Genomic DNA, 1,153,433 nt, shown 5'->3' with positions numbered 1-1,153,433 from the left:
TATTAAGCCAAATGTTTTCATATAAAGTATTTAATTCCAATCAAAAGACCTTAATCAATAATAGTTCTGATTATAAAAATACTGTTCTTGCTTATATTTCCTTGTTTCTTCTTAATGTTTATATTTAATGTATCTTGGTAATTTGTATAATTGATTATGTCTTTCATTAAAATGTATTTATTTTCTCATCTAAATTATTCAGCTTTGATTCCAGATCATTGACTTTCTTCACATTTTCTGTTTTAGTGAGCTGGAAATAATTTTAATAATCCCAGTCCTTTCACCTTCTGAAGGATAAAAACTTCCAGTTGAATCATACCAGTTCTCACTCTTCCTTTTGATATACTATACTTCCTTTTGATATACTAAACAAAGTGAACTCTTCCATTCTTTAAAAGAAAGCCATACAGACCTTTCATCACTTCTAGTCTTGTGCAATTTTTCAACATCCTTCTGAAAACGTGGATAACCACAGCATAAAGTACACCCATACTGTAGGAACAAAGCCCTTTATAGAGGTGAAGCCATGCTTCTACTCAGTAATTCCATTTTCATGGCACTAAGGATAACACTGACTTTCTGTTACACCATAACATTGTAATTTTATCCTCAGTTACTTATCTTTTTAGAAAATACATTTTGCCATGAAAGAATCATGGTGGTAACTTCTGTATCTGCAGTTGGTATTGCTTATGCATCTTTTTCTTTGGATGGCTGCTATTTAACAAAACTTGTAAGTATGACTGTCTAGCTATCATTATTTACCACTCAGAATCAGCTTTGTGTAATCTGTACATTGTTTTTTCTTTTCTGTTTTGTTGCTGTATCTGGTTCTTGATTACTGATGAAAATACTGTGTTGTACTATGCTAAAAAGTGCTCCTTGAAAATCCTCAGTGGAAATTCCAGCACTACAAACTCCATTTGCTTATTTCTTATTAATGACAGGGTTTGAGAACTGCTTGTCAGCACTCATCTAATTATCACAAACATAAGTGTCACTTTTCAATCTGAAGGTCATAAATACAATTGTAACTGATTACCTAAGGCTTTATGTTTTACAATTTTTTCCTTTATCAGACAAAATTATTATCTCAAGTTAAGAAGATGATATATATCATATATATATATATATATACTCTGTTTTGTTTGTTTGTTTGTTTTGTTTGTTTTTTCCAACTTCTTTGTTTGTTTTGTGTGTGTTTGTTGGTTGTGTTTTCTTTGTTCCCCCACCACTACCACCCTACTGGAAGCTACAATGGCTGCCATTGATAATATTCTCTCCCATTAAGTCTTTATGGATTGAATCTAGGCCAAATTTTTCTCTTATTATCCGCAGGCAGACCATGACTCTCCAAATAAAATATCTGGTCTGCAGGAGGTGTAAAATAGTATTTGATGCTGGTGTCATGACAGCCTGTCTATAGGAAAAAAACAGGATTGTTAGTTAGAAATGTAATATAAGCAATAATAGCCAACATGGGAGATTTTCTTTCCAATTCATTGAACCTCCAGAAGTTAGGAAAGTTATCACCTGCACTCTGCAAAAAGTCTTGTATTTAACAACACACCCTTCTAGTTGTTACGTCTGCTGTAAAGTAGACATAAATCCCAGGGATTTCGAATGTATTTATCTGTGACGCTTATCCCTGAATTTTTGTGAAGTCTGAATCCAAACCTTGACGTAGCATCACATTTTTTGCTTGCAAACTTTGAACACTAGTGATTTTGGTCTTTAATTTTGTCTCAACCCTACTGGTCAATTACAGCTTTTGAAACAACAAGAATGTCTATGCTTACTTATGTTGCTATGACTTCCTTTGTTATGCTGAGCAAAACCCCATGAAAAGAATTTACCTTTTGCAAAGAGAAATCGGTCTTTTGCTTTTGCTTATCAGGAGATTATTCTTTGTGATATTTCGGTCTCTTGCTGAGAACATTGTCTTAAAATCACAGAGGATTATGGCATTACATGAGAGGACAATAACAAAGAAAAAAAAATAAAAGGTTGTTCTTCAAACAAGTACAATTCTTTATAAAAGTGTTGTAGTGAAATGTAATAAATATATCACCAAATTAACAAAATCAAGAAGAATCAAACAAAGCACAGCATACTATTTAACAGTTTATAAAGGTGTATTAAAAGCTTAAATATAGTTTTCTCTCCACCATGTTTTAACTTCTACAGAAACAAGAAGGAAAGAACTAAGCCATTAGAGTAGGTGTGATGTAATACATAAACTTTCCAATTGTTTTTGTTTCCACATTTCACTATTTGAAAAAAATCACCCAGATGTCAAGGAAAAACCTTAAAATATTTCAGGTTCTCACCTGAGATTGACCATTTCAAAGCTTCAAAATACAAAAATAGGCTATTGCTGCTATGCAATATTTTGTAGACCAACATTTTACATCAACATCTGATATACTTAACATTAATAAGATCAGATATAACTAAAGTGTTTAATTTGTGGACTAAAGAATAGCATTTGTGAAATGTCTACATGTCTACATCTCATGAACTGACCAAATTTATGATCAAACAACAATAAAAATAACAAAACAACAATAAAAAACAACAAAACAAAACAACAACAAGAAACAGAACAATGTTGCAATTGCAAAAAAAAATGTGGTGCTTGTTACTCTGTTGAAATTACTGGGGTATGATTTTGCTATAGAGAAGCTCTTCAACCTAGAATTAAAAGGCTGCAACCCAGAAATCTAAATTATGTTCATTCCAGGATCCAGGTGAGGATGCCAAGTCATCTACATGTATATATGTATATATGTAGACATATAAGTAGTATGTGTAGACAGAGAGATGGCCTCAACAAATGATGAGCAGATGTGGAACTGGAGCTCATAGGAGACTGGATTTTCTGTGCATACTGCCACACGTACTGGGATGCTGTTGCTGGCACAACTTAAGGCATTTTACAAACACAGATTAACAACAAATGTCATCTTGATAAGCTAATAATTTTGGTAGTGCAAACGATGCAAAAGGCACTAAAACTATGTCCTTGAGCTGCATCAAGGTTGAGCTTCACATTGCTCATTCCAGGTAATCAATGGGCATCCTTCTAGTTATCTGCAGTAATGATTGTATAGTTCTATTTTCACTTCAAGTTGTTGGTGGTGGTGGTGGTTTGTTTGTGTTTGTTTGTTTGTTACAACAAATAAGAACTTAGTCATAAAAAGGAAATAACTAACTGTGTATATATTTTGAATAGAAGGACAGCTTCTCCTTTTTATATCATCTACAGCAGGAGGCAGCAACAGACGTCCAGGTATACAGAAATGGAAGGGAAATAATTGAATGATACTCTAAGGAGTTTCATTCACTTTTTGATGCTTAATACTTGCAAATTAATGCTCCTGCACTCTAGCAAGTATTAGGTTCAGTTTGTAATAAGTTACTTTTGGTGAAATAATTGCTCATGTTGAAAACCATATTGTAGAGAAAATGTTACTGCTGCATTAGCTGAGAATATTGACCCCACAAATTAATCACATTTTTACAACCACATATTTCAAGCCACACCCACCTATTCCATTCACACATTAATATCTCAAACATGCTAGCACTTATTGTAGTTGCACCTAAAAATGGTCAGAATAACAGTATGAGGAAGAAAACACAAGGTAACCATTTTCTTCTGCTTTTCAAAGCATAAAGGAGCATTTTGAGTCCCGTGCCTTAACAAAAAATGAACTTTTGAGTGACTGGGTCCCACTTCCGCTGCCCTTGTCTTCCCTCTGCCTTTCTCCTTTGGAGATTGGGAAGCAAGGACCGGCTGATCACGGTAAAATGCAAGCACTGCTCCTGATTTTAATAGGTCCTAATGCTAGTATGTGGAGTTGCAACCTTTATCTAGAGGTGAGATAAATGTTGTTTCTAATAGACAGTCATGCAAAAGAAGTTAGACAGGATGAAGGTAGAAGGTATCTCCAGAAAAGGAAACGCTGTATTATTGACTGGCATTTTGATTGTTAAGTAGAAAAGCAAAAAATCTAAATGTAATTTGGGAGGTATTAGTGCATTCCAAAATGTTTAAAATCATTCTTTATAGTGTCTTCCTAGTAGCTTATGAAGTTTCTAATTATTCCATGCTATCAGAAAGAGATGCTGTCTTCAGAGTCATAACAAGAAAAGCTGATAACTAAATTGTCCATGTGAGTTATTGAAATTAATTTCCAGTGCTAGACTTAGACTCATAACACCTGCAAGCCCCACAGTATTAGAAAACATTGCTAGAGCATTTGTGCCTAAGACTAGTTCCCTTGTCAGAAAGCAAATCAGAGAGCACTTGTTCATGAGCTGAACTTTGCATGATCATCAATAAGAGCCAACATCCACCTGAGCTTCATGTACAAAAGTATTCTTCTTTAAAAGCTCAGTCAAATGCTTGATCACAACCAGCAATTATTCATGTAGATAAGTCAAGATTTTATCATTGTTGTAGAGAGTAATGAAACAGCAGTGATTAGTGTAATTAAGTGTAATCCAGAATTCAGACTTGTAGTCTGATTTGGCATTCACAGTTTAATTTTGTAAGAAGAATCTCCACTTACTCAGTTCCTCAAACTCCACACAAACGTGTTCAGAAAAAAAGATTAAAAGGTATTTTGCTGCTGGAGATACCGCCTCCTATGGGGATTATAATAATAATAATAATAATAACAATAATAATTTCTTTATTGAGACAAACACAAATGCTGAGTCTATTGGAGTGAGGAAAGCTAGAGATGAGACTATTTTCTTTGGCATCCCTGTCATATTTCAACATAAGTATCTCTGGAAGTCACAGGTTTTATGATCAGAGCAGAAAGAGCACCCACATGATTTGTTTTGTCTTTGTATTTAACATAATCATATGAGTAAAGCTTTCCTAAAAAAAAAACAAACAAACAAACAAAAAAAAAAAGTACTAAATAACAAGAGAAGATAAGACATATCCTTTAAAATCATGGTTAAAACTTTACATCTTTCCTGTTACTGTGTGTTGTGGTTTTACTTGGGTGGGCAGCCAAGCTGCTCTCTCATTCCCCCTCCTCAGAAGGGAAGGGAGAGAAAATACAACGAAAAGAACTCGAGGTTAAACACAAGCAAAGGCTGCACAACAGAAGCAAAGAGAAATAAAATTACTCTACTTCCAATCAACAAGCAATGTTCAGCCATGTCCTGGGAAGCAGGGCCTCAATACATGTAGTGGTTGTTTGGGAGGACAAACATAACGAGATGGGATCTCATAACGAGATCCCAACCTTCTCTTTCCCCTTTTCCACATTTTATTGCTGAGTGTGACATAATATGGTATGGAATATCCCTTTAGTCGGTTTAGGTCAGCTGCCCTGGTGATGTCCCCTCCCCATCTCTTGCTCACACTCAGCCTGCTGGCTCTTGGCAGGGTTGGAGGGAGTCATGATGTGGTGTCAATATTGTGCAGCAGCAGACACAACAGTGGTGTGATACCAGTGCTGTTCTAGGTACAAGTGCGGAGCACAGCACTATATGGGCTGCTACAGGGAAAGTTAACTCCATCCCAGCCAGACCCAGCACACTGGGAGGGAATACTCATGTTACTTAAATATAATCTAATCTCTTGAATAAGAGTACAGGGACCTTCATTTTTCACCATGCATCATGTGGTAGATGCATAGATATGTATCCATCATGGAAACCAGGCTGGCCTGAGTCACACCACAGCATGCTTCCCTCTGCAGTTACTGTTTTGGATCCTCACAAATGCTTTTTAGCTCTAACATGAGATGCCAAATGCATGTTAAGTCCATGCTGACTTCCATTTCACTGTCTGAGAAACAGAAAATAATGATTAATTCAGATAATCTCTCATGCCTTAATATTCTTTTCTTCCATACATGCAGTTCCTTGGAATTCCATTTTCATGTATTCATGATGCAAAAAGCTATCAGCAGATTTGTACAAGGAAATACAAAGTTGTAGGAGCTGTGAGGATATCTGCAACTACAGTGAAAGAAACCCTTAAGAATGGAAGGGCATTTAATAGGATAGTCCTTTTTCAGCAGTGTTTCCAGTTTAATTTTTTTCTTTCTTTCTTAAGGTACATCTCCTCTGAGAAGGCTATGTGAGGCTGTGGGATGGGGTGACATTGTAGAAATGCTTAATGGCACTTAGACTGCGTCCTAATCCTTGGCTACTCATAAAAGGGACTTCTAGGAAAACAACATGAAAACCACTTTTGGATCTTCCAGCATGAAAACTAAGCTAAATCATGATAAGATTTTTTGTTTTGTTTTGTTTTAATTTCCTCTAAATCATCTGCTTTTTTCAATTAAATTCAAGAATATAGAAGAGGAATGTAAGCTGATGTTTTAATGAATATAATTCAGAAAGCTAACAATATCTTCCTAAGGAGTGATAAATAAATCAATGGGTTTTACAGTGACACTTCTTTGATTTATTTCTTTATTCAGAGACAAAAGAATGGGAGACTAATCTGACAAAGGTCATGTGATTCAGTGCTTGAGATAGAACAGAAACAAGTTTTTCTATTTACTTTAGAGACTAAAATAAGTTACTGTCCTATTCATGCAAGGAAGCAATAGGCTAAATATCAAAAGAAAAGTTCAATAATGGCAGTGTATCAACCATCAGGTCAATGGTGCTTATTGGCAAAGCAGATCATATAATCATAGTGAGTGGATTCATCCTTTTATTTCAAGCTAGACTTCGTATCTCCTTATCAGAGATAAAATATCAGTGGTTAAACTTGCTGCTAGAGATAATAGACTAAGAAGTCCTTTAAAGTTCATTTTAATTTTTGTTATTTCAGATTTCTTCTATATGTCTCTCTTTTCACTCTAAGACATAAACAGTATTATTTCAGCCTCTGCATTAGAGATTTCCTGACTACACAAATCATTCAGGAAGTTAAAAGGTTCATTAAATATATTTAAGCAAATCATTCTTGCTCATGATTTACCCTTATGACCAAATTCTCATAAGATGATATAGCTCAATTGTTTCTGAAGTAGCTACGATGATTACCTCCAGCCAAAGAACAGAGAAAAGAGATAAAATGGATTTTTAAAATCAATTTTATTTTCATTCCCTTAGGATGATTCTCTAATTCATTCTCTTCCCTTTTTCTGGTAATTCTTCCCCTTTCCTTCATCTTTTTCTATTCATTATTTGCTACAATAACTGTAGTGATTAACAGAAACTCATGCTCTCTCAAAAAAAAACGTGGTATCCATGTGGTTAATAATGTAATTAAGAAAATGATTGCTGCAGCCATTTTAGGGACTGTATAGAATAAAATAATATTCATTGTAGAGGACATTGTGCTGTATTAACAATACATATAAATGACTAGACAGTGCAGAAATGTTGTTAAATAAATATCTGAGAGAGAGAGAGAGAAAAAAATAAATAAATAAATAAAAGCAGGGAAGGGGATTAGAGCAAATTTATTGTGCCTGTGATTAGGATTGGCTTTCTTCCCAGTCAAAGAAATCAAATCCCTTTAATATTATTATGAACAAATATTGTGCTGAAAAGGCAATACATTTTGTTAACTCATCAAAGCAGATCTACATATTCAGATCTAAATGAAAGATATTTCATTTATAATCATCTCCTCTTTTCTCTAATTGTATATCCATTAATTTATTTTTTTCTTATCACATTACTGAAAATGAGTTTTCCCATCTTTCTGTCATCATTTGCAAGCAATCTGGTGAGGAATGAACACCTAAGTTCTCATTTGAGTTAGTAGTTCCTTGAGCCTTGCTTTCATCAGGAGAAAAAGGCATTTTCACAGTTTTCACAGCTGAAACATGACTAATCCTTGTGAAGGAAAAGTGGTTTTGTAGCTGTCATATGAATCAGCAGGCTGTAGTAAAGAATGATAGGATACCAAGCATATACCTTGTGCAGATATGCTGACAGGAGCTTGTTACTCCTATGTAACTAAGTATGTTACTACTTGCTTCATGGGTTGTTGTCAGAATATGCCATGTATTTTAGTAAAAATTACATGACTTTCTTTAACATTTAGAGGTTTTGTCCTTGGCCCCAACTCAGTGTCCACAACAGAAAATAAATAAATAAATAAATTAGCTAGAGTGAAATAGAGCAAGGAAATGTATTTTCTGTTATTAGGAGATGAAGTTTGTCTTCCATGAAGGCAGAAAGACTTCCCTGCAAAATCATTAATTCATTTCTAAGTAAATAATTGGCCTGATTTAGTTCTGTCAAACAACTACCTATCTTCATTTCCAGTCATTTCTCTAAGGTTTGATAACATGACTTTTTTTTTCATTAGAACCTCTGTCTGAGGTGTTAAAATGTCAAAACTGGAATAATGAAGACTGAAATATCAGCATCGATGCACGGAATTAAAATAACTTGTTAGATAATTTTTATCCACTTATTATTTTATGAGTCTCATGGTCACAGATGACAGCACCAGCTTTGGAGTGAATGAATTCAACACAGCAGATACACAGAAAATAATTTTTAAACAGAACTCCCAAACGCTCATTTCAAATGAATTGTTCTATTAAATAATTGAGCCAGTCCACTGATGACACCATATCCTTTGTTTTGCATGCTTTTTTCTGTTAAAAGCTCACTTTTCTCTGTTCAACGATGTTTATATTTTTTTCACACTGACATTAGATTGATAACTAGAAAATTTCATTGCCACAGTATTAATACCATATTTATCATAGCCTGGTATTTAATTAGTCAAATGAATTTTGCTGAACCTTAAAAATCATTTATATAAGCTGGTATTTAATTAGTGTGCTGATTTTTGCTGAACCTTAGAAATAATTCTGTGTTTATAATACTCTTTTCTTAAGTAAAAGGAAACAACTGTTGCTGGGTTGTTGCCAGAATATACTACGTATTATTTTAGTAAAAATAATCTCCTGACACTTATGCTTAGCAGAATTTTTTCCTCTTTCACAGAGAAGTGTTTACTCAGGGATTGATGACTAGAAGCTATAAGATGTCATTTATGGTTCCTGGCTGCTGTGAGCTGATGTCAGTTGGCCTTAAGGCTGTATCAGGTAGGAACTCATAGGGCACAACATACTTGTCTCCTGTGCTGGAACCTTCTTTCAATGCAGTGGCAGAGATGTTACATAGACTGGGTTTAAACTAATTTTCATTTGAAGCTTCTTTCTTCTAATTTGTACTGCTTCAACAAATGAGCTGAAATGGAAAAGAGATCCTGCAAAACATCCAAAGATTATGAGCTAGCTATTAGCTAGATGCCTGGCAGGTCTTTTTTAGACAGATGAGTACAAGGCCAACCAATTTATGCTATTTAAATGACTTTGCAACTTGCCAGTACAGGAACAAAAGGCAATGTGAAACTTCAACGTTAAGTCCTAGACGGGACATGGGAACCCAAATTTGCCACTTAAATTACCTACAGTTTTGGTCCCAGGATCACAAAGTTCAGATCACCATTCAACTCCAAAGTATCTACACTTCTTCTGTGAAGTGTGTCTGGGACCTTCCAACAGTAAATGCCTTGGCAACAATAAAATGATCAGGATCTAAACATCTGAAAGATTTTCCAGTTGGCTATTTTTGTTCTTCTCAATGGAGCCTCATCCAAGAGACTTTCTCTGAACACATCCTTCCTCTTGCAGCGGAAATGAGTAGGAGGCACTAATAGTGAGAAGTTGCCAGTGAGTCAGGATTTAAAGCATACACCAAAGACAAGATTTCTGCCCAATTTGTTATTTGAACCTTCTTCTCTGACGGGTATTGTCTGACACACTTTCCTCTGTCTCCACCATGGAAGCAGCTGTGGAAAATACCTGGATGCTACCTGGAGCATGGATCCCGGAGGGTTTGGACTTGCTGATTAATGTATATATATAACATAAATATATATTTTTATATATTTCTATATTAGTGTTTCCCGCTTATACTTAAGTTTTATTAGAGCAGGAAACATTAGCGCTGCAAAAAAAATACTTCATACAGAGAAAATCTCAGATCAAAGGTCAGGTGAAGCAAATTAAAACTAATTGCGTGAAAGCAAACGTCCTCTGTTCCCATTGTTTCTTTAAAGGACAGGATATTTTCATCAGAAGCTGCCATTATTTCACTCTGTTCCCTTGAATTTCCTTCTCTCTGTCACTTATATGTCTGCTCTCTGCTGTAAGAGCTCCTCTCACTCCTCTGAATTATTTTCTAGCTGCAGTCTGCTTTTCTGACCCACACAGATTTTCTTTCCTGGCATTGCACAGTTTCTTTCAAGAGAGAAAACCACCATAGAGTGGTGTAGGAGTCAGACAGCATCACCTAGAAATAAGCAACCTTCCTCCTTGTTTCCCAGCTAGACCTTTTTCACAGAACGCAATATACAGTAAATTGAAAACAAATCAAGCTGTTACAGCAGCTGCCAGAAGTCCCACAGGTGCTACACAGTTTAGCACTGAGCCATGATCTCTTAGTACAGCTGTCTTTCTTGAAGAGAGCTTCTGCATGGCCAAAAGACATGAGACCACAGCCTACTGACAAACATACTGAGTAGCTTCAGCATTCCTTAGCCTGTTTCCCAACTCACTGCTGCCTCTTCCCTCTGAGGTACCTTATTTCCAAGCCAACAGATGATAAGTCACTGCTTGGTTTGTCTGTCCAGCCCAGGGTTTCCTGTGTGCTTTTTCCTCATTACTGTATGACAGACTCCTGGCATCTCCTCAATCTCTGCAGTTTTCCTGTCTTCTAAACCCTTCTCTACTCAATTTTAGGTAGCTGCTGGCAAGCAGATTAATCAATTGCTCACTCTCCTTCTCATCCCATTTGCTCTTGTCATTTTCTCAAAGGTCAAGATGATCATGAACACACTGTTGGCTTTATTCTAGCAGATATGTCTTGTTTCCAATTTTAGATACACTGTTTAGTACATTGCATGGAAACTGCTGGTGGTCCACACTCTGCTTGGATTACTGACTTCTCTGGCAGACTTTGTGAAACACACACTTTTAAAAAGCTAAATTAAATTCAGCAGATGGAAGATAAGATGGGAGCATATGCTATGCACATTAAGCAGGAATATAACAGCAGAATTACCATACTTAAATTCATTGTGAATCCCAGAGAAAGTGGTGGGTTGGTAGGGTATATCAGTGAGTAATATTTAGATGTTGAAACTCAGCTCATAGGTTTCAACTTCTTGTCTACTTACCTAACTGATACTTGTTCTTATGTTTTCCTGATTTTCAAAACGCCAAATATGTCATTCAGAGAATACTTTCTTTCAAGTGAGACAGTCCTTTTGCGTGTGGCTTGCAGAATTGCAGCCACCTCATTTCACGAGTGCTGCATTGAGCCATTGCTACTTTAAGTCAATCACATTGTTGTAGACATACCTAAAAAGCACACATTTATCCAAGAAGGAGAATTTTTCTCTTTTAGCAAGGGTTATCATTCAACCATTCAACTTCACTTTTTTTTTTTTTTTTCTCCCAATAAGCTTAAGCCTTCTCTGTGTTTATATTAAAGTGACATCATTTGCATAACAAGATAGCTGGTCTTAGACAAACAGCTAGAGGAAGAACTACTTGCGAGAGAAATATATATTTGGATACCTATTTGGTCAGTTTCTAGTGTAAGAATCCTTTGGACATCCTGTACCTGAGGAGATTCTGCAGAACCAGAATATCTGCTAAGAACCAGTTCAAAGTAACAACTCTGCCTAAAAGTACTTCTATGTTGAAAATACCCAGAAAAAGTGAGGTTTGAAATTGTGTATCATGAAATATTATTCTAGGGAAGTTAACTGGCAAAAGTTTGAGAGGCCAGTCATTAGGGAATTTAAAGTAACCTCACATTCTGTTCAGCTGTGTCACCAAAGAGCCCAATCCATTATGGTTTGCAACCAAAATATAAAATTCAAAATCTTGGCAAGAAAAGCCTTCATTAGAACAGCTACTACAGTATGTACTACTTAATCCTCTTCTTGGCAGTCATTACAGATAAGTCAACAGCTGAATGAACATGAAGTCTGAGAACCAGGCAGCTGCTAACAATTTGGGGATATGCATATTGTAAAGTACACCAGAGACAAATGCTTTACTATATGTATTAGGTATTGAATATTGTCATTAGGGGAGAAGCATAGTATTCGCCTGAGGCTAATATAACAAAACTAGTGATTAGGCTTCAGATTTATCCCCTTCTTTTTCCCATAATAATCATCTTTGTACACACTGTTCTTACCCTTTTTTAACAGATATATTAAATGGTTTTAGAGAGAATTGGGGAATCAAGCACCACATATTGTGTCAGCTTTATCAAAAATATTTTCAAAAGATAGCTAAGCTGCATAGTTTGGCCAACAATATTCCTTCCAATTAAGATTGTATTTATCATGATAAGGTAGGGGAAAAAAAATGAAATGTCCCAGAAAAGCAATGTAAACCAATGTCTATACAAGTTAATGATACATCTACTTGTCTGTTTAGTACAGGAGACAGTAAGTCTGAGTTTATTAAATGTTCTTTCAGAAATAAACCGCAAGACGAGTAAAATTCAGCCTCTCAATCCTCAATGTTATTGGCCCAAATGGGGCCACTGTGTCACAGACGAGAAACACAGTTCTCTCAGAAGAGAGAAACAGCCACATGGTTTATTTATTTGAAGTATTGATTTAGTAAAGCTTACATGAGTTCACAAAGATTCAATGATGGGAAGGTGCACATGTGATAATTTACTGCATAGAGGATAGGGATAGATAAGATTGTTAGGGAAGCCCTCCCATTAAGCCACAAAGTTCAGAATGTATGTGTGTGTTCTTCGTCCCCCCACCCTATCCTCCTCCCCTCCTCCCATTGGCCCTTGATTCCTAAACTCCTTGAGACAAGGAGGTAAGGAACATAAGTGTGGCTGAATCCAATCTTAGTCCCAGACTTGGTCAACAGTTTATGTCTAAAGGATTCTATATGTGCAGTCCTCTATGTTGCTTAGCTAAGATCTCCCTATAAAGCATGCACAGCAAATTACTCTCTGTATGAGCAAGGCCTCGAGCATAACTAGTACTCTATCTACTAGCCACTATCTGCTTGAGCAAGGCTGGTGTTTGTGCAAAGCAATGGCCAGATCAATGTCAGGGAGGAGCACATCATCACACATCAAGGGTCACAGAGTACACAAAAAGCAGCCGTTTTATACATCAGCATTTGCAGATATGAAAAGAGTTGTGAAGAGGTATTTTAAGTAGGATGTAACAAAAACATTCCTCTAGCATTATACCCAGAGTTCAGAAATAGATAACACAGCATTATTTTTATTAACAGAGGTTTCATAGTGCTACTTAAAATGCCAACAAAGAGTGGGCACCTTCAAAAATACCGTTTATACACACATATTTGTAGGATAAATATGAAAGCCAATGAAAGAAGAGGAAATGAAATGGAGGACCACTTATCTTAAAACACGTCATGGCCAGGAAGAAACTGCACTGCTGTGATTGTCATGTCCATGTTCGTGCTGGAACACGGACATGGGGGGGGGGGGGAGCCTGAGGATCTTTAATTTTTTGTGGTACCTCCTGTCAGTTTTCAGATGTAAAGACTGGGGAAAAAAAAAAAAAAAAAAAAGAGAGAAAGAAAGAGAGAGAGAGATAAAAGAAATAGATTTTTTTTCTCAGCAATAGTTTCAGAGTTATTCCAGACATGCAATCTGCCCTTGAAATTTTCTTTATCTGCTCAGGCTGAGATTGCTTTGTCTTATTTCAGCAAGGTTTTAAAACAAATATAAGATCTCTTCTGTTGATATAAGATGCTAGGATTTACTTTAAAAAATAAATAAGAGTATTTTATGATTCTTTTACCATGACTCTATTTTATGATTCCTTTCAGCTACTTTTCTCTCTTTCTGTCATACTTACAATAAAGTTCTCATCCAAACTAAGTAAGGGTCCTACCACAAATACCTACCATTCCTTTCTAACATGATCACAAAACAAGAGAATTTCCCTATATATATATATATATATATATATATATATATATATATATATATATACATATACATATATATATAAGTCTTAGTGTTTTAGAGACCAGCCTCAATGGTATTGTATTATTTCTTCCTGAAATAATAAATACCAAAATACCAGTGCTGTAAGAGTATGTTTGTATTACCTGACACATTCCAGCTTCCAGGTCAGGGTGAATGCCCTACCCTTATCCCAACTTTATAACAGCACAAGACCCTGGCATATATTACACTCTCCGGTCGCCACATAGGGCATATCACAGAGGGTTGTAAGCACAGATGTATGTAAGCACCAGCTTAAGTTGCCTTCCTAAGCACCATAAACTTTCTGTAGGTAAAGTTAGTACTGCATAGCCTGTGAAGTCTCATATATTACTTCTTAAGACTTGAGGCTGGTCTCAAAAGTCTCCTTTCCCCATCCCAGAAAACTATAATCTTATGAGGACCATTGATTTTTCAAGTTAATGTTCTATGTTCAGCTCACAACATGGAGAAAGTGGTTTTATCTTGTTATTTGTACCATGGAGTTTTTCCAGAAGGAACAACACTAGCACTGCCACAGTAATGGGGAAGAGAAGAAAAGCAAAATGTTATTTATCACCATACCCTGGGGCTGTAACAACAGACTGAGAAAATCATATTCCTCATTTTTTCTTTTAAGGCATTTCTATCACACTACTATATGAAAGATTAATTTCTGGTGGTTTTTTTTTTGTTTTTTTTCCTTCTTTCTTGGAACTGAAAAACTCACTGAATTTAAATAGGAAAAAAAAAAAATCTCTCAACTGCTATAGAACATACTGCAGTATACAAAATTGTCTAGATATTTCTTACGGTATGGAATATCAGAATATCCAATAAAATGAAAAAATCCATCTGTGGACCATGACATTGAAGTGATCACTGAAAGAGCACTTCAATACACCTACCAGGAAGATGTATGCCTACCTTCATGGCATTAACCTTTTATAGTCCACCATACCCCAAAAAATACACTGAAGTACACTGAGGTCCTTGATGAGGTACATGACAACTTCCTTCTGAACTGTAACTTCAAGGATGAAACCAAGTCAGGTTTCCAGAGTATTATTTACTGTTTTGGGAATCCTTAGGAGTTTATTCTCTGATACCTTCCCACTGTCTTCTCCTAGATTATTTCCCCAACCCATGTCAGAGAAAATTCTCTTTCTGGAAAATGAATTAGTCATCATGGTCATGTTACAGTATTCTCTGAGAAATCCCACCACTTCTAATTTCAGCACTGGTCTTATAGAGGCTGCACCTTCCTCCACTAAAAAAGAAAAAAAAAAAAACAAAAAAAAACCCAAAAAAACAAAAAAAACCACCACTATTATTTGTAGGTCAGGTCATGGAATTCCTCTGTTATTGGGTTTTGATGAGCAAAAAGGGTTTATTTTATTTTATTTTATTTTATTTTATTTTATTTTATTTTATTTTATTTTATATTTCATTTTTTACAATAGAGAGTTATGTTTATGATGATGACAAAGGAGCACTGAGTACAGAAACCAGTGTTCACTTGTGACTGCCCAGCAAGTACCTACTTTCTAGTTGTAGTACTATATAACCAACCAGATATTCAGGCTCTGCATTATTCTAATGAGGGCAAAAACATCTACAGTGGAACACATTCCATAGAAGGTGAATTAAACATCTGTGCTAGGAGGGGAGGTTAGGATTTAAAAGGAGCACCAGTGCAGGAAGATGTGTCTAGCCTATATTTGAATGAATACTTACAGCCAGATTAAGAATTCTGATATTTCTATCAACATAATTAACATATATTGGATATTAACTTAATTTTATTATAAATGTTAATTTACTACATCATCTGAAGACTGATATTTGTCTGATTTCATGGGGTTTTGTCAAGTCCATGCCCAGGTGGCCAAGAAGGCCAGCAGCATCCTGGCCTGTTTCAGGAATAGTGTAGCCAGCAGGACCAGGGAGGTGATCGTCCCCCTCTACCCCTAAGGATTCTCTCTTGAGGCTGCATCTCGAGTACTGTGTTCAGCTTTGGGCCCCTCACTACAAGAAGGACATTGAGGCCCTGGAACAAGCCCAGAGAAGGGCTACAAAGCTGGTGAAGTGTCTGGAACACAAGTCCTGTGAGGAGTGGCTGAGGGAACTGGGGTTGTTTAGTCTGGAAAAGAGGAGGCTCAGGGGAGACATTATTGCTCTCTACAACTACCTGAAAGGAAGTTGTGGGGATCTGGGGTCGGCCTCTTCTCACAGATAACTAGCAATAAGACTAGAAGGAATGGTTTCAAGTTGCTCCATGGGAGGTTTAGGTTGAAAATTAGGAGACATTTATTCTCAGAAAGAGCAGTCAGGCATTGGAACAGGTTGCCTAGGAAGGTGGTGGAGTCACCATCCCTAGGGCTGTTTAAGGAAAGGTTGGACCTGGTGCTTAGAGACATGTTTTAGTGGGCAATATTGGTGGTAGGGGAATGGTTGGACCAGATGATCATGGAAGTCTTTTCCAACCTTAATGATTCTATGATTTTGACAAATCTTGTGTTGTTAGCTGTTCCCACTTCTGAGCAGTCCCCTAAGATAACACACTTTTTGAAGAATATTGAAGACCTCAGCAGGACTATGTGTGTGTCTACTCAGCAGTATCAGCTACATAACTTATTCTGGTCTTCTATGTGTTTACAAATCATGAGGGTTTTTTATCCCTCTAGACATGTTTGCCACTAAGCAAAGTATATAATAGATACACTACAAAATCAGCATTGTCCCATTGTTCACACCACCTACAATATTTTCTATGTTCTTTATGAGCAATCTGCACAGTCATTGAACCAACAAAATTTCATTAAAGACGATTTACAAAACAGGAAAACTTTCAATATATTTAATAGGAATGGAAGGGTCTCTATCTGTTGTGTAAATTTTTGTCACAGCAAGAAGGGAAAATGTTTTTTTTATTTAAAACTTTCTTTTTGTTCTGCCATTATACAAGCTCTGGGAACAAGATTAAGTGTTATGGTCTACCCTGTCTTCAGCTGAGCAATGTCTGATACAAGAATTTGTCAGAAAATATCTTTATTTTCACCTTACACACTGATGGAATAAACATTTTAACTTTCTGCACTTTTCATCAAATTGCTATATTGTGCTTGTTCATATCAATATCTTTCACATGAAAGAAAAGACATGTAATTTTCTTAAATATCAAGGGGATTCTCTAGTAAAAATTCTCTATAGACAGGACAGACCCTTTAAAATTAGATTTTTTATTTAGCTTGCTGCACATCAGTGCTGCATGGGAACTGTCAGTCACTTCCTTAGATTTAAAACCAACACCAGAGAGTATGAATTGGGCATTTTGTTCTTTTCCTCAAAAATAAAGACTCTCTGAAGTTAAATCTCATTTTTCTCTGCTTCTTGGTTAGATTCAAAACAAGTTTGTCATTTACTTTAATGGATTTTCTATTACCTTATATCACACAAAATTGTGACATTTTCAAGAAAAAATGTTTTGTTTTGTTTTTGTATGATTTGTTTTCTTGGGAAGGATTTTAATTTATTTTTTTTTTTCCAGACAATCCTAGTGAAAATCATAGCTCAGGACACCTGGGTTTGGTTTTTAGATGTTCTTCATTGTTTGTTTTTTTTTACTTCCATGGGAATTATAGAGGCCAAGTGAGATAAATAAACGGATTTTTAACAGGCTTATTACAGTGAACACTTGCCAACATGCTCTCAGCTTGAAAAATAAAGCTCTTAAGATTTAATTTTTAGCAGCCTTTCTCCAAAAGTAAAATTTAATTAGAACCCAATTATACTGAAATTGAGGTAACTGCTGAGGTAGTGCAACAAATACTCAATCCCATATGGACTGATTTACAGTCCACTGGCATTTGAAGAACCACTTTATTGTCCTTTTTGTATTCACATGCACTTCCTATTAATATCAATGATAAATGTACAGAACAACTTTGCATTTATTTGAAAGATTTTTAAATAAAGTCATGTAAGAATCTCAACTTTCTTAAATATTTATCATTGCTTTACACTGCCAAAAATAAGCTTGCGTAAGTTTATGTTAAATTTCCAAACCTTATAAACCATGTGAGAAAGGTAAAGACAGTAAGTGTATATTTGATCAACAGTATCACCTTTATTCTTTAGTACAGTAAAGTCTTCCTAAAAAATGCAGCGTAAAGTTTCCTATTTTGTACCCATGTACACTAATGTAAGACCAAAATAATGTTTCCAAACTCATCATTTCCAGTTATTCCAAAGCTATAATGGTGTCTAACATCTCTAAAGCTATATGGCTAACAATATGATCCTTACAGTACCAAAGCAAAAGTCTATAAAAGTAGTATCTCCTGCAGTGGTCAAAAGAGGATGCCAAGGGAATAGTATAAGAAGAGGGTACATCCAAGTTGTAACTTCCATGAGCACCTTCTGTACTGGGTCTGGCTGGGATGTTAACTTTCCTTGCAGCAGCACGTGATCCTGGCTATGTGTGTTGAGGCCCTGCTTCAATGACGTGGTCAAGCATCGCTCATTTGTGGGAAGTAGAGAGTAATTTCTTTCCTCTGCACTTCCACATAGCCTTTTTTTTTCCCTTCCTTTTCCCCCTTTCCTTTTTTTTTTTCCTTTAGTTAAATTGTTTAGTTAATAATAATCTTTCCTTCATAATTATTATTGTTTTTCCCTTTTATTAAATTATCCTTATCTCAGCCCATGGGTTGTTCTTTACTTTACTTATTCCCCTCCTCATCTAAGGAGGGGGAGTGAGAGAGCAGTTGTGGTGTTTAGCTGCCTAGCATGGTAAAACCACCACACCTTCTAAGCATCTGGCCTTTTGCAGCTCTGAGACTCCATGGTTTTGCAACTAGCAATGCCAGTAAGATACAGACATATGAGGATCTAGGACTGATCAAGGTAACTCTGAGGATCAGAACTTGCAGAGGTTCATGTAATTTATAAGAACAGCCATAAAGCATCAAACCATCTGCCCAGGTTCCCTGTCTCCTTCTGGGCCAGTAACAAACACCCAGAGGTATTTTGCCAGACAACTTTCTCACCCTCTTTCATGTTTATCTCACAGAATTCCCAACACTTTTAAAGGACTTGTATCTGAGACTATTAGTTAATTTCATAACCAAAACATAGAGCAGAAAGCTGTCTTAGTACTCACTCTACATCAGGGACAATAAGAGGTACGAGGCAATGGAAAATGAGCAAGGTTAAAAATGGTAAAGTTGGTCTGGAGAAATTACCTTTTTTGAGTCATGCTCGAAATGACTTTCAGCAAAAGTTCAGAAGTAGCAATTGCTAATTTTTTTTAAGTCTAACAGGAAATGGTAATAGTCAAATGGTAATTAGTTACAGCTTAACATTTCCAGTGAGATAACTCTGAAGTGGACTTAGGCTATCTAGTTACATTCAAACTATTTCTCCAGATGACGTTTTGTATTTTCAAAATTTCTGTAAGATAACAACCTACATCTAAAAAAAAAAATAATTAAAAAAAAAAAAATCTGATTTTGCAGGCTACCTAAATGGCAGTAATATACCACATCAGTCTACTAAATAACTCTAAATAACAGTTTTGTAAAGATAAGACCTAAAAAAAAAAATATAATAATAATTTCACTGGATGTTGACAGGGCACACCAGCTTGTAACTTCTTAGATCACACCTGTATATACAACCCAAACACTGCCAGAAAAAGGTAACAGGGAATACTAAGAGGAGGTGGATTCTATGATCTCCCATGCAAACAACCGTTACTCTACAGCATTCAATATTTGATTATACTCTATTGAAAAGCAGAAAACACTACAGCAGTGTATTCTTCTTATTAGCCCAGTTCAGGCTGAATTGCCCTTATAAAACCATCATAAAACACCTTTACAGTCAGTTCAGAATTGAAAAGGAGTTGTGAAATTGGTTAATTGCAGAGCACATATTTGCCCATTCAGGAATCTTGCAGTGTGTGATCATTGGCATGCTAGCCTTCTTGTATCTGTGGTGCAAAAGTACCATTTTTGTCCTCTGCATGTATTCTCTCCTCTCTATTTCACTTGTGGGTAAAAGAGCCACACTAAATTTGCTTCTGCTCAGGTTCTAATAATATTATTTGGACATGCATCTTTATCAGTAGCTTTTATGGTCAGGCACTTCTGAATACTGCCTAGGTACAGGCTGGCTTGAAGCTTTGATGTTTAATTGAGTTATGTTTTTGAGCTTGTTAGTATTGGCCATTGTGCTGGAAAATGCAGCCTGACTTCTTATAATACAAGCTGTTAGAGTGATTGGGACACTTCATTTCAATAAAGGATAAACCCCCACACACAGAGACAAACATACTGTTCCCCTGTAAACATCACACAGAACATTCCAGAAAATCATAGTAAAAGGTCATTAGCAAAGTCAAGCACTCTAAAATTAGGAAATGTTGAATGTAGAATGATCCTTGCTATCTTCAGGACCTGTGTTGTGCAATCAATAAAGAGAAATCCCATTGGAATGAAGAATCTCTGGTCCTAGAAGTAACAACTACCTGAATGAAATCTCACACACACAAAAAAAAAAAAAAAAAAAAAAAAAAAAAAAAAAAAAGAAGAAAGAGGCATTGGTGATTTTAGCTTTCCCTTCTTTGTCAGTGCTCAGCCATAATCTGAGCCAGAGTATTAGAGCATCCATAGATAGATATAATGTCAAATTGAAGCACGGGAACCTACACAAATCCTAAGGGCAAAAAGGTGGTTTAAAACAGACTTGTTCCTTCACTGAGTGAAATGCTGCTACGAAAACCATGTGTTTTCTTTGCTGAATCTGTAGGAAAGTGATAACAATAAAACATGGTGAATACATCTGTCTTTGTCTAGAGGAAATGAAAGCACACAGTGTCTAGACATGGAAGAAGCATTTAACTGCAGCAGGTGCCCAGCAGAATTTATAATGTTTGCCACTGCTGGCATTCTCTCTTACAGATATTTCCTCGCTACAAGATCAACTCAGAGAAGTTGCTGTAGACTCATAAGCCCAAAGATGTGCTGAGCTCTGCTGAAATGGCTGCTCTGTTACAGAAATCAGGTAACAGCTCTCAGACTGGCAAAGCTGAAGGAGGCTTGGCAGTATGTAGTTTCAGGCATTAGGATGCTTGAAGATAAGGATATTTTGTCATTTTGTAACTGGCAGTGCTTTCTATCTTATTGATTTTATTTTGTTGTCTTCAGCTCATCTACCCTGAGTATAGCTCGACTCTCACAAATCTAAAAATATATACAGTCAAAAGCTATGCGTAATTGAACACTGGAATGCAATTTGCAGATCCACCTGGGCAGTGGGCCGTGTACAGCTGTGGGCAGTGCTGCAGCGATGCCAAAAGACAGTACCATCACTGGGAATAGCAGGACCCCAAAAGCAACAGCCCTGACACTCAGGCAAGGACTAGTTTTCCCTGCCAGCTTTTGCAAAGATTTTCAACACCATTAGACGAATCTTTGGATAAGCTTATAGGTTTCATATCAGTCTGGGGTTTGCAGTGTGGGGAGTGACAGTCACAATGCATGGAGAGAGGACACAAGCAACTCTCACACATTCACCCTTTATGTCTATTATATACATACAAGAATTTCTTTAGTAGTTCAGATGTTACAGAGTTAGTGACATCAAGCATCTTTCCAAAGATGTTCACCCTTGTTGGAACTTGTTTTCCTTTATGCGTATAGGAAGTGGACAAACATGTATAAGATACAGCTGAAGCACTGCTCTCTCATCCTTTCTCTGCTCTCTCCTTCAAGTCCCCAGCTACTGTGAGAAGCTGGCTGCTGCATGCCTTGGCCATGAAATGGGAGGATGGTGAGAGGACTGTAATGGGAGGGATGTTATGTGACCGGCAGATAAGTATTACATGGCACAAATGCTAGAGGGGCTGCCTGCTATAGAGCCAGGGCTTGCAAAATTGCTAATGTCCACCAGGATATCTTGTCTCTGATGTTATGTGGAAATAATTGTTCTACTCTATAGCAGTCTGCAGTTTTTGACACAGATGGGGCCCTCCAGCTTTACGAGAACTAGGGCAGAATGTTGTGGCCTATCTCTCTGCACAGCGATTCTGCTGGAGGTGGATGGCTGGAGATGCATGGCACTGGCAGTCTGTAGGCATGGGACAGTAGCAATACAGACAGCCCTCCACACTGGTTCATACGGCAGCTCAGAAGTGGGAAGTGTTGAAAACTGTTATGCTATGCTCTCATGGGAGTGAGGCATTTTCAAGACCTTTTTGTGTTCACTCCAAAACATTTTTTTTTCTGAATAAAATACCATTATGAGGTAACTTTGTAGTTCATCGACCCAGTAATGACATAGAGCTTCTGACTTACACATGATTCCCCTTGTTTAAAGAATGAAGTAATAAAATCCCTCTCCTGACTGATAGATTAAAAACAGTTCAACATATTAGTTGAGTAAGGGCATAGATTTTACCTTTTTTATTCAAAACCAATGCTACGGAAATTTACCAAGTGTATCAGCATAATATAAAACCCGAACTTCTCTAATTTACTTTCTTCAGTGACAATCCCTCAACTATACATCCTAAAAGACAAAAAGAAGGGTAAAAAACAAACAAACAAACAAAAAAAAACATTTTCAGCTCCAGTATATTTTTATTTTTTATGACTTAGGTCATAAAGGTCATTAATGGGTGTTTGTTTAAAAGCAAAAACAATTCTTTTGCATTACTGCTATTTGCCAAGATAGAAGTAGTACTTGGAGACAGAAATAAGTCAGAAACAACCAGAAATTAAGGTAACCTGTCCAAAATTAATTAGACAGTTGTCTAAATTAAAAATATCTGACTAAACCATGTTTTTGGTGTCATGCTGCCAGTTTAGCAGCTACAAAACACACTGTTATGTATAGTATGGACTCAAGTTATTTGCTCAGACTTTTCCCTTCACAGATTTGACTTATTGCTGTGACGTCGGTTTGCTTTTGAAAGATCCCCTCTCCACTGGACCAAGACCAGCTGTAGAAGTGTCTGAATGAACTAGTGAATTGTAGTTAGTTCTACCTTCATTGTGTATTTCCATAACTTGAAATATAAAACTTTCATTCTCTTTTGGAAAGCTACATCTCTTGAGCTATAGCAGCCACATTTTTAGATGTCTTTCTTCCTGTTCATAATTCCTAGATCCCAAGGGTCCCCTAACTATTAAAAGTTTCTATGCTTTCAAACTGTGTTTGCCAAGATATGGTCATGCTGGCAATCTTGGAAACAGTAAAGGCCACTTGAAGGCTTATTTTTGGTCTATCCTTGTTCTCATTATTTCCTCTTCCCATACTGTCTTTTGGCCTGGCAGATAGGGTCCCTTTAGTCTTTCTCAGGGAGGAGAATGTGAAGACTCATCATGGTACCAGAAAGAGGGAAGAAAGCAGTAGCAGGTAATACTGAGCATCAGTGTAGAGCCCTGTGTTTGTTGCAAGTACTAAAAGCATTCAGGTGAATTTTTAAATTATTGTTTTAGGCTCCAACTGCAACATCTTTGAAAGGCTGACTAATATGTGCCAGACTCTTATTTTAGAAATAAGTGACAAAACAAATGGTACTGGAAATCAACACTGCAAGTCTTCAACTCAATATGAGTCTATTTAGCTTATGAGAAAATATTTTTTCTTTCCTACTCCCAAATTTACTCTTTTTGTGCCTATGTTTCTGTTAATCTGTTTTCAATGAGAAAAAAAAAAAAAAATATATATATATATATATAAATGTGTCAGGTGTCTTATGAAACAGAAATACATTGTTCTGTATTATAACTAAAGTGGTTCTGTTGAAGATAGTTTCACTTCACAACATACCTGAGGTCTGTCAGGTCTCAGGTCTATTGAGAATTTAACCATACTGCCATCCTCAGAATTCAGCATTGTAGTGTTTCTATTACAAGTTGGTGGGGTGAAAACATGCTGTCAGACTTACCTTGAACTAATTCTAGTCTGGGAAAAAAAAAAAAAAAAAAAAAAAAAAAATCTTACACAGAGGAAAGAGTAATTACTTCTTATTTTGTCTTATTTTTCAGAGACTGTGTGGTAGTTTTGTCAAAAATTGAAAACAATATTAGTGAAAGATACTAGCAAAACTCAGGAGAGAGCCAAAAAGAGAAATGGTGTTTCTGAAATAAGTAAAAATATCACAATAGAAGAAGAATAAGATGGCCTTTTAACCACTATTTTGGCATAGATCTCAATGTAACACCTGAAAAATTGCCATTAACTGATTGACAGATTTCCTTTGTTTGACTTCAAAATTAGAAGAAAATATTCCTTTTAGTACTCTATTCTACAACCATCTCTTTCATTGTTAGGAAGCAGTGTTTTCTGGAAATATAATAGCAACATACATACAGCTGTATTTGTACTCAATGTGTATGAAAGCACAGTAACAGTAACTTCCAAAATGTTCAAGTTGTATTAGCAATATGCCTAGCAAAGCTCCAGACAGATTAAATAATTCTCTCACATTGTGCTACAGGAATTTGAGAAGAGACATATACAATTTAGATTACTTAATCAAAACCAGCTTTGAATATTAGCCTTAGGAAATAATGAAGCAAAATTATGTTCTGATTTCCTGACAAGAAGGAGTTACAGTCTACCTGGGAGTACCTTTCCCACACAATTAAAAAGAACAGGTTGCACCTTGCAGTTCTGCCAGAAGGCACAGTCACACTGTCCATAACACACATAACAATTTAAGGTGCTGAGTGAAAGGAATATCAATCAAACATAAACATCAAATCTACTGTAAATTAGATTTTTTTTTTTTTTTGGTAGGGTATCTATCTGTATCATCTGGGAATGTCTATATCAGATAAATGCCTCTAGGAAATTAATTAAATAAATAAATAAATAAATAAAGCCACAGTGGATTTAAAAGTCCTATGAAATGTTATATTGTGCAGAGATTGCCAAATAAAATGACAGGCAGAGAACCAGAAAAATAAAATTCAGAAATAAAAGGGAAACTTAATCACTGTCAATGGCAACCATTGAAAATTGATAAAGGAAGGCTTCAAGCTTTTGTGTTTTGTGGGTGCAAAATATCTGGAGCTAAAAATGTATTCAAGACTGACCAGAATAGGGGAACTGAAAACTCTGGCTGACATCCAGGAATTAATGCAGTAAAGACAAGTCCTGAGAACATGTTAGCTCATGCAGAGTTAAGGCATAGAGGGAGAGAAGAGGAGAAATGGAGATATCGGGAGGATGAAACAACATCACACAGTTATGGATGGCAGTTTCCTTAACTATTCCAGATAGAGTTACAAGATTTTGTCAATCTGCATCTTCGTGTAAAGTCTCGCATGGATCCACTGTAGTTATTGAGATACTGCAGTCAGGTAGGGCAAGCAGTATGGAGCTTGTCTACAATAGGCACAATTTTGGCTACAGCTGTTACATACTACAGGTTTTGCCAGCTCAAACCATGTGTAGGTTATAACAATATACTTCTTGTTGTTTTAAAAATAGCAGTTGGATGATGACTATCCTTAAAGTTATGGGATCTAGTGAAGAAATTTTGAACTTCAGCTCATTCCACGGATTTACAGATGGAAGTAACAGCAAGTGCACTATTAAGGACAAAAGGAAATGTAAGCTACTACACTTCAGCTTTTGAATTTATAAGGTTTTTGAAACCAAGTTTTGAAACCAATCAAAACTTCTGGTGTCATTTCTACTATTCAATTTAAAGTTGCTGCAGAAGTGCAGGTTAAAACGTTGCAACAGAAGATCTGTGATGGAGCAGTTCTGTCCAATTTGAAAGGAAGAGCTAAAATCACCTTTGCCTCATGAACTAGCCACAAAAAAAAAAAAAACAAACAAACAAACAAAAAAAAAAACTTCCAGAAAGTGCCTTTGTCTGCCACTACAGACTCCTCTTGTAAGAAGAACATTTTAAGTGTCTCCTTAACCTTTCATGTGGGATGGAGAATGATAGTACACAGCTGTGTAAGGGGAGAATCAACTCCTACCCCATCATCTATTTGAACAAGATTTCGTGTAGTCATGTTACAGTTTAGAAACGTTCATATAGATGCCCTTACCTGACTTGTGGCAGCAACAAACTTCAGTCATTGTGTCTATTTTACTACTTGTCATGACCTGTGAGGTGATTTTCGGAATACTAACAAAGAACAGCTTTCCCTAACCACAAAATGGTATGCATTGTTCATGGCACTGGGAAATGATTCTCCAAAATAATAATGATAATATTGATGATGATGATGATGATGATGATGATGATGATGATGATGATAATAATAATAATAATAATAATAATAATAATAATAATAATAATAATAATAATAATAATGTAAATCTTTATTATAGGCAACCCAGCTAGAATTTTCAGAAGTGCATTGGTTATTTATACACAAGGGTCTTCAGGAAAATAAATGCCTTTTAAAGGTGAGATTTATAACTGTATTTACATTTTGTTTAGACTGGTAAACACCTTGTGCAAGAGGACTGAGCATCAAATGCTGGCTGTTTATGTTTCATTTGGGCATTATTTCATATTAGAGCTTGTCTGGTCCCATGGGCTGGATGATCATTAACGGTCAGAGAATGTAGGTGTGTATCTGCAGGCCATCCTTTAATTTGGTTTTGCCTGGATGTGATCTGGTTTCTACATAATGAGACCACTCTGAGATGTAAACTGAAAACCAGAAATAAATGATGACCGGGAAATTTGCTTTAAAGGAGTTTCTCTTGTTTCAGCTCAAACACAGACATGCATGTGAGTACCTAACTTCCTGGTTATAACTGTCCTAAATTAGACTTGGTCCTCAGGCCAATTAATTTCAGAACAATCTTATTATTGCTTTTTAATTTTAATATTGGTTTAAGTTTATAGTAGTTGTAGGAAGCCTTGCCACAGACCCTTTGAAAAAGCCACTCTGAACTTTACGTTTCTGAATGTTCCATTCCATTTAGTGTCCTTCTTAGCTGTGTGGTGATATCAGAATGATCTGTAGCTCGTAGCAAATATAAAGCACGTAATTACTCTAAGCCAAGGTTGTTGTAGAATTGACAAATTAGAGAAATGAGGATTCAGACAATGAGTTCTGCATGTCACACACAACATTTTTCTTCTGAGTTGTTATTCTTGACAAGAATGAAATTTTAGCAGATAAACTTATGACCACTACGGAAAACGGTAAACAAATACCCCAAAAAGTAAATTCTCATCTTTATATCTGCCAAAATGAATAAACAAGGCAGATTTAAATGAAGCACAGACCTGGCACTTGATGCTTTAATATTTTTTATCTGAAACTAGAATCTATGCCTTCAAATGGCTCCTTAATTCGCCCAAAAATGCCTAAAAGTCTTCAATGAGAAATGCTTGTATAAACAGCACAGCTAAAATCATGCAACACTCTATTAGGGTAAGACATAAGCCTGGATGAATATTTGCTTAAAAATACATATTTTTAAGATCATAAAATCTATACTTTTCCAAGCATTTAATAAGCTATACTAATATTCACACCATTATTTTTTTTTTCTTATATGTTAATTCTATACTGTCATCTCCTTTAACATACAAAATGGAGCCAGTCAGCTTTGTCTTCTCTTCACATCTGTCTAAAAGTAAAACAAAATGTGAAACAACCTTGTATTGGACAGACTTCAGTAGATCCTCTGTTTAGACCATCTAAGCATATGCAAGCCAAAATTGAGCTACTAGCCACAAACAAAAAGTTCAGATTTGTTCCACAGTCAAAGATCACACCTATTAAATCATAATGACATTTCTTGTTTCAAGTTGTGCCCATTCAGTTGTGTCACACTAGTCACTGTGTTCCTGGTATTACTTTTCAGGGAAGTCATCTGAACAGCAGAAGAGTTGTGCGAGTAACTGGCAGATCTCTCTTGCTGAGATTTCTTCCTGCAGCGAAGCTGGTTGTTGAAATGTCTTCTAAAACTCTCACTGAGAAAATACAGTGCAAATGGGTTGACACAAGAGTTGCAGAAGCTTAGTACTCGGGCGACTAAGGTAACAACCATATGACCTATTGATGAATCAATCTCATTGTAATTAAAAGACCGGTACATGTATAACACATGGTTAGGAAACCAACAGATAGCAAAGAAGCCAACAAAAACTAGAACTATTTTTGCCAGACGTTTCCGAGTTTCCATCTAAAAAGATGAAGAGAACCCAAATGAACAACAAGGAATAGAACTACTATTGCATATAACAGACAATTAAAACATGTAGCATTTTGCTTTATATTAACTTTAACAATTATCATAAGTAAAAATACTTCCTTCCAGGGCTCAGTTATTTTTCTATATTATTTACTTTCCTTCCCCATTTTCAGTTTATTTACAGAGAAATATCCTAGATGTCTGCAGTTACAGAAGTTTGGTTTTACTATGTGATATACTCAACAAGAGCAATTCATGACCCCAGTATGCATTGGTGTATAGCCTGAAAGCACGCACCGAAGGGTGCCATAAAATATAACATTTTCTGATGAGATGTCAGTACTTGGCTTGAAACTTAGCTTTAATTAGAAAGCTATTTAGAAACTGTTGGTTTTGAAATGTAGAGACATTGCAAGTCTGACACCTAGGGTTTTAGCTATAAGGTGCATCCCACTATTTTGCTTGAAATGACTCAGCTTGCACCTGTCTCCTAGGGAAATGAGTAAAATTTTGCATCATACACACTGAAGCATCTTAATTCCAGGGTAAGTTGAAAAGCTTGACCAATCTTCAATAATGACTTGAAAGAAATGTACCTTAATTGCAATGCTAAAGTGTAATTGGATTACAATGTAAATAGAGCGGTTGAAGAGCTGAAAGGAAATGAGATACACAGTGGTTCCAAAACTAAAAGAGAGAAATGGGCCAGGTAGAAGGTACAAAAGGGAAGCAGGACCTTTCTATATATTCCTCTAAAATATTTACTATGTATGTCAGGTACCAAACTTTCCCAGAAAGGAAATTTTTCTGACTTTCCTCAATTTTCTGTCAAATGTGACCTGAACAATATCAAGTGATTTTTTTAATAGGTTTTCAAAATCTGTGAAATAAATCTGTAAGTACAGTTTTCTCTGCTCCACATTAAAAAAAAAAAAAAAAAAAAAAAAAAGTAAAGAGTTCTCAAAGGATGGAAAAACGCTAACATTTCAATTCTGTAGGATTTGCACTGTATATCAGATGGCAACAGCAGACTAAAAGCTATAGAGGTATTTTGTGAATATTAAACTTTTGTGCTATTGCCTAAAGAAACTTGAGTTGAAAACGATAGTCTGAATTTACGTTTTCTTGCTGAGAGATGTGGAAGTACACTGGAATTTTCTACTCTCCTGAGTCTCATAGATTAAATAAATACATAAATAAATAAACCTAAGTTGAATGATAAAAAAAAATTGAAAATACGTTTCAGAATGTGAGTTCAGAAAGGTGATATAAATTAAATATTTTTTCTAACCTGAGGGTTCAGCCAAAATTCTCTCTATATCTCACAGGAAAATAAAATAGTACATGAAGTGCTAATATGCTTGCATTTTGACAAGAAGCAGGCTAGAGTAGAAATGAACTGTTGAACAAAAAGGGCATGAGGGAATGCAGTTTTTCTTTTTCAAGGAATGTGTATGTTCTATATATGCAAAGAAGTCTCAGTGAGTAAAAAGGTGTTTTCTACAATATTGTCAGAGAAAACTCTTCCAAATTGTTTTAATGGACATAAGTATTTTTCTCTTTCAATACCAATGTGTTTGTAAACTGTTTGAGGTACTTTACTGCAAAAGCTGTGCTTCATATACAAATGTTCCTGTTAATGAACAGCCTGTTGAGATCTTACTGCCTGATACTCATTACAGGGAAGCTGGCTGTTAAAATGCTCTGTCTCAAAGGTGTACAGAATCTATACTGAAAGTTCTGTAGCAAATATAATAGAAAGGCTATTAAGAAAAGTTCAGTTGTTAGCTCAGGATTGTATCTAGGAAAAATCTACTCAGAAAGATAAAAAATAATCATTTCATGCTCTGTGTTGATATTTTCAGCACTCCTTGGTCTGGGAAGAACCTCAGAGACCCTAAGAAAATATTTACCTTCCTATGTCATTTTTTTTAAATTTCCAAGTACAAATAAAAGATGAATTCAGTAAGAACACAAGCAACAGTTACACTAGCAGCGCAAGCAGCACATACATATACATACACCAATCCTATTTCTTTTTAGGAATATGCTTTGATGGCATTGATTTTATGTTTTTCTTCATATTCATTTACATACTGGTCCTAATATTAATTAATTGTGAAAACAAGGAGATTTCTCAGATAATCCTGAGCTTAGCTCATACATGTGGAGACTGAATTAATCCTCTGCAAAAACCAACAATTTGGATGTTTAAGTTTTTGTGCTTTTTATAAGTGTACACAACAGATAAATCTTTCATTGGAAAGTAAATAGCAAACTGCTTACCTGTCTTTTGGAATGCTCGCTGTATTCTCCAGGGATGTTGTGGGCACTTTTTATTAAACTCTTTGCAATATGACAATAGTAGATACTAATAATGGTCAGAGGGATAAGAAAATAAACTAGGAAAATCAGCACAGAATGGATCTTCGGGTGCATGTCATCCTTCATGGGGTATGGTATGCATGCTTTGAAAGTGGCATTATCTGTGTTATTGATATGGGCCAGCTCAGAGAACACTGCTTCAGGAACTGCCAGGAGCATGGAGATTATCCAGATAGTAATGGCTTTAACACAGGTCCATAGCACTGCACTGGAGGTCTGGATGTCCATGGGATTTACAATTGCTTTGTACCTGAAAGTGATCAAAATGCAGATGCAAATTAATAGGTATATTTTTGTATGATGCATAAGGCCACTTCATACCTTTGGTTAAAAAAAAGGTCATTTTTTGTTCCTCTTTGAAACATCAAGGGGTGTGTAATCTTTAACAAATTTACATTTTCTAAATCTCTAAGCTTCCAGTTCATATATACCCATTAGAAGTGCCAAATGAAGCCTTGGTTGCAATCTGTGGCTGTAGGAGCCCATTCTGTGCCAGCCTTGTGAAAACACAAAAGCAGGCACCACTCCATTTTTCCTTTCCTGTGACTGTCCCAGTAAATCCCCAAATGCACAGCCTACCTCCATACTTACATCTGAGTCTCCTACCAGCACATTCGTGACAGGGTTTGTTTTCTTCATCAGCTCCTCCAGCCCAGGACTCCTGCCCTCCTCATTTCCACTCACAATATCAGTGCCACTCCACTAGCCCCCTCTTTGTTTTTTCACCTCAGGACCTTTGTATACGTGGATATACTGTCCTGACTGCAACACTCAGAATATAAGCCTCTTCAGGCAGGAATGACTCCCAGAAGCCTGGGCAGAAGTATTAAACTCTTAAATAAAGTAAACATTTTCACATAAACAGTTGGAAACTGCTGCCTCCACATTTTGGGAAACTGTCCCATAATATATGATTACACATAAACTTTGGGAGTATTGATAATTTCATGACCATTACAATGAAAACAGGAAACATTGCAGAGGAAGGAAATATCACACTACAGTAAAGCAAAATAATAGAAGTAGATACATGTTAGGAATTCTTCTATAAAAAAAAAAAAAAAAATGTTGCAGAAGTTGACACAGAGGGATACTTTCCACAAGAAAAGGTCTGTTTTAAAAGGCTAGATGTATTTTGAGAGAAATGTTTCAAAACTAACTTAATGTTTTGCTTATTTTTTTTAATTCTGATTTTGAAAATTATTTATTTTCAAAAAGTAAATTAATGTTTTTGCTTCTATTAAAAACTGAACATTTAATAAAACATTTCATTTTAATTGAAAAGTTGTGGAAAATTAGAAGTTTAGAAAATTAGAAAAAAAAATTAAAAATGGAAAATTAAACTCAGGAAATGGTTTCTGTTAATGCCGTAAATGCTGTTTAGCATTTCTTCTAATACACAGTGAGAAACTCCCTGGACACAAAGGTGTAAAGAAATCCTTTATACTGTCATAGCAAGGATAGAAACTTCTGCACAAAGCACAGTCTCCCCAGCATAAACTGTGACCTTGTTAGTCAATAATTTGCTTCCTATTGCTGTCTGCCTTGATTTCATTACATGAAGACAGACCTTCTATTTCATTTCATTCAACTTAGGTGACGTCAAGTCCTGCTCATTTCTTTTAAACTTTATATTGATGGAGAAGAGCTGGTTTGGGAATTTAGAGGGGAAGGGCATTGGATTAAATATATATATACGTGTATACTGTTTTGTACTAGAATATTTTTCTCTCTTTTTGCAATGCAGTGATTCATAGAATCAGAGAATCATTGAATATCCTGAGTTGGAAAGGACCTACAAGGATCATCAAGTCTAGCTCCACACACAACTGCCCAAAAATCAGACATATCTGAGAGCATTGTCCAACACTTCTTGAACTCTAGTTCAGGCTCGGTACAATGACCACTTCCCTGGGGATCCCGTTCCAGTGCTCAACCACCCTCTCAGTGAAGAACCTTTTCCTAACACCCAGTCCGTCCCTCCCCTGTCACAGCTCCATGCCATTCCCTTGAGTCCTGTCACTGTCACCAGAGAGCAGAGATCACTGTCTGCCTCTCCATTCTCCTCATACAGAAACTGTAGGCCACCGTGAGGCCTCCCCTCAGCCTCCTCTTCTCTCAGCTGCACAAACCAAGTGACCAGCCATTTCATGCTATTTTGACCACTTTGTGCTCTTTTGTCCTATCACTCAAGATAGTGACCTTGTCACAATTTATTGTTTAAGCAATATTTTGTCTGGTTAGTATCTAAATGGGAGACTTTTCAGAAGCCTTTATAATACCAAAAAAGGTGGCATATGTCTGTGCTTTCATAGATACTGCTGTTTCAGCAAATATAAAAAAAAAAAAAAAAAAGTAAAATAAATAAATAAAAACAGTTCAGTCCAAAAAATTTCAAACTTGTACTTTAGCTGACTAGCCAACTGCAAGACAGCACTCTTCTTCTAAGGTCTTGGTAGTCTGTGTCAATGGGAATAAAAAGACACTAAGCACTTTACAAAATCTACCATGTTGTTTATATCTCTGAAAAGATGTAGAGTAGAGACAGGCAACAGATGAAATCAAATATAAACTGGGTGAACTTAGAAGTGTTCCCAGAATGAATACCAAGCCTCTTTCTTTGTATAAAAACAACATAAGGCTAAAGCTTATCACCTACTGTTGAAATTAGAAAGTGTGTATTTTCTATAACTGATAAAACCAAGCAAGCCAGAGTAAGGACCAAATTATTTAGTCAGGTTAGTAAGCAAAATCCATCTTTTCCTTTACTTTACTGATGAAAAAATAAAATTATAGGTTGTCATGAGGATCAGGAAATAATTATAAGTATGCATTTGGTTTTAATTAAATGCTTTCATGTAAATTCTGTCTTTCTACATCCTCTGTTATTATTGCTGCTGACAAAGGCATCCCAATTCAGGAAACATTTTTATAGTGAGTTTCCTTTCTTTGGAGCTATGGTTTCTGCCAATGGACACCAGCAAAAATTTGCCCATTCTGCAAATACTATTTTTATTTGTATAGTGTTTTTTCACTCCAAAGCAATCTCTTCCCATACACACCCAAAAAAAAAAAAAAAAAATTATGAATCATGAAAGAAAGAATATCTTCTTCCTACAGAGTTATAACTTGTTGCTACCTTATAAACTGTAAGTATAGGTTATCTATTCCTCTCTATCTGTATATTCAAAGACCTTCATAAATGTATGTCTCAGTTCCCAGTTAGCATGTAAAGCTAACTGGGAAAAGCACTTGTCTGTACTGAGTCCATAATGCTATTCCCCTCTCATAAGAAGTTGCTTCATGGTTCATCCTAAGCCATCTCTCCATTACACTGTGACCTCTTTCTGTAGAGTGCTTTGCTCTGATGCCCTTCAAAAACACATTAATAATAATAATTAATTAATAAATTAATAACAGACAATACTTAAGAAGCCACTGGACTATAATTACAACTTACCATAATAACCTGGGTTATTTCTTTGTCCTCCCGTTTATGTATCTTTTTTTCTCTTACTTAAAAAAAAAATAAAAATAAAAAATAAAAAAACTTTTTGGTCAGCGACTTTCTTCTTCTTGTTCATAAAACCATGAGAACAAATGTAGAAGGTAATATATTATCAATCAGATAATATAAGTAAATCTGAATACAAAACAACATCTATTTCTCTTCCTCCTAATTGTTTTCAACTCTTTACCAAGCAACAGTTTCTAACTGGCTGAAGATAAAGTAGAAAGGGAATATATTCCTTCAAAAACTGCCATTTTCAAATGTTTGGTTCAACGATTGCAGCCACCTTCTACGTAAGGGTCTGTCTCCTCTCCTAGCGGTGCACTCATGCCTTGCTTGTGCCCTAGGCTGCTCTGAGTACTCTCATATACAAAGATATATAGTAGATCTTGTTATGGAGCTGGTTTACATGCTTCACTTCCATTTCTTAACTGCTGGATTAGATTGTTTATTCATAAAGCCCTCAAGCATACTAACCTCAAGCTTTCCAATGTTCTTCAGTCATCTGGAGTATCCTGTTTCAACACAGAAAAACAAACTGAAAATATCACTCTCTCTGTCTGTGATGTTTCTTTTCATTCTTGTTTCCCAGCTATGTCTGCTTCATGTAGCACCAGCCTAAGGAAATATTTGTCACAAAAATGCAATGCCAAAATTTTCCTAGTATTTCTGTCATTGACACAATTGGCATGTGTAGGTCTTGAATTCATACCACTAAAGACTGAGGGAGTAACTGAATACACAAGTAGAACCTTAAAACCATCTTATCTAATTGTACAAGAAAACAATTGCAATACTCACCAAGAACAGTGATTTTCATATTAATCTCTAAGAAATGTCTTTTTAAGTTTCACATTCTGCAGAGTCCATCAGTCTGACAGAATGAAAACCCCCAGTTCTTCAGTTTTCCATAAACCTCAGCCTTCAAGTTATGTCCAGTAGTTGTCCACTCCACTAAAGTAGAATGAAGTTTTGCATGGGGTCAAATCCCTTTCCCTAGTATTGGCAGTTCTGTTGACAAAATAGTTGATCTTTAAAGAGCAGAACAATATAACTAGTTGAGAAAAAGATGGAACCATTTGGTGTCCAGTGTTGTGGGAACATCTTTGATAACATACAAGAAGTCTGAGATTATCGAGTATTCTGTTTTATTCTTTTTACATTTTTGCAATTTAAAGTACATATATATGTATATATAATTAGTGCTAACATTTTTGTTCTTTGTTTATCTCTTAAGTGCAGAGAATTGCATTCACCAGGAATAAGGTCTGATAGCTTAGTATAATAAACAGTGCTTGAAGTGAAGACTAGCAGACCATATATAAACACAATTCAAATGAATCTCAATGGCATGTGCTCTGTATCTCTCAGGGGTAAATTCCTAAGATTTTTTGAAGGGGAAAGATTTTTCCACTCTATAGAAATGCACTCTTTTGAAACAAAAACTGTCAGTAATACTTCAACAAAAAGTCTTATTTAGCCTTTTGAATGATGATTTAGAAAATAATGAAAACAGAAGATTCTCAGGATGTTGGAGGGTTTTTTGTTTGTTTCTGTTTTTGTTTTTCCACATGAAATATGACTTGCCCTGTCAAATCAGCATTTCAGATGAGAGTGTTGATTTTTGTCTGTTTTATCTTTATTTTTAATTTTCCCATCTCTTGCTATTTCTTTCTCTTGCTACTCCCCTCACATTAGGTAGCTATATTTATTATGACCTAGTACAAATCCTGCAATGATAGCTCATTGCCTGCAATCTGGCTTTTTACTTCTACTTGTGTAAGTCCATTTACTTGTAACTGCACTAGTTAAAAGCACCATCATTCATTTGTTCAGTTGTCCTCCTGAGGAGAGTAATAGTAAAGTACTTCATTGACTATTATTCAGAAGAGATAGTATATATTAGTATTTCTGATAGATTAATATTTAACTTTGATAATGCCCAGAAAGAGTCACTGATGAAAATATTTTTACACATTTTTAAGATAGACGAATGAAAGGAAGAGGAGAGGATTGAAGGGAAAAAGAAGAGGAGATGGGGGGGGGGGGCAGGGAGGGATGGAAAGAGGCGGGGAGGGGAGGGGAGGGGAGGGGAGGGGAGGGGAGGGGAGGGGAGCCCACACTGTGGGCTGCTCTAACAGTTTGACAAGGTAGTTGACTTCCAGCACTCAGGTTTATGTTTTGGCACTGCTGAATATGTCTGTATGTGTATATATGCCTATATGCATATATGAGCACATGTACATACATGCACAACAAAAAATATATATTTTCCAGTGCTGGATCCCAAGAAAACCACCCAAAAAAAATCACTCAATGGCTGGTCTACCCTCTTCCACTCTGTCCCTCCTTTCTTGAATTTTAAATTATGCAAGTAGCTGTTATTTCCCCTGCTGTGCATGCACAGAGCTCCCCTGACTCTGATCTACTTAGTTTGCATCTAAACTTTATTGGGATCCTGAAACTAAGCCCAGCGAAGCTGAGGAACCTGAGCTCAAAGTAGGGTTTAAATAATGCCTGGAGCCCACAAAAGGCATCAGATTTCATAAAACAGCTGTGACTGTGACAGAGGCAACTCTGGTACCTGCCTCTCCAAGAAGAAAATGGAGCACTCATTCAGCCAGCATATCCAAGATTAATTGTCCAGGCCTGCCAGACAGTGGTATAAAAGTAACATTTCATCAATGACAAGAGAACCTTATTCTTACTAGGCTGTGGCATACAAATCCTAGATTTTGCATTTCCCCCTGGGAAGTATGAAACAGCTCAGTATGTATTTTCTCTTGATTTTTGGTGCCTATCTGGAGCCCTTACCTCAGTGTAACACTAATTGGAATTTTGGATTTTGGATTCTGCTTGGGAGGGTTAGGCAGGAGGAGAGGAAGATCAACACCTAATTTAGAGGATAGGCATTGCCAAGTTTAGCCTAGACAAGCTCACATACTGTATGGGTTTGTCCCTTAGTGCTGTTTGGATTTGTCTCCCAGTGCTTTGTTCTCCATTTAGATATTTCTTCTACCTTTCTCTAATTCCATTTCTTAAAAAAAAAAAAAAAAAAAGTCATAGAAAATCACACCTAACTTTCTCTTGTTCTTTCTGAGTTTATATTCTGGACCTTGAAAGATCAAAGGATTTTCAGGAAAGAAACATCTCCTAAATGAGGCTCAGTCCAAATCCTGTTGATATTTGTGCCTTTAGATTGATGAGACAGAGTTGTGCACTTATCTGCATATCAACTATGTTTATTGCATGTCTTGCAGCAATGATATCCATAGATACTTGAATGAAAAAGATCATTTCCTATCTCATAAAAGCATGAGTCCTATCTCATAGAATCATTCATGCTGGAGCAGAAGATCAATAAGAAATGTTCTGCCCAGAAGCAGAAATCCCACATGTAAAATATGCTCAGTGCTAGTTTGCCCTTATAAAATTGTTGTTGTTACAAAACCTATTTCCTTGATTAATTCAGTAATATCTCATGACTATGGCAGATAACAGTTGAGGAGAACATTATATTGTCAGGTGATTTTTAGAAATGATACAAGCCAGGAAGAATTAAATAACTAAATCTATTAATGGATCTGGAACAGATTTAGAGTTTACCATTTGAAAATCTAGACCCAAAATCTCTGATTTCTAAATTCAAAAAACTACAATTTTATAGATTTGTTCGAGTATTATGATCTAGGAGGCTCCAGTCCAGCACTTTAAAGCTTGTTTCCATTTCCATATAATTTGTAACTTCTGTTGTAAACTGGCATTGAAATCAATGTAGATGGCATTAAATATTAAAAATCATGGGGGAAAAAAAGTTAAAATAGAAATCTCTAAATTACAGTCATACAAACTTTGAGCCAAAGTATCAACATAACACTAAGTTAAAAAAATACTGTGAAAAATAGTTGGGGGAAAAAAAAAATGGGTTAGACATGTAAAGGACAGAAGAGAATCATACAAGATAGAATGATAACATATTAGAATAATGATATTAGAATACGATATGATAACATATTAGAATAATCCACTTCTTTCATATTCATACACACACCATAATACTATTTGTGAGTATGCTTGTGCAAAGCTGGAAATATTTGATTAATACTACACACAGCAAAATTAATTGCACCAAGGTGCATACAGGTTATTTGTCTCTGTTACTTTCTCTAACATCTGACAACTTCTATCAACATAATTACAAAACAAACTTCTCTTTAAGGGACAGAAATTTGCTTCTTGCCTTCCACAACTTTTTGTGAACTTGTAAGAACTTTCTATTTGTGATCATGTTGTCAAGCTGGGCTCAGTCTTGTCATGGACTACTAAATGTTAATAGTGGAGACACTTAATCAGGCTTAGGAATTGTGGTTGCACATGTTGTTTTTTATTAGTACATACTAAAACACACGCAAAATTTAGCACTAGGAATATATAGTCTGGAAGAATGGGCCTACAGCAATAACCTATGTAAGAAATACACCAGGTCTTCTATAATTAAACTATTTAAAACAAGGATTCAATGAAATTGTCCCTTTTGGATAGGACATTCGAGTGATCCATCACTCTGCACATCTATAATAGACAATTATATTTATTACTCATTCTCTAACAAATTTATCTTCACAGAAAACAAGTGAAAGCTTTTCCCTCAGGGTAGAATTGGTAAAGCATATCTGATCTTCCACATTATTTCTCAGCACCTGATAAATGTAGACTTGAGGATTCCAACAGTCCAATTGAGATAAACACATTGCAACAAAGTATATAAGGGAATCATGTTCAGCATGTTGTTGGGAAAGGCAAACAAACAAAATAAATGTATGGAGATCTATGTTCAGCCTTGCTTAGTAAGAATTCAGTTAGATCTGCTTTTCAGTAGCTATTTTACCCATCAGAGGCATAGGCTCTTACTGAACTGATCAAAGAAACAGGAAACGGACAAAATGGTTTTGTAACAGTTCTCCAGGTTTTAGGCTGCAACCTACAAAAGGCTATCGGACACCGGCATTTACATTAATCAAAGCTAGGTTGGCTGCTGTCAGCACAATAAAGGCATTGCACTGATCACAGACTAGGATAAACAACACAGCCATTTCTCACTTTGCCATGTTGAGGACTAATCTGTTTTTGTATGAGTTGAAGAGCACACACAAGACACACACACAGTGAAAATAGTTTAACAGATGCTTCTGTCTGAGAAATTTGAGAATAGGAAAAACATAGTTTGCCTAATGTGGGTAGAAAATGGTATTTTTGAGATACCACTTTCAGCTGTGCAAAGATGAACTTCTCTAACAGCTGATCTGAATTGCCTGGCTTAGACTAACTTATCCTAGAATAGGTAATTCCTGAATCTACTTCAAACATAAAATTTCTCCTGCATTTTTTCCCATCCTCTTTTTCTTTCTGAAATATTTTCCATTGTATTCATTTTATCTGTATGGAATGGTTACAAACAAATTAGAACATTTTGGGGTGGGAAAAGGTAAGAACAGGTTTCACTGTTAACTCGAAAAAAGTGATTGCTCCTGTTTCTGGGTGAAGTTCAACCTAAGGACATCTTATATGCAAGAAGGCAGAGAAGAGCAAATAGACCAATACGTGTAAAAACTGAACTTCCTTTTACAACTGACCATCTATAAAAACTTCTCTTGAACTGTAATGCAGGCAAGTGTGAGACTAATATGATAATTGTCCTGCTAAGGGCAAATATCCCACGCCCCTGCTTGCCTTGTGCAACCACAAAGCTGGGCAATTAGTAACACACTATGTTACTTGGACCACCACTTTCAACATGCTGGCTACTCATCTTCACAAATATTTGTCCTATATGTGAGGTAATGGCAAGGAGAGAAGCTTTCAAAGAGGGTAGGCCCAGCTCTGCCCAATAGGAACCCTCCGGGTTTGTAAACACACAAAGGACATAAAGGTGGTCATAGAGGCAGAGCTCCAGTAATGATAACCACCTTGTTCTGATTGGGACAACACTGTCCCATCACTCATCATCTTCATTCTAAGCAGCCGAGCTGGAAGGTAGAGGGTTTTCTCCTGTACACATCCTTTATCCTGTGTGATGGCATTTAGCTATGGATTAAATACAAGAAAAATTTCTTTCAAAACATAAGGAAAATAAATGTTTACTGTTAGGGTGATCAAAAAGGTATTCCCAGAGAGGTTGTGAAGCCTCCATCCTTGGAGAGATTCAAAACTCAGATGGCCATTGTCCTGAGCACCCTGTACTAGATGACTCTGCTCTGAGAAGGGGTTTGGACTAGGTAATTTCCAGAGGATCCTTCCCACATCACTGGTGCTATGATTTGATACTTTTATATCATGCCATTGTCCATTGGATGCTTGAATTTTATGCAAGGAATTGTTTTACATGACTGCTGCTGCTACATGAGCTTCACACTACCTTCTCCTAATTCATATAGCCTCCCAAGACAGAAGCCACATGAACAGATGGAGTTTCTTTGTATGAAAAGCTGAGAAAAAGTCCAGTCCCAACCCCACGTCTCTCATAAATAAAAGGTTGATAAGGATTGAGGCTGTTCTGATACATTTTGATGCCTACAAAATAAACCAGAGTTTCATGTCTGGAAAGTTTTATTTTGTGAGTCACGTTTGCACATATAAACTAAAAGGTGAGCTGAAAAAAAAGTAAAAGCTTACCCATTCTTTCTTCAACTTATTTTGCCTTGCCTGTTATCACATAATTATAACCATACTGCTACAGTCTACAGTGAAAAACATCTGGACCATCAATTTTGTTTAATATAAGTCATTCATTCAATATTTTAATTTCAAATGTTAGGGTTTCCAGGATTTACACGTACAGATTTCATAGTTCTCCTAGCTCCACATAATTTTGTTTTGTATCTATTATATATAGGTATTTTTTTTTCTCTCTTATACAGATAGACTCTTATAGACTCTTATTCTACTTCTGGATATTTTTTTATTTCTTCTTCTTTAATTATTTAAAGTTGTTTCCAGGATGTCATTTAATGCTACTTTCCTCGTCAAGGTGCTTTAGTCATTGGAGGTTGGCTATTAGAACTCAAAAGGAAATCATATCCACTTTTCTGCTTCACCTATTCCACAACTTGTAATAAGAAATGAGGATTTTAGAGGTCTCCAATCACTATGTTTCAGCTTTAATCAGCACCTGACAAAAGAAGAAACTTTAAATAAGTTCTGAAGAAAAGTAACAAGAAGACAAGGTGTGCAAATTGAGCCAGACCATTTTTTTGTCATCTGTTGCAGTCAGAAGTCAGCACATCGATATTAAACTTGAACAGAATGTTTTTGAATCTCTGTACACTTTTAAAAATGCCAATTGCAATCTTCCAAAATTAAATCAAATAAATAATAATCATCATCATCAAAGAATCAAATACTTCAGCTATTCACATTTATAGCATTTATTTGTAAGCATTTAATTCAGGCACCCTAGTTATATAAGTATGAATTTAAATATTTAAAATACTTTCTTATTAAAATATAGGAAAGGTGTCATACAACTCATAAAATAATTCTGTTACCTGGTTACTCAAGTAAATGTCTCATCAGAGGCCATATTTTTGGGGAAGAATATTAAGATGTTATTTGAATTGCACTAGGGCCTGTTGCTTCACTGTTCAGCTTCACTGTCTTCATTAGAGTGCAGCAGGACTGTATTTGAGTTAACACATTTTAAACCTTCATTAGAAAGAAAATTAAATCTAGAAAAAGTAGCAGAGTTAAATTTAATCCTAGTTCTATAGTTCACATAAAGAATGAGGCATAAATGACAGCAAAAGAGAAAGGGACAATTCTAAAGCTGTTGTAAGGGGCTGCCATTTATTCCTTCAAAATTTGTGCACCCTTAGCTCTGAGAGGCATTTTGGAAACACTTATCTGGTGTTTCACTCCCTTACCCTTGAGTACTTCCCAGGCACAACATTGCAAGATTGTCTTACCCTGAGAAGAGGGTAAGAGCCCCATGAGAAGAGCCCCACAGCCCCAATTTACATTCTGAGCTAACTTTGTGTCCTACCATGGATGTGTTTTGGAAAAACACAGTGAACAAGTTCATGCCATAGATCAAGTCAGGCACAGCTCAGGTCAGGTGAGCTATGACTTCTGTCCTTTTTCAAGCAAGGAGTTGCTGGCACAACTTTTCTTCATGTATGCCATGCTGCAGTCCCTCTGGCTACAATTCTGTCAGCACTTATCCTTAACACACTCATCCAAGACCACACTGAGTCCTAGGACTTCCTCATCAACACTCATAGGCCCAGTCAAAGATTGGTCCATGGCCCATGGAGAAGAAGCATTGGCAAGGGTCCCGTTTTCATTTCCTCAGACCACCACTCCTCTAGTAAGTGCATCCCTGGCCATCATGCACAAGATCTGTAAGTATCTTCAGGGTGTGCTGAGTGCTATTGGGGTTGTTTTGCCCCTTGGTTCTCTTGTGTTGTTGTTTTTCTTTCACATTATTTTTTATTTATTTATTTTGTACTTCAGTCTCCTTCCTTTTTTAATTTTTCATCCACTCTACTTATTATTTTTTCTCTTTCTGTAATCCACCTTTGTTTTTTTGTTGTTGGTTTGGTTGGTTGGTTGTGTTTGTTGTTGTTGTTGTTTTAAATAGGGAATTGTTAAGTTACCTAGAGCTGGTTTGGTTTCTCTGTGATAGAGAAAAATCAATAGGAGCAATGGCCATGAGAGGAAGGGGTGCTGTCCCTGTACATTTCATCTGTGTCAGTGAGAGGGCTCAGCAATACTGCTCCTGCATCACATTCTGCAGCTCCAGGCCTCTGCCAGAGGTGGAGATTGTGCCCACCTCTTATGCCAACACACTGCACCAACAGTTCCAACACTGTACTGTCTCTGCTGCCACCCTCCCGTGCCCCAAAGTGTGGGGCCACAGCAGGGCACTACTGCTCACCACAGCATACAGACATGGAGAGACAGCTTGCACAAACCCAAGGCTGACAAAATGTCTCTTTGGAACCCACAGCTAGTCTTTGGATGGGGACAGACAAACTTGAGCACATTTGTTGTGTGCTATTGACTGTAACCTGAAAGCATGCTTTACGGAAGACTAGGAAGTACTGTTACAAATTTCATATAATGTATGTACACCAAAATAAGTAAATAAGCAGACAAATAAACAAATCTCAGTATCAGGTAATGAAGCTTAAAAACAGAAGGTGTCAAACTAAAAGCACTAGTGATGTGCTATTGACTAGAGGCTTCTGTGGCAAAAAGCCATATGAAATTCAGAAAGTTTAGAAAAGAGACGTACTTAATGTATGCTATTTCTTCTTCCTTGTGGCTTCAGTTTGTAGTAAGTGATATATTAAAGTTTATTTCTAATATAGCTCTAACTGCTAAACATATCACATAGATGTAATTTGCTATGCCAAATTTCCACATAAACAGTAAATGCTAAATTCACTGTGGAAACCAAGATATCCTTTGTTATCCTAATACATGCAGGCAAATTATAAAGAACTGTAAATATTTTTAAATCTCTTCCTTTGTGCAATCACTGCCTGCAGTTCTATATATTTCTGTGGTAATACTGAGTAAAAAGTAGGAAACAATCATATATAGAAACCTGCTTGGAATATTAACTGTGAAAGAAACCACTGTGAAGACAATATAGTCTGCTGGATCAAACTTGTACCAGATTATAACAGAGCCTTTTTAGCCATATCACAGCTACCAAATTGCTAAAATCCTATTTTGCCTATCTGGAGACAATATTGTCCCCACCAGGCCTTGCCTCCTCATCAGCTCTTAGCTGCAGAATGCTTCCAGTGTTTCCCATGTGCCAACATAATTGCCTGTACATAATTTCTCCATAACTCAATCTTGTAGAGATGATGCAGCTTAGGATCTGGGCAAATATTAGCATAACAAAAGCCCCTCCACACCAATGCCTAATCTTTTAATACAAGTTTCTGCTGTACTAAAAAAGTAGCACTGAGTCCAATTCAAATTCCATTAAGAGTCAATCCCAGCTTCACTGAGAGATGACCTGGGCCCCCAGGATAAAAGACTGTTTTGTGAAGTCAGTGGCTTCTCTTCCTGACTGAAAAATAAGTGATGATTTTTTGTTTTGTTCTGTTTTTTGTTTTGCTTTCTCAAAAACTGAAAATTTAACTACAAGGGTTAAAGAAACAGTTGCTGAATTCTTTGTATAACCATTTCTGATACTTGCATACAATGTGCACTTCAAATTGCTGGAGGAATGCATTTATTATGAGCTTATATGGTCACTTCACACCATCTATAGCTGTTTGGTAGGATGTGTAATTCTAAATGCATTCAGTGCAAACAGATTAAGCGTTATTACCTCTTGAATTTATTCTGATGATAAAAGAATAACATAAAATTATATGGGGAAAAAATGTTCCAAAACTATAAAAAGTAAATGAATGAATCCTTAACATTAAACCACCAACATTCCTTCTCATTATATTTCACTAGAGATATCTCTTCTGCAAATAAATTCTTTCCATTTCAAGTAATATGCCACATTCATTCTTTTTAAACAGTGAAAATAGAGCAGAAAGGATAATGAAAGGTCTGCTTGTCTCTCTGAGGACAGTTTTTTGACATATTCCTTAACTGAGCTAATCAGGGAGTTACAGGTGTTCACCTTAAAGTATGTTTTGCATGCTCTTGTTCAAGAACAAGAACATTCCTGAACAAGAACAAGAACATTTTCATAAGTTATAAAGTCTTTATACAGAAGCATTTCAGGTCCTAATTCAAATACCAGTGAAATTGATGGCCACTGAAGAGTATTGTTAAGTGGAATCAAATGATTTACTGAACTGTCTGGGAAAAATAAATAAATTACAGTTACAATGAGAAGAAGAGAAGAGAAGAGAAGAGAAGAGAAGAGAAGAGAAGAGAAGAGAAGAGAAGAGAAGAGAAGAGAAGAGAAGAGAAGAGAAGAGAAGAGAAGAGAAGAGAAGAGAAGAGAAGAGAAGAGAAGAGAAGAGAAGAGAAGAGAAGAGAAGAGAAGAGAAGAGAAGAGAAGAGAAGAGAAGAGAAGAGAAGAGAAGAGAAGAGAAGAGAAGAGAAGAGAAGAGAAGAGAAGAGAAGAGAAGAGAAGAGAAGAGAAGAGAAGAGAAGAGAAGAGAAGAGAAGAGAAGAGAAGAGAAGAGAAGAGAAGAGAAGAGAAGAGAAGAGAAGAGAAGAGAAGAGAAGAGAAGAGAAGAGAAGAGAAGAGAAGAGAAGAGAAGAGAAGAGAAGAGAAGAGAAGAGAAGAGAAGAGAAGAGAAGAGAAGAGAAGAGAAGAGAAGAGAAGAGAAGAGAAGAGAAGAGAAGAGAAGAGAAGAGAAGAGAAGAGAAGAGAAGAGAAGAGAAGAGAAGAGAAGAGAAGAGAAGAGAAGAGAAGAGAAGAGAAGAGAAGAGAAGAGAAGAGAAGAGAAGAGAAGAGAAGAGAAGAGAAGAGAAGAGAAGAGAGAAGAGAAGAGAAGAGAAGAGAAGAGAAGAGAAAAGAGAAGAGAAGAGAAGAGAAGAGAAGAGAAGAGAAGAGAAGAGAAGAGAAGAGAAGAGAAGAGAAGAGAAGAGAAGAGAAGAGAAGAGAAGAGAAGAGAAGAGAAGAGAAGAGAAGAGAAGAGAGAAGAGAAGAGAAGAGAAGAGAAGAGAAGAGAAGAGGAAGAGAAGAGAAGAGAAGAGAAGACTAAAAGTTTTGAGGAAACTTTACTATAAGTTTGCAGATATGTCAGTTTACTTCATGCACTAATGTAACACAGATGTTTGGCTTAAAATCCCAAAAAAAAAAAAAAATGGTACTTCCTATGAATAAGGAATTTAACATTTTCATTTCTGTCTGAATAAAAGTGTTTAGATGGGGGGGTAGGATAATTTAATTCAGTTTAAGGTTGCCAATTATGCTGCCAGCTTAGGTCTTTCAGAGCCTGAAGCACAGTTCAACAGCTACCCAGTTTCTATAAATCACTTAAAAATCTGTTTAAATTAATTGTGAGGAAAAGTTTTGGGTCCAGGTCTTTGTTTCTTCCTAAACTGATAATTACTATATATGGATTTGTTCCTTTCTAGTTTTGTTGCCCTCCACCCCTTTTTCTTAAGTTCCAAAGAAGACAAAATGGATCATCTGAATAAAAAGTTTAAGACTGACTATTCCGATAGAACAGTTTGGTGCCTCCAAGTTCCCAGAGGGCTGCACAATTTCTGGCAGTCACCTCAGGTAACCTGGTGTTCTCTTAAGGCTCAAGCACACAAAGACACACACATACTCTCACACACACTTTCCCAGCAAGAAGAAATAAATCTATTGAAAATCACCCTGTGCTTTCCTTGATTTAAGCTGCTGGCTGACCATTGACATACCCCTGTGGCTTGGCATTTAGGACCTAAATCTTTCCTCTAATACACAGGCTGTATTTCAATACACAGGTTCTGGAATGGCTTTGGGTTATCTCAGAGGTACAGACGACAGGACTAAATTCCAGTTCCTGCTTCCAGCATCCTGGAAGTTGGAGCCACAGGCATACCCATGTCCAGAAACACTTTAACTTCAGTTAGTACAAGACATGCCTTCAGTCAGTGAGGGAAGGAGACCCATGGGTGAAACACAGGTTGGATTGGGGGGATTGAAAACCAGGGATAGCTCATCAGAGGGGTGTCTTACCTTTCGTGCCAGCACTGGCTAGCTTTAGCCCAAGACACAGAGGACTGGGAAGGGCAGCCCAGCTTTCCTACCTGTCAGCACTGAGGGCTGTGAGTGTGAAGACAGAGACACCGACAGAGGTGAGCTGGATGGCAGGGATGATCTTGCAGCCCACCTCCCCAAAGAGCCACTCCTCGGAGAAGTAGCGGGAGGCATCCACTGGCACACAGGTCACCAGCAGCAGCAGGTCACCAGCAGCAAGGCTGGATATGAAGATGTTGGGCACGCTCCTCATGGCACTGTTGGAGATGAATATCTTCATGAGGGTGACATTTCCCAGCAAGCCCACAGTGATGATGAGCAGGTAAAGTGAAGGGATCACGCAGCGGACGGTGAACATGGCTGTGCCCTGCCCCGGGGGCAGCAGGACTGCATCTGGCACCAGCTGGGCACTCCCATTCCCCTCAAGGAACATAGCCGTGAGCTCGGACAGCAGCTCTGCCTCCAGCCTTCACCTCCCGGCAGAGTGGAGGTCTCCCGTGTAAATTGCAGTGGGAGTCACTGAGAATCTTCACCTCTCTGCAAGTCAACTAACTTTATTCCCTTTCCCTTCTGCCTTTCTTCCTCCCCGTTTTTCTCTGTCGGCGTTTGTCTGCTCAGAAATGTGAAGGGCACACCATTTGCCAGCAGAGTAGGGAGGGAAGGAAAGGAGAAAAAAAAAAAAAAAAAGAGAGAGAGAAAAAAAAAATGAAAAAAAAAAAAAGGGGGGGGGGGAATAGGGAAAAAATGAAAAGAAAAAAAAAAAAAAAGAGAGAGAGAGAACTACGCCTCTGCCTTTCAGCTCTGTGGACGAGCCCTTCCCCGGGGATGCAGGAGGGCGAGATCTTGAGCCTGGGGGTCAGCAGGAGGCATCACGACAGCAGCCTGCCCTCGCCCCTCCGGACTCCCCGGCCCCCCTGCGAGGTGCTGCCGCCCCCTGAGGCCGCGGCGGAGCCTCCGGAGCTGTCCAGTGGCGCTGGTGCTGCTGTCCCCGCGGTGGCGGCGGGCGGCGGGCGGCTGGCTCCCTAGCCGGGGGCGAGGCGCAGAGCAAGCCCCGCTCCCTATTCCGCCGCCCCGATTTATACCCGGTGCTGGGAGGAGCCTCCCCGCCCTCCCGCCAGCGCTTGTGCCCTCGCCCCAGCCCCGAGACGCCGAGGAGGGCCCTGCGTGGAGGGGAGCCGCGGGGGTCCCCGTCATCGAGCGATGGGGATGTCCCCAGAGGGGCCGAAGGGGACGGTGCTCCCCGCCGCTGACATCCCGGAGAGGCGCCGCATGGGGAAGCCGGAAAGCTGGCCACGGCGTCTGGTGGGAGGTGGGTTCGCCTTCGGGAAACCCGTCTTCCAAGCACGGATCTTCCCAGTTCACGCAGCTGAAACCACAGCACTGTGAAACGCAGGGTACCGAGGAGCAAGGGACTTGGAGATGAAGGGGATTTCTTCCTGTCACCCATATGTGGGTTCTGAACAGCTCCTACTGAAAGACATTAGCTACCTTTAAAGTTTTGGGGTTTACTCTACAAAGCTGTAACACGTATTAGTCTCAGATAGGGACATGGGGAGAGCTGATGAGATAATCTATCACTTTTTATGCAAATTGTATATCTGAATGGAGAATAACATTTTCTTCTATGAAGTGTCTCTTGCTTTTCATTGAGGTAGAATATTTTATTTCCTAGTGCATGTACATATATTGACTTTACAAACAGTTCCATCTATTTCCAGCAGAAGCCATGAATTCAGGTAGCAGTGCAACTATACTGCAAGACAAACAGTTCTACTGCACTCAAGTTTTCAAGATAAAGAGTTAACACAGAGGAATAACAGCATTTGCCAGTTACATTATCCATGGACTGATTTTGCCCTTCCTCTTCTCAGGAAGGAGGATGTATAAGTTTGCAGTGACCTTGCTTGCTCATATTATTGAAATAGTTCTCATGAAGCCCTAGAGGTTTATGACTGGTATATGGAAAAATAAAATGAATGCATGGATGGCTTGCTGAAGTGGGAGAATGAGTTTGAACACTAAAATACCAGAAGTGGTGTACCACATATGTGCAGTTACACATGGCCTGCCTATGATTTATCTTCTGGAAAGTCAGTGCTAGTGCTTGGAAATAATCAGGCTAGAGACTTCACGTTTACTAGGCAGGTAATAGGAATTGTCATGGATCTCCCTCATAAGTGATTCCTGGCACTGACAGTGCTTTCCTCCACACTGTATTTAATTCATTTACACTCCCTCTGAGGCAGCCTTCCAATTTGCTTGGAAATTATCACAATTGCTAGCATCCTCTACTTTGTTGAGTGCACATAGACTTTGCTAGGGACATCAATATTCATGCTTCTGCAAGCAATCTGAACCATTCTTTTTGATTTCCATTGGTTGGATCCAATATTTGTCTTTAACCCTGTAAGCTCAGAACATGAGCTGTTGTCCTTCCACTTAATTATTTGAAAATGGGCTTGTATGTGAACAATCAGTGTAACTCCCATATCCCATAGTTCAAAGTCAACATGTATCCGATATCAATTTACCAAAACACCAGAAGGTGAGTCTTTTTACATGAATATCAACAGAAGAACAATTTAAAGGTTCTGTTGGCATAAACTTCACTTGCAGCTTGAATGGAGAAAAGTGAGACCCCTTGGGTTTTGTTGCACTGAAACTACACTCCCACTCCTGTCCTCCAGGAGAATTTCTTCTACCCAAGTAAGTTATACCTATCATCCAGACTGAAGTATGGAATTCCTTAGAATTAGGTAGAATTAGGAACATTTTCAGCAGGAATATACCTTACTGATTTTCACCAGCACTTGATTTTATCTACTCTGTGTTTTCAGAACTCTAAACAGCAAGGAAATAACATTTGGAGACTATGAGTGTCTCCAGCTCAAAGGAAACAGAAAGTTAGATTATGTTTCTAATGTCATTCAGCGGATGTCTGTGTAAAGGCAAGAGAATATACTGAAACAGCATGAATATAATTTCCTGCAGAGGCAAAAAGAAGAGGGAAAAGCTCCACAGACCCTGACATAAAACAGCCGGAATTTAGATCCTCACAGGCAAACTGTTCGTCATTCTCTTTTCAAACAAAAAAATCTATCCATCTCTTTGGATTTTGTTTCAGATTATAGTCTAGAGACAACTTCATCTTGCAGCTATGACACAAATTTTAGCACAAGAGCAAAGGAGAGAATGAGCAGTGCAGGTGTGTCTCCCTAGTGGGAAAGAATCTACGCACAAACTGAAATCAGGCAGCGCAGAGGGAGCATATCTGGGAGTGCAATATCACAGGGCAGGGACTGTGACAACTGGGAAACGTGGGAAGCAAATCTGCCTCATCAGTAATTCCCAAATGTAGGGATGCCAAAAGTCTGTGTAGGAATGAAGAACTCCACGCATCTCACAAACGCCCTCTACTGAGACGTGCTAACAGCAGGGAAAAGGGTTCCCTTCCCATGTATTCAGGCAGTTTGAGGCACTTTATACTCCAAGGGCTAATTGCGGATTTGCACATCAGAACAAACTTTGCATAGTCCCACAAAGATCCAAGTATATCTGCCACTAAAACTATCTACAGTAAGTAGCCTGTAATTAAGTATGCAGGCTTGCAAACTGAGTGAGAGAACTGTGTAGCTGCATTTAAATACAGCCTTGAAAGTGATCATGTTTAAAGCCTGATCATCAGTCACATGAAGAAGCAACAAGACAAAAAAAAACAAGCAACAACTATTATTTGACTTTAAAACACTGAGCATTAAGGACCAAACCTTTGGGAAAAGTTTCTAGCACCAGACATTAGACCAACAGTTGGGAAAAGTGCATTGTAGCGCAGTGAATTCTCCCAGACAGCTGGATATATAATAACCTTAAGTAAGTCATGTCTTCTTTCTTGTTACTTGAGTATAGCCTTTCTTTCTTTTTTGGGAGATTGTTTTGGCAGAGACTTCCATTACCTTCCAGCTTCTTGAGTCAGAGGATCTATTTAAGGAGTAAGAGGACATGATTTAAAGGGTAGAAATAGATCACTTTCTCTCTCCCCAGGTCTCAGAACAGATAACAGGCTTTTCCACTGCTTCTATATGGGTAGCAGGAACTCAAGGAGCTCAAGCTGGACTTTGAGAGAGGATGCAGACAAAGATCTCCATGGATATGTAATACTCTATACTGGGGAACCTTAAAGAAGGACAATGTTCAGCTTCTAAGGCTACATCTCTTAGCATAGAATCCAAACTCTAAGGTTAGACATCTAAACATCAAACTCCTATGATTCTTTTACTAGTAAAACAGCACTGAAAGTTAATCATCTCATAGGCAATGCCAACGGGTTCCCTAGGAGAAATGGATGTGGGAAGAACTACGCTAAAAAGAATTGTTGTGGTTTTGTGTAGGGAATGTCACAAACAGCGTGAGCTAGCAAACTGTTTATGTTCAAAAGAGAAATGCCAAATACAACTATGGCTGCCCAGGGACAAGCTCTAACCAGCAAGCTAATTAATAGAAATGATGTCAGATATATGCCATGCAGCCCTTTCTTCTCCTGAGACTCCAGATAATGGAAGAAGTAGCTACACTTTGTGTGAGCCAAGCTGTGTCTGCCAGTGGTATAGGCCTGGCAAAGCTGCAACAAACACCAATATGAAATCCCCTCTTTGTTGAGACTGGATTACTGGACAGGAGGACTGTAGAAAAGATAACAAGAGAGTGATTCTTTGTGCCTAAATCTTAACTTTTTAAAATATGCTTTTTCGGTTACAAATTTTGTATTCATTAAAAATAAAAAAAAAATAAAAAATAATAAAAAAAAAAAGCTGTGATGAAGAAACTTAACATATGACATGCACCTTCCCACCTTCCCAGACTGAGTGCCATGGTTAAGGCCATACCCTTCTGTAATAAACCCAGGCTCTCTTTTGTCCATCCTTCTCAGCTCTCAGCCTTTGCACCCTGACACATCCTGTAAGACGCATGTGCTCTTACCCAATGCTCTTCATGCTAAATATAAAACAGTCAGGAGGAAATGAGGAAGTAACTGATACCACGAGCCTCCTGGCCTAGCTGAAGGTGATCCAGCCTCCATCTCAGGTCAGATTTGCAGTGGAGGCACTAATCTGTACCTAGCAGAGGCCTCCACTGGCCCTAAGCCTTGATGCACAGGGAACTCTGCAAACCAAAGCTGAGAGAAGAGGCTATTTTACAAGATTTAGCCATGAGAGCTCTCTTTTGGCAGACAAAATCTTATCTTACTAGTTTATTTTCAACAAGTCTTCTTTCATTGTAATTATTATTTCATAATGATAATATGTGTCATTACATTTAAACACACTAATAAAGCAATGAACTGGTTGCTTACTGTTAAAGTATTAGTTCATCCTTATCAAACTTCAAGCAAATGTGCATCTTTATGCGTGTATTTTTTTTATTTGTTTAACTGTGATTGTTCAGTAGAACTTAAACTCATTAAAAGGTTAAAGAGCACACTGCTGAGTTGCAACCTCAAGCTACAAGACAGGGTAAAGACACACTTAGAAACAAGGATACCAACATCTTCTGTCTTATCTGTGCGAAATAGACAACCAACAGGCAGCCTCTCCTGCAAATTCAAAACAACAACAACAAAAGATTTTCTGTCAAGAAAGTCCCAAAGAACTATTTGAGTTGCCTTAGCAGACAGTATTCAGAAGGCACAATGCCAGTTTACTCTACTCCCATCTCAAGTCATCCTCTTAATGCAGTGTTATGAAACACATTATTGAACACACAAGACAAAAGAAAAATCACTGTTTTCCGTTCCTCCTAGTGGGAAGATAATGGGCTTCCTGTACTTTAGCTCATACGACACGTGTTTGAACCACTTCTAAGAATCTGACAGATTTATTATGGACCCATTCATCACAGTCAGTGGGGTTCGAGCACAGACACCCATGGGGTTTGTATCAGGCTTATTTGACAGCCTCTCCAAAATTCATTTTTAATTTCAGTTCAGCTGTAGTCATTATGTGCTACCAGAACTAGAGCAGAGCATTGCCAGCTAACTCTTAGCATCTTTATCACAAGACAGATATCCAAGTTTCCGTATTTTTACTGCAGTCATACAAAGAATGATTTTATTGTCTTAGATTAGGTGACTCAGTCAGATAAGTAGTAATTTTATCTCCAACTAACAACAAAAAGCTATAGAGTAACATTTGTATAGTGCAGTTTTTTACCCAGAAAGTGTGCTTAAATATTGCTTCTATCTATAATGAAATCAAAATCATCCTAACCAAATGTAGTGTTTACTGAAGATTCATGTTCATGGATTAACATGAAAATAATGGCTACTATATATAAAGCATAATAAAAAGCATTGCAAGATCTATCTCAGCTTAGAAACTAGTAGATTTCTCCATTACTGCTTTTTTAAACATTGCTTAAAGAGGCAAAAAAAAATACCACTACATATATTCTTAAAGTACATTCAACCATAGATTTTCAATGGCAACTGACATTTTAAAATAATTAAATGATTAAAATATTACCGATATTAAAAATATGTCCAGCATGCTGAGCTAATTTAGTGATTTTATAGTATTGCAGGAACAATAGAAATTGCTTTGGATGCTAATTAAGCTCCACATGTATTATGAGCAGAAGAAAAAGAATGCACAGCAATTGTAATTACTGCATTTTTTAAAATGTAAAGGTTCATCACATATCCTGAGAAGCACAATATTTTATTGCTGATCACATACCACTGTGAGATATTGTTTGTAGCTGATTTAATATACACAAGCGTTAGCATTTTCTATATGCAGCAGAGCACTTTTAAAAAATTTAAAAACCCAGTCTCACTACTAACACAACACCTTTTACAGTCCTCCAAGAGATAAATAGACATTAACTAACTGCTTGACAAGGGGCATGTAGTAAATAACACAGTCACAGAAGCATTTTTCACCGTCTTCATAACTGAGCACTCAGCTAATCTTGGACCAACAACTTCCAAGTTTGTCTACATCCCTCTTTTTTACGGGACTTTAAATATAAAATACTTTTAACTTAATAACCCCAGATGCTGCAAACTGAACCTGTCAGCATCCCAGCTGGGGTAGGAAAGTGGTGGTGCCGGGGGACTCCCACAGCTGAGGTGTGACCATCGGTACCTGGCAACTAGGGCTCTGGTTCCCCCCAGCCAGGGGAGAAAGACTTGAGTGGGCTGGGTAGTAAAACTGACAGATTAGTTGATAAAGGTTAGATAAATGAGTGTTTATGGAAAACGCACAGCAAAAATAACTTGTTCTAAGCCATTATTTTTTTAGAGAGCTACCACTGCCTTCACAGGCAAACTCTTTCCTTTTAAAACAGGGAGGATAAAATAAATATTTTGGATAGTGATACAGAGCAAGTAGGCCTCCAACAATATTTATTGTGCTCATTTTTGTTTTCATGTTGAATAACTCTGTGATGTGCAACTCAGGCCACCAAGGGTAATTGGCTAGTTCCACACCCTTTGCTTTGGCTCAGTCCGTATGTTTCTCCTTGGTGTTTTGGGCTTTGCTGTTTATGGAAATGAGGCCTTGCATTTCAGCTGTGACCCAGATGACAGGGAGGTTAATCTTTTCTGTTACAACCAGTTCAGCCCTAAAATTCCTCAGGTAATTCTCTCTCTCTCTCTCTCTTTTTTTTTTTTTTTTTAATTGTAGAGATCCAATACTAAGACAATAAACTCCTAAAAATTAAACATAATGTTTCCATATAAGAAGCACTAACTGATTGGTCGAATTATCACTTAGCTTTTTAATGGATACTTTCCTTTCAATGACCTTGCATTTGTGACTAAATATGGAGTTGTACTTTCTGTCCTTCATAACAACAATCCAGACCTTTCAGAAAGCAAGTGAGCTTTTCCAGTTGAAACATAACAGTGATTTCTACTTTTACTGTGTCACCTATGTTCTTATACATTTGATTTTTTTAAAAAACAGGCTTGCAGATTATTCCAGCATGTGCCAACTTTAGCTATCCTAATGCAGTTTTAAATGACCTAACAATGTTTCTGCTACAGATTAGGTATTCTGGGCATTACAGCTGGTGATTGTAATGGCACCCAGAGCGTTTTTTCACCTTTATGCCACATGTAAGAGCATCAAACAGGAAAACATCCTCCAGAAGATGTTTTACACTATCTTTTATATCTTCTCTGTTTAGTTAAGGATTATTCTTGAAGTTGTGGCTTTTAGGCTTCAGATTCAACTTTTTGGTTTTGAAGTGAATGCAATATATATGTGTAATGTGGCAGCACTTGATAAAACATTTAACATTACTTCATGCATGGTGCCAGAGGGCATTGAAAATACAATTTTCCTTCCTGCTATATACACATTCACTGTGATTACATTGGTCTTGTGTGTTGCTGAATTTTTTGAGATCACATTTAGAATGCTATGTTTCATAAAAAGTCAGTGATGTCAATCATTTTTAGTCATTTATTACCCTGTCCACCTGCATATTTATAAAGGTCTAAAGCTATAACAAAAAAAAAATCTCCTGTCTTCTATGCAGCATTGCAGAAGAGAATCACACTCATGATTACTGCCAAAGAGAAGTCATCTAACACTTAATTCCAATCTAAAAGACACCTCATTATGTGAATAATTTTTGTTTCTATGTATAGGACAAAGGTAATAATAACATTCACACAAGTAATATGTTTATGACCTGCTGCCTGCAGTAATTCGTCTTCCAGAGGAATGTCTTTGTGATGAGGTTGTCAGCCTGACAGGAAAAGCTATTCCAAATTCCTTCCATGTTCATATGATTTGAGAATTAATCAGTAATATGGGATACTCTCTAAGTATCAGAAATTGTTCAAACATTTTTCCCAAGCAGCACCACTGTTGCAATCCACTGTGGTGACAACACATTCATTGGTATCAGCCTAGGGTGCAGCATTCCAGCTGTAGTCATCCGCTAGCTGTGAATATCCTTTTAGAAGTGAGAGACTGGCATGGTACTCTTCATGCTGATTTGAATGTCTTGCCTTCATTATCATTTGAATTTAAAATAAATTTTAGGGTTCCTTTGTTGTTTTTTGTTCGCTTTGTTCTGTTTTTTTTTTTGTTTGTTTGTTTGTTTTGTTTTTGTTTTTTTTTCTATGTGTGTGTGTAACTTGCTGGAACATATACTTATGGTTTAAGATGCAGTATTAAAGGGAAAAATGGAGCACTTTCACAAAGCATTTACCAATTTTGTACAATTACAATTTGAAGGAGTAAAGGGGTTTTATGATTTCATTTTGCACAAGAAGCTTAAAAGTGTGAAAAGAAAAAAAAAAAAAGTCTTTTTTTGGTGCAGTCATGATTTCAGTGAGAGGTTTGCCTGTGTATGACTGCAGAATTAGACCCATCAAATTTTCTGCAATGTCATATCTGACTAGCTATTGTTTTGACTAAGTTGCTAGTGTAACAATTAAAAAGAAGTCTGCATACAGAAATCATTCAATGAAATATGTGTATTTTTCTAGGTTTGGACAAGAACAAGATGTTTTCTTGTGCTACAGTTTCATTTTAAGGACTAATAGGACCTCAGCTTAGAAGTAATTTCATTCCTTGTGCTGAAGTGAGGTCATGGAAAAAATCAGATTTGAGAAATGGAAAGGAGGAGATAGCTTCCTGCATAAAATATGGACAAATTACAGTCATAACAATCGGCTATTTTTCATTTGTTTTTCAAATACCCGCAATTTCCAAGAGAAAAAAAAAAAAAAAAAAAAAAAAAAAAAAAAAAAAAAAAACAGAAAATCTCCTCTTCTTTGCTAATAATTTTCTGCAACTGAACAATTTTGTTCTGAATCTCAATATGCCAAGAGACTCAGACATAGAATCACAGAATGGCTGGTTTTGATGGGACCTTTGGAGGCCATCTGTTCCAATCCTCTGCTCAAGATGAGATACTCAGACCAGGCTGCCCATTGTACTAGTGTTCATCCAACTGCACAGTAACGTGCTTCCTGATGTTCATACAGAACCTCCAGTTTGTGCTCATTGCCTCTTTTCCTGTCACTGGACAACACTGAGGATCCATCTTCCTTGCATCCTCCCTTCAAGTATTTATACACATTGATAAGATCCCCCCTGAGCCTCCTCTTCTCCAGGCTGAAAAGACCCAGCTCCCTCAGCTTCTCCTCATACGAGAGGGGCTCCAGCCCCCTGATCATCTTGGTGAGTCTGTGTTGAACCCTTTCCAGTACATTCAGGTCTCTCTTGTACTGCATGGGGGGCAGAACTGGATACAGTACTCCAGGTGCGGCCTCAACTATGCTGAGAAGAAAGGAAGGATCACCTCCTTTGACCTGCTGACAATACTTTGCCTAATACAGCCAAGAATACTGTTAGCCTTCTTAGCAGCAAGGGCACTCAAGTTCAACTTGATATTTGCCAGGACTCCAAGGTCCTTTTTTGCAGAGCTGCTGTCCAGCTGAGTGGTCCCCAATGTGTACTGGTGCCTGGGATTGTTCCTCACCCAAGGGCATTCCTCCCCCAGATGCACTGAGCAGTGACTCTTTGTCACTACTTAACAAAGATTTGGGAACTGTTATAAATTAGACCACACAATTTTCTGGTCTATTGAAATTATTTTATTAATCAAGTAAGCAGACACAAGCAGAACAGCGCTGGGCGGCTGGGGAGTCTCCACTCCACAACTGCACGCAACTTCCCTTTCCAGGGTTGCTGTTTTATAGCAGTCGAGTTCTGGCTTGTCGGGCCTTGTTGAACTGGCTGAGGCTGCGCAGTCTATTGTTGAGAGGGGGGTCGACAGGATGTCTTGTGGTAAGGGATTTCACAGAGTCTTGTTTCACTCAAGGATGTTTACCCAACACCCCCTCCTGCTATCTGCTTGCTTAATCCATCCCCTTATCAAGGCCGTTAAATTGTGCAACCTTATCCCCTCAGCAGATTCTCCAAATTCCTCAAAAACAATGAACAAACCCCCACTAATTTATCACAGGAACCAGCAAAGTCAAACAGAATCCATTAGTGTCTTTCAGCACAGTCTGAGGCCTGTAACACTGAAGGAAATAAGAACAGCATTACTTCCTGAATTAAGTGTAGCTTTGGGAAGGGAGGGGGAGGGAAAGGAAAGGGAAAGAAAAGGAAAAGGGAATGGAAAGGGAAAGGTAAAAGGGAAAAGGAAACTAAAATGTGAAATGGAAACGGAAAGAAGCATTTAAGATGCTTTCATCCAGTAGAAAAGCAGATGAAGTTGAGATCCTGCTGAGAGGAAGGGTCCTTTTAGGAATATTTGAAAAATTCTAGAAAATTTACAAGAAAACCTTTTAGCACCAGCTGTTAGTTAAGCAGTCTCAAACAAGGCTGGGTTATAAGTGCTTTGTAATCCTCACCCACAAAAGTAGTCCTCCTTATGTAAATGGAATTGCATGATTTAGATTTCTAGGAATTGATTGCTTCTGTGCCATGGACATTGAAATAGCTCACAACTAGCTCTGTCTTTTTTTAATATGTTTGTCAAGAACAAGATACCTTTCAGTACTTTCACTGTATTAGAGCATTAATGTTGTGACATTTTTCCCTGTGGAAATAAGTTATATGTTGTCTTAAATATATGTGCAGACAACACTATCAAATCTTTGCAATGATAAACTAGTTATTTGTATTTGATATTTATAAGTATTGCAAGTGGAATAACAATCACTGTGCTAACTTCTTATTTGCATAATATGTCATGTGCTTTGGTCAATACATTTAATTTTTTGTTGTATACATTGGTATCCATCTGGAGTTACTTTTTGCAATTTAAACTTTTAATTTCAGTTAAAAAAAAAAAAAAACTTTATACTTATAAATAAAACACCATGTATACATATAACATATGTATACATATACATATATAACACCATCTACTAAAAAGAATAATTACTTCTATGTTTTAAGTACAGTGGCAAAATATTGTACTCAAATCACACTTAATCAGACTTTCATTCAATAAGAAAGTAGCTTTATCACCACCCCATCATTATTTTTCCTAGTACTTCATATTTCCATTGCTTGTTGTTCTTCTGCAGATTTCAAAATATTTCAGAAAGGTTAGAAGAGTGTCAAAGTCCCCAGCCCCTCCGGGAACTTTCCTGTTACTTCCAGGAGCATTGCAGAGCCAGGACTGGCACAGGACTGCCTGAGGTCCCTTTGGGTGTGTCTAGCAACTGGACTACCCATCACCATGCCCTTTCCTTTAGTGGTCAAAGTCTGGAAATTTTCAAAATCTGTTCTTGTTCAAAATCAGACCAGATGTAGATTTTTTCTACATTTCCAGTAAAATGAAAATTCCTCAGTTTTTCACTGGCAAACAAAATGTGCATTGTTGCCTTTTAGTGCAAACGTTTTTCTGTTACTGATTCCATCATTAGTTTCTTGAACAAATAGATTGTGATTTTACATCCATGTAAAGAAACCTTTTCCCCACGGCTGTCAAAACTTCTCTTTCCTATATTTGTCATCTGTTTTCCTAACATTTAACATATCCTTAAGTGCCTCTCAACTTTTCTTTCTTCCGTTCTTCCCAATTCCCATCACTTTTGTCATCATTTATGTTGCTTTCTATCAGCTTCCCTCCACCTTCACACCCTCTGAGATTTATAGCATGCCTGTGCTTATTTCTCAATGTTGTGCTGATTTTACTTCAAATGCTTAGCAGTTGTTTGAGATGATCTTGGAGGCTTTTATTCTCATTATGAAAGGAATTACATAATAAACTTGGGGATTCTTTGGTTCAGTTCTACTTTTTTACAGAATTAACATACAGTCCTGCCTCCCGGAACGCAATACAAAGTATTTTTGTGGCTTACATCAAGCACACATTTTAAGTGCTTCTTTGACTTTTTCATTGCTTTCCACCCTACTCTAGCTGCCTCGTTTTCTCAGACAGCGCTCAAAGCAATCCCCAGCTCATGCGTTTGCAAGTCAGATTTGTCTCTAGCCAGACATCACACCCATTTCAGCTCTCTCTTAACAAACAGCCGTAATTGTTCCCTCCATGATCTTCAGCGAAACAAGCTCAATACACCCATCAAGTGACGTGGCTGCCTTTACATAAAGGCATAGCTGCTTTGGGCCAGCTGGCTTCTACACCACCACAACATCCCAGTCCTATAACCACTCGCTGTTCTCTTGGTTTCTTTGTCTTCCTTTCTTCTGCCCAGCCATCGTTTCCCTTCCAGTCTCCCCTCGGCACTCTCCCAGGACAGCCATGAGACAACGCCGCCATCTCTCCTGCCCCGTGGCTCCCTCCAACACGCAGCTTTCTTTACGCTCTGGAGCATTGACATCCTCCTGCCTCGCAGACAGCCATTTGGAGCCCAGGGGAAGCTCGGCACCAGAGCTATTTAAAACAAATAATAAAAAAAAAAAACATTTCACCACACCGCCAGAAGACAGCAGGTGCGACAGTATCACAACGTGGAGGAGCACCATTTTGAACGACTTTCCTCCAACAGCTCCCTTTTGTTTCGCTGCTCTCACCCCCTCTCGGAAAAAAAAATAACAATAATAATAAAAACGAAAAGCCCCGGGGGTTTCTCTGAGCAAGGAGCTACGGGGGCAGCGTGTGGGCGCGGGGGACGGAGCCACCCGGGCCCCGGTTGACTCAGGGGTCCCGCGGGCGGCCTCCCGCCGGCAGGGGCCGCTCTCCCCGGGCCTAGCGCCGCCGGGAGCGCCCCGCGTCCCGCAGCGGGCCGGAAGCGCAAGGCTCCGGCTGCGGCTCCGGCGCCGGTGTCGGGGATCGGGGGATCGGCAGCCGCCCGCTCGGCGTTGCTGCGAGATGGCCGCCGCCGCCGCGCTCCCCCCGCTGCCGCCGCAGTTCAAGAGCATCCAGCACCACCTGCGGACCGCGCAGGAGCTGGACAAGCGAGAGCCGGTGGTGGCGTACTACTGTGAGTGCGGCGGGGGCAGCGCCGCCCATACCCTCCCCTCCCCTGTCCTCCCCTCCCATCCCGTCCCCTCCCGGCCGGGCCGGGCCCGCCCCGCCGCCGCCCCCGTTCCCCCGGCCCGGCCTCAGCCCGTCCCCTGCTCTGCCCATTGCGGGGCTACGCCTCGGGGCAGGCAGCCGTAGCGGGCCTGCTGGCGGGCTCGTGGTGTGCGTGGGGTGTTGGGGTGCTGCCCACGGGTGTCGCTCGGAGCTGTCATCCGAGAGGCTCTGCAGGGTTGTGCTGCCACTGAGAAGCCCTCCTCTCCGTCCTGTGTCGGATGAAGCAGTTTGGGTTTGGCAGTCTGTATAACAACGTCCGCTTTATTTGCTAGCGAGCTCGTGTTGCGGCTTCTTCAGGCTGCTTTGATTCTTCTTGTTTGTTTCATTTGTTTGTGTTTCCTTGAAATGCACGAAGCAATGTGTCTTTCAGACAAACCCGTCTACTCCCCTGGTTCTGATCTGTCACCCTTTCTAAAAGCTTCCTGCTGCCAGTTAGGAAATGGCAGCCTGTTAGTCAGCCTCAATTAGCATCACGGTTGATCACCACCACTCCTGGACCATCCCTAAAACAAACAGATTATGAAGAGTTACAAAGTGCACTGACTAGAAATGTGTCTTTATGTTGTTTGCCTTTTTTTTTTTTTTTTTTCCTATTTTTGAGTTGGGACATCATCTGGGGGGCTTACTTGGCAATAGCCTGGGTTCAAGACATTAAAAAAAAAAAATACAGGTGGAACTGATTGCTTGATTTGTAATAAACAGTCTTAGTTTTAAAAGGATGAACTCACAGAGTTCAGGCTTTAGAAAGCTCTGAAAAATGTGTCAGAAGACTGATTTAATTTTCATGTTATACAGGAACAGCTAATTTACACAGCTAATTAATTAATTAATTGCACAACTAACGCAGAAAAGTACCACTAGAGAAGCCAGATAGCCACATATGAGAACCCTGGATGTTCTCAGTAGTATTTGCCATGTTTTTACTGGAAGAACATAGGACAAATTGTTCTTTGTGTGACAGGAAACAGCAGCTAGGTCAAGATGCATTGCAGTTTTGTTTTTATTTGTTCTTTTTTTTTTTATCAGAGTGTCTGGCTATTAAAAAAAGGCAACACATGTTCATTTTTATTTTAAACTGTTATTTTTATTTTAAACTGTTCTTGTGGCTGGTCTCTGCCACATTATTTTAATTCTGGCTTTGAACCTGAAGTAAGTTTATGAACCATTAATTTTAAACATTGTGGCTTTGGAACAATTGTATGGGGTCCCAAAGCGTTAATTATTAAATATGGCTGTTGTCAAAAAAAAAAGTAAAGTTCCAAATGTCTATTTCTACCACATTATAAATAAGAAAGGTTTTCCTAAAAAGGTAGAACTGGATATACAAAGAATGTTCAAGATGTTTTTCAGGTAATGTTTTGAAAGGAACACATACTATTTAGTGTTCAGAGAAAGCAATATTTCTTAATAGATGCTTTACTGAAAAGAAAAAGAAAAAAAAAAACAACACTTAAAAGCATCTCATTGTTGAGGCTTTGAAATACGCTTCAGAGGAACTCTGTGCATTTCCAATAACATACTTTGCGAAATGGATTGTGTGAGAAAAGCTTGCTATGTGCTGAAACACATTGGCACACCTCCACTGCCCTTGTCTGTACAGGTATGCCTGCAAACACGCCTGTCATGGGACCAGGCTGGTGGTGTGGTGCAGCAGTCAGCCAGGGGGGGCCTGTGGTCACGAGATGGGACAGTGCTGTCTGTTCTGTCACAGGGCTGCTTGCACACCTCTGTGTGAGGGGGAATATCTGCCATTTGGTAATATGATGGGAATAGCTGTCAGTGCAGAGATGCCAGGAAGGTGTTTATAGCTTTGGTGTATTGCCAGAAGTGGTTCATCCACAGCCAAAAGTTTTCATCCTAATAGTAACATCTTCATGGCACTGTTGCTTTGAACATGGACGTATATTGGCTAGGATTTTGATTTATGTGCATTTTAATTTAATTCCACTTATATATTTCCGATAGTAAGAGCTGTTACACATTCTAATTTGAATACCAGAAACAGACGGATTCTGGTAAGATGTGTTTGCAGCCTAAAATATTACATCCTGTGCCTTAGCAATAAAATTGTCGGAGGGAACCACTTACTCGTTAATATTTTGTCTCTTCAACATCTACTGGTGGCACGGGTGTGTTCTTAAAGTCTGGAATTTCAATGGTAGTTGCACATTTCATTTGCATATCCCATTTTAAATTTTCTTCTCTTACTTTTTTTGGATGTAGTTCATCTGAAGCCTGAAGCTAGTGTAAACCAGTACTGCCACCTCAAGAAGATATTGTAGTTTGTCTCTGGTCTCACATTCCCACACCAAAAATACTTCAGAAGCAAACCTTGGTGTAATTGTATGGTGAACAGGAACAGCAGGCATTTTCAGCCAGGCCAGTTTGCTACCACTTAAACAGCTGTGCTCATGCACAGAGGCAAGGAATAAATAGCAGTAACATGGGGAGAAAGCAGGACTTATTTTGATGTTGCTGGTTTATGTTAATTTAAAGAAAATGCAATTTGATGGATGTTAAGCTCTGTTTTACACAATACAGATAGCTGCAGCAGGGATGGTTTGTGTTTTTCAAGAAGCACGTACTTTTCCACATGAAAAATCAAATGTTACAGAACAGCATTGGTGCTCTTGTGCAGCATGACAAGTGGTATTTGTTGTGGTGCTTGCTAGAAAATCCACAGAAATTGAGATCTGATTTTATTTCTTGTGGTTCTGTACATTCCTTACAAGCCCTTCACTCAGTTTTTAGTGTTCAGATTGGTACATGATCAAATCGGCTTTATACGTTGTATGAAAATAATGACTTTCTTTAGTCATAGCTACTGTTATTAGCTGAACAGAACTTTCAACTATTGGTAGAAACAATAAAAATATATTTGGTTTATGACAGCATGTACTGTAAATTTACTTGGCTGTAAAAATTGTTCTTCTTAGAACATAGACTGTAGAGAAATAATTATACCATGCTTATTTTTAAATTCATACAAGACTATCTTCCGACACTATTCTCCTTTTAAAGAGATTAGGAGATGCTTTATAGTTAATAAAATGTTCAGGCCTGTTATACTCTACTACCTCCCTTTAAAATCTGTATTGTTCCATATTACTCCACATTTCATATAATTTTGTTATAGTCTTACTGTAGTTACTTTGTGTTCAGTAAAGGGCAGTTGTTTCAATAGGTATAAGAGAATACCAGTAAAGAATGCTACATAGGTTGCCCAGCAAAGGAAAGGAAGTGATTGGCGGTCAATAAAGTAACTTTCTTGTGTTTAAAAAAAAAAAAAAAACAACAAAAAAAACCACTTAAATGAACTTGACTCTTTGGCTACTTTGAAATGTTGTATTGCAAACACAAGGAGGCAGGCTTTGATAAGAAATCTTTGGCCTGCTTAGTAGTTGAAGAAATCTAAATTGTGCCATAGGCACAGTAACTTATTATAGTAATACAGTAACGTATAGTAACTTATAGGCATAGTAACTTATTGCGAAGTTACTTTTTGATAAATTGCATTGTTTGCGAGGTAGGTCTGTCTTCTAAAGAATTTTGTTTTAATGTTTAAAAGCAGTTTTTTTCCTTAATAGTTGTTGTTTCAAGCTTTCGGTAGTGTTGCAGTAGTACATCTTTTTAAAGATGGTTGGTAGTGCTATTAATTTTATTCTTTTGTACCTGTTACTCCTTGATGTTTTAATTCAAATGTTTTGAGAGAGTGCTAGTGAGTTGCCAGAAAAATATGTATTCAAAGTGACATCCTAAAACCCACGTGGTGTTTGGATATCTAGTAAATGCAGCATGAAATCATATGATTCTAGTAGCTGCTGAAAGTCTTTGATAGTCAGCTAAGCATCAGAAAGCATTAAAGTGAAATCAGTAGACTGGATCTGTTTAAGAAGATGTGAAGATCTCCCATAATTCTTAAATTCTTCAAATAGAAAAGTGCAAGATAATTATTTCAGAAGGATCTTACTTTTGTGTTGTCATTTGTGTTTTTGTGGGATACAGCAGGAGAGAAAAGAGGTGATTTTTTCTCCCACAACTAGTTGACAGTCCCTTGAATCAGAAGTCATTCAGCTCATAGTGGAAATACCCATCTGCTAAATTTGTCAGTCTTTTTACTTTCAAGTTTAATCAGACATCAGTGAAGCAAGGTTCTCAGTACAAACCAATTATAATTTTATTATAAATTATAATTTTATAATTTATGTTGTGGGGGAGAAGGACAAAGTAGAACTTATGTCCTGAATCAGAACTTTAGGAATATAAAATTACCTTTTAATTTTACAACTTAAACACTATTTTGTCTAATGATTTTTCCTCAAAGCAGAGAACCCTAATAATCAATATTGAACTTCTATTTTATTCAACTTCTTACTCGTCTTGATGCATTTTGACCTAATTTGGAATGATTATTTAGGAAGATGCATGTAATTCATAAGTATTAAATGGAAATGAAATTGACTAATGTTTGCTATATTTCACTGGAGAGGCTCTGCGTATACTCACTGACTTGGTTTAACTGTGACATTCTGTAGCTTTCTGGTTTAAATACTTCTGTACTAGTTTTATATAATCCATTTGTAAGAGTACATTTACCATAATCTTATGTTGCCATAAAGCAGTTTTGCTTGCTACTAATAGTACAAAGTACTTAAAACCTATTATTAGAGATCAGGTACTGAAGAATAGATTTACTCAGTTCTTTACCCATTAGAAGTTAATTGATCAAGTCAGATATTTAAGAAGTAGATCTCCATAGTGTACTGGAGAATTTTTCTGATTGTGCTATGAGTATAAACTTAAAGTATTTCTCTTTTTTTTCCATTGCTTTCTTTTTTTTTTTTTTTTTTTTTTGTCTTCAATCTTAGTTTATTTGCTCTGATTTGTTTCAGAGATTTGTAAGTAGGAAAAATATACTCAGAAAACTGTTTTGTGACAGTAGGAAAAGTGTACTCAGAACACTGTGCACTGTTTTTCTGTAGAAACAGAAGAACAGGCAGAACTGATGGGAATAACAAAGATAAATACATGAAACCCACAGACCTCAGAACAAGCTGTATGTAGAACTAAATAGTAAAGATGTTAACTACTATATAGTGTTTCTGGCATGTGCTCTGATTACAGAGGTAATATTTTAAAAGCAACTACTCTGACAGAGAGAGGAATGAAAATATAAAAGTGCATTTCAGAGATTAAAACTTAATTTCTGAGGTGTGTGTATTTATCTTAAAATCCTAAAGTTCAGTTGTACGGTGTGAATATACTAACATGCATTTTTCCACCAAATATTTCACATTCCTTTGGTGGATCTGTTCAACTTGAACCTCTGAAAGTAGAATGAAGAACTGCCTGAGATTTGCTGCACTTCTGAAGTGCATCAATGTCAACGTTTCAATTTGCAGAATAGCAGAATCGTTGAGGTTGAAGAGAATTGTGGACATCCTTTAGTGTAATCTCCTGGTCACTAGTTAGGTTAGTCAGGACTGTGTCCAGGCAGGTTTTGAATGTCTCTGAGGATGGAGACTCTACAACTTCTGGGAGCAACCTGTTCCATTGTTTGACCACCCTTGCAGTAGATGTTTTTTTCTTATATTTAAGTGAAATTTCTAATATTTCATTTTGCACCTGTTGCCCTGTTGTCCTGTCATTGGGAACAACTGAGATGGGTCTGGATTTGTCTTCGTTCCCTTCGTGGCACGAAGTATAGAATACTGAGTCATATCTTAGCATAGATAACAGATACTGTTAGCTTACTTGGGTTGTCTCATCGTTCTGATGCACTATCGTGCATCAACACCAAACAGTCACAGCTCAAACAGTCTCTTCTGGTATGATAGATTCTCTTAGTCCTTCGTCATTTTTGTGGTCCTTCCCATGTCTCCTCTACTGGGGAGCGCAGAACTGGATGCAGCACTCCAGGTGTGTCTCACTGGACCTGAGTAGGAAAGAGCGATAATTTCCCACAACCTGCTGGCATTCTCCTAATGCAGTGCAGGATGCTGTTAGCAGTTAAGGTTAGGAAACATCTGAGTCGTGCTCACCTAGAGTGCTTTGGTTCACCTCATAGAGTAGTTGAGAGCGCAAAATGGGTTTCTTCCACTTGAAACTTAACTAGAAGGCGTTCCACACGAATGCTCTCTAATAGCTACAAGCTGTTTTATCCATATGAACTTGTCCGTAAGTGAAGAGTATCTGCCTTCTTTTTTGCCTTCTTGAGAGCTCAATTACTACATCCTACAGTTCAGGTAGTTCTATTTCAATTTTGTTATCTGTATTAGAATATTAGAATAGGCTTTAGAATATTAGATAGGCTTTAAAAATACAGATTGTTTAAATATTGTGCAAAAGTTTAGAAATGTGTTGATTCCACATACAGATCACTTATTCAAATTTTTGAGAGCAAAGGTGGTCTTTAAACTGTGGTGAAGAATGGCACGAAGTATAGAATACTGAGTCATATCTTAGCATAGATAACAGATAACTGTTAGCTTACTTGGGTTGTCTCATCTGACCTTAACAATTAACACACTTGTTTGAAATTGCAGTTTTTTTCATTATTTACCTTGTTTACAAGTTGCTGTTCTTGGAATAATGGTGAATTTTAATGTAACTCACTGCATACTTTCAGTAGTTTCTTTCTTAAAACATTTTGCTTGAGATTATTTTGACCTGACAAGGTTTGTCTCGTATGTAACATAACCTTGAAATTCTGTTATATAGGATTTAGAATATTATAAAAGAATCTGAACTGAAGAGGGTGTCAAGCCTTTTATTGTTTTGGGTTTCTTAGTGAAATTTGTGTTGTCTTCATCCCAGACCAGACCTTTCTCCTCAGAAATAATTTTTTTTTTTTTCTGTTGCATTTCTCCTTAAACTAATTTTACTTGAAAGTATTTATAAATAATTTGTATTCTCTGGAAAATTTCAGCTCTTGAGCTACTAGCCTAATATGTTTCTTGTCTTGTGCCAATTTCCTTCAGCATCATATAATGGAGAAGTGGTATAGGACACTCCAACATTTCATGTAGAAATAGCATATATTCATGATATGCATGCAAAAATTATGTGATTAGTATGATAAGTTAATGTTCATGGAAGAAAGAATAATTTGTTTCCTGTGCAGATTTCTTTAGGAAAATACTTATACAGTAATTTTAGTACAATCTAATTTTCATGTTTTTGTGTCCCCGTACTCCCCGCATTTGTATTCCAGCTATTGTTTTCCTGTTACAAGCAGTTAACAAACATTTTTCTGCCAGTGGGTTGATTGACAGTGGGAAGAAGGAGGTGTAGAATATCAGTGAATAATAAATTACAGAGTGAAAAAGCTTTCAGTTCTTAATCAGAATCAAAATATGACTGAAGGTTATGGAAATGTTTTTGTTACCTTTGTTACCATTTAATGTTAATTGTGGAACATGTGAATGAAAAGTATTAAAAGTATTCCAGTTCTTATTAATTTATTTTTCTGTACTGGAAGAGAATTAAATACGTGTTAGGGGAAAAGAACTGTAATCTTTTGATCCTGGTAGACCAGGAAAAATCAAGATAGATAAGTAGGACAGAATTGAGAAGACAGAATCGGTGTATTGTGCATACTTGCTGGCTAGAACCTTGGTTATCCAGTATTTTTACTTGGCACAGAGTTAGTTTAAAATGGGAGCAGGGGGAGTTTCAGTTGTTATCCAAACATAAATCTGGAATAACTTACTGTGTATTAGGAATGAATGCCTGGCACATACTGAAGACGAAATACTCGCTCTGAAATTGTGCTGTGTATTAGCAAAGGAAAAATAACGTGGTATTACGTGACATAAATAAAAGCAGAGAAGTTTCTGTAAAGCTCACTGTATAATTCCTTCCAGCACACCCACACTTAGTATTTACTGAACAAAGATTAAGGGCAACAAATCAAGACATAAATTTTGTCGTTGTCTTGGCAAAACATTTTTCTGAGAATGATTGCTTGCCAAGTCTTTATGACTTTGAAGATAAATGTCCTGTCTGCAAACTGAGAGCAAACCCTCTTTTAGTTAATAATTGGCTAAACAGTCCTGTCTTTGTGCGTAAAAGATTACAAGTGACTTTAGCCCTACTTAAAATATTAATAATATTTAGACATAAGCACGATGTAGTCTTTACCTCTTTTGTGCTTCACTTTCTGCATATACTCCCGTTGTTAGTCACATTAAAAATCTTTCCTTCTGCTTGGTTTGGGTAAAGGAGACAAAAACTTAGATTGTAAATATAGATTAAAGAGACCAAGTAATTTCATTCATTGATGTGTTTGCGGGTATTCCAGATCTTCATCACAGTATTGAATAGAGATGACAATTATAGGTCAGTTATTTCCAAGAGTGGCTGCGTTCTCCAAATACTTTGTTTAGGCTTTAAAGTCTTGGAAATTTTTCCAGCTACGATGTATAGTTTTCATTGTCTTTTTATATCAACATTTTTAGCGGCTTGGCTTCTCACAGAAGAAACCTAATATCAAATATTACCAAGCATATGGTAATATAAGTCAAGTTGTTTAGTTTTATGAAATATTACTATGGTCATTAAGGACATTTTAAACATTTACAACTCAGGTTCTTGAAGAAAAGTGCTCCAAAATCATTTTGATGTAAAATGAAATGTCAAGTCATTTAAAAATTCACGTGCTGTATTTTTAAAATGTGAAAAAAATTGTGATTTAGCAATCACAGTAATAATGCACTCTGTTGCTTTTACAGTATTATAGAAACCAAGATAGCTGTATTTAAAGGAATGTAAATAATTTCTCTGTTTTCTTTCAGACACAGAGAAAAAAAATCTTAACTTGTGTTTGGCCTTCACAGCAAACGTTTTGGAGGTGATAAATAGTTGGCTTCTTGCTCAGGAGTTCTTTGCTACTGAGATTACTTGTCAACATAAACATAAAGGACAGTTCTTTGAACGTTAATTACTAGTTTAAAATTTCACTGAGGATACTATCATAGAAAAAATGTTTTGTTTACTCCTGCTGAAAATTCAGTAATGAAGTGAATTTACCTATTTGCTGTAAGTCAGATAGGATAAGGACAGTAAATGGATTTCCTATACTAGATCAAAGCATATCTTTAGTTACTATTGTTTATGCTTACCAAAAGTAATGTTTGTGTGATAAACTACATATAAAAGTGAAAGGTACTTAAGACTTCTGTCACTTTAATTGGCAAAAGTAGTAGTTTTGAAAACAATGTAGTCTTGTAGGAAATGTAAAAAGTAGAACAACTGAGCACTTTGTCACTGTCTACAAGGTAAGGTATTTAGGTCAAAATGCAGTAAGTACAACTTCAGTGATTAGTGTCTTCGTATTTACTTGTCCATTGCTCTTTATACACTTAATTTTAAAAGCAAAAATTCAAAATATTAAAAAATATTATTTTTATTTCAGTACTGTCAGTAGGGGCAAAAAGAATATTATTTCCTCTGTATCCTATTCAGCTTTTGTCAGAAATTCTGTATTCTTTCAGTTTTTCAACTATTTCATTTTATTTCTGCATAATGAATCGAAAGATCGATAATAGTTTTTCAACCTCCAAACAGAATTTTGACTAGAGCACCAAAATGTACTTAGCAGCATTTTAATAGAATTATATGATGAAGGTTTGGGTTGGAAGGGACCTTAAAGATCATCAAATTCCAACCCTCCTGCCGTTGGCAGGGACATCTTCTACTAGACCAGGTTGCTGAAAGCTCCATCCAGCCTGTCCTTGAACACTTCCAAGAATGGAAAGCGTCAACAATAGTTTACATACGTGTCATAATCTTGGTCACCACTTTCTTGAGAAAGGAGGAAAAGCTTTTGCCCTTACCTCAGTGATTGTGTCATCAGAGGTGTGTCTCTTGATATGCAGTATTCCTTTTGAACTTATTACTGTGTGTGAAGAGGTGAACATGTAAAAATTCTGAACTGTGAAAGTTCTTAAAGATTGCCACAAACTCTTTTAATTTGCTAAGTTAACTTAAGTGTGCTTTGACCTTTTGCCAGCTAATAAGATGCAGGAGTTCTCCCTTGTGATGCTGGTAAATGTGAGACGGTTTGATGGCTAGGTGTGGTAAATGTCTCTATGTATTTGGTTGTGCAATACAGAAATGTCATTGCTGTGACAGGTGGAGCACAGTTAACCTTAGCTCAGATGACATAAGTAATCTGTAGAATGTCTGTGTTCATATAGGTAGAGCATGTATTATATTCTATGATTTTATGCCATGAAACGTGTTCCAGGAAGCTTGCAATCAAATACATACTTAAAGATCAGTTTAGTTGAAGGCTAAGTATGAACGTAAGATCTAGATCTAGTAAGAACGTAAGATGAGACTTTAATCTGCAGTAAACTCAAATTAATTTGAGTTCCTGAAATAAAGATCTCTTTATCTTTCTGTTTGGATTTATTTCCAATATAATTTCAAATTTACATGTGGTAGTTTCTGAATTTAAATGTTAACATGACAGGATCATATAGATAAATAAGTTTAAGCGTATGTATCAGTAATTAGTTTAATTTTAGTGTTGTCACATAACTACATAACAAATACAATTTTTGTTAATATGTCTGCATCAGTTATTTAAGTTGTTCATAGCATTTACTCATTCCTGAATTTTGACTCAGAGTAGACTTTTATATGGTTGTTCATAGTATCATGGAATGGTTTGGGAAGGCCATCCAACTTGGCCTTCCAAAAATGAGGCATCCACAGTTTAGGTAACTGCACTCTGGACAACCAATTTCAGTGCCTCTCTGCCCTCATAGTAAAGAATTTCTTCCTTATATCTAATGTAAATTTGCCCTCCTTTAGTTTAAAGCTAATACCTTTTATCCTATCACTGTACCGATACAGAGTCCCTCTCCATCTTTCTTGTAGGCCCCCTTTAGACACTGGAAGACCATTAGAAGGTCTGCCAGGAGCCCTCTCTTCTCCAGGCTGAACAACCCCAACTACCACAGTCTGTCTTCATAGGAGAGGTGCTCTAGCCACTTGATCATCTTTGTGGCCCTCATAGAAGGCTGCCAACTTTGTCAGGCACAATCTGCCCTTAGTGAAGTCATGCTGGCTGTCACCAGTAACCCCCTTATTTTCCATGTGCCTTAGCATAGTTTCCAAGAGTATCTGTTCCATGGTCCTGCAGGGCACAGAGGTGACACTAACTGGCCTGTAGTTCCCCAGGTCTTCATTTTTTCTATTTTTGAAAAATGGGGGTTAGGTTTCCACTCTTCCAGTCAGTGGAAACTTCACCAGACTACCACAGCTTCTCAAATATGATGGACAGTGGCTTAGAAACCTCATCTGCCAGTTCCATCAGGATCTTTGTATGTACATGTATTTCATTATGTCCAATGGACTTGTGCACCTTCAGGTTCTTTAGCTGGTCTTGAACCTGATCCTTTCCTGTAGTGGGTGGTTTTTCATTCTAATCCCTGTCTTTGCATTCTGTGCCTTGGCTGGCTAGCACACTTGCTGGTGAAGACTGAGGCAAAAAAGCCATTGAGTACCTCAGCCTCCTCCATATCCCAGGTAACCAAGCAGGTCGTCTGTTTCCCTCTGGAGAGGGCGAACATTTTCCCTAGGCTTCCTTTTATCACTGACATTCTTACAAAAGCTTTTTTTGTTGCCCTTGATGTCGCTGGCCAGATCTTAATTCTGTCATGGCTTTAGCTCTCCTAATGTGATTCCTGGCTGCTTGGACAGTGTCTCTGTGTTCCTCCCAGGCTACCTGTCCTTGCTTTCATTCTGTGTTTGAGTTTGTCTGGGAAGTGCTTATTCATCCATGCAGGCCTTCTGGCATTTTTGCCTGACTTCCTCTTTGTTGGGATGCATTGCTCCTGGACTTTGAGGAAGTGACTCTTAAATACTCATCCATCCCCAGGCAGAGCTCCATGCACTCCAGCTGCTCACTGACATAAAGGGCAGCACCCTCTCCTCATCTCCCCATTCTTCACTCTCTCTCATCCTTCATTGGAAACTTAAATAGAAAGTTGCTAGGTTGTTCTATCAGATATGTACGCAAGAGCAGAGAGACATGAGAGGACACAGAGAAAACATACTTCGGTGTATGTTTTTGTTTTGTTTTGGTCTTTAAATGGTTGGGCAGTCCAACAGCTTTAACATTCAAAAATGTGTCAGTTTTGCAGTCCTAAATAAGGTGTGTGTGTGTGTGTGTGTGTGTATAAATATATATATATATATATATATATATATATGCTCTGTCTGGTTTGAATAATCAGTTGTACACGAAATAGGAAATACTATTGTTAAAACCTAGATAAACTAGTTAAATTTAAATAGCACTGCTGTAATGTTCATGATAATGTTCAGGAGAGTTAAAAAATGTATCGATCTTTCACTCTGCATTTGAAGGTGTTTTGCAGGACACCTTTGATGGTCAGAAATGAGAGTTAATAGAGTGTTTTTGTGGAAAAATGTTACTGTCTCCATTGGGTTACTGAATGTTTCTGTCCGTTATCCTTTCTGTGTGTAGTAATTCTGTTAAATACTAGTTGTTTGGTTACATCCACAGTTTCCTAAAGCATATGAAGTTTTGCCATGTGTATACATGAAATTCATAGGTTTTGATAATTCTGTTCATTGTTTTCAACCAGAGGGTAGTAATCATAAGCTTTTCAAGATCACACAAAAGAACTGTAAACTTTACTTGTAGGGAAAGTTTAATAAAGTCTGTTTTGTCTGATTTGAAGATCAGATTTGTGTCTTGTCTGCCTTTTGATGATGTGTATGCATTTATGTGGGTACAACAGGTTGTTAATTCGATTTATTAAAATAATGGTTTTGAAGTTTACCAGTTCCTGCTACAGGAAACTTCATCTTTTTTTAGGTATATCCATACACTATGTACTTATATATGAGTTGTGTGAAAACAATTCGTGGACACTTAGGGAAAAAATCAACTTGAAGCTTGTATTAGAGAGTTGCATTGTAGCGTGTTGATTATTTAGAAAAGCACTTACAGTGATAAAACCATCAATTTGAAATGAGCAGAGATACTCATTGTGAAAAATAAAGCATAAATCTTAGAAAAAAATATTTCCTAGTATTTATCCAAGATTGAGTAGATCTCAAATTACCTGTCAGTGCTCAGTAGCACGATAGTATTGGATTTATGAGCTTGTCTTTCAGATACATTAGGGGGGTGAATTGCTTTGTCTATTTATGGGTTTTGCCTTAGATACTTAATTTTTTTTTCTCGTTTTGTTTCCTTTAAGGTCGTTTGTATGCAATGCAAACAGGCATGAAGATCGATAGTAAAACCCCAGAATGCCGTAAATTTTTATCTAAGCTTATGGATCAGTTGGAAGCTGTAAGTATAATTTATTGCTGTCCTTTAAAATTATTCATGATGTTATTTTAATTTCTATTTAAGCTTCTGCAAATACTGTCTTTTCTCTATCATCATTCTTTGAAGCAGCTGTTCTGTATGCAGGCTTAATGTAAGAATTTAAGTGGTCTGTCATAAATCAGTAGAAGGGTTGGAAGGAGATAAAGCTGTGTGTGTGTATTTGTGTGTGTATATATATATATATATATGCATGCATAATCATAACTGTAGCTTCATGCAGTGGACATTTGCCATAAGATTTTGATTAGACAATGTGAATTATGATACTTTATATTCTCATGAGAAATCATAATTAATTATGAAATATATGCTGGAGACCTTTTTATTGATTTGCCTTTCCTTGAAGTCTGTAAGAGTTATTTGTAATGCTGTAGGAGTGATTAGCTTAGTCCTTACTGCTTTTCAAATCTTTGACCTAAGTTGTATCCTGGGAGTTTCTTTAAATGTTCTCTAAAAGATAAAGGTACTTTTGATGTTATCCTCTGTTAGAGATTAGGGCTCTTGTACTATAATTTTTTTTAAGCATAGTCTTACTTGTTGTGGTTAAGAGGTAGTTATGCCTTGCTCTTTTGAGCAGACCTGTTAGTATTAAAAAGCAAACAGTCTTAAAAAGAACAGAGTTAAGGTAAGAAAGGTAGTCATTGTACAGATGGTTTAAATTCCAGGAGCTGTTTGTGTTCCTGTTCTGTAGAGTAGTTTTCAGTAGCCTGGGAGGAAGTAGAGCATGGATTTTAAGGTTTAAGTGCTCATTTGGAAGCAGAAAGTAACACTGAAAAATGAAGTGGCACTTCTTTTTGTGTTCAGTGTTAATGATTCCATCCACAAACTAACCATAGAAATACCCGAAGAATTGGTGTGAAAATAATGTAACAGCCTTCATTTCTTCAAGGGAAAAAATAAGACTTGAACCATTTGCCTTGTATTCATACCTTGTTGTTCATGTTATGTTTCATTACTGATTTTTTTTAGCAATGGAAAATCTTGTGTACAGTGACTTGGTGTGTTATTGCATCAATTTTTGACATCGTTAGTGGGTCCGGTTCTCATGCTGAAAAGGGAAGAGGTAGCATGGGATAAGATTTAAATTCTATGATAAATATAAAATAAGATAAAATTCTATGATCTCTGAAAGGTGTTCACCTTCATTCCGTAAGGATTCTTGAAGGTGTATTGGATCCCTTGTGGTACTGCAGTAATCTGTCTGTAGTGTGCAGTTACCCCTTTTGTTTCAAATTTGGAAAAAATAGGAAACCAGCAAAACCCACAGGTTAATCTGTCAGTTTAAGATTCTCTCTGTGACAACTGATGCTAGGGTATCAAAATTCCTTTTATGTAGCCAGGTGGTGGAAGACTGGAGAGAGTGCTAAGCAGGTGTAATACAGTATTTGAGGGCTAGGAAGCTTGAGTGTATTGGTCAGTTGGTGTGTGAATACCTCTGCAGTAATTTAATAGCAAACATTGTCAGTCTACCCGTACCACCAGGGGGCACAAAGGAGTGTTACAGGTCTGTGCTATATGGTTCACACAGCTTTCTGTGGTTCGCCGCAATTATTTTAGAGGTTAAGACAGAAATTTACACGTGATCCTGAATTTTTTATTAGCAAAGAACAAATCAATATAGGTTTATCTCGAAATTACCAAATGTGTTAATTTGCAGGCAATTTCATACTATTTCAAGTATGTGTAATTAATTAAATACAGTGATTTTAGATATAATATGCTTGTTTCAGTCAGAAATATTTTTATATATGATTGTGTTGTTTTGTTGTTTCAATAAGTAGCTATTTTGCTTGATTTTGGGGTCAAATTATGAATCACAGTTTTAAAAAATGGCACTACTGTACTGAATCACAAATTCAGATGTTTGAAGGATAATTTCAGAAGTAAATAACTTGGTTAACTTGAATTTTTGAGGAGCTTATGTATCTGAGTGCCGTTTGTGCATTTGAAATTATCTCTATTGAACACTAGATTAAGTATGGCAATAAATTATTTTCCAAGTGTAAGGTATGCATATAGGCTGGTAAAATACATATTAGCAATTTGATTTCTCTGTGAACTTCAGTATTTCATTTCAGATGTATATCTTGCAGTTTACAAAGTATAACTTTGTTTTTCATGTGTGTCATAACTTGTAAAATGAATACTTTTTGAAAAATATGTAGGAGTTTGACAAGTCTGCAGATTTGAAGTACTATTTAGAAAGTTTATTTTTCACTACTGAAATCATTTTTAAAAAAATATTCTGTGTATTAAAAAGTTGGCAGCAAAGTAAAAAATATTATGGAAATGTAGCTTGCGTGATTAAATTTTCCTCACACATTCAAAGTGAAAAATAACAGCCATTCAGATGCTGGTTTGAAATCTTTTGGCAAAATAAAGGCTGCAGGTTAGTATCATGCCGTGTTCCTGTTTTTGTTCTCTAAGGATAACCTGAGATTTCCTTATGTGCAAACAGTAAGCCTATTCAGAAGCTGTAAGTCCACCTGTTGTAACTGTTAGTGGATTATTTGCTTTACTGATTTTTATTAGGAAACCCGAGGATTCTTGTACTCCAGCATCTTTGAAAAGAGGTCTTTCAATTGCAGTACACTGCTTAGACTGAAAACTCCAGTAAATCCATAGGTCACTAGACCAGTTAAGGTGGGGCTCAAACTTGGTGAAAGATGTAATGCATTGCAGTGAAATACATTATAAGAAAGAAGATGCTTAATCACTCTGATCTACAGTACCTTAATAATGTATGCAATACTTTATCAATTGAGCTGTGTTGAATTGCAGTGCATGCTTCAGAGTGCTTTGTCTTTTGGATAAAAAGGGGAAAATATCTGCAGATATTCCTTCAGAATATTACAGTTGTATGTTTTTGTGTTTGTTTTTAAGGTGATTTTTCTTTAAAAAGTATTTTCTACTAGAAGAAATTATTAAGATCTACTTATTCTTAACAATTCTCTCTCAAAAAGAGTGTATCTTCTCTCTGGCATGCTGCTTTTAGTGTTTGTTATGTTAGAAGGTAGAGATTTGAAAAAATAATCAAAGTGCATATGGTTTCTTTTTTAAATTGTACTCAGGTTTGTCTAAATCAGCAGCTGCTTCTTGTGTTTGAATTAGATTGAAGTTCTAGGGTCTAATAAGGTAATGAATATATTTTTTTCAACTTTTTTTTTCAGATGAAAAAGCAATTTGGTGATAATGAAGCAATTACTCAGGATATTGTTGGTTCTGCTCATGTGGAGAATTATGCTTTGAAGATGTTTTTGTATGCAGACAATGAAGACAGAGCTGGGCAGTTTCATAAGTAGGTGAAAGTCTTTGCTTTGTCGTCTGAATTAAGATACTGGTCAGAAAATTTGAATTTTAAACTCTTTTCAGTTTGACTATAAGCAGGAATTGTGCTTTAATGCATTCATCTTCCAGAAAACTCCAAGTGTTACTATTTCTGTGTCTAACTTCACTGGTATATTCCATCTTGTGCTCTCTAAGTGGTTGCTCACCTTCTGTCAAGCCTTCTAATTAGCCTGCTCAGACTAATACTGAACTTGCCGTCATGCATATTATATTTTTTACTGTCCAGTGATATCAAAATTGTTGTGATGATGCATGATGTTGCTTGATTTACAGAGACTGCTACAGCACGATAATGATTTGGCTGGGCCCTTTAAAGATAGTACAGGATGTCCGGTGTCCTGTATTGAACATTCCAAACTAGAAACTAAGTGTAGAACACATGTTCTGCTTGAAAAAATATTGAAGACTTTCTGCATAGTATGCATGGTATTAGTCAATACGTACCTGAATTTTAACATTGTGAAGTTCTGTAGCATCAGATTAAAAGAAGAAATGAGGGGAGATTTGTTTGAAACAAGACAGTGTAATCTAAATCGTTAAAACACGATCCTAGGAGGATGACATTGCCAAGTTAGCAAAGTGTTTTCTTTTCTTTTTTTTAATAGAAACATGATAAAGTCCTTTTATACTGCAAGCCTCCTGATAGACGTTCTGACAGTATTTGGGGAGCTCTCTGAAGAGGTAAGTGGTAAGGATGTATGATTGCTTTTTGTAGCAGAGTTGCAAGTTACTGTTCCAGTTCTGCAATTTTTTTTTAATATAGCTTTGAATACAAGCTTCAAATAACATAGGTTCTAATTGTGTAGTCAAATACACGTCACTAAATTGTAAGGAATTGTGATAGCCATTTCAAATTTTATGTAAAATATTAGATAAACATTAGCAATAGAAATAATGTGAAATACTAGATATCTGCTATAAGATGACTTAGCAAATAGGCAAGACTTAACAAGTATTCAGTTAGAATTTCAAAGTCAGATTTTTACTGAGGAACAGCAGTGTTATATCAAGCAAATGAGAATGATGCAAGGCTCTTGGCTTTTTCCATCTTCCTATTTCTCACCCTGCAAGAACTTCAGTGCTAACATTTGAGTTGGAATTATATACACCTTTAGTTACGATGGATATCTTTGTTGTCACAACAAATCTCACCTTTACAAGGTGATATATTAAGTTGAAAGGATATGAATTTACTTTAAAAAAAAAAAAAGGCTTGCTGTATGACCATTTGGAAATGAATATTTTATTTTTAAAAACTGTCTACCAAAGTAACTAACACAGACACATTGTAGCATTCTTTATGGCAGATTATGTGCAATCAACCAAGTTTTCCAGAACTGGCTGAACAAAATCATGATTTTATTAAGGTATACCAAAACAAGCTTTTGGTCTTTTTTAAAGAAAACTTTTAAATTAGGTGTATAGTCAGCTATCTGTTATTCATGCCACACAGGAGAGTTACTCTCCAGTATGGTGGAGAAGATACTTTACTCTTAATGTATTTCTTGTTCTGGGAAGCACTTCTTGTTTAGGAATGAACACTTCAGTTTTAATTGAATGATAAACTCACTTTGGAAATGTAATGGTATAGTTGATAACTTCTGACAAAGAAAAAAATATAGAAAAATGATACTGACTGGTGAAGGCAAGTTTCAAAGGCTGTTAAAGGAAGATTGAAATGCCTTAAATAAGAAACGGCAGTGATACTAAATTTGTGACAAAATCAGCAAGGACTGATCATGTAAATCTGTGGTTATATTGGTCCCAAACTACTCCATGCCATATTAGGAATACACAAACTAGACATTCTGTATGTAGATTTCAGGTCTGATAAACATTTTTCATCTGCAGGCATATTTGTTACGTTTAAAATGCAGTAACTGTGGCTACTTTCATTTGTAAACATTGGAAGGAAAGTAAAAGAATAGTTTTGGTGGTGGTGTGCTTCACGTTCATATTAATCATAGAGTTGTTGCGCAAGAAGGGGGACACTTACATAAATGTTCTTTCACGATTCTACACCTTCTACATCTTCTATAACCCGAGAATATACTAATCTAAATTTTTCATCTATCAAGTGCAACAAGTACGAGTGTTGTTTCATGTGTTCTGTTTAAACTGGCTGCTCTGCACACTCACGTCCTTTATGGTATGAAATAATAACAGTCCCTAGAGCCAGAGAGTGAGTAATATAATGGACCGAAAAGACACTCACCTTTGACTGTAGGAATCCAGTGCATTACCAATACTCAGCAAGCTTCCAGAAGTCCTGAAAAAATCCTTCGTGTATATAGGAAAAAACAATAACATGTTAATGAAATGGAATGCTAGGAGTGATATGTTTACTTCTGAATGCTGTTTTTTTCATTGATGTTGAAAGTACAGAAGTGCTTTGTAATTAGAAAGAAGAATTATCTCATTTTGATTGTTTAATTAGTGAAGACATTAAAAGAGTGTGTACAAGAAATATAGTAAAAGGCTTGCACTTCTGGTTAGCATCATTAAGTTTCACCATTTTCCTTATCCAGTGTCACATGAAGGAATGGTGGAACAAGTGTGATGTGACTGTCTTAGATTTTTTCAAAAGCCTCTTTTAGCCTGAAGGAAGTCTTGGTCTGACTGCTGGTTATATAGCAAGATATCTAACTTTTCTACCCTTTCTTACTATTCAGACCGTCCATGTTTCTTTTCAGTAGGTAATTGCCTTCACATGTATGGAAAGTTGACTATTAAAATGCTTTTAAATCAACAGCAAAAGGCATAGAAAGCAGATACTTGACACCTAAAATCAGAAATTCAGTATTCTAAATAATGTGTATGTTTCTAACTGTCAAGTGGTTGATTATAGGTTAGTAGGAATGGATTATATTAAAGGAAACACTGGATATTCCGTATCTCAGCATTAGAGCTAGACAAAAGGGTTCTCTAGAAGACATGTTTTACACAGCTCATATGGGATCGGTAAGAAGTTGTGTGGTAATAGAGTTATTTTCCTTTACCTCAGTAAAGCTGTTCAGAGGGCAGCCTGAAAAGAAACAGACATTCACATTGAAAATAGACTAAAAGCAACATCTGGGTTCAGGCGTTATAGTTACGCATTTAGGTGCATAATAATGTGTCAAACAGGGTTCACTTACTTGCCTATAAATTTTGTGATCTTTTATAGATTCTTCAAATTGCCTTGCTATCACTGCCAGAAAAAAAAAAAAAAGCCTTTAAATAAAAAAAAAATCCAGATTATGCTTTTTTTTAATGTTTCTTTAACTGAAATGTTCATTACCAAAATACTAATTTTAGTCAGTGATTGTGGGCTGTCCAAAATGTCCCTAGCTGTTCTTTCCATTAATTAGGTATTTTCTTCTATTCATTTTGGAGAAAGCTTATGGAAATAACTTTGACTAATTTAAATCTCAGATAAATTATTAGTGGGCATGTCAGTGTTTCGTGTGCTCCTGAAAAGCATCCACTGAAAACTAATTAGTTGACTGTATTTAAAACATTCACAGACTGTATTTAAATAAAGCATTCACAGTTTCTGAGAAACGCAATTTTTACTTTTTCAGGGAAGTTTTCTGTAAACTTCAGGTTGTTTCAAAGGAGTGTTAAAAAATTGTAATGGGGTTTGGAAGAGTTTTTGCTAGCCCATAACTGTGAATCTTGAAGAATTCTGTCTTACTGCATCAGTATGGCAGAACACTCCAGTTAAATTTCTTTAGGTAAATTATCTTTAGAACGTCCTTTTGGTATTTAATACAGATTACTGAACTTTGTCAAATATTTTGTAGTGTAACATTACAACTCTTTATTAAAAATGTAAAGTTAATTTTCAAGAAATGCTGCTGAAAATGTTGTATTCAATATTGAAAAAGTAGGATAGAATTCCAATATAGTTTAGCTTTTCAACTGTTTTTTCAAAACCTCTGTATCGATCATTTTGTGCAGTGTTGCTCAATAACTTCTTTAAGATCATCAACAAGTATACTGTTGCAGTTGAATTTTATGGTTACTTAATGGCCATTAAATAAAAGAACAGAAAATAGATAATCTGGTTTCAGACCTATACAAAGGAAAGCAGATTCCAGGGAAGAAAATGGTATCTAATTCCTGAGATCCTAAAGTATAATCTAATCCCTTGTCTGGTATGCTTTGCAGTGTTTTATATTGGTCTTTGGAGTGTTTTGATTGTTTTGGTTTTTTTTGTATTCCTATTTCAGTCTATTAATAACTTTTCATATATAATTTTAAAGGTAAAACATAAGTGAAAACTACATCTGTACAGCTGTGGTGTTCTTAACCTTAGTTAACAGTGTAACTCCAACTCAACCACTTGCTCAATGCCTCTTCTTCACAGTAGTGATGGAGAAAATAGGGTGAGAAAGCTTGTGGGTTGAGATGAAACAGGGAGATAGCTTACCATGAGAGAAACAGGCTAGACTTGAAGAAAACTAATTTAATTTATTGCCAGATGAAATAAATTCAGGTAGTGAGAAACATTAAAACAATCCCTTTCATCCCTACTTTCCCAGGCTTTAATGTATGTTTTCACTCTACTCCTCTTCTGCTCTGCCCTGAATACTGCAGAGGTGGATAAGGCAGGTTATGGTCAGTATGTGCTGATTCCTCTCTGCTTTTCCTTCCCTCTCACATTTCCCTTGTTCCATGGGCTTTTCCCCTGTCCTCCATAGGCTGCAGTGTGAATCTCTACTCTGACACCGTCCTCTCTACAGGCAGCAGAGGATACCTGCTATAGTGCTTGGAGCAACACCTTCTCTTCCTCCTTCTCTGACCTAGGTGTTCCCCCTGCTGTTTCTCACTCTGATTGTTCCCTCTTCTTTGGGTTTAGCTTTGGGCTTTTTTGCCCTTCATTAAATACATTGTCCTAAAGGTGCTGTGCCTGTGGCTTGTAGGCTCAGCTGTTCTGAATTGGTCTGGCATGAGGCAGCCCATGGCCTCTTCTCAAAGATGATCCCCCAGCTGCCAAAACCTTAACACGGGCACCAAGTACAACAGCATTTCCACACCCCTATAATAATGTTTATAGAACACGTTATCAAGAAATAATTTCAGTGTATTGAAAACAGAAGAGAGATGTACAGGCCGTTAAGAATTGCACAATGTTCTGGATACATAATTCTGCATTTGGTGGCTTCCTGAGTATTTGTGAATGATGAAAGAATTTAATCTGCGACACTACCTGGCCAGGAAAGATGATTCAAAGGAAGTATATAACAGAAAGTCATACTTTCTAGTTGTGCTTTTCCTTTCTGAGGTATAGTGAACGCATTTTTAAAGATTTGCCATCAGGGTATGCTATTTTGGAGATCATTTCATCTGCAAAAACAAAAGGGCATATCTTTCTACTAAGCTGCATAAGCGTTCTGGTGGATAACAAGGGAGCTTGCTGGAGTTATCCAGTATGCTATAGCTCTCTCTCCCTTCATAGGTAATAGTGCAGTAGACTTTGTAAAGTAAAATCTGTCATTTCAGTTTACTAATTTTCTTACTTCGGATGTAATTTCAGTCAGGACTTTTAAAGAGAAATTAATGTGTCTGCGTGTTTCCAAATGACTCTACCTGTGATTGTTACTGTGGAAATTTGAGTTCAATAGTGCCTTGCAGATGTTACTGTTGGTATGAGGCACACTATCAACCTGCATTGTTCATATGGCTAAATTATTCCATTCATCCTTCCACACTTCTCACCTCTGTTTACATTCAGTTATATCCCATAAAATATATTAGCCTGTAATTGTCAGAACCTGTGACTGGTTGCTACTGTTACAACTTTTGACAGAGTAGTTGATTTGAATAATCAGTTTAAGATTTCTCATAATCCAGAAAGAGTTCTCAATTGTTAAAAAAATCTAGCATAGCAACCCCAGGAAATATGAAATGGCCAATCCTCTTGTCGTGTTTTGACATGTTAAAAAAGTAAAGTATATTTTTGAAAATGAAATGGAAAACCTCAAACTAGGTGAGATTCTGACATTTATTTGTCACTCGTGTTCCACCCCATTAAGAGAATAATCTCTGAAAACCCAAGTGAAATGCTTCTCCTCATTGTTTTGTTTTGTTTTTTTTTCCAGAAACTGAAAATAGTGAAAAATATTTGTTTTCTTGAAAATACTGTAAACTATTTGTTTTCTTTAAAATAATTTAAAATACTAAAATCTGGCTACTACCAGATTTTTTAATGTTCAAACCATGGAGGTAGAATCAGAAAGGCAAGTAGCAGATTGGCTTCTCACTTTTATTATTTCATAAATATACTGCTTCACAAGATAAGAATTGGCAAAAGTGAAATTGAGTACCAATATAGTAATTTTTTTTTGAGAAATACTCATGTTACAAATAACTGAACTATTGACCTTGCAATATTGTTTTATTTAAAGTCATTATTATGATAAGCCGTCTCTTTGCAGTTAGTTTATATATTGCTAAAGTGCTTTATCTAATTTTAAGCAATGTTGTAAAGATACAAAATTACAACATTTTGTCTAGAATATCTCACGCATTAATCCACAACTACACCACCCTTTCTCTATTCATGCTTTTAAATACCTATTTGTAATTTAAAATAATGTAATGAAAAAAAATATAATATTCTTGATCAGAAAGAGTAGCATTGTTTCAGATTTTTTAATCTGAAGTAAATAATCATCTAAGGAAGTTTTCTTTATTATTTCACATCAGTAATTACATGGTGGTCTGTCTTTCACAGTAGATAGTCTTTGTATAACTGTTTCCTTTTCCTTTTCCTGACATGCTGCACTAATTGAAGATCTCTCCATTTTCATTTCATGCTGAGATCCTGTTAGAGTTCTTTTTATATTTTTTTATTCACTGATTAAATTCACATGCCTTATCTTTAAATGAATGTCAAACAATAGCAGCTTAGAAATCTCTTGTCAGGGTGGAAAACCTACTTATGTTTCTTTCTTGAATGCATTAATTCACAGAAGTGAGTGGTTAAAATAGCTGGCCTTTTACCTTCCTCAGAATGTTCAGCACAGAAAGTATGCCAGGTGGAAGGCAGCATACATTCATAACTGCTTAAAGAATGGAGAGACTCCTCAGCCTGGACCTATTGGAATGGAAGGAGAGAGCTTTGGTATGTATTGCATTTTTCTATGAGCATCCACAGGAAGCATAGCTTCCCTGTGCAGAGTTGCATTCATGATGAACCCTTTTCTACATTCTCTTGTCATCTTCTCTTTTAATTGGACTTTCAGTATTTGGTTGATTTATCCAGTGTTGTGTTTTTTTTTTCTTTCTGCCAGAGTGGAGATAAACATGAAATGGGACTTAGTGAACTGGTAAATAAAGTTTTGATTGGTACAGATGATCTATATGTCATGTGTACACACACACTTAAATATTTATTTGTTATTCATTCACGTCTGGGCTCTGTACCTGGATCTTTGGTAGATTTTGAAATCTGAACCTGTAACTCCAAATATGTTCTAAATAGACTTGTAATCATCTTTACATTGGTTTTGTTTTATACACGTCAAAACATTAGAAAACTGGCGTTTCTTCCAGTTCTCAAATTTTTGTCATGCAATCCACACTTTGAAGCTTCTTTCCTATTTGTCTGTGAGTAAAGAGGATGAGCATGACCTACTCTTTACAGACTGGTTGTCCCTTCCAAGAAGGTATAGCATCGTATTCCAATTGGCAGCCACTAGCTGATTCTTTATCAGAATTTAAATATACAGGAGAAGATAAAAACGACAAAGCAGCTTGAATGAAAACAGTGACTTATTTAGCTTACCACCTTTATCTGACAGTGAGCAAAATAGAAAAAAGATAGGCAGTCTACTCCCTCCAAGCTCACCGTTGCTAGAATGTAGTGTGTCACTTGAGGTAGGAGGTTTCTTTCTATTGTCTTTCAAATGTGAACTGGAGAATATGACATACAAGGAGTTAAGCAGGTTTCTTCAGTCTTTAGAAGAGAAGTCTAAACAGAGTTCTTAATGCTGTTTTAAACTACCTCATGGGAAAGTGTAGAGAAAGTCAAGACAGGTTGCAATAAGGAAAATGCTGATTAATTATTAGGGGAAAAAATAATGTTCATCATGAATCTGATCAAATGCTGGTAGAAGATCAAAGAGACTGTAGCATCTCTGTCCTTGAAAATTTTCAAAATCTGGCTGGACGCAATCCTGGGCAGCCTCCTCTAAATGACCCTGTTGGAACAGGGGGTTGGAATCGATAATCTCAAGATGTTCTTTCCAACCTCAGCCATTCAGTTGAAGTTCAAGTAGTTGTGAGCAAGTAATGTGTATGTTAGTGTGATTTCCAAGCTACTGTTTCATTCTTCTTGATTTGCTTACCAAAAGATGCCCTACATCATTAGAACAGCTATCTTACCCACTGTAATATGCCTGAGTCTTAGAACAGCTGTATTTCAATTAAAGCATTTTCAAACTTTTTTTTTTCAACATATGATCTTTTTCAAGGCAGTTTTTTAACTACTGGTACAGCTGCAATGAGAGAATTATGTTGCAACTCCAGCTGCAAGTGTTGCCACATCTTTAAGTCAAATTACACCAGTTTGATAGGAATTCAATGAAGAAGATGTGAGGAAAAAAATCTTTGAGTGAATGTTATGAATTATGTCATTAATTATGGCCCAATTAAATGTTTATAGCTTTAGATTAATATTCTTTAGTGATTGGGCGCATAGCTATAGGAATATTTACAAAGTTCTCCTGATACAAAATGAATTCTAAACAAAGGCAAAAAAAAATTGGAAATTATATTTTACTGGAAGATACAGTTTAATAAAGAAGTGTCAGTTCTTCTTTGTGCATCATAAGAAGAAAAGAAACATTGTTTGAATGTACAACTGGACCTTCCCCATTCCTTTCTGCTTGCTCATTCTCTTCCTTCCCTTGCAAGTGGAAAATGTCTGTTTAAACAGAGTGAAACTAGGTCTCTGTAGCTTGACAAATTACCATTTTTTTCCAAAGTGTTATTTTCCTTGAAAACTATACTGTAACTCTTAGAGATGTTTTTACAGTAACATAGACATGCTTTATGCGGTTCTGCTGTTGGATTTATGGATGCTTTTGTCAAGTTGCCACTATGGAAACTTTAAAGTGACATGCATTATTTATTAATGCATTTGGAATACAAGTTGTAGAGTACACATAAAGGTCACTTAGTAGTAGCCCCAGGTCATCCAACAAGTTTTAATACTAATGGAAAAATTAAAAGTATAATTTCAGATGGGAAAAAGTTCTTGAATAATCACAGTGTAGCTACAGTAAAATGTATTGTCACTACTTTCATTGCAATATATAACAAATATTCTACATTTATATTGCAGAGTTCCAAGAAACATTTATAGTCCCAACTAGCTGAAAGATCAGTATGTGAGCTGTCAGTGGATTTTTTTTTATAGTTTATTTCTCAATGCTGGGGTGGAAAAAATATATAATATATATGTATACATAAATATATATATATAAAATAAGCAGTGTTCCAATAGAACCTTGCCTTCTCTCTAGCAACTCAAGGTAGGAAAGACTTTAATTTTTTTCTTACATTAAAATTATAAGATGATGACCAAAATACTATCTTTTTAAATCTCTGGACTCCTTAAAAATTATGCTAATTTTCAATCTAGTCTTCTGGGCTGTTGAATTTCAGTTATGTTTGCCACTTCCTTACGCTAGACAGTACATTTCCATACACTGTTTCTTGTTTTTCCTTGACATCTTAATGCATAATACTTTGTAATGTTAAAAAGACATTGTGATCAAGTTAATATTGGGAAAACATTTGTATGCAGTATTCTGATATAAAGCATGCACCCATTTGTAGTGATAATGTAGGTTGTTACATACCTTACCCAGTCAACCCATAGACTCTAGAAGGAAGTCACTTTACAGATTTTTGGAACTTATGAATTCATGGATTTTGCTGTCCATGTGGTTTCAAAACTTCCTATAGCAATTTTTAAAAAGCGACTATTAATGTTAATGGTGTTTTACTAAGGCTAATTTTAGATCTGTAAGTGTCTTGATCAAAGTTACTTGTTGCACGTGCATGTTGCCAGATAATAAAAATATGATTTAGTTTAGATGATAGTTGTAAAGTGATGCAGAATGCATTGCTTTCACCAAAGATTTCCTGAGAATGTTAAACATTGTTTGCTGCAACTTCTGGCACAATTCATATCAATTCATAAAAGTCAACTTCCTGAGGTTTGTTACAGTTCTACATGTCAAGCATCTGCTCATTTCTGTGTGTTAGGGTTTATCTCAAAATCACTAACATCCTGTTTTACCAGAAACTTAGTAGATGTAATCTAGGTGGTTAACAAGGAGTACTGTTAAGCCTTGAGAATCCTTTATTTATATAAAAGTATCTTTTGGACACATGGTTTTAGCACCAATGCTTGGTATCAGCCTTATTCCAGAAAGTCTTACCTTCAATAAAAAAAAATAAGCAAAGAGCAAAATAGATAGCTGGTGATAGCCATACTACTGCAGCTTCTGAGGAAAATCTAAAGAGCCGATTTGATCCATTCAACAAGATTATAGCACAAAGGCTTAGGAGGCTCCAAGACAAGAAACTCGGCTGGAGATAAAAATGAATGTTAATATTACTCTTTTTACAGGCTTCTTTTTACAGTATTTCAGTAAACTTAAAGGTCTTTCAAATTTCTGGAGTAATTACTGCTTTATGAGAAATGAAGTCTTTAATTTTTTAGCATTCATTCCCTGAAAAGTATGTATTTCTCAATAATCTTATGGATATTTTAATCACAGAACTATAAAACAGTTTGTTGAATTAAACTTTTCCAGCAGCCTGAAATCCTTTTATTTACCACTACTATTAAAACTCTTCAGGAATACTGCAAGCACATATCTCAACGTAGTCTTAATATTTAATCTTTGATTTAATAAAATTTTAAATATTTACTTTGCAGTAAGAATACTTAGTATGCTTTGTTGACACTTGGCTACTGTAAACACCTAATAAGCGTTAATTTAAACAAAGCTACTTTTATGTTTAATACAGTTTAACATTTGCCAATCGCATAACGAGCAAACAGTTGAGCTTGATCTCTTTGTGCCTGCATAAAAGTATATTGCCCTCCTGTGAATTTGCCTCTTACACGGACTGCTGTTAAGGGTGGCCAACACTCTTCTTCTGGCTTCTTTCTAACATTGCTGGACTTTTAACCATTTGAGTTCCTATTTTCTATGGCCATAGCTCTTTATAGTTGATGGGTTTTTTTGTTTGTTTTAGTTTTTTTCATTTTATTAATTTTAGTCAGAATTGTTTCTGAAAAGAGATCAGAGAGAAAGAGATGGACAGCAAGGGCTTGAAACTTGGAGTAGGGAGTTGGCAGAAGATTAGTTGATGTTTTTTCTTTCCCTAGTTCCCAGGGATGGGCTTTTCCTGTCTCTAAGAAAATCTGACTGTTTGGCCCAAGTTTTGTACCTTTGAGAAATTGCAGTTTGCAAATTCTTGAGCTTGCTAGAATTTTACAGCTGAATTCCCTAAAGGTTTCATGTAATGGAGAATCCTAAGGCTGAGGGGAGTTTCCTGCTTCTACAGTTGTATCTCAGAGCTGCTGTGGGTGGGAAACTGGCAATTAAGAGCAGGAAGCTTCATGTATTCTCCATACTGGCTTGGCACAGAAAAAAACTTCCAGATTCAAAGGCAGAGTCCAAACTGAGGGAGAGGTATGGCAGGGAGAGGGTAAGTTGGGACAGAGAACCAGGAGGGATAGGGAGAAAAGGACTACCATTGCAATTAGGTGTTCCTGGACAAGGAAATTAGGAAGTGATGGGAATGAACAATTGTTGCGTAGCATTACACTTCTACGGGAGTGCCTAGAAACCATTAATTAGTCACTCCTGTAAAGAAGCTCATCTGGTGCTCACCAATGTGGATAAACTCATGAAACAGATTAAGTTTGGAGGCAGTGACCACGTCCTGGTTGAGTTTGTGATGTCAAGGAATATGGGCCTCACAAAGAGCAAAGTCAATATCCTGAACAGAAGACCAAAATTCCAGCTGTTTAAAAACCTAGTGGATAAGATCCTCCAGGATGCTCTATGTAGGGACAGAGGAACAGATCAGAGCTGGCAGCTCTTCAAGGACACTTTTCTCAGGGTGCAAGAGCTCTCCATCCTTATGGGCAAGAAATCAAGCAGGGAAGGCAGGAAACTGTCATGGCTGAGAAAGGACCAACTGAGGTGCAGTTGCCCCTTTCAACTTTTTTGACCTCCAGAAAGGTCAAACTGAGGTGCAAGAAGGAAATGCACAGGCAGTGGAGGTAAGGACATGTGGTCAGGGAGAGTGCGGGGATACTATCTGGATGTGTAAAGATGAAATCAAGAAAGCCAAGGCATGGATGGAATTTAACATGGCGAATGCTAAGGTACTCAACAAGTTCTTTGCCTTTGATGTCACTGGCAGTGAAGCTTGTCATGACTCTCATTTCCCTGAACCTTCAGGCAGGGGCGGGGGGAGCGAAGTCCTTTCCACTATAAGCAAAGAGCAGGTTTGAGACCACCTAATGAAATTGAAAAGCCTATGGGGCCCAGTGCCATGCATCCCAGGTCCTGAGGTCCTGAGTGAGCTGATTGATGTAGTTACCAAGCCTCTCTCCATCGTATATGATGGCAGTCAGGCAAAGTCCCCAGTGACTGGAAAAAGGGAAACATCAGTCCCATTTTTAAAAAGGGTAGAAAGGAAGACCTGGGGAATTACAGACCAGAGAGCATCACCTCTCTGCTTGGGAAGATCACGAAACAGATCCTCCTGGAGGCAATGTTAAGGCACATGAAGAGGTGATTGGAGACAGCACAGCTTCACCAAGGGCAACTCATGCCTCACCAATCCGGTGGCCTCCTATGATGGAGTAACTGCATCAGTTGACAAGGAAGTATAAAAGTAGTACATGGAAGATTGATTCCAACCGGTACTGAAATGATTCATTAATTTAAACAGAAGAAATCTTTGAGAGTGTGAGAGTTTCTAGATCTTTATCCTGTGTTATGTTGCTTTTTTAACTTCGTTAAAATCAGCAGTAAGTGGTTTTGTTTAAATGCTCTGTATCACAATATGGTGGTAGCACTTTTTCTACAAAGAAAAGTTGATAAGAGATTTTAAAAGAAACACTTAACTTTTCAAGTGTGTTTTACAAAAGAGTAATTCCTATTTTGTGTTGTATTAACAGATCTTGAAAGAGAAGAAGCAGGGTCGTCATCTCTCCATAGTGGAACAACTCAACCAACATCATCATCTACATATGAAGCGAATAACACACCAACTACTAATTTCACTGGCATACATATACCACCAGGTGCCCATGCGCCAGCCAATACTCCAGCTGAAGTACCTCATAACACAGGTATATCACAATCACATGCAAAAAAACATACCTTTATTAAGGAGCAAATTCTATGATTAGCTAGGATAGGCCTCCATTTAAATGTAAAGAAAAATCATTTAGATGTGTTATGTATTTAAGCTGTAATAATACCATAGGAAAAATACTGCTAAATATATTGGCTCCTACATCCTTCTTATTCTCTGTAATTTTTGGATCAAAACTAAGTTCTTAAAAATGTGAAGTACTTCCCAATAGCTGCATTAAAAAGAAAAAAGAAAAAAAAAGTAGTATTTTTGGATTATTTGTGAACTCACAACTTTTCCACTTCCTTTTGCCTTTTTTATAGTTTTATATAAGGCTACCAAGTGAGAAGCTTGTCTTCAATCCTGATGATCATTTGATTGTTCAGATGTATTTTTATATTAGGCAACATATGAGATGTTTTTCTCACACATCCCCTCCCCTTCTTTTACTTTCTTATTTTAAGAATGTTTCTCTGAAACAATCTGTGAAAATTCAGGATGCTCTTTTTTCAGCTTTATCAAGGGGAAATCCTTCAGATAGTTGGGGTGGTGAGGCAGGGGTGCTTGTGTTATTTTTTTATATTCAGACTAGGTAAATGTTTAGCTCTATGTTTTTGCTAGAACTGAAAATTATAGAATACGTAGCTTGTTGGAGTACATGAATTGTGTGTATTACTTAGTTTTAACCCCACTGTGCTGTTTCTTCTACCATCAGCGTTTCCCTTTCAAATCTATCTTATTTATTCTCACCAACTGTTTTCAAAGGAATTAGGAAGGGCACAGCTTGCAAGTGTTAGATGGCAGACGTGGGGCTTTAAAAATAGAGACTCTAATGTGAGGAGGCAAAGTATAAGCTTCCATGTAAAAAGTTTACTCATACTCTTCCTTAGCAGATTTTCCTCGATACAATAGGGTAGACGGTGTCTTTTGGACTAGTATTTTCTGAATTCGTTTAATGCTTGAAATTTAAAATTCTGTGAAGTACTGTAGTGATAAAATGAGACTGTAAATTCTTCAGTATTATTTAATAAAACATTCCTAATCTGAGGTGGAAGTCTATAAACAAAAATAACCCAATTCCAATTGTTTGCATTGATTCGCAGGAGTGACAAGTAATACCATTCAACCTGCTCCTCAGAATATTCCTTTAGTAGATCCTGCCCTTTACAGTGCTCAGTCTGCAGGTAAGGTGGTGGCATTTTTATTGTCCACATATGGATGTGCTGTCCTGTGTGTTTCTCCCTGTCCCCTGCAGCTTCCTCATAGCTTAATTTGCAGCACTTAAGGAAGAAGTTTGAGAAGTAATCATTACCATTAGAAGAATACTGTAATAATTATAACTATTATCAGAACGCTATAAATTCACAGACTTTAAAAAGAATGGACATCATCAACATCGTGTTGCTGCAAGTTTAATAGTTACTGAAATCTTTCCTATAGTGTATGCTTAGTGTTGTCTAGGTTTTTTAATGTGTGATTTTTATTTTTAATTATTGTTATTATTTTTAGCCAGCGAGCTAGCTTTGTATTAAAGCTTTTCCATAGCTGTTTCTCAGATGAGGTTCTGGTATACTCAGCAAAGTCTGTATTCCTGATAGCCTTTCTAAATTCTGTTTTCGGTAATTAACACACATTCCCTTTCCCTAAAATTTCTTCTTTGGGCTTAGTCTGTAAGTTACTTATTCATTTCAAGAAATAATCAAGAAACACATTCCAGTGATGTTTTCTGTTGCAGCATAGTTGTGTTCCATGCCAGCAGTGTTTGTTGATTGTAAGTAGTGCCTGTATTAAATGAAATAATAATAAGGAACCACTGCTAGTGATGTTATTTTGATTTACCATTTAGTCAAGGCTTTTATCTTCTAAAATGTCACCGGTCCTACTTCTGTTTTAAAATAAGTTTTACTGAAAAAGCATTTTTAATCAGTGGAATACTATAATAGAAATTCAGTGTTTAGCTTGATTCTAGTCTATTGTAATAAGAATCCTGAAGAATGTGTCCATCGTAATATATTAAGAAGCCAATTTTGTCAATGATGTCTTAAAAAGAAAAATCATAAAAATCATCTTTGATAGTTACAAATCTATTTCTAGTGTTCCCTTGAAGAACAAAAGGTGCATCCTAATTTTTCTGTCTGGCATATTAATAAAACATCTCTTATTACAGTTATCTCTTACTGGGAAAAAAAAGTCCAACCTGTCACTGAACCATTTAATCTGAGTGATGGTTTTGCAGTTTGGCGGCTATTATAAGTTTCGGTAGCTACAACTGAAAACTTAGCTGAAAACTTAGAAAATAAGCTGTCATGCAGGAGCTTGAGAGGATGTATAGGACATGTCAGTCAGTAGAAGTACAGTAACATTTTCTTTGTATGCATATGAGAAGTCAAAAGCATTGGTCCTTATCTTATCATCATCCTGCCATACATGCGTGATCATTACCCAAAACATTCTCCCTTCAGCTAGTCAGAATAACATTTTCATTCTCCCTAGACTGCTGAGGATTCCTTTTTATACCTCCAGTACTGTGCTGTGGAATAGCCTTGTCCTGTAGGTAAATTAGGAAATGGCTGTATTTCACAACATACATACTAAGCTGTGGGACCCAGGAGCCCTCCCCAGTTTCTGAGTCACAAAATATATTCAGGCTATATATTCTGACTGCATATTGAGGTTAAGTCTTGGTATGCTCTGTTCCTATGGAACTGAAGTTTCCTGTGGGAGGGAAAAGAGGGATTGGTATAGCTTTCCAGCAGATTCATACAGCTAGCTTAGTGTGGAGTACACTTACTCCATGATTTAGACACAATGTCTGTGTCTATACGAGTAAATATGCCTGTAAATATTTGTTTGACACTGAGAACAGCTGGCACAGAACTGCTCACATCCATACTATTAAACTTTTAAACCTTTTAAACAAGTTAGTTCATTATGGCTGCCAATGGTCTTTAGCTTGCTCTAACCACGAATCGTGCCCAGGAATTGTTTGGGAAAATGGTAGTTGTCATGGGCTAAAACCATACTGCAATCTGTTCCAGTAGTTTTGACAGTGTAGACAGTCAAGTTTAAGTGTTGAGACACATTCCCTGGCACTGTTTAATGTACTAGTAGAGACATAGCCAAACAGGATATTCCACATATTCCTGCAAGACTCTTTGTGGTAGTAAGATCAAATGTATATTTTTAAAATAAATTATATATTTTCTTTGCTTCCCATTACATGGGAGAAGCAATTTGATTAATGCTATGATGGGAAATAAACTTTTGGTGGAGAAGACTGGAATATTCATCAAAAGAAAATTTAGTTAAAATAAGAGTAGTCCTTTGATTTTAGTGAGCACGAGACCTTCAGTAATTGTCCTGTCCTATGGGAACAGGTTTCAGAGTTGAACATTGGCTTTTGAAAGTGTCAAAGTATATGCAATTAAGCGTTGCTTAATGTCTACTAGCAGAATGTAGAGCTATATAGCAACTTTGTATAGTGAGTTCATGTACTTCTCTGATGGTAGGGTGTTTAAAAATTTTATTACCTCTAGATTTTGCTAACACTAAATTCATTCATAGCTATATTACACTGAGTTTTTATAAAATGTTCTTACATTACCATATGTTCCCCTCCACAGGTGGCATAGTATAGAGAAACCATTTGTTCATTCTAGTTCATTCATAATAATGTTTGTTTTTCCACACAGAAAATAAAAATAATAATTTCACATTTCATATGTTTTTACGATCTTAAGAAAAAAATCTTAAAGGAATTGTATCCTGAATGTCATAACTGCTTTAATGGGGGGGAGGGGAAGGAGGGGAACCATCTGGCTTAAAAAGCATTTTTATTCTTTGCCATTTCCATTTTTATATACCAATTTGCACTGGTTTTATTATACTGTTCTTAAATCATCTGCCTTGTATTTGGGCAATTTCATAAAAAAGGAAGAACATCTGACAAATATAAAAGGATATCAAGGAGAGGCATATATACATATATATATATGCATATGTAAAATACACATTTTATTCTAAAACTGTTTTCTTAACATGATATTTGGCATCACCAGTCTAATCATCTTTTGTTTTTTTTTTTTATTTTATCATTCTCTTAAAAGAATGATGCTTTTTGACATTAGTTGTGGATTCCATGTCTGCCACATTTCAGTAATAAATATAACTACTAATAATTTCAGATGAACGTAGGAGTGGTGTGTTTCAGTATACTTTTTCCCATCTCAATATTGTTAGTAATTTTAGAGCTCAGAATCACGGACTGGTTGAGGTTGGAAGTGACCTCTGGAGTTCATCTGGTCCCACCCCCCCACTCAAGGAGAGACACCTAGAGCCAGTTGCTCAGGACCATGTCCAGACGGCTTTTGAATATCTCAAGGGAGGGAGATTCCACAACTGCTCTGGGCAACGTGTTCCAGTGCTCAGTCACCTTCACAGTCAAAAAAGCATTTCCTGATTTCCATATGGAACCTCCCATGTTTCAGTTTGTGCCTCTTGTCTAGTCACTGGACATCACCAAAAGAGCATGTGGCTCCACCTTCCTTCCCGATTTCCTTCAGAGATCTTCAAGAACTTTCTGTGGGCTGAAGAGTTGCATCTCTTTCAGCCTTTCCTCATATGAGAGATGCTCCAGTCCCATAATCATCTTCATGACCCTTCTCTGGACTTTGCACTAGCTCTTTTTGTTCTGGTGAGCCCAGTAACTGGACACAGTACTCCATGTGTAGCCTCACCAGTGCTGAGTAGAGGCAAAGGATCACCTGCTGCCAGTGTTTCTTCTAAGGCAGCTCAAGATACCATTCGCTCTCTTTCCTGCAAGGCCACGTTGTCATCTCACAATCATCTTGGTGTCCACCAAGACCTGCAGGTCCTTCCTTTTCTGCAAAGTTGCTTAATTAAACCTTAGAAAGTATAAATTGAAGTTAGTTACCAACTTTTGAGGTGACACTCTTGATGTGAGTACATTTTATATGTATGTATAATATATATATATATATATATACACACATATGTATCACACACACACATATATATACACAGACATTATAGCTAAATTTCACATTATTTTGAAAACTTTACAACACAGCTGCTCTGTTTCTATTCTGCTTGTCCATTGTGAATTGCTGACTTCAATAGGAGTTGAGCCCACTGAACACATCAAAAGAGCAACACCCTTACTGTGTAAACTTTGGTTTATAAATTTAAAATTGTTATTTTTTTCCCCTCAAGTTATGTCATAATAGCATCTAAAGTAGATTTCATAATAAATAAGGCTTTATGCCAGCAAAACATTAATAGGGCTCATACTGTAAAAATAAGATTAGACTGGTGAATTTAGGCTTCCTTCCAGTAAGTTAGCTGAATAGTGGACTGATGCCTTGGCCAGGTTTTAAAGAATCATTTTGTAGTTTCTTTTGGCATCATAGCATAAAGCCACTTTGAGGAGAACTTGGTCTTTCAAATTTCTTAAAGATGTTCAGTAATGTGGTCACAGATTTACCCCATCTGCTTTTAGTCTGTGACTTTATTTAGGTTGCAAAATAACTTAAGCATATGCTTATGTTTATGCACTCCCTCACACATATTTACTCATGTTTGTGTATTTTAAGAGATTTTAATGTGGTTTCACTTATTCAACAGTAAACTAATATACATTGCAGTGTAAACAAGGCCAGCAAATTGTCACGCGCCTCAGTACTGAAAAGTTATTTTGTGGTTAGATTTATTTATTGAAGGGAAAATAAAGTTCTAGAGTGTATTTTGAAAATGGATAAAATTAATCTTAAAAGCAATTACCCTCATGCTTTTTATTCAGGTAAGGTTGTTTTGAAAACCAGAAAATCAGTCTAGTTTTTATATTCCCAGGTTTTCCACTTTATTTGTTCAAGAACTGTTCTTAATAATAAGATTGGGGAAAGGAAAAGCAAATATAGTAGACATTTTTTGATAAGAACTGAGATTCTTTAGTAAACATTCTCACAGTATTGTCAACAGTAGAGCTTTATTTTGAAAGAAATTGATCCAGCTAACTCAAATTGTACCCTGTAAAATGCATTTAAGTATATTTGCTTTTAAAAATTCATTTGTTCACAGTCTATGAAATCTCTTTATTGCTTATAAAATGCAGTGTAGGAAACCTACTAAATAAATGTCTGTTAGTTTCTACTATTTCATATAATTACTTATCTGTGTTCATAAAAATTGTCTTTTACAAATTAAGTCGTTCTGAAGTACTTGAGTAAAGACTATAATTTATCCAGAAATTATTGGAGTGGCATGGAATTAGCCTTTAAACTCCCAGTGAATTCATGGGTGGAAGGTGGGATACTAACATAACTGTGCTTTATGTTATGCACACATCAGTGATTACATACTAAATGTTTTCTAGTTAAGGCTTAAGTCTCCACTATACTTTATAGAATGTTGAATGCATGTGTGTGAGCATTAGACGTCATTATGTTGGACCTTATGTCAAGGAAATACACTGATTAATAAGTGACAATTGTTTTATACTTTATTATGAGAATATTTTTGCTAGAGTTCTCCAATATGAAAAAAATGGGGTAATTTAATGAAACTATCATTTGCGGTCACCTTACATAAAATTTGAAATATAAACATTACTTAGAAAAACAGAAATATGTGCAGAAACATCCCAATTAGAAATACTTCTAAATCTTAAACAGTTAGTCCAGTTGAGAGTGAACAGTTTCTAACTGATTTTATTATTCCTGAAGAAGAGAGCAAAGTAATTATACTGTAAGCACAAAAAACATTCCTTTTCTCTTGCAGGTTGTGATATGATTACAGCTAGCTTATTGTTAAAATGCTCTCTTTTGCTGCCTTAGATGAAGAGCAGATCTTTCTCAAAGGTATTGACTTACCCGTGAAAGGCACTGGGTCATATAAAAAACAGTGTTTTGAAAGGTTCTTTTATACTTTTTCAAATGCCAGCAGCAAAGAAGTTAAGCTTTCTATGAATGGAAAGAAGAGTGAACAGAAGACCATGGTCTCATCTTTGTAATATTACCACGGATATCAGCCTGATCTTTGTAATATTACTGCAAATATAAGTAAAACATAGAAATCAAGTAGAGGGGAGTGTCATTCAGATATCCCTTTTTGTAACTTGTTAATAATTATATTTTTGCAGGGGAAGTCCACTTGACACCAGAGGACTTTGCCAGAGCTCAGAAATACTGCAAATATGCTGGCAGTGCTTTGCAATATGAAGATGTGAGCACTGCTGTGCAGAATCTACAGAAGGCCCTCAAGTTATTGATTACGGGCAGAGAATGAAGCCTTTATTCAACAGATTAATGTCATTTGCCTAAAGAACTAACAGCTTATTACTGTACCTATTAGGGGAGTGGAAATATAAAGAAGTTCTCAATTCCATCACCTGTGACAATGAAATCACTGTTTCGGTGTCAGATTAGCAGTTAAGAGTACAGTAGGAATCTCTGTTTTCATTTTACAAATTGTGGAGCTAGAAACATATGAATGCGGTGGTTTGTTGTAAGCAAAATACAGAAGTACTGTGGACACTGCTCAAGAGTAAGAATTCATGTTTCAATATTTAGATTATCAAAATGGAAAAATGCTGAATCTGTTAAAAGCTTAAACATAAGAATGCTCTGTTAAAATTCTGGCTGATTTTATTATTTCAAACAATTATTTGATAACTTTAATAGCTTTAAAATGGTAACTAAATTCAGGGCTTCCTCCTGAAATGAGAGCATGTGAGAAGACTGACAAACATTGGGAAGGACTTTTTTCTATATCTAAGTTATTTGGGTATTATCTGAAACATAAAGTTAAGAGAGTCTTGAGGATGTTTGTATTTAATTTTAAAACGTGCAGGAAAAGCATCTATTCATACATCAGAGCAAATAATTTTGATAGTGTTCCAAACAAACTCCTTACAACTGCATGGGCTGCTATATGTAGTCTTGATCATTGGTTCTTGCTCCTTTTACATGAACACTTAACAATTTTCTTTATGTATGGATAATTAGAGAAAGTACTAATAGTTATCAGAGATGAGGCTGAAACCAGAGGCAGAGATTCTAAACAATGTGACCTTTTAGGGAGATTTACTTCCTGGTTGTTCCATCTCTTTAATAGGCTGAATCAAAGACCAGTTCTTCAACCATTAAAGCAGTTCAGGTTCATCTCTGGTACTAATGCTATAGAACTTTGTATTTCTAGCTAATATTCTTCCTGTCTGCTTTGTTGTGGAGACTATTTGGACTTGGGAATTAATTAAAATATCTTGGAAATGGAATTTTGAGTCTTTATAAAGTGTACCCTTGCAATTCTAGAGCTCTTGATTGTTAAAAATTCATCCATGCTCTTTGAAAGAAAGAATAAGTAGTCTTTTAACCAGTGTGACATAGTAATTGAGTACACCACAAAGCACGTGCGATTTATGTAATAACTTTTAACATCTTTCTTTCCAGCCTGCCAGATCAAATATACATATTCTTTGTAACTACACTGTTTTTTCAGTGTCTGAAATAAGTCTGATACTCAAAGCAAAAAGGTGGGGGAAAAAAAAAAACACACATAAGCATGCATTGAAATGTCACTGGTGGTATCATTTTGAGTGCAGACCTATTTGACAACAAGTTTGAAAAGGGTAGTATGAAACTTAGTAATGTATCATTAAGCAAGATTTAATGGCTAGAATCATTTATTTTTTAATGTAGGAGTTTTACAACAGTTCACCAAACTTTGTTTGAAGCCACATATTTAAGCTGCTAATGTTTGGTATTTATTGTCCAAACTGATGCCTAAAGTAAATTATAGCAAAACATGTCAATTCCATTAAGTACAGCCTCTGGCACAGCTTTAAATGTGACAAATAGACCTAAAGTTCAAACTAGTGTTGCAGAACAGTTTGAAAAGTGTAATTATTTGAAAATGTCAGGAGAACATGGGTAGATAGACTAATTATTCCAAATTGGAATTCGTGGTAGGCACTGGAATTTATGGCCCCATTGTTAAATATTGTGTGAGCTTGTCTGTGTGTTGACTGATTCATTTTACAACTGCTCTAAATGATAAAGCACCAACCCATAATTCCTCTTAAGCCACTTCCCGACACATACAATTACAATAGTAACTAAAAGAGTGTGTTGTTTCTGTTGTTTGCTACCTACCACCAACACATCTCTCTTCTTCACTGATGATTACAACCCATGTTTGCTCACCTTTCTCCTTTGGATTGTGAGCTCTCAATCTTAACCTTGTTTAGCAAAGAAGAAAAATAGTTTTCAGATGTTCCGTGTTCAGTTGTGCTGTTTATGTAAACTAGAATTTCAGCAAATCTGTTCAATATTTGTTACTTAACAGGCTTTTTGGTGTTGCTTAATGCTTTTACAGTTCTTCGTGCTTTTACATGTCTTCAGGGAAAGTCCCCATATTATACTTCAGGATTCCTTCTGGAAAAGTGTCTTGCAGATCAGGTTGCTGTTCATGAAATGTGTACTCTGAGTTTTGTAACACTGAAGGTGTACTTTCCAAATTGTTGCACTCATACCAGGCGAAATATTTAAAGGATATCCATTGTAAATGGAGTTTCTGAAGCACAGACTTAGTATAATTAAAATCATGATCATACTTATTTGGTGTATTATGATACTTACCTACCAGAAATCAACAACAGAGAAACTTACCCTCTGAAGTGAGGGGAGGGGGGTAGGAAGGGGTGGCAACATGCATGTGTATGAGCATCTGTAATGTGCATGTAAATTCAATGGTGAACTATAAGAATGCCTTCAGAAAAAGGGATTCTTGTATCTTGTTTATAAGTATTGGAAAAATGTCAGATATGAATATATAGATACTTCTGACAAGTGTTTTTAATGAACTTTAAATATACTACTATAGTGCCAAAAGTTAGCTTTTAATTGTGCAGTGTTCCAAATGAGTGGTCTTTGATTTTCTTCTTCTGAACTTACAAGAGGTCAAAGATAATTCTGTTATTTCAAAGTTTTTGTGGTAATGTTCTGATTGAGATTACAAGGTTCCCTGACTTATAAAGTATTATTCTTGCTTCCTTTTATAATGCCCTTTGTTGTGCAGTTTATGGAATTAGAGCCTGGATATGTGGATTTGGGAAACCTAAAGTTCAGTGCTAAGCTTCTAAACCGTTGGTGCTTCCCGATAGTGATCGCAATTTTCTTCAGTCATTAATTTTAAGTTGGAATTTTTACCCAGTTTAGTAGGTGATGCAATTATGTTTTTTTCTTACTGCATTGCAGCTTTCCAGTGCACAGGTGTAGTTACAGGAGAATTGAAGAAAACTTGAATTTATATTAAATATTTCACTATCAGCAAGAAATAAAAGAATCTGAAGTTGCCAGTGGAGCTCTTTTGGGGTTGCAAGCCTATTGGAACAGTCTGGTGATAAAGATGTTTCTGAATAAAATGCTTGCAATGATCTCAGAATAGGAACTTTATAAATGGGAGCATTGAAAACCAACTTGAAAGAGAGTAGAGGTATCTCTTACAGTGGGGGGAATGTCACATTCCACAAAATTGGAGAGGGCACAGAAATGATTGGAGAAGAGAGTGGAAGAAATATTTAGAATCCCACAGTGTCTGCAGTAAGATTTCTTCAGGGCCTTGGAAGAGATGGGATAGAAGCTGGACATAAAGGCAAAGGATTACAGGAAGATAGGTAGATATGTAAGTGTAAGCACTAGAATGAATGACAGTGGGGGGGGGGGAGGGAAGCTATGAGCAACAAGGTGGAAAAGGTAAGTTACAGCACTAGTTAACCTATCTGAGGAAATCACAGCAGAGACAATCTAGCTCTAAAAGGAAAGAAAAATGGGGGAAAAAAGTCGTTAGTATTCTGAAAATGGAGAGGAGCAGAACTTTTCATCCTTTGGCCCAATGTGCTCATTAAAGGACATCATATTTAGTAAATTATTAAAATTGGGTTGGGGTGTCCCCTTTGGAAAACGTAAGACATCTCATAAATAACAACATAGTATCTGCAGAGACCTGCAAAGATGCGTGTTTGTCCTTAAAATGTTTCCTGATTTTGTGCTGTCCTTCACATAACGATTTTTCTCTATTTTTTTCTGCTGTTTCTATTCTGTAGTTTTCCCATAGGTACAGGGGAGTTTGTTTTGCTTTATTACAGTTCTAAGTGTCAGTGATAGCCTACATATTCAGACATTCACAGGTAATTTGGGAAGGTTAACAGGTCTGGGTTTTTACCTGGTGTGAGCTATAAAGAAAAAGTGGGGATTGTACTTCCACCAACCCTGAGCTTCAGAGAATCTTTGGCAGCAATATGACTATAATATTTGCAGAAGGCTGTGTGGAAATTAACTCTTCAATCAAAGCTCAACAAATGGATTTCTTGAAGTTTTGAGACCTCCAGCTAAGAGGTTGGTGAAATTGTCAATTTTACTTACCTCAATTAACCCATCTGTAAAATGGGCTTCTTTAGATTTAACAATTGTTACATAATCATGTTTTTTCCTTGCATTTTGATTTTGAGTAGACACATAGGATGATTTTTCAGTCCAGAGAGTAAACTGTTATTTAAAATACTTGGTTTGATTCTGATCATTGTTGACAGAAGTTACTAAATGCCAAGAAATAAAAAGAAGGGATACTGAGATGATAAAGAAAAATTGAAATTCTTAAGTAGATGATAAAGAAAAAATGGAATACTTAAGTATTGAAAATAGAATGAGTCTAGTTATGGAATGGTTTTTGTAAGGCATTATGGACAAAGGATTACTTTATTTTAAGACATCTTATTAAATTTATAGATGGGATTGCGTTATAAGTTTGAAGTTATTCTGGGGTTAAAATTTCAATTTGTCACTGAGTTTTGGAGGTCTTCCTGGCTTCTGGACCATGGTCCATCGCCAAAAATACCTGGAAATGTTACCCATGAAAAACATGTTTTGCAGAATCTGAGATACTGTGATGACCTGATCTCAGTACCTTCCAGCCATGCATCATTTTGTCTTGATTAGATCTAATGTTTGTTATGGTGCATTGGAAGCATTTTGTGATTTATAGTGAATACAGGACAGAATGAAGGTATCTTTATGCATTGTATGAATTCAATACCTATTGTGTGTTTGCTTGTGATAGTGAGTAAATATCCCTGTGATGCAAAGTATTTTATTTGAGCATGTGTCTGAGTGCAGAAATATGAGAAGTTATATGAGAAGCTTATCAAAGATTCAGATGTATAGCATATTGCCATGATACAGTGCTGCTTAAAATAGAGGCCATACCTGTTATGTGAATACAGCTTTGCAGGACCTACTCCTTATAAAATTCCTGTAAACTGCTTTTTTCTGTGTTGTTTTGTTTAAACCAAAAAAAAAAAAACAACTTTTTGCTGAAGGTAGTCAGATATATCAGCACAGTATTGAGAAATACACCTTACTCGGTGCACATATTAAATCTCTGTGCAACAAGTGTGCAAGTGCTCATGATCACTGTACTTCAGCTCAGCAACCCTTTGATAATAGAAGTTTTACACACATCTGGCCTTTATCCTACACTTATTTGTGTGAGTGACTTCACCCATTTGAATGTTCCTATTGAGGCAATAAGAGTACTCGTGTGTGTAAGTGTTTGCTGTATTACGATAGAAAGCTTTGGCAAGAGGCATATTGCCTGTTGTTCAGTAAAGTATAGCTAGAACAATAGCAGCAGCTTTAATGGAGCTAAATCTGGCATACCTCTAGTTCTACCAGTGTGGGGGTCCCAATCTCATAATCTTTATGCTGACATATTTTTGAGACAGAAGTCCAACTTTTTTTCTATTTATGTTGGGAAATGGTGAGATTTTATTTGGACTTAAATAAAACAATAATGACAACTCTTTTTGAACGTAATTGCTCTAGACTTGCTGAAAAGCCCACTGTTGAGGGCTCTGTCTGTTTTATGTCCAAGTATATCTAAACACAGCTTCTATTAGCAAGAATTTTTTATTCTCAACATCTGCAGGAACATGCACATGCAATAACAGACTTGCTATGTATACAGGAGGTGGTCATGAAAGACAGTAACTTCTGTTCTTGTTCACTCTCGATCACCTACCTAAATTAGAACATTAATCTCTTTTTCGTTATTGAAACGTTCTTCCCTATACCACATAGCTTTACATGATTTCTCCTGCAGGCTCTGGGATACTAAGTAGTCAGTCATCCCTTGCTGCAGCTTAAGTGAGATACAGCATAAAATGTGAAGTTTCTTTCTTTAGCCCACTTTTCATAGTAACTGATGCTTGATACTGCTTAGTTAACTTTCTGGGAAGCAATGTTTGTAAATGATTACCCTGGTATATGCCAAATTTACTGATCATGCATATTTATTTAAATGTCTAAGCTCTTAGAACTTAAGAACATTGAAATATGCTAAGCATCCTGCTACTGCACGGCTAGCACCTGCACATTTCTTTAGTATGTGACAATGGAAATATCTACCAAGACTACTGAAATCCAAGTCACTGTTCTGCAGCTTCTTCTGTCACAGTTCAGTTTTCAGAGGTCATCTTGCTTATTCTGACAGCTTTGAGTCTTTCTAGTCAATGTAGAGACAGATGTTGCACTATGCAAATCTTCAGGACAAGCCTCAAAACAGCTGCTTTTTTTTACTTTGTTCACACAGCTCCAGTCTTAGATTGCATAATAAGTGACTTTATGCAAGCATTCACTCTCAATAACTACTGCTGTTAGTCTTCTGTCTAGAAATTTCTTGATCTTCAGTCAACATTGTCTTTTAAGTCCTCAGCTATGCAAAGTGTGGGGTCTCTAGAGCAACAAAGAAAAAAACATCTGTCTATGACTTCCGATTTAAAAGCTATTTCATGTTCAAGCCTTTATAAAGGAAAAACACAAAACAGGGTGGGAACCTTGAGTTTTCCAAACGTGAAATTTTTGGAGACTGAAAATGCTTTCTTCTTGAAAGATATTTGTAGGGAACTCTACAGAACTCTAGAGAAGACGTGAGAGTATCAGCCATTTTTCCTGAAATTCTTCATCTTTGTCTGTTAAAGTCTGTTAAACTATAGCAGTTTTCTGAGTTTTTGGCAAGCAACTGGCATAAGTACTGCTCCTGGAATATGTGTTGAATCAATCTACATCTTGCTAGGTTCTTTCATCATCACTCCAAAATAAATGTATTACTGACTGCCACTCACTCACTGTTCAAAATATTTGGCATAATGCTTGAATCTAGAAACATTGAAAAAAAAGTACTGTTTTCTGAAGAAGCTTGTTCTGTTCTTATGACCAAACTCAGTAGCCGTCATGTCTACTACAGCCTTCAAAGAGAGTGATCAAACAAAAACTTGAGCATCTTTGTTTTATAATAGAAGACGGACAACTGCTTGACAAATTTACAATATTTGCAAGACTTGCTAAATAATTTCTTCCAGCTTTCTGGTATGTTATTAGCACAAAGCTATTGTCACACGACTCTGGGTGTCCCAGGAGAATAACAGATATCATACATGTCCACTGTGTCTCTTTATTCCTGAAGAAAATTTAACTTGCAAAGATGAGTAATGCATTGAAGGAAACCATGTTTAGCACCTGTACAGTGAGGTTGTCATTTTGATGAGGATAGTTACCTGATACTTTTTGTCTCTAGCAGACCTCTCTTCACTTTCAAAAATAATCTGTTGTGTATGCTGTGTTCCCTTACCCTCAGTTTGCTAAAATCCCACATGTGCAAGTTCTTGTAAACGCCATGGAGGAGCCTCCGCAGACATACCAATATGATTGCTGAAGTTACATGTTCTAGCTGCAGAGGAAGTGTTTTGAAATCTTTTTGTAGAATGGAATCCAAATTTTTTATCCTTTGTACTATGACTTGCTTTATTGACTTAATCTCATTTTAGTTGCGAGTCATCTCCAGTGTTTAACAGCTGGTAACCTCAGACATGCTTAAAATTATGAAACATTTTTTTCTTCACCACATTTGAACTCCTGTTCTTTTTGTTCTTTTGTTTCTCTTCTAGAACTCCTCCCATTAGACTTCCATTATCTCATTAGATTTCTAATAGAATCATGTTCAGAATGTGCCTCAGAGAAAGGGAATTTAAAATTATTTCTTGACGTCAAAAATAAGTATATCATAGGCCAGTCTTAACCCCTAAAAACATGAATATATCTTTCAGTAATCAGTCATCTTCAGTAATTCCAGTTTCTCGGTCTGTAAGTACTGATAAGGACAATTCCTGATTAGTGTCCTATTCATAGTCCCAGAGATCCTCTTCACTTTGCTTGGAGCCAGCTGATCATGTGCCTCAAGCATTGAACACAGAAGCTGAGGTGCTTGTAGCTGCAGGTTTCAGCATATTTTCTCCTACTATGTTTGAAGCATTGTGTGATGGTTCTTCCATTTATTGAAAACCAGAAACCTCACTGCGACTTAATATTGGTTTTGTGTTTTTGATTTACCATTGTGCTGACAAAGGGCTATTCCACCTTCTTTCAAAAAAATGCTTTTTCTACTAGCTATCCATCCAATCAGGAGAATAAGAAAGAGGCAGGTCCACAAACCTGATGTTCTACCATCAGGAGGTAGGTTATGGGCTAGAGAAGAGAAATGACTCCAAGGATTCACTTGTTTTATTTTTCTGTGAACATGGGTATCAGAGGTTAATTTGAAACCATTGGTCATGCAGACATCTTTATAAGATAAACATGATTAATTCGTGTGAGCATAAACGGTTATCATTTATTAATTTTTCAAACTAATCTTTAACATACTTTAATGTAATTAATATTTCTATCTGATTAGATATAACTGAAACCAGAGGTTTTATGTAATTCAAATCTCAAAACAGCAAACTGTAAAAGAGGATAGAAGTGGGAGAGGAAACTTCTACAGCAAAATTCTCCTCCATGTATCTTTCTTAGTGCATTACACCATCGGTTCATTTGATTTCCTGGAGAGAGATTTGCATAGACTTGTATCCACTAAGTTAAAGTGCTCAGCTAAATAATGTACATAAAGCTGCATTTTACACCACATAGAAACAAAAATTTTAGGAATATTAGGTGCAAATATTTTTTTCACACCATAGACATTTAAATGTATTCCACGCTCGAGAAATGTGGCTTTAAAAGTTAGCACATCCATTTTTATCTGATACTTTTAAATGCTAAACTTGCCACCAAATTACAGATTGTAACTTGCATTTTGGCATTTGCAAACAAGCCATCATGCTTCATGATCACACTAAATCCTGGAATCTGTTGCAGGTTTTCAGCTGTTGAATGTAAACAGTGATTTCTTTGATGTTTCGCTTCCCTGGCACCACAAATTTTGATTTGTATTGTCAAAATAGGCAGAGAGAGAGGAAAGTGACCTAGACAGATTATTCATAAAAAGAAAGCTAATACAATTCAGCATATGAATACTGGCCTCTAGTTTACTAATGTCTGGATGATCATATCTAATTTAGTGTGTAGATGTAGTGTGTAGGTGTCTGCTTATGGGAGGAGGAATCTAGGGCTGTAGATATCTTTGACTAAAATGGTGAAATTAGCACTTTCCAGGGGACAAAATTAGAACTTTAAGCAAGTTATGTGGAATCTTGTGTAGAGGAAGTTATGCAATAAGAATATTTATGTACAGGAAAAGTTATTCTTTTTATTCTGTTTACCTCTCTCTCTGACTGCTCTCAATAAATGTTTTATGCACATAGCTAGCTTGTTGTTTGCTGAAGTTGCCATGAATCATGAACAAATCACATAAACAGTATAAAAGAAACCCAGTCACTGCCCTGCAATGTGGCAACAGTAATGGTAGGTACTTTAGGCTCTTCAATAGCTTTTTTGAGTATTTATTGACATTCCATTGTAAAAACTAGGAGTAGCTGGTGAATGACTTGCTTTGTTCTCCTAAGATGAAGCATGTTTATACATATGTATGCTATTTTATGCATAGCTGCAAGCACAATTTCTGTGAGTCCTTGTAATTGCTACAGGAATCAATAGGTCTTTGGAGACATCGTATTCTTTGGTGACATATGATTGCAGTGAAAGTAAAGGAGAAATGGGGAAAGCCTCAAGGGGTAGAGAGAGGAAATAGTTTGAGGATGCAGGACAACTCACATTGAGATTCCTCAGAAGAAGAAGAAAAGATAATGAAAACATCAAAATACTCCTTAGAATCAGCTCTGAGTTGGAGCTTATTTGGTTCTGAAGATTTGTAGCTGCTAAACTGCCCCTTAAGTTTCTTAATGCGGGTTCAAAATTTATACAAAATTAATTTCATCAATGTGTGTCATGATTTTGTCCATTTGCTTTGCAATGCTAGGGTCTAGTATCTGTGGAACATATGGTACAAAGTGAACTATGTATATATAATGAAGACTTTTTTTTATATCACGTTTATCAGGTATTTTCCTTCCTACCTTTATGGTATTTGCAGCTTTCAAGATTTACTTAGAAGCAGATGTCCTAACGATCAGCTGGCCTATCCCACTCTGTCTACTACCGAAAACTACAGTTTTTGGCTTGTAGCATGAACTCATTGACATGCTGTAGAATCTCTTTTTGTTTTCTTCTGGGATACAGTTCTCTATCACAGATTTCCACAACTTCTCACATTTTGTTCTAGATATGCATTCTTGTTCAAAGCAGCCTAGTCTTGGATGGAGGGATTCACTTACCTTGCTAACTCTCCTGAAAGTCAGCAAACTAGTCAAGGATATTTTTTTCTTCTTACAAATATTCCTGAATATATTTTTCTTGAGCATCTTATACAAGACAAGCAAGTTGTGAACTGGAAAGAGAAAATTGCCTTACAGGTATTATTGCTGTGAGTTTCTGGATATAGAAACTCATATAGTGTTTGCCTTATTCCACACTGGCAAAATCCACAATTAATCCACACTGGCAAATGCTGGATGTTTGTGGCTGTTTTTGTTTTTCAGTGTTTTCCATAGTAGTTTTGAGTGTATTATTTCTTAACAGGATACATCTCGGTGTATTTTCTCTAATTACAGTTTTGGATGTGAAACTTGTCTAGACTTGCCAAAATGACAATCCACTACACCAAGACCCCTAATTTAGGTGAAAGTAAGGCATAAGTCAGAATTTTGCATTGCAAACTCCTGACAGGTAGCCAAGAGCAGTACTTCTGACCACAGTACAATGCATAACAAACAGAATAAGATGCAAGTATGTCAGCTTTACAAAGCTCCCTTCTCCTTTTAAAATCAGCAGTGTATTAATATCTAGCAGCAGTTCGACTGCAAAGGAATAACCATCTCTTTGCAGACTAATTAGACTTCCTACTCCTGCCTGTTTGGAGGCAACAGATGTTGTGTACTGCTTCCTTGGCAAAAATAGGAGCCATGCAGAGAAGAGGATCAGACAGAGCTTTGACTTTCCTACCATTCTAATAGATCAGAACTTCTGAAGGGTGTATGTTTTTATATTTGTTTGCTTACTTACTAACATAGGACTGGCACCAAAACAAATAAATCTTGCTTTTACTATGATTCAGTGATGAATTTTTGTTATAAAGCTGATTTTTTTTATTTATTTTACTAGTAAATTCATGAATCTCATTCAATTAGTGGACATTCTATTGGGTATTTCTATTTTCTATAGTACAAGCTCAATAAAACCAATAATTTGTAAGAAAAATTATTTTTATGGGTAGAAAAAATCAAAAAAGGCTCAAGAATCAAGTGCTTCTTGTTTCACCTAAGATTTATTAATCACAAAATTTGTTGATTATAAAGTTCTAATATATCTTACTTTCTTCCCAAAGGAACTTGTCATTGGTGTACAAATTATTAAATGATTCTGTCTCCAGAAAAGAGACAGACATCTATGGAGATGTTCACCAACAAGAAATGTAAAGTGTGAGAGGTTCTGTCTTCACTGACCTCTGCTTTCCTGCAAAAGAGGCTGGCAGTAAAAATAGGCTGTTAATAACTTTTAAACAACAATCCTGAAATGCATAATGCAAATGTGCTCTTACAAATGGTATTTTCAGCACAAATTCTGTTCCTCAGAGCTAAGCAACTTCCCCAGAGCAGTAACAGTGCCCATACTCCTTGCCTCCTTGGAGTTGGAATCCAGTGCTCTGACAGATTACTCCAGCAAATGATCTAATCTGCATTCTCTGTTTTAATCTCATTTTCCAGTATTTGTCTGCTTTTTTTTCCTCCTGTAGTTCTGCCAAACTTGAATAAATATTTAGGTTCTAGTAAGTATTTTGTATAAACACAGGACCTTTGATCATGAAGCATGCTAATACAATAATTTAGATATAAATTACACTTGTGTTGAAGAAGGGAAACAAAGGGGGAAGCAATGCATTCTATCCAAGTTGGGGGACACATTAGGCAAAGATCTTTGGCTAAATTCTGCTTTCCATAACCTGTCACAAATTTCAAATCTTACAGAAGAAGATCTAAGAACTCAGCATCATTATGGTACTACACAGAAGACCCATGGATGTTTCTTTGTGGCAGTCAAATTATCCAAATGCTAGAAAGAAAAAAATAAATCACACCTGGAATTCAGTGAGTACCTAGTTTTAGAAAGGCTAAACCAGTCCTTTCATACTTCCAGATTTCATACTTCCAGTTTTGAACACCAGTTCTGCTTTTGTTTGAATTTAAGCTGTGCTTTTGGCTTGGTGATCACAGCTCCTAGATTGAGAACAACTGAACAAGGTGTTACACATTAAGACTGTGTACTAACATACACTCTGGAAATTATCACAATGAAGAACAGAGATGGTTTGTAAGCTAAATCAGTGTAATAGGGATGATTGTATTGTTCTAGTGAAATGAGGAAATTCCAAACATTTAACTCTTTTGAGCATGTCACTATTAAAATTGTATCTTTTTAACACAAAAAATCTGTATAGAAACACAGAAATAATCTGACAGTGATCACAAGTAGTTTAACAGTCATTTTCAAACACAACACAAAAGCAGAAGCTTCAGTTGCCTTTCAGCTTCTCTTTCATGACTAAAGACTTCACTCAGGAGAAGTCCAGCTCTTCTTATATCCAGGTGGGTGGGGTTAATAGTTCCATGTATGATGGTAAAACATGGTATAGAGCAAACATATCTCATTGTATAATGCCCAAAGATGTGAAGAACATCTGTATTTCATCGATACGTACTATTTAAAACTACTTTTTCAACACACCAGACAGATGCCAGTTCCATTTAAATTACCTATTTGCCAAGGTTGAGAGTTGTTCCAGGTAGGAACCTCCACACCACAGGACAAGAGAATGGTTGAGGTTGGAAGGGACTCTGGATGTTGTCTGGTCCAACTCCTCCAGCCCCTCTGCTTGAGCAGAGCCTTCCAGAGCTGCATATCCAGGATATATTTCTGCGTTTCTCAGAGCAAGGTGAAGGAAGCTTCAGGTACGAGTGTTCTATGAGATCTATAGTTGTATGTGTAGGAAATTTGAGGAAAGAAGACATACTCTTCATTGTTACTAATGTTCAGCCTCCTGGTTTTATATTAATATTCCTCAACTCAGTGATAGTTCTGATGACACTGACAGCTTTCTGTAGATAAATTCTTTGCATAGCTGAAAATCAAATGATGTCCTGTGATGTTTCTCTCCAGTTGTTATCTCACCAGAACTGTTGATGTTGTAGGCTTATTATCATAATTTTGCATAAATTGGGGGGGGGGGGGGGGGGAATTAATGGGGTAAATCAGAAACTTACTTCTCTGTAGAAGACTTGAAGTAGGTGAATGGCTGCTTGTACACATGAACATGTTTTCTTTACTAAATATTTATAGTAGCACCATCATTTATTAAAAATGATTAGCTGAGTACCTGTTATGAATTTAAGTGTGGTTTCCTTGAGGCTTATCAGAAGCCTAGAGGTGGTAGGCTGTTTCTGGTGTTTTGTCCTGAGAGAAGACAGAAGTGCTATAGCCACAGCAAATGTAAACCTGGCAGACGTTGGAGACAAGGGGGAAGGAAGTACATTAAGTGCTTAAAGTTGGGTAGTGTAAATATCCTTTTCCTTCTCCCCATGCAGTCGAAATCCCAAATACTCAGACTAATGGATAAAGCCAAGAGGGAGCTCTTTGTTTCTTTATGCAAAGCAAGGACATGTTTTTGGAAGGCTGTTAAACTCCAAGTGAGGAGTATTAGTATAGCAAAAGCAGCCATATCTAAATTTTATTATATACTGCTAACAGCAATATTTTAGCAACTTGGATTTTGGTGTTGTTGGTTAACCTCACTGCCCTGTGGTTCTGAGTGCTGGTGCTGCAACTGAAACCTGTGTCAGGGTGCTTCACTGCCAGCAATGCTGTGGGTGGCTACAGTAGCCATCGACGGGGTTACAGGGCTTTCCTGACATGAGTTCATTTAAATATTAACCTCTGTACATTACTGTTTAAGTAGCCAGGTTATGCTTAAAGTGTTAAATTAAACGGGTTCTTCTGAACAGTGAACAATGTTGTCAGTTACTCCTTTGTCTGTCAAATTAAGCATTTTGATTATGCCCTTTAGAGGGGAAGAGCTGACTTTAAGAATACTATTCCTAATGCATTAAACCTGCATTTTCTACTGGTGCAGAAACTTCAGCCACTGATGTATTTTTTTTTTTTTCAGACCAAAATGCCATCAAAGACTTTTATTTTGCTGCTATACAATAGTTATTCTATTTTGAAACGGATGCAGAATGAAACATCTTTGGAGCCATACCAAATCCCATTTAATTTGCACAAATGTTTTCTGTTTTCCAAAGAGTGCATGTGAAAATCCTACTAATAAATGAAATGTAGAGAAGTATTTGGCATCAGCTATACTTCAGCAATATATCCCCTTAGCAGAAATGGAAAAATGTTTCCTTTTTATATTTAAATTCTTTTAGAGTTTTCACATGGATTGCCTATACTTCAGACAAAGTACTTCCAAGCAAAAAATCATCTTGGTGGAAGAAGAGTCTTTATAAGCTTTCATACTGCAATGTCAATGCAGAACAGTGCTAAAGAAGTGGTTATAATAAATGCAGTTTCATTATCATATAGATATGCTACAGTTAAATGCAAAGTGCAAATATTAACACAGCCAAAATTCCACTCAAATTCACTGAAGCCAAGTGAACCACTGTAGTGAAGTTTGTGCAGCATATTTCTGTGACAAGCTACACGGTTTTCCTCATTGACATCTACTTTATATGCCTATATTCAGGTGGAAAAGGCTATCCACCAAAATTAACTTTATCCGAGGAAACTGAAGTTTCCTAAAGTGTGTTTCTAATCTTCAGTTCCAGGTAATGATGTTCTCCATCACCAGGTAAGTTTGATTCTGGAAACTTTGCTAAAGCTGTATCCTATTTGCAGGAGGTACTTGAATACCTGTTAAATATGGAATACAGATGATTCTAGTGCACAAGATTTTCTCTGAAGTGAGGAAAGATGAATTATAAGTTGAGTGTAACACGAAAAGCAAGGAAGATAGAGGGCTTTACCACCAAAAATCTAAGGATTTTGCCTATTTCTCTGTCAGGTGTTATAGCTCTCAGTTGTACTTAGCTCACCTTCTGTTAAGTCTGTGTAAGCACTTTAAGTGGAGCCTGCATTTCTCATTAGTGCAGCGTTAGCATTGTTAGCTTTTATCTGCTGTCCCTTAAGCTAAATTTGAATTTAACTGACTTTGTCTGGACTGCAGCCTGCTTTTTATGATTACTATGTCAGTATTACAAAAATTAGTTCTAGAGAAGATTAAAAAAATAAATAAATTTTTGAGGGACTTGTAAAAATGGTTTAATAACCAGCAGCAGTCTGAAATGAAAGAACTGTAAACAATAACTGGAAATAGTAGATTACACACACACACACATATATATATACAAACAAGAAAAACAGTCTTAAAATTGACTCTATGCTACTCCTTAGGTCTATTACCCTTTAGAGACTGCTTATATGAATCGGTTTAATTAAATATCAATGTAGAGGGCCATAACAATTGTATGTTAACAATAGACAATAGCAAAGCTTTCTTTTTCAGTATCCACACTTAATATAGAGTTTCTCAAACTTTATTATTGGGAGCAATGGTGTATCTCTGTTGACTGTGTGTGACTCTAGTTTTTATTGAATAACTGATAAATCAAACCTGTTAATTCTGTAGTTGATTTGAAAAAATAATGTAATATTTAGTTCAGCGCCACCTTAGGGCTGAATTTATATGATTTGTGTTTTGGTAGAACTCTACAGGGAGTCAGATCAATACAATTCCTTTTGGGAACATAAATTTAGCTCTTTTACTGCGTAGTTTAGTCTTCCCTCCAGGTAGATGTAAATTATTTCAGAATTACCAAGTCCATGCTTAGCGTATGATTGCATCATTTGTCTCAGATGTTCAAGTGCAACAATCTCTGTGCAAAGAAAACCTGTCTACAATTTTTAAAATAACTAAATAAATGGAAAACTTCAACTTTTAGGTTTACCTCTCTTTACCTCTGGAATTATCCTTATGTTTTGTCTTTGTATCTTTTTTAATCAAATTCTAATAAGTCCTGGGTAGCATTTTGAATTTGAAATTGCCAAAATTATGAATAGGAATAGATTGATTGTTGCATCTAGCCAAAATATGTTGCATCTAGCCAAAATAAATATATTTCACCACAGAGCACAGAAGTAAATGCAAAAAAAGATGTGTACAGGTATCTCATCTGTACAGTGAAGTGTTATATAATCATAAAATCATCATGAAAACAAAATAATTAAAGCATTGTGCTGTCCTTTCTAAAAGAATTTTCTAATGGAAGCCAGGTAATACATTTTCATACGAAATAAAATGCACCAGGCATTCTCAATAGTACAAAAAACTGCAAATCACTTACAAATTGGCAAGCAGTTTCAGTAAACAGAAAAGGTCTGAAATAGCATAGTCAACTAGTGTGCACTGCAGCCACCTGCAAACTCTTCCAAAGGAAATTCCAATTCTTAAAAAGAGTTCCAGCGAAAGGCAGGAGGGCATGATTCAAGTGTAATTAGTGAAAAGGAGCACTGTGCGTACTCTCCCATCCATTTCCACCTACAGTCAAAAACATGGTTATTTTTATATATTAATGCTTAAGTTCCATTCTTGTATTGTAAATCGTGCTCCACAAACTACTAAACCAGATACAAAAATATTTCAGATCAGAAAGCCTCAGCTGTGAAATTCTCTTGTATGATAGGGCAAGGAACAGAGGCACAAAACATCGCTTATTGGCTCGGCTCTGGTCAGCAGTGGGGCCCTTACCAAACATGGGGCAGCTTCTAGATCTTTCTCACAGAAACCACCCCTATGGCCCCCTGCTACCAAAACCTTGCCATGTAAACCCACTACACTTTCCTTCAAAAGTCATTTCTCTAATGTCTTAAACCATCTGGTAGAAAATTATATGCACATGGCTATCATCACATCACCCTATTACCTCTGAGAAGACACACAGAGTAAGGAAAATGTCCCATTAACATTCTCAGATCTTAAAAAGAAAAATCTTTCTAAACTGTTGGATCCTATAGATGTTCATAAGAAAGGCTTACCTTGTGTTGTCAAGGCTATCTCATCCTGGGAAACTCTGTAAAAGAAGTTGAAGATTGCACCACTTCTGTAAAGCAAGCAAGTTTAGCATGGGATAAGATCACAAAGCAAATGTGAAAGAGAGAACAAATGGAATATTAGGAGCATTATGAGGAATGAGACAAAGTTAATAGTAAAAGGAAAGTAGTTTTCATAGACCCCCAGGGGAAACAGTGCAGTGCTCTTTGCTGTGCAGAAAGCTTCTGGAAATAGACTAGAAATCAGAACTTAAATAAAGGTCTTGCTATTCAAAAACATGAGTAGGCAACAGATAAAATGTCTTCTCAAACCCTTTGATTTTTTGTTTGATTTGTCTAAAGATCTTTGATCTAAAGATCTCTCTTTTGAGTTACCTGGTTTTAGCCTGTGTTCTGACTATGTTAGTACATGTGAAAGTTCTTGCTGTGGTTTTCAGTACAGTCCCTTCTAAAAAGAAGTACAGGCACACCCACCTCAAAACGTTCACTGTTTTGACATCCCACCATACTATCCAACAGACAAAATCTTGAAGGCTTTATGCAGCTTTCAGTAAATGTGACAGGATTACCACATGGGCAGAAAGTTAAAAATCTATAATCAACATTCGTGGTAGAGGTAATGATTAAGGTATATTTGTTCCAGCTGAAGGAGAAATCTGGATTCAATACCAGGAGAGAAAAGTTGAACACTTAAGACGAGGCATAGCCCTAGTTAGATGGCATTGCAGTAGCAGTGGTCAGCCAGGGAGGTGGATGAAATCCCATGGAGGACGTTTCTCTCACTTGGCATCTAGAGAGCTGGTGTAGTGCCGAGACTAAAACATGTGGGTATGATCATAAGAGGACAAATCAGGAAAAAAATCAGATTCCCAGGAACAGTGTGGAGAAAGGAGTTGTAACAAGCCTGGTCTGGACCATGTATCACTCACTTTAGGGAATAACCTGCCTGAAGCCTGGGTCGTCATCCACCATAAGCAATAAGTGTTGGGAGGGGAAGGGAGATTGGACCAGGTGAAGAGAGCATTTGTGCCTTGAATTCTGACACTGTGTAAAGGGAAAGTGAGACCTAAGGATGACTGCCAAAGCAACTGTGGAGATGGATATGTTATTGATTGTCTCTGTAAACATACCATTGGCTTATGGTTATACTTTCCAAAACTGAAAGCCAGATTCCTTCTCATCTTCAATTTGTCTCTGTTTAGATGCCAGTATCATTCTTAAGAGAGAAAGGAAATACAACTATTGAGTGGGGTCTGTTTCCATCTTTCATTTGCTGTGATTGAATTAAGTTGTTGCCTATTCTCTTTCTTACTAATTCTGTAAAGGAAAGATTAGAAGTGGATGACAAACTAACAAATATAAATGGCCATAAAACCTTCAGCTGCCAAAAAAACATCTAAAGGAATACTGGCAATTACTATCAAGTACGCTGTCGTGCGAAATAAGTAAGCATTTTAGAGTAATTTCTTCTGGAGTAAAAGGAACTCTGTGACTCTAAGGACAATCTCTGTTGGAGCTTACCTCAATCTCCCTTTGTATATCTGTAACATTGTACTCCAAGTTTTTCATAGGTATGGTTGTATGTATATCATAATAAGGGTGTACACATAAAACCTGTGAATCATTGGTATACAGGGATCCTGATTAGAATAATCCTAAAGTAAATGTTGGCACTGTGAAATTGCAGTTTCCTGTCTTTAAGTTTATAACAGGATATGTCAGGAGTTGCAGATCAAGTGTTTTGGTACTGAATTTCATTATTTACATCTCACCGTCTTACATTTAAAGTTTAATACCATTTAAAATGTTTCTCATTATGTTGAGAAGCAGTTTTATTGAGCCAATAAAGATGACATTTCCTGTTGCATAACAGGAATTTTATATGCATATATATATATGCATATATATATACATGTAAAACAGACTTTTCTTAAAAATCAGCATCAGTTGTCAGGACAAAGACTTTGCCTGTAATCTCACTATGTGAAACTCCATAAGTTTATCAATGATATTTACATAGTTAACAAAATCTACAGTGAATTATCCTCACCTGGAACTATTGTTTAATAATGTTAGCTAAGGACATAATTTTACCTGAAATGTTTTGGAAAAACTTAGGCTTATCTTGAAATAGGGAAAAGCATTCTTTCATGTGAAAAGTAGTTTCAGCTTGCCTTGACTCAATAATGATAAAGGCACAGCCAGGCTAAGAGGGAAGAAATTGCTCACCAGAGCTTATAAATACCAGAAGGGTTTTCAAAAGTATTTTGGACAAAACAATGTCTATTTTTAATTATTATTTCCAAATTAACAAAAACTTCTAATTATTGATTAAAATAATAATAATAATAATAATAAATAAACACATAGAGAAACATTTTTCCTCTTTCCTTCTCAGACTCAGCCTCAGTCAAATATCTCTCTTCCCCTCTTCCTCATTTTAATTCCCTTTGTTTGCATTACCTGATACACTTAGAGTGTCCCAATGCATTTATAACAAAGTAGTGTGCGTGACTGGGGTTGGTGCATAATGGTTACTTTCTGCCAGCCCTTGCTTACTCCTTTTTCTCCCTGCTCTTCACTTTTTACCCATCCTCTGCCCTAGTGTTGGTCATTCATGGGCTACAGTCTAACCATGCTGTCCCTGCCCTGGCGTAGGTCACCCATAACTAAAGTCGCTTAGAGACGTAACTGCTCTATTGGGAAATACCTCTTGCCAGGATAGTGTCTCCAGATGTGTCCCCAGCAATGTCCCCTTCTGCTTCCCTCCTTTGTACCTCATTCCCCTAGCACCTACTGCTCTTTCTTACGTATCCAAAGAGAAGTGCTCTGTCAGGCTGTAGTGGTGTGAAACAGGTTACCCACACAGGTCTCAGAGCCAACTGAACCCAGCTGTAACCAGCAAGAGCAGCTCTTGGCCTCCTCCTACACAAGTTTTCCCTGCAGCCTCCTGTCCCCACATCCTGCCAGTTATAGCCAGTTCATTAGTCATGATGATTTTAAATATGCTTGACTTCCGAGCAGGATCCTGCACCAGGAAGCAATAACCCCAAGCACCAGTACAGGCTGGGGGCTGACCTGCTAGAAAGCAGCTCTGCAGAGAGAGATCTGAGAGTCCTGGTGGACAGCAGGTTGACCATGGGCCAGCAATGTGCCCTTGTGGCCAGGAAAGCCAATGGTATCCTGGGCTGCACTCAGAACTGTGATGCCAGCAGGCCGAGGGAAGTGATCCTCCCCTTCTACTCAGCTGTGGTGAGGCCATACCTGGAGTATTCTGTCCAGTTCTGGGCTCCCAGTACAACAGGGACATGGAACTACTAGAATGAGTCCAGAGGAGGGCTACAAAGATGATTAGAGGACTGGAGCACCTGTCATACGAGGACAGGCTGAGAGAGCTGGGCCTGTTTAACCTGGAAAAGAGAAGACTGAGGGGACACCTCACCAATGTGTATAAATATCTGAGGAAAGGGTGTCAAGAGGATGGAGCCAGTCTATTTTCAGTTGTGCCCAGCAAGGGGACAAGAGGCAACAGACACAAACTGAAGCACAGGTGATTCTATCTGAATATGAGAGGGCACTTCTTTATTGTGAGGGTGACAGAGCACCAGAACAGGTTGCCCAGCAAGGCTGTGGAGTCGTCTTCTCTGGAGATATTCAAAACCAGCCTGGATGCCACCCTGCACAATGTGCTGTAGGTTATCCTGCTCAGCAGAGCGTTGGACCAGATGATCTTCAGAGGTTCCTTTCAACCTTGGCCATTCTGTCATTCTGTAATAGGTCTGTAAGTTACAGGAGAGTGTATGATAGATGTCTAGATAAGTCCAAAGAGTTGATGAGATAAGAGGAAAAGGGAAAGGAAAAAATTATGGTTTTGTGGAGTGAATATGGGATTCATGTCATGTGACATTGGTCAGGTTCAAGTTAGGCATCCACAGTAAGCTGATGGTCTTCACTCCTGTGGTCACTGCATCTTTCAGCAAGCAAGTTCTCCCAGCTCATTATAGATATCCAAAAAACATGGAACAGCTTTTCTAAAGCTATACCTCTCTCCCCTAACAAAGGAAGTAGCATAGATACCTGTGCTAATCTATACGCCTATCCTTTATATAACTTAACTTTTATCTATTCAGGGAATTCTACTTTATATTTTCAGTTATTAGGTATAAAATTAATTATAAAATCCATGCTGCTTCTACAGTGGACCAAGCATCCAATAGCATTGTGAGAAAATGTATAATTCAGTGACACAAAACTTTTATTTTGGTACTTGCTTATTTGTTTTTCCACTGTGTTTGGAACCAGCCATAGAGCCACTCAAAGTACAGGGATAGTTCCATAATGGCTCAGACATCTTTCCCACTTCCACTTCCCACAGCCTTCTTTAAAAGCAGCCCACAGGTTACTTAAATTCTGCCAGTTGCCTTTATTTTGTCTGACTTGTGCTGGCTTGTCTCTCTCATTTAACAACCCTACTTTCTGAGTCTGAGGATTCAGAGAGGCGGGCTGGGACAGAGGGAGCATGAAGAAAAAGGGACATAGATAAAAGGCCGTGGTTCTAAGAAAGACAGTACAGGAAATTATTTGTTTTATAAGAACAACAGGGAAGAAAGCCAGAGGCCCTGGCAGAGTGGGAGCCAGGCTGGCATCCTTTTACATTCCCCTGAGCACTACATACAACAGTGCTGAGGTTTGTTTGATGGAAGCTGCAAGGCTGGAGGCTCCACCACATGGGGAGAATCAAGAGAAGAAGGAGTTTTTGTGAAGAGGTGGGCAGTGAGAAGGGTTGGAGAGAAGGCCATATTCTAGATACAAAAATTGTCCCAATTAGCTGCTTTCTATTGTTAGGGTATCAACACCACAGGGACACAATTCAGTATCCATCAAACAGAAGGCAATTTTGAAATGTTAGTGCATCATGGTTTAGAGAGAAATGACTAAAAGGTTGATTTTGACAGTTTAATCTTCTTTAAATACAAGTAGAAATAAATGGATAAAACATTACATGAGGAAACAAACACTTTTGGTTAAACAGCATTACCCTTACTTGGATTATGGACCTTAACTCTTGTCTGGGTGATTTTACTCACTGGGCTGTGCAAGACCTGGCTTTATTACATTGGTAATTTAAATGAGTAATTCTAATATAATCTAGAGCTATAATCTATAACATAATATATTTATATTTATGTAGCCACAAGTGGGTTCTTAGCTCCTTTATTAGCACAATATTTTACTTGAGTAATACACATATCAGCAAGCTGCTTGTTTTTCTGTGTTATTTTCTGAATACAGCATCCTCTTAGCATGCATCTATGGCTTCTTAGGGTTCTTTGATCCTCATGCAGGCAATAAATTAATCAGTTCTCAGTCAACTATATGTAACTGTATGTATATAAGATATATAAAAATGTTGTGATAGTGACATATAACATTTTCTCTGAAGAGCGAGTCTTTTGTACTATATATTCATCCTGCCCTGCTATTTCTTATAGAAATCAAGTAGAAAAAGCCTTGTGAGTTGTCAAGGAGCTATTACGCCAGGGGAAAATAAAATCCAACCTCAGACACTTGGATCTATTATGCATTTAAAGTTAATAAATACTATTCCATCCTTAAAAAGAACCAAGTCAGATGACCTGTAATCCCAACAAGACTCGTATACCTATTGCCTCAACTAACAAAAGTAGAACATGAAATATTGCTTGATATTATGAATATTATTATTACAGGCAATAGGTGAATTACAGGCAATAGGTGAATATTACAGGCAATAGGTGAATATCATTATTAATATTCATATTAATATTATTAATATGAAATAATAAGCTTGCCTGTAACAACTTTTGTCTTGATAATTAAAACTGCATTTTTTTTATTTACTGTGCTATAGTAATCTAATTGCTAGGATGATTTTTTATAGTTATGCCATGACAAAGAACCCCTACTGTATCACTGTATTATTTTCCTGCTAAATTTGAGTTTGGGGGTGAATGGGTTACAGTCAAGATATTTTAGTTGTGTTTCCCAACTCATTTTACATGATTAAAAAATAAAAATAAATAAATAAATAAAAGCTGGAAGCTTAACTTCTTTAACTTTCTATTTGCAAAAGAAGAAAGCCTCAAGTGCCACATTTTTTCAGCTTAGACAATTATGTGTAAATTCCATATATTTGTACTGCTGACCCATGGTAAAGATGAATGTGCTTTCTGGCTCAGAAAATGCTTTCCTCTATACTAAAAGTTCATAGTCTTTATGAACTTGCTTCCCTATGACACTCTTTGTTCAAATATGGCTGACCAGTAAAAATTATCTATTATATCTTAAAAAATCAGTTTACCACAATAAAATTAATATAGTGTTTACATATATATAGCATTAACATTTGCTGATTTTGCCTGTGTCTATTTCAGTTGAAAGTGCTTAAAAAGAGAAATAAAGGCTAATCTATTGATGAACTAAAGAATACAATGTTTAAGCACTTGCAATGCCCAATTTGATGACTGTGTTACATGTCCAGCATACATGTATGTCATGAAAATAAATCAAGATGTTTAAATCTGGTCTAGTATATACATTACTGATTTTCAAGTCTTCCTCCTTGTAATAGTTTTTAAATCTAGTGTAATTCCAAAGGAATTAACACAACTAATTTACAAACATGAAAACAATGGAAAATTCAGAGCAATTTTAGCTATGTCCCCACAGAAAATCAGCTTTTACATGGATGTCTTACTACAAGCTCAATTAAACCAGAATTCAATAAAAGGACCATTTATTGGCATATTATCTATTTTATCAAAGATGATATCCCAATATTAATTTTCAAACTATTTCCAAACAAGCACACAACAGATGATGGCTGGCAATGGAATTCTATAGTATGCAGTCTAATCTAAAAACATGCTTAGAAGAATTGCCCATGGCTCTGAAACCACTAACCATTCTCCTAGATCATATCTTCTTGTATTTTGGCTGTCATCACTGTTAGTGAAGCATATTCAAAACAGATTGCTTTTTCATGAATGTTCTCACATTCTGTGGAAGAAGTGAAAACAAAAGAAAAATTCCGTGTTTTTCTCTGTTTCTTTCCTCCTGGCCTTTTTTGGATGAGGACTAATTACAGTTAAAAAAAAAAAAAAAAAAAAAAAAAAAAAAAAAAAGAAGGATAGAAAGTCTCATCTCTTCCAGGAATTAAGCATTCTTAAATTCCCTGTTTCTCTTTCTGTGTTTACCTGGCAAAGCCCCAGATTCTGTCACCATCATTTACCCTGTGCAGCTCCTTACTCACAACTTAATCCAAAGCCAGTTGAAGTCAGTGGGAACCTTCTTCTTTCCCCTGACCTCAGGGGGAAATCTGCTCTGCTTGTGTAGGCAGAGCAGTTTCAAATTATTTCCACTGCTGATTTCAGTGGAAGTACTGGCTGAAATCAGTAACCTGTCCTGAGACTACACTACAGCTAAGTTTATGGTGTATTGAGTTACTATTATACTCTTTTAGCTGTACTTTAATAATCTTAATTATTAACAGCTGCCAAAGAAACAACAGATAAATGACTTTTTTTTTCTCTACTGAGAGTAAATAAATTGAGAACAACTTGTAAAGCTTCTAAAGACTGTTTCATTAATAACCATCACTGGAGACATCATAATGATTCTTCTTGTCCTTTGAAATGTTTATGTCAATAATTCAAGGTAACTTTGTAATTATAACTCCAAAAATTAAAGGTTTTGTTTGGGGATTGTTTTTAACAGTAGAGGAATTTCCTCTGATATAAAATAAAGGGACAAAATTAGTAGAGCAGCTTAAGAGATACTGTTCTTCCTGACTTCATTAGGAATTTGGGGTGTTTAGATCTTCCTGAATTTTGTTATTTATGCTGTTATTGCTGGTTATTTATGGAAGCTCTACAAAAGTCAGATTTAAATCTGTCTGACTATAGAACCAAGAAGCATTGGAAGCCATTTCAGACACTAGAGCACATTCAGCTCCATTTTCCTCATTAGCTCAATGAATACCTGCATCCAAATTCATAAAGAAAATGATGGGAAATGGAGGAAAAATGTAATGACTGTAAATTCATGGCTTTTGATGATTTAGATTATTCATCCTTCCAATATTTAGAATAGAGGGAATTACTCCTACACACATGCTTATACATAGTATGTATGATATGTAAATACAGAGCTCTGAAAAGTACATTTCCCATATAGCAAAGTTATATTCCTAACAATTAGTTGTTAGTTATAACAAAGTTCTATTCTTAAAATGGTTATAGAAATACTTGTTTGCAATGTCTGAATTCCAAGTTTAAGTTTTTACATCATTTTCTCTACACCCTATTCCTTTTGATCTAATAATTATAATTTTAGTAAATGTAATGTTTCTTTCATATTTTTCAAATTTTCCACTTCAATTAGTTTTCCTTCTGTACCTCCTGTCTTTTTCTGTTCTTTCTCTTTCTTACTACTATGACTTTTCTTGCCATTTTTCAGTCTGTAGCAGTCTCACATTTTTCTTTTCATTACATGGTCCTGTCTTTTCTCTTTGGCATAATTTTGGTTTATCCATCCAGCCTTCTTCCACCAATCCACCTTCAAAACTTCTAACATTTTCTCAGTATCTTTCTTCTGAACTTCACACCTCAGATTTCTTGTATTTTCTTAATCACCCCCACAGACATCTTTATTCTGCCACCTTATACTTATTCACCCTTCTTCCTCCATAACCTTTAGCTTTACTCTCCTTTGTCTACTTGCTTCTTATTTGCTAAGATGATGTGTGAAATTCCAGTGATGGGTGGATCCAGTTGCCTATTGTTGAGCAAGGAGAAGGTGGAGGGGGAGTGCTGCATGCCTGGGGGACAGAAAGATGACTAGGGAGCCATTGTTGTGGTCTGTGGACACTGCTGTTTCCCTCTTCATCGTACTTCAAAAAAGCATTAGGCAATAGTGGCAGACATGGGAGGGGGAAGACTGTTTCGCAAGAAGAGAGGAAGAACAGCACCCTTAGGAACACCCACTCTGAATATCTAAATGTAGCCTTGTGTAATAATATTTAAAGATAGACAAAATAACACTACGAGCATTTTAATATTTCTAACATACTATTTAGGTGCTCTAAGGCTGCTATTTGTAAGTGGGGTCCTAGTGCTGCAGATTTCCTTTTTACAGGAGGAGTTCGAGGCAGATATTGTTGCCTTCCCAAGCCATTCAGTTAATATGTCTTGTCTGTAACTTGAAAGATATATGCTTAGGATAAAGGAGAAGTCAGTCTTCAACATAGGTACATTCAACTTGCCACTGAGACTTTATTTAAAGGTCCTAAGACAGATGTTTAGAGTCATGATGGCTGATGGTAAAAGCAAGTCACTGAGAACTGGATTCTAATAACAGGACATAAAAGAACCTGTTTATTAGATCATTGCTTTAGGGACATATTTGAGCTGCTGAGTCATTACCTCTAACAGGTCCGCCAAATACCTCCAGTTTGATAAATTACTGACAATATTAATGTTGTTAAATTAATAGGCAGTACTAACATTCAACTGTCTGAATTTCCTCTTCTATTTGAAAAAATAAATATGTTCAGCATAGATTAGACAAAGGTTAGCTGCAGGAAGATGTTTTAACATCATAATGAAAATGGTGAACTTCAGAAGAATTACTGTATTTTTTTTAATTAATCTTTGTGGATTATCAGAAAGACCATTCAACTAAATTCAGATGTTTTCTTGCATGGCACTTACTTTAGGTTTATTCCTTAACCTTCTGTATTTTCATGACTGCTCATTTCTAATGAAAATAATTTAAAACAGAAAAATAAGAAAATAATGAAAATAAGAAATTATATTCAAACATCTTTAATCTTTGGAAATCTTGAATATTTTAGCTCTTATCTATTTACATTATTTGCAGTGGATTGTCACCATTTCTTGTAATAGATTTCAGAGACTAAGAGTGTTTCTAAGTAAAAAGTAATTCATATTATTAATACTAAGAGCAGAGGTTTTTTTCCTTTTCCTTAGAAGAACAATAATCCTAATGTATGCTATACTATAAAATTTAGAGCATGTAAGTAGCAGCTGCTCTCATGATTACCTCTTACACCATAAGGCTGAGATGTGAAGCGAGCTGCAGGAGCACAGGAACAGCTGCAATTCCTGTGCTGTGGGATCTGTCATTCCCTTGCACGTCTTGGTCCACGGGAAAGGTTTGCTCCTCGTTTCAGAAAGAAATGAGTGCTTTCTTCCCATCAGCTGGAATCTGCCATGGGTAAGTGACAGGCTCTTGCTGCCGCTGTGAGTAGTTTCATCTCTCCAGTGTCTTTTTAACCACAGCCCTGGGGAGACAGCTGTGGTATGTGGGGGATTATGCTACCGGCTGCTTCTGCACTTACCTTCCCCAAACACTCCTAGTTCTGACAGGATGACTTCGTATGAATATATATAATTTATCAACGTATGAAGTAATGCTTAAGGAAGTTAAACAAAGGTCCAACAAAACAGTATGGGAGATGGCTCTATGGAGGGTAGGACTGGTCTGTATTTCACAAGCAGAAATGCAAAACAGTGCTTAAAATTATGACAAAGTTAGAGGTGGGTCTCTATTTCTTTTTTCTTTCTTTCTTTCTTTCTTTCTTTCTTTCTCTCTCTCTCTCTCTCTCTTTCTTTCTCTCTCTCTTTCTTTCATTAAGGAAGAGGTTTTGACAGACTTTGTAGTACAGTTTGTTCTTTTTGTTATGCTTTCAAAAATTTAATACAATTCAGGGAAATGACTGAACATATCTAGGTAATAAAAGCTTGTTTTATTTTTTTTTAATAAATAAAAAATAACCTATTTCAAAATACTCTGAATATATTGATTTTTGAATACTTTACAATCATGTCAGAATTTTTCACTTAAGTAGGTCTTCATGTAGAGTTAAGCTGAATAACATTGAATTTAGAATGTCTAATTTAAAAAATTGTACCATCATATGCTTGTCAGGGAGGAAGGTGTGGGGTGAAGGGACAAGGAAGGGAGGGGGAAGCAGGGCAGGAAGGAAAGAAATTATAACAGTAAGAATAAAACATGAAAGTTTCACACAGGATTAAATGACAAATATTTTCTTTCCTCCTTGCATATTTTTTGTCAAGCTTTGATTTCACAGTAGGGAAGCAGACGTTCTCCTTCCCACCAGATTTTTCCATGTCATATTTATTCATCATAAAGAAATATAACCCCAACTGTTTTTCTTACACTCTCTCTTAAATTAAAGACAAAGGCGTAAGTATAACCAACCAAGACATGAGCACAGAAGTAACAGTAAAATAAATAAGTGAATCCAATTCACTTTGGCTATCACAGGTTATAAGCACATTCTACAAACATACTCTTTGTAATTATAAATTTATACAGAAAGCACATCTGTATTATTATTTATAATTTAGTCTTCACTAAATGGTAAATTCATGGGACATTCATTGCACATTTGTGTTGCAATATGTGTAGATGCATTCTTGCTTCGATGATGAGAGTCACAGCAGTGTTTAAAAATAAAAATAAATAAATTGAAAACGTATGCATCTAGCTCACCTTTCACAACAAATTAAGCATATTCAGATGGAGGACTGTGTCTTCCATTACAACTCTGAATTAAAGCAGTCTAAAAGTTTTGGTGTGTTTTTCTCCATTACTGAATTTCTTTCCTTGTTCTATCACTGTTCTGTGCAAAGTCACCACTGGTATTTCTCCTCATCCTCCACACTCACAAAAAGATATTCCTATTATAGCAATCATTCTCATAACATGGATATAGCTTTGATTTTTCTTCTATTTTCTTTTTCTTTGCATATTTTCTGATTTTTTGCATATGTTCTGACTGTGAAAGGAAAAGAAGATACAAAGAAGTAGTAAGCAGTACTGCAGAAGTGTAGATTCCTAAATCATCTTCTGGAAACCTCCAAATTTGGGTAAGACAGATATACATAATCTGGTAATTCTGGATTCTGCATTCTGCTCATTTAGCAGCATTCCTTCAAATAAATAAATAGTACCCTCTTTCAATGAGCTTTTTTTTTTCTCACAGATTTTTCTTTTTTAGTTGTAGGTCCTAACAAGGATATTGTAACAGTTTCAGTTGAAGTTGGAGTAAAATATGGCAGCTTAAGTGGAAATTCTGGAGTTGGATGATCCTGTTTCAAAGAGAGGTGAGTATAGGACTTATTCTTGGAAAGAAGCTCAGAGAGATGGACATGGTAGAAAGTAACCACATAATGACATATATTTAGATACAACCTTTCATTACTTACTGCACCCTCCTCAAGGTCCCAACTTTATTTAAAAAAACATGATTAACTGCTGTATTTCCTCTTCCCTGTTAGCTTTTACTATGAGGGCAGATGATTACTTACAGCTACACGTGAGGAATATGCATTCAAAATATAGAAGTGTTTTAAATAGAGCATGAAAATCACAATGGAAAATTATAGCCTAAGTATTTCAGGCTGGACATTTAACATGTGAGCTGTTTTCTGTAATTTTTCCCTTAATACCTCTGTGTGGCAGTACCCTATTCGGAAAATAAGGAAAAGGCCGTATCTCCTCTCAAGGGTGCTGTGTATTCAGATATTATGGTGGGGGCAATTTAAAATGTGCTTTGAAATTAAGTGCAGTTTTTGGATTTTTTTCTCTGAGATCATACTCTTAATGGCAAATACTTTTTTTAATTTTAAGTAACAGTTCTTGTACTGGCTGTGCCCTGGCAGTCTGAAGTATGAATCATTGCTCTGAACTCACACCAAAGTCTGTCCTATCTAGTTCAGCTTTTAAAGCATGCTTAATCATTCAATTTGGGGAGCTGAAAGCTGCCAGACCAGATGTTACCTGTATAACTCCATTAAGTACTTCAGGCTCAAGTAACAGACGTATTTCTTTCTTGTTCCGTGGAACAGATACAATATGCTCATGTAATTTATAATAAAGCATATGCACAAGAAATTGAATTTGAGTTATAAAGGGAGGTCAGTTTTTCACCTAGTTTTGAATGAATGCTGTTCTCTTTTTGGTATAACTTATTGAAAAGTAGGACTGCAAGAATGTTTTATTCATACATATAAAAGCATACTATACAGTAGTGGCTTAAAATACTGCTATGTAACTACTGCAGTTTGAGCTTGAACACAGTGAAAAATTCTAGAAGAAGAGTTGATAGCTACTTAATCTCAAACTCTGAACTGTCTCATTTTTTTCCTTTATTCTCTTAAAAGTCATGAAGGGTTTATACATCTGTACAAATGCATTGTTTTTGCACTACAACTGCAACTTTCAGCTCTTTGAAAAATTTTGGATATAACGTTGCACTCCTGTTTAGCAGATAATTCCTATTTTGCATAAAAGAAGTATCATTTTTTGACATGGGAAAAAGCTTTTTGATTGATTATGATTAATGTGCAGTTAGTTCTGTTTCTATGTGATCCTGCTATTTAGTTACCACTTGTGTGGCTTTTAAAAAGAATGATGAATGAACTTCATAATGTTCACTTTAGTTTCACTTCTGATAAACATCCAAATATTTTGATGCTTATTCAAAGCTTATCCAAAGTTTCCTAAGCTCTTGAGTCTGTAAAACTAGTCTGAACACTTAGACAGTGAAGGGCTTTCCTCATGAGGTTTCCAGTTGTTCCACTGGTGGAACCTGATGGAAATACCATGAGGTCAGCTTTTCTTCCAGTTGTTCCAAATTTTTAACATCTGGACAGAAACCGGAAGTGAGAAATCTTGCCCAGAATTTGTTTTATAGGAAAAGTTGGGTTCTAAAAATAGGTGAAGAATGACTTGTTTTATTAACTCTTCCAAACTGGTTCACCCATGACTGAAAAAATTGAGAATACAGAATTAGAGATGAATCAGGTTAATTGGTACCAGAAACTAGCCTAATCAGCTAAAACCCTTGCTCCTTGAAATCTGGTCATTTAATAAGTTACATATTCAAAGCAAAATTCATTTTTTTTTGACATTTCAGAAGCTTTCAGGGATGGGTGTTCATTTTCATTCCAGCCAAATATTTGGTTATACCTGCTAGGGTAGAACACAGAACTGTGTTATCTCAATTTGTACAAAAAATACTTGTTTCCTCCTCATATTAATATTCTGGGGGAGACACCAGCAACCGGTGTTACCTTCTTTAAATAGCTCTAACTTCTGGGTTAGTCTGCGTAGAAGGTTAAGGAGTTCATCTGGTGTTTAATTTAACTGATGGCATTGAAATGACTTACAGGTACACAGACACTTTTTTAGATAAAAGAATTGGGTAGCTTATTGTGATCTACTCTCTTATCTGATAACTAATAATTTCAAAGTATACTTAGTAGAAATGAATGAGCTCTTCGATGAAGCCCTGATTTTCAATTCTTTCATGATCTTGTGTTTCCTGTGTTGCTTCTCCTTGTGCTCTGTATCACACCACAAATGACTAGCTTTGCCTGCATATCCTCTGATTCTATAAGCTCTTGCTAACCATATTTATCTTCCTGTTGAGATACCAGAGACCAGTTCAGATCAGGTCCCTAATAAATGTTCATGGCTGATGCCAACATCATCATCCTACAGGTTCTTCATAACAATAAAGTGTCTCACCTTGTAATGTCAGCATTTCTCCTATGTTCATTGATCTGAAGCTGGGAAAAGTTCAGAGTCTCCTCTTACCCTTGAGACAAAATGAAAGTCTAGTAAACCTTTATAAGTGGGTGAGCCTGGAGACCCAGCATCCTCCCCAATCAGAAATGTGTGTAAGGACAGCACTGACAGCGTGCTCCATGCATTTAGGGCCTCTGGAATGCTTGATCATGGGTAAGGAGATGAAATGGGCTGAAAAGAATGACACTGATTAAAAACGGGAAATGTTTTGTGAAAACTCCCCAAATTATCTCTGCCCAGACTGTCTCTTGCTTTGCTTGAGGTCACAGGCTTTGCAGATTTTTTTGGAGTGCAATGTGTTCAGACACTCTATATGCCATGCTCTCAGCACTTCATCAGAGACATTTCATCTGGCACAAAGCACAGCATTTTAGCCATTGGTAACCTCAGTACAGGAAGTATTTTATAACCTAAGTTTCGTACGCATATAAAAAGCACACAGAGGAAGTACCACTAAGGCAAACATATGAGTGTATGTTAGCTCCTGAGCTTCTGCACATGCATTGTAAAATTACAGTAGGGTCACTGTTCACTTCATGATTGTCTTCAGGAGACAAAAGAAATTAAATTCAGTGCAACCATTTATAGACAGTACCACCAATTATGAACTTTAGCGAACATGGTCCTTCTAGTTCCCTACCCGCCAGGTCCCTGGAAGCCCATACTTACATGGTACTGGGTCACACATAGTAGCTGAATGCCATTTCACCCTGCCTTCTGGATCAGCAGTCCACAAGAAACATTCACTCACTCAGCATTAAGGCACCCCTGCACTGCACACAGACAAAACCATCTCATTAAGGACCATAGTGAAAACTGACTTGCCACCTCTTTGGTTCCTTAGTAGTGGGAACTGGCCCTATCTGGACAGCATCTTTAGGCTGAGGGGAAAAGAGCTCTCCAGAAACAAGAACTGAAGACAGAAACCTGTCTCTTCCTTTGATTACCTCATCTACTCCTGAAGCAGAAAGGGAAGGCTCTTTGTGGTCTCTCAAATGCAGGAAAAGAAGGAAAGAGGCTATGTTTAGAGACCTTCTGGCAGACACAGTAGAAAAGCCAGGAAGTTCAGGCAGATTCTCTGGACTGTGAAAGGTGGCTTCCACTGTGACCCACTAGGGGCAAAGAAGGTTGACCTGGGCTGGGAAGTCTGGGTGAGATAGAAGACCCTCAAGAAGGAAGAGCTGCAGGACTGTAAAGATTATTTTATTTCAAAGCATAATGAAACAGGGTCCTAGTCTGCTGTATCTCAACACTCTGAAATAATTCTTGAATTATAAGTATTGGGAGCAGCAGTTCAAATCAGCCCTGTACCTTCACCTTTTAGATCAAAGTCCAGACTTTGATCCTCAAAACCAGCTTCTGGGAGCTCACCTTTGAACTTATAAACTCAGCTGGAAGTATCTACCATGTTTTCTCCAAGATAGGAGAATGGCCAGGCAGAAAGCCAGGAATGGTTGTAGGGTATAAAGCCAAATTTTTTTTCCCTTAGACTTTTTGAGAATGCATATGATCTTGAAATTTTGTGATAAGTTTATAGCATTGCACTATTTATTTTAAGCTTCCTTTTTATTGTTGTGTGTTCAAGTGTTTTCTCTTTTGCACTGTTACAGGCACCACAGTTTCAGTATTCACACTTCTTTGAAAAATAAACACAGCTTTTCCTAAAAGTGATTGATATAGTAAGGAGGAAAGTTTCAAAAGAAAAGTTCCAAGAAAATTACTGTTTCTAAGACCTTAAAGTGAAGTATCAATATATAAAGTGTGACTTTTCATACTATTATTTCATGGAACATGCTTTAATATTCTTACAAAATATTTTAGAAAGGCCCATGCAATGTTGTACAAAATGTAAGGACATAATCCTAACCGTAAGTTAAAAATAAAAAATAAATAAAAAATAAATAAAAAATGAGAGAGAGAAAGATAGAACAAAGTCATAAAAATCAGGGCCTGTAAAATTCATACAAGTATTTTTCACTATTAATATTTCATGCCACAGTCTGGAATATTCATAGATATGCTATCCCTGTACCTAACAGTATTCAGCAACCACAGTTTGTAGTTTAATAAAAATAAAGCGTCATTGCCACTACAGACACAGTAAGAAAAGAATGAAAAGATCTTCTTGCCTTTCTGTTGGTATCCCCCAGTATATATCCATATAAAGAGTTTTTCACTGGTTGATCACAGCATTGTTTCCCAGACTTTGATGATTTTTTTCCTCTTACGCATATTGTGCAGAACAGAGCATGCCATGTTAACTTGAGACAGGTCTTGCAAGGTAGCCTGCAGTCACTCACTCTGAGACAGAGACCTTAAAATCACTTTAATCCATGCACACAAATTCTATTGCTAAGCAGCAGCATGACACACATCAGATATCAGGCTTCCGCAGCTATGGCAGCAGTAGATTAATTACCTCAAAATTACAAAGGGAACATTAACTTCATTCTTTTCCATATTGGTCTTGAAAGTAAATATTCGTTCTTTTCATTTTTTCACTACATGCAAATGGTGAATTTCCAGTGTCTTGAACCCTTTTGTAACATCTTGTGTTAATACAGTTTAGCAACATGATGATTAGCCACACTGTGGAAGTTAGCAGGAAATATCTGTAGCTGTTAAAAAGATGTCTGTTATACTTACAAAGAATTTGTTTCAACAGTGATATTAGGCTTCACAATTGATTTAAAAGCATTGTCTTCAGAGAAGTAATCTCTCTCCAAGTACCCACCCTACACCAAGTAGTTTTGCTATTGATTAAAGGCAGATGTGGCACAGTGAGCTGCTACCAGATAAAGATGCCCATTTTCTCAAGAGCAGTTGGCCTGCAGTTTGCTGCTCTGCAACTCTGAGACAGTCTCCAGAAGAAAAGTCCTACTTTGTCATCCAGAAAGTCTAACTGCTTGTTATCCCCACAGCACAACACTGTCATTTCTAACCAGGTAGTGTTTGGTTTTGTGATCCTGAAGTAGCAAGGATATTGCTGTGAAAGAGAAAGTTCCTTCAGGAAACACTTTCTACAGTTCTTGTTCTCTCTTGCAGCATGGGGGAGCTCTGCCTTGGTATAAAATCTCCCCAGTTGCATTGCTTTTGACTGACAAAATTTAAGCCACTTGGTGGGGTACCATCATATATTTCCCCAGAAACGTGTGTACATATGTATATATATATATATATATATGAGTTGTTATATACGTGCTTACATAAATACATATATGACTAGTTTTCCTAATATAAAGCAGCTTCTGCTGGTTTGGATATCAAGAGCAAACTGAGAACAGAGAATTAACAAAAAGCAACAGCTCAATGAAAGCATGACAAGAGAAAAATCCCATGTTTTTTTTTTTTTTTTTTTTTTTTTTTTTTTTTTTGCTCCACTCCCAGGTTCTGGAATTGCAGGCACTGCTGTTACCTTCCAAGTAGGGAAGAAAGATTAAGTTTCCAACATAGCCGGAAGATACACACTGCACACGAACAGCAGACTGACATCTTCCAGATGCTATTGCCTTACTGTGTACATCACGTACACAGTGAGTCCAATATGCCCAGGAGATATTGAGCGTAATTGTCAATTGATCTGCACCTGCACAGCAAGTCCAATGCATTTTAGATGCACAAACTTCATTGCACCTGTGATGTAAATGCATGAGTACAATAAATCCAGGTGACAAGAACTTGCAGGTTTATTGCCCAAGCACAAACTGACTGTACATAATAGAGTAAGTCTTACATGCATCAATACATTGGACTCATTGCAAATGCAACATAAAGTTGTTCTACACAACCTTTAGACATCCTGAAATAGAGCAGATGATTGCTACAGAAAACAGCAGGGCACCTGACTGCAAGTCTGGGAGGAGAGCTGGCACGTACCTCTCCCAGTGCCGCCAAGTGCCCTGGGGGGATCCATCCTGTGCACCAGACCCAGAGGCAGGGTGGAAAGCAGAGCAATACCTGCTCAGAGCACAGAGTCCTGGATGTAGAGGAAAGGCCTAGCGTGCACAATACTGTTCATACTGCACACCTGTGAGCTGCAGCTGGCCATGGTGATGTGGCTAACCCAGACCCAGCAGATCCTGTGCCCATGGTCAGTGCCAGGAAGTTACAGTGAAAGGAAGGCTACAGCTGTCTGTTTATAAAGACAGATGATAAAAATTGACCAGAATGAGTGAATATTAATGTTCAGTACAAAGTTCATGAAAAGTTGGGATTTTTTTTTTAATAGGAACTTGTTTTTAAGTACTATTGCGTGCTAACTGCATTAAATGATTCACTATGTCAAGTCTTCTCTTTCTCCATCCTTCCTAACCCTGCCAGTGCAGATCCAAGGAGTATTGTGAAAATTTGGGATTTCTTTCGTGACCTTGTGCTTTGCTGTTTCCCTTGCTATCATTTGAATGCTTTGATCCTCAGCTCCGGTGCAGTACCATGTTCTTCAGATTTCAGTGGAACAACGCAACTGCAGATCACCAGCAAATAGTGCAAACTACCATCTTCCCAAAGCGGTGCCCAGGACTGAGGTGTGGGCCAGCACAGCCTGTGTGAGCAGCATACAGAAATGTATGTTTGCATGCTTCAGAAAGAAGATGGATCAGAGATGCATGGACTTTACCCACCTATCTTCTATCCCAAGAGCAGAGAAAAACGGCACACTTTAACTGTCTTGGGTTCTGCACTGGCAACCCTGGGACACAGCACGGAGGTTTGTTTCCCACAGTCACGCAGGCAGGCCTGCCTGTGCTTACCCCATCCACCTACAGATGTGCACTGTGCGTTTGACCCCAGAGATGCTGCGAGGAGGCTGCGAGCACCGCGGCTGCTGTCCCTAGCACGGCACCTCCCCAGCGCTGCCCTGCGTCCCCTGGGGGTGCCACCGGGGCTGCGCGCACCCCCTGCGAGGTGAGCTTGCTTGAGGTCTGCGCACCCCAAAAACCGGCGAGGCGGGGGCAGCCCCTGCTCCTGTCCCTGCCCCTGTCCCTGTCCCTGTCCCAGCGGGGAAGCTCCGCGCTGCCCCGAAGTTTCCCCGAGTTGTGCCGAGAGAGGCAGCTCCCTGGAGGGGGGGATCACGGCGGAGGAGGAGGAGGAGGAGGAGGACTCGGGAGGAGGAGGAGGAGCGGATCGGCGCGGTCCCGGCCGCCGCGGGCGGCGTGTGCGGGGGCGGGTGTGGAAGAGAGGTGGGCAAACAGCGATGACCTTTGTGAGGAGCCCGTGAGGGAGCGGGGCCAGAGGCAGAGCGAGCGGCAGCGGGGGAGGATGGTGGCTGCGAGCCGGAGGAGAGCCGCCCCGTAATGTCACCATGTAAGTCCCTTCTTCGGACTCGGGCGGGGGCTGCCGCTTGCCGCCCGCGGCGCTCGGGGAGCGCGGAAAACCCCGCGGGCTCCGTCGTCGGGCGAGAAAACCCGGGCCGTATCGGCTGGGCTCCCCGCTCCCCTCCGCGCAGTAGGTGATGAGTAATGTCAGGTCTGAGCCGCGCGGATAGGTAGGGCTGAAGGAATGGGGAAACGAGAGTTTCACCTCGGCGGCGGGGAGGGCAGGACAGCCCCGGCTCTGCCCCGGGCGGGCTGCGGCTGCTGCCGGTGTGCCCCGCGGGGTCCCGGGCGGCTGCTGCCTCTCCTCGAGCCCCGTAATCCGGCTCCCAAGACGTCTCCCGTCAGTCTCTCTCTGCTTGGAGGCAAGTAGCGAAACCCTCGGCCCCGCTGCCTGCCGTGCCCGCCGGTGCCCGAAGCACCCAGCCCGGCCGCAGCCCCGCGGCCGCTCACGTCGAGGAGCCCCGGGCACGGCAGGCGCCGGTGCCAGCCCCCCAGGTGCGCCGACAACACGAGCAAGGAAAGAGGGCGAGGGCGAGGGCGGGCCGGGCAGGCTCCACAAAAACTTCCCAGCCCCGCCGCTCCTCCCTGCAGCGCTCGGCGGGCTGCGGAGGCAGCGAGGGGCTCCGCTGCTCTACCGTCCGTCTGTCCGGCCGGCCGGCCGCCTGGCCCTGGGCAGGCCTTGCAGTGGCCTCTGGGTGCCTTCCCCAAAATGTTTTGCCTTTGCTGACACGCTCCCGCCGAAGGTACTGGCAGCTCTGGGCTTAGGCGTGTCGGCGGTGCGCTCACGGCCAGGTGGGAGAGGACCTGTGGCTGGACGTGAAGGGGAGCGGGGCAAGGGGGCAGAGGCAGGGCTTTGGGCGGTGTGCGGGGAAATTGAGGCATAACTGAGAAATGGTTCCTGAAGAACTGGCGCTGCGGTGCTGCCCAGCTACATATACTCAACAAATGGGTTGCCTGCAACTCGGAAAAGTTCCTTTTGGAAGGCAAGCCAAGGTGCTGAGATGGGGCTTAGTACAGCTGGCATTGTTTAAATTACACGGCAATGTCATTTTCTTCATTTCAGTCGATGAGCGTGAGGGTGTTTTCTAGGTTGACTGTAAGAACAATTAGAAACATGTCAGGCTTAACAGAATGAAAGTTTCAAATGGCATTGTGTAATTAATCTTTCAAAAATCTTTTAAAGTGAGGGTTTCAAAATTAAAATCGACTCCTAGGCTAATCTGCAGGAACTGAAATGTGAGTTGTAATCGCCTTCACTTGTAGTTCTACGTAAGAGTGATTAAGCTTAAGATCTTTTTGTTTACAACCTATATAAAAATTGTGAAATTGATGTTATCTGTCTTTTTAATTTTAAACTGTCAGCAACATTTTTTCTTACCAGCTTTAGACATGTCAAAGACCAAAGAAAGTCATGTCACTCTGCCTGCGGCAGTATTCACATCCCACTGTGGGGAACTTTGCGAAGCTTTGAACAAGGAAGATGGTGTATTCAAATATCTGTTCCATGATTTGAGACCATGCAGTATACAAATGATATGCTCCAGGATTATTCACATTTTGTGTATATTTTCTTGCAGAGCTGTGTACTCCCTAAAAGATGATGAAGTTGCACTAGCTGACAAGTGGCACGTAGAGTTTTGTAGTTAGATGAAGCAATGCTCCCACTAATTTAATCTTTAACTGAGTTGTTACCATCCATATATGGTTTAGATAAATTACATGTCTATTTCGCTCTTCTGGAATGAATTGTGAATAAGCCCATTGTCTCCCTATGTTATAGGAAATGAAAGTAGCTGTGGACTGGACTATTGGATTGGTAGCTAGAGCGCATAGCTGGCCTTGTCTCAGTGTCAGCAAGGCAATAATGCCAGTTCATAGAAAACTTAGTAGTTCTTCTGTAAGACTCCATGGAAGGACACTTCCTAATTATTATTATTATTTTTTTGGGGGGGGAGGAGGAGGCAGTATTACATAGATTGCCGTCATGAAGCTACATCAAACTATAATGGATGTACCTCTACCATAGGTGTTTTAATAGTCCCCAAATATACTCAGTAATATGTTGTTCTGCTTCTTTTTTTGACAACATGTGATGATATGTTCAGAGCTGCTAGCTTGTTACCAGTGGGGGACTGAACAGGGCTTTTTCAGTTACATTGAAATAAAATAGGGGGGAAACAAAAACAAAAACAAAACAAAACAAAAAAAAAAAACATTGTGGCCTATGTTAATCAATTTTAATGTATCCAGGGTTAAAGATGGAAAAAATCTGCAAGTGTTCTGAAACTGGGTCATCATCTTTATTATGGATTCCTTTTCTTACTTAACTTTTTGGTGTGTTTTAGTATGTTGCATTTCTCATGTCCTGTCTCTGTCTTCTCTCATATTAAAAGACAGAATACTTCATTTTAATACTGTTTAAGAGAAGAACACAAAACTGAAGGGGTCTCTTGTGTCATCAAGTCAGTGCTGTTGCACTGGTCAGATGTTATCAAATCATCCCTTGATAAGCTATAAACTAGTCCACAACTGTTTGCTAATTTTTCTGTTAAATTATTCGTATGGTGTTTGGGTTCCACTCTAGACATTAACACTAATAATCAAGAAAATGAGGTTTATAATAAACATAAGCTTAGTGGGTATAAACAAGTGAATAACATTTCCATTTTCTTTTTTCTTTTAAAATTCCTGGCAAGTATTTACTAGTTGCTTTGACTCCTTTTCATAATTACATAACTATCAGAGAAGGATTTGGGTATGGAAAAAGCCTTTTTCTTGACAGAGTGTTACCTGACTTCCATCCATGACAAATTTTTGTATGAACAAAGGTGCACACCACAGTGTAAGACTATGAGCAGCCAGGTTTCTGAATTTTGTGTTTTTGTCTATGCAAGATCTCAAAAATGTGCACATAAGTGACCTTCTTGCTCACATATAGCACTCTGCTCCAGGTTATGCTTTGTACCATGGATAACCAAAAGTCTTCTCCAAAAGAAACAGATCTGACTCATAGTGCCTGCATTAGTCAACTGCTTTGGTAGCAAGTTTATTCTGTGGTCTTTCTTGTTTGAGTTTGATAAGCTTTTATTTTAGCCATCTGAAATAATGTCATAAATAAAATTGTTTTGTCCTCTAACAATACTGAATGTAGGTGAAGGAGATGGCTTTGCTACTTTTTACATATTTATTTGTTCATTTCGGTGGAGAAATGTATATTTTTGTAGCGATTGTGTAAATATCTTTTTTAAGCCTTTTTAAGCCTTTTCCTCTGGGGAAAAATCTTTATAGTAATTCCTTTCTGCTTTTCTCCACTTATTTATGCTCTGTTCTGTTGTTGATTATCCATGTTCTTGAAATCTTTCTTGACTTGTGCTTTTTACAAAAGTGAGGATGAGGAAACATATTGTAAACTAACATGGAGTACTGGCTTATGAGTGTTACCACAATGCAAGTAAACATTAGCAAACACAAATTGGCCAATTTAAATAATAGTTTGGTCAGACTAACACAGAATCTCAGATTCTTTAAGAAGGGCACTAAAGGCAATGTGACTGGGTAGATGCACTCGAAACCTAGGCAGTAGAAACTCACCAGATTATTTTTTTTCTTGTGTACATCAAAAGTTGTGCATTGGATTCTCCAGCTATTAAATGAGAAACAAATGCATCTGGGAGCATATGTATGCATGCTGTATATGTTCCGATGTGTATATAACTGTTTGTGACTTAAAAGGACTTCTGTTCAAAGTAAGTTTTCTAAATTAATATTAAGGGCATTGTGGATTTATGAATTATATACATTGAACAGTAAATGTTCCCAAAGCTCAGCATTCTGTTGTCTGAGATTTTAACAGAGATTTATAGGTCATTAAGTTGAAGAACAATACTTCCATTGTTGGATAATCTGGTTATTTTTTGTGTCTGGCTTCATCAAAGAGATTCTTGTATTTCAGAGCCCAGTGTGTTCAGTGCTTGTCTTCAACACTTGTTAAGTTTGACTTTACAATATCTTAGAGAAATAAATCAGCTTCAAATTCCAAATTTGATACAAGTACCCATAAAGAACTGGACTTCTTTTGTAATCAGATGCTTTTGCCATGTAACACTGCACTGAAGTGAGAGCTGACTGACTGCAGCAGTCAGTTGAAGTGTCATTTACCTGGGCCCATTGGCATCTAGCCCATAGGAGCTGTTTAATGAACTACCACTTTTAAAACTGAAACATAAGTTGTTCCTTTACAATGGTTTATCTTTCTGCATTAAGTTTGGCTTGTCTACTTTACAGAACTTCACTTTGGGAAGCAACAGTAGCCGATACTGGGAAAAGATTTACATTTGCCCTCAGGTTTCACTAGCAGGTTCACAGCAGCCTCTGTGGAGCAGAAGACTGTTTTCACAAGTTTAGAAAAAATAAGTATTCTTGCCACTGAGTGTGAACTCCTCTGTACTTTCTTTTACTTACCTCTTTCATGTTTCCAGCCTGACAGATAATACCAGTGGCACTTGCAAACAACTTTCTCCTTTCTATATTGAATACGCACTATCCTGGAAGACATCTGTGTTAACCAATGTTTCTTCATGACTACTTATTTGTGGTTCTTCATCATGTACTGTTGCTGGCCACAGACTTGTGAAATATTTGCGGGATTCTGCTAAAGATTTTCTTCCAGTATTACTAGGTAATATCTCACTGTACTAAAGTCAGTTACTGGTTGTCATTGCCAAATAGGAGTTGGAAGGAGTTGGTCAAAATAATTTGTGTTGTTTCACAATTCGTTCCTTGCTTGTTGAATAAAATGAGACAGGAGTATAATAAAGCACTATTAATTTTGGATTTGACCAGATTCATTACAAGTCTCCTTTCTTGTTTCCCCTTTTGCACACTATGAAGGAATCATTTTTGTTTAGCGATTTAAGGTCGTATACACTACAAATCAAAGAAAACTTTAACTTCAAGTTATAAATAATAATGATTTTTATATAACTGCATTAGTTTTGCTAAATAATAAACATGTCCTTGACTTCACTGGCAACACAGATGAGCCCCTAGATTTAGGCAAAGAAAGTTTCAGGATTTTCATTAAAGCTGTCGAGTTAAAATATTCTAGCTATCAAAATACTATCAGTGAAAAATATTGAAAGACTGATCAAGAGCAGAGGCAAAATCTCACACAGTATCTTTGTATAGTTAATAACAAATACACATTTTGTATATACAGCATAAACATATTTGTATATGTAAATTATGCAAATTATATACATTTGCAAAAGTTTTATTTTACTGTTTATCCAATTTACATAATTTACAATCTCAAAAAAAAAAAAAAACCAACACCTCACCTTCTTTGATTCTTTTACTGAAATATCACCACGTCTGTCTGCTTAGAAGCCTGGTGATAACCAGTCTTCCACCTTGTTGTCTGTTAAGGACCAGACAACATTTCTGACCCCTTGTAGCAAGAGTGGAAACTTACACATGTGGTCAAGCAATACTAGGGCCATCCAACATGTTCAGGTGCTACTGTATTTGCTGCTAGTTACTAGTTTAACTAATAACAGTATTTTCACATTTTCTTGGTTTCTTGTAAAGCTTCCTGAATTGTTGCTTGATTTTTTTTTAATTATTTTTTTCCAACAGGATGTCTCATATAAGTGAGATGTGGTGTTATCACTGGAAATGGAAGCTGCAGCACTGTGTCTACTTGTTTACCGTGTATATTATATGCATGCAGCAAACAGGTAAGTTAGCAAATTATTTTCCTGTTTACATAAATGGACTAGGTGCCTGTCTGCTGACTAAAGATTATGCTAATGTATGACTGAAATATGTACAGTGTAACATTTTGATGAAAATTATGTATTATATTTTTTGTATTATATATTTGCTGTTTTGATTGGTTGTGCCATCTTTATTGCTACTGTTCAATTTTCTTGTTTTTTTATCATTTGGTTGTTATTCTTTGTTATTTTTTCTTTGACTTTGTACTCTTAATTCATTCATCTTCCTTTTCTTCTGCTTTTATCTTGTCAATACCCACATCTCTCTTGAATTTCTCATGGTTGCTGAAATATTGCAAGTAATTGTGTAATTCATCCATTTTCCACAGTAAAGTCTGTGCCTGTAGATTATGTATTCAGTAATCCTTCACTCCAGTTACTGTTGAAAACTGTAAAATAACTGTAATGTGCTTATTATTTTTAAACTCTTTTAAAAAGAATTAGCCTGCACCCCAGAGGGAAAAGGCAGGGCTTGGGAGAATGATGAACTGCCCACTGTAGGAGATCAGTTTCAGGACCAGCTAAGGTGCTAAAGGTGCAAAAGTCAATTGGACCTGATGAGATAAATGCATGAACTCCTCAGGGGTCCTGAGGGAACTGGTGGATGAGATTGCTAAGCCACTGTCCTTCATATTTGAGAAGTCATAGCAGTCCGGTGAAGTTCCACTGACTGGAAGTGGGAAAACATAACCCCCATTTTCATGCCAGTCAGTCTCATCTCAGCCTTGCAAGACCATAAGGCAGATTCTCCTGGAAACTATACTATGACACATGGAAAATAAAGAGGTGACTGGTGACACCCAATATGGCTGCACTAAAGGCAGATCATGCCTAACAAATCTGGTGACGTTCTATGATGGGGTTGCAGCATTGGTGGATAGGGAAAGAGCAACTGACATCATCTGCCTGGACTTGTGCAAGGCATCTGACATTGTCTCCCATGGTATCCTTGTCTCTAAGTTGGAGAGACAGGGATTTCATGGATGGAATACTAGGTAAGTAATGAATAGGCTGTCTGGTTGAACTCCAAGAGTCATGGTCAATGCCCAAGTGGAGATAAGTAATGAGTGGTGTTCCTCAGGGGTCAATATTGGAATCATTGCTATTTAACATCTTTGTCAGTGACACAGACAGAGGGATTGAGTGCGCCCTCAGTAAGTTTGCTGATGACACCAAGCTGTGTGGTAGTTGGCATTCTGGAGAGAAGGGATGCCATCCAGAGGGACCTGGACAGGGTTGAGAGGTGGGCCAGTGTGGACCTCATGAGGTTCAACAAGGCCAAGTCCAAGGTCCTGCACCTGGGTCAGGGCAATCCCACAAATGCAGGCTAGGCAGAGAATGGATAGAAGGCAGCCCTGAGGAGAAGAATCTGGGGGTGATGGTGGATGAGAAACTTAACGTGAGCCAACAGTATTCTCTTGCAGCCCAGGAAGCCAGCTGTATCCTAGGCTGCATCAAAAGAAGAGTGGCTAGTAGGCTGAAGGAGGTGATTCTCCCTGTCTACTTTGCTCTTGTGAGACCCCACCTGGAGTGCTGTGTTCCGCTCTAGGGCCACAGCACAAGAAGTACATGGATGTATTAGAATGAGTCCAGAGGAGGGCTTTGAGAATGGTCAAAGGGATGGAGCTCCTCTCATGTGAAGATAGCATGAGGAAGTTGGGTTTGTTTCAGCCTGGAGAAAAGAAGGCTCCAGGAGACCTTATAGTGGCCTTCCAGTACCTAAAAGGGACCTACAGGAAAGCTGGGAGGACTCTTTTTCAGGGAGTGTAGTGATAGGACTGAGTAATGGTTTCAAACTAAAAGAGGGTAGGTTTAGATTAGATATTTGAAGAAATGCTTTACTCAAGGAGTAGTGAGGCACTGGAACAGGTTGCACAGAGAAGCTGTGGATGCCTCATCCCTGGAAGTGTCCAAGACCATGTTGGATGGGGTTTTGAGCAACCTGGGCTAGTGGGTGGTATCCCTACCCATGGTAGGGGTGTGGGAATTAGATGCTTTTTAAGGTCACTTCCAACCCAGGCCATTCTATGATTCCATGATTTACATGATAGGAATTTTCCTCAGCAAGTTATATGTACACAAGATAAACACACACTGTACAGGGCAGTCAGTTTAAAATTGCCATCATCTTGGTCTGTAGTGACACTTGGGCAGAGAGTAATGCAACACATTGTGACTGTTTTCTTTAAACATATGAACAAGGTATTTCATTTACTAAATGTCTTTTCCTAACCACTAGAGTGCAAAATATTTTAGGAGCTCCAGCTGTTTTACTGGAAAAAAAAACTCTAGAGTTTATTCTGGGGCAGAAGAAAGTTTTGGAGCAGCCTGTACTACTCAGCTAATTCCATATCAGATGGGTAGTTTTGCTATTACAAACTTGCTATTGGAAAAAGGATGTTATATATAGAGTTTGTAGCTTCTTTGATAGATTTTTTTTTTCCCCTCTAAATAAAAAGTACAGGGTTTTTCTGACATTTGAATGCAGTGGCTGTGCAGTGGCAGTTTCCAGCTTCATGTCCCTCCAATATGTGTTTTCCATCTTCCTTGTGTAGCCAGGAATGTACACTTAGGACCTGACTCATCAGCTGGCTGATGGCCTTTACATCCCTGTGATCCTGCAGCTGCCATCCTCAGCATACAATAAGTCAGCAAAAACTGCTGTAATCTACAGCTGCTGTGAGCTGATGCCAGGTGACTGGAACATTAAGGCCCAAAGAAAGACCTTTAGTCTTTGCTAATTCCTCATGATAAGAATATAGTTATAAAAAGTGCAGGTGGTATAGTAAGAGTTAATTCTGCGGGCAAGAAAGCCCTAGCAAGTATGCTGGAAACATTAGAAACAACCATGTTCAACAGACAAAATGTGTTTGCTGTTTAATAAGTGAAAGAGATCATAGATAGCTTGCTGTTAATTCTTGACTGAAATGAAAACGAGACATTCACCTCTCCAGCAACCTGCCATTTGGCAGTACTTGCTTGCAGACCCTTAGGTTTCATGTTTCTCTCCCTCTCTTTCTCTCTCTTTTTTGTGGGTGTGTGTATATGAAAGCATAGGTTAAAAACCAGAGCCACAAAACGTAGCCTTTTTATCTGTTCTTTTTAGTACAGTAAGACAGACAAGGTGGGAAACAATACTGCTCCTGTACATTTTATTTTGTGTCCTTAAAAGGTACCGGTCAATTTGGCTGTGGATTCATAAGGTATCCCTAATCTCCCTGGCATCTTAAGCTTTACTGAAGTTACAGAGGAAATATTGTAAAACCTGATATTCATCCAGCTTAGCTAGTGAGTTTTAAGCTTAGAAAGCTACTGGGGTTTATTAAGCTTTGCCTAGAGGGGGTTATATACAAGTTGGGGATTAAGATGATCAGATATGGGATTTATGGAGTATTTATGGGGCTATTATAGGGAAAAAAATATCAGTCATCCTGTGAAAAAATGCAAAAGTAACAATTGTATAGTTTGACTTTTTAAGAACTGCAGGACTTAGCTTGCTTTCAGAAGCAAAACTCAGGTGAGGAATGGTGGAATTAGGTGGAATGGTGTCAATTGGTGGAACATGGTCTATGGAAGAAATATTCAGCCACAAACTGATCGGAAAGGTATGGACAAGCAGGTGTTGCAATAAAGTATAATCCCAAAATATAGGTCTGATACCTCAGAAGAATTGATGGATAGTCTCAGACACTTAAAACAGAAAGAAATAAAAATGAAAAGTAAATGATAAAAATATAATAAATGTCTTTAAAAGTTAAGGATGCTGAAATTTTAATTGTGGCATACTGGCTTCAGGTCATGTGTTGTGATGTGGGGTGAAGGTACAGATCAGCTCAGCAGGCAACTTAACAAGTTCTTATTCCTGTCTGTGGTAGATATGCCTGATGGCTGTGAGCGAGTCACTTAGCTCTGCCTGTTTCCCTGCCTATAAGATTAAGTATAAGTAAGACACGTACTTGAGAACAAGTATGTGTCATCCTTCCCTTGTAAAAACTTTGCTTGTCTTCCAATGACAGCACTGTATGGAAGCTGAGATGTTAGAACGATGGTGTTTTAAACAGAACTAATTAAATCCCCTTTTATATCAGATTCAGACATTCCTGACCTTTTTGTTCACATGTATATTTTGATGGTTTCAGAGAACTCAGAAGAGAGAAAAAAATGAAGTTCTACAAAATGTAACTTCTGAGGACAGACAGAAGGAACTAAGAGTTTTTGGTTTAGAGTAGGTAGAAAGGGGAATGCATAATTTAAAGTGTTTAAAAGAGGTGACTGCAATGGGAAGAAATAGGCTGATCTTTCTGGGCAGCTGAAAGGACAAAAAGAACAGGTTTAAATTACAGCAAGATAAATGAGGTGAGGAAATTTATCAAAATGTAGACAGCACTGGAACTGATTGCAAAGGTAGACTGTGAAATCTCAGTCCTCAAAAATGTATTCTAATGTCTGCCAGACGTGGTTTAGTCTAAATGTTTCTTGCTTTGTGGGTTGAGAAACAGATCAGATGATTTCTGAACTTCCTTAATTTCTGTACTGCTTCCTGAGTCATTGCTCTATAGAATTATACTTTGGTTCAAAATTTGGGAAACAAGGAGATTCAGTGGAGATTCCACATCTCAGAATATGACAGTGGTTTTGCTGTGTCTTCAGAATTGTATTGGTGTTTTCCCTTGTGCCATAACCTCATTTTTATCCAAAATAAGGAAGTACCAGCTCACTACAGAAAGTAAAAAACAGTTGGCTCAAGTATGTGTAACTTCACAAGTGTTCAGTTTAGTCAGTGCTTGCTTCTTTTTTTTTTTTTCCTCTCATAACAAAATGTCTGATGTTGCAGTATAGTTTTGACTATGTTCTGTATTGTAACCTAAGAGCAGAAGTGGAGTTTTTTAGGTGATCTTAAAAGCAGATTCCAGTTTACATAGTTGCTTTCCAGACTAGTCCAGTTTTAAAGTGTCTTGTCTGTACTGGACTTCTAGGTTTTTGAATACATGTGCTTTTTGAGGAGATAGCAACAACCTCCTAAAAGTTTTTACCTTCTTAATGTAATCAGTAGATCCGTAAATACTTATAAGTCAGCAGTCATTTTAAATTGTGACTGCTATGCAAATGTTTATTTTTATTCAGGATGTGGAAAATATTTCTTCTATCAAGCCATAAATACACCTACAATTTTTATTACACTCTTTCTGTGTAATGTCCCTTGCTGTTGTTATCACAGAAATACTATGACCACAGCTTATGTCAGGGTGAGAACCTGTCCTGTTGTTCATCCATCAGAGTAGTGACATTGGTGTCAGTAGTCATGATTCCATGTCCTTAGGGTGGTTTTAATCAATACCCAGAAGCTAACTGAAGGGTAAGTTTTAATTCTACCATAGTCACTGAAATATTCATGTCAACTTTATTGATGGTTTGAAGAAAAAAAAAAGTATTATTTTTAGTTTATCAATAAAAGAGGGATGAGAGAATAGAGAATAATTGAAATCAGGTCCTTCACCCACGTGGCTGATAATGGTCTCCAGTAAGGGATCAACCCTCCTTAACTGGAACTGTATAGAGAAAGATGAGATTAAAGTTCTCCCTTGTTCATGGGAGGGTTTCTGAGTGAACCTGTGGGCTCAGGAGCCAAGTGGGAGATGGGGAGGGAGTATGTTGGGAAGCATTGTTAATGCCACCAATGCTAGCAGCAGGAGTTGGTCACATCACCATCTGTGAAAATGGATTAAATTTTATCTGGAACTGCCCAGGTCAGGAAGTGAGTTTTTTCACCACGGAGCTGAAACTGCCTCCCCCAGACAAGGGCCAAAGATTCTATCACTGAACAAATGATGAAATAATTGTCAGCATATTCGCTTATCTCTCTTTGTCTTACCAAGACTTTAGCCCTGTCAGCCAACATAATCCTGGCATATGGTGAGGAGGCAGGGAATGGTCAGATAATGTTATCGCTGATACTTATTTCTCTCGTGGCACTTCTGGGGTGGGAACGGGTGTGTATATATTGCTGTAGAGGGCAAATGAGACAAAGAACGTTGTCAATGACTCAGGAGTGGAAATTTGCAATTCTGAATATTAAGGAAAACTCAGAAAACCTGAAATTTTTTGAAGAACTATTCAGTCCAGCAATTTCTTTCCTTGCATAGGCATCTATACCTCACATGTAACTGAGAAGTTAGTCTGGAGGAATCTGGGTATTTAATGAAGAACTGCAAAGTATTTATATTCTGTCCCCTTTACCTGTCAGTCTTCTTTTGTATTTTAATCTAGCTTAAGCAAAACAAATCAAAAGCAATCCTTTATGTCCTGCTTAATATTTACATTTCTGCTGGCTTGAGGCATGTGCTTAGAATTTCTGTTCATATAAATCTTGCAGAGAAAAATGACTAGTTGGCTTTCCTTTATTTCCCTCAGTTGACAGGTTGTTAATGCAAAAGTAAATCACTGTTGGAATGAATTTAACAGGAAGCTGCCTCTCATTACTTCTGTTTACTTTTTTGGATCTGATTTTTTTTTTTTTTTTTTTTTTTTTGATGGTGCTGGTAATTCTTTTCCCTGAAGTGTTTGGTTCTCCATGAATTAACCAACCTTAAAAGCACGGTGATTTTCCTCAATTCTGTTATGCACTTGTAAGGCCAAAAAATATCACAAAATATCACAAAAATTCAAAGATGACTAGGATCTCACCTTACAGAGTCCTTGCATTCATTTATTAGGTACATTCGTTAGCCTATACTCTTTCACTGAAGAACACAGCTTTAAAGAAAAAACTATACCTTTCACTGAAGGTAAAACTATATCTTTCACATATTTATGACACATAGACTTTAGAACCTGTTTGTTATATATCTTTGCCTCTTTTTTTTTTTACTGTTAAAAGTTAAAAACATAGACTTTTTTTTTCTTTGAGAATGCCACTTTTTTTCTCTTGTCGATTTGTCGATAAGTCTTAGTTAAGAATAGAAGTTTTCCAGATAAAAGTTTCTTACATATAAAACTAGCAATCACATGACATGCATTTTGGTATGTATTACTGTTAATACAGGGTTGCTTTTTTATATCAGCAGACCTTTCAGACATGAAGGATTACCATGGTAAAGTCAACATTTGCCAATTAATAAGAAGTGCTGATCTTGAAGGATTTGCATGCGTATTTTTGTGTCTGTGATTGTTTTGCTAGAATCTTGGATTTGCTTACTTAATGGGCTTGCTTAAGTGATTTGCATAATGTGTAACATGTAAATGTTTACTAGATCAAGGCTTTACATGTCACTGTCTGATAACTGAAATTTTAACATCTGCCTTTTGCTTACAACCCTAGCACAGAGATGTCTGAGATATATTGGGGCAAGTAAATCTATGCAGGCAATATTAAAATGAAGGAAAACACATGACTTATTTTACAAGAATTTGAAGAAAAAAAATAAAAGAAAAGATAGAATTTTAGCTACAATTTGGTGAATTAATAAGAAAAATCCACCTAGAAAATATATTCCCTGTTGAGGTTGCACATAGAAATGTCTGATAAAATAATTCACACATACTGTTTCTGAACCTTTTCTACTCTCCATGGAAGATAAAAATCTCTCTCATGAGAAAAATAAATAAGTAAATAAAAAAGTACTTCAGGTATAAGCTGTAAGTTTTCTACAAATTGAACTAATGAAGTTATATATACAAAATATTGTGATACATTTAAGCAAAAGTACTTTTCCTGCCCTAAATATTGTAATAGAAGCACCTGCTTTAAGGGAAAGCATGGCTTCCAAAAACTCCTCTTGTTTTGTCTGGATTCAGTTCTCATTTGTCTATGTAGTTTCTGTAAATGGCAGGCTAAGCTCTAAACCTTGCAGCAGTACAGGAAGATTAAGTGTATAATTCATAGTTTTAGTTCCGCTTATGTAGTCAGACCCCTAGTAGTCATTTACATTGACTAATTTTATTGGTCTTCTGTTGAAGAATCAAGCCACTTTCCACTCTAAAAATAACTGCAGTCATACATTTGGACACCACTGTAAACTTTTTATTCTTGTGCCTTTTTTCTCATCTTTCATTTTGTAGTTTTCACCCTACTGTCTGTCATAATGGGACAACATCAACCTGAACAGTATGCTGGCTGTTTTTAATTTGCTATTTGGAAACAATTTTGTTAATTGTACTCAAGACTTCACTCCTCCCCACCCCCCCCACCCCCCCATGCTTACCAATTCCCATCTTGTGAATTTCTCCTTCTGTAACTTCTGAACATCATTTAAGTATTTAGTGGTTTGTCCAAATTCCAGTGTAGCAAATAGCCACTTTTGACAAGAGAGGCTACCACTGTGCTGACTCAAATTGCTTAATACCACAAAACTACAGCTATATCAATTAAGATGTAATTTACTTAATATTCTACAGAAGTGTCAGCATGATTTATTTTTAAAGAACATATTTGTTGCAAGTTCTGGTAGACTGAAAAAAAGTGTTTATTGGAAAATATGTTGGTCAATTAAAGTGTGACAGATAGTTATCATTCTTAAAAACACTTTCCTTCTTAATATTCCCGAAGTAGTCCAGCTGTCTTCCAGTACATGGTAAAATGATAGCTTTTTAATGCTAAAAAATCTTCAGGAGTTAGCTCTAGCAGAACTTAGTGTAGAAACATGAAGACTGTCAACCAGCTAACCTAATTTTTGAAAGGATACAATGCAATCAGAGTTTTTCCAGTTCCAGCTTTGTCTCTTATAAATATGCTTCTTAATGGGTATCAGACAGAAAAGTGCAACTCCCTGTTGTGAACAGAGTTTGTTTTGTTCAGATGAATGCTCTGGTTTCTTGCAGTTCTTCTAATTAAGAACTGTGCAGTGACAAATCCATACTATGAAGCTGATGTCATTTTTTATCAGAATTTGCTTTTTACGTGGAAAAAAGGACTTCATGGTTGAAGTTGTCACAGAGGCATTTGTACAAGTGATGCAGTTCTCAGTGATTTTTTTTTTTTTTTTGTGGTGTGAGGAGTAAGGGAAAGTATGTTTGTTTCTCCTCATCTTGAATTTACAGGAAATGCTTAGAAGCAGGTTTAAATTTTAAATATTTTACTATTTCTCCTTCTAATTCTGTCTAAATATTCACCAGTTCCAATGTTAGTGATGTATGATATTGCTCTTTACAGAAACAGGAAGCATGCAAGGAATCCTGAAATCGTCTTCCTAGCTGAGTCATTAAACATATGCAAAGGAAAACCAATAACGTGTCTTTCATACTGAAAGCTAAAATAACATAGAGGTTTTGTGCAGGGTGTGTATATTTATCCAATGTCTCGAACAACAAATCCCCCAAATTGTATTCAATTTGTCTTGGATTTTAACATTGGTTTAGAGAATTGTATTTTATCTGTAATATACGGACAAAACCAAAAAGAAGTAATGCTGGTGTTGAACAAAGGCATCATTTGTATAAGTTAAGAATTTGTGGTTTTAAAATAATAGTTTAATAATGTTTAGAAGCAGTATAACTATAAAATCAATGAAATTTCACCTCTTCCATATATAAGCCTGGTATATCAGATTTGCTGTGTCCACCAACTACTCTAGTTACAGTTTATTGTGTAACTAGTTTATGAAATATAGGCTTTTTTCTTTGAGCTGTCAGATTTGAGCCATTTAGTCTTTCCATGTTGTTCAGTATTTTGACTTTATTTTGGATTGGATATGTTTCTGCTAAAATCTGGTCACTTGAACTGACAAAGGCATTGTATAGCAACAACATCACTAGCCAGGTCTTCTATTTGTCTGTCTCTGTATGTGGAGAATTACTATTATGTTAAGCTGATCATTTCACTAAGCTACAAATTGCATTTAACCCTTCTCTGTTCTTAATTTCAGTGAAAGTCAAAATGGTAGAAGTAGCATTAATACAATAATAAATTTCAATCTTCAGTGGCACATCAAAATCAGAAGATAGTGCTGAGGATTAAAAATGCAAACATCTGTTTATATATATGCTCCCTCTAATAGAAACTGTGTGCATATTTTTCACATGGGTAATACCAAATGAGTGGCTTCTAAATCTCTTGCCACACATTAGTAACTTAAAAGTTACTTACAAATAATATATGCCTGGCTTAGTCAGTTGTCTTTAGTCTTCAGAAGTTTCTTTCCACCTCCCCACCCCACCCTGTTGTTGGCAGTGTTGATGATGTACACGATAGCAAGTATTCTCTTTTAGCCAACTCCTATAGTTACTGACTCCTTTGACTGCCACCATCCTAGGGGAGGACCTGAAGGTCCTAGGGGAAAAAAGAAATCATATTTCCTTGTGATTGGCTTCACAAATCTTTTCTAAATAGTATACCATACCAATGAAATGTATCAGATGTTAGAAATGGAACTGAGAAAATGCCAGTTTTTAAAGTTGTTGATTTAAAAATATTTATCTTTCCTTATCATCTTAATAAGTTTTCTGGTGTAATAAATATCCTGAATTTAAAGGAAGAAACTGACATTTTAAACTTTAAAATCTCCTTGTGTTTTGTTTTTTTTTTTAATTTATTTTTTTATTTTCTAGTATGTATATATATTTCTTAGACAAAAGCGTTTTCAAGAAGGTAATGAAAAATATTTTTCTTACTAATAACATGATTGAAAAAAAAATCATAAAATAAATTCATAGTAAGCATGTAATTTGCTTTTTCATATGCCTGGGAATGCTGAAATTGAGGCAGACATGCTTTAACCTTGAAGTAATTTTGCACTTATTTTGTAATAAAATATAAGGAAAATCTTCAATAAATGTTCATCTGTATATGGTCTAAAGGTTCCTCCATTTTAACTGGACTGCCTAGCACTGGGTTTTATTTCATTCCACTGAAGTCAGTGCAAGTTTATTGCCCCCTTCAGTATTAGCCAAGATACCTCGCTGTTGAGCTCTTTTGAATATCCCTCGCTAAATTTCCAAATAGAATTTTTTTGGAAGTTGATGTCTTGGCAAAACTGTGCTGTTAAGTCACAGAAAGCCAAAGTTCTGCACCATGCCTTTAGAAGATTTAACTTGCCTAGTGCTGCAGTATTGCTATTCAGTGTAGAAAAGGAAAAAGGCTTGAAGAATGAAAGAAGAGTTGCTGTGTACACTTGGCAGCAATTATATGTTGTAACTTGTGGTTTTTGTCTGCACATTACTGTGATCTCACCCAGTAATGCTTGAAAGGGAAGAGAGTCTTGTATTGTGCTTTTTGTCTGTGTAATCCCCATGTCATATGAATCCTGACTTGGTACTTAAGAGCACCCCCCCTTTGCTTTATCACCCTCTCTTTAGCTAGGTTTACTGCATCATATTTGTGATAAGTAACTGGCAGAACCAGTTAAAAAATCATAAGAGCACAGACATCCATTCTTGTTTCTATCGATCTATCCATAATGTCTGATGTTTAATCCTAACACATAGAAGAAAGCATTCTTTTTCCTCCTCAAATGGATTACTTTTGATCATAGTGGCATGAAAGATATTTTAAGGTTGCATAATATTTTTGTTATATTGTGTGTGTGTTTCCAGTGAGAAAACAGTCCAACCTGACCAGAGTTTTAATCTTTAGGGTGGGGTTTGTGATTTTGTATTATCTTAATCAGCTACTGTGTTTATTCACTTGAGATATGTGAAAATCTGATGAAACATCTGTTAGTAAGGATCAAGCCAAGCTACCATAAAAAATTAATATCTGGTCTTTTAGCAATTCATGCTATTTCACATTAGATTTGTATTAGCTTTCATTGTAAGGAATGATACAAAAAGACAGCATAAAAGAAAACAAACTTGAGTATTTTAAAGGCAAGAAAAGTCTTAAACTAGAATCCGATAGTCAAAACAGGAACTTTGTGAGTCACAAACATAAATTACTTATTAGCAATTGGTGAAAATTAAAGGAAACATTGTTTTTTCTTTCTAACAAGTTTGTCTGTTGTACTTGCAATTTGTTCTTCATAGTTTGTTGTAATTTAGTTGTCTTCATGTTTGTAGTTCAGTTGTTTGTCTGGTCCTCATTATAGTTCTCATAAATAGTCCTTATTAGACCTTTTATATCATTGCTCATAAACGTACGTCATTGGACCTTAAACTTACAAGTACGTATACAAATATTGACAGTAACTAATATAATGAAAATCAAATGCTATGCAAATAGACTTTACATCACAAAGGTGATTCTATACATTCTATACATTCAAGAACCAGTTACCTGAAAGCAAGGAGATATTCTACACCATTAGATACCATTGTTGGACTATACTTAGCAATTTGTCAACAATTATTAAACACACTGAAGTCCAATATGTCCAGTCAAAATGTTGATTTAGTACATATGCTTCCATATGGAGTTTTCTTGGGGTTATAGTGTATATTTACACACAGAGGCTTCAATATGATTAATAATTTTATTTCTATGTTTCTGAAGTTATAATGAAACTCCATTAAGTTTGTCCCCTTGAAGTTATAATATAAATGTTAAATGGTAATACTAATGGTATTTTAATATTTTCCTCATGCAGTGTGATCTTCCATAAATAAATTAGTTGAAGTCAGCATCATCAGAGGCTCCTCAAGATACATTGTTTGGATGTAGAATTGGACATTACCTTTTGCTTCTTGTGTTCTGCCATAAATAATAATGCTTGACTTGTTCATGGCACTACTTAGAAATACAATAAATATTAATTTATTATTACATTAATATATTAATAATTAATATTAATTTGTGGGTAATGAAAACATTTCCATAACCAGTACTGATAAAAAGTGCCTGTAAAATATAATACGTTTATCATTCATCCTAGACTTTAATACAGTAAACTTTTGAGCTAAGCATGTGGAACTGCTTAAGGACAAATATCCATATGGAAACACATTAATGTGTATATTTGGATTGTGCAGGTGGATCTCCTATACTGTCTGTGAGTGCTGACATGTTTATAAGTCTATCCCAAAAGCACAGAGCCTTTGTCCACACTTGAAGTAAATTATGTTCTTGAGTATGGGCTGCTTTTGTGATGGAAAAAATATATCTGTATGAAACACAAATGAATAATATTTTTTATTGTGAACACCTTTTTATCAGCAACAATATGAGAGGTTTGACAGAATAACCAGGTTCCCAATTCCATGTGGAAATTTAGACCGTTTCAGTTGCTCATTTTCCTTGATATTGCTATTTCTTTGTAATTTACCTTTTCTAATTATAACATACACAGTAGCTTTATTTCTGAAATTTCACATGCCATTATTATATTATTATTCTACTTGTCCATTGCTGCTTTAGAGTAATACAATGCTTCATTCCTACCAATTTTGACAGAGTAAGACATTTTTTTAGCTTTATAATCATTTCCTGTTGTATGTGGAGGTGAGGAAAAGATTGGGATTCAGTCAGTGAAACAAAACAAAGAATAATAATATAAAATCAGCACTTGTTACTACATCTGTTGAAATGTCAGATATCTGTGTGGTGGAAATAAAAGTATAAACCAGTGATGTAGTTTTGACTGTCACACAATGGATTTTTTCAAAGTTTTACTTATTTTAAATAAGAGAAGAAAGTCAAATAGTATTAAAGTCTTAAGAAAACACTAAGGTTGGAAAACCGGCAACTCAATGATCTACAAATAACAGAATTGAAGAATTTTATTTGTCTATGCAATTTTCCATTTTCATGTCTGCCATGATGGTGCAAATTTTAACTACAGTCACCTGCTTTTTGTCATTGGCCGTCCTTAGCTTAATGTGTGCCCAGAACTGGAATATGTACACTAAATGAGGCATTGGATTGCAAGATCTAATAGCTGGTATTGTTAAATGATGTCGTAGAAACTAAATGCTGTCTCTGAGTCTTGCCTGCTAGGGGGTAGCTGAGCAAATTATTTCAACGACTTTCTTTCATGTGTCTCATTTTTTGTGCCTAATCTGAAACTATGTAAAGAGTGACTTTCATTCATAAGTGCAGTTGAAGTGAATAGGAACTGTGTTGATTATATTAACATCTACATAATGCCACAAATCATGACTAAATTAAATCTTGTGTGTCTGAAATTAGACACCTAACATCAGAGAATACTTCTGATCTTGATATTCCCCAACTCTGTTTCTATAAAAACAAATCAAGAATACTTCTTCTCTCATAGTCAGAATGTAAGCTTTTAATTAAGGACTCTGAGAAACATTCAAATGTAATACTAAAGAACACCAAAGAAGAGCTTGTGAGGAAATCAGTGATTCTGTTTCAAGAAAGGATTTGAATTGCTGCAAAGCTGGGGGTTATACGCTGAAGCATGGAGGTAAATCAGGATTCTGGAAAGTTGCTTATTGCATGGAATTTGTCCTTCCTGTGCACTGAATGAGGTCCTGCAAAAACAGTAGTGTGTGATTATGTAATTGAAGATTTTTTTTCAATTATCTGTGCACAAAGGCCAAACAAAGGTTAACTCTGGCATTTCCTAACTTCAGAGTCCTTGATTTTGCAATCCTAATTGTGTCTGCATGTTCCTGGGAGTGGTTTCTAATGTTGGTATGTGTGTATATATACATGCAGATATAAATGCAACTATTGTTAGAGATGCTTATTTAGAATTTTAATGTAACTCAAATGCAGAGCTGAAAGTCTGGTTAACTAAATATTTACTAAATATTTTTATTTCATTGATTTTTGTTACTTAATTAGAAAGTTTTCCACCATATTTTTGAGACACTTTGAGGAAGTTGAGATTGATAGTGATTGGAGTAATTAAGCCACTTCACTGTGAATCAATTTGCTTAGCAGTAGGAAAACTTTTCTTTCAATTTCATTATTTGTTGCAGCCTTTGAATGACCCAGTAGTTAGAACAATAGCAGCCTAGTTCTGTGTGACCTATGTTGTACCAGAACATATTATTTTAATAATAGAAAAAGGAAAAGAAAGGAATACATATATATAGAGAGAGATAGGTAGATAGAGAGAGAGAGAGAGAGAGAGAGAGGGGTATTTGGTGTAATACTTTTGACAAGTAAGTATCCCATACATTTTTTTTTCATTTATTTATTTATTTATTTTTTATTCCACATCCATCCATCCTTCAAGGTGATTTCTTGTTACAAATTTGACATATACCCTTTCCCTGTCTTCCCCAGTATTCTTTCCAGGGAAATATTGTGGAAAGGGAAACAAACAAACAAAAAAAAAAAAAAAAAAAAAAACAGACAACAACAGTGACAAAAATACGCTCACAAATGCCTCAGCATTTGGAGCAGAAGATTCAATGTTGCACTTAGCAAAAGGGAGACAAGAAAATATCAACCTAGAGGTGAAATGTTAAGGCTTCTATTTCTCCAGTGCTAGTAGAGAAATTGGATACCTAGTATCATTGGATGCTAGCACTAGCACTTGAGGAGTGTTGGAGTCTGGATGAGTAGGTCCTGTGTGGAATGAGGTTTGAATAACAGTGTCATTTTGCTAGGATGTAGGGCATAAATGTAAATGCATAAAAAACTTTCTATCTATTTGAAATAATGACAGGGTGCTAAGAACTTCGTAGAAAGATGCCTACTTCTTTAGCTTAAAATAAATAAATAATATTTTTTTATTTTCCCTACAAAGGGTAGGATAACTTTGATGTGAAGATATTCTGCTAGATGAAAGACTGCAACTGGCATGGAGTGCCAAGTGTCCCCCTGCTTCCTTAGTGTGTTTGGTGACAACATCCTCAAAAAGAACAAGGATTATAAAACCCATAAAGCATCAGATTTGCAGATTCAAAAAAGGATTTCCTTTAGAGCTAAGTTTGTTTTTTTCTTTTTTTTTTCTTTTTTTTTTCCTCCTCCAGATGTAGCTGGTGGTAGGACAAATGAGGCTTCCAGAAATTAAGAAATGTTTAATAACTGTTGCAGTTTTTGGATTACAAGTCATCAAATATTTTAATTGTTCTGTGGACAACATCCTGACCCCCATTTGCCCTTGGAACAGAGGTAGACCTGCTACTGGTTTAGCTCAGGGGTCAAAGTTGGTCCTTCAAGAGTACCTGGACTATAAGAGTTAAAAGAAGGCTTATGTACATGATGATTCTTCCCCAAAACTCTCCTCACCTTTAACTGTTTCCATTTCAGGAATGAAAATCTCACTGAAACTCCTGTGATTTTCTTGTTTATTAGCCTGAAATGGATTACTGCCAACTAGTAGCCCAGTCTCCCTTTGAACCCTCATATCCACATCTGTCTTGAGGCAGGGAGTGCCATGTGATCATTTCCTGCTGCACAAAGAACCGACTTCTGCTTATTTTGAACCTGGCTTCACTGGGTGGCCTCTTATTATAGAAGACAATAATCCCTCTCCCTTTTCTCTGTAACCCACAGATTTTTGTAGACTTCTGCCAGATCTCCACCATCTCTTTCCAAGTTTGAAAAGCACTTGACTATTCCCTCACTTGCCCTTTCTGTCCACCTGTGACCCCCCCACCCAGACACCTTTTGTCTGTGGCTTGAGGGCTTGATTTATGTAAGGCTGGAGTATCCACACGTGCCCTGGGCAGATAGTTGGAGCAGTAGGAGCAAGGTGGGATATGAGATGGAGAGGATCTTGAAGTTGGGGTGACCCGGAATAGGCAGGGCCCTCACTGACCAGGTACAGTCCTGCAGGGGACTGTCTGAGTAGGGTGAAAAGACAGGATGAAGCAATGACCCAGGGAGTCATCAGTCTGAAAATAGGGCCAGAGACAGGACCAGAGAGAGATACACCTACATTAAAATATCCAGCAACTGAAAGCCAGTTAAGGACTTTTAGTGAACACAGGACTCTGTCTACACATACCTACATTCAATTTTATTTATTATTTTATTGCCTAGTCACTCTGTCTTATAAGTGACTCAACTTTGCAGTTCTTTACAGTTTGCCGTCAAGGTATCTACTACCTTGAGTAGCTTTATATCTTCAACAAACTGTACTGCTTTACTGCTTTCCTGTGTACCTTCTGGATATGTTAACTAATGTGGCTCACAGCAAAGACCCCTGTAGAACTTTGCCTGTGACTTTCTCACCTTCTTACAGATTCATGTTTGTTCCTAAGCTCTACCTTGTAACCAGTTATTTATCTATGCCAGAACCTTACAAATTATGTAATGGCTACTTATGATCCTTTAAAGCCTTTGGCAAAAGTTTTTGCCAAAAGCTTTCTAGATATCCAAGTGAACTGTGTCATCTGGGTTACATTTACCCATGTAGCATGACTGAACTCTGCAGAGAACTCCAAGAGGTTTGTAAGACAAAATGTCACATTACAGAAGTCATATTGACTCTCCCAAATAGATTTTATTTATCCACATGTCCACTAATAGTAGTATTTCTTATACCACAGATCCCTTGTGGTGGTTGAGGTGCTAGTCTGCTCAATGAGAAAAATAATATTGGAGTAAACCAGCTCTACTTGACTGCAAATTACTGGCAATATTTACAGGTGTTAACATTAGCAGATTTTCTGGAAGAATAACTGGTAATGATGTTGCCATTCCAGTGCTTTGCATCTGGTAGAAGTGGTATTGAAAATAATAGGATGTGTTTATTCACATTGACATCCAGTGGAAAGGACTGAGTGGTACTTTATTACTAGTACTTTATTAAACTGTAATGAAAGGTGTGAGCAGCTCGCTTGAGTGGTAGTTCCTCATTATAATTTTGTCCTAGAGACACTTGCAACTCACACCTGCGAACATTAGCAGAATCTTGTCAGTTACAGTGACAGACTAGACCACACTGTTTATCTCGAGGAAGGAATCAAATGGTTTTTTTGTTTGTTTGTTTGTTTTATGAAACTCCCTCAGACTGTGATGGGGAGAAAAGAGCACAACCATCATTGCAAAAAGAATACATGGATTTCTGCGTTCTTCTGAAATGCAGAAGAGACAGGAATGAACAGAAATGCAGAAGGAATCAAAATAGTCTGCAATTCACCACATTGTTATACACAGTCTCACGCAAATGTGGAGAAAAGTCTGTTACTTCTGTACAGTGCAGATCTGGTGATCATGGGACTAACATTCCTACCTCTCTCCAAACGGATGTAGCATTTCTGAATAACCTCATGTGCACATGGATATGGTCAGATAAATAGGAAAAGTTATTTCTTATTGATGGACAGTTCAGGGATTGGCTAGTTCAAGAGGTTTTTATACTTTATATTTGAATGAGCACGTAGAAGTCAGTTCTAAGTGACAGATAACACTGTTATGCTAGTTTTGTTTTTGTAGTAAACCCAAATGCCAAGAAACTTCTGATACTATTACTTCCTGGAAAGTGATTGTTTTCTCAGAACAGGAAGGCTTGTAACTTTTAGATGAAATAGCAAGGATTGCATTTGCATGGAATAACAAAACTGTTTTAAAGACTATTTCGGTATTAAACAATATAGTGTGAATAAGAATACACAAATTGTTTAATATATTTAAGCTATTAGGCTTTTAAATTCTTTTGAGTTATCAGCATTACAAGTAGAGCAGTAGCTTTTCATGCATGCCAGATTGCAAAATAACAGATATATATAAAGATAGTGGGCGTGATTCACAGCTAGAATTCTTCTTCATAGAGTTCTTTTCAAATTAATGACATTACGGGTGTGCAAAGGTAGCCTCCTGGGCAAGAAGTTAGTAGAAGTACACATCTTTATACTTCACAAATATCATTTCTATGATTCTTTTGTCTCATTTCTATTCTAAAATTATTATATTTTATTAATTTAAGTGCCAATAAGGAGGAAGATCATGTACTTCTGATTGTTGTAATACATTTCTAATATACCTGTTTCCAATAGTTTTTTGTTTCTCGACAATGTTTATCATCACCTTGACTTCTCAAGGTTAAAAAAATTCTACACTGGAACAACTATTTTCTTATTGTCATTGTCATTTGCTATGAAATAATACATATTCTATATTGCATCTGTGCTGAGAGCCATAGAGTAGAACCAGAACGATGTGATTTCCTGTAACAGTTCCTGCTCTGGATTTTGAAACTGAGCTTTTCATTGATCTTGACAATACAGTCCTGGGAGAAGGACCAACTTCAGGCAGAGAAGACAAGTTGCTTTGAGCAGAGATCTGCTTTAGGCAACTGGGCAGCCATAGCCCTGCTACATATGGTCCAAGCTGACCTCACAGCCATTAAGAAAGGGATGTGAATGTGTGGCTCTTGCTGGAGGAGGAGGTGGGACCTCCTTTTAAATATATTAATATGTATATTTAAATATATTGAAATATGAATCAATCAACATTTATCACATAATCTTCACAAACTTCACTCACAACCAAAAAAATTCCCCACACCAAAATCAACATAATAACATCATCACACTAACAAAGGTGGACAATTTACACACAGTCCACCCCTCATCCCTTCACCACATTATAAAAACACCAATTTGTCATAATTATTACACTCTCTAACAATGTCAAGCAGCAGCGGTTTTATCAATATGAGTGAGCTGTTTTAATGTTGGGTCTCTCCAGGCACCTTTCCACCACACCTGCATCGCTTAACCCTTTTTCTTTGATGGAGCAAAGAAAACAATCCCTTCGCAGACACACAAAATAAAATTATTTTTATTCTACCTAGAAGATTTGAACATAAGCATGATATGATTTGTTTTTTGTTTTCCTGGTTTTTGTTTGTTTTTGTTTGTTTGTTTTGTTTGTTTGTATTTTGTTGTCTTTTTTTTTTTTTTTTTTTGATTTGTCCCATTTGGATAGTTAGTATGATCAATTGTTTTAAGATACATATTCACATTTTGTCTGTGTTATCATTTTGTGTTTGTTTTGTCCATAGACTCAGCCCTAGAGATAAAACTCGTGAACAACCAAGAAGTTTGGAGAAAAAAAAATAAATGCAACTGTCTTTCTAGTCATAAATAAATGTTTACACTTCTGCCAAAAGCTTGCAATTCGTATCTAGTGATGAACCCTTTGGTTGTCAGATTACTTACAAGTATTCCTCTGTTATTTCCATAAATAAAATCTGCTTAAAATTGCTGATAGAAATTGATTTTCTTTAAGTTCAGGCTGGAACAGATTTACCAGATGAGCTAAAAGAATATTTAGCATGGCACTATTACTGCCGTGCAGCGCAGCATGATCAAAGGACCATTTAGACCAAGACTACATCAACCTTTTGCTTATATGATGTAGCATGGATATGAGTGGGTACATGAATAGGTCTGTTCAGCATTGTAGGCTTCCTTTATCTGGAAGAAAAGCATTTGACCCATCAGCCAGTGTTTTGCCATTTTCATAACCAATCCAGACCCTACTGAAGAAAATATGTAAGCATTTAGCATGTAAGCCATTATAAGGATTTTCCTTCTTGTAGTTGTTCAGCCTGAACATGATGACTCAATTATCACATGCTATAAAATGCTATAATTGCTGTTAGTACTGTATATTGTCAAAACCTGTTTTGGCTGTTCTGGCTAAGTAGTCTTGAAACTGAATACAGGAAGGGATGAGAACTGCCTGGACGGAGAAACCTCTGCAGCAATGAAAGTCACAGCTGTCTAGAGCACCTGAATGCTGTTCAGGCTACAGGTTTCTCTACAGAGTTTACTGCACAATAACACCTAAAAAAAAAAAAAAAGAAAAGAAAGAGAGAGAGAGAGAAAAAAAAAAAAAATCACCATTCCTGGAAAGCTGATTGGATGGGAAATGGAGCTTTTATTAAAACAGACTTTTTTTTTATGTATTTTTGTTGTTGTTGAAACTGAAATGTATATTAATTATGAAGAAATGCAACAGGATAAAAAATCTAGCTTTAATCACAAAATCACAGAATAACAGAATACTTGAGGCTGGAAGGCATCTCTGTAGATCATCTTGTCCAACCCGCTGTTCAAGCAGAGACACCTAGAGCAGGTTGGAGCAGGTTGCCCAGGACCATGTCCAGACAGCTTTTGAAGATCTCCAAGGAAGGAGAGTCCTCAATGTTTTGATAATGGAGAAAAATACTGCCTTGAAAATTCAAAGCAAAATTTTCAGTCTTCACTTTGAATTGACTTCAATATTTGGAAAAAAAAAAAAAAAAAAAAAAAAAAAAAAGCCTTAATGTTTTAAAGTCATGTGTTGATTCACTTGAGGTGACTTTGAGGTGACTTTTTCCTGTCTAGTTTTTCTTATGCTACTTACCAGGAGATCTGATTAGCAGTTGTCACTTTTTTATCTTTCAGTTATTTTCTTTGCTACACCACATTAACATGGCTGGATCAGTTGAGCAGATAATAGGTTCACGTTAGGTTTAATACCTACAGATATTAAAAGGTTTCTGCACTTTTCTGTGCATACTGAGTGCGAGCTATCCTGTGTTATCCTGAATTATACCAAAGACTTCCCTGTTGGTTTGCCCACTCTATTTAACTTTCACTGAAAAATTTGCAATGATTGGTGCTAATGACAGCCATACAGTTGCTAAAATAGCTTAAATAGAATTAATTTTATCAGAGCTAGTAGATCTGGAGTAGCCCATCTCTTTTAAGAAAGTAGGTAAAATAATTCTTGGGCAAGAGCAGATGTTGGCATTAGGGTCAACTGGAGTAATTAGAATAAGTAGGAATAGCTTCCATAACTAAGGAGCTTATTATATTAACTGTGTCTTAGCTGAGGTACAGTCATTGATAGGAAAATCCAGAAGAAAGAAAAAATAAAGTTGCTAAGTTTTTTTGACTGAACTCTTGACCAAAGACCTAATCGTAACAAAATATGTCTGTCAAAAATAAAATTCAGATGATCTGCCTTAAAATTCTGCCGTTCCTGCCATAGGAGTCTACCATAGTCCAAAGCTTACTCACTGACTACTGTTGAAGAAATAATGCTGTCACAGGACTGTAGCAAGGTGGATTTAGGTAGACACAGCAGAATACAGAATACAATGGCTTCTTGGTTGTGCACATAAGTAGTTTAAAAGGAATTGTTTAATTTTTCTTATCCATGACAATTGGACACTGTGGTCAGGGTGAAATGCAAGACTTCCTTTATTTCCTGTTTACATAGACTCTATCCTCTTTGTTCTGTGTTTCTTAATGATGGTTTTGGACTCTTTCTCCTTGTTCCTCAGTGCTCTAGCAGCCTGTCCAGCTTAGTTCTCCCACAGACATGATGTTGGACTAAGTTGTGCAGAGCTGTTATGTAATTGTTCACGACTCATTCGTCTCTTGCTTGTGTAAGTGAAATAGACCCACTAAAAAAGAATCTCACCATGGCGTGGCAAGGTATATTTACCAGCTTGCTAAGTACCCTAAGCTATGGTTTAGCAGATCTTCATGACAGGGTCCTGTCTATATACTGCAGCATTAATATGCTTTTTCCTAATTTCCGTCAGTAAGGGCCTGTGAATGTTCTGTAAATCCTTGCTTTCAGGATGCTGAATGTCATAGTGAGGAGATATTGTTAGGAGAAAGGGAGACTCAAATCTAGGCCTCAATGTTTTTTGACAAGCTTTGTCTGCGTTCTTCAGTTTCACCCTTGTGTGAGTACAATGCTATGTTCATTTAGCAAACAAATTGGTGTCATGGTGTACTTTAGCACATCTTCTGTGTAGCTTTCCTATCATGACTTTTGTTACAGCTAGGACTCACAAAAGAGTAGTTCTGTGGTTTTAGGCCATTTTTTTGCCTTTCCTGATCCAACCTCTTTTAAGCTAATATATTGCCTAGATTGGGCCTTCCATTTATGCTTTTCTTTCCCTTTGGAAATGTTCTGGGCTCTATTTCCTTATACTATTTTTTATTACTTTCTGTGTTCAGATAGAGGGACGTAAGGTAACATTCTCAGAATTATTTGTCAGATTCCTTATACCTTTTGTTTGCGCAGATTTTTTTCTTCATTCTATATGCTTCAAACAGTGACTCAAAACTAACACCAAAGATTAATGAAGTAATATCAAGAACTTCCTGCACTCATTTGCCTAATATTTCCTGTTCAGATATATACATACATAGGTAGTATGCTCTCCATATCAAAAATTGTTATAGTTTTATTTCTTTGTGTTAGGATTCTAAAGTAGGTAATTCATTTCTACTTCAGAAACTGTATATGGCCATGTCAAGTCACCCAGTGAGGTTCCTTTACAGTCAGCTACACTTTTTCATGATTGAGTCTGTAGGGTTTAATCTAAATCCCACTGCGAACAGTGAGAACATTGCTTCAAGTTAAGAGTTTTGGATGAAGCTTAAAACTAAATGGTCTGGCCAAGGACCATGAAAGAAGAAAAGCTTCTAGTCAACATAGAATCTCAAACTCAAATAAAGAGAATAAGATATATTTTACATAATACGTTATATTTATAGTATAATATCTAAACTGTATACATATATATGTTTAAACATTTTCTTTTTTAAAAGTTGAAATTTATTACTCTAAATTCCTGTTTTTAAAAGTTTATCAGGACTTCTGATAAAATATCTAGAGCATCTGGGTAGGCAACAATGAATAGGGTTCACCCTAGCTTTGTGCTTGACAGGATGATAGGACACGGGTGTGGGAGACAGACACTATTCACACCAGCCTCCTCAGACTGCTTTTGAACACTTTACTGATATGGTTCATTAGTCCCTGAAGTAAATTTTCAATGCAGGGAAATGATCATTGAGATAAGTCATAAAAGAGCTGAGATAAAAGTCATTAATGGGTTCATTTGCGAACCCAGGTTTATGGTTTTCAGCTTAACAGTTTAGACTATACAGCATAGATGAAGAAATTAGAAAGAGAAAAGAGAGCCACAAGAATGAGGGTGGTGAGGCACTGAAACAGATTGCCCAGAGAAGGTGTGGATAGTTGTGGATACCCCATCCCTGGAGTTGTTCAAGACCAGGTTAGACAAGGCCCTGTGTAACCTGATCTAATGGGTGGCATCCCTGACCATGGCAGGAGGATTGGAACTAGATGGTCTTTAAGATCCCTTCCAACCCAAGCCATTCAGTGATTCTATGCTGCGATTCTATGCTGCTTAGTAGCATGCTATTTACTGTATGAAGCAAGTTTAAATACCTTGCTACTCTACTTAGCACATAGTGAAATGTCATGAAGGTAATGCAATATTATGTAATGTAAAGTAAACACAGTAGTCTGTGCCATAGTAGTTGACAGACATTTTATATTCCACAGTTTTTTATTAATTGCTACCCATGGCAAATTACTTTGATGTTATTCTATGCAAGAACACTGAGATAGTCCTGTTGTCTTCTTCCTCCAAACTCTGCAGTTAACTCTGCATAATAACAGCCCTGTATTTATAAGTGAAAGCATACTGCTGTTTAACTATTTACTTCTAACTTTTGTTATTGACTGTTACTGCAAAGTAAATCTATGTTCAAGAGGCACAATACTCCTCCCTCTTTTTGAGAAGCATGCCTATACTCTCCACGCTGGTATATTTGCATCTTTGAACTTGCACCATTGCTTGTTGAAATGCTAACTCAACGGTTACTGTATCACCAACTTTAAGATTTTGAGTATTTGCAGGAACAGAGTAATTGTGATTAAAAACTATAATCAAAGGTAAGTAATGTGAAAGCAGTGGGAACTGTAAGCACTCATGGCACTTCAGAGTCAGGTGTTCAGTATTAGAACTTGATTAAGGTTTCTTCTGTGTTTGCTCTCTTTTAAGCCTGTTTTAGTTTAGATGTCACTATGACTCCAACACTGGAAGACACAGGACATACTCTCTTGAAGCCTTCAGTCTCTGAGGTTTTGAAAGATTAAATGATAGTAAAACTGTGATCAAACTATGGTTTCATTCTCAGAGGGGTCCAGATATTCTACGTAGAGATTAAGTGCTGATAGCAGATCTTAAACGTATACTTTTATATTATTACTAGTTTGGATTTCAAATGCAAAGGCAGAGAAAACCTGTAAATGGACTCCAACTCTAACCAATAAGATACATTTTTAACTGTGGCCTTGAAATAAGCTTTCCTTGGGAATGGTGAAACTGTAATAACAAACTGTGCTTGTAACTGTTGAGGAGAGCACTGCTGTCACTGGCATCTTCTGAGGGTGAAGAAACAAAAGTGAGGATGTTAAGTTTTGACATGATGACACTTGTTGGCTTTCTTGAACTTCAGAGCTTTGTTGAATATGAAACCACTTCTGAGTTTAATATTTCTGAAAAAATAAAATAAAATAAAATAATCTCAGGCAAAAGGAATATGGAAGCAAACTAGGGCTTGGCTGTCATTATTTGAATAATTACGACAATTAGTGCAGTACAATGCGTTAGAGGTCAAGTAAAGGTACAGTACTTGGTTGTAAATGTTAGCATATAGTCATTATTGAGAGAGAACAGTTTGTCCGTTTAGTTTTATAGGAGGATGATGCCATAAAGTTCTGTCTCATACTCTCTTCCTGTCTCATTTCAAGGAACACTGTGCACCTGTCATTATACTTCCTAATCTTTTAAAACCTTCTTAAATTGTGTCTCCAGAGCTAACAAAATACCTTTTTCCTGTCTGCTTTACATGTAAATAACAGATTCATGAAAGAGGTTTCCTCTGGTTGATTGGCTTGGTTTGGTTTCAGAAATTACAGAGCCAGTCAATTGTAAAACTCCACAGTTTCCATTAAGTGGCAAGTGTTTCAGATGTTGTTTCCAAATAATGCTGATGACTGCAGAACCAGTGCAGAAAATAAAGTAAGTTCCTTCTAAGAAGCAAGTTCTGTTTATGACTAAGAAAGTCTTGTTTGTATAATATTTTCAAGCTGAAAAACTTGCTGATTTTGTTTCGGGGAAGCAAGAAGTTGTAAGTCTATTTTCAGAATTTCTCTTTCAATGGAGAGTTGAATTCTCTTGGTATTTGACTGTTGAAGCTGTCCAGTATTGCATAATTAAATGTGATAGATATTTTGAACACAGAGACCTGTTTAGTTTTGTAGCAGAAGTGTTAAAAATATCACATCAATAACTGGAGACCTGCTCATTAAGACATAGACAAATAATAATAATAATAACAATAATAAAGACATAAAGCATTTTAACATAAAGCAATTTAACAGAGATGTTTTCAAGTGAAACTTAGTCAAGCCTATCATAGATTCTTTGCTAAAGATAATATTTTCTGGTTTTTATGTGGTGAGCAGTCATAGTTGGTGAGAAAGACACAATCAGACAAGTTATTTATTTCTGATTTGGAAATTTAAAATTTGTTTTCTTGCTTTCAGTAAACAAGCAAGACACAAAAAGAGAAGTGGGACACACACTGTACATCCTCAAGGAGTTAAATGCATATAATTTGATCAGAATCAAGTTCCTAACTTTAAAATCCATTCATCCATGGAATATTCTTCTCTGGGGAAAGGGTAGAAAAAGCTGATAGAGTTGGAAAAAGCACTGGAATGTGTAGGGAGACTTCTTGATTGATTGCAGTGGGAGTTCAGTGGTTAGAGCTGCTGGAGAACTGGGTAGAGGTTAGAAAAATAAATCACATAGAGCAGACTGGCAAAAATAAAAGGTTCAGATACAGCCATACAAAAATCAGTCATTGTAACTTTAATGGAATAAGTAAGGAAACACTAGATGGTTTAATATAAAACTTTGCTGTCTGCATTCGTAATCTTTTCCTTTCTGCTCTTATGAAAAGAAGAAGTACACTGACAAAACAGGGGTGGAAATAAGTAATACAACAGTGAAAGAATTAGTGTTTTGAGGGAGATAAACCATTCCCTTCCATCTTTACCTCTGACAGAAACACTATCTGCTCTGGGCATAACTGATTAAATGCTGAATATATTAACATCTTTGGAAAGTGAAAACATGACTGATTTTTGTGTGGTAGTGAAGAAGAGAATATTTCCTTGTGTATGTGTAACAGAAAAAACTCTTTTATTATTCTGTGGTGTTTCATAAATCAAAACATCACTAATATTTTGACTTAGATTGCTCCTTCTTGCAGATTAGATGAGGCAGATAAAGTACTGACGGCATCTGGTTTTTATAGCTTCCTGAAAGAACCCAGAAAATGCTAATGTACTGTGGCTCAAATCATATTGAAATAGATACTTTGAAGACTATTAGAAATGACAGATCATAAAACCCTAAAAAAAGAATCAAAGACACTCTTGGAAATGTCTTTTGAATCAGTATTTTCCAGTATGTCTAGAATGCTGTAATAGTGAATTCCAGTGCAAAGTAATTGTGCATAATGTCTGTAACTTATTAAACACCAGCTAATGAAATCTAAGTAGTTTCAACCTCTACTGTAGGAGATCCAAGTCTTCTTCTAGTAGCAGATTTTCTAGGATAGATTTAAAGAAAGTCTTAAAAAAGTATAGACCAAATATTGGACCCACAATCATATAAAACTTAAGGAATAGCCTTAACTACATACTCTGAGAAGAGTATACATGCTCTATACTCTCAGAGTACTGAGAGTAGCAGCCAGAAAAGGCTTTCCAACTTTGCAGTCTTGGGAAGAAAACTCTGCAACTGAACTGTAGTCTTACAAGCAATAAAAGACACTGAATGTATCTGAGGTCAAATAGAATATGGATATTATTCAACACATTGGATATGTGTTGGATTTGTTTTATAATGCAATGAAGAGGCAGGATTGTCTACTTGCACTGAACAAAATATTCCGTTATCCAGAATTTTTATTATAACAATATCCTTAGTCTGTGTCCAATATATATATATAGAAGTTTATTTCTTGTATGCATGTGTATGACTGAGTTTTACCAAGAACATGACCTGTGTCCAGGTATAGCTTTATTGTACCCCGTGTCAGTGCAATTTGGTGGGATCTCAAATTCTTACAAACCACCCTTTATTAAAAGATTGTCAGCTGTTTTTCCACTCATTTTTCAACATTTTGCCTGGCAAACATGACACTTAAATGATACCCAAGAATGTATTTAGTCACACATCTCCTTAGCATGTACGGGCTGGTATAGTTGTGTTGAACCTACCTGAGCTCATGTATTTACTTCAGTTGTGGTTATGACCCTTTTAGTAACAATGCAAGAACTGAAGACCTAAGAGCCAGTAGCCAGACCTTCTTGTTGGGTTAGACAAAAAAACAACATTCCTGATGACCATTCCTGTGAATTTCAGCCTGATTTGTAATGCCGTGTGATATGTGGTTTGAAACCATCATGTTACACGCAGCAATGTCAAAAAAAAATAAAAATAAAAATAAAAAATCACCTTTCCCACCCAATCCCTTCCCTAAACCAATTTTTTCTTTATTTATGTGTATGTTAGCCTGTATATTTATTTTACTAGCCCATATATTATAAATTATATGGTTTATATATATAATACATTTAATATATATTAATTTATAATATATATATTATATCTATATATATATATAGCTCATATACATCAAAGTTAATACTTTTCAAACCACTACATCGAAAACAAACTGTCAAATATTTTTAATGCTACTCTTTGTCCAAAACTTCTGTTACTTTGTGGAAAAAAGTCCAACTCAGGCCAAGACTAGCGAGTCAATTCTGTTATTTTTATAAGATTATCACAGGAATGCCAATGAAAATATTCTTAAGTTACAATGGGTGTAACACAGGATTTTCACATTACCCCCTCCCTCTGGGGGAAATCCATAACTTTGTCTACAATGTGAACTCCACTCATATGGGTCAGGGCAGATTTACCCAGTCAGTGTGTTTGTTTCCACTTCCATTTTCATTGGCACAAAACCAAACAACTAAGGGGAAACAGGCAGTGCAGGGCCCCCACCCTGGCTCTGAATATATTTTCTTCTATTGTAGCTGGTTCCCTCAATTTCCCAGATCAATCAAAATCTGCTGGAGTTACTGCTGTGATAAAGTCAGTTGCTGTCAGGAGGTAGGATATCATGTGCTAGAGTGATCAAAAGGGGTCAGAGCTTTCAGTGGCAATGATAACACAAGATAAATAAATACCTATGGAATTCCAGAGCAAACTGAGGCATAATGGCAATATGGAAACACAATGAATTTCTAATGGTCTCTGTACTGTGCTAACATCCCACTCTGAGAGAATGAAGAACACCAGCTCTGACCTCCCCAGGGCTATGATAACATTTTGGAGATCTGTCATGTAACAAATGCTGATAATGTCAATACCTGGATGACTCCACTTAAGAGCCATTTGTGATGCTAGTCTGGGGAAACCAAGAGATCAGTTCCCTACAGTGATTCAACAGCCTGTGAAAGAACTGGTTTTCTAGACCCTAAATCAGAGTCATGTTCAACTCCACCTCTGTCCTGTTGAAAATCACACTACTATTCACTACTATTTATCTATTTATTTATGAAAACAAATAATAAAAACTCTCTAAATGTAGGGTCATGTTACACAGTTTTTTCATGAAGAAGAGTAGATCAACTTGTGCTGTCTTAGTTTAGTGAAAAGTATGCTGCTGATTTTAGTCGTAGCTGGTTTCTGCCTGTGTTTTGTGGTTAATGCTTCATGAGTGAATAATTTACTATTCTCACTTCTGCTTTCCTAAACGTAACCTCAGATTTCAAAATTAAGCTTTGCTCTTTCTGATTTTTTTTGGTACATTACTATAGTTACTAACCTTGAGTGTATCCTGAAAGATAATTTTGATTATTGTGTTGGAAATTGTAAACTTGTTCTTTTTTGACTTATGTGCTGTGTTGAAACCACCAAAGCTAGCAAGAACTGCTGGATTGGCTCCTACATAAGACATTAACAAGGCCAAGTGCCGGGTCCTGCACCTGGGGCGCAATAACCCCAAGCAGAACTACAGGCTGGGAGAGGAATGGTTGGAGAGCTGCCAGGCAGAGAAGGACCTGGGAGTGATGGTGGACAGTCGGCTGAATATGAGCCAGCAGTGTGCTCAGGTGGCCAAGAAGGCCAACGGCATCCTGGCTTGTATCAGAAACAGTGTGACCAGCAGGGCTAGGGAGGTGATCGTCCCCCTGTACTCGGCTCTGGTGAGGCCGCACCTCGAGTACTGTGTTCAGTTTTGGGCCCCTCGCTACAAGAAGGACATCGAGGTGCTTGAGCGGGTCCAAAGAAGGGCGACGAAGCTGGTGAGGGGCCTGGAGAGCAAGTCCTATGAGGAGCGGCTGAAGGAGCTGGGCTTGTTCAGCCTAGAGAAGAGGAGGCTCAGGGGTGACCTTATTGCTCTGTATAAGTACATTAAAGGAGGCTGTAGCGAGGTGGGGGTTGGCCTGTTCTCCCATGTGCCTGGTGACAGGACGAGGGGGAATGGGCTAAAGTTACGCCAGGGGAGTTTTAGGTTGGATATTAGGAAGAATTTCTTTACTGAAAGGGTTGTTAGGCACTGGAACGGGCTGCCCAGGGAGGTGGTGGAGTCACCATCCCTGGAAGTCTTCAAAAGACGTTTAGATGTAGAGCTTAGGGATATGGTTTAGTGGGGACTGTTAGTGTTAGCTTAGAGGTTGGACTCGATGATCTTGAGGTCTCTTCCAACCTAGAAATTCTGTGATTCTGTGATTCTGTGATAAAAGATAGGGCCTAGTGCTCTGCCTCTTATAGTTACTTTCCCACACACACATTGGCCACTTCTATTCTAGAAAATCATCAGTGCCCACAACTGTTCTCTGCCACTCAAGCCAACCCATTCAGTGTCCCAGATTCATACTATTACAAAAACTGGGGTGTCTGTATTTGGGTTGTAGGTTGGGAACAATACCTGGCCTGCGCTGGCTGGTGAGCCATGCCCAGGAACAGTTTGGACATGAGCTGTCTGTCCTGGCCAAGCAGTGCTGGGAGTTAGGCCAGTACTTCGGTTGTACTGGCACTCACATCCCAGTGCTCCATGGCTCCTCACTATAGCTATCGAGATGAAGATATCGATACTTTCCCTGATCAGCTATTTGAGATTAGTTTCAAGTATAGGCCATGAGGTTTACAATTCCTATAGTTACATTTCTTATTTATATTTAAATTATTCATATTTATCATATGGCTGCAGGGATTCTGATGTATTCTAAATACTTAGAGAAATGTCTGTTAGCTTTCTGAATTTTATATTCTGAGCTTTAATACTTTTCAGGTCAGAGTCCCACAGGCTAACACTATAATGTATGAGAAAATACTGTCTTTTATCAGTTTTCCATTTGGCACATGTAATTTCATGAAGTGCCCTGTTCTTTTCTTACAAAACAAACCAAAACAAACAAAAAAGCTGTTCTGATTTCATGTGGGTAAAAATGTAACTTCTTAATAATCTGGTAAGAAGGAGGGGTAAGAGCAATAGGAAGCAGGAATAATAATAAGTGATTTCATAGACAGCATTTACATGTTCATATATGCCTATAAATTACCCTGTGAGGATATTTTGTTCTAGCATTTTATTATTCTAAGGTGCACCAACCGGTTCAACCATTTAGAGCATGCTGCAAGACATACTGCATCAGCAAAAGAAGATGCAAAGCAAGTTGATATCACTGGTCAGGACATAGTACTCTCTTTGTCTCCTGGCTTCCGTAGCCAAAACCCAATTGTTGAATTATTTTGTGAGAACACAATCTTTTCTTTCATTGAATTATAAAAGGCTCTGCCAGGGTTATGTGCTATTTCCAGTCAGGAATATGGAGGCTTAGAATTCTTGCTGGGTACAAGGAGTACTGTGCAGATGATGCAATGGGAATGGTGCAAAATTAGAGTCTGGGCTGTGGTTTTAATAGTGCTGAAAGTAGCATTTACTACAAATTCACAGAAAAATCACACTTGCAAACTAAGGGTAATATAGAGATGAAAAATTCTTCTTAATTATGTGTCTGTTATATTCACGCTGTGCAAAGTGCATTTCATTATATGTGTGGCAGCTGAAGTAGGATAATGTAAAGTTGTACTTGTAAAGTTCATAAAATTTTTATTTTTTGAATTTTTCTGGATATATCGTTAATGAGTCTATGCAGGTGGCTCCACACAAAAACTGGTAATGTTAATCCTGTTGGGGATTCTAGATATTTTACACCTATTAATATAAGTGCTTCAGAAAAGTTTTAGAGAATGATGTAAATTACACTAGTTTTCATTTTTTATAATTTACACTGCACATTTATACTACATTGCCAGGTGCTTTGGTAACCAGCATTTTAATTGTTCAATGACAGAAGAAATTAAAAATAAATAAATAAAATAAAAATAAATTGATATCTCCATACAGAAACTGTCCAGTGTTAAAGCCTGCTACTGATGCCTTTGTAAAGCTGGAAGTTAATGTAATATTATACTAGTAAAGGGTGATGGGGTGGGGTTGAATGCTATCCAGAGAAATAATGCATTTATTTTTATGTGGGAAAGACAGGGGATAAGGGACTTTGGCTTGATGGCATTCTTAGAAAGTTCTTCATTATAATTAAACTTTGCCTTTCCTGAACTTTAGGAAGAAAATAGTTCTGGGAAAAATAAATAAATAAATAAATAAAAATAACAGACTGGAAGGATCTATTTTGTGGCAGTTTGGAAAAAAAAAAAAAAAAAAGACCTTTTACCCCAAATTAATTCAGTCAGTCAGTCAGTCAGCAAGTTGGGAATGTAGAATATGCCCTGCGGAAGGACAGGAACAAGGAGTATGGATAGCTGTATCGACATTAGGGCAGGTGTAAAAATGGTTCAGGTTGATTATTTAACCACGTGGTTACCAGATTTTCATATGCAACATGTGTCTGAGATTGGATCTCTCTCCCTGAACGGGCATTGGCATACATGTATGCTAGTTCAGTAATTACTCCTTTCCTTAGAAGGAAAAGAAAAGGGTCAGAACAAGAATGAATAGGACAGTCTTCTTCACTGCTTGTGTCCGTGCAATGCCTCCCTTGTTGTTTTCATATGACAGCAGTTACTGAGTCATGATCTCCCCATTCAGATGTCTTTGAGGGGGGTACAAGGCTGAAGGCATAACTATAAAGCCTCAAATACAGGATTCAAAGGCATAATTGTTTAGGAATGGACTTTAAATATTTGCTGAATTTTAAGTCCATGCTTAAATCCAAATGATATGAGTGAGATTTTAAGATTAGCTCAAGATTTTTATGAATTTAAGGCTGTGCACACTGTAGAAATGTTGATGTAGAAATAGTTTAGTATTATTACAAATCAGAGGACGAATACATTCCCACAGAAGCACAATCATATGCTCAATCAGTAGACCTCAGCCCTATGACATGGTATGTGCAGGCACAAACTTTTATACATGTCAGGATAATCTTATTTTCCTTCAGTTTATTGCACAGATAATCCTTCTATACTGTTTTTGTCCATTGAATAAGCCCCCCCCCCAAAAAAAAAAAAAAAAAAAAAAGTGACTAAGATGAATTTGGCTTAATAGTTAGGATTATTATTATATTTGAAGATTCTGACATTAAATGCTGACATTAAATTGGCATGCTGACATTAAATTATCTGTTGCGTTTAGTAATTTTTTATCAGGGCCAGTGTAATGTAGCAAGACAAGGATGTTTTGTGGGAGATCAAACAGTTTCTACACTTTGGAAAGTAAATAAAGAAACAGAAGTAATCCTCTCACATCTTCTCATTTTTACTTCCTCAGAAAGAACTCAAATTGTGGGTTAAGCACAGAGCAGACATCATGGTTTGGCGTATACATGTAGGCTTCAGAAAAGTACAGAAGAGTGCTCGCTGTTTTGCACAAAATTTTGTATAGATCTAATGTTATAGATGACAGTGAGTATGAAGAGAATTATTTCTTTTATATCCAAAGTGAATGACTAGACACCTATCTGCAATAAATGTATCCAAATTTTTCATATAGATACATGTATTTATGTGCATCTACAGATTCCCTTTACATCTGAAATAATTTTTTAAAGGGAAGATGGGTGGACTACTGTTGAAGCTTTTGCTATGTGATTGCTGCTCTGGGTTTAGTGTTTGTGTCTCATATTGAAATAACATGGGTTTGTTTTTTCTGTAGCCATTCCAGCCCACCCACATCTTGGTGGTTTGGCCCTTCCTCTTACTTGTCTGCAGGTGTGTCCACTACTGACCTCATTCGCCCATCTATTTGGAGTCATAAATATGTTTAACCTAATGTTTGGCCATATCTCATCTCTCTAGATCTGCTCTATTATGGCACCCTTGAAATAGGAGGTGGGAAATAATTGCTTATTATAGAGCAAGACTTTTTATTGCCTAATGCTCAACAAAACAATGCTGTCACTGTGAATGATTGTAAGGTTTCACTTCTATTTTGGGCTTTACCACACAAGTGTAAGTGACTGCATCATGGCACCTTCCTGAGCTTTTCTCTTACTTTGTCGAAAGTGACAGTACTTGTAAGTGCTAACTTTTCAAATATATGCAAAGTGCTTAAAGGTTCTCAGATGCCTGCATAAAAGCAAATCATAATTACCTCTGTACTGCTTTTTATACATAAAGTGCTAGGTACCATAGCTAAGATTTTCTGTGGTTTAGGGTTAGTCTAATTCTGTCAGCAGGGGAGATTTTATCATTCACTTGAATAAGACAGAAGTTAACATAAACTGTTTTGTTTTGTTTTCTGAAAATTTTATCCGGTAGTTACATTGATTTATTTCAGGATATTTTCATATGACAGACTTTTTTCTACAGGGAGAAGTAGAGTTAAACTTCATGTCAAAATAGAACCCAGTGTTAAAAATAAATAAATAAATAAATAAATAAATAAAAATAAATTACTTTTACGAGGGAGTCTTTCAATGGATTAAAAAAAAAAAAAAAAAAAGAAAAAGTGTTAATTCAACCCACACAGTCTATCATTGGTATCCTGTGCCACTGCCTACGCTCTATGTAGTCATTTACGCTTCTGTCAGGTGGAAAATGCTGTGCAGAAGGCCAGTTCCATGCTACAGCCAATGGACAGAAAAAGAAAAATCCCATTGCAAGGTGTAACTTAGTTGGAAAATAAACTGCATAACACATGAGTTATAAGAGCAGATATTTTTCCCTATAGACAATATTTTCTTTTGATCCTAACCTTCACAAACTTTTCAGCCTTTAGGGCTGAATTGGGCAGTGTCCCAAACCGTATTGCTTTTCCTTTTTTAAAAAAAAATTATAGGCCAAACAAAATTTGCTGCCTAGCAATTCTCTATGGTTGGATAGGAGTAGAAGGGAGAACAGATCGAGAAGAAATTGGAACTCTTGTCTGAGGGATAAGTGCGGAGTATAACGGGTCAAAAGATGAGGTTTAAGGGGAAAATGATGGCAACAGAGAGAAACAGAGAAATATTAACTGCTAAGGAAAATATGACTATTAACACAGGTTTTGGAATTGCTGAATATGTTGGATATGAAAGAAGAAGTGGAAAAAGAGCAATGTGAATGTATGGGAAACGGTTATATAAAATGTTTCCTTCCCTAATCTGGGGGTCAACGCTGTAGCTGTAGTCTGACTGTGGCTTCAGCTGTCCACAACTGGTTTGTGAAAGTCACTTTCAGATTGTTTATCTCAGAGCACACAGGTGTCCTCATTAGTTCAGGTGGAAGTCTGTGCTGGAGCTCCTAAGAGACAAGGGGTCTCTTGCTGATGGAACAAAATAGATTATTAGTTTTGTTCCATGGGGTATGGATTTTGTGTGTGCTCATCTATGTTAGTCACACTAGTCTCTTCAGTTGGTCACATACTGTTTCCCTTAGCCCTTTAGTATTAGTACAAATGATTCAGCATGGTAAAGGAAATGTATAGTATATCCTTTTCTTTGAAGAAATTAAAAGGCATATATGTGAAATAGGCAGGAAACTCACAGAAGACAGGAAGTGGTCTTATCGTTATGAAAATTGGCCACCATATGAACAGAATTCTCTCCCTGCTTTTACTGATAAGTTCCTATTAAAGATGGCCAAATTGTCATGACCAAAGTTTTCCATTGGTCCCTAACTACTTATTTTTAGATTTTCTACAGTGGGCCAGATTGGCAGTCTGCTCTCCCAGCTGCAGTTTAAAGTCAGTGGTAGTGTGCTTTGGACATATAAATTGCTGTACAAATACTAAGTAGTTAAGGAAAATCAGTACTCTTGTTTCATAGATTGGGAACCCAAAACCCATGGAAACTTTTGCCATTTTTGCACATTATCTCTGTGTCTAACTGTATCCTTATAAAATGGGCATGATAGGATGGAAAAAGCTGATTCTCCAACAGCTTCTGAAATCAATTAACATTTGTGAAAGCTCTAAAACACTCTGGAGGAATTTATTAATTTTCCTTTTTAGTATACTGTTGGAGCATCATACTAAATTCTTAACTATTCATTTATAAAATGAAGCATAAGTCCTGTAGAAAAAAAAAAAAATGTGACAATGAAATGAAAGCTGTATTCCTCCACAGTGTTCTCATGAAGGAAACAAATGGGTTGCCATGTGAAATATTCAATGTAGAAAATGTGGGAATCAAATGCTTGATTTCACTTTATCGGGATGGTGTTTATTTTTTTTTTTTAGCATATTCAGAGAGGAAGAAAAGTTGATATTATACCTAAATTTGTTCCCATTATCAATAAAATATATCATATTGATACAGAAATGCTTGTTGTATGTATTGCAGTAGGTATTCAGTATCCACAGTTAAGAATTGCTCTGGGCCAATGGGATTGCAAAATATCTGTCGGCTTTGGCTGACAGCCTAGGGTTGCCACAGCAATTTTTCTCTTTAATGAGTAAAATAGGTGGTGTTTATAGAAAAATAACTGTCTCATGTGAAGCTGTGCAAAAAGTTCCACTCAAAACCATTCTGTTTATATATAGTTTTGTTGTTTGTTTTCTTTCCCTTTCACTTACTATTGCGGACATTTGCATGAAAACAGGATATTTCTCCTTCAAATTGCAGTCATGGACAGAATAGCCACTATGCCAAAACACAGCCAACCCACTTCAAAGAAGCAAACTATTTTGCTCACCAAATCTGTTTCTCTGATGTATGTAAATAGGAGATGTATGTAAATACTGTAAAGTTTACAGTATTTATTTTCCTAACTAAATTTAGGGCCTTTTTTTTTTGGCCTTTTTTTTTTATTAGTTCTGTAAAACCAACAAAACAATACAGATATAATAATAATAATAACAAGAATATGTTAGCAAATGTGTTAGAAGATGAAAGGAAAAAACAACAAAAAAACAAACAAACAAAAAAAAAACAAACAAAAAAAAAACAGTAAAATAAATAACTTTTATGTTTCAGTATTTATAATGAAAGCAGAAATAAAAGTATTTTTGCTAAATGTACTAACATTTTTTAACACAACTTAAATAATCAGGAGAAAGAAAAATAGAACAGCTGAGTTCTGTTTAGGCTGATGGTGATCAAGAAAATAAGTAAATGCAGGATTCTAGGAATGTCTGTGTTCTTTCTGATGGACAAATTTTACTTTTCCAGTCTCAGGCTGAATGTAATATCCTACCAGTTTGAGGTGCACACTTGACATTGCTTTTATGGACAAGCAGCATATTTCTTCTGGCCAGCATTGTTTTATAATGCCATTAAGATAACCTTTAGGGGTCCAATGCTGAATGAGTGTGCAACATGCATTTGCATAACCTCCTGGTACTGAACCTTTGGATCCAGGTCGCTCTGGGTGCAGCTGATTCACAGGGAAAACTCTCAACTGCCCAGATAGCTCTGTGTCACTTATTTCTCTATCAGGAATTGGTAGGAGGGTGGGTACAGCATTGCTGCCAGCCCCTGTAGCCCTCATCCTAGAAATAATGAAGGCAGAAGTATGAATCACCAAGCCTTCCAGCTGGAGGCCGCCGCAGCCTGATCTGTCCCCTGCCTTGTAGGGGCTCACTTGCCCTGGACTGGGAGCCAGGATTTATATTCACCATACTAATAAGTACATATTCTCTCTCAGGTTAAGAAATGGAAGAGTAAGATTTCAGGGCAAGTGAACATAATCCTTCGGCTGTTCAGATTTGCAGAGAAATTAAATTACACGGGTTCCAGCTTGTACTACACAGATCATGTTTTCCAGTGTCACAAGTACCACATCTTCCCAAAGGTACTTGTAAATCATTAAGACAAAATTATTTTTCCCAATAAACATTCCATAGTTCTTATGTAGCCAGTCTGCATTTGGCTCTGGAAGACCAGCTAATTACTAATCTCCGCCTCTTATGGGCCATGTGAATACATGATTTGCAAATAAAAATATAAGAACTCTGCAAAATGTACCTAAGAATTCTCTTTACATATGTAAGCTGCATTTTTTTTTTTTTTTTTTTTTTTTTTTTTGCCATGTCAGTTCCCAGAGTCAGGTTCTATTTGCTGAGGCTGAACACTATGAATGTGACTAAACAGTATCAGTAACAAAGCAGTGGAAAAAAACATAAAGGGTGCTTTGGAGAAGTGTGTCATATTTATTTCTCTCTTAGGATTGTTCCCTAAATACTTGAACAACAACTTGCTTTGCTGCTTTCGGCATAGACAACTAATAATACATATTCGTATTCTATTTTTTTCAAGCTTATATTACTTGGTGCACGTTTGTCCTAATGAAATATTTGGAATATGATTCAGCATAGATGTGCTGGTTAGTGTCGTTGGTTATCTATTGGTAATATTCTGCTCCCACCTAGCTTGTTCAGTACTGCTTTGGCGAATGGTTGCAGATTTTAACAGTGGGCAATTCACAGTAATACAAACAAACAACACACTAAGTAAATATATGACAGAAGAACAAATTTAAAAAGAGTAAGAAATGCATCGCAGTGGACTAACAGGGTCTGAAATTGTCGTGGATAAGAACAGCAGGTGAGCGAAGGCGCATCAGGAAAAGATAAGAATTTTTTAAAGCTTGGCTGCCACAAACATCAATGGAGCTGACTCAGCATGGGAAGAGTACAGTAATTTGCTGTTGATTCAAAAGCCAGTAGTAGCTCACTGCTACCCTTCTGGGTGATGTGGAGAGCACTTGCCGGAAGTGCTGATGACTAACCTTGGACTCTGTGGAATGCTGCTGCTGTGGCTCCTCAGCCCATCTCTTGTGCTGTTGCATTCCAGGGACATTCCACTGGGAACAAGGGCAGGGCATGGAGCTGCTGGAATAGCAGCAGTCAGCATCAGTCCAGCAGCCAAAAGATATAAATGATACCAGTCATCTTCTTAGAAGTTTCAGTTTAACAATTCAGTTGGCTTTGATAATTCAAAAATGTTGCTTTCACTTCACCATTGCTTGCACCATGGGTCAAAATGCATGGCAGATATATACTTGATGCACAAACAAATATTTAACAGTATAATTTGTATTTGCAAGATTTCTTATGTAAAATATTATTTTGCCACGTTATTCCTCTAGCATTTTGCTTGCTAGAAGCAACGCCTTTTTCTGCCTGTCTTCCTCCCATCTTCGTTTGGTTTTCTGTACAGAAATATATTTAGACAGTGTTGATGATTAATTTGCTGTTAAATTATCACTCTTCCTGACCTTTCTCTGTTTACATTGCCAGCTCATGGATGCTACAACTGTAGGACTGTATTAACTGACCCGTCTGGAGTTTTCACTTCTCCATGCTTCCCCAGTGATTATCCCAACAGCCAAGCATGCAAATGGATCATCCGAGCACCTCATGGATTCATCATACAGCTAACATTTATTGATTTTGACATTGAAGAAGCTCCAGGCTGCATTTATGATTCACTGACATTGGACAATGGAGAGATCCCAATGAACCTCTGTGGAATCACCGCCAAGGGATTATCATATAATTCTACTGGAAATGAAATGATTGTGTCCTTTAAAAGTGACTTTAGTATCCAAAAAAAAGGTTTTAATGCCAGCTATGTACGAAGTAAGTAAACCCAAAGCATTTCATACCTCTAATAGCTAAAATGTCCTGCTAGAAGGAAATTTCTTATAGCTTATTAGAATGACATTTTCTGACAGAGCCAAGTGCTCCATGAGAAGGAAAGGGGTGAATGGAGATGCAGGGTGAAACTATAGAATTTTCTGGTATGTTTTTTAATTAATTTATTTTTCTGTTGATAAATATACATATATTTTTTTCCAGGACATGACATCCTTAAGTGCATTAGAAAACTTTTCACATGCAAAAATTTGAGGCCCAAGTTTTTTTTTTTTTCTGAAGATTTATGTGGGGAGATTTAGAAGTGGGACACATCCTTCATTTCAGTGTAACTGCAGAACATAGTAACGTAAAGGCCAGCATGAGCTTAGCCAACAGCTGCAAGGCCAGACAAAACCTTTGGCCCAGTAAAACACCCTATAGTTTGCACCCTACTAGTGCAAAAGCAGAACTTCCTTACAGTTTTTCTCCAGTCTCCAGCATAAATTCCGAGGGATGAACTGTCACTGCAAAACTGCTGCCTTTCATTCCAGTTCCTCGACCTTTCTTTCTCTTTGTAAATATGTAGCAATGCTTAGATTTTAAAAAGCCTAATAATTGGGGAGGGGGGGGGGGGGGGGGGGGAGGAGAGACACCCATGCTTTTCACCCTAGGAGAAGATAAGAGGACAAATAATATGTGATTGATATTTGTTTTGTTTTTTAAGGCATTACTAGAAGTTGTTCTTGGTAAAGGGCTGCAACATAAATGAAGGCATTAGGATTGCCTTGCCTCTCTTCTATTCAGGACACCAGAACTCCAGAAGGACTCCAGGTCCTCTATTCTGCTCATGGGAGCAGAGTAGAGGAGGGAATCACTTCCCTTAACCTGCTGACCACACTTCTGAATCAAAATGCAGCCCAGGATACAAATGGCTTTGTGGGCTGCAGGCATACAATGCCAGCTCATGCCAAGCTTTACATTCACTGGTATCCCTTACTCCTTCACTGCAGGCCTGCTCTTGATCAATTCATTACCTGGTCTGTCCTGACACTGGGGACTGCTGAAATGTAGCCCATTACACTTAAGTTGTATTGGCTGGTTGTGTAGAAACACAGAGTAAGGAGGTTTTCAGTACTCAGTCACAAATATACCTTTTTCATGGGGGAAAAAGAATAAAAATCAAAATACCTATTACACATACAATATATTAAAATAAGAAACATAACAACCTCCATAATTGTAAGACAAAAATAGTCCTGATTATGCCAGGAAAATTAATTTGCAGTTCTGAATAGAAAAAAGGTAAAGTCATATCAGAGGAAATAAATATTTCTTATGCTGAGATCCTTTCATGCTGACAGAGAGAGTATAGTAATAACTCAAGGAGCACCTGTTCTCTTCTGTAAGTGGAAGCAAATTTTCTGAAAGGTTTCTGTTTGAAAGTAGTGGCTCTTCCTGTACAGCAAGTTGTTAAATCAAGTAGATCATATAAAATGGTATGCAATCGGATTATGTAATATGATTTATTGCATTATTCCTCTTTGCTATTTTAATATTTAAGAATAAGACATAAGATAACTTTCAGCAGGAATTGAAAGATGCAATATTATCCTCAGATGTATTCAATGAAGAGAAAAAGAAAGGGCGACACATATAGTTAGAAAATTGTCTCTATTATACATACATATAGGTAATGTATTTCAAAAATATTACCTCTGTGCCAAATTGAACAGTACCTTACCTTCACAAATAGCACACTTGCAGTTAAAAAGTCTTAGAAGACACACTTTTATTTTGAATAAGAAGGCTACTCAACACTGTGGGTAAAGGTGTCAGTGATCTTCACTAGCAACATATTTCAATCTTACATGTTAGTTCAGGCACTCTGTGTTAAGGCCTGCTCTTAAGCTATCTCATCTAAGGTTCCTGAATTTTTGTGTCTTTAAATCTATAACTCTCAGTTAAATTCTTGGTTTTGACTGTGGATGTTATAGCGGACCGGTGGCTGTGTGCACCCAGGGCAACTTACAACTTATAGGCCACATTCTGCATGGCAACCTTTAACCAGGCAATTGATACAGACAGAGTTTCGTTAAAGGGTGGTAACATAGTCCTTTCCTGTTCTTGCAGAGAATTCCTAAAGGCAGTGCTACACACACTCATTTCAGGTCATTGTGGAACTTCAAAGCTCCATTTTCAAACTGGCACCATTCATACCATCATAAACATGATACCGAGGCTATATCATGAATTTCTCCCAGAGAGAGGGGTATGGTGTTATTGTACTCTACTCATGTTTTCTGTCATTTCTCAGCAATGATCATATGTAAATAATAAAATTAAGTGGTTTGTTCTATTTTGACTTTATGTGCAATGCAAAGGGCCATTCAAAGACATACAGCAGTTTGCTATCTAGAAATTGCACTTATAAAGGTACTAATAGTACACCTTAATACAAAATGTACACAAGGCAAAATATATGTGAGGAAAAACAAATAAGAGCAAATGAATTTGGGTAGGGAACTGGCTGAGAATAGAACAGCGTTTGTGTGACTGCTCAGTTTTGTGTAACAGTGGTTTCAAACCGAGTTTCACAGAGCACATCCTGTTATATATAACAAGCTGGCTGCCCACAGAAACGCTGGCCTCCTGCAGCACAGCAAAAGCAGAAGATAGGCCGTATCCTCAGCTGCAGTAAATGAATATAGCTTTGCTACTCCTAGGGGAATTATGTCAGCTTACAGCGGCTGAAGAGCTGGCATGTTAAATAATTTTCTAGTAATACTTAACTGTGTAAGTAATAACTCCATTGATGAGTTGAACTCACTCAGATACCCAAAGGAGAGGAGGAAGACCTCTGATAACGCAGAAATGCTTGAGACAATGTAACATAAATCAGCACAAAGTTGAGTAGTACTGCTGTAGCCCAGATTAAAGGATGAGTCAGTGCAGCATTCACTGCAACAAAACTTCTCAAAAAGGTATGTAGTGTGTTGACACTGGTGCATTTCTTCCAGCATTAGTGGAGAGACAGCTGAAAGCAGTGAAGCTAGGAACAGCGGAAACCACTACACAAGGCACCAAACCACTCCGAAAAGCCCATCAACTGGCAGGAAAGCAGTTTTCCCCACAAGTGATTGTAAAATAGTCAAGAGACTCCTTGGTTGCTTGTGTGTAAAGGGGTGTAAGAGATGTAAGATAGCTGAAACAAAGACAAGTAAGGAAGGGACCCTAAAAAGAAGCAGAGGCAGACTTCTTGTCATTGCAGCACTCCCATAAAAGCAGATGTGGATTTTAGAACAGTGAGCTGCCTGTTGCTGATCGCTTCTGCCGCATCCCAGCTGCCAAGACTTTTGTACATTTTTCATAAGTAAATAACAATGCGTCCAAAGTAAACGCTGTTCATTATAATCCAGTTATCTTCCTAACAGAAACAGTTTAACATCACCCTGCATGTAGTCTAAACACTTGCATGAACAGACCAAGAATATATGTATATTCTCCCTCAGAGACTAATCAGCTTCTCCAGTACTAACATCTGAAATTCATCAGTACAATGACTGGCTGTGCAACAGCAACTGGGAGAGAGCTCTTAATGTTGATGGCAGGATTGTGTTTTCTCCACATGTATAAGATACTTGTCAGTTTTGTCCTTTCACTCAGGGAGAAGGTGCCAATGGTAAAATCTGTCAGAAGAGTACAGTAATTTTGAGTAGATTTGTTCAGTACCAGAGCAGTGGGGTTCTCCCTGTTTATTTCTCTTCTCACACTGTTTAAATGTGACCAGGTGGTCTGTAGCTCTCCTGACCACTCTAACACAGGCTGGGTGGTGCTCACATGAGTGAGCTTTCTTCTTTTTCAAGTTCTGAATCTTTATACTTCTTCTGGAACACTTTCCATGTTACATAAAGAACTGTACTGTATAATTATCTCATAAAAAAATGCCCTTGTTTTCAATGGAAAGTTGAACACATTTTCTATCTATAAAATTGTTCCAACATACTTCTGTGTTTGGGAAACAAACAAACAAAAAAATCTATGAAGTAAATCCAGTATCTATAAAAGCCCAGAATTTCTCTCTTCCATCCCATTCTCCAGTTGCTGGGTTGGCAGATAACGTATAATGTTTTAGGTTATTTTACTATAGTATGTATAGGTCAAATTGTGTCCTTTCATATATCCAAATATGGTAGCTGGAGCTCAGTCTGCAAGCTGCTGATAAAAAGAAAGTGTAATACCATAGAATATACAGGATCTTTATAGTCCATATGTCTTTCTCTTCCTGAATGGGGCATGACAGTCACCCTTCCCTCACATATCTCACCCTCTCATAACGAAAAGTTTTATTTCACTCTGAAAAGGGAGCAAGTATAATAATTAGCACGTGACATACCATCATTTAAAAATCCCAAAGGAGACCGTGCTTTTAATGTGACAATTATTCTTCAAGCCTAGCAAAACCTGGTTTCAGTTCCAGCATATGCACTGTCAAAGCCTGTCAGAGAGCTGGAAGAAATTTGTTGGCAGTGTGATCTGCCACAGAACTGTGGGGCCAGAAGTAAAGCCAAGAACGGCTGCAACAAGTCTTATTGACTTTGATACTTTTTCATTACTGATTACCTGAAACTTCTCTATGTGGAGAAATTTACTAGAAGAAAATTTCTGCCATAAATGTACCAATAAAATTGAGAATAGTGACACTTTATTTTGAAAAATAATGTTCTCCAAAGTAGACTCAGCAGCATTGTCATTAATACACTCGTGGAGAAAAAGTATATGTAATTAGATACTGTTTTTCACATTTGGTGACTGCCATTTTGCCAGTGCAAATGAGAATACTTAATAAAAATCAGAGACAAAGTAATTCTGCTCATGCCTAAATACTCCTACTGCAGTGCATTTTTTGCAAGAGGACTAGTCATTTCTAGATACTTGTCCCTAATCTTAAACTGCTGACACAAATATTTGCAAAGAGTGAACAGCTTGGATAAAAATATTCACAAACACATGATTGCCGTGTTCAACCAGAAGGCTGCCGGGAACAAAACGGGAAGATGCCTAGTGCATTGCAGAAACATGTTACCAGAATTCAGAAACAAAAGTCTTCAGTTTGTCAAGGAATGTAATGGAGGTTTTATTCTACTGCGATATTAATATTTAAAAGTGAGGCCTGAACTTTATTGGTGTAATGCAGTCATGCAGACAAGTAATTAAAATAATGCATCTTTAAAAAGTTATACTGTGTTTTTAAAATAGCTGCTTTACTCTATTGCATAATGCAACCTTCCTAGATGAATGTGTAGTAATTTTTATAAAGTGAGTGGAAGCTAGTAGGTAATATTTCCTAATATTGCTCTTAATGCAACTTCTGGAGTAGTTAGCTGTGGGTAGAGCAGCATTCTCCATCCTGCTGAAAAGGAATGTTTTTGGTTGAGTGCACTCCCAAGCCAAATTCCCCTCAGTGTGTGCTTTTGATATATTACACTGATTAAAAAACACTGTTAAACTGCTGCCAGTCTGCCTTTATTTTTATATGAGAATATTTTCCAGTTAATTTATTTATCTGCTCTATGTTCTAGTCGCCGTGTCTCTGAGGAATCAGAAGGTCATCATTCCCCAGGATCCCGATGTTGATGCCGTGTCCATGGCAGAGACAGTCTTGGTTCCAGAGCTTAGCCAGTTTACACTGTGCTTTGAAGCAACCAAGAGCAGCAGTGATGACAATGACGACTGGAAGATCTTCTCCTACACTGATTTGTCATCAAAAGAGTTCTTCGGCTTTGGAAAGACCACAAAAGGCCATTTTCTGTCTATCTCAGGGACCCAGTGCTTTCTTGATAATGCATTGCCTCGAAATGCAGAGTTTTTCACAGGAACCTTTGAACAGCTCTGTGTAGTAGGGGATAGCTTCTCGGGTGCAATAGGTGTATATGCCAAGAGTACCTATCATAATGTATACTGTCCGGCTATGTTTGGCAAAGTTATCCCTGGAAACGGTAGGCTGGTGCTGGGCTCTAACAGCAATGAAGTGAGCTCTCTAAATGGAGACATTTACAACTTCCGCCTCTGGAATTTCACCATGAATGCTCAAACACTGGCCAACCTCAGCTGCGATGTGAAAGGAAACATTGTAGACTGGGAAAATGAATTCTGGAGTATTCCAACTTCAGCACTGAAAGCAGAAAACAATTTGAGTTGTGGTGAGTATGCCTTGCCAATTCCTTTTTGCTTATTTTCCCCCCACACTTCTGTATTATGCTGAAAATATCTTACCCCAGCAAGAAAAAAAAAAAAAAAAAAAATTATTGTGAAAGAAAAACAGGTAGATCTTGCCTTTCTTTGAGTTTAGCTCGATTCTTACCATACACAGAGTCTTTGAAATGGCATAAATTGATTCTATAAGGGAAAAGAAAAAATCCCCTAAGTATTTTGAGTTGCTGCTTGAAATAATCTACAGATCAGAGTTCTTTCCCAGTAGTTTGTTTCCTGAAATTCTACTAACATGAAGCAGGAAAGTACCTGCTACCCTCAAGTTAGACTACCATGGTTTCCAGAGAGAAAAAAATATGTGTTAACTAACCACTTAGTAAATGTTTTTTTGTACCTGCACTTTGGAGCTTTCGTTAGCTAGAAGGAGCACCTGTTAGCATTTTTCTGCATGTGCAGATAACCAGTAAAAGCAGAGGCAAACTGGTAATGCATACAAGATAGAAAAGTACAAGAAAAGATAAATTAAAGGAGACAGATGGAAAGGAAGATATTTATATCAAAATCATTGTTTCTTATCATCCTGATAACATCTTGTCAACCTTTCTTTCAATTGGTAGTTTAAAACAGAATCTGGCATCATTAAGACATTCTGGTTTCTCTATCTAGTAGCTCATGAGGGATAAAGGTGGCTAACATCACATCTTACTTAGTTTACTGAAACCAAAATGCGAGGTAGACTTAGTGGCACAGCTCTCAGCATACTTTTAGGTGCCTACCAGCACAACAAAGACACTAACATAAACAATGATCATGACTGATAAAGTTCCAAATGCAAAAGTTGTTTTTCCATCCATACAAATAGAAAAATATGAGAGAAAGCAATTTCCCAGAAAATCTTACTCTTCTTAAACCACTATACCAAGATGACCACAATACTTACTACTTACCAAGATGCCTGTAAACATTGCAGTCTTACCTGATTTTGCCTGGAGTATGGATCTTGTTCATCTTTCTATTAAACACTGTACAGTCCTGTGATATTAGTGTAACATCATAGCTGTACTCACAGAAGTAATACAGTTATTTGCATTCCACATCACAACTTTATCCTTTGGGATGTCATTTTTTTCAGTGGTTTCCTTACAGCAGATTATTTTAGAAAACACTTGTCAGCATTCTAACATTAGCAAGAACATAGGCCCAGGTTTCTATACATGCTGCTTCAAGTGTATCTCTATATAAGCATTGTTACTTCCTGTAACTAAGCATGTGAGAAAACCAACTAACCACTTTCTTTTTTTCAAATATATTAAATTACCCAATATGATACAGGCTTCCCTAGACCAGCATATGTCCTAAAAAAAAACATGTCGGGTGCAATGCAGATTCAGAAATTGTTGCTAATCCCAGAGATGGTGTTGTTAGATTTTTTTTTTTCCTTCATCTTCTTGAATAAAAGCCTTCATTGTAAAACCAGCCTTTAACATGAGAGTGATGAGTCAGACTATCAACCATGAATAAACCACTGACAGTAGTGAGATTAACTGATTAGACTTCATTTAGCTGCAGTGGAAGGATTTATGCAAAAAAAAAAAAGAGGTTTTCACTCAGCTCCAATAATGCTTTCCCAGGAAGCCACTTGTAACAAAACAAAACAAAACAAAACAAAAACAAAAACAAACAAACAAACAAAAAACACCTCTCAAAGTATTTGTGCCTGAACATTGTTAAATTTTTCAAAGGATATTATTTTCATGATTTTTCAGACAAGTAGGTTTATTGAGGATAAAAACACCAACAAATTGTTCCAGATAATCTTTTCATGATTTTACCTTCTCCTAGTTTATTCCTTAGACTAATGTTTTCACAGCTGTGCAATCATACTGGGGTGTTTCTGGAAGACTTGACGGAATTCTTTTTTCATTGCTGTACCTTCGCAGGGCTTGCATTTAAAGGTATATATACACAGCCTAATCCAGACTAACTTTAAAAGAAGTAGTTTAAGTAGTGAGAACAGTGTAATAGAATCAGTGCAGAGCTTAGTGCAGGCAAACCAAGGAGTATTTAGTCAAATACAAGTACTGTACTGATTTTGGAGCCTGCAATGGTTGCACATATAGCAGAATATAACCCACTCAATTTAAGGCTGTCTTTGCTGAATGTGTGCTTGTGCCTGCAATTACTGTATCATGTACTTCATTTGGATCCTTCCTTCCCAAATCAAAATTCTTAATTTTGCTGTCAAATTTAGCTTGGGGTAGGATCTGTCTGCTTAGGCAGCTGAAAGATAGTTGTTTAAGGCTGAGCTAATTGCACTCAGTGCTGTTTATGAATAATGGAGTGAAAACGGCTGTTCCGGTTGTCAGTTCATTTCACATTAGAGTAGATGTCTCAGTTAAGTCAGAAGTTTTATGCTGTAGGAGTGCCTGTTTCTCTCCACTGACTATAAGGAAAATCCAACATGATAAGGAGTTACGGATGTCTGAGTTTTAGACATTTAAAGTGGGTGAGAAACATCACACAGAGTGTCCATAATGCAGGGCCATGTCTGCTGTTCCTATTACTGACCATGCCATTGAGCTTAATAAGGGAGCTTGTGCCAAGTATCTGTTCATAGCCGGATCATTGTACTTCACTGAGAGAACATCTAATCTGGCTAGAATTCAACCTGATTAAAAAATTAAAAAGGTCATTTAACATATTCACTGAAAATATTCCTTGTTAAACGATACAGTATTCTGCCTTAGATGTCTTCTAAAGTCTGCAGATTTTCTGTCATCTTTCAGGTGATCTTTCCATGATATAGCATTGGGAGGAGGTTATTCACAGCAGGTTTAGATGTATGTTGGCTGTTTAATAGAGGTAAATATATTTTGGAAAAAAGTCTCATGCAGAAGGTAGGGAACTTAGAACATGCTTCCTGAAGTTGATAGGAAGTCTACAAAGGAAGTCAATTTGCCTGTATCTCTTAATCCGTTTTAAACAAACAAGCAAACAAAAGCTAAACAAAACAAACAAAACCCCCACAAAATTACTGAACTTTTGTATTTGTAGAGAATCACATTTTAACTTCTGTCTTGTATTTTGTTGGCAATACATGTAAGACATCCACTTCTGTATTGAAGCCCCATGCTTCATCTGTTATTCCATCATGGGAAATATTTTCATAGCTATCTTTACAAGCTGGTGGGTGATGGCTCTGTAATTTTATGGAAGGATATGGTGTTTCATGAGAGAACCTCACTGAGTCAATATGATTCTGAAGTGGTAAAATAAAAGTCAAACAGACAACACTCCCTGTAGGTTCAGATTATGCCCTGCTGTATGGCCCTATTATTTTCAACATAATGTGCAAAAGCAGCTGCAGCTGCAGCTGATCTGCTGGGATACACAAAGTGTAATTAATGTAGTTTAACCAGTTCATTTTCTGTACTCATTCTTACATTCCCCATTTTTGTCTCTAGATGATCAAAGTATGTGCATGTAGTTGTGAATAATTCAGCAGAGATACAGATTTACAACATTATCTGCTTATAAATCATGCATACCAGAATATTAATCACACCCACGCCCTGGGCACAAGAGCAAGTTTAATCACCTTTTATCTGCCTGGTGTCTGCCACAGGCAGATTACTCAGAACTGTATGGTGGGGAACCTGTGCTGCAACAGCACACTGTGGTTGCTTCTCCAAGGTGCATGTTGTTGCTCGTGAAGATGCCATAAATTCTACAGCCATACCAACCACCCGCACAGAGCCATTTCAGAGTACACACAAGCTGCATTCATTTAATGGGCTGTTATTTAGCTACAGCTGGGGAGAGTATAAGAAAACCGGGGCAGGATATGTAAGTGACTGTAACTTCTGTAACTTGTAAGGCAGGGTTTGTTTTTGTGGATCCCTCAGCAGCAACAGAAAATGAAAATACATAAGAAGGCAAATGGTATTATTAGTTTTATCATTGAGAGAAAATAGGAAGACTGTGTCACTGCAAGATATATTTTGAGACATGTTGGTTTTATGCCCAGTAGACAAACCTGTCTAATTAATTGACTTTCTTTTTTCTAAAGGCTCATACCTAATTCCTTCTTCTACAATTGAACCAACAAGTTGTGCAAACCTAGGAAGCCTTTGTCAAGGTAAGAAACTCAGGTCATTTTCACAGTCTCATCTTTGTTAAATCTTTATTTTTCTTGATATTTTATTTTATTCCACTTCTTTCTTATTTCCTATTTTCTGCTTTTTATATTTTTGGTTTTTTTTTGATGAAAGTCTGAATTGCAATAAGAAATAGTAAGGAAAGAAACACCTTAGACTCATCAAAAGTGTGGGTGTCATGTATATACAATATGTAGAAAAAATGTGATCGTTCCCTTGATAATATATTTTCCAAATAATCTCTGTTATATCAAAACTGCATTAATTTTAGTTGTCTCTTCACATCTTTTCATCCTGCACATTTTGACAGTAAATTATTAACCAGGATAAGAAATAGGTACATCTGTAAACAAGAAATAAACATATGTAAATAAAGCAACTTTTAGGCTATTTTGAGGCTAGATACTTTGAGATTAGCAGGAGACAAGTTAACATTGGACTGCAAAATCCAGCAGCTAACAGTTAATAAAAGACTTTGTTGCAGCAACTAGTGATGGTTAAATAGTGTCAAAACCACCACATTCATTAGGTCTTTCAAAAGGTCAGCTCAGTGGAATGCAAGGAGGAGCTGAACCCTAAAGATTTCCATGCCTTGTGAATCATTGCACATACAAGGATAGTTAATTCTTTCCACTCTGCTTAGTGGCTGAAGTTCTATAAAAATGAACAGGAACAACATCAGCCCATTTCCACAATACACTCATGAACACAGACCTGCTCGTGAGGTGACATGTTAAACGTTAATCACAGCAGCAGCTGCATCAAAAATATGTCATGCTCTGTAACCCATTTCAAGCTGTGTGATAGAAGATAGAGGCAGCAGAGAATAAAATATAAAAGGGAGAGGAAGTCTTGGAACTCCTTCTAACCCAACATTTGCAAGTAAGTCAGATTTAGTTTAAAGATAAAAAGAGAAATGCACTCTGCTTGAGAAGCCAGTAAGAGATCTGTGATAGTCTCCAGTCTACTTCTCCCAGTTGTTCCCATGATTTGGTTTAGGGTCTTGGAGGTCTCCATAGAGAAAGTGAAATGCCAGTTCTGTTTATAATTAGATTTCAAACAGCAATATTCAGTGATCAGACTCACAAACTGTGAGTTATGCAAACTCACAATATGTTCTAAATATCGATACCCAAATACCTTACCAAAAAATTATTCAGTATTACTCTTTTTCTATGGGAAGAGGTAATACAGCCATTGTATACAGATATTTGTCTATTCTCTTGGAAGAACTCAGAGAGATTTCATATATCAAAATGGCATGGTGTGAAAGGAGAGAGAATATCACCTAATAGGGTTGTAGAAATAGACAAACACTTTCAGACAAACAAATTTGAAGAACATATAGTTTCTAATAAAAGATGTTCTCTTTCAAGCTTGCCTTCCTTAAATTCTAAGATCATCACATTTTCAACAAACCTTTTGAGTACTTTTCAACAGGGTAACTGTCTCCTTCTCCAAAGAGTGTTTCGTCAAGTGTCCCTGGCTTTGTGTTAGTTACTTTGAAAGTGGTGCATCAGATTTATGTTGTTCATCACCATCTTCATCTTCATCATCATCATCACCATAATGTAAATCATAAAAAGATGTCTGTATTGATTTCAGCACTGCAGACTTATTTTAAGCTGAGAGTCCACTGTGGATTCCTTTTTAGTTAGTTTGTTTGTTGTATGTTGTGCAACAGCACCAGTAACAATGTTTGTGCTTGCCATCATTATGTCAGCTGTTTTCTTCATTGTGTCTAGCAAATATTTTCATTCATTGGAAGATACCTTCTTTAACAGTGTTGGCTGGAACACACAATCAGCAAGAAGCCTTAAAACTTGTTTCTCAGAAAATATAGCCCTGAAGTTACTTGTAAGAACACCTTTTTTATATAACAGCGTGTGACTTTCTGTTCTCCCTTTCCCAGTTAGAACCCCTGTGTACCAACTCTTCTCTTTTCTCAATTTTCTTATTTCACTGAAATTTGAACGTAAACCCATTCCCTAAGCTGAGGCCTGAGTTTATGAATTTTAGACTCAAAATGTTAAATGCAGTAACCTAACAAAAAATCAAAAGTTCAATTTCTTAGTTAAAATACGATTGCTTAACCTTTCCAGGTTGATTCTTGGTCAAAATCTACAAAAGATGTATTACACTGTGAGGTTATATTTCACAAATCTTCACATTTAAAAAGAGTTTTCAGGAAAAGAAGAAAGCTGTCAGTGACAGGATTTACATTCCTGGGACTTTCTAGATAAATTATTTTCCAAACTATTTGAAAATTCAGTGGTGTGATTTTGAAGTGCTTTGTTCCTCTAGAGTGTGTACCCTCCCTGTCTTCAGTGAGGGGAATTTGAAGTTTTGGCTTCTCACTCTGAATATGAGAAACATTCTAGCTAGTTCTCCTGGGAAACATTTTCCAGTGTTGTGTGGGATGACTCCTGTTAGTGTCACTGGGAAGAGTACAACTAAGATCCTACATGAAGCTTTCAAAATATGTATTCCACTCCAGTTATTCCAAGTCTGATTTCAATTCTTTTCATTATATAGAGTTCACATGAGGTAATGAGAACCTTAAATGGGTGTTTCAGTTTCACATTTCTTTGTCATCCTCATTCCCTGAGTAGGGACAATTATTCTTTCTAAGTGCATGCATCTTTGAACTTGTAAGATCTGTTTTCTGGTCTTTACACAGCTGTTTGGATCTGAAGCTCTCATAAGAGGATTTTGAATTTATGAAATCCGTACAGGACTGATCTTGCAATCCTTCCACTGGCAAACCTCCCACTGAAGTCAGTGAAAGTAAAGATTGCAGGACTGGAACTTCAGTTCATGTCCATTTGTCACTTTGAACAGAAAACAATGTTTAACATGTATGTCACTGTGTGTAGATGGTTTCATTTTACATTGTCATGAGTTGTTCCCATTTTGTCTTACCTCATTAACATTCATATTTCATTCAAATTCACCTCTTTCTCATCTTTATTACCAGCTACTGTAAATGCTACTACTCCTACACCACCCACTGTCACCACTAACATGCCTGATACTAATAGAACCGATAAGCCAAACAATGGTAAGAAATCCTGTGTTACATTATTCCTTGTACTGTCTCTAGAGCAAATTTATTGTTTTTTAAGATGTGTTTTTCATAGTATAATGTAAAGGGTCATGCCTCAGTTCTGATCTCATTTACAATGAAATCAATCACGAGTAACTTCACTGGACTTGCCCTTGCAAGAACGGTGTAAATAAGAACAGAACCAAACTCAGTGTTTATTTGTATCATGTTTACCTGGTTCCCATATGAAAGGGTCTAACTTTGTGTCACCCATTGTACTTACCCATGCAAAGAACAGGGGAAGGCAAAGGTGTTTTTAAAAAGGGACTGAAAAGAAGCATGCTTTTGAAATGTTTTAACACTGCAGATTATCAGGCGTTGTGTAGCTACCGCTCCTGCTGCAAGGGTGCTGGTATGCTGAGATTGTCTGTTCCTCACTGGTAACACAGGGAAGCCAAGTGGAATCATTCCTATGGAGCAAAGCCACTTCCACTGAGTCAACAGGAATCTTTCCACTGACTTCAATAAGAGCTGGATCAGACTCTACTAGGGAAAATGTTGACAGTATCAGATATCATTTACTTTTCTTTAGAAAGATTAAGGGAAAAAATAAGGTAGTAAATGAGCCTATTATTAGCACAGAAAAAAAAAGGGGGGGTGGAGGGGATTTCCTTGATTTCTTTTAAGGTTGTCCCAAATCTGATATCACTGTCTCCTGGAGACTGAGTATCACTTTGTGAGGAACTACTAAAATATTTATTATTATTTTTAAAGATAGTTTTTAAACATTAATAACGTTACAGAAATAGTTTTCTGCAATTTTCATATGAGGCTAAAAGATCTTTTTACCAAAGATTTTGTGTTCTCCCAAGAAGGAAATTAGTAGTTGTTGGGTTGGTTGGTTGGTTGGTTGGTTGTTCTTTTGGGGTGGTGTTGGTGTTTTTGGTTTTGTTTTCCAAGTGCATCGGTTGTTACTGTAGGATTTTACATTCCTGGAGTGCTTTTTTCTCTTGGCAAATCACCTCTTGTATATTTGGCAGTCAGGCAGTATAGCAGACAATGTGAAAGAATTTATCTGAATTCATCCTATTTGGATCTAAGCAGAAGAAAGAAGAAAATCTTGAAACTTATTTCCAAATTGTGCCTTTTCTTTTTGTGGAGCTGTTCACTCCATGTTCACTATGAACAGTTAACTTTGATTTTTGGAGATACAGTAGGACTGAACATCCTGTTAATGTTAGTGCAAATGAAAAATGGACAACTAAGTTCTTTCTTTACTTTGAAATTGCCAAGAGAAAGCAGGAAGACTAAGAAAAGTAGGCCAAATTCATTTATAGTAGAAGCAAGAAAAACTTCCAGCTAAGTGGCATAATCTTCCACTGATGGTAAGTCATTTTTTAGACCCAGAGAAGACAGCCAAGAACAGACAGTTAGGTTGCATGTATTTTCCTTAATCTGTTAACTATATGGCTTACTACACACAGACCTGCAGGAATTCAGACTTCCTGCTACAGTTATCTTCAGAATGAAGAGAAATTCACCCGATTCCTCCCATTCACGACCACAAAGGCAGCAAGAGTCTAAGATAGAAGGGATAAAAACCATAGGAATTATCTCTACCCCTATTATTTGGCCAGTAAAACAAAGACCTCTCCATTTCAGTAAAAACTCAGCAGATGAAAATCCGGAGAGAAAAAACATGTACGGTGTATTTCATCCAACTGTGTCAACATCAGCTGCCTATGAGGAGACCAGCAATGGTACCTTGGCTGTTTTTTCAGAAAAAATCAAGCTAGATAACACTGTGATGCATCAGTTACAACATGAAAATATTCTGAATGATTCTAGAATTTCATTTCATGGCACTTATGATACAGCAGGTGCTGTTACAGATCCTTCTGTGAATGCAGCAGTTCCTTTTCTTCAAAACAGAAGTCTTACTGCAGAGGCAACATGGACTCTGGCAAATGGGCTAGGTTATGCTGACTCAGAGTCACCATTCCACTCTGCTGTTAGCAGAAGCACTGCTTATGAACACAGAAAAGAAGCCCTGTGGATTCCATCTTCCAGCAATAGCAAGTCCAATTTCATACATCTAAATCATGTCTTGGAGCCTGAGAGTTGGTGGAGTGAGACTGTTTTTCACCATCATATCACCTCTGACTTTCAAGAAGAGAGATTTAATTCTCTTGCTAGCTTATCTGTATCACCTTTAAGGGAGAAACTGTCATTCCAAAAAAGTAGAATAGACTTGCTAGATTTTTCACCTCTCAATATTTACCCAGAAATGACAGAAGGCAACACTAATAGGAAACCTGTTTCTGTGTTAGCAGCAAGCAGTGAATTTCAGTTTAGAAATTCTATGTACACTAAGGAACCTTACTCAGGAGGTATTACAAATTTAAACTCTGTGGAGGTTCCACATGCAAACCCAACAGCATTTTTTCACAACATGAAAAAAACATATACAGCAATTATGCCCAACATACAACTGACAAATTCAATCACAGGATCCAGTAGAAAACAACTAGTGTCAGCACTTCTGGTAGGAATAAGCAGGACAAACTCAGCATTTAATCATGTTGAAACAACACTGCCTCTTTATCAACAATCTGGTATGTATTCAGACAGTGACAGCATATTTATGTCTAATAGTGATTACTGGTCTCATTATTTAAAATATTCAGTGTATTTTCAAAAGGAAATGATAAGTGAGACCCTCAGAAATGCAGCACTGGAGAGCAATTTAGATGCATTACATAATAATAATCAAAATGAAGATTCAGATTTTTCCATATTAGAGACAGACAATATCAACAGAGTTGGCAACTCGTGGGAACCAGGTTACTTGGATTTTCTGACAAAATATGTAGACATATCCCCTTCTTTAACAGCCAGTTTCTGGACTGTTTCCTATCACTTGAAAGAAGCGTCTCAAGCATTTTCTGGGGAGCCATCAGAAAATCAGTGGCTCTCATTTAATAAACTGCTTTCTTCCCCAACAGAGAAATTGCCATCCATTAGTTCACCTACTAAGCCTGACAGTATCTCTGAGGAAACTTTTACAATTAGATTATTAGATCATGGAGCCAAAGAAATTAACTTCTCTAGCCATGCATCAACTTTGGAAAGACAGATATTTAGTTTATTTGTTCTGGGCCTTTCAAAGAGAATTTCAGAAAGTAATGAGAAGACAATATCACAGATGCAGTCAAAAACAAACTTTGCAAACCTAACCATATCTTCCAATGATGCCTTTTACTTTGCTTTTCCTTTCTCTTCCCTCAAATCACCTTTGAGTCAACACTCTGTACAGATAAGTCCCTTTGACAAGGCACTTGCAAACTCTACAAAAAAAATAGTGGTCTTTGATAGTTTAAACATGCAAGTTGGCACTGACATAGAAAGTGTTAGAACTAACGTGACCATCCTAAATAATAGACAGCAACTTGTTTCTGTCCTTCCAACACATCCAGGAACCCACCCTTCATGTTCAAGGGATAGCCAGACTGCTTTCTTGGTAAATACACCAGTTAATAGTTTCATAAACAGTACAAGAACACATGAATCATTGCAGTCTCAAAACATTTTGAAGAGTGATGAAGTATCAAATACTATTGATAATGCAAGAAGTGAAGTTCAAATGGATGCAGCTATTTTTTTAAAAAGCAATGATTCAGCAAGTTCTGACTTCCTTACAACAACACTGTCTTTGGAATTGAGGCACACTTTTCATTCAGAATCAAAATTCAAACTCAGTGTACCTCTTAACAGCTACTCCACACCTCCGCTCCCACAAAGTTTTCAGAACCACCTTGATACAATTTCTCCAAGCCTGATCCCTGGACAGGATGTAGCAGAGTTAAGCTTACCAACAACACCAGTAACACCAAGTCAACTAACTTTCTTAGGACAAAACTTCCTTGAAAATCAAGGGGATGGTATTGGATACTCTCTGAGGGGAGTAGAACAAGAAATCACTGGTGATAATAAAGAAAAAAGGAATTCTGCTGTTCAGACATCAACTAACAAATCAAGGCTTTCAGATCAGGATTTAGAAAGAGAAGTATATGGATCCTTCAGCACGTACAGAGGAAGAATGTCTTCTCTGAATATTGGTAGTACTCATGTCTTGGATTTTGAAAATGTTAATTATGGACACTTTGCAAACTTCTCTTCTCTTCTGGCACTATCAAGAACTGCAGTGATGAATGATACAATGCTTTTGTCCTCTTCATATAGTGGAATTATTATTCAGCAAAAAGAGACCATCCTGAAGCATATTCTAATGACACCTGGAGCAGTAATCCATCATTCTTACATACATTCTCAAATGCCAGTTTCTCCTGTAATGTACCATCAATCATCGGGTTTGGCACACATTTATTCCTTGGCCAACTTTTCAACCGGGAAAAGCCAAAATACCACCTCTTACCCACCACCGAATCAACTTACTGGCAATCCCACAGTCTTATTATCTTGTTTAAACTCCACTGAACTGGGCTGTCTATGTCGACCTGAGGTCAACTACAGTATGTTAAGTTAGATGTAGAAAAAAAGAAAAAATAGCTCATCTTATCTATTAGTTTTTCTGCTGATAGACTAAACATAGAAATAGCTAAATTTTATTCTTTAGATATAGATCCATTTAGAATATGAAGATGTTTTAGAATAGTAATTTAATTACAGTAGAAGGGAATTTGTAACATCTTAGTGATAACACGTCATTAACAAGTAATTTCTCCTGTCCTCTAAAACTCTCATGAGACTGTGACAATAGTAGATTGAGTTGCTATGTATTTTATGCATTTTTAAGACATTTCATTATTATAATTTTATGGATGTTTTTCACTTATGGTATTCATATATTTCTGAGGACTTATTTTTCAAAATGAAAGATTTTACAAAACAAGCTCTTGTATAATTTGGCTAACAGAAATTAAAAGAATAATCATGATATTTCATTGATCATTATATTTTTATATTTGGGTGTGGGGAGAATTGTTCTTCCAGCCTCTTTTTTCCTCTTTTTTTCAAATTATCTTTGGCTACTTTTAATCAATTTTCTGCCCATAAAAAATATTTATTTTTCATTTAGCATTTTGAGATGGGATTTCCACTGTTTAACTGTAGCGAGAAATAATTCTTAGTTTTCACTATCTGTGACTGCAGTCTCCTGAGAGTGTTTCAAAATGTAGATTAGTTCTTTGTTCTTGTTCTTTTTTTTTCCTCATTAAAACATGCTTTGGGTCACCATCTGGTGGAGATCTTAAAGCTATTGACTATTCTTTGTAGATTCTAAGTTTGATTTTAAATGTATTTTGCATATTTCTACACTAAGGTGATTTTTTCCATATATATAATTACATAAACGAAACTATAATTATATATATGAGCATATATGAATTTATGAGAATATATATAATGCACAATTTCTACATATGTGTATCTATGCAGCACATATAAGAGTACATTATACATATAAAATTGAATATATGTATATAAGGAATATATACATATAAATCTCCATCTTAATTGTTTTCAATTTGCCCAAAGTCCTTTTCTCTACTTCAAAAGTCAAGACTTAATTTTTATGCTTTAAAAAAAATATATATATATTAAGAAAAAAAAATAATTGAAACTATAATAGCAATAATAAAAAACAAATGGCATTTTTATATTAAACTGCACAACAAATATGCGTGTTTGCTGTTTTAAGGGAGGGGAAAAAGACGATCAATCAAAAATCAAATTCATACTACTCATATTTAAAATTTAATCCCAGCTTACTGAAGAAGGTAACGGGTAAAGCATCTTCCTGCAAGAAACTAATTATTTACTACTTTATTGAAAAATATTTTTAATACTTATCTCAGTGAGACTATTATTAGTTCCATAATGAAGAGAAAAAATACCCAAGCCAGCTCGTGAATAGGATAGTAACCAATATGCTCAATTAAATCAGAAAATACTAAGATTCCTCAGATAATTTTATTTTAAGCTCTTGTAAAATACTTATCTACAAAGTTGTAAAATGATTAAATTTGCTCCACATGTATAAAACTAGAATAAAAGGTTTGGATTTTTGTTTTGTTTTGTTTTGATCTAAACTTAGAAAGAGCAATTTCTTTCCAGTCAAGAGACAAAAAGAGATTTCTGTATAATTGTTTTAATGTCTTGTTCTGTTCAATGTAGTGTCTCTGTAATAGTTACATAAGGTTTATGTAAACGCATGTGTTCTGTGGTCAAGATCCACAACTACATTCGGTCACAGCACTGAAACAAATGATACCACATGTGTGCATACATGTGACCGAATTGATGCAGAAGTTCTTACACCCCCACATGCATCTTGGAATATTTTCTCCATCAAAAGTGGACAGAATTTTTAGTAATGTAATGAAAAAATTTTACCCTATGAAAGGTGAAAGTGGTTAACAGAGAGCATAACTATGAGATTTGGTATTTATTAGATGTGAAATCTTGTGACAAAAATGTTGTCTACCAGCTCATGAGCTTAAAGAGAATTTATATTTGCCTAGTCCTATTTCAAAACAATTTTACTTAATACAAAATTTCTCCATGCCAAGTGTTACACATTTTGAGATTGAAAGATGGTTTGTTCAGCTGCCAGTTTTATAAAGCTAACAGTTTATTTTTTATTTATTTTTTACTATCCCAGACCTGAGAGCAAAGGATAGGCTGTGAAAACATAAACTGGATAGGGCTTCTCCCTCATAATTCTGTTCTCAGTGATCTTGTGACTTTTAATTTATGAGCTTTATCTGTTCTCACAAAGTTTTAAGTCAAATCTACAATGGTTGTTTCTGGATTATATCAATATGACTGTGCCTGTGATTTATCCGTGTTACAGACTTCAGTAATTTTGATTGTTTTAAATTCATGACACTTTCATGATCTTGTTTTTATGTACTCCACTAAAGGTATATGCAGAATACTACTTAAATGTCTTATCTCTGAATTTCCATGTCACATTTCAAGTGTCCCTAAAAATATGGAGAGGGAGGGAATTCTTGTTGATAGGACTAGTGAGAATGGATCCAAGCCTGCAGGGCTTGTTCACTCCAGACTCACATAATATCAAGAACTTGAGGTGTCTGTGCATCTAGGGTTCAGCCCAGTCTTTAGATTCATCATGGAATTAAAGTCTCACATTATTAAAAATGTAATTTTTCTCAGCTTTCTAAAATGATTATGCTGTTTTTAATGGACAGGTGGATTATTCTACAGGATATCTATAACTGTCTTTTGTTTGAACTCCAACTCGGAATCAAAAGTGCATGATATGGTTGCAACATGGGTAAGTTAAGTTTTCTTTCTTACATTGTGGAGTTATTAATTAGGGTCTAATTTGGGCATTTAGTCACTACGTTTTTTTGAAAATTTTGAGGTTTGAAATGTCTCTACTATACCAGCCAGGCATCTTAAGAATTGTAGATACTAGCTGAGATTTTGGAAAGTAGGGGGAAATTGGAATTGTCCACTGAATGACATATATGCCTAAGTTCCTACATTACTACACAGAGCAAAAAATTCATCCCCAAATACTAATGTGGTTTTGAAGTTATACTGTGATAGATATAACAATAAACAGGCCATGTTCATTTGCGTGAGGCAATACACTTTTCTAATTTAGCTCAATATCTTCTGCTTTAGAAATCTTCTCCTATAGGTCAGTCGTTGCAGTTTCTAGTAGCCATAGTTTTTCAGTCCATTTTAGTAGATGTAAGCTCCTTCCTTGGCCCTCTAGAGGACTGTTGAAGTGCCTGCCTCTGAGAATTTCTTCCATATGAATAGAGATATTCTCTGTTCTGTTTTGACAATTCACATAATGGCACTCACAAGTCTGCAAGTTGTCTTTCTACCAACTACTCACATGAAAATGTGATGTCAAAAACATATGGCATTTATTCATTATTCGTCTATAATAAACCTACAGCCTTCCAGCTAAGGAAGAGAAGCCATCCATAAGTTTCCTACGAACCAGAAAGGCAGTCATTTACAACAGCTCTTAGCAGCAGTATCCAGGTGAAGTATGTAGATGCCAGAGCCAAAGATTCTCAAAAGGTGTCATTTGGCCCTGGCAGAGCATGCCACAGTTTCTCCAGAGGGGAAGTCTGAGCAGTCATTGCCAACTCCAAATAAGAAGAAAAGTCTGAAATAAAGGTCATCAAAGGATGTAGACTTTTAGGTGAAAACTGACCCTGAATTCTTGTCAGGATTTGTTTTCTAATCTATTTTTTTAATGACAATTTAAGATGTAGAGGAAGAAAAGGAAAAGTTCCACATCCTGTGCACTCACCTATTCACTGTAATGACCTTGCAGAGATTTAGAGATATCCTTGTCTCAAAAAAACAAAACAAACAAACAAACAAAAAAAAAAAAAAAAAAAAAAAAAACCTAATAAATCAACACACCTAATAAATCTTTCACTACCAATTGTACATCCAATATAACAATCACCTCACTGTCATGGGAGCATGTTCACTTTGCTTTGAAAAATCGAAGGGAATTTCTCAAGGGAAAGAGAGGTGAAATTCTAACTGTTTTAAACAACAAAGAGCCCCTATTAACATCATACCACTCCTGTGATCAATGTTTTCCTGTTTTTCAGCTAAACCAAACTTTCCAGAACTGGAATTACACTGTGTATGTGGTCAATATCAGGTAAATGAAGGAGAAGGATGTTTATACCACATTTCTTTCTGCAAATTAACCGACCCTAATTAATGTTTATGTCCTTGATAGCATCCAACCTGGCTCCGTAAAAGAGGGAGTAAGAGAAAAAAGAAGCATCGGTAACAAAAGGTAACATCTTTAAAGAATTTTTATTGATAGAGTCAACAGCTGGTATTACAAGTGGTATAGTTTTATTGCCTATTATTATATGTTGCTAGTCTAAGTATATGACTGATGGGAAGTTGAGTGCTCTGGGTGTGCTCACAAGCCTCATACTGGTTATCATGTTTGTTTTGGTTTAAACCTACTGAGCTTCTTTGAACCTTAACAGATCATTTTTCAGAGCTCAGGTTTCATCTGCCACAAAACTGAATATACTTATGTGTGTTATGTCACATTCAGCTTTCTTCAGCAGCAGGTTCTGGTACACTGGCACTGCATTTATTCTCTTGAACCAGAGCCTTTTGAGCTAATAGACATCTTACTAGATGCAAAACACTGAAAAATCATGCTAGAATTGAAAGCCAAACTAGTGTGAGTTAAACTATTTACCATATGCTCTCATTTCCTGACTTCTGCTGGGCTTGGAGGCACCAGCATTGGGACAGTCTCAAAGGCAGCCAGAGAAAGATGGGTCACACCCCCTGAAAATTGAGCCTCAGGGGATTTCTTTGAAAGCAGCAGGCTACTCAGGGACAGATGGGCAGGGAGTGACTCTTAGCACCAAATTAAAGAGAGGAAACCAAAACATAATTAGTCTTGTGAGGGAGGGGGAACAAGTGGGTATAGGACATATCTGTTTGCAGTGTAGGCAAAAGTCCTGCAGGCAAGGACTTCAACTGCTCACTCTTGAGATTTGCCAGTTGAGCTTTTTAATTTCATAGATAGACTAGGATTCCCAGTTTACCATGAGGAAGTAACCAATTCTTCCAGTTTTCTACAGAGTTTACCTAAACATTAAAGGATTTGTGAATGGTACTGTCTCCTTCCCACATACTGAAACCAGAAAGACAGCTTTTATTGGCGAAAAAACATTTAGCTGGTATAGTGTAAACCCAGTCTCTAAAAGGGCTATTTTGCTGCTTGAGCTACATTTACAGTAGGGTGTAGTAATGTGGCTGTGATATTTTTTTTTCATATTACCAAATGATACAGTTACGCCAGCAAAACCTTTGAAGTTCATACCATGCTTTAGGTCTTACTAACAATCCAAGGCTGCTGGGGAATGGAAATTTTTTCCCATTCTTATTTCTGAGTCTTTTACAAGACTAGCAGCCCAGCTTGTCAGCATCTGATCTCCCCCAGACTGCACATGTGCTCTCCTCTTATGTCACACTTCTGTCACTCCATCCTGTGCATTTTGTTTCTTCTTCCTGGTGTATTAAAAAAGGTGGTGAAGAGAGAAATATGTAGCACATTAAAACACACAAAGTATGTCAGTTCCATATCTGACCATGTCTGTTGTATATATGTAACATAACAATAATCGCATTCTACTATATCGTTCACCATATGTAGTTTCAGAGGCAAAGGAGTTATGTGTTCTTAACAGGTCATAATTTTTTTTCAGAGAAGGCCTGGGCTAGTGAGAAAGTCAAATACTAGTCTTCTCATGGGCTCTATTGCAATTTGTGTCAAGGCCAGATAGTGCTCTGTCATCATTCTGAATAATTTAGTATAAATACTAATCATGCCACATAAGATAGTACTGTTCTACAAATAATCATGGTCATTGTGCTGTGCATATCTTATTGGAAAATAAAATAAAAATAAAAAATAAAAAAGAGAGAGAGAGAGAGAGCAAGAGAAAGAAAAGTAGAAAAGTTAAGATTCTGCCCAAACTAGTAATTCAGTTCAAGTGAACTCTTTTCTTCTACTTCCACCAGATCATTGCTTTCATGATGCTTTGTTAAGTTTTCCACTTTCTTGGGTTTGTCCTGGGTAAGATCCTAAGGAAATCCTACAACATGACAAAGCAACATTTTGGGGAATAAAAAGTTAGCCGACTGCAAGTTGGAAGTTTTTAATACCTAATGGACATAATGTTTCTTTCTTACTAGTCAGATGATCCACTGAAATGCGATGGCTGAGTTCTTTCATATAACTTGCTTACAGTGTGGTTTCAAACAGTTTTTATTAAATATTCCTATAAATTATTTCCATGAATAGTTGTGCAATGTTTTTCTTATTTCTCTGTTATGGATAGTCAAGAATAAATCTCACAGTTTTAGACACTCCACTATTTCCGTTCATTTTTCCCTTCATATCTTAGACCATTTTTCATCATATTCATCTGAACAGAATTTCACTCCACAGTCAAAACTTCAAACATAACCCCTAAGCATCATAGCCTTAACTTATTTTTTATAATTTACAGCAGTAATCATATTAGATTAACTCACTAAACCTTCTCTCTCATCTTCTCTGAATTTTGCACAAGATCGTAGTCTTCATCTTTCTAGGGTAGTAGCACAATTCTTTAAATAGCTCTTAGAGAAATTTTCCCTCTCTTTACATTAATTCAAATTCTTGTTGTTCAGATCTCATCTTTTTACCTTACCTTTTGGATTAGCATTCAATACAACAGTTTAAGAAAACAACTCAACAAAATTTTTCCCAAGTTTTCTTTCAATTTTACTCAACTTCAACCCTTATTTGCTACACTGCTGTCTTGCCAAGGAAATTCTGTTATCAGTAACCACACCTAGTGAAAGAGGAAGTCATTAGAGAGAATGATTCAGAGGAGAAATAGAAGCTGAAAGTGGGAGGTAGGAAGCTTTTTTTTTTTTTTTCATGGTAAAAATAGGTTTTTTCCAAATGAAATTTTAAATTGTACTGCATTCTAGAGAAGACCAAAACAAAATAATAATATGGAAACAGATTGTTATTCTTTCATTGCTGAGTTATGCACTGCAGAAATCCAAAGTACCGTGTGCTTAGTATGCGTTAATGTACCTGGTGATGAGAGACAGAGTGCCAAGTCCAAAAGTGCACACTATTATCATCATCTTTAACACCATAAGATCTCTGTGTGACATCAGTGTCTCAAGTTAATATTTTGGGAGATCATTAACTATATTAATAGACAGAATTTTGTCACAACTATACTTTAATTTGTGTTTGTGTTTATTTTCTTCCTCTGGTCATGCTGTTTCTGTCTCTTAATGAGAGAGCACCTCTTCAATATAAAGTAGAAAGTAGATCTGAGTAGGATATGTGCATTCCTGTTTGTTTGTCCCCCATGATTTAGCACAAACCTTTGAAAGTGACACCAATTCGTGATTTTTATGTAGATAAATTATAAATGTGTTTGTTTATTTCATTAATTGACACTTTTATGACACTGCAGTGCTGTCTGTCATATCCTTCTGCGACTGCTGCTGCTTTTCTCAGAAGGGTCCTACTGATCCTGGGTGTTGTCAGATGACTAATAATTGGGCTGCCTCAGTAGAAGAATTGGTCTTTATTAAGCAGCTCAGCTCCCCTGCTTCTCCTTCTTTTATTTTGCAAACAGTTTTGAGAATTCAAGTCCCATTTCATTTATAATCTTTACTCCTCTTAATATACAAATAAGTTTATGTTTTCAGTAGCTTCCACTATTCAATTGTCATATTTTTGGCCATAATTTCCCATGTTTAGCTGTTTCCTTTATGTGAAAAACACTAATGTTACTATTGTAAAACAATTCATCCAAATTAAAAATCACAGTGTTAGCAATCAGTTTAAAGACCACTCACTAAACTTAAAAAGAAATCTATTCTCTTAGAAATGAAAATAAAGAGGAAAGCAGGAAATCTGAGGTACACATAGTCCTCCTTTTTGAAGTCCGTGGGAGTTTTGAAAAAAGGGTCAGTAAAGCAGATTCAGGCTCCTGCATGCTGTGTTCTCAGCTGCCATGTTGCTTAATGGAAAGTTCAATGCACTTGGATAAAACTTAAGCTAATTAGATTGTGTAAGAGTTTTAGACAAGAGTTAGCAACATCAGAGCAACATTTGCTGTTCTGGTCTGAAGTCTTTTTATTGAGTAAAGTTAAATGGACAAAGTGTTAGGCTTTAGCATTTTTTGTAACCACTTCATATTATTCATTATGACAGAATAATGCTACTGTTATTATAAATGAAAACATCTGTGATTCCTATTCCTATTTTTAAAAGTCCTCTTGGTTTCTACTGGTGAGGTTTTAGGAACAACTTGGAACTGGCCCACCTCTTCTACCCCTGACTTTAACTTCAGTGTTACCAACTGAACGGGCAGCTTTCTCCACAGCTCCCTGCTGGCATCTTGTATCAGTGACATGTAAAGAAAGCCTTTGTCATAGACAGAAGAGTTCTGGAATTCAACCTGAGTGACTGAAGAATGATTTCTCCTTAGAATTCTGCTGAAGCTGCCTTGTCTTGATTCAGTTTCCACTGACTTTAACTGGGTTTAGTATTGGACTGACATTGTCAGATGCCATTTTTAAGAAAGTAATGGATTGACTTTTTCTGGGGGGGAAAGGGATTTCCTTTGTTATTTTGGAACATAACCAAAAAATTTCTTCTGCCATGACCAGCTGTTGAACCATGAGGGGTTCTATTCTAGCCTTCTCTTTGCCTTCCTGCTACATTCCCTTATAAAGAACAGTCTTCATATCAAATCTTGACATATTTTAAATGCCTTCTGTTGAAAAGCTGTGGCTGTTAGTATTCCTGTACCAGTTCTTCAAGGAGAAGCGTGGCCGAGTCTCAGGGACAGGAGCAGAGACTCCTGCGATCATGTTGCTTGCAGCGGTGTTCTGCTGTTAAAAGGAAAACTTAAGATACCTTTATTCTTAATAGTCCCCAAAATAGCTGTAATTTTTTGTTTTCTGTCCTAAGGTCTCAGATTGTGTATCTTTTCTATAGCATCAGCTTCTTCTGAGAAACAAACATCTTCATCCTTGGCATTGTTTTGAAAGTGTCTCTTATGCCCAGTATTTTTTTTCACTCTCTATTCTGAAAATGGTATCATGTCAAAAAATTATCCACAATATAGATGCTTTTGCAGAATGCTTTTAACTTCTCTATATTTGTGCTGTAGGTTATTTTGTTGCCAGAAATGAGCCCAATATTCCTGACAGGAATGCTTTTCCAGATTCCATTATGGATTTCAGTAGCAGACTTTTCATATTTCTTTCTGTGTCATTCTGCATATTATCTAACATCTCTGCTGCTTGTTTTACATCCTCACTGAGTAACTTATGCAAGAGTCAGCTGTTTTTCTGGCTGTCCAGTTAATGTTCAGAAGTCAGCAGTGTTTACAAGTAACCAGCTGTGTAGGCCTACCTGTGCTGATGATCTTGAATTATACCCACCTATCCCTGGAGGTCTTTAAAAGACGTTAAGATGTAGAGCTTAGGGATATGGTTTAGTGGGGACTGTTAGTGTTAGGTCAGAGGTTGGACTCGATGATCTTGAGGTCTCTTCCAACCTAGAAATTCTGTGATTCTGTGATCTCTTCTTATCTTCAAAGCCAAAATAACAGCAAGATTTGTAAAGAATATAATACCGACTTTTTTTTTTTTTAATATATCTGTGTCATTAGGCAAATTTCCACTTTAATTCAGAGTCCCTGAGAATTTAGGTGCTTTAAAAATTATTTTTTGTACTTTAAATCAAATAACATTAACAATGAAACAAATTAGTAGTGATTTGCTTGAACAATTTGACCACCACAATTAGTTCAGCTCATCTAGCACAACCAAAATAAGAGCAGAAACATGCACTGCTAATTATCAGCCAGGTATCTGCAGGTATGAGTCTGTGCTGTGCAGCTCGCCTGGTTCATTGCTAATCCTTTCTCCAAGCTCCTTGCACTGTGTAGCAGCAAGAGCACAACCCATGTGTAGGCACACTGTCCTGGAATAGCTCTGAGTCACACTGCCCGAGAAGAAAGCTGCCTTTGTGGCAGGCGCCACGGCAGTGCAGGCATCCCCACCATCCCCCGTGCCCCCGGTCTGGGTTCAGCAACAGCAGCCTCCTCTCTCCAAGCCAGCGTAGCTCAGTGGGCCAAGGCAAAGCGAGACAGACACTGGTCTTCCTGGCTTTCCTTGCTCTAGCTGTCACCATTTCACTAAAAGAGAAGAGAGGCATAAATGAGTAGCCCATTTTGTTTACCCACACAGCAGGCCTTTTTTTTTTTTTTTTTTTTTTTTTTTTTGTATTGACAGCAGCAATACTGGCAGTACAAGTTACTGTGGGTGATGTAATTTGTAATTGATTGCTGCTGTGAGAATCCATCTGCTTTCATATGGCACATAACATGGGATGTATGGTTGGCTATATAAAATCCCATGGAAGAAGCACAGCATGCCACTATTGCCTATATTACCATTTATTTAAGCGTGGGCTTGTTTCACAAATTGAGGATTTTGTTCTTCACCATTAAAATGTTTTCTTTTGGGGATCTGAGTGTGACAAAAGTGGAAGGAAGTGCTCAGCTCCATATTGCATCAGCTGTCAAGTTAAAAGGTATTTATTTACTTTGGGAAGCTAGCATGAGTCATTCTGAAAAGTTTATAGAAATTGTTTTCGTCATAAGATGGAACAGGTTTTTATTACATGGTATACTTGACTTGTGCTCTACAAGTTTCTCAAAAAAAAAAAAAAAAAAACAACAACAAAAAATAACAGAATGGTTTAACAGATTATTTTTATGAGTTCTTCATAATCAATGCTTTTCCCCACAACTGTTCGAGATAACTGTAACCAGTCCTATCTCATCTATCATTATCCCTATAATTGTTCAAGATAAAGGTAACCAGTCCTACCACATCTATCATTATCCCTTCTGTTTTGTTGCCTTTCTCCCTCTGAGCAGTTACGGGTACTAAATATCATTTTAGTTTGCTGTGAGTACTGCAATAAGCAGCATCGTAGTAGCAGTGACTGCTCACTTATGACTTCTGCTTTGCAGCCAAAGTGCTGAGGTAGGGAGTGGCATCAGTATATTAAGTTTTCCTCTTCTGAAGTAAAGGGAATACATGATTGAAGCCAGAATCTTTTAGGAAAGATGATTAAGTGCCAGGAGACTCTGGGGCTAAAGTACTGGAGGGCTGAAAGTGCTGGCAAATCTCTAGGCAATTTCCATACTTCTGCTAAAAATAAATGTTATAATAAACTGGAGCCTCGTAATATATCTGAGGTATACAGCAAGAGCCTGCTAATGCACATCCACCCTGCTGTTGTTATTGCTGTGTGTTAACTACTCCACTGAGACCAAAGGAATGTTAGAAGGAACTTCATGTATCTGAGAGCAGGTCAGGAGCAACCTGGCCAGGGATAGCTGGAATTTCCCTGCTAAAATACATCTCTAGGTAAAAAAGCCAAGACAGCAGGTAACTCATAGTCACATTTTTATCTTCTCCTTCAGCAACAAGTTAAAAATCAAACAGATATGACAAGAAAGAAGGAAAGGGTACTGATGCTCAAAAGAAAACAAAACTGCCAAACAATGACATGTACATTTCTTTACTTAGGGGTCACATCTGCAACAGTGAAATGTGTGGAGTATTTAGTTCACATTCATGATTTATGAAGGCTTTATGAAGCTTGTTTTTTTGTTGTTGCTTTTGTTTTTCCCTAGACTGGGAGCTTGTTTTCTAATATCAGTTCTTTTAATGCTGTTTCACTAGTAAGAATACTTCAGAATTACTGGTTGGAGGTATGTACTTTTCAACACTGTCTCTGACAGCAAGAGGGTTTAATCCATCATCTAACAGCAACATCTGTATGAAAAGCTGTAGTTTTATACTGCACCACACTAGGCACCTCCAGAAAATGCAAATGTTGGGGGTGGCTCTCTGGAAGATTTTCAGAAATGAAGCACCAGTCTCTATAGGAGGGGGTTCCTGAAATCCCTACCAGTCCATGCCCATACAGCACCCTGAAGATTTTGTTTCCTATCCTTCTTCAAGCAGGCCACCAGACCCTTTTGCTCACTGCTGCTTCCTTGCAATGGGGGGTCCCCACTGAAAGCAGCTTTGTTTGGTGTGTGCCCTGCTCACTGCATGTGTGCTGGCAGTACTGACACTTCCCAAGCTGCCAGGAACTGCTCGTACACCAGGAAGGTCTGTCTTCATTCAGGCTGCTGGGCATCCACAGGCTAAGATGAAGACAGCCTAAAGAAGGCTTACTTTTTCCTTTTTTCCACATTTTTGCTCCCGTGGAGATCCAATGTTCCATGCTTCAGTGGCGTCACCTCCTACTAGACAGAGCCAAGCAATCCTCTTGGGTACCAACATATTCTGTTCTCCAACATGTGTTTTCTGTGTCCCCAGAGGAAATTTTTCAGCCTTCCACTCTCAGCTTCTTTCCTGTGTCCTGTTAGAACTGCTTTTCTTGTTCATTATTTCCCTTCCAGAGAAACTATGTTTTTGGACAAGGGTGGAGACTGTTTTATTTCTCTCACAGGAAAGAGACTTGGGCACTTTGAACTACTTCTTATGCCCAAGAAAGTAGCAGTGGGCTACAGTACAAAACAACTATTACTGCTCAACCTTGAATTAGTCATCTGAGTAACTAGACTTTTCTAATTAGAACTAAAAGTTTCAGAAGTGTGTTAGGGTGTTTCTCATGCCATCAAAATTTGGGCATCTAAATATTAAGCATCTGTTCTTTATTAGTCTTCTAGCCTTCTTCTGTAGACATTAGAGAGATAGTCCCTCCAGAGGATGACTTGTCCCATCCTGACAAGTTTTCTGAACTGGGAAGAATCAGCTTTTAAGTTCCTAAGCAACCTAAATTGTTTTAATTTAATTTGGAGCCATTTATAACTGGGCATTGGACACTCACAATTAAGAATATGTTTTGCTTTCATCTTTTAATAAATTTTACAGTAATCTAAATCTTCTGAAAATATTTCTTAGCTCTTTTGATGAGCTGCTTCTTTAATGGTAACTGGAGGATTGCATTTCCCAGCCATAAATTCTGTTTGTGTCCCTGAACATACAAAAATAATGATTTACAGATAATGAACAACATTGTCTTGGTGATAGTTACATACTGAGAAAACCAGAGTCTGTCAGATATTTTTAATTCCCCACCTTTGGGCTCTTCTGTTCTGACTCAAACATTTGGACAATTTTCCCTGCAGTTTTGAGGTTTTGGCTCTTCTGGTTTATAATTCTACCAACAACATTAACTTAGAAGAAGAAGAGATCCGACAGAAGCTCATAAGTAATAATAATTCCATACCAGGGGAATATAAACTTCAGACCGTGGAAGTTGATCCAGTGGGTAAGTAGTTTTCAGCTTTGTTACACAACAGATTTCATTTGCTTGTCCAAAAATAAGTATATTCTGTGTCAAAATAATAACGTATTTCCAAATGGTATGGCTATATCAGATTTGGAATTGTCCCTTTAAGCCTCATTGAACCACTCATCTCAGAGAACCATCCTCAAGATATCTCATTTTGAAACAAATATAGATTTACTATTTGTCCAGATTGCTTCAGTCAGTGTTTTGCCATCTGGTTGGGACAATTTCTGCCAGTTGCTTTGGTAGTTTGGTGATAAAGAAGTGTGATATACAGCCAGAGATATTCTGGACCTCCAAGGCCCCTCATGCCCACTCCTCAACCCTTTTTGTTTGTGCTTCTGCCAACTGCTGTCCTTAATGAAAATTTATAAATTTCCTTCTAGCTCTTGCGTATCACCCATCTTTTCCCATTCATTTTCCAGTCAGAGATTGCCCTTCCTTTGGAAGGGAGGAGGGTGAGGCTGGCGGAATGAAAGTGGATGCAGCGTGCTCATTCTGGGCTTTTCCTTCAGCAACAGCAGTATATTTTGTCCCCAGTTGTGAACCCTTCCCTTACCACCACTTTATAGATAACATCAAAGCATTTCATTTGAAGACGTGTGTGCTGCAGAACAGCTGAGAACAAGAAATGGAAGATGTCATATGAGGAAATTTGTAATTAACCCAGATATATTTTTATTTTACAGAAAAATGTTTAGCTGAAGAAAACCCTCCAAACTATTTTTGGCCAGATACTAGACCAACTGTGACTAACTTTACATTTTGCCATGGGAGCTCAGTTCAGATTGCATCAAGAACCTGGTAGGTGGTCAAACACCACAGAAACTAAGAGCTTCAGCTGCAGCTTCCTGGTTATGTTAAACTACATTCTCTGTAATGGATGCCACTAACTGATATCATATTTCAGGAGAAGGATTTTCATGTTGTGAGGGATCATGTGTGTACAGTAAGGACATGTACGTCATTAGTGGAAAAAAAAATAAAAAATAAAAGTCATCTACCACTTCTGTAGGGTATATTGAGAGTCATGATTAATATATGATCAAAGTGACTATAAAAGTAGTAATTTCTTGCAGAGCTGCCTTCTTCAAGTCATGATGTTTATGTTGCCAAAATCAAACATCTGCTACCACTCCACTACTACTGTCTAACTTGTATAAGAAATTTTCAACAAAACTCTATGTAGATGAGGCATGCATTTAGTTTAAACAAGAACTTCTCTTCCAGATACAAGAAAGAAAAAGAAATCCTTTGACACAAGAATTTTATTAGTAGTTGGTCATAACTGAAGGTGGTGTTAGTCTAACACTTAAAGATTTGGACTTGTGTTTTTAAGGTTTAAAGTTTAGGATAATTTTCTCCTAATGTAAGCTTTCATTGTGAACATCTACAAACGATTGGTTTGTACATGTTTAGGCTTAGGATAAAACATCTTTAGGTTTAGGTTTAGGATAATTTTCTCCTAATGTAAGCTTTCTTTGTGAGCATCTACAAATGATTTAAATGCTGTATCTCCACTTCCCATTTGTAAAATGGGAATATTATTACTTCCTTTGATATATTACTAAAACAATACAACTTTGATCTCCTTTGAGTGCCTTGAACATGGCAATGATGCAATATTAATTAATCTCTTCAGTATTTAGGATGATCACAATTAAATGCAACACAGTAGTCTCATCCACCCACATTACATCTGGAACATGTTCTGAGAAGACCAGAATTTTTACTTTTTGCAAACAATATGGCAACATGGATATGAATCGGCTTTGAGGTTTTGTGCCAAACAGGAAAGCAACTAGCAATTACATTTAACTAACTCACTTCCTCAGTTTCTTAATCTTACACAAGAACTGCTAGATCCTGATTGACCAAAGTTTGCTGTAAAGTAAGTAGTGTAGGGGTCAAACTGTTTTTATGTCAGAGCCTCAGAAACATTAAAAATTAAGGCTTCTGGCCTTTGCTGCCCCAGTGTTGCTTATCTTTATTGTTCATTTGTGGTATAAACAATACCATTGATAGTTTGTGTGCAGCACTTTTTTAAAAAGAAAACTACTGTGCTCTGCACTGTGATATGCTTTCCATGCCTCTGCCTCCACTAGCTTTTGCCAATATGGAGCACAAGTATGGTGTGTTTTTTTCTGAGAAAAAAAAAAGAAAAAAGAAAAAAAGGAAGCTGTACCAATGGTGTCTTCTAGCCCTGTGCTTCCCTGAGAAGATAGTATGCTATTACAATAAAGGTGATCAACCAAGGAATATCTTTATTCTCTTATGTGTTACCAAGGATAACTTTTTTCCTTTCTCCATCCTACCTTTGCCATAGGCATAGGTGGCGTGATTGTCCAAAAAGAAAACCTAGGGAAAAATGATTAATTTTGGAGCCATATCTGGGTATTTTTCTACGGTAAAGTTTTATAGAAAAAGCATTCTGAAAAAAATATGTTGTCTCTTTATGTCTGCCACTCACTTTGGACCTGAACCTGGTGATGACCTTCTCTGGTTTTCACAGGTAGCATAAGTTTCTATCTGCTCATAGCTCCTGTTCATGTTCTTCTGAGAGCTATTACCACTTGCTGTTGACCTGATCAAAGCTATTTATATCAAAGAAAAAATATAGAAATAACATCTGATTAGGCCACAATAGGGACATAATAGTTTGTTTCAACACTTGGGTCTTTTCTGAAATAGAAGACCAGAATGATGCAGTCAGTTTACCAAGTCAGCATAGGCAGCATAGGAATCAGATGGGAATCTGTCCAAAAGAACTGTTACATGTGTATGTTTTTTTTTTTTCTTCTCAGCACTGTCACTTAACAAGTCACATATTTCCACTGTCTAGCATACATATTTCATTTCAGCTGGGGCTGTGTTGCTAGGAAATTTGTGAATAGAGAGTATTGTACCACAATGACACCTACAAAACAATTACAAAACATTTACATAATGTTGCTATTGTCATTTTTCTTCTTTAGCTATTTGGGTCTGCAGAATTATACATCATACTGGGGCCAACCAGATCTTAGAAATTGCACAGGTAAGTGTACGCATATTAATCTTTGGCTAAAATACTAGTTTTGTGTTCTTTGTTTTCTAGCTAGCATAAGGAAGTTACACTAAGGACTATCTTCCCCATCTATGCTAAATCTTTTTAAAAAATCAGTGCAAAGTGTTTAAGCTCTAGGGAAGTGCACCAAATTGATTCCAGCCCATCAATGCAAAGCTCTGGATATCAATTAATGAAATAAATCAAACTCTTCAGGTAATTTAAGCAAGAATGGATGGTTGCCCTGATTTGATATTTAGATTCAGAAATTCTTTTAAAAAATTCCAGTGCCCATATGGAATGACATTCCAATGGAACGTCTTTTTCATAGACTCATTCTTTTCTGTGAACTTATGATCAGACATTTTCAAATTTATTCTCCATTTGAAAAATACCCTTTGATGTCATTCTGGCACTTAAAGGAATAATAAAATAAACAGAGAACCCTATTGACCTATGGCCCCCTATTTTAGTGCCAGAGTTAGAGAGGAGAGAGATACTCTCAAAGGTAATTCAAAGCTCAAATAAGCTGCTGTTCTGCATTGCTTTCTTGGAGAAGACTCTTTTTCCTTCTCCACTGGTAGAGATTTGTGGGGAGCCTGGCTACCTAGTTTAGTTGATTGTGATGAGTACTTACAGTCAGGCTATATGAAAATATTTTTTACTGTAGAATGAACATTCTACGGTAAATGTAGCTAAAGCCACATTATAAAATACAACATTAAAAGCAACAACAACAAAAACACAGAGGCTGATGGTCTTTCCAAATCTTATTTGTGATTATCGCATAAATATTTTGAAGTTGCACAATATTACTATTTACATTATTTTTCTAGTGTCACCAAACATAGTTTAAAAAGCGGTTTACACTAATGATTTGCCACAGGACACAATTTCAAACTTTCCTGAACAGGAAGGTTCTTCTGCTTAAATTTGCTTGTGTATTGTGCTTGCCAGCTCTCTGATTAAGAGTTCAGACATATGAAGGAACCAGTAACATTCATAATGGGGTCAGACTTTCTCCCCTAAGTTTAAAAGAGTGAATATTTTGTAAGTAATAGTGACTTTGGGATACATTTGTTCCTCTTCAATAGGGGAACAGAAGTTGTTTTTCTCATTAAGAAAAAAAAAAAAAAAAAAAAAAAAGGATAGAGGATAAGGAGAGAAATTTTTATATATATATATATTCCTTGCTTTCCTTTTTTTCTCATTTTGATTCATGTTATGTGTACACTTACAGAAAATGCAGCTGATATTGCCAATCAGCTTCTGAATCTCACTGGTGAAGGGCAGCAATTAACCTCAGACAAAGTAAATGATGTTGTCCAGAAGCTCAAAAAAATTGTGAATGATGAAGAAATTGATGAATCTCTGGGTTCTACTGTGGTGACAATTTTTTCCAATATTCTAAATAGTTCAGACAGTGTATTGGCAGCATCATCATCAGAGTAAGTATTTCTGTGTTTCAGAGAAGTTTTCAAGAGCAACTTCTTTATATATATATAGAATTGCAGTAAAGAAAACTTTTTTTATTTCTATGAAAAAAAAAAAGAAATCCAAATGATAAAAACAGATATTTCTTCTTGTGCTAAAATTAACGTGCATAACAAAAATATGGAAAAGAAGTCTGCTGATGAATGACACAGCACAGATTTACATATTGCTGGAAGATTATTTCAGGACCAGTGATATGTAGTTGGATACTTTCTGTCAATCAAAACCTTTTGTGTTCAACAGACATAAATTTACAACCCAACAGTCTCCTTGCAAATATAAAGGTGGGTGACAGATACACAGAGGACAGCCTTAAGGTGGAGAGCATACATAAAGAGCACACATGACCATTGTTTTATTATCATTTTTTATTCAATTTTATTCAATTTTAAAAATAATTTTATTTCTGTTTTTAGAGCTCTAAAAACTATTGATGCCTTAGCTTTAAAAATTCAGTTCACCGGACCATCCATGAGTATTTCAACACGAAACCTCGCACTTGGAGTGTCTGCTATAAACTCATCTTCATTCAAAGGTTCTACTTTCAGTGTCAGTTCACAGAATAATGCATCTGATTTCCAGGTATGGTATGAGCAGTTTGAATATGAAATGTGCCAAGGATGTTTACAGTGATTAATATAAATACAATCATCCAAGCAGATTAATGCAGTACATCTTTGAGTGGCTGGAAACACAGGTGAACGTACACAATCCATAGAGATGAAAAATAATTTGCTTGCAAATCCAGAATAGATTTTATCTTTTCCAATTAAAAGGGAAAATAATCTTTAACAGTCTAATGTATTACCCATTGTACAGTGAAAACACCATTAATGAGTTTCATGTTTAGAATAATACAGATATCTACATGTAGCTTCCTGCAGGTATAACACGTGTTCAACAGTATAGTGTAAACACCTACTTCAAAGGCCTAAAGACAATCATTCATCCACATGTAGGTTCATAGACTTGTGCCATTTGGGAAGTCCAAGGGTGTTCAAGACACTCACATGGAGCTTGACCAATCAGCTCCAAAAATCAAAGGACAGGTCTTCAGTGCTACTTTATCTAGACATTAAGTTAGATATTTGCCATGACCTCAAGATATTTTTTCATCTTTATTCACAAATGAAAATGCACAAACATCTAACAGCTATGAAATAACATTCAAGATATACATGAGCATCTGCCGGGATTTTTCTAAAGGTTCTGTGGAAATCTGTAGTAATGAGCTGCCTGGACTTTTTAAAACAATTTCAGGACATGCCTGTTTGCATCTAAAGAACATAAGTACTTTAAAAAATTTAGTCCAATGTATTTTTCATAGTTATATAAGTCTATGATAGGGGTAATGTAATCACAAACTCCCTTTCTGTGAAAAATACAGAAAATACTAAATGGGGAAAAAACAAACAAACAAACAAAAACACCTATAATTAGGGCCAGAGGGCCCAAATCTGAATTGAGAGAAAACATGGCATTATGATATTGGTAAAAGAATAATCACTAGAGTATAAGTATCTAATAGACCAAATTTATTCCTGTAGCAAATTGGCAAAACAACAATCCTATCCTAATTTTATAAAGTACGTTTTACTATAAAAATAAATAAATTAATTAATTAATAAAGACATTGTTTAATAGTAGTAGTACTACTATAGGCTATCAGTCTTTTATTTGCTATGTAGATTTGGAATTAAAGTCAATCGCTGGTTTAAATAGATGCAAATGGATTTAATTTACATGTATGAGTTTTCTCATATTTATATTCATAGAAGTTTAGGCTAAACTTTCTTTGAATCAATTTTATTTGAATTGCTTGCTGATTTTAAATCTACTTTTGTTTAGTTCTCATATTAATGAAGCTCAATAAGTGATTGTTCTTTGATTGTTATCAAAGGAACAATTCTCCTCTAGATTTCATTCTGTATTTATGGAAAGAGGGAAGGAAAAATTCTGAAATGAGGTTTGGGATGTTCGCACATATAATAAGAATTACCATCTGTGTCTTGAGGACATCCAGGAATTTTCTTGCCCTGGAATCATTTATTACAACACTGTCTAAAATAATCATAAAATCCAAATTCCATCAAATTATTTATAATGTTCCTATTGGAATATGAATTTGTTCTCAGACTTTTACATTTCCAGCAACTGATTGAGAACTCTTAGCATCTTAGATGACTTTTCTACTAGTAAAGTCAGCAGCAGCTGTGGTCACAAATTGTATTTTCCATGCATATCAGGAAAGACACTTGCTATCCTTGCTGTAGGGAGATTCCTTTGTGAAAGCCCAGTCTTTTCACCAGTGATGTGATGACCAGGCTCATCAGGGATCATTAAACTCTTCAAACTGTATGTCAGAGTGTTTCCAGATTTTCTTTCATAGATATCAAGCAAATGTATCCATGGCAATTTGGAAAGATTCTATTTTAGTCCCTTGTGTCTTTATGTTTCTTGCCAAAACTTTGGCTGAGTTAGCTTTTAGTGATTCATATTATTAAATCGTTCCTGTAATACATCCACACTTCTTCATAGAAGCCTCTTCCACTTCATTTGCAGACAGTACCTATTGGGACATCTTTATCACATGCGCACTTTCTGTTTAATGTGGCAGAATTATACCTTGAAAACCTTTTATTCAAGTGCTTTTAGCTTTGTTAGGAGATACTTATGAACTACTAGTTATTAATTTCCAGTGGTGCCTGTTCATCACAGTAAGTCGGTGAAAAATTTAAATTTAGAATTTAAATAAATCAGTAGCCTATAACTTGTAACTTTCTCTTAGCTAATGTGAGAGGCATAAATAACAGTTGCCTCAGAAGTAAGGAGTGTGAATTTCCTATCTTGCAGTAAAATTATTGAACACTTTTATAATATATTAGGTGGCTTACTCTTCTACCTTTGATGAATAGGGTGGCACACCTTGAGTTTGCCATGGTGTAAGTGTATGCAGTCAGAGAATTGCTTTGTGAAAGCTAATGAAATATGAGTTTGCATAGATGTAGAGAGGTGACACTACTTACTTAAAAGTCTCCCTCTTTTAACAGAGAAACTAGACAAGTTAATAAGAAAATTAATTCAGATGTTCAAATCAAGACAAAAAAAAAGTACAACTCAAGAAAGAAGGATTCAGAGCATATTTTCCTTTTCTCAACATTGTTTGGTATAAGGGAATGTATTCTGACAGTTACTGAAAATTATTTATGTCTGCCATTATTGCCATATCAGTATTTCCAAATCATCTTTATAGCAGTGGAGGAGGGTTTTTTTTTATTTGTTTTATTTACTAATTTTGTGCAGCAGAATATTAATCTCATACTGCGAGAGTAGAAAAAAAAAATCCTAAGCCTTTTTTTTTTTTTGGTTGAATTATTTCTTGCATAAGTACGGGTAAAATTAATGTTAACAGTTCTAGTCCAATGGTTTAGATATTGTCAAGAAGGGTTTGAACCCAGCTGTTCACAGTAGATGGCTTACTTTTTGTTTGAATATGTTCTTTTCTTGTGCTGTTTTTATTTAACAGATAGACTTTGACAAGGACCAGACAAATGCCTTTGCTTCTGTTGTTCTGCCACCAAGTTTATTGAAGAATTTAAGTCAAGATGACTTTGAAATTATATCGAGGGCTCAATTTACTTTCTTCAATAAGAATGGCCTTTTTCAGGTAAACTTTAATGAGTTTGAAGTAGCTTCAGCTACGATGAGTCAAAGGCAGCTGCCAAATGTTTCCTGTAATGTAATTTCACAGCATTTCATGAGTTACAGGAATGAGCTGGTGATAGCAAATGTAGGCATTAGGGCATTAGGGATATCATAGTGACAAAATAGCCATAGCATCCACATTGAATTAGAGTGAGCAATTTGAGTGCACATTCTAGTCACATGTGAGATAAACTTTTTTAAAAGTAATCAACAGCAAGCTATATCCAAGCTGATTATAATCAGTGTAAAGTAGCAAAACCTTTTAAAGGGCACATCTTCCATAGCAATGCATTGATATAGGTGCTTGATGTTCAGTGGAGTTGGGTTCTTTTATATCAGCTGGGAATTTGGTGTGTAATACAGCTAAATATTCTTTCTTTCTCTTTTCATTGAAAGAGTTTATTGACAGTCATGTCCAATGGCCTACTTATATCCAGTTTGAAACTCTGGGCTGCTGGTCACTGTCCAGAGAACATTTGTTTTCTATACATACTGTTCTTTTCATGTGTTCTCATAAGCACACCATTTTTTAATGTTACCCAAATGTATTTAAAGACAACCTGGTTATCCTGGTTATGGAATAAGGACAGCAGTATTTGTGTCTGAAAACAGAAGGGATACAGGTGGATTTGCTATTTTTCTCCTTTGGGTCCCATCACCTGGTAATTATAAATACTTCCTGCATGGTTAATATCAAAAAAAAAAAAAAAAAAAAAAAAAAAAGAGGAAGAGTTTCACAGCTTGAAAAAAAAAAAAAGTTCATTTATAGGGAAACACTGTTTCATAGTGAACTGTAGGCTAAGCCTCAGAAGGCTTCAGTTTGTTTTCCCATTAGTATTTTAAATGACCTTTGGCTCTTGTACATCCGGAGAACTCTGTAGTATTGTATTGTCCCTATATTATCATTTCTATTGGCAGTGTATCCAGATTCTTAAGATAATCTAGGTAAGAAAATACTCATGGCCCTCAGTTGCCTTCTAAAATACACCCTAAAGTATCTTTAACTATTTAAAATAGTATTCTTTTTAAGGCCACTTTTAAGAAAAACAGGATGAATATATTTAATAAAGAAACCGGGACAATATAGATACATGATTGTCATAATCGCATAAAATCATACAAAGTCAAAATGTGTCCAGGAAGGAAGGAAGAAAGGAAGGAAGATTACAACTAAAATTCCCTGCAGTATTTTGTGTGGTTTTTAAATTGTTCATGTGTGATGTTCAATAAGATTAATTAAAATGTGTGAAAATCACATTTTAGGAAGTGTAAAAATAAAGTCAAAAAAAAAGACTAATGACAGTCTCAAAAAAAAAAAAAATATTGTCATGCTGTCTCAAACCCCATGACTTTATGCATTAGTATAAAATTATTCCACGAATATATTTATTCCAATTTCAATAGCATTCTACTGTTATTAGCGGTATTTTCTATAAACATTCACTGTAAAAATGAAACATCATACTTTACAGCACTGGAGTTTTTTTGTGTGTGTGTTTTGTTTGTTTTTTTTTAGTTGCAACTGATAAAATGCTCTCAAGCTTTATCCTGTCATTCATTGAAATCTGATGGTTAAGCTATTCAGGGTGAGACTCATTTCACATATGGTAGGTGTGTTCAGAGTAGATACTTACACCTAAACTGTTGTCCATAAGCTGCCCTCAGTGCCAGTCAATGGAAAGGAATGGACAACGACAAGGTGTGACACAGCTCATCCTAGTGCGGGAGTAGGCACTGGTTCCCCAAACAAAAGAGAACAGTGCCATTTGCATCACCCCAAGTACTGCCTGACAGATGCGGCAATGAACCTATAACAGACTTACTGGACACGAGGGAGGATACCTTAAAGCCTCTAAAGTGAACACATACTTTTAGGCAACTGCAGCAGGTAGTGTACTAGAAGTCCTAACTTCCTTGTTTCCCATAAGGTCAACCAGGCTTCTAGCTATTCAGACTTTAATGGAAATTCTTCAAAGGAAAATTCTACTTGCAAAACACTTCCATTTTAATAAATCATCAGATTCCAATGAAAAGATCTCTTTTGGAAAATTCTCCACTTGATACTTTTTCACTGCAGGTTATAAATGGTATTGATATCATCAGTCTCCTGATGATAAAATAAGATCTTACAGTGTCTATCTAGCATTGCTTTGGGTTTGTTTACTACTTCTTGGTCTTTCATTTTAAGATGGAGGATGACTTAGCAACTATATACAGAAAAGAGGTTATTCTCCTAAAACTTTACACCTAGTAAAAAGGATAGCAACAACAATAAGATAAGAAAGCTATTTCATTTTTTTAAGGGAAATACATGTATGTTAATCATTTCTGCCACATTGTTTGAGTTAGTGTCATCACACAAAAAGATTAAAAGGGGAAAGTATACCTTTTAACCTTTCTTTATAATAATGTCCAAATATATTTATGACTGTAACGAAAATAGGAAAACTTCCATGAGGCAAATCCAGAATTTAGTTTTATAAACAAAATGTCCTTATATTACATGATTGAAATTGTAGAAATGCTGACAGTTTATTTATTCTGGCATGCTGCAAAAATAAAACTGTACTCTGGCTTTTATGTTATGTGCCTTGTAAGCATTTTTTATATTTTTCTGAATCTTTTAAAGGATGCAGAAACTCCTGCCAACTTGACCAGTTTTGTTGTGGCATGCAGTATTGGAAACATAACTATTCGGGATCTTCAGGATTATGTGAAGATTACGATTAAGCATACCAAAACTCAAGTAAGAAACTGATTATTCAGAGGAACAGGAGCGTAGATTATATATAGTAAAGGCTGTGCATACAGCTTCATTGCTTTGGGTGGATTTTGAGTATATATATTGAATGTAAACCCAAATGGAAATAAAATCTCTGACAAAAAGATAAGTAAGAAAAAAAGAAAAGTAAAAATAAATCACTTCTACATCCTCACACATTCCCAATCCATTAATGTTTAGTATTTATCTGAAAGACTATTGATTCTGCTATTCACAAGCAATTTATGCAAATAATTCTAGGTAAAACCATTTTTCACAACCAGTTTGTGACCATGTTCATGACCAGGGACACTACATTTTACACTGGAACTTTAAAAAGACTTAAATTCTTTGACCATAATGAAATTGTTTTTTTTAATAGTTCCCCAAGATTTTGTTGTTATACGGTTTCCTGCAAATGAAGAATGGGCAGAACCACATTTTAAAAAGATGACTAGAATTAATTTACATAAATAAGGTCAAAATACAACCTTTTGGTTCGTGATGTTTTAAACAGTTCTCAGTAGCTACTGCAAAAGAGACAATAGCACTAGAGAAATTAAGAAAGAAGAAGTTGGTATGCAATACCTAAGAAGGTTGTTCATGTAATGAGAACCTGGTTCATAATTTTCACATAATTTCACCTTACATTTCATTATAATGATTATTTTAAGGTGAGGCACAACAACCTCCACTTAGATTCAGCAGGCTTTTGCAGAGTTACGAGGCCATTTACATTAAGGATTCACTGAGAACTCATGAGGAAGTAAACAGTTAAAAATATTTAAGGTCTGTAAAGACATCATACTCATGGATAACTTTAGTGAGACAATAAAACTTCTCATTCTGAGGATGTGGAAAAGGAAGAGTGAAGATGAGCAGTGCTCTGTGATTTATAATTACGGCAAATGCCTTCCTAAGGAGAATAAGGTCTGGTTTAACACTAGACAAAATTTCAACACTCCAAAATAATATTTTTTCTACTGCTCATCAAATGAAAAGATATGTAGTAAAACATCTGCTGAAAATGCATACATGTTGATGAGATTTATATCTGAAGAGGTATAAAAGGTTTACTTTTGCATGTGTTCTTAGGAAGATCCTAAACCTACCTGTGTCTTCTGGGATATGAATAAAAATGGTAAGTTTAAATATACTGTCATTTCTTTTACATTGGGAAAAAAGGTGTCAAAGTTGTATAACCAGTCTCAGTCTTGACCCTTTTTGATTCTCTATTAGTCTTTGCAGAGTTAGATAAATCTTCAAACTGTATAATTTCTTCTGTTTAGTAAGGTCACTAGTAACAGAAGATGTTAAATATTCTTACTAAAATATTTTAATGTAAATTTGGTTAATATTTTAAATCTGTATTTATTAATTAATGCATGCAATTATATAAAAATATATATACATTATAAATGTGATATGAATACTAATATTTAATATATTATATATTAATATATACATAATATATATTATATGTATTTATATATTATATATAGTATTTATTTATATATTAATAAATGTAATTTAAAAAACTGTATATAAAGATTTTCATAAAGATGGAGGTAAAGATAAAGATAAAGATTCTCTCTATCCATGCTGACTTGCATTACATATTGCAGAGAGCAACAACCCTCTGTTCCTAGGCCTCTGCTTTCTTGCGCCTGGGGATATGTGAATAGGAGGGCAGTATGTGCAGACATCACTTCATGGTGTTAAAAGGGAGTAAAACCATGGTATTATTGGGTAAAACTAAGGTGTGTCTTAATGCATGATACACATAGGCCTTATTCATCCACCAATAACTAAAAATCTCCCTACCTTTATTATAAATCTCCAACTATTGCTTCTGCTCAGTAGGCCATTATTGAGACACGTCTGGTGAAATTCTCTAAAAAACTATGAAATCTAACAGTTTCTTCTTTACTGACTTCTTAATATTCAGTGATATTATATATTTATTATATATGCATTTCTGCATTTGCACAAGATGAAGCAAGGAATCCAATGAAAGAAGAATACAAGTTTGTTGGAAAGCATGGTTTCTCTTGTTTCCTTTCCATAGGTGGCAATGGTGGCTGGAACCCTACGGGTTGCAAAGTGGAAGCAGAATCCAATGAAAATGAGACAGTTTGCTTGTGTAACCACCTCACACACTTTGGGGTCCTAATGGTAAGCAAACTCTCATTGTTCACTAAGTTATCTTTCCTAGGAACTGCAATGTAGTATTTCTCTTGGGCCAAGACAACTTTCTTGATTCATGTTTTATATGTTATTCCTTTTGCAAATGATTTTAACCTTAAAACATTTTCTCTGTTATTGATCATTATTATCATATAGTTTTTGTTGTTGTTGTTGTTGTTGTTTTATAACAAAGTACCTAATGATAAGTATTCAAGGATAAGGTAATCAATAAAGAAAATGAAAGAAGTGGACAACTATTATAAAATTAAAAAAAAAAAAAAAAAAAAAAGCGCCCATAAAAAGAGTTGGCTCAGACTTCAGAGTGATACCAAAATGCAAATAATATATTAAAAAATCCAACTTCAAAGCCAGGACATAGGTGAAAACCAAAGCCAGAATAAGGGATGGTAACACCAAGGCCCATTACTAACCCCTTCACTAGAGAAATTAAAAAGTCGGTGAATATTTACGGGGGAGAGGGGAAGTAAGAGAAAAGAATTTTTTAGATAACAAGTTTAGACATTGTTTCAGAACAAAAAGTAGAGCATTGTATTTTCAGGAAATATCCTGCAGTCAGCAAAATTTTTAATGACAATGAAAAGACAAGAGCACAGTAATTCCCCTTCATCCCCTTCATTCAAGGGGCTAAATTGCACCTTGGAAATTTTGCTTGCAAATCCAACAAGATTTATATCATTTTGATGTCAAAAAATAAAAAGTAATAACTTCTTTTGCAATCTGTAAAACCGTATTTGCTATTCACTTTTAAATGGCTGGTAGAGCTTAGCATATCAAGATGGACAAAGGTACCTTCAGCCTCAGCAGTATGACTCCTCTAGTATTCAGGTATCTCCAGCAATTTTCCTGCGTGATGTGTTTTTGAAAGAAAAAAATCTCAACATGAAAAAGATGGATTATTGCAATCTGACCTTAAAATTTGGTGATTTTTTAAACTTCAAAAGTAGGCTGAAATTTCTTTTGGTGAGAAATTGATATTCTTTGCCCTGTAAATAAAGCCTGCAGGAAAGATGTTGGCTTCTTATCAGAGTTATACCCCTAATGATTTTTATTATTTTTTTGATTTACCTTTTTGCAGTAGCACATAGGAATTAACTGCACAAGGAAGCTACAGACATTGATTTTTCAGCTTTGGCCTTCCAGAGCTTTCCTAACAGAATTGCTCTCTTCACATCATGTTCAGATGTCAATGTGAAATAGTCATAAGCTTTTTGTCTTTTTGCAAGCTAAATTGCAGTCTTGTTTCACTTTTCATCCTTGAATGGGGGAGAAAAAAAAAAAAAAGGCTTTCTTTAGGATATACTCAATGAGTCCCTTCTCTTCCCTGAATGCTTTTGTGGCTTTAGGAAATAAGGCAGAAGTTCTTTGAATTTGGGCTGTGTTCCAATAGATTTTGTACACATTTTTGACTGTTTTAATTGCTTTTCCATTTCAATAATCTTTTCTGACTTTCACTTAGATATTAAATTGCTTTCAGATAACACTCTCTTTATATATATAAGGTTGGGACAGGGTGTAAAAAACTGCATACAGCTCCTTTATTTTTCTATGAAGAATAGCATGTTTTGTAGTCTTTTGTTGGTATCTTTTTGCTAGATGATTTTGCTTGGGATAATAGTTACACTGACTGTAGAATAGACACCATTATATGCTAGTATTTGCTCACATTTACTCCACGGTGATATAGATCCAAACATTCTCATTATTTCTTTTCCTTAAAGAAGGAAATAACACTGGCATTTATTCTCAGACAATACTAAATTACATTTGGACAGAAAACTGGAAAAAAAATCCTCCAGATGTTCCTGCTTCATTTCCAGTTTGTTTGTTTGTTTTTTTTGGCTGTTTTTTGTTGTTGTTGTTTTGAAATGTTGTCTTTGTCACTACTTTTCTGACCAACATTTATAATTGTAGTTTGCATGTCAAAACAGACTATAAAACTGAAGAGCAATATCTTGCCCTTGCTTTCACCCATAGATGATTAGCTGCATTAACTAATGAAATTTTAATTGCAAGAAGTGATGTCAGAAACTCCCCGGAATTCTGTATATTTCATTATGAATATTTTTAAATTACATTTTTAATACACATTCAACATAAATATCTTCTTTAAAATAGGTGTCTATAAGCAACTGAACTAAAAAGTTTGAAGAGGGAATTTTTTTCCACAGGAGTTCATTTGAATTCCTAGTACTGAATTATAAGGATCAGCATCAGGCTCTGTCTGTCTGCTTAACCCAGCAGTTATAATACTCACAGCACAATGTTTTCAAGAGCTATGGGAAGGAAGTAAGAGGTGTAACAACTATAAACTTGATAAACATGAACCCTAATGTCAGGGTTATAGTGTTATTGCCAGTGTTTTTGAGTTTTATTTGTCTAATAACCAACCAAAAATGTTGTGCTCATGAAAAAAAGGAGTTTGCTGTAACTGTTACATCTTCCTCCTGTCTCACATAGGACCTTCAGCGAACCACTACAGAAACAGACCCACGGAATAACAAGATCCTCACTTTCATCACTTACATAGGCTGTGGGATATCTGCTATATTTTCAGCTGCAACTCTTCTGACATATATTGCGTTTGAGTAAGTATTGATTCTGTCAGAAAAAGTCACAAAGGAAGTACCTCTCTGTGATGAACAACATGGTTGGTGTGTTTTATTTGCCTTGGAAGGGAAATATATGTTTTAAAAAAAATACACTACATAATCCTGGGCATAATGGTATAAGTAGAAACTTTTTTTTCAAGGGACATTTAGACTCTCTCCTCCTGTTTCTAATATGTTGTGCTGCTGAGACCAGGCAACAAGGCTAATATATCCCAAAATTTTCTCTTTGGTGTGTACGACATCCTACAGTATCAGATATGTGTTATAAAATCCACAGCCAGGTTTTTTGTAAGAACAAAACCAAACCAAACCTGCTTGTGCAAGCATAGTAGGTCTGAATAAAAAAGAAAAATTTATGATTTGAAAAATTACATTCTGAAGCCCTTCAGAAGGAAATGGAGAAGAGAAAGAAAATGAAGCTAATTTGTGAAGTTTTACAACAATTTCAGCAAGGGACTCAAAGGAATTAAAAAGTTTTGGAATGATACGGTTCTGTGAACAGAGAAAAGAATCACATCAACACAGAGGAACAATTCTATCTGGAGTAGGACAAAACAGAGTAGCTGCTAAGGAAGGATATTTTCCCGGGGGGGTAGAAAAGGGAGGCTTCTGAGATCTTCAAAAATAGTTCTAGGTATCTCTAATTATTGCATTCCTGTTGCATTACCTATGGTATAATATTTTGGTCCAAGATGGCAGAAGTTGCCCCTCAGTTCATAGATTTCAATGTGTATCAATTAAAAAATAAAATTAAGTTGATCTTCAGTCTTCCTGAGAGAGAGAGAGAGAGAGAGAGAGAGAGAGAGAGAGAGGAAGGAAGGAAGGAAGGAAGGAAGGAAGGAAGGAAGGAAGGAAGGACGGACGGACGGACGGACGGACGGACAGACTGAACAATATCTTCTGAAAACTAACCAAAGATTAGTATGTAAATTGATCAAACATAATCTTCTGGACAGTTATATTTCTAAAAAAGAAAGATCTTTTTTAAGTCTCTTAAGTTCTTGTTTAAGGTACAAACTGCATTGTATTATATTTAATTTGAAAGTTTAATAATAATAAATAATAAATCAATTGCTAAAATATTGTGGCAGTAAAGTAGTTCATTAAGAAGCCAAACAAGCGATGGCTTTCCCTTAGAACATACAGCAGAAGGCTTCAGCAATATCACAGAGAAGGACATGTCTCTATGCCTTATTACCACAATAGCTTATGGCTAAGAGGAGATAACTATACTTTTATTTATTTTGTAAACTGATAAACCTAACTGCTGTAAGCAACTTGGGTAACTGAAACCAATTAATCATAAACATCTGTATTTCTCTCACTAGGAAGCTGCGAAGAGATTATCCCTCCAAAATTCTGATGAATTTGAGCACAGCTCTGCTCTTTCTCAACTTGATCTTCTTGCTTGATGGTTGGATTGCATCGTTCGACATAGATGGCCTCTGCATAGCTGTTGCTGTACTTTTGCACTTTTTTCTTCTGGCCACCTTTACATGGATGGGACTAGAAGCGGTTCATATGTACATTGCTCTAGTTAAAGTGTTTAACACCTATATACGGCGTTATATACTGAAGTTTTGCATCATTGGCTGGGGTGAGTTCAGTACACACAGTTTTTACATAGTGTGTTATTTGAAATGACGGTATATAAAAGACCATTATCACAGATGCAAAGCAGAATCAAAATCAGCATAGTTTCATCCCCTGCCTCTCCCTCCCCACCAAGGTGCTGGCATAGAGGCAGTGCTCTGTGTCACTAAGACCAGAGTTCCTGTGCAAACACACCAGAACTACCAATCTCTGCCTGAGAAGGAGCAGCAGACTGGATACGCTGTTTTTTCCAGAGAGGCCAACATGTTGCAGACATATAAGAGATGGAGAACCATGGCACACAATGAATTGAGAAACCCTTGCAGTTACTACAAAGCCCATGGGGATCTTTGCATTGACTTTCTAAAAGCTCTAATCTGATGCTGAAATTCCTTGCTGAAAAATACAAACCCTATGGTGGAATCAGAAATTTCCTGTGCTTCAGCAGTGTTTAAACCACAGAGAGATCCTGCCTGCCCTGTATAGTGTACAATATAGGACTGAATTGGAAAATGTAATGCTGAAAAACAACTGTGAGGTTCAAGCAGCACGGCTTTTATTCTTCCTTTTTTTTTTTTTTTTTTTTTAATATCAGGAATCTGTGCCTTCTTCCTGAATGCACATATTGTGTTTGAAATAATACAATACAATACAAAACCATTAACCTCATGCCTAGAGCACTGACCTCAGTCCAGCTGATAATTGATGTCTTTCCATTGGTAACTAGCATCCTTTTTGGCAACCTCAGAAGCAGACAAGGACTGAGTGGTAGGAAAAGCAAATTAACCTCTTCCCCTTTGAAACTGTTTTGTCATTGCAGGGATAAGGCATGTAAAATAAGGCATGTCAGGAAATGTGCATTTGTTGTGAGCTGAACCTCTCTGCACATAGTCCTCATCCACATAGTTGTCTGTTAGTTTCACTAAATATTCCCTATACTATATTAATAAAAAATGTACAGTTTACTTCATTTTTTGGACACATTTAAGTAAAGGGTATATATTGTTTTAGAAAAAAAAAGAAGACATTTACAGCTGAAAGAAGCAGAGGAGAAATGAAGATCATTTTTCTTGGTTTCCCAGTCTAATTAAATGACATCAGCATCTCTGGAAAAAAATCCCTCCAAAAACAAACCCCAATTCCATCCCTTCACTATATCTCATTTTTAGTAGTTTGTTAGTCTTTTTCTCCCTTTATTATGAGAACTTTATTATTGTTCAAGTGCTTTGAGAGAATTATCACATACTTATCACATACTAAAATAACATTTCCTAACTTAAAGAACATTATGAGGCTAATTCATTAATGGTTATTAAGTACTTTGAAAGCTTTAATCATGGGTACAGTTTGAAAAAAAATGATTTATTTTCCTCTATTTCTCTGTGCAGTTTTATGACCTAGAACTACATCAGTATACTCTATACTATAGCAATAGTGATGGAAACATCCATAATTCTGCTTTGCATGGTGATTTTGAAAGTTTAAAGGATTTGAAAGCTAACTACAATTATCTCATGTTACAGGTTTGCCAGCTCTAGTGATAGCAATTATTTTATCAAGCACAAATACTAATGCAAGTCAGATTTATGGCAAACAATTGTATGGCAAAGATGCTAGCGGGCAACTAGGAGACAACTTGTGAGTACTTTTAATCTCTTAAAATTTAGCATTTACAATCTAAAAAAAAAAAACAACCACCACCAACAGCAACAAAAAAGCATTGGTCAGATTACTTTGGAAAGTCATAGGTGGATAAAACAAGGAAAGTGGACAAAATTGTCTTCTAAATTATTTGAATCTGAAGGAAAAGAAGAACATAAGAAAAATTGGAGAGAAATCTACATTACATTACAGTGAGGTGCAAAAACACTTCTGACAAAAGAGTAATTATAAATTTTGTTTCACAAAAATTAAAATACCTGTTTTGGTTTATTTAAAATGAAAGCTGCATATTCTAGTCATGAGCAAGAAAGAAGTAAAATAAAAATAGTCTCCTTTGTAAATAAAGTAGGCCTTTGTCAATGTAGGTCATTAGCTTCCTACGTTTTTTTCTCAATGTCCCAAAATAAACTCCAAATACCAACATTTTTATATGACTGTTACCACATTTTATGTTCCTTGACTGGCAAAGCTTTGTCATGATAAATAAAATATCATTCTGGGTTTTTATTAAGGTATAATGGTAATCATTGTAGCTATTTGATGACAGAGGTATAAGCTAGATCTCTCAAAAGACTGACTATCAAATGGCCATCTCAAAGGACTACCCATACTGCTTCTTCTTTAGAGCCATGAGTTCTCCTTTTGCTGAAGTGACAGAAACTTTTGTCACTGAAGATCCAAGCTTGAGTATTCTGTTATTAAAGCATGCTATGCTTCACACTGATAAGGGTGGTGAAGCTACTTGCACTGAGTTGCATGATGAGATTGCAATTCCCATTGCTTGTATCTGTGATCAGATTTTCTTTTTAATTAGTTTTACCTAAAATGAAGTGCAACACTCAGATTTCTGACAAGATGCTAGTATGTGCTATAGTGTATTAAGATGCCACTGAACGTCATCCTATTTAAAAACAGAAAATGGACAAAGGCTTCACTTGAAATTTTACCACAGGCTACTTTTCCTTGCAGTCACATAAATAATTGGAGCATATTTTGCATTACCTAAAATGGTCATAGTTTCCTTTTTTTTTTTTTTTTTTATCAGCTGCTGGATCAAGAATGAAGTTGTCTTTTATGTGACTTGTGCTGGATACTTTGGAATCATGTTTCTCTTAAATGTTGCCATGTTTGTGGTGGTGATGGTGCAAATCTGTGGGAGGAATGGGAAAAGAACTAATAGGACTCTAAAGGAAGAGATCCTGAGGAACCTCCGTAGCGTGGTCAGCCTGACTTTCCTCTTGGGCATGACATGGGGCTTTGCTTTTTTTGCCTGGGGTCCCTTAACTTTGCCCTTCCAGTACCTCTTCTCAATTTTCAACTCATTGCAAGGTAAGTTGAATTTCTTTTCTGTGAACAAAAAATATCTGAGTTGTTACTCTTCTGGGAGATCTTAGGTCTGACTAGAGAACTGTGATCCAAGTTCTCTGGATCTTTCCCTGATACTAAAACATCATTAGTTTTACATTCTGTGGAATAAATTTACATGGGTTGAAGGTCTTTGTTAAATCAATTAACATTTCAAGGCCTTTTTAATAAAATGCACTGTATTATAAATAGTGCTGTTCCTAGCTAACAGTCTGCAGTGATCCCTGCTGATAGATGCTGTATGACCTTCAACATTTCCTTTTACTGATTATAACAAATATAGGAAGCCTCTTTCTTTAATTTATTCCTGTAGGGAATTTGTAAAGCTCAGAATTATTTTATTAAGAAATTGAATGTTCATAAAAAAAAATCCAGTCCTGTTTCCAGGTGGAAAGAGAGCTCAGAGATAAGTGATATTCTTTGATTCTTTAATTAAAATAGAGTAACTATTGTAGGTAGCTTCCTTTTGTTTTCTTTTCTGAAAGTTTGAATATTTTACTTTTTCTACACAGTTTGTCCTTCTGAAAAATGCTATAAATTGTAATCTAATCATTATAAATTACAGAATTATATAGATGTCGTTTAAAAGAATTTTGGCTTGGAGCTGATTTGCATATGTACCAAATGACATAAGGATCTCCACCCCTGTGTGTATCACCAATAAAGAACAACTAAAAATAAGAAAAAAATAATGAGAAGGTCATTGGAGGAGTATGTATTATACCACATACATGCTGAGATTAAAATAATAATAATAATGCACAGAAACAAACAAAAAACAACATACCAGAACTAAACACAAGGATGTCATTGGGGGAGTGTGTGTTTTTCCACACAAATATTGAGATAAAATAATAAATAAATTCCTAGGGTCAGCAAAATATCTGCCCCTAATGGAAAAATTACTTAATATAAAACTGTGTGGATTTTATCTGTTACAGTTGAGACATATTTACTGAGCTAAAAGATTTATTGAGCTTTCGTGGAAAGAGAATAATGTTGTGGTTTTTGGCTTGGTTCAGTTTCAACCTGAAATGTTAGTCAAAATGGCAAAATAATGTTTGTATGTGGTGTTCTTACTAAAGGCTTTTTTTCCAATGAGCAGACTCTGATTCTCCCTTAGGAGCAAAATGAAGTATTTGCTGTAATGTGTCCGTGTTAGAAATTTAGAAGGGCCTAGAGAGATTAAATTATGGGAAGAACATGAAAATATTCACATTCTGAAAAGCATGCCAAGGATCAAATTCACCAAGTTTTCTTTAAGCAGAATTTCCAGCACAATCAAATAAGCTTGTTTGTGCAGAGTGCACACAAGGTTGACCACCACTGCTTAATTCTCTGTGGGGTGATAGAACTGTTCAATGGAAAATGAGTATTTGGAAGACAGTTAAGTCAGAAGATGAAACCAAAAACTCTGAGGAGTAAATGCAGGAAGAAGATGAATGATGATATTCTCATGGGTTGTGGTAGCAAAGATGGCATGATAGTATATGTTCAGGTAGGTCATATCAAGCACAGGAAGATAACAATCCTGGAAAAATGCATATTGCTGTGTCAGAAAGAGCTGGGCAAAGCTAAAGGAACAAGGAAAAGGACATTTTAAATCACCTATATCTGGTGTAGCACGGACCTGGCAGTAACAAGATGAAATAGTGCAAGGGAAAAAGAAGAGTTTGCTTCAGGTAGCATTTTCTATCAGCAGAAAGGTATTAGCACTGGTATTACCATGAGTTTAGTTACTGACCTCTCCATAAACTTGTCTGTTTTCTCTCTTGAGTTTGTGAAAGCTGCACTGTTGTTTTAAGCTACACCAGCAGCCTCTGTAAACCTATTTTTCTACACACTGGCAATGAAAAAAGTAAATTGAAGCAACTACTGGTATTACTATACTTTGCTATTGCATCTACAAAGGAAATGATTTTTTCTCTTTGACACTCAGAGTAAAAAATCTGGGAACATTTCTTTTTTGGCTGTTCATTTCATATATATGCCTGGGCAAGCCAAATACTTTCAAGTCAGAGCCAAGCTAGAGCCAAGCCTAGGGTCTGATTTGGATATGGGAAACAAAACCAAAGTTGTATTACTAAAGCACATTGTGAACTTAATGAATAATGAAATACAGAGGGGAAAAAAAAAAAAAAAAGAAAGAAACCAAGCCCAGACAGGGCAAAGACAAAGTATTTAATGCTATGCATTCATTTTGTAATACATTAGACATAGACATTTTCTTTTTTAACCATTCAAAACGTTCCAAACATTCACCTCAATTTAATTAAGTATCAATTTAGTAAGTTTGTAGAAGCACAGAAGTCCTAGGAGGTACTTAGAGCACAAACAATTGCATACCTCTCAGTAAGTAAAAGCCGCTAGTGATTGCACTGGAATTACTCCGTGTTAAAAGTGAAGCACAAACTGAACTACTTTACTAAGTGCAAACACAGTAACCAGAATTGAACAGAGCTTGCATATGGTATGCATTAAGGTATGTTTGCCTTCCTTAAATTGTGCTTCTTTTTCTCTTTTTTTTGTTCCCATCAGCTGTTGGAAAAAAAAAAAAAAAAAAAAAAAAAAAAAAAGTGTTTCATTACACAACCTTTACACAACCTTCTAAAGTTAATGAAGTTAACTGTTTTGTTTCTCTGACCTCACTGAGACTACTGATAGTCTCAGCCTGGATTGAGGGCCACTGGATTGAGGGCCATAAGCAAATACAAGTCCCATTCATGGGACATGACTTGCATAATGTAAAATTGTACCTCAGCGCTTTGGAGAAGAGAGGATAATTTTATGCTCTAAATCAATTTTTCCAAGCTATACCCTGCCATTGCATTCTACCAGTTGAAACATAGTAGGCATTGGCGTATGGAACTATTCATGATCATCTTGTACAATCTTAGAGGACGTCACTTAACCACATTTGCCCACATTATGTAATATTTATTCATGTTTAAGATATAATCATGAGGGATTTGGTGGTAACATTTGCCATCAGGTGTTCAGCCTTGGGTTGGCTGTCTCCCAGGGAATAAGAGTAGAACAAGAATAGGCCAGGCCCGGGAAGGACGGAAGATTCCACAGCTGGTGCCTGCCTGGGAAGTGCCAAGAACACATGAAATGTCCAGCTGCTATATTTATCTCCAAAGTATCTCTGTAGGATGATGAAATTGTACCGTACACCCCACCAAAGCCTTTGTTATCAGATATTAGATGCCCATCTTCTGTTCTGAAAATAGGGATTATACGATTGCATAAAGAAAGTGAAATCTACAAAAACATTCTTAAACGTTTTATTGTAATTACATGCACAAACAAGGCGATTTTCTTTGAAGAAAAGAAGTATTTGGACACCTAGTTAGTACTTATGGGCATATTTTTACCATTTTCAAGTATACCATAATCATTTCAAGTTCGTGCATGTGATGATCATAAATCCAAGTGTTTTTTGTTTGTTTGTTTGTTTGGCATCCTTTAGTGTCAATTTCAAATCTTCAGGTTTTGAAAGAACATAGCCTATAAATCTGTGGGTATAGGACAGGAGATAAAATATCTTCCAGCTAACAAAATATTGTCTGTGCTTACCCTGCAGTCTAGCTGCAATGTCCTATTGGGTCCATTTGGTTCAAAATCAAAACCTTTTAATGATTTCCATCTAAGCTAAAAAAGTAGAATAACCACTGGAGGTGAAGCAGCAATGTCAATAAAAGGGCTCTCTTCTCTCTCTTCTGATATCCCAGACATATGTACAGCAGATACAGGATGGGAAAACTATAATTAATTTTCTTATCTTTTAAATGAGGCATATGGATAGATGACAAGAGGAAAACTTAGACATGATTTTTCGTTGCTTGTACTTCATAGTCTTTTGTTACCAGACTTTAGTCAATCTGTTTATATATTTAAAATACATGTTTTATTTGCTTTTGTCATAGGTTTATTTATATTTGTATTCCATTGTGCCATGAAAGAAAATGTGCAGAAACAATGGAGGAGACATCTCTGTTGTGGCAGATTTCGACTGGCAGACAATTCAGGTAAAAACAAGTCACAGCTCCCCTCCTTATTTACCACAATAGGCTTGAAAGTCCAGGTGATCAGCCTGCTACACTATTTTTAATGTAATAAAATATAAGCAAGAGATGTGGAAAAATTGATTAATCATAGGCTATCACTTCACTTTAGCAATAGCAATTGCCAAGGGAATTTTCAGATATCACTTCATAAAAAGTCTCAGATCTTCTCTCAGTTTTCTCTTGAAGGCAGCTGGTAAATTTTGTAGTGGTTTGGTGACACACATGGTTTTGGAAGGCCATTTGGAGCCTTAAAAATAAATAAATAAATAGATAAATATCTGTCATTCAAAAGCCAATCTTATGCTCTTTCTTCTGCTGACTAAATTATGTTGACTAAATTCTTCACTATTAGGTTAATGTAGGATTGATTCTTAAAAAGCAGGAATACCCTGAGGTCTTTTGCCTTAGTCTTCCTTTAGCAGAAGCCTGATTAGGTTCCAGAAGTGATGTTCATCTTTATCTGTATGGCTGTAGAGTACTTCTACAATTGGTTTGGACACCTCAGAGTGGGTCACTGTATATAGTCTCCTCTACCTTTGGCCATCTCAGATGGCATTAGACTCCTGTGTTTAAGCAACTTGATTGTGCTTTGCTATATATATATTGGTTCTGGATCATGTAATTCTTGTTTGTATGATTCCTGCACAATGGCTGGGGTTCATCTCCACAGATGATGTAAAGTGGCATAAGCTCGTTGCTTACTGAGGTAAAACAGCCTATCCTGGATTATAGCTGTGCTCCAAATGCTTTTGTGTCCTTTCTGTCTTGGCATCCAGGGATTGCTTCAAGGTTGTAAGCAACTGCTTTGCAATCAAGAACTTTGCTTTGTCTTGTTCTGTTTTGCTTAGGGGATTTATTCTCATTGTAAGCTATGAAATATTTATGCTTTCACTTTACAGTAAGAAAATCTGACTCATGATTTCAGAGTTAAAACAAATTAGGAAAAACATATTCATCCTGAATGGGCATCCAAATTATTTCATACGTTCAGTTTCCATGTGGCTCATGCTCTAACTCCTGAACTGGAAAACACAGATGAATCAAATTATTTCCATAATTTATGTTGCTGTTGGGCAGCCTGTGGGAATGACAGAAACAAAAACTTAAAGGATTCAAATGTGTCGGTGATATATTTAATGTGGTGTCATTACAGCAAGTGTTAACCAACCCCTCACCTGGTTTTATTCTCTGTGAACCTGACACAGTCTGCAGGCAGAACAGTGAAGTATAAGCCAAATGTAATATTGCATATTTATCTGATTGAAGTGAACTTTAGGGCATGTTATGATCAAGCAAAGCAAGAAACAAACCAAAGCCTTGCAATGCTGTCATATCTAGATCAGAACAACAGTAATCTATAGCAATGATTTAGGGTAAAATCTTTGTCTTGATTTAAGACAAGGCTAAAGCAGCATATCTTTGGTTGGGATGTCTCATCCATTTTGTGTTTTTCACTGTAATACAGTGAATTTGAATGGTAACAGCAGTAAGACCACTGTGTGAAACTAACTGTGCCTACCCACAAGTATATGATACAATAGTTAAATAGATTTATTCTGCACGATACTGGTATTGGTAAACATGTGATGAGATTTTCAATGTCAGTTTTCCTCAGTAAGTTTATTGGTCTTAATTATTTAATTTAGTTTTAGAAGTTATTCCAATATAAAAGCCTATTGTATTAATGGTTCTGACAAAATTATTCAAATATGAACTACTGAATAACCTTTATCATTCATTGTTATTAATAGTGCAACAAAATGCTAAACAACAAGTGAAAATCTGCCTGTATGTGTTGTCTACATCAGTAGATCAAATCCTCAAATGAACAGATTTTGTAAATGCTTCTGTTCCTAATTTTTCCTATTGGAAATCCCTTTGGATTTCTTTGTTCAGGTGATGAACCTTTGGCATCCTTATGCTGCTACATATCTTCACTGCTCTTATGCTTCCTGGAAATATGAGTCTTACTTACAGTTCTGCCATCCAACAAAATGCTTGTTGGAATGTTAAAAGCAGGGCTGCCAATTTTAACTACTGATCATAGATAGTAACTGGAGTAAACAGCCAAGTTAATCAGGTTGTAATATTTAGTTTATTTCTTAAGAACCAAAGAAGTTGACAGAAAAAGGATAGGCCGTTTGTGGTAAGCAGCATCAAGGAACACATCTGATACTTGAAATGTTCATAACTGAATAAATTAGGTCCTTAGTACAATTGCCAATAGTAATTTTTTATGTGATTTTTTTTCAATCTTTTTTAGATTGGAGCAAGACAGCAACCAATATTATAAAGAAGAGTTCTGATAATCTTGGGAAATCCCTATCCTCTAGTTCCATTGGCTCCAATTCAACCTACTTAACATCCAAATCAAAATCTACAACAAACACTTATTGCAAACGAAGCAGCCATACAGGTGAGTTCTTGTACTGTAACCCAGTACATCTGTGAATATGTACTTTTGTGTTAAGGTACACTATACACTTCTACCCAAAGGCTAAGTGGGGAAAAAAATAAAATCAAAAAAAAAAAAAAATATAGGTACAGGGTTTTTAATATATATGTCACTGTTTAATAATCTTAACCTAATATCCAATGTATAGTTCTGATCTGGGTATGTTCCCATACAAAACAACTAGGTGTGATGAAAGTTTTTTCAATAGCACTTTCACCTTTTCAAATAAAAGAAGGTAAGTTTTATTTTCCCTTTGTAAACAGATAGTGACCAAAGCACGGAGCGATGATATTTGTTGCCCAAGGTAACGTGCAAGCTAGCAGCAGAGTTGGAAATAGGAATCATAGGAATTGGTCTTCCAAATCTAAGTCCTCACAGTTGATTCACTCAGCAAAACTGCTTCCATTTCACTCTAACACATTTATGGGTAGAGAGACAAACAGGAATTGCTTGGAAATTGATACTGTGGTCCCAGTGTATGTATTGGTTTTTTCCTTCTACAAATAGTATTCTGTATTTACTGTGTATCTATTTAGATCTTAGTGGTGTATGTAATAAAAGACATCATCAGTATTCCACTCATGCTGTAAAAATGTGCTTATTTTAAGAACAGTTTAAACAAATTCGAAAAGAGAGGAGATGGAACATTTTGCAAAACTCTTTGCTTATGTATCAGTTAATATTTCAGAAAGCCACTTAAATAGCTTATGAAGTATTGTTCAGATTTTTTTGTTAGTGAGTTTTTGTTAACTCATGTTTTCATATCGTATAAAGTCTCATAACATTATCACAGAATCTTCTAAATTATAGCAGGAATAAAATCTACATACATATTTAACCCAAAGAGATGGTTTTCCTTGTTTTAAAATACTTGTTGGAAGCTCTCCTTTGAATATGAATTTTATGAATTTACTGGAAGGCCCCAAAGTCTCATTTCTCATGTTGCAGTCCTGTTTCTTCTTGTGTAGGATACTTTCCAGGAAATACCTTCCTACTTTTATTGATGGTCATTTCCTGTTCCAGTTAGGCAAACAACATTTTTTCTCTAGAATTCCCTACTATTAATTTAGTAGCAGCAGGTCACATTCCTTACCTTTGCCATTCCTGTAGATCTGTCTGGTATTACAGTGGAGGTGAGCATCATGCTCTTGCCACTGTAGAGCATTCACAGTTCTACCAACAGAGTTCTTTCCCATTGGTATTCATGGCAGGTCAATCTGGCCTTTGGCATTATGGCTAAAGATAAAAATATGCTTAAATGTTTTTATTGGACTCAGATGTTTTAATCAGTCTGATGACTGAAGCAACTTCATGCTGGAGCTTTTGCAAAGCAGTTTTGAAGCAAAACAAGGAAGCAGTTCCAGATAAGAAGAATTAAGTTAAAAGAAGCTTACAGTTAGGAACATGTTCATTTGCTTTCTTCAAAAGTGGTGAGCTTAATCTCATGCACAAATTATTTCCTAAAGGGGATTATAGTTGGTAATATAATCATGGTTTGTAATATGATCGTTTAGTGGACATTAAGGGAATACCAGCTTTCTCGCTTTCTCAATATTTGTTTAATTTTATTACATTCTACTCTGAACTCTTCAAATAATCATTTTATTGTGATACTCCAAAGGAATTTTTACTATAGGTAGGCTTTTAAATACTGACATATCTTCTCACAGTTTTGCAGTAATAGAAAAAAAAAGGTACATGGTTCTCATTTTTAATACAGCTAAACCTCTGAGTTTGATGTCTTAGCTAATATACAGGTAAAGAGTATAATAGCTACATGTCTTGGCAGCTCTTGTTAATATGGTTACAATGTGCTCCCTGGAATTGACACAGGCATTCATGTGTTTGTTAGATAATGTCTTCTAAGGCCCCTTCCTCATCAGTGGTGGAGCATTACAGGTAAAGTGAGAATTGCTTTTGTCAAATGCATGGTTCGAACAGGGTGGAGGGATACCATTTGCATGATGTCCTAATTGGCACAAAGGACTTTGCTAATCAGAAATGCTGCTTGTTTCTCACTATTGCATCTTGCGTCATTGATGCTGAATCAAAGGGTAAGCGTGCTTCAAACTCTGGGTGTCTGCACTCTGCATGGGGCATGAAGCGTTTGGAAAATGCCATTTTAGAAAACAGACCATGTCCTAACATTAATGCCTGTGTACTGTAGTCAGGGAAAGGTGGCTAAGCACTGAAGAATCGTATATAAATCATATGTTAAACAATATAGCATAGTCCTAGAAAAAAAATAATAAAAAGAATAATTAAACAAGCTATTGGAGGAATTATAGACTAAAATATTTCTGGTCTATGGCCATTATAGAATTCAGAATGACTAGAAGCCATTGTTTTTTCATATCCAGTCACCCAAAATGAATGTAAATGACAAACTATAGGTGTCTGAAAGCTGTGCTGCAAACAGATATTTGAATTTGGAAAGCACCTGTTAGGAAACTTGTGGTGAACAAAAGAAACCACTTCAGCATCTTGTTGCACTGCTGTCTATGTAACTTATGCAAACTTGTTGTAGATAGTACTTAAATACCATATATAATATTTCAATGGATTAGAAGTTTTGATTAGTTCTGCACAAAATTTGGTGATACAACTCCTGTGTACTTCAGTGAGACAGGACTTTAACCCTGTACTTTGATTTGAAGCCCATTCAGATTAAAAAAAAAAAAAAAAAAAAAAATGGTTTCAAAATGGTTTCAAAGTATTTACATAATTCCCATGCAAGCAAATTTCATGAGGATGTAGCAAGTGTTTAACAATGTAGTGATGTCTTGTGGGAAAAAAAAAAAAAATGCTTATTTGCAAGGAATTTTCCCTTACATTTCCCTAAAGACTAGGAAATAACTTTGCATCTTTTTAATAAGATATTCAATATGTAGAAACACTTCAAAATATAATACTATTGGCTAGTAAATACATGCATTTGAAAGGCATACAGAACCCAGAATTTTGCTATGGGACATGGAGTTATTTATTTCCTGCAATTCATGGACATTCTTGCGTGCTTTGAAAAAATCATTCTGATATGCCTGAACATGCCTGATTCTTTTTTCACAAGTGAAAATGTTTTGATTTCTTTCTCTGCAATCCATTTCTCCTTCATGCAACACATTTTATTGTAAGTCTCTTTTATGGCTTTATATCATGACTTCTGCAAGGGTGGGTCACTTTTCTGATTATTATTTATTAATAATTTATTTCTACAAGAAACAAGTTTTGTATGAGATCATATTTTAAATCATATGTTATTTTTAAACAATCTTTTACAAAGGAATTTTTGAGGGTGATTTTACTAAGCTGTAGTAAACAGCCATCAAAAATGACACGTTGCTGCACAGGATCCTCCATCTTACTATCAGCTTGTGATGATCCAAGCCTTGCCTGGGTCAAGAGTTAACTCCAGCTGTACTCACTACAGTGGAAGAGATAAGAAAGCTCATTAAGACAATGTTCTTGACAAAATAAGATATAGGCTCTCTGTTTCTCATTGCTCACTACATGAGCTCTACCTACTGACCGTTCTCTGAACAGCAATTCTGTTAGCCTCTGAAGCAGACTTTTCCAGATGTACTGGGAAATGCCTTACTCCTTTCTCTTAAATCCAGCCTTGGCACACAGCACATGAATTATAAAAGAATGCTTTTGTGCTTTTTTTTTTCTGCATCTTTTTATCCAACAATCAGAGTTGTTCAGTCTGTACTCTCCTCTCTTATGGTAAAGACAAAATTATGCTATGCAGGTGCAAAGTTTAGGCCAATTTGGGTTCTGGTTATCTGATTTAAAATGCAGGTCATATGTTACATTCCATGACTATTCCTGTGCTTATAACTTCTGAAATGATTAAATCCATTCACTGTCATTTTCCACTACTTTATTATGTGATGCTATTTATCAGGTGTTATGGAGGTCATTTCCTTTACAGTTTTTTGTCAGATTCAAAGCATCAATACTAAATTAATATATTAAAGAACAGAAGTCAACAGCACTTTAGGCAAAGCAACACTGGGGTAATTTTGAGAGAGAACTGAGAGGCCTGCCCACAAAACCAGGTATTGGAAAAGAATTTAGACAAAGCAATGCCAAACAAACAAAACTAAAACAAACCAAAACAAAACAAAAAAGTTGCTTGCTGACTTTCAGGGCAGTAATTTCATTCAGGAGTAGTGACAGTTGAAGGCATACCTATGTGGGAGTGACACACTTCTTAAACTATGAGTTTGTCTAAGAAGCCCTAACTTCATCTTGTTGCTTTTTCCTCTTCCTAGAGAATATTTTTATTGACAAACCATCTTCAAAATTTGCCCAAGAGGATGGAGAACAGACATCCATCATCCCAGTCCATCAAGTTATCGACAAGGTCAAGGGATACTGCAATCCTCACTCTGACAACTTCTATAAAAATATCATCATGTCTGACACATTTAGTCATAGCACAAAGTTTTAGCTGGACTTCTGAATTTTTTGAACTAAATGAAGCCAAAAATCTGTCTGGAATTGAGAATACTGGATGTTTTACAATGTGACCTGCCTAGTATTTTTTCTCAGTTTATAATGTTATCCCATTAACAGCTTCCATTTGTGGAACAATTTTTCTACCTTTTTACTGTTGTAGAAAAAGACAATTTTCCACCAATATACAGAGCTGTTTTAAAATATATGCCAGCCAACATGATACCTGGACAGCTAATTGTAATCCTGTGTAAATATTTTTTTAAGGCAGAAGAAGAGCCACAAGTATAACTCTAAATTATATAGTCTGAACAGAAGCAAGTCTTGACTCCTGGAGAAAATAGCAAACGTCATGCAGCACAGATAAGGCCTTACCAAACAGTCTACTGGTGTTCTATTTCTTTTGAAGAATATGGATTTTCCCTATAATACCTGTTAGATTCTTGCTTCTTGACTGTCCAATGCCGCCTGGTTTTTGTTGTTGGTGGTGGTGGTGGTGGTTTGTTTTTGTAAATGAATAAAGCCCTAACACCAGTGTTAAATGGTTTTTTTAAACCATTTTTGACTGAATAGACCTAATCATGCAAATCTTGCTTACCAAAACTGTATGTGCTGTAAATTTAGGCTATTTTGTAACAAAGTACATAGAAACGTTTTTATTACCTAGACTTAGAAGGACCTGCAGGTTGCTAGTAACTCTTTTGCAAATTTTAAGCCTGTTGATATGTATGGAAACATACAGTGTTGGGTATCATTTGCACTGGTGCAGAACAAGTACATAGGTAAATCCAAAGTTTACACAAAGTTACGTTTCAAAGTTTATTGAACAGTATGTATGAAAAGAGGCATCTCCCATTGCAACACTTGTTTTAGAATGTCTGCACCAGTGCGTGCAGTCATGTTTAATGTTATTTTTTGCTAAACAAACAAAAGACATTCAACTATATATAGATATATAGATATATACCTAGATCTCTCTCCACACATACTTTTATAATAATGCACACAATCAATATTACAGAGGAAATACCGTCTACTACAGACAATCTAAGAACGATGAATGGTGCTAAAACTCAAATACAAGATTAATATTTTGTAAGCCCACATATTCATTCATCAGTTTCTGTATTTCAGATATGGTGTATGTATAGACACCTCCAACGTTAGCATAACCCGGACTACGTTTACCAATAATAAATAAATAACATCTTTCTGGGCACATAACATTATCAGTATCAGTTTCCTTCTGCCCCCCATTGGTTGACTTGACTGAGGTTGTTGGAGGCACATAGTTTAAACAGTGTTCAGGCAACATGAAGGAATTTCACATAGCTATACTGTGTGCATCCCTACACTGAGTTCTGTGTGTACATACAACAGACAAGAGCATACAATGCTTACTTGTTTTAAGCTCTATAAATCTGTGATATGTTAGCTTGTGACCATGTCTGCCAAAAGTACGTGAAGATCCTTGCCAGCGCTTATAAAAACTTTTACTGCACATGTCTATGAAAGCATGGGCCAAAACATCAATGCTGTTATCAAATAATGTTTTCAGAGGAGAATGTCTCCTAAAGGATTTTTTTTTTTTTTGAAAGAAAAAGACTTTTTTTTTACCAAGTACTTTTAGCCAAATACTTAATTAGCTATATTCAGAAGGTGATCAGAAAGTTATGCTGTGAGATTTTCAGTTGCCAAGCAGGTGGATGCTCAATGATTAGGGATGTGGATTTGTGCCTCTCTCTGCTCTTTGCACACACTTTTGTGTGCAGAGATCATTTAATGCTGTGACCGCACAAATGGAGTATATTCCCTGGCTGCAAACACCTCGCAGGAGGAGTATTTCCTAACTGTATTCTGTCCAGAAACACTGTTGTTTTTACATGTACCTTAATGAAACCTCACTCTCCTAACTGCAAGTACTTACATGGTGGTATGAATGAAAGTCAACCTTTTTCACTTAAAATGTAATTATTAATAGTGATGAATGTTGTCTGATATCTTTACAGAGGGAAATAATGTAGGGAGAGATTATGTACAAGCATTTATTGGATTTATATATCATTCCACTTGCTTAACTACTGTAGATAATAGTGTTGACATAGCAGCTTACTGTGAGATTTCTACCTGATTAAGGTGTTCAGAAGTGAAGAGAAGGAAAACCAAACATTCCTGAAAAAATGAGGAATAATAAAACATAATAGATTAGTAAAATATAAATAAATAAGTAAATAAATAAAAACACAGTATCCTGACTGAAGCAGAGCTGTAACCTGTCAGTTTAATGTACAGATACCTATATTGTTGCTGAATTAAGATTTTTCTCTTTTTTTTTTACTACCATGTAGTAATCTTAAACTGTCTGTGTCAGTTAAATGCTCTTGAATACTCTCAGTTCTACAATGTAAAGCTTCTACTTTGTAGTTGACATGCTGTAACCTCTCTTGTATATACTTATTTATTTATGAGGTTAAATATGTCAAATATATTTAGCTCTATAATGATTGTTCTTGTTGCTTTAAAGGTAAGCTTCTGTTTCATCATAAAAGAAGAGGGAATTCTTTTTTTTTTCTTTTTCCAAACACCTTGTGAAACAATTTACTGTAGTTCTGTATGAGCAAACATGTCAACTTAATTTGTAATACTAGTCAGTGGAATATAGTGTAACTGTTTTGAAGAGGGACTAAAATGGAAAGAAACATTTTCAAGTAAACTTTCTTGATGTTAGTGTTCCAAACAATTAAAGTCTTTTAATAGTGAATCGTTGTTTTTTCTTTTTCTTTTTCTTTTTTAGTGTTTAATGGCAAAAATTACTCTGTGGAATTCTGGAAAATAATCTTCTGTTTGTTAAGTATGTGAGGCAGGTACATGCCTAGCCAAAATGTTGGAAATAAATGTGCAAGACTAACTTCATTTTATCAGAGGAATTAATTTTGCAGAATATACTTTTCCTTTTTGTGATTAAATTGATGCGAGAGCCAGTGAATAATCAGAAAGTTATGCAAGTTAATTTATTTATGGTGAAAGTTATGTCATAGCAAGAAAGGAAAATCAAGGCAACAGACAATATGCTGGGTTAATATTTTAGAAGTAATACAAATTAATAATTGAAAACTCAGGAGTTATTTCTATTCATATGTTTCTTTCCAGCTGAATTTAGTCCTTCATTACCAATAACTGATTTAACTTGTAATCATACTTTGACTGATCACTGTTATAATATTGTAGTCAGCCAATCAATTAAATATTCACACCAATATATAAACATTAAATGTAACACACTAATGGCCTACTTTTGAATGTTTACCCTTGAAGAACATGGAAACCTGCTGAAATGTGTCAGATCTGCTCCCCTGTTCTTAAGGCTCATCTAAGAAAATGCATAATATATGAAGATTGGGCAGTAATATTTATAGAAAGCAATGAAAACAAAAACATAATGTCAATGAGGATGCTGGTCATGCCTGTGGGCAATATGTCCTCGTGTGTGTGGACAGTGAACACTGCTCTTGGGCTTTGTGCCTTGAACGGTGTAGGAGGACCCTCTGAGCCCAGGCTTTTTCAAGTGGGATCTTGGCAGATGCCAAACCTGTAAGGAGTGATTTGCAGCATTTGGGGGTGGATTTCTTTTTCTCCTCATTTCATCACTTTTTAAATATCAAGAACAATTTTATTTTAATCCTCTACCATTAACAGCTTCCTAATGTAACCCATTGAGTTACATAAAGTGCCACTTCGTTTTGTTCTTTTTGAAAGGCTGATCTATAATCAGACACATCTATGTAACTACAAGGATATCTACCAAGTTACAGGGCATCAGTCTGTCATTCTTGGAGTGGTTTCAAAGATTTTTTATATGTTTAGTGTATATAGAAATATCTAACCAATATGGTTCAGCAAATCAGGCAAAAGGCTTAGAAGTTAAGGTCAGGCAAACCAGTCTGTGGAACAGCCATTTCATTCTCAGTGCTACAGATACTGCTATGCTAAGGAAACTTTCTCCTTTGTCCTCCTTTTAGTTGGTCTTTGGCTACTTGATCCATGTAATTTGGAGTGTTCCTGGCTTCATCTTCACACTCCCATCCTCAGGACAATTATTTCCTGCAGTGCTGGGAAAGGGAAAGGGAAAGGGAAAGGGAAAGGGAAAGGGAAAGGGAAAGGGAAGAGATGTTGTCAAGGCCTGCTCTACATTTTTTTACACTTTCCATGTAATTTCTTGTCCGTTCTCTAGGATATGCAGCCTGACCAGTGATGGAGGCAGGCCACTGGAGTAGGCAGAACATACTACAATGGCTATATGTGCACCTATCAATGAAAACTAATATTTTTTTTACTCCCCAGATTTAAGCTGAAGATCTACCATGGTTCTTCAAGGTAGCAGCTACAGTATTTCCATGTTGGAGGGTGACCCAACAATAATATCTCTGAAATTCAGGAAGATACTTATGCCACCCATGATGAGAAATCATCCTGACAAGCTTCAAGCACCATACCAGGAATAACTAAATAAATCTCTCAGAGGCTTTTTCTAGAAAGGTAGCTCTTCCTCAGATACATCTGCTTGCTCAAATCCACTGCTGCCATTAATCTCAGATTTGGTAATCAAGAGATTTGCTTTGTGGTGATGTCCATATGGGCTGTATAACCAGCACCACCTAACGGCACTTTTAATGATATGGTTTTCATGAGGAGAGATGGATGACCTACCCTACAAAATAAATGCCAGCTCAAATCTTCAGCACAGAGCAGCCAGCCAAGGACTCGGGCTGCTCTATAAGTCTGGGCACTTTGCACCTAGTCTATGCTAGTAAGAGCTCTCAAAAAAACATAGTTTTAGACAGAAAATTGTTCTGAAAAATCCCAACTGTGTTCCGTATGTGAAGTGTAGGAAAAAGAGCGAGTGCTGATAACTCTGTTCAGATGTTTCCTTCCACTGCCAGGTCTTTTCCCTTTTAGGAGCCCACAGAAACAGGGGAAGAAGAGAGCAATGGCAGGGCAGTGAATCGTGCTCTGCACTGTGGGCAGAGGGCTCTTGTTGTCCTTGTTGTGTCTTTTTGTCCTCTGTATTTCAGCTGCAATGTAATATAACATTTAGGCAATGTTGTAACATCTTCAAAATTCCAGTCGTTTTCCTTTCCACTTGCCTGGCACAATTGCTTGTGATTTTCCAGCAGAGGGCAGTAGCATATTAATAGACATAAAGCTGTTAAAATCAAGTGAAAAATGCAACAAGATTCTTCCATATGTAAGCACCAGCACAGAGATAAGTAGGAGAGTTCATATCAGGTTTGTCTATTATTTAGTAATCTGTTACATCAGCGGATAGAGCAAACACTCTGCAACTCGGGGAAGTGAGGGGAGAAAGCTGTCTGCCTGCATTTGGGCATATTTACTGGAAAGAGTCATACAGAATGTCTCTGTATTTTCTCTTGCTGGTTGCTACATTTTCTCCTTTTTTGCTCTGAGAAGATGTAATGGAATTAGCAAATATTGCACTGCTGTCAGCTGAGCAAACAGTCAGCTCTCCATTTCAGACTTGCACGTTAGCTTGTTCCAGCACTGGGCAAGTGATTTGATCTGCTGGGCTGGCATCCTGTGACTCAGAAATTCAGTGTATGTATAATTGTCTAGGGAGGAAAAAAAAACAGCAGAGCTCTGTTGATGGTGGCATACATACCCATACCTCCCTCCCACATTTTCCCCTCAACAACATCAGGACAGAGCTGCACCCAGCTGGTCCCTCTGCTCCACGTACTTTTTCCCTGTGTCACATGTGAGCAGCTCAGCTCAAGTGAGTGCAGCTATATCGCTGCCCCCAGAACTGCTCTCTCCTAGGGCAGGATTGACCAGAAAGCTGCTTCACTGGCAAATGGCACCATGTTGAAATTAAAATGTCTCATCAGCAATTCTGGCAAGATCTTCAAGGGAAAAAATATGAAACAGTTTGAATCACCCCATCCATGCTTGTCCCAGGAGACTCTCTGGTCTGGCACATCCCTCTCCCCACACATGCACCAGCTCTTCTCTGCCACCCAGATAAGAGAAGGGGGCTGGTCTCAGGGAGGTACAGCAGGACAAGTACATGCCCAGTTTTAGCCTCTCCTAATTTTCAGAGAAACATCATAGGGATGGCAGCCTTGATTGCTGGAAGAAGGAATGATGGCATTGGAGATCCAGGAACAACCAAGACTTGTAAAGAGAGGGCCATAAGATTAGTATGATGGATGTTATGACACCATCACTGCTCCAAAACATGTTTTATCTGTGTTGCACACGTTCAGAGTCACCAACTAAAGGATCTCTCATGGGACTTTTGTGCAAATTTGCAGCAACTTAGTATAGAATGGACACAGGTTGCGCTCTCCAGGGAGGGCAGCTCAGGGGTGATGCAGCTCCAGCAGCCTAGCTGGACTTTGACCCATGTATGGCTTCTTCGCTGTTGGTGCAACCTAGAGATGGTGGTAAATGTGAGGCAAGAATTGAAGCAGTCAGGCCAACACCTCTTGCAAGCTGATGGGATGTATGGAGCCAGAACTAAAATAGGATTTAGGCAGGCTAGACCTCAAAATAGTGATCCAAACCAGACCCTGCACCCTACTCTGGTTAGGTGGCAGCTCTTGATGAAGAAGAGGAACTTACACTAATTTTAGCTACATTACACTAAAGAGGGGTTGGGGTCAAGGCTGCCAGTTCCCAGTAGGTGACTCTAAGGACTACCTTCTGGAGGAACTTCACTGCATTTTCAAATAAAAGGTGAGTCTGTGAAAGCCCCATACCATGTACCTCAGGGTTTTTGCACCAACCAGCCTCAGATAAAGGCATGGTGAAATGAGTCTTTGTTGTGGTGCTTCTGAGGTGGCTGAGCAGAAGGGAGAGAATATCTGAATACATACTTCTTTGCAGAAAAGATCAACTCAAAAAAGATTAACACAGGCAGAAGAAACCTGTCCCTGTGAGTATGACTGTTGGATACTGTTGCTGGGTAACGGATAACTTTAACTCATCCCATTCTTTTATTCTTGTTTATTTTTAATGCCTCCTATGGGTCTTTCTCACTTAGCTTGTTCTTTTCACTCAGACTGATGTACTATGGTTCAGCAAATAAGCAATCCTGTGACTATTTTATCCTACCAAGTAATGTATATAATGTTTTCTACATTCAAGCAAAGAGATCCTCTGATTACCATCAGGCTGGGCATTGACAAGAGAACAAAAAGGTCCTAGTAAAGGACCAGAGGACTTCCAGGACAGAGGGGACCCTCCATCACTGGAAGGGTCTCAGAACAGGCTGAACATGGGCTTTCTAAACCCACTCATGTGGATGCCATCAGCAGCTCAGACAGCAGTATCAGGTAACACAGTCTCCTGCTCTGTGATCCTCTTTAATTTCATGTAACTATTTTTACTAACACACTAAACAGCATGAGGAGGAAGGTGTTCCTACAACAAATTAATATCAGTGCCCTATCTCCACAGCTTATCTTCTTCTCCTTCCTAATCTCTCAGCTGCTAGCCCTTTGCCCACAACTGCCTTATCCACAGCATAGCTTCACCCTCCCAAGCCAGAACCCTACACTCAGCATCTTGCATGCCACCACTGATCACCCCAGCCAACAGCCTCCTCTCACAGAGGCAGCAGCCCCCATCATTTAACTTATCTAAGCCTCTGCTGTTGATTTAATGCAGAGATGGGATATAAAGCCCCTCCTAGGTCTGGAGGAGTCAGTCACAGGTGCCATTACCATCATCACCTTTCAGTCCTGGTGGACTGCAAGCATCTGTGTTAGACATGCATATTGCAGGGCTGATTTTGATATTGATAAGTTTGCCTAAAAGTGGGGAAGAGAATTAAATGACTTCCTGAGAACACTTCTGGTTCCATTTTCATTTTTCACTATTATTCTACTCAGATTAACACACTTTTAAGAGTGTTACCATCTCTAGTAGTCTTGTCAGGGCTGTGTATGCTGGACACCAGGGCTTGTGACTGGCACCTTTAAGTACTCGGTCAAAACTGTGCTGGAGGTTCATGTATTTGTTTTGCTCCTTAGCTTTTGTTCTAAGTTCATGCAGTTGTGTGAGCTGCTACTGTGAGCATGCTGGCCTGCTCCTTTACTGAATCTGCCAGCAAAAAGTGACAGGCCCTTTATCTCCCACTTAAAGGAAATCCATCCATTACTGAGGATGCTGCAAAAGACATTTCAGTGCTTTCTTTCAGTGAGGCTGAAAAAAGAAAGTGAGAAAGAAGCTTCAGGGATAAAGTTAATGTGAAGAAGTTTGACTCAGAGTGTTGACATTCGCCAGGGATGGTTAGGATTAGCTCTGGTAATGCTTGGGAGTGCAGTCACAGAGGTTTCTGTGGTGCTCCCAGTTTGAGCAGCCATTTCAGCAGGTAGGAGTCAGTGGGATAGGAAGGATTTTTAGTAACAATGAGTATTGGTACCACATGTGAATAAGGAATATCCCAACACACATACACACAGGTCTGAAAAACAAGCCACATGTTTCTTTTCTTTTTTTCAAACTGCACAGACAATCCAGTGTAAAAGCAAAGCACTAGCTAATATTGTCCTGACATCCAGGATGCTGAAACTAACAGATAGTTTTCCAGGATATTTGCAATTAAACAGATCAACTCAGTTCCACATTTAGGCATTGAATTAAATGGCTCAGTTTTTGTTATTTTTCATACCACAGGAAAAAAGTTCTGCCTTTGGCAGACAGTTCTTCCTCCTTAGATCTCAATCTCTGCCTAACAGAGTTTCCATGTGCACAAACCTTAAATTGTCTTGGTGCATACAAATCACAAAGTTTTGGCTGCCTGATGATAGGAGCTGCGGTGACTTATTCCCGTAAAGGAGACATTTTGGTGTGTGTAGAGCAGTCCTATGATTGTGATTGGCATATGGCTACGTTCAGCCAGCTTGTTTCTCCCATGGCTGGCACAACGCCAACAGAAGCATTTTAATATTGAGGTGGTTGTGGAAAAACAGCAGATGCAATAGCTGAGGAACAAAATAAAATAAAATAAAATAAAAAATATTGCTTTATGAAGTGTTTTGGCTCATTTACCCAATCTAAATAATTACTGATGACTAAGTGCCTGAGTTCAGAAAACAAAGGTTTGGTTTGTCTTGCACAATTTCTCTTCTCCAGTTTGGGCAACTCTTTCAGAAATAATTTTCTTTATATCAGCTAAAATGACTAGTCTGCTTTAGCTCTTTTGCCACACACTTGTGATTTATTTATTAAACCACACTGTTTGGAAGGAGGATGAAGAGCATCAGCCTCACTCAGGCTGAATGCAGCCCTCTTTCTTTCTCTCCCCAGATTAAGCCTGAATAATCTCCCAGTATCACTGTTTTCTAACATGGATGTCCTTTCAGTGCAGCAGTAGTTCTCCAGGTTTTGCTCACATATTGAAGCAAAAATGCACAAGATAACCTCCATGGGTTTTTTGCCTTTCTATTTTATCACAGAATCACAGAATCACAGAATTTCTAGGTTGGAAGAGGCCTCAAGATCATCGAGTCCAACCTCTGACCTAACACTAACAGTCCCCACTAAACCATATCACTGAGCTCTACATCTAAACATCTTTTAAAGACTTCCAGGGATGGTGACTCCACCACTTCCCTGGGCAGCCCGTTCCAATGCCTAACAACCCTTTTGGTAAAGAAGTTCTTCCTAAGGTCCAACCTAAAATTCCCCTGGCGCAACTTAAGCCCATTCCCCCTCGTCCTGTCACCAGGCACGTGGGAGAACAAACCAACCCCCACCTCGCTACAGCCTCCTTTAAGGTGCCTGTAGAGAGCGATAAGGTCACCCCTGAGCCTCCTTTTCTCCAGGCTGAAAGGTTGTCACTTAGCTGTACCAATCAGGTTGTCACTTAGCTGTACAGGAATGGCTTTTAAATTCAGGTAGTTATGATGTGTCATATTCTCTCTGTTGAGGTAGCAGAAGTTTAAAGCCACAGGGCTGATACTTGGCCATATGCGATCTCTTTGGCTGGCTTCTCACACCCACAGAGCTTGGCACCTTTTCTCCAACACTCAGCTTGCCCTTTCTATAAATCATGGACTAAAAATATATATATATAAAAAATTTAAAAAAATAAAAAATAAAAGCTATTGCCATTCAGAAAGTTAGCCCAATCTTCCTGAGTCATCAAGACTGCCAAGGTGAACTTTCTTCTTCCACTTCTTTTTCACTCTGACATGTTTTACCTTACACTTGCCACAAGTTCAGAGTTGAGCTAGCTGTGTCCCTGCTCAGCCAATGGATGCTGAATTGTCAGAACAGAATTATGTGTCCACACCTGAATGCACTGATTTATTGAGTGTGATGTGTTACTAATGGCTTTTTGTTTTGCCTATGAAGCAGGGTGTAACCAGCCATATAAAAATGATAAACTGCTGCTTGTCTTTGTGAGGATTTTGGTTTTAAGAATAAATTATTTCAGAGAGGTTGAATGAGGCAATTCTATTCATAGCCTTTATAGCTCAATGATTTCTATATGTAAACAAAATGATTTTCTTAAAAAGAAGTAGTAACATCAACTTACAAGACCATTGGATAATGCTTAGTGTTTAAAATATCTTTATTTTTTTAGTAGTGTAAACTGTGACATGAAAAAAAAAAAGAAAAAAAATAAATAAATGAAAAAAAGAAAATAAAGAAAAGGAATTCTCTGTCACAGTGGATTTTTGGTATTTTTTCAGTAGAAGGAATGCTGCTTACAGGCTTATGGACTTTTAGATAGAAAGAGATTTCAAAATCCTGAGCAAGTAAAAGGGAGTCCCAGCTGGTCAGTCACTGCATCAGAGTGAATCAACAGCCCATCTCACACTTCCCTGTCTGGGAGGACAAAAAAATATTTGCAAACACACTTACTGAAACGTAAATTTACTGTCTCCACTTGTCCTGATATCAATTGCAAGAAAGTGTCAGAAAGTTTAAACTAAAAGTAAATTTATAGTTCAGACTCAGGAATGAGTCAAAGCTAAAAATTAAGACAAAGGGTAGACCCAAATTGTGTCACCAATCTTCTGCAGTCATGAAGCTCTGGAGTAAAAGCCACCCCAAGTCTGGCCCATGAGACTGTCCCTCAGATGGGTGGCGGGTGACTCCTGGATCATTACGCACCAGGTGAATGGACCTCTGGGTCACTCTACTAGAATAGCACCAGACTTATAACAAGACATCCCGGCTTGAGTGTGGTTCTGGTGAGAGAATGTTTGTTTCCAGATCAGCACAGAGCTTTGCACCTGGCCTGACCCTTGAGGAAGGGACCTGCTGAAGTACCCATCTGAGCTGCTCTTTTTCCAAAAAGCAAGGGATGAGAATGGAGTCGAACCCTCAGCCCAATATGTGGGTGTTGTGTGTCCTTCCTGAGGATCTGGGAGCACTCCTGCGTTCTGTGCCAAGACCAAGAGGAGCCCATCACGAGAGACAGGCACCAAAGCACTGATAGGGCAACAGAGCACTAACAGATCCCTAGTCCTGTGAAACCAAAACACTCCACTCAGTGGGAGTCTTTCCACAGGATGAGAAGCATTTCCCCCACCAGGAAGCTGCACTACAGAGCAAGACTCCATCTCACCTTTCTTTCTCATTCCTGGCCCTTTTCATCTTGCAGTCACTATGCTGTCGAAAACAGAACTCCCTCCTGACATTAAACTTTCAAAGCTCAATTTCTGCAAGTTCCTTAATGTAAGCTTGTCCTCAAACTCCTGGTGATTACTCTGGTGGGTAGTCCAGCACTTGGAGCACACCAAAGCTCAGAGGTAGGCACATGGGAAGAAAGAAGACAGTGCTTTCAAAGCACCCAGCCAGCAGTGAAAGAGCCTCATGGTTACTCTGTGACCCTCAGCAGTTGTTTTTTTGTTGTTTGCTTGTTTTTGTTTTGTTTTGGTTTGTTTTTTTGCTATCTGTATTCCTTCATCTGTAATTTAGAGATGAATCTTGATAACGGGGTGCTATTCTTAGCAGGTGGCAAGGTGGCAGGTGCAGCCGTGGGCACACAACCACGTGTGGGAAGTCACAGATCGATGTGATACACAGTGACACAATCCCACTGGGCAGCCCTGGGGGCTCAAACAAGCGGGGTGCACTCAGGGATGGGGGGGTGATTAAAAACAAGCTAAATTGGGACCACAGTGCTGAGCAATTACAGAAAATCCTGTCTAGAAATCTAGAGGAATAAACAGTGCTAAGCAGCCATGGAGCAGGTTGTGATAAGCCACATGGATGCCTTTACCACCAACCATACTGCTGTTTGTAACTCTAGCTGTGTTGGTGCTCTTTGTTGTCCTGTAATCATAGCAGCACCAGAAATAAAAAAGCAGAGGTTTTATCTTTCTTTGAGCTGTTTCCTTCCTGTGGAAAGTGCTGCTTTTGTACATTTGGCTTTATACACGGCTGCATGGTAGCCAAATTCAACTTCTGTATGGACCACTTCTTTAAAAAACACAGTAAAAAGAAAGCAGTAGAAAAGCAAACGTCATTGAGATTCACCAGTGACACTTAAGAACCACAGGGTCATGAACAAAGGTATTTGGTACAAAAGAAAGTGTTGGAAAGGCTACATATATTGAAATGTGAAATGTTTACAGATATATATAATTAATTCTTTGACATCTTTTTCCATTTAAAAACAAAAAACAATAAACATGAAAAAAAAAACCTGCAGACACTGCCAAATGTTTTGGGTTTTATGCATTTATGTTTTCAACGAGAAAAACAATACTGGAAACAGTGGTCAAAATCAAATTTTATTTTTTTTCAGAAATCATATTTCAGCCCCACATTGGTTTCAAGCCTGTGTTTTAGTGCTTTCCATTCTATGCCTGAACAGTGCTACCTGGCTGCAGGAAGACCTGAGGACACTTATTTTTCCCATTCCACATAACTTATAGGATATTTCCTGCTTAATACAGGGAAAATCCCCTGAAATAAGAATACCCAGCAAAAGATCTAATAACTCAAGTCACCAGTATAACTCCCTTCTTAACTCATCCAGTGCAGCAGTCCGATAACTGAGGACAATATAGGACACTGAGGTCACAGTGTATGACTAAACTGAAAATACTTTCACTGTCTTTTGAGTGAGCAAGTAAGGTTGCTAGTCAATCTGAGAGCTGTCTCTACCTTATACCACCTCCTCAGGCAGCTTCATGAATGAGCTTATCTAGTTTGCATGGTTTCAGATGTCTCCATGCATGCATGGACTTTATTTCACATACTTTCTACCAAATAGCTAAGTTACACATTGCACATGCAGATTTTAACTCCCATCACTCCTGTAAAACATCTGCCTGCATCCAGTTTCCCCATAGGGCTAGGGTGCTGGTGGGATCACCTGGCTGCCATGGTAGCACAGTACCAAGACACTCTTCAAACTTTCCACCCCCCAAATACACTTTGAATTGCAGAACATTCTTTAAGGCACTTCTCTTTGGTTCCGGGGGAGCAAGTCAATCCCCTGGCTGCCATCTGCTGTTGAATAACTGTTGGGCTTTGCAAAATTGCAACCTTCTCAAGAAAAAAAAAAAAAGTCTCTAACAAGCAGGCATTCCCTATAGGCTGAGCCAGCAGTAAAACCATAGCTCAGTGGCATCAGCAGATCACCATTAAAGGTAAGCCATAAAAGTAAGAGAAGATTTTGATAGACTTTGTGCTGCTTTGTATCTGACTGGTGGACAGAATTAATTCTCTTGTGTGATCAGGCCAGAATACTCTACAAATTATAAATTCATCAAAAAAGTACTTTTGAAATGAATAAGAAATTCGTAATTAATTTCAGTGTGGCCCTGCATTTCAATACCTTTCTTTCTACTTATTCAGATGAAATAGGTTTCAGCTATTTTGTTGAGAGATTTTGGAGAGAGGTATTTCTAAATTCTAGATTTGAAAAATCTGGGCATCTTTTTACAAGATGCAATCAATCAATTTCTGAAAACAAGTGAGATGTAATTACGTACTACATCCACTACATCTGCTACCATCAAACTTTCTCATTTTTATGTTAAATCTTTCTAACTTTAGGTAATTTTCACTTTCTTTTGGTACTTACTTGAAAGATACACAAAAACACATTGATATCATATCAATCCCCCATCAAATTCCCAAAATAGACTGGAAAAAAAAAAAGAAAAAAGAAAAAAAAAAAAAAAACAAACACAAAATTAAATAATAATGCCATTAGGTTCTCTCATACTTGTGTTCTGTTTCTTTGAACAATTAGATGTACTTACGTCTCAATCACTTATCTAGAAAAATGAGGATAGGAAATGAATACTTTACATTTTAAAAACAATGCAGACTAGAAAACAAACCTCAGATCTGACATAGTCACATCAGTAGGATTATAATCTATGATGAATCACAGTTTTAATCACAGTTAATAATCACAGTTTTTAAGCATATATTTTCTCATTGTCATTCACTTCAATTTCTTCCTCTCTGCGAAACCTACCTTGGTTTTGGATATGTCATTCCTCTCACTTCTGTGGGTCACTTGGAAGGGCAGGGTGGGGGAAAAACGACACTGGGCACTGTCCTGGGAAAGCTGCAGTGCATTTGGTGTCCATTTGTATGGGCCTGTTAGTCCATAAATTATTTTATTTTTTCCTTATTTATTCTGAAACATGATTTTTTCTGGTAGTATTTTATAGCCAGAAATAATGTAATTGTTTAACTGTCTCTTGGTGCATAGTTGCCAAAGCAGCAGAGCAGTATTAAGTGAAAGGCCAATTTTACATTACCCTTAATCCCTTTAAAACTGAGTGCTTCAATTTGTAATTTCCTACACCATACTACTGGTGTTTATTTTTGTTTAAATTTTGTGCTGAAAATATCCTATTTCACTTATTACAGTAATACAATACAATAATAATTTCTACATAGGTTTAAAAATTCCAATTGTAATGTAATTTTTAAGAGTCCAATGCTGTTTTATGGTCTGGCTCACTATATCTTTTTTTTTTTTTTTCCTTTCTCTTCTTTTTTTCCTTTTAGAAGAAGCAAATTCCAGTTGTGAGTTCATGAGCTGTAATAGAAAGGAAATAGATATCAAATCTTTGTTCTGGGCTCAATAAACTACAAGTGCAATCTACAGCTCATGAAGGGGAATTCTTTCCATAGTGTTTTTTTTCTACTTTGCCAGACAGAAACAATTTTCTGATTTATTATTCTTCCCTTTCCAGAGATTCTGTTTCAGCAATAGACCAGGCTACACACACTGCCACACAAGGATCACAAAACACTTTCAAACCTTGAGGTTATGATTTACATAAGATAATGTCTTTCAAACATGTGCAGCACATTCCAGTGTAGAACTGATTACAGAGTCTAGGGGAAGAGCAAGAAGGAGCAATGAAAATTAAGAAACAGGAAAAAATATGACCCTCAGTTGATGGCTTTGCCTGGCCAAGAGGGCAGAGCACAGTAAACAATCAAAAAAAAAAGTGGTGTGGGGGGGAATTTTAGGGAAAAAAAATAATATTCTCTATGATACCACCTTTTCATCTCTTTTTATCCCTACACTGTACATGGGCAACAGCAGAGGGAAAGGGAGAGATACTCCATCTCTTGAGGACAGTGCTGAGCCAGGACCCTGTCCCCATATCCAGATGGCTTTTGAAGGTCTCCAAGGTGGGAGACTCCCCAGCCTCCCTGGGTGACTTTTGCCAGTGCTCAGCCTACTGCACAGTAAAGTGCTTCCTCATGTTTGGTGAGAACCTCCTCTATTAGCAAACAGAATTAAAATATGCTCTTTTAATGTCTTTCCTTTAAAAGAAACATTTTAGTATTTACATATACTTATATTCATGAGTCCTATTACCTTTGCAACATCATGCTACTGTCCTCTGCTTTTTTGATTGCATGGTGAGAATAACACAATCTGTATATTGTGTAAGTAAATTCTGTCAATATTACAATATTAATGGTTCAAACATATTTAGATAAAATTGGTCATCACAGAGAGTGTAGGAGAGCAGAAAACATTTAAGGCATGCTCATGAAGTCTGCAGCTCTTCTCCATTTTTCATTCAAAATTCTTAATCACAACAAATGCCAGATGCGTTCAGACTTAAGGTCCATTCACCTTAGTATTTTGGCTGCTCAGTGGATGCCATCTGCAGATGCTTGGGGAAAGAGTACAAAAAACAAGCTACTTCTGAATTTGCTGCTGGAAACTTATTTTGATCCCACTTACTGAGTCTATAATTTTTCCCCTCTGTTGAGTACTTTACATTACAATTCATCTATCATCTTATTCCCCTGTTGCCCAATACTGTGATAATCACATTCCAGCTTCTTACTGTCATCTTTACCACTGAGTGTCCCAAATCATCTTTAAACTTTATCAACTCTCTATTTTCCTCCTATTTAACAGAAAAACCTGCTGTCATCTCAGGGGGCATCATGAGTAAACTTGCTCCATTGTCAAAAGTTTTTATTTTTTAACTTTTAGGAGTTACTTAGCCAAAAGGGCCTTCATTTTTTGGTGATTTTTTGAGTGTTTTTAGTTTTTTTAAGACTTATGAATGGTTTTGCTGAAAACTTGTGGAAAGTCCATATATACTACATGTGTCTAGATATGTTACTTACAAAGAACTCTAACAGATTTGTGGGCCATGATTTCCTTTGATTATATCCATATTGCATGTCAATTCCAATTATCCATTATCTGTTTATCTTACTCTTTATTATTATTATTTTAAACTGATTTCCCAGCATGAAAAATTAGACCATGGGTCAACATTTTCCAAGATCACTCTTTCAGTGACTGATGTTACCTTTATCAGTTTCCATTCCTTTGATATTGCTGATGGTTTGAGCTATGCATTATTACCGCAGGGTTAGCAGTTTTCTCTATTAGATTCTTCAGAGGTCACAGCACCAGCATAATCTAGTCCTGGTGATCTCTAAAGTTTTCCCAGCTTCTCCATAATTCTGAAATATAAATACCGGTGAAAAATTCTGTTACAGTTTACACAGCAGCCTGAACTTTTTTCCCAATGTGTTTTTGTTTCTGTTTTTGTTTTGTTTTTTATTTTAAAAAGTCTTTCTTGTGGTTTATGTGCAAGGCAGTATGTTGTCTTGCCAGCAAAAGGAAAATGCATTTTACCTTCTTTTAGGATCCTCCCTTTCTTTAGTCTGTGCTTTAATACACAGATGAGTGGATGTCATCAAAATGACAACAAATGGTGCAGAGGGACAGTTCAATTCTGGATTCCTCACTCTGTCTGTCCAGCCTTCTTTCAGTGGCTAACACCTCAGTGTAGGAATAGTTTAATGTCCTTCTCTACTCAATTGAATGCTTTCTGTTTGGGCTGTGAACTACATGGGACAGTGCCAGTCATTTAACACTACACCTAAAAATATATATAGGTCTATATATAATCTATACAGTTCAGCCACAGCATGAACTGTAACATCAATAAAGTCTGTGTCTGTCAAGTTCTGAAACTGGCCCTGTCCTGTCTTATTCTGCAGCTAATGGGGTACTGACAGAATTGTATTCCCTAACAGCTAATCGGAAATATCTATATTTATACATAATTTAAACATTCTCTATGGGGTATGTATCTGAGGGAACAAGACGTACAGGATGACAACACTTGAGGAGCAGGTGAAAAAAAAAAAAAAAAAGAAAAGCACTCAATTTTAATGAGAAAGGATAATGGAGCTTTCTGCTGGAGCAGAGCACCACATTCCAATGCAATAAAATTCAGCTTCTTAATAGTTAATCTGGATTCCCACTTTCCATGGTAACGACTCCTAAAAATCAAGAGGAAGTTTAATAAGCTCATAGATATGGATTTAAGCAAGGCTACATGAGTCATTAGAAACTATCATAAGAGAACCCTTCTGCAGTGATAGCTCTGTGAATTAGACAGACTAACAAGATCTTTCTGTCCTTGAGTTCCACCTCTTAGCTAAGATTTTCCATAGTTTACTAAGAGTGCTAATTCACAACTATCCCCCACCTACACTCTCTTCTTTTGCAAATCTAATATTGGCTATGTGAGGAGAAGAATAGATATAAGGGGTTTTCCTGAGCCTTTGGCCTCATTCAGATTCCTCAAAGGAATGAACAGCAGTCTGTAGCTTGACTATAGATGCTAACTACACATAGTTTCAAACAACATAGGGGAGATAATTCTATACTTTTCTCAGCTTTGTGTGTGTGTGTGTGTGCATGTGCTCTCCTCAATTTCCATGTCATTCGTAATCCAAAATTATCCAATTTTATTTTTAATTGTCCTGCAAACTCTCTTGCTTAGGGAGAAGAAATAATTCATGGCTGGTACATTCCTTAGTGTCTTTGCCAATCAAAACATGCGTCTTACCATTTACTGGCAACATGGTTATCGTGATTCAAGCCACTTGGCTCCTTTGTTAGATCTCTCTGGCATGGAAAGGAAAATTCACACCAGTGAAGAAGAAAACCATCGAGTCATTAAATGTTTATTTGAATATTTAAATCTTTGGCTGCAAAGAAGTGTCTAGGGAGAGTTCCATATTTAACAAGGGGGCTTACTGAAACCATGCCTATAGACAACACTCTTTCAATTTGCTGACACATTTGCTGAACACCTCTCTGTCAAATAAAGATGGAACTCTATGTTATGAAAGATACTTAAATATAAACAAATACTTCCTAACTTGGGATTGCGAGGTGATGCTGGTGGAACAGTAGAATGAATTGCCAATCATATCACTTGTGGTGATGAGGAAATTATTCACCTCCTAGTCATACGAGCTTTAGGTAACAAACTTGAAATCAAATACAATAATCCAAAAATTGACTAGAAGTAGACTGTGACCTGTCATGCCTCACACGTTGATTATTCTTATACTCAGAATACTCATTCTTTTGGAGCTGTTTTACTTTGCGCTGAAATTAGCTCATTTTCAGGGAAGTCATGTTTGTAGAATGGGTTCAGTGACTGAAAGACGCTTAGCCACAGTGTTAGCAGTGCTACAACAGATACTAAGAACTCTATCTGTCACAGGTTCTGCCTGGTAACATAGTCCCTCGGTGTCCCTGTTCCTTGAGTATGCTATGAGCCAAAGCAATATCCTTTATATGCCATCTTATGTCACTGTCTCGTGCCATGAAGCAGAAGAGACCTTACAGGTCTATAAATAAATTAAAAGTAAGAAAATTAAAAACAAGAGCATCTACTAAACATGCAGAGCAAAGCAAACATTTTTTTTCCATATTTTGAATGAAAAATAGCTATTGTGTCATAAGAATTAACACTAAAAAAAAAAAAAAACAGACAGAAAATACAATAGAGAATTATTTTTTGATCCTTCCAAAAGTTTACCTTTTGAATGGGGTCTTAAGCACACGAGTAGGCAAAAAGTATCAATTTTTTGGTTGTGTTTGTTTAGTAAACCAACTGGGCAAAGCTCCAAAAAATATGTTCCTAAGGTGGAATCAAGTAAATCAGACTAATATTTGGAAAATGAGACAGTTTATTCAGGATTGGGAAGGCCTTCTTATGATTCTTATGAAGACTTCACTAATTTATCTAGATGAGAAAGAATAATATTGTGATGACATGAAACAGTCTTGGTTTTTTCCCTGTTTCCATGTAAGTTCTAAAACAAAGTTTGTTTCATACAATACTAAATGTTAAAAAGTTGTCTACATAAGCTTAAACTGACATGAGTGAGAAACAGGAGTCCCTTCCTGTGAGTTTTTTTCAAGACTCAAATCTCTTTTCCTAATAAGTGTCTTCTTACTAATAATGAGGAAACAAGTCTAATAAGAAAGCCTTTCCCTGAAATAATCAACACCCATTGGTTACGGTACTCAGTTATTCTTAGAAAATCAATCTTGATTTTCTAAGAAAATAGACCAGATGTTGGTCACTGGCACTAGTGAGTTCTTGGTCTTGCAGCTGACAAAGCCCACAGGAATTGTTAGTTTTGTGCTAGACTGACTGATCAAATAATAAAAATGCATTATTTTGAAGGACTCATTACCACACACTTAATCATATTTATAATGCCATGCTGGCACAGCTGTGTACCAATGCAAATAATGCCTTTCAAAAATTAAGTTAAAATAATAATAATAAAAAAGTCCCTCACTCAACAGAATAAAAAGTGGTTTTTTTTTTCTATTTTATTTAATTCTTGGCAAAAATCTAGCCTTTAGGATGCCAACAAATAAGTAAGTTTAAGTAAGTTAAATAAGCTTTCAAGCTGCTTAGTTTCTTCATCATTAAGGGCATAGCAAATTAAAATTGGAAAAATTCCTTGCTGCCCTAAAACATCTCATCAATCACAGACTTGTGTATGTGTTGACATCTTTTTTCTTTTCCCTCTAAAGAAAAGAAGTTGGCTAAACAGAGCATCTGCCTAGAGCCAAACGTCTCCCCAAAGGAATCTGGTTCTTATTGGACTGAAATGAAACTACTGGTTTCCAACAGATATTTGTGAAAGGGGAATAGGAATGAAAAAATGTTTAGCATAAAGTAATTGCTTGATCAATTAAATGTTTGTATAACCCCTCCTCTTTCTCCAAAATGGCAATAATTAAAATTTTAAGTCTCTCAGTAGTACTTTGTTTCCCTTACTGCCTAATAATTCAGACTAAAAATACATTATATATTCAACACATGTCAATAATAATAATAATCATCATCATCATCATCATCATCATCATCATCATCATCATCATCATCATCATCATCATCATCTCCATCCATGTAAAGAACTTGCAAACATGTAGGGACTTAATTTGAAGAAAATGTGCAAAATACACAGGAAGGACACATATCTGTTTCATTCTGGTTATCCATTGCACTTGTAAAAAGAAGTAAACTCAACTGGGGATGGGAAAGAAGGCTTAAAGATGTAGTATCCATCTCACTTGAAGGACCAAATTGTGCTAAGGAACCTAGGATCCTAAATGATTTTCTGGAGCTAACAAAAAAACAATCTAAAAAATTTAGACAAAGATGAATCAGGAACGTAATGCCTCTGTCTTTGTGCAGGAAAGCACTAGAGACAACTAAAAATCTTTTTCTGTTGCTTCTTTTGAGTAAAGAGAAGAAATGACTACAGGCAATGCTGAGCACAGATCAGAGACATAAAGGCGTCTGCACGTCATTTTACATTTCCTCAGCTTTTGTCAGTTACCACCAGGGCCTCTAAATGTCTACCTCTGGGCACTCCAAGGCTCCCCAGGCCTTCATCAGACTGAATTTATCAGTACAGATCTCATTCCCAGGCCCACTGGGGTCCAAAGACAGGTGAGGCAGCACTCCATGCTGCATGGAGTGCAGCATGGTCCCCACAATCTATGTCTGCAGGGAAACGTGAAGGGCTCCTCGGAGGCTCTGATTCACTCTGGCAACAAAAGGACATGGAAAATGTGAGATCATGCTGCAAAGTCCTCTTGGCTTGCACAACATGAAGACCATTTCACTTCAGTCCATGTCTTCCCAGTACTATGTTACCCCAGGTTAGGAAATCTGAGGATTCTGTATCTCATCCTGGAGCTTCCCCATTCAACCCATCAAAGTGGTTCACATCCTATTGCCTCCTTCCATTTTCTTATCTTTAATCTATTTCAGGTTTCTGTTTGCCTTTTCTCAGTCTTATGGCTATTTCCATTGGTTGCATACTCTACCCATAAAAACGGCTTTGTCTTCAAGCTGTGGATGGTGGGGGATGACCATGGAGGTTTTTTCTACTGCTGCTGTCAGTAGCCTGATCTATACTTTCCTCTTTCTCTGTCTCTCCAGTACCACCACCATACCTCCTGGTCTTATCTCAAAAATCCATCTCAACTGAACAATTGTCAGGGAGTTAGGATAACTTCTAGTTTCTCAAACTGAGTGCCCCATTAACATGTTATACTTAAATCTTTTCTCTGTGGACCTGATAAAGGCTGATGTACAGAGAATTCAGAGATTGCTTGTTGAGTTCAGTGAGAGCAACCAGCATGAGCCAGGACTTGGTTCTTTCTGGCCAAAAGTCTGAAAACAAATAAATCTCTATCCACTGATGAACCCATTGAGGAGTTCCCCTTCACATTTCAACATTTCTTGATAAAATCCTCATCATTGCTAGGTTCAAGTCTTTGGAGAACATGTTCCCTTTTCCCTTTGCTATCAGAAAAGGGCCACCCCATGCCTCCAGGACATGAAGATACACACCGTGGCTGTCTTTTGACAACAGGATGTTAGTCTTGATGGAGACAGACCCATAGTGGTGGACAAAAGGGATTTCTGCCTCTACTGTCCTACCTGTAGCTAAACATCTCCTTTAATATTTTACTTTCCAAGGCTATATGCATTTGCTACACATGGAGTACTGTCACTTCTCATGTGGTTTGACCAAGAGGAGATTGACACAGTGATCACAGATGACTAAAGGAAACCTGCAGGCATTCATAGTCTGCATTTCAGAACTGCTCTGGCATTTGAAAATTTCTGTGCCTGTCTCTCTAGGGCAGTGACCACAGCTGATACCCCTGTCAGGAAGCACATCAGACCACTCTCTGGCCAAGCCATCAAGGCAAAAGTGCAAGTGTGTCAGTGCTTCAAAAAAACATTCCATGTAGTTTCATACCCTGATCATTAATTCTGCATGAGTAAAGGTCTGATGAGCTCTCTGTGAAGCATATTACTCTGCCTGAGTTGGTTGAGTTGAAATTTTCTACTTTATGATGAGGAACAGGTAAAAATTAGTTGCCTTTCTCACTGTGCTTTAAGCCAAGTTTGCTCTTTAGCACGATGTCTCTCTCACTCCAAAATTTGACAGTAAGGGTACTTGCCTGCACATTCATTTTCTTAAGTAGTACCTTTCCTAATCTCCTAGGACGTGTAGTGGCTTTTTTTGATTCAGTCAAGGAATTTGGAAGACCTCCAACTGTAAATGCTATCATCAACTGGTGCCTTTTTTAGGCACCAGTTGAAATACAAGTTATTCCATGTAAACATAAAAAAAAAAGAAAAAAAGAGAGAGAGAGAGAGAGAGAGAGAGAGAGAGAGAGACTGGTGGTTTTCAATGTAAGGTTGACCAGAACCTAGATCACCAGAAGATTTTGCCGAGAGAGACTGTGGAATCTCTGTCCCTACAGATATTCAAAATCTGTCTGGGCATGATCCTGACCTCTCTGCTCCAGCTGGCCCTGCTCTGAGCTGTGGGGGTTGGACTAGTGGATTTCCAGAGGTCCCTTCCCACCTCAGTCATTCTGGGATTGTGTTTTACATGAGTCATTTCCTGCATATTGGACACAAGAAAATATTGTGATAGTCTTTCACAAACTATGATGGTTACTAAGAGTCCAAGTTAGAGCTTTGACTTTTGCTTGGTGTTGCAGCTGAGGCCTCAGTTGCAGTTTGGTAACAGGAACAGCTTCTAAAGGAACCGTGAGGCAGAGCTGTGTTACAACACAGTAACAAAAAAAATAAATAAATAAAATAAAATAAAAATCTGATGTAATGATTTTGAAGTCCCTTCTAAATCAGAATGTAAAGCATATGTTGAAGAAGTTTTAAATTAAATAACTTATACATATTCACCACTTTAAAAAAAAAAAAAAGTTGATTTGTTTTTTCCAGACTAAAAATGCTTTTCCCAATGGCATCAATGAAAAATGCATTAACTAAAATGAATTTCCCATGGAACTTTGATGCCATCTGAAAGTAAGAAGAGAAATTACTGTTCCTATTCAGATTTTGGTTTCCATGACGCAAGCTGTCACTACTAATGATGTTATACTACTGATTCCACAGCAAGTATTTACAGCAAGTACATCCAGCAATCACATACTGGGTTGTAAAATTCAATGAACTCCTTCTGTATCCTGCACAAAAACGTCAGGGTCACTTGTATTACAAGAACACAATTTCAATTCCTTGCACATAGTTTGTTTCTGCATCTGTAAATGAAATGTAATTCCCCAACCCACACTTTAAAATGTCCACCAAGTTATAGGACAGTAATTTATACTCTTAATATAATATTTCTATTATCCTAGAATATCTTTGGTAACACTCATATTTCAATGACCTGAAAGCACTTACAGTATACTTTTAATACCAAGCAAAGATGATCATCTTTACAATGAATAGCAACAAACTAGTATTTTTTAGACTGTGTTAAGATGAGGACAATAATTGGTAAACAGCCTATCACTGAAATAAAGTGAAACAGATTTCAAAGAGATATTCAACAAGGCTAAATGCCAGGTGCTGCTTGGGTCACGACAACCCAATGCAGAAGTATGGGCTTGGAGCAGGGTGGCTGGAAAGCTGCCCAGCGGAAGAGGATCTTGTGGTGCTGGTTGACAGCTGGCTGAACGTGAGCCAGTGGTGTGCCCAGGGGGCCAAGAAGGCCATCAGACGTGGAGACACATGGAGACACGTGGACATGGCACTAAAGGGACTTGTTTTAGTGGAGGGACTCAGTAGGCCAGGTTGGTGGTTGGACTTGTTCATTGTTCACTGGGAAAATAGGTTAAAATATATTATTTGGTAAATAATCATTCCACCACCCCACCCCCTACCCTCATCTGTATATTTTTTCTCTTGAGTATGATTTTAAATATCTTTGGAAAAATATTTTCCTTCTGTTTATTTGCTTCCCCATCTGTGAACCAGAATTGCTGATTTTATCAGGATAAACTTTAGAACAAAGCTCATTAAATGTTAGCCTAATCTTGCAGTCCCTAAATGACTAAAGTTTCTTTTAAAATTAATGTGAGGTTTCTCTGTGAGAGGACTTATCATTATTATTGTATTGCACTATTCTTCTTTGTTCCAAATGCCATTAAGCACTGTGCACGAGCACATGGTGAAAAACTGCGGAGCATGAGGAACAAGTTCCTGAAAGCCACAGAAATACTTGACGGTGAAGATGTTTCACTCTACCACTCTAATAATCATTATAATGATAAGCACTTGATAGAAATGCTGGTGTATATTTTTTATTGTTAGGTTTAGCACACATCTAATCAAGAGTAATTTTTCCCCTCTTGGGGGGAATGAATGCAAAAATAAATTAAAAAAAAAAAAAAAAAGTTTAAAAATATTAACTTAACTATAGAAAGAAATAGTCCTTTGCCCCAGCAGAATACAAAACACAACAGGGAACGGTTTGGGTTTGACCATGGCATTCAAAGCTGAAAATGGGTTAGGATGAAGGACACATTTATTTACCTAGAGCACTCATAGCATGTAGCATGCTTGTTCCAGTGGGACTGAAACAAAACTTTCAGTAGTTTTCTAACAAATTTATACAAATAGCCCATGGTGTTCCTAAAATAGGATGACCTTTAGTTCCAATGTCTTAGGGTGTAATGAAGTCACCATCAATGTTGGTGCTTCTCTGTTGCCCTTTGCCTTTTGTATTGCTGCCAGCTCAGGAAGCTGAGCTCAGATTTCAGTGTCAGAGCTCCTGTGAGAACAGTAGTTTTGTTCTGTGTTCTTTCCTCTGAGGTTGATGTTTAAATTGTTTAGATGTTATTTTGGCCCAGAGAATCTGTGCTACTCTAAAAAGTTATATTCTAAACAGTACATAATGAGAAACCAGAAACCAAAATTGTGTACAAGAACAACTTGAAGATTATTTTATTTGATAATACTTTTATGAAAAAGAATATTTTCATGTTTTAAGTAATGCTATATATATTAAATGGCAAAATTACCTTTTATTTAGTAGACAATCCTAAAACTTCTATTCTAGAATGTGTATGGGTTGAAAATATCTCTGACCTATAGAGTGGGCCATCAGTCCTTGTCATTGCATTAAAAAGTAATTCTAAATGAAAGGAATTTTTCTCCCCATCTGCCTGTGAAATTCCCATGTATGAATACTTTATACAGCTCTGAAATTCCTGGATGCCATACTTTGATTTCATTGAAATATTAGTTTATGAGTCACAACCTTATCTGATTGTGAGGTATCACAATGTCACAAAATATCACCTGGTAATTTGGCTCATTTTAAGATAACATTTTCTCTCCAATATGAATCACAAGATAAATAAATAAATAAATAAATAATCAGTGAATATGCATCCTTGTGCCATTCTTGATGAGAAAACCCTCAGTTTTAAGGATATTGTCTCTTTAACTCATTAGTAGTCACATGCACCACCACCATACATAAAACTGTCCAGTGACTTATGGATGAAATTTTACCTGTACATATCCATTAAATTATATAACATTAATTGTATAATAAAAATAAAGGCGCTTTATTTTTATTATGGCAGTATATATTATACTTGCCATAGAATTTCATAAATCAACACTGAATTAATCCCTAAATTAAAGTAAAGGAAGATACAGATGTTTTCTGGTTAATCATTTGAGCTTCCAGTTAGTTCAATACTACCAGAGGTACTGCTTTATAGTAGGTGCCATGATGAATTCCTTACCCTGTGGGGAAGTTAGAAAAGTTTATTCTGAAAATGCCTTACTGACAAAGAAGGTCCAAGGTCCAAGATAAAGAATTCAGCATTTAATATTTTTCCAAGTTAAAGCTTTCATAAATTGATCCAGAGTCAGTGAAAATGTTTAAAGTCCTTCCACCAACTGCAGAGGAATTGGGATCAGCTTTTACAACTGGTGTAAGGGTTATCAGAAGTAAGATTTCTTTCAGTAGACAAATGACAGATTGAGAAACTAGGAGTCAGCACTAATATGAATCTGTATTTTTTTTTCTAATAATTTAAATGGGAAAAGCTTTAAATTGAGAAAACAGTAATTAAACTTAAAACAGTAATTAAATTTAATAGAATAAACAGTAAATAATCTCATTATCAGAATCTAAGCCAAATATCTGATTAGCAAATTAATTGCAAAAATGGGGAGATAGATTTGTAACTGATTATTGTCACTAATTCCAAATTCTTGAACTGCTGCCTAACACATTTTGGACATCGACACTGTATTTTTTAATGGTTTGGGTTTTACGGTTACATAAGCATAACTAACTAACTAAATAAGGAAAAGAAAAAGAAAAATGTAAACTCTGCTAAAAAAGGCTGTACATAGTTCGAAAAATGGGATCAAAAGTTAGCAAATAATGAAGTCCTGGATCTTTTCTGCTTGGTAATGCAAATTGATTTTTATCTGTTTGGAACAATTTTAGTTATCATCACTTTTAACAGTCTTTTTACTACACGGATCAGTTTACCAGTACTAAAAAAATACTTGTGCATTGTTTTTTTTGGGTTTTTTTTGCACAGAACATTTATTTGGCCTCACTACTATCTTCCCCTAGCAAGACACTAAAAAAGGCCATCTAAATTATTCAGGTGTTCTGCAACTGGAACCAGTGTTTTTTTCTAATAATTTCTGAAACTGAATTTCTAGGATATGCAGCTTCAGGATGGCCAACTCTGCAAGGGGTCCTCAGGTTCACTGCCATGGAGACAGGTGTCTGGGAGACCGCAGACTTTCCTGCTAGCCAGAAAATCCAGTTTTTGGAAAAACAAACCTCTATTTTTGGCCAATAATTTAAAAAAAATAAATAAAAATAAATAACCACCAGAGTAAGCTCTGTCTTCTGCTAAAGAAATGAAGGTTCAGCAGAAACAGGTCTAAAGACAAAGAAAAGCACACTTAATCAATACATTCAAATTTACTTAAAAAGTAGAACAGTAGACCTTCATCTACCCATTCACTTGGTCTGGTACATCATCATCTGGGTTTGGTGAAAATGGGTTTGATAAGTAATGGCACGTGATTCAGTAGGGATTTTTTTTTTTCTTTGCAGTGATTGTCTTTGAAAAGATATCAACATGTATTGGAGGAATTGTTTCGAATTTTCATTATGAAAGTTCTACTGCTTCTGAGATAACAAATCCCCATCTCTCTCATCTTTGCAGAAACTGAGATACTGGGAAGGAGGGATACCAAAATTATAGGTTAACCAGCAATAGCAGAATGAAATAATGCAGTTATAGAAGCTGTATGGGACATAAAAGAGTGAGGTTGTAATACATAACAACCAAGTGCCTCTGTAATTTTCCTCCAAAACACTTTCTGTTTGAGCTGGTTCATTGGAAAGAGAATGTAAAAGAAAGGGGCCTGGGTTTCCCAAAATACACTGTCCTTGTTAATAGAAATCTGGATGCTGGATCTTCCCCTTGCTACACTTCTTTGTATGTACTCCCTCAAAGTATAACTCTGGCTAACAGAACTCATTGTGTAACATTGGAGTGCAAATTCCAATATAAGAAATTCCCAGCTTGCATTTTCAGGTAAGACCTGCTAGTAGTGAGCCTTTTAAGGAGAACTGAGAGGCCTCCTTAGTGTCTAATGAAAAACATTTTGGAAAGGCTCTTCTCAACAAACAACAGCCCATATAATCTTAAACCTCCCCCCACCCCAACCCTCCCAAAAAAAGAAGAAAAAAGAGAGAGAGGAGAGAGAGAGAACAAAAGAGATCATATCTTGTAGTTGGATTGCTATGTTGGTCTAAATCTTCAGTGTATTAGCGTTGCATTTATTGGATAGGATTATTTCTATTCTCACTGCAAAGTAACTCTTCTGAATTCGTTGGAGTTAGTGTAGATTTTTAAAAATATAAATGGTGGGAGAAGCCACCTAGTGGTTCAGTGTTCCAGAATGATAATTTGTGTTTTAAGTTATTTATTCCAGGAAAATAAGGTGTATGAAAATTTGTTTAGCAACCTAACCTCCTGAGTCATTTCCATGGCATTGTTGGATGTTTCTCACTGAGCACTGTAGGAAAAAATAAAAGAAAAAAAAAAAAAAAAAAAAGAGGAAGAAAATATAATGCAGGCCCAAGAATGCTGCTTAGAAAATAAGTCTGGGTAAAAAGAGCTGTCAAAAGCAAGTGAAATGTAAGTCACAGCTGATTCTGATACTTCAACCTTGCTGAAAATGTGTATGTGCAGTGCTGAATCAGAGAAAGGAAAACAGAAAATTATTTTATATTGCCTCATCTGTAATATGTTAGACTGCCAGGCTAGAGCATCAAATAACTCAGCATGACCAGAATTTATGCAATGGGCAGTTAAAGCAGATCTTGAACAGTCACTGGGGTGAATAATAAGTTTTGATCTGGAACAAAACTGTTTTCAAGTACTTTTTCTTGTCCACCTGACACAATTTCCTATTCTCTTTCCCCTGTTCCAAGTGAGCTTTCCAGCAGACTCCTTGCATAAAAGTAGATACTCCTGGTATAAAACTGTTTATTAAATGCAATGAAAGTTATGGCCTTAGCTTCAAAGTAATCAAGACTTTCCCCTGAAAATGATGTTTGGATTACTGCGGAAACTTGCGGTCTTGGATAGATCTGAAGTGGGTTATACATTTTATTGATGTCAAGGGAAAATATAAGACAAAATTATCTCTTGGATTTTTATTTAAAGTGTATCCTGCAGCATTGCTGTCTGAAGTATTTTTTAATTTTTTTTGCATACCCATTTGATAAAGTCCACTTGTAAACAGAGTTGCAGAGAGCTACAAACAATGGCCATTGAAATGCATTTTAACCTCATTACACACAGCTGGTCACTGTGAAGAGGCTCTGACTTACAACACTGAACCGAATGGGATGAGAAGATGCCATGAGCTCACATGGCAATTATTTGTGCTTGGCTGATTGCAGCTGACTGCAAAGTGCAGTCAAGCTCCCCATCAAGGCTGAGTAGCGGTGCTGAAAAATACAGTGCAGTATGTGAAAATACTGAAGAGCAGCATATTTGAAAAGAATGAGTACAGAAATAGGAGATAAAAAACTACAACTGCTAATTCCCATTTGGTCTTGGATTTTCATGTTGATTTTGGCAGATTTGCTTAGCCCAGATCTTGATTTCTTCATCTGTGATGTAACAGTTTCTACCTATACCATTTTCCCAGTTGTCACAAGGAACTCTTAATCCTTGTACAACACTTCAGAGGAATATTCACTTGTTTTATTTATGCTTTTTATTTTTTAATGAAGCTTGCTCTCAGCTACACTGTGTAGTCTAGAATTTTTGAGCACCTTCTTGCCATAGCACTGAATATGTAAAGAAGACCTCAGACAGTCCTCTGGAAATGTGCCCAGATTTGGTCATAATGACAGTCCCCGTATCACAGCTGCACTGTCTGGGAGACAGCTTGAAGGGGACTGAGCATGCTGCACTCCAAAGATGAATGGAGGGAATTGGCCCCTTCTCCAAGGGTATCCCAACTTTTTTGGTAGGAGACTGCTATGGAGACTACACAAGGAGATTGTTGTTTCTATCTTATATAGGACTCATAAAACTGCAATAACATGTTCTATAGAAATCTGATTAATACATTTATGTGTGTGCATGTGTGACTGCACACATATAGAGAGAAACAGGATGGATCAGTCTTTCTGAAGGGCTCGTTTTCTTACACAAGCCTAGCAAAAGAAGACCTACCAGGAAATGTATAGTTTTACATTCAGATTGTGATTTCATGAGCTACACGCTCACTATAACAGAGGTAGAACCACTGCTGAGCACATCCACAGAAAAATAATATCTGAGCACACAATCACATTCTAATATAATCTTGATATGGCAGATATAAAGGGAGTTGAACTAAAGCTGGAAGGCCTGTCTCAGGTCAACTATTTCCTATATTTTGAGATTTGCAGTCTTACCATTTATTTAACGAACTTTTCTCATTTGAAATAAATTATTTGCTTAGATAACATTATGTAAATGATTCATTGCAACAGACCCATCATTTGTATTTGTACTCAATATGCTGCCACAATTGCTTCATGCAGGCAGCACTCATTGCCTCATGTGTTACACTTTTATTTAAAGGTCAAAACAGAAGGAAGAGCATTATAATGGTTTGGCTGGCTGAAGTCAGATTTTATACTTTGCAGCTTCATTAGATGACATTACATCACAGGATACAGACAAGCAAAGCCTGAATTGATCTTACTTGACTGAATTCTAAATGAATGGAAAATGTCTGCATGGTTTGCCAAGGAAAAGAAATGATGGTATGACAAATCTGTGATTTCTATAAAGATTTATGTCTTTGTAGCACGTCTTTTCAGTTTCTTTGCTTCAGCTGTGGTTATGGAATTTGAAAAATGAGGACCTTTTGCAAGATTTTTCAACAAATTGAAAAAATATATTGTTTTCTTGGTGTGTAGCTTTAGAGTTTTTTCACATCACTTCAAAAATTGTGCTTTATTGCAAGCACAAAAACCTTTTGGTATATCATAAGTTTCTTTAATTTTACTCAAAATTGCCAGTTATCAAAATGTCTTCTCCATTGCCTTCTTGAAAAAGATGGGAGAGAAAAAAATAAAAAATAAAATCAGGCATGTATGTCTTAGGAATGTACCTGGAGAAGATGAGTACTTTAATGATCTAGTTTGCAGGACAAAGAGTCAGGAAACTAGTCTTGCAAACTTAACTTCACCATGAATTTGAGTAGTTCATTTGACCTTTAGTTCTGATTTTACCCTTACCCAGAAAATGTCATAGGAAGAATATTCTTGGAGAAAAAAAAAAAATATATATATATATATATATATATATATATATATATATATATATATATATATATATATATATATATATATTCAGAGAACTTCAGAGGATGTAGATAAGATACTGTATCTCATTTTACTACTATCACCATCATAACAATATGATTTTTTTAGGATATTTTGTGCAATAAGGATTATGCTATGTTTTCTTCACATGAGCTCTTCAGTGTGTGATGAACAGTTTTCTTCTCCTCCACTTCCAATCATATTTGACACAATATTTGAACTGAGAGATTCACTTGTAGAGAGTTCCCTGAATCATAGAATCACAGAATGGTTTGGGTTGGAAGGGACCTTAATGATCATATAGTTCCAACCCCCTGCCATGGGCAGGGACACCTCCCATCAGACCAGGTTGCCCAAAGCCCCATCCAGCCTGGCCTTGAACTTCCAGGCATGGGGTATCCACAGGTTCTCTGGACAGTCTGTTTCAGTACCTCACAAATACACATACAATTACACGTCTGGATAGGAAAAGGCAGAATAAACACATCCTTTGACAAAACTCAGTCTTAGATAAAATCTTCCATTTTTATCTCAAGGAGAACAATAGCTTTTTTTGGAATTGAGGATGCAACACTTCCCATTCTCTAGGAAGGCAGAGGCCAGTTTGGGAAAAATCAGCCATTAAAGAACAATTTCACTGCCAAAAGACATGTGCTTGCATCTGTTGGGATTTGATAGTCTAAGATTTTCTTTGCTGGTCTCTCTTAATATATGTTTTGAGCAGATTGGGTGAAAAGAAGGAACAAGATATCCTCTTGTCATGTTTAGTGAGTGAGTTTTTAACGTCATGGGATTTATTAATATAAGAGTAATGCATTTTCTTAAACTTTCTTCCTGTTTCCATTTCTGATTATCCCATCTTCAAAACAGATTACTCAACTAGCCAGGCAAGTCTACACTTAGGAACAAATTGTATGATTAAAGCAGAATCTGAGTCCACAAATCTGACTATCACTCACAAAGTTTGTGTCTAAGAATAAATTGAAAGGTACCATGACCAGTTGGAGCAATGCCTACTCTTGAACTGGAGAAAGGAGAACATGTAGAGTTGAAGGTGCCCAAGAACTGCACTGTTAAACCATAACACGATGACATTTTTCAGGATAGAGCCTGAAGAAGACAAAGGAATACATATAGGTCAGTGGAAAAGAAATGTGCAACAGTTGGGTTAAGTAAGAAAAATAGGTTCTGAAGTTATTAATAAGCAAATAAATGGAAGAAGGAACTCTTAAACTTTGAATTCTTATGAAAAGGATTGCTTTTATAAAATATGGAAGAGTAGAAGTTTTATACTAGAGGGGATTGACATCAGAATGAAGGAGTAGGCTTTGCTTGTAATGGAGAGTAATTTTGATTACAAAACAGATTATAAATTTCAATCTGAATATAATAATGATGTTTGCTCTCCTTTTCAGCGCTCTTCTGGTAGCATCATTCAATAACATCAGTAACCAGAGACTATTTCTGCGGCATTTGACTGTCTGTTGGTCAATACATATTTGCTGCAAAGAAGCCTTGAAAGGTTTGGGGGTTGGATTTGATTCAAGCAATCACCCAGAAGTCTGAAAGCTTATTCAATCTTTCTACATCTTTCATTTCTTGAAAAAAGAGAAAAAGCCCTTGGAAATTTCATGTAGACAACCCTTCTCTAACATCATTGCTATTTCTGATTCTGTACTTAAATGGAAAAATAGAAGGAAAGAAATCCATGTCAAATATTTTAGAAAAATATAAAAACTTGTTTCTTCAAAGGTAAAGTTCTTTATTTTTTTTCTCTAATTAACTCAGGTGAATGAGCCCATTTTTAGTGTTAAAGACACAAGCAGATGTGGGCAAAATCATCTGAAAAATCTATATCCTAGATACCTGAAAATGAGGGGAAAGAAAAAAAGGATAAAAATAGAACATTTAGAAAGCAGAAAAAAAAAAATATTCTATGGTAGATGTAGTTCAGTCATAAAAGGGATCCATTAAATGGGCTCTCTCTAATACCAGATTAAAAGCACTATGGCCACATGATATAAAAGTGGATCAGTTATGAACTCACTCATAAAAAGTCTCATTATTCAGATTTGTATTTTTTTACAGGCCTCTGAGTATCAGACTTCAGCTCCAGCTGTTCTCCTGCAAGTGGCCTGAAGCTGATGAAAAAGTCTCCAAGACAAGGTACAACCCACAGAATTTTATATAAATGAAATACAGCTATGTTCCACTGTCTAACATAGACCAAAACTGGTTGCTACAGTAATGTACAAAACAGATCAGAAAATGTGAAATGGTCAAATTAAGGAGAAAGATGATATGAGTATAAAATACAGAGGCGATTAGTAAAGTGGAAAAAAAAAAAAAAAAAAAAAAAAAAAACAAAGAAGAAAGCATTTACGAACACTAACTCCTTCAGCAATTCCCTTTTCCTACTATTCCTCCATCAAATAAAATACTATCTTGTTAGGTGTTGTCAGCATGTCTGGAAAGCAAGCAGTACAAAGCTGTGGCATTGCATAGTAACAGTCCATTTTCAGAGGTGATGCAAGCTGAAATCAAGAAAAGACCTGAAGAAAAAGGTTTTTTAAAAAAAAAAAAAAAAGAGAGAGAGAGAGAGAGAGAGAAAACAAAACAAACAAAAAACAAACAAACAAACAAACAAAAACAACACTATTTTAAACAATTGTTAACTCTCAAACTGATCTGCCCTTTCTGTGCAATAGGAGCACAGGTATACAGGTTGCTGTACATGTGGGATCATCCTACTGCTCCCAAGAAATGAGCTGAATACCTTATAAGAGAGGAAAGGGGAAAGCAGAAAGTCCCAAGACCTAGAAGCTGTGGGATTCCATTTTTCCCACAGAGAATATTTTCCACCTTTCCTCATGTTAAAGAAGACAAAATACATACAAGAAAAGTTTAGTCTCTTATTATATTGTCATGAATACAAATTTTTCCCCTTAGCTTTCCAAACTGGAACTTCATCAAGCCTTAAATATTTTTTGAATGGTAAAGTACCAATGCATGCCACCAGAAAATTATCTTATTCATTGATTAAGTCCAAGTCATGACAGCCATTTTTACTTGGATTAACGTTTAGTGGCTAACCTATTGCAGTTCAACAGACAAAGTCATTTTTCATGAGAAATCCCTAACATATTGCTTTCTTACTATATTTTGAAGATGTTTACTTCTCCAGTTTTAACATTCTGCCCAAAGGGAGAGATATGGTGATGAATTAGAGAGACTGATGGTAAAATACATCTTTAGAAGTTCTGGAAATAAATTCTGCAATACTTGGCTGAAGGAGTCTGTGGTATCAGTACACTGCACCAGTCCACAAAGCAAATATCTATCTATGCTGAGCTGTTTCATGCCCTGCTGATGGGAAGATGCCACCACTGAAGTGAGATATACTACAGCCTGAATAAGGATTGAGGATCAGCCCCATATTTATGAGATCAGGCATCCCTTAGTCTTGTTTTGTTGCTCAGGATGGACAATACAAGGAGTACCAATACATTTTGCTGCTAGGGCATTGCAATACCTAAAAGAACCTCTTCATACTAGAGACTTTACCCTGTGTCAAATCCTTTTTGTTACCACCTAAAGTAGAGAATACATTCAGCTGTGGTTTATCTCTACTCCAGCTTTGGGTACACAAAAGGAATGAGGACTAGATTAGATAAATACTGCATCCTTAAGGGAGAATCTAGTATCTTGATAATGTCCGGAATCACTTACCTAAGGTTTCCCTGGGAAGAGCTGGCCAAACTTTGGAGAGGCCACAGCAAGGGATGCTGGTTGAACTGGGTCACTGGGCTATCAGTGACAGTAGAAAAGCAGTGTGGAGATCCTACTTTGGGAGATTTGGGGGGATGTTTTCTTCCTCCTCGTCTCTCACAACAAAGAGACTATGAATCTAAACCTTTTCCTGATAAACAAGTCCCTGGCCACCACTTTTCCCCACCCATAAATTATTCTTCTGTGTTCTCTATCCCTACTCAGATCCTCCTTCCTACTCTACTCCCTTCAAAAACTACTTCAAAACCTGACTACCAGGCATCCCCTTTCCATGTTCTATCTAGGTACCAGATGGGCCTTTGGATGTCATCATACAGACATTCAAGTGCCCTGCCAATCTCCCTTCTTCCTGTACAGACCCTCTATCACCTATCTCCAGCCCTTTCATCTGTTATTCATTGTGTAGTATCCTTTTCAAATTTCCAGGACTGGGAAGATAGTTGATAGTTGCCTATCTATTTTCAATATTTTACCTGAGCTGCCCCGAAACACGTTATAGGTCATTAAACATGTAGCCCTCCAGGGTATTCCTACAAAATCACAGGAGACAATGGATACCTGCACCTCCTCTACCTTCTCACATGATCAAGTGTCCTTCCACTGTTCAGGATGTACCATTCTCATCCCTGAACAAAAAAGTTGCAGTACATCTCAGCACAGGGAAAGAATTGTTATGGGTTACTAAAATATCTGGCATTACATTTGTGTACTGACTTAGTTTTTGTAATGATTTCTTTTCTGAACCCATAGTGATGGCAAGAACAAGAAGCAGTCTTTGAGTTCTCATCTAAAACATCACTTTTTTGGAAGGCAGTGTTTCCCTTGACAGTGACCAGAATTACTGCCAGCATAAACACAGACTTTATTCATTGGACTGTCTGCGTGTGATTCAGTGAAATGGATGTTGTAGTCTAGAGAGAATTTTAAAACATCAGCTATTGTGCTTCTAGCAGTTTCCTCATTTTTTGAAAGGAACAATCTTAGATTTAGGATTTCTTTACTTTTCTTATGAGTATATTCTTGGTGATGCCTTGATTACAAATCCAGACAAAGAAATGGAATATGGAAATGTCTTGCTGATTTTGAAAGGATTTTTAAAGTTGCAATTCTTTCAATTGTACAGAAAATAGGACATATTAAGGTCAAACAACTGTCAGTTGCAACAGTGAGGGGCTCAAGGCACTTACTGTTCTGTGTACCTCAAACTTTTCTGGTGATTCTTGTACAGCAGTAAGATTCACTGAAGTCAGTGCAGTGAAAGGATGCTTACGTAATGCATAATGCATAAGGACAACAAAGTCCATATGGCAATGGTCAATAGCGTTTGATTCAGTGACTTGACTACTGGGTCTTCCCTGTTCATGGAAAAAAAAAAAAAAAAAAGAAACACTGCAAGTTCAGAACTTCTGTTTTGAAACAGCTAACCACATTTTCTGGTATGAATATGGTCAGGAACTTTGTTACTAAGCAAACTGCTATAAATATAGACAGAAAAAAAGAAAAAGGATACTAATAGAATGTGGTTGGAAAATAAAACCAACAGCAGTGTTACAAGGATTACTAAGGAAACTGTTTATTAGAATCAATTGTAGGATCATCATATAGTCCAGGCTGGAAGAGAACTTGCTCTCCACCAGCACTTACGTCCCTTTCAGCAGGGCTGCTACCCAGCCATATAGAACCTAGCCAGTGCTGTGCTCTCTGGTTGTGTTGTCCCAGGTGTAGGACTTGTCTTTGTTAAAATTAATGCAGTTCTTTCTTAGCTGCTCTTCTAGCCTTCACAGTTTTCTCAGTAAGATGGTTTCTCTGTAATTTGGCCCCTTCTGATGTGTCCTCACCACCCATTCTAGTGTCATCAGCAAACTTGGAAGAGGGACTTTCAGTCACATTATCTAGGTCATATACGGAGATATTGAACAGTGTGGGGCCAAGTATTGACACCGGGGAACCTTATTTTTGACTCCTGAGTAAAAAACATTAACCACCACCCCCTGGATTGGCCCCTTAGACTATTTCCTTTCCATGTGAAGACCACTAATCCAGTCTTTATCTTTATGTCAGTTTGTCTAGAAGGAGGCTGTGAAAAACAGTGTCAAATGCTTTGCAGACATCCGAGTAAACAATATACATTGTTCTCCCCATGTGGGCAGAAAGTGTTACTTTCCTGTTCAAGGTAGTCTGGTTATTCAGGCGCGATTTGTCTTTGGAAAATCCACATTGGCTTTTCCCAAATACCTGCTTCATTTGGTAACAGTTTATAAGAGGTGGCATTGAACCACTTGTATTAAAACATAACCTGTTTCATACAGGGTAAACACTGATTTACCCAAGGCTTACAGAGTTTACTGATTCATCGCTTTAGGTCAAAAAAGACACAGATAAAATATTTCTTCTTCAGTTCGTATTGCATTAAACAAGAATACATATGCATTTATTTTAACTGACATGTTTATTTGATCAAAGGATTTTTCTGGGTCACATTAATTTATGAATGAGATTCCCATGATCCTTGAGCACTTATGTTAACTGGCTTAATGTAACCTTTAGATGACCTTTGAGCTTGTAAAGATTTTTATTTTTTTTTAGCAAAGTCTTTCTGTGGACTTGTCAGAAATGATTTATGTGTTTTGCACTTTATACGTCTGCTTTTAAGATTTAACATACAAATACCAGTTATGAAGATTTGTGTGTTTGGTACTTCAGTACTTCTTCATATAAGATAAGCAGATGAGATTAGCTCCTTTTTAAAATACGTTATAAACAATTTTGGGTATAAACATATATGTATATGTACAGATCCTGAGCTTGCTCGGTTTCAGTTACTGGCAATCCATAAGCCCAGAGCAAGTCTTGCCAATGTGTACTTAATGGGTTATGAACTTCAGAGGGAATCAATAAGTTAATTGAACTCCACCAGGTTAATTTTCTGGAGTCTTCTTCAATCTAGAAACATCTAATAGGTCCTATTATGATGATCATCTAACCCCAGCATTTCCAGCTTGTAAAAAGTTTTCCCACTGCTAGACTGGGCTGCCTTCAAAACAAACAAACAAACAAACAAACAAAATCCACAACTTATTAGATGATTACAACAGGTAGTGAATTTATCACTATTTATTTGATGAAAATAACAGCACAAGCTCACTGAAATCTAGCCATATCTCTGCATCTCAGCACATTAGTCCAGATGATATCATTCAGTAAGTTATTTCTGTGGGGACTGTATTCAGAGATCTAGATGTACCAGAAAGATCGATAGCAATTCCAGTTGGGTTCCTTTAATACTGGAATCCAGGCATGGTCTTCCAGCACTGTATCTTACCTCTACAATACTTTTCAATTGTAAAACAGCCTGAACTGAATGCAATAATATCCATACAGAATGTTATTGGCCAGAAATTGCATAATGATGCTTCTCTCAAGCTACTTGTAAGACTCGGGGAGAGTACTAGACTCTAGCAGGACTCTTTAACTGACCACTGACCGAGCATATGGAACAGAGCTGACAGGGTTGAAAAGTGACAGATCACCCACTGGGAGCAGGACAGATGGACATCCAGAAATGTTTACAACAAAAAATAAAGGTTAGGTAAGCAAAAAGATACAGAGTTGTACATATTACTATCAAATTTTGCTCTATATACTTTTAACCTTTGATGTTTTGTTTGAAAGATGCTGTTTTGTATGACACAGTTAATGGTGCATTAACACTGGTTTTCAAAGGAAATTTTTCCAATCTCCCAAGCTCTGATCATCTTTCCTTGTCAATAGTATTCTGAAACTGCACAACAGTTTGTCATGATACTACTCCTTTTCCAGTTTCCATACAAATAAATGTTTCATGGCTTCACCCATAGCTTCATCTCAGTGATGGGATGAAGAGCAGGATGCAGAGCTACAAACAGATCCAGAATCTGGAATTTGGTCACCCTATTCTGTGCTTCATTTTTCTGCCTATAAAACAGAGAAAGAGTTTTTCTAACCAATCATGGTCTACAAAGGTAAGGTATGGTATGGAGTAATTCAGAACCTCAATAACAATCATATAAATTAAGAGGGAAGAGGGGAAGAGGTAGTAGAACAACTATATTTACTACTGCGAGTGCATTGACCTGGCACAAAAAAAAAAAGTGTGATAAGCATGCCAGCTGAAGCCTTTTAGAACTGATTTACCCTGCAGTAGGGCAAACACACATAATTCCATAGCTAAAGTAGCTATGATACATATGGTACCTGGATACACAGTGCTAATTACATACACCAGGTACATGGTCTCACTTGAATAGCTACAATTTAATTGTGTCTTAATAAATCTACAGGAGACATTAGTTATTTTTCATTTACTCAGGAAGCTTTGTCAGCTGAAAGAAATCACTTCATCCTATTAAACCATTTCACAGAGAATATGCGCAAAGGATGCTAGAGACTATTTCAAAGCAATCAGCTAAACTGACTGACATCAGACCTGTCTGATGTCATCTCTCTGATAGGTGACATATTCCTTCTTGCACGTTTCGGAAATTTAACACAGTGCGCAGATTCTTGTTTGATATGTAATGTAAGTAATGTTCATAGATCCTAAGGGAAAGACTAGGATATCACACAGAAGGGGAAGCCCTTGTACACACAAAACAAGCCACTATTCAGATTTTGTCAGTATAAATGGGTTGATGTCTGTTTCCTAGTCTGTGGTAGGAAAGAAAAAAATATGCATACAGCCTCTTCTCTGTCATTTCTAACCTCCCCCTTTTCAGCTAGTCAGCAAAAGAAGAGGCAGTACCATGCACAGTGACCTGGACTGATTATTTATTTATGGCAATTGGTCATGTATTAAGCAGCCAGTATGCTTAAACAATAAAGGTTACTTCCTTCCACAAAATGTTTACAGTCTGAATTAAATGGATCATAAAAAGAAAGGATAAAAAAAAAATAAAAAATAAGTTTACATAATTTCCCAGTAAAGCTCTGTTTCTCAATGGCACTTAAGCATCTGCCCCCAGTGAAAAAGGTGCCTTTCACTATTTACAGATAAGGACCAAATTTTTGGCACATGTACCAGAATACACACACACATCTTATTGGTCCTTCAAAGTAGCTGTGTTTTTAAAGTTCTAGTCAGTTGCAACAGAGCAAAGGAATTCTGAAGAGTAGTTTGAATGAATCAAAGAAGGATGTCGGCTTATATACGTGTAAGCTCAGCAATTCCTGCTGGAGAAAAACAAGTTAAGAATGAACAGTTGGAAACATTATGCCACCAAAAATGGTTCCCCTAAATGATAAAATGATCTCCTTCATCTTCAATTTGGTTTCTATTTCTGACTTTCTGACTTCAGTATGGACACTGAATGAGTCACTTAAGTTCTGCGCTAATTTTCCCCTCCACCTTTTCCTTTATTCAGTGTGGATTTCATCTCTCTCCTCAGGTTTGTTTTTTGGTTGAATTTTCACACTGCTAAATAAAAATCATGAAAGTATTTACCATCAAATAGTGAGAAGTAATCAAGAAAACTATTCTGTAGTAAAGAGAGGAAATGTTCTGAAACATAGAGTAACAAATGTTCCTGAAAACTTTTTTTCCTTCCCTTCCCTTCCCTTCCCTTCCCTTCCCTTCCCTTCCCTTCCCTTCCCTTCCCTTCCCTTCCCTTCTTTTCAAGACAGAGAAAAAACGAAGGCACTTAGCCTATTGTTTGGGCTACTGAAGTCACATTGAGAATATGATGTAAAACTGACCATTAAAGCATAGTCATTTAAGAGGAAGGAAAACAGCACTAGATAATCGAAAGTACTGCAACATCTTAGGGACAAAATTAGAAGTTCTTTGGTACGTTCTCAAAGGCTTTATTCAGACAAGCCAACTATTTAAACTAAATTTGTCTGCTTGGAATTACATTTGATTTCATGAAGGTAAAATGTCTGCATGACTTACAGGCATAAGGGATTCAGATGATTACAACTGGTGACTTCAGTGTCATTATTTTAATCTTCTGGGCAATTTCTTCTTGGAGCAGACATGGATCAAGTTTTCCACAAAAAAAAATGCTGGCACTTCAAGTACAGTGGCATCAGCTTCAGGCTGGAGACTTTATGCAGGATACCCTGTGCCCTTCTTTTCTTAATAAATTAGCATCTTTGTCTTTATTTCCAGAAATAATATAAAGTTCCCAAATAGCTGACAAATATTCTTAAGTCAGAAAAGGCCTTTCCACGTGGAAAGGACTTCAAGATACATAGGAAACTCCCCTGCTTCCCACAAGACTGGCAGCCAAGAGTCTCCAGAAGAAGCTAGGAGGCTGAGCTGAGGCTGTCCAGTTATTATTTGACCAAGGCAACAGGGGGGGTCTGTGGGCTTCCTGCACGCAACAGTCTCACATGTTTTTTCTGGATTCACCATCTCTCTGCTGATGTTTGACTCTGTGTTGCTTGGGTGGATTCACCAGGTCAAGGAGTTGCTTCTTGCTGACAGTATCTAGTTTGGTGCAGTAGATCAGGAAGAGATAGAGACATCTGGGGTTATTGCAGATACAGCTCCAAACCTACAGTCAACATGAAATGGGACACAGCCACTCAGAATTTGTGGCTTATCCGTAGAATAAATCACTGGGCCTGTAATGGCAAGAAAATCAGAGGAGCCACCCTGGAAAGGACAGCAGCTTGCTCTGGCCAATTCCATCTTTTACTAATCATAATAAAAGATCTCCATACATACAGGCTGTACTCTCACTACATGAAGTCACAGGGACAGCCCAGCCTGTAGATCGTTGACCAGGCATTAGGCCTGTAGATCATTGACCACACCAGCTGGTATGGCTGGTGTCTTCCCCAGCTGCAATGACCCAGTGACAAATAAATACATTGAGTTTTCAGAAACTGAGTCTCCAAATCTAAATAGTGAGTTCTAAGGCAGGAACAAAGACTGAGAATTCCAGTGATCAGATTAGGTGGATTAATAAGAGAACCATAGAGAATAGAGCTGACCTAATTCATCCAACTGAATGTCCAGGACATTCAGGACAAAACTGTTGATAACAAGCTCATAATGTGTTGGAACTAACTTGATGTGGGGGAGGCAGCTGAGCTGAGCCAGAACTGGTAGAGTTAAACTTCAGGAACTCAGAAGATTTACTGTAGGTGGAATTTCATTACACACAGAAACTCATGGCTAGATAAGCTGCCAAAAGAAACAATAGAAGCTACTACTTTACTTTAAAGACTTAAGAAAATATTTAAAAGAAATAAATATTTGGTAGTACATCTGCCATCTCAAAGGATACTTTCCTTTCATCCCTACAGAGTTCTGTATTCCAGCTGAAGTATATTCTTCCGCATTGCACTGCTAATTTTTCTTTCTCTCTCTTTTTTTTTTTTTTAATAAAAGAAACACCTTTTATCCTTTTATGAACTAAGCCTAAGATCAGCATCTGCTACATTTTAAATTGGTTCTCTTTGCTCACTTGAGCTACCTTTAGCTCCACTCCTAGCAGAATGCATATGAAAGCAGCTTCACTCTGCCTTTTGCCTCTCCTCAGGTCTGGGACCAAAAAAATAGCTGTGTCAACCTTCAAACAATATCCTAGCAGGCTCAGAGCTGTTCTACAATGTTGTCTGGTAGCTATGGAATATAAGGCACTTCAACATCTGTCCCAGGCTTGAGAATATGCTGACACTTAGCCATCCATCTCTGCTTGGAGAATTGCAAGTTGACCTGCAATACCAGAGTATGGCTTACATGTATCACTGACAGGCAATTCATAAGGAACATCATGGGACTGTGAAGGAGGACCAATTAAGTGTCTAACCTCAGCTGCTCCAGAAATAAAAAAAATATATATATATATATATATATATATATATATATAAATGTAAGTTCTGAATTTGGAAGTCATGATTAATTTCTGTGTGGGGAAAGAGGATTACATATGTATTAGTTTCACCATGTGAGGAACATATTTTTGCCATTACCTAAGTAATGAAGCTCCAAGGATAAGAAAAAGAAACTTGGAAGCCCTATTTTTCCCATCTTGATCCTTGATTGAGCAGTGGGGGTCGATGCCTCCTGTGTCAACTTGTTATAATGAAGAGTTAGTTACTAAGAGTTTTTTCTACTTGTCAGCTTTCTGACAATTCTTGAATGTGGTAAAGGTGGGCTAAGGGATGATTAGTCACCACCTGCCTCTAACAAACATGTTCTCTTGAGTGACTGCTGTGAAATGTTTAACTATTAATATAATCATTTAAAGTGCCAGCTCTCCTGAAGGCTATCAGATGGCAAGCAGGTCCCATTTCTCTTCAGGAGTTGTCTTTAACACTGTCCCACAAAGCAGGTCCACAGTCACATGTTCCAGTCCTGAGCATCTCCAGATGCAAAATGGATAAAGCAAGAGGTACACCAAGTGGTTGATGCTCAACGCGTTAAAAATCATTTTGCACTTTTCTTCATGTCCCATTAGGCCTACTTGGACAATTCAAGAGCACTGGGTACAAGGACCTGGACACCATTCTTTGACCCTCAGCAACTTCCCCATGCAAGGAAAGGGCATGCATCCCACCTGCAGGTGCCTACAGCTGTCATTCAGAGCTATGCCTTGCTTCTTGAATAGTGTAAGGAGCTTCATGTGCTCTTCCTGCAGATTTTGTGTGTGTGTGTGTGCCAGTTGTGTTTCATGTATACACATTATGAATAGGAACAAAAAAAAGAATGATACTTATCATCCTACTACTTACTGATCCCCTTTAATTCCTCCTCCCTTCTGAAATTTTAATTCATTGAGTTCCCAGCCTTGTACTTTCAGTCCATTGCATTTCCTACTTTTTTACTCCCATCTCATCTATTTAAGTTCTCCAGTCCCACAGTCCCTCCCACCTATCAATGTAAACATATGTTTTTCCTTCAAAGCCTAACATTAAATTTATAGAGTACCTGAGCCTGTACACACAGAAAAGTACAGAAAGACATATCAAAAAGAAAACTTATGTGTGAAAAAGTCAATAAATGTTTCTAGACTTCACACTTTCCTGGCAGAAAATGGTTTCCTAATTTTTTACAATACTTGTCTAATAGTAACATGTAGTCCAAAAGTCAGCCCACACAAAACATTGCAGGCTGAACTGCTGGTACCTAAACTAATTCTTATGCATATTGTGCCTTGGGCTGCATTCAAAAACCAAGTTTGGCAGCATCCCTTTATCATTTAATTTGCAGTGTCTCATTCCTTTCCTTTGCTGGAGTTGTCTTCTAACACATTTCAGAAATACACTGGGCACTAAGGGAAAGTTGGCAGCATGCATTCAAAAGACCTTCTTGAAAAGAGAGTTAAAGATGGTAATTGATGCCCATGTAAGATGATGAAGAAAAAGCCCAAAGAACAAATGTGATGATAAGCAAAGCAGTAAGTGGAATTAGCTATAAAACTGAGTTTAGTTGTAGTGGTTGAGACAGCAAAAGCTCTTTGTAGCACACCGTGCAGTGATGGCATGACTGTTTCCATTCACATTCATTTAAGATTGAGCTAAATCTTCATCATCCCCCTTCATGGGGAGGTAAACTGTGCTCTCTTCTGGGAGGGGACACATCAACCTGGTGTGATTTTGGGCAGCTTGTTATGTATCCACTTACCTGTATAAAAATAGTGCTTGTGTGGTGCTTTCCTTTCTGAGAAGCTGTGGAATAAGCTAGAAGACTGTTCAATAAATACCCAGATGTGAACTTTAGAGATCTAAATGGTGGGAGATATTAAGCTGTGAAAGAAGATTGTAAGTGTATCCCAGGTGAGAGAAATGACTATCCAAGCACAGGTGCAAAGAATTCACACAGTAAGGTACAAGCAACAGAAGTTTCTGGAGGGCAGGCAGACCAGAACCAACATTATTATTGTAACAGAAACTCCTAACCAGGCTATTATTCACAGAGCATTTGTTTCGAGAACAAGACATGTTTTAGCAAAGCAGACCTACCCATTGAATATATGTCTGGTCATTTGACACAGGGGTCTGCCCCTCATCACTCTAGCTTTTGATTCTCTCCCATTCAGTTCTCCCATATTTTCCTATAAGATGCTGAATAGAAAACTGCCTTCAAAATGTTCGCAGTTCCCTGGGATGGCATGGTTTCATTTAAATAAAAAGGCTAGGTGATTTACAAGGGACAAGCAAGTGTCAAATATGCCTGTTGCTCCAATGCCAATTCTTTCTGAAGCACAAAATCCCACATCTGCTGTTCTAAGTTTCCACATCTGCTCTGGGCTGGAAGAGTGTTTTTAGATCATAAAGGAGAATGAATCAGCTAAAGAAGAACAACTTACATCTTTTGGCAAAGATTATAAATGCAGGGTGGGTGGAAGAGGTGGAAGGGGCAGAAAGCTTTATGCCAATTTTTCCATCAAGCACATTTTTATGCCTACCCCAGTCCCTGGAACACTTCCCCATGAAATACAGTTTGCCATTCATGTTCTGGGAAGTACAATTCTTTGATTACAACATGAAGGTCTGCTAAAAATTTGATGGTATGATTTGGCCTTTCTGTAAATGATTATCCCTTTATATAAAAAATATTTTCACTACTTTATGCATTCAGATCTACAATGGAGTGGGGTTACTGGCTAATAAACTGGACTTTGATGTCTGTGTTTAAATTCTGCAGGACAAGTTATCTGTGAACAATCTATGTTGCATTCATTTCATGACATATTGGGGCAGTTATTCATTTTAAAGGCTTTGTTTCCAGTTTTACCCCCATATAAGCAGACACAGCCGCCATTGAACTTCAAGGGCACATGAAAATCACATGATTCTGACACCCACCTCCCTGTAATCCATCCCCTATCATATAACACAAGACATACAAAACAATCATTGAGTCTACTCTGAGACTAGTCTGCTCTTGTTTTAACAGGCAGAACAATCTGGGTAGCTTTTTCTGAGACTGGACTTTGTATTTTCTAATACAAACAAACAAAAAAAAATCATTTCATTCAAAGAAAGCTGACCAAATTGAAGATCTGTGAAGACATCTTCCTTGCACTGATTAAAACTTTTTAACTTATTGATTTGCTGAAAGTTTCACAGATGCACTAGATAACACCCTAGGTCACAGTAATAGTCTACAGAACCATCTCTGAAAAGATGTGTTAAATAAAGCAGATGAGGTGCTTTCAGTGCTGGTGAAGGAGAATGAATTTGCATTTCTGCAAGCAAGAGTATCTTGAGAGTGAATGGGAACCACAAAGAGAGGAAGGAAAAAGTAAATCAAGAAAATGTCAGTTACAGTGTATCCACAAAAGCTGTGCAGTTTATGGATACACGATGAGTGCTGCAGAGCTAACAACTATATTCACATTACCAATGAAGCTTTCTAGTATAAAGCTATCACCTCAGTCCTGGTGTCAGTGAACTAACTACAACAAAAAGCAAAGAAATTGGTTAACATATATAAAATATCACACTGTCCCCCTCTACCAATACTTCCAAGAGAAGAAAAGAAAAACAATCCACAGAACATCTTTCTTCTCCTCTGTCATTAAGACTGAAAACATTATGGAAGATATGACAGGCCTGCAGGAAATCTTGACAACGAAATAAAATGTAGCATTTCTTTATATTCTACACATTAATTGAACTAGCTGAAGATGAAGATGAAGGTAGCTCTGCTACCTCAAGCAGAACTAAAATATTATTATTATTAACAATAATAATTAATTAATTGTCGTTGGCTTAAAATGCACACAAAGTATTTATTTTTCTTTACAATCAAAATATTTAAAGGGATTTCATGTTTCCATCAGAAATTTAATTTTCTTCAAATGTTTTTCATGCCTTAAAAAGTATTGCAGGAACTTAAAAGTAGCCAGTAGATGAGTCCAGATGTCACAACTAATATCTGTGAGCCTAGCTCAAAGCCACAGGCTTCAGCAATTTTTACATCTGACTTCGTAAAAGGACAGATTGGAATACAAGTCTAACCTAGACTAAAAGCTAAAGCACAACACATACAACTGGCCCTACACAGCCTTATATGCATAGTTGTATCATCGTACTCAGAAATAACATAGTAACAATAAATGTGTTAGAAGTCAGATGTCTCTTTATTCTTCACCACCCCAACACACTGTGTGCACTACTCAAAGGTGATCAATACCTAGTCCTTGATGCTGAGTGCTTTCAATCTCAGCAGTTAGAAATGACATGCCTATATTAAAGGTGTGCCATTCACCTCAGCACTTTTCGAAATTGCCAGAAAACTGCTCAAAGGTGACAAACATGTAAATTACCCCATTTGCATTCTTATTACAGAAAGTCTCTGTGAAGCTGATTCATAGTGGTGTTCTCCTCCACAGGGCCAATTTGTACAACAAAACAGACCAAATTATAAATTTTGTAATTCCTAAACTACCTATGTTTCCAAAAGAAGGTTCCTTTTTGTCTCTTTTGTTTGTTTGCAGATAAGTTCAGGATAGTGAGGGAATGATTTTTTGTACCTGTGCTAGGAGTAACTGGACCCAAAAGACAACCTGATATGTCTGTGCTACAGTAAGGCATTTCCATGGTATTTTTTTTTCACTAAAGAAAGATGAGGATGGAGAAAAAAATCATTCTGAAATCAGTGTCCCATCCAAGCCTAGTTAGTAGTGATGGAACAAGTGGCAGATTCTTGGTGGCATTTGAGAGAGTTTTACAAGCAACACAATTCATTACTGTGGAAACAATGTAGTCAGTTGTAGTGAGAGAGGTATTGTCAGTTAAAAAGCCAGTTTAATGACCCACAGAAGAAATCCTTTAAGAGGTGAGTGGTTGGCTGGAGGGAAATGGGGAAAGGGAAATAGTGAAGTCTGCTCTTCCTCCTTGCTTGCTGTACCTGTTTTGTGGATCAATGGAAAACCTGTTTCCAATTTTGCCAGTTTGCCATTTGTCAACCTGAGTAAACAGACCGTTTAAAGAAACGTCATTGCATCGCAGGAACCCAGTGCTCATTCTGCTCTGCTAGCTCTCTCGCATGCCAAGATTAACACCTGTGGTAGGAAAAGTAACATAACCGCTAACACTGTGCCTTGGCAATCTCACCAGCCCAAAACAGGCTCTTGCTTGGTATAGCCAAGTACTTTCTCTTTTCCCCCATCTCCTTCTCCACAGGAAGGAGAGATTTTTAAACATTCAGAGGTGGATGAAGACCATCAGCTAGTGCAAACTGGCATGGCTTCTTTGACTTTTTACACAAGCTAAGGAGCTGGTGCCAAGAGAAAGAGTTATTATCTGTAGGGAAGCAGGAGAATATAAATTTAATCCTTACACTCTGTTCCACTGAAGCTGGCATGAGAAGCCACTGCTGAGTGACTGCTGTTTACGTGTCCCACTTCCAGCTGGTTTTATGAGCATATGTTATATCTACAGGAGATCTGTATAGGGAGCGGAAACAGACACTAAGGAGCGATCTGTCTTCACCAACTGGAGAAATGCTTAAAAAAGCACTTTTTACACATGAAATCAAAACTACCCCAGTGCTGAGGAAGTCAGGCAAATTTGGGGACCATGGGGACACCACTAGCAGTGAAACTGGCGCAGTGCTTTTGCTAGGGGTGGTGGAGCATAGAATGGGGATGATCTAGCTCTGCCCTGTCAGAAGCCCAGGTCCCTCCATGGAAATCTCTTCTCCATCAGTTCACTACAGGCAAAAAGGTCCAGAAGGTGTGGAGGAGACCTTGAAACTGCAGGATCTGCAAGGGGACCTGCTACACCTTGTAGCTTGTTGTGGGAGAGTGCTGGCCCCAAAACCCACACAGGTGTCAGAACATACACAGTGGTTTTAAGTGACCTCTACACAGAGCTGCAGGTGGGCCTAGAGAGAAAAAGCACTTTCACAGTCTCTGTGGTAGTGAGCAGCCAGCTAAGAGCAAGGTATTCTGTCTCCTTCCAAGGTCAAAGCTTGACTGCAGAAAAATCTCATTCAAACCCTTACAAGTCATATCAACAATTTTTCTTTCCTATTTCATTACACTTGTACCAGAATCACTCAAAATTTCATAGTGTTTTTGTTTTCAGTGTTATTTGTCATCTGGAAGCTGGTAACCTTTTTTTTATGTGGATTTGATTTGTATTGTGCCTCCATGGAAAATAGATAATTCACTCAGGATAGTTCAATTAAGATACAAGAATTCCTGCATAGCTTAATAAGCCCAAATCAGCAGTTTCCACATTTCTTCACTTCTTATTCGCTTAAATCAGCTTCACAGTAACACAGAGATAAATCTTAAAGCAGAAAACTGTATTCATGTTGAGATCAAACACTTGAATACCACCACTGCTAAGCTCTTCTAGCATAAGGATTTAGCACTGATATCCATTATCCAGCAAATTTTTGGAAGAAGCTTAGGTGAATTTACTAACACAATAGCTGGCTTCCACATCTTTTGAGCAAGCCTGTAAAGCACATTTTCAGCCCTTCTTCTCCCTTCTGCCCTCACCAGTGCAAATACTTTCAAGCCCTTCTTGCACAGAGCTAGTTCAGGATTTTGAGAGAGCTAGTGAAATGATTCATTGGGCAAAAACTCAAATGTGAATCCTTTACTTTAGGATGGATTTACAAATGCAGCCAGGGAACAGTGTTCAAAATCAGTGCAGACAAATAGTGCAAGGCAAGGAAAAGAAACAATTGCTCTTTTCTGACCTTGCTTTCCACTTGAGTGGAAAAAAAAAAAAAAAAAGAAAAAAAAAAAAAAACACACCAAAACAAGGTTTCCAAAAGACACAGAACTCCCAGTCTCTGCTTAGATGATTAATGTAAGAACATTTTTGATATATGTAGAGAAAACTTGACAAATTTATCTTCTGTACCTTTCTAGCAATTGCTTCCAGATATGTAGAATGGCTACAGTATCTGGAAAATGAAGTCAAAAGTAGTGATCAACTAAAAAAAAAAAAAAATCTTCTCTTTTTAAAATGGTTTGTTACAAAGTTCTCTTGCATGAAGATTCACATGTCCTTTAAAAAAACTCAGAGAAATAAAAATCCTGATCCAGGACTGGCTCCAAAGACCTTCAAAATCCTATTAAGGCCCTTACAGTCTGAAATACTTTCCCATACACAGCATCTTTTCTTTCTTCTTAGGAACAACTCCAACATTTCTGTCTACACCTGCAATTATCTGAAATAAAGTTCAACATGGAAAACTCATCTGGAAGGGAAGTATGTGTTTAAAAAATCTAATTCAGGTCATTCACATGCCAAATTTACATTCTCTAATACAATGATACAGTTCACAGGGGATCAAACTTTTAAGCTACATTTACAGATCAAAAGATCTTTTAGAAAACCCCACTTGGCATCCAAGTGCCTCTAGAAATGGACTCTGATAATCCATTTTTCAATGAGCATGAGGATGATGCTTTTGCCTATCAGATGAAGTAACCAGTGACCAAGTGCTTAATTTTCTAAACTCTTTCCAATGAAATGCATTTGAGCCAGAAGATTTCAGTGACAGAAACCAGCTATTAACCTCTGATACATCAGCATTAGTCTGCAGCTCAGAAGAGTTTAACTCTGAAAGATGATACATCTGTTAAACATCTTGGCATTTCTGAAATGTTCTCTGGGACTGAATTCCTTGAGTCTGCTTCTAGGTACTCATCTTGAGGCTCTCTTAACCCAGTCTGGGTAGTACTCTGAATAGAGCTCATCTTCAGTGCGATATGCCCAGAAGCTCAAGAATGCGATGGAAAGATGTTGACCAAAGGAAAATAACACATCCTGCATTTCTCATTATGTAATTATTTAGACAGAAAATTAAATACTTTGGAACTCTACAATGTCCATGTGCTTCTTCTCTTTTCATATATACCTAGAAAGTAAAAATGTGAGCTGACATTCTCTCATCCTTCAGGATATGAATCACCTGTTGATAGATTTAGAAAGAAAAGTTCCTATACCAGGTATATGCAAATATCCTCTACCTTTTTTTTTTTTTTTTTTTTTTTGTGTGTGTGTGTGTGTGTGTGTGTGTGTGTGCGCTGGGATCCCATCTTATTATTAAAACCAGGACATTGGAGTAGGCAGACACAGGACTTGTCCAGTTTAATAGCTCACATCTTGCTACTGTCAGATGATGATCCACTCTTCTCTGTACAACTTTGCATATTCTCTTGAAAAACTAGTTTTACTTAATCTTTGCATACCTACCTATATTGAAATAGTAGGTATGTGGTTGGTATACTATGCCAACTATTTTTATGGTGTTTATTTAAAGCATACAACTGGGAAAAAAACTTTCTTGATGAAAAATATGGGGAACTCATTAGGTTATGGTCATCAAGCTATTTGATTTTCCACACATAAACCACTATATTGCTCATTTCCCCAGAACAGAACTTCAGTTGGAACCATTACATTTACCACAAGCAACTTGAACAGAACAGGTGAAATACTGGTCCTGCAACCTAAGCAAAAACTTACACTGTGTCGGAGGCCAGAACATTACCTACTATTTCAGCCTCCACAGAGCAACCAGTCAGCAAGTCTTTCTGCTCTCTACTGGGGATTTTTATCCTAATTTTCAGGACTGAACCTTTAAATTTCAGGGTAGAAAATGATTCTTAAAACCGAGAGTGAACTAAGAATTTACACTACAGTAAAGGGACTGTACTCCTGCCCAATATGACCATTCTCAAACCTGTCTTAGGGTGACTTAAACACCACCTAATTGCACCTCTGCAGGCTGTGGAATAGGCCAAGAACCACAAAGGTATGTGTCAAAGAGACTACACAAGCACCATAAAGGGAGCTGCCTATGATCAGTCAATAGAAAACACCAGGCAAGCCTGCTGGAGCATTTTAGGATATCTAGATGTGGCCCTTAGTAGCATAAAGGTAGAAGTTGCCTACTTTACTTTCACATGCAGTAAACAAGGGAGGCCTAGACTCTAGCAAATTCACAGCTCGGCTTGCTCATCTGAACTTTGTGACACAAACAAGCCTTTGAAAGCTGGAGCCAGTGAAACCTCTGCTATCCATAAAGTCCATATCCCATAATCTTTCTGTGCTAATGGACTCACAAGTTATAACACATTACATTACTGCAAGATGTCAATCTTGCCTTACAACTTGTTATCAAAATTAGATGTAAACAGATTTCTTTTTTTTTTTTCCCTTCATTACAAGGATCTGAAAGAGACCAAATGAGTAAAATGTATCTTTTCAGACCACATGTCTAAAAGCTCAGGCCTGCAGTAACTCAGTCACTTGCAGTCATCTGCCTTGGTCTTGGGTATGATGAGGCCTTTTATTAAGCCAGGTCTTCAAAACAAGTGTCCAGGATATCCATTAATGCAACAAAAGACTTAATAACATTTTCATTTACTTTGCTGTACTTTAAAGAGTCGTTTAAAGAAAGGAAAATTCACATTTGCTCTCTGCCAATGCAGAAAAAACGGCAAGCAGGTGGGTCTGGCCCCAGCAGGGTCTTCTTTCTGCCTGGATGGTCCTCACCTGAAGGAGAGGGCATATGGCCAGCTCCAGCAATCCTATGCTGCAGCTCCACTGGGAGCTGTACAAGCACGTAGTGTATGTGCTCCTGCAGCCTGTGGCTGATGGATGGCCTCGGCAGGGCTCTGTGATGCTGCTCAAGCTAGACAGCTTTTAAAACAACCACAGTAGGAACTTTCTTGCATTCATAGTGATGGTTCAGAGTCATAGTTTACTGATAGGTAGGTTTTTCTAGTTATACTTACTCTTATATACCTTACTCTTCTTACTCTTACTCTTACTCTTACTCTTACTCTTACTCTTACTCTTACTCTATACTTACTCTTCATATACCTTACACTCAGTGTCCTAGGCTGCATGGCAGCAAATATGGCTAGCCCCCTACCATAAATCATGCTCACTGACAGGCAAAGTCAATGCATTTTTAACCATAGAAAAAATCATGGGCTGAAGTGTGAGCCCAGACACTGTGCTAGTATGGGAAAAAGAAATGCATCTCTTGCTGTGGCAGGTCATAGGACTGTTGTGTAATTGCTTATGGCTTCTTTCTCAAAGTGAAGGAATACTGACCATGTCTTCACTGCTGAGGTGAACCATTTGACTTGAAGTTAATACCTTTTGGGCTAGCCTTGCTTGTTTGAGAGCACTTTGTGAAATAACACCTGTAGTACACACAGTGGTTGGCTCTCTGTGCAGAGATTGGATTAGCAGCTGGGGAGCTGAGCTAATAAACTGTAGCTAATGTTCCCTTGTGAACCCACTAATTTGAGTTAAAAATGCCACCCTGCTCAAAATAAGGGGCTTGCATGTGGAAGGTATTTGTGACGGTAGAAACACTCAGGTTATAATGGCAAATAATCCTGTGGTGAAGACGACAAACTCTCTGACAGATATTATGACCTTTGAAACCCTGGGAAAAAAATACAATTAATAAATGATGCAAGCTTATAAAATGATCTAAACCAGAGGTGGTGCGATGTGCTTCTCTGAGTGTCTCTCAGAGACTGGGAGAAGGAAGGAGGAATTATCTTTATGCCACTGCTAGACCTCTCCAGATGAGCAGCCAGCTTGGGAAAAGGAAGGGGCTCAGCTATTGCTGTCAGCAAGGCACAGCCCCATCTGTAACAGCCTCTCCGTCCTGAGCACCACAGAGCCGTGGTGACAGCCACCGCCTCCTTCTTACGTGCTTCAGACACAAGAAGCCTGTAGATGAGAGCTACAGGAGTACTCTTCTGGCCCTTTCCTGCCCTGGAAACCCTACACTTATACACAAGCACAATAGAGGCTTTTCCAAAAGCCTGTTTCAACATCTAAGTCTCCTTGTAGGCAGTAAAGCCAAATTTTAATACTGTTCTCTGTAACTGAAGCCAGAAATATTTCTGTCTTCCAAGACCAGAAGTGAATGCCAGAAGACACTAAGTGTTGCACCTCTGGGATGCAGTGGCAATCCAAGTTTCACTTTACATTAAAACAGCAGGCAAAGTCCCATAGGACTATTCAAGTTCACACAGCACAGTAATACGCATCATACACAGCCCTGAAATGATGCCAACTAGGTCCACAACTGAAGTAGAGGAGGCTGCTCATACCAATCCCCGCTGACAGCACCGTGCTGCGCTAGCACAGCAGCTCCCAGACCCAAGCCAGCACTGGCCCTATCGCTTTGGGCTAGGACCAGGGTGCACAGGGTGCAAAGGAGGCAGGATCAAGCCCACCCTTTGGGTCACTTTTGGGTCACCTACCTGCAGAGATTCCTAAAATTCCAGAACATATAGTGTTGTTTTTTTTCTCCAGATGTGATATCTTGCTTACCTGGTGTTGATATTGTCTGCTTGCAATTAGAGGATATGTGAATGCATTTATGCCCTTAGGTGAGGCCTATGATTAAAGCACAAAACAGCTTAAAAACATGAAAAAGGCCAGCTATCTTGTTATGCCTACCTTTCATTCACTTAAATTTCTATTACAATTTCTTGCTTTTTAATTTCTCTATACCTCATTGCTTTTCCAGAAATAAACCTAGGTGACTTTTAATCTTATTTATGCTCCTCACTTTAATTTCCTTTACTGGTAATTTATTCCAAATAATTGTATTTTTTTTTTGAATCATAGCATTCTCAACTTTTCAGAGCAATTTATAAATTTGAGGTGTGGTCACAGTAGTGGAAGACTTACCTGAAAAGGGAAAGCAGGAACTGAAACCAAACTATCTACCTTTACAGTATGTTCTTCAGTTTGACCTCCTTCTGTTTTTTTTTTGTTTGTTTGTTTGTTTTGTTTTGTTTTTTTTCCAGTGTATGAAATGTTTTTTGCAATAGCTATTGGCTATGGTGAGCCCAAGGTGGATTTTTATTTTTTATTTTTTTGAAACCACATACATGTTCAGGGGAAAAAAATACCAACTTGGTAACAAGATAGTTTATAAAGACACCAGCCTCACATTTGTCTTTGCAGACATTACTCTTGAGATGTTCTTTGTGTTTCTGAGAGTAAAATGTAGGTGCCACTCATGCTTTCTCGTGAAATGGTATATTTTAAAATGAATGTAATTTAGGGGCAGCTTCCTGTAAAGGGAATACAAGATTAGGATTTGCAGATCTCTTCATTTTCCATGCTTCTAGGTCTAATCTCCCAAGGTGCATTTGGCTTTTGGGTTCTAAGTAAAGCCAGTGAAAATATTTTCAGTGATATTTTCTATTTCCAGAATCTCCATTCTTCAAAATCTAGAATGTTTTGGTAATCAAAAAGATTTCCTACAGTCTATGATGGAAGAATGCAGAACAGCCAAAGGTGTTATTTATGAGGTCCTGAACATACCAGGAGTAGCTCTTTTTTTTCCATATGACAAGTTAATGCTAGGCTCATCTTTAACCCAAATTATTGTCAATTGCTTTCTCTCTCCTGATTCTTCTCTGCTTCTTTTTGCTAAAAGACACTGAATTTCACATTTTCATTCCACCACATGTGGACAAAAACCAAATTTCAAAACCTCAGAAATACTCACCAAAAGAAATTGCTGTTTTCTGTCCAGCACTAATCAACAATCCTAACTACAAATACCCTTAACACAATAATCCAATACAAAGTAGGGGAAATCTCAAAATGAGTGTAAACATTCTGCTGTTTGCAAGCCAGTCCCAAATGTATTTTCAAATACATTCCTCTGTCATTGCTCGGGATGCTGCCTAATGAGTTGACAATAAGTCAGTGACAGTCTAGTACAGCAAAAGTTTAGTGCTTCCTTTTTTGGACATTCATGTGTTCTCTATTGTTTCGAAACCGTTAGTAATGCTGCCTCTTTGCCTTTGCCATCCAAGTCCTTCTCTAACTGTGACTCATTCAGGTTCTGGCACCGTGTGGGATAATGGTGAAGCATTAATGGAAAATGCTTAGTGACATAGATAGGAGGAGAAAGGGGAGAAAGATGCAAGGCAGCATTCTGGCTCTGTTGCATTTTCTCTAATTTGGTAAGTTATCCACTCTTTTTGGAAACTATACATGCCTAGGGTGACCACATTGTATTCCCTGGATAGGCAGAACACTGAGATCCCAAAGAGCAAAAGTTAGTGAACACCATGTTATTTCATGTTGTTCCTATTAAAAAAATAATAATTTATTTCAGTGGTATGTTACTTTTGTTCTCCATGTTGCATCTTGGATTATTTTGCTGTCTTCTATACAGTGAAGCTTCATAGTTACGGAGCTTTGCAGCTGCTGAGAAACTTTGCTCTTCCAGGGATCTCCTAGCTATCTGCTGGTCTGTAATGACTTCACCTCACTGGGGTGTACAAAATCATTCATTTTGAAATGAGATATGATGAGTGCATCTATACTGCCTGTAAAATCTTCTCACATAAAAGGCAAGAAGAAAACTCATTGTCTTTAGCTCCATCAGTATTTCACTCTGCAAATTTTATTTTTTAGAGCTCCACGGTATAACTATCTTCTTTGTCCTCCGTGGTTTCGGAGCCTTTGGCAAGGCAGATGGACCTCACTAAGCACATACTCTGCCTTTGGGAGTTTTTCTTCTTTTCTTTTCCTATCTTCTCCATGCAATTAAAGAATTTAGTCCATTTTCTGTTCCCACATCAGCTTCACACCAGACTAATACTTCCATATTAAGGATATCTCTAATCTGCAAGTTGAAAGAAGCCCCAAAATACTAGTGAGAGAATTTTCAGATAATGTGGACCTGGTTCTCCTTCCTGATGGAGTGCCGACATTTTAATGGAGTCGTGTAGCTAATGGAGTAATATAACCCTGACATTAACAATCTAAAACTGATGCAAGTGTTCTGTATATTTTATTAGCTCTTAAAACTAAAACAGTAAAAGTAGTTTTGAAAAGAGACAGAGAGGTGAAGAGGTCTGAATAAAACTGAGAGGAGACTGAGTTCAGTTTATACAAAGCAATCATTTGCTCATGTATTTCTTGACTATATGTCACCCTGAACTCCTATGAAAAGCTTTTCTGTACTATTGTAGTTTCTCTCATTTCTGCTCTATAGTCTCTTGAGACACCCACTGAAAGCATGCCAAGGGGGGTGGAAGGGTGGGGGTTTAAATATTTTAAATCTATTAAATAAAATAACACTTTTGAAATACTAAAAAACATATGGAAATGTGTTTCACCCCATATGGGAATTCAGCTGTTCCCAGGAACAGCCTGGGTGTCAGGAGACCAGAGCAACATATGAGGAATGTATTAAACAAATGATGGAAGGAGGATTGAATAGCTCGGGGAGTTGGAAAAAGATTACATAACTTTTCATCTTAAGTCTACCCCAGACTGACAGTGCAAATGAAAATCATTAGACTCTAAAGACAGTTTGGTGGTCCATGTGGAATCACTTGGTGGTTTCTCTGGAGTTACTAATAGACAGCTTTCTACATCACAGAAACTTCCATACATTTATCACTCTTTTCAGCAATCTTAGTGGAAGCCAAGAATAAGGGTTTAAGAGAGAAAAACATTTAAGCATATGCTTAAGATTAAGCACCTGCTCAAGTACTTTGCTGGATGAGAGCCTTAAAAACTGCACTGCTAATACATGTGGTAAAAACATGAAGAGTAGAAAGGAAAGCTGGACTGTTCATGAGGTACCTGTTCTGGAAAAATGTTTTATTTTCATTAAATAGCTTTTAGCAACATCACATTGCATTAAAATAATAATAATTAAAAAAAAAAAAAAATCAAAGCTTTTTTACAAAGTCTATCAGTAATGGACTACCAGAAAGCAGCAAGCATATCAGTATCCTGTGCTCTCTCTTGAATGCTTCTCTCTCATCATTCCGAGCCCCCTCACATGCTTGTATTTTGATGTAGTCTCAATTAGTAAATCCCATCATATTTTCCATTTCTCTGTACTGTGCAATGTTACAAATATAGAGGTAACTTCCAGGCAAGTCAGTAGATGCACACAGCAAAGCGCTGTACCAAAGATGTCACTTGTGTCCTACCAGCCAATATAATTGTGTTAACCCCAGTGCAGACACATCTACATTGCTTCCAGTTTTAAAGACAGCTGAAGTATTGCAGCTTTCTCTGCTAAGTGCTGCCTCGTGTGGAACAGATATATCTTCCTCTTCCCCTTAGGGAAGGGAATGGACTGCAGGGCCTCACCATAAGTGACAGAAGCTGAGTGATCATCTGTCCTGTTTTCAGAGATGCCCCCCCTTTTTTTTTCTTCTTTTATTTGCCATGTAATTGCAAGAAAGTCTGAAAGTACCGATCAAGCTTCAGAAATGGAATACTGAGAAATTTTGGTCAAACTTGCTTCTAGTGCAGAATTTACACTAACACCTGGAAAAAAAAAATAAAAATAAAAATAAGTTAAAAAAAAAAAAAAAGGATTATCCCACTTATCTCACCCAAAGTCTTCCCTTAATTACACTCCTGAAATAAAGCAGAAAGGAAAAATTTCAGTCCATGATTATTTTTTGATGGCACTGAAAATGCATTAGGTGTATTTACAGAAGTATAAGTGCCGTAGGCCATTCTCTTACCTAAACTTTGTTCTTTCTGCAAGTTAACTAGCAAAAAGATATATTTGCTTCCACCTGACTACTGAGTTCAAATTCTATATTGTGCAGCTAAATACATTAATGATAAGACAGGTTTTGATAACCTTTCCTCACTTTCTCTGCCAAAACTATTTAAGAATCACAGGAGTTACTACATTTTGTCAGCCTGAAATGCATGGAAATATTGAAATATGTCTTGATTGGTTCTGTTCACGTGTAACAGCTGTTATAAATTACATTAATGGAAAAATGTCTGCTACAATTTTAAAATTCTTTAAGGATGGTAAAAATTGAGAAGATAAAGCAAGAGAACATGTTTATATTTCTTTTATGATGTGTTACTTTTTTCTGATAATGTTCTAAAATTAGTCTGCTCCAGCATTGGATAAAATTTATGACCTAATACATTAATTACAAGGCAAAGCAAGGAACTGACGACAAAGTCTCTGGCCATAAAATGTGATTCTTTATTTAAAAATACATCATGACAAAGCAGAAAAAAAGGGGGGAGGGGGGGCTATGAGGGACTACTTTGTTAGGCATATATATCACATTTCACCTTCCTGCCTTTTACTTTACCTAAAAAAGTTATGCTATTCCAGGTCAGCCAAATTGTCAAGCATGAAAGAAGCTGAAAGCATGGTGTCACAACTTGTCTTAAAGAACAAGTCTCAAAAATGTTTGCAGACAGTATTCAGAGCACACAGTCCTCTTGGGTCCCAGTCAAGTTCTGGAGGCTGGAGCATGTGGGTGCAAGCTTTTCTGTCTCCTTGCCAGAACAACCCCTTATGCCCAATGCTCTTCAATTTTTTCCTCGTGCACCTCCTGACTCAGGCCCCTCATTCATCCCTGCCTGACCAGTGCATGGTCTACTCTCTGGGTTTCTGGACCAAGTCCTCTTCCCAAACCAAAGATGAGCCCAGCCCCAGACTTTCTCTCTGGTCCTCATCTAATCTCAGCTTCTCCACACCCTCCCTTCCTGGCTTCCCATCCCGGTCTCTTTGCCAAGCTCATGAGTCCCCACCCCGATGTCCCCAATGACATTCCTCCCTCCTTAGGTCAGCTTCCCACTTCCCCGGACTCCAGCTACTCATTTCATTACTCTCCCTGTCCTTATCTGCTCCTTTCCTCTCCACGTGAATTGCACAGCTCCCACCCCTCCTGCTGCCCTGGGCTGACCGCGGCAGGGGAATATGGGGGGCAAAGGCCAAATGCTCGGGGTTTCGCGTCCCGCCCTCCTTGGCGCGGTGCAGTGGGAAGCCGCCTTCACAAGGAAAGCCCAGCTCCTCTGCTGGGAGGCAGGCTGGGCTGCTCAGCACAGTCACTGTGCACCAGCTGCTGGCTCTGAGAGCCTCAGACCTGCTCGGGGCAGCTGCAGCATTCAAAGCACTTGCTGGAATTTACTTACTGAAAGTCTTTAATGAGCAGGCACGGGGAAATATTTCTTCCCCCATATCTTACAACTTCCCTGATTTTCATGGGGGTTTTACTTAGTATTCGGAATGGGCATGTTCCAGATGTGAAAGGTTAGCTCTATACCAAATTTCAGCTTGCTAAAAAAAGCACCAAAGATATCTAAAAGACAAAATTACTTTTTAACAAAAGAGGTTTTATTGCTCATTTCCAGGAACATCCCAAGTACACTGATAGAAATTTTCCTTCAGATTCCTAGGAGCACTTGGCATGGAAAACTTCTCCCCAGCTGCTACTGTGGTGGGCTAATAGCTACTGACTAGAAAATCCTGTAGGTGATGCTACTGATAACACACAGCTATTCCGGTTTAGCTGGCTATACCCTATGTGCTTGAAAAATGTTGCTTGAGTCCAGGGAACTCTACCAACCTGTCTGCTGCTGCATAGCTTCACGTGGCCAGTGTCCAGGCATGTACATAGCCCCAGTCCTCACCAGCTTGCAGTATATCAAGGAGATATCCAGAATGGAAATTGTAGTAGGATCCTCACTATCTTCCGTAAATACTGTGACAAGGCTTCATGACTTTAATTACAAAGTCTGAAGCAAAACAAGCAATGCTCAGCCACTGCAGGCTACTCTGGAGGGAGAGGCATGACCACCTGAAGATGGGAAGCTGCAAGCTTCTGGGGTTCATGAGGAAAAGTGTAAAAACAAATAAATAAAACAAAACAAAACAAACACAAACAAAAATAAAACAAAACAAAACAAAACACCCTGATTCTGAACTGTCCAACCCCACTGAACTTTTCACTTTTCTCCTGGGGTTATAGATTCAGAAAACTTTCCTGATGCATGCCTATGAGTTCTGGAGTTCTACATACATTCTTCTGTAAAGAAGCAAAATGCTGGGTTTCAATTTGTAGATGTTGAAATTGATTATGACTGTCCCACATGAAGATTAATTTGCAGTTTTTATATTGCTAGAAGGGTGTTTGTGGCATTTATCTGAGTTAGCAGCAAAGGGATGGTAATCTCTGAGATAGCAAAGATTGATAGGATGTAAGGCAGTCAATTAATTCAGGCTGCAGATACATGCTTTTGCTACAAATAAGTACCCTATCCTTTCCAAAAAGCCTCATTCACAGAACTCCCCTTTTGCCTGCCCTTGTCTTGAGAGAGAGATAAGGACCAAACCTTTCCCCAGGAGCTCTGTTGCACAAGCTTGAGGCAGAAGGTGTCAGCCTCCTTATAATCACTGTTAGCTGTGGGTCATGCGCTACTGAGAGCTTTTGCCAGGCAGCTCAGAGCCACCCAGCTTTTCCCAAAGAGGCTCCATTAGCAGCAGTGGCTTTACCAGCACAGCAAGCACAGGGCATATTCCTGTCAGCCAAGCCCTGCTGGAGTTCACTCTTCAGTTAATTTCTTCCTCTGGGCTTTTGTAGCTGATATTTTGAATGTACTTTTCAAAACAAAAGACTGTCTTAGCCAAGCAGTGTATCACACCTTAAAATGAGACAGTGACAATAAATAAAGACACATAGCTGTGGCACAGGATCTCATGGAGCATTTTGGCTCACACTAGACAAAAATGCATCCCCTTGTTTTTCTCCTGGAGAAAAAGAACAGATTCCACATCACCGAATCTTTTCTAAAGTTGAGTTATGTTTTTCTAAATTGTATCAGAACAATAAAACTTAAATTAATGCAGTGAACAACTTCTAAATTGCTTGGGTTTTTTATTCAGACTCACTTTTAATTTATATGTTTATTATTAAAAAACATTTGAACTGAAATATCTTTTGCTTTGAATTCTTTTACTTTCTATTTGTTGAAAATGTTACAAAAAATGTTTTAGATCAACCTGCTCATCCTTTCTTAATTTCCAGAAAACAAAAAAAAAAAAAAAAACAGATAAACACAATGTTCTGCCTGAAATACACACACACTGTTCATAAGACCATGCCTCATGTACAAAATGAAGCTATAACACTACTAATATTAAAGACTGATTTTGCAGTCTTGCAGAATTTGGGTCTTTGTTTTCTCTCAGTTCCCTGGCATGACTCCTAATTTATTCCTGCATGGAGTCGAAACAAGGCAAAATGGAACACGCAAGTGTGCTATAGGCCTGCAGCAGAGCCAGGGATCTGCAGCACTGCCATTTCTGCTACAGGCACCATGTGTACATGATCAGTCAGTCTTCCCTTTCTCAGGCTTAACAGAGACCGCGCATCCTGCTGGTAGCATGCTTGTTTTGGGGGGGATTGTTCGGCACCAGGAGGTATGCATGCCAGCTCCTGCCTGTTTGTTCCCTTCTGTTTTATGTTAAGCTCTGCTGACCTGAACCAGCAGAGCTTCCTCTGGTGGACTGGAAGAATCTGGACTGGAGTTTTCAGAAGGAAGATGGGGAAAACAGTAAGGAAAAGACTTTAATCTACTGCCAGATGTTAAGAGCACTTCAGCTGACATGGTCAGGTGACTTCTCTCTGTTTCCCTGCTCCAGGTCTTGCCTAAGGGGACAAAGAGTCAATGCAAGTCCCAAATGAATCAGTTATAAGATATCTTCCAGCAAGCTGGCAGCCTAGGGGGGGGGAAGGGGGGAGGGTATAATCCTGTGGGAGTGGGGAAGAAGGAACAGGAGCTGGTGAGGAACCAGAGACCTTGGTCTCTGCAGCCCCAGAGGAAACCAAAGACCTGGCAGACCCTAACAGCTCCAAAAGGGAAAAGATGCATTCACAAAGAGGGAGAAATATGGGCCTGTGGGCTGTTTTGTTCCAGTCTTGCCTTTCTGGCATTATAGAAATACAGGAAGGACTTTCAGAAATTGCAAATTGTTCAGGAAGGAGTTAAACACCAAACACAAGGGTGCCTCTAGTTTCACTCAGGACACTATGATTTTATTACACCCTTCTTTGAAAGTCTACATGCCAAGCACTTTTAATTTTTATTTTATTTTATTTTATTTTTTACTTTCTCACACACAGAAATTATCCTCAAAACTCTTTACTTTAAAGCTAAGTGCCAAAAAATGTTCAAGTGCCAGCCAATGACTCATCTTTTAAAAGCCTGGCTTTTGGAAGGTGGTTTTCATTTCAGGAACTTAGGATTGCTTCCTGGATACTAAACATTGTGGGATCAATAATTAGGCTAGAAAAATGTCGAAAAAGAGGTAGTTTAAATATTTAAACATCAGTCATCTTTGGGGGTTCTGCTAACTAGAGATATGTGGGAGTTCCAAGAAAAGGAGAAAACAGAAAGGCCAAGAGTTTGGCTGATGACTCAAAACGGCCAACATCCCCTTTATATTTTTTTAATACTAAAACATATTTTAAATCATTTTAATCTCTTTTTAATAATGGAACCAGACACATACATCACATTGCCTTGGAAAGAGTAGAAATATTATCTTTTTTTTTTACGTGGGTGCAAATGGAAAGCATATGATGACATTCCATCTCTTCCTCCCTTGTGCTATGTTTCACCCATTTCTCAACATACGACGCAGACATACGGCCTTTATTAGTGCTGCAGTTACATGTCATCATTTTGCCATCATGCAAGCCAAACTTCTGAAGTGCTCTTTTGCTTCTAGGGATTTCCTTGTTTACACACCGCCTAAAGACTTATTTGCACCATGGTGGAGGCGTGTGGGAGCACGGAAGCCTGTACACAGGTGAGGCGTCTGTCAGTAGGCAGGAAGGAGGAAGGGCAAAATCTGCTTTTAATCCTGATGCAAGGATGGATCATTTCTGTCTGGAGGTAATGCTTCATATCAGCCCCAGCAGGACAGTGGCTGGGCACCTCAAGCAGAAGACTACTAGTAGGAATAAACTAAGTGAAACAGGAAAATTTGGAAAGCAGGGGAAAAATAATGAGATGATTAGTATGTCAGAAACTAAATGTGAATTACTTCCTCCTATGTTTGATGCAGGGTTTTCAACATAATATTCAGGATAACTCTGCCGTTTTCTTCCCTTTTACTAAATCTAACAATCATGACTTGTGTGATGCTACTCTCAAAAGTTGCTTATAAACACAGTTCATATCTTATGCATATAACAATCTGACAGCACGCAGGTGCCCTTGTCCAGAGATGTTCTGGGTGAAATATATATAGCTATCTGGTTATTCTGGGATTGGTGACATCCTGGACTGACATTGCAATCTGTTAAGAAGCAGTTTTGAAAGAGTCTAATGACATGGTATAGATTTTCCCAGAGCAAGAATGGCTATCAGAATTCTTTCCCACCTCATCTGCTCTTCTGTATCAAAGAGAAACTAGCACCAAAGGCTTCAAAGAAAGGTCAAGTGTCCTTGATTTAGCTGGTTGCAGAGCTAACTGCTCCTAGAGAATTATTCCTACCCGCTCAGCTGAAGCATATGGATGTTTAGCAATTAAACTGCACACCACAACTTTGGGCCCTTTTTATTCATTGCTGCGTTGTAGACCAATTGCTAATATAACCATAGCTTATTTCTTCACACAAATCACACCTTATTTTTTCACAGGAATCAACCACAAACTTCTCTTATTCTGACTAAATAAATAAATAAATAAGAAACATTAAACCAACCAACCAAGCAAGCATACACTGCATCCATTTAGCCACAGTCCAGTTTTAATTCCCAGAAATGAAGAATTTCAAATCATGCTACTGAGAATCATAATGCAAACATCCCATGCTATTTTTTTTTCCAACCTGATGAGAGCTGCAGGTTAGGTAACTCTGATCTTTTTTTCAGCTGATATGTATAAAAGCATAGGCCATGCAGTCTGTCCTCTCTGAAACCCCGCTGGCTGCCCAGGTCCCGGTGTTGCCATCAGGCACAGGATTGCTGCTTAGCTTCCTACACTAGATGGCATGGAAGGACCAGGTTTCTCCACCCCCACCACCATCCGACGGCACACGATGCTGCTGCACGGAGCCTTACTTGTGTTCTGCAGAAATGTTTATTTCTTAATTTAATCACTTGACAGAATTTTATCAGGCTAAATGCTGAAGCGCTCCTTTGAGGGGTTCCCTTGTGACCTCTCCATTCCATCTGAGAGCTGGGCTTTTCAATGCCTTTTGTGACTTTCCCTCTTCACTTTCCAATATCATTTGACTTTCAGCAGCCAGATATTATATATTCTAACTCTGTACCTTACCCAGTCGAGTCTCAGATTTCCCATTAGTCGTCCCCATTTCCCCATTACTCTACATTTATATATGCCAAGAAACAGCACTGACATCTTTGAACTTTTACAATTCACAGAGGAGGAACATGGAAGCCTGTGTCTGAAAATACTTTTAACTCCTCTGAATCACAGCACTTTAGATGTCTGAAATAGTCAGGCTTCTTGAAGAGGTCAATTTGCTTCTTACCTTGCTCAACTACTAAGCTGATTACTGCAAATTATTGACCCTATAAAGCAACCAGGCTAGATCCATCAGTGCTGTGACTGGGAAGGGCAGCGTTGCTCAATACTGAGATTGCCTTACCAGCACAGCATGAGCCCTGCCACAGCCCTGCTGCAGCCCTCCTAGTCCTTACCCCTATCTCATGGCAGATACAGATGCATAATGGAGATCTTCTCTGTCAAGCCAGGATGTCCATCTGGCCCTAAATCATTTGGATGAGGAAAACTTCGAGCATAGTCATTACCTTGTATTATTCCCTCTCCACTGTCACCACAAAATACTTAATCTCTACCAGAGGGTTTCCAATCCTGTGTGCAGGCAAAGCCATTCCCATTACTTCACCATTCTCCCAACATGCTACTTACCAGCTTTCCAGCAAACAAACCCTGCCCATGCACCCCCCACCCAGCCCATATATGCAATCCGCCTTCCTCTGCCTGGGGGAACATCAGGGCTTAGATTACCTCTTGAGGTGCTTTCCGTCCCTGTCTTCTATGATTCCCCGAGGAGAGGCTTATCTCTGAGGCAACATCTTGCAGGACTCCAGGGTTATACTGGTGAGCGTGTTAATGCCAGGAATGGGGAGGGAGGTGTTTAGCATTAATGTCAGAGGCCTGACTTTTCGAAGTAGAAGATTTTCTCATCATGTGAATGGGACTGAGTCATTCAGGTTTTGTCAGCTGGGGGTTCGGGAAAAGAGTTGTCCCAAGACCGTTCACTGTATTTTTTAATCTGATCCTGCAGTCCGAGCTATTTAACTCTGTCTTGCCCTACTTTCTGCTTTGTTGTCTTCACTGAGGTGTTTTTCCTTCCCTTTCTCCCTGCTGCACTGAGCTGACACCTTCTCCCTTCCTCTTCGCCTGGCCCAAACCTCCATGGCCCTTGCCAGGACACAAAGAGAACCAGACAGACCACCTGTACCAGGAGTAGGAAAAGAAACCATAAAAAAAACACACTTGGAAGGAGGCTGAAGCCAAAGGAGGCTAGAGCCAGGCACAAAGCTCACAAGAACATTTATCCCCAGTTTTGGTTCAACGAGACGTCTAGTGAATATACTCCGTGGCCATTATAAATGCCTGTATTTCATCACTTGTTATACAATGATAAGCACCACTAGCACATTTCCGTTTCCATGGTATCCACAGAAATATACTTTCTGGAGGAAAAGAGTTCCTACGAGAAGCTATATATTATGGCACTGTCACCACTTGGCACAGGCAAACCCACCATGTTGCATGCAGGGGAGAAGGCAATGTTACCTCACAGCACCCTCCTGGCTGTGTACTACTTTGTGGTTCAAAAAGGGAGGTGTGGGGGGGGAGGGAAACTGAGAAACTTCAAGAAAGATGGAGGAACAAACAAAATGAAACAACAAAATGAAATTATGGTACTGGGGTGACCAACTGGGGACAGGTGTTGTCCTCAGTTCTACCAGTGCCAGTGTAAATAAGAGCTAAAAATTACACATAGAGCACAAACAAACATGACAATGTGAAATGCTATAAAGTTTTAATTGCTGCTTATGTGGTTAAGCCATTCATAACTCTCTGCTCATGAGTCTTTAGCAATGTGGTCATTCCATCCTTGGGATCATAAAAATTTACTGCATGCCTTCACGTGTTCTCCCTATATAGCTCCATTTTATTTCACTGGCAAAATGCAGCCAGCTGGAGTCACAGCTCTGATTAACTGAATGCTCAAGATGCAGAATACAGTATCCAGAATACATCACATTCGCAGCAATATTCTGACTGTAAAAAAGGCTTGACTTTTTAATCTGTTCCAGAGATGCAGATAAATGTAATGTGTCAGAAATAGGGACCACCTACACATCAGATCACACTTACAAGGATAATGTATGCAGGCATATAAAATTGCCAAGGAACACAAAGCCACCCAGAAAGGGGTACTTCCCCAGGCTACTGACTGGTTTATTCCACATTTCACAGACTTTATAAGGCAGCCTGGTGACATTTGGTTTCAGCATAGCCACCTGAAGGGATGAAAATGCACTGTTCTTGGATGGTCAGCACCAGGGACATTATGATTTTCAACAATCTTGCCAAAAGACAAAGCCAGGAGCAAACAGCATTGCAAATCAGAACCTACTTACTTCAAAATCATAAACAAAACTGATGAATGTTAGCTTCCCATTACAGACACTGAAACAGCTCCATTAATTGCCAATTATTAAGATTGCCAAAGCATTTTTAGAGAGAGGGAACTGAAACATTTTCTGATGTTTCTAAAAAGGAGAAAAGGGGAGGGGGGGGGGGAAGGAAGGAAGAAACACAGTTCTGTGACTCAGAGCTGCAACTGAGATAAAAATCTAAATGTTGGCACAAGTGGGATCACTGAAGCCCAAGGCAAAAATCTACATCTTGGAAATCTGCAGAGGATCTTGGAAGAATTCAGTGCTTTTAGAAGAACACCAAAATGAAAAGAATGTCAAAAAGATAAGTTGAGGATGAAACAAGATGGTGTACTTAGTGCTAAGCCTTCACTATTTCTCTAGTCCAGAGAGCAGTAAATACTGGTGAATATATAGCTTGTTATAGGAAACTTGTTTTTCATGCTTATTGCTCTTGTTCCACATAAGAAGGAGGAGAAGAAAAGTACGGACTTCGAATCATCAACATGCTGATATCAGACAATTTTTCATCTTTCTCGGTAACCTCAAACACTGTTCTTGCCTGGTTTCCCAGAGTTTATCTGAAGAGTCCTCAAACAAAACCAGCCAGCTTTGCTTAATTCAAATACGACCCTGTAGTAAGAAACAGTGGGAATTAGAAAGATATAGTAGCACCCCAGCTGCCACCTCAGCCACATATGTCCACCACCATGGACAGTGTTGTCCAGGTGGTCCATGTCAAATCTATAACCCACAGTTATTCTGGTGACTGAAACCCTGTAGGGTACAACTGTGTCATGCTTAAGCCCTGCACACAGAATTATGCCCCTGTGCTTCTCAGGTGAGTGCTTGCATCCCATGGGAATTGTTCACAGTCTTGCTCTCAGCACTGACAAGGAACAGCTGCAAGAGGAGAGCTTGAAAGGAGCCACCTAAGATTCACAGGTGCCTAGAGGCTCAGACACTGCTGGGGAGCACTGGGGGCCCATTCAAGGCTCTGATGCTTCTTTTAGGGGAAGATCTGAGCCTAGCTCTTCCACCTTAGAGATGAATGTCCTACAAAGCACTGTCAGGTCACTCTAAAGTCAGGTGAGTCACCTTAGATACTCCAACTGATGTCAGTCTGTTTGGAATAAAATGCTTTTAACATTTGCTGAAGCAGAAGACAAGTGTGAAAATGACTCATGTGGCTGGGAAGTGGAAGTTTGGTTTCTAGAGTGTGTTGCAGTGAATGCAAAATGCTGCACACAAAGTGGTTGTCTCATTGGAAGAGATCAAGGAGCAATGATCCAAACCTTGCATAAACACAACCAGCTTGCAGGGGACTAGTGATAATATTGTCCTGTGTGGCACGCGCACTCAGATTTATTGAGAGAGATGGAAACTTAACTAGCTCTCCTGTCCTTATGCATGCTCCAGGATACTTGGTAACATATCCTCCCACATCAGCTTTTGTGAATATAGCATTTATTTCATCTGCAAGTACCCAAGTGAAAATCTTTTGAACACATTAGAAGTTCTGAGATTTTGCTTCACCAAGAAACACTTTTAAAAATTATTTTATATTATGGTGTTGATTTTTGTGTGTGTGTCTTAGAATGAGGGCGTGAGTTGGCAATGGAGCCAAAAAAATCACTTAAATGCACAGCTCTTCTGGTGGCAGATTGTTCCCTGTAGGAGGTCACTGGTTGTTCTTCACATCTCATGGGTGTTGCAGAAGTAGTTCTCAGGGAGCTATAAAAAAACAGAAAGGAAGGTTGTTTGGCGTATTCAGAATAGAGTGTTCATGTAATCAGAAGAAAATATTGCGTTGAGTTCTGTGAATGGTACACAGATACTATGGGCAATTGGAGCCTTATACATTTATATAACGCATAATTACTTAATTCAATTATTCAAAGAAAATTACTTCACACCCCCACAAAATACCCTGTATCTTGCTAAGGAGACAGATATGCCTGGTTTTACACTCAAGTAATGTCACCTCCAGCAGAAGCTCATTTATTAAAATACCAGAATACTGCTGTATGATGCCTAGCGTAACACCCACCTCCCACGCACGCAGGGCAGTGCGCGTCTTACAACAAAGGAGGCATTCATAGCTATTATCTTGAAAGGTAGTATGGGCGATAAATGCATTAAAGGGACCAGAGAAATGTTCATTTCACCAAGAAAAAACTAACATAGCTTAGCGGTGTTTTTACAGGAAGCTGAGGTGCATCCATACTTGGTATCCCAGGACCAACTTCCCCACATGCTGTCAAAAGCTTTATTATAACTTTAAAGTTCATCTGTGTTTTACAGCTACCAAGAACCCCAAATCCAGACACTTCACCCTCCGTTCCCAAAAGGTCCAAAACTAAATTTGGGTCTCAGGTCTTTAGCTAAGGCCCTTTGGCTATGTCCCTTGGCAGCTTTACCTAGGCCTGTTACCACCAAGACATCACTGCCAGCTCAAGCTCTCTCACAGGCAGGAGCAGGAGCAGAAGCAGGAGCAGGGCTCCCAAGAGCCCCTAGGTTTGGGTTAGACAGACACTGGCAACTGGATTCACTGCTTCCCTGCAGAAGGGTGCTGGCTGCAACTTCTGCTGTTGTTATTATAGCTACAGCAGCTCTCAGTCTATTAATATGCCTTTTGTGCAAAATCCAGTCTGGCACTTTCAAGAAGGAAAAGGTGGTAATGAAGGGAATCTCAAGTTCCTAAACTTACTCCAAACTATTAGAAAAAAAAAAAAATATATATATATATATAGAGAGAGAGAGAGAGAGAGAGCGCTATAATTCTTGGAGGAGAACGAACGGAAGAAATAGAAAAACAAACCAACAAACAAAAAACAGCCTCAGTACTACCAGGTCATTCTATGCAAAGTGAGTTCTCTGATCTTGCCCTGCTCCACAGCTTTTGCTGAGCATTTAAGAAACGATAACAGATTTCCAGTGCAGCAGAGGTCAGCCCTCCACATGGGCTAGGTGAAGTGCGCGACAACCTGCTTGCCCAGTTGGTGGCTGAAGGTGCTCAGCAGGTCTAACTGCAAAGGCGACAGCTTTGCTTTCCGAGCTCAGATTGTGTTATTCAGAGCAAACCGCAACCTCTTGTGTGTTGAAACTCGCAAAGCCCATTGGGACCGAAGCAGGGCACCAGCTGCATCCAAACAGGAACGGCCAGATTTGGGGGGTTCACACTAGCCACAGGACAGAGATTAGCAGTCATGAGGTTCATGCAGGTCAGACCTTCCCTTTCCCTTCAGCAAGTTTAACTCCTCAAGCGCAGCAGGCTCACACTTTGTCTTCATGCCATGTCCTGACAGTGCACGCAGGAAGCAGGAAAACCTAACGCGTGCTATATAAAGCAGCACAAATATGCACATTGTGTAACAAAGGTCTGTTGAAAGGAGATAAAGAGACAGCCCGATTTCTTTCCCTTTTTCGCCCGTGTCCTCATTCCCCTCCACCCTCCTGCCTGGCTGTCTGGGGGAGGTTTCACATTGCATTAGTGTTACCGCCCGTGCGTTGGCCTTTGCTGTGCCACCGCCGCCGGCTGCCTGGCAGCTGGGGCAGGGACAGCCTCTGACAGGCAGGATGGGGACCCCTCTGTGGTGACAGACCCTCAGCCCGAGGCAGATCTGCGGGGCATGGAGCAGCCGCGTGGCATCACCACTCTGTCCGTCACTTCCAGCTGCCTTCAGCTGGGTATCTAGGGCAGCTTTGGCAGCTCACAAAGCCTATTGTTTTGATGCTGATGGTGCCCAGTTAGTCCTTGACCCTCAGCATTAAAAAGAAGACATCTTTTTTTTTTTCTTTTTTCTTTTTTTTTTTTCCCAGGGAACTCCATCATACTGCGCAATGCCTCTTGTATCTAACCTCATTAAAGGAACTCGTCTAACTCAGCTGTACTGAGGAAACTCTCACCTCCCCCAAAGGCAATGACTCAAGATACTAATCAGTACAATGAGGATGTCTGAGGGTTTTTCCATCCACTACTTCAGTCTGGGCTATACTTTTCCTTCCTCCACTACTGCAGCCACAAAGGCTGTGCTCACTTTGTAAAGGAAGGCATCCAGCCACTTCTTGTGCTGACCGCCTGGGGAATATGTAAGTTTAAGCCAAGTGCCAAACAATTAAAAGTGGCCCAGAGCACACACAGAAGAGGCTATATTCTGCTTTACCATACCCTTCCCTCTTTACTGCTCTTTGCTTCTGCTTTCTTTGCTTTCAGCCATAATTTTGCCCTTGCAGCCCTTTGGGGTTTGAGCAGAAGTAAGTGCCATTTCTGAAGAAGACTCTTAGAGAAAATATTTCTGCTGCATTTGGCCCAGAAACATCTTCACAGCTGCTGACCATCATGGTTTCATCCCTGGTTATTGAAGAGATAAAATAGGAACACCCTCAGGATTCAGAAATATGTCTTCCTAAGGCCTGACCTAATAATGTAACACCACCTGAAGCTGCTCTGCTCACATCTCTGGAAGTAAAATTGGTGGGTTCTGACCTTTTGGTGTTATGAGCAATGAAGCAACTGACAGGAGCCATACAGAGGACATGGGGATTTTCTAGAAAACCAAGGGCACCCCCACTGCCATTTACTCTCCCTGGCGGTGCATGCCCCAGTCCCTCAGGCCCACACAGCAAATCCAGTCAGAACTTACTGCTAACAACACCGAGCCATCTCTGAAAGGGTATTATTAAAAGTCACTCATTGCATTAATTCACAACCCTAATTTAACGTCAGCAGACCTTTATCTTTTAGCCCGGGGGGGTTATGCTAGCTCCTGCAAGCCAAAACCCAATCATAACAAGTGTCTTGGATTGTAATTACAGGGTGATTTCCAGTGATACCAACTGCCTATTTTGCCTCTCTGTGTTTTCAAGGCCAAAGGTTGCCTCCCTATTACAATGCCTTTGTTGTCTATACAAAAAAAAATAAAATCAATAAACGGTTGAATTACTGGAAGTAAAATATGTAATGAATAAATGAAGTGGAGCACTTATGGCTGCACTTGATGCAGAAGAAGGGGAGCAGGGCCTTGTTGGGGCTGGAGCAGAGCTCTTGGCTGGCCAGTGAGGTGAGCACATGAGCAACTGGCTGCTCTCTCTTTCCTTAGGAGGGGAAAGGAGCAGTGCAACTTCAGATCACATTCCTCATTATGTTCAGGCTGGGAGGTTGAAATCAGTTCAGATTCCTCCCACAGCTCTCCTCCACCACCACCATGCATGAAACCTTCACTCAGAAATAATGCCAGATAGTCCCGCAGCTCCTTCCTGCACCCTTCAGCTGACAAAGAAGCTGGCTCGGTGAGGCACTTGGGCAAGTGCTTAAAGTTAAATGTGCAGTTAAGTGTTGGCTGGATCAGGGCAGTCCTACTTTGGAAAAATATGCTTTTGAAAGTGGTGTTTCAGAGATTTAGGATGCTGTTCTGTCCGAGTTCCTTCACAATTCCCTAGCACTGAGCTAGAATCTCCAGACCCTTCAAAATATTGTTATTAGGTTCTTTTTTTTTTTTTTCTTCTTCCAAAAATAAATCAAGGTGAAGTAACATTTCAAGAAGCAAGCAAAGGAACTGAAGCATATTTTAATTCTGAATTTGCACATCAATTAATGACAAGTAATATAATAAAATCAAGACAGCAAAAATTAATTCCAGGGGGAGTTGGAGGGGTGGGGGGAGATATGAATTTAATCACTGCTGAAACAATTTTGGTGTATGTTTTCTGGTCAGGAAGAACATCTATGTTTAACCTGGGACAAATTTCAGGAATGCAATCATTTCCATTGAAAATAACGTTGTGCTCCACATTAATTTCTTATGTTTATGCAAGTATTTGATGAATACACCACCAATGGATTACAAGAAAGGCAATATTTTACCTGGAGAAGATGTGCTGAGTCTAAAACAAAATAAGTGATAATGAATGATTATGTTAGAGAGTAGTTTATCTTAGAGGTTATATTCTAAAAATTATTACTTTTTCAACAACTTGTCACGTATAGTCTTGTATTCATAGTTTACAAATGTCTTTTTTTAATCCAAGCTGTAAGAGAAAATTAAAAAAAAAAAAAAAAAAAAAAAAAAAAAAAAGTAAGAGTAGAGTCTAGAAAGTGGAAATAATTGCAAGAAAATGTTGTTAAGTTAACTATAAGCATAAGGAATTTGGTCAGATGTTAGAAACACATCCGACAAGACGCTCTCAGACTATTTAAAGGTTGTGGAATGCATCTTTTCCTTCAAAAACACAACTGTTGACAAGCTGCCAAAACTCTGAATTGCAAATCCTCCAACCATGAATAAATCAAAGGAAATTCCAAGATATAACTAAGGCAGCTTAAATGACTTATTTTGCTATAGTAACTGCAAATTCTCCATGAAGATATATTGGATCTGCCACAACAAGTCAAACATATTTAAGCCACCCTCAGCGGGTATTATGACTCTGCTGGTAAAGACACGTTGTATATAATCCAAGCATGTCTGCAAGGACCTGATCCGGTTCCTGCTGAAGACAGTGAATTTTGCTTCAGTAAGTTTATTAGAGGGAAATGGCCAGTAGGCTGCAGTGTTGATCTGGGAACACCATGTGCTTTTACTTCAGGGGGTATTTATTTGGCTGGGGAAAATCTTTTCCATCTAGGGGAAGGGACCTTGGGGAATACACTCAAGGAAGGGCATTATTTCTTATTTATCAGGATCTAGCAAGTCAACCTGCCTGCCACCATCCCAGGCTCTGTTTTGGCCTGAGCTGTTAGCAGTTTGGGCCTTGCAGATTGCTTCCATGGGTACAGCAGGCTGGCACAAGTTGTGCTTCTTGGGCGTTGACTGATTTATTTACAAAGAGGGCGCAAAGCCCTGCTTCACTTACAAGGAAAGAAGAAATAATCAGGAGAGCCACGTAACCCATGAGAAGAAACGGATATGCCCAGTCCCAGAGGTGCAGTACTTGACCCTTATCTTGTGGAATGCCAGGGTGACTGGAGTCAGCTGATCGCTTGGTTCTCATAAACTAACTGAATAATTTAAGGTTCAAAACCATCTCTTTACGTGATTTTAACAGAACTGGTCAAGAATTTTATTACTGTCATAGCTTCTTGTCTCCTTCCTGGACAAACTTCCAACCATTTTGTAAAGTAGTTGGCTGCTGACAGCAAATATTGATTGCATGCCTCTGCCTCAAGCAAAGGCTTACACACATCAAAACACAACAAAGCAGAACAAAACCATGATCTGTTGATGATCCCATGAGATATGCCTGCACAAGGGCTTCTCTTGTCTTACACAGATCCTTTCCTGCAGCAAATATCACCTCTCCTTTGTCAATGATTTTTACTCTGCCTGCATCTTAGGCAGTCCTTTATGTGAAGGGAAATAACTAAGTAACCACATCAAATTTACTGTCACTGACGTTTTTTAAACCACAATGATGAAGGAGGCTGAAGGACAAGGCCACTTCCTACTTCGAAGGGAGACATTTTCATCTCCTCGAACTTTGCAGTTTCCTTATAGATGATCATTTACAAAATCTTCTGGCTCATTTTTTCTTTTTGGGAGTGTCATAGTTCTCTTCTACAACAGAAGTAAAATGTTGGTATGGACCAAAATTATTGCACAAACAAGTAAGAATCCATAATTTGTGAGAACTTTGGTAGCTGAAATCTAAGATTCATCTCTAAACCTGGACCTTAAAACCAGACTCAGCTGGTGGCTGCTTTTTCTTTTTTCCACCCTTTGCTAGAACACTATTGCAATATACGATTTATTATGTGCTCTGCTTCCAGTTCTGCAGGGCCACTTTACCACAGCAAACTATTTGCCTACAAACTATTTGCTCAATCCGTTCACATAAAAGTCCTCTTTCCTGACATTTATGACACAACAGCAAAGAAATTCAGACAGCTCCTAGATCATCCGCTGCCCTAGCTATCCAGAGATTATTGCTCAAACTTAAGCAGTCCATTTTCCAAGTTTTCATAATTTCCCCAGATTTGAACAGTTGCACAACTCCACATCATATTCTGCACCTGAGACTAACTGAAGGCTTCTTTTGGTTCCTTTATTCTCCAGTACTGCCCTGCATGACCCATCTCACTGCAGTCATGTCACATTTGAGCCAGCACGCTCATTCCTGTACAATTCCCAGGTGTTACTGTATCTCAATTCTCAAATTCTCATTCTACTTTTAGTATACCTCATGTGTCCCATGTTTGCCCATTGTACAAGGGTATGGTTCCCTAAAGTGGCTGAGTGGCGCCCCACTAAACTCTTGGATGTTCAAACAGCTTCAGCCCCACAAAAGTCCTATTATGACCTATTTGTTTTTAATACACCTAACTGATCCATTTACTTCAAGTTTCTGTATCATTACCAATTTCCATAACTTTACCAAGCAAATGTAGTGCTTTCTGAAAGTCTTCAAAAATATCACAGTCCAGTTTTGCATCCTCCCTTCCCTCATGTTTATTCAACAGAAAGCTGCACTTGTCAAGCTTGTGACGATGGACTGCTGTCTGAGCAGGGGCTCCTTTCACTTCCATTGAACTACTACTGGGATTCATCAATGCATTGCTCACACTGTGGAGCCTCTCTCACCTTCTTCTCACACCCTCTGCTCTGAAAGACAAATCTAGCTCAATACTTACTAGCTATCCAGAGGCTATTTATCCTGGAAACCCTTGCTAAAATAAAGGTATGATCTCTTTCTTGTGCACATGCATGCACTCCCTCATTCTCTCCAAAGGCTGCAAGCATTAGCGGAGACCTGGCCCCTTGGGAGAGGTTTTCCTGTGATGACAAGTATCTCACTCCCTGGAGGAGATCAGCAGCTACATATAATTGTTTTAAGTCGAGTGTATCTAGTGTGCACATCGGTCTCATCATGTCTGGAGCTGCTGTTGCAACATCTGGCACAGTGCACCTTGTCAGCCACACGAGAGATCAAGTCAGCTGCAGTACAGAATCCTTGCATGTCTTCAGCCTTTGGGGGGTAAAAAAAGAGTCCAGACACTTTACCTGTCTCAGGGGTTAGCAAAGAAGTAAATCTTCCCCCTAGCACTGTTTCCTCAAGGTTAAGACTCCCCCCCCCCAAAAAAAAAAACAAACCAAAACAAAAAAACCTACCTATTCCTGGGGTTCAAACAGAGTTCCTAGAGTTTCACTTTTTCCAGAGTTTTACAGGAGAAGCAAACCTACTGGTTTATGTATTAAGTCACCAAGAACACAGATAATATATGTAACCCCATGCGTGCAAAAAAAAAATGAGGAGATGCATGAACATATTTTTTCTTGTTTGTTGTTAGTTTTGTGTTTTTGTTGTTGTTGTTGTTTTGTTTGTTTGTTTTTTGGGGGTCGGTATGGTGGTGGGTTTTTTTGTTGTTTTTTTTTTCCCATATTTACTTGAATTTCAAGGACAAACATCTTCATGGAACGGCTTTTGTCCCTTGCCCCTTGGTTCATCCACCCCCTTGGACATCCCTGGTAATTCATGTGCATTCAACAGTGCTGGGAGTTTCCTGTCTGAAGGATTTCCTCCTGCAGGCTGTTCCTCAGCAGTATAAACTGACTGAGGTTTAAAATTATTCAAGAGGGTACATTCTCTGTCCTCTGTCAGATCAGATCTGATTCACCCTATCTGATGACGACAGTACCCTTGCCAGGTGACAGCATTGCCAAACCAAGTTAGCACTGATGAACCAGTTTGACTTGATGGGATTGCAATAGTATCACTAATTATTGTTGCAAACTCTGTGCCAGGTCCTCCTAGGAACGTTAGTCCAAGCCAGAGGGAGAACACAAAGATCAGCCTTCTGATAAAATAGAGCTTTCTGTATCATACAAGTGTACAGGATCTATAGCCCATTAACTGTTCTTAGACAGGTTCCCCAAATCACCATGTCCACCATCTCCCTCCAGCATAACAAAATATTACAGTATTTATTATCTTGTATGTCCTGACTAATTTATCTCACTTGTCTCACTATAGTGCAGTGGATATTAATGTACCACAAATCAAGTGAAATATTCTAAAGAAAGGTTTGGATGTTTATGTCCTTTTCAACAGTAAATTTCTCTATCAGGAACTCTGAATACACCCAAAGCTTCCAAAATGCAACTCGCCCCAAATTAGAAGTTGGTTTCAAACCTTGTACCTGTCCCATTCTCAGAAGCAACCAGCCCCCTACATGCATCTGTTTCCTAGAATTCCTCTCTGCAAGTTTGGGTACTTAGGACCTGCTGCAATTTCATTGTTTCTGTGTGGGACTGATATTTGAACAGGGACATCATAAAAAATAACATAATAGGAACATAACCTTGTACAAGAAGAGATCCTTCTAGCATTTCTAGTTGTTGTTGTGTTTATTATCATTCCCCCCTCTTGCAGTGATCAGCTTGCACTTTAAAAAGACCACTGTCCTGTCCCTGACATTTGAGAAACTGAGCTTTGCCCTTTGTTCCTATCCTTCCTCTGGCCTGGGTGTTTGTAGCCTGGAGCTGACCCCCTCCAGGCTTCCCTGAATGGCCTTCAGATTTGTATGCTGATGTGAACAAACACTCCAAAGCTTGCATTTTTTCCTGCACTTTATTGCCAGCTGCCAGCAAACCATCACTAAGCTTGAGCCAAAGGATAACCATGAAAAATTGCACCTGTGAAGCAACAGGAAAGTGCTTCATGATTTTCCCTCCATTGACTTAACAAACCCAGCTTTCAGCTCAGCAGCCCAAGGTAACTGAGAGAAAATGTTTTTTCATTCAAACAATAAAATCCAATTTGCCCAGTCAGACTGCCAGAGCTCTATAAGCCTGTGCAATTGCATGCTCCCTCTCACCTGCGCCTGTCAGCAAGTAGCTTGCTTCTCAGTGTGGGTGCTGAATTTTTCTGTGTCTAGTCTGTGTAACATAGCGGATATTTTTGTGGGATTATTTTTGTATCATCTCTCATCCTAATGCTTCAGGCTGCTCTACAATCATTAGAAAATTTAAGCTTTCTGTGACACTGAGCTTGCAACACTGAGAGTTACGATAGCAGCCGTCATCACAATATTATATTTGGTGAGATGGAAACAAATAGATTTTAAGTGACTTTCTGACAAGGAAAGTCACGAGAATAAAACTGTATAGAGTTAGCTGAAGCCATGTGTAGCATAAGGAAAGATATATTTGCTCCACACAAGTACAGATATGGTTTTGGTTTCCATTAATAAGTTTTGTACACACCTGAGAACCTCAGAAAGTCAAAGCAAAACTCAGTTCAAGGCAGCTTTTTTTCACCAGCTGCTCATCAAAAATCATGCACAATTAGGAGCCAAATACTCTGAATTACATCAAGAAAGTTCTGTTACAGGATTTCCACCAGCATATACGAGGCACTCTGGAGAGCTGCACAGGAGTTAAGTGCTCCCAAGCCCTCCATGGGCTCATGTCTCCTGCAGAGCCAGGAAGCACGCTCAGCAAGGAAATTTGGCCTCCAGCATATGGTGGAGGGTTATCTAACCCCAGAGCATGGAAACAACCACCAGGTTTCCTGCACTATAGAAATAGGGTTACCCATTCCACTGCCACAAATGTTGTGCTTGGAAGGATGCACTGTCTGAAACAAAATCTTGGCCAAAGAGGCAGACAAAATCTTTGACTGAAAGAGCATACAAGGCATAGACCATACAATGATTTTAAATAAGTCAATGGGGCCTCCCTGGCTGTGTAAAGTTAAGCATATACCTCCAGCTTAGTAGGACCAACCCCCCTGAAATTTCTCTCTGTGGGAGTTTGGTACAGAGACACATTTTTTCCATCCTCTCAGCCTTTTCTTCTTATGGAGCATTCGCACACAAAACCTCCCACAGCTCTTCCTGAGGTAGGAAGCTTTTGGAGGGCATGCTGCAAAGCTTGTTTTTTACTTCACAACATTCAAAGCAAGTACTATTAATGCACAGAAAGTAAACCCTTTCCCCCAGGAGCTGGGAGCTCCTTTTCTGGCACTCCCAGCTCTTAGCAAGCTCCATGCATTAGTCACAAGCATGAACTCCCCAACCCCCAGCCCAACCAGGGTGCATTTAATGCTACATAGCACAGCCCTTATTCATGTTAATAAACACCCGCTCACTTAAGTAATCCCATTGATGTCATCAGCATGAGCAAGAATTGCAAAATCTAGCTGCCTTTAAGTAGCACTGTGTGGTATAGGGGAGGGTTGTTTTTTTTTTTTCTTTTCTTTCACAGGCATAAACGTTATCCATCAAGATGGCACAACCTGTCTAGTCATCCAACTGATCTCTTGATTCCCCACCAAGGTGACAGATTCGGGTTCACCCCAGAGGCCATACAGTCTTCTTCACCTTCCCAGAGGACTTCTGTGCATGCAAAGCAACAGCCTTAGTAGCAACTCTCCCCTTATCCTCAGTCCCTGGTATCACCTTCAAAATTACTGACAGCCAAGTCTCCTCTATCAATAGAATCCCAGACATCAGCATAAACCAGGTGCAAAAGAAGGAAATAACATTCCAACTCAGATATGCAATCTGAATTCCTAAAATGCAAAGGGTTGCATGTATGGTGTAATGCAAGCCCTGGGAGGTAGTGTTTGCCTGTAGTTCGACTTTTCACTCAGATAAGGAGGGAGGAAGCATACCTCCAAGTTATGAGCTGAGCTGGTTTCCCCTATTCAGCTGAGCCAGGCTGCTCATATGTCAGAGTAACTGGGCAGGAGCTTAAACAACAAAAGGAGAGACTGGAGCTGGTGTGACTACGTGGCTGGACATTTTGGGTGGGCTATGGCCACGGAATGCAAAGGTATTTCTGCTGAGAGAGCCAGGTGACATATTAAGCTTTGTAGACCAAACGACGTCAGATGCTGTGAGATCTGATAACCACTTAATTAATACAGTAGTCTTTTTCTAAGTATACAAAAAGCTTGTCACGAAAAGGGCAGTGTTTCAAGCTGTGCTTCAAGTGCTGAGCTTCCCAGGTGAAGGACGTGAGCAAAGCCCCAGGCAGCTCTTGTACTTCCTGCTGGAAAAGGCCACTGCACAAAGAGGCTGTCTCACAAGATCTCCAAGGACCTTGCCCACCGCCCATCTCCTGTCAGGAGATGCAGCAGGGCTGAGCCATGTGAGAGCCTTCACCTGTGCAAACCCCCCACAGCAGAGGATCCTTGGCAAAGGATTCGGGGAGAGCCGGGGCGAGGAGGATGCCTGCCGCGGTGCACTGCCTTCCAGCAGGGTTCATTCACACTGTGATTTTGCTCTGGTGTCCACCACCGGGTAGAACTGATCTATAGCCTAACCTACAGCCTAATGCTTACACCTGCACTGCTTGCATTAAGTGGTTTGTGTCATTGTTCAAGAGTATATGACCATTTCCCTCTACTGTGTAAGACACTGTTTCCTTTGCAACTAGGGCTACCTAGGCTTTGCCCCACAGAGATCTCCAGCGTATCTGTCTTAACTCTGTAAGAGGGGATTTTATGTGGGAAGGAATGGGATCTTGCTGACTTAATCTTTGCCAAAGTTCTTGACATCCGTCCTTGGAAACAGGCAGTGAAGGGCTGGAGGAGTTAGTAGAGACACACAACAGGAAGGGGATAAATCACAGACACAAGGCTCTGGTGGAAAGAAAATGGTACCTATGGCTCAAGAGCCAAACTCTTAGAAACATGTGGGCCTCTGTACTGAAAGCACACATATTCTGTGGGTATGCAAGGCAACAATGAGTGCACATACATGTACATGCAGCTTTTACTGTGGTTGCAGAAGGCCCTTTACTAGCAGTCACGCCAGCAGCCTCTGGGCAAAGAGCTGGCAGCCCTACTAATGGTGCACAAATGCCCACAGCCTGCTCACAGCCTCTGCCATTCACTGCTCCCGTCTCCCTGTTTACCCGTTGCCTCACTACAGGCTGCTGGAGCTCTTGGCAGAAGATGATCCCTGACAGCTCCTCCACCCGTGGTGATTGTCATTCTCCTGGCACCCTGGCCGGCCTGTGTGTCTGCAGGCACACACACGCAGGCCATCTTCACAGATAGGCGCAGGGTGTGGTGGTGAGGCGTCCACGGGGTTTCTCCCCATGCAAGGACACGTTCCTGCCAGCCTGCATTTCCACAGGGAGCGGAGAGCAAGATGAAGGCCAGCCCTGTGTGTCAGAAGCAGCCCTGAAGGCCACTTGGGGTCTTCAGGGAGCCAGGAGTCTATGCTTGCGTAGGCCCACTTTAAGATATGTACTCAAACCAGGAGAGAAACATCTCTGGAAGTCCTGTTTTAATAAGTCACAAGGACAAAATAACTTGTGTAAGGTATTAACCAGCAACAGGAGCAGAGTGAGTGGACCTATGCCATCTAAGGGCTTTGAAACAGGCAGTCCGTGCTGGAAAAAAACTGCTCACTAATATGCACATGTAAATTTTTCACAACGAGGTGGAAACATCAGAAATAACAATATCGGCATCTGCCTGAGGACAGTTGCTACCTTCTCATAACTATATTTTTTTGCATCTGGTTCCATTTATGACTCATACTTCCCAAACAAGCCATATGTTGCTGCAGAAGGCCTTTAACTTTGCTCGATTCGTATTGAGCTGTACTCCTGGCTGTCAGCCAAGTAAATGTAATAAAACCACTTTTTCCATCAAAAATAAAAATGAAATCCCATTTGCAGTGAGATTTAATTAGCAGCCAGTAAGTCATTTTGGTGTTGAAAGCATGCACACTCATGTTTTGTTATAGCCTGATTTGCACCTTCAAACTCCATTGTAGCATTTCAGGCGTTACAGCACAGAAAGGCCTCCTCTCCCTTCCCCCTATTCCTTTTGCTGCAGACTCTGTAGTGTTTGAAATATGGTGAATTTTTGGAAAATGTCACACCCTCTGAGTTCTTCTCTTTGGATGTCACATTTTGCATCACCTATTTAGAACATTGTGACATTGATGATTTTAACACCCCGAACACCAAGCTGACAACAGTAATTTCTGCCGAAATAGGCAGTCTATCAAGAAACTTGTGTATAAAATCAGGAGCTGGCATTCCATTAAAGCAGAATACAGATGACTAAATCATCGTCACTGCTGATGTTTCTGAAACTAACAGGCCAAAAGGGGGGGTGGGGGGGGTGGGGAGAGAGAGATTTATCCTACCCTTTAAAAATGGTTAGAGACTTGCTTCTTCAATGCCCTTTTTAATTTAGTGAAATTCTCAGGTAGTCTGCATTGTGACAACATATTTTTGGTTCCTGCCCCATGTTCCCCCAGAGAATGGGTAATGTTTGGCACTGTTGGCATTATTTCAAATATCTTAATTTTAAGAAAAACAGCAAACCAAATTGTCAGAGGGTTTAGATTGTCCCCTTTCCTGGAAAATCAGACTGCAGGAGCCAGGAAACTTTGCGAGCTCCAGGACACAGCATTTCCAAGTTCTCCTCGTGGGACACCAACCTGCCAGCAGAGCCTGAGCAGCATGTCCCCCAGGAGCAGCCGCCCTGGAGCCCCCCACCAGCTCCCTCCTCACAATGCCCTGACCCACAGGCCTGCCCAGCCAGTGGTACCCCACCAGTGGCTCTCCTGGCACCATCAGAGCCAGCGCACAGCTGCGCGGTAGCAGCTAGAGAGCAAGCCCAGCCAAAGCTTAGGCTGCTCAAAGCAGTATTAACTCTCCCTTGGACTTCAACATGGAAATCCAGCGGGTTAGCACAGGGCAGCGCTCTAGACGGTGGCTGATCCTTCACTCTTACAGCCTGGCTGCAATCCAGCACTGCAGAGAGACAGCAAAAATGTTTGGTGGGATCCTGTGGAGTGGGGGCAACACAGCGGGGGTGTTATTCCCCTCAGCTTCCCACTGCTGCCTGTGTTAAGTGATGGAGCAGGCAGCCAGGCTCTGCTTACAGCATCAGCCAGCCCTCTCCGCCCCCCACCCTGAGAGATCAGCTGGATCCGAATCCCTTCTGCTCACAGTAGGACGATAGGAAATACAGATGGAAAAAACTATTAGCCTATTTAGCTCATCTTCTGCCAGAGAAAGACAGCTTCCCTCAGCACACCATGCCTTTGCCTCACTTCTTTTTTTTTTTTCTTTTTTAGTTAAAAGCCCCTCTCTACTGACTGTCCAAACAAAACTTCTGAAAGATTTAAGATGAGTCCAAGATGTCTCTCTGCACCAGTCCCACATTTAACTGTTAAAATGTAATAATGAAATATGAAATGGAGAGGAAAAACTTTGTCACAAAACTGGTCAAATTCTCCACTTTATCATTTTCATTTTTCCTGGCAGCAAAATGGAGCAGGCTATTTGAGCCATGAAAATTTCTCGTTATTTCATTCATTTGTTTGTTGCTTTTTTTTTCTTTCTTTCTTTCTGGCTAAATATGGATGTTGTGGAGGGAAGGAAGATTGTGAGAAATAACAAATGGAACTGAAGTGCCAGACGTCATTAAGTTAGTCATTAAGAAGTTTCTAAGGGCCAGATTTTCCAGCATGCCCAGAATCCAGCAGTTTCTGCCGAGAACAAGTGCTCAGCACTTTTGAAAAATCTGACCACTTCATATGAGTGCCTCCATGAAACACCCCAGCTCTTCAGCAAACCTGGCTTGTGAAATATTTACCCTTTTGAAATAACCCATTGGAGATCACGAGTGTATATCTCTTTAGGAAGAATAAGCACACAAGTCGTCCCCTAAGCCTTGCAGACTAGAAGATCTCCCTGCTCAGAGGGCCAGTGCTAATACACCTGGAGGTTTCAGGACACCAGCACTCAGGATATGGAGAGACCAGCACCCTCCACAGCCTGGAGCTGCATCCCCGGCCCCTTGCCCTGGCAGAGTGCAGCTGAGGCAGGCAAAGACCTTCGTTTCTCTGGGAGCAGATGGGAGCGAAAGAAGTTGAACCGGCAAAGCGCCAAATGTTCTGACATCCCTGCAACTTTAGCAGCAAGATTTCTCATCACCTCATGGAAACAAGCCTTCAGAGACTGAATCTCCTGCTGTTAAAATGAATGTGGAAACTCCATTAGTTTCTATGGCATAGTGTCAGCCTCTTCTTATATTCTGGCAGGGTAGAGGGAAAGGAAACGCTGTTCTCTAGCCCAGAGCCGGAGCTGCCTCCACCTTGCTGGGTGTTCGTGGGGCTGTGTGTGCCGCCATACATATTCATACTGACTGCTTGCTTAGCAATACTCCTGTCAGTTATGAGATGTCACTCATCAGGAAAGAATGCGAAAAGGCAGTTTATGTGGTAATACTGTTTTTGTTTTTGATCAGGCCTGCTGCTGATCAAGCTCCCTTCCTCCTGTCAGCTTCGGAATGAATATTCATACAATGCAGAAAAACAGGGAAACGCACTAGAGCAGAAATTTTTACTGCTTTTCAAAAGCACTTTTTTTTTTTTTATTTTTCTTTCACCAGCCTGCAAGCAGTCAAGCTTGTGCAGGTTATTTAAATGTTTGACTGGACCTCAGAGGTGTTAGGTGTGCTAAGTCCTTCGGCTGCTCTGCAGCAGAGATGTACTGGTAGCACTGGAGCTAGCTTGATGAGCCTTGGCTGAGGAGCTTGCCTCTAGCTTTGATGTGAGTGGAGAGGATTATACAACTTACAGCAATGCACGACACAACAGGAGGTCATTCTTGTTCCTTAAGCTGCAGGGAAAATGACACCAAGGCATGATGTGCAGCTAGGTGCCAGCACGGAGAACCAGCAGTCCCTGAATGCCATTTCATCCTTTATGGGGATTTCAGTGGTTCATGGTCACTGCAGGGGGTTGATCCCAGCAAGGGGTTTAATCCATCCCAGCCTCCTCAGGGGTCCAGCTCAAGATCATCTTGTATAAAGAAGACAGAGACATTATGTCTTGTTTAAATTCAATCATGTGTAGTGTATGCCTATAAAACTCCACACATATAAACCATATGTGCAGGACACCTCTATACTCACAAATGAAAGAAACTCTTAAATGAAGTTTTTCTCCCCAAACACAATCATTTGGAAAAATAAATAAATAAATAAATAAATAAATAAAATTGATTTAAATAATAATAATAATAAAAAAACACAACACACTTCTGTACACACAACAAATTAACTGTAGGCATCACAGATAGTCAAAATCTAAGTGTTTCACAGGGAAAGCTGTTTCCCACATTCCTGGTGATATTGGGGGTTGCCTAATCCAGTTAAAAGCAGGTATATTAAAGATTGCAGAAACACAAGTGACAGATGTAGCATATGTAAAGACCCCAAGAATAATTGCAGAACAAGTCAAACTACCCAGAAATTTCACCTTAAATTGAGCCTACAGTAAGCATGTGTTCAGAGTCCATGTTAGCATGTGTGTACTGTATTGAGAAAAGGGCACAGGGACATCATCACAGTAATAAACTTAATTAGTATACAGACCGCTGATTTTTTTCATGCAGGCAATTTAACTCAAAAAAAAAAAAAAAAAAAAAAAGTGGCTAGACTAAAATATATAATGTGCTGTGTAGGTTTTGCATTGAATATCCTGAATTTACTTTAGGGACATTCTTTAGAGAATATCGATTGGGATTTTCAGAGGTGGCTAAATGACTTAAAAGGATAAGTCCCATTGACTTGTTCCACTGTGCAAGGTATTAAATCAATAAGGCTTGTTCTCTCTGAGCTATTTAGGGCAAAAACCAATAAAGGAGTCAAGCATTGCAGCACCTAACTTTTGAGGGCTTGGTCATCACTCTGAAGCACAGTGCTGTAATGTAAGCCTGTCATCTGGCCTCCATTGGGTGTGGGAGAGTCAGCCACCTCAGAGAGCAGCTGGGTGCTAAGCAAGAAGCATATTTGATACCACGCTTTAGAAGCTGTTCAGGTAGCCACAGGCAGGAACATGCATGAGCTCCAGTCCCTGTCCTTCAAAGTCTCTGCCATGCCGCTCTAGTCACTGGCCTTCCCGGTGATTCCTTCCCACTGAGCAGGCCATATATTTACATACACTTCTCCAAACAACTTTTTGTCTTGGGGAGCGTACACTACAGTCTTGCTGAGCCAATCAGTCTTGAATTTTTTGCTTTGCAGTAGCAGAATTTCAACAGGAAATCAAAGACTCTCCTACTCCTTGTGGGGGTACTTAGGGCTCTCCCAAGAGACTGAACTAATAGACTACCAAAGGAGAGGTTTATAGACAGAAATGTATTTTTAGATACCCAGGGAAGGGGACTAAGTCATTAAGCTAATCTGTAAGAGGTGGTGACTGCACTTGTCATAAGTGCAATTCAACAGAGAGACTCATTTCATCATATGCGAGGTATTTCCAAAGACCCACTTCAGCAGGGCAGGTCCCTTGGAGGATCTAGGCCAAGAAATGTGTAGTTTCTGGTGTCTAGGTCGGTCTGGGAGGAGAACAGGCCTCCAGCAGTTCTGAGAAGAGAAGTTCAGCTCATGCCCAAAAGCAGAACTCAAGAAACCAGCCTCAAGCAAGGTGGCACCTCCTAAGGTTAGGTGTCACTGGAGTTAAATGGGAGCCGACCCCAGCATTCTTGGACTGAAATTTGTGTAACTAAGTAGCTTGAATCCCCTTTGGGCCTGCTTCAGCTGTGTCCTTTATTGGTACTAATTCTTACCCACATCTGGCAATGTGTCCGACAACAGGGAAGTTCGCACAATGGCATTTAACATGCGATAGAGTAGCTACCCATAGCTGGAATCTAAAGTTTCATAAGAGCGTTGTGCAGGCAGCTATGTGAGACCGATATGCTCTGTTTTGCTGACGCAAATAAATCCTGAAGTGACTCTGGTGACAGTATTCTGAGAGAATTGAATAAAGAGAGCTTGCCAGAGCATCTGTATCTCCCTTGTGCTTTACAGAAGAGACATATGGATCTTCACAGCAAATTATAACCTCCTTGAACAATGTAATAGGTAATTATATTCCCAACTTAGAAATTCCATAGCATATTGCATATAAAAAATCCCCATTAGGTTCTGCAGTTTTCTAATGTGCCCTGTTAAACCTCCTGTGTTCATCCCATTTAAAAACACGGAACTTTTACAGCAGGGATCTCAAAGTCACTCTTCTTGTTCCCATCCCCCTGTTAAGCACAGAGGCTAGCCATGAAGAATTAACTGGCTGCTGAGGATGAGAAGAGGCTGTTGCATGAAAGAGCCAACAGGTCACTGCCAGCTGCAGTGGTACCAACCACGTTTGGGAACTGGGCCTTGGGGAACTAAGAGCCAGATAATCACAGCACTCATGAAACTCTCATCAGGCCTCTGTGCACCCACTGTAGCAAGTATTTTTGAGGAACCCTCACCCCAGCACCCTCGGAAGAGCTACCAGCACAGGCAGCCCCAGCAGGAGGCCATGAAGTGGTATTACTACAGCACTGAGCCAGAGTCTCCAGGCCTGAGGAAAGGTGTGTTAGCTCAGCACAGCGGCACACAAGTGCAGCCCCACACCTTCGTTACTGCTGATGGCTCAGAGCAGGCAAAACACTCAACTATCAATTACTGTGCTGACTTTGTCGGTTCTGAAAGCTGCTTGTGCCTGTGAAATCTTTGTCGGACTTGTTTGCCTTCCTCCTCCACATCCCTTCTAACGCGTGAAAAGTAGTCATAATCAATGCTGAGGACTTGCATGAGAATGTTTTTTTTTTTTTTTTTCTAAAGCATTGTATAAACATTAACTCATTAAGGAAATACAATTAAGATTATAAATACCTGAAACCTCTTTAGGGTTGCTCCATTCTAACCCCAAAATATCACATGTAATTTCAGTGATATTTGCTCAATGATTACAAAAAAAAAAAAAAAAAAAGTCCCAAGGCTGAAAAGGTGGATGGTAAATTGCAGCTGCAAATTAATTAAAATAATCAGACAAGCCAGCAGTTACTGCCACAGTAAGGGGGTTGCTTATAAAGGCAATGTTAATAGAACATTTACCATCAGGGGGTTAGCTTGGTTCCTTTTTAATAAAATATCTGTGATTACCTGATTAGCTGATCACTGTGCAGAGCATTCTGTTCTTAATACAGCCATGAAGCCAAGGAGAAGAGAGGTTTTTATCAGATAAGACTTGTTTATTTAAAATGTATAATTGACTTTTTTTTTTTTAATGGAAGCACAATCCAACAAGCTGCTCGCCTCCAACTACAGACACTGCTTCTCTCTCCAGCCTGAGATGAGCCAGCTTTCTTGCATGCACTTAATCTTGGTAGGGTTACCATAACAATCTGAAATAAAGGTAAGAACACCCCAGTGGAGATAAGAAACTAATCTTTAATGGTTATAGCTGGTCACAGTCCATTATGGTGTTAGGCTAGCTGTATGCCATAGTGTTAGAATTATGACAACATACCAGTTCTGTGGTTCTGTCCCCACATGGTATTATTGGAGAAATAAACTGGTTTAGTCTGATAATATCTCATGAGGCCAAAATGCGATCCACAATTTAGCTGCTACTCACACTCTTAAGGGTGCTCCTTGTGCAGGAAAGCAGCACTTGTGAACAAAAGCTTCTGACAATGTACTGGAACGCCAATAAACTTGGAAAATGCAAAGAACACATGAAAACTAGACACCTCATGCATGTAACTGTATATTTATTTCTTTTTAAAGAACACTCCTTAAATGTATTGTAAGTCAATATACAAACTTGGTTTCACAGAATTATAATCCACTAAATAGCACAAAATATAATCCAGATTGTTGGTTTCTTTCATGTGTATGTGTGTGTGTGAGTGTGTGTGTGTGTGAGAGTGTGTGTGCACACGCACGCATGCTGCTGGTGGTAGTGGTAACCCACCACAGATGTTCAAACACAAGCCTGGGCTCCTACTGACTTTCCTCTGGATCAAACCTTACACAGATGGAGACCCTGCTCTGGAAGACTGTGACTTTCTGGCCCATGAATCCTGCTCCTTGAAGATGCCAGGGCGGTGGTGCTGTCTGCTTAGCTGGAAGGGCCATCATGCTCCTCCATCCACAGGACGGGGAGCCTCCCCTACGGCTGACTCAGGTGTCGCAGTGGGGAGTGACCAGCTGCTGGTGTTCAGGTGTGAGGAAATGTCATTTTTCCCCCTCCGAGTCCCTTGCTCACACTCCGGGGCACCTCTGCGTGAAACCTAAGCTCCACGCTCAGCTTGGGCAGAGGCACCGCGGATGCTCGCAAGCTGGGGACTGCTGGGGCTCAGTGTGGTGCCGCTTGTCCAGCTCCTCACCCAGTCCCATGCGGCCGTAGGGGCCTTGCCACCCTGTTTTTGGAGAGGGAGGAGCAGGTGAAGTCGTGGCCTGATGGCCTGCCTGCCTTGGAGCCAGTGGTGCCCCCACTCAGCGCCTGCACGGCACGGCCGACCTGGCGTGTGCGGGTGAGTTACGCAGCCGGCACCAGTGATGCACTTGTACATATCTACATGGGGTGGAATGTTTTCCCATAGCTTTTTAAAGGAGTATCTAGATCAACATGTTCACATAAGACCAAATACTTTTAATATATTTATAACTGTTTTATAAAGCTTTGAAAAAACTCACAATAGCACATTGTTTTACTTTAATGCTTTACGGTACTATCAGTTTAAAATCACAATCAGCACTTAAGTTATAGTCAATCCAGCAAACAAGAGACAAAAAAAAATTACAAGAGTTAAGAACTGACTGATACATCCTTTATCTTTTTTTTTTTTAACTAATGCATAAGTGCAGAATAAGATAAGATACTCTAGTTTAAATATCTTGTTTTACAATATACATTTTGTTCTAATTACGCAACAGTAAATCCCATGCTTCACATAGAAAAGCAATCCACAACATTAAGAAAAAAATTTACAATTTATGAAACAAAGTAAATAAATATTAGTATTACAGAATCAGAGCTGTACATAAAAGCTGTTCAGTTTTAATCATATAAAAATATGTTTTAGTGCAACCTCACATATATTGATGCTGTTTTGCTTTACATCATTTAGATCCAAGTGTCCAAAAAAGGAAAGAAATTACATTTATTACAAAGCAGATACACAAATTCTAAAATATGTACAAATTACTGCTAAAAAAATGCTTATAAGAATATAAGCAAAGTAAAGAAAAGGCACAAACATCTGTACAATTTAAAAGTACCAGACCCAATAAGAATTTCAAATTTAATTTTGGTCAGGCTCATGATGACTTGTTATTTTATCTAATTCTTTTGATATAACAAAAGTATATATAATAGCAAACTACTGTAACTTAGAACAGGCATGCTGTAAAGTTGAATACTTCTTCTATCTCTAGAAAAAAAGGTGGGGTAAATGTATGGGTGAAAGTCTCCATGCATCTCAGATCAATGTGGCTTGCTCTTCTCAGACGACGGATCTTTTCTTTCCTGTGTGCTTGATGGGGGCTCATTCCTGCTGTGAAAGCCCATCTGTCGGACGTCCACAAAGCTCTTGTTGTAAAAGGTGGGATGGGCTAGCGCAGTCTGTGATGTACCAAAACTGTCCTGTTCACCACCGTGCAAGTCAGGATGGGTGGCTGAGGCACAGGTCTGGCCTGGCTCAGATCCACTAAAGTGTTTAATGCTAAAATGTGCACTTTCTGAGGGTTTCTGGTGAGGCTCGGAAGGCCTCTGTGGCTGCTCTGCCCCATGCAGAGCGGCTTCTTCTGTGGCGATTCGCAGAGAGGCTATGGCTTTCGTACAAGTCTGTATGTTCTCCTCCTGCTCCCCCTCTGTTGCTATGACACTGTCCTCTGAAGTGCTCTGTGTCAGCAACAGCAACGGAGAGGAGGGTGCACTGGAGGGAGCGGTCGGGTGCAAGCTGTGCGGAGAGGTACGCTTCTCGTGGTGCTTCGAAACACCGTATGACTCTTTCGTGAGGATTTCTGCAGGTCCTCTTTGCTTCTCCTCAGAGCCCTCCCTCTGCAGGGCAAGAGTGGACGGAGGATGTAAACCTGAAAGGGCCACAGGTACTGAATGGACCATCTGAATACCCCCAATAGGCATCATGGGGATGGGTGCTCGGATTTGTTGCTGGGAGTGTAGTGGAAGGTGGCTGAAGACGTAGTCATTCGGACCTTCGGGGAATGGGCTAGACCCGTGGTGCTCCATAGTTCCTTTTTCTCCATATACGCTGAAGTAAGGCCCCTGAGACAATCCCCTCCTCTGTAACCAGAAAAACAAAAGAAACATCAGCGCTGCCACTAGCAAAATTCTTGTCACACTGCCAAACCACCTATCTGCTTTCCTGTGCAACATAGCCTCCTGTTCACACAGCACCTTTCATCCAGATGGATCCCAAAGCGTCTGGAAAACTCCACTAATTGCTTATCCAAACAACATAGGAGGTTTTGCTTAGCTCAGCCCTGCAGGGCTCTTGCCTCTGAGGTGAAATGCAGCAGCTAGTTAAGTGTTCAGCAATACAATGCAGCAATTTAGGTCAGGAAGTGAAGAGTATTATATTCAACTGAAACTGCAGAGAGAATTTGGGGTAGATAGAGTTTCATTCCCCAGGAGAAATTTGGCCAGGATATCCATCTTACCCTCTGTTTTGGTAAACTGTGCAAACTGTGCTGGTATTGGCAGTCTGCATTGGGTATCTCTCTCTTTTCTGTAGAGAAATGCACATCTGAATGTTCCCTGTTTGCCACCAGTACGGGAAGAATCTGACTGCACGTACCCAAGTTCTTTCTGTGGAAAAGTCCTGCTCTGAAGCCCAAGGGAAAGGACTTCATCCTCCTACCCCCACTATTAAGCTTTGCCCATCCACCTCCTTGAGAAAAGAGGACAAGTATTTCCAGGGAAGTTCAAATATTTCTGTACAAAGAAGACTCAAGATTTTATAGTCATTAACATACTGGAGCACCATTCTGGCCTATCTGTAAACAATAAATAATAACAAAAGCACAGGCTTTAACTGTGAGTGAAAGTGATGATTCTGTAGTGGGGACACTCACCCACTCATAATGGGATTGAGAAGAATGAAGGATTTTGTAATGGCTAATAAAAAACAATCGCACTGTACCGACTTTTTCAGTGTCTTCCCATTAGTTCCTGCCTTGGAAGAATGAATAGCTTCATCTCCACTCTGCATTAAATATGCCTTGGGCGTTTGGGTTTCTCTTTTTTTCATTCTTAACTTTTAAAATTTGTTTTCCATCTGATGATTAAGTATCATTTATTGTTGAACAGAGAAATAACGATGACAGAAGTGCAGGATGACATTTGCATAACTGTATGTGGGATTTGGCCACACAGCTCTCGGGGATGCCCATAGGAAATCAAATGAACACAAATACCCATCTCTGCTCTGCAAATTGACCGAACACCTATCAGTTGCCCAGAGCCCCAGTCCTGGTATGGCAGCCTAAGGACTGCGCTGCTAAATGCCAATGCACTGCAGTGGCAGCACTTCACTGCTGGGAAATCCTAGCTCTCAAGGCATTAAGCAACCTCTTGATCCCATCCTAGGGAATGGGTTTAGGGGGCAATTAAAGATTCAGTTTTTGTGCTACCCCGTGGCTGAATCTCACTGTGCTCAGATGCTTTGTCCTGTTTAATATAAATCAATGCTGAGACAGGAAGGGTGACCCATAATCATCAGACTTGAACTTAAAAGATGCTATTATTCTGAGAATAATCTAATTCTGGGAATTTTCCTATTCAGAAAGCAAGACACTTGAGTCTCGTAAAAGAGAAACTGTCATAAGAAAGTACAGTGACAGCACGTTATACTGCTGAAAGGGGAAAAATTTACAGAATAAACTAGAATTGCCAAGCCACAAGACATAGTTCATTTACCCTGTCAGCCCTTCCTATCACTAACCTCACCTCTGCACAGTTATTTGCCCCCCTTTATTTTCCATCTTTGTTCTGTCAACCCATTTCTCAGTCATGTTGTCCTTTTGGCTGTTTCCTAAGCCATGACATTTATCACTATTGCATCTGATGTGAACTTGGGCCAAGGGAAATAGAGCAAAAGCAACCAAAACAAAAGGAGTAAAACTCATTGAAGACCAAACCTAGTCATACTCATATCTCTAATTGAGAAAGACACTGTCTTCATGTTGTACCCTGCCACAGCTTCGAAAGGGAGTAAGACATCACTCTGTCCTTGCCAGACAGAGGTAGTTAACATGATAGAAACTGCTACATGCTCCAAGATCAGCAGTATCATCCAATGTATGTCTCATGCCTTATTTTTACAGAGAAAGTGACAGTGTCCACTGGATGCCTTCCAAGCCTGCCTAAGCACGTATCAGATTATCTTTCTCTAGCTCTGGCAGATGAGTTTTGAAAGGGCCATCATAAATGGTTACAGGCATTAATAAGTGTTCACACCTTTCATCCTATTTTTAAAATAGTCACAGCCAACATGGGTTCATGAGGGGAAAGTCTAGTTTAATTAACTTAATTCTCTTTTATGACAAGGTTACCCACCTAGTTGACCAAGGCAAGCCAGCTGATATAATCTTTTGGGATTTCAGCGAAATTTTCAATACTGTTTCTCACAGTATTTTCTGGACTAATGTCCAACATACAGCTAGGCAAAAACATAATGTGATAGGTGTACAGTTGGCTGATGTGTCTGGCTCAAAGGCTTGTAGTTAATGGGGTTACATTAGGCTGGCGGCCAGTCACCAGTGGGGTTCCATGGGGCTCCATTTCAGGGCCAGTTCTCTTCAGTATTTTTATAAATGACTTAGATGCATGACACAAAGGTATACTAAGTAAGTTTGCAGATGACACGAAATTGGGAGGAGCTGTTGATTCCCTTGAGGGTAGAGAGTCCTTGGTGAGCAATCTTGACAAATGAGAGACCTGGGCAATCACCAACCACATGACGTTTAACAAGAGCAAGTGCTGGACTCTGCACCTGGGATAGGGCAACCCTGGATATATGTACAGAGTAGAGGACCGGAGGCTGAAGAGCAGCCCCACAGAAAGGGATCTGGGGGTTCTGGTTGACATCAAGTTGAACACGACCCAGCAGTGTGCCCTGGCAGCCAAAAGGCACAACCATGTCCTTGGGTGCACCGAGCACAGCACGGCTGGCTGGTCGAGGGAAGGGGTTGTCCTGCTCTGCTCTGTGCTGGTGTGGCCTCACCTCGAGCACTGTGTGCAGGTTTGGGCGCCACAATGGACGGAAGGACGTAAAACTGTTAGAGATTGTCCAAAGGAGGGCTACAAAGATGGTGGAGGGTCTAGAGGGCAAGACATACGAGGAGCAGCTGAGGTCCCTTGGTTTGCTCAGCCCACGCAGAGCAGGCTGAGGGGAGGCCTCATGGCGGCCTGCAGCTCCCTCAGGAGGGGAGCGGAGGGGCAGGCGCTGAGCTCTGCTCTCTGGGGACAGCGACAGGACCCGAGGGAACGGCATGGAGCTGGGACAGGGGAGGGTCAGGCTGGGGGTTAGGGAAAGGTTCTGCACCCAGAGGGTGGTCGGGCACTGGGACAGGCTGCCCAGGGCAGGGGTCATGGCGCTGAGCTGCCAGAGTTCAGGAAGCATTCGGACAACGCTCTCAGACATATGGTCTGATTTTTGGGTGGTCCTGTACAGACCCAAGAGTTAGACCCTGTGATCCTTGTGGGTCACTTCCAACTCAAGATATTCTATGATTCTATATTCTTTACAAATATCTAACATTTTCATACATACAGACACACAGGGGGTTGTTTAGCCTGGAGAAGAGGCGGCTCAGGGGCGACCTTATCGCACTCTACAGGTCCCTTAAAGGAGGCTGTAGTGAGGTGGGGGTTGGTCTGTTCTTCCACGTGCCTGGCAAAAGGATGAGGGGGAATGGACTAAAGTTGTGCCAGGGGAGGTTTAGGTTGGATGTTAGGAAGAACTTCTTTACTGAGAGAGTTGTTAGGCATTGGAATGGGCTGCCCAGGGAAGTGGTTGAGTCACCATCCCTGGAGGTCTTTAAAGGACTTCTAAAGATGTAGAGCTTAGTGATATGGTTTAGTGGAGGACTGGTTAGTGTTAGGTCAGAGGTTGGACTAGATGATCTCAGAGGTCTTTTCCAACCTAGATGATTCTGTGATTCTGTGACATACACACATTCATGGGGGAGAGACAGAATGTTAGATGATCTCTTAACAAACATTCTGAAAATCCAAAGACCTTATTCTCATGGCAGTATTAGATCTCAACACTGACTACAGTAAGGAAAGTCATAGTATCTTTTTGCTGTACAGTCAGAATGGATTGCTATCAGCGCAGTGAGATGAGTTCCTCTCTTTGTCAGCCAAGAGGAATCCTTTTAATTTTCTATTAATTCTCATTTGTTGCAGCTTAGTGTATTTCCCTCCAACTCCGGGTGACATAATTTTCAAAACAACAATATTCTGTAGGAGCTTTTTACTGAGCTAACCTGATCATAAAGATAGACCTCCACACCACACGCCTGAGCAAAGCCATATCCAACTTCACAGAGTGCCTCAAGGGAAAAGACCAGTACATCACCTGATGACTGGTACATCACCCAAAACAGGCTATGGGGAATTAAGAGGAAGACCGTATTTCTCAGACAAATGCCCTTCACAGACATCCTCTTGGCAGCCCCAGATCCCCTTTAGACTACAACTTGCAAATATACGGTGCATGAAAAAAACAACACTTTGATTACTATATCTTAACATACTTGAGTCTTTTTAAAGTTAAAAACTAAAAAACATTGAACTTGATGTGGAAATTTGGTAACAGAGAACATCATTATCAATGTGCTTTCTAAAAGACATGATGCTCAATGAAGTGACTGAAATCTATGTGGACTTCAGTTTCAGGATCAACTTGATTTGCAGTGCTATTAAGAATGCACTATAGCAGGCGACATACATCAGTGGACCTATTTACAGTTCATCTGGACTTCAGGACTTTTATGCTGGCTTTCTGTACAGGAATGCATTTCACTCAAGACAATAAAGTATTCAGTGTTTGGAAAGGGATCTAATATCCCTATGTCTGGGATGATCAAAGGACCTTAGTCCTAGTGCCTTTCAAGTGTATATAGAGGTGCCTAATTCCCTTCAGCCCTTCTGAATATATTGAGACAGGCATCAGACTTCAAAATGAAAGAAAGGTGCAACAAAATAGCAACACAAGCAGACTCTAGATAAACTTACATCAATAAAGCAAATTGCATTAATTTCCTACTCAGCAACTGCTTGTGAAAACCAGCAAAGGAGGCAAAAAAATCCACTACCTCCTAGAAGCCAAAGAAGTTGCTAGTGACAAGTATGTACTGCTTACAGCAAGGTATATTCACAGTCTTGCTGTGGCTAGTCCTGGGACTGGAAGAAAAGGAAAGAGCTTTTGTCCGCATGAAGAGGTAATGGGGTGTATCAGGAGTGGGGAAAAGCAGGAGGAGAGTGAAACGATTGATGCTGCACCTATTGTTCACAATATGTGTATTGTGGGGTTGGAGAGGAAGATTAGTTTGGACTCACCCTATAGTCCCTTCTCACTCACTTGAATGCCCACTCACAGTTTAAGTGCACCTGGTGCACTCCTCGAGCACATTCTCCAGCTTAATGTCATCTGAAAATTATCCAGCTCACTTATTCCAAGAACGCTCTGCGATGTGAGTCAAAGCACAATAAATATGACAATAGAGACATTCACTTCCAAAGCACATTCCTATCCAAACTAAAATGCTAACAGAGATGCACTCAAGCTGAATAAAAGCAGCATTCCGTTTTCTCCTTTTTCCCTCACGACTGGTATAAAATAACTACTAGAGAGAAGAATCATAGCCCTGCAATACTGGCACCAGACTTCTCAGAAAGAAAAGAAACTTCTGCCATTGACAGAATAGAAGATCCCAAATGTATTTAGAGAGAAATGGTGATGTGCCTTTAAATTTAAAGACGGCAATTTAACTTGCCAAAGCCAAACATGCACCCACATCGACAAGAGCCTTGGGCTACTTTGGAGAGAGTATCCTATTGCAAGAGTGCATCTTGTTATTAACTGCCAAAGGAAAAATGATATTTTTCTGTATTGTTGTCTATAGTCTACAAAAATAGTTACTTTCCCATGCTCTTTTCCACTTCCTAAAGAAATAATTTCAACTGCTTTCTATATGGTGATTTCAATGTCAAAGCTCGTTGCACAAGACCACCAAACAGCATGAACATTCAAGGTGAAGAAACATGAAGGGGAACCAGATAAGCACTGGCCAAAGAGAATAGAGTAAATACATCAATTTCAATTGAGAATAAAGAAAAGTGGCTTCTTCTGGTAACTTCAGGCACCAGAACACAAAAATCCTCTAATTCCTGCAAGGACTGGGAATCCAATGCAGCTCTGAAACAGTAAGCAGGATTGCAAGCTGGCATCTGTATCACTGATACAGCTGTTAATTATGTTCTGATTTGCTGGATTTCACTTCTCTGAAAGTGAAAAACACCCTTTATTCCTTTATCTTTTCTAACAGTTTCATTTATAGCAAGATCAGGTGTTATCTGTCTTCCCACACACTGAGTGCATTAATGTGTATTTCACCTAAACTCAACTTCTGTTTGGCTCAAGTACATCATCTGGAAAGGCTTCAAGAGGCAAGGAATCCATCTTTTCTTCCTCACTGTGTTTGTTGAGATGGGCAGTCATCTTCAACTCTAATTCCCTCATTTAAATTTGCCCAGGCTCCACTTCCAGTGACACCAGTGTTCAGGGTCTAGTGACTGTACTGAGGTCTAGGCTTCTCTCAAAACACTCAACATGCCATTGAGTTGCCAGTGCTTTCTGTAGGACAAATGCCTGATCGTACCTCAAAAATAAGGTAAGTGTTAAGAGCCCATCTGGCATGGTGAAGAGCAATTTCCAAAAGAAGGAGCTAAGGGTGCTAAAAGAGTCTTTGCAATGTGCTAAACGCCTTGCTGGAAGGTGTGCATAACAAGGCAAGTATTACAGCAAGAACTGTCACATCGCCAAGGGTGACTGTTACATACCCTTTTGCCAACATCATCACACATCCAAAATCTCTACTACAGGATGACAGTGGAAGTGTCTTATGCAGGACATTAGGGACTTAAACTTTCTATACAATGCCAGCTGTAGCATCTCATAGTGTTAGGTCAGAGGTTGGACTAGATGATCTTGGAGGTCTCTTCCAACCCAGATGATTCTGTGTGATTCTGTGTGTGATATAATCCCTTCCACTCAATACTGAGGCATTATGACTCTTAAACTGGTGGCTGTTTATCCTTTTTTGTACTTACTTTGTCGATATGGCTGATAACGGCATTTGTATCCTCTCTCAGCTACACAGCAATTGTGCCTGGGAGAGCACAGCAGGATTTCAATGTGCCCTTCCCCAAGGACAGCTTAGGAAGCCACCCCTCTCAGCTTCTCTCTGCAACAACTTACCAGACCATGATATCACATCTAAGATGAGGGAGAGGGACCAGATGTGAGGCCAGGAGGAGGTGGCTGGGGCAAGGATGGAGTTTGGTGACAGAGGCCTGAAGCAGGCTCTGGCCAAGGGCAGAATAAGCTCTGCACAGGATTGCAGGAACCTATGTTGTTATCTCCTACATGCCTAGCCACTCATATTGCAACTTCCCTAACCCTCCTGAAAAGACAGAAAGCCACTTTTGGATCTGCCAAGCTGGCACTCCTCAGCACTGTTTGATCCATCCCTGCTCCAGCCACCTTGGCCCAGCTGTGTTCCTCACTGCATTGCCAGGTGCAGGTATCAAATCTGCCCAAGCCCAGCTTCCCCAGCCTATCTCTGTAGAGAAATTCAAGCTAGAGCTCTGGAAATGCTAATTCAGATCTTCTCCTCTACAGGGAAGAGCCATAATTACACAAAGAGTAAAGAAGACTGGTGACAGAGAGGAGAGGAGGGCAGCCCTGTCAGGGGCTGACGTGGTGGCAGCCTGTCACAACTTCCCTGTACTGTTTCCGCACACCAGTTAGTGAGGTAGGCAGGGAGAGGGCAGCAGCAGCACCAAACACAGCAAGGGAAGCATACTACCTATATAAATAAACGTATACACAGTAAGGCCATTTCCTAACTCCAAAGACCCAATTTACTTGTAGACAGAGTGCTTTGTGAATGCTAGGGCCTGTCAAAAGAGCCGAGTCGGCAGTTTCTGAGAGCTTATTTACTGAACAGGAACAGCACAGACAGCAGCTGTGCAAGTTTTGCATATTTCCATTTCCACTCAGACAGTTGTGTCCCTGCCGAAACAGCCAGTTGTGATGGTGCTTTCTGCAGGGCAGACAGCTGTCTGCTCCTGTCACACAGTAATATCCTTTAAACTCCAGCCACAGATCCTGATTTAGATGGGCACCCTGCTTTTCAAAGGGGTTCCATTTATTTCATTTATTTTAGTGTTTTTATTGCATTAAACAATACTTCAGGGATGGGCACCATACTGCAGTATCAGGGCCTTGAGACCTGATCTGGGCTTGATCCCATCTGACAGTCTGGGAGGTAAAAGGTTTTACAGTGCTGTAACAAGCCCCACACACCATGTAAGCTTCCTGGGACATTTTAAAATAAAGACAGGGGCAGTTAATGCAAGCCAGCCTAATTTCATTGAAGCTAATGGAACTACTCTGATGTGTACCAAGTGAAGATTTGACCCTTAGGCTGACTGTATTGCATCTAAATGAATCAGCGTCCTGACTTGGTCCCTGCCTATTCCAAATTTCTTGCATTCATTCCTGGATTTCCCACTCAAGTTCAAAGCTTATGCTTTCTTTTTTTTTTTACAAAGCTGCCAAGTTTTTCAAAATACTATATGCAGATTAGGCAAGAGCACTGGTTTTGACAACAGGAGTAAAAATACTCTTTCATACTTACTGAATGCCCCACTGGAATAGATTCAGACTGTAAATATTGACCCATGGACAACGCTGGATTATGGTATAAGCCCCTCCTGGGAGATGCCGCTCTAACCGAGGCCATGTATCTCCTCTCTCGCCTAGGAGACAAATCTCTTCTAACAGACGCATCTTTCCCTGGTGACATTGGTCTCCGTGGTGATAGGTGACGTCTCGGTGAAACGTCCCGTCTTGGTGATAACTCTCTCCTCAGCACAGCCTCCTTCCGCGGGGAAAGGTGCCTCATGGGTGAAATATCTCTCCGGGGTGACAGATGCCTTCTGGGTGATAAATCCCCTTTTGGCATTAAATACCTCTTTGGTGAGTTATCTCTATACGGTGAAGAATCATAGCCAGGGGATGACTGCCGACTGGAAGGTGAGAGGTCCCTCGGAGATGAACCGGGGTCTAACGAAAGCACATAATCCTCATCCATGCAGCTAGGTATGTCTAACCTGTCTTTGTCGGGCTCTGAATCAGTGCTCTTACTCTGGAAAAACCTCTGGTATTCTGTCATTTGTGAGTCTTCACAGGAGTCGCTTGGTGTTATAAGCTGAGTAACCTGAATGCTAGGTAAGGTGACCAAATAACTGATGAGGGAGGAGTGTCCCACGGAAAGAGAGCCCTCAGGGGAAGCCCCCTGCGATGCCCCAGCCGAGTTCACCGACAGGGAGGAGAACCGAGGAGGCTGCGGGCTGGTGCTTCTTGATCTGGTTTTTGGTGTTGAGTCTCCCTGAGTATCATCAAAGTCATCGTCATCTTCATCATCTTCATCGTTGTCATCACCATCCTCACCATCTGACTCCTCTGCATCAGAAAACTGATGCTCTGCTGACAGGCCTGCCAAGTTGCTACTCTTCTCTGCCTCTTGCTGCATGTCCTCCATGTTTTCTGAAACAGCCACAAGTCAAAATGGTGAGCACATGCAACATTTCTCACTCCTTCTGCCACATTCACTCCCCACCCAGAACACCTGGTGCCATCGCTGGATGCTCTGCATCTGGGATGGCTAAATAAAGCCATTCTTAATGGTCTCAAAAATATTTTCATATATAATAATATATGAATTATAATGCCTTATAATAATACCTTAAAACTCTACACTCAAATTTATCATGTGAAAAGGAAAGCATACAAAGCAATTTCATCATTCACCTTGTAACTCCACTGAATGTTGCCATCTTTCACACCTAAATTGAAAATACTTGGTACTTTGTATGAGATGCATGACAAATAAGAGGTCATACTTTTATTTCTAGCTTCTCCTCATGTATCATAATAAAAAACATAACTCAGACAAATGGTTCAGATTTAGTTTTTATACTTCCTGTTTGTTAGAAAGACGTCTCTTAATTAAAAAAATGCCCAAAATACTCTTAATATATTTTCCCATGCCAGCCACTGTGCTAAAGTGCAATGAGTCATTTGCATACTCCAGAGGCCATTCCAACTAAATTAAATCATTCTGACATACCTGCTTCTTCAGTTTCAGCATCATCTACAGATGTCATTGATACTCCAAGCTCCAGGCATTTTTTCATGTGTGCTTTAGACTTCATATGTTTTGTCAGATTTCCTATGGATCAGAGATGAGTCTAATTAACTGACAACAGCAAAGATCATTTTCCAACTCAGGTTTTGGTGTATCTTAACTCCATTATTCTGCAGATAGGGTTTTTAGTTTAAAAACTAACAAAAAATCAAGCAAGCAAACAAACAAACAGAAAAACACAGACGGGGCTGATTCATCCAGCCTATTGCCCTCAGAGCCTGTTCATTAAGAAACACAGAGTGGGTTTTTATATCTTCAAAAAAATAATAATGTTCAAATATACTTAAACTCAGGGCCTGAGAGGTATGTAGGCATCTCTCCAATTTTCCACATTGCATTCAGGTGCCCCAGCAAGCTCAGAAACTCACTTTTCTATGTTATCTACCCCTGAGCTTAGTGTTTGTGATATGTACAGATTGCCTGGACGTTGACGTAACACCAATGCACACCAGTTGTTCAGGGTTCAGCCAGAGTTTCACAGTGGCACCTCAAGCTAAGGACTCTCCCATTTACATCACACGTGGGTTCCAAACAATCGTTGTGCTTGAAGCATCTTGGAGCAACAAAAAAGACATTTGTGGGTGATTTCTCAGTGCAAGTTTACTGTCTGGCTGCAATCTCTGAACTGAGAGGAGCTCTACTTAAAGTACTCACCTGGGATGTGGTAAACCCAGGTTCAGTTCCCTGCTATGGAGTACGGATCTGAACCAGACACAGCAGGGATTTGAAATCAGATCTCCCATTCCCCTGAGGGAGCAATCTAACACTAGACTATTGACTTTCTGGAGTGTCTGTCTTGGTCTGTTTTTTCACAGATAAGAGAACTGGGTTGAGACTGGCCCCAAGAGACATTTCATGGCAAAGAACCCTGAGCGCAAAGAGAACAAGCCAGAAAAACAAGAATATCACTCTAATCCATTATCCACTTCAGCCGTATCTGCAACATCCAACAGGGAAAGTGACAACCCAGACATGACACTTCTTACTTCAAGGAAAGCACTGAATGTACCTATGCTACTTTTGGGACCCTGACTAGATGGTATGGGTGGCACGTGCAACATGGTGGGAGAAACACAGCACCATTCTCTCAGACAGTGAAGAAGCACACAAGTTGCTTCACTGATGCTCAGTCCTGGCTAGTTTATGTAATTCTCTTCCCAGTAAGTTTCTTATGGTGTCTGTGCACTGCATGAAAAGTCGAACACAGCTTCTGATGCCTCTAGGTGGCTAAACGCTCAGGGTGACACTGAAAACCTAAGTATCTTTGAAGATCCGTCCCCTGCTGTCCTCAGCAAAATAGCAAAAATAGTTATGAGGCTGACAACTGCCCATGAGCAGTAACACAACAGTTGGACACTTCTTGCACTTTGAAGGCTTAGTCTCTTCCTACTCATCCCCCTCTTGTGCAATAGCACGCCACCTCCTCCCTGTTTCTTCTTCTCTGCCAGAAATGCCAGCCTCAGCAAGCAATTTCACATTTATTTCCATGCCATCTCTTCTGCCTGGAATGTCCTCTCTGAACAGAGCTGCAAAACCACAATCCTTCTTCAAGTCTCTCCTCAAGACCCATTTCTCCTGCAATGTCAAATGTAAACAGTGATCTGAGAACAGCTCCACAGATGGCCCATTGGGACTACCATGAGCAGCTCCTTCTCTTTGTCTCTACACCCCTATGAAAGTTCTCATCTTAAATTAGGTTGATGGATCTACTACCATCCATCAGCTATTCCCATCTTTGGCAGAGGAAGAAGTGCTGGAGTCATGGAAACTATTACAATCCTCAATCCTCAAAACAGCCATGAAGCTGTGCTGGGATCTCAAGAGAAATTTCTTTCAGTTTCCTCTCTCCCCCTTAAAGTAAATTCAGTGCAGTGGGACCAGAATCCATTTCCCTTGCCTGTCAAAGGGGAGCTAAGAAACTGAGAACGTAAGGCTCATTTGGGCTGCGCTACAAAGAAATGCTATCAAAGAAAATGATTTTTTTCTTTTAAGGAGACATTTTCATGGCAAATCCAAATTCCAAAGAATATCATTATCTGTGGCCTCAGGGTGACAAATGGAAGCTTTTTTCTGTGCTGATAAATACATGTGAACACAGGCTATCAGATCTCTATTCATAATTAATGCCGCAGTGGATGGAGTGGCCCATCTGGGAGACATACATTATTTATAAACTTGAAACTGACCCACTGTAAAGCCTGTGAAGGCATGTTTTCCTCAGCAGCTGATGCTCTGCTTCTACATTATGTCATAATAAGTGTACTCTCCCGGTAGCATTTGAGTGTTGTTGCAATTAAAATTTGTACCACATAACAATTTTGGCAGAAAGTATTATTTGTAAGGGCAGTTCTTACGCTACTAGATTTTTTCTGCAGACAGATGGACCAGTCAAGAGCCAATAGCTCTTAATGAAACTATCCAAGTAGTCTCTGAGACTCGTGAAATTCCTGGGCAAATTCAACAGGAGAGAACAATCTCTCATAGAGTCCTGTACCCATAAACACAGCCATTTTATTTTGAAGAAACTTCTTTCCTTGACTGAAAAGGGTGATTGGATTCCAGATGGCAAAATTGCTCAGGATTTGTTTGGGAAGTGGCAAAAGTTCAGCAAAAAAGGTCAAGTACCTTTAGTTTTGAAGGCAAAATTGCACAACTTGCATACATAAGGCCGGACATCAGTATGAGTGCGGATATGTTTTTTGAGCATGCTTGGCTTTTTGCAGCGAATTCCACATTCTTCACAAATGTACTTTCCTCGGCCACGACCTCTGACATAGACATAATCCTCGTTTGATTTATACCTGTTGGAAGAGAATGAGCATTTAAATCATGCAGCCTCTAGGTAACACACATGCACAAACATTGCCTCTGTGCATCTGATCTGATCTTGTATGTATCTCAACACAAAGCTTCCACAGAATTCCACACGAACTTTTCATGCTGGAGCTCACACTGTATTTCCCTTTCAGGGAATGCACTGGTCCAATTGTGTTTGTGTATCTTAGTTATTTTTAATACAAGACCAAAGGGCTATAGTATGGGCATAGTGAAAACACCTTGTAAGGAAACAGATTATTCCTATAGACAAAGCACAACCTCAAATATGGAACTGTGTGTTGGATTCATTTGTACTCTTGTTTCACACAGGCGTCTACCACCACTGAAGACAGAGCCCTTTTGTGGCATGATTCATTTGACCTATTTTAGTATATTTATCCCTTGGGATCAGATAAATCACATCCTGTTTCTCTCCACTAAGCATAAAGGGAATGCAGATGACTAGCAAGTATGTACGTATTTACACTACAGATGTCTGAACTTCACGAAGATGGAACCCTCCTTAAGGGACACCGTGTTGATCTCATGCAGGTACTTGTTGCTCTACAAACAAAATTGGAAACTTCCAACCTGCTTACTTAGCAGAACACTGTTAAAGGAATTTTTCTCAGCACAGGCGTAAGCATTCCATGCTATTTTTGCTGATTACATTATCTGTAGTTAGATAATAAATAAGATATGCAAATCTATGTAAAGCTGTACATTTCCTTTACTGTTATGCTAAAACAGTAAGACTGAAATCTAAAAGGGCTGAAGAGATCTGCTCCAGCTATTCTGAGGTTTGAAGTTGCTGGGCATTCCCTACAGGGAGAACTTCATCCTCATTCACCCAAAGTAAAATCCAGAAATTGCAAGAACTGAGAAATAATAAATTTTCTACCCTTTTTCTTCTGTTGTCCTCTCTCTAAGCAGCACAAAGTACTCTCAGTCACACTGTGGATGCAGAGACCACAAACTATCACTGGTACTGACAGTCAGCACTTTACATAAATAAGGGTTTGTGTGGAAGGTTCTATTAATGTGATGATAACTCTACAAGAAGCAGTGGCAATTTTGGGGTTATAGAGCTGAAACATTTTTCAAATCTGCTTTTCTTAGATTAACACTTCTTCCATATATTCAATAATGCCACCAACAATATAAATACTGAAACTAATATATTACAAATACATAAAACACTGTCCTGTTCTCACATCCATCTCATTATCTATGAAAAACATCAGCTTGTCTTTCAAATGTGGGCGCCTAAATTCAGTTTTTCTCATCTTCTTTCTAATAAAGTTGGCTGTCTCCCTTTTCTTTCATTGTCCCTGGCATCACAGGCAAAACTGATGTAGTTTAATGATGTTTAAGAGCCATCTCTCTGGTAGTTTTGGCTGCACATTTCTGGGATTCTGCTTTTCTGTGTGCCCCAGTTCCCACGTTCTCTTTCATCTTCACATCTGTTGCTTCATCAGCCACCTCTAGGCCTTCTTTCACAGACAGAAAATATATTCATTATTGCTTGAAAGACTGCCATCTTCTCTTCATCCCTCCTTATACTCTGATTTTGCTGGGATGGAGTCTACCAAACCATCCCTGCTTGATACTGCTAAGAAAAATGTTGTTATGACATCCTCTGCCTGACCTCATTCTACCATCTTCTGTCACCTCTCAGGTCCCCCTGGGCACAAAGTCAATTAGACAGGAGTCATCTCTTTGTCACTCATATGCACAGTTCTTAACCACAATTGACCTTGACTTTCTAAGTATGCTCCACCAGCACAACTGCAAGAGAAATGACACAGACAATTTTGACATTTAAATATGGTCTGGTCCAAACACTGAAGCACGAGAAATCTGAGTCTATGGTGAATACCTTTCCTAGCCCTCAGGAATATTAGAGCTTACTACTAACTTCTGCTTCTCTCAAATCTTTCAATGACTTTCCCTTTCCCACTACACAACTTTCATGAGACTATGGTCAGTGGTACTCTGAGCTTGATGTGAATGGGGCTCTAGAGCTAAAAAGCATTCCTAAACCTCAGAGTCATGCAATTTCTAATTGAAATGCTATTTTATTGGGGATTTTCAGTTAGAATCTATTACTGATAGATATACAAGAGCAAACATAAAAAAACATGCAATCTTGCTGTAAGCTGGTAAAGTCACTAAGCAAGATGTCAGATGAGTGGGAATGTTCTCTATCCCTCCCTTCTTTCAATTTCACACTGTGAGTATCTAACTGTAATGTAGCAACTACCAAACTTCAAGTTGCTGATTTTCACTGAGGAATATTGCTTCATACTGCACCAAGGTTTGGTAGTCACAGCTGGTGGAAAGCCGATTTTGTGATTTAAATAATTTCATTTGAATCAAGCCACCTGCCAGAGGTAATAATATGGTTGTTAGCTTCTTCCTTCAAAAACCCCTCTGCTGTGATGCTTACAAACAGCTCTTGACTTCGGTGCAGCACGTGATGTGGTGATGTGCTATGATATCTACTTTTCTGCTGAACTCTGTTCATTCTGTTACCTCACCTTCTCATGGATCTCCAGTCCCCAGCCCTATCTATTTGGTTTTTTAAACCTACTTGTACCTGTCATACAGGCGCTCCACTCCCCTGGCATAGAGCATCAGCATGACTACACTTCCCTGTGTAGTGGACAGACTTTTCCAGGAACTGAAAACTGTGATGGCTGCAGGTCTTTCTCAACCGTGAATTCTGAATTGCCTTCTCCACATTCACAGAACCCAAATAATCAAGAACTATAAGTAAATCCACTTCTTAAGACAAACAAAAACTAGAGGAAAATACCCTGCTGAAACAAGATATCACCATGCATGCTTGTCTGTCTGGGGGGGGGGACATGAAACAAACACAACAGACATCTGCTGCATAGTTCAGTGCACTGCTTGTGTGTGCTCAGGTGACGCAAAGATGAGCTTGATGAAAGCAGAAGAGAACAGAGTAGAACAGAACAGCTCTACAGACAAGAGCAAGCAAGCGTGAAAACCCACCCATGTTAAAAAGCTAGCTTTCAGAAGTCACAAACAAAAACCTGAAGAGGAGGATAAACTCATTAGTCAGGACAGAAAATAATGAAAGACATGGTTATAACATGTAAAGGATATTTGATCCACTAAAGAAAAAAACAACAGCAACCAAACTAATACAAAGAAAAAATCTACCCTTCCAGAAACAATTCCTATAAAATGTACATTAAAATGAAGATCTATAAGGAAAGGGTGGACTGATTAACACTTTATCACCACATTCACTGAAGCTTTGCAGTTTTTATGATCCTATTAGGGAAGTATATTGCACAGATTATTTTTCCCCCTCCCCTCTTCCAACTCCAGAAATTAAAGTGTGTATCAAGGTTTCTCTCTTTTTGTTCCACTCTAATGAAGTAGAGTAAACATAGCCAAGTATTACTAGGAGGTATGTCTGGCTGACATGAATTATATGCCTTTACACAAATAGTTACATAAACCTTATTGGCGTACAAGGAAACTTAAGATGGTGTGAGTAATGTACAAAGTTTCTTAAAAAAATGCTAGATGGTAGAGTGATCTGTTACAGCCCATGCTAATCTGAATCTTTCTAAAAGTTGCTTTTCTTAACAAACTTTTACTCTTCTGACCTCTCATCATGCACCTTAGTGCAGACTATCTTCAACTGACTGATCCAAATTCAGAAATGATACGTAGTGAGAAGCAGGCAAATTTTATTCTTCAAAGTGGGTGTGAATCTAAGCAACAGCTCTTTAAATTTCTTATGAACTTAGACTCACCCCTGAATTTGGGTCACTCTCATGTAGCCGCCTTACTGACTGGGGTATTAAGTTCTGTAAACCTACAGAGAACAGCCACGATCAGGGTGTCTGGGTTAGCATACCTATAACAATTTCCAAAATAACATTTCCAGTCTTTCAAGCAAGATGTAGGCTATACCCTTCCATTGTTGCAGACTAGAAAGAAATGTTAATGTTCATTTCATGGAGACTATCCAAGGGTCCAAGGGGATTCAAAACACACCATGGGAATGAAGGACACCTGAGATTTTAGAGTACCAAATGATGGGGGAATGAAAGGCATGTACAAATTCATCACATCTCCATCCTAACCTATTTAATTATCCCAATAACACATCACTATGAGACCATTTGGGTGTGGTAAGACTAAAATAAACAGCTTGTTCAGCCACCTGACTATTCACTACTAACCTTTGTCAAATTAATTGCATCTTGGCAGAATTCTTTAAAACAAATAAAACAATATCTTACATTTTAGAGTATACTCCAAGAGAGGCAAACAACTGTCCATATTTTTTTTTTTTTTAATAACAAGCTTCGTAAGCCTCAAAACATTGCTAATGGGCTTTCAGGTCTCCTTTCTCACTCTCTTTGTTAGTTGTTTCTATTATTACATGAGTAGTAGATGGCCATAGTAAAATTAAGCATTGTTTTATCAACCTTACATGACAGATCTATGGATTAGGTTTAGATATCATAGATTTCATTGCTATCTTGCTTTTACATCTCACATTTTATCTCCAGAATTCAAAATCCAGTAATGTAGTATTATAAGAATAAGAGTAAGCATACCTAGCTAACCAATTCAAGTAAGTGGAGGCACACAGAGTCTAAAAATGAAGGATGTCCTCACAGAAGCCATTAGATTAAAAAAAAAAAAGTATAGAAAATGACAAAATGTTAAGTGTCTATCCATTTATTTTTGACCTAAAGAATGAAAGTGACAATTTGGAGTGAGTGCTCTCACACAGATATAAAAAAATATAATTGTCCTAATAGCAAAGATTGTGCCAAGAGTAACTAACTATACAGGTATCCTGTAGTTTGTTTTAAGACTGACATATACACGAAACAGAAAGAAGCTTGGGAGCTAAAATACATAGCAGAAATACAGGAGACTGTTTACATCCCAGTTCATTCATGTTCATTTTCAAATCTTTTTAAAACAACAGGCTGAGCTTGACATTTCCAGTTGCATTTTCTTACCCTCCTTCAAAGATTTTAATTCGTATCGGCTCAGTTTGTTTGGATGTAATGTCTTTATCTCCATGAATGTCTCCTTTTACTCTTTCTTTTATAATATTCCCCACTACTTTCTTTTCAAGCTTGCTGCCAAACAAGAAGAATGGCTCGTGTTTCATCTGTAGAACAAAGTCAAGGAATGGTGTTACTGCTGGAACACACAATAAATGCACACTTCATTTCAAGTACTTTTAACATTCCAGGTCAAAGCCAAACTCTCATTTTGGTGCAACTCTATACAACGAATTAATTTGTCCCATTCAATTTGATGGCGAATAAGAGAGGGGGCAGCATGGACAAATTTATTGAGAGTCTTGACAGAAAAGACAGCACCATATCTTTCCCCAGGAAAAAAAAATAATCATGGAAAATCGAGATGGAAAAGCCTTAGAAGGTAATTTATTGCTATTACAGAATTTTCCCTGGCACCATTATCTAATGCTTAGTTCATGAGGAAGAGTCAATATGTAAAAGACATTAAAATGACCTGAAAATCCTTATTCAATTTTAACTTAATCTTTACTTATGAACTTGCACGGATGTTTGTGTCTACTGTTTGAATCAGGACATGGCAAAAAGGTAGGAAAAATAAAAGGAGATAATGTATTGGGTTCTGGCACATGTGAAGAGAGGGCTTTAAAAGCCTCACTTTTCACAACTGATTCTCAAAATGGAGACAGAGGCAACAGAAGTATCAGAGTTTGCAGAGGGGTAAATCGAGGCTCATAAGTTGTCATGGGAAGATGTTAAAACCTGATTTCTCAATGGGGATATATTTATATATATATATTTTTTTTTTTTGGGGGGGGGGGAACCTTACATTTCATAGTCTACAAGTATTTTCTCAAATAAAGATATATGAATTTAATTTTATTAAAACCTCTTATTTACCTGAGCAAATTGCTTCCATGCACTTGATGATGTCAGTTTACCAGCTCCAGGTCTATGCATAGCAGCCAGAGTATAGATTTCTGTGGTGTTTTTTTGCTTGGACCTTAGAAGTGCTAAAGTGGTCTTTGTACTTAGCCCAGATGGGTTTGGGTTACATGAACTTATACACCATGAAGCGTAAACAGAAGACTTGAGGGTTGGTTGCTGAATGTAATTGGGTTTTGTATAGTTTAAGAAACACCAGCTCACAGTTGTAGTAGTGCGAAGACTTGGGAACTGAAGGATCTGCTGAAAATCTGCTACATCTGTCAGGAGAATGGTAGAACCTGTGACTTTCCCACTGTTATTGGATGCCATCTGGACTAGCATCCCAAGAGGCATTTTCTGATGTTTCAGTTGGTCTTCCGGCTGAATTTCTCCTGGTGGCAATGAAGACCTCTGTGGGCTCATGCTCATATCTGAGGCTGTTTCATCCACATCCAGTTCTTCTGGCGAGTCTCGTCCTTCAGAAGGGCCACTGGACTTTTGCCCTGGTGATGTGGAATCAAAACTTGAAAGTTTCTCCCTGCTTAGTGGGAAAGCATCAGCTGTCGGAATGCTGACAGGTGGGTAATCTTGAGATGATGAGGATGACAGTGGTGAAGAGGATGACATGGATGGCAGACTTTCTTTTGGCTCAGTAGTACAGCTCTGCCTTACCAGTTGAGGCTTCTGCATTCTTGGAAAATCTTTCTTTATATCGGAGTTAGTTAACTCAACAGCACTTAGCTCCTCAACTATCTGCCCATACATTTTTTCTTCTTTGACTCGTTTCTGTTGCTTGGTCTCCATGAAGAGCTCCAAGCTACTGGCAGGTGAAAGCATCCGTTTGCCTCCTCCCAAGGTAGAAGCCATGTCAGAACTGGAAGTCAAACAGAGGGGAATCGAGGGCTCCAGTCCAAGTGATAGTGTCTGCGGCACTTTCCACAAAGGATATTTTTCTAGCCCTCCATGCTGGCCTAGCATCTGAGCTATGTTAAATCCAATTCCGTGCATTGTTGCATTGGTTGCCAATGTTCTTTGAGAAACAGTCTCATCAACTTTACAAATTACAATTGCGGGACTGTTGCTTTGTCCAAGGATCTGGGAAATGCTTGTGTACATGACACTACCATATGATGGCACATGGGTTTGAATCCTGACGGGAACAACTGTTCCTGGCAAAGACTGTACAGATCCATCAGATGGGGAGTCAAACTCTGTCTGAAGATGCTGCTCAGAGGAGGTATTGGTCGGTTTAATGCTATGATCTGACTGGTACTTCGCAAGAGTACTTTTTGAATACTGCCCAGATGTTCCTGAGTAATGCTGGTATGCTTGCTCTTTAGCATGTACATAATCAGCTGGTTTCTTTCCAATAAACTCTGAATTATGTTCCAGGTGATAACTTGGAGGAACGTCTGTTTGGAAAGGTGGCTTGACATAAGACTTCTGCAGCTGTTGTACAAAATGATGCTGGAAATGTAGAGGTTCTGAGCATGACTGCCACAGGACTGGCTGCTGAGATGGTGGCAAGTGAACCATGCAGACAGTTGGATATGGGAACTGAAATAGGGCGTTATGAATAGGGGGAAATGGGACCTTATCCTGATGTGCAAATAGCTGCTGCTGCTCTGATGGATGTTTGCTGGAAATATAAGGTGCTTGTTGGATCAAGGGAGTCCTTAACATTTCTGGGCTATCTGCAAGAAGAGCCTGTTGCTGGGCAAGGTGGGATGAGCTATTACTAAGCTGAGCACAAGAACCAACAGCCTGTTTTCCAGAGTCATCCACCTGAATGGGCTGAAGTACAGAGGAAGGGGAGTGATGCCAGGCAAGCTGGGAGGAGCGGAGACCAGCCTGTGCGTGTTCCATCTGTTCCTGCTTTATACTTTGTTCTGTGCTCTGATCAGTCTGGGAAATCTCTGGAAAACCACTAAAGGAAGCCTGGCGAACCAAGAAGCATTTCTTCCTTTCTCGTGATGGAGATAGTGCAGTAGTAGGTGTCCCAGCTGAAGAGGCATGAGACAGGTTCCCATAATCAAAGGATTTACTTCGGATCTCTGGGATTTCAGCAGCGTGAGGACAGGGCATCTGTTCAGACGAGCAGCGTCTCATTTCCCTCTGATGGTGATGCCCAGGGACGGAAAGTGAGTAAGCACCAGCTGGAACTGTTAAAAACTCTGACTGTTTTCCAAACTCATCTTGTTTGGGAGGTGTGATGAACTTCATTGTTTCTTCTCTTTCAAAGGACATTGAAAAACTTGAACTGTGGGATAAATTGCTTTCTTGGCTAGGGCTGCGAGAGAGGCTTGTACCTGTGGACTCAAAGCTAGACTCTCCAGAGGAGTGCTCCATGTCAGCCAGCCGTAAGCGCTTCTTTTTGGGTGGTAGCTTTTCAGCTGGAAGTTGAGAAAGGGTTTCACTTCTCTGGGGCCACTGGAATTCTTCTGTGGGTCTCTCCTGCTCTTTGTTCTGCACTTCTTTTTCCTTTTCAGGCTTATCTGGCTCCTCTGTGACACGAATTTCAGGTACCTGTATGTTGTGCTGGCGAACCAATCTGGGCTGCATATGATACGGCTGAGGTTGCTGGGATGGAGGTGGCTTACTGGTGTCAGCATTTTCTGTTTGTGGAGCTCGGTCTGGGCTCATGGGGGACTCAGAAATCTCACTCTCACATGTTTCAGATGGTGAATAGATCTTATCCTGCTGGCATACAACATGTTCTGTAGATTCAGACCTTTCAAATGAGTTTGGCCTGCTCAATGAATTTGTGTGCTGAATGACAGAGATGACATTTCCAGGGGGCTTTCTAGTTAGCGATTCTGCAGTCTTTTCTTGCTCTGCAATTAAGGATGAGTCTTCCAGAGAAGCTGCAGGACTTCCAGACTGCAAGTAAGGCCTGCACATTTCAAAACGCTCTGCATGGCAATGGGCAGAATTGTCTAGACCTTGAAGGGAAAATCCACTCCTTGGCACATCCTGAATTTGGGATTTGGGATCAAAGTCCAAAGGCTGAATTCCTCCAGTGGTGCCAGTTGTACTGCTGCAAAGCATGGGACTGTCCTCCTCATCTCCAACACTCTCCTCTTTCCTGCGCTTTCTGTTTTCAAAAGTTGTTCCAAGCATGGATGGCACTGCCTGAGACTGTCCAAGTGGATCAATGAAGTACTCTCCCCCCTTGTTTGCTCCACCTAAGGATGGTGAGTCCCTGTAGTTTTGCTTCTGAGCTTCATATTCTTCCCATTTTCTGTAGTGCTTTCCACTGGCATCATAGTCATAAAAGGTCTTGTCTCCTGCTTTCTTCTCTTTTGAGGATGGTCCTTTGTCACCTGCTGGTTGTCTGCTGGAAGCAATAATGATATTTTTCCCTGGTCTTCCATGATAGTCTGAATCTGAGTGCCCCTCCTGCACAGAGGGCAGTTCAAAGGCAGCCTGTCTTCTCAACATCCTTTGGTGGGATATTCCCACTGTGCCAGGGTAAAATACATCATCTGAGCCAGTCATCTTCTCATCAAAAGAATGGCTGCCTCTCAGAGATGGGGGAATACTTAGGCTGTTTGCAGAAGAGGTTGGCATGGAGTTACTTCTAATAAGAGGAGAAGAATCTACTGGGGGCTCTAGAAGGACAGGCACCTCACCCTGCTGACCGGCTTGATACAAGTTGGATTCACTTTTGATGGATGATGCAGCCTGGGATTGTCTAGATTCTGTATTGCTGCCTGGATAAACTTGTGTAGATTTAATAGTGCTCAAATTACTGGAGTCAATGAGTTCTTCTTTACCTGGAGTAAGCTGAGAAATATGTTCCTCAAGCATCTTGATATCCATTCTGTTATTTAAGAGAGGTAATGGCTCTGCTTTACCCTTTCTACCCATTAAACTGTGTTCCTGATTTGTTGTGGCTACCGTTAGTGCTGTCCTTTGATTAATCCTATAAAACTTCCCAAAGATGATCTCTTCGTAAGACTTTGCATTAGTATTTGGTGGGCTTATTTGCTGCTCAGCACTTTCTGAGCGAGAAAAGTAGCCAGAGTCAGTGCTTCCTTTACTGTGTGGGCTCAGGAGGTTTAATGACTGCTCAGAATCTTGCCCTTTTTTCTCTGAGAGTCTTAGTGCAAGTCGCTGTTTAACTGTGTGAGAGTCATCAGACTTGGTACTTAAGGATGGGTTTTGCAACATATCAGAGCCAATATAGGGTGAACTCTCACTGGGTAACTGAATTCCACTTTTAGGGATAATCAAAATGGGCACTTTCATTGGCCCCACCAAGGACTCTTCCATGGAGGAGTGAAAACTGCCTCTGCTAGCAATGTCCAGGGGGAGCTGCGGAACAGGGCTCATTTTGTCAGACCCTTCCACAAGCAGTGAGCTCTCCTCATCAGTGTCTGTGCTCTGCTCACCATCTGAATGTATTTCGGCTTCCACATCAATGTAACTGGCATCTAGGTCCAATTTGGAGACTGCTGATTCTGTGAAAGGTACCAGTCCTGCTTTAATTGCATGGGCATGTGACTTCCTGTGCTTGTAGAGGTTGCTCTTCGTCTTGAAGGAGAAACCACAAGGAACACAAGGGTATGGTCGCTCCCCAGTATGAGACCTAATATGCTTTTTAAGTACACTAGGTTTGGCACAAGCCCGATTACAGTAAGGACAAATGTATTTGCCAGGCTTTTTGGGTTTGTGCTCCTTTTTGTGAGCATCTTCTGATTGTTCTAAAGATTTCTGTGAATATTGGCTGTACGCAGGGTTCAAACTTGAAATCTTCTTCCTGGAGAAACCTCCACTATGGCTATGCATATGAAAAGGAAACAAGTCCTCTGAGGCAACTGATTGCAAGTGGCTAGGAAACTGCCAAGGAGGGCCTTCCAAGCTCTGATGTGGCTTTATGTTGTGCAAGAAGCCTTGTGGCAATGAATGCTGTGGGAAAGAAAGTGAATGTTGACATGAGTAAGGAGTTGGACGATGCTGTGGATATTGCTTCTCCGTGACTTGCTGTGCAGCCTCATTCGATGATACCAGTTTCCCAGAACTAAAAAGTTGTGCTGATGCTGTGTTTCCAATTTGCTCGTGATCTATTTGTGGTTGCCTCTGTACTTCTTGATTGCCAAAAGTGCTCATCTTAATAACAGCTGAATGTTCTTGCCTCCATCTACTTGGTACTTTAGCAGTTTCTCCAGACCTTGAGGTAGCTTTTTGCCCTATAGCTGTGTCCCCAGAGTCCATTTTGTTACACAAGGTCTTAAGTGCTAGTTCACTTGAAAGCTGTGCAGACTCATGGAGTGTGTCCAAAGCTGTGCTTTTTAAAGTTTTGTTGCTCCCATTTTTCCAGGGCTGTTGCAAGTTCACAGACTTTTCTTTCTCTTTGGAACTTTCCACGCAGTAGTCTATAGGCATTAGATTTGTGTCTGTACACTAATGTGATTATTATACAGTCCTGTTCATTGCATGAACTTTCCTAAACAGTTTATTATACATTTGCAAAGACTTGTTATAGCATTTGGACATTTTCCATTGTTATTAAACACTGAGATGCAGAATGACGCAGAGATATTTGTGATCTACTAGAGCAAGGTTCTCTTCATCTCCTCCATGGTGACACAGGTATCTGTAAGGAAAAAGAAAAAAAAAAAAAAAAAAAAAAAAAAGAAAACCCAAGCACCAGTTAATATAGCTGGGCAAAACAACATCACTACAGTTGGTTGTATTTTTATTTTTTTATTGAGCCTTTCATTAAAAATACTAAGAGACTTAAGTAAAGGTAACTGCATTTCACAAAATCCCATTTTGTGAGGAGACACAGTAAAGAATTGTTCCAGAGATTTCACACAAGTGTACTCACTACTCAATAAAAGCCCTAAGAATAGAAAACAGTGATCTACACTTTCCAACTTGAACAGTAATTTTTGAAGGCTTTCTCAGGACAGTTTAAAGAGGTTTGATTCTCAGAACGTCTGACATCTACTTTCAAAGACCTTTCAGCAAATCACTGCTGAAAATACAGTCCTAACCCCATCGGCAGGAACTACCTTATCCAATATTACTCACCTGCAGTTCAGACATGCACTTTAGTCACCTGGCTTTCCTCTTAATTCAGAGGATGGTGATCAGTACTTCTAGAGGAGAAATCTTTCCATATTACAGTGTGTGCTTCAGACGTATGTGATGTCTATGCATATGGCCCTCGACTTTGGAGATGCCTGTTTCTCACTGTTGGCTAGGCAGAAATCCTAGATGACTACCTTGGATAATATTCCAAGTTTTAAGATGGCTATAGTGAGGTACTTCTTACCTTATATCATCTTTTTCTTTTTTTTACAAGGAAGTCTTGATCACCTTTTTACACTACTTTTATACAGTCAAAAAAGACATCAGCTAAGCCTTCTGAACACAACAGTATTAGTACCTTTCCACATCTCCATCTTCCAAACACCATATTACATTTTAGCAAGAATGTATTGCTAGAGGTAAAACACATATTAGAGGAATGAGCTCTGACTGTTTTATGTGCCTTAAGCAGTTTAGATTTCAATGTTCAAACATTTCTATCCAGCTGATACATGCAGTTTTTATGCTTAAATGCAACAGGATTCCAAAGTTCTTTTACAAAGAAGAAAACTTGGAGGTATGACGTTCACAGGTAAGTACAGCATTTGAATTAGAAGAACAATGTAGGCTTCCTGCTTCTGTATTATCCAAATAGAGGATATTTTCTGGATGAAACAGTGCAAATTATAAAGTTGCTATTTTACAGTAGCGAGAAAAAAAGGTTATAAAAAGAAGCAGTATTAAAGATACTTGAATATTTTTAATTCCTATAGTGCAAAAACTGAATTGGGCTTGAAGAAACATTAGAGAAGTACAAGAAAACAATAAGGGAATGAGAATATATGCCTTTTTAGGTATAAAACAATTACCTGCATCTTCTGGACATCTAATAGGCATGACTGTCTTCAGATTTTCTGTAGAAAAAAAAAAAAAAAAACAGTCATAAGAAGTTATTGATATTAAGTATATATGCTGAAGAAAAGTTTCTATTATTTACAGTAGAGGCCTACCTGAAAATTTCATTTATCCACCCATTGGGAAAATGTCACATCACATCTCAGAGATCTGAGCAAGCACATTTTGAAGAATATGAGTGGGAAGCTTTTTAAAGGTCTTTTAAGGATAACTGCAAATCTAAACTGATGTAGTCTCATGTTCCTTAATCAGTAAAAAGAGAGCTGCCCAATGTTGCTCTTCATTCCTACACCTTTGCTAAACCTGGATTATTCCTGAATCCCATTGGCAAATCCCCTTTCAATATCTCACTCTAGCTAATACTTTTAGGTCTTCTAGGCTTCTCATTAAATGTTTCAGGGACCAGAATGAAATCCTGGCCAGGATGTCACCATTAAGGTACAAAAAAAAAAAAAAAAGTAGTGAAAACAAGTAAGCTTCCAGACCAGTTAACACCAGTGGGATAGTGCTCAAGAATATGTGGCTTCCTCAAAAGAGAAACCTACAGACCAAATACATATCTAAAAGACTTATGTACCTGCCATAATTTGCTACTGCAAGTTACTCTTTGCATTACAGAAAAGACCAGCACAGGGAATGCATCTGAAAAAGGAAAACTGAGCAGCATCTCTCTAGCTGGAAGATCAGTTCTCCCTTACAGTAAAACGAGGATTCTCCCTTGCGGTTTTCGACAAATCCAATCTTGAAAATGTATTTTGTTTTGTTTTGTTAAAAATGAGGTTTTTTCGATATTCAACATTTCTTTAGAAGACAAAAATCCAGGAGGACAAAAGCCAGAGCATTTCCATTTATTTTTATACAAAATCCTTAGAAATATTGTAAGTATTAGCTGCAGAGGATGGGATATGGGTTAATATAATAACCTCCAATTAGAAACTGTCAGAAAAACTACCAGTACTATTATGTTTTCTCCACTGAATAAAACCAACAGATGATGAAATAGTAAAGTGTATAAAAGAAAAAAATGTATCTAAAAGTCAAAAAAATAGCTCTCTGTAATCACTTACAGTAAGTGCTAAAAATACTTATTTAATAACACTTTCAAAGAAAGGACATTAGTAAAGCCTGATGATTTGATGTTAATAGAATTACTACTGTGCCACCAGTTATCAATTATTTATTTTATAGCACAAATAAAGCTAAAAATATAACTATAGAGGATTCCCATATAGTACAAAATAATAGCAATTTATTAGACGGAAACCGCAATATTTTAGGTCATGAAGTCATTCAGCTTTGATGTGTTAATGGATTTTTAAATAGTTTTCTTGTCTGATCCTCCATCAGCAAAAAGACAAAATGTAATTCAAGAAAAACTTTAAATTTTCCTAATTTGCTTCTTCATATTAAAAGTGTCACTACAAACGTAAAAAATAAGCCTTATGCACTATATACAATATATGAGAATTGGTTATGATGGAGCAGATCTGCAGTTCCTTATTAGCAAATGGCAGGCAAAGGGCTAAAAATTTTGGCAACCGAGCTAAACCAAGTCTCATGTCAGCAGTGATGCTAACACACAAGCACAGAAGTAAAGGGAAATATAGCAAGTGAGGAGCAGGAACAGGGACTAGAGGCAATGTTCCTAAGTGAAAGAGCATGAAGTTATAAGCCATCTTCAAAGAAAAATACTTTTTTCCATATTGGGCAATTTTGCAAATGGTGAAGCAGAAATTTCTAGAGGATGGAAGCATCTTTTCTGTTCCATATTCCCTCTGCCAAGAACATCTTCAGAGAAGAAATCTGCCAGTCACAGAAATGTGACAGCAGTGGTTTTATTTGAGCAAAAGATGATGCTAATATACTTCCATCAATTTCCAGTTCTGGACTGAGACGTCTGCTACAGAGTTCAAGTCATTCTGTGGTCCTGCTATTTTCAGAGTGCTCTATATAATTTTTCAACCTACACTATGAAACAGGTATAGACTAATTACAGGGATTATTGACGGCTTAAGCTTGGTCAACGTCACTCTCCTGGGGAAAATAAATCCCTTTCCAGAATCAACATAGCCATTTCTGGTTTGGTTTGAACTCCCATCCATCCTGTGTCAAAGATTGTTTTAATATCCTTTCTTTCTTTTTATTTTTTTTTCCCTAATGCTAAGTTTTACTGGCCTAAATGGAGAAATCCAACAGGAGACTTCCAAATTTCAACAGATTAATGTTACTCCTTTAGCAAACACTGCAAATATACTTGTCAGCATTGCTCTTCGTCAAAAATACCCTCTTCAAATAGACAGAAACTCCCGATATTTCAAATACTTCATATTTCAAAGCAGGGAACTACGGATGATAAAAATGTGCATTCCCTTTAAAACCTCTGGCACCGTTCGGCTTCTGTGGAGTGGCTTGGAGGAGCCCACCTAGGCGGATCAGACAGTGCACCGAGCTGGGCTGAGCTGAGCACCTCGCTCGCCATCAGCTGCGGAGGCCTCGCTGGATGCGGGCCAGGCCAGGTTCCCGTAGGAGCGCGGCCTGGCAGCCGGATCCCCTCAGCCCCGCCACGCCAACTGCGCTATCTGCCTGCTTCAAGCCCGGGCATTTCACTTCTCTGCGGGCTTTGAACATGAGAAGATTACTGGGAGACTGGGAACTGTATTTATGTCAGATGCACCTACTAAATCAAGACTTTTAAAACTTTCTAGAAAAGGAGCATTATTCTGTCACTCCCGTTCCTGCGGTGCCTCTGCGAGCTGCATGCAAGAGACATAGATCTGGCTGGCTACAGAGCTCCAAGATTCTTCCTTCCTTTCTTTTCTTTCCTTTTTTTTTTTTATTATTTTTTTGTATTTTATTTTATTTTTGAGACCATTAAAATGGTTACACTCAACAGCTTTAAAATAAAATTTGGCAAAATACAACTTTTACTACTTCTCAATTTGTAGCTCGTATTACAGCTCTTGCAAGTGAACAAATTGGAAGCTTATGTCTTCCCGGCTAAATCCTGAGTGCACCATACAGAATAAATATTGACTCTAGAGTAAGGACTAAGGGTCAGATCCAGCCGTGCTTTAAATCTTTTCTGTCCAGCACTGCCAGCACAAAACCGGCCTAAAACCACCGTAACTGGCCCCTAAGGGATTCTTATTCTATAGGGCAATCGTTAGTACAGACAAGCTGCAGTGGCTCCTATAAAATCCCAATGCTCACTCACAGACCTCTGCCAAGACCCTTATTAGCCAAGTCTAGTTTATGTCTGGGACAAGCCCAACAGCCAGCCAGCCTTGCAGGGAAGGGAGGCCACCTCTGAGCACTTCCCCACCTGCAGCTGAGAATAAAACTGAGGGGGAGCACACCTCCGGCTTGCCATCCTACCCCGTGTTTCCCTCTGTCCCACTAATGATATCCCCCAAAGAGCTGTTTGGTGTTGGCATCCCAGTGGGGAGGAAAGAAAAAAAGGGGGGAGAGGAGAGGAGAGGAGAGGAGAGGAGAGGAGAGGAGAGGAGAGGAGAGGAGAGGAGAGGAGAGGAGAGGAGAGGAGAGGAGAGGAGAGGAGAGGAGAGGAGAGGAGAGGAGAGGAGAGGAGAGGAGAGGAGAGGAGAGGAGAGGAGAGGAGAGGAGAGGAGAGGAGAGGAGAGGAGAGGAGAGGAGAGGAGAGGAGAGGAGAGGAGAGGAGAGGAGAGGAGAGGAGAGGAGAGGAGAGGAGAGGAGAGGAGAGGAGAGGAGAGGAGAGGAGAGGAGAGGAGAGGAGAGGAGAGGAGAGGAGAGGAGAGGAGAGGAGAGGAGAGGAGAGGAGGAGGATTTGTCCATCCTTCTGTGTAAGGTTACATATTCATTTGTGTGCTGAGTTTGGTTTTGCACTGTAGCAAGGTAACAAAGGAATGTAGTCATTGGGGTATGTTGCTTTGGCATTTTGCACAAATGAAAAACCAAACCAACCAAACAACAACAAAAACAAACACGAGACGAGCAAATTCAAGCTTTTCATACTACTTGATACCACACTTGATAATGCCATCAGGAAGTGAACTCCTTTTCTTCACTTTTTGACCTTTGACTTACAAAAAGATAAGGAAAATGAAACGCTTCTTAATTTTCCCAGTTTTGTAAAAAAAAAAAGGCTACCCACTCCTGACCAGAGAGATTCTCTTCATATTTTCAGCAGTCCTTGGCTAGGGGTCCCTTCTGACTGTGGTTTTGTAGCTGGCCTTCTACCTGTCTGTTTGAACACCTCTAGGAATGGCTGTAAATTCCTTTGTCAACCACTGGCACTTGGCAAAATTTTGCTTTACTGGGAACGCAAAGATGCCCGTGCTTTTGCTGCAGTTTGGCAGGAGCTGAGGCATCCTTTTACAGACGCAATTTCAAGAAGGCAGCCATTTTAAGATAGGTTAGGTGCATTTATTTTAATCTGCTACTTTCTGTACTGTAACTACTGTTGTTACCTCTTCATACTTGAAGACACTGCTCTGACTTGATCATTTAATTCCACCCCAGATGTTCTGCCTGCCCTCTGGATTTCAGTGTTTTATTGAATGCATTGCCATTTTCCAAAGCTAGCAAGAAAGTCACAGTTTTGAAAATACCCTAAAATATTTAGAATAACACAGATTTTTAGAATTGGGCAGCTGAACTAATCTTTACAATATTTTTAAACATTATTTAAAAGTACTAGAAAATATAAAAACAAGTACTGCTCAGCAAGCACATACAGTATGCTGTGAATTTACTATTAAATATTCAAACAAACTGTACTAAACTTGCTTAAGGAGAGGCCACAAGGCAGAATCTGTTACTGAGATTAGCTGTTACTCATTTCTTTGTTGGATAAACACTTCTCATGTGAGTTCCCCAAGAAGTCAGGAACCAAGGAGGCTGACTGAGAAGATGAAGTTACAGAAGCATCCAGAGCAGAATATTCTGGCTCTTTGCAACTGCAAGCTCTCCATGACTGAATATGGTTTTAGGCTTTTACTCTCAAGTTTCTAAGAACACACTTTGGTGTCCATGGTACCTACTGGTTCCCAGAGACAGGATCTGTGCAAATAAAACTAGAAGCTGTATGAAATCTGGTATCCTGATTTCTGCGACTATTATTTCAGTTATCACACTAAATCTGGCCCACATTTTGAGAAATATTCCAGAATTCCAGCAGTTGAGTGATGTCACACAATGGCACATTTTAGTTAACTGCAGTAGTATTGATTATTTCATTCATATGAAGGCTTTACTAGGCTGACTTTAAACTTGCTAATTCAGCTAATTAAAACTATTCTGAGATCATTTCCTGAGCATGCTGAAGAAAATAAATGAATCAGTCTGCCTGAAAGCAACCTGAGAGGTGGACCTGCCCATGGCAGGGGTGTGGAATTAGATGTCCTTTAAGGTCCCTTCCAGCCCAAACCATTCTGTGATTCTATGACTCTATGATGAAAACAAAGAAAGGAATGTGTTTTACTCCTGTAATCTTAACTGTAGGAACCTATCTCAGGCATTGCATCCCAAAGTCAATGGGTACATGCTGTGAAGAACAAGACTCTCCTTCCCTCCTCTGAACGTGACCCCACCAAGCCAGAGGCGAGGCACACTGGTACAGCAAGATAGAAAACCTATATCCCTTCTGTGGTGACCTTACAGAAAATTCAGGCATGAAACGGGAGTCTCCCATTTCACTTCAGGAGCTTTGATCAGATATGAGGTATGCCTCTGAGTGAGGAAAAGGAAACAAATTATTTCAACAGCAGGTCAAAGTAAGAGCAAATTCTCACAGAATCAGGCATTACTTAGGTTTAGACTTTATCATCCTACATGTATATACTAAATATCTGAGGTTATTTATTACAAACTGAAAATAAACTAATCCAACACCTCTAAGATGTCCACAGAGAAATTCATAATATGTACTGCAATAAATTTTCAATTACATGGTATTAAGAAAACACGGATGATTTTCTTTAAGAGATGCTGGCTTGCAGCCTAAATGCTTAGAGCACAGCTGCACTCAGTTTTTGCTATGTTAAGTATCTCAAATATAATCTTAAATTGCCACTCTCTATAGAAAAATAGCATCCCCAAAAACTTAAATTCAAGTTGAGTGTGTATTTTAAGAAGTCACAGAAGGAGCCTACAGCAGAAATGCCTTAACGTTGACCTTTTCACTGCAATGACACAGATTGCTCACTTAAAGAACATCACTATTTCCTGTTTCAGCATCATACATAATGTACACATTACTACCGGATGGAAAAAATGTATAAAAAAAACTTTCACGTTGCCAAAGTCCAACTGAACACAGACTTATTTCCACAGGATGACTATAAAATCAAATAAAAAATAAAAGAGAGAGAGGAAAAAAAAAAAAAAAAAGCTACACGGGAGCCAAATTCATCTTAAACACTTCCTTTATAGGTAAAAGTTCTGAAAGTAACCACAGCTCTTGAATTGAACAAATAACTGCTATCAAAGAGATGCCAAAACAGCCTACAGGACAAACAATCTTGTCAGTCAATTAGTAGCTAATTGATCTCTCTGAGCTCACTGCTTTTAACAGATCAGGTAAATATTTTGATTCTGGATGCCTAACCTTGCTGTGCACATAAGATTTTGTTGGAGGTGCTTCAACACGTCAGGTAATACAAAACCTACCTGTTCTGTCTGACCATGTTCAAGCACGGACAGATTAAACCTATTGTGACAGCAAAGCAAAGGATTTGGATAATTCAGATATAAAACTAAACAAGAGAAGTATATAAACTGTTAGTCTCCTCACACTGCTACTTATTTCCTTGGAGAAAACACTAAGAAATGAAAATGGACCCACATGAACCTTAAAATGTGATGGCACAGCAATGGCAGATCTGACAGCCCATACTTCCAGTATTATTAAAAATCTGGAAGGCAACAAAAAATACCACTGTCATTTTGTTCTTTTCCCCCACTTGTCTTTGAATCAGAGTATGTAGTGACATACAAGAGTAGTTCCCATGCAGAGAACAGTCAGAAACTGTTGTACACCACTGAGGCCCTCTTTAAACACTATTACGATTGTTAAAGTTAAGTTGGTATGATGCATGATCTTGTTGGTCCCAATCTGTAGAAGAACCAATTTCACTCAAGGGTTAGATAAGTAGTAAGTAAGCTGTATTTACTAAATGTGCAGAAAAGATGTATAACAGTATCTAAGAGGGTGCTGAGATACAAATGGGCTCTTAATTCTTGGGCTGCTCTCTTAATCAGCAGAAACTCAGCTCTATCTCACTTTCTTCTAAGCCACAGCAATTGAACAATGGGGATACCACACTAAACTGGAAATGCAAGACTCTATAGGGACTGCAATGAAGCTTTTGCATTTGCAAGAGCTGGTGAAAATTAGTGAAACTAAAGACCTTATTCTTAATTCAACACTTAGAAATGTGTTAATCATAAAGGGGAATTTCATATTTAATAAAGGCCAGATTAACCAAACTATGAAGTTAGCAACATTTATGAACGATACAGTATATGCAATGGGCAAGGTTCCGGTGTGTGTGTGCTATGTAGACTTTTCTAGATTTAAAAACACCATAAGGGTGTAAGAAGGGTAAGAGCAGTGCCACCAGACAGTTCAGACTGATAAGGTTGTCAGATATAATAATTTTCCTAACTGAAATTACATGCCATTTCTGAATTGATTCTTCATTTTCACACAAGAACTGCAGAGTTGGGCAGCAGCCGGGAAGAACAGCCCAATGTTGGTAAGATCCTGCTAAGGTATTACGAAGGATTTCCCCAAGTTTTCCCAGGAAAAAAATATTTTCTTTTGTAAACATTACATCATTTTTAGGGACAAAATAATTGTTATTCTGTTGCCAAATGGAATATTAGAAAAATATCAGGCAGAGCCCTAGCATTTCCATCACAGAGGGAAAACACCACCGAATTTTCTGGGAAGTGATTTTTTTTCAGTTAAAAGTTATGCAATACTAATTATGCAATCACTGCAAGATTTGCAGACAGCTATGCTTCCTTTCATAGTGTGTCAGAAGAAGTCACCTGCACTTCATACAAAAGTATCAGTGTCTTTCAAATATTTTCTTGAATGGGCAAAGGCACCAACTCTGACGGATGCACTCACCCCAGGAAGAATTACATATGAAGACAGATATAGTATCCAAACTTGCTTTTGTGTTTCACTCACACCAAGCTTATTATACAAGCTTATTTTAAAACCTTCCATTATTTACTAAACTCTGTGGTCATCACATGCCAAAACAAAAACAGATGTATACAAAGCATCAGTAGCATGTTCCTACCAATTTTTTCCATGATTTGAACCCAAAGTAGAGTGGGGTTTCGTGACGGCTTTATTTTAATCAATACTGAAGCCTTAGTTAAAATTCATCTGAGATCAGATATTAAGCCCAAAGCTCTATACATCACGCAGGTGTCACAACAGTCACTACCCTGCAGCCCTAATGTTTGGTTCTGATTAGTGACTGAACACAGGCATTTTACGGTAGCAAATCTGGTCACTTAGCATTGCCTGAAGAATAATGACCACTGCAGTGGTCATATAAGATACACTAATTAGACTGCACATATAAGGATGATGTTTTGTTTGTAGCCCTCAGGATGTTTAACAGGAGAAAAATAAAAAAGGAAAAAGAAAAAAAAAAAAAAGAAGACAAAAAAAGCTCTTTTAAATTACCCTAGCTATTTTTTATAGTACTTCCTTCTTTTTATTGCATGAAGTATTGGAAGCCAGTATGCACAATATCCAATTGCATCAGAACACCTCTTAAAAATTTCAATAAAATAGGCATACACTTTCTTGCTGTGTTTTGTAGGTATATGAGATGTTTCGTTCTGTGCAGTTGTTACTTTCTACAAGACACAAATCAACTCTGCTTATTAATGCGATGACCACTCACCTGAGTGAACACTACTGAGAAGACGAAGTTCTACCAAAAATGCCTGAATCTATATGCCATGCCTTTGTTACTCCACAGATTGATACTTGAGAGGGGAGTCCAAGCTGACAGCTCAGTTACAGTCTCAACAAGAGAAATACACTAAAAAAAAAACAACAAAACTTCTCTTGGGAAAGGCACTGTTCAGGTTTCACGAGGACTTGCTATCAGTCAAGTGTAGACAAGGGAGCATTATTCAGGGCCTCCCTAGTGCAAACAGCTCCTTAGAGTTTCCCATATCACACCAACTTTTGAAATGACTCCAAGGAAGCCTGCAATATGAAACCATTATCCTGAACTTCAAAAGTGGCACAACTGAACACCAAATCTCTCTTACACAGGAAAAGTCTAAGGACAGCAAAAACCTTAATATCAGCCACCAAGTGACAGCTCAGCAGGGTCTAAGAGGACATTTTGAGTGCTAATGGCGCACTGAAAGGGAAAGAAACCACTGCTCAGCTCCAGAAAACCCCAGACAACTCTGTACAGGGTTCTCCTCCTACATCATGCTTGGCCCATTCCACCAGAATTATTTTTTTTCCAGTGTCAGAAGTGGAAGTGAAATCAGCTGAAGATTTGACCCAGAAGTCTCCAAGGGTGCCTGTGATACACCAATGGCACTTGTACACTATGAACAAAAGAAAGTACCGTCAACACGAAGACAAAGAGTATATGCACAAGCGTATAGGGCTTCGTGTTTGCTAAGTTACAGTAAGACTGATTAATCGGTAAATGCTCCTTGAGATAGCTCTTAGTCTGAAAACCTCCACTGCAAACCAAAAGCACGTAAGCTATTTTCACTAGACTAAACTGCAATGTTTTGGCACTCAGACCACCTAGGACAATCAACACTTGCTTATTCAACTGAACTCTTTCCCCCACTTCTTTCTCCCTATCCCACTTGCAGGATTTGAGGACACCCTGTTCGCTTGGAGATGGTGAATCATTTCAAGCCAGAAGGCCCACACAGTTCCTCAAAAGACACAAAAGGTGCAAAAATAGCTCGTACTAATGAAGCAAGCACAGCGTCAGCAGCCAGATGAGCGTGGGTGATCAGATAAGGGTCTGCTGTTGCAAAGGGCAAATTATTAAGAGAATGCTTCTCTCTCTCTTTTTATTAAGCTTTGTTCACCCTTCTCTGGAATCAGCCCTCTGCAAAGTATGATAAATGACACCTGACAAGATTGACTCCTCCTGTAATTGCAAGTTTCATAGAGGCTCAGGAAGCTGTGCCTCACAAGAAGCTGAAGGTACAGTGGAGGTGTCACTAAAAAAAATAAATAAAGAGAGGCAAAAATAAAGCCTAAAAATAGCCAGGACTACCCACTGAGTATGACTGTGTAGGTATATTTAGCTAGTCTAACACCAACTTTACTTGTTAAAAACACAATCTTACCTTTATGCAAAACAGTTTCCTGTTTCTAAACATAACTTGAGAAACAAGAAGATGAGGGGAAAAAACTCAGATTTGGAACAGTCCCTTTTTCACTTAGATTGCCAACAGATAAAATACAAAAAGACTGGGTAGAACTTCTACCTGCTGTCTGCATTCCAGCATCACATAATGAAGGGACAAGAGCTTGTTAACTAAGGCATCCTCCTTCAGCCGAAAGGACTAGGAAGTAGATTCAGAAGCAAACATGTTTTCAAGTACTTGCAAGTCTTCAAAACAGTATTGATGGGGCGGGCAGAGTTTCGCCTGGGCCAAGACCTAGCAGCAGCACTGCGTTAGGCAGCTACTGTTCTTCATCCCAACCTGCACCGTTCCCTCCACGATGCCTGAGCCAGCTGCAGCCACGCCACAACATTTGTGGGACCCTACTGCAAGCTGGACCACTAGAAGGATCTCAGAGAAAAGTTGTCTTAAAATTGAAGGGGGGAATGGTTTTCCTTGCTGTTAGCTTTTTCTTCTAATCTGGAGCATTTCAATGACCAGGTTTACAACACAGTTCCTCCTCACCAGCACACAGAAAGCTTCTCCAGGGACCAGAAATGAGGCTCTGAGAGCTAAGGGAAGGTGGGAACTTGTCATGTCAGAGCCATTACCTCAGTCAGCATTGCCCTGGACAGAAGGCTATGCCCCACTAGAAGCAGACACATAGGCCTGCATACTAACAAGAGGCTGTTGCACTTTTACAGCCCTATTCTGCAAGTCTTGCCTACTCTGAGGCCAATTTACATCCCTTTTATCAGCACAAAGGAGCTGTTAGAAAGGGTGTAAATGTAACTTACTGCCATTTTAAGCACTCCTACAGTGCTTAATAAAGTGGCACAAGTATAAATGACCATCTGGCCAAGTGATACAGTTTAGCAACTTATGAGGAATAATGAGAAGAACCACCAACCACACATGAATTTCTTATTCCCTGAGACCTGTATTTACAGGAATTAATGACTGTACCTCTCCAGTGTTGGTATATTTGTCACTGGGGCAGCAGCGGGCACACGTGGAGGAGTGGAGACGGGAGCTCAAACTCTCCCAGCAGCATCTGGTCCGTGCGCCCAGGAACAGCCCCAGCCCAGGCACTTGCTCATGATGCCATACCTGACGGTGTATGACAGGATGACCAACAGCTAGGCAGTAGCAATATCCTGCAACCTCCGTTTCAGGAGCAACTTCACGCTTCTGCACGGCATTGAGTTTAACACAAAGGGAAAACAAGCCAGGCCCCAAGGACTCTCTGAAGAGTTTCTGCAACTGTTTAAACTACATTACTGCAACATTACTACTGGAAGTCATACACGTGCCAACTTTCTAGTGCTCCATTTGAGCTGTACAAGGAAATGGTCTTTTCTACAATTATGGTTTTTCTATTTAATGTTGTGACTCGTTTGGCTGATGCTTACATGAGGGTTTTGTTTCATTATTATCCATTCTTCCTGTGTGGCTCCAAAGACCTCACATCAATCACTCTGGGGCTGGGTTAAACAAAAATGCACAGGTTTATACCAGACCTTTCTTCTCATTTACAACAGGAAAAAAAGCCCACTGTAAGACACTGCCAACTTCACATGCAAGAGTCAATAAAAATGATTACTCTGGCATTACAATTTTTATTTTGTTCTTATTTTAAAACTAAAAAAAAAAAAGAACAACACTGTAATTGAAGTTAATAAGATTATATTTTAAACATGAAGTCCAATGGGAAATTGCAAGCATGCTCTTTTCTTGATATGCTATGATTAATTCCCATTGATACAACCATCCTTTGTTCATCATCATAGCATTGCTTTTTCATCCTATGCCTTAGCAGTAAATTTAATAGTCACTGATTTTTTACCAGAATAGATAAACATTGAAGTGCAAGACAAATCAGTTGATGCTATTATTCTTCAGACAATTTAATTTTAATCTGAAATTAAGAGTAAATGTTGTTCTACTACATGAAATATGAATGTAAAAATAATTATTAGTAGGTTTAAATATTGAAGACCATACACTGGCAGTACATTTATATAAAGTTAATGAGGCTATATACCCAAAACCACCATGGGGCTCTTAAATTGTAATGCTAAAAGCAGAATGATCAGAGCCTAAATCTATCCCCCACTTCCAAATTTGGAAAAACTTTGTGTTTGAGTAATATACCACCTATCGCCTATCCTTACAAATTTAAAGCTGAGGAAGAAAAAATTCAAAGGAGAAGACAAAATGCCCAATTCAATCTAAACCAAAGAAATGTGCTAACTTAGAAATAATCTGGGGGAAAGAAGTGCTACGTTCTCAGTCAGATCAGCCCCTGCCTGCCAGGGAGGGGATGTGGCAGCAGCTCTGGGTTGGGGAGGAGCAGGGCAAGGGGCTTCAGATTTAGCACAGAGATGGTGGGGCCACGGGGCCACATCCTGCCGAATGCCACCTCCATCTCACAGCTCCAGGGCTGCTGGCTCACCTTCTTCTTGCCTCTTCTGCTACCCAAATCGGGCTGAGGGTCGGCTGGACTACTACAGAGCCCACCTATGGGGTGCTCAAGGTCATGAAAACTTTCTGCTTTCAGCATAACATGCAACAGTCATGATACAGGTGAGGTAACAAGCAGAAGTAAAGCAAGACAAGGTGCTTTTTCTTTTTCTTTTGATAAGTTCCTGCTGTGGGATTTCTTCGTCAGCCAATGTTTGAAATGTGGGTGTTGGAAAGTTGTTGTCCTGCATGTAAGTCCCTAACTGTGGCCTACGCAAGCACGTGGCATGGCAGCTCCCGGCACCCCGGGTCACACAGCCAGGATCTCCACAAACCAGCGGCAGCACTCCTGATTTTGCACAGTGGGCAGGCAAAGGCCAAGAAGGCCAAATGGAGGCTGCTGGCGCCACATGCTCCAGCGAAGGAGAGCGGGGCAGGAGGTGACAGGAGCCATCGGGAGGTGGCAAGAAACGAGGCCGGTAGGTGAGGAGGGGCCGCGCTATCTCGCATCTGCCTGCATCCTGCCGCGTGTGCTCTTCCTGCCGCAGCCGCCCCGGCCGCCCCTACGCAGCAGTGGCACTTTCACCAGCACCGCTCCCCTCCCACTGACCGGCCCTGAACGTGCACCCTGGTTTATGTCACCTCCCCAATGGGGCCCGGGATCTCCCAGCTGCCAGAGATAGATGCGGTTAGGATTAACGTTTTATTGGCATTTACGGCAGGCAAGTGGCGTGGCTCATAATGCAGTTTTTCTCTTGTGAAGACCTTAGGACGTGGGGGGCGGGTTGCCACCGGCCTGCCTGGTGCTGAGCGCTGACGTAAGGGCAGCTCCGGTTAGGTGCCGTGTGTCATTAACTTTCTGATGCTACATCTGCTGATCACACACCCTCCTCCCGGCCTGCATGTTTTGCTGACATCTGCAGGCACTGCTCTGCTGGGAGAAGCTGGCCCGCCAGCCTGGCTGTGGAGACAGGCCGGCTCCCCAGGTGGGATGGCCAAGGAGTTAGGTCGCTTCAGCTAGGATACACAAGTTAAAAGATAATAGGAGATACCTGCCCTGCCTGGTGTAATAATCACAATGTATTATTAACAAAAGTCAGGTTTCATCATTAACTTGACTCAAGTTTCAAGAACTGATCTCACCCTGATCATCCTCCAAATTGCACTTGGCGCTCTTCTGTTCCCTCAGAGCTGCACCAGTACCAGCTAGGAAGGCTGCTGGTAACAGTACGCGGAACAGAAAGCTCAGGTAAAAATGAGCCACAAATACCACAATGAAACAGGTGCAAAAAACTGCAGACAGATTTTAAATTGCCTGAACCCAGTGCAACCTCACCACTTGGGCCTGATCCTGCCAGAAAAACGTGGCCTATTACTTCAAAGCAGCGGAGAGGAAAAGGGCTGACTGTCAGCAGGTGCTGCATGTGGCAGAGATGACACAGCCCAGCCTGTTCTCCCCCAAAAGGTGTCAGGAAAGTCACTGCTCCCCTCTTGGATCTAAAAACACGAGAAGAGCCACCTACGTGTTTGCTGTAGTGAAGTAGCCAACTGTCTCAGTCACGACCCAACCGCTGCAACAAAAGGTCCTTGTTTGATTTTGTTCCTCCAACAAGCTCATCATCAGAGCTACTAAAATCTTCCAAAGCTTTTTCTCAACTTCGAAGTGTGAGATGAAAATGCCATTTTAATTGCGGATTAGTGAGGTCTGCTTGAATAAAATAACCCCAATCACTTGGATGAAACTGCATAACAAACATCGCTCTTCTAGCAGGGAGCCTAATTGCTCTGCTCACACCAACAAAGAGCTGCTGGTTCATTAGAGCAAGCTAGAGGAGCTGCTGTTTGTATCCTCGCAAACTGGGAGTATTTGATTGCAAGACTGCTTATAGATGTTTGAGCCAAAATTCAGCCTCTGATTTCTGATCAGCAAAACTTAAAAAAAGATGCTGTCAGTCTGATTTTTTCTTTATAGCTTTCTTCAGTATAACAATGTATTTGTCACCTTAATCCATTCAAGGATGTCAAATCTAATTTCAAGGTAGGATTCGGACTTCTATATTCTGTGTAAACCCGCTTAGCAAAAGACGTAGCAAGGATAGGACTGGTATAAACCTCATTACTCTGTTTCACATGACATCTGGAAGATGCTGACAGTTACGTTGCCATCCTGCAGCCTGATTGCACCAGAACTTTGCCAGAAAGTGCAAAGGGCAGAGGAAGGCCAGAAAAAGGTCAGCAGAGGAAGGCCATGGAAAGGTCAAAGGCAGCCACAGTTCCTGTTGGCTGCTCAGAGCAGATTTGTATGGGAGGGGACCAGGCAGATGGCATGGGAGATACAATTTTGTCTTGTCCAACAGGGTAAAAATTTGCTGAATCACATTAATGGGGACCATAGCAGGTAGTCCCACCATGATGTCCAGGAGCTCCCTTTGCCTGTTGCAGATGCCCCCAGGTGCAGCCCTGTGCCTCCATGCTGTTGTGCTTGGGTTTCTCTTTCCAACCACTTCTCCCCTCATCATACAGATCTGAGAAGCCATTGCTTTACACTTTAGGAACACGTATTTCTGTTTCTTTTCCTTCACCACCATGTTCAGACTGAATGTATTCTGAATGGAAAATATAAATGTAAATTGAGGCAGATACCTGCCTCAGTAAGTCTACCGAAAGCAGCTAATTCTCTCCAACTCACACTCCACATGTGAATGCATCCACATATGGGCTCAGCCGTACCTGCAGCACAGTGTTTGCCAATGAATGTTTGGCAGTCAGGGACGGCACAAGTGCACCCAGCTGGTTTTTATTTTTCAATAAAAGGTTATTTACATTTCTAGATACAAGGCATTGCTGGGACTGCTCATAAAATGTAACACACATGGATTCAAAAAAAAAAAAAAAAGGAAAAACTAAAGGTGCAAAGAAGAGAGGTTTTTTTTTTTTTCCTTTTTTTAAAATGCAGTTTGATTCTCCTTGTGAGAAAGCTAATAATAATAGGCCACCAGTGAAATGGAAAGTGGATCAAAACAGTGTAATGTAAGCCTTCAAAGCAGAGGAAAACTCCACATGGGATGTTCTCAGGAAAACCGCTTAAATACAGTGCTACCAAATGTGATGAGGGTTCGGGAAGGTCAGGTCTTTGCACAGCCAGGACCATGCTCTGCCTTTCACCCAAGATGCTCATCAGGACTGGAAACCAAACCTATTTTCCTGACAGGTCATGAATTAAATAGCTGCAGCTGGTTTCCAGGATCTCTTTCCTTCTGCTAGCAATCTCACATAGAAACAATAAAATTACTGGCACTACGAATTAGTTCTAGAGGTATTTTTTTCAGTCACAAAGCTATTGTATGGTATTTCTTCTCTGGCACACATAAATTCAGTAAGCACAGAGCACCCACCAGTATTAAGGGAAGATCACATCTAAAACCACAGGTCCCAGTTATTGCAATGCTGCTTGTTACAGGAACTTCATCTATGCTAACACTCTGCTAGAGCAGTCCAGGTCATAGTAGTAGTAACAAACAACACGGGAAAAGTTAAAGGAGAACCAATATAAGTGGGACAGCATTGTTCATTGACATTTTTAAGCCCCATTACCCATCTATCTACCCATGAACAGGTCTGAATTTATAGCAAAGGAAACAATAAGTCCATGACTGCACTGTAGGAAGTTTCAATCTAAAAAAGTGTCAACCTGAAACTACCTGGAAATCAAGATCACGCTACTGAAATTCCCACCAGTCCAATACTTTGTTTCATCCTTGGTTTTCTTTTTCCCTCTGCATTCAACTGAGCTGCTCTGTGGTTATTTTTCTGCAACTTTCAGCAAAAGTAGGTACAGAAGGCACAATGGACAAGCACTGAGGGCATCTAGCCCACAGAAGATTTAGCCTTTGTCCCCCTTGAGAAACAGATACAATGCCAGCTTGAGTGGACTCTGAATCCTAGCTTTAATTTGACAGAAGGTGAAATCAGATGTACCTACCTCTTGCTTAAATACTAGTCTTTCCTCAGCGTCCCTCTGTTTTCCACAAAAATACTCTTCTTCCCGTTGGTGACCATCTATGTAGGCACAGGATCCAAACTCTTTCCCACCGTGTCCTCAACATCTGCATGTTGTCTCCCTCTCTATTGACAGCTTCCAATAAAAGCTTCCTTTAATAGAGTTGTCCTGACTCACAGGTGTGGGGGGGAGGGAAGCTGACCTCGCTGCAGCATCAAGAGTCTCTGACGCATTTTGGGAGGCTGTGGTTTCAGGTCTGAAAGAATTCAGCCTTGTTTTCGACTAAGTTTTAAAAGCTCAACTTCAAAAATACCACCCCATAGCTCCGTGTCCGTTTGCAACTCGATCTTGTTTAGTGGCTCTACTTAGCAATATCCAGGGCTTTGGCCATACACTTGACAGATTAGCAGTGCTCACCAGCAATAGAGAGTTTCTCAGAAACACAGCCACCCGGGCTCCTCGCTAGCTCCACCTCTTGTCCGCCCACTCCCAGTTTCAGACATTTCACATTCCAAAACTGGAAGTGTCTATGTACCATAAGGTCACAGTATTGCACAACCAGCCCAGCTCCTTCTAAGAGCTACTGCATCCTCAGAAGTACACCAACGACAACAGCAAGAGGGCTGTTTACAGTGAATTTCTATCTGAGTGGGAGTATTTTCTCCAAGAATCTTATAACAAGGACATGAAGTGTATGGCTCTTCCCTGCGTTTGGTAAAATTGCTATTGAGATGGCACTTATTTAATGCTTCCACATCTGCATTCCTTCCCCTTTAAGCTGCCTTTTTAAAATTTGAGAATTAATTTTAACACTTCCCCTAAGTATTTCTGTGCTGGATAATTTTAGGACATGCTAAACAGAACAATTTCTGACTATCTTAAATTTAGAACTGAGGCCGTTCGTAGTTTTCGCAATGCAACTGTGAAATACGACTGATTGTCACCAATGTGAGTTTTGCTAAAGAATTTATTTTCTTATAATCAAATGATCTGAATAACTTCTATGATCCCTCCTTTATGTAGTCTTTAAATTCCGATAAGTAAATGAAAACTCTGGTTTCAGTTATCACCCAAAAATACCTTATCTAGTATAGCGGATTAAAAGTAAGACAAGTTTTTGTTTTGTTTTGTTTTGTTTTTTCCCCCAAAGGACAGTACATTGGTAGAAATGGTGTTGTCACATTATGTTACCTCTGAAACTGTGTTCAGCATTTCAGCTACAGCTAAGTCTTAGCTGTTAGCACAGAAAATGTATTTGGCTTTCCCTTGAATGCCAAAGAGCTGGTAACTGCCAAAGGCATTTTTTTGACTTATTTAATTAAATGGCCGGTCCGTATGTATCACTTCTTTCAATTCAGGTCTGTTCCCTTTGTCCCCGGCAGCCCAGGGCAGCTCAGCAGTAGAGAAGCAGAAGGACTTGGGGCCATGGCTGCTCCCCAGCACTCTCAGGTGAGAATAAGGCTGCTGGTGGACAACATTCAGAAATCTGATTCAGGCCACTCAGTTAAAAGTATGATGGCGATGGCAAAACCAAACCAGCGACAGAGCAAAAGGGAAAAGGAAATAGAATCCTGTAAAAGAAGCAGAACGAGGGACGAAGGAGGACCCTTGCTCTTCTCTCTTTCATTAGCTGCACTGGCATACTCTGCTGTGGGTAGCCTGGCACTTTTGTTCTGAGTCATTCATCTGGAAAATATAACGTGATTGAGAATCAACTGCCCTTCGTCCCACGGAAGAGACACTTAAAATGGAGCTAATGGTTTAAAGTTACTTAGCTCCTGTTTGGTCTCTGAGCAAGTAAAAGGTTAGACTGTAATATTTAACCACAACTCCCGTGCCCTTCTGAGAAGCACCGGGGAGACCGCCCGAAGGAAAGTCAGACATCTGACATGCTGTTTCCTGTGCACATGTGGTGGAGAAATCTCCACCAGCCTCCAGTCTCATGTAGACAGAGAGCTTCCTCCCGTGCAGCAGCATGGTCGCTGGTACAGCCCATTTCCTTGTGGGGGACAAGTTTCCCTCAGGGATGGCAGGAGCATGCCACCAGCCACAATCATCAAACCTGAGAGATGGTCACTATTCAATATCATCAAAGGTTTGGTGCATTCAGTATCATTGGCAACATGTCTACATAAAAGCAGGATGTGTGTCCCCACCCACCCCCAAGGAGGGACAAGAAGAAGATTAACAAAAGTCTGGAGACACAGTACTGTAAGGAGAACACCACATTTACTACAAACCTTGCTGAACTATTCAAACTGTTACTTGATAAAGTAAAAGTAGTATTTGTGATATGAGCATTCATTCATTTTAAATGTTCATCCATAAGAGGTCACTGTGTGATTCAATGAACACCTTGGTGTCAGCAGCATTCCTCTCCCTTCCCACATGCTCCACACCAGATGTCCAGTCATCTCCAGGAATGTCCCAGCTATTATCCAGCTGCCTTCTGTAGGGAAAGCTAAGGCAATAAGGCAAGAAACGTGTAGGCGTCCTTCAAGTGCTTTGATTGTATGACCTTAGCCAATTTTACAATCACTTAAATGTCCCTACTTTTCATTCATCATTAATCTCAAATGGATCCAAGAGTTTTACAACTGCTGTAGAAGTTTTAAATAACTGGTAAAAAATACATGAAAATCTGGGAGACTGTGTTTGAACAGCAAAGACAGAAGCTCACACAACAGCTCCTCTGGTTTCCCAGGGACTGTGGCCTCTGGTTTTGAATCTGGCTCCCCAAGACATTGTTTTGTTACTAGCTAGTAGATGCTTTCACCACAGTGACTCCCATATACCATGGGACATGTAGGCCTGACAAGGTGACCTGCCCATAGGAACTTTTCAAGCATGAAGCTTTTGTATTGCCATTTGCCATGACATGAGAGAGAGTAATAGACAGAAGTAACTTAACGACAACTGTAACTATGTTAGCTCAGTTCAGCTCATCAAATATCTTCTTGGTGAATTAAGGTGACTTAAGGGAAGTACTTTGTTCAGAGATTTCCATGGAAAAACAAAAGCAAAAAATAAAAATAGGCAATACGGAAATTTTCCAGTGGAAAACTTGTTCTTGTGGAAATTCCTCTTTCAATTGACAAATTGTGTTTATGGGAAGTTCCTCCGTAGCTGTAGGCATAGACCTCATGCTGAGAAGTTTAAAAGCAGCTCATATTTGACCTGCTGCTCTTGTCAGATAAAATGAGGGACCAGAGCCCTCATCTTTCCCTTTGCCTATGCACTCCTTGAAGCACACATGCAGTCCCACCACCAACATATTGATTGCAGCCACAGTACTCACCTGGTTACTCAAGCATGTGGAGGGACTCTTGAAGAACTGATCTTTTAATGTCCCAAACCAAGATTAATTACAGGTTCTTATACATAAGCTGTCCCTGATAAAACTGCCACTGACTTAGCAAAGTTTTGACCAACACAAGGGATTGCAGGCTTGGGAAAGTCTTAAACAAAGCTCCTTAGAGTTAACTGCACCACAGACAGGGAACCTGGGTCTGACTTTTACATGATTATGTGAATGGACCTAAATCATGGATGGGACTTCATCACTATTAATTGATTTACACTGGCTTAAACCAGTAAGAACTACACACTCCACAGCTAACCTTACAGGAAGTAAGACAAACATTTTTAATGAGCTTCCTGGGGGTCTTCTAAATTTGCAGCAGGAGCACTGAGTAAGCGTCTCCTTTACAAAGTGATATTAGAAAAGCATAAACCATTCATTATAAAGTATTTTCTTTCTATCAACCACGCTAGTATGAATCACCATACTGTGTAAACAGGCTAGAAATCATATTTATGGCAGGGCTCAAACTATCTCAGCATGTTAGAGGAAGAAAAAATCTGTTAGAGTAGGCAGGTTTGTAAAACCCCTCACAGTCCAGAAAGAAGCACCAAGTCCCTAAATCATTCACCTGAACTTTTGCAGTGATTTGCAGTAGTTCTGTATAAGCCTTGTAATTTCACACTAAGGCATTTTTTTACCCCAAATAAAATGTAGATCCCTTTGGGGAAAACCAGTTAATTCTACTGGCAATATGGGACTGATCTTTACAACTTACTCCCTGTGCATCTTGTTTCCATGCTGACTGAACGCTGGCCCATGCAGGCTATCCAACAGTATCCCTGAAACCAAGCTGAGCTGGAAGAGTTTGGGCACTGTGGAGCTGGGGCAGGAGCACCAGCCCCAAGGTGCTGCTGAGGAGGTTGCCGGCAGCTGGCTGCCTGCCCACTGCCATGAGGTGAAGGAGTGGACAGAGGCCACTGCTCAGCTGCTACAGTGACCTTCAGCTATGCTGATCTGCGATGTGAATATACCCCTGGGCCATGCTCTTGTTTCTAAACCACATGCTTTCTTAGCGATATGCAATGCTACGTACACATACATGGTGTTGGGTTCACATATATAACCCCACATCCATACTGTGCACGAGGCCCGCAGATTTCTCACCGCCCCCAGACACAGAATGGCCAACCCATTATAGCAGGGGATGCTCTGCACTGGGAGAACGCAGCAACCACACGTGCTCACTAAGGCGTGCTGTGTGGCTGTAAAAATCATGTATGCTGAGGTCAAATTGCAAGCAACAAAAATTACAGAGATCAGTTAAAAAAAGCTCATGTCTCTCCACCACAAGGAGTTATGCTTTTGGGACACTGCAGTAATAAAACACAGTTACAACGAAAATCTCACTCGATACATCCTTTTTTATTGAAGTGGCATGAAGGGCATTTATTTTCAGTCAGACACTCGAAGGAATACCCCACATGCTAGATAGATAGCGTCATGTCACGCACCAAGTTGTCTCTTCCAGCATGTTGCAGAGGTCTACTGCACTGAAACATACGTGATAAGAGCAAAGGGCCCAGGCTCTTTTTCATATTCTCTGCATACCTGTTGCTATCACACAGCTGCTCTCAAGTCTACAATTTCCTGTGCAGTACAAACTGCATACCACTTCCCCTGCAGAAAAAAAAAAAAAAAAGGCCTTGCTTGTTCTTAATTGACGATGGAAATACTGTCATATTTTCCACTAGCCAAGCTTGAAACCATTACTGAACGAACCTTCATTAATTTTTCCACAACATTTTGCAGAAATGTCAGGAAACAGCTGCACCAGAAATGATTAACTGTCCTTATCACTAGGGTTTCATTGGCCAACTTCAAATTATATAGTTTTTTTTCTTTCAAAATTCTACATTCAATGATGTTTTTGTTATTCTTTAGTTGAATATCTCAATACACTACTTTCTTTTCAAAAGTATCCAATTACACAGGTTTAGTGGTGCACAGAAATTTTACGATCAGTGGAAGAATTTGTACAGTTTGGAGCTGCATACTTCTAGGAAAAGATTGCTTCCTGCAGATTGCTCAGCTGTGTCTTTCTTGGATCAAATTCAATGAAATTCACAACTTGAAGTCAGATTGTGTTTGCCAGTCAGACCGAATTCATTATGCAGACAAACTTTTCTTGCTGCGTTTTCTTTCCTCTCCCATTCTACCCTTTTCCTTTCGCCTTTTTTCTCCCCACATTTTCTCTCTTACCTCTTCTTCAAGCTATACCATGCATCAAAACTTAACATACAATGCACAGTATGTTTACTGGCAAAAACAAGTGGAACAGTGTGTTTCATAATTCCAAACATGCAACCTTTGAGATGCTGAAGGCTTGGTACAAAATAGATTGCAGCCATCTGGAGCTAACTGCTAGCACGGATCTGAGATTCCCAACTAACCAAAACTTTTCAGGCTCAGAACTTATTAGCAAAGCATCTGTGAGCAAAAGAATCCTCTAACATGGATTCGCACAATTGCAATGGGCATTATGTATTTTTTCCAAAATGTAAATTCTTCAGATTTCTCCTAAGAATACAGCGACAAGAAGGAAGGCTCACAGGATTACTTTTAAAGATCTACATAATCCAAGTTTCTTGTTTACATTTTGAAATATTTAATTTAGCATTACTACAGCATGACATGTTAAAACAGTTCTGTGTATTTGTCACCAGCAAATTCAAAACCACAATTGTTCATTCTATGTCTGCATTGAAGCTGTGAGCCTTGCATATGTAACCTTAGGATATATTTAGAAAGAGGGAAAAGTGTATGTGAATAGGTAAATGCATGTATTAGAAGTTACATAAAATGAATCTCACTGGGTGTGGTTCAGTGTTAATAACCTTATCACACCCCGTCCATAAAACAAATAAATTGTCTGTTTGTTGAAATACAGTACATAAATGGAGGTTTATCTAGGTATTATGAAAGGATCCTTCTTGCTGCCTGTAATTCAAAATGATTTGCATTTCTTGCTTTTTAAATCGGTCCTTTCCATGGCAGTGTGCATTGTAGCACACGATTCACCAGCAGCTCTGCTCAGAAAGAGCCGGACGCTGATGCCCTCACCCTATGCTAGGTCTTCGTTGTTTTCAGCAGGTATACAGCTGTCAGAACCTGACTCAGAACCTCTAACATAGCCCAGTATTACTATCAAATTGGCGCAGTGCTGGTTACAAAACAGATCTGCTTTTAAATGACTTTACCAAGATATTTGTGGAGACAGCAGAAATTGCAGTACACTATATTCTGTTTAAAATAAGCATGAATATATATGGATTCTATTTACAATGTATGAAATACCGCCAAAAGTGACCAGTTTTTCTACGGATTCAATTTTATAATATGCAATGCTGAATTTCTCCTTCACATTATCCTTATCTGTCTCTGTTCTAGTTTAAAAGCAGTAGCTCGCAGTGCCAGAGGATTTCAAGGACTGTGTCCTTCCAATATATGGCATGTTAATGCACTGCTTGCTATTGAATGCCCAAGGGCAGGGAGACTTCAAGTCACAACGTCCATTTCTGCCTCCTCCAGCTGTTTTTGAGCATCTTTCTTCCTACCCCAGACTGTCAGAAAACTAGCAAATAAATTTGTTATGCTACTATCCTGCTCAGCCACCTCCTGGACATAGAAGAAACATGCTTTTCTCTCTCTGACTAGTAGTGGAACAAGAAATTAGTGTTCTTGTTTTTCTTTGCACTTCCACATCTTGAGCTCAAACCACCACCACTGAAGAACAGCCTTCTGCTCACACACAGTCATCAACAAGCAGCAGGATCTAAGGGCAATGCCATAACAAAAAGAGAGACCTTGAACTTGCTTTACCCTTTGCATGGTCATTTATATTTGGGCAAAGTGGATAACAGCTCCTTTAGCACTAGGGTAGTGGCATTTTATGCTCGCCTGGCATTCACTTTACCCAGGTATAAATAGCAAAAGGTTTCAGACAGTAGGGAATCGGGACCAGTATCTTCAGAGGATTCTCAGACAAAATAAAGCAGCTAGTCCTCCACACCACAGCTTGTACAATCTCCCTCTGCTGCAAGAATCAACCCCTGCAGGGCGCCTGGGACTGCTGGTTTGGCAGCATTGCATGCTCCTGTCTTCAGGGAAAATGTGCCTTCCTATCTCCCCATATCTAGCTGTGGAATCAAACTGCAAGTTTTCACCTGTAAAGGAAGCAATATAGGGTTCAGTTTCTTAATGTGAGTCTTTTATTAGCTCACATGGCATATTTACTACCCTACCAATATTAAGCGCTTGCTTTAATATCCTTAGCACAAAAAGTTGCAATACATATTATCATAGTTGCAATGGCACCCCTCTAAACTACATTAATTGAGAGCATCTATTCTAAAGTTCAGCTGTTCCAAACCAAAAAGTAAAGTACACCATTACTAGGCTGACAAATTATAAGGGGAGTTTTCAGCATTCAAGAGAGCCACAGCAGCAAGGGCCCAATGCACAAAAGTACCATTAAGTTACACACTAATGAAACCTGAAAAATTTATGCTAAAAACCCATTTCGGAGGATGGCTGCCACACTCTTGTGTACCAAAGTTCTCAATTTTCCCCTTAAATCCTGCCTGGTGAGTCAGGACATGGCTAGGTTTCGGTACTCCATTACTCCTGCTTATAAATTTCACACACTGTTAATGCTTCCCAAACAGGGAACAGAGCTCAGTGCATGAGGACAGTTTGTTTTCCTGCTGAACTTTCACTGTAAATTCCACAGGACCTATGGCAAGCATGATGCGTAGTTTTTTGCGAGCATGTTCCCTGTTAACACGCCTGCTGACAGGCATTAATTTGCACCCCTCTCACCTAGCTCTGCTCCCAGGCTGCATGGAAAGATCTCAGGTCTCAGACTGCAGGGGGGAAATAGTGCAATGCTCATAGACACAACTTCAATTGCAAGGACTTGCAAAAGGATGAATAAGAAGAGATATCCCATATAGCAGCACCATGGACTGCAGAATATTTGGGATCAGTTCCAGGTTTCAGCAAAGTGTCAAGGGACAGCCCATTTCAATTTAATGCCTGCCATTCCTTCCTTCAATTCATATATAGAATGAAACAGAGGTCCAATCCCATTTACATTTCTCAAAAATTGACAGTTTTATCTCAAAATACATCGCATATTTTCCTTGAATGCTTCCTGGGATCATGATATGGCATGAGAATCTCGTATCTTCTTTATATGCCTAGTTCTTGCGGTTGCAGATAAATATTGAAGAATAATAATAAAAATGCCAATGAAACATTTCCTTAACTTTTCACTCTTTTAAGTCAGTCTTATTACATTCGGAAGGCTAACCAATACACAGATATCAGAGAAAAGGAGCTCCTCAGTGCTGCTACAAAACTAACTCTGTCTATTACACGAAGGCCCAGTCTCTGAGACCAAGTCAATGTGAAATCTGTCCAACCTGTGACTAGCACCTTGAACAAACATGGAGCTGCACAAGTAGCTGAAAACAGACTTTTTCCTGACAAGATAAACTGGTTTCTGAACTCTGTGTTTCCATAGCTAAACTGCTGCTGGGAATCCACTAACTTTAAGCTAGCTTGGGTATCATGATACTACAGTGTCATTATTTTCATAATCGCAGTTTGCATGTACCCATGTGTTCAAGACCCAGAGGAAAAAATAAACCTTGATCTTAAGTAAGGTCAACAATGCACTTGAAATGGCAAGACGGTCAAACAGAAACCACCAACTTACTCTTTAGGACAATTAAAAATAATAATAATAATAAAAGAAGCTCTTTTAGATATCAAAACCCCATCCACTGTTTTTTTTTTCCTTGTATTTTTTACAAGTAAATTTTTCTGCTAATTTCTTTCAAAAAGTATGCTCCCTGGATTCTTCATGAAAGAACTGTAAAAAGAAGAGAAAGTGGCAAACCAAATATACAGTCAAAGCAAAGACACCCTTTCTGAATCACCAAAAACATAACCTGTCCAGAAAGAGAAATGCTTCTGGTTTCCGCAAGAGGTGAGTTCGCTTGTAACAAAAGGACAAGTAATCAGTTACTATTTAAATGTGAGTGACTTCCAGTTAAAGCTTTCTGAGAACAAAAAGATATTCACCCAGGCCTGCTCCCCCAGCTCATTTGAACCCATTCTTTCCTTGCTTTCCTACCTGGCTGCTGCCGTCAAAGGTGCAAGTGAATAATGGTTCCAGTCAAGGCAATTCGGTTCAGCACTCCAGCGAATATGGCTGTTCACACTCTCCTCCACCTATTTAGAAAAGTAAATACGAAGGATTTTTAAGGATTTTTGTCAAGTCAGCCTTGATTTTATAACCTATGTGATATATGCTGTGAAGCACAGATAACCACAGCTTACATTGTGCCCAGAGTTCTTTCTTCCAGGCTTCCCTGTGCTCTTGAATGCCTGCATGTGAGATGCCACCACAGGCTACATGCCAGGAATGGGCAATGAGGAGAGCATCCCAGGGTGGCTATGCTCCTGGAGAGGGCTGCACCCCAGGGGAGCTGACAGGGAACCACCTGACAGCACAAGGTCCCAGCAGGAGGCCCCGTACATCCCCTCTGCTCTTCGCCCTGCCGTGCCCCGTGGTGCATGGCTGTGACGCTGGGCCCTGGCTGGCCGCCCTCGTGGAGCAGCTGGGTCACCGCAGCAGGGAAGGTGCCTGCTCCTCAAGGGCTGACGAGCACTGTGGCAGAGGAGCATGGCGGAGGCCTCTGACAGGAAAGTGCCAAACCTGGCACACTGGACTTGCAGATCGGTGGCCATGGCCTAACCAAGCTCCCACAGGAGTATGCAGAAAACCTTCCTGGGCTTCCCCTGAGCACAAGGGCTCTTCACACTGCCCTGTACCCCAGACAAAAGCCTGACCACCACGTGGGTGGGCAAAGCCCCATGCTTTCACCATCAGCAGAGTGCAAACACGAGCTGAGGGAAACAGGGTGCCAACACATGAAGGGTGAAGCAGGCCTGGAACTAGTTAGTAGAAGGCATGTGCTTATGCTTTATGCTGTACTGTTTGCTATCAGCAACAAAAACAAATAGCAAATGATAATGTGTTACTAACCAGCGATGTCAACAGTGGTCTATACAGGCAGCTGAGTATATAAAATAACATATGCTCTGGCTCCAGACACTGACACTTTATCACATCAATATACAGCTTTCTAGGAAATGAATCTGGATGCGGAGCCAGGAACCACTTTTCAATCTCTGAGCAGACAAAGCCCAATACGTTTTTAATCTATGGGTGAAACTTTGGCAAGGCTGCACTCAAGGGCAAAATCCTGTTTTTAGCAGGGCCAGTATTTCACTCTCGATTTTTACAGCTAGCCTGAGAAAAGTTCCAGTCAAAAAACAAAGCAAAGCAATAAAGAAGTCACGAGTCTTTATTAGTCCACCCTTCACTGAAACCTAGGGGTGCTCCAAATTGCAGCTTGCTTTCCCTGTTGGTATATGGATACCCTCTAGCCCTCGGCCCTGTGCTTTATGCTTTCAGACAGGCCAAGCTGGCTTTAATGATGCTGGCTACACTTGCATAAAGTTTTTTCTAATGAACATGAATTGCAAATCTGTTTATCTTGCCCCCAACTCAAAGACAAGGGGCTCATTTAGACTAAATACTCTCGATAGCAAGCTGGGAGGAACAGAGGGGACTTCCATTAAAAGACAACAAAAACATAAGTGAAATATATAATTTATGACACAAACTCATACTGCTGTTCCAGCTTCAAAAAAGTCTTTGAACTGAAATCCATGAGGAATGCTATATCCTGTTTTCACCAATTTCTCTTTTAGCTTTTAACTGATGCGAGTCAGCATATTCACTCATGCGGTAGACTTCACTGTCTTCAGCGGCATTCCTCAATGGATACATTAGGGTCAGATCCAAGTGTGAAAGACTCCATCTGACTTCCATGAGAGTTGGGTCAGTTTCTGAGTATTTAAAAAGCTTAATCTTTACTTATAATTAGGTAAAATATTATTCAAAGTTCTGGTTAAGGACAGTATGATTTCGTCTAGACAGTACTAATGCCTTTCCTTACTAACTTAACAACCATACAGAAATGTTGGAGCTAACAAAGAATACGTGCTTTGAGGGAACAGCCAACCGACAGAGCCTCTAACAACTCCAGATGATGCACGTGCCATCAAACGCAATTTTACTGCCCAATTAAAGCTCCCAGAGGCTTTGTTGTGATACTAAAACCAGGAACTTTTAATTTGTTTTTATCATTGCATTCGTAAAAACTTGTGCAATCCTCGGTTGCTTGGAAGTGAAAGAAGACGAGTTCCTTTAACAACAGCCCAGCAAAGAAAGGCAACAATGCAACAACCATTGCAGATCATTTCCTAGCATTTGGTCATATCTGGTCAAGCCTTTTAATATACTGCTGTTGTTTGCCAGCCATGGAGACTAAGATTAAACAAGCACATCAGAAGGGGAATGAGAGTATGAGAAGCATGGCATGATTTACAGCTCAGAAGAATTTTTTCAATTTGAACTTTGTAGCTTATACACTCAGGGATTAGCCTTTTACATGGGACTTGGAAACACAAAGGCAGAGGTACTCTGATGATGACTCTTACCATCTGCTTTTGAAAAGAGTGCTAGACTCTCCCCTGGCAGCTCCACTAATCATTCTGATTGTATAACTACACCTTCAGTAGTGAAACAAAAATGTAGCAGTAGGCATTGGCAGCATCTGACCACAAAGATTAATTCATTTCATGGATCAACGATAACTTTGTTTTGTGTTACTCCTTATATTTCTGTTACACTGTCACTGTTCAGTTAATTGAGGAGGTATGAGAGGAAGATTCCTGTGCACTTTACAAGGTAAAAATATATCAGAAATCTAATGTGTATTTTAATGAAAAACTAAAGTTTAAGGAAAACAACTGGCAAATATTTATTTTACTGCTAATTATTCTAAGGTTTTGAAATAGCACAATAAATTGGTGAAATTGCCTCAAGAGTACAAAGGGCAAATAAAGCCTTGCCTCTGTTACTCCTTAACTGGCTTGCAGCAGGTATCATTCCAACACAGACTGTACCTTACCATGGGAAGGGAATTCACTTAAGGACTCAGATTGACAAGGTCTATAAGATTGCTCGTACCAAAGACGATCCACACAACACAGGTAGAAAAATTCGCACACTTCTGCAGCTTTGAACCCCAGGGCTCAAATTCATGGCTGGTAACTCAAAACACTGAGGCAATAAGCAAATCTCCCACTTCTTTTCCATAGGTTCAAACCCCTCCTTTATATATGTGAAACAGCCCATATTGACTTTTCTCTTTGCTCTCTTTCTCCTTTTCAAACACAAAGTCCAGAGAATTCTGTGAATAAGAGTCTGCATTGGGAGGAGTAAGAAGTCTAGAACTTGCTTGATTGACGCTATGATGCATTAAGCTCCAGACATCAATCTCAATCTCAGTACTTACTCTCTGAATGGGCAATATTTTACAGTTATCGCTCTCTAAACAAAGCACAATTTATTATATACACAAATTGATATCTACAGCAGCTAAGACTAGAAGTAAAAATGCCTCCCTACTTGAGGAAGGTAAAAGCAATGTCATGCTTTAAATTGACTTCATATGATCAATGGCAGAACACAATCATCTGAGAAATGACGTTCACGTCCTGATCAAATGCAATCATATTGTATGCAATTGAATTTGGAAGAAGTGAAAGAAAATTACTCCCATTACTATACTGGTGTTCTCACTTAATGTGTTCACACAAATCATCTGTGAATAGATGAATTAAAATACTTACAGTTCCTCTACCTTTACCCTCCTAATTCCAGGTCACTCTGGAAGCCTTCAATGCTGCAGAAATATGCTTTCCTACAAGCAGTTTGCTGAAATTAATGGATCAAATCTTGAACTACTTCCAAATTTAAAGGTATATATATATTTTAATCAAATGTCTCTATGCTGTAAACATTTTCATCTTCATTACTGAAACATAAATGTGAAGCCAAATATATTTTTTCTGTATTTATGCTTTCTTTGTTTTCCACATTTTTCTCAATAGGAGTGTGACAGCCCATTAAAATTTTTTTTATTCACAGCTTGTCTTCATTTTGGTATTTTGGTTTCTGCATGCTAGCACCGTGCTGCAGATCTGAATGCAAAGAGCACCAAGAAAACTTTGCATCATTTTTCATTTGTTGAAATGTATTCATTTACAAATTCATATGCATGCAGATGTGTGCACATATATGCATGTACGTGTATATGTATATATGCATATGTATACATATTATGCAACTAAAGATAACCATACATACTAATGCATGTCTTTGTTTGTGGAGCTGCTTGTTACCTCTCAGGCTCTCCAGAAAGTTAGCAGTAACAAAATTTATCTAATAGATATATTATGCCAAGTGACTTTTGGAACATCACCTATGAATTTTGTTTACCTTACACATGAGTGATCCACTTTATGAAAATCAAACACCTGACTTCTTTGACAGCATTATATGGAGTATTGGATCCTCTCTAGGTTATTTCTTTTATTGCCAAAATCCACAATGTGCAGGATCCTGTTTTGCTGCTAGCGCTGGAACTATGATTTTGGGTTACTTTTTTTTCCACTTCAGCCAGGAGCTAAATTAGCAAGAGCACATCCCCCTAAGTATAGGTCCATAACCTCACTGCAAATAGCAGTTTAGACACTGCCAGCTGAGATCAGTGCCCTCAGCTAACCAGGCTTGATGCTTTTAGACAATGGTCAGGCTGACAATTGACACTGTGTCCACATACACATGTTGCTCAACCCATTTGTCTAGTCTGCTGTTGCCAAGAGGATCGTGCTGTTTGGGCAGGCAGCTGGCACAAAGACGTGAGTACCTTTAGCGATCATCTGGGAGGGGGCAGAGGCAAGAACAGCAGGTCTCAGCTGAGCCCAGGATAGGGTTCCTGGTAAAGCTCATGCTCTAAGTGATCCAAACAAGCTTCAGCAAAACCACCCTGAGGAACCTCTTGCACAGGTGTCTTGTTTTTTCTTCCCTCTTTGAACAACTGGGCAACCTGTTCTAGGTGGCCCTTCCTGAGCTGGAGGGTGGGACCAGCTGGCTTCCTCCAGAGGTCCCTTCCAACCTCAACCATGCTGGGATTCTGTGACTACCCTGCTATGACGCCCGCACCTTGGGGGAAAAAGATAAAATTTAAAATAAAAAAAAGTACAGCCCCACACACCATGAAGAAACCAAAGCAGAGCCACTGATAGCTGCCAAGCAGGTGGGCTGTAATGCAGCAGGTGCCCTACAAGCCCATGACAAACACTTGGGCTGCCAGAACAATCTCACTGGAAAGACCATCCCCACAGGCACCTTGTTCAATGCCATGGCAGAGCACCGAAAGCAGCACTGGACAAGCTCAGCAGGATGAGTGCTCACTTGCCCCTGAGAAGTTGGTAACAAGGCAGACATGCAGGACACCAGGGAACTGAAATGACTGGGAACAACAGAAATTTGTCAGGAGGGGATTCAAAGGTCTTGGGGTCTGTTTACATAGTTTTGGTTGTAGTTACCTACAAAATCTAGCCATTACTTTCTATCAAATAAAATTAAAACCTCAGCAAGGCCAGCATTAAGTCAAAGCACAGACTTCATTCAAGGCACTCTGAGATCAGTCTCTGACACTGTGCTCCTGGTTGCAAAGACCTGTACAGCACAGCATGAACTACTGTCTTTTCAGGTCTGCGTCCACAGCAAAGCACCACCACGAGCAGGTGCATCATATGTTTAGAGACACAAGGTTGATAAGAGGGCTGGAGCATCTCTCCTATGAAGACAGGCTGAGAAAGCTGGGTATGTTCACCTGGGGAAGAGAAAGCTCTGGGGAGAGAGACATCATTGCGGCCTTTCAGTACTTGAAGGGGTCTTATAAAAAAGACGGAGAGCAACTTTTTACTTAGGCAGATGATACGGCAAGGGGGAATGGTTTAAACTAAAAGGGGAGATTTTGATGAGATGTTGGGATAAAATTCTTTACTTAGAGGCGCAGGTTGCCCAGAGAAGCTGTGGATGCCCCATCCCTGGAGGCGTTCAAGGCCAGGCTGGATGGGGCTTTGGGAACCTGGTCTGGTGGAAGGTGTCCCTGCCCATGGAAGGGGGGTTGGAAATAAGTGGCCTTTAAGGTCCCTTCCAACCCAAACCATTCTATGGGTCTATGATTTGTCCTAGAAATCTGAATGGGCCACTAATACACCTCTGACCAGAATCCTTGTTAGTAGGATGCTGCACAACTTCTTTACAAGGAGGTGGGTGCATTCCTTCTCTGCCTCTTGCCACTTCCACACATCTAGAAAGGGAATGTTTAAAGTGTCCTCATTCCCAGTGCCTCCACACTGCCCCTCCAGGTCTAAAGAAAGACAGGAGAAAGAAGGCCGTGGAGTCCTCTGTCCTCAGCTGTGAGGCAAGATCCCTCTGCGCTGATGTCACTGTGCTCTTGGGTGCTCGCTCACTAAGTCGGTAATTTGTCATGAGCGTGGGCCCTATCCATACATGGCAGGCTGGAGGAGGAATGACCTCAAACTCTGTTTCTGATCCAGGGGGCGTTGCCAAAGCACAGTGTTTGAGTTTGATGCATGAAGCGCAGAGATATTTTCAGCTCCTGAATCACACTTCTGGCTCCACAGCTAACTTGAACTTCTTCTTAATTTTGTTTGCAATTTTTCACCTCCTGCTATCACCATGGACTCTCAGAAAAAGGAAAAAAAGGCTAGAAATATGAAGATTTTTTTTTAATCACTTTTATTTTAATCACTTCAATTTATTCCCCTGTATGTGTGGTGGAGTGGAGCTAAACACATTACCAATAGATTAGTGATGCATCACAAATGTCTGGTGTTTTTTATTTTTTGGTTCTTGTTGTTTGTGTGTTTTTAATATGCTATTAAATACTGCCAGTAAATGTTTTCTAATGATTTTGGTGTCCAGCCCAAGAATGAAATGGTCTGAAAAATGAGGCAGCCCAATAGCAGTTAGCCTGGTTACAGCTATAGGAGAGCTTTGAGGGATCCAATTTATATATTTCTGCAGCTAAAGCAATAATGTTTTGCTATACTTTTCCCATGAAACAACACTGATCTGACCAGAATTCAAGAGCATAATTTGAAATTGGCCATAACAAGAAAGAAAAATTTCATTTTACAATACAAAAGGACTAAGTTTTAATTGGCATATCCTGCCAATTACACCCGCATCACCTCTCCATCACCATGGCCTGATTCTACTCTCACTGAATTCAATAGGAAAGCTCGAGGAAAATGAGCAGACAAATTATGCAACCTCAGTCACAGCTGAGCAAGTCATTTAAGCTTATGCTTAATTCCATCTCTAATCAGTAGAGCCAACTCAGCAAAGCAAAGCGTGTGCTCGAGTCAAAAGTGAATAGATGGCATGCATCCTTCTGAATATGTTTTTTTCACAGATGTAACACCAAAAATTTTCTTCTGAGCTCATCATACTGGAAGAAGGTCAAATTCAGCTGTTAATCAAACTGTCACCTACACAAATACTAGTCTTTTTAATTCATCCATAGATTGATTAAGCAAAACCAAAACAAAAAGTGGGGCATTATTTGGACACAGACAAACATGCACACTTCCCACAAATTGCAGGGAACCATGTAGGCAGGAGGAGATGATGCCTCCTTATCTACCAAAAGAAAAAGTAAAAATCATGGGCATATAGACTCCTCCATTTCCATTTCCCTCATATGAGAATGAGGAAAGAGTAGAAAAAAAAAAAAAATGAACACAAGATTTCATAAGGAATGTGGCTCTTTCCTAGATGCAATGAAGTAAACTGGGCAGTCTCTAAAGTCTTTTCTTTTCCTTTAGGCTTCCTTTAGTCTCAGCAAGAAACATTAATCTAACAGAGACAACTTCCAGGCAAGCATGGATCCCCAGGAGCATTCCTCGACTGCAGACGAGGGAAAGGAAAAGCCTATTGCAAACAGCAAGGCTGCACCAGGTCACGAGGAATTTGCACTCGGCCACAGGCTGTACCACTCGCCTACTGCTGCCCTTCTCCCCAGATGGAAGGGCCTTATTTACCTTCATGTTTTGCCCTATCTCAGAGGTCACGAATAAATAACGAATGCCTTGGGGTTGCCTGAAATCATGCTTAGCTGCCCAAGGCTGCTTCCTCCACAGTGGGTCTCCCTGGGCAGAAGCCCAGGCTCTACCTGTCCTCCAGCCCCTCCAGGCTGCCGGAGGGGTGAGGAGCAGGGTCAAAGACCTGATTCACTCCCTGAGGTTACAGTCTGTCCTTGCCCCAAAGGCACCATGAGCCGTATAGTATAAATGTTTGCAGGAATTAAACAACTATAGCAAAACACACATTATGCAAACATCTCCTCTCTTTCGAGATGACACAACATAGAGCACCAAGCGCAAACAAAACCCAAACAAACAAAGCAGAGAGGCATTGTGGAAAAAAAAAAAGAAATCATTTAGTGAAGAGCTTCTCTGCTCTTCTTACAGCCATTAGGACAGCGATAATGCTGAAATGGCTGGCCAGCCCTGAAAATTGGATAAACTGAGACACAGAAGAGACAATTGAAAGCAAGGAGACAGACTGAAAAAATAAGTGAGACAACAGATGGAAAGCAGAAATGCAATGTCTAAACTGCAGCTGTAATTCTGCTAGTAGCAACCACGTTTAAGCACAGTTTGGCTTGCTTTCCTATTTTGGGGAGGGCAGGAGTTTTCTTTTCTTTTTTTTTTTTTTTTCTTTTTTTTTTTTTAAAAAAAAAAAAGAACAAACACAACTTGCTAGCAAAACTGCCATGGGTTCTCCCCAGATAGTTGTGGGTCAGGCAAATTATTTTCCTCCATACCTAGTAGCAAAATTATGCATCTAAGGGGCAAGCCTCTGACACCCTCTAGTTCCTCGTTACACAGTTGTCCTAGCACAGCTGGGGGGCAAAGGGGGCCACCTCATTAAAATCTATGTCCACAGCTCCAAGAACTGTGTTTTAGTTGCTGCTGGCCAGGGGTCAATTAAAGGAATTGTTACAAGCTCTCCCTTGGCAGCACAGCTCTCTTAGCCTCTCCCCTTTACTAGCCTGGCTGTTACAATCAGACAGGAAAAGGGTCGTTATTATTCTAGCAACATTTTATAGACTAATTTGGCAGTTTTTCTAGCACGGTTTTAGTAGTTTTGATAGCACGCTAGTATGGGAAGGGAGGATTTCCACATTGGCCCAAGAAACAGTTGTGGCAAGACTACCTATTTTTAACACGGTTTATTCCTAGCACTATTTCAGACACAGCATTTTCTCTCCCATCTGTTGACACAGTTGTTTTGTTTCTTTAAAGACACAGTTGTCTGTCTCTTGGAGGAGGAAAAAAAAAAAAAAAGAAAGAAAGAAAAAAATACCTTCAATAGCTGCAGAGAAAAACAGGAGACTAAAACCCAATCAGTGAATTGGTCAGATGCTGGCAGACTGAAATATAGAGCAATTCTTCAGGTGCCTCTTAAAAATTACATCAGGTTTTGGCCTCTGTGGTATTCTAAGTGCGACTGTGGATTTTTAAAATTCAAATCTGATATGCTCAGCAACTAACTGAGATGGTTTATTGATCTACGGAGCCTAACTGTGAACCTGCTGTCAGAACGACACACCGGTCTGCTCAGGAGGAATGCAGCCACGAAATCACGGAGCAAGATGCCAGCACTTTCTTTAGAAAAGGAAGGAAAATGTAATGAGAGAAGCAAAGTGGGGGCAGAGAAAAACACCAAAAATTAATCAAATGATAAAAATTAAACTCTCATAACAGGACAAAACACTAAGCAAACCTTCTGATGCTTGGGTTGTCGGAGTGTTTTCTCAGATTTTTGATGACAGTTTTTTTACCCCACTGGACTGCTGCAGTTCTGGGTTATGATCTCCCAGGCAATCTGAAAACCTTATCTCCTCTCAAAGGCATTTCAAGCAGCTTGAGAGTTTGTAGGTGGAAGCAAATATATCTGAAGCATGGCTGAGGTAGGACCTCTACAGATCACTCCAGCAGTAGTGATTCTAGTAGGACAGCCTATTTGCTGGCAAAGCTGTAATACGAAAATGTGATACATTAAAGGTCGAGACTCCAATACAGAGCAGACTCATATGTATTGTGTTTTAATTTCTTTTTATGCTGAGAGGTGCCTAGGGACCTGAAGAGGTGACAGAAAGATAAATCATGCATGACAAACTGGAACAGAAGACAAGGCTGTATCCAGAATAGGATAGCTCGGCTGGTGCAGCTGTCCTAGCAAACTGTACTGACAGTGTGTTCCCGGCACAGGCTTCATTCGTACCAGCAAAATCATATTAGCTGCTGGCACAGCTTTTTTCTAAGGTCCCTCTTCCCTCATCCAGTAAGCCAAAAATGTTTCTGTAAAAATAGAGGTTTGTCATAAGTGTATGAACAGTGGGAGCTGTGCGTCAGTCAGGGATCACATCAAGGATCAAGCCTCATTACACCTTTGGCCGAGATAGTTACGACAGCAAAAATCTGTGGAACAGGAGTGTTATTCCTGTGACTGGAGTGAAAAACCCTACATAAAGATTTCAACACTGGCCTCTGCCGCTAGCAGGAAATCTTACATTCACGATTACATTTTGCAGAAATGCAGAGGTGCTCAGATCAGAAAGGTTGCGCTATTTCCACAACAAAAAGCAGTCCCTAGCATGCCTCCGACTGACCCTAGCTGCTGCTTGACCACCTTTAGGGAAGGGAAAGCTCCCCCCCCGGCCCTGCCCAGGGCAGCAGGCACAGCCCAGGCAGCACACCCACCCTTCCCTGGGGCCACGGGGAGTGGGAAGAGGGTGACGGGCTGTGTGGTGCTGCCTCCTTCTCCTGTGCCGGGAAGGGAGGACCACCCGAGCCCTCTCTTCCCATCTGCACAGCATACAGCAAGACAGGACAAACTGCACCAAACCAAGCGCCTTGGACTACAGGGACAGCTTTAAAAAAACAACCACGTTCACTACGATGATGAAAAATACAGCTGACTTCAGATGTGTTTTCAAGAAATTATCACGTGGATCTGTTTTCAGGAGCTGTCTGAAAAGATATTTTCCAGGTGTGCTCTGTCCTACTGTTCACCATCACCCAAGTGATTTAAGATTTTAACACTGTCATCTATGATTTTTGTAAGAGAAGGGGCAGTGACTTTAACATGCCCTTGAGGAAATTAAGATCCGTGAGGGATCTGGCAGCCTCTACATATACAGCTTGCAGCCTGGTAAAAGGGCTTACCTGCCTTTGCTTTGGCATGTCTAGAGCTGCGGTCCTTGCCCACCCAGTATTATCTAATTTCTTTACAAGGCATGCAGTACGTATTTCTGGAAGGTTGGACCTAATCCAGGCTACTATGGTTTCCATGGGCAGGAAGCTTGAAGGTTTGGGATTAAAACAGCAGGAGGCTGAAAAGAAAATTGAGGACCTAGAAATAACAACTGATGGTCCTGACGCAATCATCGCCGAGGACACTGCAGCTCTCAGAAATGTAGTCAACAGCCTGGAGAATCATCTCAGAGAAAAGGCTAGGTTTTGAAGGACGGTGGAAAGCTCCTGCAAATACAGTTACGTGACAGGTTCTGGTATGCTTTTGCTTATGGATTTCAACCGATTCTGCACAGCATCATAGAGGAAAATACACAATATTGAGCTATCTGATCTACCCCAGCATGTCTCATTTAAAGGAAAACTAGTGCTGCTAAGACCCATGACAGAAGTACTCTTCTTCCTCCAGCTCCTGTCCCCATTTGAAGATGCTCCTGTCTCCACTGTCACTTCTTGCTGGCCAGAGGCTCATGTTCCTATTTCAGTCAGTCTGAGCACTCCACTGACCTTCGGTAGCCACTGAAGCCAACCCAGATGGCTTTGTCTGCAGTAAGAAACAGAGCCCTTGTGCGACTCTTTCAACAGTTAGAGTGGTAGAGTAGTAATTTCCAGCTAATTAGGAATGATGATCCATGGGCAGAGTGTCATCTTCAACCCCTGCAGCCCCATGCAAAGGCAATACCTGTCCAATATCTGAGATATGTAGCACAGATGAAGACTGATAGAAAAGGCATGAAGGAAAGTTTAAAATTCTGTATCATTACTGTGCTAGCTGAAGAAATAAACTTACCAGAAGCCCTACTGAACTTAAGAGCCATAAATAACAATTAACCATGATTTTGTACTTGACAGTAGACTCATTACTTTAGGGCAGATAGACAGGTTTTATCCTGAATTTTCAAGACTTGAAAGCATTGTTGTGGTAAAAGTACCACCCTGATATCCTTTTGTGATGGCTCAGACAACAGAGCCATAACAAAATAAAGACTATTAAACAGTGTACTAAAATGATCCCTCTCTAAACTACCTTTAACATCCCCCAAAAGGTCACTAAAACAACATATTTTAGAGAAGAAAATTATTTACCTTTGAAATACAAATGGCAATGTGTGTGAGCAGAGCCTCCTCTGAATTTACTCACGTCTCTGTCCAAGAATCTGATGCCAGCTCACACTGATACCCCATTGAAAACCTGGTTTCAAGCTGTCTTTGCTCTCTCTACTGTGTTCAGCAGAGGTTTAGCGCAGCTGCAGGCAAAAGAGTAAAGACTGGAAGGTGGCAATTCCACCAGGACTTGTCCCCTTAAAACCTCAAGGCTTCACTCTATGTTAGGGCTTCTGCTCAAAAATTAATAGAAAACAGGAAAATGGTAAGAGGCCACACTGACTGTGGAAAGTCCAACCGAGGAAAAACTGCCCTAGGAAAGGAGCCAAGAACGAGCATGGGACCTAAAACACTTTCAGACAGCACAGTCAACATGCTAAACAGCAAAAGTGTTTCTGCCAGGAAAACATAATGCCACTGCTAAGAAACATAAGAAATCAAGTTAAAGGCTTCTCATGAGGAAAACAAAAGGCAGAACAAACAACAGTGATCATTCAGAAACTCAGACACAATTTAAAACTGAGGAAGAAGATAGGTTAGATCAAAAAAGGACAGAAAAGACCCCCACTGAATTCTACATCTCCGAAGAGTTATTCAAATTCCCACTTCAGTGTTTCCAGAGATGAACACCACAGATTCTGATTCAGGAAGTGCAAATAGATATATTAAAATTCAGTCAATTATATCCCAAACAGTTATCGTGCCATTCCAGAACCTTTGTGACCAGCAAAAACAGCTTAAATTATATTTATATATATAAAAAAAAAAAAGTAAGCATTCAGAGAAAATCCACTATTATTCTATCAAGACTACTTGATGGGAGATGAGCAGAGTCAACAGACCCCAGGGGAAGGCTAGAGGCCAGCACACCACACTTGATCTTCCCAGCTGCATGTCCTCAGGATAGGTTAAAGCATCTCTCACTGCTCCTCTAAGTATTGCTTACTAATACTCCGATCCCCCATTACTTTCAAATGGGTTTTAAAGGGGTTAAGTAAACACAGTCATTATTATTCATGTTGGGGCTTCTCCTTCTCTTTCTGACAAATGAAAGAAATCCTTAACTTGAACTGCAGAGCTGTGTTTCTACACCTACGTGCCAATGTTTTTCATATCATTTCATTACGACTAGTCCTGGCAAGGAGCAGTAAAGTCCCCAGTGGGTTTGCAGATCATTACAGCAACATGATTAGAAAGCTTCATCCAAATATCGTAAAAGTCAATGGAACTTGGACTGAGCCCAAAGAGAAATATTTTTTCCTGCTATGGGTGGTTAGCTGTACATTATGTTTCTTCTGTTGGTAAAAGTGAGTCTTACTCTATGTACCAATTTTAATTGCTCAACAATACAACCTGCTTTTGAACAATAAACTGTCATGAAAGAAACCATAACCTGAAATAGAAAAAAAGTCTTCTGTGCCCTGGAATCAATCAAAAATCCCACTGACTACAGGAACAGTTGAGTAACACTACCCCACTATTACATATATTGTGTATACTATGTGTACACACACAAAACACACACGTGCGTTGACCTACTGATCTGTAGGTCCCATAAACCCTTCCCTGGGAGCTATGACTGTGATGAATGCTTGTAAGAGGAAAGATAAACTTCTATGGTCATAGGAATACAGAGCGTTTCTCACCTTCTGCTAATATTATTCACTAAAATTTTATACATTTCCCAACCTTAAAATAGCAATACATTTCTGTGGAAAAAAAAAAAAAAAAGTTTTATTCTAAGAGAGAAGAAAAAAATGTTTTTAAAAAATAATCTATATACTTACTACAGATACAAGAGGTTATTCTTAAGCAGTACCACACCACTGAGTTTACGTAATAATTACTTGGCATGTTATATCTGTTACAACATGCAAAATAATATTCATAATATTTCTAGCTTATATGCTGTTCTTAGCACAGAGGGCTTTTTTGTCAGTAGGGCTGTAATAATTCACATCCTGACTGGAAGAACAAGCCAATCTGTCAAGAGTAGTACCTGAAGAGAACAAAAATCACATAAAACATTTGGGCTGGAAGCAACCTCTAAATGGGTCGTCCTAGATCATCTATCATAGACGCGCATCTAGTCTAGCCATGACAGACTCCGCACCCTCCCATGGCAGTTTGCTCCACTGACCTAAATGTTGCACAGTAGTAACCCCTTTCCCATATCGAACGGTCTAGCAAAATACTCCCTGCTGCAGCTTATTAACAGCATTGTTCCCCCTTTTCTCTTCAACAACATCTGAGGATACCTTGCCTCATTATTTCCAACTCTTTTGGATGCATATGTATAGTTATAGTTCTGAATTACACCTTCTCCAGACTCAACATACCTATACTTCTTGTCTCAAACACTTTTATCTTGACTTTGGGCTTCTCCATCTTGCTGAGCAGTTCTGTGAATTGAGGTTACCTTTTGGCTCTTGATGTTATGGACTGAAGGGGATTTGAAATGTTTGCACCAAGTCTAGTTAGGAATTTACTTTATGAGGCTTGAAGTTACAAATGTGTCATTACACATCTCCCTGCTTTATAGTGGTATTTGTTCTTTCAAATTTAATATTGTACTCCCAAGAAACACCTGGAGCAAATCACGCATACAAAACCAATAGTAATGAGATGCTTGGAACTTAATACCGCTCTTCTTCAGGATGTGCTCCACAATACCAGGGAGCTCCCACCCAAACTTGATCAAGGAGTTTTACCTCCTTACATAAACATACACTTCCAATTAGAGATTAGGCACTGCTAGGAGTAAAGCTGTATCAGCACCAAGATTATCTGAGCATTTACACAGAATATCTAAAGGCTGATGAGTACACACTAAGCTCCAGTAGCAGGATCCAATTTACCTGCTTCCAAGCTGTTTCTGATATGACTAGTCAGGCTCCAGACATGGCAATGGTACCATACACTTGGACACTCTCTTCATTTGGTGTATCATTGTATCATAAAGCACATGCATTTAAGTAGAATTTGGGACTTGAAATCAATTACTTACCCATAACATAAAACAAATCAATGTTTCTAATGAAAATATATGCCTAAAGGAAGTGGTGAAGAAGAGGCTCTGATACTTGAAAACTTTTTTTTCTCTGTCTTGACAATGAAATTGGCAGAGGGCATCCCAATGGCTTACTCCGCAGTCATTTCAAACATCTGCAATACATTACCCATCCAACCTGTTTTCAGAATCAGTAACAAGAAGGTTTGTTTTGTCTTATTTTTCACCATTTCAGCAAACAGAGCACATCACTGCCAGGACAACCTTTGCCTGCTGCCAACACACAAAGCTGAAAACATGCTTAACAATAGAGTGGTACAAGCAACTTATGCATTGAAGAAATAGCTGTAAGATCTGATACAAACAGACAAGCGTTAACTTTTCAATATGCAGCTCAGAAAACCGGCTTATTGACCATAAATGAATTATATAACCCAACTTATATCATCTGAGACCTGGGTTAGGCCACTGCCACTTATATGTATGTGGGTTTTCTTTCCAGACAACTGTCAAGTTACATTCCTTATATAATGCTGCTGTGTTGCTAACCTGAAGTGTAATGAATGTGCTCATTATAGGGTAATTATGAGTACTGAGATCAAGAGCTGTCAATAATTTGATTTGCTCCATATAAGGTAAAAATTTATCTTTGCTATAAAGGGAATCCCAATTGCATCTTTTGAAACAGCAGCAAAACCTACTGATTTCATTGGATTAAGAGTCATAATCTCCCTCTAGCCACGTATGTGAGCCCATGCTTCAGCAGGTGCCTGGGACAAGGAAGTGGCGCTGCAAATTAAACTGCTGCCTGCACCATAGCTGCATCAGGCCTTGGCATACAATCCTCTGCATCCTTAAGCAAAACAACTTGGTACATAAATTTGCAGCACTCATGGTCAAATAGATTCGATGTTTTCTGTATAGAAGAAGAAGCTATGCACAGTAAATTTTTTTGATTGTTCAGTCTAGGTGTTTTTTTTTTCTGTTTTTTTTTTTTTTTTTTTTCTGTCAATTTTGTGCAGCCTCTTAAAGATTGTGAACAGAAACAGCCTTCAGCAGGGATTTACATTTCAATCACACAATCTCAAATTTTTCCAGAAAAAAACAGGTTATTGAACTGGGTCTACAGTCTTCAAATAAGTCAGGCCCAACTTCTAGATGTTGCCTATAGGCTGTGCTTTTGCATTGCCAGTGAATTGCTATTTAATATATTCCAAGGTAAAGTGATGCCTGGGTAATTAGGCTCCAAATTGGGCTACAACAAACTGATAATGACAGGAGTAGGTAAGTCTCTAACACCTGTCCACTTATATGGAAGGTTTTTTGGCGATTTTTCAAAAAGACCTAAAGGTCTTATAAGGGCGTCACTGCTGATGAGCTGGGAGAGAGACTTCTTTTTTCCCATAAGTTCTTGTAGGAAAAAAGCAATGGTGTTCCTTCCCCACAGACAGCAGGACACAAATAAAGCCCAGTCAGTGGCCTGTTCACCAAGCCCAGGAATGTATCGCACATCCATTCCCTGCACCCCAATGTACAACCCAGTGCTGGCCAGCAACTCTGTCACCAAGTGACACGGGTTCACAGCTAGAGATGGGAGAAAGGTTGCAATGAAAGAGCAAATGTCCTCATAACCACAGTGTCCCTGCCTGTCCCCTCTGCTCTTCTGGATGAGCACTCTCTCGTGGGATCAGCCCCCACCTTCACCATCCCCAAGCTCTTTTTTGGAGGCTGCCCATGCAACTGACACACGCTCCACTGCCCTTGTGATGATCTGTGAAATGATGAGCAAGAGAGCCTATTCCTGCACAATCTGGCCCAAACCGTAGCTCTAAATGTATCTTCCAATTCTACTCACATATTTATAGGCTCCCATGCAGGGAGATTATTCTTTAAAAAATATTACAGGAAAATGCTGCAAGTGATCGTCATTAAAAAAAATCCATCAAAATTTCATTAAAAATTAACAAAAAGAAAGCATTAGTGTTGTCTTACTAACTGGGGGGGAGGTCTCATATTATTAAATTGAGAAGGGCAGCAATGGAAGGCCCTTTTAGATTGGTGTTTCCATTCTTTCCTCTTTTGCTTGGTTCAAAAGTCCTGCATAATTAATATCGCAGTACTTAATAAATGCTTATGAACCTACTACCTCTCTGCTCTTTCCGTTTAATTAGGTGATTGACTTCAGGCATACTATAAATTATAATGACAATTTAATTACTTTTTTAATGTGCACACTTAAAAGATTTATAAACAGGAATAGAGCAGTACAGTGCACTGAAAACTAGAAATACCATGAACATGAGCACAGCACAAAGTAATCCAGTCTGAAGCACCTCTCTGAGCACACATCTGAGCACCTATAATGGCTGAGAGCTCTGGTGTCTGCAGTGGCTGGCACAGACACGTACAATTCTCCTCTTCTCACCTGAACACCTGTGCATGCTCCTCTCAATTTTTTCTTCTGGTGAAACCCACTCAGTTTCACAGCAGGAGCCAAAAATAGTTCCAAGGAGAAGTCAGGCAATGGACTTCAGTGTAGCTTAAGTATGATGTTTGCAAAAATGAAAGAACCTTTCCCTTGTTTTAAATAAATCATAAAACTTCATTCTCATTTCATCACACGCAGTTGTTAAAATTTGCAGGAGGCTGAAATCTCCCACGATATTTCAGCTGTCACAGACAAATTGATAAAGACCTAAGATTTCATAATGCCATGAGCAGGCCCTTCCTGGTTAGGAGACAGAAATGTGTGTGTGAAAATATTTCGTATCGTCAGCACCACATACTGCAACAATCGGAGTCAGCTCTTCTGATATTGCTGTTACGCGACCTAGGACTCTATTTCCCTGTCACTTCCATGAATGTAATTGGAACTAAATTCACAAAGCTAACAGAACTACACACACAGAAATATGTAACAAATCAAGTATGAACCAGGTCCTATGTTTCACATCAAACCAGTCCTCAGAAAAGTAAAAATAATAAACTAAAAATGAACTTTTAAAATTTTAAATAGTTTAAAGGACTAAGAGAAGAGTTAACGTATCTGAATGTCCAGGCTCTTCCAACCCCGAGTCAGTCATCAAAACCAAAATCAGTGCTATTTTCTGCAAGTTACCTGTCCTCACCATAGAAAGACAACAGCACTGGTTTTAAATCACACTCTGTGTTCTATTGGTGAAAACTTTCTTGTATAAAAATGTCATTAAAATTTGGGCTAGAGGAGATGCTTTCCCATCTGGGAGCTGAATCTGGTTTGGTGTGACTATTCCTGTCTGTTAATTTAGCAGTATAAAGTACAACTGTACATTCTTGGCATACTTACTGGGGATGCTGGCATCTCTGTAACCAGAACTGCTTGAAGAGAGAAAAAAAAAGCAAAGAGGCTGGGCAATTCACAGCATGCTGTGAACATGATGGGCCATTCACTGTCTTAAACCTCATCTATAAGCAGTGCTAAATAGTCAGAAGTGAAATAAATGTAAAGATATAGCCCAGGCTCAGTGTTATGATAATTGTTTCTGGTTTTCCTTTTTTCGTATGAAAAAAAAACATCCCAGAGGTTCATCTCGTCCACTCCCACAGCTTCCACGTGTGCCTGTACCCCTCGGCTGGTACCACTGGGGCCAGAGAAGGTGCACGTGGAGAAGACCCCGCGGTGCTACGCAGTGGGGGAATCACGAGGAGACGCTTTGTCCACGGCTTCCGCTTTCAGAGCAGCAGCGCGGGGCTGAAACAATGGATCTCCTACGGGGCTGGTGTTTCATCCACCCTTGCGTACCGCCGGTGATTGATGGTGGGTCAGGAGGGCAGCAGACTTTGGGTGCACAACCCTTAAATACTTTATCACAGATGGCAAAAGGCCATGCGCTACAATAACACGGCAAATACTTCCTTTCACTGTAGCACAGACAAATTCCTTCCTCTCTGCAGGCTGGATTCGAAGCTTTTGCTTCTCGGCGCAGAGCGTGCGCAAGTCCAATACTTGCAAAATACACACGTAAAAAGCTGCACTTTCAGTCGTGAGACTGTTTGCATGTAAACATTCTCACCGAAATGGGGAGTCAGCCGTGTCCGGGCTGAAAGCATACGCAGTCGTAAACCTGTAACTCTAGGGATTCCCAGCCGCTATAGGACAGTAAAAGAAGATAACTCACTTCTCTTTAAAAACAGAAACTATACAGTAAGAATCAAGAAAATTTGAAAAACCGTGCAAATGATCAAATTTTTTACGCTGGAAGAGTTTCCTGAATAAAACATACTGCTTTGGTAGAACTGAAAAGTTCCACAAAAATACAGATTTTGTCCCTGGTTTAAATGAAGATTTAGGAAATATATAGCTTCATGAAATAACACGTTACTTCAATACTAATATTTTACCAGTAGGATTGCACTACTTGATGAATTACTCCTTAATGAGACTAAGAGATGAGCTGGAATACTAGCATGCCATCACAATGTTTTTCAGCAAATAAAACTGAAGCAACCTTTAGGGAGTTCTGGACTAAGATGTCTTACTGTGTGAGAAGTCTCAAGGTTTTGTTCCAGCTCAGAGCACAGGTGAAGTATTCCAGAATCTTCTGCAGTTTTAAATTTTCTTCCAGTCAGCTTTTGCTTTCTGTTCCTCCTTCGCTGTTTCTCTCTCTGTTTAACCACCTCAATGTTTTTAAAAGCTGATCTAGCTGCTCTGAAGTTGACAGCATGCCCTAATGCCACAACAAGGATAGAAAGTTGAGGCCTCGGATTTTGTTTCGAAAGGCATGGGCACTCAGGAATCTCCAAAGAAATCTCCAAATTGGCTGTGATGATTTCAGCTCCCTCCTCAGCTGACTGGAGCTCTAGCAACACCGGAAAACCAACTAGCTGCCCACGCACAGGACTGCAGAAGCCAAAATAATGATAACTAATAACGAAATCATCGATTAATGACTACAGCAGCTAGCACTAGATCGTGACTTTTCAGTTTTGGACACTGAAGAGTCTGTTCAAACCAAAGGGGTGAAGCCACTGACTCGGATTTTGGGGCAACGCAAGGCAGGTTGCAAAGCGTCAGGCGACATTGTCACACAAGGATGTGCATCCATGCATCACTTGTGGGCACCCCGTGAAAGAACAAGCGGGTGGTTTCCCTTCCAGAGGTCTTACAGCATATTACGCTACGGCAATGGATTTGCATAATTTCAGTCAAATGATATATTACAAATTTCACCATAGATTTTGAGCTCAAATGCTTTAGAACTGAGCAAAATAAATGGTGCTTATCTGGAAAATTGAAAGTCTCAGGCTGGAGGTATCTCAACTTGTTACAGCCCTATCGAGCAGATTATAAGTAGGCCTATCATCTCCAATTCAACAAAGTCCAAAATTCAGATTTAAAATAAAAGTAATGTTAATTAACAACCATACTGCTTACTAAAAAGTTTCTAAGGTAACAAAAGCTTTTGCACCACTCATATTACCCAGAAACCAAAACTGCACATAGGCAACTTGTCCTCTGAGCATTTTCATTCCTTTTTCAGAAGAGTGTGAAGCTAACATTAGCATCAAACTGTGTCATATTTTAAATGCATTTTCCATATGAAGTGAAAAATACTTGAGGAGCCACAATGATGTCACAGAGAAAAAGATTTTGAATATAACTTTTCAGCTACACCCACTTCCAGCTTGTGCCCCAGCACTCTGTCCCCTTTTTGATCATGCAGGTAAGCAGAAACTGGCAGCTGGGGAAATTTATCTGTATTTGTGAATAGACGCAAAACAGATAAATGCTGGCAGGCATAAATTCATGTTTTATCAATATATATTCTGGTACTTACTGTCAGAGTAATTTATTCAAAAAAAAAAAAAAGGCTTTCAAAGACAAACACCAGTTTAAAGAAAAAACAAAATCCTTTAAGAGACAAATTCCAGTCCTGACTCATTCCTTGTCACAGCAGATCCAGGATCCCAATGGAGTGCAGCAGAAGGCAAAAGCACCCTCACTGGGTTTCTCTCACAAAGCCAAAAGGGAAACCACTGTAATTAAGTGAAGAGCCTCAGAGAGAGTTTCTCCAGGCTGCTGCCTAAAACAGGTCCCCTGCAAGTGGGGCCCCTCGAGCTGGGGTGGGTGACAAGCACGACGCGCGGAAACACAGAGGCTCCACATCCGAGCCGCTCTTGCTTGGGGCAAGCAGAGCTGACAGTTTTGCATGCAGCATCCCATAATGACAAAGACTATCAAAATTACAACAACTCACTGGTTTTGCAGCTCGTAGCTGATGGACCCACGAATGCTCAGTTTCACTTCTCACAGTTATTCAAATTATCCAGCTCAGGTCTGCAAACCTGAGTTGCAAGTCTCACACACAAGGGGATTTATTAAAAGCCTGCTGGTGCATTTGACCATGACAAAAGGCTAAAATAAATAAATAAATTAAAAAGTAATGAAACACACTAAACATTTCTGAACCCCAGACTATGTTTGGCCTGGATCCAGTGGACATGTTTGTTTTCCACTGACTCCCCTATCATAAATTGCCTTCTCCCAAAAACGTGATCTAAATGCACTGCACACCAGGGGCAGGAAGGCAGTGGAGCACAAGTATCTGTGAGAGTCACTTATTCCATTAGTCAGAAATCAAAAATTAAAAGAAGCTCTTCAAATGATAACAGAATGCAAAACCTCATCACTTCCTTCAACGGGAGGGCACATGAAGACCTTATTCATAAGGTATCGATCAGTCAGAACATGTGCTGGGGTAGAAAACTTCTGGAGTCTGTTCAGAGCTCTTAAATAGCACTGTCTGGACTTGGGCAAATGGTTTGAATTTTCTATGCTTTTGCAAAATAGTAATAAAAATGCATACCCACCTCACAATATAGAGGCTTCATCAATGTTTCTAGCTCACTCTCAGCTTCTTAAGTAGACAATCCTGCAAAAGTACAGAATATTATTACTTAGGCTTGATTTCCTTTAAAAAGTTTTAATCATTTCTTCCTCTTGTTTTTTACCAGGTAGGAACAACTGTGGATGCAAAATCAGCATGTCTGCCTGGAGGGCAGTCTAAGGCTCCTGCCTCACGCACACATGTACATATATATCACGAGTACCCCACAATACATACCACTGGTCTATGAATAGGTCACTAGAACACAAGCCAAGCAATGCGCATCTAAATTTGAATGCTGAACAAACAAAAACGTGGGTATTTTTAAGATCAAAACTCCTTCCTAAGAATCTCACATGCTCCCTGTCCTGCAGTCCTGGAGCGACATGTCAGAGGCAGCTTTCTGAGGCACGGTGGTGTCTTCTGAATCACTGCCATTACCCGAGAAAACCCCAGGAAGTGGTTTGAATGAGAAGCTGGACCCGACTTGCGTAGGTATCAGCTGATGTCAGAATACACACAGCACAAAGCCGTAACAATAAGGACATTGTGAAACCAGGAATAACCTTCTCTTATCTCCCGCAGTTTGGGAAATCATTTCTAACCCGGTGACTACAAAGGAACAAGTCAAATGGTTAATTATTCACTGTGCACTTCGTAATTAATCTCTGTTTCAGGCCAAATCCTTGTATGCCCATAATAACATGAAGATCTCCAGTGAGGGAAACAACAGCATGAGCTTTTGGACCTCCTTCTGCAAAGCAATTCGTTTTTCCATAAACAGTTACTATTAAGCAAGGACAAAGCAACAAACCAGACAGCCATCTGTGTAAACCAATTTAAAAGGATGGTGATCTCATAAAATTTTTCAACCTAAAGCTCTCCGTTTAACTTCTGCCACCCCGTTCTGCCTCGGCAAATTCTAGGTTTAAGCTGGTCCTTGGGCTAAGGCCGCATTTCCACTTTAGGCAAGGCCGCTCCTTGAAAGCCAGAGTGACTTCAAACCTGTGAAAAGAGCGTGTCAGTGAAAATACCTCGGCATATATGGAAGCAGGACAACCTAACCAGCAGCCCACACACCACAGAGGGTGTTACCACGACGGTCTGGGCTGCATTTGTCAGCTGAGCTTCCTCGAAGTACGAGGTCAAGTGAGAGCAAAGATTCAGGCCACCGGCTATAATGCAATTCCTGCTGAAGTGTGCTCTTTCTTATGACCCAGAGAGAAGCCAGTGAAAGCACTGATTGAGACCATATTAGAAGGGAAGACAATCCTGATAGCCTTAGAGCAAGATTCAGAAATCCACAGATAGTGCAGCCATCCTATACACACCCAGGTTAGCCACAGCATCCACAGAGCCTTCTGCGTCTTTAGACTTGACTCTAATGAAGCTTCATGCAAAACATACAAAATGAAGGAGAAAAAAAAAAAAAAAAAAAAAAAAGTAAAATACCTAGAGACCTAGAGTGCAAGTAATGAGCACTCATGGCCTTGTCTTGCACCACATTACTTGCAGGACTGCCCTCTACTGAAGTCAGCTAGAGTGCTACCTCACAGCTGCAAGAAGGGGATATCCACGAAGGTATTTGTAACACTACAGAAGGAAAAACACAAACTGGTTTACAAAGGAACACAGAACACAAGCATTTTGGTATAAAAGCAGGTAATTAAAAAAATGTATATTCTTTTCCCATTTCCATGTTCCAAAACAACACAACAGTATATTGACTTTATTTAAGTGACAGAAGGAAGCGCTTGCTTCTCCAGTATGTAAGGATGACATTTCAATCCATGCAGTGCAGACATGGTGAAAAATACCTCCCACAGCACCAGGGCTTGTTACATTCACTTTTTTTTCTCGTTAGCATGCAGTTCCAAACACTCATTACTTTACTGCTCCCCTTCTGCAATCCCTGATATTTGTGTGCCTGATAGTTGTGTTTGCTTTAAAATAATAGCTGTGAGGCGAGGTTAGCTGCCCTTTTGACCCACTGTGTAATTGTACATGTGTTTGTGCAGTAATAACCCGTCATACCCATAAAGTGACATTTCTCTAATTGGCATTTGCTGAATGCACAGGCACCCTCTGCAAACACAGTGGCTTTTTTATTGGCAACCTCCCCGACTGCCTCACCCTTCTCAACGTGGAATCTCCCTTCCATCATCAGAGAACAGCCATGGTAATACTATTTATTTCATGTTGTGTGCCAACAAATACTATTCAAGGTTAGCCTTAAAAGACAGGGTAGTATCAACAGCTGCCTTGGGAATTTGCTAGAGAAAAGGGAACAGATCTGACCTTTGACTCTGCGTTCCAGTGCCTTTCTGATACGCTTCAGAACAAAAGTTCAAGCTGTGCCTCATTTCGGTTTGTCACACCTTGCTGAGTGTGAAACAGAGGACAGGAATTCAGGAGAAGCCAGGCTGGGGCTGCTCTCCCTTGCCTTCGGTCCTGCCATGTCAACTGACGTTGACACATGCGGTGATTTCTTCACTTCCTCCATCCTCGCCTTTTCTCTGTCACTGCTTTGAGTTCCTACCCAGCCACCTCCAACAGTTCTGCTGTTTATTGCCACATTACATAAAAACTCAAAAATGGCTTAGAAAACACTAAAATATCTGCACTGTCTTGGCAAGCAGATAATCCTGGGAGCAAATTCTACTTAAACAACGGAGTGCCCACGTCTCCACGTCTCTAGGGCCTACCAGCCCTGGAGATCTTGTGCCTCATCCAGCAAGGCTGGAAGCAATACACAATGCTTTATGGCATACCTCGGACTTTCCTTTTCTACCATACAAGCATCTTGTTATCAATTTTTATGGGGAGGGAAAATGGGAAAGGAAATTCCTGGAAAAGATTACAATTGTCAAACAAGCTTTTGATATCTTTCAAACAGCTGAAGCATTAATTTTTTGGCGACGCTGTCAAAAGTCTATGAGGGCTTCCTGGCTGCAGTGGAAGAAATAGTACATTTAGTTCAACTACAAGCTGTACTTTTTAAAAAATCCATATGAAAACAGACTCATTATTCATTTTTCTGTTAATACATGTTTTTGACCTGCAGTTTCAATACTATTTTTGTGAGACCTTGCATTCTCAAGAAAGAACTTCAACTTAAAACTAACACTTTAATAAACTCTTGTTTATATTATGGTCAAACCAGAACAAAATAAAGCTACAAATGACAGTTTTATAGGAAGTCAAGAAAAAGATTCATGTGTCTGAATACTTTAGTTACAGTATGGTAGGCATGATTATTATTTCCTGTAAAGCCCAAGTGTAGCTTTAAAGAACTGGAAAAAGGCAACTGTGGGAGTAGAGCATGGATATCTCTCAGGCCTCAGAAGAGTAGCTAGTGAGTATATGCAACCATAAAATCTTAATGCAAAACTCCCATCAAGAATTATGGGAATTTTACCCTGGAACAACAGCAATAAAGGGCCAGGAGAAATCTGTTTGGGTTCTTCAAAATACTACCATGTTGCATTCCTGTAAATGTCTTCCTTTTTGGTGAAAAGTGCCAAAAAATTTCAGGAAGAGGGTTTGCAATGATACAGGCAATAGAATGACCTTTTTAAAAAGTGATCATAGAACCCCAGAAATTAGATCACAAAGGAAATGGACAAAGTTTATTAGATCATCTCATACCCAAATAAGAAAAATCTATGTGGCATATTTTACAGTGTTTCGTCCAGGTCACTTTTGAGTTACTCCAACTCATCAGCTCTTCTGGTTTCCATCAGGAGAACTGGCCTTCAACGTAATGATTTTTTTCCCAGTATTTGAGCTAATACTCCTTTTGCTTGTTTGCACCTTTTCACTCCTTTGAGACTGTTACAACCTTTTAGGTGGTCATACCTATATCTATATAGACAATCACTGTATCTAATTTAATAGCAATCAAGGTAAAAAATGCAAAACTAAAAAGAGCAACTGATCTTCTGATTCAGCAGCCCTGCTCCCTCAGTAGCCAGCAACAAATTTCCAGTGGAATGAGAAGTTAGATCTTGGTTAAGAATCAAGACTATGAAAAAAACAGCAGTGTCCCCACTGAAAGAAAGGTGCATTTCATTAGCACATGACCTGATCTTTACGGAGAAGACTTTTCATTTTTTAACTTGGTCGCTATTATTTCTAACCTGGTAGGTAGCAATTGGCAGTTGTACTTGAGGAGAAAGGCAAGACAAGTTTCTGGAAAACTCCTGAATGCTAAACGGCCGGTCTGCAAAGGGACAAAGTCAAGACACTTGGCAAACTCTTCAGCAATCTTGAATTAGTGCCTGTACTGCATTCACGTTACTAGTGACTTGCAGTACCATGTAAGTTCCTCCCATCAATGATATTTTTTAAGTACTCCTGTGCTGACAGGTGTCCTGACTTTATCAAGGCCCCAGAGGATGTCAGTGTGGGGCATTTCTTTCTCTCAATTTTTACAGCTCATTTCCAAGCCAACCTGATCTTCCTGCGGAGGGCGAGGATCCGTATGGGGAAGATTTCAACCAGAGCTGGCAGGGAGGGAGCTTCTTCCCTCACCACCCCTTTGGGAACAGGACTTCTTTACCCGCAGTAACCCTGTCCCTAGCCTGCTGCTATCTCAGGCTTCACGTGTGGCTTTGCATCTGAGGAGCGGCGCCTGGTAGGAGTTGTGCAGGCTGCTACCAGATGGGCTGAGTCACTGGCAGCACACAACTTGCGGAGCTATGTGAGGTCCTGCATGAAAAATGCTCACTTTGTGGCACTAAAGAGAAATACTGCCAAGTGCAAAAATCCATGCAGGAGTTACTGTGTTGTGTATACCCGGGAAGCAGAGCAAGACACAAAGAAAAGACTTCGGCACAGTTCACAGGAGTTGCTGCCAGGCTGCCGACATGAAGGAGGTGCCTTTCTGCCCGCCACAGCACGCAGACTTCACTTGCAACATCTTCATTCCTTCCTCTTCCCCACATCCAAACCAATGGTTGTATTTCTTCCAAACTAATCATATTCCAGGGCAATATTCACCAAGCTGTTAAGCTACTGACAGCCTGGTCCTGGATCCCAAACAGTCTTAGGAAAGTCACTGGCCGCTTGCAGGAGGAAGGACTAAGCAGATGGGCAGAGGTTTCAGGACCAAGGCCCTTGTGGACCAAGTGCTCAGGAAACATTGAAGTGTTATCTGAGTCCTTTCATTCCATTTATTCAGGGTTTTGTACAGACCACATCATAAAAAAAAAAAAAAAAAAAAAAAAAGCTCTTCATTGACCTTATCAATTGGATTTTAAAAAATGAGATGCCACAAAAATGAAATACCATTAATTTCTTTTTTCGCTTTTCCAACTTTTCTTTATGTAGTATTTTCCTTGTACAATTTCACTGCTGTCCTGGTTTCACTTCTTTTCTTCCTCTTGGCTCTTTATTACTCTACTCACTACAAACATCAAAAATGAGTAGCCCCTTATTTTTCCCTGCAGTCAGAATAACGTCTAAATGAGACAATAGCTAACCCGTATTTCCTCCATGACACCTGGAAAATCAAGAAACAAAACCCAAACAAACCAATAAAACTATTCAAGCCCCTCCCCACAGAAGTGGACCAAAACTGGAGTTTCCTCCTATCTAGGAACTGGCCTGATGATATCAATGGGGCTTTATGGAAACAGAAAGACCATCTTCAGAGACCAAATATTTATGACTATAATAAGATGATTTGACCTAACGCACTGCAAAGACACTATGTTCCCCAAAGCCATGAAACCACTACCTTGCCTCATATTTCAGAGCATTTTTACAACTTACAGCCAGCTCACTGCAGCAACGTCTCTCAAACGACAATGTTTTTGCTAATGCCTGTACAGCACCACCTGCTCCGTACAGTCACTCCTCACGCAAAATACCGCTGTCACAAGGGAGCTTCCTATTAGCTTTGCGGTTCTTCCCATCCCAGGGTGCGCCTTTGCTGTCAAGAGTATTTAGGCATTAAGAGTCCAAAGAACACAAGACGATAAAAATATTGATTCACTGCTGGTGAACCCAAATATCAGACAGCACAGCAGCGGTACAGAGCATGCAGTCACGGATGTTGTTGGCAGGGGAGAAATGAGTTGCACTGCATCTTTTACTTTGGCTGGCGCATTCAAAAAATCCCAGCGTGGAGCCCTTGATATTACCGCATCGGGTTCAGTTGCCATTTTCACCTCCAAAGTAAGGTAATTGAAACCCCATGCCTGTTGGGAATGGAATGCATGCTGAAACCCCAATGCACTTTGCTGGGGGAAAGAGAGGCTTATTACAGAGTTACTGGGAGATCCAGCAGTGGATGTCTGGACTTCCACTGAACCTGCACTGCTCCCTGCTCATGACACCTAGTTATTTTAACTCCCCAGATGAAATATCTGGTGAGCCATTGTCCAGGGTGACCAACAAGATCTGAAAGGCGGCTACTGAACAGGCGAAGGCTCTTCCGGAAAAACAAGGCTTTTGCCACCGCAGTCATCACTCCTCAATTAAGGCTGTGCAAGCAGAACTCCGTGCCTGCGTTTACTCACCTAAGTCAACAGGGTGTGGGCGTGTGGACCTGGACATCCACCTGGCATGAGCTCACCACCGGGTGATCACCTCAATTGCTGTTTGTCCCTGGCATGACATCCCCGTCCCAGCACACAGGGAGGCACCAACAAACGCTGGCACACGTCCACTTGGACTTCATCCCTCAGCCGTGCACGCAGCCCCAGTGCTGAGCACCAGGAACCAACGGGCAACCTGAGAACACTTTTTCCCAGCAAACTATCACCTGGTCTGAACTAGTCTGAAGGTCTGTGGAGTCTTTCTAGAAACTTGGCGACGCCAAGCTGTTGCACAAACACTGTAAATGAAAACTACCCCAAAATATTATCATTTCTTAACATATAATCCCTGTAAAAGGGGTGGAAAGGAGGTCAATATTTGCCAAAAATGCTGATGTGTAGCTGGCCGTAATGATTCCTAGAAAGCTGTGGCAAACCATACCCAAAGCAACATCAATTGGTTCTCAAGGTTTATGCTTCCTAAGCACGGTACCCCAGGAAAAGTCAACAAATTGCAGTGCAAATGAGTCCAGACTCATCAAGCTTTTTGCACAGAAGCTTTTACAGCTTTTGAATTATATAACCAGTTTGTCATGAATCACAAAGTCTTACTGAAGTGACTATAAAAAATATTATATAGAAACAAAGAAAGGGTATACCCATAAATGGCAATTCAATGAAAACCTCTTAATTCCCTCCTCTCTCTTGACTTTCTTTTTAGTTGCTGCTTCTCTTCCTACAACCTCTGTTGGACACAGCTCTTAACCAACACTTGACTAGCCGGAGAGCAGATCGGGAAACTTGATTCAGACCCAGCTCCTATGTTGCATCGGGCATCTGTCTGCAGGGAATGGAAAGGTATGTAGGTAACCTGCATCCCACAGAGCGAAGGCATCCGTGCCACAGCAGCACATACATTGCTCTTGGAGGCAGCTTTACATAAGCACTGTGTCAACAAACGCACAGACTTTGGTTAAGTGGCTCGTACAGGAAGTCTGGTTTCATTCATTAACTGCGACCGCTGGGGTAGTGCACGGGGAGGAGGAGACAGGCAGGCGAGTTAAACGAAGCTCCCCTCTTCCCTCTCCAAGTTTGCAAGTCTCAGCATCCCGCACGAGGCGCACCGCGTCGTCACCTGAGTGAAAAACGACGGTGGGCACCGAGACGCGTAAGAGCAGCGGGAGGCTTTGAAACCGCAGGCTCTGCGGAGAGGGCCACCTGCCAACAGGAAGAAGTGGTGAGGAGGAATCCTGATCCGGCCACTATCCTCCCTCAGCCAAACACTGCCGCGCGATAAACAGCAGTAAGGACTTTTTTAACCATCGGTCGCACCGAGAGCATCCACGTCTGTCATTTCGTTCCCCGGTTGCCAGGAGAAGGAGCGGAGAGACTTCTGAGCTAGAGTTCACAAAGAGCTGACCTTGTCCTTCCCATCACAGCCGTACCAAAAGCACTAAGCCCGGAAGAGACTGGAAGAACAGGAGAAAAAGAAGACGAAATGACACGGTGCCCGGCCCCGGGGCTGCCGCAGGGTGCCCGGCACCTCCCGGGGGGACCTCTCCCGGCCACCTGGCGCCGGTCCCGCAGCCCCTTCCCCTCCTCAGACCCCGGGGCGGAGGAGGACAAGGGGATGCGGGGCGTCCTGCCGCCCCGGGGACCGAGCCGAGCCGTGCCGGGCGCGTCCCCGGCGTCGCGCCCGCGCTCCCCCCGCCGGGACGCGCGCCCCCGGCGGGAGCATCCCCGGCGGCCCCGCACCGCCGCCGCCGTCCCCGCGGCTCCGTCCCTGTCCCTGTCCCGGTCCCGGTCCCGGTCCCGGTCCCTGTCCCGGCCCCGGCCGGCGGCGGTACCTGCGCTGCCCGGGCCTCCCGGAGATCCCCGCTGTCCGCGGCGCCAGGTCACGGCTAAAAGCCCGGCGGCGGCCGCGACTCCCATCAATCATCAGGCACTCGCTGATGGAGTGGATGGTAGGAGACCTACTGATGTAAGCTAGTCACCAGAGAAAATACCCACTGATGACGCATATCCAGGCACAAAAATAGTTACAGGGCCCCCAAAGGGATTATTCAACAGCCTACATTTAGATATTCTTGCAAGAGACCCGCAGTCGATTCGCTGCCATTAGATGGCTGGGGAGCGCTGAAGTTGAAGTCTCCTCGGCAGACGTAACCACAAATAGCTGGTTTAAATCAGCTCCCGCAATTACAAGCTGTTTTGTAAATTTTAACACGGCATTACGGGGATTAAGCCTAAACAGAACCACCGCCTATAAAGCGCCGGGCAGCCTCTGTTTTGCCGCTCACCAACTCCTTCCGCACGCTTTCCGACCCCCCTCGGGCTGCCACCCCGCCAGGAGCACAGCGGCATAAATGAATTTGGGAGTGCTCAGCCCCTTGTGCTACCCCTGAGCCATGCTTGCTTTCAGTGAAGGTGCCCATACAAGCGATGCCTGGCAGCACTCAAGCACGAGCTTCATTCCCAGCTTTGTGAAATACCCCGGGTTTCACTTGCCTCTCTTCTACCCTAAAAAGATCGGAATAATTCATCTGAATAATTCGTCTTTCTTGTATAAATCACAATCACACACAGGTGAGTTGACACACAACGCCACACACCTGCCTTGGGCAAGGGCGAGAGATGCCCCCCCTCCAGAGACCCCTTCTAGCCTAAGTTATCCCACAGTTCTCTCTAACAGGGTTTCTAGTATCGATATCTTGTTAAAAGCATAATCCTCCAAATTAACCAATCGAGTGCTAATCCCCCAGTAATCCTGCCCCCTTCAAGTTTCAGGATCCTCCACATGCCCTCGCAGTAACCAAGCTGACCTCAGATGGGGCTGAGCCTCCTGAACGCTGCCGACAGCACAGCACCGACCGTGCAATCCTGGCACTATTAAAATCCGTATTTTTAAATTGCCTCATGCCAACATCCAAGTCCCTTTTCAGAAGTACTTTTGGTGCTTGGAAGTCTAAAAGTTAATGACTTTCTATTGCATATTTATAAGCTAAATATAGGAAAGTATTTTATGACTCCGATGCCTACTTCATTGACATACTTTTGGAAAGCATTACCTAGCCAAACAAACACTCCAGGATTTACAGTGTTTATCCTGTAAAGCGGGAGGAAGAAATGTCCCAGGCTACTAACTCCCACCTCGCTGTCTTCATCCACGACAACATTATTAAAAATAACACTGAGCATTATTTTTAGCCTAACCGCCTTGCAGAGAGCCCTCACGTTTCTCCCACGCAGATGCTCGCTGGCAGCCCACATGGCCCAAGTGCCTGGGGGCTGGGGTCTGAGCCACAGGACCCACACCCACACGGTGGCTGCCTGCAGCCTGTGGAGAAAAGCAAAGCCACAGCTTGCAGCTCCCTCCCTCCTCCCTGCCCCAAAGGGCTGGGGAGTCCCCAGGTGCTTCTGGCAGCTGCCCCACAACTGGGCTGTGCCCCAGAGGATACTGTGGGATGGCTCAGCACTCATTGTGTGGACACAGCCCCAACCTCCAAGGAGCTGTGTGAACAAGGAACGGTAAACCCCTTTGTTCGTGTACAACAGGCAACCTACTCCCTCTGGAAAGTGGCATTTTTGGCATGGTTTACTTTTTTTTTTTTCCTCCCCAACAGCTGTCAGTTCTGTCAGTTCCTGTACAGTAGACCTAGCACAAGACTGGTTTGTGCAACTGCCTCTGGAAGCCAACCGAGTTTTCAAAAGCCTGTTTTCCTGCAACACAAAGGCACCCAGCAAACCTCGTGCAGAATAGGTATGAATGCGGGGACGTGACAGACGGGTGGTGAAGATGCTGCCTGGGGGGTTAGAAGGAGATGAGGAACAGTGAGGGTCTGGTAGGAACAGCTCTCAGTGTTCCCAGTGGTGAAAATGCATTGCTTTTCAGGGCAGGGAAACAGAAAAGAAGAAAGGTAAAGGACAGAAGAGGAAGTGTGATGATAACTGAATGTGCCTGACTACATAAGCAAACACAGAGGTTCCCTGGTGTAGCAATGCTGCCTGATGTTTTTTTGAAGTATTTGAAGTAGCAGGCAGACAAATCCTCTTACTGACTCCAGTGCATTCTATTAGGAACACACATTAATGGGGTGTAGGCATATTGTTTATTAAAAATAGAGAGACTACCAGCTTTCCAAGGAGGCAACAAAACAAAAACCCAAATAAGAAAATTGTTTTTAAAAGGTTTCTACAAATTTTGAAGCAAGGGGCAGTCCTGGAATAGATGTTTGGTTCACTGAGGACAGCACAGCATGGAGCATTTACTCACTGTGGCATACAACATTACACAAACCAGGACACTGATGTCAGAAACATAAAAATAGTTATGCTATTCTCATTTTACCTGCACATCAACCTCTTAGGGCTTTTCCCCTAATGCTAGCATGGGAAAAACAGGTAATATTGATTATAATTGAAAAGTTAAAGTATTATAGAAGTAGAGATTTCTGAGGCTACATATAGATATTTTTTTCTGTTTGAAAGTATGAATCTGGTATTTCCTTTGCATGCAAAAACCCCCGAAGAAATCTAAGACAAGTAATAATGGGTAGAGTGGTGGTGGAGGGACATGAGTTTGTTTGGGATATTTAATATGAAAATCAACATTTCTGTTTTGGGGAAATAAGTATATTTACAATTAAATTTCAAGTTAGCACTTTCTATGTAGCCGTCTAAGCTGTTTCCATTTGGTAGCACCATTAGCAGTAAATAACAGTTTTTATGCCAAAGCTGCAAAGCACATCAAACCATCAGACTAAGGAAGTTGTTTCCTACACACCTGGAAACCAGATTTCAAAACTAGCACTTGATAGCAACAGCCTTTTCTGAAGCTGCAATAAAAGGATTGGAGGGTTCTTCCTTTCTCCATATTCAGTTGGTCTGTTCAATAACTAGCTCATTCACAGCTGAGTGACCATAAGCTGAGGAAAACGTACTTTCCTATTCCGAGATATTAACTAAAAATACTCTTGAGATCCATTCTTCACCAAAATTCTTAAAATAAATTTTTAGAATACGGTGATGAAAAATAATACAACTGCAGGAGTCTCAGGAGTCTGCTCACACCGTATCTATGCCACCAGGCTTTAAGGGACCAAATAATGTTAACTGTCAAAACACAATAGGTTTATTCTTGTGTGCAGTTACTAGAGTCACATTTAGGAGTTACCATAAAGCTTTTTATTTCTTGGTGAAAAGTGATAATGACTGCAAAAAAAAATGTTCTGAAATCACATCCATTTCAGACCGAAGTTTCATTTCAAATCTGCACAAACCAGCTTTGATTGTTCACAGGTGCTGACAATAAAAACCCAATTCTGAGTGGATACCATTTGTAACTCCATCTGGAATGGGAAACACAGAGACTGGCTTGGGCTACAGAAAGCAGGGGGTGGAGAGGGACAGCAGAGGAATTACCCTTCACCATCATGACCCCGGTATCCACTCCGAGGAGCCATGGGGTGCTTCAGACACTATAGGTGACTGCTTCATCCCAGCAGCCCCACCAGCACCTGGCACTTGCAGGAAGGGCAGGGGGAGGTGAGGGGAACATCCCAACCACCACATGAGAAGCCAGGCAAAGCTCGGCTTGTCGTAGAATCACAGGGGTTTGGATTGGAAGGGACCTTAAAAACATCTAGTTCCAACTCCCTAACTGAAAATCATGAACGGTTTCCTCTAAAAGAGGTTGCTTCTTTTCCTCTTGCAAGAGTTTTTCTGATTACTCAATAATTAGGGAAAGAAGACATGGACCAAACCCAGAATTCATTCTTTAAAAAAGTCAAATTTATTAATGAAAACACAATCACCAAATCACAATGCTTTGCCTTTCTGTTTATATATATATATATATAAACACCACATGATATAAAATCTTCAAGAGACTTTCCAAAGATTTTGCCTCAAATGATGGTGCCTCTAATAAGTCACATTCCAATCCCTTTCTTCCTGGGACTCCCTCCAACCATCAGCACTCATTGTCACCTTTGGAATATGTTAAAATAAGGAGCAGCATGACTTTGCCTATTTGGCCTAAAAAGAGGGGGATTTCTCTTTGCTCTTATTGGAATGAAATTTTCTGGGTTGCTCACGCACTCATAAATTTGACTCTTCCCTCACTGACGTGTCCTTTTGTTAAGAACAGTTCAAAAGTTCAGTTAGGAACAACCCAATTTCTTAGCTTGCTGAGCAGGTCTCTGGGCTAGTTAATCAAGAAATTAGAGGACTACAGTGCATGGCAGTACATAAACCACATTTGATATTATTAGTTGCTGTTAATAAGCTTATACAAAAATGCCAACATACACTTATTTATGATTTTAATTATTTATAGCATGAAGAAGCAGACTATCTGCGAGCAACCAGACTTATCCTCTAAAAGATTTCCTGCTGCGGAGCTGCCAGTCTCTCGGTGCAACTGTGGCCATTCCTAATTAAATAAATAATCTGCCCTAGACAACCTCACTGAGTGCCAGCCATGAGCACCAGGGCTGGGTGACAACAAATCACCGCAGGCAGAGTGCCAGTGCTCCTTCATGGAATCCAAAGAGAACGATGATTTCCCTTCAGCAAATGTTTTGCATAACCATTTGCCACAGTTTAATTGATCTCTGCTACAGCACAGTAGTAAAAACCTCTCCATTTCTATGTGTTTTTGGAGAGTACTTCATGTTCTGTTGATTTCCTTCTCTCTGTATTTGGCTGACTTTTTGCATCAGTTGTACAGCTTTTTGCGTAGAATCATCTACCCCTCTTTTTTAATTTAGGGAGAAGTCCTCCTCATTATCTCTTCTTATTGACCCAGACTCATCCTTCAAAGACGGCTTTAAGACTACGATCATCCCCCACTTTGATTTCCACCATAACCAGATCAGCTATACCAGCCAAACTCAAGTTACTTCCTTCTCCACCAATCTTCTCTTATCAGTACACACAAAACCATTCTTTAATGTTTAACATTTACTGTACTATACAGCTATTTAGGCATTTTCATAACCGCGGGGAAAAAAAGTGGAAAATTCCCACTTTGTGCTGAGATATTGATCAATTTTAAAATCCGTTGCAAGATCCCACAATCAATGTTATGGAGTGACTTCAGGACCTGACAGCAGCATAAACATCAGCAAATTTTCATGGGCAATCAGAGGCATCTCAATTACCTGAGCACTGCCTCAGCTATCGAAAGGACAGCCTGACCTACTGGGTGGTCAATGTCTTCCTATGCGCTGATGGTCTTAGAAAACCTACACAGGAACAGGGAAGCTCTTGGGTGCTCTTGTGTAGAAAATTTCTCCTTACATTTATGCACTCAAAATGTGAGAGGTGAGTTGCTCCCTGCCATGCAAAGGAACTCAGAAGCTTTGGGGGGCCAGCAGGGGCTGGGGCTGGACGGGAGCTCCCAGGCTCTGGCCACCTCCTGCTTCAGCCACTTCAGCCACCAGGCTTCCAAAGAGTTGGATGCGCGCTCCTCTCTGCACACAATTCACCTTAAGGTACATGAGCACCCAAGCAACACAGGTATTTCACAGCTCTCAAAACACTGTTTGACCGCCTACCACCTCTTGGCCGGTTGGACTGACCCATAAAAGTAGAAGAGCAATGATGGTTGCTGCAGAAAGGAAAGAGAGAGAGCAGCACATGCACTGACCCTGCTCTGCGCGTGAGGACGTGGCCTGTGGAGCACGAAGAGCTTTCTCTGGTATGCCCTCAAGCCCGCTCTGCCACAGGGAGGGCTCCAGAAGAAAGAGGGAAGAGTACACGGAGAGAAAGAGCTTTAAACTCACAGCGCAGTCAACTTCCCTAAATTTCATTCCTCCTCCTTGTTCCCCAGTTTCCATAAATAACCTAAACAAAGGCAAGAACTGCAGAGGCAGGGAGCCTGAAAAGAGCTGCAGTTCAAAAATACAAGAAGGTGGCAAGGGAATTGAATAAAAAGACACGTTCCTTTTGGAAAAGAACAGTGACATCCTTCAGCCCGGTGGCACATCAGCATGGATGTAGGTCGGTACCTGGAAGCAGGATGTCAGGCCCCGGGGGCTGGTGCAGGAGGCACAGCAGAGGTGCACGGCGAAGGGATGGGAGCTCTTCAGCCTGCCTGAGAGGTCTGCACTGGAGGGAGAATGCCTTGGCCATGCCTGCCCTCGCATGTTACAGGCCAGCAAATGGCTCCCATCACTTCACATGCCTAGTATCAGAAGACACTTGACATTTTCCCTTAAAAGTAAAGGCGCCTTAATGTGAAAAACATCTCTTAATGACTAAGAATAGAGTCAGCAGCGAGCATTTGCACCCAAAGAACTCAGTTCCTCCCACATTAAAGCAACCTCCCGGAAAACTGATTACAAACAAATTAACAAACAACTAGTGTGTCTATCAAAAATAATTGTTTTGCTGCTGGAAAAGAATTAAAGATTCACAGTGCCTGCAAAACACACTGAGGGTTAAATCTTATTCCTCATTGCTGGACCGACGGTTAAGGTGAGGGAAGAGGAAAGAGCTCCTTGTGTCGTGCAGCTGCAGCTGCCTTGCTTGCAGGGCATCTGTGAGAGGGGTGAATTTTCTCTAGCAACTGAGAAATAAATTCTGCCGCTGACTGAGAGATTTTGTTTTTCATGAACATCAACCATCACACTTACACTTTGACCTGGCTTTGATTTCAGCTGATTCAGCATTGTATGACAGCATCCCAAGTCCACGTTTAATTTTTTTTGCTTCTGATATTCAGCACTGATCAAAGTAAGTAACTATTAGCACATCCCTGCTTAACTGCGGTGTGATACAGGAATAGTCCTGCCCACTCCAACAAAGACAGCAAGACTCTGGTCAGTGTCACAAAGTCTGTTTTTACCAACAGACACATGTTCCTCTTGGGCCTTTCAAGCACGTGCTTTCTCTATGTTAGGATATACCGGTAAGGTACCCAAGTAAGCTCAGGTCCCCACTCTTTTACCCAAAATGCATCCGTCTTTATTGTATGTACTACTGCATACTGCAGAATATTTCAGGCACCACTGTCCAGCAAGAGCCATTCCCTTTTGTGCAGAAAAAAGCACTCTCAGAAACAGCATCTCTCTCCAGCCTTCACATCCACAACCTTCTCCTCCTTTGCAGGAGGACAGCTCGCAGTGCCACCAATCACAAAACTGCTCCTGTCAGAGAAAGGGTGATTTCTCACCTCTGTGGTTCTGGAGCAAAGTTTAAAAACACAATTGCGAGTACAGCCCAAGACTTCAGAAAACAGGAAGCAGAAATGGCAGAAATGATTTGGAGGTTTGGGGCTTTGGGCTGGGTTTAAATCTCATAATTCTTCATATTTTACTTCTCTTTCACGCTTAGGTAATGATTTTCAAATGGCACAGCTAGCAGTGCCAATGCTTATTCCACAGCAATCTTCTTCAGCCTTCTACCATGACGGAAGTCACCACAGGCTGAGAAAACATCCCCTGGCAAACGATGGCACTAGGTGAGCCAATCCATGCCTCCTTAAGAGAAGCTGCAAAGCATCTGAGGGAGAAGCATTTTTGGGAGCAAAGCTGAGCAGAGTGGGAAGGAGGCAGCTTCACACAGCCTTAGCTTCTTTTCCCAGTGGAGCAGAGATTGAGAAGGAAAAACACCACAAGCCTCTCATCTTCTCCAGCTTGCCACAAAAGAGGGATGTATTTTTCAGTAAGATCTGGTGAGTCTGACACTGAACTTAGCTCAAGTGACATGAAAAGTTAATGTTTAGGAACAAGGTAGGTGGAGAGGAGGAGGAGGAAAGAAGACATTTGTTATTTGATGTAGATTTCATTCAAAAGCTGCTTTTCACAGGCAGAACTAAAATTTCCATTCAGCTGTTTATTTCTGGTAGCCTAGATAGCTTGAACAAGTGAAAGAAGAGGGATCTAGAGGGAGCCCTTACCCCTGCCTTCCTGACAACTGTTCTTTCTCAGATAACTTAGAAGACAACCAGACACATTTTTCTGACTACCGGTCTCTAAAAGCAGTTTTCCTGTTTGGAAAACCAAACAGTGGTGGGGTGTTCCTCCCAGAGAGGCAGGTGCTCCCACTGCACTGCTCTCCAGGGACAGAGGGGGCAGCGTCTCAAGCCCTGCAGAGAGAGATGGAAGAAGGCAAACATTGAAAATTGTTATGGTGTTTATTGCCACCAGCGTTCAAGCATGGTATGAGTCTCAGGAATATTCACATTGGTGGTGTTAGGCTTCCCAACGAGATGCAGAGAGCAGCCGGAGAGATCTGCCTCCAGCCACCAACCGTAGTGCCTGCAGCAGCCTCCCAGCATGGCCCCGCTGCACCCACCGGCCCCCAAAGCCTCCTTGTGAAGAATGGCACAAGGCCCTGATGCTATGAACTTCGCAGCTGCTGCTTGAAATTGGCTGGACTGATGTATCAAAGTAATCCAAATGGTTTCTGTATCTTTTCTGTTCACCTCAGTCTGAATTTTCCTCCTCTGCACCTCTGACATCCTCTCCCACTTCATGTATTATGATTTTCTCACTCTGTTTTGTCTGCCTTACATCTGAAAACAACTTTTCCCTCATGCACACCAGAGCATCCTTGCTTTCCTGCTTTGTGCTCTCCCCAGCCCCCTGTTGTTCTGGGCTGGCCCTTCTGTCTTTGCTGTTTCCTCACTCTTTTCTCTTCCTGTCCTTGATTTCTCTCCTCTTTTCGTTTTCCTTTGATGTTTCCTGGTGCTTTCTCTTCATCCTTCCTGCCAAACTGAGCGAGGTACTCCATTGGGAGATGCTCACCAGAAGCAGCTGGCCTGTTCTGGAGGGCTGTGCTGGCTCAGACACCTACGCAGGCGCCCGTCGCCTCGCCCACTGCACTGCTTGCTGGAATGAATCCCGCTCTTCACCCAGGGTCCTGTGTACCACCCATTGTGAAAAGTCAGGAAAATGAAGGTGCCCTGTAACTTGAGGAGCACGTGCTAATTTTACATCCACGTTTTCAATGAGCTACGCCTGGTTTTTGTTCTGAGGGACTGCATAGAAAGCATGACAACAAATCTGGGGGACTGTCAAACACAGCAGTAGCATGTGGCTCATGCTCCCAGCACTGCTCTCTACAAAGTGCCTGCTTCAAAGCGACCCTTCCTTCCTGCCCAGGTCTGCCACCCCAAGGGTGAAATTCACCCTTCGCTGAGTGCCAGTGCAAGGTTATTTACTCATTTCAATCCAATTTATGCCCTTAGAAAAGATTTACTTGTGTCACGCTGCTCTCCTGAGCAGGGACAACTTTCCCCTGAGTGGAACCTCAAAGGCAGGCTTCTCACCTCAGTGAAAAAATGTCTTGTTTTTAATATTTTTTTTCCTGTTGTGAGTCAAGAAAAAAAAAAAAAAAGATACAGATAAGAGAGAGATGAATTTTATTCCTCCTGGCACAGCAACAGGAAGCAGCCAACCAGCCTCCAACGGCAGGGCTCTGTTCTCTCTGCAGTCACACGGAGAAACCTTGCCGAAACCTATAGGCCAGATCCACTGATAGGTTCTGGCTGCTTTGCCTGTTTTAGCAATGCAAAGCAGCTGTAAATCCAGTTTAACTTGCCAGTTTCTGTCAGCCTTACTGTGCCAGCTTAGCACTGCTGCTAGCCTCAGAAATCCCAGCAGTCGGAGGTTCCCCCCTCTCAGCCCGACTCCGGGCCCTGGAGGCTGATCCTTCTTCCACCCGCTGGCCGCTAACACAAGGAGCAGGACGGCCTCAGGCATTTCTTCTCCCTGAGCAGAGAGCATTTGTCACACTCCCCTTTCCCATGTGCATGCAGCCAGCTGAGCAGATCAAAGGGAATCCACTTAATGATCAACTCCGGTTAGTCCCTGGCCACTTGTCCGCTTGCTCCGGATGGTGACTCCCGACCCTGCCCAGGAGCAGGTGCATTACTGGGGCAAGGCTGCAAACCCAGGCAGGCTGGCAGAACAAAACACCCCATTTCCTTGTACTTTTATAGTTCTTTAGAGGTCAGGAAACAGAGCTCAGGCTTGTTTCCTGCTCCTCAGCCAGGGAAGATGGGGGAAACTGGAGGTGGATGTAGAGAAAGGCAGAAAGAGGGCAGATCAAAAAGATCAAGGAAAATAATAATAAAAAGAAGACAACACTGCTTCACTCTAGTCTGTAAAGCAGTACATCTTGGAAAAAAAATAATCTCCCCGCAACCAAGCCTCTCTCTCCAGGGATACACAACAGTCTCAGGAATTAATAGCATTTTCTTGCAACATTCAAGTGTTGCTGCACTTACAGTCTTATAAAAAAAAATATCACTAAAAAAACAACCTCTTCTTTTGCTTCTTGCCTGAGAAAAACACACATGAAAAGAATCTGAGAGAATGTGGGGGGGAGGGCGCAATCATGTCAGTTCTGATTTTCTAAGAACAAAGCCTTTACTTTATATATAAATAAGTAAACGGGAGACATTCGGCATGTTTTCTTTTTTTTCCATCTCACTCTCAGCCCCTCGCTCTGAATGCATTAATACATACACCTTAAGCACAATCGGGCTTGTCGTGTTGCCATGGAACTGAAACCTTTGCAGTTTGGATGGTGATGTACGCCAGGAAGCATACTGTTCTTACACTTCCTATAACAGAAGCAAAAATCACTGCATAGCATTAACTCCCTTAGTATTTAAGGCATTCAGTGTCTTTCTTGTCTGTTCTTCTTCACACGGAGTTTGCTTTTTCTATCTTGCCACATGCAAATGAAATGCATTTGACACAGCTATTCTTGTCTTTATGAAGTCAATAGCTCACAAGCTGAGCACGCTGCAGAAGGTCCACAAGACGACGGACTTTCCCTTTTTAATAAGAGCTGTTTGCAGGCATGCAGCAGCTGAAACGAGGGCTGGAGAAAGCGTAAGTAGATGCAATACACGTGGATACAACAATATATATGTCAAGGCAGCATTTTCGTACATTTTGGAAACCTAGTCAAGCATATTTATAGCTAACGCTCTTGACGCTCAATGTTCTTTTGTCCAGACAGCCAAATTACAGTATAAAGCTCCTGCAGCAGGCGGCAGGTCTTTCTACACCTCTGTTTCGTAACTGATGTTGGTGGGCTTTCAGTGGTGAGCAGAGCTCTGGCCACTTCAGTTACAGGAAAAATAAAGTCAGTACAGCTCTGCGTTATCTAAAGCTTCAGCCTACAATGATTATCTTCAACAGATCTGAGGTTTTTGCCAAAGCTTCTAAAAATGGCTGTACGCACATTGCAAATAAATCAATTTTTATGTTCAAAGCAAAACCAGGGTATGCAAGTATCCAAGTTTATTATAAAAAGGTTACCATAATAAATAAATAAATAGCCATTCACATATATAAACGTCGGATCTGTACCTGCTGAAACAGCTGGAAGCCTGTCCATGATCTGAAGCCAGCCCGAGGCTTTTACCTCCAAAGTTAAATATTTGCATAGCATTAAGCTTAAAATTAAAGCATTTGCTGAGGAAACTTGCTGACTCGCATATAGGGAAAAACAAGAGGGAATTTAGCTTCACTACACACGGGGGCAGATTCTTTGGATGCCTTCCCCATCACATGGATTCCTGGACAGCACAAGGACAGACAGACTACCAGCCTGGGAATTCCCCCTTCGTTTTCCGGAGGATTTTGTGTGTGGCTCGGATAGAAAAGCAGTAACCCAGGTAGCTACTTTATGAAGAAGGCATTTGTGCTCACTCCTCATCCCTCGACCACCTGGTAACACTCCTTCCCCAGCAAAGAAGGGCCCCATTCACCCCACGCCTCCGCCCAGCAGGTTCCCGCATCCCGCTGCCACAAGCCACCTCTTTCTTGTCCACAGCTCCTGGGGCTGAACCGGCCGGCTCGCAGCGAGCGTTTCCTGCAGCAAACCTGCCCCCAGGGACGTGAGGTTGTGCCTGCTCATAAGGAGGCTTTCTGAGGCACGTTTTGCCCCCGTGCCGGCACAAGGCACAAAAGCGCTGCTGTCTGTATGTGCTTTCACAAACTGCAGGGAGAGTCTTCTCCAGCACCCTCAGGTCCCCTCTGCTCCCCTCCACTGATGGAAAAACCAAGCTGAACAGCGCTGACAAAGCCTCTTTCCCTTCACTGGCAATGAATTTCTGCTCACACTACGTCCCTACCACCCCTGCCCTCACCTCTGGTTTAAGTCAGGCTCTCACCGTCGGTATTCTTGTTACAGGAAAATGTATATTGTGTGACGATGAAAGGCCGGCGCAATGTCAAGAGCATTAAAAAGACCCTGGGGACTGATTAGAGTCAAAAGGGAAAGGATTTATGACGGCTAATAAAGTTAAATCTCTCAGAGTTCTGCTTATCCTTTGCAATTCCAGGTAACCAGATCTTATAGGAAAAGTTATTAAAATGTTGGAAGTTATTACTGTCCCCTTTGAAAGGGTTCCCTGATAGGGAAACCTGTGCTCTGACTGCAGGCACCTGGCCAGGACAGAGCCCGGCTCACCAGCAGGGCTGAGCTGACATCGAGGAGACAAAGAGGGGGAAACTTTTCTCTCCACCAGCACCGTGCTTCCATGTGGAAGAGCTACCGCACAAAGAGGGAGGCTTTCACCCTTCATTCCCAGCTTGTTTGCATACATGCACATGTCACTGGAGGATGCAATGGAACTGCACTCCACAGGTTTGCTCTGAGGCTTTTAAAACACTTCATAATGTAATATAAAGTCAACATAATTTTATAAGATGTTAAATGATTTTCCACACTGAGATGATGAGATTGAGAGAGGGTGAATAGGAGGGCCAAATTCTTTAAAATATTGGCAATTGTGTACCAATATCTAAATTACACACACACTTTACTGGATAACACATTTTCGTTTTCCTACCACTTAATAATCATAAATGTGGTACATATGCCCTTTCCATTTTCTCACTTTTGCTATATTACATCCAATTTAATTTCCTGTGGAAGTCTGTAATCTTTTACACTGTGCCTGCCTCGGAAGCCTTTCAGCAATAGGCAGAGTGCAGTCCTTCAGAAGGCCTATCTTTTATGAGCTTTGCTCCTCCAGATTAGTTTCCTGAAATGTTTGCAATGCTATATCAGAACTGGCCTAAGAGGAAAACCAAAATAATATCCAAAAGGAAAAACAACCAAGAAGACCTTCACTTCCTTCTGACTCCTACATTCAACAGTCAAAAGAAATTTCATAATTTCATTCTCTGAGAAGATGGCAAATCTGTGAAGGTTAATATCTCCTATCAGAAGTTCTCCCAAGGTGTGAGACATGGCACCTCTTGTTATACAGCTCAAAAGCGGACACCTCGCTGCTCTGCTTCCTCTTTGGTCCCAGTGAACACAGACACCTACAAGCAGTCACCACTGTGGCAGCCATCTCTCCCCATCAGCTGGCCCTTAGCTCCCTGAGATATCTGCTCTCCCAGTGACAGGTCACCTTCCACCTAAGAAAAGGGAAATGTCAAACAAAACACATCCATCCTTCTTTTGAAAAGATTCCTGTGACAGCAGGAAACTAGCCTAGCCGGCCTACTGGGTCCTTCCCAGACCTCTGCCCCTGCAGAATGCAAAACGCATTTTCTTCCAACTAACTTTCCTTCAGGGATTACCAAGGGTTGCCACAAAGACACGTTAGAAGCCCTTTCAGCAGGATCCATGCTCTCTCACTTCAGTGGGAGACGTCATCCCCAAGGGCTTCTCGTATAGAAGAACCAGAGCTCAGCCAGGTTTGGCTACCTCTTCACCATTCATAACCTAAGTTACCTGAGCTTCAAATGGCACTCCCAAAACAAAATGAATTGTTTAATGAAGCATGAACTTCCTTTCCCTAATCCCTGTAAGATTTTGTATTGCTTTCCATGTCTCACACCACTGATGCAGCAGTAAATCAGCCACATTTCTGACAAACATCTTCAAAACTTTACACAAAAAAACAGTGCGTTTAATCCAGATGCATACTTTTGGAGCAGTTATCTCTCCTCATCATTTTATAAGTCTTGAAGCTACACGTGGAGTTTCATTGAGTCCTCTCCTATGTTATTTTGTCAATCCATTTCCTTGTAATTTTGTTTCATGCTGTATCTTTAACAATCTTTAAAAAGTGGCTAATCAGAAAAAAAAAAAATCCCCACAGAGAACATTACTTAAACAAAAGTCTCAGATGCTACGTGCAGTGCAATCCAACTCCCATCAGCGTGAAGAAACATTTTTCTACCAGCTTCAGTGGGAGTTGCATTGCAGCTATAAATCAGATGAAGATGCTCCATGCTAACGGCTATGTGGTGTGCTATAAACTGCTCCAGAACATAAAACAATGACATAGCCATTCTCATAAAAACAGTTTGCTCGTGGTTTACAGTACCTGAGTCAGAACAGTAGGAAATAAAAACATGCCAGATATTAGTGACTTGAATTTTTTGTCTTTGTAGACCATAAATTAAATTGCCTCCTTTCACAACATGTGGCTCAGTCTCCACTTCCTTTTACAGGGTGAGGAAAAAAGATTCAATATACAGATTTAGTTCCTATCAAAATCTTATTCAAAGGCAGTGGGTGATGTAAAGCTAAACATCAGGGGAATACCTGCCATCATCTGGTTGAATTTGGTAAAATGGAGTTAATTTGCACTTCTTTAGGGATTCATTGGTGTGTGAAATTAATCGAATTCAGATTGGCCAGAAACTGAAAATGGAATGAAGGAGAAAAGCAATTAAAGACCTTTCCTAACACAAAAATAGTACTGCTTTAAATGCAATGATACAGTTAAGGTACAAAACCCTTCACGCCAATGCCACCACTGCTTCCTCCTTGAGGAAGAGAGTAGTAGGCTGCATATCTACACGCCATCGTTACACCAGGATAACTTCACCCAAAGAAAACATCGGTAGAAGGTTTCTACCAACAGCTGTAAATGAATACATTTTCATCTACTCATAGGTAAAACAGTTCACTGCTCTGCATATGGACCAGGCCTAGCAGATAAACATCTGTTGGAACGGCTCGGCATAATTGATTATACATGTGGCTTAACATTTACTTCATTGACTTTTAGCACCTTTGTGTTATTGTTCCTGTGCTGCTCCAACAAGCGGTGGTTAATGTAAGATGCAGAAGTTCACATACCGTATACTTATGAATAACTGGTTCCCAGAGATGTGGCAGTGATAACATTGTCATCGTATGATTCAGGGTTGCTCGCTGCAGATCACATATCAGGAGAGGGTCCCACCTGAAAACAGAACAAGTCCAGATATATTGTTCATCGCAATCAGAGGTTTACATCAAGCTTTACTAACACATTTGTTGCATTTTCACGTATTTCCCCTCTGCATTAACAGTATCTGGGCTCCTCCCAGGCTCACAGAAATCATTTTGCTGTTCACAACGACAAGCAAAAGTTCACTGATGTAGGCAAACCGTTTGGCCACTGCTCCAGGCCAGATTTCAGGCATGATCTCAAGGCAGCGAAAACTAGTTTCCATTGATAACACATAAGCTGTAACTGTTTGGTGGACAGATAAAGATTTCCCATGTCAGGGATTTGACAATAATGCAGCAGTGAAAGGAATTACCTTATCAGTGTGGCTCAATCTTTTTTTTTTTTTTTTTTTTTTTTTAAGTTGAATGTCACCAGTTTAGAAGATGCACCATCAGAGATCAAGGGATCTTAAGAGAGCATTACTTTCCTATTGATGACTACAAGCATATTATTTGATCATCTAAAATCACTTGATAATTAATCTGTTGTTAAATATTTTCATATATGCAGATATAGAAAATGAGTTAATACTAGCAGCATTGTCTCCAGTGAAAAGATAAGTGGCAGAAAACAAACTTTCCAGGAGCTGAAAAAGCTTTTTCCTGCTAAAACTAACGGCAAAATCACAACTGATGGAAACAAACACAGGCTCAGGCAACCTTAAAAGTCTACAGCCCTAAATAAACAAAAGCTCACCTGGGCTGTATATCCCCCTAAGTAAGTGTTTGAAACAAGAGTTAAGAAACTCTTGCGCATAAATTTCATTGACTTATTCTGCAATGCATGAGGACGTGAATGAAGCTATAAAACACAGCTTTGACATCAAAGGCAGATTAATTGCGTTCTCTTTTATTTTGAAAATGTGGATAATATGACTTACAGGATACCCAAAAATATACCCAGACACACACAGACGTACAGACACACCCACAGCGGTCAGAAGTCACAGAAGAGATAAAGCCTCCCCCAGAAGAAACCAATCTTCCTCCTGCTTTGCAAGCTGCTTCTCATCCTAGAGCAGGAGGTTTTCAGGAGGGAAGTCTGGTAAATAACAAAGAATCTTAAAGAAATGATGTTTTCAGATTTTACCCACAGTTTACATTTTTTAAATTACTCTAATGCTTCTTTGACTCTTCATACCTCCAAAGTGGCTTGGCTCTTGTTTTTATTATGCTTCACCGGCCAGCCACAACGTCACACAGCTCTCCAGCACCACATACTTCTGCATTTTCTGCCAGCTAAGCAAGTCAGTGTCTCTGCATTTGGTCTTTAATAACAAGCTTAAGCTAGGAAGAACACATCCATGGTCCAAAACAAGAAAAAGATACTCACAAAGGGTACACTTCCCATGGCACAATGCTAATATGTAATACCTAGTGCTTGCCTGCTCAGGATCAGTATGAATACAGGTTGGCAAACAGAATCAGCTGTATATAATACATATAATGCCAAAGACAGAGGTGAGACACTGATTCCCAGCATGGGACACAGCAGTAAGGAGCCCACCAGCAGATCAGAGACTGTCAGGATGGCTTGGGGCAAGCTGCAGATGCGGGGCCCCAACATGCCCCTGCCCTGGGCTTTCTGCAGGGCTCCCTTCATCCAGGGACAGCATCGGTGGGCAGCCAGCTCCCCCAGCTCCATGCCTACACTGCCCAATTGCAAGCTACCAGGAACCTTGTGAATGTGTGTGAAATCAGCTGGGGACTGCTGGCAAATAAGTGCAAATGCTGGCTGAAGCACGGAGGGTGAGGTAAATTCACCCTGGTGGGGATGGATGGGAACATGATGTGCACGACATCGACCGCCTGCGACCGCTTTTGTTGAGGACAGAATGCTCACAGCAAAACTGACAGCATTCCCCACCTTACAGACAAAGGCTTCAGAGCATGAGCTTGTGAAAGCTACTCATCTGCCTGGAGAGTTTTGCCCAGAAAGTACACACAGAGGGCTCACCAGTCCCTCATTTCCAGAAATGCCAAAACAGTAGCAGGTATCTGTATTCCTAGGTAGACATAGGTATAAAAGAACAAGAAAGCACTACTCTGTAAGTTAAAGCATTCCACCAAATACACTTAAGGGTAAATATTCCTTAAAAATTCTTTCTCTCCACATCCTGACTTGGTATTATAAAGGAGTTTCCTTAAAACAGACATTTTTCAGAGTGTTGGACAGATCCTTTCTATTGACCTGCTTAAATTTTGCTTCCCGAGCTGCTCTGTTTCACCTGTGAAAGCAATTCTTTCTCACCTATTTCAGGCTTAGAAAGAACTTTCCCTCCCAGAGAAATCATCTGTAGCATCTTTGCCACAAAATGATGCTGCTAAAAATGGCCAGCTGTTTTCAACAGGAAAACACAGTAAGATATGCAACGCATTCTTTTTCTGCTTGCAGATTTATTTGGAGTCATTTAATCAATCTTTCCTTAATGACTGTGCCTAATCATTTAACTTGCATTACCTCATTTACCTTTTCAAAAAACTCCTTGAACTTTTCAGGTGAATAAGTCACGTAAACTTTGTTGTTTTTGTTGTTGCTGCCTGTTAATGGTGCCCTTGGAAAATGAACAGTCTGAAATAAAAGTCCTAGATCACCACAGGAGTAGAAAAGAACGACCACAAAATAGCTCCATCTTCTACATCCTCAACACAAGTATATCACAACACGAGGCACCAAATGAAATGCTGTCTTTCATCTCTAATGAATTAGTTGAAAACTAATTCAGGCTGGTAGCAGTCAAAAGCCGTCATTGTCATCCTGCTGGTCAATGTTATCTATGGACTGAGTTTGGAGTTCTCCATTTAATTCTCTTTTGACCCTTTTGCCCAGATTCCTTAATGGATTCTCAATCCTCTTCTTTGCAAGGAAGACCATGGTCAAGATTTTCAAGGCCACAGGGCAGGTACTGTACTCAATGCCTATTTCCTCTCTGCTCGCAGTTGAGATGGAGGGAACTCAGGGACTGTGCATGAGAATGCCAAAATTCCTCAAAACAAACCACTTCTGGTGGAGCGGGAGGCGCTAAGGAGAAGCTGCTAAGAGGAGCCCAAACTACTCATGAATCTGACAACTTTCAAGATCTTTCACAAAGATTTCTCTGTCAGAGACTTCTTAACGTCTTTCCCTTGGTGAGAGATAGCAAAGTTCTGAAAATACGTTCTGACAGAAATTGCAAGTCCTAGAAGAGCCTCTTTAAAGCAAAGGCAAAGTCTTTCTACGTGAAGAAGACAACTGGACACCTTTGTGAAACCTGAAAGTGTAAATTATATAGGAGATACATAAGTAGACAGCACTGGCAATTATGGAAATAGCTAGTGAAGACAGGAATACACTGGGGAACTGGCACTGAATCTGGGTAGGGGAAAGATTGGGAACTAAAGATACAAATCAATACAGCCTCTACCGAAAGAGAGAACCGTAAGAGAATACACCCAGTTCTTTTCCAAGCTGTATATTTACTATAGTTGACAGTAGTAATCTCCAGTGCCAACAATTAAGACCTTCATTTTCATGAGCATACTTCTAAGGAAATGCAAACATCAAGCACAATTACTTCTCAAAACTGAGTCTATTTGTCTTAAAACAATCTTAAAACTGTATTTAAACATAATGAACTACAGGTAAGTTACTCTTTTGCCCCGAAGAACTTTTCTTACAGCACTGAAGAAGAAAACATGTAATTGTTTGCACCATAAATGTTCACATTACTGCATACAGCACATTCACACCAGAGCTGAGGAGATCTTACAGACACAGGTGTTGAGAGTACGCCTATAAAGCACTGTTGTGCTCTAGGGCTTAGCAAGGTTTTAGCAATTCTTTCTCCACCTTCAACAAATACTGGTTGCTGGCTGGAAAAACAAATGAGGACTTATAAAATGGTCAAAGTATTTAAACCCACATGGTTAGATTGGCTAGATACAGGCACCAAATTGTTTTTTAAAGTCAAGGCTAAGCAATACACCTCAGAAATTCCTCCAATACATATATTTTGTTATGATTCTCAAAAAATCTATAGCTATTAATTACAAAAAATACATTTGTGAATAACCTTTCAGAAAAATATATTCTAAAATGAAAGGAAAAATGTAACTAATGAACTGAAAACACATTAACTTGCCTGAACTACAAAACTTTCCACTCCTTTCCTCCTCAGAAATTTGAGGAATTAAGAAGGGAATTACAGTCCTGAGCCCGACTTTCCTGGCACTTGCCAGTGTCGGAAGTTAAGCGTTATGTCAGTAAAGGTGAGAAAGCCCCTCTTTAGTTCTCTCTGACATCCAAAGCCGTATTACACACAACATAGCACTTGTATACCTTACTGGGCAACATAAAACAAGGATGAATCAGCTGCCTGTCAAATACGCCAGGCTGACATCCACACGCACACCGAAGACCTCCTCTGTGCAGAACAAGCACAGAGAAGCAGCAACGTGAGCTGCTTCCCGAACCACGTTTCCAAACACTCTTTGGTTACATCCTGGAATGAACAAGAGCAGGAGTTTCTCAGTAACAAGGAATTATGTGGCTGGTAAGAGCAACTCAGTTCTGTGGCTGTAATGTCCTAACACAAACAGACCGCATCAACATGTAGGAGAGGAAGCAAGGAGAGAAAGCAAATACAGCTACAAACACAGGATGAACTGCTCTGCTGCAATCTACACGTATCCTCCATCAGACAGCATCAGGGGGTTCCAAACAGATCAGACATGCTCTCCGGCACAAAGCTGCACAACAAGAGTGATGGTGTGCCAGAAAAATAATGCATGAAAATCCCCGGAGAACCAGCATTTTTTTTCCCTTGGACTTTCTTTGATAACCTGCACAGAGGGCATTTAAAATCAAAAAATATCTACCAGACTGTCTTTGTCATGATATACTCCATCAGCACTACTTAATTAAGTGTATTGTTCTCTTTCCCACTGCGACTTGCTTTGACCTTTCTCTTTTTTTTTTTTTTTGACTAATTCTTTTTTTAAATTCTGCCCCTCATTTTCATGAACATTAGTGATCACAAAATATATTGAGAGTGACAGGCGGTAACCATTACTGGAGGCTGTCACACTTGGACTGCGATGCAGACGATCATCCAGAGGCTGGTACACTAGTGCAGAGTGAGAAGGTCACTCAGTAGCCATCCCTCCCCTCCAAAGAGCAACATTTCTGAAAAACAACCTCCTAAATAAACAGCTAACATCAAGAGCATTTCACAGCAATTTCTATTTCTCTTCCAGCAACAGTAAGAGAACTTCCATATCAGAGAACAAAAGTCATTAAACGGAGCATGCTGTCAGACGTGACAGCGCATGTTGGGGCTATGAAAGCAGGGGAAGCAACAGCCAGTTCCCCAGCATCACAAGTACAGGTGAGAGACACGCAGAAGAAAGACAGAGTCAGTCTGAAACGGCACAAAGAGATCTGATCACTAATCAGAGACAGAAACCCATCTGAGAGTCACAACTGTCTCTGCAGGCTCTGAAAGACAGAATTAAATTGGTTTAGTACTATATTCAAAAATGAATTTAATTAGCTGACATTAAGCAGGATAAGTTTGCGGTACCATGTTGTTCTGACAAGCTGTCTCCAGAAGGGTAAGTGGAAGGTAAAATCATATTTTTCAGGATGAGATTACAGACGTGCACTTAGAAGGTAACGGCGTGTCTGCCGAGAGCGGCTTACAGCTGGAGCTGGACACTTCATCTTGCACTGCAAAGGATGCTATGTGACAGATGAGCCAGGATTGCGAGTTTTAGATTCTGTGAGTTTATTCTTATGGCTGCACAGCTTCATCTCTTTCAGATATCACCACTTACGTGAAGAATAAGCCTCAGCATAACCTCTGCCAGGAGGTTTGCTCCAGCTTCTCCCAGTCAGTCAGTCCCAGCATCTACTGGGAGCCACTGTGGAGCGATGGTGGTGGGGAAAATGAAGCAGACAGAAGCTGTGGCCATAACATGGGGGTAGAGAGCGACAACTCAAGAATCAAGGGTAAAATCCAAAGGGAATCCAAATCAGGTGGTTCCCTGAGGAAGACTTGGAAGAAATGGAATAACAAATTCCAGAGCAGAAGCTGCATGCATGTGAAACCAAACCAGCATCTCTTTTGCATGCCTCCTATTCAGTGATGAACTGAGTTCTGGTGAAAAGTATCTCACTGCCAGCACTAGAAACCCTGATGGAAATCCAGCAGATTTGCAAAGCAGGGCCACACACCCCAGGCTGTGACCACGGTAGCTACTGCTCACATCACTCAGTGAGGTCTCAGCTCTGATGGCAGGACCAAGCCAAACTCACCAGGCAAGACAGAGGAGCTTTGGCCACCCCATTAGCAGCGATCATTAGGGAGTTGCTGCTCTATCACATGCTGCAATTGCACAGCAGTATCAGCTCTCAGTTCAGGCTGGGAGTGCCCTTCCTCCTCTCCCAGCCCCTCTCACCAGACCTGCATTTAGGCTGTGTGACCCTGAGTAGCCATTTGCAGGTTTTTAGGAGCAAGCATCACACACCACATGCCCTTCTTCAGCACCACATGCATCGCTCTGCTTCAGTGGCTTCTTACACTGATAAACCCCTCCCCGTGTACCCAGCTGTCGTCCCCTCAGCCACATCTGGACCAACAAATTAAACGTGCCCTTTCCCATAGCCTGTCTCTGTGACATCTGCCAGCAGAGGCAAAGCCACTGAGAACAGCAGCTAACAGTTAGGGATGAAGAGTGGCAGGGGACAGAGACCCTCGTTTTACTAGCCATTGGATGGGTGACCTTGAATCTCTCATTTTATGTTTTCTCATGTTTAAAGAGAATTACCTTGTTGCTTTTCAGCTATACTGATAACCACAGATATGAGATATTATTTGCTACTTATGTATATCACCCATTACTATACATAACTAAAGAACTGCCTTCAGCTAAACAAAGCTAGCTACAGGCACAGAACATATGATTTTGTAGTATTAATTCTCAATTATTTCACTCTCTTCCAGGAAACGCAAGTCCACAGCTGAGCATGAATAAAGACACAAGATCTTGACGATAAGAGAAGCAAAACAATGGCCTGACATGACCTAACTAAAGCACAGGATACTACTCCCCCAGGGTAGAAATCTCCTTACTCCAAAACTTCCTTCCAAGTGCTCTGAATATGTCACTAGACAAAGAAACAAGAAATTCACTTTTGCAAGACAACAACATTTTTTACAACAGCATTATCTGACATTATTCCATAAATCTTCCAGCAATCAATGCGCCTTATGTCAGAAGGGACCTTTAAACTTCAGATTAAAACAAATTTGGGGCTCAAACGCAACACAAAGATACATGTAATAAACTTTAAAGATGTCCAAAGCTTCACTGGAAAAAGGTCTGCTGAAGGTTTAACAGGAGGCCCAAGGCTCACCCAGCTGACCTGCGTGCTGCTGAGCACCCCGCGGTGCTGAAGCGCTACCGACTGACAGGGCTGGAGCTCCCAGCGTCCCCGGGCATCAGATCTGACATGGGAGGGCATGTCACCAGCCATCTGTCTGTGATTCCCGTGATAACCTTTCTGCTCCCTCTTCATCCTTATCAGATACTTAGGTTGTAAATTGGGCGTGCCTGAAGACACGAGGTCAGGGAAGCCTACTTGTTCACAGAAGCCTTTACACAATACCACGGGAAAAATTGTAATCATAAATCACCTATATCTCACAATTCCAACATTTTACCATTTTCACAGAACTTCCCATGCAGAAAGTATTCTCAAAGGAATTAATTGTGTCTTCCTCTCAAATCTCTTTTGTAGCCTTGTTTCTGGACGCAGCAGCTGCTTTCACATCAAGGACCAGCCCCTCACCTCCTTTTCTACAGTGGTGCAAACACAGTCAGGAACTGCATCGAAAAGACAGATGCTTATAGGAAACCAGGGTTCATGATTTCTGCTGCATACTGAAAAATTGGAGGTGTTTTCTAGAGCATCTGGTAGCTGCAGAACTGAAAGAGCAGAAAATCAGGGGAGTAGGAAGGCTGACAAATATGAAACACTTAGCGCTTCCGCACAGCTATGCCCTGCTGACCTTCTGTCCCACTCTTCTTTCATCTTTGACCTGAATTTAGATGTCAATGCCACTAAGCCAAGAAGCCTAAAGCCACCAACTGTGCTATGCCCCTGTCAGGGCTGTTTCTGAAGTCCAGCTTCCCCACCCCGCATGCAGCCCCTTCATAATGACAGCAGGTCAGTGCCCAGGCCCCAGCCTCCCTCCGGGTCCCTGCAAGTGGGGCACTGCCCAAAAATATCCCCCGAATCTGACATTACTGCAGCATAGCCACAAAAATCTGCTACTGCAGACATCAGTTTGTTTCCTACAAACAGCCTATACCCAGTGCTTATCACACTTTTAACAACAGTAACCCATGCATGCATCTAAAGTTTAAAGCCTTTACATTCCAGGGACAAGTCAATAAACAACACATACAGCTTATTTTATACAAATGTATTTCACCCAGAAAGAACTGTGAAAACGCTGACTGCTTTACAGCTCTCTACCCCCAGATATTCAGGACTGAAATTCAGTGGCAGAAAGGTCCATCACACCTCCAGGCTTCTTTGAAAGCATCGGGTAAACATTTTAGACAATATGCTACTGGACCATGACTGCGTTAATTATATCTTGCCTTTAGAGGTCTGCCACATCTTTTTCATCTGCTATTTCCACCAGTGTTATATTCCTATACCTTCCACCCATATGCCAGCAGCATCACAACAGAGGTTGTACCAAATGCTTGTCTAAAAATGGATAAAAAATACTTCTGCTTAATGTCCTGATAAACAGAAAGAAACAGTGCTGCCCTTTGACCCAACCATTTAAATTCAGAGGGTGGCTATTCACCTGCTGATGTCTGAAACCTGCCGTTCACTCTGTGGGATCACCCCTGGCCCAAATCTCGTCCTCAAAATCTTTCTCAGTGGCCAGAAACCTTCCACGTTGAGTTTCTCCTGTGTGATTCACCTCCAACACCCAACCCCAGAAAGAGACCTCAGTAAGATTGGGCATCTGCAAATTGACATCAATAGGGATCGTCCTGGGCTGTAGAGAAATCGCTCAAGTTAGTCTTTGGAAATACTAAACCAGCAAAGAGAGACTGGGATAAGAGTCTAGCGGCAATACATATCCAGGCAAAATCAGCTGGATAGCAGGTACTTAATCATACATGTTTTGTGTTCTTCATACTGAGGAAGAACTGAACACATCTGGACACTGCCTGACATAGGGGTTGCTCTAATATCAATCGCAAATCCTGACGGGGGCCTGATGAGTAATACGGGCATCCATCCTGAACTTCTCATGAACATATGCCTATCCAGCCGTCATGAGATGGATAGCTTGTGACCCATATCCTCTGCACAGCCAATAAAGAAAAAGGCCATAGAGCTATCACCTAGTGAACATCTCCCCTGCAGAATATAGCACAGCATTTGAAAAACCATAAAGCCCTCAAAGAGAAGTTACTGCTTCACAAATGGTAGGAGAAAAGCCACAAAGCTGTAAGAAATACAAATATATACATATAGACAGAAATACCTGAGTACTCATTACAGTTGCAAAGAAAGCCTTGCAAATCTGAAATGATACAGTAACACCTCTCTAGCTCTACAACAACTCACTGTTACAGATGTAACAACAGATTAAAATTAGATGAATTCTACTGCTGCCCTGTGCCAAAGCAGGGTATCTGTCATGAAATGCGTGAAGTGTGTTCCTGCCACTGCAACACAGAAAGCTGGGGTCAGCCGCAGGTTAATTATAATCAGCAGCACTGGAATCATCAGCTTAACTTTGCTGTAAAAATTAATAAGCAATAAAAAAATAGCTCTACTTTTATGCATTATGTATTTGTGTGTCAATTTATATTTAAATATTTATAGACATTGACGAGACTTCAAAAATATTATCAGTGTAATGAAAAATATGAAGAAACAACTTGTAATTTATTTCTATTTCCACATTTTATATGAAGAAAACAAACCCACAACGCAATTACATCAATTTACCTATTTTATGTTATCAAAATGTCTTATTTCAGAAGCAGTCGCATCTTTCCACAACCAGTTTCTAGCATCCTGTTTCCACTTGTGCTCTTTAGCCAACTAGGAGTTTCGTCTGTTGGTGGGAGGAAAAAATTTGAGTGGCTAGAAGTAAGTGCAACTACAAGAAATGGCTCGTAGTTGAAAGACAGATGACAGCAGTATGGAGCGAGTAACCAGAATATTTTTGAAGTCTAAAATTTTTCTTCCTATTGATATAACATGGACAACAGATGGGTTTTTAAATGCAGCTCTTGGTACAACTTTGCATGTGAGAAGGAAAATAATTTGGAATTCACGGGAATGGGAGCAGATTGTTCCGTGGCTCCAGTTGGTGTCATTCTACAGCCTTAAACTCTGCTGCAAAATACTGTAAGCAGAGCAGCAGGAGTCCCAAAATTCCCCACCCTGGCTCCAGCTCAATAAGCCATTTCTATTCACAAAGTGCATAAGCATATATCGAGAGCATGTGTAGGACCCAGGGATTTCACTACAACTTAGGAATCTGCTTAGAATTCAGGTTTCACTGAGGGGTTTCGCTAAGCAAGCACGAGATGTATCTGGCAGATATTTGGCCCAACACGGGCTTCTCTTTTCTCTGGGTCTGTATGCAGTGTTTTCCACCCGTCACAGGATTTTCTTCACCTGCTAAGCAGCATGCTCAACGAACTCGCAAAGAAAGAAGGGTATAGCTGCGCACAGGAGGCATCCCAGCAACACAAGGCAGGGGACACAATAAAGAGAAAGGACTGCCATCGGGCAGCACATCCTCATGAATACACCAGACTGGCAAAACAGAGGAAAGCAAGGCAAGCAGTACCAAAAGCCCAAGTTTAATTACTTAAATTACTCAGCGCAGCCCTCCCTGCTGCCTGCAGGGCTGTGGGCATCGCCCACTCACAGCAGCTGGGGCAGGACAGGGCCAGGCAGCAAGGCCTGAGCACGCCGGCGGTGATTCACGGCTTCTCAGGAACGTCCATCAGTGAGAAGCGTGCGCTGCTGGTAGATGAACTTAGAGAGGTGAGCTTTTAAGCACTCCTCACCACAGCCATTTCTGATGCTCATACTGGTATTTATAGAGCTCAGTCGCAACATCCTATGTCAGGACAGAAGCTGCGCTAACTATGCTGTCCCCCAGCACAGAGGGGACAGGTCAAGGCACAGGATCATGGGGTGGCCGAGGCTGGAAGGGACCTCTGAGGTCTCCTGGTCCAGCCCCCTGTGCTTCAGTGGTTGCCCACAACCACGCCATCATCCGGGGTGGATTGGCATGGCTTTCGGGTGGCCCACGAGCCACACCTACGCAGATGCAGCACAGTCTTCAGGAGAGGCCTGGGAGAGTCCCCGGGGGCTCCCTCCTACAGGATGCATTTTCTGGGGTTCCCAACAGCTACCTTACACCATGCTTTGCTCAGGTCAGCTACCCTCTGAATCGCCTACATACTTCAAAATGTGTATTTTATGAAATGGAAAAAAGCCAGGGTGAAACTGGCAATTCTGCACTGCCCACATTCATCCTTTGAACGGCAGAAACATCTTTGCCCTCCACTCTTCAAAGCTGCTGTTCACTCTAACACTCACCACAGTACAATGTCTTACATTACAAATTCCCACCTCGAACTTTACCAGTTTGTCTGGGAGAAAAACTACCTTAGCCCAGCCATTTTCAGCCAAGAAAAGGAGACAGAACTGGAGTCTGAAGCAGTGCATAGCCCCATTTCTATGAGGACTTGTATGGTCTTTAATAGTGGTCTGCTTACAGTAAATCCTGTGATTATGTATATTGTTTATAGCTCAAAGAATGGTCACTTAAAAATGGCCAAAAAAAAAAAAAAAAAAAAAAAGGTTCAAATCCTACACTCAGTTTTAGCACAAAACTACTGGCTTTCTATGGGTCAATAGCAAAACACAGCATCTGCCTACATGACATCCCTGTAAGGAAAAGAAGTGGAACTGACATAAGGAGAATATTGTACCACAAAGGTATTTTTGTGCATAACTCATACTTGTGGATTTAATTCACATGAAAAAATTGTAAGATGGTGTGAATCTTACCCTAAACTCATAAGCTGTGTAGCAGAACCAGGAACTGAACCTGTGGGTATTAAATCCCTCCTCTCACCAGCTACTCACTAGACCGCATTTCCTTAGGTAGAGCATTACAGTAAGTGTGTCACATGAGCAGTAGTACACTGTTGGGCTCCTGTGATCACACATGACAAATAGTAAAATTTGCCACAATAAACTAAAAGGCATGTTCTGTGCATGTGACACCGCCACTTCTAGTGTCAATGCAAAGCAAATTCCAAGTGCAAACACAAGAATTAAAAGTAGTTTTACAGGTGAAACAAAGCACGTGTCTAAGCAGAGAGCATTATTCTGGTTTTCAGAAAATCCTTTCAAAATGATTATAAAAAATTGTCACTACCATTTCAAATCTACAAGAATTACACATCAGCGGAAATGAAAAATTTCCTTCCTCACTACTGCAGCCAGGCACCTTGCTGCAGTACGCTAGCAAAACCGACTTGCTGCAGAATGAATTGAATTGGCACAACCACAACAGAAAGGAGTTTAATCTACAAGTGCTGCACTGTGGAAAGCAACTGCTCAAGCAAGCGTGCTCCATGCAGATAAACCAAGTCTTTCATGCTGCACTTAGAAAAACAAATTCCATTCACAAAGCAAAGGCTAGCTACAAACATCTCCAAAGTTTGGGAAGTTCAAAGCCGGGGTCAGCTGAGGTAAAGAGAGGGAACATGCGCATCTCTGGGTGGTGACACAAGCTCTCTGAAATACAGAAGTGTGTTGCATTGCTGCTTCCAAAGAAACGTGTACCTTGGCAATAGCAGTTCAGCATAGCACGCACTTTGGTAAGACTGATGGTGCATCTGTCTCACCCCTGGGACAAGGAGCTCGGCCCATAAACCGCTCAGGTGATGTTAAACAACCTTCACTAGTACCCAGCCACTGATTTAACACATGCACGAGTTTCGGGGAGGCAAAATGTTTGTGTCTCAGCAACACAACTGGAAAAAGCATGTCTACTGTTTGGCCCCTCAGATCATACCAAGGCCTATAAAGTAAACAGAGTTAAGTGAAAGTAAGCCTGCGATAAGGAGATTTTATTACAGCTCTCCTATCTTAATCTGTTCAGACTAAAACTTCATTTTTAATTTGTCAGCCTAACTGTACAACAGTATTTTTTTCATAAAAAAAAATTCTTCAATCTGCTAAGATAATTCTTCTTGCAGATGGACTGGTAATGACATACAAATAGAGCATTAAATATGAAAAAAGTTACACAACGTATTTTTCTCCTATACATATTTAATCTCATTTTGCACATAGCCACTTTCACGCTGAGCATCTCAAGTACTGAGTAATTAGTGTAAATTACATTTCACTTATTTTTTTTTTCCTCTAAACTGGCAGAAATAGTGAAACTGAGTCGGTAATTATTTCAAGTTTTGCTGCAATATGGGAACAACTTGCTAATCTGGGGATACTTGAGAGTTTGAACCGATAAGACTGGCTTTTAAGAGAGGCAAGGAAAATGAGACAATTGCATACAACAACTCACAGGGCAAGATATCCCTCTCTCAGTAGAGCATTGTGACCTGGGCTATTAACCTCTGACAATCTCTTCAAGGACCCCAGGATGCGACAGTTTGCTCCTCAGCGAGCCGCTCTCTGTGCGTGCGCACACACACACACACACCACCACCCTCATAGACAACAGCGTCACTCACGGCATTTTCTTTCACCCATCAGCCACCTACCTACTTGCCCTGCTTTGCTCACTCAGGTTGCACTGATCTCAACAGAAAATCCACCAGAAATCAAGGGCAGCCTCTCTTCCGCTGCCCACACCTCCCACCACAGCCAGAGAGCAGCCTTGGCTTCTCATCCAAAAGGGCAGGGGAAATTTACGCAAAGGACACTTAAACCCTCCTAATTAACCACATCATAAAAATCGTGACCTGTAGTACTGACAACATGCAAAAGAATGCCAACAATTTCATTTGATGCCCCTACAGAATATTCATCTGCATTAAGAAGATCACACAGTTGCAGAAAGGACATCACTATTAGTCAATCAGAAAATATCACGGAGTCAAAAGGAAAGAGTATTGGGAGTCAAAACAACTAAAGAACATTTGGTGAACTCCATATTTGTTTATAATCACGCAAATTCAGGACAGGGTCATTCTCCACCCACCAGATGCTGGTGCCCTTATGAGGCACTACTTCTACATCTGGCTCTACGCTTCTCCCACTGTAATGGTAATGCATGACTGTACAAAACCAAGTCAATTCAGTATGATAAATTAACATTCTTCTGAAGGCTGCGTTTTCTTTCAAGTTCTCACAGCAAGTGCCTTCTGAAGGATGTTGCACTGACAGTCCAAGAGAAATCCTGCATTTGTTTGGAAAATAAGGACATAATGAGAGCAACACGGCCCGCTTCCTTAAAATGCCTTTTCGACATACTTGGCCATGACCTGAGTGGCCTTCTGTGTGAGAAAATACATGTTTTCATCTATAGTTGTTCGTTTCCTGTTCTCCAGGTTCAGATTACCAGCAATGGTAATAGTTATGATGGTGCTAGTTATAAAAGCAGCTTGTAGATGTAGCTACTTCTCCTTATTACATCTCAGCTGCTGTCTGTATTAATACATAATCAACCATAGTATATATAAGCACACAGCATATGAATAAAGACCATAATTATCAGCACTTATTTTTGCATATTTGTTACTAATAACAGTAAAATCTCAAAATACAGCAGTTTATGGCCCTACCCCACAGTTTACAGCTATTTCATCGACAGATGGTAAGGAAAGAAAAATACAGAATTACTTGGTCAACATGAGAGGGAGCAGGACCCTCTGAAAAGGAATTCAAGAGCACTAAATCATTCCTTTCCCAAACTGTCATCATTCCCATTCCCTTCCTAAAGGGCTATTACTTCCATTCCTTTATTCCCTATTATTATTATTATTTAATATTTGTATCCATGCCACCAGAGCAAAAGTTTATTCCAGGCTTAACATCTCAGTATGGCTTTGAAGATGAAAACTGAGTATCAGCAGAGAAAATTATCAAGGAAAAATTGTCAAAGACATGACTTAAAATCAATTTCTTTGATTCTAATGCATTCACATAACCACTTGCTTCTCCTTTTCCATAAAGTAGCTGTAAAATCTGTTGAGACAGAGGACTATTGTAGTGTGTACATACCTAATGACCCTACAGGGGCATATTTAAAAGAAGAAAGGAGATTTATGTAACAATTTATAGGGGCAATCACAGCTCATCAAGTTATTTTCTTTCACACATGAAATCGGTCGGTCCCATTTAAGAGGCTTTTCACATGTATAATTCTACACTGCTTTTCCAGAGGAAAAACAATGGGGAGGGGGGCGGAATTTGGCAGGCACGGATACAAAACCCTCCAAGGACTGCACATGGCTGAGCAAATTCGCTCTCCTGTCTGTTAAACATTCCCATCTCAAAACTTTGTTTCAAGACATGCTCTCGCAATGAATAGCTGGAACTTGCCTGTACGGCTGAGAGTACCAACACACAGTATTTAATTTCAAAACCCAGTCATATCCTATTCTGCAAAAGGCTGAATGCCATTATTTCTTTGCACATCTTGCTTTTCCCTGCCTGCAAGCATCTTGCCATGCATGATTCATGTTACATAACTCCAGCTTGTTAAAAACAACAGCTATTTTGCTAGGTAGTGCAATAGATTAATGAGGTAAATTCAGAACTTGCTTATTAGAGCCCAGACGAAAGCTGCTCCTCAAATAAAATGCCTCTGCAGCATTAAGCAAATAAATAAGCAACTGCACCAGAATCAGCTACATTCAAAGCTAATTCAATCTTGCAAATTCAGGACACTGTATTCTAGACTATTCAGCTCCTATTCTCCCACCACAATATGCAAACTCACCGGTGCGTATGCACCTTATTTTTAAAAGAGTGACACACGCACACACACACACACACACACACACACACATTGCGTACCCCAGGCATTAGAGAATACCAGTTGAATATTGAACCAATTAATTTCCCTCGCAAGAGCTCCGCAACGCTTTAATGTTTTGGCTGGCTTTGATGGGACAAAATCCTCTGCCCTCAGCTAGCTGCAAAATGCTGGTGTTTCTCAACAACCATTCTTACTCATCCCCCTGGTTTGGTTACAAAGTATGAGAGCTGCAGCTGGAGAGGGTTAAACAGGCTTCCTGTCGCTGCTGTGCAAGAAGCAAGCCTCCACGCTCCACCACGGCAAAGAAATCTCTTCAGGCCCCTCATGCCCAGCATTACTCAGCACTATTTGGGCCGTATTCCAGGATCCCTGCGTGCCCACCTGACAGCGTGTCCTCTATATTATGCAAGTGATGTAGTCTCCCCACGGCAAATTATCACCTGACCATCCCGGTCTTTTCAGCTGAGGTGCATCCAGTGACGTGCCCTGCGAAGCAAGCCATTGCAACGTGACTGGATTCTCTTCTCAGCCCCTTCTCCAGGGGGTGGAAAAATAAACCAACCAACTACCCCACGCCTTGCATTGGGGTGAAGGCGTGCTGACAGTGAGCCGGCTGGCGGCCCCGGCGAGGGGGAGCCGCGGCAGCAGCAGCAGCCAGGGCCCCGCGAGCACAGCTCGCTGCAGAGAGCAGACCTGAAAGTAGGTCTCAGCCCGCCGCGCCGCAGGGGAAGGGAGGGAGAGAAGGCAGCGCTTTCTCAGAGCAGGAAGACGGGGAGGCCATGAGCGTTTCCTGTTGTGCAGCTGAAACAAGCAAAGACGTCATTACATTTACACTCCCTCAGGGTGTCAGCAGATTGAGGGCCAAAGTTCAGTCATTTCCAGCGCACGGCGAGGAGGGAGGTTTTGGGGGAGAAACCAGCAGCGGCTTTATTGCTAACAGCGTTCTCTGCGCTTGCATAGCAAAACAGTTGAGCAGCGTGTTACCAGGCTCAGCTGCAAAGTATCGTATGTGACTAGAAACAATATTTGCTCAGGAGCCATGCTGCTCTAGTTTTCCTTGTTCAGCTTGTGTAAGGAACATTATTACAATATAGAGATGCACTCAGCTCTTGCTACAGCCCATACTTCTGCAAGCATCTGGAGATGAAGCCTGACATATTTGGGGATCCTGTGGAGTAAAACATGTTTTGTGTATGCATTTGGGGCAAAACTGGAGTGTAAAACTACAGGATTCACTTGTCAGAGATGGCTGACAAGCCAGCAAAGTGAACACAGATGCTTCTTTTCGATTTCCCTCCTGCCTTTCTGAAGCGAGTAAGGGCCTGACGTAAGGAAAGAGGTGGAGGCGCTGGGGTTGTGCCATGGCATGTGGGTGCTGAGCATTCAGGAACTGCTTCTCTCCAGGCTGACCATCTGACCCTAAGTGAATCGTTAGTACCCTTATCGAACAAGCGTAGAGAGAGCCTGGCTCACAGTCCTACTTACAGTCACTGCCCTAAAACCAAACACTGGAAGCACTTGTTGATGGAAACCATCACTCATGACCCAAATGAGGGCACGTGGGAGGTCACAGGATGTCCGCTGGACAGCCACTCAAAAACCACCTGGGGGAAGCACTGTGGTTACTGCAGGTCCTCCCTTCAGCAGGGCGATGGACACACCAGCAGTACGCTCTCACTCGTGGCACATGCTCTAGAGCCATTTGCATAAGTCTCTGAACAACATGTCCAAACACAGTGATAAAAACAGTTATTCCCCAATGAGCACGTCCCAGAAACAACTGCTGGGGGCTGGGACACCAGACTTTCCCTCTAGACCCCGAGGCAGACTGAGCAGCAGTGCTCTGGTTGATATAAACTGATATTTAAACAGCAGCCCTTACTTCAAAGTATTTTGATGAAAACAGTTAAGAGGAGTTTGGAAAGCACTTGTCCCAACCTTCACCTCATGCTACCATCACTAGCTGAAAAGGATTTTTCTGTCTTTCTGCAATAACCACCCTGTGGTCACACCAGGAACTGAAGGCAACCTTTCAGCCCTGGTAATACAGAGCATTAGTGCTGAAACCAGGGAACCACACATCTGTATCTCAGAGTTATAATAAATCATATCTTTTGTTGGACATATGCAATGCCATTGGCTTACCTAAGCTGCTCATTTTACTAGAAGAAGGTGAAAAGCAACAATTTTACAATTAAACTTTTTAACTAAACATTTTGAATATGTTTTTAAAAACATATCATTCTACAAGGATATGAGCTGGTTTATTTTCTACCCTTTTCTTTTCAGAGTTGAGTTGTTCAAAGAGTATTTATCTTAAAGATTCATTGCCCAGATAGCATGAATAAACCTCTACTGCTTCTTGTTCTGACATTAACTTGAGGACTTAATCCTGAAATTTGGTGTGGCACTAAATCATTAGGACTCTTTTCAATACAAGAGAAGGCAAAGAAATGAGTCTTTGATATTGGCGATCATTTGGTGTACATAATACACAATCTGAGGGAGCAGAGCTGATTTTAATTTTGCAACAAACAAACAAAAAAAAAGCATTAACTTTAGCGAGGATAATCTGAAGTATTTCAATCTCAGTAAAGAGATCAGAATTTGGCCCCTAAGTTGTGGGTGTTAGATCTGAACCTGGCCCTCATCACACCCAGTCCTGGGCAAGAGATTAATGGGTGTGCAAAGGCATGTTCCCCTGAAAGGAGGGAAAAGGGGACAAAACCTTCCAAGTACTCTGAGGATGTTTCCACTGTGCACAGCATCCTAAATGGCACATAAGAAGAGAGTCATTAGATTTTCTGATATCTGCTCATAAAGTACTATACTCCCTCACGATAAGCTTGACCAAGTATTTATAGCCCCATATCTGAGAACAAGAAAATGCGCACACAATTGGTACTTCTGACTGCAGCGAGACTATCACACATGGCCCAAGAGCAGCAGGCCACTAGACTGCGCAGCCATCCGGCACAGACACACGCTATTGCAATAGGCATTTTTGATATGTATATGAGCACCTACTGCCATACACTGCCTGCTGAAGAACAGAGAATACAGTAAGGAAGAGCAGCACTTTGAAATACTCATCCCGATCCTGAAAGCTGATCTTCAGGTAACTACATCTTAATGCTCCATCAGGTGAGGAATGGTATTAAGCCATCTTTACCATGGTTTGCCAGGAGAAAATGCCATCTGATCTTTGCAATATGCTTTATCCAAATTTGTATCCAAATATGACCACAATATTTAAAAAGAGCTGTATCTACTGCTGTTTTTTGTTCATTTAAACTCCGAAACTTGAAGCAATTGGACAGATGCAAAGTGTGAATTGGTGTCACTGCTAAATGCCCTTAGCACACCGACGAAAGTATTTGCTTTTCCACTCCAAAATAGAAACTGTTTGTGGTAAGTGCAAATACATATAGAAAAGACTCTTAGAGTTGGCTACCTACACAGTATTTAACATCTTTACAGATTCCCACAAACTCGATTATACTTTTACCCTTTACAACCCATCCATGTAATGCTTAGAACAAAGCCACTATATTGTACCACTAGGGAATTTAAACTACTGACAAGGGTTTTATAATTCTTTCACTTCCATTTGAAAGAATGTTTGAGAGGTGCAAATGGAAAAGCCATTATCTTGAGATTTTTTGTTGAACTGTCTCATCATTAGGGGAATTCTCTCAAGCAATCCTATAAATAGATTACTCCAATGTCCTTTTATGAGGAAAACAAGGCACATAAAGATGAGAGGGTCCAAACTGTCCAACACCTGTCAGCAGGGAACCGTTTACCTTCAAAACACTTGTAGCAGATAAAAGAAGCAGGGGGCTTGTTTTTCACTGTGCTTGGTACCTGGTCTAAATGCGGCACCATGAGGGACATCCTCCTGTAGAAGGACACAACCCAGCCAGGAGGCCAGGAGTAAAGCCTGGCCTCCCAGGAGTTGCTCAAGTCTCCCCTCCTCCCACATACCTCAGCAGGTTTCCACACAGGAGGATGCACAGCCTCGCATTCAGAAGCTACTGGAAAAACAATGCATTGCAAATGGAAAAATACTGCTGTGAGCGTGTAGTAAGGCCTGGGTACAGGATGAAAACATGACCCTTGCCTTACAAATGGGACAGTCCCATACACTTAAGGTGTGTGTGCATGTCCATAGACATGTAAGTGTATAAATGTGTCGTGTGTACACACATGCATATACATACACTCATGTATACATACATATATGCATTCACACATGCATACAACTGAATATATAAAGTGATTTGGCTGAATGGAGCTAAACTCCTATGACTGGAACTATCTTTTTCAAATATCACCTTATGGAGATTTACTGGGCAGAACAAATTATGTCCTGGCAGTTCGGGGGGGGGGAAGGCAAGCGCTCATTTTGGGGCTTACTCAAATATTTATATTTTATTTCAAATGCCTAATCGTGACAAAGCAGATCTGAAACCCATGTTTGAGAACATGCAGTTTTCAACAATAGGTAACCTAATTTCAAGAAACCAAAAGCAATTGCAAAAATATTTATTGAAATTGCTTTCATGGAAACAATGAGAAAACACTATAAAAATGTTAAAAATATTAAATCAACTTGACTGCTGCTGTATCTCATGAATTCAACAAGATCCTAGGCAACAATAATATTTAGAATAAATATTTTTCTTATGGGAATAGCATTTTCCCCTCAAATTGACCAGATGATATCAATTAAAAAAAAAAACAACAACAACACAAAGATTAGATACAGAAAGTCCATCTTCTGACTTAAAACTGAAACTGTACTCCAATGAGTACAATGCTTGGTTAAGACATGTACTTTTGCTTTCAAAGATCTTCTTTCATAGGCTATTTTCCCTTAAAGTATTTTGAGCTAATTTCAAATTGACAAAAATGCATTAACACTTCAGAAAGCAGGCGCTGCTCTGCAAAATACTGCGCACACACACAGACGTAAAAATCAATATAACAAATATAAATTGGACAGCAATTCCAAATTCTGCAATTACGCTATAAGCCTCCCATGGAAAAAAAAAAAGGGGGGGGGGAGGAGAGAAGGGGAGACAGTGAAATGAATAAATAAAAATGAGTGATACAAAAATACAGTAACTTTCTACGCAATACGCCATCTGTTCCACAAGAAAACCATGCTGCAGCAAGCCACAGGGGCTACAGCTATGAAAAGCCCTTGTAGAGGAGCCAAACGCTGCAATGAGCAGTTTGAGAAGCTGTGGAAAAGCATCCCACCCGGTGCAGTATGGAGGCAGCACGCACAGCTCTCGCTGGGAAGTCACCGTCCTCATCCTGTGGGCTGAAGGCACCCAGCTGTCCCCATGTCCCCAGAGCCCAGGGCTGGTGGCACCAAGGAGCGAGCACTCAGTACTTCAGGTGGTGGGGCTTCGCTGCCTCTCTTGTACAGGAAGATCGGATTTTTCTCCAGTGCTACAGGTATAGCACACTGGATTTCCCTAACTCCTCTGCAGACCACACCTCTGCTGATGCTGCTTCCTGCTCTTTTACTACTAAGCCTGGTGTCTTGACACAGATGTAGTTTATGGAACACAGGAGCAGGCACCCTCATATGCCTGCTCCCCCTAAGGCTCATTAAAAATAGGAGCTGCTATTGCACGCCAGGTGCTTGCATGCCGTGCTGTGCCTTACAGCAAACCATGTATGAGTCTTCCAGCCACTCGGGCAAAGCAGCAGTCAGGAGAGACCCAGATCAAAGCAGCAGAAAGGGGTGCTCTGTTTTGGTTAGGAGGGCCAATTAAGGTGTGCGTCCCTTTCCTTCCAGCTGGCAAAGTCTCAGGTACTTGGGATTATGTAGTAAGAATTTACTTCTGCCTCCTATTATTATTCATCGGGGGTGTGCTAAAAAGATCCCCTGCCTTTCCAGCCATTGGCTGCAGCAGCACACCAACTACAGGCTGCAGGGCAAGGTTGGATTTCCTCAAACCATGTTTTCGCTCCCCATCACCATGCCCGGAACAAACGATGGAATCGCAGAACCCTGGGCAATTAGGAGACCAAACCTGGATTGGAGAGAACTCAAGAGCCAACACATTATCATAGCTCTCATTAATAAAATAATAAACTGTGCAATTACAGTGGGTTGTGCACATACCTCAGGGTATGCAGTAAGGCACAAATTTAGAAATGGAATGTTTCCAACAACCAAACAACTTAAACAGGCAAGGATCCTTATCAAACAATTAGGTTACTCAAGAACTACTCCAATAACTGGCCCCTTTTGCCCAAGGTAACACATTTTAAAATCACGTCATAAGCCTTGGTTGATCTAGTTTTTTTCCCCACATTTATTTTTTATTTTCTTTGTAGCACATAAGAAAAGAAAACAGTCCACCTCCCCTCTAATCAACCAAGGGGCACAAGATTATTTTAAAATTAGCTTTAAAAATGTGAAAGTGCAAAGAAAAACCCAGAGATCAGTGATAAACAAACACAGCTGGTGCCACTGGGTTTCAGGTGGAGCACAAACTACACAGTACAGGTAGGTTACACTACAGTGCAACAGCATACTAGAACCTTGCAATCCTATTGTAAACAATGATTTCTTATGCCTTTTTTTAATGCTGAACAGTACAAGAAGCAAAAGAAAAACAACTTGGCAATAATGCCAAACTAGAAGGTATGAGACCTTATGAAAAGAGGTGGGTTTCTTTGTCAGATGAGTTAAAAAATAAATAATATAAAGCTGAAACTACAGCTCTAAGCCACTGTCAGTTCCAACACTTGTACCTAAGACTTTACACATTTTATATTCAAATCACAATGGCAGCACCTTGGGGTAGGTAATGTATCTTTACTCTTTCTTTCCAAATTACCTTATACCATCTGGCAATGTAACAATCATTTCTGTTGAGAGCACCTTTTGTTTTTTATCTTCTCTGCCTCAAGTATCCAGAGGCTGTTTCCATGTAGACAGTTTTTCCAATATTCTCATCTAGTGTTCCTATATCCTCTGAAGAATAAACCTCGTATCATGAAGGTTTCCACTGACACGCCGACAGTCACGAGGAGCGCTACTTCAGCAGTACAACTCCTACCTATAACTATAAATCCTGTTCCCATGAAAATTAATAAAAACCTGCCATTCTGCACTTTTGTCAGAGTCAGGATTTGATGCAAAAGGACGCAGTCTTTATTTTATTCACAAGAGATGGGGCAGTTGACAAAGTAACACAAGATGTGCTGGGCACAGTTTGGTGCCATCTCAGCTGTGGGGCACTGGTCAGAAAACTGGGGGATGAGGGTGAGATGGTTTTGAACCTGACAGAGAAAGTGAAGGTCAAGCAACAAAATGACGGGAGTTGGCATTATCAAATGTTTTTTTAATGGTATTTTCATTCACATAATCTATTTACACAGGCAGTCTGTTCACAAATTGACTTTCTACTCCCATTGCTCCAGCCATAAAGACCTGGCACCCCGCTAGTCCAGCCACGGAGCTGAATGATCTTACCAGCGGTGTGAGGGTTAATGAGCACCATGCACAAGTTGACTGCCGTGAACCACCACCAACAGGGCTTCAGAAATAATCCTTTAACCTCCTGACTAGACTGAGTGAAATGGTTATGGCCCTCAGAAAAAAAAGGATATAAAAGGAATTCAAAGTGCCTTAATTTAGAAGACAAACATCTACAGGGGCTCACAAAACACGTTCTTGGTTGATCAGTCACAGGCAGTAAGAAGAGCTGTGCCCAGTTATCGGATGAATGTTGAGCCTGGTGGCACCACCAATGCTGAACACCACTTCAGAAAGGTCACCTGGGCAGACTGCGGAGCCAGCCACCCCACAGGGAGTGCGCAGTAGGGTACAGAGAATGAATATAACTGTTTACTTGTTTAACAAAACGTGGCAGTGGATAGGCATCTATATGCAAATTCGTACGATAACTGCTAATATTCACACATAAATAACCAAACTAAGCTTGCTTAAATATTTTCTTTTAAATTAAAAAATAGCACAAGTTGAATCCAGATTAGCAGCAGGTCAAATCTTCCTCTCAGTGACAAATAAGCCAGACTTGCAACCAGATGCTCTCATGAAGTTTCTCCTGGTATTCAGTAATGCAGAGGAGACAGAACATGACTGGAGGCAAAAGCTGTGATCACGTAAGGCGATGTAGGTGTATACACATGCACTTGTACATGCACACTTAAATATTTCTTTGAGCAGCGTAGCAAAGCTCTTGAAAATAAACAGATCACACTAAAAAAAATTATGTGAAAACACTACTTCAGGAGAAAAAAATGCTCTTTTTTTTTTTGGCTGAGAGAAACACAGGTATAATCCCATCATCTGGATGTGACACCACTTGAATTATGCAATGAGACTGGGAAGCATGGCTGTCTGTTTTCTAGTGCACAAGTCTGTAAATAGCCACAAAATCTATTTATTACACTCTTGGCTTGCCAGACAACCCACTTGACAGAGAAAGAGTCTGCCCAAAATTGGTTAAATTTATTCCCTTGCTTGCTAGTTAACCATGTTGAACTATTGAGCAGGATCAAATGATACTGCAACTAAATTAAATCAACACAGCACAGAAGCAAATGTAAAGAACACCTGCAAGCAATGAGCAAGATAAGAAGGTGTACTTCAATGTATTCTGAGGGTAAATGATTGTGGAGAAGTCAAACAACGGAAATAGAGATTGCTACCACTGAATTCAGTGACTTCTATTGGATTTTAGTTACTTGTCAAGACTGAACATCCCACAATTTGACAGGGGTTTTAAAAGCCACACTACTAATATTCTTTAGGTTGAGGACTTAACATTAGAGGGAGACTTGATCTAATACAAAAAACTTCTTGTAGACAATTATAATCCATTGCCAGCTACATCCAAACCTCCTTCCCCATCTTATTAAACCTCTCCTCTACGCCTCATTCAATGTACATCCAAAAATGTCTATTTAGTAACCTCCTGGGTTTTGTGTTTGTTGTTTTTTTTTTCTTTAATTATTATGCCTGTGTGAGAGAGAGGAAGTAAATTAGAAGGTTTCTCTCATAGTCATTCTTTTTGTGGAAAATATGCTGCACTGAAGCTTTGGAGAGGCATGCGTAGAGGAACTGCATTGTCCCGCACGTCTTTCTCTTTCCTGCCATGCAGAGGGTGATCTGGAGAGCAAGGCAAGGAAAATCAGGGTGTATCTCCACAAGGCTACTGCACCAGTGCTACAGAAGAACAAGAAGAGATCCCAGAAAGACCACTATAAAGTATCACAGAGGGGACAGACCAAAACAAAAAGAGAAGCTCTTCTCTTTACACACTTCTTCTACAGGTGAATGCGTCTGGGTTAACTTGCCATGAAGGAAGGTTTGGGCTTATCAGCTCTGGAAACTGAAATCTGTACAACCCAAAAGCAAAACACACATTACCATGGTGCTGTATAAACATACCCCATCCTTGCTCCAGAAGAGAGGTTTTGGAGGATCTAATACATGCCTATTTCCTTGCCTATTACTTTCTTACCTCTCTACTAAGCCTGTTTATAACAGCACCACACAGAGTGTGGAATTTAGAGTGAGGATTAGATCACTAATCAATTTAATGGCATCACTGAACAGCTATACAGTAACAGTTTTCAGCTATTAGTGAGCAGATTGAAAAAAAAAAAAAAAAGGCAGAGAAAATCAAGGTTCTGTGTCATCCCTTTGTCTCCTGACATTTGCGGACAGAAGTCCTGGCAACAACAAACCAAACCAAAGAGAAGTGCTAAGGGAACCTTCATACCAGAAAGTACCAGTTTAAACTCACAGCCTTACTCCTTCACAAATATGTGGCTGCCTCAAACACACGCTGTTAATTACACCACATTATGTACTGGTTTTACTAATGCATGGCTGACTCTGAAGTTTTCTACCAATAATTAACATTACCCACTCTGATAAATTAGGTCAAAGATGAGTACAGATTTGTGTATTTTTTTAATTAGTAATTAAGTAAATCAGAAATTTAAAGAAATAAAAATGATGTGAACACGATGGAGCTAATACGGATAAAACATGACAGATAACTTATTAGACAAACTTTACTCCCTCTCCATCTCAACTTCATTGCCACCACACCAAACTGCTGGAGAGGTAGCAACACCGTATTTGGTACCATGCAAGCTCTAAAACAAAAACCTTCCTGTGAGTTTTTATTTCACTATCATGCTAACATTGCTAAACACCCTCTCACTAACTTCATTTCCAACTCAAGCGTATTGTAAATGACTCCTGTCCTCACACTCATTACAAATTTCTTCAGTGAATTAGCAACACCTTCACAAGCTCATACCAAAATTCGGCTGTACTTCCCAATTAAATACACGTAGCCTACCCCTCACTTAAGCTTTAAGGAGACAGACTCTAGTCACTCACTTCTGGAGGAATTTTGCCATTACTGTAGGACCAAGCACAAACTAATGGAAGGGGCTACAAGTTCTGTTTGACATAATTTCACTACGAATTTTGAAAGCAATTCTATTCACATAGCTTTGCAGAGATGTTAAAGCAAAGTCGCTTTGCTCTAAGAGCCTAGTATCGTGACCTCTCCCGGTGATCAAATAGACTATCACATCACACTGCATCCCAACATCTGACGCTAGGGTCTGAAAGCTCACAGTTACATCCTACCTTTACCAGAGCGTACAAGCTTTTCAAGAGGATTGGGATTTGACTGCAGGAATCTCCGAATGCCTGGCCAATGATACATAACTTCCTTATTAAATAACTATTTTGTCTCGACAAATGTAATAAGAGACACTGCTTCATAAAGAGCTTCCAAAACTGTCTTCCCAAACACAGTTGATTTTAAACAGGAAAAAGTCAAAAGCCAGTCTCTCTCTGTTGTGACAGAAGATGGCGAATTGGGTTCTCTCTCCTACAACGTCAGCAGAACAGTTTTAGAAATTCTGATTCCCTGGGGAACCAGCGCTCGGAGGTGTCACAGCGGATGCAGGTAGCGCTGTCAGCACGCAGACAGCAGCTACAGAGGGGCCGGCACCACTCCCTAGAGCATTTCTTTACCACCGCTGATGCGTGTATGGAGAGAAAGAAAATCACTCCCAAACGCCACATAAGCTAACAGCAGTTAGAGCAAATAATGATACATTTTCCAGGTAATTAACTATTTGAACTGTCTGTGAAAGACAAGGAACACAAAACTGCACACACCTGGAGGTAGGACCCTTGTGAAGAGACTACACTCCAGTGCCGTGCACTGAACTATGAACGTTGTTAACATGTGCCAGCAGCTCAGTCTCTGTTGAATACTGACTTTGGTCTAAACTAAATAGTTTTTGCTCTAAACTAAATACTTTTTGCTCTAAACTAAACAGTGTCATGCCTTGTTGTCAAGGATGGGTAACCCCAGTAATTATTTCATACTATTCTTTCTTGACACGCCACACGTGTTTTGTTTTAATGCAAACCACAAATACAAAATACATAAAAAAGAGAATGGGCCATTTCTCTTATTGAGCAGAAAAAACAATACTCAACAAAACTCCACTGCCTAATAAAACTAATTCTAATAATCCCAATCTGGTCCTGTTCGCTTGTTTTAAACACAAAGCTCCTTTCTGCCTGAGCACGGATACTGCTTTACGGGAAAACCGCTCATCAAATAATCTTATTTCACCAAAATTAAACATTCTGCTCTATTACATTCTCTGAGATGATATCACGTCCTACGACATGTAATTGGATATTTCTTTCAGCTTTTTACACTGCTTAGTAGCACAGGTCCCGTACTACTGCTGACTCACAAAGCACTGGATAAGGAGCAGGCACTTGAGCCGTTGCAGCCCAGCAGCGAGCCCAGCGCGGGGACATTCCAGGAGCACCACCAGGGCTCAGGAAAGGTCTTTTAACTTTACTCACTACCTTTAAAATGTCACCTGGCTCTGTAATTTCAATTCCCTTTAGCTCCTCTAGTTTTTACTTTTCTGCTAAACTGAACTATACATGCAAATTACCTAACCGCTTTCCCCTGTATGGAATTTACGATATACCACTATAAAAAATAAACTTTCTGTAGCAATCAAACCTGGAGATCCTCTTGGATATCACAACAGCAATTAAAGTGTGACTTGAAAAAAAGTACTGTAAATCCTTTTCTACCCTTTGGCAGCTTACACAAATCAGAGATTTCAGCCAGAGTTGCAGCAACTTCTTACAACTTACTAAATTGCAATGAATTAAAATTACATACAGATATTCTCTATAATCTTTTTCCTGCAAGCTGAAATTTCTTTCACTTTCGAGTGGTATTTTTCAGACTTGGTAGCTTTATTAGGACAGCACTGTCAATTGCAAGTAAAAATGAAAAAATGAGCCAATAAAACTAATTTCTGTTACACAAACTGAGGTGCAACAAAACAAACCCACGTGTGCACAAAATGACCACAAACATTACCAACTACTTTACTACCTTAGTTACAGTTTCTACATCAGTTTTAGGAAGAATTTTCTCATTGAGACCTAGCCTAGTCTGACAGAGGCAGAACGTGCATAAACACACTCAGAAAAAATGGATATAATCACTATACAAACTAGTCATGCCAACGTAACCACATGCTGGGGGAATTTATATCAGATAATTACATCCACATTGGTACGCTGTAGAACTTGAAGAATAGTATCATGTAAGTGGTGTGTTTTCTGGAGCACAAGCCCTGAGATCTCCATCTAGGGAAAGTGGAGGAAAAAAACATGGATAGGTTTTTGCTTACTCACACAAAGATCTGACAAAGTAAGAGGCAACATCCAATTTCATGAAACAGTAAAAGAGGCATGCCCAGGGCAGGAGGAGGAAATGCAGAAACACAAGCAATGCTGTGAGCATAAAGAGTCGTGGTCCACACTCTGCTGGCATACAGAGAGCAGAGAGCAACCGTTTTGCAGACATACAAAATGTACCTGAAAGACAAACGAAAACAGGTACCCAGAATCCACAAAGCTTCCCCACAGCAAGAGAAAACTCTTATATTTAGACCGTAGTAATGTTGGAGAGAAATTCATCACAAAATAATAAAAAAAAGGCTAAGAGACTTTTAATTTGACAGGCAAAGATACTTGTGTGTCCTCTGATTATTTCACATCAGGGATTTGGAAACAGCACATCAGATTGCTTCTCCAACCCATACCCTCTCACCCCTTTTCCACGTCCACAGTGCTGTGAGAGAGATTCCTAGGGACGAATCTTACTGAGGGCAACCCACTACAAATGAGTCATTAGTTCAAGTCAACTGTTTAATTTACGAACAAAAATTCGTTATACTAAGACCAGAAGTATGCAGTGCCTCTCATTTGCCAATTTCAGGTTAAAAAAATGCAAAGATTGATTGCTTCCACAGATTAACTTATCCTTTCAATTCACTGATGATTTCTTATGGTCTGAGTAGTGGCTCGCCAATTGGTTATGATGGAAAAACTTCCAATACTTCTACTTGCAATGGATTTCGGCTCTCGGGCTGTCAGACAGGCACTTTTAAAAGTCCTAATTTCACTTGAGAAAGAAAAATACAGCCTCACTGAATTGCTTTTTAATATTTCCTGCCATAATATAACAGTTGTTGCAAAGTCTTATAAAAACCATGTAAGCTCTACAAAGAGAAACAAAGCTGTAGAAAGCTGCTATTTCCTAATAAAATGTCACAGACAGCTTGAAACTGTCATTCTTATGTGATAATTCTGTGCTACTTTAATTGAATGCAGCATCCAAAGTTACTGATTGAAACACACCAGTGAGAAACACTATTCTCTATTTTCTGTCTAGCTTACAGTTTCTTCACTTCTTCAGGAACTGCTAGACAGTTCCTTCTACTCAAAAAAAATAAAAAAAAAATCACTAAAAACCCAAGTAATTTTAAAAATAGTTATTTTAATCCATAACACCACTTCAGAGATGCTGCTTCAGAAATCTGTTAAGAAAAAATAACCTGCCTCTCCAAAGATTTTTAAAGCAGTTTCCTCATAACTTATCAAACTTTTCAAGTAGCAAAGGTATGCAGAAGCTGCATACAACACTTCTGTGGAGATCCCCAAGAGTACTAGCAATTAACTCTTGCTGAAGACTTGAACCCACCAGACCTGCTGATGATTTTGCAGTCCTCCTGCGGGGAGGACCAATGGTTTATAACCCAGCACTCTCAGGTTCGCATATCTCTTCCCCATGATTGAGGTAAGGCAGATGAAAGGTTCTCCCCTCCTCACCCTGTTAAGGCCACTGACGTAAGAACCAGCATTTGCTGGACCTGACTTGCACCAGGAGCTAGGACAGCTGGAGAACGCTGGTGGTGCTCAGCTCTGAGGATTTCACCTGGAATCCTCCCAGGTGGAACCAAGCGCAGGTGCCGTGGCAGTGGTGTTCGCTGAGCTCCACCTGCAGAGCTATCAATACAGCCAACCACAGCGTGTTACAAAACCACACCGTACTGAAATTTGAAAGATAGCTTGCCTCATTTCATAACATGCTACAAGCCACATAACTGATCTTCCCACCTACAGTATCACTCTTAAATAGCAAGCATTTCTCCCTGGATGGGTAAGTATCGCAGCATTTAGCCAAACCGAGCACTTCTGCCGGACACGCAGCTCCTCTGCTCCTGTTACCTCACCCGGTATGGTTAAACGTCAAATGCAGTAACAGTAACTGCCCTGCCGATGACTTGAAAGCAATGAGGAGACGTGCAAAATGGCACTCGTTACTTTCATTTTTGTTTAAATCCAACTCGCTTTAATTCTTTTGAAAAGAAGCACCTCGACGAACGAATAAACCAGAAAGTTTGGCAAAACACTTAACAATAAATTTCACGCTTTAAAATCTTCCAGCTTGGTCACAAACACGTGGACTAGCGCCCTAAGTTTATTCGCACAACTGAGCCCAGCCAAGGGTATGAGAAACGGTTAAAAGCCAAAAAAGAATGGCCTTGCAGGGTGCCACCACATAAACTAAACACGATATACTGCCAAACGCTCAAGCAGACACATGTACCATTATTCAGCAAGGACCACATGAATGCATATGGCTCTCTGTTTTGTCTTCATAGTAACAAGAAGGTTTGTAAACAGATCTCACATATGAGGCAATCTAGTCACTTGAGAATCTAAAAATCTGTCTCTCCAAAGAGGCGTTCTGCGCTGTTACCACACCACCGGACTTGGATACACAATTAAAAGTCCTCTGCGTTTGTGCCTCGGGACAAGTGCTGCTCACTTTTGTTCTTAGCACAGCAGCGATGCTGTGGCACGCCACCACAGCCGGGGTGTATACCTGCTTTGCCCAGTAGCCACTGGAAAATAACAGCAACGCTGCATCCTATAAAACCTGAAGAATTTGGGTTGTTCCATCAATAAAAGCAATGATGCCCTGGCTTTGTACCATACCGTGGCTGTCTTTGCACTGCTGAAAACCTTAAATTTATTTACCGAAGATGGTAGTAACTTTGAAAAACTTCAATGGAAAAAAAAAAAAAAAAAAGCCTCCCAGCCTAATCTGCAATGCTGCCTTTTTTTTTTTTTTTTCTGTAAAACGAGAAATGCAAGAATAAAAAAAAATCCCGCAGAAAGTTTCGGGTAATCCATATCTAAACTTTCAGAAGTATCTGCTGCCTGGAAGGATAAGGAAAGATTTAACATCTAGCTGTAAATAAATATAATCTCCTGGTTACCGTGCACCTAACCAAACACATCCGCACGCTGCAAGCCGACCAGGCAAAGGCGCTCCTATCTCTAAAACCAGCTGCACTTTCGGAGCACGCCCGCCTATCATTTTCACTATCAAAACACGGGATTCCGCACCGTGTCCTCACGGCCCGAGGATCCAACTCCTCCGGCAGCCAGCGGTAAGCTACAAGGAGAGGATTTCAAAGCCGGGCCCACCGCGTTTGCTCCTCGTCGGTGCGGCGGCTCCCCGGGCGCAGCAATTACCGTAACGAGCCGGTGTCCCCGCGCTCGGGCGATGACCGGAGCCCCCTTGCGCCGGGAGCTGCAGCAGCACGGCCCGCCCGGGCTCTGCCTCCGCCGCCCTCCTGCACCGCTCCTGCTCCTCCCCGAGCGATCCCCGGGCAAGATGCAGCGCGAGTTTAAGTAAATTAATAAATAAATAAATAAGAGCGACACCCTTGGCTAAGCAGGCATGTGTTTTCCGTATTTAATAGCGTACAAAAAAAATAGGAGTCGGGTTTTTACGCCGAAGTTTACTTCACTGCGGAATGAGAGAAGGGAAATGAGCGAGCTGAACGCTCCTCCCGAAATTCAGGAATATTTCGGTGAGCTTAATGCAAAAGGGTACTTCGGAGTTGCTGGAATAAAAGATCTTGAACGTCTGCGGAGAAGCTGAATTCCTGCAATTACCATATTAAGGAAACAAAACACCTCGCGGCAGCGTTTGACCAGCGCGCTGCCAAGTAACGCGAAGACCGGCGAGCCCTTTTTTCCGGGAATTCCTCCCGGAGCGCTTTTATCGCGGCCCCGGGGCTCGCCCCGGCCGCCTGCCCGCGGCGACAAGGCGAGGGGAGGGAGGCGCCGGGACCCCGCCGGGGGCAGCCCCCGCGGCCGGGACGCCGCCGCCCGTCCCCCGGCCATCCGCCGCGGGCTCCCCCGGCGCAGCAGCGGGCGGCGCCTGCCCGCCAGCCCCGGCCGGGCTTCCCCGCCCCGCCCCTCCCCTGCCCTCCCCTCTGCTCTCCTCGCCGCCCGCCCCGGCTCTGCTCGGCTGGGCTCTGCTGGGCTCTGCGCGGCCCGGCGCTGCCTCCCGGGGCTGCCGCTTACATAACGGCGGCGGGCCGCGCGCCTTACATAAGGGGCCGTGCCCCCGGCAGACCCCGCGCTGCCACCACCGCCACCGCCACCACCAGCAGCAGCAGCACCACCGGCGGCGGCCGAGCCGAGCCCCTGGCGAACCCCCTTCCTGCGGCGCTCACACGTCATGGAACATTCCCGGAACGGGCCCGCGGCCCACCCACTTCAGGGAACAGCGGCCGCACACACTCACATGCACACACACACACACACACACACACACACACACACAGCCCGGCGCCGGGTGTCCCCCGCTGGGCCCCCCTCCCCTGCCCGTTCCGGCCCCCGCCGCCGCGCCGGGTGGCCCCGGGCACCCCCCCCCTCCTCCTTTATCCCCCCCTCCCCCGGGGTCCGCGGGCACAGCGCGGCCGGGGCGCCCCCCGCGCCACCCCCCCCCTTCCCGTCCCCGCAGCGGCAGGGGGTTGCGCAAGGCAGCCCGCTCCCCAGCGGCGTGCGCTCGCAGGCTGGGTATTCCCCGCGTTCCCCGGCGCCGTGTCACCCGCACAGGCCCAGCCCCGGCACCCGCGGGCCCCTCCGGCTGGATCACCCCGGGGACACCGCCGGGTCGGCGACCACCTCCCCACCCCGCCGCCTGTCAAGCGCACCCCCCCCCCCCTCCCACCGCAGCCCCGGTGCCCCCCGGCCCCGCGGGGCGGCTGTCAGCCGCTCACCTGGGAAGTGGCGGAGGAGGAGGAGGAGGAGGAGGGAGCGGAGCCCTCCCGGTGCCCTTGCTGCTGCTGTTTCTGCTGCTGCTGCTGGCGGCGGTGCTGGTGCTCCCGCCGGGCGCTCCGTGTGCCCGGAGCTCGGCGGCCCGGCGGCGTGTCTTTATATAAGGCCAGGCAGAGATATTCCAGCGGCCAAGGGGCGTCTGTCTCGCGTATTGATCTTAAGGGAGCTCATCGCTGCCCCTCCGCCGGGAACGCACCAGCATCACCGCGGCACTGACGGGGGCGAGGCGGAGGCCGGGGCCGGGAAGGAGGAGAGGAGAGGAGAGGAAAGGAGAGAGAGGAGGGGAGAGGAGCGGAGCGGGGAGGCGAGGCAGGGCTGGCAGCTCGCAGCGCGGCCGGGCTATTCCTGGCGCCGCTTCCCACGGCACAAGTTACGGGGCGGCGAGCGCCGAGCCAGCGCCGGGAGCGCGCCGCCCGTGACGTCACCGGGTCCCCCAGCGCGGCGGCGGCGGCAGCGGCGTGTGAGGGAGGGAGGGGAGGGAGGGGAGGGGAGGGGAGGGGAGGGGCGCGCCCGGCCGCGGGGTGATGGGCGCTGCCCGCGCGGCTGTGCGAGGGAGCGGAGCGGAGCGGGGGGAGGCGGGGCGGAGGGGCGGGGGCACGGCCGCGGCCTCGCCCCGCCGGGGGAGATCTCCGCTGCCCCCGGCCCCTCCCCGCGCAGGGAACTCCCCGGGGAGCCGGCCCCATGCGGGCAGCGCGGAGCCTCCCCGCGCGGCCGCCCGCCTCCCCTTCCCCTCACGCCCCCCCCTCCCACAGCCGTTACACGGCCGTTATTCCAACGGCCGCCCCCTCCCCTCCCCACACACACACACACGCAGCCCCCCGGGGCCGGTTAACGGCCGGCGGGGCTCGCGCCCACGGGGCCGCCCGCAGCCAATCAGCGGCCGCGACGTCGCGCGGGGAGGGGCGGGGCCGCGCCGGGTCGGGCCGGGGCCGCGCTCCCGCCGCAGCCGGGGGCAGAGCGGCCGTGAGGGGAATCCCCGCGGCGGGGCGGGGCGGGGCGAGGCGGGGCGGGGCCGCGCCTCAGCCTGGCGGGGGCACCGCGGCCGGGCCGGTAACAACGGCGGGTAACTCGGTTGTTTTTACCCACTTCTGTATTTCAGAGCAGGCTGAATGTGAAAATCTCCAGTGCTGAGCAGAGACTCAGCCGGGTGACCCCTCGTGCGCTTCTGATCTGAGATAAATGAGCCCTTCGAGAGCTGCAAGATCCCCTCTGGCCATGTTTGTTACAAGGTTCTGAAAGACCCTTACTTTTAGGCATGTGGGGAGCACACTTTGCCTTGCTAACAAGCAGGCCACCCTAGCACTTCGTTACCGGTTAAAGGAGATGTAGGAGCTCCTACTGATTGGGTGTACTGCTCCCAGTCGTTGTGTCCACCCCACCCTTCCCGCTGCCCCACTTTTTCTAGGAACAGCTGAAGTAAGAGCCTGCCAAAGGCACAGCGTGATTTAGCAACTTTTGAGTTATATATAACCTGAATAATTAAGTGACTTTATTTTCTAAAAAGCTTACCTATTTGTATTCCCATTAGACCTGAGAGCCCTTCGTTCAGCACTCTTCTCAAACAGGCAACTCTCCGTCTTCTGTCATCTTCCAGTTCAAAGAAAGCTCAGGTGCCGTCGTGTATAGAGAATTTCCCATACGGACTGAGGAGAGACAGAGGGGCTCACCACCCTGGTGGTGTGCAGTGACACCTCGAAAATGGGGGAAAGGAGAACATCTTGCCTCCTCAAAGTGGCAGAGGACGCTTTGAGTAAGAAAAATTACATTGAATTGGAGCCGCCTAGAATTTGGCTGCATTAACCCATCTCCTTTATTCTTCTGGCACCTGCCCTGGGAGCCTTCCCAACCGCACTGGTCGCCCTCTTGGTTTTACATCTCAGGAGGCTTCCCACAGGCTGGTGCCCCGAGCACCCTGCAGTAACCTTCGCTCACAACTGATTCAGAGGGAAGTGTGCCACCTACTGAAGGACCTCGGCCACTTTCTATATGCCTTGGACGTGCTTTAGTTTCTTTCCTCAACTTTCCAGGTCTTCACACCAGGGTTTTTAATTAGGAATTAGTTATTAGGAGTTAGGCTTATGAAAGTTAGTAAACTCAGCAATTGGAAGGTCATGAAGGTGAACGTGAGGAAATGCGATCCAGGCTAGTTCCATCTAATCCATGCGTAAGCACTGTAACTTGAGATCAAAATAAATCCTCTGTCTGAAAGCAACTGTGTTACCCCTACACTGCCACTGTTGCCAAAAGTCAGATGAATATCAAGAATTGAGGCTATAACTTCAAGAAAGCTTAGATTTTAGGGGTAATCAGTACAACCAATGGATGTGTTGGTTACACTGACATCATGGTATTTGCTGTTTAAGTAGCAGCAAGGTGTTTTTTTTTTTAACAAATGAGTGAACAACTTCCTTCACTGTCAGACAGCAGTTCCCTTTGATAGCACATTCTCTTGAGTTAATCATTCAGTTGAACAAGCTCAAAAGAAACTTCAGAGAGTCGTTGCCATAACTTGTTTGACACACCTACACGGTGTCCTTTGGTTACCCATGTCTCATGTTATGAAGTTCTTCCTACAGGGGAATGCATCACTTTTGGAGTATAACTGAAATATCAACAAAGTTGAAACATTGGCCAGCATTGTTTCCACTAGAAATCCATGTTGTAATAGCAGATGATAAATAAATATTTTAACAAGATAATGGCTTTTACTAAAATCCGTGGGACTAGTGACTGAAAAACTGGTTATGAGAGCCTTTCATATCAGAGTCTGATTTAAATTCTTCTCGTGTACATTATAGTAGATGATCAAAATAACTACAGTTCTGATTCACTGAAACTAACATATAATATGTGTCTTTGAAGCTTATCACACTTCTGTATTGGGCGTATTTATTCCTGAGAAATCTTGTTCTGTTTCCACTGGAAAGCAAAAATGAAATAAAATGTTTTAAAGTAAGTATCTTAATGTATTCACAGTCTGAAATGTGTATTATAACAGTTTGAAGTGTTTCTACTGGCTTTGTCACGTGCAGTTTTAACTGACATTTCATGAGGTACATTAAAACCTCTGTAGTGCCTGAAACTGTGCTGCTCAAGGTTTCACATATGTGGGAGATACAAGGGAAATAAAATTCATTGTCAGCAACCACAAAACAAGGTAGAAATCCAACTCTAAATATGCTGTAAGATTCATGGCATCTCTACTATCAGCGATCAAAAAAAGGGTCTAGGATCCACTGTGGGCAGTTCTGCAAGAACATCAGCACGGTGTTCAGCAGTGGCAGAACTTGGCAGAAGACAAACAGTTGTTAGGACAGTTACTAGTTCATACAGCTCTGTATGAATCCAGGATGGCACATAACGAGTGCAGTATCTACAAGAAAACTCTAGGATGGAGTTAGAGCAGAGTGACAAGGTCAACCTAGGGCAGCTTCCAAATGGGACTAAACAAACCAGAAAAAATGTCTTCAGACGGGAAAGGAGATGCCGGATGCAGTGCAGCAGGTATGTGGCACCTAAGCCCACCTCTAGTTCTCCAGCACTGTCTCAGCTCCCGAGGCATGTCTCTAAGGCACAGGGAGGTTTTTTGTGGATTACAGGGGGTGGACATCGTTTTGGTAGCACCTATTACATTAGTCATGAGAAGAGCATGAGCTGGAGCTGAATACTCACTAACACTCTCAAAGCCCAAAAGCTAGCAGGGTGTCCTGCCTCTCTCCAAGTACCCAGTTGCAGATTTAGAACAAGTGAAAAGAGGCACAGCACACCATGGAAGTACAAACCATGGACAGAAGAAATCCCTGGGCTGCCCAAGTATGAACATCTTCATAAAGTGGTGTGCCCCATTAGCTGTGAGATAACCCATTATCAGAACAACACCCATATGCACACAGATGCTCAGGGGATCTGTACCCCTCGCTGTCTGGCAGAAGAAGCTGTATCACAGGAAAGATACAGGAGACAAAAAGTGGGACTTCCTTCAGCACTGTAACTGGACACTCTTTGTGGACAATAAATTACACAGAGCTTCCATCTGGTTGCAACAGTGGCAGCCCTTTTCTTCCTACTGATTTCTGGATTATTATTATTATTATTTTCAGTCACCATTAGCATCTCTTTCTGTAGACATACTTTTTGGCTTTTTCATAATTTTCAATTTCAAAGCTTATAAGCAGAAGCATTCGAAGAAAATGTTGGCTCATCCTTGAACTGTTTTTCTACATGGTGAAAGAGAAATCGCAAAGCACATTTTATATTTTCTGCTTTAAAAACACAAACATATTAAAAGATCTCCAGCAAGATATCGATTTGTCATGATGCAATCAATCCTAATAGTGAAAAGATCAACATAAATTCTATTTCTAAACACCACAAGTATTCAATGTGAAATACCAAAACAGGAAACTTTGTATTAAATTTGTATATTTTGAACTTGTAATATTTTCTCAGACAGTATCACTCCAATTAGGCGGTCAGCATGTGTTTTGCATTTTAGAATCCATATAGAACTCATCGGTAATAAAGAGATATGGAAGGGATATGAGTCATTAGTCATATTCAGGAAACATGTTTCTGGAAAAAAAATTAATACATGACCAGTTGCCAGCAAGTAGCAATCTGCTACATATACGAATAAAGTATGTTATAAAGCTACATATTTTAATGATAGTCTTTAAATGTTAAAATTGTTGTAAACTGTAATGGAAACAACATTTCTCTAATGGAATATTTAATCTTACTTATGACCCCCTAAAGACTGCATAACGATTCTTACATCAATGGGAGCTGGGTAGAATTGCACAGTTGGTGTAGTACAGTAAAGTCTGAAGTTAAGCCGCTGCGTAAAGGTAATCTTATTGCTAAGTGCAGGAACAAACCCAGTGATTTTGGTGATGCCCTCTTGGGCTTAAGGTTAAACAAATGTTTAAGTGTTCTAGACGTCACAGCCCTGCGCCCTCCATCCTTTCTCATATGGGAACACTTCTTACACACCTCTACAAGTACAATTTAGCCCAAATCAGTACACTTAATGAAACAGTTTCCCTTCTTCAGAGACTGCTAGTATGTGTGTACATGGTTTTGCTACTTTTTGAGGATCACTGGCTTTTCCATGTGGGTTGGCACTGCTAAGTTCAAAAAGGTTGCATTCCATGTTGATGAGTTAAAATTATAATTGTGGTCTCAGTATAATTGCAAAGAATTACTGGAGGTGGGAAAAGAAAAAAAGGAGTCACTTTGTCTTTGGGGTCAATAAGGACATTGATAGACTGTTAAAAAATAAAAAGATATTTTTACCCTAAAGCTAAAAATTGTCATTGCCCATGTAGTAACAATATTTTGCTATGGAACAGCTGGGGAAAGTCAGCTGGGGAAAGCCATTTGGTGGATAACAACACACAGAAACAGAAATTCACTCTTGGCCCAACAGCATCACCACAAATGTTCCTGTCTCAAGGTCCCTGGAATGTAGAGATTACTAAAAGAGCAAATTAAAAGTTCTGTGACATCTTTGTTTGAACTGTAATTACACTCATTTTTTAACATTCCATAAATGTTTAATACTACAGAGAAATTAGCAGCAGCTATCCCTGTGTGCTGTGAGCAATCAGCAGGGAAGCCTCATTCATGCACATATAATAACTTAAAGGCCACCTTTTTGTCTTGTATTCTCTGTCCTAGGTAGGTACAAAGGTCTGTTAAACAGTTTAGGTGAAGTGCTTTTCTTCCAAAATATCAAAAATTCATTTTTGGTTTGTCAGAAAATAAATAAATAAAATAATTAATTAATTAATTAATGGCTAAAGAGTTTATGACTGTAGACAAAAGATGTTCCTGAAGTATAAATTAACTTGGATTTTGGTTTAAAAATATATATGTTATATATATATATATATATATATATATATATATATATATTCCAGCATAATATATATATATATATATATTCCAGCAGATAAGACAGATATAGCAAGAAAGTGAAGGCATTCTGGGGAGAAAAAAAAAATAAATTCATTGCTAGTCCTCTTCAGTGCTAGTCCTCCAGTATCATCCCAACAAGACTTCAGAAAACGTATAGGCATTACCCATTTAGTTGAGTATAGCAAGTTATTGTCTGCATACACTGCATCATTCAAGCTATCACAACTGAAGAACATTCGTGGACCAAGTGTAACAAAGACCTTAGTCCTGAGAAAACAGGAGATTTCAAGTCTGGCTTCAGTGAAGTGCTGTCGGTGCAATCAAGAACAAAACCTTCTTCTGATACTGAAATAGTTCAGCCTACAAATCAGGTAGCTGTGACCTACACTTGTCTATAGCTTAGGACCTCTAATTGCACTGTCTCGCACTGCCTGGCTCCCCTACAGCGCAGGATTTAAAAGCTTTTTATTTCCTCAATCTGCCTCCTCAAGGCCACCTGGGAACTGCTGAACGCAGACAGGACTGCAAACAGAGGGCTAGCACCGTGCCCTAGTCCTGCTCTGCATGGCCAGACAGCTTGTCCGAGAGAATAGATCAGTGGGCAGCCGGAAAGTAAAGGGATAGCTGGCAATATCCAAGGAGGGAAATGAAGCACATATTGGCAGGGAGTGAAAAAATAAAATTATGCTGGATGGGAAGAGGAGTACTGAGAAGGAAGTCATCTCAATTCAGGAAGCTCTTAATAATGTATTTTAAGTTAAAGCACATGATTCATTACTTTCATACCAATATTATGTGTGACTCCAGCTAGGCATATATTTGAGCAACTTGCTGAGCTGGGGCTCTGCAGCAGTTTCACAAGCTGCTTGGGGTGGGGCAAGTCCACGGTGCCACTGAGAGGTGATGTTCCTCTTCCCACTGCCCCTCACCCTGTTGTTCCACCACCTCTCCTCTGCTGGCATTAGTACCTGGGCAAGCTGGGCTACCAGCACCACCAGCTCACTCATGCAGCTGGTGCCAGCACTGGTGATGGAGGCTGGAGAGTGTAAGCAGGAGAGATAAGGGTAAAACATTATTATTTTTTTCCCATTAAAATGCCAGCAACATATCCAGCAGCAGGGGCAGGACATGACCTTCAGGCACGTGTTAAACTGAGCTCTGTGTGTCCTCATCCGCTCCTCTTTTCCTTTAGCAATGCTAAACAGAGATTTCAAGCTTATCTTGGATGGGGACTGCAAATTCCCAAGCCTTCACAACCTTTTTCTGAAGCAGTTAAATAAGCACCATATCTCCATGCAGACGTGGTGTAAGAAACAGATCCAGCTACGTGACTGGGAATAAATAAAAAATAATAATTTGCATTTTCAGAACAAACATTTCTGATTTTTTTTTTCCTGAAGAAGTATGTGACAGATGGTTTGAGTGAGTAGTGGTGAGGCATTCAGACACTACCAATTTCCTAGTGTTCTCTCAGCTATTTACAGTTTCTGTTGCATGCATTAAAAACTGAGAGCATTTTTCCCCCCATAAACTTAAACTTGTCCCTTTAACATATAAGAAAAAGACCTCTCAGCTGTCCCATACTGGGACATCGTAATGAGACTGTTTGAATTATTGGTCTCCATCATTCAATGTACAGTACATATATAGACATAGCTCATTACTCAGGGAGAGACAATAAAATAGCACTAACCATTTAAAACCTATTAATCTGGATAGCACAGTTAGCATAAGCAATACTTTATTATTACAAAATTAAATCCATTATAAGTATCCTGAGTATCCAATCAGTTTAGTAATACACCGACTAAAGCTGTCTACATGAATGGCTGTACTGCTTGATGGAATACGTTTGGTATTGCTATACATTAATCTGACTTTTACTGTGATGTTATTTATAACTCTGACAAATTGACTTTCATAACATGTAAAGCAGATAAACAATTTATGAAACAATATTTTGAGCATTTTTACAGGTTATGTGATGGATTTTTTTTTCTTTTCTGTTTAGGGGCTACAAGATGTTTTCCAGCAAATCACAGCTCTATCAGTCAGAAAACTCTCGATCGCCACGAAAAATATTTTTTTTCCCTTCAGATTTTACTGGACTTAGGTTAAAGAAAACAGGGATGAAGGCCAAACATACATTATCTGAAAAAGCAGGAGTTAGGATGCTGAGTGGGTGTTCCAGATGACAAGCCTACCAGGCTGTCCTTGCTGCCACTGAGGCAGAGCACTGCTAGAGCTGACTGAGCGTTCATGGGCTGCTCTGCTGGGACAGGCGGAGATCCAGGCTGCAACGCAGAGAGGCGACAGATATTTAGAAGGGACAGAATAAAGTTGGACATACACTATGGAGGATTTTAAAAATAAATGTCATTTTTATTAACTATGTAACCTAAACCTCTATTTTTATCTTTTTAAGGACACAGGTATGAGTATCATACCAGTTAACTGACTTGAATGTTTCAAAAGCCTGCTATTTCTCAGTAGTGCTACATGTGGCAAGCAGTGATACATATACGTATATACACATACCTATAGGTAATGCATGCTGAAGTGTAGGATTCAGCTGGAAGTCAGTTCCTGGCTCCCCTGAAGGTTTCACCAGTGGAGGCTGTCTCTTTATTGTGGCTACTGTTGCTGTAGTGTGTGACTGCTTCTAAAAAGATTCACTTTGTATTCTCCCAGGCCTTCTGTAAGAGGAGGAATATAGTCCTTTTCTACTGATGGGAAGCTGAAGCTAAAAGATTATGACTTCACTGTGTGCTGGCAGGCAAGAAAACGAGGAGGAGCAGACCCCCCCCGGTTCTTCCTGTGACTTTCATATAGAGTGGCTGCAATTTCTTTCCTTTTGGTGCATTTCCACCACACAAGCTTTGATGGGTTTTGTACGTAGAATGTCAAGTGGAATCAAGGGCTCAATTCTATCTATCAGGAGTCAGACGTCAAAAGCAAGCAATCTGTCATTGTCAGCATTTGCCTCTCATAAAAAGGGGAGGCGTGTATATACAGATACATATAACTCCTTCTCAGTGCTCTTCCTAGGGCAGTATAGCAAGGCTGCTGCAGGAGCAAAGATGGGATATGCTGCCCGATTCCCAGAGTAGGGAGATTTCTGTCACTGCCCTGGACTTTCCTCAAGGCACTGGGGAAGAATGTGGCAGAATCAGCATCTGATATAACTGGCCCCTGGTCTTGGTTGGATGTCTTGCTCCATGGATGGGGTCACAGGCAAGGAGCCAGAGCAAACACCCAAAGAGTGCAATACGAAAACATACTGAGAAAAGTACACTACCACAGCTGAACATCACTCAGTGATACAGGACTGACATTAAGATGTGCCCAGTGCTTTATGCTGGCCTCTTACTGATTTTTCCAAGGTTCAGCCATAATAATCATTATTCTGAAAGTCAGATTGCTTTGTGTAATTTTCCTAGGTAGCATGACTCAGTTGCTTAAAAGTCTTTGAAATTCAAGAAAGAAAAGATCTAATGGAGCCAGAAGCAAAATATACTGAATTTTAAATCTCAGGGCATCACTCAGTCTCACTTTTCTTCCCTCACGCTTGGATAAATAAATTTAATTTGAGGATAAGAGAAGTAGCTTTCTCCCACAAAATGAGCAGATTGAATAAAAGCGAATCTTTTTTATCTTTTTTTTTTTTTTTTTTTTTTTTCGACAGTCCTTTGAGGAAATAGTTGTTGTTGATTAAACTGAATACACTTGCATCTGACCTTTCCTGCTATTGTTTCACTATGGTCGAATCCGTTTGTGCCTCTGTAGAGCCAGCCCGTCAGTCACGCTCCGGCACACGCAGCTCCCAGGGCCGGCTCCGGTCAGCCAGCAGCCGGAGCTGGTGCAAACCTCACCAGGGCCAGTGAAAGAGAAAACCTCTCCTGCAGGAGGACTTCGTGGTACCCAAGACGAAGTTCAGCCTCTCTAGGAAGGTGAGATAAAGATGGGGTAGGGACCTTCTGGCTTATCTAACAGGGAGAGATTTTGGGGCTGGTGCTGTGAAGAGCCCCACCAGGGTGTATTTTCCAGGCAGTCCAGCTGCTTTCCTGAGCTCTCTGGCAAGGAGGTTCTTGTTACCAAGGGAAGAGACAGCATCAAGTGTCAGTGCCATGGCCATATCTGGGGACTCCTCTCCACCTAAGCAGAACATTATTATTAATGGGAACCCAAATCCTTACCTACATGGCTTAATGCTAGTGACTAACATGAGTTATATCTCAACCAAGGCAGTACATGCTCTGTATTAAACAACTACAACAAACATTAAACATAGGGAGGAAAAGGCAGCTCTGAGGCATTAGAATGGTTTTTCATTTCTTATTGAACTTTTTGTTTAAGCCCTGCCTGTCAAGTTTTAGCCATAGACATTGGGAATATTCTGGTACTGCTGGTGAATAATGTTCTCCTGGCAAGCAATAATTGTCTAATTTTCAATAACAATATTCATCCCAATATTGGTTGAGTTCCAGTCATATCACTTTGAAATCTTCCTCATGATCTTCAGTTTTAATTTCTAATATTCTTATATTAGTACTTCTGCAAGATGCAAGTGCTGGCAAAAAGAAGAAAGAATCAGTTCTCCGACTAAAAGCCTTTCAAAAAATTTAATTTTCCATTTTGACTCTAGAAAAGACAAATGGACATGGCAAGATGTAATTCTTCTTCCTGAATAAATACCTTATAGTGGCAACACTCCCTGTGAGGAATTGAGTCTGGAAGAACTGTCTCAGAGTAAGTGGAACTCAAAAGATGTATCACAACAGATTACTATATTTCTGTTATATATTTACACAAACCTGACTGGTTTAAAGACTTAGCTCCTGTGAAAATTGGGCTAAAATTAGTGCTGGAGACCTCCTGAAATCTCTGGCCATCCTGCACTGCTCTTGGCTCTGGTATACTAAGACACAAACGAGCTCTCTGTAGAGGTATTTTTCAAGGGGTATTTTCTCTGCTAATGGTCTCTCACATGCTTAGGAAAGTCACACGTGCCCATCCAAGGAGAAAATCAGATAGTTGTGTCTATGTAGAATTAAACAAGTAAGAAAGGAATAATGGATTCAGGGAAAATGCATTTTTAATAGTCTTGAAATTATTTGCAGATATCTGTTGAAATGCTTGGATCCCTTTGACTGAAGGGTGCTTTTGGGAGGTGGGGAGGATTCTATTCATAGAGATGCAAAAAGAATCCTCTGTTTTTCCCTGCATCTTTTCTCCCTTTTGTTTAGTTAATAACTTAAAGGTTAAAATTCTTACCCAAGACATAAGCAACACAAGTTCTATTCTTTGCTTGGAGAATAATCCAAATACAAGGCTAAAAAGTTATGGATATGCATGAATGAGACAGAGAGTAGATTCAGAGTAGCTCTCCCATTATCTGCATGTGACTGCCTTAATGGCTCAGCTATGGGATATAAGAATTTTCTATAGATGTCACTTTTTCCTTTGCATAAAACAAAAGTCGGCAGCCACAGTCACAATGAGCCTTCAGCCCTGCTTCAGAGATGAAACCTGAATGTTAATCATCGAAATAAAGAGTGTTTTATTTTTTATTAAAATATACGGTCACCAAAAATAATCAGAAGCATCCTATCCCCACCCCAAACATATCTTCTAGCATGTTGGAGAGAACAAGAAGTGGAACTACAGATTCTGTTCTGTTCTGCTCCTGGGAAGAAGTGAACCAAACTTTCTCATATATCAAGTGACTGCTTTAACCACTGAACTATTCAGGAAAAAGAGTTCATCTTCCAGTTGTGTGTGTCCTTCCTTTCCTGTGCTTTCCTTCATTCATCTTTCCTACAGTATAACAGACATTCTTGTCCTAATCTGTCACTGTGCCATATCTAACACATTGTCATGGGTCAAAGATGTCCAATTCACACAGAATAACAACAGTCACATCCGTCAACTACTATCCCGTTGGCAATGCTGAGGCACATAGTGAGGCTGAAACTGTGTTCCCCATTTCCTGTGTACATTTTCTACTCTGAATCTCCTTCTTTTTTACTTCTGGGATGCACCATTGACTACTGAAGCACCTCTATTTTGCTTATCAGTCTTTGTATTGCGTGTGTATGAAGCACATTGTTTTCCTTATTTTCCTGGTTTTGACTGAAAACTGGGATAAAAGTTGTGCAAATGAGGTGCAATGTGTTCTTCAAATGGCCTTTCCTTTTAAAGTAGACATGATGACTACTTCCCAACAGATGATGTTTATCTGTGTGACCAGGTATCTAACTCTGTGAGATATTCTCTACTATCTTATCAGGAATAGAGTCCTTCGTTGGTCTGTAGTTCCCCAGATCTCTTTAAGAGCCCGTTTGGCAGAAGGAAGTTACGCTGGTGATCTGGTACAGTGGCCATTTCTACAACTGGTGAGGCACCTTGGTCAGCAATTCTGCAACTTCACATTTGAGCTCCTTCAAAATCTTGGTTGAGTGCCAATCTGTCCTGGTGTCTTTCTGATATTGAATTTAATTCACTTTGAATCCCCATTCCTGTATCTCAAGGAAATGGGACCAGAGCTTTTAAATAGCTAGTCCTTGTCCTAGCCGTCAGACAAAGCAGTAGCAATATTTAAAATGGAAATCTGTGAAAAGAAAAAGGGTCTTCTGATTCTATCTGGTTATCCACAAGTTGTCTGTATTGTACCAAAACCATTGGATAGAGCAGTAATAGCAATCATAAATGTAGTAGTGAGGCACCTTCTGATTTGCACATCTGTCATATCAGTGCCAATCTATTTATGAGGTAATAAAAATGAGCTAAATTAAGAATGATCAGGGAACCCCATTCGCATTATTGAAGCATCATGCAGTAAGTGCAAGAGACAGGTGGCATAAGTGCTAAAACAAGGACAGAGAGTATGTGCTGCAGGGAATCAATCTACTGCATTAACGGCTAATGGCACACTCAGTGTTTATCCATTATTTATCACATAAATGAGTATGTACCGTCTAGACTGCAGAGGTGCTTTCATAACAGACTGACACTGATTACTGAAAATTAAAAAATGAGAGATGATCTTAATGAATTAATTGAAAATTAGCAAATAGTAACAAGGTCTACATGGTATATCTGTTCAGCCTAATAACAGTGGATTTTGTTTTGTTTTTATGAAAGTTATTTGATCCATTGCTATAATTTTAGAGTTTAGAGAATAATGCAAAACCTGTGAAAAAGGTGGAGGACTTAGGATGCAATCACTTTCTGCCACCATAACATACTTTAATTTGCATGCACACTTTGTTTGTTTGTTTGTTTTTTGAACTGCTTTTTGTTTTACTTTAATATTCTGCTCATTTATTTTTTCCCCTTTTGACTTACTGGCATTTTATGAATACTAAGAATATCTGCTTATATTGAGAGAAATATGATGTTATTCAACATGTATTGAGTACCAGTTGTGGCATAGAGACTACACTCTACACGTTGGTTTGAAACTTTGAATGTTACCAGAAAACTGTCCTTGAATAAGTAAGTTACATGAGCACTGGTTTGATCACCTATTATTATCACTGGAAGCTATATCATTAAATTCAGAAGAAGGTTAAAATTTTCACCTCAGATCCACTGAAGGTGTTAAAACTGAACACATATTTGGATGGTTAGTTGAATTTTTTAGTCTATTTAAAGACTAATTCCAATAAAAGAACAAGGTTATTTAAGCATGCTAACTTATTCATGAAGGATAGAAGAACTCTACTGGATAAGTGGGAAAAAAAATATAGTATTTAAGCATCCCCATTATATTAATTATCTTAAAAAGTTGACCTCCATAAAGATGATTTGGTTCATAGAAATGTAGGTAACCAATTTAAATTTATACTAATACTGATTGTTAGTTGTTTGCATTCCCCTGCAATACACCCTATCTTTGTTACAAGAAAACAAGTCCCAAGAGAAAAAAACATCATATTACAGTTAATAAGGTTTTAACTAGCTGTGTTGGTCTTGGAAGAAGGAAAAGTGTGGATGTCTTCTGTCTGAATCCATCATACCCTATTCAGTTCTTTAATAGGCAGCATGCTGTTGTCCCATAATGAATCCTTTACTAGGATAATAGACACACTTGGATAAGTTTTCAGTGACAAAGTGAAAAATACGGAATTTCCCCAGTTTCCATCAGGAATGCTTGAAATTTTTAAAGATCCCTCTCTCTAATTGTTGCTCTAAATGTTCATATAATTTACTTTGATAGAAAGATCTCTCTCATATGACAGGGAAAAAAAATACCCCAAATAAAAACACTCTCAAACTTTGGACTGCTTAGGTTCAGAAAACATGAAGAGAAAGGTCAGTTTTGTGACTCATCTAAACCAGTCAAAATTAAATGTAGTCTTCCAAGGATTTAGATTGGTTTCTGAATCCCAGTGTGCCACCTGGGCTGTTCATAAATGATAAAGCTGCTAGGTTAGTGGCTGCATAAGTACATGCAAGACTTGAAGATGCTTGAAATAGGCTATGTTTTGTGCATAATGTCCAGAACCAGAATTTCTGGACATTCACATAGACATTCTGGCACCTACATTCACATAAACATTTTTTGAAAAAAAAAAATAAAAATTGAAATCTTGTGCATTTTTAATTATCCCTAGCAATTGCCAATTACTATAGTAACTAGTCAGATTTACTAGATAATGTAGTCAGAAAGGCACCTAAAGGTTTTCAAAGGTATCCTATTTATCTCTGCAATGACTCACACAAATGACAGCCCAATTCATCCTCTTCTAGTTTATTCTATTGGACTTTAAGTTCATGGTCTTACAGGATAGAACAAAGTTTAACTTGCAGAGGGGATGAATGAATTTCCAGCTTCCAAACTCTGTTCCACTTATTTCCTGGTTGTCTCTGCTCCAGCTCCACTATAAAGTATAGATAGATAAATACCGTAAAATAGCCAGTACAAAATGTTCAATTAGTAACTTCACTGCCATTCTTAAACCTAAACTTAAAACAAAATTAGCAACAATATTTTCAGTCATCAAGTAGCTCCAGAAGTGTTATTAAACACATTGCTCTTCAGACCTCGCACAAATGTGTTCTTTCAATCTTATTCTCTTTTTAATCTATCCCTCAATTTTTATCACTTATATCTGTACAAAGTAAATATCTTTGATTTAAGAAAATAAAAATAGAGAATGAAGAAATAAAAACTTGACTGAATTTTATTAGTGATATTAACAGTGGCCTCAGTTACAGCAGTGTTTACCAAGGATTTTGAGTTGAATCCTCCTCCAATACATGGGGTCGTTTATTACCTTAGTGATAGCTAAGGTGATAGAGTGAAGAGCCATATATTAAATACATACATACAATCTTAGAACATTTCCAAAGACTCCTCTGTCTTAGACAAAGGCAAGCTATTTTATTTTCAAAAATTGCCTGTTGATCTTTAACTTGCAGCGTTGCCATTAATTTCACTTACATCCATTGCAAGAAAGCTTAATTTTTGCATCTCTTCTTCTGTGGCATTCACTCTCCCACACATCCAAGTACACTTACCTTGGCACAGTTTGTGCCTCAAATATTAGAATTGCAGTATCAAGTGCATTGCCAAGAACACACTGTGATGAGGCAGCACTTACCAATTTCCTATGAGTTCAAGCATGCATTACTGTGTATTATTCTTAGGAAGGATCTGCTTTTGGCATAATTCCTTGTGAACAGCACATTTCCATCTAAAGCAATTGCATAAGAGAAGGCAAAGGAGACACAAAAGTTTCAAAACATCTCTAAAAGATCATTCACCAGTGTTTTCCTTAACGCAAAATACAATGCTGTTCAGGAATTCAAATGTTGTTCATTAAAAAAAAAAAAAAATTAAGAGAGAGAAAAAAATACCCACACAAGCATTCTCACCTGCTAGATGTTACATGCTATTCTCCCAAAGTGCCAAACAGCAAAAAATGCATTTTCTATAAACAAGTGGATGGGAAACCCACTTTTTCAGATTTTTTTTTCCCACTCAGTTCTGTGACATATTTTCAGGCATCTTGCTTCTTATCCCCCATTGTACCTAGTGTTTCTTAATACCTTCCATCCCAGATACACCAGCGTGTCTGACTCTCCTTTCTAAACCTATTTTCCATCTCTACTGAATGAGAAGGATGATCCAAGTCAAACACTCACTTTCAAACAAACTTACGGTATGTGACTTTGGAAAATTCGGTTGAGGCTTTTCACAATTGACAATTGGAAAAATGTATGATTTATCTGAAAAAATCACAGCTTGGTACTGAATATCATATTTCACATTTGTAGTCTGCCTTACTACTACTTACGTATATAATCAAAACTCTGAGATCTAAAGATATTACAAAATACGGAAAAGTTGCATTCATGTAGCAATAGAAAGGGCAAATTAGTAAATTACTCATTTTTACTTTGCTGAAAAACAGTAAGACCAAATCTCACAGGAGAATAAAATCCACTGCAAACCCATTTCAACCACAGCCACAAAAGACCTTTCTGCTTCACTTTCAATAGACAGGGAGTATAAACTCTGAAGTAGCACATAAAGGCTAATGGCAGCCTACAATCTAATTAGTCCTTATTATAATACTGTCCAGAGATTCAACAGATATTTCTTTAAAAAGGACACGGGCACAAACAGCCCACCCACAAAGGAATTCAGTTTCCTTTCAGAGGTCTAGAAATGCTTAATAAAGAAGAGTCTTTGACCAGGAAGAAGCTTGGCTGGGCCTGGCATATTCGTTAGCCTGCCTTGAGATTTTCATGACTGAAGAAAAAAAAATAGGGAACAAAAGTGTTTATACATTCTGCTTCGTTTAGACTTTCACCTTGGATTACAAGGCCGAGTGAAGTTTTTCTTCGTGTGAGGTTAGGATTTTCTGCAAGTTTTGCTAAGATTTCTAAGGAAGATTGGAGAGTAGAACTGAAGAGCATTGAAAACGGGGCTCCAAAAAGTCCAAGTAATTTTTTTTTCTTTTTAAAAAAGTTTTAAGGATGCACAAACCCTGGGGGATGTTTAAAAGCGTGTGACTAAAAGGCAAAATGGGAATGGTATTTTTCAAGATGCATTCAGCGAGTATTCATGTCTGTGGTACTGTATTAGTGACACAGAGGTGCACTTAGAGAAGCAGAGGACAGACCTCCTAAGGCTCAAGACAGCCCCAAATTCTTCATGTCTGAGACAGATCTCAAGACACAAGCGTGTGCATGTGTACATCCATGATCAGTCATGCTGTGGAGCTCCGCACAGTTACTTGTCTTTAAGAGCTTACAGAACTGCAGAGCAGTGAGACTCACACGCAGAGGGTGCCTCTACAGCAGCACTACAGTTCAGATCAAGAGTGTATTTTAGCAGTAAATCTCCTGATCATCTGGACTTATACCACACTTTGGTTTGTAAATTGACATCCATCACATGCAGTTCAGGCATTGAGTTCTCAGCAGCAGTGCTCCGCTTGCACTGGGGCACACTACTGGTGCTATTAGCACAGATGCTATTAGCACAGTCTCCTATTGTATTGCAGACCATTGCATTTCATCCAGTTACCTCTTACCGGGCCTTAAGATTTCATTGAAAGCAAACCCTGTTAGCCTGTCAGACTGTAAGAAGTATTTTAATACATACCACAGAATGTTTGCTTGTGGCTCAGAACGGACTGGTGAAATAACCTGAATGATCTGGTGGGAAATTTGTGCTCCGTGCTTCCACCAGGAGATTCTTTGACCAAGCCTGAATTACAATTCCTCTGCAGAAGCAGGGGTCTTAAAGTGTCCTAATTTCGTCTAGGATAGCTGCTAGCACATGTTCTCCCAAATGGTTCTTCGTTTTAGCAGAACTTGAACGCAGTAGATACCAGATTAAGAGGCATGCAAGATTAAGATTTACTCATTATGCAACGGATAAAACACATTGCACAGTCATTGATTCAAATTTTTATTGTTCAAATATTTATTTCAGAAGACAGATGTATGGAGATGATATTTGTATGGAGATGGTATTTATAGAAGATGTCTGTCTATACAGGCTCAGGCATCGCCATGTGTTTTTATAACAACTTTTCCATATGGTGGAGCAATTTAATGTGTACCTCGCGACCAAGTACTCTAAAACCCTTTCCTTTTTGGGGTGCAGAAGTCCAAGCACAGGAACCTCTCAGTTGCTGCTGTCATCAATCTGCCTTCCGCATCAAACCTCAGCTGACAGAAACTGGCCTTGCCCTTGAGCGAAGCCTGGCATGGTGATACCTCCTATCACAGGGGTGTTCACCTTCACCGGCACCATCTTGCGCTTGATTTCACACCTATGAGGTATTTTTTTAGGGTCATATTGTTTTTTTTTCTGTTTTCTCCTGGACTAAAGGAAGAGGACCAGCTCTGAGGACCTGCTCAGACCCATGTGGAGATCCAAGAGCACCATTACCAAAGCCGAGGGCCCAAACCCAACAGGGCGCCAGCCGCTCTGCGCGTTACAACCAGCGCGAAGTGTCGGTGTAGGGCCAGCAGCCCCACCTCCCCCATCCCTTGTATTGATTAAAAACCATAATTACGGCCGGATTTAATTCCTCACTCAGCACTGGGGCACCCAAAACAGCTCCCCCCACCCCCCCCCCTTCCTCCCTAGTGCCGCTCCCCTCCGTCCCTTCACCTACCCCCCCCCCCCCCCCTCACCCCCTGCACTGCCTCCCCGGCCCCAGCGGGCACCGGCGCGGCCGCCCCGCTCCGCTCCGCCCCGGCCGGGGGCGCCGGGAGGCCGGGCGGCAGCGGCAGCGGCGCGCAGGGCCGGGCAGGGGCGGAAGCGCAGCCCGGGCTGGGCCGGCACCGCCACACGCCGCCACCGGGGCCGCCACCGCCACCACCTCCGCCGGGGCCGGGGCCGGGGCTGCCTCCCGGTGCCGCCGCTCGCAACATGGCGCTGGTGCCGTGCCAGGTGCTGCGCGCCGCCATCCTGCTGTCCTACTGCTCCATCCTCTGCAACTACAAGGCCATCGACATGCCCGCGCACCAGACCTACGGCGGCAGCTGGAAATTCCTGACCTTCATAGACCTGGTAAGCGCCTGCCTGTGTGTGTCTGTCTGCGTGTCCCTGGCCCTGTCCCCGTCCCACCCGACCCCCACGCGGGGACCCGCAGGGCGCCCCGGGGCGCTCGGCCCCCGGCAGGTGCAGGCAGGAGGCGCCGCGCGGTGCCCGCCGCAGCCCCGGGCCCCGAGGCGGCCTCGCTCCGCTTCTCCCCGCCCCGGATGAGGGCCGGGGCCGGCCGCCGCTGCCCCGCCAGCCCCGTGCGGCAGCGGGGCCGCGTTTGGCCTCGCTCGGAGCCGTGCGGTGGGAGGGGAGGGGCGGGAGCAGGGCCGGGAGGGGAGGGGAAAGCGCCGTGCTCGGGAAGTGCGGGAGCTGCTTCCCCTCAGCGCCTGCCGCAAACCCCTTCGGTGCCTTTTCTGCCGGTCTGCAGGCGTTTCACGGTGCCTGCAGGTGCAGAAGTGTCTCAGGATGCCGGTACCAGAGCTGCCAGTGCTTCTCACAGCCTCCTGCTAGAGTCCCAGCGCCCCGCATCCAGCCTCAGGCTGGGTTTGTGGAGACCGCTGCTGACCCCGTAGGTGGGGCGGGGAAGTTTCCTTATCAGGGTTAAGCAAAGGTTGCTCACAGTTCGTATTTTAGTTAGAGACAAGCAGCAGCTCCCATGTTTTTTCACGTAGCCAGGATAATTTTGTGTGGGGTGTGAAAAACTGGCTGGATCTCCGGGGATCCACAGCCCCAACTAGTGCTTTAACACCATTGTGAAGTGGTGTCTTAAGGCCTGATTTTCTCCCAGGAGACAAACTAATGCTTAAATTCACCTTTTTTTATTCTTGCAGGCTACTGAACAGCACAGGCAATGATATTTATTGATAGAAGTTAGCATCAAATCCCAGTAAGTTAGGGGGGAGCTGTCGACTTCAGTGGGGATTGAAATGGATATAAACCAACTAAAGCTAAAAGGCAGTGATGTGGTTTCGAGCCTCCTCCTTTTTCTTCCCCCCTTCAAGCCCTGACAGTTGCTTGAGGATTAAGTGAACTGAGGCTGTCATGCACTGAAAATAACATTTGACAGTACATTATATTCATTACTTCTGCAAAATTACAGTCTGCTGTCCGTGGCAAGTTCATGTGGACTTTCCTGTCAAAACACACACATGGTTCAGGCTACTTCTGACGTGGCCCTAAAGGTCAAGGTAAATATACAGTGCATTTTGAAGCATCTAGAACAGTGATCAGCTGCAGCTAGTCATTTCTGTCATTAGGCTAATACTTGTCACGTGTTTCTCATAGTTATCAAGTTGTATAGGTGAGAAAAGGTTAATAGTTCCTTATAGTCTTCGTTCCTCCAAATAACAGACACAACTGCTTGCATGCCTTTCTCAGTGACTTGCCAGCAAACAGACCTCCCCACTTGTTGACAAGGTTTACTTATGGCCAAAAGGCCCTGGTCGCGTGTTATCTAAGCAAATATACCTTCGCTTCTCCCGGGACAACTGGGAGACTTGGAGAAACAAAATACTGTTAGATTCGTGAGGAGGATACCAGGAGGAGAGGTTGGAGGATGTTAGGCACGCTTCCAAAATCCTGTGTGTTGGCTTAGTCTTGAAAAACTCTTCCATAAGTTTCAGTTTCCTCAGCCATGTGCAGTGTTCCTCTGTCAGTCATTTTCAGAGGCTGTCTAGACAAAATAGCAGCCATGCCAGAGTCTTGGCAGACGTGTTCCTGCTACAGATTGTACCTCCAACAAGCAGAGATTTCATCTTTGACATCACAGAAGCACGTAGAAAATCTGTTTCCAAAAACAGCTACTGCTTTTAGAGAAAAGCGAGTTTATGAACTGAATATGAAAAATCATTTGGATTTTTTCACCTGCCCATTTATAATGGAACATTCCTCTCCAGTCTCAGCGTCAGTAAATGTCTCAGAAATTCAGGTAGCGGGCTTTTCAGAGGTACTATGTGAAATGACTTAAAATTATCCTGCATGTAATGCAATTTTGAGTCAAATTATGAAAATCTAGTAGTTTGGACACTGACACACTAGACAGAGTAAAATATTCTAAATGTATTTATTGATTTGAACAGCACTTACGCGATTTGTGGAAGTCCAGCATTAAGAGGAAACTGTTTCATACAAAGCTAAAGCTGTAAGGTACCTGTCCATCCATAATATTTTGGATGTTTATACCTAAGTAATATTGTCTTGGGTGCCAATATTCCTGCTTAATCTCACCTGTCCTTGGATTATGAAGGAAAATAAGCACTATTGATGACTTCTTCTAACTGCTGTCATTCCAATTACTGACTCTGTTTCTTTGCAGTTGCTAATATGGTGGCAACATTCTCTAAACATCTTTGTCTATTTCCATAGACATGCTTCAATTTCCATATTTTTCTGGTTTATGAAGCAATGTACTGGAATGAAGAATGAACCCATTGAACCCCAAGAAACTTGGGGTTTTCTCCCATGTATGTAAAGGTTATAGGTGCTTGCCCCGCTTATTCCAAAAGTGGTACAGAATTCTGCTTAGAGCCAGTGTCATTATAGAGCACAAAAGGGAGGTGCAAAGACGTTAATAATTGCTGCCAAGACCACTTAGTGGGCCCAGCAGATCAAATCAAAGACCATTTAGCCTCACAATACAAACCAAGCTTCAGGGTTAGTTCCTGTGGGAATGGCGAAGAACTGGATTTAGGTGGGATTCACCAAGAGATCTGCCTAAAATCTCCTGTATAGCTGCATTTGTTAGACTCAGATTTACCACTTGGTGCTCCAGTAGTGGATTGCTCCACCGTTCCCTGCACTGTTATCCGTAAGTTCATTGCTGAGCCTCACAGTGAAAGGTATGTGAGGGTGAAAATGATGCCAGTACAAAAGGATTCTTTGCAACAAATTTGTCAGCTGCATAAATCTTCCAGAAATCTTCCCTACTTGTGCCGCTGTTTGTTCAGCTGTGTAAGTGCTGGAAGTAGCCAAATTAAAGATAACTGGGTTATTCTGCATACACTGTAATCGTGCACCTGCCTTTATAAACACACATTTGTTGAGGGATCCCTTTGTGACAACTTTTCTAGATCTGGCAGGATCCTTACCACTGAAGGGATTAAGTTTTATTTCTCTTGGTTCTTTTATCATTGTCACGAGAGGAGACAAAAAATAAATGCAATTTGTATTCTGGAAGGAAGTGGAGCCTGTGGGTGCCAAGGGACGACCACCTCTACTTTTTGTGTTTAGATTTGTGCGATAATTAGCAGAAAAATTCACCTAAGTATGTATCACTTTAATAAGGGGTGCCTCATCTAAATAGCTTGTAACTTTTATTGTGCAGTTTCTGTGGAAATTTTACTTTTCAAACAAGCATGAATAAACCAAGATACACTGTTGCACGCACATATGCTTGCAATAACAAAATCCTGTTTGGATTTTTTAATCATCAGGGCTCTCTGACAGGCTGATCGGGATAGCTACAGAGACAAAAAACAAGCCTGGCTTTTTGGAAGCAGTCTGAAGTGTTATGTTTTATGATTATGATTAATGTCCCTGTTTTGAATAACAGAATGTTAACACGAGTATTCATACCTCGATTCAGGGCAGCCAAGGCCAGGGAGGAATTCATTTTGCTTATATATAAATCTGTCTGGCCATAGATTTTTATTACTCCCGTAAAAGAAATAGCAAGATGTCTGTGCATCTACTTTTACATGTTGTTGGCAGATTGAGTTCCACAAAAAAAAACAATTACAAGTTTTGCTTGCAGTTTATTTTTTGCTAATACATGTTGTATTTGTTGTGTAGAAAATATGCTTAGATTTAGTTTCATTAAGTTTAAATAAGTCATCAAAACTTAGCTCATTTCTTGCCTTTGGAAGAATTTAGAGGGGCATGTTACCAACAGTAGTGCTAGGAACTAGAATTTGTAGATCCGTCATTTATCCTTTACGTTTTTCGTTACTAGTTATTAAATCGTGTGAGGTACAGTTATTAGATAAAAAGATAGCTGCTTAACAAAGCATGGCTGAAATTATAAATGATTTGTGCCCATTCTGAATTTAGTCGTGCTGATAGGAAATGGCATGACCAGTAAATGCCAGTGGCCAGAAGAAGTCAGAAGTGAGGAATTGAGTCTTTTCCTCAAATAAAAGTCAAAAAGTCAGCTTGATTGCAAACAGGCTATGTAGTCATTGCCTGCTCTAAAATTAGATAATTTTATATTAGAAGAAGATGTACTGTTTACCTTGTGGAATCACAATGCCTTAGTGTTAGTAACTCTATTACACTACATAGACTCTTACCGCTAATACTAATTCAATGTTAACAAAATATAGATTTTGCTTTGAGCTTGTGCTTCTCTGGCACTACACTTGAAAGTCCCCACTGCAGATGCTCTGAACTCATTTTTGAAATGGAATCTATAAATGTAGGGAAGTTACGGGTGATTAGCTGGCCACCAGGTAGTGGTATTTGAGGTAAAGCAGGGTTTAGAAAGTTAAGTTGGTTTTCTTTGTCATTCATTATCCATATAATCAAATACTTTATCCATATAATCAAATACAAATTTCATACTGTTGTCATAAACACAGATATGAATTCTTGTTTCTACTCTGTGCGGTATTATCCTGCATGTATTCACTGCATCTGTTAAAGATTATAAGTGAGATCCTCGTGATTTACTGCTGTAAACTCTTAGTTTCTTTCATGTCCTTTTTGAGCTGCTGCAGTTCCTAGCAGAGGTCTGGAGATCAAAAGGCAGTTTGTGCTCCAGACTGGGTGGTTGGCTCGCTACCTGAAGTTAGGCAAGTTTCATCACTAACTGCATGAGCTAAACTTGCTGCAACGCAGAGGATACAAGTGAAAACATATTCCACACTCTGTGTGATATAATTACATGACTCTTTTCCAGGATTTCCTTTACTGAAATGAATTTCACCTTCTGCTCCTCTCATTTCGTCATCTGTAAAGTTACCCTGATATTCACCCATCTTTGTTAAGTGCTGTATGGCTTCTGTGTGAAGACTATCAACGTGTTAAGATACTGTCTTGTATTACTCTCAGAGGTAAATCACCAGCAAGTCTAGGTATCTCAGTGGTCTTGCTATAGCACAGAATGCAGCCACCAGTGTTTATCAATTTATGGAGAAAGAAACTAAGGGCTTGCTTCTTTAGGAATAACGAAAGTGAGGTTTCTTAATGGTGCTTAATGTATTTGAGAGAATAGGCAACAATATAGGTAAGGGAGCCTTTTAATAAATACGTCTTTTAGAGCTTTCTTGTTCCCTCTCTGGCTGTAAACATGTCAGAGGAACAGTTGTGTGTAGTGCTGTCTGTAGGAATAAAAGCATAATGGTATCACCGTTTGTTATTGAGAGACCATGTTTGCCATTTGCTTTTGATTGCACAAATCCCGTGAAATTCGAGCGCCGTATGAAGAATTCTGTTTTCACATTACATTAGCATGTCTTTATTTTACAATTGGGCTTAAGTATGTTCGACATTTAATTTGGGAATTCTTGGGAAAATTATGGCTGTCATGAAATATTTGTGTTGGCAGAAGGGTTGGCAGGGGAAGGGAGCAGAATAGAAGAGAGGACAAATTGGGATCACTTACTATAGTGATAGATTTAACTAACGACAGTAATATTATTTTATAACTTGGAGTATGTAAGTGATACGTAACAGTGCTATGTTATAAAGCAGTGAAAAGTCCGAACAAGTTTGTGAAAGCATTTTCAGAAGATGACGACTTCAAGCAGTTGGTTTAGTAGATCTTCTGTTCCCCTTGAAAAAAATCCTATCTGTGTTGCATTGCGGTTGAAGGATTTTCTTCAGAATTTTATTTTAGTGGTAAGAATAACCCAGTTATTCTTCTATGTCGCCATGCAACAAAGTTATTAAGTATTTTAAATAATAAATTTAAACAATGACAACACATCCAGTATATCTCAAGGAATTTCTGTGCTTGAAATTAAAGCTGGCGTTCTGGGCTGTACTAATTCTTTGTGAATATGAATCAAGAATAAAATATTTTATCACTGTATGTGTTTTTGATATTGTATTTCTGTTATACTAATGAGGCCATATAAGCTTATACAAGAAATAAATTTGAGAGATTGACCTTCTTAAGTTAAACTGGAGATCTATATAGTCTATTAAATAATATTGTAAATAATATAAAAAATTGCAAACTTAATCTTTTAAATTAGAAATATTTTGAATAAAATCAAATTCCATAGGACTCTTTGCATCTCTTTGCATTTAGAACAATCTGCTGATGTACTCAAAATTGCATGGTAGAAGTCCATGCAGGTTGTTGCTTGGTTTCATCCTTGGGGTGCAAAAAAAAAAAAAAAAAAAGTATCATGGCATTTGAAAATAGGGAAACTCGCAATAAAAATCTTTTATGATCGGTGTGATGGAAAAATCAAATGTGCCATTATGTCCTCCTAACAAAATAAAGTTGCTGACTTGAACAAAGTACAATGACAATAAAATAGAATAAAATCGAGTTGAAAAAATAGGCAATTCTGCAATGTATGAAATATGATATAATGTAGATGTATTACAAGAGATTGACAAGTGTGTGAATAAAGCAATAAAGTCAAAATATTTCAGGTTGCTTTCATTTCATGCAGTCATTTCTGTGCTGCGTCTTTCCATATCTAATAGGTGGAGTTGTCAGTGCCTACCTATCCTAATGTAGTATAGAAAACAGTTTTCTAATGGTGCTAATTTAATCCAGAATCTGATGTTGGGAGGAGCTCAGGACAGGTGGAGAATTCCTTGTCATTTAGAGTTCTAGTTGGTAATGCAACTAAACGGCCAACACCAGTGACAAGTTTGTATTTTTTATGCAGAATTAAGAGTGAAAGAAATATTGGCATGTAATAACTTCACATGATACTGGACACGTTCCTGTATTTGAAACCAGAGTCTGAGGGTCAGTTTCACACCTTGGATATCCAGGTATATATGTGATTTATAAGGTAGAAAGAGAATTGACAATGCCTTGGTTTATTTTGAAGACCTAAGTGAAAGACAAACCTCTTGTTCGCTCTGTGAATGGAGTGAATATGAAAAGCTTCCTTGCTTCTTATGAAAGCTTTTTCAAGTTTTGCCTTATTCACCTGCATTTATTTGAATAACTACATTTTGCCCATCCCATATTTTCAAAAGCTCTGAATTTGTTACTAGTCTTCAAAGCCTTACATCCTTTGTTACGTTTTTATTATATAAGATGCAAGATATATTCAACTCAGCGTAGTGATATTTACTACAACAGAAAAAGTTGTGTTTATCTTTAGTGGATGGAAAAGTTAGCAGCAGCCTGAAGGGAAAAAAGCAAACAAATACAGCAGTGGGAAGCTGAAGTAAAACTTCTATCCATTTTAAAGAGGAATAAATTAAAGTAAAATAAAATAACTAAACATCTTTCGGTAAGACTTATTAAACACAAGTCCCTTTCCCCAGTTTGAGCTGGGGTTAAGAGGTTTGAGGATTTTCATCAGCAATTTAGCGGTTATCTTGGGGTATTTTACACGCTCTTGACATATAGTTGGCATTGTTTGTTCTTTTTTTGTTTGTTTGTTTTGCAACATACTGCAAAATGTAGAGGTTCTATTGCCTGGAAACAGGTTAAGCTCATAGGAAGTGCTGAGAGGAAATCTGAACCTGGTTTTCGTTTGTATGAAGGCTCCTTCTGGCACTTTAGGTAAGTCCCCGTTTTCCCTCTGAAGTTGGAAAGAAACATTTGAACGCCTCATGCAACAATCCCTGAACATCTTGTCTTGCCACTGTCCTTGCAGGCATCCTGTTTACAGTCAGCTTTTCCAAACAAATATTTGTCAAAGGGTGCAATTGTATCATAATTTCCACTGAAATCTGTGTGCAACTGACATAGCTCAGGTATTTTTGCCACGGTTGTCTGTAAGGTTGGTCATTTCAGGGTGTTTCAGGACTGCTTACAGTAGAGCTTAAAACAAAACTAGTAGCGCTGGATTTTTACCAGCTGCATATTAGGTGTCCTGATAAAGATAAAGTAGAACAGAATGTGCAGGAGAGCAGAATGTCAAATCCCTTGCTAATTTCTTGCTAGCAAAGCACAAGGAGTGGTACATTTTTGCAACGAATTAGTTTAAGGGAAACAATTTATGAGAACTGAAGTTTACCTGCACAAATGCTGCTAGACGCTTCAGACTGGTTGAGTTGGTTGTATAAGGGCTTTGCAAGGAATTTCAGTTTTACTCTGGCTTATTTTTGGTTTTGAGCAGTGCTGTCTGTATCTCTATATATTTTTAAACCTTTGTGTACCTGAGGGTGAATTTACTATTTTTTTCCTTTCCTCTATTTGTGTAAATTTTATCAGGTATCTTGAAGCCTTCTGGCCCTGGCAGCACATAAGTAACAAAATGTTATTTATTATTATTATTGCTCGTATTATTAGAATTTGGTAGGCGTGGGAGTTCCACATGCAGAGCACAGGTGGCATATGTTCCTAAATGTACTTGTTTCAGATGCAAGAGGAAGAAAAAAGAAGCTGCTTTTAATGCTGCTGTATAAATTGGTAAAATGCATGAATGCTAAAGAAATGTTTTCTCTTCGAGGCGCTTGACAAGCTCATGGCTGAAGTGATGGAAGCATTTCATACAGCTAATATTCAGGCTAGCATCTGTGTGTGATCCTGAGACACTGCAGCAGGGCTCTCCTCCCTAGAGCAGACACAAGTTGTCATGCCCAATTGCTGGTGCAGGCTCAGCTCTGCGAAGGCTGCAAGCAGAAGAAGTGGGAGAGAACAGGAAGAGATGACAGCACTTTGCGCTGGGGTGAGCAGGGGAGAGATTGCGCCATCTGACGAGCCCAGTGCTGTGACAAGCTGGTGTTTAGCTGTGTGCCAGCCATGAGGGCAAAATGAGGGAAAACGAGGTGTGGAGATCGGAAGCGGCCAGAGGTCCCCATTTGCTGTTCACTTAGGCTCCCAAACAAATTGAAATTCCATGCTGTGAAAACTTTTCTTGACCTTACTTTACTTGTTCTAGCAGTGTTCCAAGAGCTGAGGATTTGCATGAGCACTAGACACAATTAGCTGCCTTCCTCTACAGCCCGGGAAGTGAGTGCTGAGGAGCTGTGAGTCACGGAGGAAACCTCTACCACGTGGGACTGGTGCAAGCACTGTGCTGGTGAACTGGACAGTCAGGAGGCTGGAAGGGATTTGGGGTGTTTGGTGACGGGTATGCATCGGTGTGTACGTTTGAGATAATTGTTATTTACTTACGCCGCACACACTATGAAAATATTAAGCTGTGTTCATAAAAGCTGCTCTGTGCTCTAATCTCCACATATGCTGTGCACACATAAGAGTAAATTGGCCTGTTAACCACCAAAGTCTGCTTAGGTGACCAGTTAATGAACCGTAGGCAGAATGGTTTGAGTGGTTCCAGGTACCAGACACTGCTCAGTTTTCGAGTGTCAAAGAACTGGAGCTTACAAGGGACAGGAGGCAGCTTTCAGGTCAGCTGTCGCATGACCTAGCAGGGCTAGAAAGGGATATTCCTGTATTTATTAAGAAGCTAATGATTGTTTCTAATTCTAACATGTGATTATAGAAGATTAGTATTCAAATCTCCTTGACTCAATGCCAGCATAATTTCAGAAGCTAAACACCTCTAAATTACCAGAGATAATATCCTGTGCTATTAAATCATGTGGCATTTCAAGCTAGGTTTTGTTTTCTTTTTCTCATGGTTTGAGGCAGGAGCTACAAAAATGGTATTGCCAAATTAATTAAAAGCTGTTTTGTTCCCCGTGAAGTATGAGGCTGAGTTAAAATTAAGAGATGTATTTTATGCAGATGTATTTTAGAAAATGTCAGAAGGACCTCTTTTTACTCTGGCGATTTGAGCCAGTGGGATCCGAACTTCTCAATTTTAAAATTCAACCGAGAACATAAAAGCAAAGCGTGAATGTCTTTGAGGGTGTGCAAGGGATGATTCAAGTCATCTGGATTCATGAACAGAAGTGCTCCCACCTTGCCCTGTTCCATTTGTGTCCCTTACCACCCAGCCAGGCTCCCCAGTTCCACAGTTTCCCTTTCTTCCTTGTGGGAGCCTGCCTGTGCAGCACCCCTTTCCTCATTCCTTCTCACCTCTTCTTACCCAGCACCGTGTCCATGATCTTTTGGCTCAGCTTCCTAGTTCCAGTTGCACACCCAGTCCCCTTCCAGAAGCCTGTTTTCCCCTCTAGAGCTTCTGTTCTTGTCCCCATGGTGCTCATTGTACTTTTCCCACCATTCACACATCCTGTCTTTTTTCCCTGTGCGTTCACTGCCTTACGTTGTCTCATCCTGTCCATCCCAAATACCTCATCTCCTTAATTCTCGTGTCTTCTTAAAGCACCCAGTACAGACCTGTAACAGTGAAGAATCAGCCACCTTTCACCAAAAAAGCCTGATTTCAGACTAGCGATAGCCTTAAAGAACCACATTTGGAATCATGTTGTTACATAAGTAGCTTAGCTTTGCTCTCTGTTTCTGAGCAAGTTTTTAAGCATCCTTGTTACAGGAAGAAACACCCAGAAGTGTTAAGCATAATGGATCAAGAGCCTAATGTTTGTTATGGTGTTAAAATCTTGTCATTTTTTGGTAGTCTGCCATGCAAGTTTTTGTGATAAATCTTCCAATTCAGAAACAAGTCCTTGATAAAAATTGATGTTCCAGCGGAAAAATCAAAATGATGTAGGGAATCGTCAGTCGCTGTTTATTCAGACATTTTATGTCTTTTATTTTTTTGCAGTTTGTATATTTTAAATGATGCTGAAATTCTTTTAATTGTATTTTGTATTTCCTAGCAAGTAAACACATCTTGTAGTAGTAATTGTGAGGTCTGAAATCTGCTGCATGCAGTGAGATGAACAAAAATATTTTGAAACATTGCTTAGCTTATCAGCCATTATTGTTGTTAATAGAGGAAGCTTGCTTTTTTTTTTTAATGTGAACGTATATAAGCACTCATTCTTTGTTTGTGTGGGCAGATTGGGAGTGCATGCAGGCACGTATGTTGCAATTTAGAATGGGGGAATGGGGGAAGAGGGAAATCTGCATTACACAGCGGTAACTTTCTGTTCAAACCTGTAGGGAAGAATATTCCTTTGTGTTAAGGGCTGCCGACCCTGAAGTCTGAGAGAGATGAGCCTGCCACAGCTCGGTGCCCCCAGGTCCAGCCAGGAGCAAGGCCAAACACGTGCCCAGTAGGCACACACAGAAGCACACCTGTATGATACGTATGTACATGCATGCAGAGATCAGCACAGGCAGAAACACTCAGCAGCACTTGGTGGACACACAAACAATGCCAGCAGCCTGCTGCTGCTCTCGTTTCGTGCTGATCAGGGTGGAGGCCTGCTGGTGGGAAATATGTCCAGACATACATACAGTGGGGGTGCCTGCGGTGAGTGGCTGGGGTCACTCAGCCACCACAGGGTGCTCCCAGGGGTCGTGCACTGACCCTCACATATGGACCCTCACTGCTCTGGGTGCTGACACCACAGAGGCACAGTCCCCGAGGCCATGATCTGACTCCAGTTCGTGGCACTGGTTTCCCTCTGCACCTTTGTGTGTGTGATTGTACGCCTTTTATCATGTAATGCAGCAATTTTCCAGGGCTTAAAATTTCCCTGGAAAATGAGTGAACTGACAGCACTGCCTGCTGCTCACAGACCACCTGTGGTTTACATTTATCACCAGAGTGGTTACTCAGGCAGGGAAGGTTTGGGTTCCAGTGCAGTGCCCTGCAAAGTCCTTAGGCATCTCCCCATAGTGTCTTGTAAGTGCAAAAACAGGTCTCTGAAATGTAGGCCAACACAAATAAAGTTCTGACTGGGCCAGGTGGTTTAGATTCAAGAATGTCTTGCAAGATCTGTCAGCCAAATAGTCAAGTGACGGCTGGAACAAGGAGAGCTAAGCATATGATCACACAGAGTCCGTAGCTCCCCAGGTTAGCCTCTTCCTTCCCTGTGACCAGCACAGGGTGGGCTGCAGGCTGAGAGCATCGCTACGGTGGGAGCAGATTTGTCTCGATGCAGCTTGTTGCAGGGAGTCTTTTGTCTTAACCACAGGGTTCAGTTTGTGTGCCCTGCCATTGGAACCAATGCTCACGATGGCCTACTGAAAAAATGTCACAAAAGATCTGTGGTCTTGTGAGAGGTATTTTGGCATTAACTTCTGGCAGCTAATGGGAAGGTATTCACTCTGTATTATCCACATTCCTTCTGCTTGGTTTGGATGGGAGGTGACACTCACTGTGCTGCTTGCAAGCTAGAAATATGAGAATTTTCAGCACCTTGCAAGATAATGCCCTGAAATATTGAAGTTTTTATTATTTTTTTTAAAGTCTCTTCTGCTCTGATTGTAAATTTAGCAACTGTGCATTTCTGTGGGAAAGAAAAAGTCAGTCTCACAATTTAATGAAAAAAAAATCAGAAAAGGTATTTCAAACTCATGGTTTCAGTGCAGTTGGACTGACCAAGTGAAAACAAAACACTTGATTGTTTTCATTAAGATACTTGGGAAAAAAAATTACATTGCAAACAAATCAGCATTTGCAGTGAGAAATTATCATTCAAGAATATTTTGCCAGCTATATTCACTGAAAATGGTTTAATCTCTTTGTTATTTTATTTTATTGTTATATTATTTTATTAGGTGCATTGTGATTACAGGGGTTAGTACATATTTTGAAGAAGTAACCAAACAATAAGACTGTGGTACAAGCAAAGTCTCCTGTTGGCCAGTTTTCCCCTCCTAGACCTGATATTTCACCTGTTTTGGGTCGTGTGCTCAGTGAAGGTGTCTAGATGGAGTTTGCCTGGCAAAGAAGCGCGGCAATATGGGGGTAAAGCTGTTGAACAAGATGCTTATTTGCATGGTGTGCAAATAAGTGGTGCATTTTCAGAGGAGGTCATGGCTGGGTTGTGGCCTGCACACCTTTGAGCCCTGTTTCTGAATCATTTTGATGTCTTCTGCACCCCTCAGGCTGCTGGCCTGGAGCGTATATGTTCTGCAAAAGTCTTGTGTCAGAGAAGACACGTCCTTGCCATTCAGAATTCCTTAGAGTAAACTGACCTTTCTAAAGGACTCTTTAAAGCCAGGTAGATGGGCATTCAGCATTATGAATCAGACCTGGAACAGCCCCATCTTTTATTAATATAATGTCTCCTGATTTACTGCAGGAAGCCACTGAAATGATTAAGCGTACCGGCAGTCTGCATAAAATGCCTGGGTGACCTCCAAAGCACTATGAGAAATATCAGAGAAAAATTTTAAAACCTGAATGATCAGGTTATAGAAATTAAAGCCATATCTCAGTGTGTTGGAAATGCTGTTAGAATAGGAAGGCAGGCAGGGGCTGCAGAGTGGCAGAAGATTTAGGCCACATCTCCTCCACAGCACCCATAATGAGTCAGTGCTCTGGGTGGAAAGTGTCTTTCTGCTAGGTTTTCTTTGCAGTTTTCCTCCTTGGTGATCTTCCCAAAAGAAAGCATAGGTAAATACGACAAACGCATGAAGAATGCTTATTCCAAATAGCCAACCTTGTCTGTTTACTTGGTATATTCATATTTCCATATAGTCTCTTCAATGCTTCATCATCCAAGAAAAAAGAAATGCACACGTAGATGGACATCTTCTGATTTCTCTTTAGGACCAAATTAATAAATCCTGCTAGCCAGTATCTTGCTAAGAGTAAAATTGCTTTGTAGTGCCAATTTATTTTATTATAAGATCTCAAAGCACTTAGGGAGTATTAGCTAACTGAGTTTCACAACATCCCTCTGCAGCGAAGCAACAGATCGGCTGGATATATAGTCATTAAAATCCTCGTGGTGTTATCTTAGTTGTATAACCTATATTTTAGAACACCGCTAATCTCAGGTGGTCCAGGAGGCGATCACTCCCTTCGGTCCTTGGGCTTTTTTGCAGGATGAGGTGGGGCTGGGGTTGGGACTGGCTATTCCAGCAGCGCTGTCTGGGTAATGAAACCTCACCCCCAGCCCTCCCCGTCGCGCCCACTGACTCAGGTGCTGCCACTGCTGCTCACGAAGAGGTGGGAAGCGTGTGGCTGTTTGTAGGGGCACGGTGCCTGCCGTTAGGAGTGAGTGCAGGGCTGCACTCTTCCTACAGGCAGCTGCTGCCCCTTGGGAGCAGCCTGGCTCAACTCCGACTCCTGTTTTGCCCCAGCTTCATCTGCTCTTGAAGATAAGCCCCACGTCCTACTTTGGGCTCAGCCCTTCCCAGGGCTGCAGCAGCAGGCACCGTGCTCAGCTTGCTGCAGGAAAAGAGGTGGGGAGGGGCAGGGTGCTGGTTGGCCTGGTGGATCTAGGAAGGTGGATGTGATGGTACAGGAAGGGTGTGCTGCGGCCAGGCTGTTGATGAGGGAGAAAGGAAGAGAAATAGTTATTTAAATGGCAAAATGTAGGCGGCTACCGTGAGTGCAGAGTGGGTGGTTATTGCAGCAGAGCGTCAAGGATAGCTGGAGCATGGAGAGCTGACCTTGAGGAGGAAGGGAGGAGGCCCCAGACCAGAGATCTGGCCCCTGTATTTGCCAAATTGAGGGCATCCTCCAAGTTGGCAGCAGCCGTGGGGTTTTATTGCTTATTTCTGGGCAGAAGGAGGTGTACCTGCACCGTGTAGCGCATGCAGCACAAATCAGGAAATGCTGGGAGATGTTGAACCTGCTGCGTACACACCGTGGAGTCAATCCCTGCGTGAGCAGTAGATGTTGATCCAGAAGAATGAGGCATTCAGCAGCCTGGACAACTACCACGAATCCCCACGTTCTGCCTGGAGACATCTTCTAGCTGGAAAAGGGGGAAAAATGAGTGTCTGGTAGCTCTTAGCTGCATGGTTAGCATGTAGGTTAGCATGGGGGCTTCCACCCACCTGACCTACTTGTGGAACACCAGTGGCAGCTCCTCTTCTGAAATAAACAGCGTGATATCGTCCATGCATGTTTGAGTAGGACGTGTATTTCTTTTGGCTGGGAGAGAGGAAGGTACAGTTGTCAAGCCCAGATGGAGGCTTTGAAATATGCATGATAGTGGCAGCTGTGTGTGGGAAGAATGACTTGAAGTGTGTTGAGGAGGAGGAGGCTTGTTTACTGTGTTGCTGTCTTCATGTAGCTGCAGAGCTGAATGGAGGGAGAAGCGAGGAATGCATTTCATGACCGCGGATTGTTGCTTCGCTTGTGCTGGACAATTTTTTCTCAGATGTTGTTATTCATTATTTGTTTAAAAATTTGTAAAGGATCAGTGAGTTACAGTGGAGATTGCAAAAAACATATTGTCGGTATTTCTTCAGTCCCCCAGTCCTCATGAATAAAGACCCTGTTTTGCTGAACTGGGCCTCTATATCTGAAGGTTTCTTCTTGAAAGCTGAGCTGAACTTGTTGTCTGTGCTCTTTAGAGAGGAACATATTGTTCTGGCTGTCTACCCGATCCTGATTCTGTGCGTGCCCATATTTATTAGTGGTTATGTAAACACTTAGGGCTGTGTACGACTTGCATTTGCGCTTAGGGACCCTGCTTCGTGGCTACTGCTGCTCCATAGCAATGCTGCTGGAGAAGTGGCCCAAGGAGCTCACTGGCTTTCTCTGGGGGTAGACGGGGTGCAGTTGTGGGCAGATCAGAGTGGCCTCACAGCCAAGCGCTGCCCACATGCAGTCTGCCACTTGGTTCCTGAGCGTCTGCGTTCATCCAGGGGAGCAGGGTCAGGCTGGGCATGCTCCTCTCCCTGCTCATAAATGCAGCTGCGTTGCTGCAGCCCATGAGGAATTCCAGAAACGGGCATCCAGCTCTCATAGCTGCTGAGCAGGTTGCCCTGTTTCGGGGAAAAAAGCAATGCCATCCCTAGCCCAAAGGTTTTGAGATGCAAGACAGAATGCATACATACGTTCTTATTGTATATAAAAAGAAAGAAGGACATGGGGTACAACAGGAAGTATTGTGATGGCGTGCTGAAGTGGACCACGTGTCAAGTTAATTCACAAACTCTTCAACTCTTCATGATTTTATATTTTTTGTAGATTTATGTTTTATGATTTTCAGTTATCTCATTAATTAGCACTTTTCTGTGGAGACAGTAAGGGTTTATGGCTTACTCTTTTTCTTACAAGAATGCTGTCCAAGCATATTTTGTGAGTACATTTTTTGCATTCCCATCCCAGAGCATGAAATCGATCTTTTCTGAGTAATTTCCTAGTATCTCCTTCAGCTATGTGGATTTAAAAGGTCTTTGCCTTAATTAAGGAAAATTGATGTACAAAGAAAATCTGAAGATGCAAAATTGTATACTAGAAGAACATAAAAAGGAGCAAAAGCACCCCAATAACAAACTTCCTGAATCACAGAGCAAGGTTTGGTGTCAGTTCCTTTACTCTGCTTTAGAGCATGGCTCATACTGCCCTGGACCCCGGCACTGGAAGACTGCCTTGCACCTGACTCTCCGATAAGGTCATGTATCTGCTTCCGCGGGACTTCAGCAAAGCATAGGAGATAGCTTCCAGATGCACTTAGTTGTGGGAGCAGCTGCCATTTAAATGTGTAATCATATGACAGCAGCTTTCAGATTTTTATCATTTGAAAATCTGTATCCTAAATAATTTATCTGATTCGAGCTTTAAGCTTAGAGTAGTCAGACCCATTTCGATTATAAACATCCCTCCTTTCCTCTTTCTGCAGATCTGTGAACAAAGCATGCTTCAGACCTTTTCCATTCACCAAGTATGTCAAAGTATCTTCCAAAGAACCACAGCAGCAAAGGGAAGCAGTATTAATATTTGTACTTAACCTGACTTTAGCACATCTTTATTTTTATCTTGCCTCAATTGTGACACAGAGCAACAATGTAAAGAACCAAAGTTGGTGGTCATCAAACACTTTGTCTGACCATTTCTCACTGTGCTTAAGACCAGGAAATTGATTAAATATCTAAAAGCCAGGTTTTCTGAAGTCATGAAAGTCATAAAATTCACTTTGACTTGATCAAAGTGTAGAACCATCAAAAAGAGAAATTTACAAGTGTTTGTTTCTGTATTGGACAAACACAACATCTTTACAACACTTCAAACAGAAGATGTTGCTGCAAATGGAGTGTGAAAAAATTATCTGCTTAATTAGTAGTAAACAATCATGGCAGCAAAAGAATTTTAGGTGTTTATATTCTTGATTAATCATAGTCCAAATTTGCTTCTGACAATTTCCCTTTGAAAATTATGCTAGTTTTATTGTTGTTCCTCTGTCTTCCAAATGAGTTCAGAATTTAGCTTTGTTAGTGCTTGAACTTCTCTGCATTCTTCATCCTGTTTTAATGCACCTGGCTTGCACCCTGTGTTGCCATTTACATCTTAGTAAGGTGAACGCACATGATTATCATCTGATCTTGCTCGTAGCTTATCTTCGTTTTGTATGGAGAAATAGGTAAGTTTGAATGTTCAAGGCAATAGGAAATCAGACTGAGGATGGATGAAGGCTCTGTCTCACGTTAGGCAGATGCCAGTTAGAAACATGTTTAATCTGGTAAATAGACAAACTGAAGCATGGAGAACAATCTTAAATTTATACTACAACTTTTCCAGTTGTTTCCAGAGTCTGTAACTATTCACTGTTGCCACATGAAAATTACTTTTCTCCATGATAGACTTACCATGTGGACATAGCTTTATCAACAGGAAGGAAAAGCAAGTGGTGTTTATTTAGAAGCGCGTATAACTATATTTAGGTGTGACCTTTCAAAGATGTCTGTAAAGGAGGCAGGTATTCAAATCTTGAAGAATTTCTGCCAGCTGTCTTCTATCAAGGGCAAAAGGATTATTCGGGAGTCTAGTTCAGTCCACAGGTCTGATTGTCTTCTGATTCCAGAATCTCCTGTGCCTTACTGTGTCATCACAGGATAATTCATAAACTGTGTGCTTCAGTTTATCTATAAAATGTGACAATAAAATTAGCTACTATTGCTTCATTGGTAATGTCATAAAGTATAATGAAACATGATTTTCTGTGCTTTGTGGCTTGTGTTATGAAGTCTAGGAGGTTTCATTTTCAATTTCTTTTGAAGTCCGAGCTATAAATGTTAAAAGGATGAGTACTTTGCTGTAGCATTTACCAGCTGTAAATTTGTTTCACAGTTTCTTCAAATAAACCGGTAGTATAATATTGTATAACTGCACTAGAAAATATTCCTTATCTTAATTTATAGCATACGGAGCCAGCATCCATGTATTTTATCAAATGTTCTGAATGTCCAGGAAAAACTAAGAAAAAAAAACCAGCAATGAATGGAAGGTCACCTGACAGGGCATATAAGACTTGGTTGTGGACCTTCAGAGAGACTTATGTGAAAGTCCTTCATGTAGGCTTTGCGTATTCATTTCATATGAGATATGATTAGGAAAAGTGGGATTTTTCAAAAACTTTGCTTCAGTTAATCTTAGGCACCTATTGGCTTCAGTGGAGTAGAAATCCCAAGAAAGACCACATATTTGTGAGATCCCACCCAGAATGTACTACAGGGCTGAACAGAGGAGGAAAAGTAACAAGATGAGGGTGAATATTGCTTGTGAAATGGAATATGTATAGGATACGTAGGTCATATTTTTTTTGTAAGGGGAGAGGTAGCAAAACAATCCCTCCTACTGCAGTCACCATGTTCTTGTTTTCTCTCCTGGTTGAATATATATCTTCAGACCGCTGTAGGTGTGATTATGGTGCTGTAACAGGCACCGAGATTCTGGGTCCTTTCTCTATTGATCAGTTTTAATTAGCAGCAGTGAAGAATGATAGACTTCTTTTGCGGCTAGCCAATTTTTGAATTCTACACCTTTAACGTGACTCTAATCTCTCAAGACAAAACTGAAGCTTTGATTTCAGCCTTTTCCGGCAAAAGAGAAAACAACTCTGTGACTACATGCTCTCATGCATAACCCTTTCTTGTGTATTGCATTTTCATTGACAAATGACTCCACAAAGTGAGAAGAAAACATTTCCATCCTAGTTCGTTAGCATCTTGTCTACATTGCACACAGATGCCAACGAAAAACCTATGGAAATTCAAGTCTTTAGAACACTTCCCAAGTTGTTAAGCACTTCAATAATACACCATTATCTGGTGGAAAGGCTAGCTAAAAGACTTCCATAAACTTTTTAAAGAAAATACAGAAGTGCTGTATTTCACCTGCAAGTTGTCTTCCAGATAAGTAAATGACAAATTTCTTACGGATACTTACGTAACAAACGTTTAATCAACTAATGTTTAATCATGGCAAAAGTTGAATTGGTGTCAGTTTGCTGCTGGCACCAGGACTTGGAAGGATCCAGGATCACATACCACAGTGAAGACCTCAGCAAAGAATGTGTAGCATCACCTTATTGCAAACCAAGGGTTGGACACAGGATGTGAGTAAGAATTCTTCATATGACTGGAAAATAGTGGACTGTAAAATTACATGTAAAAGACAAAACCATTGTTTTATTTTATTTTATTTTATTTTATTTTATTTTATTTTATTTTATTTTATTTTATTTTATTTTATTTTATTTTATTTTATTTTTTATTTATTTATTTATATATTTTTTTCGTTTCATAGAGATAAAAGCAGATTTGGGGCTGGCACCACAGAGGTGAGAGATCAACCTGTGATTACGTGTGAGAAGTCGAACAGCAGTTTAAAAGGGAGCACTGGTGTGAACTGTGTGAACTGTCAAGAGAACTTACTGACCTGTTAGACATCAAATTGCAATGAAATAACCAGCTACTTGTCTTCGCTCCTTCTGTGTGTCAATAACAGAAACATGCTAAAACGTGCAAAAAGAGCTTGTCTCTGTTCTGATGGGTGAACTAAGCCTAGATTTTCTTTACTGCCATGGTAGTCACAGAATGATCTCCAGTTTTGTTATTACTGTTTTTGTATGAACATACAAAATGGCAATCAAATACCTAGTACATATTACTTAATGATCATCCATTATATGAGTTTAAGCTCAAATCCTCACTTGGTGAGAGTCCCCTGGCTATTTTCCCCCAAATTGAGTAACATACTTAATGTGCTGTACCAGCAGGGAAGACACTTCAGCAAGACCAAGTACTTTTGCTGTACTGTCTGCACCAATGTCCTCATGTGAAGTTTAAACCTACATGTATAATGACTGTAGGAGAAGTCCTTCAGTAAGTTGTGCAAATACTTCAGAATTGTTCAAGATGTAATAATCAGATGCAGTCATTCAAGACTTATCTGTGTTTTGCTAACAGGGAAGGAATTTCACACTCTTTGACATAACTAAAGACTTTCCCTGATGTGAACACCCAGACTCGATGTAGTTACAGAATCATTCAGGTTGGAGGGGAACCCAGGAGGTCATCAAGTCCAACCCCTTGTTCAGGTCATGCTCAACACTGACCCAGATTTTAGAACTGCTCAACCGTGTTACCTGTTAAGGATCTCGCTGTTGATGATCCTGTTTGCTGATAATGTAGCATGTGTGCTCATAATCTGTCATCTCTCCTGATATAGCGTATTTTTGGAATTGTTTATGGGCATGGGCTCCACAACCAAGTTTTTCAGTAGGTCTTGTTATACCTAGCCAGCATATGTGTTACTGAAGATTTTAAGAGCCACACCACAGAGATAATGAAAGTAATGCTCAAGCACCAGATAATGCAATAATACAAAAGCACAAGGTTTTGCCTCGTTGTTTTTTTGTTTGTTTGTTTGTTTTTTTGACAACAGTAGCCTTCTCCGCAGATATAAAGTATTTCTTTCTGTTATTCATTAGTTTAGTTCAATAACTAATTCATCCAAACAGAATAAAGAAAAATTAACAAAGAAAACAACTAGAAGTTAAAAAGTAGGAAAGCTGGTTTTCCTTCTCCTCGTCTGCGAATAACAATGAGTGTGGGAGGCTAAGATCCATGAGTTCTAAAATCTTGTAGGGCATGGTGAAAAGAAACAATAAGTCTGGTTTTACATACTACAGAAAACAATTCATTTGTTGAGTATGTCAGATTTAAATACACAATGTGTTGTGATATGCTTTTCTTTGCATGTGCAAACTATTAAACTATTATATCTTTGCATGTGCAACTATTAAAGTTCATTTATGTAGTTAAAACTGTTCAAACTTTTGGTTGGAGCAGTTTTCATGTATTCCAGTTTCTATCCAAATTCATCCTGTCACCAGTCATGATAATTATCTATTAGAAATAAAATAAATGCACCAGTTTATTCCCCCATTCCTAGTGTAATAATAATAATAAAGGAATATAGCAAAACAAGGCTTTTATTTCTTTAGAGAGAAGAGTTTGCCATTCTGTTCGTTTCGGCCCTTGCAAGTCAGGTTATGTTCCAAAATATGAGAGTCCTTTTTTTCTGTCTGTAGTTGACAGGAGGTTACATTCAATGTGACTATTTCATGATGCTTATGTGGCAACACCGCCTCATGCCTTATTTTTCGGAGGTGCTCTTCAGCAGGGTCTTCGTGGAAGAGATGGGAAGTTGTACAGAATGTAGCAGTCTGCTTCCTAAGTATGTCTTGGCACAACGAAATTAGCTTTTGTTTTTCTTTTGTTCAGCTACAGTAGCTTTTCCTGTATTTTTTTTCCAGATGATTTTAAAGTGCTGGTTTGAATTAGTAAGCAGTAAATGGCTTTGGATTTGCCTACTTTACTGTTTCTTTGCTCCTCGTGTGCTATTATACAAACACTGAAGTTAACAGATGTACTGTTCCTGCCTTGTTATGAAATGGTCACTGATGGTGGATCTCCTCAGTTTTAAATCTTACTCCTGGCTTTGATTTGAATAATTTTTTTTGACCTGCAAGGAAATCCACTTTTATAGAGTTTTATGAGGTATTTCTATTAAGAATAATTAAGACGGTAGAAGTGTACTGTATAGTTTTCAAGGACTGAACCAGATTTTAAGCGTAGTCAAAAATCAGTTGGTCTCTGCTTTAACGGTTTTCTTTTGTTTTTAAAAAATATCTAAGCAAGAGTCTCTCTCATGCTCTCTCCATCTTCAGTCTGAAAACCTGGGAAATATAAACTGGGGAAAAGAAAGTGTGAGAAGAATGTTTGTGGAGAGACATTTATAATGCCGTAGTAATGCTGTGATATACAAATTGATTAATTTTTCTTTGACACAGAATGTAAATCATGATATGATGGTTTACCTTTTAGCATACGTGATTAGTAAACACAAGATTAAAATATGTGGCTTTTCTTTCTGCTGTTGATTTTTTTGGCCTTGCTTTTCAAATGGACTATGTATTGATGTGCTCACCTTATCTTTGCATTTATACAAATGTCATAAATATGGAGATGAAATTCATGAAGCTTATGGTTTTATATTAATGATAATCCTATGGTATTGTTGTACTATATCATATTTTGCTTTTAAATATATGTTTTGTCAACATCCATAGCTGGATAAAAGCTCCATCTTTAAAAGAAATCCCTTTCTGGGGCAACAGAATGTGCTTGCACTTCCTTCAGTGCGTGTGTGCAGGTTAGTGATCAGACAATCAGATGTCAGGCATTTTATAAATCAAAGCAGTATTTAATTTATATTTTCCTCCAAAAGATCAGCTAATACAATCTTACATAAAAGCAAGCCGTGATATTTTAACTTGGAGTCAATGTGTATTTTTCTGGGTTATTGTTTTATTTCAGCATTCTCCTCTCAGAAGGGGATGTTTTCCTATCTATATTAGATTTGCTGTATTTGTTGTAGATTTTCTTGCAGGTTTTTTATAGGTTTATTAACCCATATTAACCCCCATAAATGCCATTAGTTTTCTAACTAATGGAAGCAGATACAAGCAATGCCTTCACTGAGGTAAATAAAATTTCATGGGCCTCATAAAAACAGTTACTGTGCTGTAGCTGTTACTACAGTTAAGTACTTTGTTCTTTGAAATGTAAATACTAATCTTGATCCCACTGTGGATGCACATGGGCTCCCTACATACATGAGGAAAGCAATTTCTTAGACAACCCGTAGAGTAAGTTAACACCTTCACTTCTCTGAGCACACATCAGTGTGGATACCACAACAGATCACTGCTGAGCGTTATCTTGTTAGAATGAAGGTCGTAGCTGCATTTTCTGGTAAAGTATTGCTCTTCCTAAGTTGGCATCGGATCTAGCAACCGGTGCAGTGAACCAGTAGGATGATTAACAAATACAATTTAGATGATCCATATAGTCATTTCACAGTTAACTGTTGTCAAAACTTTTAAAGTAGATAGAAGACATTGCTTGAGCAATGATGGAGTGGACCTTTGAAGTCAAAAGGCTAGGCACCCAGCCAGTTTGTAATTCAGTGAGACACAATACATTATCTGTTTTGACAGTCCTCATGGTTAAGTAGTCTGGCTCTTGTAATACCTAACTATGTTTATAAATAGAAGTGAAGAAGTCAAAGGGTCCAGTCTTGACAGCAGACTAATACAGAGCTTTGGACATGGCCAGATCTCACCCCTGCCTCCTCCCTTCAGTGGGGTGGGAAGAACAAGGTAAATTGAGTCAAGTGGAGCTTGAAGACATCTCTGGTATGTGTGTTGCTTGAGGTTTCATACCTTAAGGATACCTTAAGAAGTATGATACATCTGAGCTCTGCAGTGAGGCCTGCAGAGCATATTGTTTTTCTGACCAAGAGTTTTTCCCTAGGCAGAGTATTTTAAAAACAAGATGGTAGGCTGAGCATTCATAGAGAGCTATACTAGAAGAGTGTTTCTGTCCCGTTTGCACGTTGTGTGGAGAAGGATGGGACAGAAGGAAGTAGTCCTGATTTCCGGTTTCTTCTGGTTTTGCATTTTTGCAAATAGGTTTTCCACGTGGAATGTAGGTGAAGGACTGGGACCTCAGTATAAGCCTCCAAAGACATCTGTGGGCTCTCACACTGGCACAGTTTAGCAGAAAGGGGGAACACCATGGTCTTTAACATGCTCACTAATATGTGTCTCCTTAAATTAAGAATTATTATTTAAGCTCGTTTGGGGTTGAAATGGGTGTAGAAGGTGCATTCCATAACGAGTACTATACTTACTTTCAGCGTTGCACTAAAGTCAATATTAATAATTTGTCTTTTCCTTCCACCATATGTTACAGTTAGCAGTCCCTAGAGATAATGGCTGACTCTTTACACACCTAACACCTTTTTGGGCTTCAAGCTGTGAATACCAGTCTCACACAAGTAATTGAAGTCGCTTTAGTGCTGCATGCATGTACCTTGTTGGAGGGATTCTGGACATACTCCTTTCCTTGCCAGTTATATCTGGGTATTTTTTGCTTAATTATATCTCTCTCCTTTGTGGTCTGCTTTTTGGAAATTGAATTTTGTGTGCACAGCTCAGGCTTGTAAATTCCATTTCAGGCGCCAGGTGTCAAAGCACCCTGTGCAGCATCACACCTAAACCTCCTTGTGGATACAGGCCTAGCCCACAACACGTTTTCCTGAACACAGGAGGAAGGGTCCCACATGGTCGTCCTCAGGCAGCATCCAGGTGGGGCTCACCTCAGCTCTGCATCAAGCATTTGGCCCTGCTGTCATGGCAGGAGGGCTGGAGGGCTCAGGCCGTGTACTGTGAGACTTGTAACAAGTCTCAGAGCCAGGATTCCTGGTTGATTAAAAGCAAGAGGATGAGCATGACCTAGTCTGGCTGGTAGTCTCAGGACAGGCATGCCAAGGGAGCAGGTCAGGAGCTCTGATCAGAGACTGGTATGAAGTTTCTTGCTGCATGTTTACGGACGGCCTGAAGGGAAGTGCCTGTTCCTACCAGTGGAGCATCTGTGTCTGGTGTTGTAATGGATTATGGCCAGATTATAAATAAATGGGTATTGCCCACAAACCACCAACGCTTATGAACATTATCTGTGTAACCAGCAATTTTGTGTTGTGAGGAGTGGGGCAGGATACTGGGAATGCAGTTATTTGGTAGGTATTTTGGGAAAGGAGCGTGTATTCTGCAAGCCAGAATTACAGCTACCTTACACAATATCCCACTGTGGCGTCAGATACACTTCCTTAGATAAATGCCCTAATGCTTTGGGGCAGTGTTTCATATCTCATGTGATTTCATTGTGGACATCTTCCTTGGTAGTGGGCTCTCATTTTCATAGAGATCCTTCTGGTCTGTGTTACACAAACACCGATGTACGTGTTAGCTAAAGGATCTAGTGTAGATCATCCACATGAGGTAATGCTCTTGTGTGAATGTTGTCACTGTTGTGACAGTGTGGCCACGTGGTGATAGGAGGCTCTGTTACGAGTGTGCTCATAACAGCGTTTTCAGCTGGTTCAGATCAGACTCCCCAGACCGCTGGCTGGTGAACTCTTACAATCTAGCTGGCCTGTGCGCCCACACCACCACTCTGGTGCACACACGATGAGTTTCTATCGACTCAGCTGTGTGCAGGAACTGCCCCATCTGGTGATGAACACACCAAACACACGAGGAGTGCCTGCCAGGCCGCCAGCTCCTTCACGTGTGTGGGGCAGGAGCTCCCCGTGTTGCTGCCAGGGCTGCCGGGAGCTCCCTGCCGCCCCAGCCCCTGTCACACCCTCACTTATCTGGCTGACACGAAGCCAAACTGGGGCTGCCTGGGGACCTTCATCAATCCCTCTGTCGCTGGTGGGGCCAGGCGGGCTCCTGTACTCCCGCAGCCCTCAGTCCATTATCTCCTCTCACAGAAACTGTCTGGGGAGTTCCCGGGACTGCCCAGGGAGTTCCTCTGGTGAGTCAGCACTCTTGGCATGTGCACGGCCCGGCCCTTATCCCCAGCTGCCTTGCAATTGCAGCTGGAGCGGTAATTCAGAGGACACCGCACCTACTTGCTGCGGGGAGTCATTGGTCTTGGAGTACTGAGAGGTTTAGCGGAGGATACGTGATGCCTGTGCGTTTCCTGATGTGATCTGCCCGGCTGACCTGTGGGCCACGTCCCTTGAAAGGCACGGGTGGTGTGAACATGTCCCTTGATAGGCACGGAGGTTTGAGCTGTGCCTGCCTTCACGGGCATGTAAGGCAAGATAGGGCTTCAGGCCATTTCTTTTTCAGGACCTTCCTCCGAAGACAATGTGAAGGACGCAGGTGGGATGGCCGTGCTTCTCCTATCCAGCACTCTGTCCTGTGGGGATGCAGGGAGGCAAGGTGTGCAACACACTGATCTTGCAGCTCCTCAGACTTACTCACATGGAGTAGAACAAGTGAAGAAAAAAACATGGAGTAGAACAAGTGAAGGGAAAAAAAATGATTTTTTCAGTGCTAATGTTGCTCAAAATGACTGTTTGGTATCATGAACTAAAGGGTAAGAACAGTGAAGGTGGGAATAGACAAGCTCTCCAGAGCTGTCATATTTCAGAATGTGGTAACTTGTTGGTTGGCACAAGATCAGCTAGTCAGGAATGGAGTATCTAACCATTAGAAAACTTTAAAAACTTCACTAAAGCAAAAAAAAAAAAAAAAAAAAAAAAAGTCTTTGGAAGTTATGATTAATATGAGGTTCTTAAGAGGAAAAGTATTTGCATTTACACTAGCAGCTGTCTGGCTGCATTTGGAGGGACAGAAACAGTCTACCCTACTTCTGTGAGAAAGCCAGGAGTGTTTCCTTCGTACGCAGTTGAAATAGCTCTCACTGTAAGCAGGAGCGCAGCTGCAAGGAACAGAGCATGATCTAATGACAGGGAGCTGCCTGGAGGTCAGGGCTCGGCAGTTCACTTCCCAGCTCCCCTGCTGACTCGTGGCGTGACCTTGAGCAGCGTGCTGCCCCGTGCCTCACTTTCACCCATGGACAGTCGGGAAACAAATCCTCGGTTTCCTTTGAGATTTATTTATGTAGAAGACAATGTACACAGGGAAGTAGTAGTATTCAGGGTTGAAATGCCACACACCTAGTGAACACTCAACCTCCCTCGTATTATTTAATTTAAATACAGTTAGCTTATGTCAGGGTTTTTCCCATGTTTTCATTAGAGATATGAGATAATGAAGACTTTTTTTTCCCCTGAAATACAACTCTTTACAACTTATAATGCCATGTTGAAATGTTTTGTAAAGAATAGTCTTGTCTATGAGGACAGTACAACATGTTAGATCAGTTTTCATTTAATCATGTGTTTCATAATTAATGTACAAGATTATGTTCACTTTTTTTTTTTTTTTTAAGTGGAGCTTGAATAACAGCATCCTTTGCTGTGGTCTAATTACAAAACATCCTTGTTTTAGTAATAACTTTATTTATGAACATACTTTATGTGTCCCTCATAAGTTATCTTTCGGCTGCTGCAGCAGTGAGCCAAAGAAGAAAAGTTGCTTGAAGGAAAAGCTGAAGGTTACCCCAACTGGAGACTTGAGCTATTTTTCACAATGTGGGTTTGCAATTTACCTAGATTGTGCGTTGTTGGTAAACTGGTTGTATGAAGAGGTGGCATAATGTGTCCTTTCCCTGCCTTCCCTGGAGAGAGGGAGAACTGCCCGAATGAGACAGTATCACTTAATATTCTACCTTGCTAGACTGGTGTGAGGAGTCATTCATTATTGCTTTTACAGTACTCAGAAAACAGAAGGATTAAAACCTTGTATTTCCTGCAGAAATGGTAGGGCAGCACTGTGGCTACTGTGTCTCAGAAAACTGTAATCCTTTTCCATTTGCATTTCCAGCTCTGTAACCATGTTGCTGAGATATATCAGTCATTGCCTTTTCTAGATTCAGCAATTTAGAAAGCAGCTGTTACCTTATTCATTAAAAAGGGAAGAAATAAAAAGCAAAGGCAGTGACTCTCATGTTAAAGAGCTTCTATTTATTTATTTTTTCAAATTTGGTCTGCCAAAATTGCTTCCCTCTAGTGGCTTTCACCTAGTATTTCTAAATGTGAAAAAGTTGGTGCAATGCAGAAGTTTCTGAAGTTTTAAGCAAGACATTTCTTTGAGGAAGTCTGTATTTAATAAAATTTAATTTCTTTTGGGGGTAATTAACCTGCAAAGCTCTAGGGACTTTCCAGCCATCAGAAACCCTATCCTAAAGCTCAGTTTAGCACAGACAGCTGCAGAACAAGTCTTAGCTTCTTAGCTAGCTATCCCAAACATTGTCTAGAGAGCTGCCATTCCTGCTGGTTGAGTGCAAGGCCACTGCTGCAGAGACCGTACCAATCATGCTGAAATGTGTAAAACTAGCATTTAAGCCAAAATAATGACATAACCTTCTGAGCAGTGTATAATCCTAATAGGATTAAGCTTCAGCAAAGAGAAACATAAAAGATATAACCTAATAAAATCATAATCTATTCTGAATAAACTGTATTATACATGTTTGCTGAATGGATTATATAAGTTTAATGAAATTATAGTGTCTTATAAGCAGGATACAATAAGTAGTAATGGCAGCTTTTCTATACACAATGCAAGAGAGTAAGAAAGAAAATGGGGATTATTAGAAAATGAGTTTAGTCAAAACAATTTAAAATCAAAAGGATAAAGATAAAAATAGAATAATAATTTCTTAAATGCTGCAACAATGAACTTAGTGCTTCTTTGAGTGTATTAGTTAAGATGAAAATAAGATATTCAGGGATCTCTAACTCAGAAGCATCCAGAAAAAAATGCCTGTAGTTTTTAGAGGAAGAAGGAAGACTTGGGTGGACATGAGGTTAGAGAGGAATGACACAGCTAAAAAAAATGCAGAAGATTTGAGAAAATATAACACTCTCTGAGCATCTGGTCAAATTTTTGTTGATACCTCTTTCTGTGTTTGTCCATTTCATCTCTTCATCTGATAGTGGTAGTGGATTCCATGCTGTTAACACTTCTGAGCCAGATGGCATATAGTCTCTCATGCTGAGATCATGCTGGAAATGTCATCTATGCAACGCAGCTGAGATATAGTCGTACTTCAAAATGAGTTTCTCAATTGTCGTCCACTTAGGCAACTTTGTTGTTGTTGTTGGGAGCATTTTACCCATGTGAAACACAAAATGAAATATGCTTTTTTTTGCCTTTAAACATTAAAGCATCTCAAAATATTTTGATACTTTACCAAATTTCAGTTTAGTCTGTTGTAGTAAGAAATTATAAACGTCCTTATAGAAATTCTGACACTATTAAGGAGACTACTTGTAAAACTACATTAGCACAACCACATTAGCTCTGTGAGAGCTGTGTGGCATGTGTTTGAAAACCATTACAAGATGGGCAAGAATCATGTTAAGACAGAATGGTCTGAGACTTAACCTCTCCAGTAAGTGTAGCGCAGTAAGGTGTTGGTGTTTTTCTGGGTAAAGTTGAGCAATGATGGAGAGAGAAAGGAAGAGGTGCATGCAATAGGCTTACATTATATGTTAGATTGTTTTATTTCATTTGCCGGCAATTGTGAATTCTAATAGAGACTGAAAGGCAATGCTATAAAAGTGACATTTTAGGCACCCACATCTGTTTTAGATTTCTGATTTCTTATTTAAGTTGCTCTAGTTTCCAGAAGAAAAAAAAAGTGGCTTTCTGTCTGTCCAGATAAAAACACATCTTGTGCTCCAACAGGCAGAATTTTACGGTACATCTCGCCTTTTGGAAACACAAGGTCTGTCTTTAACAGCTGTGTCCCCTTTCCACAGTTCCAGCGTAGGTACTTAAACACTTGGGCTCAAATGATTTAGTACCTATAAAAACTAGACCCAGGAGCCAAATAGATTTATTCTGCATGCATAATAATTGCATGGTGGACTTTATTCTTTTCTGTATCTGTAAAATCTCATTGGTTTAAAATCCTGTCCTTCCTTGGTTACATTTGGACAATCCTGGTGGGCTTCAGAGGAAAAGACTACAGGAGGTTATGTAGAAAGTGAAGGATATTTAAAACAGTCCCTGAACACATATCGTATGGTAAGGGATTAGGCATGTTTTATAAGCTCTGGTTCATGTCATATGACTAAATCATGAAAATGAAGTTACATTTCCTAGTAAGGGCTTGGCTTCATGTGTGACATCCTGGTTACAGGAACCTGCCCCCCACCGAAGGCTGTAAAGGGAGACATGAGTCATTGTTTTGGATGAGGATGATGCTAGATATTTATAAGGCTGTCCATCAGTGTGAAATATGTGCACTTACCAAATTTCTAATGGCTCCTCTGATAGAAATAAGTGTAATGTTTTACTGGTGGAGTTTAAGTTCTAATTTGTGTAAGTGAAAGAGAAGGAAGAAAAACATATTTCAAGATGCTTTACCATGAAACAACTCAGAGCAAAGTAGATGGCATTTTCATTTAGTATTCCTTTGGCTTACTCTGATTTTGTTCCCTTGCCCATTACCTTTTTGCCTGTACGTTGTGTATTTGTTTTCTCAGGCCACTGGCTGGTGATGCACAGGGGATGCGTTCCTTGTCTCTGTTGCAGTTGGCTCTATCATGGAAATCTGCTCTGACAAACAGAACAGCCATGGCACTGCAGTCAGTGTGGAAGAAGATTGCTCCCAAACTGATACGAGGGCTGAACCTTCTAGGGTGATGCTGCTCTTCTACCTCTGGCCTTTAAAATACAAGTCTTCTTCCTCATTCCTTGCAAGGGAGTAATGATTTTGTGTAACACACAATATTTCTTCAAGGTGTTTGCACTTAAATCTACTTAATTGTAAACTTAGTAATTAGACATACTACACTGACATGTATTTTAATACCTCAAAAGTTGTTGCTTCTTGCTTTTATGTCTTTATTTCAGTCTTTCATTTGTCTGTAAGCATGAAGAGTTGTCTTTTTCTTATCTAAAGTCAGTGGCTTCTCTGGTAGAAAGATTTAACACTTGATTACATATTGTCCAGCTTCTGCTTGCTGTTCAAACTAACAAAGGCACAGAGAGAAGAGGACTAATGTCGAGAGTAAAAGCCATGTGCCTGTGAGTGCCAGTGGAGTGGTAGCGGACAAAAGAGTTGGTAGCTTCATGAAGTCAAGAGTTGTTTACAACAGATTGGTACAACAGATTAATAAACAGCTACAGTCCATGGCTTTGTTCCATAAACATAGTATGTTTTCTATCAAAAATATCCTGTTGCTATTGCCTTACCTGGACTAGCTCATTGTATTGCAACTTCAGCTCATTGAGCTGCTTTTACAGGCTGCAGGATGTCCACAGGTGCCTGGATATGGTCTAGTATACTGCAATCGGAACGAAGCATGGTCCCAAAACAGAGTCCAGTCAGGGCAGAGAGATAAAAATCTGACTTAAATTACTTCAGTTTCTTAAAACACACTCATCCTCATTGCTAAATCATGTAACACATTTTCATGTTGGATAATAATATAGAGGTTGGAGGAACGAAAGCAAAAGTGGCACAAGGTGATGAGGAGTGGTAACATACTCTGGAGCTGTAAATCATATTCTGTTTGTTCAAAAAGGGAGTCAGACTGTGTTCTGTATAACACAGATCGGAAAATTTGAACATTACTTAATTTTCCATCCTTTTTTATTTCTTGCTGATTTTTTTAAGTATTACGTGCATGTTTTATTCTGGCAGCCCTGCCTATTTGCTAGCCTACTCATATGCCTTATTTCATAGAGGGGTGCATGAAACATCTCATAAGTGCTGGCAATCTTTAAAAATGATATGTTGGAGGACAGTGAATTCTCCATTGTCAAAGAATATAGAGCAAAACGTACCTGTGATTAAGGCTGTGGGGGTACTTCCACAGCCTTTTCCAGTTCTCCTGCTCTGAGCTCTAAGGAATGCTTCTCATTGTGAGGTAGCCTGAAAGAAGAACAATCCACAGGCAATGAAATCCTAGATTCAGTGAATTTAGTAGGAGTTTTCTGCCTTGTTAAGAATGGTGACAGAATTTTTGCTGACCTTGGTTGTGCAGATATTTGTATATCTGCACTGTGGGGCTTCACAGCATGGGACAGAAGAGAGGCTGCATGGACTGAAGAAAGGTTTATGAGGAAATATATTTTTGGTTGCTCAACCTGAAAGGCCTCTAAGAAGTCAGGGGGAATATAAGGAGGTTGTTGGCTGCTATCTTTCAGCAAGCATCTTGTGGAAGACAGCTGTACTGAAGCAATCCGTTATTATCTTGTAGGAGACAGACATGTACAATTAGCTTACTTGATCCTAATCGCTCATAAGGTGCAGTAAAAAATAAAATATTTTTTCTGATACATAGTCTGAACAGATCTCACTGTTTGAGAAGCTTTCTTGGTTGCTTGGTTTCATCTTCTATTCATAGCTGTTTTCTCCTGCAGCATTTTAACAAGTTTTGTCTCTCCTCAGAGTTCTGTGTAACTAAAATACCTGTAGAAGGCTGTTTGCATTACTTGCCATTACATAACAAAGCTTAAAGGTACTGTAGTGTCAAGCACAGTAGCATTTGCCCCTCTAGGCTTCAGTGGAAAAAATGGGGTCAGCAGGAAGTTAGTATTTTATACCCGTGTCAGTGATTTGCTTGTTTTTCCATACTCTGCTTACAAGTTTCTGCCTCTTTATCACTGTTACATGGTGTAAGGAAGGTGTGGCTCTTTCCTGTCATGTTGCATTTGTCATTTTCTAATCACTGTTTTCCTTCAAACACTAGTTAGATGCAAAAATTGGAATATGTTCCCTCCGATGCACTCTTAGTACTTAAATTTCCAAGAAAAAGAAAAAAAAAGTCACTTATTTGCTTAACATTTGGGGCTGTTTCTTGTATAGATTGACCACCTGTCCTTGTTTTGAAAACGTGATCCTAAATCTGAGGTAAGGTCAGGGTGCTTTTGAGCATATGGCTAAAAAGGAGTTTCTTCTGCCTCGCTATGAACTTTTTACATCTGTTATGCAACATTCACACTGAGGAGTATGGACTTTGGAAATTTGTTTCATACGATAAACTGCCATTAGCTACACAGAATCACAGGATCATTAAGGTTGGAAAAGACCTCCAAGATCATCTGGTCCCACCATCACTCTACTACCAACGTCACCCACTAAACTGTGTCCCTAAGCACCACATCCAGCCTTTCCTTAAACACCCCCAGGGACGGTGACACCACCACTTCCCTGGGCAACCCGTGTCAATGCCTGACTGCTCTTTCTGAAAAGAAACGAAAAGAAATTTCCAACCTGAACCTCCCGTCGTGCAACTCGAGGCCATTCCCTCTAGTCCTGTCACTAGTAATCTCTGGGAAGAGGCTGACCCCCAGCTCCCCACACCTTCCTTTCAGGTATCTGTAGAGAGCAATAATGTCTCCCCTGAGCCTTTTGTGAGCATCCTATGCTTTCCTTATGCCAGACCCCCAAAGGATGTAAATTGTTACTGACTGTGGCTGTTCAGGTTATGCTGCTGAGAGTCAGGCAGCTCTGGCCGTCCTCAGTCTAATCCTGAATGTTGATAGTTGTCAGATGAATTTTCTTGCACATTCTAGAAAGGAAAGAAAGTACTGTGATGCTTGTACATATGCTATTTGTGTGAATAGGCTGGAAATGTTGCTCCCTGAACACTGTAGGATTTTTTCACTGGCTCTGAATGTTCAACAATTCTCAATAAATATGTAATTTTCTCTTTCCTATATGTATTTTTTTTGTTAATCTTTTTGTAGAACGGTTTCTTTCATAGTTACTTGCTGAAGACTTTGGGTACTGTCTTTCCCTTTAGGAATTTTCAGTTATTCCCGATGATATCATTGTATTTTCCCTTGAAACGGTGTGTTCGTAAGAGGATAATGGGGAGAGAAGCTGTTCGTTTTATGATTGATTAGTGGATGTACGATTCCAATTCCCTTGGAAAGTGGGTGTGTGATTGTTTGAGTCTGTGTTACTTTGGAGAGCGACCATTTCAGGGAATCATAGTTAGAGCTGCAAACAATCTATTAGTCACTCGTTCAAGCCCTGCCAGTGTAATATTGTTCCCTGCAGTACATTATTGAATGTTTTGTCCAATATCAGTTTGAATGACTCAAGCAATGAGGCTTCCACCATTTCCTCTGAGAAACTATTTCATGGTCTGGTAGAACTCCCTGTTAGGAAATATTTCCTGGTACTCAGCCTAAACTTCTTTACACCCAGATTGATCTCATTACTGGTAGGTAGACTTTTTTTTTTTTTTCAGTCCTGTCTTGAATCTTTTTCCTTCTTTGGCATTCACACTCTTGAGCGAATAGTGTAGATGGTATCATATCTCCTCTTAAGTCAAGCAAATACATAATTAGTGCTTCTATTCCTTCTCTCCAAATAGGCCATCTGTCTGGTGGAAAACAGGGCTAAGGATGGGAAGAATTTTTTTCTACTAAGTGCTTCCTTCAAATAAATAACATGAAAAAGTGCATAAGGACTCTGTGATTATGTAGCTCCAAGGAGCCCCTACTTTGATTTAAAATGTTTTTCAGGAATTACGTAGAAAACATTAACTTTTCCAAAGTCATTTGAAGTTATACCTTTTTCTAGCTGAATACTCAGGTCCAACATTAGTAGTCTGTCACATTTCATGGCTTCAGGGAATGTTTTGTAATGTTGCCGGTCTATGCTCTGTGCTATTTATCAAGCAAATTATATGGAGCTACAGCAGGGAGAGGGGAGGGCAATGGCAGCAGAATTGCAAGCAGCTCCTTTATTATGTTGATGACAGGATATTCAGGGGCCATTTGAACGTCTGTCGTTCACAGCTTTACAGCCAGAATTTATAAGTATTTGGGTTATATGAGGATTGTTGAGGAAGGGAATGTACTTTAAGCCATCCAACCATTTCGCTTCTCTGGATTTCTTTCTAGTAGTCAACATCTCTTTGGTATTTCCTTCCTTCCTCCCTCCTTCTTTCCTCCCCTATTCTGAATTAGTGTTCCCTATCCTGAGGTGTTTTCTTACAGTACTTATATTATAGCTCAAATTCTGCAAAGATATGTGCACTTAATAAATTGTATCTTGCAAAATCTGGGGATGTGCTATTCGTATTTCTTACAGACCGTCTGCTTTTTAGTATGAGGCTCCCAGTCAGGCAAACGCTTAGATTTACAATTAGACTTTTACACTAGCACTCCAGGCTTGTTTTGAAAAAAACACCTAGTATGTATTTTAAGTGCATGTGTATGGTTTTTGATGAATCACTGTGCAGTTTGGGAACCAAGCCCGTGTTTTGTTAATTTCTTACCTGAGATTACCCGATGCATGTGGGTTTGTGACCCGGGCTTTAAGCTCTGGGAGTAAACAAACTCTGTGCACTTTTTCTGAACTGTACTAAAAAGGATGAGCAAGTTGATACGTCCTCAGGCAAGAGCATTCCTGAGCTAACTTACTACAATTTTACTAAGCTAATTAAGGAAGAAAAACACGGTATCAAGCTAAGACCAAGTCAAGTTTGAACCAAATCGGTGAGTTCAGGTGATTAAACTACCAATTTAATGCGAGAGATAATCTCACAGTGTTGCACACATAAACACACAAAAAAAAGAGGACAGGCAAATGGCAGACTGCCATCACGAAGTGAGAGCTTGGCTGACTCCGGCAGCTTGCTCGTTGTGTCGCTGGTGACCCGAGCTGCAGTGACGGATCCGCCGGCGCCTGTGGCGCGTGCCGAGTCTCTCAGGAGGCCTCAGGCACGTTCTTCGCTCCTGGGCAGGGGGGTCTCCAGGTTTGGCTCCTGGAACGTGAGGAAGAATCACTCATCCTTTTTATTTCCTTTGTTTTAACAGGCAGCGTTTCTCGCTTTTTCTACCTGTGAGATGAAGGCTTTGGGGCCTAGCTTTATGGGGCGAAGCAGGGGTGATTGTTGTAGTACAGCCCCCGGGGAAGGTGGCACCTGGCTGAGGCACGGGTGGGCTTCCCACCAGCAAAACAGTCCTTCCATTTGCACAACTGCCCCCAGAAACGTGAAAAGCAAGGCATACGCAGAGCTATGCCAGGGTCTTCCAGCTGAGGTTACGGGCTTGAAAACCACAAACAGCAAAATCAGGTTTCTTTTAATTGTACTAACTACATACTTAGTGTATTTCCCCTGCACTGGCATCCTGATCAGAGTGTTTATTTCAGTGTGCTCAGAATGTGAACCTTTTGGACAAACAATTGGAAAAATGGTTTAGGTGAATACAGTACTTACCCAGATAACTTCCAGCCTGGAAACACAAGGGACCTTTATGTTTCACGTGAACAAATTCTACTCATCGTGAAGCAAGGGATGTTTCCCCATTCCCCATGTCAGTTCTGAGGTGCTATTCCTCACCTGCACCTGATTCTGCCTCTGCTTTCAGCCAAAGTCTGGTGTTTCCACTGCTGAAGATGTGTTCCCATTTCTATGCAGGTTATCCAGGCTGTCTTCTTCGGGATCTGTGTATTGACCGACCTTTCCAGTCTTCTCACAAAAGGAAATGACAGTCAAGAACAAGAAAGGCAGATGAAAAAACTCATTTCCCTCCGCGACTGGATGATGGCTGTTCTGGCTTTCCCCATCGGAGTGGTAAGTGTGGTGTTAATCTGTGCTCATCTTCACAGACTGGGTGAGTGGTGGTGTTTTCTGGTTGTCTTTTGCCTGGAAGGCTTGTGCATCTCTTCACATGAGACTACAGAGAAAGAGAATCATGGTAGAGGTGATTTTACTACGCTGTACTTATCACAGGTGTAAGAGAACACTGATGTTGCTGTAATTATTGGTGGTTCGTTAAATAATAAAAGTTTTTAAAATAGGAAGTAGATTGTAGAAGTCATTTCAAATGTGAATTCTACCAGTGGGTTCTTGGAATCAGTCTTCTGCACCTCGTGTCATCATCAGTTGTAAAGGAAGTGCTGACTGACATGTCTCACACCGTAACGACCTGACTGGAGCTCCCAGGCTGTGTGCTGTTCTGTCATGGAGAAGAAGGGAAGCTAAAATCCAGGTTGATCCTTGTTAATCCCATGGGGGATTTGGAGCTGACAGAAGAAATGGGGTAGGTAAAAAGGAGTTAGTCAGTAATGTAAAAAAAGGCACGCAGAAGGTATGGAATAATTTGGTTTTTAGATGTCTTTTTCAAAGGAAAACTATTCTTTGGATTGGATTCCGCTCCACTGGGACACTGCACTTCCCTTTTAGTGGCAAAAGGTGCTCATTGTCTTGAGGTGTTTCATAACACACACTGAAAATGTCTGAAAATCCAGAATTTCATGTTTTTCTGCGGAAGCGTGTCTGTCTCAGATTAGTTCCAAGTTTAGGCTACATTAAAAGAAAGGAGAACCTTTCATTAAAGTACTGCTTTTACTATAATTTGTGATGAAACCTTATTTCTGATTTCTAATTTCGATATAGAGTAGTTCAAAATACGTTCACTTTTTTTCACTGTAGAACTACTAGAAAACTTTCTCAAAGTTTGTACTGTTTCAATGAAGATGAACACTCATTTTCAATTAACAGCACTTAACCCAACTTATCCATATATCATTTATAGTTTGATATATTCAGAGATGCTTCATTAGATGTGATTCTCAGTAATGTGAGATTTCACAATATAAGAAATAAAGAATGCTTTTTCAAAGTTAGAAAATGCAAAGTGAAGGTGAAGGTGTTTCCTTCATAAATACCCACTTAGTAGCCTTCACTTACTGTACTTGCTGGCCTAGCTCTTGGGAGCTGCTACAGTTCATGTTGGGGTAGGAAACCTCAGTTTTACAGCCGTGATAGAGGAATCGGTATCAACTTATACATTAAAAAAAAAAATATCTCTGAATAAGCAGGCTTGCAAATAGGTATTTTATGTGTGCAGAGATATATATGTCACATGTGTATTTTGAGGGAGTTTGGGAATTGTGAAGTAGTTGTGACTGTGATCGGCAGCAGCTCATTTTCCTACCATGTTGATACTAGAAGTGAAGAAAGAGAACAATATAACATTATTTGTCTTTATTTAAAGAGTTTAAGTGCCTTTTTCAATATACAAGTGTAAGCATCAAAACAATCTACAAGGATTCTCTCCTGCCTCTGTTTTAGCTCTGTTCTGATGTTGGTGTACTTTTCCACCCTTGCAGTGTTTCTGACCTTGAAACTTTCAAGATCTTGGAGAATATTAGCTTCATGCTGGCTTGGCAATTCAGAGAGCAATTTCAGCTGCATGTTTCGCAGGTTTCTTTCATGCAGTGTTTTGCTTGCCACTAGTAAGCAAGGAACCCCCTCTAGCCATCCCCTGCTCTAGACGTAGTGTTGCAAAACTTACACGGTTCCCAAGGGACATTTTGCATACCTGGAGCTAGCTTGTTTTTTCAGTGGTTGTGTGCAGAAACAACTTTTTACACAGACACAAGAAAAAAATCCAGAAAATAATAAGGAATGGCCATGCTCATTGAACAGATGCTCTTAATTCCTAAATGTAATGTTTCAGTGGGGAGGTGGAACAAGTGTTGACCACATATTCTTTCAATTTACTTCCAATAAAGAAAGCCTAAAAAGGTTGTTTTTATTGTTGCTTCTTCTCCTGGCTACTGGGAGACAAACAACAGAGCTTTGGAAGGTAGCACTGGTCTCATTGCCCTGCCTCAGGCTGACGTGTGTAACCCACACCAAGGCACCTCCTTCCCAAAACCTGACCCTCTCTGACAGCCATCACCGCACTGCAGCTACCATGTGCCCAAGCACTAGGCAGTGCCTGTGGGACAACAGACCCGCCACAGGCTGGCACCACTTTTCTTTAATGTGGTTACGTGTAGGAAGGTTTTGCCTGAAAGTAGCGAGTGTGTAATGCTGGTTTTGCTCTTTTAAAGACCTATTTATGTGCAAGAAAATACCCAGTGAAATTCTGATATGCCAGGGGTGCTTGTTAGGAGGAAGTTATTAAAAAACACAGTGTCTGCAGGAAAAAAGTTAAAGTTCCCTTATTTCCCATATTCTCTTAACAGCTTCCTCACTCCAAAAAATAAAAAAAAAAGAACAATGTAAGCTCAAATGCAGATTTTTTTTATTTTTTGAGTCTCACCCACGTAGCTCTCCATGGAGCTTCTCAGCGCTTTCCAGTAGCGGCACGAGGGAATATTCACACAGAAAAATTGAACAGATGTGAACAAAATCCTTGTTGGGTTTCTGATGTAACAGTACAGAGGCCATGCTTAAATACTTGTCAGTTACCTTAACATCTAAATTATTTTTATTGCTCAGTGTTTTGCACAGGGCATATTTAGGGAATAATGCAAATACTAGGGGAACATTTTAAAGCCCACTAACTGTAGTTTTTCAAGAGCTATTCAACGCATTTTTTTCTTTATTTCCTGCTTACTGAAGCCCTTGAGACGACTTACTCTGAAATATAGATGAGAAAAGGGGTTTCCACTCCCAAGTCAAACAATGATGTGTGAAAAAACACGTAACAAACTACAGCACTTCATTTTTAGTACTTCCTTAAAAAGTGTAACATGTAAACCACCTGGGAAGTCTGACCACCAACCTCCTCCCACCTTCCAAAGGAAGGGAAAGAACCAGCCCAAGGGCAAACAAACTCCTTGGGTGGCTTTGCAACAAATCAAATCTTGCAAAATCTTTGCAGCAAATCAAATTTCTCCAGTGTTGTGCTATGCATTGCATATCTCCAGGGGCTCCGATAAAACTGAGAGTTGCCAACCTGCTATTAGGTTTAGGAGCATCAAGCAATAAACATGAACCTCTTTGAAGGACCTAATGACTACTCTTTACCTATTGTTGTTCTTTTTAGAATAGATTTTAAGTGAATCAAATCAGAAATCATCAGACCAATTTTCTGTGCAGCAAAGTGTTATTCCATGAGAAGTCTCTGGGCAACACTTCCTGTCCCTTTTTAAGGTTCGTATAAGACTGGGATACTATTCAAATGCCTAAGAGATGAGGAAGCATCCAATGAAAAAAAAAAAAGGGTTGTGATAGGCATTTTAGAGGCTTACTACCAATTCTTGTCTGTACTGGGTGCGCCTACCACCCCTTTATCATCCTGAAGGAGATTTGTGTTGGGAATAGTTTATACTATTAAAGAAATGTAATGCAAGCGTAAAAATCAAAGCCTAATACTAGTGTTTTAAACTATCCCTACTCTTTTCTATTTGTTTGTCATAGATTAAGGAAGTTTCCAAGTTTCTGTTGCTACTTAGTGTTTTGTGTAAACTGCATATGGCTTTATCGATGGTTATTGTGATTCATTTGTACTGTACAAGAAGAGAAAGAGAAAGAACGGGCATTTCTAGGTGTTTAAGACCATGGCTAATAGAAATAGAACAAAGAAACAAAATGGATATTGTCACATATTAGAAGAGCAATTGCTGTCTAGAAAATCACAGACTGTACATTATTATGTAGCTTTAATAGCTCAGTTTGGGCCTGAGTCTAAACTGGCAAGAATGATCTCATTTGCATAAATTATACTTTTATGCTTTTAAAAAGCTGTGATGCTAAAGACGGAAAGCCAGGCATGCTTCCGTATCTCTTGTTTCTCTGCGGTATTTTAAGAAGGCGCTAGTGCAGTCAAAAGGAAAGCTGATCACCCTTCTTCTGTTGACAATTAATAATGCTGATTAGGGACCTTATCCCAAGGAAAGATGTGTAGGCATTTGCTGCAGTCCCCTGCTTGCCTTGTTATTTTACTGGACTACAAAACATTTTTATTGATTCTGCCATGCTTAAATCTCTATTCCAGATTCTGCCCTCATTGGTGGTGAGATAACACCTGGTGCGGGAAGCATGAGCAAGCAGTGCAGCTGACTGGTGAACTCTCTTTTCCAAGGAGAACCCTCCCTGGTTTTCAGTTCACACTCTTTGTGATTTCTTTCATTGGCCCTTTTCAAACTCGGTTGGTGTGATTCTGTGCTAGCACTAGGTCCTACATAAAGCCAGCAGTACCATGCCAGTTTGCACTTCTGGCAGTCTGCTTTTAATAACAATTCACTTCTATATGTAATGCCTTTAACCCTCAACGATGCTCCCAAGTGATATATTTATACTTGCACTTAACCACAGCTGTCTTGGGAGACAGCCAGAAAACTTACCTTTAACTGCACAACGTGTACTTAGATGTAATTTTGTCAAGGTCAGAGTTTTTTTTTTTTTTTTTTTTTTACTTTGTCGTGAAGCCATCCAGGAAATGAGTGAACCTAACTGTGCAGCCCAGCCAAAACCAAAAATACATAGTGCAGGAAAATAAAGATCCACTGGGTTCATTCTTGTTTTGCATAACATTTCTTGGTTGGGCTCATCTAAAACAGCAAATTATGCAATTCGTTTCATTGGCTTCCCCCTCTGAGTTCCTTTTTTGCTTCCATTCACAGTATTTTGATAAAGCTACTTGTTTTCCTTTTTGACTCACCAACCATTTCCCAGCTTGTCCTCTAAAATTGCTCCTGTGGCAGTGCCACATGTTCTCATGTCCTTCTCTGAAACTTCAGAGACAGAAAACAAAAGCTTAAAGAGAATCTCCTTAAATGGGAAAACAGAGTTTTGTTTTCAGCCTTATTTTTTGTTTCCTCTGCCGTCTATTTATTTAGTGATACTCTAGATATCTGTGATGGTAGCGACTCCGTATTTTCAAACAATTTCAAAGGTTTGCTTGCAAATTCGAGGTTCTCTTTGGTCTGTAATGATCCTAGATAGGAAAAGTAGCAAAAGAGGGACTCATCTGTTCTTTTATGTTGCTTAACCATATATTGTTTAACCAAGTTATCAGTGTCTTCAGAAAGCTGGCAGTCTTAGTATACTTTTGTGCAAAGAAGTGTAAAAGCAATTGCTGGGGTCTGTTTTCTTCCTCCAATTCCAGACCTCTAGTTTGTGTGAAGAGGAGGTGGAAGAGTGACATTTGTGCCATTTTGGCTTGGGAACAAAAGAAAATCAAGGTACTGGACTCCCAGAAATAATCATTGTCTGCTGCCTCTGAGCTGCCTGTTCAGCTTGGCATTTGAGGGCAGTTCCATGACTCTGGCCCTAACAGCAATGAACCATGCCACGAGGAAGATGGGATTATAAGCATGGGAGATGCAATTCTGAGCCTTACATAGGCAGCGTAAAGAAGCAGCTCCTTGCAGTGGCCCTGTAGTGCATGGCTGTGTGTGACCTTGGCAAAGCCCAGCTCAGATGACGTTTTACCAGTAGCAGAGGTGGTTCTAACGTACCAGACCAAGAGCTGCTTATTAATCAAAGAACAAATTCAGAAGCAGCCAAAGGATCTCAATAGGAAGTCCTCATTAATAACTTTTTTTTTTTTTATCCAAATTGTTCATTTTTGTAGTTCATTCTAGTTCACAGTTCAACAGCTCGTTTTTGGGATTCACAAATTTTACACAAATGAGCGAATTGTAAAGAAAGGCAAGGTGAACCATCCAGACACTGGCAGGGATCTTCCCCAGGGCGCTGTGTTGTCTCGTGTCTGGCCATCCTCTGGGACAGGTTGGTTCTGTAACTCTCTGGGCTTTGCGCACTTCCCTTACCTTATGTCTACCTTGCGATAGTGCTTCGCTAAGCAGCGTTTGCCGTCTGTACCTCCAGATGGCTGCAACCAGCTAGGTTGATCTCGTTCCATCCATTGGCTGACTTTGGTAAAGGGACAGATGGCACATCCCCTCTTTTCCTATCTTTACCTCCATGGCAAAGTCAATTGTTTTATGCTGCTCCACACAGAAATCGCAGAGCGAAACATGCCAGCTATGTTGTGTTCAGTGCAGTGAGGTTCAGTGTAGTTCTGGGTGATTGTCCTGGCTGTGAGACTCCTTTGGAAAAAAGCATTATCTAATCTTGTTCTTCATGCACCTGAATCTCCGTGAGGTTTTATGTCTCAGTTGGTCTTAGCAGGTTCCCAGAGACCCACGGTAATAATGCATGACTTCTAGGAAGCCTATAGAGAAGAGGATACTTTGCTTCCATTTTCCCCGCTGTTCAGCTATTCCTATCTTGGCACTCATGTGTCAGCAGGTGTGTAAAGAGCTGGGCTGTGCCAATGCCAGATGAGAGGCTTCTTGTGGGGTACTTTACACTCGCAGTATTTTGCGGGCTGTCCATCATACCCTGTTTTTTATTCCTGGCCTCTGTGTACTACTAGTCAAATGGTCTCCGAGCTTATTCCGAGCAGGCACTGATAGCTGTCGTAACAGATGGGCGAGTGTGCTGGGAACCAAGAAACTATGTACTGTATGCACGCCGGGGGAACAGCGTACAGCGTTGGATCACTCACATAGCTGCCTGGCCGACGCATGCGTTTCTGAGCTAGAACAAGGTGCCGCCGATAAACCATACCCTCAGTTTTAGCTTCCCAGACTCAGAAGCACATGAAACAACTTACATGTATACCTACGCTGTCACACATACTCGTGATTTGCTGGCCTCGCTGTGCTCACCCCATGTTTCTTGCACTTTCTCTTTGCTTCTCCTTCAAGTTTATTCCTAATCCGTCTAAGTAAGATCATGGGCCAAATCGGTTCAGATGTAAATGAGTATTTCCCTGCTTATTTCAGTGAAAGTCCTATCTGTTGTCTCTCAAACCTGGAACTTGGACATGTTGCTACAGTGTAGAGATCCCCTCCAAATTGTCCCTGAAAAGCCCCTGGCCTAGGTATCATTTTTTACTGCTGTAAGCAATAAGCCTTTTGTTACTACAGAACTAAGAGCTCAAATTCAAGGTAAAAAAAACAATTGTGTTTTAATTAGAAGACTACAGATTCTGTTCTTTCCCCAGCTAAGGTAATCTAAAACTCTTATTTCTGTAATTTTCTGTGGTTTTATATTGTCTTTGCTTTTCAGACATCAGATTATCTTTAATGAATTAGTGACAATTTGGCAAATGTTGAGCCTAGCACAAACTTTGTCTGAGCCATCTGTCCTGCCCTCAGTTTAGAGGAAATAATGGTCTTTCTTTGAGCTCCTAGTAAATAGTCTCTGACAAGAGCTAGGGCAAAATTTGTGCTGACAAGTGAGGGGAATACTGGAACTCTTCTCTGTGTATCCCAGTCCGCGAATTGTGTGCAGGCTGCCTGAAGTGTTAATGTTTTTTTTTAATAATGCTATTTTGATGGCTGACATTAAAAAGTGCTAAGATGAGTTTATAGACTTCCGTTCAGGGATGAATGCTTCATACTTATATGTTTTATGAATTCCAAGTGATATTTTGTCTGATTTTCCATTTGTTTGCTGTCCCATTAGTGGTGGAACATTATTTATGCACCACATCTGCTACTAAAGTACAGTACTCCGTTGTAATTTGGCCACAGGCACATAAGTCAAAAGAAGAGATTTTTTTTCCAGGCTGAAAGTCAAAAAAAAAAAAAAAAGAAAAATTGGAACAGTGAATGCAAAGAATAATCCAGGTTCACATTATTGATTAAAGCAAGATTGGGTTGAAGAACAATTGTATCTATGCCTGTCCGTAGTTCATTTGCTAAATGCCTCACTTTGCAATCTAGAATATGTAGCTAATTGCTCAGAAACATTTATTTAATCATGTCTCTTTTTTTTTTTTTTTTCCTAGTTTGTTGTGACGATGTTTTGGAGCATCTATATCTATGACAGGGAACTGGTTTACCCAAAGCTGCTTGATAATTTTATACCAGCATGGCTAAATCATGGAATGGTGAGTAAAGTGATACAAATGCTTCCTTGTGTGAATAAAAGTCTAAGATTCCATGTGTATGACTCCGTGTACACTTAGCAATAATCTTACTTTCTAATTTTTCAAGTATACCACACTTGTATATCAGAACCTGTATCAGAGTATTTTTTTAAAATGTGGAATTACATGCATTAAGGCAAAGGTGTAGTAGTTTTAAAATTGCTGAATCTGTACTCATAGAAGTAGTTTATTTGAAGAAATTTGAACTTTCCAGCCCTATCTGGTATGTCAAGGAGGACATTATTTCTCTCAACTGTATGTTTAAATGGTAAGGGCTACATTTTTCCAACAGGTGCTTGCTACAGTTTATGCAGTATTTGGAGTTGAAAGATGCAATGTTTGCTTCTCTTGCTGTGTTGGTGCAAAATATTTCTTTATTATTTTGTTTTCCATAGCAAGCCATGGCAATCCACTTGGCACTGTTGTTCATCAGTAGATGACAACAGAGCTTATCCTTCAGCACATCTGCAGCAGATCAAGATTTGTCCACTGCTGTTGACCTTGATAAATTGCTCCTTTGTGGAGTGGGGCTGATGGCATTGCTATTTATTCCCTAAATTGTTTGTGTTAAAGGAGCAGTATGAGAGTTCCTACTGATAAGAGGAGCATCAGCTTCTGCTAGGTACTGTAATTTTTTATGATGTTGTAAGAAAAACAGCGTGATGATGTGTATGTGTAGAGCTGAGCAAAGAGACTGGTGAATCTTACTGTGTTTGTTTGGACTGTCCTCCTTTGAGTTTTGAGGTCACAAACCGAACACTTGTAAGCGCTACCAAGCCATCCGTACATTTTTTCCAACACCACATCAGTGCCAACTCCGATGACGTTTCTTCCAGGTGACATTCCACATACTGAAAGTGCCTGACCTGTAACATTTTTCATGAAAGTGAAGCATTTGACAAGTGGTCCTGTGTATTCAGGAAGTCTCTTCTGTGCCATAACTAAAAGGCAATTCAAGTTCCTGTGTCTTTGTTAGAAGTATATACTTACTGATAGATTTGAAGAAGTCTTCTGTTTGTAATTTTTGGACACACTAGCATTTGCTGAAATGAATTGCATGCATTCATCTTAGACATCTTTATTTTCAGCTTGGAACATTATAGAAGGCATTTTTGACAGTCCTTTGTAAAGGAATCATTTGCTGTGTCGGTCTCCATTTATCCAAGTGTTCTTCAGCTCGGTCACAGGGAAGGCTCATGACTGTTGGGCTTTTCACCACCTTTCAGTCTAATTCTTTTTGATGTTTTAGCCATCATTTTATCTTCACCAGCTTTCAAAATAATTAATTCTGATGCATTGCCCATCATAATACGGTGGGGTTTGGGGGATGAGGATGGAGATTCTGGGGAGAAATTGTTCTTCATAAACTACCTTGAGAATGCTGGCCTCATTTATTAGCGGAGTTACAACTTTGACATGGTGGCTTTTAGAGAACATGATAAAGGTCCCCTTGGCAAAAGGGTAGGACCTCTAGCAACAGAGTTTCAGAAAAGTCAAAGTCCACAGCTATTGTTTTCTACTGAAGTAAACATTTATTCTCATCTTTTCTTGTACATTTTGACAGCAGCTGTGCACGCTCAGTGATAATTTTTCTGAACTCAAGAGTGGCTGTGCTGGAGCCTAACCTTGCACAACAAAACTTACAAAAGAGATTACCTTTGGCAGAATGAAATCAGACAGGAAGATTTGGGTCCTTCTGTTACTACATTGTTGATGATGAGTTCCTGTTCTCTGTGAACATTCCCTACAGTGCCTGGTGCGGCTCCTAATGATTTGAGTTTAAATGCTAATTTCACCTGTAAACAGTCTGTCCAGTTTTTTTCCTACTGTTTTCCCTAAGCACGTGCTTAGAAAAAATAGCCACAAAAAGTGGAAAAATTCAACAAAAATGGTAAGGTCTTCCATGGTGAGAAGATTCCCTACTTTAAATGAAAAATCATTTTTTTCAGAAGTTTCTGACGTGTATTATAACTAGCTGTAACAAGTTGCTCAACTGTCAACATCAGCCTGCAAAATTCACAAGGTGAAAAGGAAAGATAAGTCATAAAATCTGTGGCTCTAATAACAGCAATCATTCTCAACAGTAATATGGACATACATCAAATACTGTGGAGTATTCATACTTTAAAACCATTTTAGGGTGACTGTCTTTAAGGCTGTATGAAGAATTGTTTGAAGGGCTGGCCTGATTGAGTGCACTGGCCCAAGCAGAAGTACTCTGTGCAGCACTGTATGCTGCTTTGTTAGTTTACAGTAATTAGTTTTCTTCACCCTTTTTCCTTCTGCCACCTTTGCATCCATTCTCTGCAGTTAGAACTTTGTATATAATTAAGGGAAATGAGCCCCAGGGCTATGCAATCCCATTACCAATTCACTCTTAATATTACTCTTAGTATTGTTTATAAAGTTTTGTAGAAACAGAAGAAGGCTCAAAGGCTCATCACAGTACACAAATGTCAAATCACAAACGATTTACCAGACTATGAAATTGCCTTTGGTTTTAAGAACAATGTTTCTATTACATATATGCTACAGTCGTTAAAAATACAATTCTTGTCTACAGAAGATCTGTGTAGTCGGTGGCACTTTGTGGTACCAGATGGTACCCCATACATACAGATTTGTACACTTGTGAAAGGCATGACTAATAGAGTTGTACCGTTCCATAAAGCTCACATATTTCACCACCTCAGTCAGTTGATTCATTCATAACCAATGGTATCACTAAGGCTGGAGAAATCATGGGGGGAGCAAGGGTAGGGTTGCTGTTGCTTTTAGCAGAGCAAGGACTTCATCTGTGTTTATTACACGAAGGACCACATCTGAATAGCTGATGTTAAGGTTCTCTCAGTAGGAATAATCTACCTCTGTAAAGACAACTATTGAAGAGTAAGGCTACATCTAAGCCTGGGTCTGTTTCTGAAGTGTCACATTCACATCCTGTATTTATTAGGTATGATGCAGATGAATTAATCTTTGCTGGCTACCATTTTAGCTGCCAAATTACTGAACTTTTCCATCAAAGATGCTGTACATGTTCTTGAGACTGCCCTGCACTGTGGATCCACATCAACCCCATATTCCATAGGTGTATTTTCTATGAGAAATATTATTTCCCTTTTTCTGATGGCCATTTATGTGATCTGTATCAGTGTTGGGCATTTTTAATCAAAGGCTAACCTTCAGTGCTTTATACTGGTATGTCACAGTAACAGAATTCATATCTGTTCATTTGTTTTACCCTTTTGTGTTGGGACTGGGTAGGATGATGCATGGAGAGCATCTGCTTCCAAAAGTGATATTCTCTTCGATATTAGCACAGACTATGAAACTAGAGGTTGCCCTTATTCTAACTGATGCCCACATAAACAGATCTGTAGTCTGAATTAATTTAAGCTTGAGCACTGTTGATTTTGAGCCAGGTTACATGGCAGGATTGCATACAGTATTTATCCAAGTTAGCATACCATTTCAGCAAGAGTCCTTCTGTGTTTTTCATAGACACTGTCCCAAATTCCTTTTAAAGATGTGAATCATCTTTTGTTTGTGGCAAGGAAAGTAAAATACAGAGATAGAGTTTACTTAGTGAAGAGTTTAATGTCTCTGGAGGTTGGAAACAAAGAGTTGTCTTTATAAGAAAACTCTAGAGGAGAGAGGCTGGGGAAGGGGAATACAGTCAAACTCTGAGGAGCTGGAAAATTGATTATTGCATGGGTTATGTGCCACTACAATCTGTATGCACTCTTTCCATTCAGCAATCTATTCTTTTCATTCCACTTTTTGGAAACAAAGGCACTCAAGAGGTTGCACAAAACCAGGGACAAATAGCAGACACAAACAAGAGAGGAAGGAGCCTGTCCAAGTGACACATCTTTTCTTCTTTGTCAAGTTGCCTCTCTTTTTCTTTCTGGCTGCTCAGCTGAAAACCTCAGCCCACTGGAGAGTGGTACAGAGCCCTTCCCGTCACCTATCTGACTTTTGCTCTTCCTGGCAGTCTTGTCTTAGATCCAGTGGCCTTGGCTGGTTTGTTCCTTTTTTTTTTTTTTTTTTTTTTCTGGTTGAAAGCTTTTTTCCTTAATGATTCAGTGAGCATAAAAATACAAAAGCTAAGCAAAAATTAAAATTCATGTTAACCTGACCTGTAGAGGTTCAAAGGTCCAAAACTAGTGATTTTTGGTGAAACCATCTCATCCTCATTAGTCAGGTCAGTTGCTACACCATGCTCACTCTGATGTACAAACAAGGAAATGACCTTTCTTTCAGCAAAGTGTTTTCATCGAGTATGTTGTCCTGAAATCCTATTCATAAATGACTCATTTGAAGTAGTGTAGTATAGTATTATACTTCTTGAGGATGCTAATACACCAACATCCCATATGGGGGCTGTTTTTACTCTATATAGTGCACCTTGGTAATGTCTCACACTTACATCTAGAAATTTAACCTGTTCCTGGATTTGTTTCTAAATCCAGTTTTTAGGGCTCTCAAAGATATTACAAGTTAAGTGCTCTTCTTGAATCATCTATAATATTTTCTTATGCTAGGTGTGAATAAGATCTCCAGTGCTCCAGGAGGTATTTTCCACTTGTTACATAGCTTGCAAAATTTCTGGTAGCAATCATGGAAAAATTTGTAGCTTAATTATAAACTTCATTTCCCACAGAATACCCAGTTCTAGATGGCTATGATTTAAACATCTGTCTTAAGAAAAGAATAGCACTGATGCTGGTCCCTTGGGGACTCAGAGTATTTATAAAAAGAGTGAAAATAATCCTGTTGGATCTGTACACTCCTTGCATGTTCATACTGTAGTTATGCTGCTGTGTCTGGTATCGCTCCTCATTATCAGCCAGCTCCACAACTGGAGCATGAATACAGTAGGACCAATTATCCCCCCACTCTGGGGAGAAGAAGAGCAATCGCATAAAAATGTGTTGTTTTTTTTTGATTTTCTGTTACTTATGTGAAGGGCCTGGAAATTGGTTGTATGTCAAAATTTGTGATAGCTAGCACTTTCAAACGGAGAGAGGCTTCTAGACAAAGAAGATGGAATTACGTGGGTGGCATCCCCTGAGACCATTAGGAAATTCCTTTAACCTAATGCAGTAACATCACGGTGTTTTTGTGGAGTGGGCAGCTGGCCTTAACACCGCTGTATAGCTGCCAGAGGAGACTCTTCACAGTAAGTTGAAGACAGCTTTCTAACTGAGCACAGGTGCTGAATGTTTCTGGGTATTTGTTATTTCTAGTAATCCACAGAAAGCACACACACAGCCTCCTCCCCGTGCATAAGCACCCAACACATAATAATGATAGACCTGTCATAAAATATTGTTGAGTCTTTAAGTTAAACCTGTGAGCCCTGTTCTAGAGGTGAGCATTACAAATGAAAAGCCTGAGAGCCAAGCTCCCCGGATCAGATATTTTTCTGCAGTCTGCCTTCATTTGCTGACAAGGTGATGTAACTCAGCCTGTTAGCACAGAGGCTGAAAGCCCATAGTGTCCACAGCAAAACAAGGAGGGTGGCTGTCAAAGGAAGGGCGAAGGGGAGAGAGCAAAAAAAAAAGGTTAGGGAAAGATAGTCAGACGAGGGGAAAAGATAGGTGTGAGGAAAGAAAAGAATCAAAGTCAGCTGATACTGTTCCAACCTAAAAAGAAAAAAAAAAGGCAGCTGAAGCAAGTGAATAAAAAAGGAAACAGAAAGTAATGTAAACAAGATGGAAGAGGCAAAATGATAACGAGGATCTTGGGGAGGGAAGCAAAGAAGGAAAAAGTTAAAAAGAGGAAATGAAGAGTATGAGTTCCTTACCACATCTTTCCATCACTTCCCTGGGAAAACTTCCCTGCAATCTGCTAATCAGAGGAGGTGAGAGCAAGGAGATGGCTCAGTGGTGCTGCTGTTGAGAGGGGTACGATGGCTTCTGTTGCTGTTGAACATAGGTCTACCGGGTAGACAAAGTAATTTTTGCATGGTGAAATGCCAGGAGCTTCTTAGGGATAAAACCACATGCAACTTGTTTTTACGAAGTTCATATGAATTGTATCCAGGTGCTGTCTGTAGAATGGCACAGGTGCCTCGCTATCTCTGTTTTTATCTGCCAATGCTGTCCACTATCTTGACTGACCCTCAAAACTCCGACCCTCAGACCTCCAGGCCTGCTGCTGAAAACAAGCCTCTTCAGAGCGTGCCTTATTTTTCCCAATCAGATGTGAAGTGAGAGTTGTGTTGCATGTTACAGCAGTCAGATGAGCTTATTTGCTTGCTGAGGGATGCGAGCATGCTGGAAGATCATGTATTTGAGGCACCAGTGGTAAGGAAGAGTACCGCCTGCATTTCAACCCTTTCTGCTTTAACAGAAAAAGTCACGGGTAACCTTGAAATTAATACTAGTGGTAATAGAAATAATAAAGCTCAGAAACAGATTTTCAGATGAAGTTGCTCGTAGAAATGTTTGGCAAAGTGATTACTATGGGCACAAAACAAACGCCCAATGAAAAGCCCCAGAAAGATGTCCAAAGGGCGTCTTAGACTTTCTGTCTTCCTCTGGGTGTGGAGTGCTCTGAGCAGTGTTTTCCTAGACCCAGGGTTTGGCCCTGGAAGGCAGGGTTTGTTTGTTAAACCAGCAGCAGAGTGGGACAGAAACCCATTCACTTCGTCCCCATAACTCTGACAGCATTAAGAATGCCAGTTTTGTTTGACCATTCATGTTCAGGGCAGCTTACATTGCTCATCATATTCACTACTGGAGCCATGCACATTTCTTTTGGGGTGCTTAAGCTGGTATGTCTTTCTGTTGCTACCACACAACATCTCAGATATGTGGTTTGCAGGGTATAAAATAATGTTCAACTTATAAATCAGTACAAAATGCGTCAATAATTTATAAACATTTTGATAACAATCTGCATGCCTTTTTCTCTCTTAATTAAAATCAGGTGCCTGCTTTATCTTTCAACATAATAGATTTCTGTTTTTTTCTCATGTGCTTTTTTTCCTGTGAACATAGCCAGGTGATCAGATCAAACTGTGACTGATACAGGATTATGATTAACAATAAGTACATTCAAAGAACGTCTTTTATCAAGAAAGGAGAACGTTTCACTGGAAAAAAAATTATATACTGGGGGTGTTGCTCATGTTAAAGAAAGTTTAGAATGTCAGCTCCCTGCTACAGGTTATGTATTGTAAAGCACCCCGTCTGAAAGTCATCTTAGAAGTGATCACTACAAAAAAAGCCTTATCTTTTCAGCAGGCCATGCAAACACAGGAAAGGATGCAAGTATTGTTTCAAAGACGTAATAGCTTAATATGCAATTATTGTCTATCTTTATGCATTTAAGAGGACTATAGTTTGCCTTATGATTACAATAAAGTGCAGGGTTTTGTATCCTTGGACACACTTGTTAACATTCATTAGCACTCACTCAGATAAGAATTAATATGTATATATGATAAAAGTGTATTTGTACTATGTTGTACCCACTGTACTAAACTGTGCTGTTAGGATTCACACATGTGGCAAATATGACTTAATCAGACCACAAATATTTTGCAGCATTCCATGGTATCTCATTTATTTGTTTAATTTGCCGCTATAGCAACTGGATTCCATGCTTTTAGATTCTTTTTTTTTCACAGACCTATGATCTACTTGGTTGAAGCTTGGCAGACAGCATTTCCTTCAATTGAAGACATATGCACTAACTCAGTGACCAGATTTTTACCTATTTATCATTGTTGGAAAGTGGGTTATTTCTCATGGACACGATACCAGAGGAATCAGCAGACCTGGTGAAGGGAGTTTCAGCCCAAAAGCTTAGATGCTTTTTCCAGCCCTTGAAGCTGGTGAAATAAAAGATATTACTTCTCCCTCCATCACGAGATCATTAGCGCTACAGGAATGCTAATACAAGGAAATATTTTGACATTGTTTTTGTAACAAATTACCACTTTTTAAAAGTAACTTTTCTCTTTGTTAATTGCTGTCTTTTTACACGTCTTTGTATTTGGAAACAGACAGCACTTCTGGAGAAAGCATTTCATATTCAGATGATTAATATGTTGAAGTAGTGCCACAGCAGTAATGTTTTGTGCACATTGATCTGTTGAAATCAAGGGTTTTGGACTGAGCTTGGGAACTACTTTTGCTCTGGTGGCCTATGAGCATCTGACATAACCTGGTTTCTACCCTGCTGGGCAGTTCAGTCCCCGTATTTTTACTTTCCCACATAGAAACAAATTGGTAAAAACTGCATTTTAGTAACTCGTCAAATACAAGAGATTCAAATTTGGGGTGTAGCCTGAGGGGTATTTTTGATAGACGTGTAAGCCACTGCCACTAGTCACACAGGTCTGCAATAATCCCTTTTATCTTTGGACGTTCACCTAAATCACTGATGTCGAAGCCTGGTGCCCTGCCCGGCACAAAGAGTGGCCTTCAGAGGTGGCACTTCTCAGAGGGACCATGAGGGTGGGAAGGTGGCTCTGTGCCTCCCTCTGACACCACAGCTTCCCGAGCAGGAAAAGCTCCACCGTGAAGAAGCAGCACTGGGCTTGGAGGTGCTTCAAGGTGGCAAAAGGCAGGCCTGTGTGTCCTCTGACCCGTTTCTTGCAATATTAGCTGGTGTCCTTTAACTCTGCATAGCTTGCTTTCTCTTCAAAACAAGTAAGGCTGTGTATTTGAGGCGCTGTTTAAACCCTAGTTTTAAATTTCAGTTTTATTCCTGGTTCTGCCACTATTTCACTGAATAATTACAGAAATTGCATAATGTTCAATCAAAAGCCAGCTTTTATGCGTCTTTATTAACATCTGCATCTTGTGTGGCTCTGTAATGACAGTTAACACGACAGTGGTGGCTGTTACAGGATTTATATCACTGTGCCTGATTCTGGTTATGAGGTGTCCCAAGCAGGGCAGCTGCAGCCCCAGACCAGAATACCCACTGTGCTCACAGATATTTCCCTTTCATGTGCCTTAGCATCCAGTTCATTCAGTTGCAATGAAGAAGTGAATGGCCTTTTTACTAATTACTTTGAGGTTCATGGGTTCAGACACAGCTAAGAGCTAGAAGCTGGTATTGCTGTCCGTTCTTCTGTAGAACAGAAGTGACCTCCGCTCCAAATAATAACATAACCTAGGGCTGTGCACTGAATTTCAGGCTACTAGTATCTCATAAAACACTGTAGGCTGACGTGATGCGTAGTATAGAAAGTTCAAATAAGCCTGGAAAGGAAATCCTTCCTTATCAAAAACGGCTCTAATATTCAAATCACATCCTTAAGTTTGTTTCCCACAGGAAGAAATTTTATTTGCATCTTGGGGCTTTTAGGTTTTTATTCTGTTATTTTGAGTTTTACCCTCTTTCTATAAACCCTATATGCAGAGTTCCAAACTGCTGAGTCACTACTATGCACATTTTTGTGGCTTCTTTTGCAAATACAATATGTAATGTAGAAAATTTTCATGAACTATTTATGGGAAAGATGAAATATGTATGTTGGTCTACTGAACTTTGTATTTTAAGGCACTTTTAAAAATGAAACGGGAAATGATATCATATTCTAAAAAGGAAACATCCATTAAAATGTGTTTTTACTAGTACACAGATTTACTGATGTTCCCATTAACAAACAAATGTGCGTTGGCTGCAAGTTGTTTAAAAATACAGCTGCAAATCATTTTGAAAGGTGAATACATGTATTCTTAGATCAGAGACATAAGGGGGCTGTCATTTTGGTCTTTGCTCCTGAAACAGAGGAATGAAAGATGAAAAATCACAGGGAATTAGAAGGAGAAAGAAATGCGTGTGTCAGAAGCTGGGAGAAAAAGTGATAGTCTTAGAGGCTGTCAAGAGGAAAAGACAGAAAAGCGAGCAAAGTAGAGGAAACCAAATATTGAAATAAAGAGGTGTTAATAGTAGTCAGCTGGAGAGAGCCGTAGAACGTGGAGGTGATAATTGTGTGTACTGCACATCACTGAGAGAAAGCTTGAAAGAGAAGCTTCAAGTACGCAGCATATATTGAAAATGCGACCCTCCATTTATTCTAGAGCAGCATGCAGAAATTTGGCTTCTTTTGGTTTCCTTGGAGCACTGTGCAGGATCACTGTTTGCAGAGTGATTTTGTCTGACATTTTTGTGCATACAGAAACAAAAGAAATGCTTTATACCCTCACTGCTCCTCTGTCCCCTGTCCATGGGGCTCTTCAGATCTCCCAGTCGCTTGCCCAAGCACTCGGCTGCTGAGCCTCCCGCAGTCGTGCTCTCCATGTCCTCAGCTTGCTAGGATCGTAGGATGTTAGTATGGTAGGTTGGCTATTAGTGTAATAACAACAGTACCTTTTTTAAGGACATCTCAAGTAACTTTAAGCTGAGCACTTGATACAGATAAATGTATTTTTCCTCAAACCTCTTGCAGTCTAAATGAACAAAAGAGGTAAAGATTGGGAGAAGTGATTTATATTACAGAGAAGAACCTGAAACACAGATTTTGTGGTTTGCCAGGGGTTACCGATGTTTGTTAGAGATCCAACTGCAAAGTGAATCTGGATTTACTTTGATACCCAGAGCTTTTACTAAGAACTGATCCTTTCTCTCCAAACTGGGCAAGGGAGACAGATTCACAGGGAGTGAAAGAGCACACACTTGGGTTTCAAACTCTCGCTCTATTGCAGGGAAGAAGTGACTCGATCTTTGAACAGAGAGGTGTTGCTCTAAGTTCTCCTTCACTTAGTTACAACAGGCGTTTCATTATTTGCGGTTTGTTTGTATTACTGGGAGTACAGGTCCATCTCACTAGCTGCTTTTGGGTTTTTGTTTTCTTTTAGTATAGCAACTACTATCTACTTGTTCCAAATAATTTTTTTGGGCGTACCTTTTTATCAGACGAAAGATCCTTTAGTTTTCCATTCGTCCTTTGATGACTGATGGTTTGAGAGGAAAGACTCTGACATATAAACAAAAGGATAACTTAAGAAGGATGAACTTGGAAATTCAAAAAAATGTCAAAGCAGAAAAGGCCCCTCTCATCTCCCCTGTCACTTGGACTTGATTTTTCTGTTGCTCTCCAGATGGATGTTACCATTAGTAAAACTACCAAGAAAATTTGAGAGTTCTGCTTGGAAATCTCTTTAAGATCTTCCAAAAGTCTCTTTGATTGAGACAAAGATATTTCAAAGGCCTTTATGGAACTGCAGTTGCAGGTACATGGCAAGAGGGACAGAAGTTAAAATATCCTTAAGACAGAAAAGGTAACTTGTGCAAAAGTCTATCACTGACTACTGGCTATGAAGGGTTGTATTTTGATTATTTTAAGTGAGAAGTGTTTACTAGACAAAAAAATTGCACTAAAATGGGCAGTGGCATGATGTAGAGGCCTGCATTCACTTTGGGAAGTACCTTTCTTCGGGCAAGAATTCAGTGTTTACTAGCCCTGTCTCGAATCTGAACTCTACAGCTTAACTGGCAACAATACAAATATTCACAGCTGTATAAAAAATGTTATTTAGTTCACAACAGTAGCCATGGTTACCTGCATATTTTCATTGCCTTATTCGTGTGCAATTCATTTTTTTTTTCTGGAAATACCATTACCATGTAATATAATACTGTACAGCCTCTTGGTAAGCGGTAAGCCTCTTTACAGTGTAAAGAAGAACATTTTGCAGTGAACCTGAAAGCAAATTATATCAAATTGGCTTGTACATGGAACATCCCACCTATACCTTGTCAGGCAGAGAGAGGCGAGTCTGAACACTCAAATGGCATTGTGACTGCAATTTCAAAATATAAATAGCAATATGTAAAATTGCTGGCGTTTAAAAGTCTCTGACAATGTTTCTACCACACAGCATTTAAACAGAGCTAGTCCTTGCTTAGTCCCCTGACAGATGACACAGACAAGGCCATTACTGTCAGTACAAGTGACAGCAGCAAATTATTCCCCTTGACTCTTGCAGGAAATGTGGGCCCCAGAAGCCCCATAGCGTCAGAAGGTTAGAAAAGTGGTGGGATTCACTCCTACCACTTCTAGCTCATGCTCTCACTCTGCATGCAACGCAGATGTGATGTACACGAGAATCTCATGTTTTTGTTACATTCATGGGAAACAACCTCTTTAGCATCACTGCAGCAGAACTGCCAAACATATTCTAACCTTTACTAAGAAGAGAAAGTAGTACTTAATCTTTCCAGATAGCTCAGGTCACTTTGCAAGCAAATTAATTAAACTTTACAAGAGTATTGCAGACCGTTTACCTAGGCTTTTTTTTTCTTTCTTTCTTTTTTTTTTTAATATATTGAGGTGTGACATCAATTCTGAAGGAATAAATCACATATATCAGTTTAAAATAACAACTTCAGCCAAAGGAGTGAAGGATATTTGCTTCTTTAATCTGGCTAGTTTATCTGAATTCTTTCGTTATAAAGTTCCTTACTGCTGTTGTAAAGAAAACTTGCTATGTATATAAACCGTATTTTAAGGTCAGATTCCTTGGCATTTTCATATAAGCAGTGAAATCTAGGAATTTTATAGGTTATTGCGTAGAGATTGAACCAAAGAAAAAGTAATGCAGTTTTCTAAAGCGATGTTGAAAAATTACCCGTGTAACCTTGTGAAACCTTGTTGAAAGCACGATAGAGTTTTAATATACTATCCAGACCTGTTTTGAGTGCGTCTCCCAAGGCAAGAAGGGAGATGGCATTAAGATGAAAATTTCTACAGCGAAGCCGGCTGTTACCACAGTCTGGCTTCTGTTACTGCTGTAGTGCTGCCAGCTTGGGGCTATTTATAGGCACCAGCCTCTATCTATCCGTGCCTGTAGATCTCCTGCTCCCCTCAGAAGAGGTGGTGGTGTTTCTGAAGAAGTTAGTCCACCATTTCCATCTTTCTTATTCCTTCAGAGGCCAGTGTCTTCAGCTTCAGTTAGGAGGAATTTGGCAGGCACTCCCTCCCTGCCCGAGCTCTTGCATCAGTGGCTTGCATTGACCTAGGGGCTGCAAGGCTCAGTGGCACTGCTTTCAGAATCTTCAAAGATAATTTCTTATACTGCAGGAATCTCTCCACTATCTTATATTTTTTCTTCTTAAGTGGGAATGGTATCTAAAACTCTTAAAATGATTCTCTGGTCCATAATCTCCAAAGCTTAGGTCTTACTTTTGGGGATACAACAGGAAGGCTTTTGCTTTTCTTCTGACTGCAACAAAGGGTTTTGGTTCTGTGCATGATTTGTAGTGGAAATAAAATCCATTCTCTTTCATTTTCCTGAGTATGTGGCGATGAGGTCTGAGCAATAAACCTTTTCTCCAGAAGCCAGTGCTTGCCTGGGGCAGGAGCTGTTTAGGTTTGCTGCACCACGTTACAGCTGGAGCCTGGTGTGTTCGGCAGCCTTCTCTGAACAGTCCATGCCTCTATACACCCGTGCATAAATTAGATGTAAGCCATCCAAACACAGCCTTTGTGCATCCTGCACTCCATCACCTTTCTCCACGACGTAAATCCCCAAATGAAATACCCTCCCTAGCACAGTCACAGTGCGAGCACGCTCCTCTGCCACAGCAGCAGCAGCAGAAAGCCTCAGGCTGCAGCCCAGGGTGCGTTGGGTTGTCAGCCCCTCACACAGCAACAAATGCTGTAGCAGCGTGGGCAGCAGAAAAGCTTGGGAAGAGGGCCCGGAAGAGTAGTAAATTGTGCTGTCCAAGACGTGGGTAATTTTTCCTCCATGCCAGCAGCTTAAAACCATTTTCCCAGCGCCACTCTGCGTTCCCCCTTGCTGTATTTATCTGGATTCTTCTTTCATGCAGTTGCAAAAAATAAATATATATATATATATGTGTACTTTTTTTGCTCCTGTAGTATTTTGTTCCTCGAAGATTTGAAGCAGTGTGCTCCATTTCTGCCACTATAATTCTTCCCATGTCAGCAAATTATGACTGCACAAAGTGGGGTGGCTCCAAGCTGTTGGTAGCCACAGGGCAGTCACAGCCTCGCAGTCAAGTTTGAGTTTCAGCTGCGACTTCTGCTGCTCACAGGTACTTAGGCTCTCCTAAACAGCAGAGATGTCACGGTTAAATTATTTTCAGCTTTTGACCTTTTCAGTTCTGAACTTCCAACTGCTAAAACATGAGGCTCCCCTACTATTTATTTTGTAGAACAGGTCGAGGTGAAATGTCAATTTGAAGAGGAAGGGAGAATAAAGTCGCTCATACAGCATTATTTTGGTATCCAGTGTCCAGTTAATAAAAATAAATCAATTTTACTAGAATTTGTTGGAGTGTTTTTGCTGCTAAAACTCGGACCACATGGGAAACAGTTAACAGTCTCCAGATGTGAAAAGGAAAGAGCCATCAGCAGCACAGAGAAATTTTATTTTCAGTGAACAGGGCTACTGCAGCTGTGGTTCACAGCAATGCGAAGAGAAGGCAGCTGCTCTGAGAGCATGTGAGAGTCAAAAATCTTCTTCCTCTTGCTGCGTTCATAGCAGGGTATCTACCAAACCTGAGTCGGGCTGTCTAGCATACCCCTCAAGCCCAGGACCTGTTGTTAGTGCTTGGGGAAGCACCGCCTGGGGTGGTACTTATGTTCGCTGTGTGCTGAGTGAAGCCTTGGGGTACTGAAACGAACCCAGAATATCTTCCTTCCTTTTTTTTTTTTTTTTTTTTTTTCCTTTGCAAGTCTATCCACAGCAGAGCCATGGATGGCATTTGGCACTGTCTCACTTTTCACTTCTTTATCAAAGTCTGGCCACAGAGAGGCTGTGTAAGGAAACCAGATGCTGGGATGAGGAGTGGGTTGGAATCTTGCCTCTCGCCAGATACCGAGTGACTAAGTACATTTCTTTCATCATAACCTTTTCCACCTTGCTGATTGAGAAACTGGATAATGATGATACATAGATACTTTCTCAGAAAAATTTATGGACATGTTGACTAGTTAGGAGCGTATGTGTGGCCAAATGAGATGTCCTGCTTTTTAAAGGCTGTTGTGTAGTTGCATTGGTCCCTGCACAGGTCCAAGGCAATGAATGGGCATAAAAATATGTCCACCACCAAACAGCCTGAGGTGCAGCACAGAAAGTTGTACTTAGAACATATTATTATAGACATGTTGTCAGGGAGTATTCCTGTTGCATGATGTTCTGAAAACATCTCTGTTTGCCTCAAGGGAATGCCCGGCTGCCCTTCTTATGAAGGGAAAAAAAAAAAAAAAAAAACAACCTGTGGTAAAGGCAAATGGAGAGTTTCCAATGTCTAATATCCATCCTGTTTTTGTTCCTAGCACAGCAACTGGGGTGGTGTTTTCTTGAGAATCATACTGGTGCACAATAGAGATGGAAGAAAGAGTTTTCAACTTTTAAAGTCTTATGGTTACAGAAGAACTTAACTTTGTTTGCTATCATCCTAGATGTCTCTTTTCTGCCATTAATATGTCTTTTTCAATTGTTTAACATGTTTTATAGCATATCTGCAGTAGCCGAAATACTGCTCAACACCCCTCACTCCCAGTGCCTCTTTCCAAATACTCTGCTCATTCAACTGGGTATTATTCTTTCAAGGAACTGTCCACCCACATAGCTACACAGGATGCTTTCAGGAGCTATCCTGTGGAGAAAGTCGTATGTGCTAGTACTGCTCCTGCACCAGTCCTTCTCATTGAGTATTTCTTTACGTAGTCTCAGTGTGAAACATGTGGATAAACCCTGAGCATCCTGTATTGGTGCCAGTATTTTTGGGCTCTTTACCAGGTGTCAGTGGTCTGGAAGGTAAGCCTGCAAGCATTAACATATGAATGGTCAGAATTAGAAAGAGCATTAGCTCAGAAAAATGCAAGTTTTGCCTTTGTAGTTTAATACTTATGGTCGGTGTTAAGCTCTTCTTCACGTCATGAAGGATTGGAATACCTTTTTTATTGAATAAAACCTGAGATAATCAACTAATCACATAAATTGAGGATCTGATGCCATAAGAAAAAAAAAAAATGTCATGAAATACATGACAGTGCTGTGAGCGTAGGACATGTCACCTGCTTTACTACACTGAAGGAAAGGCTTAACTTTCAGTGCCATGTATTTAGTATCAGTGATTTTTTTCAGTTTCATCTTTCACACTTATTACAACTTCAGGACTTCTTATAGAACCGTAGCTACTGCACTTCGAATACAGTTACTGCTTATTAGTCTTTGGAAGAGCTTCATTATTTCTTTGAATACAGAACCAAATGACTTTAAAACCACATGACGAAGGGTCAGTTGTTCCTAGAAGATTCTGTGTCTCACAGTAAGTACAGCCTGGTACCAAGGAGTTTTACTCGACACATTAGCTTATATTGATTGTTTTCTACATTTGTATTTCTTATTTTTTAATTGAGTTCTGTGTAAACTTCTGCTGCTTCTTCCAAATCTTAAGATATTTTAAAAAGTGCTCTGCTATATTCATTTTCATGAAGAAGTGGTTAATACTTTCTCCCATACTAATTCCTTCCCAGCTCTTACTGCTTTGGGCCGGCTGATACCAAGTGGAGTGGATGTCTGAATTTCACTTTTGGTTTGCAGTGTTACTTGAATAACTTCTTCACATCATGAATTCTGTCCTGTGGCATAAGGTCTTTTGGAAAATGGTCTTCCCTTCGGACCATGTTCTGTCTTCTTTGCTTAAGCTGTGCTGTTCGTTTGGTGCAGAGCTCTGTGCTGAGAAACTGAGGTTTTCAATGTGCTGCTTACTCTGTTTTCAGTAAAGGTAGGCTGGGTGGTGACAATGATATTAGCATCTATTAACCTTGTTTGGCCTTCTTTGCCTGTCCAACACACATTCTTATCACCTTGTTCATTAGTTTACTCCTCAGATGCCGAGCACAGAAAAGTGTGCAACCACAACACTCCTTTTGCAGTCAGAATTGCTTTAGTTTGGTTCGTGCTGAGAAAACGAGAAAGGTCACAGAGGAGGTGCTGAGAGTGTGATGGAAGGGAAATGCAGGTTGTCCTTTTGGAGCAGTTAAGCTCCAGCCATGACCAGCAAGCATGTTTTGAGCCCTTATTCTTGCTCCAGAAAACATTAATTTGTGATATAATTTGCCTCAGAGTGGCACATGCAGTGAGAAGACTTTGTGCCCACCCACCCCACACTGTGGATGGTTGTTTGCCAGCGCCACGTAGGAGAGCCCCTGCACCAACAAACGGATTTGGTTCTGCAAGCAGCACAGCCCGGTCAGCACCGGCTGGGCCCCAGGGGACAGGCTGGTCCCTCTGCCAGCCTCTTTCGTTGGGATGGAGGGGAGGGTGCTGCCGCGGGCTGCGCAGCTGGCATAGTGAGTGCCATCTCCGAAATCTCAGCACCGCGTTCCAGGACGTGGCACAGACATGCCTTTTGTCTCCTTATCTGCGAAAATGTGCGAGGGCGGCTGGCTTGCTGGGTTGGGGTAGGTGTGTCTGTATGGTATTTTGCAGACATGCAACTTTATTCTGTGTTCAGAGCTGGCCGGACATCAGCCAGCTCTGAGCCAGGAGCAAGTTTATTAGGTTGGATTCTGCACCGTGCTAACCACAGCTACACAGCTCCAGGTTCCTTGCTGGCTTGGATTCATCCAGACTCAGAAACAGAGTGAGTTCTCACCTACCAACCAAATACCACGCAGACAAACCCAGACATTCATGGCATTTAAGGGCAGAAAAAAATATTAGATCATTTTGTCTGACCTCCCGTTTAACACAGGCCCATTTAACATTTCACTTGCACCTGTAGTGCGCCCAGTAACTTTAGTTTCTCTGAAGTTTATCTTTCAGAAAAGCCTTTGGTCATGAACTGAAGAGATAAACAATCTTCTGTTTTCCTTAGCAGCTTGCTCCTGTCATTACTCATTGTCACTGCTAATTCTTTTCCAAATTTCTAACTTGTCTGACTTCAGCTTGCTGTGCTTTCCACTGCTATGCTAAAGAGCCCTTTATTTGTTGTTTAGTATCACTGTTTTCTGTGCAGGGTGAGATTCTGTGAGTACCTTCTTTTGGATAAACTGATCAGCCTAAGACCCTTCAGAGTCTTGCAGGAGATATCCTGCAGTCTCCCAGTACCACTGGTGGATCTGCTTGCCCTGCTCCAATACCCTCTTTTAATAAGGGGCACCTGAGCTGTGAGCAGATGAATGGGTTCAGCATCCCCTTGCAGCTCATTTTGATCGTCCTCAGCACATCAGCACACACACAACTTGAGATGGTCACCATCTGCCTTCTGTGGAGCACAGTGCTGTTTATTTTAGGAGGAAAGCCTGAGAGAGAAAATAGGTTGTAGACAATAAATAGTTTACACAGAGTTGACCTAGATGACTAGGTGTAACACTTAACCACTTCTGGTTGTATTAGAGACAGATGTGAGCTCATTACTTGTCAGTGCTGCTGAATTTAAGGCTCCCTGCCTTTGGACTCATTTTAAAGCCCTCCCTATCCTTTTTTTTCTTGCATTTGAAAAAGCTTTACCCCAGGAAGGACAGCAAATTCTGCAGCTCAGTTTACCTGCATGAGAGTTTGCATTATTGTTTCTCTTTTTATTTCACAGCCCCAAATAAGCCAGAAGATACAACAATCTTGGTTTCTCCTTTTTGGATAGAATGATAGAGCTTAGCAAAGGTACATTGTATATGCTCATAAATCCAGCACAGATAGCCCTGCCATAGCACCTAGCTTTCCAGGGACTCACACCTGACAGACTGAAACACATCGCTGTTATATGGACATACAGTGGCCTGCACAGCCATTATTCACCTCTTTTTAGTATATCCAGGGGGATAACTTTCAATAAGCCAGTCACAGTAAACTGATTACCAGCTGTGAACTGGAATTTTGGGTAGAGTTTGTTTATTGAATCTGGGATCGGAGAGGAGAAGGTTGGGAGATTGTTCCAGAAGCCACCCGGCATCACAGGCTGGTTGAGGCCGGAGTGACCTGTGGAGGTCATCTGGTCCAGCCCCTCACTCAAGCAGGGCCACCTAGAGCTGGTGAAGCAGCCCAAAATGTTGCTTGAATTGAAGCCGTGCTGGGATATTGACTTAGCTGCCTTGGCTTTTCAGGGGGCGGTGTGAGAGAGTCCAGCTACAGAGGTGGCTGGGGAAGCCGGCGAGCCTTCCGCCTGCATTATGGCCTGTAGTTAAGTTAAACCTGATCACACTGGGCTCAGCGACACCCACATGCTTATAAAGAACAGCTTCTTTCAGCTGCGGAACAAAATCCTGTAGCCTGTGCACTGCAGGAGGCCAAACGGCAGCCAGCAGGGCCTCTGCCAGCCCCAGGTCAGTCAGGCTGCCGGGCACCATGCGCGGTACCACTGTCTGGTTACACGGTCGGGGCTCACCACCTACGTGTCTGTGTGATGCCTCTGACGGTGTTGCTGGGGTGTCTGGGTCTCCTCATCCCGCCTGGGGGTGTACCCAGATCTGGAGTGCAGCTACGCCATTGTATTTGGGTGAAGGGGTGGGTGGGTGGCTGGCTGAGGGCATTCATTAACCCAATTAGTTTCCTCATTGACTCTGCCTTAACCTTTGAATCCATTACCACTGCGTGTGCTTCTCCTGCATGTTACAGGCCAATCCTCCCTGCAGGCCTTGCCTATCAAGTTATTTTCAAGACAAACAATACCGCTTCGCTCTGAAGAAAGTTGTTTCCCCAGTGGCAAAGTCTAAACAAACAAGCAACCAAAACCACTTCTAATAAGGCTTGTTTTGTTTGTTTTGTTTTGTTTTGTTTTAAGGCCTGCTCACAAGGTTTAATGCTACCCCAGGTGTTGCAGTGGTTAAGTTACTGGCTGCCTCCCAGGCTTCGGCAGGGACAGTCCAACACGGGGGTTTGTGGCCCTGCTCTCCAGAGAGACCAGCACCAGCTCTCGTTCCTTTCAGACTTCCCTCAGTTATTAGAAAGGAGACTGCTCCTATCTTGTGCTCCTTCCAAATATGCCTTTCTATGGAGGTCTGCAAATCCCAGCAGATCCCAGGATTACATTTTCCAGGATTCCTTCTCGATGAGGTCGGGCGGAGCCGTGCCCTGCCCTCCCCGCGGTCCCGCTCCCAGGCTCTGCGCACTCAGCAGCCTGGGCTCCTGCCCAAGCCGCAGCCTGCCACCCCGCACTGCTTCCTCTCTCCTTCGTCCCATGGGTCTGCTTCAGTGAGGACAACCTATGGAAAGGGATTTTCTGGCCTCTGATACGTCCCTGTTCTTTCTCAAAATGCCAGCATACACTTGCACAGTCTACTCACTGGGATAAGGAAGACCGACTCTCTGCTTCCCTCTAGAAGGAGGATCAGAAATGCCAGAGGTTTCAATCTTCATTTCGGCGATGCCTTCAGGGAGGATGGAGCTGGAATATGCTGACTTTTCATAGCTTTTTTTTCTGGTTTGCTCTTAACCAAAAATTTCCTGGTTAGTTAAAATCTCACCAGAAGCACCAAAACTGGAATGCTATTTGCATGCATTTCTTTGTGTTGCTTTTGAACTACAGTATGAACTAAGGCCTGACAGATGCTTGTTACTTCTATGCATTCATGTTTTGTTTTGTTTTGTTTTGTTTTTTAATATTATTTGAAAGTTCCTGGAGTGGCCTTGTAAAATCTAGAACCTCTCAGAAACAATGAATTCAAGGCTTTCCTTTCCAAAGTATCTGTCACCCATAGACATCTGTGTACTCCAAGCCATCGGGATTATGTTTAGATTATGAGTAAATTATATTTGAGAAAACATATCGTAATGCATTTTAAAGAGAAAATTAAATATAGTATATGGTGTCATATGAGCTACTAAATGTCTTCTTTAATAGAACTTGGTGATTCCTGGAAATATGACTGGCAAATGTGTTTGTAAAATGTGTTTGTGCATGAGAACGTGGGCCTCTGGCAGAGAAGAACATTGGCTATTTGGGCCTCTGCTTCCATATAGCATGAGTCAAGCGAAACTTGGCACTAGCTGTAATGTTTAGTCTTTAAACATTTTTTATAAGCCTCCCTTTCTCTCAGTGAGATTAGATCAGCCAGTGAGATGATATTCTCATCAGCATGGACTTGTGTTTGTTGTTGCAGTGGTGTGTGGAAGATAATTTTGGAAATGATTGTAATTTATACTCTGAAAGGAAAAATTTGATTAAGGGTTTGTCAAGTTTGCCTCCATAAACATATAGTTCATTACAGTTCTCAAAATTAAGGCTGGAGACTAACCATAGATGTACATTTTTTTAAAAACCCACCTCACTGTTCAGTTCAGTTTGGTTTCTCATCCCTCCCAATTCTGACATTTTAGATGAAAATGAAAGGTGTTGTCACAGCTCAAATCATAACAATCCTGTCCTTCCAGATTTCTAGGGAGAAGGAGTCCTGACTAGGTGTCTGAATGGAAGGTCAGATGACAGTGTGAAAAAGATAATTATAAATTAAATGTGAAGAAATACTTAGTTTACAGATGGTTGGAGCTTCAGGCAAGGAACTGCATGGAGCTTCTGAAAGGTGCTCCAAGGAACTGAGGAGCAATGGAGATGGTAGGCTCTCCTGAAGTCCTCCTGCATCTTTTCTGTGCCATAGGCTAGAAGGACTTTGTGTTGTGGTTTATATTGCCAGAATTACAGTGATTTGCACAGGCTGCCCACTGAGACGTGTATGGTGTGAAATTGCAGTTGTGCTGTGAGATAAATCTCCACTTTTGTATACATTACCCTTGAGGATAACCATACAGCTGTCCTCATGGAGCTTGTGCAAGAGGAATCCTCCCCAGCTGCTTCTAGCTTTTCACTGCTTTATTCCTTTTCCCATAGCATAAAAGAAAAAAATAAAATTAAAATAAAATATTTTTTTTAAAAAGTAAGGATGTCTGCTATATTGTCTTCCTTTTGGTGAAGTTAAGATTGCTTCATTAGTTCTCTTTGATCATTCTTGAAATAAAGTTCTAGTATTTTTTTTTATTATTTCCTCAAGAGGGATGAAATTTGCATTGTTCAAAATGCTAGATAATGCACGTAATAAGGACAAGTTTGGAATACTTACACAAATCTGGTTCTTGCCTCTGAAAAAAATTTTAATTAATACTGTCTGTATACTTCTCATGCTTTCAACATACTCTACAACCCTGCAAAGCATTTTGCTATTTATCATTTGATGAAGTTACTGTTTTGATATATGAAGTGAAGTCTTACCCCTTTGACATCAACACAAGTTTGGTCATTTCTTTCAGTGCAGAAAGGAATTATCCAATGGCTTGCTTTTTAAGAAGCACACTCACAGATTTTAAAATATATATAATGGAACTTTTCAAAGCAAAATTTTAAAGTGTTTTTCTCAAGCTGCATTGAATTGCTATTTGATATTTGCCTGCCTTATTAAGCTGTTTCCTCATCATATGTCATCTTATGTGCTGTCAAGATGCAGTGCGAATTTCTTCACAGCAGTAAACAAAATTGCAGAAGCTTGCTTTCAGTCACTGGGCTTAAAGAAGTAAGTGCTGCAGTCTGAATTGCCAGATATCCCAGAAATGATGTGTTTCTTAAAAGCAAGTAACTTAAACATGCACACATCAAAAAAATGGATGTCTGCGGTGTGTTTTCAGATACGTGGTAGAACTTGGGGATAGGCATGTGCATGTGCACCGCTGAAGCCAGATGTAGGTAGTGAGCATACATGCACTGCAAATTCTTCCAGGCCAGATGCCAGATAGAGTAGATTAGAGGACTGTGTCTGTGTAGTTAATCCTTTGTTGGCATATACCTAATTTCCTGATTCTGTTATCTGCTATCTCCTTACTTAGTCGCTGACTCTCTCCCTTCATTCACTTAACCTCAGTCAGGTTTTATGGTTGATAAGAACATGGAACACACCTCATTGAGACAAACTACTGAGGAAAGCAATACCTTTTTGTTGTTGTTGTTGAAGCAATGACCTTCATTTGGACCGTACTTAATTTTTAAGCATAGTCTTTTCTTGGCTCTGTATGCAAGTAAATACACATAAGCAGGCTATAACTTTTAACATATATAAATAACTTCTTAGGACTTCATTTGTTAAGCCAGCAGGAAGATGAAAAGATAAACCATGACTGGGAAAACTTGTGTTTATATACTAATGTAATTTCTAATTTGGGGTAACAGACGGAAAGAAAATAATTAGAAACACATGCCTAAATGGCTTGGGAGCTCAGTGGTGTTTCTTACTGATAGTACAAATTTGACACAAAAGGAAAGGACTTTGGCTGTTGAAACGCTGAGAAGATTCGCATCTCCAATCTCACTGAGATATCACGTGCATACCAGAAAGGGGCAATGACAGTTTATTGTGTCCCTTCTGATTAAGAGAAGTTAAATTCTTTACTGATGGTGTATGAGCTAACGCAGTTTCTCAAGAGTAGCAAATAATTAAAATGTAAGAAATAGCTGCAGCGTTGCCACGCCTATTATTGATTGTGGCACTGGTAGATTTTTCAGGCAAGCACAACGTCTGAACAACAGTTCAAACAGCTGGCTATTAGCAATAGTACTTGGGACAGCAGAAGGGCACTAAGGAAGTGGCAGGGGATGAAAGATTTTCTGATGCTGAAGTCAATGGAAATTAGATCCTTACCCATTTTCTCTTCAGGCAAACTGCTTATATTCTGGGATGGACATTGACATTTGCCTGCGAGAGCAGATGATAAAAGCCTTCAGGATTTGGTCGAATGTGTATATAAATAACATTTCTCATTGGATGGTCTTCTAGAATGCCACAGGCTGAGAAAAATGAAATGGGCCCGTGGCCTGGGCCTCCCTAAGTGAGCAAAGTTACACTGATAAAGACATAAATATGGGTTGAAAATGGGAGCAGACCTTGAAAGGAGGCTGCAGGTTTAATGCCTTGTCCCATCCCTCTTGTGGTGTTTGCTTATATGAAGAAATTCTAAGCATAGAAGAGCTTCTTTTCACACCTGCTTCAGCAACCCTTAAAGAGCAGGCAGAGATCCTTGTGCCATCTCATGCCTTTTTCCCAACATGTAGGAATTAATCGGGTAAGCATTTTCCTTCCTCTTTTTGGCCTCGTTATGTTCATGATACCAGGGGGCTTTGGCATTACCCAGAGATGAAGCACCATGAGGGTACATCTTGCAGCCTGTGTTGACTTTCTGGTCTCTGGCTGGTCTGCACTGTAGTTCTCAGAAGTAGCCTGAAAAGTATGAAATGGACTGGCGATATCTGTTCCAAATCTTTTTTGTTGTTGTTTTATCTGTACTTTTGACTCCTTATGAAATCTGATTAAAAAGCCTTTCTCAAAACAGAGAGCAGCATGTGTCACGAGACACCCCACCAACCACTTCCCTCTAGACTTTCCTCAGAAGTTTTATATTCCTCTAGCAATTTTTTTTCTAGCTGTAAGGCTCTGGCTGCTGGCAGGCGCTGCTGTTTGAGCCGCTGCAGGAAAACAGGACAAACCACACTCCTCGCCTCTGGCTTCTTCAGCTGGTGGTGTCACTTCTGTTTCAGTCCCAATGAATCAGAAAAGATTGATGGTGGACGGAAGGAAAAGGAATAAGATGGGAGGAAAGAGTGGATGAAACCCCAGGCGGGAGAAGGAGGAGGAGGAGGAAGGGGCTGTAATGTGGCATGGAGGGACACCCAGAGCTCAGGGGACAGCATGGAAGACCCAATGGATGGGGAGGGAAAGGTGGTGGTACGTGGGTGCCCTTGGCCTGAGAGCATGGCAGGAAGCTCCTGAAATCAGATGGGATGGGAGGATAGCAAATAGAGGATTTCTGCAGCAAGCCAGTACTGAGGGCATGTTTGTCTGGAGAAAATATACAAGCTGGTGCTTTTTTTTTTGTCTGATGTGATGTCCCTGAGGCTGGAGGGAGAGCAAGAAGGTAAGCTTATGAACGTGCTAAAGAAACAAACCTGGAAATGTTTTTCACAGTGCAAATTGTAAATTTTGTCAAGAATCATTTTCCTTACAAACCGAAATCAGTAGATTGTATCAATTTATGCCTCAGTTTGTTGCCTGATAATTCAGCAAGACATTTTGGATGTTGTTGCCAATAGCACAGTAGAGCTGCAACAAAAATTAAATCCTTTTGGCCTTCTTGTGGCTTTCCTATATCACCTTCACTCAAGGACTGGTTTTCTTTGCTCTGAGCACGTATGAAGGAAGGTCAGTTTGTGATTAGAACAATTAGCCAGGCTTGATTGTAAATGCTATCTAAAAAATTTCCTGATTGAGGAAGTGTTGCTCTCTGCTAGCAGTATCTCCTGTGTAAAGTCTGTACCTCCAAACAGCATAAGCATACAGAGAGGGGAAAAAAAAAAAGGGAGAAGGGAAGGAGGGAGGGAAGGGAGGGAGAGGGAGGAAAGGAAAGAGAAAAGAGGGAAAAGGGGGAAGGAAGGCAAGAAGGGAGGGAGGAATGAAGCAAGGAATGAAGCAAGGGAGGAAAGAAGGAGGAAGGGCAGGAGAGGAGAGGAGAGGAGAGGAGAGGAGAGGAGAGGAGAGGAGAGGAGAGGAGAGGAGAGGAGAGGAGAGGAGAGGAGAGGAGAGGAGAGGAGAGGAGAGGAGAGGAGAGGAGAGGAGAGGAGAGGAGAGGAGAGGAGAGGAGAGGAGAGGAGAGGAGAGGAGAGGAGAGGAGAGGAGAGGAGAGGAGAGGAGAGGAGAGGAGAGGAGAGGAGAGGAGAGGAGAGGAGAGGAGAGGAGAGGAGAGGAGAGGAGAGGAGAGGAGAGAGGAAAAACGGATGGATGAAAAGAAATAAAACTGCCATCTCTGTGTTGCATAGCTGTGGTAGTGACAGAATTTTTCACAGGTAGACCTTTTACTGAGGACAGGAACATCATTTTTTCAAGTTTCTGTTTTCTCACAGTCTAGGCTTTCCTGGTGGTCCTTTCCATCCTTTGCGTGCTTACCAATGATTTAGGATTTTTGTACCTCGTCATGCTACACGTAAAATTTATTTTTTGAGCCCCAATCATAACAGTAAAAGACATGCAATATCTCTGACATCTCAAGATACCAAATATTTTAATACAGCTGCAAAACTAAACCAGGTAGACTGTTTTATTGGAAATTAAGGTGCTTTTTATTTTATCTTTTCATTGATCCAAACAACAGCACCTCGTATATGGATCTATTTGTGTTTGCTTTTTTTTTTTTTTGTCTTTTTTTCCACTGGAGAGATTTTAAGTTAGGCATAGCACAGTAAGTGCAAACAAGTGGTTACCATGACATTGCTATAGATTGATGCTGAGCTGCACAGTTGCATTGACTTCTCATTCTCTTTACTCAGTCAATATAAGCTGCATGTTTTTCAGGCTTAAGCAGTGGAATTCAGCTTTAGTGATCATCACTTCTAATAATTGCCTGGCCGCAGCAGAGATCAAATAATTAGGTTCCTGAAATGAGTCTTTGTTTAGTCTTCATTTGTGCCTTCTCTGTAGCTCCACTTTGGCGACAGGAAGTAAGGCAGCCTTTATTTGCATTTTCCCTGCTCATTCCTCCCAAACTGCAAGTGTGTATGCGTCTGTGGCACATGCAGTTAGCTCTCAAAACGTTACATTGGCACTGGCCTGTACAGTGTTTTTGCCTCATCCCAATAAGGTTTCTGTCCCTGGTGCAGCTCTTGGTCTGAGAAGGTGCCACACCATGGGCCAGCTGGGAAGTGAACTTCCCTGTTTGTCACCCAGCCCTTTCTGCTAGCGTTAATGATTTTCTTTTTTCCCAACTGTGCGGAAAAAAAACACACATTTTCAGCGCTCTGAAAAGGGTTCATTCAGCCTTTCTGTAATAGTTCAAGTGGTTGGTTTTCTGCTGGCTTCTGAAGTACATTACAAATCACAATCTGGAAAAAGCTCTAACGCAGTTCCAAGTCTTGCTGCTGAATTTGGATACGTTGCCGGGTCTTACTCTGTAGCTCATCCTTAACAACTGACAAAATATTTACTCGGCGCAGTACAGAAAAGGAGAACTTTCTCCAAAATATTATACAGAGTTGGAGTCAGAACACAGACAATGAGGCAAAAAACTGGACCTGCCCACCAAGCCATTAGTTGAATCATTTTCCAGAATGTCATGAGAAAGCGCTCCATCAAATCGCTGAGCTGCAGAACTGCTTCTTCGGATACAGGAGTGCAGAGGGCAGCCAGGTCCCCGATAGTAAGGACAACATCATGCACATCCTCAGCCTGAAGTGAAGATTTGCACAGGCAGTTTCAGTAGGGAGCATTCTCTGCTGTTTATTAAAGCGGCCCTTCATAAAAAGGCTGTTTCCCTAAACTGATCCCCCATGTTCAAAGTCAACACCAAAATCTTTAGCCCGAGCTGGGTCAGAGTGTCATTTCCTTTTTGGTGCTTCTTCAGTGTTTGCCCATGGGGAAAGGATTATTGAGCTATTAGAACAAGACTGTAGTTTTAACATATGGCATGGTGTGCTGTTCATCTCACTCTAGAAAACTTGCATTTAATTATTATTTCACCCCTTGTGTTTTCAAGAAATCATGAAGGGGAAAAAAATGTAGTAAATTGTCTTCAGCACAGCAAAGTCCATAATGACAAAACCCGAAGCCTAATAATCATGTTGTGTGTGGTTTTTTTCCTGCTTTTACGTTGTCCTCCCGTGATCCTTTTCAAAAGAACCTCTCAGTAATTATATTCCATTGTCTTTTTAGCAACACTACGTTCTTTTTAGACCAAATAGTACAGCATATCTCCAGAAATAAGATCACACATCACTGCATGCTTAAACATAGAATGCTGCAGTCAGTATTGCTGGCAGACTCCATGTTTTTTGTTTGCCACGTATCATTCTTAGTGTATTTTTTCCTCCCCGTAATATATCAGAAATAATGAGGCATAATAATTGAATCCTTCTGAATCTGGGCAAAACTATTTTCATAAGTCAAGAAATTTTTGACAGTCTTAGTTGCAACTGCATTTATATCCATTGATGTCATGTCACTGTTTTTCCCATCTTGTTAAAATTGTAAGAAATATACTGCTTGATCTCCCTAAGAAACAGAATGACACAGTTAATATAACTAGAGAGCTTTGAAGAGAGCAGATACAAGTGAGGATTGTTTTCTTTTCTTTATATTAATAGATTAGACATCTGTCTTTGCTAATATCAGTCACATGAATTGGAGTTTAGGATGACTGCTGCCTAGAAAGCAGCATGTACTTGTCTGCTGTCATCTTTTGTGAGCCCCTAAGAAAGGAGATTCTTTGATAGGTCCTAACCTGTCCATCAAAGGTGTTTGTAAGGATAGCAATAAAATGCCACTTTCACAGGCAGTTGAAAAAACCAACCATCATACACTACTTTAGAAAACACGTGAAGAGCGGTCACTTTGCATTCATCCTAAGCCTCTGAAGAACAGGCACAGAAGTCCTGCAGATGACTTTCCCTCAGAACCCAAAACATGGAAATCAGTTGTGTGGTGGTTTGCAGTCTATTTTTTTTTTTTTTGAGATGTTGTGTAACCTAAGGAAAATAGGGCTTTTCAGGGTTGTTATTTTAAATGATCTATTTATATTACAGAAAACATGACAGTCCAAGTTAATTATTGATTCAATTGCTGACAAACTGGAAGCAAGAACAACAACAGAAAAAAACACAACAGGGGATAAAATAACCCTTGGAAGGATTTTGTCAGTTAGAAAGCCTCCAGGGATACTGCTGAATTGTTATTATTTTATATATCACACAAATGGGAAAAAGCCTTTGCTGTATTTGAATATAATATTTCCTTGGTAAATAAGAACAACATACCCACAAATCAACTAACATTTCCTCAAAAACCCAGTTGAGATGAAATAATGAAATAACTATCCAAACTGCTATTATTCCAGAAACCAAATTATCCATATTCAGGAAGCATGGAATCAGATAAAGCTTAAAAATCTGAACCATTCAAGTTAACCATCAACCACATTATTACTACTTTTGTTTTGGTGTTCTGTTTTATCAAAGGTTGAAATTTTCAGGGAATTGGATGAAAAGGTTTACCCACATCTTTTTTTTTTTTTTTTTTTTTCTTAATAGAAGATGTGTGGCCAAGCCTCTGACAGCTCTTTAAAAGTCATGGCAAATACAGTTTTTTTGAAGAAAAATACTTGGAATTTTGCCAGGAAGAAAAAAAGTTATTTAAACATTTGGTCACTCTTTTTTTATCCAAGCTTCAAAAATATTTTCTGATGCGATAGAGAAACCCTGGCCAGTTATAGAAACACATGATTTCCTTTCCATTGTTTTTAAAAACAAAAATGCCCAGAGAAACAACCAAAAACTAACAAGAATAACAAAAAAAGAAAAGTTGGTATAACTCTCAGTTTCTCTTAGTAATTGTTAAAAAGGTCAGAATTCAAGTTCTTCCTAAAACAAACTGTTAGTGGGCTTTGAAAATGTGTAACAATCTGGAAAAGAGAATTAAATCAGTATTTAGCGTTCTACGAGGAAAGGTGAAAATACACCAGTTCTATATCTTCTGGAAGAAAAAAAAAAAAAGAAAACTGAAAAAAAAAAAAAAAGCACCGTAAGACATATCTATACAATGCTTTCAAGCAATGTAGCTTTATAACTTCATATACAACTAATACTAGTGGGCTTTACGTTGTCTCTCTGGGCCCGGTTCAGTTCAGCAGAGTGCAGGACTTTCAGGTGGACAAGTAAGGGGCCATGTGGCAGGAAAACCATAGCTCACTGTTTCCATTGCTGTGTTACGTCCTGTTTGGGGATGTGGTGTATGGAAAGGAATGTGAAGAAGAGCATAAAATAAGTGCTCTTTTTCTTTGCCCTTTCTCCCAAAGAGAGAAAATACTATTATTACAATAGTATATTTTATAGCTCCGGTATTTCTGTTGTTCATTTTTTCCCCTTCAAGCTAATGCTTGTAGAGAAGAAATGGCAAAGGGAGAATGAGTGGCCTTCTCTAGCCTGATGACACTTCTTCAGCTGTTGTGGCAAAATAGTGGGAAAATCTGAACATGGAGAAGGGTGTTGGAGAGTTCCTCCTGCAGCAAGGATGTATCACATTGGCAGAGGATAGAGAAGGCCTTCTCTCCCACGACAGTTGCCATTCGCCAGTCCCTTACATCAGTTTATATCTAAGACTGATTTAGAAGAATGTGGCAGACTATGCGGTAGCTAACATATGGAAGCTGGTTATCTTTGAAACTCTTCCTGCCATGGCAGTGTTGATTTGGGTTGTCTGGTGTTGCTTCCTTTCTATACCAAAGTGGATGTGGCCATACCAGGGTTATACTTAACAGAAATATTTTTGTCGTTGCAGTGTATTTTGGTTGAGGAACTTCCTGCCAACATAAACCGCCAGTGCTGAGTTAGGTTTAGTAGGGTATCTGCGCAGACACTTCTCTTAGACACTTCTCATTACATTTTGGGATCCCGACACTAGTGGCTCTGGTTATGACCAGGCAGTACAAAAGGTCAAGGGTTTCTATGTTTGCATGCTGATACTTGCTCAGCATTTATGCTGGCTAGAGCTTGAGCATAATGGCCCTTACCGGCACCTTTAAATTCAATACAGCAGTCTTGCTCTCACTTTCAGTACAGCTGCTTGGCCACATCATGGCAGCTTCAAAGCATGTTTCTCAGCCTGAGAGAAGGTCCGGCATCATAAAGTTTCAATACAATATTTCTGCTTTCCTCTCCTACATATGTCTTGTCCTCCCCCTATATTCCTATTTTGTTATGAAGGTGGCGGTACAGTAGTTGCATTTATCATTGGAAAACTACAATTCAGAAGACATTGATACCCATAATCCAAGATAGAAGCAATTACCAAATACCCGGTTCTAGTGCTAGAAGGGCTTGAAGACCACTTTTTCCTGATTATGGAGTGAATTCTCTATGTTCTAGAATGGAGATAGACTGTTTCTGATATCCCTATTTTTATTTATAATGCATTTGACAACTGTATGTTAATTTCTGAAGCAATCCAACAAATTCCTCTTAAAGACTCATCCATAAATATAATTGTCCATAATGAAAGCATGTATCTTTTGATTAACAAGTATTCTGTTTTAGTTCAGAAGTTTTGTGCCTCGGGCTTTAATATCTCACTGCGAGTTGTTTTCATACGTCACATTTTGGTTTTACTGAGACACTATAAATGTCTTTATTGCAACTAGATTATTATTTTTTTGGAACCTCTACTTGATAGAATCATAGAATGTCCCAACTTGGAAAGGACCCCAAGGATCATTGATTCCACCTCCTGGCTCCACACAGGACCACCCAAAAATCAAACCTTATGTCTCAGAGCATTGTCCAAATGTTTCTTAACTCTGGCAGGCTCGGTGCCATGACCCCTGCCCTGGGGAGCCTGTCCCAGTGCCCGAACCCCCTCTGGGTGCAGAGCCTTTCCCTAACCCCAAGCCTGACCCTCCCCTGCCCCAGCTCCATGCCGTTCCCTCGGGTCCTGTCGCTGTCCCCAGAGAGCAGAGCTCAGCGCCTGCCCCTCCGCTCCCCTCCTGAGGGAGCTGCAGGCCGCCATGAGGCCTCCCCTCAGCCTGCTCTGCTCTGGGATGAACAAACCGAAGGACCTCAGCTGCTCCTCATATGTCTTGCCCTCTAGACCTTCCACCATATTTGTAGCCCTTTGTCCTTTGGACAATCTCTAACAGTTTTACGTCCTTCTTGTATTGTGGCGCCCAAACCTGCACACAGTGCTCGAGGTGAGGCCACACCAGCGCAGAGCAGAGCAGGACAACCCCTTCCCTCGACCAGCCAGCCGTGCTGTGCTCAATGCACCCAAGGACATGGTTGTGCCTTTTGGCTGCCAGGGCACACTGCTGGGTCGTGTTCAACTTGGTGTCAACCAGAACCCCCAGATCCCTTTCTGTGAGACTGCTCTCCAGCCTCCTGTCCCCCACTCTGTACATATATCCAGGGTTGCCCTATCCCAGGTGCAGAGTGCAGCACTTGCTCTTGTTAAACGTCATGTGGTTGGTGATTGCTCAGCCCTCTCATTTGTCAAGGTATCTCTCTAACGCCTCTTTATCCTTGAGCAATCTAGCAGAAGCAATATAGCAGTCTCTACTGGAAAGCAGGATAGGACATTATCTTAGTAAAAACCTTTTGTAACTGAGAAAGTAGTGAGTTGAGCTTTACCCCAATTATGTCCTTATATCAGTTACTCATTTCAAAATATTTAAAAGTGGTAGAAATGGCTAACTTTCTGTATTTACATTTATTCTATCACAGTATTTGTCAACAGTTCTGTGCATATATGTAGATGGATGGAGCTCTGTTTGGTGGGGTACACTTCCTGCAAGAGGCTGCGTTCTTTTTAGCATAGTCTTAATTGGCTGATTATGCCCTTACAGTAATAAAGTCATCAAAAATTCATCTTAAGCAAGTTTTTTTCTGACTTTTTTCTCCCTCTTCCATCTGGAAGCTATACTTGAACATCCTTTAGCTATCATGTTAGTTTACATGAGCTAAATTTGACGTGGCATGTAGCACTGTCATCCTTAACTTCCTATCATTGTCTGTTGTTCCAGTTAACATCAGGGTCCTTTAAATGTAGTAGTCTTTGTCTGCCCTAATCTTTTCATGTTGAGTTATTTTATACATAATAATAGAATATAATTTTCTGGTACAGACAAGGTTGACTTCAGCTGACATTTTATTTCCATATAAAAATCCAGCAAAGATAATCCTGTCTTGGCCCAGGTGTCTCTAACCTCTGCAGTCAATGACTTAGTACATCTATTACACTTTGTACTTTGGAAGCTGTCTTATTTTTATTGTACTAGGTAGCTGATCTGACATATTCATTTCTCAGCTTTACCAAAAAAGACCCATAAGTCCCTCTCTGGCCATGGACTATCTTATAGCATTAACTTAATTACTGCTTTGGAAGTTGGTTATATTTGTATCATCCCATCATTTTCCTTATTTCATAATCAGGTATGTTTTAGGTCATAGAGTATACTGGCAGCATAGGTGATACTATTTCAACCAAAATGCATTTTGTATTAAACAACCCTGTCTGTGTAGAAGTCACCTCAGTTGGTTCTTTGGCAATGATCCTCTTTGGACTTGGGAGCCTTGCTTCTAGACTTCAGAGGATTTGTTTCCCACTTTTTTTTTTTTATTATTTTGAAGCTTAGTTGGGGTTAATAATGAGTAGCTAACTATTACAAAATTGGATCAGCGAGTCTCTGAATTTACCAATTTATGTTGGTGAATAAAATGCTTGCTACAATATGGAAGATTACTCAACCAATCCTGATATTAGTAAGCATGATAAAAAAACCTGACCTTACAAGAGAAAGGTGGAGATGTGATGGACAAACTGGTGAAAAATCCCATTGGCCCTGATGGCTGGCTGCAAGTCCCATTTGAAAGCCCTTCTTTTTGTGATGTACAGATAGATAGATGCTGTATGCAGGTCTTAGACTGAACATTAGGTTCTAAGGGATAGGCATGACATTGGCATTGTTTTCATCCTGCTCATGAACCTCAGAGGCAGATAGCATCATCAGTATCCTATACTGTAATGAAAGGAAGAACAAAGCTCTGCTAAATCTTCTACTCTTCCACTTCATCAGCACTGGTAACTAGGAGATGGAAAAGAGGGTGAGAAAAGGGACTGCTGAGATATGGGCTTTCTTTAATGTTGTTTCCACAACGTTTGCATAATTTCTGCTGTTTGCTAAAACAGACACGGTAATAAACAACTCTACTCAGTATTAGCAATTTATGCTGTAAATTATTGTCTTAAAAAATTCATGATGATGTGTGAGGGCAGGGAACCCACGCTTCCCACTTGCTGGGGGAGTTTCCCCCAAATGAGTAGGCAGCTTCTCAGGTTACTCAGAGAAGAGAGGAAGAAATATTTGCATGATATCCTGAGCTACTTTGGCATAAGAAAAAACTTTTTTTTTTTTTTTTTTTTAACTGTAAAGGTGACTAAACACCGGATCATACCGCCCAGAGAAGCTGTGGGGTTTCCATCTCTGGAGATACTCAGAACCCAGCTGAACACTTCCCTGAGTAACCTGCTGTAGTTATCACCTTCTGTGAGCAGCAGGTTTGGGCTAGGCTATTTCCAGAGGTCCCTTTCCAGTGCAGTTATCCTCTCATTTTCTGATTTCAAAGTTACCTTTTCAAACATACATGCAAACAAACAAACGTACATACATCAAACAAACATACATACATAGGCTCCTGAATTCCTCCCTCACTTAAAGGTGGAATGTGGGCTCTGGGTATATAGATAGCTTCAGAAAAGTCTGTCCCATGCTTAGCGACTTGGGAAATGGATCTTTCAGGAGGCTGCAGAACAAAGCAGTAGCTAACATCAATCCTGATTCAAGGTTACCTTTGCTTAACTGTGTGTGACCTAAAGTGGTGTCATTTGGCTTTTTGCTCTGTTCCAATATGGAGAAGTAGAAAAATGCTGACTATGAGCTGTTGTTGCAAGCCCAGAAAAGCAAGATGCCAAGATGTGCATTTGCTATGGTGAGGTTATTTGAGCAGAAGTTCTGCAGCAGAGCAGGGTAGGTTACGGGCTGGTGTGTCTGAGAGAGGTTTCAGGAGGAGTACATGGGAAAATTACTAATAATGTGTGAGTGAGCAGTGCAGAAGCTTTAGCAGATACAGCATGCATTGTTGGTCATGTCTGTCCCTGGAAAACTGTAAAGTAATTCTCCATTGATTCAGCATCACTAGCAGGCAGACGATGAAATGTCACTGTTCTCAAGCGCAGCATGCAGAGCCATCATGGTAATGGCCGTTCTGGAGAGATTAACAGGCTTCAGAGGCTGCTGCAACACAGATAGGGAAAGGTTATCTTCCCATCTCCTCTTCTGTGTCTGCTGACAGGGAATTGCTTCACACTGGCTACACAAGAGAGATTAATGGCCTGTACTCCTCAAGAAGGAGCGTGCTATGTAACCTGTCTGCCTTACCTTGTGAATGTTTAGCAAGTGATCGGAGGTGCACTTGGTGCTGTGACTGACTGAACTTCACAGTTTAGATTACCTATAATCGTGTGCAAAAAGGAAAAGAGCCATGACATTGCTTTTAGAAGCTGCTGTAGTTTAATCTTGAAGACTTTCGCCAGCTTTAGCTGTGGGGTTGGAAGAAGGCTTTTGAAACAGCTCATAACTGTAATTAGTCGAGGTTATACTCTGCCTATAACTGGCTTAGATCAGAAGATGTAATTTTGTCAGGTGTCTCTGTCTCTGGTTATGTGTACAGTTTAGAAGCTTTCTTAATGATTAGGAGGATTTTGGTCATAGGTCTTGGACAGAAGAGAACGGAAATAGTGGAGGCCAAAGAGCGGCGCAGTTTTTCCACATTTTTTACAAGCGTGGTTAAAGGACAATGCCAGGATGTGAAGAAGAAAAAGCATGCTCTGGAGGGGGATATAAGAAATGAAAGGGAATCCTGTTGATGGGGGGAGGAGTTGTTAAGCAAAATCAGACTGGTTATTGAAAGAAAAACTTTCAAAACTTACACTTGCAAAGGTAGGTAGAGATATTGTTAGCATTTGAGTAGAAGAGGCAGGCATGAGGCCTGTTTTTAAAATTTGGGTTTCTGTTTAGTTTTACTTTTTCCTCAACAATTTACTCCTTATACTGAAAGAAACAGTACTCTGAGATTAAGGAGGCTGGCTATCACAGCAGCCATCAGCTCTTGGGAATAAAAGTTGCGGGGTGAACACGAAAAGACACTGAACAACCTGAAAATTGCTGAATTCTAGTCCAGCACAGGTAAATGCACAATACCTAAACCAAATGAATGTAGGAAAGGTAGAAATAGGTAGTGGGTTGGTCAAACTGTGACATGGAGTAAGGGTTTGTAAAGAAACAAAAGAAATGGTTTATTGTAACAACAAATGATAGATGAGTGTGGCGGGAGTAACAAGGCATTGGTTTTTATCCAAATGTCCCAGACAACCACACAGTGTCTGGATCTTGATGAGAATGTGGACAAGATGAATTAATAGATGCAAGGCTTTATTAAAATGAACAAATACCTACTTCCCCAGAACTGTTGTAACAGCAAGTGTGCCAAGGACATAGCTTAGAGCAGAGCAAGGGCACTGGGACTTGCTTGCTGCAGCATGCCCCGTGAGCAGGAGGAACCTCCAGTCCCTTGCAGGGGTGAGAAGCAGTAGCACAATTTGGGGCGTTGTTTCCCCGAAAACATAACTCTCACCTGAAGTAGAGATAAGCTACTGTTGGCTGCAGGTACAGGGTTTGGATTCCTACCCTTCCTCTTCACCTCAGCCACAGCTCAGGCAAACTTGTGCATGCTGGCATTGAGAGGAGAGGCTGTGTTCTGCCTCAAACCAATCCTCTGAGGAAGCAGGTGTGTTGTTTTTTTTTTCACCATTGGAAACATCTTAATGAAATAAAGCTGCTGACAGCCCACGGAAGCCATTACAGACATCAGGTGAATCAAGCCAGGTAATCAAACTAATAGTGCGGCATCAGAAAGATGAATCACTATTATTTGTATTGTGTGGCACCCAGAGCCCTCCACCCCCTCATGCTTGGCACTGTGCAAGCAGAGAATGGGGGGTGATCCTTACCCTGAATTCGTGCTGTTTAATGAGAATTTGAACTGCCACAACTTGAACAAGTGGGAGCAGGGCAGAATTTTACGAGCTGAGATCAGTAGTGCACATTCAGCTTGCAAGGCCACAGAAGGTTATGGCAACTGCTTACATGGTGGAGCTGTTGTGTACGGTCTTTTGACAAACATGACATGAGAGCTTCTAGCCACACTTTAAGCTATTAGAGCCAAAATTCCTGTTGACATGATCTGCTTGTCCTCGTGTGTGTTCCCGCAGAATCTAATTATCTTGCCCATTTGAGTGACTTAATTTCTCCTCCTTTTGTATTCTTCAAGACGGATCACAATTTTAGTACTGACGTGAAATATCTCCGTTTTTATGATGATTGTGACCTGGTACTTCACAGAGAGTGATGTTATAAATAATGAATCACGAGACTGCAGGTTAATACCACTGAGATGACCACAGTGCAACCAAATGTTCTACTTACCGTACATACGGAGCAGCAAATCTATATTTGGATTTTTATAAATGCTCTTTCTAAAAAAAATTCTAATAAAAACAAATCATCCCAAACACGGCTTGCTGGTACTTGTAAGCTAGGTTTGTCCTTATTTGTTTTTAATCATGCTGAAACATGCTCAAATGATTAGTGATCTCTTCCAGCTTTTAAAAACAAAAATTAATTAGCTGTTTGTTTCGAGGACAGATAGTGATTCAGATTCAGGATGTTTCTTCCTCCTTGTTACTCTCTGATCATGCACACCTCCAACGCTGCTAATAGTATTTTTTTGTAGCTCTGGTTCATGTAGGGTGTCATGTCAACAATTTTCTGTTCTGTTTCTGGTGAGGACAACTTTCATGTAAATCTCTGTTTCTCCATTGTACTGTTGGCTCTTGCCTTGTCCTTCCCTTCTGTTCTCGTATCTTCCTTCCCACTCACCTCCTTTCTCCCAAGTTCACAGCATGATTTCCAACTAAAGCCTAGCCCAGAGCCCATGTGCAAGAGGATGTCTGTAGGCTCTTTGGACACAGTCTGCAACCCTGGAAAGTTGCAATGACTGCGGTCCAGGTTGACAGAAAGAGTAAAGCTTCCCACTCAGTATTTCTCCCTAGGAGCCGGCAAAGACTGTGAAGCAACTTCATGGCTACTGTGCAAAGGTCTCTTACACAAGGTTGTAGCCCTAAAGGAGGCCGAAAGTATAGACACGAAGTCAAGAGTGCTTCCCGCAGTGTGTTCAGATGCCAAATAGGAATCTTTCCCATCTGATCCAGGAAATTTTACGTGCAGTCCTAACCTTGCCCACCCTTCCCTTTTCGCTTCCCCTGCTTACACAATTCAGATGTAAATAGGTGCAGAGCGCCCTCTCGCACTGTGTGAAAAAAGGAATTCCTCTCGCACTTGATGTTTTCCTTCCCACCAGGAGCTCCACAGGGCGCAGACACCTGCGTGCCACCCTGCTGGTGGCCTGTCCCATGGGGTCCCAACCCCTGCTGTGTGTTAGTAGTCTGATGGTAGCTTGGCACGCACCGTGCATAACACCTAGTATTTATTAGCGTTCCCCTGACTGCTCAGTCTGTGTGAGAGCCCAGCAAAGCTGAAAGTAGCCACCAGCTTATGTTGTTAGTTCTCCGGTGGCAAGCTTCCTCACCCTGTTGTCCCATCTCTTCTAAGCCAGTTGTACCATATTTAGGGCAAATTTGAAGCTCAGCCAAACTGACAAAGTTCCCCTCTATATAGCCTCCGACAGCAGGAGGCTCCCGATGGTGTTGTCATTCTCGTGCCTTCTGCTCAGGTTTTTATTTTTTGCCCTAACACATGGGATATGCAAACACGAGATGAGGGAATGGGTGGTTCTTAAATATGCGTCATGAAATGTGATACACATCTGAGTGCTACAGATTTTGATTTTCCTTCACCAAATCATAGCTGTTGAAGCAGTGGTCCCTACAGCTGGGGGTGTACAGAGGTTTCTAGTCCACATCCCTGTTTCAAACAGCAAGTAAATTCCTGAAACTTCCACTATCTGAAGTACTCTGAGATCTGTTTTGCTTCACCATAATCAAAAGTAGCAAATAAATAAATAAATAAATAAATTACTTTTCTGTGAAATATCAGTAAAGGGGGGAAAAAGCAGGAGTCTCCCAGAGCAAAATGAGGCAAGTTACACAGTTCAGGCTGTGCAGCTGAAGTGGCTTCATCTGGAAACTGCAACACAGCACGGACACAGCCTTGTTCAGGTGTTGTGCATCGCCACTGGGTCCGGCTCCATGAGTCTCATTAGCAACTGGTGAACGTGAGGGCTGGCTAATTGTTAGGAAGGGATTAGAAAGGAAAGGGTTTTCTTTTGTAGAGGTGAGTACAGTTAATGTAGGAGAGGTTTGCATGGTAGTCAAGAGCACAGTTATTGGTCGTGTAGGTCAAACCTAACTTTTAGTCCTCGGTGTTTGTGCTTGGGATCTGTGAGCTCTGCATGCCATGGCTGTACTTGGCCTAAATTCATATGTAGGGATGGGTGCAGAAAGTAGCCCTCAGTCCTCAAGCCTGGAGACTTGAGGTCTTCATCTACAGGGGGCCTTGAAGCAGAGGGGGGCAGGGGCCTGACCACTTCCATGAGGCTTGGGGCTCACTAGCGACAGCTCAAACATCTCACAAGGTTTGTATGGAGCAGTCTCATCCTGTCCCAAATGGGGACAAAACAGGGACTGCAGGGCTCTGTGCAGAGCGGCTTGACACTAGCAGAGTCTTCCTCATACAGGGAGCTCCTGCAGCCCTGTGCTGCTGCTGGAAGGACACAAAGGCAACCCGGGAGCTCTGAGGATGTGTCTCCTGGACTTTAATGGGCGTGGGGGAAGTCTGAGGGTCAGAGGCCCAGACCCAGGCATGCCTATTTGCTCTTCCTCTCTCCTGTATCAGACTCTCATCTCCTTCCCACTTCCACAACTCCTGGATGTTTCGGAAATCCACTGTGCTTTGTCTGCTTGGCTATCTGCTGCAAGGGCATGGGAGATGAGGTCATGTGGGAGAAGCGTTCAGGGGAGCCAAGAGGAATCTGGGGTTTGGGCGGCAGCCAAATTAAGATTACTTTTCTATGGTCATCTGCACCTGTGTTTGTGGGGTGGGGGTATCTGAGGCTGTTGAACTGACTCAGCAGTTGCACACACAAAGCCTGGCAAGGGTTCTCCCCGCTCCTGTTGTCTGCTCGGCGTCTCTGCCAACACCCTGTCATTCCCGTCCAGGTGCAAGTAATCTGTGTTGAGAAATCAGAAGAACTCATCCCAGGAGATGACGTGAGGCTGATAGAGGAGGAACAACTGCTCAGGCACTCTGTCCAGAAAATACAGGCTATTTGTGAAAAACACGCCTGTCCTTAAAGTCTGCGTCCGGGAAGTGGGATCTGGGGGGTAACGGAGGCTGCAAGTTTCTGAAACCCCGTCCTGCTTTTGACTCAGGCCCATAAAAGGAGGGGTCTGCTGTGGTGAGGAGGATCTGCTGTCACCACAGCGCCTGTGCCATGCTGCAGCCAGCTCAGAAGGGCTTCCCTGAGTCTCAGCCGGGGCTTGGGCCTGCAAGGCCAAAAAAAAAGGAGTTTTTTATCCACCGCCAGAAGTGTGCTGTGACCTCTGAAGACATGAAGGCTGGATACGTGTTCCCAGCAGCCTGTGCTCTTGAAACAAAAAAGGAAAGGACGGGTGTAGGGGGAAAATGGGATGTGGGCTAAATCAAAGGAAGAGAAATGCAGATTGGTGCATCTTTTTATAAAGATAAATTTTATGCATAAAAGTGCTTATAGTTAAGTTTGCCTAACAATTTCAGTTACTTCTAAATTCATCAAGATAAAAAGGATAGCTCAAAATTTTCCTTGTGAGGAGTCACCTTCCTACCCGATCTTTTCAGGAGGGAACTTCAGAAACAGGTCAGCCATTTATCAGAGCTGGGTTATGAGAAAATGCTCCTTTTGATATTGGAGGTGTTTCAACACCTTCATCATTAGAGCAAGGGGCTGAATTTTGCCAAAGAGACTGTGTTGCATAGGTATGTCTTTCGCAGGTCTGTCATGTATCTGTCATGGTTTGGCTTAACAGCAAGCTTCAGACATGCTTCAGACTCAGGGCAGGCTTTTCGGAACTGGGCACCTGGTTCTTCAGTCCCACAGAGGTGGCACTTCCCCAGGCTCCTAGTGAGGACCACGTTGCGCATGTACTGTGTCCTCAAAGGGACTGAGTGTGTTGCTGCCTACAGCAGAGTGATCCACCACCACTTCTCACTCCCCCACCTTGAAGGAACAGGGGGAGAAAGTACAATGAAAAAGGGCTCAAGGGTTAAGGTAAGGCCAGGGAAATCACTCACCAGTTACTGGCATGGGAAAAACAGACTCAGTGTAGAGAGATTAATATAATAATTTATTTGCTATTTATAACAGATCAGAGCAGTAAGAACTAAAAGCAAACTGAAAACACTTTCCCCCATCCGTCCTCTTCTACATACTCCCCCTGAGTAGCTCAGGGGAACAGGGAATGTGGGCTGTGGTCAGTCCCTGATGCTTCATCTCTGCCGCTCCTTCATGGTCACTCTGCCCCTGCTCCTGCGTGGGCTCCTCTCCATGGGCGGCAGCTCCAGCCCGGGGCCTGCTCCTGCGGGGGATCTCCATGGGCCACAGCCTCCTCCAGGCCACATCCACCTGCTCCATCAGGGGCTCCTCCACCCATGGGGGGGCTGCAGCGTGGAGATCTGCTCCATGTGGGACCCATGGGCTGCAGGGGGACAGCCTGCTCCACCAGGGGCCCCTGCACAGGCCGCAGGGGAACTGCTGCTGCCTGCCTGGAGCACCTCCTGCCCTCCTGCTGCACTCATCTGGGGGGCTGCAGGGCTGCTTCTCACTCCTCACTCCCAACTACTGTTGCACAGCAGGGCTTTTTTCCCCTTTCTTCAATCTGCTCTTCCAGAGGCACAAACAGCATCACTCCCTGGCTCAGCTCTGGCCAGCAGCAGGTCCCTTTTGGAGCCAGCTGAAGCTGGCTCTGCTCTAACATGGGGCAGCTGTTGGGCTCTGCTCACAGAAGCCACCCCTGCAGCCCCCCTGCTATGAAAACCCTGCCATGTAAACCCAATACAAGTGGGAGGGAGCTACCTCGACTTTTGACCTTGACTTTTGATGTCAGTGCTCCTCTGGATTGCTGAGGATTGCTTTGGCAATATGGGAACAATAAGTAGAGAATGCATCTGTGCAGGCATGCCTTTAAGTGATTTAACTCAAGCTCTCATATTAACAGAGATCTTTTCCTGTTCTCTTCTTTGCTAGGTGACCAAAGGTATTCTTGAGTTAACGGTCTGGTTTTCCTCCCTTTTTCTCTCTACATTCAGTTATCGCGATAGTATCTCAGAGTACCAGAGATCAAGTACATCTCCAGAATCTACAAATAACATGCTTTTCTAAAAAAAATAATTGGCAGGTTTGTTGCAACATGCAGATTCAAGTGATGTAATGTGTTTCCAAGCAGTCAGGTTCGTTGCCCATGACGAATGAAACAGCAACATTCAAGCTGTTTCCTTGACAGATTTCCTTATGAACCTTGTGCAAGAGATACCCCTTCTCAGGCAAGACTCAAATCATGTTACGCTTTCCTGGCACTGTGACATGCCAGAGCTCTGACTTCGAGTGGTTGGTCCCGTATTCCTTGGGAAAGCCAAGGCTTTAGCATAGGATCCCAAATAAAAGACTCTTAGATGTGTGTGGCAATCTGAGGCTTTTGAGTTGTTGCAAACCTTCCTCTTCTATACCCATACCCGTTCCTTGGTAGTGAGCACGGGGGACAGGAAAGAAACAACCATGTGGAAAGCAGGTGGATGAGGATGCAGCACAGAGAGATTGCTAAGGGATGGGACTAAAGTCCCTTGAGAGTTGTGTAGGAGTTGGTAAAAAGAGGGAAGCCTGTGATAGAACCAGAAAGGAGGTGAACAGAGTAACAACAAGATGGCAGGGCTCTGGGCAGAAAGGTCAGGCTTAACATTTCTGTGCCCATGGATGTTCCTGTGAATCCCAAAATTCAGGATTTCCTTCCTGAGCTTCAGCATTAGCAGATAGTTGTGAATCACAGTAGTAAAGTATGCTTCTCCATCTCTTCCTAGTGACTGGCTTTCTTCAACTCTTAAAATAAAGAAAGGCTCTGCTTTAGATAGCATGGGCACAGCTGATAGAGGGATTTCTAGGCCCCATGTGCTGCAGCAGAAAGGATTAGCCAACACTGCAAAGCCGAGAGGTAGCTTTCATGCCTTCAGGGTACAGTGGACTAATGGGAGTTTGTTCAGTTGAAATAAAATCAGGAACTCAATTTGCTTCCAGACAGCTTTAGGGAGAGGGTCACTCTTAACGCAGACTGGCACTCCAAGCTGCTGATGCCGTTTCTGTTCAGATCAACTGTACGGAATACTTTAAAAGCTGTAATTATTTTCTAATTCCTTCGTCAGCTTTAGGGGAACGGTGCAAGATTTCAAAGCTTCTCCTCTGCAGCCCTTCCAAAAAAAAATTATGTAGGGATTGAGGTGAATGTAGGCGGCAAGATTGCTTGTGCCTCTGAGTTTGCAACACAGGAAGATTTTCCATATGTACAGATTAGGCATCAGAAGCTCCAACACCCTTCTCTGCCTTGGAATCAATCAAGAAGGTAAATCAGGGACAGGCAGAAATTCAGTCACAGCCAGCTCCCTGCTGGCTCTGCTGTCCTAAGATGGCTCTGCTGTCCTAAGCAAAAATTTCGTGCGGACACCAATCTGACACAGAAGCCGGTGAGCTACATATTGCTCTCACACTTCAGCTCTCTTCATTATCAAGTGCTTGAAATAGTGCTAATAAATACACTTTTCCAGCCCCCAAATTATAAATTTCATGTTATTTGCCATGGGAATTCCACTGTCTGAAGTGAGGTAGTTGCGTTACCCAAAGATGAACTGCCAGAGAGAAAATATCCAAGTAAACAAACATATGCTTAGTGACCTAATTAGGCAGCATGTTTATATTCCATTCAAGTATGAGACCATTTTAGTTTATTTCTCACTCTGCATTTTAATTTTGCTGTCCTAAGTTAAACAACTGGCTGTGGAATTTTTGTCTCGCAACACCTGACCCCGTCAGACTTCTAAAATACAACTAAGACGTGAGATGTCGTGGAGTATTGGTATACCTTGTACTTCAGAGAGAAAAGTGCCAGTGAAAATTATTCCACCAAGCTCATCTTAGTTCCCTGTATTATTTTTCCACATCATGTAATAACCCAGTTAAGCAGCCTATATGCTTAGGAAAAGTAAAATGTTTTTAATTAAGTTAATTAATCGATTTATAGTAATGTATAATAAATAGTCACAATATAATGCTATATCATAATTTGTTGGGCAATACGAGAACAGTGTGGCATAATGTTAATCACAAAAAAAAACTGATAATAGAGCAAAATTGTTTCAGGGCAGCTCCTGACAGTACACTGTGTTGTCCTGCAGAACACAGCAAGATCTCAGAAAAAAAAGACTGCCCAGATCTGTGACAATTGGTGTGCAGAGCTGGGTGCACAAACAGGCACGCACGATATGTCTGCACACCACTTAACTCAGACTTGTACGTATGTGAACTTAAATTCATCGAAAAGCAAAATTCAGAAGTGAAGACAGAGAAGAGTGGTGTGAAATTGATGGGGAAAGACAGAATTTGCCAGTTAGGAGGACGAAGATGGAGAAGTTTGATGCAGTGGGTGTATAATTAGTGCAATCTGACAAAGAAGAGGCTTTTGCAGGATGTGTTGTGTCAGTTCTTTTTCTAGACAACTTCTCGATGATGTGCGGTAGCAGAGTCTAGTAAAATGGCATCTATTTATACACAGGGAATTAAGGAAGCATGCAGCTTTCAGAAAAGAACATGCATTTGGTCTAATAGTTCTGGTCTGTGAGCCTGCCATGAAAACTGACTGCTGCTTGCTTCAGCTACAGTAGTCCTGCAGGAGTGGCAGTGGCCACGGGGCATCAGTGAATGCTCCGCTGCTCAGTCTGAAGCCTGTTGAATCAGCTCTAGAAGTTCACATAGATTACAAAGTTCGACTCCAAGTCATTGACTTTACACACTTTGGGAGGAGAGAACATGTGCACCTGTGCACAAGCTCATGTATGTGAAACAAAGGTGCTAAATTTTCTATACATCTCTTAAACAGGATAGGAGGAACGTGTGTGCTGTGTTGTAAATAACAGAGGAATGTGTTTGCCAGCTATCATAAAAAGTACAGCTTTATTGAGATCAATCATGTCAGTGAGTCCATCTGTTAACCACTTACACATGCATGAAGCACCATGAGTAGTTTACGGTCACTTTGAAATATGGCAGCGTGCTTATTTATATTAACTAAATTTATATTAACAGAAATATATCATAATAATGTCATTTTAATGATATACAGAGATGCAGTTTTTAATATAGAGTTATCCATTTAAACATTTTTAACTTAAAAAACTGACAAGGAATGCAACTGCCCCTCGTGTGCAGCCCTGTATTTCCAGCATTTCAATGGGAATGGGATCATCAGAACCAAATGTGAGGAAAACTTCTTCCCAGACACACTGCTTGCAAGAAGAAAGATCCAGGGTTGGAGGGGGGGAGTCTGTTAAATTAATTCTTCAGGCTTTTCCCAGCCTGGATCTTTTGTCTTTTGATGTCCTCAGATGCTCCCAAGGACTTCGGGGGCTGTTTGAGCTCAGCTCGCAGCCGCCTGCCAGTCCCATTGGGTGCCATTTCCTCTTCAAAAAACTATTCTTGCAGCTGCTCCGCTCTGCACAGGGAGCGGAAGCCTTTGAAATTGCTGCAGCTTCAGTGCACAGCCTGTTGGAATAGCTGGCATCAAAAAGGAGAGGAGAAGGAGTGCTTATATCTGTTTAAATTAATTGTAGAGGCTCCAGCAGAAATGTGAAGGCAAGCAGATAGACGAGACCGGATTTGTGGGGTACTCTTTAGCAAAGCGACGGCTGATCAGTGCATTGACTTTCTGCCCCCTGCACAGAATGAAGCGGCCCTGCCAGAAATTCTTTTAGCAGGAAATGTTGGCTGGTGGGACAGGACAGGCCGGGTGAGCAGCTCAATAGCTACGGAGCACCACAGAGGGTTTACATTTTCTGCTGCTTCTGTGGGTAGGTCCAAACCTTTGAACATGAGCAATTCGCTTCAGAAATGCTTCCTGCTACATCAGGAAAAGGTGAAAGCTTTGCTTTCATCCCAGGCAGCCTCTGAAGCTCCCCGACCTACCTGAGCCCTGTCTGGCTGTGCAGCAGCCCAGAAATCGTCGCTGTAGAAGTTCCCCTTCTCCACAGGGTGTGTCTTCCATGACGAGGGAGATGCTGCGCAGTGGTGCTCTTGCTCAGCAGTGCTAGCAGGTGAGCTGTGGGGAAAAGGGTGTCTTAACAGCTGAGCACGCGATGAACTCCTCAGCCCTGTGGTGGAGACTGGGAATCGTCATGGAAAAAGCTGAAAAACAGAATTCAGAAGGGTTGGGTTGGGGTTTTTTTTGGCCTGCAAGTCTGCTTTGTTGCTTCCAGGCGTGATGGAAGGGAAGAGTAATCTTTCCTACGTGAGGCACCAGTCAGACTGAAAGAGCACGAAGCTGTTCTAACAAGGAGAGCTGGAGCAGCACTGAAATACGGCAGAATATTTGCCAGCTCCCCAACAGTCCCGCAAGGCTGAGGCTCACGGCAAGTGCAGGCTGTTCTTCTCTGTGTGTGAAATGAGAGAGAGATTATGCAGCGTCCACCTTGAGAGGAGTTTGAGCTACGGCGTCCTTGACTGTGTGGTGCCGACATCCTTCATATGAAGTCACCAGAAGCAAAGAGCTCAGGTTCAAATGTTGTGCTAAAAAGTGGGTCCTCCCTTAGCTGCAAGATTTATCAGAGGTTTTGCCTGAAAGGAACTGACTTACAGGAATGTGCCTGGTCTGCATGTCTGATCAGGGAAAGAGGCAGCATATTTTTTTTTACACCTGCTCTCGGTTATATATGCAGGCTTTGAAAAGAGATGGTTTGGGTTTGGTTGCTTCATTCCCTCTTCTGCAGTGGTTCGAATCTGCTGTTGCCGTGGTTTGGGGTGCTTAGGGGCTGTGGTGCGGCTGCCAGACAGTGATGTCAGATGTGGGACTGATCTTGTGGTACGAGCTTCTTAGCTGGTTCCTCCTCGTTCACCAGCTGACACCTGACAGGATGAAGCAGTCTTTTAGCCGCAGGGTTTCTAATCCCTTTGACCCAGCTTTGGGACTTGAACCGCTGCTTGTTTTAGTCAGGGCAGAGCTGGATATCAATGAATGCTGGAATAATATTGTCTTGACATCCGAGGATCAGGAGATCATTGAACCCCTAAAGTGTGTATACCCCATTGGAAGTTTCAGGGAGAAGGACCCTGGGGGTGTTCACAAGTAAATAATATTTGGGAGACAAAAGTGGGGTTCAGAGCTCCTCTTGATGGAAGGAGGCAGCATTCAAGGCACTGGGCTTAGATGGAAGGAGGCGGGAAATTTTCCAGGTTTGCCTTGCAGAATCCTTCTCCTCATGCGCCTGCTGCTCTGGGGGAACGGGTTAGTTCTGGGGCAATGGTGGAGGTGTTTTTTCCCACAGCTTAGCAGTCTTCATAGTATATTCTGCCTGCAGTGTTTTTCTCAGCCTGTTACATTTGGCTGCACTAAATGAGAATGAATTTATAGTCCTTTACTTTTGGAGGGGGTGGGGGAAGGCAGATGACTACAGTACCTCTTATAGAATATTATTATAAAAGAAGTGTGAATTACCTCCTAGCCTCTCATGCTGTTGAGAAATTGATTTGAATGACATTTTCAAGGTGTTGTTTCTGAGACATTCAGCAATTGCCATTCATCCATGAATGGTTAGTGAGATGAATAACAAAAAGTGGTTTAGGATTCATAGGAGGAAGTGTTAAAAAATAACATTTGGCAGAAAACATTGGTTATACTAAATTCTCTTGTATATCTAAACTGCACCAAGGTTATCTAAGTGGTTTTAGGTAATCCAGTCATTTTGAAAAAAGACTATTCGAGCAACAGAAGCAGTAACATCATTTCCAGTTCTATGTGGACTGTAAGAGTCATCTGACTATCATGCAACACAATATTATGGCAAGATGGCTTTAAAGGAAATAAAAGCAGCCCTTTTTGCTGGCCATTCTTCAGGCAGGTAAAATATAGCACCATTAACTCTGAATTAACTCATCCTTTCAGCAAGCAAACATCAGAATTCAAACATAAGGAGGAAAGAGGAGGGAAAACAGAGTGAATTTTAGGACTTCATCTTTGGATGGCAACCTTGAGAATAAGTGACCTGCCAGGAGACACATACATTTACTGGTTAGTTATATGCAGGCTTTACATCAGATTTCTTACAGGAAATATTATAAAAGGCTAATGTTATAAAAGCTAATATTATAAAAAGCTAATACCTCTAGAAACAACAATACTTTATCAAGATCTTTAGAAGGTCCGTATAGTTCTCAGACATATGTGCTTATGGTGAAAACAACTAAGCATGGTATTTTGCAGATGCGTGACATTTTAAGATTGCTGAAATCTTAGCTGTAAAATGCTAGGAGTTTTATTTAGACAATATATACTGATACATCTATGTATGGACATCATAATTTAAATGCCTTATGTAACTTGTTTGAATTTTAAATTTTTGCACCGATAGCACTTTATAGTTGGAAGGTATCAAATGCTTAATAGAATTATTAAAAGTAGTTTCCAACAAAGAAACCAAACCATTGTCCTTTGGCAGAAACTTTTCATTTTCATAATTGTTGTTTAAATCTCTGGGTTTTTATCAAAACTTAAACTTTAGTGTTTTGGATTTTTACCAGTATGGGTTTTCTTCCTCCCATTTTATCTTTCTGCAATTTTCTCTTCTTAATGTCAGTGAATGAAAAAAAAAAAAAAGTGATATCCAGGAACTTGCCTCATCTTTCATTCTTCCCTAAGAAGAGATTTAAAAAGAATGAAAAGCTGAAATGGAAATGAGAAAATGCTGGAAAGCTGTGTATCTCCTCTTTGAAATGCACAGCTCGAATGTTATGTATTCAGCCTGTGTCAGCCTCCAGGCTAAGACACATACATCCTACGCAAACATCATTATCAGTGCTGAACTTTCATCTTACAGTTTGGATTCCCAAAACTTCTCTACCAAAGCAATCAGTAAAACAAATAGTTTGGAGTTCCTTACAAGAAGAACTGTTTCCTAATGCTAAAGGAATTGGCTCCTAAGGACATGCTAAGAGCACTTAATAAAAAATAATTTTCATTCCACCTATCTTCCTCTGTAACTTCTGTTTACAGAGCGTGCTTTGACTCATATGTTCTCCATCTGCTCTGTCTGTCTGTATGCTTTTGCCTCACACACGCCTGCTCAAGATGCAAGGTAAGTTGCCCATCTCTCATTGAGAAGTAAGCAGGGAGCATAAATACCTCATGCTGTATCAGTAGCAAGAACTGGAACTTGAGACATGTAATGCATTGTCTCTAGTGGATTCTGCACTTTGTCTGGGATCCTTTATGTTCCCTGAGTTTAGGGTGCTCAGTAAGTTTATTTTTTCTTTTTCTTTTTTCGTCTTTACAAGACTGGGAAAAATACTGTCTTTCCCACTGTTGAAAATATCAGTGGTGACATATTTACTTGCCTCTCACTGTGCGTTTTAAACCTGAGCATCCTTAACCAAGAATGCTGTTTCTCCAACTTCCATGAGCTTTCCTCTTAGGAGGACTTAATAGCTGTGCTGTCTCTAGAAAGCCTGCCTCTTGCTGTGGCTGTGAATGACGAGGCAGCTTCTCTTGTAGCTGCTACTGGGGATTTATTCCCCACCAAAAGCCAGACATGACATCCAGTGATGAAGCCCATATTAGCACCTTTCCTCACACCATGCCATACAAGTGGAGAGAGACTGGAGGAGCAGAGCAGCACCCAGGCAATGTGAGGCTGGAAGCAGAAAGGTAAAGAGGAGTTCTGTAGAGGAAAGACAGATGAATGTGGGAAGAGAAAGAACGCTTCAGGTGGTGATTGCTCTTCCCAAATGAGGTCAGGGCTATGGGTTTCCTTCCTCTCAATAAAACCAAGGCAACAAAATGGAAGTTGAAATGATTTCAGACTCCTCAGAGGGCAGAAAGCATGGTATAATGTACTGAAGACTGTTGCCATATTCCAGTCAATCTATTTTTTGTTTCTCCACTTTCAGCCCCAAGCAGTTTGAAGACTATTAAATACATCTGGAATATATAAATGAATGAATAGACTGCCATTTGCAAATCCTCACCCAAAATTAAATAATGTGGCTTCTTATTAAATGGGAGATTATTACTGTCCCAACATAGGCAGCAGTGTTAACAACAAGTCTAGCAGAATTAAAGAGCTTTCTGAATGCTTTGACAAATAGAGTGCTAATGTCTTTGATGAAAAATTACTTTTAGCAAGGTCTTCCAAATATTTTCTCCTGTTTCAACTGTATTTCAGTCCCACTAGATGCATCTGTTCTTCACAAAGGAATTCTAGCAGGCACCAGGACATTTTTTCAATAATATTGTTCAATTACTTTACCACCAGAGCTGGTCACATATTAAACTCAGGCTACTTTTTAATGAAAAATGACTTTTCAGTTGAAATCAAATATATACTTTAATTATTTTTCTTATTTTAAGGGGAAAAAATAGATTTCTTTCAAACTTTTTTTTTTTTTATTTCAAGATTAAAGAAAGCCTAAATCCACACTGCTTTCATTTCTGAAAAATAGAAGGTTTTTTGTATTAACCCTCCCTGCACAAAACCAGCTGTAAACAACTGAATACCTGCAATTTAATTAATCTGCAATTCTCAACTCTCAGCCATGGATTTACTGGTTAGAGGAGCTGTTGACCTCTCCCAGACAGAGTGAGAAGAATTCCCCACTTTTTGGAAAAAAAAAAGGGGGGGAGGGGAGCTTTTATCTCAGCAGAGGAGAATGTTCTGTCCACAGAGGAGGTTTCCTGAAGGATCAAGGCACAATTCCTAGTGCTGCCACTTAGGTAGTGTGCAAATAATTCCAGTTGTGATAGCTCGGGTGTCTTTAAAACACAGGCAGTGCTTCCCTGCTTTAGAGGAGCTTTAGAGGCTGGCTGGCGCTTGCCAGGTTCCCAGCTGTTGCGTGGGGCTGATGGAGCGAGTGCCTGTTCAGATGTCGGTCGTGGCATGATGCTTTGCAGTACGTCCGTAGCCACCCTGAGGTCAGCCACCAATGTTGCTAGAGTCATTTCAGCTCCCTCATCCCTTCCGAAGGCTGATGGAGGGGGAGACCAAAGTGCCAGCTCCTGTAAGCTTCCTCGGTCTTGTGGTTGTTCCTCAATGTTTTGTGACTTTTCCTAGGAAGGGCAGATTGGAAACAGTGCAGCAACTCCCTCCCAAACATTGTTGTGATCTGCCTGGCTCCCTAACCTACTACTGCATCCTCTCTGCTTCCCAAGATATGCCTAGCAGAAGGCATGCCACGAATCCCTGAATCCCAATCACATGAGTCACCGAGATGCATGCTGCAAACCCTGGGCTCACATTCATGGACCCTGTCTAAAGTTGCCCTGGAGCTGCAGTCCATTAGTTTTAAGTCCCAGTTGCTCTCTGCTTTCAACAGCAGAGAGAGGTCAGAACAAGAATAAATTTCTCAGGCAACAGCCCAAATATTCCTCTGGCTTTTCCTCTTGTGCTTCTTCTAGCATGTCTACGTTGACATTTACAGAGGCAGATACACTCACATTTAATAAAATGATTTTAAATAATGTGCTTAGATTGGGTGCTTAAACTATTGGATTTTATCCACGGGATTTTCTTCTCCCGCTGCCATGAACGTATGAGGTCAGTACCTTCAGGCCCTTATGTGGCTGTGGACCTCACACCAGGACTTTTCCGAGTTTGACCTCCGGACATGGGAGAGGTGTGGTGCTGTGGGCTGAGCCCAGTCAAAGGCACTGCCAACACCCACATTCCACAACAAAATCCATCACTGATTTCCCCTTGCTTTGGTTTAGACAAGATGCTCATTCTTTTTTTGAGTGCATTTCTTCACAGATAAAGTGCTTTTACGTGCTTTTTTTTTTTTTATTTTTTATTTTTCCAAGCCTCACAGAAATCTAACAAGGGTAAAGAGGAGTTTTATAGAGCATAGTGACAATTAAAAGATAACTTAATTATTGATAAAACTGAAAATATACCACATGGCAAGGAATTGTGCAGTGGTAATCCCTGCTGGTCCCACAGTGACTGGGGGCTGGCTGGAGTCTCAGTATACTTCTCACCCCTTTGTTAAAAGCTCTTTTTTTTTGGTTTTGTTTTGCTTTTTTGTTTGCAGTAAAATGGCAACATGGTAAAATAGTAACTGGTGTACCTGAGGTGGGAAAGAAGTGTTAGCATCTACTAGAGTTACCTCTTTAAAGTTTAGGATTTATTGAAGGGCCATAGTATAGTTTCAGGCCTTTTATTGGTAGTTCTGCTGCTCTTGGACATTTCATCTAAGGGACAGTTGTTTTTTTTTATTTGTTTGTTGGTTTTGTTTTGTTTTGTTTAATTTTATTCAAAAATGGAGAGCATTAAGAAGTTGGTTCGAGACTAAAAAAAAAGATTCCTAAACAAAAATACCCCACAGTTTTGGAGGCTAATAGGTCAAGTAATTAAAATACTAACATGAGTCCAAAACCACCACCACCAACAAAACACACAAAAAACAGATTTTTCTGCAAGGGAAAGTTCAGTAACACTCTAAGAGCATGTTGAAGCCGCAGCACAAGAGGAGAAACAAAAGGACTGAAGTTCCCAGCCTGGCATGGATGTACCTCATGTAACCTGTTTATCAAGTGCTGTTGCCAGTAGAACGGGCCAGGTTCAATCACTTTGGTATTCTTGCTGAAAATAACACTGGCTCGGGACCCCACATAAAGACTTGCAGAGGTGAATCACACACATGGGTGCCCCTACCCTAATAAGCAGTGTATAGATACTTGCTAGCAGTGGCTCCAAAGGCTTAAAGGGCAGCCTTATTGATGGGAGTAAAAAAATAAGCATGTAACATGGGAAAGCCAGTGACTGATAATAAGTTGACAGTATTAGGTAAGTCTCTTTTCCCGGAGATGCCATTCTCCAGTGTAAGCCCTCTGTAGGAGTGAGCCTCAGGCATGTCAGGGTTGTTGTTACCTCTCTTCACCAATGAATGTCTGTAGTGATCATCCCTGTGTGTATGGGTTTGCTCGGCAGTTCTCACACTGTGGGTATTTTAGCTGCAACAGAATGATGTTATAGCTAACGTTATGAAACACATCCAGTGACTGACCGAGCTGTTCCCATCTGAAAGGCATCTCCATAATCTTCCACCTCAAACACGGTCACACACAGTTTGACCATTAACGACGAGGAAACTGCATGTGGAACTGAGGCCTTCCTGTTGTCTCTCTGTTCCTCAGCTACAAAATGCTGACAATTACAGGACTGTTGCATTTAGAAAATACCTTGAGTGTGAACAAAAGAGATTTCTTAAGTGGTGAAATGCTGCAGGTCGGGGCAGTTCAGTTCTCCCTTTCCGCTCTCACCCCAGAGAACCAAGGAGATGGTGTCAAGACCATGCATAAAAATGCAGCAACTTTTGTGGTCCCAGTCCTGGCCAGGAAGAGGAGATGGAAGAAGGGGTGGGGAGGACTGACAGTACTGGATGTAAAGGCCAGTAACCAAACAGCCTGGCACTTGGGAACACGGATCATGTTCCCAAGAACATTCTGATCATGGGTCAGAATCACAGAGTTGCTGAGGTGGGAAAGCACCTCTGGAGATCATTTTGTCCACCTCCTCTGCTCAAACAGGGCCACCTAAGCCAGTTGCACTGTACCATGTCCAGTCTGCTTTTGAATATCTCCAAGGACAGAGACTCTGCAACCTTCAGTGTTTGGCTAACCTTACAGTAAAAAAAAAGATACTTGTGACCTTTAAAGAACAATGTCTTGAGTCACTTGCATGTATGGGTGACCTCAGTACCAATACAAGCATCCATCTCCCAACACGGAAGAGATCATTCATTCCAGGAACACCAGGCAGAGTAGGAAGTCCTCTTTTCTCCAGGGTTCCCCAGTGTATGAGACGTGAGACCACTTATCCCTTTGCAGCTCTTCCCCTCAACTACTGCTCTCCGAGGAACCACTGGCCCCACACAACAGTTCTGCTGCCCTCCTTACTAGGAAAAAAGCTACCATGTGGTAAGAAGAATCACATTGCATCTCCAGCTCTTCCTGTTTCACATCTGGGATAGACAGGCCATGCAGTTCGCCGATACCTCAGTGAGACCAGTCTGGCTGGGGACAGAGCTCTTAAGGAGGGAATCAGAGCCAGGCTTACCAAGGTTAAAGTGAACAGAAAAAAGCAGGCTAGAGTCTGCAAGACAACACAGAGAAGCCAATACAGCTCTGCTGCAATCTGATTATCTTGAAGCCCTTTGGTATCACATATATTCAATATCATAGTCCTCTTGTGCTTATGATATGTTACCCATCACTGCAATCCTCAATCAGTATTTGACAGCAGGAAACAGTAGTGTATTTCCCATTAGAAGAGTTTATCAAGCTCTGCATTATCTGCAATAAAGGAAGATTACTTGTTTTTGCAGAGTTCAAAATTTAAAATAAGGCAACATAAAAGATAAACTCTGTACAGCAGAGTTTACATCCTCTATTTTACAATATTCAGTAAATATGTACAAACATGCATTTACAGATGAGGTTTTCAATGTCCACATTCACCAAGAAAAGCAGGTAAGTAAAATGTGTTCTGTGTAAGGAATAAAGTTGAATTTTGCTCTAAGAGAAAAGATCATTTCTTATTTGCTGACATTTTACATTATAACGGCATAATCTTGAGATTACTTGATGTGTAGTTTGTCTTCAGCTGTCATCATATAGCAGGCATGGCTCAGAGAAGACAAGTGCCTTAGTTCAAGCATGAATGAAAGGCAAAACACCTGCCAGTCTCCATATATGTTCCTCTTCCCATGACCCTTCTCCCAAATGTGTACATTTGTGTGCTTGTCCAACCACGCTTCAGCCATGCAGCATATGTGGAGTTCAGAAAAAATGGGACATTATCAGGATTCAAACGTATTTTAGAGCAAGGGGAAAAACTTCCTTGCATACTATGCTGGTTAACACTGCGATCTTTCTCATTCTAAGCATGTATATGCATGATTTAATGTGATACCATTTGTACAAAGTATGCCACCCTCTTGAGACCCTTGTATTTATCTGCTTTCAATTACATTTCAAGTATTCAGAAAGTCTCCTATACTAATCCCGTCCAACTTGGAAGCCACATAGCTCATGCATGAGACTGTCAAACATGAGTAGTTGCAGATGTCAATGCACCAGTGGCAGGAATCCAGGAAGATAGATCAAGGCTTAGTCACTGAAAAATACATGCCAGCACATCTCAGATACATAGCATTGTAGCACCTCATAAGGAAAACGTGTCGTGACAGGAAATCAATAACCTCTTGGAGGTGATCTGGTTTTGAAATATTCTTGATTAATTATGCCAGGGTGTGTTTGGCAACATTGCCTGATCCAGCATTAACCTAATGCTTTTTGCATGAAGCGCTATTGTAACTGGTCTCATAAGTCAAGCCTGATGGTTCAAGGCAGGTTTTAAAGGGTCAGGTTATAGATTTTGTAATGTCTTTGTGTCCAACATTGCTGCTTTTACTATGGAGTGTAGGCTTTTATTATCAATCAAAATAACAATTGTATTAACATGAACAATAGCATTTAGGACTAATTGAGTTTGAAGCACAGTGATCCTCCTAAATAAAGTATGTCATACAGTGGGCAAAGTAAGTAGGGACTGTCAGTGTATTTTCGCGACAGAAGACCGTAGTTCAGGATGTTCCCCAGGCTGGTTTGCAGAGGAGAAGCAGCTCTAGAGGACACACAGGGGGCATACCTCCCTCTGTCTTCTCCCACCTTCCTGCACAGCCTCATTTTCCCCCTTGACAAGGTTTCCAGCCATACCTGCTACTTGGGCTGCCCCCAGCAAAGACAGGCAGCTGCACAGAGGCTGGAGGAGCGTGGAGCTGGTGCTAGCACAGTGTTTGGCCAGGGGCACAGGCACAGCTGCTTGGGATGCTGTTTCCTAACGCACCTCTGCCTTGCAGTGGAGTACACACTGTTTAGAAGATGCAGGGCAGTTCTTGTCATGCAAAGCTGATTACAGACAGATTTCTGGGTGCAGTAATGAGACCACAATCGTGTTGTTCTGCTACTGTTTTCTGTAATACAGGAGCAAAAAGGCTTAGGAAATCATGTCACTCCCCACAGAATTATTTACCAAAGGAGTTTGCATGTATAATCTAAAGAAATCATTAAATATAGATAATGACAATGCCCGTGAAATAAATTGTTTGAACCAACTTGCAGATAAGTTGCAGTTACCATGTGATAGATGAAAATTTGACCTTTGGCTACCTCACCTGCACAACACCCAATAAATCCAGCTCCTCAGTAACCACTTCCAAGATTTTAAATTTCCGAATAGCATCAAAGAGCCACCATTTGAAAAAGAAACTGCCAAGGAATGGATTCTTGATTTTCCCAAATGTGGAATTTCTTTCCCCAAATTACACTGGCCTGAAGCCCAGGACAAGCAATATTCAATCCTGGACCAGAGACAGATTCAAAGTCCAATGTCTTCAGGTTAGAAAGAGGATCCTTTTGCTATCATGAAGCCAAAAATATCCTTCTGTGAAAGCCTTAGTGCTGGCCGTGGAAGAATGCCAGACACTAAAATCTAACACGGCACATTTTATGTATAGATAAACTTTTCAAATCAGTTAAAAGAGCTTTAGAAAGCATATTCATACAAATTATTTTCTCCTTTTGAGGCCTGTGTAATTGGCCTCATGATATGGAAGGAACTGGCTTTTCAAGGAGAGGAATACTATTTTCCATATGAGTAGAATTGCTTTAAACCATTGCTAAAATACATCTGCAAGCTTTCTGTAGCGACATTTGTGCTAGGAATACATGAGGCTCAATGAATTTACTAGCACTTCTTCATCATGACCTGCATAAACACCCGGCAATCATTCATGTAAATTGAATCTGTTGTACACGTAAGTCTGTCCATATATATCTATAAACATTGATTTTAAGGATAATTGTAAGACACGAGAAAATATTTCTTTGCCTGGATAAACCTTTTTGAAAATGGCAGGTTAGGAAGTTCTAGGACAAATGGTTTAACCGGTAAGAGGCAAATAGGCTGAATAAAATATATAGAAAAATACTTTGCCTAATATTTTGATTAATGAGTGAGTGATCCTTGCACAGGACATGCATGTGTGTATGTATGTTCCAGTCCTTACTGGCACATTTTCTAATGATTTTGTGGCAAAAATAAGGACTTGAGGTTGAAAGTAAACTGGACCTCACAAGAGTTTGCTCAGGTGTGGCTGATTGAACAGCAGCTGAGCTTTGTTGGTTGCCCTCGTACTTTAAAAGTCTCCTACCAGTAATGCAGGGCACACTGTTGGGAGCGGATGGGGGGAGTTTGGGCACGTCCTTGAAAGAACAGAAAGTCTGGCTAAGGGATCCCAGCAGAGAGGGAGAGGTGACTTATATGACATTATGTTTTGCATGTGTTTCATGATACCCGGATATGTGACGTGTATTAAAAGCAGCCATACCAAATTGTACAGAGGTGAAGAAAATTAAACATGTAGCATGACAGTGCCATTTCAGTTGGCATCATGGCACTGGTATTACCTAATTTTGCTATACCAGATGGGCCACATCCTATCCCATTCTGTCCCTGCTACCATCTTGTTTCAAGTCCAGGTGACCAAGATTTTGTTGTGTCTTACATTAAGGCATCATCTGCACCTGCCAAACATACGGATTGATTTGCAGGAAGGACCTGCGGTAACTCAGAGAGGCCAAGACAGAAGTGAGGAGGCATCACCCCAGGAGTTACTGAATCGGGGTGAGGAAGGCACAGAGGGGGTCCCTTGGACCAGTAGGACAGGAACTGATGGGAGAGGGACAGCTCAGAGGGAAACAGCTGAGAAACCTCCAAATGCAGAGAGGAACCAAGACAGTGAAAGAGGTGATCTCACTGAGAGACGCCAAAAAGGGCCAAGACGTCTCAGAGCTATAAACTTGACTGAGTAGAGGCACTTTCTTACCAGATTTCCATTACTTCTCTGTACATGCTTGCTCTTCCTAGGCCGACACCATGCACAGGAACAGAGATGTGATCCTCCGTTCCTCTGTAGCTACCCTACGTGACCTTGAGTGAGGCCTTCCATCTCTGTCTTCCCCTTCTGCCAAACGGGGATAGGACATCCTGCCCCTACAGAGCAGGACTGCTGCAAGGGTATGTTTAGTGAAGCTTTTGAGGTGCTGAAGTGCCTCAGTGATTGGCACTGTGGAAATTCTATAGATAAGCACCTATATATAACCTTCCCTGACACTAATGCAGTCACAGGGGTGAGAGCAGACTGATGATGCTGTTTCAGTATATAGTGTATACTGCATACGTCAGGAACAATAAGAACAAACCCGTCAACTTTAGGTATGTGTGGAGAAAAGGATACAATTCTGATTACATAAGATACACCGTGTCCACTGAATGTATGTACAGAAAAGAGGAAAAGAGGGGCTAGCATTAAGGAGGAAGTGTTAATTTTCTTTTCAAAGGACTCTACATTCATATTGATTGCAAATGGTTGTCTCTGGCTCTTGTGTGTTTTGTGGCGTTGTATGGTATTAGTCTTCATTCAGATCATGGAATACTTCTTCCTCTCTCCAACCTACAATAATAATTAATGAGCTGTCTGTGGCTGCCTTGGAGTGCATCCTGTGCATCAGTGTGTCTCAGTTAATAGTCATAATTTCTCATTTGTAAAAGGAAAAGTGCTACCAGCACTTTCAGTCTCAGAAGGGTTCAGACTCACTCAAGGATTCCAATTTATTATGCACCCAGTTCTGATATCCTGCTGCTCTCTTTATGGATTAGGCTGCCTTGGTGGAAGGTATCATCCTTCAGATGACACATAAATACTCTCTTGCCAGCTGTTCCTTTCTCAGAAGTTTCTCAACAAGTAAATCACGATCATGCCCCTTGTTTTACCAGTTTCTGATCTGGTTCTCCACTTTACTCCAGTAGGAACGTGCGGAAAATGCAGCTTTATTACTGTTACTACTTTGCAAATGGTGCTGACTACAACTGTAGAGATTTTTAGGCCTAGTAGTATCAGTTTCTAGGGAGAATACACTGGTTGTGATATTAAATTAAGAGGAATGGGCGTAGGTTATTTTGCTGAACATTTCTGTAAAGTCTGTAATCTTGGGAGCTGCACAAACTCTGGAGCAGCAAGAAGGAGATGCAGACAGGTTGCTTCACTCACTCTGACATGCAGCAACTGTTTAACAACGCATAATCGAGTTGGGAGCTCAGAAAAAGAAGCGAAGGATGGCGTCCTACTGATGGAAACTAGATTTTTGAGAGGAATTTAGGAAGACAGAAAACGGAGGCAGCCAACAGACGCAGCAGTTCACACAGCCATTTGCGCAGAGGGCACTAAGGAGGGGCCTCAGATGGCTTCATGGCAGCATCAGCAGCCTTTGGTGTGGTGGTGACACAGCACTGGGCAGCTTCCCCAGCAGGTGTGGGAGCAGCCCTCCACGTCCCAGGCTGCAGAAATTATATAGATCAGCACGTAAATGTAGGCTCCTTACTCCAGGAAAGCTTCCAAGAAAGCTTCTGCACCGTAACTGGGAATCTGAGGAGGCAGGTGCTCTTTTAGACTGCACTCCTGGTCTTAAAGGTAATCCTGGTCAACCTCTGCAGATCAGGGCTGGGTGGCTTAGTGGGAAGATAGCAGCACCACAGGTTGTGCTAAGGACAGAAGATACCAATACTCAAAGCTGTTGACTTAGCACCTTCTAAAAAGCTTTAAAGTTCCCTTTGGAGCACAGTTAGGGGAGGACAAAAGGCTAGTCAAGGTACTGATGAAAACAGTGTTAAAAAAAGCAGCACTTACTAGTTGGAAGATAAAACATACAATCAGGCTTTCAAGAGCAAGCATTTAATTTGCCTAAAGACTATTACAGAACTCATTCCTAATGTACTTGATTTACATAAAATCTCTTCTTCCAGCTACCTGTTGCAGAAGTGCAGCCCTCCATCAAACCTCGGTTTGTCAAGCCAACATTTCAGATGTGCTGCCTATTCGTAATGTGCTTTTCCAGTCTAATATGTCATCAGGCACATATATGCCATGTGAGGGGAGATGTGTGTTTTAAAAAAACCTTTTGAAGGCTGTGCCTTTCAAGCAGAATTTCTCTCAGAAAGTTGTTGCAGTGGTTCAAGGAATTAACCACCTGCAGCCCTCAGGGTGGTTTTCGCAGTGTCCACTACTTGAGCTTCACTCAGAGGCTGCTCCTTTGGAGTCAGTCTCGGAGTTTCCTGGATCAAACTGTCCATACGATAACCTTCCTGCAAATTCCACCTGGACTGTGAGTCAGGCTGGTCTCTGTCTGTCTTCACGTGTCATTACCAGCAGTTGAAGGTTCAGCAAGCCAAATTTCTTCCCCACTTGTAGGTGACCAAACCTCAGGAAGCAGCACTGAGTGGTGGATGCAAAATGGGGAGGAAACTTCAGTTTGCTGCTCTGCGGAGACCAGCACTTGCTAGCAGATCTGTCAAATCTCCTTTCATTTCATTTTCTTTCTGTAGTAATAAAAATGCCTTATCCATATAGTATTTTTCACTCGTAATAGCATAGATTATTACTATTATAATACACTATACTAGTCATTATGTTCCATAAGTTGCCCTTTTCTTTAAGACTTTAAATGTTGCAGAGTGACAGCTTCTTCTACAGTGAGTAATCATCCTCACCATTTTGAACCTCCTCAAGCCTGAGCCTTCTCTTAAGTAAGCCTCTAGAGATACTTTGACAAGCAGGGTGAGAAATGTGCTGTCCTTCCCAGGCCTGTACCAAGCCTGACGGTGAGTAAATGGGATCAGTCCCCACGATACCAACTGGGCATCTTTCATGGGCACTGCGTGATCTTTAATAAACAGGTCAAGGAAGCATCAACATTATTTTCGAAGTGTCAGATTACAGCTGTCCCAAGTTTATTCAAAAATCAGGTGGTAAAAAAGTTAGAGGGTATGAATTGTCTGGCCTTCCGCACCTTTACTGCTCCCAGTAGATCTCACTCCAAGCACATTTGACTCCCACTCACCTTTACCAGGCCTTCATCCAGGTGCCAGGCTGATTCACATTTGGTATTTATAGCTTGAGTTTTTGGAGATAGGTCTGTTTGACAGAAGGTATCCCTACTTACAAAGGGTTATGCTTTTTAAATTAACATTTTTGAAGGGGTTGGAAGTGTAGGAAAGGGAAATTTTGTCTTTTTTGTAGTTTGGGTAAAGCATCTTCAGTAGCTTTTTTAAGTGGCGGTTTCACTAGAATATCTTAAGCCGAAGTTCATCCTTGGCTTTTTAAAACTGTGCTGTTTGCAGGTAGCACCTGCATTTGCTCTAAGTGATTAAGATTAAAGATATATGTCTGCTTTTCCTCCTTTTGCTTCTAATTGCACTGTGCTTTTTGACAGGATGTTGTACATAAAATCCTCAGTGCTATAGCTCATTATCCTCTTTTTTTTTCTTACCTTTAGAAAAGAGCAGAAAGGAGAATTTTGGAAAATAATGACCTATTTTATTATATAACCACAGGAAAAAAAGAAAGGAGAAAAGGATTCTGGATTAGAGAGCAGTTACTGAAATTATTTTAACTACTTTTTAATTGGCAAGCTACTGAGTTGTTATCATTAGTGAAGAGTGCATCAACAAGCAGTATCCAAAGTGGCAAACACTTCAACTGGGAAATACATGTACAGTTCCCAAGCTCTGCAACTGTCATGTGTGTTACAAGCAGTTAAGACTAAGTGACTGTGTCCCAAGAATACGTCATACAAGAAATATCAAGGGTGGGTTTGGGAGTTAAAAGTCTTTGCCGTCTTCTGTTTGTGCCTCTGAAGAGCTTATGGAGCCAGGGCAGGGAACATTTGCACAGCCTCCAGCTACAGCGTTTTGGGGGCTGTGCAGCGAGGTACTGATCTCTGTTTAAAGACCTTTTTCACCCCGATGCAAGACTTAGAAGTGATCCTCCAGGGCTCGCATTGCTGTCAGTCCCTGTTAATGGACTCTGGAGGTACGGAGCAGTTAATAGACCTCTCCTCTAGCAGTGGGCACCTCTATTACAGAACACGTGTAAAACATCTATGCGTTCCCTTGATGCTGTTTTATACTGTTTAAAGGGATGGGGGCGGAACAAGTTGTTAAAAGATGAAGATATTGAAAGCTCCCCTAACTGCTGTATTATCCACCTGACATTCTCCAAATGCCAGTCATTAATTACTGATGTATTGAAAATCAGAGCAGTTATCCAATTCAAATTATGTTACATCTGTGAGCCAGAGCCTTTCCATTATCTTATCATTTCCCATTCAAACAATTCTTCCTTCTCCACATTTGTTAAAGGCTCAGTACCCCGCTCTTTCTTCTCATGGGAACCTGTTATTCACGTGTGGATATTTCTATTCCAAGACTGTCTTGCCTTCATGTTCATGAGGGTCTACAGTGTAACTACTGCAAATGTACCAGTTCGGCCCTCCACCACCCCAAAATACTACATGTGCACATCTCATGGTGGGTTGTGGCCAACATAAACCGTAACCTTCGTTTCCTGACATAATGTGGGCCCAAGGTGGCAAGGCAGAATATGTTTCTGGAGCGTGCAGTAATGCTGGTTCTAGGTGAGGTGTGTATTCGGAAATGATGGGGTTTATTTCACGACATGCTTGTGCTTCAGTTGTGTATATTTTCATGCCTGCCAGCACTCTGAGATCTAGACATCAAGTGCTGGGGGCAGGCTAGATGCAATTTTTCATTCTGCTGACGTTAATTGGATGAACAGACCTTCTCAGAAGGGACAGTGTAGGAAAACACGTATGGAAAAATGACAAAATAAGGCCTTTTACAGCTAAATAAAGACAAGTGGCTGAAAAGGTTTTTACAGCTTTGGCTTTCATATGTTTCATTTGGGAATCTAAAACCATTTTGCACAATAACTAACAAATTAAGATTCACACCACCTTTCCGAAGAAGGTAATTGCTCCTGCCTTGCAGATGAAGGAACAAAGGTATTGAGGCTATCATTTGAAAATATGTCCCCTGTTCTCAAGTCCCCAGATTGAGATGCTTTTAAACCTGATTCTCAGAAGCATTAAATACCTCCATTTATATTCATACATTTGGCATTGTTTGTGCCTAAAGCTTCTGAAAATCAGACACATTGCCTCTTAACTTGGACGGTCAAAATAACCAAACTGATGTGGCAAACATCACAGAGCAATTGCGGGCTGAGCTAGGACAGGGATCCCTGTCCCCTTGGAGTCCATGTCCCCTCGTGCCACATCCTGTTTTTACTCACTGAGTGTCCTCCTTGGATCCCTGGCCAACGTGAAAATCATATTCTGCTCACTCAGTTTTCCCCCCACTCTCTCAAACGATTGAGTGTTATAGAGGTAATATTAAGCATTCAGGTTATTGATCTACTTTATAGAGTCATATTACCTTTTCTTTCAAGCCATCCAGAAACTGTCTTTATTTTCTTGTGATTAAGATTCTTGTTGCAGAACTAGCATGGAAATGCAGTGAGAATCATTTGTATCACCTGTTTTTCCCCTGTTGTTTTGTGTTTTATTTTTTTTAGCATACAACAGTTTTGCCCTTTATATTAATCGAGATGAGAACAACACATCATCAGTATCCCAGCAGGAGCTGCGGACTGGCTGCAGTGTGCACCTTCGCTGTTGGCTATATTTTATGGTAAGGGCTGTACATGCTGTGTTTTCATATTGTATTGGGGGTTTTGTACTGCTAAATTTGGGCACATATTTCATTATGGATATAATCGCTAACAGATTCACGCTGCATGCCTCGTTTGGTCCAAGACCTGGGCTTTGTCTGGTTTCCCCAGATGCTTATATTTTTAGAAAGTATATGCCAAACCTCACACAACAGGAATTTGTTGAACAATCCCATGTAAGCAGTGGTCTTTCCAAGGGTACATTTTTCGACCTTTTTTTTTCAGGCTAAATGTTTTTCTTGGACCTTCGTTTTATTGCTTAGGGGTTTTGTTCTATCAAATAAAATCGAGAATAGGCAAATGATTTCCTGCATCGGTATTTACGCGGCAACAGAAAAGATAGAACGCTGTCTTTTTTCTTTACTAGTTCATAAATTCTTCCTGTAAAATTGATTGCAGAATAACCTAGTAATCCAAACACTCTGGAGTTTATTTTAAAAAATGCAAATGTTTGTGAAAAACTAAACAGCAATAACCTTTTCTATGCAACATTAAATTCTGTCTTTGGGCGGTTTCTATTCAAGCACCTGACTTATATGATGGAGTTAATTTACTTTGGTCATTCTGGCATTTTACTTTTCACTAAGCCTTTGTTTTGCTAACAGTGCTCCTTTGATACCATATATCCTCTATCCCTTCTGCAAGCATTTCATGACCTCCTGTTTACTTCTTCTCACATCACAACAACCCTCAGCTCAGAAGATGTTTTCCAAAACTACGGATAATACTGCTTTTACCACCAGTCAAGTGAGATCAAACTAATGAGAGAGGAACACAGGCTCAAGGCAGTACTGTAATACTGCTTCAGCCATGCTATTTTTCCCTTCGGTCCAATGAAAGAGAAGCCATTATTCATGTACATCGACGCACATCAAGTGATCGTAAAACGACTGTGATCCAGCTGAAGTGGGATGCTGTGTCCCAGGATGCTACTCATATTCTGCCACTTACTTTTATAAGCATGCATGTATTTGTTAAGCTAGACTAATATTTTCAATTTAAGATAAGAACAGTCTCATGCACAGAGGCACATAATGATTTCTTGAGGAGAAAGGAACTTCTTTTAACACTTACATGCTAATAAGTAACTGTGCTATTTATTTACCACCTTCCTCTGAAGTTGCCTAGACACAAGATAGCAGAGTTACTGTACCCATGATCTGACCTAGTATGGCAGTGACAGTTTTCCTCATGATCGTCTGAGTAGACACATGGAAAAATGTTCAATAGAAATAGAAAAAATGAAGCAATCTAGTTCTGCAAATGAAATAAAAACAGAGGTGTCTTAAATTCTTTTAAGAAGCTGTTACAGTATCAGTGTGATTCTCATATGGCTTGATCCTGCCTACTACGGTGCATCTGAACCCTACAGCTATAAGTACAATGTAAAAGGAAACTGTAGGACAAATAAAGCAGAGGAAAAAGGTTCTGCATTAAGAAATTAACCACTAGGCAGATATTTGGTTACAGGCTACTGTCATCTTCCTTTGCTTTTGCTGTTTAAGGATAGGCCTATTCCCAAGTGACTCACCTTTTGAGTTGTGATTCTGCAGAAGATGATATGAGACAATTGCTTATTCTACCTAATGGTAGCCCTGCTAAAATCTGCACTTGCAGTCCATTACTCAATCCATTTTTATGAAAAGAAGTCTTTGGGAAGGCGAGAGGGACACACAGGTTGTACCATGCCATCACCTGCAAGTTCTGCATCTGCAGCCTGCAGCTGTTTTTGAAGCCTCTATCCAAGATTTGGCTGAGGCTGCAGGGTAAATCATGATACAATTATACCAATACAGTGTATTTAATGTTCACAGAATGAGGAATAGAAGTATGAAAAGTGTATTTTTCTCATCCATCTTACTCAAGGGTGCGTGCTTTTCACAGCTAAGGTTCACTGTCTTCCTACTGCTAGGTAAGCACATTGAAGTACTGTCTGTGATCACTTAGAGAATTTGTAATGATATCATTAGGATTTGCTGCTCCTGTACACTTTAGCCCCCTCAAGGTTACCACAGTGCATTAAAATGAGATGACACCTGCAAATGACCTAGTTACATCCAGCCTTTTGGAACTTCCTTCCTTTCTATCTTTGGTTGTCTGTGGGTCCCCTGCTGGTGCATAGTTCTTGTTGTTTTTGTTTTTTGTTTTTTTACCTTGAAGCCAGGTATCTGCTGCTTGAGCATTAGAGTCCTTCTCCCTATGTCATTGTTTCCTCAGCAGAATTGTGTATAAAATGTAGGCCGTTGCTAATCAGATGTTCTGGTTTTTACCTGTGAATTTTGAAGTCTCCCTACCTCATCTGAAACCTTCTTACCATGCTGCGTGATTTATCAAGTCTCACTTTTACTCTAAAGGAGCACAAATTGTTTAGTTTAGGCTCTGTTAATTCATTTTTCAACTACAGGTAGAGAAGATCTTCTGACTTGCTTCATATGTGGCTGAATCTTTCACATATGGAAGGGATGATGGAATAGGGAGCTTTTATTATATGTATGTGATAAATGAGAAAGTGGGAAAAAAATCTGAATAGAATCACCAAAGTTAGAAGAATATAGCTAAATAACTTTTTATCCTCTAAGCATTTTTCAGAGAAGTAATTTGAATCACAGAATCACACAGAATCACAGAATTTCTAGGTTGGAAGAGACCTCTAGATCATAGAGTCCAACCTCTGACCTAACACTAACAAGTCCTCCACTAAACCATATCACTGAGCTCTACATCTAAATGTCTTTTAAAGACCTTCAGGGATGGTGACTCAACCACTTGAGAAACATCCTGAAGAATTAAAAAAAAATTATTTATTTTTTTAAAATTTATGTTTTCATTCTCTCTCTTCAATCAGGAGAGCATTTGGTAGGCACACTTAGCTCATGTACTGCCTGTGGAGGGAGAGCTCTGCCTTGATCTTAAGGAACTGTGCTCAGGCACAGCATTCACAGATTTGCGTTGCCTGTTGCACACCATACATGGACTTTCAGGATCAAGGCCATGGGTTAGGTTGGGAAAGGCCAATTGGCTTTATTTAACATGGCTTGAAAAGGTCACAATTTGTATTGAATTGTTAAATCTAGACAGTGCTAAGAAAACCCAAGAGCTTGCCAGTACTACCAGAAAATACTGCCAATGGGAGCATGGAGTTGGTTGTCAAGGAACAGAAAAGAGCCAGAAATGTGTTGCTCCTTGTAATAAGAATGACCTCATGGCAACTAATATCAGAGCCTAATATGTCCCTAAAATAAACCGAGACGAATACATTTATTTAAAATAGCTTTCTTGTTCCCTCTGCTTTTGAGTACTTGAGGATTCCAGACAATCAGATCCTAAGAATCTGATTCCACTGCTGTAGTCATGCAGGGCTACGTGTTTGGGAGCAAAAGGCTTGATCTGCTCTCTCGTTGCTATCTTAAATCTGCTGGAAGTTCTCTCCGCAAGTGCCAGGCTTGGACTCGATTCATAAATCTATTAAGCTGATAAATCTGCTTCCATAACTCAGGTACCTTTAAACTTTCATTTGAAAATAAAGTTTGACTTTAAGTGACTTTAGGAGAGTTCTGTAGATGTGCTGAGGGAAAGTATTTAGATGGTGTAATTTGCTGAATTCTTCTCAAGTGAATTTAAGAAAGGAATGTACGCGCCGAGAATTTGGAATGAATTTGAGATAGCTGCTGTCAGCCTTGCTGTAGGATTTCCACTAGCGGTTCTCCATAGAAGGAGAGGAAGATCAGAAAGAGCATATGTTGGCAAAAGGATGGGGGCTGCTAGGGCAAACCTTGAAATTGAGAAGGAAAGGGTGAAGCTTGGTGAGAATTGGCAGCCATATTTACATGTATTAAGAAGGCAGGATTCAGAAACCAGAAGGTAGTGATAGATACAGATGGAGCAGGAGATACAGCATGACTGTGCTAGGGTCTGTTGTGTGTCCGTATGTCAGGAGAGGGCCATAAATGCTTTTGGGAGTGAGCGCTGGGGAGAGAAATTCAGGAGGGATCAGAGGAATCAGTGGTTGGGGAAAACCAAGTGAAAAATCCTTGAGGCAAGTGAAAGAGATGAACCACCAGTGAAGAGAACATGGGTAAGGAAATGTGCAGCTCACAGGTCAGCAGCTTGAAAGCTGAAATTGTGCAAGGAAGTGGGAAAAGCTTGGAGGGGAAGAGAGAGACGGGCTTTGAAATTGGGGTGGAAGGCTGACAGAGAGGTGGGTGATAGATGCGACAATGCAGAGGAGGAGAAAAGAGTTGGAGCCAGGACTACTCAGAACAGGAAAGAGTAGGAAGAAGTAGAAGCAGCAGAAATAGGCCAGGAGAAGATTAGCATCCCCTGTGCTTGACCCAGAAGAAGGGTGGAAGAGCAGAAGTGCTTTCAGCAAGAGAAGTCTGCACAGATCCTCAGCCCATTAAGTCTGACGTGGCCATTATGGACTGTTACTTTCTGGCTCCCCTCCACCTCCACATCCTCAAGTGTTTCAGTCAAAGCAACAGTACAATCACAGATGACATGCATAGATAATACATTCTCACTTGCTTGTGTAGCTCCTTAAAATGTAGCTCAAGAAAGCATAGCAACCATTTCTATATTTAAAATTAAATATTTATCAAAATAGATGACTTCCAAATCCTGCAGAGTTTCTGTCATTCTAGCTACCTGTACGTAAACAAAAATTTCTGCTAAGCTTTGTTCATCCCAAAGGATGACAGCACTGTGTCATGCTGACTATGTTCTGCATGACATTACTGTGTGACATTTTTTGCAGCTGCAGTTTTCTGGGATTTGTCCTCTGACTACATCAGCCATTCCATACCAGGAGGACAGTGCTATGACTCTCGTATTGTTCAGCAGCAGTCAGATCAGTGGAGAAGAATCCAGCATAAGAAATTGGAAAATAGGAAATTAGTGCTTTTATTTCTTGATGGCTGTTTATTGAATTTATTTTTTAGTATGTAAAATTTCTAAACATTACACATTCCTACTGTAGGTGGCTTACACCTGTTTGGCTGGCATTGTAAAGATCCCAACATCTTAGGATAGATGAGAACCTAACAGTTCTGATGAGATGCAGAATAAGCTGCCCGATGTTTTTGGAAGAAAAAATCATAAAGATTGATGAAAATGTCCCTCACATCACTTCAGTCAGTATTAGAAACCAAAAGTAGAACAGATTTAGTGTGGGTCATTGTGCTCCTGCCTCTGAAAGCACAGGGTTGGTCCCTCGTCTGTAACCACAAATGATTTGTTCGTTTGAGTTTTGAATGACTCAGCTGCTGTAAGCCCGTCACCTCCTCTGGGAGACATTCCACAATTTAATAGTTCTGGGTAAAGTTCTCCCTTTCTGTGGAGAAGGAGAGTGACGCTAGGAAAGATCATGAAATAAAAGTGTAGAAAGTGCCCACGTTCTGTCATTTGATAAATTGTAGCCACGACGGGAACTAGCTTGGGATCTGTTTGGGGGCAGAGACTCAGCCGTCCCTTTGTGCCAGTCACTGGAAACCAGAACAGCACAGAAGGTGTGGGAGAGGATCTGCTTCTGCACTGCTGCAAGAAGTGACCAGGAGGGAATTACTGAGTGGTCACTTATCAAGACTATGACTGTTCCTAATATCGGATGCTTCAGAGGAAGATTCAGCAGGCCATTTTGGAATGACCAGCCTGTAAGGAAAGCTTTCTTCCATAATCCACATCAAAAACTGGATGCTTGGTTCCTGCAGACTTGATAGTTTATACACCATGTACTCTTTGAACTTAAGCATAATTTTGCACATTCTTACTGCTCGTACAGTCTCCTGACTTCAGAAGCTTCCTAGAGTCGCATGATACTGCCCAGAGAAGAGGAGTGAGTTAAATGGAAACATGACATCCTTCCAAACTTGTATGCTTTTTTTTTTTAATATCATGAGCTCAGTGATATGCCGCTGCAAGATAGGGTGGACCATTCCAGAGGTTAAAACACTTAGTTTTCAATCTCATGTAGCCATGTCCCCATCATGAAGGAGCAACTGCTTTCTGCAGCTTGGCTCCCACTGCAAAACCTTTCAGTTGCCATGGTCATCTACCGTGATATCCACCTACTGAGCTTGCTCGTACCAGGACTACATTTCACACAAGGTTCCCACAATTGTTTGAAGTAGTTGCTTTTCTTCAACAACAAAGAATCTGTAGCCAAAGAAATGTATGTGTATCCTCTCTGCATGATTTTCATCTTCTCAGACAGACTTACTGCTGGAAAAACAGCAAACAGGAAGACTCATTACTTTGATAGGTGAGATATACAACATCCACTGTATACCAAAAGTGAAAAACAGCTACAAAGTCAATGCTTTTTGACAGATATTTTAAAAAGAAGAATAGTGTGTGTTTTCAAATAACTTTCTCTGTTTTCTACACCATCTGGTTGAAAATTTCCCCAAATCACCACTTTTTTTAACATACATTTTAATTTGAATACAATGTGGGAATATCTCCATTCCTTTTTGCCTTACCAGTTCTAACAAGTGGAAAAAAATGAGCTCTATCACCTGTAGCATATTCGTCTTTGAAAACACATGGTTGCATCTACATGGGCTGCCACAGAACCAAAACACAGTGAGGTTCTAAGTTAATTTTATCTTCTCAGAAGTAATCAGCCCAGTTTTAGCTTAAACTTTTTCTCATCAATATATTTTTATCTAAACAACCCACTTTTTCATACCTGTTCAATAACAGGGTCTTAAATTGGATCTAGGTTTGCACTCCTAAGTAAATCTTAATGCATGCTCCCCTGTGCTCATCTAATAATGAGGTTGGCCAGGAATAATGACTACTGGAATTGCAATGTTAAAGGCATTCATTAACATTAGTAATCAGCAATCTTGTATGGAGGCTTTATGCCTCTGGTTGATCAGCTCTTTATTGTGCAGCGTTGAGTTAGCTTGCATTCAAGCAGGAGCGAGCCCGCTAAGAAAGGCCATCAGGTGAGGTTTCCATGGTAGCAATCATCCTCTTGCTGCTGCCATTTGTGGTGCAGGCAACGCAGGAGCAACCGGCGTGTCAGTGCTCGGTGGAGAGGAGGCTAACGCCACTCCATCAAAACGCAGTGAGCAGGGCAGATCCGGGTGGCTGATCAGGTGAGTCGGTGGCAGTCATCTCCTCAGTGGCACTCGGTACCTCCTGTCCTCAGAGCACCAGCTCCTGCATTGTCACAGCCCCGGGGACAGATGTACAGCAGGTAGGTTGAACACACGAGCGGTGTCACCAAACAAATAACGGGCTACTGTTCTGGGCAGAGAAGGACAGAGTTCATAAAATGTACTCGAAGATTCTGAACTAACCAGACACAGCTGACATTTGTGAGCTCATCGGTGACTCATTGGTCAGATTGAGAAAATATTTCTTCTTTCCAGCATAAATGCGTTCTAGTAAATGTCACTTCTGCTTGGTTCATGAACTTGGGTACATAGGTGCCGTTTAGAACATCCCTCGAAAAGTCCTTCTGTAAAGGTCCTTGTACTGATGGACAGTTTCATCATGCCAGAGAAAAGTGAAAAAGAGACACTGGCTTTTTTCTTTTTTTTTTTCATCAGAGCTTGTTTTTCACAAAATGATCATAAAACAAAAGTAAATGAACCAAAAAATGCTGGGCAATAATAGACGCTTCCTCCTAAGCCAACCTGAGAGTAAAGGACACCCCATACCCTTCTACCAACAATCCCATCCTTTTTGTTGACCAAGTGGAACAAGGTATCCCCTGTTACCATGGATTACACAGTAACCCTTTATTTTTTCACAGTTACCTTTATCTTGTCAGCTCAGTTCTGGTACAGAACAAAGTTTGGAAAGTAACTGTAAAGTATAGAGATCATTTTCCATATGTGAACTCCTTTGGAGAAAGTGTTTTTAGTCTGCATTTAGATCATGCAGATTAATTTACCAACACATGTAAATTCCTACATGAAGTGTGCAACTGCTGAAGGCTTGGCTGTAATAAAAGCTTTTCTAAGGAGGAGGGAAGCTATGACAACCATGAACATTTCCAGGGTGAGGGAGAATCATTAAACAAGGATGCTGTACTCCCTGTGTGACAGGCATTTATTACAGTGTTTTTGAGTAGACTTTTGTGTTTCTGTTCTTGGGGAGCCTGTGACTGTTGACGTAGTGATCAAAAGTCTTCCTTAAACAAACAGAAGTATCAGCAAGTGAAGCAAATAATATGGACATGGAAATCCCCATCAGTAATTGTGTCTGTGACTGCTTAGTCTTCGCTCTAGCTGTGCTTCGCTGTATGCTTCTCTCTCAAATTGCAGGATCAGAGAGGAAAAGATCTACATTCTTACAGAGAGCCCAGCAGCTCACAGGCCCCAGTCTAGTCTCTGCTGAGCCTTTTCCCAGTTAGCCTCTGTGATGTTTGCTAAGAGTTTTGGCAGCATTTCCCTTTCTTAGGTTCCAGCTACTGGAATGTATGGACTCCATCTGCTCCCTTCTGACTTCACTGTTTCAGATCTCAGTGCAACAGCTCTCCTTTCAGAGAGTGCAGGTGCCCATTGCAGGCACACACAGAGAAGCCACGTACCTGGAGGGGTTCTTTGGGCTGCATTGCAGTAGAGCTGACACACTGTCTCTTGGGTTAGTGTACCGATGATCTCCGCTGTGGCTGAATGCTAAAAATCTCTGTGACACCAGTGAGTCACCATTGTTCCTTTTCCTTTATTGAGTGCAGTCGGCAGAACTTCACTGATGACAGGGTTTCTTCTTTTTTTTTTTTTAATGTTTGTTCCACCTAGAGAAAAATCATTAGATCCAAATGATAACAGGTAGCTGAAAGGAAAAGAGGAGCAGCCTAAAACACAGGTGCTGAAAGGTTGTTGTTTTAAAGAGAAGCTCACCCATGTGTTTCTGGCAAACCCAGAAACCGAGCCACTTGCCAGGTGTGAAGAGGAAAAGCAGCAGACACACACAAATGTATACAAAATAAAACAAAGATGCTCCAGAAAGCCAAGAGTCAGGCTGTGTAGGAGAGCCTCAAGAACACGGAATGCCACTTGGAAAAAGAACTTGCTTGGAACTGAGGGAGTGCTGCGCTTTCCATGCTACTCTATAAAACAGGAGGGTATATTCCTTGTAATTATAAAGGCAGCAAGGAAATGCCTGCCTACATCAAAACCTGAAAACTGGTCAAGTGCTCATATTAAATTTAAAACAAAACTGTAACAATGCAGGAAATCAGTCTTTGTTTCATCATTTTTCATGTCTGTTCTCAAAGTATATCATCCGGGCACTCCAAGAAGCTGAATTTAGTTGCGACTCCCTGTCTTTTCAAATGATTTTTTTTTTAGGTTACAGTAGCTAAGCCAAACTATTTCTAAAAAACAGGGCTGTAAGAGTCAGTACTTGGTGTTTTTGTTCTTTTTCAGGGTGTGCTGGATTCACCATGTTACAGGAGTGTGGGTGTACCCGCTTCTTGAGCACCTCAGCCCAGGTGTCAAAATAATCTTTTTCGCAGCTGTTACTGTAATAATTAACATTTTCTACTTGATGGGAGAGATTCTGAACAACTACATCTGGGATACCCAAAAATGTGAGTATTGTTTTAGGAATATTAGCTTATGAAATGCTCTGTCAGGACTTGAAGATGCTCCCCTGAAAGTCAAAAAGATATTTAGTAGGCTAAAACAAAGGAAAATGACAGAAGTTCCATTGAAACTTCTTGCTTACTTGCTCTTAAAAGCAGTCAAATGAATGGAGTTGCTGCTGGAAAGCATGAAGAGCTATGAATGAGCTATGTATTTTTTTATAACTTCTAATACTAATTTAAGAGCTGTTGGCAATTACCTGAAAGGTTTACAACCCACTTGGTTCACAACCCACTTATTAGCTGATGAACCCATTAAATGCAGCTAGAATAAAGTATCATTTTGTAGGAATGCTGTTAATGTTAAACTTAGAGTTAGAAATAAAAAACTGTATTCTCAGATATAAGGTATGTATAAGTATTCTCAGATAAGGTGTTTTCTGCTTATAAATTTACTCAAGGAAAATTAATATTTTCACATTGATCAAATAATAGGAATGAAAGATCACATTATTGGAGGGTAAACATAACTCTGTATACTCTACATTCATCTACCATGCCTAGGCCAGCCAATGCTGAGTAAAGGAAAAGGGAAAATAAGACGAACACAAGATTAAAAGTAGATGTCTTTAGTCTACGAAAGATGGTTTTCACTTGTCAAAATGCGTGAAATAAGCAAACAACATTCATAATCTCCTCAGGAGCAAGTCACAAATGGAGTGAAATACTTGCTCAGTGGGAATTCTGTCATTACATTAATTGGGCCCATAATGGATTGTGACCATATGAACAGCCTGCATCCCTGTTTGGGAAGCATAGTGTGCACTTGCTAATACAACGTAAATTCACATGGTTGCTTACTGCACACACAACTCTCTTTTAACAAGGCCTTTAGTGCTATGTAGAGTCTGATTCCAGGAGCTCAAATCAGTTTTATGTAACATTTGCTCACGTTAGCAAGCAGGTGCCAAGTGCTTTCCTTGGTTGTACCCTAGAACCAGCAATCATTGGTCGCAGTGTCCAAGTGTGGTTTTGAGGCCTCACTTGGATGTCACAGTCATGTCTATTGTAATTGTGTTAACTCAGGAAAGAAGTTTCTAGAAAAGCCAGCCACACGGAATACTTCCACTTGAGCTTTGTGAAGTCCTGTATGAAGCATAGTAATGTGGTGAAGAGTCACATATTCTCACCAAGTCCATGAATAAGTAAAAGGCAGAAAATCTCCCTCGCTATTCCACCGTATGCCTAACAAAATCTCTGGGTCTTGTGGCCCTCCACCCCAGAACAGCTCAGGTTAATTGGGTCATTCGTCCAGCAGGTTCACCATGGCCTTGTTATCCTCTCTGTTATTTCCTTGATTTGGTTAAAGAATACTGATCCACACTCTCTTGTGGCTCAAGCACTTGCAAAGCAGATAATGCCATGAGTCACCTGCTGTGTTGCTATGCTTGAGACACTTTGCATAAACCACACCTGAGGTGTATGACAGCGGAAATTTAAAATAATGCCAATCTGTCTCCATGCAAGATTTGAGAAAATATCATTTGAAAACTGTACTTTTGAAAGGGGCTTTTGATTAGTAAGGTTTCAAACTAAAGCAGCCTGCCATGAGAGTTCTGGGGTGAGAGGGGGTTGTTGGAGTTCGGAGGTTTTTTTTCCTTTTCCTCTGGAGATGCATTAAATAAAACCTCACTACTGACAAAATGATTTGCAGTTAGTTTTTCCAAGTTAAACCACAAACATGGTAGGCAAGGAAAAATTTGCCCTTTCTACAAGCCAGTGTCTGTCCACAGTTTTGAGGGTATCTGCATTCCTGCCAAAGTATTTGATGCATCTGCAGTAGAGCAATTCAGAAGAAAGGAAAGAGGCTCTTTTTAAAAGGCAAATAAAACAGCTCATTTAAAATGATTGGAAAAGTTCCTTACAGCAAAAGGCAGAAGGCTCGAGATTGGCTCTGGAGCAGCCTTGTAAACCCACTGTAATCTTTTGGACCCAGCCTCTTGTTTTGGTTGTTAAACCTGTGACTATGGCTCTTCATCGGTTTGCCAGCGACACCCAGGGCCATTGTACTTGTGCTGCTGGCAGCGTGCAGACCCGTCTCTTTCCCTGTTGCTTCTTTCAACAAAGGCCACTCTGCAGTTGTGCTTTCTAACTGCACATGGCTCTTAGTGTTTCCCATCCTGGAATTGATTAGCTGTGTTTTGAAAGTGATTTTTGGTGTAACTGCCATCTACACATAGATTGCATTAGCAGGTGATCTTACTTGTGACTGGATTTTCCTCTCAACGTTCTCAAAAATTACTTCTTTTTTGCCTTCAGTCCTCAGAGGGCTGTCTTTTCCAACATGCAGCAGGCATAAAAATCTCCAAAAGAAATATTTTTATTTGAGATGTTTGGCAGAGAGGGCTTAGTCAGAAGAACAATACTTTTGTCAGATACCAATAGTAATTCATTGTCCAGGAACAGGCATATGAAATAGCTGAATGTTTTCATTGCCAGAAAAAACACAATCTGCTGCCTGGCCCAGACTTTGCTCAGCATAGACAAGAGAAAAGTCCTGCAGCCAGGATCAGTTCTTTAAGGAGCCCTACAGTCAGCTCAGCCCTCCTGGTATTGCTGAAACATGGCCACTGCAAGGCAAGAGGCACCCTATCAGCAGGAACCGGTTCTTCATTCTTGTGCTCTCGAAAAAGGGAGATGTGTATGAAGGTTGTTAAAAACCCAGTGTTGAAATGGGGGGGAGGGAGCTAAAGTTACTAAATTCTGAAGCAGAATTTTAAAAACTTGCATTCAGATAAATCTGGCTGCTTAGCTTCAGCTCTAATAACATCTACTCCAATTTGCTCTTAGGTAAGCAGAGGAGCCAAGGGAACTGAGTGTTCCCAGTCCCCTGCAGCAGTCAAAGGCTGAGCGTGCGGCAGGGGGCTCGGCTGATCTGAAAACGGTCCGGAGGGAGGGAGGGCTGCGCGGTTCATTACTGGACAACCACTGCCATCAGGTGTGCAGATGCTCTTTTCATTCGCAGCAGGTGAGGTGACACAGGCAAGGGCATGCGAGCAAGGAGGGGAGAAACAACAGCAATAAAGGGAAGAGAAAGATTAATGTGCGAGAAGAAACTTCTCTAAATAAACTCTTCATTTTTGTTCATTCTGAGATTTTTGAAAGCTGTTCTCCATATGTTTTCAGGTATTGAAGAAGAAAAAGAGAAGACAAAAATGGACTGAATAATAGATGCAACATGGAGGCTCGTTCGTGGCTCCATGGAAGATTTCTCATCCCCAACAGAGGTTGGCACGGAGAGGAGTCTTCTGGAAACCAGGCAGTTTAGTGGGCCCTCTGCTCAGTGCAAGGATATTTGGGTTTTTTTAATGAAGGCAAATGATTTTAGCTAAGAATAATAATTGTGTTTTAACCTCCATTACTATTTATCCATGCTTGCATGTGATACACACAAATAAGATGTAAATTTATCTCCACAGCATTCTCAACATCCATTTCTTGCATCAAATAAGTCATTAAATCATGAAGTCATTAAATCTGTCCACTTCCACCCAGAAGAACAAGTCCATTCTTTGTATTGTTTGAGAAAAGCTTAACCAGATAGGTCTAATATGGGGAAACAAAACAATCCTATATATTCAAAGTACAGTGTAAAAATATATTACAGTTAATTGCATGAATGTAGCCGAAGAAGAATTCAATCTGACTGAAATATTAATGTAACATGTAACAGTTGCCTTAAATCAGTGATGTTAATAATTTTATCAATCCAGTAAAAATTTATTTGCAGTGCTAGACTATCTGAATATGATGCAACTTTTCTTAAATATGCCTAAATAAAGATCAAGTTACCCCCAGGTTTATGTTTCTTCATGCTGATTCTTGAAATTCTAGATGGATTGATGGCATTTGAATGATTTATTTTCAGGTTTTCCAATGTCAGCAGTAGATGATATTATTTCTACATGAGGATTTTTCTTCTTATTTTCCCAATACAAGACCTGATTCTGCATTTTCAGGTTGTGAGTTCTCAATATATGGGCTGAGCCATTAGCATAGTACGAGAGAGAACGTTTAAGCCTTACTTCAGGAAGGCACATAAGCAAATGCCTGTTGTATCAGAAATATGCCTGTTTGTGCCTGGAATTCCATTGCAAAACACTAGTAGTGGTCGAAACTTGACAGAATTCTGTTTAATTATCAGACAATCAAAAGGGAACTGTAGTAGGCAGAAAAAAATGTGTAGAATTGATTGCTGATTTTCAGCAAGAAATTACTTTATGCAAAAGTAACTTGAAGATCCAAATGTACTAATGTTCACATCACACATACTCATTAGTATATTTAGGTGTATTTATTTTATCACATATAGAGCACTTTAGAGGTATATGTTAATGTGTGATTTTTATTACAGAGTTTTAATATAACTTAAATATGTTTCTGCTCTGGAACAGTTCTGGGGAAACTGATCTCGTGCAAATCATGACATGGCTCTCCAGTACGTTTTTTAAATCCATTACTGTTTATGTACAGATGATCACAGAAATGGTGCAGTAGTTCAACATTGTGATTTCTGATTGTTTCATTCAAAAATAAGGCTTCTGTGATTGTATTGCCTTTGTCACTGTCTGTCCTCTCAATAATTTTAATTTGGTGGTCAGAGTTGCAGATTTCGAAGCTGGTCAGGTTACTAGAAAGTACATGGGAATATGTGGGCTGATAAAGGAGATGGAGTTCACAGGAGAAGGTCCCAGAGAAGGAGAGGGCAGGATACACAATCAGCAGCACTTCCAGCCCAAGGTACTTCAGTTTCATGAGTGCTGATGTCTAGCTGCTCCAGATGAAATTACATTAAAGGACATGAGGTGGGTGTTGAATCTTGAAATTTAAAATATGGGTTCTGTAAATGGCATCAAACAGAAAATCTGAGTGAATGCTCCTATAGTCGGACCTTTCCAGCCAAGTTATTACGACAAATGCAGTCCCTAATGAATGTTCTACAGGAAGGCACTGTCACATCACTGCAGTCAGGCAACTCTAAGGAGGAGCTAATGCATCCTGCATTTGTCTGCTCTTTGCCATTGCATGGTCAGGTCACCACTGTCAGAGGACGTGGTGCTAGCACAGCCCAGTAAGGGGGCTTCTGGCTACAATGCTCTGCTTGGAGATGGTTTGGGTTCCATGGCTCAATGCCAGATAAAAATGAGTACCCTGCCTGTGCACTCAAACTAGCTTTGGAAGCAAATTAGCTATAGCCATGTGGCCTTGCAATAAGGTTATTAAGCTCTGCTGGACCTGAGCAGAGTTGGCACACATGCACAGTAATTCTGCAACATGGTTACTCTATCCACAGATAACTGGGCTTGATTGTAATAGATGGTTATTATTGGAGGTGGTTGGATGTCTGTTATTTGCAACAGGCTTTGTAACAACTCAGGAAGAGAAGAAAACATGGATTCGGTCCTGTTTCGGTGAGGTATGAGCTGTTTAAAGTCACTGCTTCTGAAAGCTTTGGTAGCATGTGAAGGTACTGATGGACAAAAAACATGCTAAAGAATGTAGCCGTACTTTCTGACAGCAGCAGTAATGGTAACACACACTGCATTGTGAAGAAATTATCAACTGTGGCTTAGGGTGGGAAGCTCAAAGCACAAACCCTTTACACTGGTCATTTGGAGAACTTGCGTAAGCCAGGTTCTGCTGTTAAAACTAACAAGTTTTCGTGATTTTTTTTTATTTCACATGGATTGTTTCCGTCACTGATTTTAAGAGGATTCTGATGGAAAGGGGTTAGATACAAATAAGAAATCCCAAAATGCCACAGAGCTACACACACTCTGCTAGAGCACACTCTGAATGTCTCCTCTGCTGATTCTAATGCACCACTGAGTGGCTGAGACTGGCAGCTGACGTCAAGATTCCTCTTTTTCAATGCTTTGCACCCATTCAGGGTAAGTTTTTCTTCTATTACCACGTCATTTTACGTAATATTGGAAATGTAATAACAAAGAGAACAGAGACATCTGAGACTAAATTGACATAACTGAATCCACAGATAGGTATCCAAGCTGTTCAGAGGTGCCACATAGGGAAAATTAAAATTATCTTCCCTTTTGTCTGTGAATTTGTGAATATTCAGCACCTCAGAAAAATAGATTGCCAAGCTTAGACACCAGTTATGGGCTTAAGCCCCTGAGGTTGGCAATATTAGCCAAAGGCAATATATGTGACACAGAATGTGATAGGTTTCATTTGGTTTGAGAAAATTTATAGTATTTGGAGAAGGTCTGAACTCAATTTGTCTTCTCAGGTCTCAGAAAGTTCTCCACCTCCTATGAGCTTTGAATCATAGTATTTAAAGTCAAAAAAAATTTTAGAGCATTAAATCCAACCTATGATGTATGAACAACGATATAAATAACTTAGGGGCCTGTGTACCCAGAGAGTGCTCTTCTAGACTGTGTTCATTCCCTTTAGAATTACACAATCCATCATGCTTAAGAAAGATGATGGATGAATGATGACTAAAGTAAAAGTCACTTGTAAACTTGCCAAATTTCAACCATCTTGGCTGAAAATGTCCCTGAAAGGTATTTCTCTTGGGGGAACTATTTTTTTGGTGGAAAACTTTTGTCAGAACAAGTCATCTATTTCCAAGTGAAAGTCTATGAAAAAGACTTTTTTTTTTTCTATGTCTAGAAACTTTTCTCTACTTGTGCTGTGGAACTGGTTCTGTGGAAGAAGGATAGCAATAATGTTAGTAACACTTTATACTTTATGACAAAACTCTACTTGTCATTGTCCAGGTTGTAGGAAAAAACCTGCCTGCACTTCCCTGTAGTGCACAGGTAATTCTCCAAAGTGCTTATGCATATGCAGAGGTTGCTTTCCAAGATGCACACCAGAATGGGGACCTTGATCTTGGTTCCCATGTATCGTCAATACCTCCCCAAAGCTGATGCAAATAAAGCTGCCTAGAGCAAATATGAAGGAGACAAAGCTTTGAGGAAAACTTGAGCAATAGGTTGTAGATGAATAAGCTAAATGGAAAGACTCCTAGCCTTTCCCTTGAGAACCACAGTAAAATTAAATTATTAATATTTGTAAAGTATGTCATAGCTATAATGATAAACCACACAGAAAATTCTGTGAAGGAATCATTAGTTTTGTTGTCAGAGAAGAATATAGCATGCAGTAAATAAGGAAGGCTGCCACACCTTGAACCACAAGGAAAAAACAAAATATGGTTTCATCATTCAGTGAGCACCATCCATCATGTGTTATGAATGAGGCAGAGGAAAAAATATTGTGTGATCATCTAATTAAAGGCAGTATCATAATTCATACTCGCAAGGGGCCAAATTAAGGTTGAACAGACGGCCTTAATTTTGACATTACCTCACTCTTGAATGCCTGACTTTGCAATCTTAATAATACTCTCTTGACTTAGTATAAAACATAAAAAAGAGAGATTTATTTAAAGCTGGTTAGAATGACTGGCCACAGAGTTGCCATGAATTTGAGTTTCACTGTATGCCCTGTTTGGCTTTACAGTGCTCGTTCTCACTTTCTCTGTGCATTTAGATACCCTGAAATGTATTTGCACAGCTCTCATACCACTCTGTTACAAAGAGATTGCCATAATTTGCTAACTTTTGCTGCAGCTTCAGAATGAAATTATTTTAGTCTGTAATTTGGCTTGTGTGTGATAAAGCCATATTTTGCTTTCTCTCTATAGCAACCGTTGCCTTATTTTAAAGGGATCTGACAAACATTTTCCCCAATATTAAGTTGTTTCTTTGCTTCTCTGCCCACCAGTAGTATTTGCTAAATTGCTACCAGTGCACGTCAAGTCTACTTGGACACTGTGTGTAGACTGAAAAATGGCTAACCCTTCCACAGGCTCCCCAAAGGCTCTTTGTATTGCTAGTAATGATATGATACACAAATGATATACAAAATGGCAGCTTGTAATGATAAGGCATATGTTCTTATTTAATTGTTCATTTTGAATTTGCTATTCAAAGGCTATTTCAAACCCTGACAACAATTTCTTCTTCACCTTTTACTTTCTATAAAGGTTGAGCAGTCTGCAGGGCTCTGATACAAGCTTGGGTAGCCTTTGAGGACTCTGATACCATCAGACTGAGCGCTGAAAGAAGGATTTAAAATCTAAAACTTGAGATAAAATATAGTTCTGAAAAGACCGTCAACCTGAGGCTAACATCACTGAGGTAGGTTTGGTGTTCCTGCCCTGGGAATAAAGGAGCAAGCAGTGAGAGATGTGTAAGTGTGGCCGCTTCTGAATGCACCTTGGAGGAGATATGCTACCAATCCTGTCTTTAATGCTCCTGTTTTTAATGTGAGCGGGGGCAAACGATGGTGACAGATATTTTCCATCAGCAACAACAAAAGAAAGCTCCTAACCAAATCCTGATGCATAGTAGTAGAACAGGTCATATCCACTAGGGTATCCCAGCTGCTCTGTGCTGCTCCTGTGGTTTGAAGCTTCACATGCCCCTTTAGCCAACCACTTAAATGAGGATCACAGGTGCTGCAGTAAAAGCCGGGAGTTTTATAATATATTTGGGGCATTATATTTGGCCCAAGGTGCTCATATATGTTGTAAAAGTGCAAATGTGCCTGATTCTTCAATGTGCCTGATTGCAGTATTAAACCTGGGGTTTGTGCTTTGAGTATTTCAGAAGTCCCAAGAAATAAAAGCATTTGCAGGTTTGGTTAATTTCTGCAGGGGCAATGATCTCTCCTTTTTGAAGCAAGAGGAGCAAAGGGGAATGAAATTAGTCTGGAAAGTAAACAGATTTAGCTGTCAACATCTGTTTAGAAACATTCTTAAGCACACACTGAATTCAAAAGCATACACACAGGTGCTTTTCAGTGCAGAGGCTTTGCTGAATGAGGGTGCAAGCAGACTTGCAGGTGGGATGCTTTCTGCAGTGCTCCTAATGATGTAGTGAAGTGAAAGAGCTTTTTGTGCTTAGAGCCTTTTGAGTACAGTGACCTCCTCTTACTTGTATTATTAAAAAACTCTAAAAACAGAACCGTCCAATTTACAGACCATAAACAGCAAATATATTTAATGTATATTCTCCAATATAAGCAATTTTATTTTTATCTAAAATGCACTCTGCTTTGTTCAAATAACAGATGGAAATCAATGGATTTTAATGTAACCCAGAAGAGCAAGATGTAGTCTTACTCCCTTAAATGCCCTTTTCTTGTTCAGACCACGGCTGTAAAAGGATTTGAACCTCAACACAGTAAATGCCAATATGGAAATTTGAAAGGTAGGCTACAGACTTCTTGGCCCACCGGAGGAGCTATTTGCTGTTCCTTAGAGCTGTGTAAAGAGAGAGAGAGAAGTAAAACTGAATCTGTTTCATATAATCTGTATTGTAGCTAATCATGTTGCCCAAGTTTGGCATTTCATATATAGCTTAAGTATTAAAAAGTAAACATCTACCATTAGAGTGGAGAAGCTTCTAAGTAGATTGCTACAGTACAGTCAGAACTAGGACTCAATATCTCTGCTTTTTTAATACACAAATGGTCCCCACAGTACGTATATTGTGTTTGTAAAAGTTCAGCACACATGCATGCATCTATATATACACACATGGCAGCACAGACACACATGATCTTCTGCAGAAACAAGTAATGACAGTCAGATGTTAAATGACAGCTACTTGCTTACCATGGAAGGAAATCAGGAGCTATGAAAGGTAACATTCTCGACATGGACAGTAATTCCATCCAATCTCCAACCCTGCAGCTCCTGGTGCTTCCACTTTTCCCCTCGGTGTAAGGCTGCTGAGCTGCAGGACATGCTGCCTGTGGCAGCAGGGACAACCTGCAGCTGCAGCACTCTGCACTCCGCTGTGGGCAGTTACAGGGAGATAACATTTACAGACTGTGCAACTCCCTGCAGTTTGCATTGCTTAAGAAATTTTTGCTTCTGCATTTCTGGTTGTTTAATTTGATTTTGCAGGCAGAGCAGTGCCTGGCTAGCCTTCTACATGTAATTGTCCTAGCTTATTTGCTATGTAAAATAAAATAATTTGTTCTTATTTAATAATGCTTCCCAATTTGGCTTCCAAGTTTGCACCTGACAGATGTAATGGGATAAAAGAAGGGAAGGTCACCCCTCATCTGCTACTGGTACTAAGCTGCAAACCATTTTCTCTAGGGGTGGCTTTACAGAGTAGGATTATTATTAGTCACAGAGCAGAAGGTGGCAATTAAGTGCAAAATACTTAGGCAGCAAAAATTATGATAATGGGGGACCTCAACTACCTGTATGTAGTACGACCAAGAGTCACCATGGGACAAGTTATAAAGAAGGAATTTCTTGAATGATAATTTCTCGAGCAATCATCTGTGCAGTACACAGAGGAAGAGTGTTCTCAAACCTGAGAACCGCAGAGACTCCTTCAAGATGTAATCCCAGGTGAACCATTGAGCAATACTGACCACAGCATAACGACATTCACCCTCCCCGGGGCAGAAGGGTACCTAAGCTTTGTACAGTGACCCTAAATATCAGAGGTGAGTGGTGGGAAGGACAGGAATGAAAGAAAAAAAAAAGTCATTAAAAACAGATGTAAATTTTAAATTACATTTACATTGTACACAGATTATACTAGCAAAACGTGAGCCTTATAGCTCAAGAGCACCAGGTGTGCACGGGGCAACTCCCGAGCCTGTGTTAAGGGAAATCCCGTATGTGCAGACCAACAGGGCTTGTATCCCACAGGATGGGCACACTCAGAATATTTTTCCCCAAAGGTCTCAGGCTTGGCCATACCCTCGCACCCATCTGAGGGTGACTTGCCTCCAGCAGAGCCATTATACAAAGCAACTCTCTCGGCACAGACAGTGGCACCTTCTCCCACGCAACAGGGACATCTTGCAGCGAACACTCAAGAGGCAGCTCTGGGGAAGCTGTGTGAGAGACAACAAATGAAAATAAGCAACCTGGTTAGAAAAAAAATCACCTAAGTGTAGCCAACAGCTGTGTGTCTCTCCAGAGAGATGCACTCAGTCAAATTGGGTTTCAGTCTGTCTCTACTGAGGCCACAGATTTATGCAGGATTTTGAAAATGGAAGGAGCTGCTGAGGCCAACCCTCAGGCAGGAGTATTGTGATACTTTTAATGGCAGAACCACTGCTGGGATAGGCACAATTGGAGGCATGTCGGTGTGGTGGCATGATTGTAGAAACATAAGCTCATCTAAGTTAAAGAAGACTTTCAAGATCACCAAGTCCGGCCACCAACATGACCTACATACTATATTCCAGCTATTTCCAGTGTTATGGGGTGTTTGGAGGGAGCCACAAAACTGAACTGGAGCTAAGCTTCGAAAGAGGTCCACTGGATGGCCTGCAATACAATTAAACCAGGAATACCTGTAAAGTCTGTCTGCTGACGTTAAGGTGACAAAGGTGGGTTTACTGCACAAAATGCAGCATCCTGTTTGTGCCGGACCCCATCTTAGCCCTGTGCGATGTTCAGAAGGACTCTTCCTTCAGTAGGAGGTCCACACAGCCCAAGCTATCCCAGGGGTTAGGTGGACGTTGGCTGGAAACACCGTTTCCAGCAAATACTCTGCTGTGCTTGTGAACGCAGCTCCTGTAGGGTGACATACATATTGGCAAGTACCATAGGTACGGTTGGCATGTGTGACTGGAGATTTCAGACTAACTCAAAACAAAACAAAAAATAGAAAAGTAAAAAAAAAAGAACAAGAAAAAAGATGTAAGGCTTTGTCTAATAGCACATTAATTATGCAGGTACTGGAAAATTTCTAATTCCTTTCAGCACTTTTACTCGGAATTTAGATTCAGCTGGATATACTTAATTTTTTAAAAGCCTCTACATTTTGCAGTTTACACATTTGCATAGCGTAGGACTACTGTCAGGAACATATATCTGCAGATCTGGGGCATGAGCTGTTCTCATCATTTCAGTGGGATGGAGAGAAAACAGTTCAAAGGAGGAGGATGGGGGAAGGGAAGCATTTCCATATATTTTTTTAGGAATCATAAAGAAACACAGGCAAGAATGTCAATCATGAGACATATTTCTCTCTTTAATATTATCAGGAATACAAAAGTTCATAGAGCACATGTGTGAGAGGATGCTGCGCTGCCTTGACTACATGATCTGCATGATACATGTCAGAAGATGGGAATGTTGCTATGGCAATTGTTCCTGTTCCTGAATACTAAGTTGACGACTAAGCCAGTCCACAATCAGGCAGGCTCATTTATGAACTTATCTGCTTGGAGACATTAAGTGATATTTTCAGTTTCTCTTGAAGAGATGCATAATTTTCTGCCCTGGCATCTTAAAGCCCCAAGCTCCTCAGCTCCCCCCTCTCACCTCCACCCAGGGTTTCTGTGATTTGGAAGCCACTGAAGAGAGAGATTTAACCGAATTGTAGTGATGAGGACTGTTGGGGTTTTTCCTCAGATTATACAGAGTTCTTCAATTTCCAGCTCGATATGAAAGCAACAGAAAAATGCATCTTTCTGCTATATGCTACATTTCCTAAAAGTCATCTTGTTATTTTTTTAAATTCTGTATAAGGTAATCCATAAATCTTTACTTTCAATCTGGAGAGGACTAGCATCTTTCCACTGCCCCCTGGAAGAACAGTAAGGGAGAGGGATTGGTAGCCTATTACTTCCCCATTTTAATGTTTTAACTGTGCCACCCTGAGGGCCCATCTCATCCTTCCCTGTACTACTGAGCCTTTCCCACTGTGCTGTGTGGGTAGTGTGACAGGAAAGTAATATCTTTACCATTGACTCTCCAAATTCCACCACTGGTTTCCATTAAAACCAGTATTTTCTTCTACTTTCTGCCCTAAAAATCTGTATAGCACTTCTTCCATGTGTAATCAAATCAACTGGCATCATCTTTGCAGAGGTGGCAAACTTCAGCAGATACAGTGATTCCTGTATTACTGTGATTCCCGTTGTCCAAGTTGTATCATATTTTCTAGTAGCAGGCTGATCTCCGTTATTTTCCTTTTACTTAACTTTCACTTTGTGGACTGGAATTTTCCCTGCTAGGAAAAATCTACATGTTTAGTTCAGGCTGAGTATCGAGGGGAAATTTTCTGCTAAGATGGCTGAGGTACTCTGGAATGAAGATAAAGAAATAAATGGGCTGTATTGCCCATATCAGAAAAAGTTATTTGAATTATATGATCATACAATTTTTTTTTAAAAATTGAGACTTTTTTTTTTTTTTTTTGGTCAGGATATATATTGCTTTAGGGAACAGTGCAGGGAAGGAGGCTGTAAAGGGCTTATCTGATGTGTATTAAATGTTCCTAGCAGGACAAGCTAGGAAGAGAAAGAGGAGGAATCCAAAAGCTGTTCTGCAGAATTGGATCCTCTGCTTACATGTGTGATGTTGGAAAAATTACTTAATTTTACCCATTCACAGTTGGCCAGTAACTTTATTTACAGTTTGAAATGTTTATTTAGCACCTCCCATTGGCTCTAAAAGTACTAAAATAAATGAGTTCTGAATGAGCAAATGAGCAAGACAAATGGTATTAATGAGAATTATGGCAGCCTATACGTCAAATCACTCAAATACCCACCTCAAAAAATGAATGTACCATAAGAGAATATGGATTTATTTTATGCTTCAGGATCAAGATATTAAATAATAAAGCCAACAGAAAATATAACATGACCAAAACAGAAATGAAAGAAAATTTTTCTGTCAAGTTTAACATGTGCACAAATTCCAGTACAACCAACCTAAGTGTCTCAGACAACTCACAGGTTTGTGTAGACCCATAGGGATCCACAAACATAGGACATCTTTGGAAACTGCAGGAGCAGGTGCTCTCCATAGAAGTCTGACTTCCTGATGTAACATTCATTCATTCTCTGTAGGAACATGGAATGAGTGGAAGAATTTCAAATTTAAGGCTTAACTCTGAATGCTTGTTCAGACTGTCCAGCTGGTCTGAGGTTTTTGATACCCATCTGACTCCGAGGCAGAGAGCCTAGCTTCAAATGCAAAGACCGGCAAAGAGATGTCAAAAGCTTTCACTGGTCAGGGCACGAAGGAGTAAATAGCATTTACTTGTTTAGCAGGATTAACCAAGTAAGGACACTTAGCACTTTACCACTATACAGACCTAGATTTTTTTAAACTATGCATTTATTTCTTTTCCATATGAACTTGTTTTGTTTCCTGAGGTTTAAAGGATGAATTTGAGAAGCCACCATTGCTGCAGGTACTTTCCACATTTCTGAGCAAGGAGATGAGGGAAAACAGCAGATGAAGTTAATTTTTCTACAGTCTTCTGCACCAGATAGGAAAGATGATGAACTGCAGCTGAAAATTAGATGCAATTTTAGTATACAGAGCAGTGCACCCTGCTCAATGGGGACCAGGACACACCACTTTCTAATAAGCACCACAGCCATGCTCTAGGCATGTTGCCCAGAGCAGGTGTGAAAGTTGCATCCAGAAGGGCTGAAAAGCTTAGATGTCTCTTTACAAATAAGCTCTGCCAACAGCTGTGATTGGGAAGCATTAGCTAGGATGTGACCATGGCAGCTTCCTTGGCTACCCTGTTTGCAAGCTACTTGCCTCTCTGGTGATCCCAGCACTATCCCTTTGCTTTTCCCAGCAGAGCTGAGAACCACTTGCCTGTTCTGAGAAGAGCTCCTCAGCATTCATCGCCATGAAAAACCACAAGAGCTGGAGTAAAACAAGATTTATTCAGAAAGAGGGTGTGAATCCAATTAGAGCAAAACAAACAGTCTATATGACACATTTCTTTCTCACCTCTGCAGAAGCTAATCTAGCTAATCCCTCTGTGTTGTAACAGGAAAATAATCAATACCTTACAAATCCACATCGAGTATCCGAGGACGCAGGCAGCAAATAGCAGCTGTCTGGGCCTCCAGCCCATTCAGCACTGTATTTGTGAGCACACAACTGCCTCTGGTTTGCCCTCCAACTTTCTGCTGCGGTGTCTACACGCAGGCACTGACTTCAGGCCACATCTCATTTTCTTATTCCCAAATAAGCATTCCGCTTTGCTTTGCCATCGTGATGTGAGTTTCCTAAATAAGAAGATGTTCTGGGAAAGAGATCTTCCTCCGTGCTCTTGAGAAAAGATAGTCATTTCTTTCGGAAAGCTTGGCATTCGCACAGGCTGCACTGACATCCTGTGGCTCGATTTCCCAGCCTGAAGTGAAGGCGAGTGTGCAGGGACAGTTTCGCCCCCGTTTCCTATCCCCTCTCAACACCACCCCATGTGAACACGTCCCTGCCCTGGGCTAGGCTGGCAGTGATCCAGGACCCAGCTTCATCACGTCCACCCTTGTGCTAATGCTGACGGCTGGGGGAGCGAGCTGCTGTCCACCCACCTTTTTGGTGTCCCCTGAATCACATCCTGCTAAGGCAGGGCTGGGTGAGGGTGAGCTGCAGTGACCATCACTTGATGGGGTGTTCCTGGAAGGGTGAGGGCATTTTTAAGGAAAAACTCATGTAAACCCCTCATACCACACCTCTGCCCACAGGGACCCCAGACAGAGCCTGTGGCTGGGGCTAAGCAATCCCAAAGGATGCCCCAGCCCCTGGTCAGATGCTGTGTGAAACAGCACCCAGTCCCAGCAGACAGCAAGCCTAATTTTACCCTCCCACTGGGAGCAGCATTAATCTGTAACTTTTTAGGCATCACTCGATCAGCTGAATAACAGCTATTAGCTTTGGACTCTAGGCATTTTTATGAGATACTGGTTCCAGGGCTTGTGGTTTGGCATGGAAAGCATATTATTCACACACAAAACAACGGCATTAAAATAACATTAGGAATCTGGCTTAAACTGACAAAACCTAGGAAACTCAGAATTAAGGCTGAAAGTATGTCCTTAACTCACCCACAGCACGCCTGCTAGGGCAGCTTATATCGCACGTGAAATCCCCTGGCGCTGGCCCCCCGTGGACCTGTGCTCAAGACAAGATTTTTGGGGAGGAAAACAGGGCTGCACCTCGCCCGGGACCAGCCAAGGCCAGCGCCACCATCACACCCTGGGCCAGCCAGGGCACTGCTCCACCTCACCGGGTGGAGACGCTCGCCATGCAGCGCCGCCCTGAGAGGCGGCAGCCATTACGTGGCGGGTCAGGCCGAGGCTGCTTGCCTCCCCTCCGGGCTTCATGCCTGGCCCTCCCAAGCAGCAGGGGTGAAAGGAGACAGACGTGTGGGCTTGAGCGGTGTCTAGCCATGCTGGGGACAACCCAAATGAGGGGAAAATGGGGAAAGCTAGATGTGGTGAGCGCTGCCTGGAGAACAGCCCTTTGCAAAGCGTGTGGGCAAAATACTTGCCTTTTGTAGGTGCTACTGAATGCATAGGGAGGCTAGCAATATAGGGTGTGAGCTTTCAATAGACATAAAAAATTATACATGAAGTGCTCAAATTCAGGATTTCTGTGTGTGTTTCCTACACTGCCACCAGCAACATTGCAGTCAAAAGAGAGCTGCTGAGAAAGCAGTGCAGGCTGAGGAGAAGTTAGTCCAGCATGTGGCCAGGGGTGAGGCATGAGCCAGGCATGCCAGCCCGCGTGGCAACTTGCCCCGATCTGCAGTTGATTTGCTCTGATTGATCGAAGTAGCACAGCCAGGATGAAACGTACCCGGGGCAGGGACTGCCAGGTGATGCCAGGACAGTCGAGGCTGCAGAGGCGGGTTGGAGTAACACTAGAGCAGAGAGGAGGACATGGGCCTTTCTGAAACCTGCCAGGGGAAAATCCTTGGCCCAGAAAACACCTTCTCATGTTCCCTTTGTGGATCGTGTTACCATGGGGGACTGCGGCCAAGTCGGGGCACAGGGACACAGGTTGCTGCCATGGAAGCTGAGGGGAGGAGGGGAACTTGACACTACCAAGCGCTGGCTGTGCTGAAGGGCTCCCTGCCACAGGCCTGCAGTCAGAGGACACCACCATGAGGACCTCAGGAAATTTATGTCATGGCACCCAGTGGCTGAAAAAAGGAGGGAGGGTCCCCCAAAGAGCCAAAAAACAGCAATTCTGGTGTCAAGCCTTGTAGAAACGCGTGCTATGAGCCTGTTGTCCTCCCCAGACTTTGCATTTGGTCACAGGACACAAACATCAAAACCCTCAACTGGCCACTGGCTGTCTGGAAGGTATATCTGAGCTCGAGGTGATCTCAATTGCAGCAATAAATAAATGAAAGCAGCAGCCATGGCAGTATCAGAGGTCACATACTCCCAGAAGAGCTCCCCACAGGTGCCTAGACCCTGTGGGAATGATGCCCACTCCAAGCCCTGGTGACAGGACCAGCTCTACTCATTTTAAAGCTTTTTTTTTTTTTTTTTTTTTTTTTCCCCTATGCCAAGTATTGCCTCCAGACTGCAGCTAAATCAGCTCCTCTAAAAGCACATTTGAAATAAGTTTCACTTCTTCACTTTTCTGCTGCTCTGCCTATTCCTTTTATTTATGAGCTCTGCCATTTTGTAGGAAACAACCCAAGACATTTGTGCATGAGGCATCTTTAAAGCAGAAATCACATTAAAAAAAAAAAAAAAAGTATCAGCCAAAAAAAAGTTTTTCAAATTGCAAGGTTGTCACACTGCTTAGTAAAGAGGGGTGCACCTTAACCATATTGGGTGTGATTTTTTCCTCTCAGTGAGGTGAGAAAGACATTTGCTATTCACATCTTGGAAGCAAAACAAATAGAATAATTATTTCTTTTCCAAGCAAAGGCAAATGCAGTTGAACTTAGAGCTCTGTGCTTTTTGCTTTTATGCCATAAGCCAACACATTCCCTTGCAAACTGACATTTGCAACACACCACAAACACGGTGCTATACCTGGCACCAAATTTGTGTTTGGGGTCAAAATTAACATTCAGATGATAAGGTGAAGAACGCTCGTCCTCTGGACACTCTGTCCCAGAAGCTCTGTAGCTAAGTTTATCACAGGATAATTCCAGTTTAATTCTTAGGAGGCTTTTTAGTGGAAAACAAATGTTTTGCTTATTTTGGGATCATTCTTCAAACATAATTTCAGACTCAAGCACCAGATTTCCTTGGTCCTCTTTTAAAGTTGCTGAATGCCTCCATATCTCACTGAGTACAGCTAGAATCACTGGTGCTCACTGGTTCAGAAAGACAGGTCTGAAATGAGTGGGCACTGGCTGCATGAAGTAGGGGTACGTGTCCAGAACATGCAAATGATGACTGTATGTTACTAACCCCTAATCTTCCTCTGCCCTTCCTAAATCTTAGCCTGAAAATAGAAAATAGCAAAATCTCCTCTGCATCAGGCCCATATCCTATCCACGTCATGTGGGTCAGGAGCAAATACAGCACTGTTTTTGCTTCTTTGTTGTGCTGCGCAGACAACACCATGCAACTGAGAGTATCCGCTACCATATTTCTGTATAGCATTTCAATTTCACCTTCTGAGCAAAATGCCTTGAATTCCAAAGAGTCTGCATGCAGGGGCAGCTGCCCCTTTGTGTGACAGAGTCCATGTGACATGGTACAGGGCAAACACCTGTGCCTTGCACTTCCAGAGCTGCAAGGTGCTGTGCATTGCCTCCTCTGCACATGAGCAAACACTCATCCTTTGGCTTTCGTGAGACAGAAGGTTGAAGCTGCACCAGTGGGTGTCTGCCAAATAGAAAGTACTTGCACGTGCACAGATACATGCAGTGTGTTTACAGAAAATGATAGAAAACAGGCCTGGGTGGTTTTTTAGGGACTACCTGGAAGGTTTTGTGTCCCTGCCCATGGCAGGGGGGTTGGAATTAGATGATCTCTTAGGTCTCTTCCAACCCAAAGCATCCTATGGTTCTATGATCAGTTATCTCACCTGTGCACTGATGCCATCACCACAAATATGTTTTTTATTAGAAAACAAAAAGAGGCTTCAGGTGTGTGCATCTTATTAAGACACTATGCCACTTTAAAAATACAATTTAGATGGCAGGTGATCGTTTCCATATTATGGAAGGCTTGAGAATGACTGACAAGATCTGCTTTTGCAGCTCTTATTTCTGCCAACCAAATTACTGAGGACAAGAGTGAATAGTGCATATTTAGAAAATGTATTTTTAAAGTTGGGCTTTGGCTGAACAGTAACTTCATGAGAAAGTGAAGCCTCCCCTTCCCAACTAGCTGTGACTGAAATACAGCAAATGAAGTAGGGGGAAAAAAGGAATGTAGTAAAGAAATTAAGCTATATAGCCAAAAAGAAGTTTCACCAGACATGCACCAGCACCCTGCACCCTCTTCACAGGCTTGGGATCAAAGCTGGGTGCTCATATCCGAGGGCTGATTAGCCCTTTCCTGATTAACTCTTTCCTCCCACCCTGGCTACCTCCCACACATCAGATATTTGACAGTCCCCTCCTTATCTGCTTTTGCTGCCAGGTGGTCTGGCATTCACTTATCATGGCCTCAGAGGACTCTATGCAGCATGGGGGATTGGAAAAAACAAACCAAATTCTTCTTCTGAGCCAGGCAGGTAGGTCCCAAGGTGCCTGTCCTCATTACAGAGATTGCTGGGGGAGCTGGATCCAGCTGGCAGAGGTTTCTCATTAGGATAGCAAGGCTGCAAATGTGAAGCTGGAGGGAAAGTATGTAGCTGTTGAGCAGAGGTGGCCTTGAGGCTGGGGTTAAAGAGGTGGTGGAAAGACTTTTTTTTTTTTTTTTTTTTTTAATGATGTGCTTAGCATTGTGGGGTTTTGTTAGTTGTGGAAGCAGCAGCTCATCTTTGGGTGTGTTTGGGTTTGTTTGGATTCCCCCCCTCCTTCCCCTGCTCTAAAGACATTATACTCTTGCAAGTGTTAAATTTTGACTAGTTCTAGCATAGACTTAGGACAGGAAAAAGCCTGTTTTAGGGCTGCTGGAGTCTGGATCTCATGCAATATGTGGGAGTTGTGCTCCAGCTATTTTTCTATTAAGTATATGAGGAAAACCAGGGAGAGTGGGAAGAGCTCAGACTCCGCTTATTTTTGTGCTAGCAAACAGTGTAGCTCTGGCAGAGGGGAAAAGCTTTGAAGTGTTGACCTGGTGTGTGAAGGTCATGGGTAACTCCTGGCAGTGTTTTCCGTCTTAGAGGTGTCACAGACATATAAGAAGGTGGTTGAGAACATGGGCTGCTGATACAGCCCTTTTGACTGGAAATAGTAGATACCAATAGAATAAAAATAGGGGAAATAAATAAGATGGGGGGCAATAACAGAAGCTTTAGGGGTCTTGGAGACCTAGTGCTCCAGGTCTGCCAGCCCTGCAGAAGCTCTTTCTTGTTTAACGTGGTTGGCCCTGCTGCCTGTGTGACAGCTCCCCGAGCAGCTGCTGGGCTGCCTGCGGCGCTTTTACAAAAAGCACTTTGTGGGGCTAGTTGCGAGCTATGCAGCACTCTTACAACTGCACAATATTTACTCGTTGGCATTGCTGGGCCAGCTGGAGCATTATACACACAGCCATGCGTCTTCCCAGAAGCCGGTGAGGCATGTGTTTGCACATCCAAGGCAGCTTTGCTTGGAGTGCGACTCCAGCGTGATTATTTCAGCGGGTTCTCCCTCCCTTGGCTTTGTGCACAGAAGGAGATGTGTTCTGTGTGACTCGGCCAAAAATGGCCAAGCTCTGCTCTACGTAAATTTCGAAGGATCAATAAGTCTAGCAGTTGCACTTACTCCGTGACAAATGGCGATAACCACTAGCTGAGGGAGCAATCAGCTGATGAGCCATCTTCCTTGTGTCCACTGGCTCCTGGTGGCTCTTTGCTCTGGTGGTACCTGCCAGACCCAGCGTTGCCTCCACGCCAGCTGACCGCAGGATCTGTAAGGAATTGCTGCTGCTGTATCTGCTGCTGGCTGCGTGTGGCAGGCTGGTGGTGGTGCCTGGCTGCACGTGGCCAGTCCGCATTGCAGCTCCTGTTTCCTAAAGCATATGCCTGGGTGGAGTTGGATTTAAAATGTGAAAATAGAAAAGGATATCCACACAGGTGAAATAATAACGGGGAGAAAAAGAGAGGAGTCTTTTAGTCCTCAGCTTTGTAGCTAAGTTCAGCCGAGGGCATAGGAAGCTGGGCAAACACAAATGAACTTCAGGCTTCAAAACCAAGCCCACCTCGCCCATCCTTATCCCCGTCCATTGCAGGGAGGTTTAAAATCTCCGTGAAGAAAAAAGATTATCGTTGAGTCAGGCCAATAGCTGCGATGCTGGCTGCCTGCCCCTGCCAGCCTGCTGCACAACTTGTGTGCTAATGTTTGGATGTGAGCGGTGGGAAATGAGTGTCAGCCTGTACTCTCTTCATGCACCATTGAGCTGTGCTTATGGTTGCTCTTGGCAGCACCAAATCATTAAACAGATAAAACCATCAGTCTTTTTATTTCCAAACATTAACCTAACTGCTAATAAAGCACAGCCCATGTCATCCTTATGGGCTCTGCAGAGCTGAGTCACACTGGAAACAGGATCCGAACGCGAGGAAACGCCTCGGCCTCCTTCCTCACACCTCCTGCGTGAGCAGAGCCCGCCTGGAGGAGCTTCACCTCGGGCTTTGAGTGCAGGAGCCGTGTGGGGATGCTGGCAGAGATGGGCTCAGGCTGTGAGCTGTGAGATGGGGTGTGGGTGCCCTGCCTCCCTGCCTCTCCTCTCGCTCCCAGCACCCAGCAGAAAGCGCCTCTCAGCCCCACAGGCAGGGAGCTGGAGTCATTCTCCCTCTCGGTGGACTTTGCCCTCGGTGGCTGAACGTCTTTTTCCCCAAACATCTCCCAGCAAAACTGGAGGGGTTTTGTAAATTCATTATGTCACAGAGGAATCTGTTTAATCAGCTGCCTTTCCCCAGAGGCGCTTTACACTTAATGAGACACTTGATGGAAGGAATCAGAATTGGTTTGTACAAGTTGAGCCTCAAACCCCCCAGCTGATGTACTCCTGAGAGCGCTGTGATTTAGAGGAGCAAACTGAGAGGCCGAGCAGTTATCACCCTGTTTGTACAGTCAGTGGGAGAGGTGAGAAGTAAAACCTAGAGCTCTGCACTGCATCCTTCCTTTCCTAGGTATCGTCACGATAAATAGCAAAGGTCTCCATGCTACCAGGAGCCTGGTCTGTGCCCCTGGTGTGACTTGCCAAGCACTCTTCCTCCCCAGCACAGTTTGCCAGATAAGCACAAGGCATATCCTCGTTTAGCTTACCTATGGCTGAAGGTGTCCAACTAATTCAAAAAGTATCCAAATGAGGAATATTGCATGTACGTGGGAACGGCATCAAGAGCCTTGTGAGCTAGGTAGTAGGACCACAGAGCTGGAAAATGTAGCAGTTCCCACTTTAGGCTCAAAATCCATTACTAAATTCTTCATGCAGGGGTTAATGTAGAAAGAAAGGGCACATCTTTGTTCCCTCTGCTTGTTTGCTTTCTCCAGCTGCCCATGCTATGCTGAGTCTTGGGTTAATGTGTGGCCTGCCTTCGTAGCACGGTGTAGGCTGGTGTGGCAGCTTTCCTGCTACCAGGCTACAGGTTCAGGTGCAGGGGCCTCAGAAACCTCGCTCTGAAGGACCCTCCACAGACCTGTATGTAATGTTGTGCCCTTAGAAACATGCCAAGTATTTTATTACTGCAAAGTAATTCCCTTTCCAGTATTTCATTAGCCTTCATCTTGTAGCTTTTTTTTTTTTTTTTCTTATGCTAAGTAAAGACTAAATTATTTGGAAGCCGATTTTTTAGCAACAGCAGAACTCTTTCCCTGCAGAGGAGGGGACCAAGACACTCTGCTGGGAGTGGAGGGGTGATTCATCCCCTGGTTTTCAGTCCTCCCAAGCAGCCAGCACCTGTGCCAAGGCTTTTTGCAACGCTGCCCTGCTGCACCCCTCAGGTGGCTTTCAGGGAGGTGAAAGCCAAAAGCCAGAACCTGCAAAATCACTGGCTGCTTTCTGATCTGCTCTGGGTGCTAGCACTCTGAATGTTGGACAGCCCTATATTATGAAGATACTGTCCCAAATTACACCCCAGAGCTTCATTTATTGAAAAAAAAAATGGAATTTCACAAGGATGAATCCGTTAAATTACCTGTCCAGGCATCCAGATGCACACCTGAGGCATCTTTTCTCACTGGAGCTCTATTTAAAACTTTAGTGGTTTATTACTCATCCGTGCATAGTTTATAATTCAGTTCTGTGTAATTGCTTGTTTCTGGGATATAGGTATTTAGATTTTGATAAAGCTAAAATACATGGTTTGTGTTAACTTTTTAAAATACATAGCTTAGAATTAAAAAATAAAGTATTTTTCTCACAAAGATGACATGTAATGGATGGTAAAGTTGATGTATGTTCATCACAACGCATTTATTTTACTTTCAGCTGCTACAATTTATAGTTTATGTAATGTGTGCATATGAGGGTTTTTAATATAAATATGGGTTTGTAAGAGTGCCACTTAGCATAGGTCTTTAACACATTATCTAGAGATTATTTATGGACCATTGGCATCTTTCCTTTCCTTTTTTTTTTTTTTTTTTTTTTGGTTAAAGTTTAAAAGGACTGAAGATGAAAGCATAATTTAGCATGGAATTGATTTTACATCATCTGGTTTTACAAGAAATAATATTAAAGAATTGCGTTGTCATCTCTTGCTGTGAAGTTGCATTATGTTCTGTAGCCTTGGCTCACTTTTAATCCTTCAGTAACGCACACTTAATTGTTCAGCAAATGACATAACATGTGAAGAAATAATACCTAGAAGGTGATTTATATCTCTTCAGGCAAAGACACTGAGAACTGGATCATTTGCCTTTGTTATTCATACCGGAACAGAGAAAGAGCCATAGGATCTGAAAACTGTGGTCAGTTCAGACACCAAACGTATTCAAAATGCAACCTGGAAATAAAAGGTATGTCTGCTCTATCAGTCATGCTCAAACCTTGTCTTAAAACTAAAGACACACTCGATGTATTTGCATAGGCATCCTGTGGAGGAGAGGTTCCTGGCGGCTCTGAACTCGTGTATGCTGGGAAGGTCAGGCTCTGGTGGGACCACCAAAGCCCAAGAGTCACCAAAAGAAGCAGACCTACAGCCAGGTAATTACAGTCTGATTCTAGTGGGATACAGAGACACTGAGCCTGCAGGACTTGTAGGGAGAGAGGGGAGGAGGGGCTGGATAAAGAGGAGTGATTTTTACAACAGATGGGGTTTCCCACTATATCTACCTGGACTAGCAAAGCCACCTTGCCAACAAAAGCGTCAGTTCACAGGTTCCTAGATAGTGGCTAGAAGTGGTGGAGAACACAGTGTACTAGAAATAGTTTTAAACAACTGGTTCTCCCACAGCACAAAGATTGCCTCCAGCCCAATCCCAAACTTTGGCATGCCAGACTTTGAGTCTCCCCAAACACAGCATGAATTAAAGATGGACTGCTGCTAAGATCACTAGAGTATGTAAATTGTGTGGCTCTTTATAATTACATCTCCTTGTGTCTGCTCTCTGCCTTGGAGGACAAAGGGTACAGATCTGCTGCAACCTGCTGTAGAGGTTAGAACCAGCTCCGTCCCTTTGTTCTCTCTTCAGCCTCCAGAAATAGCTGAAGTGCAGAAACCTGGTCTCCACCATCTTCCCTGACTGCATGGGTCATTTGTTTAATTAATTCAAACTCACAGCATTTATTTTTATTGCAACTCCATCACAACCATTCCCTTTGCCTTTTCCCCAAAGTAATTAAAAAAAATAAATAAATAAACTTTTTTGCAGAAGCAAATTAGGAGAGAGATGTATTAGAAATAGGACTGTCAGCAAAACAGGCTGCCAGGTATGCCTTACACATTTCACAGGATCAAGGCTTTAATGATGTTGCATATTAGCATTTTGCACGTGCAGCACATTGGCTTGCCATATCTTTTGGATTTATTTGATTATTCTTCTTTCTGTGACATTTTTTCCTAGTCCCCTCTATTCCTCACCTTTTCCTTTTGTCAGGAAGAAAATAAGCACACTGTATAGAACAAAGTGAAATATCCTGAGATTGCATGAAATGCTGTCCCCAGAAGGCACTCCTCGGAAAGTGTTACGGCAACAGTAACCTAATTCAGCCGACTCTCTGAAGTGTCTCACATGGTATAGGCCAACTGGCTGTAAGAGGTTCAAAGCTCATTCACGAGTTCAAACCTTGTGTGCCATCTACACTGGCTGCATGCTAGGCTCTAGAAGATGTCTGAAGGGAAGTGCCCAAGTTCCCATTTAGGTGTTCTGGATGAGTCAGGCATGGGCAGACCACAGATCAGGCTACCAGCATGTTCAGAAAGACCTGAGTTTCATTTATAGAGTGTGAATGCCCGAAAGCAAACTACCTACATGATATACAGAGGAGCTAAAAGCTGACAGTAGAGAAGGAAGGTTGGAGGAGTGGATCACAGAACTCCCAATACTCTTCTCCTCACAAGGCTTTCAAACAAAATGGGATTTAAAAACCTTTCCAGGTTCTTGGCTTCAGTATGGGACAGTCCTGAAACCCCACAGAGAATCCTTAATTTTGCTGATTTTGTTGATTCGTCTGCTTTGAATCAGCAAGCTGCATGGTAACAATATAGTGAGGGTCTCTTGTTTAATGTGATTCAGGTGCACAGTTGCTTCTTGCTTACATTTCTATGGGAAGCAAAAGTTGAGAATCTTTTGCTTACAAAATGGTGGAAAAGCAGAGAAATTAAGAGCCATGAGGAAATGTCTGGGAACTGCTGGCAGTACAGTTCAGGAAGGAAAGCACAGGGTGTTATGCTGTTCCTGTGTATGGTCATCTGTTGTATTAGCTACAAACTCTGTGGACCTTAACGATGTCTCCTTTGAATTCAAAAATCCTGTAACTAATCTGAGTCATTTGCACAGCTGAACAGACTCAAGGTCTCTTAAGTAAATTGGAAATACCTATAATTCTGCAGGAAATTAGAGAACAGTTAGGTAGTCCCATAGCAGAGGAAGAAATAAAAAGGAGTCATAAAACCTCTGGTCTCTGGGAAAGCTCTGGGTGAAGATGACTTTCTAATAGAATTTTCAAAACTCTTTCAGTCTCACTTGGCTCCTGTCATACGGAAAACATTTCAGAAGGCCAAAGAAAAAGGGTTCCATTTCAGCATTAATTGCAGTGTAGGGTTTTCTTAACTCTCTTTCCTAGGAAATAACTCATTGATGCACCATTTGCAATAATTAAATTACAGGCCAATTCTTTTGACTAATGTGACTCAGAAGACATAGGTTAAAATAGCATCCAGAACATTTCTAACTGCATACCTTATGGACGAGAATTTAGCATATATCTTGAGGTTCACATTAATCAGAAAGCTGCTACAGAGTCTATAGGCCTGTTATTATAATTTGCTATTTTTAAAATTCTCTGAAGTAATCAGAAAATCAACCAGCTCAACATCCCTAAAGAGAGCTGCTTCCCACCCACCAGCAGCGGCTGACTTCACTGTTGACATAAAAACCATGAAGATCTCAGTCTAGTATTCTGCCATGTAATTGTATCCTTAATTTTGGCCTTGTTGAAAGTCTGCTGGAAAACTGAGCTTGTGTGTCCTCATTAGAAGCAATTCATATGTAAATCATTGAAGATTTTCTTTTAACTTGAAGAAAGAAAATGTCCCTGTGACTCAAACATTCTGCAGGCTCTTGCTCCTCTTGTGGTTCCCGTGTGGCTGTGACTCTTGGCAAACCCAGTGCAGCGTGAGAGGGTTGCTGGCCACACTCTTGGCTGCTCTTGCCTTAGCTGCTGGGGAAAGCATCTGTCAAGAGACATTACCTTTTGGCAACCTTGGCTTAGTCATTGAAAGGACACGAGGTGAACTACGCTATCTTCTGCGCTCTTATGCCTGGCACATACCCACAGGAGGTGCTTCCCTTCTTTGGTCAATACTAGCCATCTAGAATCAGCTTTTCTCCATATTAGAAGACTTCGTTTTTGCTCTTTTGTATGTAAAAGTAAGCTGAAGGGGCAGCTTAGCAGTAGTGGAATAACATCCTAGTGTTAAAAGGGAGTAACTTGGAAAATACATTAAGTAAGAAAATGTTAGATGAGTTCTCTGCACAATAAAATTTATAAATACAAAGTAACAGCCGAGTGCTTGTGCAACTTTGAAGTTTGAGCACCTATTTTTTCTGAGCATTTCTGTATTTGGAAATGGAAGTTATCATAAGTATACTATTGAATATGTTGATATCAGTTTGAAGGAATAGTGAGTCCTTGCCATGATTTCTGTGCTCCTCAGTTGGATGAGCTCAGTCCATTCACATTCTTAACTGTTCCTGAAATATAACATATCTGAGGTATTTGTCTGTAAGATAGGTGGGTCTTGATGCTTATGAGTAAATTCCAAACTATTGCAGAAGGTGTTCAGAGAATCCTTTTGGCATCTTCTTGTAGATATAAAAATCCAGAAGAGTAGGACTAGGTAGCAGATGATAAAATTCAAGACAACTAAAAATTGTGTCAAAACCCTGTTTTCTGTTGTATAAATAATTCTACATGGAAAGGTTAAAAACAAAAACTGGAGTCCAAGGTAATCTATGAGGCAGGTAATTGTTTATTGTTCGTGACATGTCCAGTTCGTTGCAACAAAAAATGACGGCTGCTAGAAATCTGACCTTGTGCCCAGAAATTGTGTAAAAGCACAGCTGGCCCTGTCTAGGCTGGAAATCTTTAAAACTCATGGCACAGACTTTATTTTGAGAGAGTATTTAGCTTTAAAAATGAATAGGGGCTGCGTGTTCCAAATGTCACCTGTCAATTTAACAAATGGCAACTATATACGCATCTTAATGCCAGATTGCTGTTTCATTAGGCTCATTGTGGGTTATCACTCTGGAGGAACTGGCATTATTCTAACAGGAGCAGCAGAAATACAGGAGGGCAGAGGCTCCTCATCACTGTTGCTGCTCAGCTACATGGTGCAGCTGTGTATGGCTTTTGGAAGGCAGCAAGGGAGAAAAAGGGCACAAACTGGAAAAATGTGCAGCAGGATGGAGAGGGAGGCATGTGCTTCAGTGTGGCTGCGTCGAACTCAGCATAGCACCAGCCACCAAGGTGTCCTTCAATTAGTTTTGTAACTAACTCAGCATGCAGGAAAAGTCCTGCTGGCTGCTGAAGAGCCCTGTCTAACAGTGGTCTGAAACATGAAATGAGCAGGCAGGTGGCTCCAAATGGGGGCATTCTGTAACCCTGTCTTAGGGTATAGATAGCAGGAGGATTTAAGAGTTGCCCTACCTTGGATACACCATGCAGGACTGAACCAAACGAGCTGCCAGGTCAACACAGTGAAGGGAACAAGCACTGAGGAAACAACCATGATTCAGGTGAAGATGGGGAAGGGATGCACCTGAGCTGATCTGCTTGGCCCAGCTCCAACCCACCGAAAGGCAATTCCCTAGCTGCCCTCTGCTGCACAGGAGAGCAACAGTTCTGCAAGGACTGTGGAAATCCATACTTTGAAGCTCCCCAAGCTGCAGCTGCCCACGCCAAAGCTGCCAGATCTTCCTGGTGGTGGAAACACTACTGAAATGCCCTGCAGTGTATGTAACCAAGGTTTTTTCGCCACCATTGCAGAGAGCTTTCAGCCCTCCCTGCTGCAAGTGGCAGCTCAAACATCCTGGTGGAGCTCCCTGACAGGATAAACGCTGGACTATTAAGAAGTGCACTTGCCAGGTACTGGTCTGAGTGACTCATTCAGGCTGCTACTGCTGCTGCCAGCACAAGGGCTGCACAACATGACTGGAAATAAGTTGCAGAGGATGAGAAAATGGATTTCTTAGAAAAGAATTCCTCGCTGTCTGCAGGGTTGGGTTTAGCACTAACAGACTGGCCACGACACAAGTGGAGGGTTTCCTTGCTGGGTAACTCTGAGTTCACAGGTGAGGCCAGAGCACGGGAAGGCAGCTAGGTAATTTTGTTCCCAGGCTAAACCTACTTTGTTCTCCTGTACCACAGCATTCATGGGAGTTCACTCGGGGATTTGTAAATCCCAGATTACACAATTTACTCTTGCCCTGTTCCACAGCACTCCAGCAGGAAGCTGCTTCTCCCTGGGAGTCCCCCAGCTCCAGACGGCGGTCACAGCCACAGCAGAGGGGCCGCTGCCATCCCCTGCACGCCAACACGCATCCCGTAGGGCGAGGGGTAAGTGTGCTGCTGTACTGAGCACCTTGCTGGGAGTCCTCTGGGAAAGGGAAATTGCTCAGGGCCCTCACAAAGCGCTGGCCTGACCCATCTGTGGAAAGGCACCAGAGGGGGGCTGCTGGAGATTTCAGAGCAGTTTGCCATGAGGCCACAGACTCCTCCAACTTCTTTTCTTAGTCAGACCAGGTGATAGTCAAATTTGTCCAGATGTAGGTTTGCAGGGAGAGAGTATGTAGATACATGTACTTATTTTCATTTCACTCTCATTAGGTGTGTGGAAAAAGCTGGTAAGCTATTGAACTCAGTGTCCCCACAGTTTGTTGTTTAAAAGCTGGCCTGTTTTTTCCAACTGTATCATTTGGCTTAGCAAAAGATATTGCCTCTCCCTACAAATCTTGTTTCTCTCACCCAGTATGGCTGCACTGATAATGGCAGCTGTTTATAACCTCACAAATTAATGCAGCTTTAATGGCTACCTCTCAGACTTCAAAAGGAGAAAGTAGGAATCAAAGTCATGTCAAAGTTTATTACACCGCTTCCTTTTTGCAGAGAGAGCTCTGAAGATTACAAAAGTGCCCCCAAAAACCTTCCGCCATATGTAAATGTGAAATCCTGACACCATAAAAATTGGTGGCTGAACAATCCCTCCCCAACAGTGCTAGCATCTGAGTCATTTCTCAATTTCAGAAACTGCCCCTACTTCATCCAGCAACTCGAGCAGCCCACACAAGCACCACACGAGCTGGAGCTGTGTGTAAGTGCAGCTGAGGTCTCTGCACCTCTCTTCAGTGGTGAGGAGCCCAAGTTGCTGCCCTGGTTCCCCGCTTGCACAGACAGGGAAGGGCAGAGTTAATTACACCATGCCACACGTTCAGGTCTACAGAGCCCTTCATTTCATGTTATCACCCTTTTTTTAACCGCTTAGATTTTCAAAAGACAAAAGTAAGGCACCATGTAAAAACATCGCTATGGAAACATCACAGGCTCACTTGCACTTGACTGCCAAGCGACTACCTAACTGAAGTTTTACATCCTATTGGATCACTGCTGGCCATCTGCTCTCCTTCAAACTTCTCTGAGTTCTTTATATCCCTGAAAAGTTCATTTTTAGAAAGGAAGGAGGAGGAGGCAAGGGGAGAATCCGGCATTCTTGGCTATCATAGAGCTATTGTGAAAAAGGAAGATAAACTCATTTTGGGGCAGCCCCTTAAAAAGACAAAGATCCATGTTTTGTGAAGTAATTTTGTAGAAAACACCCTGTTTTGAGATGCACTTTAATGATAAGGGTATATATTGGCAGCCACAAGGCAAAACAAACAAACAGCTGCTTCTAGTACTCCAGCACTAATTGTCTTCCTCTCTCCTTCTCTCGTTTAGTGTCAAATGTATTTTCTTCTAAAATGTAACAGTTACTGCCTACACTGGAGTTGTTGGCTGCAGGCTCCCCAGTCTTGCTCCAAATAAAACACAGAAATAGATTTCCTGCCAAGCGCTGGGGAAGTTTGAAGACTTTAGTTTTTAAAAATATAATCTTTTTATCAGTGCCCTGAGCCTGCCAAAGGTAATTATGGGCCATGGCGCATTTACATTAATGCATAGGACCTACAGACATTTCAAAAGCTTAATGGAGAAACTCCATAAATGTACATATTGAAAAATAAATTAATTAAACTGTCATGTAAAGATATCACTTAATTTCGCAGAGCGGAAGGCGCTCTTAATAGGAGTGGAATGGATCAGTGAGCATTTCAAAACCCAAAGCTATAATTTAAATTCAGCCTCTCTTCTAGTGTGCAAGTCACAAGACATATTTATTATAGCCTTGGATTGTCATTGTAATTGGTTTAGCAGAGACAAAGCCGTGTTGTTTTGCTTCCTTGCCCTCCTAGCTGGGTCAATATATTTTGATGTCAGACTATTGACAAGCAAACCAAATGCTGAAATAAAACCATGCATGCCTGTGATGAACTGGCAAAAATACTGTCCAAGGTAAATGCAGTGCCGAAGCCGACGTATTTATTTATCAAGTAGCAAGGGAAAAACTGCGATGTGAGGCATTTAAACCTCTTTAAGTAAACCAGTTGAATATATTTACTGCTGCTCTCGAGGCCTGCTATGCAGCAACAGACACAGATACAAATAAGTAAAAGCATTGTGAAAATGAATAGCAGCATTTATAAGCTGCTGCTCTGGGTTTTCCAGGTGGCAGCAACAATTAAGGTTGTTGCACTTGACACTCTTTTAGGGCTAGAGCCAAAGCCTCAGGTTCAGGCCCCTAACAAGCAGACAGCAACACTTCTTCCAGGTTGTGTATCAATCAGCTATTGATTCCTGGGGTGCCTCTGGCTTGGTTTGCTGCAAGATCTTATTTGGTAGCAAGTTACAAACCAAGCCTATGCTTGTGCAGCCACGAGCAACTGTCTCCTTCTTGCTAAATAAGCAATTCGACAACAGTTTAATTATTTTTTCTGACATTCTTCTTTCTCTATTTCATTAATAGTGTTTCTTGTAAGTTCATTTTCTGATCTGGGCCAGCAAAGTTGGCCAGTTGATCTGGTTGTAACAGTGGTGGCCACCTTCTGCCTTCCTCCAGCCCATGTGAGGAGGATGGCCATGGAGATGTTACTCTGAGCCTGAACCAAGAGCTGGCTGCCCAGGATCTCAGACGTCCTTCCTGTGAAGCATTCAGGTTTGTGAATCTTACTCTGAACAACACTGACAAACTCAAAAGTTACTGTAGGAGTTTAAGGGGGTTGTGTACTCCGTCTTCTTGATGCATAGTACAGGAAAACGTGTTTCTGAGAGAGGGAAATAGGGCCAAACAAATTATGGCCCAAGCTTGGAACAAGACATCTCACTATCTGGCCTCGAGAAGGCTCAGATCAGACAAAGCAGTCACCTGCTCACAGAAAATAATTGGAATGATTTCCCCTTCTGAAAAGGCTCTTGGTCTGTTCATACTTAGGAAGAGCTGCAACACCTCTGAGACAGGAACAACTGCCCCAGGCACACCTCTGAAGGCAGTGGCAGGCAGAGGCAAATAGCACCAGCCTCTCTGGGTGCCTGCCAACAAGAAAAGCAGCAGGAGCTGCCACTGCCATTGTGGGAGCTTTTTTTCAACATGATCCTTTAGCAGTCCGTTCCCCAGGATAGTTAACTATTATACTTAAACACCATGCATCTGCATGTGTCTCCCAATACTACTGCTACCGCAAATAGTAAACAGGATCATCTTTTGTATCTTTTCTGTAATACATCATTTTTTACCTTGCTGTGCTCTTCCTCTTTCTTGTCCATTATCTAAAATGCATGCTGTTATCCCTGATTGCTCTTCAAAGAAATTTTTGACACCCTCTTCAGTCTCCCTGAGCTCTGAGCAGGACTTACACTGTTTTCTAAATGTCAGGTCACCATCGGTTCCTGTTAAAAAAAGTATTTTTTATTCCACACGTAAGGATTGTGGAATTGGACACAGCTTTTAAAATGCTTTCTTCTATTACCAATAATCTGTCTGCTTTTTTATGTGGCTCCTACTGTCATAATATGCAAATATCAACACCATTCTTCTTTGTAACAACACAGTGGGGAAAGAAAGTGTTCTTAGTCACTCTGCAGAAGAACAGGTGCCAAGAGACTTAGGTTCTGGTCCAGAACAATATGTGGGCTCCATTTCCTACTGCCATTGGTGTCTGTGACAGTCTAGAAGTCTAAAGTCTTCATTTAATTGGACTTTTTCAAGATATGAAAAAATTATAGTCCAGATGAGAATTGAATATATGTATCTGTATGCATAAATAGCTACCTTGTATTACTAACCAAACACAGTAACCACAGGTGTGACCATTTCTTGGTCACAGTCTTTAAAAATGGTCTTTTTCTAAATAGCTTTCCCACCATCGCTGTCTGTTTCATGAGCCCTTGCAGCTCTGAAGGTGAAAGAATCTCTGTTTGTAGTCGTAACTACTATTGCTTATGGAGGGGAAAATACCTGAGTGTTGTAAGTAATGGTCATGGGGTCAGGAGGACAGGATAGGTCACAGATGTAACTTAAGGGGCTTACGTTAAAGGAAGAGTATTTCTAAACTCTGAGATTAGATATTACGGTAAAAATGCTCCTTTCCCTTTTCACTGTGTAAACAGTAAGTAAGCACAAAAAAATATAAATTCTAGCTTATTAGGAGCAATGGTAACAAAGTAATGATTTTAATGCACTTAAAAAAACCACACCACTGAACATATTCATTTGAAATATCTAAAAGGTTTAATTGTACTGAATTTTTATAGTCATAGAATTCTAAACCACTCTTCCACATTAAAAAAAAAAGTTAAAGCATTTCTCAAATTTCTGAATATCAATGATTTAAACTACATTTCATGTTTAAGATAACTATCCACTAAGAGCAACATAATCAAGACTGAACTGGGCTTGTATTCTTAATTCATTAGTGGAACTGCAAGGCCCTCTTCTGGATTATAAATTACTGCACGGCCAAGCAAAGTACATGGAAATGACAAAACCAACTAGCACTATGAAAAGATACAGTATCTCAGATATTTTATTCATTCTATTAGCAATTTCCTATCCTTGTGTTGACATGTATCTGACCATTTTAACTAATGTAATGTAGTAGCTGAGAATGACTCGTAGCAGATTCTGAATGATAAAGCATTTCTTGTGCTAAAGTGCTAATATTCATGAGAGGAGTGGATAGTCTGATGAGATTTCACATTCTCCACAACTTTGTATGAAAATGCTGCTGTATGAAAAGCCAAGTGATGTCTGTTTATGTTTATTAGCAATAGCATGTGCAAATTGAAACATGCTGTTTTGCATATATTCTTGTCTAGATATCTATATGACTTCTAGAACCTGTTTGAAATTTTGGTGTACGCTAGAGGGGGTGTAAACAACAATGAAGAACTGTTACAACAGTCTTATCTCAAATCTTCAAGGACCATACAGTGCCTTAGAGTCTTTTGATTAAACATATGCACCAGAACTGTGAAGGCCTTACAAATGTAAGCTTCCGAGAGATTTACGTACCTGCCTAAGCAAACATTTGCTATTGAAAAGCAAGATGCTTCTCCAGACAGATGAAAATATCCTAGAATGTGCTGTACAGAATGGCTTCATTTTAGTGGATCCATCTGGCTGTAAATATCTCAACCTGAACCATAAATCTTCCCCTCACCTCAGAACAGTCACTTATTGTTCTGCTTGGTAATATATATTAACAAGAAATCACAGACATGGGCACAGACGCAGGAACAGGTAGTATCTTATTAGTAAAAACACCACATAGAACATATTTAACATAGTTTAATTTGACCATACATTCTGAAAAAGAAGGATGCTGAAGAAACCTTTGCATATAATGTTTTTGTAAACTTCTGTTTCACATCAGCGTAGGCCTACTTACGACGATCTTTTTTCCGTACTTTTGATTTTGGTGCTACCATGAAGAAACAGAAAGGGAGAAAAAAACATCAGAAGTGAATTGCAAAATATGTGTGCCAGCATTTAAGTTGGGAACAAAATAGATCCATTAATGTGAAACCTACCATTAGGATTTTCTTGTCTGTAGAAAGCTTTTAACAGTTCCACTGCTTCTTTGGCGTAATAGCCAGACATGCACTGTTCAAATTAGAATAATGTTTATGAGTGCATCTGAAAATAACATAGTCCATGCTTCAAAATAATGCCTTAAGTATAGAGTAATTGTAAACAACTGTACTGTCTATTCCGCTAACTTAACATGTGCCTTTAACTATTTGGGGGTCAGAAAATCATCTTTCCAGGCAGAATACCTAATGTATTTTAAAAATACAATGTTGAGGCTCAGCAGAATAAGCCATTTCCCTAGTAACTTAAAAGTTAGATAAAACTCTATTACAAATTAGTGCATAAAAATATTACTTAAGTTACTTCCGTGCATTTTCAACTTACACCATATACTTGGCAAGCACTTGGAAATGTAAGAGATGTACGTTTGGGTATTTGTGGAAATTACCGGAAAACATTCTTTCACACACCATTTTTTATTTCTAATAGTTCCTCTTAGACCTTTTTGGTCCTTCCAAAATATTTTTCCCATCCATGAACACTGATGACAAAGCATTTAAATGTCACTAACACTAAAGGAAATCCCCATCCGCAACAGAAAGGAATTCATTACACCTATACATCCCATTGCAGCTGCCTAAAGAAACAAATGAAGGATCTGTAGTTATCATAAATCTCCTTTCTTTCCTCTGAACATATAGAAAAATTAAATATCACGTGCCAATGTGAGCAAATGAACGCTCCTGCAGTATGGACAATACTAATTAATTCAGATGATGGTCTCACAAACACCCTGCCAGAAAGATGCTTACTTAATATGTTAGCAGAAGACTGCCAAACGGTATTGTCTTGGTGACTTAAATTCTTTCTGAACCTAGAGCCTTTAGTGTTTATTTACAATGCTGAAATGTATTACCTTTTACATTCATTAAATCATAAATGTTAAGTGCAGAAAAAAATTCTAAGAACCCTAATCTTAAATGACAAAGATGTCTCTTTCTCCTCACTCCATTTCAATACTTCAGTATCCTTATGGTTCAGAAAAACTTCCTGATACCTAAACCTCTGCCACTTTTGCAGTCCATATTTATTTTGGGATTTGAACTGTATGAAGTCAATCTAAGGTAACACATTTCACCTCATGTATGAATAAACCAAGAGCACGAATACAATCACTTCCAGTGGCTCAGCTAAAAAAAATAACCTAGTAAATTGCTGTTACCTGATCTTTATTGATTATATGTTTATATATTCTACAGCTTAAAACAATTTTTCCCTTGTCTCCTTCTGTAGCTGTTACTGTTCTGAGTACTGCTCATCTTTTAGATATACTTATTCTTTACCTTGTACCATGAGTATAATTCTTTCCTCTCCTCTTTGATGCATCCTTTTAAATAATTTATGATTCCCAGGCTTTCCCTAAATTTTCTTTTCTTTAAGGATTTACAGTTCTTTCGTTAAGTCAAGTTTCCTTGACATCTTATCGTCTTTCACCTGAAACCCCTTAAACAGCTCCATAACATTCTCAAAGCAGAGTACCCTAAGCTAGGCATAGTACCCTAGCTGAAAACAAAGGAAAACGTTTTATAGCTTACTTCAAATGGTTCTCCTGTGTCTACCATATCATCAGATGAGATGCTCAAAACTGAGCCACAGCCTCCAAATCGCTCGTTTTGACAGCCATATACGACCCGTGGAATTTATGTGAATGAGTTAAGGTATTAAGTGAAAACCAAGCAGGAAGTAAAGTAGCCTGATTAAAGTAGTCATTAAATTTCACTAAAATGTGCTTGTACTTTTCAAACTAAATTAGTCTGCACTGTAATTCGTCCCTCCTAAAATCGGAACTTATTTCTGAATAGTCTAAGATGCACTGCTGAAAATCCACAACATTCCTCAGAAGCATGAATCCCAAAACAGAGGCATACAAAACCTTGTTTTACTACCTCTTACACTGTTCAGAACTGAACACTGAACTGAGACTAGCTGATTTTATGTAATAACAGATATTTCTAAAGCATATTTTTATATCCCTAAGAGAAATCATTGTTTGTCGAAACTGCTCTTTTGTTCTTGAATCTCTCCTTACTTACCGTGCAGTAAATGGAGGATGGCACAGACTCTCAAGCAGTAAGATGGTAACCTTGTTGGCTTTGCCTGACAGTGTCAAGCCCCTCTCTGTAGGCTCAATACCAAACGACTGACATTTGGACGTGTGGTTTCCCAGCATGAGAACCATTAAAGGATACTCATCAAGCGCACTGCAGCCGCACACATGATGCAAGGCTCCACGGTTACGTACAACACTGAGTTTGAAAACACTTCCTCGTGATTTTTATTGTTTTGCTGGCACCAGTCCAGGACCTGATCAATTGCCACCATTTCTGCATGTCGAGTAGGCTAGGACATAAAAATAAACATTTTCTTAAAGTTTGTATTGATTCACAGCTTGGAACTTCTCACTTATACAGACACAATGGAAACAGAATACAGTGCCATAAAATTATTCGTTCAAGTCAAAAGCACAATAGCTGATGTCTAATTTATTAGTAGTGCGATTATTTTCACTTCTGTTGAAGAAATAACACAAGGTTTTCTTGAGAAGGCTCATGTTAGCACACCACTTCGCTCTTCAAGTTGCAGAAGAGATTTTATGAGAAAACATTTCCAATTCTGTGCAGCCCAAACTGCAGAAGAAATACTCAACCCAAGGAAGAATACATTTAACTTCAGTCTCATACGCAGCATACACAAGATCCACAAGCTCAAACCTGTTCTTTCTTCTACCTGTTCATAGAGAGAGGAGCCTGCTTGGAAATTCTCCTCTATCAAGCCAGCATAAGAAAAGCTCTATTTGCAGATCATGGGACACAAAAAAACCACTAGAACAACTCATCCAGCCCACAGCTTGCTTCCAAGACCAAGGATGCAGGTCAGGTGAATTTCTCTGGCAACAGTAAGAAACTGCTCTCAGCTGGTACCTTTCCCTCTGACAATTTTAGTGTGCATGCACAGAACTGAATATATGGTAATAATTTATTACCATATAATAAATTATAAATTAATAATTTCAGTGCATTTCTGGAATTTGTTGGCCTGCTCTGGTAGGCACAGCACTTTCCGTTTGCATGAGGTTTAACACTGGCCAGGAATGCATACGTACACAGCAAGTCTCACCTAACAGGCAGGGACTGCAGCACATGCCTGATTACAAGGATATTGATTTCTCTTTTTTCAATCCAAGATGACTGAGTGGTAAGCAGCACAGAGGTCATAGCAATGGGTATGGCACAAAAATGTGAACACAACAGAAGTGCTGAATTTAATTGCAGAGAGCCCCAGCACCATCTGTGTTCTCCCAGTACTGCTCTGTAATGGCTGCAGCAGCGTGTTTTGCCGATCAGATGTTACAGTAAAAACATGACAAAGTACTAGCTATGCAAGGAGTCTCTGGTTACACAGCCTGATATGTATTTAAACAAAGACTGTATTTTTCTTCTTTGTAATCTTCTTGGGAAAAGGGATGTTTCTGATCCAGGAGCTAGATTAAGACTTCAGCAATACAAATTCTACTCCTGCTACATATGTCTTTGTGTGATCTTAGATAACTTCCTCTCAATACAGGAATTTGGGTTAGTTTCAGTACTGCAAAGATAAGTGGTGATAACTGCAAGTTGCTGTATGCTATATGGCAAAGGACTCGTGTAAATAAGTTAATGGTAAGTTTAATATTGTTTAAAAATGTTTTAAAACTCCTACAGAGATCTATGTTGCCTGCGCCTACATTAACAGCAAGAGTATATCCACAGAGCAGAACAGTGCTGAGGACTTGACACCAATTCAAGGGAGTTCACACTGGACTAGCTCCAGTTTAGTCGCATGGAGTATATTCCCATGGACAGCTGGAGTGCATTAGGTATGCTCTCTGAGTGCATCTTTTCAGCATAGCTTCAGCTGAAAGGACGAGTTTGCCTTCTCTGAGACACAAACCAAAGCCTGGTAAGCAGACAAGAAATTTATTCCAGGAGCGCACTTGCAATTTCAGCTAACATAGTAATGAGCCCCCTAGGAATGAAAACATGGATCTGAATCAATATGCAGACATGATTCCTCCAGACCTACTAGTGAAATGCTGTCATGAAGGTTCCCTTGTTGAATAAATGAGACCACATTAGCTGAAGTCTCAGCGCAGACACATTATGGAGACACCAGACGCAATGCCCTCCTGCAGAATGATCCCTCAGAACTACTACAGCTACCGTAACTCAAAAGTATAAGTTGAGGCTATTCTAGTTCTGTGCCCCTCAAATCAAAGCGACATAAACAGCATAGTGGCTTTTCAACTTTTGAGCAGGAATTCAAAAAATACAAACAATCAGCCCTCGCTACCAGAGCACAGCGTGACTCCAACCTACAACACTGCTTTGTACAGTGAGTAAACGAAGTGGCTTTTAGGCCTCTGCTCATCTTGGGAGCACAAATTAAGAAGAGCCAAGCAGTCAGTGTAAGTCATGCCAGCTTCTGTGGTAACAGAAAAGAGAGACACAGAAAAGATTATCACACTACCATAATAAAAAATATTATTAGCTCCTGGTGCAGCCACAACTTCAGTGATGCATAGTGTTTTGCTGTCCTCACCTCATCAAGTTATGGGAGCGCCAGAACAGATTCACCACAGGGTGAAAAAAAAGGTGGTCAAAGTTACAGGACAGCCTCCGTACAGAGACTAATGGGACTATGTCTCTTAACTCACCAGATGGCACCATTAGTTTTCCAAGTAGAGACAACTATGGTAGAGGTTTATAAAAGTAATGAAAAATGTGGAAAAACCACAGTAAATTTTGATCTATTAATTCCCCTAACAAGTGGGCACCCAATGAAATTATCAGGCAGCAAATTTAAAACAAACAAAAGGAAGTACTCCTTCACAAAGCTCGTAATTAAATTGAGGAACTCATTCCCACAGGATGCCATGGAAGCCAACAACATAAAAGAGTTCAGAAAAGGTTTAGACAAATTCATGGAGGATATGTGCACAGACAGCTATCAGAAGCAATGATCCAGACGCAGTCTTGGGCTCTGGAAGTCCTGAAGTTATTCACTTCCAGAAGTGGAAAGGATATGCAAGGGAAGACTGTACACTAGGCTTTTCTTGTTTCTTGAGCTTCCCCCCTAAGCATCTGCTAAAGGTCACTCTTAAAGACAAGACATGGGGGTGGAAAAAAATGGCCTTCTAGGTCTGTCTTATGGTTTTAATTTATATTGAGCTGTGTCTAGATACTCATTTTACTGACATGCTGTGTATAAAGTAACACATGAAAAAAAATGATTTTCATCTGAGTCACTGACTCAGTTCACCGTGTTCTATAAGCCCTATAATTTTTTAATTTGCCCACTCTTTTATGTTACTGTAAAGCCAAGATGACAAAAGCAGGTAAAAGTAGAAAGGGGAAAACTTACAGAGTTGCAAATGGTGTTCCAAGGAGGAATGAGAAGCTGATGTCACCAGGGAAAAAGCCTTGACATTATTAAAATGGTACCCCAAACTGTACAAATGTCTTTACAGAGAAATAAAGATATCATCAGCGCCCTGAAAACTTTACCTTCTGGAACTCAGACAAGCATTAACAAGTAAGAACAAAGGGGGCCAAAGCTCCAATGTCTATATTGTCCTGCGGCCTCATTAGTAATTTGAGTGCAAACAATACTTAATTTCCAATTATCACGTACTGTACATGCAAGATGCTGTGGGCAAAGACATATGCTACAATGACCCAAGAGGAGATAACAAAGATGAGAAGCCTGCATGTATCAACAAATGACCTAGAAGAAAGAACATTTCAGTGGGAAACATAAGATTGCAACATACATGGAAATAAAGATGCCAAAAAAAAAAAAAAAAAAAAAGCCCTAGTTGGGAGGGGTCATACACATTATAAGGAAGAAAATTTTCAGGTTGGTCTGAGGCGAGACTGCGAACAAGCAAACATATGTGGGAGCTGCCAGAGGGAACACAGAACTGGCACGAGCTGGAGAACTATCGCCAGGCTGTTGAAAACGAGCGCCTTACACAGACATTTGTTGCACTATTGCCCAATGAATACAAGTAGTAACATGCCTAACTATTTTTGAAATGCTGACGCCACAGCCATGCTCCTAAAATAAATAAATAAATAAATAAAATAAAGAAACAGAGCTGTATGTAAACTCCTGTCTTCCAGTATCAACTTTTTTCCAGAAGAATATGACGATGATCAGTAGTTTTGAAAATCACTCCCACTGAATAAGAAGCAGTATCTCTAATGTTAGTGCATTCTGCTATGGACACGCAGGGCAGAAACAAAGTATGCAAAGTGACAAGAAACAGACTGAAAAAATCTGAAAGCTTTCAGCAACTTTTGACGAAACAAGCAGTTTAGGAACTGGATGAAGGAATATAGAAGATACTACCTGCACCTAACGCCAGTCAGTTACATCAGAAGATGCAGGGACTTACAGAAGGAGAAGACAGGGAATTTATCTCACCCAAAGCTTAGCGGTAATCTGATTCCTGAGCAAGGGCAAAGATGTAGGGAAGGACTGCAGACCTAACCGGATAAATGACTGTTTTTTCAAACGTGAAAAAAGTTTCTAGGAATGAAGAATGCCATCATGAATCTACATTTTGGATGTCAGCAAGCAAAGGCTAAAGTAAGAATCACCAAAAGTCTACCACATAATATAAATTATGTAAATAGTAAAAATGTCTTGAGATAAAACATGTGAAAAGGTTAGAGATACTACAGTGACCTTGACATGAGACTTATATATAACACTACTCCAAAAGCAAATTAATATTTTGATTCTTCAGTAAGGATGATACTGAGAATGGGGTGAAAAGGCAGAATAAGGGTACAGAAGTTACTGTGAGATACAGAACTGAGACCTTAAAAACACTGAAAATACTTGAGGCATAGAGTAGGGGCAAAAAACAAGTTGATCATATCCATCACAGAAATACCAAAGAACTTGTGCAAGTGGCTGTCAGTCCCATAGCAATGCTTTTAATACATCAAGGGAGAGTATCACATCACTGAAACCTGTCAGAGCAAACAGAGTCACTGCAACAAAAAATAGGAAGGACAAACTATTCTGACACCAGCAGATCCAGGCTGCTCTCAACAGCAGAACAGCCAATGCAACAACCTTTGGGTGTAATATGAGGAATAGTCTGTAAAAGGGAAATAAAATACAATACAACATGGATATACATCCATTAGTTGGCACTAAATTAAACTAGTAACTTTCTCTGACAAATGTATTTTATAGGCAAAAGAAATATCAATCTCTACTCTCTGGGCTTCAACAAAGTATCTGGCATAGCAGAAGGCAAGTAAGTATTGTCAGTCTGGGGAAAACAGCACAGTATGAAAAATCTAGGGTGGGCAAGCAAAGAAGAGAAGTTGCACCAAGAGGGGAAATTTTTGCACAGAGGGAATTTATCAGTAATGATGCTCAAAGATTATTTTGATATAAACATTTTGATTATAAACATTTTCAGCTGGGACAGTGGCATTTACTGGATAAACACCAAGATGAAATAGCTAGCAACATGTGATGAAGACATCATCAGAAGAGACAGGGTCAGAGTATCACTCAAGAATTGGATGATCTTAAAGGCAGGAGTGGGGAGAAAGCAAAATACTAAGTATAACAAAATGGCACTAAAGACAAAGGCAGCTCCAAAAAAGAGGAGCAGACTTACTTCCAGGGAGAGGGGAAGTATTACTGCTATCAAACAAGGCGCAAGAGAAAGTCCATCTGGAATAAAACATACAGTTCTGGTTAACTGAATTCAAGAAAGATGAATCAAAACTGGCCTGGATGTACAGAAGAATTAGAATGAACACAAAAAGAGAGCTTGTCTTCTGAGAGCCTTGGGGAAAACAAAAGCTGAGAAGGGTTGTGACTTTAAATACATCCAAGCTATGTAAAACAAAGGACGACGCTGGCAGGAGAACAGACATAAACGGGTCTTAAGTTTAAACTGGAAATCAGATGTTTTCTAGCCATCTAAGGAATGATGTTCTGGAGAAGTCCTCCAATATGAGACAAGGCAAAAAAATTAGATTTAAAGTGGAACTTGACAAATTTCTGATGTCTGCTGGAACTGTCTCAGTGGTTCCAGAGTTGTTTTTTTTGTTTTGTTTTGTTTTTTTCCTTCCTCTCCAGGATTGTTCCTAAACAATGCCAGAAGTCCTTAGGAGAAAACTGAAAACACTTTCCCACATCCACATGTCCCAGTAAGTGCTTCTTTGGAGCTCACAATTTCTTTCACACTGTGTAGAGCAATTAACTGCATGGTCGGAAATTTGGATGCAGTGAGCACATCCAGTGTTTCCTGTCACTACAATGTAAATGTTTATGAGAATTAAGTGACAAAAGAATTGCAACTTGAGCTAAACAGAAACTTAAAACTGACTTGGCTTTCAAAGATACTAACAGCGTACCGTTTCCAAAATGCAGCTGGAAATTTTGAAATCAAGCCACTTGGATTTATGTACGTACATTCAAGCAAACCTGATGCTAATATAAAAAAAGGCAGAAAACTTCCCTAACATTTTAAATCAATTGTGATTTAAATTGATTATGATTTTATTATCAGCCTCACCAGTTATGTTCTGACCATCTACTATCACACAATTTGTACACAGCATTAGTATCTCTGGCAGACTTCTCCCAAGAAGTATCTGCTTTCCTCTGGTGTTTGCATGGATATAAATTGAAATACTTGTCTTCTATGCCACTGAACTTTCTGGAGTTGTAACAAAATTGTTTTAATACGTTATGAACGTCTTATTACAACTAGTATAATGGTTCATCTTTACCCGTATATTTTTGAACCTATGAGACTTATTTTCACCTTTTATCACATTTTGAGATTAGAGCCATTGAATATAAATTTCAGCCAGATCTTGCAGTCAGATCCACGTATACAGATCTTCCAGCTGCACAAACTCCTTGCTGAGTTTAATGGGTCTGCCGGCATGTGTAAGACCTGACTTTATGGCTAAAACTGCAAGCATCAGGTCTAAAAATCTAAAGGTAATGCTTTTGTGAACAGAAGAAGTGTGGAAATGACCCATCAGGTTTTGCGAGCCTACGCACTCTGCAACCACACACCACTTCCCAGCTCCTCGTCTTCTTTATTCATCCGAAACGATCCCTCTGGTTGCATGGGAGCTTTCCTAGAAGAGCAAGAGAGCTGGATTTTCGGTTCGCATTTCATGACATGCCCTTATGCTGTAACACGGCATCGGGAACAACTTCGTGGCGGGGGCACCAGGCAGTGCAGCAGCAGCCCTCGGGTGCCAGGAGGGGCACGAAGGGAGGCAGATAACGACGCCGCCTCCTCCCCCCGACCCTCCCCAGCCTCCCCGGGGACCCCCAGCCCCTCACTCACATTCTTGGTCTCGTTCACCTCGTTCCTGCCCTCCCCCAGCACCCGGCCCTCGTACACCAGCAGGCAGCCCACGGGCACCTCCCCGACCTCCAGCGCTCCTCGGGCCTGCGGGGGGGACACAAACGGCGGGGGTGAGCCGGGGGGGGGGGGGCAAGGAGCACACGGATCCTGGCCGCCCCCCCGGTGTCCCCCGGCACCGACCACGTCGAGGGCCCGCTGCATGAAGGCGAGCCGCGTCGCCTCGTCCTCCATGGCGGCCCCGGCGGAGCGCGGCGCCGTTTTCCGGGGGACGCCCGGCGAAGGCACCGCGGGCGGAGCCGGGGCCGCCGCCACCGCCGCCGCCTCCTCCCCTTCCGCCGCCGTGGGGAGGCGAGGGGCGGCCGGGCTGAGCCGATCCGAGCAGGGTGGGCAGGATGCTCCGCTCCCTCTGGAGCTTCCTCAAGCGCCACAAGAAGAAATGCCTCGTCCTCGGCACCTTCCTGGGCGGTGAGGGGTGTGCCCTGCGTGGGGGGAGGAAAAAAAAAACAAAACCCAGGGAGCCTTCCCGGGTCGGCACGGGGTTTGGAGGGGTGCCCAGGGGTTAAATATTGGGGGCTGAAGTGCCCCAGCAGCACATCTCGGCTCTCAGCTTCTGCCTGAGGTGAGGGCTCTCGGGGAGGTGTCTGGGTGTACTGCTGGCTCCCCTCGTCTCTTGTGGCCTCCTCATCCTCCTAGCACGAATTCCTTGGGTCCCAGGCTAGCTGGTGGGTGCTGAAAGCAGCCCTCGAGCAGCTCTGCCCCTTCTCCTGCAGGCTTTCTGGCTCTACGAGTAGAGCAGAAAGTGATGTTTGCCAGCTTCTGAGCCACCCTGCTTGCAGGTACACCGTGATATGCCAGGCTGTAACCTGGAGGCTGTGCCCTCGCCCCTTAACCACCCGTGTGCGACTGCCAGGTGGGCAAAGGGGGCCAGGAAAAGCACAAGTTGTCCTGGGCTGGATGGGAAAGCAGCTATCATGGGGCTGATGGCTCTTGGTAGTCTTGATAGCCTGAAATCCTAAATTCATCACATGTAAGTGGCCTTCTGCCAGCTTGGGAACCATCCTAGTGTCCCTGGGCTTGCAGCTTTTTGCTTGCCATGGATGCTGTTCAGGTACAGTTTGGTACAAGTGGCACTGACATGCTGCTGACTGCATGAAGTACACTGAAAAGTAAAAATTTGGGACTCTGTAGCAAATTGGAGCAACCATGAGCAGGAGGACATCGTTAGCTGCCATCAGCTGCAACTTGCACCATAATATTTTAAGGCAGCTCGGGAGATGGAGGGGTTTACTGCAGAATGCTACACTTGTTTTGCAGCTGAATCACAAGTGCTTTGGCCATCTGAATGTTAGTTATGGATCTGACCTTAATATAACTCCAGGAGTTGTGTCACTGCTAATGAACGAGAACCCCAGAATCCACAACTGATTCTCCAGAAAGTACTGCTTAATCCTGAAAAGTAGAATGCAACTTCACCCAATTGCTTTTATTTAAAGACAGAATATTCCAAACTGGCTGAATGATGTGAGAAAAGCAACCTAATAGTCTGCTGATAAAATGTCAGAGAGTGGACGCTACGTCTATCTGATGTGTTTTTCTTAAGAGCTGTAGTTGCAGTTTCTGGGAAGGGGGATGTAACAAAAGAAAATGGGACATCACAAGCTTAATGATTTTAAGTCTTTAACTGGCAAGTGTTCAGAGGTTGATGTGCATATTTAATTATTCATTAGACAACACAGGAGAATCCCTACATTATTACCGGTACAATGTTTTATCAGTATTGCATTACTGAAGGATAACAAACATCTGAGTTGGTTGGTACCTTTGCCTCTGCTTACAAATTCCATGCGCATTATCAGTGGCTGTTGCTCTTAATGTAATTTCTGTGACTCCCAACACTCATATCTTCATAAACAGAAAAATCTGATGCAAAACCCATGAGATAAGAGCTCAAACTGATGGAAAAGCAAGTGAACTGTGTGTAATTTTCCCTTTGATTAAGAAGACCTCAACTTTGCGAAGATCTTAGACCCATTCTTCAGGGGTTTGTTCTTTTAGCAAGAACATACTTGAATCTCTTCCAGCAGGTAAAGGTCTAGTGTTCAGGATTCAGAAACATTATTTAAAGAAGAGAGAGAGTTAGCGTGTCTTGAGTTCCGAGGATGTGATAGATTTACTTGTTCTTGATGGATGGGTAGATTTAAAGTGGCTTATATTTCAGTGCCCAGCACTGAAGGCAAATTAACATGAATACTACAAAATGATTCACTGGTTAAATCCTCGTTGCCTTAGAAGAGCAAGTTCAGCGTGTTCGAAATGCATGGTTCTGATTTCAGTGGTGAATGAGCTGTTACTCAATTTCATCTGTTGCAACCTTCAGCTTGCAGAAGGAGCATTTCAGTTCAGATGCCTGCCTGCTTGCCCAAGGCAGTTGTGTTGGCTTGTGAGCGAGTGAAAGGGCATTACGTGGGTTTTGGTAGAAGTCACTGGTGCCAACAGAGTAAGGCTTTGGTGCTTTCCTATTTTATATATAATCTTTAACCATAATGAGATGATTGTATATCCGTTGATGCATGGTCTGCTCGAAGAAAAGAACAAATGACAACTTCGGGAGCTGTTGATGTTCAGGAAGGATCCAGGCTTCTGTGCGTTTTCATTTCTAAATAATGAAATTCTTGGGGGGGGGGAGAGGGAAGAGGAGGGAGATATGGCAGTGAGAGTAAAGTTTGCACATGGTTGGAAGGAGATTTCCTGAAACTTGGTGCCTCGCAGTTACTGGTTCCTCTCTTCTGCTCACCTTTCCATCCCACCTGTGAAGAAAGGAAAGGGCTGAGGGAGAAAGTCATAATTTCTGCGATGTAAGAGAGATCCCACCTGTTTGAGGCCACTGACATGAACACGTGAGAGCTGGTGGATTTTGTAAGCTGCTTCCGTTACTTATGTTTGGATGGGAATTAACCATACAGCAGTGATAATTATCTCAGTTCGCTGCTGAGAGGAGAATCACAGTGTCGCTTCTCAAGGAGATGGGCATTGTAGACCCCAAATATTCATGTGGTGTAGGACAGCCAATACAAATGTAAATGCGTTTCACTTTGTAGATCAATTTGAGAGCGATGTGAAGTGTAGTTGCAGGTCCTTACTGAGGCTCCAGTACCTGAATTCATCGATGCCAGCTGCTGTAATCCTTGTTTGTATTTTCCAAACTACGTGCGGTTCAGAAATGCTGGGACTATAGTTGTGTGTGTAGTTCATACATGAAGAAGAAAAAAAGATTTACATAGAAATTAGCCTTTGCGCAGTCTCATCATTGCTCAATTTTCTTTATTACTCCTGGTTCTGTTTGGGACACAGGGGAAAGGTACTACAAGATTTTCTATCTACACAACTATGTAGGTAATCAGGCATGAGTAAAGTGTTGCTGCTGATACTTTTTGCTGACCTCCCATCCCCTGCTGAGAGTACAATTGAGATACCTTATCTGTTGTAAAAAATTGGTGTTTCCTCTGTTCTTAACAGAGATTTTCAGCACGTCAGTTTAGTTTCTTACCATCACATTGGCTGATGTTGACTTTATGGCAGTTCTTAGGACGTGGCTTCCTCTGGTCCTGCTTCCAACTCTAAGCGATGGTATCGTCATGTAGTGCATTCAGCCTGGACTTCTAAGTCTTTATTATTTTCTAGTCTTCTGAATTACGGTTCTGTATACCCATACGGATACACACAGCAGTTCTACAGCAAAACATGAACACACACACAGACTCCAGGCTGGCTCTGCTACTGAGTGCAGGCAAGAGTGACCCCTGTGCAGGCATCCCTTGTCAGGGCTGGAATTTCCCAAGCGCTGTGTCAAGTCCTCCCAGCTGCTCAGGGGCACTGAGGAGAGCCCTTCCAAGCCATGCAGTTAGTAACAGACTCAGTTTGCTGCTCACATGCATTTTTATTTCTACTTTTTTCCTTAAGCTGGGTGCATGATGCAACTTTTCCCTTGGCTGGCTTCTAACGCGTTGTGTTCTCAAAGATGAAACAGGAGTGCGTGATATTGATTAATGATGGGTCAAAGTTACCACTTCGCTCTGGGCAGGAGGAGAGAAATGCAGCTGCTGCTATCTGGTGTTGCATCACTCGAACAGAGTGGTGTGTTTTTTTCTGGAAACTCCTTGTTAAACCTGGGAGGCTGCTAATGCAACTTTGGACCCTGGTGAGACGCAGCGGTTGGTAGTGCAGAACACTCGCACCACTTCAACAATCAGCTGTTAAGCAATTAGCTGTCTCAATCTTAATTATAAAGGTACTGCTCCAGCCTATCTCTCCAGGGCATGCACATGATTCTTCTTGAGTTGTTTTGCTTCATATGGTCTCATGACTGCCTGTGCCCTGCATACATGCAAGAAGAGCCTTTTTTTTTATATATATATATATATATACCTGTGTAACCTTTCTGCCAAAAAAAATTGAGGTAAATGATTTATTTGGGGTGGAAAAATGAAGCAAATGTTGTCTTTTGGATGAATGGTTTTGTCTGGATGCATTGGGAAAAATGAGGTTGGAAAGAAGTGATTGGGAAAATATTGTTTTGAAAAACTTTGCTTATACTAAAAAAAAACAAATTGTTGCTGGTTCAGTAAACAGCAAAAAATAAACTCGGTATGCTGAAGGTCATGTCCAAGATACACATTCTTGCCAGGAATGGATTATTCTTTGGAGAAAAATAATTGTTAGTTTTGAAGTCTCGTTTTGGTTAGCAGTTTCCAGGGGTAAAATTGCACTTAATGTCTATGGAGCCGTAATATTGAAGTTTGTGTCTAATGGGGCAAATCTTCCACTTCTGACAAGTGGTCAGTCTGCCGAAAGGTTGAGGCAGGAGGGACTGATTTCCACTTCTTATTTTTGAGGCTTTGGGGAAATAAATGAAAGTGATTGCGGTTGTTTTGAACTGATCTGGTTTGCAGTTGCGTATTAGGAAGCATACTACTGATACAAATTACCAAATTTATTTTTTTTGTGACTGTAAATATTAGGGCACAGAGCTGACAAGGCTCCTGAAATACTGGTGATAGTTCTGGCGAACATATTGAAAGGTTTTAATGATCTAAAAATGTAGCTGAACTCAAAATCGGGGGTGGTGGTGTAAAAATAGTTCTACAACTCCCAGGGTTCAGTAACTGTTACAAGCCTCCTTCATTCAGATAATAATGTTGGATCTAGAAAAGTGGGCTTCAGACTGTTTATGACTCCTGAAAGTGCTTGGTGGACAAAAAGACTCAATTTGATACTCAGGTTTCTTCTGTGTAGCATTATCAACTTGAAAGAGTTGGATGTGGCACGCTGTGGAGGGATGTCAATATTTAGGGGATTGCTCCCCAACTTGTACAGTGGCCTTTTCTGCTTGTTTGCTCTTCCCTTTTTCTCCCCACTCTCTCTGCAGTGGGCAAAGGCGCTGATAGGAAGCACAAGAGGCCTAGCAGCACCTCAAGGGATGGCTCTGAAAGGGAAGCGGAGATGAGGAAGGATGAGAAGAGGGCTGTGGGCAGGCTGGGGATGCCTGCGAACCCCCAGAGGTGTGGGAAGGGCGGCTGGGGGAGCCTTCAAAGGGTTGTGTGTTGGGAGGGGAAGAAGTGAAGAGCAAATATTTTTGGTGAGTCTTTGTGGGGGTTCATAGTGAGGGTGAGGTAGGGTGATTAGGTCCTCAAGGGTTGGAAAAGAATGGAGCTGGAGAGTAGGAAGCAGGCATGGTAAGAAGTAAGAGGGCTACGCTCAGGCCCTGCTAGCTAGCCAAGGTTCTTCCTATGCACACATTACAGACCAATACTTCCTCTGTTTGGACCTGAAATGTTTTTCTTACATGAATTTTAAGATTGAGTTTTATCTTTAACTTCTGCTGTTCATTTTAGAAAGATATCTTGAAAGAAAAACTTTTCTTTTCATCCTTTTTCAGGCTTGTGCATTTGATTTTCTTTCCTGTTCCTTGTTTCTGTTGCCCTACGCCTTTCTCTTCATAACATTTTCTTCAGTCCCTTCAATTGTTTGAAAGGCAACATATCTCTTAAAAATGTTTCTTTTACTGATTAAAGACTCTGTACATTTTGCTTCATTTTGTAAATGCTGTTTCTGATTATTACCTTTGCTAATTACCATTGAAATACTCAAGACCCACTTATCTCCCTCAAGAACACTCACCCTTATGGCTTAAAACCAGTGAAAAGGGCTGAAGGGAGGCTTTGCTCACGTTTTGAAAGCAGCTTGTAATCTGAAAATCTCTCTGCAGGAGTCTATTTACTGGGAAAATATGGACAGAAGAAAATCAGAGAAATCCAAGAACGAGAGGCAGCTGAATACATTGCCCAAGCACGAAGGCAGTATCATTTTGAAAGTAATCAGAGGACGTGCAATATGACAGGTAAGATAAGGAAATAGTTACTGTTCTTGATAGATGGAATTATTTGGAGATTTATACTACATAGAGAGAGCAATGAACAAGAATTCAAAATCTTAATTAAATACTAGTACATAAATATAGTCATCTTACAGCATCTTACTGAATCTGAAGAACAGAGGATTGAAGAGATTTTGGGGGGTCATGTCAACCCTTAGCTTGAATATGCCCATTTATAATCCGTACAAACATAGATACAGGCTATAGTTTTTCTCAGTTAAAGATCCTTGTTATATTGCCCTAAACTGCACATAGTGTAAGGTGTGAAGCAGCACCTGGAACTTACAGCACAATTAATTAATTACCTTATTCACTATAGTAAATTGGTAGTAAGCTACACAGATCTTTGTGGGTAACTTTTATTTACAAATAAGAAGCATATCAGTCCAGTAATTCCCTACATTTGAACAGTTAAAAGGTACCTCAGTATATGGGGAGCAAAAATGAAAAGTCATTTTATTGTAGTGTTTGTCTTTGGCTTGTTGAGAGGTAATGGGTAGAATTAAAAAAAAAAATCCCTGTCATTCTTACAAATAGTTTTGAATGGCTTGTATTTCTATAAAACAAATTGGGCAGCATTTTCTTCTGTTGAAATTTGTAATGGCTTCTCAAGTGGCTGCAAATGGATTCTGTGTCCCTTGTTTACCCTGACCAATTTGTATTTTATTTTCATGTTTTCCATTTGGTAGTGCTGGGATTGATTTTCCTGCAAGGACTAAGTTTTTCTTTGCCATTCTTTGTGCAAAGTACATACTGTCTGGTAGCATGCATTCTTGTCAAGATTTTTCATATTTTGTTCATAGTATTTATTATGTTACCTGCATGCTTATTTACTGTTTTCTGTTCCCACTGTACAATCAATAGCAGATAAGACCTTGAATCTTCTGAAAGTCAAGGACTTTATCCCACCAGCTTTCCTTTGTTTAAAACAGATCTTTCTCAATTTTTCTTGTTAAAAATAAATAAATAAATAAATAAAAATAAAAAATCAATTTTTTCTTCCCATTTGGAGAAGTGCAACAGTATAGATTTTCACCAGTTCTTCTTCAGCAGAGTTGAAGGCATGTGTATGCAGACCTGCAGGATGGAAGCACATATCTGCAGACAGGCTAGGAAAAGCTATGTAGCCACGTAAAGGCATTTGTGCCCAAAATCATGAGGCAAGCAGGTAATTGTACTTCTGAGTACTTCCAGGATTTCCTGTGTTGCTTGTCCTCCCAGCTTTGCATGTTGAGCAAATAGGACCAACACTGTAGCAGCTATTGAGAGAGAGCGGGGTATGGATTTATGATTTTTTTTTTATGTTGACAGATTTTGGTTTGTTTTTCTGTATTTTTTTATTTAATAACAGTGCTGTCAATGCTCCCAACACTGAGGGATACCTTAATGCATCAATTAAATTCTGAAAGTCTCACATCTCTTCTTAAAAATAGGTAAGACTGTTTCATTGTGTTAAATATAACTTGTTTGGATCACAAGATTTTTTTTATTTCAAATTATATATTTATAATGCAGAGAGAGTGAAGCATTTTGTTCTTGTGTCCCACTGAATCACTTAAAGTATTTTGAAATTACCACATAAATATTTTGTGTCTTGTTAGATACAGTTTGACAGGTATGGCTGGCATTCTACAAACATTACTGAAAATAATTGTTACTTTAAGATGCTGCAATGGGAGCCATGGTTTTTGTTGAGTTTGTTTAGGATAGATAAAGTACTTAAAGTATCTAGTCTTCTCTTAAACTGTATCTTGACCAAGTTGTTGTTGCGTTTGTAAAAATGTTTATGTAATCTCATCAAGGTCAGACATGTTGAATGGTAGTGGAAAGTATCCAAAATGAGTTTACAAATGGAAGTGAGCTATAAGAAGCAAAAGGGGCATGTCATAACTTAAGACAAATGTCTCTCTGTCAGAAAACACCTTTATTCTCATTATAACTGCAAGAACAAATGGCATATTTTTTAAATACATAAAATGCATAATAGCATACCTTAAAAACTGTTTGGCATTTAGCAAGGAGTAGAAGTGTTATGTAGGAAGTTAACACAGGGTTTATGACTCACTCAAGACTGTCTTTCCAGTTTACCTCCCACTAACTTATTTATATAGCTTTAACTTAATCTGTCCGGCATTTAATAAATTACCTGTCCTATCATTGTCTTTTTTCATTCAAAAAAATCTCTTATAATACAACAGAATGTGACATTTAAAATAGGAGTTATAGCTTACGTTATGTTTTTGTAATAGTGGATCTGAGAACTGGCTACTGTAATTGAGGATTATTTATCCCAAACAGCAAGAAATTGGAAAAAAAAGTTAGCTTCTATGGAACATTTAATATGTTTGCCAAAATAAGAATTTTACTTAATAAAAAAATAAGCTGAATGAACAAGAAATGTGGATGATCAAATTTGTCTTCTGGACTGTACAACAAAATATTCTACAAATGCTTGTAGTCCATTGTTCCATGGTAAAGACAAGTAATGGCTTAGTTTATTTTTTGTAGCATACGTTCTTTTATCAAAATATATCTGGTATCTCTGACTTGTTTGACTAGTTGGAGCAGCTTACAGGTACAGTGACATATTTCTGAATTCCAATAATACATGCAGCTGAGGTCATGAGTATTCCGTAAGCATGGGCATCCATTTAGAGTCTATTTTAGAGTAGAGTTTGTGTCTTAATGCTTCCTTTTTTTGACTTACACTTAGAAGGTTTTAAATAGATGCTTACCCTTTTTGATCTGAAAGGGTAAAGAGTTTGAATGAAACAAGGCTTCAGAATTTGCTTTAAAGTCAGTCTTTCAAGGAGCTTTCTTGTGTTGCACATGAAGGTATAGATTTGTTTTCTTTCCACTTTGATTTCAGAAGATGAATCAAAGGGTTCCCTTCCAGTGTTGGTCAATATATAAAAGGGTAGATGGGGAGTTTTATCTTTCTTAATGTCTCTGAAGATAGTCTCTTTGTTATATTATCTATGAGAAGATCTTATTATGTTACTATATTCTTCCTTAAATCAACTGCTTTATCTTGAATTCTTTTCAGTTCTTAAATTTAAATCCTTTTTACATTGCTTTAGTAATTTGGTACGGCTAGGGTTAGGTTGGACATTGTCAGTCTTCCAAAGAAACTTTTAAACAGGAAGCACCACACAAGACCACTGATGTTCTTGCTCTGTCTGTCCTCCTCTTCTTAAAGCAATGTGATTGAGTGAGATCAGGTGAAGCAGTTGCTGCTGTAGTCCTGCAGGTGTTTCCTATCTCCCACTTATTCAACACTAATCTTTGTTCCAAACCTCTAGTTTAGTTTTGCATTACTTTCTGCCTTGCTTCTGTAGCCAATAATGGTTTTCCAAATAAAGAAATGTGAAATAAAAGTTGAGTAGCAGCTGAGTATTAGTAAGTTGCAGCAAATGAAGACTAAAATATCCATTTCCATTGTTAGGCTTAATACTCACAGTATTAAGCTGTTACCTGGTTGTTGCTTTATGTTGTGAGGAGACACTTTGTAAGCATGAGCTCTGTGTTTTGACATGATGGTTGGAAATGTAGTTGGCTGATGTTGACGTATTGGCTTCTTTGTCTTGCTTCAATTGGCATGTGAAACTTACCACTTATAAGCAAAAGGTGTAGTTTTGAGTCCTGTCATGTGTTTCACCTACAGAAGTATTACTATATCTTCTTTTTTTTTTTTTTTTTTAAACTCTTTGTTTGGCTTTTGAATGGCTTTTAAAACTGTTGACTTTGCATAATGTAAGGTGTGTAAACTGTCCTTGTATGTGCTATGGATCCTTCTTGTATCTCTTCTAGCTATCTTTTTTTTAATCTCTCTCTGCTTTCTGGAGTTTAATAGTGCTTTAATAGGTTTAATAGTTTATAATACCTGTTCATTTGCATTATTTGATAGCAATGAGTTTAAAAATTAATTGTTTATGTAAGTGATATAATGGGCAAACTAGTGCCAAAGTGAATGTGTTTGTTTCAGAAAGATAAAAACATTCCTTCGTGGTTAACTGGGCCTGTAAGGAGAAATGTTTTCTAATGAAAAGTGTGTTCTTTTAATAAATTATGTTACTGTAAAATACCAGCACAGGCTATTCTGAACCATCTGTGCTAAATATTTAAATACTGCTTCTGATCCCAAGAAATTACCAAATGTTTCCCTAAATTACTTTCAGAAATTGTTTCCTCCACAATAGAGATACAGTAGCCATTCTTTACTAACAGTGCTTAACGGGAGGGAATGGTTGATTAAATTTCTTGGATGGTTAGCTTGCTCTTACCTCTGCTACTGCTGCTGTATTGTAAAAATTGCGTCTGGTTAGTAGTTTTAAGTAACTTAGGTGGTTCAGATGTCTTTATACACACAGAGTAGGGGACAAGAGGCTGGAGAGCAGCCCCACAGAAAGGGATCTGGGGGTTCTGGTTGACATCAAGTTGAACACGACCCAGCAGTGTGCCCTGGCAGCCAAAAGGCACAACCATGTCCTTGGGTGCACTGAGCACAGCACGGCTGGCTGGTCGAGGGAAGGGGTTGTCCTGCTCTGCTCTGCGCTGGTGTGGCCTCACCTCGAGTGCTGTATGCAGGTTTGGGCATGAAAAGACAACAAGGTCATAAAACTATGAGAGAGCCTCCAAGGGAGGGCTACAAAGATAGTGGAGGGTCTAGAGGGCAAGACATGAGGAGCAGCTGAGGGCCCTTGGTTTGCTCAGCCCACACAGAGCAGGCTGAGGGGAGGCCTCATGGCGGCCTGCAGCTCCCTCAGGAGGGGAGCGGAGGGGCAGGCGCTGAGCTCTGCTCTCTGGGGACAGCGACAGGACCCGAGGGAACAGCATGGAGCTGGGACAGGGGAGGGTCAGGCTGGGGGTTAGGGAAAGGCTCTGCACCCAGAGGGTGGTCGGGCGCTGGGACAGGCTCCCCAGGGCAGTGGTCACAGCAAAACATTTGGACAACGCTCTCAGCCATAGGGTTTGCTTTTTGGGTGGTCCTGTGTGGAGCTAGGAGCTGGACTCAATGATCCCTGTGAATCCCTTCCAACTCAAGATATTCTTTAATTCTGTACAATCTGCAGTCTTGCTTTCTGACTGCAGAATATATGTAGTCTTAGGAATCAGTCAGGTCAAAAAGGTAGATGTTTTTCAAGAGAAGAAAAGAACAAACAATTTATGTCGGTGGTGCAAGGCTCCTTTTCCACAGATGGTCATGATCTATTTGTTTTTAGATTATCAAATCTGAACTTTAATAGAAAGACAGGGAATGGTATATCCTGTAAGAAGGTAGGATAGAAATTCTGATCCTGTGCTGCTTATGCACAAGTAGATTACCTGGGCATACTTACTGAGCTTAGGTTTGTGTTAAATATACCCAGGATCAAGGCCCCAGAAAAGACTTACTGCTTTGTACCATCAGTGGGCTTTTTCTAACTGCTTAGTGTAGGAACTCAAAATTGGCAATATAACTGTATGTCATTGGCATCAAAAAACATTATACTTACACGTTGATATGTGAAAATTTTTCCTGTGACTTTGTAATGCATAGTTTATGTACTGTTTTCTTGAATGAGGCAGATCAATGTAGGTGTAATCTGATGTGAATAATTATAATAGTTAAATGAACTTGCCTTAGAGCACTGCAGTTTTATTTTATATGTTTATTAATTTCCAAGGAAAATATACAATGGCTAATATTTGCATTTATTTTTCCCACAGGCCAGCAAACAAGTTAGAAATATGGGAGGATTTAAAGATAATAAGTAAGTGAAAATAAAAGATTACATCTACATAATATCTAATATAAATTTTAAAATCTTTTATACCCTTTAAAATGCGCACTTCACACTACAGTGAGTTGTCCTTTCAGTAGATATGAAGATAATGTAGCATACTACATAGCAAACTCCATGCTCTGCCAAAGCTCCTCATTAAGGATTTTTTTTCATATCCCCCAGGGAAATCAGATGCTCAAAAAACACCTTGAAGAATCTTATTGGCTCTCATGTTATCCTGCTCAACAAAACTTTGTGCAGGCTTTCTGTACCACCACAGAAAAATCACACCTCTCAGAAACACAGACCAGCCATTATATGGCCAGTGATATTCTCTTTTTGAGCCTGTTTGAGATAACCACTGCTGTGGTGGTTATGAACCCTATCATTCATCATTTTATGTACTGGCTGGTGAAAGCAGTGGAAGGGAAGCAATAACAGTGAAGTCAGATAATTACGTAGTGAAACATTACTGAGATGCTTTTATTTTTTTTGTTCACTACTTCTGTTTCCTTAGTGCCATTTGTTATCCCCACCACCACCACTGCCTCTCTGGTTTTCTTTGCTTCCTTAGAGTTTTGCTTCTCCTTGTCACAACACCTCTATAGATCTTGCTTTTGATCTGGTTCGTTTTTCCCTGTGTCTTTGATAATCAGCACTCATCCAAATTTATTTGTCACTTCCCCACATCCTCTGCTACCTGGTGGCTGGTAGCTGATGCTCATTTTCATTTCCTTTATGTAAATATTATCTGCTTCTGCCTTAGGTAACATTTTTCTTTCTCTGAAACTGCTGTTGTGCCTTCTGTGTCTTGACTGCATGATGAGGACTAACATACTATGTGTATTTCGTGGCCTTATGACGAAGGAGGATTTGGCAGCACTGTTACATGATGCACCTTCTGGAGCAACTTGTACAGCGTGTTTTTTTGTTTTGTTTGGTTTTTTGTTTTTCCCAAAATAACTTGTGTAATATGCTAAATTATATTAACATAGGACTTTGGGGCACTGGAACAGGCTCCCCAGGAAGCCCCCAGGTCATGGCAGCAAACCTGACAGTGTTCAAGAAGTGTTTGGACAATGCTCTCACACACAGTCTGATTTTTGGGTGGTCTGTGTGGAGACAGGAGCTGAACTAGATAATCCGTGTGAGTCCTTTCCAGCTTGGGATATTCTACGATTCTTGGATTTAAATGGAACACTTTAGCTGTAGCTCCTGTACATATTAGACTCATGAGCGTTTGGGGCATGGTATGAAAATACATGTTATGACAACCAATAGGAGAAATTGCTATGTATTTAAGAATCATTAGCACTTCTTGAGTCTTGGAGAGTACTCTTCCTCTTGACTTTTTTCATTGACTTTGAAGTATTTTTTTTTGTCTCTTTTCAAGGTTTCACAAGAAGTATCGTAGCGGTGTACAGCACCTGTATGCTAGTAGTTCTTTTGCGAGTCCAGTTAAATATTATTGGTGGTTACATCTACCTAGATAATGCTGCGGTCTGCAAGAATGGCACAGTAAGTTTCTTGTTTTGTTTCAAAAGTTGAAATTGCACATTCTTGGAGGTGAAAGAATTATTTAGATAAAAAGGGCATAGCTTGAATGAAACAGTTTTCTAAGAGTGGAAGATGTGAAAGCATTACTGATAGTAAGGTATATTGATAAGTTGTTACAGTTTCTAAATTTGGATGATTTGGTGATACTGTTGCCGACAAAATACTAGCAATATCAAATAATATCTTTTTGTCTGCATTTGTATTGTTTGAAGAAGGCTTCTTCATATCTGAACACCAAACTAAAATAATTTTTGCTTTCATTAGTCATTTTTGAAACAGTAATACTGTATGAATGATCCAAGATATGTAAGCAAGTATATATAAATGCTTAGCTCTTCATAGCTTGTACATTAATTCCCCCAGTTATTTTTTTCTAGAGTTAAAGAAAAGCATTGTCTTAAAAATTTTTACTATTTTTAAACGGCAAAATATCATTTACCTAAATGTTTCTCGATGAGGCCAAGTGAGGTAGAAGAGGTTTTGCTTACATGTTGTATCTGTTGCTCAATAACAGTAAATCCTAGAGTAAGTAAATATGCGGAGTAAGTTGTAAATTGTTGAACAGATCACCTGAAAATAATGGGTGCAAATCTTAATTAGTTGTCATATGCCCCTCTGGGATATCTCTTGCTGAGAGTCAAGGAAAAGCAGCATGTGAAGGCATGTCTGAGGGTTTAGAAAAGCTTTCATTAGGGAGGCCAGAGATGATGGAGGTCGTGTTTCATTTTGCAGAGTCCAAAAAACTTTTTTAGTCAAGAGGATCTGGAGTAGAAATGTTTCCTTTCTGCAACTTTTCCAGTAGAGGAATGGGTTCACAGGATCAACTCTGAGACACTCTCCTGGAGCAAATGAGGATCCTCTCTCAGTTCCTGAAAGCTCCTGTTCTGTCAGGAGATACCTATGGCTTTGGTTAGGGTTGAGCTTAAATATCCTATTCCACCGGGTTTAATTTTTAGCATGGTGGAGAGTCTCATTCTATTTGCAATACAATTTTTTAAGAAATTTTCCTATGTAAATGAAAAGTGAAAGAAGATTTTAAAGATTGTTCCGTGATACCAAAATGGAAGAGATGTCTGTAGCATGGAAGCGAGCAATGCCATAGTATTCAAAAGATCTGTAGGTTGATGGCAGGAAGGGAGAATCAGAAGCTACAGCCTCCAACTGGTGAGAGAGGATATGCTTTGGGACTCTTGTCAACCAATTCAAATATGACAGCCTGTAAGTGCATATTTGGATCTTCAGAAAAGTGTCCTGCTATTCCTTGCGGTCTGTCTGAGTATAATGACAGTTGGTAGGTGGATGGGCAAGTGCTTAGCCATTACGTGTCTGACTGTGATGATTCACATGTGGTTGGAAGTATGGCCACAGCAAACTGAAAGACTACAGGGAAGTCACGATCTATTTTTGATGTCTTCTTTCTCAATTTTTATTTGAATAAATTTTTAATCACCTTATTCTGTTTGGAAACTAGTGTGATTAAGAAGGAACCTCTCTTTAGCAGGGAAACCAAATATAGTTGTTTTCTAGAGCTGCATTGATAATGGGGGAATCCATCTGCTACATGGTATTAAAATATTAAGGAAGGTGTTTGCAACCTGTTTGAAGCAGGCTTTGTGTTGTTGTCTACTGTTGATGTGTCACAGAACTTCTTTTTTCCCCACAGACTCCGCTAGCTCCCCCTGAAGTTCAGCAGCAATATTTATCAAGTATTCAGCACCTTTTAGGAGACGGTATGGTGCTTATTATAAACCACTACACTTACAAAATGCTACTTTTTTATAAATTTGAGTGAAACATTAGAATAATTCTGACACTTTTCTTGTTCTAGGACTGACTGAGTTAATAACTATTGTTAAACAAGCTGTGCATAAAGTTTTTGGAAGGTAAGAGTCCGTATTTTTCTGTGATTAGCTTTTCATCTTTACTGTGATGACAGTTCCCAAAACAATGAGTTGTATTAGAATCAAAACCAAGGAAGGCACCACAGACTTTATTCAGACAAAGATTTTGGCAGGCTGTGAGCCTGACATTGCAAACCAACTTAGCAGACTGGGGTCCTGTTATTTGTGAGCGTATTATCAGCAGATAAACAATGCATCATTACAATGTTGGCTGCAAAATTAACACTTTTTTCTTTCCAGTATTTCCCTTAAGCATGCCCTTTCCCTTCTGGAGCTGGAACAGAAACTTAAAGAAATCAGGAAAGTAGTGGAACATAAAGATTCAGATCAGAGTGCACCTTATTCTCCCTTATGTCATTATCTGATGCCAGATGAAGAAAACCCCTTGGCTACCCAGGTACTTACTTCAGTTTTTCATCTGCCTTTGTTTGTTTATTTTGAAGAGGGAGGGGTGCATAACAGTCCTCCAGATGCACCATGGTAACTGTATCTTTGATAAATGATCGTGCCTCCTCCTTTGTAAGTGAAGTGTCCTTATCTCTCACCTTCTTCAGACTCGATTGAAAACAAGGGTCTTCCTCAGAATGTCAGCTTTGAACTCAGAAACATAGCCAGATTAGTTGCTTTTAGTCTGTGATGTACGCTGTAACATTGTACAGCTCAATGTGGCCCTAAGCCAAATTGTATTATCTTGTACTTGTGTACCAGCAAAGAGCGTGGCCAATTGTAGCATCTCAGAGAGAAGCTTTGCTGGAAGAAAGTGATGGTGTGCTGGAGTTTTTTGTTGCTTTGGACTGGAAAATGAAGTCTTGGAGTCAAGGGAAAGGTGCCTCTGATCTCAGTTGTAACATTAAGTTCCAAAATTTTCTGAAGGTGTTTGTCTCCAGCCACATCACAGATTGGTGAAAACTTGTTCTTAATTTGTAATATTGCTGGTATAAAGACGAACTGAGGCTTCAGTGTGTAGCCACATGCATTTATCCTCTAACTTATGCTAACGTGCAGTGTTTATTGTCAATTTTGGTAGTCAAACGTAGAAAACATCCTGCTGGATTAGTCTGGTATTTCTTGCTAGTACTAAAACCCAAACAGTAAAAACACCCCACACACAAAAATCAATCAATCAATCAATCAATCAATCTGTGTACATGCACAAATTATAAAGAAATCTGATTTACTATCACAAATCTTTTATTTTAAATAGATTTGACTTAGCACTCATCTTGACTTAATCCCATGGTACAAAACTATTCTATTTCTGCTCTTAGAGTTGCCAATGCATTTCTCACTAAATAGCATCTGTCTTTGTTTTTTCCAGGCCTGTGGACTCACAGAAAGAGACACTGCTACGATTAAGCTACTTAATGAAACTAGAGATATGCTAGAAAGGTATACGGAAATATTCTCTAAGCATATTAAATTCCTCCCCCCAACTATAGTTTATATAAGACAGTTAGTTTCATATAAAAAGCTGGTGAACTTTCATTTGCAAAATGTGACCGTTCAGCCACTGGGTTGCATTAAATATTGATTTATATTCACTGATCGCATGCTGGGATTTTCAAAATCAGAGTGTTCTGAAATCCATTTATAAAAAGCAATCCTGCTTTAGTAAGATGACAAGAACATCTTTCCCCTTATCTCTTCCTCACGTTTTCTGTAGTTACATAGGAACAGAGGAGTACTTCTCTTCTGTTATACCAGGGTAAATTGAGTAGTAATTTTATTGCATTTACTTGCTCTGATAAAATGAACATCAGTTTTGGCTTATCAGAATTTGTTTTTAATGCACGGTTTAATGAATGGTCGTATGCATCCTTCTGTAGGAGCTACTGCAGTGAGGCTTTTATGATAAGCATTGAATAGGAGTGAACTGAGCCAAAACATTCTTAGAATTTAACTGCAAGAGATCTGGGGCATTTTAAGGACAGGTCCCTTCTATGTTACTGCTTAGTAAGAAATAGAGAAGTGAGGAATGCTTTAGATTTATGTCTTTGAGTGTTGACTAGTTTGCTGTGGAGACACTTGGGGAGCCAGTCTCTTGAGATTTGCAGGGTTTTTTAGTTTGGAAAAATAAATCCTAGGAATGAAAACAGCACTTATTTACTTTTTCAGTCCAGACTTCAGTACAGTTTTGAGCACGTGTTTAAACAGAGGATTCAGTCAGCTGCTGGACAACGTGGCGGAGTTTTTCAGACCTACTGAACAGGACCTGTCTCAGAACGGCTCTGTAAATAGGTGAATGTTTCCTTTTGTTGTGGTTCTTACACGATAATTCTTTTAGCCTCACAGTGAATTCTAAAAAGGGCTAGTGATTTTCTTGCCTTGTTGAGGTTCTCATGCTGGAAAGACTTCTGTTTCCTGTTGTTCAAGAATAAATACCGTCTCCTCACTTCAGTCAAGCAGAGCTAGGAGTATTGCATGTGTCTTCTCACCCATGAGCTTGCAAGAATTTTCCTGAGGTATCTTCCCCACCGTTACTTGCAGATGTAACAGAAGTCAGGAGACCTATACCTACCAGGGTTTCCTAGTGCTGTACAAGCAGACTGCCTTTCTAGGTTGGAGGACTTGTGCCGCTGGTGGTGTAGTACTTGCAGTACTCCCCTATGAGGCCAGGAGAAAGATAGCTCTATAGGCCCCACTTTCTGATTGTTAATTATTGTAGTTCTCAAGGAAGCTGGGCATTGCTGGTTCTGCATTGTGGTTCTGCAAATATGTATAAGCATGAGTACCTACAGAGCTTTTGGTTTTTCACTGGTATGCTGAAAAAAATCTAACACTGAGGATCTTCTGCCTCCTCCCAAAGGACTGTAAAAATGTAGCTTTTATTCTGAAGTTGGTTTTAAAACAGTACAGTGTGTTAGAAATCTGAAAGCTGAGTTCCAATCCTAGAAATATAATTTCTAAAATATTAAAATGAAGATTTTGAATAATAACTAGCTTATATATGTTTGTTTTAATAACTAATGGCTCTTGAGTCATAAGTTTGTATTTAAATGTAGACTATTTGCAATGCTTAGAATAACCAAAAGTCTTTAGGTTGGCTCTCTCTCCTAAGCTTGGTTTTGAGTCTGAAAGTGTGTGATCAGAAATTGACACTTCTAACAACTGTTTACACACACACACACACACAGACTGTAGCTAAACCGTGTTTCCCTTGCATGTCATGCAAATGTGAAACTGTGTAACAGGAACACCAACAGGCAGGATAAAATTTGCTTTGGTAGTTCTCTGTATTCAATGAAAAAGACTTAACAGGGACAAAACCTTCATTTGTATACTCCAGTTTGTGCTCTATGCAAAACTAAGTTCTTCCAACGATTAGTTTTGAAGTAGTAATTATTTAGAATAGTAGTATTCACCGTTTAGTAGTTTTACTGATATCAGAGCGGGTCTAAATCATTATTTTTTGTTCTCTTCTAGTCTTTCCAGTGTCAGTCTTCCTTTAGCCAAGATAATTCCAATAATAAATGGACAGATCCATTCAGTATGCAGTGAAACACCCAGTCACTTTGTTCAGGTAAAAATCTTACTTTATTTAAAATATCCCAAATAAAATCTTGAGATGTTGTACATTTCTTTTTAGGTAACATATCACATTTTATTTAATTTCAATGGCTTAGGGAAAAAAAAGTAGAAACTGGCATAACTTTTTGTAAAGCTTGTATCTTCCAAAAAGATGTTTCTTTTTTTTCCCATGCGATCTCTTCTTTGCACTAAACTGTGCAGAAGCAGAAAAAGGTCTCAAACTTGGTTCTATTTGGAGTTCTCTTCATCAACCTTTCTAATGCAAGAAATTTGAGTTAGATCTCTGTGGGAGTGCCAGGTGCTTTTCTCATGATGAGTGCAATCATGTACTGCAGCAAAACCAGAGAGGTGGCTGTGTGCTTTTGATTAAGTGGTGGGTGTGTTTTTGATTAAGCAAATTCATTCCTTAAATTTCTTCCAGGACCTGTTGATGATGGAACAAGTGAAAGATTTTGCTGCTAATGTTTACGAAGCTTTTAGTACCCCTCAGCAACTAGAGAAATGAGCTGCACACTAATAGGAATAGATCATGTATTTATAACACAACCCATGTGACTACTGATGAGATTTGGGTTAATTTTATAATGGTGTAGGAGTGGTAGACCAGCAGAAAGAACATACTGAAAAAACTGGGAGCGAGCCCGTATTTGTTCTATCTAATAGAATTCTGTTTCAAACACCCATTAAAAATATTCTTGTTGAAAGAATCATTGTATGTAAAGACTTTTCTATTAAAAGTTGTTAAACTCTTGCATAATTCATTTGATTATTTTTATTGCATCTGGAAGGCATCTGGTGGCAGTGTTACAACAAGTTATTTAAGAAAAAGTAACTTGTTTGTCTGGGGTGTGTTAGGTTTTGGGAAAAACACGACTGACGGTGAGCTAAGAATAGCAGTATGAAGTACAGCTTTTCTATTCTTCCGCCAGATTTTTCTTTCTGTAAAGAAAAACTCTTCTTTCCTTGACTTTACAAGTGTTATTCCAGAGGGTTTCTCATTCTTCAGAAAGCCTTTGCCAACGGATGCACATGCCTCTTGAACAGGCTGGGGGTAGGGGGTGCTCTCTTTGTTACTTAAAAGAATGTGGATTTTTAGAAGTTGTTTATGCTGTTCAAACAGCTACACTGTACACATTAACTTGTAAATATTTTAGCTTAATTTGTATTAATTTTGAGCCCAATTGTCTGTATTGTAATAAAATATTTTAATGTAAAATTTGTGCGTGTGATAACATTACTAGCAGAGAAGGCAATACCTTATTGGCCTATTACTTAAAGCCTGTAACAGTTCTGCATTTATTAACGTTACTCAGGAAAAAAAAGAGAGTCCACATTAAAACTATTGATGTCTTTTGTTGTCCTGTATCTCCCCCTTTTTGCAAACCTCACATTGCAGGTCTCCGATTACTAATCCTGACACATAATGCGTTTGGGAATTTTTCAAATTGGACACAATCCACCCTCTGCTTAAGCTGCTGTCTTCCTGCCAAAGCTGAGGATTCCTAGCAACTCCTCATTATTTCTCAAAAAAAAAAATATTGTTGAAATATATGGGGGTTTTGATTGTTTAGTAGTCCACAGAAGGCACCCTGGTAACTGTAAAAACAATGGATGTAAACAGGAGTCAGCCTTAACCTATGAAATCATACAAAACAAAAAAAACACTCCCACTTTACTTAGTTATACCCTAATAGTAAGAATTACTCAAAGGTAGGAGTGTGTAAAAATGAGTGATTCTCATGATGAAGAAGTGTACAAATGCATTGCCTCCATGCACTGGTAATGAATTCCTCACCTTTATAAGATGGTTTTTGTAGATGCATTATCCATCTCACCTGAAACTACCAGCTGCTGGTTGTAGCACACAATGGGGGAAATTCATTCTTTTCTCTAAAACTGACAGGTTTTTACAATGCAGGTTTGTGGAAGTTAAAATTTCTTTCATTAAAGAAGGTATACAACAAACACATGTGCAGTTGTCTGATCTCTTGAATATAAGTTTGATCTAGCTTTTGTTTTCTCGTGGCTTTAAAAAAAAAAACTACTGCCCCTATTCTTCCCTCCTTTTCAACTTGACCTCTGCTTTTTTTTTCCTTCTGTCCAGTTTCTTGGCAAGGTAGATGCTCAGTTAGTCACACAAGTTCAAAGAAGCAAGTTGTACACAGATATAACAATCTAGTGCTGGATTTCATTTGAGGTTCATTTAATTCCACCCTTTAAAACTTTTTTTTTTTTTTATAAAGGTAGTCAAGCAAATAGGAATTAAACAGTGCAGTGAAGAAGATGGGCAGGAAAAAACAAACAAACCATATTATCTAAGGCTCCAAGGTACGGCTCACTTTACATCAGTCAGTTGCAAGGTCCAGCCCCACTGACATGGCAGTTGTTTAAGTGTTAACTGAGGTAGAGCTATCACCATTCCCTTTTCTCCTAATGCAATCCATTTCAGTGGCTCCTTGTAGCCAACAAGCTTCACCTGAAATAGAAGCCAACAGGACAATTAGAACAATGGAGTTTTAAAGTGCATATAATTGCATTTTCATCAGGGGAGGCATTCTTCCATCGCTACTATTTGATTATCCATAAATGCTTTTAACAACCAAATTAATGTAACACAATGAATAGAAGTAAAGGAAAAAGATTTGTGAAGTAGGTATGTAAGTAATAAAGCTAGTGATGTTTTGTCTAAATCAGTACTCAGGTCTGTAAGAGGTACATAAACTTTTGTCAGGAGTATCTGGGATGGGATTTGGGTCTCAGCAGGTGGGTAGGTTGTGAAATGCCTGCTTCCTATGGTGGAGCTTGTAGTTGTGAATAAGCATCAACATTTCTTACAGAGTGCAGCCAGACATTTCAAAGCTGACTGAAGAACCTGCCCCACTAAAAACAATGTTCTGCAGGGAGACTTGTACGCTAGCTAGTATGAAACGCTAAAAATAGTGGAGCAGCTTAAGGAAACAGTTGAAAATGTCTCTGCCCCTGAGGAACGTGATTTTTTTGTGCACAGATAGTCCAGGCACCTCTCTGAAATTCAAGATACATCTACATTTGTATTCTACACGATGGTTGGAGTGCTTTTGAAGTGAGACTCTTCACCTCACGGAGCCACCTCACTAAAAATGAGATATTTTTTCAGATAACACTGTACAAGAAGCTGCAGTCCAGAAAAACACCATGCATTTCAACAGCTAGTGGGCATCGACCGCATGAGACCAGAACTGACCTAAGCAAAAGCAAAGCCTTTAAGTGCAGTAGCGCGGATATTAAGTCCTGAGCACCATGTGTTCTGCTCTATAATTCTGCTTCTAATGGGTCAGGCTACTTGGAGGTGTGGTATCAGCATCCTCAGCTTCTGACCCCTGCTTGCTCTGAAGTGCACGTTTAGAGTCGCATCCAGTAACTGTTTTACACTCCCAGGCAACCAAAACCTCTGTGTGCGTTCCCTTTGTGCAAGGCTTTCACGTGAAACTACTGGACCATTACAGCAATTACAGGAGCATGAGGGTGCACATTTATAAAGAAAGGTCATCCTGGGATAGATTCTACAGCGGAAACGAGAGGTGGCTCCATTGCTTTCCTGCTACTTGGCCTCTTTTTATGATCCTTAGTTTGAAAGCTAAAATATATCCCAGCAACAACTCGGTCTGACTTTAAGAAGAAACATCCCACTGGGACGACTATGACAAGGAAGGTCCCAGAACAAAAAAATAACATTTAGCTGGGTCTCTTCCAAAGTACTCTGTATGCATTCCCAAAGATGCCAGAAACTAAAATAAACACTGATGGAACATGACAAATCCTGGAGTTGTTTTCCACATCCCTTCAGAGCACGTTCATTTCTTGTAACGTGTTAAAAAAAAAAAAAAAAAAATCACAGTTCTAAACACAGGGTATGAAGAGTCTTTTTACCTGTGTTTCCCCAAGCTTAGCCTGTGGCTCACCAAGTTCCAGAGCCCCAGAGATTGGCCAGTTAAGGAAGATGGCATTAACTTTGCCTTCTGTAGGTCTGAATGTGTACCTGTTGGAAATGGGGAACAGAAACACATTTCAGTCTTTCCTTGTAAATTTTCTGAAGCAATCTATATCATTCTTTCAAGACTGGAAAAAAAAAAAAAAGATTCACAAAGTCAGCGTTAATTACATTTTCACATGCATAACTTTCACTTCATACAGTCTATACCCTTTATTAAAGTACTATTCCTTGAAAACACATTCGGACAAACTAGAGGTAATAGAGATTATTCAAAAAGTTTATTTAGAAGTAAACGTTCTAGTTTAGAAGTTAACACTCTAGTAACTTTAGCGAGCTTTTATAATTCTGCTTGGAGCAGGACTAAAGAAAGCCAAGTGAGGCAGAGAAGAGAGTCAGAAAAAAAGCCTCGTGGATCGCTACGGAGCTATAACAGCTAGGAAGCACAAAGGCACAGCAGAGCTCAGAGGCTGGCTGAGCTTTTTACTGACCAAACAATTGCTATTATTTTCCTGTGTGTTTTTACCTTAAAAAGAAATATATTCTTCTAGTTTTCTAGATTTCTAGTTTCTTTCTCTCCTCTCTAAAGAAAAAGCATTCCTATTATACAGATAAACACCACCTCATAGCAGTTTTATGTGTCTGGATATTTTATTTACTATTTTTTGTTGTTTCTGCTGCCAGCTCCACTAATAAGGACAAGATCATTAAGGAAACTCTTGCAACCGTCCCTTCAGCCTTGGCATCATCCCAATAGTACATTCTCAGACACCCACTGTCCACCTACATTTTTATACACACTTCCACGCAGTTTCTTAAATAGACAAAAGGGTTCATTTCTTCAGAGCACACAAAGCAAGCTGGTGCTTTCCGTAGTATCACAGCATGAAGAATTCAATAATTTCCTCACACACTGCTGTACACAGCCTGTATATTGGTTCAGTGGCCTTACCACACGTCTGGTGTGACCGTGTCGTTCTGTGCTCTCCACGGCTTTGTTCCATAGATGGCTTCTCCATTGACTTTCAGCCAGGCACCCATTTGCCTCAGGCGTTCCTCAAATATAAGAGCGATGCGACCGTCGTGAGTGGGCCCAATATTCATCAGGAGATTTCCTCCACAAGACACTGTTTCTACAAGTTGCTGAAATGTTTTTAAACATACACACAGAACATATGGTCACGGCAAATGAAATGGTATATTTGAAGTTCTTACTAAAGCCTGGTGTGCTGCTTGAGAATGATGGATTGGGCTAGGTGCATTACTGCCGCGTGCTCAGACTTTGGACGCCATCCCAACAGCCAAGACAAAATTGAAGCTCCCATAAAACAAAGCTCTGCTGTCAATTTGCATAGCAAGAAGTAGCCCCAACTACATTTTCACACCAGTATGTCTGACTGAATCTACATTAGAATCAGATCCTACAACTTTTTAACATTTTGACTTCTCAATTTCATGAGAAATTTCTCCATAGAACAGGCAGAGGATTATTTCTCTGGATGAGAGGAAAACAGGGCTAGTTAGATGCCACTTCATTTTTTACTGAAGCTGGGAAAAGCAACTTCATATTATTCACCTGTTTGATGCTCTCCCTGTTTTATGGGGAGATCTGTAAAACACTATGAAGCTCTACATATTTAGTACAGTTTTCATAAAATATTCAGAAGAAAATGAAGCAGTCTCAATAATTTATGTAGAAAAGAATAAATCTCATCCCTGAGAGTACTATTAGGATCTTCCTAGTAGTCTACATTTTGCAAATGGAGCCAGTGACAGAACGGGTGTTCATTTTTATGCACAGTAGTCATAGACCTTAGTGCCTGTAAAACTCACGTTGTACATAACTATTTCTATAACACACAATGCACAGACTGGGATTCAAATGAAATGTTCCTTCTATTAAGAGTGATGGAAGAGGATGGAAAAGGGGATGGAAAATTGAATGTGTTTTCATGTCTGTGCACATGGTAGCAATAAAAAAAATCCTACATATAATCTAGATTTTCAAAGGGTTCATTCATCCAGGAGCACAGCTTTTCCCAGACCTATTAATCCATGAAGCAATTTAAACAAGAAGAGGCAGGCAATTTTACTAATACTTTTTTTTAATCTCATCTTCTTAAGATCACATGTTCACCAAGTCTACTCTAGTGCCATATTATAAACTTAACAATCTGCAAACAGATTGATGATCCTTCTAGGAAGTCCATAAATGTGTTTCCATCCACACTGGCCTCCAGAGATCAGCCTGAGATACACAAGTCTGAGGAACAGACAACTGGAGACAAGCTATTGAATGAATTTAAGACCTCCTCCTCTGAAGAAAGGTTACTTCAGTTTGAAATTATCTTTTGCAAAGACAATACAAAGGACAGATTTAGATTAAGCAACAACAGTCTTCCTCTTCATTAGCTGAGTTTTCCAATTAAATGCATTTTATCTGAAAGTTAAGTCTTCCTTTCATTCAGTTTTTCCAAGCTTCAAATCTTCTTTTTTAATACCTTAGACAAGCTAATGGAATCAATTTTCCATTAACACGGGCTATCTATGTGTCTGAGAGTTTTTTGTTTTCATTTTTTTCTTTTTTCTTTTTTTTTTTTTTTTAATATGAAGTAGAATGGAAGGCAAGTTTCTAGCTACCAGATGAAAGACTGTTGAGTTATAAAACATTTCTAGCTAGAAGGGGGAAAAAACATAGCCTTCAGACAGGAGTCTCTGTGAAACTGCAGCTGTTAGTTTCTTGTCAACTCAGAAGTGCAGTTACTAGAAAAAAATCCTAGAACAATGATTATCCAGATCAGTCTTTGACCAGTTCCTCACAGAGGGAATAGCTTAGAAACAGAAACTGACTGAATTTTTACTAGATAGTATTTTTCACAGTATTTTTTATAACATTAGTAAGAATTATACGGGTATTACAGGCTGCCATTGTTAGGCTGCAAATGAACAAAATTATTTCATTGCTTCATTATTTAATTAATAATTTTCATTAAAACAGATGTATAATTGAAATGTACAGTCTAACACAATAACCAGGAGTTGGAGGCAACTCCTTTGCCCCGCCATACCTTCACCAGTTCCTCAATTGTGAAGTAATCGTCGAGTTTCGCGTTCCTCCTGTACCCCCATGACCACCTGTCAATGGTCATGCAGTTCTCCCACTTGTGAGGCAGAAGGTGTCCAGGGTTGTATCGGTCACTGCACGTGTAGAAGCCGCCGTGCTTACACATGCTGCCGAGTCCCCAGCGGTCATTGGTCACAACGGTGTCCCGAACTGGGCTGAAAGCAAGGAATACTTAAGTTTATGATTTTTATTCTAGAAATTACAGTCACAGAGAGCATCATCTCTCCCCACCACCCACCACGTCCCTCCCAGAAACTAACATTCTGATGACTTCTGCACTATTAATTCATTACTATTAGTTTAAGTGCAATTTTAGGAATCCAATTCTCATCCTTTTCTAGTAGAAAGTCCAGCTTGGCATTGTTGGGGAAATATGCTGCAGACTTTCATAGGAGGCCTGCCAGAAAGCAGTCTGCTCTTCATATCCACTGCCAGATATTTGGGGTGTGTTGACAACAATGCACCCTATTCTCAAATTATCCCCCTATCCTGTTTGCCTATGCAGCAGACAATACTTAGGAAAGAAAATGATTAGATAGAATAACCATTGCCATCTTAACTGATGAACTTGCAAGCATGGTTTAAAAAAAAAAAATAGTATGAAAGTCCTTTTCTAAAGTAAGCTTCAATAGTTTTAGGGAAGACCTGGACTCTTGGCACTCTGAGTTTCAAGAAAATTAAGATTTAATGAAGTCCCCATAAGTAGAGGTAATAGGTTCCACAAAATACAGAGAAAACGAGACAAACTAGACACAGAGCAGAATTTCAGATTAGGAGCTAAAATAGCATCATGATACACCTGTCATTATACAGCCAAGCTAGAAAGCCAGTGCTGTTCCAGTAAGTATCTGGTGCATTTCCATCCCCATCAGACCAAACTATTTCTGGTTGGTACTTGGTCACAATTTCATAGAGTTCTGGTAATGATTTACTGGTTGGAAACTTTCTTGTCTTGAAGACGTTGGTGGCATCTTCACAGAAGAGAGGATTAAACCATTCAAACAAGGAGTGATACAACCCAAAACGCAGGTCGGTCCTGTTTCTAACAGATGTTGCAAGTTCAGCCACAAGATCTCGTTTTGGTCCCACATCAACAGCATTCCAGTTCCAAGAATACTTGGAACCCCACAAAGTAAAGCCTGCAAAAAGATAATTAAAAGGTAAGAAAGAGAAGCAGCAGAGGGGACGTAACAGTTCTTCCTTCTGGGAAGTAATTTACAAACGTGTTGCAAAAAAAACCAAACTGATAATAAAAATAATAGATGTACCAATATGGTTATCATGGTATAAAGTATACCTATAATCTGTTTATGCATTGTGGCAGTAGCCATAACATTAGAATACAATGCCTGATGCATTTATATATTTTATACATAAACATGCATTTTCTAGTACTGTACTGCTTAGAATAATTATTCCTTCCTCTTTCGTTGTTCACTCATACAGATGTCCCAATTAAATTAACCAAAAATGCAGCAACTTCTGAGGCAACTAGAGTTTCACGCAATGCAGTAAATATGAATACACATTCAACAACTGGAAGATGAAACACTCTCTGTTGCAAAATACACAAGCTATCATTTCCATTCAGGCTGTGCTCCTCCCTTGTGTTTACATCTTATGCAAATGGTCACTAGTCATTTGTCTCGACATTTAGAACGGCTCGGTACATGTATATAAGCAGAGTGCAAAACCTCCTGAAACTGCTTTTAAAGTATCAGCATTAAGTATCAGGAGAGATTTCACTTTTCAGGCATTTGGAAATCCAGCCTGAGCACTTCAGGTACTACTGCGCTGCAGACTTAAGCCACTGCCAGAGGAGCTCCGCTCTCGCCTTCACGCTTATTGCCTAATAAATCTTGCAGTATTTTTGTGAACTGGAAATGTGTAATCATATCAACCAGAGATAAACAAGCTAAAAATTCATGCCCAAGGCTACAGGACAGACTAAATGAATCTCGGTTCTTTTGAAGTCAGTGGGAATTACTCCACTGGCATCATCAGGATCAGGATTTTGTTTGTCAGAGATGGAATTAAAATTCACACGTTACTAGCTGAGCCCACATCTCCCCAAACACGTTCACTAAATGCACCGTCACATTGCTGCTTAGTATTTTACACTTTTCTTTGATATTACATTGCCTTCTAACCACTTCCTTTTCTTTACTTTTCTCTGCAGAGTATCTTGACTCTTGGAACATACTGCTGAATTCCCTGGGGAAACCCACAAAGCTAGTTCACTGCCTGAACACAGCAGCTCTCTGTACATGAAACAGTGCAGGATGCACTTTTGTGCTTGCTTGAGCAATAAATTACACAACAATCAGAAATTAACTCGTCTAGTTAATTCTGAAATTAACTCATCTAGAAGCTGACCCTACTTGACCCCACCACTTCAGGCAGTCTTACCTATAAGAAGAGAAACAGGGCACATTCTGTTCTTCCTTCTATGCAAGCCTCACGACCATATCATAGCTTTGTGTATGCATTTTCCTCACTTTAACACATTTCCTAGGCATTTTTAAACTCTCTGGCTTGGTCAGGGCAGGTAACTGTAGCTTTCTCTTTCTCTCTCTCCTAGCAGGCCAGGAAGTCAGGGGGATTTTTCTTCAGTTAACAGAAACGCAACAATTGCTAACATTCACAAGCTTTCCACTTACCTTCATGATGTTTTGAAGTTAGGACCACATATTTTGCACCTGAAGCCTTCAGAATATCTGCCCACTGGTTGGGATCAAAGAATTCTGATGTAAACAGTGGCCCAAAATCTTCGTAACTGAACCCAGGTGGGTAGTTTGCCTCCATAAATTTCACATAGGGCTCTCTCTTTTCCTTCTGCCAGTACCACCTACAAAATACAGATACAAACCGCATATGCTGGTGATGTTTTAGACAAAGAAGACAGAACTGAAATGATCAGCTCTTACTTGTGTTCATGCTGAGTAGCACATGACACTGGCAACCAGATAAAATTGCTTCAGAACCTAGCAGTATTGCTAATAAAAGCCTTCCTTTTCTCTGTTCTCTTTCCCCATGCTCTGCTTCCTTTACTCATTTCACTTTGGAAAGGTCCCAGGATTTCATGTGTCAAGTCCTCATCCAGCAATGTCACTACTCCAACTGTTCCCATACACAACAAGGTTTGGAGCTGCTCTGTGGCCTGAAGGTGGGCTCTCACCCTCACCATGGGCAGAGCTCATAAACTGCCAATAGAGCACTATTTCTTTTTCGGACTGCTCTTTCGCTCTCTCCCCTAGAAATGAAAAAGGGATTCCAAAGACAGCATGCAACAGTCCTTACAGAATGAACAGCCTTATTGCTGGAAGCCTTCTAACAATATATGTTGTGATTGCTAATATTTAGGGGAAAAGGGTTTGAAAGCATTCACCTTCCTGTGAATTAAGCCAAGCAGCAAAGCTCCTGTTGGCAAATTAAGGCATACATGAATACAGTTTGAAAGTGAAGGAAAAAAAAAGGAATAAAAAAGAAAAAACAAAGGAAAAAAAGAGGAAGAAAAAAATTAAAAAGAAAAAAAACGAAAAAAAAAAAAAAAAGAAGAACAGAATCTGAATGTCTGAAATGTGCTTCTCTTTCCTGTCCTGAGCTGGTCTCTGACCTCAGCTTTGCATGACCACAGCAGCTGCATGGAACTTGTTGTAACCTTCCCAAACAGACTTCAGCATAAGCAAGCAATCTCTAGCAGCCAATGAGGGGAAAAAAAAAAAAAAAGAAAAAAAAAAAAGAGGCTGTGACAGTCTTCCTCCATGCAAGAACCTGGAAAAAAAAAAAAAAAAGAAAACTCTGATTTTAAAGTATGTAATTGCATAAAGAGAAGTAACATCCTTCTGTTCATTTGTCAACAGCTGGCTAACAACATATACACTTGTGCTCTGGCAGGATTATGTTTTAGAACTGTACAGACCAAGGCTGTGCAGCTCTGAAGGGAAGAAGGCAGAGTGGGTGACCATAGGGGTTTTTGACCTTCCCTTTGAAGCTGTCAGCAAAGGACCTCAGCCACCTGACTGTGCATGCTGCCAGAAGACCCTGAAGCAGCTCCACACCTATACATACCTAAGGTTGGGAGGCAACGGGGACATAAACAACATTATCGACTAAGAAGAACCGGGGGTTGTTTTTAGAAGAACAACAGAAAATTAATACTTGAGCCTGAATCTGTGTATGAATCCTACTCTGGGAGCACAGCACTCAGAGTAAGGCTTGATCCAAAACCTAGCTTTTTTTTTTTTTTTTTTGCTCCACAGAGTCATTACTTAGTAAATAGAGCATACATTAAAAAACTCCTGGTATCCTTAAACATAACTCTGTAAAGATGAAGCCAAATACTGCCTTCAAAGAACAGTGGTTTGCTTACACGGAAGTTGATTTGTTTTACGATTGTTGCATTTAAACTTTCCGGTAGCTCTGCTGGAGAGCTGTTAACCTTCACACTGTACACAATGCAGGGCACCTCGCTCCAAGTCCTACAGGAAGCATTTGGTAGAGAAGGGAAAGAAGGTGGCAAAATAAATGGCCACAGCCAAAGGGCCTGAGCCAGCAAGCACTCAACAAACCCAAGGTTTCATCCAGCCTTTGAACTACGATTATTTGAAGGATCTGGGCTTTAGGTTAAGTGGAGAGCAGTACCTAATAATAACAAATAAAACCAGCACAAAAGGTGCACAGGAAAGCAGCAGGCAGCGTGCCAAGCAAGGGAGGCAATGTGGGGAGCGACGGGCTTCACAGGGGCTGCTCAAAACCCTCTCTCTGAGGCTGTGGGATCTGCAGTGCCTGTCCCACACAGATCCTGGGGCAACCTGCTTCTTCTGACCCGTCACTGTGGCACCTGAGCGGCCTCTGCTGCTTTATCTCCTTCACGAGCACTGCAGGAGAAGCACCCTCCAGCTCAGGTCCCCCTGCTCACCGGGTGGCTGCCGTTAGCCCACCCGGCTGCACACACACCTGGCCGTGTGTACCAGCCTCATTCTCCTCCTTAACCAGGGCCACGAAGCCCGAGGTCTCTCTGCTCGACCCTATCTGAGGAACAGCCCCCTTGGGCTGCGACCCCCGTCCCCGAAGCGCTGCTCCCCGGGGGCCGCCATTTCGGGGGCGGGGGGCGAGGGCGAGGCGGGGAGCTCACCAGAACCACTCGCTGCCGAAGCTGGGCACCGAGAACACGCCCCAGTGGATGAAGACGCCGAATTTCGCCTCGTCAAACCAGGCGGGCAGCGGCCGGGCATCCAGCGAGCCCCAGGTGGGCTCGTAGCGGGGCCGCCCCCCCAGCAGCCCGGGCAGACCCAGCAGCAGCAGCAGCCCCAGCGGGGCGGACATGGCGGCGGCAGGCGGCCGGGCGGGGGCCGGGCACAAGGCGGGGCTGGGGGCGGTGGCTCCTGCACAAGGGGCCGGCCCCTGCCCGGAGCGAGAGCAGGAGCACAGCCAGGGCTGGTCGGGCTCAACCCGGCCACGCTTATCCGGCATGTGCCGGGCTCCTGGGGGGCTCCTGTCTCTGCCTGTGCACCCCCTCCTAAGCCTTGCTCCTTCCCTGCCTAACCCCAGGCTGGGTGACCGAGCCTCGCGGTTCCCCTCTTCTTGTGTGGAAAAGCACACGAGTCGAGGTGTTGCTGCCTGTCAGTGCTGCTTCACTTGGCTGCTCTATCAGCAAGGGTTGCCTGAATAGGAGGATTTTAATAAAAAATAAATAAGTAATTGGCTTCTGTCTTGGTCGATAACCTGCCTTTCCTCATGCCACAGGCTGGAAGTGCCTGGCCATGCACGGCTGGTGTCCCAAACACCCAGCCTTCTCCCTCAGTGTTTACCAAAAAAAAACTGCTTACAGGGAGCAGCAGGGCCTGCAGCCAGCACCAGGACTGAAGGTTGGCTCTGCTGCCAGCACCAGAGGAGTGCGAGAGCGGTTGTGGTGGAGCTCAGCTGCCCGCCTGAGTAAAACCACCACACTCACCTCAGAAGGTGATGATGTTCAGCTCTTGTGCAGCAGATCATGGGTTGCAGGCACCATCTTTAAAACATGCTTTTTCCAGCATCATTTTTGCCCAGGCTAATGGTTCTCCACTCTCTGATGCCTGAATTGCATATATTTTCATCAGGCCCTAGGGGCCACTGGACAGCCTTTGTGAAATAACTTGGCTTAATCATCAAAGAACAGCTTTCCAAAATCATCACAATGAGTGACATTTTCTTTGGCAATCTCATCAGAACAGTTAATAAATAAGTAAATGAATAAATGAGCAGTCAACTAAATTAATCTTTCTTGACGTCTGAAAGATGTATACTGCTAGGGCTTTTCCTGATCTAGGGAAATAGAACTTCAGTTTCCAGAGCCGTTAACCACAGCTGTTACATTGCATCCAAAATTATTTAAAGGGCTGTGTAAAAAAGGGAAGTACCTTAAGTACCTTCTTTTTTTTTTTGGTGAAGGGAGGAGGGCGGCGTTCTCAGTTATATACCTCTATGAGTGTAAGTTACAGGCTGATAAAAAACATTTTTACTTCCACAATATTGTTTTTTCTGACCAATCATTCACATTACTCTGATCTACAAGTACACTTTGATATCACACTTAGGAGCCCTTAGGTTTTTTGTTTTTTTGTTTTTTTTTTTTTTCATCTTCTGCCTCTTCATATTCAATGCTGACCTACTTTCTCTGGGTCTTCTTTTACCTTCGTTTCTTTAGATGTCATTTTGCTTCTGAAAAGAAACTCTTAAACACCTTTGACCTCTTTCTATGGTATCTTTTCTAGTTTATCTTTAGATTTCTTCGTATTCTGCAACCTTTCTTTTTCATTGCTGCCAACAACAAAGGATTAGATATGGAGTGGCTCCTTAACGTGGGAGTTTTGAAGTAGACTCTGAAGCTTATTCTTTACAGCACGACAACGTTACAATTGCTCTGTGGCCCAAAATACTTTGAAGGAAAAAAAAAAAAAAAAAAAGTCTCACCCAAAGCTCACCACCATCAGTGAACTATTGACTTTAGTGAGATGTAAAGCATGAACTGTATATTTTGTTTAATGACCTTTCTCACATCCTTTGAATTAAGAAAACAAAGGTAGAAAATGGTAAATAGAAGTTATGAGTACACTTCCGATTAAGTCTTAAACAGGTTTAGAAAATGTCACCAGCCCACACATCTTGACTCCTCCTGTGAGAGAAAAGGTCCTCAGTGCACAGCCACACCTGTAACAATGCAAGCTGTAAGGGGTAAATCATGAAAACAGCATATTATTAGACTTGGTGAATAGTGCAGGACCGGTGTCCGTGACTTTGCAGGAAGCTTTCTAAACACAATTTTTCCTGCGCAATGCTGGAGTAACCTGGCCCCCACAGGAAGGTCTGCAAACATGGAGCTCCCTGCCTCTCCCAGCACAGATCTACTGAGAAAGCTGTCTGCGGATGGGAAAGGAGGAGAGGAACTAATGGAGGCAGTCCCCTGGGAGGTGCTGAGCAGAAAAGACCTGCCTAATTGCCGACATGTGAGCCTCATGTACTGGATCACTTGCTCAGAGAAAGGCGAGTGGTGTGACTGCTGGGAAGGCTGCAAAATGAGCGCACCTGGGGAGCTGTGAGGGTTTGGCATTGCAAGGAGGGCCTGGTTCCTGAGCGGGAAGCAGAAGACAAAATGAACAGACGTGGGTGCGTTTCAGACCTGATAGGATTTGGTTCAGACCTGGTGAGGGTAGATGCGAGGGTGTTTTCATGTGGTCTGAATGGGACCTTGCACTGGATAATGGGTTATCCGAGAGTGGCTGGGTTAAAAACATTAAAATGTTTTAAATGCCCTGTTGATCTTTGCTATTAATAAAACTTTGGGTTTTTCTTCAGGGCAGGATGTGAACTCACTTGCCCAGCAAAAGCAGTGGAACCATTCCTCTGACGTTGAACCGCGTTCGCAAAGTATGTCTGCGAGACAAACAAACAAAGAATGGAAACCGCAGGGCTCGGCTTCCCTTTGCACCGAGCTCAACGTGGATCCTGCTTCTCAGATGAAAAGCTTCCCAGCCTGCTGGGCAAAAAGAGTTGAGCTGTGGGGCTGCAAACTTGTCCCTACAGCACTGCCGGAGAGCCGGGGTGTGTGTTTGACTCATCGCGGCTACAGGGGGGGGGTTCCCCCGCGTCCCCTCCCTCCATCCCTCCGCACCCCCCCGGCTCTTCTGCATCCCCCCGGGGCTCTTCTCCCCCCGCGGTACCACGGGGGCTGGATGCTGGCAGCCTCTCCGAAATCGCTCACCCCCCAAAAAACCCCATCGCCCTCCCGGCGGGGCGGCTCCGCGGCGGGGCGGTCGGAGCCGAGGGGCGGCTCTTCCTCTGCAAACTTTCCCTCTGCCCTCCCCTCCGGGCTCTCCCTCGCCTCCCTCCTTCTCTCAGCTCCCCGATGGCGATGGCCGGGCGGCCGGGGACCGGAGCGGGGGAGCCGCATCCCGCCTGGCCCTTGCCCGGTCATCGCGGCCGCTCCCAGAGCGACATCTCGTCCTTCTCCTCCTCCCGGAGGAGCTGCCTGCTCAGGTCCAACGTGGGCGGCTCAGGTAAGGGGGTGCAGGGGGCGAGGGAGCTGGGGGAGGCAGCGCACAGGCTGCCCGGACCCCCAGTGCGGGGGTCGTCCTGGTCCTTTGCTCCTCCTGCTCGTTTTGGCGATGCGGGGTTGGAAGCTGGCCCTGTGAGGCCAAGCAGGCTTCCTGCAGCACTAGGAGCAACCCTGCTCTGTGAACGAGAGGAAGCGAGGACCCTGCTTCACAGCGTGGATATTTAAAAGTGGCCGAAGTAAAATCAATGCATACTTGGTGAAGGCTGCTCTTTGCTCAGGCTGTTTCCTCAGGTTGGACATTAAGGAAAATGAAATTCTGGTCTCACATTTTGGACACGTGTGCTTGCCCGGTTACAGATCAGCACTGCCCTGCTGACTAAAACCGGACTGTGAGCACACGTGTCCCTGGTGCTGCGGATATTTTGGATGGGCTCGAGCACCGTATAACACAGGTACCTGTGATCCCCAGCAGCACCAAGGCTGTATGTGAGCGAGGCAGAGCAGCTCAGAGGAGAGCCCCAGAGCACGCAGGGACCTCCTGTGCCACAGCATCATCTGGACAGCATGGTGTCTGGTGTCTGCACCTCGCACATTTGCTCCTCAGGGGACATTAAGGTGAAGCACACCATTTGCCTGTGAAGCTCAAATATAAGGGTACCTGAGGAGTAGAGAGGGAGGGAGGCTTGCAATAGCCAGGTAAGTACAAGGAGCCTGTAGCAGATTCAACTCACAGGGCCGGAGGCTGCAAACAAAAAGAAGCATACGTGCCATCTTCTGCATCATTTTCTGCTTTACATTTTTCTATTTTTCTACACAAGTTACATTCAAGCACATGTGAAGCATGGGGAGGGAGGAAGTGTCAGTGGTGTGGCCAAACCAGAAAGGACCACTCTTAGGTGTAAGGCGTTTCATCTGGAAGAGCACTGCATGAACAACACCCTCCAGCTCGATGTGTACACGAGATGTTTTAACCTGGACGCAGAGGGATCGTCACACAGGTGGACAGGGCCGAGCCAATGTCAGTGTTAGAGTGCATTTGTTGTCAGCTTAACTTTAAAGACTACTAGCGATGAGCTGGGTGCTTTAAATGAGAATGGTAAATCCAGTCGAGGTAAAAATGGTGATGTTTCCACAGATGTGTTGTGATTCATAGTTTTCTCAAACAGAAAATTTAGGTCTCCCTGTTGCCCTACTAGATTTTTTTTTTCTTTTAATTTTGAGGATGTGCTTCCTGCCAGCAAGTGACAAGTGTTGCTCTCTCCGTTTTTAATTTTTTCAAAATCTCTTCTTTCATTCTACATTTTCTCCATTGCTGCTTCCTGTATATCCTTCTGGCTGCTCATTGGGCACAATAAAAATACTTATGTGCTGGCACACAACTGTTGATTCGCCCTGTAAAAAGGAAAGCACACATTAAAGATTGAAAGCTGTTTAATTTTTAACGTGGTGGTCAGAGAATAGTTTTTGTACAGAGATGCCATTAAAATAACCTGCTTTTGCATTCCCCCACTAACCTGGAGAGCAACCGTAATGGGGACAGAAATGTGAAGCACTTAGGGGAACCGTATGAACTGCCTTATTAGTATTGCTTCTACTTTCTCTGGCTGCATCATTTGATTAATTTAAAGTAGGTCACACATTTACATCAGATGTTACCTGTGCTGTAGCTGCCCCATTTAGAAAAGAACAACTTGCATTTAAAATAACCTGCAAAATGTTTGCTTACTGCCTGTTCCTAGAGTAGTTCAGCTCCAGCTGTTAGTCACAAGTTGCAGTTTCTGTTGTGTGCTTTCTTTTTTTTCTTTCTTTTTTCTTTTTAAATTTTCTAGATTCTGACTCTGGTTGCATTGGGAAGATGATTTTGTCTGCTCATGCTCCCAGAGTGATGGGTTGGTACCTGCCAATGGTTCACACCATCATTTTGTCACCTCCCAACCCACCGCTCTCAGTGCAGGGTCTGTCAAGAGATGGTATCTGAAGAGACCCTTGTAGTTAAGGAAAACACATCAGCCTTTCTAAAAGCAGCTTTGGCAGTAGTTTGTGAAATCCACCTGCCTGTTATTCCAGGTCAGAACCGCACATATCTCATTAGCACAGTGAGTCTGATGAGGTTCTCCCAATGGTTGTGCTGCCTTTGCTTTCTTACCCCCCCTCCTTCCTCTGCTGCTAGCATGTGCTGAAAGCAGCAACTTCCTGGTATCACCGTACAGAATCTCACTTCATCAGCCACAGTCCAGTTAGCGAGGATAATAAATTTTCAAGTTTCCCCTACTTCTTAAAGCTGGCCTTTTCATTTAGGGTTAGCAGTAGAGGTTTACTTACTTTCCCTCTCTGGGTTGCATCACATCACCCACTGTTGTGTCAGGTCTAACCTTTACCTTCAAACACTTTTTCTGGTGCAACCCTGGGAAGAAAAAAGTCATCCTTGGCATGAGTAAGGGTAGCACAACCTAGGCTTTGATCTGTACCCAAAAAGGTTTAATGTCATACAAGTTCATAGGCATCGTGTAGGGCATCGCTGTGAATCATTTAAGCATCTTGGCACACCCTGCCTAGCAAGGGGCTGTAAGAGCATCTCTAGGAGATTGGTGAAGAAAAGATGCTCTCCTAAAATTTCAGAGCAGTGTTGGTGCCACTCCAAGACCCCTGCTTGGGTTGCGTACCCTTAGGCAGCCTTCCACACTGAGCGACTAGACTGCAACCCAGCTGATGGCAGGTCACATTAGCTGGTTTTCTTGATTTGCCCAGCGCAGAGGGGACTGAACTACATTTGAAATGCAGACTCTATTCAAATGTGTGCTCAGAAGTTATTCAAAACCCAAGTTTGGTGGCTGTGGGGTCAAGGGCAGCTCTGAGTCCGAGTGCTGGGACCCAGGCCCCAGGCAGAGGGGATGCCTCTGTTTAGTGTCAGCTGCCTGCAGTGCAGTTCGTGACAGGTTTTATGCTCAAACCCCAGATGCTACAGCACACAGCCAACACCTAGCCATGCCCACTCTTTATCTGCATGTCCACGTAGGCAGTTTTTGGTTTGCTCTCTTGTTGTGGGTTTTGCTGTACAGCCTGAAGCACAGAGTCTTGCATTTTATTCCGAAGGTGGTGAGGTTTGTGGTGAGGTGCGTCTTCGTGAAAAGGGAACTTTACTTCTCAGACCAGAAGTCAAAAAAAAAATACATTTCTCCACTCCATTTAGTGTACTTTGTGCGATTGACACTGTCATATTGTTGCAGTTCCTCTTGAGGTTTACTCTTTAGCAAGATGTAGACATGTCGGATAATTTGTTTCACTGCTAAGAAGTGCACCTTTCAGACAGAGAGGTGAGCTCCTAATGCTTGTTTCCAGTCTTTTTTTCCTGCCTTTCTGATGACAGATAAAAAAAAAACTACCCAACAATTCAGACAGGAATTATATCAGGCCATACATCCGATGCACACCTTCCAGGTGAAAGGCTGAGTGAAAATGTCAGTCCTGACTCAAAATTCATGCATCCCAGGTTTATCCTGGGAATATTGGGGTAGCAAAGTGGTCATTTGCACATTAGCTTACTCAAAATGATAATGAGTAACAGCTAGGATTGCTCTTTCTGCTGCCCCCAGAAGAGGGTGGGTGAAGAGGTGGCTTAAAATCCCCCCCTTCATGCCATCACCAGAACATCAGAGTGGCTGATGCTGGATGGGAAGGAAATTGATGAATTTTGGAATTATTGTAGCTTCTCATAAATAGAGCGCTCCATTTTGCAAATTTCAGATTCTCTTCTTAAAGTACAATGGTTTTGGTTGATACAAAAGAAATAAAATACTTTTGACAACTGGACATATTTTAGCATCTAGCAAGAGTGAAACCCCAAAAAACTCTTTATTTTAGATGTTGGCCTGGCTATCTGGGGGCATAAAACCTAGGAAAAAAGGTAAATTATGTGCAGGTGGGTAGGTAGCTGTTTATGTTTGCCTGTATTTCTTTGTGTTTGTACAAATATTTGCCAAAATGGCTACAGCTCACAGCTTCTTGGATCTTATTGGCATGTACACCAAGCAAGAGTCCTACCAAGGTCTATGTGAATGGAGCTCAGTGTTTGTAAAGAACCCATCAGAAGTGCTTTGGGAGGGCTGTTAGGAAGACTGTGTCTTTCACTTAGCACACGGGGGCACAGCCCATGATGTGGAATTATACTCACAACTAAAGCAAATTGTTCTGGTAAATTATATGAAGATACAGGAGTTAGGGGAAAACATATTTCTCCACTGGATTTTTTACAACGTAAATGAAACTACAGAGTTTTGTAAGACAAGGCAGATAATGCAGGACAGAGAACTATAGTCAAAGTAAAGACGAATCATCAGCCTTGTGATTTAGAGTCTAAACTCAATACCTGTGACTGGACTGTGTCATTTCCCTAAATCCACATTGATATTTTCCCACCAATTTGGAAACTTGAGCTGTCAGGAATAGGCAGCAATCACAAGCACATGCAATTTAACCTGTACTTATACAATTGGAGCATCTACTTCTTTGTAATATACTGAAAACGTGCTTAGGCCATCATCCCTTAATGTTAAATCTGATTCCTGTCATTCTTATATATAATTTGTAGTTTCCAAACTGTGTTAAGGAAAAATCCAGGAATAATTAAACATTATACAACAAAGAGTCTGCCTAATAATGGACTAAAAGACATTATTCCACACCAGCTCCTGCAGAATAACTGGAGTAAATTCTTGATATGAGCTCAGCCTAAGCATTAAGATTAACTCTACAATTTACAATATGACTTTTACATATGACACGGTTTCTGGAACAGCAACTTTGCAACCAAATATTCAGACTTGGTCTGGATAAAAAAAGAGTATTTTCTAAGTGTGGCAATAACCACAGTGGTTGGCTAAGTAGAGATTAGATTGCAAACACTTGCAGCGTGTGATTGAATGTGTCTTTTGCAGCAAGAGATCAGTGGCTCAGTCTGTGATCTGTTCAGCATTTTGCCACTGTGTGCTTTAGTTTCTGAAGGCCCTTTTGGTATTTAGCACTTCCTGCTGATGTGTGGCTTCTAGCAAGTAACCATTTAGTATCAGATCTCACTTCAAGTCAGAAGCCAGAAGTTATTAAGTGGCTGAAGAAGAATTTGTACTCCTTTAGCTGAATGCAAATAATCTGTTTTGAAAAAATAAACTAAAAAAAAGTTGTTTCTAGAACCTAACTGTTTCATCAGTCAAATCCACCGTTATTTTATACCACGTAGCTTTCTTGCCCTCTCCCAGCCTGGGATGTGGGAATTTTTTGATGTGGGAATTTCTCAGTGCCAGAAATCCTGTAGGATTTCATTTTTAACTAACGTTGGTATTAGTCTTGCCTCCGAATTTTTTAGTGGTTCTCACTGAATATATTCCAACAGAAAACTAAGGTTTTACCTAGTAAGTTGTTATTTTTAACAGATGCCAAAGTTTTTCCCAGGTACAAAGCAAGTGGAACAAAATAAAAAATACCGAGAAAAAATAGGAAATCCTGATTTTGTTTTGAGTTCAATTACTTTAAAAAAAAAAAAAAAAAAAAAAAAAAAGTCTTAAAATTGTTAGTCATAAAAACCAGTACAAGAGAAGCTCTTGCTTTTCATTCACGTGGAAAGCATCGTGGTATTCCTGAAACACAAGCAGAATGTATTAGCAGACAACACTTCCCTCCATAGTCAGATGAGAAAAGTTGTTCCTCGTTGCACAGTTTTGAGGCAGAAGTGGACTTTTAATAACACGTGGTGTTGTATGAATTCCGAGTGCCATCAACGTTAGTAAGATTTTTGAGTTTTGAAAGGCTGAAACAGTGAAATATTGGTAAGGTTTATCAGTATCAAGGACTTTAATATAGCCTCAAGCTTTGTTAACTCACAGATGATAAAACGCAAGTCGGCCTTGCTCTCAAGTAGAGTATTTTGTAAGAAGTGTGGCTAAGGAGCAGCTTAAACCACTGACAGCTTCAGTGGTAAGATATTTTTCTATCCCCTCTTCTTTCTTATTTTTCTTGTATACTTCTGGCAGAGACTAAATTGCCCTTCCCATTTCTTGTGTTATTTCTTGTGTTAAAACCACTTTGCTGTATTCAGAGAAATACTCAGCCAAAACACTGGGGGCTGAGAGGCAAGTAAAGAAGAGGAAGTGTTCTGCCAGTGATGGCAATGTGACTGCTGTTCAAATGCTAAAACACTGTGTAAACATGAATTCTCATTAAAATAGTCGTCATATTTTCCCTTAAAGCTTTATTTTTTCAGAATATGTAGCATTGAATGGTTATTTTTAATTAACCGTATCTTACAGCTTGCCCCATATTTTTTAACGTTTGCACAGTCTCATAGTATCACAGAATCACAGACTGGTTTGGGTTGGAAGGGACCTTAAAGCCCACCCAGTTCCAAACCCCTGCCATGGGCAGGGACACCTCCCACCAGACCAGGTTGCCCAAAGCCCCAATGAAAAGGCTGAACTCTGGCACAATCCTCTCATTATTTAAAGTTGTTAACTTTGCAAATATATTTTGAATAAAAATGTATTATCTTGGAATAAGGTCTTGTAAAAATCTCCCCCTCCCCCCCTTTTTTTGTCTAAACAATTCTGATATCAATAACATTTCTGTATTTTTCAGGAGAAATACTTGACAAAGTTTGAAAATTTTAATTTAATTAAAACTAATTAATTTAATTAAAAATTCAAACTTTAATTTAATTAAAGTTTGAAAATCATTCTGCAATTTTTAGAAAGTTTCATCATATGAAAACTCAATATATGATTTTTTTTTTCCTTCTGATTTGGGGAGCAGGAATAGGAACAAAAGCAGCAGAGAAGTGTCAGAATTTTCCTGGCAGAGAAATTTCACTATGGCAATTTCATGTACCCCATCCACCTGCACAGGGAACACGGATCAGTGCCACTTTATTTTGTTATGGCCAAATTAGTAGATAACAAAATTTTTAAAGGTTAAAATGCTGTCTTAAAGGAGTAAGAAATTTCAGGATTTCATGGCTCCAGAACCTAGGGAGCACGCTGAACAAAGGTACCCCCCCCAAGTGCACGTTTTTTCTTTTCCATTTTTGGTGGAGAAGCACAGCCTTTAAGATACATCTGTGACTAATATACCCAATACTCAAGAAAATTACAGGCACCGACTGGAGTTGGTGTTGAGGTATTGTTTTGTATCATCTACAAGCAGAGTAAAGAAAGGGGTTGTGGTACATTTGTAGTTGAACGTGTCCTAATTGTAGGCCTTCTTTGTGTGCAATCAGGGCCAGCTATATTTAAACTTTGTGAGTGAACAGATAATTAGCAGTCATCTTTTTCTTTTTTTTTAATTCTTTTATTTATTTATTTCCACTCTTGCCTAGTGTTGTTGACAGCTAATGTTAGTGGTTTAAACCACTGTTGAAATGATGGTTATTTTTTATCTGAAAAAAAGATGTGTACTACCAAAGCAAAGCGTGAAAAGGCCATGTCTGCAAGGCATAATTCTGATTTTATTTTCTGATTAAGAGCAGTTTGGACAAGATCAGAGTGCTTGGATTTGAAACATGTCCTTATGCTTACACAACTGGCACAAGTGTAATCCATAGCAGACGAGTGGCAGTCCCGAGAACATCCCAACACATGACATTAACTGCTCCAGCCCCAGGGATAGAGCATGGTGTGCTGCCTTCATTACTTGGGCTGCAGTTTTATGGTGTTTCTCTGAATAGACTCCCAACTCTGTTCTTAGGAGTAAGCAGAGAGGAGATTTACAGATCCTCAGGGATACAGCATCCCTCTTCCATCCGTCATCCGTTTGAATTTGGAGTCCTGAACTCTTTTTTTTTTTTTTTTTTTTTTTTTAATGGTATCTTCCTGTTATGCCTTGCTGCAAACAAAACTGAGTGGCAATATTTCACATGATGTTTATTTCAGTGGATGGCAAATACAAAAAATATGCTGCCACCCAGCTACCCAGCTATTTAAGTCTTTGGAGGCACATCTGCTATGAGTTTTGTCATATTCTTTGGAATTTGAGAGATAAACAATGGTTTCTGATCTGCAAATAGCAAAAATCATTTTGGAGAAAATTTTCCAAAGGACTGATTCATTCTTTTTCAGAGTTTTCTGTTATTTACCTAATGAACTTGGAATTTGTCCAAAAGGACCTTCACATGGTGAGCAAGTCAATATGTGATTGTGTAGGTGCTTGTAGCTCACAAGCTAGCAGCACCCATTTCACTGTGTGGCATGGATGTTTATCACAGGGTATATGGTACGGTAGGTTTTTCTCTAGGATACAAAGACAAACGTATTTTTAAACTCTAATAGAGCTTTTAGTACATATTGATATATTTATCCTTAAAGAAGAAGGCCAGTGCCTTCTAATGCAGTTCAAAGCAGAATCTGCTTTTTCAGCCAAGTCTATCTAGCTAGCACAACAAGTTAAATTGGGAGAGGAAAGGCATGAGCAGTTCTGAAAAAGGAATACAACAGGTTTCTGAAACAGCTCTCCAGAGAGGGAAATATTTCTACCAAAGAGGTTCCCTTCCCCTTAGCTGCAACATATCCAAGCAAGAGTCACAACCAACCTCCAAAAGACCATGTTGTACGATAGTTTGTGCATTTAGTGGTCTGACAGAAAGCTACAGCCTTGTTGTGCAGAGTCAGCCAGGCCTGGAGGAATACAACAGCATGAATTATTTTATTTCAGCTATCAGGCTGATAGACCTTGGGGTGAGCTCAGGGCTTTGGACGTGCTGCAAGCCCTTTTTTGGCTCTGTGTCAAAGAGCTCTCCTGACCATCCCCAGAGCCTGGAAGAAAGTTCCTCCCCTTGCAGCTCCCACGGGGATGCCCAGCGCCAGCCTCTGGCCGTGGGGCAGTGCCAGGAGGTGGCAGCTCTGCAACTTCACATGTCCTTGGCTGGTGGGGTGGAACACGATCCTGAGAAAGCAAGCTTATTGCTGCTCCCAACTCACACTGGGTTAAGTAAAATGCAAATAAAGCCACTTTTTTAGTGTCTAAAATTGCACAGTTACCAGTGTCTTGAAAAGGCAGAGGAAGCATCTCTGACAGAGGGAGTGCTGAAAACGTAATGTCTGTAATGGGTCTGCTGAATTTGGGGCAAGAAAGACCTGTCAGTATAGGTCTCAGTGTCAGTAGTCTATAGAAAGAGCTTCTTTCCTATTTTTTCTTATGTATTCCATAGAGTTTGTAATTATATTGTCTGTTTGGGATGTTTTTGCACTCTGGTGGAGAAGTTATCATTTATTAAAACTAGAAATCCTCTATTGCAAGAAGCACGCAAGCTGGTATCGCATAATTCCTGTCAAGTAAGCGGAGCACACAGATTTTGCAACTTTATTGCATTATTTCATAAACTCTGTGGGGAAGAAGATTCTGGTTGCCCTAGTTCTAGGCCAAGACTGGCAAAGTGGTGTTAATACAGACAGGGACGTGTAGAAAATAGATTTCTTGGGAGTGGGATTTATTGGGATGCGGAATAGTCTCCTGGGAGAACCAGGGAAAGCCACCCTGCTGGAGGCACTCAGACTCAGAACTGCAAACACGCTGAAAAGGATGTGGGAAGAAACAGCTCTGCACTGGCAAGAAACAGGATCTTTTGCAGTTGTGGTGTTATTTATTTGGTTGGTTGGTTGGTTGGTTGTTGTTGTTGTTATGTGTTTAGGCCAACTACACAGGAGGCAAAGGGGGTAAAGATGAATCTTGGGTTTTGTCTGGGTGGAAGATCCACATCTGTGTCTTCCCATCTGTAGCAGAGTGTCCTTTCCGCCTCCAGGGAAAGGCCAAGGGAAGCAAATGAAAAGGGAAGAAATCTTCTGGAGCAGCCGAGAAGTAGCTGACAACAAGATGAGAAAAGGGAATGGGCGAAACCAAAAGAAATTCTCCCTCTGTGCTTTGAAGAATTGTGTTACACTCACCTTTACCCTATGATTAAGATAAACATACATTTACATCAAGTTAGATGGATATTTAGATATTTAGATGTTTAGATGAATTCTAGTCAATAGGATCTTGGCAGTGAGAAGTCCATTGAATAAATTTTGTCTGTCTTCTAAGCCCATCACTAATTTTAAAGACTTGATGTCAAGTAACTTCATACTTCTTCTTCAGCCCCAGAAAACTAAACTTTGTACATATTACACATGAAGTAAATGAGATTTGATGCAAAATGTTTTTGTACAAACACTGATTATCATAACAATGAAGGAGACAAAACCCAGAAAGAGCTCTGTAAATGGCAGATATGCATCTGCCTCAGATTTGGGATTAGATGATCCAGATTATGCACATTTATAAAAAGGATATGAGTTTGAAAAATGCATGCAGAAGTACATCAGAAACTATTTGTTTCTGATACTAATCCTTTTATATGTCAATAAAAGCTATCAAAATATGCATACCTTTCAATAGGCCTAATCTCTATTTTTTTTCGTAGGAGCTTAATCTTCTCGAAACAGAGTTGTTGCCGCAATAGCTTTCATGTTTGGAGGCAATTTGGGATTACTATGGAAGTGATTTGGCCAGTGTAGTAATTGTGTTGAGGAGAAATCAGAAGCTAGTTTCCTTTGCATTTGCTAGATGCCAGATGTCTGCACGATTTACTCTGGTGCTGAGGACTCCTGTAGCAAAGGCTGGGGTGTTTCAGGGCACCCAAATTCCTTGCTTGTCTCCTAATGGCATGTCTTCCCTTGGTGCTGCTCTGAAGAGTGCAGTTTCCCAAAGCTTACTGCTCTGAGCCCAGGAATTTCAGAACAGCACTGAACATAGCTTGAGTTGTATGGATAATGGCATTGAAAAAGTTTGATACACACCTGCAGGGTGTTTTTTAGTAGAGGAAAATATTTTATACGTAGAATTGCAGTGTGGGTTCCTCTGTTGAGAACTCAGGATATGCAAGGAATAAGAGTGCACTAGGCACGCCCTGTCCGTAGTCATTGATAGTTTCTTGGTATGATGATGTGTGTTTATGTGAAGAATGTAATTAACCACCTTCAGTTCAGCCCAGTTCATTTAAATGCCATTTGTCTAAGTGACTGAAGTGTAAACATCGAGCTGCCAGGCTGGTAGGGCCCTGCTAGAAAATACAAGTATGTATCACAGATGAGGAAGGACTCTGTTGGTACTGACCAGGCACCTGCAAGAGAAAGGCTGTAGGCTGCCGCATGGCCCCTTGCTCCTGGCAGGGTGGCAGGTTTTGGTCACTGTGCTTTCAGGCTGCTACTGGCGGAGAAAAGGCTGAGCACCCGCTTCCTTTCCCCCCTCCAGCCTGTGCCGATGTTCTTCCTCTGATTGCAGTGTACTCAGTGTAGCGTTGGTAGGATACATGGACATTTTGATCCCCCAGCTAATGCACTGGCTTTGCGAAAAAGAAGATTCTGCTTTTAGCAGAGAGCACTCCTCCCAGGAGCATGCAGCTCAGGGGGTGGCTGCATGCCAGCCTGCCCCAGCCAAGCCTTCACCGCGGCTGCCACCCACCCACCCACTGCCCGCCTTCAGCCACTGCACAGCCGCCTCCTCGTACCCAGCAGGATGCTGCTGCCGAAGGCTAAAGCAGAGTTTCTGGTCTTGAGATTTCATTAAGACTTCCCAGAGTTTGCTGCTGTTTTGGTTGGGCTCTGACAGTCGTCTCCTCAGTTGTTGTTTTCGGTGGCTGCTAGGCTTCTTTGGTGCAGAAAACTTCTGAAAATATGAGCCTTGGGCATTCAGAAATTAGAAGAAGGAAACATAGAAATCTACTTTTTTTTTTTTTTTCATTTCTAAATTAAATTATAATATGCTTTGTAGGTCATCCTCGTGTTTCTGGAGGGCTAATTCATGTCTGTAAATTTGTGGCTGGCACTTCTGTCATCTTCAAGGGGCTGTGGCTCAGGCTGAAATATATTGCTGCAGCTTTTATCCCAAAAAGGGCCCTTCACAACGCTTTACAAAGACAGGTGACTTGTAGCTTGATACCACAGTCCTTTGGGAGGCTGTTTTGTTTTGTTTCATTTCCCAGTTCCAGTCTATTGAGAAAGTGCTGATTTGAATAGACATGAGAAGTATTAAGACATCCTGTGATCGCCCAGGCTTAGCAATGATTAAAATAAACTTGCCATCCTAAGTACTGGGAGATTGTTTTCCAAGGGAAAATAAACAAGGAGCAAGTGGAAAGTATAACCATTTTGTGGCAGGTAATGTTATAGAGCAACTTCTAACTTCTTTCTCTGAAAGCCCCATGAAGGTACACCTGAGGATGTGGGGTATCCAGGCAGCCTAGCTTCATGCAAGAGAATTTCCTTGTGGGATGAGAGCCCTACACTCCATTATGTCCACAAACAGAGCAAGTGACTTTTTTTTTTTTTTTTTTTTTTTTTAACTAGAAAAATCATTTTATTCTCGTCCACCTCTTCCATTGTATCCCCAGCAAGCCACCTTTTGGTTCTGCTCCCTTGGTGCCTGCTCAGTGGAAAATCTATATTCTCCAGACCCGTTGTATTGCAATACTCAATGAGTATGGAGGTAGTGGGGAAAAATAATTGCTCACCATCTGGCATTGGTTACTGCAGGAGCCCATCTGCCTGTGCTGGCCGGCAGAGCTGATGTGCTCAACCCTTACCAGCACTGCCCATCCGTGGAGATGAGGAGAAAAATTGTCCACGGCTCAGGATTTTTTGAGCAGCCTGAAAGCACTGTGTCTACAACAAAAAACAGTGAGTGAGAAGGCTGTTGCTTTTAAACAATTTGTTTGCATTAAAGTTACTGAAGAGAGTCTCACTCATAGCAGTGATCATTTTTATTTCTCCTTGTGCAGGGCATGTATAAAGCTCTTTCACCTCTCCAGCTCCTCGAACCCCTCCAGCTGCAGGGCTGGCAGCCGGGGGTCAGCTGTGTGCAACTGGGGGTTGCACCGATGATCTTTTGAGATCCCTTCCAGCCCCTCCAATTCTGTGATCCTGTGACTGATGTCGCAGGGCCAGCAGGCAGCTGCTGCATGGGGCCGGCACGCTAGATGGGGCGGTTGTAATGCCAGATCCCAGCCCTTCCCGCGGCGCGGAGAATTCAAAATGTTGGGCTTGCTTTTGTCAGTGCGCAAACCCTTCTGCGGCAGCACTAAGAGACCGCTCAGAGCCGGCTTTGTTTCAAGTCTGCGCCTTTCTGGATGTCCTGGCAGAGCCTTTATTAGTTTTGGTGTCTTTAAATGCTAACTCAGCAGTCTTTAAAGGCACAAAACCAGAGTGCGATAGGATAGCATGGCGCTGTTTTACACTTCCTGAAGCCCCCCCTTTTAAAAATCTTTTTCTTTTAAGCAATACAATGTATATTTATTTAAACAACACAAACTGTTATCATCAGTCATCTGCTCTTCGCTCAGCCGAGGTAATGCTGCCGGCTCGGCATTATCGGTTGCACTGGTGAAATGGGATCTCCTCGCAGCATTGATTCTGCTGTACTTTGGGTCCAGGCTCGCGGTTTCTGTATTGATCCATCAAAGAAACTGCTGAGGAGCAGGTGAGCAAGGTCTGTTGTCTGCGCTGTTTGGGAACTAACAGGAGCTATTATTCTTGGTGGGAAGCCTGTTGCACACCTAGACATTGATCCATTATGAGAGAAGTCTGCTTTAATTAGAGCCACGTTTTCCAGTATTCGTACAGAGTGCTTCGACCCTGCTCCACAGCAAGTTCATAAATGCAGACTTTCAGGCTGAGTTGTTCATTTATTATGTAGTCTTCTGGAAAAGAAACCATTAAAAAGGATCAGACTGAATTTTTTGTACGTGCTGAACTCTGAAGTAGCCTTTTCTAAAATGAAACTCAATGGGATCTATACGATGTATTCAGAAGTACATACTTAGACTTTGGTTGGCATTGTGCATGGAAGCAGATGCTGCTCATCTTGGTGTTTTCCTGGCCAGCTAGAGATTTAAAGGTTATGTATGCAGCTGTAAGGGCAGAAGTAGAATCCCTTAACTGAAAGAGCCTGAAAATAAGAATTCCTTCTCTCAGCCTAGAAATTCTGGAATTGGAATGACCTTCCCCAGAAGCATAAAACAGAAACATCCCTCATTATTTGCAATTTAAAAACAATTTCATGGCAGGAAAAAAAAAAAAAAAGTATTTTATTTCTTTATTCTTGGAGGAGGATGGCCTGTCTAGGTTTTTTGCTTTTAGGCTGTCTTTCATGATAAACACCCTGGCAATGTTAAGTGCTTCACATACAATTGATAAATATCAAAGATAACATCAAAATATTCATGTATGCTAGTACATGTGCTGCAGATTTTTTATTTTTTTTTGTCTGTGAGGAGAAACAAAAGTATAAACACTAAATATGACTACAAGTAAACAAAGACAATTCCCCTTGTCACATCATTATGCTTTATTGTTTTCCAAATGAAACATAAAAAGAACACTCTTACTAAATTACCAAATCGTCTCTCAATAATTTATTCAATATTGGCTGAAATGATCATGAAAATGTCTTAGTCATTTCTCACTGAGTCAATTTTATAGAACGTACTCCATGTCCTATAAAATGATGGCATTGTAGTAGTACAAACAAAATCAGAATTTCAGTAAATTATATCTGTAAGTTCTGGCCTTTTCTGATAGAGTTGTACAGATTAATGTAACAGGAAAAGAAAAAAAAAAAAAAGTGCCCCTACAATATCTCTTATTAGCCAAGTTCTGTTTGAATACAAGCATCTAGCAGATGTACACCTCCAATCACCCCCCAAACAGCCATTGCAGCATTTACAAGGCTAATGAGCCCCAAATCCCTCACCCCACAGCAACCACAAGAAGTGCTTAGTGTTTTTCAGCTCCAGTGTCTCAAGAACAGAGAGGACTGCTGCTGGCTTTCCAAAAACTTTGGGGTAGGCTGTGTTGCTAGAGCAGAGTGGTGAGAGATCTTCATGACCTGGACTTTGGTGGAGGAGGCATGGTGTACTTCCATCCAGGTCACAAAGTGTGTAGTTTTATCCTTACAACAGAATATTGTTATGTCAGGACATAAGAGCATAGCTGTTTCTTTACTGATTTGAAAAAAATGCACCAACTTATTTCAGATTCACACATAACCTTGACCTAAAGATGCAATAAATAAGGTGGCCTACTTCACTGCTTGTTGCAGCCATAGGACGATGTATTATCTGAACACTTCCTTTTATGTTAACTGTTCAAAATGCTGCCAAAGTGATTTAATTCTTGATATGGACATAAAAACCTGTTGCAGACATATATCAGAGAACCAGCAAGTCCTGGCTAAGCGGATTAGAAGGTTTACCTATGGCACCCAACTTTTCTGTTGTCAAATAGAAATGTGATAGTTGAATTTGTAATATGACAGTCTCTTTGTGGACTGGTCTAGTTAAATATATATACACATATATACATGTATATAGTTTGCTTAGTTACCTTTAAACATAATTGTTTTCCAAATGAAGTATGTAAAACGAGTACCAAGTCACTAAAAACATTAAATTCCTGAAATGTTATAGGTCTAGTGTAACTGTGCAGAGGATGACCGGACTGCATGTCTGATTTCTCACATGGATAAATAATTGGCAGGATTGGTCCTTTATTTGATACGGGCTCATTGAAATATGCAGGACAAGCACAATCTTTTTCGATCAACTTCATCTCTGCCAGGCTATCTTGTAGACCACGTGGCAGCAGCTTGAGAGATTGTATCATCCAACCTGATTATGATGCTCATCATAACTACTTCATTTACATTGTTTTCTTCCTCTATTTGCTGGGCCTCTCTATGGTTTCTTATGCTTAGTTTGTAGGATTTTCAGGGGCAGGATGGGTTGATGTTTTTTATTGATTTCTGTACATTAATCAGAACCTAGTACTGGAAAATTCTCAAGCTCAACAAATAGGCCATGCTATTCCTGCTATAAATTAACTGTAGTAAATTGGCTAATCACTGCCACTGAAAAGCGATATGAATTCATGAAAAACTTGATGCAACCCAAGAAAAAAATCCTGTCCTGGTAATTCTTGTTCTGTGCATTCATAGATCTTTATCAAGACAGTAGATAGTGAATAACCACTAAACATTAGTCGTTTGGGGATAAGGATTGGGATGGGGGGAAGTAAGGTTTTGGGAAAGCTTCTCTACTGCAAAGAGTATTAATGAGTGACTTGATATTCCTTTGTAAAAGGTGTGTTGAGAGGGGGAGTGGGCAGGAACATGATTTACCACCATGTTTCTATATGGTAGCTGCAGCGTTTCTCCAAAGCATTTTTTCAAACATGTTTATTTTAAGAACAACCTGGATGTGTTGTTGTTTCCATGTAGGCAAACCATGACCGTGTTGGCATAGCTGCGGCAGAGCAGCCCACTGCATGGACCTAGGGCATCTGCCTCAGCGCATAGCCGTGGCTTGTTAGGGTGATATCCTGCAAATCACTGTTGCTTGGCTGTGCCCTGGTCTCAGCGTGGTGTTTTGTAACAAAAGGTGGAGACCAGTCACACTAAATTTCATCTCAGGAACATTCCAGAGTGAGATCTGTTGAACTGAAGACAATACAGTCGGTAAATAAATGAGACCAAATGAGTGGCAACTCCATTCAATTTTCTACTTTTCGAGCATTAAGTAGCCTAATGAAGGAAAACACTAGATGTGTCTTGATTTGATATGTCTTGGCTTCAAAAGGGTTTTGAGACTGCTCCACAGGACTGTGTTTTACTGATGAGCTAAGGAAACATGGCCTAGATGTAATCTCCATGAAGTGGGTGTACAACAGTTTGATAAACTAATCTCAAAAATATTTCTCAGGGGTTTTCTGTCAGATTAAAAGGGCATCTCAAGCAGAATCTTGCGGAGGGCTGCCATTGACCCAGTTCTACTCAATATTTCAGTTTTGATTTGAATGTTGCAAAATTTGCAACTTTTAGCAAGCCAGAAAAGATGCAAGCACCTGAGAGGAAAACACTGGGAGTCGCAAGCTCAAACAATGGGGTAATGCAGCTTTCCATTAGTTAGTATAGTCTTTCTTTGGGCTGATTTTCATGTAAAGCATTACCAAAACATCAGTAAAATTCCAACAAGCTTGAAAGATTAATCACTGTCAAATAATTTGTGCCCAACAGTAAGGTTTTGCATGGATTAGAATAAACATGTCTGAAAAAAAATGCTTTGGAGAAATACAGCAGTTAACATGTAGAAATATGCCATTTCAAGCTTTCATTAAAAATCTTGGAGTTCAGGTCTCTCCAACGTGAAAACTGTGAGATGAGAGGGCAAGTAAGAGCAGGAGGTTTGGGAGATTATGGCTGTGTATGATCATGCCTCAGTCCCACATTGCTAAACAGAAAGCAAACTAAAGGAAGGGAGTTATAGAAAGCCAGCATACCTGTGCTTGAAAACCAAGATGGGAAATTGGGAATAAAAGAAGAAACAATCCCCATTGTGGTCCCATTGTCCATACTGACTGCAATGACAAAGGAAAAGATATCAGCAGTGAAATAATTAGCTATTTCAAATTCATTACATTTTAATAATTCAAACATTGTCAATAATGCAGGTAAAAAGAATATTTCAAATATACTTTTTGCCAGGGTCCCTCTATAATATTCTCCTACTCACTGAAACAAAGCAGATTATGCTGCTCGCCACCCTGCAATGTAAAGAGAAGGGCAGTGTAGCTCTAAAATGCCTAACCACCTTTTGTAACATTTTAATGAGCTTTTCCATATTGCTCTCAAGAGGGCAGCTTTCCCTGCATTTCTAAATACGCTCTCTGGGTAAATTCAAGCAGCAAGTTCCTGATGAAATTTTGTTATTTTTAGAAATAAATGAAGCAGGATACATCATTTTCCCTCCTACACCTTTGTTGATGCCTTAATATAAAGACCTGTGTTCAGAAGTTAATTACAGCATCCTAGATTGCGCACCAAATAGGCATTGCAACGGCAAGTGGGTGCTGTTGTGAGGGGAAAATAAAAGGAACAATGCCATACAAATGTCACTTTGGAGTTCTTTTTAGGTCTGATTACCACCCCAGGAAAACAGTATTGGCTTGTTTGCCACAAAAAGGATTAAACTGCCTCACATGACACTCCAGGAATGGATGCCCAGGTGAAAGGCGTATTACGGTAAACATGGTATTTTGGGTAATAGCTAAGGAAGGAAAGAAACATCACAAACCAACTTGCAATACGTATTTGTCCCATTTTTGAACTTTTATGCAATCTTATGCACTGTTTTACGTAGGAGAAGGAATTGTTAGTAGGAACAGTAGTCACTTTGTTTTCTTCATCTGTTTGTACACCAGCTTCTGTGTCCGTGAAGACAGCAGGAGTCAAACGACAGGGCATAGTTTCATTGCTCACAGCTCAGTCTTTTTTTCAGCTGGCGTTTGGTGAAGAAGATCTCCCTAGATTTTTGGGGGGATGTTTTCCCATAGTTGCCCTGGCTTCACTGTGGCCTCCCCGGTCCAAGATTCTGGTCTTTCTGCCCTTCTTACCTGGACACTCATGATTTTGAGCAAAGTAGCTTTTGCTCCCAAAGTTTTAAACCAGATTTGTAACATTTATAACATGTCATTGAGTTCATCGTGATGCACCTCTAAGCAGCGGTGCATCACCAACAGTTACCCCTGCCTCTGTACGCAGCAGAACACTGTCAGGGTTTTGACTCAGGATAAAAAGCTTCAGCTGCTGAACTACCAGCAGTACTACCTGAAGCAGCTGCGAGGGGTCATTTTTCTTCTGACACATTGGACAAACACAGTCTATTGAAAGTACGGCCTATGGTGACACAGCCGCATCCTGAGCTGAAAAATATTTATTTTGTCTGTTCATTCACCAAAAGCAAATTGTCACTAATGCATATTTTCCCAACACCTGAATATGGCACGCTTCCAGCTTGCCAATTTGTCTGATGTGCTTTGCTGATATCAGTTTTGCTCTGTGTTTGTTACACATGCTTTCCAGTAAGTTCTGGCAAACACATTTGTTATTAGATCACAATGAAAATAACTAACGCAATTAACTAGCCTTTTCCAGGGCAAATGTATTTTTATAAGACTTGAAATATACCTGTCCATTCGTTACCTTTGGAGTGTGTTTGAACATCTGCTTTGTTGCTGGTTTTGGAAAATCACCAAGTTGTGTGAGGTACAGCAGTCCTCTACACAGTACCTAAGGCAGTGAGGACAGGCGTTTAGCAGAAGTGAAAGAGAACAGACCCTTGTATGACTAACAAGGGTTCTGAGGGTTAAGTAACACATCCATCAACATGCCATCGATTCACCACACTTTCTGCACTTGAAAAGTGAAGTCAATTTCTGACTATTAGTCATTAAAAAAGTATCCTCTGGTGCAAGTGCAAAGCACCTTGTACTGGCAGTATCTGGAGCTGTGATGCTGGTCTAGATGTATCCCTCGAGGAGGCTGATCAAATACAGAAAGTTCTAGTGCATACATATCTCACTTTGCATCAGGAAACAGCAGGTGAAGCAGACACAGGGAAAAACATGAGTGTTTTGTTTCAGGTGTCTCTGCGGGCATGATGTAGATTAATCCACTGGGCATGGCTCACAGTTACACAGCCCATTCAGCTCATGCTCCTGCCCATGTAGGAGGAAAGTAATCCTTGCAAATCCATGGAAACTCAGGGGCTGACGTGATAGTAATCCTAAACTTGAACAGATGAGACTTGAGTCTGTCAGACCTCATACAGTTGCTCAGACAGATGCCATGACTTGGACTTTTAAGTGGGTAGAGTGAATCCCTTCCATAGGGAAGAGAAGCTGCAATTAAGAGAGAATGCAATTCTAGTTCAGTAGTGTAGAAAGCATGTTCATATATAAATATAGTGAGGTAGCTTTTAAAGTCATTTAGGGAGACACACTCAAGCAGTGTCCTGTGCTCTGCTTTGGTTAAGTCCTCCTGCCATTCTCTTGTTTCTAACATTGCAGAACATCTGGCAGCACAGAGATGCTCCTTTATTTAATGGCAACTTCTGGCTGATGGATTTTACTTTTTTCAGGTACAGAATGGAGCACAAAAGCCAACCCTTAGCAGTGAGACTGATGTGATAACTAGATGGACCTCAGGGGGAGAGATAGTAAGGAAATAAACTGGAGCTATAGCTGTCTTTACTGGATCTTGTTAAGTGTCTCCTCTGGTTGTTTCTGATTTATGTTTGTTCAAATTTCTGTCTCATGAATAAGGTTATAAAACACCAACCTCCAAAGAGGCAGTCAAGTTTGGCAAAATGTACAGTGCATAATGTACAGACCATTCACACTAGTTGTTATTCATCAGCTTTCAGTTTTTGAAAGGCTTCTTTTTCTCACTCAGTATTTATTTGATGATTTTCCTAAGAGTGGCATTTGACATTTAAGTGATAATTGTCTAGCTGTCACTTGCCTAAATTTTACTCCAAGTGGGAGAGAGGGATTAAGCCAAATGTCAATATATATCTCAAATTAACTCAATTCTCTTGCTTGAGTCTTTCTTCTTGCATTTTTACTCATACTCCTATCCTTAATACAAACCTGACCACATGTTTTATGTGCAGAGATGAAGATCTGGCCCCATAAAATGGAAATTTTGGTGCTGGCTTGACTGTACTTGGGATCTCACCTCAGCTCCTCAGACCAGGATATGTTGTCTCTCCTTGGTCTCCCTTTAACAAATTATCTGTTTGAACGTTTTAAGAGAAAATAGAAAGAAAGCTACATTTATGTCTCTCAGTAAGGTCAATTTTTTTTTTACTGTACATAAGATTACAAGAGAGAAATCAAAACAAAACAAAAAAAAAAAACCAAAAAAAAAAAAAAAAAGAGGAAAACTGGTGAGCAGAATCTGAGAATAAGGTCCCAAGATAAGGAGCAGGGTAAAAATGTTTTGTAAATCTATTACATACAGTCATTAAGGCATGATAGAAGTCTGGTATTTCATTTCGGCAGGGATAATGAGGACAGGCCTTTTTACATAGATTCATAGCACCAATGACAGAGGGGTTATTAGGTCTGATTTGTGCAATATAAGCCCTTAAATTACTCTCATTTACCTTTCTGTTGAGCTCAGTAACCGCTGTTTGATTGGTGTTATCCAGAAAGACACCCAGTCACGATGTGATGACCTCCAGAGACAGAAAATCCACAGGTAGCCTCGGTAGCTTAATCACATTTGCTGTTGCAATAGATACTTGCTTTCAAGTATCTACTTGATAGCTATCTACTTGCCTGTTCTCAGTTTCCAACCATTGTTTCTTATTGTGACTGTCTCTGCCAGACTAAACGTCCTCTTTCTAACCTGGTACTTTGTCCCTTGTGCAGCAGAAGGCTGCAGCATCTATGTTCATGGGAGCCATCCTCATCCAGTCAAATGCTGAGAGCGGATGCTGTAGCCAGAGCTTCAATTTTGCCTCTTTATGCAAAATCTGTCCAAATACAAATATTGCATCTAGCCAAATACCACGATGGTTTCAGAACATTCAAAGATGTTCATGGATTTTCAAAGCCAGAACATTTGATAAACAGGCTTGATAATTGCCTGGTCCAGGTGTGGGAAGCTTGCAGCCCATAAAACGGGCTTTGAGTCTGGGAATTTGTTCTGCATTGTACATATGGATACACATTTTCTGCTCTTTCTTATTACTGGATAATACTGAGGATTATATCAGCCCTCTCCTCTACAATTACACTCAAAATTCTTATTTTGCCCTGATTTGCCCCTTTTCCTGTACCCGATTTAGCCTGGCACTCTGGATAGCAAAGGCCAAGCTCTGAGGTAAGGCTTCTGTTGAAGCTCATCTCTGTTTCCATAGGAATTGCAACATGTTACTTAGTCACATGGTCTGAACTTGGGTAGACCTGTGCGGTGTCAAGAGTTGGACTTGATGATCCTTAAGGGTCCCTTCCAACTCAGGATATTCTATGATTCTATGATTCTATGTTTCAGTGCACTTGTTTGTGATATTTAAAGAGAAAAGGAGAGAGGCTATTTCAGTTTGCTTGACAGAATTCACTTATGTGAGCAATATGCTATATTAACAGATGAACACTGATAATAGAGATTATAAATATCTGTCCAGGCCTTGTAGTCTTTCTTGCAGAAGAACACGATATCCCTAATTCCTTCATAGCCATTTGATTTTTTTTCAAGCCTTTTCCATTTTGGGGAGATGTCAAACAGCAGGACATGTTTTGTTTCTGAGGGTTAACACATTGCAGTTCTGTGGAAGATGTGGCCATCTGGGGCCCATGCACCCTTCCTCCATCCAGCCCTGCCCAGGCATGCAGGAGCTGGCACACGGCAGGCTCTGAGAGCTCGGGGTGCGTGTGTGTGGGTGTAAGATGGAGACAGGGCAAGAAGGGTAAGTGCTACAGCAGTAATATCTGTCCAAGTGGGAGGAGAGGGCATGGATGAGTCTGAGCATCCAGGCGTTTTTACCAGCATATCAATTAACCCTGGCTCTGAGTAGATTTAATTGGACTCTGAAGGCAGCTAGTCTGCCAGTAGTTCGGAGCTGGTCTAAGGAGCAGTAAAAATGTTGGAAGCCATGAGCCAGCTTGTTTCTGGGGCTCCCCCTGCCAGCTCTGCAGCTCTGTCTGTGGTCATGCAAGCAGGTCTTTCAGTTTTGGTTGTGTCAGGATGTGGAATAACTCATTAAAGCACACCCAGCTCCAAGAAGTCCTCTGCAGGTCTCCATGGCTGGGTGGGCAGTGAGGCAGGAATGGAGCTGCCTGATGCCACAGCAGGATCAGTGAGAAAACCAAAGGAGAGAAACAGGTGCTTGTTTTTCAACAGTGGCTTGTTCATTGCAAATAGATGCTGTCTCTGGAAGAGTAAAGCCAAACACATGCCGCACTTCTTTCTAGGTGTGCATTTGTTAGAAGCAGCAATTCAGGAACAAGTTAGAGTTTATTTAAAGAATGGAGCCTTTAGGGGTGTTTTCCTTGTCCTTGCCTGTATCTCCTGCTGAGCACCCCACTTCACGACATGCTGAAATCTCCTTCTCAACCTCACCCCATGCCTCTGCCTTCCCCTCCCACCGCCCCCGTGCCTCCCTCCACCCAGCCTTTCCCTGCTCTCCCTGCACCATGCACTGCTGTGCCAAGCCCCTTCCTGCTCCCTCTGCAAACCCATCTGTGCTGTGAAACTCCCCACCTACAAAGACCACACGCTGCTGTCTGGATCCCACTCTCTTCTTGTTTTGTATCAGTTTAAATCTGTTGGCTTCAATGGTGTTGCTTCTCCCCTTGCAGCTTGAAGCAAGAATCACAACTCGGTATCTGGCCGGGCTGTTCAAGGATAAAATCTTCCTGGGGAACAAAAGGCTCCCATTGCTTTCTCAGCAACATAAAGCTTCCTCTGCACTTAGATCTGCATGTTTTTAATTGTTTCCATGTTGAACTGTAGCTTTTTCTGCCAGGCAAACAACATCTTTGCTTGCTGCTGTCCTGCTCTCAAACTCTTCTGTCTCTGTGAGGTGAGGGAAAGGTGTTTGCAAACCCTTCTCCCACTGATACTGGGTATGGTTGCTGAGGCTGGACTGGCCATATTGCAAACACTTAGCCCTGGCCCTGGGAAATGTGCTCCAGGTACACCAGAAGATGTACACAGGTACACAGGTTCACTGCTTCCTTGAGAGACTCTCCCTGAACATGCCAGCAGGGAGACAGTTCTCATATACCTAGGGCCCGAGGACCATTAGTCTAATTACTGGGATATAGGGATGTTCCTAATCACGAGCTTTGGTGTGTTGTACAACACATTCTCTTAGTGTTAGTGGCAATCTTGGTTACTGGCTGGAAGACTGGAATTTGGCTATAGCAGAGCCCATTCCTCTACCTCCAGCATGTCCTCCCCCTTTCCCCCATGAAACCACACTACTGCTGACAAAGTGCAGGAGGATGCTTCGCAGGAGGAAACACCTTTTGGAGGGACACACGTCCCTCATACTGAGAGGTCGTTGTCCTGAGACTTGGTGGATACCCAGAAGAATCACATGGAGCTGTGTATGTAGAGAGTTGGCGTTGACTATAAAAACCCACCGCATCTAAAAACAAGGACAGCTTCTCCCAGAGACACCTGCACGATGCTTTCTGCGTGGGAAGAAACAGACACAGTGAAAGCGAAGTGCAACATTTTGCCCGAAATGGCAGCTTACCGAGTCAGAGCTTCACAGTGACAGATCCGTGCCCAGCCAAGCCAGCTTCTACATTTTCTAAATGTATTCTCCGGTGCCTTTGTCATGATTGGAAACACCACAGCTGAAGCTGTTCATTGATTCTGTGGGTTTGTCAACCTAAAGTGTTTTTGATGGCCGTGAAGCGAGGTATCTGTTTACCCTGCTTTCTCTATTTGCTTCTTACCTGGGCAGATTGCTGAGCCTCTGTGAATCCTCATTGATTTTCCTGGGAGCGAAATGTCATTACTGCCGCGGGCTGCACACATCAGGTACATTGGAGAACGGGATCGTTAGGGGGCTGTGTCATTAGCTGCGCTCCTAATGTACTCCACAGTGCTTTCTTCTCGAGGAGGTGGCACTGATTGTCCGAGCTGGCTGCCTCATCTCTCTCAACACAGTACCACTGGGTCTTGTACAACCTCTGGTGTGTTTATCCCCACACAGCTCAGGTGCAGGGTACACAAAGTTCCTGCGGGAGGTCGGGTGCTAGAGGGACCTACACAAAATCACTCTGCAGCCAGGCAAGGAATTGAGCCCAAGCCTTAAGAGCCTGTGGCTGAGGTGAACGGTGAGGCAGGGCTAGCTTGTAGCTGGAGGACACCGTGACAGGACCTTTGGGCCTCTGCAGCCCTGGTCTCTCAGTCCTTACCCAAAACTGCCCTTTAGCAGACTGAGGTATTGTGGTATCGTGCAGCCATGGGTTGTGATGGGGTTGTTCTGTCCTCAGAGTTTAGTTGATGCCTGCAATATACGCATATTTGGCTTTTAAATAGCAGTCACAGCCTGCTATTCAACTCCGCCCAGTATCTGTATCTTTCCTTCGCCTGTGTGCAGTCAGGGAGATATGGCTTTGATCCAGCAATTGCATCTGATCACACACATCTGTTAATTCCTGTTCAATAATCTAATTGCCTACAAGAAAAAATTGCCGTGTGTTTTGTAAAGTTTTCTATTTTTGGAAAGTTCCTAGTGAGATATTTTATGTTCAAACGGCAGAGATATAGGTCACAAATCATATTAAGTTTCCATTTTTAGTCATCTTTCAAGAGTTAATAACATTTTACTTGTCACACAGCCCCGATAAAGCACCCAAACTCATGGCTTATCAAGCTGTTGCAACTGAGACTTCCCACACCCTCGTTAGCACCTTGCAGTCCTGATCCTCAGCTGACCTGAGGCTGTGACTATATCTGAATTGGATGTCAGGACGGGGTCTGGGCACACATTATCACCTTCCAGGGCTTCTTGGGAAGGAAACGTGTGCATGGGCAGGAAGGGACACGTGGCGTGCTCCCACGGGTCTTCTTGTCTGCGTGGTTGGGGGTCCAGCACCCTGAGGGTCACCGTGAAGCCCATCTGCCCTGCAGGTGGGGTTCAGCCATGGTGCACACACTGGGACCTGCCTACTATGTAGAAATAGTCACTGCCCAGACCTCTTCATTCACCTGAGCTCTGAGTAGGTACAGATTTGTATCTTCCCTTGGGCTCTTGGGCACTAGCTGTTGCCCACCTTTATCCCCAGCCACCAGGGTCAGGCCTGGTTTCCTCCATTGCCCGATGCATAGTCCAAGTGAAACTCACAGAAGATTGTTTTAAAAACCAGCTGTTTTTTAAACCTCTTAGCTTTAACCGTCACAAAACATTAGCATACTCACTAGGATTTAAGATGCTTGCATGCCCTTCTGCCCTGACATGGCTATGATACTGGATTCATCTACCAGGTGGCCATCTCGCCGCCTCCAGCCAGGTGCTCCCATGCAACCAGATTTTGTCAGGTGTGCCTAAGCCAATAACCTGAATTGTCACATGAATCAATTGTCATTAACCGATACAGGATCCAGCAGGCAAACAAGCTCCTTATTGGTCATTTTTAACCTCTTGCATCAGTGTGTTTCAGATAGCTGAAACACACACTAATGCAACATGCTCATGATAGCTTCTATTTTTTTTATAAGCTCTTTATAAGCCACTTATAAATAGAACCTTAATATGAAGTGTGACAGATTTCTAGTCTTTATTCTCTCCTTAGCCCTCCAAGCGCTTCCTTTCTGTAATACAGAATATATCCAGCGTGCCCTAGATATTCTCCATTCTTGCTGATGACTTTAGCTCTCAGCCATTGATTCTCTCCACTGCTTTGTCAGTGCAAATGGATCAGGGCTGCAACTGTCTTTTCATTTAACATTTAGAAAGGACAAATAAGATCAAAGGGGCAGTGAAGGGGTGATGAATGGATGATGTATTTTGTTGCTCATGTGATGCCCTGAGGTCAAGGGGTTTCATGTCAATATAGTAAAGACACAAAAATCTGTATTTCATTTCCATTGCAGAAGAGAGAACTGTAGTAGCCGAGTGAATTATTAAAAAGAAGGAGAAAAACATGGTGAGGACATTGTGTGACATTTATATAGCGTCAGTACTTTGTGATATTCTATCTCACCAATAAACTTCACCAAATTCAGTGTATAATAGTCTCGCTTTCACCACTGGGCAAACACAGTGGCACAAAATGCCCAGTTTAGGGTTACACAGAAAATCAGTGGCAAAAGAGGGATGGAGCCCACATTCACTGTAGCCTCCAAATAATGCTTCTGTTCACCCTCTGCTGCCAGGAGAGAAATTTTTTATTTATATATATGTGTGTGTGTGTGTGTATGTATATATATATATTTCATTTATAAGGAGAAAACTCTAGAAGTGTATGAAAAATAAACGTTTAGAAGTCTATTCTGGTTTTCATTTTTTTTTCTATGGGGGAAAATTCCGTGCATCAGAGACTTGTGTGGTGTTGAAAGTTTAGAAGTAATACCTGTTCACCTCAACATATGTTGTTCAGATTTTACTGATCCCAGTCCCTTCAGTGTGCTCTTACTTTACCATTAAAACAAGCAAAGCCTTGTTGTTTCTCTTCATCCTTTCCTTACATTTAGCTACGAACAGCATAATGATGATCTTGAGGTCTCTTCCAACCTAGAAATTCTGTGATTCTGTGTGATGATGGATGTCTTGAGACAGTTAATAGATTGGCAGGCAGTTACAGATAAGCACATCTTCTGTTTCTCACGAACCCCAGAGAACATCAGGTGCAGAACTTGTAGGATTTAAAGCACAGCCACAGCTGAGGGCTGCGGACTGTAATCTAACCTAACGCTTTCTCAGCCATAGATGCCTTCCCCTTTATTTCCTTAAAACTTTTGCTCTTGCGTCACTGATAAATCATAGCCCTTTGCTTTGTAATATAGCCCCTTTTTATTTAAAGTTTTGCCTCCCTACCCATTAAACATATCCTCATTAGTGCTGCTTTTACTTTTCAGAAACGTATATTCAATATTACAGGCTTGGAGTTCTTTTGTTTTCTCCCTGAAGAGGTAAAACCCTGGGGGATTTAAGTATCTACTTGATAGGCTCACACAATCTTAATCAGCCTATAATGGAGCTAATGGCTGTTTGTCATCCTTGGAGATATAAATTTCCTGGTGATGTCTACTGCAGTCAGTGCATGAAGTATGCTCTGACTGCCAGCAAGGTCTAATAACCAGGAGAAGGGCAGCCAGCTTCAGCAGTGAGCAGGAGACTGTACTGGCTGCTTTTCTGGGGAACTCTGCTTTTTCAGTACCGAACGGGGGAAAATGGATAATGCTGGTAAGTGAAATAAAAACAGATCTTCCTTCTTAGAGGAGCTACGGGGCTCGTTTTCTTCCTCTCTCACTTGCTGCAGGAGATGTGTTGCTTTAGCCTTTAGCTCCTTCCATTTCAATGTCCTTTATTAGAGCAAATTTCTATGTGTAAAATGTGACACGCTTAAGTTTTTAACCCTTTATCAGTCAGCTTTTCTGTTTTAAGTCTGTTTTTCCTTGAAATGTGATCAAAACTGTAACGTAGGATCTGCCTTCCTAAGATTTTCGGTTCTGTTTGAAAAGCTGTATGCAGGAAATGTGGAAGGAATGGGAAATGTATATAGCTGAGTAGGAAAATATCTTTCACAGACTGCAATAGGTGAGTATAGGTAACTAAAAATCTGACCAAAAGTGGATAGTGCGTATCTTGTACCTGCATCATTTTAAACTGCTTCTATTCCCTCTATATACTAGTTTGCTCTCTCTTATATTTAGAACATAAAATACTGAATACATTTGCACTTTTTATTGTTTTCTTTGATGTTCCAACTTTAGATCATGCATTTTCATGCCAAATAATGCACTGCATGGTTTCTAAGGAGGTGCACACAATACCAGCATTGCATATGTGATGAAATGGGTTATTTGCATTTCCCTCTTGCATTACCTCGTATCCCTAAGTGTTACAAAAAGTGCTTTTTTTGTGATGGATGTTTTGCATGTGGCTTTGATTGCTGTAAAACTTGAAGGTGTCAGTGTTTCAGTGATTCACTGATAGTAGGACAGTTCGTACCGGGATATAGAATTTGCAGGAAACTCAGTGACCTTTGAAACCTGCTCCAGTCATCAGATTTGTCTAGTATTAACCTTAAAAGTGATGATCACCTCTACAATGTATGAGAAGAAAATCTATGGTAGAATTCAGAAATGATGCTATGAGTGCAGCTTTCTTATTTTCCTATTATTATTTTTTAAATCGTGTAATAATAGGAAAACTCGTACCTATGTCTGCTTAGCTGTCCAGGTCAATACCACCTCAGGTGTGCTATGTTTCTATGACAAAACAAATTCTTGCTCTTCTCTCTCTAAAATGCAAGACCAAAAAAAATCCCCTTTCTGAAATTAAAATGTTGCCATCGTGGAAAACTACATTGCTGGTACCTGTGAGCTCAAAAACTGACTCTGTCCTCATATAATGTTCATTTCTGTGAAGCAAATAAGATGAGGAATACTCTGCTCTTGGTGCTTTGGCTAGCTCCTGAGAAGGCTTAACCTAATAAATGTTAACAATGTGTGTTTGATATTCCATGACGAGGCAGAATTTTCCAGTTAGAGGGGAAGGATCCCTGTTCTCCAGTACAGACTGCCTTTGGGCAAGAGATACCCTAAGCAGTTAATTCCTCCAGGTTTTTAAACTCTCCAGCATCAGCAACTAATACTACTGAAGTCTTGACAGAGCTATCACTTTAATCCAGCTATAAGAATCTGCTCTGGAATGAGTCACATTTATTTTAAAGGCCATTTTTTTGGAGGGGGGGGTGAAGAGGGAAGCTGGTATCTGAAAACCATAGAAACAGATTTTCCTATGCATTTTTTTTTTCCGCCTTAGGAAGATTCCGGTTTCCTTGAGGTCTGCAAAATTTGGAAGTTAAAGTAAGTAAGGCTTTGCCCTCTGCACAACTTTACCAACTACTTGCAAAGCCTCTTATAAGGCCAGTTTGCTGAATAGCTCCAGGTTTATGTATTTATTTATTCAATTTCATGCAGAAACAGTGACTGATACTTTTTTTTTTTTTTTTTTTTCTGAGGAAACAATTTATATACAATTTAACTTAGTTAAAATAATGGAAGAATAGTTAAGGACCGGGTAAGAAAACCCAACAACTGGTGGCAGTAAGCCTCACCGAGAAGGTCGATTTGTTCCCAGAGTACCTTCAGAAAGACTTTTAAAGCACTTGACCCCTAATTGAAACCACACAGAGCTTGGTGCCAGCATGGGAAGTGCATAGCTGGCACCTCTGTGGGCCTGGTCCATTCCCCCCTTCATTTCACAGGGATGCCTTGTGCTGAAATCTGGGCATTTACCAGTTGGTGATCAAACAGAAAGGAGCGGGCTATCTGCAGCCATAAAACCAACTGCCCTATCAGTTTGTTCTCTGGTAGCTCACCATTTGAAATGTAAACATGCCCATGTACACAGACTGGATTACCTGCCTGGATTCCTCCTAAAGAGATGCCATTTCTGGCAGCACAGAATGGCAGAGTCCTAGCTGAGCTGCAAGTTTTAGCCGCCGACTGTCAGAAATAACAATTTAGCTATCGGTGTCAGTGAATCAGGCCTTTGTTATTACATTCATCATGCTGCCAAAGAGACTTTCAGAGTCAGACCATGGATAATTGTTGGGCAAAACTCCATCCCCTGCTCCACATAGCAGAAATATCTCTGTAATTCATCAGTCATATTCTGTGCCATCATCAAAATCATTTTTCTGGCCCAAACTGTTATTTAGAAAGATCAGTGTTGCTAATAAGTCAGCTGATTAGGTCCATGCTATTTCATGGTTTCAAGAAACAAGGTTTTCATTTAAGAAGTCCCTTCATTTCAATGCTGGGTTGCTTATTTTAATCCATGCCACTGAGACGGCTCCACACAACTGTTGTCTCGTGTGCTCTTTTAAAAGCCTTTCCTGGAATAACAATAAAATATTCATCAATCTGTGTATGGCATGGCAGGGCAGTCCTAGCAGCATTTTTTGGCCTGTTTTGGCAGCCTTTGTCTCTGACAGTTTGGCCGCAGGTATTCAGCTGTGAGACTGCCTGCTGCTGCAGGGGAGGCACCAGCAGCCCCCTGCCCACCTCCCCCGGTGGGGCCAGGGCTGCAGCTTTGCTGCCTGCCTCTGCTTCGATCCAGGCACACGGCTGAAGTCAGTAATGATACAACAACACTCACGTCAAAAAAAAAAAAAAAGAGAGAAAAAAAAAAAAAGGGAGGGCTGGAAATAACTCATGGGAAAGAAAGAGAATATAAAAGTAGCAAGAAACTTGTGTAGCAGGAAGAGAGGAGCTTGCGGAAACAGACGTGCTCCCAAGTGATGCTTTTTTTGGGATTTCCTGCCAGAAGGAGTGAGATCAGCACTATCCCTTCCCCCAGAGCTCTTCCTCCACTCTGTCCTGCCTGCCTGGTATCTCACCTTCAAGTGGACAAGTCTCGCGTGCTAATTCATAACCACAAGGCATGCTGGTGCGAGGTGCCTGGGGGCAGGGGTTTGGCAGGGTGAGCCACACCACGGTGAGGTGCCACGTTGTGAACGTGATCCTAGCCTCAGACAAAACCAGGAGGCCTTGTTTCATCTTTCTTGGGGATTTACGTGATTCCTTTACACTTGGAATATTACTGTAGCAGTAATGAGCTAGCTGTGGTTAATTGTTACCCTGAATTATGTCGGCTGTATGGCTGGAGCTGTGGACTGTGCCTCCCAGTAAATAAGCTGTTTTAAAGGGACTGGCAGTCTTGGATACCGAATATCCTATCTTTGATCCAATAACATACTGAACTTCTTCTCTGACCAGCAGTGAAATTTAGATTAGTCCACAGAAGCAAGAGTGCACTCACTCGTGGCGGGGCAGGGCAGGGTGAATAGCAAGTATCAGCTGAGCCTTCTGCACGATGGCACGTGTCACAGGAAGGTTAGGAGACACAGGAAGCTGTCTGCTGGCTGTAACTCCCTTGCTTTTGAATTAATGCATCATTTTTGTCTTTCAGTAAGTCAATAGGACTTATTTAGCATCCTTTAGATGTAGGAATGCCAGGATTGAAAGCTTATTAAGAATTTGAAGTTATAGATCCTTTGTAATGTCTTACCTATACTTGTGGCAAACAGTGGATATCTTATTAAATTTTAAGGAAAAACAATAGTTGTTATTAAATGTTAAGGAAAAACAAGTAGTTGGAAGAGGAAGCTGAAATTTTGGGATTCAGATTATGTTCCTGGTTTTCTGTTGAACTCTCTGTGTTCAAAGTCTGGTGTGGCACAGCTTGTCTGCTACCCAGCAGCCTCACCGTGTTCTGTAAGGTTCACTTGGTGCCCACAAAGGGCTCTGAAATCCTTTGGCCATCCATGGCTTAGGCTTGGCTGAATTGTCCCTTTCCATCCTTATCAATTTGGAAACCTGAAACAAAACCACCTGCTGCGCAGACACTGGCAGTGTAACTGTGGGTTTGCCAGCTCTTAGCGCAATGACAGCTCCAAACTCCAGCAGCAAAATCAGCCTTGTCCTGCTGGCAGCTTCTGTTTTGACCTTGGGTAGTACCTTGCCCAAGTGACTTGCGTATGTGTTCTTGTTCTCCCCCCACCCCTCCTTATTTTTTTTTCCCCATCAGTGTGAAGATGTTTTTGGAAAGCACATCAGCATCTCCTTTCTCTCCACCCCATGCTTACGTAAAAGTTCCCTCAGTATCTTTGCAAAGCATGGTTACCAGTGAAGTCATGCTGACTTCTACTGGGTTCACATGCTTTTTGCTATAGATCACAAAATGGTTGTCACCTGGACAATAAAATACAAAGCAACCATCAGCTCTTTTACGTGACACCGTGTGTCTTTATTTGCCTCCTATTTGTGTTCATTGCCTCAGTTGAGGCAGATGCTGTAGTGTGTCACAGGTCACCACCATCTCCTAGAAAGCTGACTTTCTTCCTCCTGTAATTTTAGAATAATACCCGTGGCATATGCCCCTTTACCCAGAAGCTGGAACAGAACATTTATAAAGTCATATTCTTGGAAAATGTTTGTCAGGATTAAACTTTCCCGTGAGGATGCAGCTCCCAGTCTGTTTTCAAGTTGGCATTGATGTAGCCTCTGAGTATCTGTAGAAACTTGTGCAGGAGTAAAATGATGGTGATCTTCTAACCTAGTGATGGTCCACCAACTCTGCCTAGAATGGTTCTTGGGTAACCTCTTGGCCAGAAATGCTGGGGTTGCACTTCACACTCATCATACTCCAGCAACAATTCCAGCCTCCACAGCACTTCTTATAAAGGAGCCCCATGAACTCTGGCTGTTCTAGAGAGGTTGTGTGATGCAGTTTTCATTTTCTAACAAATTCTGATTCTGTTTCCTGACCAAAAGAGCTAGCAAGCACCAGCCCATCAGGCACTGAGTCTGTACCTTATATTTACATCTACTGGCTGTGTGTTTTTTGGCAAAATGCCCTCAGACCCCCCTGTTCTGAGCTCTGAATCATCACTGCCACCTGTTGTGAGGAAGGAAGTGTTGTGCATGGACATAGAAACCCAAGTTTTACAGGTACTGTTTCCTCACATGCTTCTAGCAACAACCAGACCACTGCTGCAGGAGCCAACCATTCTGAGAGCACAAGGGAGCAATCAGGAGGAGGAAGGGTTGTGTTAAGAGGCGCTGGCACAAATCATTTGGATAAAAGCAGCCTGGGCTCCAGGGCCTTGGAAGACCCCAAATTGAGGGGCTTGAAGTTATCCACAAAGGGGAAAGCAACATCATGTGACCAAAAAGCAGGTGGCTGATAATAAGGATCCAGCTTAGTGCCGTTTAATCATCGTTCATTGTCTCTAGCTGTGAATCTTGTAGGAAATTCAATGCTTAATTATGGAGTGCCTTGCAGGGGTATTGCTTTGGGCGCTAAAAGCAGACTGGCTGGAATGCTATCAAAAAGCCTCCCCTCCCAGTGTTTAACCATTTTTTACATTTTCATATAAAACATTGATAAAACTTCCTCCCGAAGTAAAAATGAAAAAAAAAAAATAAGTAGCTTAGGACTGTAAGGCTGCTTTGCAGCCTTTTCCCAGCAGGCACGAGCCAGTCCTGAGCAAAGCAGCCCAGCTGCTCTCATCCCCTTCTGCTGGCAGGAGGGGCCAGATGAACTCGACCCTGGCCTGTCGGCAAATGGGTTTCTGAGTTTCTGGGAACGCATGGCTTCAACAATGGATTTTGGGGTGGGATAAGGTCCATGGTCATATCTAGTCTTCAAATAAAGCAAAGGACCCAGGAGAAACAGCTGGCCAGAGCAAATACTTAGTTATTTTTACTTTGCTCAGCATCAAAGTTTCTGTAACAAGTTAATTTTTGATAATTTTGTTATATGATAAAATCCTTTAAAATAATTTTCTGAATAGTACCAGGATATTTCATAATCACAAAGACCATCCCAGGGTCTTTACACTCTACAGGGACGCAGATGCAGTGGGGGACACCTCCAGAAATAAGCTTCTGGTCTCTTGCTTGACCTGTGCTAGCAGAGCACAATTCCATCAAAATTCCACAAATTCCAAGGCAAATGTGACAGCAGCTGGTATTGCCACAGGAGACAACGTTGGGACAGATTCATCCTCACTGCAGCTCCTGCTGACTCACAAGTCCCTTCTGTCTTTCTCCCTGGGGCTTGAGGCACTCCAAAAAGTGAGGGGTTTTTGGTTACGGAGGCTCGCGTGGAAGCCATGTGGGGAGAGGAGCCACAATATGGCTATCTCCAACCAGCAGAAAATGCGTGCTGCTAGAAGCTGCTCGTTGGCATTTAGAGCACAGTCCAGCGATGCTTTGCTTTGCTGAGCTGGGGCCTTACTGCCAAAGGAAAAGGGCTGTTAGTGCAGGAAGCCTACAGAGCTCTTGTGCATGCATATATCACAAAAATAGTGCGTGTATTTTCACTTCTTTGATTGTAACTGCGGTAGTTATTTCGCCTTTTATCTTTTTTTTCTGTTTCTGTTTTTGTTGTTTAATATTATTAAAATAACTAACATGACGCATTATTCTGTTTTAATTTCAAATGAAATTTGGCAACTTCTAGTGCTGGGATAAGGTTTAATTGCTCTTGGCATTTTAAGAAGAGATGCAAATGACAAAGACATTAAACTGACAAATTATGACAGCTCACATAACACTTTTTTCAATGGATTTTTTCCATGCATTTTTAATGCCCAGAATAGTCAGCCTTAATACTACCATATTTACAATAAATCATTATTCTAATGGAGACATTTTGCTTTGTCAGGCAATACACAATCAGCAGTTTTCAATAAAGAATCTGAAAACTGTTTAATTCTGCGACACAAACTTCTAAATGCCAGACAATTTAAAATTGGGGCCAACGTGCTGCCCTTAAATTGGGATATTAAGAAATAATTAGAGCACAGTAAGGGCAGGTTGCCAAATGTAACTTTTAAATTCCCTAGGTCGTGTCACTTAACGCAGTGATTGTGATGTGATGTATGTCTTCTGGAAGGCATATGCATGCATTTCCTACAGGGCAGCTTAAGGTTTTGACGGGTGCCTGCAAGAGGTCGAAGTGGCTGCTTACTTAGACATGCGTGGTTTCAGGAGACGTAAAGCATCACAGAATTTAGGAACAAGGATGGGCTGGGGCTTAAAGGTGGGATGGGAGCCAGTAGCAGGCTCTACCTTGCCTACTTTTCCTATAGAGCTCAGCAATTATTTTTTTTCCTTCAGCACCCTATGTGGACTGTGTCAGGGCATTTGCAAGTTTAGACAGCATAGACAGTGGGAAAAATGCTTTCTTACCTACAAGTGGGAGGCTCTGAGGCTGTGGTGAAGTCTTGAGCAAGATTTTGGGATCCATCAAGGTAAACGATTTACTTTGCAATGTCAGGAACCTCTGAGGGTGATGAATATTATTTTATTGTCCTCCGTTTCAAAATAATGCAACATCTGTTAATGGTAATTGTTTTAGTGCTGGGTATTAAATGTTTAACACACACATCACAGGAGTTGAAGTACTTGTATGCGGAGCTCTGGAATTTCAGTTAAATTTCTGTCACCTGGGCAGTCTCTGGAGTTCTGTAGGTGCCGTGGGTACTCCTTCATACCCTGTTCAGGAAACTTGCCTGCAAAGTAAGTTGGGCAGGCATAATATTGGCAAACCAGCCAGATTGCTCAGTATCACGTAGAATGTTATTTTAGGAGAAAGAATAGCCAGCGTCCTTTCCACCCTCCCACCCTAAAATGTTCCCTGCTTCCAGGGAGGGATAAGAGAGGGTGGTGGGACCCCTTCCCCTCTCTGGTGGCTGCCTGCATCGCTCTTTCTTCTGCACCATGTGCAAACAACCTAATGACATGCCACTGGCTTGAGGGGGCAGATCGCACGGCTGCTGTTTAAAAGCACTTTTCTGAGAGTGGTGTTTTGCTGCCGCATTAGCAATGCTGTGCGTGTGTTGGTAAAGGCTGCTTCTCTCTGCAGCCCTCTTACCCGTTGTGATGCTGTTGTCTGTGTGACGCAATGCCTGGCTAATTCAGTGCCATGAAAAGCTCAACTGATGTAAAGAATGACCTCCCTCACCGCTGCTTGCAATCACAGTTTTGGTGTTTTTTTATTTATTTTTTATTATTTTATTTGTTTGTTTAAATTAAAAATTAATTAAAAAAAAAAAAAAAAACTTGAGGGAAAATTTAGCTTTTCTTATCCATCAGTGCAGATGGCTCTCACCTGTTGGAGTTCGTGCACCTCTTCTGGATGTAGACAGGCTTGAGCAGTACTTTCAGAGGACCTCTTCCAGGCGAACACCAGGTGAAGGCAGAAGTTAGCATCCTTCCTGCAACCAGCACTGAACCATGGTTTTGTGACATTTCTGCCTCTTGTGCATGATCTTGGCTTCCTTTGCTTTGCCTTGAAGCTTTTTCACGGGTCAATAAATGGCACCTCAGGTAGTACCTCAGACTGCCAATGGAGAAGAGGGTAGTCACTGTCGTGAAAGACAGCTGATGTGTGTTTGCCTGAATAATCAACAAAAATAAACTTAGCAGCATTGTGTGGATGGAGCTGTGTGACCTCAGTCTCTCTTTTCCTCCTCTTGACTTTTGCACCTTTGCCTTTTTATGGCTTAGGAAACACCTAAAGGCCTGGTAGGATGCAAATTGTCTGTTGCCTGCTACTGTGATGGACTGGTCCAGATAAGTCCCTTGGTGCCCTCTGCTCCCATTTCCATGCTGCTCTGCATGCTCTGTGCAAACCTGCCCAACTGGGGGCTTGTTGTTTGTTTGCTTTTTCTTCTTCTGCCGGCCTTCACACTCCCATTGTATTATAGGCAGGATGAAAAAGGGAAAAAAAGTGTTTTGAAAATATTAGTAGCTTGGCAGCTGAAGCTTCCCGAGGCTTTGCAGAGGGATTTGGAGTACTTATTTCCCATACTTTCACAAGCTGTGCTATGCACTGTGCAGTAAAGCTCCAGCTCTGCAGCTGGTGCCATGGAAGTAGGTTGCTGTGCTCAGATCTGGCATTTGCCTGCACATCATCTTCCAGGTTCAGCTGTAGCATTGGCAAGACCACACCTGTACTGGGGGCTTAAGCTGCCACCCCATTGCTGTCTCACAAGGGGAGAGGGTGAAATTTTAGCACCAGTTTGGTCTCTAAAAACACAGAACAAACAAATTTGGGAAGAGAAAACTTACTTGTATCAAACTGGGCTTCTTTTCAGTGGACAGAAATAGCAGAGCAAGTTTTCATGTGCCCTATGATTTCCCTCCTTGTCAACTCCCTGATCACATTGGCTAGGCACAAACACTCAGAAACTGGATGTTATTCATCACTGGTACGAGATTACTTCCCACAGCTGAGAAGTGGTCTCTCAGTTATTTTGGAATTTGCCATGTCAAAGACGACTAGTCCAAAATTTAAAAAAGCATCATTTTTTACCATCTTAAAAAAGCATATCGGCTCCTCCACTTTTCTCCCAATTCTTCCCTCCCGTTTTAGTGAATGTTACATTAAATCACATTCTGTTGCTTGTTCATTTATAGAACAAGCTATCTCTTTGCCATATTTGTGCACAGCTGCATCACATGCTTTGTGTGGTGCAGGAGGCATTGCAAATGCATGGGAGCAAAAATGCTTCCCGAGCAAAACAAGGCACCCTGCAGCACACAAGCACTGACCTGCAGAGGTGATGCTCAGCCACCACACGGAGCCTGTGGAAAGCTGGATTGCTGAGGGCCACTGCTGGAGGTGGAGTGCTGGGCTGGGTGGACCTTTCCTCTATATGTAGGATGAACACAGGCCGAGCAGAGAGATGGAGAGGTCCCAGGCTGCTGCAACGTGTGTTAGTGTATCCTAGCGGATGGGGGATTGTTACCAAAGAGAGCTTTTGTTTCCTTCGTGAGAAAGCTGCATGCTTTTAAATAAGTGATTATTAATCTGTTATACCAGTTTTTAAAAGCAGTAAATGAGGTACACTGGTAATCATTAACTGGTGAGTCTGACGTCCATCCCGAGCAAAAATATGGAACAGATGATACAGAGACTGAGCCAGAATGAATGAAGGGACTGAATATAAATAATTCCAATTAACATGGGCTTGAGGAAAAACAGGTTTGGGGGAATTATTTCATACATCTAAGTTGCTGCATTGGAAGATGCTTGTCTTGGTTCTGCTGTGTAGACCCTAGACATTATACAATTAATATGTTATGTATCAAATGAACTATCTAGTGCCTAAATACTCGGTTTCAAAATACAAATGTAATTTGGGGATTTGTTGCCACCCATCTGGTGTGATTCTGGAGGTACCCAGCAAGAGCTGGTTCTCTGCTCCATGCTATGTAGTGCTACCAGAAGTGACCAGCAAGAAAATATAAAAGTATTTTCAGATGAGAAACCAAGGCATTCCATATGGATGGATGAAAGGCTCTATAATCAGGGAGGGAAATAATTAGGTCATAGTTACAGATTGGGAGTCACAGCATTGGGAAGCAGTGATTTTGAAGGATACTTGCATAATAGCATAATGCTGGAAGCACACAGTCAGCCGATGAACCGTGTCCCAGAGAGCTAAAGCACCCTTCAAATGTAGTTGCAACACTGAAAGATAGTGTCTTACCCTGCTCTGAGCACTGGAGTGATGGCTCCTGGGGTGTTAGGTAACTTCTGATGTCCCCCATCTTGCCTGAAACATGGAAACGTAGGGAGTATTCAGGAAAGCTTTGTAACTCAGCAACTGGAGTCACAGTGAAGGACTGACCAAAGCTAATTTCTGATATTCTGGACCTTCTTTGCATCTCACCATAAAACACCTTTGCACTTCTGTAAGTGTAATTTCACAAAGAAAACATCTCAATAATGTTTCTTACTAGAAAACGTTAGTTTGTGCCTCTTCATTCACATCTGTGACTATATATCACCGAGATCTATCTGTAGAAGTACCTTGTTGGGAACGGTACAGATTAGAAAAGGGAACGTAACTATTGACTACCACCAGGGGAAAGACAGTATTTCAGAAGTTACAGCTGACAGACTGCTAAATAGGCTGAAAGTCAGGGTCCCAGGTGCTAGAAAGCCTCCAGCAGGATGCTTCCTAATGAAAGCTCACAATTCCTCCTTCCAGTTTAATAAAGCTCCTGTTTACAGGGGAGCTAGCTGTATCTGCCTTCGTTGCCAGCTGTTGGATGCTGCAGCATGGTAACACAGAGGCATACAAGTCTTGGCTACCTCTCAGCATGAGAAAGGCTTCTTGAAATCCTGCCCACTGTAGTGTTTTTCAGTGCATGTGCAGTAGCTAAATGAAAGATGCTCAGTTCTTTCTCATCGTGGAGTCAGCACTGGCCAGGGTTCACGTGTAACACATTAACTCGTGGTACTTTTATGCAGTGAGTACAAGTGGGGCTGGTGGGGCAAGCCAGAACCAATTAGATCAATTATCTCCACTTGCTCCATTGGAGGGCAGATTCTGGTGCTGTTCCAGTGTCTGAAATCAGGCATCATCCCCATTTCTCAGTGTTGCTGTCAGCCTGGCGATGCAGTTGGAACTCGGACAGGGCTGCAGTGAAAACTGGGGTTAAAAAAAAAATAAACCACTTTGCTGTTTTGTCTGGTAGGAAGGGCTTGCTGACTAAATCTGGCTGCTTAAAAGGCAAATTACTGGTGCTGCTGTTCAGGCTGCAAGGAACCACTTCCTGGCTTTATTGCTGTTGTTTTATGTAGATGCTGTGTTTTTCTCCTCTGAGCTGGTGAGAGTTTACTTACATTTTATTTTTCATGGGAAGAACCTCAGGAGGAACTTCAATGCCCTGTCATCCTTCAGGTTTACAATGTCTTTCTCTGGGTGGCTCCTAAGCCAAGGGCACCCCTCGAGGAGAGGCCCTTTGTGGCAGAGCTGGAGACACCCTATGAGGGAGGAGGATAAGCTTCATTGTCTACAGGCTTTACCCCCAGACATGCATTCCTTTGGCAGCCCTGTATCACCTGAAAGCAGGCAGGCTCCTCAAGAAGCACCAGGCTGCTCTCCAGGACTGTGTTAATGGGACTGGACAACACTTATCCAGCAGTGCAAGTGATGACAGGGCACTGCTGTGGGGCAGGCAGCCGTGGTGGGACCCGTGTGGACGTTTTGGTACCAAGGAGGAAAGCTTTTGGTGGTGCTCGTGTGGTTCAGCAGCAGTGAAGGGGAGGGCTGGGGGCTGTGGAGCTGAGTGTTTGTGGGCCTAACCATAGTTCTGTGAAAGGGAATAATTTATGAAGTGGATATCCTGCCACCCCCTAGATTATGCCTGTAGCAGGCCTGTTTGCTGGGTACTGTGAGGGCTTCAAACATTGCAAGGATGGGGAGCCTGAGACATGCCTTACCTCACAGTTGGTGAGCTCCCACATCTCACACCATTTCAGCTACACGTGCTTTCAGTAGGAGCATGCTCCTATACCTTGCTCTCCTTCAGCCTGCAGGAAGTGGCATAAAAGACCATGCACACAGTGGAAATGCCCTCAGAGTTACTACACACATCATATGCTTTGCTCATTGTGAAGGGAAAAGGAGTCAAGAAGCCAGGCCTGAGTGTAGGCTGTTGTTCTAACCTTTTGCTCACATTCAGGAACAATGACCTATTGTTATGTTGTTTCCTGCAGATTATACTAATAACCAGCCAGCAGTGAGGCATGAAAAGTGCTCGGGTTTCTTAGACTGAGCTCTAACGTAAGAAAATGTGGCAGCTTTTTAAAGGCCAATCAAAAATGTACAAGAAGGCATATTGCATAAAATAAAATACAAGGAATTTCACTGTAACTCTCAAAACTTGAAAACTTCCTGGAAGAAATGGATTTTATACCTTAGGGCCCATGACACTTCTGTTATTTTCAACTATTTTACAATTTGGTGATTATATATGTAAATTTCTTCTCTAAATGACTGTAGGCTAATGTTGGTAGAATTCATCTGATCATGAGAAGACGCCCCATGCTGTGGGATCCTCTTGTCTGTCTTTGGCTGGCAGCACCAGCTGAAGGTGTTGGGGAGGGAAGATGTGAGCTCTTGTAGGGCTTTACCTTGCTGGGCAGCTGAACTGCACCACAACTGATCTCTTGCTCCCCCTCCTCAGAAGAGGAGGGGAAGAAGAAAAGGAAAGAAACAACTCATGGGTTGAGATAAGGATAATTTAATTAAAGGAAAAATAATTATTAAGGGAAAATTATAATTAAATAATTTAACTAAAGAGAAAAGGGAATTATTCTCTAGTTCCCACCGAGTGATGCTTGACCATATCCTTGAATCAGGGCCTCACTGCACGTAGTTGTTGTTCAGGAGGACAGATGTTTTCACGAGTGCCCACCACTCCCATCTCCATCATTTTTCTACCTTTCATTGCTGAGCATGACATCATGTGGTACGGAATATCCCTTTGGTTGGTTTAGGTCAGCTGCCCTGGTGATGTCCCCTCCCTATCACTTGCCCACCCCCAGCCTGCTGGCTCTGGGGGCTTGCAGGGAGTCCTGATGCTGTGCCAGCACTGCTCAGCCGCAGACACAACACTGGTGTGATACCACTGCTGCTCTAGCTACAGGTGCAGAGCACAGCACTGTGTGGGCTGCTGCAGGAGATGTTAATTCCACCCCAGCCAGACCCAGCACAGCTCTGTGAGCTTACTCAAGTGTTACAATTATTTGTGCACCAGCAAGTCTGTAATATATTAGGTATAAAACCGATTGTCTCTGAAATACACTTTAGTGACTTCAGTGATATGGCACCAAAGATGCACTGAGTGATGTTCAGCTTTCATTTGGGCAATTCAGTAACAAGCTATTAGCAGCAGACTAATGACATAAGCATGTAAATGTTCTGTCTGCAGAGAAGGTCACAATCCTCATATTCTGGGTTTTCATTTGTCCTTTAGGGCCGGGTTAGCTTTTAGTGAGCTCTAACCTGGGAGGTGCAAAATATCATGGCACTTTGAAGGCTTTGCTGTCAGACAAATGACATTCAGTGTGAACATTAACAGGCAGACAAGCCCAACTTCATTGAGGGGATGGCTTTTCCTTACTAAAGTGATGTGGTCCTTTAGTTAACCAATGTTACTAGAGAGCTTACACAAATCAAAAATTGCTTGAATTGTGGATTCCGTTCCTTTATATTAGTAAAGTCAACTTGACAGGGACAATTATTTACAAAACCACCTATTATTTATCACATGATAAGCAAATACCAAATTTGTCAGGCTTCCTGAACCATAATTTCTTTACCTACTAGTTTACTAATGTAATCTCTCAACACTCAGATACTTAATTTTCTTTATATTAGACTGGTAAACAGGTCTCTATGATACATTTCCACACTTTTCCAGTGGATCTGAATGGCACCAGGTCTCTCTGCTGGAACTCCTATTCATACCTATAAAAATGGTTTAGGATTAACAGGATGCTGTAACACCAAATCTGTGCACCCAGAAAATTTTCAGCAGTGCTGGCTGCACTAGAAAATGTCTGCCTTTTCACCTGCATCAGCATTCAACTGATTTGCATTAGTTTAGCATACCTACTCATGGATAAGCATAAGTCTAAGCAAAGATGTTTACTAAATAAATGTATTTAAAATCATCCAGCCCTTGTCCACAGATGTCATGTCCCATGCGGAGACATGTGGCTTTTGTGGAATTCAGCTACATAAAATGAAGGTGGCACTGTTTTGTCACTCAACTAGAAGGCGCTCTCTCCGAAGAGCAACTTTTGAAAGGGACAAGAATTTTCTCTGCACACATTAAAAAGAAGTCTCTGTGTTTTCCTCAGCTGCCAGTTCTGCACTCCAATTTATTTTCCTCATTCTGGGACAATGAGGATGGCAAACACAGTACACGCTTCTCAGTCACGTAAATAAGTTGTAAAACATGCTGAGAGTTTTCGGCACATCTTCAGCAATGGATCGTTAGATAGGAGGAATAAACAAAGGCACCATCAACTTGACCTCTGCATAATGCACTTAACGACTGCCAGCTACATTCATAAATTTGCAGACAGTGGGTTTTATCACCATGTGTAAATCAAGGTCGAGTTTCATACTTGCTGTGGGGATCATGAGAAAATTGGAGCCTCTGACATCTTGCATTGCATTTTAGGAGTTTGAGTGAGTGGGATGTGGGCTTGAGGGTACTTGGGTACATCGTATGGTTAGGTGAGACTTTATATAGACTTTTACTTGCTATTTTGGTGGAAAGTAATTATTTACTGTGGTACACAGCAACTGTTTTAAAATAGAAATTGAGTGATCTTGGGTGTCGTAGGGTTTTTTCCTTAACACTATTTGGACAAATGCAATCATGGAGCCAGCATCACATGCCCCGGTGACAGGAAAGCCCTACACCATATAGCACTGGCTCAAGGGACTTCACGAAAATACTGGAGCACAATGCCAAGTTGGACTTTGCTGATCAAACACCACAACTGAAGGTATCCATGCTGCAGCCAGTGGGCCCAGATCAGGTGGAAGGTGACAGGAAGTGAGGAAACATCTTCAGGTTACACCAGGGGACATTTAGGTCGGATATTAAGGAGAGTTTCTTCATGGAAAGGGTGGTCAAGCACTGGAGCAGGCTGCCTAGGGAAGCAGTGGAGTCCCCTTCCCTCCCCGTGCAGGCTGTGTTCTTGAAAATGTGTGTTTTCTTCCTTTGGGAGTCGGTCTGGTTGCATTAACTTTATTCAGCACTCAAATACATTTCAGCACAATAAACACTGTAAAATTAAGTCATTTTTCTCCCAGTAAGTAACATACCAGTAAAGATCTCAGTGCTGGCTCTCCCCCATCAGCTTTGCTGATGACATTGTAATTCAGTGAGCCACAGAGCTATGGATGTATCTGAAGTATGGTTTCTTTTAAATTGATTTTCTTTACAGACAAGTTTTCTTCCTGGGCATTTTTGTGAAAGCTTCTGTCAACCGTATTTAATTTAATTGTAGCTGAAAACAATAATATTACATTTACATTAGCTCTAAAAGTCTCTGCATTTTTTCCCCTGTAGCCCATCTGGCTTTAATGCCTCTAAATTTTGATTTAATGAAATTTGTTCATTTTAACTAACTAAATGTGCTGCATTAACGATCTGCTGTATTAAGCAGGTAGTTAAAATAAAAAAAAAAAAGTGTAATATTGATGTTTAGTATTGGTAAAAGCACTTCCCACAAGAACAATACAGCATTCCTGCTTCAGCTCGTGTAATTAGTTTCCTTCTGCGTGGGTTTTGTAACTGAATGAACCTGAGCTAAAAATGATCTGGATCAGCACATAAAAAAAACAACATGACTGGTGTGATTACAGCGTGCTGGTTCCCTGGCCACCAGCACGCAAACGAATGATGCATGAGAATTTAAAAAGCAAAATCAGCCCCACAGATTTACACTTGATTTAAACTATCAGTGCGCAGAGACCAAGTGTGATGTGTATGGGAGTCATTTTAGGCAAACCTCGCCATGCTTTCTGACCCCTTAGAAATAGAAAGCCTTCTCAAGGGAGCTGTTGTTGGGCTACTAGAGCAGCATTCCTCCACACCCATCAGAAAGGGTGTGAAGCCTGAGCCTCAGTAACCCTCCCTATCCACAGTCATTCCCTCAGCAGGGAGGATGTGCTTTCTGGCATCGAGGATGGCTCTGGCAGAGGCTGTTAGGTAAAATCTGTCAACAGCAGAACTACATCCAGTTTGGAAAATTGTTGAAGATACTGAAAGACAGTGACTGGTTTTGAAGACCAATGGATGGGGAGCTCGCACCAGACCTGGCAGAGAACCAGCCTGGATCATTGCTCTTCTGGCACTCGGCTACCTCTGCAGAGCATGAAAACCCCAGTGGAGCCAGCCTGGAGGGGATGTCACTCCCCTCTGAAGCCTGCAGAGAAGTGAGTGGCAGGGAGCATCCCTCCCTGCCACTCTAAATAAGCACAAATAAACAACCAGGCTACACGAAAGCAGGAGATTCATTTTACACCCTTGTTTAGAACCCTTTTACTTGTTGTGGGTTTTTCTAATGAATCGGCAAAGATGCAGGCCAAGTACCACAGCTGTAATTGTGGTAGGTGCAAACAGGGAGTTTTCCTTGATAGCCGTAGGAGAAAACTGCCCGGGGCTGGGCTAAATGCCTTGGAGCAGCTGGAGTAAGCAGGCAGAAAATAGCAGGCAGGCTCTGCCAGCAAGGAAACGCAGCTGAGCACAATACCCTCACTACTTCTGTAGCCAGCCAGACACCCCAAAGAAGATGAGGTTGAGACAGAGATTTAGGAATTTTTTGTTCTGGATGTCATCTGGGTGGCCCAGCCTGTGCTGGGGAGCAGATCTGTCCCTGCGTGACACGAGCTGGCAGCACTTCCCCTGTTTTTCCCCACAACGCTCCCGATGAAATGTGGAAATCTGACCTTGAGGATAATAATATATCCCTAGGACCGGAGAGGGGTGCTCAAACACTGCAATAAAACACGCCGTATAAGTGCTGCAGATGGAAAGCGGATATGGGTTCAGGATTTGCCAAGTGGGAACAGTAAGGTCAGGCTTGCAGGAGACGCTTTGGGGAGCACCTCCACTGCTGGCCTGTTAGCTGCTTTGCAGGTACCAATGAACTGAGCGTGCAGTGCCGTGCTGTGCAGAGTAAGCAGACCAGACGCAGGGAGATGTCTGACATACATTTAGAGGTGTATTTAATATTGCAGCGCTTCCGGATTCCTCTAACATGCTAGGGATTTTGGCACCAGGTCAATGTTTGCATCAGTACCATGTGTCTCTGGAACAGCAGTGCTTACTTTAGAGCTGGCTATGAAAATAGTTTCCATTATAACCCCTTGTTTTCACATGCTTCTTACATTTTTTTTTTTTTTTTTTTTTTTGAAAATCCTCTTTTGAGTAAAAAATTTCCATTCTGTATCTTTGCCAAAAGGTGAAGTTTCCCCCCCCCTCTTTTTCTTAAGCTTAGAGGAAGAATCTTTAGGATGTTTTTGAGTCATGGGAGAGTGGAAAAAATGCATTTTCCCAGTAGGGAAAGAAAAAGATGCATATTTTTGTAAAAGTAGAAAAAAGGGGGAAATGAAACTGAAGGCTGAAACTTGTATTTTTGGCCTAGAGATTCCTGTAGTTAACTCGCATCATAGGGAACGACTTTGATTTAACAAAGGCAGAGATTATTCTGACTTCTGGCAGTTAATCAGGCCCAGGTCCAGGTTTCAGGCGATGCTGGTGTTCAGGATATTATTTAAGGTTGTGTCTTTACAGCTGTCCATTTAAAGGGGAAGGAGCTGGTCCCCTGTGGTCTCCTGCCCTTCGGAGCTAATTATAGTCCAGCAGCACATTGAAATTCATTCCAAAATCTCACTGAATGGAGAGGAACTAGCAGAACGGTTGTGCCAAACACTCTCAGCTTTTCCAAAGATGAGAGTTTTCTCAATTCTCGCTCAAGCCAGAAAGAGCAAGTTGGTGTATTGAAGCCGTGGGCAAGCTCAGGCACCTTGAAAGGGCATTCAGGGTGTTCACATGTGGCTGGTTTAAGCAGCCGAGAAACTTCATTTTTTAATTTGCTATTTTCTTGTTTTTACTGTTGATGATGTCTCTTTTCCCCCCTTCATATAGGCTAGGAAGCATCACTGTAAAAATCTGCCGTGCTATGTATAGTTGCATTGAGTCAGTGAATGAGCAGACGAGGAAGGAAAGAGAGAGGCATCTAGCAGCCACCATGGTCAGTGGGCCTCTGCTCCAAGGCTACTTTCTGTTACTGCTTTTCCTGGTGGCAGCTGTAGCTGATGCATTCCTGGTATATCCCCTTCCACACGTCCCACAAAAGATACCAGGGGAGCCCTGCTGTTGGGCTGATGGTACCATTGTGACCCTCAGATGTGCATTTTCTGGCCTTTTTTGCAACTTTTAGCTATGCAGCCTGAACATTTCATTAAATGTTTCACTTTCTATCCTTCAAAACCTGCTTTAAGTGTATGTATGTTTGGCAGAGACATCCCAAATGATGTGTTTATGTTGCTCCGCTGCCAAAAAGCAGTGATTCATTAAGAAGCCTGGAGACGTGGAGGGAAAGCTGCAGCCAGCAACCACCACACAAGCTCTGAAGAACAGAGAGCCATGTTTTCCTAAGGAAAATGGTCAGTGCAGTGGGACGGGTGTCATAGCTGACTGAAGGGAAGAGGCACTGCTGGACAGGATGGATAATTCTCCTGGATAATTGGGCTTTGCTGAGGCAGCAACAGCCAGGAGGCTGCCATTAAGCACAAGTGGGAGAGGGAAAAAATATCCACGGGGAGCCAGTGAAGCTGGTAGGAGCCTTTCCTTTTCCTTTTCCGCGGAAAAGGCGGAGGTGCTTAATGCCTTCTTTGCCTCAGTCTTTAGTGGCAAAACCGGTTGCTCTCTGGATACCCAGTACCCAGAACTGGTGGAAGGGGACGGGGAGCAGGATGTGGCCCTCACCATCCACGAAGAACTGGTTGGTGACCTGCTACGGCACTTGGATGTCCACAAATCGATGGGGCCGGATGGGATCCACCCAAGGGTACTGAGAGAACTGGCAGAGGAGCTGGCCAAGCCCCTATCCATCATTTATCAGCAGTCCTGGCTATCGGGAGAGGTCCCAGCTGACTGGCGACTAGCAAACGTGACGCCCATCTACAAGAAGGGCCGGAGGGCAGACCCGGGGAACTACAGGCCGGTCAGTTTGACCTCAGTACCAGGGAAGCTCATGGAGCAGATCCTCTTGGGAGTCATCATGCGGCACTTGAAGGGCAAGCAGGCGATCAGGCCCAGCCAGCATGGGTTTATGGAAGGCAGGTCCTGCTTGATGAACCTGATCTCCTTCTACGACAAAGTGACGCGCTGGGTGGATGAGGGAAAGGCTGTGGATGTGGTCTACCTTGACTTCAGCAAGGCTTTTGACACCGTCTCCCACAGCATTCTCCTCAAGAAACTGGCTGCTCATGGCTTGGACTGGCGCACGCTTCGTTGGGTTAGAAACTGGCTGGATAGCCGGGCCCAAAGAGTTGTGGTAAATGGAGCCAAGTCCAGTTGGAGGCCAGTCACTAGTGGCGTCCCCCAGGGCTCGGTGCTGGGGCAGGTCCTCTTTAACATCTTCATCAATGATCTGGATGACGGCATTGAGTGCACCCTCAGTAAGTTTGCAGATGACACCAAGCTAGGTGCGTGTGTCGATCTGCTCGAGGGTAGGAAGGCTCTGCAGGAGGATCTGGATAGGCTGCACCGATGGGCTGAGGTCAACTGTATGAAGTTCAACAAGGCCAAGTGCCGGGTCCTGCACCTGGGGCGCAATAACCTCAAGCAGAACTACAGGCTGGGAGAGGAATGGTTGGAGAGCTGCCAGGCAGAGAAGGACCTGGGAGTGATGGTGGACAGTCGGCTGAATATGAGCCAGCAGTGTGCTCAGGTGGCCAAGAAGGCCAACGGCATCCTGGCTTGTATCAGAAACACTGTGACCAGCAGGGCTAGGGAGGTGATCGTCCCCCTGTACTCGGCTCTGGTGAGGCCGCACCTCAAGTAGTGTGTTCAGTTTTGGGCCCCTCGCTACAAGAAGGACATCGAGGTGCTTGAGCGGGTCCAAAGAAGGGCGACGAAGCTGGTGAGGGGCCTGGAGAGCAAGTCCTATGAGGAGCGGCTGAAGGAGCTGGGCTTGTTCAGCCTAGAGAAGAGGAGGCTCAGGGGTGACCTTATTGCTCTGTATAAGTACATTAAAGGAGGCTGTAGAGAGGTGGGGGTTGGCCTGTTCTCCCATGTGCCTGGTGACAGGACGAGGGGGAATGGGCTAAAGTTACGCCAGGGGAGTTTTAGGTTAGATGTTAGGAAGAATTTCTTTACTGAAAGGGTTGTTAGGCACTGGAACGGGCTGCCCAGGGAGGTGGTGGAGTCACCATCCCTGGAAGTCTTCAAAAGACGTTTAGATGTAGAGCTTAGGGATATGGTTTAGTGGGGACTGTTAGTGTTAGGTTAGAGGTTGGACTCGATGATCTTGAGGTCTCTTCCAACCTAGAAATTCTGTGAAATTCTGTGATTCTTGCGGTGCTGAATTGGGGTGTTCCTGTGCAGGGAGCACTGCTATGGTGAAGAAGAGGTGGAGGAGGAGAGGTGGTGTCCCACAGTAGGAACAGACCTCCAGCTGCTTCATTTTCTCTGCTGGGACTATGCCAGCTTCTATCAGTAACGGGGCCTGCTCTCTCTATTTATTGTAACTACCGATATGAACTCCAAGTGGCTGAAGTCTTTGGAAAGCTGGCAAAACCCCAGCTCTTGAGGAATTCCACAGCCCGGAATGGCATTTTTACACCAGCGCTCTCTTCTTCCCCAGTGGCCTGAACTAGGACAGGCAGAAGGCTATTAATAATTTTTAATGCAGTCCTTTTTGCCTTTCATCGTAAATCTGGAAACAAAGACAAAATTGATACCCGGTGATAAATACATGCTTGATTGGAAAATTTCTGGCAGTTGTTTTCTGTTTGGAAAAAGGAAATGTTGCCGTGTGCTATCATAGCACTGTCACCGCGTCACAAAGCTCAGCGCAACAGGCAGCTGCTGGGACTGCACAAAGAGACCGGACACATAGGAACAGCACAAATATTGACAGTTCTTGTTACCGATGATAGTAAAAACATAGAAGAGTTTTTGAACATTTAAAGTTTACAATTTAGACCTGAACTTTAGCATTTCAATTATTAAGTATGTGGGTGAGACCTTACAGACTTTGGGTAATACATCATGGGGCATCTCTTCAGGGTTCGTCTTTTTTTCAGGAATATCTGGTATAGGGTTAGGGACACAACGGGATCCAGTATGTCAGTTCCCCTTTGTGCTTTAAGCAAAGACAGAAGCTAGCATTTTTATTTTTATTTTTATTTTTTTCTCCCTGTGGGCACAGCACAGTGCTTTGGTCTTGTTTAAACAATAAAACAAAATCTGAGCCCTGAGAACACGTTTTAATAGAGTATTACTTTTCAGTAAGATCCAATAAATAAATAAAATCTACACAACTCTGCTGGTGTCATAAGGGCCTAATTAATCATTATCTGAACCGTTCATTTGATCACCTTTTTGATCACATCTTGCACAATTCATTTGATCACATCTTGCACAATTGGGCTAAGACATTCTCTAAAACCTAGATTACACCACTCCTGCTACTTGTGTCATAAGGCTTTAGGCAGCCAGTAACACCTAAAATAGTAGATGTGAAAGTAATAATGCCCCAAGTAAATGTTGAAATACTCTGGGTCTGTGAGTAATGGAAGGTTCCTGTGTAGGTCAGGTTTGCAAAACAGCAACTGACTTCACGTATTTTCAAGAGGGAAAAAAAAATGGCAATAAACACAGAATAGAGAAATGTCATAGAATTTAGAATTTGCTCTTAAAGAACATTAAAGAAGGAAAACATTGTAAAGACGCTGTGGGAAGTAATGGGGATGGAGGGAAAGCATGTAGAAGCTATTAGAAGGAGGCACAGCAGGAGAGCAGGAGCACAGTGCATGCAGGAGGTGAGCACATTCACTTTCCATGCCTCCAGAAACATCTGTGCCGGGAACATGCTCTTTCTGTTTTTTTGTTTGTTTGTTTGTTTTGGTTTTTTTTACAATCACATGGGTAGATCTATAAGCATTCATCACCGACCATTTAAAATCATATTGATGCAGCTATTGTGAAAGTTCCCTCTAGGTACAGACAGCACCGAGTCAGAGAGCATCGTCAGGGCCACATAGCCGAGGGTACCCAGCGCACGGCCCGGATAATAAATTATTGAGCTGCTGTGGCAATGAATTGTTTACGTAATTAACCACGGCCTGAAATTTGCTTACAAAGTGTTTGGTGAATAATTTAGACTAGCAAATGCGTTCGTAAATGCACAGCCTATTTGCAGAGGATTTGTGAGCAGAAAGAAAAACTGCCTGGGCCAAATTGCCACAGATAGGTTTGCCCAGCTGTGCTTGTGATGGCAACAAGCTGGGGAGGACAAATACGAGGAGACACTGAAACAGAGCCAAGGTCACCTGAATACTGATAAAAGTCTCAGCCCCTCAGATCTCTCATAGGTAATGGCCAGCCTACTTGTCAACCAGCACAACCTTACTGCTGTACAAGCAGATCTCATCCAAGGAATGCCCACTATTTGTTTTAACCAGAATAGTCCTCATTAGCATATTAATTGCATTGGCCTAAGGCTTTGAACCCCTAGCTTCCAAATTTAAAGACTGAACTACAGAGGTTCCTCTCAGCTAGCTGCTCTGCATAGCTCCCTTTCATTCGACTATGCAGAAAGTATGTATGTGGGGTTGTTTTGAGGGGGGAAGGGGAAGCCACAGATTGGTGATGATCACTCAGACACAATGGCCTCTTTTTAAAAAGAGACTTCAAACTCTTTTTGTGCTGTATTTGTGTATAGGAAATGGGAGGTGACACTGCGGGAACACAGAATTGCTATCGAATGGTTATTCAATATAAAAAAGGACAAACATTTTAACATATTTTAAAAATATTTTTTAAAAAATATTTCCAAGTGAGAGAACAATCTAGGGTTATTTTATTTTGACAGCGTCTGTTTAAGAACGACATCCAGTTGATGTTCTGGTCTTGAGCAAACAGGCTCGTGCAGTGCCCTTTCCACTCTTCCCATTTGTAGCTACAAGCTCTCTACAGGCAGGCACAAATTCATTGTCCTTATTATAAACCTTAGTGTGAACCATGACTAAAAAAAATATATTTATCTTCTTGTTCACGTTTGCTCATGTCATAACCTTTGCTTTGTTCACTTAATTATACAGTTCTCCAGTCTGTAGGATGCAGTGCTGCTCCTATTCTACCAACTCTGCATATAATTTTATTTCATATTTGTATTTTAATTAATATTTTTTTCCTCTTACAAGTTTGAATGCTTTTGCCAGTCCTGCATTCTGAGTCCTATGATTAAACATGGTGTCCTCTCCTTAGAGCTTTTGTTATGTTTAGTGCCATAACTTAATCTCAGTGACTGAAGGAAGAGAAATATAAATTCACTTTTTAGAAATGCCTCTTTACTGAATGTGATCCTACAGAGCTCTAAAGATGGGACAATGGCATCCTACATGTTGTAGGTCATGTATTACCATCAGGCATCCCAGTATAATAAGCCCACTGAAATACAGCCCTCTTTGAAGCTTTACCGATGGAATGGAGTTTGTTCTTTGATGTGTGAGAGAGGTTAAAAGCTGTGCATTATTTCACTCTCCCTTGGGAACTATTTTGAAATTTTACATTCTCTCCAGTACAGACATCTCATGCTAGCCATTTATACAATGTGCAGTGTTTGTGTTCTACAAACCTTCTGAAGTTGACTAAGAAGCTATTCTTCCTCTTTTGCTGGAAGATCTGAGCAAGTGCAGAGTTTAACAGAATTCCCTATGGTACCCAACACAATAACCTGGGACAAGAAGGGAAGAAAGGTGCAGGTAGCACGATGCAATCAGATCACCACAGTTCTGACACCAAAACCCAACTAGGACACCGCATTCACTGACCACATTTATGTGAGCATTGTGTCAGGGCAGTTGGGCACCACTTACTGGCACCTGTGCCACCCATCAGCTGAACCTCAGCTTCCCCACCTGGCTGGAATACGTGTCCATGTTTCAACATCTTCTTGCAGCATTTCCTTCAGCACAACATTAGCCCTGGCTAAAATTAAAGTGGAAATGTTAATCTTGAAATACTCACTTTTATCTTTTGGGACACTCTTAGCTTTGCTTGTATGTCTGGACTTCAAGAAACCACAGTTTTATAAAGACCATTACAACTACAAATGGCTGGGTAGTCCATTTGTGTCTCTTCTCACTCGTTTTTTAAAGATGAAGAGGAAAAAACATCCAAACACCTCATAAATAAATCACCTAAATCCTAAAAAAAAGAAAAAAAAAGTGCATTCATACAGATGTATTAATTGCAATCTCAAATCTCTGCTAGAATCAATTGTTATTGATATATCTTATATATATTATGTATATATATAATATATATTGTACATATATATAATATATATTGTAATATAGTAAACTTAACTTTTCTGAAAGCCAACTACATGGCAAGAAATTTACTGCACAGATTAAAATATCTCTATCATACTGTAGATTGAAAGTCTCTAGACAACTGAATACTAAATATATGTGTTTTGTGTGGATGCTCATAGGGGAATGTCAGTAGGATGCTAGAATCTCTTCTGTGTGGAGGCAATTGCAGAAATATAGCTCTACGTATGAGAAATGTAATATATAATTGACTGTCCAGTTTCTTTCATAGTTGATACTGGTAGATGTCTTCTCATACACTGTTGGGGATTCAGGGTACCCTCTTGTTAGTGAGTCATAAGGTGAATTCTTAAATCTAACACCTTAAAAAGCAAGATTTAAGCAGAAAAGTGCTGGTTTTTTCCCCAATTTAAGATCACTAATGACTGTAACTTGAGTAGCCCAACAAATATGTTACTTGTTTGCATCTCTAGGCAGGACATAAAGCAGAAAGAGACATACATGTAAATGTATGATCAGTGCTATTTAAAATATTTTATTTTTTAATGAATATTTCATATTTAACTAGTATTCCCTATTTGGAAACAAGAGAGAGTGTTTGCTATTGCCCACTTTGCAAAGGCTGAATAAAGGATCTATGGAGATGGTGCTGGAAGCTCGCAGCGCCTTGTCCCTCACAAATATAAATCTCCTTAATAACACCTTTTAACGTGTTAAAGTAAATTATTTCTTGTTGAAAAAGTGCTCTTTTGGTAAGTTTTATAATCAGAAGCTTCATTTTCTTATTCTATATGATACACCTAAAACCTGTTAGCATTATAAACTCATGTTTATCTTCCCTAAACTGGAATTGAACTCCCTGACTTTGTAGAGTAGTAATCCTACCTGAGTAGTTCTGCGACGTACTGCTAAGCACCACTGATGTATGGTGGTGACAGGACCCTTGCAATGAGATGGCTGCAAAGGAATTATATAAAAGAAAGTCACAACCATCAATTATTTTTTTTTGGGGGGGGGGGGAAGTATTGGCATTTAATTCACCTGGACTGAAGGATGTGATAGCTATACCCGTTTTATGTGCTTATGAATAGACTTTGAGGAGTTTATTACCTTCACAGGAATCATTGCAGACAGATGATCTATACATTTGCATTGTAAACTGGGTAGGGGAATACAAATTCCTTTGATAAAATTAATGAGATCCACCAGAGGCAGACAGGAGCACTTTTATGTTCCTGTTTACAAGTAACTCCAAAGGGAGAATTCAAGTTTCTCAAAACAAACCCCTTTAAAGTCATTTTTCAAGGTAATAAATGTGGGGAATTGTTGGAAAAACAAAACCCCACCATCTTCTGAGAGAGAAGTGCTAGGATTCAGTTGTTTAAGAAGCTTCTCCTTGTGTGGAAGGAGGGATCATGAGAGCATCTCCTCTAGCCTCTTTCTTAACTCCTGCTGCATAGCTCAGTCCAGTGTCTCTGCAGGTGTCCCTGCCACTTTTCTACAACACAGTGCTCTGTAGGGGGCTCCTGGATTGCCAGGAGCACTGTTATACTTGCTCTTCTTGCACTTGTATATTGAAATGCAGCACCTGTGTCAGTCTCTCCTGTGCACATCCACACCAAGCCTTTTGCTGGAGAGCACTTGTTGCTCTTTGCATCTCATCTTGTGGATTTTGAGTTGTCTCCTAACTTCAGGGTTTTTCTAAAGCAGCAGACAGCAGCACTAGAAACTGTATAGTGTTACAGTGTTGTTTTTTGTCTGGTAAGAAGCACAATGATGTAACTGTATCTCTACTTACCATTTTCCTATTTGCACATCCAAATGAGAATATTACCTTTCCTGTGCATCAGCAGCAGCTGACACACAGCAGCTTTCTCAGATACAGCTCCTGCAGGCTGTTTTGCTCAGTCCTTCAGGTCTGACTTTGTTCTTCTGACCCTATTCAAACTCACTTGGTTGAATGAGCTGAGTTCGTTAAATAATCCAGATAACTGTGACTGCCGTGTCCTTGTTATCTCTCTGGTAATATTTACTCCACCTAAAATTGCTGCCAGGAGTGATTTATTTGGTCTTTCAGAGCTCTTTGAAATAATTCCTCTCTAGATGGCCGATGAAAGCACTGAGAGTCCCTACAGCTCCCCAACAGAAGCACCCTCATTAAATGTTAGTGCCCTGCAAGCAATTGGTCTTTTCATTTTTCTAGTTCTTCATCTGTTTGTGCTTTAGTAATTTGGTGTTGTCCTCACTTCTTCCTCTCGTAATAGATCAGGTACCTGATGGAAGTCCGTTAGACTCAAGCCAGTACTTTTGGCAACTGAACGTGTTAATTGCATTCAACAAGGGAATACGTTTGTTTACTAAGACCAGTTTTCTATAAAAAACTATGAAGATTGGTGTTGTATTCTTGACTATTTGTTGTGTTTTAGTTGACTGCAAGACTCTTCTGGCCGTGACTGATGCCAGGCTAAGCAGCTGCTGCTGTTACTGAATTTGCTTCCTGAGCGCAGGCCTCATAGTTCTGCAGCTCCCAAAACACCATCGCAGTACCAACACACAGGAAGGCCAGAAATCTCCTCAGCCACCCTCTCTAGGACTTCCAGGCCACACAAAACCGTGCTAACTTCAGCATAGGTCTCGCTAACAGATGTTCTCTGGCGTGTTCTTCACAAGAGCCTTCCATGCCCTCGTGTGATGCATCTTCGTGCTTGTTCCTTGGTACTGAGCAGCAGTAACCACTAAGCATTTGGGATGGTTTTCGTGTGTGTTTTTCTTTTTTTTTTCCTCCATCGGCCAACAGTTACCTGTTTGTTCTAGGATTAAGCCCACAGCGGGGCTCGGATTATCCAGCAAAACAAAAACACTAACGAAAACTAGAAACTTTGTTCCCTTTGCCCGGGTGCTACACGATGCCTCTTTGCCCCACGCCTTCCCCCTTCGGCTGATCCCAGTGTCCCTTTTTGCCCCTTCTCAGCGCTGGCTGCCGGGGGCTGCCGGCCCGGCCTCGGGGAGGGCCCCCGCGGGGCCGAGGCGGTGCCGGGGGCGGGGGCCGCGGTGGGCGCGGCGCCGGAGCCTCCGTCCCGCTCGGAGCCGTGCCCCGGCAGCATGAGGGGCGGCCGCCGGGACACCACCGCCGCCGCCGCTCCGGGACCAGCCGCCCCCCGCCCGCCGGCGGGCGGCGCGGCCCCGGCCCCGGCCCCCGTCCCGGTCCCGGTCCCGGTCCCGGTCCCCGTCCCCCGGTTGCAGCCGCGGCGGAGGAGGAGGCTGCGCCCCCGGAGGGCGGCGTGACGGCGGCGTGACGGCGGGGCGCCTCCCGGCCGAGCCATGGGGCAGACCTCGGTCTCCACGCTGCCCGAGCCCTCCGCGCACGGCGGTGAGTAGCGGAGCCGCCTGGCCACGGGCTCCTCCTTCACTGCCCTACCCTTCCCGGGTAACTGATGGGAGGGGGGGGGAAACGGGGAGAAATTAAAAAAAAAAAAAAAGAGGGGGGAGGAAAGGGTTGCTGGCACCTCGCCCAGCCCCGCGGCTGGTAACCCGCCCATCTGGCTGCGGGACGGGTCGCGGTGTGAGCGGGATTTGTTGGGAGTAAAGGCAGAGCGTGCGAGGGGAGCTTCTCCTCAGTGTTATTGTTTGGGACTGAGGAGCCGCGGTTACTCGCGGAGGGGTTTTCTGGAGGTAGGAAGGACCTGTGGGTCCCTTCCCGCAGCCACGGGGTGTAGGGGCTGGGTTGGTGCCAGCCAGGTCTGAGGCTTCCTGCAGAAACGGCACTGCACGCGTTGCTCCTCCGCGTCTATTTCCCTTGGGTTCGTTTAAAACAAACAAACAAATCCCATTGTAGTCCTTTGTATCTTCTGAACTTTATTCTCAGTTCTCTCACTGCTCTTAATGTAGGAATGTTCTGTCTGCTAGGAGACAGTATACAACACGCTTCCTTTATCCCCTTCCCCTCCCCTCCTTCTTCTCTTCATGGGACGTTCGAGTACAGTTTTGGTTACCTAACACTAACAAGTCCTCCACTAAATCATATCCCGAAGCTCTACATCTAAACGTCTTTTAAAGATGCCCAGGGATGGTGACTCCACCACTTCCCTGGGCAGCCCATTCCAATGCCTAAATCTTGCTGAAGGTCTCGCCCGGCAGCCAGCACGTTAGGGTTGTACCGAGGTAGGCACTGAGGAAACAGCTGTGAGGAAACAGATGTATGGGTTAAAAGCTTTTGTTAAACATCCTGTACCAAAATGTGTCAGAGCTGCTATGTGCAAAAGTGTATTTTGAGGTTATTTTGGCAGGAGGGGGGGCTGTATTTTGACAAATCGTAGTTTTGGGGCTCGCGTTGTGGACACAGAATGTGACTGCACTGGACCTGGGCTAGATCTGTAGGTTTAACTACAAGAAAAGAACATCACCCTTGAATATTTCCCTAACAGAAAATGATATTTCCAATCAGGAGCAGTAAGAGGCAGTTATCTGAAGGTGTAGATTATAATGATGCTACCTTGGTGTGGCCAAATAAATTCTTGTTATCACCCATTTAAGAGCAGTGGGCTTGTACCAAGACACTGCTGGAGCCTTCAGGAGGTCTCACAGAAGAGCAGTCCCGCTGTAGGTTCAGCCCCATTGGGAATGTTGGGAGAGCACATCCTCAGCGAGAAGCCCTTGGGGCAGGTACATTCATGAGGGGCAGAGCTATGTATTTTCTCTCAGCTGCTGTGTGGATATGGCCTGAATGCTCAATAAGTCACGAAGTTTGGGATGCTTGGTCCAGCTCAGTCAGGGTGGGGGCTGGCTCCTGTTGCTTCCGATTGAGACTGATCACCCCTTACGCAAAGAATCCTAAAATCTTCATTGATTTTGGCATGCCGGCCAACGACAAGCTGTTTAAGTCTTTGACAGCTGCTAGAGATTAGAGCTGAAGGAGATCCCTGTCTTGTACGCAGTTTTAGTGTTTTAGTGCCAAGGAATCAATAGTGCATTCAGATCCCTCGTGAGCCAAACAAAAGCAGCTGTGAGAAGTCGCTTGCCTGTTGGCTCCATTCTTCTCCCCAAACACGCCAGCCTTTAGGGGTTGTGATCCTGCTCTCTCATGCCCTTCATGTGCACATGTGGGGTTCAGAGGGACTGTTTTCTGGGCACGATGCTGATGAATTACAGCAGGGCCTTAGCTGGGCTGCTTTTTTTTTTTTTTTTTTTCCTTTCTTTAAAGATTTACTTTAAATAAAAGATTTTACTCTTGGAAAGGGAAATATAAACTGAAATATTTAAACAGACCGATGTCCTGTTGGCACTTTCCACTGGGTGAAGTGCAAGACTGAGGCCTTCCCATAAAACTGTAAGTTCTCAGCACAGCAAATACATGTTCACACCAGCCAGAGCAGAGCTCTATCCAGAGAGAAGGAATCGTGTTTCTGTGTCCCGCTGCCTTCCAGCAGCTTCCAGTACATGCAATGTTTGTGTGCAGCAATGCTCTCTCCCTGGGGTTTGCTGTCCACTGTGGGTGTTCAAGTATTTTGGCCAGGAGAACCTGGGCTTTGGTCTCCTCCCCTAACTGTAATGGGTAGATGGACAGCAAAGCAGGTCTTAGCTGTCTGTGAACACCCAGCAGGCAATCTGTTGCTCCTTCTCTCCCTCGGTTCTAACTTTTCTGGCATTTAGATTAATTTTCTAAAGCTTGTTTGTTATTTGTCGTGCTCTGCAACTGTGAAGAGAAAAAGGAATTGGCCAGTGATAGCAAGACAGCATAGATACGTGGAAAAGGATGAGTGCATACTGTCCTTGTTCATCTTCCTTCCTCTTCTGTGATTATCCTATGCCTGGCAGGACTTGATTGAAGTGCTCTCTCTTCGTTCATTGGCTTGGGTTCGGTGCTTTTTGGGGTTATCAGCTCTCATATGCAAAGGCTATTACTTCTTTCTGATAAACAGCTTATCAAAAGATAAGAGTTGTGCGTTTTTTCCTTTTGGGTTTGTTCTGGGGTGATTCAGTACCACACAGAGTACTGGCAAACAGCTGAGTCCTCAAGTGGAAGCGTGATTGTCATATTGCAAAGCAAACACTTAATGGAAAAAAAAAAAATGGTATTTTCAATGGGGTGGAAAAGACTTCTGGTGATTATTTTTTTTTTTCCCATGGTTATGACTTGTCAAAAAATGAGACATGGTAAAAACATGTTTACAGGTGCTCCTAGAAGGGCATCCGTCAGTTCAGTATGGAGTCTTTGGAGCACAGCTGAGTGTGTAGAGGGGAAGGAGCAGGCTGTAAAGGGCAGGGCTCAAGAACCTCCTGCCCTGATGTGTTCAGTTGGGTGAGCTGAAGACGGGGGCCAGATCCCTGTACTGATCTGCAAAGAGCTGTGTACGTGCGTAGTCCATGGGTCTGTTTACTGTGGGATGGGTGGGAGTTCCTTTCATCTTATACATTTAGCAGAAACAGAGCACAAATTGTCATGCTTGGGTTCATCCTGTTATAGACCAGATTTTTTTTTTTTCCAAGACATGAAAATGTACTTCGACAGCACAGGAAAACCATTTCCCACCCAGCTCACCCCATGAGATGAAAGCAGTTACTCTCAGGATCCTGTTGTTTGTTGATTTTGGCACTCAGTGAAATAATTACCATAGGTCAAAAGTTAACATGTTTCTCAGACTGTTCTTTTTCATCTCTCTTGGCATTATGGGATTTCCTCTTAATTGACAAGAAACCAGCAGCTTCACCTGTGTCTGTGCAGAGAAATTGTAATGCCTTAACTGGGCAAACTTATCTTAATTCTGAAATGAAATGGAGAACTGATGTTTGTTTCAGCAGTTCCACAGGTGTTGACAGACAAATTAGTTGGTTATCAGGGTTTGTCGTGGAAGAGAAGTTATTCCAGCAGCACTCCTCAGTAGTAGCTACTTCTGAGCCCTACTGATGATGCTGTGCTGGAGCAAGAATTTCTATTCCTATGGAGATACTCAGCAACAGCCTTAAATTTTCATCCTGACTCAGCTCACTGCAAATCTGAAGGTGCAGACAAAGCCCCTATAGTAATAAAAAATAAAGCTTATTTTTCGCTTCCAGCTTCTCATCCTTTTAAAAGTGGAGGAACTTTGACAGCATTGCACTTTACAGCAGGGCATCTCAAAGCATTTACAGGTGCACTGAGCTACTCACAACACACCTGTTAGCCGGTCATTTCAGTTACTGGTGCACTTTAAAGAAAGGAAAGGCAAGATATTCAGCTGAAGAGTCAAGTCCCATTTGAGGTGAAGCACTAAATGACTTGCCCACAGTCTCAGAGGAAATTCTTGGCAGAGAGCATCATCTTTGGTGTTTTTTTTTCCCCAGGTTTAAATTGACTGAGGGCTCTGAGGCTGAATCCTCGCAGTACTGCACTGGGAATCCTATTCCTTTATTCTTCCTTTTTTATGCTTTTGTAAGTTCTGGGAGAGTTATAACTGCGATGTAAAAGGAAATCTGTTTTCAGTTTCTGCTAAGTTTGCATCCAAAGCTTTTCTGTTTTTCTGGATCTTGAGCATGGGCAACTCTTTCTCATCTTACCTGGGTTGTCAGATGGGGCCAAAGATGCGGTAGCTCCAGGATTTGGACTAATTAAGTGGGCAGTTTGACCCAGGATTTGGGCTGAGGGACTGGATATTTTAGATACCTCGTCAAAGGCCCCAAAAGCCCGTGTTTTCAGACAGAATGGGTAACCACAAATTCACGTATTGCTAATGGGATCTGTGTTTAGACCTTTTAAAAGTTGGTCCTTCTGTATTGTGAGTTGAAACACCAAAATAGTAGAAATTCCTGTGTAAATGTGGGTCTCAGTACCCAAAACCATGTTCTGGTTTGCACTGTCAGGGAAGGTCCAAGTGTGACCATGTGAAATGAATCACCGTTTATATACGGGGCAGTGTGTCGCCTCTTCTCACACTAAGGCTGCTTCAGGGATACCAAGAGTTGTCCCTTTTGCTGCCAGCAGAGATGACCTTTCTTTTCTGGCATGCTGGCTGAGATGGCTTCATGTGCTGATGTTTGGTAGTTGCTAATCACCTGCTTGTAGCATTAGCCATCATCTTCCTCATCTGCTAAGAGAATGAGAACCAACCCCAAGGAGGTCAGCGCTGGTGGGGCTGCGAAGCCCAGCATGGTGGCTGTGTTAATATGGAGTTGTGTCACCAGATGACCACCCTGATACTCCCCCCAGAAGCTCCCAGGAGCTCTCATTTCCTCCTGAGCCCCCTGTGCTAAGGCACACTGAAAACTGATCCCACTCTGTAAGATTTCAGCTGCCCCTTGGATCAGTTGTCCTTCCTTCCTAGATCCTCTTCCTCAGCTTTCTTATTGCTCATGGATAATAATGTTCTTAGATGGCATTTTTTAATTACAGGTTCCAAAATACTTTCCAGTTGTTTTCATAATATTCCCTGATTTAAATGGGAAGACTGAGCCTGAGGAAGCAGGACAGCTTACCTGAAATCGTTCAGTGGGCCTAAGACACCTCCAGAAGGAGAAAAAAAAGATCTCCCAAGTCCTTGTCAGTGCTTGAGCCTATCACAGACCCACCTATTAAAAGCAGGAAATGCTTTAATGTTAATACCTTTCTTCATGTGTTTTTTACCTACTTAAAGTTACCCTTTAGTTGTTTTGGACAATGATGCATTTCTAGGGTTAAAAATGAAGATGTGGTAACATTTCTGAAAAGTACTTCTGAATCACTGCTGGATTGGGATTTATTTTTTTTTGCTTTAGTTCTTTTAGAACATGATGATTAAAAAATAGAGTGCATTTAAGGCTTTGGAGCAATCACAGATGCATTATTTACAAATACTTCAGCCAATACTTAGCCTGCTTCCGGAATTTACTTTTGCCTGTAGTTTTTCACTTGTAGCAATGGCTAGAAAAACATTTCTGATCCACAAAAATGCCCAAACCGGGTGCCATTCAGCCCCATATGGAGGAGGAGTGCTTTTTGAAGAGTCCTGTCATTGCCTTCTCTAGTGGGATTCCTGATCCTGTGCTCTTTCTGATGGGATCCGCAACAGTGTGATAGAGGGATTTTCATCCGAGTGTGTCTGGGCAGGGCCGGTGCTAGGCATAAAGGAAGAAAAGAGGTGGAAGTTTGCCGGAGTACCTCTTGTTTTTGGTGCCGTTTTTCTATTTTCTGAGCTGGGTTATAACATTACACTTTGTGAATCAATTTAGCCTTGCCTATTTGCAATCCATACGGTGTTTTGGACTAATAGTCTATACAGATGATGCAGATACATCCCTCCATCACGTGGAGGCTCGTTAGTAGGGAATTTGATTTCAGACTGGAGTTGCTCACAGCCTTTATACAAGGCTACTGCGTAGGAACGAATTTGTTCTGTCTATGGCTTGGTTTTCAGGCATCTGGAAACAATGTCTCTGTCCAAAGTGAAAGTCCTGTTTACCTTTGTGTTTTCTCACTGCTTTAAACAGCCGTGATGATCAGTGCAAGTTGGGAAGAAAAGCTATGGAGAAATGAGGTTCTCGGCTGCACTGCCATTTTGTATGGTAGCCAGGGATATGCAGGCAGGTTGCATGCAAGTGAAACGAGGAAAAAATGTGAAAGTACTGACTTACTGTCTGGTTTGCAGTGATTGGCTATCTGTGAGTTGGACGCCACGCTTCTATATAATACTGTGAACTTGTGATAACGCTGCTACTTGGCAGGTCTGGCTATTTATACAAAAGCCCGTGACAACGATACCCTTATGAAAATGAAGTTTTATTGAAAAGATGTAAACAGCAAAGTGTGTGTTGCCTCTTCCCTTCCTGGTTCCAATAATTGGCTACCAGTGAATCTGCGTAACGTTTCCTTGAACATAATCAGGCTGTGGTACCGCTGTCCTACTGCTGCAAGCTCTCAGGAAGGCCAGTCCTGTTCCTAGAGCTTAACCTGCACCCCTCCCTGCAAATGTGCTTTTTAATTCATGTTGCGAGATGCCTACACTCTCACTGCCCAAACCAGCAGAAAACGGTGGTCAAGGCAACTATAGACACAGGCAACAGAAAGCGGTCTGGATCCAAGCCTGTGTTTGGTAGCTACCTGAGCTACATAAAATAGCACTTAGCGGGAGTGAAATTGGGTCTGGGAAGCCAGCTCTGTGTGCCAGCGTCCTTGTCTTTGTCCTCAGCAAGCTGCTGCCTCTGCTGATGTATCCCAGATCCTAATCTATGTCGATGTGTGTTGTTGCACCGATGCCAAAAGGCACAGCAGTTCATGGAGGAGTCACGATGCTGTAGGCCCCAGTTACGTCCTAATATGCCCCTAGCCAGTTTTTGCAGATACTATAGCGAGTGAGAGGCCTGAGATACTTATTCCTAACCAGCACTTTGCGACCCATGAGGCTCTGGTAAACCTCAGTGTGGCTTGTAGGTCTCCAGCCTCTGCTGTTTAATGGACGCATGGAGATTTCTAATATTTGGCTGCCAAACAGGCGACGTTAACCAACGCAGTAGCATCCTGAGGCAAAAACATGATGCAGCTGCAAATAGGAAGGGAGTGTCAGCTTTGTGACTTTTATCTTGTATGTTTTCCTTGCTTATAGCCCCCAGAGATCAACTTACCTGAAGCTTACCTGTCATAACAAGCAATATAAAGTCAGCCAGGCTGAGAACTAATCTCCTGGGGGCTTTTTTCTTTAAACACTCCCGCTCCATTCACCCCCTCCCCAAATCCTCTGAGTAATCAAAGAACTGACACTTTCATTTTGTCTTTATGAAACACGTAGATTCAGTGGGGTACAGTCAAGCAGTTTGACTTGTAACCACTTAAAGTCATTATAAGCTGGTGGGAAATGATTGTTAGATACTGGCTGTCTTTGTGAGACAACCAGTAAAAACACCAAACAATTAATTGCCAAGAAATTGGGCACGTTTAAAGTACACATATATAATGTGTTATAATTCATTTCATTGGTAATAGCTCAAAACTGGCTCTGTATTTCCTTTCCTGTAAATGTATTCAATGTGTCTGAAGATTACTGGCTTGTTCCTTGCAGTTTTGTAAATTTATTGCATTTCTGAGTGGAAGGAAGTGTTGGTTTTGGCACAGATGCTATGAGTATTCTTGTTCTGAAAATGTGAAGTAGTGTTCTAGTACACTGTTAATCTGGCCTCTTTTATGTTGACACAAAGAAGGGTGTAGTGGTTTTGTTGTCCTGTGTGTGTTATACCATCGTGCATGGGCCTCCTCTTCTGATGAATTGTTCAAGTGATTCATAAAAATAAGGAAAATACTAGTATTAATAATTAGTATTAAAAATCCATATGTGACTTAAAACAACTTCACTAATTGTAGGGTAGTTCTTGTGCTTAAATACTGCAATTGTGGAATTTTGAAGGCTGGTCCAACTCTTCTTAGAAGATAACAGATTTGGTAATTTGGGAAGAAAATGCTGTTGTTGTTTCTTACTTGAATATTGCCACTTTTGAAATATGGAAATGGAATATGGGAGAACTACATAAGGCCCATTTGTGAGATGTGAAAGAAGCTATGTATGTGCAAGTGAGTGAACAATAACACGAACAACTTGAAGTTTGTGGATAAAGCCAAGTTGTCAAGAGTTGGACAAGCACCAGGCAAAAATGAAAGATGGTCTATAGTTTAGTTGGAAGGGAAGTCAGAGAGAGTAGCAGAACATGAGCCAGCAAGAAAAAGGATATATGAACTACAAAGCATTGCAGAAACTACATGACCATGACGCTTGGCTTTTAAAGCCTGTTGTTTGACAGTGCCATCACGTTTACTGTATGGTGAACATGATTCTGAAGAGAGGACAAAAGTTTTTGCTGGAAGAGTTTGGGGGAATTCACAGAGACCTGAAACTGAAAAATACATCCTGGGTACTTACAGCATGTTTCCCAAGCTATGTCCCAGTGCAGAATAAGCATAGCTAGCTGAAACCGTGCATCAAGGTGATTTAAACTTTTCCACTGACTTTGCCCTGAAGTGGGGTAGGGGACATTCGTGTGATCTCTTAGCACACAGGAGTGAAGGCCACAGCTCATTGCCCTGGCATGGACTAGGAAGGTTTGTGTCTCCCAGCTCTGAAGACTTCCATGAGCATTAATCAGTCCTGAAAATGTCTATTGGGTGGTACTTAAATGTCGTCATCCTCTCTCCTCACTAAAAACAGAGCGTGCAAGACCTGGTGAACTGAAATCTAGAGACCAAGTAACCAAGTGAGCAGAAATGAACGAAGTCAGGCCCTGGATTTTTGCATTCACATCTTTCAGCCAGCTGTCCCTGCAGAGAAAACATCTCTCTCCGTGTCACTCAGCCTGCAGTACCTCCAGGGTTTGCTTAACCGCAGAAGAAAAACACTGCAAGAAACATCCGTAGAAAATGAGATGAACCAAAAAACAAATAAAGTCCTTCATTAAGCAAGTTGATCGTGGTGGAGGACTCCATCTGGAGATAGTTAGCCACAGCACAGGGTTAACTTGCTTGCTATCCCCTTAGTTTGTCAATGGGAGCAACCTCCTCTCTCCTCCCACATCTCTGTTACTCTGCCTGTGGTTTAGCAGATAACATAATTACATCATGACAGTCCCTGGATGGGAATGCTGCTGTTTAGCATAATTGGCAACCTGTTTTTTCCCTGAGGGCTTGTTTCATGGGTTGTATACCAGCAGGGCAGAACTGAGCCTTCAGTGTATTTTCAGCAGCACAAAGGTGTCTGGCAGCACAGATCAGGTTTTTTTAACCCCTAAGAGCTGACACACCCTCTGTGTTTATGGGGCCACAGGTTTTATTACTATGTTGCAATTTATTTTTTTACTCTTTATGCACTAAATTCCACATGGGAGTGAGAGGAGAGTGGAGGAACAACAGAGGAGGCAGAACTAATTAAATTAGCCATTTCTTAAAAACAAATAAATACCAGGCAGTTCAATCTCATTTAAAAAAATAAATAAATGCCAGCACGTAGCCCATTTTTATTGGTTCAAGCAGTTACTTCCATGCCCAGATGTTAACACAGGGAAAACTTGTGATTCTTGAGGGGTTTATTTCATCTTACACTATTTCTTTATAACTCACTTTGTGCTCCTACCATTTTTGGCATTTTTATTTTTAGTTTTTATACATGGGGTGGTAGCAAAAGTTTTGAGACGAGCCAAAAAAATGTTTTTCTTTAGGGGGTAAAGAAAAAAGGAACGTGTTTGGGGTAAGAGAGTTGGGAAATTTGGGTAATACTGAGACAGTGCACCAGGTGACCCTTCAAGAAGAGACAGCGAAGTGAAGAGTCTTTTACGAGGATTTGCAGCAGCCTGTTCTAGCCAGCAGCTTGCTGTGAAGTTACGTGAGAAGGACAATCATCAGTTTATCTCAGTTGTGGCTGGTGTTGTATTGATGTGTGTGTTTTTTGTTTTTCCCCTGCCATAGGGACAGGAACTTTCCTTTTCTAACCCAAGGATTGGGGCTGGAGTCTCACAGAGAGATACAGACGTGTGTGCAGTCACATATATTTGCAGAAGTTTTTACTATCAGATTAAGATTTATATTATATTCTTTGTGTAAACTTCTGTAGTGAACTTTTCAAGAAAACTGTGACATTTTTCAAAGTATTTCTTGTCTCTTATCAGTTAAAACAGAAATGCCAGAGCTCTGATAGTGATCACTGCAAAGGGTTCTTTGTCTAAAACCACTTAAAGAACTGGGACATGAGACACTGAGCAGCTCTCCTCAGAGCTCGTCTGTAGCAGGATATAGTGGATTTAGGGTTTTGGTACAGCAGGGTTTTGTTTAGGTCTCACCAAAGCTGGGTAGGTGCCAGAAAAGGTAAATGGGGTCCTTAAGTTTGGTGGACACAGCCCTCCATGTCACCTAGTCTTGCTGTAATTACCTGAGGAGAGCCATCTGTGTTACAGTGAACACTAAATTTGACCTGAAATGAAATTGTTGATGAGAATTTTGTTCTCAAAAAACAAACAGACAAGTTCTGTTTTTTTTTTATTGTCCACCGGGCATTTTCACCAATTAGTCACCTGCTCTTACTGGCGGGTGCTTTCATGCTTATAAACAAAATAACCCCCCCCCCCCCCCAGAAGTCCTTTGACTCCATATAAAATGTCAATTATGTTCTTTTCAACAGCTTGAATGAAGCACACCAAGGGCAGTATTTTGCCTGTGTGTATTTGGCTCTGCATTTAAGCTCTGTCTTGTTTTAGCCAGGAAATAGGTGAGTTCATCAAAATACTTTGTGGAGACAAAGGTCCTTTCCAAGAGCCAGCATGCAGGGCCGTGAGCTGCAGAGCAGTTGTGATTCTGAAATCAGTTTGAAGACAGGTTTAAAACCAGGGGGGTGCTGACTGTGGAGGATGCCAGTGCTGGTGCTGGAGCCTGTCTGAACCCAATAGGGCAGCCTTTAAAATAGGAGGTTATATGGCCCTGTTAATATGGTCACTGCTGGCTCCCATACGTTCCCTCATGGTCATCAAATGGTACCCATGCTACTACTGACACTAGACATTCAAAAGTGATGGGTCAAGCTCATGAGATCATGACACGTCAAAAATAAAACTCTGGACCTTTCCTTTTCTTTTCTCCTTTCTTTGCCACTTGGAGGTTGCTATCTCAAGCTGTCTCTTACAAACACGAAGCTGAAAACTTTGGGGTTTATTTTTAAGTGAAAAATTTTAAATAGAGAACCGGTTCCCAGTGACTTGCTATTCATAAAAGCATGAAATTGCCGTAAGATTTGCCAAGAAGCTTCGAGTTAGTTACATCATGCATACCTCTGGCAGGAGCCCTGCAGGAGCGGTGCGGGGTCCCCTGCCCGTCCCCTTTTGGGTCCCTGCCGGGTGAAAATTGCCGCCCTCTCGCTGAGCCCGAGCCCAGCAGCCAGCTGGGGTGGAAGGAGGCGAGCTGGGGAGCGAGCGCTGGGCTTGGAAATGCTGAGTGCTTGAATGTTTGCACGAGCAGGAGGGAGGTTTAGGGGGAATTATAAACGTTTTTCAAGCCAAGAGAAGTGATTGAACCCTTGATCACTCCTTTTCATTTCCAGAATGTCACAACCACTCCCCTGAGCTCAGGAAACTTGCAGTCATTTGTTTGCAAGCTGCTTGAAAGCGCTCTTTTAAAAAATAATTGTTAGCCTCTCTGTTTCCTAACCTGCTTTTACACCAAGCCTGTTGAGCTGGAGTTGAAGTTATGCATCAGCTTTGTTCGGCCGTGTCAAAGAGGGATTTTTGGAAGGTGTTTTCTGAGGGAGGCAGGTTGCAGCTGGCTGCTGGAGGGGCCCCATGCCTTTGGCAGGCAGGGAAGCACAGAGCCGAGTGGGCTTCAGGCAAGAAAATGAGACTGCAGAGCTGCAGCAGCCACCTGAGCAAGGGTGTCCGTCATCTGTGGGCTCCTTGCTTTCCTTTGCCTCCTGTTCTGGGGGGGAGCTGGGGGAACAGCCAGGCTGTGATGCCTGCTGTGTTCCAGCCAGGAATGCGATCGGGATGCAATCCCTGTGGCTGCTTTGTGCAGCTGTGTCAGACAGCAGGGAATGACAGGGAACTATTGCCAGGCAGGAAAGCAGGCACCCCAGAAGCCTGCTGGGAGCAACCCCAGAGAAGGACACTGGTGCAAACACCACCGGAGGAAACTCAGCGTTTGAGGCTCATTTCTTTGGAGGAGAACCAATCCACATAGCTTATAAATGAACGGATAAATAGTTCGCGCTCTCTGTTGTGGTGCCCGCAAGCTGCCAAATCTGTCACGTGAAAGCCCATGATGAGAGTGTGAGGAGCAGTCAGGGCAGGGAGAAACTGCAAGTGGCACTTTCTGATGTATTCCTGTGGGCTTCTCGAAGAGATGGCTCACTTTCCCAGGGACCTCTGGAAGCAGTCGTGTGCTCTATCACATAATGTTCCCTCCCTAGGAAAACATTTGGTAGTAGTTTAAAAAAGAAAACTTCAGAGAGCTTATGTAAAGCCAAAGTGAATTTGTTGAACCCTGATGCTGTACATACTTTACTTGGGATGATGTTGAATTTCCAGTGCTGGTTTGAGCTGCTAGCAATGGTTGCAGAGCTTTTCAGTGACACTAGAGCTTTGGTACTTTTTTTTTTTTTTTTTTTTTTCTTACAAATCCTTCCTTTTAAACACACAACTATATACTAACACTTCTGAGTTTTGTTCATCTGGATCAATGTGGCCACAGTGCTCACAAAGTGGGAAAATTTGAGCCTTGTCCTGAACCTTATACACACTTCTTACTGCCTAATCCTATTCCTATCTTTGGCACAAGATTGTGTGTGAATTTCTTCTATAAGCTCTTAAATGTTATGCTTGTTCAATTCACTTTGAAGTGTGTTATATTTCAAGTATGAGTGGGTTATTCTTTAATACAGTATTATCCTCCTGAAGATGTGCTACCAGAAACATTGACTCTTCCCAGCAGATTGTTTTATAGAAATATCCAATAGTATCAGCTTCCAACTCATAGTATCACTTCCAACATACTCAAGAACTTCAGCTATCTCTGGGCCCATGACACTCTGTTTTGCTTCGCTTCACTTCTCCAATGACATTTTATTTCTTCTGAATCATTAAACAGCAATATACTGAAATTTTTCAATGTTTAGGGTAGCTTTAAGTTTGATTTTATCATTAACAAAAGTACGACAGTGAATGATATTGAGGTTGAGTTACTCATGTTTATAGCTGATTTTAAGTTGATTTTTGTATTGCTTGCAATGACCACAATATTTCAAGTTTTTTTCACTAAGGTACTGCAGAATTGAATATCGTTTATAGCGGTGGTACCTGCTGACGGAGCTGGGTGGTTGCAGTTCCTCCGTGTCAGGCAACGAGCATCACTGCTGAAACTAAGGGCTGTGTGAATGTTGATGTTGTAGCATGAATATGCATCGTCAGGACCAAGATGGGGTCTCGTGTTTTATAGCTACTCTGAGGCTTGAGGGATGCTCACCCACTTCCCACTAAAATAATTCAGCTTAAACTTGTTCACAGAAACTCAAGTTGATGCTTTGTTTTAGCCTATGGATTACAAAGATTGTTCAATACCAGCGTATGACTGCGAGAGGTTTTAGAAAATGACATGCTGTAAAAAAGCAAAAACAAATAATCATATGGGTTTTTTTTTTGGATATCTAAAAAATCTTTAAGATGCAACAGCTGAGCAGGTGGCGATGAAAAATCAGAACTCTGTTGTTTGAGCTCTTCTCTTTCATTTTGTAGTTGGAGTAAAAATGGTCTCTGTTTTTTTGTTTGTACAGCTCTTGTCACAAACAGGTCCTGATCTATAACTATACCTCTTAAGCACTGTGATAATACAAGTCATTTATTATTAATGGAGAGCAGAGAAGTGGGGACCTGAAATACATCATGAAACAAAGAAGTGGGGAAATGAATGTATCAATTATGTATTTGCTGTGTTTATGGTGCTCTTAGAGTTGTTGTTTTCCCTGAAGGGAAAAAGGAAAATTCTGCTGTAAAAGCTGAGCATGTTCTCAGTGCCTTTTCTGATGACAGGATGGCTTCTCCCCACCCAAGGCCTCACCAAGCCATGAGACCCTCTGGCTGATTTTGTCACAATCCTCCAGGACCACAGACCTGAAGGGGCACCCAGGCTACTTTCAGCCCCTGCTCTGCTCACCTCTCCAGGCTCAACACCTGAGGCAGCTTGTGGGGCACCTCCCATAAATGCTGATTCAATGGAAAAAATAAAGTTCAACATGTATACAGATCAGTCTTCAAATCTGCTTAAAGATGATTCTCTAATTCTGTGGTGTTTTACGGTGCCACTAGGTTGCTTGACGGAATTACTACTTCTTGATTGTGTAGGAAAGGGAATATGTTGTTTTTATTTTTTATTTATTTAAAGTATAACTAAATCCTATCGCAAACTGCATATGGACCTGTCTTTTTTTTTTTTTTTTTTTTTTTTTTCATGAAAATGCCCCTGAGCTTCAGAGTTTAATTTGGTAAAGGAAGAGCAGCTGGGCTGACAAATATGTCAGCTTGTGTCTGATTTTCTCCACCCTGGCCCTAATAAGGAGCAAGATGCAGGGAATAAAACAGCTGTGTGCTGTGCAGCGAGGCATGAGGTGAGTAATGAAACATGATGCTGAAGAAAAGTCAGCTGCAACTTGGCGACTCCCATTTTCTCACAGCAAATAAGATAACTTCAGCTGTATTCAAGATCCTGGTATTATACACACAGAAAAAATATGAACAGTTTTTTGCATGTTGTAGCTTTAGAATTGACAAATTGGCATTTTGACTGAGAGGAGCTATGTTTAATCATTAGTAGTTTCTTGTGAGTGCGTTGGAGTTGTATTATTTCTGTTTATCCAAGCTAGTATCTAGCAACAAAGGCAAACAGTTTAAAGGCAGATGAAAAATAAAATAAACACAGTTTTCTCTACAAAGACAGCAGGACTAATAGCCTGCAAAAACGCTTGCAATGACAGCAACACTCAGAAATTTGCTAGCTGGATTTAAAAGTGTCCTTGACCTCTGCTGGGTTCAGAGGCCAGCTGGGTTGCAAAAAGAAACTATTTGCTTCAGGTTTGACTTGCGTGCTTGTGGACAAGTGCAATGTGCTGTTTCCTGTACTAGAAAAAAGATGTTGAAGTAGTGCCAGCATGAAAGAAAACATCACCTTTAAATGGCAGTACAGTGAGCTCGAGTTCGGGGCTGTGTGCAGGGAATTTAATTAAACAGCAGCTCAGATTGAACCTAGGATTTTTTGTATGTAAATATTCTGTTAATTGCAGATCCAAAGCTCCTTATTATTTTATCTAAATGTGAGGAAGTGCTGGGGTGGGAGCCCCCCAAAACCAAACCTGCTTTTAGATTTATAAACACGTTGACTGTGGAAGACTTGGTTAAAGATGTACGATAATGGGAAAAGCACACATGAAATGTTAATGCAGAGTTGTTTTTGGAAAGGATGTTGGGTTGTCAGGAATGAATTGGGGTGGGTGGACGGGGGAGGAGAGATGTGTAACTACCTTCCCTGGCTTCCTTCATGTGGAAGAAGGAAACAGCCACCACTGTGAGTGCTTCAGGCGGTCATCACGCGAGCCTTTGATGTGGTGTGGGGGTCAGGGCACACTGCTGTGAGGGCCTCTCCTCTCAGCTCTTGTACCCTCGTGTGAGATCTTACACAACAGGCAGTGAACTCAGGCACTCTTCCTGCCAAAACACTTCCCAAACTCGTCCCCATCCCCTCCTGTCCCCTCCTGCTTGTTCCTGTCTGAACTCCGTGGCACACCACCCAGCTCAGTCCTGTCAGCATGCTGTTTAGTTGGCCCTCCTGTGAAGTAGTAAGGAACTGATTTGTTTTTAAAAATCTTTACAAAAAAGTTATTTTTCTGCTGGCTCAGCACAGTGAGAAAGTGCAGCCTCACAAATAGCGACTGACATGGATGTTCAGCTGATGTTTCTACCAAGATGCGGTGAGAACACAGGCTGAAATAGCTGGAGATATGCCTGTGGTCTCAGCATCTCTAGAAAACCATATCTCTGTACTTACTCCACTGGCAGTGTCGATGCTTTCTGGAGACATCCCGCTGCTCATAGCACTGTGGGAAGCAGTTCTTTGGCCGCGAGCTGTGAGGACACAACTCTGTCTTTCCACATGTGCTGAGGGAAGGGTAGAAAGGCATCGGAGAGAGATCAGCAGCCGAGTTGGTTAGCCCGCACAGCAGGCCAGATGAGCTGCTGGTAGCGTAAAATTCTCACTCGGGGTGATGTCAGGCTCCAGGTGAATCAGCCAGCTTAGATCCGAAGCAGCCCCGAGCTTGTGGCTGCTTAGGTATGGAGGGAAGTGAAGCCAGACAGCCTTTGAGGAAAAGCCCAGAGTAACTTTGGCTGTGCTTTGCCTCTTGCGAGGTTTTTGACTCAGCTCTAGCAGTGGGTCGCTTGGACCGTCTGAGGGTGTGCTGATTCACTCCCTGGGCTGGCTCCCAAGAGGAGCTGTAGTTTAGCAGCTAGAGCTGCAGGGATTCAGCAGGCTGAGGGCACAAGGACAGCCCAGTATGATTCGCAGCAGGCTACTGGGCTGTCACTTGCTGTGCTCCTTTCAGTTTTTCTTCCAACAAATTCCTGCTGACTATTTCTCATCAAATTCCTGGGAGCTCTGGGAATGGCACATTCCAGTTTTGGTGGCGACATAGCGTACCTATTACGTTTGCCCCCCTTTTGTCGGGACAAACCAGCACCGGGGAGCAGCAAGGACATGGCCTTCCTCTGTTTTCCCTCTCCTCCGCAGGGGCTGCAGCTAGGACAGGTGGTACAGGAGCTTCTGGCCCCACTGAGCAGATGGGGAGTAACTTTGCAGCTAGCTGGAGGAGTGGGAACAGGGCCAAAGGCTTCCACGTGGCACACTTGGCCTGCTTTTATCTCAGCGTCAGTAGTGCATACGTATTAATTGCTGCAAAAGATGCTTTTATTTTTATTCCTGCTTATTACCACATAGGAAGAGGGGCCATGTACTCACTTCAGATTATTTTCAATAGCCAGTGTCTGGGAAGTTTTATCACTTGCCTGTAGATAAAAATATCTGTTGTAAATTTATTGTAGGTATTTTACTCCCCTGTATTAAGACTACATCAAGAAAAGTCAGCCAGCAAGGAAATATTTCCAGTTCTGCAGTTCTGGTTTTCAAATGTGACGTTAAAAATATCATTAGGGAATTTAACAAGATGAGTATGTGCAGCACACTTCTAGGTTGAATTACAGAATTATCCAAAAAGGTTTTAAAACTATAAATAGAAATCTATATACATTGTACTTCAGGGAGATTTATCCCTTAATATTCTGACACATAGCATTAATTTTCAATCCTCAGCCTTTCAAAGCAATTTGGATGCTCTTTCACATGTGCTGCTTTTGTTGTTGTTGTTTCTGTCCTCCCACATCTCTGTTACTGTGCTTGGAGTTTTTTTCCCCGTTTTTGTGGAGAAGTTGCTTGGATCTAGAAGGTGACCTTTGACCTGATGTTTCATATATCTGGAAAATGTAACTGTCTGGAAATTTTCCATTTGCTTCTTTTCACTGGAGTTATTGGGGTTGAGAAGAGAGGAGCAAGCAACCCACGTTGAACTGCAGATCCCTTTTCTTTTGGTCAGAGCCAGCTGTGTTCCAGTCAGAGAGCAGGTATCGAGACGTTTGCAGCCAGATCACTTTCAGACCTGCATGACGGGATTGCTAAGCATTTGTTTATTCCTTTCCATTCCTTTGCCTTACCAAGAAGTTAAACACTAGGCTGGAGAGCAGGAAGTAGTGCAGATGTGTTAATACGGACTGTGTGATGCCAAAATGTAAATTCTTAATTTGCAAACACATTTGTGGGCATAATACAACCATAAGGTCGGGTCCTTACTCAATCTGTAAGCAAAATCCGAGTGCATTTTGACACAAGAAGGAGGTGAAAACAGAGTAGATGTGATTACAGAGGTAAAACCACTGCATTAATGCACCACAGAACACCCCCCACTTGCTTAAATGCCTGTGTAGATGTAGTTGGGGGCCTAGCACAGGTATAGCACGGGCAGTTTAGCCAAGCAAGGTAAAAAGACAGACAGCTAAACAAGCTCTTCCAGGCTCTAAGAAATTAATCCCAAGTGTACAGCTGAAAGAGAGAGCTGGAATAAATGCATGTGGGAGACTGCACCATTGCTCAGGCAAATCTGAAACGTGTGACTTGGCTCATGATCCTCCTCTCCTGTGCACAACATCAAAGGAGCGGGTGGCAGGGTGTGCGTCTCCCAGCTTCCACATTAACATGCTGTTCTGCAAAGGGTTTAGAAGTGCCTGTGCAGGATTAGTACGGTGCTGGCTGTGCTTTTTGCAAAGCCTAGGCAGGGACTCACCACAGGGGAGAGCAGAATACGGCCTTTTGTCCACAGATGCAAAATGACTGGATTTCCCTTGCTCTGGCTTTCTGCAGCAAGGTAACGCTTTGCCTGTGGTGAAATGGGAGTTGCATGGTTCACCCCATAAAAGTTCAGCTCTCTGAACTTTGCAATTGCCGGTCCATGTGTGACTCTGACAACCCGAAGGGCATCACTGCATACATATACCCTTGCAGAAGCCCAGGGGCATTCAAGCTGCAGCTACCTGAGGAGAATCCCCCCGCTAGCCATGCCGGCTGCTTTCAGGCAGCAGCCAGAATCCATCTGAAGTAGCCGCTGCCCACCCTGTTTAGCTCATTGCCAGCAGGAGGCCCAATTAACATTTTGCAACACTGGCAGTTCCATATGGAAACTACCATTCAGCCGCCTACATTTGAACTTCAGCTCTTTCCTTTCATTTAATTAAAACACAATCAAGTCAATTAGCTCATGACAGAGTTTCCCCAAAGTTAAACTCCAGATGTATGGCAAGGCAAAAGCATTCAGATGCCAATTCATTGTGCTGCTCTGAGGTAGATTATAGCTCTCCCGTTTGTCAGTTTATCCTCTGGGGATTAGTTTCATTTTTTCCCCGTCCAAGTAGAAAATAAAAAGAGAAAAAGAAAAAAGACCTGTCTTTCCATCTGGTTTTGGTCAAGAAAAATTGATACAACATTACAGAACTTGAGAGATTTATTGAAAATGACATTGATAGTGTCAGAATGACTTCTGTTTTTTAATGACCACGTCAAACATTTTACCACGCAGTGTCTTGATTTTTTTCCAGTAAGCTCCAGGAATAAGTGGCTTACCATACTCTATAGCGAGTTGATGAGTTATTGTTCTTGTCACTAAATTGGGATAATATACAGCTGCACAAACATGTTGATTTTGCTGGCATGAAAACCGTGACTTCAAACTCTGTTCCCTTTGGCAAGACTGTATAGAAAATTATAACACTGCCAGAAAGAGGTTTTGAGGTCTCAATAAACCAAGATGACTTTTGCAGCACATCCCTGCAGGACAGCTGGGTGCAGTGAGAGGAAGAGAAAAATAACTGAACCAACTAACTGGTAGGTAGAAAGTGTAGAAATCCTGCAGACCTAAATTCACACCTAAGGTAACCTTCAACTGGAGCCATTGCATTTTCAGTTGCATTTCTCAATTCATTCATGATTAGATATGGCAATCCCCTGAGTCACCCATATTGCGATGAAGGTTATACTGACAAAATTTAAGGGTGATGGGGTGATACCACACTAATATTGCAAGTGAGATATCCAGTGCCAGTGAAGATAGTAGGTACTGGTCCTACCATCGCATGTCAGTGTCACTTGGTTCTGTGTCTTTTCCTGCTTAGTGACTCAAGTGATGTACATTCTCTTATAAGCAGAGCCACAATTTTTCTTGCAGAAAGCCCATACTTATTGCATCAACCATGTACATGTGATTTCCCATATCTCCACAAATCAATTAATTTAGCTACCCAAGTACAGCATCACCTTCTTCCAGCTCTTGCTGTTGGCTGAAAGGCTTCCAAACTGCTTTTTGCAGAGGACCAGGTAGGGTGTTCTTTGAGAGGGAAAGGACAGGAGGTTTCGGTGCTATTCATTTGGGAAGGAGGAGGAACCCAAGTCTTCTGCCTGCCCATTTGCCTACTCTAGGCAAATGCATGCTCGTTTAGTGGATTAATTTGGGCTTAGGCACATGGTATGTGCTAGGCTGTTTAGTGCTGTCAGGTTCATGGCTACAATTTCATGGTATTCTGGCTGCAGCTGATTTAGGCTGTCTGCCCAGACCAATCTGGCCCATGCCACAGCTCTCTCCTTATCCGATCCTGACACTTCAAGCGTCTGTAGGATTTTACTGAAGACTATATCACTACAGTGGCCCAGACTAAAAATAATCCTTTAAAAAAGGAAAGAGGGTAGAAAGGGGAGACAATTTTGGTCTGGATCATTGAGATCTACTTGAGATCAAGCCCAATGAACAGTTGTATTTTTTTACAACTGAAAGGATGGAATATTTTTTTTAGGGTCAGGAATGAGCAGACAGAAGAGTAGAGAAGAAAATTCCTTCATCACCAAAGCCGGTCTGCTGTGAGAGTCTGGTCTGGGCTTATATTTTATGTGCAGTACAGCAGAGTTTTCAGATAATTTTAATCTCATGACTTGCAGCACCTGCACTTTCAGAGTCAGGGCACTTCTGATCAGAGTTCCTCAGGTTCCCAATAGTACAATTCTTGGCCTAGGGACCTAAGTTCTGCCTTATTTCTTTTGTTGGGTGTAACCGTAAGAGCTTTTTTACTCCAGGATAAAAAGAATTATTGTGACAAGAATAAATTAAAATTTGCTTAGAGGCATTGATTCCAGTGTACTTGTTATTTAAACCACCTTTCAGATGAGAATTATTAATCAGTAGTTTTGAAAGATATTTCATACTAACAGCAAAGTCTACCTAATAAACTCCTTCTCATTGGGACTCAATGTGAATATGGACTAATTAAAGCTATTCAGATTCAATAAAGGACTCTTTGAACGACAATCTGAGTATACACCTACCAGCTACTTAAGCTACCTGGGTTTTATCTTTGTTAAATCATCACTGACAGAAGTTACTAGCAATAAACTACAAGCAACAAATTATGATCCATTACCTATTAAAATGTGGTTCTACTAGAAAAAGAATACCATAACAACACTATATATATTTATATATATAATCTGCATGACTCTGATTATCCAATAGTGAGGTTAGGTTCTTCTGCTGGCTTTCCACTTTCACTACCAAGAGTAAAAAGTACAGTACAACCTATTGCATAAGTATAGACCTCTTCTTTTGGTCATGAATTATCTTTAACCCAAATCTTTAAAAAGAAATGGTCTGAATGCATTCTAGACCAAAAGGCATGGAACCAGTAGGATCACAGCTATTTATTTCAAAGGAATTTATGGTGGACTTGCTTGAAACAATTTGATGGATAGTTTTTGTTGCATTTTGGAATATGAGTTCTAAGTTCATACCTGAAGAAGGTATTTGCGTGTTTCAGTGCTGACGTGAACATCTCAGTGCTGAAATGCACTGTGCTATGGAAAAACTGCATATAATCCATGCTGCTGCTCCAGCCACACAATACCTCTGGAGATCATTCATAGCAGAAAAGTGTCTCCCAGGCAGCTGCAGAGATCAAAGTTGTTTCTTGCAAGTAGCCTTGCTAGGATCAGATGTGTTCAGGCATTTCCATCTTTGGTTGTTTATAGGAAAGTTAAGGTCATCCCTAAACCAATCTAATCTTTGCTGGCTGCTTGGAAGCTCAGGGAAGGGCTTTTTATTTCTTTCTTCGAGTCTGTGCCAGTGTTATTTGGCTTTGCAGTGTCTCAGTGACATAGTTGGTCTTTTACAACACGATTTCCTCTTGGAGATTATGATATAATGCTTGGGATGACATCAACAGGAATGGTTAATAGACTTACAGGATGATGTTCTTTGACTTATTTCCCTTGCATCTTCTGCTACCTGGAGTAATAGGTCCCTGATGGTACTGATTTAAATGTTACCCTCTAGCTAACAAGAAAGGTCAGAAACAGACGTGTCAAGCAGTGCAGAAATCAAATGCCTCGAGCCTTTCAAATTACTTGACTGAAGCACTGCTGGTACCAGTGCATTGTCTCAGTTTATTCAGACAATGTCTACATTGGCAGGCACTGCAGTGTGGTGGAAATGAGTGTGTAAAGTAAAACAGTTGCAGCTGTTTTGGTTTTAGCTGGCTGTAGCCTGGTACCCCAGACTGATTGCTCCTCAGCACATGGAGCACGAGATGCCTTCCTGGAGTTCATCTTCCAGTTCAGTTGCATGCTTAACAAAACTTGTTCATGCTCTTTGTAGCTGCTGTGAAATACAAAGCAAAGCTCAGCAAGTGGAAGCAGCCTGGAGGTATCCTTTGGAAGCAAGTCCTGATGCAAACAGTAACACTGAGAGAGGCACACAGTTGCTTACAGTGAGTGGGGAACTTACAGTGAGCTCAGAACTCATCCAGGAACTTAGAGCTAGAATTTAGATATCTAAAGCTCCAGTGATAACCCTTTTGTTTTTACTTTGTTTCTTAAACTCCATCTTGTAACATCCTTATTCTTGGACTCTCAGTTCAGAAGAACGTACATATAATTCTCCAAACCACCCTTTTTTGTCCCCTGGAATCAAAGCACGAATGGCATTGGAGCACTGTCAGTACTTTCCATAAAGGAAGTCAAGTGAAATAGTACGCAAGCTCAAAATGTGTCTGGCTAGCCAACAATAAAAGCTATTTCTTCTTTAAAAACAAACTTCATTTAAATGAACCTTCTTACGTTTTCTCCAATATTCGTATAAGACACTTAACCTTTAGATGTAAAATCTGCATCTAGGATAAAGGACAGAGTTATAACAAAATAGATTATGCAGTGTATTATATGCAGTATATAGTACAGTCAGAAGTCCTAATGTCAAACTTAAAAATTATGTTTGTTGAAGGCAATGGAATGACTCATTGGCTTTCTGATGATGGTGGGAAGAAGGGAGGTCTTCAAGACCCTGTACAAATAGAAAGAATAACACAAGTGACTAAATTCCTCATCTTGGAAAACTAAGGTGTTTCCTTTCATCTGAGTGAAAGTGTATAGTGCTTATAATGATTAATAGAAGGTACATAAGCTCTCTGAGGTGAAAAATACACTCCTTTATTCCTAAATAATACATGACCTACAAAGCAAACAGTGTAAATCTTAAACGCCACTTTCCTGCTGAGTGTTTCACAGATGAGAACTAACAGCTTTTGAAAAGATCTTTCCATATATGCTGTGGAACGTCATTGCTGAAATTCTTTTTTTTTTTTCCTCTAGGCAACTTATTAGTTGCTAAAATATGCTACCTTACGATTGCTTTTGAATTTAAATACGTCATTTTTCCTAGAAGTGTTACTTTATCTCAGATTATTTCTAAGGCCAACCTATGATGTTTGGCCATGCTTATTCTTTTTTTTTTTTTTTCAGATACATATTTAGATCCCTTTTTTCCAAATGAAGGAAGTGGTACAAGGTCAATGGATGAGTAAATTCCCAATTATGAGCGCTTACGGAGCTCATTTGATAGACTCCTCATGTTTTATGGTCAGAAGGAGTTAATGTTGAGTCCCCTTTCTAAGAGATGCAGTCTTCCTAGACAGAATTATTCACCACTAAATTGATCCTTTTTTTTTTTTTTTTTTTTTTGGTATGATGGCTAATTTGAAGCAGGCAGATTTCTTTAGCGGGGATGAATATCATTATTTCAGAGTTAAATATTTTCAGCAGAGGGCAGAGGAAGGAGTGATCCAAATCCATGTTTCTCTATGGGGAACTATTGGAGCCATAATCCTCCAGTCCCTCTGGCAGGCACAGGAGAAAAAATTCAGATGAGCCTTTTGTGAAAGTGGTTGCCTGCACCAGGCTGGACTCCATGACCCAGGAGGAGTTGAAAAGAGCTATGTTCTAGTATTTATAAAGACCGTGCTGTCTATCACCAGGGCGCAGGCTCTTCACATCAATAACCCAGCCTTTCAAAGCCAGTGAAGACAAGAACATGGGTTTTGTCCTGCTGCAGCCAAGGAGCGGGTAGCCTTTCACTAATGAGCTCATGGACTGCCTCTGCAAATGAGATAATGCTTGGCTCCTGTCCCGGGACAAAACTCTTCAGCCACCAGATCCTCATCTCTTTCCTTCAGCACCTCGCTCCTGATTCTTTGGGCTTGCTAGCACAGATTTCACAAGCAGCTGTGGTTTTCCACAGCCCTGAGTGCCGCAGAAGCATTGACTGGGAGGTGACTTAGTCCAGCCTCTCGCTGTGAGCGGGATTACTCCTGGCAGGAGATGAGGGCAGCCCTGACTAAGCCCTGGAAACCTCCAAAGGCAGAGATTCCCCACCCTGCACCCTCCTCCTGGAAGTGCATTCTTTATGTCCATCCAACCTGGCTCTCCCCAGCCACCATCTGCGGGCCTTGCACCTCCTCATGTCATCTGGAATTGCCAAGAAAAAGTCAGTTCTCTTTTCTTTGTAACTACCCTTCGAGTAATTCTCCCTTACGTCCACAGTTTGCAGCAGAGGCTTCAGTATTCAATACGGGATTATACTCCACAGGCAGTGACTGCAAACCTGCAGTGAAATGCAATCTCTAATTGCAGACAGGGCACCCCTGCAGAGGTCCTGCTGCTGCTTCACACCTCTCTCTTCCTGCCAAGCTGCTTGCTGGCTTGTGTTGGTGGTCTTCTGATCCCCAGACTCCCAGACCCACCTCTTAGGGGCTCATCCGCTGTATGGGAGTGTCATCTTAAACCTCCCAAAGGATCACCCTGAAAACATTTTCCAGGATGTGCAAGCAAGGAAGATGGGGTTTTGTACCCATGCGATCCATAGACCTAGCCTGGCCCTTACCAAAATCATGGCTTTTTACATTTAAAGCCTGTTTCAGTACCTTTCTTCTGTCTTATCTCTCTCTGTGTTATAGACCAAGAAGTACCCAAGGAAAACACTTGGGAAAAAAACTTTCGATTTTGATGTATCTGAATAACAGTAATTTCTGCTGGAAAAGTTTTCTTAAGCTGTTTGCTCCATCTCTCTGAGAGTGCAGAATTTGTTGCATTTTATGGCATAACTCAGATTTATTGATTTGAATGCTATCATTTTCATACAGAGTCATCTCTGATTTTAACTTCATAAATTTCAATGAAGTTATACAATGGATCTTTTTTTTTCCCAGTACTTCGTTTCAAGACATTGGGAATGAAGTTTCTTGGACTCTGATTGCATGACATCAGCTTTCTCACAGAAAAGATATTTTTTTTTAGCATCCTAGATCAATCTAAAGTCTAGGACAAATATAGGTCTCATTAAATGCCATTTGTCTGAGAAACAGAGTAATAAGATTTCACTACGATGTTATGTGTCTGAATACAGATCTTCTTAGCAGCTAAGACACAGCACCAGGATTTAGGAAGTCATTTTGACAAATGTGAAATTAAAAACTTAACTGTTCCATGCCTCATATTTTCCATCTGTAAAATGGGAGCAGTGATATTTTGTTCTTTGAATAGCACTTTCTGATTTAATGGTCCATGATTATCATTATTACTGTTGACAGTGGCATCAGCTCTGTTCCAAATTGGTTATAATTGGAATGTTTAGATGAATGACAGCAATTACAGGGCCATTATGCTGCAAACATTTAAGCCTGTGATTAATTTCATGTATGTAAGTAATCACGGTTACTTCAGTGAAGCTACTCACGTGAATAAAATTAAGCTCATTTGAAGTGTCTGCAGGATCAGGAGTGGAATGCTCTAAGAAACCTTAGTTCTTAAATAGAAATAAATAATAGACTTCTCAGGGAAATTTCTGGGAAATTTATTTGAACTCTATGTTGCTGCGTGTTGTTCAACAAGTGCTAATTTTGTTCACAAAACTCAGTGTTACAGCCATTGATTATAAATATTGGCTTTGATATCACTCAATATGTTTTTGCAGAAAAGTAATCCTTCTTTAAATTTTGGCTACAGCCCAAAAGCTTATTGTTAAATACATTTTCTTGGTATGAAGCCTGACTCATGGCATGCTCCACTGTGCGTGACTGATTACCAGGGATATCAAACTGAACTATTTCCATTCTGCTGCCAGCACAGTTATCATTAGAGCTCTTTTAAAAAGGGATGTGTTTTACTCCAAAGAAACGGTTTATGTTTTTACATTGTGCGGATTTTGTTTTCTGTATCATGATAGCTAGTTATTCAGCTTTACCAAAGATAGAGAAAATGTCACACAAACATGTATTGAAAGGAGTTCTTCAATGGTGATGAGGAACCAGAGAAGCGTGCACGTGGCGGAGGCGTGTTGTCAGCAGCCTGCTCTGGCTGGCTCTAGTGGGGATGCTGAGCAGAAATGAAGCATGGGGCTAGCTAAGGTGAGGACTGGCTTCTGACTACAGGTGTGATAAAATGCCTGTTGACTGCCTTCTGGAAGAGAAAAATGGGGACTGCCCCACAGCCTTTTGCAGTCTGATAACGGAGTGCTTTATCTGTTAGCTACCACTTTGCTTTCCATCCTTCAGTTACCTTTGCTTTTTTTTGTTTGTTTTTTAGTTGATGGCTTGGATAAGGCTTCAATCGCTAACTCCGATGGACCAGCCCCAGGATCGCAAACTCCCCCCTTCAAGAGAAAGGGCAAACTCTCTACCATTGGCAAAATCTTTAAACCTTGGAAATGGAGGAAGAAGAAGACCAGTGACAAATTCAGAGAAACATCGGCAGGTATGCACGTGGCCCTTTGGTGACAAATAGTAAGAAACACTGTAATAGCTTTGAGGATAATACTTGAAAAGGTCTTAGATGGCAGAAATTATTTAAGCACAGTATTTTGCATATACAAAAACTGTTTGATTCTTGGCAAGGAAAACCTTACTCAGCTTCTGTCCTGAACCTGTCACCAAAAATGTGCAATTTGTTCATTTAACATTCATTATATATTATATTCTTTTGATGTTGAAAGTGTTATTTTTAATGAAGAAACACTAGACTGTATGCTACATGTTCTCAGGAATGTTGGAAGTGTCTGTGTCTTCTCCTAATGGCCAGTGGCTTGGGTTATGAAACAAACCTTGCCTTCATGGAGACAGAAGTTTGGTCTGTTCAGAGGTGAGAAGCAGATGTGATCATGCCCAGCAAGAGAACAAGGATCAGATTTGTAACCACTGCCTTTGTACTGGCTGCTCAGCCTCTTCACTCCCCAACTGGATAGGCTTGAAGAACAGTCTGAAATAAAATGCTGTGACTGAGTTACGTTCCTTCTGAAAATGAGCAAGATGGAAGGCTGGGATTTGGTCACCTGAACACAGGTACTTGGTACCGCTTGAGGTGCTCTGGACATCCTGGCTGCTCTCCCTAAAGGTTTTGCATTATGTTTGCCATCCCTTTGCAGATATCCCCAAAATCTTGGGGCAACTCAAGTGGCTGTAGAAAGTCATGCTTAGTAAACTGAACCCAACCATGCATGTATGTCTCTGTGTGTCATAGCTCTGTCCAAGCTTTCTCCAGAAAAATCCCAAAGTTCTATTTTGGGATTCAGATATTTGATGCTATGCTTTTCTCAACTTGAGCTTTATCAGAGTCCATGGAGCATCTATGGGCTTTTCAGATCCATTTCCACAAGTCCACTGTCTTCTATGCCTTTAGGTTAGAAAACCAGTATTAACCTCCCCAAATGTCCCTAGTAGGCTCTTCTGAACTGTCAGGAGTACACTGTTTTATATTTTAAACCCAGCAAATGATAACAATTACAGAAAGGAACTCTGTTTTTGCAGAGTAACTACTAAAACATGTTATAACTACTCAGAAGGCAAAAAGAAGCCATCTTTTTCCTCTGGGTACCCTGTGACAACCCCACCACAATTTGTTTTACTACTGCAATCAAAAAGTTCCCCTAAGCCTGATAACTCCTGCCTTGCTTCCAGTTTTCTTCAGCTTTCCTAGTACTTTTATCATATTTCTAGGGCAAAGATCTTCCTAGTTAATCACTCCTGCAGCTACATTTAGGGAGGTACATGGTCTAATATGCACCAAATTCTTCAGAGTAATCCGTATTTTTATTGCTGTATACAGACATTCCCCAAGCTGTCACCAAACATTACCTTATGTTAAACTGTTAAGCCATTAAATAATAATGCATGTGTTATTTTGCAGTTATTTTTTACAAATTAATATCTGGTACATTTATGTTAAATACAGTATTTCTTACATTATGCTATCTTTCGCAGCCTCAATACAATCATACAAGCATGACATCAATTCATGTAATACCAAGGCAAAACACACGTTCATATTTCTTTTACAAAAGGAGGAAATGAGGCACAAAGTGATTGAGCTCAGCATTTCCAAAAGTACCTGCGTAGTTACTTGTTTATACTTAATTTGCTTGTGTTGTTTATGATAGCATAGTCCCTGAAGTCCTTCAATAGGTGTGACGAATCTACAGGTCCCATTGGCACTGACTTCAGATGAAGTTATTCAGGATGAAGGCATCTTAGATTGAGCACCTGAACGCTGGAGATGCCTAACAGTTGATGGAATGAACAGAAAAAAAATAAATAGTTTCAGAACTGTAATAAAAATCTGGGTTTAAAATTATGCTATAGGTATAAATAAACTCCAAGTCACAAAATGCCTTTTTCAAGTGCTGTACAGCAACACCAGTTGTTAATAAGGGATGCTACCTCTTTCATTGAAGTTTGCTGCATTTATATGCATGAGAGCTACAATATTGTTTGCATTACAGCAGAATATATTGAGCACTTTAGATTGAGTCTCTGATTTTGCCCCTGTGTGCTCTCAATGCATAGCTGTGTTTATTACTCTAAAGGAGGTAATTACTGGGAAGCAGAGTCTATCTCAACTACCTTATAGCTAATTTTTAAGGGGGTATTCTGTCTTCTCAGTTAGCTCAGCTGTGTCAGCTTGCTTCCACTGCCTCCTGAGCAGTGGCACCAGTTCTGTGATGAGTAGATAGCAAACCTGATCCAGCAGAAAGCTAATACAGTGAACCATAACAAGAAGTAGCAGTTTTTAATTTTCTGCAAAGGTTACCACTTGCACTTGTGGTCTTGGGTTGTGATAACTGTCAATAGAGCATACTGAAGCAGAGAGAAAACACAGAGACACTCTTCGGAAGACTTAAAATTCAGACAACTGATTATTTTTATTTCAACTGCGGTTATGCATCACTGTCTTTCAGGTCTGGAAACTAAAAAATTAATGTAGATTTCCTTGTCTGTTCTTCCAAGGTTAGAGTTTTATTTTTGTGATAAATTTTTTCTTCGAAATGGGGAGCACCAGTGTGCAAACAGAAATCCATAAAAGTTAGGAGAATTTGCACTACGAATCAGCAGAAGACTAATAGAGTCAGTGGTGAAAGATCAATGCAGTCCATAGATCATGTAACCAGGAGCTCTTTTGGTCAATTGAATACGTGACTGTATATAATTATGTATTGAAAAGTGGAAGTTAATTATCGGCACAAATGTAGTATCTCTGTAAATGTTATAGGGCATGAGAAAAGTTCAGTGCAGGAGGAGGTAACAGTTAACTAATTAAAGTCCCCACTCTAAGTTCAGTCACAGGACTTTATATTTAATAGTTCTTTTTGAAAAAAAAGTCTACTAGCACAACTGATTTACTAGAGTGACTAATGTATCTTGTGTTGAATATCTTTATATATACTTTTAAATTATCCTTACAAAAAATCATTTTTTATATCACCGTTTAGATAACATCCTGCTAGATAACCATGTAGTGTGTACCCAAGCTTTATACTGTAAAGGCTGCTCTTATGTTTAATAACATAAAGTAATGTAAAACTCAGCTAGTAAAACACAAAACCATTCTAATAATCTAAATTATATAAACTACAAATTCAATGCATGTTTTGGTGAACAGAACATGATTTTATATGCAAGCTTGGGAACTTATTATATTTTTTCATTATTCAGTAGACTGTTTTTATTTTCTCTAAAGAGTCCATATGCTCCATTTTTTAATAAGGATTTAATGATCTATCCCACTATGCTGTAACACTTCACTCATTTGAGTGGGATTGTACTAATGTAGTGATACAGGGAATAAATTTCAGGTTTTGAAAGCTTTTGTATTCTTTTGTATGTTCAGTATATCATCAGCTTGTATTTGTAAGGTTACATGCATTTTGCCAACCATCACAGTATTTAGTGCTTTTTTTTCTATAAAAGTGCTGGGAGTTATGTAATATGTAATATCTGAATGTCTCAACTTTCACCTAAGAAATAGCAAGTCTGGTTTTCTAAGCTGGGGAGATGAAAAAGTAAACCTGGATGACAAGAATTGTAAGTTTTAAAAGTAAATGAAAGGTTCCCAAATCAATTTCCCTCTACTTGTCATGTTGGAGTTTTACCCCTTGTGGCTCTCCAAGATGTAAGCTTTGGCTAGATGAAAGCAGCACCTAATTGACTATACTGACTAATCTCTGCAGAGTGAAGATTCTGAGCACATCTTCAAGGCAAATTTAGTTCATAGTCTTGTTTAGATGTTATTGTCGTTTACTCTCTTGTCTACCATCAGAACTATTTCTTCCAAGCCTGGCTGTACTGGTCTTATGCTAGTAGCCTGTTTTGAGCTAGATACATCTTTCATTCATCCTGATTGCCTACTAATAATACTGGTAGTGCTGGCAGGAGTGCACCAGCATAAGTTGTTTGTGTTGACTTCCAGTGTATTCCTGCAGTTCCTCCTCTGTTTGGCCAGAAATACAGATGACCTCCTCACATAATTCCCTACAGAGAAATGACAGGGGTAAATCCTGCTGTTTCTGCAGCACTAAGGGACTGTGTCCTCAGAAATCCCAGAAACAGACAGGGTGCCAGCCCCAGCTGCATCATGAATGAGCTATAGCTACTCAGTGCAAATTGGGTTAGCCTGCACTGAAAGCATATCTTGACGTGCCTGGGGGTTATTTTGCTGTCAGGAAACCCCAGAGCTGTAGGGAGATACTCATTTGTTTTAAGTTCTATGTAAGGAAGGTATGGAACCACTTACGTTTGTATACGTCTTTCCTGTGAGGCTGGAATTTGAAATGAAAACCAATTTGGATTGCACTCATCCTGCTTCAGATGGTTGTTTCAGGGAAAAAAAAAAAAAAAAAAAAAGTTATCCTTTTATTTCTTGAGGAAACAGACCCAGGGCCAACAGAGATTAAAATGTTGCATTTACTTGGCAAGTCGCCCCGTGTTGCTGGTTAATTGACACAGCAGAAGAAACTTGCTTATCTAATATGAGGATGGGGAAAACATCCGTACAAAATAAAATTCCTACAGGAAATCCTCTTCCTCAGACAACGCAGACAGAGATATATTTACATTGCAGAACAGGGTGTTTGTATACGTGTATCTCACATGCAGGAGGCTAATCTCTTGTTCTGAAACCATGGTAGACAGTATGATGGTTGTTGCTTATACTGCTTATTCTTAACAAGGCTGAAACTTAATAAGTATGGGTGCAGGTGAAGAAAGCATTTCTTCTAAGACAGAATATGGGATATTGGAAAGAATTTCTGTTGCTGTAACTGGGTTTCAGTCAGCTTTTGGAAAGGTTCTTGTTACAGATTTGACAGGGCTGGACCATGCAGTGTGTTGACAAAATCTCATGTGCCTGTATTATGCTAGCAACTGAAAGATATTCATAAACAGCAAATACCACGAACAATAAAAAACATGGAGAACTAGATGTGATGTGGAAGTATTTGGGCCAATGTAGGAGTGATGGTTGGATTTTTTTCCTTCAGCAACATATTTTCCATGCTGCATCTCAGAAAATCTGTTCTCAAGGCACTGGTTGTATACTTTCTGCCCATAGGGATTTCAAAATTAAGTAAAATCAAACAAGAGATTGCATTATCTCAAAGGGCTTCTTCCCATTCCCTGTCTCAATATGTTACTCTGAAGGCAAGCAAGGCAACAGTTTATGTCTTGGCATGAAGTAGATGCCACTTCAAAGCCCTGGTGTGGTGGTATGTGCAGACAGGGAGCAGGAGGCAATTTTAGCTCTTACTGGGTCAGAGAAAAATTAAAAATCGGAATTCTCTCTTGCTTCTCTTGGACGGGCAAAACTAATGACTGGAGAATATCCAGAATCTCACATTGCTATTTAAATAAGAGGATAGTTTTTTAAACTGCTTGAGGTTTGTAGCTGCTGAAGACTTCTCTTTTGAGGAGGCAGTTAGGAAGTGATGGAAACTGCCTTTTGAGGTAGACTGTTATTTTTATTGGGATTACTATTATTTATATTGGGCTAAAAATACACATTTGTGGGATCCCTTGGATGAGTAAAATTTGTCAAGTAAATGAAGGCTGCAGTTCAAGGCAACGTACAGTGTGATAAATTGACATGTTTTCTGGTAGTTACACCTGAAGTCAGTGGAAACTTCCCTCTTGATTGCAGCAGGAGAAAGATTTTGACTTGAGGTTTTTTAAATCTACTGGAGAATGATGTCTGAGAGCTAAGCCTGCCTCACCTCCAACTTCCTCAGCAGGAAAGGGATGGTAACCAATTACACTTAGGACTCATTTGTGTAATTGATCTCACTATGCACATGTACACAGGTGGAGAAATTTTTATTCCCATTTCATTATTGCCTAGTGTTATAGACAATATATTACTGTTAATGTTGGAAAGTGTGCATATATGTAATATTTCTATATACACGTATATACTTAGATATCACAGATGCCTATAAGATTTATATATATTTTTATATATATTTATACACACACACACATTATTATTATAGAATCACAGAATGGTTTGGGTTGGAAGGGACCTTAAAGACCATCCAGTTCCAACCCCCCTGCCATGGGCAGGGACACCTCCCGCTAGACCAGGTTGCTCAAGCCTCATCCAACCCAGCATCCAACACTGAAGGGGCACACAGTGAAGGGGCATCCACAGCTTCTCTGGGCAGCCTGTGCCAGGGCCTCACCACAGTCTGAGTAAAGAATTTCTTCTAAATATCTAATCTAAAGCTACACTTTCTTAGTTTAAAACCACTACTTCTTGTCCTATCACTATACTCCCTGACAAAGAGTCCCTCCCCATGTTTCTTGTAGGCCCCTTTTAGGTACTAGAAGGCCACAGTGAGGTTTCCCTGAAGCTTTCTCTTCTCCAGGCTGAACAACCCCACCTCCCTCAGCCTCTCTTCATAGGAAGGGTACTAAAGCCTCTGGATCATCTTTGTGGCCATCCTCTGGACTCGTTCTAATACATCTATGTCCTTCTTGTGCTGGGAGCCCCAGAGTTGAATGTAGTATCCTAGGTGGGGTCTCACAAGAGCTGATACACCTGTGACAGAAAAGATTTGTGTTAATAAGATCAGTGGGTTACTCAGCTTAAGGATGTCCACTTCGTGGTGGTACAGCTAACAATATTTGTCATATATTTCTTCAAGGATAGTACTAGCCTTCTGCTCCTAAGTGGGGAATAGGTAATAACCTGTAAGATCAGAGATTGCAGGAATGAAGATCAGAAAGAAAGAGACAAAGGTGTGCTTATGGGAGAAGCACATGAAAATTGTATGGCAAGTTCTGATAGAAGAAGGAAAGAAGAGAGTTAGGTCTGGAAACTAGAGAGGATTAGCTCTTTCAAGTGAAGGAGAAAGTCCCTGATGAAGTTGTTACAGAGGTGATGAGAGGAGGGAGCATGCCAAGAGGGGCAGTGGTGTAAGCACCAAACTACAGTCCTCCTCCTGTACCGAATTCAGGAGACTTAAGTGTTTCAAAGGTGACAAATAGTGATACCTATCCCAGGTGGTTCAGATAGATGATAACTGTTTCTACAGTTGTCTATGGCATTAGCTCAGCAGGAGATCACCTATGCTTATGACTTTCTTTCTGTTGACTTTATAAATAACAATTCAACTAGAATTCCTATGGCTTCTATTGTTGGGTGGTTGTTGTTGTTGTTTGTTTATTGTGTTTGTTGGTGGTGGTTGAATTATCACAATTTTAAGTGGGAAATTATACCTGAAAATTTACCTTGAATTATACACTTTTTAAATGTCAACAATGTTTGATAATATGACTCAATTATGCTATGGCCAAAAGTTGCCCAATTTGCATCTCACATGGGCATCAAGGAGAAGAATTTGCTTTCTTTGATTCAGTTTGGTAAAACTAATAGTTTTCTGTTCAAATTAATGTTTAGGTTGCTCCTCATATTAGGTCACAGCCACAGTCAAAAGGTAAGGTAAAGTTAAAAATTTAGTCAAAGAAACCATTCACTGAACACAGTGCAGTCTGTATACTAAATGAGGCAGGGGTGGCAAAGGTAAAACATAACAAGCAAATAAAAGCAGCACCATCTGCACACTTGTCAGCCCTCATTGAAACATTTTTTAACTTCTGAATGCTTGACTTTGTAAAAAAAGAACATTATTTTAGGAGAGTTTACTGAAACATAACAGTAGCCTAGTGTGATCTGCACAACTAAATAGTTTGAGACCCTTAAAGCTCAGTGCAGTTGGGCTAGATAATCAAAATAGTTGTTTGTGAAATGTTATATAGTCCAAAGACTTTAATAAGCATTAAATAATGAGTCCACCTGTCTAAACAGCAACCAGTACAGGTTCATAAGTAGACAGTCTACTCATTCCTCTTACACAAGAGTACATATTTTTGATCACTTTTATTTAAATTTAAATTCTGCCTGTTTGTAGGAATTAAAATATATTCATAATGAAAGCTAGTGAATTTTAAGTAAATTATCTTTTTAAGCTGAATTAACTGAGCTTTATCAGTTTAAATAAAAACAACACTTGTGGCTAGCATTTTAGATGATTAAGGATTGGGGCTTAAGCTGCTTATCTGTTCATAAATTTTCTAATCTGTAAAATGGAGATAGTTATATCTAAGGGATGTCACAAGACCTATATAATGTTAATAAAATGCTTTGAGGTCTTCCAGTGGAAGTGTAAGGAGTTAATGTCTTTTAATTCCATGTGACATTTTCCATGACTCTTCATTGTTTAGTTTGGTACAATTATTAATTCAGTGTTGTAGAAAAGAAAAACAAAAAACAAAAAAAAAACAAAACAAAACAAAAAAAAAAAAAAAAAAAAAAACATCATCCTGAAAACTAGAGAGACACATTGATGAGGGGATCAGATCCAATGTTATTGAATTTGAGGGAAAGGACGTAATTGTTTTCAACCAGTATTGGATTAAATCTCACAAAAAGAAATACATGAGAGAGCATCTGATTTCATTGTCCCCAGTAAAACAGATGCAAAAAGGAAGCAGAGATGAAAAAAGGTAGGAAGTAAATTATACTTGCAAAGTTGAAATAATAATAAGGGAGTATTTACATTGCCAGTGACAAAACAGGTATAAAGTACATACACAAAGAGTTCATCCTTGGGGTCTATATCAAAGGAAATTGCACTCTGCTGATAAATACACATGCTTTCTGGAATGATTATAGCTCTCTATCAGTGCCTGCCTGCAGTCTTCAGGCTTTATTGTCCCCATTGTCTTTTCCAGAAGTCTTTGTGGGAGTTGACCTACATGAAAAGCTCCTTGCTAGAACAGGGCACATTCCCATGTTTTGTTTGCTGTGCCAATAACTTGTGTGGCACACAGTTGCAGGATCTATACCTTTAAAAGTTATGGGGAAAAAATGGAAGAACTGCTGTTTAATTTAGGAATCGAACCCAGGGCACTCTCAACTGATCTGCATTTGGGCTGCCATCCTCTCCCCCATTCCTAGCTATGCCTTTCTGCCGTGACTTTTGCACCAACAGTAGTTTTTGTGAGCAGTATAGTCCAAGCAGATGCTTATCAGGGTTAGGATCAATTTCCAGCATAAAGGAAGCCAACTTAAGTTGGCAGCACCGTGGTCCTACCTCTCCAGTGCCCTGCCTTATGGCCACACTCTTGTTCAACCAATTGTGCCAGGAGCCAGTTGAAAGAGTTAGACTGGCAGAAAGTCACTCCTGGTGTGTTGGTTTAATGGGCAGCTTGTTGTGGTGGCTAACTATGGGGTCAGGTCCCACTAACAGCACTGGGGAGGACACGGGAGTGGGCAGATGAGGGGGAGAGCTGGAACAAGACTGGCATAGGTTGGCTTGCGCAGCTGTACAATGATGCTCATGGGCTCCGTTTTATCTGAACACAGCAAAAGTTAGACCTTTTAGAGAGAGACTTTACAATGTATATAAAAATACAGATCTGAAACCAACTTACATGTTCTTGAGCCAATACTGTTTTCATTCATGAGCTCTTGATTTTAAAGGAGTGGGTAGCTTAAACCAGGATGGTCATAATGGTTACTACCACCAATTCTTCCTCCAGAAGATGGTGCTTTTTTGGCAGACAAATGTATCCCGCATGGAGCAGTTGCTGAATCCCCACGTTTTGCAGTGTGAGAAATAAAACTAGTGCTGTAAATTTGAGAAGTGAAGAATCTGCTTCGTGTTCTGCTCAACCACCCTCTTCCCTGGCAGAGAAGGGGAGTCTGCTGGAGAGCTGCAATTCCTTCAGGTGTCTGAGCTCAGCCAGATTGGTTGCAAGCCAGCAGCCGCACCTACCTGCTGCTGGGAGAGGTGTTTGTCAGCTGTTATACATACAGGGTAAATTTCTCACCCACATTTCGACACTTCTGAGGACTCTTGTATGTCCTCACAGTAGCACTCACTTTGCCATATGACTGCTTCCTTCGAACTAGGCCAGCTCAAGTGAGATGGACAGTACCTCTTGCAGCATTTAATCTATATACAGCAATTAGACTTGCACTAGAGAGTAATTGGATTACCAGAGTGTTTGAATTAGTTGATGAGATAAATCACCCTATCCCACAGCATTAATAGGATGAAGTCCAGCACTGCTGAAGTTTTGCTGTGTGATCTCAGCTTGTGCTCCAAACATTACTTGGGTTTCGATGCCCATATGTAAACAGAATCAGGATGGGTGATTAACTTTTACTAACAAAGCAATGAAAATGAGATTTTACAACAGTGATGTTCACATTTTCTGGACCACGCACCATGGTTCTATAAATCATTGCAGTGGCTTCCCAGATTGCCGACCAAAATCGTATTGGTTTGGGGTGGAGTGGAGTGGGGAATTAGTCTATTTTGCCATTTGTAAATGCTCTTCCCTATAAAACTATTTAACATTTTCTCATGGGAAATAAACATAATAATTAAAATGTTTGATGTCGCAGTCTTTTTTTGTGTGTGTTGTAGGCATTTTTTTTAAACCTAAAAACAGGATGCTGCATTTTTTTCCATGACAGCCAACCAGCCTGGATGAGAATGTTATTCCATTTTTGAACAGAACTTTCTAACTTCTGTTTAAGATTTTTTGTTTTGTTTTGTTTTGTTTTTTTTTTTCATTTAAAACAGCTTGTATGTCGCAAAGGCTACTCTGTGAGCATCTTTGTGACTTGACTGAGGATATTGCTTGTTCTGAGCACTCTCTCCCAACTCAAAACATCTACAAAAACAGATGATTGTATCTTTGGTTGACCTAATCACCCTAGTTAGTGAGAAAGAGGTGCCTTTAAATATTAAATGTCTAAACTAGGATGAATCGAGTTTCACTCTGGAAGCACCTTTTCCTATTAACTGTAAAGGAAGCCTCATGGAGTCTGGCTCAGCTGTAGACATTGGATCAAGTGATTCCCACCTTCCGTGGCTGAAGTTGTGCGAGAATGTTTTCAGAGGGTGTCCATGAAAACCCAGGCCACTTCTCCTGCAGAGTCAGAGGAAACAATATTTCTCAGGGTTTCTTAGAAGTCTTTTTCTACATTTTTCACAAGCATCAACAAGTATGAGAATAAACCTATTCTTAACTGTGCTTTTTCTTTAGTGTTGGAAAGGAAGATTTCGACAAGACAAAGCAGAGAGGAGCTGATAAGAAGGGGAGTGCTGAAGGAAATGCCCGAGCAAGGTGATAACACGTTACCTAGAAATTAGCTCCTAAATGCTAAAAATGGATGCTAAAACCCCTATTGCATTGTTTCTGTGTAGTATAAATAGGTATAAGGAGAAGCTGAAAAGTGTGAAATGTAATTTGAGCCAGCTGAATAATTAAAGTTGGAGTCAAGAGATACACGTTCTATAACTGCTTCTGCCGGGATACGCCGTCTGAGTTCTGGCCATATCCTCGAGACTTTTGATGCTCCCTGTAAACAGAGATATTTCACATATCAAAAATACCAGTGCTGGGATCATGTAGATCCCATCACTATCGCACAGACCATATTCACAAATGGCACAAACAGAAGTCTGTGAGGAAGACACCACTTGTTTCAAAACAATTTGAGGTTAATAACAGATAACCAGGGTTTGTGCTTGGAAAAGCATGAGTAAACTATGGTCAATACCTGTGTGCTAGGTCTGATTATGTTTCTGAAATGCTCCTAGTGGTATTCTTTCTAATATTCTTGAGCTTCTATAAATCTAGATGCAATTAAAATACAATTGATTGAAATAATTATCAGTAGCTTAAAATTGAAGCATTCATCATTTTACCAAGAATTCCATGAACTCCATTTTTTCCAAAAACAGGTTTCACCTAGAAATTATATTACTCTGTCTCAGCTGAAGAATCGTGCACTCTGATATTTGGAAGTAAAGGGTTTGTTTGTTGACACGTGACATCACTTGTATTTACAGTGTTTGTCTAATTACTAGACTATGATGTCCAGCATAGCTGGCTTCTTAACTTGTCTCTGCTACTGTCTTTGACTTAAAACAAGAAATGTAAGCTCTCCATACCTCTATTTGTCCATCTGCGAATGTGTATATTTTTTGCTACATGCTTTCTGGGCAGCTATGTGACTTTGCTGACTGATGGTTGCAAATTGCATTTAGAGTTTTGGGACACTTAATGAAATGCGTTACTTGGTCATTAGTGTCCTCAACCTGCTATTCCACTCTTAAAAGGGGATGGCACTTTGTGTCCCTTACAGAGACTGTACAGTCCTCTTGGCTCAGAACAAAGTGAGAGAAGGATGTAATGGTGAACAAATTTCACCCCTTCCTCCCCTCTTAAGAAGGCCATCAGTCCAGTCTGTGCTGCCTTCATCATATTGTGCTTCATGTGTGATGAAAATGATAATCTTTAAGGAGCAGTTTGAAGGAATATAGGTTTGGTTTGAAGGAATCTCTAAAAACAGAGATATAGGATAAATTATAGGTTGAATCTCTAAAAACAGATATAGGACAGGTAGCAGTTGGGCAATGAAGCAAGTTGGAAGGAATAACTACAGAGATGAAATCTAGATGAAGAAATGACATGCAGTATTGAAATGTAAGAGGTAAGAAATGTGAAGAAGTGACAGTTTCACAAGGGATGAAGAAGGAGGAGGTGGAAAACGGGAGGGGCATAGATGAGATGTTTGCAGAATGTGAAAAAAGTGGAAGTGTTACAAGTGGAGGCAGAAAGGTCGGAGTGGATTTATGAACATCTGGAAGGAAAAAGCTGATGCTGAATGTTGCTGTCAGGTAAGAAGGAAGCCATGTGCAAATAGCAGCTATAGTAAATGAGACAAGGTTAAGAAGGCAGAACTTAGTTTTTACACACTGTTTGTACACATAAAGTTAGTGTTTTGTGAAAATGAAACCATCAGCGTAACCCACTGAGCAGCCTAAGGGGGTAAAAGAAAATCTACGTAATTGTATTGAAACAAGGGAACTGCCAAAATCCAAGTCTGACAGCATACAGCAGTGAAGAAGAGGAGAAGAAGAACCATGCATGATTAATGAAGAAACAACAGGAGGAACCAAAAGAGATGCCAGGTAAAGTTGCATAATTTTTGAATGGATGGCAAGAGCACCTTATAGGAGGAAAGCAATCATCTCTGTGAACTGCAGGTGAGGTGCGAGCAACATAAAGATAACAAATCTGAGAAACAAACAGAGAAGAAAATCAGCAACATTTTTAAAATGCATGGAATAGTGAACAGCAATCAGGGAATAGAGAAAGCTATGAGCCAGCAAGAGTATGTAGCATTTTTCAGGAATACAGATACAAATAAGGACAAGAATTTTTTTTTTTTTTTTTTTTTCATGAGGAAAAAGAAGACATAGCTGGGGTAGTCCAGGTAAGTGAGTAAAATATCATCAGAGCTGGGAAAGAATTGGGCTTGCAAAATTTAATAGCAGTATGTGATATGATACAGGAGGACCTTACCTTGGCTCTTAAGATTGGATGTTTACTTATTAATAATAAAGTCACATTCATTAGCTGGGTACACACATTCTGAGAATTCCTGCCTGATTTACCTACTGGGATGCACCATAGTAGTCCTACAACTCTACCCAATATCTGTCCAGATTTGGGACCTATGGAAACACAGTGCAGCTACACTGTGCTACACGCACACGTTTCTTAGCTGTGTAAACCATGATGTGGGGAGGAAGAGTATGGGATGCTGATGTGTAGTGAGTTCATACCCCAAGACGGAATCATGATGACAGACCTGGAAAGTAGGCCTGCTCCAGAAGAGGTACCCACCCAAAGTGGCTGACAGCCTACAGAGGTCCTTAGTTTTCAGAGCATATTTATAGCCTGTTTTACATTTCAGTAAATCTTTCTGCTTTGCTTCCATGGAAACTTGAAAGTAGAGAGATGTTGTGTGTTGTCAGTGGGTGCTAAGCAAGTAGTTAATTTAGACAATGGCTTTTTAATTTTCATTTCAGATGGTGATGTAACAGTAAATTTTGAAACTTCAAATGGACACACCGTAGCCATTGGTGAAGACACCATACAAGAAGAAAACATAGTAAAAGCCAGTGGAGATAATGGTACTTCATCAGAGAAAGCTTCTGCATTGGAAGGAAAAAAAGAAGATCAAAAAGGTAAATGAAAACATTTATCGCAAACTTGTTTTTCACCTGCTTAAAATATTAACATGTTATTCCATTAACACTAACATGCTGTGAGTTCTGTTCTGCAACAAGGATGCCAGCAGAACCTGCCGAGAAGATAGACATGTGAAACATCAGTATTTCATCGCTGGTAGGCATGCTTTTTACTGTGGATATAGTAAGGTAATAAAGAGAAGCATGGTCTGAGCATGACAATACACACAGAGATGTTTGTTTTCTTAATTCCCTGTGAGCATTTCCTTGAAGCTGAGGGCAAGCTCTGGTTTTGGGTTTTCCTTTTGTGAAAGAAGACACTAAGTGCATATGCATCACCTTGCAATATCATTGCAGATGTGGCTTGTGGCGTAAATGTTCAAATGTGTTTAAGCTACTTGAAAACTATGTGTCATTTTGAAAATAACTTCAGCAGCTCATTTCAAGTGGTTTTGATTACATCCTAAACACTTGGAATACAAGTTCTTCAGAAATAGTCAAGGAAATATCTTGCTACAGCAAAATGAACCTAGGTCATTTATGGAAAATGTACTTTATGACCCTAGGATTTTTTTATAAATAAAATGCACATAATACTGATAATATTTATTAGGCACTAAATCCCAAGGTCCATATTAATTTTGTATTCAGACTCACCTTGGTAAAGGAGCTTGACTGAATAAAGAAAAGGTAAACACTAAGGTGGAATCACATGGGTTTTGACTGCTTATAAACTTCTTTCTCTAGCATCTTGAATACTGGACCACTTCTTCTAACCCAAAAAAAAAAAAAAAAAAAAAAAAGCATTTGTAAACGCTGTTCCGTTTATTGGATTTTTCTACAGGAAAGAGCAAGGATACAAAAGACCGAGAACTTCATGGCTGGCTGTTAGACTGAGCAGTCTTTCCAATGTTTTCTAGTAACCTCTACCTAGTGATGAATGAGCCTCTGGAGGTTGAGAGGGCCAGTTCAGCTAACAACAATTTGAATTCTTCTCTGAACTATGTAAATCACTTAACTATGTAAAAAGTGGCTGGATATCCAAGGAGAACTGCCTTTCTTATGAGATTTCTAGTACTTCCTGTCTCCCAACAAGCCAGAAATACATGATTAGCTTTTTTCATGACATTTAAATGCATCTATCTTTTGATGCCAACTAGAACCAGATGTGTATTGGGTCAGGAAAAAAGAGTTGCAAAAGCCATGGAAAAGTCCTTTAAAATGGTTCAGGTTAACTTTGGGGTTAGATCAGATCACTTATTATTTTATGCATCCCTAAATACAGCCTTCTGGAACTGTCAGGTTTTGGAAGTTTTCCTAAGGTGCTTTTTTTTTTTTTTTGGAAATACACATTTCTAAAATCCCATTTCTGAAATCCCATCTAGCTGACTCTGCAGAATGTAGAACTCTAATGAAAAGGGGAAAGTTCAGTATCTGTTTCAAACACATTATTACACTCTGCACACCCTATATATTGCACTAACCTTAAAGAAATTTGAAATGATTGCTGTACAGGAGTAGGCTCGGTGCCAAAGAATATATAACTATCGCTCCAGTCCCTTCATACTACATTAAGCAAGAAGGTGAGCCAGTCTGTTAACTCAGTGCAAGAGTAAGGACCACAGAGTAATCTCACCTAGCAGATTAATCCTCAGTGCTTTTTTATAGCAGGTGCCATATGCATGCATTGCACCTACAGCCACTGACAGAGTGAGAAATGAACTGCTAATGGGTTTATATTTATTTGATTATATATTAATATTTATCTGCCACCTCACAGAGCATCAAAACCAGAGCTGCAGCAGGACTGCAGGAATACCTAGGGTGGTATATTCTGCTCAGACCATAAAGCATGCTCCTGTTTCACATCACAGTCCTCTGTCAGAAGAACTGAGATAGGTGGAATGAATACTGTCCAGGCTGCCACAAAAAATGGGTTCTTGTTCATCTGTACAGAGGCTGATGTTAGGCTTTTTAGAGTCATGAACTCTTGTGTGTAAATCTTAAAGGAAGTTATATACACTTTGCATGTTTATAAGACCTGAAGACAGGATTAATTCCTGCTGTTTAGTAGCTCGCTGTGCTGCAGTTCAAACTCCTGCCAAATCAAAATGTTCCTAAAAATGCATCTTAGCCCCTGAAAGCTATGAGGTTATTTTAAAACTCTTCTATGAAATTGTGGTGGTCTTTATTTGCTCTCCAGTTCAAGTGGGTCTTGACAATGAACTTCCAATATAAATATGATAACTGCTGACACTGAAAGTTCAAAGAGGGTGACATGCATGGTGATCAAGTGATGAGAGCTGGCACAATGCTTGAAAGAACTGGGAATATGTTAGGGGTTAAATTAAGTTACAGAAAAAAAGCTGTTTCAGCATGAGCCACAGAAACGCAGTGTCAACAGGGCAAATGATAGGCCCAGCCATACAGCCCAGAAACAAATTAAGCACAAGGGTATAAAGAAAAAGCTTGAAAACTGCTCACTGTGCTGCCAGACAGCTCTACAAACCTTGCCCCCCTCTGCTGCTTGTCAGCTTGCAGGTGCCTTTCATATTTGGGGGGAAAAATCCCTTTGGAAATTTCATAGTGTAACTATTACTGTTTGTAGTAATGATATGTCAGTCATCTGAGTGGGATGTTTAAAAGGAAATTTCTCCTTTATGGCAGGATAATAAGAAGCTGGTGACAGTTTTACAAAAACAGGTAATTGAGTGATAAAACTTTGCAGAGGAGAAACCAGAGCCTGGATCTTTTTTTCTAGATCATTTGTTCACATTACACATGCACCAGCTCAAATTCTGATTTTTATCTTTTTTTCTGATTTGACTAAAAGTGCCTACCATCTTTTGTCTTTTGCAGAAAACACAAAGTTAAACTGTAGCCATTCTCTGTGAGCACCCTGGAAGGGATGCAGAGCAGCAAGTGGACAGGCAGTGTGCCAAAGTACCTGCAGGCTGTCTGGCCAGCAGTCTGGACCATGCTGTCGTTCCAGGGCTCCTGACCTATGGCACTTGTCTTATAGTAGACCCTACAGACCCCAGCGCTCCAGGTTCACAGTGGGGTATGAGCATCGCATATGGGATCCAAGGAGGCTTCCTGCCTCCTGTCCCCTACAATAGTGGTAGAGAAGAGCAAAAGCAACATCAGTAGAATAGATGTCAAAACTGTAGCTGTTGTAGGTACAGGGACATAGTATGATGATACAGCATGCTTGCTGCACATTTTAAAATCCCCTGGTACTGTGTCAGAGCTCCTTCTTATCCTCCCAGGATGTCTCTGGCATTCAGAAATACCAGAGAACACTGAGTTTGTATCTGAGTTCTGTTTATATTATTTTTAAATTTATTTTTTTTAATCATGGGAAGCTAAATATCTTTCCGTGATTCTGGTAGATAATTTCACATTTCATTTTTACCTTGGGGTTGAAGAAGTGAAAGGTTCAGTAACCATTTGTAAGATATGGCCTGGAAAAAAGTAAGCAGAAGTTTCATTTTGCATACCATCAGTCAGGTCTGTGTGATAAAACTCTGATAAATAACTGCACTGCAGGAAGCCAGAGCTCTTTTGTGGGTGCTGTGGGTGTTGTGGGAGACATGAAGCATAAGCTTCTGAAATGTTCCTATACCGTTTATAGCAGACCTGAGATCCTCTTAGGTTTTCTCACGTGTTTCAGTGAAGGAAACAATTTGTCGTCCTGTTTCCAAATGAATTCATAGGATCCATGTGTATAATGCCTTTCCCCCACCTGATAACTGACCTTGAGAGCTGGCAAACGTTCAGGTCAGAGTATGTTGGGTTCAGAGGTCCTTTCCCATACGCTTTATCAGCTGTCGCTTAACTCTGCCTTTAAATTTAATCTTTTGTTTTTCTGATGGATAAACGGAAAAGGAAAAAGGGAATCATAAGCTCTGGTCTTTTGAGTATGCATACTTGCTGACCAACACTCCAGTTTGTGTACAAGAGATTGTTCTTCAAACTCAAATTTTCTAGGTTCCTTTTCTCAGAGGTCTTTGCTTTATTTCGTCTTCCAGGGTCTTATACAGAAGTCTTTCAACAGACCAGTTTTGCAAACCATTCCCTGTGAGAGACAAGGCAGACTGTTCTCCCTCTTCTGTGTCTTGTTGGCTTCCTACAACCCCAAGCTTTGTATATCATCTATGAGCACAATACATAAAAGTTGTGTTGTTTTTTTTTGCCTGGCTCGCGAGAATCTTCTTGTAGGTCTCAGTCCATCTGAGTTATTTGCTGGCTAAAAACAGTTCTTCTAAGAATAGTATATCTTCTATTCATCACCTGAACTATGTAAATGAGGCTGAATCCAAGTCTTCTTAAAAGGAAAGCTGCTCTAGGTAAAGCTCTGTTTGGTCAGAGACTGTTCACCAAGTCAGCCAGGCTATCCCATGCCAGCAGACTGATGTGAGAGGTGCAGGCTTTCACCCACGTATGTTTAGTGGCAGAGGAAAGCTCCTAATTCGTAAAGCTGCCATTTTTTATAATTTTTTTTTCATTTATAGAAAAGATATCCTAACATGGCTTCAGGATTAGGAGGTAGACAGGATTTTAGAAGAGTAACCATTGAATTGTTAGAAAATATCTATACAAAAAGCATAAGGGAACATAGAAACCAGTATGCCTATTCACTTTACAAGTCTTCTGTAGAATAAGAAAATAATAAAATATGCAGCTAACAGTGAAGATGTTTCAGATATTCTGTCTTGACTTAATAGTTTACTTCTTACAATGCAGTTGGGCAGTTAGCAGTGTAAAATGATAGTCAGTGGGTTTGGGTTGTTGTTTTTTTTTGTGTGTTTCCTTTTTTATCTTGGAACCAATGTGAAATATTTGAACATGGTTACTTTAGGTCAGATGTTACACCTGGCCCTTTCTTCCTTCTCCTTCTGATTTCTACTCTATCTTTGTTAGAAGGCCTCATGCACAGGGTGCTGCTGACATTGTACAGTAAGCAAGATCTGGAAGCCTGCATATGTACAGATCTGCTCATCTGTCTTCAGGAAGGATGAATTCAAAACTCGAATGAATGCAGATAGGGCTGCTAAGAGCGTCATGAGACAGCTGTTCTTGTTCAACCTAGCAAAACAGAGCCTTAGTCTGAGTGCATTCAATGAATGTGACAAGTTGGTATACAGCCAGGAGAGAGCATGGCTGAAGGACAATGCTGGCACAAGTAGAAAGGAATAAACAGTGGCTTGAAATACGTTTAGACTGGAAATTAAGGGAAACTTTCTAACAATTAAAATGGGTGTTTTCTCAAACAATTTTAGTAGCAATAGCATGGACAAAAAATGGAGCTGTTTAAATCTGAAGTTTATGAAAGCATCTGAATGAGTTGACCACCTGCGTCAGCACAGTCAGTGAGTCCAAAAATGAGACAAAAGACACCTTGTGTTGTCTGTCGTCCCACGTTTCTGAATGACAACTTCCTGGGTTTTGATTAATCACAACACAGGTCTCTGCATAGACTGGAAAGGAAACTCTCAGTTCTCAAAACATACTGAGTTTCTCTTTACAGGGATTTATTCTGCAAAAGGCAACAAATCATACATTATTTCCAACTTCGATTTTATGTAGTGTTACTCCACTGAGTTATGCTCATCTTCCAGGAGAAGGGTGCTTTGCAGTCGATATAGATTATATGCTTGCACTGCAGCAGTATTGGTTCTCTGTGAGCTATCTTCATATCACTGCTCTATCTGTAAGAACAAAAGCATCAGTACTGTATGACAAAATCCTGGGGTAAAACAGCTTGGACCTTCAATTCCTTAGAAATCCACAAAAGTAAAGAAAACATACATGTATTATACAACCCGGTTGTGTATGTTTTCTGAGACTACATTAAAGACTGACACAGTTCGTCAAAACCACCATTTGGTCCACAGTTTACAAACGGTGTCACGTTTAGCTTCCAATATAAGTCATTTGATTTTCCAGTGAATACGGCATGTTGGAATCTCTGAAAATCTTTGAAACTTGAAAGATTTCTACAAGAGCTGCTGTACACTGAGTGTTTTGTAATCCTGGCCATTGTTTAGGTGTTTATATGAGAAAACAGCATTCTTAAAAGCCTGGTCTCAACCACAGTTTCTGGGAACAAAAAAATCTGATCTCAAAGTGAGCTTTCTTGAAAATCTGGTCTTTGGAAAATTTGTTCCAAGTATAAACATATTATTGATCCAAATGCTTAATGAGATATTAACATTTGCTTTACTTTCCTATTAAAAATAATTTATGGGGACATTGCTTTTACAGCAGATGTCTTGATGAAGGCAGAAGTGAATAAAAGATACTCCTATCTGATGGTCATTTGGAGACCTTTTGTTAAAAGTCCAGTTTGTGATGAACAGATCTGTAAATTAAGAAAAGAAACAGCAATAAAAATGCATCACAGCTGGTACTGAGATACCTTGGGGATGGGCTTGAACAAATAGATGAACTGAGCTGATTCAGCCAGCTCCTTGATTTGGCAGTCACAACTGAGATGAGAAAGAACAGGCTTGAAGACCAAGGACCCATATTCAAGCAGAGTCATGCTAGGGAGGTACAATTACAACATAATTTTATCTTGAGCCATTTACAGACATCAGACCGTTCCTGTTGCTGTTCAAGAGCATGCCAGTGTTTCATTATTAGCTGTTTGTACTACTGCAGTACTCACACATAGACCAGAAATTTATTTTATGGTGGCTTACATAAATACAGAAAAACACAGAAATGTTCCAATGGACTTGCAGTAAAAGATAGTGGTGTCCTCTCTTTTTTTCAGTGACACGCTGAAAAACAAGAGGAGACTACACCAGGAAAACAAGAACAATGCCAGCAGCTTAAAAATTGACAGCTTTGGCATCATAATAGAGTGTAATGTAGGAGATGACAGTTGATAGGTATATTTGTGAATGTTGACAAGGAGAGCCTTCCGAACCTGAGAGCAGCAGAGGAAAATCAATGAAATATTGTCTACTTCAACACACAGCTTGTTGGCAGCAAAAGCTAGTGTAATGGCCTAGTCAGGTGGGAACTGGGAATCAGTGTCTCAAGAGTAAGTGAGAAACAACAGTTTGGGCAGGATCAGACTGACGCTGAGGGCCTTTGGGCTTGTACCTGATGAGATAAAAAGTGAAGCTAACAAAGTTAGTAAAGACAAAGATAATATGGCAATACGACATGGTAAAAGCAATGGGAAGAGCAATTCTCTTCACCATGGCTTTCCTTGTGGATACAAGATGACTCACTAGTCAAGACCAAGAAAAGGGCATATACGTAATCAAGGTGCAGTCAAGATTCAAAGGGAGCTGTAACTATCTGAGCAAATAAGGTTCTACTGTGCAAAAAGAGTCTGCCAGACTTTGTTATGATGTACATAACAGTATAGAAAGAACTGTCCTAGATAAAGAGATGATATTCCAGTGATGGTGAGGTATTTCAGTTAAAATCAATATTATATAAATTACCAGTTTTAATTACAACTTAAGTCTGCAAGCAGAGACTTTGATTTGAATGAACTGTTCTAATTTTGTTTTTCATTTATACATTTTAGTTATTTTTCTACAGAACTGAAAACTGTTGGTTGGGTGTCATTAAGATATTCTTACTTGCAACTAAGTAAAGATTTAGCCTTGTATTTTGTACTTTTTTTGCTAATACATAAGATAAATTCTGTGACACATTATTTAATCACTTATATAGTTGAATGTTAATTGACCAAGATTCTAAATAATTGCACTGCATTTCCTTAGAATATGGTGAGTGGAGTATTTCTTTTTAATAGGTTATTATTTTCTCTTAAAGATTTTTTGTATGAATATGACTGGAAGCAGAACATAGTGGCAATGTATAAATACACAAATTTACAGTTGTTTCTTGGTAGTAAATAAAGTTTTAACATGCTGGACCCATAAGGAAAAGGTATATCAAGGAACGGTTTACACATAAAATTATTTCTGATCATCATGCCCTTCAAAATTTTACCTTCTCTTGCTATGTTACTATAATGGAACTAAAATTTTAAAATGTCCTGCTTTTTCAGAATTAAATCAGGTTTTCAACTTTGAATGAAGTTAAGTAGAGTTTCACAAGGAGATGCTGTTTGCTATAAAAGAGGAAAGCAAAATGTAACAAACATGTTTTTTTCTTCTTCCAAAGTCTTTCTCTGGTCCAGAAGAAAGAGGTAGGAAAACAAAGAGGTCATACAAGGATCTGTGCTCGAAAGAATCTGCTTGCTAACTGTAAAACAATGGTTCTTGTACAACATTAGCAAAAACATATTAGTCTATCATGTGATTATATGGGCTGGAAATAAAGGAGGAAGATGCTGGACTGTTAGTCTTAATTCCTTTGGTTGTTAAAGAGACACATGTGCATGTTGCTCTTAGTATCTGCAGGTGATGCATTAGGTTCATATTAACAAGCCTTAAACTAGAGTTTGAAAAGGCTTTGTTTCTCAGATAAAGAATGTCGTCATTGTCCAACACAATTTTTATTTTTCATTTACTAATCTTAAAATGAAAAGATGCTGCTTATCTCTTGGGAATCTTTCACAGAAGAAGGAAAAGGGTGAGGAATGGACAGAAGATCCAGGAACGGCCACTTAATGTGTGTAAGAGTAAGGCTTTTGTAGGAACATACTTCAAGAAGTGAATTGGTTTCCTCTTTAGTGATTAAAAAAAAAAAAGAGAGAGAGAGAGATTGTTGGAAGTAATTTTGATATGTGCTTGGCTTCTTTGTTCCCTGACCATTATAATTTATACTAACATGCATGTAAAGCCCATATGATTTTGATTTTATGCTCTTGGTTTTATAACATCCTTTTTCCAAAAGGCTTGGAAAGGCTATCTTGAGCCCAAATGGGCACAGAGTTGGTGTGATGGAATAAATAAAGATTCCCATCTGACTACCAGCTACAGTCTAACAACTGTAGAGATTATATTGCAAAATGTTGTGCTGACTCTAAATGGCTCATCTACATTAGTGCTAGGAATGCAGTTCCAAAGTGAATTTGCAGATCATCCCTGCTTACTATTCTTTGGTTTGCAGAGCACACAAACCAGCTTCCCTTTGAATGAAACTAAAACAAAAGCTGCATTCAGGAACTGGTGGTGCTCCCACCACATCTGGGCATGCGGTCTACAGAACTAGGCTGAAGCTAGTCCAACATAAAATCTCATGAAGTACACACTTGGGGTTATAGGGTCCTCAGTGTTACCAGTTTTCACCCTGCAGAGCCATTCCTACTGGACTACACGATGTAGATAAAGTCGGGATTTTCCTGGGCTAAGTAACTGATGATTCTTAAAACTGCAGTCTGGTGACAGTACTCGGAGTACGCAGGAGAGAAGAGCATTCCCATGGCAAATGACATCCTATTTTAATTTAGCTTCATCTCTTTCTGAAGAGTAGAAATACCCTGGGGAAGATACCCAAAATAAATTTGCTGTTTCTCTGAGCAAGCACTCTGCAGCTTAGGAGAATGGGTTCCTGCAGGGGATAGTTTCAGCTGCATAGCCATATTTGAACCTGTGGCTGAGGGAATGGCCCTGTTAACATTCAGATTCACATGAATCTGGGTTTTATAGTCTGTTGATCTCAAGAGGACTGGAAAGAATCTAAGGGAATTTGTGAGAGGAGTAAATGGTACATGTATTTCCCATGCTTTGTTTGCAGGCAGCAGTCTAGTTGGGGATGTTGAGAGTTAAGGAGGGATCTTGGAGATCTAGAATAGGCGAGAATAAGAGAAGAGCCAGGCAAAAGTCTTCAACGAGAGGGACTTGAGTGGAGACAGATGGCAATTTTTTTTTTCTGAAGTAATACTTCAGAAGATGAAGAAGTCTGTACTGATTCCCAAGAGCTCAAGCAGCAAAAAGTAGTCATTGTCAAGCTTGCTATTAAATGTATGTGGCATATGTTTGTGTCAGTTGGCTTCTATTCACTTTCTTATCCATAGAGAGCACTACTGATCACTGCCCAGAAATACCGGCATCCCATGCTCCACCACTACCCAAGTCTAAGCCTAAATCTAAAAAAGCTCCGCTACCACCAAAAAATGCTATTGCTGCTTCAACCACCACCAGCCATAAGAGTAATGAAGCATCTCATGCTAAAAAAAAGGGAAAGGCTCCTGCTAAGCAGCCTCCTCTCCCACCTCCAAAGCCAACAAGTCACAGTGCAAATCGGGAAGCTGGTGAGTACTGCACAGGCCGTGCCTGTTGCAGTGGGTGCATGTGCATGGGGGTGCTTGACTTTGTCTGGTGAGAACTTTAGCTTTTGTAAATAGTGGTGCTACTAAAGAGCATGCCTCTGATGTTTTTAGCTAGCTTCCCACTGAGCTCTGGTTCTGCTGTCTGCAAACACCCCAAACATCAGATGAATCACTTCGCTGTCTAACAAATGTATGCACAAAACCAAGCACAACGGAGACTATATTGAATTCCCAGGTGACATGTAAGTGTTGGTAATAAAACAACATAGAGAACTGCCAAAGAATCAGCAGGGGAAAAGGCGACTTCTGAAACCAAATACATCTGAGTTGCCCCAAAGAAAAACTTTTTTGGTTTTGCTGTAACTTTCTGCTGGAAGTAACAACTATTCCAATTAACGTGACAAGATGAGAAGATTTCAAAGAGGTAAAGGATAAAACCAGGAAGCGATCTTTAAAGATTGTTGAGTAGTGGTTGTTTTAACTGAGAAAAATAAATAAATAAATTAATAAGAAGAAGAATTATAAATCCTTAGAAACAGTCAGACTTGCTGAGCTTGTTGATAGCTTCTTGTGATTCTAAATATGCACTGAGAATGGAAAACGTCAGTCATCAGGCACATAATAGATGTTTTTATTACTGCACTTTTTAACCAAAATTCTGCAAAGATGCTAGATTATAGGTAGCTGTTCTAAGGTGCTGATCTGGAGTTTGAGTGGTTGAAATTTAGACAATAACCAAAATGAAAACATTCAAATATAATTTGAGTGCAAGAAGTATTATGACGAATGGACTGTATATATATGTGCACTGGCCAACTTATACAAACCTTGTATTTTTGATCCTCTTTGAGTCTTTCAAAGCCCTTCAGTCACTCCAGTTTTCTCTCCAAGTATACTTCTTCATAACTTGTACATTTTGGCAAGTTTTGTATTTGAAGCACACAGAAGAGGATTGTTTGAAAACATTGCAAGACTGCTAAAGTTACAATAATAACTTTGCCATAAAATATCCATTAACTTGGTATTAACTGTCCCTACTACATCAATAGACCACAAGAAAAAACATTTTGAAAACCCAGAACTTGCTCCTTGTATTTCACTTGCAGCTGGAAAACTCAGTTCCTCCCAGGTGAAGGAACCTAATAACAGCAGACCTTTCAGAAACAGAACAACCCACCAGATAGAGAAATGCTCAGGCAAGTGGTTGGTAACAAGCTCTCAGGTACCTCAGTTCTTAAATTAAAACACATTCGATTTCCAGATCTGTCTTTTAGTAGCCTTGCTGAAATTTCATGCAGTACTTGAGACCATACAGCTATAAAATATATCAATGTACCTCTTGTATAAAATAGTACATTTTCTACTAGTAATTTCTTTCAGCATTAGGTACATGGTTTTCATTTTAAATAGGGGCAATGATTCATAAGGAGAATGTATCGGGAGCAGTATTTAATACACAAGGTTTATCAGATCCCCATGAAAGTGAACAAGTGGTGCAGCCAGTGATCTAGTCCCATGAAGGAGAATAGGATTTGAGAAACTGAGGTTACTCAGAAGGTTTCCAAACTGAAACAGTATAGCTGGGAGAAAGGGGACATGAACGTAAGCATGTACTTGTGCCAAAAGGCAAATAATGGTCGTGAAATTTCTGTGTTTAATCAAAATTCAAATTTTCTACTGAAAAAGAGGCTTGACAGAAAGTTGTCAGGCAGCCCAGCTTAAAGCAACAATAGCAATAGCACTTCTGACCTGAGTGAAAGTGTGTGGGGGTGAATTTCTCTGGGAGAATTCTTTCAAGTTTTTGTATCTGATTGCAAGTCCAGGAGGGTTCTGAGAATAATGTAAGGTTTCATTCAATGGAAACATCTTTTGACGTTTTCCCATTGATAATTATAGTGCAGCTGTATATTTGTATTGTGCTGGAGTTCTTAAGTTTAAGCACATAACTGGTTTTGTTGGCTGGGGCCTGTGTTTAAGTGCTTTGCTGGATCAGAACCAGAGCCCTTTGTTAGTACCATCTACTTACTCACTGAGGTTTCTGCTAAATAATATACAGGTTGGAGCCACCATTTATTTCCATTGCAATTAGGAACTGCCGCCTGTACCATTTCTTTGTTTCCTTTTGATTTGCTGGTAAGTGAAGTCAGTCGGTGTGGCTGGTGACTGCAGTATCAGTAGATCCCGCGCCGTGCCCCGTACAGTTACCTCACGGCACAAAGAGGGACACTGATATGCCTGAAGCCATGAGTTCCTGCAAATTTTTCCAGATGTACTGAAAGCCACACGGCTCTATAAATGTTTATAAACCATAACATTCTGCTGCAGGAGAGAACGGTGTAATGTGTCTTTTGAATTATTTTCCATCTTCTTTTAGACTAAGAGCAGTCACACTGTGAAAGCTATTTTTGTATCGTGAGCTTATTATGGCCAGTATCTGTATTTTGATTCTATCCTAATCTGCTGGGGTTTTGTTTTTATTTAAATGCTTATAAGTAAAGTAGGCCTTTCAGCAGATTTTTATTACAGCTTTCTGTTTTATTCGGTAAGCTTAGCTTCAAGGCTGCCGTGTAGCTTTATAATGCTTTCATTTGCGCTCTTGAGGTTAATGCATTTTTACTGCAGCAGAAGTGTTTGAGTTGGATGCATTTTGATGAAGAGGACTGAATTTTAAGGTGGCTGTCAGTTTTATTGCTTTTTAAATGCAAGTCAGAATTCTGAAGCTCCCAGTCCAAGTGATGTGTGCATCAACATAGCCATCAGAAACGTGGCTGGGATGCACATGGGGCATACCTTGCTAGCTGAGCTCTCCTGCAAACCTGGGCACTGACTAGAGCCAAGGTGCAACCATATATGCTTCAGTATAGTATCACAACAGCAGACAGAAACATTACCAGCCAGTTCGTGCAACTAGTGTCAAAATCTTGTGTCACCACATTTTCAAGGCTACTTGAGTTGGTCACTGTCAAGACAAAGAGCTCCAGTATATACAGAAGGCCTGCAGTGCCTCTTTCCTTCTGGACATCATTTGTGCAGAATGAGATCATTGGTTTCCAACTCTGTTTTATGGACATACCAATCTGGACTCAAAATTACATCTCATTTTACTGTCCCTCTGCTGCTTGACATTAACTAGGAGCATGCCACTTGCAAGAACATTGTGAAATGTAATTAACTGATGCTCTCAATGGTCCTGATGTTCATTGAAAGGTGTGAGGAAAATCATATTGTTCTCCTACTGCTCAGACCATAAAAATCACATAATAGAAAAGGTCAGACAATTTTCTTGGTCCAGTAGCATTTTTTTATGTATTTTTTAACTAGGGCAAGAAACGTTTTGGAAAAAAGTAGTGGATGATGTCCAGGCAACTTCTAATGGGCCAACACAGAATGCTAGGATCAAAATCGCACCTATTTCTAAGGTTGATCCCCTTCACTGATCTTCGACAAGTATTCATCATTTCAGTCTTCCCATCTCTAAAGCTGAATTGTGAATTCCAACCTTTACTCATCTCAAGCATATAGATGAAGAGTTATAGAAGTATCAAGTGTAATTTTTTCATTTTTATCAGCATACAAAGCAATTCATGCAGAAAAGTGCAAAAAATGCATAGTTGCGAGACTGTAAAATGCTTTTTCTTTTCTTATTTTAGCTAGTTCTAGTTCCTCACATGCTAAAAAAGCACCAGTCTCCAAGTCTTCTTCATCGCCATCTCCTTCGTCCACATCATCTCATTCCAAAGCCTCTAAGGAGACTTCCAGCAAATCGGGCACATCAGGGACTCCCAGGGGCAAGAAGAAAGCTGGGAAGCAGTCAGCCCCACGAACGGCACCAGATGGGGCAGCTTCTTCCCCCTCAGGTGCCACAGCCAACAGGTTGGAAGTGAAGGCAGAAAAATCTGAGCCTGAGCAGCCTTCCATAGTAATTTCTGAAACAGAGGACATAGACCAACGGAGCAAGCTGGTTGTCCCCCCTCCTCCCACCACAGCTCCTCCTCCACCTCCACCTCCTGTTCCTGCTGCAGCTGGTCAGCCCGCTGTCTCCTCAGATGCCCAAGATGCACCAGAGGGCTCGGTAGCCAGGCCATCCATCCCTGGATCAGATATGAAACCTCTTCTCCAGGCTGAGCAAGGCACAGATGACAACCTGAGCAGTACAGCTCAAGACGGTGGTCCAGATGCTAGTGGAGAAGACTCAAAAAGGTGAGATGGTCATTGGTAAGTCATTGCTGTCATAGGTAAGTGGCAAAGCCTGCAGGAACCCATGTTTCTAGTGTTACCTTTGCATAAAGGATGCTGTAGGCATGCTGACTGGTAATTTGTGTCCACTTCTTAGGGGCATCCCAGCACAATTTGCCCCTTGTGAACATCTTTGAGCCATTCACCCATAATATTTAATGATTCCCCATGATGGCATTTCTCATCATGTGCCACCTGTATTGCTGCCTGGCTGAATACTGACCACTGCAGTCAACAGCTCAGCTAGCCACAGATAACACTTTATTTCTCTCTCATAAAGGCAAGCAAGAAAGGATGCTTAATTAAAAGTTTGTTATTTTTATATATATATATATATATATATATATATATATATATATATATATATATATATTGGGGGGAATATAATTTAAAATCTCATTGATAAAGCTCTCGATTCAGTAGCTGAATTCACTTGCAGACTTAATGACAGTTTTAAGCATTGGTTAGTAAATGTTTGGTCTGCTACTGCCTAACAGCTTTTCTAAGTCTCAGATATTATAAAATCTAGTCAAGAACAAAGTCATAATTATATTTTTTACGCAAAATAGTTGGCAGCAAAAAAGCAACTAGCTTATTAATCTGTCTTTTCCCTGCCACAAGACCCAGTGTCTTTCATAACAACCCAAGAAGTTTTGGTCTAGATGCCAGTGACTGAGAGAGTTTCCTTGAAATAGAGGGAGCCTTGCTGGTACATCTGTGCCAATGTTGCATTCCTGTGCTGCTTCTCCCTTTTCTCTACCCTTCGTTTACACAAAGGATTTTCCCAAGGCAGAGGGCCCTCTGCTGCCGATTTCCATATTCATCAATGATAGAAATGAATGTTTTGCACCCAACAGCAATAAAACTATATTTGCAGTAAATAGAGTCAGGCTTCCAGAAGAGGAAGCTTTGCAATCCTGCCTGCTCTCTGACTGACTCCTCTCACCCCCAACTTTATGAGCTGTTTCTCTCCTCTCTTTAGCTTTTATGCAGTTGGTACTATCCCACAAGAAATAAACAAGAACAATGATGTTTCTGTACAAAGACTTTGCAGCTCATCTTTTTAGACTGTTTGCATCTTTCTTCTTAACACGCTTATGCATAAACAGATACGTATACCCATGCACATATATATACATTGCATATGTTTTACCTACATACAGTTTTAGAGAAAGAAGTTAGTTTGAGCAGCAGAACTTTTATTTTCATGCTTGCTTATGCAGGCTCTCTCTCATTCATGTTCTCTACTGCTTGCATTAATGTGACACTGTGTCTGCTTATGAATTCATAGCCTGGCTTCCAAGGATGACCAAGAAGCAGAGGCACCTGACCAGACCCACTCTGAACCACTGGAGGAGGCGTCTGATGCTGCTGCCCCTCCTGAGAGTGAAAGCAGCAGAGAGAGCCACAGCAGCGACTCGGACTCTGACGGGCCGATCCTGTACACAGATGATGACGATGATGACGATGATGATAATGCTAGTGCTGAAAGTAAGCCCCTAACAAGAAGAGGGTGCTGGGGAGGGGTGGCCATCTTAGGGTATATCTGACATCCATTTGTCCTGGGCTGGCTCAGAGAGCCTGCTAAGCTGCTGTGGTTGCCAGATTGCTAACTGGAGCTCGCTGGTTGCATGCAGTCCATGATTCCTACGCCCAATGAGTTGTTGTGTACATGACCCCACTAAGTTGTGGCCTGCAAGAGAGCAAAGACTTTGGGACAGAGCTGCAAGCAGGCCTATCAGTCTGTGGGTGATTCTCTTCCAGGATGTGGTGCTACTGCAGGGCATCCCACCAACACGTTGCAGTCCACCCTGTGCACATTACATTATGTGACCATGCCTGACCCCTGTTTAGCAAAGTAAAGAGAGGAGGATATGGCTGCATGGCATGGTTTTAGATGATGTAGTGTTGTACCTAGTGGTGAATGAGAAATGAGTATCCTTTTCCCTTCCCAGACAATTGTGATCAAAAACCTGCTGGGCCCCAGATCAAGCATTGCATAGTTGGGAGTGGAGGTGGAAGTAGTGGGTTCGGGAGAACAGGGTAGGACAAGGCCTCCACGTTAGGGCATCAGCCCTAAGTTTTATTGATCGGGGCTCGCCCATGTAATGAATCTTTACCCTTAAAGCACCAGTGTGGCTTTGAACTGACTTGCACTAGAGATCTTGTGGGAATGAGGTGATTGGGGAAGTTGCTACATGGCAACCCAAATGCTACATGAGCCCCCAAATGGCTCAGCATCATGTAGCCACCATTCCAGGCTGCTGCTTACAGCAGAGCACACCCACCTCCAAAAGGACCGGCTCTCACTGGACAGTCCTCAGCAGCTTCTGGAAAGTCCTGCAGGAGACCCAAGGGCAGGGTACATAACAGCATGAACGCTGGTGCAGCAGAAGGTGAAGTGCCAGATAGCTTGAGACACTGAAGTCTTCTGCAGTTCTCCTTTTGGTCTGAATACCATCCAAAGTGGTAGCAACTAAAAATTCATCAATTCAGACAGCAGCAGTGTCTTAATAAGAAGTGAAGTGGGAGCCCATGACCTTAACAAACTGTCATACATCATAAAATCCTGTCATCATAGGACATAGGTAGCCCTCTCGGTCAGAATAACAAGAGACAAGGGAAGTTGTTCCACAGCTGGCTGACACTAACACAGGCAAGATGGTGTGTCTGTTGTCCCTCCTGTATCTACTTTACGGATGAAGAGATTGCTTCAGTGCCTGGGGCATCCTGCCTAGAATACTTTACAAGTTCTCAGAGAGTTTTTCATTTTATTCAACTATTATTTTTTTTAACAATTTAAAGATGAAAGCAATATACAAGAAATAAGTAGCATTACATTGGGACTAAAAAGAAAAGAATGAGAAAGATGAGAGAACAAGACTTTGTTCTCATTTTCATTTAAAGATTAAGAAAAAAGCAGCATTTTGCTAACAGTACTAAGTAGATAAATAAATCAACCTGTAATGTATCAGACTTCAAAGACACATAAATGTAAATTTGTCCTTGTAAAGCTCCTCTGTCATTTAGGCTGTTAGCTTTTTCATGCAAGTCTTCCAACTTTTTATTGTTGTGAGCTGAGTTGAAACTATTTCCCCTTTGATGTTAATTAAAATTCTTCTCCTGCATGTTGGAACAAGGCTGCTTTGGGGAGGTATTAAAGTCCTTACTCAGAGTTTGTGTTTGTAACCTAAGCATGAATGAACTAAATTTACCCTCCTCTTCCTTTCCTCAGGCTCTTTGGCAAGTAAAATTCGTCGTAGGGATACTCTTGCTATCAAACTTGGCAACAGACCATCTAAGAAAGAATTAGAAGACAAAAACATCTTGCAGTGCACATCTGAAGAGGAGAGGCAGGAAATCAGACATCAGATTGGAACAAAGCTAGTGAGGTATTAGTTGCAGTGTAAATGTGTTTTTACTGGGTGGAGGTGGAGGAAGATGGTGAATAACATTGGGTTCATATTTTAAGTTCAGCCCAATATGCAGTGCAGGATCTTCATGGTAAAACTGTCTGGAGAAATTAAAATTGTATTTTAATTTCTCACAAAACTTTAAAATGTCCATCTTAGATTTTTGTTCTGCAGGAGACAAACCTAGAGCTTCAGGGGCTGAGTTTGTTTGTTTGTTTTTTGTTTGTTTTTGTTTGTTTGTTTGTTTTATATAGGAATAAAAATAACTCCAGAACAATCGGTGCCATGGCTCAAGCGTTTCCTCATGCTGGTTAACAAGGACTTGAACTTACGTGTCCCCCTCTCAGTCAGAGTTGTAGTTTCAGACACACAAAGTATGCCTGTGCATGTTCTTCCCTTATGTTCCTTCCCACCCTTCTCCTGTTCTCTAAACGATTAATTATTCATGTACTGGTTCCAACAAAAGAAATAAATGGAGACCGACTGCAGATCAGTAGTGTGCTCACCTCTGAGCATGTCTTTCTCATGCTCCTAACTGCTGTGGGACATACATTACTTTCTGCTCCTGAACTTGAGAACATTGCATTAAAAATTTTTTCAAGTAAATAAAAAAAAAAAAAGGTTTTAACTTTTATTTTTACAAACCTTAAAAAAAATCATCCAAAGTGTTAATTTTGTTTTTTTACAGTCTCTGAGAACAGACTACAATACATCTGAATTTTCCCAGGCCTGTCGTTGTTTCTCTTGTGCTCAGCAACGTAGCTCAGGCAGGCTTGGAGGATGTCCTGTGTTTGTTAGATTTCCAGATACTGGGCAGTGCAGCCAGTGCTACTCCAGTACAGAAGCCCAGCAGCCCAGCCCCAGCACTTAGCACATGTGCTGAGGTGCTCTGTGAATTGCGTGGCTAGCTAAATAATTTATTTCATTCCCTAACTGTGAGAGGCATACATCTTTTTTGTAGAGCCCAAAGGTCATTTTTCTCCTGCTAATAAAGAAGCCTGGTTGTTATCTGTGCTTTCCTAACCAAATTCCAGCTCTGGTAATCACATCCTGCCTATCTGTATTCCCCCTGGGGCTTACAGTGAACAAGCTGCTCTTTGATTCCTGCCCTCAGCTCTCCTGCCTGGCATTGCCAGTTCTGCCAGGCTGGCACCCTCACCACACAGTCATAAAATAGATGTGCAAAGCTTATGGTGCCTGGTACAATGCCAGGTGCAATACCTGTGCTGAGAGGTTTGAAATCACAACTGAGTTTATGGCATCTTCTTTTAAAATTCCCAATGTCGTGGTCAGCACCTAAGAGCAGAGATCTGGTGGAAAAGTGTCTGAAGGCAGTGGAAGTCCTGTTCCTACAGCCCAGTGAGTGCTGGGTCAGGAACTTCCTGCAGCATGGGCTTGGTCACTCCTTTCAAACCTCCTCACAATCCGAAAATCACATGAACACAATGGAGATTTTGTACATAATGAGACCTGGAGCTGTTAAAAAAAAAATAGAAGGTCTGATGCTAAAGCAGTTCATTACCAGAAATGATCCCCCCCAAAGTGTAACTGGAAACCAGTCTCTTCATAACAGCGTTTTTTCTACATTCCTTACCAGAAAGTCCCTATTTAAATCAAAACTCAGCTCTCCAGTCCCATTTGATGGCCACAAGCACACTCCACACCATCCTCTTTGTCTCCAGGTGTCACAGAAATGCTAAGGGTTGTTGGAATCAGGTGGCTTTCATGAGGCCACAAATGGTCTGTAGTGAGCTAGGAGGATTGCTGGGCAGAGGGGATTTCCAACTGTTAAGACATTTGCAACATCAGTTTTACTGCTGAAATTTTTCTTGCTCCTTTTCTCAAGCAAACATGTGAACTTGTTTATTAAACACAAAGACAACACCCACCACGTTCTGTACTATATGGACCAGAAAATGAACATCTCAGATATTTCTTAAATGGTCATTTTTATATATAAGTAACTAAATAAAATCAAGGGTTGATGGAAACTCCACAATTTCAATGTGCTTGCAAATTGATGAGGAATGCTCCACTTATGTTTTGTTAAAAAAAACAAAACAAAACAAAACACACACGATTTGCATTTAAAACACCTGAGAATAATCTTATGCTTGCACAGCTTATCATAATTGTGATGCCTGGGGACAAAAAAAGTTTATGAACTCTTTCATAAAATTATACCTCTAAATGAGGAATTTAAATTTGCTGGTACAATTTCTGTAATATTGTGCAAGTATCACTTATGTGTTCAAGTGGTGAGAATATATATGTTAAAAGAAATGCCCAGTCAGTAGTGAGGTTACATGCCCAGGTATTATAACTACACGTGGAAATTGTCTGTGGTTGAATACCTCAACTGGAAATGAATAGCTTTATAAGAATGACTATGTGAGACATCTTTTAAGCTGCATTACAAATCATCAGGTGTTATTTAGATCTGGTTTAAAATCAGTAACTTACTTTGTTATTACAGGAGACTTAGCCAGAGGCCTACAACTGAAGAGCTAGAGCAAAGAAATATCCTAAAGCGTAAGTATTTTATTCAGGTTTAAGTTAATACTTAGAAAGTGAACACAGCATATTTTGGATTCATATGGTGGCCTGGTCCTTTTTACTCTAGTGTTAGATCCATAATTGGAGAGTAATTATGTTCTTTAAAATCACAAGTTAACACTAGACTTATATGCTAACCTGTAGCTGTGAAAATTGCATATATTCAAGATGCTGCATTTTTCTTGTCACAATCCCACTTCTTGAAACCAGTCCCAAAGCCCAGAAATGAATTAGATACCCCTTAGAAGTAGTTTAAGGCTGGTTAAACTTCCACCTATTTTTTCTGAGAAGGAAGAGGGAATATCAGTAGGAGTTGGAGGTGGGATACAAGGACAGAGTTTGGAAAGTGAACTAAGAAAAAAGGTGAAGTATTCAGAGGAAAGGGGACAGGCATATGCCAACTGCTTCAGCATGTTGGTCCTTACATCCATTTCTGAAATAAATGTATTTATTTGTCTTGTGTATTGAAACTTGGATAATACATTCCTACTGAATATCTTTCTGATGATTTAATCATTCTTCAGTATCCCTGTAGAAAAATTTAAGTCTATGATTCAAATAGGGGTAGATCTTTGGAAAACTAGATGTTTACATTCTATACCTACTTTCCAATTTAGTTATGCTGTTTTTGTTTTTAGGCTGGTAAACTCTTTAGAACACACATTCTTTGTCTTTATGAATCTTTTTATAATATAGATATTATCTAATCATGCACTGTAACAATTGCCATGCCCAGCTCCAGCTAGCCCTATATTCTTTCTGCAGGAGTGGCTAGTAGTTGATGAAGAAATAAACAATACAAACATTTACAAGGAAGAAAATGCACTTGGAAGCGTTTCACACATAGCAACAAATCTCAGAACTCATCTATTCTGTGTGTGTATATATATATATATATATATATATATATAAATTTCTATACTTGATGTAGCTGAAAGAGCAGTTATAATGCAGTTGTTTCCAACAATTTTTCAAAAACGATGTAGTTTGTCTGTGTAACCCTGTCACACAGCATGCCAAGGCAAGAAAAGCTAATAGGCTGTTTTCCTGACAAAGTCCATGGACTGATCACTGTCACCTGCTCAGGCCAGCAGATCAAGGAGGAATAAGAATTACTGGCTTTAGGGCAACTATCTACGCTAATAAAATCCTTTTGCTGCTGTGCAAGCTCTTCAAAGTCAAATAGTGTCATGTCTTATTGAAAAGGGTAAGCTACTGTTTCTGCATTATGGTGCACAAGTTCAAGGGACTCCTGTCCAATCCATAATGTGAATGAGCTTTCTAAGGGCATAATTTCTTAACCTGTACATTGCATAGTCATAATAAAGATAAAATGGGAAACACAGAAGTATTTTACATGACAAGCAGCTCACGCTGAACTAGGTGAGAAAGGTAATTCCAAAACATCTTTGGTGATGCAGGATATGGACACTGAGGTGGGAACAGCAGCTGGGCTTCTTATGCTCTCTGTCTAGCTAATCTCTAGATAACTGATCTACCAACACATTTATAGTGTATTTAGTATCGCCTTTGCCACTGTTTATTCTGGTCACTGATTTTGCAATAAGTAGCTCAAGACTGGAAAGCAGTTAATAGATTTCCACTCCTGTTTCAGCTTGTTTACTTGATGTTTTTGGCAGCAAACCATGCTTTGCACTCAATACCTCTTCACTGCTCCTCTGTAGCCAGCCATCCTTCCCTGCTGCTTCCCTGTGTCTGGCTTAACGGTGCAAGGGAGAGCAAAAATAAGTGCTGAAACACAGACGTATAAGTGGAAAATAAATAAATAAAAGCAGAATCACTGACAAGCAGATGTAGAATACACAACTGCTTTTTGCTCATCACAGAGATATAAAATATTTCAAGTTAATCTCTAAAAAGCAAAGTAAACACAAGAAAAGACAGTGTTTGTGATGACAGTCTGACTCAGAGCCCTTCAAGTGTGCAAGTTTTCTCTCAGCTCTAAAACCTGCATATCATTTATCAAAATTATGGCATTCCCTTCCTGTGGATCATTCAGAAATGTTTACATCTCTTAAATGCCTTTGTTGTTGTAGGCAACTTTTGTGAATAAGTTGGGATTCCTTTCATAAAGCTTCCTTCCTCCTTTTTAAGTATTGCGTGGGGAAAATTATTGCTTGTATGTAAACTGCAACCAAGGAAAAGTATTGTTTTGAGTAATATTTATCAGACTTTGAGGTTACATTAAGTGGTAAAGGTCCAAATGTTTATTTCAGGATTAAGTTCAGCCCAAATCTTTCAAGAGGTTCAGAAAAAGTCTGAATGTTTTCTGTATTTCCATTTAAAATGAGGAAATCTGTGTTGCAAGATTTGTTTTGATAATATTACCAGATAAACCAGTTGCTGAAAATCCTGTAACTGAGTAAAACTGCAAAACATTGCAGGCTGCTTTGTGTAAAAACAACTTGGATAAAACTATCTGAACTTTTGAGTCTTCCCACACTAAAACAGAGTTATGATAGCTCAAGAGTCCACTCAAAGGAATAGATAAAGCCTTGTGGTTTTAGTACAGACAGGTTTCTTGTGTACTGGCTCTGAGCTGGTAGTATTTATAGCATTGTATTATTGCAAAAAAAAAAAAAAAAAAAAAAAAAAAAAAAAAAAAAAAACCTTTATTCTTCCAGGAATTTTAGATTAAGATAATTGTATTTTTTTCTGTATCTGTAAAGGATAGTGAACTTTTTGTCCGGTGCACCTGCACACTTGCCAGTACTGGCTTTGAGAAAGCAGTGTTTAGCCCTTGGTGCTAGTTAGGGAATATTAATGATTGTCTTTTCTTGTAAAACCAGGAAAGAGAAGCCGCTTTCTGTGTTCCACAGCATTCCAAGAGGGAGGCGCTTTGTTTGTCTTTTCTTTTTCTTTCCTCAGCAAGCCCACAGAGAAGTCTAAACATAGCTAATCCCCACAGGGACACAATGGAAAGTTCAGTTTCATGCTCCTGGAGTGCTTTCTGGTCAAGAGCAGAACAGTCCTCGGGCAGAGCAAATCCTCTCTTCTCTTCTCCCCTTCTGCTGTGAAGCAGATGTCCTGCAGAAACAGAAGTTGACAGGATTTAATGGGGTAGATGTTGCAGAAGCGATAACATACAGAAGCCAGGGAAGCTGTTTGCTCTACTTTCACCATTGGGCTTTTTAACCGGAGACCGTGATACTAAATAAAATGGTTTCAGCTGGGAGTCAAGTGCCCATTTGACCTGTGTGCTGCTGTGCCTCCCAGGAGCTGCAGTCAGGGAAAGAGGAAAGCCACAGCTTGCTGGGACCTGACCAGAGAGTGCTGCAAGCAAAGGGCAATTGCTCAGCTGGTCCTTTGCCAGTGCGGCTCTGCGGCAGTCTGAGGAGGGGACTTGGAGCTGGGAACACACTGTTTATGTTTTCCTTCTCCACATCCTACAGATCAGATCTGCTTTTAAGGTGGAATGCAGTCAGAAATGTGTTTCAGTGTGTTAATGTGTTTCTGTTTGGGCAAGTCAGTCAGTTCATACCTGCAGCTGGAACAGCCTCTGGGTGGGATTGTCCATGACACCTGAAGGAGAAGGAGCACAAGGCCCATTATTTTTAGCTCAGTGCATCTTCTTAAATCACTGTGGCAACTTTCAAAACTTTAAAAGACCAAAAAAAATGCATTATAGGTGTTATTCTTAGTAAGAATTTGTGTCAGGGCACTGTTTCTGTTGTGCTCAGCAGTCTGGAGAGATGCAGTAAGTGCTTCAGGTACGAGGGAGAGTGGTCAGTGCCAGGAACTAGCGGCCTTTGGCCTAACAGCACATTCAGAATATAAACAGCAGCCACCAGAGTTCAGTCCCTTTACTTCAGCTCTTGAGTTTTCTTTCTAGAAGTAAGTCAATTTGAATATGTAACTGTGTGTGTATATCCACTGATGTGCATTATCCAGTTGCATCTTTTTTGCTACTGGAGAATTTCTATGAGGTAATACTGAAGTGACTCAGTTCCTGAAGTGGCAAAAATTTGTATGTCAAACAAATTCCAGGTAAATGGAACCCCAAATTAATAATTTGTGCTTAAGTACTGTGCATTGAGTTGCTTAAACAAAACCCTACAGATGACTTACCTGTCCTAAAAAAGCTAGAGAGCTTTTGATTTTGTTAGGTGAAGATGTCATAAAAAGAGTTCTTATCTAAAGTCAAATCCTTAAATATACACAACTTATTTATTACTAGGTATGTCAGTAGTAATAATAATAAAGTTTAAGTAAATTTATCTTTAACTCTCAATTTTTTCAGTTTACTCAGTTACAGATCCTTACAGATCCATTTCTTCATGATTTAAGAGAAAAGCTATTAATAGACCATGAATTATGTTCACATTTCAGTATAATAAAAGCGCCATCAACAATAGATCCAACCTAATTCTGGCTGCAAGCCCTTGCAATTGCATCTTGCTAATAGAAATCTGGGGTTGGTGTTGGGATCTTCTCCCAGAACAGTTCTTGGGCTGGTTCTTCTTACTGTCTTTTTTTTTTTTTTTTTAAGTCACTTGTCCTTCTTTCCACTGTATTATTCTTACATGAGAGCCTTTGAGTCAGCAATGAAATGTGCAAGTGCTGTTAGGTGACGTGTCACAGTGTCACCTCCAGTGTACCAGCCATAACATGGAACCTTTTTCCAGCTAGGTTGCCTGTAGTAACACCACAGGCTGGCTATAGCAGACAGAGTGTTGAACAACACTGGAAGTTAAAAGTGCCTTTTCGCCTATGCAGGTTGGCTACATCCACAATAGACAAATGAGCTTTATAGTTAGCCTTGAACTGCAGCTTGGAATCTACAACTACCAACCTTGAATAAAACAGGATCTGATTTCTGAAAATATTTCTAGGTGGTATATTTCAGCCACATCAAAGTTAAGCTTGCATGTAACTATGAGGTGGATCAATAAAGTAGATAATATTCTTCAGAACACACATCAAATTAAAAAAATGCTGAGTCCATACAAGTGTGCCCTTGTAAGTGTTCTTGTCAGTGGCACTCAAGAAATCAATTTTGGTTTGCTCAGAAATTTATTAATAGCACATTTCAGTTTTGTTCCCAAGTACATTGAGAAAATACATGTGCAATTTTCTGTTGTACCCATTCAGGGCACGGAAGTTACACATTGCATTTGGTTTAGCTAGTGGTCCTTAACCAAGAATATCCAAGTAATGAATCATATACATTCATTATAAAGTCAGAAAAAAAATGTTAAAGTAACAAAAGCAATTTGCACTAACAGCTGGCAGTAAAAAGAATTGTCGTTGCTTCATTCCCTTCTGTAGCAGTAGAGGACACTTGGCTGATTCAGATACTCAGAGCAAAGTTTTTTCTTTGACCCTTATGGATAATTAGACTCTTAGTCAAGAGATGGCATGTTGGAAGTAAAAGCAATAGTGATTTTAATACTAGGATGAGTAATTGAAACATTAGACAGCTCTTTCAGAGTTCCTCTCTCTTGCTGTTACACAGAAGCCTTCTCTTTGCTATGTTCCCGACCCATCATGGTGACTCAAGGTGTCTACAGAAATGGGGGAGACTGAGGATAGGGAAAACAAAAGAGAGCTCACAAAATCAAAAAGCAGAGTATACGTGTAGAATCACCCCAAAATATGAGCAAACATGAGCCAAGATTTGAAGTCCTGAAGCTTTAAACCAAGAGAATTAAGTATGTGAAGTTATAATACGTAAATATTCACTGCTTTTTATCTCTTCCAAAAACAGAGAAGAATGAAGAAGAGGAACAGGAAGCCAAAAGAGAAATAAAACGTAGACTCAGTAGAAAGGTGATGATGTGTTTTTTGTTTGTTTGTTTTGTTTTGTTTTGTATTGTGTATTGGTGCGCATAGGATTATTTTTTTGTAAGATTCAAAAATCCAGTGTAGATACATTAATGCAAATATGCATTAGTCAGGTCCCCATATTAGAAATCTGTTTAAAAGGCAGTACCAGCCATATCCTTCTAGGGAGAAACCCCATTCCTTCCAGTTTCCTCTACTTCAAAAAAAAAAAAAGCATACAGTCTGCCCATGCTTAATATTTGTCCATGTAAGCAGGGGGAAGAAATGATCTGGGAGTTTCCTCTGAGCATGACCACCGCTGTCACATACGTTCAAGGGCAGCCACACCTATAGATCCACTCTTCCCTTGGGCAGCAGAGAGGGCAGCAAAGCAGTGTGTGCCCATTCCTTCACCCTTCTCCTGGCCACATCAGCAGGCTTGCCTGCTCCAGATGGGATTGTGCTCATTGTCCCTGCAAAATAAAAATAATAAATAAATAAACAAAACAAAACAGTGATGTGCTATTCTAGCATGGGGGTGTCATTGTGGGAGAGGATGGGAAAGGTTTTTGAATGTCTCCTTTGTCTGTCCTTCTCTGCAAAAATAGTTACAGTATTTTTTTCCTTAATGTGATTGTCTTTAGCTGATTAAAATGAATGTTGTTTGAGGTGACTGGAACCCTGTGGCTGGGCATCGTAATGACTAAAATAGAATGCCTGACCACCAGATGTTATTTTATTTTTTAGTTAGGCAGGTCCCTCCACATCAGGCTTATTTTCTGTATTATAGTTGAACATAGCAGAGAGTGTAATTGTTAATACAGACCTATCATCTAGTGGGGTAAACAGAGTGCCAGTTGCAAAGTCACAATTAATATTCCAGGGATAACTGTCAAGATTCTCTGTGACCTGTCTGACAAAGACTATTTTTATAATCGAAGAAATTAGGTTATGTTGCTCCCCCATTCCCATGCAGTGCTCCCAGGGTGGTGCCTTTTTTTAGACACCTGAAAGTGACCCTATTTAGAAACATCATTAAAGTTCTCTAGAGATTACATCATACCCTCGGCTTTTATTTTATTATGTCTTATTAAGTGTACTATTTTCTGTCTCCCGCTTACAGCTCAGCCTGAGGCCTACAGTGGCCGAACTTCAAGCAAGGCGAATCCTGCGGTTTAATGAGTACGTGGAGGTCACAGATTCTCCAGATTATGATCGTCGTGCTGACAAGCCTTGGGCCAGGTTAACTCCCGCAGACAAGGCAAGGGGCAGATTTAGATTATAGTTAAATTCTTGCATCTTTCATTTTTGGTTGGTTCCTCTGATCTGCGATTTCTTGGTGCAAACATCATGTGTGGCATCTGCTGGAGGCAGTAAAATTGACATGGTGCTGTGCATTTACTGCTTGCAGCTAAGAAAACTCACTCAGGTGCCCGTTAAGGGTGTGTTTGCCAGCATTTTTACAACAGAGCAGGCCAGAATTTCTTGCACTTTTAACGCCTTGCTAAGCCAAGTACGTGCTGTTGGCAAAGATAGCCATGATCGTTGGAGTTCAGGCAGAGTTTCTGCATGCAGAAGCCTGCATCAATATCACCAAGAGCTGTTATTGCCATCCATTCAAGTGTAAAAGGTAGAAGCTGTTCCTTCGTTCTAAGCATTCTTGGCCATAACTATCAAACTTAGATAATTCTATGTAGGCAGCAGTCCTTGGAAAGTTTGCTCCAAACATACTGCAGTTAATAGTTTCTCTGCCTAACTACAAGGAATGGGACAAATTATGTTATGATTCCCCTTTTAAAGGATAAATCAGTCAAAGATTGCCATAAAATATTTATCCATTTTCCTCCTACACCACTTCATAAAAGGGAAGTTTTATATGTTAGATTTACATTTCAAAAAGTTCTGACCCTTTTAGTACTGGATTTGAAACAACTTTTATGGAAATCCTATGACATGTGCTTGGTATGAGAAGTTCCGTGTGCAAGAATCCCTTGTCTTTTAGATGAGGACTGTGAGGCACTGATTTTATTTCAGCTTGTATTTTAGCGTTAATGACAGCTCATCTGATATTCAAGGGAGAATCTCATAGCAAGTCAAGGTGGAGACATTACAAATGTATGTAAAGATGTTTCAAGATGTTGGTTCTGGGAGGTACTGAGCTCTCTGTAGTCCTTATATACTCTGTGGGAGGTTAGAGCACCCAGCACCTCCACTTTAACTGAGGTCCACCTTCCCAGAAAACCTGGGTAGCTTCACTAGAACAAGCAGGGGAGTTTCCTGTCTACTCTAGGGTGACGGGTTTTAATCTCAGTTCATTTTGTAAGGAACAGATGTCCATGGCTGCTTCTGATCCCCGTGCTCATTGGCCTCAGCAGAAAGGCAAAGACCTTGGGTTGCCTGGAAACTCCTTTGCCCTTTTCTCCCAAGGAATTCATTTTTCTAATTCCAGTGGGAGCAGAAGATAGTACTGTAACAATATTATGGAACTGGAGCTCTGGTGGTTTTGCTGCTGATTTGGTGCTCAGAAATGACGCTCTCTTTCCTAGTTATTGCAGCAGCCTCGTGTAAGCATGCTGCTGTGGCTAAACAGAACCATACCCTGCTTAAAATGAAATTTCTCATTTATGAGACCCCAGTCTGGTGATGCTGTAATTTTATCATACTCTGTGTCTGTTCTGCATTGAAAGGCTTGCATGCCAGATGAGATTTCTTAGGGATTAATGAAATGATACTGTTTTTATTTAAAATGGAGAAAGAAAAGAGGGAGCAAAAATAAACTGGCATTTCATTTAGCAGTGAAGGTAGGAAATCATTTGTCATAGAAACAAAGACCTTCCTAATATACATTAGAATTTTTCAGAAATTATATGTATTACCTAATGAAGTAAATTGCTTATTATTCTTCTAATGTAAGCAACAAGAACTGGCATTTGTAAAGCACACTAAATTTCTGCTGTTCTTTAGTATTTGCCAACTGAAAACACAAGCCTGAAATGTCCAAATATTTCATGCAGTTTTTCATAGAATTAATCAAGCCAAGTAGCCAATTCCCACTTAAAAAGTGCTATTCATCTTGCATCCCTGAAGTCCTGTCTCCAGTGGGAGATACAAGGATCCTGCTGTTTGTACAATTGTCATGCAGGAACTATGACTCATTGGCTCCTCTGGAGCTTTGCATGGAGATTCAGTCCCCTTGCAGGTGCATACTCAACAGGTGACTGTTAAGGTAACAGAGTCCCTTCTCCTTTTTTTCATCTGTGCCAAGTGCCATATTGCAGTGAGAGGTTGGCTTGCCCACTGCAGTAGATTTTGTCTTTCTTTGTCGTTGTTTGATGCTTTGGTTTTCTTTGTAAGGTACTGCTACACATAATTGTAAGTGGAAAGAAGTCATTCATGTTTATGATCAGAAAGGTGTGAGAGCTACCAGAGTAGGGCTAGCTTCCTCTCAGACTCCGTACTTTCCTTACAATTCATGTTTCTTATGGTTGAATATATATTTATTGTTTAACAGGCAGCAATAAGGAAAGAACTGAATGAATTTAAAAGCACAGAAATGGAAGTACATGAGGAAAGTCGGCAATTTACCAGGTGGGTGAATCCATCTTTTTGCGTAAGTGGGAGAGATGACAGCTGCCATCTGCCTTTCTACAGGTCCTCCGCTGTTGTCTCATAACTAGTTCCATCAACACATTCCTGCCATGAGTCCCCTTGAATTTTCCAGCTGAATTCCACCGCTGTTTCTGGTGGGATGCTCAGTATTGCTGATGCAGTCCCTGAAGTTGGTAGGGCAGTGAAGGTAACAGCAGTGGATTAGTTGCTAAATGGAGAAAGATTGGGAAACCTACACAATAATAGATTGAAAGGACTCAGCTTTTCTCCCAGATGAGTTTATCAATACTCAAGCACAAAAAAGAGTCTTCCAGAAGTACTGTCCTGGTGATGGAAGTATGCATTCTTGCAGATATGTTTGGTAAGTGAAAACTAGATGATGTGTTGAACTTCAGAGAAGTCTAAAATATTATGGGGAGCTTCCTATGAGTCATGTAGACTCCTGACAGCAATTTCTGTGAAACAAGGCAGACTCTAATTTTCTTTGTTTGTTGCTTGTAATATTTTAATCAGGACTTGTTTCATTCTGTGTCTTAGATAACACCAAGATGTTGTTTGAAGCATTATTGTTTAAAGAGCTCTTAAGTGTCCATAGTTTTTAGTAGGACTTCAAAACTGGCAGTTATTCCTGGGAGGAGAGAGGTGCTTCCTGCCGTCTCCATGGCATCTGTTCATATCTTTTGAAATTATAAAGGTTGAAAACTGACACCAGCAAGCAGAACTTGCTGTTAGGATCAACCAACATTGCAAACATAGTATTACCATCTTCACTTTCACAAAGAGTTAGCAGATACAGCTGGCCTAGACTAGGTCTCACTATTTCAGACAAATTTAAAATACTAGGAGGTGAGTGTGAATCCTGTAATTAAAGAGAATATCAAAATTAAAATTCACAACGAGAAATGGGTGTTTGGTGATTTCTGGCATTTCCTAATTTAGAGCTTGGTTTCACAACTTTACTGATCTTTTTTCACCAAAACATTTTTTTTAAGTAATAATATATACACACTTCCATGTAGATATAATATGAAAAAAATAATTTTCAAAAAATAAACCACTTTCACAGAGAGCAAAACTAAGCCAGGAGATGAAAAAAGAGGCAGGGTTTTAATGAAGTGTCACATTCTGACAATTAGAAAATGTCCTTTTCAGATATGGATTTCTATATTCTCATTTGGCTTCTGGGGGTCATTATCTTTTCAGGTAGTAGGAATTGTATCTTCTTCAGAACTATAGCAGTAGTAATTAAAAAAAAAATAGACTTCACAAGTGAGAAAAGGAAAATGAGCAGGAATAGAATTCTTTCTGTGTGCTGAGAGAGATGAAGTGCAACCTCTTGCTGAAGTTGTTTGATTTTCTGAGTTGCACTGCAGTATAGGAGCATAAGTGTGGATATGCATGAGTCACACAAAAAGAATCAGATACTTTTTCACTAGAATTGAAAACAGTTGAGACTGGTTACAGTTGTATTCTTGAAAGCTGAACCAAAAATCTCAGGGATTTTTTTTAAGTGAAAACTTTTTTTGAGGAGGGCCATGAAAAATAGAGTCAAAAATAGGCATGGCCAGATTGTGATAAATACAGGCAATGAATCTGTAGGGTCCTGGAGGAATTTCAGCCTGAGGGAGATCACATTCTCCTTGCTCCCTCCCTACCCTTTATTTTCACTGGATGTGTTGTGGAGCCACTGTATAAAACTCTAAATAGAGTCACACTAGGAAAAGCCCATTAAGGTAGTTAAATTAATGCAGATGTTTTAAGTCAGTTGCAGTTTTGAACATATAGAGGTTCAGTTTCCTCCTGGACCTCTCATTAAAAATTATGTAGTTCACAATTATATTTGGATTGATGCAACAATAAAGTGATTTGTTTATGAAAACTGTAGGCAAAAGTCTCCAGCCAGAGAAGAAGTCAGTCTTTTTTTTTTAAAAAAAAAAAAAGTGTTTTGAAGGATGATGACTGAGATAATGCAACCTTGCATGTGCAGCAGGTTAACAAATGTTTATTTGTGAAGTTCTGTGATAGAATGAGACAAAAATAAAGCTTCTTATTAAACAAAAATGTCTTACAACATACAATTAATTAATTGGTATAAGAAGCTCTATTATTATAGTCACTATTCACAGTATCTTTGAATTGTTCAAATTTGATGTTAAACTTGGGAAAGAAAAGCCACTGTTTTTCGTTTTTCATGATTTACTGTAATGACTGTCAGTGGAATGGTTTTTCTACTAGTAATTTAGATTGATTCCTTCTGTTATTTTGTAACACAATCCAAGAAACTGAGTTTCTAAAAATACAGGAATAAACAAAAGTTTGGGAAGAGGACATTAGCAGATGCTTATAAAATGCTTCTAATGGAAATACTATATATAGTCCAATATATTGTTGTTCTACACAAATACAAAAACCCTGAGTCTTTTTTGCAATGCACTGTACCCTCACGTAGCAGATGAGCTGCATCCTTGTGAATGTCAGCTTTTGTGTGCATCTCCTGTATTTGGAAACTGCATCTCTGTATTGTGCTGTACCACATCGCTGAGATCATGTGGGGCTTGTTTTCTTTTTTCTGGATCTATTAGGAGAAAACATGTTAAAAACTTTCATAAACCTTTCAAGTAGGCTCCCAACGTATTCTAGAAAAGATTGGTGACACCCTTTGTGCAACCCACGTCTCTCTGTCCTTCATACAGATAATCTGGAGTGATGTACAGGCCTTACCTAAAACTCTTAAAAAAAACAGCAAGGTATGTTTGGGTCTTTATCTGCCACAGCTGGCAAAAATAGGAAGAAAGCATCTGCAGTGCTATAAAATCTGTTTCTTCCTTAAAAATAAATAAATAAATAAATAATAAAAAAAATATTTTGTTAGCCTTATTTGGCAGAAGGATTGAAATACTAAAAGTTAAGTTTTATGGCTCAGCAAGGCTTTTCTGGTTTACTGACAGTATCTCCAAATAGTACGTGCAACGTGACTCAGGCTGTGCTGGTAGACAAAGCGGACTGGAAGCTCTTCTCCAGCCCTAAGGCCAGCAGGTTGGGCATGGCTTGAATTCCTGGGGCTAACCTCTTCCCCACCACCACCAGGCAAGTTGTCGTGGTGTCCTCCAATGTCCAGTCTGCCCCTTGGCCTGCGCTCATCCCGCCATGCCGAGGCAGCGTCTGGAAGAGCGGTGGTTAACACAAGCAAAGCTGTGCTAGGGACCATGGTAACAGGTGAATCACAGAAACACAAGGTTGGAAAAGACCTACAAGATCATCTAGTCCAAGTGTCTTCCTATCACCAATACTAACCACTAAGCTACTAAATCATATCTTGTAGCACCTCATCCAGATGCTTCTTGAACACCACGAGGGATGGTGACCCCACCACCTCCCTGGGCAGGCTGTTTCAGTGCCTGACCACTCTGAGAGAAAAAGCTTTTCCTGATATCCAAACTAAACCTTTCCTGGTGCAACTTGTGGCCATTCCCTCTAGTCCTATCATTAGTTATCTGAGAGAAGAGGCTGACCCCCTCCTCGTCACAACCTCCCTTCAGGAAGTTGTAGAGTGTAGTCAGCTCTTCTCTGAGCCTCCTCTTCTCCAGACTAAACACCCCCAGTTCCTTCAGCCGCTCCTCACAGGACTTGTGGTCCAGACCCCTCACCAGTTTTGTTGTCCTTCTCTGGACACACTCCAAGTCCTCGATATCCTTCTTGTAGTGACGGGCCCAAAACTGAAGTACTTGAGGTGCAGCCTGGAGTATGATATAGACAGACATACTCCAGTTCCTGAGCCTCACCATAGCCCTGTGTCGGCTGCAGAAATATAATTCTGAATGGTTTATCATTTCAGGTTTCATCGTCCATAATTGTTCGACCACATCCCATGTTTCATGTAACAATTTTCTTTGGGGAAATCATTGCGTCCTGAAGACCCAAGATTGCACTGGAACTTGACTGAGTGTGAGCATCTCTTGCAGCTTGCCCTGAGGTTAATGAAGGATATGGCCCTTGTCTTTATCAATGAACAAATGATTTGACTAGGAGCAGAACCCATATGAAGTGTTTGTTTTAACAAAGATACATCTTGATGCTAAGACAGAGCATGGTCCTGTGGCCACCCCACAGAGAGACATTGATGGCCTTTTTCCTCGGAGCTTGACAAGTCAGGAAGAGCAGAAGACAATCGCTTGAGAGCCTGCGGCCAAGAACTCATCAGAGCTTGTGGCATTGTGACTGAGGGTAACTCAGGGGGGAGTGTGAAAAGGACTGGGAGAGCGGGGGGAGAGACTTCCCTTGTCAGTCAGCAGAAAGCAGCGGGGTGGGTGGCACTGCATAGGGATGCACTTGGCCAGCGGGAGGAATCATTTAAAAGAAAAAAAAAAGAAAAAGGAGAGTATGAGCAGCTGTGCATGTAGTTTTTAGTGGCCACAGCCTGTCTGAGAAAGACAGAAAGCCACAAGTCCTCATGTCATCAGTACTTTAGTGAAGAACTGTAATTTTCTCTGGTGCCAGTAAATACAGTTGCCAGAAATTAGTCCTATTATAACTCAGATGTCTTTTTTAAAATCCTGATGAGCATGCTTCAAGAAAATACATTGAATGTTCATACAGAACAAGTCATATATTTTTCATTTTTTAATGTTGATGTGCTCTGGATCCTCGGAAATGCGTAAACAGGATTCGAAGGACAAAGGACACGCGACACTATGAATGCAATGAAGCGATTCGTGTTTAGAAACACTCCTTTCCACCTGTCATTTGTCATTCAAGCCAGAGGGATCGCTATCTTCTGCACCTATGGCAGGCAGTAGTGGCAGCTTCAACATCACGCTAGCGTGAGTCTGAACTTAGAATTGGAACGGGGCACAGAAGTCCTTACTGGCAGGTTTGAGCAGTGGTTGCTGATGTGATGTTTTACATGTAAGAACCTTTGCACTGCTTTTAGGAAGGACTCGGGGGGGAATCTGTGTCTTCAGCCCGCGGTCTCGTGAAAGCTAACCGAAAATCCTTAGAGCGTCTGCAGCCTGTTGTTGCTCAGTGTGAAGAATGCTTCCTAGACCCATAATTTTTTATACTATCTTGAAATTGTGTATGTGAAGACAGTGCTATTCAAATTAAGTGGTATGGAGTGTGAAAGGCAATACATGCTTTTTGTAAGTTGGCACAAAAGCCTATTAAAAGCCTGTGGCATTGTTTACACTAAGGAATTCTCTGTCATATATTAGCACTTATTTATCCTTTGAATTAATGTACACAACATTTGGGGGGGGAGGGTTCCTGGAATTCACATATGCATACATTTAATGCAGTATTACAGTATATATGCTATTTATCCTTTCTAATGCGTGTACATATTACAATTTATTTTTGTCTTTTATGTGCCCTGTTTAGTTTTTTAATTATGAAGTGTAAGTATTTCTTTTTCAGGCAATAAAAGGTCTGTGTAGATGTGATTCTTACCTCAGAACCTGCAGTAGATTCTTGTGGAATGTTTTTACGTTATAGAATTGGCGGTTTTGTTGTTTTAGATGTCAGCCTAAAGGCAGGAAGGCAATTTAGTTGCTTTAATTAGATCTCCCTCTTTCCTGATATTTACAGCAAGATCAGGTTTGCATAAATGTGGTGGATTATTTTAGTAAAGAGCACTTGAAGTAACAGGAGAGTGCTTTCCAACAGCTGGCATCCCATTATTTTTAAATGATTTGACAAACCTTTAAAAAAACACAACAGATTTATATAACTATTAGAATTGCTTCCATCTTAGTAAAAATCCAATGACGTACAACCCAAAAATATCAATAACCAAATAAAATAGCCATCTACATGCTTGTAGCAAAGAAGAGGGATGAGCACCTTCCTTTTTTAATGGAATCAATGAGAGGCATTAGGATTCCATTTGCAGAAAAGAGTTCAGCTTCTGCGTGTCCCATCATTTTATAAATATAGAAACACCACTTTGACATCAAGGAAGCAGTGAAAATGTATTCTTTGGCACTAAATTATACAGAAATGATCAGGGCATTAGAGTGAAGGTTTGTCAGCAATTCTGGTAGAATCCTTATTCTTATTTTTAGAATTTGAAGACCAAACTTAAAAGCTTACACTAGCACTTAATAAATAATTCTCCTGCCTAAGGCTTCTTTTTTTTGTTGCCAAATTTGGAAGTGTGTGTCCAAAATCCTATAAAGGTCTACTATGTTGACTTTTAAGTATAAAACACAATACTTCAAAGAAAACAAGTTGGAACAATTAAGTAGACATCAGTGCTGCCTTAATCACTTTCAAACATTTGGAAGAAGCCAAGATACACAAGGCAGAAAGATAGCTGGGGCACAGACCAATCGCTTTGGCCAAGGTCAGGTCAGACCATATCAGCTTGACAAAAGGTAGCTACTTCACTGACATGCCAGGGTATGCAAGGAGCAGTGCATACAACAGTGAACTAACATTTGTTAGGCTACTAGGATGAAGTGAACCAAGTGACACTGCAAGAAGACATTCCTCCACACCAAACCAGGAACATGGACAGCAAGAAACATGCCGCCTTCTCATTTCAGAACTAAGACACAGCGATGAGGATACAACTTCTGTCACAGGCTTTCTCAAGCTGTGTTTTGCCATAAGGCATGAGGATACATAGGTGAGGCATCACTTAGGCTATCCTCCTCCTGGTTTCTTTTTTTTTTATTAAAACAACAACAACAAAGTATTCACTACAAGCCATTGCTACCGGCAGGGTACTAGCCTGGCTGGAGATGCTGAGTTATCCTTTATTTCTCATGTAATTTCTTAATACTTCCATGATAAATAATCAGATGCATTCTTTGGCCCATGGTTCAGCCAATTACTTAAGCAAATGTACATGTATGTAACTGGACAAAAAGAGTTGCCTTTATTGGGACCTTTGTAAAAAATGTAGTATATATGCAGAATCAGAACTATAAACTATCCATTGTGTATTGTACTCATGCACAGGCTTAGAATTGTACATATTATTTTTGTATTCTAAATATCAACTGGCAGGACAGCAACAGATGTAAAATGTTACCCGTGCAATAAAAAGTAAGATTTTGGTATGTCACTATGAAGCATTATGAAGTTTGCTTTACCTTATTGATCTACCTAAAGCAGAGCTTCTGCTATATCTTCTGGTCCTCTGAATTGATGATTTTAAACATCTTCAAGTTGCTACAACAGCCTGTTGGAAAGAACATGTAATGTAACTAACTCTCCATGATGCTGCACGCCTGTCAGCAGGGAAAAATCAGGACAAGTTCCGAGAAACTCCTGAGTGAGCAATCCTTGTGGAAAAAAATCAGAAGACGTAGAAAGGGCAAAGAAAAAAACAGCACTTCTCATGCAACAAGTAGTACCATTGAGCTGGCTAAAAGAGATCAACATGTTAATTTTTACGAGGTTGGACGGTTCCTTTAAATGTCATCCAAAACCTGTGAGAAATCTTATGCACATACTTATGTTCCACAAAGTCAGATATGAACTCAGATGTCTACACCCACACAAGAGAAAACGAGTGGCCTGAAATTGTGGTTTCTGAACCAACACCTGGGTCATGTTTATTGGCGTGATCGTGCATTGCAGCTGTAGGTGTAGGGGAATGGATACTTAGGCGAATCCTAATTTGTTCTTCACAAAACCAGTTGAAATGATTCTAGGATGCCCGTCTGCTTTCAGGTAGTATGAAAGTCCTTATATTTAGTCCTTATAATTGAAATCTATTATTTCAAATGAAAAACAGAGTATTTGAAGTTCCTCGGAATGTGATAAATGTGCAGAGTCAACAAGTAGGAAAAAAAAAAAAAAAAAAAAAAAAGCTAAATGCCAGTGATTATTTATGCTAAAAACCATTTCAAGCCGTGGTTTGAAATGATGTAGGACCAGGAGCTGTGTCTCTTCCAAATCACTGAATGTATTCACAGCCATTTGCCAGTCTGCAAGGCTGCATTTGTTTGCTGGATTTATCATTTGCCTACGGCTCTGCCTGCTCCTTGCTGCAGGGCGGTACTTTGGGCAGCTCTCTGCCTGGTTATAAATATGGCCTGAGCCCCAGTTTTGTATCATAACAGAACAGATGATTAAAACATCATGTCTAATCAGGCCAGGCTGGGATGTGGCAGCCTGGGTGCCCACAGCCCCCAGGACCCCCAGCAGCTGAGCACTGCTGGAGTCCAAAGTAGGGATGAGAGCCCTTCTCCTCACGTGCGTGCTAATGCTTTCATTGTAACATAAACCAAGCTCAAAGCCTACATTTGCATTAAGTTGCCAGGTCTACCAGGACTGTGACATTTACTGCTTTCACATCATCATTTTTTATTTGTATCTCATGGAGTTAAGACCTGTGCCGCTGCTGTGAACTAAAATAAAGATGTACTCAGGGTGAAAAACAGAATAAACTTGCCTCCTGCCTTTAGGAGCTCTCACATTTAACTCTGTTATTGTTGCTATCTGTATTTTTATTGTACAAAGCTCAGTGCAATATTCACTGCTGGGACCTAGCTTTTGATAGACAACAAAAATAAAAGCAATTCTGAAAGTTTTTATTAGGTTGATACTAAAATATTTCAAGGGTCAAATAAAAAGAAAAGTAAATTCCCCAGAACACATCAAAGTTTCTATTTAACAGGCACCTGGAAAAAATATGGAAGTGTATCTATATAGAAAAAGGGAGGAACAGAGTAAAAACATTTCACTGTAATGTTTTGACAGATTTCTATTTATTAACTTTAATGATTAATGAGGTCTTGTTTCATTTTGTCAGTGTTCCCATCTTGTTTCAGGATTTTAATGGAAATAGAGCTCATACGAACTAGATATGCCATTTCACCAATATTTCATTGTTTTCTAGAAGCTAAATATTGCATTGGATAGGAACAAAGAAATTAATGGTATTCTCTGTATCTCCTTGTTCAATCATTAATTCTTTATATAAAAAGCCTTGCAATACTATGTCAAATTTAACCATATTTGAGCATTGTTATAGTAAAATGTTTCTAAACATATCTTCTCTTCCTTTCACTACTTTGTGTGGTGGTATATTGATTTGTAAACTTGTATAAATTTTGGAATTAAAGAAATACTGTGTTTTGGACAATTATTTTAGCTGTTATGATTTTAAACAAAACTAAAAGACGTCAATGGATTGTCTCAACAGGCATCTGGATGATTTGGGGTGGGAAGGGTGTGGAGGTGGCTCAAGTTTATGTCCCTTTCCATTTTTTTATAGAGCAATTGCTTGAAGAGAAGTATAGAATAGAATAGAATAGAATAGAATAGAATAGAATAGAATAGAATAGAATAGAATAGAATAGAATAGAATAGAATAGAATAGAATAGGTCAGTTGGAAAGGACCTACAAAGACCATCACATCCAACTGCTTTACTCTGTATAGCAGTATTAATATGCCATGTTTCATAGACCCACACTTACCTCAAAAAAAGAGCTTTCAAGAACCTCCGTTTTCTGTGGCAGAGCTGCAGCTGATGGCCAGGCCCAGGGCACTGCTCAGTACTGAGCACCCTTGATCCCTCGATTCTCACTCCAGCCTGCGAGGGCACCTCTGAGAGGTGATGCCCAAGGGCTGGGTGACCCATCCACTGCAGGTGCTGGTGGCTCAGCTCCAGCAGGGTCTTTGGAAGGTTCTTACCTTCCAAAAGCCAGGAGGTTCTTACATGCTGAATTTACTGTGAGGAGGATTGTGGCTACAATTGCCTGAGATGAAATTTTGATCGTACTGCCTTTTCATGGGAAGTCATCAGGACTAATATTTTGCAGCATGTAATGGAGAGTGTCACCTACCAACAGGCATCGGGCCAGTTCTTTAATGTTTTTATTAATGTGAATAAAAATAGAAACAAACTGTGCTCAAAGTAATTTGCTTGAGTTTCACCAGGTGCTCCCATTTACAAGTAAAATAAAGCAAACAAAATTCCTGGCTTCATTCCCCACTGCTCATCACGCTGGATAGTTATTGATGACTATAAAAAATGTACCTGGCCTTTTGCAATGTACTTTCCACATGTTCAATGACTTTCAGAAGATGGGAGGCTATGGAGAATCAATACCCCCAAACTTTTCAGCTTATGCAGAGGGTGTTTTAAATAAGAATTATAAAATTAATGCATTTACTTGTATTTTAGCTCTATGACTTAAAGTGATTGAATATGGTAATTCTAAAGAAGTGGCTGGTCTGATACTGCGTTTTAGACAGGTGTGTGGATATTTGTGAATGTAAATAACTGGAAATGCTACAAATCGTAGCTGCTTCTTGGGGTTTTGTCTGTGTGGTAGTATATACCTATAAACACACACACGCGTACACACAAATATATTCCGATCATGTTATCTGAAAAACAGAATATGTACTATCTTTTTTTATACATGACATAGACTGTGCTTCTTTTATGGTGGTTTTATTTCACAAGCAAAAAGATGTGTGCTGCCTGGTTGTACAGTACCGTGGGGTACGCTGCTGTGCACAGCTCCAAGTGCCTTAGACGAGCTCTTTGATTTATAGATATATACGAATGAATATCAGTAAATATAAAATGAAGCGAATTACCTCAATAAACTTGTTCAGAAAATCTTTACAGAAAACATTTCTGTTCTTGAACCTTCCGGCAAGCACATGGGGTATGTGCGATGGGAGTGACATTCAGGGAGCAGCTCCTTGCTGGGAAGCAGTCTCCAGAGACGGAATTAAAAGTTACATGGAAACGAAACGAGATGAAACGAAACGAAACGAAATGAAATGAAAGCTCCGCACCACACCCCCCCCCCCCGCTCCGCACCGCTCCGAATGGGTGCGGAGGGGGCAGGGCCTGAGTGCCAAGCCACGCCCCCTCGGCGGATAGCCCCGCCCCTTGGCGGGTAGCCACGCCCCCCATCGGCCCGCTCCGGCCCCTTCCTTCGCCCCCGCCCTCCCGCGACTGCGCGTGCGCTCGGCCCCTTGGCCCGCTCCACCTCTTCCGCCATTGCGGCCCGCCCTCGGGCGGAACCACTCCTTGCTAGCTTTTGGGGGGGGGAAGCGGGGAGAAGATGTGTCTGTGGAGATTTTCCAGGTGCCCTTGATGCGTTTAAGGGGCTCGCTCTCCATTTAAATATCAACTTCGTTCAGAAAAAGCTCGTCGGTGTTGTTCCTTGCGGGAAAACGACTCCTCTGCAGCAGTGGCACCGTGTCGGGTTCCCCCTTCTCGGCCGGTGGTTGCTCCCAAAGCGGAGGCCGTGCTGAGGCCGGCTCCGCGTGAGCGTGAGGGGGCCGGGGCCGGGCCAACATGGTGAGTACCGGGGGGGGGGGGGGCGCGTGCCGCTCCCTAACGGCTCCGTAACGGTTCCCTAACGGTTCCCTAACGGCCCCGCGCTTGTCTGTGGTGTTTTATCGTCGCTTAACCGGCTGTCCTCCCGCAGCCTCACAAGAAGAAGAGGCCGTTCATCGAGAAGAAGAAGGCGGTGACGTTCCACCTGGTGCACAGGAGCCAGCGGGACCCGCTAGCCGCGGATGACACCGCCCCGCAGAGAGTGCTGCTGCCCGCACAGAAAGTAACCGCCCGGCTTCGGCGCTGGGGCTCTCTCAGGCGAAAAGGGCTGCAGGGGGGAAAAGTGCTGCGCCATCGGACAGCTCAGAGCCATAGGCTGAAAGGAGATGGGGTTTAGTCCAGCTTATTAAAAAGAAGGAGATGTGGTAGGGATTTGGTAGTTGTGAGTCACTGGTGGGTTAAGGAGGGGTAACTGGCGTGGCTTTATTTCTTTTTTAAAATACATTCGTATCCGCAAACGTTGACCAGCCCAGCCTGGAAAAAACAGGCTGTGTTAGTTTTGCTGTGTGTAGAAGAAGTTATTTAAGTGCTGAAGCAGATGGTTACAACGTTCTCATTTACAGTGCAGTAGGATAATGAGCAGAGAGGTGACTAAGAACTGCTGTGGAGTCAGCATACTTGGATCCAAATTCACTTCCAAGTTCATTTGGATCCAATTCACAGTACTCTAGTTCTTACTCCTAATACATTTTTTTCATGTAAGTGAACATAACCAGTGCTGTTTTAATCAGGGGCTTCCTTCTCAATGTACATATCTTAAGCCTAATTTTATTGCTGCTTTTTTTTTGTTTTTTTCTCCAAAAGCTGTTTTCAGCAGGGAGGAGTTAGGCTGGTTGTTGGTTTTTGTTTTTCATAATTGGTTGGTCATCGTCAATGGCATTATCAGTGGATGCGTTGCTCTTCTTTTTGCTGGTAAGTATTAAATCGACTTGAATAACTAATTGAATTTTTTCTTACAATTCCGAGGGTCAAGATGAGCGGAGGAGAGAAGAGCAGCGGAAGTATGGAGTCTTCTTCGATGATGACTATGACTACTTGCAGCATCTGAAAGAAGCCTCTGGTCCCTCAGAGCTTGTCCCTTCTGTGCGTGGACAGCAAAGCAGAATTATCATCACGAATGAGGGTCACATAGAGGATGAAATTCAACGAATTGCAGTAAGTGGTACTTCGCTACTAATAATTTTGTACTGTTGAGAGTAGCATCCTGTAGACAATCGTATTCAACAGGTGTTATGGTGACTGTGGCCTATACGTGAAGGATGCTCTTGATCCACAGTCAGACTTTCCTACAAGTAAAAATAAAAGTTGACAAGCCAAGATCTGTTGATGGTCAGTATTTTGCTACCCTGGTGTTAAAATATCTTATGTGCTCATGATAAGCTTTTCTTGATAGAGTATTGACCTCTTACAGAGGTATTTGAGCAAATTATGTTGCTCTGGGGTTGGCATTTGTTCTGAAGAATTTTAAAGCTTTTGAATGCTCTGGGAGTTAGGAATATGGGGTACTGCTAATATAACCTGTTGTTTGTTTGTTTGTTTGTTTTTTAATGGAGTGTATCAAAACCCAGAGAGGATATAAATGAAGCTTCCTATTGCTGGCATAACTGGATCGTGTTGGAGTGGGAAATGTCGTTTTAAGCAATAAAATATGCAGTTGCCATTCAGTTGCTTTTAATTGAGGGAGTGTGGTTTAACAAAATACTGTACTTTTAGTCCCAAGTGATGTTCTTAGTCGGAAGTACCTTTCAGGTACGGTTTGGTGACACTGTGTAAGATTTAAAGTTACTTTAGAGGTGCATGTTAGCAAGCCTTACGATAAAGTGGTATTTTCAAATGTATGTTATTGTTCTCCTAAAGAAAATTAAAAATTTCTCTCTGCTTTCCATTCCTCAAAAATCTTCAGAGATATAAAAATGCTGTCTCAGTACATAGAGAATATTTATATCAGAACGAATACTGCCAATGCTGTACCTAGCTTTCATTGCATAACTTGAAAAATTTAAATAAAAATTTTCAATAACTTGAAAATTTGACACCAATGAAGTAGTGGTTCTTGTAATATTTAAGTAAGACTTGCAGAGTTTCTTTTGATCACATGATTATCTGCATGTTGTTAAGTGAGCTCAACTGAGAACAGGTGCATTGTGGTATGGATTTTTTTGTTTGTTTTTTGTTTTAAGGCTCCATCTATTAAGTTGCCTTCCTCAGTATTTGCCACAGAATTTGAAGAGGATGTGGGCTTGCTAAATAAAGCTGCTCCAGTTTCAGGTATCATGAAAGTCTTTTACCTTTCTATAGCATGAGTTGCCATCTAGGTACTATTCAGTAATTACGGCTTTGATTGCAGTGCTACGAATTTTGTTTTAGAACTGACTCATGAGTAGACATAAAGAATAAACTATAGGAGATCTACGTTTCCATTTGAGACCTATTTCTCTGAGTCAATAGTAATAGCTTTTCAGCATTGCTTAGAGGAGAAAAAAGCCATGAGTTATTACTATTATGTAGCAGATATGAACAGGGAAAAGTTGTCGTATGTATAGAGCAATGTTAGAACTATAATGCTATTGATTTATTGCTCAATCTGTTTGAATGCATGTGCAGAACTGGATTTTTACTCAAAATTCCCCTTTTTAAATTCTGAAAGGTGTTTCCTTTGCTTCATTATTATAATTTCAGTGTTACAGGCTTAAAGCGTGCTTTTTATGAATATATGTTTGTACTGAACATTCACTTTTGAGCTATCTTATTTTTTTTTTGTGTTTAATTGTGATCGTTCTCTCTGTCTTTACAGCAGGGTGCTAAGAGACATTTCTGTTAATTGCAGTAGAGAAATACTTTCTGACCTTTCCTAAAGTAAGGGATTTTAGAGGGTAGGAGCCAACTAGGGTTGGCAGTTCAACACTGCCAGTTATCTACTGGTCATACAGTACTCTTAATTTGGATAATTTTTCTTCTATAATATTGTAAGTAACCTCTATTAAAAATACATTTTTGGAAGTTTAAGACATTTCTGAATGAGGAAAATTGACAAGAGGGTGGTGATTTGCCTAGCAATTTGAATCAAATCTACAAATGTTTTGTTATTTTGACTCTTAAGCTTAATCTTTTCCTAGTGCAAATTAACAGTCTAGTTGGGTTGCTTTTCATACAGGAAAGTAACTTCATGATATCACAGCAACTTATATACTTACATCTTTTTCTTTTTAACTTTCTAGGACCACGGCTGGATTTTGACCCTGATATTGTTGCAGCTCTTGATGATGATTTTGACTTTGACAATCCAGAAAATACTCTGGAAGATGATTTTGTTCTACAAGCAAATGAACCGAAGAAAAGGTGCAGCTTTGTAAAACTGCTTATGCCACAAGTGAATAGGAATGATACTATTTGGTATTTCTTGTGGTTATGTTGTAGGAAGCAAGAGTGGTTTCAGATTTCAAATAGAATACATGTATGTCAAGGGAATTAAGTATTACCATGTATTGTGTGGGTAGTAGCTTAAAAAAGCAAAATTTCATATGGTAGCCAAGATTAAGAGACCTGGGCACCTTGAGCTCACACACTGAGTAGTTGTTTACATATGTATGTATGATATACATATTGTATGTCATAGGCTTCCTGAACTGCATATAAAAACAACACTATCTGTCGCATTTAAAGTACTTCTGTTAGTCTTGATCAATAATACTAGTATTTCCAGGACCTTTAGAAATGTTTCACATTATACCCCGCTACATATTGTTTCTATTTTGGTATCTTTAACGTTTTATGAGCAGTGATAAATTTTACTAGTTCTAGTATTTTTTTTCCACTCTGACAAATTTAGTAGAAAGTAAACATAACCTTACTGTCAATGTACAGATGTGTGATCTAACAGTTACCAGAAACATTTCTGTCTTTCAGGCAAAAGTAGTATGCTGACTGCGGCAACACTTCCATTGCTAGTTTTTTTTTTTTCTTTTACTGGCTTGAAAATAATCAGTTTTTTAAATCATTGCCTCTCAAAACTTAAATCTGTAGTTGACGTATTGTATCAGATAACTTAACATTGGGCATTGTTGTGGAAAGGTCCATGTATTGTTCTAAAGCTGTTTCATACTTCTCATTTAGGCGATCAGATGCTGAGGATGACGATGAATGGGAAGATGTGGAGGATGACAGTGATGAAAAGGATAGTTGTAACGATGAAGATTATGATTCAGAAGGTCCTTTATCAGATGATGGGGTTAATGGACAGGGAAAAGAATTTCTTTTTATGCAAGAAGAAACCAAGAGTCGTTTCACAGAATATTCTATGACATCTTCAGTAATGAGAAGGAACGAGCAGTTAACCCTGTTGGATGACAGATTTGAGAAGGTAAAGCGGCTCAGGAATGTAACTGTTAAACATAAGGGTGCTTAATGCTTCTTTGGGTCATTCGTAAGGTGGTGTCCTGTGTGCCTGTGCCAATTCTTCCTGCCTTTGGTAGGTGGGGCCTCAAACAGCCATTACCTGCAAATATTCTGCTTATAATGTTGTGTGCACTAAGTGGCTTGTATTAAATAGGTTGCGGTGTTAAAGGTCTAACGTTGATAAATTATTCTGGTGACTATAATCAGCATTCACAGTTGTTGTTACACTTCTCTTTGGGAGGCTCCGTTCGGCACAGTAAACTATGTTTGTTTCTGATGCGGATTTACTTCATTCACCCATTTTCCCCACTGTGCCGAGTATACATTCAAGAAATGATGTCAGAGCAGTGGAAATAGGGTGTAACTTTTCTTTCTGAGCAGTGACAGGCTTTTTAATGTACCAATTGATAATTAATCAAAATAAGAAACATTTTGTGGAAGCTGACTTGCATGTTATCTTCAAATAATAGATATTATCTAGCAGTTACTTTATTACTCCCATAATGAAAAAATATAGTAAGAAGGAAATCCTATAACAGATGTGTTCGATAGGTGTTCAGCAAGTGAGAGAGGAGAGGAAAAAGGGACAAATACAAAGAAACATTTAATTATTTAAGTTACCAACAAGTTGAATGATGAGTGTGGTCTAATTAAAGATATCCACTTCTTTATTTTAGTTTTTTGAACAGTTTGATGAAGATGAAATTGGAGCCTTGGATAATGTGGAATTAGAAGGCTACATTAACACGGACAATGCTCGGTTGCAGGAAGTCTTGAATGATTACTACAAAGAGAAAGCAAAGAAGTATGTAATCCCAGGTGTACTGCTCTGCATACATAGTTATGTAATTGGAGATTTGTGCTGAAAGTTTGGGTATGTTATTTCCTGTGCAGGGACTTGAAGATTGCATACCACAACGGAAACCTCTTTATTTCAGTATTATCCCTTTTTTTTGTCACTGAATATCAGTCTGAAGTTAGTAGATGATAAAATTAAGTGGAGACATCTTGTTGGTTTATATGACATTATGCTCCTTTTGTATAATTTTATTTCATCTGGTATAAGTAAGGTCCAAAAGCACTCTTCCTTTCCCTTTTTAGTGTAACTTAAAAACAAACTTTATGTTATAAGGTGAAACTTAACAGACTCTATAGCTAAGTATATTCTTTCACTGCTGGTACGCAGCTGATTCCACTGTGTACCTACTTAAGTGATTATAAACTCCAAGGTGACTGTTATTCCTGTGCAGCTGGAGCATAGCCAAGCAGCCCCATGCTGATGTACTGAATTTCCACAGTATATTCACTTCCTCTTAAAAACAAGTGATATTATCTCACAGCTAAATGTCTAAATGTTCACATGTCAGCTTTGCGCTCCCTGATTGAGAGTGAAAGGTAATGTGTCCCTTGTAGTAAAGTATGACTGGTCACTAGTGGAGTACATAATCATCTCTAGCACTGCAGTGCTTACAAACTAAAAAGTGTATCTTCTTCCTTCTCTCCAGTCACAAATATTCTGTGCCAGATGCTTTTGATATGCAGAAGTAGTTACTTTGTCATCAGTCTCTTCCCTAAAGTTTTTGTTTATATTGAATATGCTTATTTTTGTTGCAAGTTGAATTAGGAATAGCTTGCCTTTGGCTTGGGGTCTTGCTAAGGGAAGACTGGTTTTACATAATCATGTGTTTTCAAGAAAAGGTGAACTTTTTTTTTTCCCTTCCAATGTCAAATTAATTTTGTCACTTTTTTTTATTTTCTTTTGCTTCTGTTTTTCTCTGGAATTCTTCAAAGTTGTGTGAAATTTGATTCTCTTGAACCCTGTGAAGATTTAGACTCTCCTGCAGAAGAAAGTGAGGAAGAAAAAGAAGAAATAGTAACTCTAGTTATTGAAAAACCAAAAGAAAAGTGGGATTGTGAATCCATTTTGAGTAAGTATTTTGGAGCTCTCTTACTTGTTCTTATGATTTCAAAGTAAATGATAGGTGATTTTGTAATTTTTAACAATTTTTGGAGGTAAAATAGTAGTAAAATAGTGGGGCACAACAGCAAGAATTCTTGCTAAATAAAACTATTGCTTTTATGTAGATTACTGAGTTCTTGCAACTTTATGCCTTCAAAGTCTAACTAGTACTACAGTTCATAATATGTTTGTCTAATTTTTTCATTGCTACTTTTTTGTGTGTGTGTGACCTAGGTACATATTCAAACTTATATAATCATCCGAAGCTTATTATGGAGCCATCAAAGGTAAAATCATTAAACTTATTCAAAGTAACATTGTGGCTTGGGAAAACTTGAGACAGAAGTGATAGCTTTCTCAGTGGATGTCTCTTTTTAAAAGAAGGTGTGAGCAGAAAAAAGGGTTGGGTAGGTTATTGGCCTATGGTATTAGCTCTTCACTGAAGAAGGGTTTGGCTATATGTATATAAAACACATCAAAGATACAGTAGAGGGAAATTGACTAAGACCTGGTTGATTATATCACTAGAAGTTCAGAATTCCTTTAATAGCTAAGGAGAAACTTAACAAGGAAGTAAGTTGTGTCACTCTCTGTGATACAACTTTATGCAATTTTATTTCTTACAACCACATATTAAGTTTATTTTCTTGAAAATAGGTTTCTATTTCCATTTTACAGTTTGAAACGATGTTCTTTGGCCTTCCAGAAGCTCCCCATCAGAAGTAGAGCACAGCTTGATGTTCCAGCTGTGTGATTTTTAAAGGAAACCTTTTTCTTGAAACCCTATGAAGGAAATATTAAATGCCTGCTTAAGTCCATTTTCAGTAATATTTAAATAAAGGGAGAAAACTTTTAGGTTCGGGGGGACAGGTTCTGCTTACAGGTGTGTTTGGTTCCTTACTTCGAGATTAATGTACATCTTTCTGAGGGAAGAACATACAAGGTTCCTCATGCTATGTTTATTACTGTCAAATCTGAATCTAATCTTAACCTGTGCAGATAAGGCAGTGCAATCTACGCTTCCTGCAGAGAAAACTGGGGGATCATTAATACATATGCACTCTCTATTTTAGCCCAAACCAATAAAGATTTCCCAGAAGACTGGAATTCCTCTACATGTCTTGCCTCAGAAAGGTCTCACTGCTAAGCAGATTGAGCGTATGCAAATGATTAATGACAGTGACCTGCCAAGAGCATCAACACAGCCTCGTTCCAAAAATGAAAGTAAAGAGGAGCGTAAAGCCAGGAAACAGGCAATAAAAGAGGAGCGAAAGGTATGCCCTATTTTAAATGAACCCTATGAAAACGTGTTATACCTTCTGAATTGTGTCTCACAAACCTTAAACCCCCTTTGGTTTTTTGTCTAGAAATTATTGGGCAAAATTTCCTGGTCAGAAGGGCTAATTAGTGCTTCTTCTCAAAAGAAGATCAAAAAAAGAAAAAAAAAAAAAAAAAAAAAAGATGGCAGAATTATAACAATAGCTTTCTAATTTACTATATGGAAATTTGGGGTCTGTTACTGTGGCCACTATTTTCTGGGTAACTTTGGAAGGAGACCTTTTATATCACTTATTTAAGGAAGCAAAGAAAATGGTAGTAATGTTTCATATCACAGAAAATGAAAAATTTCCAAAAGAAACATAGAAAATCTAATCGGCCACATTGATAAACTAGTTGTTTTATCTAGGACCAGAAATTGTAAGCATATTAGAAACTTCAGCAAATTAAAGATGATAGTTCTGGAGGTAAACAGATTAATCTGACTACCAATAAATAACGTCATAAATAAGATTATTGGCCAGGTGGTGGCTGCTCTCATGATCTGGAACCATTAATTACAATGTTTTCTATTTTGTACATTTGTAATCATTCATATGCACAGGAGCGCAGAATGGAGAAGAAAGCCAACAAGCTAGCTTTCAAAGTGGAGAAAACAAGGCAAGAAAAAGAGTTGCTGAATCTGAAACAAAACATTCAAGGACTGAAGCTGTCTTAATGAAACTGAGGAACTTTCATTGTGGAAACATCTTCAAGTTTGCATCCCTATCAAGAAAGGAACTGCTAACTGATAAGAGTTGCCAGTCATGTACAGTGGGGGTTATTCAGATATTACTGTAACGAGAACCAGAAGTCTTGTCATTCTTTCTGAATTTCTGAAATGAATTTATTCCTGAAACAATGCGCTAGTAATGTCTATTTTGTCATGAGTGACATGGCAACTGTTGTGAACTTCCATTACACTAGAAATGTATTTAAATTTAAAAATTGTATTTTTCTTATAAGCTGTCACTGAACAAAAAGTTTCATATATTTTTGAATGTATTCAGCACATCAGCAGAATCCTACAGATTTGATTTGATTAGGTTTTTCTATTAAATTATTTGAGTTTGTACAGAATATATCCATTTCTCTTCTCTCCCCTATACTGATGGTTAAATATAGTGCCTTGATATTGTATAGTTTTGTAAATCAAGAAATTTTCACCCACTCCTTAGTTCTTTCTTAAGGTTGTTTATTTATAATTTAGATACTATAATGAAAGAGGTAAAATAACCTTTTATAAACAGATATCTGAAAAGCTGTTGCAATGAGCATTGCAATTGCAGTAGTCAACCCTGGAGAGCTGGGCGATCGCCAACCGCATGAAGTTCAATAAGAGCAAGTGCCGGGTCCTGCACCTGGGATGGGGAAACCCTGGCTGCACGTACAGACTGGGCGATGAGACGCTGGAGCGCAGCCTTGAAGAGAGGGATCTGGGGGTCGTGGTAGACAGCAAGTTGAATATGAGCCAGCAGTGTGCCCTGGCAGCCAGGAGGGCCAACCGTATCCTGGGGTGCATCAAGCACGGCATCGCTAGTAGGTCAAGGGAGGTGATTGTCCCGCTCTACTCTGCGCTGGTGCGGCCTCACCTCGAGTACTGTGTGCAGTTCTGGGCACCACAGTATAAAAAGGACATGAAACTGTTGGAGAGTGTCCAGAGGAGGGCTACGAAGATGGTGAAAGGCCTGGAGGGGAAGACGTACGAGGAACGGCTGAGGGCACTGGGCCTGTTCAGCCTGGAGAAGAGGAGGCTGAGGGGAGACCTCATCGCGGTCTACAACTTCCTCGTAAGGGGGTGTCGAGAGGCAGGAGACCTTTTCTCCATTAACACTAGCAACAGGACCTGCGGGAACGGGGTTAAGCTGAAGCAGGGGAAGTTTAGGCTTGACATCAGGAGGAAGTTCTTCACAGAAAGAGTGGTTGCACACTGGAACAGGCTCCCCAGGGAAGTGGTCACTGCACCGAGCCTGTCTGAATTTAAGAAGAGATTGGACTGTGCGCTTAGTCACATGGTCTGAACTTTTGGGTAGACCTGTGCGGTGTCAAGAGTTGGACTTGATGATCCTTAAGGGTCCCTTCCAACTCAGGATATTCTATGATTCTATGAACCCTTAGTGTTGCTTTTGAAAGCAACTTTGCTGCAAGTAGCCAGTCCAAGTAGTGTGGCAAACAAGGGGTAATGAACAGCAAATGTTTAGAAGAATATGTTGCAGATAGCCATTGCCTTGATTTTCCTGAAATACTATTCTTCAAGTCTTGCATTCAGTGTGGTTTCACTGAAACACAAACTTGTGACCCAACACAATTTTTGTAAAAGCTTTCTGAGGGTGGGCAGAAGACGAGTATGGTAGATTTGTTATGATCTTAAATTTCTGTAAAATGCATATGAACTACTGTGACTGGTGCATACATGTGAATGAAATGAACAAGATTTTTAGTCAATTCTTCTGAAATCTGCTGTTGGATGAGCCGTTACCTGTTTTACTGGTAAGAAACACAGAAACCAACACATCAGTAGAGCAGGTCAAATACTACTAAATTCAAAGTATCTTAAATATTGTTTTTTCTGAATACTAAATAGGGACTAGGTAATAGAAGGGCTTGGGGGACCTTTAATGTACAGAAAGCGTTCAAAGTACTTGCTTATATTGGGGAAAAAAGCTTTCTGAAGATAGTTGATAAAGTAATGTGGTTTTACAGAAGGAATAAAGAGGCAACTAAGTCTACAAGTTTCTTCCTCACTGCTCAGAATACTGAAGTGTCAGTATTAACATCAAAATTAAGCATTTTATAGAGTTGCTGAAGTTCAAACAAGCAGAAATTATCTGCTACATAAAAAGTTTGGGGCTTTCAATTAGCTTATATATGTGCTAGTTTTCATATGTTTCACAAACTTTAGCAGGGGCTGCCTATGTCATAATTGTTTATTATGCGCTTGCTGATGCCTGGAACTTGAGCTACTACAAATTCTGAGCTTCTGAGTAACGAAGGCTGGCCACCTAGCACTCATGACTTCTGATAGCAGTGCTGAAGAGTAAATTTGAAAAACTATCACACTAAGATGAGTCAGACACCAGCAAAGGAAATAAACGGAACACGTGAGTAACAGATGCTGTTCAGTGGTTTAAGTGGAGTGTAATTTTGTGATTTACTAAAAAGGAAAATCATTTACTGAAGATGGTGCACATGTTCTTTACTAGTCCTTACCTCATCTCCTACTGAACATGTCTAAGGTCACTGATCATTTGAAGCAGGCTGTCCTTTTTCCTGACTTCTCATTGCTGGTAACGGTGATATTTTGCTTGTACCTAAGTTTGTTTGAAAAAGTAAGTTGTATCAGTCAAAATTTGAGGGGATGAGAGCAGGATAAAACAAATGGGAGAGGTAGAGGAAGACACTTAGAGAATGTAGTCTGGACTACACATAGACACACAGAGATTTCTTGAAAACAAAAGTGGAATGAAATTCAAACACGTAGTAGAGTCAAAAATGTCATAGAATTGCTTTTGTTCATCTACGCTTCTAATCAGTGAAACACTGCAGTAACCTTACTCTGAGCCTTGGAGTATGGTAACATGAATGAAAAGGTAACAAAAGCAGTCACACATCTGCTCCTGCTCAGCAATACAAAGATTTCTTTTGTTTCAGCAAAAGCAGGTAAAGAACACTTAAATGTAGAAGTCTTTCCCTCTAGATTATAAATCCTGTGAAAAGGGTTCTTTGTTAAATTCAAGTTTTTCTAAGAGCTATCTGGTTTTGTTTAATACAGGAAACATTCCTGCAGTGAAAAGAGAATATGTAAATAGCAGTAGAGTCATAAAGGTGTAGAACTACTTTGCATACAGCTTAGGTTGTGGTTTTTGTTTTCCCAAAATTACTGATTTAAGAGCATGAAGAAAAAAAAAAAAACTGATCTAGAAAGAAAGATCATCTTGGAATGCTGTTAAGTGCCTCATGGAAACATTCTGTCTTCAGAATGAAGGTGGTGTCACGCTCGGTGTGACACCTGGTAGCTTCTGGAGTGGTAAATGTTTACTCTGCTGTTACTTAATGACTTCCTAAAAGAAAAAAAAGAAACCTGAGTGCAAATGACCTGCTCTTGATTTTCCTCTTCAATCATCCCTTCTCCCAGTTGTGATGCCACTGGGGAAGGACATGCCTGAGCAGACATGTGGAGAACAAAAAGCTGTCGCTCGTAGCAAGGGAAAGCTTGTGTTTCGTGGGAGCAAGATGATAACGTGGTTGTGCAAAAAGGAGCCCTGGCACATGACTGCAGAGGTCCCTTTCTGACCGAGAAACAATCGGTTTCAGCGCCTTAAGGGCTCAGCCTGAACATTGAATGTACTGTTGATGTTACTGCAGTCCTGTACCGTGTAACTGAGACTTTGCTGGTTTGAATTTCATACAGCTGCCGGAAGTCAAGACTTGGTTCCTTGTAGAATCTGTGGAAGACATTTTGCACAAGATGTTCTGGTAAAACAATACTTTTCTTTTAAAGGGGAGCATCAATGCAGTTAGCTGAAGGGGGTGGTGAGCGCTGGGGAAGGAGGAGGTGGCTGATTAGTGGAGAAATAGGTTGAACACATGTTTAAAAGAGCAAATGATCCAGTAGCTGCTTTCATTAGTAAAACTGATTAGAGAATAGGTGAGTGCTCATAAAAATATCATGACTCCATCTGCAATCTTGCGCTATCTTAATTTACCTGCTCTTCCAAAAACTGTTGCTGGCTTCGTGTCACGTTTAAAATACTGCATTATCTCTTGGTAAGACATCAATTGCTAACCTGGAGCTTCCTTTGTGCTCCAGGTTTCCAGACAGAATTTGTTTTTTCAGGCTTCCTGGGAAAAATAGACTAATAAACCATCTGATAAGTAGTCCCTTTGACAACATAATGTAGGCACCAGGCTCTGTTCCAAAGCCTGCTGAAGTGAAAGAAAAGACTCCTACTGACCTCACTGATCCCTGGATTACAAGCTAAATGGGTGGCTTCACAATTTGCCTAAAACAACCCAACTGCAGGATTTTTCTGAAAGGGCTGGCTCTGCACTCACCCCTCCCCCTCTCAGATCAGCTCTGTGATATAACTAAAAACCGAATTAGAAAAAAAAAAAAAAAATAGGAAAAAAGAAAAAGGGATGGGGGAAAAAAAGCAAAACTGAGTAACGGTGAGCATCAAGGCAAAGGTGGAACCAGACCAGTAGTTCCCCATCTGGTACCTTAGATGCACGAAGCAAGGCCTAATCTGGCTAATTTCTTTTAACAGACAGCTTCTCTGTGGTTTTGGGGTGGGGGAAGGGGGCAAGTTTCTTGTCAGTATGAGTAGCCTGAGGTACAAGCCCTGCAATGCCTCTGGTGATACAGGAGTGGTGTGCTCATCTGTGAGCAAGACACAGGTATCTGCTACCCTGTTTGCCCAGCAGAGGAGGCAACGTCTTGGTTTTTTTTTTTTTTGTTTTTTTTTTTGTTTGTTTGTTTTGTGTTTTTTTTTTTATGAGCACTTTTAGAAACAGATGGTGAGGACTTGAAGCACAAGAGTAGAAAGGTTCAAAGGGAAATGAGTAATTAGAAAGGTATGATATGGTAAAAAGAGGCAATTCTCGGCCCAAGTGAACTGGAACTGAAATGCCTTGCTCAGGCAGAAGTTTAACTCAAATGAGGTAGGGAAGAGACTGGCAGATGAAATTTAAAACTTCTGTATACTTCCAGTTACAGATGACATTCTGAGTTGTCAGGTTACTGCATGCTGTTAAGCAGCTGCTCCCTTTCAGCTTGTGGCTGTCCCTGTTTTAGTGGTGTTGATGGGATGAACAGTGCTGTTGTTTGCCAGAAGATCCCTGAGTCTGGGATACTTATCTAAACTCAAAGAACTAATAATGTAAATATCAGCCCTTTGAACAGGAGCAGTCTGTTCTCCCTCTTAACCAAGAAAGAAAGAAAACTGAGTGTGGCAGGGCCAGGGAGAGAGTCCAATGAGAGTTCCTGTTCACGGTCCCATTCTGGTATTCTTTGCAAATATTTATTTGTGCTCTGCTCCAGCATGTCACTGAGCAGAACAAACTGGAAATGGGTTCAATTTCTTTTTTTTTTTTTTTTAAACTGCAGCTGTACTTGAACATTTTTGTAAGTTTTGGTGAACTCCTTCAGGAGTAAAACTGAACTCGGTAGAAGTACTGCCTCAGCTCCCTGAATACGAGTAATTTTAAAGTCTAAGCAGCACCATTAACAAAGCATGACTTCAGCTCACGAACAATTATTTTTCTTTGCATCCCAGACGAGACATGAGCCAATATGCAAGAAAGTCTTCAACAAGAAGCGCAAGCCGTTCAATTCTTTTAAACAGAGACTGCAGGGAACAGAAATCGGTACTGTGAAGAGGCAGCCCCCACAAAAGGTATGGTTAAAACTGAAGAGTGTGTGTTATCTCCATATGAAGTCTTTCGTTCAGTGAAACTATTGTTTCCTCCCGGGACAAAGCCTGGATGTTGTGGATGAGTCTCACATATGTGCTTGACTCAGTGCCAAATCCTTTCCTCCCCCTCTCCGTGCTGCTAGTGTTTGAAAACATTTCTTAGTTCAGAAGCCAAAGTAGTAGGTATTGTGACTACTCTGGGAGCGTGTCTTTGCTTTTCTAGGAAAGGAACATTTATGTATTTTAAAGACTACACAAATCTCTGACATACTCCTCTTCAAGGTTTTCTTCATGTAATGGTGATGATGAGGGAATACACATGTACATATATGTGTATATGTTTACCCTGAAATGCTAAATGATTGCTGATTTGGTGTCCATGCAGGCTGACATTGTAAAATATCCTTTAAAGACAGTTGTGGAAAGAAATAGAAGTGCACACAAGTTTAAAGGAAGAAGAATCTGAAAAGTGGGGAAGAAGGGAAGGCACTCGTCACAGAATCTTTTCTATTCCCTTTTAAGCACCCTTTGGTTTGCTATAAACACAGCATTTCTGCTGGAAGACATTATTCTTTTATCCATCTTCTGGTTTGTCAATGGATGGCAAAGAGCTAATTTAGCTTTCTTGTGCCTTTCAAAAAATCAGGTTTCTTTTGTTTGCAACATTTTCTCCTTTCTCTTGGAAAAGAAGAACCCTCACTGTAAGACACTTTTCTGCCCCTTGCAGGGAGAAAATATTGTTTGTATCTTCCTTTATTTCCTTTACAGAATCAGCAGGTGAAGAAATCTAACTGGAGACAGCAGCATGAGGATTTTATTAACGCTATTCAATCAGCCAAAGAAGTCACAAAAGCTATGCAAGAAGGCCGTCCTCTTCCGCCTCCTCCCCCACCAAGTATCAATCCAGGTTTGTGGTTTGGTTTATCTATTTATTAATCTTGTACTGAATTTTAGCAAAGCAGTCAGCTCTTGTTGTTCACAGCTGGGCTTCAGTTTTGCACCTCCCTGCAGAAAACAATGCGAACATTTATTCCATCCATACTCTCTATTTTTCAGCTGTATTGGCTGAAGTTGAGTGGGAGAGCAATGAAGAGGTGGTGGAAAGGATGAGAAAACTAATTGTACCTTTTAAGCTTATGAAGGTGGCAAGTCTGGGGTCTGATAATTCCTGCTGTAGGAATAAAGCTGGGATGCCTGTACTCAAACGCACTAACTGTACCTTTATATAACAAAAGACAACATGTATCCCCTCACCGATCTAACTGCGTGTAGTGTACACAGGCTTCCCCACTCCCATAAGACAGCTTTTCCACTATCACCTCCCCACCCCAACTGCAGTAAGGGAAAGTCATTTAGAAGAATTAAACAGTCTATTTTACTCCTAATAGCAGGTGTGGTCTCTATGCAGTGCTCACTGTATTAGAAATTATGGATCCAGAAATATACAGCCAATATTTCTCATGATGAGTGATTTATGAAATGTGGGAGCAATCTTGGAAAGGATCTCTGTGGGGTCCCTCCTGAGCGATAAAGGCAGAGGGATGGAGGGCTCTCTCGGCTCCCTTACGGAGCAGGAATTCACAACTGATATCAAAACCAGCTGTAAGGACTCCAGTCTTCCTCCTCTTATAGATAACAGCAATGCAGTATAAGCAGCAGGACACATTTTCCTTCCTTGATTGGGGTCATGCTCCCCTCTGAACTTCCACTGTTGAGTTCTTTAATTACTCTGTTATTTCTTGTCTGACTCCGAGAGCAAACCCCTCCCTTTCCTTATCCTTCTTTGAGCAAACTGGAGTTGTGCAAGAGCAGGGGGAGTTCTGGAGAAAGGAGTCAGAGGGTTGCTCTGGTTCTCACTACCACAACCCCAAAGTTAGACAGCTGCCTTGTCTCTCTCCCTCCCCTCCTCTGTTTTCAGAAGCATTTTGCCCACACAGCTGATCTGGAAAAGTAATTTGCAAAGACTTTGTACCTAATAATATTAAGATACGGACAACTGAGATACTTTTGTGAAAGGTGTTGGGCAGGTAGGAATAACTTGAGAATGACAAGTGCAAAGCAAGGGCTAAACGTAACTGTGTTGAATTAAAAGGACACTGACCCTGAGCACTGACCATTCATTGAACTGAATAGGACTGCACCAGTGCTAAATGTAGGTCAACAACTTTCAGCAGAAGCACTGTCAAAAGCAACTCAAAAGCACTGCAGTGTGTTCTTCACAGTACTGCTTCACACCCAGAAACCTGGCTCTTTGGAGTCTGGAAGGCACAACTTGAGCAGCATTTTGCCAGTGTCCAAAGGAAATGCATTTCTTGAAAACAAATAAAAATCTTAATAACCACCCTTAAATAATAGTCTTGAAATATTTTTGACTATTCAAGGAATTTTTAAATATTTCTTTTCCTGCAGACTTTTTAATTATGAGATTTTGAGGGGAGGGGTCTACATCAAAGATAGTAAAATTTGTTCTTATTAATCCCTAGAGATTTCTTTCTGGAAGCAATTACTGTTTGCTGTATTAATACTGTAAGCAAGGTTTTTAGGGTCCCAGGTGCTTTTCTTGTAGTTCTAATTTTCCAATTTGGGATACCTGATGGAGCCAGGTTCGAACTGCATCTTGAGTGCTCCAGTAAAGTAAGGCAATTCCTCTGTTGCAGTATATAAGCTGTGACATAAGTTTTTCCTTTCTTATGATCAGACTACGTTCAATGTCCATACTGCTCAAGAAGATTTAATGAGGCTGCAGCACAAAGGCACATCAAGTTTTGTGAAGAACAAGCTGCTCGCCATGCCTTTGCTGCAAAGACCACCAGACAGGCTGTGGTAAGCAAACACATTCATACTTGCATTGTCCTGGAGACAGATTTGCCAAAAAGTATTTTATGGTGATTGAAGACCTGTATTAATATATAACCTAAGGTTAGAGGAAAGTTGGTAAACTCTTAAGACAAGATAGGAGTAGGTAGGTAGGAGTTACCTGAAACTGGAGTCCTTTGTCTAATATAAAAACTGATAGAATATGATAGTATGAAAATGTTAGACAACAATTTCTTCATCCTCCTCTGTGAATGGATTCTAGGATAACAATTGCAGGGAAATGGAAATCTGGGCAGCTTTTGCAAGATATCGATATATCTTATTATTCATTAGGTTTCCCTGCTGTTTGCAGGTTTGCTGTTTCCTGCAAATGTATAGCTGATTTACTTCCTGATCACTAAGCTCAAGGCCAAAGAGCTAGGCGCCTTTGGGGAACTAGAAAAGTGGAGCTTATTGGCAGTGTTTTGAAGTAAGCTCCTATTTTAGTGTAATTAAAATTTCCTTTGTGAGGATAGTGTTTAAAAATAAAAAATAATTATTATTATTATAATAAAAAAGATGTTTGAAAACTTTGTTATCTATTTCAGGCATAAAAACAGTTTCCAAATGGGAGAGGTGCACTTTTTCCTGTTCCTTCCTAGCACTGCTTCATCAATGATTGATGCTTTATCAATGATTTAGAGAGTTGTTCTTGGGCTCCATATACTTCCTGCTAGACTTAAGTGTGCATTGTGCATCTTACTCTCTTACTAGGGCAAGCAACCAGTGACTCAGAGAAAAAAACCAACCTTAACAACTGCAGCATTATCACTTCAGAAGAGAGTACAAGAAGCTGCCAATACAGAGAAACCTAGTCCAGGTAAGGAGTTCATCCAACCATATTTATATTTGTCTTACAACAAAGTCTACCACTACCAAATGGTAGTTGTTGATATCAAATGGCTTTACAAGTCATTATCCTGGTCTGTTGCACCAATTGTATAGATAGAGGGTATCATGTAGGTTCTAAGAAGGGACTTAGCTTTTTGACTAGAGGTTCTCAAACAGAAGTTTCAACATAAACCTAAAATTTGCAGTCTGGTTGTCCAGTTCCCTCTGTCCCATAAATGATTCCATAAATTTTAATTGTTGATGTTAAGATTTATTACATATTCTTTATCTTTTAAGTTCATTTAGGTGAAGCACGTCGTTCATTTCATGTTCATGTACATCATTGCATGTCATTCATTTGATAGGACTCTCCCTTGTTGATTCAGTCTTAAAATTTATACCACCACATCCCTAAAATGGTTCCCATTAAACAGGATTGACAAAATATGCTTGCTGGTATTCACTGCTACCAGTAATCATGACCAGCATTCCGTCTGTTTAGAAGATGATTTATAAAGTAATTTTAGTGGCTATTTGTAATGTAATCCATGAATGATAATATATACTGCTCTTTGTATTACCAATACAAATCAATATCTTTGTATATTGATATCATTTACCCCTGCCTTTCTGGAGTGTATGTTGAATTTATGTATGTTAGAATTTTTTTATGACCAATAATATTTTTACAAAATTATTTGCAGAGACTCCTCATGGAACACTGCAAAAACCCAGAAAACCTTTGGCTGTGTCTCCTGGAAAAAAATCTTCAGGAGAGTTCAGGTAAGAATTTTTTTTATTTATATATATATATTTTTTTTTTGTTGTTGTTGTTATTTCAACACAATAACATAATATTACCTCATTTGCTTTTGTGTATATACAATATTCTGGTGCACTGTTTACATTATCAACTTTTTTTTTGTCTTAATCAAAGCAGTTGGTTGCACTGAAAGACTTTTGCAGAGCAAATTGTGTCACCAGTGTAGGCTGCTGAGAGTTGTTGTTTTGGTATGAAATGTTCTTTGGTTTGGAGCAGCTTCATCTCAAGTAGGCAATGACCATGTTCTGCCTTAACAGCCATCTCGAGGGGGTTTGTTTCTTGACAATGCAGACTTCTCTAGCTGGTCTTGTGCTCTCCTGTTGTGCTTCTGTTGTCTGAGGGAGATGCCAGTATCTGTTTCAATTATCATGGTATCAGGATGATGGTGTGGAGGTTCTTCCTTCTCCTCACTGTTTCCTTTCCCTAACCATGATGTTTGGTGCTTCTGCTCTTTAGATCATGCAGTCAGAGTTGTTTCCATCTTGGTCCAGGCAGAGCCGCTCCAGATCAGCCACTAGGCCTCACAGACCCTGCCTGAGATGGCGTCCCCATTGTACAAGGGGACGGCTCGGATGATCAGCATCTGGCACCCCCACCAGAGCAGAAACCAAGATCTTGGCAGAGAACGTGGCCAAGAAGGATTCCCTGTATCTGGCAAGATATTTTGAGCTTGGGAGATGAGCTTGTTGGAGTGCCTAGGCACTCCTGTTAGAGTGTGGGATGACCAGGAATGTGCACAGAACATTCTGTTGCAAGAACTCAAGTTTGAAGTCTTTGCAGGGCCCATCTATGTGGAGTGTCTATATGGACAGTGCAGTAACTCATGGTTATTCATGCAGGGGTTCACAGACCACCAACAGAGACTTGTTGATACCACCATCATTCTCAGGGTTTAGTCTCTGAACACTTACACTCTTGGCTAGATAGCCTCGGGGAGAAGGCTCCTCTTTTCCTAGTGGCACTGATGAAAGAGAATGTGAAATATTTTTCTCTTGCTGTCCGTTGGCACTGTGTGCTTTCCCTCTGGTGTTCCTTTCTGCTTTCCACATCTCAGACATCACCTTTTACCTCCCCGTGCCAGTTACTAGCCAAGCATTCAACCCCTTCTTCTCTCTCTTCTGAATGGCTATTAGTGACTGTCCCATCCAAACAGCATCTGTGTGGTGTGATGTTCTTGCTAGAAATTGTGCAGGCTGTGGAATGGAATAATGCAGAGAAGGACTTGTCCAGGCTGCTAGCTGCTATGTGCATGGGATATCATGATGGGACAAGCAATGGAAAACACACACCAGAGATGCCATGGTCGTGGACTTGCCTGATGCAGTGTTGGGAAGTCCCCACTCCTGTTCTCCCAGGCATGTTGTGAAGGAGGGACCTGGTTCTGAGTGTCCCATTTTGTCTGGGACAGAGCTGAGTTGCTGCTGCTCCAAGCCCTGGAGCAGTGGGTGGGAAGTCACAGCCAGAGACACTGGGGATGAATGTGGGCAGTTTCCCCCCAGCCTGGAAATGAAGAGTCACCTTGTGGGCTGCTGGAAACTGCTGTGTTTTCTACAAAACTTGAGCTTTTCCAGGTGCTTTAGAGAGCACTCTGGGCTACTAAGAGCTAAGTTTCAGTGCAAACCAAGAGTGCTTTTTAGCTGAGAAAGCAGACATGAGAAACAATGGCTTTGAGTAGTGCAAATCTCTCTAAGGACTATTCAATCTGAAAGGCAATGACAAAAACAACCAGTACTTAGACTTGTCTAATTCTCACGGACTGTATTTAAGCTAACGGAAACAAAAAAAAAGGTTTCATAAAGTTGATTTCACTGACTTAAAAATGTTATGAATTTAACCTTTGTGCAATTATTTGGAGGAGGGAGAAGGCGCAGCAAACATCTGAGAAGGGGCAAGAAGACCGCTAGAAGAAGTAATGTAGGGTAGCCATTAAAAGCTTAAATGCCAAACATTTTTAAAAAATAGTAAATACTTACATTTGCTTGAAAGATATTAACCATTAATATTTAAAAGTAAACCTTTTTATGTATTATTGCTTTGGTTTAATTATCTTATGTAAAATGGAGTTAAATGTGTCTATACAAGTAACAAGTATATGGCTTGCTGCTACTTTCAGACTGCAAATGCACAACAGAAGATAGAGTGACTGCTTGCCGAGGATGTGTTAAGGCCTTCTACTGAAGCATTACAGACCTTAACAACGCAATCCTCCAGCTCCTCTTCCACTTTGAGTGCTAAAGCTCAATACGTTGCAAGGTGGCTGTAATAACAAAATGGTTGCCACCTTCGATTAAAAAGAAAGCAAACTGAAGTTCACTGTTCTCCTTTGTTTTTTCCTAGGCTAAAAGGGTTATTAGGCTATCCTGTGAGATCACCTGCAGTTGATGACAAAATTTAATTAAATAATCACCTAAAAGGGGATGGATCTTACCAGTATTTCATGCAATAGTTTCAACAAAATGTAGTAAGAGCCAGTGTCATGCATTTTTTTTCCTAAAGCTTTGGTTTGAATATATTGAACAAGATAAATGAACATTTTGAAGTTGTGTATTTATAGAATCTTCCAATAAATGATAAATGGTAATGATAAATAAGTTATATATGGGAACATATGCTGTACATCAGCTTCAAAGCACTTCATGTTCAGCCGAAAACCAAATCTCACTCTCCCATAAAAAAAAAATAAAAATGTAATTGCTATTAGAAATTGCTTAGTAGTAAGCCAGAAATATGGTGGATCGCATCACCCTCTAATTTTTGGCCACCTCATTTATTAGCAGCCTTGCATAAACTTTTAGTATGCAGTATGTTGTGTTTTTTTTTTTTTAGCCCAACAGTTCCCAATAAGGCTTTCACTTAAAACCCATAAGGAATTTTTCTTTCCTATTAAATGTTTATAGAGCTAATGAAGATGAAAAGTACTTGGACACAGCAGTAACATATGAGACTTTAGTCTAAGACTAGCTAATAGCAATTAGGTAACTATAAAAAGGATGACACTGAAATCAGTGCAATTCCTATAGCTAGACTGTCTTAGAAATATACAACGGGCATGAAGTTAGCCCAAGCATATTAAAGCAGTGCTTCTATGTCTTTTTTTTAGTCCCCCTGTATATTTAGTATATGTTTAGAACTTCTTGGTGTTGATTCCACAGATCACTTTCCCATGTCTTGCAGAAAACCGAATTCTAGGGGCAGAAATATTTTATTGAACAACAACAGTTAAAAATTCTGCTAGCAGAAAATGTATCACACAGTCATCAATATATGAAGCAATTTCAGACTGATTGTAAAAAAAAAAAATGCTTGAGAATTAACAGCAAACCACTGGTTAAGAAAAAGGAGAGTCTGACATGAACAATTCAAAAATAAAACCAAAGAAAAAAAAAGAAATGAACATGTTTTCTAATATGGGATGGGAAATAGTTGTGTGCACAGAGGTTGTTGATTCTTTTGTTCCACATAATATAGTGTTATCTCCTTAACATTATTTCAACAGGTCTATGTGGCTTCCATGTTTCCATGTTCTTGTTTAAATGAATACTACTTTTTTTTTTCTTTTTGTGAGAGCAAATATTCACCAAGATTTCAATTTTTCAGGATTTGATTTTAGTAATTCTGTTTAGCTGCCACAGATCACACTATTTCTACAGATTTCCAAGCATAAACTATTTTCATTTTTATTACAATGTGAGGTAAGATAACCAGAGATGTTACAGAAGGTCATTGCCTGACCTGGACCAGGTCTTCCTGTTCTGCAGGTCAGTTATCTATAGAGCCAAATATTTTCCCAACCTTTTTCTTCCAAAAGTGTGCACAGAATGTGGTGCTTTTAAGAGCTCATTTCTTAAAGGAAGGTAATGTTTTTCCAGGAGAGAAATAAAACCAAGATAGTAGAATCACAGAATGATTTGGGTTGCAAGGGACCTTAAAGACCATCTAATTCTAACCCTCCTGCCATGAGCAGGGACAACTCCCACCAGACCAGGTTGCCCAAAGCCCCATCCAGCCTGGCCTTGAACACTTCCAGGGATGGGACATCAAAGGTGCTACACTCTGTGCCTTGGAGTACAGGAATCTGCTCCTGCTTACATTGACTTCAGCCACAAAACTCTTGCAGAGCTCAGCATGAGCACAACTTGCAGCACGTCTGTGTGTGGAGTATGTGGCACTGACTGTGGTCAAACACGAGATGACCACTGAACTGTTATAGTTCTCTGTTTGGCCTCTAGGAATTGTGCTCATGGTTACAGCAATAGGGATATTAGGGATACAAGACCTAATGATATCAAGGACACAGATAGTGGTATGGCAAAAACACGGTAACACCATTATATTACGGTACTGTCATTGAGTGTTTATGCTGAGATGGCTTAATGTGATCAGACCATGGTTTTTAATGAATGGAGCCTGAATAGAATAATCTTTTCTGAAGTAGATATGTGATGGTGCTAGGATACTCTTGAAAGACAACTACCTTGGTTTAAGGAAGAGATGTATGCATAGCATATATGTACCCAAAGCCACAATTGTGCAAAATTAAATACAGATATATTTGACCTGCAATTTGGCTACATGCATTTTTCATGTCAGCCTAGAATAAGCCACATTCTAATGCAGACACAATTTTGTAATGGATAAATAAAAACTTATAACGAAGTGGTAACAGCTAAACTGCAGGCAAAAATAGGTCCTTTAATTTGCTGCACAGTAGGGTATTTCTACCATATGCTGTATACAGAATACTGCTGAGCACCTCCCTTAGTTACAGCGTCAAGAATCTAGGAAAAAAAATTGAATAGACTGAAGATCTAAACCAACAGGATCACCTATTTAAGGTCTGCTTCTGTGTTTTACTTGTAGACACCATTATAGTGCGCTTTTAAAGAGTTTTAATATTACAAGGTGTTTTTTTTCCGTTTTGCTTAACTGAGATTCGGTCTTTAACCCATAGTTACATATGATAAATGCCTCTCATTAACATAACTTTGCACGTTTCAGAACAGCTTGTGACCAGGGACCAAACGCGTCTCTTGGCAGCCCAGTGCTCTGGTTCCTGATTGCAGTCGAGCAGCTCACAGAGCGTGGGTGTCAGGCTAGCTTAATATTTGTGTAATGGTTCCTTCTTAACATCATTTTTTAATTCAAAGACACTTATTTTCGTAATTAGTTACACCTCTTATAGAAGCACAAACCAAAAGGACAAATTGTCTACTAATAACATGATCAGACAGTGCTACATGAATGTGTTTTTTTGTTTTTTTTTTTTCACAAGTACATGTTTGAACAAAGGCAACTGAGTACAATTTGCATGAACAAGGCAAACAATGCAGTAAATGAATATAAACACACCTTTCCACGTCTGAATAAAATTATGAGATGAGTTGTAAATTGTGCATGTTTTAAACTTTTTCACTATTCTGACACTTGCAATTTAAATAACTGCTAGCTGGACATGAATGTGCAGCTACCCACTTTTTCTACTGCTATTCTCATAATTCAAATGATCTTAAAATTCCTTTTGTTTTGTTCTATGCCAAAAAACATTTGAAATAAAAATGGATCTGAAGAACATATTCTTGCACAAACTGCAGTAATACCACCTTTCCATAATCCAAATAATCATAAACTTGTAAAAATATTAATATCTGTCATTGTAGTTCTTTAACAGCAAAATAGCAATCGTTTAAAAAAATATTTATTAGAAGTTATCTGGAAATATTTCTGTGATTAATGGGGGCAATGAGAACAAACTTGTTTCATGGTTTATCTGTAATGATCATTAGGTACAATTAATTACCTTTAAATTTAATGGAAGAGATTGTGTATTCAGATTCAGAAATTCTGCATCTGTTTCAGCTGTGACAAAATCCACTAATAATGGCATCATACAGTAAAATGAGATTTTTTTATTTTATTTTTTTAAGTATGGGTCAGGCAAGAAAGTAAATTAAGAAGGCTTTTTATTTATCTATTTATTATTTAATGTCATCTACTGGGAGATGTGATTTTTTTGCAATTTCTGCTAACATACTGTTCAGGTGATGGGACTGTCACACCACTTTCCAGCTGGAAACTGGAAACATACAAGGACAATTTACCACAAGAAACAAAGAGAAGTCCCTGTGAACCTGCTTTGGAAGAAACACAGGCTGAATGCCCAGCTCTAACTGCCCAAATACTAATGAGCAAAACAAACATGAGTAAGATGGCTTTGACCATTACCATACCCACTAACTTCATATGATGGTTTTGAGGCATAGCCACAACCTGTGGCTATGACCAGGGCACAGCCTGAGGTAACTACCACAAGCCTTCTGCATAGGGACCTACCCCTGACTCAATGAAGGTTAAGCTTGGATGAAGGCAGGCTGCCTTGCCAGGGTTGGCTTTCTGTCAAGGAGTCCATGTCTGATGGCTATGATTAAGAATAATTTCCCATGCTAAACAAAAGCCTTTTTTTAAAAAAAAAAATTAACAAAAGGTGAATAAAGGCCCCTTAGGTAGGAAGCATTATTTTTTATTGAGTGTTAAATCAGGCAAGCTGTTGACCCAATGGGATTACACATGCTTAAATATAAGCAAATGCTTAAGTGCTTTGCTAGCGTGAGACCCAGGTTCCTGTATCTTGCTAGACGATCATGTTCTAAGTGAAAATTAATGTTAGCTCTAACCTTTGAGAAATTTCACTTCCCATTCTGAAAAGCACACCCATACAAGACAGCTGCTCTGGCACATTCATGCAGCAGTGGTAGTTACTTTGAGCCACTGGAATAATGCAGGAGATGCACACAGCTGAAGTGTGCTTCAGGAAAAAAAAAAAAAAGAAATCTAGTTAAACATAATCACAGCAGTAATTTTCTTCATTTTAAAAGACTGAAACAAGGAGATAAGATTTATTCTTGGAATTATTTGGATTTAAATTAAAGATTCCTAAAATTCAGTAATTAAGTGCTTAACAGAAATCTCTATCACACCGATAACTTGTTCATATTAAGGTTTCCATGTGTATACACTTATTGTGATTCTTGGCTCATTAAAATTATTTTTCTGTGATTTCCCCCTTCTTCCCATTCACCCTAAACCTATTTCTCCTACTGCGGCAGCCAAAGTTTCATTGTGCCTGTTATGATGCTTTGCTATTATTGAAGATATTTATTCAGCTGTTTGTTTGAAAGGTAAGAAACAAAAATACAGAGGATGTTGAGGGAAATATGTTAGTCCTACTATTGTCATATGCTAAAAACTAATAGTAGTATGAAAAATAGAGCTTCTTGTTTATTAACATTCTGAATTGAACTACCGTGTTCATAACATGCTTTAAAAAACATTTGGGACAGTTTTTCTTAAAACAAAATGAAAACAAACAAACAAACAAAACCCTCTCCTAACAGATTTAAGTAAACCAGTCTTTTTTTTTTTTTTTTTTTTAAAGGCATAGTTATTTGAAGGCATGATGAAAATGAGGCAATGTTACAGAATTTGTAGTGGATGGAAAGGAGCGAGGAAAATGATGCAGCTGGTTTATGGCCATGCCACCAGTTGCTAGCTGTAGACCTTGCTGCTGGCCATTCAGCCTATGTGATGGCTCCTCTGGACCAAATGCCATTGTGATGTCCCCAGTAGTGTTCTGGTTGTCACCTGGTGGGAGTTGCCAGAAACTCATCACATGAGTGAGATCCATGAAAGGCATGCTGGTAGTTTCAGCTGCTGTCTCTGTCTCCTTGTGCACTGCGTACTTGTGAGTATCACCTACAGGCCCTGAGGAAGCTTCTTCCAGACTGATTTTGTGGAGAGACTGAGGTTCTGGTAATGGCAGGTCCTCTAGAAGATGGACATTGTAACCTTTAACATCCACTCTGATTGGAAGATTTTTGAGGGATCCTGCTGCAAATGAGGTAGAACTAAGGTCATATTTATTAGACTGATGAAGGTTCAGGTTGGCAGGAATGGCTGTTGAGCACGGTGTGGGATGGACAGCTGCGAGGCTGTCTGCACAGCCCATCCTTTGCAAATGAGGAGAAGGTTCAAGAGGAAGAGCAGTTTGTAAGCTTGGCTGGGGATGAAGATGTGAACAGTTGTATTCCTCTGGTTCTGGACTATTCAAAATTCCATTCTGCGTGGAGACTCTTTCAGGAAAAGGGGATGGTATGCTGGTGTCTTCCTTCAGTCTGAATGGGAAAAGTTGGTCAAGGAGACCTACTGAGTCACCATTCTGCAACCTGCTCTTCAGCAGTTCTTGTGGATGAGTCTTCCTAGTATGGCGAGTCAAGTGGTCCTTCCGCCCAAACCTTTGGGCACAAAACTGGCATAGAAAGTCTTTGCAACCCGTGTGAACCACCATGTGCCGTCGCACATCTTTACGGGTATAGAAGTGACGCTCACAGTGGTCACACTTATGTTTCTTTTCCTTGGTATTGCCAGTTGGTTTCCCTGCATGACTTTTAAGGTGTTCCAACAAAACTTCAGTACCGCCAAACTCCTGGGCACACACCCTGCAGGTAAGGTCCCCACTGGTGGCTGCATGAAGAGCCAAGTGTCTCTTATAACCTAGCTTGGTGTTGTACTTCTTGCCACACTCTTCACACTTGAAGGCCATCTTGTTAGGGTCATGAGTCTGAAGGTGATTCTTTAGATGGTCTTTTCTATGAAAGGTCTTTTCACAGTAGCCACACTGGTGAGATTTCTGTGGAGAATGAGTGGCTGAGTGCCTAAGACACACACACAAAAAAAGTGTTATCAGCATTTACATTTGTTCTAGTACACAGTGCAGCTCAAGACTCAAAAACAGAAAGAAGAAAGGCATTTTCACAAGTTCTTGAATTATTAGTAAAAAGCCTAGCTTTTTTTTTTTTTATAAAAAAAAGTTGTGTTAATCATAAAGCACAGAGAAAGTTCAAATTGCTCAACATAATCTGAGTAGCAACTGCAATTAATAGAGACTACTTTTCACCAATTCTTCCTACGCAGGAATATGAAAACTGGAACTCTGGGATTAACTGCCACTAAGACACTCAAGAGACAAAAGATGTCCTTGTTTTTCCCCCACACACCCACAAGAAAAGGATTGCCTTCAGAGCTGTACCTGAGCAGTTTATATTTGGAAATGAAGGCTTTTGTGCATCCGTGCTGTGGACACTTGTAGGGGCGCTCCCCTTTGTGCGCGTAAGTGTGGACTGTGAGCTTTTCAATGGAATCAAATATCTTCCCACAAAGTCGGCAAGAGTAACTGTCTGGCTGCTTCACTTCTTTTCCCTTCAACAGTGAAGACCGGCCATTTCTCCATTTAGGTATAAACCTCACAAGAGCATCACAAGTGCTTCCTGAGCTGGCACAGCTAAGCTTTGCAGCAGAGGAACAAGAAATGGTCCCATAGCACTGAGTGATGCTTTTGCCTAATGCCGATCCTCTCAGTTTCCCTTTAAGTTTGCTTTTTGCTTTTACAGGTCCCAATTTATTTGGTGGTCTGAACCTTGTGGTAAGGACTCGGTCTTTATTGATGCACTGGTGAGATTCCAGCAGAGCAAAAGTTGCAAAAGCGCTTCTACAACTGGAGCATATCCAAGGGTCTACAGGCTCTTTCTGCAATGAGAACAGAAGCAGGTCTTTCTTATTAGCCATTCTAAGGAAAGGTCATATTCTTCTCACTGACACTACATCTTCTCCCGGGCTTTCCTAAGACCTGTTGTCCTTAGTGATATTTACTTGATTTTACTACCACACAGCTGTTCAGCTGGAAAAGGATGCTCTCTAGGAGTCTAGCAACTATAAAAAAAAAAAGAAAATGGTTGGCTGAATACTGATTTTCACATTTTTGTTTAGCATTTACAGCAGAAGTACTGAGTCCTTCAACATTTGTTCATCTCTGTGTACTGAATTTCAAAGTCTGTTTGTTCCTATTATGGAACTACTTATAAAAGCAATTGAGAATTGTACTTTAACCTTGGACTGACATAATTTATCTGCTATTGCAACCAAACAAAAATCCCAGAGCTGGGACCTGTCTAATTGGATGGGTTTCTGCACACAAATGTAGTTTAGCCACACACAATTTCTCTATGTTTTGGGCTGACTCCATGCTGCTTGCCCCTTTACCAGAAAGCAATTGTCAATGCCCCCAGGAGAGATTTCTTCACTCAGCTTGACATTTGGCATTAGACTTTCTTAAACTCAGTAAGTTACAGCATTGGGGATATCAAACCTATCCTAGCTTAAAGGCATTAAAACAACTTTTTAAAAATTTATTTTATGCAATGTATTATTTGGAATTATTATTTCTGTAGAAATAAGAGCTCTACTGGATTCGCTTGAATTTACTTTGAATATAGAAATTTTAAAAATTCAAATTAAAAACAATTGTAAAAAGCAACAAAACCAACAGTCACTGATGAAATAGACTTTGAAACAATACACAACTGTGTACTTCCTTAGCTGTCTCTGTATTTCACTCATGCTTCTTATAAAGCGTCTTTGCTTTCCCTTGTTCTTGGGTTAGCTTGCTTTAGAGAATATGGTAACGCTATGCCCACTCTGTCTTTGTTCACAGACAGAGCCTTTCTCTCTCATTTCTGTCTTATGCTATGGCCCTCCCAATCCTTCTTTGCAGACCGTATAAAACCTTCAATGCAAGTGAATTCAATGCAAGTGCATCCTGGAGCACAAGTCCTCTGAGAAGCGGCTGAGGGAACTGGGGGTGTTTAGTCTGGAGAAGAGGAGGCTCAGGGGAGACCTCATTGCTCTCTACAACTGCCTGAAAGGAAAGTGTAGGAGCTGAGGGTCAGCCTCTTCTTGCAAATAATTAGCGATAAGACTAAAGGGAACGTCCTCAAGTTGTGTCAGGGAAGGTTTAGGTTGGAATTTAAGAGAGGTTTCTTCTCAGAAAGAGCAGTCAGGCACTGGAACAGGCTGCCCAGGGAGGTGGTCCCTGGGGGTGTTTAAGGAAAAGTTGGATGTGGTGCTTAAGGACATGGTTTAGTGGGTGACATTGGTGGTAGAGTGATGGTTGGACCAGATGGTCTAGCAGGTCTTTTCCAACCTTAATGTTTCTGTGATTCTATTCTATGCTCCTATGAATCAATGGGGTTGCTTTTGCTCCATGGAGCACCTCTGAATTCCTGGTTCAATCATACTCCCTGTTTAGCATTTCCTTCTAGTTTACGTATCAATATTCACAGTCACATTTTCAATACTTAGGTACCTTTTGCGTCAGTTTAGGATTTCTTACTATCATACAAAGGGAAAGGTATTGGGATTAAAAGAGTTTTTTAACCCAGGAAAGACTGAAATAACCAATACATTATCTGTCCAACCAATCACAGTGTAACAAAAGGGAACTGGTGAGAGAAGTCTGAGGCTGGACAGTTTGGTTACCTAAAAAACAATGCCAAACTTAAGTCTTTCCAACACATCCCACTGGAATCACTAATTCTGGATACTTCTAATGGCTCCACTGGATAACAAACACAGGAGATGATGAGCAGCCTTTTCACACATAGCTGTTTGCTTAAAATTGCTCTTGGCTTTGTGTTAGCCACCTATTCTATGACTTGCTCTAACATCACCAGAGTTTCATAATCAGACTGAGCATGTAAGTAAGCTGTAATTTACTATGTCTGTTGATGGCTTGAATGCAGATATGGGGTACTTACTGCTACTGGAGGCAAAGGACAGACATCAGTTTCTTCTTTAATGAAGACTGCAGAAGCTTCCATAAATTTGGCATAATCGGCAGCATACCATACTTTCAATTCTGTGTGGGGTTCAATTGGCTGTGAATGGAAAACAAATAGTTCACATTTACTTGTGTGAATTTTTCTACTAAAAAATAACACTGTAGTGAAGACTGGGGGGAGGAGAAGGTACAATTTGTTATCATTACCCAAGCTGCATCAATTGAATCTGTTTAAATTATCGATAACTTAGTTACAAGAGTCAAATGCCTTGTGAGCATTACTATTCAGAATCACAGAATTTCTAGGTTGGAAGAGACCTCAAGATCATCGAGTCCAACCTCTGACCTAACGTTAACAGTCCCCACTAAACCATATCCCTAAGCTCTACATCTAAACGTCTTTTAAAGACTTCCAGGGATGGTGACTCCACCACTTCCCTGGGCAGCCTGTTCCAATGTCTAACAACCCTCTCAGTAAAGAAGTTCTTCCTAAGATCCAACCTAAAACTCCCCTGGCACAACTTTAGCCCATTCCCCCTCGTCCTGTCATCAGGCACGTGGGAAAATAGACCAACCCCCACCTCACTACAGCCTCCTTTAAGGTACCTCTAGAGAGCGATAAGGTTGCCCCTGAGCCTCCTTTTCTCCAGGCTGAACAAACCCAGCTCCCTCAGCCGCTCCTCATAGGACTTGTTCTCCAGGCCCCTCACCAGCTTCGTCGCCCTTCTCTGGACCTGCTCAAGCACCTCGATGTCCTTCTTGTAGTGAGGGGCCCAAAACTGAACGCAGTACTTGAGATGCGGCCTCACCAGAGCCGAGTACTTGGGGACGATCACCTCCCTAGCCCTGCTGGCCATACTGTTTCTTATGCAAGCCCACTGGGGTTTGACACTTTCACAGTTTCTAAAAGCAGATATGAGTATGAACAGAGATTTTACGGGGAGAAGTAGAAGTAAGGGTGCCTCAGCCTCATGACTTTCGCTCTGAGAGAAGTATTTGTCTGGGATGTCCAGGCATCCAGCAGTCTTTCTAAGCAATATGCCATGCCTGTTCCTTGGTATCTTGAAGCCCCCTGGACATAACACTTAATTGTTGGGTACAGTCAAAAGAAAAATGTAGAGTGAATGCACAAGAGCTTGGATGCCTCCTGGATGTGTCACACTTACTGAGCATGGGTGCAGAATTAATATGTGAACTGCAAGTCAAACTTGCACATTTCTGGCAAGACAGCTAAGGAAGTTCTTCACACTTGCTGGCTCTAACAGGCCAGGCTTGCTATGCACGTGCTAATTGTACCTCTGCTCTTATTTCACTGAAGCCTTCCTATGCAGGACTAAGGGAGCCCATACTCTGCAGTCTCCCATCCAGTCATGCCTGCACAGATCTTTTTGGGACTGGACTATGACCTCCTCTTACAAATGCTTTCAGCCAATTATACAGCAAACAGAAAAAAGAAAGGTGAATGGTTATACTCACTGGCTAAAAATCCATTATGTACATAGATGCAAAGGAGAAAGGTTTTATGACTTCCTGGCCCTGTACACTGTTTTATTCATCTATCATCAAAACTAAACCAACCAATCAAACAAACAAAAAAGCAATCGCACAACATTGTAATAGGTGTACAGCCAATCTGCATTGTACTTGTAGTTTTATTTTGAGCTAAACTAAACTTGTGCCACTGAAAAGAACAAACTAGCCTGGAAGGACAGCAGCCAAGTCTTACTTCACATAATGTGACGTCTTGAAGTGCACTTATTATATAACATCAGTATGGCATAAGCATGGCAGGTAAAAGATAACAGGCTGTGAACACTAAATGGTGACAGATAATTGTGCGCATAATGTCCAAAACTGAACTTTTGAACTCCCAGGCACAAACCTACTTATTAACTACAGCCATTATGGGTTGGCTGTGACTTCTAATAACACCTAGTCTAAACTGAAGTGGTCTGTGGTGAATCTTCCAATTAATAAGGGACGTGAAGCAGAACCACCAATTAGGAGGCCAATCACGCACTGAGCTCCTGCATAGTCTTTTTAGATGGAGACAACTAAGCCATCAGGAAGAGAAACTTGGAAATGGGGGAGAGCCACAGAGACACGTGTCTGGGGCTGCCCTGGGCCCTTGGCCAGTGACACCACAAAATGGCTGCACAGCACGGTACCGCCAGGACTTCCTGCCTGACCCTCCTGGACCAGCAGCAATCTCCCCCATGGGAAGTTGAGACCTAGCAAATGTGACTTTGTAGGGGAAGCAAGGGAATGAGTGTGAGAAATAATCAAGTAAGGTGAAAGCCCTCATCTCAGTTTTGAACCTCTAGTGTCCTAATCTTCTACAGGATATCATTTACACTGTTTCACCTGTGGTAATAACAGAAACCTATGACAGCACCCACAGGAGATTCTCCTGTGATCAAACAGACAGCAAGCCTGGATTATTTTTACTTCCTCATAATTAATTCATTGCTTTTAAAAACCACTCATTTCTAGGGACTGCAGTCAGTAGATCAGCAAGTACACCAACAGTGCTGTCAGTAGGCCACTTAGACATCTACATACCTGTATGCTTTTGTGCTGTAGTTTCATGTTACTGAAATTTTTCTACCTTTATTCTAAACTGATATCTCTGTAAAAAAGTGGAGAGAGGAGCCGATATTTCTACTCCCAACTTAACAGAATATATTCAAAATATCTTGAGAAAATATCTTCATAACCAGCCGTAAGGCAGCCTCACAATGTGACCAGCAGGGTGTGCCTAAGTGTAGCAAAAGGCCATCACCTTACTGACCTGGACACTGTCTGCAGGATGTGATGGCACCATGAATGGTACTGGGATTTAGGAGTGAGAAAAGGAGAGTAACTCCCCATGATGCATAGTAAGGGTTCCAAAACACATTGCTCATCCTAAAATACTTTTCATTTTAATATATAGGATGCAACTCTCCATTAATGCCAATGAGCAGTACTGTAGAAAACAGCAGTGAGCTGTTTCAATACAGTATTTAAATTGTAACAGAAACTTTAAGTTATCAATTTGTAACTACAGTTTATTAGAAAAGCTGCTGTGCATGCTTTCCAAATACAGTATTATTAATCCTAACAGTTTTACATGTACAGCGTGCATCTAAAATCACATACTAAATCTGAAAAGGTATTGACTGTATCATAATTTGAAGCACAGCCTAAACATTGTCACAGATTGGTATATACTGCTTTACATTGATTTTTTAATTGCTTTATTATTCATCAAAAGGCAAATATACCTAACATTGTTATAAAAGACTTTGAAGATATAGAGTGTTATCACCATTATTTACTCTCACACCATCACTGTGTGATAAATATTCCCACAGTAACCTCTTTTGACTAGTATCCTATACTTACTTTTATGTTCCTCACTATACTATACAGGTATTTACTTAGAATATAAAAGAGGAAATTAAGGAACGTTCAAAATACAGACTTCAGTTTCCTAAACGAAAGAGTTCTGATTTAAAAAAAAAAAAAAAGGCAAAAAAAAAAAAGCTTTGATTAGAAATTCTGTTCTGATTAAAAGTTCAAGTTCTGATTTAAATAAATAAAAATAAAAATAAAAATATGTCTGGAAAATCATACTTAAAGAGGCTATTTAATATCCTGTTTCTGAGCACCTGGTAATGTGATCAGAACGTACAATGTGTCCAAAAACACATTGTAATACAGGACAACGTAATAAAGGACAGAAGTGTGTGTGTGCTTTCCTAGAAAAAGTACTGTCGAATATAACACTGCTAGATAATCTCTCCATGTGCCTACTAGGAACTGAAGAGTAGTAAGACTTTACAGCATTTATATTTAAACACCTCCACCACAAATGGTATTTCTTTATTTCTCTGCTCAGTTTCTTCACTGCCCACAACAGTATGTACACATTGCCTTTTACTGGAAAACCCCATACATTGCTTGCTTTACTATGGATTAAGTGACATAAAGGGTGGTATGTCGTAAAGCTCCAGTTGAATATAATAAATCTTTCATCTGTAAAAGGGTTGGTCTTTCAGAATCTTTGTTGGTGAACTGCCATGTGAGTGACAGGTGAAGCAATGTGGGTTTAAGTACCTTAACAGTCGTGAAGTAGACTTCTCCACAGTGCTGATAAGCCACAAGGGTCTGTTCTTCTTGGTTCCGGGCTAGCCGGACAAACATCATCCAGTTTCCACAGTCTTCATTGGGAGTGTCCAGAAAGTACTTCCCTCCATCTTTCAACACCTGAAATTAAGGTGGAGGATGGGAGAAAGAACAGGATAAAACCCAGTCCTGTACAGAGAAACATTAATTTTCTTTAGCTTGGAGTCAGAGCTACTAGTTATTTACCTTCTCTCAGAGATACATTTGCTGAAATCATGGTTGTTTTGAAATAGATCACTTTCAGAGAACACCATGTGCAAAAGAAAGTGAAGAATGAGTACCTTCCGAGGCGCCCAACCACTAAAATAGCTGTAGGCCTTTGTATGTATTTCCAATTTATATTTCTCATTTTTCTATGTTACATAAAGATAGTATTATAAGAACTAAGTGCAAGCAGGTAGGAAGATAAGCTTTGTGCCTTAATGTACTTCCTGAGTACTTGATAATCTCAAACTTTAGTGATGCATTAATGCTGTGTTTTGCATTGAACAATCATGCAGCTTGTGTAATAAGTCCAAAGAGGCAACATACAATATAATGACTTTTTAACAGTCATCTCATTTTCTCCTTAACAATGTAAAAATAAATACAAATGAACAGTTGTGCTAGAAAGATCCTTCTTTTTGCTTTACTTCATTCCTCCTTTCCTTTGCAAGAGAATGCCTCTACAAGGCAAATGCTTCCGACCTTTTCATACAAGACAGTTGCTTTTTCACACTCTCTGGAACATGGACAGTTGAAGCTGCAACACAGATGTCAGCACTGCGTGTATCTGTTCTAATCTGTATCTATGCTAATAATTAATTGCAAAACAAGTTTCATTTCCATTGATTCTGGGAACTACTTTACCTAACTTTGTCATGTTTCCAAAGAAAATACCTTCCTGATGGTCAGGTCCTGGTTTGATTGCATTCAGAATGCTGCTAGAGAAATGCCAAGGCAGCTACTGCTGTCATGTAGAAAATCTGGGACTGCAGTCTCTTTTTGTGAAGAAACAGCCCTTTCATCAGTCAGAGCTGTGCTTATCAGAGTGCACTTTAAAGCAAACTGGGCCGACTGATAGAGCATAGGGTGTGGTTTACAATGGCTTGGTGGAGAGGAAGGAACTGGGTGATTAGCTCATCCATGCTCACGAACTCACTAGAGATGTACCTTTTCTGCATTTGTAAGAATTACAGCGTCATGTAAGGATGGAAGAAATTTAGTTATGGAGAAGAACTGGTATCAACGTGCAAGGAAAATCCTACAGCAAAATAGTATTCCTTTCCTGGCAGACCACTCACATGAATTTCATGTGCAAATGAAATCTACACCAATTACTGAAACTATTGCTTTCATTCTCAAATGAAATTACAGGAGTATCTGCATCTATGCCTTCCTCCACAGCAGACTGTTTTCCAGTCCCAAGCTTCTGAGGAAGTTCAAAGGAAGACATACAGCATGTCGTGGGACAGCTGCTGCCAGCCTCTCTTGGAGGGTGAAAGGCTATGCTGTGCAATCTAGTAATATGATTTAACTTCATAGATGGAGATCAGAAGTACGATTAATTAAATAGATTAGAAGGCAAGTTGCCCGGTTAAAATGAATACAAAATGTTAACATGAAGTACATATGTGTCTTTAAGTCATAGGGCTTTTACCTGCAGGACTAGCCTACTCTCATCATAGCGGGTCAGTTTTGTAGACAGTTGACCAACATAAGGACCAAACTGTGTTCTCTTCTGTATTACTTTCTTCGCAAATACTCCGAGGACTGTGAATGAAAAACAAACAAATAAATAAATAAACAAACAAACAAGACCAGTCTAATATTAATACAAGTGTAATTAGCTATTTCTTGTGTAATTACAGCTATGAAAATGGAGACACACAATAGTGCTGAACATACTAATTTTTCTTCTAAACTAATAAACCAGGTAAATCATTCAAAGGCTAAGAGTCTGAAAAGGATCCCAGTCTTTAAAGAGGCTTTTTAAAAATGGGACTTACACTGAATACAATTTGCAAAAGTGCATAAAACCCATGACAAGACATTAACATGCAATGCTCAAATGTGCTGATACTCTTCAATGTACAAGCTGATGTTATCATAGTGCTGTACTTCTTGGTATAATTGACCAGGCTGTCATCTCCCAATATGAGAGGAGAGGATCTATGAAAACTCAAAATTATCCATCTTGCCCATTCTAATTTAATACCAATGAAGCAACACAACAGGCACCTTGCCATTCTCTTTATGAAATGTTATCTACACAAAACTACGTTACACAGGTATCTGTGCAAGATTTGCACACTGAGCATGTAGTTCCCTTGCTCAAATGTGGGCATTTGAGCTGTCCTGCCATCTAAAGGAAACAAACAACTGTCCTTCAACAATGTGAACAGAAGATGCTGTAAAAGGTACATTAGCACCTTGTGTTCTTTTGAGTCCGCAGGGGGTGGGTGGTGAATGAGGGATGCTATTTACCATTTTGTTTCTGGCCTTTTATTGAATACTCTTTCCTGTTTTGCATGCTTGGGGAAAAGAAGAGATAGGTAACATAGTACATGGCTGTTACCATTAGATACAAATTCAACATTCATTAGACACATATCACCTCATGAGAACCAACTGATTGCTCACAGTTCAATGTCACACCAGCTCTGGCTAATGTCCTGACATCAGTCTATGCATTGAGGTTACTAGCAATCAGTCATAAAAAACAGTAGCTGAGTCTGAGCTTTGGTAACACTCAGCTTCACACAGTACCCAATTAAGTTACTCATGAAAACAAGCAAGTGTTAGTACAGCCAGTGGCCTCCTCTTTCCCAAATGTGGGGAAAAGAGCAACAATACTTACTCTGCTGGTTTCCAGCTCGCAGCTCCAACACTCGCAAAGTAAGGTAATGAGGTAGGGTAAGACGGGCTCGGCTAGGAATAACCCTGTCTTTAGCCTTGATGAGTGGTCCATGGAGTTTGCATTCTCCTATAAGGCTCTTACCGCAATCCTCACACCCTAAAAATCCAGAAAAGAGAACACATTATTTAAAATGCTGTGCTACTCTCCAATTTTGTCTCTTCTAATTTTCTCACCTGAAAACACAGCTTAAATTTTCTTTTTTTTTTCTTTTTTTTTTTTCTCTTTATACCACTATTCTACATTAAGTAGCGAAAAGATTATCTGCAAACCAAAAGTGAAATAGGAAGGTTTGAAATAAGACCTCCAGTTTGTGCATTCCCTCCTGTGCGCATTGGTAAGTCCTGACTCCAAAACTTATACAAAGCTCACTCTGAGGTGTTGCAAACAGTCCCTTTGGAGACCAGGATGACAGGAAAACTGGAGCTCACAGTATGCACACCTTTAAATCAAGGTGTATATGAGAAAGGCAATGTTACTAGTAATAACCAAAGAAACTTGCAGAGATCCAAGCAGCCCAAGAAAGATCACTGTGACTTTGTGAGCTTACACATACCCTTTTTAGTTGGAGATGAGACCTTTGGTGTAACACAGAAATGAATATGATAGGTGTTTACAGCCACAACTCAGGCAACAGCCACACAAGGTAGCCTTCTTAGCATGGGCAGCCTATGGAAAACACAAGGGCACACCACATTTCCCAGTGACCTTTTCTTAGTAATCACATCTGCAGGACACACAAACCATCCAGAGAAGTCACTAATGAGAAATACATGTCTGCAACCACTGACTTTCTCCCAGCACAGTACAGTATTTTTGGCACAGTGTAGCTCAGACTGGTTGCCAGGGAAACTCGAATTGAGCAGGGACACAACCCAGCAATGATACTCTTCAGCAGAAGTCATCCAGGCAATGGAGTTACACAGGCTGATGGGGAAAATATTGCACAAAGCCTTTTTATAGACAGTAGAAACCAAACCAACAACACTTTATGATTAAAAGGTAAAGATGATGTTGGTCATCCATGACCACCTTGCTTTGTTCTACTTCTGACAACTCTGTTGAGCAAGTCTGATCAAGTAAGTGGCAGTAAGCAATGGAAGGGGGAAGCCAAGACAGCCAAGAGAGTTCAAGGGAGCCATGGGAAGCTGTAGCAAAGACTGGGCTGGGAGAGATGAGGCTTCACTGCAGGTGGGAGCTAGTACCCAAAGAGGTCCAGGGAAGCATAAGCACTCAGAAGACACCATCTGGAGAGACATTGAAGACAGGCTTAGAGAAAGGATGGTAGTGACACAGATGCAATATTCAGTGTGGCTCCAAAAGGTTTCCATTTGAAAACACAAGAAGGCAGTAGACACACCTCAAGAGTCTGGTCCAAAATCTCCCCAAATAAGTCTGAAGTGTTCCTACTGAGTTCTCTGGTGTCTCCACTAGCTGTAAATGAGGAGGTAGACCTACATATTGGTCAGTATACAGTAGTAGACAATATGGCAGTAGTCCATATTTTTCAATACTCTGGGGACCATATAATAGTTTTCTTTTATCATGGCTCCCAGGTGGCACACCGGCACTACGAATAACTGAAATCCATGACTTTTTTTTTCTTTTCTTACCGTTACAGATAAAGAACATGCCACTCTATAGTCATCACTGCGGCATCACCAAATGCCATACTTTCAGTTATCATTGAAAATGCACAAAAAAACACACCCTAAATACAGCCGCAGGACAGATTTTTCTAATTACACAGCATTTTATGTACCTGAAAGTCCTTTACAGCTAGGCTGCAAGGAAAATAAAGTATTTTCATGGTGATTTAACATAATAGGCTTTTAAATAAATTACCAACAATCTATGTCTTCTGAGGGCAACCAAGCTATTAGGGGTCCTCTACCAGCTCCCTAGGCTTACCTAGAATAATAGCGACTTTGTTTCAAGTTACACAGCTCCTGCTTGGAGAGTTGTTGTATGCAAATAGCTGAAAAACATTACCAAAAGCAAAAGGGAGACAAAGAGCCGCTGTTAGAGGGAGGATGTATCTAATCATAAAGTACACGACCTTATCACTCCCTGCCATGCCTCTGTGATTCATCGCCTGAATGCCCAGCTCCTGAGCAAACCTTGCAGCCCTCCCGGGGCAGTGCCACCATGGAGGCCCCAGGGCAGGCAGCGGGTAGGCGAGGAGCAGAAAGCAGGGGAGAAGGACACAGCAGGCCTCCCTTCAACCTGCCTCCAAATCTGTTACTGGTATCCTGTCAGTTAAACCCTGCTGCCATGCAAGCAGATGGTATGGTTTGAAGTGGCCTGACTGGGAAGGTTCATGATTAAATACTCCCAGAGATATCAGTAGCAACCACAAGACGAGCTTGGTGAAGGCCCTGCTGATGGGTGGTGACATCCCCACTCCTGACTGAGGCACTCGCCACCACCTGCAGGTGCCGTCACAACCACAGAGCTGACCTCCCAACCAGCCTCCGTCCACACTGGGAGAGGATTTGGTTTCAAAACAGAAATCTAACAGTCTCACATGGAATTTTAAAACACACACATGGAGGGTGCTCCCTGAAACTGAAAATATGGCTAGCGCAAAGAAATAGTTGCCAGAAAGGTGCCTAGCCAAAACCTGGGACACCAGGGTGCTGGCCTGGAGAACATGACCAAACAGCAGACTCCATAGCTGGAAGCAGCTCAGAGTTAGGACACTGCTATAAGTTAATTAGCTTTCCCACCCACTTCAGCCAACACCCTGGCAGCTTGGTACATTTGGGTTCATGTACTTGTTAAGCACCTTGCTGGGGGTGAGTCTGGGCTGGTGTCTCTGCAGCACCTCCAAACATCCAGACCTGCCCAACGCTTGCTTTAGGACTGCCTGCGTTTTGATGTGGGATATGGAAGTTACCAGCTAATTTAGCAGTTTAACAGACATCCTGGAATTACATGCACCGCACAGTACTTCTCACCCCACGCTGGCATGCTGGTAGCCCGACTCTGAATGTATTGCACACTGAAAATTGCTGGGTGTGCCAGAAACATGGGATTGGGCCACTGCAAGTATAACTGCTGAGAGCACCCACTGCCTTAAAAAGTTCCCCTGAGGAGTGGGGGTCTTTGCTATTTCTTCCCCAATAACTAACAGTGCAAAACTGTCAAATTCATGATCTTCCTTGGAGGTAGTTAAGGACCAGCTCAGTCAGGATCCCTTGTATTTCAATGATAAATTGCAAGGCAAAAAATGTATCAGCTTTGTAGCTACACTGTGGCACCAGTTTGCAACACTCACACAGATTTTATGCCCTGTTTTCACTTGGCTGCTTAGGTAAAATGTTATATATATATTTTTCACACCCTCTAAGGTGTTCTGAACCATGAAGCATCCTGTTACAGGAGCAACACACACCTGGCAGCATTAGCACTAGGTATAAAATGCAGTCTGATAGAAATTCTTCACTCTTAGTGAAGATTTTTTTCTGCTTTTTGTTGGGAACATTCGTATATTGCTTGGTGGTTTTACAGTTTCCCTGCTCCCTTAACTTATATTTACACAAACAAGATTGATGGATTCTGTGTCATGTTTACAGAAATACTTGATAATGCGCAAGCCTGCAAGGGACTAATAGAACTGCCTCTGTTCCTCTGCTTTGCTGCTACTTAAATGAGTAGGCAACAAAAATAATACAAACAAATTCACGGGTACTACAAGTCTTTTAAAAGCAAAAACCAGATCATGCCATTTACTGTAACTTCAGAGCAGCAGTGCTATGTTGTCCCCTACAGGGTACTTGTTGGTTCTTTCTCTGTGCCTGTAAAGATTCTTACACTGATCCAAATTATGCCCTTTTTAGCTACCTGCAGATGAAACAGCACAAGCTGCAGATCCCGTACCTGGTAGGATTTTTATTCTGCTGCATGCCATGGGGCCAGCTTCTGCCTTGCTGCTAGGAGGCATTGCCAGCAGCCACAGTGCCCACGGGAGCGGCTCCCACCCACCAGCTGACCGCAATGGGCTGACTGCGACACCAACACCATGCCCGTGGCTCACCTGCGCCTTTCCCACCGTGGTGGTGCTTGCCCCTGCTCCAGGTGGAGGTGACAGCTCTCTTCTGCCAGCACTGCAGACCACAGCCCAGCCTGCTTCCCTTTCCCCCCGGATGACTACAGGGCCGCCTGCCCTGCTCGGGGCCGAGCTCCTGCGGGTAGCAGCAGCCAGCTGGGCTCGAGCACGGTTACCAACCTCGTATTTCCAAAACGGCAGCACGGTCCCCGTGCAGTGCCACCCCCACAGGCACAAGCCCGGCCTCAAGGGAGAGCTCATTAGCGTGGGCAAGGCGCCACGGGCCGCGGTTACACAAAGTCCGGTTGCAGAGATAACGGGGCTATACATAGCTATACTAGGAACAGCAATCTCTGCCGGGAGAGCCTGAGCATACCACCAGCTCCTTGGCCAATCAGCCGTAGAGCAAAACTTTTTAAAAATTGGTTTGCTAACAACCAGATCCTTATCAGGGCAGCCTTCCTGCATCTTCTCCAACCTCTGCTGTCAAGTGACATGGTGGTACCTGAATCCTTCAGCGGCTCAGAAGGCGTCTGCAGTGCTACACGTGTGTGCTGTGAGCACGGAGGCAAACCATTCCTCTTACAACACCCATTGCTTGCAACGATGCGCGGCGAGAAGTGACTGTCTGGCCCAGCAGCGCTCCAGATCTGCTGTGCTGTTTTGCAGCATTAAAACTAGCTCCCGTGCACGGAGGGAACAAAGATCAGTGTACACAGCACTCCAAATCCAAGTCTAATTACAGTCATAAGATTTGCATAGCAAACAACAGTAATTTACCCCAAAGTAAAACTGCACTGCTCCATTACCCTCGTGCGGCTTTCATGTAGAGGAACGCCACATAAATACCTTATTGAAATCTTCTAACAAATATTGCATTTGCAATATGCAATTCTTGATTCTTCTTACATAAAAGTATGTGAGGTTTCCCTGCTCCGTGGTCTGTTTTGAGGCACCCATTGCTGGACAAGCTTGAAAAGCTTGTTCCAGAATATTATTTATTTGGCAAAAATTCAAAGTACTCAATTAGCAAACACTTAATCCCAAGTTATTTTCCCATTATTGTGGACCACTGCCACACATTTCCTCTGTGAAAAAAATAAAAACTTTATGAAAGAAGCCTTGCATGTCCTAAGTTTGATGTAGAAAGTGCATTTACAAGGGAGCTGATTATTTATCTTAACTGATAAATAATTCATCCAGTTTATGTTATACTAAAGTAGAACTCCAGTTACAATTACCAGAACTCAGAATATAAGAATTTTATTAAAAAGTTTACCTTCTAATATTTTGTCCTGCTAAATTTTCTACTGACTTTCAGTCTTTAGCTGTAATAACTGATCTCTAGTCCAGCATGAAAATAGGTGAACTTTTCTTCAATTTCTCTTTTTTGTATCACTTCTATCTCATAAAAGAAAACCTTGTGTTAGCAGACAGATGCAACTGATCAGCTACGCAAAAGAAAAAAAAAAAAAAAAAGGTCAGGAAACCACAGTCAGGGCTGACTTTGCAATCATAACCGCTCACCTGAGCAAAGACTGCAGACTTGCACATTCATACACATGTGAATTTGTATTATTTGGGAAATTCAGTGGAGGAGCAGTCCTGATCTCTTGCAGAGATGAGCAGCACTGTGAGCATGAGGGCCTCTGCCTTTTTTTACGGTCCCTACTCCCCAGGGAAGGGAACGGTGGGTGGCTGGGTTGCAAACATCCCAGCAATCGTCCTTAACATTAAGCACATTTATAGTAACATGACCTCATTCTACGAAAATGTAAAACTTAAAAAACGAGTTACTATATTTGGAGATGGAAATAAAACAGAAACGTGCCTTACTGCCGCCCCAGGCCTCAGGTCGGACTGGTAAGCTGTGCCTGCTCCCTGGCACCAGGACCAGCAGTGCTGCAGGTGAGTCCAGGCCTCAGCACCGATACGTGTCTGGAGAGATGTCTTCCCTCCCATCGCCCTTGTCATGCCCCTGTGCCCCTGCCTGTGAAGGAAGACAACTCATATGGAGTGCACACCCTCCATGTACCCCAACAGTGGTGATCAGCCCAGGCTCCCATTCCTGCCTTACCAAGGTATGACCCTGTCCCACACAGTTGTTGTGATGAAAGGATGGCTTGAGAAAGGAGCCAGGGGGGCTGAGCACCTCTCTGGCTGTAAGGAAACCTTCCAATGCAAAGCACGCATGGCATCTTCCTGACAGACATGAGTGCAAGCACGTAAACTTTTCAGAACTCCAAAACTATGTGTTATACAAACACGTAAATGATAACAGTGACTGTGATTCATTCCTAGTTCCTAAGAGGGAGTAACCGTAATGACAGTCAAGAACATCTGGGAGCAGTAAGGTTTTTGTCTGGTGATGATGCAGTACTACCACCAGCATGGTCAGGAAGAATTCACCCAGCCTCCTGTAAAAAGCCCTCCTCCCACTGACCCCTGCGAGGCTTTCTACTGTGGTCCTTCCGTCGAGCAAGTCTTAGGAGCAAGAGAAGATTCAAGGAGCACAACTGGGCTGTGATATTCACAAAGAGACTGCACACAGCAGCTTTGGCCGGGTCTCATGACGGCTGTGCAGCAGCAGGATACCTGTGCTCTGCTGTATATTACAAACTTCATGGGGAGGAGAAACTGAAAGGTACCTTCACTGTTTGAATGCCTGAAAGGGCAGTGCCTTGCAGGACTTTCCTGTAAACTCAGAGAAAAGAAAAAATAAACAGCAGGGAAAGCACGCCGGAGTGTTTATCGAGTTTAACTTCACTCTCCAGTCTGAACAACAAGCTTATCAAAGTTCTTGTTAGCTTCACTCATCTAAAATGACTTCAGATCAAAGCACTGGTTGATTGAAAGCTAAGTTTAAAAAAAAACAAAAACACACACACTTTTTTCTGGTTAGTCTCAGGACTAAAATGTATGTGTCACATTTCTGGTACACCACATTGGTTTGGTTGCTATCAGAATCCATATATTGAATGTACAGTTCAAATGAAGTCACTTCCTGTACTTTACATGTAATAGCTTCTAATCAGCGTGAACAAAGAGACTTCTCTCATTGCTGAAAGCTGAATGCATTTCAAACAATCAAATTGAAAAATGCAGTTCGATTTTTGATTTTTTTTCCTTCTCTCTTCCCTCCACTGGCTTGGCATAAAGTCATATAAAATTGGATCCAGAAACAGAGAAGGTGGTTAACAGCAAATTCACGGAAACAACTGGCTTTTTTTTTTTTTTTTTTTTTTTTTTAAAAAAGAAACAGCCTCAGCCCGTGCAGCGTGCTCCCACAAAATGCCAAGCAAAGGCTCCCTGCTGAAGTCCGCCCATCTCCCCCATATCAGCCAGCAGCAGCCGGTGCTGGTGCAGGCAGCGGCCCCTGGCTGCGCCACCTCCCTGCTTTAGGTCTTTGCCAGCACCACCCAAACCACACTGCTTCAGTACTGCAGACAGCAGAAATAAAATCCCTCCATCCACAGAAACACAGGCAACCATCAAGAGAAGTCACAGCCAAACTGCTCGTAAGCACCCTGTGGCTCTGGGGGCACATTTTGGACCCCCTGCTCTATGCCCCTCACAGCAAAGGTTTCACCACCCACAGCAGAAGTGGCTTTAATTGGTCTCGAGCACTTTTCTTTGGGGGAGATTTTTGGCAGGCTGGTTGATTTATTTTAGTGTGAGATCATTTAGCGGATAATGCTAATGCTACTGTTGTAATTTAACAGAGACACCAGAAATTTCTATGATTATTTGTTTTATTCTAACAAACAACAACAAAAAAGCATGCATGTCTTCTTGTATGTATGTACGCATGTATAAATACACATGCACACAACCACACACACTGTATCAAGAGCATGAATGCGGCCAACAACTTTATTCACGGCTGGTCAACACCACGGTTTCAGTTCTGATAAATGAAGTGTAGAGATTCTAATGACTAATGCCTCGTATTAATCTGTTGAAATATTTCCAACACTTGCAACACTCCCTTAAAAGGGAACCTTAGACTGGGTCTCTCTCTCCTTTATGTGGAAACACATTGTCATGAAACTTTCCATTGAACTTGGTTGTTACTGGCCACCAAGTTCAGATGTTGCCTGGAGGAGAATGACAGATGGCTTGCTCACATCATCTGTTTCTCCTGGGAGTAAGAATGAAGCAGGTAGACACACTCTGCAGAAGGAAATACGTGCTTGCTGTAGGACATAATGAGGGCATCAATGTTCCTGGCGGTGTTCAAAGAAAGGTTAGACCTGGTGCTCAGGGACATGGTTTAGTGGGTGAAATTGGTGGTAGGGGGATGGTTGGACCAGCTGATCTTGGAGGTCTTTTCCAACCTTAATGATTCTATGAAGAGTTGCATGACAAAGAAGCTCTACTCATCCTGCAGCTGGAGCACCTGGAGTCTTTAGGGACAGTTTTAACTAAATGAAGCAAAGCACAGCTAGTGGGAATAAAATCAGTCTTAAGACCATGGGACCCAGTTCTGCAGGCAGAAGGCCATATGCTTAGCTCTTCTGCTGTGTGACTGGCCACATCAGGAATAAAGGAAGTTGATGTGGAGAAGTGAATACATGGACACTTAGGACAAGTTGTGGCATTGAGACCTTGGAGGGCCAAACCTGAAATAATACTCACTACCTGCACTACATTTAAGAGAAACAGTGTGGATAAAACAGTGGAACCAGTTAATTTTCTCATTCCAAACCTCCTTTGGGAGGTTTCTAATTCATCCATAAGAACAAATTCTGTTTTGAGCTCATGAATCCTGAAAAACATTTAGAATACTGAAATATAGGTACCTTCTTTAAAAGTTTTGTTATTATAAATGAAGGGTCACTAACTGCTTAGCAGAACATCTTTAACCCTTACTCTACATCACCTGAATAACAGAGGACATAGCAAACAATTTCTGTTACGGCATGAAGCGCCTTAATTTTCTGATTTCCAGAACGCAGAGGATGCTTCAATCCCCATTTTTGGGGAATTAAGTCAGTAGGAGACCCTCAAACCTAGCTTTTATGGTCCCATTATTTTCCTCTTCTAAGGCATGATGTGATTTCTTTAAGAAGTATAGACATTGGGAAGCTCTGCCTCTGAACAAACACAAGACTCTATTGCTGTGAAAAGAACATCCACACATACAACTGTCGTATCTGTGTTTCCGTTTACTTGTTATCTTTTCCTGAGATCTAACACAAACTTATTTTTTTCTACCCTGAAGATTTTCAATAAGAACCAAAGGATAATTATCTAATGTCTCGAGTGATGCTGTACTAAAGAAATTATATCCATCTGAGCTTCTTTAATAGACTGATTAGGAAAAGGTTTTTAAAAATAGCATCAAATAGACTGGGTAGCAGTATAATATATTTTCCTTACAATAATTCTTCTCAGGCATAAGGACAACCTTGAATCTATTCCTCTGAAATATAGAATTACAGAGCACACAATTAGAGTGTTATTGGAGAATTACATTTAAAAGTTTCAAAAATTTGTGAGTTTAGAAATGATTACAGATTTTCTTCTGCAGATGAAGCACTCTAAACTCATATTGCAACGTATCTCCATAAAGCCCTACTTATCCTCCTGTTGACAGTCGTCTTAGTTTGTGACCAAATAAAACCCAATGTTTCTGATTAATTTCTATTTTCTTTAAACTACTTCTAAAAATAAAAAAAAAAATAAAAACAACAGTGTCTATTACTGGAATCTAAGAAGCAATCTTGCAAAGCAAAATTGCAAACAATTCATTTTTGTATTTTGCTAACTCAAAGAACAAGATCAACAGGTGTTAAAGGCATTATCTCGGGGGAAATGCACCATTCCTCAGATATGTATTCATATAACCCTAACATTTAACATCCATATGTACTTGGAGCTGTATATGGTCACATACTCCACGATGTATTCAGTATACCTTATTCTATTGGTTGGACATAAATTATTTTATATGCCTTGTACTTCAATGTTGCCAATAGATCACAGCAATATTAATATTTCACAAAGATCCCTGAAGTTAGAAGAGGTGAAGATACAACTGTCTTGCCAAAACATCCTCATGCAGTTTCCTTCACACATCTGGCTAAACGCTTTCCAGTCAATTATGTTAGGCATAAGTGATTCTTCCCTGCCTTATCACCCAATTAACCAAACACAAATGATAACTTCTGTGTCATATGTGAATGTACTTTCTTTCCCTTATACTCACGAAAAAAAGCTGTGATCAACTAAGCTTTCCAAGACCGTGCTTCTTTTTTATTTACACCATTACAACTACCCAGAAACCAAAACCCTCACTGGCCAATATTTTTATAACATATCTAGATTATGTTATTAAACCAACCAACAAATGTATCTGCTTTCTAATTTAAATGTTAAGCTTTAAATTAGTTTTAGCTCTAAATTTTAGTGCCTCCCAATGCCTTCCAACTACGAATACACTTATATGCGGTCCAAAAAAAAAAAAAAAAAAAAGAAACATTTGTATAACAATAATTGCTATTAGGCAGCTCTCAGATATAAATATCATATAAATATCAGGCTGCTTCACATCAATATTTTTTATATCTTTTTCAAAATCGTAAATTAATTTGCTTTTTTGCTTTTTCCTCTGAAAATCTTGGAAGTTTAAAAGCAGAACCCACATGCAAAAATGCTGATGGCTTACAGTTAAACTACATGTTTTCCTTTTCAGGATCAGCAAAAGGATTCTAAAGAAAGCATGTTTGTATATGCAGCCTCGATGCTTCCAAGGAAAACAGATAAGTTATCTGCTGCAGAGAAGAGCAAAATGAGACAAAAATAGTAAGATTAGTAGCTTAAAGTCACTTCAGGGAAAAATGCCATACTGAGGAACACAAGCAACTGCAATAAAACACGAAACTTTCCAAGCACTCCCACTGAAATTATGGGATTACCCAAAAGTTTTCATAGAACAGCACACACAGAGATGCTTTGAATTAGGTTTACAACACAAAAACAGCAATTCCTGCTGCCCTGCAAGAACAAGGCTGTGTGATAGTCAGTACTCCACCCGGAGCTTACCCACAAATGAAGAGATGACATTTCTTAACTTTATTCCTGCAGTCAGAACTTGTCCACACCTGAATGTTGTAGCTACATGAGCTCAGAAACTTTCTTCTTCAGACACTGCAGAAACTAATATAGAAACTCTGGTGATCTGTTCTCTTGTTTTCAGTAGAAAATTTACATATGAATTACACACCAAATTCCTTTGGTCTGATAAACTGTTCTGGACTTGCATGAAGCAAATACTGCTTCTTCATTACCATCCTCCTCTTGCTATTCTTTGTTGTCTTTATGAAAAACCCATATCCCTAAAATCAGCAAACGTAAAGGTAAATCCACCTCTTGCCTTCCAGTCGACGCACAGAAACGGAGGTTTGGAAATACGCACTTACATTTCAAGGGATTTTAGGTTCCCAGATTTTCTGCCAGACAGGGCCACTGGTTACTCAGCTGCTGTGTGCATAAGTGTTAACACAGTGATTTGTACTGGTCAAGAAATCATCTGATGCAATCCAGTTGATTCTTAGAGACATAAAGCTCTGCATATAATAGCCTACATAAAAGACTGATGTTAAGGACCCAACTGCAAGACTCAAATACCAAGTTATTTCCTATTACTTTTCATATTCATTAACCACTGTTAATTAAAGAATAAGTGAACATAACACAAAGGCTAAAAACAGCACAAGAGTCACTAAGGTGTTTCCCATGACACAACACAATGCAAACACTGTTTTTGCACTCAAGAATACAAATGCAAACATTTCATAATCATACTACGCGTAGGAATTCAAAACAGCCCTTACCTTAATTTAAATTGCACTTTTAGTAGAAAGTCACACTATTCTAGTAGAAGGTGGCAGGAAACATGCCATCTTCCTTCAGCACAGTTTTCCAAATGCCCCTGCGTTCAACTAAGTCTAGCTCTGCTCTGTTTTGTTTTCACAAGAGGACCCATTCAGCACCATGTGCTCCTTTTCAGCTGTCAATAAACAGAGGCAGTGAATTCCCCAGAGCTTCACAAAGCTAGTTAGGCATAGCCATTCATTTCTCCAGGAAAACAGGGCATTGATTTCAGCAAATTCCCAGGGAGCAGCAACAACAAAGGGATCAAAGACCCACCTCCTTTCCTGCATGGCTCTCAGAGAAGCAGCGACAGGTTTCCTGAAGACAGGGCTGGAGCCCCAGCGACCACCGCATGCTCCATTCACACTCATCGCCTTCCTACACTCCCGGGACAGCCCCAGCGCCAACCGTGACAAACCCCTACATTCAGGCAGCATAATGTACTGCACGCTAGTTCATCCAAGGATAAAAAGAAAAACAAGCTCCAAGGGAAGTCCGCTACTTCCCTGACTGGTCGAGCCTCAATAGCTGCCAGACATTTTATAAACTCCCCTCTCCTTTTTGCCCCTAGCTTCTCCATCTGAAATGAAGAAACATTCGCTATCTCCAATTTGTCGTGATGAAACTTCATTGGGATGCTGGCTTTTCTGGATTACTTCCATGGGCTTGAAGAGATAGCTACTGGAATTTCAGGCCTGGCAGCCCTTGCATTGTGTAGCCTTGACATTTTCCATGTGTAATTTGCCCCCACCTGCAGTATTTTTTTCTCTAGGAATCTAAGGGGGGTTGTTCTGGTTTTATATTTTATTCGGTTTTGTATTTTTATTTATACACGTAGTCTTCATTAAAGTGATCTGGAACAAGATTTCTAGTCCTAGAATTTGACCTTGTATTGAACCATATATTGGTGACAGACTGCGGTTAAGCTTAGGGACCAGTTGTTAAGGTTACATGCCTACTGCTACCAGCAGAGACTGCTTCCTGGTGCCGAGACCACCTGGCACATGGTCCACATGTCTAAACACCTCTCTCTGCCTTCTCTTTCTGCCACAAACAGGTTGGTTACGTCCAAATTCCTTACGTGGAGCAGAGCCTGGCAGACGTTATCCCCAAAATACACCTTAGTGTTGCATCTTACCATAATTACTAAGCTCATGGCCTGACTCTGTGCTATCTATGTAAAAAAAAGCAGGCATAAAAATCTAGAGTCAATTCACATCTGTACATATGTCCTATGTTTCTCTTTAGCATTCTTCTGTGTACTGACATTTTTCCAAGGCACTACCTGGCTGCCACAAACCCCACATGCGTATGTTTTTCCACCAGCTGGACCTGGAAAGTCCCCTGAGCACTGCTATTCACACACCTTTGAGTGACACAAGTGTCTGTCCTAATAGCATGACCGAGTGTCAACTGGCCCTCGCTCCTACGGAAAGCAAGGGACTTAGATTAGAACAACCCAGGGCCTGGTCAAGCCACATCGTGAATATTTCCAGCATGGGAAATTCAACTATTTCCCTGGGCAGTCTATTCTAATGTTTAATTGACCCCATGGCTAAGAATTTTTTTCTTATATCCAGAGGCAATATATATATTCCCTGAAGCAACTTGTGGCTGCTGCCTCTTGTACCACCATGGTGCATTCTCGTGGAGAGAGTGCTTCCGCCTTCTTCTCCATAACTGATGTTTTTATACTGTGGACAAGATCAGCTCCCCCAGGCTTTCACTTCTCCAGTGATCTCAAACCACTGATCATTAGGGAAAGCAGGAGAGTGGTGCTGACACTGAGCTGAAGAGGAAAAAAAAGAAATTGCTAGAGCATAAGTTAGCTGAAATGGATGAACTAGCTTATACGACCAAGCAGAGCTGAAGAGTCTTAAGCAAATCTGACCAGGACTACTGCACAAGTCCCCCTACCCTACCTTCTCTCCTGTCTTTAACATTACACTCCTGCTGTTTGCCTGTTGTATATAATACAGTCAGGCATAGTACTTTCCTTATCCATCTTTTTTAGAGCTCTCTGTATCTAACAGAACCTAAGTACAATCCAGAATTGCCAGCTGGCAAACAAAGGTTGAAAAATTCACTTTCTCAAATAACTTGATCTTGAACTATATATATTGCTTCCGCAAACAGGTGCTATCTGCCAGTCAGCTGCTGATGCTTTTATATTTATTAATTTATTACAATTGATTGAAGTTATTGACAAAAAAAATATATAATTTTCCTTGTTCCTTCTTAGGAAGGATTGAAGACTGATAAAATGGGTTCCCAAAATCCCCGTTCTCTTATACTGTACAGCACGCAGTTGGGCAACACTTGGAGGCAATGTTTAAAAAATGGCAGCTGAGCACTGGAGAGACTCCAAAAGAACGTATTTAGATAGAGCAATAAGCATAGAAAACATGTTTAATGCTGCAGATAAGCTGTAGTGAGAGTGTAAGTATCAAGGAGACCCGACAAATAGCTTTTTTGAAGTAGTTATGATGCCTGCATATTATTCACTGTTGAAGAAGAAAAATGGGTAACAGTGATGTGAGTGAGATTTGGATGTGACATGGAAAATGATGCCTTGGAAACACAAGAGTTAAATTCACAAAGCGATTAAAACTTCCCAAGCATATCACTTGGTAGTAATCCCAGATGGCATTTGTGCCAATGATAGATAAAACATTTAAAATAGAATTGTGAATTTTAAAGCCTCAATGAATCAGTCTGTTCTTATACAGGGGACAGATTTTTACAATTTTACTCACATTAAGTCATGCCTTACTCCAAGAATAATCCCATTGATTATGATGGCAATACTGTTCCACAGATGTCTCAGAACAAACGCATATGTAAAAGCAGACTTCATACTTAAGATAAAAGACATCAACCATGAGCACATCTGGGAATTTGATATAAACATATGGTACAAAAAAATTACTGCGGGATGAGAGAAATGTACTTACATAGCAGGTCTGTGGACATGTTTACAGATCAGGCAAAGGAAACCTATGTAAAATAAATGAAAAAGAAAGATCAGTTTTATGAACTAGTGCCATTCATATTCAAATCTCATGCTAGTTATCATATCCATAGTTTTTTGGTTCTTTAGGAAATGTGGAGAACATATCCAGGGAAATCTAGCAAGGAATAATTAAAATTAGAGGAGGAAAAGGGTAAATCCATCTATTAACTCGAGAACAAATGAGTCCACTTCATTTCACAATGTGAATTGACGACATTAAAGTAATGCAAAGTAATTAAGTCAGCGCAATTCACTACATCCCACTTCCTCATTGATATTTATTATAAAAACAGAATTTTCAGTTGCTGCATATTTTACCCCACTGCATGCCATCTTATGTTTAAGCCTGCTATTTCTGGTATTCATCTTAAGAGTCCTCACAGCAGCAAAGTCAAAGGGAGCATTAACTACACATAGGATAAAGCATTTTGTTTGCACTCTTGAAAGACTTCTGTAGACTTCCAGCTTCCTGCTGAACTCTGTTCATCGGGTTCCCTTCTCATTCATCCACTGTTTTTTTTTTTGCCTGAAATTTTACTATAGGCAGAGTTTACCGTAAGAGCAGAGTGCTTTTCTGTAACTGTCTGCAGTCTCAAACACTGTGGGATCTCAATGCGTGGATGAGACTGCTTGGAGCAACAGAAATAATAAAGCAAGTAATAATAAGTAATAATAATAATACTTTCACAAGTAACAGTAAAAATTTCATCAGCATATACCTTTTTGCCTTGCCCTGCACAAGTGTTGAAAATTTCAGGCAGGGACTTAAGGTGTGTGCACATGATTTAGGGTGAAAACTTGGCCCTGGTGAAGACAAGGGTATTTTGTTGCTGACTGGAATTGGCCAAAACTACCACGATTTTTAGTCAGATACTTCCAAATGAATTGAAACTAGTTGGGAGAACTGAGGGAAGAGGCGCCTGGAAGAAGTCAATAGAGATGGCAGGAAAAACGCACAGCAAAGAAGAATGAGGAAGTGAGGAGGAAATGGACGCCAGGGGAGTACAGAAGTGGTGAGATAGGAAGAAGACAGAGCATGATGATGAAGTAGAGAGGAGTCAGAGGTCTGCTGATGAGAATACGCCAAGAAAGAAGCTGTGATCCAGCTATCTGCTGGATGATGACATTATCAAATTAGCAACAGGTGAACATACATATCCTCATCTGTGAGTGTTCACAGACCCAACCCCAAACCATGACACACAAAGCTAGTAAATCAGACTTGCTGTTTTACCATGTCTCTCACCACAACATAACCCACCATGGATTTAAATTGTCAATCGTAGCATAAAGGGCAATACGTAAAGAAAATACATTTTATAGATGCTCCACACTGGAATTTGGAAGAGTTCTGACTTTGAAATATGAACAGCTGCCTAGTCTTCGCTTCCCACATGCTTAAACATGTCTTTCAAGCCTATGCTGCCTTCACCAAATAGATGACAAGTACATATTTTGCATTTTAAAGGGGTGGGTGTGAAGGGTAGTTGATGGGTATATTGCAGTCTTTATTCTTGAAAATTCAGATTTTTCAACACAAAACCAAAAAGATTCCTCCTACCTTTGGGCAGCATACATTCCCTAACATCAAGGGGATAAAACTGACGGGGAGCAGATCATCAGAGACCTTCAGCAGGGAAGACATTACAAGGAAAGATGCTTCAGTTGCTCGCACACAAGCATCCAGTGCCCTTGGAGATGTGCTAGGATACCTGAAGCATCCACACGAGGCTGATAGATATCATGCTGGTTACGCAGGAAAATGAGTCCCTTCTGGGCCAGGAGCTCAAAGCCAGGCAGGATTGCCCAGGGCAGCTCAGACAGCACTCACTGGAAGCTTATGCTTAAGCAAATGAATCAAGTCCTACAGTATTGCTGTTTCTCATTTTACATGATGCCAGGTTGAGAACAGCCAGGCTGCTAGTGCACCATTTCTGAGATCAAGCAGACTGAGGACAGGGCATGAAACAGAAGTGCCTGCACATTAACTTCTCTTCTGTAACCTCTGTCTTCTGCCAAAACAGCTGTCTCCAGTGAATACAGAGCTTGGTACAAACTTGCTTTTGTCTCAGACTAGGCCTGCGTGCAGACATGAGAGAGAAGCAGTAAAGGGGCCTGGATGCTCAAAGGACGTGAACAAGTCCTCCTTCCCAGATGAAAACAGTAATGCTGTGAGCAGGGTTTCTATTCCCGATTTCCACCAAACATAAAATACTTTAATTCTGAAAAACAAAACAAAACAAAACTACTCTGCAGTTGGACTCCACTCTGACTGAGTGAGGCCCTTGTCTGTGGTATTAATTTCCATTAATTTAGGTCTTGCAGAAGGAACAGTGGCCTTTAATGGCACCCATATGTGACCATACACATGCCAACCTTTCTCATCCCCAAACACAGCAGACTACATTATCACTATCAAAGCAGTGCCATCAACTAATAAAGATTTCAGTCCCCCACTGAATTATGAGGCAAAATGATTTAATTTTGCTGGCATTCCTTTTGCAGGGCAATTGCCTGGCAAACCATCACAAAACAAGAAGCTATCCCCTTCCATACAGTGTGAGTCAGCAGTTTACCTTCATCCTCCCACATCTGGTCTGCCAACAGTCTCTTGCCAGGAAAAAGTCCAGCCTCGATCCATCCTCTCCCTGCCCCTCACATGCTTGCCACCCAGCCATACTCTAGTGACTTTGTCACTCTAGTGACACTCATAGGATGTGGCCAAAGGTACAAGACTGCTGCGGAAGATTCAGCCCAGGCAATGAGGGCACTATGAAGAAGATAACCATAAATCACCAAAGTGTGTTTCTACATAGGCTCCAAAAGCCTGAGCAACTTCCTCTATTCTCCCGTGTACGGTGCTCTGGTGAGCAAGCATTAACAGCAGCAACCCCACAGTGCCCAAGTCCCGCACTTGGGGAGGGCATAGAGAGTGCAAACCAAGAGCAAACACCTCCTGAAGGCATCCCAGTCCCAGCAACCCAAGCCACTTGCAGGACAGTAGAGCAGTGGGTGCACCTGCTCCTCTTCCAGCAGCCGGTCATGTTATCTCTGCTGGTGTGAAGATAAGCACAGCAAGGTGTATTTGCAGAGGCAAGGGAGTGTAACCAGAACTAAAAGCTCCTTCATAAGCTGTGCCAGCCCTTCCCTGCAGTTACTCTCAACACAGACCCAGAAGCTCCTGTCCCAGCCACAGAGAACAGCCACCAAAATCCTGCTCCTGCTTCAAGGCCAGTCCTCTGGTGCACGAGGGCACCTCTTGCCCGCTGTATTGCCCCTTGTCCCGGGGGGCTGCAGCACATGCAGAATGGCACATGCACAACCACGGCAGCCACTTCTGCTGTGCCAGCTAGGCACAGTGCCTGGTGGTTTCTGGCCATGTTGGCTACCCGTCAATCTAAACTTGGGTGGTTGGCCTCTGGCCACCTTGGCCTCAGTTTGACATTCCTGTTGGCCAGTCTTCTGTGGTTTTACTCCTTGTACACCACATTGGCCTGTACATGAGTGCTGCAGGTATATCAGCCAAACTTGCTATGATGCCCACACAACCAAAAGTTGACTGTGGTTGCCCTTAAATACTGTCTTTTTTCATCAGTGGATGGGCAGAAGAGGAGGAGGAACAGAGAGGGGAATGTTTCCCATACCTGGAAACTGCAGCCACAAGAATTAATTTGAGGCAAAGCATTCTGAGGTTCTTGAGGGCTTTCATGTATCAGGAAATCGGCTTATGAATTTAAGATGAGTAGGACTTGATGGTATGATAGATGGTTAGCAATGTTTGCAGAGAACAGAGCACAGACTACAGGCATATTGGATGAGGAAAAGTTCAATGCCTTGTGGTGGTGAACATGGGTTATGCACTGGTAAGAGGAATGGAAGGTGCATTTGGTTCTGCCTACTGAGGAGAAGGACATGTTGTATATTGGTACATTGGTATATGAGCCAGGCAGGATTTCAGGTTTTGTTTTTCTTAGGTTTTCTACTATTGCCAAAAATTTACAGAATATGCATAGTGTATTTTGCAAGTCACTGCAGTGGGTACTCTGCAAGCATGTGTGATTTGGGGTGGGTGTACACTGTGGCAGTTTCCCCACTGGGAAAAGGAGCACCCGTTACCCTGTTTGTTCTGGTACAGAGGATGCAGGAGAAATTAAATCAGCCAGCCAGTTCCCAGGTATGGTCCATGAGGCCCTGCATGGGGATCAGGCCCCTGCTGCACCAGAAGGAAGGTGAGATCCACAAGAAAATGGACAGCAAGGCAAACCAGCCCCCACAGGACCTCTGGCGATGTTCACAGATAAGACATGTGAGGGCTGTCTATAGTGGCCTTGAAAACTGTTGCAGGAAGCACGGCCGAAAGCACGACAGACACCAGTAGAGTCAGATCATGCTCCATTTTATTGCCCGAATAGCCTAACTTTTATAGTGAACTTAACAGGGGCGGACAGTGTTTCACACAAGATTTTTGGTCAAAAGAACTCAGACAAACAACTACAAGAAAACAACCTCACCTGCAAGAAAACAACCCCCTTGTGATTAGCAGTCACATAGACCTTGTCCTTGAAGCCAGCTACTGGTAACAATATTTTTCTGAACTCCTCAATTGGGCGATGTGGGAACACTGTCACAGGAACTTCTCATAGTTGCCCTGGTAGCTTGGTTTGCTCAGCTACAGCAAGCCATGGGATTTTTGCTGTTTCAAAAAATCCCTCAACAGAAAACTACCTTGCATACCAGTGGTTGAGCACTGACAGCTCAGCTCAGCAAAAGGGGGAACAGAAGCTCCCCTTTCTAGTCCTTCTGTGCCTGGAAAATACGATGGTGGCACCTGGTTAAGGTTTCTGAATGCAATTCTCAATGAAAGCCTTCGCTAGAGATGACAAACTCCACTGCAAGGCAGGCCAGGAAACTGCTCTGACTGAGAGGAGCCTTTGCAACATCTGCAGCATAAGCCTAGAGCTCGATGTTCGAGACAGCTGTCCTGCTTGCAATGCCACAGCACTGTCATGTGGGCTCATGTGTTCGGGCTCTACCTAGGACCTGACTCTCTCAGAAAATGTACACCTGCCTTCCCTGGCATCGTGGTCCAGAAAGTCGGAGGAAAAGCAGGCACAGACATGGACAGAGCTAAGTATCAGCAACAGGAAAAGCTTTCATCTTAACACGCTTATGCTGTGGGTGCTACTCGTATGTCTGCACCGTGATGCCATCTGCAGATGGCAGGAGAACATGCTGTCTGCAGAAGAAACCCATGTCATGAGGAGACAAAGACCCATATGATACTTTCTGAATTATGAATCCACTGTGCTCAGAAGTCTGGCTGGTCTGAACTAGTCAGCACCTACTACAGAATATACACCCCCCCCCCCCATTTCCCACCCCCTGCACCCTCAAAAGTTAGTACAGAGCTCCTTACATTGCTCTCAGCACAGCAGTTTGCCTCAAAAACCAATGCTAATTACCAGTGCAGGCACTGCCTAATGATTTGACATTACATGGCTCAAAAATGCACCTCAGTGCTGTGCTGCGTGTCAGAGAGATGCATTAGTTCATCAGTCCCTGCAAGACTTTTCCTGATGCTGTGAAGCCACCTCTCCACCCTTTTCATAGAGATGTGAAGGAGATACTGCTACATTTCAGATACTCCAAAAATTGTGCTGTACAACCTGTTTACAGATTCAAAACAGCCCCACGTAAAAATAGATGGCTTGTAACTGTCCAAGTACCGTTCATGACATTTTAACTGAGCAGAGGTAAAATGCAAGTAAAAGCATTTTCTTTCAAGACACTTAAGCTAAGTAACGCGGTTGCAGATGTCTTTAAAATACACGAGCAAAGACGTGACAGGAAAACCACACTTAACCTACTTACACCAAGATTAAATCAGGAAGGACTCTTTCTTCCCCCTGACAGAAACTGTTTGCCAGGGCTTCACTGTCAGCATACCTTATGCTTCGAGTTGTATCCATTAGAAGAAAGCACACCTTTTGGTGACAACGCATCTACTGCACCGCATTAGAATCCCATTAGTGCTGCCCACTTGTTCTTTTTTGGCTGTCGCTAGCTCTCGTGCTGGGCATTTCTGCTGACATAGTTATTCTCTTGAATTCATGAACAGGAAGGAAAATCTCAGTGATACAGAAATGATTTAAGTATTAACAGGGGAGGAAACAATACGAAGGACCAAAATCTCCATTCAGAGAAACCTACACAGACTTTCTGAAGTTAGTATTAGTCCCACATGTGCACCCAAAATCAGGATTTGGCACATGATGATTACAAATCACCAAACACATCCCACAGTAAAATTTTGTGTCATTTCATATCTACCACATATGGAGTCCCTTTCATAAAGTTACGTAATTTTTTCACATCATGGAATTATTTTTGTAATTAGAAAACAGTACAACTGTTCTACCATTATAATATTTTTCTTTATTATATGGGATTCTGCATCTTTTCCTGATTAAGAAAATAACTTGGATATAGCAACATATCAACACTTGTGTCCCGTCTCTAGAAATCTGGCTCATGGACATTGCAGAAGTTCTTCATATGGAAGTTTTATGTGTGAATGTAAAAAATAAAGTCAGGAGTTACATATGGAACATTTCTCTTTTACAAAGGACTAAACAGAAGTAAAAGAATAAGGAGCAAAATCTTAAGGGAGATGGTGAAGAATAAGTAATGCGCTCAAGGATACAATTTCTCTAATGCATTTACTGTGAATACTTTGTATAGCTTCTTAATATCCTTTTAAAGCATGTGTGCACACACAGGTACAAATATACAAACTAGGCCTGCTGCTGAAGGATACTTTATAGCATCTCTAAGGATTAAATGCCTCCCTATGCAAGCTACCCAATTTCCAGTGACTTCCAAGAGATCAGGCAAAGAGACATCTAATTGACTTCAACAATTTTTGGATCAGTTGGCTCTTATTTCGAACAACTTACACTGAGTGTTAAACTTGGACAGAATACCTAAAAAAAGTCCTGTCTTTCCATTCCTTGAACCAACCAATCAATACTCTAACCTGCTTATGATCATCTCAACGTAGCACTATCAAATATGGTCCATATGTAAACCTAACCTATTCAAGTCTACCTTAACTTTAAAAAAAATAAAAATCTCACAATATTCATTTAAAGCAAATCACTTTATATTCTGTGTCTTAACCCTAGAAACACAAAGACCAAAAATTCCCAGGTCTTGTTCCTTAAGAAGTTTTCTCTGTTCTGAAGTATGCCAGTGTCTCTCATTATCATTTTCCTAACATCGTACCACTTGATGTTGGTCTACTCTCATCAGCAAAAAACCTATGGCAGACAGTGCAACAAGTATAGGTCTTTGCCTATCTCCAGTGCAAGGAAACGCTATGAAATAGTATTTAAAAAAAAAAAAAAAAAAAAAAAAGGTAGTAAAAAAGGTAGCCCAAATCCTAGGGAATGACACAAAATAGTATCTCATACCAGTCTTCCATTCTGAGGGCTTCTGTGTTGTTTGGCTTTGCAAAGCACTCAGCACTTTGACTGTGATCCAGCAAAGCATTTCTGCATTTCCCATGTCTTACCACCACTGGCTTACAGGGAACTATTTGTACATGTGAAGACAAACCTACACTTCTGTGTTTTGCTGGGTCAAGTCCTAGGCACCAATCATCTTTCTGGATGCTTGTTTTGTTCTGAGAATCAGTTAAAAAAAGAGCTAAAAAAAATAATCTTTAAAGTGTGAGTTTTAAAAAGCCTCAAGACCCAGGAACATTCCTAAAATAATTTGCATTCCACAGCAGAGGGCAGAAACATTTCCATTTCAATGAGTCTGTGGAGAGGATTCTGGTCTACTAGCTGAAACTCAGGACTGAGCTGGCACAAAACAAACACAAAACCCACTTGTATGAAGTCATGTGAAAAAGCACTTTTCCTGTGAGACGTTCTTTCTCAACACACTGGCTAAGCTATTCTCATCATTTTAGACTCAAATTCCAATCTTCCCTTTAGGAACAGGCACCCGCTTTTGGCCAGGGAAGCCACTGACAGTTGGGCAGATTGATAGAGAGATTTTCCCTTCCTTGTCTGCATTCTCTTTATGCAGCCTGCCACAAAAAGTCAACAAGCCTCCTGGAGCTTAAAAAAGGTTTTACGAAAGTCTTGGCTTTAACACTATCTCCTTTCATAAGCTCACTATAAGTACAACATATTAGAAGCTGCCAGCTTTCCAAAAATGATGAATGAAACCTACAGCAGGCCAACGAGTCAGCGGGCCCACACGTTTCCACTTACAGCCATAATCACACCTGTGACCAGAAAGGGGGTAAATGGATTTGGTAAGTACTTCAGCAACAGAAGTAAATTTCAGGAAAGCTTTAAAATAGATTTATCATCTGGAAGCCAATATTTTACCTTACACATCTTGCTTAGATTATGGTAATTTAAAATCTCCCAGCTTCAGATATTCATAAACTTTGCACATACCTACATCATCCCGATGTGTCCTATACCACTGTATTTCAACGTAGCATCGCTACTAAATTATGTAAATACTCATATACAAATTATTTGATCAAATATCACTTTCAGAATCTTGCTCTTACTCTTAAAACAGCTTTAATTTTCAATCCTGTGAAACTCATTTCATTCAGAAATTACTAAAACTAAGGAACTTTTTATTTGAAAAAGGACTTCAGGTAGAGAATATTGGTATTTATACAGGTATTTTAGATGCAGCATGTGGTCTTTATGGCGAGTCTTACAGGTCTGGAGGTGTTGTCTCTAGCTGCTTTGTAAAAGCTGGACATCCCTATATGTAACTTATGTGTCGAACAACAATTAATGCTGTTCCAAAATATGGCCCACTGTTTCTTAACAGCATCTCGTCTACTACAAATGCTATATTCCCTGTTTTCAATCTAGGGACTCAAACTTAAAAAAATAAATAAAAATTGCTTGAAAGCTCTCTGTCATATCCTCACTCTATTTGTTGCAACCTGCAAAACCTAAGATTTTAGCAGCAGCTGCTGGATTTGCCAGTGGCAACCTCTGCAGCAAAAAAAAGCTTCCTTCCTTTCACTCCAATCTGCAGGCGTGGAATGCCAAGAGTGAGATACTTCATGCAAAATGCCATTTATTGCATCCTACGATACAGATGCAAAGTGCAATTATTAAACCTAGTTTACTAAGCTGGAGTACATTAAATCATCAGGGCTTAATACTCAAGGAGTGATTTCTTTCTTTTATTTTTTCCTCATAAAGAGTATGTTCATTTTAGGGGTTCTATTTTCATAGTATGCTTGCAATGCCTGCACTGCACAACCCTAAATGCTAAAGAAACCCAAATCCTCCAAATATTGCATATGTACTTCACTAATGAAAGCTGCACAGGTTCCCAAATATTCTTTATCTGTTTCTTTCATTTTTCATTTGATTCAGAAACCAGATGATGATCCTGAAAATCAGCAAGTTGCAGCTCACAGATTAATGCTAAATAAATGTAGATATGGGCACCAAATCACTACAATGAATCACCATTCCTATCTAGCATAATAACCTCTATCAGAGGTACAGGAAAGAGAAAAAGCTGGTCCCCACTGTCAGCTACTGATCTGTTGAACCTCTTGTTTTCCCAGACTGACAGCTTGTAGCACAGAGTTATAATTAGACCTCTTCCTTTCAGAGGTCTGGATTGGAAGCCTTCTTAGTAACTGTATGGTACACAAACCCCCTTGGGTCCTGTGCCACTCTTTGCACGTTACTCAAATAAGAAGCAAAAAAAAGAAAAGTGGCATTAAATGCTTGTTTAAAAATTTAGCCTTGTAATTTCATCCTGCAATGTAGTCCTCATGTCTTCTCTGGCAAAACTGAAACTTAAATGAAAGGAGGCTGGCTCTTGCCTAAGCAAGCTTCTTTTTTCAGTGCTGGAGAATGCAAGAGGAATTAGGAAATCAGAATAACAAGGCCAACGCTGAATAGTCTTGTAGAGGCTGGTAAAGGATGAGTTCTCAGCCACTGGCTCCACAGAATGAAGAAAACACTTAAAAATAAGTGACCATTAACTCCTGTATCAATACTAAATCAGTTACATGAAATTTGGTGCACTGTGGAGGAATGCTAAGTACAGGAATACATCATTTCTTTGGTTAAAAGTTGCCCTGATGCAGAAAAGCTTGTAATGATAATCTAGAAAAAATAAATCCTGTGATCTCCAGCCTTTCATTGAAAGTTCACCAAGAGGTCATTTGTCCTTATTTCTTCACTCAGTTGCATGACCTCTTCAACTTTGACATCTGAAACATTCATTCAGCATGGTTCAGTGAGTTAATGAAAACCCAAATCCACTCAGACATTTGACATCTGCACCCCAAGTTACCAAAAGGTCATTTTAGCAATTTATAAAATCTCTATGAACATATTCTGTGAGGTGTTCATATCAGATGAAAGGTCTGCAGGTGGAAGAACTTATGGCTATCTAAGAGTGCCCACTATCCAATACTTAGATGGTTTTAAGTGTACTATACTTGTTGTACCAGTCTTCAACTCCACTAAAATGTTTTAAAAAAACAAACAAACAAACAAAACCAAAAACAAACAATAAAAACCCTACACCACAGGATTTCTGGTATTTGTTCACAGATGATAAGCAAACCAGATTCTCACGTGGAGAATCTTTATGATGTCAGTTCTCTGCAGGCACAAGCTGAAGGCAGAGTTCACATTTTTCACAAAGATAATGCTGTATGTTGCCCTGCAAACTCCACAGATTCAAGTTTTGAAGATCACCCTTGCTGAAATAAAAGATTGAAAAATGACTACTTGTTGCAATTTAAGAGTCTGAAACCAAAATATGTTATTAGACTTGTAACAGCAACATTAGCACCCAAATAGGTCCACAACATCTTTTGCTAACAGACTGGAATTTAGAAAAAGTCATGGTTATAACTTTAAAAATTAAATTAGTTGATTAATAAAATAATCAGTGCAAATTACAGATAATAAAGAAAAATTAGAAACTTATATAGCCCAAAGAATTAATGAATTTCATAAGAAAAAAAATACCCTCCTAATATTTTTACAGATTAAAAAAATAAATTAAAAATTACATGCTGAATTGTCTTCAAATATCTTGTGAACTGTTCAACTGATGTGCGTACAAAATATTTAAAATGACTTAATTTTTATACTGTTTTAAATTAGCTTAGGGAGTTGATAGTCATTTTTGTAATGTCTTATTCTAAAATTCCTTACAATTTTAATCTATTTTAAATGGTAATAAAAGATGTTATGGAAAACTTAGTAAAAGTTTGACAGATTTCTTTTAATAAAAACTAAGACCCCAAGCCCCTTCTTAACTAAGTCACTTTGATGACTTCTTACATACTTGCATGCACTCTGTAACTCAGGGTTTCATCTTTGTCAGGGGTCCAGAACCTAAAATTTGTTTTTCACAGAGGCCTGTAAATAGTTGCCCGTATTGGTGCTGAGGCATGTAAAGACTACACTGTTCTGAGATTCAGGCTTTAGTGTTGACAAATCACCAAAGCTCTAAGCTCAACTTTAGGAGAAAAATCAGTTATAGTCTTCTAATTCCTCAGAATAAGATAAAGGGGGAGAAATCATTTTACTCTCCTATTTATCCTTCTTTTCTTCTTTGTCCATGTTTGACCAGGGCAGCCTCTCTTCATTTTAGTCAATAAATGCATTAAAACTAGACAACATTTTTCTTAATCAAAAAGCTCCGCGTATCTTAGCAGATGCAGTGAAAAATCTGTAGAGCAAGCTCATGAATTAAAAAGGGAGATGATTCTCTCTATCACTCATGCTCAGAATATTTTAGAGAAGAACAGCATGGAAATGCACACAGGTCAAGTAAAGATGATTTCCAAGCGTGAAAATTATTCTCGTCACTGGCAGCTGTTGTGCGAGAAGTAATAAGGCCCAGAAGCCTTGCTGGGCATGAACAGTGATAAGAATATCATTAAGATCCATCTGCAACCTCCAAAATACTGAAAATTCCTCTGCAAGCTTTTGTTCTGAGCAAAAGTTAAAATCCAAAGCAACAAGTCTCCAAAACAGGACATTGTGAATGAAATTATAGCAGTAAAAAAATTTTCACCATCATCCCTCCTCCTACCCCTGTTGAAATGACAAAAGGGAAAGCAGAGAATACTTTTTAGAGGCACCAAATTTCAAGATTTACAGATTTTAGAGTAAACTTGTGCTAGCTCTGCCTGCTTATTTACTTGTTTTGTGAGGAAAGCAGCGTTAGGTTTGTAAAAACAAATGAGTCATGTACCAGTCAGAATATTTCCAGTAAAGCTTATTTTTGTCTGAATGTGCTCAGATACTGAAACTAAAACGTTTTACAGAAACATATCGGTTTCACTGACTGTGATGAAGCAGTGCTATTGGCTGTGTGACGTTTTGCTGAAATTCTTAGTTTCACCCTCCTTCACTGGGGATACAACCACCCCCACCAAGTATGGAAATCCTCACCTGGCACTGTTTTTGTTAATGTCATCAGCACCCACCCTGAGGGCTGCGAGAAAACAGCGATCCCTTTTCAGTGCTTGGCACCATCAGAACAAGGAAGGACCATTTTGGCTGCCAGGTCTACAAGAAGCAAGTGATGCATTCACCCTGGATACATCGTGTACTAGTTGTGAAACTTCTCCTCCACGGAAAGGGTTCTGAAAGAATGAAGAGGAGGAGGAGTGCTTTTATTCTACTCCATTTGGATTCATTCTGGCCAGAAACCCAAGGCTTTTCTTGGATGAGCACTGAGCACACAAAAAGGTAGTGTTTCAAAAGGCAAATCACCTGCCTCTCTTTCATTGTGAGAGGTATTGAGTCACCTATTTAATTAGTATCAGTGATCAACAATATACCTAAGAGGAGCTGAAGCAGAAAAGAGTTATGATGGATCTTAGCTCCTTGACTTGATTGCTTTAAAACATTAGTAGTATTGGAAAGGGTTTAATGCATTCTACTTACTCAACGATGCAGGTGAGCCATGACTCCCACTAACAAGGAAGAAAAAAAATCAAAGGCCAGAAAGCATCCTGGGCTGCATGCGTAGAGCTTGTCACTTTCTAGAACATTAAAAAAGGCTGCCGGAGACCTCTCCGGACAGAAAGCTGAGCTGGTTGCTCACACTAACTGAAAACTGAATTCAAGTATAACTTCTTACATTGAAAACAGCAGATCTGTTTTTGTTCTGCTCTTCCATCTAAGAGTTTCTCTTTTGATTCTTCAGTCCAACTTCAGTTATGTTTTTAGTAACTGCTTCCTTTCAGCTAATACTTCCTTATATTTCATTAACTTTCCTTTGCTTCATGCCTACTGTCGCTTTCCAAACCTTTGTTTGTCATCACACTTTCCCCTCCTTTCACATCCACCTTGGCTTTCTGCCCCCAGATTCAGCACACCACAAACAGAGTTGGCTCTGGAGGTGATTCTACCTGGCACAGAAGGAACAGCCACCTCTATGGGGACAAGGCTAAATTTGAACTAGCTCAAGAATGTTTTTAACGTGGACTTCACTGGTCCCTCAGTTGTTTATTATTGCAGGGTAATATAGCACTTAGATACTTGATGTCTTTGGGTGTCAATCCCTCAAGGTACTGGCAAAACAGAATTGTAATGCTTCATAAATCTCTTGCTTATTGCTCAGCCTTGCTGCACTTTCTTCATTTTAATCTTTAAAAAAGCTGTATTGGTTCTAATGTTACCTACTTGTGTGGGATAGGATAGGTTAGGATAGGATAGGATAGGATAGGATAGGACAGGACAGGACAGGACAGACAAATGCTGTTCATGTAAGGCTGCAGTGAAATAACATTCTAGCTAGACTATATGAAGAAAATAGCCATGACAGTTGATGACCAAAAAAGCACGTGGGACTTATGCTGCTGCAGTTGTCTCTGAAATACATCAACGATACTCTTGCAGAAGTTACCCTTGCTTATAGCTCAACAGTCCCTCAGCACTGTTCATAGTAACAGGGACTTGGAATCAAGAGACTGAGCAGAGGAACAAGGTTATGTCACAACACTCGGAGGCAATGCTGTCTGTGTGTTGCCTTTGTCTGGTCTAGGCATCAAGTGGACTACAGGGATATTTCCTTGCCTATGTGCAACATAATGGAATTGCTCTATGTGCAACACAGGGGTCTGGACCAGCTTAGCCGCCAGCTAAGCTACCTTACTCATGTGCACAAGTTTCCCAACAGGAGCCCAGTGCCCCACCTAAGGCAAAAAGAATACCACCAAGCCAGACAAGACTGATGTATTGCAAGAGAAGGACATTCTCCCATCATATCTCAACAAACAAAAGAGACAAATTCCCTGTTCCTCCCCAGGGTATACACATAAAACAGGCAATGAAGAAACATCTTGCTAGGGCAGACCCATTCCTAGCTCCCTCAAATTACAGGAGGAGGAGAAAATGACCAGGATGGGGAATTCACCCACATTACATGAAGGATGGAGTCCCAGCAGTTGGGCTGAGATGAATGTCAGCACTTACTCTCTGACCCTGTAGGTCAGGCAGAGCTGGGAGGTCATCTTCTCCAGCACTTAATCATTGGAGAGCCAGGACCAGGTGCTGTTCCTAGCAGCAGACCACAGTGATATGCCCGAGATGCTCCCTACACTTTCTTTTATACTCTAATAGCAGCACCAAAGTTGAGATGAGCAAGATGAAATGCACACAGATCCCATGCTTCACAGCTACTCATCAAGGCTCTTGACACAGACAAGAACTAGAGTTTTAATTTATATTTGCTTAATATCTTCAAAGACTTGTTATCAACTCAAATCCCCAGACCTTTTTTCTATAGTTGAAAGTTGAGCCTCTCCATAGCAAAAAAAAAAAATGATGAAAACCAAAAAATAAGTCAGATGTTGAATTACCAACTCAGCGTGACTGAGCTGGGTTGTTTAAAGTAATTTAAACACTTTTACAACTCACCACAAGGACTAGAAATGCATGTTCTGTAGTTCTGCATTTTATTCCCGTTGCAGTTTTTAACAGGTTTAGGCAAGGTAACACACAGTGTCAGCAAGTCCAGGGATGTCCCTTGAAAATCTCATATTGAGTGGGAGAAAACACTGGGTGGTAATCAGTGTGATCAAGTTCCCCTTCCAAATCATTACAATTGTAAATCAATGCCTTATAAAGCAATCTGTATCATAACTGTATCATAATTCCATTTTGGAATTACAAATAGTTAATGTTATTTGGGAAGTACAGATTTCCCTGTTGCAAGTTGTTTGTGAAACAGCTTCTCCTTAAAATAGTGTTCTAGGCGCAGGAGAAAGATAAAAGCAGATCTTCCCTGTCCTCCAAGACAGAATTAGTTTACCAAGCCACCCTTGATCCTGATTTAGCACTGCAACTCATGCCATTTTACAAGGGGTGCTCAATCTGTATAGTACAGACAGAGAAATCAAGAGAAAGGAGCAAATATCAGGCACACACAGATAAGGACAAGTGGAAAGGTCTGTCTGTTTTACATCTTCATGTAGAGACATCTGTGACCCGAAACATGCTTTCAGAGTGAAATCCAAATAGCTCACATTGAGAAGAACGCATTAAAGAAAGAGAAACATCGGCAGCAAAACAGAGCTAAAAGCAAAATATTTGATTATTCTCAGGACGTGCGTGGAGTTAAATTTTACGATCAACTTTCAGGACTTTCCCCATGCAGAATTCAAGGAGACTGACCTTCTGTCTGTCCTAAGCCTTGTCATTTCCTGCTAGTTCTCATAAAATAGCAGTATCCTTGGCAGTGTTCTGAAGAGATTTCCTACCTGTTTCCACACACACACACACACATGGAAAAAGAACAAACAGTTTCTTCTGGGTTAAGTGACAATTAAATGGTGTGGTCAGTTGTATGGTGGCATGTGCTTAAGTAGGTGTGTGACCGCTGTTCCCTTGGCATTTGGAGCAGTCTCATTTGATTCATGCTTATCTTAGAAAGCAGGAACATCTTAAAATAAAAACTCGGTGGAGCCAGTAGGGAACTAGCTGGCAATGCATGCTTTAAATACGCTCTGGTTCTGCAAACATCTTGTGAGCAGGGTTACTCTTAGTGAAGAGGACTATTTATGTCCATAAAGTTAGGTGTAACGTCAAGTGCTCAAGCAAATGAAACATATAAAACACCAGCACAGGCAGCCTCAAGTGCAGCGTGTGTATTCACTTGTGGGAGGGGTGGAGGTTGATGGGCTTGGTTTTTAATAATCAGCCAAGAAATTAAGTGCTGGAGGGAAAGAGCAGAAGGGGCAGAGGCCCAGGTCCCAGCCCCTGTAACACACTGCAGAATAAGCGTGTCGTGACAGTCAGGGGGGAATTATCTCATGCTGCTTCCTTGCTGCTCCATCCTGACAGAGGGGCAGGCAGGGAAAGAAGAAACGTGTGTGCTAACAGATCCTCACAACAAGGAGATCCTCACTGCAGAGCGGATTATTGAACTGAGAGGAAACAGAAGTTACTGCCTTGAGTTAGGGAGCATCAATCTGTGACCTGCTGGTTTATGTTACTGCAAAATGAATGCTAAACAAGTGTCTATGTTAAAAAACAGAAAGTCTACCTAGAAGCAATGTACTCAAAGCAATTTAACTCTTCATATTTTAACAACAGAGCAATTTTAATTTATCTTGAAGAAGCCAATCTAAGGCTTCAACCTGGTTAAACATGGAGGTGTACGCATATTATTTAATAGCCCCTTCTGCCTTCAAGAAATTATTATCTTGTTATGCTTATGTGCTTTCCTGCACAGAACTCTCCAAACCTCCCACTGCTGTTCTCACTGCGACGTGTAGAGCCACAGAAACCGGTAGTTCTTCTGATCTTGTTTCTTGTTTTTATTCCCATTCAACCCATATTCCACCTCTTACGTAAATAATCAGTATTTTCCATAAATTCTGAATGACCAGGTCCTGTTCAAATGTCAGAGATGCACCCTGACACCGAGCAAAAATTGAGAACCCTGTGGCAGTCGGCCTATTACGCAGTTATACTGCTCCAGGATCTATACGAGCTCCCATTAGGTTTGCAAATGAGATTTTGACTGCTTTGACTTACAATGCAGGACAAGTAAGTGCACACTAATGGCGGAAAATATACCAAATGCATGGCTGCACCACGGCAGCAAATGCACGCAGTATCAAATAATAATCACACAATTTGTCACTGCCCCTGTCCCTGTACCCGTACTTCTGTCCAGAGGAATTGCTCATGTTCCATGCAGAGCCACCTGCCTGGCACAGCCCCGTTTTGGGTTTTACAGTGCTACAGCTGGGCATGCACGGGGGTGGAGCGGTGCTTAATGCACAGCTTTTCCAAAGCCCTCGCTGGGATGGGAAGGACCAGTGAATGGGAATTCCCAAGGACAACACTTGTATTTCTCTCCAGTGAAGGGTCAGGGCACAACGAAGGTGCTGCACACGTGGGTCAGTACAACGCAGTGGGCACTGCAAGAAAACAAGATATTGGTGTCTTGCAGGAGAAGTAAGCCATGCCCAACGTGAGGGAGGAGAAGAGGTATGTGCCCTCTCCTAGTGCTGCAGTCAACCTGCCCCCTGGACAGCCGTCAGCCCCCCAGAGAAATCACCTGAGGGTCAGGGCAGGTGTTGAGGGAAGAGGAAGCAAGACCTCTTCTTTGAAACCCTACTGGCCTCTGATCCAAAACCTTTAGGGAGTATCACGATACCACTTCGTGCTACCAATGTCAAACAGTGCCACTTCTCCCAAGGGCTCCAGCACACAGAAATTAAGAGAAGTTGCCAAATCCTTGCAGCACCACTTGTTGCTTTGCGTCGCTGCACGTGATTAGGCATCTGAGACTGGACACACATCTTCTGCCAACCACTGGTGGAACAGAGATTCAGGTCCCACAGGCTGATGGCAGTTGTGTGACTGCAGCGCTGGGAGACTTGAGAGCTCTACAGATTTGGAGCTTCTTCCTTCCTCATTCTGCCAGAGCTGGATTTGCTAATCTTTTGGCGGTAACACCATGCACATCCTCTCCTGGCACTTTTCGGAAAAAGGATGTAGGTGGTATTTGTGTTTATTACTGAAGACACTGGTCATCAAGGTGATACATATAGACATGTATATATACAATATATACACGTGTGTATCACGTACCCAAAGCATAACTTGGATTTTGTCCTTCACACATTTAAAGATATCAGCTGCAGGTGGAAGATTATATTTAAGGTCACGTTTTATAGACAGATACTACTTTGTATTCTCATCAAATAATTTAAATGTCTGCTACAGAGGTGGTTAGCCTCTTGCAAGGAGGTCCGTGCACGTTATGCTCAGGTCAAACCCGGGAAGCAGCCCCTGGGGAAGCGTTTTGGCTGTCCTGCACTCACCTGCCCACCACAAACCCAAACTGTCATTTGGCTGCGCGACGCAGACTTGTCACAGAACAACGAGAACAAAACAAAACTGAAAGTTAAAAATTAACAAACTTAGACCCCTCAAAAAAAAAAAAAATTAAAAACAACAAACGACCCGTCCGGTGCGGCAAATCCCTCCTCCCCCCTGTGCAAAGCAATCGGGTCTCCCCCGGGGCCCGGCGGCAGCGAGGGACGGGGACCGAGGGGAGGCGGCAGCAGCTCGGGGGGCACGGGCTGAGCCCGCGGCTGCCCCCGGTACCGACCCCAGCCCCCAGGGCAGCCCGCACCGGGGGAGGCACCGAGAGCTGCCCCCGCCCGCTACACCCGGCGTGGGGCAGAGGCAGCCGAGGGGGAGAAGAGTTTTTAAAAAAACAGCCAAAAGCACAAAACCACGCAACCCGGCGGCGGGCTCCCGTGGCGTTATGGCCTCCCCGCGGCCGTGCAGGTGCCCGGGGCCGGTGCTCGCCCCCGGCCCTCCGCCCCTCCCGGCCCCTCCCGGCCCGGCCCGGCCCGGCCCGGCCCGGCCGCCCCTCACCTCATGGCCCGGCTCTGCGGGCGCCGCCCGCTGCCCCAGCACCGGGCCGGGGAGCGCAGCGGCGGCTCCGGCTCCGGCTCCGGCTCCGGCTCCAGCGGAGGCTCCGGGGCTCGTCCCGGCCCCCGGGAGACGCCTGGCGGCGGGGCGGCGGCGGAGGGGCCGGGACGGGGGGAGCGGAGGGGGCCGGGCGGGACAAGGCGCCTGCCCCCTTCTCCTCCCCCCTCGCCTCTCCCCTCCTCCCGGGGGGGGTGGGGGGGGGGTTGCTGGGCCCTGCTCAGTTTGGAAAGTTTTGGGGTTTTGTTTTTTTTTAATAGAAATATCGCAGGTTTACGGCCGCGGGGATTGTAGTGGGCAGTGAGCTGTCGGGCCATATCTGCCTTCTGCCTTGGACCAGTGGAGCTACCCCGGCAGTGAGAAACTGCACTGGAGCACAGGATCTCAAGGCACTAAGCGCTGTCACAGAGGTGTGAAGGTGTCTCCTGCAGGGCAGGACAGGAATCACAGCCAGTGCTGCCCATTGCTGCATGCTGCCCTCAGAGCAGTGCAGCTCCTGCGGGCCCCCAAGGCTGTGGGCATTAAGGACGGGTAAGGCGAGATTCATATTTAGCACATGCATATTAGCAAGCGTTTTCATGGGTGTATTTTCCATATCCATTCTCTCCTCAGCTCTGAAACCTGTGGGTTCTGTCAGCAGCAAACCGACCGTGAATTTTGGGCTCGAGACTGCTCCCAGCCTGTCACTGTGCTACACAGAAACGTACAGTCTGCTTCAGTCCATCAGCATCAAGAGGATTTCAAGAGGATTTCCAAACTGAATCAGAAACAAGCAATCTCAATGTCTTCCCTACTTCTCAAACAATTGCTGAAGTAAACATGAAGCTAAACTGCTGAGCTGGTTGTTGGAGCAATGCTTTGGCTCTGCTTTGCAGAGAACACAAGAGATGGAAACCACGTGGACACAGTTTTATTGTCACCAGCAGCTTTTGGGAAAGACATGCAGAGACAAGCAGCCTCACTGGGTGTGCATGCAGCTGTCTGGGGCTTTTACTGACCACCAAAGTACCCTGCTGGGTACCTGACAGCTACAGCTGGTCCTTTGACCAAAATGCATGGTGTGCCTGGTTTCTGGTGGTTCCCGGGGAGAGCACCCACAGCCTGCATCCTGACCCAATGTGCCACTGATCAAGTTGCTTATTAATTATGAAGCCCAGAATCCCACGATCTCACCGAGGACTCTGCTGGGTGACCACTCTTGGCTCCTCACGCTGTAAGCATATGTGGGCTTTGCAAAAGGCCAATGCACACCCAGGGCCCAGCACAAAGCCCCTGATGCCAGATGAACACCCTGCCACAGGTCAGAGCAGTGCCCGCCTGCACCTTGTCGTGGTGGGGTGGCTGCAGCCTGTTCTGCACTGTAGTGCCAGATGTACTGTCCCCATGTCCCTTGTGTGACGTTGCTGGGGCTGTGAGCAGGTACCAGGGATGAGGAGCTCCTGCTGAGAACAGGGATCAGGGAGAGTTGCTCTGAGGAGACGGTATCATGAGGAGTTTGATGAAGTTTCTGCTCCATGGCTTTTCAGTTCCGTAAGACATAACCTATTACAGCAAACTTAACCTTGCTACTCCCCAGTCACATTAGGACGCCCTTCTGTTCATGTGGAAACCAGCTCATCACTTACCTCAGAGTAGTGACTGTATCCACTGTGTTTGATTTTAATGTAAACACCAAAAGTAAAGCTCCATTCTAGAACTGGAGCTTCTTCCCACCTTCAAATAGCCCTCCTCATTCTGTGCTAAGGCTGTTATTGGTCCAACCCCCCTCACATTCACTTTGTGTGAAGGTTTTTAAATTTTCAGCGCCCCAAAGTTCCCTTCCAGCCTTTACAATTCAAGGCAGAATTCATCACCTAGCCTTTGCCCCTCTTTCCTTTCCTCCAAATGAAGAAACAGGCAATAAATAGTAAATGACACCATCAATTTCCTCTCCAGGATAGTATGCCTAAATGGTACAGAAGTATCATGGCTATACATTAAAATCAGAACAAAGACATAAATAGAGCACATTGCAGTATGGTTCTAGAAACCTGTAAGAAAAGGGAAGTCTGTAAAAACAGAAAGAAAGTATTCTCAACTTTCTTTCAAGGCCACACTGGCTAAGTTATTTCTGTCTAAACTAGGTCTGCACAAATACAACAGAAGGATAGAGCCTCTGCAGCAACCTGAATGGAATAGAGAGGAGATAATCTTGCTCAAGGATTTTTGCATGATTCAGCTCCTGGTGTTTGATAAAGAATGCGTATAAGTCAGCTACAAGGCTCATGTGTTCTTGGTTCTCATCGGCAATGTCTCCTCTTTTCCTCATCCCCCTCAGCATGAAAGCCAACCAGCAATTACAGCCTCTTGGTAGGCAGAATGGAGGTACCTGTGGAGGATGAGTGAGGTAAGGGAGTTCAAAGATGAAAGAAGGGGTTGAAAGAGATGGGAGAGGCAAGAGACAGGTTAGTTGTGGGAATGACAGTAACTGTCACAGTTTTCACTCACTTGTGAATTCTGGGTGAGTACAAACACATGTAGAGATATCCAACATGAAAGGCATTGCTTTTCAATTAAAACAATAAAAAAGAAGTGAAGTCAAAAAGAGCAGGTGTTAACATCCAAGAATAGAGGCTGGTGAACAAAGCCTCTCATCCTGCCACCAGACTGTTGGTTGTTCTCAAGAAATGGCATCTGAATGAATGGCAATGAATGCCTACCATGTCTGAGAAAAGGAATACAGTAATGACACCTTATTAATGACATCTTACTCTCTCACAAATATCTCATCATCTGTCTTTGGGACCCTTGCCAAGGGATCAACTGATCACACCTCCCAGCCCTCTGATACAATCTCCAGAGCTTCACACAGCAGGCAGCACACAAACGGGAGGGCACACACGTGTGCATGCACCCACCCTCACCCCGTGGTGTCTGTGAAACTGAAGTGCTGCAGGGTGACCCAGAAAGCCCAAACCCCAGCCCTGGTGGCAGTACACAGGTGGTGCACACCCTCAGCAAGTGCCTTTAGTACAAACTGCAGCACCAGAAGGCTGCAGGACCCTGAACATGGACAAGGATGATAACAGCAGCTCTAAAACCAGAGTTACTCTCCCCAGAAGGGCAGGTGCTTCTGGGTCCTCTTCCCAGCCCCCTCAAAAACCAGGCACAAGGTTCCTGCTGGCATTCAGCTGTGGCTGGTGGGCCCGCTGCAGCACACAGGAATTGGGAACAGCAGCTTGCAGGAGCTGGTGCCTCCCCTACTCATGTTCACATGGGGACTCGGTCACAAAAGCTCCAGGCACAGCGAGCACAGACTGGCAGCCTTCCCCTCTTTATGTTTCTAACCCAAAGTACAGAACTTCAGATCTCCTTGTTCACCAGGAGAATGCCATCAGCCAGTGTTTCACCTTCCACCACCTCTCTGGTGCTGTGAGGTGCAACTTAGAAGGCTTTGGTTTGGGAGAAGTGCTGGAAAGAAAGAGTAAATGGCATTGCAGCACTGATGCACATTTATGAGCAGGAATGTCCCACTTGTAAAGCTGCCTGGGGAGCAGCCAGGGATGTGTGGCAGTGCAGGCGCCTTCTGTCAGTTGTGTCTGGTACCACTGTGGAGGAGCAGCATGGAAGGGTGGTTAGAAGGAAATTTGAGGCTGGGCTTAGCGCGAGGCTCCAGCCCCTCACCAGTGCTGCATTTCAAAGTAAGCAAAATAAGGACATCTGTTCTGAAAATTTTATCAAAGCACTCGCAGAGGCTGCTAGGATGCTCTCAATACCCTTCTCATGTCCTTGCATGGGTTGCAGGACAGCATTAGTTTTCAATTGTAAATGTCCCAGTTTTTTGATGCTTTGGATTGTGTAGAAGAGGATAGTATTTCACTGCCACTCATTACTCTAGTAACCTCCCTTGATTCTTTCAGATTGAAATCAGCAATGCCAATATTTGGAAAACAACCTTTAATGCTCTACTGTGGCTTAAGCTCATCCTTCAGAAAGGATGAGCAGCACGACACTTGTAAATAGGTAGGACGATGACTTGCCTCCTTGTTACTCAGTTTCCAGGTCCTCTGTTTCTGCTTGATCGGGTTCCTCTAACTGGAAAGAGATGCGACGTGAAAGCTGTTCCTCAGCAACAGGTTGGTCGCCCTCTTCACTTGCTGTGACCGGCAGGTCAGCAGCTTCTATCTCATCAGCCTCCTGCGGGGCTGCATCTATGGGCTCAGGCTCTTCAGCAGGGGCCTCGGTCTGACCAGACTGAGGTTCCTGGCTAAATGCATCCAAGCGTTTTTCAACCACTGTACGAATCAAGGCTGAAACAGAGAAAAATACCATTAACGAACGCAGTGTAAAAAACCTATAATTTGAAATTATTTATATGTTACTGACCTATGAATTCTTATGCAGGAAAAGGAAAAAAAGAAAAGAAATAACACTAAAACTAAAGAATACTTGAATAAGAAACATCTTCCCTGTAGCTGTAGCCTAATTGAAACCAAATGAGCAGTTTGCACTGAAAGCAGTGATTTGAAATGGCTCACGTGGATTGCCTTGTTCATTTCCTCACTGTTGTCTGGTCACTTCTCAAGCAGGTCACCCTGCCAGGAAAGTGGACCAGCCAGGTTGCGTACAGTGTGATGTTTTTGGCACAGCGTAATACTGGAACTGTGGGAGTCATCAGAAAGATTTTCTCTTTCTGAAAAGCAGATGTAAAACATCTGCTCTTTATTATTTTTGATACTTAGCCCTTGTAGTTTTTTTTTTTTAAACATTATACATCTTCCAAATCAATGAACACAACAATAGCTCAACACTCACTTTGTAATACATAATTTAAACATGGCAAATAACAAGGCCAACAATGAAGGAAGAAGGTGTTAATATAGAAGACAATGTACAGGTGCCAAAAGGAATTCCATTGTTAATTCTTGGGTTGAGTTTCGCAAGTAAAAGAAGGAATGGTCATCAGAGGGCAAACACAGCCACCTTAGACTGCGGGTGCTTCCCTTGTAGTTCTTTTTTTTTTTCTTTTTTTTTTTTTTAAATTGGATGGTGATAAGATAAACCATTTAAGTAGCTTCTACATTCAAATACGTTAAAAATGTATCCTTAGAGATTTCTCCTACACTTTTGCATAAGATGGAGAAGAAGCCACAATCTCAGCTGCGGCTGTCTGCCTCTACAAAACTTGTTTGAGAAAGCAATCCACAGTTCCTTTTGCAGAGTTAATGTTTATTCAACAATGCGTGATTGGGTATAAGCCAGGATACACAGAGGATAAGTAGCAAAACAGTGGCTGCTGGTATTACTTATTAGCCTGCTCCAACTGCTCTGTGCTTCTAAGAACTGGTGCAAGACCAGGGTTACTGGCAGTAAAAATTAAACAAAGATTTAACAGAAATATGATGGATGTTCTCATCAAGACTGCATTCTAGAGCAACATTTTCCTTGGGATGTTTATTTAGTGGTCACATACAATACTTCTTACTTAACAGGAGAGAAAATTCCCTCTCTTCTGAAGAGCTGCTTTAAGAATCCTTGAGTAAACATATAAGCACATGTATCATAGGATAAAATACTAACAGGCCAGATGTGATTATCCAAACTGGACCTCAACAAAGGAAATTCGGGGTCCTGGTTAAACTGAAAATTAACCCAGAGGAAATGAACACAATTGTAATTTAAACCCAAAATCACAGCCAGAGGTAAAACCACAAGAATAAAGACAATGCAAGTGTAAGAAGTGGTTTGACCTAGGGCCACCAAGGTGGACACACACTCATCATAATTTTGTGCTTCTACACAAGACAGAGTTTATATCGTCCAGGCATTCAAAGCAGCCTCTGAAGACTAGCCAATAGACAAACCTGCATACTTAGTTTGAATTAGACTGAAAGACAGCAGAGAGTGATATTTTAAATCTATTTCAAAAGCAAGGACATGATTATTGACTGCTGAAGAAGCAAGCCCTTGTTTTGATGAAAAGTGTCAGTCACCAGACTTCTCTGTCAGTCATGGCCAAAGTTATCCTTCTCTTCTTTCATTTTGGATGAAAGGAGTAGCACATTACTCTGTAGCTCAGGGAGTTCACACAAATGCACTAACAGACTTTCATGTTATACATGTGACTCTAGAAAGGGTGGGCTTTTCTGGTCCCATTGGCAAACTCAGGCATCACACAGAAAACAACACAGCAACGATGGCCGTGTAACACACATGAAAAACAAGTTTTTATAGCAGAGAAAAGAATTGGCATGCTTTAACTATTCTTATTCTGCCAGAGGTGTTGTGTCTTCCAGTAGCAACACATCTCTAACAGTATAAAGCCAGTAGTGCAGCATGTCTGACACTTCCAGTATTTCAGCTGAGAATCAATTATCCAGATGGCTGCCACAGTGGTTTTCCCAACTTTAAAGACATATTTAAATGAAGAACAAAAACAACAACAACAAAACAAACAAACAAAATAACACACTTGGCAGCTGGAGTTCTTCCTAATTCCTTCTTTAGTCCACACTGACCCTGTAAATGTCATATTTGTTCTGACTGGGGAAAAAACAACCACAAACAAGCAGCCCAGACTATATTCCAGGATTTGGTAACTTACAGTCAAGCATCATCCTTCCCAGAACCTTCTTCTCTAGTGTTTCTTCCACTTCTGTCATCAGCCATGGAAGGAATTCTGTCTCAATATCTGTATGAATTTGGCAGGAGGAAAGCAAGAAAAAGTATCTGTTTATTAAGGATGAACAACAGGATCTCAAGGCTGTTTTTCATTTGCTGTGATCGTTAAGGGATGCACATCCTTGCCAGAAGGCACTTGCTTTGCAAGAGCCAGATGAAACCCTCTCAGGCATTACTGGGTGTCTTATCTCCTCCCTCCTTTACTGAGGTTCCTCCTTATTACGGACCTGAACCAGAGTCTTCTCACCTCCATTGATTTTCAAAGGGGCCTGGCACCCTCGAGCGGCAAGCACAAACGAGCAGCACAGTAATGTTCCAGTCAGATGAAAATAACTATCCTGAACAAGTCAGGAGAATAACATTTCCTGCTCCGTTTTCCAACTACATCTGGCTTCTGGTCTGCTGAAAATGTTTGTTCCCTCTGACTAAGGAGCTCTTGCTTCCCCCAGTCACACTCTTTGTATGCAGTGATCCCAAACCCTGCCCTGCTTGAAGAATACACTCATTTCTGCATTTGCTCCATGGCTCCATTCCCAAGCTGTGGTCTGGGCATCTGTGCAGGGACTGGGGAAGTGGGATGCAGCAAGGTAGCCCATAAAAAATGCTGCTGACTCTAAAAGCTTGGAAGTCACAGAGATACAACTCCAAAATTATTTTCAGAGCCTAATTCTTATTGACTATTTTTCCTTTGCTTTGATAATCATTAACAAAGATTCAGAATGATGTCTGTCCTATCAAAATACATTTAATACAATTTGGACCCCTCTTTCTTTCTCTAACAATCCTAACCACCCATTTATTTCTCTCAAATCAAAAGCATCTCTTCTCATTAAAGCAAAACTGTCAGCTCTTGCTTATTCTTGGTAACTTGTACAGGTGAACAATAATGTTTCTTTTTAAAAAACTCTGAGTTTGAAAACTATCTGTGCAGCCACAAATGTAAATGAATGAAATCTTATTATATTATTCTAAATAATAGGACAATAAACTGTATTCTAAGGCTGTTTTGACTTTCATATTACTCACTTCACATAATAATAAAAAAAAAAAAGACAAACCTCTTTCTATAGGATCATAGAAAAACCCACTCTCACGAAGATTGCTGAAGACTGAAGGAATGAGATCAGTCAAGTAGCGTTTAGCAAATGCCCAAGCTGCAATTTTCTCTGTCGTCTCTTTCTGTTTCTGTAGCATTTGAATGTGCTGGAGTTTGCGACGTTCCTGTCAAGACAGTATGGCATGTAAAACTTTCAGCCCTTTAGCTGCTACTCCTTTGATCCAGATTTTGAAGAATGATCACAGTGTGAAACTCATAAATAGTAAAAATAAACAAGAGTACCAATACTTAAGACTTCTAAGCTAAAGGCCAGTATTTGTGGCCTCCTACTTTCACAAAAACTCCTCATAAAAAAAAAGAGTGCTTGAAAGCTGTTGAGGGATTTTTTGAAACAGCAAAAATCCCATGGCTTGCTGTAGCTGAGCAAACCAAGCTACCAGGGCAACTATGAGAAGTTCCCATGACAGTGTTCCCACATCACCCAGTTGAAGAATTCAGAAAAATATTGTTACCAGTAGCTGGCTTCAAGGACAAGGTCTATATGACTGCTAATCACAAGGGGGTTGTTTTCTTGCAGGTGGGGTTGTTTTCTTGTAGTTGTTTGTCTGAGTGCTTTTGACCAAAAATCTTGTGTGAAACACTGTCCGCCCCTGTTAAGTTCACTATAAAAGTTAGGCTATTCAGGCAATAAAATGGAGCATGATCTGACTCTACTGGTGTCTGTCGTACTTTCGGCCATGCTTCCTGCAACGGAAAGCAAGCCTGTACTCAATCTATGGAGTACCACAAGGACTAGAGGATTCCTTTGGTGTACCTTTTTAAATTTTGTCAAGTCTGAAAAATAAGGGCCTTGTGGCCTAAATGAAATCTTTCTCTGATACTGTATCATGCACTCATTTCGACTCATTACTTTGTTATTGCAGATAGAGCTGAATGTTGGTCTAGGAATGAGCTGAGGTTGGGTGATTTCCTAAACTTTTCACCTTTTCTATTTTATATCCTATTTGTCATAGGAAAAAATTAAAACTTAGATTGGTCCAGGAAAATATTCAGAACCCCAATATATAAGGCTGTTGAAGACTTGCCATTGCTGTTTATTCCTACTTGCTAGATACTACTAATGCAGTTTTGCATTTGGAGATCTTGAGAGGTATGTGAAAAGTGAAAGTCTAGGAGGTGCCTCTTATTTTCAAGCATTCTGACTATCCATTTAGCAGTTATCGTAAGAAAGTCTTGAGTAACAGCTGCACCAGGTACAGAGGAAAATGCTGTCAGGTTTGGCCTCCTGATCAGGTGTCTGAGTACGCCAGGTTGCTCGAGTATGACTGCTCCAAAGGAACAGAACAGCACGGTAGTGCTGGCGCATGAAAGCAAACAGTGCAGCTGCTTAGAGGAATATCAAGCTTGACAATACCACCTCACATTCATCCAGCTTACTTCACAGCTTGTCTTTCAGTACTGGAAGTGTTTTACTCTTGCCTGATGGGCACCCAGGCAGGCCTGTTTTGCTCCTCGTAAGCCTTACCTTCTCCTCCCTGTATCGCCTGTCCTGCTCCTCCAGGCGCTGCACCTCCGCCAGCTCGGCATTGCGCAGTTCTGCGTAGGCACGCTGGTGTGCCCACAGCTGGGCCAGCTCTTCTTCCTCCATGACTTCCAGCAAAGCTTGCTCCATGGTCTTCCCAACCAGCACTTCCAGGATCGGCTCGACTTCAATGTCAAAGTCAAACAGCTGGGGATGGGGGTCAGCAGGACAGAGATAAATGACCCCTGAGCACAATCCCTCGCAACACCTCAGCAAGGAGCAAAGGAGCATGAACAAAGCACTTGTGCTGAAGGGGGTGCTGAGAAGTGCAGCTGGGGGCCCAGTGTCAGCTAAGGCAGGAAGCGTGAATGCCACCCGGGATTAAGTGATGAGTGGGCTGGAGTGAGGCACCACACCCCCCGAACTGCAGCCACACGGGGCACTGCCAGGGAGAAGCAGAGCTCTCACCTGCACCCTACTGCTGCTCCCTTCTGTCCTTCCAATCCCCTCTCAGGCTATTCTGCTCTATTTCTGCAGGGGAGAGCATTCTCAGCATTGTAGTTCCTAGCTGAAAGCATCAGAACCAGTGCACATGGAGAAGCACTGTCCTTAGTTTTGCATGGTTTCTTTTGCATGTTCTGTGAGGAGAATATTTCACTCCTGATTTTGCCTCAATTTTGCCTCAAACTTGTTTCATATAGGAGACATGTTTTGACACTACCTGTGGACTCCACTTTGCTTCATACCTCTCCTTCTTCTATTTGTGTGGCCACATCTCTTCCTGTTTTGGCTGGTATGAAGAAAGGAGTGGGTGGTCTGTCCAAAAATGCATCTGTTTGACATTCCGTATCAACCTCTATTGTCCGGTCACTAATCTCTTCCAAATACAGCTCTAGAAATAAAAGCATAATGAATGCTCTAAATAGGATTCTTTTTTTATTTTAAGTCTCAACTACTCCTTATTACTGTACAGGGTGAATTATATCCAAATAGTGCAGTAAAATGTCTTCCATAAAGCAAAAAAAAAAAAACAAACCAAACCAAACAAACAAAAAAATTGACCTAAAGCATAGATCAGTTTGCTGCACAGGCCATCTGAGGACACGTACTTCGTAATGTCTCCTGTGCTTCTTGGAAATGAATCCTAGAAACACACTTCTATCACCAGGTTTCAGAGGAGTGTCTAGACCATTTCAGCCCACCTTGCAGAATAAACATTTCTTGGTAGATGTAATGGGATATGGCAATTTCAAACAGGGACAATGATTATATATCTACTAACCATTAATATTAAAAACAAACAAACAAACAAACAAACAAAAAAACAACACATTTTTCTCCACTGTATGAAAAACACTGTGTCTGTTGGGTTTAAAGAATGATTGTCTACTTCTGGCCCCACCAGCACTGACCTTGAGGTAACCACGTGTTACATCTGTAACAGCATGCACGTAACTTGAATTATACCTATCCTCTACTACAGAGATAAATAGCCTGGTTCATAAAATGAGGTCTGTGGAGGACTTAAGATTATCAGCATTAGTCAATGGGAAGGATAAGAGACCAAGATACCCACACCAGATGGCTTTCTTCTGCATTTTTCAATGGTGAAAAGCTGCTGCATACATCAGAGGTGGTATAGGAGGTTCAGTGGCACTGGGGGACAGGGAACATTCACAAACCAAAGGCCATATCTGATTAGCACGTGCCACAGCTGTTTGACCATTCGTAAGTCAGCCCAATCTGAAATGCTTTTCAGAGGAATATAGCAATGCATTACACTTACCCCATGATTATTCCATATTTTGGCTTTGCAACAAATAAAATTATTTTCTCACATATAGGGCAGTCTCTTATTCTAAATTAGGGCCAGCGCCCATCCTCTTTCTCCTACCCCTTCCCCATTAACTTTCAATAGTGATCTTATTCCTAGATATGACTGCATTCTTTAGAAAAATAAAAAATAAAAATTAAAAATAATGATTAAAAAAACCCACACCTCTACCTGTGGCATATTCCAAACATCTCTGAAGATAGTAAAAAACAAAAGAATAAATGAAGCAATGTACGCTGAGAACTGAAAAAGAGAACCTCTGCAAAAATGTCACTCTATTTAGCCAAGTTTATAAATAATTAGATAGTACTAAAAACAGGGGGGTTATAGTGGTGAGGCTTAGAGAACCTTAGCTGTCTGTGAATCTACTGATTGCATCATCCACTTAGTAAGTGAATATAGATCAGCAAGTTTTTTAAAAATTTGATCTGAAAACAAAATCCGTCCTTTTACCTGTCTGCACGTGAACATGCTCTCTGCCTTCCACAGGCTCAGGTGTTAGCTGCACTTGCTCTTTTGCTCTCTTCCTAGCCAGTGCTTTTCTCCGTGCTTCTCTCTGCCTTTGAATCTCAAACAGATCAAGATGGGTACACTGGACAGGGATGAACGTAAAAAATACATTACCATACATTTGTACTTGGAAATATTACTAATTTCTCTCTGTTGGTAAATGAACATTGTTGTTTGTTTTTAACACAAGAAGCATAGTATTTCAGATTTGCTTCTCATGGTAACTGACCCTACAGTGTCAGCTCCCTTTAAGACTGTAGGACATGAAACTAATAAGGTCTGGTGGCTACCTATAGGCATGTACTAACGGCATCTCACACCAAGAACAATCAACTGCTATTTGGAAGTGGATATTATATACAGAACTTTGCAAGATAAAGCATATTAAAATGTTATGTTCTTGTTCAGTTGAGAGTATCTAGGTGACCCTTTAAGAAGGTCAAATGGACTTAAGTCAGTTGTTTGTTAGATAAAAGATCTTTATTGCTGATGAAGGAAAAGAAGCCCATACTCACTTTTAAATTCAGTACGGTGTTTGCCAACTGAAAGGAAAACACCTTTGGAGCTTTGTAAACAGAACATATGTGAAATTCACCGTAAGAAGCAGCTACCAAACAACACAAAGCTATTTCCTCAAAATCACTTTTTAAAAACAGACTACTTTAAATTCTGATACGATCAAAGCATCCGTGTATTGAAAATAAATATCACTGAAACATTTACAATTTGTCGGGAGAAATCATAGAATGGCTTGGCCAGGAGGGTCCTTAAAGCTCATCTAGTTCCAGCTGCCATGGGTGGGGATGCCACCCACTAAATCAGGTTGCTTGGGGTCGCACCCAGCCTGGCCTTGAGCACCTCCAGGGATGGAGCACCCGCAGCTTCTCTGGGCAGCCTGTGCCAGGGCCTCACCACCCTCTGAGTGAAGAATGCTGAGTGATGCTACAGAAGCAGTAGCTTTTAGCTCGTATGACCTACATTAAAAAAAAAAACAAACAACATACCGCGGGGATGACCTGCAGGGCATACGTGTTGCCACGCACCACCCTCGGGTCGTGCATGAGGTTGGCATAGCGGACGGGCTCCTTCTCCCTGCAGCAAGGACAACACCTGCGGTTAGAGAGGCAGACCCGGGGGGGGGGTGGCTCCGAGATGCCAAAAAACCTCGGCTCCCCGCGGGCAGGGGCCGAGCAGCCCGCTGGCACTCACTGCGGGGCGGCCTCGGGCGGCGGCCGGTACTTGTTGCGGGCGGGCAGGGCGCGGGGCGGGCTGCAGTAGCAGTAGGGGATGGCGGCCGGGACCGCAGCCCCCCGGCGCGGGGCGGGCAGCATGGCGGGCAGCCGTCAGCCTCAAGCCTCGCCCCAACGCAACCGTCTCCAAGGCAGCGGCCCCGAGCCGCCCCTAGCGGCCGCAGGGCTGAGGGAGGGCCGCGGAAATGGCTCAAATTTCGGGGTTTTAGGGCGGGTTTTTGGCAGTGCGGAGCTGAAGCGCCGGGCGGCGCTGTGGGTCCTCTGTCTGTGGGCGAGCTGCTGAGGGGGTGGGAGGTGGCGATATAAAGCTTTGATAACTTTGCTGAGTGTGTGAAATACCCATGGCCTTTGTTTCAGAAATCTTTGGTTCAAACGTAACTCACTGATGAAAAGCTATTTACGTTATCTCAGTTATGTTACTATGGCAGGGATCTGTGCTGCAATACAGCACCCCATGGACAGCCACAGATGAGGACTCCGAGTAGCAGAGAGCACTTCACAGGAAGCCTGCAAGGCACGGGGGAAGAAGCTGTGTAGTAAGAGAGCCATGTAGAAAATAAATGTATAAGCAGATAAATAAAAACTACCACAAGCAAAGGCAAAGTGTGGGAGGCAAGGGAAAAGAGGAAGGAATGGTTTCATAATTAGTTAACGGGCAGCTGGCAGTCAGTGCAGGAACAGGAGTCGTGTAAACTGCATGGCTAACAGCGGGGTGGTGGGACAAGAAGATAGGAGGCTGCAGGAACACAGTGCAAGTGTCAAGCAGGCATTGCAGAATCATAAAGCAATCCAGACTGAAAGGGACTCTGGAGGTCTCTAGTGTAAGCCCCTTGCCTAAGCAGGAACAAAATCAAAGGTAGATCAGATTGTTCAGGGCCTTATCCTGCCAAATTTTGCAAATCTTCAGGGTTAGCAGTGCTTGGGGTGGCACTGAAAATCCTGGAAGGCATCGTGCTGCTGCTAAGCAATGTCCTGAGATGTCTGACAGAAACGTAAAAATACAGTATAAGCATGGGAAGCCATCGGTGTGACTGCAAAGATGAAAGAATCACAGAGCCCAGATGAGGGCATGTGTATTGTTTGCCCCAATGCTTTTGGATGTCGATTACTAGAAGTGCACAGAAACCTGCGTTTGTCTTGTTGCAATGACACGATCAAAGGGAATCAGCAATACTGCTCCAGTATCATACGCTCAGTAACTGTCAGCCCTCAGATGTCATCTTTGCTGCTGTTTCTAGGCACTGGATTTAATGTGTCTGTGATACACAGCCACTACGTACACATAGGCCTAGCCCTAACTGAGGCACTTAGTTTTAAAAAATATGTGCAAGCTTGCAAATTTGGACAAATGAGAGGCATAGAAGGGAAAAAAAAAAAAAAAAAAAAAAAAAAAAAAAAAAAGCCACCATCCTACCTGCATTAAACAACTCGAGTCCCAGTGGTGAGATTACTGGGTTTTTTTGTTTTTTTTTTTGTTTTTTTTTTTTCAGTCGGGTTGCAAATCTTGATCTGCAATTGTTGATAGGAAAAAAGTGCAGATCCTATCACTCATGTCTTCAAGCCAAAATAGTTGAACTTCCTTGTCTCTGTAACATTACAGCTTTATCTTAACCCCAGTACTGATGGGGCTGGGCAGGGCTGTGAAATTCCCGTTCTGAAAGCCTTCATTTCTCCAAGACTAGGCAAAGCCAGTATTTTATTACTGATGATTTCAAGACACCATTATCAATTTTGCTTTCCCCTACCACTTGACCTCTAACTGAGCACCATTTTCCCTCAATTTTCCCCACAAGTATGCCTTTCAGTATGACAAACTTGCTTAAAAGGCTTGCATCCTTGCCCTATTCCACCCTGGGACTTCATACACAGTGACTAGGAAGAATTAAGGAGGAGTGAGAAAGCATTTTAGAGGGTGGAGTGGTGCACACTTAATTTTAAACTATCATTCATTAAACCGCTAATTGGAAAATCAATTGTTGGTGACCTTCCTATTTAAACGCGAGTCAATCATGCACCATTACCCCCTCTCTAGCCTCTTTGAACCCTCCTTGAACAAGGCACTCCAAGTTGTCTTCCTTTTGCCCAGAAAGCTCTGCCTTAATTTCCAGCTCCCTGTGTTGTGAGTAGTTGTGGGTAGTTGTTCAACTACACTGAACCTGCAGAAGACTGATCTGCTTCTGTTGCCCCATCACTGCATCATCTGTGTTTTTCCCTCTGGAAATAAATTGCCCTTGGGAGACAGAGCAGTACTATTTTGCTTTACTGGGGTTAAACTGCACACTCCAAGAGAGTGCAGGAGGCATGTGGAAAATGTAGACCCTGATATCAAATAATTGAACAACAAGTCTCCAGCCTTTATCTCAAGACCAACATTCCCAATCACTTAAAAAGTGACTGCTCTTCTCATTCACACACCCAAAAACTTCTCAAGTGCTGTGTTTTCTGGTGTCTGAAGCTCATAGGAGCTACTTTTATGCAAATTGAAAATATGCATTTGTATACCTTGTCGTGTAACGTTAAGTACTCCTCTGAGTGCAGGGCTTTGCAAAATTTTTGAATGACATTGTGGTTACTTTCTCACCTCGTAGCTGTTTGTGCTGAAGGGAACTGGTTGGTGAATCGCATGCAAAGCTCTCCAGATGCACTTGAATGAAGTTCCAGCTTTATGACAGTGTAGTGGGTTTACACGGCAAGTGTCTGTTAGCAGGGGGCTGCAGGGGTGTCTCCTGTGAGAAGAATCCAGAAGCTGCCCCATGTTAGATAAGGGCCAGTTTCAGACGGCTCCAAAGGGACCCACTGCTGCCCAGAGCTGAGCTAATAAGTGATGTTGTTTGTGTCTCTGTGAGAGGATATCTGAGACGGGGTAAAAACTGCTGCACAACAGCAGCTGGAAGAGCAAGGAGTGAGAACAGGTGGATGTGGCCTGGAGGAGGCTGCGGCCCATGGAGAGCCCCCGCAGGAGCAGGCCCCGGGCCGGAGCTGCAGCCCATGGAGAGGAGCCCACGCAGGAGCAGGGGGTCTGGGGGGAGCTGCTGCCCACCCGTGGGGGACCCGTGCTGGAGCAGTTTGCTCCTGAGGGATGGATGGATGGACCCCGTGGGACAGAGCTGTGTGGGAGCAGTGCTTGGAGAGCTGCTGCCTGTGGGCAGGCCCGCAGGCTCAGTTGGAGAAGGACGGCATCCCATGGGAGGGACCCCACGGGGAGCAGGGGCAGAGTGACCGTGAGGGAGTGGTGGAGGTGAAGCGTCAAGGACTGACCGCAGTCCCCATTCCCCTGATCCCATGTGCCACTTGGGGGGAGGACATAGAAGAGGGTGGATGAGGGGGTGTTTTTAGTTTCTTTCCTTTGTTTCTCACTTCTCTAGCTTGTTAGTAATAGGCAATAAACTTTGCAAATCTCCCTGTGCTGAGTCTGTTTTGCCCATTACAATAGATGCTGAGTGATCTCCCTGTCTTTATCTCAACCCTTGAGACCTTTTCATTAGATTTTCTCCCCTTTCCCTTTGAGGAGAGGGAGTGAGAGAGTGGTTGCGGTGGAGCTCAGATGCCCACCTGAGTAAAACCACCACAGACAGCAAGACAGAATTCACACCTGGAGGAGAAAGGGGAAAGGTGAGTGAAGAAACCTCTTCTTCAGTGGATGGAGGAACATACAGGCCTGTTCCCTGTGTATGATGAGGTTGAATTGCATGGCCCAAGACTGTGCAGGAAGCATGAGGAAAAGAAGGCAAATCTCTCATCTTTATCACAGGATTATCCTCTCTGATCACCTGGGTTCTGATTGAGCTTGGCCTTAAAATTAAATAAAGTAAAACCTAAAAAATAGTGGTTTATAATTTTAAACTTGACCTGTGCAATACTAAAGGTGCAGGGCTGGGATTTGGTCTGTAGCATCTGTCAAGGAAGTTGGTGAGAGGTTTGTGGGTTGTAGGAAGGAAGAGTTTCAAGCAGCCGTTGGATCAGTTCTGTAAAAAGCTGTTTGGCTAAAGAGCAAGTTTTGTTTAGAAAGTGTCAGGTCTTTCATAGAAACCTTTTCTTATTATTACCCAGCGGAGGAAGCAGACCTCAACGAGTCAAACCCCGTTCAGGATTTGTGAGCTGTTTTTTCAAATTCACATGCCAGCACCTCAGGTTAGAAGCAGAAAATGGTCTCTGATCTCCTCTCCCCTTGCAGAAGTTTCACTCAGAAGTGAGATTTAAATTTGTATTTTTATCACATCAAATGAAAGAGGTTGATTTAGAATGATAAGTGACACATTTTACAGAAAAAAAAAATGACAAGATAATTAGCATTTCTAAGTATCAAAGAGACAAAAAAAAATGAAAAAAAAAAATAAAAGAGACTTGCGGTCTCTATATACATGAGAGTCAGCTGCACATATGAAGATTGTATCATTTCTTCAGCAGTGGATGCCCTTCTTCCCTGGATTTTTTTCTGTTATCATTAGACTTTTATTATTAGTTGCCCTTTTTCCCTGGATTTTTCTTTCTTTTATCATTAGACCATTTGAAAAAGTTGCTTCCCCTTGTGAATTTTTAGCCTTCAGAAGTTCCTCTAAAGTTTTCACTCATTGTTCTGATGACACACACGATAAGAACTGACTGGTAAGAAAATTCAGAGAAAAATGTAACCAGAGCGCCTAACCAAGGTGGGTTTCCTTTTCCTGTAGTCAGAAATTGTCCTTGTGGAGACACATGATAGTCGCAGTAACTGTGATCTGGCTAAAGCTAGCAGTTTAACAGCACGTTATAATCACCTGAATTTTGCAGCTGGATGTGATCAGTTCTGGATATAAAACACTTGCTGGGTCACACAGTTGACCAAGCAAACTTCACAGCTAACTTGGTCAATCTCATGGCTGAGTTTCCAAGTTAGATTGATGAATGAGTTTCTGTGGTACTTTCCATCTGAGACAAACATATTCTTCTTTACAGAGGGAATTTGACCAAAAAAGCAGCTTTTCATGTCTTCTGCATGCAGCTCTTACTGCCCCCTGAGTCGGCAAAGCAATGGAGATGCAGGACTGCTGTCTGGAACATGTTGTAGTAGGGAGGTGAAATAACTCGTGCACATTATTGAAAACATGACTTGCATTGAACAAAAATGCAGAACTGTAAGAATGACACCTGAAAACACCCTCTTTTCCTGAGAGAGGGAATAAATTAATGGATTTCAGGGAAGAAAGATCCTGTTATTGTCACAGTTTTGGCAGTGAGCCACTCAGGATTTATTTATTATTTTTTAATGAAGTAGAAGGGGTTCCATTTGTAGGAATCCTGTGGGAAGAAGTGTCTCTGGATACATTCAGATGGTAGGAGATGATTCCTGACACCATAATCATATCTTCTTTTAGGGAACACCTGCCCTTAAGGGTCTTGGAGAAGAGGCACTGGAAGTAGCTCCTTAACTTGATAACTGTCTTATCTGCCGTAGGCTGTCATTCAGGATCCCAAGCTGCCTACCTGTTCATTCAAAGCTCACCCCTCTGCTAATTGAGTGGTGTAATCTCTGGGCCTCAGTATGGCAACGGTGTTGTTTCCTGAGTCAAGAGACCTGCCTGGGAGCAAGGGGAAGCTGAAATTGTGACTTGTGGTGTACGGGTGAGGAATGAGTCAACCTGGGAACTAGTAGGGGTGGTGCGGTACTGCAGCAAACCAACCGCTCTCCTGTGATGGATTAGCACCAAAGGCAGAACAGGCAGTAGAGAAACAAGAACTCCTTTTCCCAGACTAAAAATCAGATACCGTTTTTCCTTAGGTGGCTTTTTGTCTCACATGATACTTCTTTTTCTTGTAATTGAAGGCACTTGATAGCAGATTTCAAAAGGGAACATTATGGTGAAAATGGACCACATGGAACTCCCTGCAACATGTCACTGAATTGCAAGGCAGCAATTTTGTGATTAGCTTTTACCATTTTAAAATCATATATAGTCCAGGCAGGAATCCCTAAACCATTTTGACTTCAGTGCCACAGGAAAATATAAAGATCTATTTCTAGACAAAAGGCTGAAGAGAGAGAATTTTATTACAAAATAAATAAATAAATAAATAAAATCTGATGTTCTTGTCTTTATTTTAGATGTCAGCATTTTGGAGCACAGCCACATCCTATAGAGTGGCTTAGTCCCGAAAGAAACAGAGTTCTGGGTGACAAACACAATGCCCTACCTTCCCTAATATTAACTGTTGAACTCCAAGTGATAACCGTCAATGCAGGGAATGCAGTCTTGTCCTCCATTTCCATAAGGTCAAAGAATAAAACTATGAAGAAAACTTTCCAAAGAAGAAAACTATGAACCTTGTATCACCAAGCTAGATGAAGTGTAAGAAACCCTAAAGATCAAAGTGCACCTGAAGGAAGAAATCCCTGTGTCTGTATTGCAAAGAACTAAGTGCCAAACACAAAGTGTGGGCAGGAAAACTCCAAGATACTGGTTTGTGTGTGTGAGACTGAGACAGGATAAGTGTTGGTGGGGCTTACTGTAGTAATAACCAGTGCAGACATGAGGGAAAAATGTGGAAGAATTGGACGTGGAAAACTGAAACTGGCTGACTGAAAAGAGGGGGTCTGAGAATGGAGAGAATGGAAATGGAATTGAGCATTTGGCAGTGAGTCCACAGGAATAGACTCAGTTTGGTTCAATTAAGAGAGAAATAGCATTTGAGAAGGTGAGGAATGCAGGCAGGTAGCGGGGAGGCAATGAACATGAGGCAGAGATGGAGAGTCAGGAGTGGAAAACAAGAAGACTTGAGTCAGGTTTGTCTGGGGTAGGGTGGAACACAGGGACTCAAGCTCTGGTGGGAGGACAGGCAGGAGGGCCTACACCAGCTAGAGAGCACTTCTTTCGAGGACTTAGATGGAGCTTAAAATCCTAAGTTTTACTACTTCTCTGCTGTCAGCAAGGGTAGGTATTAGCCCTAGATTATAGAGACCTATATCTAAGTTCCCATCACAATTCATGAAGATTTTAGGGAAGGATTCAGTTGCCTAAGCATCCAGAGCTGCATCTACTTTTGATGTCTTAAAAAATTCCTCGAGGTGCCCTAAGATACCCAAATGACTGTAAAAACCTACATTCAGGCAAGAGAATTTCACCTGTGCTCAGTTCAGTCACAGGAATCCAGAGGGATCACCAACTGAAGGCTATGCAGAAGATGAGACATGAGCTCACACAAATGCTTGCACACAGGATAGCTAAATGTAGGGGCCTGCACCCTGCACCTGAGTCCCACTCCAAAAGCTTTTGAAACCTGCAGGCATGGTTTTTCTCACAACCTTTGCTAATGCTTGGCCGTAGAGTTGATGATAATGGACTTCTGCTTTAAGTAGCAGTCCTCATTCAAGTGGCAGAGAACAAGAGTTTGCAGCTCACTGGTGCACAACGTGTGGAAGGAAGGAGAGCAGTGTGTTGCTCCATGAAGAACTCCTTTGTTCTTCTGTTGGCTCTTTCAAATCCTAGAAATGAGACGTACTTCTATGTCCAAAGCCCTGCTGGGCAAACCATTCTGGGGAATCCCAGGCTGAAAATTTTCTTCTTTGCCACACAACATTGGTTTCTCCCCGGTGCAGGTTCCTCCCCGGAACAGGTGCATCCTGTGGGGAAGAACAGAGTGCAACATGTGATTAAAAACAGCAGCAGGATGCAAACATGAGAAACTGAACTCAAGCCGCACCATTAAACTTAATTTCATCATCTTTTTTACAATCCGAAGCCTTGGAACTTCTACTTAATATAGTGGGTTTTGTTTTGTTTTGTTTTGTTTTTTTCTTTCTTCTTTTGGTCTTATACATCTTGTATATTTGAAGTGTCTTCAGGAAACTTATTTAGAAAATTGTATGTGTGAAGCACGTGATGCAATAACGATGATGGAATAATATGTGGAAAATAGGGTCCTTAGTGCTATCACTCATCTCTTGTGTTGAAATCCAGCTCCAGCTGACCCTGCTATAAAGGGGGTCTTAATCCTTCTGACTAGGGAGTCAAAGGTAGCTTTGGCAGAGTCACTTAGATAATTCACTTGTTAGATGTTGCAGTTAAATATTCCTTTCTTGGATGCCAGGAAGGTTGGGCTGGATCCCTGAACGTAGTAGGGTGGACTGGTAGCAAGATAAAGCTATTTTCTGAGCTGAAGGCAGATCAATAAGTGCTAAAGCAAAGCTCTCTGTTTTGTGTTTCATCCTAGCCTTTTGAGGCCCCCTAAGTACTTATATAGAGGAGAAACCACTTGTGTGAAGGGACATGACATTAAAATAATGCTGATTGAACAGGCAAATTTTCAGAGATGGAGGAAGACCAAAGTTGTCTGCTAATGAGGGGATACATCTCTTTTGGGGTCTGTTTACATTCAGATTTTGTTTAATCATATGGTACTTCGTGGACTTGAAGAAATACAAGAGCAAGGTGAGGGGAACTGGGCCAGTCTTTTTATAAAACTCCTTTACTTTACCCTTGTTTGTTAACAAGGTGTAGAGTTCCTCTCTGATATGTTCATCTGCCTTTTTTCCCCTCTGTTGAAGTGCCCTAAAACAAGTTCTGAATGGACTTTCTTAGCCAGAAACTGAAAGGTTTAGTCCCGTGTGTATCGAGTATTTAGAGCCCAGGTAAGCTTTCTGAGTATGATTGTCATGTCTGTCTTAGGGCACCTCCTTGGACCTAAAGGGAGACTTTTCCTCTTCTCTGGTGAAGTGTCTGTACTTATTCCGGGTTTTCTGGTGTGGTTATAGGGCCAGAAAGAAGGAGTTCTTCTTTCTGGGATCCTTAATTTTCTCTGGAATCCTTTCTTCTTTGCAGTCAAAAAGAATGTGTCAGTTACTGAAGAAGTAGCTGGGTTGTTGTTTAAGTATATTTTGAAATTTGTGTTTTCTGTTCAGTGCCTTCTGAGTCTTTCCACTGCATGTGGATTGTTTTCTCACACCCATTCTGCCACAACCACAAAACACATTTTACAAAACAAAGCTGGCATTTCTGTTTGACACAGGACAAGAGGCAACTGGCACAAATTAAAACACAAGAAATTCCATCTGAAAACAAGGAAATATTCTTTTGCTTTGGGAGCCATGGGAACAGGTTGCCCAGAGAAGTTGTGGAGTCTCCATCCTTAGAGATTTTTAAAAGCCATCTGGACACAGCCCTGGGCAAGCAGCTGTAGGTGGCCCTGCTTGAGCAGGGGTGTTGGACCAGATGGCCTCCAGAGGTGCCTTCCAACCTCAGCCATGCTGTGATTTTGTGAGGCAAGAGCTGTGGATTCCACAAAATGCCAGTGGCTCTTGCAGCTCACAGCAGAGCCCTGTCTTTTGGCTTCCTTAGGAGCAGAGTGCCACTGCTTTCAGGGGCTGAGTGAGGTGGCATGTTCTCTAGCTGCAGCCTACCCTTATGGGCCTTCTTGCATCATTTTTCCTGTCACACCAGGGACTCCCTTCCCCTTTTCTCTCTGTCTTGTGAACAGCTCCACACAGCAAATACCCTGTTTGAGATGCTTGTGCATTGTTTTCCAACCAGTCACTCTCAGAGCGGCATCACCTCATTGTAACTCCCTCTCCTTCTTGCTGACAGCTGCTGCTATGTGGCAGTGTAACTTGTTTTCCTGACAGAGTTGTTCCCAAAATCTAGCCTGCAGTCTCCTACAACATCACTAACAGAGATACTGCCTGTCAGTTTCTTTCCTTCCCACTTAGAGATGTCATGTCATTCACACACAACTGCAGTGCCATGAAACAGTATAAAAGTAGGTACAATACCTGCAGTGCCTGAGTGTTTTAAAGAGAGACAATGGACAGTGTGGTGGTCATGCAGAAAAGTGTTTTATTGTAGTGAAGTTACACAGGAGAAAAACAAAAGTCTGCCTGCTCCTGGTTCAAGGCTTTACTGAGCCATAAAGGTAAGTGCTAACCAAAACAAGTTCCTACATGTAAAAACACATTGCACTTCTAGTCATTTTACAAGGTTAAAAGGACAACACCTGGAAATGTTTTTCTTTCTTTCTTTGCTTTCTTTCTTTCTTTTTTTCTTTTTCATTTTACAAATAAACTGTAATTTTGACTAGTTAAAGCTGGAATCTAGAATGTTTCCTTACAAGATTTCTTTCTTCTTCTTTTTTTTCATATAAGAGCAAAACCGAAGATGTTCTCTCAGTCTGACTAGCTGTTGAGTTCATTTCAACTAAAGGCACCTCAGACCACATGAGGCTTACTTGATACATGCCCGTAACGACCCTGTAGGGCTTCGGTGGCTCTAAACCCAGGCTCAGTACACAATACTAATGCTGGTTAGTGGTCAGATCGTTCTCATGACCAGCAAGCAGGAGGAAGGAACGGCGGCAGGTACAAAGGGCTAATTTAGGGAAGAGTGCAGAAATGGCCTTGATGACAGAAGAGCTCTTCCCCTGCTGGGGTAACTGCCAACCCACTTCTTAATGCAGAAAATCAGCAAAGCACTGTATCAGCCTGACAAACACACATGGCATAGAGCCTGTGACCATACAGAGAAAAAAAGGAAGGTGGGGCAGGTTTTGGACCTGCCTACCTTTTAATTGTCCTTTTATGGGTACAAATACAATGCTGTTTATCAACTATGGACTAGTTTTCAAACACAAAAGGTTATGTACAGCATATTTACTCATATTTTTACATAATAATACACACAGGTCTCCCCCCACCCCACCTTGTATGGTGGATGAATGTGACACGTCAAACTGACAAACAGTTCAGAAGAGCCTCCAAGAAAAAAAAAAGTTCATATGGAGCTAGCTTATTCTTGGTCCCTTGAAAGTAAAATCTTACAAAGGATGAGCAAGATATCTGTTTTTACAATATTTACTCTGCACAGTGCAAAGAGGGGGGATAGGCTCTTTAAACATAGGATTCCTTAGCATACTGGATCTGGTCTACCTCAAAAATTGGCTGGCTGCACCTCCGAGCCACGTACTCATGTTTGTTCTTTTGACAGGATTCAGACATAGCTCTCAGTCGGTACACTCCAGGGGTCACAGGTAAACTCACACGGGAGTTTATTCCAACAGTAACACTGAGAGTTTCAGTTTCTCCATCAGAATCCTTCACTGCAGGAACTCTCTCACTGGGTAGATCCCCTGGAGCTGCACAGGCTGTGCCCTGAGCACAGCTGCTGCACGGGTCAGGCAGCAAAGCGTCCTGGTTTGAAACCTTTAACCTCATAGTTTGAACCGTGAGATTGCAGGAGGGAACATGAGTGGCCAGGCAGTTTCTAGTAGCTTCTTCGTAAGAGGGTGGTCTTCCAGGATTCCTCTGGTCTACCTCTCTGAAGACCTCATCAGCTGACCTGAAACGTGGCCTTTGCTGATATGGCACAGGCAATGGTTTGTCATCCTCAGGGCTGTTTTCCTGGACAATTCTGCAAGAGAATTGATCTTTCTTTGTGACACTGTCTCTCTGGAAGCCTGTGTTTTTTCCAGGTCCCCAGCTCAGGGGGTTTGTTAGTGTTTTCCTGTGGTTTGCAAAAGAGAATGACATGGAGTGCTTTTTGATCTCTCGCCGAGGTGTGCTGCAGTCTTCATTGGGCTTGGTGCAAAAGGACTGAGGCCTATTTAAAAAAGTTTTTTTGGGACTAGAGGGTGAAACTACTGGGGAACTGGTGAAGACTGAGCCATCAGAGCTCTCCAGGGAGCAACTGGAGGATGTTTTGGGTAGAGAGTCTGTTGATAATTGGGAAGGTAAGATTGCAAGCCGTTTTTCCAGTGCCGCATTCTCCAATCCTTGTTGTTTCTGCTGTACTGGAAAATTGTCCTCACTTTTGTTTAGTTTCTGTTTCCTTATCCTGCTTTCAAAGCGGTTCTGAAAGGACAGGTCTGGCTCTGAGTACCTCCTGTCCATCGTGCTGATGTCATTATTACAGCTAGTCAGTGAACTGGCAGACATGCATGTTGGGTATCTTCTGCTCACACCAGTGCTTCTCCCTTTGGGATGTCCCACCTCACAGGTACAGGAGCTGCATTCAGCTTCAGGATCTGGGCTGTCATAGGCGGAATCATTCTGATGAGCAGCACATAGGTGTTCTGTGGGGACAAAGCAGCTGTTAGTTTTTACTGGCCATTGGAGAATAAAAGGGAACTATTGGTAAAATATTGATGTGGAAGTGCAGAACAACAGTGTCTTTAAGCCTCTGCAACACTCTGTGTTTCCACAGATGTATTCCCACATAAAATTAAAGAATTAGGAGCAGCAGCACCAGTCTGTCATAATTCCCAGTCCGTTCTCTTACCTGTGGAGCTGTCTGTATGCTCCGCTGACTCCTCAGTCAAGGCACTGGCAGGCCAGGCAATGTCCTCCCCAAATATTTCTGAGCAGTTGTCTATGAGGAACTCCACCAACACCGTCACCTGCACACAGAAAACCATAATTCAGTCAAAGGTGCTGAAAACATATTGCACGGTTTTTCCTGTTCCTGCCTAATGTAAGATGAAAGGCAGCACAGAGAAGGATGGTCAAAAATCCTTGCTTTGTCAGAGACCGAGTCCACACTACAGTGTGAGGCCTGGCACTGCACCCAGCCTGGCCCGTCCCAGTACAAGCTGAAGGCCATCAGCCAGGGTGTGTGGGTGGCAATGCCCACAGGGTGCCCTGTGCTCTCTGGGTGCGAGGTGCCCAGGAGCTGTGGTGCAGCATAGGGGGCTGCAGGGCACCCTCTGCTTGTGCTCAGAGGAGGGGAAGCCTGGCCTGTCATGCCGCAGGCACCTGGGGCACCCCCACCTCTCAGTGGTGCGGTTTTGTTTTGTGTGGCTTTGGCACTGGCAGTGGGATCCCTGTGCAGGGCTGGGGTCTGTCCCAGCGTACCTTGTCGTTCATCTCCTTCTGCACCTCCAGCGGCAGCGTGCTGTCCGTCCCCGGGCCCAGCATGTTCGGGCCAACGCAGATGGCGAGGTTGTTGGAGTCCATCCTGCTGCTGGCGGCGTTCTGGCTGATGCGGTGCAGCACGGAGAGCAAGTGCTTGAGCAAGACGAGGTTTGGTCTGGGCAGTTTGTCGGCCACCCTAAGTGAGCACAAACACAAAGTGATGTTAACCGGTGGTGCGGGGGCTGCCACTTCTTGGTTTGAGCAAGTCTCAGTTAAACTCAGGCAGACGACGCTTCCTCCAGAAAGAGGAAGGCGTGCGCCTCTTCCACTGCTGAGCAGAGGCACCATTCAGAAATCCCCAGCGGCAGCTGCGTGCGGTTAATTACAAGGTCTCGCACTGCACGGTCCCGACCGAAGGGCAGCGTCACAGCGTCCGTGCTGCTGAGCAGCTGAGGTGGCGTCAGGAGGTGTCACCAGAGGCTTCCCAACGGCACGTGAAAGGCCTGCGGTCGTGCCACAGCTCTCAGCCCTCTGGCCAGCCTCCACCTCAGCTCTTTCTGAGGAGCACTACACGGAGGTGGCCCCATGTGCCGACCTCGTGGCCCGCATGGTGACCACGCCTGTTCCTCCTGCTGGGCCTCTCCATCCCTAGGGTGAGCCCTAATGCCTTCAGGAGGTGCTGCTGCGAGAGGAGCGCCTCCCTGTGCCACTTGGCCTCTGAGCCAGCCCCACAGGGCAGCTGAGCAGCACCACAGGATTTTAAATGAGGCTCGATTCCCAGAGGAGGATGGTCACAAAACATTTTGGTTACAACACTTACTCTCTCAATTCTTCAATTTTTTCCTCCTTGCTTGGCTTCTCCAGCGCTAGCATCCACTTCTCATACAGGTCGGTTGACAGGAGCTTGGAGGGAATGTTTCGGAGGAAGTCCTGCAAGGCCAAGAGATACAGATGAAGCTTTGGACATTTTCCCCTGTGTACACAGACAGCATCACCACAACTTGGGCTCCCTAGGAGCAGGAGCTGTCTGCTCCCTAAGGTGACCATCAGCACTGGGGAGCAGCGGGCTTCATGAGTACATGCTGAGTACACTTGCATCGGTGCACTAAGAGGTCCTGGCTTTTTTCTGCTTTTTGTTCACCCCTAAATCTGACTATTCCTTGCTGAGGAGAAGAATGAAACGAGTTTCCTGTGGGTGTACAGGAAATCAGTGGCAGAAGAAGTGGAGCTGAAAAGCCAGTAGAAAAGGGAAATGCCGAACTTTCCCATGTCTGAAACTTTTCATTTGGTTTCACTCTGTTTTTTACCCTGGAGCCCCACCTAAGCCAAATTGCAACACTAAACTGTGCCTGTGCAGATGAGCTATGTTACCCACAGCAGAAAGTCAGAGCAACTCACCTTCAAGACCACTGCCAGCAGATGCACAGTTTTGCTTTTCAAATCAACATTCTCGCCTTTGTTTAGGTCCTCCTTCAACTCCTTTCGTGCTTTCTCATTGGCAGCTTTTCTGAATATCCCTTCAGTGGAAGGTCCTTTCATATACAAAATAGTGAGGAGATCCTGCAGGAAAAAAAACAGGCAGGGATGGGAGAACTGTTACTGTGAATGAAGAAAGGTCCTTTGGCAGGTGAACACTCCTTTAGAAGTAGAAGAAAAACATTGATTGAAGGTACATTTTGCTTTACACAGGTCAACATCTAGTTCTATCTCCAAGCAGATTATACTGGTAATAAACTGTTTTTCCCCTTATCCATACTTCTTTTGTACCAGTGAACTCCACTAACCTCAGAGGAGCCATCCCTGTTTCCTTCCAGAAGGAAACGAGAGGTGACTTAAACCTGGGCTCCAATTCCCCCCCTCCCAAGCCAGGCTGAATGCCTAGCAAATATTGCTTAGAAGAGGAAAAAGCATGGAAAATTGGAAAAACCATCTCAGTGGGAGAACTATCACAAGATCACTTTTTAACTAGAAGATAGTTTGTAGTTATTTTTCAGTGGCAGTCCATACCTGAACAAGTTTTGGGGAAAATATAGAAACCTCTGTATGTTTATAGTGCTGAGAGATTCATTTACATGACTTCTGTAAAATCACAGATGTTTATACCAAGCAGCATATCTGCTTCTCCAATTCCTGGTCCTGGGTTGTCTCCACTCAAAGTTACTTCCAGTGAAAGTTGCACGGGGTGGACAAAACCCACAGACCTAACTCTTTCTACATCTGGGATGGGCCATGAGCTTCCCAGAAGTGTGTATGGAGGGGAAACACCAAAATCACTCATCTCCTGAGCACTGCAGCACAAGTGCTGGGGATCCCTCATCCCACTGAAAGCCAGGATATGATAAATGTACTGCCAGGATTGCCTACCTGGACTGGCTGGGGCAGCGTGTCATCTTCCCCACAAATAATTGCCAGAGGCTGGCCAAACAGAGCAATCTTGAGGCCAGAGTCCAGCTGCCCTGGGGAATCCCCACTGGCAGAAGTTCGTCTCAGAGCAAACGGCCACGATATCACCTTCTTTCTTTTCTTCATTCCATCTGCTGCAAGCAAAACAAACAAAAAAAAACATGTTTTTTCTGGAAAAAAAAACAACAAAAAAAAAAAAACAACAACAACACAGAACTATGCAATTGTGCTGCCTTTCATCTGTGTGCAGCGCTGTGTAGTGCAGAATGAAGAGCAGAGATGTGTGTCGAAACAGCAACTCAAATTAAAACAAAAGAAAACCAAGTTGTTGCTAAGGAAACCACTGCTGAAACTGTGGGGCTGTGACCGTCCCTCCAAGGACACCACCTTTCCTGTTGGTTTTTTGCTGATTTTTTTTTCTTTTTTGCTCTCTAGTCACTATTTCCTCTTAGAGAACGGGGACACAAAAGGCACAGCAATAACAGCAAATATTTGATGTTTATAGAGATTTTTGATAGTGCAGAGGTTTCTGTGATAATTATCTAAGGCAGCTATGTCACTTGGGCAGCTTGCAATGGCAACAATTCTCACTATGCAGACATGACCATGCTCAGTCTAAGGGCATGGGTGGAACTCGGGACTCGTGCTTTTCAGCCTCTTCCACAGGCTGCAATGGCAACACGTGGCACCTGCTCTGCCAGCTCCAGAGTCGCAGTGCTGCGATGAGAGTTGTCCTGATAGAGCTTGCCCCCTGCCAGTCTGCCACTGGATAGTGATACTTGCTCCAGATCATCACTGTTGGGCCTCATTGGCTTCAGGGTCACAAATCTCATAGCGTGGGTTTTGCATCTGCACCTTAAAGAGGAGGGCATGCTAGGACTTTGGAGATGATGGTTGTATTGGTAAGAGCTGTGCTTTTTCCCTATCAGTAGAATCCTTTTGCTAGAAAGTTTTCTAAAAGCATTGCCCTCTGCAAATTTACCCTAAAGGACTTGTCTTCTACTCCAAAATGAAATTATACAAATTCTCAGGACTTGTATTTGTGGCTTAGCACGAGTCCTCGATAGTTGAGGGTTAAAGGCTGTGAGAAAGTAACCCAACGTTAGGGTCATGTAAAACCCTTGCTTCTGACTCTCCTGAGAAATGGTGTGGCATGCAAGCCTGTTCCAGACCCGCCCTGCTAATGGTCTCCTCCAGATTGTTTTGCAGGTGCTGAGGTTTTGCAGGGTGAGAGAAAACAAGCACAGGCAGTCGGATGCTGCTGCCGCCGGGGTTTATTTGCTCTGGAGCGTAACCGCTGGTAGCGGCCCTCACTGGCAGGCCCACGCCCCAGCGGCGATGCTGGTGGCAGAAAGCAGCACGTTTCCTTTCTGTTGCTGCCCAACACAATCAGACTTTGCTCTGAGGAGCACGGAATAGGAACAGGCTGGCACCCAGCACTGCCATCTGCCACGGTACATAAGGGAGGGAGGTCGCCCGCACGCGGCGGCACGCGGGGGCTGAGCCGCCCCCTGTATGGTGCTGAGCTAGAGCTGTGCCTGGGGAGGTGGAGCAGGCGGTTCTGCAGGAGTACAAGCTTGCAAGCATTTTGTACAAGAAAGCAGTTCCTCTGTTTTTAAAACTCACCAGCCAGGTGGCAAAGTCCATCCTCGGGGTCTGCTGGTCCCAACAGGGGGCATTTCTTGGCATCAGCCTGCAAGAAGCGCACCGGGGTTACGCGAGGGCCGTGAGTGAGCTGCTACAGCCACACAGAAAAACATGAGAGGCTCCAGGGAGCGACCAGAGCAAGCCAGACACCTGCTGAACGATCCCTGGGCCCAGCTGTGTCACTGCCTCACTGCCCAACCGTGGTGGTGGTGGTAAGGGCTTATGCTGCAGCCAGCACCCCCCGACCTGCCCAGCCACTCACAACCCCAGCACTCCTTTAGGCTGCTGTTTGACCCACAAAAGCTGGAAACAGCCCACCCTTCTCCATCCTCCTCCTGCTGCTGGACATTTCCTCCCCAACTTCTCCAGTGAGGAAGGGGCTGCTGCCTCACTGGCTTCAGAGCCTGCCAGGATCCTGCCCAAAACTGCCCGGGAGCCTGGGGCTCTTCTGCACACATCCACCTTCAAAGGGCTCTGCCTGCTCTCCTCCCTGCCCCGTACCCACTGCGCTCCCACAGGGGCCACCCCTTTGGAGGAGACCTGGGGTCTGGAGACGCTGCTTACCTCTGACGGGCACTCGATCAAACTCTCCATGTTGCCAGCATTTAGTGTCTTTGACTAGGCAAGAAAACAAAGACCATGCGTGAGTAATTTAATGCTACAGTTTAGAATCAGGGCTTTTCAAAGTCACTCTGTTGACAGAGCCGAAAAAAATAAAGACACTCACTGTATTACAGCTGCTTAACACTTTCATTAGGAGTTTAATCGGGGGATCTCTGGATGCTCTGGTTTCCTTAGGTCCTTTTGTTTGCCTGTTTATTGAAAAGGGAATGGACACAGAGCTTTGTAAAACTGCACCCTTTTTTTTTTTTTTTTTTTTTCCCTGCAATCCAGGCTGGCAATTCAGTATGATCCCAAACTAGCAAGATATCCCACCCAAGTCAGTCGTAAACCAGCGCTCGCTGGAAGCCTGTCTTTGTAAGGCAGCCAGTCCTGTGCTCTGTGCGCCTCTTGATTAAATCAAAAAAAAAAAAAAAAAAAAAGTGACTTTCCATTTTTAATCCATGAAAAAAAACAATCAGGCAGTGACAGCTGCCTGAGGTTGTTGCTAATGTGCCAGCACAAGGCTGAGCAAGCCAGGCAGCTCTGCCTACGAGCTGCATTTTGTGGTGGGTGTCTCTGCCCGACCCCTATTTGTGTGTGTCTCTGTACAGCTGCTTCTGGAGCACCCCACTGGCTACACCCCGACACCACGCGTTTATCCCCAGGCTTTACTTACCCAAGGAGCGAGTCCTGCCAGAGCTCCTTCACCTCCCGCAAACTGCTGAGGAAAGGAGAGGCAGCATCACTCCCCACTGCTACTAATCCCTTGGACAGACGGAGGCGACTAAACAGTTCTACCCCACGTGTGCTGCCTTATATAGCGCAGGACAGCAGGTGGAAATTCACAGGCAGGAAGCAGCATCATGGGGCAGGACTGAGATTCTGTGAAATTTCTGCCTTCCTCTTTCCTTTTAGAGGAGCTACTCTTTTTTCTTTTTTTTTTTTTTTTTTTTTTTTTTTTCCTTAAAGAAGACGAAGAGAAAAAAAAAAGACAAGCTTGTAGCTGTTATGCATGGAAAAGATGAGACACTTGCCAGGTAAAGGTTCCATCTTGCATCACGACGGCGAGGTGGGATGTGCAGAGGGGGCTGCAGTGTGGGCAGCTGCTCACTGCTAAAGGGCAGCGGGTGCCGTCTGCTCTTTGACTGCCCAGAGACCTGAGATTTGGTAGCATAAAGGCACGCCGACAAATCAACTTATGCTTAGAATATTTAAAAAGAAGGGGGGTGGAATAGCCAAGATTCGGAGAAATGTTTTTGTATATTTTTTTTTTGCAAAACTAATGGCAACGGCTTAATGTCTGAAAGCAAATGTAGGCACACACTTTGCAAGTGCCAGCTAGTTCTTGAGTATCCAAGGACTGGACAGGCTGGAAATGGATTATCTGATAAAGTTACATTGGGTGGTGAGGTTTTCATTGCTGAAGATGAATGAAGTTTAAAAAATAAACTGACTGAAAAGGAGAACACTCCAATTTTAAAATGCTACTCTATTTTTATAGAAGTGATGTTATGTAATAATACAGTAATGGATAACAGTATGTAATAAAAATTCTCAAATAAAATATTTCTTAGTTAGAACTGTGTGTATATATCCAAATAAAAAGAGATTAATTCAGATGAAGAGTTCAAAAAAATCCAGGAGAAATCCACCTGTGCTCTCCCTGTACCTTTCAGGGTCTGTTACTGACTCCCTCCAGCATGGGCACTTTGCTTCCCTACTGCAGTTTAGCCATCAGAGACAGGGACATAATGACAGCACGACTTACTTTACAGGGTTATCATGAAAACTCATGATTTGTAAAATGCAGGAGTGAGCTCTGATGATTCCCTGGCACAGGCAAATTGTGATACAGTGTTCTGGGTACCAGTCTTTTCCTCTAATGAAGCAGAAGGGCTAGAGCTGGGCACCAAAGGGCTGGGAATGCTTCAGCAGCGGATTTAGCAGGGAAGGAGGCGTGTGGAACTGTGGTCTCTCTGCTGCTTCCTCCGGGGGATGCTCTGCTTCATGTCTGCCGGAGCTGAGGCTGTGTTGTAGCACGTTACGGCTACATCCGCTGCTGAATTCACCCTGCGAGCCACTCTTTGCATAACCACATCAGGTCTGTCCCGTGGACTATTGGCCCAGGGACGTCTCTGTGAAGCAGACAGCTGGTCTCAGCTCGGTTCTGCTTGGCAGAAATCCAGAGTACAAAATTCACTTTTGGTTAGACAGAGATGCATCCAGAAGGGGAAAAGGAAAGCTGCTCTGGTTTTGTGGAGGTGGTGGGGCTGACCTTTCAAGTCCTCTGGAGAGTCATAATTTCTGTGCTTCTGTAGGTACACAATTCTGTAGCCTTGTTTAGGGATAAAACTGAGTTAGATGAGTCAAAACCAATTACTCTATAGAACTGCGTATTTAATACTGATTGTTTAGTTACTGCTGTAACCGATTTTTTGTTAATGAAGAGCCCCATTAGATGTTAAAGCACATATGTCATTTTCCTACTAAATTCCATGGGCTGATTTACATCCTTAAGAAAATATTGCCATCCTACACAGGGTCCTCTTGAGCATTTCAGAGGCATAGAAAGGTTTCATAGATTTTTTCTGAGGCTTCGTGGCAGCTGCAGCACCCCTGCTGACAGTCCCGGCAGGACTTCTGCGACAAGGAGCATCTATTTTTCAGTACGTGTCTGGTAAGTGTGTGTCTGAATATTTCTGTCTGATAAGCACCTAGGAGGGATAGGGGACCTCTGTCATTCAGTTCTGCTTTGCCCTCACTTCCAGCAGCACATGCAGACCTGTTTCTGAGCTCAGTCTGTTCCACGGTTAAGACACAGGGTTTGATCTGGAAAACGTGTGACTGGTGAAGAAAATGAGAGTTTAATGGGGGGTGATTAGCTGGGCCAGAAGCTCAGCTTACAAATAGGACACAGCTGTACACAGGGCATAATGCTCTGAATTTCCCAGGAGGAGAGCTACGGTAATGAGGGGTGTATTGATAGCACGTCCTAGACTGCCAGTTAGCACGCTCTGCTGTATCTCTGTCTAATTAGTTCCCATTTATTAACAATTTGGGGGATATAATGGCCATTGTACATGGAAGGCATGTGTATAGGCCTGCCTGTACATATGGGAATTGTTTGTTTGTTTTTTCACCCTCATGAATTCATTTGTTTTTTATAACGCTCGTATGCCGTGTTTCACAAACATACAACTTGTGCCAGAAGGATTTTAAAGCAGATTATTTCATTGCAAACAAGCATGGCCCATCCGAACCGCAGGCATCCTGAAAAGCCATGGAGTAACCCTACGGAGCTGGAGCTGTCTGTGGGTGATGTTTTTCTCCCAAGCAATCCCTAAGTGAATGCACTCCCCCTCAAAGACACAGGCACATTGACATAAGTGTCAGGACGTGGGGCAGGGGGATTTACAGGGGTTTGAGGGACTGTCTGTGTATGAGCCAGGACATCAGACTGATGCTTCTGCTTCCCACCATGCTCAGGCAGCCCATTTTCCCTCCCAGGGCATGGCTGCTGTTGTGGCCCACTCCCAAGCACTTTGTCCAGCCAGCTTTTGGAGAGAGGGTTTATACATTACTCGGTGCCAACACAGACCAAATGGTGACTAAATCTTTCTAACTGCAATCAAACCAGACGTTTTCTCTCTCTGCAACAACCCCACGCAGTGGCTTGGTGAAAGAACCCAGCGCTGTAGCAATGAAGAGGCAGCATCAGCTGGGAGAAGGAAGGAATCAAGAGCTGGTGGTAAACAAAAGAACAAAGACACAACTAATCTGCTGCGGCTGGGAAATGTCTGTTTTTCTTCTCTTCTTATCAAACCACAAATGGGAAAATCCCAGCCGTAGCTCACTTTTGTTTGTTTCAGCACCACAGTACCGCATGTTTGACATGACGGCTCTTAGAAAAGGGGGAGTGTGTGAACAAATCCTGAAACCTGCCATTGTCTTGTCATCTCTCCAGCAAGAAAGCAGCAGAAGTATAGCTGTGAGAAGCTCACAACAAGATGCGCCTGGAGCACTGCCTCTTTCAAGCCCGTATATAATCCCACAGAAAGAGCCAAGTTCAGCACCAGCGCCTCTCAATACAGAAAACCAATTGTATTCCAGCTTCAGCTTCACTGGCACAATTGCAGTCTCCCAAGGGAACAGTAGGAACATTTACCAAAATAAGGAAAGCAATTATGCCGAAGTCAGAGTTGTTTTGTTTTTTTCTTCTCCTTTTTTTTTTTTTTTTTTTTCTTTTCTTCTGGGGAGGGGAGAGAGGGGGATGAAAGCTCTGCATGATCTGTGCACTGAGTCAAAGAACAAAGTGTGAGGATTGCAGGGAATGGGGCACATTTCTACACATCTTCTGAATGCAGCTGTCATTTCTTACCACTCTCCAGAGTGTGTTGCCTACATCCCACAGGCACAGTCCAAGGTTTGATCACTGAAAAGAGCATGGTCTGAGCTCTAATCAGACCGGTCCCTACCCTCTACCAGTAATAGTTCAAAGCCAGATCCATGAAGCCGAATGATGCTGAATTCTTACAGTTTTAGTCATGTGGGACCTGGGTTCATGATACCCTTGCTTTTGGAAAGTGAAACCCGCTGTCATTTTTTCCCAGATCTGCTCTGTTATTTTTATCCTTAATCAGATATCAGGGTTAGCCTGCAATGTGGGTGCACCACCCTTCTGTATGCTGGCTTACTACTGCACAGGAAGAAGTTACAGAACAAAAATAATGCTGTAGATACAGTCTGGGGAGTATTCTGTGCCCTTCCCGTGACACCCATTTTTTGTTTGCTCTTGTTTTGCAGGATGGTTTGTTTGATCTTTCATGGGTACTCCCTCCTCCCCCAAGAATATTTTGGCAGCTGTAAAGATTTTTGTAAGTTATCAGCTGACTATTTCCACTGGGTGTTTTTTAGATGTGGAGAACTAGTGTATTTACATCATTTTTTAAAGGATTTGTGCTGGTGTTCAGCTGGCTGGTATATCTCAAGAGGCACTTGAGAGCCACTCATTCCTTGGGCTGCCTGAGGTGGCCAGCACAAAGGCCTCCATGAATTTAGGTTGCCCATTATTTCTGACTGAGAAGACGCAGATCTCAGCCCTTGCTCACTTACAATAAACAACAACAAAAGTAAACCGTAGAGAATACATGTAATTAGGTTTCAATTCAATTCTCTTTGAGGTTTCTGGTTGAAGGTACTCAAAAAGGATCAAAAGTGGGATGCTACTCATTTTGTTGGTGGTAATGCTATTCCAGTAGGTTTTTCACTTATTTTGCTTCTTTCTGTTGTCCATTCATGAATCAGAAACTGTTATGGTGCTATTCTTCTAGGTTCATTTGCTCTCAGGTATAGATCTTACTTCTTACCGAAACCAGAGAGGTGTGAATCTTGATTTTGCATTTCAGGATTAATGCAAGTGTTTGCTTTTAGATTTTGGTTGACATAGGCTTGTATCTCTCCTGCCTCTGCACTTTGTGTTTTGCTTTGAATTTCAGCATCAAAACAATCTCAAACCTCAAAATGGCAATCAGTGGAAATGAGAGAACCTGGATTTCACATTGATTTCTGACTTGCACATGATTTTCAGGTGTAAGTCATCCTACTTTCACACACACATACAAAAAAATTCTGCAGGCTGCCAATGCCCTAGGAACCAGTCCAGAATAAAACCAAGAAAACTTGTTCTGAGTGTAATTTTGGGATTCTTTGTATATGTATCACGCAGATACAAAGCTAGAGAAGAAAACCAGGCTCAGGAGTGGCAACACCTCCCAGATCCAGTGCTAGCACGGGAGCTGTTCCAGGCACGGAAACTGCCCATTTCCTTGAACACAGCTCTCACTGGATGCACCCAGGAGGAATAACCAGAAGTAGCTGGAATTTCATCTCCAGTTGGGTTTCCCTGAGCCCTGGCGTTATGACAGAATATCCCCAAACTCTTCATTGTAACGATGCCCTTGTGAGTGCATTGTTCCTGTGTTGTACCTGCTTCCTAGGTAATGGGCAGAAATGCCAGATCCTCATCAGCACTAAATGAACCATGAATGGAAGCATTTATGACCACAGACCTGACTCAATCCTCCAGGCAAATGCAGCATCAGCAAGGTAAATCTTTCCACGAGTATCTCTGCTGGCTGGAATCAATCTCCCCCAAGTACATTTGGTCCTGTACTCGGGAGCCTTATTTGCTGTCATGCCCTCTGTCCTTGTGTATGCACATCCACACACAGCAAAATAAAATGTTCTTCATGAATTTTTGGCTGCCCATCAAAATCAAGATGATAAATTCGAAGCAAACATCTCCATATTAGCTGGTGATAAATTCAAGGCAAACATCTCCATATTAGCTGGTGACTGCCATTTTGTTGCTACTAGCAACAGCTGCTGTGTTGCTGCTTTTTATAAACACTCCGTTTTTGTATTGCTGTCCCACTTTGAAGCGGGACTACCTTATGAGGATCTCATGAAGCGAGTGCCTCGCCTGGCATGGGCTCTGGCTCCTACCACAGGGCACTGGGAGCTCTCTGGGCAGAGGGGACCTGTTGCTGTGCAGAGGGGACATGGGGAGGATGGAGGTGCCCCACACCACTGCAGGCCATCCTCAGGCACCAGCACTGACTGGAACCATGCGGAGCCAGGGCAGCCAGATCCCAGCCTCTGCATCTGCAAAAGCACAGTGGCTCTTTCAGGCTGGGAACAAGAGAGGATTTCCTCTCTTGGAAAGAGGATCTTTCCAAGCAGGATCTGGGATTGCCTTCTAGTGAGAGCAAAGCAGGGGCTGTCGGAAGGTCTTCTGTGATGAGTTCAGCTGTATTGACTCATTGCTCGAGAGGGTTCAGCCCGACAGCTGTTCTGTTCAGGCCTGCATCCCTTAAAATTGTCTTTTAATTACTGCTGCTGCCACTCAGACCAGGTGCTGTTATGTCTGTATTTGCTTATTCCACTCTGTGTTCCTGCTCTGAACCTTGCCTTTACTTTCAGATCTGCAGTCCTGCACAGAGATGACAGTAAGGAGTATGAAGAGAAGGCAACTACTTGCCACCTTGTCCATTTGCCAGCTCAGTGGTGGCTGAGATTTGAATGGAAGATTTTTTTTTCTCCCTTTCCACTTCCTTTTAAAGACTTGTTTGACCTTTACCTTTTCACCAGTTTATCAGATTAACATGTTTCTTTGGGATTTTTTACTCTGAAAGCAATCACTGCGTGTGGTCTTACAGTCATGAACTGCCTTATTTAGTATTAGCAAAAAAGTTTTCAATGGGGAGGATATCTTTTATCAGAGCAACTCATATAGGTACAAGGCCCTTTCCCAGGTCTGAAAAGAAGCACCTATTTGTCTTCAATCTAAAGACAAGTTGAGAGTAAATGCTCTGAAATTTACTAGAAACAAGATAGTTACTCCTTTTCCAAAGGGAGACTGAACCCTCTTACCTCTACACACCATCAGATATCAAGATACTAAACCAAAAGATGTGCAGTCCAGCAACGACTGTAATATTTCTGTAGGCCAAATACCATATCATTTCAGTGTTAGTATTCCCTGTGCAACAGATCCTGTCCTTGTGTAGGTTAATAGAATAATATTCAGAAAGTAAAAATGAACACTCACTGTTCGATAAGTCATGCCAAACCTAAGATGCTGTTACATTTGTAAGGTGGTCTTACTTCCACTCGGTAGGTAACAAGTCAAAGTGCTATTGCCGTAAACACAGATGCCCAGAGTGTATCTTTCAAACATAACACCCTGAAATTATGATAGCTCTGAGTTAGTCATCTCCAATGCTACACTCAGCTAAAACATTTGCTAAACTCAGGCACTGAAATGCAACATATCACTGTAATTGACTCCTGTCTGTGCTATTTAAAGAGAGCCAGATGTGCTAGAAGAGGAGTTTCGGAGGCCTGCGTTATGTCCCAGCAGTGGTCCCTCCTCCCTGCAACATTTCTGTTTACTTCCAGAACTGCACATTCCCAGAGTTTTCTTTGGATGAGAGTGTGCTGCAATGTAAACCTGTCGTAACTGTGAGACTGACATGAATAAGCAATGCAGATAATATTTCTGGATTGACCTTAAAGAAAGATCCTAAAGAATGACACAGGCAAGAAAACAAGTAGTTACTATGATACTTAAACAGCCTTACCCGTGAAACAAATAGTTCAGTAATACCCCAATTACAGATTTTTTAGTCCAGCTAAAAACTGTAATTACATCAGTGCATTGGGGTTCTGTGGTTTAACTCTAGGAGATGCTTTGTTTTGCCCTTGATTTTTTGCACAACAGAGCTTGCCCTCTTTCTGTCTCAATTTCTCCTAAATAACATGCAGAAAATAAAAGGTCACTGCACAGTGTAGGATGCTTTGATATCTACCAGTGAAAAGTGGTACATAAAGGAGAACCTGGTAAAGAGTTTGGAAGCTGTTGCCTCTTCTGCTTCCTATGTGCCACATAGCAAAGAGAAGACCTTAATTTTAACCTTATTGAGAAATCTTTGACAAATGGAAGTATTTTAAATGCATCATCCGTGAGGACAATATGTTACTTTCTAGGCATTACCTGTGTCCCTCAGGGTCTTTGCAGTTCTACTTACCACATCGAAATGTGATGTGAAACCTTCTAGCCAGATCAAATGGTCACTTATTTTAAGCATGCAGCTTATTGTCATGAGGAAATACACCAATGTCACAAATAAATGACCATTCAATACGGTAGCAGACCTAACCATTTTATATAGATTCTGCAGGTAACTCCCCTCCCTTTGCCTGCCCTTTGGTTTGGGACCTGGCACAGGGATACCTGCACAGTCACAGCAGAGGCTATGTCAAAATCTTTATCTTCAGACAAACAAAACTTTTACCAGAGTTAGCTGGATTTTGTCCTTTTTATGTTTTTAATCTCAGGCTCCCAGTTTCACAGGCAACAGTTATGTGACTCCACTTCTTTTCCAGATGTTCTTTTACCCTCTACCACCCCCAATAAGTTTTAGTGTCTAGATTAATTTCAGTCACAACAGGCAAGTGATCTACTCTTCTCCAAAGCAATGAATTTCCTACAAACACTTTGGAAGTTAGTGCCTGGTGTGTAGAAAAAAAAGACTGAGAGAATTTTGGCTAGGATTTGGCCAGTATTCTGTGTAGATAAAGTGATTTTAAAGAAACTAAGCAAAAAAGATGTCTGTAGTTTCTGGTTTGGTTTCTAGATGCTGAATTATGTTATATTGATTGAAAAAAAAATCTTCAACTTGGAAATATTGCTTAAGTTCTTACACAGTGGTAATCCTCTAAAAAGGAAATTACAGTCAGACACTATGTTTTTTTCCTCTTCCTTCTCTTTTTCTTTCTTCTTTATTTTTGCTTAGCAGATCCTAGCTCTAGTTCCCCAAAAGGCAATTTGCTTGGTTCTCTTTTTCTCAAAATGAAAGGTACCACAAGTAGTCTACATTTGGAAATTTTGCAGAATTAATTCTCCCGCCAAAAATGCCTTCCCTCACAGTGGTTTGTGCTGCTGTGTCTGTATTGGTGCAGGTATAACTGAAAAAGTCCTGACTCCTGCAGCCTTGGTCCCCATGCAACCCAGATAAAGAAGTGCCACCATTCTGATGTAGGTAGTGTTCAAAATTAATTTTAAACAGGGAAAAGTGACAGCAAAAATGGGGAAAAATCCCAAAATTTGTTGTCAGGTTGTGCCTTTATGAAATGACACCCATAAAAACCTTCTGTCTTGAAATATTCTAGTATTTGACCGTTTTTTTTCTGTCCTCAGAATGGGGGATTTCCATTAGAAACTACTGACTCTTTCACAATGATACACATGAGGGTTCTACCCTATATAGCCAAATATCTGTTCCTTAGAAGAGAAGAGGGGATGGAAACAGTATTTACCCACTTGTGGGATCTTATCTCCCTTGCCATGCCCTCCGCACCATTTCAGCAGGAGGAGGCTGGAGCTGGCTTTGGCAGCCACGGGCCACATCATGCTGGGGAGTTACCCCTGAGGGCTCTGTTGAGGAAGTGGAGCCAAGGACCAGATCCTCAAAATATCTGAGGACATATCTTCTTTTTAATCACTTAGGCACCTCGATTTTAAATAGGAGTTGGGAACTTAATTGTCTTGACATATTTCTTACTTTCGAAACCCTGCCTTAGAATAACATATGGGGGCACAGTGAGATGTTTCCCCTAGTGTAGCTTCCTTTAGCATAAGTGGAGACTGGATCTCTGAGATATTAGTCATGTCTCTATCATGGTGCCATGCTGTATTGACTTTTACCATGTTAATTATCTTGTGCACAAGCAGAAGAAGTCCTTCCTTCTACACAAACCTGATGTAGTAAAGTGATATGCGTGCTAAAAGGAAACTGAGCAACGTACCATTTACTTTAATAAGTAGTGTTGAAATACAAAGAGCAAAATATGAATTCTGCTAAAGGTTCACAGGAGTTCAGGAGGTGTTTTGATGTGCCCCTAAAATATACAACAATAACAGAAATGTAGAGAAAAACATGAACCAATATTATCTGATGATGCCTAACAGCACTTGTACGTGTCATAGTTAATTTGTGCTGTAGACTCCCCAGTCATCGCAGGGCCTCACCTCACTGTTACTGGCTAACACGATTACTATTCACCAGCCTGTCCAAATAACAACTAAATGCAGGAACTTTTAAGGCCAAGCTCATGTCAGTACCAATCCAGCAACAGCAGCAGCTGCTGTGCTGAGAATATCTGAGCACATATCTGAGAGATGTCTCAGATCTAAGACATCTGAGATCTGAGAATATCTGAGAGATGTCAAAACAGCCACTACAGATCAGGGAGGAGGGAGATGGCTTGGTTAGCTGAACAGCTTCCACCTGTACTCAGGCACATACATAATGCCATGAGGTGGGGAGGCAGCAACTGACAGAGATGCTGGGTGAGGAGTGGGCTAACTTCTCAGATGCAAATACACATTCTTATTTTTGAGACAGCAGGTTGGTGTGAGCTACCATGAGTTGTTTGTTTGTTTGTTTTTGACACAACCCTTACGATGATGAAAGGTTCAAGTGTCTCAGATGGTGCATAGTGGGGGGGGCTTGTGACAAGGGCATTTGGATGACATCTTCAGGGAGATGACAAATAATTGTTAGAAAAGAAAAGTAATTCTTCAATACCTAAGAAAATGTGATATTCTTCTCTTTTTCTCTCATCTCTTTTCAGACCATGGTCTGAGGGTAAGTGGAGTAAGAAAATTAGATGCTAGTGAAAGTTAGATATAATGATATGCAGCTTTCAAACACAGGCTCCCAGACATTGAAAGATCATAGAATCATAGAATCATAGAATATCCTGAGTTGGAAGGGACCCTTAAGGATCATCAAGTCCAACTCTTGACACCGCACAGGTCTACCCAAAAGTTCAGACCATGTGACTAAGTGCACCGTCCAATCTCTTCTTAAATTCAGATAGGCTCGGTGCAGTGACCACTTCCCTGGGGAGCCTGTTCCAGTGTGCAACCACCCTCTCTGTGAAGAACCCCCTCTTGATGTCAAGCCTAAATTTCCCCTGCCTCAGCTTAACCCCATTCCCGCGGGTCCTGTCACTGGTGTTAATGGAGAAAAGGTCTCCTGCCTCTCGACACCCCCTTACGAGGAAGTTGTAGACTGCGATGAGGTCTCCCCTCAGCCTCCTCTTCTCCAGGCTGAACAGGCCCAGTGCCCTCAGCCATTCCTCGTACGTCTTCCCCTCCAGGCCTTTTCACCATCTTCATAGCCCTCCTCTGGACACTCTCCAACAGTTTCATGTCCTTTTTATACTGTGGTGCCCAGAACTGCACACAGTACTCGAGGTGAGGCCTCACCAGCGCAGAGTAGAGCGGGACAATCACCTCCCTCGACCTACTAGCGATGCCGTGCTTGATGCACCCCAGGACACGGTTGGCCCTTCTGGCTGCCAGGGCACACTGCTGGCTCATATTCAACTTGCTGTCTACCACGACCCCCAGATCCCTCTGAAGATGAAGTAAAAGGATGCATGTACCTGCAAAACAAAGTAATAAAGACACCTTTGGTTTCTTACTAGTAAAGACCTGGGAAATTGCATTGAAAACATTAAGTGATTCTGGCTGTTGAGCCAAACTGGGAAGCGTCCACTTTATGGTTGCCTGGGCAAAACTATGTTAGCTGTCCTGTGTCCATGAGTTCTGATAATGCCTCCAGTTATATGACTGGATATCTCTTTTTTTCATAAGATCCCTGTCACATTCTGTATTTGAAATGAATGTATGAGTTGGCCTAAGATAAATACAAATAATATTTGTACCTTTCTTAGCTCAGAACTTTTGAATACCTCTCATTGCAACCCATGCGATGTTTTCTAACCCATCTTTATTCCTGCTTTGAGATATCACACAGTTTGCTGTGATTAGGTTTCCCTTCCACACTGTTTAACTTCTCTTGTCTGTGGCCCATCCAAACTGATTTTTTTCCTGGAAATGGATTCCCCACTAGACTTACTGTTTCCCTCATGATTTCCTGGAACATGTTTCACAAGAGGGCAGTAAGGCAGTTACTTCCTCAGTTTGTGGAGATATTTATCTCAACAGCCCAATGTAACAAACATCCATTAACCGACATCACAGAAAACGATGTTGCAATTAAAAACCCACCCAGTGAATTTAACTTTCGTTTTACTAATTTGAAGCAAAAGACGGGGAAGTGGCCCAATAGTGGTTGTTCTGGGACTGGCATTAAGTTTCTCTCCAGCCTAGTTTTCCCACTGTTGTTTAGTTGAGTGCAGCTCTTAAATATGTGCTTCCTGTTTCTTGGGAAATGCCTTGCAAGACTGGAGTTTTGTCCGATCCAAATAGAATTTTCTTCTGAAAAATGTTACAACTCAGAAACTTTTAATGGGGTAGATAAAGTGTTCCTCAGTCAATTCTTCCTCCCATATCTGACAGGATCAGGAATTCCTCACTGAATAGGGGCCAAAAAAGCCGTGGAGAATTGGGTTTGGATGCCAGTCACCAAGGGCTAGTGAATCTAAATCCCTTCAGCTCTGAGCACCTGCTGTAAGTTTCTCCTGGAGCAATGCTGGTGCTGGATGTGCCTGCACCAGCCAAGTCCCATTCCAGGATGAAGGAGCACTGCTTTTAGGCAGGAAATACACACAGTCTTTTCCCTTCTATTTCCCCATTCCTACTTCTGCTGAACTTAAGGCTGCTGCTTACCTAGAGCCTCTCTGTATCCATATAATTCTCGCCAGGCCTGCAGTGTAAGGATAGTACCTTAGATCAGTCACAGCAATGTCTGAGTGAGCAACAGCCCATCATCTGGGCTCTGCTCTGACTGCCACAGATCCTTGTGTAGAGAAAGTCTCCTCACCTTGCTGCTGGCTAAAGGGTAGGGGAAGGCCTGTGGTGCGATGTGCTCCAAGAGCATACTCCTACCTCTCAACTCACAGCACTTTGGAGGAGGGAAAAACCTCGGTTCCTGCATGTATCCCCACATGCAAATGGGGAACAGAGACAGGGGGTCATCTCCCTGATCATACAGAAAGGGAGGCTGGAGACCAGGACCATGGTCACATCTCAGTGGTACCAAAATGTCGTGCCCACAGAGGTGCTCTCCATTGCACGTGGCATTGGATAAAGGAGGTGGGGTAAAAGGCAGACTTGCTTGTCCTTCTTTAGCACATTAACAGCAGCAAATCACAAAATGACTAAAGACTTGGCTGGTGCAAAGGCGCGTAAAGCCAGAAGAAGTCTTTCCAGTCTCTTTCAGTCCTGTATCTCTACAACTTGTATAGATCCCATTTATTGGTGAGCTCTGTCGTGTTCTCTAGATTTTATGCAGGGAGTACAGTTCTTCCAGAGCAGTAACAGCCTGAAATTGAAGAAGACTGGATTGCTAAGAGGAATGATGCTGACTGGTACTTAACTGGTTTTAGAAAACTCCTAAGTGAAAGTAACTATGTGGTTTTCTGTGACCAAGACTGACCACTTTCCATCTGGTGTGGAGTAAACAGATGATGCACCCTTGCACATCTGCCTTTCTTGTTCCAGTTGCCTACACATGCACATCTCTTTGCCTATCCCACCTGCAAACTTGGCCTTGTTGTTGTGATGCTTCACACTTGCTGCATGAGCTGTTTACAAAGGGGAGAAGATCAATTCAGAATAATGTGATCACAGTCAAAATAAAAGTTTTGCCTCTACTTTCACTTCCCATATTCTGACACCAGCCTGAGGTAGCCCAGATAGGATGGTAGATAAATGTCATGCTATACAATCCAGTACAATGGTGCAAAATAACTCCAGAATTCACAAGAAAATAACAGTAAAGAAGATGATGAGCCAGGCAAGGATAAGAGAACTGCAACATTTGAAGTTGAATACGCCGTGCTCTTCACATCTGTGCACTGCCATCTCACTGCACAAAACCCCTACCTCAGCAGGACCCAGCATGTGCTTCAGGCAGAAAGTCATGTCACATCTGCAGAGAGGAGCAGCAGGGACTTACTTCTAGGTCACCTTCTTAGGGCAGCCTTCTATTGGAGGGTGATTTTATTGAGGCAGAGCCTTGGGAATGGATGCCCAGAGTCTTAGGTGGTGGAAATCAACAACAGTTGGTGCTATGAAGACAGGCTGGCTGGCTCTGCCATGGTTTTTGACCTATGACACATCTCTGTCTTTTTTCTCCAGCCTGCCATTTGCTGGTATCCCAACAGTGAAATCACAGAAGCATGAGACATATACTTCCATTTTGGGACATGATGATTATAATCAATTTTGTGTGTGGCAAAAGTAACTGATGAAGGAAAGAAGACCAAACTTCTACTTGCTCAAGGTGCTGTTCAAACACGAGCACAAAATAACAGCTTTCACCCAAAGAGGATGCAAAGTCTGAGATTGCTTGTGGACACAGCCAATCTCAGCCTTTGACAAAATGGGGTGTGATGAGGATCCAAAGAGACCTGATGTGCCAGTGCAAAAGGTAATGGGCATAACACATATCAGGTATTTCCTCTGTCTAAGCTGATACATCTATATCCAAGTTCATCAGCTAGACTTCCTCCACAGTCCAGAGAAAAAGCAACCCATGTCTCCTAAGGTAGGAACCTATTTCAGATCAGAGGGTTTCTGCAGCTGGAGATGACTTTTTCTTCCCATTTACTACAAAGAGGCTTGCACCATTGGCTCAGATACTGAGTATTTCCCACAGCACCATACATGGGTGGTCCACATGTAGTATACTCAGAGTAGCATACACAGCACAGCATGCTTTCTTCAGTCTAAGAGGAAAACTGGAGTAAGCGTATTTTTCAGATGAAGAAATAAAGTGGAAGTGAATGAAGTCTTCATCTTGCTTTTCTCTATAGAAAAGAGCTTCTGTCAGTTCCTGACAAAGGACATTCTCCTTGTGCAGTTCTAGTGAAATAACACAACTCTTTTCCTTCCACCTTAACTTTAACTTCTTAAACTGCTCTCTTCAGCAGTAGTTCTCACTCCTCTTTTATGCACCGAGATACATTTCATTTACTTACCAAGGTTCCCTTCAGTGGAATTGGTCTGTACTGCTCTCATGCCTCCCTTATGACAAAGGAAGCTTTGGATTCCCATGTCTTGTTTAGTTTGAATTTTTGGTTTGGTGATTGGTGAATGGTGGGTGTTTTTTTGTTTCTTTGTTTGTTTTTTTCCTGACAGGTTTATAATAGCTGCTTGGGAATAAAATAATGGCAAATCTGCTGCTGCTGTCTGCCTACCTTTTACTCCTGGGAACTGTTGGGGTGGGCCAAGGGAGAATGGTGAGTGCAATAGTGTGAACTTCCCCTTCTTTGGAAAAGCCTGTTCATACCACTTCATCTGGTCTTGAGACTGTGCTGGTACCTTACAAAGGCCACATCCATAGGTAAGCCACTGTGTTGGGCTTGCAGGTTGAAAGGCCTGGCAGGAGGCATGGACATGCCTCTCAGCAGGTGGGTGTAACATCCAACACTCAGCTCTCCTAAGATGGTCTCTGTAGCTCTGTGAACTCCTCATTTTCTCCAGTGCTCAACCATAGTTGCCTAGCATCAGTGCCTGTTGCAACTCATTTGTATGAATGCTGTTGTGCTCCCCCAGTCACTGAAGCAAGAAGGAGAGGAGATGGTATCCTTCTCCTTCTTATCTCTACCCTTTACTACCCATGTTTGGATCCTGGATCCCACCTTAGAGCAGTCTCATCAGGAACCCCTTGGGAATGGTCTTGCAGCTGCAAGCAGCTGGGGGCCCACTCAGCCCTGACCTCTGTCTTCAGTGACAGCTGTAAGAAAGGATCTTTCCTCTCTGGTCAAGGTTTGTGTCAAGAGTAATCCCCTTGTTTGGGCCTTTGCATATCTCTTTCTTTAACCCTCCCAAGGCTACTTGGAAATAGCGGGTTGAGAATACATGATGCTACAAAATGGGGAAGATAACCTTCCACAAGGGCCGTGGCAGCAGGTCTGCTGACTCATGTGCCTGAGAGGAACATCAGAGAGATTTTCTCTGTAATGCTGGTTCATGTGACTGTGAGCATCATGTGATAGATGGCGGCTGGTTGGTGTCTTGCCTCAGTACTTGGTGGCTTATTGTGCAAACATTGAAGTTTGCTACAACTTAGCTATGCCTGGTTTCTTTTAAATGCCTGGTTTCTTTTAAATGAGCTCTTCATTTTGTCACCTGTAAAATAACTCAGCTTGGCTTGTGCTATTTGTTTGAAAACAACTTTGCGACTTCTGCTGTTTGAGAAACTTGACGAATCCCTGTCCATTCCCGTGACCAGAATTCTCCATTTGCTTGTAGGTGTTGGGCATCATTCATTATCCTCACAGCAGCTGTGGCAGGGTTTACCAGATTTATTCCAGCAAGGGTCAGACTTACTTGCACAGTGTTAGGCCTGGACAAAATTGCAGCCAGAGATTAACTTCACTGCAACTCATTTGTGCTGAGGAATTTGAGGTATCACTGCCTGAGTCCATGCCCGTGGCTGTCAGCATTCAGGAAAGTCCTGGGGAGCCCTGTGCACACAGACCTAGGGCTGTGTTTTCTACTTGTTCTTCTTGTTCACTCAGGCAAAAGCTGGGGCAGGGTCAGCTGCCAACTTTACGTTGCACGTTGGGGCTGGGAAATACTAGCATGGGTGCAGTTGGAAATATATTCTAGCAGACTGCTTAGTCAAGAATTACAAATCACAGTGATATTTGAAAAAGCCAGAGATGGGTTTTCAGATTAGCTGGGATCTCAGACAAAAATCCACAGTTGCCAAATTCATGCTTCAGTAAATGTCTTTGAGTCAGCCCAAACTGAAGCAAAATCTCTCTCTCTCGTGTCCCTGTCAACATCACCCCTGGCTGAATTTTTTCACTCTTGTGGTGTTACTTTCACAAATGACTTTAAGCCTTTGCAGACCTTCAGAAATCAGAATACACATGAGAAATTCTGAAAACCTGTATTTGTCATCCCAGACACAAACAACTCTTCTGCAGATTACTGCTTACACTTGTGCGGACTGCATTTCAAATATGTTGAGTGTGGTTTGTGTTGAGCAAGCCAACTCAGTGGGGCACTTCATCCGTCCTGCCATGTTCCTGAGGAGCCTCAGCCTCCCCTTGCTTGACAGACTTGGTTGACTGCAACCTCAGCACAGCAGCACCTCTGCCATCCTCCACACCTCCAGGACACAAGAGAGATGAAGAAGATGGGCTGTGCAAGGTGACAAAAAGACACACACAGAGAGGCCACACTCTTCTCTAGGTCTCCTCAAGTCCTGGATGGCCCCTGGGGACCTGCCAGCCAGCTCACAGACCTCTCTGTACTTCTTGTCTCTGCCGTATGAGGCATCTTAGTGTGAAGTCTTGAGACAAACAGCCTTGGAGACAGACTGGAGGAGGTCAGTCAAACAAATCTCTCCAGAGTATGAAACTTAGCAGGCCTGCATGCCTTTTGCAAGTATTTCCTACCCTAGAAGCAGTTGCAGCCAGACCCCAGGACCCAGGGCCAGGAGAAAGGTCAGGGAGCTCTATCTGGTACCTCCAGACACCTCCTGCCCCTGAGCCCATACACTCTGTGCTGGAAAGGAGATGAAACCAGTGCATAACCAGTTCTGAGCCACACAAAGCCCATGTAAGGGGACTACCCCGACCTTTCTCCATGCTGATTGTGTTGAGGTGTCCATGGAGCTAATCCCCAAGCAACAGGTTCAAACAACCTGCAGACTCCTGTTCTGTGGATTGATCATGAGGCTTTGTGGTTCTCTGAACAGCCAAGAATGGTCCTATCACATTGTATTTAAGCCTTAAAGCTACTTAATGGTGGGGAAGCCCAAAAGCCTGGGTAGCAGAAGCACCCAACAAGAATGAATGCATACCTTGTGAATGAGGTTAGCATTTGTTTTAGTTCTGGAGGTCTTAACAGCTTTCTTCTACTTCCTGATTTTAGAAACAGTTTGGGGAACATCCTTTCTTGTGCTATTCTGGAACTTCTGCTTGTAGTTGCAATTGAAAGTAAGCTCTTTGAAGACGTGTGGTGGTGGAAAGCCCCTACAGGTGACCACAGCTAACCTCTGTATCCAGATAATCACCAGCTTGTGGAAGGATTGAATACAGATGAATTTTTTGGCTTAAGCCATCTCATGGGGGAAAAAAAGTGTCCGTAAAACGTAGGAGTGTGGGAGTGAGCAGATCGTATCAGACCGACGAACCACCTAATCCAAGTTTCTACCTTTAATGGCAACTATTGTTACTTGCTTCAGAAATAGATGCAATACTCAAATGCTCATGTCTTTACAAATAAACTATTTATTCCAAGACCCTGGATCATTAGCATTATTTTCTCTTGACAAAAGAAGTATAAGAGAAGGCTGAATTAGGTTCTTATTTAATTAGGAACCATTTGCCTAAAAAGAAGGAGTCATAATAACGTTGGCGATCATTTCAGTTTTACCAGTATGTCAGCTTCTGTCCTGTGCACAAAAGAGGACATTGTTCAAAGGACAGATTAATTGTAGGGACCCTGAGTATTTTCCTTGTATTTATCCTACCTCCAAAAAAGAGTCAATGAAGAAATGATTGTCTAATCTATTCAATCTGTGACACATACACTGCCCTTTTGCATTAAATATTCACAGCAGGACTCTGAGTTTGCTGTCCTTGTAGGCAGAAGAGCTTCTTCTCTGCCAAAACCAATATTTTCCATGTCACTCAGTTTTCTCAGTCATATCCAGAAAGACCCTTATTGGTTGTTCTCTGAAGAGCAGCATACAGAAAACAGTGCTTGTGGTGCTAAAGAATGACTAACAAAGTGAATTAATGGGTTTGACTATTGCTTTAGTTCATTCACATAACATAAGCAAGATGAAAAATGCTTGAACTACCATATAGTCAAAATTCTGTGTTTAATTACTCAATTTCTTCCTTGAAGGCTCTTTAAAATTCAGCTTTTTTAATGTGTCTGCTTCAAGAAGGTAGATGAAAATGTTTTCATTCACCTTCTTCTGTCAGCCAAGAAGAGGTCAAGAAAAACAAAGACAAAATTAACAACTGTTGACAGTTCTACTGGAAAAAACAAACAAACAAACAAACAAACAAAAAAATACACACAACTAAAGATCCAGGAAAAACTTGCTCCTCCTTGTGCTTCTAAGCAGAAAAAAGACCAAAGCCATATCTCAGTATCGCAAAAGTGACATTGCAAATCAATTGTAAGAATTCTGCTTATCAGGGGATTTCTGATGGGAAGTTTATCTAATACAATAACTGAAACTTGTTTAATTACCCCAAACAATGGAAATGAAAAACTACATCTGAACAGACTTTGAGAAGAAATTAGATAGGAATACATTTAGATCTTTCTGCTCTTTTTCAGTCAGCTCTCCCTGCCGAGTCACTTCTCAGCAGAAATGAATAGTATTGATGAGAAACACAAGAGCCACTTTGTCCATTAGTACAACTGAGGCTGAATCAGGAGGTGTAGCCTCTGTTATTTCCCAGACCTTCAGACCGGTAAGTTAAGTTCCCCCTGAGTAATTTGAGAAGTGCAGGCTTGATGAAGAAACGCCAACTTGTTTGAATGTAGGAGGAGAGCGATAACTCAGAGAGCTGTGGTGGGCTAGCTGACCTGTGAGAAGGCTGCATGTTTACCCCTGCAAAGAGAAAGGCTGTCTAAAAGTGTTTTCAGTGTCAGACCATGGCAGAAATTCTTTCAGAAAGTTGGTATCTTTTTCTCCCCCCAGGATTTAGAGCTTAGCTGATAATTTTACCCCAGCTGAGGGTCTTCCCGAGAATAAAAGCAGATCCTTCCTGCCAGAAAGGAGCAAATGGGAAGAAAGAATGAAAGGGCAGAATGCAGGGAAGCTCTGTAGGAAGCTAAAATCTTCTCCAGGGTGGATAACATGAACACTGAGTGTGCTGCTGTACACTGCCGTGTTGTCAGTGCGTGGGTGGGTGGGAGGCTGTGTGTGTACCCATACATGCATGCATTTAGGCGTTCAACCCACACAACAAAACACGGCCAGCCAGCTGTTTATAATCATCTCATCCTAAAGCAGGTCTAAAACAAGTTTTAAAGGTGGGGATCTCCCTCTATGCACTAGAAAGGGAGCCGGTGTAACCAGCCCAGGTGAGGATATCAATACTGTAAGGCTGGACCTTGTGTGAGATGAGCCCTCTCCGAAAGGCAGGGTCGATTCTCCCATCCTCCCTTTTTCAGGGAGACACAGAGTCCCTTTCTCCCGTGCTGCCAGGGAAATAAGCCTGTTTTGTGGTGCATTCACAACAATTACCTGGACAGGACATAGAAGGAGGATGTGATCATTTTTACTAGATGTATGAGCTATGCAGACTTTAGAAACGCACATACTGAGCAGATGCAAAGAAGAAAAAAATTCCCCTAGATACTAGAGAACACTGTACTTCGTAACACATGCTGTCTGCTAGGGTTCAGAAAACCTTTCCTTTTATTGCTACAAAAGAGCTGTCCTGGTCCGCTGGGCAAATACTTTGCTGAAAGTCCCTAACCAGCTCTATTTATATACTAGATTACTAGGAATCCAGCTGGCACCTGGCTTGAGTGGCAGCATTTTCTGAATGTTGACCTACACAGTGTACCAGGCTCTTGATGCATTTTTGGGAGGATAAAGGGCTTAAGAAGCATAGCTTCCCTCCATGTGCCAAGCTTTCTTCATTTGCCTCCATTTACAAAACTTACAAAAACAAACAAACAAACAAACAAATGAGACCCTGAACAAGCACTTTACTCAGCAGAATCCAGAGGAACATTTATGGTCTGTGAAGCAGATGAAATCTATTTAAAGGTTTGACCTTACTTTACCGTGCTGTGGATTCCCTAGTAGGACTGTTAGCAGCCCCCCTCAGACCAAGCCTGTCCAGGGAAATTCCCTTTCTGCTTTAAGTATATTCTTGAATGATTATGCTTCAAAATCTCTATAAAATAAGCAGAGTTGCTGTTTCTTCCACACCCAGTTGTTTGGAAGGGCCTGCTCCCTAGGTAGCATCTGGACTAGAGAGTGTTATGTGGGTCTGAATGGAGAAGTCCCAATACAAAAGTGGAGTAGGAGGAAGAGCTGCCCATGACTGACTGTGCAGTGCAAGAGCTGTGGCTATCAGTGAATGACTTCCTCAAGTGAGCGCAGGCTTTGTACAAGTCACCCTTCAGAAATGAATGCTTGCCTTTCACAAATAAAATGGGCAACATCAGATGGCTGATACGAAAGCCAGTGACAGACGGTTAAATGCTCGATAAAGAGTCATTCAACTGTTTTGCTAATGAAAGGTGACTGTGTCAGTATGTTAAATATAGAGAGACTGCTCTGGGGGTCTGAGGGTGGGTATGCTTGACTGACGCTCATGTTGATCTAGTCATTGCTATAATTATTATAAACATTGCTTATTATAGCACAGTGCCTGGGGCTCAGCCAAACCAGGGCACCACGATTAACTGGGGACCAGGTCGCTGCGTAGGCAGATTATAGCCCCAGCACAGTGGGTGCAAAAAGGTTACAGCTTTGAGTAACATCAGTAATTCTTCTGAAACTATGATTTTGCTACTGCTTTCCTGGGAAATATATTCATAACCTAACACAAACAGCCTAGAGAAGCCTGCATTAGGCTTTCTGAAGTTTGGTGGGGTAGAGATGGGGGCAGTAGTGTGTCCATTTGCGTGGTCTGGGTCCATGAGCAGAGTAGTGATGCTGCAGGTGCTCCCCCAGGACAGCTTTGTGCTGAGCCCCAGCCAGGTCAAAGGGACACAAGTGTTGAGGGAAAATTCATATGATTTGTCTCTTTACAAAATGAAGGGAAGACTAAAACTGTTTTGGAAATGACTTTCGCATTGTAAGAGGTTTAACCAAATGAAAAATCCTTTCACTGAAAAAAAATAAGGTTTCCTCAGCTGAAAACCAGCCATTTACCATGTAAGTCAACTTCCTGCACCTCTTCCATTTTCACCAAGAAAGTCCCCAGCAGCCTTCCAAAAACAGAGATTCTGAGCCAGCTGTTCTTAAGAAAACTCTTTTCAAGTTTCTTCCTCAAACCAGCTCCAAAAAGACCTGTTTGTTTTGCTTGGTTCATGTCAGTAAACGTGGAGTGGCAGATTTGCCCAGCTCACCTGCGGTTCGTGTAACACAGCTCCAACCAAACACAGCCAGATTTTCACTTTCAGTTTGGCTCTTAACTCATGAAGAAGCTGAACTTTGAGAAATCCCCGAAGACGAAGTCAGGTCGCGGTACTACAATTAGTCAAGTGTAGGATTTTCCCATCCTCTGTTTATAACCGACTGGAGAGGGTTTGTTTTTTTTTTTTGTTATTTTTGTAATTTTTTGAAAAAGCACTTAAGGTAGGGGCTTTCAGGGACTATTTTTAGAGATAAAAATACAGAAGTATAAGAAGTAAAAAAAACGTTCTGCGATTTGACTTGATATTTGTGACATAATCAGTGTATATACCTTGTTTCAGGGAAGTAGGGTTATTGGTGTTAGCCCAGGACAGATAGGTGCTTGTCAGCAGGTTTCTGGACCTGAGATCCAGAGCCAAGAAAAAAGTGTCACTGGCTGTAATTAAATACTTCTGTTTATTACCTGTGTGGTTATTTCCATATTTTACTTTTCCCAGCTCAGACAGCTGCCACTTCTCCTAATGCCTGCCTCTGCTAAATTCAAGAGGTCCTGGTGGCAGATGTTTTCCCCTTGTGAGTAAATTCACACACATACCCTGAGTCATCTCCTAACCTTCCTTGTTTTATCTACCTGGGCTGATATCCTTTATATTCTCACTACAGAGCTTTATCAAAGCCTGCAGCAGCTTTTTATGGGATATTTCTACAGTTTTGCCAACTTTCCAAGCCCTTTAGAAAGTGCAGACACCAGAGTGTCCACAGTCTTTCACATCCAATGCTTCAAACACATTTCTGAGCTAAAATTAGTCTCTATACTTCTGCTAATTGTTTTTTATACACCTGAACATCAGGGTTTTGACACTACAGGACATCACAATAATTCAGTTTGTGTGTCATGGCTCACAAATCCCTTTTGCACATCCCCATTTCAGACAGGTTCACGCACTGGGGGGGAAAGTCTTTTTGAGGAGAGAGAGACCAGGCACCATTGACAGCCCCATGAGTTCACTAAGGAGCAGTAGGCAGTAAAAACAGCTAATATTTGCAGGCTGCCCATCCACAGACTGTGGTAAAATCAAAGGAGACTTCACTGAAAGTAGTTATTTTGCTAATAAACAGCTGCAAGAGACTTTACAATAAGTAGCCTCTCCTTGCTTCCCTTATCTATGCAAATTAAAACGAGGCTGTGGACAGCCAACACAAGGAGGGGCAAAGCTCTGTGCCACCCTCTGGCAAAGCCCATTTTGTGTTACTGACAGACCTGTAGGCTCAGGAGACCTCTGTGCAGCTTCACACCTGCAATCTCAAGGAAACCTAAAGTGAACCTCCTACAGCTGTTGATAAATTTCCCCTATATGAAGGCACAGTGCAGAGAGATGAGCACTCATAGAGATGAGCAATTTTGATCAAGAGCATTTCTAAGAATGAAAGGACTGGCATGCTGTTGATACACAGCAAGGACAGGGATAAGGAGTCTTTTTGGATGAGTTTTCTGGGATTAGGGTGGGTACAAGAGGCTTAGAAAAACAATAGTTTAAGCTGTTGTTTTTTAACTATTTGAATAGTTTGCCTTTATGCCTGTAACTGGTTTAAAATGAAATAGCCATCCAGACGCTGTGCACCTGGGAAGTACTTTAAGTCAAAGGCTTCCTCAAATCCCTTGCTTTGCACCAAGTGCTTGAAATCTTGGTGACTGCCATTTCTTTCCTGTGCAAAAAGAGCAGCATTGCCTCAGGCTGCAGCTTTATAGGGCTAATTTCTGCACTCCTATCCTTGTTCTGCCAGTTCCTTTCACAGAATCACAGAATTTCTAGGTTGGAAGAGACCTCAAGATCATCAAGTCCAACCTCTGATTTGGAGGAATTCAGTGCCACACCTCTGGATTTATGCTGAGACTACACTGTGAGACCTTTTGCTTGGGCCAAGTGACTGCAGGACACCTGCTCAACACATAGCGCTGCCATAGTCACCAGATAAAGGCCAGCTCTGGTGATGCTGGGAAATCAGACCCAGCTGGGAAGCCTCACTGCAACGTCTGGGTGAATGCAAGGCAAGGGAAGCCTTGTGGGATGGTCATGAGCCGTGGCATGGAAGGAGGACAGCTGTGCTCTTGTCTTCTCACTTGAACCTGGCAATAGCAATGGACTCAAGGAAGAGCAGGAGGCACCTCTCCATCACCCTCCAGTGCCAGGATGCCTCTACGTGGTCACTGCAGAGGAGCTCAGGATCCTATGTTTCCATTAAAAATAATAATAATAAAAAAGTGCAGGACTACTCACACTATGCCAGGGTCCTCAGTTGGCTTGGGTAGTCAATAGACAGTTACATTAAGGCAGAAAAATGCAGCTACTGCCTCAAAGGAGGAGAAGGGGGGCAAGACTTTCCATTCTGGCACCTGATCCAGCAAGTTCACACATGGCTTCATAGCTGAAGACACTTTTCTGTTCCCTGTTTGCCTTCCATCATTCAGCCCATAGGTATGGCACATCTTTGGAAGCAGAAGCAAGGAGAACCTCCAGCATGTTGTGAACTGGGCTGATTCTGCCTTGGGATCCTACACCTCCCAGTCTGTTTTACAGGAGGTTAAGAAGCATAGCTGGAATTTCTGCCTCATTTATATGTGGTTTCCTTGACTGGTAACACTCAAATCTTCAGGGACCTCAAAGAGAGCAGAGTCAGGGCAATACGGTGTGAACTCTGCCTTCAAGGCACATGAAAGTTTGCCCACGTCAGAAAACTTCAGCTTCATTTGGTTGTCCCCCGCCTCACCCACAATTTGCCACATATCTTTCCCCCTGAAGAACAGGTGACAGAGTCATATGCAGCATGAGAGACACGAGCAATGCTCCAGTAACACCTTCCCCTCGTGCAATGAGAGGAGCACACCCACGTGTATGGGATGTGCTGCTTCCTCCTGGAGCCTCGTTTGCAGTGCAGGCCGTGTGGTGTCAGGGAGCTCAGGGCTGTGGCAAATTTGCAAAGGTTTCACTGCTTTGGTTGACATTTACTATCAGCCAGTTTTGTGGAGACTGAAGCAAAAGATGCTGTTTGTGGGAGGTGATTTGTGGATGGGAGAAGGAGTAGGAGTAGGAGGTGTCATGTAGTGATGAGAGTCGTTTGATCATGCTTACCCATTTCGACCTTGGTCTTCTTACAGACTGAGCCTGTCTGGGTCTCTCGCAGCCACATGAGGCTGCAGGCACCTGAGCTTGGCTGAGTTTGGATGCTACGTACTTTTCTAGCTGGCAGGAAATTGTCTGGCAGTGATTAACTGCTTAAAACAGGGCTTAAAAGCTTGCCAGATGTGAGAGCACAGCAGTGGAGTGGGTGGAAATCCTTTGGCTCCATTCATGCTGGTGGCTGAAATAGCCTGTACGGGCTGACACCATGGCACAGCTTGAGTCTGACCCCCAAACAAGCCTGGAGCCATCTCACCCTGCTGAGATGACACTTGCCTGGCTCTTCAAGTTTCAGTGAGCACTGGGAGCTCTCTGTCAGGGAGAGGGCACTTGCCTGAGGGACCATGTCCTGAGCAAGGGGGGGGACAAGAGCTATATGGCTCAGTTCAGCCAAGAGGTGACCAGGCCTAGCCGAGGTGACCAGGCCTAGCCCACTGCCATGAGAGCCGACAGAGCAGAGCCTGGCTTTCCACCAGCCTGCCTTTCCACCAGGCTCTGGTTTCACCTGGGGTTGGTGCCCAGTGACGTTGAAGGAGGCAAGCACTGGTTTTGTGAGCGCAAAGGAAACATGCAGCTCTGTGATGTGTCTTCAGAAAGGAAACCATTCTGTCTTTGCCTTTGGTAACAAACCTTTCATCCCCACAGGGGAGAGCATTGCCGGTGATCAAGGTGAAAGTCTCCAGCATCTGTGGAGAAGCCAGGGTTGCCCTACATGCCCCAGAAGCAGTCATGTGCCAGAGACATGAGGAGCAGTCTTGCAAGACCTGCTGAAGGGCTGTGGTGCTGCATACAGCCCCAGGGACAGTAAGCATACAGTGCTGATATCATGTCCCTAGCCTCCTAAACGCTCTCCTAGCATGAGCCTCATGCCCAGGTCTGGAACTACATGCAGTGAACAGGGGGAAAGTGAATTTACTGTGTGGGAAAGGGAGATAACGAGAGTGGGGATGTACCAGCAGCATGTCCAGACCCTCCCATGCCCATGGCAGAGGATGTCTTTCCTAGTGCCCTCCCCTGCATGCTAGGGAGATGCCGAACTCCAGCCATGGCAACACTGGCACATTGCATGGACCTGGCACGGGGGCGACCTGGCACGGATGTGACCTGTTGACATCTCTGCTGTTCAATGCCATCGCCCTGCCAAGCAGGGAGACCTTGTTCAGGCTGCTTGCTGGGGACTGCCAGCTCATGCCAGCCTCCAGATGGTGCTGGGGAGCTGCTGGCCCAGGCAGAGCCATGCCAGGAACATCTGAGCAGACCTCCACGGGCAGCTTTGTGCTGCTGAGCATGGGGAGGACCTGGTTGGAGGTCCTGAGGAGCTTCTGGCACACCCCAAGCAATGCTTAGGGCTGCTGACACTCCTGATGGGCCTGGCAGGGCTGTACACACCTCGTCCTTTTGAGACCCCTGTCAGACAGAAGATGCTGTCCCAGCCTGGAGGAGGTGTGGGCAGCCCGTGCGCAGACACGCTGCCGGTGATGCTGCATGTGCGGTGGTGATAGCTTGGGGAAATGCCAGGCATGAATGTCAGCATCGGGACGCCTACGGTGTGTTTCCTTTCCACTGTCAGACAGGATGTAAGCTGTCACAAGTGTTAATTAGCTTTTATCAAGACCTCGGATGCAATGCTCCTGATTTTTGTCAGCATATGTCTCAGTTTGAGGCTATTTCTTCTCACCCTGGTCCTTTGACAGGGACACAGCACTGAAGACACCACCCTACTGAAGTATTTTACAGTGTCTCTTTTCTAGTTATGACACTTTTCAAAGAATACAGAACCTTGTTTTCTAAAAGTAGCTTGTGAGTGCCATGGAGTGCTTTTGGATACAGATGTGATAGCCCCAGATGTCTGAAATCACAGTGGGCTCAGCTGAGTCCTAGATGCATCCCACAGAAGCAAGGATGTTGCATTCATCTCTGCACACTTCTTGTTGTACACACAGAGGAATAGCCGTGTGTTTGCAGAAGAAGTCTGAAAAACCTTTTCTGGCTTGCCTGAGAGTTTCAATTTGAAACAAAATGAAAGGGTCGCTGTTTAGGGATAAGCTAGGTTACAACGGAGGCTTGGGTGCATAATGAAAGTTCGACACTGTTGGTTTAAAACTATCTGTGTTGGTGGAAGCAGAAACTGCCTGGTGTGGCTCAAGGTGTGGTTCTGCACCGGGGAAGAAACGGGTGCTTCCCAGCAGCTGGGTCCTGCCCACGAGGTGAGCACCCTGCTCCCCTGGGCCTGCAGGTGAAGCAGAGCACATGAGTGCTCCCAGATGTTCGGCAGGGGAAAACCTCCAGCATAGCTCAGCCACCAAACCCCTGCACAACCACACAGAGTTAGCGGACTCAGTGCCAGGGCTGTGAGCTCCCACTCACTATCGCTGGCTATAATGTCCAGAAGGGAATGGTGACAAGTAGGGAAAGGGCATAAACACCTGAAGCCCCTCCAGCAGCTTCATGAATGCCCCGATGGGATGGTTCCCTGCGTCTATGGGGAACCCAGACACTTCACAGCTGCCAATAACTGGTCTTTGAGCCACAAGTGTGTGTGGTGGCAGTGGCAGTGCCATGCTGCTTCAAAATGTGCCTAGCTTTACTGATGTGAAAACGTGGCTTGGGTGCTCTTGGAACAAATTTGTACTGCAGCTTTCATGAGACTGTAATACATTAACAGCACAAAAGAGAGTCACACAGGCCAAGTACCGAGAGCTCGTGGAAATGTTGGAAAATGGGTAGAGTGAAAGCTTTAAAGTCTGTAGTAATGGTGATGACTTTTTTTTTTCCCCATTGAAAATCTTTTTAGTTTGGGTTATACTTTTAATATTTTGTTTTCAACAAAAGCGTAATATTTCCGAAGACGTCTTCTGTAATAATGTCAGCCAGCTTTTGAGTTTCTTATCAGAACAGTTCCTACGAACTGTTTTGAATCAACCAACACAAGAAGCTTAGTATGTGTGCAGAGATGTTTATAAACAGGGCTGTTTTCACAAAGCTGCTTCTCAAGTAAAGTGCTCTCAATTAATATGAAGTGCTTGGTAATTATTACTTATGTTATTAGCAAACAGGGAGAATGCTATGTTATTAATAAGCAGAGAAGGGGATGGAGGCCCACACTTCCCCTGCCAGGCAGCACCCTACCCACTACGCTTCCATGAAGTTGGTGCTGTAATAGGATTATTTTTTCACTTGTTATTTTCCCACCAGTCTGTCTATGAAAGAAATCTCACATAACACTCATCAGCTGGCTAAAGAAGGAGCATTTAGCATTTAGCTAGAATAAACACAGAAAAGAAGAAACATGGAAGAAGAGAGTAAGAGTGAATGAAGAAAAAAACCTGAAGGGCAGAAGAAGCGTGGTTCTCAAGAACAAGTAGGAGGAGGGTATAGAAAGGAAATTGAAGATTTGAGATGACCCATAAAACTCCCGGGTGTTACCAGTAACCCCCCCGATTTCACCTTCAGAGCTCTTGTTTATCCGTCACTTGAGTCACCCACACCTGCCCACTTCATCCCTGCGGCCAGCAAGCCATGTCCCCACCTCCCACAGCCACAGCCCTACACAGGGGTCTCTGCTGCCAGTCCTCATGACTCACCCTCTCTGCACCCATGTGGTTATTTCCCCAAGCTTTCTCAGCTTGGCGGGGCAAGTCTGTCACACCATCAAAAAACAACAACGACAACAAGAAAAAACAAAAGGCGACTAAATGTGGTCGAACGATGACAGGAATCAGATCTTCGGTGCTGGGATGGGATCCAGCATCTCTGCAGGGAGGTTCAGTGAATGCTGACAGCGGTTAATTAAGTGACTTTCCCAGTGTCACACCAAAAAAAGCTGTGAATCAGACCTGCCTCACTCTCCTGAAAGCCCAGCTCAGTGCCATCTTCGGTATGCCACTCCTCTCATCTTCTCTAACTGCATTTGAAGCCACAGCCAGAAACCAGACCTGCAGTGACTTTATCCCAAGAAACCACTCTTCAAATTTGGAACTGCTGCTACAGCAGGAATTGGTTTGAGAGCTGAAGGAAACTGGTCTCTAGGTAGTTGAATCTGCAAGGTGAATAAACTCATCCATTTTCTGGAAATGAATTATGGTTCAGTTGCTGTAATCACCTGCATTTTCCCACTCAAGTAGCTTGTGAACCTATTCAGGGAAAAGGGAAAATCATCATTGAGACCAGGAACCCTAAGGACTGGACAGTCCATGGGTCTGGCAATTGGCTCACAAAACCTTTTGCTTCCACCTGAAATTCATCCCAGCAGACAAGCAGCTATGAAGTGTAATGCTCCACCAAGTTCTCTGTGGTATTAGTACATGTTTCTTCACAGAAAAAATCAGGAGATACTCCACTTTCTTAGCTGTGATGGCTCTGAATCCTGAAAGATGACTGCTTTTTGCAGGTGGGTTTTTCTCTCTGACTTGAGGCAATTTCCCTGCTAGTGAGTGCAAGAGAAGCTTTTCCATGCATGCCCCTGTAGGTGCAGAGGCCCTAGCACATGTCTGCAGGCAGCACTTCAGCATTTCTGGAGCACTGCCTCAAGACCCCAGCATATCAGTACTGACAGGACATTTTGTCACGCAGGCAACCTTTTACAGAATACAAAAGACATTTCTTTCCTTAGGGCCTTGTGGGCCTCCTGTGTTGCTTCACGTCATGGTTAAGCCAACAATAGCTTGGCCACAAGGCTGGGAGGTCTCAGGGAGGGACTGCGCTTGTGGCTCAGAGGAAGCTGGGTTAACTGACTTTCACTCAGGCCTCCTCTGCACCTCAGGGGTTTGGTGTATTCATTGACCCAAATGTGGCAGTGATACTTCCTCTTGTGAGAGGAGCTGTTTTGGGGCCTCTGTGGCCATTAACACTGTGGAGCAGGTGGCAGGGAAGCAGCTGAGGCTCTGCCCAGGCTGTTTGGTGGGATTAGCACCACCTCTAGGGGCAGAAGAAGCAGGCAGCCACCCAGGGGAGCAGATCCAGATCAAAAATCATCCCAACTCTCTTGCCCACATTGCCTAGAGCAGTTCCTTGGGCAGCCAAGCTGGCTGTGGAGGCAAGACTTGGGGCAGGGAAGGTGGCAGTTCCCCCCTCACCATGCTTCTGGCAGAAATGCAAAAATGGGAGAAAGGTCCTGTGGGTAAATGAAGCACCAAGACCACTTGCCTGCTGAAGCCAGCAGTGGAGGCTGAAGAAGGCAGGGACTTGGAACTGGAGCAGGGCATGACTGCCCCTCCAGACACCCAGCACCAGCCAGTGCAGGGATGCTGATCTGCTCTCCTTCCTATAGAGACTTCGTCAGCCCCTTTTCCCTGCAGGGTCAGATAGCTCCTCTATTCTGCTCCCCGAGCTTGTATGGTTTAGGAGGGGAATGAGTTATTTTTGGCTTGCATCACATAGTAATTTACAGCATTAAAGGAAACAGAGAAGTGTCTCCTGCGCACTTATTCAGTGTCTGAGCTGCACCTGTCCCTCCTGGCTGCAGGATGACTCCGGGCTGCAAGATAGAGCCGTATGGCAAACCAGGAGGTGTCAAGCAGAGCTGCTGTGCAGGCTCCGAGCAGGAATGTTTCCAGAAAAAGCAAAATGTGTTAAACCCAGCCTTTCTCGCAGTCTGACAGCTCCTGATGTTCACGTCAAGAAATTAATGCAGAAAATGTGCTCACTCCAAAAACAGGCATAAATGAAGAATAATTAACTGCAAGTGCTCTTATAGCTCAGCATACCCCATCCCCAAATGGGGAATGCTCAACATCTCAAAGTTTTGCTAGCTAGAAACCCCCAGACCCCTGCGGTCAGGCAGAGTTGGCCTGGGGGAAGCCACAGTGTGGGACTGGGCAAGCATCACCTGCTACAGCCAGCCTGCAGTCTAATAACTAATAATAACTAATAACTAATGCAGGATGCTGATGCTAATGATGCATGATGTATGCACAGGCAGGTCGATGTGCATTGCCTTGGTCCTGGGCACCAAGGACCTGTGTGTATGGCACCCAATGTACACACCTGGCTGAAGGCAGCCGTGGCTTGCTCAAACCTGCATTGAATAAAAGTGATGGTGCCGAACCCCAGCGGGCAGGAATGGTATTGAGGGGCTGAAAATGAGGATGAACGTGTTATCAGTTTCTATCATCCAGCAGAGCTCCCACAAAGGTGAGGGTTTTGAGCATGGAAAGGAATCTTTGCTACAAAGCATGCATGGGAAGAGGATAAAGTTCGTGCACTGAGCCTGACTGCCAGGGAACAGGGCTATTTCAGGAACAACTGGCACGGCAGAATTGCATCAAAGACAAGCGATGGTGCTGGGCTGCCAAGCACAGACATGAGGCCGATAAAGGGCAGGCCATGGCCCACAGGGGACGCCTGTGTTATTAAAGCCATATTCACAGTAGTTTTTGAGGCGGTTGTAAAACAGAGTGATATGTTTACAGACAACTTTCTGAATGTTTGGCCCCACTTGCTGAGTGGGAAAAAAAAAAAAAAGAATGACTAAAAGTGCCATCTGCTTTTTATCAAAACTTTGTCCCAAATCCATCAGCACTTCAGCAGCTTTCACTTACCTCTCCGAAGGCTGTTAGCGGTGTTTCACCCCACTCGTTTCACAACAGGCAGACAAGGCCTGTTCTCCGTGTCTGCAGGACTTCTGCCCCAGGAGAAGTGGAGAAGAGGCCCCGTGGTCCCACAGGGGAGCCAAGGGATGCTCCTGGCTGTGGTACCAGCAGGGCAGAACACACAGCAGGGGGAGAAGTGGTGTCACTTCACGTGCTGCCATGAAGGTGTGGCAGGAGCGGGCAGGCTGAGGTGTCCCTGTGTCTGTGGGAGGACACAGGGATGATACTGGTGCACACTGGTGTCCTTGGCCCTCTGTTACCCCCCGGGACTATGCAGCCTTTCTGTGTGTGTGAAGGCAGTAGCAGTGTGACCCTGCTTCGTACCTGCAGAGCTGGCTTCAGAGCATAGCCGTTGCACCTGTTTTTGCACTACCATGGCCTTTTTTTGCTGCCTGATTTCAAAAAACACCTTAAAACACAAAAACAGAAGTCAGAGAAATGAACGCAGACATTAAAATTGTTTATTACGTACATGTTACTGTTATCAGAGCAGGAAGTTTTTCTTTGATAAACACTGACTCATTATTACCATAAAGATTTCTGAAGTCAGCTGCTCGACAAAAGGTCAGTACGTGATGCAGCCAGAGCTGCTCTTACAGCCATCACTGTGAAGCACACAGAGCAAAGCGTGTTTTGGGGAAGGGTTTCTTTCCAAACATATTCTGGGGCATTGTCCTCCTGCTTTTGCTCACGAGGACCATAGCCCGGGGCTGGGGCTAAGAGCAGGGGACGAGCTCTGTTCATGCTGGGGCAGCTTCACCAGCTTCATGGCAGAGCACAGCACGGCATGGGGAGGCTGTGCACTGGTGCTGCAGGCTTTTTGAAAAGCATCTCCAGTTTAAAATATGATACCTGTGTGGGGCATGGTCTGTTCATCACTGGTTTTGCAGCCTGCAGCTAAATCACAGGTCTGTGCCAGTGCTGTCTGCCGTAGCAGCTGCCCACGGGGAGACATGGCATCCTATTTGAGTGCAACCAGCGAGTGGTACCAAGAGACCGGTCAGGAAACACTCCTGAACACACCTAGGGAAGCCTGGAGGCATGCTCTGCACACAGCAGATGTGGGGGGCTGCTGAGGGAGTCACAGCCTTCCCTGCGATGCTCTGGTGCCCGGGATGGTGGATCACCAGGGAGACATTGCTGTTGGGAAGAACAGATTGTTCCTCTCGCTGAACTTGTACAAACCTCGTCATTCCTGATGCTGTTATTCCTGCTATTCTGGAGTTGGCACAATGTCGTCTACGAAGTACGTATAATAAGGATTAAATGAGCAATATGTTTCAAGTTATACATGCACACACATGTGCGTGCGTGCACGCACACATTTTGGCACCAGTTAAAATACCAGACCTGATGTTTTTCCTCCCAGTCCAAATACAAGATAGACTTGGCTCTGAGCTGAGATGCTTGAGGACCTCTTGAGAAGCTAAGGCATGAACCCACAGTCATTCTTGCAGGGAAGAGAGCCAGAGACAGCCTGCTGTGGGCAATCCCCTGGGCCAATGTCATATCAGGACACCAAGCCCCTTCTGGCTTCCAGGGCTCCAGGAGGATGCTTGCCTGCCCTTTCTATCTTTTCCCCAGGCTCAGCAGCAGGGATGGGACACGGAAAGTGTTCCTGCACGGAGCATACATGTCTTCCTTCTGGCCTGAGTCCTCTTCAGTGCAAGAAGAGCTCCCTGAGAAATTCCCAGCAGGCCCCCAGGACTGCTGCACCAATGTTTCCCAGCCCTCCTGCTTCTTCACAGTGACTGAGCATCTTCACCTCCCCAGCCTCCTGTGTGGTTCCCCGTAAAACCTCCCTGCCCTCTCTGGAAACCCCTTAAGAAGCCAGCATGGGTGGGCACTGCACGGTCAAGTTGGCAGTGCAATGCCTGGACAAAATAATACCCATGGGAATTTGTGTTTGCCCTTCAAATTACATGCAGACAGTGCTCACCTTCATTTGTTTTATTGAGCCAGACAGTGCTGTGTTGTGCAGAAAAGCTTTATTCCCAATTATTGCTGATACTTTGGTGGGAAAAAAAAAATTACATGTAACTTTTAACTGCAGCAGGTGTGGAGGAGCTGAATTAAGTTCACCCTGTGGTCCAGGGGCTGGGAATTTAACCCATCTGTGCCAGTATTGATTACTGATTACATCACACTTTGTCTCTTCAGGAGTTTTCCTCTGATTAACAGAAATCTTTTCTTGCTTTATGGGAGATATCGTGGTGCCCATTAAACTCCAGCCCTTTTTACTCTCATGTGTAACCCGTTCCCACTCAAATACACACAATAGATAATGCCAGCAACATCTGCAGATTTCATAATTTCAGGTGCACTCACTGGGAGTCACTTATTTAATAAAATTCCCTAAGTGAACTTAATCCCAGGCATGAACTTAATCCCAGGCATCCACGCAAAGAGACCTGCAGGAAGACGGGACCATATGGACCAAGAAGGGCCAAAATCAAGAAAATGGAAGGCAAAATCTGAAAAAAATCTCACTTGTGTGCACATTGCAGTGGGATCTAGGGCACTGAGAGTGCAGAACAACTCCAGCACCAAAAGATTTTCTGTTTGAAACTAGCAGAGAAGTCAAAACTCTTCTGTTAGCTAATAGTGGTCAGCACCAAAAAAACTGAAAAATCAGAGTTTAGTCACCCTTGCTTGGATGGGCTAGCCATGACACATGATGTTTTTACTCATCTGAGAAGCCGCTCAAGGTGCTACATCCCTCAGAGGGTTGCAGGTACGTGACTTTGCCATCTGCAGAGACTCACATGGCTGGATATTTCAGCTGGCAACAGCCAGCACAACCTGAAAACTAAACCAGTTTCTAAAAATCTCGGACCTTTGTTTCTTCAGACCTCTCAGAAATGCCCTAGAATTTGCAGACCCTCATCTAAAATCCTCTAGGATGAACTAATGCCTTCTTGCTCCCCTGCTTCGTGACAGCTGAGAGTCATTGTGAAAACGGCAAACCTGCTTCCTCCTCCTCTTGAAAAAAAACTGAACCACTTGTGGGAAAGTGGCACTGCGCACAGTGCGCGTTGAGCAGTCGTCGTGGTTGCTGAGCCCCAACAAGGACAAAACCCCAAAAGCCAGAAGGGCAAGTGGGAAAACCAGAGGCAGGAGCGGTGGGGAGATCTTGGGGGCTCTCTGAGAGGTGTGCTGATGGGTGAAGCTGCTTTCCTCTGCCAGGGTTTCCAGGTGGAACAGAACCAAAATTTCTGGGGACTTTCCTCCCCAACCACACTGTGCCTGTACACATGTGAATGAGCGGTCCAGAGAGGCTGCGGAAGGGGCAGCTCGGCTTTGTACTGACTACAGATGATGGTGCAACAGTGTTGGGGAGGCCCTCAAGTGCTGCTTGATCTACTGACCTGCCCTGAACGCTGACCTTTCTGCAGTTGGTGCCAGCAGCTGATGGTTCTGATGGGCCCCCCTCACTGAGTGTTTCCCTGGTGGGTGACATCCACAGACCCCCGCATCCCCCAGGGACCACTGCACCTCTGCACCCTCTGGGACCTGCCCCAAGCCCTGCTGCCCCACCACCTCTGCCCCTTCTGTCCTGCAGGTGCTCCCCTATGGCCAGGGCTTCATTTGGTCATTCACATGGGCTGGGAAGGAACCTAGAGACAGACGTAGGAGGAAGATTTCTGGTCTCAGCTGTGTCCCTGCAGGCAGAGAGGGCTTCCCCTGAAATAAGTGGCAGCACTCTTGATTTAAGCTATCTGTCCCAGGATCACTGGAGCGGCTCTGGGCTTATACGGAATAAATCAGGCTGGAATTTGCCTTGAGCTGCTCTATATTAAAACTCTTTTCCATAGCTACTTTGTGCTGCTAACATATCTGGAGTTAGTGCAGTTACTCTGAACTTCTAACAACACAGCAATAAACAGATTTCATCTGTTTTATCTTCTCCTCATACTCCTCCCCATATTCCTCCTCCTCATATTCCTGCTTTCCAAGGCAATAAATTACTGCAGGATGCAACTTTGCACTAGACTTGTTTATTCAGAAACACCATCTTCCCTTCTCTGACCACACCATGCAAGCCAGACCTTGCATGGGAAGACCTACAGGTCTGCAGCGGATGGTGCACGGATGGACACGTACATGGGGCTGGGCAGTGATTCACCCTTTGTGGCTCAGGATCATGTCCCAGTACAGCCTGGCCATTCCTGGAATGCTTCATTCCCATGAGATTGCAAGGGAAGGTTATGTAAATTAATACAGGAAAAAGCAGGGGGTAAACCAAGAAGCCTTATTCAATTGTGTCTTGCTCCATTTTCAGAGCCTGTGCTTACTCTTAAGAAGTCTTAGCTTAAATAAGACAGCGGTGGTCAGGCCCGTAACACTAGAAGTGAACACAAGACTGCAAGTTAAAATGCAGTGGGATGGATCCAGCCCTGGGCTATGGGTGTGAGTCCTGGAGCCACAGGCTTGGCGTGGCAGGGATTGCTGCTGCCTGCCCCTTTGACTGTCCCGAGTCCCCTGTGTTCTCACTTCGTTCTCCTGTCCCTAAATAATGACGACCCCATAGGGACACTGGCAGCACACATGGTGGAATTTTCAGTTTCAAAATTTTTTGGTTTTCACACTGTTTACACAGACACCTTTGAGCAAAATATGACTATTTTCTTTCCTTTCCCCCCCCCCCCCCCCCTTTTAACTCTTTGTTCTTTTTTTTTTTTTTTCCATTGAGCTATTTCTTACTGGAAACAGTCAATTTCTGCTAGTATTTATCAAGATCAGGAGGAAGAATGGGAAAATGGATCAGTAAGCATGTAAAATACACTTCCAGCCTTTACATTTGGAAACTCTGAAGCTTCTATTTATGGCCCATGCATCCCCATGTAAGTGGTTTCTGCAGAGAGCCACCATGACTAATCTCACTTTTTGTGAAAAAGAGTCTGTTTGTCAAAGCTGGCAATGTCACGACACAGCTCTGTGCTTTCATGCAGAGATATAACCTCATATTTTTGTTTCCCAGGCAGCATCCATGGGCCGAGATCAGGCCACAAGGTATTGGGGCCCTCCTGGCCTCGCAGTGGCTGTGGTGCAGCCAGGGCTCCTCTCCCCCTGCCAGCAGTGGCTGATGCACCTGGGGCACCCAGGGCCTGGGTTTTGGCTGCAGCTGGGGCACCCAAGGCCTGGGCTTTCACCCTGCTCCCACACCAGGCTTCCAGGTGCTACAGGACTGAGCTCACCGCCTGTGCTCACTTGAAACGTGCTTCTTGCAGACGTATTAGACCTCTCCATAGCAAGAACAACAACAAAGAAAAGAATCAGGTTTTCAACTTGTTCCCTCACATAAATATACTCAGGAAACCCTTCAGGTTTCTTTTAACTAACAGCCATTTACTTGTGGCTGAGGGTTTTGTTCTGTTCATACTGGCTTTTGGGACTGCAGCCCTAACATGTTGCCTTAGCAGTCACGACATGCCATCAAGTCACTGCGCAGCCCCTTCAGACTCAGCAGAGGAGGAGGGGGCTGTGGGCCTGCCTGACCTCTCACGGCCTGGCTCTGACAACGCCTGGCTCCCAGGACCCCTTTCTTAGAAAAAGAAAACATCACTTTACAGGATGGTGCTGGAGGCACAGAGCTTTACCTGCCCAGAGTGGGCTTTTCTTCTGCTGGCTTGCCTGTACCTACCCATCAGATTTCATGAGTGACCTGTTCTCCATGGGCTACACGGCATGGCAGCTGTAGATAGAGCTGGAAGATTTATTTCAGGCAGTGATAAATTGCCTCCAGATGGGATGCTACCTCTTGCAGTCTTAATGATGGCACTTTACTGAGGGAAAAGCACGGGAACCGCGCTTTCCCACTAGGACAAATGACGGTCCTGTCAAATTTGGGCTGGTGAATAAGAGCTCCAGCATGACCTTGCGGAGGGCAAGAGATGAATTATTGTGTCTCTGACTGTCCACAGTGCACGCCTTAAAAAGCAACGGCAAAACATAATGCTTTTTGTAACCGCTCGGATCCCTTGAAGGGACACAGATGCAAGCACATGTGAAAATCTAATCACAGCAGCTCTGCCCTGGCTTGTGCACCATTGTACTCTACAAATCTGTCCCCCACCTCTGTCAATATTACCCGCTTTTTTTAGCCCCAAGTAGTTCTGAAGGCTTTTTGGTTTGTTTTTTCACTTTGTGTTTTTTCAGCTTTATCACTGAGCGTGTCTATTGTTTAATATATAAATAAAACCTATTTCCTAGGTGCAGTGTTACCTCCTCACCACCCTCTGGCAGCCAGCAAATTCAGCAGGGAAGTTCCACGAGCTTTGGCATCAGCCACACAACTCTTGTGGAGGCTCTATTGAGCCCCCTGGGGCATGAATGCAGGCCAGCTCCTGCGGAAGTTGCAATATGTTCCCAAACAAGATGATCAGGGGTGATTTATTTCTACATTTATATATTTGCTTATTTTTTGATATTAGGTCAAATTGGACAGGTAAAGGCTTGAGACCTTCAGAGAAGAGGAACAGACCATTGCTTTCTGCCTGTTGGTGTTTAGATCAGAAATGTTTTTCTCATTGCTGCAAAAGGATGAAACATTTTCTAAGGTCATACAATGTCTTGGCCAGGATCTATGAGCATATAAAATATCTGAGAATTTCTGATGTCTACAGTGAGAGGAAAAAAAAAAAAGAAAAATTAGGATTGCAAACATGGTCATCTTGTTTCTTGCAGTTCATGTTTCTTCTGCTGCTAATGCCAAAAACAAAACATCTTTTGCTCTGCACCAAAATTCACAGATGTCAGTAGCGTAAGATTAAATGTGATGCCTAATTAAAACAGGCAGACACTAATTAAGATAATAAAAAAAATCTCTATTTGAAACTCAGAAGACACTGAGAAGTTAAAGAGACACTTACCTTATCCAAGAGGTTAGCAGGCTTACATTTGCAGATACTTAAGAAAAAAAAAAGTGCAAATACAATCTGGAGCACAGCCCGGCAAGAGGGAGAGGATCTCGCATGAGGGTTCATTACCAAGATGCCTGCTGCCAGCCATCCTATTTGCTTTTGTACTCCATCTGCCACGTCTTGTACACACTGAACTCGGGGCTCTGCTGCCATTACTTATGTTGACAGTTCCCCTCAGGTGTCCCTAATGGCACGGCATGGGCCACCTGACTGCTTAGGGACCTGCACCAAGGCCAGTGCTCTCCTTGGGGCTGGGACTGTGTTTGTTTCACTGATATTTGGCCAACATCTGTCATGGTTATCACCCTTATCTCCCTGGGAGCTCTATGCATTGCAATAACAATAATAATAACAAGTTCAAGGAATTGATAACAATTCTCTAACCTAAAGTTTCAGATATTTTTTTTCACTATCTGAAAGGATGATTCTTTTTTTTTTTTGGCCTAGTTTTACTAAGTGAATTAGCTCAGAGGAGTACACATTTATGTTCAGGTATGTAGTCATATGGGGGGAGAAAAATACGATGAAAAAAAACACCTCATGGGCTGAGATGAAGACAATTCAATAAGAAAAGCAAAAGCTGTGCAGACAGCAAAGCAAAAATGGGAATTCATTCACTACTTCCCATCAGTCAAGCCACGGACTGGGGACCAGGAATCTATATATAACAGCGACAAAGCTGGTGAGGGGCCTGGAGAACAAGTCCTACGAGGAGCAGCTGAGGGAGCTGGGCTTATTCAGCCTGGAGAAAAGAAGGCTCAGGGGTGACCTTATCACTCTCTACAGATACCTTAAAGGAGGCTGTAGCAAGGTGGGGGTTGGTCTGCTCTCCCATGTGCCTGGTGACAGGAGAAGGGGGAATGGGCTAAAGTTGCGCCAGGGGAGTTTTAGGTTGGATCTTAGGAAGAACTTCTTTACCAAAAGGGTTGTTAGACATTTGGAACAGGCTGCCCAGGGAAGTGGTGGAGTCACCATCCCTGGAGGTCTTTGTTATATATGGACTGGTAATTCGTGTCGAGAAGATGGTTGATATTAATAAAGAAGGGGGAAATTCAGGAATGTGGCCATGGGGGTTGGAAAACCCCATGATTGAGATAACATTAGACTCTGAACGACGAGGCCATCAGGAATATAAAAGAGTTTAGAGGGAACAAAGAAGGGTGATTCAGGAGACTCCATGCAGTCTCTGCTTTCTTGTTCTCCTGGTGGTTCTCTTGTTCTCCAGCCATTAAGGCATGGATGTTTCTGGGTGTTTGCTGTTGTTGTTACATTCAAATTTGTTTGACCAATGAAAAGTTGTTTTGAAAAGAACTGCTGTGGAGAGAAGGGTATAAGAGGGGAGTCTGCCCTCAAGATAAAAAAGAAAAAGGCAGCACGATGAAGTTACATCAATAAAGAAGCAGGACAAAGAAGTGAAGAGGAACAGGCTGGGACAATGGAGACCAGGACAGGAACAGGCACATTGATTACGTCCTTAGGAACAAAGACTGTCCTGGTAACCTTACAGCTTATTCTACTTATTAACAATCGGACAATTTATGAGCCTGAAATATGGGACCAAACTGAGGTCAAGGTGAGGGACTCTGCAACTAAAACTGGCAAGGTTGCAGTGGGATTGCTGGGCACCTGGTGAGCTATCCCCGAGGCCTTGAAGAGCCATGTGGAGCCACAATCACAAACGTGTGGCTTGCCAGATAGTGAGGGAGCTGTGGGCTCCTTTACTGATCCGACTGCTACACCATTGGCCCCTCTGCTGCTACAGCCATCGAAGGCTTTTGCTGTTATGCCCCCTGCTGATCTGGACGTGCCTTTGGACCCAGGCCTCATTGGCCTTGAAAAGGAGATGGATATGCTTTTCTTCGATCTGGGAAGAACGGGATGCATAAGGCCTGAAGATCGAGTTGCTTGACAACTTAAAGCGAGCAAAAGGAATGGAAAATGGAGACTTGTAAGTGATCAAGAAAAGGAATGGAAAATGGAGACTTGTATGTAATCAAGAAAAGGAATGGAGACTGTTAAGTCATGGAACTTAAAGGATTGTTTGTTACCTTTCCTGATTTTACATATCTATAGGCATACTTGTGTTTAGTATGTTAAGCAATGTTCTGTATAATTAGGATGTTTGATGTTTGTATGTGCGTGTTGGTGGAATGTAGACTCCCCGCACACTCAGCGCTGTTTATGTGCCTTTTATACCTCTTAGAAATATTTGTTTTATAAATATTCAGATTGAGTTGAGACCTCATTTATAACAATTCAAATTTCTCTTAGCTCTTGTAATCTCCTTCCAATAAATTATACATTTCTGGATGCTATGATCCTCAACTACATTGTTTCATATGGTGATAATCCAGTCTCACTGTGTGGTTTAGTCCTTATGTTTAGAAGTGCCAATGGTAAGCATCTTGACCAGGGCATTTATCTCTCAATCATTAATTTAGCCAATTGTTGTTTTATTGCTTGATTCGGTCTTTCTACTTTCCCTGAACTTTGTGGGTGCCACGGAGTATGGTATTCCCACTGAATACCTAATGATTGACATAATTTTATTATTTTAGAAGTAAAGTGTGTGCCCTGATCAGAATCAATGTACTGGATTATCCCATATCTAGGTATCAGGTGTTCTAATAGAATTTCTACCACCATTTGTGCCGAAGCTCGTGCTACGGGATAAGCTTCTACCCATTGTGTTAAATGATCCACTATTACCAATAGATATTTTATCCTCCCTACCTTAGGCAATTCAGTTAATCAACTTGTGCTTTCTCAAAAGGCCTATAAGCTGTTTTTTCTCCCTCCCGTGGCTGCTTGTCGAAACACTTTCTTATTTATCTTCTGACAAGTTAAGCAACTTTGTACAATTTGCTTTGCTATTTCAAAAATCCCAATGCAACCAAATTGTTTAAGTAAATGATCACTTAATGCCTTTGTACCCCAATGTGTTTGTGCATGCAAACGTCCCAATATTTGCTTCATATAAGCTTTTGGCATATCTCTCCCCTGTCTGGCAGCGTCCATTTTCCTTGTTCTAACTTAGCCCCTATTTTCTCCAGTTTCATTTGTTTGCCTTGTTTTCCATTGCATTTTAGAGTCGGTCCAAAAATCCCATAGGGGTTTCTTTTGGATCTTGTTGGAACAGATTCTCAATTCCAAATTTAACCAGATTTTGGTATTTACCGTTCATTATTTCCGGGGTGACTATAGTCTCAGTGTGGGGTCGGCCAGGGGAATGCAATTGTCAACAGTTCGCTGAGCGGTCCCGTTGGCAGTCTGAGCTCACTCAAACTCAGGTTGTTTTAAGAGTTCGTTGCTTTTCTGTGTCCATGACAACTCTCTCGCACCCATCATGGTCCCTCTGCCCCAAAGGGCTCACACCGGTGATTTTGAGATCACAGCCTCCTGTGGAGGCAGAACTATTAACACTCCTACATCCTCTTTCCCTGCTCATTCAGCTTCAAACAGCTCTGTTAAATACTACATGTCACACCTTTAACACCTTCAACAACTCTTTTAACCCTTCCTTTATCTTTCTTCAGCCTGTACTTTTCTCATGCCAACACCAAAGGCTCAGTCAGGGGCCAACTTAATTCCACTCCTTTTCCCTCTAAAATGCTGGAACAACATGTCAGTAGAATACATTTCATCCTATTTTCCTTCTCTCCTCAAAAACAACATTAATTGCAAGATAGTGTTACAGTCAATTGATCCATAGAGTGGCCATTTAGTTTACACAGTGGCTACCAATGATTGCAATACTTGGTGAAAGTCCTCTTGCTTTCTGTGCCCCCAGTTCTAACAATATCCTTCCAATGTGCCAATATGCACCCACAGAGGCTTTCTTTAAAACGTCTTTGTTTTTGATATTACTCATTTCCTTGATTTCCCATTCCCTTTTATTTATTACTATTCCTTACTAGTTACTGTCCTTTGTTTCAATTTCCACACAAACCTTTTTACTTCAGGTTTTTACTATCTTTTTCTAATCTTCTTCCCCAGCGTCCCAATTCTCTGGGATTAAACACTTCTTCCCACATACAAACTTTACTATTTCAGATTATTAATGAGCCCTGTTCCAATCATAAATCCATGGAACTTCAGGAAAACAGCTGAAGCACTCAGCCTTCTGTCTTCTAGACAAACATTACCACCTTTTCCACAAAAATTTACGTTTCAACAGGACCGAATTTCAAGCCGAATGCCATTTTTTCTCACGCACTTTGTTAGTAAACCCATACAAAACAAAGAATCACTCCTGTGTATCCGTCAATACGGGGGTTTAAAAAGGTATTGAGGCCTAAATAAATTCGCTCTCCCCCTTCTTACCAAATTCCCAGGGCTCAAGCCCGAACCACCAAAGAAATTACTCTTTCAGTTCTGCTTTGATAATCAGTCAGCCCCCTCCCAATCCCCAATACTTGGGAAACTGACCAAACACCACAGCAAATACACCAACACTTCTCAACTGTTAGTTACTTAGATAATGCTCCCTCCTTTTTCTTCTTGTCACACTCAAAGCATTTAAGAGCAAAAATAGGCTCACAAGATACACTGCCAGGCCCATATATTGGGCACCACCAATCAAACCTTGAATAAAACAGCACTTCTTTTCGGTCTGTCACGCACTTCATCTCCGCCCAGTCCCCTCACTGAGCACATGGAACCGCGGATTGGAACTCCGCACTCATTTTGCGGCGATACTGTGTTTCGCTCACACTGCACAATCATGCAATCACACAAAGAGGCCTCTAGCGCATCTCATTCATACCACAAGAACATAATTTAGAATAATAACCAACCCAAATAAGTATTGTCTCTGACTGTGTTCTTCATGAAGTGACTTGTAACACTTTGTTTCAAACCCTTCCACTTACACAAATACTTTCAACACAAAATACCTGGACATTTAAGAATAAGACATACAATTATTAACACTCCAGTTAGTATCCCTCCAGCAGCTGAAAACATACCATTTGTCTGCAGCTTCAGGAGGTCTTTGTCTGCTCCTGCGGTGAGCGGCTGAGTGGAGTCCCCTCCGAGCAAAACACTCAGGGTGTACCTAGGGGCATCTGCTCCGCAGCCAATCCTGCAGCCGAGCAGAGTGTCTCCTGCCTGGCTCACAGAAAGATGACAAAATGACTCACAGAAAACTGACTCCATGATCAGTAAGATTGTAAAGTAGGCACATTTACTCAGTTCTGGGCAGCACAGTGGGGGTAGTCCCACCAAAGTTGTACATGCCTAACGTGGCAACTTGCTTTGGTTATATCTAGTAAAGAGTTACATATACATGAAGTTTCCCAATGTTCCTGTACATATACATAACCCGTCCCTTTGTGAACAGTCCTCCTTATCTCAGACCTCTTGTCCTTCTCCTTTGTCCAACTTGGCTGTATGTCAGAGACTGGTGCAGCATCCCCTGCAAGCTTTGTCTTTTAGTCATTCTTCAGCTTTCCCCATCTCCTTAGTCTCCTGGCCAGATATCAGAGACTTGCACAGTGTCCCATGCAACAGTCATAATAGTTAGCAGCTATTCCGCCCCCCCCCCCCCCCCCCCCCGCCCCCCCCAGATATCATAGACTTCAAGGAAAAGCCTACAAATACATTTCTCTTCAAGCTCTCTATTGACAGGAATTGCTAAAACATTCCTTTGCAAGGTACAAGAACTATATACATTAAGCACTCTGTTTTTCTTAGACTTGTGGTTATACAAGGGTCTGTAGGACAGAAGGTCACATTCGTCACACCATGCGGCCCTAGCATTGTTCCATATTGACACGAATCAGATGAACACATTTCACACTACTGCCACTGTTGAAGACAGGGAAGAACTTCAGAGCTCTCCCATAGGATTGTCTGAGGGCTCCTCAGAGAAGGTAGCGTTCCCAATCCCCCGTCCAGTCTCTTCTTCTTGCATCCCCCTGGGGTAAATGTACCTGCTGCTTCCCTACAGTGCCTATGCACCAGTGCACAGAGCACGGGAAATAAACAGGATGAGCTCAAGATCTGTGTTCGGTCGCAGGGCCACGATCTTGTTGTGATCACTGAAATGTGGTGGGACAGCTCACACGACTGGAACACAATCATGGATGGCTACGTCCTCTTTAGGAGAGACAGGCTGGGGAAGTGAGGGGGTGGGGTTGCCCTTTATGTGAGGGAGCAATTAGAGTGTACCCAGCTGCAGCTGGGGGGGTGATGGACAGGTGGAGAGCTTGTGAGTAAAAAAAAAAAAAAAGGGGTGAGCTGGTATGGGAGACACGGTGGCAGGGGTCTACTACAAATCTACTAGATCCGTGTGTGCTAAAGGAGCTGTCAGATGTGATTGCTGAACTTTCCCTATCATCTTGGAAAGGTCCTGGAGAACAGGTGAGGTGCCTGAAGACAGGAGGAAAGCCAGTGCCATTTGGATCCTCAAGAAGCACAGGAAAAAGGATCTGGGAACTACAGGTCAGTAAGTCTCACCTCTGTCAATGGAAAGGAATTGAAGGGACTGGAGACCAGACAAGGTGAAAGAAGTCCTCCAGCTCCCCAACCCAACCCAAATCAAATTTTTAACCCCAAAGCACTTACCTGCCTGCTTCTGAATTTTACTCACTGACAAACAACTTCACAGGGAAGTAGCACCTCCAGGGTTTTCCTCTTCTGAGTAGTCACCCCCAGCTGTTACTAGCTCATAGATTCTCCAAAACTATTTCTCAGAGATGGCAGAAAACATGAAGAAAAAGCAGTCTATCTTGGAACACTGAGTCCATTTCTCCAGGACAGTAGAGTAGAAAAGCACCCTAAGTAACCCGAACCTCAAACTCCTCTGGAGTAGCAAAGCTTCCCATGACTCCTCATGCTTCCTATATAGCAAAGGTCAAATGATCCCCACCTGGCAGATTTCACTTCACATGTGTGGAGTCATGAGACCTTGTGGAATAGGCTCAACAAGCTCATTTCAATGTTTAAGGTTCAATTGCTCCTTATTGCTAACAGAAAGAACCTGACAAGGGGCTCAGTGGTTAGAGTTGACCTAATTAATTAACTACAAAAGGCATGTAAGGGTCATATTTCTGCTAGTTATTCTGTGAGGAAAATTAGTACAGAGCCTGTTAAAATAAGATAAATCAACATAAAGAGAAGAAATAAATAAAAGAAAAAAAGAAAATGACCTAAAAGGCAGAATTGCCATCCTGGATTTTCATCTGTCTAGTCACGACAGATAAGGAATATAGCAATCAGAAAGACTTTACTTGACATTAATGTTGCTTAAATTTGCTTTTCTGAGATCTCTTCTTTATGCCGGACTTTTCAAAATCTAGCGCCATGACCTCCGACTGCAGTATTTACTTTGGCTGCATATAAACTATCACGTATAAATGCCAGGATCTGGATCCTCACTCCCTATTCAGGTCAAGGACCGGGCTGAAAGTTTTGGCTTTAATTTGGTTACATGACTACATTGCTGTCACCGTGGTTTCCCCCAGCCAGCAGCTAAGCACCACGCAGCCATTCGTTCACTCAAGGCTTGTTGGAGCTGTGCCAGGGGGAACAATGGCAAGGCCAGGGGATAAGGCAATGGCCCAGCTGAAGTGCATCTACACCAATGCACGCAGCATGGGTAACAAACAGGAGGAGCTGGAAGCCGTCGTGCAGCAGGCAGGCTACGACTTGGTTGCCATCACAGAGATGTGGTGGGACCAGTCTCATGACTGGAGTGCTGCAATGCCTGGCTATAGGCTCTTCAGAAGGGACAGGCAGCATGGAAGGGGTGGTGGTGTGGCTCTCTATATTAGAGAGTCTTTCGATGTTGTGGAACTCGAGGCTGGGAATGACAAGGTTGAGTCCCTTTGGGTTAGGATCGGTGGGAAGGCCAACAAGGCTAGCATCCTGGTCGGGGTCTGTTATAGACCGCCAAACCAGGATGAGGAGTTCTACAGGCAGCCGACAGAAGTTGCAAAATCGTCGGTGCTTGTTCTCGTGGGGGACTTCAACTTCCCTGACATATCCTGGAAGCACAACACAGCCCAGACAAAGCAGTCTAGGAGGTTTCTGGAGAGTGTGGAAGATAGCTTCCTAACACAGCTGGTTAGTGAACCTACTAGGGGTGGTAGCCCGCTAGACCTTCTCTTCACAAACAGAGAAGGACTAGTGGGAGATGTGGTGGTCGGAAGCTGTCTTGGGCACAGTGACCACGAAATGGTGGAGTTCTCTGTTCTTGCAGAGGCCAGGAAGGGGACCAGTAAAACCGCTGTATTGGACTTCCAGAAGGCTGACTTTGAGCTGCTCAGGACACTAGTTGGCAGAGTTCCTTGGGAGGCGGTTCTGAAGGGCAGAGGGGTCCAGGAAGGCTGGACGCTCTTCAAGAGGGAAATCTTAATGGCGCAGGAACGGTCTGTCCCCACGTGCCCAATGACGAGCCGGCGTGGAAGAAGACCGGCCTGGCTCAACAGAGAGTTGTGACTTGAGATAAGGAGAAAAAAGAGGGTTTATAAAAAGAGGGTTTATATATTGTGTCGATCTGCTCGAGGGTAGGAAGGCTCTGCAGGAGGATCTGGATAGGCTGCACCGATGGGCTGAGGTCAACTGCATGAAGTTCAACAAGGCCAAGTGCCGGGTCCTGCACCTGGGGCGCAACAACCCCAAGCAGAGCTACAGGCTGGGAGATGAGTGGTTGGAGAGCTGCCAGGCAGAGAAGGACCTGGGAGTATTGGAGGACAGTCGGCTGAATATGAGCCAGCAGTGTGCTCAGGTGACCAAGAAGGCCAACGGCATCCTGGCTTGTGTAAGAAGCAGTGTGACCAGCAGGGCTAGGGAAGTGATTGTCCCCCTGTACTGGGCTCTGGTGAGGCCGCACCTCGAATACTGTATTCAATTTTGGGCCCCTCGCTACAAGAAGGACATCGAGGTGCTCAAGCGAGTCCAGAGAAGGGCGATGAAGCTGGTGAGGGGCCTGGAGAACAAGTCCTATGAGGAGCGGCTGAGGGAGCTGGGCTTCTTCAGCCTGGAGAAAAGGAGGCTCAGGGGCGACCTTATTGCTCTCTACAGGTACCTTAAAGGAGGCTGTAGCGAGGTGGGGGTTGGTCTGTTCTCCCACGTGCCTGGTGACAGGACGAGGGGGAATGGGCTAAAGTTGTGCCAGGGGAGTTTTAGGTTGGATATTAGGAAGAAATTCTTTACTGAAAGGGCTGTTAGGCACTGGAACGGGCTGCCCAGGGAAGTGGTGGAGTCACCATCCCTGGAGGTCTTTAAAAGACGTTTAGATGTAGAGCTTAGGGATATGGTTTAGTGGGGACTGTTAGTGTTAGGTCAGAGGTTGGACTCGATGATCTTGAGGTCTCGTCCAACCTAGAATTTCTGTGATTCTTTGTGAAGTACTCCAGGCTGGTAATAAAGCCTTACTGCAGGAGGTCCTTCCCCGAGCCTGGTCAGCCTGCAGTCCTTCCCAATCAATAGCTGTGTAGAAAATAAAGGTAACCTTGCCCGGCAGTCACTGGATTATGGTAATCAGGACACTTCGTTCACCTCTTCTCTTGAAGCATATAAAAAACACACTGCATTTCCCGTTGAGCAGTGATAGCGGGTGGCAAATATTAACCATCAGGTGTAACTCCATAACAGACCCTCTGGCACACCACACAGTCAGTCCCACTGAGCGCCCTTGTAATTCTACCCCAAGTCTCAGTGCTTTGCACCATGCCCTTGAGCTATACGATAGCATCTCTGCAAAGAGCTCCAAAAATATGAGCAGAATACGCATGGACAGCCTAACGCCCTGTGCCAGTGGCACACACTTCAGCGGGTCCAGAGTGAGCAGAGGCAGCTCGGTCTGTTCCCTGCCCAAGGCCAGCGTGTCCCCACAAGCAGGGTAGGGAGGCACTTTGCACCTAGCAAGCAAATGTGTGCAGCCCTTTAGGTGAGCTGGGAGCAATTCTTAAAGAGAGTAAGTGGCTTCCCCTCCTTTGCAACGGAGGGCTCTGTCTGGGCAGCGGGAGGGAGATGTGATCTAGGAAACCACGGCAATTTTACTTTCAAGTTGATGTCGTTTGTTGTCTCCAGTGGCTGGGGGTCACACATTCCATCAGGATGTCTCTGAAGTGCCCCGACAGCCCCACAAGGACGGTGCTTTGTGCCTGAGAGCGCAGGTACCAAGCATGAGCCAGGCAAGCTGGTGCTCTATACAGACAGCCACCGCAGGAGCTTGCAGCAACACAAGGACTGAGCTGCAAGGAAGCAAGCGTGCCTTGTAAGCAAGCTCCTTTCGCTGGAGGAATGAGCGGTGCTGCTCCTCGTCTGACAGCAGCAGTCCCAGCAGCACGGTGGGACAGAAAGAAATTCAGTCTAAGCACTGTAGAGCCCCTGTCAGAGTGTTTTGTGGTCAAAGAAGGAACAAATTGCTGAAAGAGAGAGCAAAGTGGTTTCCAGAGCCACGCCTGCAGACTCTGCTCTCAGATTAGGACACTTGATCTCCTTTGAAATTCTCTTGGTGCCAGCAGCTGAAGAAGCGGAGGCTGGTGCACTCGCTCCTTGTGCAAAAGGCAGAGCCCCCCGAGGTTTCCCCAAGAAGGGCAGGAAAAAGCAGCCGATGAGGTTGTGAATCAGAAGCTTTATTTCAGCAAGGTTTGAGAGGGGTGGAGTGGGGTGGGGTGGGGTGGCACGGAGGCGTGCTGAGCTCTCTTGGTCCATAGCTGCGGGGCCCGTTGGTGTGCTTGTAGGCCCATGGCCGGGTAGGGACGGGATCCTTGTGTGCTTCCTGCTCCTTTGGTGGCTGTGGGTGTAGAACGCTGCCCCAGCCTTCAGGTCAGCGGCCGCGGAGGAAGAGGACAGTGGCAGCCGTTGTTGTGCTCGGGGCTCTGTGATGGGGTGCGAAAGGAAAATGATCCAAAAGAGCAGCCCCAGCCTGTTGCCAGGGTCAGCCCCTGTATCCCCGGGAGAGGCTCTGTGAGCCTGACAGCAAGGCTGTCCATCCCGGGTCTCCCTCATGGCCAAGAGTCAGCCGTGTTGGGCCAGGCCCATCACCTTCCCGCAGGCAGTGAGACTGTGGTGGGGAAAGGGTTGGGGCGATCTTATCTGTCCTGGAGAGCGCTGGCAGCTCTTCTGTCTGAGTTCTCAATGGGAGAGTGACCAGGAGTGTGCCGTGGTGTGGTCTCATCGCTGTGTTTGTGGCTGAAAGAAAAGAAACACCAAACAGAGCAGCAGCCCCTGTGACCACGGGCAGCCCCTGCCTGTGTGCCCGAGGGTCTCCAGCTACTCACCGAGGCTGTGTCCCGTCGTCCTGATGGAGAGGTCACTTCTGTCCTGGCCCGATTCTGTCACGTTCCTGCTTGCTGTGGACCATGTTGGGTGTGGGTTGGGGCGATCTTACCTGTCCTGGAGAGCGATGGCAGCTCTTCCTTTCAGTTGAGTGGTCGAGGGCAGTGAGGCCAGGTTGTGCCGTGTTCTGGTCCCATCCCCAGACACACATCTTAGAGCGTGTGTGTTTCCAGCTGTAAGAGAGAAAGCCAAAGGGCAGCAGCCTTCCCCTGTGGCCAGGAGCAGCCCCTGCCTCCCAGCCTAAGACTCTCCCAGCCTCACAACAGTGCCGTCCATCCAGCTGCTCTGTGTTGACCAAGAATTACCCATGTTTTACCAACTGCACAGGCGCTGAGACCATGGTGGGGAATAGGCTGGGGGTAGCTTATCTGTCCTGTAGAGCGTTGACACATTTTCCAGCTGAGGTGTCAAGGGGAGAGAGGCCAGGAGTGTGCCATGGTCTGGTCCCATCGCTGTCTGTTTCTGGCTTTAAGAAGAGAAGGAACAACAGAGCAGCATCCCCGTGTGACCGCGGGCAGCCCCTGCCTCTGTGCCCGAGGGTTTTGAGCATCTCACCACATCCGTCTGTCTCCTGTCATCCTGACGGAGCGGTCCCTGGTGTCCCCGCCGGATCGTGTCACCTTCCGGCTTGCTGTTAGAGCCTGGTGGGTGTGGGTTGGGGTGATCTTACCTGTCCTGGAGAGCGTTGGCAGCTCTCCCTTCCAGCTGAGTTCTTAAGGAGAGAGAGACCAGGATTGTGTTGCAGTCTGGTCACACCACCGTGTGATTCCAGCTGAAAGAGAAGAAGCACCAAAGGGAGCAGCATCCCCCTGTGACCACGGGCAGCCCCTGCCTCTGTGCCCGAGGGTCTCTAGCGTCTCACCAAGGCTGTCCGTGTCCCGTCGTCCTGATGGAGTGGTCACTGCTGTCCTGGCCTGAGCGTGTCACTGTCCTGCTTACTCTGAGACTGTGGTGGGGTGTGGGTTGGGGCTATCTTACCTGTCCTGGAGAACGCTGACACATTTCTAGATGACTTCTCAAAGGGAGAGGCCAGGAGTGTGCCATGGCTTCATTTGCTCGCTGTCAGTGTGTCCAGCTGTAATAGAGGAGGCAACAAACCAAGGAGCCACTCCCTGTCAGCATCAGAAGCCGTCCCTTCTTCCCTGTGTGAGTCTCTCCCAGTCTCCAAATAGTGCCATCCATCTCACATCTTCCTGATGTCCAGGAGATGTTTGTTGTAGCTTCAATGTGTCCCGTTCCCACTTAGTGTGGTGAGACCGTGCTGGGGAATGTGTTGGGGGTAGCTTACCTGTCCGGTAGAGTGTCGGCATTCTTTCTGTACAGGTTCTCAAGCGGAGAGCGGCCAGGAGTCTGCTGTGGTGTGGTCTCATCCCTGTGTGTTTCTAGCTGAAGGAGAAGAAACACCAAAGGGAGCAGCATCCCCCTGTGACCATGGGCAGCCCCTGCCTCTGTGCCCGAGGGTCTCTAGCGACTCACCAAGGCTGTCCGTGCCCCGTCATCCTGATGCAACGGTTGACTCCCGTCCTGGCCCGATTCTGTCACCTTCCTGCTTGCTGTTGCAGCCTGGTGGGTGTGGGTTGGGGCGATCTTACCTGTCCTGTAGGGCATGGAGAATTGTCTGGCCCAGTGCTGGCAAGGAGCGGCCAGGAGCGGGCCATGGTTTAGTTGGGTCCGTGTGCTGCAGGGCGCTGAGAGCCATTTGAGGGGAGGGCCTGAAGAGAGAGGAGAGAGGAGCTGAGTTCCTCTGGTGGAGTTTGTGTCCAGAGCTGAGGCTGAAGCAGGAGCAGGCAGCTGAGCAGCCTCCCCGTCAGCACGGGCAGCCATGGCAGGGCTGCGTGGCCGTTGGGGCCAGCGTTCTGTCCCCGCCCCTTTGTGACATGGGGCACCCCCTGCCTGCTGTGCCATGGGCGCTGCATCCCCATCCCCATCCCCATCCCCATCCCCATCCCCATCCCCATCCCCATCCCCATCCCCATCCCCATCCCCATCCCCATCCGCGGGGGGTGGCAGCAGGTGATGCGGAGCCCAGGCCCAGGCCGGGCGGTGGAAAAGGTGCCCAGGTGTTTGGGCAGGGCTGCGGGGCCGTGCCAGGCAGCTGTGCGAGCGTGCTGGGGTCTGCCTGGGGCTGTGCTGCCTGCCCGCTGAGGAACCTGCTTTGGCAGGGGGGTTGGACCCGATGATCTTTCCAGGTCCCTTCCAACCCCTACAGTTCTGGGATTGATTCTGTGATCCCCACAAGCAGGGCAGGGAGGCACTTTGCACCTAGAAAGAAAATGTGTGGAGCCCTCTAGGAGAGCTGGGAGCAATTTGTAAAGAGGGCAAATGTTAACCTTACTCTTTTGTATTGGGAATGTTGTGCTCTCAAGAGCTGCTTTCATTCTGCACCTGTACAGCAAGAACCCAACAGGTTGGGGCCCCAGCCTGGGCCAGGTTGCCTCAGTACCCCTGGTGAAGAGCAATCAGAAGATCATCTCTCTTTCAAGTGAAAAGGCCATAAAATATTCTTGCTGAGCAATTCTTACTGACACAAAGACTTGTCACTTGTCAAGGCCAGTCACTAGTGGCGTCCCCCAGGGCTCAGTACTGGGGCCAGTCCTCTTTAATATCTTCATTGATGATCTGGATGAGGGCATTGAGTGCACCCTCAGTAAATGTGCAGATGACACCAAGTTAGGTGCGTGTGTTGATCTGCTTGAGGGTAGGAAGGCTCTGCAGGAGGATCTGGATAGCCTGCACCGATGGGCTGAGGTCAACTGCATGGAGTTCAACAAGGCCAAGTGCCGGGTCCTGCACCTGGGGCGCAACAACCCCAAGCAGAGCAACAGGCTGGGAGATGAGTGGTTGGAAATCTGCCTGGTGGAGAAGGACCTGGGAGTATTGGAGGACAGTCGGCTGAATATGAGCCAGCAGTGTGCTCAGGTGACCAAGAAGGCCAACGGCATCCTGGCTTGTGTAAGAAGCAGTGTGGCCAGCAGGGCTAGGGAGGTGATCGTCCCCCTGTACTGGGCTCTGGTGAGGCCGCACCTTGAGTACTGTGTTCAGTTTTGGGCCCCTCGCTACAAGAAGGACATCGAGGTGCTCAAGAGATTCCAGAGAAGGGCGATGAAGCTGGTGAGGGGCCTGGAGAACAAGTCCTATGAGGAGCGGCTGAGGGAGCTGGGCTTGTTCAGCCTGGAGAAAAGGAGGCTCAGGGGCGACCTTATTGCTCTCTACAGATACCTTAAAGGAGGCTGTAGCGAGGTGGGGGTTGGTCTGTTCTCCCACGTGCCTGGTGACAGGACGAGGGGGAATGGGCTAAAGTTGTGCCAGGGGAGTTTTAGGTTGGATGTTAGGAAGAACTTCTTTACTGAAAGGGCTGTTAGGCATTGGAACGGGCTGCCCAGGGAAGTGGTGGAGTCACCATCCCTGGAGGTCTTTAAAAGACGTTTAGATGTAGAGCTTAGGGATATGGTTTAGTGGGGACTGTTAGTGTTAGGTCAGAGGTTGGACTCGATGATCTTGAGGTCTCGTCCAACCTAGAATTTCTGTGATTCTTTGTGAAGTACTCCAGGCTGGTAATAAAGCCTTACTGCAGGAGGTCCTTCCCCGAGCCTGGTCAGCCTGCAGTCCTTCCCAATCAATAGCTGTGTAGAAAATAAAGGTAACCTTGCCCGGCAGTCACTGGATTATGGTAATCAGGACACTTCATTCACCTCTTCTCTTGAAGCATATAAAAAACACACTGCATTTCCCGTTGAGCAGTGATAGCGGGTGGCAAATATTAACCATCAGGTGTAACTCCATAACAGACCCTCTGGCACACCACACAGTCAGTCCCACTGAGCGCCCTTGTAATTCTACCCCAAGTCTCAGTGCTTTGCACCATGCCCTTGAGCTATACGATAGCATCTCTGCAAAGAGCTCCAAAAATATGAGCAGAATACGCATGGACAGCCTAACGCCCTGTGCCAGTGGCACACACTTCAGCAGGTCCAGAGTGAGCAGAGGCAGCTCGGTCTGTTCCCTGCCCAAGGCCAGCGTGTCCCCACAAGCAGGGTAGGGAGGCACTTTGCACCTAGCAAGCAAATGTGTGCAGCCCTTTAGGTGAGCTGGGAGCAATTCTTAAAGAGAGTAAGTGGCTTCCCCTCCTTTGCAACGGAGGGCTCTGTCTGGGCAGCGGGAGGGAGATGTGATCTAGGAAACCACGGCAATTTTACTTTCAAGTTGATGTCGTTTGTTGTCTCCAGTGGCTGGGGGTCACACATTCCATCAGGATGTCTCTGAAGTGCCCCGACAGCCCCACAAGGACGGTGCTTTGTGCCTGAGAGCGCAGGTACCAAGCATGAGCCAGGCAAGCTGGTGCTCTATACAGACAGCCACCGCAGGAGCTTGCAGCAACACAAGGACTGAGCTGCAAGGAAGCAAGCGTGCCTTGTAAGCAAGCTCCTTTCGCTGGAGGAATGAGCGGTGCTGCTCCTCGTCTGACAGCAGCAGTCCCAGCAGCACGGTGGGACAGAAAGAAATTCAGTCTAAGCACTGTAGAGCCCCTGTCAGAGTGTTTTGTGGTCAAAGAAGGAACAAATTGCTGAAAGAGAGAGCAAAGTGGTTTCCAGAGCCACGCCTGCAGACTCTGCTCTCAGATTAGGACACTTGATCTCCTTTGAAATTCTCTTGGTGCCAGCAGCTGAAGAAGCGGAGGCTGGTGCACTCGCTCCTTGTGCAAAAGGCAGAGCCCCCCGAGGTTTCCCCAAGAAGGGCAGGAAAAAGCAGCCGATGAGGTTGTGAATCAGAAGCTTTATTTCAGCAAGGTTTGAGAGGGGTGGAGTGGGGTGGGGTGGGGTGGCACGGAGGCGTGCTGAGCTCTCTTGGTCCATAGCTGCGGGGCCCGTTGGTGTGCTTGTAGGCCCATGGCCGGGTAGGGACGGGATCCTTGTGTGCTTCCTGCTCCTTTGGTGGCTGTGGGTGTAGAACGCTGCCCCAGCCTTCAGGTCAGCGGCCGCGGAGGAAGAGGACAGTGGCAGCCGTTGTTGTGCTCGGGGCTCTGTGATGGGGTGCGAAAGGAAAATGATCCAAAAGAGCAGCCCCAGCCTGTTGCCAGGGTCAGCCCCTGTATCCCCGGGAGAGGCTCTGTGAGCCTGACAGCAAGGCTGTCCATCCCGGGTCTCCCTCATGGCCAAGAGTCAGCCGTGTTGGGCCAGGCCCATCACCTTCCCGCAGGCAGTGAGACTGTGGTGGGGAAAGGGTTGGGGCGATCTTATCTGTCCTGGAGAGCGCTGGCAGCTCTTCTGTCTGAGTTCTCAATGGGAGAGTGACCAGGAGTGTGCCGTGGTGTGGTCTCATCGCTGTGTTTGTGGCTGAAAGAAAAGAAACACCAAACAGAGCAGCAGCCCCTGTGACCACGGGCAGCCCCTGCCTGTGTGCCCGAGGGTCTCCAGCTACTCACCGAGGCTGTGTCCCGTCGTCCTGATGGAGAGGTCACTTCTGTCCTGGCCCGATTCTGTCACGTTCCTGCTTGCTGTGGACCATGTTGGGTGTGGGTTGGGGCGATCTTACCTGTCCTGGAGAGCGATGGCAGCTCTTCCTTTCAGTTGAGTGGTCGAGGGCAGTGAGGCCAGGTTGTGCCGTGTTCTGGTCCCATCCCCAGACACACATCTTAGAGCGTGTGTGTTTCCAGCTGTAAGAGAGAAAGCCAAAGGGCAGCAGCCTTCCCCTGTGGCCAGGAGCAGCCCCTGCCTCCCAGCCTAAGACTCTCCCAGCCTCACAACAGTGCCGTCCATCCAGCTGCTCTGTGTTGACCAAGAATTACCCATGTTTTACCAACTGCACAGGCGCTGAGACCATGGTGGGGAATAGGCTGGGGGTAGCTTATCTGTCCTGTAGAGCGTTGACACATTTTCCAGCTGAGGTGTCAAGGGGAGAGAGGCCAGGAGTGTGCCATGGTCTGGTCCCATCGCTGTCTGTTTCTGGCTTTAAGAAGAGAAGGAACAACAGAGCAGCATCCCCGTGTGACCGCGGGCAGCCCCTGCCTCTGTGCCCGAGGGTTTTGAGCATCTCACCACATCCGTCTGTCTCCTGTCATCCTGACGGAGCGGTCCCTGGTGTCCCCGCCGGATCGTGTCACCTTCCGGCTTGCTGTTAGAGCCTGGTGGGTGTGGGTTGGGGTGATCTTACCTGTCCTGGAGAGCGTTGGCAGCTCTCCCTTCCAGCTGAGTTCTTAAGGAGAGAGAGACCAGGATTGTGTTGCAGTCTGGTCACACCACCGTGTGATTCCAGCTGAAAGAGAAGAAGCACCAAAGGGAGCAGCATCCCCCTGTGACCACGGGCAGCCCCTGCCTCTGTGCCCGAGGGTCTCTAGCGTCTCACCAAGGCTGTCCGTGTCCCGTCGTCCTGATGGAGTGGTCACTGCTGTCCTGGCCTGAGCGTGTCACTGTCCTGCTTACTCTGAGACTGTGGTGGGGTGTGGGTTGGGGCTATCTTACCTGTCCTGGAGAACGCTGACACATTTCTAGATGACTTCTCAAAGGGAGAGGCCAGGAGTGTGCCATGGCTTCATTTGCTCGCTGTCAGTGTGTCCAGCTGTAATAGAGGAGGCAACAAACCAAGGAGCCACTCCCTGTCAGCATCAGAAGCCGTCCCTTCTTCCCTGTGTGAGTCTCTCCCAGTCTCCAAATAGTGCCATCCATCTCACATCTTCCTGATGTCCAGGAGATGTTTGTTGTAGCTTCAATGTGTCCCGTTCCCACTTAGTGTGGTGAGACCGTGCTGGGGAATGTGTTGGGGGTAGCTTACCTGTCCGGTAGAGTGTCGGCATTCTTTCTGTACAGGTTCTCAAGCGGAGAGCGGCCAGGAGTCTGCTGTGGTGTGGTCTCATCCCTGTGTGTTTCTAGCTGAAGGAGAAGAAACACCAAAGGGAGCAGCATCCCCCTGTGACCATGGGCAGCCCCTGCCTCTGTGCCCGAGGGTCTCTAGCGACTCACCAAGGCTGTCCGTGCCCCGTCATCCTGATGCAACGGTTGACTCCCGTCCTGGCCCGATTCTGTCACCTTCCTGCTTGCTGTTGCAGCCTGGTGGGTGTGGGTTGGGGCGATCTTACCTGTCCTGTAGGGCATGGAGAATTGTCTGGCCCAGTGCTGGCAAGGAGCGGCCAGGAGCGGGCCATGGTTTAGTTGGGTCCGTGTGCTGCAGGGCGCTGAGAGCCATTTGAGGGGAGGGCCTGAAGAGAGAGGAGAGAGGAGCTGAGTTCCTCTGGTGGAGTTTGTGTCCAGAGCTGAGGCTGAAGCAGGAGCAGGCAGCTGAGCAGCCTCCCCGTCAGCACGGGCAGCCATGGCAGGGCTGCGTGGCCGTTGGGGCCAGCGTTCTGTCCCCGCCCCTTTGTGACATGGGGCACCCCCTGCCTGCTGTGCCATGGGCGCTGCATCCCCATCCCCATCCCCATCCCCATCCCCATCCCCATCCCCATCCCCATCCCCATCCCCATCCGCGGGGGGTGGCAGCAGGTGATGCGGAGCCCAGGCCCAGGCCGGGCGGTGGAAAAGGTGCCCAGGTGTTTGGGCAGGGCTGCGGGGCCGTGCCAGGCAGCTGTGCGAGCGTGCTGGGGTCTGCCTGGGGCTGTGCTGCCTGCCCGCTGAGGAACCTGCTTTGGCAGGGGGGTTGGACCCGATGATCTTTCCAGGTCCCTTCCAACCCCTACAGTTCTGGGATTGATTCTGTGATCCCCACAAGCAGGGCAGGGAGGCACTTTGCACCTAGAAAGAAAATGTGTGGAGCCCTCTAGGAGAGCTGGGAGCAATTTGTAAAGAGGGCAAATGTTAACCTTACTCTTTTGTATTGGGAATGTTGTGCTCTCAAGAGCTGCTTTCATTCTGCACCTGTACAGCAAGAACCCAACAGGTTGGGGCCCCAGCCTGGGCCAGGTTGCCTCAGTACCCCTGGTGAAGAGCAATCAGAAGATCATCTCTCTTTCAAGTGAAAAGGCCATAAAATATTCTTGCTGAGCAATTCTTACTGACACAAAGACTTGTCACTTGTCAAGGCCAGTCACTAGTGGCGTCCCCCAGGGCTCAGTACTGGGGCCAGTCCTCTTTAATATCTTCATTGATGATCTGGATGAGGGCATTGAGTGCACCCTCAGTAAATGTGCAGATGACACCAAGTTAGGTGCGTGTGTTGATCTGCTTGAGGGTAGGAAGGCTCTGCAGGAGGATCTGGATAGCCTGCACCGATGGGCTGAGGTCAACTGCATGGAGTTCAACAAGGCCAAGTGCCGGGTCCTGCACCTGGGGCGCAACAACCCCAAGCAGAGCAACAGGCTGGGAGATGAGTGGTTGGAAATCTGCCTGGTGGAGAAGGACCTGGGAGTATTGGAGGACAGTCGGCTGAATATGAGCCAGCAGTGTGCTCAGGTGACCAAGAAGGCCAACGGCATCCTGGCTTGTGTAAGAAGCAGTGTGGCCAGCAGGGCTAGGGAGGTGATCGTCCCCCTGTACTGGGCTCTGGTGAGGCCGCACCTTGAGTACTGTGTTCAGTTTTGGGCCCCTCGCTACAAGAAGGACATCGAGGTGCTCAAGAGATTCCAGAGAAGGGCGATGAAGCTGGTGAGGGGCCTGGAGAACAAGTCCTATGAGGAGCGGCTGAGGGAGCTGGGCTTGTTCAGCCTGGAGAAAAGGAGGCTCAGGGGCGACCTTATTGCTCTCTACAGATACCTTAAAGGAGGCTGTAGCGAGGGGGGGGTTGGTCTGTTCTCCCACGTGCCTGGTGACAGGACGAGGGGGAATGGGCTAAAGTTGTGCCAGGGGAGTTTTAGGTTGGATGTTAGGAAGAACTTCTTTACTGAAAGGGCTGTTAGGCATTGGAACGGGCTGCCCAGGGAAGTGGTGGAGTCACCATCCCTGGAGGTCTTTAAAAGACGTTTAGATGTAGAGCTTAGGGATATGGTTTAGTGGGGACTGTTAGTGTTAGGTCAGAGGTTGGACTCGATGATCTTGAGGTCTCGTCCAACCTAGAATTTCTGTGATTCTTTGTGAAGTACTCCAGGCTGGTAATAAAGCCTTACTGCAGGAGGTCCTTCCCCGAGCCTGGTCAGCCTGCAGTCCTTCCCAATCAATAGCTGTGTAGAAAATAAAGGTAACCTTGCCCGGCAGTCACTGGATTATGGTAATCAGGACACTTCATTCACCTCTTCTCTTGAAGCATATAAAAAACACACTGCATTTCCCGTTGAGCAGTGATAGCGGGTGGCAAATATTAACCATCAGGTGTAACTCCATAACAGACCCTCTGGCACACCACACAGTCAGTCCCACTGAGCGCCCTTGTAATTCTACCCCAAGTCTCAGTGCTTTGCACCATGCCCTTGAGCTATACGATAGCATCTCTGCAAAGAGCTCCAAAAATATGAGCAGAATACGCATGGACAGCCTAACGCCCTGTGCCAGTGGCACACACTTCAGCAGGTCCAGAGTGAGCAGAGGCAGCTCGGTCTGTTCCCTGCCCAAGGCCAGCGTGTCCCCACAAGCAGGGTAGGGAGGCACTTTGCACCTAGCAAGCAAATGTGTGCAGCCCTTTAGGTGAGCTGGGAGCAATTCTTAAAGAGAGTAAGTGGCTTCCCCTCCTTTGCAACGGAGGGCTCTGTCTGGGCAGCGGGAGGGAGATGTGATCTAGGAAACCACGGCAATTTTACTTTCAAGTTGATGTCGTTTGTTGTCTCCAGTGGCTGGGGGTCACACATTCCATCAGGATGTCTCTGAAGTGCCCCGACAGCCCCACAAGGACGGTGCTTTGTGCCTGAGAGCGCAGGTACCAAGCATGAGCCAGGCAAGCTGGTGCTCTATACAGACAGCCACCGCAGGAGCTTGCAGCAACACAAGGACTGAGCTGCAAGGAAGCAAGCGTGCCTTGTAAGCAAGCTCCTTTCGCTGGAGGAATGAGCGGTGCTGCTCCTCGTCTGACAGCAGCAGTCCCAGCAGCACGGTGGGACAGAAAGAAATTCAGTCTAAGCACTGTAGAGCCCCTGTCAGAGTGTTTTGTGGTCAAAGAAGGAACAAATTGCTGAAAGAGAGAGCAAAGTGGTTTCCAGAGCCACGCCTGCAGACTCTGCTCTCAGATTAGGACACTTGATCTCCTTTGAAATTCTCTTGGTGCCAGCAGCTGAAGAAGCGGAGGCTGGTGCACTCGCTCCTTGTGCAAAAGGCAGAGCCCCCCGAGGTTTCCCCAAGAAGGGCAGGAAAAAGCAGCCGATGAGGTTGTGAATCAGAAGCTTTATTTCAGCAAGGTTTGAGAGGGGTGGAGTGGGGTGGGGTGGGGTGGCACGGAGGCGTGCTGAGCTCTCTTGGTCCATAGCTGCGGGGCCCGTTGGTGTGCTTGTAGGCCCATGGCCGGGTAGGGACGGGATCCTTGTGTGCTTCCTGCTCCTTTGGTGGCTGTGGGTGTAGAACGCTGCCCCAGCCTTCAGGTCAGCGGCCGCGGAGGAAGAGGACAGTGGCAGCCGTTGTTGTGCTCGGGGCTCTGTGATGGGGTGCGAAAGGAAAATGATCCAAAAGAGCAGCCCCAGCCTGTTGCCAGGGTCAGCCCCTGTATCCCCGGGAGAGGCTCTGTGAGCCTGACAGCAAGGCTGTCCATCCCGGGTCTCCCTCATGGCCAAGAGTCAGCCGTGTTGGGCCAGGCCCATCACCTTCCCGCAGGCAGTGAGACTGTGGTGGGGAAAGGGTTGGGGCGATCTTATCTGTCCTGGAGAGCGCTGGCAGCTCTTCTGTCTGAGTTCTCAATGGGAGAGTGACCAGGAGTGTGCTGTGGTGTGGTCTCATCGCTGTGTTTGTGGCTGAAAGAAAAGAAACACCAAACAGAGCAGCAGCCCCTGTGACCACGGGCAGCCCCTGCCTGTGTGCCCGAGGGTCTCCAGCTACTCACCGAGGCTGTGTCCCGTCGTCCTGATGGAGAGGTCACTTCTGTCCTGGCCCGATTCTGTCACGTTCCTGCTTGCTGTGGACCATGTTGGGTGTGGGTTGGGGCGATCTTACCTGTCCTGGAGAGCGATGGCAGCTCTTCCTTTCAGTTGAGTGGTCGAGGGCAGTGAGGCCAGGTTGTGCCGTGTTCTGGTCCCATCCCCAGACACACATCTTAGAGCGTGTGTGTTTCCAGCTGTAAGAGAGAAAGCCAAAGGGCAGCAGCCTTCCCCTGTGGCCAGGAGCAGCCCCTGCCTCCCAGCCTAAGACTCTCCCAGCCTCACAACAGTGCCGTCCATCCAGCTGCTCTGTGTTGACCAAGAATTACCCATGTTTTACCAACTGCACAGGCGCTGAGACCATGGTGGGGAATAGGCTGGGGGTAGCTTATCTGTCCTGTAGAGCGTTGACACATTTTCCAGCTGAGGTGTCAAGGGGAGAGAGGCCAGGAGTGTGCCATGGTCTGGTCCCATCGCTGTCTGTTTCTGGCTTTAAGAAGAGAAGGAACAACAGAGCAGCATCCCCGTGTGACCACGGGCAGCCCCTGCCTCTGTGCCCGAGGGTTTTGAGCATCTCACCACATCCGTCTGTCTCCTGTCATCCTGACGGAGCGGTCCCTGGTGTCCCCGCCGGATCGTGTCACCTTCCGGCTTGCTGTTAGAGCCTGGTGGGTGTGGGTTGGGGTGATCTTACCTGTCCTGGAGAGCGTTGGCAGCTCTCCCTTCCAGCTGAGTTCTTAAGGAGAGAGAGACCAGGATTGTGTTGCAGTCTGGTCACACCACCGTGTGATTCCAGCTGAAAGAGAAGAAGCACCAAAGGGAGCAGCATCCCCCTGTGACCACGGGCAGCCCCTGCCTCTGTGCCCGAGGGTCTCTAGCGTCTCACCAAGGCTGTCCGTGTCCCGTCGTCCTGATGGAGTGGTCACTGCTGTCCTGGCCTGAGCGTGTCACTGTCCTGCTTACTCTGAGACTGTGGTGGGGTGTGGGTTGGGGCTATCTTACCTGTCCTGGAGAACGCTGACACATTTCTAGATGACTTCTCAAAGGGAGAGGCCAGGAGTGTGCCATGGCTTCATTTGCTCGCTGTCAGTGTGTCCAGCTGTAATAGAGGAGGCAACAAACCAAGGAGCCACTCCCTGTCAGCATCAGAAGCCGTCCCTTCTTCCCTGTGTGAGTCTCTCCCAGTCTCCAAATAGTGCCATCCATCTCACATCTTCCTGATGTCCAGGAGATGTTTGTTGTAGCTTCAATGTGTCCCGTTCCCACTTAGTGTGGTGAGACCGTGCTGGGGAATGTGTTGGGGGTAGCTTACCTGTCCGGTAGAGTGTCGGCATTCTTTCTGTACAGGTTCTCAAGCGGAGAGCGGCCAGGAGTCTGCTGTGGTGTGGTCTCATCCCTGTGTGTTTCTAGCTGAAGGAGAAGAAACACCAAAGGGAGCAGCATCCCCCTGTGACCATGGGCAGCCCCTGCCTCTGTGCCCGAGGGTCTCTAGCGACTCACCAAGGCTGTCCGTGCCCCGTCATCCTGATGCAACGGTTGACTCCCGTCCTGGCCCGATTCTGTCACCTTCCTGCTTGCTGTTGCAGCCTGGTGGGTGTGGGTTGGGGCGATCTTACCTGTCCTGTAGGGCATGGAGAATTGTCTGGCCCAGTGCTGGCAAGGAGCGGCCAGGAGCGGGCCATGGTTTAGTTGGGTCCGTGTGCTGCAGGGCGCTGAGAGCCATTTGAGGGGAGGGCCTGAAGAGAGAGGAGAGAGGAGCTGAGTTCCTCTGGTGGAGTTTGTGTCCAGAGCTGAGGCTGAAGCAGGAGCAGGCAGCTGAGCAGCCTCCCCGTCAGCACGGGCAGCCATGGCAGGGCTGCGTGGCCGTTGGGGCCAGCGTTCTGTCCCCGCCCCTTTGTGACATGGGGCACCCCCTGCCTGCTGTGCCATGGGCGCTGCATCCCCATCCCCATCCCCATCCCCATCCCCATCCCCATCCCCATCCCCATCCCCATCCCCATCCCCATCCCCATCCCCATCCGCGGGGGGTGGCAGCAGGTGATGTGGAGCCCAGGCCCAGGCCGGGCGGTGGAAAAGGTGCCCAGGTGTTTGGGCAGGGCTGCGGGGCCGTGCCAGGCAGCTGTGCGAGCGTGCTGGGGTCTGGCTAGGGCTGTGCTGCCTGCCCGCTGAGGAACCTGCTTTGGCAGGGGGGTTGGACCCGATGATCTTTCCAGGTCCCTTCCAACCCCTACAGTTCTGGGATTGATTCTGTGATCCCCACAAGCAGGGCAGGGAGGCACTTTGCACCTAGAAAGAAAATGTGTGGAGCCCTCTAGGAGAGCTGGGAGCAATTTGTAAAGAGGGCAAATGTTAACCTTACTCTTTTGTATTGGGAATGTTGTGCTCTCAAGAGCTGCTTTCATTCTGCACCTGTACAGCAAGAACCCAACAGGTTGGGGCCCCAGCCTGGGCCAGGTTGCCTCAGTACCCCTGGTGAAGAGCAATCAGAAGATCATCTCTCTTTCAAGTGAAAAGGCCATAAAATATTCTTGCTGAGCAATTCTTACTGACACAAAGACTTGTCACTTGTCAAGGCCAGTCACTAGTGGCGTCCCCCAGGGCTCAGTACTGGGGCCAGTCCTCTTTAATATCTTCATTGATGATCTGGATGAGGGCATTGAGTGCACCCTCAGTAAATGTGCAGATGACACCAAGTTAGGTGCGTGTGTTGATCTGCTTGAGGGTAGGAAGGCTCTGCAGGAGGATCTGGATAGCCTGCACCGATGGGCTGAGGTCAACTGCATGGAGTTCAACAAGGCCAAGTGCCGGGTCCTGCACCTGGGGCGCAACAACCCCAAGCAGAGCAACAGGCTGGGAGATGAGTGGTTGGAAATCTGCCTGGTGGAGAAGGACCTGGGAGTATTGGAGGACAGTCGGCTGAATATGAGCCAGCAGTGTGCTCAGGTGACCAAGAAGGCCAACGGCATCCTGGCTTGTGTAAGAAGCAGTGTGGCCAGCAGGGCTAGGGAGGTGATCGTCCCCCTGTACTGGGCTCTGGTGAGGCCGCACCTTGAGTACTGTGTTCAGTTTTGGGCCCCTCGCTACAAGAAGGACATCGAGGTGCTCAAGAGATTCCAGAGAAGGGCGATGAAGCTGGTGAGGGGCCTGGAGAACAAGTCCTATGAGGAGCGGCTGAGGGAGCTGGGCTTGTTCAGCCTGGAGAAAAGGAGGCTCAGGGGCGACCTTATTGCTCTCTACAGATACCTTAAAGGAGGCTGTAGCGAGGGGGGGGTTGGTCTGTTCTCCCACGTGCCTGGTGACAGGACGAGGGGGAATGGGCTAAAGTTGTGCCAGGGGAGTTTTAGGTTGGATGTTAGGAAGAACTTCTTTACTGAAAGGGCTGTTAGGCATTGGAACGGGCTGCCCAGGGAAGTGGTGGAGTCACCATCCCTGGAGGTCTTTAAAAGACGTTTAGATGTAGAGCTTAGGGATATGGTTTAGTGGGGACTGTTAGTGTTAGGTCAGAGGTTGGACTCGATGATCTTGAGGTCTCGTCCAACCTAGAATTTCTGTGATTCTTTGTGAAGTACTCCAGGCTGGTAATAAAGCCTTACTGCAGGAGGTCCTTCCCCGAGCCTGGTCAGCCTGCAGTCCTTCCCAATCAATAGCTGTGTAGAAAATAAAGGTAACCTTGCCCGGCAGTCACTGGATTATGGTAATCAGGACACTTCATTCACCTCTTCTCTTGAAGCATATAAAAAACACACTGCATTTCCCGTTGAGCAGTGATAGCGGGTGGCAAATATTAACCATCAGGTGTAACTCCATAACAGACCCTCTGGCACACCACACAGTCAGTCCCACTGAGCGCCCTTGTAATTCTACCCCAAGTCTCAGTGCTTTGCACCATGCCCTTGAGCTATACGATAGCATCTCTGCAAAGAGCTCCAAAAATATGAGCAGAATACGCATGGACAGCCTAACGCCCTGTGCCAGTGGCACACACTTCAGCAGGTCCAGAGTGAGCAGAGGCAGCTCGGTCTGTTCCCTGCCCAAGGCCAGCGTGTCCCCACAAGCAGGGTAGGGAGGCACTTTGCACCTAGCAAGCAAATGTGTGCAGCCCTTTAGGTGAGCTGGGAGCAATTCTTAAAGAGAGTAAGTGGCTTCCCCTCCTTTGCAACGGAGGGCTCTGTCTGGGCAGCGGGAGGGAGATGTGATCTAGGAAACCACGGCAATTTTACTTTCAAGTTGATGTCGTTTGTTGTCTCCAGTGGCTGGGGGTCACACATTCCATCAGGATGTCTCTGAAGTGCCCCGACAGCCCCACAAGGACGGTGCTTTGTGCCTGAGAGCGCAGGTACCAAGCATGAGCCAGGCAAGCTGGTGCTCTATACAGACAGCCACCGCAGGAGCTTGCAGCAACACAAGGACTGAGCTGCAAGGAAGCAAGCGTGCCTTGTAAGCAAGCTCCTTTCGCTGGAGGAATGAGCGGTGCTGCTCCTCGTCTGACAGCAGCAGTCCCAGCAGCACGGTGGGACAGAAAGAAATTCAGTCTAAGCACTGTAGAGCCCCTGTCAGAGTGTTTTGTGGTCAAAGAAGGAACAAATTGCTGAAAGAGAGAGCAAAGTGGTTTCCAGAGCCACGCCTGCAGACTCTGCTCTCAGATTAGGACACTTGATCTCCTTTGAAATTCTCTTGGTGCCAGCAGCTGAAGAAGCGGAGGCTGGTGCACTCGCTCCTTGTGCAAAAGGCAGAGCCCCCCGAGGTTTCCCCAAGAAGGGCAGGAAAAAGCAGCCGATGAGGTTGTGAATCAGAAGCTTTATTTCAGCAAGGTTTGAGAGGGGTGGAGTGGGGTGGGGTGGGGTGGCACGGAGGCGTGCTGAGCTCTCTTGGTCCATAGCTGCGGGGCCCGTTGGTGTGCTTGTAGGCCCATGGCCGGGTAGGGACGGGATCCTTGTGTGCTTCCTGCTCCTTTGGTGGCTGTGGGTGTAGAACGCTGCCCCAGCCTTCAGGTCAGCGGCCGCGGAGGAAGAGGACAGTGGCAGCCGTTGTTGTGCTCGGGGCTCTGTGATGGGGTGCGAAAGGAAAATGATCCAAAAGAGCAGCCCCAGCCTGTTGCCAGGGTCAGCCCCTGTATCCCCGGGAGAGGCTCTGTGAGCCTGACAGCAAGGCTGTCCATCCCGGGTCTCCCTCATGGCCAAGAGTCAGCCGTGTTGGGCCAGGCCCATCACCTTCCCGCAGGCAGTGAGACTGTGGTGGGGAAAGGGTTGGGGCGATCTTATCTGTCCTGGAGAGCGCTGGCAGCTCTTCTGTCTGAGTTCTCAATGGGAGAGTGACCAGGAGTGTGCCGTGGTGTGGTCTCATCGCTGTGTTTGTGGCTGAAAGAAAAGAAACACCAAACAGAGCAGCAGCCCCTGTGACCACGGGCAGCCCCTGCCTGTGTGCCCGAGGGTCTCCAGCTACTCACCGAGGCTGTGTCCCGTCGTCCTGATGGAGAGGTCACTTCTGTCCTGGCCCGATTCTGTCACGTTCCTGCTTGCTGTGGACCATGTTGGGTGTGGGTTGGGGCGATCTTACCTGTCCTGGAGAGCGATGGCAGCTCTTCCTTTCAGTTGAGTGGTCGAGGGCAGTGAGGCCAGGTTGTGCCATGTTCTGGTCCCATCCCCAGACACACATCTTAGAGCGTGTGTGTTTCCAGCTGTAAGAGAGAAAGCCAAAGGGCAGCAGCCTTCCCCTGTGGCCAGGAGCAGCCCCTGCCTCCCAGCCTAAGACTCTCCCAGCCTCACAACAGTGCCGTCCATCCAGCTGCTCTGTGTTGACCAAGAATTACCCATGTTTTACCAACTGCACAGGCGCTGAGACCATGGTGGGGAATAGGCTGGGGGTAGCTTATCTGTCCTGTAGAGCGTTGACACATTTTCCAGCTGAGGTGTCAAGGGGAGAGAGGCCAGGAGTGTGCCATGGTCTGGTCCCATCGCTGTCTGTTTCTGGCTTTAAGAAGAGAAGGAACAACAGAGCAGCATCCCCGTGTGACCACGGGCAGCCCCTGCCTCTGTGCCCGAGGGTTTTGAGCATCTCACCACATCCGTCTGTCTCCTGTCATCCTGACGGAGCGGTCCCTGGTGTCCCCGCCGGATCGTGTCACCTTCCGGCTTGCTGTTAGAGCCTGGTGGGTGTGGGTTGGGGTGATCTTACCTGTCCTGGAGAGCGTTGGCAGCTCTCCCTTCCAGCTGAGTTCTTAAGGAGAGAGAGACCAGGATTGTGTTGCAGTCTGGTCACACCACCGTGTGATTCCAGCTGAAAGAGAAGAAGCACCAAAGGGAGCAGCATCCCCCTGTGACCACGGGCAGCCCCTGCCTCTGTGCCCGAGGGTCTCTAGCGTCTCACCAAGGCTGTCCGTGTCCCGTCGTCCTGATGGAGTGGTCACTGCTGTCCTGGCCTGAGCGTGTCACTGTCCTGCTTACTCTGAGACTGTGGTGGGGTGTGGGTTGGGGCTATCTTACCTGTCCTGGAGAACGCTGACACATTTCTAGATGACTTCTCAAAGGGAGAGGCCAGGAGTGTGCCATGGCTTCATTTGCTCGCTGTCAGTGTGTCCAGCTGTAATAGAGGAGGCAACAAACCAAGGAGCCACTCCCTGTCAGCATCAGAAGCCATCCCTTCTTCCCTGTGTGAGTCTCTCCCAGTCTCCAAATAGTGCCATCCATCTCACATCTTCCTGATGTCCAGGAGATGTTTGTTGTAGCTTCAATGTGTCCCGTTCCCACTTAGTGTGGTGAGACCGTGCTGGGGAATGTGTTGGGGGTAGCTTACCTGTCCGGTAGAGTGTCGGCATTCTTTCTGTACAGGTTCTCAAGCGGAGAGCGGCCAGGAGTCTGCTGTGGTGTGGTCTCATCCCTGTGTGTTTCTAGCTGAAGGAGAAGAAACACCAAAGGGAGCAGCATCCCCCTGTGACCATGGGCAGCCCCTGCCTCTGTGCCCGAGGGTCTCTAGCGACTCACCAAGGCTGTCCGTGCCCCGTCATCCTGATGCAACGGTTGACTCCCGTCCTGGCCCGATTCTGTCACCTTCCTGCTTGCTGTTGCAGCCTGGTGGGTGTGGGTTGGGGCGATCTTACCTGTCCTGTAGGGCATGGAGAATTGTCTGGCCCAGTGCTGGCAAGGAGCGGCCAGGAGCGGGCCATGGTTTAGTTGGGTCCGTGTGCTGCAGGGCGCTGAGAGCCATTTGAGGGGAGGGCCTGAAGAGAGAGGAGAGAGGAGCTGAGTTCCTCTGGTGGAGTTTGTGTCCAGAGCTGAGGCTGAAGCAGGAGCAGGCAGCTGAGCAGCCTCCCCGTCAGCACGGGCAGCCATGGCAGGGCTGCGTGGCCGTTGGGGCCAGCGTTCTGTCCCCGCCCCTTTGTGACATGGGGCACCCCCTGCCTGCTGTGCCATGGGCGCTGCATCCCCATCCCCATCCCCATCCCCATCCCCATCCGCGGGGGGTGGCAGCAGGTGATGTGGAGCCCAGGCCCAGGCCGGGCGGTGGAAAAGGTGCCCAGGTGTTTGGGCAGGGCTGCGGGGCCGTGCCAGGCAGCTGTGCGAGCGTGCTGGGGTCTGGCTAGGGCTGTGCTGCCTGCCCGCTGAGGAACCTGCTTTGGCAGGGGGGTGGGACCCAATGATCTTTCCAGGTCCCTTCCAACCCCTACAGTTCTGGGATTGATTCTGTGATCCCCACAAGCAGGGCAGGGAGGCACTTTGCACCTAGAAAGAAAATGTGTGGAGCCCTCTAGGAGAGCTGGGAGCAATTTGTAAAGAGGGCAAATGTTAACCTTACTCTTTTGTATTGGGAATGTTGTGCTCTCAAGAGCTGCTTTCATTCTGCACCTGTACAGCAAGAACCCAACAGGTTGGGGCCCCAGCCTGGGCCAGGTTGCCTCAGTACCCCTGGTGAAGAGCAATCAGAAGATCATCTCTCTTTCAAGTGAAAAGGCCATAAAATATTCTTGCTGAGCAATTCTTACTGACACAAAGACTTGTCACTTGTCAAGGCCAGTCACTAGTGGCGTCCCCCAGGGCTCAGTACTGGGGCCAGTCCTCTTTAATATCTTCATTGATGATCTGGATGAGGGCATTGAGTGCACCCTCAGTAAATGTGCAGATGACACCAAGTTAGGTGCGTGTGTTGATCTGCTTGAGGGTAGGAAGGCTCTGCAGGAGGATCTGGATAGCCTGCACCGATGGGCTGAGGTCAACTGCATGGAGTTCAACAAGGCCAAGTGCCGGGTCCTGCACCTGGGGCGCAACAACCCCAAGCAGAGCAACAGGCTGGGAGATGAGTGGTTGGAAATCTGCCTGGTGGAGAAGGACCTGGGAGTATTGGAGGACAGTCGGCTGAATATGAGCCAGCAGTGTGCTCAGGTGACCAAGAAGGCCAACGGCATCCTGGCTTGTGTAAGAAGCAGTGTGGCCAGCAGGGCTAGGGAGGTGATCGTCCCCCTGTACTGGGCTCTGGTGAGGCCGCACCTTGAGTACTGTGTTCAGTTTTGGGCCCCTCGCTACAAGAAGGACATCGAGGTGCTCAAGAGATTCCAGAGAAGGGCGATGAAGCTGGTGAGGGGCCTGGAGAACAAGTCCTATGAGGAGCGGCTGAGGGAGCTGGGCTTGTTCAGCCTGGAGAAAAGGAGGCTCAGGGGCGACCTTATTGCTCTCTACAGATACCTTAAAGGAGGCTGTAGCGAGGGGGGGGTTGGTCTGTTCTCCCACGTGCCTGGTGACAGGACGAGGGGGAATGGGCTAAAGTTGTGCCAGGGGAGTTTTAGGTTGGATGTTAGGAAGAACTTCTTTACTGAAAGGGCTGTTAGGCATTGGAACGGGCTGCCCAGGGAAGTGGTGGAGTCACCATCCCTGGAGGTCTTTAAAAGACGTTTAGATGTAGAGCTTAGGGATATGGTTTAGTGGGGACTGTTAGTGTTAGGTCAGAGGTTGGACTCGATGATCTTGAGGTCTCGTCCAACCTAGAATTTCTGTGATTCTTTGTGAAGTACTCCAGGCTGGTAATAAAGCCTTACTGCAGGAGGTCCTTCCCCGAGCCTGGTCAGCCTGCAGTCCTTCCCAATCAATAGCTGTGTAGAAAATAAAGGTAACCTTGCCCGGCAGTCACTGGATTATGGTAATCAGGACACTTCATTCACCTCTTCTCTTGAAGCATATAAAAAACACACTGCATTTCCCGTTGAGCAGTGATAGCGGGTGGCAAATATTAACCATCAGGTGTAACTCCATAACAGACCCTCTGGCACACCACACAGTCAGTCCCACTGAGCGCCCTTGTAATTCTACCCCAAGTCTCAGTGCTTTGCACCATGCCCTTGAGCTATACGATAGCATCTCTGCAAAGAGCTCCAAAAATATGAGCAGAATACGCATGGACAGCCTAACGCCCTGTGCCAGTGGCACACACTTCAGCAGGTCCAGAGTGAGCAGAGGCAGCTCGGTCTGTTCCCTGCCCAAGGCCAGCGTGTCCCCACAAGCAGGGTAGGGAGGCACTTTGCACCTAGCAAGCAAATGTGTGCAGCCCTTTAGGTGAGCTGGGAGCAATTCTTAAAGAGAGTAAGTGGCTTCCCCTCCTTTGCAACGGAGGGCTCTGTCTGGGCAGCGGGAGGGAGATGTGATCTAGGAAACCACGGCAATTTTACTTTCAAGTTGATGTCGTTTGTTGTCTCCAGTGGCTGGGGGTCACACATTCCATCAGGATGTCTCTGAAGTGCCCCGACAGCCCCACAAGGACGGTGCTTTGTGCCTGAGAGCGCAGGTACCAAGCATGAGCCAGGCAAGCTGGTGCTCTATACAGACAGCCACCGCAGGAGCTTGCAGCAACACAAGGACTGAGCTGCAAGGAAGCAAGCGTGCCTTGTAAGCAAGCTCCTTTCGCTGGAGGAATGAGCGGTGCTGCTCCTCGTCTGACAGCAGCAGTCCCAGCAGCACGGTGGGACAGAAAGAAATTCAGTCTAAGCACTGTAGAGCCCCTGTCAGAGTGTTTTGTGGTCAAAGAAGGAACAAATTGCTGAAAGAGAGAGCAAAGTGGTTTCCAGAGCCACGCCTGCAGACTCTGCTCTCAGATTAGGACACTTGATCTCCTTTGAAATTCTCTTGGTGCCAGCAGCTGAAGAAGCGGAGGCTGGTGCACTCGCTCCTTGTGCAAAAGGCAGAGCCCCCCGAGGTTTCCCCAAGAAGGGCAGGAAAAAGCAGCCGATGAGGTTGTGAATCAGAAGCTTTATTTCAGCAAGGTTTGAGAGGGGTGGAGTGGGGTGGGGTGGGGTGGCACGGAGGCGTGCTGAGCTCTCTTGGTCCATAGCTGCGGGGCCCGTTGGTGTGCTTGTAGGCCCATGGCCGGGTAGGGACGGGATCCTTGTGTGCTTCCTGCTCCTTTGGTGGCTGTGGGTGTAGAACGCTGCCCCAGCCTTCAGGTCAGCGGCCGCGGAGGAAGAGGACAGTGGCAGCCGTTGTTGTGCTCGGGGCTCTGTGATGGGGTGCGAAAGGAAAATGATCCAAAAGAGCAGCCCCAGCCTGTTGCCAGGGTCAGCCCCTGTATCCCCGGGAGAGGCTCTGTGAGCCTGACAGCAAGGCTGTCCATCCCGGGTCTCCCTCATGGCCAAGAGTCAGCCGTGTTGGGCCAGGCCCATCACCTTCCCGCAGGCAGTGAGACTGTGGTGGGGAAAGGGTTGGGGCGATCTTATCTGTCCTGGAGAGCGCTGGCAGCTCTTCTGTCTGAGTTCTCAATGGGAGAGTGACCAGGAGTGTGCCGTGGTGTGGTCTCATCGCTGTGTTTGTGGCTGAAAGAAAAGAAACACCAAACAGAGCAGCAGCCCCTGTGACCACGGGCAGCCCCTGCCTGTGTGCCCGAGGGTCTCCAGCTACTCACCGAGGCTGTGTCCCGTCGTCCTGATGGAGAGGTCACTTCTGTCCTGGCCCGATTCTGTCACGTTCCTGCTTGCTGTGGACCATGTTGGGTGTGGGTTGGGGCGATCTTACCTGTCCTGGAGAGCGATGGCAGCTCTTCCTTTCAGTTGAGTGGTCGAGGGCAGTGAGGCCAGGTTGTGCCGTGTTCTGGTCCCATCCCCAGACACACATCTTAGAGCGTGTGTGTTTCCAGCTGTAAGAGAGAAAGCCAAAGGGCAGCAGCCTTCCCCTGTGGCCAGGAGCAGCCCCTGCCTCCCAGCCTAAGACTCTCCCAGCCTCACAACAGTGCCGTCCATCCAGCTGCTCTGTGTTGACCAAGAATTACCCATGTTTTACCAACTGCACAGGCGCTGAGACCATGGTGAGGAATAGGCTGGGGGTAGCTTATCTGTCCTGTAGAGCGTTGACACATTTTCCAGCTGAGGTGTCAAGGGGAGAGAGGCCAGGAGTGTGCCATGGTCTGGTCCCATCGCTGTCTGTTTCTGGCTTTAAGAAGAGAAGGAACAACAGAGCAGCATCCCCGTGTGACCACGGGCAGCCCCTGCCTCTGTGCCCGAGGGTTTTGAGCATCTCACCACATCCGTCTGTCTCCTGTCATCCTGACGGAGCGGTCCCTGGTGTCCCCGCCGGATCGTGTCACCTTCCGGCTTGCTGTTAGAGCCTGGTGGGTGTGGGTTGGGGTGATCTTACCTGTCCTGGAGAGCGTTGGCAGCTCTCCCTTCCAGCTGAGTTCTTAAGGAGAGAGAGACCAGGATTGTGTTGCAGTCTGGTCACACCACCGTGTGATTCCAGCTGAAAGAGAAGAAGCACCAAAGGGAGCAGCATCCCCCTGTGACCACGGGCAGCCCCTGCCTCTGTGCCCGAGGGTCTCTAGCGTCTCACCAAGGCTGTCCGTGTCCCGTCGTCCTGATGGAGTGGTCACTGCTGTCCTGGCCTGAGCGTGTCACTGTCCTGCTTACTCTGAGACTGTGGTGGGGTGTGGGTTGGGGCTATCTTACCTGTCCTGGAGAACGCTGACACATTTCTAGATGACTTCTCAAAGGGAGAGGCCAGGAGTGTGCCATGGCTTCATTTGCTCGCTGTCAGTGTGTCCAGCTGTAATAGAGGAGGCAACAAACCAAGGAGCCACTCCCTGTCAGCATCAGAAGCCGTCCCTTCTTCCCTGTGTGAGTCTCTCCCAGTCTCCAAATAGTGCCATCCATCTCACATCTTCCTGATGTCCAGGAGATGTTTGTTGTAGCTTCAATGTGTCCCGTTCCCACTTAGTGTGGTGAGACCGTGCTGGGGAATGTGTTGGGGGTAGCTTACCTGTCCGGTAGAGTGTCGGCATTCTTTCTGTACAGGTTCTCAAGCGGAGAGCGGCCAGGAGTCTGCTGTGGTGTGGTCTCATCCCTGTGTGTTTCTAGCTGAAGGAGAAGAAACACCAAAGGGAGCAGCATCCCCCTGTGACCATGGGCAGCCCCTGCCTCTGTGCCCGAGGGTCTCTAGCGACTCACCAAGGCTGTCCGTGCCCCGTCATCCTGATGCAACGGTTGACTCCCGTCCTGGCCCGATTCTGTCACCTTCCTGCTTGCTGTTGCAGCCTGGTGGGTGTGGGTTGGGGCGATCTTACCTGTCCTGTAGGGCATGGAGAATTGTCTGGCCCAGTGCTGGCAAGGAGCGGCCAGGAGCGGGCCATGGTTTAGTTGGGTCCGTGTGCTGCAGGGCGCTGAGAGCCATTTGAGGGGAGGGCCTGAAGAGAGAGGAGAGAGGAGCTGAGTTCCTCTGGTGGAGTTTGTGTCCAGAGCTGAGGCTGAAGCAGGAGCAGGCAGCTGAGCAGCCTCCCCGTCAGCACGGGCAGCCATGGCAGGGCTGCGTGGCCGTTGGGGCCAGCGTTCTGTCCCCGCCCCTTTGTGACATGGGGCACCCCCTGCCTGCTGTGCCATGGGCGCTGCATCCCCATCCCCATCCCCATCCCCATCCCCATCCGCGGGGGGTGGCAGCAGGTGATGTGGAGCCCAGGCCCAGGCCGGGCGGTGGAAAAGGTGCCCAGGTGTTTGGGCAGGGCTGCGGGGCCGTGCCAGGCAGCTGTGCGAGCGTGCTGGGGTCTGGCTAGGGCTGTGCTGCCTGCCCGCTGAGGAACCTGCTTTGGCAGGGGGGTGGGACCCAATGATCTTTCCAGGTCCCTTCCAACCCCTACAGTTCTGGGATTGATTCTGTGATCCCCACAAGCAGGGCAGGGAGGCACTTTGCACCTAGAAAGAAAATGTGTGGAGCCCTCTAGGAGAGCTGGGAGCAATTTGTAAAGAGGGCAAATGTTAACCTTACTCTTTTGTATTGGGAATGTTGTGCTCTCAAGAGCTGCTTTCATTCTGCACCTGTACAGCAAGAACCCAACAGGTTGGGGCCCCAGCCTGGGCCAGGTTGCCTCAGTACCCCTGGTGAAGAGCAATCAGAAGATCATCTCTCTTTCAAGTGAAAAGGCCATAAAATATTCTTGCTGAGCAATTCTTACTGACACAAAGACTTGTCACTTGTCAAGGCCAGTCACTAGTGGCATCCCCCAGGGCTCAGTACTGGGGCCAGTCCTCTTTAATATCTTCATTGATGATCTGGATGAGGGCATTGAGTGCACCCTCAGTAAATGTGCAGATGACACCAAGTTAGGTGCGTGTGTTGATCTGCTTGAGGGTAGGAAGGCTCTGCAGGAGGATCTGGATAGCCTGCACCGATGGGCTGAGGTCAACTGCATGGAGTTCAACAAGGCCAAGTGCCGGGTCCTGCACCTGGGGCGCAACAACCCCAAGCAGAGCAACAGGCTGGGAGATGAGTGGTTGGAAATCTGCCTGGTGGAGAAGGACCTGGGAGTATTGGAGGACAGTCGGCTGAATATGAGCCAGCAGTGTGCTCAGGTGACCAAGAAGGCCAACGGCATCCTGGCTTGTGTAAGAAGCAGTGTGGCCAGCAGGGCTAGGGAGGTGATCGTCCCCCTGTACTGGGCTCTGGTGAGGCCGCACCTTGAGTACTGTGTTCAGTTTTGGGCCCCTCGCTACAAGAAGGACATCGAGGTGCTTGAGCAGGTCCAGAGAAGGGCGATGAAGCTGGTGAGGGGCCTGGAGAACAAGTCCTATGAGGAGCGGCTGAGGGAGCTGGGCTTGTTCAGCCTGGAAAAGAGGAGGCTCAGGGGTGACCTTATCACACTCTACGGGTACCTTAAAGGAGGCTGTAGCGAGGTGGGGGTTGGTCTATTTTCCCATGTGCCTGGTGACAGGATGAGAAGAAAAGGCCTAAAGTTGTGCCAGGGGAGTTTTAGGTTGGATATTAGGAAGAACGTCTTTACTGAAAGGGCTGTTAGGCATTGGAATGGGCTGCCCAGGGAAGTGGTGGAGTCACCATCCCTGGAAGTCTTTTAAAGACTTTTAAATGTAGAGCTCAGTGATACAGTTTAGTGGAGGACTGGTTAGTGTTAGGTCAGAGGTTGGACTCGGTGATCTTGGAGGTCTCTTCCAACCTAGATAATTCTGTGTTTCTGTTGCAGTCTCCCAGCTCAGAGACAACCACCTATTAGTCTGGCGCAACGGCTTTGTGTGTTCCTTGCACTAGCTGTTCCTTCACCTCCTCTTCACATACAAGGACACGTGTCTCTTTCACGCTCCTTCAGGAGTAAACAAGCCAGGAGAGATTAAAGCCTCTTTCTTCAGGTCAATAAGATCCCTGCCTTTGGTTTCATTGAGAATTCAGGCCCTAACAGCTCAAGTGTCTTCTGGACGGTGTTTCTTCTGGGTAGGATTGTTGTGAAGCACGGCCGAAAGCACGACAGACACCAGTTGAGTCAGATCATGCTGCTCCATTTTATTGCCCGAATAGCCTAACTTTTATAGTGAACTTTACAGGGGCGGACAGTGCTTCACACAAGATTATTGGTCAAAAGCACTCAGACAAACAACTAGAAGAAAACAACCCCACCTGCAAGAAAAGAACCCCCCTTTTGATTAGCAGTTAGGAAAACAACCCCCCTTGTGATTAGCGGTCAGGTAGACCTAGTCCTTGAGGCCAGCTGCTGGTAACAGTATTTTCTGAGTTCCTTAATTGGGCGATTTGGGAGTCACTGCCCTGGGAGCTTCTCACAATTACTCTGGCAGCTTGGTTTGCTCAGCTACAGCAGGCCCTGAGATTTCTAAGGCCTACCCCTGGTTGCTTAAAGCAAGCTCAGATCGAACAATTGTTCCACGGGCACATGTCCACATCCTGTATGCCAATTCCCAACAATTCCCCCATTTTCTTTTTGTACAAGCAGTACTTGGTTTTACATCAGATGTCAAATACATAACATAACACAACTATACAACTTAACCCTAACAACACTACAATTACTGTAAGCACTTAATGGTAACACAACTTAATAGTAACACACCTAAACCTAATCACTTGATGGTGATCAACCCAACTATACAACTTAACCCTAATAACACTATAATTACTGTAAGCACTTAATGGTAACACAATTTAATAGTAAGTAACACAACTTAATAGTAACACACCTAAACCTAATCACTTGATGGTGATCAACCCAACTATACAACTTAACCCTAATAACACTACAATTACTGTAAGCACTTAATGGCAACACAATTTAATAGTAAGTAACACAACTTAATAGTAACACACCTAAACCTAATCACTTGATGGTGATCAACCCAACTATACAACTTAACCCCAATAACACTATAATTACTGTAAGCACTTAATGGTAACACAATTTAATAGTAAGTAACACAACTTAATAGTAACACAACTAAACCTAACCACTTGATGGTGATCAACCCAACTATACAACTTAACCCTAATAACACTACAATTACTGTAAGCACTTAATGGTAACACAATTTAATAGTAAGTAACACAACTTAATAGTAACACACTTAAACCTAATCACTTGATGGTGATCAAAGGCTGTTCTTGACAGTCCTTGAGGTGTCACAGCCCATGTCATTGTCAGAATGGTTATCAGGAATCTCTTCATGGTCATCTTTGGCCTTTGCAGATTCTAAAGCTGCTTCAGTCCACTTTGCAGAGATCCACTGGGTACCTGTTCATGGCACCACTTCAAAATCTCTATAACATTTCTGCAAGTAACCCTTTAACCACATTTATCACAATACTAGGTGCAATGATGATTGACACCATAATGAACAGAATCCTTAATCCCCCTTTGACTAATCCCAGTAACCATCTATGCATTGTTTCAAACAAATCAGTGAACCATCGATTGAAAGGATTGATACCATATTGACTCTTTCTCATGTGTTCTTTCAGAAAAGTAATGAATTTGTGAGTTGACTCATTATGATCAAAAAGGTCTAAACAGTACATTCCCTTTAGCCTGCACTATGGTTATATCCCAGGATCCTGCACTGTGGCAACAATAACCTGTACTATGGCTAAAATGCGCTCTCACTCACACAGTACACAGTACAATCACACATACAGAGCACAATCGTACACCCAGAGGCCTCTGGCACATCTCACTCTCAGTCATACCACAACCTCAATCATACCACAAGAATATAATTCAGAATGATAAGTAAACAAACAAGTGTTGTCTCTCATTGTGTTCCTCGTGAAGTGACTTGCAACACTTTGTTTTAAAACCTTACCCTTACACAAATACTTTCAACACAAAATACCTGGACATTTAAGAATAACACATACAAGTATTAACACTCCAGTTAGTATCCCTCCAGCAGCCAAAAACATACTGTTTGTCTGCAGCTTCAGGAGATCTTTGCTCCTGTGGTGAGCAGCTGAGAGTGGAGTCCCCTCCGAGCAAAACGCTCAGGGTGCCCCTAGGGGCGTCCACGCCGCAGCCGATCCCCGCAGCCGAGCAGTTGTTACGTGCAGCTGCAGATGCCACTCCAGGCACTAAAACTGCCAGTGCCGCTCTAGCTGCAACCCCACACAATTCAACATTATCATTGCAATCTGGTGCAAGCAATGCCCATTTATGTCTGGTGATCTCATGCAACTGTAACAAGCTAGAAGCAAATACAATGAGTTTATCTAAGTAACATGGACATCTGATAGCATTTGCAGCGATACCTTGCCAGGCCCTATGCCCACAAATCAGAAAAACATCAGGAGGTAATGCCAAAGCTGTACAATTGTTCCAAACACTGTAGTTGTTACCCCTTGTCTCCATGCTATGAACCCCTAAACCCTGCTTAGCAGCGTCATTGTAATCACAGGTGTTATTTGTATTTTTGTACCGGTATGGCCCTTTCCAGGTTCCTGTAGAAGGAATCATCTGATAGCCACGGCTACATTCACATTTGTAGCCACCTTTCAGGTTGATACAGATTTGACTACAGATACCAGGGTTTTGACATTCATCAATATCTCCACAGTTTCTCTTGTCTACAAACTCAAACCCAGCTGGACAGTCACATTCATTTATGTTGCATTCCTTCAGGGGCTCATCACCCCAGTCCTTGCAGTCTCTCTGCTGGTTACACACTTTATTGATATCTATGCATTCTCCACTTCTGCACTTGAATTTGCCAGGTCCAGAGCACTGAATAACATCGTTACAGTTTGCTTCATCAGTGCCATCCAGACAGTCTCTCACACCACTGCACTGCCTACTCCCATGGACACAGTTCCCATCTTCACATCTGAACTGGTCTGGCCTGCAGGTCTGAGAAGGGCAGATAATTTCATCACTTTGTCCCCTATTGTCCACCGCAGGGGTGGTGACTGACGGGCAAGTGTCATTCCTCCTACCCCAGCCACCATGGCATTGGTTTCAGATGTTGGCCAATGCTGCGGCCAGTTTTGTGTGCTGATTATAGATACATCAGCTCCCGTGTCAAGTAACGCATTGATTCTTATGGCTTCTTCTTTATACTGCACCGTGACCACCTGTCGTGGTCTTTGCCGTAATCCCACAGTTAACAAAGCCACATTTCCCCTAGAGCCAAATGCTCCTTGCCCTCGCAGTTGCTCCTGCATGGGTGAGGTGGCTTCAGCAAGATGTGATAACGGAACCAATTGCGCTACCTTGGTGCCCTTAGGCACAAATAACGGTGGAAACAACGTCTGGGCCATTATTTGAATTTCTCCTTGATAGTCTTTATCAATAAGTCCCACTAATACTTGTAGTCCCAGCATGGTCGCTGATGACCTCCCTATAAGTAATGCTCCCACAGCTTGTCCATTAATACAAATTGGTCCTTTGACACCTGTAGCAATGCGAACAGGTTTTGAGTCCATCGGCGTGCAATCTACTGCTGTTGCCAAGTCAAGGCCGAGGCTCCCTCTTGTCGGAGAGGAACGGGTTCCCCCTCGGTGTTGCTGTGCATGCGGCCGTGTTTTGTGTCGTCGCGGGACGGCTCTTCCCGCTGTTCCGGCCATTTCCTGGCACGTTGCGTCTACATGCTGCTTCATTGTGATTGCCCGACTGACAATTTGGGCACCATACTGCCCCAGCTTTGCAGTTTCGTCTCACGTGTCCAAAAACACCACAACGATAACATCGCAAGCGGGGTGGCTTTTGGCCACCAGGGGGTGGTACTTGACCACCAGAGCGTGACCCGGCGGTTTGCAAAGGAGCAGGAGCTGCAAGGAGCTGACTCTGTGTAAACTCAGCATGCTCTTTCATAGCCTGTGCCAGCTCCCGCATGCTGTCACCTAATTGCTTTACTGCTTCTGCTAACATAGCCTGGGGGCCTACTGGTACCTGAGCCATTCTTTCCAACCCTTCCTCGATTGTCCATGTCCCGGGTAAGGAAGCCAATATATTGCGAGTAGAGGGGTTGCTATTCTGAATTGCGCACTCTTTTAATATCATGCCCTTGAGGTAATCAGGCACCCCAGCCGCCTGTATGGCGTTTGCTACACGGTCAATAAAAAGCCCAAATGGTTCCTCTCTACCCTGTTTGATTCCCACATAGGAAGGTATTCCCCCTGGCCCCTTTATCCGATCCAATGCTTTTCTGGCCATTCTCATCGATTCCTTCGCTTTATCAGGTCCCAGCAATGCCTGAGCTTCTGTCCTAAAATACGGTCCTACCCCCATCAACTCTTCCAGCGTGACCCCATGTAAAGGGTCCCCCGGTGCTCTTATCACTGCGACTGCTTCTTGACAAGCAGCCTGCCAATGGGCATTAAATAAGAGCTGCTGGTGTTGGGTCAAAATTAACTTCATTATGTTGCGTATGTCTCCTGGAAGCAAAATATTTGTTCCCCAAATGTAGTCCAGCATGTGTCTCGTAGGTTCACCTTTCAGACCTGAGTCATTTACTGTTGACCGCAGCTGAGTTAACAATTTCCAGTCCAAATTCACTAGATTAACCGTAACATTACCCTGGGCGTCCGGTGGTGAATATACTACCAGGAAGGGCTCTTGAACCAATTGTGCAGCTATCCCGTGTTCACCCTCGCGTAGAGCCTCATCTGCTATTTGCTTCCACACCCTCTGCCTCTCTTGAACACCTATAAACGGGCTTGTATTTTTTCTTTCTGGTTTTCGCTCTCTTATTTCCTCATCCATTTCCCCACTTTTGTGAGAAGGAGCCGGTGGTGCTGCTGGTGATGGCGGGAGCACCAACGCCGACTCTGAGTAGGATGATGAGAGAGGAGGAGGCTCCCATTGCCCCGTAGCCCCCTGAGGCAGCGTTACCGTCCTCACTGAAGGCGGCAATGGGTAATCCCCAGCTCCCCTCATCCCTCCCTGTTGAGGGTTAACACTACCAGCACTTCCTGGCAATCCCAGTCGCTCTGTAGCGGCAGCAGCGACTCTCTGCTCAGCCTGATGTATAGCTAAGGCGTTAGTGACTGCTCTCCAAGGCTTCAATAATTTTTTAGCAGCCTTATTGTCATTAATAACTTCATCAAACAATTTGTCCCCAAATTTGCGCCACTCTGCTTGTTCAAAAACTGTATCCGGATTGATAAAACAACCCTGTGCTACGCCGTATGCTAATAATCCTGGTAAATCCTTTTTGCAGTCTATACCCTGCGTGCTGCGGTTTTCTAAAAAGCATTTGAGCAAATCATACGCCGCTTGTCTCTCCATGCCTCTATGTATGCTGTTGCAGCCTTTGCGAGACAAGTGACTGGCAGGGACCCTCTATAGGTGCTCCCGGGTGCGGGGATTCCCCGTCTACGTCCCGTTACGTCCCGTTCACCTGTCAGGCTGCGGGTACTGCGGGGATTATCGTCCCTCTCACCTCCACCGCGATCACTTCAGTGTCCCGCGATTACTTCAATTCCCTGCGCGGTTCCGTGTCCCGCGTCTCTCACCGCGAGTCCCCGCGTCCCCGCGTCCCCCCGTGTCCCGCGTCTCTCACCGGGAGTGCCGCGTTTTCCGCGTCTCTCACCGGGAGTAGCGCGTCTCACCGTGAGTCCTGTGTACAGCGTGTGCGGCTCGGTGTCTGGTCAGCTGCAGCGCCGCTCCGATGTCCGCTCCGATGTCCCGGCGGCGCTCCGATGTCTCAGTCTCGGCGCTGCGACCCCGGCGCTGGTCCCGGCGCCGCTGGTCCCGACGCCGCTGGTCCCGACGCCGCTGGTCTCCTGGTCTACCTGCGTTCGGAAGTGCCGGCGCCGCTGGTGTCCCGCTGCGCTGCGATGTTTGTCCCGGCGCCGCTGCGATGTCCGTGCTCGGCTGCGATGTCTGCTCCGCTGCTGCGATGTCCTGCTCCGGTGCGATGTTTGTTCAGGTCCTGTTCAGGTCTCAGCCTGTTCGGGTCCCAGCCTGTTCGGGCGCCATTTGTTGCGAAGCACAGCCGAAAGCACGACAGACACCAGTTGAGTCAGATCATGCTGCTCCATTTTATTGCCCGAATAGCCTAACTTTTATAGTGAACTTTACAGGGGCGGACAGTGTTTCACACAAGATTATTGGTCAAAAGCACTCAGACAAACAACTAGAAGAAAACAACCCCACCTGCAAGAAAAGAACCCCCCTTTTGATTAGCAGTCAGGAAAACAACCCCCTTTGTGATTAGTGGTCACGTAGACCTTGTCCTTGAGGCCAGCTGCTGGTAACAGTATTTTCTGAGTTCCTTAATTGGGCGATGTGGGAGTCATTGCTGTGGGAGCTTCTCAGAGTTACTCTGGCAGCTTGGTTTGCTCAGCTACAGCAGGCCCTGAGATTTCTAAGGCCTACCCCTGGTTGCTTAAAGCAAGCTCAGATCGAACAATTGTTCCACGGGCACATGTCCACATCCTGTATGCCAATTCCCAACAGGACAGAAAGAAATTCAGTCTAAGCACTGTAGAGCCCCTGTCAGAGTGTTTTGTGGTCAAAGAAGGAACAAATTGCTGAAAGAGGGAGCAAAGTGGTTTCCAGAGCCACGCCTGCAGACTCTGCTCTCAGATTAGGACACTTGATCTCCTTTGAAATTCTCTTGGTGCCAGCAGCTGAAGAAGCAGAGGCTGGTGCACTCGCTCCTTGTGCAAAAGGCAGAGCCCCCCGAGGTTTCCCCAAGAAGGGCAGGAAAAAGCAGCCAATGAGGTTGTGAATCAGAAGCTTTATTTCAGCAAGGTTTGAGAGATGTGGGGTGGGGTGGGGTGGTGCGGAGGCGTGCTGAGCTCTCTTGGTCCATAGCTGCGGGGCCCGTTGGTGTGCTTGTAGGCCCATGGCCGGGTAGGGACGGGATCCTTGTGTGCTTCCTGCTCCTTTGGTGGCTGTGGGTGTAGAACACTGCCCCAGCCTTCAGGTCAGCGGCCGCGGAGGAAGAGGACAGTGGCAGCCGTTGTTGTGCTCGGGGCTCTGTGATGGGGTGCGAAAGGAAAATGATCCAAAAGAGCAGCCCCAGCCTGTTGCCAGGGTCAGCCCCTGTATCCCCGGGAGAGGCTCTGTGAGCCTGACAGCAAGGCTGTCCATCACAGGTCTCCCTCATAGCCAAGAGTCAGCCGTGTTGGGCCAGGCCTTCCTGCAGGCAGTGAGACTGTGGTGGGGAAAGGGTTGGGGCGATCTTATCTGTCCTGGAGAGCATTGGCAGCTCTTCTGTCTGAGTTCTCAATGGGAGAGTGACCAGGAGTGTGCCGTGGTGTGGTCTCATCGCTGTGTTTGTGGCTGAAAGAAAAGAAACACCAAACAGAGCAGCAGCCCCTGTGACCACGGGCAGCCCCTGCATGTGTGCCCGAGGGTCTCCAGCTACTCACCGAGGCTGTCTGTGTCCCGTCGTCCTGATGGAGAGGTCACTTCTGTCCAGGCCCGATTCTGTCACGTTCCTGCTTGCTGTGGACCATGTTGGGTGTGGGTTGGGGTGATCTTACCTGTCCTGGAGAGCGTTGGCAGCTCTTCCTTCCAGCTGAGTGGTCGAGGGCAGTGAGGCCAGGTTGTGCCGTGTTCTGGTCCCATCCCCAGACACACATCTTAGAGCGTGTGTGTTTCCAGCTGTAAGAGAGAAAGCCAAAGGGCAGCAGCCTTCCCCTGCGGCCAGGAGCAGCCCCTGCCTCCCAGCCTAAGACTCTCCCAGCCTCACAACAGTGCTGTCCATCCAGCTGCTCTGTGTTGGCCAAGAATTACCCATGTTTTACCAACTGCACAGGCGCTGAGACCATGGTGGGGAATAGGTTGGGGGTAGCTTATCTGTCCTGTAGAGCGTTGACACATTTTCCAGCTGAGGTGTCAAGGGGAGAGAGGCCAGGAGTGTGCCATGGTCTGGTCCCATCGCTGTCTGTTTCTGGCTTTAAGAAGAGAAGGAACAACAGAGCAGCATCCCCATGTGACCACGGGCAGCCCCTGCCTCTGTGCCCGAGGGTTTTGAGCATCTCACCATGTCCGTCTGTCTCCTGTCATCCCGATGGAGCGGTCCCTGGTGTCCCCGCTGGATCGTGTCACCTTCTGGCTTGCTGTTAGAGCCTGGTGGGTGTGGGTTGGGGTGATCTTACCTGTCCTGTCGAGCGTTGGCAGCTCTCCCTTCCAGCTGAGTTCTTAAGGAGAGAGAGACCAGGATTGTGTTGCAGTCTGGTCGCACTGCCATGTGATTCCAGCTGAAAGAGAAGAAGCACCAAAGGGAGCAGCATCCCCCTGTGACCACGGGCAGCCCTTCCTCTGTGCCCGAGGGTCTCTAGCGACTCACCAAGGCTGTCCGTGCCCCGTCATCCTGATGCAACAGTTGACTCCTGTCCTGGCCCGATTCTGTCACCTTCCTGCTTGCTGTTGGAGCCTGGTGGGTGTGGGTTGGGGCGATCTTACCTGTCCTGTAGGGCGTGGAGAATTGTCTGGCCCAGTGCTGGCAAGGAGCAGCCAGGAGCGTGCCATGGTTTAGTTGGGTCCGTGTGCTGCAGGGCGCTGAGAGCCATTTGAGGTGAGGGCCTGAAGAGAGAGGAGAGAGGAGCTGAGTTCCTCTGGTGGAGTTTGTGTCCAGAGCTGAGGCTGAAGCAGGAGCAGGCAGCTGAGCAGCCTCCCCGTCAGCACGGGCAGCCATGGCAGGGCTGCGTGGCCGTTGGGGCCAGCGTTCTGTCCCCGCCCCTTTGTGACATGGGGCACCCCCTGCCTGCTGTGCCATGGGCGCTGCATCCCCATCCCCATCCCCATCCCCATCCCCATCCCCATCCCCATCCCCATCCCCATCCCCATCCCCATCCGCGGGGGGTGGCAGCAGGTGATGCGGAGCCCAGGCCCAGGCCGGGCGGTGGAAAAGGTGCCCAGGTGTTTGGGCAGGGCTGCGGGGCCGTGCCAGGCAGCTGTGCGAGCGTGCTGGGGTCTGCCTGGGGCTGTGCTGCCTGCCCGCTGAGGAACCTGCTTTGGCAGGGGGGTTGGACCCGATGATCTTTCCAGGTCCCTTCCAACCCCTACAGTTCTGGGATTGATTCTGTGATCCCCACAAGCAGGGCAGGGAGGCACTTTGCACCTAGAAAGAAAATGTGTGCAGCCCTCTAGGAGAGCTGGGAGCAATTTGTAAAGAGGGCAAATGTTAACCTTACTCTTTTGTATTGGGAATGTTGTGCTCTCAAGAGCTGCTTTCATTCTGCACCTGTACAGCAAGAACTCAACAGGTTGGGGCCCCAGCCTGGGCCAGGTTGCCTCAGTACCCCTGGTGAAGAGCAATCAGAAGATCATCTCTCTTTCAAGTGAAAAGGCCATAAAATATTCTTGCTGAGCAATTCTTACTGTCACAAAGACTTACAGTTTATGTGTTTTTTTTAACCCTGTGTCGTGGCTTAACCCGGCTGGCTGCTAAACACCACACAGCCGTTCGCTCACCCTCCCCCCTCCCTCTCTGGGATGGGCGAGAGAAACGGGAAAGTGAAGCCCGTGAGTTGAGATGAAGACAGTTTATTAAGACAGGAAGATAATAATAACAATAATAATAACAACAACAACAATGATGATCACAGTACTACTACTACTACTAATGTGTACAAACAAGTGATGCACAATGCAATTGCTCACCACCTGCTGACTGATGCCCAGCCTAACCCCGAGCAGTCCCGGCCCCCCTCCCCCACCTAGCCACCCCTATATATTGTTTAGCATGATGTCAGATGGTATGGAATACCCCTTTGGCTAGTTTGGGTCACCTGTCTTGGCCTGTCCCCCCCCAGCTCTTGCTGCACCCCCAGCCTGCCCGTTGGCAGGACAGAGCCAGAAGCTGAGACGTCCTTGGCTTCGTGCAAGCACTGCTCTGCAACAATTAAACCATCGGGGTGCTATCAGTACTTTTCTCATCCTAAGCCAAAACACAGCATTCTACCAGCTACTAGGAAGAAAATTAACTCTGTCCTAACTGAAACCAGGACACCCTGAAAGACTTCATTGGACTTCTGGAGGGCTGACTTTGTGCTGCTCAGGACACTGGTTGGTAGAGTCCCTTGGGAGGCGGTTCTGAAGGGCAGAGGAGTCCAGGAAGGCTGGGCGCTCTTCAAGAGGGAAATCTTAATGGCGCAGGAGCGGTCTGTCCCCACGTGCCCAATGACGATCCGGCATGGAAGAACACCGGCCTGGCTGAATAGAGAGTTGTGACTTGAGCTTAGGAGAAAAAAGAGGGTTTATAATCTTTGGTAAAAAGGGTGGGTCACTTGGGAGGACTATAAGGATGTTGCGAGACTGTGCAGGGACCAAATTAGAAAGGCCAAAGCTCATCTGGAGCTCAATCTGGCTACTGCCGTTAAAGACAACAAAAAATCTTTTTATAAATACATCAACACAAAAAGGAATGGAAAATGGAGACTTGTTAGTAATCAAGAAAAGGAATGGAAAATGGAGACTGTTAAGTCATGGAACTTAAAGGATTGTTTGTTACCTTTCCTGATTGTACGGATGTATAGGCATACTTGTGTTTAGTATGTTAAGCAATGTTCTGTATATTTAGGATGTTTGATGTTTGTGTGTGCGTGTTGGTGGAGCGTAGACTCCCTGCACACCCAGCGCTGTTTACTTGCCTTTTATACCTTTAAGAAATATTTGTTTTATAAATATTACAAAATTCAGATTGAGTTGAGACCTCATTTATAACAGTCTTTAAAAGATGTTTAGATGTAGAGCTTAGGGATATGGTTTAGTGGAGGACTGTTAGTGTTAGATCAGAGGTTGGACTCGATGATCTTGAGGTCTCGTCCAACCTAGAAATTCTGTGATTCTGTGATTCTGTGTTCATCCTAATCCACAACATAGCACCCTACCAGCTCCTAGGAGGAAAATCAACTCTATCCTAGCTGAAACCAGGACAGCTCTTTTCTGGCAGGTCACGGGGAGAAGATTGGCTGGCTTGGGGGAGCTTCTGTACACGTGGCTTTTAGGCTGCAGCCAGTGTATTCCTCTAGATCTGGAAGTTTGAAGACGGCTGAGTGGTTGGAAAGCTGCCTGGCAGAGAAGGACCTGGGAGTATTGGTGGGTAGTTGGCTGAATATGAGCCTGCAGTGTGCTCACGTGGCCAAGAAGGCCAACGGCATCCTGGCTTGTGTAAGAAGCAGTGTGACCAGCAGGGCTAGGGAGGTGATTGTCCCCCTGTACTCGGCTCTGGTGAGGCCACACCTCGAGTAGTGTGTTCAGTTTTGGGCCCCTCGCTACAAGAAGGACATCGAGGTGCTTGAGCGGGTCCAGAGAAGGGCAATGAAGCTGGTGAGGGGCCTGGAGAACAAGTCCTATGAGGAGTGGCTGAGGGAGCTGGGCTTGTTCAGCCTGGAGAAAAGGAGGCTCAGGGGCGACCTTATTGCTCTCTACAGGTACCTTAAAGGAGGCTGTAGTGAGGTGGGGGTTGGTCTGTTCTCCCACATGCCGGGTGACAGGATGAGGAGAAATGGCCTAAAGTTGTGCCAGCGGAGGTTTAGGTTGGATATTAGGAAGAACTTCTTTACTGAAAGGGTTGTTAGACACTGGAACAGGCTGCCCAGGGAAGTGGTGGAGTCACCATCCCTGGAAGTCTTTAAAAGACGTTTAGATGTAGAGCTCAGTGATATGGTTTAGTGGAGGACTGGTTAGTGTTAGGTCAGAGGTTGGACTCGGTGATCTTGGAGGTCTCTTCCAACCTAGATAATTCTGTGTTTCTGTTGCAGTCTCCCAGCTCAGAGACAACCACCTATTAGTCTGGCGCAACGGCTTTGTGTGTTCCTTGCACTAGCTGTTCCTTCACCTCCTCTTCACATACAAGGACACACGTCTCTTTCATGCTCCTTCAGGAGTAAACAAGACAGGAGAGATTAAAGCCTCTTTCTTCAGGTCAGTGAGATCCCTGCCTTTGGTTTCATTGAGAATTCAGGCCCTAACAGCTCAAGTGTCTTCTGGACGGTGTTTCTTCTGGGTAGGATAATTCCATTTCCCTTTTGAAGACTTACAGGGATGTAGTAGCAAAGACATAACACGGTACCTGAGGCAGAGGCTACTTTTCAGCCTGCAGCAGACTATATGTATGATATCACCCCTATATCATATACCATGTTATCATATCAGGAAACATAGAAAACTGCCTGCTGCTTCTCAGGTTTAAAGTTTTTCCTTATAAGGTGTATGCAAAGGTGTAATCAGCTGTTTGAGTACAATTCTCACATATACATGAACATTTCCTCTCCCCTTCCCAACTTGGAGTGCAACAGTTTTCATCGTACTGTTATAAATTCCAAGTCAACTTAGCTTTATGAGATTTATTTATGGGGTTAATAAAAGGCAAGTAAAGTCACTGGGTGCACAGGGAGTCTGGGCTCCTCCAACACGCACACAAGTTACATCAGGCGGCAGCTTTTTCTGCTCCTAGGCTAATACATGTTCATTACTACTTCTAGAAAAGGCAGGGTTATTATAATTAGTTCCCAGATTCCGAACCCTCCCACTGGCGCATGCGTATCAGTCCCCGGTGGTCCCTCTGGGGGTCTCTCGTGCTGAAGGCTCATAGTCTTCCTCCCTCTTGTCCTTCTCCTTTGTCCAACTTGGCTGTATGTCAGAGACTGGTGCAGCATCCCCTGCAAGCTTTGTCTTTTAGACATTCTTCAGCTTTCCCCGTCTCCTTAGTCTCCTGGCCTGATATCAGAGACTTGCATAGTGTCCCATGCAACAGTCATAATAAATAGCCATACTAGTTAGCAGCTATTCTGACCACCCCCCCCCCCTTCCCCCCAGATACCAGAGACTTCAAGGAAAAGCCTACAAATACATTTCCCTTTAAGCTCTCTATTGACAGGAATTGCTAAAACATTCCTTTGCAAGGTACAAGAACTATATACATTAAGCACTCTGTTTTTCTTAGACTTGTGGTTATACAAGGGTCTGTAGGACAGAAGATCACATTAGGATCACATTATCACATTCTGTCTGTAGGACAGAAGGTCACACCATGCGGCCCTAGCATTGTTCCATATTGACATGAATCAGATGAACACATTTCACAATCCCCCATCTCCTTTTTCATGGCATTGATTCGTGTTTTCCTTTCCAATCAAGTCAATACTTGCCAAATTGATACCAATTGATACCAATTTTGGATCTCTGTTTGTTTTTATTATCATCAGGGAATGGGTTTTCTCCTTTCCTGGTTCTGGGTCAACAGGTACCGCAGATATTTGCATTCCTTGTATAACCGAGTGTATTAGTCTGGTAATACAAGGTATTAAACATGGAATTATTAACAATCTTCCACATATCCCCAATACAACCATCCTTATTTGAGCAAGCCAATCACCACCCATAAAGCCCCCTCCCATCATCCTCTTAGATCAATTCCATTTGAAATCTGAATTGGGACATGTGCAATTTTCTTCATTTCTTTTACAAGTTCATTTACAGCTTTTCTTTCTGTTGTGGTTTAACCCAGCGGGCAGCTAAACAGCACACGGCTGTTTGCTCACCTCCCCCCCTCCTTCTCTGGGATAGGAGAGAGAAATGGGAAAGTGAAGCCCATGAGTTGAGATAAAGACAAGAAAATAACAATAATAATAATGACAATAATGAAGATAATAGTACTACTACTACTAATGTGTACAAACAAGTGATGCACAATGCAATTGCTCACCACCCACTGTCCGAAGTCCAGCCTAACCCCGAGCATTCCGGCCCTCCTCCCAGCTCTTGCACCCCCAGCCTGCCTGCTGGCAGGAGAGAGTGAGATGCTGAAACGTCCTTGGCTTGGTGTAAGCACTGCTCTGCAACAATTAAAACATCGGCATTTTATCAGCACTCTTCTCATCCTAAGCCAGAACATAGCATTCTACCAGCTACTAGGAAGAAACACCCTCATCATCAATCTCTAAACAGCAATTACTAAGGTTAAATTTTCCACAGACTTCTCCTCTAGTAAATAATCCAAAGCTAAGCGATTTTGATGCAAAGCAGTTCTCATCTTGGTATTTTGCTTTGCAATTAATCCAAGCGCATCTCGGGTTTTATGTACAACTATTTCTATTACAGCTTGTAACCTAATTATTCTATTAAGTATATATATTGGGGTCCTATAGCCCCAGGATCCGTCTTCTGCCCATGTAGCTGGATCATAATAAGCAAACGCCTTCAATCAAGGGGTTGGGCCCGCTTTCAGGGTCGATTTGGGTTTGTGTTATCATTCAGCCTTTCAGGGTGATCCAGCTCCTGGAAAACGAATCACAATTTTATATGGGTTTAAAAAAAAGGTTCTTATGTTATTTTCTCGGGACAACCTGACCTTAGTGTGGGAGAAGTCCGGTCGAGGCCCTTTCACTCGGCAGTCAATACCCATAGGGGTCGCCTCCCTCGGTAGACCATACACACCGCAGTGGAGGGTCCTGCCCCAGTCTTGCCTTCTCCCTTTCCTCCCTTTACGCTTGTCCCCTTTATTTGGCATCCTTAATTCATGCAGAGCCCCATCTTGTCCAGGGCATTTTTGTCTCAATCATTAATTTAGCCAACTGTTGTTTTATTGTTTGAGTCAGTCTTTCTACTTTCCCTGAACTTTGTGGGTGCCACGGAGTATGGTATTCCCACTGAATACCTAATGACTGACATAATAATTTTATTATTTTAGAAGTAAAGAATCAGATGAACACATTTCACACTACTGCCACTGTTGAAGATAGGGAAAAACTTCTGAGCTTTCCCATAGGATTGTCTGAGGGCTCCTCAGAGAAGGTAGCGTTCCCAATCCCCCGTCCAGTCTCTTCTTCTTGCATCCCCCTGGGGTAAATGTACCTGCTGCTTCCCTACAGTGCCTATGCACCAGTGCACAGAGCACGGGAAATAAACAGGATGAGCTCAAGATCTGTGTTCGGTCGCAGGGCTACGATCTTGTTGCGATCACTGAGACGTGGTGGGACAGCTCACACGACTGGAACACAATCATGGATGGCTACGTCCTCTTCAGGAGAGACAGGCTGGTGAAATGAGGGGGTGGGGTTGCCCTTTATGTGAGGGAGCAATTAGAGTGTACCCAGCTGCAGCTGGGGGAGGGTGATGGACAGGTGGAGAGCTTGTGAGTAAAAAAAAAAAAAAAAAAAAGGGGTGAGCTGGTATGGGAGACATGGTGGTGGGGGTCTACGACAGGTCTCCAGATCAGGAGGAGGAAGTCAATGACGCTTTCTGTGAGCAGCTGCTAGTAGCCTCATGATCATGAGCGCTGTTCCTCATGGGGGCCTTTAATTACCCAGACATCTGCTGGGTAAGCAATTCGGCCAGGCATGAGCAGTCCAAACGGTTTCTACAATGCGTTGAGGACAATTTTCTGACAGATCCGGGAAACTACAGGTCAGTCAGTCTCACCTCTGTCCCTGGAAAGGTATTGGAGCAGCTTGCTTGGGATGCCACCCCAAACTTGACTAGGGACCAGGACTGGGGACCAGGACTGGGGACTGTATCAGAGAGCTAGGAGGTGTGATCAGTTGATCCCTTGGCAGGGACCCCAGAGTGAATGAGTCTCTTATTTAACGTGTGTGTTGGCATGCATGCACCGATGCAGCCCAGTGGGTGTCTGCTTGAGAAGAGATTTAGCAACAAAGAGCACTGGATTCTTACACCGGGACACATGAAAGCCTTGGAGAAATGATGGCTTTCAGCGTTGACGGCCAGCAGAGTGCAGCATTGGTGAGGCTAATCCGGGTCTAGGCTTGTTGATTCAGTCATTCAGCTGTTCATGAGGGGCTCTCGGGTTTTATTCTGAAGCCTGGAGTTCATGTCAACCCCTCATTGATGCTTCGGTTTGTGCCAGCTAACAAGATAGGAGTACATCACGGATCACATCCTGAGCTGCTGTGCCAGTCCCTGCAAATCCTGTGTCAGGAACTGATATCCTCAAGGGTTTGTATGCCTTGGAAAAGAGGCACATCTGTTTCTTTTACTTGCCTCCAGCCCAGACTGGAAAGAGCTGCTTGCAAAAGAGTCCAGGATTGTGGTCTGGAGGGGAACAAGGACTTGCAGGACTGACCCTTACCAAGCATCCTATATTTATTAGCCCTGGCAGAGCTCAGCCCATGATGTGCTGGTGCATCACTGTGTTAAGCCCAAAATCCAATACAGAAAGGAGCCACTGCCAGGGCTTTGAGCTGCCCCCATGTGAGAAGGGGACCCAGCAGCCAGCCCCACCTGGAAGCATTGCTACAAGCACATGACATAACGTGTACATTTGCTGAGGGGTCCCTCCAGGTCTCCACGAGGAGATGTCAGTGCTGATGGCTCCTTTGCTGGGACTGGGGCAGGAGTGGTGCCAGGGTCTGTGCTGGCAGCTCTGCTCTTGGGAAGTGGCCAGAGGTGCAGGGAAGACGGATGATCAGGCTGCAGTGCTGGGACTGCAGACTAAGTGGGTTTAATGCAGTGTAAACAGAACCAGGCAGCTCCCTGTGTCTGGTTTGGTAACGAGCCCTCAGTAATCTGTGATTTTCAAGGCACAGAGTGCATTTTTTCAGGTGGCTTTCATTTGGTTTTATACGACCTGCACTACATGAGATTTGGGTCTGGGTCTGTGTATCCAACTTGAGATGTGGAGCAGTAGCAAGAAGGGGTGTCCTGTCATTTCCAGGGATCTATGGGACCAGACTTCCATATGGAGAGAGTCCATGAGCACAGTCTCAGAACAGCCAAGCATGTGAGCTCCTCTGAAAATTACCCCACATATTTTTGGAGCCTCTGTGGGATGCCTTCTGGGGTCAGGAATCAGGAAGAAGGGACTTGGAGGGGACAGTGTAATGAGTTCGGTGGAGTTTCTGTTTCGTGGCTCTCTGGCTCCATAAGATATACACTATTACAGCAAACCTTTTTTTTTTTTTGGAAGTGGTGGAGCCACTTCTCCACCCTCGTCCCTTGCCTTCAGGGGTGCCTGGGCAGACCCTTCCTGTGCCGAGGCTGCAGGACCCTCCTCAGCCCTGTGTGAGCCCCATGCTGATGGGAAATCAAATCTGGGCACTGCTGGCAGTGGGCTGGGAGCTGAATTCCCCTGGCTTCCAGCTGCGGGAGGGCACGGCCAACCTGCACGGGCCCACCTAACGCCCAGAGCTGACCTAGCAGGGACTGAAAACCAGAGCAAACCAGACCGCAGGCCTTTCACGTGCTGTTGGGAAGCCTCTGGTGACACCTCCTGACGCCACCTCAGCTACTCAGCAGCACAGACGCTGTGACGCTGCCCTTCGGTCGGGACCGTGCAGTGCGAGACCTTGTAATTAACCGCACGCAGCTGCCGCTGGGGATTTCTGAATGGTGCCTCTGCTCAGCAGTGGAAGAAGCGCACGCCTTCCTCTTTCTGGAGGAAGCGTCGTCTGCCTGAGAATGAAGCCAAGCATCATTCTCCAAACCGAACAGATCCAGAGGTCTGTCTTTTGCCACTGCCTCTCAGGAGGAACAGGCTATGAAAAGCAAGACACTCTTTCTGCATAGCTGGTTGACAGATATGCTATCAGTGACCTTTTTTGCACTTGCTTTATCAAAGCTAACTCCTCCACGAACTGTTTATTCTTCAAGGTGAACTGAATCTTAAAGAGTCAGGCTCTGGTTTCCGAAGTCTGTGGAGAAGGATGTTCCCTCAGAAACCATTTTCAAGAGCAGCAGGCATTACAGAGAATGTGGCACCAGAGGGACAGCACGGATGCCTGGTCTGTGTTTTAAGTTGGGGGTTGAGTTTTGTTTTGGGGTTCTCAGAAGTTGTTTCACTGTTTATTCTTTGGATGTAGTTAGCTCTACTGAATTGTCAGGTTTAAAAATCGCAGCATAGTCCTGCTGTTTTTTTTTTTGCTAGGGTTGGATTCAGAACAGCAGCAACAGAGATGATACGTAAGTGTCAGGAAGGTACATTTCTGGACAGACAACTCTCTCTGTTCTTCACTAAAGAAAAAAAGAGGAGGGGATGTGGCCATGCAGTTAGGAAAAGGAGAGGTGCAGTGAAAAGTCAGGTCCACAAGAATGGTCAAAACATGTGCAGTATGAAACAAGTTACTGTGGCAAAATTAGGGCTGAAATGTACTGGAATTTCTCCTCACAGAAGGTATTAAAACAAAACTGTCTCCAAAGTCTGCTGTGAAGTTAAGTGCAAAACAGAAGGCACTTCTCCACGTGCACTGGTTCTGCTGCTTTCAGCTAGGAACTACAATGCCAAGAACTTCAGTTGTAAGAACTACAGCAAAATAGTGTCCAGCCCGAGAGGGGATTGGAAGGACAGAAGGGAGCAGCAGTAGGGTGCAGGTGAGAGCTCTGCTTCTTCCTGGAAGTGTCCCGTGTGGCTGCAGTTTGGGGGGTGTGGTGTCTCACTCCAGCCCAAAAGAGGCAAAACATGCTTGCCTGGGTGCCCATCAGGCAAGAGGAAAATGCTTCCAGTACTGAAAGACAAGCTGTGAAATAACTGAGACTCTGGCCCTGAACCTCAGTAAAAGAGGCAAGAAATAAGACATCAAACAGCACCTGAGAGACTTCATCTGGCTCTTGCAAAGCAAGTATCTTCTGGCAAGGATATTCATCCCTGAGTGATCACAGCAAATGAGACACAGCTGCAAGATCCTTTTCCTCATCATTAATAAAAATATACTTTTTCTCGCTTTCTTCCTGTTATTGAGAAAAAATTCCTCACGTGGCTGATGAAAGAAGTGGAAGAAACACTAGAGAAGTTTCTGGGAAGGATGATGCTTGACTGTAAATTATGAAATCCTGGAATATTATCTGGGCTGCTTGTTCATGATTTTTTTTTCCCCTGTCAGAACAAATATGACATTTACAGGGTCAGTGTGAACTAAGGTAGGAGGTGTCATTTTAACAAGAACTCTAAGTGCCCTTGGCTTTCCGTGTGTGTCAGTTATTAACCATTTTGAGAGCTTTTTTAACGTTGGAAAATCACTACTGCAGCCACCTGGGTAATTGATTCTCATCTGAAATAATAGAAGGGTCAGACATGCAGCATTTATTGCTCTTTGCTGCAGAGCTATAGAGTAATGTGTTCATCCAAAATGAAAGGAGAAGGATGATTTGGGCCATGACTGACAGAGAAGTCAGGTGGCCGACACTTTTCATCAAAACAAGGGGCTACTTCTTCAGCACTACTTCTTGATTTTGAAGTAGATTAAAATATCACTCTCTGCTTTCTTTTGGGTTAATTCAAGCTAAGCATGCATGTTTGTTTCTTGGTCAGTCTTCAGATGCTTCATTGAAATACATGGACACTCTGTCTTGTGTAGAAACACAAAATTACGATGAATGTGTATTCACCATGGTGGTCCTACTGCTTCTTATATTTCCATCTTCATTCTTGTGGTTTTGCCTCTGGCTGTGATTTTGGGTTTGAATTATGACCATATTCATTTCCTCTGGGTTAATTTTCAGTTTAACCAGGACCCTGAATTTCCTTTGTTACGGTCCAGTTTGGATAATTACATCTGGCCTGTTAGTATTTTATCCTATGATATACGTGCTTGTGTGTATGCTCAAGGATCACTTCTTCAGTTCTCTTCAGAAGAGAGGGAATTTTCTCTCCTTTTAAGTAAGAAGTGCTGTATGCAGTCGCTGAATAAACATCCCAAGGAGAATGTTGCTCTAGGATATACTGCTGATGAGAACATCCTTCATATTCCTGTTAAATCTCTTTCCTTCTAACTTTTACAGACACACCATGTCTGGGACACACAGAGAGGTTGGACCATGCTGGTAATCACCGCTGGCCTGCCCCTGTTTTGCTCTTCTACATTTGCTGCCCCAGCTGGTAAGGACAGAGGGCTGGAGGGCTGCTTAGGTGGTCTCACCTTTTCAGACACAGAAAATACTTCGGTGATTTCCTTGGGTCCAGTGTTGCGCACCACCAAAAAGACGATGCTGTGTACAGGTTAGTCCTTACTCCTGGCATGGTGCTTGGTCATTACATTTGTGTTGTCAGAAAGAAATACAGCCGGGGAAGTCCAACCTTGTAGCATACTTCAGTTGGCATTGGCCATTTAAGCTCATACACAGACTTTAAAAATATTTAAGCTGAATTTACTGCATATAACCACTAGATGTCAGTGACAACACTAAGGTGAAACCCATCTACCTGTGGGTAAAGTCTCCCTTAGGAGCGGGCTTGCGCACCCACCCATTGTCCACAGCGTGCACCATGGCCACGGGTGGCTGACGCTGCAGGCATTAATCTAGCGTTTGTCATGTGGAGCTTATTTAGTGTAAAGCCCTTCCTAGCATTGTTCCTGCTTATCGTGCATTTTGAGTTGTGTAATATTTTTGCCGTAATCTCCCTCGGTTGGACTGAGATAGGCTCAGGCACCAGGCTTCCATAAATACACGGCCGTGGGAGGGACGGGGAAGCCAGTGTCTGGCTTACTGATGCAACCAGCGAGATACCGAAACACACGCCTTCCCCAGCTTCAGGTCCAAATCAAGAACGTAAAAACTAAAACAGTACTAAAATTATACCCTCTGACTTTTAACAGAAGGGCTGTAGTGGGAAAGATGAGATCGGGTTCATCCTGCGGAGATCCTCCTGGGGCTTGCTGCTGCTGACACAGAGGGGATGCCAGCAGCCGCCCTCGCCCCGTCCCTCAGGCACAGGACAGCCCTGGGCAGGAGGAAGGGACAGACCTGGCCAGGATGGGCCTGGGGCTGGCAGCCACAGCCCCTGGCGTGGAAATGACTAACAGGAGGGCTGTTGTCATCTTAGCCTCTTTGCCCTGACAGCCTCGGGGAGGCACCTCAGCAGGCCACCGGGCAAAAAATTTGAGGTCAAAGCCAGTCTAGTAGAACATGGGCGCTTTCTAAAGATGGAAAATCCCTCTGTAAATTCATCTGTTTTGTAAACAGCAATAATTCAAAACCTGCACTACATTTTTCATTTATCATTCATTACTGAGTGTATCCGAATACATGTCATCTGCCTGAAACAAAAACAATCCACACTCTCAGTCCACAGATATGCTCACTACGGGAGCACCCAGTTCATGCTTACTACACCTGTCTGTTAGCATTTGAGAACAATTTCTCAGTTTCCTTTGATGACACGCAAGACTGGGAACAAAGGCTGGCAATGAAAATTTGCTCCAGGTATTGAAGTCAATGGGGCCAAGGTTTCACAGTGGTTTTGTTCCCACGATGATGGAGACTATCATGGCTTCATATAAATCAGTCTCATTATGGCTGACTTTATCTAGATAAAATAGACAGAAAGGACATTAAGATGTGGTCTGTGAATGCTTTAGCTCCTTAAGTGAAATATTATATGTCAGTTTCAGGAATTACTCATTAGTGAATAGATTCTTCATCATATCTTTACAAGAGACTTAGTACCACTAGAGGATTGCTGCAGATTCTTGTGAAAAGATTCAAGCAACCAAATGCTTGGATATTTGTTTTGGATACTGTCCAAGGGAAAGTGGTCAGATGGAAGATTTTTGTGTCTCCCTCTTCTGCTTTGTGCTTTATTAGCTGTAAAATTTAGAGACTGTTGAACTGTGGTATTTAAATAGACACTGACGTTATTTTTATTCTTAATTTGCTGTGGGGAAAAAAAAAAAAAGAGGAAGAATTGTATGCTTTGCAATGATACAGGAATATTGGTTTAAGAAAGGTCAAGACCATATTTGAGAGAAATTCCAAAGCACGTACATCATACCTGATTTTCACACAACGTTAAAAGTGCTGTTTGAAGTCCCTGGTCCTACCTTACCTGAAGCAATGTGAACTATGCACAGCTGTAGAAAAGAAAGTTCAGTCATATCTAGAGAAGTATGTCTCTGATTTCATAACAATAAAATTTCTTGAAAGTTAAGTTTAGATATGCTGTAAAATTGTTGAGAGACTGTACGGCCAACCTGAAGTGTTTTAGCTAATGCTGCTTGTGATTTTCTCCTCCACCTCCTATTATGTGGATGGAGGGCACTTCTGGAAAGTTATGTGAGGACTTAAGTTCAGGTATTTTTCCTGCAGCATTATTCATATGACAGAGTGCCATTTGTCCTTCATTAGAATTTAGGAATACAATGAAGTCCTGTAATCATATCTACACGTATACTTTAAAGTCAGTCCTTAAGAAATGTTGCATGAAGTTAATACTACAACATAATTATCTTACAACAAAGTTGCAGGATGTAATAGAATAGGGGAACCAATTCTTTTAACCCTAAAGCATGGTGCGATCTGTGTTCTTTTGTCAACTACTAATGGCTGTGTATGGCAAAAGACTCATAAACCTGTTTCCATCCTCCCTAAATACAGCATTTGTTTAACGATAATCACAGTTACGGGTACCAGGAATGCGTATTCAACAAAAAACATTTCTTCACATGAATAAGGTGTGCCCAAGCTTAAGAGAAAAAATACTGTAACAGCCATCCTTGAGCTGCCCATTGGAAGTGAGGCTTCCCTGGTGGAAGATCATTACTGTGCTCTGCCCCTGCCAACGCACTTCTTCGCAGAGCTGGTGCTTGAGATCACCTGGCAGTGTCTGTGCCCTCACAACCCAGGGCTTGTCGTGTGAGACCATCCCAGCCTGGAAAGCACACCTGCCCCACTCAAGGAGCCACCGCTGGCCACCCCAGATTCGTACTCCTCAACAGCTCCGAAATGGTCCAGGAGCCTGGGGGAGTGTAACATCAATAAGCCATGACAGACTTGTGTGAGTATTGTGGGCAGAAGATAGCTCCAACATTTTTTTTGAATCTTTGGGCACTGGCATGATGGCACGTTTCTGGACGAGTTGCTCTGTGGAAGACCTGCACTGAAAGCGTTAGACACCGGGCATCATTTTCACAGCTGCTCTGCACTGGAAGGTACATAAAATATTGCTCTCAAACTGCTGCCTATAGGCATTCTTGCTGACCCTTTTAGTCTTCTAAACTGTGGTCATAAAATACTAATTACAGGAAAAAAATATATTTATAAACTATAGTACAATATGATATAAAATATTTGTAAAATATATAATAACGCATAATAAATATGTTACAGTTACAACTGTATTAATTATATAATTATTTGGTTTCCACTCACAACTTTGTAATGCTATTCAGGTAAGGGTTTTCATTAGCTGTGAAAACACTCAAGACAGACTGAAATAACAAGTAGTGAATCAACTCAAAAGTGGACAACATTAATTACTACAGTGCAGAGAACAGACACATTTTCTGTTTGTGGTTTTCAAGCTTCCCAATGAACATACTGTTTCTATGGGGTACTTTACTGATGTGGCAAAGCCAAACCCACAAACATTGGGATTTGCCAGAGCAGCCCTCAAGGTCCTTACACTGCAGACCTCACCCAGATTATTTCCAATATTATTATTTCAAACAAAACTTAAAAATGGAGGGTTCTGAGTTTTGAACTGAATTGCAATTTCTCTCTCCGAACAATTTTAGGCTTGTTAATGGGAAGTATAGGAGGTGGCTATGGGTGTGCAGGGTGCAATGGGGTGTATGCTGAGCGTGGGGCAGGTGGAATAACCACTCTCAGCCCTTCCTGCACTGAAGCCCAGTCCTCACCGCTGGTCCTGTGGGATTGAGCTCAGCAACCTGCCTCCAGTCCTGTGACCTCCACCTACAGAATAAATTCAGTTTTATTGCCATAGGTCCAGTACACGCTCACTCTCTCCTGAAGAAAGGCACTGCAGAAAACATCTGAGTCCCAGGTGCACTTGCATGTTTAAGCAGTCGTTGGAGAATTTCTCACCCTTGACGAAACTGCTACTTCTGAGGGGCTGCCAAAGCCGTGGCACGCATGGCCACCAGCAGCACAAATGGCAGTTGCATAAAGGAAACGCAGCTTTGCAGCAGGACTCGCTTTCAATGTCAGCCTCCTGAAGCACACGCCAAGTCTCAATGTGCCTGTGTGCAGCCTCTCTCCAATCTCCTACAAAATCAACAGAGCAACACGAATGCAGGTGAGACAAATAGGCAAAAAGGCCTATTGTTTGGCTTTTGCTGGGTTACGCATATCCATCCTGAGCTCGATCCTTGTGTACATTGATGGTTGTGCCTCTGGGCCGAGGGCTCTACATTGGTATGAAATCCTTTCAATATATAAAGGATACTCCTCAGCAGAACCCCATGTCCTTCCTTCTTCAGTCCTGCTTACAAAAGGGATCTTCCCCCTGGGCCATTCCCCTCCATCACCCTAGGATTGACACACTGGATTTCCATTATGTTGAAAGCCAGCATGAGTCTGTTTGGTGGCTCTCCAGCCTTGGGCAGAAAGGAATTAGGGATTTCTCAGAAGTTCTCTTGTGAATACCGTGCAATACAGTGAGGCGATCGTGTTCCTGTTCCCCATATGACCTCAGGGCACTTCCATTGCAGAGCATTATAGTTTAGGCATGTCTTTGAGGAGAAAAAAAAATAATTATATATATATAAAAAAAAATGAATATGGACAACTGACTCTTCAATGGAAAATGTGTGCATGAACCCATCTCCCTCTGGTAGTGTGGCTGGAATAGGAGCTACCCATGTTGCACAACAAGGCAACTGTATCCCCCTGCTACAAGGGAAAACCTGAGGACCAAGCCCAGCTGACCCAATTTACAATTTCTGAGCCTCCTCTCAGTGCATGGTCCTCAGCAAGTGCCCACAAAACCTCTGAAAGACCCCCCACACCTCCTCAGGGACACCCCGTCCTTTCCAGCCGAGGCACCCAACACAAAGGCAGTCATGTGTGGACGTGGAGTAGAAGACCTCTCGTGTGTGCAGACCCTTGGGGCAGAGGCCAAGCCACCTCAAGCCACCCACCTGGCTCGTTCTGCTAGCTAACGAGGAGTGGAGCTCCCTGTTTGCCTGCTGTGGGCGTTTATATGAGCAGCAAACCTTTTGGCTTGTGGCCACCTTCAGAGACATAGATCAATCGTTTATTCGTATCAAAGAATACGGATGCTGGAAAGCGCAAGCACAGATCAGTGCTCGGTTTGATAAACTGGTGCTACACAAACAAATGGCCAAACAGCCTTCCGCCCTCCTTCCAGCCCACAATCAAAGCAGCAGGCGGGGAAGAACAAACACACAAGGAAACACCACTGAGGCACCGCAAAAAGTTTATTACCAGAATTGCTGCTTGTTATTGATTAAAGATTGTGGGAAAACGTTTGAATGAAATGACGGTTAAACACAGGGATGCCTGCGCTGGGTCAGAGGAGCAGCATTTCTAGTCCCCGTCCAGGATTATCTCCTACAGCAGCCGACAGGAATCGCCTAATGACAGAGTGAGGACTGGGGAGGCTGCTCCCCAAAACGCTTCCGCAGGATGCGCATTTGCACCTCAAAGAGGTCCTGAATCAGAGGCGTTCATGTCAGACGTCCCCGCATGGATTTTTCTTCTATGATCGTACCTAATTGCATTTTGAGCTTCTCACATCCCCAACATCCTGTAGCGACGTGTTCCAAGATGTAATTGCATTTTGTGCGAAGAGGCATCTTCTTTTGAACCTGTCGCCTCATAATCTCATTTCATGATCCCTCTTTCCCCCAGCTGTCACGTTAAACATTTAAGTAAATACTTCGCCTTGAATCCAGTGGCAGCTTCCTTAAAAAATAAACAAACTCCATATTTAGAGAATTCAGCTCTCTAAAACATACACACGCATCTATAATGATGTAAGATGCACCACCAATCTTCCCAAACAGTAAACACACGCTCTTTATTAGCTTACTAGGTCTCACCAAAAGCTGGTGACCCTGGCCGAGATACCTTATCTGATTCAATAGCAGCAATGCAGTATTTGCAATTTGTGAGAACATGTGCAACACAAGGTGCACAGCACAGACCAAGAACAGGTGTGCTACGGTAAGCGAGCAGAAACACATCTCTTAAGTGACCCACAGCACTGCTAGCACTTGCAGTCTTGAGTATAGTCATGAATTCGTCATATTGGTAACATTTTCCTGGCCTGTACTGATGCAAAAATCCTCGTATAGACCATTCCCATCCTCAGTCATATTTCTGGAGATTGTTTTAATGCAATTCTCCTCTGCTCACCTCAGCAATGCATCCCAGTATTTTATGGAGATAAATGGGACAAAAAGAAAACCTGACTTTGTGTTTCTCTGTATGTTTAGTTTATACAATCAGCGTGTGGTATGACTGTGTAAATTTAAGTACAATCTCTGTAGGACTAGTAGGCTTAAGCAACAAGCCCTGAACACTTCGGGCAGGCCTGCATCTCCCCAGCAGGGCTTATCCAGGGAAGGCCTGGCCTCGTAGCACCCCTGACACCACGACGTCCCACAGCAGAGTGATGGGTGACAGAGCGATGGCGGAGCACAGGCTGAGGCGATAAGCTTGATCGCGCTGCTTCCTCCCCCAGCAGCAGCCAGCCTCACACGGGTACTATTTTAAGAGTGCCCACAAGAAACTACTGCCAGGTTTTCCCACAGGAGCACCCTCAAAGCATGAGGGAGAAGGGGAGCGTGATGTAAAGAAGCAAGGAGCGGGCTGAGCCCCGCTGAGGCGCAGCGCGGACCCTCGCCTCCCTCCGCCTCCCCCGCACCTGCCCCTCACAAGGCGGCCGCCACCCGCCGCCCGCTATTTATACCGCGCTATTTTAATCGCGCCCTCTCATTGGCTACCGCCCGCGTGACGCCACCGGCTCTCCCGGGGCAAAGTCCCTGCTGCTCCCCCCCTCCCTACTCCTCCCCTCCCTAAGGGCGGCGGCTGGGGGGTTGCGCTAATGGCGGCCGCCGCGCGCATGCGCAGTGTCTGGGCGGGAGGGAGCCCTGTGGGGAGTCGCGGCTCAGCCCCATGGAGCCGCCTCGGGAGCGGCTCCCGGGGCGTGGGCTGCGCTGTCCCGGCCTCGCTGCGGAGGGCAGGGAGGCTGCGGCGTGCTCCCCAGCCGGGAGCGGGGCAGGAGGGAGTCGCCCCGTGGCCCTCCGCTGCCTGCGGGCTCTTCGGCTCCGCGCTCAAAATGGCGGCGGGGGTGAGGGGAGGCTCCCGCCAGGGCGGGCGCGGGGCTGACGGGGCAGCGCCCAGCGAGGGGGAGAGCTCCTCATGGTGCTGCTGGCACCTGCCCCTCGGTGCCCTTGTAACCCCGAGAAATGGGGCTGTGGGCACGACCCTGAGGGCACCTGCTGCTTCCACGGCTGCTTTAGGTGTGGATCTAGCTGTGAATTGTGTGCTGTGGTACCCCCAGGGAGCAAGTGCCTCACTGTGTCCATCTCCAGATGTACATAACACACGGTCTTAAGTTGATGAAGCTTTGCTGGTTTTGGTCTCCAGATAGGAGCATTTGTGCTTACCCCACTCCTCCAGTCTCCAGATATGAGCATTTGTGCTTACCCCACTCCTCCAGTCTCCAGATAGGAGCATTTGTGCTTACCCCACTCCTCCAAGACAAGATGGCACAGCATCTTATGGCTCAGGTCACTGGGGGGTTATTTTTGGTAGATAGCACAGCCTTCTTGAGAACATTCGCCACATGGGCTAAGTACGTTACCAGAACTCGGCGCCACTCAAAAATAGCCTCCAGAACACCTGGCAGATAGAAGATGTGTTATTTTCATACTCCGTATTTATAGAAACAGTTTGTGATTATGGTTGGGATGTTGTCAGTAGCTGCAGTCCCTCTTGTCTCCAGCAGGTCTGCTAGTATATTGGTAAGCATCTGATACCAAGGTCAGAAAACTTCACTGGGAAAGATGAAAGACCAAGATTGACGTTTTGTGTGCTCAGAGAGCTCAACAGTAAGTACTATGTGCCACCCCATTCTGGGATGACAGACGAGATAATGTATAATTGCCTGGTATTCTTACGTGGGTGTGGATTATTCTCCAGTTGATCAAACTCTTATCAACTAAGGCAGCCCTCAGAAAGCCCAACTGCAAGTATTAGCTTGACAAACCTAGCACAAGGCTCACCAAGCAGTGATAATTGCCTCCCTTAAATCTTGTGGAAATCACTATCACTGGAGTCCTTGGATGTAGTAATCAAGACGTTGCAGCAGTCAAGCTGTGTGCAGATGGGTGTTGTGGGAAATCCCGATTTCTACAGCCAGAGCTGCTTCTGGTAGTCAAACAGGTTGAAAATCTAACAACATACTGGTGTGGCCTCATGATACCTACATGTATAAACCCTTCATCTCCCAGAGGAATTTGTCTGTGCAGGCAAGATCTGTGTTAATCTGGAGCCTGAGCCAAAAGAATCCTGGAGGGCATCTGCCAGGGGATAGACCTACCACGTGCTTAGCACGCAGGGAACAAAGGGAAGAAAGATAGGGAGGAAAGTCTTTCTACAGTCTTGTGTACTAAAAGCTATAGTAGAATATTAATTGGACTTTGACTGGTTCAGTTCACACCATTTCCTGATTTAGACCATGTTTTTGGCAAGTGGAGTTACAACATAATATATTAACTTTGCAGAAGCTGTTTCTGTTTGTCCAACTTCTGTTGCAGGGTTTCAAAGCCTATTTCTGTTATGGCTTAAATATATATATATATATATATTATTATTATTATTATTATTATTCTCTAAAGTATTTAATTGTTTAAAGCAAAGCATTGCTACTGGTCATTTGATAGTTCTAGAGCACAATCCTGGTTATGTGTCTTTTCTACACGTTTAGAGCCGTGTCATGCTTTATTTGTATTTACATATGAAGTATGCATGCTGAAAGAAGGACAGAGAAATGCATTATTCCCAGCATCTGCCCATCCATTCATTAAAATGAAATTTTCTTCTTTCAGAAGGCAGTTCATTCAGAAATTTCCATATTCTATACCATGGGGTTTCCCAGGCTGTCACGTCTGTACCACTACCAAGCCATATAAAACAGTGTACTGTAAAATTTTACACAAGACTTCACAGAGCTGGGCTCTTCCATCACTGATAATCACATCTAGACAATAACATCTGGGATCTCTTGCCTCTCACATTCAAAGCTTCATTAAAAGTCAGTTGAAACATATGAGAGTCCTTTCAAGAATTTTAGTATAATTGAGGACATGCCCACAGTGAACTTTTTTATAAAGCTCAGTGCTAAATTGTCTTTACTTGGAAAAAGTTCGAGATGGAGCAGAAAGTAAATTTTGCAGTTTTCACATAATCTGCCTCTTATCTGGTTAACTCTACCCATGCCATGTGTCTTAAACTGCTCTATCCAAACAAAAATGAAAGTAGGTTCCTGATTAACAGTAGTTGTAAGACAATTTCCATTGATTGGAAAGTCTAGATTCATTGACATTAACATTCCTGAGTACACAACATTACTTCAGTCTTGTTCCGCAAGGAGTGGTTCTGGAATGATCCACACCTCCCAAATGCTTCAACCACAGTTTAAGAAGAAAATCAAGACTTTACTATCAACTTAGAAAACCATCCATCAACTAAGATCTCAAAAAAGTTTTTATTTGGATGAAGATTTTACAGCCTTCGAGCTAACTATATCAAGTGCCTGCTCAAGCTGAGCATATCTGATGATATTTGGGAAACAAATCTTGACTGTTGGGCTTATCCCCTATAACTGAAGCAAACTTAGGTTCTCAAGGCTCTTGTTGACTTTACTGGGAATTAAACCTGTGCCAAAATTAAAATGCAGGTAATTCCCCAACATTAAAAATGTGAAACTGCGTTGTTCATGGAAGCGTTGATTCGTTTTTTATCTCTTAAATATCATAATTGTAGGTTACTACAACAAAGTTTTACCACCACCACAAGACAAAGGCATCACCAAAGAATGCAGTGCACAGCTTAGTTTTCTGAAACCCCAGCATGGCAGTGAGTTAACTGTAACCGTTAAGGAGCAGCTTGTAATTGAGGAAAGTTAGGGAATGATGTTTTAGTCATGAAGGGTGATAATTTTAGGTTATAATTGTTCACACATTTATAATCAAATGCATAAAATCACATTCTACCTGCCTCATTAATATACATTTTGTAATGCACAGGAAGGGTAGACTGAGTAGTAGTCTCTGTCTTTGCATTGAGAAGGCGGCTCTTTTAAAAGGCTATTGTGAGGGGTGCTTAAATTAAGGGAATTTGTCACACACAAAAGTTTCTTACCACAGTGAACCAATTCTTGGCAACCTAATGAGAGTCTGAAAATCTGTTTGCAAAGCCAGTCTTGTTGCTTGTTGTGAGTGTTGCTGCATAGGAAAATAATTGCACCTTTTATCATGAAAATGTGAGCTCCAGAGTTCAGGGAAACAGCGTGCAATTTTGTAGAAGAGAACACAGGGGTCATTTTGTATGCATGCTCATTAAGGAAAGGAATTGCACCGGAATGTGGGAGGATAGAGAGTAAATATCAGAGAAAGTCCTATGTCTGCAAGAAAACAGGGCAGTTTGTATGCCTCAGAGACCTACAATGTGCAGACACTAAAGAAATTTTCAGTTTTTACCAAAGATCACAGAAGTAAGTTCACTAGAAGTTGTCTGTCTGCTGTTCCAATATGGATTAGTCAAGCAGTGTTACTCCTGTGGAGAAATAAACAAACAAACAAAAGAAGAATAATGAAATTTGAAACTTGTTCTGTGACTTAGGGAACAAGAATAGAGGAAAATCTGCCTTTCACATGGTGGCAAATATGACAGGACGATGTGGGGTTTGTGCAATTACATATTTATAAGCACTTCCATTTTTTGAAGAATATTTTAAGATGCTTGTAAGAAATCATTCTAATGTTGGGGAGTAATCACGACCCCTTGTGTTTCCTTTCTCATTCTTTTGCTTTCAGTTGCCCATCCTGGGCCTCATCCTGACTGACTGAAATTCATGAGGAGTAAGGCCAGCGTCTCTCATATGCTGCATTCGAGCTACATGAAAAATATGAGAAACATGGAGTTTAAAAGGAATGTTCTGATCATTTTCAGTTCTTCAATTTTGTCATTGACAAGGTTGCTTTACTCTCACGTGGCCGTAGGCTGGTAGCAGAGCTTGGGCTGGACCAAAAGCACTTGGTTTTCTCCAAAGCCTTGTGTTTGCTCACCTGACTGTGCCAGTACTCCCATAGAAATGCAGTACTTAACACATCTCAAGTGTTTACACAGCACTGTTGTAAAGCAGGCCATAAATTACTTCTTTTATGGATATACCGGGGGGTACATTCTGCTCACTGCCATATTAATTGGGTATCAATTATTAATGAAAAACAAAACAAGAAGAATAGTGAAACCAACTTGTTATGCTGCTAGGACAATATAATATTTACTGGTTGCTGTAGCAGGCCCTTTTTCTCTCTCTTGCCAGTGCTGCCCCATATGCTTGCGACAGTGAAGGTCCTCGAGTGTCCCGCAGAAGTCTGTTCCCAGCCCCGAGCACCTGCACTGAGCTCACCCTGTTTAGGGCAAGGGTTTTATTAACTGCTTGCACAGAACAAAATTCTTGGTCCGACAGGGCTGTTGTGGCAGGGCCTTCGTGGGTAATTCCAAGCAACCCTCACCTGGCAAACTTCCTTCCTGGTTGCCGCCTATCCTCCAGTGAGAGAGTGTTTCGAGCAAATTCAGAATGAGCAACACCCTACTTCCTTCTTGGGAACGAGAAGGATTGCTCCATGCCTTGCTCCACCATCACCTCCTGCCCCTCCTCGCCTGGAGTGTGAACAGAGGCCCTCAGATGGGGTGAGGAGCAAGTCAAGGAGGCATGGCCAGAGGCAAGAAGAGCTGCACGGTGGGCTGGCTTGAAGAGCACCATGGACAGGCTGTGACTGGGAACAGAGCAGGCACAGGGCAAGCGAGTGGAGAAAAAGCAGCTTTGGGTTGGAAGTTGCAAAACAAATTGTGGAGCAGAGCCGAGCAGCCAGGCTTCTGAGGGCCCCAGGAAGCAGCATGCGGGTGCTGAGGAGCACAGCTCCAAGCTGGAAAGCTTGTGTACATAATGAGCCTGGAAGTAGGGAAAAGGAGAAACTTCAATAATTCAAATAGCAGGCTTGTATTTACCTTCTCTCTCCCTGTTTTTACTTAGGTGTGAGCCAAATCTGGCTGACCTCCCTCCCATGAGCACTGCCACCAAACACCACCTAACAGACCTTCCCAAAAAAAGGAGTCTACGCACATAAATACCAGAAGTAATTAATGTATATACAACAGAACACACTTGGAAAAAGAACAAGAAAAAAAAAAAAAAAAAAAAAAAGAAAGAAAAGAAGAGAAACCTTAAAGTCATTACGTTGAAGATAAGATTGGGGAAAAAAAAAAAAAAAAAAAGAAGCTGTTATTTTAAATCATTTCTCCCCTCTCATTCCAGGACAAACAACAAACACGGGCATTTAGCATGAGCTTAAAACTAACAGGACAACAGTTCTGACCAGCATCGGTTCAAAATCCCCTGATTATCGCAGATTTTTATCATTGCTGAAGCCCTAATTTGTTCCATTCATGTCATCCTGGTTTTCCAAAGAACTGACAGCTCAGCTCTTCCACCTCTACTTGTGCTTAAATAAGACTGCAGAAGAAACCAGGCAATAACACCATGACTAAAAGCAGCATCAGGCCTGTAAATTCTTACTGCCTTCAGATTGGCATGCACAAACTCTTAACTTAGTATTTGATAAGGCCCATAAACAGGTGGATTGCTGTCATCCTGCGCTCAGACTGACAGAATCGGTCTGATTCTGACCTCACATGTGCAAAAGAATTTCTGACTTTGTCCCTGCATGCTGCGTGCAGTTCTTTGGATAATGCTTAAACCATGAGCACAGTCCAAGGTTATCATTTCACATTAACAAGGGTTGTCTGAGAGAGCAATCTAAAGTAACCAATTAAGAATTACAATGGGAGCCTGTACTGAAGTCATGGAATTTTCTCCACAAGACCTCTCAGTTACAGTCCTGGTCTTGCCTCTGAAGGTCTTTGACATTGAGGCAGGACTTCAAGTTTGAGTCCTGTGAGAAGGGGTTCACTTACAATCATTGCTCACTTGCATTGAAACAGCTTCCAGCTTTCATTTTCTTTTCTGCAAGCAGAGTTTCACTACAGCAGAGTTTGTCATAAATGGGTTCTATGGAATTATTTACTGGGTCTAAAAACGATTCAATCACCTCTTTCCTAATGTTCTGAGATTGCTTACAGGCTGAATTTGAATCCGTCTGGGAGCTGAATAGGTAGCATTGCATTTCCTCGCAAGAGAGGAATAAGCAGGTTATTAGAAGAACATGAAAATAAGCTAAATTCACATTTCAATCCCGCAATATGCTTGTCAGTGCAAGTTTTACTGGATTCTTCAAGGATACCTATTACAGAAATACAGTGCTTAAGCACATGGAGTTGCTGCAATTTTTTCTCCTATGCATTAACAATTCAAAGAAAAATGTTATACCTGAAATTAAAAACCTCAATCTCAGAATTTTACAGCTCTGGTAAAAATCAGTGGTTAGAGATTTTAGAGCCAGGAGAATTTTGATTATTTGCCTCAGCTAACATGAAACTCAGTGAGCAATGCCAGTAACTTTTGTTTAGGGCTTTGTTTGAGTTAGATTGTTCTGCTGAAATTTAACACCTGCAAAAGCAAACAAAACTTTTTCTTACTTCTTATTTAAGCCATTATTTACCTACCATAGCTATGCAGTGGCATTTGAAACACAATACTTAATTGCTGCTTGGAGCCTAGAAAAAGAGATCGTTTCAAATACTACACATAAGGTACTGTGGGGAAATGGTCGGCACAATCTTACTTGAAACAGCACTATTTCAAAAGTCCTAAGCACTGCACTAAGGATACTGCGTGCTGCATTTTAACATAATTCCTGTAGAGAAGTATTTTTTTTTGTTCCTTTTTGCAAAATAAGGGGGAAGGCTGAACTCTGAGACAAGAAAGAACTTTGTGCAAGAGTCTCAAGAGTCTGTGCTGTTATCTAAAGAACACTGTTCCTTATCTCTGCAGGCCCATACAGCACAGCTAAACCCACTGCAGTGATGAGTGAGCAGTTATTTCAGGCAATAGGGGTGGAGGGTGGAGAGCAACACAAGGAAAGGGCACATTTAGATGTCAGCAAGGGTAATACAATAGAAAAGCGTTCCTTGCTGTGACATTGCTCACGTATGGGACAATCTCATAGGATCAGGAGAGTTGCTGTGGCTTTGAACAGAACTGGAAAAAATACTGCATTGCTGGAGGTGGTTGCACGCGGAGAGAAAGAGCTTGGCTGAAGCGCTGAGTGATGACCAGGACAGAGGTTTTGTTAGTCCTGTCCACATTGATTTCCCAGGGAACCTTATCTGCAGGTCTCCAGGACACCTCCAACCCCTCCCAGGCACACCTCCTGTGAGGGGGGTCCCCACGTAAGGCCGGGTGGCATTCCTCGCGAGCACGTCCAGCTCTTACCCCACCCCGTGAATCAGCTGCACACCCAGTTTTGTTGTCGTATCTAAGGGCCGTTCGGCATTTTTTTGTCTCATAGCATGAGGCAGGTGAAGTGAACCTAGGTCACTGTTGGTCTTTCCACCCCTCTCAGTGCTGCCCTGCCTTGCAGAGCAGTCATGGAGGGCTGGGCAGCAGCAGTGCCCCACAGGCCTGCACTGCCATGTCCGCCTGGAGTCGGCCAAGCCCTTCTTGCAGGCTCTTGCCAACAGCCCTCAGAGACAGCTTCCCACAGACAGTAGCCAAGAAGCTGCTCACAGCCCCCAGGCCCAGCACGCTCAGACACTGGGAACTGAGGTCACACCTCGGGTATCTGCGTTTCAACATGCGGTGTCAAAACCAGGCCATGTTACCTGGTGTGGCCAACTGCAAAGCCCTTATGTTAAACACATCCACAGGAGAACAGTGTTTGGCCTTAGAAATGACCTCTGAAAAAAAAAAAGCCATGGCTGACACTGTACTTCAGCCTCACTCCTCATCTGCCCTGGCATAGAGACCACAGTCAGGGAGAATAACACAGGGCAACCCACTCTCTCATAGGAAAGTACCTCACATAAGCATGTACGCATGCCTTTGGGCCAACATGTTTCACGCATGCCTACAAAATGTTCCAGCTCTTGAGCTCCTGGTCTTCCTCAGATCAAGGATCAAGGTGCAGTTGGCTTTGGAGGTAATCCAAAGCAAGTGTACAATGGTCTTTAATGGACATATGTTTGTGCTAAGACACCCGAAGCAAAGTCTGCAAGGCCAAATGACATTGTTGGGAAAAACGGACAAGCTTCTTGGATACAGAAACTCTACTTCATATTCGATTGCTGCAACTACCGTGTTTTTACCACAGCAGGCTAATTAAAGATACCAATTAGCTCATGAACCATTGACTGTGGGGTCAACAGATCCTCAGTCTCAACAGAGACCAGGTAGAGGGATACAACACACTGTTTCTCGAGTCCAGTAGCACCTCGCCCTTCTTCTCCCACACCGTAAGTGCTTGAAGGTCAAAACAGAGCCATGGACCAGCAAATCTGACTCTAAAGGCATTGCTAGCAATTGCTGCGAGGTCATGCAGAGGAAACCATGGCACAAAAGGTGATCATAAGGTTACATGTTATGCATAATCTAATAGATTTTTTCCCCTCGTCTTACTTTTGTCTTTTATTAAAAGAGACCAAACAATTCATCATGCAACCTTCTAAAGATAATCAACACATTAGTAAGTGAAACACAGAGCTGAGCTCTGTTTTGCCTAGGAGCAAATCAACTTTGTGTGAAATACAGGTTACATCTCAGGCAGCACTCCAATTCTATTTCAAAGGTTCAAGTGGTACTCAATTAGTACCTAGGTCCTGAGTTACCTGCTGCAGACAGGTGAAATTCACCTGCTATTTTAAAGGTAGCATAATGATACCATTTCCCAAAGTGTTTAAAGGAGTTGCTAGCCAACACGCTACAAGACTCTGGTGTTTACCTTTTGTGTCATGCGTCAGAGGTAATTACTTCACAAACTAGGTGTGTCATTGGGAAGCACTGAAAACTCCCTTTGTTTCAGGTTACCTGAATGCCTCAGTGCAGCAGGTGAGCAATAATCAACCTGATCCCCTTCTCCTCCAGTGAGGCCTCACAGAAGTTACTGGGTTTGGTAGCCTCTTTGTTTCTGAGTTACTGGCCTTAAGGCAGCTGGAGCTGATTAGATAAGGTGACTGTATCTGCAGCCTTTAAATAAAATGAATTTAGTTTGCCCTTACTGTTTAGCAGGCTTGTTGAAAACTAATTAAGGATATATGTATCCATTTGTAAATTGTATATGAGCTGTTTGCTATGAAACACAAATAGCTTTTTCCCATGAATGAATATTTAATTGAGGTCCAGGTAAGTCCTTACAAAATATCAGAGTTAGAATTTGGTTCTGGTGAAAGTAAGCAGTGTTCTGCTTTGTTTAGCAATGTCACCCTGCTTATACCTGCCTTGTATTTGGTCTTACGTATTTATCGGTGCCTGCCTGTTTTCAACATTATTGTGTTATCGCAGAGCAAACAGAGGATTTCCTAAGAGACAGAAGGATTCTTGTACTTCAGCCTCCAGCTTAGTGTCTTACTTGCGATATACCAAGGTCAAAATTGCCTTCTTTTAGCTTCAAGAAAACCTTCTACTATATATTCTCTTCTGATTCTGCACTAGTTGTTCCCTGTGCAGACTGAATTGCCTTTGGCCAGTTGCAGTCTGAGTGAAGCAGAAAGAGTTTTTGCTCCTAATTGTAGAATCATAAAGATTGGAAAAGACCTTCAAGATATCTGGTCCAATCATCACCCTACTACCAATGCCACCCAATAAACCATGTCCCCAACCACCAGCACCAACCCTTCCTTAAACCCCCCCAGGGACAGTGGCTCCACCACTTTTCTGGGCAGCCCATTCCAATGCCTGACTGCTCTTTCTGAGAAGAAATGTCTCCTCGCTTCCAAACTAAACTTTCCCTGGCACAACTTGAGGCCATTCCCTCTAGTCTTATCACTAGGTATCTGCAAGAAGAGGCTGTCCCCGAGCTCTGCACAGCTTCCTTTCAGGTAGTTGAGGTTAATGCAATACCAGTAATAAACAGCAACCCCACTATTACTTATTTTCTCTTTCTCTTGTTATTTGATGCATTTTTAAAGGCTAACCAATCTTATGCTACAAAGTAAACCTAATATATAATGTTCAATGGGGAAAGGTTTTGTTGCATAGAGCTTTTAAATATTTGAGACTAGGCAAAATATGGAGAAAACATCTGAAAGACATGGTCCTGAGTGGAAAAATAGGGTGGAGTGACAACTGGGACCCCCTGAGCTTTACCTAGTAACCTCTACCTCAGGCAATTCCTCCAGTTCAAATTAGAAAAAATGATGGAAAACAATCTTTCATTGTCGTAGCTGACATTAAATGGCATAGTAATGCACAACGTACATTACTGACTTAGGTGAGGCAAGAGCCATGCTAGATGTTTTATCCTGGCTCAGTATTTAACTGCAAATTGCATTATTGATACTGCATCTTCTGGAGTAGAATGAGAAATACAAGCACCAGTCAATGCAAACAACTTCCACAGCTTATACTGAAAGAGCATTTAGCCATGGAGAACTGGAAAGGCGTCAGAATCCCTGTCACTCAGTCTTGAGTCTGAGATTTGAGGCCTTTCTAATGTTACAGGCTTGATTTGAGAATCACTGGGCGAAACTCAACAGCGTACTTTATGCTGAAAGTCAAACAACATGGTCCTTCTGATCTTAAAAGCTGTGAGTCAGTACGATATCACAGGAAAAGAAAATGTACTTGATATCCATTAATTGTACATTTTATTCTGCATGCTTATTTTAGCCCTGAAATTCTGAATTTTGGTGCTCTTAGTTAAGTCGAAATAGCTTATTGTTTGTATTTTTGAACTCTTACAGACTCATCCCCACAGTGAGAGCAATATAAAGGCCAGCAGTATATACAATTATAAAATAACTTGGAGTAAAGAAAAAGTCCTTTGGTATGTAGATTATTTTTTTTCCTATGTATCAACCAGTGAATGCTCTTTTTTTTGCCTCCACCTCCTTTACTACTAACACCTGCTGTAAGCACACATCTGTGTTCCATTTGTGAAGCACATGAACTAAGTTAGTCAACATTATCTGACCTGCTCTTTTTGTCAACACTGTCTTTATACATCTCTGGTTTGATGGTAAAAAAAAAAAAAAAAAAGAAAGAGAGAGAGAGAGAGAGAGAGAGAGAGAAAAAAGTGAAAGAGCTGGTCCCTGTAGGAGTTCAGACTTGCAGGGAATATTTGCAATATATGGCACCAAGATCTGCTTTTAATCAGACTCCAAATATAAAAGCACAAAGGAAGATATCAAGGTAAAATAGAGATTACCTATCCAGGGGAACTCCCTTCCTCTTTCCTTTCTTATCGTATGCATTAAGATCATTATTTCATTTTGAGACGTAAAAGCTGTGTTGCCCCTAGTTTCCATTTGCTTCAAGTCTTGGACAAACATGGCTGGATTTACACGTGTGGTATAATCTCCACAAATTCAGCACATCGTGAATTTCATTTGTCACTTTATACATTTTTAAACAATGCTTTGTGATGCAATTGTTCTCCTTCAATAGATTCGGAAAACTCTCATTACTTTTTCTGTTTGTTTATCTTTGTTGTTAAGATCAATAATTCACTGTGGATTTCAGTTACAGAGACCATTACCATAGATTTTCCTTCCCTGATCACGTGTATGTTTAAACCTGCCTTTACTTAGCATGTCCCCATACAGCTCTGTGATGGTCAGCCAGAGGGTAACGTAGGCTCAAGAAATACTTGTGGGTGCAGCTGGAAAATAAAATGAATGCATGTAACTATTAGATAATTTAACGGGGTTTATTTCCAGGCCTGCATTCACCTACCCATTTCTGAGTACAGAATGGACTTGTGGGAATCCACGCTTACTGGAAAAACGCATTGATGGAACTTGGCAGAAGCTTCTCATTTAGCAACAACCTAAAATGAGGAACAAGCTTTGAGCTTTTACCTTGTATATCCCCTTCAAAAGAAACCTGGAGAATGTCAACAGTGCTTTGACAGAAAATGCTGGTCCCCGGTGACCTGAATTTGTCGGGTTTTCAATAAGCTCAGTGTGGGTAATGAGGAAGCAGCTTTCAGTTCAGGCAGAACTAGAACTCACCAGGTCCTTGGCCACACTTCCTGAAGTGTGACATTTCAGGAATTATAATGCCAATATTTCAGGAATTGTAATGAGGAATAAATTGCCTATTCACAGTCATGCAAGATGAAAGAGAAGCTATTGTCAATACTCCTTTTCCTCCCACAGCTGTTGCAATTGACAAAGAAAATCATCCTCTTGACTGTCCTAGGTGAGAGCAAATCTCTTTATATAAAGTGGCTCAGAATGTGGTCCTTCCTTTTACCTATTATACTAAATGCCTGTGAGTTGTCAAGAGGACGGAGTTAGCTACTCTGAATTTCCAGTTAACAAAAAAGCCCTGGAGTAAAAATGCAAAGAAATCACCAGAGATGCTGCAGAATTCTTCTAACCATGCCTTGCCAAAAATTCTAAATCTGGATACAGCTTCATGTATGTAGAAAGGATGAGTTCAAGTCTGCCTCTTGTTGAGACCACTGATTTTGCATTAGCAACCAAAAATGGTGGTTTTAGGACACAGGATTCCATATTTCCCAGTTCCAGGATGATCAAGCTTAGGAAGTTTTATTTTGACTAAAACCACTTCATAATGATAGGACTTTCTTGAGAAAATTCTGGCAAATTCTTTGAATTCATAAATGCTTTACATCAAGTTTGAATGTTATTCCAAGTTTAAGTAGAACAGCAAAATTAAATGGGGCTTTCTTTAAAACACGGAAGGCAGGCTTGATGAGGATCTTAAAATGCAGTTTGGTTAGAGGGCAGTAGGGCACAAGAGCTGTTACAGGGAAGAAAACAGAAACTGGGATCTGCTACTGACCTGCTGAGCAATCTAGGTCCTTTCATCACCTCCTCTGCTTTAGTAATTCCTGTAAATTGTTAGTAATGCTATCCTCTTAATAAAGAAGGTTAAGTGTTGGATCAGAGTGGCTCTTAATCCTGTAACTTAAAGGCTTCATTTTGATTTGGGTCTTATGCTTGCTTGACTGTGAGATCTGACAGAAAGTGCTGTAGCTAGGGTGGCTACAAAAGCTTAACCAATGCCTACATGTAGAAGTAACCATAGATTTTTCATATGAAAATTCCCCCAGCTTCTACATTTGTATGTTTTTTTCATATTGCTATTTCTGCCCTAGACTGTTTTTGATGGGAGTTGATTTCATGACTGCTCTGACGTTCCCCCACCCAGACTCCAACGGGTATTCAGCCCGTAAACAAACTTAGACAATGCTTATCAGTATTATACCTGATGCCCATGCTCCAAATATTCAGCATGCTAACTGTCAGGGTACTCTCCAGAAAGCAAGAGAACAGAGGGCTTTCATCCCCTCTCTGGAAACAGGAGCTAGACTGGCTGCCCTGCATCTGCAAAGGATGAATAGACTTCTATATAAAAGACAAGAAGGGGATAGCATTATATTCCTTTCCATCCATTTTTGGGGGAGGTGGGGAGTGAAACATAAAGGGAGAAAATAAGCTACAGAAGAGTTTCTTACTTTAACAGAGACACCTTGGTACCCTGCCAAACTGCAAGTTTAGTAAGTCACTGGTGCTCTGCAGCGAAGGTGGTTTGACCTCACACAAGGCAAAAGCCCAAGAAGCCAAGGAAGCTCGGGGTCGTGGACATGTGCTCCAGCCTGTCAATTGTTTCTCGCTCCTTCCACAGAAGACAATTCTGCCTGTATGTATTCAACATGTTCTTGTTGGTTGCGCTTGGGTGGAGTGGTGTTGAGTAAGCCGGTAGTTATGGATACCATTGAGGTATCTATCTTTCCCCATATATTGCAGGTGATTGTAGGAGAACGGCACAGGGTTAGGTGCTGTGGCAAACAGGAACCTAAAGATTGTATGTTGCCACACTTAATTATTAGTCACCTAAATTCCTTTTGCCTCTACCTCTGTGTGATTAGGAAGCAATGGTAAGCGTAATAAAAATTCAGGGGGTTAAGCTTGGGTACATAAATAACATGGAAACAAGCTTACCTGGCTGATTCAAGTCATTGAAGAGATTAAGATCTCTTAAATGAGGCATCACTCCAATATGGAGCCCCTGGTTGATGGTGTCAGAGCCCATGCTGAGCTTCAGACAGGAAAAGATTTGGGGAATGGAGATCTCTCTGGGTCAAAATGAGCTTCCCATTAAATCTGTGCAAAATCCGCTGTTTCTAAGGTATGCAGACACAAACATATTTTGGCTTTTCTTTTTTTCCAAAAAAAAAAGAATGGATGTTAACACTAAGGAATAAAAATATCTCATCTATACATTTTTTTTTTGCATCCATGTACCCCCCAGAAAATAATCCACAAACACTACGTAGGTTTCTGAGTGAAAGCTACAAAAACTGGGTTAAGTATTTCTTACTTGGAGCAGTCATTTCTTGTGCTTGGCAGTTTACCCAAAACAGTGATATTCTGGTCTGGTCCATTTCCCGTGTCCAGTACTACCCTACTGAATCCCAGCATCAACTTACTGCTTAAAAAAAAGTACAGAAAGTATCCTCATAAATCATATTTAATTAATGTGATGAAAGAACATCTCAGTGGATTTGTTCCATCTGAAAATGGAGGCCGTATCTGTTCCCCAAAGATGTTTCATCCCATGAACCTTTCTTAGAAGCTGTTTGGCTTAGACTATTTCTTCTCACCTGCTGTTACATGCTGTCATGCCGCAGGCTCAGTTTTGACAGTAAAGCTTCTTCTAATCCCCTGGGATCATGCAACAGGAAAGGAAGACAGCCGCAGATTTTGTCAGTCTCCAGCCCTGCTCCCCTCCCTTTTCTCTCCAGACCTGATGCAGTAACATTTCTTTCCTTTGAATGTGCCACTTCCAGTTGCTGCCTGGAGCAGTCTGTGCGGGAGGACACCGTGAGGACACCGTTTGGATCTTTTCTAATGCAGGACCTGAAGAAAACACAGGGGTGTCTTTTGCCTTACCAGCCCGTGATATCTTTCAGGGTCTCCCCTGCCTTGTATTTTTTCCATTTGCTGGCTGGCACTCCCTTTGCTTTGCAGCTCCCCATTCTCGTCCCATGCCTTTTCTCACCAAACAGCCTCATGCCACCTGAAATGGGGATGTTTTAGGCTGGGCTGCAGGCTATATGGTTTCCTTGCCCTCACAGCTCAGCTCCATGCCATCGCCGGCACAGCGGAAGAGCTGCGTCCCACACACCGTTGCCCGTGACTATGTAATACGAGCTGCTCTTACACCCAGCCAAGCGAGGAGATGCTGCGGGAGGCCCGCAGCTCCTGCAGGGCTCACCGATACTTTTATCTGCAGGAGCGCGTTTATGGATGAAGAAGGACAAGGAACAAGGGGCAGAGACACAGACTGCGCGTCACCTTGGCGTGTCTGCAAATTGTTAGGCTGGTTGTATAATATTTTTCAGTCTCGATGGCCAACTGAGTTAGCCCCGTTGCTTTGTACTTTCTGAGCTTGGATTTTGAAACTTTTATTTATTTATTTATTTTATTTTGATCCACAAAACCCGTCACATCTCCTGATTTTTGGGGGCGTCTGGCAGCACACTGACTGTGGGGACACAGGTGGAGGCGGGGAGGGGGGGGGCGGCGGCCATGTTGTGGGCGCCGGGGGCTGCCCACGGGGGGGGCTGAGGGGAGGCAGCGCCCGCGGGCGAGGGGCACGGAGGGGAACCAGGAGGAGGAGGAGGAGGAGGAGAACCGGGAGGAGGAAGAGGAGACGGAGCCAAGCCGGCGGGCAAAAAGCAGCCGCCCGGCGTCGCCTCCCCTCCCGCAGGCACCTGTTGCCCGTCGCCTGGAGGAGCAGCCCCACCCCGGGGAGGGGGGATAAGGGGCAGCCGGGACCCCCTCGAGTCGAGGATCCGGGATCTGCTTGAGGAGCCGGGTTCTTCTCCCCTTTGCCCGCCGTGGGGCGCAGGGGGAGCGGCGGGTAATGGCCGGCGGTGGTGAGTCACCGGCGCGGCCCCACCTGCGTACTTAACCGCCGCCGGGCGGCCGGCGCCGCACTCGCGGGCTGTGCTGCCGCCGTGGCCGGGAGCGGCTCCTCCTTCCTCCTCCTCCTCCTCCTCCTCCTCACGGGGTGTTCGGCCGGGGCGAGGCGGCTGCCGCTGCATGAGCGTGTCCTTCTCGAGCCGGGGAAGCACCGAGAGCGCTGAAAATGCCCAAGCCGGTAAGCTTCAGGCAGCAAGGAGCAGCGCGGCGGCTTCACGGGGAGCCGGGGGGGCTGCCCTCGGGGCGACGCGGAGCCCTTCCCCGCTGCCCTCCCCGGGTTGTGCAGCCCCCTCCAGGGGCTCTCAGACGGAGAGGTTTTGGGTTTCTCCGCCTGTCCGGGATGGCAGAGCTGCCCCGGAGCCCGTTTGGTGTCGGATGCGTTTGTACAGGCGAAGCGTGCACCGGGACGCGCAGGGGAAGCGCCGCATCCTCGCGGCTGAAAGCGAAATTCCAGGGCACTGATGCCTCCTGCCACGGTGCTGCTGGTGGGTCTGCTGCCAGGCAGCCTCTGCTAGCCAGTATTTAAAAAAATAAAAGCAGAAATAAGTAACTTTTTCTTAATTAACCAAGCTTATCTATCTTCAAACTTATTTTTTTAATTATTCCTTTTTTTTTAAGCTTCTTCCCCCCAGAGGTTTGCTAGTGGTTTTTCTTTTTCTTTGTTTTTAAAGCCTGCCACGCTCTGCCAGTTAGAAGCAGCAACTTTTGCAGAGCTCGCTGCCTCCTCATGCAAGGCTTTGGGTATTTGCTGGGGCAGACATGCTTCTGAACCCCAGAGACCATGATCTGGTCAGGTTGTTGTTGGCCTCTGTTTACAACAGAGGCAGTGCCTCATAAAATGCAGTGCAGTAAAGGAGTAACGTGATTATTCGCTACGCCCTGTGGAATGGCAGTAAGCAAGCTTATCTTTATGGTCATAAGCAATAGGCGTCCTACCACCATAGCATTAAACTTGGTTTAACTTTTTTTTTTCAAAACAGAGGAGCCTAAATTATCTTCCACTGAAGTTCCTGTAAACTTCCAAAAAAAAAAAAAAAAGCACCCAGTCTTTTTAAGAAATGCTAAATCTTCAGTCTCCCTGGATGTATTTAGACAATTGCAGATGACGTATTACAGCATATAAAAGCGTATGTTGCAAGGGCCCTTCTGCAGGTGGGGGAGAAAATATGTGACTTACAAACCATGGATGTTAAATTCTGTGTTCGTGTGTGGATAATCTCTCTTAGTACTATTAGTCATTTGCTAATTCCAGGCTGCTTTCTTGAAAAGCACAACTTAGTTTAGGACTAAGTTGCACGGGAAGCCATGGATAAGTGTGGAAAAAATCTTTAATCTCTTTTAAAAAAAAAAAAAAAAAGAGCCCATTTTATCTGGTCTGGGTATGCTCTTATTCCTTCACAGATGATGTCTTTTGTTTGTTTGTTGCCTGACTCACCAGTGAATAACAAAGATGAATAGCATAAGCCCCCCTTCCACTGGGAAGGACAGCTGTACTCAGATGATTTCTGAGATGTGACCTACTGGCTGGAATTCACAGAGAAGACTCCTTGTCAATAGTTTGTATAGTGTAAGCACTTTTTTTGCAATCTGCATTTAATCCTCTGTTCAGTGGGGCTAACTGCCACCGTACTGGAAACGGGGGAATTTTGCCACGACTATTTTAATACAACAATTTAACTTGACTGCTTCAGACTGAGACAGTGAATTTGTGACCTTCCAATACACCTCATTTACTCTTAATACAGCTAAAAGAATTCCTATCATTTTGAAGGGTGCAGTGGAAAGGATGTAAAGATGCTAAATATCCTCCAAAGGCAAAGTTGTGCTTAGAGAGAGCATGATAACAGCCTTTGGCAGGCGTGAGGAATGACAGTATGAACTCTGTGGAAATGCAGGGAGGCAGTTTTAGTTTCTGATAGGTCGAATATATGGGTACTAAATACTTGCTAACTAAAGCTGTTTGCATGTGTCTTGTCAGCTTGGCATAGGTAAATACAATGTTGTTTGGCAGACCTCATGTTGATGTGGGCACAGTTTGACAAGCTGGTCATCAGTTGTCATCTTAAAATCTTTATTTCTAAGCCAGAAGCAAAGTTTTGTCAATTAACTTCTCCTTACCCCTAAGAAAACTAAGGTAAACCTCTGTATAAATCTTTTATTTTAACAAATTGTGCACCAAGGAACTTAGAGATCACGATTGGATTTCAGTCTTTCACAGTAAACTATTAAGTCCACTAACACTAGAACATCAGTGATTTTGTATTTTAATAGTGTACCATAGTGAAGTGCTATAAAACAAATATATTCCAGATTCTGTGGTAGTGTTTAGTCATAATTACTTGGATCTGATGCATGTCTACAGTATTCAAATCTGAGAAACCTTCCAGAAAATAATTCTAAAGTAACTTTTTTTATAATAAAAGCAAGTGTTAGTGTATAATTTAACACAGACATTCTGCTATGTGTAGCAGTTACGTAACAAGATCTCTGAGGTAAGCTATATATGTATAGCTTCTTGTTCCCAGTTCATAAGGGTTTTTAACTGGGAGTTCATCAGCAGTTCAGAAGCTTAATTTCCATCTAATTTGTACCGTAGTTCATTAGTTTTTGCAAATGGTGGATTATTACATACAAAAGCGCAAGAGATGTCATCTTGTCCAAACCTTGCTTTGTTATCTGAAAATAAGTGAAATGCTCAATAAACTTATTTGATCAGCCTCACATCTGTTCATTACTAGAGTGCCTGTGTGCTCGCTGCATTTTTCCTGTACCAATATGATTCTAGTTCATTTCTGTTTCACTCATTATATAGATGGTGTTTTAGCTGAATGGCATTCTTTTAACAAACCAAACCAATCTAATAAATAGAATTGCAGGGCTGTGGACTATTGAACGTTACTTACAGGAGAAGGAAATGTGATCTCTGTTCTATAGACCTGTTAATTCGATCTGACCTATCGGCATTCTCTGTTACTGTTTTTGAAGGTGAATTTTTTTCTTATAAAATCTCTTAAGAAAAAATGCCTTACAAGAAATAAAGTCAGCTTTTCAGCAGAACATCTAGTGTCACACAAAAAACTTGTGTGCATGTGTATAACACTACAGAGGGGACAGCAGTGAATGCAATCCCACAGCTTCTGGTGCTAAAGAGCATACAGGTGAATAATACTGAGAGGTACCTTTTTCTCATATGTTTCCTAGCAGCCTGTGCTCAGAAAGCCAAGCGTACTTAATGAAATCTGTCAGTGCCGTGGTGGTGATGCAGAGGGCTACCACATAAAGGGGTGTAAAGGCCCTAAGGTAATAAAAGTCACATTTCCACCCCTCCAAGTTTAACCATTGAAGAAGAAGAAGGTCCCTCTCTATATGGGCTAAAAGGTTATGTATTGGTCATTGATAGAATGGCTGTCTTGTCCATTGACCTATAATCTGTGGGGTTTCTCTAATGGAAAGCATTGATAGAAGGTGCTAGTGACAGCTTTCATAGAAGATAAGTTACCATTTTCATCCTTGCCCAGAAAATACAAATACAAAGCAGAACCTACAAAAGGCTTTGGGGATGACTGGAGGCAGAAAGCCTCTTCACAAAAAGGATGCTGGGCTACTTTAGCCTGGTAGAATTAAGTTACCTGCTCTCTCACCTTTAAAATAAAGGTTTTAAATGCCAAAGAGAAGGAAGAACTGCTTTAAGCAAGACTTGTGGCTTAGGAGACTCTTACACATTAGACCAGTTAAGTTTTTGGTTGCTTTTCCTTCCCCTGTCATCCCCCTCCCCTCCACTTTGGTCTTATTAGGAGACTACTCCAAGACTTAACGCCCTTACAGATAAAGTCTGACAAGGATATGTTTTAATGCTGCTGCATGTAGGAGTGCGGAACTGGAACCGATGACTCAAAAGGTTTTCCCCAGTCCTGTGTTATTAATGTGCTAGTGTGTGCTTGGTATTAAGTGGTTAGACGAGTCCTCCGTACCTGTTTGCTGTTGAATATACATGCCTTCTGAAAATGAACGTGGAGACCGCATGCAGGTCTTTCTCCAAGCCTTTTGCTGTCTGTGAGCACCTTCTGGCATTGCAATTCAAGAAGTTTGTCAAGAGATGAGAGTAATTATAGGAATTCAGTTAAAATACAAGTAATAGTAATGATTGGTATTTCACAGATCTTCCCAATCTGTTCTTGACTGTGTATCTTCTAACTGCACATACGGTTTTTATCTTCAAATTCTTCACACCAGATCGCTGTAATTGTACTGAAATTAAAAAAAATAATCATAACCATATTTTCTCATAATTAAAATACTCTTGGCTTATGGATAGCTTTACATTTAGTCAGTAATAAGTTTTTTGCCTTTCCTTGTAAGCACAAATTGCAATACATTAGATGATATGACATTTAGTGTACTCGGTACCAGGAGGTGTGTAATGTAGTGCAAGGTGTAAAGAAGTTTATACTTTCCACATGTGCAAAGTCCCAGCCATGGCTGGAAAAGGAAGGTGAAGGATTCTATTAATAGTAAAAGTAGGGAGTAGTTCACAGATGGCTGAAGTTGTAGGAGGAAGAGCTCGCAATTGTGCCAAAATCCCAAATTACTGTATGAGCTGAATAAGCATTTCTGAGGTCAGTTTGTTCTCTAGCTGCTGCAGAGAAATCAGAGTGTTAACTGTTAATGTTAGCCAGTACTTAACAAATTTCTTAGCCTTCCTAAAGGGCAGAGGGGGGAGACGAGCTTTCCTATTCTTCTTCCTCTGCCCACATGAACATCTTCCTCTGTCCACACACACACACATGAAAATAAAGAAAAAACCCACAGTGATAAACCAGGACTTCTTGAGAATAAATCTTGATGACCATCGAAGACTCCTGCATCAGTGTCATTCTTGTTTGGCACTCTGTGTCCAAAGAGCTTTATGCGCCCTGTAAATCCCATAATCACTCAATTGACCTTGAAGGAAGGCAGTGCTGCCTGAGATCACTGAACCACACTGCACACTGTTAAGTAATATATCTTGGCTGGGCTGTGTTCTTGTTTTTGAAACCTGGTTTCAGCATTAGGTAATGTTTAGTCTGTGAGCTGAGAAATACATCTCTGCTGAAGCAGCTGAGGTCTCGGGATTTTACCGAGCAGTGCACAGGATTTTTTCCTTCTAGGAGGGGGAGAAAATTGTTACTGCGTGAGCCTAAAAAGACGGCTTAACTTGGTGTAACAGCTAATGATATTGCCTCCACATTACTCACTTCTTCAGATCCAGATTTTGCTTCTCCTTCTAGTCCCTGCTTCACAATGGAAAGTATCATCTGCTTTCATCTTTGAGAGAGCACGAGTAGCATGTGCTCGGCTGGGACTGACAGATGAGCATCTGACTCTGTCAGCTGTCAATTAAAATAAAAATCCCATGTCAGAATTAAAATCCTGGACTCTCCTTCTGAGTGAGGAGGACAAACAGTTGCTTAATACCAGTTACTTGCATTTGGGACCACTTCCACAAGTTCCGTAGCCTTCTGCTAGCTTTGAGATGTCACCGTGGAATTGCCCTACAAGAAGATACGGTGCAGTTGATTCTCCCTCCAACTTCCATGAGCAAGTGCTCTAGCTATGGTATAAAACTGGGAGACATAACTAACACAGTCTCATCCTCTCTTGATTTATATCATGGCAATGTCCCCATTCACTGTGGCAGCCCTAACCTCAGCATGGGATGCGTGTGGACATCCAGCTGATGAATCTTGGGCAGAACAGAGCTGCTCAGCTCTGCCAGGAGACCAGCAGACACACAGAGCAGATCTGTGGGATGCCTACCCTGAAGATGTAGGGACTGAAGAATTTCAGGCCTGTCCTGGGTGCCACTCTCTAGCTCAACTAGGGCAGCAGAGGACTTCACAGTCTGTACTGCAGCCACTTTGAGTTCTTTGTGGGAGCTCAAGTTATTCTTTAACATCTTGCTGAATGCACTTTAATCATGAAAGTTTAGCTGGCTTAACTTTTTCTCTTTGTAGAGAGAAGCGATTATACAGTGTTCCTGATCCACAAAAAATGTGGTATAAATTGGCAGGTGGGTTTGCATAATTGATATATAGTGATCTCAGCATCAGGGAAAATAGCTTTCCCCTTCAAAACTGATGCATGTTTCAGTAGTGAAGGGCCTGCAAAGTTTCATCTCAGAAGCCCATAAGCATTTTTAGGAGTCAGACAGGATATTTCACCAATCTTTCCAACTTTTCCTGTGTTACCTATAACACAAGAGCTGCAAGAGCAACCAGTTTGTGATTAGCTGACATTCCAGGACTTGCAGTGGCCTACCTTTATCTGGGAGCAAACAGGGCCTGTTGCATACTGTTTAAAGTACCTGGCTGGGAAGTGTAAGCGCTGCAGCGAGTTGGGCGTCTATCAGGCTGTCAGGCCATCGTAGGCCATCACATCTTATAATCCCACTCGTAAATTTTGTGAGTGCCATGTGATGTGTTCCGCCGAAGTCCACGAGATAAAGTGAAAGAACCTGATTACAGAGCAGGTAAAGCAGAGGGGTGAGGTATCAAAGCGATAAATCCCTCTGACAAATGGATTCATAACTGGAATGACAAATGAACACGCATCATCACCCGGGCTGGTGTGACATGTTGCGCTGCTATTTCTCCTTCAGCAAACGCAGTTCGCGTTCTTCCTGCACTTTGACTTCTGTAAGAATGTGGCTGGCCTCGCCGGGTCAGGCGGAAAGCCCCTGCAGCCTAACACTGCGCCTCTGTTGCTGGCCAAAAGCTGATGCCTGAGGAATAGTGTTTGAAAGATACGCACCATTGCTCTCCTCTGAGCTGCTGGGGTATTGGAGGCTGAAAGCTCATACGTAATGAGTTACTGAATGGATTTCTGTGAACTTGTCCGGTCTCCCCTTGAAAACATGTGAACTCCAGCATCCGTGAGGCTGTCCTAGGTAACCTTCACGATGTTTGAGAAGTTATCTACGAAACTCCTTGCTGCAGCGCTGTTTGAAGAACTGATTTCTCTTGTTCAGAACTGACTGGCTTTGATGCACCCATTTTTTTCTGTTGTTACAGGCAGTGAACACTTGGTCCTTGTCCACTCCGTCCATGTCTGTCGTGACTTTGTGCTCTTATGTCCTAGCCTGGGTTAACTTCTTTCCAAACTGAGAAGTCCTGATGCCCTTGGTTGATCCTTGCATAGGAGTTAGTTGTTCTGTGTAAACTTCTTCCAGTTCATGTCTGGTGCAAAATAGTTGTGCCTCTTGTGATGTCTACATCTGGGAAGAGTGCAGCTGTTGAAAACTTTTTGCTAAGAGTCAGATCTTGGTCTCCTCAGACTCTCAGAGCATAATCTTGAGAGAAAAAGAGAGCCTCTCCTTGTGGTCACACATCTTTTCTGCTGCACTCTGATGTGCTGTCCTTCTACTGCAGAAGAACAATCCTATCTTGTGCTAGTACTGCTCATACAGCGTCTGCTCAAAAGTGTTGAGTGCTGGCAGGTTGTGTTGTGGCAGTCTCGAGGTGAGTATCTGTCAGGTTTTTGACTCTTAAGAATTATTCTTTGTTTTCCTTTATTTGTGCATACTGCTCTCTAGAATCTATGCCTCTGCATAAGCACTGGAATAAAAGGTGCCAATATTAGTGCTTGTGTTCATGGAAAGCTCCGAGGCGCTTGCAGCTTTTGTTTAGGTAATGAATTCCTGTAGCCCCTGCTCCTGTTTGTTGCTAGTTGGTGCAGTGAAATTCAGCTGCTGTGTAAATCAGCGCCTGCCTGCTCGGTATTTTCACTTGGAAACAACATAGATAGGAAGAGTTGTTTTTGTTCTGAATAGAGACAATGAGATACTCAAATATTTTGCTTTTCTCTTGTGGGGATTGTGGAAGGATCATGTTGTGTAGCTGACTGACATAAGCATTAGAGATGTTAAGTTAACTTTTATTTTAGTTTCATAGTCTTTTGAAGTAAGAGCTTGAACATCGATATCTGCACTTGGCCTCATGCTACTGTTTCTGATGGAAGACCACAAAAATGGTCTGGTTCCTACTGAATTCTGACTCTGCAAGATGAGGCTTATTTGAGGATGGGTTGTGGGGTTTTCTTGAAACTTCATGTGTAAAGCCTGAGCTTGCAACTTCATTATGTTTAATTGGATGTGATGGTTGTCATGACAAAACAGTCTGTGTGTGGAGGAGTTTGATCCAGCGGCCTCCAGCCTCGCTCTGTCTTTATCCTTTAGGTACAAAGGACCTGTTGTTGCTGCAGTCTGTATTCTTAAACCCGTCCTGACGCTCACTGGGGGCAGACGGCTCGTCCAAGCAGCAGGGCCGTGACGAGTCTGCTGTCACTGGCTGTGTGCTTGTTCTTTAAAGAGATCTGTTGCTTGTGTGCAGATATTCCTATGGCACAGCATCAAGGAGACTTCAAGTATTGCTTCTTTTCCACAGAACACCTTAAGCCCTCAAACTAGTTCCTAACTTGATCTGTGTTGAGAGTAAACCATCCCTGCTGCCCTCAGAGAAAGTAAGACCAGGTGTTTTTTTTTGGTTTTTTTTTTTTTGGAAAACATCTCATCTCTCTAATTGAAAGGGGGTTACTTAAGGGTAATACCTAGGGGCATTTCAGGGTTAGATTATGTTGCTTTATGTCATGTTAGGGCATAGGGATGCCCCTAGGTAATCTTAGATTTAAAAAATGAATAAATTTTAAAAACTACTGTCTCAATTTTTAAAGTTCTTTATAACTGGAGACAGAATGATGCAGTTTGCATGTTAGGAAAGAGTTGCGGAAACTTAGGTTAGTGAGGAAAGATTTTTATTATTATTATTATTTTCTTCCTGGAAAGAGCACTCGTTTGGCTTTGCAGTTCCACTGAGGAGCAAATGTTACGTGAACAGGCACTGTTGGATGCCTGCAGCTGAGCTGGACTCCTCTGGGAGCAAGGGTGCCCAGAGTGGAGATGTTGGGCTATGCACAGTTCCCACACCTGCACAAAGTGTCCATGATCTTGTGGCATGCAGGGTGTTTCTGCTTGACCTTAGATTAAGAACCAAAATGCAGCCATGACTGCCACTCAGCTTTTCACACAGATGCCTGCTACTTGGTTTTATTGTTTGCTAATATAAGATATACCAGGGTTTGGTTAAGGAAACTGAAATAGGCGTGTAATTTAGTGTGACATTTCATCTTCTGCATATCTCAACTAATTAAGTTTGAAATCACATTCTAGGATTATTTTCATGTTTGATTGTACGGAAGGCTTCACACTATCTCACAAAGAAGAGCCAAGTGACCTGACAGCAAAATCAAACTCAATAAATTGACTTTCTTGTAATGCGTGTATGCTGGGGGAGTAGATTTTGTCCTGAAGATTCAGCCTGCTCTGCTAAAACTGGAATTTCTAGGTGACTCCCTAGATCTGGGTATTCAGGGTTTTCCTGCCCATGTGTACAACCCCACAGCCTTCATCCAGGAGAGTCTTTAGCTTTCCAACTTCATGTCAAAACTATTCTTGGCTTCCCATCAAAGTACTTTTTCTGTCCTCAGAAGAACATCCACATAAGTTGTTAAAAGGCTTTTTCACCTTGCATGCGAGCAGCAAGTACCTGGACTCCCGTTGCCCTAAGTAAACCTAAGAAACTGAAGTTAAGTTTAGCAGGTATAGCTATTGCTCCATGGGAAGGTGAGAGGGTTTTTGAAGAACAAAGACCAGTCTGTTCAACTCTAATCTTACCTGCCGCAAATGCAGCGGTATCTAACCCTGCTCCATAAACTCGGAGGAATTCCTGGGGAACGTGACTTAATGTTCCCATTTATGTGCCATGAGGAAGCAGCATTTAGCACAATGAGACCTGAAATGGAGCACGGCCCTTGGTTCAGTCAGGTCTCTTTGATTTAATGCAGTGTGCTGAGAAGCTGGGCCGCTTGAATCGGCGCAGTGAGCTTACCTGGGCACTCAGGTGGGTGCCGGTGAGGCCGTTCCCTGCTCATGCTGTGTGAGCTGGTGAGGCTGTTTCCCCTCCTGTCACCAAACTGCTCAAGATTTTTTTTTTGGTCTGCTTTTGGGTTTAAAAATTGCTGTCCTCTACAAATGCTTCGTGCCTCAGATGGCTTCCCTTTAAGAGGGATCAGCAAGATGCTGGCAAACCAAATCCAGTTTTCATAGGTTAGGAAAAAAAAGTGACCTATGGTTTAGTGCAGACTTTCCTTGATTAACTTGTTTCCTTCCTAAAGAGGCATTCAAATGTGGATGACAGCGTTCCAGCTGGCAAGTCACCAGGCAAGCAGAGCAGAGTAGTCATCTTCAGCAATGCTTCCGGTGACAAATACCCTCAAGAATGCAATTTTTCTTTCTCTGCAATAGCATCACACCAGGAACTGCGCTGTTCTTGGGGGGATTAATAACAGACCACATCCTTGTCTACAGTCCTGCTGGTTTGGGGCAAACAGCCCATTGTTTGAAAGCCTGTAATTTGTTCGTCTCCTTGTCTATTTCTTGTCCATTCTCACCTTCCCACATGTGACATTTGCATCTATTTCTCAGACTTAGCAGAATCTTTGAATTCTAGCCCTGGCCTCCTAAACAGGTTTAGTTTTCCACTGGCTGCTCTGTGCAGACTTGTGAGTGTGCTCCATCTTCAGGGACTGAGAGTAGTTAACCACATTTTCTTACTCACTGCTCTCCAGCCCACACACGTCCCACTTCCAAGACGTTGGCCAGCCACGACAAGGTCAGAGTGCATGTCCCTAATCCGTGTCCCAGCAAGATGAAGGTGCTGAGGCCAGTCAGGCTGGGAGCTCTGCTTTGGCAACCTGCAGCAGGGAGAGCTGACTGCTGGCTTGATACAACATTGTCACACAGAGCTCCCCTTGCCCTTCTGCAGTCCCTGAACCACCAGCTGTTGACTTCAGTGACTTGTGGAGGACAGAGAAGCGGAGACACTGAGGTATTAGCAGGTTGGGTCTGAGCTCTGGAACATCTATTTTTATTTTTATTTTTATTTTTATTTTTATTTTTATTTTTATTTTTATTTTTATTTTTATTTTTATTTTTATTTTTATTTTTATTTTTATTTTTATTTTTATTTTTATTTTTTTTACCTAAACAGAGCTGATTTTTTTCCAAATTACATTCGAGCTGCAGGAGCTGTAGTTACTCTATCAGTTAGCAGCACAGTAGCTGTCATCGAGCAGGGCTGGCGATGTTCCCTCATTCTGGGTGGGCCTGGAATCAATGAACACTGCTAATACGTAGAAGGCAGAGGCACAGGGAGCAGTTTCAGTGCCCTTCCCGATGCTGCTATGTGAAATTGCTTCTCCTGTTACCAGATGCCTAATCGGTATAAACATCTACAAACAGGTCTGGTTGCTACGGCTGAAATGTAATTACTCCATCCATGCAGGCGCTCTGCAACTCAGGGCAAAAAGCCCGCCTGTTATTTATTACGAGTACAATAGGAGTTGTGTGTGTGGTGGAGGAGCAGAAATAGCGTACGAACCTGCAGAAGTGAGGATGCAAGCCAGGGTGACTTGGTCTGATTCCTGCTACTACTGTTTTCAATTATTTCTTGTTAAGACAGCTGTATTTCTTCAGCACAAGCACGCCCATGTGCTATACAGACACTTCGGGTGCGTTCAAGAAGCCTTGATAGGCCCGCAGACATATTTTTCACAGAAAGTGCTGTGCAGGCGCAGCACTTCAACAGCCCCTTGTCCCCTCTGTGCTGGGCCTGCTGATGTGTACTAGCTGCTTACCTGGATTTCCCAGCGACTGAAGACAGAAGGCATCCTAGCTAGGTTTCTCCACTACAGAGTGCTAGTTGCCACCACTTGGAGAGGTACTTCACCAGCATTTGTACCTGCAAACCTGCTATTTAAGAAATTCTGGTCTTTACCTCTCCTTGAAAAGAGGAAGACAGCATTCCTGAGCACTATCAGAGGTGTTTAGAGCTGCGTAATGACAACATGGAACACACAAAGTACTGGTTTCTCTATGTATATGTGTAAAGGTTGGTATTTACTGCCCTTTATCTTATGGAAATAAATTGTATAGTATTTAAAATGACTTGCAAAACTTCACTTGTATAATAAAACAGTTCAGTGACCTGTGAACTTGCGCAATGGGTTTTCTTTCAAGCATCAGTATGTAAAATATCCACAGTGGCTTGCTGCGTACGGGGTACATGCGGTGTTCTCCCACCCACCCACGCCCTCATTCCACCCTTCTTTTCCCCTTCAGCGTGGGATGTTTTACGATAGAGCAGTTCAGCGTCAGGAGATAGATGGTCAACTCCAGAGATACCTTCTTGGCCTACAGCTTGGTCCTGAATCCGTCTCTGGTTTCAGCCAAGAGTCATGCTTTAGTCAAAAAGTTACCTGTGCATATACAGCACCCAGCACACCTGGCATTTCCTCATTTAGGAGAGAGAGGGAGTGAGGCAATGTCGTCTTGGGTTGTTTTCTAGGTCTTAGGTCTTGCACAGAGATACTGCAACTTAGCTGGTAGGCAACACATTGCCTCCTTAAAGAGAAAGTTTTCTGAATCTTTTTCAGATGGCGCTTTTTAATTAATTTTTTATTCTTTTTTTAATTTATGAGTTAAATACTGCATGGTGCTGTCTCCAAAAGGCTGCAGTGCCCCATGGAGTGATCTCCCGATTTAGTGTTAGAGAAGATGTCTCAAGGGGCAGAAAACAAAACAAAAAGTAAGACTCGAGGGCAGTGCTGGAGAAAGGGAGATCCCATTCTAACTACTGCACCTTCTAGTACAGGAACTCTCCATTGTTTTAGGATTATATAAAGTTTATTTTAAAGGTTTCTCCAGTCCATCTTTAATTTTACTTGCACTTTCCTGTCCCAGTTGGAAATGTAGATAACGGTCTGTCCTGAACAGCCTGAATTCGTGGAATTAGCATTCAGTCATTCTGTGGAACAAACTCTTCAGTTTCTGTTGTCTTTATGACTCACGGAGCTTATTTTCCCTTTAATGCAAATGGCATTGTGTTTTCAACTGCATGTTTGTTTATTTTTCCCCCCCTCTGGATCGAATTTCTTAGTAATTTTATGCATCCTAGGACAAAGGAAGATGAAAGCCTTGTTCTGTAATGTTTCAGAACACACAAGTCCTCTAAGGCCCTATTTTTGATTTAAGTGTTAGTCTTGGGCATAGAAGTGTAATCAAAGTTTTATGGCATGAGCCTGTGGGTTGGGAAGCTGTATCTATCTGCCTAGGATTTTTAGCTACTTATGTGCATTTAAAACTTACTTCATGTGGAAGTCATGCACTCCTCTTTGCCATCTCTCCCCTCTCGCTGTTTTGAAACAATTAAAAACTGCTTGCTTAAATTTTTGTCCGGGGATACTGCTGGGACCTGGTAGGGATCTTAAAAAATGGCCTGCCTTGCCTACGTGGGATAAGTAGAGTTTCACTTGTCAAAGTTTTCTTAACTGTCTTGCTGTTTTTGTTGCTGATAGGAATTAGTCTGAGTCATTCCCTCCCAGCAAATATCTTGAATTATTTTTCACGTTGGGCTTTGATTTAATCGTCTTGGTGCCATGGGGGGTTTCTTACAGTCTGAGCTGTATGCCACATTGATCTCGTCTTTGCCTGACAGGCATAGAAGGTTTTTTTTTTTTTTTTAGAGTGCCCAAACCAGGGTTTTGAGTGAATTAAGCTCCAGTTGCCTGCTTCATTACTAGCTTCTCTGTGCTAAAAGCTCGTGTGAAGTGGTTGTAGGACATACACTTAGAAATACTGCTAAAACCATTATGTTCTTCTTGAAATCCAGGCTCAGGCTTGGAGATGAGAAGCAAGAGGATGTAATATGGCAGGAAGGAGGAGGCTCAAAGGATTTTTCCAAGAAGCCATCTACTCATGGAAATGACAACTGCTAGATATCCTGTCTCTTCTCAGTCTGCCTCTTGTGTGGCTCAGGGCTTGTCTGATGGCACACCAGGGAATGCCTCTGTATCCTGCTGGTCATTCAGCCCTTTGGAGAGCACAGAAGTTAACCTTTACTGTGTTCCCCAAGTGTCTTTGGGAGCTCTTCGATGACCAAGCAGTTATGTTCTCCATGCTTATGACTACACAATTGAAGTGTAAAGAGGATGACTTCCCTTTTTGGTCTTAATGCTAAAAACATTTTTGAAAGATGTAGCAGGTGGATGGTCTAAGCACTAACTAGCTCGCTGTGTAGCTGATCTTTTAAGATACGGACTGTATCCAGAAGGATCTTTTAGAGTTGAAGTAATATAGGGTATTCCTTTAGAATAGGGAATATCTTTTTTAATACTTTTTTTTTTTTTTAACTAATAAAATTAAGGAAATAAGGCAAATGATGAGCATTATGGTTCTGATTGGAGTTCAGTGCTCAGCCACCAGCCCAAACCTTTTGTGGTAAGGTTTGAGAAGCACGTCCTTTCAATTCCTTTCATTTGTAAGGTGATACTCATTTTATACCTACTGTGGTGGTGTAGCCAGGAGTACAAATAACTTGCACCACACAAAACAGCGGATTATGAGCATATGTTTTCTTGAGGGGGGTAGGAAGGGATTAGAATATGATTAGGGATTTATTGCTGAGAGGGATTAAGCAACAGGAGCTTTTTAAGGTCACATCTTCAAATTGCAGTCTTACCGCTCTTGAGAATTTGGTATCTGAACTTCCCTTCCCTTGCTACACTGGTTACACTGTTTGGGAAAACTTTGGTTCCTAAAGTGCAGGAAGAAAGCCTTAAGCATACTGTCCTCCCTTGATGTGTCACTACCTTGCTGGTCATTATGCTGTTCCCTGCAAGCTTGGTTGTTTCTTTGGTCTCTTGATTAACTGCTAATAGACTTTTTCTGGTCATTAGTTAAACCCTCTTTGTCTTCTGCATACAATGCTAAACTCGGTCTTGCACTCTTCTTCTGTTACTGCAACAAGTCTGGCCAAGGTGCTTCTTCCCTAACAGCATTAGCTGTAAGTGAATTCATGCCCTATGGTATCAGTCAGTACCCACAACTGCTGCTACTTTGAGTAGATTTTTATGACAGGAAGAATGAATGTTTTTCAGGTTAAATGCTGGTTGCTAAATAAAAATAATCTGTAGCCTTTTGCCTTTAAAACCCCAGATTAATTCCAGCTCTAATATAAAGACAGTTAAATTATAAGTCTCGAATTTAATTTAGTCATTAGGGCCTTCTGTAATCCAAGGGATGGCCTGCAGGCAGCTATGCTGTGTGCTTGCAGAAACCCTTAGTCCAAGGGGTTTTAGGCCTGGAGACAACCAACTCTAAGATGCCCCCTCATTTAAACTAAAAAGACAAATCCAATTCTGCATTGAATAGGAAAACCTGCAGAGCAATTTGGATAAGACAGCTAAGTCAGTGTCCCAATTAAGTTTGCTGATGTGATAACAAAAATCTAATGGAGGCTTGTGTGATAACAAAAATCTAATCTTAAGTGTGTATATTATAAGGGTTAAGTACCTCACAGCATGGAGACTGTATTGTACGCAAAGTACTGTGTTAACATTGAGAAATAGCTGTCAGTGTACCTAAAACAATGCTTTTTGTTTTTCTCCCTAGATCAATGTTCGAGTTGTTACTGTGGATGCGGAGTTGGAGTTTGCCATCCAGCCGAACACTACAGGCAAACAGCTGTTTGACCAGGTCAGTACAGTGTTTGTGTGGGCTCTTTTTGCTTCAATTTAGAGTATATTGGAGACTACAATGTTTTCTTAAGACTGAATTCCAAACCTACCTTTCTCTACCTCCTGATCAAAGGGGCCTGTTCCTAAGTTCTCTAAACTCCATCACAGCGAAAGAAATAAGTGAAGATTCTTGCAGATAAGTTAAGTTCCAGTGAAACCTGTCTTCCTATCAGTGTTGGGTGATGAAGTCACATAAGGCATCTAGACAAGTCTAGGTGTCTAGATCTGGACAGCATAGCTGGTATGTAAAAATGTACTTCTTGCTTTGAAATACAGCTTAGCTTTTATTCATTACTTAAATTTTCAAGTTCAAGTGTTGTCCCTGTACATACAACTCTTCAGAATCAGGTCTTTGGGTAGTTGGTGAAGGTGCAGCTGGATTCATTAAGAAGCTGAGTTTGAGGTTGCCACTTGCCACAGATGTTTGAGTTTGCCACACTATTAGAAAAATAGAAGTTGATCACCATACAGAAGCTATAGCATCACGCCTTTTAAGAAGCCTGTATGCAGCAGGACAGAGTAGAGGCTTGTCCAGTCTGCCTCCAGGGATTCCTAAGGAAATGGAGGATTTGAGTCCTCCACGGGACTCCCCGCTCTTACTGTTACTCGTCCCGTGACTACGTTAACAATATACAGGTCTGCTTAGAGATGCACTTACCAAAGGTCAGATAAAGACAACTAAACTAAACAAAGAGCGCTTTGTGGAATTTCATTAATCCTATGTACCTTGCCCTTATAAAACTGATATAAGATCTAGATTTCAGAAGGTAAAATCAACTACATCTGGTATTCAAAAAAAAATAAATAATGAAGGGCTTGCTTCTAAATATTTCTGCTGAAACTGAAAGCTAAGTTGATCTATGCAGACTTGTGAATACTTAGGCGTATTGTTCATGAAGCACTGCAGCAATTACTTTGCACTTCTCCCCTTGTCCCCTGCTAGCCTTGATAGCAAAGGGTGGTTGAGCTTTAACTCAAGAAGGTGAAGCTGGCTAAACAACATTCATTCCTTCCAAGTTTTTCTTGGTAGTTTCTCATTTCAATGAGTTAGCTAGAACTTAAGTGTTATGGCAATTGTACAGATTGTGGTAAGAAGTCCTCCCCTGCCCCTCAAAAAAAAAAAAAAAAAGTCATTTTATTTCTTGGAGTGAAAGGAGGAAACTAAATTATAATCATTGAGAAACTTTGCAGTATGCAATAGAGTACTACACGTTCTTTGTTTAGCACTAGTTCTAAGTAAGTCCTTTTCATTATCGCTGATGTGGTAATAAACTTAAAGCATTCACTGGAAATTTGGTGGAGTGCATCTGAGACGTGTGTTTTTATGGAACCAGCATTTAGTTTTTGACCTTCTGTTGCCTGCTGACTATCATTGCATTTGGGTAACTTCTTCCCCCCACCCATTTTGGGTTAGCATGACTCCCTCATCTCTGGGGGTACAACAATCCAAGTGTCTAAAAGCTAGGTGTTTAAAAGCAATGCCTAGACCAGAGAGTATAAATATGTCCTGTATTCCTAATGACAAAGATTCAACAAGTTGTTGTTTTTTGCCCTACATATTTGTTATGTTTCTATCTGTAAAGAGTCAGGATATTTTCTCTGGCAGAAGAGATACTAGAGAAGCACAAACTCCTGAGAAGATGGAAACAGGCAGGGTTCTTCAGATCCAAGATACTTCTAGTCTGCTGTCTAGGTAGTTCTGAATTTCTGAAGGTTGTGCTTTCTGTAGTACTTGGTGTGCTCTGGAATGGAAAATCACCTCATGAAGACTTGGTCCTTTTGTCCTGTAGCTGGGATTTGAAACGTGTGATTGGAAAGTTACCAGTGGCCTGTACCTTGTTGGGTTGTACTTCTGCGCATCAAGAGGAGACTTAGGTATAACTGCAGCACAAACTCGAGCAGCTGAAGCCCCTCTTCCCTTCTGCTGTGCACGTCTTTCACTGGGCCCTGATCTTAGAGATGGAGTTTACACCTAGATAAAGCCTACGGAGGCAACAGGTTTTCCCTGAAATGGGGACTGGCCCAACGTGAACTGCAGAACCACTGAGGGGGGGAAAGGGTATTGAAGAAGAAAGGCTGTCTTTAAAGACCACACTGTGCTTTATTGGCTTTGCTCTCTTAAATATATGCTGCATGTAAGGCAGATCATAACTCCCTTTTAACAGAAGGGGAAAATAGTGAAGCCTCTGAATATAGAGAAGCCCCTGCTCAAGCCACAGCTACATCTGAGGTGCTCTGAGAACCCATGGAGTGGTCTCTGGAGCTGTCTCGAGTACACCCCCTTGGCTGGTCCTGGCAGTCCTGCACCTTTCTGGCAACAAGGGGAAGAAAATCCAGTGGAGAGGAGAGTGTTACCAGCAGTTTCAGAAGTGTACTGAGGTGGCCAGTGCCTTATGTGGCAGCACAAGTATGCCAATTCCTATGGCCCATCAGCTAATTTAGTTTCTTAAAGCAATTGCACTATTCCTTTTGAGCAGATAATCTGGTCAAGAGAGCATCAAATGACTGAGAATTGAAAGGCTTCATTAAATGAGAACTTGCCCATCTCTGTTGAGTGAACGTGCCTTAAACTCCAGCCACAATTTTGAGATTTTCTTTTGTCAGTTTGGGCAGAATGGGCAGGTTCAAGATTTGCTCCTCTGTGCATTTTTGTGGATAACCTCCTCTCCTCCCCCCCAGTTATCTTGAATCTGAGAAACGCTTTGGTTCGTAGTTTTTTGTTTGTTTAGCTACGGAGGAAGCTTTACAAACCTGTTTCCCAGAATACAGGCTAAAACAGTCTCATCTTTGTTCTTGGTATTTGACCCCAAGTGATGAAATTGAAGTTGAGTGTAATGCTTTTTGTTTCCTTGCCTTTATGATTTGGGAAGAACTTGAGGGGTCATAACTTCTGTAAGCTTTCCAGCTCCCTTGGTTTATAGAGGAGTATTTTTTCTTTGTAAGAGATGCCCAGAGATAATGACCTGATAACTGCTTGATCTGTGCAAGTCTTCATTTTAACATGTTGCAACACTATTTTTGTGCAATGGGCTGCACTGCACTCAACATACCCTTGCATTTCTGCTAGGTTGAGTAAAGCCTGGTTCTGATCCTTCTAAAAAAAAATGCATGTTGCCTTCAGAAAATTTGGGTACTTCTGTGGTGAAACAAGCCAGTTTAGGAAAGAAGGGGAAAGGCATTTCAGTCAAAAAAGTTTATTTTTTTTTCAGAGCTCAGCTCTTTTTTTTTTTTTTCTTTGACAGATCTGTGGGATTCTTTTTGTTGTTTTTTACACGAACTCTAGTTCACTGTAGCTAGTTGCTTATAGAAAGTAGAAAGTATAAATCATAGCCTGCTGAAAACAGCCCAGTGCTCAGCTAGGAAGGTACTCCATTTCCTCAGCTAGTAGGCACAAATCTTTGTAGCCTTTGAAAGGAGCATTTGCTTAGCGATGTTTTTCATCTTAATGTCTATTCAATTTTCTTGGTCTGCTTATATCACTAAACCTTGTGCGTTACCTGTTAATTGAAAAATGGCATATATAAACAGCAATTCTTAGAATGATAGCCAGCATGCTGCATCTTACCAGTTCCAGGTAGCCCTTGGGTACAAACTTACAGCTTGTAGCTCACTGGTAAGAGAAATAAACGGAAGCTACAGCAAAAGTATCCCCAAATCATTGTCTTGAGCTGTGGAACAAAATGTTTGCAGTGCTCAAAGAGCGTGCAGTTAGCACAAAGGTTGTTCCAGTAATTCTGCTCTCTGGCTGTAGTGTCTCCAGCAGTACTATACATGGGGAGGGTGAAACAGAGCCTTGTTTGAGATCTTAGTCCTTGTAACTACATCCGTGAGTTTGTCTTGCTTCCTGAAGTTGCAAAGTATTTAAAAACAAAACAAAACAAAACAAAACAAAAAAGCCCTCTTGCTTTCCACACAGTTGAGCTCCCTACGGTGATGCCCACATCACTGTGTGAGGGGCTACTTTGCAAATAACATCAAGGAAATAATCCAGATGTGTGTAGTGGATCTTCCTGGATCACAGATCTGCCTAGAGCATGGCTTTGCAGGCAGATGAGCTGGCAGCAAACTACTGAAGAATAATAACAAGGTTGGGGACTTTTAAGCTATCTCTACTGAGGAAAAGGAACTTGTCTAAACAGGGCAATTTCACCAGTAAATGTACAATCCAGTCAACAAGGGTGTTTCTGGATCTTTTATCTGGTTGGTATGTACAATATATGAATATAGCTGACGACATTGCTATCTTCTTCTAAGTGTATTTTTGTTGACGAGACGAAATTAAGAGATGCAAGATGAGTGTGTTTAGGCTGTTGCCTGCAGCTTCAGTGGGTGTGGGGCTTGCGAGGATATCTGGGAAAGAAATACAGGTGAACTGCTCCCTGCAATAATTTTTCCTTACTTTTTCTGTTATAGGTGGTTAAAACAATAGGTCTGCGAGAAGTGTGGTACTTTGGTCTTCAGTATGTGGATAACAAGGGATTCCAGACTTGGCTGAAGCTAGATAAAAAGGTAATTGCTGAATAAAGGTTAAAGCTTACATGATTCCTGATGTGTTATTGGCTGTGACTTCATGAACCCTCTACTTGTTTATCATTCTTTAATATGCATAATTTAAGGATTATTTCTGAAGAGAACTTCATGACCTCTCTGCGAACTGTTTGTGTGAGGTGTGGCATGGTGGAGGCTTGCTCTTTTCTCTCTGTGTGAGTGGTGTAAAGCTTTACTGTACTCGTCCTATGTGCAGCAGCAGCTTGATGCTGTCCCTTACTGTGCAGAAACAGCTGGCTTCCTGTGTCTGGGGGAACATCATGACTAGTAACAGTTTTAATCTCTGTGCAGAATTGGTTGCTGCACTGATCAGAAAGGTAGGTTGCTTCAAGGCAAGGCAGTTGTAACATGGAGCTCAGATACCTCTGATGTGCTCTTGTTCATGAACCTCCAATTCTTATGAGGGTATGAACTGTTTTTCCTGATGGGGCAGCCAGTGACCTGGCTGTTCTGTCAAACACATACAATACTAGATGGGTTTGCCATCTGATGCAACTTGGCAAATCCTGCATTTTTCAATAACCAAGGCTTGCTGTACAAGCAGAATTTTTCTGGCTTATTTGGAAAACACAATGCATCTTCCCTGGTTTCTCATACAAGTGAGCAGCTGGAATTAAGGAATGATAACAATTAACTGTCAGACACTTGGTTGATGTAAAACCGTGGGAGGCCTGTGGAGTGTAGCCTTGGAATCTTTTTCCCAGGCTGTGAAGGCCATTGCACCTTCTTTATCTCTTGCCAACTAGCACAGCTAGCAGGAGGTGTGCTGGGCAGAGGGTAGCTGTTTCACTCTCAAGTGATATCTCTCTGTCTCAGTGAAAGAAAACAGATGGTAGGGAGTATGTCTCTACCTCCCTTTTTAGAGACTGACTTCTTAAGTAATTAATGTAGTGCTGGAGTGTGTTTAGCCCAAACTCTGCAGGGATCTTTGTGCCTCTAGATGAATGAAGAGTAAAGTGCTCCTGTGTGTGCTTGAGAGTTCTCACTATAGCATATGGGCCCAGATTACTGCAGAAACCCATTTTTGAAAACTGATGCCTTTTAAGGCAAATGCCCTAAATCCCTTTTTATGTGTAGAAGCAGTTTATTGTATTGTTTACAACCCTGCTTAGTCGTGGTGTCACCTCTGTCCTCAGGTGTCTGCTCAAGAAATTAGAAAGGAGAATCCCCTCCAGTTCAAGTTCCGTGCCAAGTTCTTCCCAGAAGATGTGTCTGAAGAGCTGATACAGGACATCACGCAGAAGCTCTTCTTCCTGCAGGTGAAGGAAGGGATCCTCAGTGATGAGATCTACTGTCCTCCTGAAACAGCAGTTCTTCTTGGCTCTTACGCTGTGCAGGCCAAGTTTGGAGATTACAACAAAGAAGTGCACAAGCCTGGATACCTCAATTCAGAGCGTCTGATCCCCCAAAGGTAAAGGAGTTGGTTGACTCAGTTTCCCTTTAATAATAATAAAAAATGTCAAGAGTTTGCATTCTAGTTATATAGACCGTTTCAGTGAAAACATACTTTTTTGAGCTGTATGTACATGTTTTTTATCCTCCTTTTATTTCTATCTATTAATGTTAACAGTGAGTACATTTTTATGCTGTCTTTTTGGGGTTGCTTAGGGAAAGGTAGTTGGGTGAGTTTAGGAGAGGAAATACACAGTTCATCTTTCTTTCCTCAACAGTGCTGCTGTGCTGGTAACTGACAGTGTGCATGTCTCTTCTTTGAGAAGGAAAGAGCAGGCATCAGTTTTGAACGTTATCCCTGCAACCCAAACTTCATGTTCTTAATCAAAATGTACAGTCAAAAATGTTTAATATCTGAAAAGTGTGTAATGAGGCGAGATAGGTGGTCCATCCCCACACAGAAGTGTCATAACCTCGTGATGGCACTCGGTGTTGTTCCCAGAATTAAACACCACACCTACTTTTGCTTTGCTTTAACCCTCTGGTGTCTGCAGCATGCATGTGACTCTACTTTCAATGTTCTGCATTACTCCTCTCATGTCTCTGGGCAGTGACCAGAAAGGCTTCACAGAGAATGAAGGTGGTTTTTGTTCGTTCTGAGTGGCTCTGCTTCACAGAGTGCATCTTTGGGCTGGGTAGGCTCTTTCTCTTAGTTTCAGTAAGACTTCATGGGTGGATCTATAGCAAAGAGGCATCAATGGATATAGCTTAACACAGTCTAATCTTGCTGATATCTCTTGCCATGTATTAGGGTGATGGATCAGCATAAACTCTCCAGAGAGCAGTGGGAAGAACGGATCCAGGTTTGGCATGCTGAACACAGTGGTATGCTCAAGTAAGTGTTTCATATTGGTAACTTTGCTGATTAGTTGTCTTAAGCTTGCAGTTCTACAACATGCTTTTGTAACAGACTCCAAGAGTCACTTGTGTGGGGAACTTCTGGTGTGTATTTTCTAGTCTTACATTGAAGCAAATGGTAAAATTCAGTAAGATTTCCACACTGGTGCTGAGAACAGTCTCTTAGATAGCTTTCTGAAAAATCTCGCACCTGGGTACAGTGTACATCAGTGATGACTGAGTGGATAAAAGTAAAGGTGTGTCTCTAACCTTAAGTTCATTGAAGCATTTGCATTGGCAGATGGGGAAAGTTCAGGTACTGTACCTTTCCCACTGACGGTGTCTTGAGACAGGGATAAACGCTTGAAGAGATGAAAGTTGGCAGCTTCCTGTCTAGGAATACTAGGGCTTGGCAAATGAAAGTAGAGTGAATGTGTGTGTGAACAGAGGTGAAACACAACTCCTGAAGTGAATCCCAAATGCTGAATGTTCAGTTTTAACTTCTGCATTTGTGTTGGTTTAGGAAAAGTTGCTGGTTGTTTGTTGTTTTTTTTTTCCCTGAAGGCTTTTTCTTTCCAATAAAGCTTTTTATTTATCTGACTAACATCTGCTCTCCTTCCTGCCTCAACTAGAGAGAATGCCATGCTGGAATACTTGAAGATTGCTCAAGACCTGGAGATGTATGGAATCAACTACTTTGAGATCAAGAATAAGAAAGGAACTGACCTCTGGCTGGGAGTTGATGCCTTGGGGCTCAACATCTATGAAAAGGATGACAAGTAAGGCTTTTGTTTTCACCTCTGATCTACTGGAGCGAGGGCTGGGGTGGGAGCCAAAGGGCATTTCTCATTTTACATGATCAGGGCAAAGTTTAGAACTTGCTTGTTGTCCTGTAGGAGGTGAAACTGTGCTAGGAAACAAGCACTTCATTTCATTTATGCTTTCATGACTTTCCTGATCTTTGTAGCTTGATCTGCTAACAGAAGAACAGATGTCAGTTGTAAAATGTCATCTAGTAAAGCAAGTGCAGATACAGACCCGAACACCAAGATAAGGAGTTAACCAAGCTTTTCCTTTAGTCAGGTTGCCAGGTATGCCAGCAGTGAACACAGTTTGAGAACCTAGATAGGCTAACAAATCTGCAGTGTTAGGGTTCAGGCCATTCCTATACTGAGGTTAATGATAGACGCATGTACAGCTGCCTGTTCTTGAAAAGGTAAGGTAATGGGGTGGACATGAAACCAAAGCCAGGTCATACCCAGAATCCAGGGAGGACTTGACCACAAACCAGAGAATGAAATGAGGTCTTGCTGAAGTACACTGAATTTTAGTCTACCCTTCTGTTATATCCATTAGTAATTGGATAGTAGGTGGGAAATAATAGACTACATCTATAAATAAACATAAAAGGAAGGTGAGAGCAGCTGTATCTAAGCCTACAAGTCCCTTCTAATACACCATGGTTTGAAGGGAACAAGCAGACTGAAAATACCCTTTTCTTTTTTTTTAAAGGAAGGGGTTTCTGTCTGGATTGTGTGCTTTTGTTTTCTTTAGTGTTCCAAGTCTCGGTATCATGTCATAAGTCTGTAACAGGCTGTCATTGCAATACAGAGGGGATTTCACTTGCTGTGTGTGTTTGCCTCCAAAAAGCTTTGAAAGCAACGCAAATATTAGTTGGAACTTTCTGGAGCTTCTGTTAAGATGGCAAAGAGAAATGCAGAGTTTTCTGCAATGCTAATATGTGCTGTCACCTGGAAAACAAGGAGTGTCACTTGAAAGAAAAGTAGTTTCGCTCATGTAATACTTCAGTCTTGAATGACTAGTTGTGCTAGGTAACCACGGTCTCACAAACAGGTTTTTCGAGCCGCAGAAGCAGACAGAATACAGCCCTCGACTGAAGAGCTATCAAGAGCGTTTGCAAAACAAATATAGTGCTGGAGTAAATTGCTTGTTTCTGCCATAACTCTTGCTAACTATGTAATTAAGTCTTTTGAGCAGATACAAGGACTAGAAAAATGATAGTGTGTACCCCACCTGTGGCTTGTACGTGCAGAATCTTGAGTTTGGGGCAAAGGTGGAAAAGCAAAGGCTTCATTGTTGGAGTTCAACCTGAGGAAAATGATACTGTGCTACAGGTGTGCGAGCCTCTGTACTCAATGTGTGTCAGTCTTCTGCTACGAGGTATTTTCAAGCTTTTCCTCTGCAGTAAGGAAGAGAATCTGCAATAGAACTCAGTCAACTAAAATAGTTTGGTTAATTTCATACTGTATTATCCAGGGCTGAAGCTCCTAAGGTACTGTGAAGGAAGCTGGAGTAATTGCTTAATCTTAGCCTAATCAAACCATTTGCAGTATGGTTCTTCATGTCACACAGACACACTATTGCATAATCTTGCAGTTGAGTTAAAGGTTAGGAAATGGTAAATTCTGAAGAGAGTACACTTCATTCTTGACTTCTGATCAAAAGTAACCAGGTTATTTTATGCTTGGGCCCAATGAAATCGTGATGCATAGTAGCTCTCCATCATTGTGAAGATGAGGCAAATTCATGCAAAATTACTAGCTTTTTTCCTTAACTGATGAGATCTATAGAAAGGATTCTGACAGAGCTTGAGTGATTCACCATGATGCTGTATGCTTCTTTAAGCACTAAACATTAAACAGTCATGAATTCAACCAATTTGCTAGAAATAATTGTCAGCACTTCAGTGTGCCAGAGATATGCATTGGGGGTAGGAGGGGGTAGATAATAACAGCAAGATTATTTGTTGGTATTAGTATTCGTGTAAGACCCAATTCTTGATAATTGTTCTCTAGAGATAGCAGTTATCCTCCCTGGATAAGGGAACAACAAAAGAAGTGCATGACATTAAACATATACAAAAAAAAAAAAGTAAAATTGCATCTTAAAGCTTCATTTGTCACTGGAGATCTTAAGTACACCAACAGACCTGAACTCATAAGCAGTGAGGGAAAGGTGGGAGTCTGAAACTTGGCCTTTGCATTGTTGTGATGGTTTCAGAAGAACATTCAGAAGAGCCGTGTGGCACAGCCTGTTGTGAGATCAGTGTGTGAAGTTGTGCTTTGCAACTAGTGGAATGGGCTGAAAGAGCAGCTTGCACGGAAGGAAATATCAGGCTTCTCTCCTCTACTAGCCTTGCCTGTAATCTGTGGCAGGGAACATAAGACAAAAAATCTGTTTCTACCAACTGTCCTTACGCCTGCCCAGTGCCTCAGCAGTGAAGGAAAGCATCATGGAGCTAGCCATAACACAGTAGTGAAGAAACAGCCAGGTAGACTTATATGCAGGGGATGGAGGAGAATGATAAGTGAGTGTGAGTTACTTCAGCTTAAGCCTCCCATCATGTAGCAGAAGCCTTCTGGAAGCGCGGGACATGCACCTCAACTCTGCATGCTGGGGGTTTTAGGGCCTGATTTCAAAGAAATGGACTTAAAGCAGCAAGTGTTTCAGAAAGCTGCATGTGTGGCTTCTGGCTGTTGAATCTGGACACCCCATAGACCCTGTTCATCATGTGGTCTTTCAGAACAGATGCCAATTTGTGTGCTAAAATCATACTTTTGCATGTCATTTAACTCTAGAAGCAAGGAGGCCTAATGGTAGATGCTAAAGTGCATTGCCTACATCACAGCATTGCTGAGGCTCTAGTAATCCAATAAAGTCAGGACTTTAAAAAGAGTGCTGTGATGCTGAACTTGTGCAAAGGGTTTTTCCTTCTGCCCTTTCTGTGACAGATCTTTTGCTGAGTTGCTCCTTAATTACTTCAGTCAATGTGATTCTGTTTAGCATAGGTACTCTAAACTGGGCTCTGCTAACCTGGATTTTGTTTGAGGGCCTGTGAGGGGGTCTGGGAGGGAATAAGTAAGAATTGGGGATAGATCTTCAGTGCATCTGCTTCTGAAAGACAGGGCATGTAATTAAACCAGCCCCAGTGCATAGGGCAGTAGGGTGGCTGATCAAAACGAGAAGAGGTTCTGTAAAGGAGGCAATTGGGCATCTTTTGCTGCTCCCTATGGGGTTTTGTTTCAGCTACTTCTCTCTCATTGCTGGGCAAGCTATGTCCAGTGCTGCATCCCACTGAGTCTGTGTTTTAGAAGTAATGTGGGGAAAAAGAGTTCATTGCAACATCTCTTAAAATATTTCTCTTCTTTCCAGACTGACTCCAAAGATTGGTTTCCCCTGGAGTGAAATCAGAAACATCTCCTTCAATGACAAGAAGTTTGTTATAAAACCTATCGACAAGAAGGCGCCTGTAAGTATACTGAAAATGGATTGGATAGTGCATATCAGCAGCTAATACTGTTTCATCTCAGAACAAAGTTGTCTGTGTAGAGAAGAAAGCTGCAGATATTCTAGATGCAAAATTGAGCATCAGTATTGAAGATGTATTTAGAGATGTCCTTTTTTCTGTGTAGTTTAGGTAAAGGGCTTAGGGCCATATTAAACATGGAGATAGACAAGGATTTTACAGGTGCAGAGTCCCCATTTTTTTCCCTTGACAAACTATGTAGACGTAAATCTTAAACTTACTTAATCTTAAACTTAGACTTAAATCTGAGATTCTTTGTTAGTCTGTAGTGTTTTGTATAGCTGGATTATAGTCTGAGACTACTCCTCTCCTCGTTTCCTTCCGTGCATAGAAGCTGATGGTTTTTTTGTTGTTGTTTAATTTTAAAATAAAAGGTCATGCAAATGTTACTGCAAAGCCACGTGTATACATACAGCTTTGCATTTAATGTTCACTTCTGCCCTACAGAAATGCTAGAAGTAAGTTAAGGACCATGATATTCATTGACTTACTTGAATACTGGGATAAGTAGTAAGAATATGATTTCTGTGAAGAACTTAAATATAGCTACTCATGAATGTTACTTTTCAGTGTTTTCCCACCTATTTTCAGTTATTTTAGTGAAGAATTTGTGATCCATTCTGAGCTGCTGAAAACTTGAAGTGGAATAACTGGTGTAGGTGTTTCTTGTTCCATCAGCCTTGTGAAACTATTCTAATAGTTGAGAAAGGCCTCCTCTTTCCCTTCCTCCACCCCAGTCCTTGGCCTTGGTGGATAAATACAGCCCTGAGAAATAATAAGTAGCTTGGCTTTGGTAAAGGATGGTATCTTACGAATCTCTCTAACAGGAAGAGATCCTCCCAGTGACCTGAATGATGCTAACACGCAGTGTGCTGCAGGGCTGCTGGGGAGGCATCCTTTCCTGCAGATGATAACCTGGGGTTTGGGGGGAGAGGGGCTTTTCTTGATGAAGAAATAGTGAGAACCAGCAAAACTCCACAGAGGTAGAAAGGTGTCTTCCCCAGAAACATGTTTCTCAGTAGAAGAGCCCCTTTGTGATTTTAGACGTGTTGTATACAGTAATTTAATGTATACGGTATAATGTATACAGTATATTAATCTTCTGATTATGGATCACAGCTTTCCTTCCGCTCCCTAACAGTAAATCTGACTGAATTTGAACTGGGAGTCTTGCAAGAGGCTGATACAGCAAGGTGTCAACATTGTAAACATCAATTATGATCCCTTTCTCCGTTGTCTCAGTTGTCCTTTTCCCTCTGGGTGGTGTTATGTTTAAAAATACGTCTGAAAGAAGAATTTATACAGACACTAATTTATATGGACACTAATTCTGAACAGTCAGAAAGCTGTCTAGATCCTTTCATCTGTTTGCATCTCTTTTCAAAAAGTAAAGTATTCATAAATAAAGCAAAAATACTCGGTCTACCCTAGATGTGAGTTGGAAGCTCCCCTTTAACTTGGACCATCGTCCATGTCAGTGTTAAAATGGATACTAATTCACGGGTAGCATTCTGTGGCACCTTGCCCAGCGTCAGCTTTTTAATTTTTAGCCCTATCTGCCCACATACCCCAGCATCGTTAGCACATTTTTAATATATCAAGCTGCAGTGCTCCCAGTTGTGCTAGACCAGGGGGATGATGAGAAAGAGAGGGAGATTCTTTTATGTTCGTACACAAATGCCATTAAATGATGAATGCAGCCACCGTCTGTGCCCTCAGTATTTGCTTTCACTGGAAGCGAACCTAGATTGAAGATAGGATCTGTTTCTCACAATGTACACAAACCATTTGTTTTTTAAATTACTTATTAGGAATAGGAGGGCAGATGAATAGCTTACAGTCTCAGCTAGCAGTATGAGATGTGTGCAGCTCAGAATGCCTCTGACAGGATTTGGGCACCGCACACCTTGCTGATGGCATTTTCGCAGTCAATATGTGAATAAGAAAAATGCTTTGAGGAAAATGACTCTTTGTCAGCAAATTCATGCTCATCTTAACAGGACTAGGAGCATTTTTCATTGCTTCTGGTGTGACTTTTAGCTTTTTCAGACAGAGCCACAAGTTGTGTTTCTGAACTCGGGCAGTTAAAAACAGGATTGCTGCTGCCATGCAAATGCACGCAGCTTCTGCCTGCTCCTCCTCAGTTCCGCTTCTTGCTATCAATGAGGCAGCCAAGACAAGAGTAATCTTAAGGAGTACCTGGCTTTGGTGGTAATCTGATACCTTGCCTATTGCTTCTCACCATCCACACAGTATGCAAATAGAGGCAGAAAATTGTGTTGTTTTTCTTATTAAGTTCAGACAGTATTGTAAGCGTGTATAAAATATTGTGGACTCAAAATTTTTAGGCAGCTAATGAAAAGGATATGGAGGACCAACTTCCTATTAAATTTGTGTTTTGAGGATCTAGCCTACTGCATAGTGCCTGTAGTAGTCTTGATAATCGAGATGATAAGAAACTTGGGGTTGTTCTCTTTGCAGAACCAGAAATGGCAGAATGTGTTTTGCCTACTGTCTCTAACACAATATTCAAAGTAGTCCGTGTGTTTGGTGGTTCAAAAAATATCTTTCAATGTTGTAATGGCCTCAGTCAACTTAACTAAAAAGTGCCATGCTGAGGAAAGAATGCTTTTGGAGGGTAATTTTGCATGGTGGCATTTCTTCTGTGGAAAAAAACACATAGATGGTGTCTTGAGTATTGATAACAAATAGATCAGGAAATTCTGATGTTACTTTAAGAGTCTGCAATGAAGACTCTTTTTTTGTTTCATGCTTTATATTTCAGACACAAAACCATGCAAACTTAAAAACTAATTACTTTACAGTAGAGGTCTGTGAGTCTCCCAGATGTTTACCTACTAACCAAGAGTCTTCTGCAGCAGGTCCGGCTCAGTAGTGTCTTCCATATGCATGCATTTGAGACTGTTAATTTTCTCTAAAAGTATATTTTTCTAGAAGAGTAATTTGTCAATTCTATATAGGCTTGAGATGGATTATATAAATAACAAACTGCTTTGGTTCAGATAATCTTGGTGGTCCTTGCTGAGATATTTAAATAGCATGTGTATGTGCCTTGCAGCAACATTAGTGGCAGGATGATGTCTGCAGTCAAAAAATTGACTGTGCGGTGTCTCTTCTAGGACTTTGTGTTTTATGCCCCTCGTCTGAGAATTAACAAGAGGATCCTGCAGCTCTGCATGGGCAACCATGAACTGTACATGAGGCGCAGGAAGCCTGACACCATCGAGGTGCAGCAGATGAAAGCCCAGGCCCGTGAGGAGAAGCACCAGAAACAGCTGGAAAGGTGAGCGTGAATGCAGACAGTGGGGAGGCAGAGTTAAATGTACAGAACTGCCAGGGCTCCTTGGGTAGCTTTAGGCAAAGCCATGACCCATCCCACTTAGAGTGAGGTGTGTGTGTGGCCCCAGAGCTCTGGCTCGCAGCATTGCAGGGTATCTCGAGTCCCAGGGGGAGCCTCAGTATCACTCTTCTGGCTCAGACCTGTGACCGGTGCAGTCGGCTCTCTTGTTTGCAGCCTTGAGAGCTGGACCTTCAAGGAGGTGTGCCAGTGGAGTCACTGGGCTCTTGTGGGCAGCCATATACCTGCAGAGGGGTTCTCCTGACTCTTCTGTTAGGGCCTGATCTGTGTTGGAGGGAGCAAACTCCACAGGGAGCACGTGTGTATGCTGTGAGCAGGCAAGAGGGGAGTGGGAGACCTCTTACAGGCAAGGGAAATGGGTTAATAGCTCTACTGGTCTTATGTGACCGGCTGCAGGTTGCCTATGATTGAAGAAATCCTACTGCTTTCCTCCTGTATCGGTGACTTGTTAGTCTTCCTTTCCCAGTGCTCGTGTTTCTCTGTCCTTGATTTTTCCTTATGACAGAACAAAAGAAATCTGTGTAGTACAGAGCACTGTTTTTTTTTCCCTCTGCATCTACTGGTATGTGTTTGGTTTTTTTTGTATTGTAAATTTCTGGGGCAGGCAACAGAAAATACAAATATTTTAATGAAATGCAGGAATCCAAAAACTGAGCACTAATTCTGAAGTGATTAAGTACCAAACGTTGGGATTTAACCCAGGCAGGCAGCTAAGTACCATGCAGCTGCTTGCCCAGTCTTCCCAGGTGGGATAAGGCAGAGAATCAGAGAGGCAGAAGTGTGAGAACTCGTGGCTTGAGATAAAACAGTTCACTAGGTGAGGCAGAAGCTGTGCATGCAAGCAAGGCAAAACAAGGAATTCATTCACTTCTTCCCATCTGCAGGCAGGTGCTCAGCCACTGTTAGGAAAGCAGGGCTCATCATGTGTGCGGTTTCCTGGGAAGACAAACATTACTGCTCTGGATGTCCCCCCCTTTCTCCTCCTTTCTCCCAGCTGTTGCTGCTGAGCACGACACCACACGGTGTGGGAGATCTCCCTGGTCAGCCCGGGCCATCTGTCCTGGCTGTGTCTCCTCCCAGCTCCCAGGGCACCCCCAGCCTCCTCCTGGTTGGGCAGCGTGGGGAGCAGAAAAGACCTTGGGTCTGTGTGTAAGCACTGCTCTGCAGCAACTACAACATCCGTGTGTTATCACCACTATTTTCATCAAAAATCCAAACACGGGATTGTGTCAGTCTCTGCGAAGAAAATTAACTGTGTCCTAGGCAAACCCAAGACAATGGCTTTAAGCATTTCTGTGTTACACCTCTTGTGGCAGTCTCATGGTCATTTCCCATTGAACTGTCTGGAGAGATTTTCTTAAATTCTCTTATCCAACTTTTCTTATCTTGCTGTAGCTTGTGTCTGTAAGCAAGCTTCAAGGATGAAATCTGTTTCTCACAGGCAACAACTAGAAAATGAAAAGAAGAGGAGGGAGACGATTGAGAGAGAGAAAGAGCAAATGTTGAGGGAGAAGGAAGAGCTGCTGGTGAGGCTACAAGAGTATGAAGTGAAGACTCAGAAGGCAGAGAAAGGTAAAGTACTTGGACTGTCTGACCAGATCACGTGTGTTGGGTTCCACAGCCTAAATCTGGTGACACTGGGTCTCCCGGCAAGGCACACGAGTATCTACCTCCATGAATAAATGCACACATGCATGCACTGCTGAGATCATCCAAGGCATAAAAGTCACAAAATCTGTTAATCTAACTGGGAATTGAAGGTCACACCAACTTTGTTTTCCTGTTACCTGAGAGGGTTTTAGTAGCATAAGCCCTCTGCAGCAGAGAGAAACAGAGCTCAGCTCTCAAGTGCTTTTTACTTAACAACTAACAGAAATAGTACTTTGGGAACAAGGCTTTCCAGTGAAATGGAAGCTTCTGTTTCAATGCACAGATGAGCAGGCTGGAGACACCAACATCTGGTCCTGTAATGAAGAGCTTGTAGGCTGCAGCCATGTGCTTGTCGTGACTTCTGCAGTTACCTAAGAGCCTGTCTTCGCTTTGGCCAGGCCTGTGGACTAACAGCACTGATCTGTCTTTTCCCAGAGCTCTCAGATCAGATCCAGAGAGCTATTAAGCTGGAGGAGGAAAGGAGACGAGCCCAGGAGGAAGCAGAGCGTTTGGAAGCTGATCGTTTGGCTGTTCTGCAAGCCAAGGAAGAGCTGGAGAGACAGACTATTGACCAGATAAAGAGCCAGGAACAGCTGGTAAGAGCCAGTCACTTGTGGATGCAAAGGCATGTTACTGTGCCCTTTGAATAAGGCAAAGCCTCAGGCTCCGGGGGGAAATAAAATAGAAATGTAGTGCAATAAAGTACTGGACCATCTGATAGAAAGATGCTAGTGCCACAATGATTCTATCACAAGCAACCTACTTTTTGTTCTTAATTTCCTGTTCATTCTTTATTAGAGTGGAGTATAATACTTGGGTCTTTTCTCAGTCAAACATGTTTCTTTGTGTGTTTTTTTTTGAGTCCTTATAATTCCAATTGTATTATTTAACAGGCTACAGAGCTTGCAGAGTATACAGCCAAGATTGCACTTCTGGAAGAGGCAAGGAAGCGTAAAGAGAGCGAAGTTGAAGAATGGCAAATCAGAGTGAGTATCTTCGTCAAAGTTGCTCTGAAGCTCTGCATTTGGGCAGAGCGTACCGTGGTGCTTAGCCTGGTGTAACTTCTGTCATATGTGGAGACTCGCATCCATGCACCAGCAGAAAAGGCCAGCCTTGTGGTTAATGTGCAGTATGCCTCCAAAACATTGCTTTCAACAAGCCTTTAGTCAAAATACAAAATGGGAGTCGTATAAAACCTAAAAATGTGATCATCTTGGAGAGGGCACCAGCCTTGAGGCTGCTGTCAGTGGCTTCCTGGTACCTGGGTCTGGAGAACTGTGTAACTAGACATGGTAAAACCGAGAATGAACCACGCGAGGCTGGCGATGTCTGGTGCTCCCAGTGCCACATCACTATTGCTGCAGCCTGAACAGGGGGGTAGAACCACTGAAGAAGCAAGAAAGCTGTCTTCCTACTGCATAACCTTGTTACACGTGCCAACTCAGGAGTCTAGGTTCTTGCTCTCTAGAACCCATATTTACAACCTACGCTTCTTCAAATGGAGAACGGGTTGAAGGTAATTTTCTACAAAACGGTTTAGGAAAAACTGTTTTGTTGGAGGACTGTTCTTAATTTAGCTACCCTGCGTATTATGCCATGGATAATAATACTGTCACTAGCAAAAAAAAAAGAAATCTGCTCAAGAAGGTAACAAAGTACTGTCAGCTGGAGACTTAATTCCTGATTTCTTGCTTTACATTGTAGAATGACAAAACTGGGAAAATAAGCATTGAAGTGTTCATAAAGCTTGTTTAAATCAAGAAATGCATTAAAATGTTCTTTTTTTTTTTTTTTTTTTTTTTTTTCCCCAGGCAAGGGAAGCCCAGGAGGATCTGGTAAAGACAAAGGAGGAACTGCACTTGGTAATGACTGCTCCACCTCCACCCCCACCTGTCTATGAGACCGTGAACTACCACGTTCACGATAACCTGCACGACGAGGGGTCCGAGTACTCTGCCTTCAGCGCAGAGCTGTCCAGTGAGGGCATCAGGAACGACCGCAACGAGGAGAAGCGCATCACTGAGGCCGAGAAGAACGAGCGTGTACAGAGGCAGTTGAGGGTAAGAAAATGTTTGGAGGAGGGAAAGTGATGAAAGAAATTATTCCTGGAAAATGGATAATTTAACCACTTGGTTAAATACACAAAGCTCAATAACTTCTTCGCTTATGAGAAGCAGAAGTTCATGAGAAGCATACATTGCGTCTATATCACTGATCTGTCCAGTCATTTAAGGACTGTTAAATCTCATCAAAATCACTGCTGTCATGAGCTGGAAGCTTCTTGTGTGTAATCTGTTTGTAATGTTCTTTTTATTGCAGGCACTGACAGATGAGCTGGCACAGGCTAGAGATGAAGATAAGAGGACCCAAAATGATATTATCCACTCAGAGAACGTGCGGCAGGGACGTGACAAGTACAAGACACTGCGACAAATCCGGCAAGGCAACACCAAGCAGAGAATTGATGAGTTTGAGGCAATGTAATGATGCTTATAACAAGAAAGCAAGACTGTGGGAAAGGCAGATCTTAATGCTGTGTTTTTGTTTGTTGTTGTTTTCCCTGAGGAGGGGTTACTATGATATTTAACAAATGTCCTCTAAACCCAGAGGTGTTTGCATCTCCCTTTCATTCCATCCTGTGTGTTAAATTTGATATAGTTAAAATTCATCGTACCACTGATCCTGGTAACTTGCTCATGCCTTTGCTTAGTGCCAAAAGGCCTTATGCTTATGTCACATCTCTCTTTAAGCAACACAAACCTGCATCGAGTTGTAGATGCGGGTCCTGTGCAGGTGCTGGATTCAGCTGGGTCTAAAAATAAGCAACTGTGGATGAATTTTGTGCCATATGTCTGTGTTACAGTCACAGTGTAAAGTCCAACAGTTGAGAAGACAACTCAGGAACTGCAAACACCTGTGTGTGTGCTTGTGCATGCACCCTGTTTTTTTCCTTCGTCTTCATGCCCACCTTCCCCTGATACACAAATAAAAGAACTGACAACACCTCAGAACTACTTTGCATGGGAATAAGGCTTTTTCTGGTTACTGTGCTCAATTGGAGGTATTCTGCAGTGACAGCTCACCAGCGTGGCGTAGGAACACTGACACCCTCCTTCCGTAACAACTAGGCAGATACTCTGTTGGAATAATACACTACCGTGTTTGCATTCCAGCTTCATTACTGATCAGTTATAGTGTAGTATTTATATATATATAAAATATGCAATACGTGGATTGCTGTACTAGTTTAAAAGGGGAATAGTTTTGCTCTGTATATTTTGTTACTTTTCAGATTTAATGAGACTTGCATCTGTAAAGAAGTCTAAACACTGTAGTCTGCAGTGCAACTGATTATTTACTATAAAGCATTATTTGTAAAGATCACTTTTTTTACTTAATGATGAAAAATTGATATGTACACATGATCCAATATATACAATTTTACTGCACCTATTTTTCTAACAAATTTTCTAATTTTTTAAATGTTTGATTTAAAGTTTCAGACTCCAAACATGAAGGGACTGCTTGTTTATATCACAGTTGTATTCTCTCTATTAGAGAGCATTTCTGTGACTATTCCTTCCCCACTAATCTCCCCCTTTCCTTGAAAATCTGTTAGAAAGTGAGATACAGTATGTTGTCAGCTCTTCTCTTCCATTTACAACATCTATGCTGCTTTATACTCCAGTTGAGTTTTGTTGTGTGGTGGTTTTTTATTTGCAGCAGCAAACATCTAAATAAAAGATCTGCAGAGTAACAAAGGAGTTGGAGTCGAGTGTTTCTTCGAGTGTAGCATGGATACTGGGTAAGGTATGCTGGTTTCTAAGATTCTGAGGCTAGCATGTGAATCCCTATATTTTATTTCTGTTTCCTTAAACACTGTGCTGGTCTGAAAAGAAAGGGTAACCCATGCTGGAATCTTCCCTTCAGTCACAGGGAAAAGAGGTATAACAGCAGCACTAGTTATGCTTGTAAATACAAAGCTTCTGCTGCCTGTAACACTGCTTCCTCTGAGGCAAAAGGAGGTGACAGGGCAGTTGGCATTAAGCTTGCATTTCCAGTAGTTCACCTGAATAAGTGATAAGTTTGGCTGTGCCATATACCACCTGGGTCAGTCAGGCTTGTTAATACTGGTTCACAGCAGCAGCTGAGAAGAACAAGGAACTTTCTATAACCACATTTATTTTACAAGCTGATGCCCTGCGTTCCCTGGCTGAAGGAGAATTTATACATTTTAACTGCTTGTAACCACCTCTAGCATAGCACCCAGTTGAAAGACCGGTGGGCCACCCAGGCAGAAGCTTTTTAGGGTTACGTGAAGTAGTATGGGCACTAGAGGTAATTCTGAAGCATAGAGGTTAGCGTCACTAATTACAACAAACCATTAAAGATGATCTAGTTTCCATTCCTCTCTGGTCACATACGAAGCATCAAAGCTAGAATGAAATCAGCTAAGTTTAAGGCTAGGAATTTTTCCCTATGAAGTATTCCAATCTGTGTTCAACTAACTCCAACTCTATACCCAGAAATAGGAAGCTGCAAACCATCTGTCTGCTAGTACCTTGTCAGCATCATTCATTTCAGAGTCTGTTACTCCTGAAGAAACAATACTAACCTTACATCCCACCTAGAGATACAGATAACAAAGCCTTAGTTTTTGGAGAAATACAACCTTCAGTGTCACACCCCTTCCACTGTACAACTACTCCCCGGATGCTGACGTAGGTACTGTTGTAGCACACCTTTCCCCAGACCTGGCATGTGTATGTGCCACTCGTATTTAAAACATCACACATGGGGGAGGAAAAGTTGTGCAGTAATTTCTCAGGATTTAAAGTTTTCCATATTTGAATGCAGTACAAGTGTGAAGTCCATCCACGTGTTTGGCCTGCAGAGCACTTCCTGCCATTGAAGTGCTGACTGAGAAAGAGCATCTGCAAATCCAAGCGATTCCTCTGCAAGAAAGCAAAAGGGAAGGTCACAGGGTTACTTTGCGTTTGGCCTTACCCAAAGGCTTTTCTAGGTCCAGCTCTGTACCTCTTCTGGCCCAAATGACTGGACGACAAACAAGCTGCTGCTCTCAATTCTAGAGCATTTTCAGCTGTTCTGTAGCACTCACATCATTCATTGCAATAATTTGTAGTTATAGAACGTTATTTACATACTGTTAAAGTAAGATCAGTGAAGAGCTCAGTCTGCAGCAAAGAAAAAATTCTTGGTTGTATGACTAAAAGCAGTGTGCATGGCAAAAACAGATCAGCTTGGTCATCTGCAGTGACTTTAATGCCTCACTAGGCTTGGGGCTTGGATGGTCTTTGTCACTCAGAAGCGTGTAGGCCCTGCTTTAACAGAAAGGAAAATGCTATAAAACAATCAAAAGCAGCTCATGAGGAAACCTGCACACTGTATTGCTAGTGATAACACTCTTCTAAAGTGCACGCTGATAGCACAGCTCGGTGACGTGTCTCAATTTTAAGCCTTTCATCTCAAATACTGAAACCAAAGCATTTACTGTCTGGGAAACGGGGTGAGGGACTCCACTGGGCAGCCTTCAAGTGACAATAGCTCTCTAGTCAAATTAATAGTCCTGCCCAGTCCGTGAACAGAGGATTTCTCAAACATTTCTGAGCTTTTGAGAAAGAAGGCTCTTTTTGCTGTTAGACCAGAGCCTAAAGCTCAAATATGCGCTTAGTCTCTTTAGGACTTCTGAGCAAGTTTCACATTCTGCATCTCCCATTGGAAGGATTTGTGGATATAAATCAATAAGCACAGACACCTGCAAGGTATTCATGTGCTTACTGCTGCTGTGAATGCTAGTACTTTAAAAAAGCCAAGTCACTGAAAACTGCTGAAGGAACAAGTCTTGAAAAATACGTAGGGAGCTCTAGATGAGCTGATGCACTCACCTGTTCTGTTCCTGTCTTCTGTGTGGCCAGGCTCTGTCCCTGAACATCCCCATGCTAACGAATGTCTTTGCCTGACAATGCCCACTGACAGCCCAGAGCTTCTGCACAGGCCTGAACTAAAACACGAGCACTGGTTCTTGCAGGATCAAAGCCTGAGACTGCAAGTTGCTTAGGTCAGGGTTTAGGGGCTGTGTGTGCAGGCACATGACAGATGCACAGTGCAAATACTACTTAGCATGTAAAATATTATCTTTTTCCCCAAAAAATTACCTTCAACATTTAGTGATGAAGAACTTACTTGCACCAAGCTTGGCTCCCCCTAGGAACTGATCGTGTGAGCCAAAAGTTGACTGGTCCCAGAGGGTCAAGTGTAGGCATGACTGCTGTAGCTGTGCTGGGGTAACATCAAAGACAAACAAATGTTTCCACTGAGGACAGTCTTCTTTCTTCAGGACAGGCGACTTCTGCTTCAACTCTGCTTGGTCTGGAAGGACAAGGCAGCTTCCCAAAAGAAAAAACAAAACAAGAGTTCAGCAAGTTTTCTGATCCAAGCAGTGTTTTACTCAATTAGAAAACAGAATATGGGCACTAATCAAGCAGGACCCTTCACTTTGCCTTAGAAAGCAAAGAGTTCAGCTAAGTGCAATGTGGAACATGATGCTAGTTTGTTTCTTTGGGGGACTTTGGCTCCTTCTGTCTGCCTTCAGTGTGGGTCTTCTACCTGTTTTTCCTCTGTTGTCACTGTCCTCTGTTGTGATGAGGGAGCCCTTACTCCCAGTTCTGTTACCCAATACTGTCTGAAACCTGCCTGTGCGGTAGATAAAATGCTCACCCCCTTCACTGAAGATAGGTACCACAGCAGGTGAAGTGGCTTTAGGAGGTATTTTAATATTGTAATGTATGCCTGACATCCAGAAAGTAAAATGACTCCACATACTAAGTACCCAGCACGCTGAAGAAAAATTCAATCCTTTCCCTTTTAAAATGTGTAGACCAAAGTTTTCTTCTCACTACCCAAAGCTGTATTAAATTGTGCAAGGGCACAGCTGAAACCAGGAATTAAAATACAGTATTTTCACCTCCCTCGAGTCACACATTTTTTCCTTCCAATATCTAAAAGCAGATGCTTAAAATAGTGAACTCTGAATTTTAATGCCAACAGTAAATTGTGATGTTCCACTCAGGACCCTTCACTGTCCTGCTGCGTGCTGCTATTACGCAGACACTCAGCTGTAAACTGTCACAATTACAAGCACGTCTGACTAAGAGCGTGGACAGTGCCACTTTCACACAGCAGCCTCCTGATGAAAGCGAGTTAATTCTTACCTTTGCACAGGATGTTTGTGACCCTCTCCATTTGAAGTGCTAAGTCTCATACATACCCTTTAACGAATGAGTTCAGCATTCCAGCAGGTCTCAGCACAGGCAAGTTCTTGGCCCCAAATATCATAACCTGAAGCTGGCAGTTCGAAACTCCTTCGTCTTTTTTTCCTGAAACAGGAGAATTCATCACATTAAATAGTGACCAGTTAGTTCAGCTGATAACGTAAGATGCCGCTGTAATTAAGCAGGAAAATTATTAAGTAATCGCTACAACTGAAATAATGACTCAGTGCTGCATTCAGATCATTTGAAAGATTTGAACCTGCTTATACAGGTCATGATTCACAAGCAGTGAATAAAAGCTCTGCAATTCCTATTCCAAGGATAGAGCTTTCAGTTGTATTTCCAAAAAGTACCCACGGGGCAATACCCACAGGAGAGTTTCCCTGAAACAAAGCCAGAAGCAGGAGAAACAGCCCAGCCCGTGGTGTGGTAGTGCTCCTCTGTTACAGCTCTGTTTGTAGAGCAGAGGCACAGCAGGCATGAGTAGGGAAGAAAAATGGAAGAATGCAAGCTGGTGACTTCAGGATTGTTTGTGGGGGAAAAAAGGAAACAAAACTAACCTAACAGCTAATTAAGACCGCTATTAAAGCAATCATCTTTTGCTGGCATTAAAAAGAACAAAAAGGTGAAGTAGGCACATTGTCCTTCACTGATCCTAATTCTTTTCTAGCCAAGGGATTCAGGTATTCTGGAATGTTTGATACCTTCTCTCAACCACCTTTCAAACTGGAAGTTTTTATACTGGGCTGGTACCGACAGTCTTGCAGACACCAGGAGTTCTCCACTGTACTGGATAAGGTTATTTTCAGGCTTTTCAAGCTGAAAAGAGAGACGTGCATTACATTCTATTCCACATCATTCTCACAACTCATTTATATTTATAACAGGTGTTATTCGTGGGCTGGATTGATGGCATTCTTCCCTCAATGACCTCAGAAGGGTGATCTCTTTCATAACTTTCACAACACTGTGTTGTTAAGATCCAAGCACAAGAACTAACAGTCACCTTGGATTTTAGCTGGTACCAGTTGAATGCCTCCATCGAGTTATCTTCAAAATTCCACGTGGCCAATGGAATCACCACTTCCCCCAGAAACACCCTGTACTTCAGAGCTCCTGCGTGCCACACGGAGATCTGAAGCTGCCGACTCGCCAGCTGGGAGTACTCAATCTTGTACTGGAAAGACAAACAGCATTTATAAAGCAACACACAGGGTGAATGCAGAGCCATGCTCACAGCCTGCTCAAAGGCTGCCTGACCACAGCGTGGCTGAAGGCATCGGGATGCAGACAGAACTATGCTGTCTGAACGTGCCTTGCAATTTCCATGTTACCTCACTTCTTAAATGCTAAAGTAATGCCCGTGCAAATATGAAATGACATTCCAGGAATACCTTGGCCTCTTGCTGAAGATTTTAATTCATCCAGAACTTTAAATAATTCTTGACCATTGTTTTTTATAATCTACTTTTCTGTTTTATACTCCCAGCCCAATTTGGCTGCTCTGGTTGGAGGTCAAGATTAAGACACGCGACAAAGGTGCTAAAACTTCCATTCTGGTCAGTAGAAATCTACTAAATGCAGTCAGCAGGAGCAAGGCAGTAATTCAGGAGACCAGTCCTTAAAGCCCTGATCTACTCCCTAGGCACAGTTAGAGCTCTCTGAGACATGGCTGGCTATCTGAGATACCCACATGAGTCTGGTAACCTGCATCCACCTGGACTCAAAATGAGGCAATGGCATGGCTGCGGGCATCTCTGCTGACATTTGGGCTGCTGAATCACAGGCTGGGTGTAGGCTCTGGGAAGGATAACCCTGAATCACCCTACCTAGCTTCCAGCGACTCCTAAGAGCACTTGTGCTCCTCACAAACGCACGTACCCAAGTGCAGGTGCCTTCATTTGCAGACAGATCCCACTGAGTGGGATCTCAGTGCTGTGGTGCAGTTCACCTCCACTAGCACTATGCTCGTTTGACCATTCCTGCTTGTTTAAACCAATTCAAATCATTTATAATTAATCTACCCTTGGTGTTCACGCAGCCAGCTCAGGCATGACTCTCACTCTCTACCAGTTCTGCATCGCTCTGGCACTGAAAAGCAACTATGGAATAGGAGCCAATTATTTCAGTGTTAGGTGCTTTTTTTCCTCCCAACTTAAACACTATCTACAGACTTTGAGATATACCAGAATGACATAGGTTGTATATATCTCGTTCTTGTTATCAATTTCTAACAATGTTCTTTTCAAACATTTTGCCTGTTTCACTTGCTACAAATTGCTGACGTTCATACACACTGAAACTTTCATGTAGCTCAAAGAGAAATGATGTAAGTTTGTCCATTAATTTTGTTTCACATCTCTTCCAAGAATACACTTTACCAAAGATCTCATGTGTTGCTGCAGCTCACTGATGCACAAGCACCTTAAGAAGAGGTTATGCAGTGACCTGGGCACAAAACTGGAAACAACCAAACTAATCCAGGGGTGCCCCATCCTAACTGCAGAGACACACTCCCAGTGACACAGAAAACAAAGGGCACCATTGGAAAGGGACACCTGTGTAAAATACTCACTCTGCTCTGCAATATGCTCAGATCCTGAACGCACCAAAACAGTCTATGAAAGACACTTTGCTTTTGCCACATGGTAACTCAGAACAACACCTTTAGGAGTGTTTCGTGCACAAAGGAAAACTCCTTTGAGGGTGCACAATTCACTAGTGGAACTTCAAAAGCATTTTCAGTCCAAAAGTTATTTGGACTGAAACCAACCATTTCTTAATGACTCTTGTCACTGACTCCTGCAATTGCCCCATCAGGACAATTCTGAACTTGCAGGATCGCACATTATAAAAGGAGACATTACCATGGAAGAGTGCTTCTAGCGACACATAATTGCCAGCAGTACCTTCAAAGTCTCATCAAATTCTGGATCCACTGTGCTCTTTTTGACAGCTGTCTTCCGCTTACTCCGAGGAGATTTATCAGGAAGTAAATAAATCTTGACATAGCTTGTAAATAGAGAGGATATGGAATGTGACCAGAAGGGGAAAAATATAAATAAATAAAAATAAATCAAACTAAGAAAAATGATTTATTTAAAAGAGATAAATTAATTATTTAATTCAAACACTTTTACTGAGTTTGTAATTTTCTAAGCAATAAAATGGCAAGTTGTGATTTATATCCTTTCTCATTAAAATGAACAGTCCGGCTATAAACGTCTCTGTATATCATTCAGATAACGTGTTTCAATCCTATTCTAATTGGGAAAGAATTAGGCTCTGAATGCGAATCTGCTATTACATACTCTTGTCCTCTTATAAAATAGCCACCAAGAATGTCACCTTGTCAGCTGTACTGACAGCTTTATGAGGAAAGCACAGAGCATATTATGTGCTCAAAGAAAAAATAAAGAACTCGATCACCTTTAGGTTCATTGCTGTTTGTGCTGATTGTTCACAGCATCAAGTAATATGGCAAATAAAAGGTATAATGACACATATAATGCATAATAATTCATAACACTTACACATATTAGTTGTTGTAATAACCACTAGAATGATAGTAGGAGAGTATGTAAAATGTTCAAAATTTCCTTGAATCAGCATTAAAGCAAAACAGTAAAAGAAAAATAAATTCTTCTGGAAGCTGAGTTGAATGAGTATCAAGCACCAATGACAACTACCCGAAGTTTCTCATGTGTAGGTCGTGTCAAAATTAATATTTAAACATTCCCCTTAATACAAGTTCAGTGGGCTGTATTTATATTACAGCTTCAAAACCAAAGAGTCTTGGCAGTAGGGAGTGCTGCCTCACAGCTTGGCAACTGTATTTTTGGTATAAATTCCAGATAATATGATTTAAACCAATTTCAAACCACCCTCTTGATTAACTTCCTGGCTAACTTACAGTCAGTTTTATTTCATATAATCAGTGCAGAACTTAAACATCTTCCTTATTTTTATCAAACCTATCCACAGGAAAAACTACTTTTTAAAATATTCAGGTAGTAGAATTCTTAGCCTCTTAATTAAATTGATCCGGGGTGATAGAGTAACAAGTAGACAGTCAGACCTCAAACCAGTCAAACAATTCAACACATGTTAAACATCACTTAAAACTTTGTTTTCTGTCAAGTGCTCTGAGTGCACTGACTGTACTTTTTTCTGTTGGGTTGGGAACCAACAGAAATACATAAATATATACCAACAGAGAACATAATGTCCAGTACACAGCTCTTCCCACAGCACCTTTCAGGCTTCCTGCAACTGTTTGTCCAAATTTATTACCAGGGGACTTAAAGAACTTTGACCCACCCCAAAACACTCCCAAACTGTTCCACTTTGTAAGCTGCTGTTCCAGCGAGGCTCCTTTCAACCCTAGGCTCATCTTTATGACCTTACTCTGCAAGATATTCAAAGCCACATTCCTTCCGGGGGAAGGTGACTGCAACTCTGAAATTTCGGTGTGGTCACTCAAGTGTTCAAACATCCCATGACAGCAGGGGTAGAGTATCTCAGGTATTTTTATTTTATTTATTTATTTATTTTTAGGTATTTATTTTTGTTAGGTATTTATTGTTAGGTTTTCTGCAAATGATTGCTGCATGGTCAGAGAGGATCAATTAGTAATAAACAAACAAACAAACAAACCACCAAGGCTTAACTCTCCAACCCATCATTTCTGTGACCTATTTTATCCACAGAAGTAGGTACTTCTTCCTCTTGTGATATGTAATTATTAACCAACTTCAGATTTTAAAATGTGTTGCAGTATCTGAAATTTCCATTCTTATTACAGATGAGGAAGATGGAAGCACAGAAGCAGTATGGCAATCACCCAGTAACCCACAATGAGTCAGTGGATGAATTAACAACATGACTCACATTTCAATTTTCCATCTCATGGTTTAGCCACGTGTATATTAATTTTGCAGGCACAACTTAAGAGCTAGAATCTTGTTCCTGTTAAGAGCTAGAATTAGTTGCTGTCAAGATCCAAAGGTGCTCATCAGCAACACAGATAACCAACTGCCTGCTCACATGCACGTGAACAGACAACTAATAGCAGAAAATGGTCAGAAGAGAAATCAAGACGTGCTGGTATGAAACCTGTTTGCCTTGCAGTGTGTAGCTGTAAAAAGTGCAGATATATACACTGGATGTTCTGAAAATGCTAACTGGGCATACATAAATATTGAAATGGATTTATATATGATGGTATCTTCAAACCACAATATTTTGCTTATTATTTCTTTTTCCTTCTCTACAAAATACTTACGGATTACATTTTTTCTTCTTCTCTTCTCCATAAGCCAGATTCTTGCATCCCTTGATGCAAATTTCTAAGATGCGAGCCTTGAAGATGTATCTTATGGCAAACTCTATTTCTCCTGTGATGTCAGCTTTGCCAAAGTTGCCAGATTCAGTGCAAGTGCTGTTAAGACTATACAAACTCCCCTAAGAAAAGACAAATGTTTGAGAAAAGTAGCTTCAGATCTAATAGGACAAAACATTTATTTCCCTCAAATGCCAGTTTCTTTAGTGACATGACTGCAGAGATATTGGAAATCATGAAGTCTTTAGGTTAACTGTATAAAATCATGTTGTTGCTTCTGTAGCAGCCTTGAAAATTATAACTAATTACATTTCTACTGCTTCACCTTTTCAGCAAAGTCTGAGCTAACAAAGTGCTTTCTTAGATAACTTCTATATATAGAAGTTGTCTCCCAGTCAAGTTGCTTCCCATCAGAAAAATGTGTAAGGTGTTTGAAAGGAAGAGAGTACTGTCTCCTAATGATGGCTTCAGAAAAAGCTCTGAAATCTAGGAATGTATGAAATACAGAACTAGACTGCTGTTAATAGTGATGCTATGAGCATCACTGCTGAGATGCCAGGTTCTATTAGGTATTAATGGTTACAAAAGCAGCATTGCACATCCAGTAAACACACTACGAGATCACAAAATTCCATATAAAATGACATACTCCATACTGTTCAGGAAAGATTAACATACAAAGATATCCAGCCGTCATAAGTTTATGCATTAAGAAGGTGTTTTCTGGCTCACCTCAGCCACTTTTTTCTCTTTTCATCTACTTACTTTCACCTACAGGGCAAAGGTTTGGATGCCCTCCATCCAGATATATATAAGCAGTATTTGTTTCTAGCATTTACAGAAGCCATGAAACTGAAAGGAATGAAGAAACTACAGTCTTTCTGTGGCCCAGCACAGGCACATAATTTGCTAGTGCTATCTACCCATCTTCACTGTAACAAATCATCAACTCAATCAAAGTAACTCGGTCTCCATTCATTTATAATGGTACTCTTTAAGGTAAGCTCTAGGATCTTTTTACGTATCATCTGTCATGAAAATGCAGTTGCTGTTGGGATTAATCTCACAACAATATCATCCTAGATTGTTAAAATATCTGTGTTAGATCACTCCTCTGTCTGAAAAAAACACACCAGCCCACACAGGACTGGTTAACCAGGGAGTTCTGCTTGCACAACCCAGCAGCTGAAAGTGCAGAGTAGTGTTTATCAGATCATATCTGTCTTCCATGCAGATGCTCTTGCCAATGCTGCAGAAGTGCAGCTTGCCAAATACTCACATTAAAATTCACATGAACAGCTTACTTAAATTAAAGAAGCTATCTAGGCTATCTTATAAGCTCTAAGCAAAGTAGAAACCTGATAAAAGAAGGGTCAGGGTGCTTATTAAGGAAGTCACAAGTAGTGTTAGGGCTGTTTTGACCTGCTGCTTGTTGCGTGTAATCTTGCTCCCTCTACAAGATGCGTATCAGTGTAATCTATCTCCCTTGCAGGGAGATCTCCCTTTGTTCAGTTCTGCTCTTTCACTCTCTGACAAAGAATATTTTTATTCATCTGACCAAAAAAAAAAAAAAAAGTTTATTTTCCTCAAAAATCCTTCATGACAAAGGAATGCAAGTAGACTTTTTTCTTAGCTCATATGTCTTAACAGAAGTTCTGCAAAAGTGTTTCAAAATGTTTTGCACAGAACCTCTTATTTATTCATAGAAACTGGAGACTTATTCTGATTAATAATGTTAGGACTGAAAACGCTACATATGCCTCCCACCTGATCAGAAATTAAATGTGTTCAATGTAGAAATCACTCTTGCTTCAGTGAACAGAGATTTAGCAATGACTTTATGTATTGTACTCCTACTGGCATGACTGGTAGCTATGGCATCTTATGTTTTGGAAGACATATTTTCATGAAGTGGTCATCAACAAACACCCATAAAGAGAAGTTTAATGGAATTTGACCTTCCCCCCTCTATAAGACAAACTAGTAAAGTTCAAATTGTTGCCAGTAGAATCACAAATGTCACCCAAAATGGTCATTCATTTGTCTGTGCAATGTCTCAGACTCCACAGCACAGTAAACTGTGAGAGTGCCAAAGGCCTTGTTCGTGTTTTCACTCCTCTGCAAAGTGAGCAATCTGTTTAATTCTGATTCCCTAAAAGTCATTTTATTTCCTTTCTTTACAATATCAGTCTTGGTTTCCTTGGCCACTTCACCCTGCTTAACCTCATCACTAACACATAGAAATTATCTTCCACAGTTAATCACAGAGACTTTAAAGTATGTACTGAATTCATTTACAGCTGGCTTCCTTCTCTGTCATTTGCAGTATTCAAAATGTCATCCATCAGGGGAGGTTTCAGTGACATCCTCTGAGCCTATGAACTGCTCCCCTGACTTCTGCAACTCTTAGCTTCCTCTTCATTCACTGACATGCTGACATTTGAATTTCCACTGACATTTGCATTACCACAGCCCTTGCAGAATAACAAAATCCCTCTGTTAAATGATATTTTAAGAAAAAAGTCAGCTACAAATCTAGAAAGAAACACATTCAGGGTCCAAACACTAATAAAAAACTGAAAGAATGTTAGATGAATTTGCAAAATTCAGAGGAACCTGACACATCAGTTATTCATTATTAATGGATACATCCATCTATCAATTATCTATTATTAATTTGATTTGGCTAATGCTGTAAGAAGTTCACAGTGCTTCCACGAGGATTATGCCAGAGGCAGTCAGCCTTTTATCAGAGAGAAACTCAAGTGAAATCCCTGTTTCATTTTGTAATACAATCCAAAATCTTAGCTTTTATATTTGTCCTCATTTGGTACCTATTCTGGTGTGCTTCGCACTTCAACTTACATGCTTCCTGCCATCACAGAAAACTGCATCACTTGTGGGACTGGTTGTTATGTCTTCTTCTTGCTTGAAACTCCTTTTGGTAAGGATTTCATTATCATTTTGGGCCCCAGTGATGAGCTGTTGAAGACTGGGTGTACTTTTTATCTGTAAGAGATTAAGCAATTAATTTTGTTTTGTTTAACAAAAAAGCTCTGATTCCTTCAGCAATGCTATCACATGAAAATTCAGTAAACAGCTACAATTCTCTGATCAATGTCATGCAGGTGGCACACTTCCAATGAAAATGTAGTAACTTAATTTAAATATTGATTTACAACATTCTCATGCCAGCTAGTAGTACATTCATTATATTCATAGCTTTCTAAAATCAACACTCAACCACCTAAGCTATGGATCACTACTTCCACAGTAATTGCTAACAGTCTACTAACAACACACCAAATGTAGCAATACACCAATAAAATGCCTTATTAGTCTTTAACAAAACAGTAATTTTTCAAATAAATAAATAAACAAACAAACTTCTGATGTTTTCTTGACTTTGCTTTGACTTTAAGTTCATTCACTTTCCCAATCTTCTTATGAAAGCTTTGATAACTTGTCGAAAACTGTATAGTAGCAGAACCTGAGATTTACTTTCAGCCACCTATGTTATCACTTTATTAACCCTGTTGTTATTGAAGTGCCAAAAGACTGACACACATGGCTGGAGATATACTGAAAATGAGTTTGGGGTCACTCTGACACACCATTACCCCTGTACAATACAATCTATGAAAACTGTATTCACAGTTCAGTGGGTAGGAAAAGAGTGAGGTGAGAAGTTTTACAGGGTGAGGATCTAAGAGAATAATTGTATAACAAGGATTACCCAAAAGACTAGAAAGACTACAGTGTGGCTGAATCAACAAAGGAACAGAACTTATTTGCATCAGAAATAGATAACAAACATTTATCAGACCTAGAAACCTCTTCTGCACCATCAGCAGAAAGCACTAAAGAATGAGGACAGCAGAAGAGATAATATATTGAGATTACTTTAAAAAAAATAAAAGTAAAAAAACCAACAACCACAGGATGTGGAAAATGGAAAGCAGTGTGCTGTTATTATAGTACACAGTAGTTGTTATGTGTAATAACTGCCCTACCTTAAAAATAGATGTAAGAATTCATTAAGTTCCCTTTTGAAAAGGAAACAGACAGAAAACAAAATGTGTTCAGGATATAGACTTAAAAAGAAAACCCCAAAACATAACATTTCTCAGTAGAGAAATTTTCTTCTCACTTTTAAAAAGCTGAAACACCACCAATTTCATTTCCTAACCAAAACAAAGTGCTACACACTGAATTTTGGCTTCTATACTTGGTTCTGAAAGACTTCTCGATTTTGTTCAACAGAAAGTAAGTGACTGAGAATGCGACATGAATATCAGCACTAAAGTTAGCACCAGGTCATAAGCAAGACTCCCACCTAGCCCAATTCATTAGAATTGGCTGCAACAGTATGAATCCACTGTCACAGGAGCAGTAACCCGCAGGTACTGACACACCACAAAGAGCTTCCAAAGCCTACACATTTCTGCTTGTTCCCCCAGCAAGGTAGGTATAATTAAGTCCCTCTAATGAACTTAAAGAGTCTGATAGTGAGAGACCCTAGAAAACACTACTTAATTAACTTCCTAGATTCAGACTTTACAGGGGTTCGCACTTCTTGCTTTTGAATTGTTGTTTGTTTGTTCTAAATTTGAGTAATTTTCAAAGGTGTTTTACAAGTATAATTTAAAACATTTTTTTCCTCTATTTTTAGTCATGGTTCTAGCAATGATGTAAATATCTGCCCTTGTTAAAAGAAAAGAGTAATTGGAAGTAATACAAATGCAAGAATAATGCAATATTGCTATTGACGGGGATTAATAATTTTTAAAGTCACAGCAAAGATACAGAAAGCCAGCATGTAAGTGCAGGGACAGGCAAGTAAAATTTCCTTCAATATGAAAACACCTAAATGTCAAAGATGATATTCACAAGAAAAAAAGAGACCAACAGTAATTCTAGCATAACTAAAATTCTAGTTTAGATATAGCCTAACTGGTTTGAATGAAACAAATGGACCCTGAATCATAGAAATAGAGCTCCGACAACACAAAGAACATTGAAATCTAGCTTTCAAAACCTGCAAAGGGTGGACATAAATCGAGCCTTAAACCTTTAAATTAGACGATTAAAATCTGACACAATTTTTTTTTTGTCTCCTACATACATTTGCCAACCCAAAGAATCCACCTATCTTTTAAACATGACAGGCTGCTTGTGATCATCATGCAATGAAACAGTTAAAAGTTCATATTATCTACAAATAGCGTTTTATAATCTGATGTTTTTCAATGCATTAAGAGAGCAGTGCTCTGTCAGTGGAATAGTAGATAAAGTAAGAGTAATGTGTATAGCTTGCCACAATGAAAGCACCACTTGGGTAGTTAATGTTGCTAATTTCATGTGTAATTGCATGCATAAATACCAGAATTAATTTCCAAGAGTTCACATACATTGCTGGTCCAATCCAAATCACTAGCTCATGCTATCTGACATCCTGTCTCTTCCATTTATCAATACATAACATTTCAGAGGAAAATAAAAAGTGTGCACTGAGGTAGCTGTGAATAATATCATAAAATGAGGTCTGGCCCCAAGCAAAAGCCCTTCTTAAATTCAGCCACTTGGCAGACTGCATTTACCTCATAAAGTTGAGCAAGGCGATTCAGTATGTACGTACTATGTGGAAATTTGAGTAAAGAGAAAGTTCAGTCATTTGAGAGGTGAAAGCATTCAAAACAAGTTTTTCAGTGTACCTTTAAAGCAGGTATGTAACATCATACTCATCCTTGCCTACCTCATGAAAAGAAGATTGGATTTTTCACAAACTTCTCAAGCAACTTCTCACGGTATCTTTCTGGACAAAATTTCCAGCACACAGCTACACAAGTACATACATACAATGGGTGTACAGTTGGCTGATGGGTTGGTTGGGCACAAAGGGTTACAGTAAATGGGGTTACATCAGGCTGGCGGCCAGTTACTAGTGGGGATCCCTGGGGCTCCATTTTGGGGCCAGTTCTCTTCAGTGCTTTTATAAATGCACCAGGCACGGAGCGCTCTGCAGGAGGTCGGTACACACTCAGACCGACTGCCTGTTAAGGAATGCAGCGGTTCAGGTCAACGGATGCAGGGAGTGTCAGAGCCTGCTGCTGCCATCAACGGGAGGCAGAGACGCTGCGTGTGTGAGGTGTGAGCAGGTGGATGACCTGGTCCGCATGGTGGCGGAGCTCAAGGAGGAGGTGGAGAGGCTGAGGGCCATCAGGGAGTGTGAGCGGGAGATTGACTTCTGGAGCAACTCCCTGCAGGGCATCAAGGAGAGGTACCGGGGTGAGACACCCCAAACGGGGGTGGACCCCTTGCCCTGTCGCCGTCGGGCCGAGGGAGGGGATCTGGGAGCTGAGGAGGAGTGGAGACAGGTCCCTGTGCGACGTGGCAGGCGATGCCCTCCCCCTCCGGCCCCACCTTCCCAGGTGCCCTTACAAAACAGGTTTGAGGCCCTGGAGATTGAGAGACCGGTAGCTGAGGAAGAGATAGAAAGTGTTCCCAGGAGGATGCCTAGGGCGAGGAGGTCGACTCCACGCATCAGAACTGCCTCCACCAAGAAAGAAAGAAGGGTGATTGTCGTGGGAGACTCTGTCCTTAGGGGGACAGAGGGCCCTATTTGTCGGCCTGACCCTACCCGTAGGGAAGTCTGCTGCCTCCCTGGGGCCAGGGTCAGGGACGTGGCCAGGAAGCTCCCCAACCTGGTGCGCCCCTCTGATTATTATCCGCTCCTGATAATCCAGGCGGGCACTGATGACATTGACAACAGAAGCCTGAAGGCTATCAAAAGAGACTTTAGGGGACTGGGACGGTTAGTGGACGGAGCAGGAGTCTCTATTCTTGGCGGGGCCAGGAAGGGAACCAGTAAAACCACTGTATTGGACTTTCGGAGGGCTGACTTTAGGCTGCTCAGGACACTGGTTGGTGGAGTCCCATGGGAGGCGGTTCTGAAGGGCAGAGGGGTTCAGGAAGGCTGGGTGCTATTCAAGAGGCAAATCCTAATGGCACAGGAGCGGTCTATCCCCATGTGCCCAAAGATGAGCCAGCGGGGAAGACGACCAGCCTGGCTCAACAGAGAATTGTGGCTTGAGCTTAGGAGGAAAAAGAGGGTTTATAATCTTTGGAAAATTGGGCAGGCCACTAGGGAGGACTATAAGGATGTAGCGAGGCTGTGCAGGGACAAAATTAGGAAGGCCAAAGCTCATCTGGAGCTCAAGCTGGCTACTGCCGTTAAAGATAACAAAAAACGCTTTTATAAATACATCAACACAAAAAGGAGGACTAAGGAGAATCTCCATCCTTTACTGGATGCGGGGGGAAACTTAGTTACAAGAGATGAGGAAAAGGCGGAGGTGCTCAATGCCTTCTTTGCCTCAGTCTTTAGTGGTAAAACCGGTTGCTCTCTGGATACCCAGTACCCAGAACTGGTGCAAGGGGACGGGGAGCAGGATGTGGCCCTCACCATCCACGAAGAACTGGTTGGTGACCTGCTACGGCACTTGGATGTGCACAAGTCGATGGGGCCGGATGGGATCCACCCAAGAGTACTGAGAGAACTGGCAGAGGAGCTGGCCAAGCCCCTATCCATCATTTATCAGCAGTCCTGGCTATCGGGGGAGGTCCCAGCTGACTGGCGGCTAGCAAACGTGACGCCCATCTACAAGAAGGGCCGGAGGGCAGACCCGGGGAACTACAGGCCGGTCAGTTTGACCTCAGTACCAGGGAAGCTCATGGAGCAGATCCTCTTGGGAGTCATCATGCGGCACTTGAAGGGCAAGCAGGCGATCAGGCCCAGTCAGCATGGGTTTATGGAAGGCAGATCCTGCTTGACGAACCTGATCTCCTTCTACGACAAAGTGACGCGCTGGGTGGACGAGGGAAAGGCTGTGGATGTGGTCTACCTTGACTTCAGCAAGGCTTTTGACACCGTTTCCCACAGCATTCTCCTCAAGAAACTGGCTGCTCTTGGCTTGGACTGGCGCACGCTTCGTTGGGTTAGAAACTGGCTGGATAGCCGGGCCCAGAGAGTTGTGGTAAATGGAGCCAAGTCCAGTTGGAGGCCAGTCACTAGTGGCGTCCCCCAGGGCTCGGTGCTGGGGCCGGTCCTCTTTAACATCTTCATCAATGATCTGGATGAGGGCATTGAGTGCACCCTCAGTAAGTTTGCAGATGACACCAAGCTAGGTGCGTGTGTCGATCTGCTCGAGGGTAGGAAGGCGCTGCAGGAGGATCTGGATAGGCTGCACCGATGGGCTGAGGTCAACTGTATGAAGTTTAACAAGGCCAAGTGCCGGGTCCTGCACCTGGGGCGCAATAACCCCAAGCAGAGCTACAGGCTGGGAGAGGAATGGCTGGAGAGCTGCCAGGCAGAGAAGGACCTGGGAGTGATGGTGGACAGTCGGCTGAATATGAGCCAGCAGTGTGCTCAGGTGGCCAAGAAGGCCAACGGCATCCTGGCTTGTATCAGAAACACTGTGACCAGCAGGGCTAGGGAGGTGATCGTCCCCCTGTACTCGGCTCTGGTGAGGCCGCACCTCGAGTACTGTGTTCAGTTCTGGGCCCCTCGCTACAAGAAGGACATCGAGGTGCTCGAGCGGGTCCAGAGAAGGGCGACGAAGCTGGTGAGCAAGTCCTATGAGGAGCGGCTGAAGGAGCTGGGCTTGTTCAGCCTAGAGAAAAGGAGGCTCAGGGGTGACCTTATCACTCTGTATAAGTATATTAAAGGAGGCTCTAGCGAGATGGGGGTTGGCCTGTTCTCCCATGTGCCTGGTGACAGGACGAGGGGGAATGGGCTAAAGTTGCGCCAGGGGAGTTTTAGGTTAGATGTTAGGAAGAATTTCTTTACTGAAAGGGTTGTTAGACATTGGAACAGGCTGCCCAGGGAGGTGGTTGAGTCACCATCCCTGGAAGTCTTCAAAAGACGTTTAGATGTAGAACTTAGGGATATGGTTTAGTGGGGACTGTTAGTGTTAGGTCAGAGGTTGGACTCGATGATCTTGAGGTCTCTTCCAACCTAGAGATTCTGTGATTCTGATTCTGATTCTGTAAATGATCTGGACTCAAGATTTGAATACATAATAACTCTGCAGATGATACTAAATTAGGAGGAGCTATTGACTCCCTTGAGGGCAGAGAGGCCTTGCAGAGCGATCTTGACAAACGAGAGGGTTGGGCAATCGCCAACCACATGAAGTTTAATGAGAGCAAGTGCCAGATTCTGCACAGGGGATGACGCAACCCTGGATATATGTACAGACAGGGGGACAAGAGGCTAGAGAGCACACCCACAGAAAGAGAGCTGGGGGTTCTGGCTGACAGCAATATGAGCCAGCAGTGTGCCATGGCAGCCATGTGGTGTGCCCATGGCAATGCCGTGGCATTGCAAGCAGGTCAAGGAAAGGGATTATCCCACTCTACTCTGCACTGGTGTGGCCTCACCTCAAATACTGTGTGCAGGTTTGGGCACCACAATATAAGGACATAAAACTATTAGAGCACATCTAAAGAAGGACTACCAAGATACAGGAGAAGCAGCTAAAGTCACTTGGATCGTTTGGCCTAGAGAAGAGACTGAGGGGAGGCCTCATGATGGCCTACATTCTCCTCATGATCTCTTCTTTCTGGAGACAGCAACAGGACCCCAGGGAACAGTGTGGAAATGCAACCAGGAAGGGTCAGGCTGGGTGTTAGGAAAAGTTTCTTCACCAAGAGGGTGGTCAGGTATTGGAACAGGCTCTCCAGGGCAGTGGTCACGGCACCGAGCTTGCCAGCGTTCAAGAAGTGTTTGGACAATTTTGAGACATAGGGTCTGAGTTTTGGGTGGTCCTGTGTGCAGCCAGGAGTTGGACTCAGTGATCCTTGTGAGTCCCTTCCAACTCAGGATATTCTATGAGTTATTATAATATTATATTCTATTCTATGAAAACACTGAAAGCTAGAGACTGTAACCAGAGAGAAAGGAAAACGGAAGTCACCCAACAACAAGCAGCAGTCACTGTTTTATACTTGCCAAAAAGAAAAAAAAAAGAAAAAAAGCTTAGTGAGTGTCAGGATGGGTTTTAGATGGCCATTGCTTAGTTCTGTTCAGCAGCAAGAAGGGCAGAAGAAATGAGAAACAGAGAACCTCCTCACAGCCTAATAATAGAGAAGCCATACAGATGTCAACCAGCACCAACACACAGTCTGTGAGCACCTGAGAGCAAAGCAATCCATGCCCTCCCTCCCCACATCAGGGTCTTTGTAAAATCTTGGTCTAACATTTCAGCTCTGGACTGAGACCAAGTGTGGAGACTCAGTCAAAACCCATATCAAGAATCAGAGCGCTCAACAATTAGTGAACATCAGCAAAGCCCAGCTTATAAACAAAAGTAAAATCCCACTGTGTAAGTCATGATTCTTATAAATATATTCAATTCCTGAAACAGCCCTTTAGAATTGTGTATAACAATTTGGATACCCTGCTTGTAATGTTGATGGCAGTGTCAGACTGGCTCCTCCTTTGCTTCCTTCTTTCCGCGTTCTGCCCATAATCTGTTGTTAGGAGACTTCTGTCAGCCATATCATTCTGGGACTTCGAGATTTCTGAAGTGAATACAAAGAGAGAAGTAGCTGTAACAAACATTGCAAGCAAATCTGTAGATTTATAGGCAAATAATGCATCTTTCAAACTTTCATCCTACAGTTTCAGTATTCATCTCCTAAGAGTAAGAAAGAAGGGAAGGCAAGCACTTCCCTTTTTGTATAATTATATTTTGCTTATCTAAATCTTTTCTACTGTTCTAACTGGAAATTATAGTCTTTATTTCTTTTCTTTGTAGCTGCTGCAAGGAATTATTTTATGCTATCAAATACAGTTTTCTCACAGAAATAGCTTCTACAGTCTTTATATATATTTTGATTTGTAAAGCAGTTTGGTTTGGTTCAGGATAAAAGCAAGACTGTTATAACAACATGCAGTGACAAGACAGTGGACATTAGAAAGAGTATATTGGAAAATATTTAGAAATTAATCCAAAAGATGGATGAAAGTAGAGATATTATGTACTTTGGTCCCAAACCACACATAATTTTAAGAACAGAAGTAGCCCTCATTGACTCCAATTAACATTAGTCATACAGATAAGCTTATGTCTATACTTAAGTATGTAATTGAATTAGCACTTTGCTAATATCTAGCATATTGTCAAATAAATCTATAGGACAATTGGACATTTAGTGCACCCTTTTTTGTTTCTTACTCCTTAGGGTACAGTCAGAACTTCATTTAAGTGGAAGGGCAGCATTCATTTATGATTCCTGGGGTTGAAAACCAGTAGGCTTAGCAGCAGACACTTTGTTGTAAATCCTACAGTCTCTCATCAAGAATTAATAACTTTTAAGTGGTACACAAAATAGCTATCACATGTTTAATTCATTCGGAAGAAATAAATATTTCTCCCATAAAATAAATCTCTGTGGAGGAACCTCAGACAGTAGACAATACGTCATTATTTGGTACTTAAAAACAATGGCACTCTTAAGTGTGATTTTTAAAGCCACTTTGGGTTAGTTTTGTTCTTAGCAGCAATCAATTGTCAGATGTTTACTGTACTCCGTGTGCACTATTAAGGCATCACATGACATATTCATAGGCAAGCTCAATTAAGTCATCTCTCACTGTAAATGATACCAGATTTTTAAAATACACAGTGAAATCAGAGATCATAAAAGAGACTGGAGTGAGATATCTAATGGAGTAAACATAATTTGAGTAGTTTGACAAAAGCTTCCCCCATACTCTCTTAAAACAAACAAGTTACAAAACAGATTATAGTGAGGGAAAAAGGAAAAAAAAAAAATCATTTTTCAGAACTATTCCTCCCTCCTTCAGCATCTCTACCCAGGTAGTTAGTATGATGAGCACTATCACTAGATCCAAGAGCAATTTTGCACTGCAAATAAAACTACAACCAGCAACTCATTTTACATCCCCCAAATAGCAACCATTGGATTATAATCTCCTGTTGCTGCCAAACTCTGCCAGAACAGGAGGCAAAATGATCAAAAACAGACCGTACAACGGAGGCATTGTGCTGCACATGCTAATCCTTTGTTCCTGCTGCTCTCAGCCATGCACACACACTGGCTGCAGCGATAGAATCAGAGTCAGGTTCAGAACGAGGTTCTCCACGTTTGTTTACTGCCATACCCAAGAGCTGGGTGTATTAAATACCTCTGCATACCAGGGCATTTTTATCTAGATAAGATATAGGGCACTAAGTTTAGACACTTGTGACTGAAAGCATTTATCATCACGGTACCAGGTTTTATTAAGAGACCACATTGTCTGAAAAAGCTGTTTTCTTTGGTCAAGGAACCTAAGCCTTTCTCTCTAAAGGACTTTCTATACCTTTTAATTATTGACTTTAGTGATTGTAGCAGCCTGTTATTTTCTCACAAATTAAAAGGTTCTTATCCTAACTGAGGATGACAGCAATTGAGTGGGGTTTCACATACAGATGAGCTGACCTAACAACTTGCTGCCATACCCTTCTGCAACCACTGCTTTGTGCTCCCTGGCTCCTGGCCACATGGCCCAGCACCCACTATTGTGCAGGCTCCAACACATAAACCAAACTTTCAGCCTATTTAACTCAATAAAGCAGCAGAAAACTACCCATTTGTTTGGTCTGCTCTTTTAATTAGCTAAATTAGCTTCCAGAGAGGTCTAGAAGCACTGTTGCTAATTCAGGTTAAGCAATGGCAGCATGAGACCAGAAACATGACAGAGGAAAGATGTGGGGGGAGCAGGGCCTTTTTACTTTTTACTATGAAAGTTGCTTGCTGCAGTCCTGATGGGGTCTGGACTGCAGTCCATTAACTGCAGATTATGTCCAGGCTGCAAACTAACAGAAAGCAGAGTAAATTAATTTGCATCCAACTCTGTGCTGCTTCAGCTATGCAATTCCAGTAACACAGCACCCTGCACCACACTTCTGTTCAGGGGAGGCAGATATTATGTCTCTGCATATCTTTAATATTTGTTCACATCTACACAACATTAAATTTGTGTAGTTAATAGGACTGATGGAAGAAGTCAGAGGAAACTGTGATTAAGGGCTAAGAAAAGAGTTAGGGGGAAACACTAAAGCCATATTTACTCAGGTCTAGTCTTATATTTGGGGTTGTCTAAGATGAAGCTAGTAAGAAAATGTTAAGGTTGGTTCAAATGCATGCAAATCTGCAAGCTCCTGTAATCTTCATAAAGCTCAGAGGTAGTTTTCCTCTGGTCACTGATGCTTTCAATCTCTTTCACACAGACAGGCTGTCCCCAGTGTCACAAGCCTTAGAGGTATGTACACAGCCTGCAAGCCTAAATAACAGCAGGCAGCAAAAGTGAATGGAAGGAACCAAAAGTATCAGAATGAACAAAGAGTTAGGACTGGCAGGTTCTTAGAAATGCACACTGAAAAAAAAAAAAAAAAAAAGAAAGAAAAATGTCACTAGACAAACTGAGAAAGGCAACATCTTGAAAAACGCTAGCGAAAGAAAATGTTCTACTCTACTTCCATTACACGATAGGTTCACTCACAGGATCAGTTGGGTTCAGTGAAATAGTTAACGTGAAGATCACCACAGGAGAAGGTAGGTATTACTCTGTAGTAACTTGTGTTAAATACACTGCATCTGAACATCCAGTAAACTTTAAAATAACATTGTGCAGTCTTTTTACATCTTTACGAGAAAAGCGTTTTTGGTTGGTAACATCAGCTTATTAAATAAACAGCAGAATACTGAAGGAGAATTAGGCTTACTGTATTATTTTTCTGCTTGGCTCAGTCTTGGCATTAGTCATTTCAGCCATTAGTCAATACCCTTTGTTTATAACTATATTACGGACATCAATTTGGCCCAAAAAAATGAAGCATTTGACTATGTTACCCTAGGATGGCAAAGCAGTGAAATCTACTTACTTTTTATATGCGTCGTGAGAGACAAGAACAAGTTTTCCACAGATTTATTAAAACTTTTGGACTGACTGAGATCCTGCAAATGAGACACCATGAGTAAGAAAACATAGTATTTGCTGTTTTAAAGTTTCCATGGTCACATAACAAGCAAATGGTAAGTCTGCCTTATTATCCTGTCTGCTAGCAACTGTAATGCAAAAACTGTAACACAAACCATCAAAATCACTTTTTTTCTCTCAGCAATGAAAGTAACACATAATAATGATCACTTTATCAATAACTGCTGAATATCATAGGATCACAACATCACCCAGGCTGGAGGGAAGCTCAGGAGGCCTAAATCCAACCTCCCGGTTGCAGCAGGCTCAGCTGTGAGCTCAGATGAGGTTGCTCAGTGCTCTATCCTGTTGGGCCTTGAAAGTCTCCAGGCAGAGATTATAGACACCGCACAGCAACTCTGGGCAACCCGATCTGCTGCCTAACCATTCTCCGTGCCAGAAAGGGATTGCTGGATTATGGTCTGAACCTCTCTTATTTTGACTTTTGACTGTTTTGTCCCCTCCTCCTGCCACGCACTGCTGGGAAAAGCCCAGCTCTGTCTTCTTTCTGACTCCCCCATAAACGCTAAAGAGGTCAGATCCACTAAAGCCATCTCTGCCCCAGGTTAAATAAGCTCCTGTCCACCAGCTTTCCTTACAGAAGTGCTTGAGCCCCACCCTTCTCGGTGCCTCTACACTAAACATGCTTCCAATTCATCCGTGTATTTGCTATTCTATAGTGAGGAACCCAAACCAGAGGCAGTAGTCTAGATGCAGGTGCCAAGTAAAAGGGATTAATCACTTCCCTCAGAAACTGAAAACTAATTGAAAACATGTCTCATGAGACTCCAACCTACTACCGATACAGCATAAAAAAGCGACAGAAGCAGAAGACAGTGTTTATATTGCAATGATGTACAGCAGCTGTTGCCATTTACTGCATTTCTGCAGACAGTCTGTTCATATGATGGCCCTCTAAGAGTTGCATGAATACGTACTTATATTTCAAAGATATGTACATTTACCTTTGTGTTACTTCCTGCAGAAGATTCAGTGAAAGGAGGTGGAGTTGGAGGTACAACAGAAATTTTACTAGAAATGTAAGAGACAAAAATCAATATATTATGCTAATACATGGATAAGTGAGCCAAATACATGCACAGTATCTTTATTATCTGTCTTTTCTGAAATATGAAGATCTGGGTTAAGATCTCGTGTCTTTAAGAGCTGCAGCACAGGCTTACTGCCTGTGCTTGTAAGAATTAAGATTGCCTTTCTATCTTCTCTAGGCAGAATTATTAACTTACAACGGTGAGAAAGATCAAATTCAGAACAGACTTTGTTTGGCAGCATTACAATTTGTGTCCCAAGTGCTGAAACACAACCCATGTGTAATGTGCCCCATTTCTGTTTTGGAGATGTTGTCAGAAAACAGCTATCTTTATTTACAATACTGTAAGGACCCTTCCTTGCCTGGGCCCAGGGCTGTCAGAGCCCTTTTACAGCATTCCAGCCATTTCACCTCTTGTAAATAGCCCTGGTCTGTTAAAGAAAGAGAGAAAAAAAAATCTGACTACAGTCGGTTATCACAGAACAATCACAGACCCTAAAGGCAGCCAGCCAGTAAAGTTTGATTTGCTTTTACTTTTACTGAATCTAGGTGAAAGCAAGGCCTTATGCAGCCCAAGTTAGGATCTTATCTGTCTACAAGTTCCTGTCTTATGCAGCTATGCTTTGCCAGATAATTATCATAAAACTGTTGCCATCTCTTTGTATCTTTTTCTTTCCTATTTTTTTTAATTTTTATTTTTTAAGAATCATTTTTCTTTTATACAATATAGTTTAAGTAGACTGTTCTTGCATTATGTATCACTAGTAATATTTTAAGCATAGTTACGCTTAGGCCTCAAACCTTCAAAATACTTATTCAGTATAAAGTGGATTTTGTATTTGTATTAGACTTTGGTAAACAGATGCATCTTCCTGCATACAGAGTTTCTTGTCTCATATTTACTCTGAAACTATCAAATCAGCAAAATCTGCCATTGAGCAAATACAAATACTATTATGTATAATAATTGCTGTACCTAGTAATTATTACACCTGATAATTTTTACCTCTTATCATTTGAATGTAGTGTGTAAGTTTGAATGATACTGATGAAAATAGACAGAAAACAAGGAGATATAACAAAAGTTCCTTTATTTCAAGTAAATAAACTATTACTCTAAAAATAGTGCGCTCTTCCATGCTTGATACCCTTTCTATGGGTTGCCAAGAGATAACAGTGTAATTTTTCAATGCTTTTTTATCTGTACTCAAGAGGTAATGAAATTTATTCTTTATAAACAAAAAATACAAACTCCTGGCTGGTTTATAATATACAGTGTATTGCCTATATGAAGTCTCAATGTTCTAGGACCTTTTGTCCTTTTATCCTTTTATGAGTCTTACCTCAGTTTCTGATAAGATTTCAAGAGCTTTGCACCAGCTGTTTCATGTCTGCCTGTGAAGGAGGGGAGAAAAAAAAAAGGTCACTTTGCAACAACAGCAGTTACTTTGCAACAACAACAGCCTGACTGCACAGCACTTCTTAAAATCAGTGCCTTTTCAGGAACTCCCCTGTATTTACAGAAGTTCATGCACATGCAGATCAGGAGTGAAATTAATCCCTATTTCACATATCAGCATTTCACCTTCCCCTTTTTCAGGTGACACATTCAGCCTAGCTCTTGACAAACCCTGAGGACAATCACGTAGGGATGCTAAGAGGCCTACTTCTTCAGGTTGCTAAGTGCCCTCGGCCTCCTGAGGGCTACGAAGCAGGTAGTGCACAGAAATGCAATTAAACCATAAAATTCAAACACTATGGAAAGCTTGAAAATATGCTGCAAGAGTAGACACGTGGTAATTTCTTGCTTCTTATGAAAAATTCTTTCATTTTTTCTACTAGAGAACTGAACAGCTGTGATGATAGATGACTAGCTCACAAACACAGGCAAAAACCCTTTGCTAAGGCTGTTCCTGTGGGGAAACAGCAACCATGTCACATTCCTCAGGTGAGCAGCCACATGATGTAAAGAACAGCAAGGAGCAAGCGCTCCATCAGGCACGAACAATGAAGGCTCATGAAAATGTAGCTTGTTCCTGACTAATCACAAACAGAAAGAAGGGCCAAATGCATGCAACAAACAGCCAGCTGGAGTGGTTTTAATCACTAATCATTCCTAATAATAACAATACAGACAGCAGCACGAGACCCATGCTTTGCTGGAGACATCATTAATTATATTACTTACATACAAGTAGCATATCCTGGTGGTGGTAGAAAAAATAATCAACTTACTGATCTTACAAATTTCAAACAGAACTCCAGAATTAATGCTCTATTATTAATATGTAATATTTGATATCTTGAGCTACTGTAGCATTAAATGATTTCTTAGATTTTTAATTTACTAGTCAGTAAAGGCAATCTACCACTTTTATGAGAATACGATTTTTAGATAGAAGCTACAGAAAATTAATAAAAAGTGTGCGCACACAACATTTTTTGATTCTGCAACATGAGAAAACTTCACTGTAACATGTTTCAGTTTAACTTATTTTGCAGTGAATACATCACTTGTGTTATATTATTAAACCAGAAGAGGGCACTGCCTCTCCAGGCTTGAAGGATACATAACTAAGATAAATGCTGTTTGAAAGTTCCCCCCCCCCCCTTTTTTTTTTTTTTAACTCCTTTAACTACATCAGTTGGTCTAATCATAGGAACCAACGTATTTCTCCCAAGAGGCTTACCTTCTGTATATCCTTAGAACTTTGTGACTTCAACAACATTACTATTAGACTAACTAAGCAAAATGCTTCAAAGTACCAACAAAGCTTTGATAATGCAAGGTAAGAACGTTTTCACTTGAAAGAAGGACATTCAGTGCCTTGCAATATCAGGTTCAATATCTGAGAACAACATTTCATTTTCTAGTAACTGTTAATGTTAAGATTATCAGCTTTAGACTCTCTAAAAAGAATATGAGAGAAAATTATTAACAATGGTTATGAAATACAACTGCACTTTAAAATATTGGTCAACTAATACATTAAGATCAGAAATTGTCCTAGCTAGAATGGAATTAAGTGATTTATTTATTTATTTGTTTCTAAATTAATTGTTTAGCAGAAACTGCAGTTCAGTTTCTTAGTATGTTAGCTGCTACCTTTGCTGAATAACTACTACACAAGATTTGCCTGATTACATTCTTCCATTTATAAACTTCTTCTTATTCAAGTCTCCCAAGAAATATTTAAGGTCCAGTGCTTTGCTTTTTACCAGCTATTCTTAAGTCTAGGTAAGATACAGATATTGTAAGTGAAATTGTAATATTAAGGTACAGTCATGTACAAAGGCAAATAGCTGCCTATCTGAAGTGGAGCTTTAACAGAAAGATAAAGGAAATCCTCTCCACCTCATTAGTCACTGCAGGTGAAAAATGAAGACTAACAGCTCCTTGATTTGTGAATGACATTCCCATAGGCAATCCATCCACATCCTCTATAATTTCGTTTAGGGCTTTGTATTTTTAATTGCATTGAAAAGACTGAACAGAATGCAAATGCACAGCTGGCTGAACGTAAAGAAACAGTAGGTGTTTAGCTTTCTGTTGGTTTATAACTATGTATGTTTCTCTATTCCACTCCATCATTTCTTTAAGCTTTGAAACTTTCTGAGCGAAAACAACCTAAGTTTTAACTTTAACAAACAATGAATGCAAGATCAGCTCCTTCCCGCACATACGTTTTGACATTTCCATACTTATTTCACGTGTCATGGAATTTCTTAGTAGCCTTACATGTTCATTTATCTAAATCGATACGGCCAGTAATTTTCTTATTCTGATTACTCACACAAAATAAATTATACTTTCAAATGCTTTCTGCTAGCTTGCATTTATGCTTCATTTATTGTACAGGCATACAAGGCAAGATAACTTCTGAGAGATCTCCCACAAAATGTATGAAACGTCAAATATAGTAGTAGACTACATTCTGCATTTCACTTAAATGCACAACAGTTTGTGGCCTGTTCCAGTGATTACCTTCATCTGGATATTTCTTTGCTCTTTCCTCAAAAAACCATTCACCAGCCTTTACTTTCACATCTCTGAAAAACAAGCAGAATATATTTGAATAAGCAAAATGCATTTCTTTAAATATTTAGTAATCTCTTAACCATCCAACAGTCTTTCTTAATCCTACCAGAAAACAAAGATTTCATGACTGCTAACAACACTGACTGATTTTGCTGCGGGTTTGCAAAGGGCTCCCTCCTCTCTCTCTCTTTTTTTTTTGTTTGTTTGTTTGTTTGTTTGTGGGGGACTGCTTATGTAAAGCAACAAAATCTGCTCTAGGCAGAGATCTGAAACAAAATTCCCAGGCCTGCTGTTCCATACACCACTTTATTCCACGTTAAAACAGACGAGCTCTAGGATTCCTTTAGAAAATACAACATACCGGCTCCATTCACGTTTACAGCTCTTCCAGGTGAGAGCATAGGCATTGTTAGTACATGAGGCTTTTTAAATGTTGTATTTTGTAAACACAACAAACACATTTAAACAACTGGGTGGAAGTGTACACAGGGACAGGTGAACGATGGCTTTCCGATGAGATATTCAGCTCCTCCTGAAACCTCTGACAGGCCACATGCTGGCACCAGGCGGCCTCTCCGAAGGCCTCTTCCCTCTGGCATGGGCTTGCAGGGCAGTGCTGCCCGGCCTGCCCTTCCCTGCTGCCCCAAGCTGCCTGGGGACATGGCAGCACTCCCTGCACACACATCAGGAGGATGGCAACCTGCCTCTGCCCTGCCACGGCACAGCTTCAGTCCTCTCAGTCCTGTGTCAGCATCACCCAACCCAGTGCTTTCTGTCAGCTCCATGAGGTACATGGATTTTGAAACTGCAGAAACCTCTGCATTGCCTTTTACCACTCAGTGTGAATTGGGTGAGAAATAAAGTCAGATGCCCCAAACAATTTAATGTGTAGGACTGCCACATTTGTAGGAGAGACTCAGCAGTGCTGCTGATGGTCATGTTTTGTTCAGGATAAACAACCCTAGCGGTAACCAACACTTAAGGTTATGGTTGCTCAGGACTTGAAAATCAGCTCTTAGGTTTCTTAGTCACCCTATTTTTCCCTCAACCTGAATAAACAAAAGGTGCTGACTAGCATTTACCCCACTGCTGCATTTCCAAAGACTTGCAGCCCTCATGCAAAGTTAACTGAAGGAACTGAAGAAATGTGACTGAGTTTAATGGACTTTGCACTGGGACTAAGCAAGATCAAATGTGAATCCCGTACCATTTCTTTGCTATAATGTCTATTCCACTGGAAAATGCCTCTGTATCAGCAGGATAGAAAATACAACTTCCTCAAAGTCAAAATGTTTTTTAATATACATTTGCATAATGCATTTCACCATTTTCACCATTAAATATTTGGAAAAACTTATGAAATTATTCAGGGTGCGCAGCACTGCAACACAGCAGTCTAGTAACTAGCTGCTCTCTAGAGAGGATTTCCAAGTGATCTGAAATTAATTTAAAAGAATAACAAGTGGAGGAAGCGATCTAGATAGAAAGAAATTTAACTTTTTAACCTTTCTCATTAGTGTTTATAGCATGAAGCCCAGATAGTATAATTTTTGATGTATAAATAAACGATGTATAAACAGATGTATAAAGTTTGATACACACATCAAAATGTAGCAAGTGCTTTGTACTAAATATAGGTAGGGCTAATTTGCCTATTTTATGTGTAAACTGCAAAATAAACCAAAGATTCAGTGAGCATCTTTTCAGTGATGGTTTACAGTCTCTTCTAAAGCATTGAAAATTACTTCAATTTACTAGTAGAAATTCATTTAGCTTAAGACTGCTACTTTGCCTTAAATTTCCCAGGCATTATTTAAATGTCATTTTGGCATCTTAAGAGGGAATAAAGTGGTGCATTACTCTTGTGTTGGCACAAATTTCCCCTCTTTATACAGCGATTTATAGCACAAGTTGATTCATTTTCAAGACTTGCTGTCTTTGCATACAGAATATTAAATATATTTCATTACAGGTGGGAAAGTATCATCACCATTTGGTTTAGCAAGATTCTGATTAACAGAAGGGACTATGATGGAGTGTTTTGAAATGAAAATTGTACTAATACAGTAAAAGGAAGATTGCTTCCTTTTTCCAGGAAAACAAAACCAAGGTGACATAGTAAAGGATAAAAACAAATTCAGTGTAAACAAACTTGGATCTCTGTTCTGACCGTATTTAAACGGTTGCTGATAATGTTATTAACTAAATATATATATATAATATAATATGTAATTAAATATCTACAAGACAGGACTTCACACTATTCATTAATCCAGGTTCCTCACCTCTGCAGTATGAAGCAAATAATAATAGTGACTAGGAAATTGTCAAGCAATTGGCTATACTATGTAGAAAAACAGCACCTTCAACAACTAGTTTTGATGCATCAGTTAGATATTGACTCAGGAGCATGAGTGCCATCTAGAGTTCACTTATTAAGACTGCTCTTTGTTTTGCAATTAACACCTTTGTAAAAGGGGTGACGCCCCCTCTGGCCTACCCTGAAGTTCCATTTTGCTGAACACAGGAAGGGGAGCGCTGCCTACATGAAGAGTAAGGCCAAACTCCTACCAGTTTCTTTGCTGCCAGGACTTCATCCAACACTTTCATTCTACCAGAGGCTTTGGTTCATTAGCTGTTTAAAGCAACAGATACACACAAGAACAGTATCCAGCATTTAAACCAACGTGAACAAAATCAGCATAAACAAGAACTTATCAAAACCATTAACATTTCTTACCCATGTGCATAACAAACGGTGCACTTCCAAATGCAGGGGTTCAGGCAGACACGGCATTCAGAGCACACTCGATGACTACACCCGTTGCATACGGCGCCTCTGTTCATCAACAACCCAAGGGATTTCTGACATCGGGCACAAGATCTCTCCTGGTATTCATGGCTGACATTTCTTGCCCTTTTCCATCGAAGCTGCTGCAGCTGCATTTTCAGTTTCCTAATCACCCAGGTAAAAAAAATAAATAAATAAAACAAAACAGAAGAAACACAAAACCCATGTAGGTCACAAGCTAATGCCCTGTTTGCGCAATGTCGCTACCAGTTGGAGCTGTACCTTCAAGTTTGACCTTATTGTGGGCACTGTCTGAAGGCGTCTGCACACAGCATTTTTTGCACGATGGTTGCATGTGCAACCACAACTGCGCATACAGGGCAATAGCCCAGCATAAGTGGGGTCCTGTTCACGTCAGTTATGTACACTCAGGACAGGGCACCAAAATTATGTATGCAAGTGTTCATGTCATTCACATACAAAAATTGAGACTAAATTGTGCTCGCTTTTGATGATGTTTATCATCATATTTATCAAGATTTTTGATAAGAAGAATCAAATCTATCAAATAAAACAATTGTAACAAACACATCACCTGAAAGTCAAATAAAAAACACATCTGACCAAAATATCTAAACCTTTCCTTTTCGTTACCCTCGCTTCCATGACAAGTACCAAGAGTCAAGATCTATGTTTTTGTCACCTACATCACCAACAGATGTCAGTGACTTTCTAATTCAGATTTTGTTTATAACCCCTTACTTACTTTTCACAATCACTTAATAAGCCCAGTTATATATACACAAACCTTTTCTGTAAACAACGTTTAAGTTTCCACATTTAAGTACAACTAAAAACTTCTAACTTAGTGATACAAATACCTTGCTTTATATGGGGATGCAATGTGACAAAGCAATGCACGAACTGCAGTGAAACCCTTACAGAAGAGCTAATACAAAGCAAATAAAATGCTGAAGTATTATCCTTTATCCTTCACTACTGAGATACTTGTGTAGTGTGAAACACAATCCTTTTCCTAGCCAACGTCACCTATTGACATCCTCTGAGAAAGCACACTGCTCGCTGTCGAATAGGAGAAGGAACAGAGATGGATTCAGCACAATGAGGAGGTATCCAACAATTCTTAACTTCAGTCTTGGCACAATGTAAGTTAAAAGTGTTCTGCATTATTAGGACTGTACAGGCATATATAGGAGCATGATGAGGATGTCACAAAGCCCTCACTGAGGAAGAAATACAAGTAGCAACTGAACTTCCTACAAATCCTAGAACTGAAATTCATTAAGTAGATTATTGACAGAGCAGTATTTGACCATCTTTAATGCAGAGTAGTCAGTAGTGTGGTAAATCCAAGAGACTCTGGATAACCCCTTATTTTCCCAAAGAATAAAAACTTAGTATTAACAACAAATAAAAGAAGGAATACATCTGGAAGGTCAGCAAGGAGAAAGAAAAGTACTCCTGAGGGAAAAAAAAAAAAAAGCAAAAGATCAGAAATACATGAAAAGGGTAGTGTCAGATACCTTACTCTTTCTTCTTCTGTTTTTCTCACCACCTGGTCACGGTATAGCACTTCTAGAACAGCCTCTCGCTCCAATTCCTTAAGGAAGTTTAGATTAAATTCACAGGCCATTTTTGCCAAACTTAACTTATTTCGTAGACTCCTGACTCACTGCTCTAGTATATTCAAAACGATGGATACTACTTTAGAGAATATAATGTGGCTCTCAAGATCCGAGTGTTTATCAAGAGCTTGTCTTCTTCCTTGATTGGTGATATGTCTCACTGTGTCATACCCTTGAGGAAAAAAATAACTACGTCTTCACACAAGAGACCATTTAAGCATCTCTGCTACCCAGGGAATATGAAGAGTTACAAGGTCACAGCACTTGACTTTTTCATATCAAAGAACTTCTTGTTCTTCTTTTTTTTTCTTTTGCTGAGAGTGGTTCCAAGATGGATGAGAGCATGCAGCAAGGTCCCAGGTACGGCTTTAGCTATCACCAGGAGGTAGCATAAAGGATTTGGGGAAGTGGTTTGCCTTACTTGGTCTTGTAGATTTGGAATTTCAGGACCTAGGGATAAAAAAATACACATCATTGTCCCTTCTCCTCACTTCTTCAAGACATTTATTTCAAATAGCATATGAGTAATACTTTCTGCAGACCACTTTTTGCTACACTCAGTCCTTTCATACAGGAATTCAGACCAGGGAGAGGTTTTAAGACTCTTTAGAGTCTCACAGTAATGTCCATTAACACTCAGCCATGTATCTCTATATTTTTCAGGTAGTCAACATGAAACAACCATCAAAGATGATCTTAGTTTCAAGCACAGGCCTAGAGGTGCCAGGACAGGCACCATCTGGCCATGCTGGTTGAGACAGCAATGCCCCTTTCTGATCGCATCTTACTGAAAAGACAAAACACCACAAGCCTCAGAGAAAGAAGAGAAATACCCTTTGAGAGTTGTTTGTAATAATAACTTGATTTCTGTTAAGACTAGATAAAGCATTTATCACACAGTAATGCCAGTATCTTTGTTAATGCCCACCAACACCAAACAGTTAAGATAGATAATATTTCTAGCTCAGCGCACTAACAACTTTTATATCAAACTGATGATATTAATGTACAAATATAGAAGTATAAAAACCAAAACAGATTCACAACCATGCTCTGGATATATTTTGTGACCTTCACTTTTGTAAAGCGCTTAGTAAAGCACAAAATAATTTTGTTACAGTAAAGTAGAGAAAGAATATTATTGTTGAATCCAATTCAGTTAAGACACCATAACCAGTTTTATTACTACTGTAGTGTTCAGTATGTACTACAGGAAATGTACGAGTGTTCCAGTTATGCTATACCAAATATTAAAGATACCTATATGAAAACAGGTTAAGTGCTTCAAAGTTAATATGGACTAAATACATAGTGTTAGACTTTCCACTAAGACAAAAGGATAAAAGTTTACTGAAGCAGTTACAGATATTTCACTGATGTACCTCTGATGAGAATCTGACCAAATTGATTATTATTTTAAAACACTGAGAGTTTTAAGGTTAAAACCATACAAACAAAACAGGAGGCAATAATTGATATTGATATAAACAGTATGCATTCCATTCTTTTACATATTTTTTTTTCATGAAACTCTTCAACAGACAACAAAAGGACAAAGCATTTCACAGAAGTGTTAAGAAGTAAAAAAAGATTGGTTTCCTGTGGAAACAAAAGACACAGAGATAGGCATAATCACATTTTGTTTCCTTAACAACTGCAATTCACAGGATATTACTCAGTTAAAACCTAAAAAGCCCTAGCAATTTTTAACACCATGTGTGTTGTTTTCAAAGACCCCTGCCACCTCCACCTGCTTTAATCTTTCATCTCAAGGATATCTCCAAGAATTAACTAACACATTTCAGCCTTCAATTCCCTTTAAGTCAACACAGCCTCTACACCACACAGGATACCAAAACAGCCATTACAGTATTTGGAAGTGAGGCCTTCTGTGAACTGCCAGGATTTCCAAGGGCTGGTATATGTACAATGTTGTCAGCAAATCCTGCTGAAGCAACAGAATGAGCTAGCAAATTCATGACAGTCATTATTAGGGGGGATCAAAGAAAACTGCTCTAGTGATCTTAAAGAAAATATATGAATATCTTACAGAGCTACTATACCTGTACAACAGTTAAAAAAGCAGCATCTGCTTTTAAGAAAGTACAAAAATAGTTGCTGTTTGATATCTCCTCCAAATTCTTTAAAAAAGGACTACCTCCCTTCTTCACAGGGAAGCCCCAAGAGGTCCATATTTCAAGCCTATTTTGGGAAATGGATTTCAGATGACTTCTTAGAGTATAAAAAACTATTGGGGGCATAAAGAATCTTACTTAGAAACTCACGTATAAATAGATATTTCTAATTATGTTTTCAGCTGTTCAAGCTTGTACAAATTTCAGTGGTGTGAGGGAAAGCACGGTTTGGAGCCTTCCCCTGTTTCCATTTTGTCTTCCTCGCAGCTATGCTCTCTTTCTGCTGAAAGGCTTTTAACCTCAGCCCATCAGAGCTGCTGCAAACACCACCATTCAAAACAGCTGGTTTATTGCAATACCTCATATTCCATTCACAGTGACAATTTGCATAAGCACTGCATCTAATGCCAGCAGTAGACTGCCAAAAGGGACTAGGATGGAAAGACTGGGATCATCTTCTGACACCAAACAGCAGAACAAATTTACTGCAGAGAGAAGTGCCAGGGGCCCTATGTCCAACAGCATCTGCACTATGCAGAGGGACAAAAAGGCTCCATGAGTCTCACTGCATCATGTGCTGCACAGAACAAAGCACAAAATCCATCACAGAGCCAGCAGCTGTATGATTACTGCACCTGCACATCCCTACAGTGTTTTGTTTTGTTTTAATTTTTATGAAGATTTAAGCACAAACAACCATTGTGTTCTGTCAGTTTGCCTTGTACATTCAAAGATAACTCAAAATCTAACTTAATGATGAGGTAGCTTCAAGAACAAATAAAATGCTCCTTTCCCTGAAATAGGATGATCCTTTTGCTTCACAACAGATTTGAGTTCTTAGTCATTTCAAGGAAGAATTCCAAGTGAGCTGAGAAGCTCACCATGGCTGATTAAAAAATAAATAAATAAAAATAAATAAATAAATAAATAAATAAGAGCTTTTCTGACACTGAAGCTGTCTGCATTGAATTAGGTTTTGGTAACATTAAAGAAGTGGTGTTTCCAGTAATGACACTTCTTGACAGGAAAAAACAATCTTAAAAATCTCCGCTCATATTTACCCATCGAATCAGGCAATCTAGCTAGCTAGCTACCTCGCACAGTCCGCTAACCTCACAAAGCCCAGCACCTTCTTTGTAAAACCAAAAGTAACAGCAACCTGGTTAGTAAATACCACTATACTTCTTCCTCTTCATTGCAAAGATCACAAAGTATTTTGTTCACACGTTATTTTAAATCATGCCTTTAAAGTAACCCTAGTGTCAGACAGATGGATGAGTAGCTTTCTTAGAACATCATGTCAAGCTTTTGTAAAGGAGATGAGAAAACCAACATGGTCACTTCTTAAGAGAGGGAGGTGTGCACACGTACAGAGCAATCTGAGAAGACTGTGCTCTTTTCTCTTAAATCAAACTAAGGTGGTATGTAATTATGTAACTGGAGGTTAATCAGAAGGCCTAGGACAAGTCAAAGTGCAAAAAGCAGCATATTTTATAAGTTTTTAAGCTTACAAATGCTTGACTTAACAAGCTTCTTTCTCTCAAAGCAATTTTGCATGTAATGTGATATTGAACTTCTTTCTCCCTCCTTTCAGATCCTTAAGCATTAGCAAAATAATGACCAATAAATAAGTACAAATAAACCAATCTTCTAAAGATTCACAGAGCCTTTACTGACTTGAGGTAATTGGATTACTCTATCCATTAACCCAAAAGACAGATGTAATACATCAGTAGCTAGGACACCTATTCAGGAGGTTCAGAATAAAAACGTCCACAAATGCTACTGGAATGTATGGCTATTTTACATTTTGTAGAGGACAATCAAATACATTTAATCTTAGTTAAGAAAATTTTAAGCATTAAAGACACTATTTTAAGTAGCAGTTGTGGTCTTTCCATAAAATATTTGCAGTCTAACCAACGCCATTTCAGTAAATAAAAACGCATTCCCCTATGTAGCGTCATATAGGACAGTTAAAAAAAACGTCCTTACCTTTTCAGCAGCCATCAAAGAAAGATGCGTGGAAGTAAACGGCTTTTAAGCGATGAGTTGCACTCTTACTATTTGTTTATCTTTCCTTAAAGAAAACTGGTGGCAGTTCTCCACCCCCTTTCCTTCCTTTGACACCAAAATTAGACTGAAGTATGCACAGAGGAGCATCCCCAAAAGAGATAAAAGCAAATGCAATCAAAGAGCAGCTCTTGTGTTACAACAGCTTCTGCAAAGTCTCTGGTTTTGTTCCCAGCAAGAGCAACTAATAATCAATGGGAAGTTATTCGTTTTCTAACATCAAAAAGAGACTCAGCACAACAGAATATGAAAGCTGACTGATATCAGCAAAATATACTCAGTTTTCAAGCCGCACACAGGAAGAGAAGTGGCTTTTAGTTCTACATAATTTCTTTTTTTGATACTATAGATGTGAAAATACTACTAACCTCAATGTCCCCAGAACTCGCACAGAAAACACCATCCGTATCACACATGGTTCTTTCTTGAAAATAAATTTTGCAACTCTGAATAAAAAAGCAATTAACATAGACAAACAGAGGAAAGCACACAGTTCAAAAGAATTCATTTTTATGTACTAGTGAAAAGCAGAAAATTAGTCTACCTACCAGTAGTAAACCTGACGTTTGGATGGGATATCCTAGTTCAGTCTATTATAGAACTAAGCATGAGTAATGAATTTCAAAGTTTTATCCATTTAATTCAAAGTCTGGAAATTTGTCTGGAAGGTCCTTTCCTACAGACTAGTTCTACCAGATAAAACGGCACATAGACTACAGAAACCCTTATTAGTGTTTTGAGTGTTACAAAATATACTGCTTTTAGTTTAAAATACAGCACTACAGTTTTACTCACATGGCAAAAATTGACCAGCCTTCAATCTTACAAACTCATTACTTTCCATAGATTCAAATACTTCCACCTGTGCTCATCAAACTTAATCATGTTCTTCAACTGCATTGCTAAAAAGAGAGCAACTGCTGGTGGGTCACAGAACTAAGCCAAACAAAAAAATAAATGGATGATTTGGGCCTGCATTTCAGGCAAAACTTTAATTAAATGAAAGACCACAAATAAACCAGGGAGTGTAATCACCTTCAGTGACAGGCTTGTAAAGCTCGCCTGGGGGAAGAAAGTCACAGTTGTCCTGTCCATCTTTATCCCTGGAGCCAACATTGTTACATCCACCAGAGTAGGTCAGAAATAATTATCTAGACTACTTTTGGAGACTTCCAAGGAGGACTTCACATGCTTTGTTATCCACACTGCTCTCTGCCAGCGGGAGCAGCCCTGAGGAGCGAGGCAAGGGGGAGCTGAGGAGGAGCACAGGGACTAGGGGCCATCCCAAGGCATCTGAGCAGGGTGGGAGCTGCCAGCAGGCTCCATCAACAGTCCCAGTGTGAGGTGATTGGGCAGGATCTGTCCCAGGACACTGGTCAGGAGCACCAGGATATGGGGCTGCACACGGGTGGGGATACTGGGCTGAGGTGCACCCCAGAGACAGGCCTGGTGCAGAGGCTGCAGTGGGGTGACTGGTGCAGCTGGGGCCTATTTGTGTGCTCTCAGGGCCCCAAGACTGTAACTCACAGTGGTGTTAGGTGGAAAATTAGGTTGGAAATTCGATATTTCTTCTGAGAAAGAGCAGTCAGGCATTGGAATGGGGTTGCCCTGGGAAGTGGTGGAGTCACCATCCCTGGGGGGGTTAAAGAAAGGTTTAAGGACCTGGTGCTTAGGGACGTGGTTTAGTGGGTGATATTGGTGGTAGGAGGATGGTTGGACCAGATGATCTTGGAGGTCTTTTCCAACCTTGATGATTCTTGAAATACAATGTCTAAAATCAGACGCAGTATTCCCTGTGATGCCTTAGTGCACAGAGTACAACAGGAATGCTGCTTCCACTACTTCCCAGCATGGCACCTCCTTTTTTAACAGCAGCTTCACAGGTCAGACCAAGGTGAATTGTATCTGATATGCCCCTCTACACCCTGCTCCATGGCACCATGTCAGCTGGTCTGCACCCTGCCTCATTCACAGGGCTGATTATTCCTGCCTCAGTGTAGGCCTTTGGGCATGCACCTATTAATTTATTTTCTGCTTTCTTCAGAGCATTTCTCCACTTCACCTGGCCCCTTCCGAACCTCGACAGCACTGCGTACACAGCCCCCCAGAAATTCGTATCATTGGTAATTTGGGTTATGTGTAAAAATTGCGCACACACAAGTCCATAAACTCTAAAAATAAACTGTAAAAAGGGTACCCTCTAATTCCATTGTCCAAATTTCGATTCGTGATGTTAAAAAAAAATAAGAGTGAGATAGAGATTGGCTTGGAGCTGTAAGAACACAAAGACTCTTTATTCCTTTCCCTGTTTTTTATTCCAGTTTCTGGACGCACACGATGACCGCAGCCCTTCCTTTCAAGGTTTGCTTTCAAACCCACGAGGTCCCTCCCTCTGCCCCCTCCACCCAGCAGCTCCCAGGACACCGCCACAACCCAGGGCGGCGCTGGGCGCCTCAGCCCCCGGGGCAGCGCCATGGCGGCGCCCACCACCCCAGGGTCGTTGCTATGGGGACGGCGCCATCTTGGGCGCGGCCCGGGAGGCGGGGAGCGGAGCGGAGCGGAGCGGAGGGGCCATGGACGACTTCCAGGCGGGGGACGAGGTAACGGCCCCGGGGGGGGGGCTCCGGCCCCGGTGCGGGGTGCCGGGGGGATGGAGGGGTGTGGAGCGCCTGCAGGCGCCAGCCCTGCCGGTGGCGGTGGCGCAGGCTGAGACAAAGCCGGGGTCGTGCCGTGCCGGGGGTGCTGCTGCCGCAGGGGGCACTTTGCCTAGCTGCGGTGGGCGATAGCGAAGCAGCCGTGGGCCCGGCCTGTGTCGTGCAGCAGCATTAATAAGAGATAATTAACAATTCGAACATCATTGTGATACCTGTTTTTAGAGAAGTGTTCAGGATTACTGAAAAAAAAAAACCGCCTTGCAGTTGGCGCTTGTTGCCCGGGAACACCCTTTCCAAACACGGTGTTGGGAGCGTGGAGCCCGCTTTCCCTGCGCTGGAGGGTGGCTCAAATCACCAAGCTTCTGTGCTCTTCCCTTTATTTTTGAAAGAAAAAAATGTTTGGATTGTCTTGTTAAAAGGTGGAGCGCTTGTATTGTTTGGCACCGTATTCACGACACACAAATCGCAGTGCTGTGTATCAGGGCTCCGTGCCTCACGTATTTGATCCCATGTGTGTTTTCATCCTAAACCAGGGGGAGGTTATGGGAAGTAACAGAGCCCCCTGAACCAAATTCTGAAATTTATTTATGTCTCTCCCTTTCCCACTTTTTTCAATCAAAAACCAGAACTAAATACCCTTGAGAATGTGGTCTGAATTTAGTTCAGTTTAATTTGATGAATTTTGTTTGCTTACTCAGGCATTTCAGAGCAAAGTTCTAGACTTCATGGAGAAAAAATGCATACAGCTTGTCATCTGGCCTGGCAGTGTGCTGCATGTCTGCCGGCGTCTGGCATGCATGTTCTCAGTTTCTGCTCTGTGGGAAAGTATACAGTGATAAATCTAGCTCTTATTTGGGTAAATACAGTGGTGTGCACCTTAATGTGCAAGCACCTGTAAAATTAAGTAGTGTGAAAACGAATGCAAATTATTAAATCAAAGTCAAGAAGCTGAAAATAAAAGCAAATTTGCCACGCAGTATATGAAAGCTTTGAGGTATGCTAGCAGGTCAGTGCCTCTGAACAGTTATTAAAAAGGCGTTGCCTGCACTTCTCCCTTGGCATGTTGCTGCCTTTGTCATGGAGAACACTCAGCTGCTTGCATCTTCCTGAAGTCGAGCATCTCTGAAGCTGTCTAGAGAGTTCACCATCTGACCAAGGCCTGAGTAGGTATAGATGTGTCATCCCTGAACACTCTCATTGTGCTTTTATTCGTGATTGCCAGCTAGAGAAGCTGCAAGACCTTCAAGCGAGAGCTTGGTCAAAAAAGAGAAGTCAGAAGTAAAAGCCTGGGCAGGCACGAGCGTCAGCGGGACTTTGTGGCAGAGAGCTGCCGTGCCCAGTGTCACCGCGCCCCCGTGCTGTTGTGACCAGGGCAGGAGGCTGGCTGCCTGGCTGTGCTGCTGCCAGCATGTGAGAGCCAACACGGGGCATGGTAGCAGCCGAGGGGCTAGAACAGAAAGGTATCCTAACCATGCGGGAGAACGGGTAGCAGTTTTAAGGTCAGTAAAATGTTGGGGCCTTCCCTGTGCAGCTTCCCCTTGCTTCATCTCTGCTGCCTGAAGCCCGAGAGAATGCTGAAGGTGGTAGGAAATGCAGAAGCTAGATTTCCCCCTCTTTTCAAGAAGCAGTTTTCTTTATATCCCAGCTGAAATTGTAGTGACAGCTTTTCCTTGAGCTGGGAATTGATGCTTTGTCCACATCACTGCCCTGAAGATGTGGGTTTCACTTTACCGTGAGCCGTGTCTGTGCACTGAGGTTATCTCTGCAGCCCGGTCAGTGAACCATAGGCATTAATGCTTATTGTAAGATGGGTTTATATGTGTATGGAAGTGCTATACGTATTATTTTAAAGTACTTTTAAGTTAAAATTGGAAAACTTTGACTTAGAAGTCCAGCCGGCGTTACTTCATCTATTACTTTCCATTGTTTTGTTTAGAGTGTTCACTTGAGTGGATTCAGGTAAGTATGGTTAAGTTATGAGCAAAAAAAGGAACAGTAGGCATCATCTGACTTGCAGTCAACCTATCAAGCATAAATTAAGCTTGAAGTCTATTTTCTTTACAAAGCTTGAACTGTGTAAATGGAAGAATGTGTTCACTGATGATTTACAATTTTGCTTCTTTGTAGACTTCCTTTGTTGTTGATGAAGTCAGTAACATCATTAAGGAGGTAAAGTAACATTCTCACTTTGGTGTGAAAGGATGGTATGCTGTGTGCTAAAAAAGCATTCAACAAAATCTGGTGACTAGTATGTGACTAGTTAGAGGCAGGTTATTATGGAAGTGTAGGTAATCGTTGATTAATTTAACCACTGTGCACCCTTTAAGTGGAAATGATACCTAGCTGTGGTTGTGATATATATTACAAACCCAGAAGATGATTAAAATAATTTCCCCTGCTCCTCTCTGCAGTGTATGCCTACTTCTAGGCAGCTGTTGTATGCTAAAGCCTGTACAGATTGCATGCTACCGGAGCATAAAACCTGTGTTCTCTATGAACTGTCTGCATATGCATGTTACTGTGGTCCTCTGAGATGCTTTTCCTCTGAAACAAGTTGTTTGAAATAACTCTTCTGGTTGTTACAAAACCTGAATTTCCTGTCCACAAATTTTCTAGAGAGGTTTGGGTTTTGCATCTAGAGTTCCTCTCCTAGAGCAGACAAGCACCTTTTTTTTTAACATGTTGCAAAACAACCAAAAGGTCAGACTTCCTGTAAATTGTCTAGGTGTGCTCTAATACCTGTTCCTGTCCCTTCTGAATCTGAAATAATTTTGTGGTTATTTTTTAAACAATTTCTGGAAGAAAAAATATATCAATGAAAAAATCTGCAACTTTAATGTGCTTTTGTGCCTTAAAAGGGAACTCTCCTCATTAGGAAAATGGGCTGAAAAGGCTTCTGTTCTGTTAGTAGCCAGTAATTACATGGGTTTTTTGTTTTGATTTTGTTTTCCAAAAATGATTGCTGAAAAATCTGAAGTCAGTGTCCAAAGCAGAATATGTGTGGATGGGCCATCATTCTGTGCATTTTTTTCAGTCTCTTCCGGACTGTTTAAATGCAAGACCCTTTTCATAAGTCTGGCTCCAGGACATTAGGATAGGAATTAGAAAGGAAGAATCGAGTGAAAAGAGGAAGGAATATATTGTTGTACCTTCTGTGCCTGGCTCAAACTCTGAATTGCAAAATCTGTAGCATTTGAAAACAGTTCCAGCAATCTGTACGGACAAGTAGTATTTAGGATATTTTCTACGAGTACCGTGTCTCATCCTCAGTATTCAGATGGGGATTCACGGGATCAGTATTCACGGGATTCTCGTGGAGTGACAACAACGGGGCTTATTTTGTGTTTGTCTCCAACAGGCCATAGAAAGTGCCATCGGTGGTAATGCCTACCAGCACAGCAAAGTGAACCAGTGGACAACAAGCGTGGTGGAACAAACTCTAAGCCAACTCACGAAGCTGGGGAAACCCTTCAAGTATATCGGTGAGCTCTACTTTGTTTTCTGTTTAAGCGGGTAGACAGCTAAGAATTTAACAACAACAAAACTGCTTAGCTAGAACCATGGCTATTAACTACTCATAAGCACGTATGTACTGTGCTAAGCATAAATGTAGCTAGATGATAACTGATGATAACAATAAACTAATAAAAGCTTCTCTGCTGACAAACAGTGACCTGTGTGATTATGCAAAAGAATGGTGCTGGGCTACATACAGCGAGCTCTTGCTTCTGGGACAACTCCAGTGATGGTAAGGAGCCAAACTGTTGGATGCTTCAACTTGCAACGTTAATGCCAGTCCCCTGGAGACTAGGCCGTGTCAGTTTTCTGAGTGCTATTGTTCTGGAGCAGTAGCATACAGCGTGGCCTTTTTTCCATGTGGCTGTGATGCTAACTCTCCTAATACATGTAATGCTTTGCTGTTGTGCAAGCTACATTCTTGAGATTCTTAAACAAATCTGTATACAAGAGCATGCATTTTCATATTAATCACTGTAAGTTTCTCCCGTCTCTGAAACTCTTTTGTCTTTGTAGGAACTTGTACTGTGAGATGGGAGAATAAGACCATGTACTGTATTGTCAGTGCCTTCGGACTTGCAATATGATTGCCTTGGAATCGGTCATCCTTCAACTCTTTTCTACTCCAGCACTTGATTCCATCTCAGCTCAAACTGTGAATGCACTGAACAACTTCTGGTTTTAATATACTTTTTACGTAACTTTTTTCAAATGTGAAAACATGCTGTTACATGGTTTATGTTTTTACTTGGTATCGTACCAGTGTCGCCACGCTGTCTTAACACTTCAAGAACTTCTCTTTAAGGTGCTAAATCTGAAATCTGCTGCAGTGTAAACACTTTCTCTAGATTTCTTTTTTAAGACCAATATAAATAAGACACTGACTTTCACACTTTGTACTCTTGGTTAGCATTAAATTATTGAAATTCATAACCGTTGGTGTGACTTGTTTGAACTTAACCCTTCTGGAATTTTTTAAGAGTTCCAGTTCCCCTTCGTAAGCTGGCTAGCATGTTTCTTGGGAATAGTAGCAAGCAGTCCTTCCCTCTTCAGGCCCAGGCAATAAAAAACACTCACCCACCCCAATTCTCTGGTGACTCTGTGCTGACACAGCCTCCTAGATTCAAACCCTATGTATGTTCAAACTGGGTTACTTGGATAAGAAAATACTCGAAGTAAAAATGTAAGTGGTAGTCATTCACGAGAAGGGAAATAAAACCAAGATACGATATAAAGATATAAAACTTTATTCTGAGTATTTAACAATGCTTATGCACATGAAGTCTTCAAGAAACCCAGTACTCAACTTTTGCTTGAAATACTAGTTTTGCTTCATATTCCATACTAGGATGACATTTTCCAACATAATGGACAATTTGCTATCATTAACACAATTTCTAGACAGAATATTTAACACGTCCCCATGCACACTTTTTCAAAGCAGCATTTAATTTACAGCTTCTCATTAAACAGAGCATTTATCTTACACATTTTATACCATTTTGGTACACAAATATTCCATATTTTATCTTAAATTTTACATATTTACAAACCTCTAAAATTTTTACAGTAACACAAAGGTTATTACTGGCATAAGCAAAAAAAAAATGGGCAAAAACTAGGTGGTTATGGATTCAAGGTTGTGTTTTGGCTCAGAGATAACCGATCAAAACCTTTTCTAGCTGGAAACACCTTTCAATTTCTCCCCCATATTAGTTCTGCAGGTCTGGTGGACTAGCTCTTCCTTACTGCATGGAGCTCTATGCTTCCTTCCTATTCTTCGCCAGCCCTAGGAATTCCAACTGCATTTTTAAAGCACATACTACATGTACATAAAACCACTGCCATTAATGGGTTCATGCTCAATTATAACCGCTTTCTTAAGAGTCTGTCTTGAGCACAATGTACATGAAGTCTTGCAGTTATTTAATAGAAAGCAACTCCTGTAGGGCAGTACCCCTATGCGCTGTGAGGCCTGTTTGTATACTTTTCTCATTTTACACAGCTCCAGGAGGGCTGGAGATGATACTGAATTCCTTTAACTGTAGCTAAAGGAAAGCCAAATTAGTTTCTTATCCAGATCGCCTCTGTTTTACCCTTAGGTTACAACATACTACTCAGCAGTGAATTTATGCCACCTACTCCGAAGCTATTGGCAATCCATTCTGTAATATTCCTCAGATACTGTCTCTGCTTTCCAATTGTTCACTGATAAGGGCAGTGAAATCAACATTTCTTGCTAGCCGAACTACCTGCTTCACTGCTTTTGCTTTTTCACTATGCATTGAATTTGATATGACAGTTCTTCAACCAACCTTCCCATTGCACTCTAGCACATCTAAAATACAAAACTATTTTGTATGGCAAACGTTGCTCAAATATAATCTCTAAAAAAAATTAGCAAGGAAATTATTTTTGGTGAGATACTTACTTGAAGTGCACATTTCCCTATCTCAGCTCTCCTGTTTTCATTTTTAATGCAGTCATGTAGAAAAGTGAGGGTAGACAAAATGGCAAGTAAAATGGGCTGAAAACAGCTTTGGAAATCATTATTTCACAGTTAGATCAGACATGTTTTTCGTTAATGAGTTCACAAAGCATGACACTATTTCAGGGTCAAGTGTAACAACCAACTCCAACTGTCATAAGAAGCAGTATACTTTGCACACTTGTCAAATCAAGTATTTTATCAATTCAAAACAGCACAGAAGAGAATTAAACAACATGAGAGAGATTTGAATACATAAGGATCACGTAAATCTGAATTTTTGAAGACCTAATTGCTGTACTCACTTCAATGGAAGTCAGAAGGGCTTGGGATACACAAACAGTGTCTAGCTGGCTTCAGAGTCTGACTGCAAATTCAAACACACATGCACCAAGAAAAATCATCTAGGGAATAATAAAATGAGAACGGTATCTCCTGTAGAATAAGAGGTCAACCCCTATACTTGTTAAAAAAAAACTGAAAATAAATGCTGAAGGTACAGCTTAGTACAGTTCACTGACAAAACCCCCACAAACTTGCATACCTCTGTAATGGTTTTCCTGTATGTTCTAAACTGATGCCAATTAATCAAGACATTTACCCCCACCCCAGCATTGTCTTTGTTTTAGCATTATTGTATAAGGGCGCTTTGGCTTCTAACAAATTATCTCTGTTACAGTAAGTTTGAAATTCCAAATATCCTCCAAGAATTCAGAGGTCTGCACTGCTTCCACACACACGCATGCACAATCTTACCGTACTTGTCTTTAACAGATCACTGACTTAATCTGAACTATTCTTATGACAGCAAGGATGCAACCACATAAAGCAGTTCCTTTGGTCTTCTGTAAGCAAATTGCTCCCTGTGAGGTATCCCTTTAACGCTCCCGAACAGCTACAAGGAGGTTACTGCAGTTGCAATGGCCTAAAACCATTGCACAAAAGCAGAACAAGTCTACTTTCCCCCCGCAGTATAATTCAGCAAGTCTAGCAGGACTTCATTGCACCGTTCAGCTTAAACTAGTTCAATCATAAGTATGATTTACTAGTATAAGCCAGCATCATTTTGTGCCTAACATATTAACAGTACTTCTTACTGTCTTCTACAGCAGCAGGGCAGAGAGATTCTACAAGAGTAAGTTGTAGTTGTGAATCCATTAAAAAAGGAAAAAAAAAAAAAAAAAAAAAAAAAAAAAAAGACTTTCAGACAGGTCAAGTACTTGAGAACACAGAAGTAGTTAGAAACAAATAGCATCCGCTTAAATACAGAGCCGAACAGTAGTGTGGGAGGATAAAAACAGCTTTGAAACTGAGAAGCAGCAGCACTGTACTAGGAATAATGAATTCCCGTATAATTCTTCCAGCACAGACTGGAATACAGATCATCGTAAAATGTATTCGTAAAAATTTCAGGCAGTAGGGGTGGCAGCTGTGCTGTGAGAGAGAAGTTTATGCACAGAGCATGCTCAGCTGTTACACAAGTTCAGTACATGAGCAGCCAAGCAGATAACTGCCTATTAATACAACTTCATGAACAATTCTGATGTAGAAAAAGCCTCTAAAAATGAAATGTTTGGAAATATGAAATTGTACTTCACTATGAAACTCTGTACCATATTCTTGTAAGTGTAACAATCTCCTCCAGCACACAATCATAAAAAAAACAAAAAAAAAAGTACTGGCTTCCTTCTGAGATTTGTTGCTGCCCAAATATTTTCATTTGAGAGGGCTGTTTAAAAACAAAACAGAACTAACAAAACAGCTTTGCTGTGGTGATAAAGCATGTTATGAAACCTATGTTATACAAATAATTTTGGACCACAGACGATTTTGGCTCACCAGAACTTGACTATTTGCATGTATCTCACACATAGAACATACCTAGTAAATCCAGTTAAATGAGTTAAAAGAATGGTTTTAAGTCTACACCACCTGTTAGAAGGAATGGAAAGCCTGTGTTTTCCTGCATTTCTTTAAAAAAAAAAAAAAAAAAAAAAAGGGGGGGGGGGAGAGAGAAACCTAAAGCACATCATTCCCTGCCTCCAGTTCAAATGGCAATGACTAAGGTACAAAATTGAAAGGGAAAAGAGGCACTTCATACAGCAGAGGACAATATACAAAGGAGCTAGCAAAATGCAAGAGATTAAAGACATTTTGTTCCACATAATCCCAAGGGGGGAAGAAAAACACCAAGCAGCAAAGAAGCAATTTTAAAATCAGTATACAATCAATGACACCTTGAAATTGAATTAGACTCAAAGATTTTAGTCCACAGACATCCTGCCGTCAGACATTTTATAAGATGTGTATAAATTTTGGTTTCCTAAGTTTCCACCACAACCTTCTCAAGCATTTTTTTTCCCTGTTTTTAACTTTGTAAACAGAAGCAAGATGTCCTTCCCAGGATTTGGATAACAGCAGACTGTAGGAAAGCCAAGGAAGTGGTCCTTCTAGGAAAACTTCATAATTGCTTTAATTCCAGCTGAACAAGTCTCTTGACATCAAAATCAATCACTGTCTGATTCCTCTTTATATTTGGCTCTAATAGCTTGGCCATTCTGAAGTGGCATTTCTTCATAGTCACTCCTGTGAAACAGATTTTTTATTCATTTTTTTTAACTGATCACCATGTTCTGAAGTTTTGTTAAATCTAAGCTAAACAAGGAAGTTCGAAAAAGCACTGAAGCATTAAACTGTTACTTGAGTAAAAAGTTTGTTTTGCTTCCTTGTTGGGTATATGAAAAATATATGACTTCTCTCCAGAGACTGGTATATAACAAAATGTATCCCAGCAGCTACAAGCCACTACTGACACAGACCAGAGTGCAGACGCGGGCTGGTACTAACACCATCTAACTAAGCAAAGGCAAGCCATCTCAGACAATGCTAGTTGTTCTAGCACAAGCTTGTTCAAGTTGGAATCACAAAATGCTTTGGGTTGGAAGGGGCCTTAAGGACCACCTAGCTCCAACCCCCTGCCATGGACAGGAACACCTCCCACCAGGCCAGGCTGCCCAAAGCCCCATCCAGCCTGGCCTTGAGCACCTCCAGAGATGGGGCACCCACAGCTTCTCTGGGTAGCCTGTGCCAGGGCCTCACCACCCTCTGAGTAATTAATTTCTTTCTTATATCTACTCTAGATCTAGCCTTTTCTCATTTTACTCCTTGTCCTATCACTACACTCCCTGACGGAGTCTCTCTCCAGCTTTCTGCAGTATTAACCCATCTTCACTGTTGAGCCACTTCAGTGTCCTTGGTAAAAGGTGAAAACATCAAGGGCAGATAATGAATTTGTTCAGCATCTAGCAAAGGCAGGCATGACCTGGATGGGTTTTTAAGGGATACTATATTTTTGATATTACATAAACTCACACAAGTCCAGGAAGTTTTGCTAGACCGGGTTATTTTTATTTCAGAGAGTGATAGACAGTTAAGAAGAGCGAGCTTTTATCCTCTGCAGCATTTCTGTATGAGCTGACCCTTTGCTAACTCTACCTGACTCCTGTAATCTTTCCCAACTTGAAAGGAATTCCTTCCCATTCACATCTCTTGCTGCCTTCACCCCATGACCTACCAGCATCCTAATACTTACCTGTTTGTATCAGTGCCATGGCAATCCCTTTGAGAAACCAAAAAAGAAAAACCAAAATAACACACATCCTCATTGCATCTCTGTTTCAGAATAAGGCTGTTTCTGTTCTTTAGGCAGCTTATTTTCACTAACAACCTACGAAGCCTTCAATTATTTAACAAATATGGAAAAGAACACTACAAAAATAACATGCAAAAAAAAAATCCTCTCTACAGGTATTCTATAATCTTACCCATAAATCACATCATCATCTGAATCGTTCAACATAGAAAAAGCAGGATTGTCTTTCAACTGTGATTCTGGAAAATACAAATAAGGGTTAATTTAACACATTAAACGTAGAAACACAGCTGCACTTCTCATCTAACACTGAAGCAACAGACTCAGCTTCAAAGGCAGTCATGACTACAATGCAACAGAACTATCACAGAATTCTTTCCTGTAAATTCTTAACCATTCAGCCCACAACATCATGATGTTCTTAAGATTTAAGGAAATGAAATAACTCTCGCTTTGTATTTTTAGATAGATAATTCTCTGTGTTGCATAAGCAGATTTCCTCTGTTCTGCAGTTTCATGTCGTATTAGTTCAACTTGCATATAATTAAGTCATACTTCATTGTTCTGATTATTCAAAAGTTCATACTTATTTAAAAATCATAGTCTTCATGAACTTGTTCATTCTAAGTGATAAAGACAGTAGACCAAAGTTGTAATCCCCTGTACGTAAGTCAATGACTAGCCAGTTATTTTTCATCCTTGCAACAGATGAAGGAAGGACTTATTGTGAGATAAAAGGAAGCACATACTTTCCATTAGCTATTTATGACAAATCCCTCTGCCCTCTTTCAAGACCACAGTTTCTTGTATAATGTGTTTCTCCTTAGCTGTTGTTTGTAATTACATGCAAGTAAAATTCAATCCATCAACTTGTCAAGAACATCTTTTTCCTGGAAGGTTTTTACTTCGTAACTTCTGTAGGTTAATGCTTCTTGCAACCCTTTATCCTCACCCAACCGTTTGTCTTGTCTTTAACAGAAAAAAGAGCATCTTTACGTAACAGTTTAATTCATCTCAAGTCTAAAAAGTTTAGAGAAAGGAGAAAGCACCAGCTCCACAGTCTCTCATCATACTTCCCAGTATATTTTAAACTCAGTGCTCGCTTAAAGCAGAGAATGCACTCAGTATGAATATTTATTTTACAGAATCTTTATCTGTTAGAGAGGAATAATGCTTCATAATCGTCATGTGAATCAGATTACATCTTCTACTTAGGGGAGGGGGAAAAAAAGCACTACAGGTTTAAATCATTTACTTCCCTTTAAACGGGGGCTGTACAACCCTCTCTCCACAGCACATTCCTCCTAGTTGCCCCCACATTATAGATCAGCTTAAGTCCTACTTTTCCATCACCCTGTTTTTCATATTTCAGTCAAGTTCGTCAGCATATCAGTATATTAACTTTATTATTACAATGAAGTATGAGTGAAGTATTCTTGCTCTTTCAGAGCTGTCCACGAGTCAGTTACAAGTTTGAGCATTATATGCAAACATACTGACGATAAACTTCATCAGAGAAGAGCAAGAGAATTCAATTCAGTTTATTAATTGTATAGATTTTAGTATTCCTTCATATTCCCAATACTAAATTGCCCAGGAGCAGTGCAGCCTCTGCTTATGTCAATCCAAAGCAAACTGAAACAGTAATGAGGCAAGAAAAAGATACGGATATCACACAGTACAAACTAATATGCTAGATCTTGTCATGTAAGTTTAACAAACAGTTGCTTACACTCACCATATAGTGCATTCTTTGAGGGGGAATACACGAAGGCTAATGTGTAGAGATAGAAGTTCAATAAACCATAAAATGATAAGAATTCTGCTGGTACTAAGTGTCAAGGATTCTACTCAATGTAACTCCATACACATTAACTTTGGAAACAAGATACAAAACATATGTAAATTGCTTCAATGGAAAGGATGTTTATCGTACTAACGTTTGAGAGTACGACTGACTAAACACAACTGCATTTTATTTGTTTTTTATTTAATGACAATTAGTGTACTCAAGCTCTTTCTAGGTATAGCTCTAACTGAAGATAAAATCTTTCGTTTTAACACAAGTAAAATTAGCAGGGATAAGGCCTACTCTTTAGTGGAATGCATGGTATAATTGAATAGTTCAGTTTTCACTACTAAAAGAAAGCTCAGTTCAGGGAGTTCAGTAATTGGGTGTGAGGTGCTTTTTTATTATTATTTTGAAAATGGAGTTCTTGTGGGCATATCAGTTGACAAGGAAGAAGGACTGTGTACAGACAGAACTCAAGGTGGGCTCTGCCTTCACTTTGAGAATATACTAGAGGCTTTGCTCACTGATCTCTACTAGCACCCAATGCATATCTAAAGCTTATCAGTAACAGGATCAGTTGCAGTCACACAGACACTTTCAGAAAGTACAATGAACTAGGATTTTATGGTTCAGATTCAGAAATATCCTTTGTAATTCTACTGCCAACAGACATCAGAAATAGTCTCTCTCAAGCCAGTTAAATTCTCTGACATGACCTCTTCCACATGTAGATTGCACCAGTACACAAACACATTTTTGGTGACTTCTAAACTGTTAATTTCTCAGGTATTTTGGTACACCCCACACCAACTGATAGGTTGAATTCAAGCAGAAAATAGTCAATTTTTTCACAATAAATTGTTAAAATTATTTGAATGCATGCATATATGGGCCTTCATTCCTTTTGAAGAGTATCAAACGCAGTTGTGGCTTATTTGATGGAAACAAATTAAACTGAAACTCAGCTTATAATCTTTACAAATAGCCATTAGAAAATGATGACAAGAAACCTCGATCAAAATCAATTATCAAAAGTCCACCTAGAAGGCAAAGGACTCAGTCCTTAGGTACATCATCTTTAAGTACCTTCTAAATAAAACCAGATTAATGCTCCTAGTTGAGCAGCATCACAACAAAAGGATATAATTCTGATAATGAGTTGATAGCTCAGCAACAAAGTTGTCCTGTAGAACTTGTGCTCCAAAGCGCAGATAGAGTATAACAATGCTGTGGGGGGAAAAATAGTGAGAGCATATATACTATGCCTTTAAACTTCAAAATTGAAATGGTAGCTTAATAGAACAGTATATCAGAGTCATAGAACAGTTTGGGTTGGAAGGGACCTTAAACATCACGTAGTTCCAATCCTCCTGCCATGGGCAGGGACACCTCCCACCAGACCAGGTTGCACAAAGCCCCATCCAACCTGGCCTTGAGCACCTCCAGGGATGGGGCATCCACAGCTTCTCTGGGCAGCCTGTGCCAGGGCCTCACCACCCTCATGGGAAAGAACTGCTTCTGACTATCTGATCTAAATCTACTGTTTTTTAGTTTAAAACCATTGCTCCTTTGTACTCCTTATGGTGGTAGTGGAAATAATATAAAGCTAACTTTAAGAACCTAAATAAAGGGTTCAAAAATTAAGAAAAATTAAGAAGTGCTAAACACAGCTGTCATATCAAAATGACATGTCTCAGTTTCACTGAAGATTTTTATTATAAAAAAAATATATTTATAACATTCTTTTCAGGGCTTTGAAAGTTAGAGTATTAAGAAATGTACTCTGAAATGCCTTACCTAATGACAAGCACTATGAAGGTTAATGCAGTCAAGAATTTTAACCTGAGATCTGAAAAAGATTGAGAAAAGTTATTAGAGAATTTAGACCTTTGTGTAGAAGACAACAGACTGCTTAGTGAAGAACCCCAAAAATACTTACCAACATAAGGCATGTTACGAAGTTCTGAACATGCCCTCACTATCAGGAACAAAAGGTAAAGAATGTATGTGGTTGCCACCACAAGGAAGAAGATTTTCATTCCCTATAAAAAGAATATTAGTTTTTATTATTTAACAAGGTTTGGTCTATTCCTCCTTTCTTCCTTTATATCCTACAAATAGAAATCATTTTCTAAAGCACAACATGGAATGGTGCATTTCTTCAGGGAAAGTATACTCATGAAAGGATGGCTATATGCAAATGTAGGTTCTTGAGGAACATAAAGAAAGGATGTTTAATAGAAGAGGTAATTTTGTTCACTGAATTAATTGAGAGCTGAATCTCAAGGATTATCTAAAACTGATACAAGAAACCATGTAAATTACATCTTGCCCTACAACAAGGAATTCTGAAATTTACTAGGACAGAGGATTTTGGCAGGAGTCAAGATATACAAAGCTGACTTAATAAGAGGCTTAAAAAAACTGTCTTTCAGTCCCAACAGTTTTAAGTCCATGACTACACTTCTGGTGTTGAGTTTCCAGACGCCCAAGGTTATTGCAAGACAATTACGTTTCTCGTATGGGATGGAGCTCACTATGGCCTGTGCATGATCTGAAGAAAAATGTAAAGTACACTAGTCAAAGTTAGACCACCTGACCAGCATGTCATATTTTCTAAAATGTGGTATAGATTACTACAGAAGAGCAAACCCCTCTTCATTTTGTCTAACTACATTTGACAATTTAAAAGCAAGGTAACATTTCTGACTTACCTGGAAGTTACCTGTGTCAACCCTGTATTGGTATGTAGGATCACGAACTTCATTGACGCTATAAAAGATTCAAAATGAAAAAAAAATAGTTGTTACATCATTACAAAAAACAAGGTTTTAAAAAATGCACTAACAAAGAAAGGGTTTAAAGTTACTATAAGAAGCTTATAACTAAAGACCTTGGCTGTATAAATTGGTGCAACGCCATTGATTCTAATGACAGCATACAGTACATGACATTCTCCTCCTTTCTAAACCTCAATTTGCAGAGGAAATGGAAGATTTCAGTAATCAGCATGTCTAGTCTCCCCACTCATGCAAACAGCAACTAAGCTGGTGAAGGGACTACAAGGAGCAAGCGAGGGCATTGGAGTTGTTTAGTCTGGAGAAGAGGAGGCTGAGAGGAGACCTCATCACTCTCTACAACTACTTGAAAGGAGGCTGCAGTGAGGAGGGTAGCAGTCTCTTTTCTCAGTTGACAAGTGGTATGATGTGAGACAATGGCCTCTGCTTGCACCAGGAGAGGTTTAGATTGGACATTAGGAAGAATTTCTTCACAGAGAAGGTTGTAAAGCACTGGAATGGGCTGTGCAGGGAAGTGGTGGAGTCCTCCTCCCTGGTGATATTTAAGAGATGTGCGGATGTGGAATGTGGTTTACTGATGGGACTCAGTAGGTCAAGCTGACAGTTGAACTTTAGTATCTTAAGAGTCTTTTCAAAGTAGATGATTTATTTTTCTACCTATTTTTTAGAAAATGCATTATCTTGTAAATTTCCAGAAGCCTTCAGGATTTAGCGTTTCAATTTTACCCTTGGTGATAAGAACCATACCTAAGAAATAACTGCTGTTTAAGCCTTTAATTCATACAAATTCTGCTGACAGGACATTAGTACCAGCATTCCCTGCAATTGCACTGCTTTCATTGTACACAACACACAATGGTATGGAAAAGGCTTTATATATACATTGAGAAATAAAATAGTAGGCAAACACTTCAGAGTAAAATGGTTCCAAACCTGAGAAATTTTTCTGCATGGGGAATATTGACAATATTTCGTGAGTGAAGCAGAGAAAGAGAAGAGAAACACTGAATGTGGCAAAAGAAGTCAGTTTTTAGGAGGATCTGGCTATGCTCTGTCAATAGCAATTGTGCAGGTTGAATTGTTAAGAAAGTTTTGTCAAACTGCAGTAGTTAACTGCAGAGAAACTGTTGCTTCAAATACTAAAAGCTAAATGTGAGGGTGTGTTGTAGGGAACCATAACCTAGTGTCAAAGTAGTGATCTCTAGCTCTTGCTGTAATTTATAAAACTATGTATTTCTAGATTGTCCATGAAGACTTCTCTTTTCATATCAGTCACATTTTGCGAAATAGAAAATAAGAATTTGTACTCTACTCCTCTACCACAAAGTATTAAGAAACATAATGGTCTGAAACATGGTCTGAACTTGGGTAGACCTGTGCGGTGTCAGGAGTTGGACTTGATGATCCTTAAGGGTCCCTTCCAACTCAGGATATTCTATGATTCTATGATTCTATATATCATTAATTATAAACAATCTTCTAATGAACTGAATAATTTCAGTTCATTACTTTTGCACCAAATTCTAACTTACTTACGTTTGCCATATTCCTAATGTAACAGAGGCGAGCCACAAGAGTCCAACGATAAAGAATTTGGGCAGATAGAAAGTTAAGCACTTCCTTTCTCCCTATTAATAAAACAATAGCATAGTCAAAGTGTGAACTCATACTTCAGATTTGATTCATTCTTGACAGAATAAATAACCATTTTTTTGTTTCATTCAAGATTAGAACTAGATTAAGAAATCCATGTTCAGTACTTTTAACCTGCATGGTTAAGTGCAGAATACAAAAGGCTGTATAATCACTTGTGTTAAAAGCAAAATACAGGAGATTCGGGACATCCCATTCATAAGGTCCCACATATTTTAGTGATATTGAAACTAGAGGAATATGCTCTAGAATTAATATTTCTCTTATGTAGTATCTTAAAGTCATTTTTAAAAACAGTAACAACAAAACCAACTGCCACCACCAACAACAGTAACCTTCAAACAAGAGCAAAGCATAATGGTATAACAACTTCAAAGGCAGGCTTGCAATAGTTTGGGGTGGACTGTCCCAACTATCTCATTTAGGTGCAATTGTCTGACAACAAGCTATTTCACCTCAAACCATTTTAATTGTTTGTCACATGGTACTTTACCATTGCAATGCCACTTTTTTTCCTTAAAATTGGTTTTACATTGGTCACTTTTTGAGAGAACTGAACAAACCAGTACTGTCTTCCCAGTAATTACTAGATACCGTTGCACCCCTACCTGTACTCTTATGCCATGGTAGACACAAAGCCAGAACAACAACAATGCGCACAGAAACAGCGACTGGAATAGATCATCCAGCATTCCAGGAAACCAACTGTTTACCAGAAAAGAAAGGGGGAAAAACGGATCTGTAATAAAGTAAGAAAAAAAAGGATAAACAGAAGTGAAAAAGCACACACTTTTTATTATGAAAAGTAGAATTCATCTTTGTAGGAAAGAGAAGATACAAAAACCACAGATTTTACAAATTACACCAGTAAATGAAGTTGAAGTCTGCTGTATTTTAAAGTAATTTGCAAAGGAAATGGTGCGTCCAGCAGCAATATTCTATACTGTAAAACTAGTCTAAAATAGTTGCCAACATTTCTAGAAGATTTCATGTTTTATAAGACCTTCTGCTAAACCACTGATCTTGGTGATAAACTAAAAATTACCACAGAATGACTGAAAGGCATCAGTATTCTTTGGTACTGATAGAAATCCTAGAATTTGATGTACTTTACAAGACCAAAAGCAACTTCCACTTTTAAATAAAGTATGCATATCTTAAGAATAAAGAAGTGAGGCTTATCAGGCAAATACAGAAACTGCACTTACATATGAAAGGTTCGTTATGGTTGCAGCCTTCTATTCCAATCAGTTTTACATTCACAGGAATGAAAATAATGAAATCTACCTATTGATTACGCCCTTAAATTTGATACACTTAGAAAGGGTTGCTTTTTATAAGTGAGCTTTCAGAAGCTCTATAAACAGCTCCTTGCAAGATCAAGGCCTTGTCTGTCTTTCTTTTTATTATTTTTTTTTAAAGAGCTTTTATAAAAATTCCAGGACACAACTACCGTTGTAAAGGAGGAGGAGAGGAAGGAGGATGGACATCCATTTCTGTTCAATACCCCAGTCTCTCATGGAGAATTTTCGTAGAGAATGTGCAAACAGACACTATAAAACAAACAAAACCCCACAATCTTACATGGGAGAAAAGCAGCCTTAATGGTTTTATCACAGTAAATAGATACTATAGCACATTGCAAACACTACTTCACAAGGTCTGACACTGTTAACAGTAAAAGAAGAGGCACATCTCCTAGCTTCTACTTCTGCATCAACTTTGCTGGCTTACCCCAATGCAAATTACTCTATGGCAAACTGAAAAGGAAACCAGCCACTAGTTACTGGTCACACACTATGAACAACTTCCACTTAATTAAACTCACTCATTAAAAAAATCCAGATACTACACTAACATTCAGAGTTGCTCAGTGAGTGACATCACGTATGTGAAAGAAATGCTGTGTACATATTAAGTGCTATACTACCCTGGTATGAAAATTCTGCATTTTAGTTGCCTATGTTGTTTATTTTCCCCAAAACACATCTATTCCAGAGGCAAAACTAGGAGAAGATGAACAATCTAAAGCGCAGTGTAATTTAGGTTTGTAATGGACCTCTGCAGGTCTCTGGTCCACCCTCCCACTCAAGGCAGTGACAACTGAATTTAGATGAAGGTTTATGGAGTTAAATGGAGCTGGTGACTGGTCACAGGCGGTGTTCCCAGGGGTTGGTGTTGGGGCCCATCCTCTTTAATATCTTTATTGATGACTTGGATCAGGGAATTGAGTGCATCCTCAGAAAGTTCACAGATGACACCAAGTTGGGGGGAAGTGTCGATATGCTGGAGGTAGGAAGGCCCTCCAGATGATCTAGGAAGTCTTTTCCAACCCTAATGATTCTGTGATAAGGTCATATTCAACTGAGTTTTGCCCATTTTCAAAGACAGTGAGCCAACACACACTCTGGGCATCCTATTCTAATGTCCGAGTCCACCTGCACTGCCAAAAATACTTTTTTTCTAGCATCTAATCAGAATTTCATTTATTTTAACAAAATTCTGTCTCAACTTTAAAATCAGAGTCTAAAAAAAAAAAACAAGCTTTCCTCATTTATTCTATTTTCTTCATGCCCCTTCAATGCCACTTACAAAACCATAGAAGCAGCAACTAAGTAAGTATTTTAGAAACATTTTTAACACCCCTTCAGCAGTATCTCAACTATACTGCCTGGGGCTAAGTTACTGAACACAGCACTACAGTGCAGCATTTACCAGCTGCCTACATAATGTTCTCCAAAATAACTGGAAGAAAATCTTACCGTGACCATAAAAGTAAGAACTACAAAAACAAATCGGAACCAGATTTCTACTTGTGAAAAAGTTGGATTGTAGGTCTTCCACTACAAGAAAACAGAAGAAAAAAAATTTAACATTTTCACATAACATCAATAATTAACGCTCTTCACAGTTACTGAAAAGTCTTTTGGCTTTCCAAAATTTGAAGGTATAACCAAATTCCACCAAATCACTATGGAAAGACAAAGAAAAATTCATACCAATTTTCTTCCAAGTTAAAGATTTCTCTGAATAAGATGGAAAAAAAAAAGGGGGGGACGACTAACCAGTGAAACGATAACCAAGGTAACCAAAGCAGCCTAGCATCTTTGCTTCTCTTTTACCCAGCCACTTTGTAACATACTCCTTGTGCTGTCATATCTTAATCCACTTCTCAGATCAAAAAGGATGTTCTTTATTGACTTCTGTTTCATATTCGAAGTTTGAACTTCAATAATTGAATAAATCTAGTGTGTTTTTCTTTATTACCAAGGTCAAATGCATAAACTGATTATGAAGATGATGATAAGGTGCAGTTGTACTTCCTGTAATGAGTCTGTGTTCTTAAAGCTCACTCTATTTTCAGTGAAACAGAAGATTTAAGTAAGGGAAGATTAAATGAGCTAACCAGAAATGAAGAACTTTTGCACAGGTTAAACAGCAAAAGCTCCTTTAGTCTTCTAATTATTCTGAGGTAGAGATATTAATTATAACATGTCAGTTTGCATAAGCTCTGTTCTGTTGACAGATTATGTTATACCTGGCATGCTTCTCTTTTGAAACCACTTCTGTAACGCACATGCCCTGCCCATCGGACAAGAAGCTTTACCTTTCAATTGATTTAATCTGTCAGCCTCTGTCTTGTCTTTTTAAATTGCAAATGCAAAATGAAAATTTGATGTGGAGAATGCTGATATACAAAAGGAAATCAATTATTTCAACTGGGATCAACGTAATCCCGTTGATTTCAACTGTACTAATGAAATAAATCGGAAATTTTTCTTGCTGTGGGAAAGCAGAGCTTTTGAATTAGGTTTTTGGTTTTGTGTACAGGTCTACATTAAAGGAAGCCTGCAAAGCAAGATGATAAACCATACAACTATAAATGCTCCCACATTTCATCCTGCTTGAATCTGGAGCAAAGCAAAGAAGCTTGTGAGATTGCTTTCAACCCTCAGCTTATTTTTAATGATGCACTTTACAAATTGGAGTATTTCAAATATCAATATTCAGGAAGTTCATTTAGTATATAAAAAACACAAGTGCATTACAGTATTTACATACTTTTGCTTGCTGCCTGCCTACTCTGACCCACACAACATTATATGCAGGTAGAATACAAGACAATAACCTGTACAGTAAGTTCAGTTTAGTTTAGTTATCTCCTAATGCAAATGTTTCTAAACTTTTTGGAGTCACTCAACACACACTGGTGATTTTCACTGTTTCATTTCACAAGCAACCTTTACCACTATGAACTGAGCTAGACGTTCTGCTAGGGATTGCCTGCTTATTTTAGCTAAATAAACATTTTTCTCTTCCTCTTAAGCAGAGACAAAAAAAACTTCTCAATTTGAGTCTGTTAAATCTTTCTGGCCCTAGAAAAAGTCTGTAAAAATCTTGTTGATTCAGATACAACTACTGGAAAAGACTGAAAAAGATACCATGCTATAGAGAGGCAACATCCCCGTAAGGAACTGCAGAAAACTGGAATTTCTAGTCTAGCCTGCCTACTGTTAAATATTTCCCAGGAATTACACTAAAATTATCCATCCCAGAAAACAGCACTAGAGTTCTGGAAGGAAAATGTTTCTTTATAAAGAAAAATATTGGATTAGAACATTATTAACAGCAAATGGTAAAATAGTTCTGAAATTAGTAGTGACAAAAAGCTTCATTACAATGAAATGTGGTAACTTTTTATTACAGTTAAAGCACGCTTTTATACCATCAGTAATTAGAGATCTCTTTTGCTAGTATGAAACGTTATACTTACTGTGAAAGTGATATTCTTGGCGTATGTTAATTTATTTAGATCTTCAAAGCTAACGAATATGTTGTACTGAGTGTAGTTCAAGTAGCCAAGGTGAGCAACAATGATTTCACTGCATTTCTGTGAACACATACAAAGAAGAATAATATGTAAAAGCCTTCAGTTTGTTCTACAATATTTACTGGTACCACAGGCTGGAGAATGTTTCTGAATAGGCAAACATAAATGATGTTTATAATGTGTCTTACCAAACTTGATCAGTCAAAGTCAGATTCAAACAAGACCCACAGATAAAAATTCCTCAAAAGATAACAGATATCAGTTTCTTCTTTCTTTATCAGAAGAAACTGATAAAGTGAGTCAGCAGGATCAAAAGTTGAGCTCATAAACAAGCTTTTGACTAAAGCTGGTGAAAGAAACTGCCTGCAGCACCAGGGAGGATTTGGATAACTGTCAGTCAAGGTCTAACTCACTGAACTGTGAGATGTGGCAATCTTGTACTTATTATAAAGGTTAGCAGGAATAAAGAGAAAACCCAAACATGCTGCTCTCTTGGCTGCATGCAACTAAATTTGGGTTCTTGAATTTCTGTAGACTTCTGCCTGTGCATACACACACACAAATTTGATTTACACTTTGCACTTAACACCAAAAAACTTCAGCTCTTCCCTTGCTAAAGGATTCAAATATGACAAGTTGTTTCCAGTGTCTCTAAACTCAAAACTTACAGTTAAAATTACACTAGAAAATCAAAACCATCAACATCCCTTCTCAGGTGGAAAGAAAATTAATTTTAAAAAAAAAAACACAAATGCTAGCTGAATTAAAGCAGTCTCTGTGCTAGGCAGTGGACATAAGTTTCTCTCTCCTCTGGAGCCCAATACTCAATCTTCTAAACAAATATTCCTTTTTACAGTATTGTTAATCTGTTGAAGTGTCAAAGTAGCACACACTGCTTCATTGGCAGAAGAGCTGTGCTAACAAGAAAGAGGGGTCTTTTAGAGGTAATAGGCACAAACCACAGAAGGAAACAAACAAGAAACAAACAAAAAAAGATGGATAGACAGATAGATATCTTGCTTAGCATTGCTAGCTAGGTTGCAGCTACAAATGAAACCCTACTCTGGAGTCTTTCCTGAGATGTGTTTAAAGATACTTTCTTCTCATTGACAACATAATGTAGCATGCACACAAATATTTAAAACAAGAAGCATCAGAGCTTTCTTCAAGCAGACACATACTTGAGCACAGCTGAGTAACCTTGTCCGGTTGTGAACTTGATTATTAACATATGGCGTACTTCCATCCTTCACCACTCCGAGGACTTTCACTGTCATAGTAACATTTCTTTTGAGTGACACTGTAATTAAAGAATAAAAGGTTAAACTATTGTTACATGTCGAAGTATGGAACTCAAAAAGAGTTCCAAATAAAGTTTAAAATACATATGGTATCCAAAGATTACTTGGTTATAACTTGCAGAAGTAAGGTTCTATTATATTAATTAATAATAACAACAAAATACACCAATCTTTTCATTATGTATTTAGGCATAAATGCCCTGTACTGAATCTTAACAAATTAAAGAATTCCTGATTGCATTATTTTTCATGCATTTACAGGGAGGCTTTACTGTGCAATTCATATCATTATATATACATATATATAAACTCCCCAAAATGAAGAAACAGACACACATTCTCTGCATACTACTGTTTTCACAGAAATAACAATCAATCTATCCCATAAAACTGTTGCATCCAGTTCTCAAAATTAGTTGAGTCCATGCCTTTACTGAGGACAAGGGGTGAAGGGGAAGAGACTGTGTCAGGAAAAACACATTACCAGCCATAAAGCAACAGGGTCACATACGTGGCAGATGAAATTAAAGAAATTATAGTATACAAAATTAGGTTGTTATAACAGTTTCTTTAAAACTAGGTAAGATTCTCACCATCATGCTGATCCAATTCCACTACACAGGTCAGCCACAGTTGCTGGTTGTAAGTAGACAGTGGTGGTGAACTTAAATTAAAAGGCTTAAGCTGTAAAAAAACAAAACAAAACAAAAAAAACATCACAAGGTTAGCACCAGTCATTATTCTATTACAAGATGCATCTGCAGTAATAATGATAAAAGGTATGTTAGTATTTTGGGAAATAGATTTAATATACTCTGTGTGGACAGTATGATAAGCACCCCAAATTTAAGTCTTCCAGAGAAGTATCTAAAGCAGCATATGTATTTTGACCAGCAAAATAAAAAGTAAGGCATGAGTACTTAAAGCACATAAAAGCATCAGCAATAAAAACAGTTCAGATATGAAAGTCAAAAACCTAAGACTTAGCCTGAGTAAAGTATATTTCTAGCACTTACATCAAGTGAGATTTGTGACAACCCCCATCCCCATCTGCTACAGAGTTGAAATGGTTTAAAGCTTAAAGTATGAAAAAAAACACCTATTTTTCCATTAGGTTTTCTAGAAATTCCATAGTCAAAAGCAAGGGAAATATGGTTAATGGATAAAATCTATGTGCAGGAAAGCCTTTTCTTATTTTAATTATTTTTTTTTAATCCACCCACAGCAGAGTACCAATTCAAACATACATAGGTGGACTATGGAACAACAACAAAAACACAAGTTTCAGTGTATTTAAAGAAACTATACTTGAATTTATTAATTTACTAGCACCTTTACAAAAATTACTTTAGCTATTAGGTTGACAAGAGCTAAATGGAAATAAAGACAGAGAAACTGAGAATCAGAAAATAAAAGCTTAATATACACATTTTCAAGAGAATGAATGCAAAGGTTCATGGTAGAAAGCCAGATCGTACTGTCTTGATCACTCGACAGTGAACAATTAAAAAAGAAGAAACATTCCTTCCCAGCTGATAGAAAAGGTAAATCACAGGAGAATTATCATTATTTGTCACTAAGAACACTGTTTTTCTGTTTCAGTTCTCAGTTTTTCCTTCTGGATCCTTAGAAGAAGCTCCAGTATGAGTTCACCAGGGAATCCTATCAAGACATGAAGAAATATCATCCCATCATAAAATTCCCTATCTTGCCTGCTCACAAAAGTAACAGGCTAAAAAATGCTGCTGGGTCATTCATGAAGTAACACAGTGGTAATAAAAACACTGCATGATCAGTTTCAGTTTGGAAAGCATCATGTGGCCAAGAAGCTTTCTAGTAAAAATCTAACTAGTAAAAATAATGAGGCTGGGGGAAGGGGATGTTTAACATTACTGATACCAAGTAAAGCCATTCGTGTAATCCAGCACTATTTATCTGTTCTTACCTTTAGGCTGTTATTTAAGTCAGTTCTTGCTACAGAAGTTTCAATTACATTAGGACCTGCAAAATATTTAAAAGAAAGACAATAATATTAAAGTAACAATATAAATACAGAATTTCAAAACACTGTACTAATTACCTCCCCGTAAAGCAGCAAAATAGTATCCCACTTTGCCGATGTTTGAACTGAAGGGTAAATCACTTCAGCATCTCAATAGCATTAATAAACTTGGCCTGAAAGTTTTCCACCACTGACTTCCTTTAAGGAAGCTCATTCTCAATTTCAAAATTTCAATTCTCAAGTACATACAAACTGCCTGGACAGCTTTTCAGAAAGCATTTTTGTTATGAAACACATAATTGAAGTTCAATAAGTGCTCGAAGTTGATAAATCATCTTATTTCAGTAACTGTTAACAAAAACAATAGAATGAACGTGTTTTTTTTTTTTGTTTGTTTGTTTGTTTTTTTTACCAAAAGATATGAAAAGATACCGGAGCAGAGAGATCGTAATCATGGTTTTCAAGAACAGCAACCCAAACAATAAGGAGGTTCTGCTGCCATAACTGCTGCTCCTTTAGCAAGCAATATACTAAAGCTTTCTAAAGCAGCTGACTAAAAAATGATGTGCTCTTACTAAAAAAATAAAAACATACACAAAACAAAAAAAATGATTAAACTATATTATTGTTATTTCTTTTAGTCTTGCTAAGTTAACAGAGTTCTATCTTAAAGCAGGCAATCACTGAGGTGGGGAACATGAAAACTGCATAGGTACAGAACATGAGTTCTGTACTCATCTCACCCAAAGATGACAAGGACACATTAGGAAAAGGGAAAGAGAGCAAGTGGAAGTTGGGAAAAAAACAAATCTGCATCTGTCTTGGGTTACAAGAACCAAAGAGCAACAGTCACCTCAGATTAAGCTATCTTCTTTACTCAGAGGAGTAGTAAGACATCTGCTATCCTGCAGACAGACATGTTGAGTATGGGGAGCTGCATACACAGGCATCACAGAAAATCTGAATGCATCACCTTTCCATTTACATAGTGGGTTTGGTGAGTTTTACTCACTCTGTGCCCTTTGAAGAGTGAATACTCTATTGTTCATGCCCCTCCCTCTGTTCGAAGCAAGCATGAAATTGTCAACAAAAGCTATTAAAAATCATTGCAGTTTAAGCATTAAGTCAATGGTTCTCCTCCCAAGGTAAACACCTTTCTTCCAAAAATAATTTAATTATTATAATAAACTGCGTCCATGCTTTGTCAACAAAGCAATCCAGCAAACCAACCTCACAGGGACAGGAATTCCTCAGCCAGTCCAACTCCTGAAGGGAATGGCAGGCAAGCCCTGGAACCCCAGCACCATACAGATGACTGAGCCTTGCTTACAGCAGCCAAGTCCTCCCCAGTTTGGGTGACTTGATAAAATCCTTAAATGGTTGTTAAATGGGGTCAGGTTGCTTAAAGAACACAACCAGTCCCTCCCTTTCCCTCTCCCTGTCTGCTGCTGAACTTCTGTGTTGAAGCTATCCCACCAGCAGAGCGTTAGCGTGCTGTAACTTCAGTGACAGCATGCTGACTCCTCTTCCAAGTACATTTTAGACCCCAAGAAGTTCTCTGACATGAAATGTGGAGAGTTCAGACACTTTCCATATGCACCCTGCATCTTTGTAGACCAGACTTCCAGAAATATCTCTGATATCCAGGACAAGATCCAGCCACTAAGCACTCAGCCTCCTAGATCTTATCATGACTCCCACAGAGGTCTTTGGACTTAGGGACCTGAGTTCATGTGTTCAACAAATGAAGTTTGTACTATTACATTACTAAAATGTAAACATTTTTAATTTCTGTTGCACTTACACCTCCAAAGTTTAGAAGACTTTATAGTTACAAACTTCCCCCACAGGAAATCCAGTATTAGCACCATTATTTTACAGACTAAAATGTAAAGAAGAAAATTAATGTAGTACTCAGCTGAAAAATTATGTTACAAAGGTTTTGTTTTGTTTGTCTTTAACTGACTCCCCCTGCAAAGCAGTTACAAATACCAAATCTGTGCAGGTAGTAAGTACTCCTATGAAAAAAAAATGTGGCATACAAAACACCTCCCTCTCCCTCTAAAAATAATATTTCCTCAAATACCTCAAGGGCAGTAAGCTCATTAGCACTTACACACTCCTGTAAATATCAACACATGTAGATAAAGCATGCAAAAACTTTTTGTTTTAAGAAGGCAACATCCTTACCTGCTATTCCTATGAACACTGTCAAACCAAAACAGATGAAGAATACTACAAAGACCAGGACAAAATGCCTTTTGGATAGTGTATATAACCGCATCGGTGCCAACCTATGGGAAGCAGAAGAAAGCACAGAATTAGCCATCAGTCGTATTTCTAAAGAAAAAAAAAAATCCCAATCATTATCCATTCCTCCACAAAGAAAATCAGACCAATCTCTGTGGTAACATGTAACACTAAAAGAAAAGAAAACACCTTAACACTACTAGGGATTATCAGACGTATGTATGGGCACCCATACCCGGATCCCGAAGCAGACTCATTTTGCACGTTTTTTTTAATACTATGATTTTCTATTGTCCTAAGACCTGAGTAAGAAAATATTTTCTAACTCAGAGGGAGAAAAAGTCACTTTTTTTGGTTCATAAATTAATAATTTAAACATCCAGAATACCAGATTTGCCACAATGCCAGCTTAAGATAAAAGAATTGACATCACTAACTTGCTTACCTGCACAGGATCTTGTGATCCAGCATTTAGCTTTCAGTTGTGCCAGAACTGAGCTACAGTATTGTTAATTTTCTGATGCTATGCCAGTCGATAAGATAATAGAAAGCTGCCCTGTTTATACAGGAGAGTTGTAGGATTTGGGAGCAGTGGTGGGTCTGGAGGGTTGTTGTTTTCTAATAAAACTGTAGGAGCAATACACGACTGCACCACCATGGAAAGGAGTGAAAGCATTACGACTAAGCACAGTGATCAGCCTGGGATAAAATTTCTTTTCACCACCCGACAGTGGTGTTTGTACTGGCCAACCAGATCAAACAAGAAATAAATGCATTAAAACTGGCGGCATCCTTTCCAAATGCCCATCCCAACTTCTGGGAGCAGGTACCCCTGGGCCTGCATGCCCGGGAACACGCAAGGCAAGCAATTAATTCACTTTTAACCAGCAAAAGCATGTAACCACAGAACCATTTAGGCTGGCAAAGACCTCTAAGACCATCAAGTCCAGCTGTTAACCTAGCACTGCCAAGCCTACCGCAAAACCATGCCCCTAAGCACCACGTCTACACATCTTTTATACCTCCTCTTCTATACCTCCAGGGATGGTGACTCAACCACCTCCCTGCGCAGCCTGTTCCAACGCTTCACAACCTTTTCCATGAAGAAGTTTTTCCTAATATCCAACCCAAACCTCCCCTGGTGCAACTTGAGGCCAGCTCCTCTCATCCTGTCACTTGTTGCTTGGGAGAACAGACTGATACCAACCTCACCACAACCTCCTTTCAAGTAGTTGTAGAGCATGATAAGGTCTCCCTGAGCCTCCTCCTCCCCAGACTAAGCACCCCCAGCTCCCTCCTGGATTATGAGGGCTTCATTCTGCTCCCACCTCTTTCTACCACCTTGGGGGCTGAGTACCCAGAGAACAAGTGGTCTTGCTGCTGAAGACCAAGGCAAAGAAGGCATTAAGTTCCTCAGCCTTTTCATCTCCTTGCTGTGCTTCCCCCCACATCCAATAAAGGACTGAGATTCTCCTCAGTGTTCCTTTTTATTGTTTATCTATTTATAGAAGCATCTTTTATTGGCTTTAATGGCAGTAGCCAGATGCGCTTTGGCCCTTCTAATTTGGTCCCTGCACAGCCTCACATCATCTTTGTAGTCCTCCTGAGCAGCCTGCTCCTTCTTCCAAAGGCTATAAACTCTCTTTCTTGTGCTGATCTCTAGCCAGAGCTCTGTTCAGCCAGGCCAGACTTCTTCCCTGCTGGCTCATCTTTCAGCACATACAGTCAGCCTGCTCCTCTGCCTTTAGGATTTCCTTCTGGAAGAGCATCCAGCCTTCCTGGACTCCTTTGCCCATCAGAACTGCCTCACAAGGGACTGGGATTATTAATCATAATGTAAATGTTATTTAAGAATCACTGCAATCTTTCCAAATGAGGTGCTGCAGAACAAGTGACATTTGTTTTGTATGGCAAAGCATGTAAGATCCAAACTGCAATTTAGCTCACCAAGGCAGGGGGGAAATGAAAGGGGAAAAGAAATCCTTCATGAAAGAGCAACCACCGGAGCTATTCAATACACAGAAACCAGGTCTGAAATTGGAAAGCTCCTGGCTTGAGAAAGACTGAAGACAGGAGCCTCATCATGTATGTACAGGGAAGTGCCACATAAGCTCATGCAGATCTTAACAGCTTACATCAGGGAACATGCCTAACAACTACAGTCTGGTGCAGGATACTTCTGATTCGCTAGGCACATTTCTGGTTCTTTTCATGAGCTTCCCATTTCCCAAGATTTTGCAGAGAGGTGTATGATGTGAGCATGAAAAGCAGCTTCATCTCCACAGCCCTTGGGGGCAAGCTGCCAGAGCTCACTCAGCTATCAGCAGTTAGCACCTCGGCTTACTCCTGCACCAGAGCACAGACTGCTCACAGTCTTTCAAAGAAGCACGTTCCAGACATTGGCTCGTTCTTTATTCCAGCATCTCTGGATGGTGCAACACCTAGCAGTCAAGATGGGTATGAATACACATGAAGAACAGGCGTGCTGACACTTTACAAGGAGAGCAGATCACAGAGCATGGACATGGTGTGCCTTTTCCTCTTTTCTTTCATACGGGTACTCTTAAAGGCTCATTTCAGCAACTGAGTGTACGTGCTATTTCACAGGTCAATAAGGCTGCACAGATCTGTCCAGAAGAATTTAAATGGCAGAAGATCAGGATAAGAAGAAAAAGGTGAAAAACAAACAAAACAAAACAATGAAATCCTCCAGTCTGTGGGATCCTGTAACAGAAGACTTTCAGCTCTTTGAAAGAAATCCATTGATTTCTGGACCTCAAAGTTTGAAAATACGAACTTCAAGAGCCAAACACAAGACACGTGGAACACAAAAGGCAAGCTACTCATTTTATTTCCTCATTTCTCACAACTGAGTGCAATGTTTGAGCAAGCTGGAAGTACCAACTACACATACAAAAATCACACGCACACACATCTTCTGAAAAGGTCATAGCTGCCAGCAAGACAGAGTTCAGAAAGGACAAAGGAAATGAAATATTAGTAACTGAGAGTCAAAGTTGGAAAGTAAAACCAACAAAAATAGAAAGGGGAACAAGAACAGTAGGTCAGACCGACAGAATATTTCCATGGGGTTTCTGGTAACTTAAAACTCACTGATAAATAAGTGACCTATGTTAGATCTGATGGAAACCCTGCACCTGTGGACTAAAACCTTATGTGATCAGGTAGGATAACTGCAGAGCCTCATTCCCCAAACCAGCCTGTGAATCCACCATCGTGTAGCATGCAGCTGGCCAGCAGAACCATACTATGCAGAAAGCATTTGCAGACTTAACTGGCTGTGGGACCATGTCGATAGTGGTCCTTCAGAAGTGTCTATGGACACAGCAGTCAAATCCGTCCTGGTGCATTCTCTAAACATTTATATGAATAACCTCACTCACCTCAGAAGTTATTTGCTCTGAAGCTAGATCTTAAACTAAGCAGTCAGGTGGTGGTTTACGCCACGATATAGGTAAACACCATGACTTTTACTCACAAAGGCAGCAACGCTGGAACCCAGCAGCTCACACCCCAACATTTCCACCAGTGCTCAAGCCATACGAGTGCTGTGCCTGACAACTTTCAGAGACGCTTGGTGAAAACACCTCACTGTTTTTAAGTCACGGCAATCATGAAACAATTTTTCTAAGAGTGAATGAAAGAACTCAGCCAAATCTTAACTGCAGCTACCGTGACAACAAAAAATAATATTTAGTGTTCCTACAGGGTGCTGTATTTCTCATTGTCCCTGCCTGCAGTAACAGAAGTTCCCGATCGTGTTGAAGTATCTCCTTAACCCCAGCTGACAGAGCAGGCAGACAGAACAATCCTCCCGCATGTTTGTTCAGCAGCTGCCTTTTGGGAAGAGATTACACAGAATTTACAGAGACAGGTGAAGGCGAGCGGACGATCTCCCCCCGACAGCTTCTCCCTGAGGGGCCTAACGGACCCAACAGCGGGGAGGCGCTGACGGGGAAAGCCCAGGGAGCAGCCTCCCCCTGCCAGCAGCCGTCAGGCCGCGCACAGAAGCTGCTGCCAGCCCCGGAGGAGCCCCCCAGCCCCTTTACAGCTCTGCCGGGCGCTCTTAGCCCCGCACCGAGCCCCAACCGCCCCCCGCGGCCGTTACTCCCCTCACGCCCCCCCCAACCGCCCCCACTCACGGCTCCATGCCGGTGCCGCATGCGCAGTGCGGGCGCCGCCCCCCCCCCCCGCCTGCATCACGCGGCCGCCACGTCACCGCCCGCCGGGAGGGGAGGGGGGAGCAGGGGGTAAGGGGGTGGGGGGGTACGGAGCGCCCGAGGGGACACGGGGCTGCGGGAGCGCTGCGCGAATGGCGGCAAGCTCCTGGTGCCTCACAGAGTAATGTTAGGCGTACAGAGACAGGACCAACCTCGCATTTGGGCCAGCAGTGAGGTTATTTAGCATCACACGCCATCAAGCTGTACACGCCTCTTTCACGAAGCGCCACGTCTGCCCATTAATCGCTGCGCTGAGGCGCGGCTGGCCCCATCCGCTGCCTTTTTCCCCTTCTGATTCACCTCTGCCCCAAAGCCTTCCCGTTCTGAGTTTTCCTCATCCCTGTTGGCACCCCAGGAAGGACGTCCTTACAGAACGCAGAAGTGAGACTACAGCAGCCAACTTTTTATTAATCTTTTCTTTTCTGGAAAATATGGATCACTGGCAAGCTAATGCCTTGCCACACCCCCTTGTTCCCTGCCACTTAATAGACTGGAGGTCTCAATTTCCTTAAGGGCAATGCAAAGTGCCAGCTGATGCCAAATGTATTAACTCCCCTCACCCAGCGGGAGGGGAGTTAATAGCCACACGTTTGTGGACACAGTGTGTGAGAGGAAAAAACATCTGGTTTTACTGTCTCTTCACTTTGTTGGTCTGATACAAGACGTTATTTGTTCTTAGTAACCTAATTGCTTCAGACAATGTGAGTAACCTGATTACTCCAGACATCCAGCCAGAATGCTAAGGGGGAACACTCATGAGAACAGCAGGCATGCAGTGACAGCATCAATAAACTTACTCCACATTAGGTCAGTTAGGTGAAGATACTGGGGATGCAGAGGAGTAGCATGCTGCCTACACCATGAAAGGTTACCTCGTCCTCAAGAGCACAAAATCTCTTAATTTCAGCACCTTTCGTCCTACAGGTTCTCCATCTGATACCTCTCAGGACACCCTCACTGAAAGAAGGGCAATCTAGCACTAACTCTGCAGGCCCGTTTGATTCAGTGGAGTCACGTCTTCTCTGTTCAACGCAGAAGGGCCTTCCTCACACTCCTGTAGTCATCAAAATGACTAAACGGGAATCTACGTCAGAGAGCTTGGCTGTCTTCTGGCAACAAAGCTGACCACGTGCATTTCCCAGAGCCTCTCGTTTGTTAATCCAAAGCTTATTTCTCCCTTCTTTCCTCGTTCTAGTGCCAATATTCATTACTGTACACTCATCATGCCTTGTTGCCCCCCATGACTTCACACACCAGGCTCAGGTACAAGGAGCCCCTGTTCTGGCCGGGGGACAGTGGTTGTGTTAAACACTGCCAAGCTGCCAGGAGGTGTTTCCAACCTGCGTGGCTCTCTGTGGCCTTTGCTACTGAGCAAACCGAGTGGGATTCAGTATGACAGACCACATCCTTCGCTGGGGAAGGCAGGCACTGCACGCTGAAGTCCAGTGGTGTAAGCAGGAGAACTGGGATGCTATTTGTGCTCAGATTCGTGGTAAAATTGAGCTGGGAGGGACCTTGCAGGGGAGCTAATCTTCCCTTTTGTCTGAGCAGCGTACCCACCGCATCTGCGTCGTGCTTGGTGCGAGGCGCTGTAATTCCCATCCCCTTTTGCGGGGCAATGTTACATAACTCCTCATCACCAACCCGCATCCATGCCTCTCCTGCCACCTCTCCCGATTTACACTCCACCCTGGAGCCCCTTCCTCTGACCCCACGCCCCCATCTACCCTCCGCCTGCCTTGGTGTCACCTCCCGACCCCAACCCCGTCCCTCCGCCACCATTACGGGACAGGGGAGAGACGGAGCCAGGCGGGGGCGAGGCGCCCATCCGCGGCTCCCCCTGCCCCTGCTCTCCCCGCTCCCGCCCGTACCGGTAGTAGCGGTCATCCCTGTAGGGCGTGAGGTCCTCCTTGATCTCCCTGTAGGCCTCCCGCAGCCGCTTGCAGAAGCGCTTCAGCTCTCCGCAGAGCGGGCTGCCGAAGGCGGCCAAATCCGCCTCCATGCCGCCTCAGGCGCCGCGCTCCGCCATGGCGCCGCCCCCCCGCCCCTCACGGCGGGGCCGCTTCAGCACCGCGGACAGGACCGGGGCGAGGCGGCCGGGGGGCGGCCTCCGGCGGGGGACGGCCTCCCACAGCACCGCCTCCCGCTCCCCTGGGAGGTGGGGGGTCTGTACCTGCCTGCCAGACCCACCCGTTGCACGTACACACAGAGATTTTAATAAATCCCTGCGTTTCTTAAAAGCATCCCCAAATGCACCAGTTACAAACACCGAATCCTGTCACGAATTAAATTGCCGCCGGCTGTGGCACACGCACTCCAAATGCAACCATCCTGCCAGCCATCCGGCGTTACATTTTCCAGAGAGTATATAACTACAAAGACAGAAGCCTGCTTTAACGCCCCTCCTGTGGAAATACCATCCCCATTTGGGTTCAGGAAGCTGGATCGGTTTGGTTTTGGTTGGGTTTTGTTTGTTAGTTGGTTTTTGTTTGTTTCAGCCTTGGCCTCGGTCTGAATTTTATCCCACACCAACACTACAGCTTGCACCTGTGATAGCAGCCCGCTTCCACGTCTCACCAATATGCAGGGTGCAAGGTGTCGCTTCGGGTGGAGCAAAGGGAGAGGGATGATATGTCTGCCACAGGTGGGGTAGGGAAAGGAAAAATCACCTTTAAATGAGAAATTCTTCTTCCTAACTCTGAACATTTCTAAGCCCCAAAAGACGTAGCAACGGCAAAATCCACACACCCCGTTAGGCTGGAAGCTAGAGGGCTACAAACACCCTTGGGACTGTTCCAGGACAAGCTCCAAAGTGGAGCAAAGAGCCTCACTGCTCTTAGAGCAGAGCTTGATCAACCTCTGAAACCACTCTGAAAGCTGGGGAGAGGCCTCAGCAGCTCAGCAGGTCCCTCACACCACATTGTTTTTCTATGTTTTACTACTTCTGAGCCCATCACGATACACCTGGCTGATGCCATCATGTAGGACTTCCCTGGAAGTGTTTATTCCAATGTAAATATTTCGGTTGTGATTAAGACTAAACCATGTTTTCCCTCAAAGCAAGAATTTAAATTCGTTGTTGTATGTGATGAATATCCTGCTTGCAGATCTCAGGCTCAGAGGTAGGTGTTATCAGTGGGATTTTTAAATATTTACCAAAAGGAGGAAATTAAACATTTAAGGCTTCATCGGAGTAAAAACACATTCACTGCTGGGAGTTATGCAATTAGTGTAGCAATAGCAAAGTAATAAAAAATATGCTCAAAGATTAAAAACTGATTACCATTTAATTACTTACAGCTAAGTGATCTTTACTGCATTTATTTCTCAAAAAAAAAAAAAAAAACCACACACAGTTTTTACTTGAAGGCCCAGAGCAGCACCATTACAGAGATGCAATCTAGTCTCCTCCCTGTCGTGCTGAACATTACCCAGACTGGCTTCAAACCCTGTCTTTCTCCTGTACCATCCTGAGTGCTCTCTGGTGCCAGAGGAGGATATCACAGCCACTGTAGAAGGATGACAGTCGAGCTGGTAGGTTACTTGCATGGAGAAAGCGTTAGCGCTGACCATCTGCTATTAACCTACCAACTTCCACTACCAAAACCACCACCACCACCAACAACAAAATAAAAAAATAAATTCAGGCTTATGAGTGGTGTAACTGTGTAAAGACACAAGCTAAGTGCATAATCTCACTGTGGACCATATTAAACTTCGAAAGACTCTAAGAGGGAAAGGGATTCATTTAGAGTTTCTGAAGGTCAACAGTTTGATAAAACAAGCAATGCATGAAGTTGTATGCATGTACTAGCATCCAAATCAGATGTTTTCAGTGTATGGCCTCTTCTGCCTGGGGAATGACCAGACACCGCAAGCAGGCAGAGCTGCAGTGGCATGCCTTGTGCAGTCAACAAAACAGCCACAGGCTAAGAGCACGTGTGCTTTGGGAAACTCAGCCACTTGAAAGTGATTTTGAGAAAATGATGCAGTAGTTACAAATCTGCTCTGCTGGTACTTTCCTTCCTTCCTTCCTTCCTTCCTTCCTTCCTTCCTTCCTTCCTTCCTTCCTCCCTCCCTCCCTCCCTCCCTCCTTTCCTCCCTCCCTTTTCTTTCTTTCTTAGTGCAGTTCTTGATACACAGTAGCAGCTCCTACGTACCATTTTTAAGGAAAAAAGTATATTTTTCATCCAAATAATTTATTCAAATAAATTTCTTTTTTTTCTTTCTTCTTTTTTATTTTTAATGAGAAAAATATTAAAATGCACTTCATATTAAACAGTCACTTCTATTAAAGCAGCCAGTCTATTTTCTTTAGCCAAAGCCTAATGAATGGAACACTTTAATTAGCTGTTCACAAAGTCATAACCCCTCTGATGCTAACAGATCATGTTGTTACCTTTATTGGTTGTCATTCTTTCCTGTCCAGTACAGTCATGACACTGAAAAGCATTTGGTTCTGCAGGTGGGATGACATCAGTAAAAGCAAAGGGAGGTCAAACTTTCACAGACAGCTTTGACAACAAGATGCAAGAGCAGCCAGCCAAATACCTGCACAAGGACTCTGAGCAGCACAACCTGCCAGGTGCACTTCAAGGCACGCTAGCACATCTCACCAAGCATGGCAACTTCTGTGTCAACCTTGTTTGTGTTTTGCTGCTTCTTACAGCACATGATAAGAGAGAGGCAGCATCAGATTGCACTGAGGAACAAGCCAATCTAAAGAGGTACCAAGAATCCTGTAAATCTCCATGAGAAGCTAAATGCCTGGAACTCCATATATCCCCTGGGTGCTCCCAGACTCCAGTGAGGGGGAGGAAAGCCCCAGGAGTCTATGGCTAAGACGTGATCAAACTCAGCATCTGTTCAATGCAAGCAGCACATCATGTCATATAGACAGAGTTTATTTTGGAGGTGGAGCTTAACAGAAGTCTCCGGCATAATTTTTCTTTCTGATTCTCCCCCTGAGTATAATTAGCATTTCACAGCATCAGCCACTTGTGTTAGATTGTGACAGTATCCAAACACAAAGTTTGGCAATCCAAGTAAATGCATCAGGTTTATTACTCTGGGCTCTTTCAGAAGGAATGGCAGCTGGTGCTGAGACGGTAAGGGAATACATGCCGCCAACTGAGGTCCCTCTTTTTTTCAGCAGGGGAACAAAACCCACAAACAGACAGAGCTGTTTAGCAAATACTTGTCCCTTCAAAATTGTTCTGAGCTGGAGAGAGGCCATAGTGGTAGCTGCAGACTGCAACAACTGCTGTTGTCCTTCAGAGGGGAGCTGGGGACTGACACATCAGTTTGCACAGAAAAGAGTGCATATTCATGCTGACTCTCCCAAGGTAAAAGAGTGTAAGCTGCTGTCATCAGGCTGCAAATATGCTTCTGAGTCTAGTTGCCCACAGCAGTTGTCAGTGAACATCCCTGAATTGGATGAGTAGAAATCATGCTAAGCCCCAGAGGAACCTCAGGACTGTGGTCTATCCTGCCATCCGCTTCACTGCTGCCTGGATTCTGGAAGAAGATAACCCCTGCCTCACCCCAAACCACTGTGGTTTGACCATTTCCTCCTATCAGAAAACCACTTGGTCACAGCTAATCCGTTATGTGCCTGCAGCCATAGCCATGTAATCCTTCCTGCTCCTGCAGAGGATCACAGGCGCATGCTGGGGACAGAAATATCA

General features: G+C 41.3%; 19 protein-coding genes and 11 long non-coding RNA genes across 62 annotated transcripts; 13 read left to right on the top strand and 17 right to left on the bottom strand.

Moving 5' to 3' along the window:
- Nucleotides 1-26,413: 26,413 nt before the first annotated feature.
- NMBR (neuromedin B receptor) lies at nucleotides 26,414-48,255 on the bottom strand. The gene is made up of 4 exons (XM_072035105.1): nucleotides 47,711-48,255; nucleotides 46,859-47,275; nucleotides 30,517-30,865; nucleotides 26,414-28,221 (listed from the first exon to the last, which is right to left on the bottom strand). Exons 1-4 carry the CDS (start codon nucleotides 48,253-48,255, stop codon nucleotides 27,820-27,822), a joined length of 1,713 nt encoding a protein of 570 aa, XP_071891206.1. The 3' UTR covers nucleotides 26,414-27,819.
- A 1,063-nt stretch (nucleotides 48,256-49,318) lies between these two features.
- GJE1 (gap junction protein epsilon 1) lies at nucleotides 49,319-55,253 on the top strand. Its single transcript, XM_027453353.2, is given in 3 exon segments — nucleotides 49,319-49,353; nucleotides 54,265-54,442; nucleotides 54,858-55,253. Coding segments are annotated over 3 exon segments (609 nt in total).
- A 5,259-nt stretch (nucleotides 55,254-60,512) lies between these two features.
- Nucleotides 60,513-99,229, top strand: VTA1 (vesicle trafficking 1). Its single transcript, XM_027454429.3, has 8 exons — nucleotides 60,513-60,732; nucleotides 74,072-74,166; nucleotides 77,376-77,503; nucleotides 78,159-78,234; nucleotides 84,553-84,664; nucleotides 90,761-90,934; nucleotides 92,043-92,123; nucleotides 98,096-99,229. Exons 1-8 carry the CDS (start codon nucleotides 60,621-60,623, stop codon nucleotides 98,239-98,241), a joined length of 924 nt encoding a protein of 307 aa, XP_027310230.1. The 5' UTR covers nucleotides 60,513-60,620; the 3' UTR covers nucleotides 98,242-99,229.
- Nucleotides 99,230-125,639: 26,410 nt separating this feature from the next.
- On the top strand, nucleotides 125,640-246,594 carry ADGRG6 (adhesion G protein-coupled receptor G6). Of its 10 annotated transcripts, XM_038176571.2 has the most exons (29): nucleotides 125,640-125,783; nucleotides 127,381-127,462; nucleotides 127,594-127,699; nucleotides 134,604-135,089; nucleotides 141,137-141,237; nucleotides 180,676-181,017; nucleotides 186,594-187,214; nucleotides 191,294-191,362; nucleotides 194,359-194,442; nucleotides 201,663-201,748; nucleotides 203,064-203,116; nucleotides 203,198-203,257; nucleotides 212,241-212,383; nucleotides 213,094-213,208; nucleotides 215,380-215,441; nucleotides 216,691-216,898; nucleotides 217,361-217,526; nucleotides 220,471-220,611; nucleotides 223,279-223,395; nucleotides 224,506-224,551; nucleotides 225,479-225,585; nucleotides 228,076-228,203; nucleotides 229,556-229,824; nucleotides 231,344-231,458; nucleotides 232,528-232,811; nucleotides 236,777-236,878; nucleotides 239,181-239,333; nucleotides 241,225-241,271; nucleotides 243,650-246,594. In XM_038176571.2, the coding sequence occupies exons 4-28, from the start codon at nucleotides 134,749-134,751 to the stop codon at nucleotides 241,236-241,238; spliced, it is 3,927 nt and encodes a 1,308-aa protein (XP_038032499.2). In that variant the 5' UTR covers nucleotides 125,640-125,783; nucleotides 127,381-127,462; nucleotides 127,594-127,699; nucleotides 134,604-134,748; the 3' UTR covers nucleotides 241,239-241,271; nucleotides 243,650-246,594. The 10 variants fall into 10 exon arrangements, with proteins under 10 accessions (XP_038032499.2, XP_071892062.1, XP_038032497.2 ...); XM_072035961.1 differs by lacking the exon at nucleotides 194,359-194,442; XM_038176569.2 differs by lacking the exon at nucleotides 241,225-241,271.
- Nucleotides 237,035-288,895, bottom strand: LOC119716404 (uncharacterized). 2 transcript variants are annotated; one of them, XR_005264335.2, is made up of 6 exons: nucleotides 288,790-288,895; nucleotides 285,103-285,709; nucleotides 260,636-260,792; nucleotides 258,310-258,882; nucleotides 240,466-240,608; nucleotides 237,035-237,164 (listed from the first exon to the last, which is right to left on the bottom strand). It is a non-coding gene; the product is annotated as an uncharacterized lncRNA (long non-coding RNA). The 2 variants fall into 2 exon arrangements; XR_002403034.4 differs by lacking the exons at nucleotides 237,035-237,164; nucleotides 240,466-240,608; nucleotides 258,310-258,882; nucleotides 260,636-260,792 and adding an exon at nucleotides 283,722-284,384.
- Nucleotides 288,896-333,119: 44,224 nt separating this feature from the next.
- Nucleotides 333,120-467,984, bottom strand: HIVEP2 (HIVEP zinc finger 2). Of its 6 annotated transcripts, none has more exons than XM_038175826.2 (11): nucleotides 467,504-467,984; nucleotides 433,797-433,902; nucleotides 410,162-410,223; nucleotides 387,992-388,089; nucleotides 361,597-361,641; nucleotides 354,662-360,287; nucleotides 353,735-353,889; nucleotides 348,519-348,694; nucleotides 345,816-345,917; nucleotides 344,322-345,232; nucleotides 333,120-335,673 (listed from the first exon to the last, which is right to left on the bottom strand). In XM_038175826.2, exons 6-11 carry the CDS (start codon nucleotides 360,074-360,076, stop codon nucleotides 334,855-334,857), a joined length of 7,578 nt encoding a protein of 2,525 aa, XP_038031754.2. In that variant the 5' UTR covers nucleotides 360,077-360,287; nucleotides 361,597-361,641; nucleotides 387,992-388,089; nucleotides 410,162-410,223; nucleotides 433,797-433,902; nucleotides 467,504-467,984; the 3' UTR covers nucleotides 333,120-334,854. The 6 variants fall into 6 exon arrangements, with proteins under 6 accessions (XP_038031754.2, XP_038031756.2, XP_038031757.2 ...); XM_038175828.2 differs by lacking the exon at nucleotides 467,504-467,984 and adding an exon at nucleotides 465,963-466,096; XM_038175829.2 differs by lacking the exon at nucleotides 467,504-467,984 and adding an exon at nucleotides 450,377-450,726.
- A 397-nt stretch (nucleotides 467,985-468,381) lies between these two features.
- Nucleotides 468,382-470,517, top strand: LOC113843216 (uncharacterized). Its single transcript, XR_003496425.3, has 2 exons — nucleotides 468,382-468,814; nucleotides 469,090-470,517. It is a non-coding gene; the product is annotated as an uncharacterized lncRNA (long non-coding RNA).
- A 15,664-nt stretch (nucleotides 470,518-486,181) lies between these two features.
- AIG1 (androgen induced 1) lies at nucleotides 486,182-607,926 on the top strand. Of its 2 annotated transcripts, XM_027454424.3 has the most exons (6): nucleotides 486,187-486,522; nucleotides 522,753-522,908; nucleotides 530,881-530,982; nucleotides 594,373-594,488; nucleotides 603,912-604,075; nucleotides 607,256-607,926. In XM_027454424.3, exons 1-6 carry the CDS (start codon nucleotides 486,382-486,384, stop codon nucleotides 607,291-607,293), a joined length of 717 nt encoding a protein of 238 aa, XP_027310225.3. In that variant the 5' UTR covers nucleotides 486,187-486,381; the 3' UTR covers nucleotides 607,294-607,926. The 2 variants fall into 2 exon arrangements, 1 of the variants encoding a protein (XP_027310225.3); XR_011808356.1 differs by lacking the exon at nucleotides 594,373-594,488 and having other exon boundaries at nucleotides 486,182-486,522.
- A 4,347-nt stretch (nucleotides 607,927-612,273) lies between these two features.
- LOC106019490 (uncharacterized) lies at nucleotides 612,274-635,946 on the top strand. 2 transcript variants are annotated; one of them, XR_011808357.1, is made up of 5 exons: nucleotides 612,274-613,377; nucleotides 627,868-627,996; nucleotides 628,068-628,183; nucleotides 633,144-633,262; nucleotides 635,763-635,946. It is a non-coding gene; the product is annotated as an uncharacterized lncRNA (long non-coding RNA). The 2 variants fall into 2 exon arrangements; XR_005264246.2 differs by lacking the exon at nucleotides 612,274-613,377 and adding an exon at nucleotides 623,199-623,621.
- Nucleotides 613,305-621,238, bottom strand: LOC113843215 (uncharacterized). Its single transcript, XR_011808358.1, has 4 exons — nucleotides 620,012-621,238; nucleotides 614,895-615,031; nucleotides 613,785-613,966; nucleotides 613,305-613,430 (listed from the first exon to the last, which is right to left on the bottom strand). It is a non-coding gene; the product is annotated as an uncharacterized lncRNA (long non-coding RNA).
- Nucleotides 635,947-638,567: 2,621 nt separating the features above from the next.
- ADAT2 (adenosine deaminase tRNA specific 2) lies at nucleotides 638,568-648,628 on the bottom strand. The gene is made up of 6 exons (XM_027454426.3): nucleotides 648,469-648,628; nucleotides 648,268-648,372; nucleotides 641,075-641,225; nucleotides 640,421-640,527; nucleotides 638,825-638,897; nucleotides 638,568-638,715 (listed from the first exon to the last, which is right to left on the bottom strand). Exons 1-6 carry the CDS (start codon nucleotides 648,517-648,519, stop codon nucleotides 638,675-638,677), a joined length of 528 nt encoding a protein of 175 aa, XP_027310227.3. The 5' UTR covers nucleotides 648,520-648,628; the 3' UTR covers nucleotides 638,568-638,674.
- PEX3 (peroxisomal biogenesis factor 3) lies at nucleotides 648,594-668,231 on the top strand. Its single transcript, XM_027454423.3, has 12 exons — nucleotides 648,594-648,753; nucleotides 654,554-654,685; nucleotides 656,073-656,154; nucleotides 660,431-660,474; nucleotides 661,880-662,004; nucleotides 663,707-663,773; nucleotides 663,872-663,926; nucleotides 664,185-664,341; nucleotides 665,263-665,333; nucleotides 666,060-666,182; nucleotides 667,368-667,464; nucleotides 667,894-668,231. Exons 1-12 carry the CDS (start codon nucleotides 648,681-648,683, stop codon nucleotides 667,975-667,977), a joined length of 1,110 nt encoding a protein of 369 aa, XP_027310224.1. The 5' UTR covers nucleotides 648,594-648,680; the 3' UTR covers nucleotides 667,978-668,231.
- On the bottom strand, nucleotides 667,456-679,939 carry FUCA2 (alpha-L-fucosidase 2). 2 transcript variants are annotated; one of them, XM_038176236.2, is made up of 8 exons: nucleotides 679,704-679,939; nucleotides 677,227-677,414; nucleotides 675,366-675,705; nucleotides 674,511-674,721; nucleotides 672,395-672,585; nucleotides 671,382-671,490; nucleotides 669,780-669,948; nucleotides 667,456-667,896 (listed from the first exon to the last, which is right to left on the bottom strand). In XM_038176236.2, exons 1-7 carry the CDS (start codon nucleotides 679,892-679,894, stop codon nucleotides 669,808-669,810), a joined length of 1,371 nt encoding a protein of 456 aa, XP_038032164.2. In that variant the 5' UTR covers nucleotides 679,895-679,939; the 3' UTR covers nucleotides 667,456-667,896; nucleotides 669,780-669,807. The 2 variants fall into 2 exon arrangements, with proteins under 2 accessions (XP_038032164.2, XP_027310223.3); XM_027454422.3 differs by having other exon boundaries at nucleotides 667,891-669,948.
- Nucleotides 679,940-682,894: 2,955 nt separating this feature from the next.
- On the top strand, nucleotides 682,895-819,319 carry PHACTR2 (phosphatase and actin regulator 2). 4 transcript variants are annotated; one of them, XM_027454416.3, is made up of 13 exons: nucleotides 682,895-683,103; nucleotides 766,119-766,286; nucleotides 777,416-777,496; nucleotides 780,253-780,411; nucleotides 790,370-790,606; nucleotides 794,275-794,824; nucleotides 796,152-796,351; nucleotides 798,096-798,252; nucleotides 800,750-800,805; nucleotides 806,558-806,619; nucleotides 807,737-807,874; nucleotides 810,125-810,201; nucleotides 814,058-819,319. In XM_027454416.3, the coding sequence occupies exons 1-13, from the start codon at nucleotides 682,953-682,955 to the stop codon at nucleotides 814,071-814,073; spliced, it is 2,052 nt and encodes a 683-aa protein (XP_027310217.2). In that variant the 5' UTR covers nucleotides 682,895-682,952; the 3' UTR covers nucleotides 814,074-819,319. The 4 variants fall into 4 exon arrangements, with proteins under 4 accessions (XP_027310217.2, XP_071892058.1, XP_012962285.2 ...); XM_013106831.5 differs by lacking the exon at nucleotides 682,895-683,103 and adding an exon at nucleotides 710,732-710,883; XM_038176250.2 differs by lacking the exon at nucleotides 682,895-683,103 and adding an exon at nucleotides 739,182-739,487.
- Nucleotides 819,320-821,241: 1,922 nt separating this feature from the next.
- On the top strand, nucleotides 821,242-830,290 carry LTV1 (LTV1 ribosome biogenesis factor). Its single transcript, XM_027454419.3, has 11 exons — nucleotides 821,242-821,499; nucleotides 821,630-821,761; nucleotides 822,505-822,693; nucleotides 823,719-823,806; nucleotides 824,757-824,877; nucleotides 825,652-825,898; nucleotides 826,611-826,738; nucleotides 827,725-827,861; nucleotides 828,128-828,180; nucleotides 828,967-829,167; nucleotides 829,776-830,290. Exons 1-11 carry the CDS (start codon nucleotides 821,497-821,499, stop codon nucleotides 829,887-829,889), a joined length of 1,413 nt encoding a protein of 470 aa, XP_027310220.3. The 5' UTR covers nucleotides 821,242-821,496; the 3' UTR covers nucleotides 829,890-830,290.
- Nucleotides 830,291-831,792: 1,502 nt separating this feature from the next.
- Nucleotides 831,793-842,441, top strand: ZC2HC1B (zinc finger C2HC-type containing 1B). The gene is made up of 8 exons (XM_005027436.6): nucleotides 831,793-832,311; nucleotides 833,622-833,686; nucleotides 835,486-835,605; nucleotides 836,392-836,530; nucleotides 838,322-838,446; nucleotides 839,194-839,299; nucleotides 840,015-840,093; nucleotides 842,247-842,441. Exons 1-8 carry the CDS (start codon nucleotides 832,275-832,277, stop codon nucleotides 842,269-842,271), a joined length of 696 nt encoding a protein of 231 aa, XP_005027493.5. The 5' UTR covers nucleotides 831,793-832,274; the 3' UTR covers nucleotides 842,272-842,441.
- A 2,926-nt stretch (nucleotides 842,442-845,367) lies between these two features.
- PLAGL1 (PLAG1 like zinc finger 1) lies at nucleotides 845,368-892,898 on the bottom strand. Of its 4 annotated transcripts, none has more exons than XM_038176562.2 (8): nucleotides 892,754-892,898; nucleotides 873,751-873,793; nucleotides 858,811-858,966; nucleotides 857,611-857,723; nucleotides 855,903-856,052; nucleotides 851,779-851,898; nucleotides 849,216-849,712; nucleotides 845,368-848,841 (listed from the first exon to the last, which is right to left on the bottom strand). In XM_038176562.2, the coding sequence occupies exons 2-8, from the start codon at nucleotides 873,767-873,769 to the stop codon at nucleotides 847,572-847,574; spliced, it is 2,325 nt and encodes a 774-aa protein (XP_038032490.1). In that variant the 5' UTR covers nucleotides 873,770-873,793; nucleotides 892,754-892,898; the 3' UTR covers nucleotides 845,368-847,571. The 4 variants fall into 4 exon arrangements, with proteins under 4 accessions (XP_038032490.1, XP_038032491.1, XP_071892056.1 ...); XM_038176563.2 differs by lacking the exon at nucleotides 892,754-892,898 and adding an exon at nucleotides 889,529-889,547; XM_072035955.1 differs by lacking the exon at nucleotides 892,754-892,898 and adding an exon at nucleotides 886,298-886,316.
- Nucleotides 892,899-894,711: 1,813 nt separating this feature from the next.
- RSPH3 (radial spoke head 3) lies at nucleotides 894,712-905,827 on the bottom strand. Of its 2 annotated transcripts, XM_072035956.1 has the most exons (9): nucleotides 905,600-905,827; nucleotides 905,395-905,482; nucleotides 904,334-904,472; nucleotides 902,793-902,938; nucleotides 902,050-902,253; nucleotides 900,526-900,688; nucleotides 899,391-899,477; nucleotides 896,827-897,096; nucleotides 894,712-895,175 (listed from the first exon to the last, which is right to left on the bottom strand). In XM_072035956.1, the coding sequence occupies exons 1-8, from the start codon at nucleotides 905,719-905,721 to the stop codon at nucleotides 896,834-896,836; spliced, it is 1,212 nt and encodes a 403-aa protein (XP_071892057.1). In that variant the 5' UTR covers nucleotides 905,722-905,827; the 3' UTR covers nucleotides 894,712-895,175; nucleotides 896,827-896,833. The 2 variants fall into 2 exon arrangements, with proteins under 2 accessions (XP_071892057.1, XP_027310221.3); XM_027454420.3 differs by lacking the exon at nucleotides 894,712-895,175 and having other exon boundaries at nucleotides 896,729-897,096; nucleotides 905,600-905,826.
- A 9,599-nt stretch (nucleotides 905,828-915,426) lies between these two features.
- On the bottom strand, nucleotides 915,427-923,994 carry TAGAP (T cell activation RhoGTPase activating protein). 2 transcript variants are annotated; one of them, XM_021277496.4, is made up of 10 exons: nucleotides 923,781-923,994; nucleotides 923,229-923,313; nucleotides 923,066-923,119; nucleotides 922,481-922,547; nucleotides 920,816-920,985; nucleotides 919,850-920,011; nucleotides 919,272-919,381; nucleotides 918,452-918,647; nucleotides 917,880-917,997; nucleotides 915,427-917,673 (listed from the first exon to the last, which is right to left on the bottom strand). In XM_021277496.4, the coding sequence occupies exons 2-10, from the start codon at nucleotides 923,253-923,255 to the stop codon at nucleotides 916,493-916,495; spliced, it is 2,085 nt and encodes a 694-aa protein (XP_021133171.4). In that variant the 5' UTR covers nucleotides 923,256-923,313; nucleotides 923,781-923,994; the 3' UTR covers nucleotides 915,427-916,492. The 2 variants fall into 2 exon arrangements, with proteins under 2 accessions (XP_021133171.4, XP_005027490.4); XM_005027433.6 differs by having other exon boundaries at nucleotides 920,816-920,988; nucleotides 923,781-923,990.
- Nucleotides 923,995-960,143: 36,149 nt separating this feature from the next.
- LOC140002186 (uncharacterized) lies at nucleotides 960,144-971,406 on the bottom strand. The gene is made up of 2 exons (XR_011808355.1): nucleotides 968,986-971,406; nucleotides 960,144-967,527 (listed from the first exon to the last, which is right to left on the bottom strand). It is a non-coding gene; the product is annotated as an uncharacterized lncRNA (long non-coding RNA).
- Nucleotides 971,407-972,983: 1,577 nt separating this feature from the next.
- LOC140002185 (uncharacterized) lies at nucleotides 972,984-975,664 on the bottom strand. Its single transcript, XR_011808354.1, has 2 exons — nucleotides 974,999-975,664; nucleotides 972,984-974,785 (listed from the first exon to the last, which is right to left on the bottom strand). It is a non-coding gene; the product is annotated as an uncharacterized lncRNA (long non-coding RNA).
- A 2,799-nt stretch (nucleotides 975,665-978,463) lies between these two features.
- Nucleotides 978,464-982,307, bottom strand: LOC140002184 (uncharacterized). Its single transcript, XR_011808353.1, has 2 exons — nucleotides 980,479-982,307; nucleotides 978,464-980,265 (listed from the first exon to the last, which is right to left on the bottom strand). It is a non-coding gene; the product is annotated as an uncharacterized lncRNA (long non-coding RNA).
- A 1,618-nt stretch (nucleotides 982,308-983,925) lies between these two features.
- Nucleotides 983,926-986,588, bottom strand: LOC119716577 (uncharacterized). The gene is made up of 2 exons (XR_011808352.1): nucleotides 985,941-986,588; nucleotides 983,926-985,727 (listed from the first exon to the last, which is right to left on the bottom strand). It is a non-coding gene; the product is annotated as an uncharacterized lncRNA (long non-coding RNA).
- A 2,817-nt stretch (nucleotides 986,589-989,405) lies between these two features.
- Nucleotides 989,406-993,164, bottom strand: LOC140002183 (uncharacterized). The gene is made up of 2 exons (XR_011808351.1): nucleotides 991,421-993,164; nucleotides 989,406-991,207 (listed from the first exon to the last, which is right to left on the bottom strand). It is a non-coding gene; the product is annotated as an uncharacterized lncRNA (long non-coding RNA).
- Nucleotides 993,165-1,035,400: 42,236 nt separating this feature from the next.
- On the top strand, nucleotides 1,035,401-1,039,443 carry LOC140002182 (uncharacterized). Of its 2 annotated transcripts, none has more exons than XR_011808350.1 (3): nucleotides 1,035,401-1,035,515; nucleotides 1,037,075-1,037,157; nucleotides 1,038,491-1,039,443. It is a non-coding gene; the product is annotated as an uncharacterized lncRNA (long non-coding RNA). The 2 variants fall into 2 exon arrangements; XR_011808349.1 differs by lacking the exon at nucleotides 1,038,491-1,039,443 and adding an exon at nucleotides 1,038,050-1,038,478.
- A 1,341-nt stretch (nucleotides 1,039,444-1,040,784) lies between these two features.
- Nucleotides 1,040,785-1,042,217, bottom strand: LOC140002181 (uncharacterized). Its single transcript, XR_011808348.1, has 3 exons — nucleotides 1,042,081-1,042,217; nucleotides 1,041,257-1,041,383; nucleotides 1,040,785-1,041,170 (listed from the first exon to the last, which is right to left on the bottom strand). It is a non-coding gene; the product is annotated as an uncharacterized lncRNA (long non-coding RNA).
- Nucleotides 1,042,218-1,042,297: 80 nt separating this feature from the next.
- Nucleotides 1,042,298-1,077,911, top strand: EZR (ezrin). Its single transcript, XM_027454413.3, has 13 exons — nucleotides 1,042,298-1,042,469; nucleotides 1,057,833-1,057,916; nucleotides 1,062,371-1,062,466; nucleotides 1,063,642-1,063,916; nucleotides 1,064,709-1,064,792; nucleotides 1,065,427-1,065,573; nucleotides 1,068,968-1,069,064; nucleotides 1,072,262-1,072,425; nucleotides 1,073,942-1,074,072; nucleotides 1,074,586-1,074,746; nucleotides 1,075,044-1,075,136; nucleotides 1,075,962-1,076,210; nucleotides 1,076,470-1,077,911. The coding sequence occupies exons 1-13, from the start codon at nucleotides 1,042,458-1,042,460 to the stop codon at nucleotides 1,076,632-1,076,634; spliced, it is 1,758 nt and encodes a 585-aa protein (XP_027310214.3). The 5' UTR covers nucleotides 1,042,298-1,042,457; the 3' UTR covers nucleotides 1,076,635-1,077,911.
- On the bottom strand, nucleotides 1,077,413-1,115,489 carry SYTL3 (synaptotagmin like 3). Of its 4 annotated transcripts, XM_038175849.2 has the most exons (17): nucleotides 1,115,117-1,115,353; nucleotides 1,114,937-1,115,014; nucleotides 1,110,259-1,110,810; nucleotides 1,108,664-1,108,879; nucleotides 1,105,870-1,105,934; nucleotides 1,103,228-1,103,279; nucleotides 1,101,799-1,101,865; nucleotides 1,100,739-1,100,811; nucleotides 1,097,243-1,097,367; nucleotides 1,089,649-1,089,792; nucleotides 1,086,727-1,086,905; nucleotides 1,084,352-1,084,454; nucleotides 1,082,449-1,082,619; nucleotides 1,082,147-1,082,261; nucleotides 1,081,439-1,081,547; nucleotides 1,080,355-1,080,557; nucleotides 1,077,413-1,079,105 (listed from the first exon to the last, which is right to left on the bottom strand). In XM_038175849.2, exons 3-17 carry the CDS (start codon nucleotides 1,110,366-1,110,368, stop codon nucleotides 1,078,975-1,078,977), a joined length of 1,863 nt encoding a protein of 620 aa, XP_038031777.1. In that variant the 5' UTR covers nucleotides 1,110,369-1,110,810; nucleotides 1,114,937-1,115,014; nucleotides 1,115,117-1,115,353; the 3' UTR covers nucleotides 1,077,413-1,078,974. The 4 variants fall into 4 exon arrangements, with proteins under 4 accessions (XP_038031777.1, XP_071892055.1, XP_012950795.2 ...); XM_072035954.1 differs by lacking the exons at nucleotides 1,114,937-1,115,014; nucleotides 1,115,117-1,115,353 and adding an exon at nucleotides 1,115,364-1,115,489; XM_013095341.5 differs by lacking the exon at nucleotides 1,114,937-1,115,014.
- A 1,542-nt stretch (nucleotides 1,115,490-1,117,031) lies between these two features.
- DYNLT1 (dynein light chain Tctex-type 1) lies at nucleotides 1,117,032-1,121,671 on the top strand. The gene is made up of 5 exons (XM_038175847.2): nucleotides 1,117,032-1,117,168; nucleotides 1,119,350-1,119,391; nucleotides 1,120,581-1,120,704; nucleotides 1,120,893-1,120,970; nucleotides 1,121,255-1,121,671. Exons 1-5 carry the CDS (start codon nucleotides 1,117,142-1,117,144, stop codon nucleotides 1,121,323-1,121,325), a joined length of 342 nt encoding a protein of 113 aa, XP_038031775.1. The 5' UTR covers nucleotides 1,117,032-1,117,141; the 3' UTR covers nucleotides 1,121,326-1,121,671.
- A 298-nt stretch (nucleotides 1,121,672-1,121,969) lies between these two features.
- Nucleotides 1,121,970-1,149,847, bottom strand: TMEM181 (transmembrane protein 181). Of its 3 annotated transcripts, none has more exons than XM_038175844.2 (17): nucleotides 1,149,618-1,149,847; nucleotides 1,143,446-1,143,549; nucleotides 1,141,199-1,141,254; nucleotides 1,139,847-1,139,937; nucleotides 1,139,134-1,139,252; nucleotides 1,137,896-1,138,012; nucleotides 1,135,884-1,135,964; nucleotides 1,134,575-1,134,674; nucleotides 1,133,730-1,133,860; nucleotides 1,133,005-1,133,096; nucleotides 1,131,385-1,131,442; nucleotides 1,130,610-1,130,712; nucleotides 1,130,468-1,130,519; nucleotides 1,129,815-1,129,897; nucleotides 1,128,617-1,128,706; nucleotides 1,127,051-1,127,117; nucleotides 1,121,970-1,125,812 (listed from the first exon to the last, which is right to left on the bottom strand). In XM_038175844.2, exons 1-17 carry the CDS (start codon nucleotides 1,149,746-1,149,748, stop codon nucleotides 1,125,734-1,125,736), a joined length of 1,554 nt encoding a protein of 517 aa, XP_038031772.1. In that variant the 5' UTR covers nucleotides 1,149,749-1,149,847; the 3' UTR covers nucleotides 1,121,970-1,125,733. The 3 variants fall into 3 exon arrangements, with proteins under 3 accessions (XP_038031772.1, XP_038031774.1, XP_038031773.1); XM_038175846.2 differs by lacking the exon at nucleotides 1,149,618-1,149,847 and adding an exon at nucleotides 1,147,669-1,147,759; XM_038175845.2 differs by lacking the exon at nucleotides 1,149,618-1,149,847 and adding an exon at nucleotides 1,143,951-1,147,589.
- Between the last annotated feature and the right edge of the window lie 3,586 nt (nucleotides 1,149,848-1,153,433).

The sequence above is a fragment of the Anas platyrhynchos genome, chromosome 3, assembly GCF_047663525.1.
Source record: "Anas platyrhynchos isolate ZD024472 breed Pekin duck chromosome 3, IASCAAS_PekinDuck_T2T, whole genome shotgun sequence".
Classification (NCBI taxonomy): Eukaryota; Metazoa; Chordata; class Aves; order Anseriformes; family Anatidae; genus Anas; species Anas platyrhynchos.
Note: the sequence above shows the minus strand (reverse complement) of the source record. Positions and strands in the feature narration are given on the sequence as shown.

Excerpts from the sequence above, each read along its gene's own strand:
- NMBR (XM_072035105.1), bottom strand. The coding sequence starts at position 48,255 with ATGGGTGACAGGAAGAAATCCCCTTCATCTCCAAGTCCCTTGCTCCTC. Across the intron at positions 47,276-47,710 it reads CCTCGCAGGGGGGCCGGGGA|GCTGGAGGCAGAGCTGCTGT; the intron begins GTCCGGAGGGGC and ends CGGGAGGTGAAG. Across the intron at positions 30,866-46,858 it reads ACAGCCCTCAGTGCTGACAG|GTACAAAGCAATTGTAAATC; the intron begins GTAGGAAAGCTG and ends GATCACTTTCAG.
- VTA1 (XM_027454429.3), top strand. The coding sequence starts at position 60,621 with ATGGCCGCCGCCGCCGCGCTCCCCCCGCTGCCGCCGCAGTTCAAGAGC. Across the intron at positions 60,733-74,071 it reads GCCGGTGGTGGCGTACTACT|GTCGTTTGTATGCAATGCAA; the intron begins GTGAGTGCGGCG and ends GTTTCCTTTAAG. Across the intron at positions 78,235-84,552 it reads TTGGGGAGCTCTCTGAAGAG|AATGTTCAGCACAGAAAGTA; the intron begins GTAAGTGGTAAG and ends TACCTTCCTCAG.
- ADGRG6 (XM_038176569.2), top strand. The coding sequence starts at position 134,749 with ATGTATGTTTGCATGCTTCAGAAAGAAGATGGATCAGAGATGCATGGA. Across the intron at positions 212,384-213,093 it reads CGTGGAAGTTGATCCAGTGG|AAAAATGTTTAGCTGAAGAA; the intron begins GTAAGTAGTTTT and ends TTTATTTTACAG. Across the intron at positions 224,552-225,478 it reads CTGGGATATGAATAAAAATG|GTGGCAATGGTGGCTGGAAC; the intron begins GTAAGTTTAAAT and ends TCCTTTCCATAG.
- HIVEP2 (XM_038175826.2), bottom strand. The coding sequence starts at position 360,076 with ATGCCTATAGACTACTGCGTGGAAAGTTCCAAAGAGAAAGAAAAGTCT. Across the intron at positions 353,890-354,661 it reads CATGGAAGCAATTTGCTCAG|ATGAAACACGAGCCATTCTT; the intron begins GTAAATAAGAGG and ends TTTGTTCTACAG. Across the intron at positions 345,233-345,815 it reads TGCTGAAACTGAAGAAGCAG|AAAACATGGAGGACATGCAG; the intron begins GTATGTCAGAAT and ends TGGCTGTTTCAG.
- AIG1 (XM_027454424.3), top strand. The coding sequence starts at position 486,382 with ATGGCGCTGGTGCCGTGCCAGGTGCTGCGCGCCGCCATCCTGCTGTCC. Across the intron at positions 594,489-603,911 it reads GCTGTTGGCTATATTTTATG|GGTGTGCTGGATTCACCATG; the intron begins GTAAGGGCTGTA and ends GTTCTTTTTCAG. Across the intron at positions 604,076-607,255 it reads CATCTGGGATACCCAAAAAT|GTATTGAAGAAGAAAAAGAG; the intron begins GTGAGTATTGTT and ends ATATGTTTTCAG.
- ADAT2 (XM_027454426.3), bottom strand. The coding sequence starts at position 648,519 with ATGGAGGACGAGGCGACGCGGCTCGCCTTCATGCAGCGGGCCCTCGAC. Across the intron at positions 638,898-640,420 it reads ACACAGGAGAACCATTTGAA|TGCATGTCTGGCTATTACGC; the intron begins GTAAGCTATAAA and ends TAATTTGAACAG. Across the intron at positions 638,716-638,824 it reads CAGACAAGAAAATCCTAATG|CACCAAAATCAAAAGTACGG; the intron begins GTAGGTTTCACA and ends TCTTCATGGTAG.
- PEX3 (XM_027454423.3), top strand. The coding sequence starts at position 648,681 with ATGCTCCGCTCCCTCTGGAGCTTCCTCAAGCGCCACAAGAAGAAATGC. Across the intron at positions 654,686-656,072 it reads GAGGACGTGCAATATGACAG|TGCTGTCAATGCTCCCAACA; the intron begins GTAAGATAAGGA and ends ATTTAATAACAG. Across the intron at positions 665,334-666,059 it reads ACTAGAGATATGCTAGAAAG|TCCAGACTTCAGTACAGTTT; the intron begins GTATACGGAAAT and ends TTACTTTTTCAG.
- FUCA2 (XM_038176236.2), bottom strand. The coding sequence starts at position 679,894 with ATGTCCGCCCCGCTGGGGCTGCTGCTGCTGCTGGGTCTGCCCGGGCTG. Across the intron at positions 677,415-679,703 it reads TTCGGCAGCGAGTGGTTCTG|GTGGTACTGGCAGAAGGAAA; the intron begins GTGAGCTCCCCG and ends TGTATTTTGTAG. Across the intron at positions 675,706-677,226 it reads AACTTCAAAACATCATGAAG|GCTTTACTTTGTGGGGTTCC; the intron begins GTAAGTGGAAAG and ends ATCTTTTTGCAG.
- PHACTR2 (XM_027454416.3), top strand. The coding sequence starts at position 682,953 with ATGGCGATGGCCGGGCGGCCGGGGACCGGAGCGGGGGAGCCGCATCCC. Across the intron at positions 790,607-794,274 it reads CAGTGCAAATCGGGAAGCTG|CTAGTTCTAGTTCCTCACAT; the intron begins GTGAGTACTGCA and ends TTCTTATTTTAG. Across the intron at positions 794,825-796,151 it reads AGTGGAGAAGACTCAAAAAG|CCTGGCTTCCAAGGATGACC; the intron begins GTGAGATGGTCA and ends ATGAATTCATAG.
- LTV1 (XM_027454419.3), top strand. Across the intron at positions 825,899-826,610 it reads TGGATGACAGATTTGAGAAG|TTTTTTGAACAGTTTGATGA; the intron begins GTAAAGCGGCTC and ends TCTTTATTTTAG. Across the intron at positions 826,739-827,724 it reads TACAAAGAGAAAGCAAAGAA|TTGTGTGAAATTTGATTCTC; the intron begins GTATGTAATCCC and ends AATTCTTCAAAG.
- ZC2HC1B (XM_005027436.6), top strand. The coding sequence starts at position 832,275 with ATGAGTCAGACACCAGCAAAGGAAATAAACGGAACAC. Across the intron at positions 832,312-833,621 it reads AAAGGAAATAAACGGAACAC|CTGCCGGAAGTCAAGACTTG; the intron begins GTGAGTAACAGA and ends AATTTCATACAG. Across the intron at positions 836,531-838,321 it reads CCCACCAAGTATCAATCCAG|ACTACGTTCAATGTCCATAC; the intron begins GTTTGTGGTTTG and ends TCTTATGATCAG.
- PLAGL1 (XM_038176562.2), bottom strand. Across the intron at positions 857,724-858,810 it reads GCGAGCTGGAAACCAGCAGA|TCCTCGGAGTATTTGCGAAG; the intron begins GTAAGTATTGTT and ends TTTCATTCACAG. Across the intron at positions 848,842-849,215 it reads TCCAAATATAAACTGCTCAG|GCACTCAGCCACTCATTCTC; the intron begins GTACAGCTCTGA and ends TGTGTGTCTTAG.
- RSPH3 (XM_072035956.1), bottom strand. The coding sequence starts at position 905,721 with ATGCTGCCCGCCCCGCGCCGGGGGGCTGCGGTCCCGGCCGCCATCCCC. Across the intron at positions 902,939-904,333 it reads GCATGTTCACGTGCAGACAG|AGCTGTATTTGGAAGAGATT; the intron begins GTAAAAGGACGG and ends TTTTATTTCTAG. Across the intron at positions 897,097-899,390 it reads GGGAAGGATGATGCTTGACT|CCTTGATTCGTACAGTGGTT; the intron begins GTAAGTTACCAA and ends TCTCTGTTTCAG.
- TAGAP (XM_005027433.6), bottom strand. The coding sequence starts at position 923,255 with ATGAAAGTGTTAAGCAGCTGTAATACA. Across the intron at positions 923,120-923,228 it reads TGTTAAGCAGCTGTAATACA|TCAAAGACACTAAATGCTGG; the intron begins GTGAGTGTCTTT and ends TTTCTTGCCTAG. Across the intron at positions 920,012-920,815 it reads CGCTGCCCCAGCCAGTCCAG|GATCTCCTCACTATTTTGTA; the intron begins GTAGGCAATCCT and ends TTTTTCCTGCAG.
- EZR (XM_027454413.3), top strand. Across the intron at positions 1,062,467-1,063,641 it reads GGCTGAAGCTAGATAAAAAG|GTGTCTGCTCAAGAAATTAG; the intron begins GTAATTGCTGAA and ends CTCTGTCCTCAG. Across the intron at positions 1,075,137-1,075,961 it reads TTGAAGAATGGCAAATCAGA|GCAAGGGAAGCCCAGGAGGA; the intron begins GTGAGTATCTTC and ends TTTTTTCCCCAG.
- SYTL3 (XM_072035954.1), bottom strand. The coding sequence starts at position 1,110,368 with ATGGCCTGTGAATTTAATCTAAACTTCCTTAAGGAATTGGAGCGAGAG. Across the intron at positions 1,081,548-1,082,146 it reads TGAAAGGTGGTTGAGAGAAG|GAAAAAAAGACGAAGGAGTT; the intron begins GTATCAAACATT and ends CTCCTGTTTCAG. Across the intron at positions 1,080,558-1,081,438 it reads CTGAACTCATTCGTTAAAGG|CTGCCTTGTCCTTCCAGACC; the intron begins GTATGTATGAGA and ends TCTTTTGGGAAG.
- DYNLT1 (XM_038175847.2), top strand. The coding sequence starts at position 1,117,142 with ATGGACGACTTCCAGGCGGGGGACGAG. Across the intron at positions 1,119,392-1,120,580 it reads TCAGTAACATCATTAAGGAG|GCCATAGAAAGTGCCATCGG; the intron begins GTAAAGTAACAT and ends TGTCTCCAACAG. Across the intron at positions 1,120,971-1,121,254 it reads CTGGGACAACTCCAGTGATG|GAACTTGTACTGTGAGATGG; the intron begins GTAAGGAGCCAA and ends TTGTCTTTGTAG.
- TMEM181 (XM_038175844.2), bottom strand. The coding sequence starts at position 1,149,748 with ATGGAGGCGGATTTGGCCGCCTTCGGCAGCCCGCTCTGCGGAGAGCTG. Across the intron at positions 1,139,938-1,141,198 it reads ACTTAAATAACAGCCTAAAG|CTTAAGCCTTTTAATTTAAG; the intron begins GTAAGAACAGAT and ends GTTTTTTTACAG. Across the intron at positions 1,131,443-1,133,004 it reads ACATTAGGAATATGGCAAAC|CGTCAATGAAGTTCGTGATC; the intron begins GTAAGTAAGTTA and ends AATCTTTTATAG.